The sequence below is a fragment of the Sparassis crispa genome (assembly GCF_003851025.1).
Source record: "Sparassis crispa DNA, contig_000002F, whole genome shotgun sequence".
Lineage (NCBI taxonomy): Eukaryota > Fungi > Basidiomycota > Agaricomycetes > Polyporales > Sparassidaceae > Sparassis > Sparassis crispa.
Window position 1 is genome coordinate 3,146,213 of NW_020939749.1, and position 850,703 is coordinate 3,996,915.

The 850,703-nt window shown below is 52.1% G+C and overlaps 297 protein-coding genes and 2 non-coding genes across 299 annotated transcripts; 151 read left to right on the plus strand and 148 right to left on the minus strand.

Moving 5' to 3' along the window:
- Nucleotides 1-4,633: 4,633 nt before the first annotated feature.
- On the plus strand, nucleotides 4,634-5,002 carry SCP_0310600 (hypothetical protein; the record flags this gene model as incomplete). The annotated part of the gene is made up of 1 exon (XM_027756445.1): nucleotides 4,634-5,002. One exon carries the CDS (start codon nucleotides 4,634-4,636, stop codon nucleotides 5,000-5,002), a length of 369 nt encoding a protein of 122 aa, XP_027612246.1.
- A 1,996-nt stretch (nucleotides 5,003-6,998) lies between these two features.
- Nucleotides 6,999-7,598, plus strand: SCP_0310610 (hypothetical protein; the record flags this gene model as incomplete). The annotated part of the gene is made up of 1 exon (XM_027756446.1): nucleotides 6,999-7,598. The coding sequence occupies one exon, from the start codon at nucleotides 6,999-7,001 to the stop codon at nucleotides 7,596-7,598; it is 600 nt and encodes a 199-aa protein (XP_027612247.1).
- A 710-nt stretch (nucleotides 7,599-8,308) lies between these two features.
- SCP_0310620 (hypothetical protein) lies at nucleotides 8,309-8,680 on the plus strand (the record flags this gene model as incomplete). Its single annotated transcript, XM_027756447.1, has 1 exon — nucleotides 8,309-8,680. One exon carries the CDS (start codon nucleotides 8,309-8,311, stop codon nucleotides 8,678-8,680), a length of 372 nt encoding a protein of 123 aa, XP_027612248.1.
- A 1,413-nt stretch (nucleotides 8,681-10,093) lies between these two features.
- SCP_0310630 (predicted protein) lies at nucleotides 10,094-14,710 on the minus strand (the record flags this gene model as incomplete). The annotated part of the gene is made up of 13 exons (XM_027756448.1): nucleotides 10,094-10,373; nucleotides 10,422-10,525; nucleotides 10,577-10,757; nucleotides 10,809-11,973; nucleotides 12,028-12,984; nucleotides 13,040-13,150; nucleotides 13,207-13,299; nucleotides 13,352-13,387; nucleotides 13,441-13,581; nucleotides 13,636-13,722; nucleotides 13,776-13,931; nucleotides 13,990-14,097; nucleotides 14,149-14,710. 13 exons carry the CDS (start codon nucleotides 14,708-14,710, stop codon nucleotides 10,094-10,096), a joined length of 3,981 nt encoding a protein of 1,326 aa, XP_027612249.1.
- Nucleotides 14,711-15,171: 461 nt separating this feature from the next.
- SCP_0310640 (hypothetical protein) lies at nucleotides 15,172-15,640 on the plus strand (the record flags this gene model as incomplete). Its single annotated transcript, XM_027756449.1, has 3 exons — nucleotides 15,172-15,364; nucleotides 15,415-15,471; nucleotides 15,525-15,640. The coding sequence occupies 3 exons, from the start codon at nucleotides 15,172-15,174 to the stop codon at nucleotides 15,638-15,640; spliced, it is 366 nt and encodes a 121-aa protein (XP_027612250.1).
- Nucleotides 15,641-15,713: 73 nt separating this feature from the next.
- SCP_0310650 (ARM repeat-containing protein) lies at nucleotides 15,714-19,043 on the minus strand (the record flags this gene model as incomplete). Its single annotated transcript, XM_027756450.1, has 14 exons — nucleotides 15,714-15,764; nucleotides 15,820-16,085; nucleotides 16,141-16,224; nucleotides 16,273-16,633; nucleotides 16,693-16,833; nucleotides 16,892-16,964; nucleotides 17,018-17,319; nucleotides 17,377-17,451; nucleotides 17,509-17,806; nucleotides 17,857-18,195; nucleotides 18,245-18,324; nucleotides 18,380-18,526; nucleotides 18,581-18,850; nucleotides 18,900-19,043. 14 exons carry the CDS (start codon nucleotides 19,041-19,043, stop codon nucleotides 15,714-15,716), a joined length of 2,631 nt encoding a protein of 876 aa, XP_027612251.1.
- Nucleotides 19,044-19,344: 301 nt separating this feature from the next.
- SCP_0310660 (MED14-domain-containing protein) lies at nucleotides 19,345-23,723 on the plus strand (the record flags this gene model as incomplete). Its single annotated transcript, XM_027756451.1, has 19 exons — nucleotides 19,345-19,556; nucleotides 19,607-19,739; nucleotides 19,799-19,890; nucleotides 19,948-20,026; nucleotides 20,079-20,211; nucleotides 20,263-20,403; nucleotides 20,453-20,635; nucleotides 20,685-20,728; nucleotides 20,784-20,872; nucleotides 20,926-21,208; nucleotides 21,256-21,409; nucleotides 21,468-21,670; nucleotides 21,723-21,801; nucleotides 21,858-22,179; nucleotides 22,228-22,275; nucleotides 22,327-22,570; nucleotides 22,623-22,830; nucleotides 22,885-23,308; nucleotides 23,360-23,723. 19 exons carry the CDS (start codon nucleotides 19,345-19,347, stop codon nucleotides 23,721-23,723), a joined length of 3,435 nt encoding a protein of 1,144 aa, XP_027612252.1.
- A 905-nt stretch (nucleotides 23,724-24,628) lies between these two features.
- Nucleotides 24,629-25,666, plus strand: SCP_0310670 (hypothetical protein; the record flags this gene model as incomplete). The annotated part of the gene is made up of 4 exons (XM_027756452.1): nucleotides 24,629-24,688; nucleotides 24,748-24,919; nucleotides 24,972-25,091; nucleotides 25,149-25,666. The coding sequence occupies 4 exons, from the start codon at nucleotides 24,629-24,631 to the stop codon at nucleotides 25,664-25,666; spliced, it is 870 nt and encodes a 289-aa protein (XP_027612253.1).
- A 1,297-nt stretch (nucleotides 25,667-26,963) lies between these two features.
- SCP_0310680 (predicted protein) lies at nucleotides 26,964-29,235 on the plus strand (the record flags this gene model as incomplete). The annotated part of the gene is made up of 14 exons (XM_027756453.1): nucleotides 26,964-27,027; nucleotides 27,121-27,194; nucleotides 27,247-27,307; nucleotides 27,370-27,494; nucleotides 27,555-27,662; nucleotides 27,719-27,827; nucleotides 27,876-27,940; nucleotides 28,003-28,081; nucleotides 28,148-28,298; nucleotides 28,349-28,385; nucleotides 28,435-28,618; nucleotides 28,696-28,837; nucleotides 28,893-28,924; nucleotides 28,979-29,235. The coding sequence occupies 14 exons, from the start codon at nucleotides 26,964-26,966 to the stop codon at nucleotides 29,233-29,235; spliced, it is 1,488 nt and encodes a 495-aa protein (XP_027612254.1).
- Nucleotides 29,236-30,428: 1,193 nt separating this feature from the next.
- On the plus strand, nucleotides 30,429-31,145 carry SCP_0310690 (hypothetical protein; the record flags this gene model as incomplete). The annotated part of the gene is made up of 1 exon (XM_027756454.1): nucleotides 30,429-31,145. One exon carries the CDS (start codon nucleotides 30,429-30,431, stop codon nucleotides 31,143-31,145), a length of 717 nt encoding a protein of 238 aa, XP_027612255.1.
- Nucleotides 31,146-32,876: 1,731 nt separating this feature from the next.
- Nucleotides 32,877-35,252, minus strand: SCP_0310700 (Phosphoenolpyruvate carboxykinase (ATP); the record flags this gene model as incomplete). The annotated part of the gene is made up of 9 exons (XM_027756455.1): nucleotides 32,877-33,257; nucleotides 33,313-33,397; nucleotides 33,452-33,969; nucleotides 34,027-34,239; nucleotides 34,303-34,368; nucleotides 34,426-34,508; nucleotides 34,563-34,820; nucleotides 34,874-34,973; nucleotides 35,118-35,252. The coding sequence occupies 9 exons, from the start codon at nucleotides 35,250-35,252 to the stop codon at nucleotides 32,877-32,879; spliced, it is 1,839 nt and encodes a 612-aa protein (XP_027612256.1).
- A 1,498-nt stretch (nucleotides 35,253-36,750) lies between these two features.
- Nucleotides 36,751-39,580, minus strand: SCP_0310710 (hypothetical protein; the record flags this gene model as incomplete). The annotated part of the gene is made up of 2 exons (XM_027756456.1): nucleotides 36,751-38,992; nucleotides 39,051-39,580. 2 exons carry the CDS (start codon nucleotides 39,578-39,580, stop codon nucleotides 36,751-36,753), a joined length of 2,772 nt encoding a protein of 923 aa, XP_027612257.1.
- Nucleotides 39,581-39,837: 257 nt separating this feature from the next.
- Nucleotides 39,838-43,189, plus strand: SCP_0310720 (DNA replication licensing factor mcm2; the record flags this gene model as incomplete). The annotated part of the gene is made up of 10 exons (XM_027756457.1): nucleotides 39,838-39,846; nucleotides 40,025-40,257; nucleotides 40,307-40,604; nucleotides 40,656-40,827; nucleotides 40,879-41,306; nucleotides 41,357-41,491; nucleotides 41,542-42,423; nucleotides 42,475-42,783; nucleotides 42,849-43,004; nucleotides 43,067-43,189. The coding sequence occupies 10 exons, from the start codon at nucleotides 39,838-39,840 to the stop codon at nucleotides 43,187-43,189; spliced, it is 2,745 nt and encodes a 914-aa protein (XP_027612258.1).
- A 501-nt stretch (nucleotides 43,190-43,690) lies between these two features.
- SCP_0310730 (Heavy metal tolerance protein) lies at nucleotides 43,691-47,987 on the plus strand (the record flags this gene model as incomplete). Its single annotated transcript, XM_027756458.1, has 17 exons — nucleotides 43,691-44,144; nucleotides 44,198-44,526; nucleotides 44,579-44,692; nucleotides 44,748-44,927; nucleotides 44,981-45,017; nucleotides 45,071-45,192; nucleotides 45,248-45,365; nucleotides 45,422-45,489; nucleotides 45,540-45,672; nucleotides 45,731-45,771; nucleotides 45,826-45,927; nucleotides 45,982-46,141; nucleotides 46,192-46,474; nucleotides 46,529-46,738; nucleotides 46,791-46,884; nucleotides 46,940-46,959; nucleotides 47,012-47,987. The coding sequence occupies 17 exons, from the start codon at nucleotides 43,691-43,693 to the stop codon at nucleotides 47,985-47,987; spliced, it is 3,441 nt and encodes a 1,146-aa protein (XP_027612259.1).
- A 470-nt stretch (nucleotides 47,988-48,457) lies between these two features.
- On the plus strand, nucleotides 48,458-49,385 carry SCP_0310740 (hypothetical protein; the record flags this gene model as incomplete). The annotated part of the gene is made up of 7 exons (XM_027756459.1): nucleotides 48,458-48,480; nucleotides 48,564-48,603; nucleotides 48,698-48,727; nucleotides 48,834-49,008; nucleotides 49,061-49,111; nucleotides 49,172-49,234; nucleotides 49,294-49,385. 7 exons carry the CDS (start codon nucleotides 48,458-48,460, stop codon nucleotides 49,383-49,385), a joined length of 474 nt encoding a protein of 157 aa, XP_027612260.1.
- A 4,391-nt stretch (nucleotides 49,386-53,776) lies between these two features.
- On the plus strand, nucleotides 53,777-55,185 carry SCP_0310750 (hypothetical protein; the record flags this gene model as incomplete). Its single annotated transcript, XM_027756460.1, has 2 exons — nucleotides 53,777-54,625; nucleotides 54,679-55,185. The coding sequence occupies 2 exons, from the start codon at nucleotides 53,777-53,779 to the stop codon at nucleotides 55,183-55,185; spliced, it is 1,356 nt and encodes a 451-aa protein (XP_027612261.1).
- Nucleotides 55,186-57,402: 2,217 nt separating this feature from the next.
- Nucleotides 57,403-58,705, minus strand: SCP_0310760 (Glycerol dehydrogenase 1; the record flags this gene model as incomplete). Its single annotated transcript, XM_027756461.1, has 4 exons — nucleotides 57,403-57,689; nucleotides 57,746-57,809; nucleotides 57,866-58,494; nucleotides 58,555-58,705. 4 exons carry the CDS (start codon nucleotides 58,703-58,705, stop codon nucleotides 57,403-57,405), a joined length of 1,131 nt encoding a protein of 376 aa, XP_027612262.1.
- Nucleotides 58,706-58,905: 200 nt separating this feature from the next.
- SCP_0310770 (hypothetical protein) lies at nucleotides 58,906-59,115 on the minus strand (the record flags this gene model as incomplete). The annotated part of the gene is made up of 1 exon (XM_027756462.1): nucleotides 58,906-59,115. One exon carries the CDS (start codon nucleotides 59,113-59,115, stop codon nucleotides 58,906-58,908), a length of 210 nt encoding a protein of 69 aa, XP_027612263.1.
- Nucleotides 59,116-60,514: 1,399 nt separating this feature from the next.
- On the plus strand, nucleotides 60,515-62,137 carry SCP_0310780 (hypothetical protein; the record flags this gene model as incomplete). The annotated part of the gene is made up of 4 exons (XM_027756463.1): nucleotides 60,515-60,610; nucleotides 60,847-61,428; nucleotides 61,491-61,542; nucleotides 61,599-62,137. 4 exons carry the CDS (start codon nucleotides 60,515-60,517, stop codon nucleotides 62,135-62,137), a joined length of 1,269 nt encoding a protein of 422 aa, XP_027612264.1.
- A 212-nt stretch (nucleotides 62,138-62,349) lies between these two features.
- Nucleotides 62,350-65,330, minus strand: SCP_0310790 (NAD(+) kinase; the record flags this gene model as incomplete). Its single annotated transcript, XM_027756464.1, has 7 exons — nucleotides 62,350-63,317; nucleotides 63,372-63,561; nucleotides 63,627-63,703; nucleotides 63,773-64,232; nucleotides 64,281-64,509; nucleotides 64,563-64,701; nucleotides 64,754-65,330. The coding sequence occupies 7 exons, from the start codon at nucleotides 65,328-65,330 to the stop codon at nucleotides 62,350-62,352; spliced, it is 2,640 nt and encodes an 879-aa protein (XP_027612265.1).
- Nucleotides 65,331-66,444: 1,114 nt separating this feature from the next.
- Nucleotides 66,445-68,038, minus strand: SCP_0310800 (Endo-1,4-beta-xylanase A; the record flags this gene model as incomplete). Its single annotated transcript, XM_027756465.1, has 9 exons — nucleotides 66,445-66,516; nucleotides 66,577-66,633; nucleotides 66,689-66,993; nucleotides 67,061-67,207; nucleotides 67,266-67,286; nucleotides 67,341-67,354; nucleotides 67,404-67,530; nucleotides 67,581-67,671; nucleotides 67,754-68,038. The coding sequence occupies 9 exons, from the start codon at nucleotides 68,036-68,038 to the stop codon at nucleotides 66,445-66,447; spliced, it is 1,119 nt and encodes a 372-aa protein (XP_027612266.1).
- A 1,770-nt stretch (nucleotides 68,039-69,808) lies between these two features.
- On the plus strand, nucleotides 69,809-70,540 carry SCP_0310810 (GatB/YqeY domain-containing protein; the record flags this gene model as incomplete). The annotated part of the gene is made up of 5 exons (XM_027756466.1): nucleotides 69,809-69,836; nucleotides 69,882-69,925; nucleotides 69,985-70,017; nucleotides 70,080-70,178; nucleotides 70,244-70,540. The coding sequence occupies 5 exons, from the start codon at nucleotides 69,809-69,811 to the stop codon at nucleotides 70,538-70,540; spliced, it is 501 nt and encodes a 166-aa protein (XP_027612267.1).
- Nucleotides 70,541-70,690: 150 nt separating this feature from the next.
- Nucleotides 70,691-73,742, minus strand: SCP_0310820 (hypothetical protein; the record flags this gene model as incomplete). Its single annotated transcript, XM_027756467.1, has 7 exons — nucleotides 70,691-72,284; nucleotides 72,340-72,742; nucleotides 72,796-72,946; nucleotides 72,998-73,156; nucleotides 73,208-73,360; nucleotides 73,412-73,504; nucleotides 73,554-73,742. 7 exons carry the CDS (start codon nucleotides 73,740-73,742, stop codon nucleotides 70,691-70,693), a joined length of 2,742 nt encoding a protein of 913 aa, XP_027612268.1.
- Nucleotides 73,743-74,352: 610 nt separating this feature from the next.
- SCP_0310830 (hypothetical protein) lies at nucleotides 74,353-77,124 on the plus strand (the record flags this gene model as incomplete). The annotated part of the gene is made up of 16 exons (XM_027756468.1): nucleotides 74,353-74,677; nucleotides 74,811-74,930; nucleotides 74,977-75,048; nucleotides 75,108-75,232; nucleotides 75,289-75,454; nucleotides 75,507-75,669; nucleotides 75,717-75,741; nucleotides 75,798-75,921; nucleotides 75,972-75,997; nucleotides 76,061-76,168; nucleotides 76,226-76,379; nucleotides 76,436-76,463; nucleotides 76,527-76,560; nucleotides 76,623-76,795; nucleotides 76,846-76,886; nucleotides 76,940-77,124. The coding sequence occupies 16 exons, from the start codon at nucleotides 74,353-74,355 to the stop codon at nucleotides 77,122-77,124; spliced, it is 1,869 nt and encodes a 622-aa protein (XP_027612269.1).
- Nucleotides 77,125-77,735: 611 nt separating this feature from the next.
- Nucleotides 77,736-82,647, plus strand: SCP_0310840 (DNA repair and recombination protein; the record flags this gene model as incomplete). Its single annotated transcript, XM_027756469.1, has 31 exons — nucleotides 77,736-77,905; nucleotides 77,957-78,055; nucleotides 78,110-78,475; nucleotides 78,528-78,626; nucleotides 78,687-79,025; nucleotides 79,076-79,150; nucleotides 79,205-79,351; nucleotides 79,408-79,429; nucleotides 79,489-79,516; nucleotides 79,593-79,666; nucleotides 79,721-79,746; nucleotides 79,807-79,878; nucleotides 79,932-79,982; nucleotides 80,042-80,062; nucleotides 80,116-80,147; nucleotides 80,201-80,322; nucleotides 80,376-80,403; nucleotides 80,460-80,566; nucleotides 80,623-80,695; nucleotides 80,748-81,035; nucleotides 81,090-81,133; nucleotides 81,186-81,289; nucleotides 81,340-81,407; nucleotides 81,458-81,551; nucleotides 81,603-81,635; nucleotides 81,687-81,745; nucleotides 81,797-81,841; nucleotides 81,894-81,907; nucleotides 81,962-82,003; nucleotides 82,052-82,267; nucleotides 82,327-82,647. 31 exons carry the CDS (start codon nucleotides 77,736-77,738, stop codon nucleotides 82,645-82,647), a joined length of 3,279 nt encoding a protein of 1,092 aa, XP_027612270.1.
- A 475-nt stretch (nucleotides 82,648-83,122) lies between these two features.
- Nucleotides 83,123-86,132, plus strand: SCP_0310850 (PIN domain-like protein; the record flags this gene model as incomplete). Its single annotated transcript, XM_027756470.1, has 5 exons — nucleotides 83,123-83,146; nucleotides 83,208-83,549; nucleotides 83,605-83,720; nucleotides 83,774-83,951; nucleotides 84,003-86,132. 5 exons carry the CDS (start codon nucleotides 83,123-83,125, stop codon nucleotides 86,130-86,132), a joined length of 2,790 nt encoding a protein of 929 aa, XP_027612271.1.
- Nucleotides 86,133-86,436: 304 nt separating this feature from the next.
- SCP_0310860 (hypothetical protein) lies at nucleotides 86,437-88,446 on the minus strand (the record flags this gene model as incomplete). Its single annotated transcript, XM_027756471.1, has 7 exons — nucleotides 86,437-86,490; nucleotides 86,551-86,644; nucleotides 86,710-87,045; nucleotides 87,098-87,375; nucleotides 87,430-87,652; nucleotides 87,701-87,942; nucleotides 88,006-88,446. The coding sequence occupies 7 exons, from the start codon at nucleotides 88,444-88,446 to the stop codon at nucleotides 86,437-86,439; spliced, it is 1,668 nt and encodes a 555-aa protein (XP_027612272.1).
- Nucleotides 88,447-88,731: 285 nt separating this feature from the next.
- On the plus strand, nucleotides 88,732-90,242 carry SCP_0310870 (tRNA N6-adenosine threonylcarbamoyltransferase, mitochondrial; the record flags this gene model as incomplete). The annotated part of the gene is made up of 7 exons (XM_027756472.1): nucleotides 88,732-88,913; nucleotides 88,971-89,031; nucleotides 89,091-89,172; nucleotides 89,217-89,305; nucleotides 89,353-89,903; nucleotides 89,956-90,032; nucleotides 90,088-90,242. The coding sequence occupies 7 exons, from the start codon at nucleotides 88,732-88,734 to the stop codon at nucleotides 90,240-90,242; spliced, it is 1,197 nt and encodes a 398-aa protein (XP_027612273.1).
- Nucleotides 90,243-90,781: 539 nt separating this feature from the next.
- SCP_0310880 (FAD/NAD(P)-binding domain-containing protein) lies at nucleotides 90,782-92,728 on the minus strand (the record flags this gene model as incomplete). The annotated part of the gene is made up of 11 exons (XM_027756473.1): nucleotides 90,782-90,934; nucleotides 90,984-91,271; nucleotides 91,322-91,451; nucleotides 91,505-91,620; nucleotides 91,685-91,735; nucleotides 91,794-91,857; nucleotides 91,914-92,152; nucleotides 92,205-92,287; nucleotides 92,346-92,466; nucleotides 92,518-92,652; nucleotides 92,699-92,728. The coding sequence occupies 11 exons, from the start codon at nucleotides 92,726-92,728 to the stop codon at nucleotides 90,782-90,784; spliced, it is 1,410 nt and encodes a 469-aa protein (XP_027612274.1).
- A 1,406-nt stretch (nucleotides 92,729-94,134) lies between these two features.
- SCP_0310890 (3-hydroxybenzoate 6-hydroxylase 1) lies at nucleotides 94,135-96,008 on the minus strand (the record flags this gene model as incomplete). Its single annotated transcript, XM_027756474.1, has 11 exons — nucleotides 94,135-94,269; nucleotides 94,321-94,581; nucleotides 94,631-94,760; nucleotides 94,814-94,926; nucleotides 94,981-95,034; nucleotides 95,096-95,150; nucleotides 95,205-95,443; nucleotides 95,504-95,586; nucleotides 95,646-95,766; nucleotides 95,820-95,951; nucleotides 96,006-96,008. 11 exons carry the CDS (start codon nucleotides 96,006-96,008, stop codon nucleotides 94,135-94,137), a joined length of 1,326 nt encoding a protein of 441 aa, XP_027612275.1.
- A 1,757-nt stretch (nucleotides 96,009-97,765) lies between these two features.
- SCP_0310900 (predicted protein) lies at nucleotides 97,766-98,119 on the plus strand (the record flags this gene model as incomplete). Its single annotated transcript, XM_027756475.1, has 1 exon — nucleotides 97,766-98,119. The coding sequence occupies one exon, from the start codon at nucleotides 97,766-97,768 to the stop codon at nucleotides 98,117-98,119; it is 354 nt and encodes a 117-aa protein (XP_027612276.1).
- Nucleotides 98,120-98,751: 632 nt separating this feature from the next.
- On the plus strand, nucleotides 98,752-99,335 carry SCP_0310910 (Conidiation-specific protein; the record flags this gene model as incomplete). The annotated part of the gene is made up of 4 exons (XM_027756476.1): nucleotides 98,752-98,767; nucleotides 98,824-99,012; nucleotides 99,069-99,209; nucleotides 99,265-99,335. 4 exons carry the CDS (start codon nucleotides 98,752-98,754, stop codon nucleotides 99,333-99,335), a joined length of 417 nt encoding a protein of 138 aa, XP_027612277.1.
- Nucleotides 99,336-101,033: 1,698 nt separating this feature from the next.
- On the plus strand, nucleotides 101,034-101,747 carry SCP_0310920 (hypothetical protein; the record flags this gene model as incomplete). The annotated part of the gene is made up of 3 exons (XM_027756477.1): nucleotides 101,034-101,240; nucleotides 101,302-101,487; nucleotides 101,547-101,747. The coding sequence occupies 3 exons, from the start codon at nucleotides 101,034-101,036 to the stop codon at nucleotides 101,745-101,747; spliced, it is 594 nt and encodes a 197-aa protein (XP_027612278.1).
- A 1,390-nt stretch (nucleotides 101,748-103,137) lies between these two features.
- On the plus strand, nucleotides 103,138-103,901 carry SCP_0310930 (hypothetical protein; the record flags this gene model as incomplete). The annotated part of the gene is made up of 3 exons (XM_027756478.1): nucleotides 103,138-103,398; nucleotides 103,462-103,647; nucleotides 103,704-103,901. The coding sequence occupies 3 exons, from the start codon at nucleotides 103,138-103,140 to the stop codon at nucleotides 103,899-103,901; spliced, it is 645 nt and encodes a 214-aa protein (XP_027612279.1).
- Nucleotides 103,902-104,507: 606 nt separating this feature from the next.
- On the plus strand, nucleotides 104,508-105,705 carry SCP_0310940 (hypothetical protein; the record flags this gene model as incomplete). The annotated part of the gene is made up of 2 exons (XM_027756479.1): nucleotides 104,508-104,583; nucleotides 104,630-105,705. 2 exons carry the CDS (start codon nucleotides 104,508-104,510, stop codon nucleotides 105,703-105,705), a joined length of 1,152 nt encoding a protein of 383 aa, XP_027612280.1.
- A 380-nt stretch (nucleotides 105,706-106,085) lies between these two features.
- SCP_0310950 (GPI mannosyltransferase 2) lies at nucleotides 106,086-107,513 on the plus strand (the record flags this gene model as incomplete). The annotated part of the gene is made up of 3 exons (XM_027756480.1): nucleotides 106,086-106,677; nucleotides 106,730-106,872; nucleotides 106,923-107,513. The coding sequence occupies 3 exons, from the start codon at nucleotides 106,086-106,088 to the stop codon at nucleotides 107,511-107,513; spliced, it is 1,326 nt and encodes a 441-aa protein (XP_027612281.1).
- A 730-nt stretch (nucleotides 107,514-108,243) lies between these two features.
- Nucleotides 108,244-108,707, plus strand: SCP_0310960 (hypothetical protein; the record flags this gene model as incomplete). Its single annotated transcript, XM_027756481.1, has 2 exons — nucleotides 108,244-108,388; nucleotides 108,442-108,707. 2 exons carry the CDS (start codon nucleotides 108,244-108,246, stop codon nucleotides 108,705-108,707), a joined length of 411 nt encoding a protein of 136 aa, XP_027612282.1.
- A 462-nt stretch (nucleotides 108,708-109,169) lies between these two features.
- Nucleotides 109,170-109,869, plus strand: SCP_0310970 (hypothetical protein; the record flags this gene model as incomplete). The annotated part of the gene is made up of 2 exons (XM_027756482.1): nucleotides 109,170-109,205; nucleotides 109,267-109,869. 2 exons carry the CDS (start codon nucleotides 109,170-109,172, stop codon nucleotides 109,867-109,869), a joined length of 639 nt encoding a protein of 212 aa, XP_027612283.1.
- Nucleotides 109,870-110,258: 389 nt separating this feature from the next.
- Nucleotides 110,259-111,836, plus strand: SCP_0310980 (hypothetical protein; the record flags this gene model as incomplete). Its single annotated transcript, XM_027756483.1, has 3 exons — nucleotides 110,259-110,485; nucleotides 110,536-111,511; nucleotides 111,564-111,836. 3 exons carry the CDS (start codon nucleotides 110,259-110,261, stop codon nucleotides 111,834-111,836), a joined length of 1,476 nt encoding a protein of 491 aa, XP_027612284.1.
- A 339-nt stretch (nucleotides 111,837-112,175) lies between these two features.
- Nucleotides 112,176-113,580, minus strand: SCP_0310990 (predicted protein; the record flags this gene model as incomplete). The annotated part of the gene is made up of 6 exons (XM_027756484.1): nucleotides 112,176-112,273; nucleotides 112,325-112,475; nucleotides 112,532-113,110; nucleotides 113,164-113,216; nucleotides 113,270-113,416; nucleotides 113,475-113,580. The coding sequence occupies 6 exons, from the start codon at nucleotides 113,578-113,580 to the stop codon at nucleotides 112,176-112,178; spliced, it is 1,134 nt and encodes a 377-aa protein (XP_027612285.1).
- A 716-nt stretch (nucleotides 113,581-114,296) lies between these two features.
- Nucleotides 114,297-115,667, plus strand: SCP_0311000 (hypothetical protein; the record flags this gene model as incomplete). The annotated part of the gene is made up of 5 exons (XM_027756485.1): nucleotides 114,297-114,323; nucleotides 114,387-114,471; nucleotides 114,576-114,959; nucleotides 115,023-115,558; nucleotides 115,614-115,667. The coding sequence occupies 5 exons, from the start codon at nucleotides 114,297-114,299 to the stop codon at nucleotides 115,665-115,667; spliced, it is 1,086 nt and encodes a 361-aa protein (XP_027612286.1).
- Nucleotides 115,668-116,513: 846 nt separating this feature from the next.
- SCP_t0311010 lies at nucleotides 116,514-116,606 on the plus strand. The gene is given in 2 exon segments: nucleotides 116,514-116,550; nucleotides 116,562-116,606. It is a non-coding gene; the product is annotated as a tRNA-Ser (tRNA).
- A 1,599-nt stretch (nucleotides 116,607-118,205) lies between these two features.
- On the plus strand, nucleotides 118,206-119,770 carry SCP_0311020 (predicted protein; the record flags this gene model as incomplete). Its single annotated transcript, XM_027756486.1, has 5 exons — nucleotides 118,206-118,241; nucleotides 118,309-118,365; nucleotides 118,425-118,575; nucleotides 118,653-119,134; nucleotides 119,201-119,770. 5 exons carry the CDS (start codon nucleotides 118,206-118,208, stop codon nucleotides 119,768-119,770), a joined length of 1,296 nt encoding a protein of 431 aa, XP_027612287.1.
- Nucleotides 119,771-121,633: 1,863 nt separating this feature from the next.
- SCP_0311030 (hypothetical protein) lies at nucleotides 121,634-121,993 on the plus strand (the record flags this gene model as incomplete). Its single annotated transcript, XM_027756487.1, has 3 exons — nucleotides 121,634-121,649; nucleotides 121,707-121,823; nucleotides 121,878-121,993. 3 exons carry the CDS (start codon nucleotides 121,634-121,636, stop codon nucleotides 121,991-121,993), a joined length of 249 nt encoding a protein of 82 aa, XP_027612288.1.
- A 2,094-nt stretch (nucleotides 121,994-124,087) lies between these two features.
- SCP_0311040 (Chitin synthase 1) lies at nucleotides 124,088-127,677 on the minus strand (the record flags this gene model as incomplete). Its single annotated transcript, XM_027756488.1, has 4 exons — nucleotides 124,088-124,790; nucleotides 124,853-125,715; nucleotides 125,768-126,003; nucleotides 126,060-127,677. 4 exons carry the CDS (start codon nucleotides 127,675-127,677, stop codon nucleotides 124,088-124,090), a joined length of 3,420 nt encoding a protein of 1,139 aa, XP_027612289.1.
- Nucleotides 127,678-128,053: 376 nt separating this feature from the next.
- Nucleotides 128,054-130,352, plus strand: SCP_0311050 (predicted protein; the record flags this gene model as incomplete). Its single annotated transcript, XM_027756489.1, has 8 exons — nucleotides 128,054-128,197; nucleotides 128,252-128,327; nucleotides 128,376-128,709; nucleotides 128,760-129,338; nucleotides 129,394-129,539; nucleotides 129,593-129,692; nucleotides 129,750-129,839; nucleotides 129,893-130,352. 8 exons carry the CDS (start codon nucleotides 128,054-128,056, stop codon nucleotides 130,350-130,352), a joined length of 1,929 nt encoding a protein of 642 aa, XP_027612290.1.
- A 1,914-nt stretch (nucleotides 130,353-132,266) lies between these two features.
- On the minus strand, nucleotides 132,267-133,583 carry SCP_0311060 (hypothetical protein; the record flags this gene model as incomplete). Its single annotated transcript, XM_027756490.1, has 2 exons — nucleotides 132,267-133,214; nucleotides 133,284-133,583. The coding sequence occupies 2 exons, from the start codon at nucleotides 133,581-133,583 to the stop codon at nucleotides 132,267-132,269; spliced, it is 1,248 nt and encodes a 415-aa protein (XP_027612291.1).
- Nucleotides 133,584-133,793: 210 nt separating this feature from the next.
- SCP_0311070 (Superkiller protein) lies at nucleotides 133,794-138,888 on the plus strand (the record flags this gene model as incomplete). The annotated part of the gene is made up of 16 exons (XM_027756491.1): nucleotides 133,794-133,915; nucleotides 133,968-134,025; nucleotides 134,085-134,135; nucleotides 134,186-134,271; nucleotides 134,326-134,401; nucleotides 134,452-134,736; nucleotides 134,791-135,043; nucleotides 135,092-135,279; nucleotides 135,329-135,486; nucleotides 135,539-135,939; nucleotides 135,995-136,353; nucleotides 136,408-137,316; nucleotides 137,372-137,578; nucleotides 137,634-138,247; nucleotides 138,297-138,483; nucleotides 138,547-138,888. 16 exons carry the CDS (start codon nucleotides 133,794-133,796, stop codon nucleotides 138,886-138,888), a joined length of 4,296 nt encoding a protein of 1,431 aa, XP_027612292.1.
- Nucleotides 138,889-139,349: 461 nt separating this feature from the next.
- On the minus strand, nucleotides 139,350-140,863 carry SCP_0311080 (predicted protein; the record flags this gene model as incomplete). The annotated part of the gene is made up of 6 exons (XM_027756492.1): nucleotides 139,350-139,494; nucleotides 139,551-139,712; nucleotides 139,767-140,027; nucleotides 140,082-140,224; nucleotides 140,274-140,769; nucleotides 140,826-140,863. 6 exons carry the CDS (start codon nucleotides 140,861-140,863, stop codon nucleotides 139,350-139,352), a joined length of 1,245 nt encoding a protein of 414 aa, XP_027612293.1.
- Nucleotides 140,864-141,241: 378 nt separating this feature from the next.
- SCP_0311090 (hypothetical protein) lies at nucleotides 141,242-141,992 on the plus strand (the record flags this gene model as incomplete). The annotated part of the gene is made up of 2 exons (XM_027756493.1): nucleotides 141,242-141,667; nucleotides 141,750-141,992. The coding sequence occupies 2 exons, from the start codon at nucleotides 141,242-141,244 to the stop codon at nucleotides 141,990-141,992; spliced, it is 669 nt and encodes a 222-aa protein (XP_027612294.1).
- A 484-nt stretch (nucleotides 141,993-142,476) lies between these two features.
- SCP_r0311100 lies at nucleotides 142,477-142,587 on the minus strand (the record flags this gene model as incomplete). Its single annotated transcript, XR_003546566.1, has 1 exon — nucleotides 142,477-142,587. It is a non-coding gene; the product is annotated as a 5S ribosomal RNA (ribosomal RNA).
- A 932-nt stretch (nucleotides 142,588-143,519) lies between these two features.
- Nucleotides 143,520-144,626, minus strand: SCP_0311110 (hypothetical protein; the record flags this gene model as incomplete). Its single annotated transcript, XM_027756494.1, has 4 exons — nucleotides 143,520-143,684; nucleotides 143,742-143,846; nucleotides 143,907-144,225; nucleotides 144,295-144,626. 4 exons carry the CDS (start codon nucleotides 144,624-144,626, stop codon nucleotides 143,520-143,522), a joined length of 921 nt encoding a protein of 306 aa, XP_027612295.1.
- A 1,690-nt stretch (nucleotides 144,627-146,316) lies between these two features.
- Nucleotides 146,317-148,282, plus strand: SCP_0311120 (hypothetical protein; the record flags this gene model as incomplete). Its single annotated transcript, XM_027756495.1, has 4 exons — nucleotides 146,317-146,467; nucleotides 146,525-146,890; nucleotides 146,944-147,692; nucleotides 147,746-148,282. The coding sequence occupies 4 exons, from the start codon at nucleotides 146,317-146,319 to the stop codon at nucleotides 148,280-148,282; spliced, it is 1,803 nt and encodes a 600-aa protein (XP_027612296.1).
- A 785-nt stretch (nucleotides 148,283-149,067) lies between these two features.
- SCP_0311130 (Dedicator of cytokinesis protein) lies at nucleotides 149,068-156,353 on the minus strand (the record flags this gene model as incomplete). The annotated part of the gene is made up of 14 exons (XM_027756496.1): nucleotides 149,068-149,449; nucleotides 149,507-149,712; nucleotides 149,766-150,186; nucleotides 150,240-150,466; nucleotides 150,530-150,668; nucleotides 150,728-150,806; nucleotides 150,867-151,041; nucleotides 151,093-151,167; nucleotides 151,221-151,610; nucleotides 151,668-151,799; nucleotides 151,850-152,420; nucleotides 152,471-154,273; nucleotides 154,326-155,996; nucleotides 156,079-156,353. 14 exons carry the CDS (start codon nucleotides 156,351-156,353, stop codon nucleotides 149,068-149,070), a joined length of 6,546 nt encoding a protein of 2,181 aa, XP_027612297.1.
- Nucleotides 156,354-157,518: 1,165 nt separating this feature from the next.
- On the plus strand, nucleotides 157,519-159,458 carry SCP_0311140 (hypothetical protein; the record flags this gene model as incomplete). Its single annotated transcript, XM_027756497.1, has 6 exons — nucleotides 157,519-157,916; nucleotides 157,966-158,074; nucleotides 158,123-158,233; nucleotides 158,281-158,919; nucleotides 158,974-159,074; nucleotides 159,128-159,458. 6 exons carry the CDS (start codon nucleotides 157,519-157,521, stop codon nucleotides 159,456-159,458), a joined length of 1,689 nt encoding a protein of 562 aa, XP_027612298.1.
- A 2,623-nt stretch (nucleotides 159,459-162,081) lies between these two features.
- Nucleotides 162,082-163,761, plus strand: SCP_0311150 (hypothetical protein; the record flags this gene model as incomplete). The annotated part of the gene is made up of 2 exons (XM_027756498.1): nucleotides 162,082-162,357; nucleotides 162,421-163,761. 2 exons carry the CDS (start codon nucleotides 162,082-162,084, stop codon nucleotides 163,759-163,761), a joined length of 1,617 nt encoding a protein of 538 aa, XP_027612299.1.
- A 1,083-nt stretch (nucleotides 163,762-164,844) lies between these two features.
- Nucleotides 164,845-166,603, plus strand: SCP_0311160 (hypothetical protein; the record flags this gene model as incomplete). The annotated part of the gene is made up of 11 exons (XM_027756499.1): nucleotides 164,845-164,872; nucleotides 164,933-165,128; nucleotides 165,181-165,267; nucleotides 165,329-165,431; nucleotides 165,496-165,549; nucleotides 165,618-165,691; nucleotides 165,754-165,812; nucleotides 165,876-165,999; nucleotides 166,063-166,124; nucleotides 166,188-166,225; nucleotides 166,286-166,603. 11 exons carry the CDS (start codon nucleotides 164,845-164,847, stop codon nucleotides 166,601-166,603), a joined length of 1,143 nt encoding a protein of 380 aa, XP_027612300.1.
- A 352-nt stretch (nucleotides 166,604-166,955) lies between these two features.
- On the minus strand, nucleotides 166,956-168,184 carry SCP_0311170 (Uncharacterized WD repeat-containing protein; the record flags this gene model as incomplete). The annotated part of the gene is made up of 6 exons (XM_027756500.1): nucleotides 166,956-167,105; nucleotides 167,168-167,391; nucleotides 167,444-167,601; nucleotides 167,657-167,693; nucleotides 167,752-167,906; nucleotides 167,967-168,184. 6 exons carry the CDS (start codon nucleotides 168,182-168,184, stop codon nucleotides 166,956-166,958), a joined length of 942 nt encoding a protein of 313 aa, XP_027612301.1.
- Nucleotides 168,185-168,403: 219 nt separating this feature from the next.
- Nucleotides 168,404-170,142, minus strand: SCP_0311180 (hypothetical protein; the record flags this gene model as incomplete). Its single annotated transcript, XM_027756501.1, has 3 exons — nucleotides 168,404-169,647; nucleotides 169,700-169,871; nucleotides 169,927-170,142. The coding sequence occupies 3 exons, from the start codon at nucleotides 170,140-170,142 to the stop codon at nucleotides 168,404-168,406; spliced, it is 1,632 nt and encodes a 543-aa protein (XP_027612302.1).
- Nucleotides 170,143-170,496: 354 nt separating this feature from the next.
- On the plus strand, nucleotides 170,497-171,331 carry SCP_0311190 (hypothetical protein; the record flags this gene model as incomplete). The annotated part of the gene is made up of 4 exons (XM_027756502.1): nucleotides 170,497-170,585; nucleotides 170,636-170,798; nucleotides 170,850-171,123; nucleotides 171,177-171,331. The coding sequence occupies 4 exons, from the start codon at nucleotides 170,497-170,499 to the stop codon at nucleotides 171,329-171,331; spliced, it is 681 nt and encodes a 226-aa protein (XP_027612303.1).
- A 197-nt stretch (nucleotides 171,332-171,528) lies between these two features.
- On the plus strand, nucleotides 171,529-172,894 carry SCP_0311200 (Delta-aminolevulinic acid dehydratase; the record flags this gene model as incomplete). The annotated part of the gene is made up of 6 exons (XM_027756503.1): nucleotides 171,529-171,641; nucleotides 171,700-171,946; nucleotides 172,003-172,367; nucleotides 172,419-172,506; nucleotides 172,560-172,776; nucleotides 172,836-172,894. The coding sequence occupies 6 exons, from the start codon at nucleotides 171,529-171,531 to the stop codon at nucleotides 172,892-172,894; spliced, it is 1,089 nt and encodes a 362-aa protein (XP_027612304.1).
- A 355-nt stretch (nucleotides 172,895-173,249) lies between these two features.
- Nucleotides 173,250-174,184, minus strand: SCP_0311210 (hypothetical protein; the record flags this gene model as incomplete). Its single annotated transcript, XM_027756504.1, has 2 exons — nucleotides 173,250-173,389; nucleotides 173,443-174,184. The coding sequence occupies 2 exons, from the start codon at nucleotides 174,182-174,184 to the stop codon at nucleotides 173,250-173,252; spliced, it is 882 nt and encodes a 293-aa protein (XP_027612305.1).
- Nucleotides 174,185-174,523: 339 nt separating this feature from the next.
- Nucleotides 174,524-175,369, minus strand: SCP_0311220 (Actin-related protein 2/3 complex subunit 4; the record flags this gene model as incomplete). The annotated part of the gene is made up of 7 exons (XM_027756505.1): nucleotides 174,524-174,535; nucleotides 174,593-174,683; nucleotides 174,737-174,816; nucleotides 174,869-175,076; nucleotides 175,133-175,170; nucleotides 175,223-175,303; nucleotides 175,367-175,369. 7 exons carry the CDS (start codon nucleotides 175,367-175,369, stop codon nucleotides 174,524-174,526), a joined length of 513 nt encoding a protein of 170 aa, XP_027612306.1.
- A 128-nt stretch (nucleotides 175,370-175,497) lies between these two features.
- SCP_0311230 (FK506-binding protein) lies at nucleotides 175,498-177,082 on the plus strand (the record flags this gene model as incomplete). The annotated part of the gene is made up of 9 exons (XM_027756506.1): nucleotides 175,498-175,520; nucleotides 175,589-175,814; nucleotides 175,868-175,938; nucleotides 175,993-176,021; nucleotides 176,080-176,212; nucleotides 176,270-176,732; nucleotides 176,784-176,820; nucleotides 176,884-177,006; nucleotides 177,057-177,082. 9 exons carry the CDS (start codon nucleotides 175,498-175,500, stop codon nucleotides 177,080-177,082), a joined length of 1,131 nt encoding a protein of 376 aa, XP_027612307.1.
- Nucleotides 177,083-177,401: 319 nt separating this feature from the next.
- SCP_0311240 (Chromatin structure-remodeling complex subunit sfh1) lies at nucleotides 177,402-179,227 on the plus strand (the record flags this gene model as incomplete). Its single annotated transcript, XM_027756507.1, has 5 exons — nucleotides 177,402-177,498; nucleotides 177,558-178,212; nucleotides 178,280-178,604; nucleotides 178,660-179,111; nucleotides 179,167-179,227. The coding sequence occupies 5 exons, from the start codon at nucleotides 177,402-177,404 to the stop codon at nucleotides 179,225-179,227; spliced, it is 1,590 nt and encodes a 529-aa protein (XP_027612308.1).
- A 252-nt stretch (nucleotides 179,228-179,479) lies between these two features.
- On the plus strand, nucleotides 179,480-182,338 carry SCP_0311250 (Pre-mRNA-splicing factor CLF1; the record flags this gene model as incomplete). Its single annotated transcript, XM_027756508.1, has 12 exons — nucleotides 179,480-179,502; nucleotides 179,553-179,583; nucleotides 179,641-179,667; nucleotides 179,723-179,853; nucleotides 179,914-179,944; nucleotides 180,000-180,566; nucleotides 180,631-181,011; nucleotides 181,064-181,270; nucleotides 181,327-181,374; nucleotides 181,432-181,836; nucleotides 181,897-182,032; nucleotides 182,085-182,338. The coding sequence occupies 12 exons, from the start codon at nucleotides 179,480-179,482 to the stop codon at nucleotides 182,336-182,338; spliced, it is 2,241 nt and encodes a 746-aa protein (XP_027612309.1).
- Nucleotides 182,339-182,721: 383 nt separating this feature from the next.
- On the plus strand, nucleotides 182,722-184,262 carry SCP_0311260 (Sorbose reductase SOU1; the record flags this gene model as incomplete). The annotated part of the gene is made up of 11 exons (XM_027756509.1): nucleotides 182,722-182,894; nucleotides 182,953-182,984; nucleotides 183,048-183,136; nucleotides 183,196-183,297; nucleotides 183,347-183,426; nucleotides 183,484-183,584; nucleotides 183,651-183,686; nucleotides 183,750-183,768; nucleotides 183,826-184,010; nucleotides 184,072-184,104; nucleotides 184,174-184,262. 11 exons carry the CDS (start codon nucleotides 182,722-182,724, stop codon nucleotides 184,260-184,262), a joined length of 939 nt encoding a protein of 312 aa, XP_027612310.1.
- A 3,673-nt stretch (nucleotides 184,263-187,935) lies between these two features.
- Nucleotides 187,936-189,761, plus strand: SCP_0311270 (hypothetical protein; the record flags this gene model as incomplete). Its single annotated transcript, XM_027756510.1, has 9 exons — nucleotides 187,936-188,210; nucleotides 188,263-188,409; nucleotides 188,502-188,517; nucleotides 188,569-188,661; nucleotides 188,710-188,936; nucleotides 189,003-189,497; nucleotides 189,553-189,607; nucleotides 189,685-189,704; nucleotides 189,755-189,761. The coding sequence occupies 9 exons, from the start codon at nucleotides 187,936-187,938 to the stop codon at nucleotides 189,759-189,761; spliced, it is 1,335 nt and encodes a 444-aa protein (XP_027612311.1).
- Nucleotides 189,762-190,474: 713 nt separating this feature from the next.
- Nucleotides 190,475-191,240, minus strand: SCP_0311280 (hypothetical protein; the record flags this gene model as incomplete). The annotated part of the gene is made up of 5 exons (XM_027756511.1): nucleotides 190,475-190,647; nucleotides 190,701-190,832; nucleotides 190,882-190,952; nucleotides 191,008-191,149; nucleotides 191,204-191,240. The coding sequence occupies 5 exons, from the start codon at nucleotides 191,238-191,240 to the stop codon at nucleotides 190,475-190,477; spliced, it is 555 nt and encodes a 184-aa protein (XP_027612312.1).
- A 1,966-nt stretch (nucleotides 191,241-193,206) lies between these two features.
- SCP_0311290 (hypothetical protein) lies at nucleotides 193,207-194,080 on the minus strand (the record flags this gene model as incomplete). Its single annotated transcript, XM_027756512.1, has 5 exons — nucleotides 193,207-193,439; nucleotides 193,511-193,666; nucleotides 193,720-193,790; nucleotides 193,840-193,984; nucleotides 194,044-194,080. 5 exons carry the CDS (start codon nucleotides 194,078-194,080, stop codon nucleotides 193,207-193,209), a joined length of 642 nt encoding a protein of 213 aa, XP_027612313.1.
- Nucleotides 194,081-198,240: 4,160 nt separating this feature from the next.
- Nucleotides 198,241-200,048, minus strand: SCP_0311300 (hypothetical protein; the record flags this gene model as incomplete). The annotated part of the gene is made up of 2 exons (XM_027756513.1): nucleotides 198,241-199,388; nucleotides 199,454-200,048. The coding sequence occupies 2 exons, from the start codon at nucleotides 200,046-200,048 to the stop codon at nucleotides 198,241-198,243; spliced, it is 1,743 nt and encodes a 580-aa protein (XP_027612314.1).
- A 1,646-nt stretch (nucleotides 200,049-201,694) lies between these two features.
- SCP_0311310 (hypothetical protein) lies at nucleotides 201,695-203,279 on the plus strand (the record flags this gene model as incomplete). The annotated part of the gene is made up of 2 exons (XM_027756514.1): nucleotides 201,695-202,229; nucleotides 202,297-203,279. The coding sequence occupies 2 exons, from the start codon at nucleotides 201,695-201,697 to the stop codon at nucleotides 203,277-203,279; spliced, it is 1,518 nt and encodes a 505-aa protein (XP_027612315.1).
- A 702-nt stretch (nucleotides 203,280-203,981) lies between these two features.
- Nucleotides 203,982-206,400, minus strand: SCP_0311320 (hypothetical protein; the record flags this gene model as incomplete). Its single annotated transcript, XM_027756515.1, has 16 exons — nucleotides 203,982-204,018; nucleotides 204,075-204,221; nucleotides 204,275-204,386; nucleotides 204,445-204,577; nucleotides 204,634-204,667; nucleotides 204,718-204,755; nucleotides 204,815-204,925; nucleotides 204,986-204,993; nucleotides 205,061-205,087; nucleotides 205,136-205,274; nucleotides 205,328-205,543; nucleotides 205,605-205,721; nucleotides 205,790-205,930; nucleotides 205,987-206,043; nucleotides 206,108-206,252; nucleotides 206,309-206,400. 16 exons carry the CDS (start codon nucleotides 206,398-206,400, stop codon nucleotides 203,982-203,984), a joined length of 1,554 nt encoding a protein of 517 aa, XP_027612316.1.
- A 714-nt stretch (nucleotides 206,401-207,114) lies between these two features.
- On the minus strand, nucleotides 207,115-207,582 carry SCP_0311330 (hypothetical protein; the record flags this gene model as incomplete). The annotated part of the gene is made up of 1 exon (XM_027756516.1): nucleotides 207,115-207,582. The coding sequence occupies one exon, from the start codon at nucleotides 207,580-207,582 to the stop codon at nucleotides 207,115-207,117; it is 468 nt and encodes a 155-aa protein (XP_027612317.1).
- Nucleotides 207,583-208,122: 540 nt separating this feature from the next.
- Nucleotides 208,123-208,555, minus strand: SCP_0311340 (hypothetical protein; the record flags this gene model as incomplete). Its single annotated transcript, XM_027756517.1, has 3 exons — nucleotides 208,123-208,187; nucleotides 208,246-208,350; nucleotides 208,423-208,555. 3 exons carry the CDS (start codon nucleotides 208,553-208,555, stop codon nucleotides 208,123-208,125), a joined length of 303 nt encoding a protein of 100 aa, XP_027612318.1.
- A 748-nt stretch (nucleotides 208,556-209,303) lies between these two features.
- SCP_0311350 (hypothetical protein) lies at nucleotides 209,304-209,738 on the minus strand (the record flags this gene model as incomplete). Its single annotated transcript, XM_027756518.1, has 1 exon — nucleotides 209,304-209,738. The coding sequence occupies one exon, from the start codon at nucleotides 209,736-209,738 to the stop codon at nucleotides 209,304-209,306; it is 435 nt and encodes a 144-aa protein (XP_027612319.1).
- A 3,049-nt stretch (nucleotides 209,739-212,787) lies between these two features.
- On the plus strand, nucleotides 212,788-213,190 carry SCP_0311360 (hypothetical protein; the record flags this gene model as incomplete). The annotated part of the gene is made up of 2 exons (XM_027756519.1): nucleotides 212,788-212,883; nucleotides 212,981-213,190. 2 exons carry the CDS (start codon nucleotides 212,788-212,790, stop codon nucleotides 213,188-213,190), a joined length of 306 nt encoding a protein of 101 aa, XP_027612320.1.
- A 2,897-nt stretch (nucleotides 213,191-216,087) lies between these two features.
- SCP_0311370 (predicted protein) lies at nucleotides 216,088-217,540 on the minus strand (the record flags this gene model as incomplete). Its single annotated transcript, XM_027756520.1, has 2 exons — nucleotides 216,088-217,323; nucleotides 217,379-217,540. 2 exons carry the CDS (start codon nucleotides 217,538-217,540, stop codon nucleotides 216,088-216,090), a joined length of 1,398 nt encoding a protein of 465 aa, XP_027612321.1.
- Nucleotides 217,541-218,555: 1,015 nt separating this feature from the next.
- SCP_0311380 (hypothetical protein) lies at nucleotides 218,556-219,901 on the minus strand (the record flags this gene model as incomplete). The annotated part of the gene is made up of 5 exons (XM_027756521.1): nucleotides 218,556-218,970; nucleotides 219,034-219,469; nucleotides 219,526-219,569; nucleotides 219,626-219,723; nucleotides 219,779-219,901. 5 exons carry the CDS (start codon nucleotides 219,899-219,901, stop codon nucleotides 218,556-218,558), a joined length of 1,116 nt encoding a protein of 371 aa, XP_027612322.1.
- Nucleotides 219,902-221,254: 1,353 nt separating this feature from the next.
- Nucleotides 221,255-221,924, minus strand: SCP_0311390 (60S ribosomal protein L12-B; the record flags this gene model as incomplete). The annotated part of the gene is made up of 4 exons (XM_027756522.1): nucleotides 221,255-221,493; nucleotides 221,553-221,700; nucleotides 221,760-221,855; nucleotides 221,910-221,924. The coding sequence occupies 4 exons, from the start codon at nucleotides 221,922-221,924 to the stop codon at nucleotides 221,255-221,257; spliced, it is 498 nt and encodes a 165-aa protein (XP_027612323.1).
- Nucleotides 221,925-222,188: 264 nt separating this feature from the next.
- SCP_0311400 (cyclin-domain-containing protein) lies at nucleotides 222,189-223,204 on the plus strand (the record flags this gene model as incomplete). The annotated part of the gene is made up of 5 exons (XM_027756523.1): nucleotides 222,189-222,264; nucleotides 222,321-222,372; nucleotides 222,423-222,513; nucleotides 222,563-222,802; nucleotides 222,902-223,204. The coding sequence occupies 5 exons, from the start codon at nucleotides 222,189-222,191 to the stop codon at nucleotides 223,202-223,204; spliced, it is 762 nt and encodes a 253-aa protein (XP_027612324.1).
- A 579-nt stretch (nucleotides 223,205-223,783) lies between these two features.
- SCP_0311410 (kinase-like protein) lies at nucleotides 223,784-227,105 on the minus strand (the record flags this gene model as incomplete). The annotated part of the gene is made up of 5 exons (XM_027756524.1): nucleotides 223,784-224,106; nucleotides 224,178-225,589; nucleotides 225,646-225,724; nucleotides 225,780-226,296; nucleotides 226,353-227,105. The coding sequence occupies 5 exons, from the start codon at nucleotides 227,103-227,105 to the stop codon at nucleotides 223,784-223,786; spliced, it is 3,084 nt and encodes a 1,027-aa protein (XP_027612325.1).
- Nucleotides 227,106-227,255: 150 nt separating this feature from the next.
- Nucleotides 227,256-227,599, minus strand: SCP_0311420 (hypothetical protein; the record flags this gene model as incomplete). The annotated part of the gene is made up of 2 exons (XM_027756525.1): nucleotides 227,256-227,354; nucleotides 227,453-227,599. The coding sequence occupies 2 exons, from the start codon at nucleotides 227,597-227,599 to the stop codon at nucleotides 227,256-227,258; spliced, it is 246 nt and encodes an 81-aa protein (XP_027612326.1).
- Nucleotides 227,600-228,078: 479 nt separating this feature from the next.
- On the plus strand, nucleotides 228,079-228,228 carry SCP_0311430 (hypothetical protein; the record flags this gene model as incomplete). The annotated part of the gene is made up of 1 exon (XM_027756526.1): nucleotides 228,079-228,228. One exon carries the CDS (start codon nucleotides 228,079-228,081, stop codon nucleotides 228,226-228,228), a length of 150 nt encoding a protein of 49 aa, XP_027612327.1.
- A 142-nt stretch (nucleotides 228,229-228,370) lies between these two features.
- SCP_0311440 (predicted protein) lies at nucleotides 228,371-230,924 on the minus strand (the record flags this gene model as incomplete). Its single annotated transcript, XM_027756527.1, has 8 exons — nucleotides 228,371-228,925; nucleotides 229,018-229,392; nucleotides 229,486-229,811; nucleotides 229,863-230,284; nucleotides 230,360-230,531; nucleotides 230,586-230,730; nucleotides 230,795-230,842; nucleotides 230,895-230,924. 8 exons carry the CDS (start codon nucleotides 230,922-230,924, stop codon nucleotides 228,371-228,373), a joined length of 2,073 nt encoding a protein of 690 aa, XP_027612328.1.
- A 2,232-nt stretch (nucleotides 230,925-233,156) lies between these two features.
- SCP_0311450 (Polyporopepsin) lies at nucleotides 233,157-234,854 on the minus strand (the record flags this gene model as incomplete). Its single annotated transcript, XM_027756528.1, has 10 exons — nucleotides 233,157-233,354; nucleotides 233,410-233,567; nucleotides 233,619-233,752; nucleotides 233,801-233,948; nucleotides 234,002-234,063; nucleotides 234,117-234,228; nucleotides 234,285-234,315; nucleotides 234,370-234,467; nucleotides 234,520-234,547; nucleotides 234,606-234,854. 10 exons carry the CDS (start codon nucleotides 234,852-234,854, stop codon nucleotides 233,157-233,159), a joined length of 1,218 nt encoding a protein of 405 aa, XP_027612329.1.
- Nucleotides 234,855-236,848: 1,994 nt separating this feature from the next.
- SCP_0311460 (FAD/NAD(P)-binding domain-containing protein) lies at nucleotides 236,849-237,761 on the plus strand (the record flags this gene model as incomplete). The annotated part of the gene is made up of 4 exons (XM_027756529.1): nucleotides 236,849-236,853; nucleotides 236,900-237,320; nucleotides 237,377-237,495; nucleotides 237,545-237,761. 4 exons carry the CDS (start codon nucleotides 236,849-236,851, stop codon nucleotides 237,759-237,761), a joined length of 762 nt encoding a protein of 253 aa, XP_027612330.1.
- A 1,473-nt stretch (nucleotides 237,762-239,234) lies between these two features.
- Nucleotides 239,235-239,890, plus strand: SCP_0311470 (hypothetical protein; the record flags this gene model as incomplete). The annotated part of the gene is made up of 2 exons (XM_027756530.1): nucleotides 239,235-239,363; nucleotides 239,423-239,890. The coding sequence occupies 2 exons, from the start codon at nucleotides 239,235-239,237 to the stop codon at nucleotides 239,888-239,890; spliced, it is 597 nt and encodes a 198-aa protein (XP_027612331.1).
- A 1,571-nt stretch (nucleotides 239,891-241,461) lies between these two features.
- Nucleotides 241,462-245,075, minus strand: SCP_0311480 (hypothetical protein; the record flags this gene model as incomplete). Its single annotated transcript, XM_027756531.1, has 8 exons — nucleotides 241,462-241,749; nucleotides 241,811-242,690; nucleotides 242,747-243,289; nucleotides 243,337-243,528; nucleotides 243,592-243,696; nucleotides 243,755-244,032; nucleotides 244,081-244,642; nucleotides 244,699-245,075. 8 exons carry the CDS (start codon nucleotides 245,073-245,075, stop codon nucleotides 241,462-241,464), a joined length of 3,225 nt encoding a protein of 1,074 aa, XP_027612332.1.
- Nucleotides 245,076-246,828: 1,753 nt separating this feature from the next.
- SCP_0311490 (hypothetical protein) lies at nucleotides 246,829-248,660 on the minus strand (the record flags this gene model as incomplete). The annotated part of the gene is made up of 4 exons (XM_027756532.1): nucleotides 246,829-247,156; nucleotides 247,213-247,517; nucleotides 247,572-247,695; nucleotides 247,759-248,660. The coding sequence occupies 4 exons, from the start codon at nucleotides 248,658-248,660 to the stop codon at nucleotides 246,829-246,831; spliced, it is 1,659 nt and encodes a 552-aa protein (XP_027612333.1).
- Nucleotides 248,661-249,362: 702 nt separating this feature from the next.
- SCP_0311500 (hypothetical protein) lies at nucleotides 249,363-256,927 on the minus strand (the record flags this gene model as incomplete). Its single annotated transcript, XM_027756533.1, has 3 exons — nucleotides 249,363-251,680; nucleotides 252,428-253,677; nucleotides 254,583-256,927. The coding sequence occupies 3 exons, from the start codon at nucleotides 256,925-256,927 to the stop codon at nucleotides 249,363-249,365; spliced, it is 5,913 nt and encodes a 1,970-aa protein (XP_027612334.1).
- An 893-nt stretch (nucleotides 256,928-257,820) lies between these two features.
- On the minus strand, nucleotides 257,821-259,347 carry SCP_0311510 (hypothetical protein; the record flags this gene model as incomplete). Its single annotated transcript, XM_027756534.1, has 9 exons — nucleotides 257,821-257,955; nucleotides 258,008-258,136; nucleotides 258,209-258,527; nucleotides 258,591-258,624; nucleotides 258,691-258,822; nucleotides 258,878-258,993; nucleotides 259,052-259,158; nucleotides 259,222-259,289; nucleotides 259,341-259,347. The coding sequence occupies 9 exons, from the start codon at nucleotides 259,345-259,347 to the stop codon at nucleotides 257,821-257,823; spliced, it is 1,047 nt and encodes a 348-aa protein (XP_027612335.1).
- A 2,759-nt stretch (nucleotides 259,348-262,106) lies between these two features.
- SCP_0311520 (Protein kinase wis1) lies at nucleotides 262,107-264,128 on the minus strand (the record flags this gene model as incomplete). The annotated part of the gene is made up of 8 exons (XM_027756535.1): nucleotides 262,107-262,226; nucleotides 262,368-262,640; nucleotides 262,710-262,834; nucleotides 262,893-263,044; nucleotides 263,099-263,217; nucleotides 263,271-263,460; nucleotides 263,543-263,895; nucleotides 263,952-264,128. 8 exons carry the CDS (start codon nucleotides 264,126-264,128, stop codon nucleotides 262,107-262,109), a joined length of 1,509 nt encoding a protein of 502 aa, XP_027612336.1.
- A 400-nt stretch (nucleotides 264,129-264,528) lies between these two features.
- SCP_0311530 (hypothetical protein) lies at nucleotides 264,529-266,024 on the plus strand (the record flags this gene model as incomplete). The annotated part of the gene is made up of 3 exons (XM_027756536.1): nucleotides 264,529-264,560; nucleotides 264,664-264,800; nucleotides 265,597-266,024. 3 exons carry the CDS (start codon nucleotides 264,529-264,531, stop codon nucleotides 266,022-266,024), a joined length of 597 nt encoding a protein of 198 aa, XP_027612337.1.
- An 851-nt stretch (nucleotides 266,025-266,875) lies between these two features.
- On the minus strand, nucleotides 266,876-268,459 carry SCP_0311540 (hypothetical protein; the record flags this gene model as incomplete). Its single annotated transcript, XM_027756537.1, has 4 exons — nucleotides 266,876-267,061; nucleotides 267,121-267,546; nucleotides 267,605-268,134; nucleotides 268,195-268,459. The coding sequence occupies 4 exons, from the start codon at nucleotides 268,457-268,459 to the stop codon at nucleotides 266,876-266,878; spliced, it is 1,407 nt and encodes a 468-aa protein (XP_027612338.1).
- Nucleotides 268,460-268,871: 412 nt separating this feature from the next.
- SCP_0311550 (FAD/NAD(P)-binding domain-containing protein) lies at nucleotides 268,872-270,367 on the minus strand (the record flags this gene model as incomplete). Its single annotated transcript, XM_027756538.1, has 6 exons — nucleotides 268,872-269,198; nucleotides 269,258-269,344; nucleotides 269,397-269,538; nucleotides 269,588-269,706; nucleotides 269,763-270,183; nucleotides 270,231-270,367. The coding sequence occupies 6 exons, from the start codon at nucleotides 270,365-270,367 to the stop codon at nucleotides 268,872-268,874; spliced, it is 1,233 nt and encodes a 410-aa protein (XP_027612339.1).
- A 2,262-nt stretch (nucleotides 270,368-272,629) lies between these two features.
- On the plus strand, nucleotides 272,630-274,274 carry SCP_0311560 (Polyporopepsin; the record flags this gene model as incomplete). The annotated part of the gene is made up of 14 exons (XM_027756539.1): nucleotides 272,630-272,639; nucleotides 272,686-272,689; nucleotides 272,743-272,878; nucleotides 272,937-272,964; nucleotides 273,017-273,114; nucleotides 273,169-273,199; nucleotides 273,256-273,282; nucleotides 273,330-273,357; nucleotides 273,409-273,467; nucleotides 273,521-273,650; nucleotides 273,699-273,832; nucleotides 273,883-273,936; nucleotides 274,001-274,029; nucleotides 274,077-274,274. The coding sequence occupies 14 exons, from the start codon at nucleotides 272,630-272,632 to the stop codon at nucleotides 274,272-274,274; spliced, it is 966 nt and encodes a 321-aa protein (XP_027612340.1).
- Nucleotides 274,275-275,913: 1,639 nt separating this feature from the next.
- SCP_0311570 (hypothetical protein) lies at nucleotides 275,914-276,111 on the plus strand (the record flags this gene model as incomplete). The annotated part of the gene is made up of 1 exon (XM_027756540.1): nucleotides 275,914-276,111. The coding sequence occupies one exon, from the start codon at nucleotides 275,914-275,916 to the stop codon at nucleotides 276,109-276,111; it is 198 nt and encodes a 65-aa protein (XP_027612341.1).
- Nucleotides 276,112-276,833: 722 nt separating this feature from the next.
- SCP_0311580 (hypothetical protein) lies at nucleotides 276,834-277,271 on the plus strand (the record flags this gene model as incomplete). The annotated part of the gene is made up of 1 exon (XM_027756541.1): nucleotides 276,834-277,271. One exon carries the CDS (start codon nucleotides 276,834-276,836, stop codon nucleotides 277,269-277,271), a length of 438 nt encoding a protein of 145 aa, XP_027612342.1.
- Nucleotides 277,272-280,617: 3,346 nt separating this feature from the next.
- On the plus strand, nucleotides 280,618-281,055 carry SCP_0311590 (hypothetical protein; the record flags this gene model as incomplete). The annotated part of the gene is made up of 1 exon (XM_027756542.1): nucleotides 280,618-281,055. One exon carries the CDS (start codon nucleotides 280,618-280,620, stop codon nucleotides 281,053-281,055), a length of 438 nt encoding a protein of 145 aa, XP_027612343.1.
- A 5,610-nt stretch (nucleotides 281,056-286,665) lies between these two features.
- Nucleotides 286,666-286,938, plus strand: SCP_0311600 (hypothetical protein; the record flags this gene model as incomplete). Its single annotated transcript, XM_027756543.1, has 1 exon — nucleotides 286,666-286,938. One exon carries the CDS (start codon nucleotides 286,666-286,668, stop codon nucleotides 286,936-286,938), a length of 273 nt encoding a protein of 90 aa, XP_027612344.1.
- A 962-nt stretch (nucleotides 286,939-287,900) lies between these two features.
- Nucleotides 287,901-291,833, plus strand: SCP_0311610 (Isoleucine--tRNA ligase, cytoplasmic; the record flags this gene model as incomplete). The annotated part of the gene is made up of 13 exons (XM_027756544.1): nucleotides 287,901-287,922; nucleotides 287,985-288,166; nucleotides 288,245-288,665; nucleotides 288,716-289,002; nucleotides 289,056-289,271; nucleotides 289,328-289,419; nucleotides 289,467-289,565; nucleotides 289,625-289,918; nucleotides 289,979-290,170; nucleotides 290,223-290,306; nucleotides 290,357-290,789; nucleotides 290,851-291,072; nucleotides 291,126-291,833. 13 exons carry the CDS (start codon nucleotides 287,901-287,903, stop codon nucleotides 291,831-291,833), a joined length of 3,252 nt encoding a protein of 1,083 aa, XP_027612345.1.
- Nucleotides 291,834-291,935: 102 nt separating this feature from the next.
- SCP_0311620 (U4/U6.U5 small nuclear ribonucleoprotein component snu23) lies at nucleotides 291,936-292,738 on the minus strand (the record flags this gene model as incomplete). Its single annotated transcript, XM_027756545.1, has 3 exons — nucleotides 291,936-292,246; nucleotides 292,306-292,527; nucleotides 292,585-292,738. The coding sequence occupies 3 exons, from the start codon at nucleotides 292,736-292,738 to the stop codon at nucleotides 291,936-291,938; spliced, it is 687 nt and encodes a 228-aa protein (XP_027612346.1).
- A 3,271-nt stretch (nucleotides 292,739-296,009) lies between these two features.
- On the plus strand, nucleotides 296,010-300,856 carry SCP_0311630 (Transposon Tf2-6 polyprotein; the record flags this gene model as incomplete). The annotated part of the gene is made up of 2 exons (XM_027756546.1): nucleotides 296,010-296,985; nucleotides 297,144-300,856. 2 exons carry the CDS (start codon nucleotides 296,010-296,012, stop codon nucleotides 300,854-300,856), a joined length of 4,689 nt encoding a protein of 1,562 aa, XP_027612347.1.
- Nucleotides 300,857-301,213: 357 nt separating this feature from the next.
- On the plus strand, nucleotides 301,214-301,792 carry SCP_0311640 (hypothetical protein; the record flags this gene model as incomplete). The annotated part of the gene is made up of 1 exon (XM_027756547.1): nucleotides 301,214-301,792. The coding sequence occupies one exon, from the start codon at nucleotides 301,214-301,216 to the stop codon at nucleotides 301,790-301,792; it is 579 nt and encodes a 192-aa protein (XP_027612348.1).
- Nucleotides 301,793-303,501: 1,709 nt separating this feature from the next.
- SCP_0311650 (reverse transcriptase-RNase H-integrase) lies at nucleotides 303,502-307,533 on the minus strand (the record flags this gene model as incomplete). The annotated part of the gene is made up of 4 exons (XM_027756548.1): nucleotides 303,502-304,742; nucleotides 304,794-305,138; nucleotides 305,199-305,846; nucleotides 305,955-307,533. The coding sequence occupies 4 exons, from the start codon at nucleotides 307,531-307,533 to the stop codon at nucleotides 303,502-303,504; spliced, it is 3,813 nt and encodes a 1,270-aa protein (XP_027612349.1).
- A 31-nt stretch (nucleotides 307,534-307,564) lies between these two features.
- Nucleotides 307,565-307,732, minus strand: SCP_0311660 (hypothetical protein; the record flags this gene model as incomplete). Its single annotated transcript, XM_027756549.1, has 1 exon — nucleotides 307,565-307,732. One exon carries the CDS (start codon nucleotides 307,730-307,732, stop codon nucleotides 307,565-307,567), a length of 168 nt encoding a protein of 55 aa, XP_027612350.1.
- A 621-nt stretch (nucleotides 307,733-308,353) lies between these two features.
- SCP_0311670 (hypothetical protein) lies at nucleotides 308,354-309,065 on the plus strand (the record flags this gene model as incomplete). Its single annotated transcript, XM_027756550.1, has 3 exons — nucleotides 308,354-308,479; nucleotides 308,536-308,800; nucleotides 308,863-309,065. The coding sequence occupies 3 exons, from the start codon at nucleotides 308,354-308,356 to the stop codon at nucleotides 309,063-309,065; spliced, it is 594 nt and encodes a 197-aa protein (XP_027612351.1).
- Nucleotides 309,066-309,813: 748 nt separating this feature from the next.
- SCP_0311680 (hypothetical protein) lies at nucleotides 309,814-310,317 on the plus strand (the record flags this gene model as incomplete). Its single annotated transcript, XM_027756551.1, has 4 exons — nucleotides 309,814-309,819; nucleotides 309,875-309,994; nucleotides 310,054-310,229; nucleotides 310,305-310,317. 4 exons carry the CDS (start codon nucleotides 309,814-309,816, stop codon nucleotides 310,315-310,317), a joined length of 315 nt encoding a protein of 104 aa, XP_027612352.1.
- An 816-nt stretch (nucleotides 310,318-311,133) lies between these two features.
- Nucleotides 311,134-311,313, minus strand: SCP_0311690 (hypothetical protein; the record flags this gene model as incomplete). The annotated part of the gene is made up of 1 exon (XM_027756552.1): nucleotides 311,134-311,313. The coding sequence occupies one exon, from the start codon at nucleotides 311,311-311,313 to the stop codon at nucleotides 311,134-311,136; it is 180 nt and encodes a 59-aa protein (XP_027612353.1).
- A 5,449-nt stretch (nucleotides 311,314-316,762) lies between these two features.
- SCP_0311700 (Acetolactate synthase small subunit, mitochondrial) lies at nucleotides 316,763-317,935 on the plus strand (the record flags this gene model as incomplete). Its single annotated transcript, XM_027756553.1, has 4 exons — nucleotides 316,763-317,055; nucleotides 317,118-317,313; nucleotides 317,367-317,775; nucleotides 317,835-317,935. 4 exons carry the CDS (start codon nucleotides 316,763-316,765, stop codon nucleotides 317,933-317,935), a joined length of 999 nt encoding a protein of 332 aa, XP_027612354.1.
- Nucleotides 317,936-318,286: 351 nt separating this feature from the next.
- Nucleotides 318,287-321,056, minus strand: SCP_0311710 (predicted protein; the record flags this gene model as incomplete). The annotated part of the gene is made up of 9 exons (XM_027756554.1): nucleotides 318,287-318,430; nucleotides 318,491-318,782; nucleotides 318,852-319,615; nucleotides 319,678-319,843; nucleotides 319,922-320,000; nucleotides 320,051-320,139; nucleotides 320,207-320,351; nucleotides 320,404-320,590; nucleotides 320,652-321,056. 9 exons carry the CDS (start codon nucleotides 321,054-321,056, stop codon nucleotides 318,287-318,289), a joined length of 2,271 nt encoding a protein of 756 aa, XP_027612355.1.
- A 2,961-nt stretch (nucleotides 321,057-324,017) lies between these two features.
- Nucleotides 324,018-327,637, plus strand: SCP_0311720 (hypothetical protein; the record flags this gene model as incomplete). The annotated part of the gene is made up of 9 exons (XM_027756555.1): nucleotides 324,018-324,394; nucleotides 324,451-325,012; nucleotides 325,061-325,338; nucleotides 325,397-325,501; nucleotides 325,565-325,756; nucleotides 325,804-326,002; nucleotides 326,057-326,346; nucleotides 326,400-327,273; nucleotides 327,335-327,637. The coding sequence occupies 9 exons, from the start codon at nucleotides 324,018-324,020 to the stop codon at nucleotides 327,635-327,637; spliced, it is 3,180 nt and encodes a 1,059-aa protein (XP_027612356.1).
- A 2,832-nt stretch (nucleotides 327,638-330,469) lies between these two features.
- SCP_0311730 (hypothetical protein) lies at nucleotides 330,470-334,816 on the plus strand (the record flags this gene model as incomplete). The annotated part of the gene is made up of 1 exon (XM_027756556.1): nucleotides 330,470-334,816. The coding sequence occupies one exon, from the start codon at nucleotides 330,470-330,472 to the stop codon at nucleotides 334,814-334,816; it is 4,347 nt and encodes a 1,448-aa protein (XP_027612357.1).
- Nucleotides 334,817-337,282: 2,466 nt separating this feature from the next.
- SCP_0311740 (hypothetical protein) lies at nucleotides 337,283-342,613 on the plus strand (the record flags this gene model as incomplete). Its single annotated transcript, XM_027756557.1, has 14 exons — nucleotides 337,283-337,750; nucleotides 337,809-337,895; nucleotides 338,246-338,323; nucleotides 338,383-338,923; nucleotides 338,975-339,085; nucleotides 339,147-339,386; nucleotides 339,437-339,573; nucleotides 339,629-339,819; nucleotides 339,876-340,080; nucleotides 340,137-340,916; nucleotides 340,975-341,283; nucleotides 341,352-341,862; nucleotides 341,924-342,015; nucleotides 342,077-342,613. 14 exons carry the CDS (start codon nucleotides 337,283-337,285, stop codon nucleotides 342,611-342,613), a joined length of 4,287 nt encoding a protein of 1,428 aa, XP_027612358.1.
- A 2,316-nt stretch (nucleotides 342,614-344,929) lies between these two features.
- On the plus strand, nucleotides 344,930-348,373 carry SCP_0311750 (hypothetical protein; the record flags this gene model as incomplete). The annotated part of the gene is made up of 8 exons (XM_027756558.1): nucleotides 344,930-345,306; nucleotides 345,365-345,926; nucleotides 345,975-346,252; nucleotides 346,311-346,415; nucleotides 346,479-346,670; nucleotides 346,718-346,916; nucleotides 346,971-347,260; nucleotides 347,314-348,373. 8 exons carry the CDS (start codon nucleotides 344,930-344,932, stop codon nucleotides 348,371-348,373), a joined length of 3,063 nt encoding a protein of 1,020 aa, XP_027612359.1.
- A 58-nt stretch (nucleotides 348,374-348,431) lies between these two features.
- On the plus strand, nucleotides 348,432-348,581 carry SCP_0311760 (hypothetical protein; the record flags this gene model as incomplete). Its single annotated transcript, XM_027756559.1, has 1 exon — nucleotides 348,432-348,581. The coding sequence occupies one exon, from the start codon at nucleotides 348,432-348,434 to the stop codon at nucleotides 348,579-348,581; it is 150 nt and encodes a 49-aa protein (XP_027612360.1).
- Nucleotides 348,582-349,393: 812 nt separating this feature from the next.
- On the minus strand, nucleotides 349,394-349,787 carry SCP_0311770 (hypothetical protein; the record flags this gene model as incomplete). The annotated part of the gene is made up of 2 exons (XM_027756560.1): nucleotides 349,394-349,453; nucleotides 349,509-349,787. 2 exons carry the CDS (start codon nucleotides 349,785-349,787, stop codon nucleotides 349,394-349,396), a joined length of 339 nt encoding a protein of 112 aa, XP_027612361.1.
- An 838-nt stretch (nucleotides 349,788-350,625) lies between these two features.
- SCP_0311780 (hypothetical protein) lies at nucleotides 350,626-354,229 on the plus strand (the record flags this gene model as incomplete). The annotated part of the gene is made up of 9 exons (XM_027756561.1): nucleotides 350,626-351,002; nucleotides 351,053-351,614; nucleotides 351,663-351,937; nucleotides 351,996-352,100; nucleotides 352,164-352,355; nucleotides 352,403-352,601; nucleotides 352,656-352,945; nucleotides 353,002-353,881; nucleotides 353,942-354,229. The coding sequence occupies 9 exons, from the start codon at nucleotides 350,626-350,628 to the stop codon at nucleotides 354,227-354,229; spliced, it is 3,168 nt and encodes a 1,055-aa protein (XP_027612362.1).
- A 1,730-nt stretch (nucleotides 354,230-355,959) lies between these two features.
- Nucleotides 355,960-357,460, plus strand: SCP_0311790 (predicted protein; the record flags this gene model as incomplete). Its single annotated transcript, XM_027756562.1, has 6 exons — nucleotides 355,960-356,182; nucleotides 356,273-356,458; nucleotides 356,541-356,601; nucleotides 356,655-356,817; nucleotides 356,874-356,974; nucleotides 357,034-357,460. 6 exons carry the CDS (start codon nucleotides 355,960-355,962, stop codon nucleotides 357,458-357,460), a joined length of 1,161 nt encoding a protein of 386 aa, XP_027612363.1.
- A 144-nt stretch (nucleotides 357,461-357,604) lies between these two features.
- SCP_0311800 (hypothetical protein) lies at nucleotides 357,605-360,016 on the minus strand (the record flags this gene model as incomplete). Its single annotated transcript, XM_027756563.1, has 7 exons — nucleotides 357,605-357,936; nucleotides 357,987-358,122; nucleotides 358,172-358,291; nucleotides 358,349-358,396; nucleotides 358,462-359,044; nucleotides 359,099-359,682; nucleotides 359,741-360,016. 7 exons carry the CDS (start codon nucleotides 360,014-360,016, stop codon nucleotides 357,605-357,607), a joined length of 2,079 nt encoding a protein of 692 aa, XP_027612364.1.
- Nucleotides 360,017-360,489: 473 nt separating this feature from the next.
- Nucleotides 360,490-362,818, minus strand: SCP_0311810 (hypothetical protein; the record flags this gene model as incomplete). Its single annotated transcript, XM_027756564.1, has 13 exons — nucleotides 360,490-360,736; nucleotides 360,794-360,894; nucleotides 360,949-361,108; nucleotides 361,162-361,280; nucleotides 361,329-361,564; nucleotides 361,627-361,705; nucleotides 361,789-361,919; nucleotides 361,981-362,135; nucleotides 362,192-362,250; nucleotides 362,315-362,352; nucleotides 362,417-362,454; nucleotides 362,523-362,647; nucleotides 362,702-362,818. The coding sequence occupies 13 exons, from the start codon at nucleotides 362,816-362,818 to the stop codon at nucleotides 360,490-360,492; spliced, it is 1,605 nt and encodes a 534-aa protein (XP_027612365.1).
- A 1,387-nt stretch (nucleotides 362,819-364,205) lies between these two features.
- On the minus strand, nucleotides 364,206-365,694 carry SCP_0311820 (predicted protein; the record flags this gene model as incomplete). Its single annotated transcript, XM_027756565.1, has 6 exons — nucleotides 364,206-364,452; nucleotides 364,510-364,610; nucleotides 364,665-364,824; nucleotides 364,878-364,996; nucleotides 365,045-365,280; nucleotides 365,334-365,694. The coding sequence occupies 6 exons, from the start codon at nucleotides 365,692-365,694 to the stop codon at nucleotides 364,206-364,208; spliced, it is 1,224 nt and encodes a 407-aa protein (XP_027612366.1).
- Nucleotides 365,695-366,299: 605 nt separating this feature from the next.
- On the minus strand, nucleotides 366,300-366,973 carry SCP_0311830 (hypothetical protein; the record flags this gene model as incomplete). The annotated part of the gene is made up of 3 exons (XM_027756566.1): nucleotides 366,300-366,428; nucleotides 366,483-366,775; nucleotides 366,832-366,973. The coding sequence occupies 3 exons, from the start codon at nucleotides 366,971-366,973 to the stop codon at nucleotides 366,300-366,302; spliced, it is 564 nt and encodes a 187-aa protein (XP_027612367.1).
- A 424-nt stretch (nucleotides 366,974-367,397) lies between these two features.
- On the plus strand, nucleotides 367,398-369,226 carry SCP_0311840 (hypothetical protein; the record flags this gene model as incomplete). The annotated part of the gene is made up of 6 exons (XM_027756567.1): nucleotides 367,398-367,442; nucleotides 367,493-367,509; nucleotides 367,567-367,723; nucleotides 367,776-367,991; nucleotides 368,061-368,966; nucleotides 369,020-369,226. The coding sequence occupies 6 exons, from the start codon at nucleotides 367,398-367,400 to the stop codon at nucleotides 369,224-369,226; spliced, it is 1,548 nt and encodes a 515-aa protein (XP_027612368.1).
- A 553-nt stretch (nucleotides 369,227-369,779) lies between these two features.
- Nucleotides 369,780-371,259, minus strand: SCP_0311850 (predicted protein; the record flags this gene model as incomplete). Its single annotated transcript, XM_027756568.1, has 3 exons — nucleotides 369,780-370,952; nucleotides 371,094-371,121; nucleotides 371,177-371,259. 3 exons carry the CDS (start codon nucleotides 371,257-371,259, stop codon nucleotides 369,780-369,782), a joined length of 1,284 nt encoding a protein of 427 aa, XP_027612369.1.
- Nucleotides 371,260-373,659: 2,400 nt separating this feature from the next.
- SCP_0311860 (hypothetical protein) lies at nucleotides 373,660-374,140 on the minus strand (the record flags this gene model as incomplete). Its single annotated transcript, XM_027756569.1, has 2 exons — nucleotides 373,660-374,002; nucleotides 374,058-374,140. 2 exons carry the CDS (start codon nucleotides 374,138-374,140, stop codon nucleotides 373,660-373,662), a joined length of 426 nt encoding a protein of 141 aa, XP_027612370.1.
- A 2,778-nt stretch (nucleotides 374,141-376,918) lies between these two features.
- Nucleotides 376,919-379,131, minus strand: SCP_0311870 (hypothetical protein; the record flags this gene model as incomplete). The annotated part of the gene is made up of 3 exons (XM_027756570.1): nucleotides 376,919-377,630; nucleotides 377,730-378,824; nucleotides 378,881-379,131. 3 exons carry the CDS (start codon nucleotides 379,129-379,131, stop codon nucleotides 376,919-376,921), a joined length of 2,058 nt encoding a protein of 685 aa, XP_027612371.1.
- A 5,627-nt stretch (nucleotides 379,132-384,758) lies between these two features.
- On the minus strand, nucleotides 384,759-387,215 carry SCP_0311880 (hypothetical protein; the record flags this gene model as incomplete). Its single annotated transcript, XM_027756571.1, has 3 exons — nucleotides 384,759-385,449; nucleotides 385,554-386,873; nucleotides 386,935-387,215. The coding sequence occupies 3 exons, from the start codon at nucleotides 387,213-387,215 to the stop codon at nucleotides 384,759-384,761; spliced, it is 2,292 nt and encodes a 763-aa protein (XP_027612372.1).
- A 2,170-nt stretch (nucleotides 387,216-389,385) lies between these two features.
- On the minus strand, nucleotides 389,386-389,679 carry SCP_0311890 (hypothetical protein; the record flags this gene model as incomplete). Its single annotated transcript, XM_027756572.1, has 1 exon — nucleotides 389,386-389,679. The coding sequence occupies one exon, from the start codon at nucleotides 389,677-389,679 to the stop codon at nucleotides 389,386-389,388; it is 294 nt and encodes a 97-aa protein (XP_027612373.1).
- Nucleotides 389,680-390,660: 981 nt separating this feature from the next.
- Nucleotides 390,661-394,670, minus strand: SCP_0311900 (predicted protein; the record flags this gene model as incomplete). Its single annotated transcript, XM_027756573.1, has 6 exons — nucleotides 390,661-390,958; nucleotides 391,027-391,298; nucleotides 391,357-391,588; nucleotides 391,647-392,106; nucleotides 392,169-393,573; nucleotides 393,633-394,670. The coding sequence occupies 6 exons, from the start codon at nucleotides 394,668-394,670 to the stop codon at nucleotides 390,661-390,663; spliced, it is 3,705 nt and encodes a 1,234-aa protein (XP_027612374.1).
- Nucleotides 394,671-397,280: 2,610 nt separating this feature from the next.
- Nucleotides 397,281-397,931, minus strand: SCP_0311910 (Protein transport protein; the record flags this gene model as incomplete). The annotated part of the gene is made up of 5 exons (XM_027756574.1): nucleotides 397,281-397,322; nucleotides 397,378-397,459; nucleotides 397,514-397,692; nucleotides 397,752-397,843; nucleotides 397,910-397,931. The coding sequence occupies 5 exons, from the start codon at nucleotides 397,929-397,931 to the stop codon at nucleotides 397,281-397,283; spliced, it is 417 nt and encodes a 138-aa protein (XP_027612375.1).
- Nucleotides 397,932-398,956: 1,025 nt separating this feature from the next.
- Nucleotides 398,957-399,154, plus strand: SCP_0311920 (hypothetical protein; the record flags this gene model as incomplete). The annotated part of the gene is made up of 1 exon (XM_027756575.1): nucleotides 398,957-399,154. The coding sequence occupies one exon, from the start codon at nucleotides 398,957-398,959 to the stop codon at nucleotides 399,152-399,154; it is 198 nt and encodes a 65-aa protein (XP_027612376.1).
- Nucleotides 399,155-399,204: 50 nt separating this feature from the next.
- SCP_0311930 (hypothetical protein) lies at nucleotides 399,205-399,540 on the plus strand (the record flags this gene model as incomplete). Its single annotated transcript, XM_027756576.1, has 2 exons — nucleotides 399,205-399,271; nucleotides 399,323-399,540. The coding sequence occupies 2 exons, from the start codon at nucleotides 399,205-399,207 to the stop codon at nucleotides 399,538-399,540; spliced, it is 285 nt and encodes a 94-aa protein (XP_027612377.1).
- A 1,573-nt stretch (nucleotides 399,541-401,113) lies between these two features.
- Nucleotides 401,114-402,564, minus strand: SCP_0311940 (Uncharacterized membrane protein; the record flags this gene model as incomplete). Its single annotated transcript, XM_027756577.1, has 8 exons — nucleotides 401,114-401,159; nucleotides 401,226-401,381; nucleotides 401,446-401,521; nucleotides 401,572-401,589; nucleotides 401,657-401,978; nucleotides 402,032-402,048; nucleotides 402,103-402,204; nucleotides 402,264-402,564. 8 exons carry the CDS (start codon nucleotides 402,562-402,564, stop codon nucleotides 401,114-401,116), a joined length of 1,038 nt encoding a protein of 345 aa, XP_027612378.1.
- Nucleotides 402,565-403,183: 619 nt separating this feature from the next.
- On the minus strand, nucleotides 403,184-403,649 carry SCP_0311950 (Fruiting body protein; the record flags this gene model as incomplete). The annotated part of the gene is made up of 3 exons (XM_027756578.1): nucleotides 403,184-403,236; nucleotides 403,305-403,342; nucleotides 403,396-403,649. 3 exons carry the CDS (start codon nucleotides 403,647-403,649, stop codon nucleotides 403,184-403,186), a joined length of 345 nt encoding a protein of 114 aa, XP_027612379.1.
- A 499-nt stretch (nucleotides 403,650-404,148) lies between these two features.
- Nucleotides 404,149-407,574, minus strand: SCP_0311960 (hypothetical protein; the record flags this gene model as incomplete). The annotated part of the gene is made up of 15 exons (XM_027756579.1): nucleotides 404,149-404,467; nucleotides 404,531-404,743; nucleotides 404,811-405,043; nucleotides 405,104-405,271; nucleotides 405,325-405,589; nucleotides 405,645-405,765; nucleotides 405,823-405,904; nucleotides 405,958-406,035; nucleotides 406,088-406,230; nucleotides 406,292-406,451; nucleotides 406,511-406,695; nucleotides 406,754-407,033; nucleotides 407,092-407,229; nucleotides 407,312-407,517; nucleotides 407,568-407,574. The coding sequence occupies 15 exons, from the start codon at nucleotides 407,572-407,574 to the stop codon at nucleotides 404,149-404,151; spliced, it is 2,598 nt and encodes an 865-aa protein (XP_027612380.1).
- A 596-nt stretch (nucleotides 407,575-408,170) lies between these two features.
- SCP_0311970 (hypothetical protein) lies at nucleotides 408,171-409,771 on the plus strand (the record flags this gene model as incomplete). Its single annotated transcript, XM_027756580.1, has 6 exons — nucleotides 408,171-408,218; nucleotides 408,267-408,315; nucleotides 408,371-408,416; nucleotides 408,475-408,580; nucleotides 408,639-408,789; nucleotides 408,858-409,771. The coding sequence occupies 6 exons, from the start codon at nucleotides 408,171-408,173 to the stop codon at nucleotides 409,769-409,771; spliced, it is 1,314 nt and encodes a 437-aa protein (XP_027612381.1).
- A 330-nt stretch (nucleotides 409,772-410,101) lies between these two features.
- On the minus strand, nucleotides 410,102-411,645 carry SCP_0311980 (hypothetical protein; the record flags this gene model as incomplete). The annotated part of the gene is made up of 8 exons (XM_027756581.1): nucleotides 410,102-410,248; nucleotides 410,310-410,426; nucleotides 410,482-410,554; nucleotides 410,609-410,896; nucleotides 410,953-411,345; nucleotides 411,408-411,481; nucleotides 411,536-411,551; nucleotides 411,620-411,645. The coding sequence occupies 8 exons, from the start codon at nucleotides 411,643-411,645 to the stop codon at nucleotides 410,102-410,104; spliced, it is 1,134 nt and encodes a 377-aa protein (XP_027612382.1).
- Nucleotides 411,646-413,504: 1,859 nt separating this feature from the next.
- On the minus strand, nucleotides 413,505-415,765 carry SCP_0311990 (Uncharacterized transporter; the record flags this gene model as incomplete). The annotated part of the gene is made up of 7 exons (XM_027756582.1): nucleotides 413,505-413,672; nucleotides 413,748-413,953; nucleotides 414,009-414,148; nucleotides 414,214-414,652; nucleotides 414,737-414,825; nucleotides 415,355-415,543; nucleotides 415,605-415,765. The coding sequence occupies 7 exons, from the start codon at nucleotides 415,763-415,765 to the stop codon at nucleotides 413,505-413,507; spliced, it is 1,392 nt and encodes a 463-aa protein (XP_027612383.1).
- An 841-nt stretch (nucleotides 415,766-416,606) lies between these two features.
- On the minus strand, nucleotides 416,607-417,109 carry SCP_0312000 (Mediator of RNA polymerase II transcription subunit 31; the record flags this gene model as incomplete). Its single annotated transcript, XM_027756583.1, has 3 exons — nucleotides 416,607-416,682; nucleotides 416,734-416,853; nucleotides 416,916-417,109. 3 exons carry the CDS (start codon nucleotides 417,107-417,109, stop codon nucleotides 416,607-416,609), a joined length of 390 nt encoding a protein of 129 aa, XP_027612384.1.
- A 123-nt stretch (nucleotides 417,110-417,232) lies between these two features.
- Nucleotides 417,233-418,428, plus strand: SCP_0312010 (Ubiquitin carboxyl-terminal hydrolase 2; the record flags this gene model as incomplete). Its single annotated transcript, XM_027756584.1, has 5 exons — nucleotides 417,233-417,294; nucleotides 417,346-417,888; nucleotides 417,945-417,987; nucleotides 418,040-418,189; nucleotides 418,258-418,428. The coding sequence occupies 5 exons, from the start codon at nucleotides 417,233-417,235 to the stop codon at nucleotides 418,426-418,428; spliced, it is 969 nt and encodes a 322-aa protein (XP_027612385.1).
- Nucleotides 418,429-418,574: 146 nt separating this feature from the next.
- On the minus strand, nucleotides 418,575-419,872 carry SCP_0312020 (Uncharacterized oxidoreductase; the record flags this gene model as incomplete). Its single annotated transcript, XM_027756585.1, has 9 exons — nucleotides 418,575-418,731; nucleotides 418,785-418,834; nucleotides 418,897-419,025; nucleotides 419,092-419,158; nucleotides 419,222-419,345; nucleotides 419,397-419,495; nucleotides 419,543-419,634; nucleotides 419,689-419,776; nucleotides 419,830-419,872. 9 exons carry the CDS (start codon nucleotides 419,870-419,872, stop codon nucleotides 418,575-418,577), a joined length of 849 nt encoding a protein of 282 aa, XP_027612386.1.
- Nucleotides 419,873-420,276: 404 nt separating this feature from the next.
- On the plus strand, nucleotides 420,277-420,639 carry SCP_0312030 (hypothetical protein; the record flags this gene model as incomplete). Its single annotated transcript, XM_027756586.1, has 1 exon — nucleotides 420,277-420,639. One exon carries the CDS (start codon nucleotides 420,277-420,279, stop codon nucleotides 420,637-420,639), a length of 363 nt encoding a protein of 120 aa, XP_027612387.1.
- A 38-nt stretch (nucleotides 420,640-420,677) lies between these two features.
- On the minus strand, nucleotides 420,678-421,478 carry SCP_0312040 (predicted protein; the record flags this gene model as incomplete). Its single annotated transcript, XM_027756587.1, has 2 exons — nucleotides 420,678-421,338; nucleotides 421,396-421,478. The coding sequence occupies 2 exons, from the start codon at nucleotides 421,476-421,478 to the stop codon at nucleotides 420,678-420,680; spliced, it is 744 nt and encodes a 247-aa protein (XP_027612388.1).
- Nucleotides 421,479-423,110: 1,632 nt separating this feature from the next.
- On the minus strand, nucleotides 423,111-425,217 carry SCP_0312050 (Probable amino-acid permease; the record flags this gene model as incomplete). The annotated part of the gene is made up of 10 exons (XM_027756588.1): nucleotides 423,111-423,466; nucleotides 423,524-423,551; nucleotides 423,623-423,748; nucleotides 423,800-424,077; nucleotides 424,133-424,213; nucleotides 424,272-424,318; nucleotides 424,371-424,461; nucleotides 424,520-424,705; nucleotides 424,766-424,990; nucleotides 425,049-425,217. 10 exons carry the CDS (start codon nucleotides 425,215-425,217, stop codon nucleotides 423,111-423,113), a joined length of 1,587 nt encoding a protein of 528 aa, XP_027612389.1.
- An 839-nt stretch (nucleotides 425,218-426,056) lies between these two features.
- On the minus strand, nucleotides 426,057-428,362 carry SCP_0312060 (Fumarate reductase; the record flags this gene model as incomplete). The annotated part of the gene is made up of 7 exons (XM_027756589.1): nucleotides 426,057-426,107; nucleotides 426,160-426,750; nucleotides 426,805-427,011; nucleotides 427,068-427,586; nucleotides 427,640-427,807; nucleotides 427,860-427,980; nucleotides 428,262-428,362. 7 exons carry the CDS (start codon nucleotides 428,360-428,362, stop codon nucleotides 426,057-426,059), a joined length of 1,758 nt encoding a protein of 585 aa, XP_027612390.1.
- Nucleotides 428,363-428,701: 339 nt separating this feature from the next.
- Nucleotides 428,702-429,933, minus strand: SCP_0312070 (Nicotinamide riboside kinase; the record flags this gene model as incomplete). The annotated part of the gene is made up of 7 exons (XM_027756590.1): nucleotides 428,702-428,973; nucleotides 429,108-429,204; nucleotides 429,257-429,451; nucleotides 429,536-429,637; nucleotides 429,703-429,714; nucleotides 429,770-429,851; nucleotides 429,902-429,933. The coding sequence occupies 7 exons, from the start codon at nucleotides 429,931-429,933 to the stop codon at nucleotides 428,702-428,704; spliced, it is 792 nt and encodes a 263-aa protein (XP_027612391.1).
- Nucleotides 429,934-430,238: 305 nt separating this feature from the next.
- Nucleotides 430,239-431,580, plus strand: SCP_0312080 (hypothetical protein; the record flags this gene model as incomplete). The annotated part of the gene is made up of 5 exons (XM_027756591.1): nucleotides 430,239-430,436; nucleotides 430,528-430,644; nucleotides 430,914-431,012; nucleotides 431,063-431,399; nucleotides 431,468-431,580. 5 exons carry the CDS (start codon nucleotides 430,239-430,241, stop codon nucleotides 431,578-431,580), a joined length of 864 nt encoding a protein of 287 aa, XP_027612392.1.
- A 513-nt stretch (nucleotides 431,581-432,093) lies between these two features.
- Nucleotides 432,094-433,949, plus strand: SCP_0312090 (hypothetical protein; the record flags this gene model as incomplete). Its single annotated transcript, XM_027756592.1, has 6 exons — nucleotides 432,094-432,201; nucleotides 432,274-432,363; nucleotides 432,431-432,466; nucleotides 432,553-433,558; nucleotides 433,615-433,704; nucleotides 433,759-433,949. The coding sequence occupies 6 exons, from the start codon at nucleotides 432,094-432,096 to the stop codon at nucleotides 433,947-433,949; spliced, it is 1,521 nt and encodes a 506-aa protein (XP_027612393.1).
- Nucleotides 433,950-436,945: 2,996 nt separating this feature from the next.
- On the plus strand, nucleotides 436,946-437,485 carry SCP_0312100 (hypothetical protein; the record flags this gene model as incomplete). Its single annotated transcript, XM_027756593.1, has 1 exon — nucleotides 436,946-437,485. One exon carries the CDS (start codon nucleotides 436,946-436,948, stop codon nucleotides 437,483-437,485), a length of 540 nt encoding a protein of 179 aa, XP_027612394.1.
- A 293-nt stretch (nucleotides 437,486-437,778) lies between these two features.
- SCP_0312110 (hypothetical protein) lies at nucleotides 437,779-438,420 on the plus strand (the record flags this gene model as incomplete). The annotated part of the gene is made up of 1 exon (XM_027756594.1): nucleotides 437,779-438,420. The coding sequence occupies one exon, from the start codon at nucleotides 437,779-437,781 to the stop codon at nucleotides 438,418-438,420; it is 642 nt and encodes a 213-aa protein (XP_027612395.1).
- Nucleotides 438,421-438,672: 252 nt separating this feature from the next.
- SCP_0312120 (hypothetical protein) lies at nucleotides 438,673-440,768 on the plus strand (the record flags this gene model as incomplete). The annotated part of the gene is made up of 4 exons (XM_027756595.1): nucleotides 438,673-439,742; nucleotides 439,802-440,096; nucleotides 440,139-440,355; nucleotides 440,404-440,768. The coding sequence occupies 4 exons, from the start codon at nucleotides 438,673-438,675 to the stop codon at nucleotides 440,766-440,768; spliced, it is 1,947 nt and encodes a 648-aa protein (XP_027612396.1).
- A 1,133-nt stretch (nucleotides 440,769-441,901) lies between these two features.
- SCP_0312130 (hypothetical protein) lies at nucleotides 441,902-442,615 on the plus strand (the record flags this gene model as incomplete). The annotated part of the gene is made up of 1 exon (XM_027756596.1): nucleotides 441,902-442,615. One exon carries the CDS (start codon nucleotides 441,902-441,904, stop codon nucleotides 442,613-442,615), a length of 714 nt encoding a protein of 237 aa, XP_027612397.1.
- Nucleotides 442,616-447,462: 4,847 nt separating this feature from the next.
- On the minus strand, nucleotides 447,463-448,137 carry SCP_0312140 (hypothetical protein; the record flags this gene model as incomplete). The annotated part of the gene is made up of 2 exons (XM_027756597.1): nucleotides 447,463-448,000; nucleotides 448,055-448,137. 2 exons carry the CDS (start codon nucleotides 448,135-448,137, stop codon nucleotides 447,463-447,465), a joined length of 621 nt encoding a protein of 206 aa, XP_027612398.1.
- Nucleotides 448,138-451,671: 3,534 nt separating this feature from the next.
- Nucleotides 451,672-453,066, plus strand: SCP_0312150 (hypothetical protein; the record flags this gene model as incomplete). Its single annotated transcript, XM_027756598.1, has 1 exon — nucleotides 451,672-453,066. The coding sequence occupies one exon, from the start codon at nucleotides 451,672-451,674 to the stop codon at nucleotides 453,064-453,066; it is 1,395 nt and encodes a 464-aa protein (XP_027612399.1).
- Nucleotides 453,067-453,791: 725 nt separating this feature from the next.
- Nucleotides 453,792-455,209, minus strand: SCP_0312160 (hypothetical protein; the record flags this gene model as incomplete). The annotated part of the gene is made up of 2 exons (XM_027756599.1): nucleotides 453,792-454,866; nucleotides 454,929-455,209. 2 exons carry the CDS (start codon nucleotides 455,207-455,209, stop codon nucleotides 453,792-453,794), a joined length of 1,356 nt encoding a protein of 451 aa, XP_027612400.1.
- A 368-nt stretch (nucleotides 455,210-455,577) lies between these two features.
- On the minus strand, nucleotides 455,578-458,570 carry SCP_0312170 (hypothetical protein; the record flags this gene model as incomplete). Its single annotated transcript, XM_027756600.1, has 11 exons — nucleotides 455,578-455,832; nucleotides 455,885-456,057; nucleotides 456,115-456,334; nucleotides 456,404-456,606; nucleotides 456,668-457,139; nucleotides 457,192-457,307; nucleotides 457,358-457,665; nucleotides 457,714-457,821; nucleotides 457,873-457,946; nucleotides 457,996-458,291; nucleotides 458,345-458,570. 11 exons carry the CDS (start codon nucleotides 458,568-458,570, stop codon nucleotides 455,578-455,580), a joined length of 2,451 nt encoding a protein of 816 aa, XP_027612401.1.
- A 1,061-nt stretch (nucleotides 458,571-459,631) lies between these two features.
- SCP_0312180 (hypothetical protein) lies at nucleotides 459,632-461,485 on the minus strand (the record flags this gene model as incomplete). The annotated part of the gene is made up of 2 exons (XM_027756601.1): nucleotides 459,632-460,780; nucleotides 460,841-461,485. 2 exons carry the CDS (start codon nucleotides 461,483-461,485, stop codon nucleotides 459,632-459,634), a joined length of 1,794 nt encoding a protein of 597 aa, XP_027612402.1.
- A 715-nt stretch (nucleotides 461,486-462,200) lies between these two features.
- SCP_0312190 (Putative uncharacterized hydrolase) lies at nucleotides 462,201-463,207 on the plus strand (the record flags this gene model as incomplete). Its single annotated transcript, XM_027756602.1, has 6 exons — nucleotides 462,201-462,342; nucleotides 462,397-462,504; nucleotides 462,558-462,653; nucleotides 462,704-462,766; nucleotides 462,819-462,981; nucleotides 463,039-463,207. 6 exons carry the CDS (start codon nucleotides 462,201-462,203, stop codon nucleotides 463,205-463,207), a joined length of 741 nt encoding a protein of 246 aa, XP_027612403.1.
- A 17-nt stretch (nucleotides 463,208-463,224) lies between these two features.
- On the minus strand, nucleotides 463,225-463,738 carry SCP_0312200 (predicted protein; the record flags this gene model as incomplete). The annotated part of the gene is made up of 4 exons (XM_027756603.1): nucleotides 463,225-463,240; nucleotides 463,291-463,446; nucleotides 463,497-463,636; nucleotides 463,691-463,738. 4 exons carry the CDS (start codon nucleotides 463,736-463,738, stop codon nucleotides 463,225-463,227), a joined length of 360 nt encoding a protein of 119 aa, XP_027612404.1.
- A 167-nt stretch (nucleotides 463,739-463,905) lies between these two features.
- On the plus strand, nucleotides 463,906-467,577 carry SCP_0312210 (Staphylococcal nuclease domain-containing protein; the record flags this gene model as incomplete). The annotated part of the gene is made up of 19 exons (XM_027756604.1): nucleotides 463,906-463,914; nucleotides 463,968-463,977; nucleotides 464,039-464,108; nucleotides 464,162-464,222; nucleotides 464,270-464,554; nucleotides 464,603-464,678; nucleotides 464,731-464,882; nucleotides 464,939-465,080; nucleotides 465,137-465,461; nucleotides 465,527-465,691; nucleotides 465,742-465,852; nucleotides 465,906-465,981; nucleotides 466,036-466,130; nucleotides 466,179-466,225; nucleotides 466,279-466,547; nucleotides 466,607-466,633; nucleotides 466,685-466,838; nucleotides 466,890-467,172; nucleotides 467,229-467,577. 19 exons carry the CDS (start codon nucleotides 463,906-463,908, stop codon nucleotides 467,575-467,577), a joined length of 2,706 nt encoding a protein of 901 aa, XP_027612405.1.
- A 3,117-nt stretch (nucleotides 467,578-470,694) lies between these two features.
- On the plus strand, nucleotides 470,695-474,005 carry SCP_0312220 (hypothetical protein; the record flags this gene model as incomplete). The annotated part of the gene is made up of 11 exons (XM_027756605.1): nucleotides 470,695-470,745; nucleotides 470,832-470,902; nucleotides 471,000-471,621; nucleotides 471,691-471,927; nucleotides 472,009-472,164; nucleotides 472,228-472,447; nucleotides 472,499-472,641; nucleotides 472,697-473,420; nucleotides 473,478-473,562; nucleotides 473,619-473,669; nucleotides 473,726-474,005. 11 exons carry the CDS (start codon nucleotides 470,695-470,697, stop codon nucleotides 474,003-474,005), a joined length of 2,640 nt encoding a protein of 879 aa, XP_027612406.1.
- Nucleotides 474,006-474,969: 964 nt separating this feature from the next.
- Nucleotides 474,970-475,204, plus strand: SCP_0312230 (hypothetical protein; the record flags this gene model as incomplete). The annotated part of the gene is made up of 2 exons (XM_027756606.1): nucleotides 474,970-475,035; nucleotides 475,100-475,204. The coding sequence occupies 2 exons, from the start codon at nucleotides 474,970-474,972 to the stop codon at nucleotides 475,202-475,204; spliced, it is 171 nt and encodes a 56-aa protein (XP_027612407.1).
- Nucleotides 475,205-475,694: 490 nt separating this feature from the next.
- Nucleotides 475,695-476,889, minus strand: SCP_0312240 (predicted protein; the record flags this gene model as incomplete). The annotated part of the gene is made up of 2 exons (XM_027756607.1): nucleotides 475,695-476,748; nucleotides 476,807-476,889. The coding sequence occupies 2 exons, from the start codon at nucleotides 476,887-476,889 to the stop codon at nucleotides 475,695-475,697; spliced, it is 1,137 nt and encodes a 378-aa protein (XP_027612408.1).
- Nucleotides 476,890-480,471: 3,582 nt separating this feature from the next.
- SCP_0312250 (hypothetical protein) lies at nucleotides 480,472-484,417 on the plus strand (the record flags this gene model as incomplete). The annotated part of the gene is made up of 3 exons (XM_027756608.1): nucleotides 480,472-480,552; nucleotides 480,609-480,873; nucleotides 484,341-484,417. 3 exons carry the CDS (start codon nucleotides 480,472-480,474, stop codon nucleotides 484,415-484,417), a joined length of 423 nt encoding a protein of 140 aa, XP_027612409.1.
- An 18,565-nt stretch (nucleotides 484,418-502,982) lies between these two features.
- SCP_0312260 (Putative dipeptidase) lies at nucleotides 502,983-505,214 on the minus strand (the record flags this gene model as incomplete). Its single annotated transcript, XM_027756609.1, has 12 exons — nucleotides 502,983-503,147; nucleotides 503,209-503,287; nucleotides 503,350-503,450; nucleotides 503,504-503,623; nucleotides 503,696-503,801; nucleotides 503,850-503,999; nucleotides 504,062-504,144; nucleotides 504,208-504,262; nucleotides 504,316-504,381; nucleotides 504,697-504,820; nucleotides 504,872-504,884; nucleotides 504,939-505,214. 12 exons carry the CDS (start codon nucleotides 505,212-505,214, stop codon nucleotides 502,983-502,985), a joined length of 1,338 nt encoding a protein of 445 aa, XP_027612410.1.
- A 748-nt stretch (nucleotides 505,215-505,962) lies between these two features.
- Nucleotides 505,963-507,222, minus strand: SCP_0312270 (hypothetical protein; the record flags this gene model as incomplete). The annotated part of the gene is made up of 4 exons (XM_027756610.1): nucleotides 505,963-506,153; nucleotides 506,217-506,435; nucleotides 506,501-506,841; nucleotides 506,909-507,222. The coding sequence occupies 4 exons, from the start codon at nucleotides 507,220-507,222 to the stop codon at nucleotides 505,963-505,965; spliced, it is 1,065 nt and encodes a 354-aa protein (XP_027612411.1).
- Nucleotides 507,223-508,922: 1,700 nt separating this feature from the next.
- SCP_0312280 (predicted protein) lies at nucleotides 508,923-510,595 on the minus strand (the record flags this gene model as incomplete). Its single annotated transcript, XM_027756611.1, has 4 exons — nucleotides 508,923-509,276; nucleotides 509,332-510,277; nucleotides 510,329-510,386; nucleotides 510,565-510,595. The coding sequence occupies 4 exons, from the start codon at nucleotides 510,593-510,595 to the stop codon at nucleotides 508,923-508,925; spliced, it is 1,389 nt and encodes a 462-aa protein (XP_027612412.1).
- A 993-nt stretch (nucleotides 510,596-511,588) lies between these two features.
- SCP_0312290 (ARM repeat-containing protein) lies at nucleotides 511,589-516,260 on the plus strand (the record flags this gene model as incomplete). Its single annotated transcript, XM_027756612.1, has 19 exons — nucleotides 511,589-511,688; nucleotides 511,743-511,951; nucleotides 512,212-512,472; nucleotides 512,540-512,839; nucleotides 512,897-513,024; nucleotides 513,076-513,519; nucleotides 513,577-513,772; nucleotides 513,835-513,945; nucleotides 513,999-514,070; nucleotides 514,128-514,313; nucleotides 514,373-514,453; nucleotides 514,514-514,955; nucleotides 515,012-515,169; nucleotides 515,222-515,287; nucleotides 515,338-515,431; nucleotides 515,492-515,595; nucleotides 515,648-515,962; nucleotides 516,016-516,157; nucleotides 516,208-516,260. The coding sequence occupies 19 exons, from the start codon at nucleotides 511,589-511,591 to the stop codon at nucleotides 516,258-516,260; spliced, it is 3,462 nt and encodes a 1,153-aa protein (XP_027612413.1).
- A 1,326-nt stretch (nucleotides 516,261-517,586) lies between these two features.
- Nucleotides 517,587-520,884, plus strand: SCP_0312300 (hypothetical protein; the record flags this gene model as incomplete). Its single annotated transcript, XM_027756613.1, has 12 exons — nucleotides 517,587-517,915; nucleotides 517,969-518,191; nucleotides 518,248-518,352; nucleotides 518,413-518,544; nucleotides 518,603-519,151; nucleotides 519,222-519,467; nucleotides 519,519-519,772; nucleotides 519,825-519,934; nucleotides 519,992-520,131; nucleotides 520,186-520,373; nucleotides 520,435-520,655; nucleotides 520,712-520,884. The coding sequence occupies 12 exons, from the start codon at nucleotides 517,587-517,589 to the stop codon at nucleotides 520,882-520,884; spliced, it is 2,670 nt and encodes an 889-aa protein (XP_027612414.1).
- Nucleotides 520,885-521,026: 142 nt separating this feature from the next.
- On the minus strand, nucleotides 521,027-522,525 carry SCP_0312310 (hypothetical protein; the record flags this gene model as incomplete). The annotated part of the gene is made up of 4 exons (XM_027756614.1): nucleotides 521,027-521,191; nucleotides 521,244-521,833; nucleotides 521,884-522,078; nucleotides 522,132-522,525. The coding sequence occupies 4 exons, from the start codon at nucleotides 522,523-522,525 to the stop codon at nucleotides 521,027-521,029; spliced, it is 1,344 nt and encodes a 447-aa protein (XP_027612415.1).
- A 462-nt stretch (nucleotides 522,526-522,987) lies between these two features.
- Nucleotides 522,988-524,632, plus strand: SCP_0312320 (hypothetical protein; the record flags this gene model as incomplete). Its single annotated transcript, XM_027756615.1, has 2 exons — nucleotides 522,988-523,224; nucleotides 523,283-524,632. 2 exons carry the CDS (start codon nucleotides 522,988-522,990, stop codon nucleotides 524,630-524,632), a joined length of 1,587 nt encoding a protein of 528 aa, XP_027612416.1.
- Nucleotides 524,633-525,375: 743 nt separating this feature from the next.
- Nucleotides 525,376-525,865, minus strand: SCP_0312330 (hypothetical protein; the record flags this gene model as incomplete). Its single annotated transcript, XM_027756616.1, has 5 exons — nucleotides 525,376-525,433; nucleotides 525,488-525,586; nucleotides 525,638-525,666; nucleotides 525,727-525,800; nucleotides 525,856-525,865. 5 exons carry the CDS (start codon nucleotides 525,863-525,865, stop codon nucleotides 525,376-525,378), a joined length of 270 nt encoding a protein of 89 aa, XP_027612417.1.
- Nucleotides 525,866-526,840: 975 nt separating this feature from the next.
- Nucleotides 526,841-527,223, minus strand: SCP_0312340 (hypothetical protein; the record flags this gene model as incomplete). Its single annotated transcript, XM_027756617.1, has 2 exons — nucleotides 526,841-526,879; nucleotides 526,954-527,223. 2 exons carry the CDS (start codon nucleotides 527,221-527,223, stop codon nucleotides 526,841-526,843), a joined length of 309 nt encoding a protein of 102 aa, XP_027612418.1.
- A 427-nt stretch (nucleotides 527,224-527,650) lies between these two features.
- On the minus strand, nucleotides 527,651-528,004 carry SCP_0312350 (hypothetical protein; the record flags this gene model as incomplete). The annotated part of the gene is made up of 3 exons (XM_027756618.1): nucleotides 527,651-527,773; nucleotides 527,832-527,906; nucleotides 527,969-528,004. The coding sequence occupies 3 exons, from the start codon at nucleotides 528,002-528,004 to the stop codon at nucleotides 527,651-527,653; spliced, it is 234 nt and encodes a 77-aa protein (XP_027612419.1).
- A 12-nt stretch (nucleotides 528,005-528,016) lies between these two features.
- Nucleotides 528,017-528,786, minus strand: SCP_0312360 (hypothetical protein; the record flags this gene model as incomplete). Its single annotated transcript, XM_027756619.1, has 7 exons — nucleotides 528,017-528,092; nucleotides 528,146-528,175; nucleotides 528,234-528,272; nucleotides 528,321-528,403; nucleotides 528,458-528,551; nucleotides 528,612-528,695; nucleotides 528,749-528,786. 7 exons carry the CDS (start codon nucleotides 528,784-528,786, stop codon nucleotides 528,017-528,019), a joined length of 444 nt encoding a protein of 147 aa, XP_027612420.1.
- A 1,238-nt stretch (nucleotides 528,787-530,024) lies between these two features.
- Nucleotides 530,025-531,564, minus strand: SCP_0312370 (Very-long-chain 3-oxoacyl-CoA reductase; the record flags this gene model as incomplete). Its single annotated transcript, XM_027756620.1, has 9 exons — nucleotides 530,025-530,132; nucleotides 530,185-530,352; nucleotides 530,414-530,585; nucleotides 530,635-530,773; nucleotides 530,829-530,957; nucleotides 531,033-531,155; nucleotides 531,214-531,250; nucleotides 531,332-531,450; nucleotides 531,504-531,564. 9 exons carry the CDS (start codon nucleotides 531,562-531,564, stop codon nucleotides 530,025-530,027), a joined length of 1,056 nt encoding a protein of 351 aa, XP_027612421.1.
- Nucleotides 531,565-532,273: 709 nt separating this feature from the next.
- SCP_0312380 (hypothetical protein) lies at nucleotides 532,274-534,047 on the minus strand (the record flags this gene model as incomplete). Its single annotated transcript, XM_027756621.1, has 4 exons — nucleotides 532,274-533,083; nucleotides 533,139-533,322; nucleotides 533,397-533,845; nucleotides 533,907-534,047. The coding sequence occupies 4 exons, from the start codon at nucleotides 534,045-534,047 to the stop codon at nucleotides 532,274-532,276; spliced, it is 1,584 nt and encodes a 527-aa protein (XP_027612422.1).
- A 953-nt stretch (nucleotides 534,048-535,000) lies between these two features.
- On the minus strand, nucleotides 535,001-535,572 carry SCP_0312390 (hypothetical protein; the record flags this gene model as incomplete). Its single annotated transcript, XM_027756622.1, has 4 exons — nucleotides 535,001-535,161; nucleotides 535,210-535,245; nucleotides 535,294-535,418; nucleotides 535,469-535,572. The coding sequence occupies 4 exons, from the start codon at nucleotides 535,570-535,572 to the stop codon at nucleotides 535,001-535,003; spliced, it is 426 nt and encodes a 141-aa protein (XP_027612423.1).
- A 78-nt stretch (nucleotides 535,573-535,650) lies between these two features.
- SCP_0312400 (hypothetical protein) lies at nucleotides 535,651-535,908 on the minus strand (the record flags this gene model as incomplete). Its single annotated transcript, XM_027756623.1, has 2 exons — nucleotides 535,651-535,818; nucleotides 535,867-535,908. The coding sequence occupies 2 exons, from the start codon at nucleotides 535,906-535,908 to the stop codon at nucleotides 535,651-535,653; spliced, it is 210 nt and encodes a 69-aa protein (XP_027612424.1).
- A 29-nt stretch (nucleotides 535,909-535,937) lies between these two features.
- On the minus strand, nucleotides 535,938-536,556 carry SCP_0312410 (hypothetical protein; the record flags this gene model as incomplete). The annotated part of the gene is made up of 2 exons (XM_027756624.1): nucleotides 535,938-535,976; nucleotides 536,032-536,556. The coding sequence occupies 2 exons, from the start codon at nucleotides 536,554-536,556 to the stop codon at nucleotides 535,938-535,940; spliced, it is 564 nt and encodes a 187-aa protein (XP_027612425.1).
- A 168-nt stretch (nucleotides 536,557-536,724) lies between these two features.
- On the minus strand, nucleotides 536,725-537,136 carry SCP_0312420 (hypothetical protein; the record flags this gene model as incomplete). Its single annotated transcript, XM_027756625.1, has 3 exons — nucleotides 536,725-536,924; nucleotides 536,974-537,055; nucleotides 537,110-537,136. The coding sequence occupies 3 exons, from the start codon at nucleotides 537,134-537,136 to the stop codon at nucleotides 536,725-536,727; spliced, it is 309 nt and encodes a 102-aa protein (XP_027612426.1).
- Nucleotides 537,137-537,942: 806 nt separating this feature from the next.
- On the minus strand, nucleotides 537,943-538,335 carry SCP_0312430 (hypothetical protein; the record flags this gene model as incomplete). The annotated part of the gene is made up of 1 exon (XM_027756626.1): nucleotides 537,943-538,335. The coding sequence occupies one exon, from the start codon at nucleotides 538,333-538,335 to the stop codon at nucleotides 537,943-537,945; it is 393 nt and encodes a 130-aa protein (XP_027612427.1).
- Nucleotides 538,336-538,541: 206 nt separating this feature from the next.
- SCP_0312440 (hypothetical protein) lies at nucleotides 538,542-539,101 on the plus strand (the record flags this gene model as incomplete). Its single annotated transcript, XM_027756627.1, has 3 exons — nucleotides 538,542-538,671; nucleotides 538,744-538,907; nucleotides 538,973-539,101. 3 exons carry the CDS (start codon nucleotides 538,542-538,544, stop codon nucleotides 539,099-539,101), a joined length of 423 nt encoding a protein of 140 aa, XP_027612428.1.
- Nucleotides 539,102-539,914: 813 nt separating this feature from the next.
- SCP_0312450 (hypothetical protein) lies at nucleotides 539,915-540,160 on the plus strand (the record flags this gene model as incomplete). The annotated part of the gene is made up of 2 exons (XM_027756628.1): nucleotides 539,915-539,930; nucleotides 539,997-540,160. The coding sequence occupies 2 exons, from the start codon at nucleotides 539,915-539,917 to the stop codon at nucleotides 540,158-540,160; spliced, it is 180 nt and encodes a 59-aa protein (XP_027612429.1).
- A 448-nt stretch (nucleotides 540,161-540,608) lies between these two features.
- SCP_0312460 (hypothetical protein) lies at nucleotides 540,609-542,035 on the minus strand (the record flags this gene model as incomplete). The annotated part of the gene is made up of 2 exons (XM_027756629.1): nucleotides 540,609-540,803; nucleotides 540,854-542,035. 2 exons carry the CDS (start codon nucleotides 542,033-542,035, stop codon nucleotides 540,609-540,611), a joined length of 1,377 nt encoding a protein of 458 aa, XP_027612430.1.
- A 982-nt stretch (nucleotides 542,036-543,017) lies between these two features.
- On the minus strand, nucleotides 543,018-543,441 carry SCP_0312470 (hypothetical protein; the record flags this gene model as incomplete). The annotated part of the gene is made up of 2 exons (XM_027756630.1): nucleotides 543,018-543,044; nucleotides 543,097-543,441. 2 exons carry the CDS (start codon nucleotides 543,439-543,441, stop codon nucleotides 543,018-543,020), a joined length of 372 nt encoding a protein of 123 aa, XP_027612431.1.
- A 109-nt stretch (nucleotides 543,442-543,550) lies between these two features.
- SCP_0312480 (hypothetical protein) lies at nucleotides 543,551-544,894 on the minus strand (the record flags this gene model as incomplete). Its single annotated transcript, XM_027756631.1, has 4 exons — nucleotides 543,551-543,988; nucleotides 544,036-544,637; nucleotides 544,697-544,737; nucleotides 544,788-544,894. 4 exons carry the CDS (start codon nucleotides 544,892-544,894, stop codon nucleotides 543,551-543,553), a joined length of 1,188 nt encoding a protein of 395 aa, XP_027612432.1.
- A 260-nt stretch (nucleotides 544,895-545,154) lies between these two features.
- Nucleotides 545,155-545,568, plus strand: SCP_0312490 (hypothetical protein; the record flags this gene model as incomplete). The annotated part of the gene is made up of 2 exons (XM_027756632.1): nucleotides 545,155-545,280; nucleotides 545,332-545,568. The coding sequence occupies 2 exons, from the start codon at nucleotides 545,155-545,157 to the stop codon at nucleotides 545,566-545,568; spliced, it is 363 nt and encodes a 120-aa protein (XP_027612433.1).
- A 180-nt stretch (nucleotides 545,569-545,748) lies between these two features.
- SCP_0312500 (hypothetical protein) lies at nucleotides 545,749-547,409 on the plus strand (the record flags this gene model as incomplete). The annotated part of the gene is made up of 3 exons (XM_027756633.1): nucleotides 545,749-545,842; nucleotides 545,893-546,854; nucleotides 546,912-547,409. The coding sequence occupies 3 exons, from the start codon at nucleotides 545,749-545,751 to the stop codon at nucleotides 547,407-547,409; spliced, it is 1,554 nt and encodes a 517-aa protein (XP_027612434.1).
- A 243-nt stretch (nucleotides 547,410-547,652) lies between these two features.
- On the plus strand, nucleotides 547,653-548,034 carry SCP_0312510 (hypothetical protein; the record flags this gene model as incomplete). The annotated part of the gene is made up of 2 exons (XM_027756634.1): nucleotides 547,653-547,676; nucleotides 547,720-548,034. 2 exons carry the CDS (start codon nucleotides 547,653-547,655, stop codon nucleotides 548,032-548,034), a joined length of 339 nt encoding a protein of 112 aa, XP_027612435.1.
- Nucleotides 548,035-549,850: 1,816 nt separating this feature from the next.
- Nucleotides 549,851-550,132, minus strand: SCP_0312520 (hypothetical protein; the record flags this gene model as incomplete). Its single annotated transcript, XM_027756635.1, has 3 exons — nucleotides 549,851-549,871; nucleotides 549,919-550,053; nucleotides 550,109-550,132. The coding sequence occupies 3 exons, from the start codon at nucleotides 550,130-550,132 to the stop codon at nucleotides 549,851-549,853; spliced, it is 180 nt and encodes a 59-aa protein (XP_027612436.1).
- Nucleotides 550,133-551,482: 1,350 nt separating this feature from the next.
- On the minus strand, nucleotides 551,483-551,710 carry SCP_0312530 (hypothetical protein; the record flags this gene model as incomplete). The annotated part of the gene is made up of 1 exon (XM_027756636.1): nucleotides 551,483-551,710. One exon carries the CDS (start codon nucleotides 551,708-551,710, stop codon nucleotides 551,483-551,485), a length of 228 nt encoding a protein of 75 aa, XP_027612437.1.
- A 359-nt stretch (nucleotides 551,711-552,069) lies between these two features.
- SCP_0312540 (hypothetical protein) lies at nucleotides 552,070-552,462 on the plus strand (the record flags this gene model as incomplete). The annotated part of the gene is made up of 1 exon (XM_027756637.1): nucleotides 552,070-552,462. One exon carries the CDS (start codon nucleotides 552,070-552,072, stop codon nucleotides 552,460-552,462), a length of 393 nt encoding a protein of 130 aa, XP_027612438.1.
- Nucleotides 552,463-553,268: 806 nt separating this feature from the next.
- SCP_0312550 (hypothetical protein) lies at nucleotides 553,269-553,680 on the plus strand (the record flags this gene model as incomplete). Its single annotated transcript, XM_027756638.1, has 3 exons — nucleotides 553,269-553,295; nucleotides 553,350-553,431; nucleotides 553,481-553,680. 3 exons carry the CDS (start codon nucleotides 553,269-553,271, stop codon nucleotides 553,678-553,680), a joined length of 309 nt encoding a protein of 102 aa, XP_027612439.1.
- A 168-nt stretch (nucleotides 553,681-553,848) lies between these two features.
- SCP_0312560 (hypothetical protein) lies at nucleotides 553,849-554,467 on the plus strand (the record flags this gene model as incomplete). The annotated part of the gene is made up of 2 exons (XM_027756639.1): nucleotides 553,849-554,373; nucleotides 554,429-554,467. 2 exons carry the CDS (start codon nucleotides 553,849-553,851, stop codon nucleotides 554,465-554,467), a joined length of 564 nt encoding a protein of 187 aa, XP_027612440.1.
- Nucleotides 554,468-554,832: 365 nt separating this feature from the next.
- SCP_0312570 (hypothetical protein) lies at nucleotides 554,833-555,404 on the plus strand (the record flags this gene model as incomplete). The annotated part of the gene is made up of 4 exons (XM_027756640.1): nucleotides 554,833-554,936; nucleotides 554,987-555,111; nucleotides 555,160-555,195; nucleotides 555,244-555,404. 4 exons carry the CDS (start codon nucleotides 554,833-554,835, stop codon nucleotides 555,402-555,404), a joined length of 426 nt encoding a protein of 141 aa, XP_027612441.1.
- A 1,077-nt stretch (nucleotides 555,405-556,481) lies between these two features.
- Nucleotides 556,482-557,958, minus strand: SCP_0312580 (hypothetical protein; the record flags this gene model as incomplete). The annotated part of the gene is made up of 10 exons (XM_027756641.1): nucleotides 556,482-556,706; nucleotides 556,756-556,863; nucleotides 556,926-556,970; nucleotides 557,022-557,118; nucleotides 557,175-557,297; nucleotides 557,348-557,359; nucleotides 557,423-557,460; nucleotides 557,509-557,606; nucleotides 557,658-557,724; nucleotides 557,785-557,958. 10 exons carry the CDS (start codon nucleotides 557,956-557,958, stop codon nucleotides 556,482-556,484), a joined length of 987 nt encoding a protein of 328 aa, XP_027612442.1.
- Nucleotides 557,959-558,509: 551 nt separating this feature from the next.
- SCP_0312590 (hypothetical protein) lies at nucleotides 558,510-562,313 on the minus strand (the record flags this gene model as incomplete). Its single annotated transcript, XM_027756642.1, has 6 exons — nucleotides 558,510-558,740; nucleotides 558,797-559,858; nucleotides 559,935-560,071; nucleotides 560,135-561,740; nucleotides 561,794-561,809; nucleotides 562,297-562,313. 6 exons carry the CDS (start codon nucleotides 562,311-562,313, stop codon nucleotides 558,510-558,512), a joined length of 3,069 nt encoding a protein of 1,022 aa, XP_027612443.1.
- A 606-nt stretch (nucleotides 562,314-562,919) lies between these two features.
- SCP_0312600 (hypothetical protein) lies at nucleotides 562,920-564,456 on the minus strand (the record flags this gene model as incomplete). The annotated part of the gene is made up of 11 exons (XM_027756643.1): nucleotides 562,920-562,994; nucleotides 563,049-563,179; nucleotides 563,245-563,276; nucleotides 563,331-563,610; nucleotides 563,661-563,692; nucleotides 563,758-563,844; nucleotides 563,895-564,051; nucleotides 564,110-564,134; nucleotides 564,189-564,195; nucleotides 564,262-564,298; nucleotides 564,354-564,456. 11 exons carry the CDS (start codon nucleotides 564,454-564,456, stop codon nucleotides 562,920-562,922), a joined length of 966 nt encoding a protein of 321 aa, XP_027612444.1.
- Nucleotides 564,457-565,027: 571 nt separating this feature from the next.
- Nucleotides 565,028-565,996, minus strand: SCP_0312610 (hypothetical protein; the record flags this gene model as incomplete). The annotated part of the gene is made up of 1 exon (XM_027756644.1): nucleotides 565,028-565,996. The coding sequence occupies one exon, from the start codon at nucleotides 565,994-565,996 to the stop codon at nucleotides 565,028-565,030; it is 969 nt and encodes a 322-aa protein (XP_027612445.1).
- A 741-nt stretch (nucleotides 565,997-566,737) lies between these two features.
- On the minus strand, nucleotides 566,738-569,888 carry SCP_0312620 (hypothetical protein; the record flags this gene model as incomplete). Its single annotated transcript, XM_027756645.1, has 6 exons — nucleotides 566,738-566,836; nucleotides 566,892-566,933; nucleotides 566,986-567,094; nucleotides 567,166-567,190; nucleotides 567,246-567,303; nucleotides 569,775-569,888. The coding sequence occupies 6 exons, from the start codon at nucleotides 569,886-569,888 to the stop codon at nucleotides 566,738-566,740; spliced, it is 447 nt and encodes a 148-aa protein (XP_027612446.1).
- A 532-nt stretch (nucleotides 569,889-570,420) lies between these two features.
- SCP_0312630 (Polyubiquitin) lies at nucleotides 570,421-571,854 on the minus strand (the record flags this gene model as incomplete). Its single annotated transcript, XM_027756646.1, has 6 exons — nucleotides 570,421-570,674; nucleotides 570,727-570,954; nucleotides 571,008-571,235; nucleotides 571,287-571,514; nucleotides 571,573-571,676; nucleotides 571,742-571,854. The coding sequence occupies 6 exons, from the start codon at nucleotides 571,852-571,854 to the stop codon at nucleotides 570,421-570,423; spliced, it is 1,155 nt and encodes a 384-aa protein (XP_027612447.1).
- Nucleotides 571,855-572,691: 837 nt separating this feature from the next.
- On the plus strand, nucleotides 572,692-573,639 carry SCP_0312640 (predicted protein; the record flags this gene model as incomplete). Its single annotated transcript, XM_027756647.1, has 3 exons — nucleotides 572,692-573,016; nucleotides 573,073-573,448; nucleotides 573,510-573,639. 3 exons carry the CDS (start codon nucleotides 572,692-572,694, stop codon nucleotides 573,637-573,639), a joined length of 831 nt encoding a protein of 276 aa, XP_027612448.1.
- Nucleotides 573,640-574,327: 688 nt separating this feature from the next.
- SCP_0312650 (hypothetical protein) lies at nucleotides 574,328-574,746 on the minus strand (the record flags this gene model as incomplete). The annotated part of the gene is made up of 3 exons (XM_027756648.1): nucleotides 574,328-574,432; nucleotides 574,494-574,550; nucleotides 574,600-574,746. 3 exons carry the CDS (start codon nucleotides 574,744-574,746, stop codon nucleotides 574,328-574,330), a joined length of 309 nt encoding a protein of 102 aa, XP_027612449.1.
- A 1,175-nt stretch (nucleotides 574,747-575,921) lies between these two features.
- Nucleotides 575,922-577,375, minus strand: SCP_0312660 (hypothetical protein; the record flags this gene model as incomplete). Its single annotated transcript, XM_027756649.1, has 7 exons — nucleotides 575,922-576,173; nucleotides 576,227-576,296; nucleotides 576,346-576,410; nucleotides 576,466-576,969; nucleotides 577,025-577,050; nucleotides 577,126-577,244; nucleotides 577,311-577,375. 7 exons carry the CDS (start codon nucleotides 577,373-577,375, stop codon nucleotides 575,922-575,924), a joined length of 1,101 nt encoding a protein of 366 aa, XP_027612450.1.
- A 423-nt stretch (nucleotides 577,376-577,798) lies between these two features.
- On the minus strand, nucleotides 577,799-578,817 carry SCP_0312670 (hypothetical protein; the record flags this gene model as incomplete). Its single annotated transcript, XM_027756650.1, has 5 exons — nucleotides 577,799-577,817; nucleotides 577,873-577,931; nucleotides 577,986-578,276; nucleotides 578,359-578,620; nucleotides 578,678-578,817. The coding sequence occupies 5 exons, from the start codon at nucleotides 578,815-578,817 to the stop codon at nucleotides 577,799-577,801; spliced, it is 771 nt and encodes a 256-aa protein (XP_027612451.1).
- A 627-nt stretch (nucleotides 578,818-579,444) lies between these two features.
- SCP_0312680 (Probable cation-transporting ATPase) lies at nucleotides 579,445-584,773 on the minus strand (the record flags this gene model as incomplete). Its single annotated transcript, XM_027756651.1, has 18 exons — nucleotides 579,445-579,728; nucleotides 579,781-579,944; nucleotides 579,997-580,147; nucleotides 580,198-580,243; nucleotides 580,298-580,373; nucleotides 580,427-580,707; nucleotides 580,770-580,978; nucleotides 581,032-581,246; nucleotides 581,305-581,422; nucleotides 581,477-581,636; nucleotides 581,690-582,250; nucleotides 582,303-582,460; nucleotides 582,518-582,841; nucleotides 582,894-582,960; nucleotides 583,011-583,145; nucleotides 583,193-583,337; nucleotides 583,396-583,634; nucleotides 583,688-584,773. 18 exons carry the CDS (start codon nucleotides 584,771-584,773, stop codon nucleotides 579,445-579,447), a joined length of 4,419 nt encoding a protein of 1,472 aa, XP_027612452.1.
- A 360-nt stretch (nucleotides 584,774-585,133) lies between these two features.
- Nucleotides 585,134-586,176, minus strand: SCP_0312690 (Protein transport protein; the record flags this gene model as incomplete). Its single annotated transcript, XM_027756652.1, has 5 exons — nucleotides 585,134-585,215; nucleotides 585,272-585,651; nucleotides 585,723-585,789; nucleotides 585,891-585,993; nucleotides 586,080-586,176. The coding sequence occupies 5 exons, from the start codon at nucleotides 586,174-586,176 to the stop codon at nucleotides 585,134-585,136; spliced, it is 729 nt and encodes a 242-aa protein (XP_027612453.1).
- Nucleotides 586,177-586,503: 327 nt separating this feature from the next.
- On the plus strand, nucleotides 586,504-587,717 carry SCP_0312700 (Diaminohydroxyphosphoribosylamino-pyrimidine deaminase; the record flags this gene model as incomplete). Its single annotated transcript, XM_027756653.1, has 4 exons — nucleotides 586,504-586,593; nucleotides 586,651-586,940; nucleotides 587,010-587,111; nucleotides 587,174-587,717. The coding sequence occupies 4 exons, from the start codon at nucleotides 586,504-586,506 to the stop codon at nucleotides 587,715-587,717; spliced, it is 1,026 nt and encodes a 341-aa protein (XP_027612454.1).
- A 193-nt stretch (nucleotides 587,718-587,910) lies between these two features.
- SCP_0312710 (hypothetical protein) lies at nucleotides 587,911-588,822 on the minus strand (the record flags this gene model as incomplete). The annotated part of the gene is made up of 4 exons (XM_027756654.1): nucleotides 587,911-588,371; nucleotides 588,423-588,495; nucleotides 588,552-588,657; nucleotides 588,710-588,822. The coding sequence occupies 4 exons, from the start codon at nucleotides 588,820-588,822 to the stop codon at nucleotides 587,911-587,913; spliced, it is 753 nt and encodes a 250-aa protein (XP_027612455.1).
- A 1,324-nt stretch (nucleotides 588,823-590,146) lies between these two features.
- Nucleotides 590,147-593,444, plus strand: SCP_0312720 (Sexual differentiation process protein; the record flags this gene model as incomplete). Its single annotated transcript, XM_027756655.1, has 19 exons — nucleotides 590,147-590,216; nucleotides 590,272-590,337; nucleotides 590,387-590,556; nucleotides 590,612-590,773; nucleotides 590,829-590,883; nucleotides 590,939-590,970; nucleotides 591,032-591,089; nucleotides 591,143-591,387; nucleotides 591,452-591,484; nucleotides 591,541-591,619; nucleotides 591,673-591,727; nucleotides 591,784-592,094; nucleotides 592,148-592,234; nucleotides 592,289-592,352; nucleotides 592,408-592,681; nucleotides 592,736-592,824; nucleotides 592,884-593,116; nucleotides 593,181-593,373; nucleotides 593,429-593,444. 19 exons carry the CDS (start codon nucleotides 590,147-590,149, stop codon nucleotides 593,442-593,444), a joined length of 2,292 nt encoding a protein of 763 aa, XP_027612456.1.
- Nucleotides 593,445-593,748: 304 nt separating this feature from the next.
- On the minus strand, nucleotides 593,749-594,357 carry SCP_0312730 (hypothetical protein; the record flags this gene model as incomplete). The annotated part of the gene is made up of 1 exon (XM_027756656.1): nucleotides 593,749-594,357. One exon carries the CDS (start codon nucleotides 594,355-594,357, stop codon nucleotides 593,749-593,751), a length of 609 nt encoding a protein of 202 aa, XP_027612457.1.
- Nucleotides 594,358-595,712: 1,355 nt separating this feature from the next.
- Nucleotides 595,713-597,484, plus strand: SCP_0312740 (hypothetical protein; the record flags this gene model as incomplete). Its single annotated transcript, XM_027756657.1, has 2 exons — nucleotides 595,713-596,117; nucleotides 596,594-597,484. The coding sequence occupies 2 exons, from the start codon at nucleotides 595,713-595,715 to the stop codon at nucleotides 597,482-597,484; spliced, it is 1,296 nt and encodes a 431-aa protein (XP_027612458.1).
- A 3,311-nt stretch (nucleotides 597,485-600,795) lies between these two features.
- On the plus strand, nucleotides 600,796-601,008 carry SCP_0312750 (hypothetical protein; the record flags this gene model as incomplete). Its single annotated transcript, XM_027756658.1, has 1 exon — nucleotides 600,796-601,008. One exon carries the CDS (start codon nucleotides 600,796-600,798, stop codon nucleotides 601,006-601,008), a length of 213 nt encoding a protein of 70 aa, XP_027612459.1.
- An 855-nt stretch (nucleotides 601,009-601,863) lies between these two features.
- SCP_0312760 (hypothetical protein) lies at nucleotides 601,864-603,612 on the minus strand (the record flags this gene model as incomplete). Its single annotated transcript, XM_027756659.1, has 10 exons — nucleotides 601,864-601,932; nucleotides 601,983-602,411; nucleotides 602,462-602,567; nucleotides 602,620-602,718; nucleotides 602,773-602,857; nucleotides 602,911-603,030; nucleotides 603,084-603,200; nucleotides 603,254-603,273; nucleotides 603,334-603,457; nucleotides 603,516-603,612. 10 exons carry the CDS (start codon nucleotides 603,610-603,612, stop codon nucleotides 601,864-601,866), a joined length of 1,266 nt encoding a protein of 421 aa, XP_027612460.1.
- Nucleotides 603,613-604,721: 1,109 nt separating this feature from the next.
- SCP_0312770 (predicted protein) lies at nucleotides 604,722-607,441 on the minus strand (the record flags this gene model as incomplete). Its single annotated transcript, XM_027756660.1, has 16 exons — nucleotides 604,722-604,781; nucleotides 604,856-604,993; nucleotides 605,061-605,299; nucleotides 605,359-605,391; nucleotides 605,446-605,520; nucleotides 605,576-605,669; nucleotides 605,730-605,804; nucleotides 605,863-605,986; nucleotides 606,040-606,069; nucleotides 606,128-606,166; nucleotides 606,215-606,297; nucleotides 606,352-606,445; nucleotides 606,506-606,589; nucleotides 606,643-606,667; nucleotides 606,723-607,191; nucleotides 607,247-607,441. 16 exons carry the CDS (start codon nucleotides 607,439-607,441, stop codon nucleotides 604,722-604,724), a joined length of 1,857 nt encoding a protein of 618 aa, XP_027612461.1.
- Nucleotides 607,442-608,534: 1,093 nt separating this feature from the next.
- Nucleotides 608,535-611,525, minus strand: SCP_0312780 (hypothetical protein; the record flags this gene model as incomplete). The annotated part of the gene is made up of 10 exons (XM_027756661.1): nucleotides 608,535-608,550; nucleotides 608,604-608,785; nucleotides 608,839-609,298; nucleotides 609,356-609,510; nucleotides 609,566-609,689; nucleotides 609,742-610,220; nucleotides 610,277-610,411; nucleotides 610,468-610,590; nucleotides 610,644-610,814; nucleotides 610,872-611,525. The coding sequence occupies 10 exons, from the start codon at nucleotides 611,523-611,525 to the stop codon at nucleotides 608,535-608,537; spliced, it is 2,499 nt and encodes an 832-aa protein (XP_027612462.1).
- A 3,338-nt stretch (nucleotides 611,526-614,863) lies between these two features.
- Nucleotides 614,864-617,042, plus strand: SCP_0312790 (Multifunctional cytochrome P450 monooxygenase af510; the record flags this gene model as incomplete). Its single annotated transcript, XM_027756662.1, has 13 exons — nucleotides 614,864-615,050; nucleotides 615,111-615,240; nucleotides 615,293-615,481; nucleotides 615,541-615,686; nucleotides 615,740-615,858; nucleotides 615,909-616,029; nucleotides 616,080-616,093; nucleotides 616,145-616,311; nucleotides 616,366-616,388; nucleotides 616,445-616,526; nucleotides 616,581-616,697; nucleotides 616,755-616,898; nucleotides 616,964-617,042. 13 exons carry the CDS (start codon nucleotides 614,864-614,866, stop codon nucleotides 617,040-617,042), a joined length of 1,518 nt encoding a protein of 505 aa, XP_027612463.1.
- A 594-nt stretch (nucleotides 617,043-617,636) lies between these two features.
- SCP_0312800 (hypothetical protein) lies at nucleotides 617,637-617,810 on the plus strand (the record flags this gene model as incomplete). The annotated part of the gene is made up of 1 exon (XM_027756663.1): nucleotides 617,637-617,810. The coding sequence occupies one exon, from the start codon at nucleotides 617,637-617,639 to the stop codon at nucleotides 617,808-617,810; it is 174 nt and encodes a 57-aa protein (XP_027612464.1).
- Nucleotides 617,811-618,867: 1,057 nt separating this feature from the next.
- On the minus strand, nucleotides 618,868-620,680 carry SCP_0312810 (hypothetical protein; the record flags this gene model as incomplete). Its single annotated transcript, XM_027756664.1, has 7 exons — nucleotides 618,868-619,010; nucleotides 619,059-619,094; nucleotides 619,143-619,267; nucleotides 619,318-619,543; nucleotides 619,603-619,666; nucleotides 619,715-619,774; nucleotides 619,880-620,680. The coding sequence occupies 7 exons, from the start codon at nucleotides 620,678-620,680 to the stop codon at nucleotides 618,868-618,870; spliced, it is 1,455 nt and encodes a 484-aa protein (XP_027612465.1).
- Nucleotides 620,681-622,545: 1,865 nt separating this feature from the next.
- On the minus strand, nucleotides 622,546-625,236 carry SCP_0312820 (Transposon Tf2-9 polyprotein; the record flags this gene model as incomplete). Its single annotated transcript, XM_027756665.1, has 1 exon — nucleotides 622,546-625,236. The coding sequence occupies one exon, from the start codon at nucleotides 625,234-625,236 to the stop codon at nucleotides 622,546-622,548; it is 2,691 nt and encodes an 896-aa protein (XP_027612466.1).
- A 30-nt stretch (nucleotides 625,237-625,266) lies between these two features.
- On the minus strand, nucleotides 625,267-626,046 carry SCP_0312830 (hypothetical protein; the record flags this gene model as incomplete). Its single annotated transcript, XM_027756666.1, has 1 exon — nucleotides 625,267-626,046. One exon carries the CDS (start codon nucleotides 626,044-626,046, stop codon nucleotides 625,267-625,269), a length of 780 nt encoding a protein of 259 aa, XP_027612467.1.
- Nucleotides 626,047-626,408: 362 nt separating this feature from the next.
- SCP_0312840 (hypothetical protein) lies at nucleotides 626,409-627,389 on the minus strand (the record flags this gene model as incomplete). The annotated part of the gene is made up of 1 exon (XM_027756667.1): nucleotides 626,409-627,389. The coding sequence occupies one exon, from the start codon at nucleotides 627,387-627,389 to the stop codon at nucleotides 626,409-626,411; it is 981 nt and encodes a 326-aa protein (XP_027612468.1).
- Nucleotides 627,390-628,615: 1,226 nt separating this feature from the next.
- SCP_0312850 (hypothetical protein) lies at nucleotides 628,616-629,054 on the minus strand (the record flags this gene model as incomplete). Its single annotated transcript, XM_027756668.1, has 3 exons — nucleotides 628,616-628,623; nucleotides 628,808-628,973; nucleotides 629,028-629,054. The coding sequence occupies 3 exons, from the start codon at nucleotides 629,052-629,054 to the stop codon at nucleotides 628,616-628,618; spliced, it is 201 nt and encodes a 66-aa protein (XP_027612469.1).
- Nucleotides 629,055-629,874: 820 nt separating this feature from the next.
- On the minus strand, nucleotides 629,875-630,186 carry SCP_0312860 (hypothetical protein; the record flags this gene model as incomplete). The annotated part of the gene is made up of 1 exon (XM_027756669.1): nucleotides 629,875-630,186. The coding sequence occupies one exon, from the start codon at nucleotides 630,184-630,186 to the stop codon at nucleotides 629,875-629,877; it is 312 nt and encodes a 103-aa protein (XP_027612470.1).
- Nucleotides 630,187-630,611: 425 nt separating this feature from the next.
- Nucleotides 630,612-630,839, plus strand: SCP_0312870 (hypothetical protein; the record flags this gene model as incomplete). Its single annotated transcript, XM_027756670.1, has 1 exon — nucleotides 630,612-630,839. The coding sequence occupies one exon, from the start codon at nucleotides 630,612-630,614 to the stop codon at nucleotides 630,837-630,839; it is 228 nt and encodes a 75-aa protein (XP_027612471.1).
- An 899-nt stretch (nucleotides 630,840-631,738) lies between these two features.
- On the plus strand, nucleotides 631,739-632,477 carry SCP_0312880 (hypothetical protein; the record flags this gene model as incomplete). The annotated part of the gene is made up of 4 exons (XM_027756671.1): nucleotides 631,739-632,071; nucleotides 632,127-632,219; nucleotides 632,275-632,409; nucleotides 632,457-632,477. 4 exons carry the CDS (start codon nucleotides 631,739-631,741, stop codon nucleotides 632,475-632,477), a joined length of 582 nt encoding a protein of 193 aa, XP_027612472.1.
- An 837-nt stretch (nucleotides 632,478-633,314) lies between these two features.
- SCP_0312890 (hypothetical protein) lies at nucleotides 633,315-633,588 on the minus strand (the record flags this gene model as incomplete). Its single annotated transcript, XM_027756672.1, has 2 exons — nucleotides 633,315-633,520; nucleotides 633,573-633,588. The coding sequence occupies 2 exons, from the start codon at nucleotides 633,586-633,588 to the stop codon at nucleotides 633,315-633,317; spliced, it is 222 nt and encodes a 73-aa protein (XP_027612473.1).
- A 677-nt stretch (nucleotides 633,589-634,265) lies between these two features.
- SCP_0312900 (hypothetical protein) lies at nucleotides 634,266-634,683 on the minus strand (the record flags this gene model as incomplete). The annotated part of the gene is made up of 3 exons (XM_027756673.1): nucleotides 634,266-634,273; nucleotides 634,331-634,616; nucleotides 634,660-634,683. The coding sequence occupies 3 exons, from the start codon at nucleotides 634,681-634,683 to the stop codon at nucleotides 634,266-634,268; spliced, it is 318 nt and encodes a 105-aa protein (XP_027612474.1).
- Nucleotides 634,684-635,319: 636 nt separating this feature from the next.
- SCP_0312910 (hypothetical protein) lies at nucleotides 635,320-635,631 on the plus strand (the record flags this gene model as incomplete). The annotated part of the gene is made up of 1 exon (XM_027756674.1): nucleotides 635,320-635,631. One exon carries the CDS (start codon nucleotides 635,320-635,322, stop codon nucleotides 635,629-635,631), a length of 312 nt encoding a protein of 103 aa, XP_027612475.1.
- Nucleotides 635,632-636,451: 820 nt separating this feature from the next.
- SCP_0312920 (hypothetical protein) lies at nucleotides 636,452-638,883 on the plus strand (the record flags this gene model as incomplete). Its single annotated transcript, XM_027756675.1, has 10 exons — nucleotides 636,452-636,478; nucleotides 636,533-636,698; nucleotides 636,748-637,640; nucleotides 637,746-637,805; nucleotides 637,854-637,917; nucleotides 637,977-638,202; nucleotides 638,253-638,377; nucleotides 638,426-638,461; nucleotides 638,510-638,641; nucleotides 638,702-638,883. The coding sequence occupies 10 exons, from the start codon at nucleotides 636,452-636,454 to the stop codon at nucleotides 638,881-638,883; spliced, it is 1,911 nt and encodes a 636-aa protein (XP_027612476.1).
- Nucleotides 638,884-640,875: 1,992 nt separating this feature from the next.
- On the plus strand, nucleotides 640,876-641,756 carry SCP_0312930 (hypothetical protein; the record flags this gene model as incomplete). Its single annotated transcript, XM_027756676.1, has 3 exons — nucleotides 640,876-641,059; nucleotides 641,112-641,501; nucleotides 641,593-641,756. 3 exons carry the CDS (start codon nucleotides 640,876-640,878, stop codon nucleotides 641,754-641,756), a joined length of 738 nt encoding a protein of 245 aa, XP_027612477.1.
- A 2,283-nt stretch (nucleotides 641,757-644,039) lies between these two features.
- SCP_0312940 (hypothetical protein) lies at nucleotides 644,040-649,143 on the plus strand (the record flags this gene model as incomplete). Its single annotated transcript, XM_027756677.1, has 2 exons — nucleotides 644,040-645,558; nucleotides 645,611-649,143. The coding sequence occupies 2 exons, from the start codon at nucleotides 644,040-644,042 to the stop codon at nucleotides 649,141-649,143; spliced, it is 5,052 nt and encodes a 1,683-aa protein (XP_027612478.1).
- Nucleotides 649,144-649,719: 576 nt separating this feature from the next.
- Nucleotides 649,720-650,826, minus strand: SCP_0312950 (flavo protein; the record flags this gene model as incomplete). The annotated part of the gene is made up of 6 exons (XM_027756678.1): nucleotides 649,720-649,989; nucleotides 650,050-650,103; nucleotides 650,166-650,372; nucleotides 650,423-650,435; nucleotides 650,494-650,592; nucleotides 650,648-650,826. The coding sequence occupies 6 exons, from the start codon at nucleotides 650,824-650,826 to the stop codon at nucleotides 649,720-649,722; spliced, it is 822 nt and encodes a 273-aa protein (XP_027612479.1).
- A 629-nt stretch (nucleotides 650,827-651,455) lies between these two features.
- Nucleotides 651,456-655,637, minus strand: SCP_0312960 (Nitrogen assimilation transcription factor nit-4; the record flags this gene model as incomplete). Its single annotated transcript, XM_027756679.1, has 25 exons — nucleotides 651,456-651,974; nucleotides 652,023-652,096; nucleotides 652,148-652,167; nucleotides 652,223-652,295; nucleotides 652,348-652,448; nucleotides 652,505-652,522; nucleotides 652,577-652,805; nucleotides 652,874-652,982; nucleotides 653,039-653,097; nucleotides 653,150-653,169; nucleotides 653,230-653,351; nucleotides 653,407-653,423; nucleotides 653,477-653,506; nucleotides 653,565-653,639; nucleotides 653,713-653,912; nucleotides 653,973-653,981; nucleotides 654,045-654,254; nucleotides 654,310-654,392; nucleotides 654,451-654,521; nucleotides 654,572-654,820; nucleotides 654,874-655,018; nucleotides 655,070-655,257; nucleotides 655,311-655,325; nucleotides 655,388-655,477; nucleotides 655,523-655,637. 25 exons carry the CDS (start codon nucleotides 655,635-655,637, stop codon nucleotides 651,456-651,458), a joined length of 2,841 nt encoding a protein of 946 aa, XP_027612480.1.
- Nucleotides 655,638-658,755: 3,118 nt separating this feature from the next.
- On the minus strand, nucleotides 658,756-660,253 carry SCP_0312970 (hypothetical protein; the record flags this gene model as incomplete). The annotated part of the gene is made up of 4 exons (XM_027756680.1): nucleotides 658,756-659,739; nucleotides 659,790-659,877; nucleotides 659,927-660,095; nucleotides 660,148-660,253. 4 exons carry the CDS (start codon nucleotides 660,251-660,253, stop codon nucleotides 658,756-658,758), a joined length of 1,347 nt encoding a protein of 448 aa, XP_027612481.1.
- Nucleotides 660,254-661,377: 1,124 nt separating this feature from the next.
- On the plus strand, nucleotides 661,378-662,917 carry SCP_0312980 (hypothetical protein; the record flags this gene model as incomplete). The annotated part of the gene is made up of 8 exons (XM_027756681.1): nucleotides 661,378-661,560; nucleotides 661,614-661,886; nucleotides 661,947-662,065; nucleotides 662,113-662,150; nucleotides 662,206-662,383; nucleotides 662,437-662,509; nucleotides 662,559-662,710; nucleotides 662,761-662,917. The coding sequence occupies 8 exons, from the start codon at nucleotides 661,378-661,380 to the stop codon at nucleotides 662,915-662,917; spliced, it is 1,173 nt and encodes a 390-aa protein (XP_027612482.1).
- A 790-nt stretch (nucleotides 662,918-663,707) lies between these two features.
- SCP_0312990 (Mitochondrial metal transporter 2) lies at nucleotides 663,708-665,211 on the plus strand (the record flags this gene model as incomplete). Its single annotated transcript, XM_027756682.1, has 4 exons — nucleotides 663,708-663,900; nucleotides 663,963-664,091; nucleotides 664,253-664,774; nucleotides 664,826-665,211. 4 exons carry the CDS (start codon nucleotides 663,708-663,710, stop codon nucleotides 665,209-665,211), a joined length of 1,230 nt encoding a protein of 409 aa, XP_027612483.1.
- A 385-nt stretch (nucleotides 665,212-665,596) lies between these two features.
- SCP_0313000 (hypothetical protein) lies at nucleotides 665,597-667,093 on the plus strand (the record flags this gene model as incomplete). The annotated part of the gene is made up of 6 exons (XM_027756683.1): nucleotides 665,597-665,718; nucleotides 665,835-666,150; nucleotides 666,205-666,310; nucleotides 666,362-666,621; nucleotides 666,676-666,768; nucleotides 666,821-667,093. The coding sequence occupies 6 exons, from the start codon at nucleotides 665,597-665,599 to the stop codon at nucleotides 667,091-667,093; spliced, it is 1,170 nt and encodes a 389-aa protein (XP_027612484.1).
- Nucleotides 667,094-667,267: 174 nt separating this feature from the next.
- SCP_0313010 (hypothetical protein) lies at nucleotides 667,268-669,003 on the minus strand (the record flags this gene model as incomplete). The annotated part of the gene is made up of 8 exons (XM_027756684.1): nucleotides 667,268-667,590; nucleotides 667,652-668,008; nucleotides 668,061-668,141; nucleotides 668,197-668,316; nucleotides 668,372-668,378; nucleotides 668,537-668,709; nucleotides 668,768-668,815; nucleotides 668,865-669,003. The coding sequence occupies 8 exons, from the start codon at nucleotides 669,001-669,003 to the stop codon at nucleotides 667,268-667,270; spliced, it is 1,248 nt and encodes a 415-aa protein (XP_027612485.1).
- A 213-nt stretch (nucleotides 669,004-669,216) lies between these two features.
- SCP_0313020 (hypothetical protein) lies at nucleotides 669,217-671,158 on the plus strand (the record flags this gene model as incomplete). The annotated part of the gene is made up of 8 exons (XM_027756685.1): nucleotides 669,217-669,402; nucleotides 669,458-669,540; nucleotides 669,593-669,642; nucleotides 669,695-669,789; nucleotides 669,846-670,288; nucleotides 670,344-670,535; nucleotides 670,589-670,604; nucleotides 670,664-671,158. The coding sequence occupies 8 exons, from the start codon at nucleotides 669,217-669,219 to the stop codon at nucleotides 671,156-671,158; spliced, it is 1,560 nt and encodes a 519-aa protein (XP_027612486.1).
- Nucleotides 671,159-673,331: 2,173 nt separating this feature from the next.
- SCP_0313030 (hypothetical protein) lies at nucleotides 673,332-674,858 on the plus strand (the record flags this gene model as incomplete). Its single annotated transcript, XM_027756686.1, has 7 exons — nucleotides 673,332-673,650; nucleotides 673,716-673,812; nucleotides 674,026-674,121; nucleotides 674,173-674,265; nucleotides 674,325-674,434; nucleotides 674,486-674,577; nucleotides 674,628-674,858. 7 exons carry the CDS (start codon nucleotides 673,332-673,334, stop codon nucleotides 674,856-674,858), a joined length of 1,038 nt encoding a protein of 345 aa, XP_027612487.1.
- Nucleotides 674,859-675,251: 393 nt separating this feature from the next.
- SCP_0313040 (predicted protein) lies at nucleotides 675,252-676,330 on the plus strand (the record flags this gene model as incomplete). The annotated part of the gene is made up of 3 exons (XM_027756687.1): nucleotides 675,252-675,530; nucleotides 675,590-676,240; nucleotides 676,304-676,330. The coding sequence occupies 3 exons, from the start codon at nucleotides 675,252-675,254 to the stop codon at nucleotides 676,328-676,330; spliced, it is 957 nt and encodes a 318-aa protein (XP_027612488.1).
- Nucleotides 676,331-676,667: 337 nt separating this feature from the next.
- SCP_0313050 (TFIIH basal transcription factor complex p47 subunit) lies at nucleotides 676,668-678,317 on the minus strand (the record flags this gene model as incomplete). The annotated part of the gene is made up of 7 exons (XM_027756688.1): nucleotides 676,668-676,872; nucleotides 676,929-677,277; nucleotides 677,327-677,505; nucleotides 677,550-677,655; nucleotides 677,714-677,943; nucleotides 677,992-678,107; nucleotides 678,165-678,317. The coding sequence occupies 7 exons, from the start codon at nucleotides 678,315-678,317 to the stop codon at nucleotides 676,668-676,670; spliced, it is 1,338 nt and encodes a 445-aa protein (XP_027612489.1).
- A 1,114-nt stretch (nucleotides 678,318-679,431) lies between these two features.
- Nucleotides 679,432-680,320, plus strand: SCP_0313060 (hypothetical protein; the record flags this gene model as incomplete). Its single annotated transcript, XM_027756689.1, has 4 exons — nucleotides 679,432-679,537; nucleotides 679,592-679,949; nucleotides 680,005-680,132; nucleotides 680,184-680,320. 4 exons carry the CDS (start codon nucleotides 679,432-679,434, stop codon nucleotides 680,318-680,320), a joined length of 729 nt encoding a protein of 242 aa, XP_027612490.1.
- Nucleotides 680,321-680,644: 324 nt separating this feature from the next.
- On the minus strand, nucleotides 680,645-682,660 carry SCP_0313070 (hypothetical protein; the record flags this gene model as incomplete). The annotated part of the gene is made up of 2 exons (XM_027756690.1): nucleotides 680,645-681,985; nucleotides 682,052-682,660. 2 exons carry the CDS (start codon nucleotides 682,658-682,660, stop codon nucleotides 680,645-680,647), a joined length of 1,950 nt encoding a protein of 649 aa, XP_027612491.1.
- Nucleotides 682,661-682,886: 226 nt separating this feature from the next.
- On the plus strand, nucleotides 682,887-683,379 carry SCP_0313080 (hypothetical protein; the record flags this gene model as incomplete). Its single annotated transcript, XM_027756691.1, has 3 exons — nucleotides 682,887-683,063; nucleotides 683,130-683,189; nucleotides 683,239-683,379. 3 exons carry the CDS (start codon nucleotides 682,887-682,889, stop codon nucleotides 683,377-683,379), a joined length of 378 nt encoding a protein of 125 aa, XP_027612492.1.
- A 1,069-nt stretch (nucleotides 683,380-684,448) lies between these two features.
- On the plus strand, nucleotides 684,449-685,701 carry SCP_0313090 (NADP-dependent alcohol dehydrogenase 6; the record flags this gene model as incomplete). The annotated part of the gene is made up of 4 exons (XM_027756692.1): nucleotides 684,449-684,488; nucleotides 684,550-684,869; nucleotides 684,927-685,262; nucleotides 685,330-685,701. 4 exons carry the CDS (start codon nucleotides 684,449-684,451, stop codon nucleotides 685,699-685,701), a joined length of 1,068 nt encoding a protein of 355 aa, XP_027612493.1.
- A 562-nt stretch (nucleotides 685,702-686,263) lies between these two features.
- On the plus strand, nucleotides 686,264-687,267 carry SCP_0313100 (NADP-dependent alcohol dehydrogenase 6; the record flags this gene model as incomplete). The annotated part of the gene is made up of 5 exons (XM_027756693.1): nucleotides 686,264-686,279; nucleotides 686,389-686,415; nucleotides 686,480-686,799; nucleotides 686,857-687,192; nucleotides 687,253-687,267. 5 exons carry the CDS (start codon nucleotides 686,264-686,266, stop codon nucleotides 687,265-687,267), a joined length of 714 nt encoding a protein of 237 aa, XP_027612494.1.
- An 81-nt stretch (nucleotides 687,268-687,348) lies between these two features.
- Nucleotides 687,349-687,630, plus strand: SCP_0313110 (hypothetical protein; the record flags this gene model as incomplete). Its single annotated transcript, XM_027756694.1, has 1 exon — nucleotides 687,349-687,630. One exon carries the CDS (start codon nucleotides 687,349-687,351, stop codon nucleotides 687,628-687,630), a length of 282 nt encoding a protein of 93 aa, XP_027612495.1.
- A 4,820-nt stretch (nucleotides 687,631-692,450) lies between these two features.
- SCP_0313120 (acyl-CoA dehydrogenase NM domain-like protein) lies at nucleotides 692,451-694,491 on the plus strand (the record flags this gene model as incomplete). The annotated part of the gene is made up of 7 exons (XM_027756695.1): nucleotides 692,451-692,589; nucleotides 692,648-692,846; nucleotides 692,908-693,027; nucleotides 693,080-693,226; nucleotides 693,275-693,785; nucleotides 693,841-693,895; nucleotides 693,950-694,491. 7 exons carry the CDS (start codon nucleotides 692,451-692,453, stop codon nucleotides 694,489-694,491), a joined length of 1,713 nt encoding a protein of 570 aa, XP_027612496.1.
- Nucleotides 694,492-695,389: 898 nt separating this feature from the next.
- SCP_0313130 (Probable Na(+)/H(+) antiporter) lies at nucleotides 695,390-698,024 on the minus strand (the record flags this gene model as incomplete). The annotated part of the gene is made up of 13 exons (XM_027756696.1): nucleotides 695,390-695,638; nucleotides 695,693-696,042; nucleotides 696,094-696,238; nucleotides 696,287-696,291; nucleotides 696,346-696,627; nucleotides 696,681-696,833; nucleotides 696,892-696,930; nucleotides 696,985-697,155; nucleotides 697,205-697,306; nucleotides 697,378-697,630; nucleotides 697,697-697,729; nucleotides 697,907-697,957; nucleotides 698,007-698,024. 13 exons carry the CDS (start codon nucleotides 698,022-698,024, stop codon nucleotides 695,390-695,392), a joined length of 1,851 nt encoding a protein of 616 aa, XP_027612497.1.
- Nucleotides 698,025-700,198: 2,174 nt separating this feature from the next.
- SCP_0313140 (40S ribosomal protein) lies at nucleotides 700,199-701,091 on the minus strand (the record flags this gene model as incomplete). The annotated part of the gene is made up of 3 exons (XM_027756697.1): nucleotides 700,199-700,318; nucleotides 700,375-700,921; nucleotides 700,982-701,091. 3 exons carry the CDS (start codon nucleotides 701,089-701,091, stop codon nucleotides 700,199-700,201), a joined length of 777 nt encoding a protein of 258 aa, XP_027612498.1.
- A 1,640-nt stretch (nucleotides 701,092-702,731) lies between these two features.
- Nucleotides 702,732-705,337, plus strand: SCP_0313150 (hypothetical protein; the record flags this gene model as incomplete). The annotated part of the gene is made up of 11 exons (XM_027756698.1): nucleotides 702,732-702,769; nucleotides 702,825-702,935; nucleotides 703,008-703,544; nucleotides 703,597-703,704; nucleotides 703,770-703,830; nucleotides 704,124-704,435; nucleotides 704,526-704,742; nucleotides 704,819-704,886; nucleotides 704,952-705,003; nucleotides 705,060-705,126; nucleotides 705,187-705,337. 11 exons carry the CDS (start codon nucleotides 702,732-702,734, stop codon nucleotides 705,335-705,337), a joined length of 1,722 nt encoding a protein of 573 aa, XP_027612499.1.
- Nucleotides 705,338-705,772: 435 nt separating this feature from the next.
- On the minus strand, nucleotides 705,773-706,601 carry SCP_0313160 (ADP-ribosylation factor; the record flags this gene model as incomplete). The annotated part of the gene is made up of 6 exons (XM_027756699.1): nucleotides 705,773-705,850; nucleotides 705,908-706,134; nucleotides 706,192-706,284; nucleotides 706,338-706,419; nucleotides 706,475-706,485; nucleotides 706,547-706,601. The coding sequence occupies 6 exons, from the start codon at nucleotides 706,599-706,601 to the stop codon at nucleotides 705,773-705,775; spliced, it is 546 nt and encodes a 181-aa protein (XP_027612500.1).
- A 4,730-nt stretch (nucleotides 706,602-711,331) lies between these two features.
- Nucleotides 711,332-713,094, plus strand: SCP_0313170 (hypothetical protein; the record flags this gene model as incomplete). Its single annotated transcript, XM_027756700.1, has 2 exons — nucleotides 711,332-711,518; nucleotides 712,943-713,094. 2 exons carry the CDS (start codon nucleotides 711,332-711,334, stop codon nucleotides 713,092-713,094), a joined length of 339 nt encoding a protein of 112 aa, XP_027612501.1.
- A 7,879-nt stretch (nucleotides 713,095-720,973) lies between these two features.
- SCP_0313180 (hypothetical protein) lies at nucleotides 720,974-722,634 on the minus strand (the record flags this gene model as incomplete). The annotated part of the gene is made up of 3 exons (XM_027756701.1): nucleotides 720,974-721,539; nucleotides 721,599-722,396; nucleotides 722,451-722,634. The coding sequence occupies 3 exons, from the start codon at nucleotides 722,632-722,634 to the stop codon at nucleotides 720,974-720,976; spliced, it is 1,548 nt and encodes a 515-aa protein (XP_027612502.1).
- A 3,321-nt stretch (nucleotides 722,635-725,955) lies between these two features.
- On the plus strand, nucleotides 725,956-728,283 carry SCP_0313190 (hypothetical protein; the record flags this gene model as incomplete). Its single annotated transcript, XM_027756702.1, has 9 exons — nucleotides 725,956-726,339; nucleotides 726,403-726,531; nucleotides 726,583-726,836; nucleotides 726,888-727,002; nucleotides 727,064-727,214; nucleotides 727,267-727,715; nucleotides 727,769-727,842; nucleotides 727,898-728,055; nucleotides 728,114-728,283. The coding sequence occupies 9 exons, from the start codon at nucleotides 725,956-725,958 to the stop codon at nucleotides 728,281-728,283; spliced, it is 1,884 nt and encodes a 627-aa protein (XP_027612503.1).
- Nucleotides 728,284-730,152: 1,869 nt separating this feature from the next.
- On the plus strand, nucleotides 730,153-731,619 carry SCP_0313200 (Uncharacterized WD repeat-containing protein; the record flags this gene model as incomplete). The annotated part of the gene is made up of 4 exons (XM_027756703.1): nucleotides 730,153-730,189; nucleotides 730,256-730,677; nucleotides 730,739-731,279; nucleotides 731,339-731,619. The coding sequence occupies 4 exons, from the start codon at nucleotides 730,153-730,155 to the stop codon at nucleotides 731,617-731,619; spliced, it is 1,281 nt and encodes a 426-aa protein (XP_027612504.1).
- A 552-nt stretch (nucleotides 731,620-732,171) lies between these two features.
- Nucleotides 732,172-734,546, plus strand: SCP_0313210 (hypothetical protein; the record flags this gene model as incomplete). The annotated part of the gene is made up of 12 exons (XM_027756704.1): nucleotides 732,172-732,431; nucleotides 732,485-732,520; nucleotides 732,577-732,754; nucleotides 732,811-732,908; nucleotides 732,972-733,161; nucleotides 733,224-733,303; nucleotides 733,356-733,510; nucleotides 733,566-733,824; nucleotides 733,881-734,020; nucleotides 734,073-734,153; nucleotides 734,247-734,439; nucleotides 734,507-734,546. 12 exons carry the CDS (start codon nucleotides 732,172-732,174, stop codon nucleotides 734,544-734,546), a joined length of 1,710 nt encoding a protein of 569 aa, XP_027612505.1.
- Nucleotides 734,547-735,181: 635 nt separating this feature from the next.
- SCP_0313220 (hypothetical protein) lies at nucleotides 735,182-735,956 on the minus strand (the record flags this gene model as incomplete). The annotated part of the gene is made up of 3 exons (XM_027756705.1): nucleotides 735,182-735,355; nucleotides 735,412-735,695; nucleotides 735,752-735,956. The coding sequence occupies 3 exons, from the start codon at nucleotides 735,954-735,956 to the stop codon at nucleotides 735,182-735,184; spliced, it is 663 nt and encodes a 220-aa protein (XP_027612506.1).
- Nucleotides 735,957-737,943: 1,987 nt separating this feature from the next.
- SCP_0313230 (Probable Na(+)/H(+) antiporter) lies at nucleotides 737,944-740,633 on the plus strand (the record flags this gene model as incomplete). Its single annotated transcript, XM_027756706.1, has 13 exons — nucleotides 737,944-737,964; nucleotides 738,014-738,064; nucleotides 738,239-738,271; nucleotides 738,336-738,588; nucleotides 738,656-738,757; nucleotides 738,808-738,978; nucleotides 739,032-739,058; nucleotides 739,126-739,248; nucleotides 739,332-739,613; nucleotides 739,666-739,670; nucleotides 739,719-739,863; nucleotides 739,913-740,265; nucleotides 740,325-740,633. 13 exons carry the CDS (start codon nucleotides 737,944-737,946, stop codon nucleotides 740,631-740,633), a joined length of 1,875 nt encoding a protein of 624 aa, XP_027612507.1.
- An 875-nt stretch (nucleotides 740,634-741,508) lies between these two features.
- On the minus strand, nucleotides 741,509-742,522 carry SCP_0313240 (hypothetical protein; the record flags this gene model as incomplete). The annotated part of the gene is made up of 4 exons (XM_027756707.1): nucleotides 741,509-741,647; nucleotides 741,712-741,843; nucleotides 741,903-742,242; nucleotides 742,300-742,522. The coding sequence occupies 4 exons, from the start codon at nucleotides 742,520-742,522 to the stop codon at nucleotides 741,509-741,511; spliced, it is 834 nt and encodes a 277-aa protein (XP_027612508.1).
- A 1,051-nt stretch (nucleotides 742,523-743,573) lies between these two features.
- SCP_0313250 (hypothetical protein) lies at nucleotides 743,574-745,144 on the plus strand (the record flags this gene model as incomplete). The annotated part of the gene is made up of 3 exons (XM_027756708.1): nucleotides 743,574-743,748; nucleotides 743,807-744,628; nucleotides 744,684-745,144. 3 exons carry the CDS (start codon nucleotides 743,574-743,576, stop codon nucleotides 745,142-745,144), a joined length of 1,458 nt encoding a protein of 485 aa, XP_027612509.1.
- Nucleotides 745,145-745,521: 377 nt separating this feature from the next.
- On the minus strand, nucleotides 745,522-748,432 carry SCP_0313260 (Uncharacterized FAD-linked; the record flags this gene model as incomplete). The annotated part of the gene is made up of 14 exons (XM_027756709.1): nucleotides 745,522-745,587; nucleotides 745,646-745,662; nucleotides 745,728-745,790; nucleotides 745,861-746,003; nucleotides 746,067-746,506; nucleotides 746,560-746,750; nucleotides 746,807-746,909; nucleotides 746,962-746,985; nucleotides 747,043-747,067; nucleotides 747,121-747,154; nucleotides 747,212-747,277; nucleotides 747,334-747,492; nucleotides 747,545-747,767; nucleotides 748,154-748,432. The coding sequence occupies 14 exons, from the start codon at nucleotides 748,430-748,432 to the stop codon at nucleotides 745,522-745,524; spliced, it is 1,833 nt and encodes a 610-aa protein (XP_027612510.1).
- A 1,153-nt stretch (nucleotides 748,433-749,585) lies between these two features.
- Nucleotides 749,586-752,500, minus strand: SCP_0313270 (Uncharacterized FAD-linked; the record flags this gene model as incomplete). Its single annotated transcript, XM_027756710.1, has 14 exons — nucleotides 749,586-749,651; nucleotides 749,710-749,726; nucleotides 749,792-749,854; nucleotides 749,925-750,067; nucleotides 750,131-750,570; nucleotides 750,624-750,814; nucleotides 750,871-750,973; nucleotides 751,026-751,049; nucleotides 751,107-751,131; nucleotides 751,185-751,218; nucleotides 751,276-751,341; nucleotides 751,398-751,556; nucleotides 751,609-751,831; nucleotides 752,222-752,500. The coding sequence occupies 14 exons, from the start codon at nucleotides 752,498-752,500 to the stop codon at nucleotides 749,586-749,588; spliced, it is 1,833 nt and encodes a 610-aa protein (XP_027612511.1).
- Nucleotides 752,501-753,943: 1,443 nt separating this feature from the next.
- On the minus strand, nucleotides 753,944-755,001 carry SCP_0313280 (hypothetical protein; the record flags this gene model as incomplete). The annotated part of the gene is made up of 3 exons (XM_027756711.1): nucleotides 753,944-754,454; nucleotides 754,511-754,613; nucleotides 754,671-755,001. The coding sequence occupies 3 exons, from the start codon at nucleotides 754,999-755,001 to the stop codon at nucleotides 753,944-753,946; spliced, it is 945 nt and encodes a 314-aa protein (XP_027612512.1).
- Nucleotides 755,002-755,306: 305 nt separating this feature from the next.
- SCP_0313290 (hypothetical protein) lies at nucleotides 755,307-756,490 on the minus strand (the record flags this gene model as incomplete). Its single annotated transcript, XM_027756712.1, has 4 exons — nucleotides 755,307-755,463; nucleotides 755,525-755,683; nucleotides 755,758-756,115; nucleotides 756,175-756,490. The coding sequence occupies 4 exons, from the start codon at nucleotides 756,488-756,490 to the stop codon at nucleotides 755,307-755,309; spliced, it is 990 nt and encodes a 329-aa protein (XP_027612513.1).
- A 787-nt stretch (nucleotides 756,491-757,277) lies between these two features.
- Nucleotides 757,278-758,681, plus strand: SCP_0313300 (hypothetical protein; the record flags this gene model as incomplete). Its single annotated transcript, XM_027756713.1, has 5 exons — nucleotides 757,278-757,461; nucleotides 757,514-757,716; nucleotides 757,785-758,140; nucleotides 758,191-758,241; nucleotides 758,423-758,681. The coding sequence occupies 5 exons, from the start codon at nucleotides 757,278-757,280 to the stop codon at nucleotides 758,679-758,681; spliced, it is 1,053 nt and encodes a 350-aa protein (XP_027612514.1).
- A 1,132-nt stretch (nucleotides 758,682-759,813) lies between these two features.
- On the plus strand, nucleotides 759,814-760,235 carry SCP_0313310 (hypothetical protein; the record flags this gene model as incomplete). Its single annotated transcript, XM_027756714.1, has 4 exons — nucleotides 759,814-759,819; nucleotides 759,888-760,038; nucleotides 760,103-760,161; nucleotides 760,218-760,235. 4 exons carry the CDS (start codon nucleotides 759,814-759,816, stop codon nucleotides 760,233-760,235), a joined length of 234 nt encoding a protein of 77 aa, XP_027612515.1.
- Nucleotides 760,236-762,778: 2,543 nt separating this feature from the next.
- SCP_0313320 (hypothetical protein) lies at nucleotides 762,779-763,630 on the minus strand (the record flags this gene model as incomplete). The annotated part of the gene is made up of 3 exons (XM_027756715.1): nucleotides 762,779-763,016; nucleotides 763,077-763,217; nucleotides 763,284-763,630. The coding sequence occupies 3 exons, from the start codon at nucleotides 763,628-763,630 to the stop codon at nucleotides 762,779-762,781; spliced, it is 726 nt and encodes a 241-aa protein (XP_027612516.1).
- Nucleotides 763,631-765,002: 1,372 nt separating this feature from the next.
- On the minus strand, nucleotides 765,003-765,348 carry SCP_0313330 (hypothetical protein; the record flags this gene model as incomplete). The annotated part of the gene is made up of 2 exons (XM_027756716.1): nucleotides 765,003-765,016; nucleotides 765,075-765,348. The coding sequence occupies 2 exons, from the start codon at nucleotides 765,346-765,348 to the stop codon at nucleotides 765,003-765,005; spliced, it is 288 nt and encodes a 95-aa protein (XP_027612517.1).
- A 4,218-nt stretch (nucleotides 765,349-769,566) lies between these two features.
- SCP_0313340 (hypothetical protein) lies at nucleotides 769,567-776,819 on the plus strand (the record flags this gene model as incomplete). Its single annotated transcript, XM_027756717.1, has 14 exons — nucleotides 769,567-769,842; nucleotides 769,902-770,192; nucleotides 770,253-770,298; nucleotides 770,364-770,736; nucleotides 773,764-774,074; nucleotides 774,137-774,843; nucleotides 774,921-775,165; nucleotides 775,232-775,350; nucleotides 775,411-775,466; nucleotides 775,522-775,698; nucleotides 775,774-775,885; nucleotides 776,104-776,186; nucleotides 776,556-776,589; nucleotides 776,770-776,819. 14 exons carry the CDS (start codon nucleotides 769,567-769,569, stop codon nucleotides 776,817-776,819), a joined length of 2,880 nt encoding a protein of 959 aa, XP_027612518.1.
- A 665-nt stretch (nucleotides 776,820-777,484) lies between these two features.
- On the plus strand, nucleotides 777,485-778,333 carry SCP_0313350 (hypothetical protein; the record flags this gene model as incomplete). Its single annotated transcript, XM_027756718.1, has 3 exons — nucleotides 777,485-777,758; nucleotides 777,817-777,995; nucleotides 778,124-778,333. The coding sequence occupies 3 exons, from the start codon at nucleotides 777,485-777,487 to the stop codon at nucleotides 778,331-778,333; spliced, it is 663 nt and encodes a 220-aa protein (XP_027612519.1).
- A 70-nt stretch (nucleotides 778,334-778,403) lies between these two features.
- Nucleotides 778,404-779,862, plus strand: SCP_0313360 (hypothetical protein; the record flags this gene model as incomplete). The annotated part of the gene is made up of 5 exons (XM_027756719.1): nucleotides 778,404-778,761; nucleotides 778,824-778,957; nucleotides 779,004-779,171; nucleotides 779,236-779,406; nucleotides 779,461-779,862. The coding sequence occupies 5 exons, from the start codon at nucleotides 778,404-778,406 to the stop codon at nucleotides 779,860-779,862; spliced, it is 1,233 nt and encodes a 410-aa protein (XP_027612520.1).
- Nucleotides 779,863-781,882: 2,020 nt separating this feature from the next.
- SCP_0313370 (mRNA-capping enzyme subunit beta) lies at nucleotides 781,883-783,121 on the minus strand (the record flags this gene model as incomplete). Its single annotated transcript, XM_027756720.1, has 5 exons — nucleotides 781,883-782,065; nucleotides 782,155-782,273; nucleotides 782,340-782,613; nucleotides 782,679-782,728; nucleotides 782,782-783,121. 5 exons carry the CDS (start codon nucleotides 783,119-783,121, stop codon nucleotides 781,883-781,885), a joined length of 966 nt encoding a protein of 321 aa, XP_027612521.1.
- A 336-nt stretch (nucleotides 783,122-783,457) lies between these two features.
- Nucleotides 783,458-786,361, plus strand: SCP_0313380 (hypothetical protein; the record flags this gene model as incomplete). Its single annotated transcript, XM_027756721.1, has 2 exons — nucleotides 783,458-783,504; nucleotides 786,232-786,361. 2 exons carry the CDS (start codon nucleotides 783,458-783,460, stop codon nucleotides 786,359-786,361), a joined length of 177 nt encoding a protein of 58 aa, XP_027612522.1.
- Nucleotides 786,362-786,880: 519 nt separating this feature from the next.
- On the plus strand, nucleotides 786,881-787,468 carry SCP_0313390 (hypothetical protein; the record flags this gene model as incomplete). The annotated part of the gene is made up of 2 exons (XM_027756722.1): nucleotides 786,881-787,142; nucleotides 787,206-787,468. 2 exons carry the CDS (start codon nucleotides 786,881-786,883, stop codon nucleotides 787,466-787,468), a joined length of 525 nt encoding a protein of 174 aa, XP_027612523.1.
- A 2,333-nt stretch (nucleotides 787,469-789,801) lies between these two features.
- SCP_0313400 (Formate/nitrite transporter) lies at nucleotides 789,802-791,312 on the minus strand (the record flags this gene model as incomplete). Its single annotated transcript, XM_027756723.1, has 9 exons — nucleotides 789,802-790,014; nucleotides 790,072-790,121; nucleotides 790,197-790,251; nucleotides 790,326-790,358; nucleotides 790,523-790,659; nucleotides 790,719-790,772; nucleotides 790,833-790,899; nucleotides 790,966-791,145; nucleotides 791,199-791,312. The coding sequence occupies 9 exons, from the start codon at nucleotides 791,310-791,312 to the stop codon at nucleotides 789,802-789,804; spliced, it is 903 nt and encodes a 300-aa protein (XP_027612524.1).
- A 229-nt stretch (nucleotides 791,313-791,541) lies between these two features.
- SCP_0313410 (hypothetical protein) lies at nucleotides 791,542-792,343 on the plus strand (the record flags this gene model as incomplete). The annotated part of the gene is made up of 2 exons (XM_027756724.1): nucleotides 791,542-791,824; nucleotides 791,886-792,343. 2 exons carry the CDS (start codon nucleotides 791,542-791,544, stop codon nucleotides 792,341-792,343), a joined length of 741 nt encoding a protein of 246 aa, XP_027612525.1.
- A 470-nt stretch (nucleotides 792,344-792,813) lies between these two features.
- SCP_0313420 (hypothetical protein) lies at nucleotides 792,814-793,131 on the minus strand (the record flags this gene model as incomplete). The annotated part of the gene is made up of 1 exon (XM_027756725.1): nucleotides 792,814-793,131. One exon carries the CDS (start codon nucleotides 793,129-793,131, stop codon nucleotides 792,814-792,816), a length of 318 nt encoding a protein of 105 aa, XP_027612526.1.
- A 1,120-nt stretch (nucleotides 793,132-794,251) lies between these two features.
- Nucleotides 794,252-794,755, minus strand: SCP_0313430 (hypothetical protein; the record flags this gene model as incomplete). The annotated part of the gene is made up of 2 exons (XM_027756726.1): nucleotides 794,252-794,555; nucleotides 794,613-794,755. 2 exons carry the CDS (start codon nucleotides 794,753-794,755, stop codon nucleotides 794,252-794,254), a joined length of 447 nt encoding a protein of 148 aa, XP_027612527.1.
- Nucleotides 794,756-795,781: 1,026 nt separating this feature from the next.
- SCP_0313440 (hypothetical protein) lies at nucleotides 795,782-797,057 on the plus strand (the record flags this gene model as incomplete). Its single annotated transcript, XM_027756727.1, has 2 exons — nucleotides 795,782-796,657; nucleotides 796,722-797,057. The coding sequence occupies 2 exons, from the start codon at nucleotides 795,782-795,784 to the stop codon at nucleotides 797,055-797,057; spliced, it is 1,212 nt and encodes a 403-aa protein (XP_027612528.1).
- A 2,413-nt stretch (nucleotides 797,058-799,470) lies between these two features.
- On the plus strand, nucleotides 799,471-801,043 carry SCP_0313450 (hypothetical protein; the record flags this gene model as incomplete). The annotated part of the gene is made up of 6 exons (XM_027756728.1): nucleotides 799,471-799,645; nucleotides 799,799-799,845; nucleotides 799,900-800,049; nucleotides 800,102-800,242; nucleotides 800,301-800,551; nucleotides 800,710-801,043. 6 exons carry the CDS (start codon nucleotides 799,471-799,473, stop codon nucleotides 801,041-801,043), a joined length of 1,098 nt encoding a protein of 365 aa, XP_027612529.1.
- Nucleotides 801,044-801,760: 717 nt separating this feature from the next.
- SCP_0313460 (hypothetical protein) lies at nucleotides 801,761-802,738 on the plus strand (the record flags this gene model as incomplete). Its single annotated transcript, XM_027756729.1, has 5 exons — nucleotides 801,761-801,938; nucleotides 802,001-802,134; nucleotides 802,195-802,353; nucleotides 802,412-802,585; nucleotides 802,640-802,738. The coding sequence occupies 5 exons, from the start codon at nucleotides 801,761-801,763 to the stop codon at nucleotides 802,736-802,738; spliced, it is 744 nt and encodes a 247-aa protein (XP_027612530.1).
- A 614-nt stretch (nucleotides 802,739-803,352) lies between these two features.
- Nucleotides 803,353-804,444, plus strand: SCP_0313470 (hypothetical protein; the record flags this gene model as incomplete). Its single annotated transcript, XM_027756730.1, has 5 exons — nucleotides 803,353-803,446; nucleotides 803,519-803,535; nucleotides 803,591-803,990; nucleotides 804,044-804,105; nucleotides 804,163-804,444. The coding sequence occupies 5 exons, from the start codon at nucleotides 803,353-803,355 to the stop codon at nucleotides 804,442-804,444; spliced, it is 855 nt and encodes a 284-aa protein (XP_027612531.1).
- Nucleotides 804,445-804,816: 372 nt separating this feature from the next.
- SCP_0313480 (hypothetical protein) lies at nucleotides 804,817-806,544 on the plus strand (the record flags this gene model as incomplete). Its single annotated transcript, XM_027756731.1, has 1 exon — nucleotides 804,817-806,544. The coding sequence occupies one exon, from the start codon at nucleotides 804,817-804,819 to the stop codon at nucleotides 806,542-806,544; it is 1,728 nt and encodes a 575-aa protein (XP_027612532.1).
- A 1,933-nt stretch (nucleotides 806,545-808,477) lies between these two features.
- Nucleotides 808,478-808,833, minus strand: SCP_0313490 (hypothetical protein; the record flags this gene model as incomplete). The annotated part of the gene is made up of 4 exons (XM_027756732.1): nucleotides 808,478-808,549; nucleotides 808,597-808,618; nucleotides 808,666-808,762; nucleotides 808,818-808,833. The coding sequence occupies 4 exons, from the start codon at nucleotides 808,831-808,833 to the stop codon at nucleotides 808,478-808,480; spliced, it is 207 nt and encodes a 68-aa protein (XP_027612533.1).
- A 185-nt stretch (nucleotides 808,834-809,018) lies between these two features.
- Nucleotides 809,019-814,166, plus strand: SCP_0313500 (hypothetical protein; the record flags this gene model as incomplete). Its single annotated transcript, XM_027756733.1, has 9 exons — nucleotides 809,019-809,106; nucleotides 809,163-809,276; nucleotides 809,329-809,453; nucleotides 809,501-810,455; nucleotides 810,513-810,560; nucleotides 810,610-810,690; nucleotides 810,742-810,852; nucleotides 810,903-812,083; nucleotides 812,148-814,166. The coding sequence occupies 9 exons, from the start codon at nucleotides 809,019-809,021 to the stop codon at nucleotides 814,164-814,166; spliced, it is 4,722 nt and encodes a 1,573-aa protein (XP_027612534.1).
- A 1,769-nt stretch (nucleotides 814,167-815,935) lies between these two features.
- On the plus strand, nucleotides 815,936-817,269 carry SCP_0313510 (L-threo-3-deoxy-hexylosonate aldolase; the record flags this gene model as incomplete). Its single annotated transcript, XM_027756734.1, has 5 exons — nucleotides 815,936-816,089; nucleotides 816,161-816,526; nucleotides 816,585-816,675; nucleotides 816,733-816,919; nucleotides 816,979-817,269. 5 exons carry the CDS (start codon nucleotides 815,936-815,938, stop codon nucleotides 817,267-817,269), a joined length of 1,089 nt encoding a protein of 362 aa, XP_027612535.1.
- Nucleotides 817,270-821,179: 3,910 nt separating this feature from the next.
- Nucleotides 821,180-821,869, plus strand: SCP_0313520 (hypothetical protein; the record flags this gene model as incomplete). Its single annotated transcript, XM_027756735.1, has 4 exons — nucleotides 821,180-821,202; nucleotides 821,254-821,344; nucleotides 821,398-821,778; nucleotides 821,831-821,869. 4 exons carry the CDS (start codon nucleotides 821,180-821,182, stop codon nucleotides 821,867-821,869), a joined length of 534 nt encoding a protein of 177 aa, XP_027612536.1.
- Nucleotides 821,870-822,281: 412 nt separating this feature from the next.
- On the minus strand, nucleotides 822,282-823,865 carry SCP_0313530 (hypothetical protein; the record flags this gene model as incomplete). The annotated part of the gene is made up of 6 exons (XM_027756736.1): nucleotides 822,282-822,389; nucleotides 822,446-822,699; nucleotides 822,764-822,854; nucleotides 822,907-823,235; nucleotides 823,289-823,459; nucleotides 823,511-823,865. The coding sequence occupies 6 exons, from the start codon at nucleotides 823,863-823,865 to the stop codon at nucleotides 822,282-822,284; spliced, it is 1,308 nt and encodes a 435-aa protein (XP_027612537.1).
- Nucleotides 823,866-824,448: 583 nt separating this feature from the next.
- Nucleotides 824,449-825,946, plus strand: SCP_0313540 (hypothetical protein; the record flags this gene model as incomplete). Its single annotated transcript, XM_027756737.1, has 4 exons — nucleotides 824,449-824,922; nucleotides 824,975-825,176; nucleotides 825,227-825,726; nucleotides 825,776-825,946. 4 exons carry the CDS (start codon nucleotides 824,449-824,451, stop codon nucleotides 825,944-825,946), a joined length of 1,347 nt encoding a protein of 448 aa, XP_027612538.1.
- Nucleotides 825,947-826,862: 916 nt separating this feature from the next.
- Nucleotides 826,863-827,244, plus strand: SCP_0313550 (hypothetical protein; the record flags this gene model as incomplete). Its single annotated transcript, XM_027756738.1, has 2 exons — nucleotides 826,863-826,895; nucleotides 826,993-827,244. 2 exons carry the CDS (start codon nucleotides 826,863-826,865, stop codon nucleotides 827,242-827,244), a joined length of 285 nt encoding a protein of 94 aa, XP_027612539.1.
- Nucleotides 827,245-828,886: 1,642 nt separating this feature from the next.
- On the plus strand, nucleotides 828,887-833,621 carry SCP_0313560 (Aspartate--tRNA ligase, cytoplasmic; the record flags this gene model as incomplete). Its single annotated transcript, XM_027756739.1, has 14 exons — nucleotides 828,887-829,270; nucleotides 829,327-829,384; nucleotides 830,542-830,637; nucleotides 830,689-830,909; nucleotides 830,958-831,038; nucleotides 831,101-831,163; nucleotides 831,225-831,632; nucleotides 831,684-831,903; nucleotides 831,955-832,175; nucleotides 832,230-832,457; nucleotides 832,511-833,062; nucleotides 833,117-833,428; nucleotides 833,490-833,520; nucleotides 833,572-833,621. 14 exons carry the CDS (start codon nucleotides 828,887-828,889, stop codon nucleotides 833,619-833,621), a joined length of 2,925 nt encoding a protein of 974 aa, XP_027612540.1.
- A 319-nt stretch (nucleotides 833,622-833,940) lies between these two features.
- Nucleotides 833,941-834,359, minus strand: SCP_0313570 (hypothetical protein; the record flags this gene model as incomplete). Its single annotated transcript, XM_027756740.1, has 2 exons — nucleotides 833,941-834,288; nucleotides 834,351-834,359. The coding sequence occupies 2 exons, from the start codon at nucleotides 834,357-834,359 to the stop codon at nucleotides 833,941-833,943; spliced, it is 357 nt and encodes a 118-aa protein (XP_027612541.1).
- A 64-nt stretch (nucleotides 834,360-834,423) lies between these two features.
- Nucleotides 834,424-835,452, minus strand: SCP_0313580 (hypothetical protein; the record flags this gene model as incomplete). Its single annotated transcript, XM_027756741.1, has 3 exons — nucleotides 834,424-835,091; nucleotides 835,162-835,250; nucleotides 835,322-835,452. 3 exons carry the CDS (start codon nucleotides 835,450-835,452, stop codon nucleotides 834,424-834,426), a joined length of 888 nt encoding a protein of 295 aa, XP_027612542.1.
- Between the last annotated feature and the right edge of the window lie 15,251 nt (nucleotides 835,453-850,703).

Below are 850,703 nucleotides of genomic sequence, written 5' to 3' on the forward strand. Positions count from 1 at the left end.
TTTTTGTCGCCAGCTTTACAGCGCTTTGCATAATTGCGTGAAACTCGCGGATTTTTTTCCGCTATTTGGTCCGTGCAAACAAACCCATATCGAGAAGGTGGGGAGTTTGCCAGCCACCCGCGGCATTCAGGGCTCTCCTCGGCATTTGTCGTTTGTGTTGGAAATGGCCGGAAAAGAGGCAATCCGAGGGCATCCGAGGGATGCGCCACAGCGGAGATTAATTACATAATGTGGCCATTATATAAAAGGATATCTATATTTGGAGCAAAGAGAGCTCCGCAGCCACATCTTCGTCCCGATCCTTTACCTCGCGTCCGGTCCGATTCTCTCAGATTAAATTCCTCGCTTCCCAAAAGGGCTACGAGCCCCCGCATTTTCTAACAGGTTATGAGCCCCGAGACGATTGCAATCCTCGGACATAGGCTCTTCTCTGAATATATAGCTGAGTCCTTGACCCCTATTCACCAAAAGGCTGATATACTGCATTGCACAACAAGTAATAGGAGATCTCAGCAGTCCTATGTATGATTTAGGACTACTGAGGAAAAATAATATTGTTTTGTGCCTAAAGACTTCGCCGGATAATGATTCGGCAGACGCGGTCAAAAGAGCCGCGCAGAGAAGCGTTGGGAGGCCAAGCGCGCCTAAATAGGAGCGTGCGAGAATGAGATGCGCTCTTGCTGTCCTAAGAGGCAGAACTGCGGTAAATGCGAGTGCTAAGACCTGGAGCTCAGAGCCTAGAGTGCAAGACCAGAGACTGAGAGTCCATAGAGAGACCACAGTCCCGAGTCAAAGACTCAGAGCCAGAGATGAGAGGCCAAACTCGAAAACCCGAGGCGCGAGATGTGTCATTGAGATAAGATTAGATGAGGATGCAAAGCACCTTGGGAACGCAGAGCGCCTAAAGCAGATAAGTGAGATAAGATAAGATGATGCGCATGCATACTGCGCACATCAGCATGGTGAGCCTCGAGGAATATGGCGCGTGCAAAGATGCACGGAAGCTGTGACGCGATGTGCGTTAGTGGTGAGAGATGCACTTGCAATGCGTGGACCCCCGAGCCATAGCCAGAAGACGTTTTCGAGCCCCAAGCTCAGGAAGCAGACTCTGTATCACCGGAGAAAAGCCGAGGCCATAGCCGATGATTAGATCTGGCAGGCAAGGCAGAGCGGGATGCGGAGACTGGGGCCTATAAACACAAATGTAAGGCCCAACAATATATATTTCTACGGGCCAAAAACAGTGTGAAGCTGTATGCAGTACTGTACTTAACGGAGTACAGAATAAAATCAACCGGTATAATGGGTATATCACCGGAAAGAAGCCAAAGCTGATCGTGAGCAAAGGCACTAAATTTAGATGGTCGAGAATATCGAAAGGGCAATCTACAGTAATTGCTCAGTACCCGGCCAATGAGAGTGAGATGAGTGTGACTGCGCTGCACTCGCCATTCCAGAAAGAAAGCCGTAGAATGTCTAAATTGAACACTACTCGATTGAATGTGCCTATGAGCACAATTAAAGATGCTACCCTCAAATACAATATTAGCATCCAGGGCTACAAAAATATATTGGTAAGCTACATGGATGGAGTGAAATGTAGGGCGCATAAATGCGTCAAGACCACCTAGCCGGGCTCCCTGCGAACCAATGGACAGACGTGTCACATGGTAAGGAGAAGCCCGATGTCCCCAAACTAGGCGGAACTGCAGACGTGCAGCGCCAGGGGGAGAGAAAATGAAAAATTCCAGACCCCTTGCCAATTAGCATGGCAGACGTGCATGCATGGGAAGGAGATCTGAAGTCCCATAAAACTCAAAGCGACTGCAGACGTGCAGTGCGAGGGGAAATCAGGGGGAGCATATTAGCACCGGGTCCACTACCAAGCAATGTGACAGACGTGCCGCGTGCGGAGATGAGTCCCGAAGTCTCCAAACTAGGCTGAACTGCAGACGTGCAGTGCCAGGGGGAAGAAAAGGAAATTGCCGGATCCCATACCAACCAATACTGCAGACGTGCAATATGGGGATGAGAGATCCGAAGCCCTAAAACCTCGGCAGCCATAGACGTGTGGCGCGAGGGGGAGCTAGGGAATTCCGCACCACAGTCAACTGCCACATCAAATCCGCGCAGTGCAGATGGGATGATGATCCCGAAGAACGCGAAGAAGGTGGGACTGATGCACACAAAAAAGGAAAGGCCCACAGACAGAAAAGTCGGTAAAATCTACCGAATGATCTGGATGCCAAGAAGGACGATCCGGAGAACGTGCGCCAACAGAAGCGCGCATATGAGCTAAAAATGCTCAGAATTGAAAAAATGAAAAATCGCACTCTGGCTAGTAGCGAGTGTTATTTGGTGTTGGGGGAACCCTCACCAGATTCCGACAGCGGGCTTTTCCCACTGGGTTTTTTCCCGCGAGGTTTTAACTGCTGGTCTACCCCTACCAGAAGGTAGGATGGTCGGGAGTGTGTATCTGAGGACCATCAGACGGCGATATTAATCGCATGCGATCCTCAAAATATTTATTGTCCTATCCCGGAAAGAAAAACAATCCCTAAGCCAAGGCATCAGAAGCAAATAAATATGCTCGAATGCCCGTCGGCTTGAGGGGGAGTGTTGGAAATGGCCGGAAAAGAGGCAATCCGAGGGCATCCGAGGGATGCGCCACAGCGGAGATTAATTACATAATGTGGCCATTATATAAAAGGATATCTATATTTGGAGCAAAGAGAGCTCCGCAGCCACATCTTCGTCCCGATCCTTTACCTCGCGTCCGGTCCGATTCTCTCAGATTAAATTCCTCGCTTCCCAAAAGGGCTACGAGCCCCCGCATTTTCTAACAGTTTGGACTCCGCAACACTTTTCAGCCCGTCCCAGGGCCTCTGAACAGTATCATATGTGGCCTACTCATTTTTCTTATGAGGTTTTTGCACGACAAACGGTACTTTTGTTGTGAACTCTTGAGTGGGCACGGGATCTCGTGACCGGCCTCGACCTGCCTCCTTCCGTTTATGGCTGTGTTTGCACCAGCCAAATACTGCGATTTTTTCCCGTGAGTTTCACGCAATTATGCAAAGCGCTGTAAAGAGTTTGTTGGAAAGTAGCGCCCAAATTTCTGGAGCTCCAGAAATTGGGGAGTGCCCAAGGGCAGACAAGCCGAGGGCTAGTCTTGAACCTCGTGTGAGAGGCCTCTGAGAGGTCCCCCGTGGGAATTATTGAGTTTGAATATTGACATCGGCCCAATGGCATAGCATGGTCATGTGACCGCGGCGTGATGAGTAGCGCGACGACGCGTCTGTCCTGGCAAGTAGACACCTCTTGACCTGTAACTTATCCCTCCTGGCTATGAATGATGACCCACCAGACTCGCGGGAATGGCTGGCTACTCTCGTTCAAGAAAAATGCGGCCTGTCACATGTATGGCCCTGGCAGTTAGACCACACACTCACTAGGCCTGCTCCTCTTCTGCAAGAATGCAGCTATTGCTTGATACACTTCTTGATGTGTATTGTGGCCGGGTGTAAAGAGCTCAACAAAAATGTATATATGGGAGATAAGGGGTAGAATGTGCTAATAATGCGCCGCGAGAACTAGCAGCATATGGAGCTGCGGTGCGAGGAGAGGACCGAATACATCTCGCGGCTGGTCCTCGGTGTCCTGTTCATTCGTGGTCAGTCTGCAGACACTCGAAAATTGTATAGCCGCATCATGTGTATCTTACCGGTTCGCTTTGTATATCTGTCAACAACTCGTTGTTGCGCGTGTCGTTCGTAACATTTTCGCCGTGTTCAAGTGGTTGGCTCACCGTCGGGGCTTCAGGATGCTCCTCAGTGGTTTCGGTGTCTGTTACTGTACTTCGTCGAACAGACGAGGGTTGCATAATCGCGGATATATGAATAAAAGTATGTATATGGATGTCGTGGGCACGCTCAGATACGCGACGCGTCTCGCTTGCCCTGAAAGTTCTGTGCGCGTTTTTGCCGTCGGCATGTTCAAACTCCGCAGTTCCCACGGGGGACCTCTCAGAAGCCCGTCATACGAGGATCCAGCCTCTATATAGAGGAACGACTCTTTCTTCCTATATACTAGAGGCTGGTTAACGAGCCTAGCCGAGGGCATGATTACAAAGAAAGACAAAGAAGGAAATTTGCTTATATAAAGTGGAGCGTCTAGAACTGTATATATACAGAAATCTATTTTAGGACGCATAATCACGTGCCCCGACGCATCTTGACCCGCCATCACTACCTTCCTATTTGGGAACTAAGGCGCGATTTATAACAGGTTATGAGCCCCGGCTCTAGCCAATAAATACTCGGATAACAATAGCCCCTATTGTGGCTACAAAAGTTGTTACCCCCTTGCTAGTACGAGAACAAATAATGTCGACCAGCGCTGATAATACGAGCAATAGCAATGCTTACTGGATCCCACTCCTGAAGGAAGACAATTGGCTCCCGTGAAAGCGCCGCGTCGAGGCCATCCTTAATGATAAGGGTCTCCAGGAGTATGTGACTGGAAAGACACCGAAGCCGCAGCCGAGTAATGACCCGGCCAATAGGGCAGCGAGAGAGGCGGAGATTAGCGCCTGGGGAGAGAAGGACCTCAAGGCCCAGAACGTAATTGTGCTATGGCTCAGATGGTGCACATCGCTGGAGCCGAGACGGCACTGGCCATGTGGGAGCAGCTCCGCACAGTCAAGGAACAGCGTGGACAGCATGGAATTCTCGCGCTGTGCCGGCGTTTTTACCGGATGCAAGCCAAGGAAGAAGACAATATCTCCAATCATATCACACAGTTGCGACAGATCCAGGAACAACTCCACCTAATGGGGAAGGTTGTTTCTGACGAGGATTTCCGGCTCATCCTGGCCACTTCATTACCGGAGAGCTGGGATTCTTTCCTCAGCTCTTACTTTGGCGCTGAAGGCACTGACAACGTGCGCCCTCAGCTTACATCACAAGAATTGATTGCCATCATTCTTGATGAAAATAGGTGAAGGCACGAGCGTGGCGAGCGCGGTCAATCCTTGGACCAAGCCATGGTTGCCAAAGGAAAGAAGTGCCCCTTCGGGGAATACAAAAAATGTTCGATCTGCGGAAAGCCGGGACATCTTGGTAACGAGTGTCGGCACCGCGACAAGGTCAAATGTATGAATTGCGGAAAATTCGGGCATAAGGCCACGGATTGTTGGGCTAAAGGCAGCGGCAAAGCCGGACAGGGCCCGCCGATGAAACGGCAAAAGATGGAACGTGCTTACGAAGCACGAGAGGTCGAATCGAAAGAGGATGAGGCAAAAATAGCCTACGATAATGATAGCGACACTGTATCTCTCGGATCTGATGGCGAAATCGCTTCTTTCTATGAGTGGTTTGCCGACTCCGGGACAACTTCGCACATTACAAATCGTCGTGAAGTCTTCGCGACCTATCAGGCGCTCGAAGATCACGCAATCATGGGCATTGGACCGCAACCAACACAGGCATTGGGCCGCGGTACGGTCGATGTCGAAAGTGAAGTAGGAGACCGGAAAGTGAAATTCCGTCTCCACGGTGTACTGTATGCACCGACAGCACCCAATAGCCTCCTCTGCATCACGGGTTTGGACGATGCGGGAGGAAGAGTACTTATGGGTAATAGTCGCACAATACTAATAGATAGAAATAAACACACTCTTGCTATAGGCAAGAAAAATGGACGACTATATTCGTTGAAATTGCGTCCAATAGTTCCGCAACCTGCGCGAACCTATACTGCTAAGGAATACGGCCCGCATACCTGGGAAGAGTGGCACAAGATCTATGGCCATATCGGGGAACCAGCGCTTATGTGATTATATCGCGAAGGGCTTGTAGATGGCCTAGAAATCTCGCCAAGCCCAGATGAAATTAATTGCGAGGCGTGCATCCAAGCAAAGGCGACGTGGAAGCCATTTCCCAAAGAGACGGATGAATGCAGCAAGGTACCCGGAGAATTAACACACACGGATGTGTGGGGACCTGCGCAGACAGCCGCTCTACAAGGCTGGAAATATTTTATTACATTTACCGACGATTACAGTTGTCGAAGTACAGTACTATTTATGAGGCATAAAGATGAAGTAACTGAAAAGGTAAAGAATTATATTACCTATATCGAGCACAAGTTTGGAAATAAACCCTTGCGACTCAGGCTCGACAACGGTCGAGAATATATGAACACTGAATTAATTAACTGGTGTCAAATGAAAGGGATCGAGATGGGTCCGACTGCACCGTACTCACCATCCCAGAATGGAGTCTCTGAGAGATTGAATTGCACACTGCTTGGACTAGCGCGCGCGATGATCTATGCGAGAGATCTACCTCGTTATCTTTGGGCTGAAGTGATTGCTCACGCAGTCTATATTAAAAATAGATCGCCTACCCAGGCGTTAAATGGGGCAACTCCCGAAGAAAAATGGAATGGGACGAAACCAAATATCTCGTACCTATAAGAATTCGGTTCCCCCGTATGGGTCCTCACGGAGGACGCAACACTATCAAAGCTAGCGCCCCGTGCCAACAAGTATATTTTTGTTGGATACATGGACGGACCCAAAGCCATCAAATATTATGATGTGCACACGCGCCAGATTAAAATCTCGTGTAATTTCCAATTTTCTTCGAATTCCCCGGACCATTTGCCCAGCAACACGCCTCACGTGCCACAAGAGCAAATAGGATCCGACGTACCTATCCTCACAGCACAGTGTGAGGGGGAGCAAAATATATTTCTGGGCACTTTACCTAGCAATGTGTCAGACGTGCCGCATGCGGAAAGGAGACCCGAAGTCCCAAACCTCACAACGACGGCGCGAGGGGGAGTTAGGAACTTCCGCGCCACAGTCACCTGCCAAAAATCCGCGAAAGCGCAGACAGGATGATGATCCTGATCAACGCGAGGAAAGCGGGACGGACACACCAAGCCAGCCCAGACGAACCAGAAGAAAGACAGTTCGGCATGATTACCATCTAATGCACGACCCAGAGGCAGATGAAGATCTGGATAATGCTCCAGATAAATCAAATGCCGAATTAGTCTATATTGCGATGAGCGCCCACGGAAATGCGGACGCGGACGAGCCAAAGACGCTCAGTGATGCCAAGAGATCACTCGAGTGGCCCAAATGGGAACAGGCAGTCCAAATGGAACTCAATCAACTACAGGGTATGGAGACTTGGGAGTTAGTGGAACCTCCCAAAGATCGAAAACTCGTAGGAAATAAATGGGTTCTAGTCAAGAAAACAAACAAAGAGGGTGAAATAATTAAATACAAAGCCCGCCTGGTTGCGAAGGGATATTCTCAAATCCCAGGCATGGACTATACCGAGACGTTAGCGCCCGTAGTCCGCCTCGAAACCATTCGAGCTATCCTCGGGCTAGCCGCAATCTTAGATTGGGAGATCGGACAGATGGACGTGAAAGGCGCCTATCTTAACGGAACTCTCAAAGAAGAAGTGTACATGCGGCAACCCGAAGGATACAGCGATGGAACATATCGCGTATGTAAATTAAAGAAAACCCTCTACGGGCTAAAGCAGTCTGGCCGAGAATGGAATATCGCAAGTTACTAGACGTGGGATTCAAGCGCCTATTCTCGGATCCATGTGCGTACATTCGGATCAAAGGTGATAAGATAGAAATCGTCACTGTTTGGGTAGACGACCTATTAATATTCACCAATGATTGCGCACTAATGGACTAATTGAAGAGCGAACTCCGAAATATGTTCGAAGTTACCGACCTTGGCGAACCCCAGAAAATTGTGGGGATAGAAATTGAGAGAGACCGTTCAAAGCGGACAATCAAAATCTCTCAAACAAAATATATTGAGTCTATCCTACACAAGAATGGGCTTACGAACGCCAACACGGTCGGGATGCCTCTTGATCCAAATACAGTGCTTGAAAAAGAAGAACCTGAAACTGATGATGAATGCGACCGAGACAACGGATATGCATCGCTCGTCGGATCACTGATGTACGCGGCAATTGCCACGAGACCAGACATTGCTCACGCCGTGCAACGGCTTAGCTCATTTACTGCCAATCCCGGAATGGCTCATTGGACTGCTGCTAAATGCATCCTCCGCTCTCTATCCGGAACGCGAGAACTTGGAATAATCTACGGGCCAATTGCAGATGTCAAGCCCGAAGATCAATCCATATTTGTGGGCTACTCAGATGCAGACTATGCGAACGATATCCGAGATCGCAAATCAATCTCGGGATATTTATTCAAATTAGGAAATGGCACGATCACGTGGAGCTCAAAGAAGCAAACCATGGTCGTGTCATCCACCACGGAAGCCGAATACATGGCATCCGCTGAAGCGGCAAAAGAAGCCGTGTGGCTCCGAACACTATTCAAAGAAATAGGTTTCGAGCAACAAGATCCTACGATTTTATTCGAGGATAATACGGCGGTGATCTCAATCGCACGTGATCCCCAATTCCATGCGAAATCAAAACATTTTGATGTAAAGCATCATTATGTGCGCGAGAAATTGAGGGATAAATATATTGATATCCATTACTGTCCCACGGAGGACATGATAGCGGATATCCTAACAAAGTCACTCCCTAAGCTGAGGCACGAGAAGCTCACAAAGAAGCTCGGAATGCCCATCGGCTTGAGGGGGAGTGTTGGAAAGTAGCGCCCAAATTTCTGGAGCTCCAGAAATTGGGGAGCGCCCAAGGGCAGACAAGCCGAGGGCATGATTACAAAGAAAGACAAAGAAGGAAATTTGCTTATATAAAGTGGAGCGTCTAGAACTGTATATATACAGAAATCTATTTTAGGACGCGTAATCACGCGCCCCGACGCATCTTGACCCGCCATCACTACCTTCCTATTTGGGAACTAAGGCGCGATTTCTAACAGAGTTTAATTCAACATTTGTGAAGTCCCCGTACGTAGAGCCTCGGGAACATGCACAGTGAGTATTAATTTGACTTTCCGAGTGGTGGCTGAGCACAATGCTGGTCACCTACCCGTTGCCGCGCAATATCAATCTTTGTCCATTTATCGGCACTGTGAAATAGTTCTTTTTATTTATGCTCAACTTCAACTATGTACTAAGATCCAAAGGTATCAACAAAGAATATTTTTCTTAATTTTGCCATTCCCGACTCCGCGCTCAACGCGTCCAGCGTCGCCGACGCAGCCCGCCACAACGAGCGCCGCCACATGATCGCCGATGAGCCCGGAGAGCGCCCGGTTAGGCGGTGAGCGTGAGTCACACTGTTACTGAAACTCACGCGAAAAGGCTTCACTTCCAAAAACAGACCTGATACAGCTCGTGCACCGTAAGAGTGCTTCTTGCAGAAAATGTACAAGGCTTTTGCGGCCTGTTGGTGGTCATTAAGTCGCGGGAAGTGCACTGAACCAAGTTTATTCGGAAGGCAAGATTTCAGTGAGTAAAATGAAGGCGAGAGAATCATCAACACGGTTGAGCGCATATTCAACGCCTCGGCTAACTCCGACCCTCTAAGTCTCTAATATCCTTACATAATGCTGCACCAGAGCTTCCGTCTCAATAAGTTTATCTCTGACTTCTCCACTGAAGGAGAAAATAAATGGATACACAGGCAAGATCTGTATGATATCACATACCGACGGAGGTTTGCACTAAAGCGCTGCACAAAAGTCCAAGATCTTGGGATACATATGGCATTTGTGTCGCACCGATAGTAGTACATAACAACCAACCTATAAAGCCCCAGTCCCAACAAACACCGAAGCATTCAGACGGCCGAGAGCTGCAGCGCTAACCTCTTGATTAGCATTCGTCAATATAGACGGGTAGTTGAATCTCACTGATACGCCTTTCTCACGTCCTCGGGTTTTTGAGCTCAGCACCAGGAAGAAGGTGCGAGTCCCGCCTGACGACATTGTGGCGTCAGGTAGGTAGATAGGTAGAGATGAGGACTAGCGCGGCCATATAATGATCGAATAAGGCAAAAGTACATCGAGCGCGTACAACATGACAGCCACCGAAGCGTTCAGAAAGAAATATACAACGAAGACATCGGCAAGTAACTCGATAAATGAATAAGATCATCAAACATCATGTGGGTGGCCAAGAAATAGTAGCCTGCTGTTGCTGTTGGCCTGATATCCAAGTGTCCCATGTCCGACGCTGCCAGTTGGTCACGACGCAGCCAAGATAGCTCCAGAAGTCCGCCATAACGCCCGCCCATCCTGCGTGCTCTCGAACAGCAGGCGGAAAGGCGGAGCAAGACGAGGGTATCGACGCTTGAATGGTATCGGGATAGAGATAGATATCGGGGTAGAACGGATCGTAGTATGTTGTGAAGAAGAGGCGCTTCGCTCGGATGTTCGACATTCTAAGGTAGGTCAGGCATCAATTCAAGAGAACGGCAAAAATCACATACCGGTACATCATGAGGAATAACGCGACTTGAACGAGAAGGAAGCCCCAAAATACCCAAGAATTCAGGAAATTCCAACTCATCTGGTATTCCACAACTGCGGGTGGCTGCACATTCTTTCAGCTCAATGGCTCATTTGACGGAAGGACAACACGTACCAATAGCCTGCTCTTCCTCATGCTTTCCCGCAGAGGCTTGTACTTACTCTTCATGTCTGATCCCGAACTTTTGACCTGGTCAAGAGATTGAGAGATTTTCTTTCTCGCGGTCCTCGCCGCCTTCGAGGCCTCATCCAACGCAGTAAGCCGTTTTCCATCCAGAGCGAGTTCGTCGCGAGATCTAGTAGTCTGCGGTCAGCGCGACACCACGTATATGTATAAATCGACGAACCTGTCAATCTCGCTGATGTCCTCCGCCAGGTCTGCTGTTACGCGTCGGAGGCGAGCTAACGCCTCAGTATGTGAGTGGGGAGGCTCAGGGGACCGAGGCTCCTCAGGGACATCTTCCACCTCCCGACCCATAGAATCCACGATTTTCACTAGACTTCTACTTCGCGGTGTTGTTGGCACACGCGGAGCTTCCTGAGATAGTGGAACCAGCTCCTCTTGGAATACATGATCGACCGGCTGCGGAGGTTCGTCTTCGTCTTTGGTTTCACGACCGAAGGCATCAACCACACGCACGCTTGGTGACTTTCGGAGATGGCGAGGGCGCGGAGCTACCACAGGCTGAGTAGAGGGACGACCAGCCGTCTCCTGTTCCACCTTCGCTTGACCATTTTGGTCATGCTGCACATCCTTCCCATCCAGACGATTGCCGTTAGCGACGGGGATCGGTGGGAAATCCGATGAGTCAATCAACTGGTGGTCGGGGACGCCATCCGAAGATGCGTTCTCCGGTTCGACGTCGAAACGAACCTTCAGGATGCTCCGTCTTCTTGCAGAAGGTCCAGGTGTCGGCATCCATGCACCTGGTGGTGCGGGAGTTTGCAGCGGTAGTGAACTCGCCCTCGAAAGAGACGAGAATGGAGCAGCAACGGTCTTATTATCGGGGGTTTCAGTGATCTCCGGCGGAGTGGACTGCGCCCGCACAAGTATGTCGTTGGACGTGTGGCGAGGGACAGGGGTTTGTGTCCATGCACCTGGTGGCCTAGGTGTCTTCATCGTCGTCATGTCGCCTTGAACGGGGTAATCGGGGCCGATCGGTGTGTGATCAGCGCGATCCGTATCTTCATCCTCTGATGAAGGTGGCCCAGGAAGATCGGGGATGTGTCGCGGGGGTGAGGGGGTTTGGAAATCTACTTTTGGAGTGCTGAATTGAGGTCTTCGCGGTGGTGTCTGCAAGGAGAATGATGGGGTCGTATCGCGAGGAGGTGACGGCGGAGGAGAATCTGGCTTTGCAAGCGCCTTCTCTAGCCGCTGCGCATCACCATTAATATTCGTCGTAATAGTCGGAGAAGGGGGCATCGCAGGATAGGAACTCGTAGCAGGCAGGGGTAAAGACAAACTTTTAGATGTAGGTGTACTTGTGGCTGGAGGCGAGTCCTCGTCGCTTCCTGTCATGCATGACTGTAAGGGTGAGAGAGACGAGTGGATCCGAGAAAACTCACCGAAGATGGAGCCATCTTCAGATGGAGGGGTATCTATCACTTGACCCGGAGCGGACTCAGGAACACGAACGGAAACAGCGCCTACCGCTTCGCTGAATTCTGTCATGTTTCTCCTATGGCCTCTCCTCTGGTTGGCGGTATCGCCTCGCTTAGACGGCGAGCGTACAGGTATCTGACTGGTACTTGGCGCCCCCGACATCCGGCTGGATGGTCGTGGTGGTGGCGGTCGGACGGCTCTCTGAAGAGAGTCCTGGTCCAGTTCTAATGGTGGCAATGCCTGCCTGACAGGAAAATGCCAGCCATAGCGGTAGCGGTACTCTGGAGTCTTTGCGGGCCCGTCACTGAGAAGGACTGCAGAACGCGGCTCTGGTGAGTCTGGTGGCGGGTGCTCATTTGATTCCGTGTCCTGCTGAGGGGAACGAAGCCTCCTAGCAGTCGATGCCTCCGTCGTATCAACACGGAGATATACTGGCTTCTCAGTCCTAGGACTGTCGGCTTCTCGGTTATATGGCGCATCACCAGCGCTCTTCGGGGTCGAGCTCGTCCTGCGCCGCAGAGTCGACTGGAATGACTTATTGGGCACCGGAGAGGGAGTGCGTTCCGGCTGGGGTTGCTGCACCCATTTCGGGTGGGAGGAATTCCAGTTGCGTTCCCGCTCCTGTTGCACTTCCGGCGGCAAACCGTCCGCATTCCGACTCGACACCGAGCCTGCAGGGGAGCTCGCTCTACTCGAGACCGAACTCGACAGAGGGTTGCTCGAATGATGCCGGTTGAGAGCATGCCGCCCGGGAGATATCAACGACTGCGAGGAGTCGGGTCGCATAGGTTGGCTCACCGTGCGAGCACGCTGAGCATTGCCGTTGACATTCAGCGTAGACGGTGACTGCGCGTGGTTTGGCCTGTTCCACGAGCGTTCACGGTCTTTAGCACGATCCCCCTCAACAATCCGTTCTTGGTCTGCAAAATCGGAGTAAAACACCCTGCACTAGCATGATACTTCAGAATCACTCACAATCCGATCGCGATGTCACCGAACTAGCTCTGGACGAACGACCGTCGTCCATGCTTTGAACCGACGCTGTACTGTCCTTCCTCGGTCGCTGGTGGGCAGGACTACTTCGGCCTATTACAATTATCTTGTGAATGGAAGCACAGGGAGAAACGTGCAATGAATCGCACCTAAATCACCTGGCGACTTGGGCAGCGGATGGTTCCACCTTCGTTCACGATCGCGCAGGCGATCCCGCTGGCTTTCATCTTGCCGGTCCCTGTCTGCAGCAGAATTTTTACTTCATGGTGAATCAGTGCGGGGGCAAACACTTACAGTCCGCCGCAGATTGAGAGGAACCCGTGCGAGATGCTGTTGCAAAAGCGAAAGTCAGCGGAAGTCGTCAGAGGGATCTCAATACTTACAGGAGCTGTCAAACTCCTCGCTCCCCCCTCGTCTCAGCAAGGGTAACTTGTGCAACGAATGCGATTTGGAGTGTGAACTCCAAGACAGGGGGCGCCCTGGAGTGGTAGAATGCGCACTCGACCGCATCGGCGGGAACGACACTGCTCCTGTGTCAGGCTACTGCTATCGGCTAAATTGAGAAGCGAATATCTTACACGGACGTCCATTTGGAGCAGAATCACCCTCGAAGCTGTCCAAACCTCCCAGTGCATTCTGCATCTCCGAGTCCTGCTCCAATAAATCTGCGTCGGGCGAAGACTCAGTCAAGAACGCGCTCTGGGAACGGTGTACATACTCGACTGCGCTGGCTGCAGAGTAGAGATCTGCAGCGATCGCATTGGCGTACTCGTCGCGTGCGGTGGGGTCGCCGCGGGCCCGTTCAACCCTTGCAGTATCGTGGCAGTATCCCCGCTCGACTCTGCCGGTGGCATGGACATCTCCATCACCAGCTCTGCAACATCCGCAAATCAATATTTTTGACCCGTGCAACCGTGCAACGTGTTACCTACCGCCAGTCGGAGCGCTCAGCGGCAACGTGCTCGACCGCTTCAGTCGCTCCCGCAACGCGTCGAACGTCGCCGCCGCCGGTGATGACCTCACAGAGGACTGAGACCGCCCTGGCACACACCCGTGAGGAAAACCGCGTCGATACGCGTATGACTACGCACTAGGCAAATGATCCGCCTCCTCGTCGCTCATGCTCCTCCGCTTCCCCTTGTTATTCGCTCTTTCCCTCTCCACCCATTCCATCCGGGGACTGTCGTCCACCTCGCTGATGTCGATGCTGTTCCGTCGTCCTCGCTCCTTCCGCGGCGTGTTCCCAGGGTCGCGCAGCGCTCTCGAGAAGAGCTCGCGCAGACTTTCGCGAGCTATACTCGGAGCAGTATGCGGCATGTCGAAATCGGAGTCCGGTTCCGAGGGCGATAGCAACACTGGCGCCGCAGCTTGAGGGGTGATGGAGGTGTTCGGAACCCGAGCGAGCACCGCGCGTAGACGCGCCGCGGGGGTGTCCCCTGGAGGAGCGCGTGGAGAAGTGCGTGGCGAAGTGCGTGGCGAAGTGGAGTCGGGAGAGATGGCGGCAGCGGTCAAGCGGGGGGTGGACTCGGCGTCCTCGTCGTCTTCGCGGCTCTCGTACGCGTTCGCGCTGGAAGGACCGGCCACGGGCGTGGACTGGATTGAATGACGGCTTAGCCTAAGGCGAGGAATCGAGAGAGCGACTGGAGTCTCCATGACGGGCAACTCGAACAGCGCGTTGGCCTCCTGCGCGCGATGGTGTCTAATCCAGATAACGCACGAAGATGCCTCGCGTTTGCCACGCGATTCAACTGGTGCGCGTGCAGAGATGGGAAGGTACGTGACGATCCTGACACGGCGAGAAGTTTGTCAGAGGTAATCGACAGATAAGACTTAAACGTGGACGCCCTGTGAGCAAACGTGAAGAAAAAAAGAGATCAGAGCCCGCGCAAACGCGATCTGTGGGGTGTCTGGCCACACAGACAAGCTGCCTTTATAGATTGGTGGCCCAAGAAGGTCGTAAACGGTCGTGAAGAGGTAGCAGACAAAATAGCGGACAATAAAGTTGCAATAAAGTCTTGACGATGTCGCGCAGCGGCCAACCAGCGTGCTTAGTCAGCAACGTTTGAAGCGACCTGACCCAGAAACATTGATATTTCTTCTTGTTCTTCTCCATTATGCGACAGTCCGTAGTAGCAGCCCGACAATCACAGCTGCCAAACCCTGCAAATGCTGCAGCTGCGGCGAAGTTACTCGAAAAGAAGAAGGAGTACGAAGCAGCAGCAGCTCTGGAGAGAGCGAGCTTGAACTTCGTGAGACGCATCGAGGAGCTCGGCGATGACTTCGACGTGATGGCAGATGCGGGTCGAGGTGAGCAGTATCCCCAATACAGAAATGAGCCGAAGTAACGTTGAGGTCAGTCCATGGGCAGGTACTAGAGCAGTGGCCGAACATGTTCAGGATCCTGAGTCTGTTCTGTGCGTGTCATTTATACGATATATCTCATCAATGTAGACCGGAGATTCTGCAGTGTCGGCGCGTGAACAGCGCATTGATGACACCGAGCTTGCACCAACCACGTCTGGTGAACGCCTGGTGCGCGTGCCGATCGAAGAGCTACAATCTCCGGAAGACAAATCATCATAATTTAAACGCGACCTAATCGAGGGTATACGGACGATGTAGCGAGTAGAGAAAGGACTTGTATCAGTCATGTATGTCAAGAATGTAGATGGCCAGCATTTTTCTTTTCCTTTAATGCTGCGATTCGCTATTCACAGAAACCATCTCAGACCAGGCACATCACTATTAAGAAATAAACGTACCTGCTTCCTCTCTTCCTTCCGACGTGCCATCTCGGCGGCCTTCTCTTCCTTCGTCATTCCAATCGTACTATGATGTACTTCCTTGTGAAGTTCTACTTTGCCGTTCTCTGAAGGTGTGGGCGACCTGTGTATCGGAATCTTGTGAGCAGGCGGGTGAGCTGCAGGCCTTCTCTGGGATGTCAGTGCCAAACTTGGTTCGGAATTCACACCCCAGTCTGATGTAGATGACCTTTGCATCGTATCGCTGTCTCTCCAAAGGTCATTCCCTTCGACAAAGGATTAGATCTGTTGGCTTCTCCATGACAGGAAGACATTTCCTACCAGGAGAAGATGAAGAGATATTGTGTACACCCCCTAACCCCAACCCTACCGTTGGGGCAGGGTGAGGTGCACTTTCGAATGCGCCTAAAATTTGTCAGTTAAGCCCTAGGCTAATCGTTTAGTAAGACATACTCCAATCATCCTGGTCTGCATTAACGTCCATAAGATCATCGCTTCCCCAAGGATTGTGCTGAGAAGCTTCAGATTCAGCCATAGCCTCTTCGACCCATTCATTTGCTAGCGCGACCATCGAGCTGACAGGCATCTTATGCGCTCCCAGTTGCATTCCCTTCGCCTTCGACATCGAATTTGAGGTCGATATCTGCACGGTGGGTGATGCTGGCGATGAGAGTGTGGAATCAAGGAGAGAAGAGGGTCCCAGACTACTCCTATCAGACGAGCGCGAAAAGGCTGGAGGTGGGGCGGAACCCGGGCGGTCTATCCCTGAGCCATTGACGGAACTTATCGTGCTCTGTAAATCTGCAGTCGCTAGCTGTGGAGGAAAGTGACATCAAACTCCCCTGAATTGCCTACGTGGTTTGTCCCACGAACCTTCTTGCCAATGGATGAGATCGCCCAGCCCGCCAGTGCCCCAGCAGCTCCAGCGGCGCTGTGCACTAGGTTGTTCTGTCCTTCGGGTCCGGGAGGGAACATCGCCGGCATAGCCTCGGTTTCTACCATCGCAGTTTCTGGCTGCAGTCCACGTTACCGCGATCAATTCCCTGTGAATTACTCCGTGAGGAATGCCTACCATCTTCGCGGCGAACTCTTCAACCTTCTCGACGAATAGTTCTATAGCTTTGAAAGCTTGATCACGGACCAACCTGAGTGTAAATGTGAGTGCAGACGCTGGACACTACTAAGGCGGGTTATGCACTTCTCCTTGTCGACCATAGCAAAGGCCATATTCGGTATAACCTTCGTAGCCAGCTCGTCCACATCGAAACAGTCGATGGTGGCCATGAGAGCCATTAATCCCGCAACGCGGGCGTGCACAAATGGATCCTTCAATGCCCGCGTGAATGCAGGCACTAAAACTTTACGCTTCGTGTTATATCCTAGGGAGGGGCCCAGTCGTCCAATAAGGATGCAAGTGTTCGTCCGTATCGAAGCCTCCGGATCTGCCTGCATCTTGGCGAGATATCTTAGCAGGTCATTATTCAGTATTCGCTCGTTGAACTATACGATTGACGACGATAGGTAACGAAGAGGCTAGAGAACGTGTAAAGCACGTACCTTGTCGGACAAAAGGCTGATTGACTTGACAGTAGCTTCGCGGATAATAGCTACTGTGTCTGTGAACCCGGTTTGCTATCGAGCATACACAGATGTGAGAAGAGAAAGGCGCCCGACGTTCTGTAAACGCACGAGATGTGGCCAAATCTTGTCAGCTACAATTCTCTTGTCTAGCTTGTCGGCGTATTCAGGCAGGTGGTCAAGCAGCGCCATACGTGTTCCTCGATCGGGACTTGCAAACAGCTTAATGAGTTGGACAAGAATGACGGAAGAATAATCTTCAGGAGCAACACTTTGTCCTAGTTGCAGCACTAGAGGAAGTATCGCTGGGGCAGAAGCTCCTCCGAATTGCAGCGCAGACACTAGAGAAGGGAGAACACGGTACGAAACAAGCTCAGAGGGGAACGAAGAGGCTGATTCCTTCAGTAGTCTTGGAGACCTCAATATATATAGCAAATCCTTAATGAGATAGACACTTACCGTAGCAGCGTGGCCTTTTCGGCTTCGCTTCCAACACTGAAGTTGTCCAGTCCAGCACAAACTTTGATCAACCGGTTGTTCACAAAGAAGCCCGATCCTTCCCCTGCAGATCCTGCGTTACCGAGCTCAAGGAAATTCTTGGGGGTAAGGCGTCCTTTCGCGTTCGGAATGAGGAGCTTCTTATATGAAGGGAACAAATCAGTTGGTATATTTCCTCGAGATGCCACAGTAGGAGGCGGATGAGGAACGTGAGCTGTGGCAGGGAGGGGTTGGTCGGGGTTGAAGACGAAGTGTATCAGAAGACCTAGTGCGTACGCGTCTGCCGCAGCAGGGTTCAATCTGACGTGGATGTCAGCGAGACGCGGACCAGCAGAAATGTGCGAGTCACTCTTTCAAAGCGGACCAACCATTCTTCTTCACTTCTGGGGAGGAGTACAGCAATGCATCGGGCACAAGACTGCCCATCGTCTGTCGTAAACCAATTTATTTTCGGGTATACGAAACATGATCTGGTGCTACGTACATATAGCACAGCTGCATCATCCTTTGGACTGCTCAGCACTTCGAATCCCCCAAGTTTCCATTCGCCCGAAGCGGATATGAAGATAGAGTCCTCACGAAGATTGCCGTGTGTGGATGCACAAGAGTCATTCACAAATGCAAGCGCTACCTGGGCATGAGTTACATGAAGGCCTACAGCACAGATGACATGGAAAGGACAAACCGAGACGGTATGGAGGCCCCAGACTATCCAGTCTTCTCTTTCTCGCGCTCCTTTCGAAGTCCATTCTTGAATGGCAGAACTTAGTGGTCGCACGCGTTCGGTCATGATGTAGACAGTATTATCAGTTTCCACGGCATCCATAAACTTGAGAACATCCGGATGGCGGACTGTGCGTAATTTCCTCAGCGCGTTCTTGGCCAATGGCAGTAAGTTACGCTTCGAAGATGAACTCGCGTCAAACTCGAAGACAGACACAGGTGTGCCATCATCCTGCAACGCATGATAAGTCAACAGAGATTCTGGAGATCACTGTGCGCACCCTTCTTGTGCCTTCGTACAAGGTCCAGATAGACTTGTTGTCAAAAGAAAGGACCTTCGCACCCAGCGAGAACGGTAAATTAAGGCCAGATTTCTGAACCAGAGATGACACAGCGGCAGAACCCAGCGTTCGCAGGTAGTCCATGGCTGAGAAGTGGTAAGGACCAGTAATAGCAATGACTGCGGTATTTAAACTGTCTGTCCCGCGGGTGTGGAGTCTGGAGGGCAGTGAATCCCAATTCCTACGTAGCTAATTTAAAGTTCCTTAATGATCTCAATAACCCAAATCTGGAGTTAACTGATCGCCTTTCCCGCTGTGGCGGCGTGACCAGGTGGCTGAAGCTCTTGTTCTCTGACCTCACAGACCTCAGACTTTCGTATTCGTTCCGCACATCTTCATGGTCAGACCAATCAGGCGTTCATCTTCTGTCTAAGCTGTGATAACTATGAACGGCCGCAACGGAGCGATCTCTCAAGTAAACGGAGCTCAGCTGAACGGAACGCAGCAGAACTGTCGTGAAAATGGTTTCCATGAGCCGACACAAGACGAGCTGGAGCGCGAGTTACCGATGGTGTATGACGGACAGGTCCCTCTTGGGGAAGTGGTTTCTCGAGCTGTCCAAGCGATCTATGCTGAGCTATCCGAGCTTGCGGAAACGTGAGGAGTCACCCGGGCGCGCCAGACATATTCACCTACCCTTGCTTCAGGTTACCCAATATGTCAGATAGCGCGCGGAAACGGACCCTGGCAGACTGGGTAGTCCAGACAAAGAAGCAAGTTGTGAAGTTGTACGCGGTGGTGAAATGGGCACGAGATGCGGATGTCGTGCAGAAAGCCATGGTGCATTTGTTTGAGAGCACCGAGGGATGATTGTTGGTACTGATAATTTGTGTTCCTAGAATGTAACAGCATTCTTAATGGATCAGAATCAGCAATTCGAGGATGCTATCGGAGGTTTGAAGTACGCGAAGGAAAGCCTTGACCCTGCCAGGTATGTATGGGGTGGACACCTGTTGCTGCTTCGGTCACTACGATAGTCCCTTCCCAGGATGCGCAACCATGATTTATTAACGTCCCTCGACGTTCTTACTACTGGTTCATATCGAAGACTTCCTTCGGCCATCAAGGTCTTTGCACCCAGCTTTCGTTTGTTTCGGTGCTAATTTTGCTTGCTGTCAGAAACTCGTAGTGCCCCCAACACCTCTGACAGACGAAGAGGTGGCGAAAACACTCTCTGAAGTGGAAGATGCCATCCGGTTCCGCTTGAGAATGGTGGAGATTATTCCGACTGAGTTTGCGAGTTATCGTATTGGTAACTATACTCCGGATTATGGTGGTCTTTGACTGAGAATGCTGTTTACAGCCGATGGCCGCGTTCATTTCGTTGCACCCAAGCTATTCGAGGCGTCGCTTTGCGTACGAGGTGCGCAGAAGGGCGATGGGTGGTTTTTCGTCAATGTCGAATTTCTCTTCACCGTTGGAGGAGACCGCACTGGCATGCGAGGTATTATCATTAGCTCATTGATATTATCGTCCGATTCTCATATGCGCAGATTTCCCGCGGAAGCCTACTGGGATGCTGAAGAGGCATATAACTGATGAAGCGGATGCTCGTCTTGCATTCTACCTCCCACTTCCATCCGACCAACCTTCCCCTCCGCCAGACGTTCCTCCAAGACCGGAACTGCCTCCTGGCGTTATAGACGCGCCGCTTGTGCGTGTCTTCAACTTCCTTCGTAGGATCTCTGTTTTGCTGCCATTCGTTCGATCTCTGACATGTCGCAGAGATGATGTCTTTGTCATATCAGTTGGAAATCTTATGGTACCAAGTAAGCGCACTTCCTGCGGGCCTGCTTCGTCACCCTCACAGTAATGACCCTGAAGGCCGAACATCTACGCTCACTTGGCTGGGCTGATTACCTGACTGTCGGGATGTCTAACAATCGACAGACACTCACCATTGCATACTGGATGTTAGTTTCCATTCCTCGATATAACTCATGATCTAACAGCTGACACGACGCAGTCGAAAACCTTCTCCTACAGCAAGGGTTAAATTACCTCCCTTAGGTGGCACTATCACGATATCCATCGTGCACGCACAATCTTCACCGGGACGTAAATCGTATCGTACACCGAAAGAGCGCGTATTAGCCGAACTGCAACAAAAAGCCAAGCTTGATATTGGGCGGCCTTCCGACGAAGTGGAGCCTTTCAGGTTCGAAGTGAAATGGGAGCCAGAGCAAGGTGTACTGGGTGTCCTAGTTCCTAGAGAAGATGTTCAACTGCCTACAAGCTCCTTAGCAGTCGTGAGTGTTGCGTGTGACTAACTGCATAGAGCTGACGATATTAGTAGAATCCTGATGATTTGGATGTCGGGTTATTGCTGCGAACTGTAGTCCTGAAACATACCGAGGCAATCTTGAAGGCTTTCCGGAATCAGCTGCAACATGGTCCGATTACACGCAAAGTGTTCTCTTCCCCCGGGGCAGTGACTCTGGACATGGAAGGTGAGTCTACGTTGACAGACACCTTTAGTAAGCAAGGTAATAATGTGTTCTGCGCCAGATGGCGTTCACGTTCTCCGGACACATTTTTGTGCAGATGAAGTAGTCATTGTCACTATTGATACGAGGACTGGTCGCTTGAGTCTTCACGACACCGGTGATCTTGCAGCCGCTGGTCGTGGACCCCGGTTTGCCCTCATCTCTCAGCAACTGAACGAAACTCCAACGATCTTCGTGGGTGCTATGGTTAAGCTGAGAGACAACGTATGGTTATCTGGCCATGTTGTGCGTTGTGTGGATCTCACATCTTCCATAGACGATCATCGAACTTGCTGAACAAAAAGCAGGTTACTTGGGCCTCCGATGTTACAAAGCTCGTAATCTCTCTCCGCAAGGTATGTGACTCAGGCTCCCAAACATGTGACATCGCCCGCTCACTCGCCATCTGTAGAACTCCAGAAACTTGGGGTTGTCGCCCATGGAATATTATATATACAACTTTCAAGCTTTCCAAATCACTATCTTGTGCTAGTGATCACAGATGACGACTTCCGTTATGCTCTCATTTCTGTGAAGACGCTTTCGGATACAATGTATGCCAATACTATCATGGAAGACATCGGCTGGCTTGATGTCCACCGTATACATGGCGAGGACGTAGTCATCACGTCGCATGGACGTGGTGATGAACAGGAGGTACGGGTAGGGCAGAAGCGCAAACGTTTCATAAATGATGGTGGCTTTGCAAATCCACGGGAACACCATCCACAACGGCGAGTTTTATAAAGAGCACAATGGCCTCTGTACTGATGTGTTGATAGATTTCGTCTTGAAACCCAAGTACTGCGGGAGTTATATGCGTATTGTTGGTGAGTCCTATTGACTGCGGGTCTGCAGTCCTTAGACTCATTGTCGCACAGTGCACGCGTCGCCTACACGAGGATTGAACAGCAGTTCAAACTTCGCGGTATTCATTACACGCATGCCAATCCCGCAGGGGCTGCGTCTCCCGAATTGGCCCATGTACAATCGTTATTGGCGCGTTCAATACCGGCGCTTTGCGTGCAGTCGTCCGATATCCTGTCTGGAGCTCCAGCGGCAGAAGCGGCTATGCCCAATATTCGCGTCATGCCACTGAACTGGTGGTCAGAGCAGCGTGCTCAGGTGGGTGATATCATGTTCCATTCTACGAGATATTGACATGCTAGTCCAACAGGTCATAACATGCGTGAAGCTGAAATATGTGCAGCAACCGGTGGGTAAGAGAGCTGGCAGTAGCAGTGTTATACGGCCATCAAAGAGTATCATCTACGACACAAGAGAAGCGATTGTGTCATTCCTGTCCGAAGACGTGGATAAGTGTGTAGATGAATTCCTAGAAGAATGGGCGCGGGTATCGAAGATAGTGGTCATCGCTCGCGAAGGTATGTCATTTCGTTCCCTGAATCGGAGTTTCTTTATTCAGATCCAAATTACAGTCGCCCAGATCTCACGAGAGAATAATTGGACAGATGTCCGGTTATTGTCCTTCGATCTGCAGACCGTCGAGTTCGCGTACGCAGCGGACTACACTGTGTGTATCACCTGCACTGACCAGCTCTCTCCGACTGGTGGCTCCTATGACCTGCGGTTTTCCCGTGTTGTCGACGATGACACGCTTGTTGGGCCACATGATGCACCACCTCGGAATCCCCACGACGACTTAGAGCCTTACTTGCGTAATCTCCTGCGGAGAGGACGCCTCGCGTCCTCTCTGCATACGTTGGTGTCGCTGCTGCGCGACACTCTACCGATGGTTAGGGAGCTGGAGGACATTCGACTCAATGCGATGAGAAGAGGGGAAAATGTGGATATTTTCCCCAAAGCCGCCGGGTGGTTCAGAGTGCTGTACGGGGACCTCAGGTAGGACGGCTCCGTACTATCTACTGGTGCGCGCTCATTTGGTTTGGATAGACATGCTCTAGATTTTCGATTAATGACGGGAGCAAGAGTTGTTATCCTTGATAGTTCGCATTCTCTGTACCTTGCACAGAGAGGTCACCTCGGAGCGTCTGGTGAAATGCCTCCGAACGTCTCTTTGGCAGGCAGTGCCGTGGGACGCGACAGCAACCTCCTCCTGCGTGCCATACCCAACTTTCAATCCGTGGTGAACGAAGCGGTTCAGGAAGCAGTGGCTAAAGGTGTTGTTGGCCAAGTTGCGCCCATTGATATAGGGGTCATTTGTAGTGCATCTGCGGTCGGAGTGGTTGGAAGGGCACTGTACGAGCGAGTCTTGCAGCAGCTACGTCTCGCCGGTGCGGTGGCTGCTTTTACTTAAGCTATTATCTTTATGTGAGTAGTATGAGCCTCGCTTCACGATTGTTATCGATTGATGGAGCTAAATTGTGCTTCAGAATCTACTAGGACGCAATTTTCTAGAGTATGAGTGTACGTTTGTACGGAATTCAAGCCTAGCATGGCCGTGCCGAGCGCATCCTTAGATTCGGAGCAAGCTCTTCTCCAGCCTTCTTCGTGCCACACGTCCATCTTCAAATTATCAAGCACCGCTGTCAACTTGTGTGACGAGTTTGCTCAAGCTCTGATCACAGATCATTTTGCGCAGATGTCATGATTCAGTAACTGCGCCAAGCGGCTCACCAATATTCAGCGACTTCAGGTAGTAGTAGTATTTGCAACCTCTGCTAGATTCTGGCACAGAGTAAGTACTTAGCGACGTAACCGCCCAAGCGTGATCGGTTACGAGTTTAAATAACTTGGGAACTCAACTCAACTCGGCTACGAGTTGAGTTGAGTTCTGCTCTCGCCTTGGCACGTCTCGGGGCGATCTCCGGCATTATGTAAAATGTGTGCTAAAAATATCTCAACACTTTGTATGCAAGATCGCGCATCCTTCACAGGAAAGGTTGCAGTGTTGTGCAGGGCGCATGATTGCTTTCAAACCATATAAAAGTCAAGCATAAAGAGTGAAAACCGTGACCACAGAGCAGAGCGCGAGCAACCGCAAACTCTGATCTAACCGAGACGCGGGTCTAAAATAAGGCACCTGCTGAGGCGATCAAAGTAGGGAGACTAGGGGACATCATTGAACAGGGCGTGTGCGTATCTGGTTTCAACGCCAGTCCCCTGAGTAGGTGCACCTTACGTTATTAGTCAGTCGTTCCCCATATTTTGGTACTTAGGTGATAGTCACCTTAAGTTAACAATATTCTCTGTCTCCGTTACATGGATAACAACGTCTTGCAAGTATCTGATGTTCCTGCACCGTGGTTGCTGGAAGGCGAGGTGAGTAAATTCAACAGGTCACGAAGAATAAGAGTAGGTAGGATCTGACTCGATGGCAGGCATGGTGGTTCTTCACTGCTTTGTTCCACTGGCCCAAGAAGGGGGAAATGTCTGCGCCGGGCTACTTTGACCCGCTGCACGAGCGCTCGCGCGCTCTTGCCACCGAGGAGGGTGCCTACCTAGGGAGTCATGGGATGATTCAGCTCGTTCGTTATACGGACAGCCCTGCAGGTGAGAATTGTCGATATCCCAGTGCGCGGAAAAGTAAATCTCTCCTGGGGAGGTCCATATGACGAACTCATCGTCTTGCCTGGGTCGTTCAAGTCCCCACCTGGCGTGAAGCCCGCAAAATCGTCTCGCATCACTCGAATCTATGTATCGACCATGAACTCTGTGGTTAATGGTGAGGAGCCAGGACACGAACCTGATATACAATGCTCTAATCCTAGAACTACTACAGGTCGGCGGAATTGGAATATCCCCAAGACGATAGCGAAGTTTTCCTTCACCCCCAACTCGGATGGGGTGTTGGAAGTCAAAGTCTTTGCTCCCACGTCGCTAGAAACTCCCGGGTCCCCAATCTTCAGCGATACGCCATTCTTCGCAGTCAACATCCGACCGAGCGTCATTCCCGTACCCGCAATTCCTTTGAATTTGAAGCACTTGCCCATGCCCTTCATTCTTGTACAGCCCCCGCTGGAAGCGTCGCCCTCAGCTGGTCAGGACGGGTGCATCGGCACGGACCACTGGGTCTCTGTTGACGTGTCCGACTATGGAGGCCGCGTGAAGCCGATCAGGTGGAAGGGCGGACTGGCTGTCGTTGACTCTAACACACAGAAGACCAGCACTCGAATCGCGGACGGAGTCGGTTTCCCGGATGTTGTCCCGTACAGTATGGGACTCCATCTTGCACAGATGAAGATTCAGTTTCCAGAGAGCGTCGTCCTTCAGGTGGACCCAAGTGAGCAGTCTGAATGAGCCTGCATTTTGGTCCGATACGTATTGTGACGTGTTTGTATCTCTGCTGCTCTGTAAACTTTACGAACAAGCCTCCTTGCGCGGGAAACCCGTGACCTGCACACATTGCCAGCATTCCGAATCCGAGAAGAGTAAAGCACTTGCGCCCGATTGTCACCTGTGCCTCCGCCTTGCAGTCAGATACAGCCGTATCAGTATATCACTGATAGCGGTGTGGCGCGACGTGACCTGCCCGTACCGAGTACTTATCTCCTTGCATAGCGCGCGACCCGCGATATAATTAAATTTAAATGAGAGTGAAGGAGCACAATGTTCAGCACTCACGCGGAAACCAAGAGCGTCAGCAGGGCACCGGAAAGTTTTTTTAGATGAAATTAACAGGTAGGCTACGCTGGTCGCGTCGACGCGTCTCAGTGTGAGTCACGGTACCAGATCTGTGGGAACGTGTTTCGTAGATCAACCTTTCGGTTACTAACCGAAAGGTTGATCTACATTGGTGTGCTACGGTTCGACCCCTGCAACTCATAGCAGACTAGCTGAGACACCAACGACCCACCACCATCAGCAGCGTCATCTGGTGCTAGGTGGTTCCGCATGCACACTCGGTTCGGATATCCAGCTGTTGCAGTCCAAGAAGTCCAGCCCTCGTTCAGACTTGCACTAGAAACCGCCAACGCGTTTCGGAATGCCCGCCTCTATGCTCTTTCGACCCATGACAGCGTGCTCACGGTCCTGCACCTGCCAAGCTATATAGCAAAGCTTATTTACAGCCAAATTCAGAACGTTAGACGTTTCTCGTTGAAACTCACCTCCCGATTTCTGTTCGTGTTTTAGTGCGAACAAACAGTCCTTAGGCCGAATATGGCAAGCTGTCTGTACTGACTTGACCTGAGGCTCTGAGAGAATGTAAGTAGCCGGTGTCGCTGGATTGCTGCCGGATCTCCAGCGAGCGCTCGAGCATCTATTTATTTCTCCTGCACTAAAACGTTGCGCCACAAACAAGAATCGGGAGGTGAGTTTCATCGAGAAACGTCTAACGTTCTGAATTTAGCTGTAACTGACAGAATGGCTGATTCCCATCCTGCACCGCAGCCGCGATCACCACGCTGCCGCCGTGCACCGCTCTTACGGACGAGGAGCCATTTCGAGACGGTGTAACATCTCCTTATTATACTTTGCTTTAAGCTGTATGGTGTTAATTCGTATGCAGTGACCATCTCTCGCATCTTCAGTCGTGCTCTTCCGTTCCCTTCCTTTCACTGTCTCCAGAGACCGATAGGCCCTACCGGGTAGTGAGATGGGAGTGTCGTTCGTCAGGCCCTTCAAGTTGGTTCTGTCCAAGCTTGATGCCTCAGATATAGGTGTGTGTTTAGAGACTTGTGCAGTGACATCAGTTGCCTTCCCGCTAGCAACGTATGGTTGATATCGCTGGAATGCTGATTTTCCTGACTTAGCGATGCGGATCCAGGAGGTGGAGCAGGTCGAATATCGGTTGTACAGGCGAAGATGGGTCGGGCTCGTCGCGATCGTGCGTTTCCCTCACCGCTGTGGATATTAGGCGAAGTTGAGGCAATAGACAGATGATACTGAACGTGGTTGCGGGGATGCCTCTCGTATGGTTCGGCCCCATCGCGGACGATGGTACGTTCGTGACTTGTCAATTGCGCAGGATTTAAACTCATATATCATACCCGCAAACTCAGTGGTCGAGCAATTTGGCATCACCCTCGACCAGGTAAATTGGCTGGGAAATGTCGTGAACGTCATCTACGTACCCTGCGCGTGCGTAATACCCGCACTATATTCATGTATCGGCCTCAAAAAATCGGTACGCGCGAGAATTTTGTGTATTCTGTCCTCCGTGATTTTATCTGATCCCGATGTGCAGTGCTATGTGGGCGCGATATGTTTCGTCGTTTCTGGTTGGATACGCTACGCCGCAACAGCGAAGCCGCTGTCGATGAATGGTGCCTTCGTTCTGATGCTCCTGGGACAAGTGAGATGTCTCCTTGCGCCATGGGCGTGTCTTAATCTGAAGCGTCTGTGACATAGATACTTGCCGGGTTCGCCCAACCGATATTCCAGGTGCTGATCCCGAGGTATTCGGAAAAGTGGTTTGACCTCAGAGGTCGCACCACTGCGACCATGCTTATGTCGATAGGTCCGTGGTATTTCGCTTCCATTCATGCAAATATTCTGACTTACCTAGCCAATCCATTTGGGACCGGTTTGTCTCAATTGATATCGCCCTTGTGCGGGACCCCTGGTCAGTCGGTTAGTGCTCATCGCTCTTGTTTTGGGATCTTGTTAGCTGAACAGTGATTGATTTTGCGTAGCTCCTCATTCTGGGCATTGTATTCAGCGCCGCGACGCCGCTTGTATTCTTCATCGAGGATGCACCCCCCACCCCTCCAAGTATGTGTTAGTTCATCATGTCCACGTACCTATCTTTTGACTGTGCGGTCACCTCTTCCCGTGCAGCACCTTCCGCTGCCGAACAGAACCCATCTTTCAGGTCGCTCGTCATTGCCCTGATAGGGAAGACACCATACGATGCGCCGACGTACATGACTTTCCGACAACGCATCGACTTTGTCGTGATGGCGCTTGTTTTTGGGGTGTTGGTCGGAATGTGAGCGTGCACTCCCAATTTTCCCTCTTTCGCACTGACGTCTTGTGCAGCACCACGTCCTTCTCCATCCTCACAGCGCAAGACCTTGTGAGCCCACTCCCGATACCATGTTTGCATGACGTTGACGCCCCCGCAGGAGCCGTACGGCTACGGCGACTTGATCTCCGGCCTGATGGGCGCAACTATCCTCCTCGTCGGTGTCGTCGCGGCGGTGATCACCGCCCCGCTCTTCGACCGCGTTCTGTCGCACCACCTTGCGCTCAGCTGCAAGTGTGTGTGCCCCATACTCGGGGCAAGCTGGCTGAGTCTGATCTGGGCAGGTACGTGTGTGTCCCTTCTCTTCCCCGCACATACATGGGTTTCGTTGTGTGGAGCGGTAGCTGACGCGTCATCGCAGTGCGCGCGAACAACACTGGCGCGCTCTTCGCCATCATGGCCATCATCGGCGCGTCGAGCCTGACCCTGCTCCCGGTCGCGCTCGAGCTCGCGGTAGAGCTTACGCGCAACGCAGATGGGAGTTCCGCCGTGCTCTGGGGATCGTACGCGCCCTCTTTCGCGTATCGCCGCGTGTTCACGTCTGACCCCTTCTCGAAGGGCTAACCTGTTTGCTGTGATCTTTGTCGTCGGTGCGTGCACCGCTCTCCTCACTTTGAGATCTTTCGCGCTGATATGAGTTGCAGTCGAGGGCGCACTACGCGCCGGGCCAGATGCGCACCTGCCGTACAACATGTCGCGCGCGCTCATATTCCAGGGCGTCCTCGCATGCGCCATCGTCGTCGCATTGGTGCTCGAGGGCAAACAGCAGCGGCGCGCGGAGGATGAGCGCCGGATAGCAACTGCTCGTGCGGTTACGGGTGATGCGCTGCGGCTTGCAGAGATCGTACGGCGCAGCGATGGGAAGTCGGACGCGGGGACGGGATGTGAGCTCGATGTGTAGGCTCGCGGGTTGGTGTCTGTGCTGATAAATGGGATTGTCGTATCCATAGATGTGTTGTAGTGGTGTAATACTGGTTTCTATTACTACTTACTCATTTTGGACTTTAGAAACCCAGAGGTTCCTCTACATAGATACGGATACTAAGTATTGTCTTGCCATACCGCCCGCCGGGCGCACTGACTCTCGCGTGCCGCACAGCTCGTCCGACCAGTTGATTTTTTTGGTAGAAGCCTTTAACTTTGTGAACTCCGAGCACGCACAGAGCGGCCGGTGACGACCACGACCTTCACCATGCATCACACCGCCGATCGTCCCTGGACATGTCCTCGACGCCGACGAGAAGCGTTGGAAAATCGAATGAACATACGGTAAGCAGCGGCAAAGCAAGGCAGCAAGATGTGCACATCTCCGACTCCACGAACTGGAGGAGATTTGTCGGCCCGAGGAGGCGTCTCAAGCGTATTAATGGGCGCTAACTGGGAGCTCCCTGACAGGCTGTCAGCGGCGGTATGAAGCGATTTACTCATCGCGACTCTACGCGCGAATGAGACCGAGAGAAAGATAGATCGCAAAGAGAAGGTGAGTTAACTTATAAATGGGATAGGGCGTACTGGCGGACGACTTGTCTCTTAGCATCCCCCGCCATGGTGTATGCGTGGCGACATCAACCTTTCAAAGCCATCTACCTAATCTATGGGGCCGCTAAAGTACTTGCACTAATCCCTCTCTGGTGCTTGCGCTATACTCTTCCTTCCTGGCGCCCACGGCGGTCCTGGTCGTTGAAGAAAACCCTCGTAATGCGTCTCGTTCCCTACGTATTCGGTGAAATCCAAGAGAAGTACGCCCGCACCCAAAAGTGCCTGACATCACCAAATGCTGACCTTCGTTGCAGAGTAGGACAGCTTCAATCTTGGCCATCCTGACGTGCAGTGGAAGAAGGTCCAGGAATCAAGGGCGTCTGGGTGGACGCTGTTCCCCATCTTATTACTGGAAATGTGAGAGAATGGGCGACTGCTGCTGGTGTAGAGCCAGTGCGCATCCCCGGCTACTGGACAGATAAAGTGAATTATAACACTCCAATCAGAGAGGCACCTGCGGCTGGGGAAAAGGTCATCTACTTCATCCATGGCGGTGCTTTCATGTGCCTATCCGCACACCCGGAGTGCATATTGTCAGTCATTCCCCGTCTGATCATGCAGCAATGTCCATTCGCCAAACGTGCCTTCACCATCGAATATCGTATCAGCGACCCAGGGCCAGATTCAAATGCTATCCCTAATTCCTTTCCAGCTGGCCTTATGGATGTCGTCGCTGGATATGTCTACCTAGTGGATGTTGTCGGGTTTGAACCCGAGAATATCATCGTTGTCGGGGACTCAGCGGGGGGGAACCTCGCCCTTGCTTTCGCGCGATATCTCGTCGACCACATCGCGGAGCTATCCGCGACCGTGAAGACCCTGGGACCCTTACCGCCTTCCTATCCACTAGTACTCTTGTCGCCATGGTGCGACCTGGGCACCTCGCACGAGAGCCCAGCGTCCTCCTTGGTGACGAACACGTACGACTTCCTTCCCGATGTGCGAAGAGGCCTCCTGTTTGAGGTTCGCAAGGTGTACGCAGGCCTGCTTGGGATGGAGGGTGCGAGCGTGAACCCGTACCTCTCGCCGGCATCCACTCATTCGGCCATGGACGGCCCGTCGTTCAAAGGGTTTCCCCCCACATTCATTTCGGCGGGTGGGATGGAGCGGTTCGTGGACCAATGTAGGACGCTGGCGAAGAAGATGGCGGCGGATTTGGGGGAAGATCGGGTGGTGTACGTCGAGGAGCCCGATGCCTGCCACGATGTTCTTGTGTTACCCTTCGAGCAACGCAATGATACCATGAAGGCTTTAGCGCTGTGGCTCGCCTGAAGGCGCAGCTCACAATCGCCTGTACCCTGGCTTGATAGTGAGCGCTGGTGTCCGGACTGTTAACCGATGACCTGACCAACACCTTCGCCAGTGTTCTATGTAGTGCTCGTATAAAGTACCCACCTTATATAGGAGATTTTCCCAGTAGGAGGCAGAGACGGATGTGACCGACGGAATCGCACGGAGGGCACTACTCGGCGAAATCATTTGAGATTCACCACCGTCGCTCGCGATAATTCCTGGGTACAGATTGACGTCCGCCTGAGGCTAAGCAGTTGATGTTATTGACTTATCCTTATGCGTACAATCCAGGTACACACAGCTGTAATACAAGGTGAAGAAGGGTCCATAGAGTGCAAATCCAGGGGATACATGTGAGCCAATTGAGGACTGGCGGTGCAGCCTCCGCGATTCCACAAGTCCGTTATATGGGAATATAGCGTAGAATCTGGCTGGGATTGTGGTCGGCCATCATCCTCATCAGTAAACAAATTTTCTCGTCACTTGAACATCCTATTGAATTCCCGCACCGTCGAAGCAAATGAGGCAAGCACGAGTTTGTTTGCGGTTAAACTTGGTAAATACGAAGCTAGCCAGGTCATGTCCCTTCTCGATGAGTTTCCCGTCAACAGCCCCTTCAGGTCGGCCCATGGCACTGTCACGCGATTCACATTGGGAGGGTACCGGATCTCTCCAACTTGTCCTGCCCAATCAGCTTGACATCGATGTTTCTTGCCTTGACTACAACCAGAGTGTAGTTATTGCGGATGTCACCGTGCACAAAACCGGTTCTGTGCAAGGACCGACATTTCCTACACCACATATCTGAGTCTGCTTTCCACGTCATCCCGGGAAGCACATTCAGCGGTGTTCAACATCCATGACGGCAATGAATCAAAGACCAGGAATACGTTGACAGCGGCGCAAAGGTGGCGAGAAGCCCTCACAATGTGTGTGCTTCCTGCGAGTATCTGCGCGTGAACTCGATGATAAGCGGATCTCCAGCACTTGTTTCCCCGTTGATATTTCACTCGTGCCGGGTGGCCACTGTGTACTTGAAAGATATATCAGTCGATCGTCAGGCAATGATATTGGGTAATGAATACTGTAGTCAGAACGTCCTGACGGACGACGCCGGTGTATGCTGCGCCCGCGATGCTTATCCACGCATCAAGTAGTTCATCCAATGAGTCGAAGAAAGACACCGACCGGAGTAATATACAATCAGACATGGTGGAACCGACCCTTTCAAAACCACCTCGCTTTCATGAAATTCTCGTAGTGAAATCAGGCTTGCAAATACGACGTTTGACGACCTGCCTTCATTTTTGGCTTCGGTTTCCATGATGATATGGAAGCCGAATATAAATGAAATCAGATCGGGGTGCCTTATCGAGATTCGACGGCACAACACATATGAGTCTGACCTTACGCTGGGTGGTCATGGCAGTCTGGAGGATGGTCTCAAGGATTAGAGTAGTCGAAACATTGGATATGTAAGCAATTGCCGACGGGCGTGGGCGAACCTCCCAACACTCAACGGCCGCTCTCGAGCTGACGAAATCTATGATTGTGCGATTCGATTGGATACAGTTGACACTGCAGTGACAATACACTCGGGTGTTCATACACATGTTAGGATGAACGAATTAAAAATGAGTAACCCCCCTTGAGACAAACGAACGCTATGCTGTCGATTCCTCCGCATCGCAAGCCCAACGCGCTCGCTCCTCAGACCTCCGGGCCCGCCAAGCGCACCTTCTCGTCGACGTCCGATTCGTACAGAGCGAATGCCTTCCGGAACATGCCTGCGAGCTTGCGCACCTCGCGTTCGAACGCCTCCTTGTCTGCCCACGCATGGCGGGGGTTCAGCAGCTCGCGCGGGACGCCTTCAAGGCCCGTGGGGATCTGGAGGTTGAACGTGCCAAACGTCTCGTACTCTGCCTTCGCGAGCTCGCCTGAGTGCACCGCATCGACGATCGCGCGCGTGTACTTAAGCGGGCAGCGCTTGCCCGAGCCGAACTTACCACCAGTCCAGCCGGTGTTGATGAGCCAGCAGTCGACCTTGTACTTGGCCATGCGCTCCGCGAGCATCTCGGCGTAGCGACCAGGCTGTTGGGCGCGAGCTCAGATCGGAGACAGAAGTGGAAGATAAAGATATGCGTACGTGAAGGACAATGAAGGGCGCGCTGTAGCACGTCGAGAAAGTGGGGATCGGCTCCAACACACCGTCCTCAGTTCCAGGGGTTTTTCTGCGAGATTCACGTTTAGATTGATTATACACGTAGTGAACGGGTGACACTCACGATGTGTATCCAGCGAGGAAGTGGTAGCTGGCCTGCTCCGGGGTGAGCTTGCTCACCGGGGGCAACACACCAAACGCATCGCAAGTCAACATGATGATGTTGCTTGGCTGGCGATCGACGACGCAAGGTATCTGCGCGTTCGGGATGTACTCGATGGGGTACGCGCAGCGGGTGTTCTCGGTGATGCTGATGTCATCGTAGTCCGGAACACGTGAGATGGGGTTATAGACAACGTTCTCGAGGATGCTGCCGAAGCGAATCGCGTTGAAGATCTCCGGCTCCTTTTCCGCGGACAGGTTCATGCACTTGGCATAACAGCCCCCCTCGATGTTGAAGACACCCTTGTCCGACCACACATGCTCGTCGTCGCCGATCAACAGCCGACGGGGGTCGGCAGAAAGGGTCGTCTTTCCTGTACCAGACAGACCGAAGAAAAGAGTGACGTCGCCCTTGTCCATTCCGACATTCGCGGAAGAGTGCAGCGAAAGCTGGCCGAACTTGACGGGTTGCAAATAGTGCTGCATAACAAAATCAAAGTGAGAACGACGGGAATACTGGCGAGGTAAGAAACCGACCATCACGGAGAAGACACCCTTCTTCATCTCTCCAGCATACTCGGTGCCGAGGATGACCATCTCCATTCGCTTGAAGTTGATCTCAACGGATGTCGTCGAGGACATGCCCTTCGTGAAACGGTTCGCCGGAAACTGTCCAGCATTGTAGATGATGAAGTCGGGTTCGCCGAAATCCTTCAGCTCCTCCTCTGTCGGACGGATGAGCATGTTGTTCTAGATCACGCGCAAAAATGACGTCAGTAATAAATTAGAGTGGACTTTACCTAATGAACTTACCATGAACAACGCGTGGTACGCGCGAGCGCAGATGACCCGGACCTTAATGCGGTATTCGGGATCCCACTACACCAGTGAGAAATGTGAACATTAGGCCCGGAGATATTAACAGTAGTTGCTTACCCCAGCGTAACCATCGAAGACGTAGACATTGTCTCGCGTGTTCAAGTAGTCAATTGCACGCTCGCGGTTGATCTCGAAAGTGTCTGTATTGAACAATAGGTGAGTAAACAATTTACACCGATGACAACTATACTTACGTTCGTCCATCATAATGTTGACAGAGCCCCACCAGATCTCATCCTTCGACGTCTCCTCGTAGACGATACGCTTGTCCTTGGGGCTACGGCCAGACTTCTTACCGGAGAAGTTGATCAGGGCACCTGATGAGGAGACGATAGCCCCCTCATTCCGGATGGCATCCTCATACAAGAGGGCGACGGGGGCATTGCGCTTGATCTGGATCCTGTCCATGTCGAAACCGGCCTGCGAGAAATACTCCAGGTCACGGCCGACTACTGCACAACATATCAGAAGCATTAAGGACATGAGAAATGCAAGAAATACGTACAAGAACTGGGCTCGGCATCGAATGCCTGTGCATAGTTCTTGTGGAGGATGTGAGGGGTCACATAGGGCGTCCCGTGCGTGTAGGCCATGGTGGCAGCAGACTAAGGAGGGTGAAGAATCAGTAAACTGCGTGCATAAGGTGAAAAGGTGAACGACAAGTTATAGACAGTTCAAGTACGGGTCAGCACGGAACGAGCTAACACATACCACAACTGCCATAGATGAGGGAATAATGCGACACTTACGTTCAGATGTGGTTGATTACAGAGATAAAAGGGAGCTAGGCGTCGGAGAGTGCAATGAGGAGGACGACGAAGGGAAAGAGGGGCGATCGAAAAACGGAGGAGAGGAGAGGGCTTTATAGCAGCCAGGCGCTGCATCCAAGCAGGAGCCGCCTGGGACGCGTATTTCCAAATAAGGCAATTTCTGAAGTAATCTCGTCGCGTGACGCTCGCACCAGTGCAATCCAACGGAGCCTCAACCCGGTCCTGTCCGTGCTCGGGACACCGAACGGGTTCACATACAAATACGAGGCTGCTCTTCAGGCTTCCTGGCTTGCCGGAAGATGCGCAGGACGATGGGTGAGAGAGAGGTGCTCGTCGAAGTATCGTGTCAGCATCCTCCCAGATCAGCGCTGTGACGGTCATGGCAGACTTCCTTATGTGGGTCAGCAGCTCACCACCAGGCTACACCCTCCTCTAACCACAGAAACCTTGCAAATACGAATGTGCCATGTTTGAAAATCATGTGGAACTGCTGACGGAAGCGGCTCCCAACCGAATGCCGATCTGGCACCTCTCCCTCGCCATCCAGATGCTAGGTACATTACCTACCCTTCAAGAAGCTCTAGAACCCCACTCTTTTACTTACTTCGACTCGTCTGTAGTGAAATTTTACAGTTTCTGTTGAACTGACGGGAGCCGTGTCATCTTCTTGGGACTACAAACGGTGTGTACGACTCCAATGCACAGCAAACGGGGCTCCGGGAATTTCCACTTTACTGTGGCACTCCGCAGGTTGAAAGGAATGGAAGTGTTCTCTTTTGCTACCGTGCGGGTCGCTAAGGTGCAACTCCAGGCCGTAGACCATGGCTAATGGCTTCCATCATGTCTTAGACGCGTCTAGGAGGCGCCAGTATGACCTAGAAGAAAATCCAAGCTCACTGTATGTTTCTCGGGGCCCCCATGGGGTATGTCATGTTCCGAGTGTGGTATCAGGTGGTCAAGCATGCCGGGTCACCATCCCTGACGCTCTCTGTGCCGCAATCTCCAGACTCCCACCAATCATCGCCTGGCGTACTGCCTTGTCATCCAGGACTGGAAGGTCCTGTGGATCGGTTTGATGCGATCGTGAGCAGATCGAAATTGACGTCCTGTCCTCAGAATCCTGTCGACCTCGGAACCGCTTCGTAACGTGCCTGGTACGTACAGATATTGACGCCCGCGTTTGGTGACAAGGTGTATATATTGCTTTGACGTGCTCGTCTCGGGTTGATGAAGACACGGTTGGCGAATCGTTACTTTCCAAACTCTCTGTGTGCGATCTCTGCTTACTCCAGGAGCCAGGTGATTGAGAGACGAGCGAGACGAGAGAAAGTATTTGTGTCTGTATCATCTCGCCAGAATGCTTGTTGATGTGTTTGTTGTTGACGCCTGAACGAGGGAGCTTTAGGGGAAAAGCCCGATTTAATGGTTGGAGAAAACAAATGTGACAATGATATTGTTAGTGATACGATATTTCCGACATGTACAAAAACAAAATACACCGGGATTAGATTGCGCTCCGTGGGGATAGCATGGGGACAGCAATCGTGCACAAATGCAATCGGGAACGAGGAAGCGAATAGCAAAGGTGTATGAGGCACAGAGGCAACCAAAGTTAACATGCATGGTGGACCGCTGGCGGGGAGGAGTCGGGGTATGCGAAGAGGTTGAGAGCATCGTCGGACGAGAGATAATTAGCACCAAATGTGGTGTCATATACAGAGTCACGGCGGGGCACGGGGCGCATCGGCGTCTCTGCCGCAAAGATGCTGGGACGTGATGACTTCGAGCACCCCTTGTGATGATCTTGCTTTGCGGCACCAATTTTACGGTGTGGATGCAAGACAATGCAATTCCGCTGAGCGTCCGCGAGTATTGTCGTGAAGTTGCTCAACCTCGGCATGCGGGGCTTGGGCGTAGGCAAGAGCAAGATGAGGGGATCGACATTCTCATCGTCTGTGTTGTGTTCAGCTACAGTAGCGCGGCACAGAGGCTCCCGATCAGACATGGTACGTCGGAGAGACGGGTATCTTAACAGCGACTTGGGAGTTGGGGCTGGGAGAGCCTTTCGCTTATGAATGAGGCTACTTGGAGCGGAGATGTCTTCATCGCCTGCACTGTGTCCAGGTGGAGACCAGTGCAGCGGCAACCCTCTCTCCTTAGACTGAGCTGGAGAGGGGAACGTGGACCGGGACATTGATGTGGAATTTGAAGCTGAGACAGCCTTCCGCTTCCGGGTGGAGATACTTGCTTTGGTGTCATCGATGTTTTTATCACCTGCATCATGTCCAGAGGGAGACCAGTGCGGTAGCACCCGCCGTTCAGACGGAACCGGCACAGGAGATGTGGTTCGAGACGTCGACTTGGAAGTTGAAGCAGAGGCAGATTTTCGCCTGCGAGTGGCAGTTCCCAGTCCCGCTTGCGGGCTTGAGGAACTCCTCGCCATACCCTCGGAGTGACGCAAATGCGTCCGTGGCTGCGACGGAGTGATACGGCGGTCGCTCTGGCTTTTCTGGCCGTCCGCATCATGGCGAAGCTTTCGCCTCTTTGGAGGGCCCTGCGAAGCAGCAGCAACCTTCGGAGACGAGCGTACCCAACAGCCAACCATATCTTCCCACTCCCACTCGGGCTGGCCCGCTTGCCCATCCAGAGGCTGTGGTACAATATGTGCCCGTCTCCGATGGTGGGCGCCCACTTGACCTCCCGCACCGAAGTGGAGTGCCTCAGCCTTCTCGACCTGCTCGACCAGCTCTGTCCTTAACGAATCCAAATCCGCCAAGGACAGCCGGTCGTCCACACCAGACAAAGAACGGGGTGCAGCACAGTGGCTCTCGACGTGCCGCAAGGCGTTGGACCACAGCGCCGCTTCGAGTAGATGAAGTGTGCGGGAGCGGAGAGATTCGGCGATTTCACGAAGAGACTCCATGCATCCGTACTGCGGGGCCGCAGAGCTTAGGGGTGGCGGAGGCGACTCCGTGGATCCTGTAGTGAAGGTGAGGGGGCAGACAGGTGGAGGAGAGAGGATGAGGGCGACGAGGATGTCGTAGCTTTCTGTGCGGGTGCTGGTGGTGCGCAAGATGCTCTGTAAGCGGTCCGCCTCTGCGGTAGTCAAGACGGCCAGGAGGGGTGACGCTAGGCAATAAGTCGTTACGCAAATGAGGGCATCTGCGAGGCATATGTCTGCGTCCAGCGGGAGGCCGCGAAGGAGGTACAGATCGTATTCTGCCCCTACTAATAGGAAGCGGGCCAGAGCTTGATATTCTTCCGCAAATTCTGCCGGCCAGGTCTCTAGGGTGTCGAGGCCGTGGAGCCGGAAATAGAACCGCTCGAGGATGGATTTGATCCACTTCGCGAGGCGAGCCCGCAGACTATACTCGTATACTACTTCATCATGTTTACTTTTCATTCTTGCCCTCTTCTTCGAGCGTAGAGCTTCAATATTATTGATAGTTTGGGCCAGTCCGGAACACAGGGTTATGAAAGCACCAAAATCATCGCCTCGCAGTTCCCGGGCTAGCCGGGTAACTGCCTTCGATGTCCAGGCTTCGATTCTTCCCGCTATAGGTTGGACGAGAACGTCCACAAAGATTTGGGTGAATGTTGAAGAGTCTATCACGCGTGCAACGCTTGGGAGCAGCGCCGTTAAGTAGTTGCTATGCGCCGAGTGTGAGAGAGGACAGGTGGGGCTTGAGGAGCTGGTTGGCTGAAGTGCAGCGGTGAACAGTGCCTGCAGGAGAATCCCGCATTCTTGATACAGATCGAAGAAGAGGCAGACATCCAGTAAAGCGGTTAGAAGGGTGGGACGGTGTTGGCATGTCTCAAGAATCAGAGAAAGCGCATGGGAGACGACCGCATAGCTGAACAGCACGAATGTGAAGTGCATTTTATTTAGGTACGAGTTCAAAAAGAGCGTACCTGCGATGGTGTGCGGGCACGCAGTCATAAACTTTCTCCATGACCTCACCCGCCACGTAGTCGCACACATCTACATTGGGATATTCGTCTTGTTGCGCTTCAATTTCGTCTTCGATGTGCTCCCCAATAACTGATGCGCAAATTGCTGCTAAACTCCGGATGGGTGTGACATTCGAAGGACCACGGGTGGATGTCTGGCGGAAGGCAAGTTGCACAATATTTCTGAACGCGTCTCGCACCTCGTATATCTTCTTTGAGAGTTGCAAGCTTTCAACGCTCGCTCTGTCGAAGTGAATGCGAGAGCCAAGGTTTTCCGGAGGTTGGAGAACCACGAGTGGTGGTGGCTCGTTCTCGGCATTTGTTCGTCGAGCGTAATTTCTAGACGAGCTCAAATATGTGGTTGAGACTGCTGGCCTCGGTTGTGAAAGCGGCGATGAGAATGTGGCTAGAGATATGCACTTGGCACGAAGTGGTCTGAAGATGCGCTTAACTCGAGATGGAGAGAGACGTTCTGCAGAGTGTGCAGTCATTGCTAGACGTGAAAAAATAGAGGTTAATACGTTTGTGAGATGTGGTTGACAGGAAGCATTGAGAAGGGAGATGGTCGGAACAAGGATGAAAGATGGCCGAACGAACTTGGTGGCCACCCCGTACCAGTCAGGCACGTGCCTGACGCGGTTGTGGCAACTCCAAACTCCGCCTCAATCGTGGTGATTTCGCGTGTCTTTGCACTTGCTTGTATCCCCTCCTCGTCTCCTCAGCCCCGCTGAATTAACTCATCATCAATATGGCCTCGGTGAGTATGATGTTCTGCTTGTCAGAACGTATATAAGGCTTTGTAGACGACATTAAGTGTGGTGGACGCCTTTTCCAACGTGGTCTCATCATGGCGTGGCGACGCGGCTTCTTTCGTGGTCATCTTAGGCCTTTGCGCCTTCCAATTTACTTGATTTTCACTGACGTTTCCATGCTAGACACCTCGTGGCGCGAAACGTCGTCGCTCACGGACTCCACTCGCCGGTTCTTCTCCCACCCCAGCCGGGCATCCTACTCATGGTCGTCGCGACTCGGAGTCGTCTCTCCCGCCTTCCTCTCCACCGCCACCCTTCTCCGATACTGATGATAGTTTTGATGAACGGGATGCAGTCAGGGAGATCGATGATGAAGATCAAGAGGGCGAGGATCTTTTCGGAGAGGATCTGGAAGAGTGAGTAGCTGCGTGTTCATCTGCGTCGCTTGCTGAACGTGTTTTCCAGGGACTATGCTCCAAACCAAATGCTCGATACTTACTCGGACGCCGGAATCAACGATGAGAATTTCGACGAGATGTCGGTTGGAGCTCGACGTGCAGCCGAGGCGAAAATGGACCGCAGAGATGCGCAGGGCGGTAGGCGTGGAGCTAGGGCTGCGCGGAGGAGCCGCATGCCTGACTTCCTGCAGAGTGACGACATGGATGATGATTTCGACGCTGGCCTCCTGGCAGGCACGAAGAGGCGTACGAGAAGGCAGTATGATGAGAGGAAGGAGCTTGATGACATGGAAGGCATTGAAGATGTGAGGGGAAAAGTTCATTCAACTCGCGTTGATTTATAACTCTTGGTGCAGGAACTACCGCTGGAGCAGTTGAGCGATATCAAAGCGAAGTCGATCGCCGAGTGGATTGCGAATGAGCGGGTTCGCCGGTCCATAGTCAGGCACTTCCGCCAATTCTTGATGACCTATGTGGACGAGCACGGTGCTTCCGTCTACGGACAACGTATTCGCAATCTTGGAGAAAGTGAGGGCACGAGCTTTTTCGCCTTCTACCAGCTGACGTTTTTGTCTTAAGACAACTCGGAGTCATTAGAAGTGTCCTATCTTCATCTGGCTCTCTCGAAGCCAATTCTCGCCTACTTCCTTACCAACTCACCTACGGCCATGCTTGCTATCTTTGACGAGGTAGCTCTTAATGCCATCCTGGTGTACTATCCCTCCTACGAGCGGATCCACTCAGAGGTCCACGTCCGGATCACGGACCTTCCGCTCAGCTCGTCGCTGCGTGACTTGCGCCGTTCGAATCTGAACAACCTTGTGCGAGTGTCCGGTGTCGTCACCAGACGCACGGGCGTCTTTCCTCAGTTGAAATATGTCAAGTTCGACTGCCGCAAGTGTGGCGCTGTCCTTGGACCATTCTACCAGGATGCGACCAAGGAAGTCAAGATTAGTTACTGCCCGAATTGCGAAGGCAAGGGCCCATTCAGCGTGAACTCGGAGCAGGTCTGTCTTATTTTTTTTAATGTCTTCAGCGTATTTTACTGGTGTTGTAGACTGTTTATCGCAACTACCAGAAGATGACCCTGCAGGAGTCTCCCGGTTCCGTGCCTCCCGGTCGCCTGCCTAGACACCGTGAAGTTGTTCTACTTTGGGATCTCATCGACACAGCCAAGCCCGGAGAGGAAATTGTTCGTGTCTGCTGATTGCTCCTGTCTCAGATTAACTCATGATTTTACAGGAAATCACTGGCATCTATCGCAACAACTTCGATGCCTCACTCAACTCCAAGAACGGCTTCCCCGTTTTCTCCACTGTTATTGAGGCCAATCATGTCAACAAGAAGGAAGACCAGTTTGCCGCGTTCCGACTTACTGAAGAAGACGATAAGATGATTCGCAACCTTGCGCGAGACGATCGTATTCGCAAGCGGATCGTCAAGTCCATAGCACCGTCGATTTATGGTCATGAAGACATCAAGATAGCCCTCGCATTGTCGCTTTTCGGTGGTGTGCCAAAGGACATTAACCGCAAGCACCGTATCCGCGGAGACATCAATGTCCTGCTGCTGGGTGATCCTGGAACAGCCAAGTCGCAGTTCTTGAAGTACGTGGAGAAGACCGCGCATAGGTCGGTATTTGCGACGGGCCAAGGGGCGTCTGCTGTCGGCCTGACCGCGAGTGTGCGCAAAGATCCAGTCACGCGCGAATGGACCCTCGAAGGCGGGGCCTTGGTGTTGGCAGACAAGGGGACATGTCTCATCGACGAGTTCGACAAGATGAATGATGCCGACCGGACATCGATCCATGAGGCAATGGAGCAGCAGTCGATCTCGATCTCCAAGGCGGGCATTGTCACTTCGCTGCAGGCGCGTTGCGCTATCATCGCTGCTGCGAATCCGATTCGGGGCAGGTACAACCCTACCATTCCGTTTCAGCAGAACGTAGAGTTGACGGAGCCCATCTTGTCGCGGTTCGATGTTCTCTGCGTCGTGAAAGATACTGTGGACCCAGTCAAGGACGAGTTGCTGGCGAGATTCGTCGTCGGCAGCCATCTGAGAAGCCATCCGAAGTTTGAAGCGGACAAGGAGGAAATGAACGTAGGCACCACGCTCGATGCAGATGTGCGTGTGAGAGTCTCGTATGATGTGACGGTAAACTGACGGCTTGCACAGATCATATCTCAAGACGTCCTGCGGAAATATATCATGTATGCACGAGAGAGAGTCCGACCGAAGCTCTACGACCTTGACCAAGAGAAGCTGTCGCGTCTGTTCGCTGACTTAAGACGCGAATCCTTGGCGACTGGTTCGTTCCCAATCACTGTGCGCCATCTGGAGAGCATGATCCGTATGGCAGAGGCGAGCGCGAAGATGGCTCTTAGGGAATACGTCCGGGCAGACGACATCGACCTCGCCATCTCTGTCACTGTAGGAAGCTTTGTAAGTGCCCAGAAAATGTCGATCAAGAAGACACTTGAGCGGGTGAGTCATGCAGACGCTGTTGTTGCATCAGCTCCGTCCACTCACACTCTCATGCATTGCACCAGGGATTCCGCAAATACCTCACGCAAGCTCGCGATCATGAAGAGCTGCTGGCCTTCCTATTGGGCAATATTGTAAAGGAGAAGGCTCGCTTGTACCAGCTACAGCGGTATCAGCAGCCAGAATTGATCACCATCAAGATCTCCGAGTTAGACGAACGCGTGCGTCCAACATGTCTTGCAACTGTACACGCTCCATGATGCTGACTTTCTCATATCTGCAGGCGAAGGAGCACGATATATTTGACACCACGCCGTTCCTCCGCTCGAAACTGTTCGCCTCCAACGGTTACAAGATGAACGACGGTATCATCGAGAAGAGATTCCCGCGCGGCGACGAAGCTTAAAATCCCGGGGATGTAGTATATCCGCAGTGCCGGCGTTGTTAGATATCTTTCGGTCTTTGGGCTATCGTGCTCTGTGCTGTCCTGCTTTGTAATTGCGAACGTTGTAGTTGTACTCCGGTGCCCATTTATGCAGGGTCGACAGCTGTCGTGTGCAGGGAAATGACAGCTGTGAGCAAATATAAATTTCACCGAAGACTTTCTGGTGGCGCGTCTGCGGGCGCCTGTGGCTCCTCGGGATCTGAGTCCGGCGTCGGCCAATGGGATTGGAATTACCTACATTTGTTCGCCTCGCGCGCAGAGAAAATTGATTGTTTCTGTCAAAGGCCTCTATCATTGCTTTCCGAGGATTGATGACATAGAAACTTCTGAGGAAAGGCATATCCGGCTGAGATAAGAATGAGGCGCGCCACACACGAGGCGCGCGCAACTCAACCGCAACTCTCTTTCCAACCTTCACGAGCGGCCCCGACGTCGAGCCCAGCGACGGCAACGGCAACCAACATGGGTGGTATAGAGATAATGTCAATACTACCGTTGCTTTTCATCCTCCGGGTTGTTTCCCCAGCACTCGTCTTGTTATCCACTCTATCCGTTCTATCCACCAAACCACCCGCCCCGCAGACCCCTTCTCCCATTACGTCCGTCATCGTCGCTACTCGCGCTCCTCGTCGTGCTCTTATCCTCCTTCTTCTTTCTCTGACCGCGCTTACCTTCCTCCTGGACGGTCTGACCTTTGTGGTCTATGCAGTCCTGCAGAAGACATGGCCCGAACATACCGGCATTGAGATTAACGCTGTCCTTGGCCTCACAGCGTTCGCTGGATTGGCGGCGATCGGTGCCTGGAAAGATATCCAAGGGGTGGATGTCTGGTCTTTGAAGAGACTGAAGGCTGGCGTTGCTGCAGCATTGGCGCTGGATATCGTCCAAGTTGTATTACTTGGCTTGTCTGTTGCAAGTGGGTTCATTGTATTAGTTGGGAGCGCGCCGCGTGCTGATAAAAGTTCAAAGAGCCCTTTTCAGTTCAGCAATTACTTCACTTTGCTTTACCCGCGTTCCGTGTACTTTTGCTCGCGCCTCTCCTGGTCGCGCTCTTGTGTCCCCGCGTTGCCTATCTTCCCGTCCACGACGGCGAAGAAGCCGTGCCCACTGCGTCTAGTCTACTCCTGCCACCTCAGGAAGGTGTTCCCACATCCACAAACCTCTCCGCGGTTTCCGCTGAGACGAGCAAGTATGGCACGTTCGAGAATGGACGCCCGACGCGTTCGATGCTGCAGGCGTCAAGTCCCACCACTCGCACGCATACCCCTGCACCATCTATTCCCCCGCCGAAGGGCAATGTAAGTATCTAGCCTACGTTTTGGTCGACTGAGACTCACCGCACATATCCAGGCGGCGAAGGAAGAAGTGGCCCTTGATCCATCCTGGCGCGAAATCTACGCTCGTATCAAGCACATCGTGCCCTACCTGTGGCCGTCCAAGAGTTTCACGCTCCAATTCCTTGGAGTACGTGATTCTTGTTCTCGCGGATCTGACCCTCGTAGCCTGACATTGCTGCAAGGTTCTCTGTATCTTGCTGGTCGTGCTCGGTCGTCTCGTGAACATCCTCGTACCTCTCATCTTTGCGGAGCTTGTGCACAAGTTTGAGGAGGGCTCCACAACATCGTTGTGGTTCTATCTCTTCTCATACGTGGGTTTACGCTTCTTGCAGGGAAGCGGAGGATTACCTGCTCTGCGTGATGTGCGTATCGCAATTCTGTCGTGTAGACTCAACATCTCATACACCCGTTACAGGCTCTGTGGGCGCCTGTAATGCAATATTCTGACCGAGGTAAGTAATCGCGACTTCAAACGTTCGTACAATCACTCACGTTGAATAAACAGAGATGTCCCAACTCTCTTTTGATCATTTACTCAACTTGTCTTATGCTTTCCACATGCGCCGCAAGACTGGCGAGATTTTGCGCATCCTCGATCGCGGCGCTGCTATCAACCGCACTTTTGAGGTACGAATCACCATTCTACAGGGTCTTAACACGTCAACTCCAACTTTCGACCCAGATTATTATGTTCAACATTCTTCCCACTTTCTTCGATATCACTATCGCTCTTGTCTTGTTTGTCATTTATTTCGAGTGGACCTTGGCCGTGGTCATCTTCTTCGTGATGGCTGCGTACGGTATGCAAGTTCAATGTTGTGGTCGATGGAGCTCTTGCTGACACCATTCCGTCCAGTTTCTACCAGCGTCGTTCTCACCAGATGGCGGACGAAGCTCAGAAGACAGATGAACGATCGTGATATCGTATGTGTCAAATTTTCTAGTCTGTGCTGTTTGTTGACACGGCTCTGCAGGCTACGCGTGGTATTCATACCGATTGCTTGCTCAATTATGAGACGGTGAAGTACTTCGGTGGCGAGCAACATGAAGGAGAACGCTATCGCCAAGCCATCCACGAGTACCAGGTCCTGGAGTACAAAGTCATTGGTATGTCTTTCGTCCTCCTGTGTCTCGTTCTAGTCGTTTACCGAAAGCGTGTACACAGTTTCTCTCAATCTTCTCAACCTGGTGCAAAACTTCATCATCGTTCGTCGTTGTTCTTCGCATACAATTCACCTGGATATTCATACATCATGACAGACGTTGGGTCTTCTCGTTGGATCTTTGATTGTTGCGCTCCGGGTTGTGAGAGGCCAGTCAGAGCCTTACCAGTTCGTGTTCTTCATCACATATCTGGCCCAGGTACGTTTGCCAAGGTAGTTGTACGAGGGTATGAGCTGATGGCAAAGTGACTAGCTCTATACGCCTCTCAACATGCTTGGCACCATCTATCGCTCGGTGAACCAAGCTCTGGTCGACACGGAGAAGCTGCTCAAGCTGCTCAGCGAGCCTACGGACGTGAACGACAAGCCTAATGCCCCTGATCTGATCGTTCAGGACGGGGAGATTGAGTTCGGTATGTGTTGAAACTCCAGTACCATGCGCACGGCTCATTCCTTTGCGCAGACAACGTCAGCTTTACGTACGACGGACGCACGACTGCGCTCAACGGTGTGTCCTTCAAAGTCTCGAAGGGGTCGTCTGTTGCACTGGTCGGAGAGTCGGGTGCAGGAAAGTCTACTGTCCTGCGCCTGCTGTACCGATTCTACGACCTCAAGGAAGGCGACGGACGTATCCTCATTGATGGCCAGGATATCCGCGACGTGACTCAGGCAAGCTTGCGGAAGTCCATTGGCGTCGTCCCGCAGGACTGTGTTCTATTCAACTCGACCATTGCCTATAACATTGGGTGCGTACACACCTGACCACCCTGCCCGCGCTGAACTCACACCTTCCTCCATAGATATGGCAAATTCGGTGCTTCTCAGGACGAGCTCGAAGCCGCCGCCAAGGCTGCGCAGATGCACGACCGGATCGTGAGTTTCCCGGACGGGTATGATACCAAGGTCGGAGAGCGTGGTGTCAGGTTGAGTGGGGGCGAGAAGCAGCGTGTTGCCATCGCGAGGACACTCTTGAAGAACCCCCCAATTCTGCTACTGGATGAAGCCACCAGGTACTGTGAAACCGGGTCATGGCTAAATTTCGCTCATCGATGATCTTCACAGCGCTCTGGACACAGCGACCGAGAGGGACATTCAGAATGCTCTGCAGACCCTCGTGGAGGGCCGCTCTTCCCTGACCATTGCCCATCGTCTCTCAGTACGTATTCTCTGCATCGGTGGTAGTTGCACATGATTGACACATCGCCGCGCAGACAATCGCTACGGCTGACGTGTAGGTTCTTTGAGTGTGAAATCCTCGTGGTGTTATTAACGTTGCTTTTCAGAATTCTTGTTCTGAAAGATGGGCAGATCGTTGAACAAGGAAGCCATAGCGAGCTCCTCGCGCTCGACGGCGTATTTGCAAAGATGTGGGCGGCTCAGATTTCAAGCACCGAGGATGGCATATCGATCTCCAACAAGGAAGAGGTCGCTGGATACTCTGTAGAGGATCCCGCCACCAAGGCCGAGCCGAATCATGTACAAGAAGAGTCGACTGCAACTGCCTGTGCTGCGGATGAAACTGTTATTGTTGAGACCCCACAGGTGATGGATGCAGAACTTGATACAACGGATCCCGGACCCGATGGAGACGTCCAACCTCCCACGGAGGTCGCCCTTTCGGAGCTCACCGTGGCAGAGCCCTCTGGAACCAGCGGCCCAGCTCCGGTCGCATTCCCTTCCTCTGCGGCGGTTGCATTCCCTGCCTCGGACGATCCTGCGATTGAGGGAGTCACACCTGGAGATGGTGGCGCTACCGTGGCGTTCCCGTCTTCTGATGGACCGGTTGCGGTGGCATTCCCCGGTTCTGTAGACCCGGCGCCTATTGTGTTCCCTGCCTCAGAGGAGGCGTCATTGCGCAGTGTCGCCACCCCAGAGCGCACGCAGACTCCCGGTGTTACCTTCCAGGACACCCCATCGCCATCTGGGAGGGGCACTCCTGACCCGGAGACAGAGGGGAAGCGCAAGAGGACACTGTCGACTCAAGGCATCCAGCGCTTGGCCAGGAGAGTGTCGATCACCACGCGCCGCGCTGGATCGAGCGCGTCGATCCCCACGCGCCGCGCTGGATCGAGCGCGTCGATCCCCAAAATAGCTGGTGCAATCATTCCTGGACTCAGGCGCGAGGGTACGTCGTCTTCGCAGAAGGACGAGGGGAGCAGCAAGGATGCAAAGGAGAGCCCGAACGCGAGCATCTCGAGCGACATCGGAGGGAAGCTGAAGAAGAAGGATAAGAAGGATAAGAGGAAGAGCTTTGGCTGAGCGCTATGATCGTCACGATTCGAACGACTTGACACGACCTGGATTTACTGTAGTAATATTCCACCGCCATGTTCCATGCCCCCATCGACCGTGCACATTTTCTGTTTTCATCAGCATTTCTAGTTACCTCCTGCTTGGACTGACATCGCAATTTGCATCGCTAGGTTATCTTGCTGTAGAGTAGTAGGTAACGGAGTCATGCGTGAGATTCCATATTTGTGCTGGACACGCCCAGGAGTTCCCGGGGTCTAGGCCTTGGAGAAGCTTTGAAAGTTAAGTTTGGGTTTGGGCGCGGAGTTTGAAAGAAGCTGGGAGGGATATATAGGAGGGCGGCGTCAGCGGATCTTCCTCCCACATCTCTCTTTCCCCCATCTCCGTTGGTTCTGCGTCCCCGTTTCGGTTTCGTGCAATCTTCCGTGCAAAGTTTCAGCAGGTCCTCGGTCTACTGTATTAACATAACAGAATCAGTCATGTCCGCGAAAGTTTATGTTGGGTCAGTTTTGTTGTGCCTTCCCAGGCGGCTCCGCTACCCTGTGGGGCCGCACGACTGATAGTGTTTGCTTACGTTTTGTGTAGCAATTTGAGTTGGAATACTACCGATGATTCCCTCCGCGCAGTCAGTGTGATTTTTTGGCGCGTTGACCCTTGCGTCGACGCGTCTGTCTTGTCCGTGTCTGATGCCTCGTGTCTCCGCGATCTCTACATTTTAGGCGTTTTCTGCGTACGGGCAAATTCTCGATGTACGCGATCTCTTCTTGTGGCTATACGAAGTCATTGCGTTCTGCGACGCCCTCGGTGCCGCGGTAAAATGTTGTCCCGTGAACTGATTGTATGCCTCGTGTTTAGTCGATCGTGATGCGCGACCGCGACACTGGTCGCTCGCGTGGCTTTGGATTCGTCACTTACAGCAGTGGCATTGAAGCCCAGTCTGCTATCAGCAACCTGAATGAGCAGGAGCTCGATGGGAGGAGGATCAAAGTTAACCTTGCCAATGCCCGTGGCGGAGGTGGAGGCGGCGGAGGTCGGACACCATGTTATCATGTCGTTGCGAGCTGATCCTTAATACCTATCAGGCGGTGGCTACGGCGGTGGTTACAGCGGCGGCCAAGGCGGCGGCTATTCAGGCGAGTCTTCTGGAATCTGATTTATTGCTACTGTGCTGACGTTGTGGGCTTCGTGCGCAGGCGGTGGTGGCGGATACAGTGGAGGTGGGTACAGTATGCCACCTAGTGGTTACGGCCAGCAAGGTTGCGACGTAGCGCCATGATGGTCGTTGCGTTCATTGCTGATGATGTTGCTTTCACAGGCCAGGGCTACAGTGGCCAGCAGAGTGGTTACCAGCAGGGGTACGGTGGTGGATACAACACTGGCTACAGCGGTGGTGCTCCGCAGTACTAAGTGTTTTGCGGTCTGTCGGTGCGTTGTGGTTATGTCGCGTCGTGAAGCCCCTTTGGTGATGTCATTTGCAGTCAGACTCGCGCCATGTGTCCTCTTTCTTCATGTTTCTCGTCTATCGTCTCTCCGCGCACGGGTGTCGTCACCTTGTGAAGCGTCGTTTCCACATCTCAGCCATCATTTTCTTGCTCGACCCACTCATCCACACCAGTCTTTATCCGTCCGTCGTCTTCGGTAGCAATCGTCGTGTTCGTCCTGGCTCGTTTCATCCCACTCGTTGATACGGTCTCGGTTTCAACCACAATCCGGCTTGTACTTGTGCGCATCATCACCGATTCTGTACGTATATTGCTACCACGTTCCCTGCTTCTCATCGTCGTTAGTTACCCCCCGCGATCTCGTCGCTGTGGGTGGGTGTGTCTTTGCTGCGTGTCTGTTTCCATTGTATCAAAAGAAGTCTTCGGGCATTTGTAGTAGTTGTGCGATGTGTGCTATTGTCTTGATGCACCGTGTCGACGTCCATGCAGGAAGAAGACTTCACCGTCTTTGTGTGTTATGATAAGAAGGCCTTTGTCAGTGCATCTCATTCTCCTGCGTTGTCATAAAACAAAAACATGCGAAGTATCACGGAGATCTAGGCAGTGAGCTGATACTGCAGTGAAATTCCTCAATTTCGTTGAGGGGAAGAGTCAGTGGCGCTAGTCTGAGGTTGCTAGAACTACTGTATATTCAGGACGACATGCACCATCTGCGTGAGAATCGTACATGTCGTATCTATCGTACGAGGCATCGGGTCATGCTGCCGGACTGTACATGCAGACTAACACAACGGCGGCGACGGCACTGACAGGAACAACTCTTTGAGTCCACGATGCCTGGTGCAGCATCTGAACTAATTCAGAGTCGGCCAGGAATAGGTAAAGCAGGGCCAAGTTCCAGGCTGCTGGAAGACCCTGTGTCACATATTCCTGGCCTGAGTGATCCATTGACATCATAGTCGATAAAAGAGTCCGTCGCGGTCTCACATACACCAAGAACCGCTGAAATGATCAGCCAGTGCGTCCGGTCAGCTTCGGTCGCGGTGACCCAAAATGACGTAGTCGCGACCTAAGTCACAAGTGGAAGGTCCGGAGAAGTCGTACGCCCATTAATGTTCCAGCGGTCGAATACTAAGACTCGGAGGATACAGCAGCAGGTAACCTGTAAAAGTCATCCAGTCCATCGGTGGGCTAGTGAGACGCTCGGGCCTGCATGGGTGTGGCCGTCGTACTAGGGCTCCGTCTTCGAAGGCCAAGAGGCTTCAGACAAACAAAAAAGCCTGGGTGTTGTGGTTGGTACTCGAGCAGGATGAAATAATTACGCAGGCAGTCATTTTTGTGGCGTCGAGACAATTATGTGTTATGTGACAATTGTGCGTCTCGACTTGTGGTACAAAACTTTACGCTCCGAGAGACCACGGCGACAGGCTCGCTACCCTTTTTAACAGCTGCGTGTGTCCAAGTGGCACCGTTACCACAGCAGGAGGGTGGATGAACGCCGGACGAATGAACACGAAGTGGAGCGAAGCGCGTCTTGTTTTCCTGCTTTTCGCAACATGTCTTTTATGTCTTGTTCGATGCCCTAGCAACTGTAAGAGAGAGAGGACGTCGACAAAAGACGTTTGGCCGCGACGAAGTAACAATTCTGCGATGTGTCCACTGGCAGAAAAGGCTGTGCACCGGCCAACATACGTATTCGCCACGGCGACAAGTGGCGAAGCTCACTAGTAGCAGTGATGGATCCGCATTCCAATTCAAAGGACACGAGGCGCAGCAGATCGCTTGGGAGATGTGCGAACAAGGCCGCTGTCAGCGCCTGTGCCACATCATCCGAGGTAAGATTCTGATGCCAGGACAGGGCGTCGCGAACTGTCCGCACTAGTCCTGTGCGGGAGGGATGACAGGTCAGTACCAGTCGACTCGGTGTCGGGAACGGCTCGTGTCATCGTAGACCTGAGATTGACGTGCGATCGTCTTCGGAGGCGTGTGGTAGGTCGAATGACCTTTACTGAACTCGGTGGGCCGTTGCCTGTATTGAAAATGCAGGTGCCTAGGGATGGGGTATCGAGGAGCAACGCCTTCAAACAAAAGGTCCGCATGTCCCTCAGGTGGTGAGGCCACACTGGCCCGAGCAAGAACCAGGCGGACACGCCCCCAATCGACGAAGCAGAGACATCGCCTATGGAAGTTGGCAGGACATGCCGAGCGATAACTTGCAAGTGTGGGCGGGGACCGTCGGCGAGACACACTTGCATGCGAGGTCGCCACTGCCCGCCGGAGCCATCTTCTGCGAGCGGACGTCCAGATAGGCTCGGTGTCGTCTTCGAGGCCACCGCACAGAAGTGTGTGTTATTCGCATTGTCTCTGTGCTCCATCGGCCTGCCGCTGCCATAAGACTTTCCTTCTCCAGGGGTGGGATTGCGAAGTCGGGAAACATGCGAGGGAGGCGGAAAACAGCGAGGGAGGGTTCTCCACGCAGAGCGAGAGTACTACCTCATGCGTCCAGGCCAAGTTGAACCGGTGCTGAGCGTGTGGGGGTTGCGGCCTCGACGACCGAGACAAGGAAGGGGGGGACTTCAGTGCGAGAGCCTCCCAGTAGAGGAATGACGCGGCGTGGCCACACAGAGGGTATGGGCGAGACTCCAGCCGGTGAAGAGAAAGAAGTGTCCGATGTTGACCTTCGACACTGAGCAACCCTGGGCACCCGCGGCCCTCTTGCGGGAGCCTTTGCACGACCGTCGTCCGCTACGAATAACTAATGCGATATCCAGTGGCTGCGCGGGGATGCTCTGGCGGCTGGAAGTCAGGCCGGGCGGGGGATGGGGGTGGGGCCACTGGCCTAGCCTACACTCTGCAGAAACTGTGGCTGTGCCGTTGGCCAGGGGGAAGAGTAGGGGCGCCGAGAAACTCGTCGGCCACCATGAGACACCAAGTGTGCGGTGCCCTGCTTCCATTTCCAAGCACACAAGCGGTCCACCGATTATTTTCCAAGTGACGTGTTCAAGGCAAAGGTCCGGGCTTCTGGTCGCCGCCACAAAATCTGCCTGTGTAATCAGAACAAACTAGAAAAGGTTACACCACGCAGGGCAGAGGGTGCGGTTTGCAATGAATTGAATGGAATTGAATTGAATGAATTGAACGAGGTGGCCTTGACAAAGGAAACAAAGGAGGGATCTGACTCAGTGACTGGATCGGGTGCTACCGCTCCGCGTGAAGGCCAATGTTTCCATGGCATGTGCCGCAGTGCCTTCACGAATTACATCCCTTCTGGAGCGCAACAAAGCTGCAAGTGTCCGTGTTCATGGATTTGCGACCAGTGGTCAGACGGGCCTCGTATGCAGAATCCCACGGAGAAAAAAATCCAAGGAACAGCGGCCGAGCTAGCAGTGGCGGATCAGCATGGAATGACTCGGTTGGCCCCGCGCCACAACGTCAGGGCGGTTTTTGGTACAAGGGCGCGAAGCAGGGTGACTGGTGGTTATGGCCAAATCGGGACTTGCGGATCACGAAGCCACGCCCATTTCTTTCTGGGCCAGATCTACAGATGCTGAAATTGCTCTGAGGCCTTCTTCCTCTCAGTGGACCGAGCGGGCATGGCTGGGCAGTGCTCTGCATGCCGTGCAATCATAATCCATCCATCTATCCTTTCTTGTTCAAGGCCAACGACCAACGTGGGAGGAAGCCGAGATGTCCGTGAACTTCTTTGCGGCCAAACTTCTTCGCGGCCATTGCGGTACTTGCGACCGCCAGTGGCACAGATAGTAGGGAGCCAATTGACATACCTCGCCATTCCGTAACTTTCTGGAGTGCGCATAACTGTGTTTCCCCTGGACAAAGAGGGTTTAGCTACGGGGATGTTTGATCCCAGCACTCTGACTCTCCGCTATGAGAATTTGACTCTGAGAGTCAGATACAGATATCCTGAGGCACGAAGGTTGAAACAGAATATCTACAACTGCCTGTGGGAGACTACTCTGCCAAGATGCTCTGACGGCGGCAATTCCCACGCCATCGCTGATGAAATAGGAAGGAGAGAACCGCACAATCTGAGTGGGCCTAGTAGCAATACATTCGCCCGCCGTGCGCGCAATTGAATTGAGGGAAACAAACACGAATCAAAGTCAGGTGCGGGCCAAAAGGCCATGCCCAAAAAGGCAAGGGAAGCGACCGGCAAGTGCCTGGAGACACGTGGGAGAAGTGCGGACCCACAGATAAAGACAGAGCCAAACACAACCGCGATCCCACCTATATTTTACCGCCCAACATTCCCTCTCGCTTCTCTCCAACACCCACCTCCCGTCTCCGGTGTCACCTTTCCTCTATTTCTCAAAACTCAACACTGTCTTTTGCTTTGATATGGCTGGTTTTCTCTCCCTGCTCCCTCCTCAACCTCCAGTGCCACTCGCGTCGTCCTCCTCGGCCCCGCCTGCCCTGAACGTTGGCAGATCACGACCCAAACGCGACGGCGAGAAGGTTCCACGACCGGTCAATTCGTGGATCATCTTCCGCTCGGAGACGATGCGGGAACTGCGCAAGCTGGAGGAGTACCGCAAGATGCCCCAGGCGCAGATATCCAAGATAATCTCGCAGCGTTGGAAGGATGCCACCCCCGACGTCAAGGCACACTACGAGTTCCTGGCCGACATCAAAAAGTTCGAGCACAAGCAGGAACACCCCGATTACGTCTACAAGCCACAGAAGAAGGAGGAACGAGAGCGGCAGAGGCAGGAGGATAAGGAGGCCAAGCAGCGCGCGCGCCTCGACAAGCAGCGTCGCGCAAAGGCGCAAGACGCGTCGTCCCTCTCATCTCACTTCGTCTCCTCGAACCATATGCCATACTACAACCCCCACCAGCACGTGCGATCCCTCGATACGTCCTATCCGTCCCCTCCCCTCTCCGATGAGTCAACTCCCCCACCCTGCTCTCCCACACCCCCCGGGCACGTCGTTGCCCTTCCCGACGCGTCAACCTCAACGCACCCACCCACACCTCCCGCGTCTACAAGTGCTGAAACTCCTGCCGTCGCACCAGCTGCGCTGGATCCTCCGGCTGTTCCACCAGCCACATACCCGGCCGCCGCCCCAGTGCCCGACGTCCTCTCGTTGATGACACCGGATATGCAGCTCACGGCTGCGTTGGCGTCTTCCGCGACACAGTGGAACTACGGATACACGCCTGAGCAGGAGGCGGGGCCGTCTGCAGTCGTGCGTCGTCATCTTATCTTGTTTCTTTGTTCTCAACTAACCACTTTCTACAGGATATGGACGCCTTACTCCCTCCCATCCACATTCCTTGGCTAGACGAGCCCGACGTGGACCTCGTCGACGACATGGGTCCGATTCCCGACGCTGCACCGGTCTACCACCTGGGCCCCGAGGCTAGCGATGATGCGCCGGACACGATCTCGCTGTCGCAGCAGGAAACGTTCACTATGGCGGAGAACGAGTGCATGGCGGCATTCGAGAAGTTCATCGAGTCGCTTGGGCTCCCGCCTTTGCAGGAGGAGGACGGGAGTGGCAGTGGCAGCGCGGTCGAGCCAAGCGTGGACGAGGATCCGTTCGCATTTATCAATTTCGATGTGGATCCGTTTTTCCAAAATGCTGCTGTGCCCGCCCCGTCGATGCCCCCTGCACCCACGACACCGTACGTTCCCCCAGCGGGTGCTATGAACAGCGGGATGCGTCGGGTGGCTGGGAGCTGGCACCCAGCGCAAGAATACATGGACAGTCCCATGATCGACGCCTGGGATGGCCAGACGTTTTGAAAGACCTCATGAATGACGACCCGTGACGCGACGCCTTGTGTTGAAACTGTGAGTTTCATGTTCTTTCTTACGATGACCCGTCTGACTCTTATCGTGTTCCAGAGATTATTGCACTTGCTCATCGCTGCACGTTTCGTTTTCACCTTACTCTCTTGCTTTCATCGCATATTTGTACCACCACCACCATCGCATCTCATCGCTCTCCTCTCATCATCGCTTTTCGTCTCACTTTTCTCACTCTTCGCCCCAGCGGCGTGCTCTCTGGCTCCGGCTCTCAACACTTATGCTCTCCCTTTTCCGGCCCTCTGCATCTGCATCTGCTCCCGCTCACGTTTCTCACTAGTTTGCAGTCCGACAGGACGCGTTTGTTGGCATTTGCTTTGCGTGGTTCGAACTATCTATCTCGCCTATCTCACCTCTATCGTGCTCATCCCTCCCGGGTTTTGTCTGCTTCGTCGTTGTCGTGTTATCCCCGCGTACTAATTATCATATCGCGCTGTCCCGTTATCATATTTACCAATGGAATATCTTGCTGATATCACAGCTCGCCCGATGCTGCGTTGGTAGCTCCTCAAAGGTCTGTCTGCATCCTGTCCTCAAAGTTGCATGTCGTCGCGCTGATCGAACTCGAACACGGCGGCAAAGTCACGGGTGCGCGTCGCCCTCGGCATGTGCCACCGGCTGGGGCATGCACGTGCACCGTGTCTGCCTGCGCTATTGTCCCGTAGCGCCCGTGCGGCCATTGTCCACTGCGACATGCGGCCCCACCCCTTCCGTTAGACGTCCAGCTAGCCTCGAGGCGTGTCTCCGTAGGAACTTCGCTCGAGCCGCGTTCCCGCGTGTCGATGGGCGACGTGAATTGACGATCGTGCGAGGTTACTGCTGCTGGAGTCGTTGTGGCGCCGGTGTTGTTGCTAGAGCGTGTCTTGTGTGTCATCGGCGATTTTCGTCTTTGCATGGCGGATAGCAACTCTCGGCGACTGCAACGGTGACGGACGACGACGACGACGGTTGTTGCTGCGCGACGGACACGCGCATGCGAGTGGCCGTTCGTCAGAAACGGCGCTGCGTCGTGGACCTCGCGAAGCGTGAGGACGCGTGCTGCCCCTGGCTTCCTTGGTGGCGCGGACTTGACTTCGTGTCGCCGCTGTGCGTCTGCGTGCCTCGGACCCTGTCTGGAGCACGCAAGAACAATTGGCGGTGGGCGCGACTTGGAGCTGAAGCGCGTAGGGCAACTTCTGTGTGATGTGATGTGGTCGCGAAGTACGAGCGGTGAGTTGGCGTGTTGCGTTTTGCCTCGCGGTGGTTCTCCCTCTGAGTGAGGATCTGTATTTGATACCAGATGAGAGCGAACATTCGCGGTCTACTGTGGATGAGATTTTCGTCTGTTGTCGGATGTACAGATCTTGTCGGGTCACCGTTCGTGTGTTGCTGCGAATTCTCTGACTTGTTGCTGGGTTATCCAGTGTCTTGGTCAGATGCCACAAATACTTTCCGGTACGTACTACAGTCCGACCGGCGAGATATGCTGACGAACTGACATACGTTCAGCCATGAATACCGCCTTGCCCTGCCTCCCCAGGTACTACTATCCCAGCATCAGGGAGCCTTACGACATGCACGATCGGGATCCATTCATTTCATCGTCCGTATTCGCTTCGGCACCCTTGCCTTCGCACGATACATAGTGAGATTCACGTTCGCGGGAATGGAATACAAGATAGGATAGGCTCACACCGATCACTCCATGTTCCGCAGGAGGGGCCGTGCTCCAGCGTCACACATTACACGTTGCTTGTTATTCTACTTGGATGTTCGCCGCTCGTTTTGCTGGTTGCAACCTATGCAATAGCTGTACACTTCACATCGAGTGTGGAAGAGAGGACCGGGTTTCCGCCAACCCGAACAGGGATCCGCTGCGACCATGTTCCTTTTTCCTTATGCGTCGCCGATTAGTCTGTAGACACTCAGTGATCGCTAAGAGGCCTCACTTGAAAGTTTAACAGCCAATAACTTTTGATTTCTGGATATCAAGAACAACGAAGAGTGTACTGAAACTGTATCGAACGGACCCTGCGGTCTATGCTCTATGTGTCTACAATCTGGTGAGTGCACTACGCATGTCAATCTTCTGATGTGCCGCCCGAAAGCAGATCTAAAGGCGTACAAACCAACTTCGCTTCTATCCTTCCGTAGGGTATCGCTTTCCGCAAGGCTCTAGCGCCCGGCAACCTTGCTCTCGTAGTCCCGGCCGGCGGCGTCGGCACCCTTGATTGCGTTGAACACGATGTCATCGCTGAGGACCCTGTCCAGGTTCCAAATGGTCTCCTCAGGTGCGCACGCGAGCCGAGCGACGCTGCGGAGCTGCTCGTCAGTCACATTCGGTATTCCGAGCTGCGCTAAGGTAATGGGGAGCCCGACGGAGCGCATGAGTTCCATGTAGCGCTCGAGCTCCGCGGTCGACGCGCCGTCCAGGATGAGTTGGCAAATGGTGCCGAAGGCCACTGTTTACGAATTCATGTCAGGGTTGATCGGCAGCCGGTGAGTGACATGTACTGACCTTTCTCGCCGTGCATGAATTGGTGCAGGTTGTGATCGTCAATGGCGGTGAACGCATCATAGATCTGCACACACACTTAGATGAGGCGCGGAAACATGCACAGGAGAAATGGCCACTGACCGCGTGCGCAGCGGCAAGCCCGCCGGACTCAAAGCCCAAGCCCGAGAGGAGAGTGTTCGCTTCAACGACAGCTTCAAAGGCAGGCGTGATTGCTTGCGCCTTGTTCGCCTCGACCGCCTGCCGGCCATACTTGAATAAGATCTCCTCGCACTTCTGGCCGATGGCGGCGGACACCTCTGTCGGGAGGCCCTTTCCGAAGTTGAGGCTGTTGCGCACGGCACGAGCCTCCACGTTCGTCGCGAGCGCGTCACCGATGCCCGAGGCGAGGAAGCGCGGTGGTGCTCTGACGATGACGCTCGTGTCGACGAGGACGATCGAGGGGTTCTTCATGAAGAACGAGTATTGGGCGAACTCGCCATTTGGGTGGTAGAGAACGGACAGGGCAGAGCAAGGCGCGTCGGTCGACGCTGTCGTTGGCAGCACCGCGACCTCGAGCTTGAGCTGGTCGGCAGTCGCCTTGGCGGTGTCGCTCGTCTTCCCGCCGCCGAGGGCGATGACGAAGTCCACCCCACTGCTCTGCCCAATCACGCTCAGACGCTGGATCTCCTGGTTGGAGGCCTCTCCGCCAAATACACCCCGCGTCACCTTGAAGCCGCCCTGCTCGAGTGCCGCGGTGAGGCTCTTGCCAGCTGGAACATGTTGCGTCCGTCAGTAGGCCGGACATTCGATGTGATTTGAATTGGACATACCGATTTCATAGACGATGGTATCGGCGATCAGGAGCGGCGCCTTGCCAAGGGGTGCGAGGTACTTGGCGGCATTCTTGATGGCGGCTGGACCCTGAATGTACTTGGACGGTGATTGGAAGACTTTCTCAGTGACACGCTGGACGTTCGGCATGGTGAAACTGAGGAGGAGGCGTAGATTCTAGTGAGTTAGGGGATAGGAAGGTTGTCGCTGAGTTTGCTGCGGGGTGGCAGCCATTCTTATACCCTCGCATCTGTTACAATAACTTCTCGGACCTGCTATCTACGAACAGCGATGGAACCAAGGGAGTGTATCCACTATGCGTGCACCGGCGGCCCGTAGTTATCCACTGTCTAGAGCTGCTTGGCCTGCTCTGGATCAACGGCACCCTTGCCAGGGAACTGCGCGAGATGTCTGTCCATGCCCGTTGAACTCAACGGCGAACGCATGAGAACTACCGGGCGGACCGCTCTGGATCCCAGCGAAGGTTTTAGTGCTTCGAATTCGCGGGCACATGCCAGGTCGTTCATATTGCGAAGCGCATGCGCAATCTTGTCCACCATTTCGACAGAGCAGTCATGTACAGTAAGTAGACCTTGGACGCCGTTCTACCTAGACGCGCTATATATAAGCGCGGTCTAGATCGCCAAAGGCTTTTCCGTACATCGCAGCATGGTTTGTCGCGGACCAGACCACATAAAGTTTGTACCGTTCTGCAACATTCCCTGCGGTCTTTCTCACCATCGATAACGTGTCATCCAAGCTCTCTGTTGAGATCCGTGAACGCACATTTCCAATACTGATGGCGGGCCGGTGGACCGTCGATGCACGGAATATCACCCAATCATCTGTCGCACCGCGCGTGCTCATAGATTGCACCAACGAGTCACCAAATAAATGTAAAGTGGGCAGAAAATTGTATTCTTTCAGGCAGTAGGTCGAGATGACCCAAACCAAACATACGGGAAACAATGCTAGATATCTTTAGACCCTGACGAGGAGCAGACAGAACAGAAACCGCTGAAACCGCTGCATGTCACTATCTGTCACGGTGCATATCGGTGATGAACCAGGATCCGGGCCTTCCAGCAACGCTGGCACTGCCGGGCCGCTTTGGCATATCCTGAAGAAGACTGTATTCACCTCCTGAGTTCTCACACAGGAAGCATTACCACTTTTATCCATTGGAAATAACCTGGCAAAAAGCATGGAAATCAATAATATATTTTCAGAGGAAAAACCTCGAGAAAAAAGTGAGAAAAGAACAAAACATTCTCACGGTTTTTCCCTTGGAAATAAGTTGCCTACCATATCAGGCAACTGGACATGCCAGGACATGCCAAAACCCGGACAAAACTACCATATTTGGCGACCAACTTATTTCCAGTGGAAAAACTGCGGAAATGCTTTGTTCTTTTACACATTTTTTCCTCATGTTTTTCCCGCAGTATAACTTTATTGATTTCCACACATTTTTCCAAGTTATTTCCTCGGGAAAGAAGGGGTTATGTGTCCTGTGTCACCTATGATGAAAACATTTTGGTACACCGCCTCACCACCAGAGAGGCCCAGCCAACGGAGAATGCCAGTGACTGAATGTTTGGAAGAGAAGTTGCAGTTCGTGAGAGGAGTTAATGAGCATGCACTGCGTTCTTAGACTCTCGGAAGCCATATACTTCTGAGAACTTCTTCGCCCCCTGACTCCCTTTCTAAAATTCCTACGCATGCGCCCGAGCAGCTTCAAGTTCAGTGGGAACCGGCGGCCTAAACGAAGCACCACGCACATGGAGGCGTTCAACAACACTTGCCATCTTCGGACGTGTTAGACGCGATCTCCGATCTTGAGCCACATCTCTTGCCTCTGAATCTGCACCGCACTCCTCGGGCTTCCAGATACCAGTTGTGCTACAATCCTTAAATCATTCATTTTGCGTTAATCAAGGTTGCGCCAGATAACATAAAATGACTACACCTCTTCCCCCGTTTCCTCCCAAGGGAGGGTTTATTGGTGCCGTGAATGAGTCTTCTCGTGCACTCCGACAGCGAGCAGGCATTGAGGTGAGTCTGTCCGTGAACCTTGAGCTTCAATGTGGGCTCCATTTTCTCTCTCTATCTCAATCAGTGCACGTCCAGTCGGACCCGAAAGCAACTTCCTGTGAAAAATGATAACTGTAGCCAATGATATCTTTCTACTTCGTCGATACCCTATTTTCGTCATAGCATCGTGAAATGTGTCCGTTTTTTCTTCCAGGATTTTGTGCGACTTGTAGGATGTCTGAATAATCCTTCTACAGATCAATCACAAAAAAATCAAGCTCCTGCTCACGTCAGGATATTTCACGAGCACATATGCACGATTACGCGAGTCACACGGGATGGCGATGCCACTGAAGTTCCCCTCCCTGCTTGCGGAACTCAACCTCCTCTCCATCCTCAGTCTGCTCAACTTTGGATCCGGTTACCGTGTCCCGCTGCACGTTGCGACAGGCCGCGGTGCGTTCGATAACATCAGGGCGCTGGTATTGGGATTGTATATCTCCTCGTCCACCGGCACTGGGGAAGGGAACTACCTCTCCGCTACGGGAATGCGAGATATCAAGGAGCACACGATTGCAGACTTGATGGGGGTGACAGATGCCTTGCATGTTGAGCACGCTCATGAAAGTGTTCCTGCCGTCACCGTTGGAGAGCTGGGAGGACCCATTTGGGAACTAGTGAAACTGTTGACGCAGGCGCTCAACGAGACTGGGACTGTGCTCGTCAATTCTGGTTATCCGGATCTTGGAAGCTTCGTCCTGGAAGCGTTGAATGAAGGCGACAAGCTGAAGAATAGCGCCGAAAGCGTCAACCACGAGTGTGATGTCATACTGGAGCGGGTGAGCGTCGATAATATCTTGTGTTGGGTTCACTTTTTCATACTGACTTGGGTGGTTCGCAGTTTGTACGTGCGATTCCAGCGTTCCGAGACATGGCAGTGGTGAACGGCCAGCGTAAGCTTTCACTCTTCCGACTGTGTCACTAGCACTCACATACATCGCGCAATTAGCCGTATATTGTTTCAAGAAGGCGCTCCTGGCAATCCATGCCATCGCTCTGCGATTTGGCTCGGCAGAGTCATTATCAGAAATCCCGATCCCGCGCACTTCAGAACTCCCTGTATTCGTCGACAATGTCATCCCATCTATCCTCGTTCACCTCGGCATAATCAACCTCGAGGACTCAACACCTTCTCTGGGCTTGCGCGATCTCTTCCCTCGCGGGCAGGACGACTCAACCATTAGGGCACTCTTGAGCGAGGTACCCGCTGCCCCTCCTGCAGACACCAGAACGACCAAAGATCAGGAGGTGCCGAAGGAAGGGCCGGTGCTCACATCAGTGCAAGCGTTCGCCCTGCGTGCAGCCGCGATAGATGCTAGTCAAGCCATCATTGCAACTGCGCGTGATCTCAACGCGAACGAGGAGTCGTACATTCTGAAGCAGATCACTCTGCCAGAGCTGGATGCGTGGCTCTGGTCGGCTGCCAAGGACAGACCGGATTGGAGGAACTTGGAACGGTTTGTTCTCCGAGATACAGTGTATTTCTGATCAGCATTACAGACCAAGTGTACGATGCGTAACGAGTTATATTCGTGGATGCCGCACAACCCAAATATCTCCCTCCATCATGGTAGCAGTACGTCAAGAAAGTACCAAGATTCCAAGGTAAAATGCTGCAAAGCTATTAGTTCCCTAGTAAACAAGTCTATCGATGAGATTCATCAAGTCCCCAACCCACCTCCCGTACGCTGATCGAACCTCTATGTCTCCACATCGCTATCGCTCGTCGCACTGTCGCTCTCGTCCTGGCCCCACACACAGAATGCTCTGCGATGAGGCCCGCCATCGCCATTGGCGCGTTCGCCAGACCTACTGCGCGATCCCGACCGTCTCCCCCACGGTGCTGCCGCAGGTGTAGGAGTATTCACAGTCTCGCGATCTGTCTCTCTCGTGCGCGGCGTGCGGCTGCGGGATTGTATCTTCCGTGGGGGCGCATGGTGATCCTCGGAAGGGCCCGGGGGCTCCACGTGCGACACGAGAGACGACGTAGACGACGATATCGATGGGGAGGCGAACTGGACGTGCCGAGGAGAGAGCTTCGGAGGATGTGGGTGAGGTCCAGCGAACCTGTCTGGTGTCTGCACGCCGGAGCGTGTACGCGAGCGCGAACGGCGGGTGTACTTCTGCATATAGGGGCTGCCGATGCTGAGCAGCCGCGCGGCGTGCTCGGCCTTCGCCTGATCTCTGCGTGTGGCCTCCTCCTCGAAGACCTTTTCCTTGCCCGTCTCCGCCTGCGTCGGGCTCAACTTCGCGGACTCGGTCGTTACCTCCACGTCCTTGGTACTCGAGCTTGGCGATTCGTTCGAGGAGAGGTCGTCAATGTCGTACTTCTCTTCGTCTGAAGATACTTCGTCTTCCTCATCTTCCTCCACTCGACCCTCCGCATCACCCACTGGGACAAAGCCTGTCTCCGGCCGTTGAGCTGCGGACGCGGGCTCATCCTGAGCCTGACTCGCCAGGGGGACCTCACCCTTGGGTGAGGTCAACTTGGAATGCTTGTACTGTTTCCGCGAGGGCCCTTCTTCAACCACGACAAACGACTTCTGCCGTTCGCGTTCGTTCCACTTGAGCGTACTCGATATTGAGTTAAACCAGTCGACAGATTGTGTGTCCGCACATACAGTCGGGAATGGGTACTTGGACGCGGTGACCTTGATGTGGTCTCCCTCTGCAAGTACCCTAATGTCAGTGAAGAGCTGTAGCGACTGCTTCTTCTACGCACGCTTAAGTTCGACGCGTCCCCGCCCATCAAACGATGCCCACGCAGTGCTCCTGGAGTTGAATGGAACGCATATACGCAGCTCCATGCTATCTGGCAATAGCAGTGGACGGAATGAGAGTGTGTGTGGACATATGGGAGTGATCAGAATAGCAGGGATCTCGGGGTGCACCAACGACCCGCCGGCAGAAAGCTAGATCGACAAGGTCATGAGTTACTCGATCTAAGATGCAGAAACGCCGCTCAAAGGCCGCCTACTGAGTACGCCGTGGAACCGGTGGGTGTCGAGATTGTCAGCCCGTCAGCTTGCACGGTCGTCAGGTGGTGCTCATCACCTGTGCAGAATATATAAGTTGGTCTATCACTTGGTCTATCGCCCAGTATCACCCACGAAGCATGCTCACCGAACAGCTCGAGTAGACTAACGTATGGACTTGGACCCCTATCGACGACCAGATCATTGAGCACCTCAAAGCTCTCCACAGGACGTGTCGAGAAGCACATGATTTCCTTGTCCTTGGAGCAGCCGTACTTGCCATCATGCGGAGGACACCCACCCTCCAATGCTTCCCATCCACCCTGCTCGAGGTTCTTCATGATAATTTCACCCGTATTGCCCTTCTTGACTGCGCACCGACTCCACTTGCCCGGCTCTGGTGCGACTGCACGATACACGGTGCACGTGAAGCGCATCCGCAGATTCACGCGTATCCCGTTGTCGATCGCGCTGTCCATTACCGACGGATGGTCCGCGAAGTCGAAGTTGGTGAGGAATCCCAATGAGCCGAGCGCGAATGGTAGCACAGGTGGAACAATCCGCTGGAACAGCCACGACGTGAAAAGCACCGTCCCATCTCCGCCCAGCTGCGCACGAGCGTCAGAGAGGTTTCGAACGACGGTGGGAGCACTCACAGTGACGACGAAGTCGAAGAGGTGTGGCGTGCGGCTGCACATGTCCGCAGTCCAATATCGCAACTGACCCTCTGCGACCCCGTTCATCTCTTCCTTCGACACTGTGGACGCGAGCGAGGAGCTACTGGACGATCGCCGACGGGGAAACGGCACGAAAAGCTCCGGGTGTTCGCGCTCGATCCTGACTGCATCAAATCTTCGCGAGGTCCGCAACTGCGCATCGACGTATCTGCACACGGGACGTTTACCAGTTAGTCCGCAAAGGAGAAGAGGACAACATACACGACCATTCCGCGACCACCGTTACGGGGCTTGAGCATGAGGTAGAGGGCGAGCTCGCGGGTGAGCTGGATAAGCCTGTTGTCGCGGGCCTTGGTGACGATGAGGATGGTCTGTATGTGCGAGTGGACGTGGGTACGACCTGAGGGCTATGAGCACCAACGTAGGTGGGAACCGAGGGGCACAGCACTGACCGAGCTGCTTGCTCATCTCACGGACACCGACGGCGGTCTCCGCGAGCTGGGCGGTGAGGCTGCCTCCGTACTCGGCGTCGTCGTCCGAGTACGGCTCGGAGATGGTGCCGTCCGAGTAGGCGTGTTGGTGTGCGTGCACCATGCGTGCGTCCTGGATGGCCTTGGATTGTTTTGCGCTGAGCCAGTCTTTGAAGGAAGCACCTTGGAGCTGAGAGTGTACGAAATATGGAGAGATGGACTGGGAATGCGAATGCGAGTGAGAATGGGCATGATGCAGAGGGCCAGACTGTGACTGGGCGGTCACTGTCGGGTCGTGGGCCATCGGGGGCGGCATGCCGTTCGTACTATCGCTGGTCGTCTCGGATGGCACGGTGTGAGGTTTCGAGCGATGTCGATATGGAGAATGCTGCTGGTCGAGCACGATGGGGTTGGGCGAGCACGGCTGCAGCTGCAGATTGGATGGTCTGCTCGAACGGCGAGAGATGGACGGGCGAATCTCGAGCTCTGCCACGGTCGGTGTTATCGGCGGCGTGGAAAACATTTCCACGTCTGGTGAAGGTTCCGCAGGGGGCAGCATGAGCAGTTCTTCCTGTATTCCCTCGGTCGGTAAGAATTAGGGGTGTATCTGACTGGACGGCAAACGCACCAACGAATTTTATAGATTTCAGGTGGGCGTTAAATACGAACCAAACAGCTCTGAATGATATATCATGAAGGTAATTTCTGAGGTTGCGATGCGACGGAAATGTGGACAGGAGAAGATGCCGGAGCCCTTATGTCAGTCTGCCTGGGAGAGGTGAATGACTAACTACATAAAGACTTGTTGGCTTTGTTACTATTACCACAAAGTGCCCTACAACCAATAATAACCACGAACGTGGCTGATCATTAACGATTACTAGGGTAACACTAACGGTTACTCTTCTGTTCAGAATTTATAGAAGGCGATCTGCCAATCACCGTCGCATTTCTTCAACCAATAGGGTACTTCAGAGTACGTAGAGGTTTCGAGCGGTTTTCGAGCTGGCTTTCGACTCCCCGAGAAGCCCGAAAACTGTTTTCGGCTAGGCCCGGGCGACACTGTTGGGAAGCGGACTTCAAAAAAGCCGCTCGGACATGCCTGCCGAGCTGTCGGCGACGCCAAAGTAGCTGTGCTCATCGTGCGCGACAGCACGGCGGCCGTCTCGAAACACATCTTCCGACCTAAACACTCACTGTCTGCCATATTTGAGAGGTCTTTCATAATTTTCATGAGTGTCACACTTCCCCAGACGACAGCATAAGTGAGCAGAAAAATAAAGTTCTCCGCCGGAAGGCTTCCGTCGCTGTCGTCGATGATCGGCATCTTGCACAGTTCACTTTCAAAGTCCGCAGTTGATGCCGAAGAAGCCGAAACCTGGCTTTGGGCCGTACCAAAGTCTTCGGATTTCTCCCGCCTCGAAAACCGCCTCGAAAACCGCCTCGAAAACCGCCTCGAAAACCCTCCTCTGAAGTACCCTAATCGCTGCCCAGCCTCTAACAAACTCACTGTTTCTGCAGTAAGAATGCCGTGACGTTTGGATCTCAAACCACCAACTGTTGCATCAACGTTCAAAAGACACCGGTGAGCCTTAGCTTTGAGAAATCATAAGCGGTGGCAGTCTCCTGCATTGCACAAGCAAGTGACAGTACAATTCGTAAGTTCCAAGGTATCAGAGGTAAAGTGTTGATCCGTTTTGGAACCCAAGAACGATACCATCGTAAGCGGGCTTCCTCTGCAGGTACTGTTCCCGATAACACACGGTCAGTGTTTATACCCGAATGCAGCAGCTCAGAGAGCCTACCTCGTCCCACGGGCATGCTTCGCCATAGCCAGGGAAAGAAGACGGAATCCACGAGTACTATGGGGACCACGATACAGTCAGATCCCGCCAAGTTCAGGAAATTTTCATGTACTTTGTCAGTGTAGTCCCACAGAGTAATGCCGACACATTGCGTAAACTGCATGCACGCCGACACGACGGTCTCGTAGTCAGCCTTCTGCTGCTCAAGCATCTCGGCTGTCGCGGGCAGGGGCATGCGAATATCCAGCTCGTTGATGGAGAAGATGACACCAAGGTCTGCGAACTGCTGGAAGTTCTCGACGAGTGTTGTCGGGACCTCTCCTACGATAAGGTGTCCCTCGACACCAATGCCATCGATGGGGACGTAATTCTCTTGTAGCCACTGCACAAGTTCCACCATAGCGGTCGACTTCGCACCTGATGAACGTAACATCAAAATTATGAGCTAGTATGTGCCTGTGAGAAGACCAGAGAGGCTGCATACCAGTGCCCTCAATATTATAGTCGTTTATAAACAACTTCGCGTGAGGGTCGGCAGCTCGGGCAGCTCTGAGGGCAATAGGAATATACTCCATGCCGAGAGTGTCGTAGAAGACAGTCTCACGGAAGGTACCATTGTCATTCAACGGTTCTGAGTAGAGTCAGACGTCGATTTGGGAGAAACGTAGATGTGAAAATTCTCGACCGACCATTAATGACATCCCAACTGTCTGAGTGCGAGTAAATCAGATCAGTCAACTTCAAGATCAATGTCGGCTACGTACAACTAAATGATATTCTGTGAGTGAAGATCTCACTACTACCTACATTCTGGATAGAACACTCACATTTCTCCTGCATAGTGGCCAACAATGGTGGCGCAATGGTTTTCCACAACGTATGCCAGCTCGGGAGCGGTGTAGTTGTTCGCCGTCACCCAGTCAGGTAGCTCCTCATACCAAACGCAATTATGTCCTGTACAAAAAATTCTAGTCTTTCGTCGAAAATTTCCAGGAACTACGCACCTCTGAGATACTGGCCGTTTGCGTAGGCCAAGTTCCTGATGACATCACCCGCCTCGAAGGTGAAGACTCCCGGCTCAGGCTCCGTTGCGTACTAGTCCTCCAGTAAACAATAGTCCAACAAGCATTTACATTCCCTGGAAGCCCATGAATTGTATGAGTAGCGCAAGACGCACCCATTTCATGCTGTTCCCGGGAGTCAACTGGCCAAACTGTCTGTTATCGGACAGGATGTTGACATAGGCGGTATCATTCAACTCCGGGTTGTCAGTCGCAGAGCCGAAATACACCTTGCCTGCAGCCTGCGCGAGGGCGTTCAGGCCAGGGACAATTGCCGTGGACGTGGGGAGTGGAGCAGAGCTTGCGAGTGTCGCCGAGGCGCTGGCTGCGCGCGGAAGAGCACGACCCGCAGCGCGGAAGGGCGCAACAGCAACAAGGACAGAGAGCGCGGCAAGAAACATGGTCGCAACGACAGTAGCTCAACCGCGGAGACAGTCTAAGCGATGATTAAACGTATATATACCCCCTTCACGGCGAATGGGAGGGAAATTCGTCGGCGAAAGTGCAGATGGCACATTGGCCGCGGCATGAGAGGGACCTCATTTTGCATTGCATTGGATGGGAAAGCGATCACCGTGACCTATTTCTATGATGCTCGAGGATAACCAAGAGGAGAACGAGCAGGAATCTCTCAGCAGCCACGTTCTCGTGATCACACGTGAACGCGTGAACCCTGCTCATCGACGGTCTGGCAAAGAGCGACTAAAGGGCCCTTATCCAAACCACAGACAGAAAAACAGCAGCAGCAATAGCGCATAGAGAATGCACGGGGTCCGAGCAGAGAACCTACAGTCGACATAGATCATGCAGATGTCCTGGGTCTCTCAGTAGGGCGCACACTGATGGGCCTCTGAGCACATGCCACGAGCGGAAGAAGTCTAGGAGTAAAGTAATGGAGGTCGTCTTCTTCAGCTTTTGATGCTTATAAACGTGCCGGCACGGTCCGGACCTTGTTACCGAGCCAGGTTGCGAGCACCGCCAGCCAATGACGCGGTACATCTGCATGTCGGAGGCAAGGCGGCAAGCTGGTGTGGAGCAGGGATGCAACACCGCAAACGTAGAATCTCACTAATTTGCTATGTCTGGGGTTGCTGTCCTCCGAGAGTGCTCTGACACGTGAAAACGGTGAGCAGGTATGCCGAGAGGTCCAGGACGAAGGCATATCCTAAAAGACGCGTGGCTGTAAGCATCGACATACACAGCTTCAAAATTTGCGGGGCGCAGGCACAAAAATGAAGGTGGAGCGGTGCCTACAGTTGTCAGAAGCTTGACCCTTGCGAAGATTTCCACTGGAGACTCCAGCTCGGAATCTATGATTGCCATAGTTCAATCAGAATCAAGGGCAGACATATGCCTGGCCAATCCGAAGAACAGGGCCAGGTCAGGTGTAAAGCAAAGTCGTCGAGAAACCGCAGTCGTCGGAGACGGCGTTCTTGATGCTCCGTTCATGTTACAAACTTTGCCCAGTTGATGGAAGGCCTCTGCATGCGTCAGGTAAACAGCGAGAATAACAGATACTCGCAAGCACCCGCGCTACGACTTCTAAACACAACCTAGGCGCTCTCTGGCTGCAGCAGGAATAGGAGAAGCGCGATCGCGCTCAACCAGCTTGTCGGAACAGAATCCACAAGCGCTACGCGGAGCACAAAACAAGCCGCCGAGTGCTTGATATAAACTTCAACGGTGAATGAGGGGAGATGGCGCTACGTCCGCACGTCCGGGTATACTGATTCCAGATAGGAAAGCTACATCAGTGCCCGAACAAACTAGTCCTGCAGTCGATCTGGACTGAATGTTTCACGTCCGAGAAGAACAGAATTCGCATCATAGTGTAAGACCGTTTGATGGTGGGAAAGACGTAAGAGCCCGGTGTATAACAGTTCTGCGGTCGATGTACTCTGCGTAGGGTTGAGAAAGAAATCTTAAGATACATATGTACATACTTAGTGTCGTGTCCAAGAATCTCTCTGTTGCCGTGGGAGAGTGGATTGGCCAAACAGTAGACAACAACACGTAGGCTAGGCGCCACCTCGTCACGGTCCCCAACTCTAGAATCTCCGTGACACCGTAGCATATTCAAAAACTTGCAAAGAATGCAGAGTCAATCTGCACTTCGCATACTTGCGCCGCTTCGCAATTTGACGAAGCAGCGTGCAGTTGTTGTGTACCGAATGACGACCGTGGCGACCAGCAGCCCCGGTATGTGTCCTATGCTTGGATAAATTGAGGCTAACATTCCAACAGATATCCGTGCTCAGCTTATGTCTGAACTGAAGTCTGCCATGAAGGTCAGGTGTATTTCATCGACCGTTCGAAGTGTGCTGATCGATTTTGTCCATTGAAGTAGAGCAAAGATACCTTCAAGTCGACGACGATTCGCGTAAGTAAGTCTCGTAAAGGTATTCTGCTGCCGTTGAGCGGCCGTGTGGCGCTGTTCAATAGTCCGCTCTTGCCGAGGTATACGCGGCCGATAAGGCGCGCCCAGAACTTGTCTCATCCTCCGTCATTCTCTCCATCTTGCGCAAGGCCGCGGTTAGAAGGGCAAGTCTACTCATCCGTTCTACGAGCATGTCAGCTAAGCGTATTTGATTCAACGACCTATCCAGACCGATGCCGCTAAGGAATATGAGAAAGCTTCCCGTCCTGACCTTGCCGAGAAGGAGAAACTCGAGGCCAACCTCCTGCAGAGCTTCCTGCCACCTCTACTTTCTGAAGCGGACGTCGACCGCATTCTTCGGGAGACAATCGCCGACCAAAGTCAACTCATGGAGTCTGGAACTCCCTCAAAGAAGGCGCAAGGTCTGGTGTTCAAGGCCTTCTACGCGAAGGTGGATAAGTTATCCGTCGACACTGACCTAGTAAAACGCAGAGCAGAGGCACTGTTGTCCGAGAAGAGCGCGTGATGACCATACCATAAATGTTGTGTTGCAGGATTGTATACAAGTTGCGATGCAATATAATAGGATTACAGGCTCTTCGCACTAGAACGGCAAACAAAAAACAGTGACTGAGTAACTGAACAACCGAATCAAGAGACGAAAAGATCATGCAGATCACTCCACAACGTCAAGCGGTATTGCCTCATCTTCTGCAGGAGAGCTACCCGTTAGTACAGCAGTATCGCCGTCCTGAGACCCCGGGTCTACATCATTCCGTTCCTCAGACGACTCGCTAGGCTCCAGCCGCACGGGCGCTCCGCGCGGAGGTTTGGTAGCAACAGGAGGCTCCACATCGGTAGCAGTCTCGACGTTGGTCTTGCTACCACTGCTTCCACTCGCGGGAGTAGTGGTACTGACACTGGCCGTCGCACTGCCAGTAGCTGTCCGTTCCTGATCCGGCGCGTGCCCTACCGCAGCAGAGATGGGCAAGACGCTCCGCACCCGCGTGAGCTCCTCGATACACCTATACACTGCCCCAGAGACGCCTTCGAGTACGCGTAGGCGCTCGTCGATTGCCTCACGAGTAAGACGGTCGAGCCTCGCGAGCTGTGCATCCGTGATAGTAGCTGGCAACTGCGACAGCGGTGTGCGAGGATCATGCACAACGGCGCGCGTTAACGTCCGTTGACCTCCTTGTTGCTGTAGTGCGGGTCTGTAAGTGCGGGGCTGGGGCGGCTGGGGTCCGGACGGTGTGCCCGTGCCGCGAAAATAAGGGGAGGGCGCCGAAGATAAATATCCAGGGTAGCCATTCGGAGGTGGACGCGGTGCCCGTCCCGTCAGCGGTCCAAAGTCATACAGTGGGAGCAAGGAGGGTATCCCCGAAACTCCATCGTGATTGTGGGGCGGTTGAGGTGTCGGCCAACCGGCGTTATCTGTGGACGTGGAAATGGCGGGAGAAGTTGATTCTGATGCAGCCACCGACGGTGGAGAAACAGTGGTTGTCGTAGGGGTAGGCACTGATGCCCGAACCGGAGGTGAGTTCACCGGACCACCAGACACAGCCGCTAAGGGCGGAGCCTCGGTAACTGATCCCGAAGGATTCAATCGTGGCAAAGCGGCCGTTGCTGCCGCATCTCTTGGCGTAGACGGGCGGTCTGTCGCTGCTGGCGCAGAGCCACTTGCTGCGGAGGCGGTAGGCGCCGTGGCGGTAGGTACGGGTGGTGCACCAGGCAGCGAAACCCGTGGACGAGTAGCTTCGCCTACCGAAATTGGTGTTGTATCTCTCGACTGTTGTGGACGCTGCTGTGGCGTTTGGGCGGGTGCTTGTGCTTGTGGATTCTGCTGCTGTGCTAACCACTGTGGGTCCACCCATGGTTGCCAGACACCACCCGGCCCATAAAATCCTCGGAATACTGGAGGTGGTTGCAGCTGCTGAGGTTGGGGAGGCGGTAGCGGGTATTGGACTGGATAATAGTATCCTGGTGGGGGCGGCGGAGGTACCTGCCCAGGCGCCCAGCCAAAATTACCTTGCTGCTGCTGCTGCTGCTGCTGCTGTGGAAGAGCACCTACAGGTACCCACTGCCCATGCGGCATTGGACCTGCAACAAGAGGTTGTGGTACGACAAATCCAAGTATACGGCCAAGCCAACCGGCTGCTTGTACAGGCTGTTGCCCCGGCTGTGGGACTGCGCCTGGCTGTGGAACACCCGGCTGACGAGCTTGGGCCTGCCCTGGGTTGCGCGGATCTGGTTCCAGCACTGGGCGACGACTACATAACAGAAGATTAATACAACCGCTCGCACACAGTGCAACGGAACACCAACCACGTTGGGCAACTCTGTTGCCGTTCCAACCACGATCGAAGGCATTGGAAATGGAAGATGTGGCCACAAGGAAGCTTTTTGGGTGTCATATTGGGACCGTCCTGCTGCACAGGCGCCGGTGCAGCTGGACCGGCGCCGGCCGGTTGCTGCGTATCACGCACGACCATTTCTTCACGGCAGATGATGCACGTCCTATCAGACGTCTCGGACAAATCGGCCTCGGTTGCATTGGGATAACGGCGGTCCATATCCCGGGTTGCATTGCGGTAACGGACGAGGGCGCGCACACGAGTGATGAAGGAACGTGCGGTCAGGTAAACATCACGCACTATGTTGAGAGGCAAACCATAGAAGGTGAGGATAATCATGAAGAAGGCGAGGTAGGTTGTCAGCTTCAAAAAATCTGTGCGAAATGATCGGTCAGAATGATGAGCACAGTGACACATAGCAACTCACCAGTGGCTAGCTCGACATAGAACACATACATGCTCTTGTGTTCCCATGGAGGTGCATTCTCGCCCCCTCTTGTTCGTGCTCTTCTGAAGTCGAGAACGGAAAGGGTATACCTAGCCGTCGCGTTCCAAACACTTGCCATAAGAATGGCATACTGAGTCGCTGATAAGATCATAAGATCGTGCGGAAAAGAACATCCGCTTACCTCGCTGGCAAAAAGTACCATTCCACCGATCCCGTTTGTGTACGTGCTTTCGACGGCGAGAACAAACATGAGGAGGTCGGTCCAAAATAACAGGCCAAACAAGCCGACCATTCTGATATGGAAGAGTGTAGGAGGACCAGGGTATGTGGTCTGGTCCATCTGAAGAATGGATGAATAGGCGCTAACAGTGCATCGGTCGTCACGACGCACCGACTCAACGCGGTCTTGTGCAAGCCAATGGAAGCACTTAACAAACAGGAGGAACCCAAACATGAGCACGAACGGAATGTCAAAGTCGTCCCGGAAAATGGTGAATGCCAGGAGAGATTCCGTGACAAACATCCATGTCTGATCGTACAGACGCTATCGAAGGATTAGTATAGAAAGCGCAAGGTAGTGGCAGGTGATGCACACCTCCACCTCGCGAGCCTGCAGAGGGCCAAAGAAGAGCCGCTGCAGAAGTCTACCGCATAACAGAGAGAGTATGAACCCAAAGTTGGCGAGTATCTGAAACGGGGGTCACAAAAGCACTTGCAGGCGAAGCCGCTATGCTTACCAGGACACTCCGCCCACTCCGCGAGAGATATACAGTCACCGAGTAGAAGTTGCTGTGATTCCGACAAGCATTTGCCACAGCACCCACAACTGCGAGTACGCTGAAGACGAAGTACAGGAAGATCCTGTTGGACGTCATTGCGGCGGTCAGAGGTTGGAGCCTCTGCCGCACCATGTCGTTCAGCGGCATTGCTGACAGTGACAGACAGGAGGCCGTTCTTCACTTTGAGACGCTGACAGGTGGTTAACGGGAGCCTGTGCCGGTGGAGGAATGTTTCAGCGAACCTGCAGCACGCCGACATGCGCGGTCAATCAAGCGCCCGCAACAAGGGACGTGGCGTAGCCAGATTGCTTTTGAATTTATTTTGAATTATTTATTATCAATAAGTCCAAATACCTGGATAGAAATTTGAAAATCCGGAGCGCAGCAGACCGGCCGCAGGCGCACTTCGACCTGTAAACTTTCATACTTCGGCACCGTGTAGCTCGGACCACGAAAGCCTGTGTCAGGAATACATAAAAGGCGTTTCGATGGCGAGCAGAAGTTGAGTCGAAGTTCAGGAAATATGCATGAACCTCGAGCGCCAATCATTAATTGATCACTAACGGGCGCTCCCGGAAGCGCCGATGGGCAGCTAAATTGGCGAAGAGACGCCAGCCTCCCAGGAAAATGGCAACAATACCCCTGCGCATGCCAGATCTTGTCAATTTTATGACTTGCTCCCGGTCATTTGCCGATGCGGCGAAGTACTTATAGAGCGTCATGTTGGTGTCTGTCCGTCAGAATTTGACCCCCAGCTATGCCCTCTCCAGAGGATTTTACTAACCTGCGCAGGCGTCAACCCGTTCTTGACGAGAAGCATCACAGTGACAATGTTACTACGATCGCCACAAGTGCTTCTCCCGCGCCATTGGGGTACCTCGGAGCGCGTGTCTATATCCTGCTGGCTTCCGTAGCCCTCTCGCTGTTTATTTACTTTCGCTCTCGGTCGGCTGCGCCTTTGCCAGAAGTTTACGCTCTGTGTTCTTCGGATGGCGCCAATATTTATACTATCGACGATTCTAATGCACGCGTGGAGTGCCTTGTTGTCCGCGAGTATTATTTCGTCTATGCAGGCTCGCTAGGTACGTGTTTGCTCTACGAATCACTGTCCGCCACACCGGTTGCCGCCACCGCTGTGGCCTCGCTCGGTCTTTGTGCTATTTAGATCCGCAGCTTGCGTTCCCCTGTCATGACTTCGTACTCACTTCTATCCAGACGAAGTGAAGGCGCGTTGGAACGGTGCCACTTCCTTGTGGAATGCCTCCTCAGGACATGCTACGACCCTTGAGATTCGGTACACTGAACCTGGCCAAATAATTGTTCCGGGATTGAGTGGTAGGTCAACTTGTATCGCATGGGTAAGGCAACTCAGCCATTGCAGATTCACACGCCCACATCCTCGAATACGGTGCAACAAAGCTCATGCCTATTGAGGGCGCTAAGACTATTCCAGGTTTGCCTTTGTTGTTTCACATCTGAACTTGGTCTGCAGTTGGTCTTATCGAGCAACAGATGCCGTGCAACGCGTCAAGGACTACGTCCTCACCCATCCGGACATCCGCGACGACCGATTCCAGTATGTCGAAGGTTGGGGCTGGGACCATACTCAGTGGCCACAAGAGGGGTTCCCAAGCTATGTTGGTGCCACACTTTTGAATGCATTCTCCTCTATTTCACGTTGCTTTGAAACCAGAAATATTTTGAAGCCGACCCCATTGTGGCAGACCGCCTTATCATCTTGCAAAGCAAGGATGGCCATGCTATGTGGGTTTCGCGGAAGGTGGTCGAGTCTATGGGGCCATTGCCAATGGAAGTTGATGGTGGCGTCATTCTCCGCGACTCTGAGGGCAACCCTACAGGTGTGTCCGTATGTCTTATCTGCGCAACCGTTAATCATGACCTTGGAGCTAGGTGTATTCCTGGACAACGCTCAGGACCTAATCAAGAAGCCCAAGCCCACTTATGAAACGCTCGAGAGACGATTCATGGCGACCGTTCAAGAAGCACTTAAGCGCGGCCTGACTGCGATCCATGATGCGGGATTAGACCCCATCTCCCTTGAATTCTTCCGAAAGTAGGTGTATCGATGAGCCTTTCCGAACTACATTGACATTTCTGCAGGCGTGCTAACGCTGGCAAATTGCCGGTCGGTGTAGGTGCCCACATCAGTTGGCTGCCCGTTGATCATATCTGCGGTTTCAGATCCGTATCTACGGCATGACGTACTTCAATGAGAGCGCCGACTACTGGGGGGATAGGACAACCAAAATCGTAGGTGCCGCAGATAACACGCTTACTATACGGAGCATTAAAGTATTTGCGGATGGTGAGTTGTCACCTTGAGGTCGTAGGTTGATGCTGACGAAGGGTTTTCAGGGGCTCTCAGGTCCGGCGGCGCAGCGGTATGTCTCGTCTTGATGGGTGAAGCCAGGAAATATTTACTGAACAAATGCGGGTACTTCTAGCTATATGAACCGTACGCGGATCATCCTACCACCCGGGGTGTCATGCGCATCTCCCCAGAGACGCTGAATGAGATAGTTCCGAAGTTCATGAGAGATGGATGGCAGGTGGTGCGTGATCCGTTATGAACGCACTCTATGACTGTAGTCATAGTCTCGCATTCGTAGAATGTACATGCTATCGGCGACCGTGCAAACGGTGTCGTTCTGGATGCATTCGAGGCTGCGTTGCAGGAGGCTAATGTGACGGCGCTCCGGCCGCGACTCGAGCATGCCCAGATTTTGACCGAAGCTGACATGGTACGCTTCGGAGACCTGGGAGGTAAGTAGCATACCATCGTTGTCGGTCTATCAACTGATAATGATATTATCCTTCAGTCATCGCAAGTATCCAACCGACGCATGCGTGAGTTCTATCTCCAACAGAGGCGCTTCAGGCTGATAAATAAGTGATACATTCCAATCTCAGCATCAGTGACATGTGGTACGCAGAAGAGCGGCTAGTGAGTGCCCAACTTCCAGCGTCCGTTGAGCGGTGCCGCTGAATTCAGATACACCAACGCAGGGTGCCGAGCGTATGAAGGGGCTGTATGCATTCCGCAGCATCATTGACCACGGCGCAAGGATTACACTTGGCACCGACTTCCCTGTTGAAGATCTGAACCCGCTCGCAACCTTCTACGCTGCAGTCACGCGGCTGTCGCCGGATGGCAGCTCGCCCCATGGTCCGGGCGGCTGGTGAGTGTGGAATTACCTGTATCACGCGATCCACTTCTAATACCGAACAGGTTCCCTGAGCAACGCATGACTCGAGAAGAGACCCTGAAGGGTAAGACTTCGAATGGCTCTGAGCCCAAGTCGCTCACATACAGGGTTCTGCAGGCATGACCATCGACCCCGCGTATGCATCATTCACGGAAACCACACTCGGATCCATCGCGGTTGGCAAGCGCGCGGATTATATCGTTCTCTCGCAGAATATCATGACCGTTCCTGCAAATCAGATTCTTGACACGAAGGTGATAGCCACGGTTATCGACGGTAGACCAGTGTATGGAGAGATTTGAGCAGGTGCTATTCACCATGCTATTTTAAACACTGTAGTTATTTTTTTAAACCTTTTGAGGATATTGCGGTGGTTGAGCTGGGGAAACACGCTGATATGTAATTGCGTCGGCTTTGTCCATCTTGACACTCGCTGTTATGATTAATGTACGGAGATTGCTTCCCTTATAGGTCTGCCAGTGTATGTGAAATTTGTCAGCCAAACTATCGCTTCAAAGCTAGAGATTCTGATGTTTCTGTTGTGACACAATTGCTCAGAGCGCTCGGAAACTGGCTAACCGACCTTCGCGGACGCACCGCGACCTTCGCGTGCGGCGCTCGCATGTCCTCTCGTGTCCGACGTCCGTTTTCCTTCCGTTCAGCGAGGCTGGCTGGGGACTCGCGCCGGCGCTCGGTCAGGCGACGCGCGTGGACGGATTAGGCAGGAGGGACCGTAAATGGACTGTAAATGGCCGCGTGACTCGCGTGACGGGACCGTCAATCTGGCGGAAGTCAGACGCACTAGTCGTGATCACGTCCACGTGCTCTGACAGGACGCGTCGCGTCACCGTGACCGTGTGCGAAGCTGTGACAGGTTCTCAACCACCGCCATCACCACTCGCTCTCGAAACTGATGCCTGCATTTCAAAACCCACAGCTTGTGGGAGGGCAGAAACGCAAGTCAGACGTCCATGACCCGAACTTGGCCGGCCGTAAAAGACAGGCACTCAGTGAAGGACCATCGACGGTGGCAACGGGTGAGAACAGCCGGACACCGTATGAGCAGTATTGGATGGTGCAATGGTACGTACAAGTTTTTGTATGAGTGAAAGCTTGGTCTCATACCTTATGAAGGCGGGCACCTCAATACAAAAAGCATAAAACATGGGATGGGGACGCGGTGATGGTCGTCCAGGGTTCCTTCTGCAAGCTCTTCGATATGGCCGGGAAAGAGTACGCGTTCTCGAGTATTCGCTCTTGATCCTGTCTTTAATTCATTCCCTTCAGGTTGACGTTTGGGAAGGCCCAAGGTATAGAGGGCCCTCACCAAATCATCGAGAGTGCGAACTTCACAGTGGGTACGAAAGAGCTTGAAGTAGACAGGCCCGTAGACCGCGAAGACTTTCTGTCCGGCAGAGTGTTTGGCAAAGGTGCTGGGTCGTGTTCACCGATACTCGCAAGTACTGGTGCCACAGCCAAGCAGTTTGTGCCCTTGAGGCCGAAGGCGATGAATTCATTCAAGTCTCCCTCGGTCCTCTCCAAATTTGCATCTCAGAAGCAGGCCATAGACTTGGAAGCGGTAGATCTAGTATCTTCCTCGGAGAAGTCTGCGGTAAAGGCTCAAGTTCAAAATACATTCTGGACTGCAAATTGGTTTGTGAAACATCTGGTCCACAGGGCGTTCACTGATAGACAGCAAGCTTAGGCGGAAACCGCAATCGAAGAAACACAAGACATGGGAAGGAGATGCCTTTGTCACGCATCGAGGTGACAAGATTACACTAATATCGGATAAAGGTCTCATGTGAGTGTCGACTGTATGCGGAACTATATCTTCCAGAGTTAATGATATTCATTCGTCAAGTATGGGGACGAGAAAATGGGACGGCTTGCCTCTCTATAGCACCTGGAAAGCTAATATTGGTGGCAAAGAGATAGAACTCGACATCCAAATTTCTGAATCAGAAGTTCCAAGAGTCGCCGGGCGAACTGCTCAGCCTGAGCCAGATATCGAGCTGAGTAGTAGTCCACCATCTTCACTGCGGCCTTCTATTCTGTTGCAAGCACGGCGTGAGAGCGAGTCCGCACCCGTGAAGGGGGAATCTTCGTCTACTCCGGATTCCAAAGGAGCATTGAAGACATATATCCCCCCGACGTCCTTCTATGGGCAAGCTGCTCCCAAACAGAAGCCAAAAGGCCCACTGTATGCGCCTTCCACTTATCAGGATGGATTATAGTTGACGTTTTTGTAAGACATGATCCCGACGCTGAAGGAGCAGTTGTCATGAAGGCACCTACAAAGGAGCATGTCGCGAAGTACAACAGGAAGTAAGTTAGATTCTGGGGTCTCTGAACGTGCGCGCTTAGCTGCTTGTCATGCAGGAACTTGCCTGTCGTAGCAGTGGTGATCGACCCTGTATTAGCGCGGCACTTGAGGCCGCATCAAGTGGAAGGTGTCAAATTCTTGTACGAGTGCGTCATGGGCCTGCGGAAGCATGAGGGACAAGGTTGCATTCTGGCCGATGAGATGTAAGCCATTCCCAACTTTGGTCCCAATTCACTCAGTAATATCGATTCCTATCCAGGGGAATGGGAAAGACCTTGCAGGTACCTATTACCATGTGTTCCGAACTATTTCGGTTATTGAGCAGTCATATTGCCTTCAGACGATCGCGTTGGCATGGACATTACTGAGTGCGAATATCATGCTCCCCGATCCTGGACGTACTTTGTCTCACTAAATGTTTTCATCCATTTTACCTTTACACAGAACAGAATCCATATGCTGGAGGTAGCCCTGTGGTCGGCAAAATACTCATTGTTTGTCCAGTCACTCTAATTAACGTGAGTTCCGTGTCTTTGCCACGTACTGGGCTGCAGTCAGCCACCCCTTCATAGAACTGGAAAAACGAATTCCACAAATGGTGCGATCTCTGTCAAGTCGCCATCGTTCTCTATTTCCGTCATTTCTGACTTGCCGGTAGGCTCGGAAAGGACCGCGTTGGCGTATTTGTCGGCGACAAGGATAAGTCTACAATTAAGCAGTTCATCAATTCGCAAGTATCTCTCTGTGTTGGAAACGAAAACCTTCCTGACTCTCTCTTCTCAGACGTGTACACCAGGTCCTCGTGATTGGCTATGAACGCCTTCGTACGGTGATGTGAGATTCTGTTTTTGCCGTATTCTCATGACGTTGTCTGAATAAATTATTTGAGCTAGCGGCGACTTGGCCTACTGCAAGTAAGGGATTGTTATCTGTGGAAGCCTCAGTCAGGCTTACACATTATTTCCAGTCCACCTATCGGTCTCATCATCTGTGACGAAGGTAAGATTGAAAGCTTAGATGTGCGAGGTGTATCTTGACTCCAGGGGTATTAGGTCACAGACTGAAGTCGGCTAATAACAAGACGTCGACCATGTTCGAAGCCCTACGCACACCTCGTAGGGTCATCCTCTCTGGTACGCCGATTCAGAATGATTTAGGGGAGTTCCATGCAATGGTGAGAGTTTTATCATCTTTTCACTGAAGTCGTGAGCTGATCGTGAATATCAGGCGGATTTTTGCAATCCGGGTCTGCTTGGTACGCCCCACAATTTTACGTCTAGTAATACTAGTACCTGACTACTACACTGACAGACGACTATAACACATTCCGTCGAGTATATGAGACGCCGATCCTGAAGAGTCGTGCACCGGGATGCTCAGCCAAAGAGACCGAGGTCGGCGAGGCGCGCTCAGCTCAGGCATGTGCCTTGTTATTCTCTTGCTTCAATATTTCTGAGCTTAACGGTGGACACAGCTCTCCGCTATTGCTCGCAGTTTCGTGCTTAGGAGGGATGCCACGATTCTTAAGAAGTACTTGCCGCCCAAATGTTCGCTTCTCTCCGTCTTCCCAATGCCAGGTTGTCTCACTAAACTCTATAGACGAATACGTGGTTTTTGTCACACCCACCAAGCTACAGCTCTCGATCTTCAACAAGATCCTGACGGCCGACAAGTTGGACAACCTCGTTAGGAACTCAACCGCAGAGTCGTTGGCTCTCATCAGCATGTTGACGAAGATCAGCAATAGTCCGATCTTGCTCAAGGCAACATTGGACCAGGCGAAGAATAAGGCCGACCGGGGTGGAGATGTCATCAAACGGAATGCGATCGAGGAAGCGATGCAGTTGATGCCTTCGGGGGCGCAGGTAGAGGATGTGTCGCTCAGTGGTGAGGATGCAACTTTTTCGTGATCGGCACAGTTGTGACTCTCCACGCTTCCAGGTAAACTAACCGCTCTGGCAAACCTGCTGCGGTCGCTACGCAAGGTAAACCCCGCACTTTCTGCGCAGGTTGTCATTCTGCTCATGAGTTCCTCAGAACACTGAGGAGAAGTGTATCATCGTTTCACACTACACTTCTACGCTGAATATCGTAGAAGCATATTGTAAGAAGAAAAGTTATACTTACCACCGCTTGGACGGGTGGGTCAGCTTTACACCCCGGCTAGGGCGAGATTGACGCCAGTTCATAGCCAGACGCCCGCGCCGAAGAGGCAAGAATACGTGAACGAATTCAACAAGGCCTCACAGGCAAAACGATGTCAGTACATCTAAGTAGGCAGTCACCATCATTCCTGACATGGCGCCTAGTCCTGTTCCTACTCAGTTCCAAGGCCGGAGGTGTAGGATTGAACTTGATTGGTGCATCTAGGCTGTGTCTGATTGACTCCGACTGGAATCCAAGGTATGGACGAGATGGCATCACACTTGAACGAGCGTTCATTCTTTTTGTTAGTCATGACCTACAATCCATGGCCCGGATCCACCGGTGGGTCATGATTCGTGAGTGTGCATATCCAGGACTCACCATTCATTCCAGAGACGGACAGAAGCGCCCAGTGTTCATCTATCGCTTCCTCACGGCCGGAACAATCGATGGTGCGTGAGTTTCTGCGCGGTGCGCCGGTGTTGGGTAATGACTACCTGCAGAGAAAATATACCAGCGCCAGGTGACAAAACTTGGGCTAAGTAACTGTGAGTAATTTTTTCTTCGAGAGCTTGGTCAGTAGCTGAGTCTCGGCTGCAGCATTGATGGGAAATGTGGGCATACTGTTGTGTTTTGTACGCTACTCATGGCTTAAGCAAGGTTTACAGGGAACTTCGGAATCCAAGTCAGATTCATTTACTCGTAAAGATGTGAGTAAACCACTACCTCGCGTAAATATTCTCTCCTGATGTGAGCAGCTCCGGGATATCTTCACCGTTCATCCCTTTACCACCTGCAATACCCATGATCTGTTGGAATGCCCCTGCAATGGCTTGACGGGGCCTGTCGAACTAAACGAGAAGCGTAGTGACAGTGGAAGCGAAGATGGGGACGAGAGCGACAGTGAGGCTCAGACGCGCTTTGTTGTCGCATCTCAAGTCAAGCCAGAGCAAATCTCGAAGATGGACAAAGCGGTTAGCATGAGCACAATCCCTCTCCTCGCTTGAAACAAAGCTAAGATACCCACCCTCAGTATATGAAGCAGAAGAAAGCACAGCTCGCCGCACTGGGAGAGTGGACACACATCCACTGCCTCGCGCGCGGTGCTGGAGAGCAGGTACAGGATGATATCCTTCGGGAAATGCTGTACGCGCCGGATGGTGAGAAACGACGTGCTTCCTCGTCGTTCCACTCGCTCTTGGACGCGATCGATCTACAGAATGTGTTAGCGGAGAGTGCGCCCCCCATGACGGTGGACCAGGTCCCAGGAGGCACAATCTCGTTTCTGTTTGAACGGAGCTCATCGAAGGCTCCGGGAGAAGGAAGTCAATCCGACGGGGATGACGAAGGGTAGAGGGTGCGTCTCGCCGTCGCTTGGGTCTGCCAGTGGCAAGTACTCGAAACTCCCCAACTCTATGGGATTAATAATCATGACACCGAATTGCTAAACTGCGTTCTGCTATATCGTACAGTACTTAGTGTATCTTAGCTACAGTAGCCGGATAAGTAGTAAAAAAACGAGAAAACAAATAAGATTAGCTGACCACGCTAATGACATAGCTTAGGTACGTAAGCAGCACCCAGTTTAAGGTAGCGCGCGGAGACAATCGGACGGAGAGGAGAACAGAAACAGAAACAATGATCAGAGTAAATTAAACGGGTGAAGTAAATTTTGCTGATGAGCATCGTGGCTGAGCGGAAGGGTGACACGATATGTCACATGCAAAGCATTGTCACACCGCTGTGACAAGTCGCGTCAAGTGCTCGGCGCTTATTCTAGCTTTTAGGTCTCGACGTCGCCGCATCAGCTTCTCATCTCATCTTCTAGCATGGGCGTGCAGGGTCTTTGGGACGCAAGTTATCTTCCGATTTATTCCCAGTTTTTGTTGATGAAACTGACTGTATTTTGAATAGATTCTCATAAAGGCGGGCCGCTCACGCTCACTCGCCCACCTCGCTGTTGTCGATGGTTTCGAGAAGAACGAATTTGGCTGCCGAGCATACCGTGTAGGCATAGACGCTAGCATATGGTATCAACACGCCACCTTCAGCAAAGGCGGCGAGAACCCCGAGCTCCGACTTCTGTTTTTCCGACTGCGAGCACTAGCAGAACTACCAATTTTGCCACTCTTCGTCTTCGATGGTCGCGAGAGGCCAAAGGTCAAACGGGGAAGCAGGATGGGCAAGGCGGGTTCTCATAACCTCACGGCTGGCATGAAGAAACTCCTCGATATCTTTGGCATGGAGTGGAGAATGGTGACTTCCGTCTCTTTCCCACAAATCGTGACGCTTGAATCTCACGCTTTCCAAGGCGTTCGGTGAGGCAGAGGCGGAACTAGCCCATCTCAATCGCATAGGCATCATTGACGCTGTCATGACGGACGATGTAGACGCCCTGGTCTTCGGCGCTCAAGCCGTCATCAGGAAGTGAGTGGCTACATGATTTTCTCAAGTGGCCTCATGTAACTTTTCCTGTGCAGCGCAAGTCCGACACTGTCAGGTAACAAACCTCATCCTGCACTGAACACTGAGGGCAAAGCGAGCAAACACCACGTGATGATCATTTCCGCGGACGCCATTCGTATACATCCGGCAGTTGGAATGTCGCGAGGGGGACTCATCCTGTGTGCGCTACTCTCGGGAGGCGACTACGACGATGTCAGTGGGAATTCGCGTTGATTACTTCGCCGCTGACACATTTGGCTCCAGGGCCTCAGAGGATTTGGCATCCAGATAGCCTACGGCCTCGCCCGCTGCGGTTTCGGCGACCGCCTCCTCACAGCGTCCGAGAGACGTTTCCAGCAAGATATTCGCGGGGTACTCGGAGCCTGGCGCATCGAGATCAACGCGGAGCTGCGTACGAACTCACGCGGGTTCCTTCCGCGCAAGTACCCATCTCTCTCCTTGCCGGACACCTTTCCGTCGATGAAGAGCCTCGAGAACTACGCGAACCCGATCTGCAGCAGGCGTGACAGCGAGCGCGGCGGTGGCGGGGCACTGCGCGACACAGGCGAGCTAAGCCTGCCGCGGATCGCGGGGTTTTGTGAGGACCACTTCGACGAGTGGGGACACCGGTCGGCGATCATCAAACGCTTCCGCGACCTGCTCTGGGGCGCGGCGGTCATGCGCGTGCTGCGACGCGTCGCGTTGGAGGTGGACAAACGCGAGAAAGATCGGCGGATCGCTGCTGGGCAGAACGGCTTGGCAGTACGCGGGCTCCTTACACCCGCGAGACACGAAGGTGTGGGTACCCCCGCCGCGCTGATAAAGAAGTATCTAAATCCGAGCGAGGTGGACCGCTATGCGGCGGCATTTGTGCGGCGGGACCCAGCGCCAGCGCTGGTGGCGAGGGATGAGGGTGAGCTGCATCCGCTGCTGAAGAAGATCGTGGGCTCGCGCAAGCACGTGTCGACAGACAATATCCTCGAGTACCGCGTTGAGGTGGACCCACACCAGCTTCTCGAGCTGGTGGAGTCCGGGATCAAGGGAAAACACCCGGAGCCTACCCTTTGCGTGGAAAACGCTACAAACTCCGCGTTCGAGGACGACGACATGCAGGAATTCCTCCTTGGAAGCTCCCAGCAGGGGGAGAAGAGTTCCAAGAAGCCGCCACCGGACCCGTACAGCGTTTTGCGCATTTGGCTGCCTGCGTCGATCATGCGGCAAGTACACCCGGGCCTTGTCGAAAATTTTGAAGCTGCAGAGGAGGCCAAACTGATGAAGAAGAGCACTGTGGGGAAGCGCAAGAGACAGAGAGATGATGACGCCAGTAGTGATGTCGATTCCCTGGCCGGCGGCTCTCCGCCCAAGCAGCAGCGCATGCGCACTAAGAAAGTGCCAGCGGAGGGTCAAACTACAGGGCCTTCTGCAAGGAGTCAAGCTGAGAGCATCGCCGGGCAGAGCGCCGTACACACCGAAGTCTTCAGCAACCTGGGAAACTCGCTGCCACGACGGAACTGCGGGTTCCTCTTCACATATCCCGATCCCGACGACCCGGACATGCTCGCCACAGAGGACAATGACCACGCTGGCCCCAGCATCGCCGCTGCAGACCCTCAGTTCGAAGAGCCAGTGGCAGGCCCGTCTGGCCGATATGATGATATTTTCGACCAGATTTCGGGCAACTACGCTGCGCCGGCTGCCAAAGAGAAAGGCAAGGCACCAGCGAGGCGTAAGCCAACCAGAGCGTCCGAAGCTGGTGCCGGCGCAAAATCCCGAGCAAAGGCTACTGGAGCAGCAAGTGTCATCGCCGCGCCGAGTGACGACAAGCTCCCACCCGCCACGGGTCGGTTGGCCAAGTACGACGACATGTTTGACCGAATCCTGGGTATCAAGCCAGGTCTGTCGGGCAGAAAGAACAAGGGCAAAGCCCCCATGAGACCTCGAGCGTCTGCTTCAGCGGCAGGGTGCGCTATCCAGGGCGCAGCGGAGCCCAGCGTGAGCGCATCAAAGCGCAGAAAGACAGCCGCGGGTGCCGTCGCGTTTCCCGACATGTGTCTCGGAGACGAGGCCGATGGCTCAGTAAGGCGCCGAAGCGTTGCAGCAGCGGCTTTTCCTGATCTCCCAAGTCCCCCCCGGCGCCAACTTCCCCTGCCCGCACCGGCTCCCTTACGGCGTCGTACCACCGTTGATAGCTCGAACGTCATTGAAATTCCTAGTGACGACGATGCAGAGCCCGTTCCGCGTGCGCGTCCGCGAGTGCCCGACACCACCAAGGAGCTAGCTTCGGCGAGAAGTGCGCTTCGGCGACATCCTTTGGAGCCTTCTTCTTCCCAAGACAGCGGGCTCGGCCTCGACTCATTCCTACAGGACACGGAAGTGGTGTTCGACTTCACTTGATCGTCCCCTTCTACCAAGGCACGTTCAGCGACAAGTTGTCGCTATTCCCAGCTTCCAATCGAACTGTACATGCTAGAAGCACAACTACACATACCACCTTCGTAGTGTTCTTACCCTGTATACCTCTGTCTGATGAGTTGTTACCATAAAGTCCCGTTATTTTCTTGATTTTTATTCGGTATTTAAACCACGAGTGCAAAAATTCAATCATTAGTTATCCCATAATGATACAGTCCAAACTATAGCCATAACATACGAGTGTCATACACACTACCTCAGCAGCCAAGATGAAACCCCATGCACATCAAATCGCTTCTCTTCGGCGGCTCATGCCTGCCAACCGGTTCATAATGTTGTGCTGTGCAGCCAGCGCCGATTAGCCACGCGCTAGCGACGTACTAATAGCCAGCGCACGCACCTGCTGGCCCGAATCCTTTTCCGCATCCTCCTCGATCCCGCCTTCCTCCTCGCCTCGGTGTATGCTCTCGTCCCAGGTATCCACGTCTGGACTTCTGCATGATCAATGAAGTACACTCGTCAGCTCATGGGCAGCACGATAGCACAAAGGACACCTCACCTGAGCGAGTCAAAGAACTCCTTCTCGCGTCGCGGGCTCGTGAACGCGACACCTCCAACGCCGCCAATACGCGGGGTCTCGCCACCCTCCTCGTCGACATCCGCGGGGTAGTCATATTTTTGGGCGATGCGCCCACGGCGGTCGCGTGGAAGCCCGTCAGCGACGAACGACGGCGCACCCGTGCCCGCGGAGGCGCGCTGCAGATGAGGTAATGGCGCACGCACTGCGCGAAGGAGGTGCTGTACTGCTGCCTCACCCGCGCTTGGCGGCGGCGGAGGTGCGGTGAGCGAGAACGTAGGCGCACGTTGCGGGTGCTGTGATACGAGTACGAGCAGCCTGCGGAGCACGAATTTAGCGTAAGGGTTTCGTGAATCAGGTGAGCACGTACATTTGCTGTAGGCGCGGCTGCTGGAGGACCGGGTTCTCAGCCTCTTCTTTAGGAAGCGTAAGGCGCGCATACAGTCGCGGGAAGAGTGGAAGAATGATTCGGTCACGGAAAGACTGGAGCGCCACTGTACGTACATCGATCTGGGGCGTGGACTGAAGCATCAAGGACGAGATCGAGCCCTTGCCGTTCTGCGATGTCACTGGTGAGTTTGCTTTGTGCGCCTTTGGCATACGGTACAGTGATAGCAGTAATGGGTCTGTCTGCAGCGGCAGCAGTGCCTGGTCGAATATGTGAGTATGCAGTCTACAGCACTGGGACAGACTTGGACTCACGCCTTCAACGTATGGCAGGATCTGGTCCCAGAAGAAACCCCAGAGCTCTACTATCCTTGCTACCAACTTCTCGTCCTCTATGCCCGACAACTTCGCGTTCAGCGTTACCATACCTGATGCAAGTAACTCTGATGTATCATGCTCCAGTGTAGTGAGTGCCTTGGATGGCGACGCGGACACGACAATTTGGACGTGGCGCTTCACAAGCTGATTCAGGTCCTCACTGCACTACATTCAGTTACCGGAACACCAAACAATCGAGTGCACTCACAGTGGAACTCGCAGTGGCTCGCCGTTGAAAAGCGGAAGGATATGGACATGGAGCGAAGCCCACGGATTTTCGCCGGACGAACCTGACGACATACTCGATCCGGCGGATGGAGCCATGCCAAGGGAAACCGTGGACTGTGCAGCAGAGAGAGCAGGAGCAAGGGATGGGAGGTGTGCGAGGTTGCCCAGTCGATGCATCTCACGGGAGACGAGCTTCGAATCGTATGTCCGCGACGAGGACGCCTAAGGAAGAACGCTTATGTCAACGGCTTCGCCGGGTAGGACCGAGTGATGTGTACCGCGTACCTTCGTCGGGGATATGTGGCCCTTGACCTGCGCGCCGGATGTCGCGGTCATCGGTGTCGGTGAAGGGGAAGGCTCACGGGGAATGGTGCCGAGAGTGGACTCTGCGCGAGAATGGGAGCGCACTGGAAGAAACTGGGAAGGGATGGGCGAGGAACGCTGGATTAAAGCTGAGCTCCCTGAAGCGGCAGACAATAGCAATTCTGGGAGAAAGGCAAGTCTTTTGGGGGGAGTGTCAGCGCTCGGTGGGACAGCATCACTGCTGGGGGCAGTGCCCGCGGGCGTGCTATTTCCACCGCCGCCCTGCAGCAATCCTCCCTGTCGCGGTGTCGCATCGCTCTGGCTAGATGAGCGCCGCCGTTCTGCATGCGCCTGCATGAGGACACTGCTGTCCTGCGATGAACGCCGGAATCGCGCAGTTGACATGAACGAGTTCTCCATCATCGCAGGCTGTGCAGCGAGGAGGAAATGTCACAAGACTGAGAAATCGCCAGCTCGTTAAGATACTCCCAGCGCTCTGCTCCGAACCGTTGTCGTCGTTGACAGTATCGAACAAGGGGAGATAGAAATACGCGGTCGACCATGACGAAAACGATGACCGGCCGAGATGACATTCAAGGGGGTTTCCGGCCAATTATGGCCTCTGAGCAATGTAACTCCAAAAAAGGCATATTTAGGGAATTTATTCCGAGTTATCTCGGAAATGCTGATTTTCCTCCCCAATTCCGGATGTTTGGCAGAGCTCGACGATGTCTTCGTCTCCTTGCCCCGAGTCACCGTGTCTATACTCGCCAGGAAGGCAGGGATTTTACCGTTCTCGCCGTAGAGTCATCCGCCGATGACACTTGCGCCGCAATTGTCACCTCGGACCGCCAGATTCTCTCTAATGTGGTTGTGAGGCAGGATTCTTTGTGAGCACGTCCAGTATCGCGAGTTAGGGTGTTTAGGACTGAGTCTTGAACATCTAGTCATGCACCATATGGCGGGATACACCCCTATGTTGCCATTGAGGCGCATCAATTGAACATGGTATACGGCATCAGACTTACAACAGAGAAGTGTTGGAATGCTCATACGATTCCCTTCAGCCAGGTGCGGTACAACAAGCATTGGCGGAAGCAAACATGGCAGTCACTGGCGTGGACGGCATTGCCTTCACCCGCGGACCCGGTACGCTCCCGTTCTGCAATTCTCCCTTTGACTAAGGACTGTAGGTATCGGTGGTTGTCTCAGCGTCGGCTCCAATGCCGCTAAGACCCTTGCTGCCGCACTGAACAAACCGCTAGTGGGAGTTCATCATATGGTGCGCCTGGCTTCCGTCGCGTCAAAAACTTACCTAACAGCTCCCAGCAAGCACACGCCCTGACGCCCTTCCTGACGACTCCCCTTGAGTCACTCCCAGAATACCCCTTCCTCACGCTCCTCGTGTCTGGCGGACATACGCTCCTGCTCCTCGCGACAACTCCGACCACGTTCCACACCCTCGCGACAGCGCTGGACGAGAGCATCGGCCGCGCGTTCGACAAGGTCTCGCGCATGCTTAAGCTGCAGTGGTCCGCGCTCGGGCCCGGGGCCGCTCTGGAACAGTTCTGCTTGGAAACTCCGGATCCCGACGCGGATGCTGGGGAGGCGATTCCGGACATCCCGCGACCTATGCCTGGCAGGCTGGCGTTCTCATACACCGGCCTGCACTCGACGGTGGAGCGGTACCTGCACTCTCGCGGTGGCACGGTGGGCGCGCCAACCCGGTTGGCACTGGCACGTGCGTTCCAGGAGGCAGCGGTGGGCCAGCTCGAGGACAAGCTCGCGCTAGGGCTTGAGCAGTGTCGAAGGCAGGGTGTGGATATACGCCACGTCGTCGTGAGCGGGGGTGTCGCGAGCAATGCGTTTCTGCGAGAAAGGTCAGTAGCTGCCCTATCTCTTCGCATTGCACATTCTAATTTGTATGTGGAGATTGCGCATGTGCTTGGACGCCGCTAGCTCTGATGTGCCTATCTCACTGATGTTTCCCCCACCGTCACTGTGCACTGGTGCGTTCTGCACTTTTGCATATCTACTCGCATTGCTGACCTGCTTGGTGTGCAGACAACGCAGTAATGATTGCCTGGGCATCCATGGACCGGTTTCTCGCAGGCGATACAGACGCATATTCGGTTGCGCTACGGGTGAAGTGGCCTATCGAGGAGTTGGCTATGTCCGCGTCTCCGCCTGGCACAGCGAACGACCAACAGTCAAAGTAGCAAACAAAAGTATAATATGGTATTTTCGGCGTATGTCCGCTTGGCACCTATAAGCTAGCTTAATCTGACGAATCACAGCGCAGAGTCTGCACAATTGAGTTATCGCCGTGTCCAGCAGCAGATCTGGGGTTGTCATTGCGCACGCGTGAGTCTGGGCAGGCCGCCTCGGCGTACTATGATATCATCGCGGAGGCCCGTGTCAACACTTTATGCTGCCACCTGGAGTCCTCGGAGGATTATTTCTGCAGATAGGAGATAGCGATCCTACTCAACGACGGGGAGATCAAGGCTTCTCTCGCGTACCATTATTTCGCTTGTCGTGCGAATCGCGAGTGGTGCGCGTTGAGCACGGCATGACTGGATGTAGGCCAACCTTGCTTTGATGTCTGCTATTTGCAGGGCGACAGCTCAACCTGTCGCAAGCGTCCAGCATAAAAATACATGAATTATGGATCATACAGTCAGGTAAAGCACGTGGCAACGCCACCTAGTGCACGATGATACAGGGTCCTCTGAAGCACCAAATAGACAAAACTGAACTACGCCGATTCGGGCGAGCCTTCCCGCTGCGACTCGCTCACCAGAATGCTGTACGAGAGCCTGCGTGGTCCGCGCTCTCGGATAATGCCCCACTGCACCCACCAAGTGTCCGCGTCGTCCTCGGGATCATATCCGTAAATCGACTCCATGGCCTGCGGAGAGATCAGTAAAGGAGATCGAAGCTGAGAATACACGACCGACCTCCTGCATCACAGTGTACTTGTCCTCCCGTGCTCGCGTCAACAATGAATCCGCCTTGTCCTTGGACAACTGCTTCTGGTGCAGAGCCTCTTCAACGCCTGGAGGCATTGAGAGCGCAAATGGGTTCGTGCTCGCGATCTTGAGCACGTTGTTCAGGCGGTTCTGACGTATCTCCTGCAGTGCAGAGAGGAAGACCGGTATTTGGTCCTTGCGCGATAAATTGCGGAAGAGCCGACTTAGGACGAACCCATCGCCCGTCGCGAGGGTCATTGCGTACTGGGACCCTGGCTGGTCAACGTCAGCAGCGCGTCAGGGACTGTGCCGCAATAGTGACTTACCAGGATGGGGTGTGCAGCCTCCCCGATGACCAGCAGAGGGCCATCTGGGTGAACCCAATTTTCAAGATGTGGTCGCTCGACCACCGGAACACAGATCACGACGGAGGCGGCTTTCGCAATCTTCATCAACCTGGACCAGTATATCAGACCGAAATACGAGTCGCATAGTATCGGATGACCCACCGCGGTTCACAGTCCACCAGTGCGCGTTCCAGGTTCGCTCGTCCGACTTCCGATATGGTTGCGTCCGAATCAGGTTCTCCGGGTGCCCATAGGTGGAGGGAATATTGATTTTCGCCCTGACTTCATTGCTCGGATCAACCTCATCCCGCAATTCGGCCAGAAGACATGCGGGACACATACGATTGCAAAACCCATCGCGCCGTGGTCCGCACCTACCCACACAGTATGGTACTGAACGACGAATGCAGGTTAGTAGAGTGCTGCCAGATCCGGTATCGTCGTCACTCACTGCCTGCTCGTAGAGGTCTACTAAGTCAGGATCTTCACGCATTTTTGCCTCCTCTATAACAACACTTGGAAGACCAGTTCATGAACTTTATGCGAATCTGACTGCTGCGAATATACGTACTTGAACATCATCCTGTTGAGGAATTCTTTGTGCTCTTTGTCACCGATAATCATCGCGCGAGACAGACCCGAAGTACCATCCGCGCCAATGACCACATCGCCCTCGATGACCTCTCCGGATATCAACCTGACAAACGGCCTCTCCTTCCGAACAGTGATCTCCACAACTTTCGCGTTAGAACGGATGGTGGCCCCGTTCTGGCGCGCAAAATGGACCAGCAACTTTCGCAAATTCGCATACTCGGAGGGGATCAGGCTTTTCGTACGGGGAATGAAGTGGACACACGCGCACATGCATGGAGAGAAATTCGCCGCCAGTCTCTTCCACCATCTCCTTTTCCAGATGTGCACCGAGGAGGTTCTGGCCCGTCTCGTCTAGCCAAACAAGGGCGTTTTAGTGTTGTCTGTCGAAGGGTAACAATCAACCACGCACAGCTCATGAAGGTTGAATGCCTGGAGGCAACGCTGAACTCCTTCAACTGCTTCCCCATTCCCCAACGGTAGTAAACCTTGGAATTGTTGAACGGTACCTTGCAACCCCCTGCAAGTGCCGTCTGCTCGCGAATATATCAGCCCAATACTACCGAGAAGATATATTCGTTTACCACTTCCATGTCACCGCCCTCATTCACTAGGGTTACCCGATGACCGATTCGGGCGAGTCCAAGGGCTGTCGTAAGGCCGGAAATACTTCCTCCAACAATAACGAACTCGATGGCCAAGAAGTCAGGGGGGGTATGCTGGAACAGTGTTAGAACATCGAGCAGAGAGAAGAGGAGAACACACCATGGTCAGGACATGAGATGGAGCCGACATGAAAAATCAAGAGCACGCCCGCGGGTTAGTATAAGTACAGGAGGAGTGTTCCACTACCCATAAGCCCCAAAACGCCTCGGATGATCGAAACCATAGGTATCAATAGACGCAAGGTACGCCCTAACGCCCCTCTCCCGCAATCTCAGCTGCTCACCTAATTTTTGAGCCTTTAACCACATCTTGCTCATCCGCTCCACCATGGGAAACGGCGGGATGACTCGGAATATCCTGTGCTGGGCAGTGCGGATGCGGAAAATTGTCTCCCCCTTTCCTCAGCTCTACTTTCGTCATTACAATTCCTCGTGATTATGGATCGATGGCGTCACGAGGATTCGACGTCCTAATCTGTCTCTGGCGTTCTCGTAGTCGGCAGGATCCGGAGTCGACGATACGTATATATTCTTTATCGGCTTTTCTGACACTTAAATCGGTCTGCCCAGTAATCTGTATGTTCAACCAGTGCGGTGTCGAGGAACCGTCCCTTTTGTGCTTCAAACCGTGATATGATTGTCTCAGAGGTCTGATCAGTGAACAATATTGCTTCTGACTCTTGAGCATACTACAGTAGACCGCCGTCATCATGAGTGCCTGGAGGCTGCAATATTACAGCTGTTTGCACAATTCGAATGGCCGTCATACGGTGGCGCGTCTTGCTCGGAGAGTCCAATTCCAACGCAAGGGCCTCAGTTTGCAGGACAGGTGGCGATATATTGTCACTAGTAGTTCATAGTCCCCCGAAGGCAGATGACGAATTCAATGCGACAGTAACGCACGTACGAGTTCTGCACCCCAACGTCAACCCTCGCACAAGTACTAGGACCAACACCACGACAACACCACTACTTTTTCGTGCTACTAACAGTGGTCGTAACAAACACTGCTAACACAGAGTACGCAGTACCCGTTCACACGTTTTGCGAGCCGCCATAAGGGTCAAATTGAAATACGGTGACCAAGGTACATATCTCCACAAGCAGGTGTCAATCTCTGCTGGGTGAGAATCCACATTGCAAAAGTTGAAGGTGTAGTACATTGGCAGTACTTGTATTGCCAGCCTGAGAAAACTGGCGTTCCTGATTGTCGGTCAACACACTCCCCTCGCTCTCTTACGTCTGAGGGTACGTCCCGTGGGCTTAGAGACAACATAAGAGACTGGCAGCGAGGATCCCAATTTGCTGTAGTCCCTACCTCGGCTGCAGCTGTGTGCAAGTATCTGACCGCCCTTGCAGGAAATACTTCTAGACAATAACATCGACACACGATTGACCATAGATAGTACATACATGAATGTAACTTGAATAGACAGGACAAACCACCATCCAAAGCCACTTACGTGGTAATAATATCTCTTGAAATCTTTGAGATGTTGAGCTAGGTGGGTGCACGACTACTTCAAATGAGGAGATTCAAGGCTGCCTTGACGAACTCACTGCGGTGTCGGACGAGACGACTCTGGAAGCACGCTCCAGGGGTAAACCCCACTTCACCCACCAGTTTTCCACCTCATCTTCAGGATCAAAGCCGTGGATATTCAAAAAAGCCTGTCCGATAACTCAGTCGGATACCATGGCATGTACAGAAACAGTACACACCTCCTGCAGTAGCACCCATTTGTCTGCAGGGGGCTCCTCCGTCTCAGTCTCATCCTTGGACTTGGGTTTCACCTCTGGCATTGTGAGGGCAAAGGGATTTGTACTAGCGATCTGCATGACGTCCTTTAGGCGTTGTTGACGGACCTCCTGTACCGCGGAGAGGAAAGTCGTAATCTGATCTCTGCGAGTTAGATGCTGAAACAAGCGGCCCAGCGCCATTCCGTCACACGCTGCCACGACTAGCGTGTATAACGATCCTGCCTGAACGGGATGAGTAGCTAGTCTCAAGTGCAAAGAGTCAATAACTCACGAGGAGATGATGTGCACCCTCACCGAGGACTAACAGCCGACCTTGCGGGTCTATCCACTCATCTAGGTGAGGTCGTTCTGTCATGGGTATACGAACCACCTTCATCGCCAACTTTGCTAGCCGGAGCAACCTGCACCAATCTCGTGAGATGGGCATATGTCGTGTGAACAGGTAAGGTCGAACCCTGGTACGCAACCCTCCAGTGCACTCTCTAGCCTTTCGACTCCTACTTCCACTCTCTCACTTGCATTTGGCTCCCCGGGAGCCCATACGTGAAGAGAGTAAAGATTTTGACCCTAATATTCTTTGCATTGATCTCCGATCTTTAACGAAACCTGAAGGACACTTACGATCGGGAAACCCATCGCACCACGATCTGTACCCCACCATGCAGTCATCTGGATCTACAATGTACAGGAAAGTGGTAAGATTCTGAGATCGACTGAGAATGTTCGTCCAACCAACCTTCCGTGTGAGTTCTCGTGTTTCATCGTCCATTTGCGATATTGGGATCACGGAGCTTCGGAAGACAACAGTCAGCGATTTTCCCGCAACAGGTTGAACAGCTACCCACTTGTACATCATTCTCCCCAAATATTCCTCGTGGTCTCTATCGCCGAGGATGACCGAACGGCAGAGACCCGAGGCACCATCCGCTCCAATGATCGCATCGGCCTCCAAAACTTCTCCAGACGCGAGAGTTACCGACGGCCTCTCCGGATGAGCATTGATCGAGAGCACTTTCGTATTCAGCTTGATGGTAACACCATTTTCTTCCGCAGCCTCGAATAGTATTCTCCGCAAATCGCCAAACTGGGCGCACAACAGAACGAGGTTACGTGTGGGTTGGGTGTGTAGGGGAGAAGGACGCACATGCATACAGATGAATTCGCCGCCAAGCTGTTCCACTACTTCCTCTTCCAGCACGTGCCCTCCCTGGAACCCACCCGTCTCATCTAGGGCAGTGAAAGACAAGATGTAAGCACAACTGAGAGCAGAAAAATTGACTACGCACAGGACACGAACTCTGCTCCTCTCACCACGAGGCCAGCTTCCATCAAGCGCTTTCCCATTCCCCATCGGAAGAAAATCTTAGTGAGGTTAGTAGGGACTCGACATCCCCCTGAAAGTGGTGTCTGGATACAAACGTTTGAGCGCAGTGCCAGGTAGAGGTGTTAACCTTCCTTACCTGCTCTTTGGTAGCCTGTTGTTCCAACAGCGTTACGCGATGGCCAGCACGGCTGAGCCCGATCGCAGAGCAAAGGCCAGCAATACCTCCGCCAACAACTACAAATTCAATAGCAAGAAGATCAGAAGCGCTCTGTAGCCGTGTGAGTGTGCCATTTTAACGCAAACGGAGCAAGGAAGGACGCACCATGGTATGCAGAAGTAAGATGAACAGGAGGGTATCACCAAACTCTGAGTCGTGTGTTGATTTAAGGAGCGGAACGTTCCACACATCCTTCCACGCAAGCGGGAATCACCGCCACCTCCACGATGAAATTTAGCGAGGTGCGATCTATATCTCCCTGAATTGGCTTATCTAAATGCGAGTGGCAGTACGGTACTGAATAACATTGTACGTAAACGTTGGGACACATGTGCTGAGCAGTAATGACAATATTCAAGAATGAAGAGTGACCACACTTCGGCCATATCTTCGCACGAGTTTTTAAATCCAGGCGCGCTGCAAAACAGAGGCTGGGTGGCAACTGGTGGACGGAGAGAACGAGTCAGTGCCTGCCAAAACTTGCAAGTCAGTACTCGTCGATTCGATCGTACCGCTTGGACTCAATGCAGATCTCATCTTCTCTTCCACTAAGTGTATCTGACAATGTTGTCGCCAACACCCGCCGACGCTCCGCCGCTTCCCAGTAAGTACAACGCCTAGTAAATTTCGGACTCCGTTGTAAAATGCTTCTCCTAATAAGGGATGCGAATACCCACTTCAGAACCCAATGAGCAGATCAGATCAGATACGCGAATGGGTCCCAGATCACCCAGCATTCAATTCCGAAGCGGATGTCCAAACCCTTCGTAGGGTGGTTGGGGTGACATTTTGAACGCGTCCATATCAGCACAAAACGGGCAAAGTATGGGTACTCACCATGGCTAGGGAGGCTAAACACGGTGTCTCACGCCTCCCGCGAATCATGGTGGCAGAATTAGACATAGTTCACTGCCTGCTGATGGTGTCAAAGTCCGCTGGTGCATGTTGGGTGCATGTGACTGATGTGAGCAGACAGGTGGCCTCAGTGAAGTTGCCAATTCGCTCAGCAAGTGAGCCGATGCACACCCGATGCACTAACGTTTGGTTGAACAGGTCGAAGTGATAAACGTTGTTCCTTCGCCCCAGGGCTGACCCTGCCACCTCACCTGGGAACAACCCAGAAAGAATAAAGCAGGCTTTAAGCAGCTAGCTCTCAAGGACTCGGGCACGCATGATGATGGGCCGAACTTCCTGCATCTTGTCATCATACCTTACAAATTTGTGAAGCGCTTGCGGGCTGAACGAAGCACAAGGTTTGCACAAGACAATTGTCGCTGAGAGAAGTCTGTTTGTACACACGAAATCACGGAGAACGAGGGGACCCGTGGAGTAAGTTGGGGTAGGTTCAGAAGAGAAAAAAGGGAATTAGCTTACAGCGCTTTGCATAATTGCGTGAAGCTCACCAAAACAAATTCATACGTCTTACTTATTGGGTTCGTCGAGGCCTGTCTAGTACATGTCCTAAGCCCACTGGGGCGAAGGCGGATATCATATAGTAAACATAGTAAACAAATCGCGTTGGCGGGACAAACAAAGCCTTAAACGGAAGCTCGTGATCGACTTCTACTACCATTCTAGAGAACCTAAGAACATCTTCGTTCTCGATACCAGAACCTCACAGTAGGAACCAACCGGGAGAAAGAAATATTATCGGAAGCTCTGAAAGGCGTCGGGAACGCCAGACCCGGCTCATAGAGGAGAGCCCCGAACCCCGCTCGGCCGGCAACCTCTCCACCTACCTGATATAGGTTTGTTTGCGCGGGCCAAATAGACGCGCGAGTTTCACGCAATTATGCAAAGAGATGTACGTAATATTCAGCTCCTCCGACTGCCTCGGAGTATCTGCTACTTCATTGATTACAGAGATGGCCCCCAAGCCAAACCCGCTACCTCTGAGCGACACGCTACGCGATCTTGCCTTACTCCGTGCTTCCGACCTCGATTTGTCGACAGTTCTGCCGCCATCTGCTATGACCAGTGCCTTGGCTGGAGGGGACGCAGCTATCCCCGACTCCGATGCAGCGAGCGGCAGCGTGAACGATGCGGTGAAGCGATCGTACGAGTTCGCACAGGAAGCGCGGATGGTCCTCCGGCTGCTGAACCGAGGGAAAGTGGAGAAGCAGGGAAGCAGGGTGGAGGATGTCAGGAGCAAGCTGGAGGACGTCTTGCAGGGATTGGATCCGACGGGGCGGTCCATCACACATTACGTGGCAAAGTAGACTGTGCGTATTAGACTATTTTGTGCGTAGACTATCATGCTCTGACTAACGTCGAACAGTTTTTCTCATGACAAAACCGATTTTTGTCTACGTAGTCGTGACGCTGCATCACCGCGACTGAAGGTATCCTGACACACGATATAGTCGCGTGGGTCATTTTTTCCCAGCCACGGAACTTCATGATCATGCGAGTCGTGACTGGACTGGTTCTGCAATGCATCATGGCAATTTTTTACATTGAGGTACGGACCCATGTCTTTCTTGGACGGACTGCATAACCTTTTCCATGTGTTCATCGCGGAAGGGTCTGTCGTTTCGGTGCTCACCTTGCACCTTGCGCGCTCGAACCATAATTCTACAGTGACTCACTGCAAAGTCGAAGCGCCGTCCCGCCGCCGACCTCTCCTATTGAGGAAAACTTCCGTCGAGTCGCTGCCAAGCATTGACGTCATGCGTGGCTCGACGCGTCGCGCCAGCGTATCGACTCCACGGATCCATGTCATGTGTCCGCGTCGCTGTGGTGGGCGGCGCAGCTTATAAGAAAAGGGTATTGGCCCTTCGACTCCCTACTCCCCAACTCCTAACTCCCAGTGCTCAACTCTACCAACCCACACCAACCAGTATCCATCAGAATGGCGTCCCACACAGGTATGCTTATTGTTCTGTAATTTTACTAACACGATTTATAAGCGCGGGATCTATAGAGAAGGACCCAGATCGTATCGCAGCGGGATTGAAGGCAGCGATGCATAATCCGAACGTCTCGGAAGAGGCTAAGGACCGCGCTGCAGAGCGCCTGCACGACATGAATGCCCCCCATGAAGTTGCAGGTACCACCGGCGTCGGCCAGGAGCGGAACCGCGTCCTCGGTGGCTACAAAGCGACACTGCACAGTATGTTTCGTTTCCGTACATTGCGTCGCTATTACCTCAGCTCAGTCCATTTTCAGACGAGCGCGCTTCAGACCAAGCGAAGCAGCACGCGCGCGAAGCCCTCGAGGCTGCTGGCTACACTGTCGAGAAGCAAGCTGGCGTCTCCGACGAAGAGCATCATATCCGCGTCATCGCTGGCTACAAGGCTGCCCTACAGAGTGAGTGTCTGCGTTTTGGTCTCTGTCCAAGTCGTCTGACTTGTAGTCGTTGCAGACCCTCGCGTATCCGAATCAGCCAAGGAGCATGCAAGGCAGTATTTGAAGGACCATTATGTTCAATTCTAATTTTGACCCCCGCGAAGGCGACAAGAAGAACGAACCGACTGTGTACTATATCTGGTGTATCATAGGTCTTGTATGTTATGTTTAGCTAATTTCTGCTCGGATCATTGAAGTTTTGAGTTTTGAGGTTCGATGCGCGATCGTCAGTAATTTGTCCTGATCATCACTGATTCGAAAGGGTAAAGCAGACCTGCTTTCGTCGCAAGAGAACTTTTCATGCGGCCACTTTAATAGCCTTGGTCTGCCGAATAGTCTGCGAAACCTGAAGAGCCAGTGAATATTCCGCAACACAATGCGCCAGAAGGGACGACTGACTGTCAAACCATACGATGCATATCCCAATCATTCGAAAGGTGTGCCAACGTCCTCGGGTTGTCACGCCTCATGGAGGCAGCACATACTGGAATCCCGCTCATGGTCTCTGGAGCAAAAAAGTCTATCGGAACCAAACCTTGCATCTCAGCAAATTCTAACCAGGATGTAGCGAAAACTCGCTTCAGGTCCTAGGTCCCTCCACCGCAGATCATTTGCAGGATCCGGGCCTGAGGCAAAGACCCACGCAGGCAGTACCAGACGAACGTATTTCTTTGCACCCGATCGATTTGACTGGGCGGTAATGCGAGAAGACGTAATCCCAGAATTCTGGGTGGTGAAAAAACACATACCAACGGTGCGAGACCAGGATCGGTTCTGACAGTGTTTTTTCAGGGAACCCGCCGGAAAACATGTTCTATGTTCTACACCCTACATCCTTGTCCTGGTGACTCGAACAAAGATCGAATTGTTCTGCTGAACGCATTCGGTGAGCCGCAGAAAACTCTGTGATCTGATGTAAACATGAAAAGGAAATAACCGCAGCAGCACAATTATCAAGACCTGGACCTCCCTTGTCGCAATCCGTCTGAGTCTGAGTGTTCGGCGCGCACGAAGCTGACCTCGGAGGCGGAAAGTAACTGCCTCAAAAAGGTCGCTGCTTCGAAAGCTCTGTGCGCACTCGTGAAATATCAAGATACAATAATTGTAGGACACGCACCGGCTACTGTGGTCCATAAAAGATCGCAGAGCTCCTCGACGCATTCGTGACGAACCCGTACACGGCGCTTCCGCGACCTGTCACAATAGCGTGACGAAGTTATGACTAGGACATTCTGTGTCTGCTTGAAACGTCCGCTTTTGACATTTCCGACCGTCCTCCGGATGAACTCTCTCTGGCAGCGGACGTACACATGATTTCTGTTGCCCGGTGTCTTGGTCCCGCTGTATGCTCAGGTTGTTTCCGAACTCATCAGGGTTGCACTACGCAATGTTAGAGCGCTCTCGTAACAAACAATCCACTCTATGAATGCCATGCCGCACCAGGATACTTGGATTTGCTAGGGATACTCATCAAACGACTTCATTCTGCTTGCGCTCAACGTGCCTCATCTCACGAGTCATCGATGCGGTAAATACTGCTGCAGACGATGACAGACAGCCGATCGGATGGATGTACATGCTTCTGCGTTCGCAACTGCCGGAAGCGCAAAAGCTTACCGGACCGCCATATGGCCATTATAAGAGGAGTACGGATCCATCTCCACAGCATAATTGCTTCTGCCAGCAGTCTCCCCCCCCCTTGTACAGTGCATCTGAGCTTCCACCGTTTGTTCATCTGCCACGATGTTGTTCCAATTACTCTTATCTCTTTCTCTGACCTGCACTATGCTTTCGTTGCCTGTCCTCAATGAGCATCAGACCTCCAGTGGTCCGTGCGTTGGTCTCGGGTTCGCCGCATTCGATATCGCATACAACTTCACTCTTGCGACGTACAACCTCACGGACGGTATTGCGTCACCCGGCGACACCCCGGCAAGGCTCACAATGGTGACTTTCGAGGAATCGCCCCCGGTAACCATCGGGGCACTCACAGTAAGCATTCACCGGATTTCCATAACGACAAAATCTAATGAATCTAATGTATATCGTGCAGCCGTACGCTTCGTACCCTCAGACTCTCTTCCGGAACTTCTCGATGATCAATGGCACTCTGATTCCGACTGGTGCTACCGGTTTGACTGCATCCAACTTTGATGTGTATGCCGGCTCCGCACTGCTCTTCAAGTACTCCCAGGTTCCCGAGGAAGTCGATCCTGGTGCGCAAATATACTGTGCTATGGTAAGTATTCATACTTGCTATCTCTATTTTTGTCGCTGATGTTAATTACTACGCGGCAGGCTAATACCGATCCCGCCGGTGGAGGCATCCCTTACCCCGTCCTCGCTGTGAACGGTGACCTGAACGGCTTCTCGCTGTGTCTCACTGATGACAATGGCGCGGGGCACTACAATGTAGTGTACCAGGCGCAAGAGGGCAACGAGCATTATGATTACAGCACCTGCTACCCCGTTTCTATCAATCTGCTTGGCTTGTTCTGATGTACCACATTGGTAAACTGCAAAGGCATTGGTCCGCTATTTTGCCAAAAACATTCAAGGACTTCATGTTTCGTGTTGTGATCCATCTTCCCGGCTTATAATGTATTTGCACTTTTAACTTGCCAAATATCAATCACGAAATTCCTTGACTTCTGCTTCTTCTAGGTGCGAGGCATCATATGCCAAACTGTGGTCAAACCCTTCTTCAGGTCTGCATGAACAACGTTCCACCATCGAAACAACAAGGGAGCCAAATTGAATATAATATCCGGTCTTTTGTTCCATTCCTCTTGCTGAAAACCAATAGTACTTACTGTCTCAGCATTTGTCACAGTGGCGCGCTTGACACACGCAGTGTGATGGGGCTTAACGTGCGACATGTGACATCCGTGTCTTTACTTTGCCGCTCAGCCAACGCTGAGCCAACGCCAGCTCTCAGCGCAAGCTCGAGTCGAGTCTCTTCGACTATGGAAGACGGCTGTTCTATGTTCGCTTGGGATCAACCCAAAACACGATGCATCCGCAATTTCGGCTTCAAGGGGCCTGCATGGTATCTGTCATATCACCCGAATGGCTCACGGTCTTTGATGCTTTGATTCCGCTGTGTGCTCAGCCCGAGGGTCTCTCTCCGAGATCACTGAGAGCCGGTCGGTACTGCGGCAGCTCCGACGTCTTCGTGGGTTCCATGCAGAGGTGTTTTACCCGAGGTCGGAAATTCTGCAACCGCGTATCTCCCGTTGGAGTTTTCGGTCCTAGGACGACTCAGGTTCTTCCATACTGGACTCTGCCAGTATTGGCTTGGTCCAAGTACTGTGATGCTGCGGGTGATGACTGGTACTGCATCCTTGATGTATGGGACTCTCGCATCGGCCTCTTCCCTTGTTTTCCGATGTCAGTAGGTCAAGGCCGATGGTTCGCCTTTCGCATCAGCTTCAAAATTTTAAGTCTTGGGCCTCGAACGTCGTTTTTTGTCCAAGAGCGCTCGTGTACGCCGTGAAGCTTAGACCCTCCACATATCTCACTGGCAGGGGTCAGATCTCGTCCCACGAACCTTACTCATCCAGTTCTGGCTTCAATATTGCCGTGCATCATCATCGTGTGTCTTGACCATCGCATCTTTGGATTGTTCGGTCTACTCGGGTCCCACTCACATCTATGTGAGATATCTCTATGTCAAGGTTACCTTGACCACGTAATTTTGGGTGAGTCTGTCTTGGTCATGATTGTCGAGACGACCTTGTTACTGCTTCGGCCGGGCTTGTGAGTGCTCGCCGAACCCCCAGCGGATCCTTTTAAGTATGGTGTGGTTCCGCCTCCAAACTTTCCAGTCCTGACTGCGGCTAGGACAACGTCCCAGTACATATCGCTTTAGCGATTTCACCCTTACACGATGTTGTTCCAGCATATCATTCCTCTGGCGTTCGCCACTACTGTGTTCTCCACGCCCGCGCTCCTCGGGCGTCAGACCAACTACCCATGCGATGGCCTTGGCAGCGCGGCGTTGGAGACGGCATACGACTTCACCCTCGCAATTTATAACGTCACAAACGGGGCCGTGTCGTCCAGCGGTGCCCCTGCAGCATTAACTGTGGTGACATTCTCGGAAGAGGATAACAACGGTGCGGTTGTGGAGACCAACGGAGGGCTTACGGTGTGTCTCTCAAACCCACTTTGCAATAAATCTGGCATAACTGACTGTTGTGCTGGTGCACAGACATACGCTTCGTACCCGAACACCATCTTCCCAGGTTTCTCTCTCATCAACGGCACTCTGATACCCTCAGGCTTGAACGGTGTGACGGCGTCCGACTTCTGGGTGTATGCGGGCTCCGTCGTGTTGTTCGGGTGGAGCGAGCAGCCTGACTTGGTCGAACCTGGCGCTCCCATATACTGTGCTGTGGTAAGCATCCCGTTGAATTTCTTTGTCCCACAGGATGCTTAAAGATGTCACGTCAGCCCAACGCTGTATCCGAAGTTCCGTACCCAGTGCTCGCCGTGAATGCCGACCCGAGCAGCTTCTCTATGTGCCTCACTACGGATAGCGGTGCAGAATACTATAACATTGTGTATAGTGCAGAAGGAGGCAGCAAATACTACAACTACGATACTTGCTACCCTGTCACCGTGGTATTACAAGGTCTGTCGGAATCGTAGTAGATTAGCATGACCGAATTGTCTACATTGTGAACGGCCTCTTTGATAGCTTGTATATATACAGCTTTCGACCTTCAAAGGTACGCGCTCGCAGATAACACTTCAAGCAAGAGAGCCTTCGTGGCGTCGATCAAAGCGGCGAGATCGATAAGATAACCACGTGGTGATTGTTGAGCGCTTGTGCCAGTGCGTCGAGCCTTCCTACGGCCTCCTCTCCGGCTTTCCACCGCACCAACACACTAGTCGGTCCTTCATACACAACCTCCACCGGACACAGCTCGTGGTGTGCCCTGTTTATTTCTCGCTCTTCTTGTCTTTAGGCTGACAACGAATGTCACAAGTTCGGTTCATTTGAGCGCGGTGCTCGAGCTACATCTACTAGTACGGAACCGTAGTACGCGTCAGAACACAAAGTAAACCAAACACACTCTTCGGATACTTGGCAGCTTAACGAGGTGCGCATATCTAACGTTCGGAGGTAGCTCTCAAGTCTGACGGATATCACCTTCACCGCGCCCAGGTGAACAGGCACAACAAGCGCCTGCTACAACACATACCCTCTCCTATAAACTGTAACATACCTATTCTATATACACATACACATCCATGGCAACTTCTCTCGTCCGTCGCAAACCATCTACCACCTATAGGTCACCGAGTGTACAAGATCTTCCCATCCACCGTAAGTGGCACGACTCGGTCATCCTGCCTTGCTAACGCGTTGATAGAAGCGATACACACTTCCGGGCCATCTGAACAGAAGTCTATGCCACCTCCGCCCCTGTATTCACACAGTATCATCAACCCGCAACCTGTCCAGGTCAGACCTCCCAGAACCTTAACTTCCCCAAAGAGGTTCCGTAAAGGACCTCCACTCCCATTATACCACCCTTTGGGACATCTCGCGCTCTCACTCCCTGAACTTGATCCGGCTGCATTTGGCCTCCCAAGCTCGCTCACGATCGACGACGGCGAGCTAGCGAACGACGCGGGCCGGCGCGCGTCCTCACGTACGCGGCGACCGGCTCCGAAGGTGCGCGACCGTGAAGGTGGAGGGGACGACAACGATTCCGTTACTTCGCAAGCAAACGCGCTCCAGAACGTCGCTGCAGAGCAGGCGGTACCTCGGGAGCGGAGCCCGCGCAAGAGGCGTGGGGGCGGAGGCTCGGGCGGAAAGCGCAAGAGAAAGGAGGTAGATGATGGGGATGGTGTGTACCCCCCTCCTGCCAAGCGCACGCGCAACCCACGCGGCACAGGCAACGCGACACCCTCTGTTACATCGCCCCTTGTGAACGGTGCGGTGGTCGCGGCGGATGCCGAAGGCAGTTCTGCCGGAGTTTCTCCCCCGATGGAGGGTGCAGAGACTGAAGAAGGACAAGCAGAGGCTCCTCCGGTGAGGAACACGCGTTCCAGACGTCCCAGAGCGGCAGCGAACCGGAGGAGACACTCAAGTGCAAGCGAGACCACTACTACTTCCGTCTCGGTCTCGATTGCCGCGAATGCCAGAGTTACTCGCAGTGGCAAGGCTGAGAACCGTACACCGAGTCAGGAAGCAGCCTTGGAGGCAAATAATGGCCTGCAGAAGAAAGAGGAGGAGGACGAGCAGCAAGCCGCGGCTGCCGCACCGCCGACCAAGACCACCTACGCTGCGAGCACATCGGAGGAGAAAGATCAGGATGTGAAGATGAAAGTGCCGCTAGTAGAAACTGTAGAGGCCTCGAAGGCGACCCAAATTGGAGAAGAGCGGGAGGAGGGTGAGCTGAGCGACGATCTGGATGGGAATCGGTGCGTCGCGAGGACATAGCTGGCTTTCACGCCGCTTGCACTCTTGATGGGGACTATCTCTATCCTGAATAACGGAAGTGTCTGTCTGTCATCGAATCCTCACAATCTTGTATCACTGTAATAGTACCAGTCTTCATGTTTTCGTAGCTTTCCTGTCCTCAGAATTTATTTGATGAGAATCTTGAGATCTCATCTCTGTTTCCCATAATCATGATATTTAGGCGCTTTCGCGCTCACTGACGACCACTACTAGGGCTTCAGCGGCTCCGTTAGGTGCGTTATGGGAGATGAGTTCCCAGTAAATTTGTTCAAATTTTACACAGTGGTCCGGCCAGCGATACCTTTTCATGCACACCAACTGAAGTAGGGTGACAACTCACAGAGCACGAGCGGTGCACTATGCCACTAGCAGTGCCATCTAAGTCGTGGTTTCAGTACCTCTTGCCATCGTTCAAGCTGGATGATACTAAGCATCACCTGGACGTGCTGCGTGTACTGTCAGTATTGACATGGTTTCTTTGTGCAATAGTCGTCCATATCACGTCTCTCTTCCCTCTCTTCGACTCGTCACCTCACGCAGCTCTTCCAGCCTCGAGTTCGTCATTGCTGCATTCACTAAGCCATCCGTTACTGCGTTGGGATGCCTTCCATTTTGGACACATCGCACAGCATGGCTATGTCTACGAGTATGAATGGGCGTTCTTCCCCGGAACACCCCTCCTCATGCGGGGCGCAGCAAGTGTGGTCCGTCTGTTTGAAGTCCGGAGCGCGTCGCCAGAAACTCCGGGCTGGGAGGATGTCCTGCTTGGTGGTGCACTTGCTGCTTGCTTGTGCAGTTCGACGACTACGCTGTATCGTCTTACTCTGCACCATTTTCGCTCGCCGTCGCTTGCCTTTCTTGCTGCTCTTCTCTCTCTGCTCCCAAGTAGTCCAGCCACTCTCCGCCTTGCAGGATACAGCGAGCCATTTTTTACGTATCTATCTTACAGAGGTGGGTGCCTGTACCGGTCCATTGCCTCGATGTCTGATCGAGTGGAGCCTAGGGATGCTATATTGCACTAGATCCCAGTGGTTCTTTGCAGCGTGTACTTTTGCGCTTGCAGGCATGTTCCGATCGAATGGTATTCTGTTGTCGGGTTTCATCCTCTGGGGCGTCCTTGTTGAGCCGTTTCTGACTACACGAAAGGTATGCTCTCATATGCCAATACTTCATATCACCTCTTCACACTTTTCCAGGTACCGTTCAAGAAGCTGGCTTACGCCGTAGCGCTCACCTCACTCACTGTAATGCCCTTCGTCTCTCATCAATACACCGCCTACCGCGCATTTTGCGGAGGCTCCGCCACACCTGCCCCCTGGTGCATTAGCGTCCCCCCATTGATATACTCCTATGTGCAGGCGAAGTACTGGAACGTCGCCTTCCTACGCTACTGGACTCCACAACAGCTGCCGAACTTTCTCATTTCCGCACCTATTCTCGCGCTTTTGTTTTCATACACGACCTTCTACATTCTTCACGCGCTCATTCCGCGCTTGCATTCACTCCTGCTAGGACGACCGTCCGGAAGATCCCTGCCTGCATCGCCCTTCCTCGCGTCTTCGCTTGCACCACACGCCATTCACGCCCTTCTGACTGCGCTTACCCTCCTGTTCACAGCTCACACCCAAATTGTGCTTCGGTTTGCCGCCACCATGCCGCTCACTTACTGGGCTGCAGCGTGGCTCGTCGTCGAGCATCCTCGGTGGGGCGCATGCTGGGTCAGCTGGAGCGTGGTATGGGGCGCTACAATGCTCGTCCTCTGGGGTGCATTCCTCCCACCTGCGTAAACCGCACGGCATGTGCTCTCAATGGTAGCGACGACGCAATCCTTGATTGGTTCCAGCAGTGTGTAACTAGCTGGCTGCACTGGCGAGCGGATCACACAGGCTGTACGCTTGATTTGTGGTGAGGAAGGGACGTTACCGTGCAGCGGCTGTGGGCGACTTCACCGTATGTAAATTTCCACCATGTGGAAAATTGGCATGGACGTTGCCCGCATGGATCTGGGCCGGACAAGCGATTACAGCCTTTATACTATCAAGGACAATGGCAATTGCCCAGCGTCAAAGGCACTTAAACCTCATGCCGATTAGGGATAAATTTCAGCTTTGTGTGTCTATGTCATAACCGTAATTCCTCTTGAAAAGGCGATAGGTACACGGTGCACGCAACTGGACGATGGTGCCTACTCCAACTACTCCTGAGTCCTAGCCCGATACTCACGATTCGAACCTTTACAACTCTACGGCTCAGATCTAGCTCATGTGCAGTACGCGTATCTTTAGCAGTTCTCTGACAAGACCGACCTCATGTCCCGCGAACTCCTCCTCAATTGCCACCTGGACGGTGAATATCCTTCCAGTCACTTTCAGATTCGTGTCGTAGACAGCAGCAACGTGGAAAGTCTGAAAGTGTCTATCACCAAGGAGTTATGCGACTCTGTCCACGATATTTCGACCCGGTACATCCGCGTGTGCAAGGTTACTATCCCTATCCCTCTGGGCGGCTGGTTCAGTGATGTCGTACAGGGGTTGCGTGTTGCGACTCGATTCACTCGAAACGGATCCGAACTTCCAAGTTTTGAGAGTTGCGCAAATTCTTTCCTCGTTTTCCCCTCCTCCTATGCATCTTCACATCATTGTGAAATTTATGATCAAGCCAGGTAGGTGCACTTGGGTGTAATGCACTGGGTCTTGTCTTATTATCATGCTTCAGTCCACCCCGAATTCGCGAAGATAGGCGACGCTATTCAATCGATTCGTAACATGACGGTCTTCATCGCCAGATATGGTCGGTGGGCAAGGTCCGACCTTAACATCTTTGATAATCACGTATCCTTCGCCTTCGATGCTGAACAGGAGCCTTCTTTTCCCCCTACTGCTGACCGATTTCCTAACTTCATAGTCGATTTTGCGAATGCGCTTCGGAGAAGAAGGTCGGTATCGAAACAAGCTAAGGCAGGTCGGTTCAGCCTGTTCTGATTGTAGTCATTTTTGCGCATGGTATCCTGAGTGGACGTTTGCAGGGTCTCAGCATACTGAAGCAGAATATGGGAGAAATGTTCTCTCACTATTTTGCAGAAGTTGATGGTGAAGGTGAAGCAGGCGCGACCGAGATCCGCACATACGTCTCCGCCATGCTGGATGGTGCCCCCCAACGCAGGCGTCGTCAAGAACAAGTCAACATCTTTCGCAAAGAGTCACTTTACTGTCCTCGTTGATACAGTGTTCATGGACCTGGAAGGCTACGACAAGTATGTGCACATTCTTTTAGTACTATAAACACCTGTCGCCATCGACAATCGTGCGAGGGTTCGACGACAGCAAGGCTGGAATACCGCAGATGGTCAGCTTGTTGGTGAAAAACAAATGCAAGATGTCCCTCAGTCGTGGGTATAACATAATCGAGGAGATGAACGTACTGGACCACAGTCAGTATTCAAGATGGGCGGCTACTGCAATCTGCCGCAGGATGAACGCGTAAGTATTCTTCAACTTTAGAGCTACGATTTGCTCCCGAGTTGATTATGGTATGAACTAGTATCTGCACATCGGCTATGCTGCCAAAGACTCTCGGCAGGAAGAATTTGTCTTGAAAGTTGTCTCGAAGACCAGGAAGGAGTTGACTATCATCCAATACTTGAACTCTCCGGCTCTTCTGCCAGACGCACGCAATCACACGATCCCGCTGCTCGAATCTTTGAACGTCAACGCGGACAAGTGCATCTTGATTATGCCCAGGTTTCTTCCGCTTTCGCGGCTGTCCGCCTGGACAACTCCTCACGAATGTATCCGGATCCTCATCCAAGTTGTCGAAGGTGTCAGCTTCCTCCACGAACAGAACATTGCCCACTTGGACATCAAAGACACCAACTTCGTTGTGGACATCGATACCGGCAGGGTCTATATCATTGACTATGGTCTAGCTCGTCGCATACAAGGACCAGAAGACGAGGTAGAAGGCTTCCGCGGCACAGAGGATTGGGTCGCGCCGGAAGTGAACGACAACTTGCCGTACAGCCCCCAAACTTGCAGATCTGTGGGAGGTGGGAGAGCTGCTCAGGCATACGCTTATTATTCGCCACAAAGCTCCTCCCGCTCGAAAGACGCATCTATTCGCATTGGCGCAACGTTTTCAGGATGATAATCCAGATGCCCGGCCGCTTCTGAAGGATGTACTTGAAGAACTGAAAGATGGTCTCGGTTCCGTTAGCACTCAAAACATCTCTAGTGCATAGTCGTGACGCTTACTAGACCGCCATAGTCGCTCGTATACCTCGGACACTCTGACTTAGATGTTTTCTTCCCGTTCATGTATCAAGATGTCTGTAGTAGCTCTAGCACCTTTTGATTCAGAGCAGAGGAGTTCCTCGGCACCGACGGATCTAATCTTATCAGCTCCTACCCCAAGCTCGTGATACCTGACAAGTCCGTTCGTCGTCACGGTCGCCGTCCACGTCCGCTCGGACGTCTACTACGACGTCGACCGTAGCAATGCGCCTGGCTACATCGTCATTCTGAACAGTGACGACCATGTTTAAAATCCCGCTATCTCCCTCGAGCGCGCCAGCGCCTCCGCTTACCGAATTTTTGAATACGCTTCCCTCACCGCTCACGGTCGTTCTCGTCGGCCTCGCGCCGTCTATCTCCAGAGTCCTCCGCTTCGCCCAAATTCTTAGCTGGAAGTCGTCATGGGAAGAGAGTTGGCTTGCTCTTGCTGTTCTCTGGTTTGTTTGTCTGTTGTCACAGGCAGTCTTGAGGTACGTCGTGTGCTAGGGATGGTCGCGTGCCGGTATTGACCATTGTACAGATATCTATTTCCCGTAGCTGTTGTACTCCTCCTAGTTCTCAGGCAACGGAGGCAGAAGTTATACCATGAGTCACCTCTGGTCTCAGAGGAGACGCTCCAAAATGCTGTCGCCGATCTCATAACTATCCGCACTCTCCTACCTTCCATACCGCCGCCCTCGTCCCAACCGCTCGTGGTGCTTCTACGTGTCATCGGGATTCTATATGTTCCATATCTACTGTTGACTTATTTCGTCCGCCTACGCGTCCTTTTTGCTCTCTGCGGCACCGTTCTCTTCACCTGGCGCGCCCGCTGGGCCACCCTAATCCGGCGCTCTCTGTGGCGCAGTGCCTACGTACGATGGTCCGCGTACTATGTCTGGTCCGTCCTCTCAGGCCAGCCCCTCCCTGCGAAGACCATTTCCCCCGATTCGCAGCTGAATGCGCAGTCACTCTCTTCGCAGGCGGTCCAGTCGGAGAACATCCTCCGCTTCCTCTTCACAGTGTACGAAAACCAGCGCTGGTGGATGGGACTGGACTGGACCGCCGCTCTGCTTCCCGGCGAGCGTCCCTCCTGGTGCTCAGTGTCGCAGCAGCCCCTCTCGCCCCCGAGCTCTTTCGCACTACCCGCGCCCACAACGGTGTACATGAGCGACGGGCGTGGCGGGCGCGTGAAGCGCAAAGCACGATGGGGATGGGAGGAGGCAGAATGGCGCGTGATGGTGCGATCAGAGGGCGGCGCGCTTGCCCGCGTCGAGCGGCCGCTCCCGAAGGAGAAGGAGGAGGGCACCGCGACTTCCGCAATCCTGCGCGCGGCGGGGAAGATGCGCGAGGGGAGCACGAATGGATCAAGCCCAGAGCGGCTCAGGGAGAAGGAAGGTGTGCCGCGGGATGGTCAGGACGAGGTAGCTGGGGAGGAGCCGCTGACGGATGAAGACGGGTGGATGTATGCGGACAATAAGTGGGAGAGCGGGAGTGGCAAGGGTGGCATGGGCAAGGTAAGGGTCCTTTGGTCCCGATCTAGCGCATAACTGAATGATGCTCTTGCAGTATACGCGCTACAGACGGTGGACCCGCATTGCCATACTCTACGAGACTGTGGAGCCGGCTGAGCCTGGTGAACTGGGAATCCGCATAGAAGAGAGCCCACATACGGCACGCCCAGATGTGGCATCGCCAAAGACACCGACTGTAGTCAAGCCAGAACCCGAGCACGAAGTGAAACTTGAGAGCAAGGACGAACGTCATGGCCCCGAGGAGGAAGACAAGTCGCGTCTCCGACGGCGGCTACAGGCGGCAGTCATGCATGCGTCGCACTCATAATCTGCTTCCGTGTCGCTGTGGATCGGTATATCTGAACCTGACCTGGTGACGATGTCTTGCGATGATGGAGAGTCTGATATGTGTAGGATTCACCCTTCAGGGAGATTAGTTCGACATCCAGTTTAATGCTTGTATGTATACGTAATTCGTCCAGCTCGCAGACAGCAGCATCGACTGCGAGTCGGTAATGCGGTTGTAATTCGAGCTATCAGACAGTTCATGCAGCCTGTAGTACATGTATGCTCACTGAGGATAATTTCTTCCTGAAGCAATTGGCATACACGTCTATGTGAGCATACTTCTACATTGGTATGGCGGGTATTGACATCCAGGTATTGTCTAGCTCAGTTCGTCGTCATCGAAGATAGCCGTCTTTGGGGCACCGTCTTCTCTGACGACACCTCTATACATGCCCGAGCAATTCAATGGCATCGCGACTGTAAACTCTTGTTAGTCCACAATTACCACAGCTCTAATCACACACTCACCATTGCCTTCATTGTCCAGAGAGATCACGCCACCCACACCACCATCGCGCCGAAGCTCCTCTACACAATGGCACGCCGCCGTTTCAAGAGACTCACCGAGATACCTCATACGTCGGCCAATAGTCGAAGCAGTCGCCAGGCGGATGAAATACTGCGCACCGAGCGTAAGCAGCCACTCAAAGCAAAAGGGCGTTAGCAGACACTTACATCACCGTCGCCCGTCCCGCTCACACCGAGCGCCACTGTAGCGCCCTTGCCCTGAACCTTCCTCCACGCACGCTGTGCCCAGCCCTCAATGCGCCATCCCTCAGCCCAGAACCCCGCACCCATGCTCGGCGTGTCACCAACGCGCCCTACAAGCTTGTTCGTGCGCCCACCGGTCGAAGTCACCGCAGCAATGCAGCCGCGCACGTCCAGTGCGACCGCGCCCACCGTCCCCGTGGGGAGGTGGTCCAGGTTCTGCGGCACGTCGGGGCCCTCGCTCGGGTACGGCAACGGCTCCTCGGGGAGCCCGAGGCCGCGCCGGTGCTCGCGCCAACGCTGCTCCGTAAAGAAGTAGCTGGGGTCGACCATTTGCACGCCCATCTTTTCGCCGAGCGTCTCCGTGGTGGTCCCGGAGAGCATCGTGTGCGGCGCAACGTCGGGCGCGAGGTAGAGCGCACGCGCGAGCTGGGAGGGGTAACGCGTGTGAGAGAGAAGCGTGAGCCCGACGCCGCGGCGCGTGGGAGGGATAGACGGGTGGGTTGAGGGCGGCGTGGAAAGCATAATAGAGGCCTCGAGCTCGTTCTGATAATGCAGTAGAGTGAGCCATATACATTGGTCTCAGTGTGACGACGCACTTTGCCATCGACGTTAAATACTGCCCCCTTTCCTGAATTAAAAAGCGGGCAATCTGCACCGCTTAGGGTCGGCTTCGATATAGATCTTGCGCCAGCTGAGGCATACCTTCCATGGAAGAAACCGCCGCTACAGCAGCATCCATCGCCTCGCCACCTGCGCTCAGGATCGCATACCCTGCAAGCAGTGCATTGCTCAACGCGGTTTTGTACTGTACCTGGAGCTCAGGCGTTGAGCTATGTCGTTCCATTGTGCCTAAGAGAATAACTCACAACTTAAGATCCCTTCGTTTGTCTGCTCGCGTGACACGCACCTGCACCGCCGTGGATGACAAGGGTATACTTGGCATTTCCGTGCACCATGGCTGGCTTCGACGGTAGGAGAGCCTGCTTTTCGTGCATTGATGTCCTGGGCGACATGGCGGTGGGAGCGGAACCGCACATTCATTGTTATCTCGGCATCGAGCCTTAAATAGCTCGGAGAGATAAACCACTTGTACGTGGACTGGCTCTTGATTTCTGGGGAAGAAGCACAAAAGTCAGATAAGACGGGTGCTCGAGAGGATCTGTACAGCTGCGACGACGGACCTCTCAACTGAACAGCTTTTCTTCCGCCTTGTCGCCATTTCGAAGGTGGCGTGAGTATTCGAATACTATGATTACGGCGGTCACACACAAGTTCTTCCCCGGACTCCCCCATCACGGCTCGTCACATCCTACTATCTTAACTTGCACGGTTGTATACGAAGTGAGCTGAAGGATATGATTCTGTGATTCTGTGCTAGCTGGTTTGGTATAGGCTCTCGCTTCGAGAACGCAACGTTTGATGTAAGTATCGGTACTAAGACCTAAGTCACTAGCACTAAAATTCGGAGATTGCGATCCTCTCATGGAACGCACAACTTGTCTTCGACTCCCACGTGCAAGTCCAGGGTATCCGAGTCTATGCCTTACTCCTAAAATGCAGGAATGAAGATGCACACTGTAGGGGTGGTTTCTGCCTCCAGGGTCAACGAGTCGAGGCGAACCATACAGGGCCGCCCCTGCCTCAAGCAGTATATCCTAATTTCCATCGCACGGTTGGTTTTGTTTATTCTCTCCCTTATTCAGCAATTCATGACCTGGGATCCTGAGAGATGACCGCTATTCCATTAAAAGCCGGTGTGTCTTATTCTTTGTCGTCACTCACCATGCCTCTCGCTCCAGTTGATAACCATGGTACACAGCTGTACTACGAAGACAGCGGGTCACCGACAGGCTCTGCAGACTATGCAACTCTAATTTTGATTCATGGCACGATTTTCCACGGCGGTACGTGATAACCCCCGTGTTAGACTTCCAGTGCTGGGCGTCCAAGATTTTGCAGTCCCCGGCTTGTCAGCTCGCTAACGTGTAGGCTGACTGTACACATACAGCCATATTCCGACGTATGTTTTCCTATGCTGCTGCCTACAATTTGCGCCTGGTCTTTGTCACTCTCCGCGATTATCCTGGCTCTACACCATTTTCTACCGCAGAACTTGATGTTTTGCATGGTACGGATGAAACTGCTCAAGCGACTTTTGTGCAAAATCGAGGGCTTGAAATCACCGCGTTTCTCTTGTGGTACATACAGAATCATTCTATTCCTCCGATGTGCATTGCGGATCATGTCAGCCAACGCTCTGTTGGGGGCTTATCTGTTCTTGCGTGGTCCTCGGGAAATATGCTCCCGCTCTCGATGCTCGCACATCTAGACAATTTGTCGGATGAAGACCAGAATTTGTTTAACGTGTACATACGCACTCTCGTGTTGTTCGGTGAGTGCCGAACCGTTGCCGTTGTCGTTGAGAATTGTATTTAACGTTCCCCCGTCTGTCCAGATGCCCCCTTCCAAGTGTTCGGCATAGCCTATCCCTCCCTAGAGGAGCTCTACAACCCCCTGCGTGATCATTCCATACCTGCAGAGAAAAAGGCAGAAAAATTCGCAGATTGGGTCTCTGGCTACTTCGCTCACTCGACCCAAATCCTGTCCTCGCTCTCATCGCTTTCTTTGCTCACCCGCGAAGAGCTCTTCTCCGGTCTCGCACAGACGCCCTTGTCAGATCCACCGCCGGAGCATCTGCCAACGATCGCGCGCATGTCCAGCGCCGAGATAGAGGGGACCGCCGATTACGCGGGTGCACCGCGTTCGCATGTACACCTTGTTGAAATCGCGCCTACAGTGTTTGCCACGAACCTGCGCGCCGCGCTCGGCGACGCGACAAGGTGGCCACACCTGCGCACCGTGATAGTGTGGTGTGATCAGAGCTTGAACGAAGTGGCGTTTGCTGCGTGGGAACTGGCGGGAATGCTCAAAAGGTGGTCAGATGTCAGGCGAAAGGTCGAGATCAAGCGGATGGTGGGAGCAAATCATTTTGTAAGTGCATACTTGGCTTCCTCGGATCGTCCAACGACATTTACCGTTGACTCAGCCCCACTGGGATCAACCGGAAGTCACCGTGAAGTTCCTTGCTGATATTATCTAGGTACCGAGCCTAATTTAACAGCTTAGGGATGGAGACAGCATCGTCCTAGATTATTGATGTAGACTCATTGAACAGTCTTAAAGTAGCATGGCACAGCCAGAGTGCGTGTTTTCAGTTTGACGATTGGTGGGCAGGTTTCCCGCAACATTGTGGCGTCACTTTCATTAAAGACAGCCCACGACGCTAGTGACTGCCGGGATATAAATGTCTGTGCTAACGTGCAAATCCCTCTATGCTCTCCGATGGCTTCCAGTTTTCATCACGTCAAAAAACCCTTCTGCTGTCCTGTCACGCCGCTGCTAGTATTCTGCAAATTGGGCTTTCTTGGCGATGTACTGTGCTCTCTCGCTCAGCCTTGCACCTTGCTCTTGTCGATCACATACTCGGCCTTGTCTTGATCTTGCCGTACAGCTGCCGGGACGGAAGAGTGTATGAAGGGCATGACGTGTCGGGAACAGCTCTTCTTTTGGATCATCCCCGGAATCGAACATTCCTTGCGTATTTGTCGCTTGGCAAGTTTGGTCCTGTATTTGTTCTAGATATACGACTTCCAGCACCTCAGCAAAATGCATTGTACCTCCCCACCATTCGCGATGGGAACCGCTTCACTCATGATCTCTCTTTCTTCTGCGCCCGCAAGTGACAAGGTTGCGGTCTGTCCGGACTGGCATCATTTAATGCATTCTCCTAGAGTCGGATGATCTCTCTTACTCGGCGTATGACAACGCCATCACCACAGGTATCAACGTGATAAGTGGTAGTTCTAGCGGTCTCAACTACAAGAGAAAGATGTGTCCGAATCTAAAATTAGCGCTATCTGATAAAATCTTTGTTCATAACCTGAATGTCACTTTGCCGGAGTGGTTAACGGGATCGCCTGCTACTCCTGTAGACAGCGGTTGTGCTTTGCACGCGTGTGTTCGAATCGCACAGGTGACGCTTTTTATTCTATGGGATGGCTTCGCCACCTTTCATCGCAGACGTAGTATTTGGCTAACCTAAATTATTTGTCATAACTTGGGACTGGGTCTCCCTTTGGGCAACATGTCATGCGTTCGCAGACGATTCGCCAACCGCGGCAGCTCTTGAAATGGACGACCGCCCCCTATTTCAGCAATTTCTTGTCCTCAGCCTCGTCGGCAAGCTTTCTGAGGTCCCTAAGCAGATGACGGGCACTAAAGGGAAACCGATGCCCCATGGTGCTGAGGCTTGCGTACAGTTGCATAAAGGATTCAGGGCACGGGAGTGCAGACTGGAAGTGATATTCACCTCGAGTCCAGCAACATCAGGGTATTCATCGTCGCACGATGTCCGCGATGCTCCCGACGGGCCCCATGAGCTTGACGCAGTGTAGCCTCGCGTGTTCTAGCGCGATGTACCTATCTAGGCCTTGGCGTAGGTGGAATCGGCTTTGGTGGTCGCCGGTATGGCGGTGGACTTTGCGGGTGTGGTGGCGGGCCTCATTGATACGGTAATAATGACGACTCTTGTGAGTGTCACTGTTGGTGTGGTCCTGCCTTCAGTGACTGAGTTTCTTTTGAGCAACGTCCTGGCTTTGAAAACACGATCGCTCGCCGATGGGGGACCCTACGCATGAGTGAAAACGGCTGACCTTGATTGTAGTCTAGGCGCCACTTGCAGAAGCTCTGTCAATGTTAGCACGCAACAGCTCAGTGAATATTTGTTCGCAAGCTGTTGGTTATGAGTCTGAGTGCGAGCAACGAGGGGCGAGTAATACCTGGAACCGTGCCTACAAACACTTTAGTTGCTCAGAGATGACGAACATGTTATTGTCCAAGGCGAAGCGCTGCGATTGTGTGGGGTAGAAGTAGAACGCAACGTTTACCAGATCCGTGAGAACAGTGAGGATGACTATGCCAGCTCACTTGAAAAACATAGAAAGTACCGGTGGCCGTCGTGATTGCCAGCCGTCTTTGTTGTGTAACAAATGACTAGAAGTGACTGAAGGGGGAGGGCGTCTCTCGTTCGTCCTGAGCAGACACCACCTTCGCAGCAGTTCAGACGGGGACCAGGGTCAAATACTCACAGGACCGCCGTCATAAGGGCGAAATGACTCCCTTGCTGTCAAGAGCACTGTTGCCGCCCCGGTACCGCTGTGGTCGACCTTCATTATGGTTCCCTCAAGGGTCCAAAAATCTCGACGACGCGAACAGGTCGATCTGAGCACGTTAAGTGAGCAGGGATATTATCAGCAAGTATGGATGCGGAATTGTGGAAACAGGGCGAGCTCAACAACTGGAACAGGTTCGGAGTGTTTCTCGTACTTGACACCGGGTCCCTTCTGCGGCAGGAGCCGCTCCCATGCCGAGACTCGATAGCATGGACCAGAATGTCTAGTACTTCAGCTCAGTCTTGCATAGCATATTGTATGCTCAAAACGCGTATCCGTTGAATATTGAGAGACGTGTTCCCAGGTAGGACTGGCAGTGGCGGCGCCCCGGGGGTGAGCGCTTGAGCCCGCACACGCTTGATCGACTTCAAGTTGGCCAGTATCCTCCCAGCGAGCCCTTCATCCACATGAGTGCCAATAAGTACGCCAATCTCCCAGATATTGTGAATCTATATCCTTGCATATCAATACCTTATAGTTCCCTGACGACCGACCGGATTCGTCCTCTAGGATACCGCCCCCGATGTGTACGAAACGGAGGACGTGTTCCCGTCGTCTAACGACAATGTATGTCGTGGTTTTACATATTGTTCACTCCAGTTTGGCTTAATTACTTCGTGTCGCAGAAAGGCGACTCCAGCGATGATGAGTTGAACGTGGCCGCTCGTTCGCATGGAAGAGGAAAGAATGCAGAAGCCTCGGGGAGGGAAGAGATCGATTCCAACAATCTTATGGAGATGGAGGAGGCCAGCAGAAAATTCAGGAAAGCCGAGAGAAGTACGTGTTATCTCCCTTGGAAGATTTGCACAATTAATGTAATTCTTTCTTGTCTGGTTCACTGGATGCGTGCCCAGAACAACATCGACCGCGGATACTGTATGCATATCCTCCCTCACCTACGTCGCCCACATCGGCGTCCGAGACACCAGCAATCCCGCTCTCTCAGCGGCTACGAGTCATTGAAGCGATGCTTGCCGAGGTGGAGACGGAGTTGGCCGACCCATCAAATCCATTGCTCAAGCAGGAGAAGGACGTCGAGCCTGGTGACCTGAACAGACGCATGGTGGATGCGAAGGGACGGCTGGAGAAGATAAGCAAGTTAAAGGAAGGCCGGGGAAAGTTGGTGAGCGTTGTTCTCGGAGAAGAAGAGAAGAAAGACAAGGACGAAGCCGACAAGGAGAAGGAACGAAGAAGTAAGCCCGACAGTGACGACGGCGTTATGGTAGAGGTTGAGGAGAAGGGTAAGACCCCCGACATCAAGGACATTTCTGAGATGGACCGCCGCGTCGGTGAACTGGAGAAGACCATGGGCTCTTCGACCGCTTCGTTGGATGAGGTGCAGTCTCAGCTCTTTGCTCAGTTCCGATTGAGTTTGACGGGGCATCGTGACGCGCCTATATAGCTGTCCCCACTGCCACTCCCGCTCCTGCCGCTGCTGACTCGTCTTAACTCCCTATTGACACTTCTCACGCAACCGCGTCATGTCGACGCTATCGCTCGCCGTATAAAACTCCTTCTCTCAGATTTCGACCGCCTCTCTAGCATAAGCGCCCAACAGCACGGCGGGCAGCGCCGCCAGTCTTCACACCCCCATGTTGGCGCAGCGTCCTCTCCGCATCCCAACACAGCACCTGCACCCACTGTGCCGGCGCCAAGCCCGCTCCCAGACCAACTCACTCCTATCCTCACGCGCCTCGCTCCCCTCCTCCCGCACATCCCCCATGTCCTTACGCGCCTCCGCACGCTGTCCGCCTTACACACGTCTGCGGCGTCGTTCCAGAGCACGCTCGAGGGCCTCGAGGAGGAGCAGCGCAGGAAGCACTCGGCGCTCGAGGAGCTGGAGCGTGCAGTGCAAGGAGTGGAGACCAGCATGAAGGACAACGAGAGCATGGTGAAGACGAATGTGAACGAGATAGAGGAAAGGGTGGAAAGTGTCGGACGGAGGATCGAGGAGCTGCATGTCAGCAGCTGATTGTAGTGACGATGTAGACACGTCACATACCCGCAACTGATGGTAAATCGTTTCGGCATTCAATGCATATTCGTTATAAGCCTCACCCAAATCTCTCTCTCGTTCTCAGGAGAAACGGGAAGGACAGGTAGACTACTCATAAGTCTCGCAACTCTCGTTGTGACCCTGATACGGACAATTGCACCTCCTCAATGTATTAACATAGAAATACCTTGTAAGTGATTTCCACCGCTCGTTTGGCTTTGTCTGTATGCATCGAATGCAGATTGCCATATATGGCAGGTGAGTAAGAACGATATGCAGTCTTGTCAAAAAATACGTGTCCCCCGCGTATCCGTCGTACATGGCACGCTGAAAATGCCAACACGACCAACATTACAACTTCTGCGCACTGCCCCTCGATGGTAAGCCTTGTACTTTTCTGGTGGCTTCAATGTTCCACGTGTATGTTCTGAGTACAATGTTTGACATACAGGGATATCAACGAGGCAATGACTGCTGCGACGTCCGCTACAAGTACTGCTATACCTCCGCACAACATTGTGTCATGCCCAAGAAGAGGATGACAAAGAGTATACAATGGAGCAAATACGAAGGACTGCGCTCTTCATGTCTCAGCTTATCAATATACAGGATGGTATGGCAACACTAGCTTAGGTGGTGGCGCAAGACCCGGAGGAAAAGCGACCAGTGTCTGCCCCCGACATGTCCGAAAACGCAGAAAACCCGCATAGTGCTCGTGCAGTTAGATGGAACGTGGTGCACAGGCAAAGTTGTCCGCCGAACGGTAAAGGCGTATTAGGTTCCGAGATCAGACTCAAGAAAGGCATCAAAGTCCGTAGATCCGATTCACGGAGATTACAAGGTCCGTCACAGCCGGCAGAAGTAGGATCCTTGGGGCGGCAGCTATCGCAACAGACAAGGCACTTGACAGCCGTGTGTAATGAGCTACTTGCGCGGGCCCGGCAAAATTACACAGTGTAAGAAAAGACATGTATGGTACCACGTAGCGGCTGGTGTGGCAGATCGTACTCAACCGTGCTCGCATTTCAGAAGCGGCTTGACTCACCCTACCAATCAACATTGCAAGGAAGAAATATTCGAGATGCACCGAGGGATATTTGAGTGTTATCCCCTAGTGCAAGAACGTTTATTAAACGAACAGACTTGACTTGGGTGTATTTGGGTGTCGTGGCTGTGGATGGGCGGCAGCGGAAGAATGACTTGTGGGTGACTCGTCACAGATCACGTGCCCGTGCCACGGCGCGTAGCGCGCGGGACAACTCGACCGTTTCGGAAACTGCGACGGCACACACTGGACGACCATTTCACGACACAGTCATGCGCTGACTCATACACCCTTTTGCCCTTCGGCAATGCTGCTTTACTTTGTGCTGAATATCTTGTTGAAAATGTCCTCCAATTTTTTTTGCGGCTCGATAGGCTCGAATTGGACATTACTTGCGGAACCACATACGCAGTTATCCTCAGTGCTGCGCTATCTACTACCCGAATCTCCACCAGACAGGTCTGGCAGCTTTATTCGCAGTGCATCATGTCCGATACATGATGGATTGTCTTCCTGAAACATGGAACTATCGTTGCTCGTGTTGCGTATTCCCTTTGCAAGGCGAATATCCCAACCGGTGATTTACCCGGAAAGTCCTCATCCGGAACCGCCAACTCGTGGAAATATATGTGAAAGTGCTGTGCATCCCTTGACTCATCTAGATGGCAACCAGAGGATAGCGGTGGGCGTATATCCTTCCTTTCTCTTATAAAATGTGACCGTAGGCTTCGCTCAACCCCATCCTCTTCATCTCAACTACTCTTCTCACACAGTCCACACCATACAAACATAACATGGCTGAGTCATTTCGTGAGTGTTATGATACTTGATTATTCCTTGTGCAATCTACTGACCTGTATTTCGCAGACTGGCGCATGCAATTGAACAACTATCTCCAGAGCAATGGAGGCGTGCACCTCTTGACCTGGGAAGTCTACCAGGTCGGACCACTCCATGCTCCTTCGTGGACAGCAATGGCATACAGTGAGGTTTAGTTGTCTTTCCGTATTGCTCCGTATCTGATAGCTTTCTATTTAGTCCGCGGAGTGGAGTACGGCCGTTGCACCGGTTATAGCCAGGGTGCTGTCAAGGAGGAAGCAGCCCGCCAGACATTAGTCGCACTGTTCGCGGATCGCGGAATAGTCTATGCGTGACCTGTTGAATAGGTCGAGCGGTTTCGTGGGCCCGCGAAGCTCGCGTCCTCCACAATCAAGGACGATTCATACCTTTGTATGACACTATCTCATCGCTGTCTGATACTTCTTCCTTCGCACTATATCTACCATATCTATACCCTACTATCTCTCGTCTCCATCTTAGTGTATCTCTGACGCTACCTCGGTGTCCCCCATATCCTGTCTCAGTATATCTCACACATAGGACTTATAGCACATCTCTATGGGCATGTAGCCACCCACTGCTCTTCCAACCTACCTGTAGTACAGCACGTTTAATAGGTTTATATGACTATATACTCTTTGTTCTCGAAAATCGAGTTATCTCTAAACTGCGAGCCCGAACTTCTCGTAAAGTGGGAAGACTGCAGATATACCGGGATGAATGAAATCTTGATCTGCGGCCGCAGTGCCAACGTGTTCGATTGCAATATTAATGTCATTCTTCGCGATCGTCAGATCCAGATCCAGCCTGTGAATTACCTCCATGCACTTCGCAGTCGTTCCTCCACCTGCTGTGATGAGTTAGTCTTAAGTCTTTCGACGAACTTGTGATATGCTGCCCGACACGCGTCCTTTCGGACGACCTTGCAGACTCCCTGAGCATCTGCACCACATCGTCTTCGTCTTCAATAATCCAAGTGGTTGCCTGCATGGGAGCGCGCAGATCTCTCTGAATGGAACCGTTGTGTCAGCAACTGTCACCGTCACCTAACTCCGCAGCGGCGCGGCCTGAACGCAGGCCGGTGTCTTCACAGAGGTATTGAATGCCGACATGAAACAGATCAGGTCAACGTTCAAGGGAATACCGATTATAGACGCCGGAGATGTATTGCGGATCGATATCATTAACTGCGGCGAAGGCGTTCTCACTACTTTCGAGTTCCGCGCTCCCAGGCTTGTGTGGATCGCTAGTGACTAGTGACTGCTCGCAGCCGCAGCCATCTTGGTACAATCTTTGTGTTGGGAGAGGATTGACAGCGGGGATCATGTCTCGCTGCGCAACTTTGGTATAGGCTCCGTCGGCCCATTGGGTAGAGGAAAGGCTTGGACTGAGACGCAGTACGATGTCTGGGTTGGAGTCAACATCGTCCACATGGGCCTCACGTAACCTAAACAATGAAGACTACATCAATACCTTGGGCCAAGAGGGGAAGCCAGAGGATCGACTTCTCGGTCTTCCATGTTTGGCGAGCCACCAACAAATTCTCCAAGAAGTCATCGGGAGAATGGAGACCAGTAATAGAATAAGCACATCTGACCGTAGTGGTGATATCTTTTTCAACTGATTCCCAGTCCTGAAGGCACTAAAAGATCCGTTCAGCTTTGAACGTTTACTAGTACCCCGCAAATTCTCACCGCAACCGGTATCCACTACAGTCAAAAGTAGTTCGGGTCTGCTAATGATGGGCAAAAATGGAGTTTTGTTATGTCCTAGGTCCTTGAAACCAATCATTATTCCTGCTGACAGGGCTGGATTCACATCGCGTAGTAGAGGCTAAGACCTTTGGGTAAACTTGAGCGACTCGCAGATTCCTAAGGACGACAACTAGCGACGTGTGCCGCCTATCAAATAAAATTGATACTCACAAAATCCCAAATAAAAGTACGTCGACGACATTGTCGACAGAGTTTATGGTTACGCAGGGAGTCTGGGATGCCAGCAAGATGCCAACGCAACTGGCGGTTAGTTAGACGCCCATGATGGCCGTACAACCACTTATGCATATGCATGCGGTCGTCGGCGCACAGAATCATCCCTAGGTGCTACATTGCAATGACAGTCCTCAATATGTCTACCCGTATTTACAATTTAAGATGAGGCAACTATCCAGCGATGCAGCGGAAAATGACAGGCGAGAAGGGTGAATCATGATGTGATGGTATGCGACGTGATACTGGTGCGGTATGAAGCCTTGTATCAGGCGATGTAATGTATGTAGATGGTGCCATCCAGGAAACAAGCCAGAAGGTGTGGGCACAAGCGTGAGGGGATATGGATGGTGGGTCGGTATAGGTACCGGGAAGGGAGGCAACGTCAAGTCGTCCGTTCCTTCGACATCCGCCACAGGATCACAGTCGCGACCCGGGATCCAACGGACCCAATGGGCCATACTCGTGGGGACCTGGACGGCCCCCGCTCCGTTTCTTCGCGTGTGTCTTGTAGTCGCCGACGACAGCGGTGCTCATGGCCTGCGTAGGTCTGTTGGGAGAGATCGGAGACAAGAGCGGTTCGTGTAGTGGGATGCCGGGAGATGTCGATCTCGAGAGAGGTGTATACCCGTTTCCATTGAGCGGTGGTGGTCGATCTGATAGCTGATAACGGGGCGCGTCTCGCGGTGTCCGAGGCGGTGTTGAGGTAGACGAGCTGCCATCGTCAAAGCCGGCTTCAAGCATGGCCTCCAGGTCGGCCCCAGCTACGGACTCCTTGCTCTCAAAGCCAAACGGCACGAGGCCAACCGGTGGTGGTGGTCCATTCGCCTCGTTGTAGCCACCGATTTGCGCGCCCCAGTGGTCATCATCGGACGACGTGACGGAATAGGTGTCGGAGCCGTCATATTGGCTGTGAATTTCGCTGCCTGGGGTAAGGTCACCGTTGGCGGTTATGTAATTGCTGTGCATGCGCTCCAGCTCTCTCCGACGCCTCTCTTCTCGGCGTAGCTTCCGAAGCCGCGAGCGCTCCCAGTCCTCCCATCTTCGCATCGGCACAGCAGGTCCAGTGGCGACACCGTAGCCATCACCATGCCCTTCACCCTTCGCCTCGCCTTCGACTTTTCTGTAGAAGCATGCATAATAGACTCATCAACAGCGGGATAAATATTGAATGAAGCTACTCGCCTGGTTTCTCCCCAAGAAAAGTCATCGAAGTGCCAGAAAGCATAGATAGGGAGAATAAAATTCCAGACGGGCAGCGCGGCAAGGTAAATAAACATCCAGGCCACGTACACCACTTTTCTTGTGGTGATGAGAATCAGCACGGCTGGCAGGCCTAAAACTGAACATAGCAGAGTTAGGGGTATAGCTTCTTCAAATGTATGGGGTGGCGAGAGGATCATGCTGATGATGAGCATGTACGTAAGCAAGATGGCAATCGGTAGAACGACGGTGCCGACGAGATCCATGAACACAGCGAACTGCATACTGAAGCAGAAGGTTCCGCACGTGTTCCGGACGAGTACGAGTTCCATTAGGTTGTGAACAGTGGAGTTAATCCATCGACGACGCTGTGAAAGCAAGACCTTGAACGTATCCGGGACAATCGTTCTACACCGCGCCTGAGGTAGGAATATCATTTTGCGGTTAGGGAATGTGCGGAGGAGAATCGTTGTTAGGAACCGATCTTCTCCCAGAAGCAGTAGGTTCTTCTGATGCAAAGTCGTCACAATGCTCTGGCTATACTGCTGTACGATCTCCGGCTTTGTGATGAGGGGCACCCAATCATCTCCAGTTGCCCGCCGTGCCTTAAGTCGAAACATGGAGAAACAGCCAGGCAAACATGACACACCACCGAACACGGATTCGAAGGCCTTGGCGAGGTGATGCGAAATGAAGTACTCGAAAACTTGGATAGCCGTCACCCATGACTGTCGCTTGTTCGCTATCCGTGTCTCCCCACATACACCCATGATCATTTGGTCATGATGCATGCAGTTCACCAAATACTTGAGGGAATCCGGGAGGACTTTCGTGTCGGCGTCAACCTGAGGTAGATTTGTGAGCTCCGCACACTGGCTGAAAATATAGTCTACGCACCATCAAACAAACTTCGAAGAAGTCAGGCGTCACTCCCATGAGAACGTGGACCTTGCGAAAGAGGTCGAAGTCCAACGGTGTCATGCGATCGTTATACGTGACACGGGAGAAAAAGTTCATGAGAATTAGTTGGCTGTCACGCTTTCCTCTGTTCCCGGGCTTTTTGTCCGTTGCAGCTTCCGCCTCAGTACCACACTTCACGATCACTAGAGTGGGAGTCCGACGACCAGCAACGGCTAGAACTACCAGTCAGCACCACGCAGACAGCGTGAGAGGAAAAGATAAGGCTTACTATAATGTCCTGCATACACCATGGCTCTGTTTTCACTCTTCGACCCTGCACCAATTGAAGTGTAACTCATAGGAACCGGATTTCCGAACCGTGGGTCCGCCTCCAACAAGCTGACGCAAGTGTCCGGCGTGCTGCGTTTCTCTCCCGCACCCGTAATCATTCCGTCAGCTACGATGAACAGTAGCTTGCGGGCGTCGGCATACGTAGTCTGGGATATTGAGTCGAGTGTAGTCCGGAGCGAATCCTCGCCTTCCGAGTAGCACGTCACCAAGCATACAGCAAAGAGTTCTGCACCGATCTGCGCAAGACTCACGATGGGCGTACCGGCCTCCGCGTTTATGAGAGTCGAGTTCGAGGAAGTTAATGAACGAGCGGACTTGTTGCCAGACTTTGCGAGTCTCTTTCCTCCACCAGGCCCCGCCCATGGGGCGGTACCGTTTCTGTTGTCGATAGAAATATTGGCGCCTTCTGGCATGACAGCGGGGCTGATGGCTTGGCGGTTGAGAGCCATGGTGTCTGGCGGCCCAGCCAACCTCTCGGACAGGAACCAGTTGAACACACAAGCCATTACAAAGCGTACCAATACCAGACCAAGAACGACGATGAGACCGGCGTAGAGGACCAGCTGGGACATCAAGCAACCTGGCGTGATTTTGTCGATGTTCCCAGCATAATATCGCTGCATCATGCAGGGTACCGCAGCACGGATGTTGGGGCGGTAGTAGAACAGCCGTGTTCCGTCTCTGCCACTATTACCGGGCGCCTGTAAGATGTAGCGGATGGCGGCATCGAGCGCATCGGTAGGGATGGCCGTTGGATGGAGATTCATATATGCGTTCATATTCAGCACCGCACCATCAATGACAAGATAGTTTTCCAGGGCAGCTACTTGATCCCAGTCGTAACCTACGCGGAAACTTGTCTTGAGAAAGCCGAGAGAGGAGAACGTGGAGGATGTGTTGAGAGGGCCCAAGGGGCAAGTTGTGACGGTGTTGCAAGGGTTCTCTGCGGCAGCGCGGAAAGTCAAACCGTTGCAAGCGGGGTAATTGGCAGCGTCGCGCTGGAAGAGGGTCGTGATATCCTGACCAGGTGTCTGGATGAGAGCAGTAAGATTGACACCGTCCAGGACGCCCCACTTCGTCACGTTAAACTGCCAACCCTGGACTCCTAGGGTACTGAGAACGGAGCCCACCCTTGAGTAGCTGCCCTGCTGGGCAGACTGAGGACACAGGACTTTCTGAAAACCCACTGTCATAAAACCAACGATGACGCATAACACTGCGATGATGAAACAGAGAGCCATCTTCTCCCTCCATGCTTGTACCGTGTGCTTGTCCTTAAGCCCCCCGATGGACTGCAGTAACGCAGCAGGCGCCCAAAAGGTAATGACGCGAGAGAAGATGCGCCATGCGTCGAGGTTTTGATCTTCATTACGAACGGCTGCACCCGCGGGTAAGTGGGCGGACGTGGGGTTGATGAGAGGTACTGGGGCTACACTGCGCTCTGGGCGAGTGAGGGTTTTCGCACGACGGATGGTGTTGGCCGAAGGGTTGATAACTCGAGGAGTAGGAATGGGGACGTCGCCGGTGCCGTACGTGACGTGAAGATGAGATGCCATGCTCAGCAAAAAGAAGGAAAGTCGGGCAGCGGCAGGCCGCTGAACGTATCAGCAGAGAACGAAAGAAAGAGTGGAGGTGAACGATGCCGACGAAGGGAATGACAGCGAGGATGAGCTTCACAGTATACAGCGGCGCTAATGAGACCGATGAGCGACGCCTCCTTGGCGACCACAACCCGTAACCAAAATTGAACCTCCGAAAGCGTTTTATAAGCCGCCAATTGAACTCCGCACGGGATCGTCTTGAATAGCCGAAACGCGTCCTAATTTTGTCGACCTTCACTTATGCGACGCCTGAAACACCGTCCTCCACAATTTCGACCCGGTTGAAGGCCCCCCTTGGACCACAAAAATATCTCTTCGCCGAGCTTACAAAATGTCTACCGTGCTGGAAACAATTCCTATAATCCCCTCCTTCCAAAATTCGACCTCCGTTGATGCACTGGGGCGTTCCTCGGAGTCCTACGTTCATCTCGAACTTCCCGTCGAACATCCAGAGAAATCCGAGGTAGTCTCTCAGGTATGGCACTATTTTATTCCATGCCTTGTAGTGTCTTAACGGCCACTCCTCCAGCTCGAACACCAGCTTCTGCAGCTCGCATCTCAACATCATGCTAGCGAGTATAACCGCCTGAAGTATGGACCAAGGGGTGAGTGGTACATATTTACGGATAGACAGATTTTGATGGGGCATGCAGGCTCTCCCATGACATATGTCCCTCTTTCAATCATGATGCCCGACCAAGTCAAAGAGTTGCAGGAACACCAGGCCAGATGTGCCGAGCAGCGGGCATGGTGGCCCTGCGAGAAACGCGCCACATCACAGATCTCCAACCATTCCTTTGACGACGATCACGAAGAACGACCGCGCTCGCGCAACCCCCGTCTCAGTCGCTCAACATCATCTACTGATCTGCGGCAGGAATTGTCCGCTGCAATGTCGTCGCCACTAGTACTTCCTCTGAGCCCTCCTGTATTTCCTGAAGTTCAATCGCTACCACAAATAAAAACTTCGGAAAGTCACCCTATCAAGTGAGTAATCTAGCGCTATTTTCTGTCCTACAAACCTCACCTTGGTCAAGCGTTTCCGCAATTATCCCAGTTGAACTTCTACGCATCATTTCGGCCCATCTCGTCGAGCCTGAACAGCCGTCTGCTGTCATGTTCGAAGTTCCGCCAGTCTATTACCTCAACCGTAGTATTATGCGCACGTCTTCAGCGTCGCCCCACCCCCGACCAACAGCTCCCTCCATACCGCTCGGAGGCATGCGGTCCTTCACAGCTCCTGCATGCTCACCGGCGTATGGTCTGGTAAGGCCTACGAAACTATCTCATTTCTTCTGGTCGAACCCGACTGTGCGACGTGCCTTTCACAGTGCGTTAGGAACCAGCATGAAGAGTCCGCACGTAAAGCGTCTGAGACCGAAACCGATGATGACATCAGATTCACCCTTTGGTGATTCCTTGTCTGAAGGCACATCCTCGGAAGGATGCGATGCCGATCCGCCTGATATGCCGGCTGCGACGATCGTCAGTATCCGTGAATGCGAAAAGCAAGAAACACCCCACTTTATGAGACCGACGTCGGCACCTCCGGAGATAGATGGAGGTGCAGACTCAAAAGCATGTACTTGTAACAATCCTGTTGTGGACTTCCATACGTATGTGTTAATTTTCTGTCGTCCACTTCCGCAAATCTAATGCGCCGCATCACAGTGTATCTTCGACATTCTATACACCTGTTGAATCCATCGACTCTCCATCGAGACCCGGCACTCCAGCTGTTCCAATGTGTCAACCTGGGATGTGCTATCCGACGATGTTGGGAAATCTGTACTTGTCTTCTTGTCCAGGGAAAAAGGGTGCGCAGGGTTGGCTTAGGAATTAGTGCGCCAAACCTATTCCTTGTTACCAGTCAGGCTAGACGGCCCGACCAAGGGCCGCATTGGTGTGTGCCGTGACCTACGCAAAGATCTCATGAGAATGAAGGAGTTGGGGGTGGCCTGTATTATTTGGTATGCTTTGCTGCCAAATCCTGAAGTGATAATTCGCACTGACTCGCCGCACTACAGTTGTTTGGATGACGATGAACTGGGATTCCTCGGTGTCTCATGGGCGGAATACGTTCACTTAGCCGATGAGCTTGGCATTGACATGCTCCGGTTAGTGAGCAAGGTCAGATTCGAGTATTGGTATGCTAATGGTTCTCGGGAAGTCTACCCACCCCAGAAGGTCTTGCGCCACCAGACCCGGCTGTGCTCGACGAGCATTTGACCTACCTCATCAAGAAATTCACGCTACGTGGTTCACCGATCCTCATACACTGCCGCGGCGGCGTCGGGCGCGCAGGCCTCCTAGCCTGTTGCTGGATCCTCAAACTTGGCCTCTGTGGGTGGATCGAGACGGAGCCGCGGCTAAGCGGTGCTCGCGAAGACGCATACCAGTCGCTGTTGTCTGACTCTGGTGCAAGCATGACGGAGCCCGTGCGGCGAGATACACTGCAGTTAGTGGAGCGCCTGATCACCGTCGTGCGTCGGCGGAGGAGTCCCAAGGCCATTGAGACGTACGAGCAAGTCAAGTTCCTCGCTGACTTCGTGGAGTTCCTCCGCAAGCGGACGGCCTCTGCGACGGTGCTCGACAGCTTTGTACCAGACTGGGACTTGCAGATCGATTGATACGCGACACCCTGCACATTCAGCATCGACTGCGCGGACTTTCACTTCTGGAAATTGGAGTACTTATACCCCACTCAAAAGAGATCAACCTCTCGAGCTTCGCGTTCCTTCGTGTAAGTAATTTATGACATTCAAGGATATCTGTACTCCTCTTATCGATACAGTACTACCTAATATACCTGATGCGCGGCTCTGATTCGAAGAACTTTCTCACAGTGCACTTTGTCCCACAAATGTTTGTTTCCATGTCGTATCGCCGAGGCCAGCTTTGATGCCTTCGATGTTTTGACCGAACCGATCCTCGGCACGGCCAAAAAGTGCCTAAGCGACGCTTGTCATTGAAGAGGCCTGATTAGAAATTCACATAGTAACACCTCAATGCGTTTGAGTATTTCTTGGCTGTGTGGGTCATCAGAGATATAACTTACTCAAGTAGAGCTGATACGCGTCGTGTCACAAACAATCTTATTAGGAGGCGTTACATGTTTCCACGTGACCCAAGCGCGTATTGGAACCGACGGCAGTCGGGAACACTCAGAGACGGTGACGGAACGGGAAAAGGCTTTGTTACATGTAAGTAAGATAGGAACTATCGATATCGTGCATACCTTTGTTGCGTGTGAGTAAGAGCAAGGGAACGATAAATATCGCAGGATAAACAAGAACAAACAATGTGAAGAGCGACCGCAGAGGTGGTGGCGGAACCACCACAAGATTTTTCGCCTGCAAGGAAATATATATGGGAGCTGCTCTTCATGATAATATTAATTTACCTGAATGATAGGGAATTTCATGATATGCGAGCACAGGACAGGCCCCCAGGAAAGTCTGAATCCGCCGAGTCGCTTGTATGGCAATACCTGCAGGTCTGTGGTTAAGGAAGACAAAGGAAGCGTTGGTTCCCTAGTCATAACTGATGGTTCTGCCAACATATACAACAAGTGAGAGTGGTGGGCGGGACCATAATAAAGTTACGTCCCGAGGTACGGGTCGATGTGCGTTTCGTTCGACGGTCCTAGGCCTTTTGGCAACCTCGGGACAAGTACTAGGCGGAGACTGCAGGGAAATTAACGTGCGCCGAAGGCGAGTCCTCCCTTCAGTTTTATTGAGGTCGCGTCTTATATTCGTTGCGACTATGTCCTGTTTGTGATCAGTTATACCTTGAGTGACGGGTCTTGCAAGGTCAACAGATAAATTTAAAGCGTGTTCGAATTAGTAAACGCACTACTTACCTTGAGATGGTTATCAGTATGACGGTACGCTGAGAACACAGATGCGTACAGCAGTCTGATCATGACAGACGGGAATGATATCCGTGACAGAGCAACAGACAGAGGGCGAGCGACGACAGGAAAACAAATCCAACGACTGCTATGCACGGCGGTATCCATTGAGCAGGTATCATCACAATGATGGGCCGTGCCATCGAAGGAAGTCGTGAACAGTGCCATACTGTTCACTGATCTCAAGGGTTCTTGAAGTACCGACAGCCAGAGATATTATCCAATCAAGGGAGTATTGTGTGGAGCCACCGTAGCATACTCCTCATGTAAGAGAGACCACTGTGAAATCAACAACATCGCAGACAAGCCACGCACACGAATCCGCGAACGCGAAAAATCTAAACGGCCAGAAAACTTGCATATCTGTTCAACGGTGTACACATGACCAGATTAAATGGACAAAGAAGGGATGCTAGCAGTACTCGTCAGGACAATGCATGTCTCTCAGTCAGATGGCAGTAGGATGATTATTGGTGGGCAGACCCGCGAACTCGCTACATGCGATGACAAAGGCGCCTGGCACAGGCAGCAAAACTGCTGGACACAGATTCAGTTAGTCAAAGCATCAAATCGAAGCATGATTAAAGCAAGCTCACCAAACGCTGCACCACCTCATATTGAAGTGCATTCATCATTCTGTTCTAGCTGTCTGCAGTTCCTCCATCAATTGGGCCACCGTACCCCAGCCTTCATGCCTCCGATAGATTATGGGGTGAATGCATTCAAAGTCTTCCAATAAGAGATAAGCGAGACTGGTTTGTTGGAACGATAAGGGTATGTCAAGGTTTGGGAAAATGGAATCAAGGAACTGAGCTGTCTGCGAAGGGTTTCGTATTCCCGGAGGGCAGATGTAGTCAATATCTAATTCCTGCAAGGAATGAGATGTTGTCCAATGGGATTCGTCACTATTTGAGTACCCTGAGTCCACGATGAAGGGTAACGCAAGCTTCACCAAACTCGGACAGAGTTGAGCGAAGATGGCAAGTGAGCCCATCGACGGCATGCGACCAATAGGGTAGAGTTCGGGACGTGAAGAGCTCTTGTCTGCGCTCAAGCAGAAGCTACGGAGCTCTGGCCAAGCAGATGCAATATCACGGACATCCGTGTCTGGCAAGCCCCACGGTCCAAGTCCAAATTGGAGATCAACGAATTGGAGCCGGGGAGTCTGCAAAAGCGGCCGAACAAGGTCGAGCAATGATTCATCCCCAATAAAAGAACCGGCGTTGGAATAGAATATACTGTGCAACGACGTGCCGCTGCTGCTCCATACTAGTTCCATGAGCTGAACAAGGTCATGAGGACTGCTATCAACTTGAGTATTGGTGATGTCAAGAGTGTGAATATTCGGGCAAGAGATGATCTCCAAGACCGACACAATCTGGGCTATAATTCCGGATATTTTCAGCTTGAATAGAGCGTGCAAGGACGCAAGTGTGACCGGCTTCATGTGTATGTGTTCACAACTGATCCACAGCTCCTCCAGATACGGCAACGCAGAGAGGAAAACAAAGAACTGCACACGCCGTGCGTATTTCTCGAACACTGTCCATTCTTCCGGAGTGATTGTCCCATTCAGATACTGACAAGATGCACGAATGAGTCCAGATAGGGTTTCACTACTGCCATGGAATACTTGGGCTACACTTACGTCTGAATACTGCTCAGGCTCATCCATTGGCTCCGCTTCTTCCAAATCATCCGGAGGTTCGTCCGGTCCCACATCTTTGACGAACGAAGAGAAGAGTTGAAATAGAGGTAATAAGCCATACAAGTCCCTCCATAGAATATCCAGTGCGATGTCAGAGAATGCTTTGGAAACTCGAGCACACTTCACCAGTGCAAAGGTGCTGTCCAATCTGTCCCATATACCCGCACTTCTGGCGAGCGAAAAATATTCGAAGATTTCCGTGAGGATGTCATAGCTGGATAACGCACGACGCGCCGCCATACCGCACCAAATGACAAGCAGAAAGAAATTGGGGCACTACTGCAGGAGAGGCAGGCACCAGTCGGCACAGCACGTGATATACTGAACGCCGACACGCCAGCGCTTAACTCGAGCGGCGATTCTTTTGTTGAGAGTACTTACTTGCGACCGAGCCGCCGCCGTCTGGAGCACAAGATCAACAAATCTCTCTCCGGCAGCATTTCTTCCAACATGTCTGCTTTCGTGAAAAGCAAGCTGAAAGCAGCGCGAGACGCCATCGGCAAGAAAGATTACGGAACTGCTCGGGATGCCTCTCTTGGAGTGTTAGAGTATGAACCTGACAATTACAATGCGTATGTGATCACTGGCTCTGTGTGTGACTGCCTCATCTCTGAATGAATCTAGCCACGTGTTTCTCGGTCTCTCGCTGTTCAATCTTGGACAGGTAGATGAAAGCGAGCAAGTAACTCAGCTCCTCCATTCTTTGAGCGTATCGCTGAATGACTCTTCTGTGACATGTAGGCATACAGGAAAGCCATTGCTGCTAGCCCAGATCAGGCTTTGGCTTGGCAGGTAAACCTTCCACAATGCACGATCAAACGGCTTATTGAATTATCATCCAGGGTCTCTCTCAACAGCTCGAGCAGAGCAAGAAATGGGAAAATTACGCTGAGACACTTGAACACTTGTCGCAGCTATTCGCGAAGAAGTGAGATGTCAACGTCACAAGTAACTTCACCTGTTAACATCCTTTCGCTTGAAGTAATGACGCAGTCAAATGCGCTGAAACCCTACAGAAGCTGATAGATCTTCGCCGAAACAGAAGTAGCCCAACACAAGTAGGAGCTCATATGTACTTTTCTTATTTACCTTCCTAACGCGGTTGCAGTTGGCAGAGACACTTTCTACGATGCTTCCCAGTTCCTCTTTTTACTCGACCCTATCCACGCTTCCACCTCCGGATCCTACAAGCCCAACGTCTACCTCTACGTATCCTACGCAGGTAGCCGTACACGATTCCCTACCTGTCTTAGAGGAGATAGTCTCGATACATGAGCGTGAAGAGAAGACGAAAGTGGAGAAAGATGTTTCCAGACGCAGGATGCGCCTCGGTGCAGCAGGCCCAGAACAGCTCCAACGAGAGGTTGAGAGGGAGGTCCTAGAAATCTCACCGGTACGTCTTGATTTGTTCAGTGGTTGATGCTAGCTGTAACTGAGTCGCAAAAAGCTACCAGACTTATACAATGAAATTCTAAATCATCCCAACACATCAGATGAATTGCGGCGCACGACCGAATCGAAGCTTCTGCGCCACAAACAGCGTTGCCTGCATGTTTTGCCTGCAACAGGCGAGTCTGCTGCTCAGAAGGCACAGGTCGCAACAGAAGTAGAAGAATTGGTGAACGGTATGGTCTTGCTAGGCATTCCAGATGAACTAGCATGGACTTCATTCATTGAAGCCAAAGATGCTGCTCGGATTGGTAGGTCGGTTTCATTCCCCTGAGTTTCTGATGTTTATTGCTATGCAGAGGATTACGATTTCAGCATCCTGCAACAATTTGTCACGTCGTTCCCGTCGTTGCCATTGGCAAAGTTGATTTTGGGCTACTATGGATACATGGGCAGACAGTCTTCGGATCGGGATGACTCAGACGGGATAGCAATACTCCCGCATCAGACAAAAGAAGCACAGGAAGAGTTCGTAGACGCAATGGCGGTGCGTCAACCCATCGCAGGTCCATGTATGTGTTCTAACATCACATCAGGATGCCTTCGGGAGTCTTCTAGATTCCATACTTGCCCATAGGATGATGGTTGACATATATGAACGAGAGGATGAGCTGGAAAATGTAATCAAAGTGGCAGAGAGCGGTCTTGAGTTAGTGCAGCGAGCGGAGTTGGATAATGGCAAGTCTTTGACGCAGTGAGTATTTTCCAAAAGTCTGTCGCAATCTGCTCCTGACCGTAGTGGTCAGAGTCAGGAAGGCGTTTAACATCGCGCTTGGCGTCTCTCTAGTCCATCACTTTGCGCCCAAATACCACTCTCGTGCACTCGGTATCATCGACCAGGTCCTCAGCCAAGATCCGGACAACGTGCCATGCCTTATGGGCCGAGGCTTCGTCCTCCAGCGTGCCGAGAAATGGGCGGAGGCAGGTGAACTGTTCAACAGGGTAGCGCACCTGATTCCCGATGATCGCAATCACGGTATACGTGCCAAGGAGGAACAGGCATGGTGTCAAGCAAAGCGTCACGATCCGGAGGGTGGATCAAAGGCGTTGGCAGCCGTTGTAACGGTTCTGGACGAGCTGGATGGGAAGGACGCCGACAAGGCGCGCTGCTGGTGGCGGCTTGGCAAATGTTATTGGGATATGGGAGGTGAGGACCTCGATTACGTTCGTAAATGTCGTGGACTCATAGTAAGATTATGCAGATCATTGCCGTGAAGAAGCATACCGATATTTCGTCACCTCTTTAAGGCACTTTCCATCTTTCGCTCCCGCTTTCACGTCCCTGGGAATTTACTATTCAGATTTCTTATCTCCTCCTGATCCCATCCGAGCATCGAAGTGCTTCCAAAAGGCCTTCGAACTAGATCCTCGTGAAGCAAGTGCGGCCCGTAGACTAGCGGAAGGATTCGCAGAAGAGCGAGAATGGGATCTTGTTGAAGTGGTTGCCAGGCGCACCATTGATGGTGAGGGTGGACCTCAGAGCGGAACGGATACAGTTGCAGCTGCAAGATATTTGCCGGTCAACGCGTGGGCATGGAAGGCTGTGGGCGTAGTTGAATTGGTGAGGAACACTGACTCAAAGGGGCACCGTAATACATTGTTGACGATCATTCAGAACCGCCATAGTTATCCTCCAGCTATTCAGGCATTCCAAATAGCCCTCAGAACGGATGGAGACGACCAACTCTCCTGGTTACGGCTGGGAGAGGCATATAGCAAGGCGGGTCGCTTCGCCGCGGCACTTAAAGCTTTGGAACGCGCCCGCGAGCTCAAGCCGGAAGATTGGATTTCTTCTTATTTCATTGGCGAGGTGCAAAGGCAGACGGGAGCGTACGAGGAAGCCATTGAGGCGTTTGAATCTATTCTGCTTGACCATCCATCCGAAGTTGGTATCCTCATATCTCTGGGGCAAGCTCATTTGGACCTGGGACGCGTGCAGCTTGCGACTGCGTACACAGCAAGGGCAGAAACCTCCTTTGTTTCTTCAATTCGCGTGGTGCTTCGCCTAATAGACGCCAGCCCTGGTTTCCGACGTGTAGCCTGGAAAATCGCCGCGGATGCCGTCTTCCAGCTATCACAGTTCTCGACATTCTCGGATGAAGGTGGCGTGCGCAAGGTAGCCGCTGACCTGACTACACTTGTATCAGATCATCCGGAGAGTGGTTTATCTGGAATACTGTCATCGCCGCTATTGCTGAACGATACAAGAGACCTTTCACTTTTCCTCCTTGAAATTTCGCTAGCGGCATATGATTACCGGATAATTCTGGGATCACTTGACGAGGCGGCTGGCGCGAGTGCATACTTTGACCTTGGAGTCGCTCTGCATGCATATGCACGCAGAGTAGCGCCGAGTACAAAGCAAAAGCGTTCCCAGCAGGAAGCCGTTCAAAATTTCAAGGAAGCCTTACGCCTTGATCCTGGCAATGACCGATACTGGAGCGGATTGGGCGACGCAACTTTTCTTTCACAACCAAGGGTTACGCAACATGCCTATATCAAGGCGTTGGATATTGATTCCAAGGTCTGCGATTAACGTTGCATTCTATCCCCATCCCATTTAAACCGTACTTGTACAGAATCCGATAACTTGGACTAATTTGGGCTTGTTCTACCTGTACCACGACGATGCAGAGCTCGCGAACGAGGCTTTCTACAAGGCGCAAACTCTGGACCCGGACTATGCTCCAGCTTGGGTTGGGCAGGGACTAGTAGCTACGGCCAATGGTCATGATGCAGATGCAAGAGCATTGTTTGAGCACGCTGTTGGCTTGACTGCAACCGTGGTAAGTAGTGCCCTCGCATGAGCCTTGATTGCAGATGACCGAGAAAGACATACAGCCCGAGGCAGATGTCGAGTTTGCCAAGCGCATTTTCCACAGACCGAACACTACAGCTTCGGCTTCTGCCCCCTCTTCAGATGCTCTCTTCCCCGCGTTCTTCGTTCTTGATCGCTTTTGCAAGAAACAGTCTCAGGATGCTGCCGCGCTGCATCTGTTCGGGCTTGTCTGTGAACGGATCGGACACCTGGAACTGGGTATCGACAGTATTAGCCGAGCGATATCCCTACTTGAAGCAGCATATGAAGACACAGAAGATCCCGTTATCGAGAGGCAATTTACCATCGCACATACCAGTGTGGCTCGTCTCCGACTTTCCCTTGGGGATTACGGCGGCGCTCTCGAATCTTATCAGGTTGCAATGGGACTGCTTCCCGAGGAACCAGAGGACCGTAACTCTAGGATACTGCTTGTGCAGGCGCAATTTGGCTCAGGACTAGCCCACTTTAAGCTTGGCCAACTGCAGGATGCTCTGACGTTCTTGCAGGCCGCGATGGGGATTGCATCTGAAGACTCCGTTCTCCGAGGTCACATCGTCGTCTTACTCGCGCAAACTCTTTGGGCCGTAGGCACGGAAGCCGGTCGAGAGTCTGCTAAAGCACAATTATTGCAAAGGTTTGTCTTCATACACGTAAAATGGCTTCCGCTCACCATGTTTATGCAGTATCGAATCTGATCCTGAAAATCTCATGGCTATTAATGCGCTAGCGGGTATGGGAATACTCACGGACGATGATAGCCTCGTGGACGCCGCTCTTTCCGAGATCCTTGCCCAGCCACTGGATCGGCGGCTTCAGAGAGATCCCGACAGGGATATCACATATCTGCTCATCGAGCATCATCTCGGACAGGTCCGTATATCATTCACGTCATGCAATTGCCGGTTAACAACAAACTGACAAAAATAATGAAAGGGTGATTCCACGCAAGCCCTCTCTGTGGCGCAGAAAGCAGCATATGCAGAGCCTTCGCGTCCTGAAATCCGGCGTCAGTTGGCCTCCCTGACCCTTCAGCAGGGAGAGAGCGGCGCGGCTCTCGCTGTCATTGCAGGCTCGAGTGCGGCGCGTGACGACAATCTTGCGCAACTTCGCGAGTCTCTTGCTCTCCATGCCGTTGCATTGTCTCTTAGCGGTCATCAGGATCCTGGTGTCAACAGCGAAGCCCGCAAGCTTGCCCAAAAGGCGATCATGCTGGGACCATGGGACCTCCACAATTGGCGAGCTCTTGGATACGTCGAAAGTCAGTCGGTCTCTTGAAGTGTAATTCATACATACCCCACAAAACTGTACGTGCCTATCGCGGCTAGGCACAATTCTCACTGATCCATGTCCGTTCAGTTGGACTAGAATTCCCCTGAGAGGTCTCTTCCTTATAGTACCCTTTCAAAGTCCAAGACATGAGCACAGCCAACAAAGTCATCTGGACTACATGGATCATGATGATAGGAAAGTAATTGTCAAACAGCACAAGATGCCATGTGAACGTCGAATGACCGGCTTTCTGACTCCATGGTGTATGTAGTTGGTCCTGTGTATATTATTGCAGATCCCGTGTCTCAAGGAAATATGGGCAGGCAGGACTGGTTCAGTGACAGGACTGTTCCTCTGCAAGACCCACAATGTCGATCGTAGAGCTGCGATTTGCGATTATATCAATAGATATACCCCATATTATACTGTGTAGAACTGTGTTGAGAATAATTTGTCAATATGCCCACTCAAAACTTGCCCGTGCCAATCTTAGCGACCAGCGGCACACGCCGACGCCATGCGTCGGGTTCGGCGGCCTGCGCGGTATCCGCATGCGAGAGCCACCATTCCAGTCGCGTCTGCCACAGCTTCTGCGGGACACCCTCGGTGACGCTGTAGGTTACATATCAGAAATCGACCGATGTGAGAGTGTAATGCGGAACACGTACATCCCGCGCTCCTCGAGTGCATCGCGAAGCTGTGCTTCCGTCAGCCAACGCCCCGAATCCTCACGCGTCAGGAGCGCATCATCCTCGGCGATCGCTGCGAGATGTCTCTTCAGTCGGCGGAGGAGCAGGGGTGCGGGTCCCCACGTGGGCAGAGCCAACGAGCTGTGCACAAATTATCAGCTGCCTCCGTCCAACGAAGAAGGGATCACCACGCACCCGTTGAAAGCTGCAAGGGCAGAGCTGTCTAGCAAGTTTTCTACCGGAACGCTAGAATCGGCCTCGATACGCTGGCGGACCAGCTCGAATGTCCTCCGATCCTTGACTGTATACTCCTTCTGCTTCAGGCGTCTCTTCGCATCGATACGATCCTTCTGCGACGGCAAGATGCAAGTGGAGGGTAAGATGAAAGGTGCGTAGAGCACAACGAGTGGGATGATTTCTTCTATTATGAGGATGATGAGGGCGAAGGGGATGAGTCTGGACAAACACAGGTCACATCGTACTCTTATTTGAACATGAAGGACAACGCACTTCAACAGGTCCTCCTTGTTTGTCCTGATGAACCTTGTCTCCCACCGCGTCAGCGGCCGTCCGCCCGTCTTAACCCGCTCCCGAATGGCCTTCGCCCGCCGGCGGTTGGACTCTATCAGCTTGAGTCCTCTCCAGTAGAATTTCTGGTCTGAGGTTCATTAGAGCCTTGGAGAAATGCAACGGACGACATACGAAGAACTCTTTCCCCTGATGTATGAGCCTCCTGATCATCCCCGCGCCTTCCGGGGGTGGTGCGAGAATGCCGTGCTTCGATGCTTCTTCGAAGTCATGCTCCGTGGCTTTGGCGAACTTGGAGGTAGAGTCAGGCGAGGCGGAAGGGGACAGAGGTTCAGGATTGGCTTTTGTTGAGGCGGGTTTTGGGGACGCCGCGGCAGGTTCGGTCGGGGTATGCGTCGCCTTCGAGACTTTCACGGGACCGGGCCTGAGTTCTATCTTCGGCTTTCGCGAAGGGGAGATGACGGGGGGAATATGCTGTTTGGAGTCATTCTGTGCGGACTTCGTGGCTTGCGGAGGTGTCGCGGTGGTGTAGAGACGGCCCGCAAACACATCGACGCGAGACGACGGCTGCCAGTGCGCTATGTCTGAACCAGAGACAAGCGGATAGCTCCCTGCCCGCAATCTGCGATTGAAAAGGACCACATTCCGATGTTGTCTCGCCGCGGAAAGACTACATGGGGGCGAATGATCAGCGTCCACCGGAGTAGAAGAGTGGCGGACAGATACCTTTCTACGAAGCCATTCCTCCCGAGCGAAGAAAGCATACAAGACGAGAATGAAAATGAAAAGTCAAAGACAATGTAGTGTGCTCGATGTGAGAGACGATAAGGGACGTCTGGCGGAAATGAAGGAGAGGAAGAAGGCGACGCACAACGAAAGTTGCCGCCGCACGCGTTCTTCCGGCCAAGTTCAGCCACAAAATATGAGACCGTTACTCCAGGCGCCGACAAGGGGTGTATCTCTCCGCTATCCAGCAGGCCTATATAATCTCCATCACTGCTGTAGACGTGCGTATTTTCCTGCGCCGGGGCGAAGGAAAGCTGCTTCTCTGATGATTTCAGGGAACGTCTTTTGACTCGTGGTGGTACTTGGACAGAACTCCTCAGGTTTTTTACCAATTAACGTCTTACTTCGCAAGGACGATGTCCGGCGTGCATTCAGCGGTCGTGAAAAACTCAAACGGTCAAAGCCTGCTTCAGGTACTTCCCTCTCCGTTACCCTACCTATCTGGCTCTGCTGTTGTTTCCACCTTGTCGACGTTGTATGGAGCGGAAAAATCGTCCACTGCACAACTCTCTCAGACTGGTGTCATTGCGCTCCTACCCCCTTTATTGTCGGCCAATACATTCAATGTGGAAGCTCAAGATTACCTGACGGCGCTGACGCTCAGTGCGAATGCCGCCGCCAATGCGCTCGCTTGTGGGAGCGTCCTCGCAGGGCAGACAAGCGAGACCGACGAATTCGGCGATCTGGCACTCTGGTTGGGAGAAGGACATTACGGGAAGGGACACGAGCGGGAGGTGCTCGAGGCGTTGGGATTGCATGGCGCTCTTGGGCCTCAAATCAAGGTATACCTGATCACTTATACCTCCCCCTCCCCCCTGTGACAAATTGATGATTGACTGCCGTGCGATTTTTGAATTCGTGAAGATCACTCCTGTGGATATCCCAGCCGCTATGCATCTACCGTCGAATTTGACGGAGCTCGTTGCTCGCAGCAGCGAGGGAAAACGGCTGTCCAGTCTTCTCTCCCAACTGGATCATATCTACTCTTTCACCGTTCAGCCCATGCCTGCAGGTGGAGGATCTGTCGCACAGTTTCTGCTTGGTCACCGTAGCCATGAAGGGTTCTCCGGCTGGTCAGGATTGGTTGGAATCGGAGTGTGGTCGTAGTCATGTATGTGCCTTGCACTCTTTAGTAGGACACGACTTAATGGCCCCCATGGCAGGGTTGTACCTCAGGCTGACTATGGACATTCTGTTATCTAAATAATATAATCTGCGTAACATCGCTGACGTCCATGTGTGCACCTCCCGTCTTGTCATCCAAGTCCTTCTACTACCAGCCCTTCACTGCATGACAGACTGCCTTGCAGACTGCTGGAAACTGTTCACCATTCAATCTGTAGAATGGGTCTCTAGCATAGCGTGCTGAGAACTTTGCAGCTGTTTGTAAAAATAAATAGCAGTGGAGACAGAAAAAGGCAAATGACTTTCTGTATGGTGCACACATTGAATATCAACTATGCATGATACTAGTTTCAAGTACATGCTTACTACTCACACGGAAGGAACTTGTCTTGAATACAGCTTATGTGCTGCCAGACAAGTATACCAAAGAGCTAAAAGCTGGTCAGTGGAAAACTGAGCCGAAAACCACAGCACCCAGGATTCCCGCGTGGTCCCCCACCGTGGTACTAACTGGGCGGCACTTCGGTTAACTGCGCAGATCGGACGGGATGCGGTGTTTTCGAAGTCCTATGGCCGTGGATACACACTTATGTGTGGAGAAGACTTATAAAGGGTGGACAGAAAATCCCCCTCAAGTCCATGAGCACAACACACTCAATTCACATTCAATCCTAGACGTCGTCAGCTGGAAAGGCTATCTGCTTTGCATTGGCCGCGGAGGGGAAAGCCGATGCCACAGATGACGTCGGCGATGGGGGAAGTGTCCTGCTTCGCCGCCCGAGGGGACTGGAGAGGGTGCTGGTCTCCGAGCGCGCTACTGCGCGCACGCACATTGCAGGCGAACGCCGGGGCGACGCAGACGTTGATGCCGAAGTGGGATGCGCCACTGATGGCTGGAGCTCGAAGTTCGATAGCAGCGCCTTCAATGCCAATCGCCGGTGAATCGGAAATCTCGCTGAGAGGATCTGGCAGTTTGGCGGCAGAAGGTGCTTCGGTCTTCGGTCGACCTCTGTAGTGCCTTGTGTACCGGTCCCGCTAGCCGGGAATAATCGCGGTGGGCCTTTGAGCACAGCAAGGCGATGCAGTTTGGTAATGTTCGCAGATCGTATAAATGGTCGTCAGAGAGTTGAGCTGTGTATCTATGCTTGATCAAGCCAATCAGAGAGGGTTTGTTCTCGAATGACTACGCAACGCACTTCGGGTCACACTTGGGCCTCATCGAGGAACTCAGACTGCAAAATATTTAGGATATCATCCATCAGGACCACGTCGTGTAGTGAAATACGGTATGCACTGGTACAAAAGTTCGAGGTTCAAACAGGAGTACGAGTCACCATATGCAACGCCGATGGGAAGTGCCAGGCATCTGTCCTGGACAGCGCGGTGCTGCCATTTTCGTGTGCTGTGTGCTCAGGCCAGCGCGGCACGGTAGGCTCACATCACATCAGCAGCAGCGGCACTCGGGGTATCTGGCGGTAGGCCACACGCGAAGTTCCAGGTTTGCGCCTGTCACCGCTGCAGGCAGGTAGCGTGTCGGGCCTCCCAGCCGAACGCGCCGTCGCCCATCTTCGTCCACACACGGCCGACGGGCGGTACGTACGCTTCGACGGACAGGATGCGATCACAAACCGCGCACCGTTGCACGAAGAGCTCCTCGTATGAGCATAATAGGTTCTAAAAGATAATTTTAAAGTTCGAATATGCTCTCAGCGTTGGAGTGGAGATGCCCACCAGAACTGCGCGGAGAGAAGTTTGTGGTTGTGACTGTATCATTTTCGCGATCTGCTGGGACAAATTTTGATATACGAGGTATTGGGATTGTGAATGCGACGGTTCCTACATGCAGGACGAACGGTGAGGACATCATGCGCCGACAAAACGAAGAACCCTAAACACCTGTTCACGTGGGCCAAATGCTGTAGCGCATTCAACATCTAACGGCGCGCCAGTAGCAGATTCACCCAGCGTCAGGAACACGGTGACCACGTCCCTGATCATGCAGCGCAGGACGACCGGACACGCAAGTGGTCGATTCCGCGAGGGCGAGTATACGTGCATTTTGACGGCGTGATCGGCCCCATTGTACTCCCGTATAAACCCAGGGAGTGTGCCCAGCCGAACTGGCGGAAGCCCTTGATCAATCTCCGGAAACGACGAGGAGCTCTTCGGCTCGAAAGGACGGTAAGGCTGCGGAGATTCTGGAGATGGTGGACGTCTGATTCACGGGAAGTTGAGATACGGCGGGTTCATCTCAGCAGGAGACAAGGCTGTGAATGACGCTTACTTGCGTTTCTGTGTCTCCCGCCGCACAGTTGAGTTGATATCGCTCTTGTCCTTCTGCTCGCTGTCCCGCGCAGCCGCCAAAGCTTCCTGAACAGGCTGTGACAGAAGCGTTCCCGATACTTCATTCAAGACTTGGAATTCATGTTGCAAAGGAGGTGATGGGGCCACTGTATGTATGCTACCAGCGCCCGGTGGGCGTACGAGGACCGCAGGAATCTGGCGAAGGGCCCGTAAACGGGCACTAAATTCTGTGAGAGTCTTGAGTTTGTCCTGCAGCGCATTTACGTCTGTGGGTACAGGAGGTGTGGAATGATTTTCGACTGTTGCCGACATGTTGAGTGCAAGAATTGAGCGTGACGCGCATGGATGTGACATATGGTGCTGAAGCCACGTGACATCGGGGAAATCCCAATGCCCGAGGCCGGCTGCCGGGCCTTACACTCAACGCTCTACATTGATTGGACTTCTGGTATGTTCTGCGTTGCATCATTGTACCGCACAATATTTACGAACATAATCTGCACACAAGTTCAGCGGTATAGCCCGCCGGTCGCTAGGACACAGTCGTTGAGCTGCATTCATTTTTCGAGGTGCGTGCATCCCTCGTGAAATTTGCTCTAGCTATCTGATCGGCTGCAGAGTTTCGTCGGACACGGTCTGAGCGTGTCTGGCTGAACGTCAGGCCTTCAAGATTCCAGGTCCGATGTGTTCGTGGACAAGGACGGCAACATTGCAGAACGACCCGTCCCACTGCTTAGGGTCTGACTCAGTCGTCGTGAAACGTTGACCTCCCTTCCGGTGTCGATGTGTGTTGCGAGCAGGGGTGTCAGCTCAATTCGTAACAGCTTCGACTGGTTGAGAACAATAGCCAACCGTACGTCGGCTTATACAGTGCATCTTGGAGATTTTGTTGACTCTACGTGCGCGGTTTGCACAAACCTTCCAAGGGTGCATCGACTTGTAACGACCGTAACTGCAACACATAATCGCGCCTAGAATTCCCATAGAGGTGCAAATATGCATGTACGGCAGTGTACTTGACGGTCCGAAGGCTCTGTTTTTCTGTCAAATTTCTTCCGACAAACGGAAGCTTACTCATGAGGATAAACTCGATCTACTAGCTCCCATTGGCCCTCCGGACCTCGGCGATGTTCCTGTGTTCCGTTGTTCTGATCAGCGTCACATCTCGAAACGCGGTGTCCTGTCCAGCAGATCCTATGCTTATCGGAAGCTTCCACTGTTTCCCTGAGTCGTGTTAATCCTCGATGGAGGCTGTGATACCTTACGCGTACCATTTTCTGCATGTGTCGGTGACTGTCCGTCGATATTTTGGAAACCAAGGTCTGAAAATGATTGCTTTCCTTCCAATCGGCGGCGCTGGCCGTCGTCGTGGTATTCAGAGGGCCAGGCCAGCGCACTCGGTTGAAACTTGCGGAGAACGGAGAATCAGACAGGCCGTGCGCACGTGGACCAACAACCGAAATCTCTCCATCTGCAGTGCCCATCCGCATCACCACGAGGCTATCTTCCAGTTACAAGGTGATGCGACTCATCGATTGCGCACATGGTATACACGTTCGACACGTGGTCAAGGCAATCCGCTTGTCGCATGTGGAAGAACTGCGATGATTTACACCAGGGAAGGCAAAGGTTTCAACGCACCTGTACGCCAGGCGGCTGACCAAATATGGACAAGGATAAAAGTCACTATCTCGATAAGCGATCGGGCGGGCCGCCGCGATCTACTTGCCGATGTTGGAGGTGCTCTAAACCTGTTCGGTGGAGAGACAACAAATCTTGCTCGGTCGCTCCCCGAACTTTGTCTCCTTGGATCTATATCTACCGCGTCTCCTTGTCGCTCTTTCTCTTGAATTCTCATATAGCATCTGATCGGCTTCTCTGTAGCATAAACGCCTTTTGTTAGCCGCTCCAGCCTCTCCCTCAAACCACCGTCCGTGGCCCCGGGCGTCCCAGTGCTTTGTGCTCACTCCTCAGGTCTTTTCAATTCACAGTACCTGTGACAATGACGGTTGATATAGGTACCCTGCTTGTTGACCCTTATTCCTCCGCTTGGTCGAGTCACCCTGTTGCCTTTGGATCGCAATGTACAGCGACGCAGATCGCGTCCACTTCGTTCTATAGCAGTCATCGTATGCCGTCTGCTGTCCAGTCACGTAAGTGTATCGTTACCTTACCGGATGTAGTCCTGATCGACGCTATCCTTGTAAAAGACTCATCTCCGGCCGACTTCAGTACACTTCCTGGCCAGATGTCCGTCGTCTCTGTCATGGGATTGTTCCGGATCTTTGGATGTCACCCATTAGAGGGTGTACCTGGCACCACCGTTACCGTGTCGCTTAATCTGTCGACCAAGACGTGTAACGCGATCTTCTTGCGTTTAGTCGTCGGACGGAAGGCTCTGAGCACGTCTGTCCGGCACCTGCCCGACCGCTTCGGAGCGTGGGAGTTGCAGTCGACCATCCCACAAGATGAAGTGTCAGGTCCAACCGCGGTCCCTCTCTCCGTGCAAGTCTTGGATAGCGCGAACCAGGTGTTGGACTCCGTGACGTTCGGCAATTTCACTTATCTCCCTCCTGGTGCGTTTCGTTCTCTTGTGACCGTGTTGATCGCTCGCTCACCTCGACTGCAGCGTCAGGAAGCCGGTCTGTAGCGCCCGTCAAGTACGAAACCGCTGAATATACGCTTAACTCCAATGTGCCCCTGATGATACGCCGATCTATCAGCATGGCTGATTCTGCCACCCATGCGACTGTATCGGTCCCCTCGTACTCCCCCTTGTACGTCTCTCGTACGTCCAGCAGTAGCCGATCGCGGGAGACTAAGCGTGGGCAGTCAAGTCGGCAAACAAGGAAACACCTGAACCAGGGCCGGCGTCTCCGCTTCAGCGACGACGCTTCCAGCTCTGAGCGTGCCCACCTCGAGATTTTGACTCCGTTTGATAGCATGTGCAAGGACTGGGATGAGGAGGAGCTACGTAGCAGTCGTCGTCTCGTCCGGTTCACGCGCGTGCAGGAAGGATTCACGATCAAGGTCTCCTGCGAGCGTGTCAGGATCAAAGAGTATACCGAGGGCGATGTCGTGATTTCCTGCATCTACCGCGCCGAAACCGATCACTGCTTCGTGACGTCGGTTGACATCATCTACCTGCTGGAGCACCTGGTGGGGGAGGAGTTTGATATCGAGGAGAAAAACAGGATCCGGCGCAACCTGGAGGGCTTTCGGCCTCAGACCATCTCGAAGAATAGGGTTGAGTCGAACGATTTTTTCACCCAGATCATGGGCTTCCCGCCACCGAAACCGCGCAATATCGAGAAGGATCTCAAGGTGTTCGAGTGGAAGATCTTATCGCAAGCATTGGTCAAGATCATCGCAAAATATGTGAGCAACTCTGAAGTGACACTACTTCCAGGACTGATTGCAATTATTTCCAGTCGCTCTCCGCGCCGGTTTCGGAGCACGCTGGTGGTCGCATTTCTATGGCTCCAGAGAAGAGGACACCGTCAAGCCGGTCGTCGTTGAGGTCGCCGCCTTTGCCCGATCCAACGTATTCTCGAGACTCAAATGACCTCATGTTGCCTAATGCCCTGGGGAGCAGCTCGTATATATCCGCGCCAGAAAGTGACGATGCAGCTTCCGTGACTTCACACCACGATCACGCCCTGCCCTTCACCAACTCGGGTGAGAGCCCAGGATTGTGCAGTACACCCCACGTAGGATCGCCGTCGAGCATGTTCTCAAGCTCATCCCATTCTCCTGCGGTATTGTGCGACCCTGCATGCAAACCGACCTTCGTCATCAACTCTCAGAGTGGGTTGTGCCAGGCCGTCATCGTTTCCTCTGACGCACTTTCGCTCACGGGCAACCCGTGTTCGTCGGAAGGCTTCCAGCTCCACAACAATATTTCGGCGTTCGACTCCTTGGAGTTCCAATATTTTGGCGAGCACAAACTGGCTGACCCATATTATTAGCACTTCTGCCTCTCATGCTCCTCCGTGTGTATCCTTAGCTAGCTCAGTGCGAGCCGGTTGTCGTGCCCAGATGTAGAGCTAGAATATTTAGCATCCCCCTGTCTTATATTGTGGTTGTTGTCCTGTAGGTACAATGCAGTCGTCTGACTCCCCAGTATGTTATTTGTGGAAATGTAATTCGCCATCTACGATAGTATTAATATTTGCATTTGACCAGACGCCTCAATGGGACAGGACAGTGTCTATTGGATAAACGTTCCGCCTACCGAGAAGTAGTGGACAATCACGAAGTAGTTACTGTACGTGCAGCAAGGGTTAGTGTCTTGGACAATCGATTGGACGTCATGTGGTGCTTTGAAGCATGTAAATCCCTCATCCTGATCTCGCGTTACTCTGCGTGTAGTTCACTGCGAGTTGGATGCTGTCCCCAAATGTAGTGCTTGGCACATATCCATCGTCTTTCGCAACCATCTTGTCTTGCTCTGCACCGTCGTCTCAACCCCACCACGTTATTCGGGCAAATGCATATTCACGATTTACGATAGTTTTTGCGCTCGTCCGGATGTTCTCATGAACATAGTACCATACAACCCCAGGCACCTGTTGCACGGACTCTCCGTCATCCGTGAAGTAGTGTACTAGAAATAGCTAAAATTAATACAACATTATGAAGATGCTCCAGATACAGATCGTCCAAGTCGAAAAGCCAAAGATCGAAAGCAAGGAGGGCAGTGAGATAATTCGAGATAGAGTGAGAGGGCGGGAAAGCCGACGAATATCCAACATCATGGATCTCGCCGACCGAAGTTCAAGCTTCCGAACTTCGAGAATCGACCTTTCATTGACCCGATGCTGCCCATGGTTGACGTCGTTATGGATGCTGCACCCGACATTGGCATGATCAGGGCGCCATTGACGCCGTTGATAAATGAGTCACGTGGAGATCCTTCTGAAATCGTATCGCTGCCACCAGCCTCGACAGGTGCCGAGGACACACCATTGAAACCGTGACGGGCGAGGTGGGCGAGATGTCTCTGCAGTGGAGTGAGCTTGGAGAACATTTCAGCACTAGGCTGCGCGTTCTCTCGTGGTGCGCGTGTCGAAAGCGGGGAAAGTGGTTCAGAAGGTACTGTGTTTCCCACAGGAAGGACAGCGACTGGGGGACGTCTAGGGAGCAGATAATTTATCAATCGATACTGCATCTGAAATGCAGAATATACTGACGATTGTTGAGGGTATAGAGATGGTGAAGCCACTGGAACAGACGATGACTCGTTGGAGCGGGAACCACCCACTAAGTCCATTGCGAGACGCTGGACCTCATCGTGGAAATTCTTCCTGAAGAACCTTTCAAGTGTTCCGTGGAACGCCATCATCTCTGGTGGACACAGTTGTCCATGCAGTCGTAGACAGCTGTCGATCATACGGACCTGGATGACTACTCGTCTAGCATGCATTTTAGTATCGAAATAACGTCACTCACCTGTTCATCTACGGCGTTTCGCAACTTCTCCACCTGTTCTACGCGCTCGGGGTGTCTAAGAAGATAATCACCGGATAGATAAGCCTGTCTGAATGCTCCAATACCGCTGTTGATTGGCGCATCGACCGCAGCATTTAGACTCATTGCAAGCGGGTTAGTAGGGACAGGCTGTGCTGTCTTGGCCAATGCGGAGTACTTGATGTTAAGTCCTGCTAGCTCTCTCGTCCTCTGCTCAACTTCATGCAGAGCACTCTCCACGGGAGAAATTTCGACAATCTGTACGTCGACAACCTCAGAGCGCCGGAGAACTGTGGGGAATGCTTCTTCGGTCGTAAGGAATGTTTTTTCAGTCCAGACTTCTTCTGAGCCATCGGGATTGACTTTGGTGAGTGAACGAGAGTAACTGAACAGGTTGATAGCACTGGAAGTGGCAGTCAAGAAACGCGAAAATCGTGATCATCTGAACGGGCCTACCTGTGCTCATAATATGCTCGTATCTGGGGAGGGACATCGGGGTTAGTGAAGATTGGGGAATCCCGTACAGGCTCTGGAATAACAGCTGTACACTGAATGTATTGGTCTGTTCCGAAGCGGATGTCGACAGGGGGATCGCCCATAGTCTTGAGAAGCTGGACGCCTGGGTATTTGTTGAGCATCCGCTCGCAAAATGCTCCGAACTTCTCCCATTCATATCCGCGGTACTGTATACGGCAAGGTCAGAACCTGCTGAATATCTGGTGCTTCCAGAGCCACGAATGACGCACGATGAACTGTTTGTTCCGGATTGCCCCAGGGAAATTACCATAGAAAGCGACCCTAAAGTAGTCCGAATAGTAACGTTGATCCGTGATAATATGTTCCAGGAGAGCAGCCTGGTGTCGAAGGATCTCAGCCAATCGAGTGCTGAATTGAGTTCAAGTGTGAGAAGAGTACCAGGACAGCTATATCGAGAAGGCACGCACTAATTGAAGGTTACTTCGGCATGCTGCAGAGCAAGATCCTTGCATATCTCCAATGCGCTTTCCCAAGCCTTGCCCTTGCCTGCAGAAACATGCATCCTTATCTTAAAAGCAGTGATGTCATATCCATCGTTACACATACCGAGATAGTCCAAGATGAGCAAACACAGCGTTTCCTTGCGATGAAATTGCGATTGTTGAGGTAGGCCGAGATCTTCCATAGGTGGAGCGAATGTATTGAGATCCCATTCGTGCAGATCCGCATGTAACTTCAATGTCAGTGCAGCTTCCACATAGTTTTGAGATTGCAGATGCATCTGCGAAGGATTGTTAGAGGCGTCGTTCATTACTTGGATGTACATTCCTACGTTGACAAGTTGATGGACATATTTGATGTATATCTCGTCACGCCCGATTCGACGAATGTAGTTCATTAGACGGAGCTGGACCGCTGAGATGAGAGCAAATAACAATAAGTAGGTCCAACGAAACGTACCGTTGCGATGACACGGTCATCGGCATATTCCTCACCTTCCGGCAGTGCACGAACGCTGAGGAGTAAACTGAGGAACTGGTCAACCTCTTCGAGGAAGCCTGTCACTCGCTCTCGTAGCTGCTCGTCGACATCGGAAGAATCAAATAGATGTCGAAGGTGTCCAATGAAGAATGCCCGTGATATATCGTCGCCTTTACTGTCGGACATGAACAGCGTGTCCAACTTGCTGACCAACTCGTTCTCGATATGATGGAATTGCCGAGTGAGCTGGTACTCCGAGATGATCATACAATAGAGGATATGGACTGCGTTGTCACGTAATTGATCATGATGGCTCAAGCATAGGTTGACAACATGCCCAACCAGGGGATTGAGAGCATCTTGATAGTTCTGAGAACACTTATCAGTTCATGGTCCATGTTCGTTTTACGACCGTTAGGCACGTACACCATATAATGGGTTGGCTCCGCCATTTGCAAGGTCATCTTCATGCCACCCGAGGGCGTCCCACATCCGGAGGAGAATTGATGCTCCTTCGCCTCGAATATCTCCAGCAAGACGCCAGACCGCTCGTCGCTTCTGCTCCACGATCAACAGGTAACTCATACAAGTATAGCCAAAAAACTCGCCTGGGAGCTGGATTCTTCGATCACAAGATGTTCTGAAGATAAAAGTTTGAGTAAGACATAGAAACCCTCTCGCCACAAAACCGGGTCAAATGTCCTGGATTTCTCGTTTGGAACGAACTCGCGTTCGAGTAACGATGCAATTGGATCCACGAGCTTGATCAGGACTTTGTGCGCCAGGATGTTCACATTCAACCAATTGCTCGGGAATGCGTCGCCGTTCAAAATTGACGCAGAAACCTTGAAAGTTTGTAGCAATAAGGTCGCGAGGTTATCTTTACCTTCAATCTCCAGGGTCAGGTCGAAGAAACTGAGGATGTGTTTCTTGGGTGCCGATAACACCAAGACTAGGAACACGATGGCGGTCTCGCCCAGACCTGGGATGAAGTCTGCCTTAACGTCAAACGAACCGGATGCGGTTGTGGTGTTCTTCGGAAGATGTGTGACTAAAGAGAACGGATAGGATTCAGGGAAAGTGACGGGATAATTAGTAGAGACAGGTGTTAGGGAACGTATACGTTCGATTGCTTTGCGGGAGTCTTCGTTTTGGAACTCTAGGTAAGAATCCAATAATCTGATAGTGAAAATCAGCCGAAGTCGAAAACGTATGATCAGCGTAAATACCTAGGAAAGAGTGACAAGACCGTCTCGATATTATCCTGTTCCTGTCGCAGGAGATTGCGATCTGATACAATGGAAGGTTCTACAAGACTCTGCAGTAACTTGTCCAACATCACCGCTACGACTGTCACAGACAACCGAACGCTCTCCAGCCAACTGACACGAGCAGCATCACGAGCACTCTCGGAGTCACCAGGCTGCGTCAGAGCATATTCGTCGAACCTGCCGAAATGTGGTTTGATCCATATTACAACGGATTCGAGGAGTAAGGAGCGAGATTGGTTGTTATCGAACAGGAAGCCTTTGACCATCTGTAGGTACATGATCAGCTTCCAGATGACAATCTTGCCCTTGTTGGACGCGATCGCGTTCGCAAACGTCGTGGCGATGGTCACCAGCTCTACGATCGTAAACACCTTCCCTAATTCAGGCAGGATAGAGGTGAAGTGTTGCAAAGCGATGGTCTGAGTCCCGATGATAGACGGGGGGGATGTGGTCGACATCATCCGATTCACCTCTGACAGATGAGCACGCAGTTCGCGCTTGAAGGTCGCCTCTAGGTGATCTGCAGTAGCCCCTCCACCCATGCCCAGTTCCTTGGCCTTCTGCAGCTCGCGAGACCTTACAATGAACTTGAAGATGTAATACCAGACCTTCAGTGCGGCACGCAACGGAGACGCCGTGTCATTGGCGGTGGGATTCTGCAGCAGTCGGTTCATTGAGTGTATCATATGCGACGAAGCTGATGCACAAGTGAAATGGTTCTCAATATACACATCCAAGACAGGCTGGAAGTTGCTGAAGCGGCGATCTTGCACTATTCCAAGCACCGTCACCAACGCATTGAACACGAGATGATCCATCTCTCCAGACTGGTTGTTCTGAGACACGAGGATCCCAAACAGCGAGTCGAAGATGTCGCGCAGAAACTTGACAATCTCCACCTCACCGACGAACGTGAATTTCGCCAAGACGGTCGTGAGGAATTCTCTGTCTGTCAGCTGCTCCCAATTCAGTAAACTGAGTAGGACAGAGTTCTGCGTGAACTTCGTCGAACATAGCGAAGACCGGATGGTAAGGCTGTCTCGCATGGGTGGCGCGATCTTCTGCAACTCGACGGGCACATACACATGCTCAAGTTTTTGATTGGGAGGAAGCCATGGTGACGCCGCGAGGTACATGTCGGTCGAGACTTGGCCCAGCCGGTCTGCGCGATACAATACCAGAGTATGAGACCCATCCTCAAGGAAAGCGGGACCATCAGGGAAAAGCGGCAAGAACGCAAATGCAAACGGACGTTCAGGAGCATCCGATCCTCGGCTCATCGATCGTTCCCTGGAGCTTCGATGCCGAAAAGTGAAGAAGAGATGCCAGTGCTGATCGCCTTGAAAGGGGAGCTTGATCTTGATGAGCTCTCCGAACGTTGGTTGGTTGGTTCGCTGGAAGACCATGGAGTGCCACTGTGTCGTCGGCGGCTCCCCACTGCACTGCGTGATGGCGCGATCCATAATCCGACCATCCTGATCTCTCACGTCGATAGTCACTTGCACGTTGCCATTCACACTACCAACCTGCCCTCGAGCAAAGTTGGCAACGCTGCGACGAGCGGCACCGCTTTGCGAGAAGGAAAAATCGCCGCTCCAGAGCTTGATGTAGAGCTCGTTTCGTACATCCCCAGGGAAGACAACATCGGGAAAACCTAGGCGTAGACTGAGTGGTGTGTCCTGGAGTAGTGATGTATTCTCTCGAACGATCGTCTCCGCGTCGCCGTAAAAAATCTTGATTGACACTGCTATCATTTCGGCTCTTGGATGCTACAGTCAACACAAGAAGAAGGGCACACTATTGATAGACGCACCTCGGAGATTTCTCGTACTCCTTGGTATTGTGATTGAGGATGTCCTGATGAAGCATGGAGAATGTCGCCTCATTGGTGGGTACGAATATAGGCATAGGATACTCTCTGGTAGATGACATCTCCGACTGCTCCGCCGCCATAGCATTAAGCTGCGTGAGCTCGAGCACCGCACAGCCAAAGGGCCTTCTAAATTGCGTCGGAAGTTCAATCGATGAACCCTTCCCAGGTGCATAGCTATCCGCTGTCAGCCCGCCCTCGGTATATGCTGTGGAGGGGGTCAATGTCCCCGACTCTCTTAACGAAGCCTCTGAAGCGCGCCTGCCACCCTCGTTGATTGAGCCCATGCTGCTTCCCATCTTCATAGCCCCATTCCTGACGATGCGACACACGAGGTATATGGGATCTTGCGCATCCGACTGAACGAGATCTGTGAACAGGGTACGAATACGTGCCGACGGATCGCGGGCGAGGACACCGTTGTGGTTCAATACTACGCAGAACTCCTCCGAGACAAACCGGGCGTAAGCCTTGTTAAAGAGCGAGACGAACAACTCCACCGTCTCTCCAGGACCGCAGATAGAGGCAACGAACGCGCGTATATCCATGAAGACATGGTAGAACTTCGCCTTGGCAGATTGAGCGGTGCTTGTTGATGATGCGAACGAACCTAACGCGCGGTTGGTTCTACTTCGGCTATACTCAGGAAATACAGACAGTGCCTGAGCGGGACCGGGCAACACGGGTGAGGTGTGATCGAGCGAGCCACCGAAGTGCGGGGACTTGTAAGGATGGTTAGACGGCGAGATATCCATGAACGCCAGCGATGCCTGCATTGCATACATCCTGATAGCGCTCAGCCAGCTGCGGGTATCGACCTCGCCTTCGACGTCGACGGTGACCAGACTGCCCCATGTAGGATGTCGCACGATGATATCGAGGCCCTGCACAAGGTTCCCGCTCACAAGTCGCGCAACGCACTCCCGTCGCAGGTTGACGGTCTCCTCCGAGCTCAGCGTCTGCGCGAGCAGCTGTCGTCGCCCGAGATGAAGCGCCTCAATGTGTTCCCGCACGATGTGGAACAGCTTGTAATCGCGTTGCGCGAGGTACTGAAACATGAGCGCATGCCATTCTCGTAGTGCAGACGCAATCTCGTCGACGATCGGCTGCGTAGCGCCCGACGCGGTGTCGTCGCCCGATTTGAGCGATGGTCGGGGAGGGAGCGGTTTCATCACCTGCGACTCCGTGGGCGAAGCGGATCGTAGGCTTGCTGGGTATACTGGCAGACGGGCGCGCGCGTTATTCGCCTGCTCCGGGGGAGGCGTCAGCTTGAACGACGATTTCCGCGAAATAGTATCGTCTTCCTCTGTCTTCGGTATTGGTATCGGTATGGGGAAGTCGACCGCAGACGCCTTCTCTCGTTGCCATTGCGGGTATAGGTCCGACGAGGATGTGTGTCCGTTGATGCTGGAGGTCATGCTCACTGCGAGCTCCGCCAGGCGGCCTTCTGCGTCCGCCAGCTCGTCTCGTACGTAGATGTGGGAAGCAGGGAAGATGCCAATGAACACTTGCTGCGTCTCATCTGCCTTGGCGACCGCCTTCTGGGACGAAGTTGACGGGTCCGATGAAATCGCCCAGTTCACCTGTGGGCGTCGTGTAGTGCATACAACATATCTGCACAATCGAAATGGGATAAGACAGCTGTTCCCGAGCAACTCGCCTGAAGGAGCATATTGCGACAAAACGGCGAACGCACCCTCGATACCAAACTCCCTCCACCTCCTTGTCCCTCGGTGTATACTTTTCGAAAGCGTACACATTGTCACCCACCTCGAGAGAGACTACATCCCTGTGCACAAGGTGCTCTTCCCCAGATGCGTCCGTGAAGCTCGAGAGGCGGGTGCGGTTGGAGAGTTTGGTGTCTCGTCGATTAGGCGAGAGTGGATGAACTGCGTAACCGTAGAGTATGAGAGGTAGCGGCTCCCAGACGCCTTTGCGCCCGCCTAAACCTGAGGGTCCGTTGTTGACCATCGCGTCGAGAAGAGTGGGTATATAGCCTGGTCGATGCTCGACAGAGGGAGAGCGCTGAGACTCTGGTCACGGTCTCACGGTCGATCAGCACTAGGTAGCAGGCCCGATCCTGAGTGAGTCGGCTGGTGCAAGCAGGAACACAAACGGAGGACGAGAAGACGACTTGGTGACGGGTTCAAAATCGTGATCGACGGTACTATCCTCTGCACGTGGAATCTCTCTGCTCTTTTGACCGACACAACATACACTGTTTATTTCACACACGTCAAACTCTATGTCATGAAGGTGTCGTAGTATCTCGGGTTACAGAACCTATGTAGTATGCGTGATGTGTGAGACAACTGAGCAGCAAGAGTGCACAGCTTCGTTACACCGCTAACCACAGGCCAGCGCCGAAAGTCATATCACCTCTCTCTCTTTCATAGTAATGCTCACTGACAGAGGACACATCTGATAGACGTGAGATCTGATAGACGCCCAGAATTGGGGCGTATTGGCACAATAAACGCGGCATCCTGGGTCGTAGAGAACCTAGCATTTCACTAACTTAAGAAGCAAGGTCAGTGCATTGTAAGTAGGAAGAAATGAATGGCATCACCAGCGTGTTCCTTGAATCTTTGCCACACAGAAGGATGGGGTTCGGTGTGATCATCGATCTTCGTGATCGGGTGGAGCAGGAAGTCTCAGGAGACGAAACGTAGACTCATCAGAAGCACGACGATGGTGAGAAGGCGGCTTGCCAACGGTTTGCAGGTTCACCGCTGGTCCAACGGAACGACGGGAAAGAATAGTTGTCCATTTCAATAGCCCGATTAGCTCGAGTGCTGGACACAGCAGAGTTAGATGTGCAGTAGCACCGGGCAGTCATACTCAGTTACCCAGACCCTCTAAACCAGGACTAAGAAAAAAGTAGGCAAGAGTGCCGTCAATCAGCAACCGAGGTTCCCAAGTCAGACTTTTTCGAGACACAACACCCACAATGGTCAAGATACGTTTACAATCAGATTCCAGAATTCGCAGGGAGCAGGCTGATGCTATCGGAGTCGAGTAGAATTAAGTACTGTAGGTGTACGAAACATATAGTCCACGTGACTTAGAGTTCAGGGCCGGTTCGATCGTGTTGTTGTGCTCGCCGTCTTTCGTGCCGGCCTCGTCGACCAGCGCGATGAGCAGCTTATCTGACCACGTCGACCGCATCACCCAACTCGCTAGATCAATTCGCTCAGCTGCGACGTCTACCTCCTCCGTTGAGTCTGACTCTCCATCGGGCTCAGTAGGCCCCTTCACCAATGCGGTGCTACACACCCCGCTCGGGGATCTCATCCGTGATATCGACCCCGCGGAGCTGGGGCTCTTTACCCTGGTTCCTCCAGCGAAACCGCCCACTCATGACACAGATCCTCCTGTTCCGCCACACGGTGAGATCGCGCGAGTCGAGTTCCTCGGAGCAACTCCCCTCAGGAAGCCACCTGCGCCGAAACCTGGAAGATCGGACATACAGAGAACAGGCGAGCACGAGCCAGAGGTATACGCCCGTGCCGCACTGAAGTATCTTGATCGTTAGTGAGTGCCATACATGTCTCTCGTAACTCCGTTGCTCAAGGCGATATAGCCAGTCCATCAGACCCATGCCGCGTGCTTCGGAACAGGCCATCAGGATTGTCGAACAATTGGCTGCAGTGCGAGAAAGTATCCATGGACTCAATAATCAAGCGAAGCAAGTGAGTTATGCGTCAGTTGGGTGGCCTGCTTACAACAACTAAGTCCAGACCGCCCCCGTAGCTCCCTCTCAGCCACCGCTTTCTCCAAAATCTATCTTCGCAGAAGAGGAACGTCGAATCCAGGATGCGCACCAGCGCATCGCCGAGCTGAGGAAGCATGTAAATACACTTTTTTCGCATTGTCAATGATGTTCATGATTCCACAGAAAGAGAGCCTCATGAAACGGAAATCCAATGGCCGAACTATCAGTCGCGCAGCCCCGAAGGCCAAGCCGAAGCCACAAACACCCCAGTCAATGTCACCTCCGGACGAACAAGAAGAAACGTTCTGGAATACCCCCGCAGCAGCCGCACGTACCTTGCACTTCACGGGAAACTCGCTACTTGATGAGGATGTCAATGAAGAACTTGCGAATGTGTCTGCATTGTCCTTTGCCAGCCCTGTTCCTGCTAGGACAAAGAGTGGGAGTCTACGCGGAGGCCGACCATCCCCTTGCTCAGACCTTAAGTTGGAAGAACGAGAGCAGGAAGATCAAGCGTACGACATAGGAAGCTCTGTTCAGGTTGACCTCCAACATGCATACGAAGGCGGTGAAGATTTGGATGCTGAAGTTTCGGGCGTGTTGGATGATGAAGGTGCTGCAGAAGACAAGGAGCAAACAGTCGTGTTACAGAGGCTACCATCACATCTCAAGCAGTTCCAGGACACCTCCCAACCCGATCCAGAACCCGATCCACGAATGAGTTCGCCCTCATCCTCGGGTCCTCTGCCGGCCGCTGAGACGCCTTCTGGCTCGCTGAGGCGGTCGAAGGTTAAAGTGACCACAGAACTGGAACATATAGTTGTGCGTGTCTTTGCATTGCCTTCAGTGTGCTCTCAGCTGACTTCATCGATGTAGTCGAAGATCTGGGCAACTATCGGGGAAGTCGTTATGCCTGGATGCCGCTTTGATGTATCGGGGGCTGGCAGCAACAGACCACCGCGTGCGAAAGAGACGATGTACGTTTCTCTATCCATACCTAATCACACAACGGCGCTAACATCAGAACTAGTGCTCACCTTCAGACCCTCTCCACACTCACACCCTCACCTTCGTCACCCACCACCTCGAGCCTCTCATCCTTTTCCACCGCTGCGATACCTCCGGCATCTGCTCCCTCGCAGCCAACCGCGCAGCAGATTCTCACCGCACACATGCTGCTGGCACTCTTGTCTACGCCGCCGCAGTACGCGATGCCGCTCAGCCGTCTGAAAGAGACGCTCGCAACTAAGTCTGCTGCGGGTGGCGGAGCAGTTACAAGGCCGATATACGGGTGTGTGGCGAAGCGACTGCTCAAGATTGAGCGGGGAGGTGGGGAGCAGATCGTCAAGTTCGATGTGTAGATGTATGACTATCTTTATTTTGAGTTAGCTCCGTAGGTAAAACAAACTCATGGCAGTTAGGCGGCTTGAGATCGGAGAGTTCACAAAGTCTCCCAAAGGTACTTGGAGCCAGATCTACCTCAACTATCGTTCCTCAACATATCCGCGTTTGCACACAGACTTTCGGATGCCTCATCGATCGCGACGAATCGCTAATGATCCTCGTAGTTTACCTACACCGATATCCTCTCCGCGATTGTGAGAGAACTGCAGTCGCTACAATTGGCCACTGTCATGTCACCAAAATGCAGCATGCATCACCCAATTGTATGCAGCGGAAGTGAAAAGTGAGCTTTCTTTCTTATAACACCAACCAATGTAACCAACAGAGCTCTTGTCGCCAATGATGCGCACCGTTATTAACCCAGCTTCATTGCACGAGGTCCGATTGATCCACCTGGAGTTCCAGTGAGTGGACATCACTTGGTTGATTTGTTCGAGCTGCCGTATATATGCAGGCTGAACCAGGGGCTCGAAGCGCCCATCCTCTTTGCACGTTCACGAGGATGAATTACTCTTTCAATTCTACAGCTGATTTTTCTACGAGACTTTGTTGATATGCTATGAGCTAATAAACGTTTAGTCTCTTAGCTTGCAACAGAGTAATGAAGGTGTTAAACGCGGCAAGTTTATGAGGATTCTGTGCGTCCCTGGTGTGGCATGGGTAGAAACGTCAACCTCTTGAAGATTCGACTCATAGCAGTGCAACAAAGTAATCAGTTTTTGGGACTTGACTCTGCAGGTGTTTACTGTCTGTGGTGCTGTTTCGTTGTCGGTATGGTGGATAAATCGTATATTTCAGTACTTAGTCCTCTCTTATCAGATCCACACAACGGTCAATTCAGGCAGCGGGTCTGTTGTTCGGGCGAACGATTAAAGACCACTGGCATAGCCACCTCGCCATTCTGATATCCAGAGAATACACATGGCCAGTGGTCGAGAGCGCGGGGTCGGCAATTGTCAAATCTTCCACAAGTAACTTCTAAGTGCTACGTTCGGTAGGACCACCACTCGCTGTCGGCACACAGGTGATGTATATTCCTTTGATGCCCGATCTTCGCGAGCTCTTCGCAAGCACGTAGTATTGAATATACCGTACGGAAGGGAAATTGCTATGATTGCGGTTTACTAACGACTTGTGGTGGTTTGAAATTGCAGGCAATTGCAAATGACTGCAACAACGTGATGAATATTTCTCCTAAAAAGTCTGGGTGAATGTTGTATTCGGGGTTGTCATACCTGGGCATTGGTTAGTGATATGCCGGTGGGTGTGAAACTTCAAGTCGTACTAGGCCGGAGGCACGGTGCCGTGAGTCCACCGGATGCTCTGGCTCTGGAAGGGCGGCAAGGTTGCAAAGACTGATGGCATCGAGCAAGGCATCATGGCCACCGTCTACCGTAGTATCGTCGGATGCTGTGATGGTACATAAGTCACTCGCTTCGACGAGGGAAGTCCGGTGCAGCAGGCCCTAAGATAGTGTGCTCCATGTCTACGTATACGGAGTAGCACGACCACTGGTGTTGCATCAGCGGTACGAAGCAGAGATCTGGGACTTAACGAAGTATTAGCTATCATGCACGGCGGCTTGTGGCAGAAGACACAATATTTATTATCTGGATCATAAAGTATCTCATCAGACCTATCCAGCATACCGTGCAGTAGTACCCACTCTGAAATTGAAGCCCTTGCACTATCCAAGCGACTGCGATCTCGCCCAAGGAGCGCAGAATGAGTGCAGTAATGGATGCCTTCCCGTAGGATTTAGAGTGTTTCTAAATCATAAAGCGGACTACGGAATGCCCCACTGCGTCGGAACAGCCGGATTTGCGAGACCGTAACGACGTGAGACCATGATCTCTAAATCAAGTTCTAGACGGTCGGAGGATGAACGGCAAGATGATGTAAGTGATGCGGAACACCAAAGATAGGCGACGATGGGGGGGTCGACCCCCCCCTTCCAGACATAAGGTTTAGAAATGTCTCACTTTGTTCACATGCTCGTCGGAGATCAATTGGCCGACATGCCGAAGTGATTTAGAGACGAAATCTAGCTTTAGAACGTCTCTAAACGGCTACGGGAAGGCATCCAATGATGTCCGAGTCGCATAATGTTTGTTCGTCCACATTGGGCGCCACGTGCATCAGCAAAAGTCAACTTTTGCTTACCGGTGTTATTCCCTTGATTAAGGAAAAATAAGGAGATCCCTTCTCTTATTCCTCCATTATTCACCGTTATTGGCTTTAATTGCCCAAATAAGAACAGAGACCTCCTTAATTAAGGAGATAAGGGAGCTAAATGGAGGTAACCAAAAGTTGACTTTTGCTGATGTGTTAGTCACGTGACATTACGATCTGAGGCGCGTCTAACTGATCCTCGCCTTTTGTCGAATTTGCCCTGCGTACAGCCATCTTGATCCCTGAGATTGCACGTCACAATGGATTATCTTCGTCCCCAGTATCATAACTAGTCGTTGGAGGCACTCGGCAAACTTAGCCCATTATACCCCCTGTGGCATATTCGACGCTCTTCCTCCGAGTCACGACTGTTGTCTGACAGTCTATTCCTGACAACGTTCGAACGATATGGAGGCGAATAGTGCATTGTCAAGCTACGATATTCTGCCCCAAATTTTCTGTCATCTATCACCCACGAAGGGCAGGTCCGAATTTGCTGATTCGGTAACTCTGGCGAGCTGCGCTCGAGTGAGCAAAGCATTTTCGGACAATGCGCTTGACGTCCTTTGGGAGGACTTAGATCATTTGTACCCTCTTCTCCAACTCTTCTCATCGTTCGTACCAGGCGATGATTCCCCTCCAGATTCCCTCGACGATGGCGACGAGCCAGAACGAAATTCAGACGTCAGTAAAACCTCGCCTGTTGGGAGTGCAGTGAGACTGATGTTTGCGTTTCATCAATGTCAGTCCCTAGTCGGAGACATTACTCCAGAAGAGTGGGCGCGATTCCGACAGTATGCTCGGCGTGTACGCACTCTCAACTACAGCGGAGGATCATCACAAGCTGTGCATGACATAACAAGCTACCACCGTACTCATTTTGGCGACCAGGCCCTCCTTCCATCGTTGCACGAATTCTATTGGCAAGCTTCGTATGCTCTGGACATGAACGTACAGTTCTTGTTTTCACAGTCGCTTCGTCTTGTGTCTATTGTCTTTCTCAATACTTGCAAATTGAGAGACCGAGATATCAAGTTGCAAGAGATTATCGATAGGTTGTCGCAGCGGGCCCCTCTGCTTCAGGAGTTCCGCATTCGGGACCTTGCGCGTCCAATAGCGCTGACACCATTGGTAACCCGGTGCAGTCATTTACGCAACCTAGCTGTCATTGGTCCACCCCAAATGCTCCATTGCCAGTTTCTCGAAGCAGTGTCCGCACTCGAGTCGTTGGAAGAGCTCTGGATTCGCTGTGATATGATGCAACGGGTTTCTCCCACTCCTGTAGCACTCTCCACCTTGTCGTATCTGCGACTTGAAGGGAAGCTAGGCAACATTGTGGCGTTCTTGGGAGCTCTTGTCGCTCCGAACATCCGTACCCTCAAGCTTACGAACCACGAGCACACGAGTAGCTTCAATGATCATGTTCAGCTCATGACGATGGTGCACAAGGTGTGCAGCGCGTCACTACGTCGTATATCCTACCACAGCTATTATTCACAACCCGCATTGGACGGCTCCCACACCTTGCTGCATCTCTTCCGACCTCTTCTGCAAATTCATGATCTTCAAGATGTAGCTCTCATGTTTCGCGATGGAACGTTGGGATTGTCCGATCGGGATGTTTATGATATAGCGTCTGCCTGGCAGGAACTTCAGTGCCTTACCTTAAGAACATCCGAAAGCAGATTGGGGCCTCATATTCCCGTAGGCAGTCTTCTTCCAACGTTGGGTGCACTCGCCTGCTTTGCACGTTTCTGTCCACAGTTGGTGCAACTCGAACTGCCTTTCATTGCCGATCTTACGCCCTCATCCAACGACGAAATACGCGGGGTTGTGTCCCATTCCCTACGCAAGCTGGATATCTTCTGCATATGTGATCCAGGAATAAAGGATCCTTCTCAAGTAGCCCAATTCATCGATTCCACATTCCCCAACCTCGACCTTCCCAGGTCATTTCAAATGATCGCCAGTTCCTATCGCAGGGTAGGGGAGTTCGAATCCGACGCTCGTCAATCTTTCACGAAGCACAAGGACTGGGATGCAGTAGCTCTGTTACTTCAGGAGCTTCAATCTGCCCGAGAGCAGTGATGGATGGGTACCGAGACGGGCGTGCAAGGATGGTGAGTCTTAATAGCGTTCATGCGATCCTTCATTATCGAGCTCATAAGTTACATAATGCAATTATTCTGAAGAATCCCCTTCACCCTAAGTTGTCATCACAGTCTCACGTATAACAGTCCTGTGCATACTGCATATCCCGAGTGCTGTATCAGTGATGAAATGTATGTTTTTGGTATTTGTTTGTGCGTGACTAGCTGCCACTGTTGCCACTGCAGTTGCTCGTAAGTCATTGACACCTCCTGTGAATCCTGAAGGACGCCTGATCACACGGATGACATGCACATGGTCAGGTTTCCCTACTTGAGCAAGATTGACAGCTGGCGAGGCGATACGTTGAGCTGCCAAGCTCAGGTGTCCGAGAGCGATATAAGCGAAATACGCGCCGTCGTGGCTATTGCTTGCATCTGACCGAATACCACGTTGTGGCTACAAGTCATCTAACATTCATACACTAGTCTTCTACCCGCCCGTTTCGATACGGAAGCTGTCATCGACAAGTTTCCTGCTCCGATTGCGGGTCTATGCTGAATAATTGCACGGCCAGCTGACAGGTACCTTCATCGAGCTGTTGTCCTTGAGCTTTCTGCTCACGCATCTGCCAATATCTACTGTACTCGACTCTGTCGTTAAGCCGCCCAATGTCCACCATTGAGCGCCCATCGTCTTCTGTCCATACTGACATGATTTGCGCATGCAAGGACTGAGAAACAGGCTCTGGACATGTCACCTCATGTCTCACCCCAACATGTATTAGGCCGACATACCCAATATCCACGGTATTTTCTCTTACACTCCTTTCCCTCTGACCCTCACTGGCTCAGCCCTTGAAGGCATCCTCCTGCAACGCTTTGCGCGTACCGGAATCCACTTTCATTAAATCCTCGTGTCTTCTTTCTGCACCTTCTCTTGGGTTGAACCTTCTTCGCTCACCGGGCTGCAGGCAGACTGCGCGGTGTCGTGCTCTTGCCTCCTGTCCTTGCTGCGCCTGGCTTCCTTTTTTTGTCCTTGGCCACTTGCACTCACTCCTTCCTTGTCCCACTCCAGTTCCGAATGACATACCCTTCAATTCTAAGGAAACGTGAGTGCTGGAAATAGTCGAGCTTCATGATATTGGCATCTCATGGGGTTGAACTCGAAGGCATCACGGCGGAGCAACTTGGGTCAACAGCATTGCCTAACCTTGCGATATGGCTGTTCTTCCAGATCGCTGCCGGGCACATCCTACTCCCCCTTCTTGTCGCTACGTACCTTCGCTCGCGCTCTCTTAGACGACGTGCAACTCTCATCAGTCTTTGCTGCTCGTGGATTCTGACCGGCATTTTTTCATCACTTCTGTGAGCATTTTCCTTGCACACTTTTGTGCCCTTGTAATTATATCCTATGAAGGTTTTATAAAGGCACGCAACTCGGTTCTGAGCCGTCGAAAGGAATCTGTGTCACGCAGACGGCCCTCCTGGGCAGTGTTCCTCCGATGTGAGCCCATCTGCGATAATTAAGGTGGTCAGTCATTATTGAGCCATACTATGTACCCAAGGACCTCTCTCGCATTGTTGGTCCTCGTTTACAACGTTGCGTCCCAGTCAAGTGAACGGACACTTGGAGTAGACCCTAATCGAGGTCGCATTAGAACAGCTGCCGTAGGTTTCTGGCGTTTATGACATCATTTGCCTTGTGCTTTACCTTGCTATAATTTGTTTTCAGTTATGCATCACTCCGTACCTGACTTTCGCAGTTTTCGTCGCCGTTGGTGCACATGTGCGTAACAATTTACGTTAAACGAAAGTCATGTCTGAGGATGTTTGTGATATCTCGATGTTTCTCAGCTTGGGAGTGACCATGAAGATAGGGTGGACAGAGCGCAGCGCTTCTTTTTCTGCTCGGTAGACTGGACACCCTAGTCAGTTCTGTGACGTTCTCCGCCTCATGCAGTTTCTGATCAATGCTCTCGCGTCATGGCAGCAATAATGCCGCGTTTAGTTTCGCGTTGACGGCTTCTATCCTTGCGGCAGCTCTTCAGTGTGAGTTTACATTCTGTACATGTTGTCTCAGTGTATTTACTGACAGATGCATGATATTTTCAGCGTGCAATCTCTTCGACCTCTGGCGACGAAAGGATGTATTGTCCACAGAACATGAGGCAACTACGGATTTCCAGTTCTCTGTGCGGATCACTGTCTTCACCTGGTATAATCTCCTCTCTGCGATGTTAGTGCTCGTTCCGGTGCAGTGGCTCCCCCCAAGTCATTTTTGACGTTGACTTTTCTGCAGACTGAACCTAGTATCTCTTCAACACCTGGACACCGCCTTTCCGGACATATTCTCTGCCTCAGGTAACGGTTATTTCTCCTTTCACGCACACGCGCATCTTCATCAATGAATTCATCGCACAACAGTCGGCATGGCGCTGTTTATTATTTTCGGCACCGAGCGGGTGAGTGACACCAACATCCGGATGGCTACACCGTATCCCAATTTTAAACTCTTCCGCCAGGACATCATTCGCTCATGGCGATTCTGGCGCCGCGAATCTGGCAGCACGCGGCCTGAGCAACCAATAAAACCGAACTTGACCCCGACTTCTCCCTCATTCGACTTGGATCTCCTCAAGCGCACCGATAGCGACGTAAGCGAGAAGGCGCGGCTCGAAGCGCTACACGCGTACTACGCCGCCCGCGTGCGCGGGTTGGGCGTCGATGTCCAGATCATCGCGAAGCCCGAAGATGCGTTTCTGGCACAGAGGGACTCCGGCGTAGTTATGCAGGAGGATTACGGGTTGCCAGAGATGTCGTCTCCCATCTGGCGCTTCTAGATAAGTGCGATGGTTCCGCGGAACCAGTGTAGCTGTAGAAGAAGGAGAGGCCAGACGTCCGAGGAAAGACGTACTTTCTATGCACATTGCTAATAATACAGGTCGTGTAAATCTCAGAACGCTGTAGCGCATTCCGCGTGAGTCGGTAGTGTATCTAATGTTGATCACCTATTATAGTTTTCTGTTCTCGTAGTAAATTTCGAGTAGTCGGACTGGAGTTATAGTCAAGCAGAAAATGTAACGATACATACACTCGTTGTGCAATTACACTGTCCTAATCAAAGCATCGGGGTTACAGGAAATGGCCAAAGAGAGAGCACTGAGGCTGGTTTAGTGCGCGGAAATATGTTGCTCATGAACCACTGTTCGGACTGCGCCATACTTTGACCGTGCCATCCGCGCTAGAAGTGACGAGTTCGTCGCTATCAATTGGGTGGTGCTCGACCCAAGTGATAACTTTATGATGGACTTTCGGTGGCGGATTCGGTTGCAGAGGAGCCGCCTGGAGACGGCATCGCTCGGTCATAAGGATATATGCCGTGGAAGGTGAGATTCACCACTTACATCGACCAGATCCCAAGCCCATACCATACCCTTTTCGTCCCCACAAATGACACTGGCCTCTCCATGCCCGAAACACGCGCGACACCGGTACGACGTGTTCGTATGGCCCGTGAAATCATTGAGCATCTTGCCTGTCGACATGTCCATCAGGCGCACGTGCGAGTCGAGCGTCGTGGCGAGGTACGTCTGGCCGTCCTGTGAGGGGACGACTGCCGCAACTGGGTCTAAACGAAAGGTGAGCGGTGGAAGTGTTCACATGTAATGACTTCTACGCACTGCCAATGAAGTCGGAGCGCAGCTCGCCCATGCGGAGATCGTAGGTACGGACGTAGCCGTCAACCGACCCGGTGATAATATACGTGGGGCCCACGTGTAGGGTCTGCACCGCGTCGTGGGCTTCGTCGAGTACTTGGATCGCTTGCCGGTTCTGAGAGCTAGGTTTAGCTGCCATGAGCGAGAGTGCAAGCGAAAATTTAAGATTGAACTCACCGGAGGTCCCAAAGCTTCACAGTGTTGTCATATGAGCCTGCAATGCACGAATAACTTAGATGAAAGAACACAGAACTAGAGGATAGTCTACATACCACTGGCAAGAACGCTCGCATCCTCATTGAACTCTACAGTAAAGATCTTGGCCATATGGCCTGGTATCCGCCGGATAGTCGCGCCCGTCATCACATCCCACAAGAACACAGAACGATCGCCGCCCGACGAGGCGAACTTGCTGTTATCATGCGACCTGAGGGAAACAAGCTTCAGCATTAGCGTACCGCTACGCATCGCCCCCGCAGTGACCCACACGCTGATTGACAACACCTCGTAGCCATGAGCCGCATACACCTTGATTTGCGTGCCCAACTCGGGGTTCCAGAGACGGACGGAACGGTCCTGCCCGCCTGTCAGGATATATTTTGCGCTGCCTTTCGCATATCGAACAACATGGACAGCCCCCTTGTGGTTTTGGAGTGTCGCATGGAGGTTTCGTGCAACAGTAGTTGGGCCGCGGGACGGTGCCATGGTCGAAGTAGCTCAAGTTGTGGCTGAGCAGTCTCTTCACACCACTTCACATGCACTACCTTCCATAAATGGCAGGTAAATTAGATGCTCCGAAGCGCTTCTCGAGGCCGGCGCCGCAAAAGTTGTACTTGGAGTGTACATTCTATGTAGACTACAACTTCCACTCGACAATCGTACAGCATGTCTAGCAACGGTGAAGAAAAATAGCAGAAAAAATAATCAGACGTCAAACCTCCACACATGCACGCCATCGCCATCAGCACTCAAAATCCGCCTTTCATCAAACACCACGGTACCCTTCACCGTCTTCCTAGCGTCCAGTCGTTTCAGCCTATCCTCGCTAACCTCAGCCTTGCCAGTACAGACTGCGCTCCCGAACACTTCGGCGCCCGTGCCTCCTTCTAGGTCCCACACCCAGATACTCCCATTCACGCCGAGGCTAACACAGCGGCCATCCGCGAGTGCTAGAGCAGATACCGGCCCTATCTGCCCGTGCAGCGTGCGCACGAACGTCAACTTTGGCAGAGCCGTCGCCGACAATGACGCAGGAAAAGACAGACGGTAGAGTTGCAATGAGCTCGCACTGTGCATGCCCGACGAGGCGTAGGTGGAGGGGCTCGCGGGCAACGAGGATCCAGTTGTCACAGATGCAGTCGCTGCGGGGTCCGCCGGGGCGAGGACGACCCACTTTCCGTCGGTCTGCGTGTCTGCTACGCGCGCAACCTTGCGACTCCATTGCTCGCGCATCGCCTGAAGCTTAGACTCATCCACCCAACCTTGCGGCACATCAGTCGCGCGCGCTGTTCGTGTGGACGCGACAGTGAGCGATGTACTTGAGATGATGAGCTCCGTGGCACCGACGCTCCAGTGGGCAGGGAAAACGGGAATCGCGTATGCAAGAACAAGCTTGTAGTCTCCTGATACGAGCGTGGACAACACGAGGGAACTGGGTGGATATGACGTGAACGACGTAAGCGTCTGCATGTGTGAGACACTGTTCGACGACAGATCGTATAGAGAGAGATGGAATGACTGCGAGAGTGTCACGAGTAGAGGGTGATGGTACACCGCTTGGCTGATGGGTGACGTACGAGCACTCCTCGCAGCAGGTACATACGTGAGTAGCCGGGAGGAGTGCGACGGCGTGCGATGGTCCACGGAGAACAGTGAGAACTCCCCGGTTGACAGGAAGGACAGTAGGCGAATGTGTTGTGTGGAGTGAGGAGGCGATTGATCGAGAGCGAGTGCTGTTATTTGCGTTTGAACCGAGGATCTGCAATGCATTGTGTGCGTATGGTGCGTTGGGGCTGTCAGCACGATAGGAGGTGCGGACGACGTCTGAGACGACGCAAAAATAGTAACATTCCCCGCGAGCAGGATATGTGTCTGTTCCCTCGGAGGCACAGATACTCTCGACAGAGAATGTTGCACGTCCGTGTCGAGGGCTTCGACTGAGCAACGACCTGTATTAACTCAGTACCTCGCTCAACGTCGACTATAAAACGGTGAAATTACCTGTGCGCCAGTTAGAGCTTATCCGAAACATCCACTTCCAGTCTTTCACCTCTTCGGACTTGGCTCTGCCGGGGAGAGGGCGCACCTCTCGCCCATCCCCACGGCCGATGAAACCACGCACACCGCGGAGTCTCGTCCGGCCGTACTCACCGAGATACAGAGCCTTCCATAGCTATCTCTGCACATTCAACGACGGGCTGTCCCGAGAAGATGCTGAACGAAAGTACCTGATTGTCTAGCGCGAGCCGTGACCAGTTCCTGTTCGTGGACTGAATGGCACAGAGGTCTGTCCACGAGAGGTAGGAAAAGATCACGAGCACTATCTCATCATATAGGAGAGCATCGAAGTTCGACCGGGAGGAGTGGTTGGAATGTGATGGTCCCTGAACGTGCTGTCGTTTGGAAGGAGGAAGAGGTGCTGGAGATAGGGAATGCTTCGACATCGTTAACCCGAGTTGTGTATACCTCGAGCCAGAGTTTCGCTGGAAATTTAAAAGAATAAGTTCACTGTAGGCACTGCCCGTGCCACAACGGCGAGGACGATATGGGCTCTGCGTTCAGCAGCTCAGACCTAACAGGACAGTCGCAAGCTTAACTTGAAGGCATTAATATTCCGAGTCGTTGGCAGAGATTGGTCATCTCTATCCTTTTTCGGTCATGTGGTCGCGATCATCGGGGACTTCAACGTTCTTAGTTTGTTCTTAGTCTCTTCAGTCTCTTCAGCTTCTTCGAACAGCTCTGGCAGCTCACAATTGCAACACTACAACATGCATGGAGATTAATGCTGCATTTCCAACATGTCCCAACAGCCCGAGACTGCAACTGTGGTTAGATTATCGTCCATTACACCGGAACTCGTCGCGCGCAAACTTAGGGTGGCTGGACGGTTCGTCCCATGATAACCCTCAGAAGGCCCCGCTCAACACGCATGTCCAGGCTATTCACATATATCGCGGATTCTTCAACTTTGCTCATCGCAGACGGAGAAAATGCCCTTTTCGTGGACGTATCGCTATGTCTGAGTCCTTGGCAGTCGTACCTGTGGCTGCAGGAGAATAATGGCACCCTATTTGCGCTGGGTTACCTTGAGCAGGTACAGGTGAGCACGCATAATCCTTGCAGTCGCCAACTCTTACAACGTATTTACCAGGACCCAATCCCACTTCCGACACTCCCGCACCACGCGCGGCCGACCGCGGTCGACCCATACCTCGTGCTGTCTGCCCTTGTTGTGGACCATGTACCAGACCTTGACTTGGAACTCTGGAATAGCGTGGCTGAGCGCACAGAACAGCTTCGACTGAAGGTCGAGCCCAGAGATGGCGGATCAACTGCAGTCGCCGCGGCGCCGGCTTCTACTGGTAATCCGCCGGCGATTCAAAATGTTGATCCATTGCCAGCTTCAAAGCAAATGCCCATGCCAGGTACAAACGACTGTCGTCTTCGCGGCTTAGAACAGTCTCTCATGATTTTGTAGACTGTTCTGCCACTCCCTCCGATATCAAACAATTTACTCTCAACACGTCCTTACCAGCGAAGAAGCAGCAACGGCGCGCTTCTATAGTCGTACCCCACAATTTACGGACTCGATTTGTGGACACTATACCCTCTGACGCCGCTGGATCTATGTAACTTAGCTTTCGATAATTCAGTGTGCAGCGTGTTTGCGTACCCCTTTAAATTACATGTACTCGCTACTGGTTGCGTATAACTTGTGGCCCTCAAACTATGCAACATCTATATTTATTCTGTGCACCGGGAGGCCTGGTCACCATGGGACTTCGTCGCATGGACGTGACCGAACTTCGAGCTGCTGAAGAAGGCTGCACATGACGCGCGTAGCGCGTCTCATTTTCCCCAAGAGGCTCGACCGAAAGACGCCTTCACACTTTTCCCCTTCACCCCTTCCTGCCGTCACAGAGATCAGTTCGATGGATATCTCGTCAGTCCCTTGTATTCGTCAACGCTCTCAGTGAACCTCACGTCGCGCGCTCGACTAGATCAGTGTTGCAGGGCGGGTACCAGCACCCGTTGTCGCGCTCATGGCAGGCAAGGCGGCACCTCACGAAGGGGATGTTCATGTATCCCATCTTCATCACTGACGAGCCTGATGCGAGCGTCGATATTCCCTCTCTGCCCGGCCAGCGGCGGTGGGGCGTGAACAAACTCGAGGAGTTCCTCGGCCCGCTCGTGCAGAAAGGGCTGAAGAGCGTGATCCTCTTCGGCGTGCCTCTGAAGTGCACCAAGGTGCGTTCGTCCTCTCCCACTCGCCCGTTTTCTAATTGAACGCAATCTGCGTACAGGACGACCGCGGCACGCCCGCTGATGATCCCGAGGGACCTGTCATCCAGGCGATCCGGAAGCTGCGCACGCTCTTTCCCGCGCTGTACATCGCGTGCGACGTGTGCCTGTGCGAGTACACCTCGCACGGGCACTGCGGTGTCTTCCGCGTGGACGGGAGCATCGACCCGGAACCATCCGCTGGGCGCATCGCGGAGGTCGCGCTCGCGTACGCACGGGCGGGCGCGCACTGCGTCGCGCCGAGCGATATGATGGACGGGCGCGTCAAAGCGATCAAGCGTGCGCTCATCGACGGCGGGTACGGGAACCAGTGCACGCTGATGAGCTACGCGGCCAAGTTCGCGAGTTCGCTGTATGGGCCGTTCCGGTGAGCGCATGCCTCTGCGTGCGTGGACGCTTGGGGGCTGAATGAGCGCAGAGACGCCGCGGGGAGTGCGCCGGCGTTCGGGGACCGCAAATGCTACCAACTACCCCCGCAAGCCAAGGGCCTTGCGCGTCGGGCGATCGTACGTCTACCACACGCTTACACCGTTTGCATTTTATTGACGTGTGCGTCCAGCTTCGCGACGTGGGCGAGGGTGCGGATATCATCATGGTGAAGCCCGCGATGCCCTACTTGGACATCATCCAGGACGCGGCGCAGCTCGCACCCAACCACCCGCTCGCGTGCTACCAGGTCAGCGGAGAGTACGCGATGATCGTCGCCGGCGCGCGTGCTGGGGTTTACGACCTGCGCACGATGGCGTACGAGAGCGTGGAGAGCTTCATCCGCGCAGGTGCGTGCCTCTTGCAGCATATTGTGTAGGCGTTGGGTGATTGATCCTGTGGATGATAGGTTGCGGCCTGATTTTGACTTACTTCACCCCTCAATTCCTGGACTGGCTTGACGAGTAATCGACTCAAAGACAGATATCGCAGAGGCGTGTACTAAAAGGAGTAGCAACTGGCTGTTGCATCATGTTGTACTAAAAAAATCGCTGTGTTGTCATAGATGGCGATCCTGCTCAAATCGATGTATTGCTGTGGCGCTCTAAATTATTGCAGCAGGAAAATGTCAACAACGCTTGGATTATCGAGTCTAGTACATGAAAAGATACACTAGGTGCTATAGGTATACGAGCAGGACGTGAGTATATTATAGCGACCACGAGAGGCGATTACAACGTGAAGGCATCCCAAGAATATCGTATGATCATGTCAATGTCTGCCGAGTGATGCAACTAAGCATTGAAAAGAAGGCCCGAGTATTCTACTGCTCCTTGTGGTCAAGATCTACCGATGCCTCCCCTCTCTGGTCCTCCGATGTCGACTTAGTGGCAATGATCGCAGCTTCAGGTGCGGGATGGAAAACTGGTAGCTGCGTAATGGCATAGCCAAGCACGCCTAAGACTGGAGAGTAATACATTAGTCAACTTGAGCAAGAACATCGCCGCACCACTCACCAAAACCCGACAACTTCTCGATCGGAGTGTGGAAGTACACGCTGGTGGTATATGACGCGAACAGCGCCAAGCATACAACGAGGGTGGTGGCAAAGACGGCCCACTTGTGCAATGGCGGCCACTGTACGCGGTGCGCACCAAAGGACCAACGCAGCTGGTCTACCAGGAAGAGGACGGACATGGTGAGGAGGAATATGTGCCCGGACACATCATGTCCTCTCCGGAGCCGCGGCCTGCCACTCCAATCAGTATCTGGCATGACGAGCGACGCGGCGAAGAGGCCGGGATGCGTAGCGGGGGTGATGGTCGACCTGGTGTAGCAGTAGTTCTCCGGGATGGTGAGGAGCGCGCCGGAGGGGAGAGTCAGCACGCACTCGCCGCCTGTCGAGGTGATGAAGCGGTCGAGCACCGGGGGCCCGAAGAACCAGCTGGTGAAGGCGAGCCAGACGGCGGACTCGGCGAGGAACTGGAACACGCGTTCCTTGGTGCGCGCGCTCGGGGGGCTGGTGAGGAAGAGGAGGGCAAAGACGGCAGACGTCCAGCCCCATACGCACTTGATGAAGTAGACGTTGAGGACGTTCGTCTTGGACGCGAAGTAGTGGGTGTGGTGGAGAGGATGGGGGAGGTATGTGAGCAGCGGGTTAGAGGTGTCGAGGTAGGTGTCGTAGACGACCGAGTAGATCGTGCCGAAGAGCACGATGGACGTAATCACTGCGAGCGCAGCTAGGCGGGCGTCGGGCATCGTGAAACGAGGCGTGGTCGTCGTGGTCGTCGATGAGCAAGGTCAAGCGTGTCGTATTACGTCATATCATGGGCGCCAAACAACTTAAGCTCGCCATTCAGTAACCCTCACCGACAAGTATTTGCAGTCGGAGAAACCCCTTCGATTTATTTAAATTAGTACGTACTGCAGAGCGAAATAATACCGCGCATCAGGATATGCAGAAATATTTGATATGCGTTTCCACTCTCTCCGCAAATATGATACATGATTTCCGTTCGACCGCAGTCCCGGACGTATGCCGACACCACCCAGTACCGCACTACGCTCTCGCATTCCTCGAAGAAGGTAACATCATACTCATGAATTAAACTATGCAACATGACATTGTCAGCAGGCACACATGCACGGCAAGCATTGACGGCTTACAGCGGTGAGGTAAGACTCGGCGACAACACGAGCACGCGCATTTAGGCTCAGCTTCATCTCACTGATCTCCTTGTCTACTTCTTCCATAAACCTGCGCAACGAGTTTAGCCGTGCATATATGGGAGCAGGAAATATGTTACGCACTGAGTGATGAAATCCACGATCTTGTGCTTCAGCATGGTGTCAGTGTGGTTGTTCGTGATCAGAAACGAGATATCATAGCCCTGAAATATGAATCAGAACCAAAGCTGCGAGCGGTCTTACACGCGAACATACCTTCACTGGTTTTCTCCGCAGCACGATGAAGCTCTCCGCTCTTTGCATCATAAATCGGGTGAACTTGTGACATAGAATCCTTTCAATCTCATCCGCCTGCTTGATCTTGATGCTCAGTCTAATCGAGTTAATAGACGGCTCTATCAGCACGCGTTCATTCTCGTTTCGCGAGATGATCAGCGGGTTGAGCAGCACTTCCTTCGACCATCTGCGAGCCTCCGACATCAGCGGTAGAAGAGGAGTATGCACAAAGACTAAACTCACCCGACCTCGACTTCTGGCTTGTTGTGTCGCTCTACGACCTAATCATGTGTTGTAAATACAAGTGCAACGAATATACGTACGGACAGCTACCTGCGAAGCGAAGTCTTCAAGCGTCAACGCAGCGGTCAGTGTCGACCGAACTGCTGCGAGATATGGTCGCAGGACATTTGACTGCAGCAGCGTCCGCGTTCATCAGTTCTACGCCCTGGTCCCTGTAGCGTCTGAGATGCGCACCATGATGGAATGGTCGAGGAGAGGATATGTTTGGGGCGGAGTCCGAACTCGCGCTACAAATCCGGCGAACGCGTCAAGCACAACGTTTTTTCTTTGGTTTGACCTGCTCTGCACGCACAGATATAAAAATAATGGCCCTCGCTATTGCCGTTTGGTACGCTCGCGTATCTTTTCACGCGTCTTGTAGGACCTATGTCCTGAATGTAAGAAAAATTTGCTCAGGAGTATCGCTGCGAAGCCTGGAGAACCGACGGCTTTCTCCCCCGCGGGCGACCTCAGGATCACGAACGTCGCACTGGGCGACCAGCTCGCGGACGAGACCGGTCGTACGGTCCTCAAGCTCGTTTACCAAACTGCAGGCGCTCCTGAGGAGGACGACGAGGATGAGGAATCGGTCGATATTGAACCAGTAACTTCCACGGTGATCTGCTCGCTCACCCCCGGCAAGGTTTGTCTGCTTCCTCTTCCTACCCTTACCGTGTTGTTGAGTATCTGGCGTAGATTGAGCAAGCGACCGTGGACCTGGTCCTTGAGGGCGAGCAGGATTATCTGCTGGAGATCGTTGGCAAAAAGTATGTTGAACGGCGCCACACCAATTTGCGCAATTGCTCAAACCTTTACTACAGCACCCTCTATCTGACTGGAAACTACATCGGTCAGTGCTCCCTCCTCTGTCTGTTGCGGAGGTCGAGTTGACGATGTTTTGTTTTCAGACCAGATGCCATCTGACCAGCCGCCATATGATGATGAATCTGACCTGGAAGAGGACGCGTTCCATCTCGACGAAGTGAGCTCAGATGTCGAGGTCCATCCGGATGAGATGGACATCGTCAGCGAACCCGAGGCGTACGCTTGTTTTTACCGCCAGATCTGCTTCCGTAGGCTCACGCGTCTCTGTCACAGACGTATCGAAGAGATCCACTCCGGTGCGGAAGAGGGAGCAGCGAAGGAGAAGGCTCCGAAAAAGGACGCAGGCAAGAAGCGTCCCCGCGAGGAGGACGAGGCCGACGGTGCCCCCGAAAAGATCTCAAAAGCCGAGCGCAAGAAGCGCAACAAAAAGCTGAAGGCCGAGGGCGGCCAAGCAGTCGCTCCCCCCACCGAGGAGAAGCCAGCGGAGAAGAAGGAGAAGAAGGAAAAGAAGGAAAAGGTGAAGGTGAAGGGTGTTGAGGGCGAAAAGACTGAGGGCAAGAAGGAGAAAGGTGAGAAGGAGAAGGGCGAGACGAAAGTGCTTGAGGGTGGCGTCAAGATCTATGACCACAAGGTCGGCACCGGCCCTCAGGCAAAAAAAGGCGACCGCGTCGCCATGAGATATATTGGCAAGCTGGAGAACGGGAAGGTATTTGACCAGAACTCGAAAGGAAAGCCTGTGAGCAATCATGTTCGCTGTCTGCTGTCGTACATACTCAATCTCTCCAAGTTCTCATTCCACTTGGGTGGCGGGGAGGTCATCAAAGGTATGCTATCTCTGATGCTCACTCGTTTAGTTAGATTACTGACTATCAATCTCATTGTGTCAGGGTGGGATGTTGGCATTGTTGGCATGCACGTCGGCGGCGAGCGCCTGCTCACCATTCCTGCTCCTATGGCATACGGGAAGCAGAAACAAACCGGTATCCCTGCGAACTCTACTTTGACCTTCGGTACGTATATTTTGAGCATCTTGTTTTCCGGAGCTCATGAAATTCTGCAGAGGTCAAACTGGTTGGGATCAACTGAGTTCTCTGCTCCCTATGCTGCGAATGTCTGGCACATCTCCTTGTCGATCCAAAAGTTTACGAGTTTGATTATTGTTTAATTACGGTTGCACGTTGCAATGGTTCTGTATGGTGTCCATGGTCCATCTAGTTGAGTGGGCAACGAGGTTACTTACATCTCATCATCGTCGACGGAAAAGCGACAATTGTATTCCACTGGTTCGAGAAATTGAGAAAATCGCGTTACGTAAGCGTGAACATGACGCTTCGGTAATGAAACTTGCAGACGCGACTTGGACGCGACTGTCACCTGGCAGAGACTTTCTGTGAAGACACTGACCATGGCGGAAGCACAAGTGTGGCGTGCTCCAAACCAACTGCTCAATGTTCCGAACAGGGCTTCGCAGTCATCTGTACCTCCGCAGGCAGCACATCCTGGTAAGCCAAACTTCCCAGCGTCCGGGCGACATGCACACATATCATGGAATTCCCTGCAGCGTACTTCAACAATATCCGACAGTGGTCCAATTCTGTGACCCCACCCCCGACGAATGGTCGCATCAATCCATCGCGCAAAAGCAATCGTCCACACCGAGGGAGCACGCTCGCGAGCACACCGCAGACCCAGGCGAGCACGTCGACCTACCAGCCAGCACCACCCGCTCCTACATTCAACCCTCCACCTCTGGAAATTTTTCCCAGCTCCTCCCAGTCTACCATTGCCACAACTCCCCAGGCTCTCCATTCCACCTATGCGTCACGCCTCCGCACCGGTGCGACCTTGCTCGTGCAGCCGACCTTGGCGAGCTCGTCTGCCACGGCCGTCGCGACGCGGTCCTCGCGGCGTGGCGGCGTTGTGAATTATGCCGACCCAGGCTCGGGGGACGAGTTTCCTGACGCGGGGGCTATCGACTCTGATGACTCGGATTTCGTCGCAAGTGGAGGGACGCGGTCTGCTGTGCGCGCAGCGCGGCTGTCGAGCAAGGCCCCTGCTGGCGCGTCGGTGTTCCATGCGGGTAGTGTGACGCCTGCCGCGCCTGCTCCCCCGCAACCGCCGCAGCGCGCGGAGTTGGATCAAAGCTACCTCGGTATGGTTCCGCCTTCGAGGTATATCACTGCAAAGCCTGTATATCCCACAAGACATGACTACTTGTACGTGCCATATGCTCAGTTGTCACTCATGCACGCGCTAACGAGGGTTTTGACGAATGTCACCCAGTCCACCGGAAGCGATGGAAGCTCAAGCAAAGAGGTCCACCGCTCTGGTGCCCATCCGGGTGGAGTTTGAGACCGATACGCACCGTATCCGAGATTGTTTCGTGTGGAACCTACATGAGGACCTGATCAAACCGGAAGCGTTCGCAAGAACATTCTGTGTCGACCTTGACCTTCCTCCAAATCCCTGGGCAGACACCGTCGCGAACCAGATCCGCGCACAGTTGGAGGATCATGAGGGTGTCGCGGCGATGGATCTGGGAGCAGATACCGAAGAGGAGGAGCTGGCTGGAGGCGACGAAGTTGGAGAGTGCCGCGTCATTCTGAGTGTGCGTCCGCGACTACGCTCACATTTTGCGTATCTTTAATTGACGTCCCGTTCAGATCGACGTCCAGATTGCTACGTACCATCTGCTGGACCACATCGAATGGGACCTGCTCTCTCCCCTCACCCCCGAGGCCTTCGCGGTGCAGCTGGGTGCGGAACTCGGTCTGTCGGGGGAGGCCATACCGCTCATTGCACATGCCGTTCACGAAGAACTGGTGAAACACAAACGGGATGCCATCGAATGGGGCGTCATGGGCGGCGACAACAGGGAGGTCGTCGAGGACCTGTCTGGGGACAAGCCGCGGGACAAGAGTGGGCTGAGCTTGCTGAAGGACAAGACTGGACTCGGACTGGGGTGGGGGCGCACACCCAAGGACGGCAGGGGGCCGAAGGCACTGAAGAGCGTGTGGAGGGATTGGGCGGAGGCGGAGGAATTCAAGACGCGGTTTGAGGTGCTGAGCGCGGAGGAGGTAGAGCGCAGGGAGATTGAGCGAGAGAGGGCCAGTCGGTGAGTAATCCCTGCTCAATACGCTATTGAGTTACCTATTAACACCATCTTGCAGTCGGTTGAGGCGCGAGACGTCAAAATTCCAATCACAAATTATTTCGAAGAGAAGACGGTAGTGACCAGAGCACCCGCTTGCTTTTATTCTGTATTTCATTCGCTCATACTGTACTCGTACTAGTGTATTCACTGTTACTACTCCAATAGCAAAGTGCTCGACTTCTCTGATGTATTACGTAAGCGCGAGTAAGGCGTTCAGTAGAGCGCAGGCGCCGACTTGCATACTTGTGTTTATAGCTGTCTCTTCTCTTACGACGACACAGGAAGCGAGGAACTCGCACTAAGGCAAGAGATAGACCGTATATTTGGCCATGCAGGACGGAAGAGCACCTCGGTATGTATTTTATCGCGGTTAGCGCGATAAGCCGACTGACTCCGGCCCAGCATCAAAAACCGCGCTCCTGCCGCTGTCCAGGTAAGCCGTTGGATCATATCATATTCTGTTGTGCTGCATACACTAACAGCGTCCTAGGTTACCGCAGAGCAACTGCTCCGAGATGTAAGTGGCATTCGCGTTCCCCGTCGGTCATGCACGCTCAAGTTGTTACATTCAGGCCCAAGAGAGGCAAGAGTCGCAATTCAGAGCGCCCAAGCAACGAGTCGAAGACTTTGAGGAGCTCCATGAGTACCGCGGGCGGAAACGCGAGGAGTACGAGAAGCGGATCAGGCAGACCAGGGGGAGCATGTACGTATGCCGTTCGTCGACCTGTTTCTCTCCGCTGACCCGTGTATGCGGCTTATCCAGAAAAGAGTGGTTGCAATATGCAAACTGGGAGGTACGTACCATTACTCCAGAGCATCTTGGGCGATGCTGAACCCGAGAACTATCAGGCCAGCCAGAGTGAATACGCCCGCTCGCGCTCCGTTTTCGAACGAGCTCTGGACGTCGATCCGCGCAGCGTGCAGCTATGGCTCAGCTACACTGAGATGGAGCTTAAGGGACGCAACGTCCAGCACTCGCGCAACCTGTACGACCGCGCGGTGACGCTCCTCCCGCGGATTGACCAGCTGTGGTACAAGTATGTGTACCTCGAGGAGTTGCTGCAGAACGTGCCCGGTGCGCGCCAGGTGTTCGAGCGGTGGATGCAGTGGGAGCCCGACGACAAAGCATGGCAGGCGTATATCAAGATGGAGACGCGATACCACGAGCTCGACCGTGCGTCCACCATTTACGAGCGGTGGATTGCGGTGCGGCCCGAGCCCCGGAATTGGGTGAAGTGGGCGAAGTTCGAGGAGGAGCGGGCGAACCTCTCTAAGGCGCGCGAGGTCTTCCAGACTGCACTGGAGTTCTTCGGGGACAGTGAAGAGGAAGTCGAGAAGGCCCAAGCTGTTTTTGGGGCGTTCGCGAAGATGGAGACACGATTGAAGGAGTATGAGCGAGCGCGCGTTATCTACAAGGTAAGCACCTTCTGCGCCCGATATTTCCCGTTCGCAGAGTGCTCAGCTTGAAATACGTTCACAGTATGCGTTGGCACGTATACCACGATCAAAATCCGCCGCTCTGTATGCGGCGTACACGAAATTCGAGAAGCAGCATGGCAGTCGGTCAACACTCGAAGCCACTGTCCTCGGCAAGCGACGTATCCAATACGAAGACGAGATCTCTCAAGATGGCCACAGCTATGACGCGTGGTTCGATTACATCCGTCTGGAGGAAAATGCTCTGCAGGAAGCGAGGGACGAAGGTTCGCCAGATGAAGAAATCGCCGGTGCCATTGCGCGAGTTAGAGAGGTGCATGAGCGAGCTGTCGCCCATATACCCCCCGGCGGCCAGAAGCGGCATTGGCGACGTTACATTTTCCTTTGGTTGAATTATGCATTATTCGAGGAAATCGAAACCAAGGTTTGATATTAAATTACATCTTTCCGTCCCGGATGACTGACACGAAGAATAGGATTACGATCGCGCTCGGCAGGTATTGGAGACTGCTATTCGCGTTGTTCCCCACAAGCAGTTCACTTTCGCCAAGTTGTGGATTATGTTTGCCAAGTTCGAGGTCCGCCGGCTTAACTTGGATGCCGCTCGGAAGATTATGGGGACTGCGATCGGTATGTGCCCTAAGGAGGCACTGTTCAAGGGTTACATCCAGCTCGAACTTGACGTAAGTATACATTTGAGTCTGAGGTATTGTCATAGACATCTGACTCGTCTCTACAGCTCCGGGAATTTGACCGTGTAAGAACGCTCTACGAGAAATATATCGAGGTATGCGCGTTTCTGTGCGTTTGTGGTATCGGATACTCAGACTGTCTTTTATTCTAGTTCGATCCCAGTAATTCTTCTGCGTGGGTCAAGTATGCAGAACTCGAGGCGCAGCTGGAGGATTTCGAGCGCACACGTGCGATTTTCGAGCTTGGCGTCTCGCAAATGCCACTGGCGATGCCCGAGGTACTGTGGAAGGCGTACATCGACTTCGAGACCGAAGAGGGCAACAGGGAGAAGGCGAGAGCGTTGTTCGAGCGTCTGATTGCTCAAAGCGGGCACTGGAAGGTGTGGGTGACGTATGCCGAGTTCGAGGCCGCTGCCATCCCTGTTGCGCGTGCCCTCCGAGAAGAGAAGGAGGACGAAGATGAGGAAGAAGAGCTGGTGGAAGGCGACATCGACCTGGCGAGACAGGTGTTCGAGAGAGGGTACAAGGACCTCCGGCGGCAAGGTTTGAAGAGCGAGGTATCGTATCTCATTCCACACATGTTCCACTTTACCTCACTAATCTGTTTATGCAAACAGCGTGCTGCCCTCCTAGAAGTCTGGAAGACATTCGAAGAAAAAAATGGTACTCCTGAAGACGTCGAAAAGGTGGTGAACATGCTGCCAGTGGTCAGTCGTCGTCGCATGGCGGATGCTGAATCTGGTGGCGCGGAGGGTGTGTCCCTTTTTTTAGTATTTTGCTTCTGATGTTGACCTTTACTTTGCAGTTGTGGACTGGGACATGGTGTTCCCTGACGACGAACGCGAGTCGCATCCGACATCTTTCCAGTTCCTCAAGGTCGCACATGCTTGGAAGAAGGCGCAGGCTACGAAGAGCAAGGAACATGCAAATGAACATCCTGCTCCCTCTACTGGAGGAGATGCCGGCCAAGAACAGCCGCCAGTTGCGCAGGCGGCAAATTCGCAGGACAAGGACGAGGATATGACTAGCGACGTTGCGAGTTCGCATGACGGTGAATGATTGTCTATTGTCTATTGTTAGTGGGTTGGCCGTGGATTCGTCGATGTTGTATCTGCTTTTCCTTGCATCTGCCCTTGTTCCGTAAGCTCTCGTACGGTGTGCATGTAACATACCATTGTATCGGTGTCCCGTCCGCAGAGCACTCAACTTAAAGACATGCCTCTTTGGTCGAAGAGCCGGTGCTGATTTACCTCCGGCGCATGACCATTCCCCGTGTTTCCCTTCGAGCAGGATCACCTGGCCATGCAACCGGAGCGCTCTCTTCCCTGCCGCCATCTCGCTGCCCGCCGTGAGCGTCTGAAAGGTAACCTGACATTTAGAGGTTCTCCAACGTTGAAGTTGTCTTAGACTACTCCCTCACCTGCTAGACGTGACTTAGAGTCATGTCGAAGACAAACCTGTCAGTCAAGCCTAGTCAGACGGGCGAGCAGTTTGCTCGCAGAACGGCGTCGAGGCTGGAGCAGATCCAGTTGCAGCTTGATTCTTCCCCGCGTGGAACGCGACTTAAGGGCAAAGTCTGCGTAGTCACTGGCGTCGGATCCCTGATTGGCATTGGGTACGTTGGAATATCATGATCTGCGGTGTCTTTTATATGCAAGGAACACAATTGTTAGACGGGCGTCGGCTATCCAGTTCGCGCACGAAGGTGCATTTTGATTCGCTGATGTATTATGCTACGCTTGGTTCTTACGCGGGTGTGGTGTTTCAGGCGCTCAACATCTGTATCTCATGGATCTTGACGGTACGAACCTCCCGGCGTTGAAGTCTACCATAGCGCAGAAGTACCCAGATGTCAAGGTGAGGCCTTGTGACATCGTTCCACAGAGATGATCCCATTGACATGAGAATATCGCAAGGTCACAGTGATTCAGGTCGATGCCGCCGACGAAGCAGCGATCTCTGGCGTATGCAAGCAAGCTCTGCGAGAGGAAGGACGCCTGGATGTCTTCTTCGCGAATGTATGTTTTTGTGTCAACCACGCCTAACCCCCTCTCAGCAGTTGCGTAGGCAGGGATTGCTACGCAGCTGCCATTGGAATCCTCCTCCGCCGAGGTGTTCATGAACACGCTCAGGGTAAACACGTTATCGTAGGTCTTCCGGGTGCACGTTCCGATCGTATTCCGGTTCTCATTTTGCATTCGAAGCTGTTTCCTAGCTTTGAAGTATGCCTCTGAAGCTATGATGGAGACGAATCCTTCCCGCGGCAAAGAACATAGCGGCGGAAGCATCATCATGACTGCGTCAGGTATATCTAGTATCTCGTGATGCTGTTCCTGCGTCAAAAGCCACTGACACTGCTTGACCGATGCAGTCGCAGGCATTCGTGCCGGGGCTGGTTCCGTTGACTGTACGCAACTTTTCCTCTAGCGTCATCCTCACTTTCCTAATCCCAAACTCAATCCGACTTTAGATAGCGCAAGCAAAGCCGCGTAAGCTCCTATTCCTTACACGTCGAACTTTCAAAGCTTAAGAATCCATCGCGCTAGCGTGAACAACATGGCGCAAACGGGTGCCCTCCAGCTCACGAGGACCGACGTCCGCGTCAACTCGATCTGCCCTGGACTGATCCATACGGGGATGACCGATACCCTCTTCCAGAGCGCCCGACGGAGGAACTCTGAGAGTAAAATTGGTCAATTGAACCCGCTGGGAAGATATGCCCTCGCACAGGGTTAGCAAAATCTTGTTCGCCTTTTGTTATGGCACCCAACTGTCATTTCACCCCATTACAGAGATTGCAAATGTTGCTACATTCCTTGCTTCAGGTGTGTCCGGCTACGTTCTCGCTGTGGTGTGGATCTGACGAGCTTTGAATATTGCGAATCGTGCTTCAGACCAGTCAAGCTACGTGAACGGTCAGAACTGGGCTGTAGACGGCGGCCTCTCGTGCAGTTTGCCTGTCGTACCGGGTAAATTTGCTTAAATGTGCGGCTACACCTGTCAGCACATGTGAATTTGCTTTTGTGAGCTAGGTCGCATCAGTTACCTGTAGTGCTCATTGTGTCGTTTATGGAGAGCTTCGTCTGTTACCTCCCGGACAATTGCCACGTCTTTTGTCAACCGAGGGCTATGAGAATGTGATCTGTATTTATCCTTGAAAGTCTGCGACGATGTAGTGCGTCAGCATATGAGAACGACTTGACCTCGACAGATTGACGGATGAGACTTTGGAGAAGGTTAGAGGGAGGTCCCGTCATTGGTCTGCCAGTGGGACATATTGGACAATGAAACACGTCACTGATCTGCCTGAGATCCCTATCGCGGCGCGCGTGTTGTGCATGTTAATATGGGAAATAACTGGAGACCTCAGTTCGCCGACTACCGAGGAGCCGCCGTTCTACAGGGGCACGCCCACTCGAGCAGTTCATCCTATTTCACGGTAAATAAGATGTCGCAGGGCGGGCACCGGTCAAGCTGGATGCCAAATTTCCCACCGCTGTCCCAACTTCAAACGCATAGTTTTCACGAACGAGGGCGGCGTCCTGAAAGAGTCCGCAGTGCAAAAAGACGGCCAAGCTCGACCTGACGGACTTCACGATGCAGTTGGACACCGCCCGAGCTCGGTTCGTCGATGTGATCCAACCCTAACAATGGGAGGCTTAGCGGCCACGGACTATCCGTGCAGAGTCGCACAATGAACGTATCATCAAGTTCCTAGTGACCCTAGTGCTGCAACGACGGAACACGATCAAGTGCTGACCCGACGTGCAATTGCGCGGAGGCCCGAAAGTCTGGAATGATGCACACTGGCGACACAAACACAAAGAGTCGGCAAAATAAACGGCAAAATAAATGGCGGAGCGGTAAAACTGCAAGCACGCTGGTAGCCTAGGAAGTCCTCAGAAACGGTGGGAGTCGTCAGTTCACCGAACACTCACCTGAGCCAGTTCCAACCCTCGGCTTCACGCTACGTCCGCACCTCCGTCGGACGTCCAGCACGCTTTTTAGATAAAGACAGCCCGCGATTACCTGTCCGATAACGATCCTGAAACGCCGCGATAATTGTATGGGGGGAAATCGTGGATGGGAGCTGCATTGATCAGCGACTCAAATTCGTTCTCGCTGTGATAGCTGGTCGATTTCGTAACATAAACGTGGGCCTTGTAGAACTGCAGAAGGAATATGTGGGCCATGAATACACTGCGCAGAACAAAGAGCTCGTGGTGCCGCGGCCCCACGATTACGAACGAACACGTACAAAAGCAGCACGCTGGGTAGCCGAGGTCGCCTTGGCCAGAGCTCTGCCGCCCGGTGCCCAGCGAGATACTGGCTCCGACGTAAATTGAATCTTCTAGCACGACGCTGGTGGGCTGAATTTCCCGCTATGGTGACTCTCTAAGATCATGGTATTTTATTCAGTACGAACAGCGACTGTGGATGCAACCTCTGTAAGGAGGGCTGGTACTTACAAGCCATCGCGTTTTACCACGCTGCTCTCATCCGTCGTGAAACGACAGTCATTCATGTCAAATTGACGCAGACACGGTGAACTCAGAATTATGTGGCGGTCACTGTGTGTCCTGTACAACAATACGGTGAGTGTGGGTCTACCTCATGTGCACCCCGCTCGTCATCTATTGGACTCAGCGAGTAAGTGCAGGTGCAAACGTTTCGGTAGGAGGAACGAGAAAATCGTCAATAAAGGAATAAACGCGTATGCGGTTTTGTCTCAGTTCAATACTCGCTCGTTCGTTTGTAGGCGACACTACGACGGGAATTCCACCGGTGAGCATAGGTACATTGTCTCAGTCTAACCGTCTTCCATTCTCATGGTACGTGCACACTCATCCCGTTGGACAGCAAGGGGATGTCAGGCGCGTTCCATGAAAACGAAGAGGGTCAGACCAGGCTGCTACCCATGACAGACAGGTCTATTAAGGCCGTAAGGCCCGGACGCTCCGCAAAGATGCTTTGACTGTCCACGCAGATTCGTTCACCGTGAATCTACCTTTGGGATTTCAAGCCGGGACTGGGTGTGTAATAAAACCCTATTGGACGACGTACCTCTGCCGAATATTGCTCACTATGAGCGACTGAAATATTCGACCTGGTCGAGAAATATTTGTCGTCCGAAGCCACGTAGGATGACTCTATAAAGATCCCGAGGCTTGAAACTTAAACATGCAAGCAAGGAGAGGCTGACCACGGGAAAGTTGCAGGAAATGTCCGTCCGATACCAGCGACATTTTATATAGGACAGCCAAGCCAAACACCTGGAACTTGCCAGAGGACCAAACTTGCGTCTAGCTCACTCGCCCATTCATTTGGGCAGATGCGCATCGAACACGCAGCCGTGTAGAACGTTGAACGACACGATGATATGTGCTCGCTAAGGCTCGCAGATCCGACCCAAAATCCCCTCGAGGATCAGGCCGTCTGAGTTGATTCGCGGGGCTTTTGACGATCCGCCGCCTGAAAGATTTCTGCCTCCGCCGCACCGCTGTGGTGCTGCAGTCGTGCAAACCACGTCCGACACATCTGTCTTTATATTCCATTCGTTCCTGCATGTTCGCCGTCCTTCCAGTGTTGGCTTTTTGCGCTCACACAGTGGATCAAGGCGTTCTACTATCTGGCAACCGGGTACACATCCAAATACAGCTTTTCTGTGTCGGTAGTTCCCATCTTCACTTGGAAAGGAAGAAGTCATCGGTGGGATCGGATAATTGTGGAGCGACATCACCCCGGTATGTTATAAATTTGTGTTTCCCTTTCCTGACAGCATGACATCCTGTCCGCATTGCTTGCAGCACCTCATGGTTGCAAATTTCAACATGTCGTGCGCTTTTCGCCGTATCTGCCTCAGCTTACCTACATCGCACGGTGTTCGATGATCACTTGACCCTGAATTCCATAAAGCAGCTTCGTCCGGCTACGGGCGTGCAACCGTGTGTTGCGCGGATCGTTCTCTAGGTCGGTGGTGCAGCTGTGCTCCGTGAAGTTTCCCTTCGTGTGTTGCAGGTCTCATGCGCTCAGATTCGATCCACTAGCACCTCAACGTGTGAATGACACTTCCCTCTGTGGCTGGCATTGCAGCTGGCACGCCAATGCCTCGCATTCCTGTATCAGGCTTCTAGTTAGTTGTCCCATGCTCGTGCAACGTTCGACTGCTATCTGTGCTGCAATCTATCCAAACCGGTTCGTTGTTCTTGATGACCCTGCCTCTCCGTTACAACAGCTTCCTCACGAGTCAGAGAGTTTCCGAAGACCGCTTTCCAGGCGGAGTACCCTGGCTCTCCATTACAACAGCTTCCTCACGAGTCAGAGAGTTTCCGAAGACCGCTTTCCAGGCTGAGTACCCAAACCTAGAGCTCGTTGACGGCGCCCATCCCCACTACCTCAGGACATCTGACCGAATTTCGGCTCCCCATGACTTTCGGATCGCATTTTCTTGTCGCCACGAAGCCTGTAATTTGTCTCGCATTCCTTGGCAACTTGTAATTCCTGGCGAACGATGAATGTCTGAACGTTTCCTTCACATGACTCCGACTTGAGCTGTCTTTCAGTCTGAACTGATATCCCAGCCCGCCTCCGCTGACGTTTATTTCAATTCAGTGCACGATGCGCTTCCTTTCTTCTTCTAACCACCGTCACTCATTATGACCCCGCTTCCCGAACGTGTATGCATCGTCGGCGCGGGTGCCACGGGCATGTCGGCTGCTTATACTCTCAGCTTGCAGCCTGACAAGTACCGAGTGACCGAGTTCGACAGGGAGGACGCCACTGGCGGCATGGCTACGTCGATTGATATTGATGCCGACAAAGCTGGGGCTCCATACATCAACGACGGCATACAGGGCTGCAGTCCGGTGTTCGCGAACTCGATGCGGATGTTCAGAATGTTGGGCTTTGAGACCACCAAAATCGGGATGCAGTAAGTCGTCATCTCTCTCCGTCACCTGTGAATGATGTTCATCGTATCATAGGGTCAGTTTCGGCAAAGAGAAAGACTTCTGGTCGAACGTCTTCCCTACGGCACTGACTCTTCAATTCCAAGCCGACATCGGCAAGTTCGGGCATGCATTGAATATGATCAAACCGTTCGAATCCCTTTTCGCCATGACCCCGTCCATGTGATGCTGAGGACGCTCCGTTTTTCCAACGACTTTGGAGAGATAAAATGGTGTACCCGCTGGAGGCCCTTTTCTTTGGCACTTGAATCCAGACACCGTATTATCCTGGTGGGTACGCCACGAATATCGCACGATCTACATTTATAACTAGCACTACAGGAGCGCGTTTTCAAAGACCCCAGCATGCGGCTCTTCGAGTACAATGAGAGGAGTCTGCTCGCCAGCATTCCTACAATGCTCGCATTCCCCAAGGTGCGTCCGCTTTTCTATATGTTTGTCATTGCTCAGTTGTTCTTATAGCTGCACGACGTCTACCAGGCGTGGAATGACGAGATCACCTCGCGCGGGAACGTCACGCTCAAGCTCAATCACGAGGTCCTGCGCGTGGTCTCCCGATCCGCGAAAGGAGACGCCCCGGTGCAGATCGAGTACAAAGTTTCTGACCGAGATAGAAACCGGCCGTCAGATTACTGGTTTCGACGAGCTCATCCTGGCGGTGGACGCCGATGCGTGCCTGAGGCTGCTCGGTAAGGAAGCGAGCTGGATGGGGAAGAAGGTGTTGGGCAACTTTATGATGTCACAATTACGCACAGCGACTTGGACTACATGAACAAGGTCCGCGCCTCCATAGTCAGCCTCATTCCTCCACTAACGCGTGTGACGGTCTGTTGCGGTAATACAAGACTCGGTACGACGCCTCGCACAACGCCCCTCTTGCGTCCACCGCTTCTGCGGAAGAACGCCGCGAATGCCTTTGCGGAGAACAACTTTCGCTGGCTGTACACGATGCAGTACCCCGAGAACAAGTCCAAGATCGAGATGAGCTTCGACCTAACACACTACCAGCCGCAGTTCCGAGGCACCCCTCCGGCGGGACCCATCGATCCGTCCGGCACCTCGGAACACCGCAACGAGTGCGACCGCACATCCATCACCCGCGAAGCTCAGGATGGCGACAGTGGCGCCTCCGTGCGCACGGGCAAGGACGCTGATGGGAAGCCGGAACCCTCGCTGGAGAAGCACGTGTTCCAGACGATCTTCCTGGACAGGGACGGTTCCCAGGGCCTGTGGACGTGGGGTGATATCAGGTCTGAAAAGTGGATCTGCGAGATGTGGCGGAAGTAGTAGACCCATTGTTGGCAGCCCTACGCGGGACGGTCCCGTGGATGATGTGGATCAACGGGAAGAATCTCACGCTGTGAGTCCTGAGTTTTTTAAAGATTGTACTTGCTCTGTGTGTACTCTGTTGTTGACAATCAAGTCTTCCCGGTGCAGCTACGCTGGCACTTGGTCTGGTACGTCTAAAGTCTGTATTCATTGGAGGAGTTGTTCATGATTATCGCAGTGCTTAACATGCATGAGCTCGCTGTGACGTCCGTTTCACGCTGCCTACAGCTTGGGTGCGAAGTACCCCTTCAAGGGCGACGAATATTGTTCACGGGCGTTCGGGCTATACCCGGCTCTTAGTCACGGTATTCGCATAGTACCTGTTCTCGTCGTAGCCTCTGAACTCGTCCTGACTTAGCTCCTTCTCAGCGAAAGGAGGACAGGAAGGGCTCCTTGTTTGATAATTGCGATCCCAGATTCTTCTGAGATTTCTTCATGGTGCGACTCTACTTTGTGTCATTTATCGTTATTTCATATTCGTTAGTTTGTTTGTAATTGGATTGCTCTTTGAATTTGAGGGTGACAAGTGCGATCACGTGGCCGTGACGACACGCGCCCAGCACGAGTGTACCAGGCGCGCGGGAACGGCCTCACGCATGTCTTGCTGAGCACTTCCCTGACCACAACCTGACTGCTTAGCAAATATCATTTGCACGACCAAAACCCATCAATTGCCATGCGGAAGTAACTACGACGTTTCAGCCCGAAATTATACAATCCTAAAGGAAAGAAGTATCATAGACTGCAAGGCATGCTTCTCGGAAGAGGTAAGCACAACATCGGCAGAGAAAGCGGGTATCGTTCATTAACATACAATCCATCCAGTAACTAATAGCTGCAAATTCCACCGTGTAACACGGTGTGAACTTGGATGCTTTGTCGAGATTCTGTCAGGATCTCAGACCTGCTGCACAGGTGCATCAGCCATAGGGATTTGGCCCATAGGCTCAGTTGTCTTTCCCGGGCTGGAGAAGGCAAAGTTTGTCTTCTTCACCGAGGATGTCCAGACGTTGATTCCTCTTCGAGCGCTGATGATGCTCAGTACCATCAGAGTGATGGCATAGCCCATTACTGGCACAGCAATCTCAAATCAGTCGTCACAGAAGGACGAAAGGTAGACTAACGAGGAATCCAACCGAGGAACCCGAACGCTGCGACGGCTTGCGCTTTGGGGCAAACGGAGACAAGGTCCCCGGTGCACACCGTGATTGTAGCGGCGTCCGCTCCAGTTGCCAGAAAAAGAATCCAAAGGAAGTCTATTGGTGGTCAGTATCGTAGCTGACTTGTGCATAGAACGAGACTTACTCAGCCATACGATCTCGACGATGATCCATGAGGTGAAAACTGTATCGGATATGATGAGCTCTATTATGAGCCTGACGGGAAATAGAACCTGTTAGTAATGCCAAATAGCAAAGGATGTGCACCTACATTGCGGGCAACGTGAACAGGGCGAAAACCCCAGTCGCGATGGCCAAATCAGCCCAAGAGGGAGTTCCTCCAATCCAGTGGAAGCTACTGTCGACGTTACCGCCGATCGCGAGCACAAGGAGGCCACATAAAGAAACCCAGGCTGCGAAAGAGGAATGAGTATATCAGGTGCCAAGTAAGGAAGAAGTTCACTCGCCAAAGACCCCGAGCCTTGCAAGCCAGAACCAAGACATTGTCACTACTGTAGTCTAACCTGAATGTGAAGTTGGTGAAGGAGGATCTGGCCTCAAGTGCCGGGAACTACTGCACGCGGTGAAGGTGGTCGCAAAGCGCGTTGTACGGGCGAGTTGTCAGTTATTTATGGCAGATCAGGCGTCTGGTGCAAGGCCCAAGGGGGCTTGTCCATCACGCACGTATACATGCATGCCCGCGAGATCACAAAACGAGCCTTTGTCGAAGGGCGTTCCGCTTGTGCTTGGCGGACCTTGTACATCGAGCGCTGGCGCTTATCTCATGATATACACCTCGGCCAGATTTCGGTGTACGCTGTGCATCGGCTGTTCCTGACAAAGTTGCTGCGCCTGAAGAATGTGGTGCCACGAAAAGGGAGCCTCTACTTAGTATCAGAGGATAATGCGCCAGGAAAATTAGATAGAAGTGCAATCAGAGGCGCTGAGGGTCGCGCCTAGCTCTACCTTGACAGCGGGGTCTGTTAACGGTTTAGCGTTCTGTACTTAGTGCGTCCTGATCTTGGTATTCTCACCCTGACTTGCGAATTTCGACTACCATCCCGTCCTGGACAGCCGGAAGACACAATGTGCAATCTGTTGAAGTCGGGTGGTAAAGGGTGTAATCCGAGTTAGTACCAGAGACACCATGACCAGAAGTACTTGCTGCAGCTGCAAAACGTGAATTTTAGTCTGGGCGGTGGCTGGCGACGTCGCATGATTGCAGCAGCGCATCGAAGTGACAGGGACGCTTGACAGTTAAGGATATATTCAACACCACGTACGATCGCTGAGCGCAACCAACACTCATGTGTACAGCTCACTGTCATTCGAAGCAGCACACCCTCGATTCAACAATCAGACCTGATGAGACGAATAGCTAGCTGCTCGGGGCGATGACACGTGCCTGAACTCAAATACATTTTCGCCCCAAAGCGCCTTTGATCTGTTCACATCGCTGCGTCGGCGTACCATGCTCGGGATTCCCAGCGACGGTCGAACTTGTCACCGTTTAAAACGTCCTTTGTGGTTCTTCCCATCATTTTATGTGCAGCGGAAGCAGATATCAAGACCTGGCAGAGCTAGATGTGGCGACCCGATGATCAAGGATCTCCACAAAACATCGGCGGCTATGACCTGAGTGTTGAGTTGGTGATAAAGCAGGTGACACGATGATACTGCGAACAATGCTGGAAAATTTAGATAACGACAGGGATGGGAAGTAGTGAATCAAATGCTCCTACATCGTAAACTTCACAACAACACGAATAATGGTCGGCAATCATGCCCCAAATAGAACCACCGTGACCTCAGAGGCTTCCATAACGTGATTGCCGGGTCTCGAGAACGCCAGCTGTGGTTGCAGCCTTGCAGAGTTGTACTGTGATTGTAATGCAGCTGACATAGAATCATGATGGAACTTGCTAGCGAGACTGGAGTCAATAGCCCAAGGAAACCAATTCGAGACATGCTGTCAGATCCTATCCAACAAGTTTTATGTTTGCCGACTTACTCATCGGGCACATGTAGGATGCGGGTTGCAAAATGTCTTCGGATGGGCTGAGATGCTGAATGGACAAAAGAAATCGGAAGGCGGTATGCCAGCTGGGCCAAGTTCACTGGCAAGAGAGTCAAGTTTTCCGGTCATCGTACGTTCGTCACGGTTGAGCAAAAACTCGACACAAGCTGTTCAAATGTTCCTCAGCGACTGTAGTACACGACCACGTGATTTAGACGCGTTTGTGCAGCATTGGCACGCATTGCACAATAAATCTTGGCTACAGGACGTGACCAGAATCGCAATATGGAGAACAAACTGGACTACAAAAGAATGATTATTAAGTGTGATTAGAGAAACAAAATTCCGCCGAATAAGTATGACCGCTGGCAGCCGCGTCCTCCAGATCCCAGGAAACGCGTCATGTACTTTTCGACAACAAAATCACAACTCAATCCCTCATGCTTATTACGTTCAGACAATGGATGAGGGAGGGGGCTGCTGAAACTGAGGAGCAGCATCCTGGTAAGACTGGAATGCCCCGCTCGTCGGCACGGCGCCTATCTGATACTGACTCGCAGGTACCGCAGGCCTCGAAGAGCCAGACGAAGCCCAGTCCGCCTCACTCACGGAGGAAGTCCACACGGACGAGCCGCGGTTCGCGCTGACCATGCTGACCACCAGCAGGGTGATCGTGTAAACCATCACTATGCATACGGGTGACAAGGTGAATGTTAAGCTTAACAGCGAGTGGAGAATGTGGAGCACCGCGACGCACGAGGAATCCAAGCGAGGAACGAGAAGGCCTCGAGGGCCTGCGATTCGTGGCAGCCCGCGACGAGGACGGAAATGCCGGTCTCGTCGACGTATTGGCACGGCCCGATGAAGCTCCCTGCGTATGCTCCAGTAGATAGCCAGAGGACCCAAAGGATAGCTGGCACACGACGGAGATCAGCCTTAGTCTGTTCGTCTAAGCGTGATACGTACTCAGCCAAATCAGCTCGATCAGAATCCAAGAAGTGAATACAATGTTGGACACAGCGATGTCGACAATGAACCTAGAGAGCAGTGAGTCCTTGCATTGCATTCTGAAGAATAACCACATACATCACGGGCAACGTGAGAATGGTCAGAGAGGCGGTTGCGACACCCAATGCCGTGAACACATAATAACCATGGAGATATGTTACAGTGAAATTGATGATATGGCCCCCAAGACCCAACACAATCACAGCACAGAGCACAACCCAGACTACAGCAGAAAACCCGGTCTGTAAATGACAATGAGATGTAGATGCAGGAGGAGCTCACCGAATACCACGATCCTAAAGATCTGCAGCCAAAGCATATTGAGGACGCAGACGACAAATTAATATGAGACGGCTGGTAATTGACTATGCTTGGCAATGCGAGCTGACAACTGGAGGCGTCACTGGGAGCGAAAGGCGAGGGCGAAATTTGGGCGTACCTCATTTATTACTCTCAGGACGTGCGTTGTCGTACACCCATCCGCCCTGAGGCATACCAAAAAAGGCTGATTAGGCGGTAATTGAGCGGCTAGGTGACGCGACTGAGGCACTCATATAGAAAGCTTGTCCTTTACGTCTAGCTTTGCTCTTAGTCGTGCTGAATGGGATAACCAATTTCCACGCTCGCCGTAGGACGTCTTCGACAAGTGCAGACACAACAAGCCCCAAATTCCCGCCAAAACAACTCATAAGTCCACCGAAGCAGACACGTTTCTTGAAAACTTGCATGCTAGTCTGAGGGTGACGTATCTGTTTGTCGCGATCATCCAGTTCAATCACCAGAGTCTCTGTGCATCACTGCCGCGGAGAAAATGGTTCATCCTGATAGAAGCTGTACCTAGAACCACTGTCAACACTGCCAACTGTCGTCGCATGGTTATGCCTGAGATTTCCAAGCTTGTACACCTACACCTGTGAGGAAACTTCAGAGCTGCCTCTGGCAGTGGCGGCACGTGTTGATTGGCCAGTCCCATAGCAGGTAACAAGATATGCAAGCATGGAGCAAGGGGTTACAGCGATTGGCGGATCATGATCAAGACTAGTACTGCTCATACGAGGAGTTGACCTGAGTCGACCGGCACGAACGCAACAGAGGCGCTCCTCGGGCGCTTTCTGTCATACTGAGCTGGGCGCCGCAGGAACGTCTCCGTGCATCGTGCTTCTGGCGTGATTGAACATGGACAGCGTTAGACTGGTTTGGTAGAGCGAACGAACACATTAGTGCAGCAGGTGCAGGACAGCAGAAAGTCCACAGTTAGCAGTCATGGCCGCACACGCCGCACGACGGAGATGTGGACTTGCAGTGTGCAACCACAAACAGGCCGGGAGCAGCAGATAGCCTGATTGTGGAGATTCCGCACCTCCCGGAGCTGACGAGAGGACCTTTCTCCATCGGAGAGGATCAAATCAAAGGTCCACAGGGAACGCGATAAGTTTGAAACCAGCTGTGCAGAGTTACAGAGGACCCATCAAGCAATAATCCCGAAAGTTCATCCCACTCAATTCCAGAGCATCCATACAGCAGCTGAAGATATGAAAGTGGATCATGTTCACCGTCGAATCCGGCTTCCTGCAGCGGCTAAGCCTATCAACGAGACGCTATCAACGACAGAATGAGACAATCCGCAGCCCATGCAGCGGTTGGCACGGTAGTACTCAGGACAAATGCAGTTGTGCAAGGAAGTTCCAACACGCTCGAGCTCAGGCTCATAGATACAGCCTCTAGTTACCTGCAGGAAGACAGTCGTTCCTTTGTAGGCGCACATACCTTTGTTAGCGGCAGGGGAACGGCATGGACACGGTCACGTGACAGTTCCTCAGGCGCGCCATTTCCACACGCGAAACTTTGAACTACAGGGACGGCAACTGCAAGTACATAATTATGGGGAGGAAGGTGTTCACGCGAATTCACTCATCCGTTGGGAAAATAGTTACAAAGGAGTGCTGACAGCGCACTGACGCGGTGAACAACACGAACCGCAAACTTCGAGGAGTGTATCGAGTTCTTTATATGAAGAGAAAAATCCAGTAGATCTTCTGGTGCGCCGAGTCCAGTTATACCATTGATGCGAACGGGCTGCTGATACTGAAGGGGAGTACTCTGGTAGGGCCGGTATTGTAGCCTCCGGTTCATCTGGTGCTGTCCATGAAACGTAGAAGGCGCAACAAGCTCTGCACGGCCGAACGAAGCCCAGTCCGCCTCTCCGACAGGGGACATCCATATGGACGAGCCATGTTGACCGCTGACAGCGGTCATCATGAGTAGGGCTGATGGAAAGACGTTAACGACGAAGATGGGGACAAGATGAGTGATTAATCAGGCAGCGGGCAAGGAACGCGTGAGCACGTACGGGGCGTCAGGCGAAGGACGAGAACGTCTCGTGGCGGCCCACGGTTGCAAATGTGACGCCGAAGGCGACGTATATTATGTACGGGCATGATACGAGGCTCTCTGAGTATGCCCCGGCAAACGTCCAGAGGATCCACAAGTATACTCCGCACGATAGATCGTACTTCGTGCGACATTTATGCTGTGGCAAAAGAACCAATACGCACGACTCAGGCTACAACAAACAAGCCGGTCAATGGATGGTGGCGATGATGGGTAGGAGCTCACCGAATAGCACGATCCTAGCTATCCGCCGCAGTACTTGTCGCCCTAGCATGAAGGATCTAACTTTACACTAGGCTGTGAGTCGCGTTTTCATTCATCAAAAAAGGCACCAGTTATGTATGATGAGCCCCCACATATCGCCCTTCCATAGAGAAACCCACCGCTGCATAGAACATCGCCTACCATGCAGCACTACGCATCCGCGCTTCACTTTGCGTCAAAACAATACCGGCATTTCGTCACCTGCAAACCCGTATCAACGACGAAGGCTTTAACTAGGCGGTCCTTGGCCCAGATGCGCCATGACAACTGGCGTGATCCAAGAGACGGCTACTTGTCGCCGTCCATCCTATGCTGTCGCCGCCCATACCATGCTGTCTACCGCGGCCCACCCTTGAAACTATCCTGGATCTCCGACCCGAGAAAAAGGTAGATGTCCGTGAACTCGTATTGCAAGGCTTCCTGAGCAGACCAAATTGGTACAAAAAAGTATGCACCTGCGTTAGGAACGAAAATGCGACTCAATATTGAAGTTCCGGCATCCGCGAAATCAGGCTTCACCGGCAGGGGGACATTGTAGCGTTTGCGCTAGCACTCGAGAAGAATCGGTCTCAAGTGAGTATGAGTCTTGATCCGAACCGAACAACAGCATTCCCGCTGGCACAGCGGCGCTGATGAGGCAGAATCAAGGCTACTCGTCCTGGGAGATAAAGCTCTGGTCTCCGACGCGCCCAATCAAGTCTGAGCGGCATCGGATTAGTGGATCGAGTAGATAACGCAGCATGTGCAACGCGCGGTGAGGGTGTAGGACAGTAGAGGGTGGACAGTCAGACCGCGTATTACTGGCCGTAGGCAAACAACACAAAATTCAGAGCAGGACCGCGCATGGGAGTTTGATCGTGGACAATCCACTGACAACAACACCTGTTAAATCAGAGAAGAAGGATCGCCTATGCAGAGTTGAGGACTCACCGGGCTACTGTCGTCCCAATCAGCCTTCTGCACCCATAGCACCCCTTTAGCAGGTACAAATGCAGGAGCATTACCATCGGGGAGATATGCAATGCTACTTCAAATGTCGACAAAACTTCGACAGCCTTTGCGGCAGGTTCTATCGTCCAAATGATCTCTAACCCCAGTTTGACACTCACGCGGCAACCTTCAAGGTGCATGTTGTGGGTTGGTACCAACCAGTCAGACCACGGTTGAGCACCACCATACCGGCGACATAAGCAGAGCTCAGAGAGACCTCATATAACGCAGAAGCAGAATGGTGACTGGATCGCAAAAGCAGGTTCGCCGGCGGACAGAACGCTCCCTGAGTCGAAACCAGGTTGAACCAGTGTTGACACGGTCACGTGGTCGCGTCGACAGGCGCGCGGTAGCCACGCCTCGCGTCGAATACGCGTCTCTGGGAAGATCGATCTTCCCATCGCGGCAGAAAAGCAGCGCTCGAAGCGATGCCTAAAAGCTTGATTCACAACAGGCACAGCGAAATCGAAGACGAGCAAGCAGACGATATGATAGATCAGAGCTACTCTAGACACTACAACAACAATCTCTCTTCCCTATTACAGGTACAATTACAACATCCATTAACGAGCTCAGAGGCCAGCACGCAAGTACAGATATCCAACGATCCACGTACAAGTACAACAGGAGCAATTATAATACACTCACTTCCAGCGATACAGATGGGTATTGAGACAAGATGTCATTAGATCTTGAGACGCTAGATTTCGTGTGGGATTGGAGGGCTCGCTAGGCGACCAGCGGGTATCGCGTGGCGGAGGGAGGGCAAGGTACTCCCGGGCGGGCGGTGGGTATTTCAGGTATATTCGGGTATGTTGAGGCGGGGTGTATGCCTCACTTGCGCGTACGCGCAGTCCTCGCCCTCTTCTTGGGAGCCGGAACCTCGTCGGCGGCAGGCTTTTGCGGCGCCTTGCGCGCCCGTTTCTTCGGCGCCGGGGCGTCCTCCACTGGCTCCTCCTCCGCCGGCTCGACTGGGGTATCAGTATCCCCGCGCTTCCTCTTCCCACGAGTGGGTTCCTCCTCCTGGACTTTCACCGCGCCCTTCTTCGGCGCAGCCTTCCTTTTTGTCCCCTTCGCCGCCGGGGCGGCCTCCGCAGCGTCCTTCTCGACGCTCTTGCTCTTGCTCCTCCCCTTCTTGCCCTCGACGGCGACCTCGACGATCGTCTCCTCGCTGCCGCTCGGGCTCACAGCCGTCGCGGTCGTCGACGCGTCCGATTTTACTGTGCCGGAACGCGCGCGGGCCGGCTTCGTCTCCACGACCTCGACTGCTGGGGTCGCGATGGCGCTGGACGCAGCGCGACGTGCGGCCTGTCGCGAAGATCGACGGACGGGCGCAGGAGTGGTGGCGGGGGCGGAAGCAGGCGCGTCGGTGGGAATGGGGGAAGGCGCGTTGGCGGGAGCGGGGGCAGGTGCGTCAGCGGGAATGGGAGCAGGCGCATCGGCGGGAGTGGGGACAGGGACATCAGCGGGAGTGGGGACAGCGACGTCGGCGGGAGTGGGAGAGGGGGCGGGGGCGATGGCTGGGGTAGTGAGGCGGGACGGCTCTGCTGTGGCCACAGGTCCCGTCACGTCGACGGCCACGTCCTCCATATCCTCCACATCCTCCTTCAGCGTGGGCATGGGCGCCGGGACGGAGACGGGTATCGCCGTCGCGGCGGTGGGCATCGAGGCCCCCGGGATGGGCGGGGGCGGCATACTGGTGGTCGCCCGCGCCCGGCTGCGCGTCTGCATGCGTTCCCCGGGCGGGGCCACCGCCTTCCGCACCTCGGTCCGTGGCCGCTTGGGAGCTCGGGGCGCGGCCTTCTCCTTTGGTGCTGGCGCGGGTGCGGCCTTGCGCTTGCGGAGCGTCATGCCCGTCTTCTTCTTCTCCTCCTTGCCCCATACCTCCGGGTAGTACGTATCCGCGAAGCTGTTGAGCATGAAGTTGTTCCATGCAAGGCCGAGGTATAGCCTGTCGTGGTAGATGACAGGCTTTGGGATGCCTGCACACGACGAGGAGCAGGCGTTGTCAGTCACCAGTGCGGAATGGAAGAAAGAAAGGACGTACGGAGGACGCTGAGGATGACCTCGTCCGTGTATTTGCGATTGTGCGTGCCCCAAAAACACGCATGGTCGTGCCTGGTGCCCACGGGAAGGATCTTCAGGGCCCCGAGAGCATAAATGGCCCTGCACTGAAGGTCATTGAGCTTGATTCCGAGCATGAGCTTGACACCCTCGATTGTGGCTTTGGGGACCCGCGCCATGCCCTCCGGCTGCTTCTCAAACGCACGAGCCGAGAGTTGGATGTATCGCGCAAACCTCTCAAGGTAATCGCGGACGCAGGGGTGGTTAGCGGTTATGAGGCCGCTTTCGAGCACACCTGGGTATACCTCATGCTCGGAGAGTGAGGGCGGGAGAGGTGCTTGCGACTCCGGGGTGGAGTCGATGGTGCGGCAGGGGAGGTCTGGGAGAGGATGGTGGCGATCCTGGATGGGGCTTGGCGGTGGTGTGGCCCCGGGGAGGGTCGAGCGGACGGCGGAAACTTCGTAGGGTGACGACCCGGCTTCGACATCCGGGTGGTCGTAATAGGTGTGGGTGGGGTAGCTGGGGTAGGCAGGGTAGGTAGTGTGGCCCCAGGTCGATGTCGAAGCGTAGTTGGACATTGTGCGCGACGATTGAGTATCAGTGGCACTGAAGATGGGATGAATGAGATGAGCGAGTAAAGGTGAGTAGTAGGCGGGGTTCGCTTTACGCTGTGGCGCGGAAAGATGCACTGAGCAAGTGTGTCCTGCGAGGGAAGTGGGGAGATGATGGTGGTCGGTGAAGAAGAAGCGGAAGGCTAGCAAAGCGCGGCGTTTATATGTTTTGGAGAAGGCCAAAGCGCAAAGTGGCTGACCTCGGGTGGCTACCGATCGCCACAATCGCCACGTGTGAACTGCCTCTTCCAGCCGTTCCTTTCTCCGTCCTTGTGTGCACCCCAAACACACCGTCCAAACGCGAGCTGGACCGTAACACGAGGCGGCACATTAATCACTCATTATGTCCCCCGTCCCGACCACACTCTCCCCATCTAATCTTATCTAGCCGCGATCCTGCCGATAATCTCAGATCTTCCCCGCAGACCGTCTCCACTCTATTTTGCAGCAATCATCAGATCAATCCTCCTACTCGTCGACTAGAAAGCTGCAGACTGCGTGCAGAGTGTTATCTCTCCACTACTTTATCTCTCCATTGGACTCGCCACCCGTTGCAACGACAACGACACTATTGAACGTGCACAACACAGCCACAACCCTGCCTTTATCCTCGCGTCGCTGGTCAGCGTCGCCGTCTCTCTGCCTCTCCAGAACAAGAAACGTGTCTTTGTCTGCGACCGCTGCTCTTCAAGAGGACGCCTGTGGCGCACCCTAGCACTCGTCACATCATCACTCGTTGCTACTGGACAAGCGGATTTCTGTGCCGATTGTCTCCGTATTGTTTGTTATTCTTTAGCCGGAAATCCTTAGTCTGGCTCAGGTGTCCAGAGCGGCTCGGACCTGTCGAGGAGCCACCGTGAGGGGATATACCTGTGACTGTGTCTTCCACAGCCATCCTTCTGCTGGTCTTCGCACAGGTGCATCTGTTGGGAATCTGCCGCGGCATGGAATAGGCCGGCAGATCCGACTCGGAGCGCGCATTCTCGTGAAGGAATTCCTGGTACTTGTCTCGTAGCGTCGGTCGATACAACTGTCGGTATTGAACCTCGTTACTACAACATAACTTTGCATACAAGTGTGCTCTATGGCAGACGCAAGTACTCGTCGAAGGGCTGTAGGCCGGCGAGTTGCCGGCCTCCACGGAAGCATCACGATCGAGATTCCGGAGCGCCACCCGGCTGGAGATGTCGGATCTAAGAGATTAGATAAAAACTAAATACTTTGGGCCGGGCAAGACAATGGATGAATGTGAACGCCTCGTTGCCATTCGCGCACATTTAGCACGTTGTTTGTGGGGCGGGCACGCAGAGGAAGAAAGAAATCGCTGAAAGTGGCAATTCACACGGTGCACCGACCCGCTGCCACGCGAGGTCAGCCACTCGCGCTGTGGCCACCGCAATCTACATATAAACGCGCTTAGCCCTTCCTCCGCTCCTTCTTCACTTACCACCACCATCTCCTACCTTCCGCCACAAGAGAAACCAAATCCCGTACCTATATTCTCCAGCGTGTATCTCTGCACCACATTGTAAAGCGTAGACTTGTACGTACCTCGACACGCATATCTCTTTGATCCCATCTCTCGTGCCACACCCACCCGATTGTCTCACACGATGGCTCCTTGGTATCCGAAGTCCCCGACTTCGCAATCCGTCTACCACGACTACCCAGATGTGCAATCCCGGTCCTGGCACTTCGACCTCTCCGCGGTGCGCTCGACCCTCGGTGGAGTTACTCCACCACCATCACCCATCCCCGAACGTCCCCGCCTGAACCACCCCCCAATGCAACAGAACAAGATCAGAAAGTACTCCGTCCGCAGGTATCGCGAGGTCATCCCGGGTGTGCTCGAAGACGGCACGATCACAGCGCGCCACCCCTTTGTGGCGGAGTACCTGCGCGCGCTCACCTCCCGTGCCCTCTGCTCCCGCCTGCAGGCGAAGCGGTCACAGGGCTCGAGCGTGCCGCCTGCACGCCTCGCGGACGTCGGCCCGTTGCTCGGGCTCGATCTCGATGACCGGCAGAGCCGAGTCATCTTCGCGCTCGCAGCGCTCGCGATCCTGTACCATCCGCGGCAGCGCATCCACGAATGCTTCTGGGGACGGCGCACGCGTGCGTATACCGACAGGATCATTTGCTCCGTCCGTTGTAAGTCCAGTCTCTCTTCTGCACCACACTGCGATCGCTGACCCTGCTTGTCCTTTATCGTACACAGACATCCCGCGGCCGCTGATTTACGATCCTGAGATGTACCTCGGCCTGCACTCGCATCTCTACATGCTGAATTGCATGGCCCTGACCTGCCACCAAAGCAGCCAGCACGCCACGGTCGCGGAGATGGAGCCCAGGACACTGCGGAAGCGACACGCATCAGCTCGTATCTCGGCCAACGGTGTACTGAAGGCGAACCCAGCAGAAGGCCATGAACATGAGTTGATGCACGTCGAGCCGTACGACAAACGGATCACCTCGGGTAAGGAGGAGCGCATGCAGACGCGCAGTCGCGCCCGTGCGCGCACCACTGTCTCTCCGACGCCCGCCCGCGCGCCGTCGCCCAACATCCCGTCGACCCCAGCGCCCGATACGCCTGCAGCTCCCGCTCGGGCGTCCATCCTCAAGTGGAAGCAAGATGCGGAAGACATGGTGGTCGACCACCCGGGCTCAGTCACACACGAGTCCAACCGACTCGTCCACCCCAGGCTTGCCCCATCCGCATCTCAAGCGCCTCGTCGATCTACACGGCAGGCGGCGCGTCGCGTCGTCTCCAACCCCGCCACTGCGACCGCCGTTGCAGACGCCACCGCGAAGAAGCCACCGCGAGCGCGCTCAGCCTCAGCGGACTCGGACTCAGGCTCGTCGTCGTCCTCAACAACGGTGTGCCTGAGCGGGAGCGAGGCGACCGTCGTCGACGTCGTCATTCCCAGTGGCAAGAGTAACAAGATGACTGAGGAGGATGACGCCGAGGACGTGCCTGTCACCGTACAGCCCAGGAGGCAGACTGCGAAGAGGGCGAGAGGGAAAGAGCAGGAACGCGAGCCAACGCGCACGAAGCGGAAGCGCAGGTCTCCCGCAGATGAATGCGACGCGGAAAAGACTGCGCCGACACCGAGAAAACGTGCATGCAAGGCAGGCTCGAAGCCTCCCATACTCGGGGCCGCAGCGCCAAAGACGAAGCTGGGTGTGCAACCGCGGTTATGACGAGACCACACACGCGCAAGTGAGTTGTCACGGACACCTCATTCCTGAAGTATCCGCCGCCCCGATCTGGATACCCGCCTCCCACTCCCCCCATCCACACTCGCTGCTCATTCAGTGAGTCGTCTCGGTGGGGCTCTCCACCTTCTACCCCTCGCATAGAATCTAGGATGTCAAGATCTGAGGACAATATCTTGTATTTGGGGCCATCTGTATTGCCTAGAAGCTAGAGGTGACTGTATTACATAAATTGTTTTACTTGTACCATACTGGCTGAATATCCCCACTGTAGCAGACAACAGTGTCGCTACACAAGCTGTACTATAGCTGGGTCAGAGGAGAAATGGATTGTTGTTGTAGTGTACTTAGTGTAGCTGATCTACTATATCATCTCACCAGTTATTTTGAATTTTCCTGGTATTTCATGCACCTTTAAGCTCTTAAGATTTTCAATTCGGCAGGAAGATCGCGCGTTGTGTCGGAGATAGTGACATGAAATGACCACTGCGCGCCTGAGTACGCGTCCACGTGACCGCGTCACTCGCCGCCACACGCAATCAGCACTCGAGATGCAGCTGGCACTTATATCGTACATCTACATTCAGGAACGGAAGCAGGACATGGTACAGTTACCATACAGAATAAAGACAAGAACCCGCGAATATTCACGAATAATAATGGTCAAGAAGAGACACCCGGCCACGCTCATCGGCGCTTGAACACAAGTCCAGCCTTCACAGGGCTATGAAAGAAATCACGATGAGCATCGAAACTACAAGGAACAAGAGCGACACATACTAGAGAGTAATCGCGGACCGAGACTCGAGTAAACGATCCTTGCGCTGCTCGAACGTTTCTGACGCGAACTGGGGCTCCTCCTTCACCTCAATCCGGTAGCGCGAGACAAGGTATGTGAGGATTGCGACGCCTTCGGTCTCCGAGAACCTGATAATCTTAGCGTCAAAACATGGTATCTGCGTACGTGATTGGAAACTCACCGCCGTCCAAGGCACGACCGCGCGCCGCCGCTGAACGGCATAAATGCGTCGCGCGGCCAGTCACTGAGGAACCGCGCGGGCTTGAAGGTGTGCGGATCCGGCCAGTACCGCGCTGCATGACCAAATCAGCCATGTCAAAGTAGGAACGACTCGAAACTGGATACGCTTACGGTTGTAGTGCAGGCCAGGCGTGTGGATAACGATGTTCGTGCCCTTCGGGATAGGTACCAACACAGCTTCTCCAGCCGCGTTGCGCGTCAGGAGCGTCGTATCTTCCACGCAGTGCTTTGGGATCGAGCAAACCTATGCGTCAACTCGGTTAGTCATTCTTCGCTGCTGGCCGAAAGGTGAGGACACACTGGAGGGAACATGCGCAGAGTCTCATGGAAGACGCTGATGAGGTTGTCAAAATGCAGAACCGTAGTCTGAAGTAAGAGCCTCACGCCATGGATTGGGTCAAAAGCCCCATTTCTTCGTACGTCTTCGAAAAGGTGTAAGATAAGCTCGTCATTTCCCAGCTGAGAAAGAAAGACAGTGCACAGGAATTCTGCCGTCAGGGAGGACGCTCTTGATGTGCTGATAGAGAATTTCCTGTTCGTCTTGGTACAGCGCCAACATGATGAACGCGTAGGCGAGTGTATGTGCCGTAGTCTAATAAGACAGACCGATCAGTCGCCGGATCACAAACCATCAAATTCAAGCCGCCCCGACCTCGTGTCCTGCAGAAATCCGGACTGGGGTCAGACTTCATCCTACCAATATATCAGCAGTGCAGAAAGGACGGACCAGCAATGAGAAAAATGAAGATATTCCCTTCAGAAACGTCAGTAAATTTCACGCGTATAACCATAATGGAATTACCGATGGTCTCGCTGTCACTCAGCTTGGTCTGCCCATCGAGTTCATCTTCATTTGCATCAAGCAAGCTGCTGAACAGGTCATACCGCTCCTCCTCCTTCTCTGACGTCTTGCGTGCTCTGATCATCTCCACCATGTATCGCTGCGCCAGTCAAGCATTGGGTGAAGGGCACACTGGAGGGGAAAAAGACGCACCTCAAGCTCGTCATATGCGACACGGAATGTCTTCAACCTCGTCGTGAGGTCCAGCTTCAGCACAAAATCGGGGACGACGATTTTGAGAAACAGGTCCGTCGACACGGTGTGCAGCGCGTCCTTGAAAGTCATAGCATGCCCAGCAGGCACGACGATGTCCTCGCTCCACGAGATCCGTCGGCCAAACCCGGCGACACCGATGACGAACAGCGCAATCTGGAGTTACCCGGTCAGTATTATCATTGCCGTGAGCAGGTAAAGTGCGGGGCCAACGTACCGGGACGGTGAGGTTGACAATGTTGTCGATCGTGATGTCCTCCTTAGTGCCCCACACGGTGCCACACAGGTCCTGCACGATGCGGATGCTCTCGTCCCAAACGAGCCTATTGTTGCGCTGTAACGAAATCGCACGAAATGCTAGGTACAGTCTGCACAGAGCCGCGGGCGCGGGAGCGAGCTCACCTCCGAAAAAGCAGGGGCGGTGATCTTCCTATGGCGCTTCCACTCGTCGCCTTCGGTGATAACAATGTTGCTTCCGTAGAACGACAGAACTTTGTACTGCCACAATGGCTTCGGGAAACGCGCCCGGGAGGCCGTGATTTCCTGAATAGATTTCCAATGATGAGAAAGTAGAGCAAGCTTGAGTATGAGCGCATTACCTTGAGAGCGGGAGCATCTGCAACGAAGTACGTCACTACATGAGGCCAGACGCTGACCTTGAAATGTTGCAACGAAAGGCGCTTGACGTTGTTCTTCTATCGTCAATCAAAGTGAACTCACAGTTGAAAATATATCCATCCCAGCGTCGGCAAAGTCTTTGTGCTTATACTTCCATGTAGCGAAGTTCCCGAAAGAGATGAGAGGAATACGGTGCCGCAATAGTTGATTTCCCACTCCAAATAAGACTCGGAATCCAGGAAAGTTCCTGTTGAGAAAAATAATGAAGATGACCACAAAGTCGAACACACTCGTGTGGCGTACTGGATGGAATTGACCGTCTGCCTGAACTCAATGTACTTCTGGAGAACATACAACCCGACGACGGACAGCACTAGGAGAATGACCGTCTGCATGGCGCTGGCGGGCTACGACTGGGTCGTGGGGAGGAGGAGAGTGACTCTCCGGGTGGGAGTTTTAAAGGTTGCTGAGAAAGTGCATCTCGCGAATGTGATGCCGGTAACAATACCTTGGGAATTCTGCCAGGTGACGTTAGGAGACTCGGAGATCGGGCACATACCCCACAAACATTGATAAGATTAGCACTGCAGTCCGAATAAGGCTTGTACAGTGTTCGTCTTCCTGCTCTACCACCTCGAAAACCGTCTTCGCATTCTAAGAAACTCCTACCGAACTGAGCATACAGGGAGGTAGTACATTTCGAGAAGGGCTATGAGGACGCACGTCGTAGCCAACAATGCACTGAAGTATGAAGCACATTTCTACCGAAAATTACAAACCATACAAGGGGAGATATAAGAAGGCTTCAAAGGAGAGTGTCATGTGCAAGTCAAGAAGTGTGTGTGGTGTTTGCCTGCTATGTAACCTTGTAAAAGATGTGAACACATGCCAGCACGGGTGCGCACATCAGCTTACCACATCAAAAAGAACTTCTGCTGGAGAAATTGAAAGAAGCCCCGACACCACACATCACCCAGCGCCCTACCACTGTAACGGACATTCTGAAGACGAAGAAGATCATGAGTAGCAGACACACACACCCTCAACTTTCGAGGCAGAAGTGCTGAAGTCAGTGGGCTGACCACCGTATAACAGATTGTAGCGCTTGTTCAAGTGCGCGAGCTGAGGGGATCGGTACAGTCGGAGAGTGCCGCGAAGATGGTGAGATTCCAAGTGCCACCATTGGGACTGTAGGGGATGATGGACTCGAAGTTGATGGCTTGGTAGTAGCAGGTGTTGAGATCGAGCCCGCTCAGGGCAATAATATCGCAGGTGCCCCTGCAGTTCTCTGCGATACAGACGATGATCGCGTCATAGTCGGGGTAGGAGATATTGAGGTTCGGGGCCTTGTTAACTGCGGGCTCGACGGACGACTCGCTGCAGCGCTCTGCGGACGGAGCCGCGTGAACGGTACCATAGGCAAGGGCGGAGACGATGAGAGCGGAGAGAATTACAAGACGATGTCCCAGCTTTTGTAGACAACTCGAGGAGTGTAGGCTCTCGTCTGCCGAGTGCACCGGCGCGAAAAGCAGGAAAAATGTACTCGTGATTCCAGCGTTGCTAGCCCTTAGTTTCATCTTTGCGCCCAAGGTCACAGGTTGGGTCCTAGATGGCCAGTGTACGCAACCAAAGATGCGAGGCGGAGGGACGGCACGAGGGTGAAAATGTTCTCGTCCGTTTCAACAATATTTTGAGCTGTTCATTCGCCACAGGTGTTGAGGAGCATCCTAACTGCGTCCGCATCTGAGGATGTGCGTATCTGAAAATGTGCATGCACGCATAGCGAGATAAAAAAGGGTGGGCAAAATCTACTCACTCTACAGGGCTGTGTGTAAGGGCGTTCATAGCTGCCGGTGAAAGTTCTCCACCATCAGAGCGTCGGCATATGCTCACCGTTGGACCGGCGCGGCAATCATCATCACCAGCGTTAGCAGTATATGACGATGGAAGGGCGTAACCGCTCTCTTGCATTGTGGAGTGAGTATAGTCTACAGGATTTCGTGAACTTAATCCGAAGAAGAATGGGCTCCGCAAGATTATAATGCAATGTATAATGCAAAGAATGTCGTGAGCCGTGGTCATTAGCAGGGTGCAAGTGATTCGCACAGCAAAAATCACTACTTAAGGGCTGCAATCTCCAGATCGACCCCAACAGGGGCGCCGCATCGTCTTTCATTAGAAACTTTGAATCATGCACAAGGTTAGCAGAAATGTCTTAGCAGTGGATGGCGGTCACTCACGATTGCGATGAATGGGTGCGCGGTCACGATCAGTGTGTATGAGTATTGTGCAGTTGGGCCTCAGACGGCCAGCGTGTCCTACAGGCCCGGCCGGAAATATATCAGCTGTTCAACAATCCGGGTTTTAAAGAACCATGAGCAAAATGGTGGGGGTTGCTGGTGTTTCGCGGCGCTTGCGGGTTTCCGTAACAGAATAATCCAATGAGCCCAGTGCAAAGCTCCCATGACCGACATGCCGTCCAAGGTGGTGCGCATGTAGAGGCAGATTCACTGTAGGAGGGTCGGCTGCCAGTGTAGAGGCTATGGGCATACCATGGAACGATCAGCTCCCGCTAAATGATAGATTAGTGCCACATGAGCGTCAAGTAATGCTTCATGTCGATTCGCCTTGGTGGTATCTCGACCAACGACAGCTGCAGGCTACTGCATTCTGTGATATGCTTATATACTAGCATAGCATAAGCTTAAGAAAGACGCACAAGAGCGACAAGACGGGCTCGCTATGGATATGGATTGAGTTGGGCGATCGCGATACCGGATAGCGTACGTAAGCAAATTGCAGACTGACGTCAGCCGCCTGGACGATCATCGACCAACGACACAGCAGTCCAAATTAGGCTTGTGTGTTCGTCTCCGCTTGCAAGCTTTATCACCCCGAAAATCGTGTATTCGTGATCGTATTTCTGTTTCGTACCAAAAAGCTTCACACAGGTCAAATCGAACTAGTAGTACACACCGAGAAGAGTAGAGCTACGAGGAGGACCATCGTAGGATCGCACTGAAGGAGGCAGCACGTATTTACTCCAAACACAAAACTCGTACAAATGAAGATAGAAAAGCCACATTCCAACAAGACTAACGAATGTATGTTCTTCGTCTGTTATGTCAACTTGAAAAACAGTGAGTTTATTGCAGCCACGCAAATCTGGAGTGGCTTACCGCATCAAAGAGGACTTCTGCTGCTAGAGATTGTAAGAAGTCTCGACGCCACACATTGACCCACTAACGGATTAAATGTGAGAAAGAACAAGAATCGGAGACAGCAGGTACACATACCTTCAGGATTCGAAGTAGAATGTGAAGAAGTACGCGGGATCGCCACCGTAAAGTGTGTTGTAACACACATTCAGGTTCGGCAGCTGCACCGAGTTCTGGCAGTCTCCGCCCTCGCAAGCGAAGATGGTGAGGTCCCAGGTGCTGCCGCTGGGGCTGTACGCCATGATGGATTCATACGGGAAGTTGGGGGTATAGCACTGGTTGAGACCCAGCCCCCCAATATCAACGGTGTCCTGGCTACCGCCACAGTTCTCCCCGTTGAAGAAGAGGATTGAATTGTAGTTGGGGTAGGAGATGTCAGCGTCTGGGGCCTTGCTGGTCGCTTCCTCGACGGTGGCTTCCCCACGACGCTCGAGAGCGGCGGGGGCGGGGGACGCCTGAGCGACGCCAAAGGCGAGGGCACAGATGAGGAGGGTGGAGCGGATAGAGAAACGCATGTCTGTGAATGTGCAGGAGAGCTGGGGATGCAGGCAAGAGACAATGTCGACTCTGAAGAACAAAGAGTGACAGTGGGCCAGCCTTTATAGAAGGAATGCTAGCGCGTAGGCCCTCATACGCCGTGGTTGTCGGTGTCGACATGCGGAAGGAGGCACTCGTGATATGAGCGTCATGACTGAATATGTCACCGTTCGCGCTACATATCACAGGTCGGGATGTAGACGACCAATGTGCGTAGCCAAGTCAAGGAATCGGATGGACATTGAATGGATTGACTGAGTCATGGCAATTCGCTCTACCGCCGTGTTATTGATTTTTGTAGCGCCAGTTGCAGATGCTGCACGGTTTCTGTAAATGTGCGCACGTGAATCTTTAAAGAGTACTCTTGAAGTGTGGATTTATTCCGGCGACAGCGTGTTGGACCGTTCTCTTGCAGACGGTGCACGTTCTCCTACAAGGGAACCACGGTTCAGCCACATGCCAGTACGTACCTGATCATCCCTATTCCGAAGGGATTTTCGTGTGTTGTGCCTGCAGTGCAAAATTTCAGCAAGACTGACAGTCTTCTATGTCGCCTCACAGTTCGAGTGGAGCTGAGGCATCGAACTGTTCAACGTCGAGGTTGCTCTGCTGCACCTACCGAATATTAAGGGTAGGGCGTCAATCACCATCAGTATTAACCTTCGAGAAGCACCGACTCACCTGGGTCGAAAATGACTCATCACATGTGGGTGGGAGGCGTCAAGGATGTTCAACGTATTGACAGGCAGACTGCAAGACATTGCATATTGTTTGAATGCAGGTGCGCGTGTGCTCACGGACTGATGGCAGAGAATCAAAACGAAGGTTCCGACACCCTGGATTTGCGGAGTAAACTGTATCCCCTTGGCTTTCGTGCCCTTGACAAAGAAATAGACGTATCGGTTCATAGATAACTTGAATGCTCCAGCTTAGCTAAACAGAAATTGGCTGTCAGCCGGGGCTACAACAGACACTTCAAAAATCGTTACAGCTCAGATGCTGTGTGACAGTGGTACGCAATATCTGGAGGACGCCAACGTCTGCGCCTCGTCCATGTACAAGTAGACGCTACCGCGCGATAGTGGTATTGCAATATCCGGAGGAAGCCAAAGTCTGCGCCTCGCCCATGTACACGTGGACGCTACCATGCACGTCGGGGTGCACGTGCTCAGGCTGTCAAAGCATATGTGAATTGTATTCTAAATTCTTCCAGGGATGGTTTATTCAGCACTGACGGGAGTGGGCAAAATCCGCGCATGATCGGGATATGTTGTGGACGAGGCGCACAGTAGACGCACAGAGACTTAGGTGGACTAATCACAGAGAGAATCGGTTACAGTAAGGATCATATCGTTAAGCCCCTGGTCAAAAAAGTGTGGACAGGCGCGGCGATGGGCCGTCTGCAAAAAAAACGTCCTGATGGGCGGGATTTTATGTAGCACCCGCGACTTGGTGGATGGTCGAGCTCACATTATCCGACAGACACTCCCTTGGTAGACACCGGCTCTTCCAACACTTGGGTTGGTGCGGAAAAAGCATTCGTGACCTCCTCCTCCGCTTACAACACTGGCAAGAAAGTAGTAAGTCTGCATATGTGCTATGAGGTTAGTTACGCTCAAAGCTGACCTCTTTACTGGCAGGCGGTCACCTACGGCTCTGGCTCCTTCTCCGGTCTGTGGTTTCCGTTAAAGTGAAATCTCACTGTTACTGAGAGCTACGCATGACAGGTGCCGAGTATGAGGAGGTGTGAGAACACCGTCTCCCTGGGCAACGGATCGACAATCAGCAAGCAGTTCTTCGGTGCCGTATCCAACTCTGAAGGATTTTAAGCTCGCTCAGAAAGCATTGACGTAGCTGATCATGTTCCTAGTATTGGCCCTTTAGATCTGACTCCAAGTCAGGGCACAATCAGGAAGTCGAGCGCAGTGAATCCCAAGTACTGGTGTGGCCGCTCGTCTGTCCGAATTGCTACCCTTGATGACTTCTCTGTGCTAGTCACCGACAACCTCTACTCAGGGAGTCATATCCGAGCACCTTGTCGCGGTCTCCTTTGAGCCCACCAAGGTCCTCCGAGAGCGTCACGAATGCTGAGCTCACCTTTGGTGGTACCGTCGCCGCAAAATACACCGGTCCCATCGCTTACATGTAAGCGCACTGACTTGTCGGGAAATCAGCTCACATGTATCCGACAGGTCTCTCACGTCCACTTATCACGCCTCCGATTTCTCTCGACGGGCAATGGCCTCGGACAACTATCGTTGGAAGGGGATTACAGAGATGGAATTGTCTTAATGAACATCAACTGTCCATCGCACTGCAAAGGTGGACAAAAGATTGATTGCAATGATTTCTCACTCGGAGGACTGTTGTACCATCCTCCGACCGAGTCGGATCGCCTTCCATGTATGGCAACTAGCGTGTGATGCTGGCGTCTCAGGCCGAACATACTATGGGTTACCACTCACTCGGCGGACCCTGTAAGTCGGCAGTTATCCCATGTATAGGGAGGATTCGGGTCAAATGTTCTAAGCAGCGGGAATTTGACCTGAGAAGATGCGCACCTACCCTGGATTTTTCCCTTATATGGGGACTTATGGGGGCTGCCAACTTACAGGATCCACCGAGTGAGTGGTAACCCATAGTATCCTGTGAGAAAAACTCTCTGTTGAGTGCACATCAATAAGCTCAAGATGCATTCAAGACAATTCCCTCTCTGTAATCTGCCTGTTTTGGCCGGTCGTGTTTGGGGTATATGTGTCGATCACCTACGGTTCCGAGGCCTCACTGTGATGGAAGGCTCAAGCACGTGAGAGTCATCCATTTGCCGGGTTGAAAAAGCCAATCACCTGGAATCCGAGTGATGCTCGGGTACAGGTGATTTTCACCATGCTGAAAATTATATCCATTAAATGGGTGAATTGCTTCATATTCAGAGTAAACATCACCCGGTGGTTGCCCGGAATGTAGTACTCGGAGAGCGAGTGGTTCTGCTCTGGATCACCTGCCGAATAGGGGGTTGTCAACCAAATGGCGAGCGATTTTACTGGTGATTTTCACCCGATTTGGCATCCGCATTGCCATCTTAAGCAATATCGCTGGTCACCCTCATCCTCATCGCCAGTGGTGAGTGGTTTCTATAAGCGACAATATCTTCTGCACCGACGCCTACGTCCCCTGCGCGTCGGCGCTTCTGTGCCCCACTAATAGGCGCTGCCTGTAGAGCTCGCTGAACACAAACATCGGCAGCTCCTTGAGCGACATCTATCTCGTCGTTAACGATATCGGCACCTCCTCTGGCGAGGGCCTCGACTTCATCAACGGCTACGCCTTCCTCGAGCGGCTCTACAAGTGGTTCTATTCTGCGTTCGACACTGGCAACAACCGCGTTGGCTTCGCCGCGACTTCGTACACGGACGCGACGACCAACTAGGCACGAAGCTGGCTCCTGCAGATGGCGAAATACAATGCAGAAGGTAACTGTCTAGATTTAGACCTGCTTTGCGAGCGTTTTCCGTACGATTTTTAAGCAGTTGGATTTTGAGAGTGTATACCATTGTCCGGATTGCTGAGCCTGACGCCTTCCAGGTTCGAGACCCTGGGCCAAGTGCCGCTAGGTGCCGCTCAGCTGTTGTGTCTGAGAGTCACCTGATGCATGAGGAATGGAACAGTGATTAAGTAGGACCGAGCTACTTACCTCGAGATCCATTTTTTCACGAACGTCCGCCGCCTCAGGAGCCGTTGATGTGACGCCTTGACCGAATAATGATGAAAGTTGGCTGCGATCTCTTCGGAGTCGCATTTGCAGACCTATTTCCGAGCCGGAGGACAGTGATTTACCTCATCCCGGAGCCGTTAGACGCGTCCAGAGCGACGATAGTCATCCGACGTACTGTAGATGACTATGCGCTGAGCAGGCTTGCATGTGGCGAGGAGTTGGAGCGTGGAATCAAGGGTGAACGGCAGGCTGGACAACCTTCGTAGCCGGACGCTGCACTCTCGCCTGGTAGACAGTGAACAGATCAGCCGCAACACATCAAGCAAACCGTACACGGGCATAGCCCTCTTCGCTTTGAGGGGGTTAAAGCAACAAAACGCAAAGAAAACATAGATCGAACCCGGGCCCGCAAGCGCTACAGATCCTGCTTATATGTTTCGTGGTAAATTTTTTGCACAGCGTTCTTAACGCCCGACGCAAATTTACCAATGCGAGAGATGGCATCAAGTCTCCTGCTAGGCGCAGCTGAATTCATGTGGTAGAATTTGGTTCTAGTTGGCGCGCGTTATATCGTGAGGCACGAAGATTGAAACGTTGGAGCAGAGTATCTACAACCTGAGGGAGACTCGCAGCGCACCTCGGCTTTCGTGCTTCTCGACAGCGTTGAGTTGGACGAGGACCATTAATGGTATTCGCCACTGCTTTAGCCCTCTCTTGTAAGTGTTCCAGTGACGCCGACTAACGCGGACCGATTAACGCGAACTGTACGAATTCCTGTGGAACCTCGATATGGTACGCTGGACTGAGGCCGAATCGTCGAGGATTCTGATATGGCCGCGTTACATATTCCAGGTGTCTCGCCCGGATTATGTCGCGCCAGTGACTTTTTCTGCATTCGACTTATGGTTGAGCGCAAGTAGCATCTGTCCGGATACTTGCGGTGCCTTGGTCCGGCTTCAAAGCTTCATGACCCTGGAATTGTGCAATATCCCCAAGACGGGCAACTACCCATCGATGGAGCCAATGAATGCATATCATTGCTACACCAGCGAAACCATCTCGTATGTCATCTCAGTAATCCACTCATCAACAAAATGTCTACTCACTTGACGTGCACCACCACTCTTGCGAACTATCAACAGAATCATTGTTCGACCACCTTGCACGCATGATCTGCGAATGACTGACACCGCCTATACTCACGATCTGAATTGCAACCGTTTTCAACGAGCTAATAGGTCGTACGCTGGTGATGATCAAAAAGCATTGTAACCAGCCTCTCCACGTGTGTTCAGTGCAAAATTCTTGAATGTCTCATAGGGAGTGAGAGCTACACACTGATCATCGTTGTCTCAAGCTTGGCTAGAAGATACAAGATTAATTCCAGCAGAGTGTAAGATAACGAACGACCGACATGTGAATTCATCAGCCTCCAGAGCAGTCACGAATATAGCCGAGATAGTTTGCGGCACAGCAAAGACTGGCTGTTAATCAGAGATGTAGGCGTAGGATTCGAGCATGAGATCTCGCGTCAGAGGAGCCAGGAGGCAGGTACCATACGCCGGGATGTCGACAGGCTCAACACGGTCACACCAATCAGAAGAACTAAGGCTACTTTCGCCAGGACTGTCATGTCGAAGATTGACGCAGATCGTGCGAAGTATCAGCGTATGTTGAAAATCCAGGAAATCGGAACCTCCGTCAGTCCAATCGACACCACTGTACCAAGTAAGTCATGTTCACAGAGTGCATCTCTTCTTCAGACCCACCGGGGCCCAGACTGGTTACAGGTGCTTCCGACGTTGAGATAACGGGCCTTCTCGTCACGCTGTCGTCCAGAGAGGGTGTGGCGTGGAACGATCCATCCTTGGCTTCCCAACGTGGGTCGGGCAAGACAGATATATACAGTCAACTGAGATTATCGACGGAAAGCTGATACGGCAACCACGCAACAAGAGAGAAGGGAAGCTTCAGGTATTTGGGATCGAATCAAAGCCAACTGCTCTGGTCTGATGTCTCAGCAGTATCTAATGTTTTGCCCCAGAAAATCAGACGTAACCATGCGGCTAGCAAGGTCCAAGCAAGTCCACAAGCAATCCTGGTTCGCCGGGGTCAGTCGTGAGACAAAGTCAACGCCACTCACTTTGTCAATCAAGACCACCTCCATAGATGCGATAACGCTAGAGATGATGAATATAGTAGAGGATCAACTGAACAGAGAGCACACAAAGAGAACATACCCGGAACCATTCGCATCAGCGGGAAGGCAATGGTAGACGCAAGACAGCAGAAGCGTATTCCCCACAGTTGCAGCACAATTTCTTTATCCTGTGGCCTGCGGTATGGCGACACATTGAATGATCTTGCCGGGGATAACGGCTTGCCGGAGAGTTTGAAGAATCGGACAATTTCTCGAACGAACAGCACGACAATAATTAGGGGGTGCAAATAATAACATGAAGCTAAAAAATTGAAGATCAGTGAACATGTGGGTGGTATTACACATGAGCTATATCAGGACGAGTCAGCGTAGTGCATATAGCAGAAAGCGATAGCGTACAAGACTACACGAGCGGACGAAAATCGACCAAAGCGAATAGATCCTTCAGCAATCATCTGCGCTGCTTCGCACGAATCACTCTATCGTACGACTCCGCAATAGGGTTACGATATGCAAGCACGGTCAAATGTGCACTGAGGTACGGTGGGGGCAATAGCGGGTGGACAGACTCGACAGCACTGGTCTGCTCAGCTGGAGGGAAGTGGGAGGTAAAATGTATAGGAGTGCGCGGAGGGGATGGCGTAGAACGCATCGCGAGGCTAGATAGCGCGGCAAACGAGGAAGTAGAGGACATCGCGGACATCGTGCGCTGCCGATCGTGCGTCTTGATAAGTTGCGCCTGGACAGCGGATGGAGGCACTGCGGTGGATGTCATGGAGCGCAACGATGAGGTGGATGTGCGCCGAAGCTGTCGGTGCGCCTGAGAGGAGGAGGGCGACGTACTCGGCGAGGCCGATGTGGTCTTGATGCTTATCGGCGAGTCGGCACGGAGGCTCGATGGGGAGGACACGGTCGACATCTGAGCTTGGGCAGCATCCGATGATACGGTGAGCGGGGCGAGTGTCGCGGGCTTCGCCGGTAATGCGCCACTGTGCCCGTACGAGTGTCCGCGAATGAGGGGATGGGGACGTAACGGGGCGGCATCGGACCTACTGGTGACAGAATGAGTGGAGGGCGGCCGTGTCATGGATTGGCGTTTGGGGGGATCAGGGGATGATATGCGTGGAGGAGAGTGAGTCTCGGAGAGGGCTTTGGAGACGGGAGGCGACGGCTGCTGCTGTTGCTGCGACTGGGACGGAACATCCACTTGTGGCCGGCGCTGATCATGACGTTCTGTTGCAGTCGGTTGCGGTTTGCTCTGTTGCTGCTGAGCATGCACAGGTTGCGCGAAATTGGCCTTCATCGGCGAGAGCGGCACTTGGCGGGCGGTGTCGCTACGGGGAAGAGTCGGTGTTTCCGCACGAGGAGTCGGCGGTCCATCCTTCTGTACAACATCAGCCTGGACGGTGGGCGGCTTCGGAGGGTCAACAGGAGTAGCAGTGCCCTCTTCGGAATCGTACCCAGCACTCGGGGTGGCCGCGCCACTCTCACTGGACACCCACTCGTCGTCATCGTCGCCCTCTGACGGACTAGAAATCCTGAAATCTGCCTTCGGTTTCACGCCATTCGTACGAGCACTAGTGAGGGCCTGTGACGCGGGTGGCCTCCGCAAAGGCCCTTGCTCTCTCGTCGGGAGGTGATGAGCACTGTTGGTCCGTGGGTATGGCGACGTGGTACGTGCAGGAGGCTACCACGGAAAGTCAACGACCCCATTCGCATCTTAAAAAATTCACCGACGTTACCTCGTGGTATAAGTGCGCGTTCTTCTTTGCTTTGTCGGATATTCTAGGAGGTGGTGGATCCTTCTGGGTGATTTGTAGATTAAGGCCCATCTTGGAGGAACCGTTCGACGACGAGCGGGAATGAGTGCGTGTCAATGCCGGTCGATGAGCTCGAGGAGGCATGGTTGGCATAATACAATCGAAAGAAAGCAAATACAGCGACACGCAGGGAATAGTTGGCAGAGAGTTCAGTTCAGTGGTTCGGCCGGTGTTCGGAGATCGATAGCCACCCGGCGGGTTACCAAGAAAGGGAATTCCGTCTCTCCGCCACCTGGTGAATATCATGCCCACAGCTGCAGAGTAGATATCACCTCAAGGCCGCGATTATTAAAGCGAAAAGCAAAACTCGACGAAGCTGTCCCCCCGTTCCTCGACTGGTTCAGTCGCTTCATAATTTCTCCGGGATATAATACCGTCGTGCCTACAGCGTGCCAGCGTCCGAAAGCGAGAGAAAGAAATAATACAAAAGAGAAAAGCCTGCAGACGTCTCTATCCACATCAACGTCACGCTTATGGAGGGGACAAAGGTCGAACGGTCATAAATACGTTGTGCCGACTATTCCGGGTAAAACTCCTTACGAGGCTATCGAGTTTAAAACACCTGCGGGGCTCAAGCTCAAGCCCTCGAGTTACAAGCAGTAAAATACACGTTTTAAACAGATTTTCGACACATATGTTGTGGAGCCCCAAATGACAGAAAGCGCTGGCCAGAGTAATTACAGCATCTCCGAAAGTGATTCGAGTCTCCCAGGCAATCTCGTTGGGAGTAGACTTAGGTCTGCGAGCGTTTCTACGACGATGGATGTCCCGAGAGATATCGCCTGAGGTAAATAACAATAAATCGTCACTTTCCGAGACTAATAAGTTGGCGTGCAACGCTTCCGCCATAGCGAGTGGCCTGGGTGAAGTCTCGTTCTCAGCCATTATGTTACGGTATTCCTCATACAGATACTTTTATCATACCTAGCAGTAAGATCTCCATTATACACTAGTTCAAGAAATGTTGTGATCAGCAGACAGCCAGTAATCAAAGAGATACCGTATGCCTCACACGCAGTCGAATATATAGCGCAACGCGTCGAAAGGTGTAGAAGTACACCCAAATAGATATGGATAGAACAGCACCGGAGAGTGCGGCCTAAACCTGACCCAGCCCGGATTCGACGTCCGTCAGCGATTCCCGCTTCGCGGGCAAGTCATCCACATCGTGGTGCGTCTCCATCGTCTTCGTGATCTGGATGTGGTTCCCGAGCGTGACGTGGTGGTCGAACACGCGAGTCTCGAGCGGGTATACATCGCAGCCGGACCCGCGACTGGGGTGGGCGCCGCTGCCCGAGCCGTGGTTCATGCATGCGAGCCCGCGCGACGGGCCAGAGCTATGCGGGGACGTGTCCACATCGGAGATGAGACCCAGGTGAACCGCGCGGAACACGCGCGTCGCCATGGCATTCTCCAGCGCGACGTTCGGGATAGTGAACATCGCGCGGAAGACAGGCGACATGCTCGGCGAGAGGATCATCGCCATCGTCAGGATGTTCAGAGCGACGGTGGCGCTAATATGGGGAAGTATTGTTAGCATCTGAGCGTTTACAAAGAGGAGCACGAGGAGAACATACAAGTAATACATTTGACCACCTTGGAGGAGCAATTTCGAGAATTTTGGCAGTCCGTCACCTCGGACGAACGACCTGAATCGATCTCCAATGGTGTTGCCTTGCATCGAGAAGGAGACAAGCCGGAATGAAATAGCCAGGAAAACGAACGTGTCGTTGACAGTGTTGGTAATTATGGCGGAGGAACTGAACGGTTTCACTTTGCTATTGATGCATCTGTCTGTTGTCCCGATATGTGTGCCTCCGATAGCAAATGGAATTGTGAGGCAGGTGGCGAGAATCGAAAGCCATAAGAGCCCGAAAATTATGATGATAGGCCGAGAGTTACGAAAGACTGCGCAGATGCGAAGATAGAAGAGTGCAGAGGTAGCTGGGACGCCGACGGTGAAGCAAGAGGCCAATGCAACTTGAAGGGCCTGGCAAGAGCCTACCGAAGCGACTGTGGAGATAGACTCGGTTATGTACATCTGTATTATGACGGTGAGATGGACATACTCTGGAAGATAGTATTTGTCAGGATGTAGGTGAACGCGAAGATTCTAAATGTTACCACCGGGTCAGTGATATGTTAAGCATTAGCCAGGAAGGCGCCTACCGAGAGATGCAATAAATGATGTTGGAGAGACGAATTGGAGCCTTGACAATGATCCTATACTCGTCCGGCCATGCCATCATCCAGTCCAAGGTGAATGCCTGAGGGAACGGTCAACGAGCTCGTAGTACGGCACATAATATTTGCTATGCTCACAGAGAGGGTGGCAACATACAGATAACGCGAACCCTCAAAGTCATTGGCCATGGCAGGCTGCAGAAATGCCAAAGGAGTGTAGGGGTTGGGCATATGCGTCGGCAACGGGTTGGTAGTGGCCATGGCTGAGGAAGACTGCGATGGCGGAACAGCTAGACCGAGAAGACAAGGAGCAGCTATTGATAAGGCTCGCTCTCCGCCATTGAACGAGTGCGTCTAACCCCCATGATGTCCGCGAGACAGCGGCGGACAGTGATGTGGTTGGAGCTGCACAGGAATGAGAAGTTGAGTCGACCAAAGTGGCATTGCCGGGCTCTTCAGGCGAATTCCCTGACTCCACTTGCAGATGGAGAGATGTATTACATCAGAGAGTTGTTCTGGAGGTGCCTGGGATACCATAGTCGGACATGACGACTAATATTTGGTTCTTTCGTGTCTTCTTTCCTCCGGTAATCAGTGATTTCTACACGTACACGTACGTCTATAGGCGCCATCTGTGTTGAACATTGAATGCCAGACAGGAAACATGGGATCTGTATGACTGAGATGAGAAGTTGCCATTAATACTGGCATCGCCGTGAGTGTTCGACTCGGAAGAAGGATTGAGCCGGGAGAGTACAGAATCGATCTGGGGATCGTATCTTGATCGGAGAGTAAGATTGGAAGGACCAAGCCGGGTGGAAAAACAAGGACTTCATCTTGAAGACAAGGCGAGAGTTTTTATTTACTCTTTACCACAGTGTAGGACCGGTCACTGATACACCTCAATGTCAACTATTTTTCCTCCACACTTCTGAGACCAGAAAGTATCTAGATATTACAGAACCACCTTGTCACACCTTCTGTTAGAATAATATAAGACTTAGGATGCACAGAGAGATTGACAAGTCTGAAATATGTCAATTTCAGGGAAAGAGCGAGTTTTGCTCTGTCTGACACATTACACACTATATGAGACATGTCCACGAATGGTAAGTATCATTGTAGCTATGACAGCGTCAGGCCGCACCGTGCTGCGCATTGAGCATATGAGATGTGCGCCGAGAGGGAATAAGTAGCAAGCACTGTCCTCGGAACGGTCTGATGTGCCCACCATCCAGCTGGTAGCGGGTGATCATCATATCGTGGCACGCTCGACGGGAAAAGATGCTGTTTGTCTATGGGTTGAGGTAGCTTCCCAAGTTACTCCCGAACTTAAGAGTATTCGTTCCAGGCCTGACAGGGTAAGACGAAGCGTTCCGTTTTAAAAGTCCTTCTCGAAGACCACGTAGGGCCGATTTCGTAGCATTAGACCCATAGTAGTTTGAAACGTGGTTTTCACCATCCTGCGAAGCTTCTCTGGACCCAGGGTTGAGATATCGAGTGGCGCGGAAGAAGGCAACTGAATGCGGAAGGGCATGCCGAAAATACACACGCGACGGAGACATAATAGACGTGAAAAACATATGTAGTACAACAGATTTGCAGTATGCAGGTCTACTCATCTGGTACCTCAATCTCCCCCGAGTTAATCGCGTCGATGACATCGTGCGGGGTCTGGCCGTCGATTGTACAGCCTATGCTTTGGGCAGTTCCCAGAATCTCCTTCGCGCCGTTGGCAAGTGTCCTCGCAAGCGACTTGGACCGCATCGTCCTCGCAATCTCCACAATCTCGTCGAAAGTGATGTTACCCGAGTGCTTGATGTTCTTCTCCTTCTTGCGGTCTCGTGGTGGCTCTAGATGGACGAGATCATGAAATATTAATAAACAGACGGATATTGGAAAAAATACCTACCCTTAAGGGCTTTAATGACGAGAGAGGAGGCGGAAGGGACGACGTCGACCTTTGCTTGACGATTTTGGATAGTTAGTTGGACAGTGACGCGGAGACCCTTCCACGCCGAGGTTGCCTTTGCGATATCTTCGCCGACCTTCTTTGGTGACTGAGGGTGCAAGTGTCATGAACTGCAGCATATACCGATATGGGTGGAGAGAGACGCACGAGACCGAGAGGGCCAATTTTTGGTGCAAGGGCCGACGAGGCACCGACCTCACCTCCCATCGCCCGGAGGTAGATGATCTTGATTTCGTTTGGGTCCTGCGGGAGCGTCAGACCTAGCACAACACCAGAACGTGCAGCAGAATGCCTTACGATCTTGGGGGCCATGGCGAGAGGAGGAAAGGGATGAGGGGAACGGGTGGATGTAGTTGCGAAATGATCTGGATATAAAGTTCGTACGGCGTTTGAAGAACTGTACAGATGTGGCGGGTCTACAGGCGGGCCGGTGCAAACGCGGCGATTGCCGGTATGTGCCTATCAGTCTGAGGAGCCTCACTAGTACTCGTTGACCACCGACTCCGACCACCAGCGTGCTCGCGACCACACTCACACTCGGCGGCCCCACTTGTTTACGGCGATGGGTGTGGGTGCATGGAATCATCAGCGAGGGTCGAATTGCCGGCTGCCTTTGAGGAAGTTGATGTGGATATTCTTGTCCAGCTCATTGGTGAGCCCGTCGATCCCACGACGTCGACGCTCTGAACTCTGTTCTCCCCCTGCCAGCTGACATGATGAGTCGTCTTATGGCGCATAATGATCAAATATCGTTGTCTCCGTACGTAGATGTCCTCTATTTCCGGTGACACTCATACCGATCTCGCACAGCGAGAGCCTTACGCGCTTCCACTCGCGCACTCCGCCCGGAATAACTGTGCTAGAGTATCTTAGACGCATCGTCAAATTTACCAAGGTCGAGGTGAGTCCCGTCGGGCGTTCCTTACTCCGCGCTGACGGGATCGTGGCAGAGAGCATGTCTGCTGATCACACTGCATTACATCGACCAAATCTGCGCCAGGACGCCCCTCTTCACGCTCTCTTCCCTCACCTGCCACCGCTTCGTCATCACCTCCATCGCCATATCCAGCAAGGCCCTCTGCGACACCTTCTGCACCAACAACGTCTACGCCAAAGTCGGCGGGATTCCCGTCCCGGAGCTGAACATGCTCGAGCGCGAGTTCCTCCGCATGGTAGACTGGCACCTCACGGTTAGCACACTCCGCAGCCGACGCCGCGCGCACAGCACTGAAAAATATCCGCTTTGTCGCGCGTCCTCGTCTGCGCACGACCACACTCGCTCTGCGCAGTGCACGCGCGAGATCCTCCAGGACTACTACGTCAACCTCGTCCGCACCCACAGCACCGGCCAATTCGTCATCCCAGGCGGCCAATCCGGCAGCGGTTCGTCCGACAGCGACATGGACGTCGACGCTTCCCGTCCGTCGTCCCCGACTGTAACGAGCAGCAGCACCCGCACCCTCGAGGCGTCTACCATCCTCATCGACACGGCGACGCTCTCTCCCGAATCCCCGCGTCCCCCAACGATCGAGCAAGAAATGGCGTTCGCAGACTTCCAGCAGCAGTCCCTGGAGGAAGGGAGAGGGCGATAACACCACCATCACACCTTTTAATCGCCGCAAAGACATAGGATCTCGTCCGCACGTTATGTTCCAGGATTATCGCACCAGCTCTATGCAGGATTTCTCGGGAACCTCATTGCACGTATTTATACTAGTACGCCAGTCGACATATTCCACCATCTTAAGTGTACAATTTCCGCACAACCGGACATGACATTACGCTACGCTACGTCCAGTGGGCGATGCCCTCTAGCAGAATCGAATGAAGGGTCCATGAAATCAACCATTGCTGTGTGTGTATAGCCGAATTATTGCAAGGAACGGTACAGTGAATGTGAGAGTGAGGGAAGCTTACGAATACCGCACATGCGATGCTAGGGTTTTTCCAGCGAGGAGAGGAGCACACCAACCACAGACCGACCATCTCCGGCGTTTCCATACTAATACCGTACAATGCAACTGTCACACATCACCACCGAGGCCACCGCGCCGCCCAAAAGACAACCAGCCGTACGCACGCGCCGCACCATCCTCCTTCTGTCCATCTTCCGATTCCGTACCCGAGCCAGACGGAGCAGCCGGACAGAAAGGCTGCACAGCGGACGCGTCTCAGCGGCGCAGCGCGGACAGCATCTTCGCGAGCGCGTTGATCTGGCCCTTCTGCACCTTGCGCGGGGAGCTGCCCTCGTACGAGCCGTCCTCGCTCTCGCGCTGCGGCAGACGGTCGAGCTCCGTCGTGCTCGTCGACGCGTCATGCCGCTGCGCGAGCGGCGACGCCTTGTGCGGCCGCTCGCTGATCGTGTCCAGCTTCGTGTCCTTGTGCTTCGGCGCGCGGCGCGTGCGCACGGGCGGCGCGCCGTACTTGACGTCCTCCGGATTGTGGTACATCTGTCGCGGCAGCTCGTACAGCTCCCACGGCGTGCCCGTCATCACTGCAATGCAACCAACAGCGCTCAGCACACACACCCACGGAAATGAGCGATAAGACGATATGAACACTCACACTTGACGTTCGACGGCATCTGCGGGGGCTTGCTGTCGTACGGGTACTTGCTCTGCTGGCTCCGCCAGCTGTTGGACGAGACGCTCGTGGCAGCGGTGGACACGCTCCGCGTGCTGCCGTTGCTGTACCGCGTGAAGGCCGACGCAGACGACGAGGACGTCCCGACGCTCGACATCGAGCTCCGCCAGTTGGACGACGCCATCGAGCTCGCACTCGAGGCCAACGGGCGGCCGCTGCGCGTGCTCGCAGGCGAGATCGCGCGCTGCGAGCGCGCATCCGCATTCTGCGCGCGGCGCTCTCCGAGTTGGGCGTTCGAGCCAAAGGGCGAGCTCGAGGACGGACCCCACGTGTGGCTGGAAGACGCATTGGGGCTCGCATGCGCACCATACGGCGAGTTCTTCGCGCGTCGTCCGCGCACGCCCCAAGACTCGGGTTCCTCGACCTCCGGCACGGGCACAGGCCCCGCGGGCGCGTTGAGGCTCATCAGCAGGCTCGTGACGTTGCTGGCCGTAGCAGACATCGCCTTGCCACTGTCAGGAACCGGCTCCTCCGCAAAGGTGGCTTTCGCGCTGGCGGCAGCGGTGACACTGGCGCTGCTGCCCTTGCCGAAGCTGAGCTTCCACTTGGACGGCTTCTTGGAGATCGTCGGCGTCGTCGGTGTCGGGGGCAGCGGCGACGCGAGGACCGGCGGAACGGGCGGAACTGCGGGAACGGATACCGGAGTCTCTGCTAGTGGTACCTGGGACGAGCGCGACGTGCGGCTGATCTCCCGCGCGAGCGCCTGCGACGCTTCGGCGAGCGTGTCGAGCGTTCTGTCTGGGATGGGCGAGACTGGGGAGAGCACCAATCCCTTGCCCTTGCGTGCACCGCGCTTGCGCCGCTTGTGCGTGGACGCTGACCGCGACTCCGGCTCCACCTCACCATCCTGCTCCTGCTCCTCCGTGTCCTGGTCAAGGACGGTTGCCAGCGTCGACAAGGACTCCAGCGCTTCGAACGCTGGGCCGAGCGAGGGCGCACGAGACAGCGACTTCGATGCACGCTGCGATGCAGGCACCTCGAGGCGCGGTGGCGCGTTGCGAAGGGACGGACGGCGGGAATGTGGGATGGATGCAAGACAGTATCCCTGGGTGGAGCTCACCGATGCGGTGCGCGAGTGGCCACGGGGCGCCGGCGAGCCGAGCAGGGATGGCAGGTCCTTGATCCAGGTGCCAAAGGCGCGGGCGCTGATCCGCTGCGAGTCGGATTGGTGACTGTCGAGGATGCAGAAGACGTTGGTTGCGAGGAATTCCGCGACGGGTGAAGTCATGCCCGTGAAGCGATTCATGAAGAACTCCACCGGCTGCCTGCGGAAAAGCTCAAAGGATGGGCAGACGCCTTGTGTGGTGTCTGTCCAGGGGTTATAGTGATACAACCTGGCAAGCACGCCGTCAGGTACCTGTGCACAGCACGGACTGGGCGAGCGACTTACATATTGATAAGCACGATACCAAGTGACCAGACGTCGGCAGCACGGGGCGAATAAGTAGGGTGTATGTTATTTCTGCATTCTGTTTGATGCTTGCTATTAGAGCATGCACGAGAGCCAAGGGAAATCGAACGCACCGAAAGACATGTAAGGAGCGCTGCCGCAATCCATATCGGCCGAATCGGTGTCGGTGGTGGAAAGTCCAAAGTCCGTAAGCTTGACGATGACCTTACGCTCACACCTGCCGTCGGACAGCGTCGTCCATCCGTCGGTCACAATAAAGTTCTCCGGCTTGATATCGCGATGAAAGACGTAGTTCTCATGGCAGACCGCCACTGCCTCACACATCTGGGAAAACATGGAGGCGATGAGACGGAGACGTGTACGCGAGAGCAACTGTCCTGGGTTGAGGGAGGAGAGGAGGCTGGGTGTTGGCGGGGTACGAGAGCTGCAGCTGCTAGAGTCCGAAGACGAGGTCGAAAGCTCGGGCAAGGAGGGATCCGACTGGTAGTGGTCACGAGACTGTTCCAAGAAATAGAATAGATCTTCACCGGGAACGAACTCGAGTAGAAGCAATAAAAAGGAGGGGGTCTCGAGGGTCCGATGAAGAGTGACTATGTTCGGGTGAGCGGGGAGCGATTGATGAATGGTGGCCTGGGGGCACATAGTCATGACAAGAAGCTTTTCAATTATCATCGAGAACGACGTACCTCGAACATCTGAGCGTCCAAAGCCTCCTTGTCGAGGTTTGCCTTGGACAGCAGCTTGATAGCATATTCGCGACCGTACTCCACGGATGGGCGTCTGGCAGGTCCTTCGTCGAGTTCCAAGCGACCAACAGCGTAGTGGCCGTCGTCCGAGGGCAGAGGACGGGAAAGAACCTCGCGGACGAGGTACACGACAGCGTAGCTGCCGGTGCCAAGCTTACGAACGACCTCGAATTCCTTCGCCGGTTCATCGTAGTCGACCCGCGGTTCGGATGAGCTTATCGGGACCCGACAAATCGTCTCTCCCTGAAGGGAGAGACCGTCGCCGACCAAGTCGCCCTGAGAAAGGATATCCGTGACGACGGAGGAAAAAGAAGAGTGCCTGCTCGAGTCGTCGCGGATGGAGGGCAGGTTGGAGGTGAGGGTGTGGGGAGAGCGAGAGACGGGAGTGGAGGGCTGCCGATGGGAAAGAACAAGAGGGGAACGGGGGATCTGCTTGTGGGAAAGGTAAGGGGAGGCGTCGGGGGAAGAGGAGGGAGAGGACGAGGCAGACAGAGCGGCGGAGATGGAGAGGGGAATGGCGTAAGAGTTGGACTGGCGAGGGGCGACGAGCTTGTCGTTGGTGACGCGCTTGTGGGTCAGGGCGGAATGGCCGTTGCGGATGTGGCCCGGGGTCGAGTCATCGCCAGCGCGGGTGGGCACACGCTTCGAGGAAGACAGCGAGAGCGGCGGGAGCTGAAGTGGATACTGCAACATGAGCGCAAGGGAACAAGCCAGAAGATGAGCCTAGATATGTCTTCTGCACACCGATCTCGGGAGAGAAATGGGCGAGATATATCAGAGCGGCTTGGTGACGACTGGACTGGCGATATGCATGCAGGTGAGAACGGGAGCGGTTCTCTCCAGTCAGACTGGAACTCTGCTGGGTGACGGGGCAGGCGAAGAGACGGCCTGCAGCGTCGAGGTGGATTGAAGCAAGCCTAGCGAAACAACAGACAGACAAAGCTGCGGGGATTGAAAAGGAGGCGAGGATAACGAGTGATGTGCGTGGTCGTGTCGCGATCAGAGAGGGGTCGAGCGGCAGGAATGAAGAAAAGACTTACAGATGAAAGGGGGCCCTGGGCAGCGTGCGACGGCGAGGAGGAGGAGAAAGAGGAGGAGAGGTCGTGAGCGGGAGAGGGAGAAGGGAGAAGAGAAAGGCGATGGAGGAGAGAGGGAATGCAGATATTCGGAGTCAAGTGGCAGCACATGGTGCGTGCTTCTGCGCACCACGCGTGTCGCCGGATGCATCATGTCACGCGTCACAGCCTAGACTGTCACCGCCTCCTCCAGTCAACTAGTTCCCCGCCAGCTGCCCGACAAACATACACGCCACTCCTCTGCTCGTATGTTCTCTTGCCAACATATCTCCACGCAACTCCAGCGCAACATCTCCGTCGTTCGTGGGCCCGCTCCCACCATTGCTATGCACATCACATCTATCGCCGTTCCCTGCTATAATCACCCACATGCACATGCTCACCGTCCATGTGCGTCTCGCGCCTCGTCGATATTAATTCTCCCGCCCTCTGATGTCCTCTGACTTCCCCCTTCCTTTTACTCAATCACACTCGTTGCCACCTCGCACGGCGACTCCCTGTCTATCTCGCTCCACCGCTATCCATTGTTCCCCGAGAGTAGTCGCCGAGCCTGGTGGCGCATTTACATACTCGTTCAAGTACTCTGTAACATGCCTTCCATGATGGGCGTTGTGATTCCTCCGCAGCTGCTGCTACCATTACTCCGGCTGCACGACGGCCGAGCGTCGGAACCGAACGTGCATGCAATCTTGACGCTCCTTTTGCCACGCATGAGCCCCATCTCAGCAATCATCACCTAGGGCAGCCACTGCGCAAGGCACATCTGTCGCCGACGTGGACAGCCTTGTTTGCACGCAACGCCTTCTCCCCATTAGTCATTTGGCCGCCCTTGTCACACTCTGGTAAGAGCTAAAATTGCCGCCGGTATCTCCAAAAGGAGACTTACCTAATGTTACACGCTGCCGCGGCGGCACCGGAGTCTTCCGGCGGTCCTTCCAGATCGATCGCCCACCGACGCTCGACCTCGCCGCTCTCGTCCGCCGTCAACCAACTCCGCGCGCGCATCACCGCCGCCTGCGCCTCCCTTCCCTTTCCGCGGCGCAGCAGCAACTTCGCCCACTCGGCCGTGGCGGCGACCCCGTCCTCCCTCCTCCAATACTCATACACCTCCTCTAGCACCTTTAGATCTGCATCGCCCTGCAGACCCGACTGCATGGCTGCAGCCTCCTGCGCGAACACGCGCGCCCACACCTTTGCGCTGGGCAGATACGATGTAGCAATATGTCGCACTCGCTGCACGCGTGCGCCCGCGCGCGCCGCTGCAGTCGCCGCTCCAAGCTGGGCACGGTCTGGCGTACTTCTCTCTCCCGGTCCCGGTCGTGCCACGTCGCCGTCTGCCAGGGCCAAAACCGCAGCAGCGTACCGCACCAGTAGCACCTCATGGACTGCACTCCACGCAGCCGGATCCGTAATTCGCTTGCTCTCCCGCAGGAGGGTCTGCGGCAGAAGAATCAGCCCAATAAGCACCACATCACAATCGCGCAACGGCACGAAGTTCGCAGTGCACGCGCAGCGAGCGTGTCACGCACCTCCAGAAGCTCCACGTCCGCCTCCACGTCCGCTTCGCGAGCACGTTCCAGCCCCCAGAGCCACACGGTCGTCACCCCGTCGCCTTCGACGACCGCTTCCCTTGCTTCTGCCCACGTCGCCTGATACGCTTCTTTACCTTCTGTGAACTGGCTTTCAAGCTCTAGCCGCGCGATCCACATCTCTTCTGCTCCAGAGGCCTTTCGCGTGTATTTTCTCGCCAGCCGAAGGATATGCGGGATGCTATTGCAGCTGGGTGGGAGAAACGGGTGGATTTGCGGGTATGACGCTAATAGTCTGATTTCTGCCGCCATCAGCGCTGCCGAGGCTGCATCGCGCTGTGCGAGCATATGCAAAGACGCAACGAGATACCCTTTCTGCTCCGCGAGCGACGCGCATATACCAGTAAGAGAAGAGACGCATACCAGTGATTAATTAGATATGCATGTTGAAAAAAAATCTGGACGCACCAGAGTGTCGTCAACATCTTTCTCGCACCATTCTTTCACGAATGTGACGTACGCCGCTGCGAGACTTGAGCTGGAGGTGCTATTGTCGCGCACCGCTTTCACCAGCTGCTCGTTCGCTCCCTTCAGCGCGTCGATCAGCGCCTCGCCTTTTAGGCCTGGCGTAAGATACCGCGTAGCAGACAACTTTATCGCCGCCGGATCGGTGGGAAGCGTGCTGCGCAGAAGGACAAAGAGATGCTCGAGCAAAGCATCACGCAATTCCGGCGGACAAGGGTATATGACGAGCAGGTCGTGCAATGACGTGAACAGCTCGAATTTTGGGAGTGCTGGACGGACGGTGAATTTACCGCAAGATAAGCACAGGAAGGACGACATACCTTTGGCCGCATTGTCCATCACGGACTTGACGATCGCACCCTGCATAATTTCTCTCCTTGCCGCCTCGTCCTCAGCACCTTCCTCTTGGTCTGCTGCCATCTGGACATCTTCCCCTTCTCCCATTGCTTCATCTTCGAAGGCCAGCAGCCCTTCATCAATGGCCTTTTCCTTCTCCATCTCCTTGCCCTTGCCCTTGTCACCCTGCGCGACGTCGATCCCCAGCACACCCCATCGTCGCCGAAGACTCTCCACGAACCCCAACTCCATCCGCACGTACTCCCTCCACATCTCCACGCTATCCGCGTTCAGCCGGATCCCCCGCTGCAGCAGCGCCCGAGCAGTCGACGGCGAGAGGTGCTGCAGCTCATGCGACGCGGCAAGAATGTACAGCGCAGGGACGTTCGGGTGCAGCTGCAGTGCGCTGGGAGCATGAATAATGAAAAAAGTCATTAGTTTACGAAGGTCGAGCCGAGAGGGAGGTGGGGTTCAAACGCACCGCGCCGTGATCCGCCCGACGAGCGCGCGCGCGCGCTCCTTCTTCGCCACCCGTACGTACTGTATCCACAGCCCGACGTCGCCCTTGAACTTCTTGAGCGCACGCTCGAATATGTGGAACTGCCGCCGCACGAGCGCGTAGTCCGACACGGACGGCGGCGCCGTGTCCTGCTCTGCTCGCTCAAATTTTAGAATGCGAAAATATTATTTAACGGGAGGGGACGCACTGAGCCGCTCGACGCGTTTTCGCCGGAGGGCCTCGAGCCCCATCTCGTACGCCGCGTAGCGCAGGAAGTCGCCCTTCTTCGCGACGCGCCGCACGAGCGCCGTTTCGAACGCGGTGCGCTTCTGCAGTATCTGCTTCGCTTCTTTCTGCGGGCGTCGTTGCGTAAATGAAAATGCGGCGTAGTGTGCTGGGGAGCGGGGCAAGACGCACCTGGGTGAAGAGACCTCGCTGCACGAGGTCCTTGAGCTCGGCGAGCATCTGGGTACGGCGGTTTGGTTTTGGTGAGTTCGGACGAGGGGATGTAGCGCACCTGCTCCTGTTGGAAATGTACCCTCTCCATGGTTGTTCGCAAGATCGAGGTCGGATCACAGTAGCTGGTATTTTGATTTTTGTCTGCGAGACCGTCAGTAGCAGAGGCAGGACTGGCGACAGAAGGCGCCCGCTATTTGCCGGCACGTGAACCGCGGCCCCGCCCGTTGATTTCATTGACATTTGCAATACTTGCACTCTTCAAGTTCGCATTGAACTTCGTCAACCTATCTGTCTGGCTTTGGGAGACTATCATCACGCAGGAAAAGGTAGATCTCGCAGGGAGCAAGAACCAGGAGCCGCAAAACGATGTGAAGATCGCTGTGGGGGCATACCGTTCATTATTGTCGGCACTCTTCACCAACGGACCACAACGAAGACTCTCTGCGTGGCTAATGGAGTCATCTCCAACCCCGAGCCTGGTTGTTGCCAAGACCAGATATATCTTCTGTGGATTATTACACAGAATATGTTTGTCAAAAACCGAGGTGCGATGCAAGATCCTGGGTATACTGGTAACTGCAGAAGATTAGTGAGCGCTCTCACACCGGCTACAGAACCATTTTTCTTGCTCTCGGCGGCGCGCAGGTCCCATCGCCGAGTGTGCGGGAGGCTTTCGATTCAACTCGGTCGGGCGGCTGCTAACGGTCTGTCTTGCGCGAGATGCAAACAACGCTCGGGCAAACTTTGAGCCCAGTATGATAAGATCTTTCGTTGGAGCTTGTCATACCCCCGGTTACTGCAACCGTGATGAAGTAAAGGGCTGCAGACACTGGGCCGTCCGATGATGAGCAATTACAACGGCGCTTCGTCGTCCAGAGGGTTCCCCTCGATGAGCGAGCATTACACCGTACCTAGCGCTGGCTTCGTGGATGGTGTGTGTATACTACATATGTGAGTGATTGGCTCCACGCTTATGCAACAGTGTACTCCCTGGATTCAGATACACCGCGATATACACCTTGCTCCTGTCGGAGATGGGGCGTTGCTTATGCGAACAAGGTACTGAATACTCTCATCAGATGCGTCACGGGCGGCTTTGAGCCCAGCAGACTGAAAGCGAGTCCGGCATCGACACTGCTTCTCAAACTGTATGCATGGTGAGTTGTCCTCTTCGTGGCGAGCTTCTCCGCTCCTTTGAGACTATCACCCCGGAGTTCTCTACGCCTTATATGAGGAGACTTGACGTCGCGCGCCAGGGTTATGAAGCCCGAGAGGAACGCCAATGCTGCACAAGTCGAATACCTCGCGTGCACATCGATTAAGGCCATGGGAGCACATAAGAATATGTCGGGTAGGCATCCAGGCAGACGCCACTCACACTCAACCGTAAGTCGAACATGCAGGAAATGTGGACATGGTCCGACACAATCCGGGCAAGACACATGGGAATATGTAACGCGGCCATGTCAGAACCTTCGACGACTCGGCCTCGATCGTTGATGTGACAATCCAGTGAGCGGAAGAGACAACGTCCGTCTTCGATTGATGGTGTTAAATGATCAACTTAGCTTTGTGATCCACGTCGACGTTGGTTTTGCAATACATTCGGCGGCGACTGCGGGCGCGTGTTCTGCGAGTTGCGTGTACTAATAGCATGGGGAAAGAAACATATACTCACTGAAGATCGAGGGGACGAAATTTTGGAGCGAAGGAAGGGGAGGTATCAACCTCACCTCGAGCTCATCAAATGAAGTTTCGACACTGCACACACGTCACCCACTCGCTCTGCCACTAACGGATGGACAAATGAGAGCGAGCGAGAATAAGAGGCAGTACATGCACATACAGTATCATCAATTTTCGAGTTGAATCTCTGTCCGACGAAAATAGGTCTGCAAGTGTAGAGATCGCACTGCCGCCAGCTAATTGTCATCATGATTCAGTTGAGGCGCCACGTCTGATCAATGCTTCTGACGTTCATGACAGAAGAACTGGAATTCGAGATGTAGCACACACCGGATGGAATGCAGCGATCAGCAGAAGAAGTAGAAGTCCTACTAATACTACGAATCACCGCTCCATTGCTCAAGCACTCACCGGCACCCATCACGGTGATACTTCCGACACAGCAGCTGATCGGTAAGTGGACCGGTGTCTCGAATCCAGAAGGCGTCAGGCTCAGCAATCCGAACAATGGTATACACCCTCAAATTCTCAACTGCACCAAAATTGTATGCAAACATTCGCAAAGCAGATCCAAACCCAGATACTTCCTTCTACCTTTGCATTTCGCCCTCTGCCATCGTGTCACAGCTCAGCGCTAGTTGGTCGTCGCGTTCGTGTAAGACGTCGTGGCGAAGCCAACGCGGCTGTTGCCAGTGTCGAACACAGAGTAGAACCGCTCGAGGAAGGTGTAGCCGTTGATGAAGTCTAAGCCCTCGCCGGAAGGGCTGCCGATGTCGTTAACGATGAGATAGATGTCGCTCGGGGAGCCACCAATGTTGGTGTTCAGCGAGCGCTAAAGGGAGCGCCTGTCAGCGGGGCACAGAAGCGCCGATGTGCAACAGACGTACCGGCCAGATCTGGGCGTTGGCGGTGAGTCCGTAGGTCTCGCTGCCAATGTTGAAGTTCAGGGTCTTGAGATTGCTGTACTGGGACGATGTAATGCGTAGTAGACCCGTACCCTCATCCTCGACGGCGCCCGTAGCAGACTGGTACTTGCTGTAGGCGTCTGCGCAGAAGATATTAACAGGGCTCGCAGTGGCTTGTAGAAACCACTTACCACTGGCAATGAGGATGAGGGTGGTACCAGTGTCGACGATACCAGCGGTATTGTTTAAGATGGTCTCGGAACCATAGGCGATCGACTCATCGATGCCCCAGTAGTAGGAGGCAGGAGAAGTGGTCGTGAGAGACCTGTAGGACACATGTGAGCTGAGTTTTCGGGAGGGTCAGTGCACTTACGTGTAAGCGATGGAACCGGTGTATTTCGAGGAGTCGGTTCCACCAAAGGTGAGCTCACCGTTCGTGACGCCCTCGGAGGTTGTGGGCTCAAACGAGACCGCAACAAGGTGCTCAGATATGACTCCCTGAGAGTAAAGGTTGTCGGTGACTAGCACGGGGAAGTCATCAAGGGTAGCAATTCAGACAGACAAGCAGCCACACCAGTGGGAATCTCTGCGTCCGAGTATCCGACTGTGCCCTTAGTCAGATCTACAGGGCCAATACTAGGAACATGATCAGCAAGGCTAGTGCTTTCTGAGAGAGCTTGAAATCTTACCCAATGACGCCGTCAACACCGTAAAATCCTCCAGTCTGGGATGCGACGCCGAAGGACTGGTTTCTGATTGTCAATCCGTTGCCCAGAGAGACGGTGTCCTCATATTCGGTACCTGTCATGCGTAGCTCTCAGTGACGGCGAGATTTCACTTTCACGAAAATCACAGACCGGAGAAGGAGCCAGAGCCGTAGGTGACCGTCTGAAGGGGTCGACTCTCAGCGCAACTAGCCTCATAGCATCTACGAAGACTTACTACACTCTCTCCGGTGTTAACAGTGGAGGGAGAGGACACGAACGACTTGCCCGCACCGACCCACGTATTGGAGGAGCCGGTATCGATCAAGAGACTGTCTGTCGGATAATGTGAGCTTGACGTTCTAGAGAGTCCAGACCGTATACTCACACGAGGTGCCCGGAGTGCCGATATCGACCTAGAGTGAAAGTAACGCGTATCAGAGACGAATATGGAATGATACGTTAAAACCTTACCTGGACGGTATAGGTAATGGCATCATTCGTGGCGGCGACACTGCCTGAGCGGTCCTGCAATCTTGCTCGGCCGTTGGCTTTGAGGGCGGCAGCACGAGCTTGATCCCTTTGGAGTAGGTTAACAGTGCCAGTGGCATTGAAGCGCCTGGCCAGCGGAAGCGATACGAAACTGTTCGGAGGGATCGCAACCGGGCTTGCGGCAACCGCGAGGGCCAGCACAAGAGTTGAGAGCAGAGAACCAAAGGCCATGATTAGAGTGCGATACGAGTGAAGCGCGATGTGTGGAATGGAGCTTGAGACGCGCTACCAGGGTATTTGAGCATCCGCGCTAGCTCATAAACAAGCACGCAAAGGAATTGTGTGCACGCCCAACCCGGTTTGCGAACGTTTGGTGGAGTATCTGGGATCTCGCAATGCGTGGCGATGACAGCTGGACGGAACAAAAAAAGTACGAGACTCGTGGTGTGGCAAGCTTATGTGACTGCAATATCATTGATTAGTCCAGTGACTTCGCATTTCCTGCGCAAGTTGCGATAGGATGGCAAGCTGCTCCCCCAGACACGCCTTCTTTAACCGGAGAGAGATGAACAGCTCTAGATGGGTAGAAAGGACTGCACGAAGTTCTGAAGCAACTCAGCGATGCACCTCCATTGCCCACATATGAGAATTTCTTGGGACCAGCATGAGTTGTGCGGTGGCTAAAACAACACCCTCGATCTTCAGACGAATGAAAAATACCCAAGAGAGGAAGATCAGACAAAGAGAATACATTACTTATCTGCGCCTTTGCACCCGAATCACAACTTACAAAAGCACTGGGGTCCTAGAGGTCAGCAGTTACAAGATCCATATATCCATCCGCATGGGCACGGTTGATCAGTCGCAGTGGGGGAAACACTTATACTCGGTTGATCATTGCGGAATGTCGTCTCGCGTGCTAATAATGCAGACTGACAGTTGCTGAGCATGTGTTCTGGTTTTCGGAGGAGAATTTTGAATGCATATGATCCAGTAAAGCGAGCGACCATTCGATGGCTCCTATTCCCACCACGTCGCAAACGACAGCCTTTGGCAGCTGTCAGGTCTTCTGTACTGTCCCGGGCGGGCCACACAGAGACGGGGACTAGTTCCTGCCAGTGATTTGGGTACGTGTGCGTGACGGCGGAGATGGGTTTTCATATCTGCTCATCGTTGCCGTCCACGCCCTGGCCATGGACATATCCTCGTGCTGCTTGCTCCCTTAGCTATACCCCTTCTCGTTATCCAGAAATGATATACCCATTCTGAGCAGTAGCTGCGGTAATTGAAGGCTCCTCTTAAGTCTTTGGACACACTCAACTATGATTTGATGTCACGAAATCTACAGATAGAAGAGAAAACAAGATCAGCTCCGAAATGACGTATTATTATAATCTAATGACTGTCACCAGTATATTCAACCTTTGTCAGCAAAAATGGCGAGTCGAATCGAGGGTGATAGCCCTATGATCCAATTCGTTGTTGAAGACACGATGAGCAGCGACGGCAGAAATGTCAAATTAATTGGTCTGTGCGCCTCACCCGGACTTGCAACACCACCGTCTTGAGACGTGGAGGATCTTGTGCCAAAAATGTCAATGCTGTCACAGTCGAATAGAACCAATTGATTTATGACTACAGCAAAGCCTGAGGCTTGAGAACGAGCACAGAAAAGTTGAGGTCTTTGCCATTCTACCAGACAGCATATCTGGCCAATGCGCCACCATGACGCAGGGCCTCATGGTGTGTGGTTCCCACTATGAGACGGAGTCAATCAGAGTCAATCGTTGCTTCAGTCAAACTTTTTACAAGAGCTTGTCCGAGCTTGTTCAATAGAAAAGTCCAGGTGATGAATCAAAGGAAGCTTCAATGGCCCGGGAGTCTTGGACGCTTCCGGGTGAAATTCAACATCGGAGCCGCGACTAGCCGCGATCACGTGTAACGCGTTTGCACGTTCCTTTGGCTGGTGCGGTATGCGCTCTGTAGAGGAGAATGCCTGCTGTGCGTCTCGACCTCTGTGACCATCTGGATACTATATAAGCACCTACCTGAGTAACGATGGTCACCAAGTTGCCTCGCAATCGTACCTGAAGGCGTCGAAAACCAAAGTTATCATCGCTGGATGTGGAATCGCTGGGCCTGTCCAAGCCATATTCCTGAAGGGAAAGGGCTACGAGCCGGTCGTATATGAACGACTTCAGAAATGTACCGATCAGGGGCTCTCGATGTGGTATGTTTTTGGGCTATTGTCTTATGTAGCTAAAAACAGTCTGTAGTTTGCAACCGAATGGCTTGCGCGTTTTGTCGTTAATTCCAGGCTTCTGCGCCAAGATTGTTGGCTTGCAGCTCAATAATCTCTTCTTCTGTTCTTCTGTTCCGGAAGACGAAGGCCTCCTCGCAGACACTGACGCGCCCTCGATGTTGCCAGAGCTTGTCGGGCCGGGGATGTGTCTGCTCGGCGTGCATCGTCCCACGTTCTGCCGCACTCTTGTCGCGGAAGCGCACATCCACGGCGTGCAGATTGTCCGGGGACACCAAGTTGTCGGGCTCACGCAGTCTGAGGAGAGTGTCGAAGTCGTCTTCGCCAATGGCAAGATCGACACTGCCAGCTCTGTCGTCGGCTGCGATGGCCTGCACAGCAACACTCGCATCAGCCTGTTTGGTGAGGAGAAAGCCGATTTTACGGGCCTCACACAGGTCTGTCTCAAACGCTTCTGACATCAGTACGCCGTCTGAGTGCCATGCTACATTAGACTGGCGGCTCATCTCCGACCCCGAAGGCTTACCTGAACCGTCCTGGGGTGACAAATTTATACGGCAATGGCGCACACATGGTCTTCTATCAGGTCAACGAAAAGCAGACATCTTGGGCGTGAGTACTTATCCATTTTTAACGGAGGTGAACTCACAGTTGGATGCAGCGTTACTTTGCAAGAACCTGAGGCCAAGGAGACTTGGCGCGCAATGGACGAAGAACGTCAACGGGAATTCAGAGAAAGCCGTTTCAACAAGTGGGGATTTGGTGGAGGAGAACTCGTCTCTAATGCAAAGACCATTGTCAAGGTATGTCCGACGTATTTGTTGGTTGCGAAAGTCTCACATAATATGTGGGCACTATGGATTGTACGAGAGGCCTAAATTGAAGACCTGGCACAAGGATAGGGTCGTGCTGCTGGGAGATGCTGCTCATCCGACAAGTCCAGTGCGTCTCCCGTGGTGTTGCTCGCGTGTTGATATCCGCTCATGGTTCTATTTTGACAGCACCTTGGGCAGGGCGCGAACCTAGCATTCGAAGACATCTATCATTGAGTGCGGCTTCTGGCGAAACATAACCCATCTGCCCAAGCCCCTTCTACCTCCATCCTTTCCATGATTTTCACTGAGTTCGAGTAACGTCGCATCCCCCGCACCTCCGCGCTAGTCAAGGGGGCACGGAAGCAGGGTGAGAATCGCGTACTGCATGGGGTTCCGGCGTGCAAGCAAGGCAACGACGCGATTCGTGAGCTCTACATGGACGGCAGTACCCCGGCAGATAGTTACGAGCAGGCTTACAATGAGCCGTTCGAGCAGGGAAAGAGCGAGATCTAGGTCGGTGTCATCGTTTGTGCTACTCAATGTGCGTATATATCTCCTTCGAAGGTCATTTCTCTAAATCACCTCCGCGTATTGGTTACCACGCGCTCAGCATTCAGTTAGCATATTCGTCGAAAATTCTGTCTCTAAACGACTTCCGTGCATTTGTTAACGCTCAGCATTCAAGTTTATACAGTGCGGTCTGCACGTGACCGTTCGCCTTGAAATCGTTTCAGTATGCACTGGCGTCGCACGGCCACCTTCTTCTGCAGATTAATCGTCTCCGTCCGACGTGTACGTAAACCAGACCTTCTGAACAATGCGTAAACACGACTTTTCCACCTTCTACCATCACCTCAGGCTCTTCGGTTGCTGTTAGGCTGATCATCATGCTGGCATCCTCGAGATTCCCCATCGTCCGTGTCTCTAATGCAAACTCTATGCGACTCGCAGCTCGTCGTGCGGCAGGTAGACGGACTGCGTTAAAGTATTACCCAACCGTATCTGAAGAGCTGTCGTCCTCGTCTGCTATATGGAGCCATGTAGGAGCCGGCGTTGCAGGCGGAACGGTCGTCATTGCAGGGGGCAAGTTGTCCCTTCGAATCAATTGTCCTAGAGGACCTCGGTCGAATAATCCCTTTCAGGTTACGTGTGGTACTATTTCTCTGGGTTCAAGCAGGCGGTGGACGCTTCGAAGGTTGTGCAGAACTACTATGCGAAGACGAAGCGTGCCATTGTCGAGAATGCGCCGAAGAACCCTAACCTCACGTTCCTGAGGAGCACAGCGAAGTTATACGCAGGGTTCATCCCAGGCGCGTCTTCATACGTTGACGCGACATTCGACTCCCTCGAAGAGCTGCATGACACCCATCGCGGTGAGGTGGACAGGATCCTAGGGGACGCGTATGATGAAGTCGAAGGTATTTTGAAACAGAGAAAAGAGGGCTCTGATGTCGAGATCGGTATAAAGGTGCTGGAGGTTGTCAAGCGACGCATGGTCGAACTCCAGAGGGTGGGAAGAAGATTCGCCAAGACGTGATGCAGAAACTTGCAGAGAAGTTTCCTCAGGTGTCCGAGAAGCTCGATGGAGGATATGATGAACTAAAGAACATGGCAGAGAAGAGGGGACCTGAAGCGAAGAAGATTTTTGACGATACAGCGCGTCAGGTAATATGAGCAGTACATCATAGTAAACGTGAGCGAACTTACCTGCGAGAATGCGTCAGGTGAAAGACATATTCTCGAAGGGCTTCAGCCCAGAGCGCCTCAACGAAGCAAAAGAGTTGATTGAATCCAAGACCGAGGCTCTCCGAAAACTCACCGAGGCATCCTCCCAAGATGCGTGGAATAAGGCCGTACAGCAGGCTGACCCCTACCTTGACAAGCTGCCCGGAATCACGCAGCTGCTTAATGAGAATGCGGGCAAATTCATCGCAGCAGACTCTGGGGGCAGTACCGCCGCGCAAGAAGTGCTAGCGCGTGTGCGTGAGGCGGCGGAAGCCGGTGTCAATGGCAACGAGGAGAAGATGCGCGAGCTGAGGAATTTTGTGTTGGAGAGAGCTAGCCAGGCGGAGAACGACGGAAAGGGCTCAGTCGAAGAAGGGTGGGATATACGCCAGCAGTGGATCAAGAGAGTACCGGGTGGAGAAGATGTATGTTTCCCTCTTCGAGATGCGCTTTGCAATGGGGCATGATTCGCGCCTGTGGGCATTCTGTAATCCATGCTCTTGGAAGCGGCTGGCCACGAGATGCATATGGTCGAGCGACGTACGGTATGTGACAACTCATCGTAATGAATCGGCCGAGCATAGCTATGGAGGCACCAAGTAGCCGCCCAGAGAATGAAACTTGAAGATAGAAAGCCTATCATAACACTTTCAAGCGGCACTCAAACAGCACTCAGTTTTCCTAATTTCTGGGACCAGCTGGTATGTATTTTACTTGGTTTGGACACAGCACGGACTGATTATGACCTTCGTAATGCGCACCAGCTCTGGCACGTACGGTACGCGTCACCTTTCAATTTGCATGCTACTTACCCATCTCGTACTGTGCAGATCATCGACCGCATCGTCTTCTACACAGCTAATACTGGCCTGCTGACGAGGTAATTGACCGCTACGCACACAGCGCGTGTGTCTGCTGACGCGCGCCATATTGGCAATGTTGTCGGGATCGTCGTCATCAGGTGCGCCTCACGTCCGCCTTCCCCATGGCCGAGCAGAGGTGCCATTTCGCACGACATAATATACTTCTCCATCTACCTCTGACCGAGCGTGCGTCTCCCGCCTCTCGCTTCCGCTGACCCTCGTGCAGTGTACACCAATGCGCTCCTCGCGAAGTGCGTTTTGTCGCATCTGGTGCCGCCTATCTTCCATAATTGACCATGCCGCATGCAGGCTCGACGCGCGGCGGTAGGTTTGCGGCGGTAGCATAGACGATACGACACTGTCGATGTCCCACGCGGCACGCGTGGGACGCACAGACTAGAGCGGGCAGTTTGCCAAGACTGATACGGCATTTCCCCTTCTCAGTATCACTGCACTGATACTCGCGCAGATTTCCCCGGTGTACATGTTGTGAGAACGATGGCGACGGATAGCTGGTACCCCCAGAGGACAACGGGGTACGGTCCCTATTCTTGTCCAAATTCCTCCTCTGACTGATGCACGCCGACGCTGACCGAAGTTGCACCCTGTCGACCCAGCGCGTACAACCCCGATGCGTCCTGAGCCCTGCTGCTTGCCTGTTCATTCAGATGGTACGTGAGGCCGATGCAGTAGTCCACTGTGTACACTACTCTGCCGTCCGTTCGCTCCAGTCTGTATCGCAATGATATATCACCAGCCGTAAGCTATTGTTGACGAGCATAATTTTCTGTCGGCACCTCGGAAATGGGCTTAGATACCTATCGAGGGCTGCACATACCCTGAACCTTTGACCGTGCCGCCCTGAGATCCAAAATCCTGCGTTACACGTACAAGTTCTTAGTTAACTAGACAGGATGTATAAAACCACAGATACACATAGACATATCAAAACATAAAAGTGAAGGAGCATAGCGACATCGAGAGCAACGTGAATAAGACCGTAAGAGTGCAGCGACATCAAGAACTTGGATGAGAGCATGAGAGCATAACGGCATCAATTGCCTGAGAAAAGGGTACACCCCGAATTCCACCTCTGCGCCACAGTGCCAGTGACATCGGTGGCATAATGATCAGGCGCTGGGAGAGATGTCCGCTGGGATATCACTAGCAGGAGGCTAAGCGCCGCTGGGACTGGCGGCAGCCTCAGCCGCAGCTCGCGAAGCGGCGGCAGCCTCAGCCTCCGCCCGTTGAGCCCTCAGTAGCACATCCTGTGCTGCCATCGTCCACTCCTCGAATTGCTGCGCAGATACCTTTGCTTTAAATTCCGTCTTCTTGGCCTCAAAGAGGGCCTGCAACTTCTCGTGCTGCTCGCGAAGCCGGATGAGGAATGTTGCGAAGTGGAATGCTTGGAGAGGCTTGGAGAGGTCGAACGTGCAGACATTCCGTTCTATGACATATATTTTCTGCGATAACAAAGCAACTGAGGTTAGATCCAGTTGCGATCATATTAAATAATGGACTCGCCTTTGTTTGCGGTGACTGCCACGAAAGCAGAACAGCGCCCACCACCCCATTTGTGACCAGCGCGAAGACCGGGTGTCCCTCGATGCCGAGCACCGCGAGGAATGTGACTGAAGCCACGCAGTAGAACCGTCCCTGGTTAAGGGACTTCGCCTGGTCCTCATTCCAGCGTTTGTATTCCACAACCATCACTGGTAGTAACAACTGATCTTTTGTAATCGCTTCTGGATCGACGTCCCGAGGTCTGTCACTGCTCTTGGTCGGGTCCTGCAAAACCAAGGGACTGCAGGAATTGATAAATGGATCACCCACATGTTTCTGCCAGTCAATGTTATCCGCGGCCTGTGCCCGAGAACGTGAGGCTGTTCTCTTTGGGCGAGCCGCCGGTGTTCCCGTTGACGGTTGCGAAGGAGGCTGAGATGCCAATTCATCAGATGACTTGTCCTTGTCCTTGAGTTGCGTCGTCAAGGTATGCTGTACAAGAGCCTGTTTCTTGAGAAACCTCTGAGTGGCGGGAGAGTCTTTATCATCAAAAGCATCCTTGATATGGCCGACCACAATGGCATCACATATGCCCCTGAGTGGCTCTGAGGTGGCATGATTTCTAAGAGTGTCAAGCATCTTGTCAGGTTTGACAGAAACTGACTTGAGCTGAAGAAAAAATTGCAAAGCTTGACTGGATGCTGCATCTGCCTGAGATTGCACAAGTGCTGGTGCTTCATCAAATCGAGGTGACGACAGCACAGTCAAGCAATGGTGGCGATAGCCTAAGGCCAAGTCCACCTGCTTTTGAGCCAAATCTCTCTGCAGCTCCGGTGACTTGTCATGGTCGCTGATGGAATCCACAGCCTTGTTTCGAGGGAAGGTGAGCTCTCGTTCAAACCTGCATATCCCAAGGTGAGCTCGATGATGAGAGCTGTAATTAGAGTATTCACTCACAGAACATATGGTGAAACAATGCGGTCAGAATCTGGGACGCAGAATTGGAGAAGCATTTTGTCCCAGTCATATCTCGCCTCCGCTTCATTAACAGGGAGACCAGACAAGGCTACATGGCGGCCATAAGCACCCGCCGATGCATAGAGGATGGTAGAGAATCGACTCGATAGGATGGCCAGATGCGATGGATCTAATTTGGCTGGTTTCTGATTTGGTGCAAATGTCAAATAGTTCTCGAACAAGACCCTCTGAATCTTTTGAACAGCTTTGTCTACTGGTGGCATTTTGTCCTGGTTTAAATCAGCACAAGGAGTTGATATCTGATGCAGAATCGGAATATCCACTAGGGTTGACCATGCTCGACTGGGCCATGCAAATTCAATGACAACCTTGTTATACACATCAATCTTCTGATTGATTTCGTCCGCATCTTCAGCGCCGTCAGGCACCTTGATCAGACCAATCGGGAAAGCCTTTCTCTCAAACAGCCAGGTCGCAGGCGTCACCAGCCCGTCGAATGCAACTGAAGTCGTCCTCGCTAATCTGGACACAGAATCAGTGGCATACAATATGACCGCACGTACACTCACCTGGAACTCGATCTATCGGTCCGCGTGGCAGATTCACTCCTGCTTTTCCGACCCTTCGGTTCCGACTTTTGCGAGGCCTTGTCGTCTTTAAGGCTCTGTGACTTCACGCTGTCTTGCTCTACACCGGTGCGCGACGTCTTGGAGTCACTTCCGGTCTGAGACGTCGGACCACGCGTAGCAGATCGACCGCGACTTTATGATTGCGAGAAGAGATGGATCAGTCATGAACGATCACCGAGGTAGGGCTTCTCATACCTTTCAGTAGTCGTGGGTTTCCCCGGGCTTTCGATGATGCTTGGTAGTTTACTCATCTCCGATGTGGGTGGAGTCGAAAGGTCAATCTCAACCTCGTTGTTGCCTCTGAGAGGGAAGGAAGGTGAGTTGGATGCATCTATCGATGTCTTATCAAGCTGCTCACCCTTCGCCGCGCGCATCAATTGTTCTTGCCCAATGCGCTACCCGTGTCCCCAGATCACCATTGTCACACTGATCCTCATGTTCGTTCACATAGTCAGATCTCCAGTGATACGCATCGATAGCTGGTCGATGCTTCAACTTCGACACTATCCGCTGGCAGTGCGCATCTAGACCTAGCACAATCTGTGCTAGCGTGAGTGCCGATCGTGTGTCCGTGAGATCAAAATTCCCTATTGTTGCCCCAGAATGCGTACTGGCACACGCGATGTGCACAGCTGGCTGCAGAGTTATCAGCATTAAATCGACAATGAAGCCGAGCAGACCAACCAAGCAGTCACTGTCCATTTCCGTGCCGACCCAGGCGAGTAAAATACGGGCTACAGTACCAAACTTCGAGATCTCGAAGCCGACCACGGGTTCATCGATATCCCAGATGCGGCGCTGATATGCGACACTAGTCACCAGGGACCGGATATTGTCCGCGTCAGCCACGCAGATCATAGGCAAAACGACGAAAGATCGCCGGCCGGACCCGCTCAGCACGTGCGCATCGAAAGGGACGTCGATAGAGGGTCCACTGAGTTCTTGGGAGGTTTCGTCGGTGCTCTCCTGATCCTCATCGGCGTAGTCGCCCTCAGAGTCTACCGTAGAGCGAGTGCCGTCAATAGAGAGATCCATGGAATTATGTGAGGTCGATCCATCTGTGCCGTCGGATTGCGACGGAGTGCCATCGGAGGGTGCGTCAACATCCATGGCGTTCGACGACGAGCAGGAGCGAGAAAATCCGCTTTCGTCCACGACGTGAGAGATGAGAATAGTTGCAACACCATCGAATGCGACTTGGCTCGATCGTGGGGACACCCGTGGCAGAACAAACGATGCTCCATTCCTGTTATGAGGTCAAAAATCGAAATCGAGCAATTCAGGGTATGAGAATACACGAACAAGTAGCAAGACTCTGGTGAGCATACCATTCCGATTCCCTTGAAGAGTGAAGACCACAAAGTAACCGTTGGCCGAGGTCGGCCACAGTCCTCGAGAGATTCGAGTTCACGAAGAGCCGCCACAGTCGACAAGACTAAGTCGAACACCTCATGGACACGCGATACGAATTGACCGCTGGGCATTAAAGCTCCTTGGTATGGTGTATCTTGACGTAGCTCGTCCAAGAGATGAGTAGCGATCGAGGAGACGAAAGGCCAGGGTCCAGTAGAGATATACTCGGGAAGAGGTTGGGAGAGCAGAAGAGCAACTTCTTGAGCCTGAGGAGGCCATTCGGAAGAGTCAGCTATGTCGTGCAACACGGGAGAGGGGCAAAACATTTCGAGAGAGAAAATAAAGACGAGGTTGCGCCTTCAAAGTGAAGTTGACTCTCTACCATCACGGTCGAGGTGGAAACACGGTGTGACTGTATGTGACGCGTCGCGAGTTCGTCACGGTTTAGTGTTCGTTTTGGGCATTGAGATTGATCTTCTGCTCAAGCTCCTTGTATATGCAGGCCTAGTACAAAATCTCTACAGGAAGAATAACAGGACAGCTATATCAGCCGCCACCAAGAACGCATCCAAGCCGGGGGGCTGTCAGAGTACAGCTGCCCCCTGTGTCGTTACGCTTACTCCAAAAAGAAAAGAAAAAAGAACGCATCCAAGCCACCAGGCGGGCATGGTGCACCCGCAATTAGCTGGTATGCTGTCAAACTTCGACGCGTCGTTCTGCGTTCGTTGTCATTCCACTGCGCTATCCGCAATGTCATTCCACCGTGATATCCGCAGTGTGGGTGACCGAGGTGTTTCATTCTGTCTCCCGCTGACATTACCTGGCATGTTCGTCTTCTTCGACATACATATACAATGTCGGGCCTCTGCGAGCACACTATCTTCTGGCCTCTCCCTAACACGGATGCGTTGCCCGCTGCCTGACGGTTGAATTTAGCTAATTTCGTCGTCTCTCTAGATCTCTTTACTGGCACATGATGACCTCGGTTGTTGCTTCAACTGCTGTACAAGGACAGTACGTCGTTGCACATGATGCCGCTTTCTGGGTCCGCGCCCTCCGCCCTCTATCAATTCAAACTCAGTTACGTCCGGGTACACTACACCTATCGCCTGTGTGCCAAAAGAACAACTCGGGATACCATCACTAGCATTAAGGCTCAAGGATCGTATGTTCTCTTCGTCCATCAGATTTCAAGTTTGTACAGCAGCGCATACTTCCGGCCCTCCTGCGAAGGTTTCTGAGTATCGTTTATTCAACGGCTCGACAGTACGTTTCCGTTCGCAGATCTGAAAGGAGCATTTGGCGACGATGCTTCCGTACCAGATTCGTGGCTTCACGGAGCGACTTTTTCGTTTTTCGTTCCTCATCTGCATAGAGTCATAAAATGCGGTTAATCCAGAATTGGATCACATCGATTTGGACGCCACATCCTCACATTCTCGCTACTGTGTCACATCGTCCGACTCATCGCGATGAAGGGCCCGGTTTGCATTAGAGAGTTGATTCCCAGGCTCCTAGAGTGCAGAGCTGAACTCAGAATAACCGTAGCTCCGGAGATGCCTGCTACGCTGCTCCAACAGGCCCGTGTACTGTTGGTGTGGTGTAGCATGCAGCCGCGACCGTACGGCATCACTAGCCATCGGAGGGAACGAAGGAGAGGATTGGCGGCACTAAGCGGAGGCTGTAGGCTCTTATATACCTCCTCTTCTGCGCCATTCCAAATGCCCGTGGGTATAAGAGTACAGAGAAATTGATCTCATTGCGCCTTACCTACCGTCCCAGGGAAGTCGTTTGTGAATATATTCCAGTTACGTCATCGAAGAGGACTTCTCCTGGTAGTGCTCAGCTTATCGCGAGTCTCTAACTGCACATCACCCTCTCACTCAGCCACTAACGGCCTGAAAAGTGAGAACGAGCGCAGTACATGTACGTCAGGTCCTCAACTTTCGAAATACAACAGAAATCGTTGAAGGCGGCGTCAGCGAACGCTTGCGTCGGTCTAGTCCCGTCTCCGAAAATTAAATTCAATATTCTCCTTTCTGTATGAATTATGTAGATACACGAAGGACGCAAAAGAAACTACTTAGCACGCTTAACCCAGGCACCATGGAATCCCATGGGCACATGCGTCTGCATCTCAGCCCGAGCCTCCTCCTTCAGATCTTTCGCGTTCAATATCACCAGCATGCTCTTCTGCGCGTCGGCGTCCAGAACAACGCTGAGAACAACACCTTCGTCCTCCCCACCGCGCGGATTAGAGCCTGGACGCGGAATGAAGATCGGCTCTCCGGGGACATATCCAGGTGCGCCCCAGAGCTTCGGCTTAGCAGTGAGATCGAACATGTCCAGTTTGATGATCCTGTCCGCGAAAGACTGCACCGTCGGGTCTGCTTTGTTGATTCCGTAACTGATACACGTCATAATGTGAGTTTATTCCGAGCTGTGGAGGAGACCAACACGTACGCGTAGCGATACGGCTTGTAGTACAACGCTGGATGAATCGTCGGCAACTCAATATTGAGTTCATGTGCCAACGTAAACTCGATCTCGGCCGGGCGAATATGTCCCTTGTTTTGGCCAACGTCCTTTAGCACATAACGCCGTGCACGGGTCAGCCGCGCATAAATGTTCTCATCAAGGTTCCTCAGATTGTCGAGATAGAGAAGGTCGATCACGGAGTGATTATCGTAGACAGCAAGATCAATAACTATGTCGTCAGCGCCGGAGTCGTAGGAGTTGAGCTTGTGGAAGTTGAAGAAAGGGGGAGCCTAAGCGCCACGAATTAATGCACGCTAGGGTACACCTGAGAATATGATACTTGCATTAAACTTCGCCACAACTCCGCCATCGTTCCGGTCAATGACATAGAAGAGTGTATCTCTTTTCGGATCCCATTTTTTGAACGATCCCGCCAAATTTCGGTTCAGTCCAACAGATACGCCGTAGCTGAAAGATACCAGGCTATCAGTCACCAACCTCGGCAGAAAGAAGGCGAGGCGGATAACTTACCATGAAAAGTCGGCTTGCCAGACACACAACACCACGTACTTCTGCGTCATCGCAAACGAATGCAAGTATGCAGCTGGAGCGTCACGGATCTCTGCCAGAATATCGACGGTGTGACCTTTGGTCTGAGGCGGCTTGCCGTCCTCTGGGCGAATCCTGAAGACCTTGTAAGTCGGCGAGGGACCCAACTTCAGCGTGAAGTTGAAGAATTCCCCAGTTGTCGGGTCGTGGCAAGAATGTGCGGCACTAATCTGCCCGTCGAGACGCGGGTCGAGCTGAGTGTAAGTCATGACGCGCAGCGGATCCAGCGTCTCGGGATGGAGAATCTGAAGCGCATTCTGGTCGCTCTTGGCTACCAGGTTCCTCAGGCTTGGGGTGGTGGACGCGGAATGATGCGCGGCAATCCCGGGCATGTTTGGCGTCAGAGTGACGGAAATGTTTGCCTCGTCTGGGGCGCACTTCCCTGCCCGACGCGGCGCCTCCGTGTTGGGTTTAAACAAGGTAAAGAACTTGGAGAAGAGCGTCTCGCACGGGTCCTGCACACCGAACGTTACGGTTGGAATGGTACCAGCCCTGGAAATGCGGGACTGGAGGCCCTCCGCGGTAGAGTGATTGCGATATTGCACAGAGCCGTCTGGCATGATTTCGAAGCGGTGGGTGAGGCCGAGGCCGTCGAACCAGTGGCGGATGTTGACGGAATGGCCCCGTGCGGACCCAGAGGCTACTCTGAAAGTCCCTGGGCCCGTGCGATAGAGTGACCCTGTCAGCCAGGGAGGAATGCGGCCTCGGACGTGAAGGGTAATTGGCTCCCGCTGCTCAGTGGCGTTTTCGAAGACGAGCGCGTGGCCTATGTTGGTCGATGCTGCAACCAGAGTTGGCTCGGGATGAGAAGTAAGTGTAGCCATGGTAGAAGATTGAACGATATGTTCATGACTAGTAGCTGTAAACACGGTAGATTATGAACGAATATCACCCGCAGCAAGTATAGGGGTAGAGCTCGGGATCGACTCGGAGTCTCGGAGACACACCGAGCATTGACGTCGGTGGCAACATCAAGAGGCCAATCAGCTTGTATCAAGTAGCCAAGTCAAAGTCGCGGCCAAGCGCAGCATCTCGGCGAGGAAGTATCTTGTGATCGAGTAAACAAAACTAAGTGGTGTGTTGAACTTGAACGCCTGCCTTATCTGAACATTTCCCGACACTTGGCGTGGTGTTGGACGACACATGTCCCTTCTTACCAATACTTGAGATGCGGGCATCATGATCATGAGGCTGCCTTTTGTGACGGAAAGAGTGTACCCAGCGTCTAGGTCACGCCCGGTCGCCCCATACTAGTAGCCCCATAGCTGGATGAACACGTTGGGCTGAAGATTTCGCTTACTGTTAGAAATCGCGCCTTAGTTCCCAAATAGGAAGGTAGTGATGGCGGGTCAAGATGCGTCGGGGCGCGTTATTTTGCGTCCTAAAATAGATTTCTGTATATATACAGTTCTAGACGCTCCACTTTATATAAGCAAATTTCCTTCTTTGTCTTTCTTTGTAATCATGCCCTCGGCTTGTCTGCCCTTGGGCGCTCCCCAATTTCTGGAGCTCCAGAAATTTGGGCGCTACTTTCCAACACTCCCCCTCAAGCCGATGGGCATTCCGAGCTTCTTTGTGAGCTTCTCGTGCCTCGGCTTAGGGAGTGATTTTGTTAGGATATCCGCTATCATGTCCTCCGTGGGACAGTAGTGGATATCAATATATTTATCCCTCAATTTTTCGCGCACATAATGATGCTTTACATCAAAGTGTTTTGATTTCGCGTGGAATTGGGGATCACGTGCGATTGAGATCGCCGCTGTATTATCCTCGAATAAAATTGTAGGATCTTGTTGCTCGAAACCTATTTCTTTGAATAGTGTTCGGAGCCACACGGCTTCTTTTGCCGCTTCGGCGGATGCCATGTATTCGGCTTCCGTGGTGGATGACGCGACCGTGGTTTGCTTCTTTGAGCTCCACGTGATCGTGCCATTTCCTAATTTAAATAAATATCCCGAGATTGATTTGCGATCTCGGATATCGTTCGCATAGTCTGCATCTGAGTAGCCCACAAATATGGATTGATCTTCGGGCTTGACATCTGCAATTGGCCCGTAGATTATTCCAAGTTCTCGCGTTCCGGATAGATAGCGGAGGACGCGTTTAGCAGCAGTCCAATGAGCCATTCCGGGATTGGCAGTAAATGAGCTAAGCCGTTGCACGGCGTGAGCAATGTCTGGTCTCGTGGCAATTGCCGCGTACATCAGTGATCCGACGAGCGATGCATATCCGTTGTCTCGGTTGCATTCGTCATCAGTTTCGGGTTCTTCTTTTTCAAGCACTGTATTTGGATCAAGAGGCATCCCGACCGTGTTGGCGTTCGTAAGCCCATTCTTGTGTAGGATAGACTCAATATATTTTGTCTGAGAGATTTTGATTGTCCGCTTTGAACGGTCTCTCTCAATTTCTATCCCCACAATTTTTCGGGGTTCGCCAAGGTCGGTAACTTCGAACATATTTCGGAGTTCCCTCTTCAATTGGTCCATCAGTGCGCAATCATTGGTGAATATTAATAGGTCGTCTACCCAAACGGTGACGATTTCTATCTTATCACCTTTGATCCGAATGTATGCACATGGATCCGAGAATAGGCGCTTGAATCCCGCGTCTAGTAACTTGCGGTTCAGCACGATATTCCATTCTCGGCCAGACTGCTTTAGCCCATAGAGGGTTTTCTTTAATTTACATACGCGGTATGTTCCATCGCTGTATCCTTCGGGTTGCCGCATATACACTTCTTCTTTGAGAGTTCCATTGAGATAGGCGCCTTTCACGTCCATCTGTCCGATCTCCCAATCTAAGATTGCGGCTAGCCCGAGGATAGCTCGAATGGTTTCGAGGCGGACTACGGGCGCGAACGTCTCGGTATAGTCCATGCCTGGGATTTGAGAATATCCCTTCACAACCAGGCGGGCTTTGTATTTGATTATTTCACCCTCTTTGTTTGTTTTCTTAACTAGAACCCATTTATTTCCTACGGGTTTTCGATCTTCGGGAGGTTCCACTAACTCCCAAGTCTCCATACCCTGTAGTTGATTGAGTTCCGTCTGGACTGCCTGTTCCCATTTGGGCCACTCGAGTGATCTCTTGGCATCACTGAGCGTCTTTGGCTCATCCGCATCCGCATTTCCGTGGGCGCTCATCGCAATATAGACTAATTCGGCATTTGATTTATCTGGATCATTATCCAGATCTTCGTCTGCCTCTGGGTTGTGCATTAGACGGTAATCATGCTGAACTGTCTTTCTTCTGGTTCGTCTGGGCTGGCTTGGTGCGTCCGTCCCGCTTTCCTCGCGTTGATCAGGATCATCATCCTGTCTGCGCTTTCGCGGATTTTTGGCAGGTGACTGTGGCGCGGAAGTTCCTAACTCCCCCTCGCGCTGCACGTCTGCGGTCGTTGTGAGGTTTGGGACTTCGGGTCTTCTTTCCGCATGCGGCACGTCTGACGCATTGCTAGGTAAAGTGCCCGGAAATATATTTTGCTCCCCCTCACGCTGTGCTGTGAGGATAGGTACGTCGGATCCTATTTGCTCTTGTGGCACGTGAGGCGCGTTACCGGGCAAATGGTCCGGGGAATTCGAAGAAAATTGGAAATTACGCGAGATTTTAATCTGGCGCGTATGTGCATCATAATATTTGATGGCTTTGGGTCCGTCCATGTATCCAACAAAAATATACTTGTTGGCACGGGGCGCTAGCTTTGATAGTGTTGCGTCCTCCGTGAGGACCCATACGGGGGAACCGAATTCTTGTAGGTACGAGATATTTGGTTTCGTCCCATTCCATTTTTCTTCGGGAGTTGCCCCATTTAACGCCTGGGTAGGCGATCTATTTTTAATATAGACTGCGTGAGCAATCGCTTCAGCCCAAAGATAACGAGGTAGATCTCTCGCATAGATCATCGCGCGCGCTAGTCTAAGCAGTGTGCGATTCAATCTCTCAGAGACTCCGTTCTGGGATGGTGAGTACGGCGCAGTCGGACCCATCTCGATCCCTTTCATTTGACACCAGTTAATTAATTCGGTGTTCATATATTCTCGACCGTTGTCGAGCCTGAGTCGCAAGGGTTTATTTCCAAACTTGCGCTCGATATAGGTAATATAATTCTTTACCTTTTCAGTTACTTCATCTTTATGCCTCATAAATAGTACTGTACTTCGACGACTGTAATCATCGGTAAATGTAATAAAATATTTCCACCCTTGTAGAGCGGCTGTCTGCGCAGGTCCCCACACATCCGTGTGTGTTAATTCTCCGGGTACCTTGCTGCATTCATCCGTCTCTTTGGGAAATGGCTTCCGCGTTGCCTTTGCTTGGATGCACGCCTCGCAATTAATTTCATCTGGGCTTGGCGAGATTTCTAGGCCATCAACAAGCCCTTCGCGATATAATCGCGTAAGCGCTGGTTTCCCGATATGGCCATAGATCTTGTGCCACTCTTCTCAGGTATGCGGGCCGTATTCCTTAGCAGTATAGGTTCGCGCAGGTTGTGGAACTATTGGACGCAATTTCAATGAATATAGTCGTCCATTTTTCTTGCCTATAGCAAGAGTGTGTTTATTTTTATCTATTAGTATTGCACGACTATTACCCATAAGTACTCTTCCTCCCGCATCGTCCAAACGCGTGATGGAGAGGAGGCTATTGGGTGCTGTCGGCGCATACAGTACACTGTGGAGACGGAATTTCACTTTCCGGTCTCCTACTTTACTTTCGACATCGACCATACCGCGGCCCAATGCCTGCGTTGGTTGCGGTCCGATGCCCGTGATCGCGTGATCTTCGAGCGCCTGATAGGTCGCGAAGACTTCACGACGATTTGTAATGTGCGAAGTTGTCCCGGAGTCGGCAAACCACTCATAGAAAGAAGCGATTTCGCCATCAGATCCGAGAGATACAGTGTCGCTATCATTATCGTAGGCTATTTTTGCCTCATCCTCTTTTGATTCGACCTCGCACGCTTCGTAAGCACGTTCCGTCTTTTGCCGTTTCATCGGCGGGCCCTGTCCGGCTTTGCCGCCGCCTTTAGCCCAACAATCCGTGGCCTTATGCCCGAATTTTCCGCAATTCATACATTTGACCTTGTCGCGGTGCCGACACTCGTTACCAAGATGTCCCGGCTTTCCGCAGATCGAACATTTTTTGTATTCCCCAAAGGGGCGCTTCTTTCCTTTGGCAACCATGGCTTGGTCCGAGGATTGACCGCGCTCGCCACGCTCGTGCCTTCGCCTATTTTCATCAAGAATGATGGCAATCAATTCTTGTGATGTAAGCTGAGGGCGCACGTTGTCAGCACCTTCGGCGCCAACATTGCCGCCCACGGCGCCAAAGTAAGAGCTGAGGAAAGAGTCCCAGCTCTCCGGTAATGAGGTAGCCAGAATGAGCCGGAAATCTTCGTCGGAAACAACCTTCCCCATTAGGTGGAGTTGTTCCTGGATCTGTCGTAGCTGTGTAATGTGACTGGAGATATTATCTTCTTCCTTGGCTTGCATCCGGTAAAAACGCCGGCACAGCGCGAGAATTCCATGCTGTCCACGCTGTTCCTTGACTGTGCGAAGCTGCTCCCACATGGCCCGTGCCGTCTCGGCTCCAGCGATGTGCATCATCTGGGAATCTCCCAGTGATAGCACAATTACGTTCTGGGCCTTGAGGTCCTTCTCTCCCCAGGCGCTAATCTCCGCCTCTCTCGCTGCCCTATTGGCCGGGTCATTACTCGGCTGCGGCTTCGGTGTCTTTCCGGTCACATACTCCTGGAGACCCTTATCATTAAGGATGGCCTCGACGCGGCGCTTCCACGGGAGCCAATTGTCTTCCTTCAGGAGCGGGATCCGGTAAGCATTGCTATTGCTCGTATTATCAGCGCTGGTCGACATTATTTGTTCTCGTACTAGTAAGGGGGTAACAATTTTTGTAGCCACAATAGGGGCTGTTGTTATCCAAGTATTTATTGGCTAGAGCCGGGGCTCATAACCTGTTAGAAATCGCGCCTTAGTTCCCAAATAGGAAGGTAGTGATGGCGGGTCAAGATGCGTCAGGGCGCGTTATTTTGCGTCCTAAAATAGATTTCTGTATATATACAGTTCTAGACGCTCCACTTTATATAAGCAAATTTCCTTCTTTGTCTTTCTTTGTAATCATGCCCTCGGCTTGTCTGCCCTTGGGCGCTCCCCAATTTCTGGAGCTCCAGAAATTTGGGCGCTACTTTCCAACACTTACTATCGGAGTCTCGGAAAGCGGCGAGACCTAATAATATTTCGGGGGGAAGTACACACTGCCCCCTTCAGCGCATTCCTCGCGCTCTTTTATGTACATCGGTGGAGTCTGGTGGAGCCTCGCATTAAGTGCTTGGCTATCGTCACTATGAATTCATAACTACATATGTGGACGAACCGCTGTGGAGTAATGACGTCGAGACTCGTATCGTACAAATACAGAAGATTAACATACATATCGGGTCGGAGTAAATACTGGCAAATATCCAAGTCCAACATTACCCCCTCGTTAAGATCTTTCGTCCTCGAAAGAAGGAACATCAACTAACTATCGTACACAAGAGCATCTCAGTGATAAAAGAAGACAAAATAATTACCGGTACAAGAGACATCGTTTTTCTGGAGCCTCCAGCAAAAATAAGCGTGTGAAACAAACAATGACAAACATACGTTCAGTGCTGTCCTCGACGTCTCGCAAGGTCAGCTTTTCGTCTCGCTTCAGCATCCTTTCGCTGTAAATCTGCACTCGCATACCATAATGGCGGCTCGGGATCAAGTTTTGAAGGTAAGTACCGTTTCAATCGCTCTCCATTGTAGAGTCGACGGAGGATATATCCGTTGCGGGTGCTAAGCTGATACGTGTTTTTATCAGTGACATCTCGGATAATGAACGGTCCATCCCAGCGCGGGTGGATTTTCGAATCAGGTTCTGACCTTCGAAGAACAAGATCTCCAATTCCCAAAGCACGCTCGCGATAGGAACTTTCGCGGCGTTCGGCCTGTTCTTCAAGGCGGTGCCTAGCACGTTCATTAGCCTCTTCGCGGAGGCGCTCCAAGTCCTGGATATGTTCAAGTCGTTCGTTCTGTAGCTGACCGATCTCCTCATCGGTAGGAGGCACTTGAATAGTGTCAGCAACGAGATCGTGAGGCAGACGAGGCGTGCACCCGTAAGTCAAATAAAATGCGGAGGTCCCCGAGCGGCGATTGATATGTGCGCGATGCGCCAGCAAGGCATCGTCAACGTAAGTATCCCAATTACCTTGCGAATTCGGGGCACAATAGCGCATTAACATCTCTTCCAGCTCGTAGTTGAAACGCTCAAGGCGGCCATTCGTTTGCGGGTGGTAGGGCGTCGTGCGAAGGTAATTGACTGAAAGACGGTGGAGGAAATTTTGAACCAGGTAGGATATAAATTCTTCACCGTTATCGGTCAGGATACTCAAAGGTTTCCCATGCGCAGTAATAATTTTCTTCAGCATTGAAACAACAGCTTCCTTCGAGCGTTGCGGGAGTGGATCTGTGTAGGTCCAACCAGTGCCGTGGTCCATTGTGGTCAATAAATATGCATTACCGGCGGCTGTGCGCGGGAGGGGACCGACGAAATCAAGAGCCCAACGGCTCCAAGCTCCAACGCGTGGAAGAGGATGCAAAGGTTGAGTCGGGACAGGGCCACTGTGCGAGAATTGACAATGATCACAGGTGCGAATAACGAAATCGACAACCTCCGAAAGATCGGGCAGCCAGGCACGGTCCTTAATGGCTTCAACAACCGGTCGGAAACCAAGGTGACCAAGATCCTGATGAACATTCCGTACTAACATCTCCGATTGCTCGAAATTCATAGGAACCACCAAGACCTTATTATCGAGAAGGCGATACATCACATCGCCACGCATGAAGAAGCCGCGCTGGTCAGGACTAGAGTCACCACTATCGGCTTTCGCGCGTAAGCTATCATACCATTTTTTCAGTGTCTGGTACACTGACCTAGGTTCTTCTGTCTGTTCTCGAGATGATTTGGGTGCCGGTTCGGCGTGGTTGTTGCAATACAACCATTCTTCGGAACCAAAAATCAAATCCGCACTATTCGTGCGTGGAAGCGTAGGTGCTGGCGCCACAGTCATAGGATGAGCAAAGAGCGGGCCCAATGTATCGGAATCCAGTATGTCTTCACCGTCGCGTCGTGATAATGCATCAGCGGCGAGCTGATGCTTCCCTGGACGATAGACAATCTTCACGTCAAAATGGGCGATATTGTCGGCAAAGCGCTGTAAATGACGGCCGAGACTCTTTTGAGTAAGAAAGTATTTCAATGATTCATGATCTGTCCTGACGACGATAGGTGACCCCTCGATGTAGGCGCGCCATTTTTGAAGTAAATAATCAATGGCCAGCATCTCGCGCTCCTGCGCAGAATATCTCTGTTCGGTTGGTGTCAAACGACGAGATTCATAGGCAATAGGGCGAAGATTGCGATCACGGAACTCGAAGCGAGTGTCAGAAGAATCACTATTCCTTCCCCCTTCGGTAGACGCTTCGAGTGGATAAGATGTCTGTTGCAAAACTCCTCCGATACATTCGCCGGACGCGTCGCTATCAATGACGAAAACTCGCCATGGAACTGGATAGATAAGCAGAGGCGGACTGGTGAGATGCTGTTTTAAATTTTGAAATGCCTGCGCACAACTTTCAGGCCATTCAATAGTCGATCCCTTCTGCGGACGTCCTTTCAAGAGAGAGTAGAGAGCTCCAGCTGTCTTCGCAAAACTCCGTATGAAACGTCTGTAATAGCCAGCGATATTCAAGAAACCCCGGAGCTGAGTTATGGTCTGGGGACGAGGCCAAGTCAATATCGCTGATATCTTATCAGGGTTCGGACGTATACCTTCAGCAGAAATGATGTGTCCGAGATAGAGTAGTTTGGTAGCTCCCCATATACATTTGGCTTCATTAAGGATGAGTTCGTGTGTGGCAAGGGTGCTAAGGATGGCATCGACATGTTGGATGTGCTGCTCCAATGTCGGTGAGTAGATTATGATGTCATCGAGATAAACCATGGCGAACTTATCGAGCTGGTTACGTAGAACGTCATTCATCATGGTTTGAAAGGTGGCAGGAGCATTAACTAGCCCGAAGGGCATGACACGAAACTGGTAATGACTGAATCGAGTTTGAAATGCGGTCTTCGGTTTAGTATCGTCGGTGAGACGTACCTGCCAGTAACCTGATTTGAGGTCGAGAGACGTAAAATAATGAGCTCCCGCTAAATTTTGATATGAATCATCAATGCGCGGTAAAGGGTAACTATTGCGGATCGTCTTTTCATTCAGTAGACGATAATCGGCGCAAATCCGCATAGTTCCATCTTTCTTCCTTACCGGCATCAATGGAGATGACCAAGGGGACTCACTCGGCTCGATGACGCCTTCTGCTAGGCCTTCATTAACGAAATCCCGAATAGCTTTGTGTTCAAGTGGCGAAAACGGTCGTCCACGAGCTTGGATAGGCTGCTGATTTGAGTCCTTTAATTCTACCGAATGCATCCATTGACGCTTCGGCGGAAAGCCTACCTTTTTTCGAAATAGCTTAGGGAATTTGTTCTTCACGAAGTCCTTCAACTTTGTACCAAATGACTTCTTTTTCTCCGATCTCATATTCAAACTATCCCTTTCTTCGGCCATAACATGCAGCGGTGACTCGGCCGTTACTAATGTGGGTGACGTATGAACAGCGCCAGCTGACGAAGACTTAACCGGAGTCTGCTTACTCGGGTGAATCTCCGTGGTTCTTATGTTTCGTTCATCTGAAAGCGTCCAAGAGTTCTTCGGCCAGCAGGGTTGAGCGTTATGTCGCTTCATAAAGTTCTGACCGATGACGAGACCGTAACGAAGGTGGCTATTTGGATCAAGCACATATGCATACATTCCATACTTGATACCACCTAACATAATACGGAATTGTGCAAAGGCAGACGTCGTAGTACTGCCGGCTCCTAATATAACGCGAGTGTCAATGGGAAAAACTTCTGCACGAATCTGTCGAACGAGTTCAAGCTTGATATAAGAGCACGCTGCTCCCGTGTCGAGGATAGCATCCGTTTCATGCCATTTACGGCAATCCCAATCACCTAGTTTGACGCCATAAGACGGTAATTTTGTATGACCACTGTCAGTAAGTACAAGATTGTGCAGTTCCGGACAACCGAGCTGATCCTCGATGTCTGTCGACTCCGGCAGAGCATCTTTGAACAGCAGAGCATTCTCGAAGGCATGTAAATCTTGGCATGGACGAGAGCGCGAAGGTTGCAACTGTCGAGGCTTTCTTGGTAAGCGACAATTGCGAGCGAAGTGACCAAACCCATTACAGTTGAAACAACGTACCTGGGAATCGGTCCTGGCCCCGCTACTATTCCTCGACATAGGCTGCATCACATCGAGATCCATCGGCACTGGCCCAGTACTTGCCGCGGGCGGTGTCGATATCGAGACAGGTGGTGTGAATGATTCAGGGATGGCAGGAGAACGCTGCGGGTTTTTGCGAAAGAAGTTCTTGGCCTTTTTTGTTAGTGAGGAGCCATGATTCTGCGTGCCGCGATATAGATTCGAAAGTCGGTCGAGTTCGCGGGCGGCATGATACATCTCCTCCGGCTTGGTTGGCTTCTCGCGACGGAGATCTCTAGCGATATCGGGAGGGAGATGGCTAAGGAAATGGGAAAGCCGATCACCAAAAGTCATTTCCTGAGCAGGAATCTGGGACTCATACGTTCTAAAGTTCTCGCTGTAACGTGCAAGATTTCCTTTATACGTTATCGTGCGAAGCTCATTACGGAGGCTTTCAATTCGGAGCGGCGAATTATACTTGCCTTTGAGCCATCGCTTCATTCCATCCCAGTCCAACACTTTCCCTTGCTCCTTCATCTCCTTTTTTTGTGCGATGTAGCTGCGCATCGCATCGTCACGAAGTAAGATCGATATTTGCGTGACCCAGTCAACCGCTGAAACGTGCTGGGCTGTAAGGTAATCTTCGATAATCGAGATCCAGGCGTTCACGTCGTCCGAATCGCGTCCTCGGAAAAGCGGGAGGTCGGCCTTGATACTCGCCGGTCACGTAGCAGTCGTAGAGAGCGAAGCCGAGCTCTGTGGAGGTGCCTGCACGGTTATCTGCGCTGTAGACAGAGCATTCTGTAAGACGTTCTGCATCTGAGCAGCACTCACGGTACTTGCCTGTGCCGCGGCCGCTTCTGCAGATACCTGTGAAATCCTTTGGTCAAGCACGTCCAAAATCGGCTGCAAGGCTTGAAAACTCTCAGGCGAGACTGCGGCAGCAAGCGCTGCGAGTAACGGATGAAGGTCGGCCATAGCGCTAAATAATCAATGAAGGGATGAGGACGTACGTTGATTAAAACCCAGATAGAACAAAGACTAGAGAATGACGTAGAATAGAGGCAAAACCAATAAACAGCTGTTGAAGTCGGCAACAGGGTAAGCGTGTCGGAATGAAGGAATCAATGACCCTTCATTTGCGCAAATGAAGATTTCGCTTACTATCGGAGTCTCGGAAAGCGGCGAGACCTAATAATATTTCGGGGGTAAATACACACTGCCCCCTTCAGCGCATTCCTCGCGCTCTTTTATGTACATCGGTGGAGTCTGGTGGAGCCTCGCATTAAGTGCTTGGCTATCGTCACTATGAATTCATAACTACATATGTGGACGAACCGCTGTGGAGTAATGACGTCGAGACTCGTATCGTACAAATACAGAAGATTAACATACATATCGGGTCGGAGTAAATACTGGCAAATATCCAAGTCCAACAGGGCCAAAGGAAAATTTAATTGTATGGAAACGTCTCTTACCAGATAGCTTGCGACCACGGCGAGGGCCTCTGCTGTATTCTTCATCGGGCAGGCACAACACGATTAGATCGTGATCCTATCCAATCTGCGCGTCCACGCGTGAGCGCTGATGCCGAACTAGTACGAAGGATCTCGTTGCTGCCGCTTCCAAGCATGAAACTGCAGAATTGCAAATATGTAGGTAGTAGCGACTTTGTGCTGCAAGTGGCACTGCTGGCACAGCACGAATCCCCGAGGTAGATAGACGCGTTCAAGTTCCCCATGATCCCTCTGAACTTAAGCACAGACCGGCGTGTAAATTTGTCCTGTAACCAAAATCTTAAAGTTACGAAGAATCTTCGCTGCGTAGGGGCAACCTAAACTCCGGCTTGTGGGAACGGGGTCAAGAGCCTACAAGCATGGTCCACCAGAATTCACGGCCCTATAGCGCACGAGCCTCTCGCTCACCCGAAAATTATAATTGTGAGTGTACGAGTTAGTCGCCCAACACTTCCACCACACGATGAGTAGAGCTCGAAACAGCCAGGCAGTCTTCATCCAAAGTCCGATGTGTCAACTGAGGAGTGGACGAAGACACGGAACGGCGTATCTCTTCTTTGACCACCTGGTCTTTCACTCTTCCCAGCTCATGGCAGCCTCTCCTACTCTGCGACCATGCCGCGTATCTATTGTATTTTGAAGACTCTGTCGGCGGCGGACCAACGTGAGCATCCAACGCGTGTTCTCAAAAACTCAGACCGCTCACCTCATTTGCCCACAGCAGACTAGCATGCGAGCGTCCCGGCAGCTCAGTCGTATGATACTTCCTACGCCACAACAACAGACAGACCATTGTTGTAGTCTAAGGCGCGGCGCGTAGGCCACTACACCCGTACAATCACGACACACAGTCAGCGCCGCGTGTCAGCGCTCCATGGCATAGCGTTCTCGAAGGCCCGAGCACCACCCGCAGGATGCCTCCTACACTGCAACAACAAAGAGATTGTTGTTGTAGTGTAGGGTGCAGCCCGCGTTGGCCACTCTACCTTACCGTTCCGCCACATGCCAGTGCTTCGTTCCATGGCGATAATCACCAGTCTTCATCCACGGGCTTGCAGCAGATATTGGCAGAGGTACGCTGAGAGGAGGTTGTGGAGAGCAGAGAAGAGTCGATGAATTGAAATTCTCGAGAAGCCGGTGGGCATTTATATCGTCCTGGGAGCGCCACGGAGTACAAAGGACAGGATCGTAGATCCAGAACAAAACTGAAATATTATAACGATCTAATCGAGATGGCGCTCTTCTGCGAACACATTTAACAGCTACATGACACGCTCGACAGATAGCCATATGGTCTGCGTATCCAACAAATGCGCTACCGCCATTCAAGGTGGCAACCCCCGTCGCGCTCCCAGCGCACGTCCTTTCATTCACCCGTGACCGGGTGACCGCCTGGGTAGCGCACGTTTACGCTCTCATACACCGTCCCAACACGCTGCGTCTGATGCACTTCAACTCCCTCATTCCTTGAAATTTCACCAAACACAGGCTTCCAAACTGACACCTGTTGGCACCTCTCGCAGCTCGCACCAATCGCACACATCAACAGAAACGACCGCACCGTCCGCGCGTGTATAGTCGGACGGTCAGCGGTAACGCCGGAAAAGCAGTATAGGCAACAGCCAGACAGAACATGCGAAAAACACAGTAAACGAGGGCAATATTTGGATAGTATGCAAAGCAAGGGGAGAGAGGGGCTGCGGACGCGCGTCGGTCACGGACCACATGCGCAAAAATCTAAGTTACGAAAACAAGCGAGCCATGCGGGTGCGTGTGTATGCATGTGCGGAATCAAAATCGGGTCGAAAGGGGCGGACGGGAGAGAGAGAGAGTAGCGAAGCGTGACCCGGCAGCGCACGGCACTGCGAGGCGCATCTAAGAGGGCTGAAAGCGATAATGGTCCGCACCGCGAGCACCACACGCCCGCCTCGTCCGCAAACACCAGAGCGACACCTGCGTCCCTCTCTTCCCCCTCTCAGTACCACCACCTGACCGAGCATGCGTTCCGACGCCCACAAACGCGACTTCCGGTCCGCGCCGGCGCGGAGGCGCCCGGACGCTCAGCAGCGAGAGCCGAGGACGGGCGCAAGTACATGTCGCGCATGTGTGAAGGGGATGAATTGGGGGAAGGAGGCCAACAGGGGAACAAGGGGACGGGGAACACAGCGCACACGGACGGGCTGGGGGACGGGTATGAAGACGGGTATGTGTCGGACGGACTGTGTACGAGACGTCCGCAGGCACGTCAACTACACCGCCACACGGTGCGAACCACGACCTGCACAAGCACACCTGCAGCTGCGTGGGGCAATAAACGGGCGATGCCGGGGACACTCGAACGACTGGCCGTAAACCGGGGTGGGGGGGGGGACCCGCCGAGCTCACGCGCCCCGCGCTTGTTGATGCTGCTGACGCACGGCGTTGCGATGTGCGATCGCAGACTCGACCCAGCGAGGCATGTCCACGTTGCGCTGGCGGTCCTGCACCAGGAATGGGTGGTTCTGGAACGAGCGCTTCAGCACAAGCGCTCAAACGGAATGAAGACGGAGCACAGGCTGGATGATGAATGCGGGTAGAGATGATGAAGACGTATCCGGGACGGAAAACGACGGAAGGACATAAATTGATGGGGACACACTCACCAGCAGCTCCGCGTACGTAGCGCGCATGTTCGGGACTTTGTGGAGACACCGCGCCACAAAGTCTTTGCTCATCGCGGAGAAATGCTCTGGCAGCTCGGGCGGGTCGCCATGCACGATGGCGGACAGTTGGGCAAAAACGTTCGCGTACGTCTCGGGCGGGTATGGATAACGGCCCAGCGACATCTCTATCATGGAGAGCCCGAGGGACCATACATCGGAGGAAACGCTGTATGTGCCGAGGTTATTTTGGGACTCGCCTTGTATGCGCTCCGGCTACGGAGGGAAGAGCGACAGAATGAGATTCGAGTTGTGAAATTGACGGAAGTGACAGAAAAGACACACCGCCATGTAACTCTGACACCCGATGTTGGTTTTCGCGAGTGATTTCTCGAGCTGACCTGACACGCCGAAATCGCAGAGCTTGACCTCCCCCCTGCGATTGAGCAGCACGTTTGTGGGTTTTACGTCTGCATAATCATAGCTGTCAGTATACTGATCATGAGACGGGATGCGGAGGAGACGCACCCCGATGAATGATCTGCAAATCGTCCTTGAGGAATTTGAGTCCACGGACCATCGCGCCCGCGATACGCGCAAGCACCACTTCTGGAACCCCTTGACCCTGGAGCTTATCGAGCGAGCCCGCATCCATATACTCCATGCAGTAGTAAACGCAGCTGTCAGAATAAATGAGTGACGAGCATAAAGCGTTCAAGCATAGGGGCACGCACGACTCGATGAAGAACGCGCCATAGAACTCGACGATCTCGGGAGCGACGGCGCGGTGAAGAATGTCGAGTTCCATAATGATCGCGTTTAGCTTCGCCTGGTCGAGCTCGAGGCGGATCTCCTGCGACGGGGCGATATGAGATAAGAGAAGGCCATGCGGAAAAACAGACGCACCTTCATCGCCATCGCAACGTTGGTGGGCTTGTGGAGTACCTTCTTGACGGTTCCATACGCACCCTTCCCGAGCTCTTCGTCGAGCTGCAACTGGTCGATGCTAATCGCGAACGATGCGCCGTTGGAAAAATTGACACCGGAAGCATGAAGAACGGCTTTGCCATTGAAATTGAGTGCACCGGACGGATCACTGCGAATCAGCGAGTGAAAGGAAGGAGGGGTGTAAGGTTTTGAGAGAGACAGGGAACGCCGAACAAAAGCCGATCACGTACACAATTTTGGCAAAGTTCGCAAAAGGGGTTCCGATGTTGCTCGGGGGAAGGCGGCGTGGCTCGTCGTCGATGATGGGACGGCCGGGACCAAGCCCGGCGCCGCTGGGACCGCCGCCTGGGATGGGAGGAAGGTGCAGACCACCGGGGACGTCGTGAGGACTGAGCTTAGGCATATTCATCTTCATCCGACGGGCAGCCAGACCGCCCAAAGGGGGCGCAACGGGGCGGGAAAGCCCGGAGGACAATGCCGGAGCACGCAACACAGACGGCGCAGCTTTGTCGGCGCCGAGGAGCGCGGCGGTCGCAGCGTCGCCGGATCGGACTGCGGAGGACTGGGCGCCGCGGTTGGCGAGCTGGGGACTGGGATCAGCGAGGACAGGCGGACGCCGGGATCTCAAAGGAGACTAACCGCAGCCATCTTCGCCTGGAGAGAAGGCGGGATCGGAGTCGCGCCCGGGGGGCGGCGGATGTTGAGGAGGCCGGCGACGGAGCGGGACGACTGGGCGGGGGCATTGCGTTGCACGGCGACTGGGAGCGGCGGCAGGCGGGAGACTGGGGCGGGGTCTTGCGCGGCGGGGTCGTCCATGGCAGAGAACGGCTCGCTCAGGGAGGGAGAGAAGAGCGCACCGCTCCTCGGTCGACCAGCCACAGCATTATAAACCACTATTTCCTCTTTTCTATCCCTTTCCGCGTGACGTCACCGCCTTGCCGTATCCAATCACCGCTCCAAATTCTACTAGCCCGTTACGGTCGGAGCTTCAAAGCCTCTTACACTGCTCTGCTCCACTCCTCGCCGTCCGCGTGTCCTTCTTGGTTGCCTTCTGCCCATCCTGGTCTCCCAATTAGTCTACGGTAACCCATAGCCTGTTTTCTCTCCCCGCCTCTGCTCACCGCTCGCAGCCGTCCCTGTCCTCCTCATCGTCCTCCGCGTCGTATACGTTCAGGCGAACTCCCTCAGACGCAGCACAAGCCATAAGAAACAACATATGAGCTATGCCGTCAAATGGGGGAGGGAGAGGTCCGTCCGCTCTACTCAGTACTCCTTCGACGTCTACTCACGTACTTTTCTATTCTCTCCGTCGCGCAACACGCGTTTCTCGCCACTCTGCACCGCCTCGCAGACTGCACTTCTCCCTTCCCCCGCCCGACACCAAACTCTCAGCGATCCGCGCAGAGCTCGCAGAGTACACCCAGCTACCTCCCGACTCCTTCAAGCTCATACACGCCGGAGCCGTCATGAAGGACGACAATGCACCCAGTACGTGTCCCTTGACTTCTCTCTTCTCGCTTGGTCCGCTCTTCGCGACCCGACGCGTCATTCTTCTCTCTGCACTCAGTCATCCCGTGTGCACACATGTTGCACCGCCTCCATCGATTTTCGCGATCCGCCAGCACTCGTACACGAGGCGATGGCGTCACTGCCATTCGTCCGAGTCCGCTCCGAGTGCCCTGCCAGCTTTTTTCCCGCGTCGAATATCTATGACGCGTCGCATGCCAATGGATGAGCGTGAGCGCCAATGTTACGAGCTAGTTTTCCGTCGTCATCTCTAATCTCTCGCCCGGCGTCATTTTTTCGCGTACTATCCCCACCTCGCCCGAACATAAGCTCGAAATCGACCATGTGTGCCCACGTTCTGCTCACGAACATCGGCCTCGCCCTGTCTCTCCCATTCTGCGTTTGTTATGGTTCAGATGGCGTCACATCGGTTCCGTTGATCTCGATTTCTCCGTCGCCCCACTCCGTGATCCGCCTTTGTTTCGCACTCGGTATATGGTCAGGGCACTGAGCATCATCGAGACCCGCGCGCCGGACTGTGCACCTGCCGCAGCTAACCACTCAGCCCGATAGCTCGCGAAAGGGCTGCGCCGAGGATCGACGCCCTTGCCATCTTTCCACCGGGCGAGTCGTGCGACGATAATCCTCAGCGCAGCCTTTCCGCCTCAGTCTATCGTCTCGCACTCTAAATCGGTCATACCATCCTACCCCTCGTGTCCGCGCCCACCCTAATCCCACACAACATCGCACGTCCGTGCTGACTCCGTCCATTTCCCAGTCTCCACATACGGCATCAAGCGCAACTCGACCATTGCCCTCGTCGGCGGCGACACCACCGCACCCGGTCCCTGGAGCGACGCGAAGGCCGGGCTCAGCGCGCGCACCGAGGCGAGCACGATCTCGCAGATCCGCGGGGAGCTCGAGGCCGTGCGGCGCACGCTCGTCCCAGACGTCGACGGCTTCCTCACCGCGCTCGTCCCCGCCCCCGCCGCCGACCCGCCTCCACATCCGCCGGCGCAGGGGAAGACGCCGCTCGCGCAGGAGCACACGCGGCTCGGGGAGCTGCTGCTGCAGGCGCTCCTCCGGCTGGACGCGATCACGGCCGAGGGCGAGTGGGAGGACGCGCGCCGGGAGCGCAAGGGCGCGGTCAGGGAGGTGCAGGCGCTGTTAGACCGCCTCGATGGGGGCTGGCGCGCGTCTCGTTGACGGGAGGGGCGGAGGGGCGCGTTTGGATACCCCGGGCCCGCTGGCACTTACATGTCTTCTGTCTGGAGAATGCGGCGTGTAGATATAGAGTACGGATACGCGTTTGGGATAATTCGGTTCTAGGTTCACTGCCAGGTGGGAGTGTCGACGGTCGTTGCGTGCGATCAGCTGTGCTTTGGTCTCTGGTCAATCGCCGTGAGACCAGTTTCATTGTGCTCTTATCTCCACGGGCATTCGGAGTGGCGCAGATGAGGAAGCATAAAAGAGCCTATAGCCGCTCAGTTGCACTAATCCTCTCTCTCATTCCTTGTGATGGCTAGTATTGCCGTACGGTCGCGGCTGCATGCTACATTACACCAACAGTCCACGAGCCTGTTGGAGTAGCGTAGCAGGCATCTCCAGAGCTACGACTATTCTGAGTTCAGTTCTGGACTGGGGATCAACCCTCCTGACGATGTGGCTCCAAGTCGAAAGTGATCCAATTCTGGGTTAACAGCATTTTATGACCCTATGCAGATGAAAAACAAAAAAGTCGCTCCGTGAAATCACGAATCTGGTACGGAAGCATCCTCGGCGAACGCCCTTCAATTCAGATCAGCGAACGGAAACATACTGTCGAGCCGTTGTATGAACGATACTCAGAAACCTTCGCAGGAGGCCCGGAAGTACGCGCTGCTGTACAAACTTGTGATTTGGTGGACGAAGAGAATGTACGGTACGGTCCTTAAGCCTTAATGCTACTGATGGTATCCCAAGCTGTTCCTTCGTATCCATTCTATCTACAACCATTGACGTCAGCACGTTGTCAATATCCTGTGAACGGAGGAGACCCTACAGCACGAAATAGTTTGTCAGGAGGAAGTCTCCTCGGTCACATCCTCTTCCGACTTCCCGATTAATTTCTTCGCCTTTTGACCTTTCTCCTCCAGTACCTTCAATACAGCCTCATATGTCTCGTGCGTTAGCTTCTGCGCATCGTCACTTCGCTCCCGCGACAGCTGTATGAACGTCTTGACTTCAGGAGTCTTCTCCAGGGCCTGCGGCTCGTTATCAGTCCCGCCCCGTTGCAAAGCACATCTCGAAGAGGGAAACATACGTCTTCTCCACCCGGTACGGTCTTGATCCACTGCTGCAGCGCATCCCATCCTTTCTCGATTGAGCCCCTTCCGTCGTTCTCCGCCTGGCTAGCTTTCTTCGAGACAAAATTCCTCAGCTCGCGCATCTTCTCCTCATTGCCACTGACACCGGCTTCCGCCGCCTCCCGCACACGCGCTAGCACTTCTTGCGCGACGGTACTGCTCCCAGAGCCTGCTGCAATGAACTTGCTCGCATTTTCGTTAAGCAGGTGCTTGATCTCGGGTAGCTTGTCAAGGTAAGGCTCAGCCTGCTGTACTGCCTTATTCCACGCGCCCTGGGAAGACGTCTCGGCGAGTTTCCGGACGGCCTCTGTCTTAGCTTGGATCAATTCCTTTGCCTGGTTGAGGCGCTCCGGGCTAAAGCCCTTCGAGAATATGTCTTTCACCTGACGCATTCTCACAGGTAAGCTCGCTGTCACGTTTACTATGATATATAGCGCGTACCTGACACGTTGTATCGTCAAAGATCTTCTTCGCTTCAGGTCCCATCTTCTCCGCCATGTTCTTGAGTTCATTATATCCTCCGCCGAGTGTCTCGGACACCTGCGGAAACTTATCTCCGAGATTCTGCATCACGTCTTGGCCAACCTTCTTCCCCACCCCCTGGAGTTCGCCCATGCGTCGCTTGACAACCTCCAGTACCTTCATTCCGGTCTCGACATCAGAGCCCTCTTTTCTCTGTTTCAAGATACCTTTGACCTCATCATATGCGTGTCCCAGGATCTTGTCCACTTCACCGCGATGGGTGTCATGCAGCTCGTCGAGGGAGTCGAATGTCGCGTCAACGTATGAAGACGCACCTGGGATGAACCCTGCGTATAACTTCACTGTGCTCCTCAGGAACGTGAGGACGTCGTTAGGGTTCTTCGGCGCATTCTCGACAATGGCACGCTTCGTCTTCGCATAGTACTCCTGCACAGCGTTCGAAGCGTCCAGCGCTTGCTTAGCCCCGGAGAAATGGTACCACACGTAACCTGAAGGGGGTTATTCGACCGAGGTCCTCTTAAGACAACCAATTCGAAGGGACGACTTGCCCCCTGCAACGACGACCGTTCCGCCTGCAACGCCGGCTCCTACATGGCTCCATATAGCAGACGAGGAAGACGATTGTGTGGAAACGGTTGAGTAAGTTTTTGATGCAGTTTGTCTACCTGCGATGCGACATGTTGCGAGTCGCGCAGAGTTTGCATTAGAGGCACGGACGATGGGGAGTCTCGAGGATGCCAGCATGATGATCAGGGTAACAGCAACCAAAGAGTCTGTCGACGTGATGGTAGAAGGGGGAAAAGGCGTGTTCATGCATTGTCCGGAAGGTCTGGTTTATGTACACGTCGGAGGGAGTGACATTCACAAACGTGCAGAAGAAGGTGGCCGTGTGACGTCAGTGCATACTGAACGCTTTCAAGTTGAACGATCACGTGCAGACCGCGTATAGACTTGGAGGCTAATCTCTAATCGCCGTGTAGATGAGTAGGCATTGATCGGAGCGATTTCTGTCCTGGATGTGTTGTATCCTAGATTTCTGTAGTGTACTGTGCACGGGTACATAGCAGAGATCTAGGTGCGATAACCCGGCGTTCCTGAATGGGACCAATGCCGGTAATCTACCTACCTACCTGACTACCGAGCGGCGACAAATAGGGGATTTAGAGAAATGATTTTCGAAGTACACGTATAAGTATCATATGCATTGAGAAACGATGACATCGACCTAGATCTCACTCTTTCCTTGCTCGAACGGCTCACTGTAAGCCTGCTTGTAACTATCTGCCAGGGTACTGCCGTCCATGTACATCTCGCGAATCGCGTCGTTGCGTTTCTTGCACGCCGGCACCCCATGCAGTACGCGATTCTCACCCTGCTGCCGTGCCCCCTTGACTAGAGCGGAGGTGCGGGGGATGCGACGTTGCTCGAACTCGGTGAAAATCGTGGAAAGGAGGGAGGTAGAAGGCGCTTCGCCAGATGGGTTATGTTTCGCCAGAAGTCGCACGAGATGATAGATGTCTTCGAATGCTTGGTTCGCGCCCTGTCCAAGGTGCTATCAAAATAGAACCATGAGCGGAGATCAACGCGCGAGCAACACCACAGGAGACGCACTGGACTTGTCGGATGAGCAGCATCTCCCAGCAGCACGACCCTATCCTTGTGCCAGGTCTTCAATTCAGGCCTATCGTACAGCCCATACTGCCCACATATTATGTGAGACTTTCGCAACCAACAAATACGTCGGACATACCTTGACAATGGTCTTGGCATTAGAGACGAGTTCTCCTCCACCAAATCCCCACTTGTTGAAACGGCTTTCTCTGAATTCCCGTTGACGTTCTTCGTCCATTGCGCGCCAAGTCTCCTTGGCCTCAGGTTCTTGCAAAGTGACGCTGCATCCAACTGTGAGTTCACCTCCGTTAAAAATGGATAAGTACTCACGCCCAAGATGTCTGCTTTTCGTTGACCTGATAGAAGACCATGTGTGCGCCATTGCCGTATATATTTGTCACCCCAGGACGGTTCAGGTAAGCCTTAGGGGTCGGAGATGAGCCGCCAGTCTAATGTAGCATGGCACTCAGACGGCGTACTGATGTCAGAAGCGTTTGAGACAAACCTGTGTGAGGCCCGTAAAATCGGCTTTCTCCTCGCCAAACAGGCTGATGCGAGTATTGCTGTGCAGGCCATCGCAGCCGACGACAAAGCTGGCGGTGTCAGTCTTGCCATTTGCGAAAGCTAGTTCGACACTGTCCTCAGACTGCGTGAGCCCGACAACTTGGTGTCCCCAGACAATCTGCACGCCGTGGCTTTCTGCTTCCTCAACAAGAGTGCGGCAGAACGTGGCACGATGCACACCGAGCACACACATGCCCGGACCGACAAGCTCTGGTAACATCGAGGGCGCGTCAGTCTCCGCGAGGAGGCCTTCGTCTTCCGAAAGGGAGGAACAGAAGAAGAGATTCTTGAGCTGCAAGCCAACAATCTTGGCGCAGAAGCCTGGAATTAACGATAGAACGCGCAGGCCATTCGGTTGCAAACTACGGACTGTTCTTAGATACATAAAGATCACAACCAAAAAACGTACCACATCGAGAGTCCCTGTTCGGTAGGTTTCTCGAGTCGTTCATATACGACCGGCTCGTAACCTTTTCCCTTCAGGAATATGGCTAGGACAGGCCCGGCGATTCCGCATCCAGCGATGATAACTTTGGTTTTCGACATCTTCAGATACGATAGCGAAGCAACTTGATGATCGTCTCTACTCAGGTAGGTGCTGGTTATATAGTATCCAGATGGTCACAGGGGTTCCAGATGCACGGCCGGCAGTCTTCTCTACAGAGTTCGCGTCCGACTCGACATCGGATATCAAGCTCTAGGCAGTGAGTCGTCAGGCGCGAAATTCCGGACCCTAGCCGCTGGAGTATTAGCTGTGGCTAGAGGACATTGTAACAAGCACCTGTGCACTGAGATCTGGCGTATGAGTTAACGTCACGGCGTTTCCAGTCAAAGGAGCGCGTACTAGTTTCACCGGAAAAGTCCAAAAGTCCAAGCTTCCTCGGTTAACTGGTTCATCACCTGGTCGTCTTAATTGAAGGAAAAATTTGACTGGAAGCAACGATTGCCTCTGATTGACTCCGCCTCACGATGGGAACCACATAGTCTCCCAAAAGGGCTGCTCAATTCTTCTGGTTCATTTCGAGCGGGTTCATTTGGCCTGAGCCTCGAGGCAGGCCGAGACATCCGAGACCATGCCGAGGGATGCCATGAGATCTGCCGATCTGGAGTGCTCCGGGTTGCTGGTCGCCTCTCAGTATTTAGGCATTTTCTTGTGGCTCTGTTACATCTAAAGAAATGTGATTTTGAAGACTACTTCCTCAGAATCTTCTCAGAATAAAGTAGAGACTTTCAAGCAAACTATTCTACTGTCTCTACTGCCCGGCAAGCCGGAGCACTCCACATCGGCAGATCTCGTGGCATCCCTCGGCATGGTCTCGGATCTCTCGGCCTGCCTCGAGGCTCAGGCCAAATGAACCCGCTCGAAATGAACCAGAAGAATTGAGCAGCCCTAAAGGCAGACTACAAAATCAGTCCTATGAGAGGTGGGAGGGACGGACTAATATAGGTCTGCTTTCAAACCGCCCCTTTAGCCGTTGCTCGCCATTTCACTCGTGAACGATGCCGAAGCAATGCCGAGGATTCCGGCCGTGTTGCCGGCCGCGGGTTCCTGCCGGAGGCAGTGGCTTTTGGGTACATAGCTGCATCGCGTTAACGCATTCTTGACGCAGTCGTTCGTGTACGCCACCGCGAAATATGCACCCGTATCTCAGTCGTGTCGGTAATGAGCCCTCTATGCCAGTCCCTGGCTACTCATCCACACAGGCACTCCTTGTATCCCTAGTGTGAGAGAAAAGTTGCAGTCCCGCCTAACATTCATCACCTCAGACACCCAAATCTTGGAGTGAACCACGTAGAGACCCATGAATAACGGTAGAGCGATCAATTAGAATGAAATTATACGACAGGGAGGATGCCGCCTCTCCCATGGAGGCAACGCGAGGACCCTGGGTAATCACCACAAAGGTCGTCGCCAAATCCGGACAGATTTTTGCGAAAATCGATCTCACGCCGTCGTCATGTCCGGACAAATGGACCCCCTAAGGACCATGTAGCCGTCGTACTATCCGGACATGGAACTGTTCTGGGGCAAAAATCGCCGGAAAATCGCCGGAAAAAGCCGAAAAAGGCTAAAAATAGCCACAAATTGCGTAAAATGGACGTCCCCAGAGCGAGGATGTCGCTATTTCCGGACAAAAAACTCCCTAAACCGGCGAAAAATGGGCCGGACAGATTTTTGTAAATTGGGGTTTTGGCGACGACCTTTGGGGGGATTATCGGGTCCTGCAACGCGTCGCGCTCTACAAGATCGACACGACGCGTTTCGGAGATCAACCTGCTTTTGTAACTCCGAAATGAAAACAGACTAGGAACCACACTATGCCCGCACCATAGTGGCACATCGGCCAGAAATGCTGTCTGATAGAATGGCAAAGACCTCAACTTTTCTGTACTCGTTCTGAGGACACAGGCTTTGTTGTAGTCATAGATCAATTGGTCCTATTCGACCGTGACAGCATTGACATTTTCGGCACAAGATTCTCCATGTATCAAGACCGTCACGGACGGTCGTGTCGCAAGGTCCGGGTGATGCGCCCAGACCAAAATTGGGATTTGTGCCGTGGCTGCTCATCATGTCTCCAAAATGAGCTGGATTATAGGGCTATCACCCTCGATTCGAGTCGCCATTTTTGCTGACAAAAATTGAGTATATAGATACTCCACCAAACGTTCGCAAACTGTGTTGGGCGTGCACAGCAATTCCCTTGCGTGCTTGCTTATGAGCCAGAGCGGATGCTCAAATACCCTGGTAGCGCGTCTCAAGCTTCATTTCCACACTTCGCGCTCCACTCGTATCGCACTCTAATCATGGCCTTTGGTTCTCTGCTCTAAACTCTTGTGCTGGCCCTCGCGATTACCGCAAGCCCGGTTGCGATCCCTCCGAGCAACTTCGTGTCGCTTCCGCTGACTAGACGCTTCAGTGCCACTGGCATCGTTAATCTACTCCAAAGGGATCAGGTTCGTGGTGCCACCCTCAAGGCCAACGGCCAAGCAAGATTGCAGGGCCGTGCAGGCAGTGTTGCCGCCACGAACGCTGCCGAGGACTATACCGTCGAGGTAGAATTTTCATGTGTCATTCCACATTCATCTCTGACACGCGTTACGTGCGCTTTAGGTCAACATCGGCTCTCCGGGCACCTCTTGTGAGTATACTGCATGGACTCTCTGGACCGTCAAGCTCACGTTATCCGACAGACACTCTCTCGGTCGACACCGGCTCTTTCAACACGTGGGTCGGTGCGGGCAAGTTGTTCGTGTCCTCTTCCTCCACTGTTGATACCGGCGATAGTGTGGTAAGTCTGCGTATATGCTATGAGGCTAGTTGCGCTGAGAGCCGACCCCTTCAGTTTGTTTCCTACGGCTCGGGCTACTTCGAAGGTCTGTGACTTCCGTTAAAGCGAAACCTCACTGCCACTCAAAGCTACGCATGACAGGTACCGAGTATGATCCCTGGGCAACAGGTTGACAATCACCAAGCAGTCCTTCGGCGTCGCATCCCACGCTCAAGGATTTGCCGGTGTTGACGGTATCATTGGGTAAGATTCTGAGGTCGCTCAGAAAGCACTAGCATTGATTCATGTTCCTAGTGTTGGCCCTGTAGATCTGACTGAGGGCAGATTCGGAAACTCAGACACGGTTCCCACTGGTGTGGCTGCTTGTCAGTCTGAACCGCTACCCTTGATGACTTCTCTGTGCTAGTCACCGACAACCTTTGCTCTCATGAAGTCATATCCGAGCACCTTGTCGCGGTCTCGTTTGAGCCCACGAATGGTGAGCCCACCTTTGGTGGAACCAACTCCTCGAAATACACCGGTCCCATCGCTTACACGTAAGTGCACTGACCTTCCCGAAAAATCAGCTCACACGTGTCCTACAGGTCTCTCACGATCACTTCTCCTGCTTCCTACTATTGGGGCATCGATGAATTGATCGCCTATGGCTTCGAGACCATCTTAGGCAATACCGCTGGTATCGTCGACACTGGTACCACCCTCATCCTCATTGCTAGTGGTAAGTGTTTTCTATAACCCGAGCGAGCCCTGTTAATATCTTCTGCACAGACGCCTACAGCGCGTACCAGATTGCTACAGGCGCAATCGAGGATGATAATACCGGTCTACTATGCGTTACATCGTCCCAGTACAGCAATCTCAAGACCCCGAATTTCAACATCGGCAGCAAGACCTGCCAACGCCCAGATCTGGCCGGTACGTCCCCGGGGCTTCTGTGCCTTGCTGACAGCTGCTGCCCGTAGCGCTCGCTGAACATCGCCATTGGTGGCTCCTCGAGCGATATATACCTCGTCGTCAGCAACATCGGCAGCCCTTTCGGCGAGGGCTTCCACTTCATCAACGCCTACACCTTCCTGGAGTGGTTCTACTCTGCGTTGTACCCTGGCAACAGCCGCGTTGGCTTCCCGACGACTTCATACACGGATGCTACGACCAACTAGGCACTAAGCTGTGGTGCAATGGCTCCTGCAGAGGGCGAAAACTAGGGCAAAAAGTAACTATCTAGGTTTAGACCTGCTTCGCGAGTGTTTTCCGTGCGATTTTGGTGCAGTTGGGATTTGAGGGTGTATACCATTATCCGGACTGCCGAGCCTGTCGCCTTCTGGATTCGAGACACCGGGCCAAGTACCGCTCAGCTGTTGTGTCGGGTGAGCAATGGAACAGTAATTCGTGGTATTAGGTAGGACAGTCACTTCGTCTACTGATTGCTGCATCCCATCCGATGCGTGCTACAGCTCGCATTCCAGTCATTCATGAACGTCCGCCACGCCAGGAGCAGTTGATCAGACGTGACGCCTTACATAACTGAATAATGATGACAGTTAGCTGCGATCTCTTCGGAGTCGCACCTGCAGACCTATTTTCGTCGAACAGGGATTCCCCTCGTCCCGGAGGCGTGTTAGACGCATCACGATAGTCATTCGGAGCCCTGTAGATAGTGACTGTGCGTTGAGCGCTTGCATGTGGCACTCGGGTTGGGTGAACGGCGACTATCCAAAACCGTCAAGCCCGGGTTGACGTCGTACAAGGCTTCCGCGTCCTCCCTTGCAATTGTCATCGAGGCTCTCAAGGGTGTGCTTTTCTACATAATTATGTGCTTGTCAATGTCTCATGACTACGTCCATTCAGAGCCCCATGAGACCGCAAGAAGGAGAAGAACACCAAGTACTGGGGTAACATTACTTTCGATGAGATTGCGAGGACGACGATGCAGTCCAAGTCCCTTGCGAGGACACTACTAGCCTTCAAAGCTTCACTGCTAGCAAACGGCGTGAAAGAGATTCTGGGGACTGCTCAGAGTATTGGATACACAATCGATGGCCAGCTCACGCGTCATGACGCGATTAACTCCGGGGGGATTGAGGTAGAGCTGAGTGGACCGTCAGTGACACGCTGCACCTTTGTTTTGCTCCATATGTCACGTTCAGCATCGCACGTCGCGAAGCATCCGTTGAGTCCTGTGACTCGATTGCACTATTTATCGTTCACCTGGCGGCCCGTAAGATACGCGCCCACATGGGTGGTCCGCACCCAACTACGATTCTCTCTGAGTTTAGTCCACCTCTACCTCTACGCGTCCAGTCAACGATGATATACTACTGGTCACACGTGGTTCGCCCACTCTCGTCAGTGCTGAATACTGGCAGACCATCCCTAGAGGAAAGATGTAATTTGCGTATGCCTTGGCAGCACTCCAACGACCGTTAGGTGAGGTGTAGGCGTTGGCGTCCGCAGGATATTGCTGTTCCACCATCTCACAGTGTCTGAGCTGTGGGCATTTGCGAGGCGCCTCTGAGGCAGCCGCGGTTAACTATTTCTGTTTGGCTACGCGCGCGTGGTCCACGAACTGATGCGTCAAGGCCAACGGGTTACACTTACTCAATAAACTCGGGACATTGGAACCTACCTTTTGATTATCTGCCACCAGTCCGTCGGAGCACATGCACCGTATATCCGAATTATTCCCAAAAAATAATGCCCACCACAGTCGCTTTCCCCACGACATACATTGGTTAGTCTGAACAACAAGTAGAAAAAAATACTCGGATGTCGATACTGCTTGTATATATGCTCTCGACTATGGCAAGGAACGAGCAGGCGGTGGACGATGATTCTTCCATCATTCTGACCGCTAAGCGGGACTTGCCGGCGACGGTCTGCTTCTCTCCATTGAAAGCTCATGACCAACTCCTCGCATTCATTGCTCACCAGGTACCACTTTTGGAGAATACGTATTACTTGGCAGTCCCCTTGTCAAGGCCTCCCGGCTACATGTGACGAGATACTCCCAATCTGTGTAAGTCGGTGCTTGTAAAGGATTAACACTGATGATGATTGACCCCCGCTGAGCAGCAGTAGGCGCACCAGAGCAACCTCAAACGTCGAACAGCCTGCACTACTTCACTCAAAGTGTGAGATGTTATAGAAGGCTGTCAACCTGACTGCAATTTCACGCTGCAGGCACGACACACGAGACGAAGGGAGTAGCAATGTTCAGGTACGTCCTGGCTAAACTGTCGTTCCCTTGTAGGAGAATCTGTCATGTTCTCGGGATAGGTCTAACACGCTGTCGGCGGAATAAATTCACAATTTCAGAGCATTCTTGTTTCTTGTTTTCAAAATTCACAGGTGTACATTTCCTGAAACTGTGCAGCATCTGCAAGTGCAACAACTGGCTGAACCGCACTGTGCAAATTAACAATGCGGGGGTAGAGCAAATTTCTATGACTCAGTTAGCCCCTTAATGTCCATTGGATCCGTTTGTTTGGCGATGTCATCTACGACATTATCTGTGATCTGGAGCGCGAACGGTGCCCTGTTGTATCATGATGCTCATATCACGAGTGCCTCACTCTGAATCCAGACACCGATGACCACGGTGTATGAGGACTTACGCGCTAGTGTTCCTTCTATAAAGGCGGGCCCACAGTCGCCCTTTGTTCCTCAGAGTCGACATTGTCTCTTGCCTGCATCCCCAGCTCTCCTGCACAATCATAGACATGCGTTTCTCCACCCTCTCCACCCTCCTCATCTCTGCCCTCGCCTTTGGCTTCGCTCAGGCTGCCCCGTCCCCCGTCCCCGCCTCTCTTGAGCGCCGCGGAGTAGCCACTGTCGAGGAGGCGACCAGCAAGGCCCCGAACGCCGACATCGTCTACCCCGGCTATGATGCAATTCTCGTCTTCAGCGGGGAGGGCTGCAGCGGTACCGAGGACATCATCGACATCAGCGGGCTCGACCTCAATGTGTGCTACGAGCCCGCCATCGAGTACCTATCCATCATGGCCTACAGCCCCAACGGCGGTACCTGGGACCTCACCATCTTTGCTGCCCTCGCGAACTGCGCCGACCCAACGCAGCTCGCGAACCTGAATGTGTGCTACAACGTATTGTATAATGGAGCAAATGCGTACTTCAGCACTATCTACTTTGAGTCTTGAAGGTATGCGCATCTGCTGCCTCTAATTTTTGCTCTTTCTCACATCTCCCTCTAGTACAAGTGGGTAGCGTGGGGTGTCGTGGTTTCTTACAATCTCAAGCAGTAGGAGTCCTCTTTGAGTTGGTAAGCCGCTCCAAATATGTGTGGCTGGAACGTATTCAGTAGATTTCAGGTTGACATGGCAGACGAACCAACATACACTCAGTCTTCATAAACGCGGCTTCTATCTTCATTTGTACGAATTTTCTGTTGAGTAAGCGCGCGCTGCTTTCTTTAGCTGAGCGATCCTACGATGGTCGTCCTCGTAGCTCTACTCTTGTGGGTGTGTACTACTAGTTCGGGTTGGTCTGTGCGAAGTTTTGGGTGCGAAACGGAAATACGATTACAAATATGCAAATTTCGGGGTGATAAAGCGTATTGTGGGATCCAAGCGAAGACGAACACACGAGCCTTATTTGGACTGCGGTGTCACTCGAAGCGCGTGCATGGCAGCACTGACCTCGCGTGAGTGAATGTGGCACTCGGGACATATAAATATATGGCTATACGATGAGTGTGAACTCGTCATCTAATATTTTCCTTCCTTTTGGGGGATTTACAGAGAACAGTGGCTGCTCAGAGACTGCAGAAATGCTCTCAAACAGTGACAACACTCAGGTCGCATGAGTCACCAATCATTATTCTCCAATGCAGAGGTACGGGGGTCTGTTGCATGCTGCTGCGGAATCTCAGGGGTGGAGAAACCTCCCTGCGCTCGGTAATTATTTATCGATGAAGCTCGCTCAGCGCTCAACCTCCGAGCGAAGTCTATGTTTCCTCTGTCCTTGCACCATACGCTGGTCCTCTCAGCCACGCCAGTATACACATCTTTAGGAATACACGCGCACGCAGTTAAAGATATCGGAACAACGCCGGCATGGGAGGGTCCTCGTGTCACATTACAACCAACTAACTAGCATCGTCCACCGGCGAAAGGTGACTACTTCGCCCTCCATGTCGTTATGTCTATTTTTTGCGCATTCATTGTCCGTGGGCTTCCTACTATCAGTACGTAGGCACTTTGTACATGGTAAGTAATCGTATTTACAACAGGCGGTGTCTCTATCGTACTATCACGTCCGCTCGGCCATATTGATGATTCGTTCCTCATATGCGTCAATTACATGCGCTCGCAGCGAACATCGTGAACTTGGTGGAGTGGTAGGGTGGTGAGGCGTATCGTAAGTACTTGATGCTCAATGTCGCGCTAATGCACGGATCTTATCATTTAGTGGGGCTATTTGCTTAACGCTCTGCGGTACGCCCATGGAGACGACCTGCGTCCAACTTTATTCTGTCTCTACTTCGAATCTGCATGTATGTGCGCCCCGTCTTGGACGGTATGTCAGTCATGGCGCCGAGTCCACTCCTGTCAGTGCTGAACCAATCCTCCTCGGAGGAATCAAGGCCTTTTTTCTTGTCCCGCATCGATGTACAGAACCTGGAGTCCGCCATTACCCTATCACACATTCTTGGATCATGTCAATAGTGACCTGTTCTTCCCAAATGCACGTTAAATAGTCGAATATGCTGGCTGCCAGTTTAGTGGGGTGGGTTGATGCGGCGTTCAGCGCTTCAGCATCGCACGTTCCGTTGAGTCCTGTGACTCGATTGCACTAACCGCGATGTTTATCATCCACCCCGTACGATGCGCGCCCACACGGGTGGGCCGCACTCAACCACGATTCTCCCTGTGTGTTTTGTCCACTTCTGCCTCTATGTGTCCAGTCAACGACGATATACGGGTCATACGTGGTTCGCCCATTCTCGTCAGTGTTGAACACAGGCAGACCATCCCTAGAGGAAAGATGTAATTTGCGTATGCCTTGGCAGCATTCCAACGACCGTTGGGCGAGGCGCAGGCGTTGGCGTCCGCAGGATATTGCTGTTTAACCATCACACAGCGTCTGAGCTGTGGGCATTGGTGAAGCGCCTCTGAGGCAGCCGCGCTGAATCATTTTCTTTTGGTCATGCGTGATCCACGAATTGATGCGTCGAAGCCTACCGGTTGCACTTACTCCGTAAACCCAAGACATTAGACCCTACGTTTTGATTCTCTACCACCAGTCCGTCGGAGCACATACCTGAATTATTCCCAAAAAATAATGCCAACCACAGTCGCTTTCCTCGCGACATACATTGCTTAGTCCGAACAACAAGCAGAAAAAAAATTATAGGATGTTGTGTGATACTGCTTGCATATGTGCCCTTGACCGCGGGAAGGAACGAGCAGGCGGTGGACCATGATCTTCCGTGATTCTGACCGCTAAGCGGGCTTTGCCGGCGGTCTGCTTCTCTCCAAGGCTCATGACCAACTCCTCGCATTTATTGCTCACCATGTATCATGACATGTTTGAAGAATATGTATTACTTGGCAGTCCCCTTGTCAAGGCTCCCCACCACATGTGACAGGATACTCCCAATCTGTGTGAGTCGGTGCTTGTAGAGGATTAACACTGATGATGATTGACGCTCTGCTCAGCAGCAGTAGGCGCACCAGAGCAACCTCGAACGTCTCACAGCCTGCGCTACTCCCGGCCACTCAAAGTGCGAGATGTTATAGAAGGCTGTCAACCTGACTGCAATTTCACGCTGCAGGCACGACACACGAGACGAAGGGAGTAGCGACATCACTGAAACCCGAGAATTATTATATAAGATCACATGGGTTGTCAATAAGTCCGAAACTCGCAGGATAATATGATGGTATATAATCAAGGTGGATAATTATACAACTTCTACTACTCACACTGTTTGGCGTAAGGCTTCGCGAATAATTCCGGGTTTCAGTGATGGATGTTCAGGTACGTCCTGGCTGAACTGTCGTTCCCTTGTAGGAGAAATCTGTCATGTTCTAGGGAGCAGTCTAATACGCTGTCGGCGGAATAAATTCACAGTTTCAGAGCATTCTTGTTTCTTGTTTTCAGAATTCACGAGTTGTACATTTCCTGAAACTGTGCAGCATCTGCAAGTGCTACAACCGGCTGAACCGCACTGTGCAAATTAACAATGCGGGGGTAGAGCAAATTGGTATGACTCAATCGGCCCCTTAATGTCCATTGGATCCGTTTGTTTGGCGATGTCATCTACAACATTACCTGTGGTCTGGGACGCGAACGGTGCCCTGTTGTATCATGATGCTCATATCACGAGTGCCTCACTCTGCATCCAGACACCGATGACCACGGTGTATGAGGACTTACGCGCTAGTGTTCCTTCTATAAAGGCGGGCCCACAGTCGCCCTTTGTTCCTCAGAGTCGACATTGTCTCTTGCCTCCGTCTTCAGCTCTCCCGCATACTCACAGACATGCGTTTCTCCACCCTCTCCACCCTCCTCGTCTCTACCCTCACCTTTGGCTTCACTCTGGCTGCCCCTTCCCCCGCCCCCGCCTCTCTCGAGCGCCGCGGGGTAGCCACTGTCGAGGAGGCGACCAGCAAGGCCCCGAACGCCGACATCTCCTACCCCGGCTATGATGCAATTCTCGTCTTCAGTGGGGAGGGCTGCAGCGGTACCGAGGACATCATCGACATCAGCGGGCTCGACCTCAATGTGTGCTACGAGCCCGCCATCGAGTACCTATCCATCATGGCCTACAGCCCCAACGGCGGTACCTGGGACCTCACCATCTATGCCGCCCTAGCGGACTGTGACGACGCGGTGCAGCTGCCGAACTTGAATGTGTGCTACAACACACTGTATGATGGAGACGACGCGTACTTCAGCACCATTTACTTCGAGTCTTGAAGGTATGCGCATCTGATGCCTCTAAATTTTGCTCCTTCTCACATTTCCTTCCGTTAGTGGCAGTGCAGCTGGGTGGCGTACGGTGTCGGGGCTTCTTACAACCTCAAGCAGCAGGAGTCCAATTTGATGCGGTAGGTCGCTCCAAATATGCGTGGCTGGAACGTACTCACTATATTTCAGGTTGACATAGCTGACGAACACGACACACATTCCTTAGTCTTCATAAACTCCGCTTCTTTTATCTTCATTTGTATGAATTTTATGTTTAGTAAGCGCGCGCTGCTTTCTTTAGAGCGATCCTACGATGGTCGTCGTAGCTCTACTCTTGTCGGTGTGTACTCTAGTTCGGATTGGTCTGTGCGAAGCTTTTGGGTGCGAAACCGAAATACGATTACGAATATACAATTTTCTCGGTGATAAAGCGTATTGTGTGATCCAAGCGAAGACGAACACACGAACCTTATTTGGACTGCGGTGTCGTTCTTTCTCGCTCAGCGCTCAGCGCTCAACCTCTGAGCGAACTCGGTGTCTCCTCTGTCCTTGCACTATACGCCGGTCCTCTCAGCCGCGCTAGTATATACACCTTACGGAATATATGCGCACGGAGTTAAAGATATCGGAACAACGCCGGCATGGAGGGTCCTCGTGTCACATTACAACCGACTAACCAGCATCGTCTGCCAGCGAAGGGTGACTGCCTCGCCCTTCATGTCGTTATGTCTATTTTGTTGCGCATTCATTGTCCGTGGGCTTCCTACTATCAGTTCCTAGGCACTTTGTACATGGTGAGTAATCGTATTTATCACAGGCGGTGTCTCTATCGTACTATCACGTCCGATTCGGCAAACTTGATGATTCGTTCTTCATATGTGTCAATTTAAATGCGCTCGCAGCGAACACCGTGGACTTGATGGAGTGGTAGGGTAAGGTGTATCGTAAGTACTTGATGCTCAATGTCGCGCTAATGCACGGATCTTTATCATTTAGTGGAGCTATTTGCTTAACGCCCTGTGGTACGCCCATGGATGCGAACCGCATCCAACTGCGTGACTCTGTATCTACTTTGAATCTGCCTCTATGTGCGCTTCGTTTTGGGCGGTATGTCAGTCATGGGGTCCACTCCTGTCAGTGCTGAACCAATCCTCCTCGTAGGAATTAAGGCCTTTCTTCTCATCCCGCCTTCAGAGATTCCCAGACCACCGACTTCCTACGCACCGTCTACCGTACGTAATAGGCGAGGCACATAAATTAGTGTCTGCATGGATCCCGGATATTGCAGTTCCAAAATCGCACGGCATTTGAGCTGTGAGCATTTTTTGAAGTGCTTCATTGTTGGCCACGGCTGATGGCCGATTTCTGCAGATGTTCCTTTTGGATTGAGGTCTCGAAAGCCAACGTGCCGTACTCTACAAGCCTAGGTCATCGGAGCCTACACCAAGGGCCATCAGTCCGTGAGCGCGTGCACATCCACGTTTGAACCAAATCCACTACCTGGCAGTTCTGCCGTCGGTCCGTTTGGACGGAGTTTGCTGTCATCGGGTTGGCTTCGACTGACGCCATACTAGCGCTACAGACATCTTCACCAGCGTCGACAGGCACCCTTGCAGTAAGTAAGTGGGACCGTACTAGAACTTTCTATAGCCCTGTACTGACATCGTGACGATGTCACATTGCACGATACTGTAACGCAGAAGTCTACGGCGGGCACGCCAGTGCTCAGGGCAAGCGACCTAGACCTCAGCCGTTCTCCCCGAGCAAACGCCAATGGCTAAGAGGAGTGGTCAGATGCTGAGTAGCTCTGGCAGTCTCTGGCGAGTTGCTCGTTCCAATTGCTCAATTGGTAGCGCTGCACACAGTGTCCGCCCACTGACACCTGCGCATAAGCGCTTGGAATCTTAGCTGGTGGGCTAAACAACGCCCTTCCGGCCCTTATACTACTAAGAAGACTAAGCAATTCCGTCTCCTACAACGATTCTAATCACCTCAGTTTTACTCGCGGCGGTCCGGCTGCGAGCCGAGTGGGAGAACCCCTTAGGGCGCCAATCAAATCCGAACACCTCAGAGTGCGAGATATCACAGAAGGCAACTGTAGTTCCGCACTGCAGGCATGATGACACATGGGATTCCCTTCATCGTAGGAATTTTGAGGTACGTACTGGCACGTGGCTGAACTGTGGTTCCTTCAGGAGAACGTGCGCCGGCTGCCCGATAGCAGTCTGAAATGCTGTTCGTGGAGTGAATCTACTTTTCTCAGTGTTAATCTTATGGCTATTCTCGTGCGCACGTTTTCGGACACTATGCGGCATCTGCAACGAGCACGCCGCCGAGATTGGTAATCCAATTGTAGAGAAAATTGCAATGACTCAGTCAGTCCCTTAATATCTATTGGATTCGCTTCTTTTACCACGCATATTGGTCATCTACGACACTGCCTATGATCTGGGGTGCGAACTGTTGTATCGTGATGTTCATATCACAAGTGCCTCCTTTCGCAATTCGACACCGACGACCACGGCGTATGAGGACTTACGCGCTAGCATTCTTTGTCCCACCTTCGCTCTTTGTTCCTCAGAGTGGACATCGTCTCTTGTCTGCATCTTTAGCTCTGTCGCGCACTCACAGACACGCGTTTCTCCACCCTCTTCACCCTCCCCGTCCCTGCCCTCGGCTTTGGCGTCGCTTAGGCTGCCCCGTCCCCCGCCCTCACCGCTCTCGAGCACCGCGGGGGAGCCACCGTCGAAGAAGGGCCCGAACGCCGACATCTCCTATCCCGACTATGATGTAGTTCTCTTCCTCAGCGGGGAGAACTTTTGTAATGGCACCGAGGATATCGTTGCAATCGATAGGCTCGACCTCAACATAAGCTACGAGGCCGCTATCGAGTACCTATCACAGCCCTAACGGCCGCACCTGGGACCTTACTGGCACCATCTATGCTGCCCTCGCGGACTTCGACGACGCGGTGTAGCTGCCGAACTTGAATGTGTGCTACAACGTATTATATGATGGAGGACGCGTGCTTCAGCATTTTCTACCCCCAGTTTTGATGGTATGTGGACCTGCAGTTTCTGATTTTTCCTCTTTCTCACATTTCCGTCTGTTAGTGGCAGATCGCGTGGGTGATGGGCGGTGTCGGGACTTCTTTTAATCTCTGGCAGCAGGAATCCTCTTTGATGCGGTAGGCCACTACAAGTATCTATGACCAGTATTTACTCACGAGTCTCCCAGTTTACATAGCAGATGAACACGACACACTCTCCTCACCGCTCATTAAATCAGGCTTCTTTCTTCGCGTACGAGTCTGGAGAAACGTGCATCACCTCTTCAGTGTGTCTCCATGTTGGTTGTATTCTACTCTCTGTGTGAACTACTGGTTTGATTGGGTTTGTATGAAATTCTTGGATATGAAATATACGAATCTGATATGACTCTGAGCCCGTTTGTACGATAGCGTAGTGTACACACTTGTATAGACAAGCCATATTGGGAATACGGTGTCATCTTGATCGGGGAATGATCGCCCGCGTAGCCTAATACATACGCCCAGCCGTGTTTCAAGTGACTACGCTCTACGTTCAACCATGTTCAACGTTCAACCATCATCGTGCAACGCGTTCGTGCCTTTTCTGGTTCTTTTTAGAGTGGAAATAATGTATGTGTACACATCTCTCTGTTCCCGCAAGCAATCGAATCCCAAGTCTCCGAAGCATTTTTCCTGAGTCCGACAACAAACGGAACTGTTCGAAAAGCCCTTCCTTGCAGCGAACTTCGTGTTTGAAGGTGTTTATGACGGCCAGACTCGAATATTACCTTTCCTTGGCTATATGCAGGTTGCCCTCATGGCAGGTTACCGTTGAAGCGTCTAGTTGTCCTCCGCGCCGTCGGCTGGTATCCGCAGAGTAGCTATAAGGACTAGTACTCATTCAATGTGATCCAGGTTTGATCCGCGCTGACACTCTATGCAGTGAGAAATTGAACAAAACATGAAAATACCCTAATCTTATTGACATCATCCGTTTGTACCACAGGGCGAGTACGGACCGTCGGACCATGATGCTTTATGAATCGATCACGGGAGCAGGGCTTAACTGGCCTTCTCTACCTGCAGTGCATGGTTGTCCGCACTGTGTGTACAGGTTCCTCGATACTCCGGTCATGACTTTTACTCCCACCGTCAGTACTTAAACAGGTCCTCTGGAAAGAGCTCAAATTGTGTCGTGCACGTCTGCCATTTCCAACGTCCAGGACACATGTGCAAGGCAAAGGCACTCTTGTCGCCGAGTGTCGGTTCGGAGGTTGCAACTCTAAGTTTACTTAGGGTTCTCTGCGTGATCAGAGCTATTTGCTAGCTGTGCGTCAACCCGTTCTCTTCCTTCCTTGGTTGTAGTATGCTGAGAATGATTATTTCCGTGCTAGTTTCAGCGGTGAGCATATGCCGATGTTCTCTTGGGGCGTGCGTGACAGATTAAGTTTTTTGTAGAAAGTGAGTCATAGCAGATTTCTTTTCCATGATTACATGCTGGCTATCATCGCCGCGCATGTCTTATGCCAGGTTTCATTGCAGCGTCTAGTCTTCTGTAACGGCTGCTGCTGGCAGAGTCAGTATAAGGATCAGTACTGACCTACGTTTGGTTTGGGCTGACCTCTCGATGCAGTGAGGATTGAAAAAACATGGAGCACTTTCCCAATCCTTCTCACAACATGCTTTTGCAGTGCGGTCCAACTATGATCTCGTTCTAGATTCTCTACGAACGTCCACGGGCGCCGCCCCCGCGTCCAACTCACTTACTCTGTTTACAGATAAAGCATTTTCTACACATACGTCACGGTGCCGTCTGCGACGGTGCGCAGATCGTGAATTTTCTGTCAGTTCTCGAAAAGATCTTCTGGAAAGAGTTAAACTATATTGTTCATTCCTACGCGCTGAATTCCTGAACACTGCCAGCGTCTATAACGCGTACGCGACCCTGTTGAGGTCGATCCGAAGATTGCAGACCGAACTCACTCTACAAACGCAGCAAGTCGGAGGCTACAGTCAGCTTAGTTTACCAGTCTATGAACACATGTTTGAATAACTTGAGAATGCTAACGCTGGTGACGATTGCCGCGCTGCTCCAACGGTGAGCATATGCCGACGTTCTGTTTGAGGAGAACTGACACCTGCTTCCATAAGCCCGCTTACACACAGCGCTGTGGAGTGAATAGATTCTGCGGACAATTTTTTTTGCCATGCGTGCACGAACTTTTTCAGATGCAGACACATCCTCAGATACAGGCTCAGTTAGGATGCTACTCAACAACTGTGGCCAGTGAATAGCTCAAACTATTATCGAAACGGACGAGAACATTTTCACTCTCTTGATGTCCCTTCGCCTTTGACTGCGCTCACTGGCCGTCTGGGACTCAACCTGCGATCTTGTGATCTTGGGCGCGAAGATCGTAACGCTGGAATCACGAGTGCATTTTCCCTACACTTCGTTCTGATCTACTAGGCAGACGAGAGCCTACGGTCTCCAAGTTGTCTATAAAAGCTGGGCCATCGTTCTTGAATTCCTCAGATTTGACAGCGTCTCTTCCTCGCATCTCCAGTTTTCCTACATCCTTACAGACATGCGTTTCTCTACCATCTCCGCTCTCATCGTCTTAGCCCTTGCCTATGGCGCCGTTCAGGCCGCTCCGTCCGCAGAGTGCCGTAGTGAGTCGTCGATAGAGCCCGCAGTTAGCAAGGCCCCGAAGCCCAACATCTCCTACCATGACTACGACGCGATCATCCGAGTCTGTAGCGCAGAGAACTGCGGGGGCACCTACGATCCTATCGCCCTGAGCGGGCTCCACAACACCTGCTACTATCCAGCCATCAACTTCGAGTCCATCATTGCTTAAAGTTACAATGGTGGCACTTGGGATCTCATCATCTTCGCCGCGCTGTCCGATTGCTCCGATCCCGCTCAGCTCGCGCGCTTGAACTAGTGCTACAACCTGCTGTACGGTGGCGAGCCTACCGACTTCAGTATCTTCTACCTCAAAAGTTGAGGGTGTGATGTCTGTCACATGCGATCTTTCTTGTCCTCTAAATCTCTCTTGCAGTAGTAAAGCGCTGTGTGATGGGTGGTGTCAGGGTTTCTTTCAATCTCCCCAGTAGAAGTTCTTTTTAATGTGGTAAGCTGATGCATGCACCTATGTTGGCATATGTTCACATATTTTTGCAGGGTTACATAGGAGACGAACACGGCACACACTTCCTGAACTACATATGACGTTATCTCTTGAAGGCTTCTTATATCTCTGCTAAGTTGTATGACTCTCAATTTTTCGGTAGAAACGTGCTCCATCCTTCAGTGTGTTATTGCAGCGACGTCTGTTCTCGGTGCCCTACTCTTCTCGGCATGTACTACAGTCTTGTATGATCAGATCCGTACGAATGAAATGCGGACCCTGAGGTGACAAAGCATCCCGGAACAAGCAAGACGAACACACAGACGATATTTTCCAGCTAGAGCCGTATTTCATCCTTAGTGCGTTACTGTGTCGGCCCTCTTCGTAATTTACCCGTGGGCGTTGATGAATATGCTACCAGTTTACCCGCTGAATTCTTCTTTTACGAACACAAAAGCCTGATTTGGACCCGAGTGTCGTTCCTTCCTGATAAGTTAGTACAGTATTGATCGATTGGGGACCTGGCGCGGGGTCTGGTCACCGGGATAATTCGACTCATCGCGGGCGCCTGAGGTAGTCACTACGTCCCAAGCCCTGCATGCAACACTGCATGAGTCACCTCGAACTCATCACATAGACGACTTCATCTACTTTTTTACATCTTAGACGGAGGATTTTCCAAAGCCACCATGCCTTTGCCCCCTCATGATCGTGCGTCTGAAGCATTTCATGCATGGACACTGGACAGATTTCGTCTGACGTCCGATTTGCAGTGACCGCGCCGTTCAACTTTGCAAAAGAAGAAGAGAAGGTGCTAGAATACTGGAAAGAAATAGATGCGTTCCAGACGAGTTTGAAGCTCTCGGAGGGCAGACCAGAGTTCTCCTTCTACGACGGTCCGCCGTTCGCGACCGGCTTGCCGCACTATGGTCATCTGCTTGCTGGAACGATCAAGGTGCGTATCTATGCTACATCTGTTTTGATTTTGGAAGAACACACACCTGTTTTACTGACTGCGATGGGCACTCGACAGGATATAGTGACTCGGCACGCGCACGCGAGCGGGTTCCACGTCTCACGACGATTCGGCTGGGACACGCACGGACTGCCCGTGGAGCACGAGATTGACAAGAAACTTGGGATCACAGGGCGGGACGATGTCATGAAGATGGGCATCGCAGCATACAACGCGGAGTGTCGCGCGATCGTCATGCGGTACGCGTCTGAATGGCGGCGCACGGTCGAGCGCATGGGCCGGTGGATTGACTTCGACAACGACTACAAGACGCTGAACGTCACTTTTATGGAGAGCGTGTGGTGGGCCTTCTCCGAGCTCTTCAAGAAGGGCATGGTGTACAGAGGATTGAGGGTCATGCCGTATTCCACAGGCTGTCTGACTCCGCTGTCAAATTTTGAGGCTGGTCTGAATTACAAAGATGTCAGTGACCCCGCTGGTATGTATCTTTCTTCAGCCTAGTTGTTGTACACTTCTGATGACCCGCAGTTACCGTGGCCTTCCCTCTGGTCGATGATCGAAAAACATCGCTACTGGCATGGACGACCACACCATGGACGCTACCCTCGAATCTTGCCCTTTGCGTGCACCCCGACTACACCTACATCAAGATCCACGATCAGGCACGCGACGAGAACTTCATCTTGCACGAAGGTCTCCTTAGGACTCTGTACAAAGACCCTAAGAAGGCAAAGTTCAAAAAACTGGGCACATTCAAGGGTTCCGACATGAAGGGTTGGCGATATGTGCCTTTATTTGAGTACTTCACTGAGCAGGTTGGTTGTACCGTTGTAGTTATGGCCAATTATCGAATCTAACGGAGATGTAGTTCGAGGACAAGGCGTTCCGGGTGCTTACCGATACTTACGTTACGGACGCCGATGGTACAGGTATTGTTCACCAGGCACCTGCGTTTGGTGAAGAAGATCACCGCATTGCCCTCGCGAATGGTGTCTTACGGCCAGATGAGATGCCACCATGTCCGATCGACGATGAAGGGCGATTTACGAAGGAGGTGCCAGACTTTGCCGGCCAGCACGTCAAGGTATAATTCGTTGTGCCGGAGGGGTGGATTCTACTGATCGTGCGAGCGTGCGCTAGGTCGCGGACAAGGATATTCAGAAGGTGCTCAAGGCCAAGGGCCGCTTGATCGTGCAGTCAACTATCCAGCACTCGTACCCGTACTGTTGGAGGTGTGTGTACAGTCAGATTGAACCGCGCGCATGTTCAACTATTCCAGATCGGGAACTCCCCTGTTGTACCGCGCCATCCCGGCATGGTTCGTCAAAGTCTCTCCTATCGTAGACCAATTAGTGGACAACAACAGCCAGACGCGGTGGTCAGTCCATCTATCGCATCTGCCTATCGGATCTCATGTACTCAGGACCTGTGCATTAGGGTACCGCAAAATGTTGGAGATGGTAGGTTCGCGAACTGGTTGGTCAACGCGCGTGACTGGAATATTTCTCGGAATCGATATTGGGGAACGCCTATGCCACTTTGGGCGAGCGACGACTTAGAGGAGATTGTGTGCGTTGGCTCAGTGGCGGAGCTGGAGAAGTTGTCTGGTGTAAATGGCATCACAGATCTGCACAGAGACAAGATCGACCACATCACCATCCCTTCAAAACAGGGAAAGGGCCAGCTGAAACGAATTGAAGAGGTTTTCGACTGTTGGTTCGAGTCGGGCAGGTGCGTTTCATCCTTGATGTACGGTCTCAGAGGAGTTGACCGTGCCTTATTGTAAACTAGTATGCCGTATGCTCAAAATCACTATCCTTTCGAGAATAAGGAGCTGTTCGAGAAGACTTTCCCTGCTGACTTCGTGTCTGAAGGTATCGACCAGACACGTGGATGGTTTTATACGCTTCTAGTCCTCTCTACGCACCTCTTTGGCAAGGCACCATGGAAGAATCTCATTGTCTATGGTCTTGTACTCGCAGCGTGTGTACCTGGACGATTTCCGGGCTCAACCTCCTACTGACCACCCACGCAGAGATGGTAAGAAGATGAGCAAAAGTCTGAAAAACTACCCGGATCCCAATGATATCATCAACCTGTATGGCGCCGATGCTACAAGGTAACGACCCTTTTATGATTCAATGCAAGCATCTGAACGTACACATCTAGAATGTTCCTCGTGAATTCGCCCATCGTGCGAGGTGACAACCTCCGCTTCCGCGAAGAGGGTGTTCGCGAGGTTGTCTCGCGCGTTTTGCTTCCCTGGCTAAATGCGACACGGTTTTTCCTCGGGCAGGTAGCGCTGCTTAAGAAAGCAAGGGGGCATGAGTTCAAGTACAGCCCACATGCAGCTGTGTCTGCGAACGTGATGGACCGATGGATCCTTGCCCGCTGCCAGTCGCTTATCAAGCTTGTGCGCGAGGAAATGGCAGCGTACCGTTTGTACACGATCATCCCTCGCCTGCTTGACCTCGTCGACGAGCTCACTAATTGGTACATCCGTTTCAACCGCCGGCGTCTGAAGGGGGAGGATGGCTTAGAAGACACTGTCGCTGCACTAAATACCTTATTCGAGACACTGTTCACATTGTGCAGGACGATGGTAAGTTACCATTCATCTACCAATCTACCAAGTTGCGCACGCTGATGTTCCCCGTGGACAGTCATCGTACACACCGTTCTTGACGGAAAACATTTACCAATCGCTGCGACAGTTTATCGCCGAAGATCCTTCAGCCGGCGATGCACGATCCATCCACTTCTTGTCCTTCCCAGAAGTGAAACATGAGTACTTCGATGCAGATATCGAGCGACAGGTCAAGCGCATGCAGACTGTGATCGAGCTCACGCGGAATATTCGCGAGCGACACAACATCTCTCTGAAGGTGAGTTTCGCTTCCCTCAATGAGACATTCCTAAAGCGTGACAATTGTTCCAGACGCCATTGCGCGAGCTTCTGGTCTTCCATGCGGATCAACAGTGGCTGGAAGATGCGAAGGGGCTGCAGCGGTACATCCAATCGGAACTTAACGTGCGCGACATTATTTTTACCTCGGACGAGGCCCTCGCCGGGGTGCGCTACCGCGCCGTTGCCGACTGGCCCGTACTCGGGCGCAAGCTGCGGAAAGATCTCGCTCGCGTGAAGAATGCACTCCCGTCCGTGCCGAGTGATGCTGTGCGCGCATATGTGCAGACTGGGAAGCTGACGGTAGATGGCATCGAGCTGGTTACGGGTGACCTGACGGTGCAGAGATACATCGAGCTCCCAGAGCAAGTGGCAGGCCAAAGCGGCGTCGCCCAGCACGCGACGCACACAGACAACGACGTCGTCGTGCGCCTTGACATTGAAGTGCATGCGGAGCTGCAGAGCGAATGGCTCGCCCGGGAACTCATGAACCGCATCCAGAAGCTGCGGAAACGCGCGGGGCTGCAAGCGACGGACGACGTAGATGTATTCTATGAGATTGAGGAGGGTGCAGGAGCGGATCTGCTTGAGGCGCTCCGGAGTCATGCGAAAGTCATCCAGAAGACGGTGAGGAGCGTGCCGGTGGAAGTGAAGCGGAGAAAAGGTCCGCAAAAGGTGCTCATTGAGGAGGAGCAGGAGGTGGCAGATGTGAAGTTCATGCTGTCGTTGGCGTGGCCGTAGAGGGCAGTGACGAGGATGGAGCGAATGAAAGATTGTAATACAGTAGTGTTCACATAGAAATACAGTGTGGCTTTCGGGTTGTAGTTCTTGAAGTTGCGAAGGTCACTTCTTGGAAGAGCCGAAACCGCTGAAGCCCATCATCTGCATCATGTCGTTCTCTCCTTGCGGTTCAACAGCCGCGGTCTCTTTCGCAAGCTCTACCCGTACTCGTTCCCGCAGGGCCTTCTTCGCTGCCTTTTTCTCCGCGCGCAATGCAGCCTCCCGATCGCGCACTTCTGCTAGGCGCTGTTCGAAGTCGAAGGACTTTGCGGTAGAGGCTTCACGGGTCTTATCCCTTAGGTAGGCAATGCGTGCACGAACCTGCTCTACAGTCGAGCGCTCAATGCGAGTGGTTTGACCGAGGGCACGTAGATCTGTGAAGCAAGGATTAAGCTCACGGGATAGAGAAGTATGGGGTATCCATCAGACGTACGTGCACGACCGTTGATGTGATCTAGGTACCCTACACTGTCTTTATATGTGCGATTACATGTTTCACAATAAAATCCCGGTACGCCTGGCCCGCGTGTGCCCTGATTTTGCACGACGATGGTCTTACCGAGGTTCTTCTCCAGTTCCAAGTCACCTTCGCGCCGTTTCATGAGCTCCGTGGGTTTAGGGAGGTCATCCCGACGGCCTTTCCTAGGCTTCTTCCCTGAGTTGAAGTACCCAGCGTAAGCCCCGCTGCTACTTTGTTTGAGATGAGACGTACCTTGTTTCAGCCGCTCCTCGTTCTCCTGCATGCGCTCTTTCTCCTCCTGGTCGTGCTGCCGCGCCTTCTCCGCGTATTCTTCCTTGTCCCATTTCTTGCGGAAGTCTGTGTCGGATGCTCGCGCACCATATGCGCCGCCTCCTTTGCCAGACATGATGACGAGCCACAGAGTGGTTGCGGAGTTTGAATATGGTGGCGGGCCGAGAGCATCTACGCGCTGGCCTAGGACCCCTGACTATAGGTGGAGAGGCCTGATGACTTATCCGGACGAAATTTGGGATTTTTGAGGCCTTAGGCCTGATCTCATCCGGACGTCGGAGGGCCATAAAGGCCTCCGGAGGTGATCTCATGTCCGGATAATATGCCGCCATTCTGTGGGAGGCCTGATCCCACTTCGGACGTACGGGGGGCACATATACCGGCCTTTGGGAGATCGGCCAGTCCTGTGGCTGCCAGTATATAAGTCAGCTCAATTCCGCATTCAAGTCCGCCTCCGAAATTCCTTGATTTGGTGGTTTGCACTTCGGGTGAGGCTAGGTGACGTATAGTCTCCGTTGCTGACTATATATGGCTATGGATGACAGTCGATCCATATCTAGTATATAGTCTGCATCAAGTCGCGTCGATTTACAGGCCTCCCCTCTTACGCCCAAAAAGGAAATAACAACTGCAGCTGTGCACGCGAGTTTAGAAGCTGGAAGGACAACGACAGCCCGGATGGCTGATATTCAACCTAAGAGCTCAAGATATATCCTTCAGAATCCTTGCCTGTTATTTCAGGAATGTTCTCTGGAGGCACTGATAAAGAGAAGAGGTGCAGATGACCATTTCACTACAAGACTGTGCAGTATGGCCTGTTCCCTGCCTTCCTTGGTACAAACTGTACTAGAAATATGTTTTGTAGCAACTCAGGTCCTAAAAACACAGCATCATTAGCCTAGCTACCCGTTTTTCCCTGCAGAAAGAGGAGAAATGCATTGGACATCGCGACGCGTATACACAGAATCACGGTTGCACGTGATGCGGAAACTTCCGTAAGATGGGAGACCGCCAAAAATACGCTAGTTGACCAAGACTAGGTGACGTACTTCTTCACACAGATTGCGCAGGTATCAAATGTATCTACAACGGCATCTCTCCGCTCTACAGACGTTCAGTTTTGCACATCTCTCCGCTGACTACTTTCTGCGCCAGCTCCCTGGTTGCCAGACCCTCAGCACAGACAGTCGTACACTAGAACTCGAGCAGTCAGCATTCGAGGTTTTCACACAGCTACAGGGAGCAACTGCGCAAATTGTGGCGGCCATGAAGCAACTCACAGCAGAGCATAGGAAAGGGGATGCGTGTGATGCTGAGTCCGCAGAATAGTAATAGATTTCTATGTGTCACCGTTGTAAACTGTGGGTAGCTACAATAGACTACAAACTTCCAGGAGAGGCCCTGTAGGCCTGATCCTGCCACCCGGTCAGTTGGGCGGCGCCCGGGAGGCCTGATCCTGCAGTCCGGACAAATGTGAGTATCTGGGAGGCCTGATCTCAGGTCCGGACATTGGGCGAAAAATCGGCCAAAGGTCTGGTCTTATCCGGATATTTGGGGCCAAAATTTGCAAATTTTCTTCGGATGTTGGGGCCCAATTTTCGGAAATTTGGATCAGGCCTCTCCACCTATAGTCAGGGGTCCTGCTGGCCTCTGAGCATAGATCTGGGGTAAAACACACCCTTAACCTCATCCACTAGGCAAGACCTCATTCTTACTCGACTATGGCCGATGTAGACAGTGCCCGCCATGCGCCACCTTCTGCGCGGATATCATCCGTCCGCGCCACGTCACATCCGGCGACGTAACGCGGATGTGTCCTTTTCTCTGACTTATAACCTCGGTCCTGCTCCTATCCCATCCACATTCGCGTCCCACATTCAACAAACACTATGATCTCTTCGTCAGCGCCGCCGTCTGTGTCTGAACGACCTCCTGGATACACCAGCAGTCGGGTTCATACTAACTGTCCAAGCTGCACCTGTCCTACACCACCTCCTGTGTATAGCAGTCCAGAGGATGCTGACCATGTGTTACAATGCTCCTCACTTGTGGCGCATCTTTTCCTTTTTCTTTTCTTTGTTCCATTTACGTTACCAGACCACGTGATCCAACACGTGACTCATCGGAGCGCAACCCCCGATTCTTTATCCAGATGTCCAGAACTCCTAGTCTAGGGTTACACCGGATCCAACTCCGGACCTTCTTCTTATCACACATGCAAGACGTGCATGTATGCCTCATCTTTACCCCGTTCTGATACACGACTCGTTATCCCCATTAGTACTGATTATCTCTCACGACCTTACTCAGCTTTCTCATACATATTACTTCCTCGCTGTTACCTTGCCCAGATATCGTTTCACCTTATCTAGCCAATGAACGATCTCGCATTACTGCGTAGTACTGCGGATACCTTTTGTATAAGTAGACAACCTTGTCGAGCTGGATCCCCATCTCGACCTGGTTACCATTAAACCAGCTTTTCACTTGCCTTTGACTGAGATCGACCGTCAGTAGCAGACAGCTACTACGAGTCATAAGAACGAACTCTGATCGACCTTCAGTGCGAGGACATCGCCAGAAGTGTCACTTGAACGGACTCGTGTCTTAGACTAAGACCTTGTCTCGTGACAACTCGACTAGACGCTCGTGTTTCGCTGCCGTGTAACATTAGGTCGAGATCTTATTACTCTCTGTGACTTCCTAGAGTCTAACAACGAACTACCGACCGGACCGAACCTCGAAGACTGAACGATACACCCGATTCGATTGCTAAAGCACCGTTTGAGATTACTCTGTAATCGAGGTAGCTGAAGGGATAGACTGATCACTCATCTTCGGAGAGGGGTCTGTCCGAGAGACCAATAGGCCGAGGAGGCTGAGGTAATCACTCGAGCAATCAGCAAATAGGTGTATCAGTTTGAAGACAGAAGACACTTTACGGGCTTGTTAGCCGACGACGAATGAACCCACTTAGTTAAGGACGGTGTGCAGTCTACGTGTAGACATAGGCCACACAGAAGAATTTATCCACGCTGGATTTTAACTACATCAACCCGACCGCTCTTCCGAAGCAGTACCGCGAGCACCTCCCATCCCAAGCGGAGTGGAGCACAGAACGAAACGCACATTTCATAGGAGGAAGGCCTGTATTCATCAGGCCAGACAATCACAACTTCGACTACTCCCCAGAGGAATTTGAAAGGACACTTCCCCATAATCTTGGTGGAATAGTGCTCCAGCACATCGCAGACAGCGGTATAACGACCTCCTATCCAGGAGAAAGACCAGACGCCCCTTGTAACCCCCCTGCCCAGAATCCTGTACCCCAACCGACTCCTGCACCAATCGTACCCGATTACATACCACCGATGGCTACAGTTACCATGGATGAAGGACGTCACCATGTTAGCCAGAAGGAACTTGGTTTTAGAAAACCCGAGATCTTCAACGGTTCAGACCGTTCGAAGCTTAGGGAATTTATAAACCAATGCAAGAACTACATGGCCGGAAATAGCCATGTCTACCAGGAGGACAATCAGAAGATCGCATTCGTGCTATCGCACATGCAAGGAGGAACAGCAGGATCATGGGCACAGAGCTTCATAGAAACGGAACTCACCAATGATGACTTCCTTTCTTATGGGAGTTGGAGAGACTTCATTGCAAGTGTGAACAAAGCATTTGGCGATGAAAATATTGAAGAAACTGCTCGTACCTTGCTGCGTAACATCAAGCAAGGAACTCGTACTGCGGACGACTACATTGCTGAATTCCGATCGCTTGAATCCAAGGCGAAACTAGAAGATGCCGGAAATATCGAGTATTTCAAGTGGGGACTTAACGACCCACTCCGACAAAGGATATATGGGATGGAAAGCATGCCCAAGACGCTTGACAAGTGGTACGAATACGCCTCGCGGTTTGATAACCAATGGAGATCTGCTCAGATCTTCAAGCGAGGAGCCACTACAACGACGCGAGGAAAGGGCCGATCTGTCCATCGTCCCTACTACTCGGCTTCTGCAAAGGATCCAAACGCGATGGATGTTGATCGTGTCAATATCTCGCGCTTATTCCCAGACGAGCGACAGAAGAGAATGAAAGAAGGATTATGTTTCCTATGCGGAAAGAAGGGCCATATAGCCAACGACAGACAATTTCACCCCCAGTCTGGAAGTTTCACCCGTGCTAGAACGATACAGCCCGGGTTAGACACAGACACGATCACATGGATCAAGAAGATGCGAGAAGACCTCGCACAGAAGAAGGAGACGTCGAAGGAAGAAACCAGAGAGGAACAGATCGCCTATGTGCGAAACGTCTTCAACGACATGACTGACGAAGAACGAACCCAATTGGGTTTTTGAGACGACGGCCACTAGTAATGCATGGACCGTCGCATCTTACCGTATCTCCCCTCGTTATTTGTAACACTAGCGGAAATTCAATCACTGTGAATATCTCGTTGGGAGAGAAGGAAGACGTTACAACAGAAGCCTTGATCGATTCCGGTGCAGCCGAAACGTTCATGAATATTCGTTTTGCGGAAGAAAACGATTTCATCAGATGGGAATTACCGAAACCGATTACAGTCATGAATGCAGATGGCACACCAAATCAAATGGGTACCATTACTCATTGCACCTGGAAGATGATGAAAATCGGAGGAAGGAAGACGCTTACTCGCTTCCTCTTGACCGGCATTGGCAAAGAAAACATACTTCTCGGCATGCCGTGGCTTAAACGCCTCAATCCGATGATCAACTGGGAAACCGGTGACTTTTGGTTTGGTAAAGAGGCCAAATGGCCACCGAAACCCACCGTCGAAGATGCACCAGATAAAGAAGTTTCGATTTTCAAGGAAGATGGACTCCCAGAGCTAATCACCACCGAAACTTCCCCTACCTCGTTTGGGCATTCGGAATCTATCAGAGAAATCATGACCGATAACACTGAGCGTGGCGAGTTACCCGCAGTGCGGAATGATACCGAACTAGATGAACTACCATCAGAATCCCCTATGGATCAGCTCGATGACGACGATCTAGTTATATCCTATATCGCAGGAGAGCCAGTCATTGGGATATTTGAACCCATCAGGAAGGAGTCACCTTTGACGAATGAAGAGACTGAAACCGCAGTCTTCACTATACGAAGAGGCCCCGCCATTGGAAGAATGACGCACAGTACTCGATCCCCATTATTCTGTAACGCACAGAATACGGTCTTTTACAAACCATCTGGTAAATCACAAGAATTGGCACAACAGGCACACAAAGAAGCATCAGCTGTAGACAAACCCAAAACCGTCGAGGAGTTGGTCCCCAACTACCTCCACGATTTGAAGTCCGTCTTTGAAAAGAAAGCAGCTGAACGCTTTCCAGAAACCAGGCCTTGGGACCACGCCATTGACTTGAAACCCGATTTTATTCCACGCGACTGTAAAGTCTATCCGTTATCGCTCAAAGAACAAGGAGCGATGGATGACTTCCTGGAAGAAAATCTGCGAAAAGGATACATCCGACCGTCGAAATCTCCCATGGCTTCACCATTTTTCTTCGTAGGAAAGAAAGACGGAGCACTACGTCCTTGTCAGGATTACCGATACCTGAATGAAGGGACGGTGAAGAACGCCTATCCTCTCCCGCTCATCTCTGACCTTATGGATCAATTCAAAGGCGCATCAATCTTTACGAAAATGGATTTACGCTCCGGATATAACAATGTCAGAATCAAAGATGGTGACCAATGGAAGGGCGCATTTAAGACAAATCGCGGACTTTTTGAACCTATGGTCATGTTCTTTGGACTCTGCAACTCCCCGGCGACTTTCCAAATGATGATGAACGCACTCTTCAAGGACATGATCGATGAGGGATGGATAGTCATTTACATGGATGATATCCTCATCTTCTCAAACGATTTGGAAGAACATCACGTTCGAACCCGACGCGTACTCCAACGACTCAAAGACAATGACTTATTCCTTAAACCGGAAAAGTGTTTCTTTGACGTTAAAGAAGTCGAATTCCTAGGCATGATCATTCGAGAAAACTACATTGGCATGGACCCTATCAAACTTAAAGGAATTGCAGAATGGCCTGAACCAAGCACGGTAAAAGGTGTTCGCTCTTTCCTAGGGTTTGGAAACTTCTATCGGAAGTTTATTGCCAACTTCTCGGATATTGCCAAACCATTGACAAATCTTACGCGCACTGCCACTGGATCTCCACCTTTTGAATGGACAACAGAATGTCAGACAGCTTTCGACACATTGAAGCAACGATTCAGTACTGCCCCAGTACTGTTACTGCCTGACAAGGCAAAACCCTTTATTGTTGAATCCGACGCATCCAAGTTTGCTACGGGTGCAGTTTTATGCCAAGCCGATATCAATGGAGACCTCCATCCTTGTGCCTACATTTCACAGACGCTCAATCCAGCTGAACGGAACTACGAAATCTACGACCGCGAACTCCTCGGAATCATTCGAGCCCTCACTGAATGGCGCCATTATCTTGAAGGCTCTCCCCATCCCGTCGAAGTTCGCAGTGATCACAAGAACCTCACGTACTTCCGTACAGCTCAGAAGTTAAACCGCCGACAAGCACGATGGAGTCTCAAATTATCACAATTTGATCTTCACCTCATCCATGTCCCTGGCACTCAGATGATCCAATCTGATGCGCTCTCTCGTCGTAATGGACTCGATGACAGTGAAAGTGACAACGAAGATCGCATTCTTTTACCCAACGCACTATTCATGCGATCCATTTCCCCGACACTATTCGACGAAATCAGGAATCACGCAGCAAAAGACCTCATTGTTCATGAAGCCCTCGAAGCGATTGCGCACAAAGGGCCATTCCCCATGAAATCATCACTTTCCGACTGGGAAGTTCGCGATGGTGTCATCCTCTACAAGGGAAAGATTTATGTTCCACCATCCGAAACTCTTCGTCGTGACCTCGTTCGACTACATCACGACTCCCCTGCCATGGGTCACCCTGGAAAGTTCAATACTCTTGAACTGTTACGTCGTGAATTCTGGTGGCCCGGCATGTATACATTTGTCTACAATTATGTTGAAGGCTGTGCCGCCTGTCAACAAATGAAACCAAATACTCATCCAACTCGTATTCCTTTGGAACCAATTCCCGCCGACCCACACGCATTACCATTTTCCTGTTGCACCACCGATTTTATTACCGACCTCCCCGTTTCCAACGGTTTTGATTCAATTATGGTCGTAGTAGACCATGACCTTACGAAGGGGGTGATTCTTATGCCATGCCTCAAAACGATCACAGCCGAAGGAACGGCCAAGATTTTTCATGACAAAGTATACTCGCGATTTGGATTACCCGACCGAATCATCTCGGATAGAGGACCTCAATACGCATCCAAGGTCTTCCAAGAGTTAAATCGACTACTCCAGATTAGATCATCGATGAGCACAGCTTATCACCCTCAGACGGACGGAGAAACAGAGCGAGTCAACCAGGAGCTGGAAATCTATCTTCGACTCTATTGCGGAAACAACCCTGAAACATGGGCCGACCGCCTGCCAGACCTCGAGTTTTGTCATAACACAAGGGAACACTCGGCACGGAAGATGAGCCCATTCCGCATCATGATGGGATACGAACCACGTGGACTCCCTTCTGTATTTCCGACCACGAACATTCCATCGGTTGAATCCAGGCTTGACATGTTGCAGAAGATAAGACTAGAAGCACTAGCCATGCACGAGTTGGCCCGACAACAGATGGCGGACCGAGTCAGACAAGGATCGCCGAAGTTTACACTAGGACAGAAGGTCTGGCTAGACTCGAGGAACCTGAAGGTCAATTACGCCTCGCGCAAGATAGCACCAAAGCGTGAGGGGCCATTCGAAATTGTCGAAGTCATCGGACCAGCCAACTATCGTCTCAAACTCCCGAAAACCTGGCTAGTTCATTCCGTATTCCACGCCGCCCTTCTATCTCCTTATCGCGAAAACGACATACATGGTCCGAATTACATGAACCCACCACCTGATGTCGTTGATAACGAAGAAGAGTATGAAGTCGAAGCCATCCTGAATCACAAGACGTACCGAGGTCATCTGAGGTACTTAGTCAAGTGGAAAGGATATTCTTCAGCAGAAAACTCGTGGGAACCTACCCATAATTTACAGAATGCCAAGCGAATCCTCGATGCATATAAAAGGACCAGGGGAATCCAGTAGAGGAAAAGAAACCCGGAATGACTACCACGACGGTTTTCCTCTTCATCTTCCTAATTGTCCTCCACTGCACAACCCTCGCTTTTCTTTGGATCGTCCACCGAATCCTTATCAGACGACTTGTTGGACACACACTCTTCACACGAGACAGCCCGCACGCTGACGGCTGGGGTGATCAGAACGATGCCTGGAACTGATCAAGCAGCTCTTATCTCTGTGGGAATACTTTTTATCGTCCAATGGATTTTCATCTATTTGATTATTACCCGGATCCACGACATTCTGTTTCACATCACAGATAACCGCGATCCCCTTAACGACCGAAAGGTATAAAAAGGAGGAGAAGACGACATATCATCAATGCCCACTTCCGCTATAGACGACCTCGTTCACAATATACTCGCTGAAGTCGCCTCCACAATTATGAGCATACCCGCATCACCTACGCTTGTCAATGGAGTACCCTCTCGAGCACAGACACCCTTTATCCGCGCATCATCGCCCTCACCTTCCATCGAACTCAGTCACGCATCGGACGAACAAGAATTTGCCACACGTTTGATCTCGGCTATCCGTGTTCCTGTCGACTTCACAGATATCCTTGTCGCCTTACGAAATCGCCCGCAAGATCGACAAGCGGTGGTTTCCATGCAACGAGCATTAGAAATGGTCGAGTGGATGCAAATGACCAGACAAGAGCTCATCGCAGCAGAGGAAAGGACGAGTAGAGCCCGAACCAGAGTCGACCAAGTCTGGTCGTTGATGCGCAGTACGGTCACTCGTACAGCACAGGAGATCTGGAGGGAGCATGGGGACGAAGACATCGGACACATCCTCGGATACACCACTAATGGAATACCTGCATCCACTCCTCGCTCGTCGCCAGAACCAATTCCCATTCGACCTCGCCCTCCTCGTTCGCACGTACCCAGTGGATGATCTCCATTATCCCAACCATCTTTCTCGACCGCATCCACTTCTTCGCGTCGCAGTCATCCCTACAGGGGTGGACGTATCCCCGAACAAGGATCACGAACCAACCGGTGGACATGCTACAGATGTGGAGGAGATCATTATGTCCGCGACTGCCCCCGACGACGATGAAGATCACAATATTTCTTGTGGGACAAGAAACGTTAGACGGGAGCTGATGTTACAACGCTCCTCACTTGTGGCGCATCTTTTCCTTTTTCTTTTCTTTGTTCCATTTACGTTACCAGACCACGTGATCCAACACGTGACTCATCGGAGCGCAACCCCCGATTCTTTATCCAGATGTCCAGAACTCCTAGTCTAGGGTTACACCGGATCCAACTCCGGACCTTCTTCTTATCACACATGCAAGACGTGCATGTATGCCTCATCTTTACCCCGTTCTGATACACGACTCGTTATCCCCATTAGTACTGATTATCTCTCACAACCTTACTCAGCTTTCTCATACATATTACTTCCTCGCTGTTACCTTGCCCAGATATCGTTTCACCTTATCTAGCCAATGAACGATCTCGCATTACTGCGTAGTACTGCGGATACCTTTTGTATAAGTAGACAACCTTGTCGAGCTGGATCCCCATCTCGACCTGGTTACCATTAAACCAGCTTTTCACTTGCCTTTGACTGAGATCGACCGTCAGTAGCAGACAGCTACTACGAGTCATAAGAACGAACTCTGATCGACCTTCAGTGCGAGGACATCGCCAGAAGTGTCACTTGAACGGACTCGTGTCTTAGACTAAGACCTTGTCTCGTGACAACTCGACTAGACGCTCGTGTTTCGCTGCCGCGTAACACCATGAGTGGGTTTCCACAGCATACAAGTATGACCTGCAACCTCCAGTCCTGAACGTAGCTGATCCTTTTGATGGCAGGCAAATTCGTATTCGCTTTCTTGACTACGTATTCACCTCAGATCACCAATGTACGGAACTAAACTTTCCTCTCGATGGAGATGGGTTTCTGGACTATGAGGTTCTTGCCCAGACCTTGGGGGTCAAAGAAGTCATGGTATGCTACAAACCCTCTCATAATTGGGACACTGCGCTGAGTATGGCTTAGCGGCAGGAGCCACGTCTTAAGGAAGTTATTGCAAGCCCCCTTCAAGAAGCGGCAGCTGGCATCAGAATAGCAATCCAGGAATATGGTTACCTGCAAGTAGTAGGTATGTATCATCATCTTAAATCATACCAGAGAATTACTGAGCATGACTGGTGCGGGTGGAATTGAAAGCCTGTCTGGTATTGGCCAGACAGGAAACACTGTGACGGCGTGATCTCCCGCAGACCAGACTGTAGATGTGGGTGTATTGGACGAGAGCAGAGATATTGTCGGTACGAAATGTGTATGTGTGAGTATGTAAGGTTGCGGAGGTAATGTAGGTTCAGAAGCAAAGGATCGAGGCGACGCCGCGGGAGCAAAGTTGCCCACATGACAATATGTACAAATAGATGATATAAGCAGCATGCTTACACTCTTCTGGCCTGTAAAGCAGAGGTGGGGGACGGTGGTGAAATGCGTGAGTATTGTAATGGGCTGTTAGAGGATAAAGAAAAGAAATTCCAACACAACATCAATGGGCGCTGAACAATGGGTGCATTAAAAACCCAGTGGGAAAAGCTACCGAGCAGTTGGCCCACCCCCATCCGAGTCTAACCACTTGTCCAGTGCGGCGCAGTCTTCAAGGGCAGATCGCGCGAGCCAGCGATCATGTTCCGGTCCGTAACCTGTCCACCGAACGAGGTATTGCCCTTGCCACGGCAACGAGAATCGATGATAGAGTCGATGAAGTATTCCTCGAGGCCATCGGGGGTGACAATTGGACCAGGTTGGTCGAGTTCTTGTGAAGGAAAGAGGGTGGGATCATTCGGCACGTGTCGCTTTAGTTCGGAGGCGTGGAACATGGGGAAAACATTGGGAAGATTTGGAAGGTCCAAGGTATAGGTGGACATTTCTGGATGAGTATCAATCACATTGTAAGGACCATCCCAACGAGGGAAGAACTGAGTGGCACGTTTCTCTTCCTTCCTTTTGAATTCATTTCGTCGGTGCAAAGTTTGCATCATGACGTGATCACCGACGGTGAAAACATCGTCTTTGCCGCGTGAGTGATTCGCGTATTCAGCTTGCTGTACTTTAGCCTGAAACAGATTATCTTTAGCTTTGTTAATATCGAGAGTGATGCGGTCAATAAGGTTCTTAGCATCCAGCTCCGCGCCAGGCGATGAGCGGGATGAGTTAGGTACGATGGGTGGAATGAGACGCGGGGCACGACCGAAGCAGATTTGAAAGTTGGAGAAACTCGTGGAGGAATTGACAGAATTTATAATGTCAAAATGAATGCGGGGTAGCGCGCGGACCCAGCCTTTTTGATTACGACGGATGTGGTAGCGGATTGCTTGGTTGATGGTCTTGTTCGAGTGCTCACTAATGCCATCCGTCTCTGGGTGGTAGGCAGTTGACAGCTTGAGACAGACACCAGTGAGTGTGTGGAGTGCCTTCCAAAAGCACGAGATGAACAGCTTGTCTCTGTCAGAGACGATGTCACTGGGTAGTCCATTTTCGCAGAACCAGTGGTCGAAAAACAACACTGCAAGTTGTTCCGCAGTGATGTGCGTGGTGGTCGGTATGATTCGAACATCGGAATGTAAGCAGTCAGTGATGGACAAAATGCAATCGAAACCGTCATTTAGAGGTAAAGGTCCGATGGAATCGAGAGCGATACTATTGCCTTGAGTGTCAGGCACTGGTAAAGGGTGCAGCAGACCCGCGGGTTTTGTTGTGCGTGATTTGTTCCTCTGGCATTCAGCGCAGGAGGGTATATATGATTGCTCGAGATCTCTGCGCATGTTGGGCCAGTAATAGGCATCGCGGAGGGTGGTGTAGCATTTGTCTGCGCTGAAATGGCCTGCGCAGTCATGTGCAAGTCAAAACAGTTGCTCACGGAGGTCGTCAATGTGTGGAATGAGAAGACAATCGCCTATATACCAAAGGCCGTTGGCGTTCATCACGCCGAGAGTCGATGGTGCATTGGAAATGACCTTCTTGCAAAATTCATCTGTGAGGTATTCGCGGCGGATGAACTCTAGGACGGATGAGTCGGTCATGATGGACAGCACGGCATTCACTGCGGATGTCGTTGGTGTGTTCCACAGCATGTGCGGTGGTAGTGGCTCAACTGGCATTTCGTCGGGGAAGGTGCAAGGCGGGAGACATGATAGTGCATCGGCGACAGTGTTATCCTCACCTTTGATGTACACGATGGTCAAGTCGTATTGGGCCATGAATTCTTGCCATCAAAGTTGTCAATGCGAGAGATCATGTTGTGCATCAAAATTTTCGAGAGTACGATGGTCAGTATATACTTGCATGGGCATGCCGATAAGGTCAGCCCGCCACTTCTTTAAGGCGCAGATGACAGTGAGGAGTTCCTTCTCGTGGATGGGGTAGTTCTTCTTAGCGCTGTTAAGTTGCATAAAATCGAATGCGATGGGGCGCGCGGATTCCCATGTGGTTCCCCAACTGAGAGTAGCACCAGTTCTCCAATCAGACACGTCACAGGTGATGAAAATGCGATTGTTGCCAGGATTGTCGTGGTCTATCACTGTCAAACATTCCCGGCTGACAACAAGAGCTTTGATGGCGTCAAAGGCGGCCTGATGGTCACCGGTCCACTGTAGGAATGCTTGATTGGACTCCTTCATGGTCAATGGCGTGAGTACTGAGGTGTAGTCCGCGAGATGTGGCAGGAAGGCAGATATGTAGCGGACGATCCCCAAGAACGCGTGTACATCCATTGCGGATTTCGGAACTGGCCACTGCAGGATCTTGTCCACCTTAGATGATTGTGCCTCAATGCCATTGGCCGAAATATGATGGCCTAAGAAATCAATGTGCAGTACGAAGAATTCACATTTTTTTGGGTTACAGTAGAGGCTTGATGCGTGTAATGCGCCGAGGATGAGTCGGATGTGTTGTTCATGTTGTTGCACGGTATCTGACCAAATCACAATGTCATCTAGGTAAATATGACAAAACTTCCCGAGATACGGCCGCAGTGCCGATGTCATATGCCATTAGTGTATCGGCGGTGAGTTGCGTAGACCCATGGGCATTGCAAGCCACTCATACAGCCCAAGAGGCGTGGTCACGGCGGTGAGGTGCACGTCATCCGGATGCACACGGGTCTGAAAAAATGAGTTCATCATGTCCATTTTACTCCATATCTTTCCTTTAGCACAGTTGGCGAGGATATCTTCGACCCTAGGTAAAGGATGCGAGTCCAAAACGGTGTTTGCGTTAAGCGCACGATAATCGTTGACCCAATGCGGGAGTGCGATAGGGTCGGCTTTGGGTATGAGGAAGGTGGGGGAAGCGTGAGCAGAATTGGATGGACGGATGCGTCCCGCGTCCAAATGCTGTTGGATTAGAGTAGACCATGCCTCTTTATACTTGCGAGGCGTGCTGTAATAACGAGTCCGCAATTTTTGGTGTGCATCCTTGAGTACGATGGAGCAATACACATTGGTCGGCAGTGCATCAATATGAGGTATGGGTGCAAAAACATCCAAAAACTCATTAGTTATGTCCTTGGCCAAATCGCGCAGGCGTTGCGATGCGGCAAGAGTCTCCAAATGTTCTCGTACAGTGGCGATGATGCGATGCTCATCACTGGTCGATTCATGTTCAGCGGTGCATGTTGTGTGCTGCACACAGATGGCCTTGAGTTCGTTCAGAACCTGAGAACGGGCGGAGCAAACCTGCGTAAATGACTCATGCAGAGTCGTACGAGGAGGGGTGGGAAGTTCGGAGATGCGGGCAGGATTGCACAGGTCATATAGCGAGTCTTTATTAACAGCGGTACAGGACTCTACATCGACTACAATACGATTATGTGCTAGGAACGGTAATCCGAGAATGACAGGGCAACACAAACTGGGGACAATGATGGCACGGACAGACTTGGCAGACCAGAAGTTGGAGGGATCATATAAGGACAATTTGACCCATTCGAACAATTCGACAACAACGTGCTCGCCATTACTTTGCATGGCGAGTTTGACGCGTTCAGTGACAGGCAAACGATGACGATGGAGTGCAAGCTTGGAGGCATAGTCTTCACGGATCAGGACTGTGTGCGATCCGTGGTCAATCAAGGCATCAAACATTAAAGGGAATGAACCCTCAGGGCCACTGGCAGAACAGCGCCAAGTCATATGCACGATGCGTAGAGGGGCCAGGTCACCTGTGGTGTCAGGCAAAGGGGAAATCTGCACTGGTGATACAGCGACAGAGGAAGGGATCGGAGAGGTTGTACTCACCGAGTTCTCTGCGTCGGAGTCATTGTCATCATCGAGGACATTCGACACATTCAGGGGCATGTTCGTGATGGGGAAAGAGGACATGCCCATGACTGCCGTGACAGGGTGGACCGACGGTCCTGTGCTGTGGCCGTCAATCACGGTCACAGTGGCGACAGGCTTGGCTATGCATCTGCGAGCGGCATCGGCCATAGCTTGGGTGAGCGTATGGTAGGTCAACTTAATAGGGAATCCAATGGTGCATTCAGCGGCTTTGTGCCCGGCAAAGAAGTTACGACACTTGAGACATTCTTCGTTGTCGAAGAGAAGCTTACGTTCTCCCTCTGTCAAGCGTGGTGCACGATCTCCACCTACAGCCGCCATGGCCAAAGAGGCGTAGTTACCGCTGGTGGTATTACCATGACACGAGGGTTCGCTGAGCGGGATTGATGCGACAGTTGTTCTCGTGGTTACGATTCGCAATGCGTTCGAAGTCTTTCAAATTTTCGCGGATCTCCTCGTCAATGCTCTTAACTGCGGAGAGCCATTTCCTGAACTCCGGTATCTTGTTGGCCTTGTCCATAGTGCCAGAGGCACACAGAGTAAGATGGTCACTCATACGGTGATGAGATTGTAGTTCCATTGCAAGCTGGAAAGGAGGAGTACGAGCAGAATCAAGTCTGCGTGGGGTCTGAGATGCAATGAAGGAGAAGAGTCTATTTCAGAGGTATGAGGTGGGTGGCCCGAAAGCGTAGCTAGGAAAATCTCTGTAGTCGCAATAATCGCTGGAAACGCGTTGGGGTAAAATTGCACTGCTCTAAGAAGAACGCTGAAACACAGAAACACAAGACTGCCCAGAAAACGCACAAATGCAAGACTGCCCAAAGATGCACTAACTGGATGGTATGGGAATGTGAATGAGGCTTTTTGCAAGTGTACCTTCCGGGACGGTCAGTTCTACCCCGACCTCTTCCCCTGCCATCATACTTAACTGGTCCTGACCTTTCCTGCCATTCCGATACTGCCCGCATCTGCTTAACAATCGCTTCGCTGAATCACTGCCCATCACGCCATATCTTGCAATCCCGTCCCCTCATGCTCCTACTCATTCTGAGGGATCCTCCATCACCGAACCCACCCGAGCACCTAATAAGGACCCGCCCGTCTTGGAGGCATCTCCCATCCTAAACTCAATCTCCCATCCATGGACGCCAGCATCATCCTTCGCAAATACACCCTCGTGGAAGCTCTTCTTCGCATTAAGATCTTTACCGAGCCCTTCGATCCGATCCTGTGGAAAGCATGGGCAGTCTGGATGCATGTCCTGCTGGTGAGGCCCCCATGAGCATATGATCCTTCACTGTCTGACTCTCACATGTCCCTGAGGTCTTTATGGTCCAAGCCCAGTCTGAAGCGGCCAGCGTGGGGATCATCCTACCCCTTCCGCGCGATATCCCTGTCCTGGCCCAAGTGAAAATACACCTGGCAACAGCTCGCACTATAGAAGGTGGTCGTCGGATGATACCCCGAATTGCGGATCACCTTCCTGCGGTCATTCCTCGTGGTTTGACTGCCCACGTTCTGTATGACGACCTCGCTGTCCGTGAGGACTTTGGTTTAGGCCACCCACTGGATGGTCTCCCTGACATTGGTGCGCGGTCGTCCTGTCCCTATTTTCCTGAAATCGTGTTCCTCAGCTTTTAACGCCATCAGGAACCTTGCACCTTCAGGTTGAGACATTGCGCAACGCGGCCCACAAACTGTACGATGTCATGTGTGGAATCACTGGAAGATGCGAGCTGGCGGATGGTACTTTGAGACGGTTGCGGATCATAGTCGAGGAATTGGAAGTAGTGTTCAGGCTCATAGTGTGCCCTCCTCCAATAATCAGCCCCAGTGAAAAACGCATATTCTAAGAACGAACCAAGACGCACCAGATCGCGGCTTGACTTGGACTGTCGCAGGAGGTCGAACCAAATCCCACCTAGTCAAACACGTGCGAGAGATCCTGTGATTTGACGCGTCGATCCTGTACCATGTCCCGTGTGAATTGCGCTTTGCTCGACGTAAGGCCGCCGTCTGTCGAATTTTGCCTGCACACATGTCTCGATTATATACTATTCGTTGTACTTGTGCCCAGTGTACTTGCACTTATGTATATCATCACTTTGCACCCACGCCGAGCTCATCATGTGACGGAGACTGCGACATGGAGGCATCACCGTACGTCTGCGCTCTTGTCCTCCTGCATCCAGTCGCTCTGACCTCCAGAGCACGATGCTTATTATACCGGCCGATTACTCTCACTCAAGCTCATCCAACAGCTCCATGAGAGCACCCACCCCTCGCTTACTAAAGACACCGCCGCGGGCGAAGACGATGCAGCGGCAAGCTCGAGCTCCAAGAAGCCCATCGTCAAGGCACCGCTGAAAGCACGTACACTGCACGAGATCAAGCTCGAGACACCGATTTAATATGCGGCCGGGGACACCATCCAGAAGTGGCTCAACAGCCTTATCTGCCTCGATGCGATCGTTGTGCCGCGCTCGAGCGCGCACAGCTGCCCGCATCCTGCACAGTGTCTAATCTCGCAGCATTTCCAGGAGAACAAGTTCGTGCTGCTTTCTGGCGCACGCGTGGTGCACATTGTGACACATCCGGACTATGTGCGTTCGTCTTCCTGACGGTAATCCTCTGATGTGTCCGCTGACTGTGGAGGCGACAGATGGGGTATGGCACGCGTGCACTGCAGGCTTTGAATCCCTTCTACAGTGGAGAATACTTCAACTGGGACGAGGTGTCAAGTCTGGAGCACGCTTATCCTGATCCTGCCGCTATTGACGAGGTACGTGGCCGTGCGTCATATCAGCAAGGACACGTCATGACAGTCTCGTATCGCCGCAGTCGACATCGCTGCTGACAGATAAGCCGACAATCCGTGCAGCCACGGCGATGTCACCACTGCTGCAGGGGCCCACGGAGCGCAAGCCGGAGATGCTCAATCACCTCGGTGTTTTGTATGGACTGATGCCGCAGCTTCTGAGGTATGGCATCACCGGCGTGTTTGCAGCATGTCCTAGGTACCATTATCTCATTCTTTATCTATGCTATGACACATATTCACTAACTCTACTTATATTACAGGTGTTGGGCAGCATCCAGGTGTGAAAACGGGGACAACAGCGAATGCAAGGAGGCCTGCAGCTTTGTGTGGGAGTGTGGATGTGTGCGGTTGCGTGCCAGTGCGTGGGTGTGGGTATGTGCGCGGGCAGGGGGGTGGGCGCGCGTAGGCAGGAGCGGGAGCGAGGGCGGGGGCGGAAGCGGAAGCGGGGGCATGAGCAGAGCAGGTCGAAGTAGATCGCGCGATGTCGCAGGAGCTCGCACGACGGCGAGGGTGCTCACACGACGTCGAGCGTAGTCACACTGTATTAAATCACAACAATACAATTATTATACAGTGGCTTAAAATTCGACTAGATGCGAAATCCCTCGATTCTCCCGCTTGGCACCGTGCTAGCCTGCGACCACGTTTGATTGGGCTCGCTCAAGATCGCATATAGTCCAAATTTTCGCAGCTGGTCGCAGCTGGTCACAGCCACGACCTCGTGCGACTTGCTGCGATCTCACAAGACGCGTTTTCCACTGGGAATCAGCTTCCAACTGTTGTCGGACTAGGGTCGGTCGTGTAGCACCCTGTCGTATCTCCAAAATGTGAGACCGCTTCGCGGATGTGATTCCCACCTCAGCACACTCTGCATCCCTTCAACGGGCCTCGATCTGGTGGCGTAATTTCGACTCATCAAGGTGCGAGTCCGTGTTAACGAGCAAGGAATTCTTGGCTTGAACTGCAATGGCATAATCTCAGAAAGTGGATTCTCTCTGGGACATTCCGAGGAGTTCACGTTGCGTCTTCTCCTCCCAGTTCTCATCAAGGTAGTTTGTGCGGTGTTCAGTGAGGAATGCATCGAACGATAGCGCTTGGATTCACGCGCGGTTGCTTGCGATCCAATCGCATATTCTGGAGTCCTTGATACCAGCGAGGATCTTTCGGACATGTTTATCGTCGGAGATCTCCTTGTGCTCAAAGTAGTTCCTGCAAGCATGTTCGTACTCGCACATTACGGTGGGCGAGATATTGCCAGGATGCAGGATGGGGACCTTCATCGCGGACGAATGTTCGACGGAAGCAACAGTATTTAACAGCATGCTGTGCGATGAACAATGGGGATACTGTGCGAGTGGCGGTTCATCGTCGGAATCACTGGATGAGTCTATTGCGTGACTATATGCGGTGCTAAGTGCGACACCTTGGTTTAAAACCAGCGAGACGAGGAGGGAGTATGATTCCCGTGATGATGATGTATTGTCGTTGATCTTTGGGGACTCGGGAACTTCGGATAATGGTGAAAGGGACAGCTATCTTTGGCTACGAGTCCGAAGCAAAGTAGCAACAGATGGTTTACAATGTGACAGTTTGGGCAGTGCAGTGGAGACAGGGGTATGGTCGTTGGGTTGCTGGGAACGCTGACGTTGTTCGGTGTGTTGTGCAGATGCGCACGACTGTGGGGTCATTACAGTGTGTTAGATTCCCCGTGCGGGGTAATTGGTTGACTTGTGCGTACAGTCACGTTAAACAGTCAAAAAAAGTGAAAGCCTGTCTGGTATTGGCCAGACAGGAAACACTGTGACGGCGCAATCTCCCACAGACCAGACTGTAGATGTGGGTGTATTGGACGAGAGCAGAGATATTGTCGGTACGAAATGTGTATGTGTGAGTATGTAAGGTTGCGAAGGTAATGTAGGTTCAGAACCAAAGGATCGAGGCGACGCCGCGGGAGCAAAGTCGCCCACATAACAGTATGTACAAATAGATGATGTAAGCAGCATGCTTACAGGAATGTTCACAGACTTATATCTCAGAATATAGCCGTCAGAAGAGATATTGCTTCAAATACTGGTGCTCTATCTCACCATCAAATGTCCATGTGCGATGGTACCCTTCGCCGACCACCGACATGACATTGTTTGAAGAGACACTGGAGGAAATTGATACTCACGGTTATCTCTCCCTCGGAAGCATTGCTCGAAATCACAACATTTTGAATGTCCAAGTCTTTGACCCTTACAAGATGAAGCACGTTTGCACGAAATTCAGGCGTGTTCTCTATCCTCGGGAACAATCTCATGCCATGGGTCACAGAGGATTTATTGCAGTCACTGGTGTGGACACTGCAGATTCTCCATCTTCCATTGTTGCATCATCTGATAGAATTTTCACTATGCAGATGCAACTGTACCCCTCCCTGTGATAAGTGGTGCACAAGTTGATCGAGATGTACGAAGTGTAGTGCGTGACTCCACTGGTAACATTGTAGGTGGTATGATGATAACTTGCATTGTGCCTATTGATGATTGGTGGAGAGAACTGCACGATTAATATCAGATAGTGCTTATGCAATGATGATTTCTATTGATATATCAGATACCTAATTACATTGGTCAATACTCTTGATTGTCATTTGGGAAGAATTCTATTCATGCTCCTGGCCTGATTTGATGAACTTTGACTGTGTCTGATCTTATTTGATTTAGCACAATAGCATTATTTTCTGTAGTCATGTCATAGTAGCATATATAGTACTTCTATATATTTGAAAAAACATGAAAAATTGAGTGAGAAAAAGTGAAGCCTCTTAAGGAGAGATACTGTCTCAAGAAGTGGTATGGTGTATTGAATCCATAGTAAATTTCAGGCTATGACTAAATTGTCTGACCTCTTACATCAGAAAGCAGACTAGCTCAAGGTGCATCCGGGAATATTGCTCAAGAAACATTAAGTAGGCTATCATACCATTGCAATGCAAACCAGAAAACCTACAAGACTAGTAATTAGCAATATTGTATGCTACAAAATATTATTTTAATTATAAGATTATATCTTGATTTGCCTTTGCTATGAGCTGATTTTCATCAAGCCAGTTTTGAAGTTGCAACAACACAACTTCAGTGGTCACATATGTAGTAAATTAAATTTATCTGTTTGCTATATATCAATTCCCAGATGCTGCACACCTTGTAACTGTTTATTATGACAAGAACCACTTTTTAGTGACACAATAATAGAGCAGACTTATTTTGTTATGTACTGATCTGGTTGACCTGCACTGAACTGAAATGAATGAGATGGAATTTGTCTTAGCTAGTATTTTTCTGAAGTATAGCTTTGTATTGACTGAGCAGTAAGATCTTCTTTCTACACTCTTCTCCTGGTTTTAACTATCATACTTCATTATATATTAGCACTCCTGGCTATACCAAGAGGTATGCACCAGCTGTAAGCGGGTCCGGTCGAGGGCGTGCTTCACTCAGAATCAGCCAAAGACAGAACAGGCATGAACTATAATCTTCATTACCGTGGGGAGAGAGTCACTACTATGATACAGAGCAGATAGTGTACATGTACATATCTTCGTTGCCATGGGGAGAGAGTAAGGAACAGGCAATGAAGATGAACATAATATAAACAGTACATAAAAGGAAGGAGGGACAAACAAACTGTCATAAGCATGTGAGCGGGGTTACACCAGCAAAATATAAGACATAGTAGGGGAGAGGGGGCATCTGAGGCTCTTAATCAAAAATTGTTTTCACTTAAGAAACTAATAGTACTGTAGGTTTTTGACCAATCCGGACAGGTTTTGCCTTTTTGGATGGTCCAAAAAATCTCAAAAAATCACATAAATTGAGAAAGAATTATTGGCGGGGTCGTTGAAAATCTGTGTGACCTGTGACTGTCTGGATTGGTCGTAAACCTACAGTAGGAGATGAGTGAAGGCTCATTCTCATAAGTTCCATATCTCACAGTTGAAAACTAATGCTAAAGAGAGCTTATAACAGGTATGAGAGGTTGATGTTTACTGCCTGGTGATTGAAAGGGAGAAATGGGCACTTAGTAGGTGTGATCTTGGGTCACAAAGATAATAAGTACACTTTGTTTACATTAAACCCTCTTTTAGTTATTCTTGATCCTACATACACTAGTACCATATCTATCGTAGGGCTATGTCCTCATGGACAATAAACACATGAGGCCAAAAAAAAGATGATAAGTAAGTAACATACTTATAAAGTCTTTTTTGAGCTTTCCTTTATAGCAGTTACCTTCTATATATAGGGCATGAGAAATTTCCATGGGAAAGAAGGTTCCTTGGACATCCTTAGCTGGATTTTTTGCTCTTACATGCAGAATTTGATTTTTACATGCCTCTTATATAGTACTATGTAATTCAGTAGACATATAATTCTCTGACACCCTTATAGTATAAGTGAAGTATGTAGATATAATTATTTGTTACTTCATTGCATTTAATTGGGAACTCTTTGAATATTATTTGTTTTAGTAAGAAGAAGGTTTACATTTTAGAATGCTTTACACTCAAACATGACCTACATGGAATGACAGGAAAAATGGTGAGGAATGTGAATACATTGATCACTTCTAAGACCTATTAGCAAAGCTAGCAGAAACTATATAAATGAAGTTTATTTTAAATAGTAACAAGTAAAAAGGCCTTGCAGAAATATCTAGGCTGATTGTGAGAAGATTTGAAATATATATCAGAACTCATAGTACAAAGTCATCAGCCAACTGTATACTATTAGTTGCCCACTAATGCAACTCTTTCAGATTTCAGCCTTTCTTGCAACCTTCAAAAATCTTGTACATAGAAGATCTCTCATATAAGCTTAGTTCTGTATTTTTTTGAAGCACAACAGCAAAGGTTTAATGGTGGCAGGGTGATTGAGAGCAAACAAGTGTTCAAACAGTACAGTGTGTTGCATATGAAACTGGAATTGGCTGCGGCAAATTTTTGTTTGTTCTGGCCAAATAGATACCTTATCAAGTAGGAGTGTGACAATGTGATACTTTCTCTGCTACCTCCCGCAGTGCTAAGGGCTATCGCGCATTGCAGTAATGGGTCACCATACATCTCTAAAGCTGCGAAATCTCATTGCTAAATGGTACTGTGAACAAGAGATTCCTGTGACAGAGATTGTATCACTCTCTGAATGCTTTAAGTCAACTGTCTATGACATCCTCACACTTTACCGAGACTATGGTCAAGTTGTAAACCCTCTCGCTCAGCCAAGGGGATGTCCACGGGCTTTGGACACTGGTGATCTAGAATATATCCTTTCCATCCTCCAGGCTAATCCTGCAATCTACCTCGACGATATTCAGGAGAGGTTGTACCAAGCTCATGGGACTGATGTCTCTATTACAACAATTTGTCGGTCTCTCCATTGCCTCGCACAGATGCACAAATATATCTCGAAGGAGGTGAGCAAGCAGAATGAGCTCTTGCATGCTATATGGCAGGCAGAGTATGGACATATTTCCATGAAGTATTTTGTGTGGCTTGATGAGTCAAGTGTCGACAACAGGACAAATCAGCATGTAAAGGGTTGGGCAGGGTTGAGAATGGCCTGCATGCATCAGGACACCTTCATACGAGGACAGCGCTATTCTGTCCTACCTGCTCTCACCACTGAGGGCTTTATAGCTCTCGATATCTTTGAGGGCTCTGTCAACAAGGAATGCTTCATCTGATTTGTTGAGGAAGAACTGGTATGTTCCTGAGCATTTTGATAAAGTTATGAAAAACCAGCATTTCAGGCCCCAAAGCTCAATCCATATCCAGGCTGAAACAGCATGGTGGTTATGGACAATTGTGCTATCCATCATGATGAGGATATTAGGCACATTATTGTCAATGAGTGTGGTATGTTCATTGTCACCTCAATTCACCTTCTAACATTGTTGCAGGGGCAAAATTGATTTATCTCCCTCTCTATTCTCCTGATTTCAACCCTATTGAGCAGGCCTTTCACTCCATGAAGGCATGGCTGCATCGTCATGAAGCAGAGGCCATCAACCTGGAAATGCGACTGTGGTTGATTCACCAGGCTATCAAGTCTGTTACAGCAGATGATGTGACTGCATGGGTCTCAAACTGTGGTTACTCATAGCTCATTGTCCCCACTGGACTCACTACTGCACCGTAGCTGTACTCGTATGAGAATTGCCTAATAAGGGAATGTCACATCACACTCCGTGTGCAACTTGAGATTCCACGTTGATATGCAATGCACTGTAATGCAATTGCAACTGCAGTTTGATAGCTGACTTACCATTTTTAGTGTCTCTCAAGAATTTCTTGTCTCCCAAATTCCATCCTTGCAGAGTTTTGTACCAGAAATTTTTGTAAAGCATTTAGATACTACAGAAAGTGCCATTGAATTCAGAGTGGTTTGATGAAAGGGAAAGTCTGCCAAGACTGAAGCAGTGTTGCAACCTTCTCTAATGAGCTCTAATTCACCTATCATTTCATTCCCGCTGCCTGCAGTCACTATCAAAATTCACAGCCATGTTCAGCAAGTAAACAAGTATTGAAGGTGATTATTTGTGATTTTAAGGAGGGAGTTAATGCAAACTGTATCAATTGCATTATCCGAATGAATTGTTGGCACGTGACTTACGTAGTTTGACTCGATCATTAATTTCAAGGCAGGAAACACAGTTGCTCTCCGCTCCTCAGCTGCAGCTTTCTCCATGGCAAGTCTCTTCGCCAACGCTGCCCGACGGCGTGTGCTCGCTGCGAGAGTGTTCAAACCGCGTTACCTGTCCTCTTCGCCGTGCAGGAGGGCACCAGACTCGGTAGATGCCCCGCCCAAGCCTCCTCCCCCGATCGACGACTCGACGTCTGCGCTCGACTACAAGAGCTCGCTGAGGCACCGCCCACCGCCGCTGCCCGCCATGGACCTGCCGCGCTCGCGTACTGCCGAGGAGGCGGTCACGAACATCCTGTATAACACGCCGCCGCCGAGTCTGCAGCCGTTCAAAAAGTATGCAGGGCTGCAGACAACCAATTTGAGCGTGCACATTACTTAGCGTGGTCCCCCTCTAGGCACGTTTTGAACTGTCTCGTGCAGAACGAGCCGGGGGTGTTATCGCGCGTGTCGGGGATCCTGGCTGGGCGCGGGTTCAACATCGACTCCTTGGTCGTCTGCCGCACCGAGATCCGCGACCTCAGTCGGATGTGCATCGTCCTGCGCGGCCAAGACGGCGTCGTAGAGCAAGCGCGGAGACAGCTAGAAGACCTGGCGAGTCCTCCCCCCTTTCCTGGTTTTACCGTTTCTGACTTGTGAGTGCGCAGGTCCCCGTATGGGCCGTCCTCGACTACACAGACACCCACTGCATCGAGCGCGAGCTCGTCCTCGTAAAGGTGTCCATCCTCGGGCCAGAATACCTCGAAGACCAGCTGCGCGGCGGGCCGACGCACGAGCCGCAGCGCGGCGCGAAGCTCGAGCGCGAGCGCGCGCTCGCGCAGCACTTTGAGCACGCCGCGCAGCAGGCGAGCCCCGCGCCGCTCACGCCGACGCAGGCGCTGCGCCTCAAGAGCGACAACCTCCAGGCGGTCTCCGTGCTCTCCAGCCAGTTCGGCGGGCGCATCGTCGACGTGAGCGAGCACGCGGTCATCGTCGAGATGTGCGGCAAGACGAAGCGCGTGGAGGCGTTCCTCGGGCTCCTCAAGCCGTTTGGCATCATCGAGGCGGCGCGCACGGGTGCGTGCATCTATCCGATTTGTCCGTGGTTGGTTGACGTTCCTCATTTTCCTCCGCAGGTCTGATGGTCATGCCGCGGACGCCGATCGAGAGACCCGCGGAGGACGACGACGATGCGGAGGAAGGCGCCGTCGACGCCAGCCTTCTTCCCCCCGGCTGAGTTCTGGGCCTGTATAACGGCCAGAGCATTCCGACTCTGCAACGCGTCCAAAAGTATTTATCAAGCGATGTATATTCACTGTCACCAAGCCTCCTTACGAGCGCACACCGAGCGGAAGAACGGGGAAACAATTACTGCCACACGACAGCACAAAAAAGCGTGTTCGAGTTCGAAATCATGCGTGCGCGACTCCTACGCTAAAAAACTACGGGTACATGGGGATGGGTGCGGGTCCTGACGGCCATTAAATTAAATACAATGCGTGTGCCGCGTCCAAACAGCGTCCTAGCGGGCGAATAACGAATGAAGGGGACTTACAACATGATGTGCGAATAAATAGGCTACAGAGAGTCACGTCCGTGAGCACTGGTGCGAAGGCACAGGTTGGCGCGTACTCGGCGGTCCTTGCGACCTCTCGAGGGCAGCGCGGATCTCCCGCATCCAGCTGCTGGCTAGGGTGGCACTGCCAGCGATGAAACAATGCGACTTCGTTCCCTAAAAATAGAGGGTTGAGACCGCAGGGCGCGCGCACACCATTGCGCGATATACGCTTACCGTCATTACCACAAACTCGCGCTCGCCCTTGGCCTCCACGCCCGTGACGACGTGCCGCAGGTCCTTCTCCCTGTCGCATTGGCGTAAGAAGAGCTCAAGCCGCGTCTGCAGCGGCCGGCCCGGTTTCCGCTTCACGCAGAGCAGCCGGTGCGTCGTCAACACGAGCTCCCGTATCTTGAACCTCCGCGGCGTAACCGCCATCGCAAGCAACCGGCTCGCACGCCGCCTCGGGGCACTCGGCTCGATAACTGAGTTATAGACGAGGTTCTCCCCGGGAAGCAGCAGCGTCGTCCTAGATTTGAACGTGGGTCGGTCAGCTCCCGGAACCTAAATCGCGCAGCTCGAGCAGCAACGCACGCACCATTCCGAGTCCGCAATAACGCCGTTGCCCTGTATCGGTATCTGCGCGCGGTTTCGCCCGCGGTTGACAGCGAGCCCGTCCAATCTGTCCACCGGGCTGCCCTCCGAAGAGCTCGTCGCAGATCCGGTGGAGTACGATTCGACAAGGGGAACGCGCGGCACGTCGATCGGCTGCGCCTTCGCGGCCGCAGGAATCGCCTTGGCGGAGCTTCGCAGCTCGAACGAGTCCGCATCCACATCCGCCTCCGCAGATCCCTCCTCAGGGACCGCCGCGAAGCGCACTACAGACCCCGCGCTGGCCGAAGGCGGCGGCATCGTTTCTCGCACCCCGTCTTCGCGCTGGGGGACCGGCACGGGGACCGGTGCAAAGTACGGTCGGCGCTCTCCCATCGGCCCTACCTCTCCTCCCGGGAAATACCCGTTCCCATTCGTTTTCCCGTTCGTGTTCCCGTTCGGCGCCTTCGCGCCCGCGGCCTTGGAGAGCTCGTCGTACACGGCGCCCTCGCCGTCCGACGCCCAGCTGATCTCGTCGTCGGCGGGATCCTCGCCCTCCGCGACGAGCTCCGCCCACGACCGGTTGGCATCCTCTGAGCTGCCCCCGTTCGCGTGCGGCCTCTTGACAAGGCCAGGCTCGAGCGGCGGGACGGGGTCCGTCCAGAGGGTGCCCCAGCTGATCGACGCGAAGAACGGGTGCGCGCGCAGGGCCTTCATGTCGTACGGGCTCCCGGCGGGGCCGGCGCCCAGCCGCGCGGCCGGGTCGCGGACCTACATCCATGCAAGCGCGTTCAACAACGGTGCGCCCGGGACACTGGGGGAGAAAGACACACGAGAAGCTTTCGCACGAGGTCCCCGGCCTGCGCGTCGAACCCGTCCGGAAAGGCGTAGTCGAGCTGCTTGATCTTCTGGTACGTGAGGTAGTCCGAGAGCCCGCGGAACGCAAAGCGCCCTGATATCATCTGATAGAGGATGCAGCCCAGGGCCCAGAAGTCCGAACTGTGGTGGTAAGGAGTACATAAAGATAAGCTATCAGATGCACCGGCGAAGAGCGCGATTATAATTATGGGGACCCACCTTTCGCTTGTCTGACTGTCTTCGAGCAGCTCCGGAGCGACATACTGGGCCGTGCCGACGAAGGTCTTGGTTCGTTCACCTAGAAGCCTATCAGCCACGGCAGATACCGACAGAACGCGCATCGCTGACCTCCGGGGTCGAGAATTTTCCCAGTGCCGAAATCGGTGATCTTGATCCGGAGGTCGTCGTCCAATAGCAGGTTCTCTGGCTTAAGATCACTGCAGCCACCGTTGCCGCGAAAAAAAATAAGCATATGGGCAGGAACACTGGGAATTGAGTACTTGCCGGTGGATGACACCTCTGGAATGCATGTAGTCCAGGGCGTCGACAATCTGCGCCGCATACACGCGGGCGCAGGCAGTTGACAAAGAGCCCATGCAGGATATTCGATCCTTCAGTTCCCCATTCCGCGCGAGATCCAGAACAAAGTCTGCCCGACAATGAGCTTTTGCAGAGGACTGCACGGGTTGTTGCATGCTCACATAAACTCCACTCGTCCTGAAACGCCTGATGCAACCGCACGATTCCTGGATGACCTGCACCCAGCCGAACCAAGGTATTCTTCTCTGCGAGAGCGATGGGCATTTTGCCGTAGCGACGCAGATGACCCTTATCTAGTATCTTGATAGCATACTCCTGGTGGGTGACACGGTGTTTGGCGAGTCTCACCTGTTTACGTGATGATAGGATCAGACCGTCAGAGGACGGCTGGGGAGACGCGAGAGCTCACAGTGGAGTACGAGCCTTCGCCGAGCACACGCCCGAACTCGTAGTCGTCCGCAGCGTTGCGGCCATTGACCGAGCTGCTGCGGGACTTGGACGGCGCTCGCGAAGCGGGAGGGCGCAACTCTGCGGGCCTGTCATCGTTGTGCTCCGCGAGACCGAGCTCTCTAGCGAGGTATGCTGGCGGTCTGGAGCCGCGAGGGGTGGAGGGAGACTGGGGACTCCTAGAGCGTGGCGACGAAAAGGTTCGGAGAGGGCGGGGACGCTCCGGGGACTGGAGAGTGAGGTCTGAGGTGGAGCTGGAGCTGGAGGAGGAGGAGATCACAGAGGCATTTCTGCTGAGGTCCGCGAGACTGGGCGTCGTCTGCAGCGGACCGTCCGGGGACGGCGACGAGAGCTGCACCTTCAGCATCCGGGCTGAGCAAGGGAGCGGGAGACAAAGGACGGCGGAAGGAACACAGAAAGACACTCGAGAGAAAATAGTCGGCTGGCAAGAGTGAAGATGCATCCCCTTCGCTGGGCCGGAGCCAGCCCTTTCCTGGCGCCGATTCAATCACAACACGTCAAATGCCATATCGGGCAATTCACCCGGCCCAGACCGGTCCACCCTCCTCCCCGCCACTTTCCCCAATCTTTCGTGTTTACCCCACACCGCCCAGCAGGCCACGGACTCGAGCGCGTACAGGCATCTCCTCTCCAGCTTTCTCAGCCAGATAACATTGACGACGCGTCGAGGACGTCCATCGGATCAGGACACCGACAGTATTCGTCTCATACTCATGGGGCGCCGTTGGCTGCGCAGGTCTCAGGGTGAGAGATGACAGAGCATATACTCACACCGCCCACCCAATTTGCAACGCTGTCGGTGTTTTCCAACAGTACCGCATGTTCAGCCTGCGTAATTCCGTTTGGAGCGGGTGTAGATGCATGAAGAGGTGCGGTGCAAACGCTGCTGCATTAGGATTGAGCACAGAGCTCCCAAACGAGCTTCTGTGATGCTCAACATGACCCGTCATCATGGATAGCACTGAGGCTTGTTTCGGTGACGTCTGTGGCCACTCGGCTAACACACGTTACAAGCGCTGTTACGCAACAACGCTCCACCCATTCATTTCCCCACCCGTCCCAGTGCGGAGCCCCACACTGCGAAGCCAACTCGACACGGTGGCGATCTCGGCTCACTTTCCATTCCACGCTACCATGATCGGCGATTGCAGTCGTCGCGCGGTTCTCTGCGTTCGTACGCGTCTCGCTCTACTGGGCTTCCGTAGCATTTGTCTCGCGTACGACAAAACGTGCGACGATGATCAAGAGACATGATGCATCATTGCTGCCTCGAACTCCCGGATTACTGTCATTGTGCAGCCGCTCGCGCACCGCCTTGCAGGCGCGTATGTGCGCCGGCACATACAGCTGGAGCCACCTGACTTACACATGCCCAAGGACGACACGCTGTATTTAATCCCCCCGTGCGCTCGATCGTAGGCTGTGTATCCCTGCTGCAGGCGCGCTACATCGTACCCGCCACGTGATTTCCTCCATGCTCCGACGCCATCCAAGGTATTCCACACTGCTGACAGTGACACCGTCAAACATGCATGTGCGTTCTCAGCAGCTTTGTTTACCCAGCCGTTCTCGCTGCGCACGACACTCGCATACTCTCTCGGGCGCCGCTGCGAACGAGATCACCTTTGTGTCTCTTGCCTGGTGCCCGCCATCCGCCCCGGTCATAAATATCGCCTCGATGACTAGGTGGTCCTGAGCTCTTGCGCATGCTGCTCTAAATAATCCTTCGGCGAAAATCGAACCTGGCGTAACCGCTTGTTCTTAAAACTTCGAGAGGATGGATCTGCGCCAATGGGGCCTCTATATATCCACTGGACATCCTCGGTTCGTCGTGGTTCATGTCCGCCCAATGCCAAATAACGCAAAGACGCGGTGCAACCGCATTTGCGCAACGTCGATTGAACCGTCTTCGCCGTTATCCAGGCGTCGTCGACAACTATCTCGCGCAGCGCCCCGATCATGAATAGCCTAACTACCAAGAGAAAGTTCGGCAAATTTAACGGTTGGACGAGTGCGGGCGTTCGTCGGGTGGGGTTATCCCGCGTTGACGCTGCACCACATGAGATATTGTTCGATGCTTCGCTATGCTGCCTATGGACAAGAATAATATTAGTCGCAGTCGCCGCAAAAAAATGGTCCGTGGCTCAAGTTAAGTGGTTGCGCAAGGCAGATTATCTGCGAAGACTCTGCAGTAGGAGCTTGAAGACTGCTCCACCAGTCCTAAGCAACACAAAATCGGAAAAAAGAAGGAAAATACAGAAAATACACGTTGCGAATGCGCTCTTCTCTTCTCGGAAAAATTCTAGAGTCCAGCTCTTCCGGCAGAGAGAAACCTTGTATTGTGACATTCGCACATGCAACATACTCATCTTCCTCTATTGCGTGCCGCGCCCGGGATGAGGTGGCTACATAATGGTCCATGTCGTTGTTTGGTAGGCCGAGTTCCTGCCTAGATCGCTGCCCAGCGAGGATATCGCAGTCCGTAGTGCTGAAGTCGCTGCCATCAAGAACTTGAGCAAGGCAGATTGAGCTCAAACGGAGTCAATGCCACGTGCGGAAGGCCCGTTGGGGCAGATTCGGGGTGGGCGAAGCTATGGTGTAGGTGTCTCAGCGCAGACGGTATATCGGGAATAAATGTTAACAACGTCAGGAAAGTGGCGGGGCCTGGACCTGGGCAACTCCACTGGAGCTACAGCGCAAAGCTTGCACCGATGATTGCGAAGCCCAGATACTACCCAAGTAAGGCGTGCCAGTAAAGAGAAATCTGGAGAGACGACGAAAAGACTCGGCTTAGATAAATTCAACCGTCAGGCAGCGGGCGACGTATCCGCATTAGCGGAACGTCGGAAGACAGCGCACTCACATTATCTGTACGTCGAAGAAGACGGACATGAGGAATCTTAACGGGAGATGGAATGAAATACGTCGGTCACCCACACTGCAGATAGCATAGTAGATCGACAACGAACGCAGAAAGACGCGTCGAAGGTTGGCAGGATGTTGATACCAGCTAATTGCGGGTGCACCATGCCCGCCTGGTGGCTTGGATGCTGCATTCTGGCTCGCCGCTGATGTTGCTGTCCTGTTATTCTTCGTGTAGACATTTGTACTAGGCCTGCATATACAACGAGCTTGAGCAGATACACCACTCGGTGGTAGAAGATCGATCTAAATCCCGAAATGAACACTAAACCGTGACGAACTCGCGACGTGTCACAAACAGTCACACCGTGTTTCCACCTCGACCGTGAGGGTAGAGTCAACTTCACTTCGAAGGCGCAACCTCGTCTTTATTTTCTTTCTAGAAATGTTTTGCCCGTCTCCCGTGTTCCACGACATAGCTGACTCTTCCGAATGGCCTCCTCAGGCTCAAGAAGTTGCTCTTCTGCTCTCCCAACCTGTTCCAGAGTATATCTCTACCGGACCGTGGCCTTCCGTCTCCCCGATAGCTACTCATCTCTTGGACGAGCTACGTCAAGATACACCATACCACGAAGCTTTAAAGCACGGCGATCAATTCGTATCGCGTGTCCATGAGGTGTTCGACTTAGTCTTGTCTACTGTGGCGGCTCTTCGTGAACTCGAATCTCTCGAGGACTGTGGCCGACCTCGGCCGACGGTTACTCTGTGGTCTTCACTCTTCAAGGGAATCGGAATGGCATGCTCACCAGATTCTTGCTACTTGTTCGTGTATTCTCATACCCTGAATTGCACGATTTTAATTTTTGACCTCATAACAGGAACGGAGCATCGTTCGTTCTACCACGGGTACCCCCACGATCGAACCAGGTCGTATTCGATGGTGTTGCAACTGTCCTCATCTCTCACGTCGTGGACGAAAGCGGATTTTCTCCCTCCTGCTCGCCATTGAACGCCATGGATGTCGACGCACCCTCCGATGGCACTCGGTCGCAGTCCGACGACACAGATGGATCGTCCTCACGTAACTCCATGGATCTCTCTATTGACCGCACTCGCTCTACGGTAGACTCTGAGGGCGACTACGCCGACGAGGATCAGGAGAGCACCGACGAAACCTCCCAAGAACTCAGTGGACCGTCTATCGACGTCCCTTTCGATGCGCATGTGCTGAGCGGGTCCGGCCGGCGATCTTTCGTCGTTTTGCCTATGATCTGCGTGGCTGACGCGGACAATATCCGGTCCCTGGTGACTAGTGTCGCATATCAGCGACGCGTCTGGGATATCGATGAACCCGTGGTCGGCTTCGAGATCTCGAAGTTTGGCACTGTAGCCCGTATTTTACTGGCATGGGTCGGCACCGAAGAGGATGGTGACTGCTTGGTTGGTCTGCTCAGCTTCATTGTCGATTTGCTGCTGATAACCCTGCAGCCAGCTGTGCACATCGCGTGTGCCAGTACACATTCTAGGGCAACAATAGGGAATTTTGATCTCACGGACACACGATCGGCACTCACCCTAGCGCAGATTGTACTCGGTCTAGATGCGCACTGCCAGCGGATAGTGTCGAAGTCGAAGCATCGACCAGCTATCGATGCGTATCACTGGAGATCTGACTATGTGGACGAACATGAGGATCAGTGTGACAATGGTGATCTGGGGACATGGGTAGCGCATTGGGCAAGAACGATCGATACGCGCGGCGAAGGGTGAGCAGCTTGATAATGCATGAATAGATATATCCAACTCACCTTCCTTCCCTCTCAGAGGCAACAACAAGGCTGAGATTGACCTTTCGACTTCACCCGGATTGGAGATGAGTAAACTACCAAGCATCATCGAAAGCCCGGGGAAACCCAGGACTACTGAAAGGTATGAGAAGCCCTACCTCGGTGATCGTTCATGACTGATCCATCTCTTCTCGCAATCATAAAGTCGCGGTCGATCTGCTACGCGTGGTCCGACGTCTCAGACGGGAAGTGGCTCTAAAACGTCTCGCACCGGTGTAGAGCAAGACAGCGTGAAGTCACAGAGCCTGAAGGAAGAGAAGGCCTCGCAGAAGTCGGAACCGAAGGGTCGGAAAAGCAGAAGTGAATCTGCCACGCGGACCGATAGATCGAGTTCCAGGTGAGTGTACATGCGGTCATATTGTATGCCACTGATTCTGTGTCCAGATTGGCGAGGACAACTTCAGTTGCATTTGACGGGCCAGTGACACCTGCGACCTGGCTGTTTGAGAGAAAGGCTTTCCCGATTGGTTTGATCAAGTTGCCTGATGGTGCTGAAGATGCAGACGAAATCAACGAGAAAATTGATGTATATAACAAGATTGTCGTTGAATTTGCTTGGCCCAGTCGAGCGTGGTCAACTGTGGTGGATATTCTGATTCTGCATCCGATATCAACTCCTTGTGCTGATTTAAACCAGGATAGAATGCCACCGGTAGACAAAGCTGTTCAAAAGATTCAGAGGGTCTTGTTCGAAACCTATTTGACATTTGCGCCGAATCAGAAACCAGCCAAATTAGATCCGTCGCATCTGGCCATCCTATCTAGTCGATTCTCTACCATCCTCTATGCATCGGCGGGTGCCTACGGCCGCCATGCAGCCTTGTCTGGTCTCCCCGTTAATGAAGCTGAGGCGAGATATGATTGGGACAAGATGCTTCTGCAGTTCTGTGTCCCAGATTCTGACTGCGTTGTTTCGCCGTATGTTCTGTGAGTGAATACTCTAATTATGGCTTTCATCATCAAGCTCACCCTATATGCAGGTTTGAACGAGAACTCACCTTCCCAAGAAATAAAGCGGTAGATTTTTTTCTTGATGGTGACAACTCTGCAGAGATGCAGAAGAATCTGGCTGAAACACAGACAAGTTTGGCTCGAGCCTACCATGATCATTGCCTTACAGCGCAAAGGCCAGCTCATGATTATAGCCTGGATGCTCAAAATCAGGCGGATGCAGCATCCACTCAAGCTTTGCAATTTTTTCTTCAGCTCAAGTCGGTTTCTGTCAAACCTAGCAAGATGCTTGACATTCTCAGAAATCACGCAGCATCGGAGCCACTCAGGGGCATATGTGATGCTATTGTGGTCAGCCATATTGTGGATACTTTGGACGGTAAGAACTCCCCAGCAACTCAGAAGTTTCTCAAGAAACAGGCACTCGTGCAGCATACCTTGACGACGCAACCCAAGGACAAGGACAGGTCATCTGATGAGTTAGCATCTCAGCCTCCTTCGCAACCGTCAACGGGAACACCGGTGGTTCGAGCGAAGAAAACAACCTCGCGTTCTCGGGTAGGGGCCGCGGATAACGTCGACTGGCAGAAACGCGTGGGTGATCCGTTCGTCAACTCCTGCAGTCCGTTGGTTTTGCAGGACCCGACCGACAGCGACGACAGACCTCGGGACCTGGATCCCGAAGCGATTACAAAAGATCAGTTGTTACTACCAGTGTTGGTTGTGGAATACAAACGCTGGAATGAGGACCCGGCGAAGTCCCTTAACCAGGGACGGTTCTACTGCGTGGCTTCAGTCACATTCCTCGCGGTGCTCGGCATCGAGGGACACCCGGTCTTCGCGCTGGTCACAAATGGGGTGGTGGGCGCTGTTCTGCTTTCGTGGCAGTCACCGCAAACAAAGGCGAGTCCGTTATTTAATGTAATCGCAACTGGATCTGACCTCAGTTGCTTCGTTATCGCAGAAAATATATGTCATAGAACGGAATGTCTGCACGTTCGACCTCTCCAGGCCTCTCCAAGCATTCCACTTCGCAACATTCCTCATCCGGCTTCGCGAGCAGCACGAGAAGTTGCAGGCCCTCTTTGAGGCCAAGAAGACAGAATTTAAGGCAAAGGTATCTGCGGAGCAATTCGAGGAGTGGACGATGGCAGCACAGGATGTGCTATTGAAGGCTCAACGGGCGGAGGCTGAGGCAACCGTCGGTCCCGGCGACGCTCAGTCTGCTGCTAACGACATACCAGCGGATACCTCTACCAGGGCCTGATCATTATGCCACGCAGAGGAGGAATTCGGATTGTACCCTTTCTCGGCCAATTTTTGATGTCGCTTTAGCTCTCACGCTCTCTTCCACGTTGTTAATATCGCTTCACTCTTTCGTTCTTACTCAAGTCGCTATGCTCCTCCACTTTTATGGTGTGATATGTCAAGGTGTACATCTCCGATTTTACGCATCCTGTCAACTTGCACGTGTAATGCAGAATCATGAATCTCGTGGCGACACGATCAGAGGTCCACGGTACGTGCAGCCCTTGACAGGTACATTACATGAACACCTACATACGTATGACCTCTCCGAGTCTATACTTCGACGGACACGAGTCGAAGTCTGGCTATTGAACGGTCCGGGGCGCAGCAATGAGTCCGTCATCGTCTCGTCGGTTAGAATCTACGGGAAGACTTTGAGTCACGATGCCCGAGGCATCCGAAGACGTTCAAATCATCAACAGACACCTTCATACGAAGGAGAGACTCTGTTAAAGACGGCTCGGAGGCTCATTGACTCTTGCACATTATCATCCTGTATTTCGTCTTCCGAATCGACTTCCGAGGTGACGAAAACGCTGCGGAGCAGGCGCGTGATGCTTTGATTGCTTCCTCGGTGGCTGTGCTGGATGGGGTCAGCACGGAGCAGAGAACGGAGGACAAAGATGAAAGGAGAGGCAGCATGTGCTCGGGTCTCCTCAAGGAGGTGCAGGTGCTATGTTGGGAGATATCCGAGCTGTCGGAGTGCTCCAAAATCCAGTGTACGCGTGGTGTGATTTGAGTGGATTCTTCATAGGGGCTGTACAGATTAGGGTGAACGGACTGCAGAGTACTGAGAGCAGTATACACAGCGATGGACACCTGCATCGGTCTCACGTATCATATGAATAGAAACAACAGTGCTCAGGATGCCTCGGAGTTGTACACGCTGGACTCGGCGTCGACAAAGGTCCAGCCGTCGGTCTGCGCGGGCATTCATCAGTCAGAGGGGGACTTTGGACCAACGCGGGACCGTAACGTGTTGTTTTCTGGTGGGTAGCGGCTATCCGTCGTCGTCGTCGCCTTCACAACATGCAACCCGGATGGATCTGAAGGGCATCAGTGTACTGATACTGGGAAGGGAAAATGCCGTATCAGTCTTGGCCCCTTGCAGCGTGTTCATCGAGAACTGCTCTGATCCGTGCGTCCCACGCGTGCGGGACCTTGTCAGGTCATCGATGCCGCGTCCGCGGAGCTTGAGCAAGGCAGATCGAGCCCAAACGGAGCCAACGTCAGGTGCAGAAGTACACCCGTTCAGGCAAGTTCGGGATATTTCCTAGTGGGCGAAACCACGGTGTAGGTGTTTCAGTGCAGGCAGCGTATCCGAAAATAAACGTGATCAATGTCAGGAAGGTGGCATCACCTGTCAGCTGTCGGGTGGCATTAACTCGGAGGCTCGGCGAGAGGGACAGTGTTGTCACTCGACGACATTGGTGGGTCGAGGGCGCGGGCACAGGAAGCGGCATCGTGTGCCAGTAAAGAGATCTAGAAAGACGACAAAAAGGCTCAGCTTGGCTACATTCAATCGTCAGGCAGCGGCCGACGTATCCGTACTAGCGGGAGGCCGGAAGATAGTGAGCTCGCAGAGGCCAGGCATTATAGGTCGAAGAAGATGGACATGGGGAATGTTGGCGGGATACAGAATGAAAGACCTCAGTCGACCACACTGCAGATTGCACAGTGGACAGGACGCCGCGTCGCGGTTCCACAGGACATTGATATCAGCTAATTGCGGGCGCAGCATCATCAGCAAAAGCGGGAAATTTTTATGTAAGGTTACACCAGTTACATCGGGGTAGCAAGGGTTGTGTAAGTTACACAGGACTAGTAATATTTAAACTGATTTGTAATCAAAGTAAAGGTAGTAGAGGTCTATAAAGAAGATAACATAGAACAGAAATTGATACACAAGTTAGAACAAAAATACATGTCGACAAAGAGTTGTCGAACGATGTAACCCAAGTCAAACGTTGCTCACCAGGTTACACAGTCGGAAGAACTTCTAGACGCCTAGCGCTCTCCGCAGAACTCGCTCCGAGTTGCTCTTGCATCGTTCATATTCAGGCCCCCGGATACCGCACCAAATGCAAGCATTAAGGCAAGGCTCTTGTCCAGGCCACAGTGAAAAGATCCGAAGTTGTTTCGAGGCAATTCTGAGGCAATCTGAGGCAATTCTGAGGCAAGTCTCGATGCATCGCGACTACCGTCCGCCGACAATTCTCGCCACCCTCACTCGTGTATAAATTCGCAGCATCTGCCACTGCAATGTGCCTGTCAGGTGAGTGCCGTTACACGCGGCTAACTGTATCGCACAGGTGATACCGGGCTGTTGTTGCGCGCAGCTTGGTTGGGCTCCCGTGGTTGGAGCGACACGCGGTGCGTTCTATTTCAATCTCTATTGTTTTATGCCTGTGGGCGGAAATGTAAGTGTGTTGATTCCTAGTGTTGGTTGTTACTGTTGGAAAGTAGCGCCCAAATTTCTGGAGCTCCAGAAATTGGGGAGCGCCCAAGGGCAGACAAGCCGAGGGCATGATTACAAAGAAAGACAAAGAAGGAAATTTGCTTATATAAAGTGGAGCGTCTAGAACTGTATATATACAGAAATCTATTTTAGGACGCGTAATCACGCGCCCCGACGCATCTTGACCCGCCATCACTACCTTCCTATTTGGGAACTAAGGCGCAATTTCTAACAGGTTATGAGCCCCGGCTCTAGCCAATAAATACTTGGATAACAACAGCCCCTATTGTGGCTACAAAAATTGTTACCCCCTTACTAGTACGAGAACAAATAATGTCGACCAGCGCTGATAATACGAGCAATAGCAATGCTTACCGGATCCCGCTCCTGAAGGAAGACAATTGGCTCCCGTGGAAGCGCCGCGTCGAGGCCATCCTTAATGATAAGGGTCTCCAGGAGTATGTGACCGGAAAGACACCGAAGCCGCAGCCGAGTAATGACCCGGCCAATAGGGCAGCGAGAGAGGCGGAGATTAGCGCCTGGGGAGAGAAGGACCTCAAGGCCCAGAACGTAATTGTGCTATCGCTGGGAGATTCCCAGATGGTGCACATCGCTGGAGCCGAGACGGCACGGGCCATGTGGGAGCAGCTTCGCACAGTCAAGGAACAGCGTGGACAGCATGGAATTCTCGCGCTGTGCCGGCGTTTTTACCGGATGCAAGCCAAAGAAGAAGATAATATCTCCAGTCACATTACACAGCTACGACAGATCCAGGAACAACTCCACCTAATGGGGAAGGTTGTTTCTGACGAAGATTTCCGGCTCATTCTGGCTACCTCATTACCGGAGAGCTGGGACTCTTTCCTCAGCTCTTACTTTGGCGCCGTGGGCGGCAATGTTGGCGCCGAAGGTGCTGACAACGTGCGCCCTCAGCTTACATCACAAGAATTGATTGCCATCATTCTTGATGAAAATAGGCGAAGGCACGAGCGTGGCGAGCGCGGTCAATCCTCGGACCAAGCCATGGTTGCCAAAGGAAAGAAGCGCCCCTTTGGGGAATACAAAAAATGTTCGATCTGCGGAAAGCCGGGACATCTTGGTAACGAGTGTCGGCACCGCGACAAGGTCAAATGTATGAATTGCGGAAAATTCGGGCATAAGGCCACGGATTGTTGGGCTAAAGGTGGCGGCAAAGCCGGACAGGGCCCGCCGATGAAACGGCAAAAGACGGAACGTGCTTACGAAGCGCGCGAGGTCGAATCGAAAGAGGATGAGGCAAAAATAGCCTACAATAATGATAGCGACACTGTATCTCTCGGATCTGATGGCGAAATCGCTTCTTTCTATGAGTGGTTTGCCGACTCCGGGACAACTTCGCACATTACAAATCGTCGTGAAGTCTTCGCGACCTATCAGGCGCTCGAAGATCACGCGATCACGGGCATCGGACCGCAACCAACGCAGGCATTGGGCCGCGGTACGGTCGATGTCGAAAGTAAAGTAGGAGACCGGAAAGTGAAATTCCGTCTCCACAGTGTACTGTATGCGCCGACAGCACCCAATAGCCTCCTCTCCATCACGCGTTTGGACGATGCGGGAGGAAGAGTACTTATGGGTAATAGTCGTGCAATACTAATAGATAAAAATAAACACACTCTTGCTATAGGCAAGAAAAATGGACGACTATATTCATTGAAATTGCGTCCAATAGTTCCACAACCTGTGCGAACCTATACTGCTAAGGAATACGGCCCGCATACCTGGGAAGAGTGGCACAAGATCTATGGCCATATCGGGAAACCAGCGCTTACGCGATTATATCGCGAAGGGCTTGTTGATGGCCTAGAAATCTCGCCAAGCCCAGATGAAATTAATTGCGAGGCGTGCATCCAAGCAAAGGCAACGTGGAAGCCATTTCCCAAAGAGACGGACGAATGCAGCAAGGTACCCGGAGAATTAACACACACAGATGTGTGGGGACCTGTGCAGACAGCCGCTCTACAAGGGTGGAAATATTTTATTACATTTACCGATGATTACAGTCGTCGAAGTACAGTACTATTTATGAGGCATAAAGATGAAGTAACTGAAAAGGTAAAGAATTATATTACCTATATCGAGTGCAAGTTTGGAAATAAACCCTTGCGACTCAGGCTCGACAACGGTCGAGAATATATGAACACCGAATTAATTAACTGGTGTCAAATGAAAGGGATCGAGATGGGTCCGACTGCGCCGTACTCACCATCCCAGAATGGAGTCTCTGAGAGATTGAATCGCACACTGCTTGGACTAGCGCGCGCGATGATCTATGCGAGAGATCTACCTCGTTATCTTTGGGCTGAAGCGATTGCTCACGCAGTCTATATTAAAAATAGATCGCCTACCCAGGCGTTAAATGGGGCAACTCCCGAAGAAAAATGGAATGGGACGAAACCAAACATCTCGTACCTACAAGAATTCGGTTCCCCCGTATGGGTCCTCACGGAGGACGCAACACTATCAAAGCTAGCGCCCCGTGCCAACAAGTATATTTTTGTTAGATACATGGACGGACCCAAAGCCATCAAATATTATGATGCACATACGCGCCAGATTAAAATCTCGCGTAATTTCCAATTTTCTTCGAATTCCCCGGACCATTTGCCCGGCAACGCGCCTCACGTGCCACAAGAGCAAATAGGATCTGACGTACCTATCCTCACAGCACAGCGTGAGGGGGAGCAAAATATATTTCCGGGCACTTTACCTAGCAATGCGTCAGACGTGCCGCATGCGGAAAGAAGACCCGAAGTCCCAAACCTCACAACGACCGCAGACGTGCGGCGCGAGGGGGAGTTAGAAACTTTCGCGCCACAGTCACCTGCCAAAAATCTGCGAAAGCGCAGACAGGATAATGATCCTGATCAACGCGAGGAAAGCGGGACGGACGCACCAAGCCAGCCCAGACGAACCAGAAGAAAGACAGTTCGGCATGATTACCGTCTAATGCACGACCCAGAGGCAGACGAAGATCTGGATAATGATCCAGATAAATCAAATGCCGAATTAGTCTATATTGCGATGAGCGCCCACGGAAATGCGGATGCGGATGAGCCAAAGACGCTCAGTGATGCCAAGAGATCACTCGAGTGGCCCAAATGGGAACAGGCAGTCCAGACGGAACTCAATCAACTACAGGGTATGGAGACTTGGGAGTTAGTGGAACCTCCCGAAGATCGAAAACCCGTAGGAAATAAATGGGTTCTAGTTAAGAAAACAAACAAAGAGGGTGAAATAATCAAATACAAAGCCCGCCTGGTTGCGAAGGGATATTCTCAAATCCCAGGCATGGACTATACCGAGACGTTCGCGCCCGTAGTCCGCCTCGAAACCATTCGAGCTATCCTCGGGCTAGCTGCAATCTTAGATTGGGAGATCGGACAGATGGACGTGAAAGGCGCCTATCTCAATGGAACTCTCAAAGAAGAAGTGTATATGCGGCAACCCGAAGGATACAGCAATGGAACATACCGCATATGTAAATTAAAGAAAACCCTCTACGGGCTAAAGCAGTCTGGCCGAGAATGGAATATCGTGCTGAACCGCAAGTTACTAGATGCGGGATTCAAGCGCCTATTCTCGGATCCATGTGCGTACATTCGGATCAAAGGTGATAAGATAGAAATCATCACCGTTTGGGTAGACGACCTATTAATATTCACCAATGATTGCGCACTGATGGACCAATTGAAGAGGGAACTCCGAAATATGTTCGAAGTTACCGACCTTGGCGAACCCCGAAAAATTGTGGGGATAGAAATTGAGAGAGACCGTTCAAAGCGGACAATCAAAATCTCTCAGACAAAATATATTGAGTCTATCCTACACAAGAATGGGCTTACGAACGCCAACACGGTCGGGATGCCTCTTGATCCAAATACAGTGCTTGAAAAAGAAGAACCCGAAACTGATGACGAATGCGACCGAGACAACGGATATGCATCGCTCGTCGGATCACTGATGTACGCGGCAATTGCCACGAGACCAGACATTGCTCACGCCATGCAACGGCTTAGCTCATTTACTGCCAATCCCGGAATGGCTCATTGGACTGCTGCTAAACACGTCCTCCGCTATCTATCCGGAACGCGAGAACTTGGAATAATCTACGGGCCAATTGCAGATGTCAAGCCCGAAGATCAATCCATATTTGTGGGCTACTCAGATGCAGACTATGTGAACGATATCCGAGATCGCAAATCAATCTCGGGATATTTATTTAAATTAGGAAATGGCACGATCACGTGGAGCTCAAAGAAGCAAACCACGGTCGCGTCATCCACCACGGAAGCCGAATACATGGCATCCGCCGAAGCGGCAAAAGAAGCCGTGTGGCTCCGAACACTATTCAAAGAAATAGGTTTCGAGCAACAAGATCCTACAATTTTATTCGAGGATAATACAGCGGCGATCTCAATCGCACGTGATCCCCAATTCCACGCGAAATCAAAACATTTTGATGTAAAGCATCATTATGTGCGCGAAAAATTGAGGGATAAATATATTGATATCCACTACTGTCCCACGGAGGACATGATAGCGGATATCCTAACAAAATCACTCCCTAAGCCGAGGCACGAGAAGCTCACAAAGAAGCTCGGAATGCCCATCGGCTTGAGGGGGAGTGTTGGAAAGTAGCGCCCAAATTTCTGGAGCTCCAGAAATTGGGGAGCGCCCAAGGGCAGACAAGCCGAGGGCATGATTACAAAGAAAGACAAAGAAGGAAATTTGCTTATATAAAGTGGAGCGTCTAGAACTGTATATATACAGAAATCTATTTTAGGACGCGTAATCACGCGCCCCGACGCATCTTGACCTGCCATCACTACCTTCCTATTTGGGAACTAAGGCGCGATTTCTAACAGTTACAGCGGTACATGGGTGTTGGTGCGGTAAGTAGACCTAAATACTTGTTTGTTATGGCGGCACGCGGGTGTTGTTACGCGGTAAGTGGGCGTTTCGACGGCACGCGGGTTTTGGTGCAGTGAGTAGGCCCAAGTAGTTCTAATGTAGAGCACTTTGTATGTGTTGTACCGCTGTAATATAATATGTTGACATAATTTGGAATACTTTGAGAGTTATGAAACCGATCCGAATGAATCGGTTTCGGTCTGTTTAGGACGGTCTGTGCCTACGTGCTACAAGTGCATAATAAATTTTGCAGGAAGTTATATGAGCTTCATAACCTGTAAAATGTTTCCAGAGTTTATAACTGATTATGCCAGTTGGCAACTCTGCAATCTGACTCAGGATTACAATGCAATGTATTGCTTGGTGAAAAAATTGCACAAGTTACGTGGGATTACACCTTTATAATCTCTTTGGAGAAAATTCCCGGTTTTGCTGATGACTTTGGGTCAACGAAGCATCAGCAAAAACGGGAAATTTTTATATAAGGTTACACCGATTACATCGGGGTAGTAGGAGTTGTGTAAGTTACAACGGACTAGTAACGTTTACGCCGATTTGTAGTCAAAATAAAGGTAGTAGAGGTCTATAAAGAGGATTACATAGTACAGAAATTGATACACAAGTTACGATTAAAATATACATTGTGCGGAGAGTTGTCGCGCAATGTAACCCAAGGAAATGGTTGCTCACCGAGTTGTGAAGTCGGAAGAATTTCTAGACACCTACATAGGATGTTGTAAGGGGCGCCTGTTGGGCGCCTACTCGCGCTTTGCACAGAACGCGCTCCGAGTTTGCTCTTCCGTCGTTTCAGGCCCCCGAATACCGCACCAAATGCAAGTATTAACGCAGAGCTTTCGTCCAGGCCCTCACAGCGAAAAGATCCGAAGCCGTTTCGAGACAATATTAGGGGGAGTCAAAGTTGGCGATTCTGGGGCGATTCAGAGTTTCTCCGAGCACCGATTCTGACGACGATTTTGCATCCAGAATCGACTCAGAATCAGAATCGGACGTGAATCGCGTCGAATCGTCGAATCGCCTCTGGAGGCGCTTCTACCTCAGAATCGCCGATTCTCGCACCTCGATTCTTGTTCCTTTGTATCTACTACTACAAAATTTGTAATCATTAGAAACAACTACTTATCCTCCATAGAATCCATAATAGATTCGTGCTCTGGTGATAATATATGGGCTGTGACCTTATTTTCGATAATTTTCCACATAATTCTCGGTACTTTCTGATTCAGAGGTTCTACGCCTTCCTTACTGTTCACTCATATTAACAGCATAGGGTGATAGCTTGTTGCACCCCTTAATAAAGAAGCTATGTCTGTCTATTTCCTCGACAGTACAGCACAGCAAAATCCTCGCCGGGATCAGCACAAAATCGCGAGAAACACCTGCGAGGAATTGGGGTGGTCAAAATTGATAGGATTTTCACACGATTCAGTTCACCGAAATCGACTCAGAATCGCCACCAGAATCGTTCACAGAATCGTCAACTCTGACTACCAGCCGCTCGCGCACCGCCTTGCAGGCGCGTATGTGCGCCGACACATACAGCTGGAGCCACCTGACTTACACATGCCCAAGGACGACACGCTGTATTTAATCCCCCCGTGCGCTCGATCGTAGGCTGTGTATCCCTGCTGCAGGCGCGCTAGGCAAATTAGTCATTCCAAGGGTTTTCCCCGCCGAAGGCGGGCCGGAAAACGCCAAGGATTACTTGAGGCATCGGCCCAAAAGGTAGCAAGGATTTTGTCCAGCGCGTGGCACAGGCGCTGGCTCTTCCTTCGCCACTTGAGCCTGTGGCTTCGTGCTACTGATCGTAACTACATCTCCCTCTGTTTGGCTCTGTAACGGCCGGTGTGTAGACCGACATTTGTCGCGTAGAATAAGTTGAACCTAGTGTTTGAACCACATTTCCTAATCAGGCTTCTAGGTAAGCTTTGATTGATGGCGCACCAACTCCGAGATCTCGTACGTAGAATGAAGAAGTTCAGGGCTTCGAATGGCAGGTCCTCGCGCTGCGTGGTTGCTCGAGCGTGCACAGGAATCTAAGTATCCCAACAGTATGTCTTGTCGTAGCTTACACAGGCACCCCTATTCAATGATCGGGCTGCGTGCTCTCTCTCCTCACCGCCTCTCCTCTGATTCTCCCGACCGTCATCTCACTTAACTGGTTCCCTATTCAGCATGCCATCCGACCTCGACCGTGTGTATCAAGAGGCCATCTTTTCCTTGGAGTGTCCAGAAGGTTGCTCTTTCGACAATCTGTTCTTTAAGTCAATTGGCGAGGACCACTCCTCTTGCTTCATGCACCTCGACCTTCCGCAGACCACTGTTCCCAAGGCCGGCAATGTCAAGATGTCCCCGACACTTTTTGAGGTTGTTGGTCAGATCGCAGTCGAGGACTGCTATCTCACCAAATGTGGAGATGAGTGTCTGTTCCCCGAGGATGAGAAGAGTCCCACTGTGTACTCCTGCTGGATCGAAGCACGCCCTGATCAAGTGTCGTGCATCCATTGGCGCAATGTTGTGCGTGGATTGGACACAATTATTGCAGCGATCCCTGTCCCCATCGATACCATTCATGCGATGCGCACGGACCCGGAAACCGACTCAGTGAAAATTCAGGTTGGCTGGCGCCCGCCGGCTGGACAGGTATGGCGCGCGGCTTCTGACACAACTTTGTTCCGCTGACGTTGGCCTGGTAACACAGTCCATTGAGGACACCTTCCCGCTCTACGATAATTTAGGAGAGCGGTGCATTCCATCTTGCGACGCTGAGGTGCCTTTTGGCAAGCCGGTTCGTGTCTTATTCCACCTCGAGTGTGTCGTGTCTCAGGGCACCACGTACTTGTTTCCACGTCTTCTCGGAATTAGGGAGGTTTGATTAGTGGGTATGGACTTTGTATTGAATATTGGTGCGAGTTTTTGAGCTTGCCTGAAGGTAGGAAGCCAGAAACGGAATTGGCATGCATTCGGTATTTGTCTGCGAAATATGTACAATAATTTGATGCGAGAGTCTTACACTACATCTGCAGCAATCTGAGGTGAAACAAGGGTTAAAAAAACCCAGGGGATTGTGCCCCTGTCAACGTGTTGCCTTCTGCCACATCGACACTTCATCTCAACATGGCTGCCTTTCATCCTCAGGCTGCAATCACGCAGCTAAAAAATGCTCTTCAGCCCTCTGAGAAGAAGAAGAATTTTGAGAAGAATTGGAAGACGGAGGTCTGATGGTTCACTTTCACCCAAGGACTCTGTGTGCTCACCGAGTTCCCCGCACTCAGGTTGAAACACGCTGGAAAAAGTGGAAGCGGGCTCGGCCATCGCAGTCTCAGTACACGGAGCAGCTCGAATGGGAGGCTCACGTTGTTGAATATGTCAACACTGTGTACAAGCTGACCAAAGCACATGGTAATTCGAAGACTGCGACAAATGTCAGTCTCCGGCATGAAATCCCACTTTATGGTCCGCATTTCATCCCGCCCACCTACGCCGATGAGTTCAAGCAAGATGCGACACCGGGCATTGTACCCGAGACGGCCTATCTGAAGCCGCTCACCGTCATCCATCCCTTTTATTTCCCCGAGCTCGCGCGATGCCCACAGTGCAGCTCCGATGACATCAAGTGGTGTGGTTGGACGCCTACTGGTCATCGTGAGGTCCATGGTATTTTTCGCGAGGAGACGGCTCTTGGTTTTCAGCTCCGCTGTCAATCCTGTGCAAAGCAATGTGGTGTGCATGGCGAGGGTGATGATGAGGGTCCGTACTGTTTCTCCACAACGAGCCCCCTCTTCTGGGAGAAGCGGGAGCACTGGGAGATACCTGGTAAGGTGAAGTCAATCCGAGTGAGCACGGACTGACACCACTTATGGACAGCCGGCATACCTATCTGTCTCAGGCGCTGTGCCATCACGCGCGACTTGTTCGACCTTGTCGTTGAGCTGCGGCCGTCGACTACAGCTGCAGGACTCGCCGAGAATATCAAACGTGAGCATTAGCAAAATCAAGTGACCATGATGCATAACAGCTGACACCAACGATGCACCAGAACTGCATCTGCTCGAGTATCACAAGCAGAGGCTGTCATACCTTCAAAGTTTCAAGATGCGACAGGAAATCAAGCAGAGTCTTGTGCCGGCTGAACTCCTTCGCTCGTTTTCAAAGCCGAACAGCGCTGGCGGCTACAGCGACCAATCCATCACGGATGATCTTGTCACTGATGTATACAACAAGTTTAGTGAGAAAACGCGACAAACTGAATCGGAGTATTACCTTCGAACGTTGAGTGGTGAGTTGTCTCACGGTATGTGGCGCGATGTTGAGTCAGCATGATTCTAGCGACATGCGTATCTCTCGACAATACCTTTCGCACTGCGAGTAAAGCCAAGGTCACGGATGGAAAGAAGAATAAGACAAAGTCATTTAAAGGGGGCATACTGACTGTGATGAATGAACGGAATGAAATAATTTCCTGGGTACGTACCATACACCTGCTCCCCACGCAGCACCCTCACTTTCTGCCCAATGCAGCGCTTCTGTCAGACACAACAAGGACTTGAGATCGAGGAGGTGCTTGGAGGTTTGAAGGAACGTCTTGGGCTGCTCGGCGATCCAGATCCATCGATGGCGGTCGTCGATAACTGTTGCCATGTGGTCAAGTTCATCAAACGGCCGTTCCCTGACATACATGTCGTCCTGGATGTATGGCATTTCGTAAAGAGGTATGGAACTCCACTTACTGTCAGTCAGGTTGGCTGCTAACAAAAAATCATGACAGGTACCTCATATGCATTCTCAATGGCACCAAGAACCCACTGTACAGCGCCATCGCCAGCGATATTGTGGATGCAGTTCTGAAGACCAGGGCAGATAAGCACAACCTGGCCGTATATTGGAGTCAGCTAGAACAAGAGAAAAGGTTGGTGGATGCATACGAGAAATGGTTTAAAAGGGGGGGAGTGTGGAGTGTCGCCGCACAGAAGGTGAGTCAAGTGTAGGTCGAGCTATTGCAGGATCGGTACTCACAGTCATTTTGTAGGCACATGAAGAGCAACTGGGACATGTGCAGAAGGGCTGCCTGTCTCGGACCCGACAAGATGTGCCCTCTGACGGAAGCCGGATCGAAGGATCGCACAAGGGCTGGAATGGACTCCAGCGCTCCCATGCAAGTGGAATCGAGGTCCTGTCCGCCCTGTGTCACGATTTCGTCCTGCGTCGCAACATTCGCATCGGCTCAGTGCTCGAACAGTGCTCAACATTTCTGACCTCGACGCACGGGTCGCATCACATCCGGCTAGTTGATGCTGTTGCCAAATTGTGGAATGCACTCTTGCAGGTGCCGGACAACTGCTCGAAGGGTCTTCGCATCCTCCCTGAGCTCGAGGTCATCTCTAGCAATGAAAAATTCGGTCTTGTCAGTGCAAAGTGCCTCGCAAACTACCAAAATCTCGTCGTGATAAAAGATGAGCCTCGTGATGACCTCCTTGATCTCGCGTTATCGCAAGATCATGAGGAAGTCCAGGACATGCTCCGTGACCTTGACATTGACCCTGCCCTACTGCTGAAGCCGGCATTTTCATCCAGTAGCTCTGGTCGCCCGTCTCTTGCTCTTGATTTGCCGCGAAGTGGTGCCGTGTTGCAGCCAACCACACTCACACTCACTGCGGCGTCCTTGGATGACGCCCCGGATTCAGGTTCAAGCTCGGGAGTGATGACTGCACGGGTCAGCGCTGGGACTGCGACGCCAAACACCTCAGCTGTAATTGTGGCAAACTCGACGGTAGAGGATGACATCGTGGTGATGGGCTCAAGCGAGAAGGTGAGTTTTCTGCCAGTGCTACCGCTTTTTAGTGAACCAGTCACCTTCTTGACTCCAGATCCTGCAACCTGCTACGTCGAGCCCCAGTCTGGCAGCCTCACAATCCCTCTCGCATATTGTGCGCCCTGCGCTCACCACTCCAAGCCGAACACCCAATGAGTGCCGGACTCTATCGATAGTGCCATCAAAGCGCAAGGCAGACGATGGATGCGATATCGGCAAGGACCTGGGCACTCACATTTTGTCAGGGAGCAGCGGGCTCCGAGAGAGATCCACTCTCGATGTAGGCACTAGCAGCAAGAGGGCGAAGACAGCTGGTTCTGCAACCAGATCACTCAGCCGGGTCGATGGGGTTCCAAACGTGGAGGTGAGTGCATCTGGATATTTGGCAATGCACTCGCGCTCACTCCGGCACTTTCCCATGACATCTGACAGCCCGTCAAGGACATCGCGATGGTATCCAGTGCAGGCGATACGAACAGAGTGCCGGACATGGTATCCCCTCGAGAGCCTGCAGCTCCTCGTCGCACTGAGTCCAATCTAGTTGGTTACTTCAATACTGCACGCAATGCCACATCTGCAAAGATCCAGGATGTCATGCCACTGCCGAGCGTACTTCCCCTTCCTAACATCTCGGGTCTCACACCATCTCAGCGACTCTTCTCGTTGGCGATGGGCATGCACATTCAGTCGATGTCTATCAACACCAAGGATGAGTTCTTCCTCTTCATGGACATGCGCGCGGAGAAGCGGTGGGCATCCTTCAGTATGACTCCTCGGAAATGGGTCATTGCGGCAAGTGAGTACAACACCCAGCTGGAGGCATTCAACCGGTCGAGAGGGCAGGCACATCTGACGGTAAGGAAGACACCCCGTGCTCTGATGGAAAAGCTCGGAGAGCTGGAGCCGAAAATTATCGCGCGCATCGTTACCGGCCACTACACATGTTGAGTACCCTCCCCACCTGTCGTTGAGCTCAGTAGGCTGACCCTCTTCCGTGCTTACAGCCAGGCAATTGAACACCGAAGACTTCTGGAAGAAGCACTGCAGCGCGGTCCCGGGTCTGGTCAAGAGTGGAAAGGGTGGTGATAAGACACCGGTAAGGCCTGATTGGTCACTTCTATCCTCTTCCTCAAACTGACATACACCCATCTGCTTAGCGCAAGACACATACCTGCTCGCGATGCAAGACGATCATGTGGCCTGGTCCCGAGGGCGCAGGAAACAACCACAAGAAGTCATACTGCTCGGACGGTGTGATGCAGAAGCCGAAGACATTGCAGAGGATGATCAACGGCTCACTGCAAGATGTGACAGAGCATCCCCCGGACTGGCCCCAGCCGCGCGGTATTTTCACGGGCGGCACTCACTTCAATCCGGCAGCATTCCTTGCCGCGGTTCGCGACATGTACGACTGCGTGGTTGTGAAGAGCGGCACGGGTGGCGACCATGCGATGGAGTACAGCGCGTTCGCAGGGCTCCTGTCGAAGCGCACCGTTATCACTGATGACGGTGCCGTTCTCTTCGAGCTGTATGGCTCACTCGAGGTGACGTCGGAGAGGGAGCATGCAGATATCATCGTCCAGCGCAATGGAATCAAGTACCTGCGCGTCAACTGCCTCCACAGTGCACCTGTCACTGGCAGCCACGACGACGGCGAGGGCTCCAGCGAATTGGCCGCCGCCACCGTTTTGTAAATGCACGGTTGATTTTATTTTCTTCGATTTTCCGTCTTCCTTGGTGGGGCTCTCCCCGAGTTTCCCCTCCATTCATGGTGCTTCTACCTTACAAAAATGTGTCACTAGAAGTACTTAGTTGCTTCGATAATTGACCAGTGTTTCTGGACACGCGCGTGAGCTTCCTAGTGCCCCCAATAATGAGTTCTCCGTAGGGCCGTTGGGCTGGCCGCGCGTTGCACGTGATGGGTGCGACTGATTTGGTCTGGTGATTTGGGGTTAGGGTTGGATTGGTGGATTGGTCGGTTTGGTCCTTGGACCAAAGTCAGACCAAAATTCGTCCCCCCTTGGTATGGCGGAGTAGCCGGCGCGCTACATCGTACCCGCCACGTGATTTCCTCCATGCTCCGACGCCATCGAAGGTATTCCACACTGCTGACACCGTCAAACATGCCTTCGCATATGCGTTCTCAGCAGCTTTGTTTACCCAGCCGTTCTCGCTGCGCACGACACACGCATACTCTCTCGGGCGCCGCTGCGAACGAGGTCACGTTTGTGTCTCTTGCCTGATGCCCACTATCTGCCCCGGTCATAAATATCGCCTCGATGACCAAGGCGTCCTGAGCTCTTGCGCATGCTGCTCCGGATAATCCTAGAAAATTCTCAAAAATCGAGGCTGGCGTAACCGCTTGTTCTTAAAACTCCGAGAGGATGGATCTGCGCCAATGGGGCCTCTATATATCCACTGGACATCCTCGGTTCGTCGTGGTTCATGTCCGCCCAATGCCAAATAACGCAAAGACGCGGTGCGACCGCATTTGCGCAACGTCGATTGAACCGTCTTCGCCGTTATCCAGGCGTCGTCGCCAACTATCTCGCGCCTCGGTCGTGAATAGCCTAACTACCAAGAGAACGTTCCGCAAATTTAGCCGTTGGACGAGTGCGGGCGTTCGTCAGGTGGGGTTACGCGTTGACGCTGCACCACATGAGATATTGTTCGATGCTTCGCTATGCTGCCTATGGACAAGAATAATATTAGTCGCAGTCGCCGCAAAAAATGGATCACGGCTCAAATCCTGTGTTCGACGGTTGAGCTGCTAAGGTGTAAGTGGTTGCGCAAGGCAGATTATCTGCGAAGACTCTGCAGTAGGAGCTTGAAGACTGCTCCACCAGTCCTAAGCAACACAAAATCGGAAAAAAGAAGGAAAATACAGAAAATACACGTTGCGAATGCGCTCTTCTCTTCTCGGAAAAATTCTAGAGTCCAGCTCTTCCGGCAGAGAGAAACCTTGTATTGTGACATTCGCACATGCAACATACTCATCTTCCTCTATTGCGTGCCGCGCCCGGGATGAGGTGGCTACATAATGGTCCATGTCGTTGTTTGGTAGGCCGAGTTCCTGCCTAGATCGCTGCCCAGCGAGGATATCGCAGTCCGTAGTGCTGAAGTCGCTGCCATCAAGAACTTGAGCAAGGCAGATTGAGCTCAAACGGAGTCAATGCCACGTGCGGAAGGCCCGTTGGGGCAGATTCGGGGTGGGCGAAGCTATGGTGTAGGTGTCTCAGCGCAGGCATCATATCTGAAAATAAATGTTAACAACATCAGGAAGAAAGATTGAGCACCGACAGATCGACGGTCCAACGGAAGAAGGTGGCGCGGCTTGGTAGCTCTCACTCAGCTCTCGTGTGACATTGACTCGGAGGCTCGGCGAGAGGGACAGTGCTGTCACTCGACGACATTAGAGGGCGGAGGGCGCGGACCCAGGAAGCGGGTGCCAGTAAAGAGATCTAGAGAGACGACGAAAAGACTCCGCTTAGCTAAACACAATCGTCACGGGCAACGCATCCGTGGTAGGGGGAGGCCAGAAGATAATGTGCTCACAGAGGCCCGACATTATATATCTATTTCGAAGAAGACGGACACGCCAGGGAATGTCAGCGGGAGGCAAATTGAAACACTTTGGTCACCCACACTGCAGATAGCGTAGTGGGACGACAACGAACGCAGAACGACGCGTCACTGTTTGACAGGATGTTGATAACAGCTAATTGCGGGCGCACCATGCCCACCGGGTGGCTTGGATGCTGTGTTCTTGGTGGCAGCTGATGTTGCTGTCCTGTTATTCCTCCCGTAGATATTTTGTACTAGGCCTGCATATACAAGGAGCTTCAGCAGATACACCACTCGGTGGCAGAAGATCAATGCCGAAACGAACACTAGACCGTGACGAACTCGCGACGCGTCACAGACAGTCACACCGTGTTTCCACCCCGACCGTGATGGTAGAGTCAACTTGACTTTCAAGGCGCAACCTCTTCTTTATTTTCTCTCTCGAAATGTTTTGCCCGTCTCCCGTATTCCACGACATAGCTGACTCTTCCGAATGGCCTCCTCAGGCTCAAGAAATCGCTCTTCTGCTCTCCCAACCTCTTCCCGAGTATATCTCTACCGGACCGTGGCCTTTCGTCTCCCCGATAGCTACTCATCTCTTGGGCGAGCTACGTCAAGATACACCATACCAAGAAGCTTTAAAGCCCAGCGGTCAATTCGTATCGCGTGTCCATGAGGTGTTCGACTTAGTCTTGTCTACTGTGGCGGCTCTTCGTGAGCTCGAATCTCTCGAGGACTGTGGCCGACCTCGACCGACGGTCACTCTGTGGTCTTCACTCTTCAAGGGAATCGGAATGGCATGCTCTCCAGATTCTTGCTACATGTTCGTGTATTCTCATACCCGGAATGGCTGGATTTTGATTTCTTTTACCCCACCGCAGGGTTGAAGTATCGTTTGTTCTGCCACGGGCACCCCCACGATCGAACCAGATCGCATTCGATGGTGTTGCAACTGTCCTCATCTCTCACGTCGTGGACGAAAGCGGATTTTCTCGCTCCTGCTCGCCATCAAATGCCATGGATGTTGACGCACCCTCTGATGGCACTCGGTCGCAGTCCAACAGCACTGATGAATCGACCTCACATAATTCCATGGATCTCTGTATGGACGGCTCTCGCTCTACGGTAGGCTCTGAGGGTGACTACGCCGACGAGGATCAGGAGAGCACCGACGAAACCTCCCAAGAACTCAGTGGACCCTCTATCGACGTCCCTTTTGATGCGCATGTGCTGAGTGGATCCGGGCGGCGATCTTTCGTTGTTTTGCCTATGATCTGCGTGGCTGACACGGACAATATCCGGTCACTGGTGACTAGTGTCGCATATCAGCGCCGCATCTGGGATATCGATGAACCCGTGGTCGGCTTCGAGGTCTCGAAGTTTGGTACTGTAGCCCGTATTTTACTCGCCTGGGTCGGCACGGAAATGGACGGTGACTGCTTGGTTGGTCTGCTCGGCTTCATTGTTGATTTGATGCTGATAACCCTGCAGCCAGCTGTGCACATCGCGTGTGCCAGTACACATTCTGGGGCAACAATGGGGAATTTTGATCTCACGGACACACGATCGACACTCAGCCTAGCGCAGATTGTGCTCGGTCTAGACGCGCACTGCCAGCGGATAGTGTCGAAGTCGAAGCATCGACCAGCTATCGATGCGTATCACTGGAGATCTGACTATGTGGACGAACATGAGGATCAGTGTGACAATGGTGATCTGGGGACATGGGTAGCGCATTGGGCAAGAACGATCGATGCGCGCGGCGAAGGGTGAGCAGCTTGATAAGACATCAATGGATGCATCCAACTCATCTTCCTTCCCTCTCAGAGGCAACAACAAGGCTGAGATTGACCTTTCAATTTCACCCGGATTGGAGATGAGTACACTACCAAGCATCGTCGAAAGCCCGGGGAAACCCACGACTACTGAAAGGTATGAGAAGCCCTACCTCGGTGATCGTTCATGACTGATCCATCTCTTCTCGCAATCGTAAAGTCGAGGTCGATCTGCTACGCGTGGTCCGACGTCTGAGACGGGAAGTGGCTCCAAGACGTCGCGCACCGGCATAGAGCAAGACAGCGTGAAGTCACAGAGCCTGAAGGACGAGAAGGCCTCGCAGAAGTCGGAACCGACGGGTCGTAAAAGCAGAAGTGAATCTGCCACGCGGACCGATAGATCGAGTTCCAGGTGAGTGTACGTGCGGTCATATTGTACACCACTGATTCGGTGTCCAGATTGGCGAGGACGACTTCAGTTGCATTCGACGGGCCGGTGACGCCTGCGACCTGGCTATTTGAGAGAGAGGCTTTCCCGATTGGTCTGATCAAGTTGCCTGACGGTGCTGAAGATGCGGACGAAATCAACGAGAAGATTGACAAATATAACAAGATTGTTGTTGAATTCGCTTGGCCCAGTCGAGCATGGTCAACTCTGGTGGATATTCTGATTCTGCATCTGATATCAACTCCTTGTGCTGATTTAAACCAGGACAGAATGCCACTGGTAGACAAAGCTGTTCAAAAGATTAAGAGGGTCTTGTTCGAAAACTATTTGACATTTGCGCTGAATCAGAAACCAACCAAATTAGATCTGTTGCATCTGGCCATCCTATCGAGTCGATTCTCTACCATCCTCTATGCATCTGCGGGTGCTTATGGCTGCCAAGCAGCCTTGTCTGGTCTCCCTGTTAATGAAGCAGAGGCAAGATATGATTGGGACAAGATGCTTCTGCAATTCTGTGTCCCAGATTCTGATTGCATTGTTTCACCGTATGTTCTGTGAGTGACTACTCTAATTATGGCTTTCATCATCAAGCTCACCCTATATGCAGGTTTGAACGAGAACTCACCTTCCCAAGAAATAAAGCAGTAGATTTCTTTCTCGGTGGCGACATCTCTCCAGAGATGCAGAAGGATCTGGCTGAAACACAGACAAATTTTGCTGAGGCATACCATGATCATTGTCTTGCAGTGCAAAAGCTGGCTCGTGATTATAGCCCGGCTGTTCGATATCAGGCTGGTGCTGCGTCAAGTCAGGCCTTGGAGTTCTCTCTTCAGATAAAGTCAATTTCTGTTAAACCTAGCAAGATGCTTGACATTCTCAGAGACCATGCAGCATCGGAGCCACTCAGGGGCATATGTGATGCTATTGTGGTCAGCTCTATCGTGGATGCTTTTGACCATAAGAACTCCTCAGCAACTCAGACGTTTCGAAAGAAACAAGCTCTTGTACAGCATACCTTGACGACGCAGCTCAAGGACCAGGACACGTCATCTGATGAATTAGCCTATCAGCCTCCTTCCCAACTGTCAATGAGAACACCGGCGGTTCGCGTGAAGAGAACAGCCTCACGTTCTCGGGCACAGGCCGCGGATAACATTGACTGGCAGAAACATGTGGCTGATCCATTCATCAATTCTTGCAGTCCTTTGGTTTTGCAGGACCCGACCAAGAGCGGTGATAGACCTCGAGACCTGGATCCAGAAGTGATTACAAAAGATCAGTTGTTACTACCAGTGTTGGTTGTGGCATACAAACGCTGGAATGACGGCCAGGTGAAGTCCCTTAACCAGGGACGGTTCTACTGCGTGGCTTCAGTCACATTCCTCGCGGTGCTCGGCATCGAGGGACACCCGGTCTTCGCGCTGGTCACAAATGGGGTGGTGGGTGCTGTTCTGCTTTCGTGGCAGTCACCGCAAACAAAGGCGAGTCCGTTGTTTAATGTAATCGCAACTGGATCTAACCTCAGTTGCTTCGTTATCGCAGAAAATATATGTCATAGAACGGAATGTCTGCACGTTCGACCTCTCCAAGCCTCTCCAAGCATTCCACTTTGCAACATTCCTCATCCGGCTTCGCGAGCAGCACGAGAAGTTGCAGGCCCTCTTTGAGGCCAAGAAGACAGAATTTAAGACAAAGGTATCTGCGGAGCAATTCGAGGAGTGGACGATGGCAGCACAGGATGTGCTATTGAAGGCTCAACGGGCGGAGGCTGAGGCAGCCGCCGCTTCGCGCGCTGCGGCTGAGGCTTCCGCCGGTCCCGGCGACGCTCAGTCTGCTGCTAATGATATACCAGCGGACACCTCTACCAGGGCCTGATCATTATGCCACGCAGAGGTGGAATTCGGATTGTACCCTTTCTCGGGCAATTTTTGGTGTCGCTATGCTCTCACGCTCTCGTCCACGTTGTTAATATCGCTTCACTCTTTCGTTCTCACTCAAGTCGCTATGCTCCTCCACTTTTATGGTGTGATATGTCTACACGGTATGTGCAGCCCTTGACAGGTACGTTACATGAACATCTACATACGTATGACCTCTCCGAGCCTATACTTCGACGGACACGAGTCGAAGTGTGGCTATTCAACGGTCCGGGGCGCAACAATGAGTCCGTCATCGTCTCGTCGCTTAGAATCTACGGGAAGACTTAGCGTCACGATGCCCGAGGCATCCGAAGACGTTCAAATCATCAACAGACACCACCATACGAAGGAGAGACTCTGCGGCTCGGAGGCTCGTTGACTCTCGCACATTATCATCCTGTATTTCGCCTTCCGAATCGACTTCCGAGGTGACGAGTAAACGCTGCGGAGCAGGCGTCTGATGCTTTGATTGCTTCCTCGGTAGCTGTGCTGGATGGGGTCGGCAGCACAGAGCAGAAAACGGAGAACAAAGATGAAGGGAGAGGCAGCATGTGCTCGAATCTCCTCGAGGAGGTGCAGGTGTTAAGTTGGGGGATATCCGAGCGGTCGGGGTGCTCCAAAATCCAGTGTACGCGTGGTGTGGTTCGAGTGAGTTCTTCATAGGGGCTGTACAGATTAGAGCCAATGGACCGCAGCGCACTGAGCAGTATACACAGCAGTGGACACATGCATCGGTCTCACGTACCATTTGAATAGAAACAACAGTGCTCAGGATGCCTCGGAGTTGTACACGCTGGACTCGGTGATGACAAAGGTGCAGCCGTCGGTCTGGGTGGGCATTCATCAGTCAGAGGGGGACTTTGGACCAGCATGGGGACCGTACCGTGTTGTTTTCTGGTGGGCAGCGGCTATCCGTCGTCGTCGTCTTCACAACATGCAACCCGGATGGATCTGCAATAGGCATCAGTGCACTGATACTGGGAAGGGGAAATGTCGTATCGGTCTTGGCCCCTTGCAGCGTGTTCATCGAGAACTGCTCGCTCTGATCTGAACGTCCCACGCGTGCGGGACCTTGTCGGATCGTCGATGCCGCGGCCGCGGAGCTTGAGCAATGCAGATCGAGCCCAAACGGAGCCAACGTCAGGTGCGGAAGCACGCCCATTGAGGAAAGTTCGGGATATTTCCCAGTGGGCGAAACCACGGTGTAGGTTTTTCAGCGGAGGCAGCGTATCCGAAAATAAACGTGAACAATGTCAGGAAGATGGCATCGCCTGTCAGCTTTCGTGTGACGTTAACTCGGAGGCTCGGCGAGAGGGACAGTGTTGTCACTCGACGACATTGGTGGGTCGAGGGCGCGGGCACAGGAAGCGGCACCATGTGCCAGTAAAGAGATCTAGAAAGACGACAAAAAGGCTCAGCTTGACTAAATCCAATCGTCAGGCAGCGGGCGACGTATCCGTATTAGCGGGAGGCCGGAAGATAGTGAGCTCGCAGAGGCCAGACATTATAGGTCGAAGAAGACGGACATGGGGAATGTTAGCGGGAGACAGAATGAAAGACCTCAGTCGACCACACTGCAGATTGCACAGTGGACAGGACGCCGCGTCGCGGTTCGACGGGATATTGATATCAGCTAATTTCGGGCGCACCATGCCCGCCGGGTGACCTGTATGCTGCGTTCTTGGTGGCGGCTGATGTTGCTGTCCTGTTGATCATCGACATTTTGTGCTAGGCCTGCGTATACAAGGAGCTTGAGCAGATACAGCCGTCGCGCAGAAGGTCAATATCTTGAACTAAATCGTCAACCGCTTCAGCGAGGCATATTCAACTGCATATAAGATGCGGAAGTATGCTCGTTGCAGTGCAGGTTTGGGTCGACGAACAAAGCCGTTGAACTCGCGTCGTGTCACAGGCTGTCACACCGTGTCTCAACCTTGATCATAACGTGCTGCAGCTGTTCAAGTTGAAGGGGCAAACCCACCTTTATTTTCTCTCTAGAAATGTTTTGCCCGTCTCCCGTGTTCCACGACATAGCTGACTCTTCCGAATGGCCTCCTCAGGCTCAAGAAATCGCTCTTCTGCTCTCCCAACCTCTTCCCGAGTACATCTCTACCGGACCCTGGCCTTTCGTCTCCCCGATAGCTACTCATCTCTCAGACGAACTACGTAAAGATACATCATACCAAGAAGCTTTAAAGCCCAGCGATCAATTCGTATCGCGTGTCCACGAGGTATTCGACTTAGTCTTGTCGACTGTGGCGGCTCTTCGTGAGCTCGAATCTCTCCAGGACTGTGGCCGACCTCGGCCGACGGTCACTCTGTGGTCTCCTCTCTTCAAAGGGATCGGAATGGCATGCTCACCAGATTCTTGCTACTTGTTCGTGTATTCTCATACCCTGAATTACTCGATTTTTTACCGCATAACAGGAATGAAGCATCGTTTGTTCTACCGCGGGTGTCCCCACGATCGAACCAGGTCGCATTCGATGGTGTTGCAACTGTCCTCATCTCTCACGTCGTGGACGAAAGTGGATTTTCTCGCTCCTGCTCGCCGTCGAACGCCATGGATGTTGACGCACGCTTCGGTGGCACTCGGTCGCAGTCCGACGGCACAGCTAGATCTTCCTCACATAATTCCATGGATCTCTCTATTGACGGCACCCGCTCTACTGTAGACTCTGAGGGCGACTACGCCGATGAGGACCAAGAGAGCACCGACGAAACCTCCCAAGAACTCAGTGGACCCTCTATCGACGTCCCTTTTGACGCACATGTGCTGAGCGGATCCGGCCGGCGATCATTCGCGGTTTTGCCCATGATCTGCGTGGCTGACGCGGACAATATCCGATCCCTGCTAACTAGTGTCGCATATCAGCGACGCGTCTGGGATATCGATGAACCTGTGGTCGGCTTCGAGATCTCGAAGTTTGGCACTGTAGCCCGTATTTTACTCGCCTGGGTCGGCACAGAAATGGACGGTGACTGCTTGGTTGGTCTGCTCGGCTTCATTGTTGATTTGATGCTGATAACCCTGCAGCCAGCTGTGCACATCGCGTGTGCCAGTACACATTCTAGGGCAACAATAGGGAATTTTGATCTCACGGACACACGATCGGCACTCACCCTAGCGCAGATTGTACTCGGTCTAGATGCGCACTGCCAGCGGATAGTGTCGAAGTCGAAGCATCGACCAGCTATCGATGCGTATCACTGGAGATCTGACTATGTGGACGAACATGAGGATCAGGACAATGGTGATCTGGGGACACGGGTAGCGCATTGGGCAAGAACGATCGATGCGCGCGGCGAAGGGTGAGCAGCTTGATAAGAAATCAATAGATGCATCCAACTCACCTTCCTTCCCTCTCAGAGGCAACAACAAGGTTGAGATTGACCTTTCGACTCCACCCACATCGGAGATGACTAAACTACCAAGCATCATCGAAAGCCCGGGGAAACCCACGACTACTGAAAGGTATGAGAAGCCCTACCTCGGTGATCGTTCATGACTGATCCATCTCTTCTCGCAATCGTAAAGTCGAGGTCGATCTGCTACGCGTGGTCCGACGTCTGAGACGGGAAGTGGCTCCAAGACGTCGCGCACCGGCGTAGAGCAAGACAGCGTGAAGTCACAGAGCCTGAAGGACGAGAAGGCCTCGCAGATGTCGGAACCGAAGAGTCGGAAAAGCAGAAGTGAATCTGCCACGCGGACCGATAGATCGAGTTCCAGGTGAGTGTACGTGCGGTCATATCGTACACCACTGATTCGGTGTCCAGATTGGCGAGGACGACTTCAGTTGCATTCGACGGGCCGGTGACACCTGCGACCTGGCTGTTTGAGAGAAAGGCATTCCCGATTGGTCTGATCAAGTTGCCCGACAGTGCCGAAGATGCGGACGAAATCAACGAGAAAATTGATGTATATAACAAGATTGTTGTTGAATTTGCTTGGCCCAGTCGAGTGTGGTCAACTGTGGTGGATATTCTGATTCTGCATCCGATATCAACTCCTTGTGCTGATTTAAACCAGGATAGAATGCCACCGGTAGACAAAGCTGTTCAAAAGATTCAGAGGGTCTTGTTCGAAAACTATTTGACATTTGCGCCGAATGAGAAACCCGCCAAATTAGATCCATCGCATCTGGCCATCCTATCGAGTCGATTCTCTACCATCCTCTATGCATCGGCGGGTGCCTACGGCCGCCATGCAGCCTTGTCTGGTCTCCCCGTTAATGAAGCGGAGGCGAGATATGACTGGGACAAAATGCTTCTGCAATTCTGTGTCCCAGATTCTGACCGCATTGTTTCGCCGTATGTTCTGTGAGTGACTACTCTAATTATGGCTTTCATCATTGAGCTCACCTTGGGATATGCAGGTTTGAACGAGAACTCACCTTCCCTCGAAATAAGGCTGTAGAATCTGTCAGCAGTCATGAGGAGTCACCGGAGCTGCAGAAAGATTTAGCTCAAAAGCAGGTAGACTTAGCCCTAGGCTATCGCCACCATTGCACGGCTGTGCTATCGTCTCCTCGATTTGATGAAGCACCAGCACCTGTGCAATCTCAGGCTGGTGTGGCATGGAATCAAGCTTTACAATTCTCCATCCAGATACAGTCACTTTCTGTTAAACCTAGCAAGATGCTTGACATTCTCAGCAATCACGCAGCATCGGAGCCACTCAGGGGCATATGTGATGCTATTGTGGTCAGCCATATTGTAGATGCTTTTAACGATAAGAGATCCCCAGCCACTCAGAAGTTTCTCAAGAAACAGGCTCTTGTACAGCATACCTTGACGACGCAACCCAAGGACAAGGACAAGTCATCTGGTGAATTAGCATCTCGGCCTTCTTCGCAACCGTCAAGGGGAACACCGGTGGTTCGCCCGAAGAAAACAACCTCGCGTTCTCGGGTAGTGGCCGCGGATAACGTCGACTGGCAGAAACATGTGGATGATCCATTCATCAATTCCTGCAGTCCTTTGGTTTTGCAGGACCCGACCAAGAGCGGTGACAGACCTCGGGACCTGGATCCAGAAGCGGTTACAAAGGATCAGTTGTTACTACCAGTGTTGGTTGTGGAATACAAACGCTGGAATGAGGACCAGGCAAAGTCCCTTAACCAGGGACGGTTCTACTGCGTGGCTTCAGTCACATTCCTCGCGGTGCTCGGCATCGAGGGACACCCGGTCTTCGCGCTGGTCACAAATGGGGTGGTGGGCGCTGTTCTGCTTTCGTGGCAGTCACCGCAAACAAAGGTCAGTCCAATATTTAATCAGATCGCGACTAGATCTCACCTCAGTTGTTTCATATCGTAGAAAATATATGTCATAGAACGGAATGTCTGCACGTTCGACCTCTCCAAGCCTCTCCAAGCATTCCACTTCGCAACATTCCTCATCCGGCTTCGCGAGCAGCACGAGAAGTTGCAGGCCCTCTTTGAGGCCAAGAAGACGGAATTTAAAGCAAAGGTATCTGCGGAGCAATTCGAGGAGTGGACGATGGCAGCACAGGATGTGCTACTGAGGGCTCAACGGGCGGAGGCTGAGGCAGCCGCCGCTTTGCGAGCTGCGGCTGAGGCTTCCGCCAGTCCCAGCGACGCTTAGCCTGCTGCTAGTGATATCCCAGAGGACATCTCTCCCAGCGCCTGATCATTATGCCACCGATGTCACTGGCGCCGTGGCCCAGAGGCGGAATTCGGATTGACCCCCTTTCTCGGGCAATTTTTGACGCCGTTATGTTCTCATGCTCTCATCCAAGTTCTTGATGTCGCTGTTCTCTTACGGTCTTATTCACGTTGCTTTCGATGTCGCTATGCTCCTTCACTTTTATGTTTTGATATGTCTATGGGCATCTGTGGTTTTATACATCCTGTCTAGTTACCTAGGAACTTGTACGTGTAATGCAGGATTTTGGATCTCAAGGCGGCACGGTCAAAGGTCCAAGGTATGTGCAGCCCTCGATAGGTATCTAAGCCCATGTCCGACGTGCCGTCAGAAAATTATACTCGTCAACAGTAGCTTACGGCTGGTGATATCATTGCGCGACACGATAGAGACTAGAGCGAACAGACGGCAGAGTAGTGTACACAGTGGACTACTGCATCGGCCTCACGTGCTATCTGAATGAACAAGCAAGTAACAGGGCTCAGGACGCATCGGGGTTGTACGCGCTGGACTCGGGTTTGACAAAAGTGCAACCTCGGTCAGCGTCGGCGTGCATCAGTCAGAGGAGGATTTTGGACCAGGATAGAGACCGTACCCCATTGTCCTCTGGGGGTACCAGCTATCCGTCGCCGTCGTTCTCACAACATGTACACCGGGAAAATCTGCGCGAGTATCAGTGCAGTGATACTGGGAAGGGGGGATGCCGTATCAGTCTTGACAAACTGCCCGCTCTAGTCTGTGCGTCCCACGCGTGCCGCGAGGGACATCGACAGTGTCGTATCGTCTATGCCACCGCCGCAAAAGAGCCTGCAGGCGGCATGGTCAATTATGGAAGACAGGCGGCACCAGATGCGACAAAACGCACTTCGCGATGAGCGCATTGGTGTACACTGCGCGAGGGTCAGCGGACTCGAGAGGTGGGAGACGCACGCTTGATCAGAGGTAGATGGAGAAGTATATTATGTCGTGCGAAATTGCACCTCTGCTCGGCCATGGGGGAAGGCGGACGTGGGGCGCACCTGATGACGACGATCCCGACAACATTGCCAATATGGCGCGCGTCAGCAGACACACGCGCTGTGTGCATAGCGGTCAGTTACCTCATCAGCAGGCCAGTATTAGTGGTGTAGAAGACGATGCGGTCGACGACCTGCGTAGTAGGGGATGGGCAGGCAGGCATGCAAATTGAAAGGTGACGCGTACCGTCCCAGAGCTGGTGCGCATTACGAAGGTCAGAATCAGTCCGAGCTGGGTCCAAAGTAAGCAAAATATGTACATACCAGCTGGTCCCAGAGATTAGGAAGACTGAGCACTGTTTGAGTACCGCTTGGAAGTGTTATAAAATAGGTTTTCTATCTTCGAGTTTCATTTTCTGGGCGGCTTCTTGGTGCCCCCATAGTACCCCCATAGCTATGCTCGGCCGATTCATCACGATGAGTTGTTACATACCATAAGTCGTTCGACCATATGCGTCTCGTGGCCAGCCGCTTCCAAGAGCATGGACTACAGAATGCCCACAGGCACGGACGTAGTAAGAAAGAACGTTAGTCCGGCGCTTAGCGCTCGCGATGTCCAACCGTCAACACACTGTACAATTTAGCGTCGGAGGGACGGCACTTTCACAGTCTCACTCCATCATAAATCCTCGCAGCGTCCTGGATAGACAAACAATGTCTTCAACCCTACAGCAGTGCATCTCGCCGTCGGTCGGCGCGCTGACGCGGACGGAGGAGGCGCTGAAGGCGTCGCTGTCGTCCCCGGCCTTTCTCGACGTGAAGTTCTTCGCGTTCTCGCGCAAGTACGTGACCGCAGACGGGACGGTGCGCGTGGACAAGCCGCAGCCCATCCTCGCCATTAGCTCCGTGCTCAAGAAGATCGAGGACCTGGATAAACGTGAGCACCACGCGGCCTTGTCGCGCATTCTCGTTCGATTGTGCGCGTTGTGAGGTCGTTCTGACCTCGTGGGCTGTGCCTATTGACCAGTGCTGTCGAGCGGATTCTCGGAATCTAACTCCAGGGTGGACCTGAATTCGGGATACCCGGGGAACGAGACGCCGTATTGCGACGAGTATGACTATGACTCTGATAGCGATCTGGACTACGAAGAGGACGTGATCGACATAGTCGAAGAGAGTCCTGCAGATATTCATGAAGCACAGGGTCAACCAGGTGAGGGACCCAGCCATACATATTTGTTCCCGTGCGTATAATAGACGTTGACGGACCGCACTTTGTCAAACAAACCAAGCAGCGCAGCCCTCCGCTCAGGGGAATTGTCGCCAGATCATCATCAAGGACGCAGCATTCCATACGTGAGGCACCCATTCGCGCCTCCCTTACTCGATTTGAGCTCAAATTTCCGTAGGTGGCGCGCGTTCATCTTCTACCTGTACACAGGCAAGATTAAATTCATGCAGCTAAAGTCGAGGGACGAGGAGGCCCGTAATGTGGAGCTGGCGCTCTACTTGTCAGACCCGAATTCCGTGCCGCCTTGTTCGCCCAAATCTATGTACCGCCTCGCGGACAAGGTGGGCTAGCATTTGCTTCGCTTGACGCCCTGTATATAACGCTAGGTATTCCGCAGTATGGCCTGGCAGAGCTCCAGACGCGCGCCTTCGCCGCCATTAAAGAGCGCCTCTCCACTGCCAACATAGTCAAGGAAGTGTTTTCCAAATTCACGTCCAGGTCACGACCTTCCCCCTTTCCTCTTGTTTGCCTGTGCTAATTTCCTCCGCGCACACCAGATATGACAAGATACAAGAGCTCGAGATCGATTTCCTCTGCACCCACTACACCAACCCGGAAGTCGCAAATACCCTGAAGCAGATCGCCGACGGGGTCGTGCAGGGCGAGTTCCCGCACGCGGGCGAGGTGCTCCGGACGCTTTTCGAGCTTAATCTCGACCCCTCCTCCCCCAGCGCGCGCAGGCGGTCGCACCACCTGAACGCCGTCGGCGCTGGCCGTAGCTCTGCGCGCGGGCAGGTCATCAACTTTGGAGTCAGCCGCGGGAGAGGAGCTAGACCCGCTGCGCGGGGCTTTGTGCCGCCCACTCTTCCAGTGTATGCGCAGCCAGGCGGTTCGCGCCATGACTCGTGGGGCGGTGTCACTGCCCTCTTCTCTCCTCCCGCCCGTGAGGACGACATTTTGGGAGAGAACAGTGATGACTGGTAGAGTCCGTAAATGTTCTCTCGCGGGACTGGTTTGATTTGTGTACTAAAGTTTGGATATGCTCTCGCCGTTCTGCTATCAGAAACTCCACTTGTGCTCCAGCTATTGTTGTAACTGTATTTGTACGTTTAGGCATTCCAGTAGATCTTATACAGCCCCTTGTGCCTGCACCCATACCCTCCCGGGCAAGCCCAGCAGTCCGCCCCGTCTGCACACCTCCTCGAGGACGTCGATCTGGAGGTCCGCCCCCATAGCCCCATTTATCTCGACCGAGACCCCGCGCGGCCGGCGGGGTTCGAAGGTGACGGATATCTCAACCAGCCCGGGCATGGGCGGTCGCTCGGGCGACATCATGACGATCCTCGCTCCGCGATGGTTAGACGGCAGCGAGAGGGCGTCCAGGTCATCCGGATCGAACAGGTCCCCGGGTGATGGTGGCAGGTAGACATTGACGGGCAGTTTGCGCGGATTCAGAGTACCTGTGGTGACGACGTGAGTGTTTGCATGAGAGTGAGATTGTGGCGCGCACCTCCGAGAAGAGCGTCTAGTTCGTTTTCTGTCGCCTCGATGTCGGCCATGTCTGTGTCGTCTTGAGCGGCCAGACCCTCTGGAACCCAAGGATGTCCGCCAATTATTTCGTTGAGCCAACACTGCTCTTTGACGATCTGGAAGAATATCGGGACGAAGCATCGAGGAAGGGAAGAAAAGAATCACCTCCAGGATACCCCATACCTCCTTCAGGGTCCGCACAGGGACCGCTTCCAGGAGGAATCCGGGCTCTTCCGGTGCGGCGAGTCGTAATTGCAGAGGCGGATGAGCAGACGTTGGCGAAGTCTGAACATGAAGCACTTCGTGAAACATCCAGCATGAGTGAGGAATATATTCACTGACATAAAGCGCCGTATAATGTTCAGGAGGTAGCGTGGTCTGGGGCGAAAGCTGTGAAAGGACAAATTAACTAATGGTCACCAGCGAACGGAGGCACAAAAAACCATAACACCTACGAGAAGATTGAGCCAACTCCCGCTTCCGAACGTCATCATAGGGACGCTACCGATGTGATTCATCCCACCGAGAGGATTCACGACAAACTCGACCTCTCGCATCCTAGACTGACTCATCACCACACCAGAATACTTCCCGCCCTCTGTGAAATCCAGGATCCATCCGGGTGCATCTGTGCCCGCAGGGTCGGACACCTGAGGGAATGTATGCTCGATGTCCGAACCGGACGGCACCAAGGCGAAGGTGGGCCGTGTACCCAGGTTGGGCATGGAAATCTGGTCAGCGTTGGGGAGAGACATCTTCGCGGAAGAGAGTACAAGGGTTGCCACTGTCGTACCCGCGGGACGGGGATGAGAAGATAGGTGACTTCGTAATCGGCCAAATGGAATGTCTAGGTTGGGGAGGTTGAGCTTGCTCACGGGAGCTGCAAGAATGGACGCAGGTGCGCGGAGAAGGGAAAGATATGAGAGCGGTGAGATGGAAATCAGAAACGAGATTGAGGGTGCGGCGAGATATGGGAGAGGAAGTGCATGCGAGCGCATGATAAAAACATCTAGTGGAACGGGCGCGCCACGCTGCCCGCTGCTCAAATTCGATCAATCTCGTCAGCACTTTAGCCAACGTAAGACTACGCACGCGTTCACAGCATTAGCTTCACTGGTTGCAAATTGTTCGACAGCAAGCACCAAGTTATCGATATCCTTGAACCAACGCAAGCCGCCGTCCCCTTCGGAAAGAGCCAACTGGTCAAGTTTCATTAGATAGGAGAGATGTTCCGAAAAGAGCATGCCCAGTCGCCCTGCTTCGATGCTATCTTGAACATCACTCTCTTTTTGTACTTCCGTAAGGAAAGCCTGCAAGCTGCCCGCCAAAAACCCGTCTAACGACAACGAGTATCCGGTGGTCGATCCGGCCGAACCATTTGGGATGGCATATGATGTTTTTAATGTCGCAACACGGATGCTCGGTTTTTCTGGATCGGTTCTGTCCACCAAGAAGTCAATGTCTAGAACAAGGACCTTGCCGCCGAGCACTACAGTCATGCGCCCATCCCGTTCTTCTTCCCTGAAGGCCTCCATGCCTGCAGAGGTACCCCAAGCTTCGAGACGTGACATGCACCAATCAACTATGGTAGCGCGATCCAGAGGAACGTCTTCTCCGTAAGTGATTCCGACTCGCTTGCGCAGCACGGAAACAGCATGGCGTATGTGCTGATCGGACTGAAGAAAATACACCGTGAGATTGACCGGCTGTAATCGAGAAAAAGAACGCCCTGACGGATTGAGCGGTATGCGAGATGGCGGTGAGCTGTCTGTATAGGGAAAGTAGTTTAGGGTTTAACAGTGGCAATGACAAGTGTGTGTTGAGCGAATTCGTTATCTGAGTGGTTAGTTCAATGACCTCTCTCAATGATGACACTGATCCGTAAGGTGGTGTCAAGGAAAAGGGATGTAGGGATTGGGGCGGCAGGGCATCTGGCGCAGTGAACGTTTGCACTGCAGAGAGGATACTTCCAGCAGCTGTGTCTTGCGAATCCCCAGGGTGAGTACCCATAAGTCGAATTCACTGCCATTGGAGTCGACTATCGAATATATCACTTATTTATGATACCTGAATGCAATGCACTCACCGGCCACAAATTTGGGCAAGAACGCGCTAACACCCAGTGGAATGTCGTGCTACTCTTGAACTCATATACCTTATCACCAGGAGTTACTGAACCCACCAGCGAGTGAACTAGCTATCGGAGCAACTTCAACTTGTAGCTGCCAACTCGGACTCGGGGCCCTTACAACGTTTCTTGTGACCGTGTCGATCATGTTCAGTCACGCGTATGGCACGTGTCCAGATGTATCAGAAGATCACCTCGCCGCTGGCGGGCAGTATTGAAGTACTTAAGTAATACGGAAGACCATTGCTCCACATATGGCAGCAAGTAGCTACCCATCCTCAATTCAACATGGTGCGGAAACTCAAGGAGGAAGAGTATATGAAGCATTCTGCTAGGTAGTATCGGTAGTCATCCTCTACATCGATCGACTACAGTTGCGACAAGTGCGGTTATACCCCGAACGGCAGCCATATGCACATACTGGCTCAGCCTGTGTGCCCACTTTCAACGCCACCACCTTCTGAATGAAGGATACTAGCGTGTCGGCACTGTGTGGCAAAAGGCCCATAGCGATACTTTTTATCCACTGCGGCAATTGCGACACGACAGACCCAAGGTTGTTACTCAAGAATTCGACCTGTTTTGTGGATATTTCCAGATATCTAGGTGATATAACATCAGCCCATCCGATTACTTTGGTCAGCCAAACAACAACTCACCTCGACGTGAATCCAGAAAAGACCTCGGGCAAGATGTTCTCCTTAGACAACTTCGACTCCAGATCTTTCGCAGCCAAATCCTTCAATTCTTTCATGTCGTACTGAGGGGGGTAGCGGTCAGTGAGACGAACATTTCGCAGCCGAATTTCGCAGACCTTTTCGGCAAGACGATACATCGATTTGGGAGAGCAGCGTGGAGGCCGGGATAACATTGCGCGCTCATCGACGCTCGCATCACGCCCACTTTGTCCCTGAGACTTAAGAGGAGCGAACTCAATTTTGCCGGTGTACACGTAGAAAATGAAAGCCTGCCAACTGGACGTTCATGCCGCGTGAGCTCGGTAAGGACTGGCTTAGGGCGTACGTACGTTCTAAACGCTATGTCCTTGATGTAGACCGTTCGGCCAATTCTTCCTCCACGCGGAAGGGTCTGAATGGCATCAGAGGCATCGAGAATTTTCTCATTTGATGTGCTAGGTACCTCAAGCTGCATCGCTTGTGAGCATCAGATCACTTCGAGGATTTCATGACATACATTCTCTACTTCCCGGAATGTAAGCGCCGAAATATTTTCTTCGTCACGGATGTCCGCTAGCTTGCTCTTCGGCGTTAGAGGAGCGGCTTGTGAACCTTGCCCATCAGTCTCATCTTCGTCGTCATCCAGATCACTGTCAGAGTCGTAATCATACTCGTTTGTGAATAAATTCTGTGGGAGATGGTTCTCTGCATCCAAGGCGGTAACCTGACTCTCCATGAATCCGCCGGACAACACTGAACACAGAGGTTAAGCCATCCGGGCCCGGTATCGTAAATAGAATAACTCAAATACTCACGACGCTCGAAGTGAGGTGACGCCTTCCTGACGGCGACGCTGTTCGCGAAGACGGCGAGAGGCTTGTTCACAGTGCCAGACTGAGTGCGCGCGAGAAAACGTAGAACTTCGTATCCGCGAAATCGCCCGCAGTGAGAGAGGTCTTCAACACAGCTTGAAGTACCTGTTCCCTTGACGCTTCGGTAGGCAAATTGATATCAGCAGGCTCTTCTTGAGTAGTGCGAGGTGATGCGCGTTTATGTAGACTCTTCTTCCCTTTCTTTGCGACCTTGCCGGTAGAGGAAACCTCCATAACTAAGCCGCAGAGTATGATGATGCAGAAACTGATAAGAACAGTATCCGGGGAATCACGCACGCCGCAATGTCCCTTTAAATGCCCCCAGGAATGTCCATAATCCGCACATCGAGCTGACGCCACGCCCTTGCAACGCTGAGGACACGAGGGCTATCATGGGGTGCCTTCCGAGAGGCTTCGCCACATAAATAGGAGCATAACCCAGATCATCCTCGCTGAAGTGGGAAGCATAACGTCAATTGTCGAGCGTTCAAACACGAGATGGACCCACAAACAGGTCCAAGAGATGATTGATCCACGTGGTAAGGCGACCAAGATAAGGAAACGGAACTAGAGTTCTCCGTAGAACTTGAGAAGTTCTGTGCACGCCGAATCGGCGTGTGATCCAACCTACCATCGCAGAGGACAGCACCTTCCAGTAGAGTAAAAAAGCTATCAACATGGTTCAGACATCGGGCAGCCAAGAATGAGGGTTGCGGTGAAGGAGAAGAATAACGCAGGTAGTCAAGGACCATAGCGGTCAGGAGGCACGAGCTTGAGAAACCAGTGATGCGGAATCAGTGCACACGTCCTATATCATACTGGGGTAGAGTAACGGTCACCTACTCAACAGCTCCTGCGCGTTCTCATCCACTCCCGTGCGTCTGCCATCCGGGACTTCTTTTCTCTGATGTATGCTCTCGGTGGTTTGGTCATCACTCGCAGTAGAATTCGGCTCATTTGCGTCCTTTAAGTCACGACGTTACCACGGCAAAAACATTATCCCGTTAAGACTTCTTACCATGTGTTCCTGAAGAGCTTCGCGAGACTGGGGAGATGCGCCGTTGAGACGTTCTCGAGCGTCTCCGACGCGCTCATGCGCGATATTTCGGACATCGGGTAGCCTTTCCGTCATCATTTTCTTCCTGTCTTCGTAAGACGCCCTCGCAGCAGAAGCCTTTTCAGCCAACGCGTCTTTCTTCACGGAGTAAGATTCCAAGGCAGCCGACACTTTCTCTGCGATAAGCTGAGCAAGTGGTATTTCGCCTTCTTTTAAATGCAGAATTACGTGCCTCTAAACACAACGACAACTGCTCCACCCAATAGACCAATTATAGGTGAAATTGGACAGCGGACATCTCATCCTCTATGCCCGTACGAGCGGCGAGTGTCTTTGCATGGCTGGTAAGAGAGCGGTCTTAGTGTACGTCGAGGTGGTAGACGTAGGTTTATAGGCGCCTTGTCAGCCCGAACGCGAGCCACGGCCCACCATAGTCTCTTGCAATTTGCCAGGCTGGTTGATTCTGCAGAAGGGACGCGTCAGTGACGCCGGCCGAGACTTTGCCTCGTGGGCAACGGCCAGAGGGACGTTTGATACGGCAAGATTCCAATCTGAAAATGATACTTCTTGCTTTGAGTTGCTTGGAGGATGACAGGAACACCAAGTCAATGTGGGGGACGTTCAGTGTATCTGCTGCTTTAAGGAAAGCACCTAAAGGCGGCTAAGACATGCTTCAACGTCGAGTCGACTGTACCATCACGGTTGCAGTGGAGACGCGGTGTGACAATTTGTGACATGTCGCGAGTTTCTTTGTTTCGGCTCAAGCTCTCGGGCCTTGTACAATATTGTATACGCCGGCCTACTAGTAGTACAAAATTTCTACACGTGGAACAACGGGACAGCTGCATCAGCGAGCACCAAAAACCAGATTTATATGGTATCCGGACATGGTTTGCCTTCAATCAGCTGAGCAGGCTTGCCATCCTGTCACTGCCAGCGACCCGTCGTCCTGCTTTCGTTGTCCCTCCACTGCTCTGTCTGCCGTATGGTTGACCGAGACAGGGGTGTTTCGTTCTGTCTACTCCATGCTCCCGCCAACACTCCCCATGTCCGGCCTTTGAGAGCACACTATTCTCCGTCCTGCTAACACAGATAGCTGACAATTAATTTTAACCAAGCCGACCCTTTTCGTGCTCTCTCCTTAGCGGGCCATAGTGGAACATGAAGTCGCTACGTGTTCGGCGCAGGCCTGCAGGCCCTCGACACTAATGTCTTCGTCGTAGACATTACATTGCCCCCTCCGAACCCCTGAGTAACGAGAGCTGCCAGGTGCCACCACTTCCTCGATGCTGTTCGCATTTATTCTGGGATGGGCTACCTGCGCTGCAGCAATTATTGTAGGAGACGCCTATTTCCTCGTCATGTGGCAGTAGGTAACCACGCATACTGGATTTGATGCAGTGTGAACGATTCAAACACAAGAAGCATACGAAGCAGTCTATGCAATCAAATATACAACATCTCTCTACATCGCCCGGCTGCAGCTGCTACAAGTGCGGTTATACCCCGAAGAGCGGCAATATCTACACACTGGCTCAGGTTCTGTGATCGTTTTCGATGCCACTACTTTCTGAATGAAGGATACTAGTATGTCGGCGCTGTGTGGCAAATGGCCCGCAGCGATACTATCTATCCACTGCGGCAATTGTGACACGACGGACCCTACGTTGTTGCTCAAGAATTCGACCTGTTTTGTGGATATTTCTGGATATCTAGATAACATAACATCAGCCCATCTGATTACTTTGGTCAGCTAAACAACAACTCACCTCGAAGTGAATCCAGAAAAGACTTCGTGTAAAATGTTCTCCTTGGACAACTTCGACTCCAGATCTTTCGCAGCCAAGTCCTTCAGTTCCTTCAAGTCGTACTTAAGAGGGTCGAGATCAGTGAGAGTAACATATTGCAGTGAAAGTTAATAAACCTTTTCGGCAAGACGATACATCGATTTGGGAGAGCAGCGTGGAGGCCGGGATAACATTGCGCGCTCATCGACGCTCGCACCACGCGCACTTTGTCCCTGAGACTTGAGAGGCGCGAACTCAACTTTGCCAGTGTATACGTAGAAAATGAAAGCCTGCCAGCTGAATGTTTGCGCCGCATGAGCTCCGCGCGCACTGGCTTAGGACGTACGTACGTTTTAAACGCTATGTCCTTGATATAGACCGTTTGGCCAATTCTTCCTCCTCGCGGAAAGGTCTGAATGGGATCAGAGGTATTGAGAGTTTTCTCGCTTGAAGTACTAGGCACCTGAAGCTGCATCGCTCGTGAGCAACAGATCTTTTCAAAGATTTCATGACATACATTGTCTTCCTGGAATTCTGTAAGCGCCGAAATATTTTCTTCGTCATGAAAGTCCGCTAGCTTGCCCTTCGGTGTCAGAAGAGCAGCTTGGGAACCTCGCCCATCAGTCTCATCTTCGTCGTCATCCAGATCACTGTCAGAGTCGTAATCATACTCGTCTGTGAATAAATTCTGAGGGAGATGGTTCTCTGCATCCAAGGCGGTGACCTGACTCTCCATGAATCCCCCGGACAACACTGAACACAGAGGTTAAGCCAGCGAGGCCCGGTATCATAAATAGAATACTCACGACGCTCGAAATGAGGCGACGCTTTCCTGACGGCGACGCTGTTCGCGAAGACGGCGAGAGGCTTGCTCACAGTGCCAGACTGAGTGCGCGCAGAAAAAACGTAGAACTTCGTGTCTGCGAAATCTCCCGCGGCGAGAGACATCTTCAACACGGCGTCAAGGACCTGTTCCCTTGACGCTTCGGTATGCAAATTGACATCTACAGGCTCCTCTTGGATGATTCGAGTCGGTGCGCGTTCATGCAGACCCTTCTCGTGTAAATTGACATCTACAGGCTCCTCTGGGGTGATGCGATCTGGGGTGATGCAAAACCCGGCGCCTTTCTTCCCTTTCTTCCCTTTACCAGTATAAGGAACATCCATAACTAGGCCGCCGAGGATGACGTTGCAGAAGACGATGTGGAGAGTGTCCAGGGAAGCACGCACGCCGCAGCGTCCCTTTAAATGCCCTCAGCAATGGCGGAAATCCGTATAGACCACGTCGCACACGGAGTTGCCGGCACGCCCGTGCAACGCTGAGGACACGAGGGCTGTCACGGGGTACCTTCTGATCAGCTTCGCCGTACAAAGAAGAGCTTAACCAGCTGAAGTGGGATGTATTACGCCAGTTATTGATGGTTCAAACGCGAGATGGACCCACAAACAGGTCCGGAACGTAATTGATCCATGCGGCAAAGGCGATTAAGATAAGGAAACGGAACAAGAGTTCTTGGTAGAATTTGGGAAGTGCTGTGCATGCCGTGTAGTTATGTAATCCACCAGCAGAAGATCGCGCCTTCCAGAGTAAGAAAGTGTCAACAAGGACGAGACATCGGGCAAGAAGTTGCGTTGAAGGGGAAAATAACACAGATTGCCAAGCTTCAAGTACCGCAGCCGTCGGGAGGCACGAGGTGGGGAGACAAGTGTTGCGGAACCAGTGCTTGCCGAGCACGTCCTATATCACACTGGGTAGAGTAACGGTTACCTACTCAAGAACTCCTGCGCGTTCTCATCCACTCCCGTGCGCCTGCCATCCGGGACTTCTTTTCTCCGTCAGCCAGATGTATGCTCTCGATGCTTTGATCATCACTCGCGGTAGAATTCGGCTCGTTTGCATCCTTTAAGTCACGACGTTACCACGGCAAAAATATTAACCCGTTAAGACTCCTTACCATGTGTTCCTGAAGAGCTTCGCGAGACTGGGGAGATGCGCCGTTGAGACGTTCTCGAGCGTCGCCAATGCGCTCACGCGCGATATTTCGGACATCAGATAGCCTTTCCGTCACCATTTTCTTCCTGTCTGCGTAAGACGCCCTCGTAGCAGAAGCCTTTTCCGCCAACGCATCTTTCTTCACAGAGTAAGATTCCAAGGCAGCCGACATTTTCTCTGTGACAATATCTTTCTTCTGTTCGTAGTACGCCTTCGCGTCTTTGGACCAACGGCTCACTTTCCACCACACGAATCCTGGTATAAGCTGAGCAAATGGTCTTTCGTCTTCTTTAAAATGCAGAATTACGTGCCTCCAAACACAACGACGACTGCTCCACCCAATACAACAGGTATATAAGGGGCCACGGAGCTGGACCAGATATTCAGAGGTGAATTTGGACGGCGGACATCCCATCCTCTACGCCCGTACGAGCGGCGAGAGGTTCTTTGCATGGCTGGTAAGAGTAGGGATCTTCAGTGTACGTCGAGGTGGTAGACGTAGGTTTATAGGCGTCTTGTCAGCCCGAACGCGAGCCACGGCCCACCATAGTCTCTTGCAATTTGCCCTGGTTGATTCTGCAGAAGGGACGCGTCAGTGACGCCGGCCGAGACTTTGCCTCGTGGGCAGCGGCCGAAGGGATGTTTGAGACGGCAAGATTCCAGTCTCCAAAGGATACGTCTTGTTTTGAGTTGCTTGGAGGATGATAGGAACACCACGCCAATGTAGGGGAACGTTCAGTGTATCTGCAACTTTGAGAGAGGCGGCTAAGATGGGCGCCCATTCCTCACAGTCAGGTGATCTGAGTGCTAATTAGCGCCTGTCCTGGACGCCGGATTCTCCACTACGCCGTAGTAGAGAGTTGTACACTCCTCTCCGATGTCCTCCTCTTATTTGTACGTTGACACACCGAACGCGAACCTGGTGCGTTGAGATAATGGTCTCCATGCTCTTGCTGACATTGTGATGGCTAGGTGTGTTGTATCTGCAGGTGCCACCGGTTCCACACCCGCCGAGATCTCCATACTCACGTTCGTTTATTCACCAGATCACCATTCGTGGACCCATGCACGACTCGCACATGTTGCCATACATTCTGCTACAAGTGCATTTCTATGGCAGTTGATGTTGCGCGACAGTGCCCGATCGACCGCTCCCCCCTCTCCATGCACGACCTGGCACCTGCAGACCCGGTCGTGCGAAATGTCGGTATTTTTGCGTGGTTTTCAGAGGTCTGTGCTTACTTTCATGCTACAGCTGGTGGATGAGCTGGTGGTCGAATGTCCGCAACACAGCAAAGGCTGCCCACATACCTGCCAGAGACTGCTCCTCACCGCGCACCTCAAGGATTCGTGTGGGTTCGTCGAAGTACCTTGTCCTGATGGCAAGTGCGAACAGCAGATATTGCGAAATGACGTCCCCAACCATAAGCATGCTGGTGAGTCGTCGACAGGAGCAGAGTCCCATCCCGAGGTGAGTCCTTATCAATCCAGTGCTGACCCAGCCAGTGCTGACCCAGTCACCGATGCCTATGAATCACAGTCTTCTCTCACAACCCCGGAGATAGAAACACGATCAACCTCTCCACGACCTGTGTCCGCACCTACCGCGGACGTTCTTGCTGCTGAGAACGCGCTACTTCGTATGCGTCTCTCGGCGCTCGAAGGCATTGTCAGCGCCATGCGCCTAGAGATGCATGCGGTCCAGCGCGCGCTTGGTCCCTGGTATAGGCCACACGATACTCGTACTCGTACGCCACCGTTGGAGTTGGAGTTAGACGCTCGCTCTGCATCGGAAGTCTCTCACAGACCAGTCGCCTTCGAAGCCGTACCTCCCCAACAGACACAGGTCCCACGTCCTAATCCCTCTGGGAATGCAGCACAGCCGTCGGACTCAGCGCACGGGCCAGCTGCTCATCCTGTCTCGAACGTTAGCGCGGTCCCTGCAACCGCTGCGGCGGAATCTGCGGGTATCAATATCGCGTCCTACTTCCCTCCCGCAGAAGATGACAGTACTGACGTCTACGCGACCGCAGAAGCACGCGCTCCCTGGCACACCCCATACCACACCCAGGCCCCAGCCGCCATAACCCCGGCCCGGCGGTCATCGCCACACCCACCCCAAGCGTCAAACGCGCAAGCAGGGCCCTCCAGCGCCTTTCTCTCTCCGATGCCAGGGTACCTGCTTCCCTATCCACCCTTCAGCAGCTCTGCATACCCATCCCCCTCCTACGCGCTCCCGCCGCCCACGCTCTCCCCGCCGGACATCAACGTCCCCCCACTCGACCCCGCTACGCCCCTTCCGGAAACGCTCGCTGCGCTGCACTCCACGCTGAGCACTCTCGCTGGTTCAGTCGGCGCACTGGCTTCCGCGCGCGCGTCGGAGGCGCTGCACACGGGCGAGGAGCTGCGCGGAATGCGCGCGGCGATGCACGGGCTGCGGATGCAGGTTTGTCTCTACCTATTTTCCCTTCTTTTCCCACATCGCTGATATCTTGACAGCTGCACGACGTCTTGACGGCCCTCTCCATGCGGGACGGTTCTTCGATCAATAGTGGGGGTGTAGGCAACGAAGCCAGCGGCGCGGGCGTTCCGTACGGCGTTCCTGCGGGCATGCCGCCGTGGATGGCGTACCCCCCGCGTGCGTTGGGCGCGTACATGTCGATGCACCCTAAGCCGCCCATGCCACCGTCGACCACGAAGCTGTAGCACCGTTGCACTTTTTTTTGGCCTGTCGTAAATTCGGCACTCTGATGCCGTCTATTAACAAATATTGTACTTATCCTGGGGGGATCTCGTCTTGTAAATTTGTTGTGAGACGAAGGAAATCTCTGTTTAATGCTGGCTACATGTATCCGACATGTCGCGATCTTTGGCATTTGGGTATATTATCATGTTGCGCTCGAGATAATCGAAAAAATAGTGCTATGACAGTGTTGCACTGATACGATCCCATTCACCGTGATCATTTTGTAGTCTGCCTACAGAAGGCGACTCGAATGTAGGCCGTAGCGTCGTGGATAAGTTCGCTCACATTGCCACAGTACTGATGTCTTGAGGAGCACGATTCCAAGAGACTCCCGCAACTTGAACTCGGTATACAGTTGCAGAGCAAACTCAGCACACCAAAATATTCAGCCCTCAGCCGTGCCAATCGCATTCCACGAAGTTCAACCCGACAGACTAAATAATAACAATAAACTGACCACCGTCCCAATCTCCAAACACTCATCTATCCCAGCAGAACGGCCATTCCCTAAGCTCAATCCAGCTCGTTCAAAGCAAGGCCGCGAGCCAACAGCTCGTCCTCCCTCAGGAAGTGGAGCGCAACCTTGCCAACGTCACCTGCAATGCCGCCGATCTTCTTCCAGTTGATGGCCTCGCTGCCCGCATCCGCACGTCCGAAGACGCCCTCGCCGAACTGCTCGGCGTCGTGACCCACGGTGTGCCAGTTGATAGCCTCGCTTCCGTCGGCGCGCGCCATGAGCTCGTTTTCGAACGCACGGGCGACGATGGGATCCTCCTCGCGAAGGAAGTGGAGGAGCGTCTTCCCGACGTCCCCCGCAACAGAACCGACCTTCTTCCAGTTCACAGCCTCGCTGCCTGCGGGCTCGGCACGGCTAATGACGCCCTCGCCGAACTGCTTGAAGTCGTTCCCGATGTTGTGCCAGTTGATAGCCTCGCTCCCGTCAACGCGCGCCATGAGCTCCTCCTCGAACGCACGGGCGACGATGGGGTCCTCCTCGCGAAGGAAGTGGAGGAGCGTCTTTCCAACATCTCCCGCAACGCTGCCGACCTTCTTCCAGTTGACGGCTTCGCTGCCAGCAGGGGCAGCACGCGCCAACAGCTCGTCCTCGAACGCACGGGCGACGATGGGGTCCTCCTCGCGCAGGAAGTGGAGGGCAACCTTGCCAATGTCGCCTGCAACGCCGCCGACTTTCTTCCAGTTCACGGCCTCGCTGCCCGCATCCGCACGGCCGACCACACCCTCGCCGAACTGCTCGACGTCGTGACCGATGTTGTGCCAGTTGATCGCCTGGCTACCGTCGTCGCGGAGGAAGTGGAGCGCAACCTTGCCAACGTCACCCGCAATGCCGCCAACCTTCTTCCAGTTCACAGCCTCGCTGCCTGCGGGCTCGGCACGGCTGATGACGCCCTCGCCGAACTGCTTGAAGTCGTTCCCGATATTGTGCCAGTTGATAGCCTCGCTCCCGTCAGCGCGCGTCACGACCGGGTCCGCCTCGCGGAGGAAGTGCAGCAGGGTCTTTCCTACATCTCCAGCGACAGAGCCGACCTTCTTCCAGTTGACGGCTTCGGAGCCCGCGGGCGCGGCGCGGGCCAGCAGCTCGTCCTCGAACGCACGAGCGACGATGGGGTCCTCCTCGCGAAGGAAGTGGAGGGCAACCTTGCCAACATCTCCCGCGACGCTGCCGACCTTCTTCCAGTTGACGGCTTCGCTGCCAGCGGGCGCGGCGCGCGCTAGGAGCTCGTGCTCGAACGCGCGGGCCATGACGGGGTCCTCAGCGCGGAGGAAGTGGAGGAGGGTCTTTCCAACATCTCCCGCGACGTTACCGACCTTCTTCCAGTTGACTGCCTCGCTACCGCTAAAGATAAATAAATGTTAGCGGGGAGTTGTCGTAGGCTGATGAGCAGACATACCTCGCGGGTGCGATGGGGAGCGCGAGCGAGGGAGCGGCGGACGCGGCGACGAGGGCGGCGGTGATAGCGATGGTGGAACGCATTGTGAATATGATAACGATAGATATAAAGAGGTGAAGTGAAGAGTGGAGATTAATAGACGATAGGAAGGAGTGTGGTCGTTAAGTCGTGTCAAAGCTGAACAAAGTCGTGAAAATTTAATGCGAAGGGAGAGAAAAACAAGTCAGGCTGAACAACGCACACCGTCAGCGCTGTATGACGGAAGGGAGGAGGAGAGGTGGAGACACTCACTATCCAGTACCGACTTGAAAGTCTTTGGCTCTGAAGAAGAAGAAGGCTGAGAGCTGGGGGACCACAGCGGTGCGCTCGCCCATTTTATACCGCAAGAGCCTTGCACTGCCGGGGATTCGCTGGGCGTGCGTCCCGTCCATGATGGACCTGCCCCTGTTTCAGCACGATAGGAACTACGCGCGTCCTATGGTTCGCCAACATCAATCCTCCCGCATCACGGTGTTGCAAGCCCGCGCAGCCGTGGTGTGGGCGTTCAATACACACATGCTGTCCTCGGGACGTCGACATCTATACGTGGAGCCATGGGAGGATCAGCCTAGTCTTTTCATCTCCTAATTCACCGTACAGACCTGAAGGTGGAGCAGGGTGGAGCCCAGGATCGCACGGCTGAGCAGCGCGTACAGCGCTTGAGAGAGAGACGCACAGTTGCGGCCTGTCTGCAGTGGCCTGACGGGTCAAAGGATGATGGTTGCCTGCGCGCCGAGATGCGGCATCCGTGCGCTCATCAGAGGCGTCGAGCTGACGCTATCGCCAAGAGGTGGTAAGTATGGACAGACAACCTCCGAGCTCGGACGATCTTGGCTGTGTCAAGATGGCGCATCCTGTAGTGAGCACCAGAAACTTGCGGGAAACCTCACTCACAAATTACATCGCAGGCCAGCCGGATGACAGATCGCGGCTGGCTAGTGCGTCCCGGGACCTCACCACATGGATTCGGAGCGCAATGCGTAGGTGCATGCATCTCGCTATCTGCCAGTGGTTCCTCAGATGACGACCTCCAAAATATTCCGCATTTTCACGCGGCGTGAACGGCTGCGCAAAAGACAAACCTGAGGGTTCCGAAGTTTCCTCTTCTCGAGGAATCGTCCAGATGCGGTCAAGACTTTGCCCTACTCCCTTGGTCTTGGCCAAATCTCTCCGCTCGGAGGCACTGCTGTCAGCAACAGAGACGCTGTCAGTTCTGTCAAGCACACAAGGTTCGCATTGACAGGCTATCGGGAGCCGTGCGCGAGCGGGTGGCGGAAAGATCTCTTCGACGGCAGCTGTCAATCCTGCGGCACCGCCACAGATAGACAGTCACGTGCATTTGTCACACCGCGTTCATGGGACACGCAGCCCGATATGGCAATCCTCCGCGAACATACTTATTCGCTTCCATCAGGAAAAGTCAAATCCACTTAACCGTCTTATTGCCTTATTTAAGGAGAAATAAGACCATCCATGTTCTTACTCTTTCTTATTTCTCCTTAAATAAGACAATGAGAAGGTTGAGTGGGTTTGACTTTTCCTGATGGACTCGCCGAGCGCGAGAGCGCCCAATCAGCGCTGGCGTGGCGCCTGCCGCCCCTCGGTTAGGTGGCGCGTCACCACGGCCATCAATTTCGACGCCCCGCCCCTGCCGCTTGCCGTGGGACCCGCCCGGCGCTCCGCCCGCCCGCCTTCGGTGGGCGCGCCAAGTGCGTGTCCCAGGGATACGTACGCCACCTTCCTGATATGGGTACGCCGCGCGTGCCGTAGAAACAAAGCGGCGCGGGCGTTCCGCACGGCGTTTGCGGGAAACGCCATCCCCCGCGTGCGTTTGGCGCGTACATGTCGATGCACCCATGCCACCGTCGACCACGAAGCTGTAGCACCGTTGTATGTTCTTTTGGCCTGTCGTGAATTCGGCACTTGAGGCCTCCTATTAACGAATATTGTGTCCTGCGAAAATCTCGTCTTGTACAATTTTGTTGCGAGACGAATGATATGCCCTTCTAAATGTTGGCTATACGTATCCGCGATTGGTGGCATTTGTATATATTATTTGAAGCCTGTTGCGCTCGCGGTAATCGAAGAAATAGTGGTATGACAGTGTTGCACTATACGATCCATCCCGTCTCCGCCCCGACTCAGCGATCATTTCGTAGTCTGACTACAGAAGGCAGCTTCGACGTAGCCCATAGCGTCGTGGATAAGTTCATTCACATTGCTACAATACTGATGTCTTGAGCAGCACCACTCCAAGACGCGCAGTTCGAATTAGGCTCACAATTGCAGAGCAAACTCAGCACACCAAAATATTCAGCTCTCAGCCGTGCCAATCGCATTCCACAAAGTTCAACTCGACATACTAACTAATAACAATAAACTGACCACCGTCCCCATCTCCACAAAACACCCATCTATCCCCGAAGAACGGCCGACCCCCAAGCTCAATCCAGCTCGTCCCAAGCAAGGCCGCGCGCCAACAGCTCTTCCTCCCTCAGGACATGCATCGCGACGCGGCCCACATCCCCAGCAATCTTGCCCACCGTGTTCCAGTCGATGGCCTCGCTCGATGGCTCGGCACGACTGATGACGCCCTCGCCGAAGTCCTTGAAGTCGTCCCCGATGCTCTTCCAGTTGAGAGCCTGGCTCCCGTCAGCGCGCGCCACGAGCTCTGCCTCGAACGCACGGGCGAGGATGGGGTCCTCTTCGCGGAGGATGTGGAAGAGAGCTTTTCCAAGATCTCCCGCGACGCTGCCGACCTGCTTCCAGTCGACTGCCTCGCTGCCGCTAAAAAGAGAGAAATGTCAGCGGGGAGTTGTCGTAGGCTGATGAGCACATATACCTCGCGGGTGCGATGGGAATCGCGAGCGCGGGAGCAGCGGACGCGGCGACGAGGATGGCGGTGATGGCGATGGTGGAACGCATTGTGAATATGATGACGACAGATATAAAGAGGTAGAGTGAATAGTGGAGATGAATAGACGCAAGGAAGGAGTGTGGTCGTTAGGTCGTGTCAAAGCTGAACAAAGTCGTGAAAAGAAATGCGAAGGGAGAGAAAAACAAGTCAGGCTGTGCAACGCACACCGTCAGCGCCGTATGACGGAAGGAAGGGGGAGAGGAGATACTCACTATCCAGTACCGACTTGAAAGACTTTGGCTCTGAAGAAGAAGGCTGGGAGCTGGGGGGACCACCGCGGTGCGCTCGCCCTTTTATACTGCAGGAGCCTTGCACTGCCTGAGCTCGCTGGGCGCATCCCATCCCATGATTGACCTGCCCCTGTTTCAGCACAATAGGAAGCGTCCAAGCGTTTTCGAACCAACATTAATACTCCCGCATCACGGTGTTGCAAGTCCGCGCAGCCGTATAATTAGTACCGCGTTCGACAGACACATGCCCTCCTCGGGACGATTCGACATCTATACGTGGAGCCATGGGGAGATCAGCCTAGTCTTTTCATCTCCTAATTCACCGTACAGACCTCAAGGTGGAGCAAGGTGGAGCAAGGTGGAGCCCAGGATCGCACGGCTGAGCAGCGCATACAGCATCTGAGAGGGAGATGCATGGGTTGCGGCCTCACCTGAGACCAACTCAAATTTGCTACCCCAACAAATGATGAATTTCGTGCTCACTACAAAGTAACCGTTTGTAGATGAAACACAGTTTCTATTTGCCGAAGTAACAAATTCAACTGGTCAATTGAGTCCCTATTCAGTCCTGATCACACATGTAAACTTTATCAATAGATTTGTGCTGGCGACAAATGGTGACGTTGTAAGGCAGACAAACCTTACATTCACTCAGGGATACAAATCCGGGAGGGTGTTAAGTGCCTGTCTGCAGTCGCCAAACGGGTCAAAGGATGATGGTTGCCTGCACGCCGAGACGCGGCATCCATTCGCGGATCAGGGGCGTCGAGCTGACGCTATCGCCAAGTGGAGGTAAGTATAGACAGACAGCCTCGAGCTCGGACAATCTTGGCTGTGTCACGATGGCGCATCCTGTTAGCTCCAGTGAGCCCCAGAAACTCGCGGGAAACCTCACTCACAAATTAGAACGCAGTACTCATGAGACACCGCTGCTTTCATGGCAGCAAGGACACTTCCTCTTTTCGGCAACCCCTTACCAGTGCATATTTACCTACGTTAGATACTTGTTAGAGACTGTTCCTTGGCGCACTTGATCGCCTGTTTGCAGTATAAATACACAGATTTTCATCATCATCACTCACAAATTACATCGCAGCCCGGCCGGATGACAGATCGCCAGGGGGACTCGCGTCTCGCTCACCACATTGATTCGGAGCGCAATGCGGAGGTGCATCTCGCCGTCCGCCGGTGGTTCCCAACGCCTCAAAGTTCGCGGGATGACCTCCAAAATATTCTGCATTTTCACGCCGCGTGAACGGCCCAAGTATTGTGCACAAACTCCCGCTCCCCGGGCACAATCGCCCATTATAGGCCAGGACGGCGGGATAGGCGCTACTCGGCCGGCCACTGTCAAAGTTAGTCGAGAATCCCGCTCCCGCTTCCAGTCTAAAACAAAGAGGGTTCCGGAGTTTCCTCTTCTCGAGGAATCATCCAGATGGGGCAAGACTTCGCCCTATTCATCTCCGCTGATTCGGAGGCACTGCTGTCAGCGACAGGGACTCTGTCAGTTCTGTCAAGCACATAAGGTTTGCACTGTCAGGCTATCGGGAGTCGTGCGCGAGCGGGTGGTGGAAAGATCTCTTCGACGGCACAGTCAGTACTAGTCAGTGGCGGCCCTGCGGCACCACGCCGCCACGGTTAGACGGTCACGTGCATTTGTCACACCGCGTTCCCTACCGCCCGCGCCACAGTGACTCATCGCACCCCCAACCAGCCAGAAAAGAAACTGCACTGGAGAAAAAATAGTGTCCATGGATAGTCGCACACACAGCACTCGTTGACGGAGACCAGTCCAACGCTCGACCGCTCCAAGTCGTTGCACGCCCACATTCAACTTCAAGTTGAAGTTCCCTGCAAAGCCCAAGCTCAGTCTTCCTGCAGTTTGAAACCAACGGTAGCAGAGTTGGACCACCAGGTAGCATGATGTTCACCCCCACCCCCCACATCGAATAGCTCTTTTCCCATGAAAACACAACATCGGCGACCGTTTTGGAAATTGCACAGCCTCGGGCCAAGCAAGGGGGCGCCACACTGATCGCGGAACGAAGATAACTATCTATCATTATGTCTACAAGTATGTACGTGTGTATATGTATGTACGAGTGTACTTATATGCAACAATGCGACCGACGAGAGAACACAGCGAGTGGTATGGTACGTGTAGGGTATGTGATATGCCAAGGTACGATACAACAAAGCAGCCGACGCGGAACTCCAAAGACAAGAACGAATGCGAGAGTAATACTACCAAGTGAGTACCAGGGGATCGCAATCTAGCAGACATATGTAGATGACAGAATGCGAACAGACAGACATACCAAGTGAGTATCAGGGGATCGCAATCTAGCAGACATAGACGACAGAGTAGGAACAGACAGACAGACAGCGGGAGCCGGTGCGACGATAGATAGGTAATATGGATGAGGAACCCTGTCCTAGGGGTAGATTTGTAGCCGGACAAGAGCGCGACAATGATTCAGCGATAAAACGAGAAAACGGTGAAAACAGAAGATAGATAGGAGAAACAACAACACCGGATTCCGCACCGCACAACGGTCATGGATATAATCTGATATCCTTACGTACAAACTGAAGCGCGTCAGACGTCGCATTCGCCGGTACACACATATGATCCAGCTCGACGGCGCCTGTCCTATACATTGGTGGCGCACCGCGCTGGCCCTCGTCCAGGTCCTCGTAGTCGTCCGCGCGGGGCTCATCGACGGTGCCCACATCATATTGATGTGCATACCGGCTGAAGGGGGCTACCTGAGAGTGCGATTGCGATGGGTGGCCGTGCTCTTGTAGGGCCTGGACGGCGTATCCACCTTGGTGGTCGGCGCCGTGCGCAGCATACACGACCTGGCGGGTGGCAGCATCGGCATCCGGCGGGATGTCGTACGCCAATTGAGGTTCCCCAACCACATGAGGGAACGTATATTCCGGCGGGAAAGACAAGGTGACGTCGCCAACGGAGTACCGCTCACGATGATTGGGCTCTTCGGGACAATCCAGCGCGTGTGCGAGTGAGCTGCTGTGGCGCTGCAGTAGAGCAACGCCCGTACCAGGTAGAGAAGGCTCGGGCTGGTGCAGCGGGCCGCCTTCAACGACGGTCGATGCGTGAGAGTGTGACTGTTCTCCGGACATGAGGCAGGTCACTAGTACTTGACTCGGCCGTCGCGAAGAAGGCACTGAGTTAGGGTGGACATTGTAAATGCGGGTCGGGTCAACGGTAAGCTCAGCGACGCGCCGCAGGAAGTGTGATTCACTAAAAATAGCGGAGTCATTAGACTATCATGGAAGACGAGGAAGAAAATATTATACAGCCAAAGGGTGGTGAATGCAGAAAAAAACACGAGACACTCACGTACTAGCCCTCCGCCCATTCTCGTTCATAGCGGCATTCTCCCAGCCACACCGGTTCCCCGAGCTGCTCTCCGAATAGAAAGCAGAAGATAAGCTCGACTCGCTCCCGCCTACACTTGCCATGCTGCCAAAGCGCAGACCCGGCCCACTCGGAAGAGCGCTAAACTCATACGGGTACGGAGGCGGGAGTCGTACACCGTGCTCATACACGTCGTACTCGTCTTCCTTGCGAGACCCATCCTTGCCCGACTCCAGCGCGTACGGCACAATAGGTGACTGCGCAGACTGCGGGGCCAACGCGGGTGTTGGCGGCCGCTCTCCGGCGTAGGGCGCGCCAAAACAGTAGTCGGGTGCAGGTAAGGGACCGGGAGGAGGGGCACCGACATCGCGCACCGACAGCACATATGGAGGCTCGGCCGCACGGCCGCTGTCGAACGAGTAGTGCCGTGCAAACAGCGCACCGAAGTCGCCGTATAGGTTCGTATTGCACTGTTTCACTATCTTTGCGTACGGATTGCTGGAGAGCCGCTCTATGTGTGTAAGCGTATGCGCTGAGCGCCGGTGGGACGGTAGGAATCCGCCTGCCTCGGCACATGAGAAGCTGGGCATGTCGCCGTGGTCGCGTTCCGATGTAGATGGAGAGTAGTGTGGGTGTAGGGCGTACGCGGCGTTGGTCGAGGAGGAGGGAGACGCGCTGTAACTGCTAACAAGGACACTGCTACGAAAGTTGGGGAGTGACGTCCGGCGGGGCGCATCGTTGTGTGACATGGGTACGGGCATTGAGTGCGTCGGGAGTCGCGCGAGAGGTTGCACCGAAGTGGGTATGCGAGACGGACCGGGGATCTGGTCGGACAGTGAGTCCACGGGGGAGGACGTAGAAGTAGTCATGGAGGGCTGAGGCTCAGAGGACTCGGTTAAATACGCTGGTGAAGTTGGATTCAACTGCTCGGGTGTGTCTAAGCCACAATGTGGACGGAATGATTGGCCGTCGGGAGTCTCAGGATGGAAATGTTCGTCGACCTCTTGAGGGCTGGGCAGGGACGCAGAGCCCTTTGACTGCATCATCCGTTGGTCTAGCTTTTTTGCCTTCGCTCGCCTACACGCATACAATGAGCTCACCGCAGTCCCATGGGGTTCAGCTGCCTAACCCACCTATTCTGAAACCAAATCCTCACAGTTTGCTGCTCCATGTTCAACTCCTTCGCCAGCGTTGTGATCAGCGTCTTGTCCGGCGTCGGGCTCTCGAGATACACCGCCTCTAGCCGCCGTTTTTCCCTCCGACTTGTGCGTCGACGGCTCTTCTGCTGATCAGGCTGGTAGGCGCAGAACGTGGCCATCACCTTCGCCTTAGGCCGTGAGGAGGGGCGTGTCGCCGACCGCGGGTGGGGGGTCGGGGTGTACATTGACGCAGTGCTTGCTGGTGAGCGCGCTTGGTTTTATTAGCTGAAGGCCTCAAATCGGACGAGACCTGGCGATGGACTCGTATTAATCAATAATTTCAACGAGCGCCTGAGTCCCGGAGCGGTGTACGGCAAGAGGAGGCCAGGATCGGCCTATCTACACACGCCGATAGGAATAATGAGGGCCGGCGGTGCGTATAAGTCCGGTGGAAGGTCAACAGGCCTCGCGTAACAACAGTATCTGTGAAATTGAGTGAGAATGAGCGTGGATGGTGTTCACGATCAACGCAGATTGGAAGGAGATAACCGGTTCAATGCGAAATCTTCTCCGGGGCAGATCGCTGCGCAAAGACTCCACAAGGCTGGTCAAATACGTACAGGTAGACAATCGATGGGATGCGCCAGATACCGTACGCCCTGGTATACATAACCGGGAAGCACAACAGCACAGTGCACTTCAGTGCGGGGTGCCAGTACGGCCGTCTACGGGGGGGAAATGTGGAGGACGGCAGCTCACCTTCTCCAAAACCAAAAGGAATTGATGGACACTACGACAGAGTAAGAAGAAAGGCTCATGAAATGGCTGAGCAGCCTCAATCGAGCCGAGAATTCGCCTCTACGGAGTAGGCTCGCAGCAAAAGTGTCCAGGAATGGCAACTTGAGCAGAATCTCCCTGCAGACCTGTTAATCTGGCGGAAATGCAAGACTACGGTTTCTGCACGAACGTAATGAGTCAGACTCGAGGGATCGACACAGTGTATACGAGATAAACGCAGTCGATGCCATACTGCATCGGCGCTAATCGCCGCCCAGGCGCGTGTAGCGACGTACGTACGCAATGACGGGGGAATAGGTGGTAGAGTGAAACGGATGTCACGATGAACGTGCGAATTAAGGTGAACGGGATGATGGCGCACTCCGCACAGGCAGGATCGGTGCGTGTCTTTCGGCGTAAAACTTCTGGGCAGCGCCTATTTTCGTGGCCAAGATCGGATGAACGCTCACCGTTGCGTGCACACGCTTCGCAAGGCCGCGGTGCTTGTATATTGGAGAGACGCTGGACGACGGAGTTCGTGATATTCAACTGCGCCGAGAGCGTGTCAGATACCCGTGATGTGCTCGACAACTTGACAGACAGAGTGAGTCGTTATTCCGAAGAGAACGTCCGTTTTGTTATATTCAGTGAGACGAGTCGATGACACCGCGCCGGCTGCCTTCAGCACGGTCTGCCTGTTGACGCTCTACACAACGCGGAACGCGGATCACATCCGCGCAGATCCCGCGCGTATTCATTCACAGCGTCGAAAACGCATGGACGGCATTTGGCTATGACAGGACCTACAATCTGCACTGAAAACTCACCGTGGGCTAATCCAAGTGTTGTCCAGTCGAGTTCCACAGAAGATGTTGCTGAATATGCAGATTGGATGGATTAGAATGCAGAGAACGCGTGCGACCCGCAGGAATATCAAGTGCTGCGGCAATGAGGAGTCTCGAACGAGGATTTGAAGGATGTGCGACGGCGAATACGCGTGATGGGCAGGTCGATCCGCTCCTTCCGCTGGTGAGGGTGTTGTCGGGGAGGAAGAAATTGTATGTACTAGTACTGTCTAAAGTGATGCTGGAGAAAGACGCCGGACCAACAGGATCCGAGCGGGCTGTGGTCAGGTACGGGATGATCGGGAGCAGAAGACGGTGCTAACCGCTGGTGAGGCACAGTCAGTATAATTGGAGGAAGGCAATTTTTCAGACGCGAGACGAAACTGGGAGCGAAGCAAGTAGAAGGAGAAAGCAAGGAAGAGCAATAGGATCTGAGTTTTGATGTCGAGGAAAAGGCGGGTGGAGTTGGGGGGAGAAAGCGAGGCTTTAGCGGGAGACGAATCTGCAGCGGGAGACGAATCTGCTGCGGCAGACCCGGAGTCGCTCGCGCAAGCCTGAACTTGGTGGCAGAAAGATGAATCGAGATTCGACGAAATCAACTCCCGCGGCCCATCTCAGTCTCTCAAATCCATCCCCGCTTGCCCCCACCTTCTCCACTGCTCACCGGCTCCCGGCGGCAACTCTGCGTCCCGTCCTCGACGCGCCGTCCGACGTGCGTGCACAACGCGGCCGGTGTCTGGTGGGTGCGGTGTCTCCCTCGCTGCGGTCCACTCCTGCTTTATCCACCGAGCGCTAGGGAAGAGCTCGCTGATGTCCCGAATCACAAGGCCAGCAATCACGCGCCGCCAGACCTCGAGCTCGTCGTACACCCTCTCCCTCCCAACCCCTTCGCCCGTAAGCTCTCGTCCTGCAGACAGCTTCTGCAATCCAAGAATCAGCTATCTCCTCGTCATCGATGCCCTGCGAGCACTCACATGGTCGTCCCGGCCTCGAGCTGTAAGTGCTAAGCCCAGCAGCGACGCTTGACGTCACCGTGAGGTACTTCACCCTGCGTTCTCGAGCCAAAGACGACCCACCCCTCGATACCCGGAACCGTCAATATTGTCTGTCGCCCTCGCCCGTCCTTCCATCGGACGACACGCGCCTCCCGACTCCAAGCTTGCGCAGACTTGTTCCAGTCATCCCCTCCCGACCTGCCTCTCTCGGTTAATCTCCCCCCCGGCTGCGGCGTACCCCGTCGAAATCGCAGGATGAGCTCAGCAGGGCTCAGCTTGGATGTCTATCGTGACCAGACACGAGGTACGTCGCGGTGCTCCGCCTTGACGCATTGATGTCACCGCCGCACCCTCGCCGCACCACACGCGTTATTCGTCAACCATCACTCTGTACGTACCACTGCAGCCGCTGCGGTAATAGCCTTTTGCCTTCGTGACGGTTGCCTTGACTTCGCGTCGTGGTGGCGGCAGTTTGCGATAAACCACCCAGTCATCCCATCCGCCTGCGGGGCCCTCTGGGAAGACCGGCTGCACAGCGGCCTCTCCAACACGCCCCCCCCGGCCTGGCGCGCATCATTCTGATCTTGCGGTTCGCAGCTAGTGCGCACTTTGTTCGCTGCTGGAGCTAAATCTCCACCCTGCACGATAGCGTAAAATCATGTGCGCGGGTTTCTGACGGACGCGCGACTGATTTCAGGGTTCCATCGGAACGACAAGCACGATGCTCCATGACACGCATGACAACACGTCCTGCCTTCATATTTCAAGCACTTTATACCCACTGCACGGTCAGCAGGGCGCGACTAATAGAGCGTGGCTATATGCACATACAGCACGAACACGCTCGCGTGCGATTCAGCCCTTCGCAGCTGGTGTTGCAGTTGAATGCGCATCACATGCGGACACTTGGTGCGGGAGAGATTTGTGCCCGGTGGCCAGCGTGAGTGCGATGGCCTTGACGTCGAGAGCGTCCCGTGTGGAGAAGGGATGGGGGACTAGTGGGATGATGGTCGCACAGAGAAGGAACATTAAACGCATCCAATTATGGTTATACTTAAGTTTGACTCGCTGGCCATGGGCAAACGCTTGGTTATAGTGGCTTGAAATTGCAACAAGGTTTCTCGAGTAAGTACTCAGGCAGAGAGAGAGAAGGGGAAGAAAAGACGAAGGCGGTTTAGATGGGCAGCCTTATATACATACGGACGTTAAATCAAATTCGTGAAGGTATGTGACGGAGGGATGACGTCTGCGATGGACGAGAAGGGGAATACAGTGGGCGGGTGTGATGTAAAGGGAAGGCGATCTCCTCGATATGGTAAGTGGGGAGCCCAGTTACTCGGCCCGCCCTGTCTGACATCGACGCTGAGCGCTGATGTACGGATATAGATATGCTGAATTGGCCTTGACGCGTTAAATAGAGTATAAATATTTGCCAATTTGACCCGGTTATATTCCGTCAGCCAATAATGTACACGGCACATGCCTTGGTCTCTGCTGCACTGCGCGCAGTTGCGTTCTTCAGTCTCCCGTGCCCCGACATTCTCTACCCCCTCTTATTAATATTCGTCCACATCCTGCCTTGCCTGCGTCGCATGCTTATCATGGCCGTCGCCATCTATCTCTTATACCATTCGTGCTCAGCGCCGAGCGCCCGGTCACCAGTTATGGTGACTGTATCGATCGCGATGTTTCCAATTTTTCCTTCCTCCCAATCTTCTCATGTTTAGATTATGTTTATAGTACAAATATATTTTCTGAATTGCTGCTGACAAGAGTTTGTGAAAGGACATATGCGAACAAGACATGAAAGGTATGGTGCATTAGGGTCGGATTGGTCCGAGTCATGTTGGAGTCAATCGGTCCAAACTCGAGGGAGGGAGACCTAATCTCCTATACATCTTCAAATCGCAGCCCTCCATTCAACACCAGACCGAACATGTCTGATTATTTCGTGGATTAACAAGGATACCACCGCCTTGTCCGGTGAATCAAGATGCTCACGACGGTACTCCACACACTCAAGCCTTACTATCTCGGTGCGCCAGAGAGCATTGCAGGCCGGCAGTGGGGACACGCAAAAACATATCACAACATTGCCACTCTACTCAGCGGTGGAATTCAGGCTACTGACGATGCCCAGGGTTTGAAGGTTATTGCCGTAACGGGAAAATCTTTTCGGAAGGCACATTGGTGGTGATCAGCGAACAGGACGAAGGTGACAGTAATTCGAATACTCCTGTCAGTATGCGCAGAATTATCAACCGCCACAGGAGTTGGCGGGAGCGTTGCAAATAAATTGGGTCCATCCCAGCGGAAAGCGTCCAACCAGCCTTGAAAGTTCCAAATGCGTTTCGGCAGCCAACCTTCCTTAAATTTGATCCCCTCATCGCTTTATGACGATTTGGAGCTCGGCATCACATTGAAAGGGCAAACGAGTGATATAATTGCAGCACTCCAGGGGATACCGCCTCAAAGTGATCCCTCTTTCTGGAAGTGTCTCTCTTACAACTCTTCTCGATATGAGAATTACGCACCAGCAGTGCCGGCGCGAAAGTGTCACGGGCGTGACGACACGGTGTGATTATTTCACGTGATCGTGCGTTCTCGCGGCTCCTCTAGTGGAAAAAAATAGGATGGGTGTGATAGTGAAGTTGTAATGAAATCGGTTGATTCAGAGCCTGTGCCATATCTACGTCAAAAGTACTGTTGAGATATTGACTATTGGCGTGAGCATACTGAGTGACTACGCGAATAACGACATGCATTAACCTAGATAATGTTATAACCTAAGGTCAGACAGATAGAGCATACATATGCATATCCAGATTTCTACCGAGTCCTACTCACCCACCGCGCTTAACCAAGGAGTGCTCAAACGCACTCATTCTGTCTGCAGAGATCAACTATGGAGCGGAGCGAAAACACACTTCATCTAGTTGAGTTCATACGATCGCCCAGAGCTCAACTGGAAAAAAATCCATCCTGAGGCAGGAGGCATAAGCTAGGAGGAGGATCCACCGCTATGAGAGAAAAACCACATGGTGGTCACGTCCGCTGTGTTCTGCCCAACTGAGCACCTCCATTCCAGCCACCCATGTGGAAGACGCGCGGGGGGGCATCGTTATAATAAGGAGGCATTCACGCGGTACTCTTGCGGTCCAAGCCCGCTACCTCGCTCGGGGCACCACACAACCATTCAAGCCTGACTAGATGCGTCCAACACAGGAAAGACACTCAGAGAAGAGTGTTCACATCTCACGGGTACTGCAGCGTGTGCGCATTTGCGGTCCCCACCGACTGCAGCGCCTCGAGCGTGGGATCCGCAGGCACGCACATCCGTTGCAGCTCGATGGCGCCCGTCCGCGATGACGGCGGCTGCCCGCCATACGCGACCCCCTCGCGCGACGTGGACACGGTGCCATGTCGGACACCTACTCTACCCATCTCGGAGATGAATGGATATAGGCTCACGGGCTCAAATCCTAAGTCCTGTGTATCGACCGGAAGTGCCTCGACACTCATGTAGGGGTGGTGCGACGACGAAGGAGGAATGGGACCTTCAGTACTGAGCGGGAGGTCAAACGGATCAGACGAAGGATAGAACTGTGCGCCGTTTGCTGGTTTGTACTCGTCCAACATGCGTATGACAGTGTCAAGGTCCGTGTTTGGATAATATTCCCCTCTAGAGTTACGGCGATTGCTGTTATTAGATGTAGATGGCCGCAGAGCGTACGCAAGCGAGCTGCTCTGGCGGCGGCTGATGGGCCTGGGAGCACTTCCTCCGTCACCAGGGAGGGTAGAGGATGAATATGAGCCGGTAGATGAAGGCGGGATGTGTGGCAAGTGTGCATAGCTGGGGCGTCGAGAAGACGCCTGGCTGGAGGGGTTCGAGTTAGGATTATTGACGTCGAGGTCGGAGAAGCGCTGGACGAAATGAGTAGACGCCCTGAGTAATGGTAGTCAGTCAACGGAGAAAATATCCAGAGTGAACGAACCAGGTAAGCAAAAAAAATGAACGACGGAGGACCGCAGATCAGAACGAGTACTCACACACTGCCTCTCCTCCCATCCCCTTCCCGACTCACGCCGCTTGCAGAGGCGCCGAAGCTCCCCATACTTCCCCTCCTACTGCTAGATCCTTCCTCCACGCCAGCCGCGTCCCCACTCGCACTCCCGCTCCACGGTCTGCCTCCGCCACTACCATCAGAAAATAGCAGATCCGCAGACTCGTCGCTATCTCCGACGCTCGCGAGGCTCCCAAACCGCGGACCTGGCCGCGCGGACGGTCGAAAGCTGGGAGGGCGGTACGCGAACGGGTTGGCGTTCGGGTACGTGTCCGACGTGCCGTACCCCTCGTCCCAAAACCTCTTGGAGTCGATCGGCTGGCCCGCAGCGCCCGAGGCGTACGGCACCTGCGCCTGGTGGACCTGATGCAGCTGCGGGTGGGATGTCGACCGCGCCATCGCTGGAGCCTGTGGTGCAGGCTCACAAGGCAGAGGCGCACCGAACGAGAAATCCGGTGCGGGCAGTGGCCCGGGGAGTAGCGGGCCGACGTCACGCGCGGGGGCGTACATGCGCAATGCGAGCCCGCGAGCACCAAGCGCCTCTGGGCGTGCCTCTGGGCCTGCAAGCGAGTGGTGACGCTGGAGCGGCGGGTGCATCTCCGCATTACGCTGCGCGATAACGTGCGCATAGGGGTGCGATGAGAGGCGGTGCGCGTGCTGTAGCGTGTGCGGATCTGCAGTGAGCCGGCGTGCGTTGGAGGCGTCGGGAAGGCGCTGTGGTCGGGGGTTGTGATTTGCGTAGATGGCAGTGGGCTGGACAAATGGTAATGGATTAGGATGGGTCGAAGAAGGGTAGGGTGGAATCGCGAAGAGGGATGCTTGGGCGGAGTGAGGGTGGGGTGGCTGATGGTACTTGGGCGCATTGTGTATGTGGTACGTGGGAAGCGATGGGCGGCGCAGTGACAGTAGGTGCGCGTCAGGGACTGTAAGGAAACTCCCGGTGCTGCTGCTGCTGCCAGTGCTAAATGTGCGCATTGGTGCGTTCGGGAATGGCGGAATTGGATAGATGGGGAGGGGTGCGACGGGAGCGGGTTCAATTCGGGTATTTGGGTATACGTCCGATGCCGGGAGGTTAGATGTAGAGGTTGAAGCAATGGACGCAGACTGCGGTTGAGATGCTGGAGGGGCACACCCGACTTCAGGAAGAGGCAAGGTAGACTGAGGCACCGGGCTGGGCGACATTGATGGACGTTGGCCAGCCGGAGGCTCAGGCTCAAGCTCGTGCTCCGAGCCAGACTGCGCATCCTCCTGATCTCCTTCCTTCTCCGCCTGGAGCTTCTTCGCGATGTTCTTCATCTTCGCGCGCCTGCAGGTACCAGGTCGGGTCAGCTAGCGTCAGACGCCAGAATAACAATGCTAAAGTGCACCGGTTCTGGAACCACACCTGCACACTGCGGGGCGTCATTCCAAGTTCGACGGCGAGCTTCTTGCGGAGGACAGCGTTCGGCTTTGTGTCGCGCTTGTAGACGTCCTCCAGCACACGAAGCTGCTGGCGCGACGTACGTTTGCGGTGCTTGCGCTCATTTGGCGTGTACGGGCAGAACGTGCGCATGTCTACGTGCGCCGCGTCCATGCCCGGGGGTATTAATGATGGAACACAGGTAGTAGAGGGCTCGGCCTGAGAGACGTGGTATAGCTGGGGCAACATGGGTATTTACGCTGGAAGGAAGAGATAAAAGCCTGTTTGTCCGGAAGCTGCAGCGTCGGCGAAGGCACCTAGTGGGCGCGGACGCTGACGCTACCGGGCGGACAGAATGTCTACGAGAAAACGCGTGAGTCGTAATTCAATGCTACAATTGCATACAGAAAGCATAGAAACAGCGCACTAGCACAAAATAGGGACAGTAGACAACGTCATCTCTGACGATGAGCCATGGCCATAACGTGCACGATCTACGAAACGGACGGAGAGCAGTATATCAAGTACCGATCCACACGTATACCCGTGATACTGAGATACAAAAGACACTCCCCACGATCGCGAGGGGGAAGCCTGCTGTGCAGGCCGCTTAAAGGACCACCGGATAATCCCTATGTCAGGTGCCCTCCGTAGCCAAAGCTCGTTCACAGACCAGGATGGAGCTAAAGGTCCAGGACGACGGCGCAGGTACGTACGGACCACCGTGACATGAACGTCCCGAGCATAACACGCGCGCACTTCGCGCCTGTGCCGCAGCACGCGTCGAGTATCGAGTGGCAACTCACCGCTGATTTACACACTATGTCAGGTTGCACTCGACCGCTCCAGAGTAGCGGGTCCAAGGTGAAGGGATCAGGATACCCGTAAAAGAATTGCGGGAATTAGTGAGGACCTCGTGCGACCAGCAAACTTGATGCCAGTGTATAATCCGGAGCGGCGGAGTGTGTGAGGGCGTCGAGTGTAGCAAGATGGAGACGAATGGGATAGAGATGCGTGGTGTAGAGACTTTTAAAACTATAAAGAGTGGTGATAGCACGTCGGGACAACCTGGGATGGCTCAAAGACTATGTTTGGGAGAGCGAGAGACAGACTCCGCCGTGTCTGTCAAAGCAGGCGCGTCAGTGCAGCTGCAAGTGTCCAGCGACAGAGACTCGCTGTCCGCGTGCTGAAACGGACGGGAAAGTGGGAGGAGGATGTGGAGGAGAGCGCAGAGGTCGGACGAGGATCATGAGGGACGAGGACAAAGAGCACGGCGAAGCTGGGGAAGCTGGAGGACCAAGGCATTTGCCGAGGTTGGAAGCAGGTGTGTGTTACGTACAAGTAGTGTTCGGTCTCAACTTTCCTCTCTCGTCCACCCGCCGGCGCCAGATCTCTCACCTCTCGGCCGCCCTCACCCATGACTTTTGTTCAAAACTTATAACTGTGCCCGCTGCCTGACTTTGGAAGCAGCGCATAAACACTTCTCCATTTCTGGGGTCGAGTCAGTACTATAGCATCAATGTTACAACTACTGCCAGACCAGCGAGCCTGATTACCGTCATGTCGAGATATCTGTCTCTGATGCGTGGATCAACGTCTTTTCTACTTCTTGAGTGATGCTTTGTCTATGTGGCATACACTTGCTCACCCTGGGCAAAGGTTGGTGTGGTGAGAGGGTACTATTCTCGGTTACGCAGATGCTAAAGCTGGAACGGGCAGACCATTGGAAGCTATGGCTACCCATGATACAGGGTCAGTCATAAGTATCTTCTATGTCTGTTGCAATTGTGGGCAAGCACCCGAGCTCGCAAGCCCATCCAAGGTGAGGAACGTCCAGCGAGTTTCTCCTGGCTATTTTGGCTACATCGCAGTCACTCTAAGCATATCTTATTCTGCCGGGTTCCTGTGATCATTTCTCCGCACTTCCACTCAAAATCGACCGTGGTTTCTCTCCCTCCAGGCCGGTTTAGCTGCCATTCAATGCTATGCCTCGATGCCTATGTATTGGCAAGACTCTCGCTACTGTCTCCGTGTATTGGCGGCACTGTCTTCGTGTTGCTGCCAATGCTCTAGGCCTGGATTGTCACTACTCCAGCATGTGGTATCAGTACTTTCCGCAGAAGCTTTCATGTGTCCTCGGCACCAACCCTGTTCGAGAGAATTGACACTTCGAAGGTGTTTGAGGTTTTGTTTTCTTATTTTTTTGGCGCGTTTGCATTGACTTGACTTTCTCTCTCGGATAGACTGCAGCCCCTGATATAGGAACGGATATTTCTCTCTATCTACTGGCGGCTGGATAATACCTGACGTGTTCGGGGCGTACGAACCGTGTTCTACGGAGTACCGTTTGTACATTTACTTTTTCGGTGTTCATCATGATACTAGACTTAGCGCTACAGAAGGACTGGTCTCAGGCATTTTAATTTTCCCCCATCGCACAGCAGTCGAACGAATCAACACCAAGCTTTGCCATGCTCTGCATTAAGTGACTCGCATCTGCGAAATCTCTAGAACGGCTGATCCACATGTCCTGCATCCATTCTCGCTGTGGTCTGAAGTCTCTCATGTCCTTCCGGATCCTTGGGATCTCGGCCTTGCAGACCTTGGTGTCGCCGCTCGCGGGTGCTATTCTAGAGGGATGGAGCGCCTCGAGCTCGTCCACTTGGTCTCGACGGTGGACCTCCTTCCCCACGGCGATCGCCGCCCTGCCCATGGTCTGCGTAGCGCCGGGCGACTTCCCTTTTGTATCTCCGGCCCATGATTATCATCACGGCGCTCTGGGTGCACGTTTGGGGCCAATGGCAAGCGCTCCTCGCCCTGCTTGCACCCCCACATCTGCACGAGTCTGCGGTGTGTTGACCTCAGCTGCCCTCTCCGGATGGGCAGTGACCACGCTCTGCACCGTCCCTTCAATGTTATCTGGCCGCTACTCTCCCATACCCTTTTAAAAGTATCGCCCGGTTACACTGGGCGCAGTCGTTGTCCTTGCTTCCTGACCGGTACCTTGTGCTGTGCAGGCCGAACGCTACGCGTATCATCTTGGACTGCCCGAACGCAGCGGGACCGGCCTGCGGTTTGTGTACATTCGCAAAGCATTCCCTGAACTTCCGTCAGTTGAAGATGCAGTGTCTGTCCATAGTCTTCCCCCGCGCAAAAATCTTCCTCCCGTTTGCACAGTTACCAGTGCTCAAAAGTCGGGATGCGCGCACTCTCACTCCTTATCAAATTGTCATCGGAGTAGGGTGTGCATGATATGTAGAGTATATAACCAACGTCTACGATCGTGGCGTCGGAACACATGTATGTTTACATCTATTCTACTGTAAGGTATGCAAGGCAAGACGTGAACTGGGGTCATGGTGAATGCACAGAATGCGAAGCGGAAAGATGAAGGCGGGAACTATGAACGTATGCAGATATTGGTATTGTTGAAGCGTATAGGTCGTGCGTCATTCAGTGTTTAGTGCAAGAGTATGTAAATCAAGGCCATAGAAATTGAAGAACGGGCAGAAACTCCATATGTAAGTCAAGAGGACATGGCAATAATCAAAAGAAAGGATGGCACACTCCACATGGAACATACCACCAACGCCCAAGCAAGCAAGCAACCAGGCAATGCAATATAAGGTACAGGACGAATAGAATATGATACGATAGAAGAAAAAGCCAAGGAAATATGGAAGGGACAAAGGCCTCAGACTTCCATGGTATCCCAATCGTTCCCAGTGATAATGGATGACAAGAAACCGTCTTGCACGGGACCGAGAGCACTCGCCTCAAAGACATCACCTTGTCTTGCCCTGAGTCCATCCATCGCCGATCGAGCACGACGAACAACAGGATGTCGTGCGAGCATATCACTCCCGACGCGCCGTGCGGGCTCCATCCGCAGCATGCCCTTTAAAACCGCCTGAAGTGTGACACTCAAGGCGCCCAACTCAGCCTCGACTTGAACGAAGTCTTCGTGACGTAGCCTATGCCACGCATCGCCCCTACAATGGTGCAAAAACCAATCAGCTCATGTTGTGCGGGTTGGAAGAACAATGTGGGGTATACGCACTGGTCAGGTACGATGATATTTGTCGCTGTTTCCAGCATCGTCATACCAAGGCTGAAGACATCCGCCGCACGTCCATAGCGGCCCTGCAGTACTTCCGAAGCGAGGTACCGCTTATCACCTTCACGTTCACAACCGCGCATCTCTGACGAGCCGGTGTATCGCACAGCCAGTCCGAAGTCGCCTATCTTCAAGCGACCTGAACTTGTGACGAAGATGTTCGCCGGCTTCAGGTCGAGGTGCAGCACATTTGAACTGTGGACGAAGCTCAGGCCCTACAGAACGGACTTCAATAAACGGATAACATCGACAGCAGAAAGAGATGATACTCACCGCACTCAGCTCAGCAAGTATTCGCCAAACGCGAGCCTCGTCAAGGCGTGGGAATGCGCGCCCATACGCCCACAGGAAATGGGCCAAGTTGCCCAGAGCACAGAGTTCCGTGCAGATATACAACATATCACCTTCTTCCCAGCTATCGATGTACTGGAGGACATTGGGGTGACCGCCGCCTGCTGCCTGGGTCAGGTGTTTCAAGATGTCGACCTCCTCACGCAGCCGTAGCCTGCAGAGCAACAGAAATTAGTCACTGAGACGTCATCAAGAGCAAGAACAGGACTTACCGATGCTTGATACCTTCGAAAGGTTTCGACTTTTTGACGGCGAAAATCTCCGATGCCTTGCTCTCGTCCGCGTACTTGCAACACACCCTCATAACGCGCCCAAATTGACCACTACCCAGCTCGTCGATCTCCTCGAATTCGCGCTCGAATCGCCCTGGGTGCTCCTCGCTTGACGGGAAGGACGATCGACCACGCATCACAGGCTTCACCGTTGCGGGAGCTGCTCGCATGACGCCGGCGAAGAGGCCAGTTGGCGGCCGACGCGCAGGTGTTAGTTGTGCCGCGTGTCGTTCTGAAAGATCTCTTATTGGGAGTCGCTTTGCCGTTGCCGCCACAGTTGGAGAGTTGCGAGTTGTCGAAATTGCTGAAGACGACGTAGAAGCGGAACTGCTTGCAGATGCCAGGGAGTTCTTCAAGGGAGAGTGGGGAACTGGCAATCTCAATGGAGGTAGATGCCACTCTGTGAATTCGGTAATTGACATTAGATGAATCTCGAAATAATGCATGGCAGAATGCACGAACCTCTTGGAGTGAGACGCGTCGGCGTTGCCGATCCAGACGTGGTCGTCTCACTTCCACTTGAGAAGGCGCCACTGCTACTCCTGCGCATGAGCCAGTGTTGCTTGCCCTTGGGGTCCACGATTCCACGTGCAAAGGGGGGAAGCGTCCCTGAAGCAGGCCTGCCAAGACCAAGGCCTTCATACCGACTGTCCTTCTCTTTCCTCGTAGTTGGACTTGCATCCTCGTCGTCCTCCGCACCCACTCGGTCATGCTTTGCGGGAGCAGTGCGGTTCTCTTTCTCCAGCCTCGGGAAGGCCGCCGGAAGGCTCTTCCTTCCCTTGGTCTTGCCACGTCCCTTAGCGCCAGGGCCACACTGTAGCTCATCCTCAAACTCCGGAAACCCAATCTTGGACGTGAACGCGCTCTGCCACGGGCGTTGCACCAGGTGCGCTGTCTTCACCTTCTTGACTGGTGTGCCAGGCACTCGCTTCGGCTCGCCATCAATGTCCTGTGCCGACTTGGTTGCGCCCGCGGCCAGGACGCGCATGATGAACGCGTCGACGCCTCGACCACCGTGCATGCCGGTGCGAGAGCCAACACCCATGTTATCGTCTAGATTCATGACGGTAACCCCAGGCCACCCGGACGCCGCACCAGGTGCAAACCCCGGCGTGACGAGCTCCTGTTCCTCCGCCTCCGATCCCATGGTACTCACGGACGTGGACGCCTGAGGCATGGCACCGCCGTGGCCATACAGCCCAGAGTCTGAATCACTCTCATCAAGTACGACGCCCGAGTCACGCGGCCGGAACTTCTTCTGGAGCGGCGAAGGGATATCGCGTTTCTGCTTCTTCTTCGGGCTTGGCGTGCCTTCTGTGAGACTGAAGGCGAATGAGGTATCGGCTGGGCCAGAGAAGAAGAGGTCCTCGTCCTCGTCTTCGTCCGAGTGCCGCTTGAGAGGTGGAGATGTACAGGGTGATGACGACTGACGCTTTTCCCGTGCAGAGCCATGAGGGGCGTAACTGTGCCTATTGCGTATCCTGGAATGAGGACTCGACCTTTTGTTCAAGTCGAGTGGTAGTGAAGGACTAGCGTTGCCCTTTGACGGACTCGCACTTGTGGCGAGACTCTGCTTGCGGCTTGGATCAGCATTGGTACCTGTATTGCGGGCGGGAATGCTTGGTCCGAAGAACAATGTGGCGGAACTCGCACTTGCCAGCCTGTTGAGAGGCCCCTTTGGTTTTGATGTTGGAGATTGTACATCCATGTGTGGCAGGGGCATTATGGACAGGCGCGGACGTGATAGTGGAGAGCCAATTTCGGACGACGAGCTAGAAGGTGACGACGAGCGATGTGGCCGAGAGGCGGGAGGAAAAGCAACCGAATTGGTCTGCATCTCGTTTATATACTGCGAGGCCACGTTGACCTGTGGTCGTAAATCAGATAAACGTGCAATTGCAATTGTGGCCGAGGTTCCACGCTCACCTTGTAATCAAGGATGACAGGCGCACCCCGCACCGACTCAAGCAGCTCCGACGACACAGGGCGGGATCGAGCGCGCCGCTTAGTGACATGTCCCCCGGGGGAGATCGCTTCGACGACCTCGGTGTCGTTGGTGTCGCCCTTGCGCATGAGCAATCGCAAAGCAGGTGACCTTGAGAGGCCAACCTTTGTCTTGCCTTTTGAGGCGACTGAGGAAACCATGTTTGGTGCAGCATTGTCTCCGAACAACCGTCGCCCATTGTCTTCTCCAGGGCCTGAGTCATAACCGCTTTCATCTCCCGAACGATCCATATCGGAGATTCTCAACAACGTCATCGTCTCCGCCTGCCTCTTCAAATGCATCTCTGTCTCTGCCTTGGTTTGCGGAGTATGCAGAACGAACCGCGGAGCTGAAAGAGGTGCGAGGCGATCGAAGGCGACGCCTGACGAATCGCCTTGCTCTCGACCTGCAGCCGACGTAACATTTAACGGTGTGAGGAAGCCCTGGCATTGCGGGGTAGTGCAAACCGGGGTTCGTTTGCTCGGCTTGCGCTTTGAGCCGACGGCAGGAGACACGGAAGGAGTGTTGAGGTGCTTGACCGACAGCACCGGTCGGTCAGGCGTCGCACGTATCTGCTTCACGGGTGTCCGCAATGACGAGCGCAAGGGAATGGGCGATGATGGAGGAACCATGTTGTGCGAGAACATGGTCGATGAGGAAGGAACGAAGGACCAGCCGTTGTCGAACTCTTCATCGTCGTCTGCCCTGGACTTCTTGTAAATGATACGATCGTTGCGGACGGAGAGTGGGCGTGATGATGCACTATATGGAGACTGGAAAATGTCGTCGGTATCCATAGGGTCTGCGGTTGGTGGTGGGTGTCGCCTCGGCGGTGAAGTAAACATCGGCGAAAAGGAATTGGATGTGAATTTCTGCGGCGTTCGACGATTCGGCGGTGCACGGTAAGATGGAGATGCGCTGAGATCGCGTTTTGTAGTGCTGAAGGTGGTATACTCCGGAGTTGGTGTGGAAGCAAGCATAGCAGTTGGCAGACAAGGGTGGGAGGTAGCGCAGTAAGATTCTTATTATAGCCAAGAACGCTATTGTACAAGCGATGGGGGTGATCGTCTTAGCCGTCGTCGTCGTCGTTAAGGCCGTTGTCGTCGTCGGTGTCGGCACAGAGGGAGGGGAAGGGATTATTGTTCGGGGAAAAATACGTACGAGAGTCGTGTCTTCAGCGAGGAAGCGGAAGCATTTCACACGCGCCGCAAACGATCAACAAGATCATGTGATCGCAGTTACAGCGCCTTTTCGGACTCCGATCACATCCCGACGCCGCCTGCGCGCCACAACGCTGGCACCGCCGCTGTCGAGTCATCGAATCATCGCGTCTGCCATCCCTTGACTGTTGTCTCCCACTTCTCTGACTCGCCGTTAACACAGGAATCTCTCATGTGCGTTGTTAGGATGCTTGATTCTCAACACATGAACCTTTACTGCTCTCCAAATCAAAAAATCGTGCTATAGCATGTCATCGTTCGACAGAAATAACGGTTACGGTATAACCCGACACAGTTTCAATACCTGTATAGGCCTGACTGTTCCTGCTCACGCTGATCTCAAACTCTCGATCGGTTCCCTCGCATGGTGCCAATGCTAGCTGCCTTTCAGGGCGATGAATGGCGCTGTGCAGTCCTTTCCCAGCCCGTCTTGGGACCGGGATAGAGTCATCGTCGGTACTCGGACCAATAGAATATTGACTCTTACTTGACAGCGACCCGACATGTTCCGTGCGTGACACCGTGTATTTATTTTTTGGTCTCAATTAATCATTGTGCGAGAGACCGCTGCCGCGACTATACATTTGAGCAGGTCTTCTGGGCCATTCGCGTTGGAATTTGCACCATGGGATTCGCCACTCTCCTCTATGCATGGCTTCATATCGCCTCTACGGCATGCATGCGGATCCTAGGTGCCACGCTGCGGTTGAATGCTGGAATTGCTAAATTCCATCCGATGTGATTAGACATGTGGTAGAGTGGTAGAGAATCCCACCCAAGCTTGCTTTGTTACTGCACCGTTGACGCCCCTACAGATGTACAGATATCATGCAAGTCTTAATTTTACTATAATCATCGCAATGCCATGGGATAACCCTCGATGATATCCACGGGATCGCTGCTTGAATATAAATTGTTGCGGTGATGCGTTGTGGCGAGCGAATCTGCACCACCGATTCGCTGTTCTGACTTACCTTGAATGGCCTGAAGGGATGGGAATGGAGATGTACGTGACGGTGCTTTGGAGGTGATCTACGTTGAGGATAAATCCCGCAGATTTTTCCCGACTCCATGTCGGATGGAAACGTTTGGACTGGCTGCTGTCTTCGGATTCGAACATGTACACTAATCATATAATGGGATATCGACAGGCAATATTTGAAGCTGTGAATTTTCTGGACTTTGGGCAATCGAGGGAATGGGGGACGCAGTAGCCCATGTGAGATATCGGTAAATGTAAATACCGGAGTGCCTGTGTACTTTCAATGCGGACGTAGCATATGCCATATGGTTGAAGGAGCGCAGCATAGAGACTGCGCGCGTGGGAAGACATGTGTAAGTTGTGTAGAACAACTTTGTCGCACAAGAAGAGCTCTCGGCCTGCGTAATTGGTAGCAGCCTGCCACTCAGCAGCTGAGTTCCTCCCTACTGAAATAAATCAATTGCGAAACTGATGGAAATCCACTGTATCGCTGTACGCAAGATAGTGGATGTCCATAAGTCCCTCAATTTCTTGAACCAGAGAGGTGCAGGACACTCAACAGACCCACCGCTCACAACCATAGAGCCTATGCACTGGCCCACATGACTGCTCTGCTTCGTCCGCAGATCCACTCCCGTCAGACGTCCTGCAATACTGGCAGATTTTGGGTGATCAGTGATCGTTCAACGTACTGATCCCATAAGGTACCCACTGACACATTGGGGTACATATCCGCAACTACGCAGCCATTCTTCAATCCATAGGGTTACGCGGATCGTACATGATCTAAAAGTAATCTCATATCAGTGCCAGATACAGCAACTCAAGATACAGTAACTCATCTTCGTGGAAGTACAGCATCGACAGCTGTAGCTGATCTGGAATCTTAGGGCACAGCACACGAAACAGCAGGCGCAGTTTCCTGCATGCTGCGCATCATGGAAGCGCCAAGGCGCTGCCCGTCAGCGCTTCAGCACCGCTGTGGCTACACGTATACGCATGCAGGCTGAGAGAGCTGTGCCTACCATACAGTATTCTCATAAGAGACTGCTTTATCGGCCAGTCAGATCTCGTTAAATTTTGTCCACCAGCGCGAACATATCTCCGGCCGAGATGCAGCTCGTTCGATGGAGGACAGGTCGGCAATATGCTCGCAGGGAATGGCCAGTCCATTGGTGTTGGGCAGAGCGGTTGACTCTAAATCAACTTGCGCCTCGAGGTATCGTAGACTCGAGTTGTGAGTGCTTCCTGTGTCTTCGAACTCGCCAGGAGGGAAGTACGTGTTCGCCGGGTTAACGAGTTTCCGAGGTGTGATCATAAGCCAAGCACTTATTGTAGATCACATCCCACTAGGCCAAGAAAAAAAAGTAGATAAGGAAGATAGACGATCATACAACAGACGTTCGTGACCCTGCTAGACGGTCCACTACCTGATTTACGGTAAAATTTAATGTGCGGAAGAGTTACCCTGGGAATATCACTCACATCTCGTACGTATGGTAGCATTAGAAGATGGCCGACACCAGGTACTTGTCGGAGGAACGTCAAGATCACAGGGAAGAAGTCCCTGCAATGACAACAATCAGGTCAATCGGTACTTATACAAACGAAGCCAACGTACCCGAAAAGGTTGAGGAACCCGAGCGTCTCCAAAATGACTCCAACAACCGGCCATTTGAAGAACACGAGCATGATGCCTCCGAGGAAGCACGCCGTTCCGCGGATCTTCTGCCGCCGGGCAAAGAAGTAGAAGGTCTTATGCGGGCCAATGATTAGAGTCAAACCCGAGAGGAATAGGACCTGTGAAGTAGAGTGGCTGCGGTAAGTGCGCGAAATATGAGAGAGGGGGGAAACCGCACATTCCCAAGTGCGAGCAGCGCCCCGTCGAAGAAGAGGATTACGCCGAGCATCATGAAGAGTACCCCAAACGACGTAAGCGCGACGCCAATCTCTAGAAATTCAGATGAGCCATGGTATAGAGACGGTGCGCTGAGGACGTATTCAGCGGAAAACTCACTCTGTCCATCCGTAAGCCACATCTTCGCTGGTTACTTCGCGTAAAGCCTAGTCCAACACAGCAATGCAGATGAGGTTTTATATTATGCCGCCTGCAGCTTAGTAGACTTGTTGAAAGTCGGAGGATGACTGGAATTGGCTGCGTGTGCGGACAAGCAGCGCGTTGAACCTACGTGTCACCGCGTAGATCTAGATCTGCTGGGCCAGCGGCTGGGAACGAGTCTAATCAGCAATTGCGCGTCGTGAAATTGACTCGTCCGATGTCCATGTATTCTTCGCTGGACGCTCACTTCTTGTATCCAAATAGACATAATACGGAGTAAGTAGTAGTCGTTCTGCAGTGCTTTAGGGCGTGTTTTTCTATGGATTCGGCCGACACTGCTGAGCATTCAAGCCTCAAGGACTCCAACTACTCTTCACCCAGACACTCTTCTGAATAGCATATCCCTATCAGAGATTTAATGTACCCAGACGTACGCGTCTCTCCATCCAATACATCTTCCAGGCTACTGATCCTGCGATATCAAAGTCGCCAGAGGGACGCGCTGACTCTTGCTCCCGCTTTGGATTATGCGATTGAGGTGGGTGGTTCGAGGAGATGCTTTGACTGCTAGGAAAATTGGCGGACACAAAATCTATCCTCCACACAAAGTCATCCTTCCCACATAGTGGTTCCACTGCTACTCAAGGTACTAGCCAGGCTGGGGGAGACGACGTCTATCGATCTCTCGGACTTTTCTCTATTGTCGGAGCAGGCCGTCCGAGTTGTCTCCCAATCACCGGTGCTGGAGACGCTCAGTCTCTGGTTTAACATGCAGATCACTGCTGACACTCTGGGCCAGATCCTCATTACAGCCCCGGGGCTAAATCGACTGGTCCTCATGGGCTGCACGTCCGTCACACCGAGGAACCGTACGACCTCCTGCGTGAGCAGCCGCAGCTGTTCTACAGACTGGAAGCATTGATGCACCCTGCTCTCCTGGGTGTCGCTGAGACCCCGCCATAACCTATCACGTTCTCCTGCGTCACGAGCGACGGGATCGGGTGCATGGAAATGTCGACGATCTGCGGGTACTCTATCGCGCTCTTCACCCTCGCGGGCGTAATAGGCGCTCTCGCCGACGCGCGTTTCGTCAGCTTGGAGGTGAACAGCTACATGCTGCTCCAGGCCCCCGCTAACGGCGCGCCCGCGTGTGCCGGGCGTACCGTGGGCGTGCGGAGCGTCGTCGCAATGCCCACCCTCTGAGGACCTGCTCTGCGTGGAAGCCCGGCTGGGCGATCGTCCTCGAGACGAGAATGTTCCCTGGGAATAACTGCCGGTGCTTCCTGCGCATCGTACACGGGTCCCTCACCACCGACGAACGTTAGTAGGCGCTCCTCCTGTGGTGTCGTTACTGAGCAGGCAAATTCCTAGAAACGAGGCTGGAAACGCCCTACTCCCCAAGGCTGTGGGAGATCCATGACGTCCGGAGCTTCGTGTGCATCATGGCCGCGGACGGGCGGCCTGCACCGTCCGAAAATGCTGTGCGGAAGCTGGAGGAGCTCCTCTGCCATGCGCCTACATGTGGGTCCCAGCTGCACCTCATGGATCACGATGCTTTCAACAAGCCCATGCGCAGCAACGGCATATAAGTTGTATGAGGATATACTGAGATGGTGTCGGTGAGGTGCGGTCAGAAAATTGTACTGGACCCATATGATGTGGGGTTGTACTTTTACAGAATGTGTTTCCTCAATATAGGTGCGGTTCGGGTTGTGGCGCCGCACAGATTTAATTCCAGGCGGGCGTGCAGACGGATTATGCTCACTTTATGGCTCACGCAGATGTTCCTGAGCAGTGCGTACTAGCAAGTCTGGCCCCAGGACCTGAATTTTGTCTGTCCGACGGGGTGTGACATATCATGCCATGACTGCGTCGCCGCGTCGGGACTGTTCAGCCAGCTCGGACGAGGAAGTACTAGAGGAGTCGGAGAACATAGAATCGCAGGAAGGTGACGAAACATCAGATCTCATGTTTTGCTTACTCTCCCAATAAATGTAGGCTACCATGTTACCGCGGCATGGTACCGGCTTTGCTGTCCGAAGTATCTGACTGGCCCTTCATGCGAACTGGATACTTGTAGGGAAGAAGGAAGGCCGGAGGACGCGCAACAGATGCTGGGGAAGCTTATTTGACGATGGCAGTTCGCATCTCGTTGGACTAGCATCCCGTATCAGTGGTTCATCATCAGTATCGCTCTCGTGCAGAGTAGGGAAATGCAATACAGTACGTCCTATCCTCCACATCATTCCGCCCTATTTCAATGAGATGACAAGGTCCCAGTGCTGGGTATAAGAGGATGTTCACTTCTCTGTGCTTCTACAGCTCTCACCCTTTCTCCTTCAGAGCCCAATACCTGCTGGATAGTATTTCTTGGGTCGACTTCATTCAATCTCCACACACTTGAACAAATCCATTCCATTTGACGACGTCTCCCGCATTTCCCGCAAATAACTCGTTCACGATGCGTTTTCTATCTTCATCCTCGGATTCCTCGCTCTTGCAGCAGTGCCTTCGTTCGCGGCGCCCACACCTTCAGTTTACTCCGTGTATGTCTCAATCATCAATTTAATCACACCCCCTTAACTCAGATAGCATCCTCACAGGAGTACTGAACACTACCCTCAACTCAAACTACTGATCGGAAGTTAAAAAAGTGGGAGGTGTTCGACAAGATTCCCATCGACCCCGCATTGTTCGAATAGCAGAGCCTTCGCGGACGAGCTACTCGCTCGCGGAGATGCGAAGCCGTGAACTAGGTGCAGATATACAATTCACTGCAAAAACTCTGCCACGACAAGCCCACCATGTGCAAACCGTGGGCGTCACCAGAGTGCCGATTCACCATGTGAGGGTTCCACAGTTATCAGGGTTGACGGTCAAGAGATCAGTCGGCTAGTCTCGCGTTCTCGTATGAAATGCGATGTGTTCGGCTGGGGGATTGAGAACTAGATAGTTGTCGCGTGCTGTAATACAGCGACGAGGATCTCCAGGTACGACAGGGGGTACATTATGTCTGCCGCCGCCTTCAAGCCGCGAGTGTCTCACTATCACGTAACATGAGCAATATATGCGTTAGTTCTTCAATAGACACAAGACGCCTCTTCTCATACAGTACATGAACTCACTCGACAGATACAACATAAGAGTAACCTTATCTCGACATCACAGGTTTGCAGAAGGCGTCGTGTCTTCAGTGACTTTCACCACCCTGCAGTATGGCGACAATCAGCCCAGAGCTCCGGGGGTTTCGCACAATGCAAGGGTAAGCACGCACAACTTTCCGGTATTCCCACCGGTGAAGAGTAGACCGAGCCCAGTAGGGGCATTGTCGAGCCCCTGCACGACGGTGAACTTGCGCTTCAGGCTCCCGCTAGCGAGCCATGACGCCAGATCCTTGAGCGCTTCGGGGAAGCGCTCTTCGTAGTCGCTACTGCATGATATCAAGGGGGTTTCAGACTGCGGAGAGAGTATGCGTGTGACGCTGATACACATACACGATGAAACCTTCGATCTTTGCACGTTGGGAGATGAGGTTCATGTATGCTCGTAGACCTGTTGGCGCTGAGGTGTCTGTACGGGAATGAGGATGAACGAACTGGCTCGAAGAACGGTGCCCTCACTGTAGTCCGAAATGGCACCTGCATATCCGTATCAGCCATTTGTCACACGGCGCTAAATCTTGCAAGAGACACGGGGAATGCTCACCGCACAAAACGATCCGCGCGTACGTATTCAACCGCGTCAGCACAAAATCCAGTATCTCCCCACCGACATTATCAAAGTAGACATCGATGTACCCCACGGAATTCTTGAAGTCTTGGTGGAATGTTGGGCTCTTGTAGTTGAGCGCCTTCTCGACACCAATCTCGTTCTCTAGCCAGGCGCACTTGTCCGCCGACCCCGCGATTGCGTACACCTTCGCTCCCCTCTGCTTTCCGATTTGACAGACGACAGACCCAGTAGCACCAGCAGCCCCAGATACGAGTAGCTTGTCTCCAGGCTTCACTTTGCCCACGTCTAACAGACCCTAGTGTTCAATCGTCAGGCATGGAGCTCATACGAAAGGTACTTCAGACACACAAAGTACGCAGTAAGACCTGACACAAAACGATCAGCGTAGTTCACGAAATGCAAACACAATTCATGCACACCTGTGAAACTCAGAGGACCCAAGTAATCGAGCAGCTCCGTGCCCGGGCTGACATGCACTTTCTGCACGTCCTTGTCGTTCATCACGGCGTACTCCCGCCATCCTGAGCGAGGCGTAAGTTAGGTACAGTCGCCTATATAGCATAGACTCTGGGAGGCCCACCGAAGCCGCCGCTGACGCAGTCACCGCGCGCGAACGCGCTGCCTTCGCCCGCCTCGATCACGATGCCCAAGCCCGAAGCACGCATGACCTCCCCAATCTGCACCGGGCGCATATAGCTCCTGCGGTCATTCAACCACCCGCGCATAGCAGGATCGAGAGACAGGTAGTTGACCTGCACGAGGACCTGCCCGCTGCCCGGTTTGAGGTTGAACGGCACAACTTCGCGACGAAAAGTGGTGGGTGTGATCTCCGCCTCTGGCCTCTCCGCCAGGACGATTTGTGTGTATTGCGAGGGTGCCATGCTTGAGGAAGTTATTCTGCCAACGCTGGCGAGGTTAGGGGAAGATATGCGAGGGTGATTTCAGGCGAAGCATATATGATGAATGTCGGCGGCATATGACCTCCGAGGCGCTGCTTACGCAGCTGCAGGCTCGAGCTAGGTTCTACGTGGTTTCATCATATGTAGCAGCCTTGCCATTCTAGCTGTATCCAATCGGTGGAGACAACAGTTGCCTACTTACCGGCAGTGGAAGTATCGCAGATGATATCAGCGTATCGAAAAAGCACATGCACAGGATTTTACTTGGGCGGGCCGAGACGCATGTGCATGCGAATGCACTGACTGCTACTTTACAAAGTGTATGAACATCGCACGCCTCCACAAATTCCAATGCCTGCCGTACGTGAAGCCAGAGGTAATGGACAAATTGACAATACCAATATTCATGGGTTTAGACGAAGGGCTGAACCAGCCGCGTAGACAGACATTTCGCTGACGTCTATCAATATCCAGACATCCGTGCAGGAAGGTATGTTTCTAGGGATAACTTCGTTAGAAACAGAGGTGCTGTTAAATAACATAGAAACTCGCTACAGTAAATGAAAGGTGTTGTATCATGCCTCAGGACAAGAGTATCCGTTCAGTATAGCCCGTCGGGCGTAGGGACGGGCTCGCATCCCACCCCGACCGAACCTAAACGCGAAGGGTGCAGGTTCAGAGAAAGAAACTGGTAAAGACGACGAATCAATGAAAGCGCCAACCGAAGTAATTATTCACACAGCACACAGGATCCGAGGTGCTGCGATGACGTTCAACCAGAATATCATTGGGAGAGTCTAACGCTGTGCGCACCATACACTGCCGCCTCCGACGTAGTACGGGGTGGGAGGCGAGCACCCGGTCCCCACTGGGGTGCTCAAACTTTCGACAACAATTTGCAATGCCTCCAGGACGATAGACATATTCTTCGTGTAAGCTGGAGCGATGACATCGCAGCACTGGACAGAGCCGCCTTCATTGCATGGCGTGGAGCCCGAGCCTGATTGTGGGGCAGCAAGCGCAACAGGAAGAATAGCAAGAGCGAGGACAACGAAATTTGGAAACATGATAGTAGCACTGTCAAGAATGAGAGACCGCAGCCGGGGGGTAGATTTCGCTGTCGTTTTATAACACGGAGCCACATCGTTCTCTGGAGATCCCCGGTAAGGTACCGAAGACGAAGACGGGATACGTCGTCCACTTATATACAGACTGCTTGCGAACGTAGTACCGGAATAGCACAACCTGAGCTTCCAAACAAATGACTGGAGATAGAGTGATTAGTGGATGACGGCCACATTCAGATAAAGGTCTCCGTACCGAAAACACATCTAAAAAGGGATCAGAACAAGCCATTCTCCATTGTATTGTTGACAGTAACGCAAGGGATAACTCGCTTCGAAGAATGAATACTCACCCGAATTAAAGTGACTCGGTGTTCGCATCGACTCGGTTTTTCAACTGAGCCGGAGAACTCTCTGCAGTCTGTCCATGAAAATCCAAGTAATTTCAGCAGCAATGAAACTGAGTACAATAAAATTATCACGACTCTTCCACCAGCGGACGCTATGCCCCCGGCCTACCTGCCGCATTGTCCAATACCGCCCGCGCCAACTGTATATACTCTGCCGCGGCCGCGGGGTCGCCGTCCTCAACCTCGGTCATCTTCTCCCAGTGGGTGAGATCGCTCTCGACGAGCGTCCACGCTTCCTCCTCAGAGTGCTCGTTCACCCACTTGACATACTCCGCTTCTGCCCACCCGTGTAACGTGTGCGGCAGCGGGATCGGGGAGCGCACGAGGATGTGGTGCAGCACGATGAGTGGGGGAAGGCCTATGGTGTGCTTCGGCGATGCCAGCATCGTGTTGTCGAGGAACAGCAATTGCCTGACAGAGGGACACAGGCGTACTGGTCAGCGTCCTGTAAAATAGCAGGTGTGCCAGGCTCACCGCATCGCCCGCAACGCACGATAATCGTCGCCGATGCTGTCCCAGTCCACGCCGCGCTTGGTCTGCGTCTTGTCGCTCATGAATGCGCTCAGACTGAACTCGAGCTCAGTCATGTCGCTCGTGAGCTGCAGCTTGCCGCTTTCGCTCAGCGGCTTCGCTATCGACGCGTGCAAGACGAATGTATTGATCACATATTTGACGATGGAAATGATCCTGCAGTGCGTCACCGGCAAATCTAATTAATATTAATGGAGTGGTGGAGTCATGGAAATACTCTTACCACTGACGGCTCACATCCGGTACGTTCAGCAGACTCAAGATCTCCTCCTTGATGAAAGAGAGCTTCTCTGCAACGTCTTTCATGTACGGACTGGGCCCGCCACTCATCGCCGACATCGGATCAGCCGTCTGCCCGAAGTCCATGCGGTGCAGTTTCGCGATAATCGCGCCTACCTCGCGGCGGATTGCTGCGAGCAGCGGATCGACGATATGCTCGAACGCGCTGAGGATGTTCTGCGACAGCAATGCGTTTTCAGTTTATGTCTATGAGGCGGTGCGATGGGCTATCCGTACCGTGATGCCTGGCTTCAGGATCGACATGACGCCTTCCGGGTACTCGTCTTGCAGCTTCTGCAGGCGGTACCACGAATGATACAGACACGTCGCGAGCTGGCCATTCACCACCTGCTGCGCGGTGGCCGCAGGTCCCACCAACGTAACAGCCGACCGCTCCCTGGTGGTCTTGATGCGCGATGAGAATTATACTTCTAGAACGACCCGTCTGCCACACTTACGATGCTGTCTGCCCTCGACAGGAAAAGCTCCATGCTCCTCGTGATATACTTGGCCACGGACCTCACCAGCAGCGGGTCGAACTTGGCCGAGTCCAGCTCGTTCGCCACGGTGCGTGCAATGTTTATGCCTTCAGCCATCCCCGGCGGGGACCGTGTCCCTCCAGAGAATGCTTGGCCGATTGCTTCGTTAAGGCGGTTTGACGAACGGGACAGGTAAAGCGACTCAAAGTTAGAGAGCGCGCGGAGGACTATCACTGTTTCTGGACTGTCGGCTCACAGCTTCATATTTGTGCGACGGCAGAAAGACACGAGATACGCACCTCTGTTGCGCCTGCGTATAGACGGTATCTGTCTCTACGGCTATCTTCGAGAAGAAAGATTGGAACAGGCGAAGCAATCGGGGATATCCTGAACTCAGTGCTTGCTGGAGGAAGCTAGAACCTGACGATATTGACAGCGTCAAATAATGGTTCAAACTAAGATGACAAACTCTCGCACCCTTGGCGGAGTCACGAGCCTGCTTCTCCAGAGAGCGGCCAAGAGAGGCCCAAAAAATTGCACTGGGCTTATTTTCGAGCACCTATTGATGTATTTTCGTTCGCTAGTCAGTCTTTGATAGGTAGACTGGCAAACCTTCATCGCTTCGTCCAAGAACACGATCTGCGTCACCGTATCTCGTTTCAACTTCAACACCTTCTCCAAGGTGTATACCTGTAAATTATCATTAGGACTACATATGGCAAATTGCCTGTGTCAAGTTCACCTTGACGCAACAGTCCGCCATCTCCTCGATGAGGCTCTCGAGGCTGTTCCATAGGGCGGCTGTCCATTGCGGGGCGGTTACGTTTGTGGGTTCGGTGCGCACACGGGACTTGTAGAGTACGCCTGGAGAGGCAGACGCCGGATCTAGACAAAGAGATGGATCCCAGATAAATATGAGCACAATAGAGGTCGGAAAATCACCTGCCTTTCGCAACCACCTCCTTTGAGATACGCGTGATGTCGAAAGCCGAACGAATGCGACTTTCGACCGCATCAGAGAGATCAGTCACAAGGTTCTGTACTAGTTCAGGGAGGACACGAAGGTTGTGGGCTGTTTGCAACGATGATGCAAGAAGAGACTGATTCTACACAAATATCATAGATGAACGCGTTTCAAAAATTGGCACAGCAAATAGATACGAACCAGGGTCGTCAGACCGGTGATAACCATTGTTTCCATGTCCGTTGTAATTCGTGCACGCGCAGCATCGATGTATGGTAAATGCGCAGCGACGGCCTTGATAGATGTGAGAGAGACCCGCTTCCCAGTGTTCGATTCTTCCTCGGTGTCAGCGCGCTGATCAGTCGGGCCGTTATCCAGTAGCGCCGCTATGAATCAAAATACATCAGCAACTAATGCTGGCACCGCATGCACGCGATGACTGACTCAATTCGGCGACTGTCAACGCTGCTTTGGAGATAGTGCGCTCCTTCTCATCTTCGTCAGCATTCCCGAGGGCAGAATCTGTGTGGGTCAGGGTCGACAATGGCCGGTCTGCATCATTTTTGCTTTTGGGGGTATCGGCGGTGTCGCTGGCCTCACCCTTGTTCATCTCCGCAAGCTGGATCTCCAATCTTCGTGTGAGGATCACGAACCGAGACATGCGCCGGAGTATATCCGACGCCTGCTGCAGGCGCTCCAGGTTAGAAACATGGGTCTGGAGGGTCTGGTATGGCACGCGGATCTTGAGACGCAACCTAGGATAGAGGCATTAGAGCACGCACTGAGCGAAAAGTACGTGACACGTACTTCTCCAATGATAAATCGAGTTCGTTCAGTCCGTTGCTCACGGACGACAGCGATCCCTCCAGTTCCGTCACGCCAGCGGCCTGCACGAGGAGTTCCTCGTGGTGTGTCGTAACCTTGAGTTTGCGACATGCAGGTCAATAAGCTATGAGAACAATACGCTAACATTCCGTGGCAAAGAAACTAAATGAGACTGACCACATTCTTGACCTGCTTCTCTACGTCGTCGATGCTGAACGTCAGCTTCGAGATCGCCACGGAGACGTCCTCGCTCGCAGGCTCGAAACTCGCGGATTTGGCAGGCTTCGTCTTTCCCGATTGCGGAGGATATGGTTCCCCAGCTAGAATTGCGTTCGCGTACTCATTGGGATCGAAACTTGGCTGTGCGAAGACAACAAAATCTGCTGTTTGGTTGCTCAGAGACTTACAATAATTGCATCCAAATACAACGAACCAGACATGGGAGATGTTCAGGTGTTCATGCAGCATACCGTGACGTTTGAGAACGCCTCTGACGTCGACGCCAAAAGATCCAAGTCTCGTGACGTCTGTATGACATAAAGGCGGTTACGAGCGTGTCTATACACGATCGAGTACTCAAGTTTTCTGCTGCTCCGTGTCTTGACTCGAGCTCTGGGGATACATGGAACTATTCTAGAGGACAAGCTTGGCTGAGCGCATTTCTATGATATCTAGTATCCAAATATTCTAGCGTTACAAATATAATGCGACTACAAACAACCCGGCGGGCTTATTGAGCGGTCGAGTCTACCAGCTCCTGTGACGGTGGCCATGGGCATTGACACCAGTGATCTTCGACCTCCTACGATGGATAGAATGACTCGACATGTGGGGCTTAGATATGCGTTTCATTTTCGAGAACAGAGTCTAAACCACAAACACACGCGCGCCTGCCCTTGTGTGACGTCAGGCTTGGGGACAAGATCCATCGATTCACTCTCAAACACTCGAGGCTGCTCCACCACCTGCAGTATTCCGCGCAAACCTTTGTGGACTCGTCGTTTCTTTCCTTCCTTAACCACGCTCTCTCGACAGCATGTCTTATAATTACTATCAATCAGGTCCAGGCTGGGGTACATCACAGGTTTATCTACATGTTGGCTTGTAGTCACATTCTGACCCATCACTACAGTACAGGTTTGGCCGACCTCCAACGCCCGGTTTTCAACCGACACCATCATGTCAGTAGCTTTGCCTCACGGTCAGTGAGAGCTAACTTGGACCTGAATTACGCAGGGGGTGGTCTCGATTTCTTTCGTGCCCACGCAATCAATGGTGAACCGTGAGTCCATCCTTTTACGTTGCCGTCCGTAGTTTCAATTGATTCCGTCGCGTTTCAGCGAGTTCTACCAGTCCATCGTGACCAGCATGCCCCAGTTTGAATCCACGGGTGTTTTCGGCCTCGACGAGGCGAGATATTGGCATCGACGCATCTATGGTGGGATGGTGGGTTCCCCCACGCGTCCCCAGACCTCATCTAAAGTTGACCGGCCGCGATCTCCAGGTAAACCTGTCACAGGTCCTCCCGACGGACATCGGCAGTGCAGCAGCCTACGAGGCCTATCGACTGTACAAATACCACAACATCTGCGCGCCGCTCGGCGCCGTGCCTGAGAGGCAGCGCGAAGGTTTGGTCGCCATGGCCATCGCGGAAAGTGCGTCCTGATGCGTTGAGATCATACAACATGAGTACATCGAGTCTGACGCCCTGGCCTGGGTACAGCCACGCGTCTATGGCAGTTCACAGGACGGTCGCTCGACGCGTATGGGATCAGGGCGGCAGCCGGATCGGCGGCGGTGACGGCTTCACGCATCGCGGAGAGTGTCATGATGAACAGCGCCATGGGGGGCATGCCTGGGATCAATGGTGCAGGAATGGGCATGGGATACGGCGGCGGGATGATGGGCGGAATGGGTCCCGGCATGCCCGGCGGAATGGGTGTGGGCATGGGCGGCATGGGTGGCGGCATGGGCGGCGGAATGGGCGGCGGAATGGGCGGCGGCATGGGCGGTGGAATGGGCGTGGGCATGCTCGGAGGCATGGGCGTGGGCATGCTCGGAGGCATGGGCGTGGGCATGCTCGGAGGCATGGGCGCCGGCGGGCCATACACGCGCGACTACGCATACGACATGCCCGCGCGCTCTCGCATACGGCGCTCCTCCATCTCGTCGTATGGCGCCGGCCCCGCGAGCGTGAGCGCGTCCCCCATGCGGGTCCCCGCTGTGGGCGCGTCGCCGTATGGTGGCTCGCCGGGCATGGGCATGGGCATGGGCATCGCTGCAGCCGGGAGTCCGTACATGGGTGCGTACAGCGCAGGCATGCCAGGGACGCTTGGAGCAGGCGGGATGAACGGTGCGTATTCCACAGGCGGTGCATATCCCATGCCGGGCGCGGGGTACGCCCCAGGCGGGCTGGGCGGGGGCATTCCTTACACCACGGGTGCCCCGGTGACTATCTTGCCTTCCCAAGGCGCGTACGGGTCAGGTGCCGCGATGTATGGCGGGATGCCAGGCGGGATGCCCGGGACCACTATGGCTTACGGTGGCCAGCCGATGCAACCGGGGTCGACAATCGTCATCCAAGAGCCAAGACGGCACCGCCACCGAGCACATAGCGTTGATCCTATGCGATACTAGGCCGGCGGTGATGGCTGAGGAGGCTGGAATTCATTTCGTGCTGATGCCAGTGATGGAATAATGTTCATGTAGTTTTTTTACGTTGTACTCTTGTGATCTCGTCGTGTGTTGTGGTTATGTGGTATCGCGTTGCGTTTCGGAATGGCCAGATATAATTTGGTTTGCATGCATATGCGTTGACCATGGTAGCATAGTAGACCTGGTGCGACATAGCCTGATTCGAAACGATAACCTCAGGAGATATTAATAGGCTCACGGGGAATACAGTATGTATAAGGCATTCTAGCAATACAGCGGTGGACGAGAACGAAACGTGAGAGGGGAGTTCGATCAGAGTTTGCCGGATTCGACCGTGAGGCTCAGCTGCCAGATGACTGTCCAGGTGGACTGCAGGGTCGCGCGCTCGTACTCGCTGCTTACCATCCGGATGCGACTGCCGTCGGCCAGTCCGAGACGCTGAGCCATTACCTGCGCTTTCTGTCAGACGAACAATACGTCAATCACGGGGTAGCGAGGAAGTCAATGATGAGTGACGCACCTGGATGTTGGCGCAGAAGTCGAGGTTGCGCGCTCTGATGTACTCGGCCCACGCGAGAAGGATAAGAACGTGTAGAGTTTCGACGGAGTCGAATAGCTCCGTCTGCGAAAGCAGCCTCTGGAGAGAACTCTGCATGGATATATGACTCGTGAATCTATCGGGTGGACCTTACCTTGGCATGGTCACAGTAGTCGTTGGAAGTGTTTGATGCTCCCCTTTGCAAAATCTCAGCATCGTTCGAGTTCCTGACATCGAACGCGTCAATTATCAAATATTTCTAAGCTCGAAAAGGGGCTCACCAAGCTGCCAGCGCCGCGATGCAGTTGGCGAGAAGAGGAGATAGCGACTGGTTGAGGAACCGCTGCACTATGTCATTGAACGAGAGGAACGGAAAGATATGACCGTAGTTGTCAAAGTACGTCTGAATGAAGTGTGCCATGAGCGCGGGGTTCGGACGGTCCGGCCAGCTCGGGTCGAACAACGTGGATGTCGAGCTCTGCATAGCCTGTGGAGGTTTCTGCGGCGTGCCGTACGCGGCACTGCTGATTCTGAGCCCCGGCTGCTCAGGGACGGTGTAGTAGTCCTCCCTGAGAAGCATGAAACCAATGAGAGATGAAATTGGGCGCAGCACGATAGCACACACCACGACTGCGGCAGAGAGATCGACGAATGTGAACGCGCGAGGGGCTGAGTGTCGTTCAGCGCATCAAACGGCCACGCAGAAGGTGCGTGGGGGTACGAGAAGTCGGCAGGGGGTGGCAGGTAGATGTCGGAGTTGGTAGGGGGTGAAGGTGATGTCGAGACGGTGCTCGGCGATCGCCTGTGCGTATTGAGGATGGAGATCGATACCTGGGGAGATAGCTCTGGACTGCCAGACGAAGAGCTGCGCGAGCTGGAGGAGGCACGAGAAATGACGCGGTTTCGTTCCGCAAAGTATTTTTCACGATCGCGGTAGAGACACGGGATACCTGCGGTCGAGCATGCCTCACAGGGACTCGACTGTGCGGGCTGGAGACATTTGATCTTTTTGAATCGACTGATGGAATGGTGAACAGATGAAGTCAGAAAACGCGCTTAAGAGTGATGTGGCGGACCTACCAATGGTCGCAGGAGGTAACGAGACGAGCACGCTTTCTGCGAGTCTGGTCTGCCTGAGGAGCCTCGATGACGAACTGGAAGCCAGCCATTTCAGTACGCAGGATGATTGGGAAGGGTGGGGAGCTCACCTGGGCGGCTGGTGCTCTTATGTATGGGAAATTATTGGTTGGATAATGTTCGCCATGAGACTATCTCAGCGCGCGACGCCGCACTTGGTGCCGCCGTGTTGCAACTTCATCTCAGATCGAGAAGCCACGTGCCGTCCCACTAGAATCAAGATTGTTCTGGCAGAAGGCGCTGTCACTGCCGCCAGGGGGATCTTCAATCACTGATTCCACGGCCAAATCGGTCTCTCCGCCTGTTGCCTTTTTCCCCTCGAAAACTTTCCCGACCGCACAGACTACACGGCTCTCGCGCACAAGGCATGAAACTGGGATGCTAATCCCAGGCCCCAACCGCGATACTTTGCACGCGTCGTACCCCCAATCCAGAATCTCCGGTTCTGGGCGGATCAAAGTCAAGCGCGGAAGAATCCTACAAATATTTGTGATGCTCCTCTGACAACCTCGGACGGGCTTCCCGGGAACGCATTTGGCTCGAGCTTATTCGAATGCTGTGCCGCCTTGTGCCGCGACATGTCACTCCCAATCAATAGTCCCACATTTGGCGCACGTGCAGGATGCGCGCACACAGCGTCGCGCGAGGAATCCCTGACCACAAGCTACTTGAATTCAGCTCTGAACGTCGGATTACTTGCGGGCCGCGTGGCCCGCTCGATCCTCTAGTAGCTCGTCGTTATTTGTCGGTGACCACTGTGTTCTCCGCCACTTTTGCCAGCTCCTCGTCATACCCTCGCGATCACATGCAGCGATGGCACAAAGTCCCGACAAAGGTGAAGGTTTTTTTTCCATGACATGGCGCTCATTTCACCAGCCAGACGGCGTCAGCACCAAGGTGATTGCGAACACTTGCCATACTAGCACCTTGCGCTCTCACCACTCAGCGTTTACCGGCGCTTCAACTGGGTGACTTCCCGTAACGTCCAGATTTTGCAAGTTCCAGCTGGAGCGTGAAAGCGTGACCCAACGTGACACAATGTGACGATCCGACCGTTAGACCCGCCCTGAGCGGGACCAGCGCTAAAGCTCCGTCTGTAGATTGTCCAAAGATGGGCGGAGATTCGGCTATCCAGGGAACTCCGCTCAGTCACGGTTGTGATTACTGTCTATGGCAGGTGGTACGGGCGTCCACCGAGTAGCCGTCTCTAAACCGCGTAACGGAAAGCCACCCACGAGCTCATGGCCACTCATCGTCCATCCTCTAGATGACCACCGGTATCCCGTCGGATTGCTGACGCATAAAGAGTTATCATAATCGCGGACCGAAAGTCACAGGAACTTGCCATGCACATTCAAATCGCTCTAGGGCGCGCCGCCCGCCATCTCCTCCGTTCTCCGATCCAGGTCAACCGCCAAGCCAGGATTGCTCATTGTTTTCTTGATGAGATCGGTTTTGAGCTGGAATCTCAAAGTGATGCCCATCCACTGCCAAGAGCTCATGCAATGTGCATCTCAGCGTCAATAGGCGTCAGAGAGGCACGGCTTCCACTGCTGATATCCCTGAACTCCTCTGCGAAGGTTTTGCGCTGGCTGCGGAACGTCAACGGATAACTACTGGGTGGAAGTCGAGTCCCACGCGGCCAAATCCCGATAGTCTTCTTGCGCAGCGTACCCTCATCTCGTCATATCATTGAATGAGTACAGGGCTATATTTGTTCTTGCCGAACCTATTCTAGCATCACCCACGGCAGTGGCAGTGTGCGCCATATGTACCGGCACATTGTACCACCTTCCGAGAGCTCCGAGAGCTCAGGCCAAGCAATGTTATGCATTCCATATGCATAGCACTCCGGATTCCAGCACAGCCCAGAATTTTGGACACCGCTGCAGCCGGTCTGCACGGTCGGCATGATCCAAGTCGCGACCCTAAGCTCTCGAGCATGATAGACAGGTATCAACGATGAATCATAGTCCCACAAAGGCACCCGACTCCCACAATATACAATCCTACGAGGTCAGTAATGTTCCCGAGCGCCGCCTACTTGCCCCACACGTTCTCCATATCCTGGGAAGCGTCCGGAACGTACGACGGCGGCTGCGAGGGATCACTACGGCGGCTGGTGTTTTCGGCGGGACTGTGGGATTCATCATCCTCGCTCCCGACGTCAAATAGCAGCTCCGGCGCACTTGTCCGTGCGGCGTGTTCCTGTCGATTATCGACGCGGATGGGCGAGCTGAATCAGCAAGCCTGCACGTATCACGGCGTCCCGCGAGCACTTACCGGGTGCGAATCGTCGCTCAGACTCGCCCTTGACTCCGCCGTCACCGCGAGTCGCAGCGTCTCTTCGAGATTGATGTGCCCGTTCTCCAGTTCGCCTGGGCGACGGCAATCCTCGCCGACGTCCTCGACCGGGTTCCCATGAGCATCGAGCGGGACGCTCGCGTCCATGGACTTGCGGTACTTGTGGTACGTATAAAGCGCGATACCTGCGGCAGACAGAGTCACTCAGGTGCTGCAGTCGTACCAGTATCTCAGACTCACCGCACGCCGTAACCGCAACTCCAGTGATGTTCAGCGGTGTGAGCTCGTCTCCGAAGACCCACGCCGAGATCGTGATGGTCGTCACTTCCTTTGCTATGCCCGCGATCGACATCGGCACCACGCCCGCTCGCTGCAGGATGCTATTGACCGCGCATTAACACACCCACGCACCCGCTCACTCGCTGAGAGCTAAGAGTGCACGCACTAGAATTCGCTCAGCACCATGCAGAACGCCACCACGCCGGGCGAGATCAGGAAGAAGCACGTCCGCAACGTCTCCGATCCGCCGCTGAAAAAGTGGTTGCTGAATATTTTCGACCACCCGTCGACGATGAGCGTCAGTGAGCCCAGTGTCACCGCCATGATCGGTGCGAGCCAAAACAACGTCGCTACGGGGCTGTCAAAACCCATGTTCTTGCTCCGCAAAAGCAGCTGCGTGAGGCTCCAGCGGAACCCACCCAGTGCGCTCGCACTCATGATCAGGATGAACCCCGGGAGGACAAAGTGCGTCTCGGTGGCGACCATTAGTAGCACGCCGACGCATATGAGGGCAATGACGCCGACGAGGATGAAGGAAAACCTCTCAAGGCGAAAGAGGAACGCGAAGAGTAGCACAAATATTAGAGACGATGACTTGCACATGGCTGAATCGCTCGGAAGTCAAGCGGATCATTTGTCGGGGCAAATGACCATGAGCAAGTATCAGTGGAGGACAACGGTAAACTCACTATAGAAGGAGAGCGTGATCATTTTCAGAGAGAGATTAGAGAGTCCGATATCTAGTGATGTAGTAATGCCTGTCGGTACAGCTTTGCGCCTGTGAGAATGGTTTAGCACGCTATACCGGTGGAACGAGTCAAGTAAAAAAATAATGTAAATGAAGGGTAACAACAGAACACGCCATGGATCGCCATGGATTGCGGCAACCAGCAAACGATGTGAAACTGCATCTTCGCTGACCCAAAGAAATCTGGCGGAGGGTATTGCGGTTGCAAGGAGCTGTTCAACGAATGAACAAATGACCAGCCCGCCTTGCAGAAAAGCGTCTACGGGACACTAAAGGCCGGACTGCTCTACCAATTCAGCTGGTAGGTTATGACCGATGGAAGGTCTGTGCAGCGAAGCTTGCGCCGAATTGGCAGACAAAATAAACGGAACTGTCATCATTTTAATCTCCCCAGGAATCTTCGAGAAATTTTGAATGGTCGCAGGTGAAATGTCTTTCGCACCCTGCGATTGCACTGCATGCAGTACACAAGATCAGGTGCTGAAAGTTCTCCGTGACCTGAGCGCATACAACGCACTAGTCCCCAACGCGAACGAACATAAGAAGACGGACCACTCACAGATAATCTAGTTTAGAAGGACTAAGTTCTGGACGGAAACGTCGCGGCCACACAAGCCTCAAGAGTGTCGCGAGGAGGAACTGGACCATCATATGAAGTGTGGTGACAAAGAGCGGCGAGGGAAAGCCAAAGTGTTCCGGCGCGAACATCCATTTGTTATACACCGACAGCACAGTGGCAAATACAAACCTACACATCACCCAATTGAGAGTCAAGAAGCAATTTCGACATGAAATTAGCAAGCGCGTACCAAGAAGCTATGAAGAACGTATTGATGAGTGCGTTCCGCCACCATAGCCGTCTCTTCTCCGCGAGCGAGGCGAGGTGCACGTCCAGGTCGAACTCATGTTCGTGTACATCGCGGTCCGAGTCTACAAGGGTATACCCGTTCGCGATTCGTTCGTTAGCCATCGACTTCGAGGGAACATGCAGAAGTGTGCGTGGCTGATCACGTTACCTATCGAGACGGAGATCCTTGGCACGATCCGAGTCTCACGGCGACTTATACGATCATAGCTATAGGCGCTCGAGTTGGCAGTGATGCTGGCAAAATAAATAATTGCGGGCGAATTTGAAAAAGGCCATAAAGAACGTTGCATTGCGTTGCATGCGACAATGAGATGGCCCAACATTCCCAGTCTGGTAAGTCACTTGTTGTATTTTCTGGACGGTATACGAGTTGGACCCCGGACGGTCAAAAAAATTCTCCCGGAACCAGTCGCATATCCTGAGCAACATTCACTGCCATAATTCAGCATGGGAGCGTGCATGCTTACGCCATGGAATATGCTACCGGACATGTATGCCGCTAGGAACAGAACGTTGCATTGCTAGTGGAGGTACTGTATACGACACCGCCTGAATGTTGCTCGCTAGAGGTGAGCGAGCCGATCCAGGTGGCTGCTCTGTACAGTGACATTTGTGCAAAACGTAGCTTTTCTTAGGTTGCCTATACTTGCCCTGTGGTGCAGCATTATTGCATGCGGCGATGTTGTTTTACTTCCCATTGTTACAAGGCAGTGGCTTCACGGCGCATGCACTTCTCACTCGAGATATTCACGAAACAGAGACATCGTGTCTCTACTGTACACAATATTTATGAGGTGTGAGACCTCCGAGCTAGTGGGATCTAAAGATAACCATGAGATGAACATCGAACCGCCGTTGAGGTGAGGACTGCAAAGGTGAGAGCCGCGCTCAAGTATGCAGATCTCCGTTTGCGAGTCCTCATGTTGCACTCCCGGGAACTTGTTCATGAGAGGCGGATGTTGTTACTGTTTGGCTGAGAATTCGAAGGTTGAACCGCACTCGGTCGTTTCGGTTCACGCCTATGCAGCAGGGATCAGCACATATACCTATGTAAAAGAATCAATACTTACCACGTACGCCAGTGATCAAATTGTTTCTGGTTCAAGTATTCTCTCCATTCGTCCTTGCCTATCTCCGCCCTGAACTGGGCATGCTGCAGCAAATCCAGGTGGTGCAATGCGTGCGGGTACCTGCAGATATCCCCAAGTTAGAAGGAGGTATCCGAGGCAATTCGTCTCGGTGTGTGACAGACAAAATGAACCGTGCATAATCCTTGTCCTTCCAATATTGTAAGTAATTCAGATAATTGATAAAGGCAGGTTGGTTGAGAATGTTCTGTTGGGCGAGAGAGTGCAGATAAAAAGGGTTCGCCAGAGACTGTACAAATTCGAGCTCTAACTCGAAGCGTGCGCGATTAGCTGCTCGCGGGTCCTCCGGCTGCGACATGGTGGCACGATCGAGCCTATGCGATCCACGTGGCGATGGTTGTTTAGTACGAGTAACGTGACACGACGCGTCACTCAAACAAGGTAGACTTGAACATTTCTAGAAAACATTCGCAACATAAACATGTCTGGAGATGACGACTCGAGTGGCTGGCAGCTCACAGAATCAGACCCAGGCGTGTTCACGTATATTACGTCTTTGTTTTTGTTTTTGTTGTAGGCTCATAAACATTGCAGCGAGCTTCTGAAGACGCTGGGAGTTCCGCTGGTGGTAGACGACCTATACTCGCTCGATGCTGCCTCCCTCGCCGAGTTGCAACCTCTTCATGCCCTCATATTTCTATTTAAATGGGTCCCTTCGACAGCAGAGCCCTCAGGTGGCCAGTTCGACACCGACTTCCCCGGTTTCTTCGCTCACCAGGTAGTCAACAACGCGTGCGCCACGCTTGCCGTCATGAACGCGATCGGGAACATCCCCGGGCTGCCCATGAGCACGCAGCTCACGGACCTCATTGGATTCACGACGGGCATGGACGCGCAGACGCGCGGCATGGCCATCACCAGCTCGGACTGGCTCAGAGAGGCGCATAACGCACTGTCCCCTCCCTCTGCAATCTCGCTGGACGGCCTTGGTCTGCCCAAGACATCTGAAGAAGCGTACCATTTTATTGTCTATTTGCCATCTATGGGCTGTGTGTATGAGTTGGACGGACTTAAGGCCAACCCGGTGCGACATGGAGCCTATGAAGAGAGTGGAGAAGGATGGGTAGCGAAGGCGAGGTAACAGGTTATATTCATTCTCGTAAGTGCTGTTGGACTGACCAAAGGCTTTGCAGAGAGGTCATCGAGGCACGGATAGCGACATATCCACCAGGTTCAGTGAGTTCTCTTTGTCAGGCGTCGAGTAAGCGTTCGCTGAGTATTCCCACAGCTCGAGTTTAGTCTGCTTGCGGTACATGAAGACCCGCTACCAACTCTCCAGGCGCAGCTTGCACAGCTTCATGCCGCAGGCAAGCAGTCAGAAGCCGCGGAGCTCATAGTCAAGCTCTCAGTCGAGAACTCAAAACGCGAGCGCTGGGCCGTGAGTACCCTGTCTCCCATTATCAACTGCTGCATCGCGGTGTAAACCATCTTATGTCAATGTTACAGTTCGAGAACAGCCTCCGGAGACATAACTACGTTGGACTCATCCACGCACTCCTCTTGGCTCTCGCGAAGTCAGGTAATTTAGACGCTGCGAAAGAAGGCGCAAAGACAATGATGCAAGAGCGGATCCAGAAGAGAAAAGAGCGGGGGGACAGCACGATGGACGAGGACTAACGTATGTACTGATGCCCTCGTGTTCTTTCGCTGTGTGTGTTGTATCTTATGCAAGTCCACGATCACCGCATAATCCTTGGTGTGCATACATCAATTCTGACATATGACGGTAGAACAGCGAGAACTGAGTAATACTAGTACTGTCTTCATTCGACATCAACAGGATTCCAGCTGACCGCGCCTTCCTTGCCTCGGTCCAGCGCGTCGAGACTTGAGATGTCTTCGTCATCGAGCGCGAAGTCGTATAGCTGCGCATTTGACCGAATTCGTGCAGGTGTTGCTGACTTCGGCAATGGAACGAATCTGCGAAAAACATCATGAAAATGCGGAGCGGTGTCAATGTATAGAGAATTTACCCCTTCTGCAGAGACCAGCGTAGCAGAACTTGAGCAGGATCACGTTTGTACTGAGCAGTCCAAATCAGTACCCAACATTTGTAACACGAGAGCGTGCAATTCACGATCGTACCTTCTCAGCGAGCTTCTGTATCGTTGGGTGGTCCATCTTGCCCCGGATGATGGGACAGTAAGCCTGGACCACGATGGAGTGTTCCTTGCAGTAGGCGACAATCGGTTTCTGTCGGCAGAAGGGGTGCAACTGATGATTAGGCGAGTCTATGTAGTCAGTAAGGCATGCGCGCATTTGATAGTCGCCAGCACTAACTTCTATTTGGTTAACGGACGGCATCTCCATGCCCGCTTTTCTGATTTCTTCAAGGTGCTTAACACCACTTGGCCAGCGAGATGTAGTGCAAGGATCAGTCGTGCAACAGGAAAATAAAAGTACAACTGACTAGTTAGACACCCCGACACTGCGGATCTTCCCCGACTTCCGAGCCTCTTGAAGGGCCTTATAGGTCTGCAGTCGTCTCTCCGTTCCAGACATCGGATCATGGATGAGGAAGAGGTCAACATAATCTGCTCAAACACGGTTAATCGCATCAATGACGGGACAACAAGGGTGCATACTGTATCGGGTGAACGTACCAAATCCAAATTTCTCCAGGGACAGGTCCACACCACGCAGTGTGCTCTCGTAGCCGTGCGTCTTGTTAATACATTTTGTAGCTGCACGAGCTATAAATGATTAATCGCGCAGGAAAGCAGAAGCTAACTGATGAATAAATCTCCTCTATCTAACCCGCTCTCCCGTACTGCTTCCCCGACATGGGCCTCGTTGCGGTACGCCTGTGCCGAGTCGACATGTCTGTACAGCGCTGAGTGAACCTATACGTGCACGACATGCATCGTAACAGATGACCTGTATCCCGCTGCAAATGCCTGGAGAACAGACTCCCTCGTCGTGTAGTTTTGGTAAACGCCGAAGCCCAGTAGTGGCATGTTGTACCCTGACAGCTGCGCTCAGCATGGTCACACGTCGATCACCAAGCATAATTTTCACCCGAGGAAAGACGGACGGACGACTTGATCGTCAAGCCAGCCATAGCCTGGAAATAGAGCAGAGCTGGAGGATGTGCCAGTGTTTGTGAAATGTAGCACAGACGCGGTCACATGATTCGCTACTTCCTGTGGGATCATGCATCATGGATGCAAGACAAAGATGAGTACTGAGTTCCCAAGCCCCCCGAGCCAAACGCATCGCATTTCAAGCGTACAACTCGAAATGACAGACTAAGTAAAAATCCCCCAGAAACAACTACATCACCCCTCAATCCAATTCGTTCAACGCAAGGCCGCGTGCCAATAGCACATCACCGCGGATGAAGTGGGCAACGACGCGGCCAGTGTCGCCGACAACGGTACCAACAGACTTCCAGTCAACAACCTGGCTACCCGCATCCGCACGGCCGACCACACCTTCACCGAACTGTTCGACGTCGTGACCAACATGGTGCCAGTTGATCGCCTGGCTGCCGTCGCCGCGGATGAAGTGGGCAGCGACTCGGCCAGCATCACCGGCAATGGTGCCAACGGTCTTCCAGTTGACAGCCTCGCTGCCATCCTCCCGACTAACGAAGCCTTTTCCGAATTGCTTGTTGTCGTTGCCGACATGGTGCCAGTTGATAACCCATATTTTTCTCCACGGGCCTTCCTGGAGGGAAACATGACGCTAACACTTTGGCCGCCAAACTGGTCGCTTTTCGAGGATTCCAGGATCGAGGCTCGAAGTGTATTTGCGGTGCTTCGAATGAGTTCTCAGCCTCCCGAGCCAAGCGCATTGTATTTCACGTCACGCAACTCAGTACAATGAGACCAGTCACTCCCAAGGTGAAAATGGTAAGCCGACGCTCAATCCAGCTCACTCCACACGAAACCGCGAGCTATAAGCTCATCCTCCCTCGCGTCGTGGATCAGACCCTGACCAAATTCCTTGAGATTGTGACCAACACTGTGCCAATTGATCGCCTCGCTACCCTCCGTCTCTGTACGAGCCAGAAGTTCCTCCTCCCTCACATCGTGGATCGGACCCTGACCAACGTCGTGCCAGTTGATCGCTTCGCTACCGCCCGCGCGAGCCAGCAGCTCATCTTCAAGGGCGCGAGCGAGGATGGGATCCACCTCGCGCAGAGGGTGAAAGAGGTAGGCTGCCCCCCAGTTAATGGCCTCGGAGCCAGCGTCAGCGCGGGCCAACAGCTCATCTTCGAATGCACGAGCCACAATTGGGTCCTCGCGCAGGGAAAGGAGCGTCTTTCCGACTGTACTCGCGAAACCGCCGAGTTTCTTCCAGTTGATAGCCTCGCTGCCTGCGGGCGCAGCTCGGGCAATTAACGCGTCCTCGCGGACGACAGCGGGGCCGAAAGGAGTGGGGTGGAAGGATGACCAGTTGATCGCCTCGCTCCCGGCGTCAGCACGCGCCACGAGGGCATCCTCCTCGCGCAGGTGAAGGAGCGTCTTTCCAACGGTACTCGCAGCATTGCCAAGCTTGTACCAGTTAAGAGCCTCGCTACCGCTGTAGAATCAAAATCAAATCAGACGAATCAACACGCATCCAATGGTCAAGACATACCTTGCAGGAGCGATAGGGAGTGCCAGGGAAGGAGCAGCGGAAGCAGCGACTAGGAGAGCGGAGACAGCAATGGTGGAGCGCATCGTGACGAACTAATAAAGATAATTAAGAGGTTTGGGGAGATATCAGGGAGCGTGAAGCGTGAAGGCGCTGAAGTGCGTCGAAGTTGAACGTGAATGAAGTCGTGAAATAAAATGCGCAAAAAAACAAAAAGCAAGTCAGGCTACCAAGCATTCGTCAGTTCAAAAAGCTTTAGACAAAGCAGTTGTAAGACTCACTATCCAGTACCGACTTGCAAGTCTTTGGCTCTGAGAGCGAAGGGGTGAGAACTAGAGACTCGCTGAGGATGGATGGTCCTCTTATACCATGCCGTCTACTCGTACGCCGAGGCCTTTCCATGGACCAAGACACTTGCAGCGCCATCCATGATGTATGATGTTTCAACGTGGAGGTCACCGCATACTTGGTGTTCTCGCGATCAGAATCAGTTGTTCCGGGTACCATGACCACTCTTTCGTCGCTCAGAAATGTCCTCGGCCAGGTGTCCACCGAACAGCGCAAGGGAATTCCGTCGACAAAGAAACCTTCGGTGCCTTTCAACTTACAGAGACTTTTTGGTATCGAACAACGCCGCTGTGTTGCGTTACAGCTCGCCGTCAAACATACAAGCCATGAAGGGACGACCTGACCTGCGCTTCCAGAGAGAGGAAGCGACGACAACATCGATCATCCACAAATTTCTCGCGGTACGTGCCCCCACAAAGCAATCAAGTTGAGAGTGCGCCCGATTGTAACTTGTAGTCCGGTGATGCGTCGGAGATCCGGTTCGTGATCGGGGATGATGCCCGGGGCTGGCTTGTGTTGCAACCTCTTGAGAAGAATGCAAGACGTGCCAGCCATTGCAATCACCCTCAAGCTCGGAAGTTGCTGAGACAGGAGATCGTCAGTATATGCACAAAGCGAATCAGATAGTTGCGAAAAACAGAAAATAAGAGGAAAAACAGCAGAACAGGCGGAAGGGAAAATATCCGAAAGATTGTAGAACCGCGATGTGACGCGCCCGAACGAATGACCTCGGGGAAGATAGTATCGGTACCCGAGGAACGTTCCTATCAAGTACAGCAGATGACGAGAATACATACTTACCTGACCGTCGGCGACCGCCCGAGCTTGATTTGAATACGCAAAGCCATTGGTGCGTGGAGCCCACACGATACTGAAAGTGATCCTACGAGATCTGCTTTTCACGCTCGACCATAGTACTTCTATGTGAAACATTAAAGCAGTGCAGGCAATGTACTTGACGACCAAAGTCTTCATTGCATTTCAGACGCTCTGGGTGTATTCCCTGAGTGACTCACCAAATGCCAAGTTATTTCATCGTGTCGAAATTACGCCACCGTCTTGACTGGGTTCCAAAATATCTTCTGTAGTCGACCTTGGCTACGATCAGAATCTAAAACTTCAGCTCACTTATAGTGCAAGGTCAGCGGCTGCCCAGTGGCGTGCACGGATTCGTAAGATGCATGGCATTGCCATACACGGTTATGTCGGCTAACAACGGCATCCGTTGCAGACAAACAAGCAGTAAGACTCCTCCATTATTAACGCGTTTAGCACTCAGTACAAGTAAGTGATCCTGCAGAACGATGAGATGAAACGGAGAACGAGCGCTCAAACACTCACTAATATACCATGCCGTCACTCCAGAACGGCTACACCATGTAATACAGCCTCCACAGCAGCCCAACTTGTCCCTTGAGCCTATGTTCGCGCTCTTCGTCGTCCGCCCTGTCTTCATCCTCTTCCTTATGTTCGTCCCTTCTCAGGTCGACGGTCTGGGTATCGACAAGATCATGGTATCGCCATCGTTGACGCAATTTGGAAGGATATAAAAGAGGTGTTGAAGCTGTCGGCGGTAGGGACAAGGAGACTTCTTCCTGTGGCCTGAAGAGGGACCCACTTGCGAGTAGCCATCCGACATACATGGCTACCATCACGGGCAACTCCACGTAGAAAGAGACAAAGTCGACCGCAGAAAAATGGGGTATCACGGAGGACCAGCCTTGGACTACATGAGACAAGGGCATGAGTTGCCGCCAGGAAACGAGGGAGATCGGACACTTACTGAGAATCAAAGCTGTAACAGTCACCACCTGTACACATAACCAAAAAAAATTGCATTGACGTTAATCATCATCTACGCTGAGTTGTGAAAGATCATTACCACGAACGGCGGCCCCCAAGGCCATGTCCACGAGGCCCTGAACTTCAGTTCCTCCAACGAGCGACCCTGCTGAATCCACGCTTGTCTAAATCTCCAGCTTGCCAGTCCTATCGATAACCATGCTATCTACTCACGAGCCATTCAGTAACCTGTCGTAGCACAATGAGTCCAGCCCACCTGATTCGAAACGCCAACGATATTTTGCAACCAACCCCATAGTTGCCCACTGCCGATGAAGCTAGTGCCGAAGCACAAGACGCTCACGCTGCTAGTGGCTAGGAGCGCAGGTAAAGGAACACCTGCCTCTGTCGTCCACGAGAATATCCGCGGAGCTTGCGCTGCCGGACTGATGACCGAGAGACCATAAAGAACACGGGAACCAGCGAAAAGCGCGTGGTTGCCAGCGGACAGGACTGATGTAAGGATGACAGTATTCATGAAAGACGCGGCAACATCTAGAACAGGTTTCTCGTAAGACTTGAAACATTAACAGCTGCACAGAAAGCGTACTAGAGCCGGCCTCCCTGAACACGATGGTAAAGGGTGACGTTGTAGTAGTCGTGTTGGACAGCCCCGGATAGTTCCATGGAACTGACTCGGATTGAAGTCTTGTCAGGAGGAAGAACTGTAAACATTCCACGATGCTCACTGTTCAGCCCAATCAAGGCGATACTCAGAATGTAGAACAACAAAATCCTGTATCGATATCAGCATGTCAATGCACGACGATAGTGCTATGGTTCAATACCTCCAGAAGACGAATTTAACAACACGTGGCATGTTCCGTGATGGATTCTTTGTCTCACCCGCGGTGATGCCCAGGCTCTCTGTTCCGCCATCTGGAAGACAATCAAGAGCGATCGATAAGTTGTCCATAACATGAATGCAGTTGCTTACAAGCGAAGCTCGCCGTCACGAACACGCGCGCGAATCCGGCAAATCCGCCCACAAATGGACCTCCGGCCGTGTTCCAGTACTTAGTGCCAATAAACTCGTGATCGCGATTGAAGCCGACGTTGACAAATATTCCAACGATTATGAAAACCACTACAGCAGTGATCTTGAGTGAAGAGAGCCAGTATTCTGTACATCGTAGGATGAGAATCAGTATGTGAGAAGTGTCCTGGTGGTTCTGGTACATACCCAACTCTCCGTACACCTTCACATGCGCTGCGTTCACGCCAACCAGGAAAACCCAGAACACTAGACTGATCATCCACGGATTCCAGGTCGTCCAGAACTGGAGAACAAGCTGTGCAGCAGTCAAATCCGACGCGACAGATACGGCGTCATTGAACCAGTAGTTCCACGAAAGGGCAAAACCATAGGCAGGAGAAAAGAAACGCGTAGCATACGCGTTGAAAGAACCTAGAACCAGGTATTATCAGTTCATAGTATGGTTGCATGCGAGAAATCTAATGCTTACCAGCGACAGGATACTGGGTAGCCATCTCCCCAAGTAACAGTAGCGTAACATAAACAACAGCCCCGACAATTCCATAGCATATGACCATGCTCGCCGGTCCACCTTGCGCTAGCGATCTCCCAGTCCCCAGAAATAATCCTGTACCTATGGTCCCAGCTATGGCGATCATTGAAACTTGTCGTGCAGACAAGCCACGATGGAGCCCTCCATGGATTTTATCTACTGGAGGGAGAGCACCGATCGGAAGTTCTTCTGCAACTGCAATCCGCCCGGATTCAACAGTAGAGGACGTTGCGCCATATTTTCGCCCCAGGGAAGATTCTGAGTCTGAAAGAGGAGGCGATGATGCTGATGCCATGAACTTACAACCCACCAGCACAATACCGGTGGAATGTCGTTTGACGATGTGAAATACCGGTATTGCTGCGATCCCAAACAGCACTGCAGTGCAACGAGAACGCAGGCACCAGTGTGCAGAGAATGACAAAGCTGGGAAGCATGGGAAATGAATTGTCGGGAAATGTTGTCATGAGCCGTGAGCATTGCGCGACCGTTCTAACGCCCGTTAGAAATCTCCGAGGATGACTGAGTAGTACTGTTGACGACTGTTGACGTTGAAACGTTGACCACAAATCTCGCTCAAAATGGTACGTCTCATAAAACATATGTCACACGATCCCTCAAAACATTCTCGTAGGATAAAGGAGTGGGAACACTGTAGCGAGGGGTGGTTTTAGGTGCATCCTGGGCATAGCAGAAATACCTTTTCAAGTTGCCAGGCTTCTACCTGCAATATTCTTCTGAGTACATTCACATGTCATATCGGCGTAGCGATGTATGCGCAACATGCGCCGTCAAACGAGAGGATGGAACGATGAGTCGTACTGATATATATTACATGCGAAAACAACCTAAGCGACAGATACGAGTGCGGTATAATCATACTGAAGATGCGTAGCAAAATTCCCCGTACAACACTAAAGTGCGGTACAGCAAAGGAACAACAATCTACTTCTTCAGCGTGCCTATCACCGCATCAGGCGCATACCGCGGGATGACCTGAGAGGCATCATGAGCACACGGGATTCACGAGAAGAGACGACGCGCGTACCTTCGGGTCGTGCAGCATGTTAAACTCCTCCGTCGCATCACGACCTGCGTACAGCAGAATCGCCTTCTCTCCTCCGGGGTGGTCGGACAGGAAGTTCGTAACGTCGAGCACCTGGTTGTCGATGATGACCCACACATCGTCTTTCTTGTTGTGTTTGGCAACCTCCGTTGCGCTGAAGGCCTTGCCGCCCGCGGAGTGAGTACCCTCAGCCTCAGGCGCCTTCTGAGCCGCAGGCTCGGCGGCGTTCGAGCTGGATGGCGCGCCAAGGTGGCCAGCGACGGCACCCAATCGGCCAGCAGCCTTCCCGGCGAGAGGGCCAAGAACCTGCAGAAGGTATGATGCAGCCGAGTCGCCGCTAACACGCCCAAAGACGACGCAGCCGAGTAACGAGCTGCCTCCTAGACGGTTCGCGCCATGCACGCCACCAGCGACCTCTCCCGCTGCAAAGAGACCCGGAATCGGCTTTTCGTTGGTATCCACCACGCGCGATTCGGAATCGATCTCGAGACCACCCATGGTGTAGTGCAGGACAGGGGTCATGATCGCGACGTTGAATATATCGTTCATGCTCCACTCGCCTGACGCGAAAAACTAAGGCGAGATGGGTTAATGCACGTACTGTATCAACGACGATACCTTGCGAACCTTTTTGCCGAAGGGATCCTTCTTTGACCGGACGACCTTGTTGTATTCGTCGAAGGTCTTCTTGAGGACCTCAGGCTTAAGGCCCATCTCCTTCGCCAATTCCTCACCGCTCTCGAAGCGCCTCATAAGTCCACGGCCAACATAGTGCTTGCAGTGCCACTCAATATCGGCAGATGCTTGACCGTTCAGGACGAGACGGATGGGGAACTGTAAGTGGAGGATCAGTAAACACCCTGACAGCGAAATGGAACTGCTTCACGTGCCTTGCCGTTCTCCCACATTTTTCCAGTGACATAGTCACGATGCTGCAACTCGTCGACAAACCGCTGACCTTGATTATCCAGGAGTAGACCACCAACACCACGCAACGCCTCAGCAGCCAAGAACTTAACCTTCGCTTCTGGGTCCTTGGGATCTACCAAGCCGGTTGGATGCACTTGCACCTTCTCAAGGTCGATCGCGTGTGCGCCAATTGCCATAGCCATCTTCTGACCATCGCCGGTACAGTGATCACCGTTCGTTGTGGGGAGGTCGAAGAACTCTGGACGGTACTTCCTCAGCAGCGAATTTGAAGTGAAGTCCGCTGCGTAACCACCAGTCGCAAGAATGACAGGGCCGTAAGCAGTCTCGGTCTTCTTGTTGTGCTCGTACTCGACACCGATAACGGCACCGGAGTCGTCCTTGACGAGCTTGGTCACGCGAGCCTTCTTCTTAATCTTGACACGGTCGGGAGTGCTCACAGACAGGTCCTCCAAGCGCTCCATCTGGGCGTATGTCATGACCTGTATTTGGGTGTGAACACGGAGAAGACGTGGATAGAACCAAAGATGGGTACCATGCCAGGGAACTGAGCGCTTCCTCTGTGCGTGCGAGGTTGAGAGTGACCACCCAGACGAGCAACCTTGGAGAGATCCAAACCAAACTTGTCCTGCAGCCAGTTGACCGCGTCCCCGGAACGCCCGGTGAGTACTCTGATGAGGTCATCACGAGCGAGTTCGCGAGCCTATAGTACCGATGAGCACGGTAATGGTGCACGAGCAGTGGGTGCGACGTACTGAATCCTTGGTGTCGTCGAAGAATATCTTAGCGTTATCCAGAATGCCGAGCTCCTGCTGGGATCTGGTACCTGCACCGTTGATACCGGAAGTTGCCTTGGTGGAATTGCCGCCCATGAACCTGTAGATCGACATGGTAAGTCATTGTAAAACCCTTATGCTTCTCACAATGTTCACGACGGCAGAGTATTCCGACGGGAAGTAGAACGGGCGCCGGCAGAAGTAGACGGAGACCCGTACGCGCAGAAGACGCGGAATCGAGCCTATCGTTCCACTTCACGCTCAAGCGTCCGCGTATACGCGCTCCGCATGCGCCTCTGGACGTAGCATCACCTGCTCCCACACCGACTGAACCCCTCTCCGATGTGCCGACGACATGAATGTAATCAGACCACTACTCACCCCTGCTTGTCAAGTAACAGAACGTTTGCACCGCGCTCGAGAAGAGTGTGAGCGGCCGAAAGACCTGCGAGACCACCACCGACGACGATAACTTGGGCCATTATTGTTGGAGAAATAAAGGAGGAGGAGAGATGGGAAGAGGATGCAGAGAGGACAGGCTATAAGCGGAATCGAGCGCCGTCACGAGAGCTCCCACTCGGCCAAGTCATGTGAAATCGCGAGTCCGCTCGGTCTCCGAACACTGCGGACTTTTCGGACCCCGGACCCCGCGTGTCCATAATCCACTGCCTCTTCGACATCTGATATGTTCCACCCAGTGTATTTGCAGCGAGAATCATTCTCATATGCACGGAGCAGTGAAAGCCGAAAGTCCGAGCCCAGTCCTATGAGGCCTAGGGAATTTCTACGATGGGCCCAATAATTATCTCTGCAAATACACTCTAGTTATGATCGAGTGCAACTATCCCGTCTACTCCGTCTCGCTGCCTCATCGCCTCCCCGTCCACCATCTCCGCCAGCCGAACGCACACCCGCTCCACCATGTCCCCCATCTTCATCTCCAGCCCGTCTATTAATATGAGACCTGGAACCGCGCCGTTCGGCTGTCCATGCTCGACATCACCGTTCTCTACAATGCGCGAGTGTGCATCGACGTATGCCGGCCAGACAATTTGCTCCCAGTAGTTCGGAGGGTCTTTCCAGAGCGTGCCCTCTGGATCAGATTGCACTCCAGAAGGCGAAGTCGCAGATGAGGCGCGCCAGACGAACGGTCGGGAATGCATGGGTAAACGTGTGAGGGAGGAGTGTCAGCTTGCCGTTGAATGCGGGATAAATCAAGTGTCCTACCTGCTGTGTGATATCCATGCCTCTCGTGCCGTCTCTGCCTGAGCACGTCGTGAGGAACTCTCAGCAATACCCTGATATCTAATTGATTGACTACTTCCTGCGAGTTGTTGAGCGAAGGATCCAGAAAACGCGTGAATGCCACAACTTACTGGATGCCAATATAGTAGGAAGCCATCTACGAGCACCCACACGAGCTGCTCACCCGCCTTCTTGTGCACCGCGTCTATCTTAGTGAACACGTCCCGCCAATGTTGGAACGTAGCATCGTCAATTGGTACATCTTTCTGCTCGTTCAGGTGGTCGTGTGAGTAATGTTCTGGCGGTATCTCGCCAGAGCGCTTGACCTGACAATAGCAGGATCGTGAGTCACTCGGCCAAGAAGATCGCAGCGGGGGTAGGTCGTCGCACGAGCACCTCTGCCGCCTTACCTCAGCAAGGGATTTGACCATCCTCGGCCAATCAATAGCACCCTCAGCTTTGTCCCAATCTTGAACGTTGTACTCCGGGTGAATCGGGACTAATTCTTGAGGCTACGAACACGGAAATGTAAGATGGTGACTGCACGGAGAGCTCGCGAGACTCTGCATAAACTCACGGGGGCAAAGTCCTGTAGCACGCATGTCAGTGTCGAGTAACAATACTATGTCGGCGAGGGGACGTACATCTTGGTGAAGGATCACGCTCCCGGGCAATATCCTACACAGATGCTTCGCGAGCGTCGTCTTGCCAGAACACGTCGCTCCCCTGTGTCAAGTCAATGTAATTGCAAGGAGAACAAACTGAAGTCTACTCACCCGATACCGACGAAGATTACCCGCTTCTTCATATTACACTTCACTGCAGGTCCAGGCTCACGTCAAGATCATGCGACCGCAAAGAACTCGATCGTCTGCACCAGCAGAGGCTCACCTGTACACAATTCGATGCTCTTGTGCCACACCTAGAAATACAGAAACCTGCTGACGAGCTTCGCTGTCAGCTACGTCGTAGAGAAAACCAGTCATTTATACACACATCGCGATGAGATCGGTGGAAGAGATCCTGTTGGAGAGATATTTAAGATAAGATAACCTTCAAAGTTCCCAACGGGCGCTCAATTGCCCGACGTTGAATTCAACTTCGCTGGCAACTATGGCTTCAGACTTTGACGTCCTCTCACATTTTCTGCCTCTCGATGAGCTCATCCAAGTGATATACCAGGGACCCTCGCGTTTTGTTGTCCTGTCTTCTGTGAATGAAGTGGGTTGGACGGTTTATGTTGGGTTGAGTGGCCCGGAAGGCCGCTGGTGGAGCGGACGCTGGACGGAGAAGGACGTCCACAAGACAGTGGTATGTATATCGTCACGCTTATTGAAGCGAACTTTCTGGGTGTCAAGCTTTCAAGTTTCCTTGAATGTTGAGGATTCTCGGTCTTTGTTAGGGCACCAGATCGTCATCGAAGCTACTTGAGACGTTTACAGAACATCTCACGGACAAGTTCATCCAAGGAGAGCTATACATAGGAAACTGGAGCTTCGAGAAGGGCGCTGAAATCAATGTACGTCTTCTCATCATGTTCAGTGTGTTTCTTGGTGGATTCCCTGTACATCGCGTGGACAAGCATCGAGAGAGCGGGGCACTTTCGTGAGTAGCTGGAGTACCCGTATTCTAAACCTTGAGTAAAATATTTCCTCGACAGCCCCCAATGTCAGTTTGAAGGGGGCACAGGAGTGTGGACATCTACTAGGTGATCTCAAAGACAAACGACCACGCGCCGCTTTCTGTATCCTCACTCCTAAAATTTCGAGGGTTGACTATCTGTGACAGCTCACCATCGGCCCCAATGCCAAAACTCCAATTCATATACCATTAGCAGAACTATCTCCGGGAGACGCTGCGTCATTCGCAACAAAGGTCTTCACAGATGTATGTGCCATGTCGTACGTCAGGTCTTCGTCGATCGTTTAGCCTTGCAGATCGCCCGGCAAGCCCAGTCCAGGAAATGCCGACTGCACCCATCATCCTACGATCCTCCAGCGCCTCCAGCCTCGAAGTCCACACAAGCTTCATCCTCGAAGTCGACGGTGGAATTGTCGAAGGCAGAAGCGGAGATCAAGCAACTGAAGGCTGAACTCGCTGACGCTCGCCGGAGCCGCACGCCGCCTGCAAGCACGAGCACGGGCACGAAGAAGGCGGTGAAACGGCCACACTCGCCGGCGGCAGAGAAGGAGATCAATAAATTGAAGGCGCAGCTAGCCCGGACGGAGTCAGAACAGTCTATGCCGGATACATCGAAGCTGGTCTCGATTGCGAGTGCGTGTTCCGCTGCGCTAGTGGTTACCAGCCGGTTCTGATGTCCGCGCTCTATCTCCGTTTCATAGAAGGCGCACGGGGCCGCGCCGCGGCGGTACCGCCGAAGGGTGCGTCGCTGGCAAACCCGTCGAGGAAGCGCCGCAAGTATCAGGCGTTAGAGTTTGGAAGCGACGAGGATTGACGTCGGTCCATGGACGTTGCCTACCCCGCGCACTGGCATGGCATCATGGATCTGTCCGGTATTCCTGCGTGTCGCTTCCTGGACTGAAGGATGCACATAAGGCGGTGACGAGAGGGTTCACGTGTGCAAACCTTCGCGGACATGTTGTTCTCGAAATGGTGACCTGTCGCCACAGCGAGGGGGCGACTGGATGGACCCATTGTCATGCTTAGTTCTATTGCGAGGATACCTCTGTTGTTTCGTTCTGTAGATAGCTATCCGCATAAACTATATAAAGTTGAAATACATTGGTCTCGACAGCGGTTTGAACTCTGGAACTTCATCTGCGTAAGAGGAGACTGCATGTGCCCGCGAACGTGCCGGGAATTGAGCGGGTTGCCATATTCACTGGGCGGAACTTGCCAGACTGTGACATGTTCAGGGCGCCGGTGTCCGTACATAAATTATCTCCTCCTTTCCTTCACTGTCACTCCTCTACTCCCTAGCTGACCCCTTTGTTCCGCATCCGCAGCTATGTCCTTCTTCAGCACTATCACAACGAAGTCTCCCATGCAGAGCACGGGCAACAACCCTCAGGTTGAATTCATGTTCAAGCAGATTTTGGACGCTGTGCAGAAATCTGTGGGTCTGCCAGAGTCGTGTCGGTGATGTCTTGAACTGACCTCCAGTGGCGTCGGGGACTGGTATTGACAGAATATCGAGATTGCAGAAATTCGGTGCGAGTGTCATGAGCTCAGGCAGGCGAACGCCAATCTTGAACGTCTGGTGCGAGAGGGAATGCAGGTGAGCACGAGTGCACCGGTTATGCTGCATCGAAAACACATTCGTTTCGCTGGGTTCGGGACATCAGCATGTCCAAGCCGTTGTGGTGAACGCCTCCCAACGCGTGCGCAGTTTGTGCCAGCTCTTTGACATCGTTCTTACGACACGTTCGTGTCACCTTCGTTCTCCCGGTATTCACCATTCCGATAGAACGGCCACATTGGTACCAAGGTTGGCTTCCAACCTTCTGCTCCTGCCAGCCCCCTGCTCCGCAGCTCGAGGTCACCGTTCCTCAGCCCACCCCTTCCTTCATTGTCTTGCACATCAAGCCTATATATTTCGTCACCCCTGGGCGACAACGCTCTAACCGCGTTCCCTTTCGGCGTTCGCGAAATTCCCGGGTTCTACGTCGTCATCCCCGCTGGTGGCGCAGGGACTCGCCTTTGGCCGCTCTCTCGGGAAGAACACCCTAAATTCCTGCTCGACCTTACTCTCAAGGGGCGTTCGCTCATTCAAGCAACTTGGGATCGTCTGCTACCCCTGTCTTCGGCAGCACGCACAACGATTGTTGCAGGTCCTGCCCATGTGAAGAGCATCATGGAACAGCTGCCGGACCTTCTTGCACATAATATATTGTGTGAGCCCAGCGCCAAGGACTCAATGGCCGCCATCGGGCTAGCCGCAGCAGTGCTTGCGCAGCGTGACCCGGATGCCATTATTGGCTCCTTCGCTGCGGACCACATGATTTCTGGCGACGACGCGTTCTTGGCCGCGGTCGCGGAGGCAGTTGAGGTCGCAAAGAAAGACTACCTCGTCACAATTGGCATCGCGCCGTCCCACCCGTCGACTGGGTTCGGATACATCCGTCTGGGAGACAAGCTCGGCATGGACGGCGCGCCCAACGCGCGTCTCGTATCGAGTTTCAAGGAGAAACCCGACGCGCGCACCGCCGCGGCGTACATCAAGACCGGTATCTACCGCTGGAACGCAGGCATGTTCGTCACGAAGGCGACGTTCCTCATGCAGCTGCTCAAGGAGTACAAGCCAGAGCTGCACGATGGGCTGGAAAAGATCGCGGCCAGCTGGGACGACGAGAAGCTCAGGCAAGGAGTATTGGATGAAGTCTGGCCGGGGCTTGAGAAGATTGCGATTGACAACGCTGTTGCGGAGCCTGCGGCGATGGACCGCAGGGTGGCGGTCGTTCCTGCAACATTCGGTAAGTTCGGCGATCACGGTGTGTTGTTCCTTACTGAATCATGTGTTTTCACGCAGGTTGGGATGATGTCGGTGATTTCTCGTCTCTTGCTGGTCTTATCCCGGCGGAGGCAAATCAGCCCCGTGTACTCGGGGATAGCGGTCTCGGTATGTTTTCTTCTCAGTGCCAACCACTGAGTTCTGACTTTTGTTCGTTGACAGTGCTCACCGAACAAGCTGCGGGTGGTATCGTCGTACCCGGCTCAGGGAGGCTGGTCTCCCTTCTCGGAGTAGACGACCTCGTCATTGTCGATATGCCCGATACCCTCCTCGTCACTACTCGCGCCCGTTCACAAGAAGTGAAGCGCCTCGTAAAGAAGTGTCGCGATGCTGGCTGGAAGCAGCTTCTCTAGTTTTCTGCAAATACTGGTTGGACTGTCTCGTGGAACGGGACAATCGGACCGAGAAGCGCAAATCATACCAATGAATGTTTTGTCACGATGTCTGGATTTTGTTTCGTTTTCCCTCGCTACTTGTTACCTCCATTCAGTGACTATCGTATCTCATGGACTTCTTAGGACATTAATTTCTTCTGTCGTCTATCATACAAAAGCTAGTTCAGGTCTGGCGTAGTCATCGGTATATATCTGCTTTATTCGGTCCGACCATCCCTGCGCTACGAAATGGCGCTCACAGAGATCTAGAGTCAATAAATAAAAGCACCCCACTGTCGCTAGCAAAGTTTGTACATCCGTTTCCAACTAGAGTTCGATCAGAAACATGCACGGGCCAGTTAGTCAACGTTGGCCTATATGTACCTTCTTATTTCCTTCACAGTGTTTTCCACTTGTGCTGCGGACACCATTTTTCGCTCGTGCTACGGACCAAGCGCTGAGACAGTACACGCCAGTAAGTAATCGATACCACAAGGCAGATATTGCTCCGAGTGGCAGTTGGTCAGATACTTGAAGCTGTTCCATTCAACTCCCGGACTGACAATGTAGTTACACTTGTCAACATTTGCGGTGAGCTCCACGCCACTGGCGCAATCATCTATCGAGGTCCAGAGATAGAAAGGCCAACTCGGTCCTTCAGGATTTCAAGCCATGATCACCACGTAACTCTCGGTGGAGTAGCACACGCCGACCTCGAGATCTGCCAAGAAGTAAATTTCGCAGTCCTCGCACGAGTCGAGGGTACAGATCTGCACCGACTCATTCGCGTTAATCTGGCGTAGGTCGTATGATCGTGAGAGAGCGGTGTTGCGTGCCTGCGGTCTGCTTCATGGCATAGCCTTGATAGCAGACGGAGCGGCAAGGACACCACCGACGGCGAGGACTGGGAGTCCAAGCATTATGATAGTAAGGGTAGTAGCGAACCGCATAGCTGGCAGTTGTGCAGAGGGGCTGTGAATTGTAAAGTTTTGGTGGAGACACAGCAGAAGTGCAGCGTGTCGTACAAGAGGCCCAGGAACTGAATAGGTAGTTCCGAGGAGTGATGATGTGTCTCCAAAGATCTGTCTAGACGTTCGAGCGCGTACCTCAGTATGCACCTGTACCATTTATTGTGCTCATGGCCCACTTGGAGCTTGATGAAGGCGTTGTGCTGGGGTCGATAAGTCACTACTGCCTCGAATGCAAATGTTGAAGAAGCATGGTAGCAAATAACTCTATGCAGATTCCGTACCTGTCCCTGGCGACATCTAGACTACCAATCGTTGCAAGTTCCATGAAGTCGACATGATAACGGCCATGTTGTCATGTGGCCTACAGAACGTGTTCTGCGCGTTTTCTTCGGGTGTGCCACTGCATGCGAAAACCTGTGACGGTACTTGTTTGCGACGCCAAATACTTGGCACTGTATGAAGGCGATCACAAGCCTGCTAGCTACGAAATATAGTTGGCGTTAGTGTACGCTCTAGGTATATCAGCAAACCAAGCGGCGAGGATTCCAGTGTGCCCGAGGACAAAAGCCACTAATCTAACTTACCTTCCAAATTAGGCAGATACTGTAAGTATCGATCATCTCGCCCGCCGGCCCGAGCCACTGACAAGTCTCCTTGCTTCCGACTCCAATTACTGTACCATTTCGATCTATTCGACAACCGGTGTGACGCGTGACAGCCTGGTACCAATTCGACAGTTAGACAACTCGGCCGGCCAGGTGTGACCGGCCGAAAATTTCGACATTTTCCAGCCTTTTAAAGGCTATTTTGGCCATTTTCGTGGCCCTTCTGGGCGGTGACATGCAAAGACCTTCCGACACTGTCACTGGTGATGTGTGACAGCAGCCGAATTTCGACACAACAGAAGTGCCTGTGACATGTGACATGTCGAATAGATCGAAATGGTACAGTAATCCTGCGGACATGGACAAAACATTAAAGTGGCTACCAGGATTATCCGTACCACCCAGCTTGACTTGGATGCCCTTGACACCCTGTGCGTGTAGCTCACTCGCAGAGCGTGCGTACCATTGGCGCTGTGGTGGAGAGAATTCCCACGCGTTCTAAACTAACATTTCCACTTCGAGTATAGGTCTTGATGTTCACTTTCAAACTCTCGCGCAAGAATTCGGTCACGGAGCAGGGCTGGATACGCAGTTTATCTTCTTACGTTCTTGTGGAACCCACAATCTTCACGACGACACTCACTTAACATGTAATATTCCCTTTCGACTCGACTCTACCTCATGTGGAGGCCAGACCGATGGTTCGATCCGACGCGGAAGGCAGTCATGGCGCAACGGCAGGTCGAGCTCCTCACTTCCGTTGGGGGCCCGGAACATGACTCGCAAATAGGGACGACTCCCGCATTGTTGCCTGGCTGTTCCCGCAGAAGAGAAGAATCCTGAAGTTGCGCCAAAATGTGAGTATGCCGCGGACAAGGCCCCAGACTTATTACCTTTCTTAGTAGCATACCTTCCCATTCCGGAACCCTTTTAGCCATTGCGTCATCGCCGTCATCGACTCATTTCTCCTACTACCTACCTTCTCGAACGAACGAATCATAGCCCGAGGAGGCCCCAAGCTGAGAAAGTGTTGGGGCAGGCTGAACTGTATAAAAGGAGCACGGCTCTCCTTCGAATAGCAGATTTTTCCCCGCTTTTCTCTATCTCCCTTAAGTCCCTCACGAGATAGTTCTCTCAAGTTACCAAGGGTTTCGCGACGCGAATAAGAGCGACGCGCAAGTATATTCTTCCTTCAAAAGTATTATCGTAGTATATTGGCGGCCAGCCATTTTTCACTTTCCCACACTTGTCCTCCCACGCCAGCGCCAACTCGTTTCGTTGTCGACCTCTCGAATCACTGCACGCCGACGTTCAGGCCAGATTTCCCCTCCACATGTGGTGACCACCACAGGGGGTTGTTTCGAGGTATTCCGACACACTCTCGCTGGCTCCCCTCAAGATGATCAAGTCCAAGATACCGGTTTCACGCATCATGCGTTCCATGACCGTGCCAAAGGGTACCATCTCCAGAAGTCCTTCAAAAGACACGACACGTACCAGAATCCCAACCAACGCGACAGTGCAAGCTGCAGCCGCGACAAGTCCCGTGAGTTCCCCAGCTGCTCAATTAGCTAACAATGTAGCAGCACAGGTCTTGTTGATCATGAATCAGACACCCAACACCTCCTCCACGTTCATCCCCATCTCCATGCCGCGCCCGGGAGGTAAAGGCACGCCGTCCTTCAACGGGAAACACGTACAAGATTTTATTTCCGACTTCGAGAGTGCAGCTAAAGCAGCCGGAATCGCTAACACTGAATGGCCAAAGTTGGTGTTACGGTACTGCGATTCGAAGGTACACCGCATCATTGAGAACGATGCTGCTTTCGCAGGTACAGTCTGGGCAGATGCCCGGGCTCAGTTAACTTACTATTATGAGTCCTCGGATCACAAACCCAAAGTGCCGCCCCGGCGGCTACACGCGTTTGTCAAGTGTTAGGGCTGGTGGTTTCCCAATCAGGAAACATATATTAGTCAGCACATAGGTATGTCGGAGAACATACTGGAATCTCCTAGAATTACTGTGTAGTATAAATATATGGCCCCAACCGCATGAGCCCCTCATGCGCTTGTGACCCATGGCCTAACAGCCGAGTGAGTAGTAGTGATCAACCTCACAATATCAAGAAGGCGAAAAAGGAACGCGTCCGAGATCTGCACGACTTTGACAACTACGTACATATATTCGCGAGTAAGGTCGGCGACATGGTCACGAAAGGACGACTCTCCGACATGGACCGGAATCTCGCGTTCTACAAAGGGGTCCCGAAACGCTTACGCAAGAAGCTGAAGGCTAGCATTGAGACCGCTGCAGGACACAAGTTGACAAGTCACCGACCACCGACGGTAGGACAAGTCGTTCAGGTTGCACGCGACTATTTTAAAGAGGATAACATCGACTACGATTCAGATTCGAGCTCAAGCTCTAGTTCGGACTCAGAGACAGGATCAGGTGATAGCAGTGACAGTGATAGCGATACTGACTCTTCCAGTGATGCAGAGAGCGACGGCGAGAAGCCACGGAAGAAGAAGAAGAAATCGAAGAAGAAGAAGATGAAGGGTAAGGCAGAGTCGATGGACGCTGATAACAAGAAAATCTCGCAGTTACAAGACAAAATAGACAAGCTCACCATGCATCTCGTGAACGCAACACAGGCACAGCCTCAAGTTTCCGCTAGTCATCCAGAACTGACACGGACTACCGGCGACTTACCGCGACGATGTTGGCTATGCGACGGAGTCGAAGGATGCGATCTCATGCACAAGTTAGGACTACACAACTGTGGTGAGGCCCTGAAGCTGGTTGAAGAAGGGCTCGCATGCTGGTCTCCGTGTGGTCGTCTGCAATGTGCGGACAGTTCACCCCTTCCATGAGCAGCACCAGGACAAGGCGGGATCGTGGCTATACTTCGTGAAGAGCGCAAGCATACAACGAGCAAGTCCAAGGAACACGAGCGGGATCGCCCGCTGCACTGCAACTCTATGGGGCTGTATATGAACAATGAACAACTAATCAGTGGTGACGTCTTTGCAGTCTCTTCCAAACCTACTTACTCATTTCCTGTGACTACTAGATCTAAGAAGCACAATGGTCCAGAACACAGTTCTGGTGGTGACCAGCCTCAAATGAGCGTCCGTTTAGACTTCAAACATTCGGACGATCAGTACAACAAACAGACTCCCACTACTACACCTCCGGTCACGGTTCATCAACTGGCAGAACCAACGCGATTCACCAAGAAAGACTCGCCGTCGACCCCGATGATATCACCAGAGAAACCTGATGCAACGCCTTTCCCACCTAAGGTCAACACGGAAGATGGATGGCGTGAGCGTGAACGTCGCAAACGTGAAAAGCGTTCACAGCCTCAGGATGAGCAGACTAGTCCCGCTTCTAGACCGTTCAAACCTACTAATTATCATTTCACGTCGAATATCCAGGAGAATGTTTCTATTGATCAGGTGCAGGAACAGCTGCTCGACACCAAAGTTACCCTTCCATTGCACGACATTCTCAGCGCTTTGTCAGAACTCCAGAAGCGGTTTGCATCACTCACGAAAACGTGCAAAGAATTTGGCGCGAAAGCCTCGATCTATGACTGTGACGAAGTGGATGAGGACAACACATCTGCGGACATGCCACAATCAGGTAAAGAACAGACCGCACAAGCGTTACTGATGTTTTCAACCAAGGATGATTTGATGCATATCCTCGAATGGTATGCAGGCGCTGTATCGCTTGGTGCCAAGTGGTTCTTTGCCATGGCTTGTGGAGTGGTACAGGCTAAGTTCGGCACTAAAGATGTTACTTTTCTTGTAGATTCGGGTTTGGAGCTCAACCTCATCTTGAGACACATTTTCGATCAATCAGGAGTCGACATTGATGAAGATGGAGCTCGCTGGTCTTTGCGTGGCATCTATGGTGATCCGGTCCCTCTTCTTGGTTGTTGTAGGGATGCGCACATCGAGATCCACGGCAAACGTTTTGACCATCACTTCTTCGTCAGTCGTTCGGAAACCGGAAATCATGACGGTATCCTCGGTCAACCCTGGTTACAGTGGTTTGTGGCACGTATAGACTATGAACGCGCTGGTTCCATGACACTTCAGGCCTTCCCGTCAGGTTGCAAATCCGATGAATCCGTCAAGATCATAGTTGTGGGACCCGATCATCAACAAAACGCAGACAGACTTGTGTGCGCGACCATCGCCGATGTTCCTGACTCGGAATCTGAAGCTGGACCGTGTTTTTGAGGCCGGACGTGCTGTCCGAGCCTTCCCTGACTGAAGGGAGCACGTCCGCCTATATCCCAAGGCTCGGCAAGACTCTTCACTGTTTATTGGGTGACGTAAATTATTCTGATCCTCTCGATGCGCTAAATGCTATTTCTCTCAATCCTCCTGAAACTTTTGACCATATGCTACATCACGTACATCACACGCTCCCCTCTTCTAGTGTGCCGCTACCTTCGCCTTGGACAACACGTGCCTTGAACGAGCACGCCTCGCGAGTTTACGCCGTCAATCGTTACAAGCCGGTTCATCGCAAAGTGCGTCCTGTCCCAACGTTTATGCCTGACCCGTCTGCGCAGAAATTCAATCCAGTGGATATTCCACCTTTCGTACCACTTCCGACGCACCCCCCGCCATGTTCAGAATTTACTCCCACTGAACGAATGACTCAAGAACGACTAGACACCATTATGGCCAAGATTGAGCCAGGATTCCTCTCAGAACAAGAACTCGATCTTATCGCCTTTGTCCTTGTTCGTCGTCAGAATGCCATTGCATGGACGGACGAAGAACGGGGTACGTTTAACCTGAAATACTTTCCCCCTTACCGTATGCCAGTTATAGAACACACACCTTGGATCTGCCCTCCGTTCAAAATTCCAGAAGCCATCAAGACTGACGTTCGCGACACGGTCCTGAAGTACCGCGATCTTGGCAAATATGAATATTCCTCAGCATCATATCGATCACAACTCATGGCAGTACTCAAGAAGTCAGGCGCCATTCGTCTGGTCCATAACCTCGAAGACCTCAATGCTGTCACAATTCGTGATTCTGCACTCCCTCCAAACATTGATGAGCTCGTTGACAGTTTTGTTGGACGACATATATATATGATGGCTGATCTGTTCTCAGGGTTCAATGCTCGCATCCTCGCTACAGAGTCACGCAATTTGACAACATTCCACTCCCCAGCTGGACCGATGTGATTGACTGTTCTTCCACAGGGCTACACTAACTCGATGCAAGAATTTCAATGATGCACCGAACATACGCTGCAGAGCGTCATACCACAGAAAGCCGGTGTTTACATCGATGACAGTAGTGTTAAAGGTCCTTCCGATGACTATGACAACAAGCCGATCCCTGAAAACCCGCACATACGACAATTTGTCTGGGAATTCTGTGGTACAGTTGATCACGTTTTTGCGCTCTACATTGAAACTGGTCTTACGGCTTCGGGGACAAAGCTTTATGTTGCCATCAGAAAGGTGTTACTTTTAGGATCTATCGCATCCAAGGAAGGATGACAGCTTGCACACGATGTTATCGCTAAAGTCATCAAATGGCCTTATCCAGAGTCCGTCTCCGAAGTACGCGGCTTCCTAGGTACCACGGGCGTTGGACGGAAATGGATCAAGAACTTCTCTATAATTGCTAAGCCACTCACTTCCCTCTTACATAAGACTGATGACCCGTTTGAATTCGGTCAAGCACAGCGAGACGCAGTGGATCATTTGAAGGCCCTAGTTACCAGTGCGCCGGTACTCAAGGTAATTGACTACGAAAAAGCAAGGCGTATCGTTCCCAAGTGCGCGATTCAGAAGATGGGCTAGTTGTACTCGCTGTCGACTCCTCAATTTACGGAGCCAGTTGGATCATCTTTCAGTACTTCGAAACTGACAAGCACCCCGTCGTCTTCGGTTCTTGCACTTTTAATCAGACCGAATCGGCTTATTCTCAACCCAAAGTAGAACTCTACGGCGTCTTCCGAGCAATGAAGGAGATGCGTCACCAGATTTGGGGTATTCATTTCCGTCTCGAAGTCGATGCGAAGTATTTGAAAGAGATGATTCGCAAGCCTGACCTTTCAAATGCGCCGATAATGCGCTGGATCTGTTACATTCAACTTTTTGACTTTGAACTAATTCATGTTCCTGCAGAGAAAGGTGTTGCACAAGATGGCCTGTCACGACGATGTCCCTCTGAAAACGATTCAGACGAATCAGATGGAGAAGAACACGTTGAACAGGTCCTGGGGTTAGCCGCGATGTACGACAGTGACGCATATATAGTACAGGCGGGGTGACAACTCAATCACCCCACTATACTGCACGACATCATGGCAGCATCTCAGTCTCTCGGTATCCAGTTCGTGACTTCCGAGCGGCACGACTTTTACCGCGCTCTTGCTATTCCTTTTACTGCTGAATTCGACTCTTGCAAAGCAGATGCGATCCGTGGGCACCGTGATAAGTACCCGGACCCAGAACCTCACACTCGTATTTGGGATCACAACATCCTCGACGGTATACATGCTTGGCGCAAAGATCCTGATCAGCAAGAACGTATCTTCGCTACGCCAGAGCGATTACAAATTGACCCTGGACCTTTTCATCCCGCCTTGCTTCATAATGAAGATGACATCTCGTACATTGGCCTCGAGTTCATGCACCGGAAAATTGCACAGTACAACATTGCTACTTACGAATTTGCGGGAGAACAGGTAGAATTCGAGATTGTCGAATACCGGTGTGCATTCCTCACGAACCAGCGCGACTCGGAAATCAGCATCAATTTCCGATGCAATATTTCTAAGATCACCTACAAGTTGACTCATATCAAGCCGGGAGACTCACGCGCTACAGTATGGGAACCTAATCATCTCATGTATCTTGACATTCCTCTTCCACGTGAATGCAAAGAAGTGTTGTGTATCGCGCATGTAGGGAAAGTGCACAATGATGATGGAGATACTTACTTTGAAGAGCTCAGGCTATATCTGTCTGACGGACAGCTGCCCGCTCGTTGCACACCTGGCTCGGAGGCGCGTTGATCATTTCTTTTGTGCGCGCAATGCTATATGTGGCATGATGCACGTCTGTGGCACTTGAGCATCAAGGAGCAACCACGGCTCGTGATTACTGACAAGAAACATCGCACTGAGATAGTAGAACAGGCTCACAACCTCTGCGGACATCGTGGATGCGATCCGACATACAAGAAGCTGGCCGACCGTTATTACTGGCCGAACCTCTATGACAACGTAGCCTGGTTCATCAGGTCATGCAATGCTTGTCAGTACCAGGTGAAGTCACATCCCATCGTGCCCCTACGTATTACGATTTCTCCCTCCATTTTGCGGTACTTTGTCTTCGACACAATAAACATGCCCACCGGGATACATGGTGAGAAGTTTTTCATACACGGTTCTGATGATGTGTCTAGATGGCCAGAGGCATGTGCCGTGAAGCACAATAACTCGAAGACTTGGGTGCATTTCATTTTTGAAGACATCATCTGTCGCTTCAGATGTATTCCTATCTGTGTCTGCGATGGCGGCACCGAGTTCAAAGATGCGGCGCGCACTATATTCGACAAATACGGTATAGCAGTCATTATCTCAACTCCTTATCACCCTCAAGGAAACGGTATTGTGGAACGCGATGGTCAAACACTCTCCCAAGCCATCATGTGATCGTGCGGTGACAAGCCTGGACATTGGCCGAATTACATTCACTCAGGACTTATGGCAGTGCGCACGACCACGTCACGCGCCACAGGCTATACGCCTTATTTCTTATTATATAGTGTTAACTGTTTGTACCCGTGGGACCTTACTGATCGCACCTGGTTTATGTTAGATTGACACACAGTCCATTCCACTGTAGATCTCATCGCGACACGACTTCAACAAATCACGCGTAAAGGTGAGATCATTTCGAAAGCGTGACAAAACCTTATCGACAGTCGCCAGCATTCAGTTGACAACTACATGCATAAACACATGGACCGTATCCATGATGGAGACTTCATGACCGGGACGTGGGTTCTTATACACAAGACTTGGCTCGACAACCAGCACGGAAACAAAGGAGCGCTCCATTGGGCTGGACCATACATGATACACATGCGATTCCCGAGTGGATCGTACGCGATCCGTGAACTCGACAGTACATTCCTGAAGGAACACGTACCAGCCAGTCATCTCAAACTTTTCTTCTATCGTGGCGAGAATCAAGCTTACCATTTTACCTTCAAAACTCAGGCCCTTGAAGTCACGTTGTGCCCGGACGTATTCACGCACTGTGGGATCATCCGGTACAACACCATCAAGCACATGCTAGAGGAACACGGGTGCTGGGTCAGCATGGAGTACGCACACCCAATTCAAGACACCGAATTCGATACCAACATAGTCGAGCTCCTTGGTCTCGTCGGTGCAGTCAAACCATGGTGGTAATTACATTGAGTTTCCTCTTTGTTCCATTTTCTTGGCGATCTCGAGGACGAGATTTAAAGTACCCCCCACTTGTGGTGGAGAGAATTCTCGCGCATTCTAAACTAACATTTCCACTTCGAGTATAGGTCTTGATGTTCACTTTCAAACTCTCGCGCAAGAATTCGGTCACGGAGCAGGGCTGGATATGCAGTTTATCTTCTTACGTTCTTGTGGAACCCACAATCTTCATGACGACACTCACTTAACATGTAATATTCCCTTTTGACTCGACTCTACCTCATGTGGAGGCCAGACCGATGGTTCGATCCGACGCGGAAGGCAGTCATGGCGCAACGGCAGGTCGAGCTCCTCACTTCCGTTGGGGGCCCGGAACGTGACTCGCAAATAGGGACGACTCCCGCATTGTTGCCTGGCTGTTCCCGCAGAAGAGAAGAATCCTGAAGTTGCGCCAAAATGTGAGTATGCCGCGGACAAGGCCCCAGACTTATTACCTTTCTTAGTAGCATACCTTCCCATTCCGGAACCCTTTTAGCCATTGCGTCATCGCCGTCATCGACTCATTTCTCCTACTACCTACCGTCTCGAACGAACGAATCATAGCCCGAGGAGGCTCCAAGCTAAGAAAGTGTTGGGGCAGGCTGAACTGTATAAAAGGAGCACGGCTCTCCTTCGAATAGCAGATTTTTCCCCGCTTTTCTCTATCTCCCTTAAGTCCCTCACGAGATAGTTCTCTCAAGTTACCAAGGGTTTCGCGATGCGAATAAGAGCGACGCGCAAGTATATTCTTCCTTCAAAAGTATTATCGTAGTATATTGGCGGCCAGCCATTTTTCACTTTCCCACACTTGTCCTCCCACGCCAGCGCCAACTCGTTTCGTTGTCGACCTCTCGAATCACTGCACGCCGACGTTCAGGCTGGATTTCCCCTCCACAGCGCCACCATGACCACTAAAGCTTGAAGGAAGATCTCCCGTAGTACTTACTGTAACCATGAGTGCCTTTGGCAGATTTCTCACGCACTTCAGTTGAAATGTGGCCGATGAGCATTAGTGCTGAGCGCTGAGCTTTCTACCGCCTCCGGAAAACCATCTCTGCTAAAGAGAAAAAGTGCCGTCAAAGAAATGTCAATGAGCCCCAACCATGGCGTCAACAACTGACGGCGAGCACCGCGCCTTCCTGACGCTGCTTGTCGGGCATCGTGGTTATTATTAGAGACAACGAGAAAAGGTTGGCCTAGGGAATATTGGTATCTCTATGATGGCTCTATCAAGACTTGGTACGAATGGCCTAGAGGGCTCCGGGAATAAAATTCCTTACTGCAGGTCGAAAAACCGAAATAAGAGTCCACGGGGTACCCTCCCTCCCTCCCTCCTTCCATATCCGGAAGTGCCGGCCTAATTAGGAAGGTGAGGCACCCAAAAGGTGTAGTCCGGTGGCTTACAGCGATGTTTCTCAAATCCTGTGGCCTATCCAGAGAGGAAGGGGATGCATCTGAAAGATCACAGATCTAGTAGTTGCATGTCTTTTGACTGACTACAGAACTTCTTGGGAAGGACTATAGCACCAGTAATTAATGCATGACTTGCCCGTGTCAGACTGTTCATCAAGGTCTGCTAAATTCCAGTGTCAGAAAATAACATTGCAAAATCCCAGGTCCACTCATGACCAGAAAATTTGTCTCTGAAATTAGAAAAGCTCTCAGAAAGGTCAATTTATGGTGGATACACAAACTCATTTAAGGACCGCTGGGAACCCCCTCCCTCCCTAACCTCCGGTCTCGGAATTCTCCGGCTGGGCCCTCTTGCGAACGGCGTTCGCACTAGAGAGAGCCCAGCCGACGGCCATCCCTCACTCAGTGCTTTAGCGCAGATTATGAAACCGCTGGTAAGCATTGATGAGAGAGCATCTTCAGATCGCTTAGGTCTTGTGTTTATCGTCTTGTACATATTATTATTACCTTGGCGAGCGCTTGGACCCGCCCATCCCCCCGTTTGCGTTCATTCATCTTGTGTGTCACAGGACGCACTTACGACCGACCACATAGGCGAAGTTGCTCTGCCATACCCCAGATAGCATCGTTCATCCACCTATCTGACCGAACAGCGACTCTTGTTCTCGCATGTCATTGTCTGTCCACCGCCCCCGAGTGATGGACGCACGTACCAGTCCAATGCAGTATGAGACGTTTCTTTCTGCGCGTCCAGTTCGATGACTCTAACCTTCCTTTTTGCGCAGGCGCGGGCCGCAGCTCCTCCTTTCGGTAGACCTATGCTGCCACACGAACTTATCGACCACATTGATCATCACCACTCGGACCGATCGATGCTGACGTTCCGTAAAGTCCACAGGACGTGACGGCCATCTCTTCAGATCCGTGACGATAAAGCGAAAATGTAACCTCGGCGAGCTCCTATCGGTGCTATCGAGATCCAGTGAACACAATCTCGAGCAGAAGGCTGACGCGTTTTGCGTAAAGCATCACTCAGGGCGTCTTCAGTGGGTCCTATCCGCATTTCCCGAGCTCGAGAGCAGACTCGTCACAGGGAAATGTAATTCCCTCAAGGTGCGATTCAAATTCTTCGACTTCAAGTTGCTCATCGTGGATCAGCGTTTGCAATTCTCAGTTCGGTAGTTCACGGGCGTGAAGGGCTCTGTTGCAAATTCATCAAATTTGGAGGATTCGAAACTCTGGTGCTGGGTTTCCGTTCGCTCTCTCACCTGCTCCTCGATTCAGTGGCAGTGGTCTTCCTTCATCTGCCTTGCCCGATCCGCATTGGCCCTCACTTGGAACCTCCCACATCACCGTCAATGCCTCCGACGCAGAGGATATCATTCCTGTATTTGCTTTGGAGCGTGCTACAGAGTGCCACGACAATTTAATCAACTATTCCACTGCGCTCCACTACAATTCAGTCCGTTGACTTTGGTTATATTCGAAGCTTTGGGGAGGCCCTGCCTGTCGCTTGCATCTTGAAAGACTTGGGGTCGAATCTCGAACGCCTTGCGATGGGATTTGGTATGCGCGATAAACATCTACTTGACTGTGATTCACTCCTCTCTAGATGCTTCGCGTGACACGACTCTATGTATACGCATGGACTGCCTTTAGCTTGGCCGCAGCGATCAATTGTGCTCGCTTCATGTACATGTCTAGACCTCCGGAACGACGCAGCCATGTGGTATGCATGGTCGAGTGGTATGAAATGGACGAACTGCAAGGATCCGAAACGTGCGCAATATGCGACAATCCGGACTCCGAAGAAAATGGGATCCTTCACATTCTTTTCTAGCCCGTGGTCACAGTGGACGAAAATCTAGAGCTCAAGCCCTCGGCCAAAGATTGTTGCATTTCAAGATGTTCAACTACGCATGGTATAAACGAACCACCCATCCACCTTCCCGTACGATGACAAATTATACAAGATCCTCACCCGAGTTCGCTCAGTCCAGTTCGCTCAGCACGTAGTCGCGTGCTTCAAACGCATCCTCCCTCATACCGACCACACCTTCACCGAACTGCTTTAAATCCTTGCCAATGCTGTGCCAGTTGATATGGAGAGCCTCGCTACCCTCTTCAGGCTCATTGCGAGCCAACAGCTCGTCGTCGAAGGCGCGAGCCAACAGCTGCTTGTCGAAGGCGCGAGCCAACAGCTGGTCGTCGAAGGCGCGAGCCAACAGCTCGTCGTCGAACGCTCGAGCCAACAGCTCGTCGTCAAAAGCGCGAGCCATGATCGGGTCCTCCTCACGCAGGAAGTGCGCCAAGACACCTCCGACCTTGCTGGCCACGCTTCCGATCTTCTTTCCGACCTTCTTCCAGTTGATATGAAGGGCCTCGCTGCCTGCAGGCGCTTCGCGCGCCCTGAGCTCGTCCTCGAAGGCGCGAGCCATAATCGGGTCCTCACGAATGACTTTCATAAGGAGACTTGCAACTTCGCCCGTATAGTGTCCGGCCTTCTTCCAGTTGATCGCCCCGCTACCACTATCAGATTTCAATCCATGTCAGAACACCGCACGATTGATGGGAGACACGAACCTCGCGGGAGCGATAGGGAAGGCAAGAACATGAGTAGCGGAAGCGGCGACGAGAAGAGCAGAGACAGCGGTGGTTGAACGCATCGTGTTTGATGATATTAAGAATAGACGGGCGGGATTGGATGGATGGAGTGGTGTCGTTAAAGCGTGTCAAGTCGAACAAAGTCGTAAAATAAAATGCAGGAATGAACGAATAACAAGTGAGGCTGGCGGAAGTTCGTTAGCACGCTATCTGCGACACAATGAGGAAAAGACTCACTATCCAGTACCTACTTGTAAATCTTTGGCTCAGAGGGCGCAGGGGAGAGAGCTGGAGACATACAGATAGACTGGGGTGTACTTATACGTGGACGTTGTGTAGGCCAAGAGTTGCTCGTATCGCCTCGGCGCCGTGGCACCGGCGCTCGTGATGGCCAGAGGCCTAGGACAAGCTGATGCGCTCAGTAAGTACCATCCTTAGCAGCAACTTTACTCGGATATATCATGAACGATCGGCGGTAGGCAGAGATGCGTGGATCACACTCGGCAGAGGCCTTGCGCCAGCCCGCTCTTATCAATGCATGTGTCTGATGTGCCTTGAGGAATTACTCATTTCCTGTTCCTCGCATGCAAGGGAGTAAAAAACATAAGTCAACCCTCAGCGCTCAGCCTCCAGGATGCAGGATGCCAAAACGTTCTACACACCAGTCGAAGCAGTGTCACGGGCAGCGATGAGCATATCTCAAGCATCTCAAGCATCCCGCAGTTGCCAAGCGAAGAACAACACCTTCGTCGGAGTGTTACGACCGTTTCAACTCGCATGAGGCTTCCGACGATCGGTGATGGGCTCCGCGCATATCATCGAGGTGGTTAACGAGGGACATCGTTCCAGTGCGTTTCCCCAGATCCCTGAGACTGAGATAGTCACATGATGAAACTTTCAGTGTTCGTAGTAAAACATGCAATTATGATTGCTTCTCTGACTCTCCACAGAAGCTAGCAAAAAGTCGTGCCCTACATAACGCGTACTTCCAGAGCGTAAGTTCCTTGCGGTCGATCGTTGTGCTCCTCATCAGTTCCGTGAACGCCAAATGATGGTAGTGATGCCTGGTCTCTCTGGGATGCTGTGCGTTAGGCTCATATCGCATCCGGCGTAAACACAATGACTTGACGACCACTGATAGAATCGTACGTAGGAATGGACAGCCGCTGATCTCCGCGTCTGAGACAAATTCGAAACTTCCTGAAGCACATGGGATTAGGGAACTAGTTGCAGCTAAGTTTCAGCGAGTACTGCCAGCAGGCACAAAGGCATCGGACGTGACGACGTGCGTGTACTCCAGATGCGAATTTTAGGTGCGAGTACTCTTGTCGTATTCAAGCCGTAACGCCAGCTCAGCTGATTGCTAGTACGCGAAGTCGTCAACTAATCAGCGGTCAAGGTTCAGTAGTTGTGCACACGATCAGCAGCTGTTAGAGACCAACTCAACTTGTGGCTCAAATAAATGAGCAGAATCCTCTCCGGTGAGACTGATATTCGCAGAAAACAACAATACTGAGTCCTCAATAAAACCTCTGCATTTCACTAATACTAAACGACGGGACGACTACGACAAAGAACACACTACAGGAACGATTGCCATCACCTCATGGTGTCTTCATTCAGTCCAGCTCATCCAAGCTCCTTGCGTAGTCACCATGAGTAAGATTCAGTTCACGCAGTACAGGAAGATGAGTGGGAGTGAAAACTCACTCGCGTCTGACGACACGTTCAAAAATTGACCTGCATCTTTCAGGAAGACCTCGCTTCACGTTCGAACGCAGCGCGCTCGAGGAGCTCGCGTTTGAATGCACCCTTGACAAGTTAGCCGGCGTCCTTCAGGAATGATCTTGCTTCAAGCTCGCACGTAGAATGCTCGAGCATTTCGCGCCTGAAGACTCTCGAGGAACTCACCTGCATCCCTTAGAAATGATCTCGGGGCTCAGACTCTGAGTATTTCCCGCCTGAACAGGCCCTCGAAGAATTGTCCTGCTTCTTTCAGGAATGACCTTGCTTCATGCTCGGACATGGATTGTTCTAGCATCTCCCGACGGAAGACACCCTCGAGGAATTGACCTGCATCTTCAGGAACGACCGCGCTCCTGGCTCAGATGCGGCGCTCTCGAGGAGCCCGTGCCTCAAGATACCTTCGAAGAACTGCTCCACGTCCTTGAGAAAAACCTTGCTTCTGCGGGGGCGACGGCAGTGGTCGGGTAGAGAACATGTTGAACTCCCCGTGAGATAGGCCATCGCATTCTCAAGGCGTCGCATGAACTACACCCACGGAACACGGATTGCAGGTGCCGCAATTGCAAGAAACCACCCGAAATGAATGAAACAGAGGAGCACATGAGAAATATTCAGTCGTAAAGGACATGCAAAGTTGTCAGGCTGGATAAACTCGCGTTAGTGATCGTCAATTACAAACCCTGGGGAGGTAACGAATAGCATACCAGCCAGTACCTAGACCCGGATGAGGTTCGGAGAGAAAGAGGACCTGGGTTTTATGAATCTGGGCCCCCTACCGTTTAATACCACCAGTAATGAGTTGACGTCGAGCTGTCATGAAGATATTGAATTTGCTGCAGTCTTGACGCCGAACAGTCCCACCTTACTGCAAGGCCTAGCACCCGCTGCACCGTGTTTGCCACTTTAAGCAGGGTCTGTGGGATAGACAGATCGTCAATTGTTTCAGTGTCATAGCTTCTAAAAAATGTCGTCCAAAGACAAGGACTGAAGTACTGACTTGGAAGCTAGTTATAATGATATGCATTATTCTTTCTCTCCGGCCGAAGCTCAGAAAATAGGCGGCAAGCCTCTGTCATCGGGTGTTACAAGCCTAGAACTGATTTACAAAGGCTAGTGCGATATTTTCTGGCAACGGTATTCGACTCACCTAATACTTAGAACCCATAGCCTGCAGTGGGTCAACTGTCCCGGCCCATCGGCGTGCGCCGCAACCGCGACTCGACGCTCCAAGCCGAGCTGGCATCCTCCGTCTCGTTGCCCATAGTCTGTTTCTAGTTGTTGCATTTAAAACAATATTGTTGTCAAAGTAGTCTACCAGATATGCTCACTCTAAAAGTGACTTCACTGGCAGTATTGATGATTGCGAGGTCAAGGGAAGCCTTTGCGACGGATGTTGCCGGTAAATCGGATCGTATTGGCTTCGAGAAATTATGTCCCTTATGTTTTCTTAGTTCGCTTTGATCGACCTGAGTAGAGCGAGTAATACTGGACAGTGGTAGGATAACAGCACTGCATATAAGCTGGCTGTAGGTAAATGACAAGTGAATCAACATTTCCGTGTCCCAAAAGGCCTGAGGCCACGTGGCGGTGTTGAGTAGAATATGTCGTCGGTTATATCTTCAAAGTGAACATGTTTGTTGAGATTGTACGAGCAACGTGATAGTAAGTGTTTGTCATCTGCGATATGTTGACGATGTAACCATTAACTTCACTTGTAGAAGTCGTTCACGATGCCGTCGCCCTGAAGTCTTGCACAAATCCATCTGTCGTCTCTATTGTTGAGGTGTCTGAGCCACAAACTCTGCACCCAGAACATCAACCGCTGTAGCTTGTCGCGTCTCACTGCTTACATGACGGAGTCAGATTCAGTAGAGTTGTATGATGACGAGCTAGACGTCCTTTGGGACGAACATCCTGACGACTCGGAGGGGCTTTCAAGTTCCACAGTTTCAACCTTCCCTCTCGAAATATGGGAATACATCATGGAGTACCTTTGGGATGATACCCCTAGTCTCAAAGCTTGCAGTCGCACCTGTCGTGCTTGGCTGCAGAGGGCTCAGCTATACATCTTCCTTACCATCACAATCAGCTGGCATTGCTGCGAGCTGTGGCAGACTCGCCTGACAGAGTCGCCTCACATCACACGATATGTCCGCAATCTCATACTTGTCCAAAATCCCACAGGCAGATGGATAGGTCCCTGCGACCCCGCGGTTTACATGCTCGGTCTCGGCTTACTATTGTCTATTTGGCAGAGGCCGAACCAAGTTCAATGCCTCTTTTTGTCGGGGTGGCGCTCTGCGCATGTGTCAGAGGAGCTCAGAGAGCAGATACCAACTTTGTTCTCGATGGTCAAGTTGATTCATTTCCAGCACTGCTACTTCGAGCCCTCAGACTTCTTCTTGATCGTCGGAGGTTGCCCGCAGCTGTCGACCATTGCTATCGAGGGCACCGCAGTATACAGAAACATGCCTCTCTCTCTCGACCTCACCCAAATGTATCCCAAAACAGAGACAGCGCTGCGGATCCTGCGCCTTAATCACATGTGCAGTACGAAGTTTCCCCCTCTCAGCTCCCAGTGTCTTCTTAAAGGCCCCTTCGACCTGCGCATCTCCTGGATGAAGTTCTGCATCATCTCCGATCTCACCGAGACACAAGCATTCCTTAGTACTGCCGGCTCTGCTCTGCGACACCTGATCGTGTCCCTCACATCATTCGTTGTCCCCCCGTGTACCACCCTCGAGCAGCTGAACCTTTTAGGCAACACTCGTCTCAGCTCACTACTTGTGCACCTCAGCACAGACTTATTTTTTTCCGGCCTTCCCAGCTTCCTGTCTCGAGTAGACGACACGCACAGTATCGAACGCATTTACATCCACCTCTGTGTCGGATATTCGTCCTTAACCGATATCCTCTACTGGGCGCCTGTCGACCAGCAACTTAGCCGCATCGCCCGTCTATTCAAGGACCAGTCCCCCGTGGTGGTCACCTTCTATCTCGATGCCGGAACGATCATGGAACCGAAGTCGCAGACCGTCATCCAAGGCATGGCGGACTTACTCCAACAGCGCTTGCAGGATTTGCAGACGGAGCGGTGTCGGCTTCGAATAGTTCGTGCGGACATTTACCACACTTCCACGGTCATCAAGGACACGCCGTTCAGGCGAGCCACTGCAATTACGCTGTACGACAGCGAACCCGACGGTGTAGTGATTCCCGATGTTTCAATTTTGGAAGAAGAATGAACACTTGTGAGTGTGCGCTCATAATTATTCGTTACGCGGCTTGCTTACCCACAATGTTCACTTAGGTTACTTTTCAAATGGGCTGTCCCTGACCTATTGCGGGCCGAACAGGTCTGAAGTCACTTCATCATATGCATATATTGCCACATGCAAAGCATTTGCGCTCCTCGCTGTACTATATGCTTCTATCACCGATTTCCGAGTCATTTATGGGGTCGCCAAAAATCCACGAAAGCCCTCGCCACGATGACAAGATGCCCGTCCTTCATGGCTTCCTCGTCTGCCGCATTACTTGCGACCACCAATTGGAGGGCGGGGGTTCCGAGGGAAGCATCAACCCTCCGTGAGCTCGGTTTGTAGTTCCGCATCTGGGGCTGCTCATGTGGTTGCCCAAGACACCGTCGTCCATTCGCTTGGCTCTTCTGTTGCTGAGAATCAAGCTACGCGATCCAGATGCGGCCGACAATTCTGATTCTATCGCGCGCGGGTTCAGCCTCGAGTGCCAAGCAACACCACGGCACATGGAGATGTGCATGGACTGGACTTGAACGATTCCTGTCCCACAAGTCTTTCGCGCACTACATACAATATACTGTACAATACGATATATCCCCCGCACAATCAGGCTAACATGGTCGAGAAAGATGGAAGGCAGTGCAAGAATGGATGTGCAAAAGACAGCAAGATATAGATACATCATAGCGCGTGGCTGCGTCGTGTCCGAATCAGACCGGCAGCGGTGGCGAGCCGCTCACGGCGTTCACGCCCTTGAGCAGCTCAGCAGATACCCGAAGAAGAGACGAAGGCCCAAGTACGTGTGTGAGCGACCGCTTCCTCTTGGGCGTGCGCGGCGTGTGCGGTGTGTGCGGCGACGCAAAGTACTCGAGGGAATGCGGCACCGGGAGATCGGCAGAATGGGGGAGGGAACCTCGGCTTAGCGAGGGGGAGTGTGGCGACAGCCGTTGGTGTGGGTGCGGATGCGCATGGTGCGACGTGGGTATTGGAATCGGAGCCGAGGGTATCAATGATAAATGTAGGTCGGGTGTAGTCAGTGGTGCAGAATGGGATACAGATGGGGTAGCGGATGATGTCGATGGTGTGGACGGTTCGGTATGTGGTGAGGTCGAGTCTGCAACCATAGTGTCATACAGTGCCCCGATATCCGTAGTATGGGGAGTAACAATGCATGTCTGGGAACTGACGGAGGGCGTAGAAATGGTGGGTTTAGATAGAGGTAAAGGATCCGAGTCCTCTTCAGCGACCTTTTGCAAGGGTGTCGGGATCATGTCGGACCGACCAACTATCTGCGGCGGGCTCTTCTCTCGCGACAATGAGGGAAGTAACCGCAACTGGTCGTTTCGATGCAGGTCCAACGAATCTACCTTCGTGAGAGCGGGATGCGACTCGAGGTCGTGAGACAAGCGCTTCTTGTCCACTTCGTCGACAGCAACGATGTCATCAAAGCCTGGCATAGCCTCCGCAACACGATGGTGAGAGTGCGAGGCAGGGCAGGCATCTACGCTCGAGTTGTGTAATCGCCGAGCGCCCCGAGTGAACTTTTCCTCCCATTGTTCGCCTTCCTTCAAACATTCGTCGGTAATGTGGAAACACTCATGACAGCACGGCAGTAAGGGAACCGTTTCAATATCAGCGCGCGGCGAAAGAGGGGGAGAGGATGGATTTCGGGCGTGGCGCCCGCGCAACTCGGGAGATTTGGGGGAGGCGTGATCCACTATGCAGGGCACCAGCGGCTGGAGAAGAGCTTCAGAACGCGTTGGTGAGCGTGACTTCGTGGTGAAGCTTATATGATGTTCACGAATATTGTGAGCCGACGGTTATTAGAGATCGGGCAAGCGCTTCACCTTGGAACTGAGACTGTGAAGACAACATGCTCATCCTCCATCTCAGGGCTTGACGACAAGACAGAATCCGGCGACTTTCTCTTCCACAATGGCAAGGAGTAAGATTTCCGGACAAGACGAGGCATCCTGGATGGTGAAATTGGTTCCGGAATGAGGACGCATTCTTCGTCAAACCGGACTCGAAGTTCGGGCAAGGCACCTGGGTAGGAGCCAACGGAGAGCGAGGTCAAGGGGCTCGACGGGGACAACGACGAAGACAACGAGGACGGTGGAGAGGACATGATGAAGGTGGGGAGAAAAGACGCAACATCAGGGATACATATATGACGGGGGGAAGTCGGGAAGCAAGATCCACTGAGGAGGGAGCCTTCTGGGCTCGATGCGCATTTGACAAAAGTTGCCTTTTCTGGTAAACCCGCAACGATCAGCTGTACCTGCTCCAGACGCCTCCTGACCAAGTCTCTTGACCTCCTCCCAAGCCGCCGGCAACTCTCTCCTCTCGGTGCCGTCGGGTTTTAGAACGTACATTTGCCAGTATGTCAAAAGACAGAAAAATGGCAGCTTGGAATTAATGGTACAATCACAAAACGTGATACAAATCGCGAGACAGGCCGCCGAAGAAGCACAACAGGAACGCCCCTACGCACCATCATGCGACATAAATATAGAGGTTCATGTCGTCCTCGTCTCTCCTCAAATACTCCTGTTCCACCAGCCCCTGGATCCTCTGCTTGATGCTGCTCACCTCTGGTACGAAGTGGTTCTTCACCGCGTCAATGGTGGCTGCCTTCAACTGCTCGTAGTGCAGCTCCTTGCGCGCCTTCATCACACGGACGATAGCCGCGTCCAATGCATGCTTCCTGTCTCCCTCAATGGAGTTCTGCGTGCGCTTCGACTCTTCGGCCTGTTGCGCAGAGATAAGTTTCGCACGGCTGCCCGCCCAACTTGGAACTTACCGTTTCCTTGGCTTGGATGGAGTTGATGTGCACTTGATACCTCGGATCATTGAAGTCAGCGTTGAAATGGAAGTTATCTGTGTCGTCAACGTCCTTGCCATGCGGTACCTTCCTCAGCACACGCTTTTTCCCGCACGCCAGGCTCTGTAATGTCCTGCGAAGTTCCGCGTCCTCTGTGCAAGTTAACGTTACACCATTCAGATAGGTGTGAGAGGTGGGAAGAGACGCACCCATACGCGTCTGCTCTTTGATCTCCGCAAATGACAGCTCCGCAGCCTCATTGAACAGCAAAAGAACCACAGCCTGGTACAAACTGACTGTGAGCTCCTTCTCCCCGGTGTTGAAACTCGCTCTCAAGGTAGCAGTTCCCAGCGCGTGATCCCACTCAAGCTTATGCCCCTGATGCTTACTCTTGTAAAAGGTAACATACTTGGTCAAATCGGCTTGCATCTGCTCATAGATGTGTCCGGATCATCATACATCAGCAGCTGTCACGGTGCAGCGTGTGGGAGTACGTACGGCAGGAGGAAGATCAATGTCGTGCGTACGTGCTGCGAATGGCCAAGAACTACGCTGGAGTACCATAACTGATAGCTTGTGTGTGGACGCGTCGTCGTCGTCGCCGAGTCGCTCGCGGTGTTCAATGTACTCCCTCATGCTGTCTCGCGAAAGCGCGAGGTCGTTGAACATACGGTCTCCCATTCCAAATTCGGGATCATAATCTGCATAAACGGCGCATTCAATATCAGTAGTAGGAAAACGGAAACACACGGCATTACGTACTCTCTTTAAGCTTCTTCAGCATGGCTTTCTCGAAGTCATCTGATGCCGACCGCTCGAGCAGCAGTCGCTTGGCCAGAGCCCGGTGGTAAAACGTCCTGAACACGTCCTTGTCGTTTGTGTAGCGATACAACGCCAAAGCGGCGTCGAGTTCCGCCTGGAAATCCTCGTCTTTCTTGCCCTTCTGGCCCTTGCGCATTGCTCTATCGAGATACTTGGCAATCATCTCTGCAGGCTTGTTCCGGCGCGCCTTGAAGCCCGTCTCGAAGGCGTCGGTGAGGGCGTACAAAAACACCATATTGCGCCCATTCTCCGGTACTGCAGTTGATGTGGATGCCTTGGATGCCGCAGAGGGTTCTTCCCTAGTGACGAATGCATTCTCCAGGAGCTTGTCTGCGAACACCTTGAAGTCGAGCAGTCTGTCCATCATCTCTTCGTCATGCTCGACGTCATTGACGATCTTGCGGATGGTATGCTACGTCGTGCTGTTCAGTAGCTGCGAACGATTTCTATTCGAAATACCTCACCTGGACGTGTGTCTTGAAGGCTGCACACATGACCTCGAGTCCGTCAACCCGCTCAAAGAGCATATACATCTTGGCGAGATTCCCTTCGCTCCTTGCATCCAAGAGAGGACCCAAAGCTAAGACGAATATCAATACTACGCATGAGCATTGGGCGCCGGGAGCATACCGTCTTTCGCTAGCCAATCGAGTCTATTCGTCAGCAGCGCCCGGTCGGTGGTGTCCACAGCTTGATTCCAGGTTTCTTCCGGCAGGAGATCCTGAGCACGCTTCAACTCCTCCGTACGCCGCGCCTCGCAGTGCTTCAAGAATCCTCGCGCACTGTCCTTGAGTCGTTTCGCGTACTCGGCTGACTCCTGCGTGTAGAACTCGCGCGTGAGGTTAATGTAGTAGGACTCGAACTGGCCCTCATATTGGCAGTGATTCTGTAGATGTTTGATGAGCGCAGGTATGAGACGACGCAATTCATGGTTCGCTCTGTAAGAAGTCAAGTGTTAGTTCAGCCGAAGCAGAACTCAGGCCCACCTGTTCTGTCGCTCCCATTCTACCCATAATTTTATGCATGCTTGCAGCCTTTCTACTACGTCTACGCTTTCTAAGATCCTCTCCGCAAAGAGATCATATGCGAGACGGCTAACTCTTATGAATTACACGGAACTAGAGCATTCACGTACTGCAACTCACCGCAGATCGGAGAGACTCTTGCGTTCTGTAAGGTACAACCTGTCGAGGAACGCCAAGAGAGGTTGTAGTAGGGCCTACGATCGCTCAATAGACGAGACGTGCCCGCAACTAATCCCAACTCACCACTTGTTTCTCAAACCAAGCGCAAGTCTCGATGAACGGGAGTAGCCACTCGACGCCCTTCGAGTCCTCATAAACGAGCTCCTTCGACAGTCTCCCGACACACCTCTCCAGCTCGATCTTCACATTCTCGAACAAGCCTTCGCCCCGGTCATACACGCAGATCGTTGACCGGCAAGCAGAGTAGACTTGCTCGTAGGTTGCCGGAAGGGGATCAACATTGCCCTTGTTCAAGAGGATGCGCACACATCTTGTTACGAGCGCGAAGTCTGCGTCTCCGTTTTGGGTAGATGGCTTGACTGCGGGTAGAGGGTTGGGTGGCGATCAAGTAGCTGAAGATTCCCGCACGCACCTGCTTGCCCAAGCACCCTTACCACGACAGGACCTTCACTGTGCACATGTCTGCGGGACCTGTAGGCAGAGGCGGAGTCAGAGTCGGCCGCCAGACGAGGAGTCTTGCGCGGAGATGCCGACCCGGACTCTGAGCTTGAGGAACTAACTGCAGAAGACGACGCGGCAAAGGATGTGAATGCATTGGACGTCTTCGGCAGCGTCAACAAGGTGAACACGTCGGTCATGATGACCGTTCTCAACAGAGCAGGACGGGTGAGAGCGCTGCGATAAGCGGTCCGTCACTACCTCATAGATTAGATTAGATTGATGCCTTCCGCGTGCACACGCGCTTAAATGAAAGTACTGTACATTAAGATGCTAGTAAAAGGCGTTCAAAGACCTACGTTCCTCGGGATATCCGTAGGTCAGCGAATCCATCCAACTTTGACACGTGTGCAGCATCGACATTGCGTATGGTTAAACACACCGGCGTCGAAGAAAGTAGTCTTCATTTTGCAATATTTACTGCATACCGCTGTGCCAAGGACTCAACTGCAGTTGGTCTGCATCTACCTCTACAACAATCTCTCCCGTCCAGAAAATGCTGGGTACACTCCCGGTACAAAATGAAATATAGGATATAGCACCGAGCCTCTTCGTCCTTGCAATTCACGGCACGGTGATCTCCTCGGCTCACTTCCCGCTCTGCTGCGTGAACCTCGTCCATCGATTCGGCGCTGACTTGCACCCAGCTCAACTCGACCGCCTCGATGAACACGAGGGCAAAATTGCCGAGGACTTACGGTTGTTTCCGCTTGTCCTCGTCCCTCTTCGTGTCAGCCCTCATGCACGCTGGAGGAAATGCGACAGTTGGTAGAGAACACTTCGGCATCTCGCTCCCCTTCTTCGTTGCACAAGCACGTAGGGATTACGCTGGAAAACACGGCTATCGACTGCGTGGGTATGATAAAGATGAAACGAGAGCGCTTCGCATGATCGCTAGGATACGTGGGGGTCGGTGTGTGGGCCAGTACTATCTTTGCACCGTGTGGTACATTAATTGGGCAGTCCGAGCTAGCCTAGGCGGTCCTTGCCTGTATCGATTCAAGACGATGGTCTTCGCAGTTGTGGGAAGCATCAGAGTTTGGTAGACAGGTCCTGCTGTTTTCATTTGAATATGGAACGCTATGTTATTCAAATTGAAGCAGATGATAAAAACGGGAGAGCGTACGCACAAGCTGTAAGGTATGAGTAACAAGGAGTATGGTATGATGTCACATCTAACATAGCGTCGATGGATGAGAAACTAGGGCAGAATCTCGTGGTAGGTAACGTTCTTCGTGGTCGAACGTCCGGGTAGTAGACGCACTTTCGCATGCGTGCGATGCCGGATGCGTGACAGTGCTGTATACAATTGCCCGTGCGAGAAGACAGGGCGTGTGAGATCCACGCCAACTACGTCAAGAGTGAGGCCCTGGCAGCTATTGAACGTGGTCGCGTACGCGGGAGAGAGAGGGAACTGTCGGCGGACGAGCATGTATCCAGACTCGAGCGTTGTAGTGAAGGGTATCCGTGAAATGATGATGTCCTCTGCGTCGAGCACGCTTACGCCGCCTACACCTCGCAGTACACGGACAATGACGATGCGTTTATGAATGGCCACAACTACCACCCGCGTGTTCTTGACGAGCCCGCGGTCCGGCGAAAAATTGCACATCAGGCGGTATACACCGTTTACTTTCAAAGTGAGGGCGTGCGCAGGGATACCAGGTGGAGAGCGTCTCGCTGCATCCTTCAGCACACTCTCGGGGGAAATGTCATCCAGTGAGTCAGATTCCATCGGCGAATCGTCTTTCAGTGAATCAAGAGAGAGAAAAGTGCGCTGGTAACCTTTGATGCGGCCGAGAATTTCGTTGTTGTACTTGTCCACTTGGTCGTTGGTCGGAGAGAGGATCGCGCGCTTGAGACACATCACCGGGTCGTCCAGAGTCGCCTGCGGGTACACGAAATCTATCAACTCGTTTCGGTCTCTGACCTTCTGAAGCATGTTGAGGTCGATGTTGGGGCCAGCTCCATCGCCGATTGAGTCAACGAAATCTGCAAAGGGGAGATCCTCGGCATTCCTTATAGGCTGCGTGAGTCGATACAAGGAAAACGATCGCCAGATAGGCGAAGATCGGATGGATGCGTCTACGATTTGACGTCGAGTAGCGTGTCTGATTACGGGACATGTTTGACGGAAGTCACCCAGGAGAATGACGACCTTGCCGCCGAACGGGAGATCGTTTCGCATAACTCGTCGACATGTCTCCTCAACGCACGCCAGCACGGCACTGTTCGCCATGGGCGCCTCGTCCCATATGATAACTGCCGCTTCACGTATCAGCTCCCCGCGGGGATCATGGGCTTCAACAGGAGAGACTAGCTCTTTGTCCTCGTCTTCCTCAACGGGTACCTGTATGTGATCATGTCAAGCTATATTATAGGGCTCTAAACTCTCGCAATAGCTCCTCACCCTAAACGTAGAATGTGTGGTTCTGCCTCCAGGATATAGCTGAGCTGCAAAACCAGACGTCGCCGTGGGCAAGACGATGCGACCTTGTGAACGAAGTTTGTTACATATCGTATTCACCAGAAAGGTCTTGCCCCGCCCTGCCTTGCCGTCCACAAACGCGCACAAGGGCCGATCATGCGATACGGCATCTTGGATCTCCGTGTAAACACAATATTGCTCCGCATTAAGCTTCGACACCGCTGTAGCTGCACGTGCAGCGAGCACATCCATGTCGCAACTCCACCGCGAAAGCTCATGATCCACCTCACGGCTGTGAAACGAGGGTTCGGGCAGCCCATATACCGCAAGTGACTTCCCATGCTCCTCCAGCGAGCGACCAATCTCCTCCAGTGCCTGGTTTACGCCAATGTTGATGTTGTCGCTGCCGAGGATGAAGTCCTGCGCAAACGCGTCCCGAAAAGAATTCCAAGTTGTGATAGGAGAGTACACGTAGTCATTGACAAGAAGATGTACAAAGAAGAGGCGCAGCTGGTGAGGGGTCTTCAACGTCTGGACGGCCTCACGCATGGCGTGTTCGGCCTTGTGGTCGTTTGCAGATAGACCGAGGCTACTGGAAGGGTCCGGACCAATAGTGCGCGACATCATGGGAACTCTAGCGCGCAAAGTTGACAGTACTGTGGTAGAATAGCAGCACTGCCATGTTCTGATTTTTGAGCGCGGTTTGACTGTCAAGACTGAAGGCATATATTGCGTACAACAACAGCACGCGTCAAAGGAGGAAAATATGAGCCACAACTCAAGAGCGATGTAAAATGGGTATGAATCGCTTACAGGTTCTCAGCAGGTTCGTTCGAGGCGGGTGGACGCAGGAGCTGCATGGACCAACCTTGCCCATCGCCAACTTGAGCATATAAGCACCAGTAAAATAATCCTTGTTTGAAACAAATATACTTCGGGCATAGATAGCTGAACAGTGCCCGGTAAATGTGAGCGACAGGTGGTCGCCCTTGCAAGTGTAGCAGAAGACGAAAGAAAGGAGGGATGTCACACACTCAGGCTCTTCAAAATGTTGGCAAGCGCCGACACGGATTATGTCAGCACCAGCGATCTAATCTTATCAGTATTCCCGCCATTTCATTAACCCTCATCTCGGGCATGTCTTTATTCCGCGGAGTTCTGGACGTTGGCTGTGTGTTATGTTGACGTGAAGGCTCCAGAAAGACCCAGTGCCACTGGGTCCTGCAAGGATAAGGCGAACAGGAGCTGAACGTGTTGATCAATTGAAGTTACAGCGCGAGAGAATTGTGAGCTATCGCTTGAGCTTCTGTCTTGCTCGTCGCTGAAAATCCTGCAGTGTGCTATGGCTATCCGCCTTGTCACCTTCGATGCGATGCATACCCTGCTCGTCGCGCGGCTTCCTGTCTACGTGCAATATTCCCGGACGTTTGAACCCTATCTGGGCATTCTCGAACCAGGCGCGCTCAAGAAGTCGTTCAAGACAGGTACGTTTGGACTCCCTACCGACTCGTGTTCACAAATACTGAAGCAAAATGCAGCACTGAAGCAGCTCCAGCAAGAGAAGCCTGTGTATCAAAGTGGTGCGACAGGCTGGTGGGGAGAGGTCATCCGACGGACTGCTGTGGGTGCCGGCGCAGACCCCCAAGGTGCGTGACATTTCACCGAAGTTCGTTGTTGCATCCCCTGATGGCATCTCTAGTTGTAGATCGTTCACTAGCAGAGATCGTTCCCAGATTGTTGCACTGTTTCAGTTCACGCGAAGGCTATAAGTTGTTTGATGACTCTATGCTTGCCTGTGGGTCGTAGCTTCGACCTTCTCTCTAGAGCTGACACAATTTTGCACAGTAAAGCGCCTCAAAGAAGTCAACGTCCATACTGGACTGATCAGTAATACTGATGTGCGCATGCGTAAGTTGAGGCCGCACTTCATGCAGTGTCGGTGCTGATATCGTTTACGTAGACCGAGTATTAGCGGATTTGGGCGTACACCAATACCTTGATGTCACTCTGCTTAGTGAAGAAGAGGGCATTGAGAAGCCTTCACGCGAGATTTTCCTTCGGGCATGTTCCAGAGTCGGTGTCAAACCTCAAGAGGCCGTGCATGTCGGCGACGAATTGAGAGGGTACGCCCGACGATATTTCTGCCTGGAAAATTAGATATACTGAGATATGTTCAAAAGCGACTATCGCGGTGCCAAGGACAGTGGAATGTCTGCCTTTCTGCTCAGACGTCCTGGCCCAGAGGGAGAGTGGGAGTCCAAAGAGGACGGTGAAAATCTGGCAGGCGTCGACGTAGTTCCAAGTCTGCTCGACGTTGTAGAATGGGTGAAGCAACGGAATGGCTCTTAGACATACTATGCCTGCCTCTAGAAGCCGCTTCCTCTGTTGTGTAGCATTAGATCAATATGAAGAATCGCAAGCCCGGTGCCCACCTCCGCTGGATGGTTTTCTCCTTTTCATGAACAACATCCTCCACCTTCTGCCCCAGCTTGATCATTGTACACCGAATCACGCGTGGGTCACGCCGCATCTGCGTATTGAGGCTCTTCAGTATCCGTGGCGACGCGTCGAAGTGCATTGTCCAATAACTGAACGTATGGTTAGAATGTATGGGCTTAGTGGAAAACGATGAACATACTCTCCAATGCTATTGTACGTTTTATGCCGCCGCATACGCTGAGGTAGCGAGAGGGTTCCCCACGAGTTGAGCCTGCGCACTACCCCACCTTGGTTCATGACATGCATAGCAGTGAAGTGAACGAGGTCCTTGATATGTTTCTGGACAGGGAACGGGAAGTCAGCATAACATAAACGGGGGAATTCAACACTCACATATTCCGGATAGTGCGAAGAAATACACAGCATTTGATAGAACGGCATGACGCTCTCCAGGTAAGCTCAGCCTGTCGGTGTCGATTGTGAAGAGGTAGCCACGTGATACCAAAAAAGTGTACAACGCAACGATGAAGGCGCAAGTATACCACACGACCGCAATTACCTCCATCATACTCTTGTCTCAGCTCGCATAAATAACTCGAAAGATGGCCATGAAAGCAGTATGTACTGTCTCGGTTTTTGGGAGACACCGCTAAGTCGATGCGACATCCAGATTGTGAAATGTATGGATTCGAAATTCATTTTACTTCGTACAAGCCGTCCTGAACGTTGTGGAGTATCCAGCTGTGATCTCTGGCGATTCCCTTGTGTTACGCGGTCCCCCAGGTGCACAGGGGCAACCTCGGAAAGAGCGGTATGTGTCATCTCAACTGCTCTGTAAGTTATACTGAGCCGACTCCCTCGTAGAGTCCTTCATCTCGTGGACATCTCGGCACCCCGGTTAGGCACGGCTACTAGGCCAGACGAGGTATATCTCATCTTCGGTGCTGGAATAATGATTGACCACGCATACAGCAGGACTGGGCGTTTGAATCGCGCGAGTTCCTGCGCGCTCTTGCTGTAGGAAAGCCTGTTACCTTCACCACCGTCCACTCGTTGCCTCCCAACGACGACGTCCCTCGAGATCTTGGCAGCGCTGAAATTAATGGGCAGGACCTCGCGTCCGAGCTGCTCAGGAACGGTTGGGTGAGACTGAAGGAGCTGAAGCATGATCCCACTGAGGAGGATATGCGGAAGAGGGACCTGGAGAACGAGGCGAAGGCAGCCGGAAAAGGATTGTGGAATCCTCATGGACCGAAAGTGAGTTGTCTTACCCTATGCGTTATTCGCACCTAACGCGAGCGACAGGCTCGTACAGTTCACTATGCTATGCCGGCAGACTCGCAAGAGTTCATCTCCGAGTGGAAGGGTCATTCGTTTGATGGTAATCTCTGCTCTCACTCTTCTCGGCAAGCATTCTCTGATCGTTAATGCAGCGATCGTGGAGCAAGTCAAGGATGGTTCGACCCTTCGTGTCCGATTGTTTATGCCTGAAGGTGATCACCAGCTCGTGAACATTGCTCTCGCTGGAGTCAAATGTGCGCGCGTCTCCAGTAAGCCAGGCGAGTCTGAGCCATGGGCAGAAGAGGTAGGTCATAGCTGTGCCCGTTTGCGGGCTCCGACTGACGTTCCGCCCTGCCATAGGCAAAGTTCTTCACAGAATGTCGTCTCCTTCAGCGAGCGGTACGCGTGCAAATACTATCATTGCCGAATGCGGCCGCCACGCCCTTCCAGATAGCTGCCAGTGCTACCCCGCCTCCGCCCGCATCCATCTTCATTGGGACAGGTCAGTCACCGTGTCTGGTTGGTCGGGATGTTGCGTGACTCACACGTTGCAAATAGTGCTTCACCCTGCAGGAAATATCGCGGAGCTCCTCGTTGCTTCATGCCTGGCACGGGTAGTTGACTGGCATGGCGGGATGCTTGCAAGCAGCGGGGGCATGGAGCGCCTGCGTGCGGCAGAGAAAGCCGCGAAAGAGAAGCGCATGTATCTTTTTGCTAACGCTGCTGCGCCATCGTCGAAGGCGAACGGCACGATGGCGAACGGCAGCTCGCAGACGTTCGATGGCACTGTCACCCGTATATGGAGCGGAGACCAGATTTCTGTCGCTGACAAGGAATCTGGAAAGGAGAGGAGATTGCAATTCAGCTCCACCAGGGGCCCAAAGTGCGTAGGTTCTGTTGTCGTCGCATTCCGGCTTAGACATTTGACATGCGACCTCGGCTGTCTAGACTAGCCGACCCGAAGCAAGCCTTCTATGCGCAAGAAGCTCGTGAATTCCTCCGAAAGCGATTAATCGGCAAGCATGTCAAGGTTCATGTTGACTTCGTTCGCCCAAGGGAGGGTGAATATGAGGAGCGAGAATGTGTCACTGTCCGCTATGGTGGCCAAAATGCGTGAGTGTGTCACTGTACTATGCTCCAACCTACGGCTTAGCTCGATGCAGCAACATCGCTGAACAGCTCGTAGAGCGTGGTCTAGCCAGTGTTGTGCGTCACAAGCGTGACGACGAAGACCGGTCTCCCGAGTTCGACAAGCTGATGGCGGCCGAGCAACTGTAAGTGCTTTTGTATGGCTTCGTTGGCTCAGAGTTTTCCAACGAGTACATAGTGCAGTCACGGAATTGCGTGGTATTCACTCTGGTAAAGACCACCCTCCGCCAAAGCAACCGCTCAACATCTCCGAGGTGATATCTAAGTATTCCACTTGCTTCATTCCAGCCGCTGATCGTGATCAATAGTCTCACGGCCGGGCTGCTCCCTTTGTGAACAGCTTCAGACGATTAGGTAGGATACCAGCCGTCGTTGATTACGTTGCTGCAGGCTCTCGCTTTAAGTGAGCCGATGACCGCTTGAGTTGACCCACTCTAACCTCCTGCTGCAGGATCAACCTACCAAAAGACAACCAAGTGCTGACCTTGGTGCTCAGCGGTGAGTTTCATGAACGTGACCGACCCCAATTGTTGACGTTCTTGCACACGCAGGCGTCCGAGCACCCCGCACCGCACGCAATCCCTCAGAAAAGAGCGAGCCGTATGGACCAGAAGCGTCCGACTTCGCGATGCGCAGATTGATGCAGCGAGACGTCGAGATTGAGATTCACGACGTCGACAAGTCTGGCGGCTTCATCGGCGCGCTTTACCTGAATAAGACAGAAAATGCCGCCATTACGCTCGTCCGGGAGGGCCTTGCGACGGTCCACTCGTACTCTGCAGACGGTCTTCCGTGGGCGCACCAGCTGTACGAGGCTGAGGTGAGCTTTCCGTCTTGTCATCAGCGAGACGTGCATTGACAGGTGTCTTCGGGCCCCAGGAAGAAGCGAAGAGTACCAAGCGTAATGTTAGTATTAACCAGTTTCCATCCTTGTCGATTCTCAACTTTCTTCCGTAGATCTGGAAGGACTACGACGAGGAGGCAGAGGAGGCTCCAGAAGTTTCACCTGAGGATAACGCCGCGCTGAAGCCCGATTACATCGATGTGATCATCAGCGACGTTCGCACACAGAATGACTTCGGGTTCTCCGTGCAAATCCTGAACACAGAAGGTACGCAGAGAACGGAAGGTTGTCATCCCCTCCGATTGACGTCCGGGCCAGGCATCGCCTCGTTGGAGAAGCTCATGCGAGACTTCTCCCTGCACCACAAGGTCGCGGCTACACCTCCCGGATTTGTCCCGAAGAGCGGTGACCTCGTATCCGCCAAGTTCTCCGACAACTCGTGGTATCGCGCGAAGGTGCGCCGCGCGTCGCCCATCAAGAAGGAGGCGGAGGTCACGTTCATCGACTACGGGAACCAAGATACAGTCAGTTTCGCGAACATCAGGCCGCTGGACCCGAAGTTCAGCTCGCTGCCGGGCCAAGCACGCGATGCGCGTCTCAGGTACGTTGGTCCCTCTGTGCCGCACCACCGCTGAAACTGACAGGAGGGGTCAACAGCTTCGTTAAGCTCCTGGGCCCGGAGAGCGATTATCACGCCGATGCGGTGGAGCGCTTCCGCGCGCTGTGCGAAGGGCGCAAGCTCGTCGCGAACATCGACCAGCGGGAGGGCCCGCTGCTGCACCTGCGCCTCATGGACCCGACGGACCCCGCGACGGAGCAGGCGCCGTCGGCGTGCATCAACGCGGACCTCCTGCGCGAGGGCCTCGCGACGATCGACCGCAAGGGCTGCAAGTACCTCTCGGCGTACCCGCGCCTCGTGAAGGACCTGCAGGCGGCGGTCGCCGGCGCGAAGGAGGACAGGCTCGGGATGTTCGAGTTTGGCGACGTCGTCGAGGAGGACGAGTGAGGGTGGTGCTGGTTCTGTGCTTGGAAAATGTCGGTGCCGACGATCTGTATTGTGCCGTAGTTGTTGCTAGATCTTGTGTCGCTAGTATATAATTCGAATGCGTCGCTACTTCCCTCTCGACGTGGCTGCTTGCGAGCGAGAGTTGTTTGTTCGTATACGCGTTGATGAATGCACATGACCAGCCTGAACGGTGTGCTTGGACTGGTGCATACGATCCGCCGTTCAAAATTCGGAGTTCGTGTGAGGTGAGTAGATATCGATCGATCGCCGTGGCCTGTAGTCTCGTTGAGTTCAATCGCCCAAGCATGCGTGCACCCTTGCGCCAAAGCCACCTAGCCAGACCTGTCACCTTCTGAAAAAACTGGGTACCAGCAGGCGCACGAGGCTCGAACACTTCTTTGCGGCCTGTCGACTGCAGCATCTGATCGCTTGTCACAGCAACAGTACTTGGAAGGAAGAAATGTGCGCAACAGATGCCAATTTCCGAGAGCAACTATGAAAGAGCGCAGGCAGCGAGAACGAGGGGACCGTTCCTAGCATGAACCAAGCCCAACTGCAAGGCAGTCTGTGGACAGGGAGCACGCCAGAACATGATCGCAGTCGAACGGTGGCAGCAGTGCACGAATTCGTCGGATTCGTGGCTGAGCGCTGAGCACCGAACGATTAAATAAAGGAGGGGGAGAGACAGGATTTGCCTGCGTGCAGCACGGATGAGCCTGAGCAAGCGTCGGGTGGTCCCAGTGCATCTTGAGTATTTCCCGCGTCCATGGAAAACGTTGACAAGACCACACGTTAACCTTGATGTGAGCTTCTGCATATCCCGGAGCTGCGAAATCCATGTCCGGCATCGAATCCAGTCTGACCTCTACGCGACTTTGACTTCGTGTCCAGCGAATATTCGAATACCCAGGTCGAGAGGGTAACATACATGTCATCCAGCAGACCAGCTGCTATCCCTCTGTCCCGGGGAATATGGGCGACCGCGATCCCCCAAAGGCGGAGCCGAGGATGTTTTCGTGGGAGGATGCGGCGGTCCCGCGGCCCATGACGCGGACGAGTCTACACTCGATTCTTACAGTCATAAGTTACGGCAGAGATCGACAGCACTAGTGAGCGGGAGCACGCGCATCGCGGGAAGCGCTCAGCGCTCCTGCAGACGGGTACCGGGGGAGCTCGAGCGCGTGCAGCCCATACCGTAGTGGCGGCGTATAGCCCACTCCGCGCGAAGAGACCGGGCACGGGATCGGGAATTCGAAGGCTCGCGCCTGCGGGCTTCTTCTTCGCGCGGAAGCGAAGACGCGCAGGCGAACGACGCGTGGGCTCGACTGACAAGAAGTTATGGTGATATCGGCCGGCGGTGCGCATAAGTTACTACCCTACAGCTCAAGCGCTAGCGCTCACCGGCACCGCTTGTAGGCACTCCAACGTACGCAGCGTGACGGCGGGTCTTCTGCGCACGGCGCACCGAGTGATCTTGTCGCCTCGCGAAGCTGTGAAAGGTTCGGTTCTGCTGCGCCGTGACAGTCTATCACATGTACGTGCAGATGATGTACCCGTCAGCTGCCGATCTGCACCACTACATTGACCAGACGTCGACGTTCAAGAAGGTGCTGTCGAAGTTACCGAGAAGTTACCGCGCTCGAATACATACGCAATGGCCGCTGGCGCTGACGCGCTGACGACCTATCCGCGCAGTGGGTTGCATGGATATTGTCTCAATCAGCAACTACTAGGTTCACGCTGAACGGCCTGTGTCACAAAGTATAGCTGCGACCACGATGATGGACGACAGACCTTCGACGACTGGGAAACCTTGATGGATAGGTAGTGCACGAAGAGCTCATTTAACACGCCATCGATCGGGCACTGCAGGAGCTTCGACGACGTTGCGTAGCCTGCGGCTTGGTGGCGCGTCCGCCGAACTGTGTTCCGAGATCAACAGGGAGATCTGGCTGTGGCACGCGCTTCTCCGCTGCTTCTGCGCCCTTCAACATGCTCGGACATAGCGGATCGTGGGGCACCCGCAGAAAAATTGCAGAGACTAGCTGACCGCCACATTGCACAGCTATGCTGAACAACAATAAAGTGGGGTCGGTGGTCTGCTGTGAGCGAGAGGAATGTTTGGACGGAAGATTGGAACACCGCGAGGGGGAGTCGCGGGAAGAGAAGCGCGTCGGTGGCGTGGGAACATGACTGTCTTCTGCCGTCAACGGTGTCACCTCGAGCGCGATGTGGTCCTGTCGTCGCGCTCAATTGCCACTCTGCCCGTACCTACCTGGCTGTCCTAATAGTTACATCAACGGATAGCCTCGACGTTGCTCGACGACCCATGTGCAACGAATATTGTGCTCCTCGACCATCGCCGTCGCGACTTCGGACTCTGCGGGGGCGTCTTGCATGTGGCTATACGCGTTATGCACGGTACCATGCGTGTTATGTGGCGCGGTGGTGGTCGATTCCACCCTTCCATTCGACGGGCATTAATGCGCTTGCCATACTGGGCCCGCGACCGAATATCCCGGGAAATATTCCTCGGGTGCTGGATACGAATTGCTCGCGGATGAATTATGGACGACGAGGCATTCACACCCGGATTGGGGACATTTATGGCTGAAAGAGGCAGGAAGGGCTCGGGAAAGCGCCGCTGCCAGGTTGCCGCCGATGGGCGCCTGGGAGGAGCCCGGGGGCTGACCTGCGCCGCCTCCGCAGAGAAAAAAAGGCAAGGGGCGGTCCTGATCCGGCCCACGGCAGCCCTTGTCCTGAAGCAGGGATGGTCCCCGCGGGATCCGCAAATTACTTCGAAAAAAGACTGTACAAGAATCGCAGCCAGATCTGAGCCCATCTCGCCCTCGTTCTCTGTCCTTTTCCTTTGCGTCGTTCTGCCTGCCCTTCTTCCGCCAAATCACGTTCATTTCCACCCACGCACCGTATATAAACCCTCTGCGTCTCGGCCACCCTTCGCCCTGCGCTCTTGTCCTCTTGCTCTTGACCACGCACTGCTGCTTGTCTGACCCCGCGTACTGACATACCCCGCCGCACTTCTTGTCACTATTCTTGCCCCCCGTTTATACCCAGAGCTCGGCGGCCCTTCCCAGCACTTGAAGTATATCGGCTCCGATGGATCGTTCTCCAGTCCCCTTCCCGTCCTTGCTCCATCAGGCAGAAGAGGTCAGTAGAAGTCCCTTTTTGATCGCTGGTAGCATCTTTGTGCCATGTATATCTCCGCTTACGTATCTCCGTCTTCTTGTCATAAGTCGCAAAACATGGACTCGCGCCCCGCGATTCCTTCACGCGTGCATTCCTCTCCGTCTCTTCCCAATCTTTGGTAGGTCGCTTCGTTATTTCGTATTTTTGGCTGTACTGATATCCGTATGATATTTGTCAATTTCGTAATGATCTCTTCTCCGTTCTGCCGATAACAGGCTTCCCGCTCATAATGGCCCGCTTCCTCACCATCTGGCTCCCCGGCACCAAGTTCGCTATCGCCCTCATCTCCGTCCCCTCGACCTTGCTTCTTCTCCCACTTCTTCTCCTACCAAATTGCGTGGCCCGTACGCGACTCCCGTCAAGGCTGAGCCTTCCCGCTCTCCTTCCCGCGTTCCCTCTATGCTTACCCCGCCGCTCACTCCATCCTCTTCCTTCAACTCCAACACTCACGAGGCGCCCTCGACTCCGCCTGAGGCAACCTCTCCGCTCCGCTGGATCCACCATGCGGTCGACTCCTTCTCCGACACCACTCTCATCGCTGATGCAGATTATTCTCCTACCAGCTTGAAGGGAAATCGCTCGCTCCCCAGGGCCGGATATCTCACTCCCTCTAGCGGCCGTACGCACTCCATTTCGTCAGATGGCGAACCCAGCTATTCTCCAGGTCTTTCTGGGCAATCTGACGCAGCAGATCTGGCTTCTGCATTGGCTGCAGGTATATCCGACTTGGACTTGACCCCCCGCGACGAGAGGAAGCTTGCACTGAGCCAAGAGCACCCATTGGATGCGGTTAATGACTTGAGAGTCACCGAGACGACTCCGAGTCGGTTCTTGATGGTGAGTGCACGTTGCGATTACATCATCAACCTCGTTTCTGTAGCATATACCCACCTTTTTAATCAACAGGTCAAGAATGTCCCTCCCTCTACCTCTTTCGCGACGCTGCGGATGGCGTTTTCGTCGATGGGAGACATCAAGGGCATATTCGTCCGTTTTCAGGTTTCTCATAGTGTTATCCTACTTGCCTTCTTTGATGTGCGAGAGGCGACTCGCGCCAAGAGTCAGATCTCTGGGCAGACCCTTCCGGGTTTGGAAGACGTCTGTCTCGAGGCGGGATTCGTCACCGGAGAACAGCTTGATATTGTGAGTGTTTTCCCACATCGGGGAATAAACATTCTCCCCTCCGTATTCTAACTGCGCTGATTCGTCAATTTTTTTTCGTAGCTCACAGGCAGGTCCCCGTTCGTCACAGAGATGGATGGGGCCATATACGTCACTGTCGAAGACTGCGTCGTTGACGCTGCTAGCCTGCGCAATGTGCTTGCGTCTTTCGGCGAGTTGATATCCTTTGAGGCCGTCGGAGCCGACCCGCATGACCAGGTGAGGAAGAACGTGCGCACTCAAAATGAGCACTCATTGACCGTCTTTCCCTATATGCGGTAGACATACCTTGTAGAGTACTACGATGTTCGCACTACGGCGTCTGTGTTCAAGCAACTCAACAATCGCACTATCCTGAATGCTCGATTGCGCCTCTCCAGGAAGGACACGGACCGATATCAGTCCGCGGACGACTCTTTATTGGCAGCCGGTAGTTCTCATCAGCCGGCCATGTTCTCGCTGAATGGTACAGCTCAGCAAGAGACTGAACGCTCTTTACAAGGTACGTCCCCCGTGTAAAACTGATGTCGAAGGGGTGCTGACAGGCGTGTAGGGAGAGTGAGACCTCGCAGCGTCAGTGCCAGTGAAACCATGGGCGCTCCTGATGCCGTTTATAGGTCGTGGAAGGGACGGGAGTCGCCTACAGAACACGGCAGGCGTCCTTCCAATGATCTGTTCTTTGACGCTATTGGAAAGGTATGGTTCACTGCTTTGTATTGTCAGGTATCATGAGTTGAGTGGCGTAATGTAGACTAGCGCTCTTCTTGAGACACCGTCCAGGCCAAGGAGCATCAGTATCGGTACTGACAATATGGTGCGGTCTACCCGCCCAGCGCTCGGGTATAATGCGAGTACTCCTGCGTACCACTATTCGGAACACCCCTACTCTCAAGGCCATTCTTCTGCCTCTGCCCCACTCTATGCCGCTCCATCGTACGCATACTCGCAATCGATGTATGCACCCGAGGTCCGAATGTACGGGACCATGGATGCGGATGTCGCGGCAAGCAGCCATTGGGCGTTCGCCGCACCCCCTGCGCCGACGATCGAGTACTACCTTCCTCCCTCGCCCCGCGTTGCAGCGTACCAGCCTTACCCCTCCACTCCGCGCAAGGCAGTGCACTCCGACCACCAGCGCCAGTATCAGCAACAGGGGTACCCTGGACAGACAGACTTCGGCGGGATCAGTGCATACGGGACCACATCTGACGTGCACGCCTTCCATTCCTACACCGCCTCAGCGTTGGATTTCTCTGAGCGAGACACGCAGGGTCAGCTGGGGGCAGCTATGCAACAAGGCAACGACAAGAACCAGCTGAATATTGCGGCGATTGAGGAGGGGAAAGATATGCGCACGACAGTCATGGTCAAGAACATCCCGAACAAGATGAGCGACAAGGATCTGATGGCGTTCATTAACAAGGTCTGCCCCAGGCGCATTGACTTCTTGTATTTGCGGATGGATTTCCAGAACGGTGAGTCCGTCGGGCGTGTGCGCTCGTCATTGGCTGATGGCGGTGGTGTGCGTGTAGGTTGCAATGTTGGATATGCGTTTGTGAATTTCATCTCGGTCGGCGATCTGTTGCACTTCGCGAAGACGCAGCTTGGGGTCAAGTGGTAAGATTCTTCACTACGCAGTCGCGTTAATCCTGTGTACTAATCGTAAAACACAGGAACATGTACTCGAGTGAGAAGGTCCTGCAGATGTGCTACGCTACCTATCAGTATGTCGCCATCTCGCTCTCAGACCTTGCGCCCTTCTGATTTGTATCTTGTGTAGGGGAAAAGAAGCTGCTGTCGAGAAGTTCAAGAACTCCTGTATCATGGACGAGCGCGAGTCATGGCGCCCCAAGATCTTCTACTCCGATGGGCCCAACCAAGGACTCCCTGAACCGTTCCCGCCGCCGACGCACCTCCGCCGCAAGGAACGCAGCTCGCATAACCGCGGGGCGTTGTTTGTGCCGGGTGCGCACCATGTCCAGGGACAGGGGCCGCACCGTGATGGAGGTTCGACGTTGTACCATTATCGCGCACCTCCACCCAGGATGTCGACGCGCTGAGCTTTCTCAAAAAAGCACAATCATTTCTTTGTCGCTTCCGGTCACCTCGCTTCGTTATCATCATCGGACTGTTACTTATTGAGGCTGCGTTTGCCTCCAATCCTGCGTCTCTTTCTCGCGCCTGCTCCAAGGTTTCATATTCACGCTCGCATCTCCATGGGTCGTCTCTCACAATATCGCTCCATCTCGCTCCATTTCCCGGCATTTGCAGTCTGCGTTCCCACGCCTCGCCTCGTCGCTCGGATCTCGGCCTATATCCTGCTTCGTATCCTACATATCCGCCCGAACTGAAGATGCATATACACGCACGCGCGATCTCGTCGCTGCCGTTCATTCGCTTTGCTAAACTTACTGCTTTTTTATTCGCGTCTTCTGTTGTCGCTGTTTCTCGCACTCTCATATGGCGTTACTGATGGGCTGTTGTATGCTGATCGCTCGATGGACTTTGTGTCGAGGTACTTACTGTTAGTTACTGTAGTCAAGATGTAGTATTATTATGCGTAGAGTTCGCAGAATCGCAATGAACAGTGAATTATTCTGAAATTGCTGATCAGCGTGCGCGTCTGTCACGAAACACGTGCTTGCGTGACGCGAGCTTATGATGATGCTAGCTCAATAAGGTGGGGTGACCTTTAAGTGTCTCGCCTTCGCTACTGTTGCTCGAATAAACGTCGTTGATAGTTTCAAGTAAAACGACCCTACGCGCGTGGTCAACTATTGTAGGTGCAAATGGACCCACCTTATGTTATGTATTTTTTCCCCGGCTGTCTAAATAATATTCTCATTGCATCTCGGACGTCCGTCAGTGCACCGTCACGGGCTATAAAGAGGCACAGACAACTTGTAAGTAATTGAATTCTCAGGCCTCAGGCCTCAACTCTAAGACAGCCAAGGTAAGCCGCGTTCCGCCCTTCCGTTTAGCTCTCGCCGCGTATTGACACGCACGTCTTTCCACTCCAAGAGTATGGTCGCCGCCCTCGAGCGCGACGTGTCCGAGCACCGGCTGAGGCGCCTCCAGCTTCAGCGCTCCGTACGTCCACCCTTCACCCCTCCTTCTGTCTTTCTTCTCCCATGCTGATTGAGACTCGGTACAGAACGAGGCGCTCCGTGAAATGCTTCGCGCTCACCATGGCGTCCCTGGTCCCCCGGTGGGCAATCCCTCGGCGCTCGTCGGGCTGCGCCGCGACTCTATCGGCTAGGTTCTGAGACTCGAACCATATGTCGCTATCCCCTCGCTCTGTTTCCGAAGAAATTTCTGCTGTCACATTGCCGCATCGCTGTCGTATACTATTAGTGCTCTCGTGCCTCGATGATCCGTGGAAGGGTTATTCTGTATTTACCTAGTATTAGCCACCTCTTCGGTGGTACGGTGTATTTTGGAAGTTACCTTGTTTGCCAGCGTGAATTTCGGCAACAGTGTGATTCATTCGTCCTCGACAACGAACTCGATGCGTGCGCGCTTCGGCACGTTGGTAGTAGCACAGCGCTGTCGTGCAAACCACAACAACGCACCCCAGCGCACCGTGACTCTCACTGAGGCCCATAAAGACACGCAGACGACGGCTGAGTTCTCAGGCCCCAGAGCCAAACACATCGTATTTCAGATCCTACAACTCGACTACTAGTATCAGCACAATGAGACCACCACCGGCATCCATCTTCCGGACGATGACCAGCAGCAACTACCGCTTAATCCAGCCCATTCAACACGAAACCGCGTGCACCGTGGATCATACCTTCCCCGAAGTCCTTGGCGTTGTGCCCAACGTTGTGCCAGTTGATCGCCTCGCTGCCCTCCGCCTCCGCGCGAGCGATAAGTTCGTCGGCCCGCGCGCTGTGCACACTTTGGGCCAGACCCTTGCCAAAGTCCTTGGCGTTCTGCCCGAACTTGTGCCAGTTGATCGCCTCGCTGCCCTGCGCCTCTGCGCGAGCGATGAGTTCGTCAGCCCGCGCACCGTGGATCAGACCCTGCCCGAATTCCTTGGCGTTGTGCCCAATGTTGTGCCAGTTGATCGCCTCGCTGCCCTCCGCCTCCGCGCGAGCGATAAGTTCGTCGGCCCGCGCGCTGTGCACACTTTGGGCCAGACCCTTGCCAAAGTCCTTGGCGTTCTGCCCGAACTTGTGCCAGTTAATCGCCTCGCTGCCCTGCGCCTCTGCGCGAGCGATGAGTTCGTCAGCCCGCGCACCGTGGATCAGACCCTGCCCGAATTCCTTGGCGTTGTGCCCAATGTTGTGCCAGTTGATCGCCTCGCTGCCCTCTGCGCGAGCCAACAGCTCCTCCTCAAACGCACGAGCCAGGATGGGGTCCTCCTCCCGCAGGGAGTGCAGCAGCGTCTTCCCGACGCTGCCCACGACGCTGCCCGCTTTCCGCCAGTTGATCGCCTCCGACCCGGCCTCGGCGGCGCCGCGGGCCAGCAGCTCCTCCTCGAACGCGCGGGCCATGATTGGGTCCTGTTCGCGCAGGAAGTGGAGGAGCGTCTTCCCGACGCTGCCCGCGACGCTGCCGACCTTTTTCCAGTTGACGGCCTCGCTGCCCGCGGGCGCAGCTCGGGGCGAATGGACGGGCCATGGACGGGCGGGGCCGAAGGGACGGGGGTGCGGGGGACGCCCGTTGATTTTCTCGCTGCTGCCGGCATGGCCACGCGCCATGAGAGCATCCTCCTCGCGCAGGGAGTGAAGGAGTGTCTTTCCAACGGCACCCGCAGCATTGCCGACCTTGTACCAGTTAAGGGCCTCGCTACCACTGTAAATCCAAAATCCATGTCAGAGGAATTAATGTACAAGCGTTAGTCGAGACATACCCTGCTGGTGCGACGGGGAGCGCTAGGGAAGGAGCAGCGCAAGCTGCGACGAAGAGAGCAGAGACAACGGTGGTGGAACGCATCGTGATTGATCAATGAAGATAAGAGCTTCGGGGAGACTAGGGTGGAGTCGTTGAATGGAGTCGAAGTTGAACGTGGATGAAGTAGTGAAATAAAATGTGAAAATGAACGAAAAACAAGTCAGGCTGCCAGGTATTCGTCAGTTCGAAAAGTCCCCTGAAGACAGGGCAGGTTACAAGACTCACTATCCAGTACCGACTCGTAAGTCTTTGGCTCAGAAAGCGAAGGAATGAGAGCTGGAGACTGGCTGAGAATGGACGGTCCTCTTATACCGCTCCGCCTAGTCGCACACCGAGGAAATTTTCATGGATAAAGATGCTTGCAGTGCCATCCATGATGTTTCAACGTGGCGCTCACTGGTGTTCTTGCAATGATAATCAGTTGTTCCGAGCACCATGACCAACTTCTGCGCCTCGCCCAGTCGGATGTTTACCTAACAATAGGTGAATGTTCCTCCATAAAGCAAAGAAGTCAAGCAGGCGGTTGTATTCGGGATACAGAGATGCTAGGTTGCACTAGAACTCGATGTCAGAAGCAGAATGACGAGAGACAGCCTGACCTGCGCTCTGAGAAAGCAAGCAGCGGCAGAGTCTTCCAACAGACTGCCAGGTGTTGGTATCTTGCTTCGCCAATTGTACTATCAGGCGTCAAGGAATACTGCCACAAAGCGCTCCATTGAGAAAGGCGCCAGATTGAAATCCGGAAATGCCTCGGACATCCGGTTCACGATCGTTAACAGCGCTATGTAGGACACTGCTACTGTCCTTCCCAGAGCTCGTGAGTAGAAGTAGGCACGATTGTTAATGAAACTACCATGAATGCACATGCTCACCTGTGTCCAGTGGACTAATTGCAGAACGATAGCATAGGTTATCATCGTCCTTATTTGCCCCGCTCAGTGAAACGTGAGATGTTACACATCAACACAGCGGATGTAGTCAATTCACGAGTGATTCCAACATGATAGGGTGTTGTAAGACGGCACAAAATACCTGCCCTCTCTTCTAAATTCCCATAGTTTTTGCGGTACCACAGGTTGCGACCAGATCGTTGCGACCCAGCGTTGATATCAGAGCCACGAAGAATGGCGGTGGTCTGGATGTGGGTGATGTGGTGTATTTTTGTGAAGCTGTCCCTCATATCTGCTTCTCCTCAAAATCTTCCATCATCTTGGAATCGGTTGTAAAGACACGTACTTCCTCGCGAAGGACTCGGATGTCTCAGGTACCGCCCAACAACTACTTGCGCTTGCGGGAAACCTAACAGTTGAGAGCTATTTGTCGTCCTATGTCAGGTTTCCGGGAAAATATCAGGATCAATCGGACCGAACAGTAGCATTTCAGTGTCTGCGGCCGCCTATGTGGTGAGGGATCAAGATTCATCATGGATGGCGACACCGTGATCTATCCGCGCGTCTGTCACTGATCACGCGGTTCGTGACGCGCGCTTTTTCTAAATCGCCCACTGAGTCATGGCGGCCAATGATAGCGCTCACTTTCCTGAACTCAACTTTGTTGAGAATAATAGGTAAAATCCCAGAGAATATCGCGATGATGTCTCGGATTAAGGGAAGACCCGATTACTCAGCCGGGTTCCCGAAATAGATTTCTTTATATACATTCTATATAAAGTTCCCTTACATAATTATTCCCCGCTGTGGCGGGCTCCATGGGTGCCCTCGGATCGCTTCCTCCGGGCATTCCCAACACTCCCCCTCGGGCCGATGGGCATCCCAAGCATTTCCATAAGCTTTTGGTGCCTTGGCTTTGCTAGGGGTTTGGTAAAAATATCGGCTACCATATCTTCTGTAGGGCAGTAGATTATTTCCATTTTTCCATCATTTATCTCTTCTCGCACATAATGATACTTTATATCAAAATGTTTTGAGCACGCGTGATACTGTGGATCGTAGGCGATTGAGATCACAGCCATGTTGTCTCCGTAGACAATCGTCGGCTGTTCCTGGTCGAAGCCTATTTCCTTAAATAGATTTCATAGCCAGATGGCTTCCCTTGCTCCGAGAGCGGATGCCATATATTCCGCTTCTGTGGACGAAGAAGCGACCATTGTTTGCTTCTTCGAACTCCATGTTATCGCGCCTCTTCCTATTTTGTAAACGTATCCTGAAATAGATTTACGGTCACGAATGTTATTCGCGAAGTCCGCATCTGTGTACCTGATGAGCACATCTGCATCACGCCCTTCATTATCTGCTGGACTGTATACTATTCCGGCTTCACGTGTGCCTGCTAAGTAGCGGAGCACACATTTGGCGGCTGTCCAGTGGGTCAGGTTCAGCCTAGCCGTGAACGAGCTCAATCTTTGGATAGCATATGTGATATCCGGTCGTGTGGCTACTGCCGCATACATCAGAGATCCGATCAGCAAAGCATATCCGCTGTCTCGGCTTGGTGCCTCATTTGCATCATCCTTATCTTTCTCGAGGGTGACGTTCGGGTCGAGAGGCATCCCTACCGGATTCGCGTTCTCGAGTCCGTGTCTTCGTAGGATAGAATCAATATATTTGTTTTGTGATACCTTTATTGTTTTCATTTTTCGGTTTCGCACGATCTCTATTCCTACGATCTTCTTGGGCTCGCCTAGATCGGTAACTTCAAACATACTTTGGATTTCCTTTTTCAGGTGGTCCATGAGGTCGCAATCATTTGTGAACAGTAATAAATTGTCCACCCATACAGTGACAATTTCTGTTTTTCCATCTCTTGTCCTGATGTACGCGCATGGGTCCGCGAATAGTCGTCTGAATCCCGCGTCGAGTAATTTGCGGTTCAGTATTATATTCCATTCGCATCCAGCTTGTTTGAGTCCATAGAGGGTTTTCCGCATGCGGCATACTCAGTGTGTTCCGTCGCTAAATCCCTCCAGCTGGCGCATATAAATTTTCTCTTTTAGGATACCATTCAGGTATGCGCCCTTGACGTCCATGTGTTGGATATCCCAATCGAGAATTGCGGCTAGCCCGAGAATTGCGCAGTGACGAGATTGTTGTTCCGTCACAAGCCGGAAAGGAGGAGTACGAGCGGAATCAAGTCCGTGTGGGGTCTGAGATGCAATGAGGGAGAAGAGTCTATTCCAGAGGTATGAGGTGGGTGGCCCAAAAGCGTAGCTAGGAAAATCTCTGTAGTCGCAATGATCGCTGGACAACGCGTCGGACTAAAATCGCACTGCCCTAAGGAGAATGCTAAAATGCAGAAATGCAAGACTGCCCAGAAAACGCACAAAATGCAAGACTGCCCAAAGATGCACTAACTGGATGGGATGGGAATGTGAAATGAGTCTTTTCGCAAGCATACCTTTTGGGACGGTTCGTTTTCCCCCGACCTCTTCCCCTGCCCTCATACTTAAACCGGTCCTGACCCTTTTCCTGCCCTCCCGATACTGCCCGCATCTGCTTAACAATCACTCTGCTGAATCACTGCCCATCACATCATATCTCGCAATCTCGTCCCCTCATGCTCCTACTCAATCTGAGGGGTCATCCTTCACCATGCCCGCCCGAGTGTCTAATAAACACCCACCCGCCTCGGAGACATATCTCCCATCCTGAACTCAATCTCTCATCCATGGATGCCAGCGTCATCCTTACCGAGCCCTTCGACCCAATCCTGTGGAAAGCATGGGCCGTCCGAATGCACGTCCTGCTGGTGAGGCCCCTGCAAGCACATGTTCCTTCATTGTCCAGTCCTCACACATCCCTCAGGTCTTCATGGTCCAAGCCCAGTCCGAAGCGGCCAGCGTGGGGATCATCCTACCCCTTCCGCTCGATATTCCTGTCCTCGCCCAAGTGGAAATACATCTTGCGACGACCCGCACTGTGGAAGCCGGTCGTCGAATGGTCTCTCGGATTGCTGACCACCTTCCTGCTGTCATTCCTCGTGGTTTGACTGCACGTGTTCTATACGATGACCCCGCTGACCGCGAGGACTTTGGTTTGGGTCACCCACCGGATGGCCTCCCTGACATTGGTGCGCAGTCATCCTATCCCCATTTTCCTGGGATCGCGTTCCTTAGTTTTGCTTTATTGTCATCAGGAACCTTGCACCTTTGGGTTGAGACATTGTGCAATGTGGCCCGCGAACTGTACGACATCATGCGCGAGATCACCGGTAGATGCGAGTTGGCGGATGGTACTTTGAGGTGGTTGCAGATCGTAGTTGAGGAGTTAGAAATAGCTTTCGGGCTCGTAGCGTTCCCTCCTCCGATAACCAGCTTCCAATTACTGTCAGACTAGGGTCTGTTGTGTAGCGCCCTGTGGTATCTCCAAAATGTGAGACCGCTTTGCAGATGTGATCCCTGCTTCAGCGCGCTATGCGTCCCTTCAGCGGATTGTCTCGAGACGGACCACCGGAGAATATGTTTCCATGTAGTCCATTCCCGGAATCTGTGAGTAGCCTTTAGCGACTAAATGCGCCTTAAATTTAATTACCTCTCCCTCTCTGTTCGTTTTCTTTACCAGGACCCATTTGTTGCCTACCGGAGTTCTCCCTTGGGGTAAGTCCACTAATTCCCAAGTGCCCATGTTGTGTAGTTGCTCAAGTTCCGCTTGAACAGCCATCTCCCACTTTGGCCATTCGGGTGAGTTCTTCGCATTGTTGAGCGATTTAGGCTCATTAGCCTCCATATTTTCTTCACTCATCGCCACATATATGAGATCGGCGATTGATGCACTATCATTATCCTCGGCGTCTGTGTCCGCATTATCTTTGGCGTCAGCGTCGGGATCATTTAGCAACTGGTAATCTGGTCTGACAGTTACACGCTTGCTTCATCTGGGCTTATTTTCATTGGGTGCATCTCTATCCTCGTCTTCTTTGCATCTGCGCTTTAGCGGGTTATTGACGGAGGACTGTAGCGTGTCTCCCCCTGAATCTGAAGACTCCCCCTTGCGCTGCATGTCTGCAGTCCTCGATTGTGGGGCATCGGGTCCTTCTCTCTCACGCAATTGCAATGATGTCACATTATTTGGAGATGGATCCCAGTTAGTGAAGTGGTAATTTCGCGTCGTTTTTATTTGATGCATTTTGGCATCATAATATTTAATAGTGTTCGGCCCATCTATGTAGCCAACAAATACATATTTACTGGCTCTTGGTGTGAGCTTCGAGAGCGCGATGTCCTCTGTGAGGACCCAAATGATGCTGCCAAATTCTCGTAAATGAGATATATTTGGCTTTGATTGGTTCCACTTCTCTTCAGGGGTGGCATGGTCGAGCGCACTGGTGGGTGCTTGATTTTTAATGTAGGCTGCGTGTGATACAGCCTCGGCCCATAGATAATGTGGTAGATCCTTCGCGTAGATCATTGATCTCGTGAGGGCAAGTAGCGTTCGATTGAGACGCTCTACAACTCCGTTTTGAGATGGAGAGTACGGCGCAGTCATCTCTATCTCAATCCCATGGGCGGCACACCAATTCATTAATTCGGTGTTAATATATTCTCGCCCATTGTCTACGCGGAGTTTTCGTGGTTTGTTCCCAAAACGTTGATCAAGGTAGGTCATATAATTCTTTACCTTGTCTGTAGTTTCATCCTTCATTTTGGTAAACACGACTGTGCTTTGTCTTGTGTAATCATCTGTGAAGGTTACAAAATATCTCCACCCGCCTATTGCAGTGGTCCGCACTGGGCCCCAGACATGTGTGAACTCACCGGGCTGATGGCTTCTCCTGCTTGATGCTTTAGGGAATGGCTTCTTTGATGCCTTTCCCTGAATGTATGCAGCGCATTCGATATTAGCCGGGCCGGGCAGAAATTGTAAGCCCTCGACTAGATGGTCGCACTGCAAAGTTTGTAGCGCGGATTTGCTGATGTGTCCATATGATTGGTGCCACTCTTCCCAGGTGTGCGGGTTGTTCTCGGACACTATGTATGCACTCCCTTGTTGCAGCTTAACTGCTCGGGCGTGCAATAAATATAATCTACCTCTCATTTTGGCGACAGCAAGGGTTTTTCCACGGCGATCAATTAAGATTGCGCACCGATCTCCCATGACTGTTCGGCCACCGGCTTCGTCAAGTCTTGGTATTGAAAGTAAATTGCAGGGGGACCGCAGTGCATATAGTACATCGCGCAATTGGAACTTAATTCTTCTATTTCCTACTTTACTTTTGAGCTGTACAGTTTCCTATCCATAGGCTTGGACAGTGCCAAGTCTGCTTATCGCGTGATGCTCGAGGGGTTTGTAGGTTATGAATATATTGCGATTTTTCGCGACATGCGACGTTGTCGCTGAATCGGCATACCAGTTGTAAAAGGAATCGAAATCTTCATTCCCAGAGCTAGTGCCTAAGGATACCATATCGCTATCGCGATCTTCTTTATCATTCTCGTGTGCAATGTGCGCTCTGTCCTTGCCTTTGCCACTGGCATCGCGTGTCTGCTCGAATTTTCAGCGCTTGTATGGAGGTTCTCCGGATGATGCGCCTCGATATGGGGCATTGGACGGTCCTGCTCTGGAAGGCACTTGTCCCTCCTTGCCGCTGCCCTTGGCCCAACAATCTTTCCCAATATGCCCGAACTTTCTGCAATTGGAACAGATGGGCTTGCCTCGGTTTCGGCATTTGTTAGCCGTGTGTTCCATCTTATGACAGATGGAACATTTCTTTATCGAGTCTCGCTTCCGCTTCTGGCTCTGAGCGGTAAGCACTTGCTCTGGCTCGACATGCTGATCGTGGTCGAGACGGCGCCTATATTCGCCGATGACTACAGCGATCAATTCCGGTGCCATCATTGGCGGAGAGTTTGGCTGAAAACTCATCGCACCAGTGTACGATGCCATATATGAGTTCCAGCTGCTGGGCAGGGACTTGATGAGGATCCCATTAAAATCTGCATCCGTTATTTGCTTTCCCATCATCTGTAATTGCTCACGTATCTCCCGAAGCTTGATGATGTGCTTTGGGATATTCACGCCTTTATCAGCATGGTAATCGTAGAAAACTCGACTCAACGCTATAATCCCATGTTGTCCTTTCAGCTCCTTTACCGTGCGAAGCAGATTCCACATATGATGTGCCATTGTCGCTCCTTCCGTATGGATCACCTGTGCATTGTCCAGGCACATGATGATCAAATTCCTCGCTCTCTGATCCTTCTCACCCCACTTCTAAATCTCGGCATCGCGTGCTTCTCTGGTATTCGGATTAGCGCTCAGCTCCAGTTTCTGTATCTCACTGGTGACATAGCCGAGAAGCTCTTCTCGTCCAGGAACGCGGTCATGTGCCTCTTTCACGGTATCCAGTTGTCCTCCTTCAGAGGATGGATCCGATACATACTGTTCGGAATTCCTTGTCATCGTTCGACATTATGTTGCCCAGAACAGGGGTAGTTTTTCTTGTATGGGTGAGGATAGTTTTATTCTTCGTTAGCAGCAGTAGGATACAAGTCCGAGGTTTAGATGGTCTCGAGGCTCATAACCTGTTGAGAATAATAGGTAAAATCCCAGAGAATATCGCGATGATGTCTCAGATTAAGGGAAGACCTGATTACTCAGCCGGGTTCCCGAAATAGATTTCTTTATATACATTCGATATAAAGTTCCCTTACATAATTATTCCCCGCTGTGACGGGCTCTATGGGTGCCCTCAGATTGCTTCCTCCAGGCATTCCCAACAAACTTAGTATTCTCTATTGTGAGGTTGATCACTACTACTCACTCGGCTGTTAGGCCATGGGTCACAAGCGCATGAGGAGCTCATGCGGTTGGGGCCATATATTTATACTACACAGTAATTCTAGGAGATTCCAGTATGTTCTCCGACATACCTATGTGCTGACTAATATATGTTTCCTGATTGGGAAACCACCAGCCCTAACATTCTCTCGTTACTCTGGAACTCTATGTGTACACCTTATTTCTGCTGTTACTTCATCTGGTGATCAGATAGACTGAAGTCAGCTAAAATCTTTAGTGATGTCGGTAGCTATTAATTGAATCAATTGAACTATTGGGGCTGCAGCAAACACGGGATGGACACTTATTCTGCTATGCCAATGGCTATCATCAAAAAATACATGAGGGTGTGACAAGGCATTAGCTACAATTGTAATGTAAATAATTTCTGCAATATGCGTCAGTCTTGCATTCATTCTAGTCAGGCCTTTTACAGTTGAGTTGGTGAACATCTAACTAAAGCATCAGCATGCCATGGGGTTATTGGAGTTAGCATAGCTTGCAGTTGTCAGATCATATGCATTTTGTCATAGATCAGGCATTATAATTGATCCTATATAATGCTTAAAAAGAAAACATATACATTTTTTGCTATAGTGTAAATCTATCTGCATTATCTATGAAAACTGTGCCCATATGGCTACACCCCAGGTTCCACATTGCAGACATGGTGAGCACAACTATCAAATCTGCAGAGTGTATCAACACAACACCTGCACATTATCGCTTGACCCCAGCAGCCATTCTGTGAATATTCTGGCATCTTGATGGTCCAGGTCAGCTGTCTGAATAGTCCTCATTGTCGGTCATCCACAATCCTTGCAAGTCATCACAAGTCATTGGTGAGCCAAGCTCTGCATGCTCACAAGCTACAATTTTGATCAAACATCGGCCCTCTGCAGTCTCAGTCAAACATCGGCCCTGCACAGTCCTGGTTAAATGTTGGCCCTCCACGATCCTGGCCAAATGTTGGGCCCTCCACAGTTCTGATCCAAGGTCAGCCTTCTCACCAACAGAGATGGCCTTTTAGAGTAATCTTCATGTCTGTTGTCTTTGGCCAATAGTAATGAGCCCAAGCAGTGCACCAGTCTTAAAGGCAGGGAGATGGAAGTAAAGCAGCAGTGAAAATGAGAGATGCTTCAAACTGCAGCAAGCAAAGGCAATTGTACTCTGCACTAACTCCGCTCTGTAATTCGCCCTAGTCCCACAAACTATGTTATAACTCTAGATTAGGGACAAAGACTGTGTCTGCATAGACTAGTTGGTTAGATTGTGAGGCTAACATATGTGATGTGATTTGATCTCGAGACCTTGAGTTTGAACCTTCTTCATGTACTTATTTTAGATGCTATAGTTTTGAAGCTTTGCAAGTCTTGCAGATTTTGTGGATTTTGTCATTGCTTTACAATAATTTTTGCCAGATTTTAATATCTGGTCATATCCTCATCTTAATGATGTTATCTGACACTATCACATATGAATGACAGTTCTCTACAATATATTAAATGTCTAAATAAATGCCCAGAGAGAGGTGACAGGCAGTCATATGGTTATCAACTTTGCCTGGTCATACCTGGGTCTCCTAAATTTCCTGATAATGCCTCTTGATCATATTCTGTTGTGGCCTTGGATCTATCAGTGAAGTAGTGCAGCCATGGTGTGCATGTTCAGTGCTTCTGTGGTCTAGTATGGCATAGAAAGTTTTTGGATGCTTTGAGTCTCAGTGCTTGGCAGCATTGTGGCTTACTGCTGTTAAGCCCTTTGCTCATTTAGAACAATGGCTCCAATGACATGTTTCAACTGGCAGTTTTGCATTCTTACCATTACCTTATGAAAGGCTTGCTTGGCTCCTTACAGTGATCCTTTTACCAGCACTCAGCCTATTTTTGAAACACAGTAAGTAGGCTGTAATACCAGAATTGATCACCACTATATCCAAAGTTTTGTTGGGTGCTCCTGCCAATGCACATCAATCAGCTCTTGCATTTTTAGGTCTTTTACCTTCATCAGAAAGGTGGCTTGGTTGATTCTGTTTTTTTGTAGGAATTGTTAGGACTGTAGTTCAAAAATGCAGAAGTGCAGCATTTTAGAGGCTCTTAGGCTGTTTTCTAATGTTGCAGGGCCTGCACAAGCATAATAAGACAGAATGACTGTTACATAGGCAGGGACACAGGTTTACCTTTGTAGTACAGAGGCCTGATTCTGATTATACATACAAGCACATGGATCTGCAGATAGCACAAAGTCACAGGTTGTAATGGATCAGTTCTGATGACTGTTACTCATCATGGATTGTTTACTGATTACCTAAGCAAGGTGCTTTTAATCTTCCTACACTCACCATCTAGCTGTACACTTTCAGTTTTAGCCTACTTTGGCTATATATTGTGTCCACTGCAGCTCTGGTGAGCCTGAGAATATAAACTTCTTACACTTTTTTTGCAGTCTCAGAATTACTGCTGGAATTCTGCTATAAGTGGCTACTACTGGCTGGATGGGCAGGAGCACTCACTAACCTGTACTATAACCTGTACTATTACTATGTCTGCACCTATGTGTAGTTTACTGCATATACTAGACAATTTTACAAGTAAAATAATACTTAAGAGCAAAGTTTAACATGCAAAGTTCAAGTTTGAGTAGCTATCTTGCAGAATATATGTAGCAATTATGCTCCAATTTATTCAGTTCAATTTGAGTCTTTCTCAAATATTTATAAAAATTTTGCAGGTATATATAATCAGACCTCCTATACCTGTATTATGTGTATACGTTTTACGGGTCTAACAAACACTTGAACCTCCCTATTATGATGACTGAGATATGAAAAAATTATTCTAGTAGATCCTGACTGTAATGAGAAACTGCTTCAAGAAGCCTTAAGAATGAAATTTTAACACAAAATTTGAATGGGACATTTAGGGTTAGGGTCCATTCTGATAAGAAAGTGCTTCAGGGTACCCTTTTAACCTAGCTCTTAACTTCAACATAATCTATAGTGTGTTATAGCTAAGAGTCTCTCAAATGTCAGACTAACTGTAAGCATGCTGCTTACATCACATATTTGTACATATTATTATGTAGGCAACTTTGCGTCTGCACATCATCTCAATTCTTTGGTTCTAAACCTACATTACCTCTGCAACATTACATACATATCACTTCATATCTCATCTTGACAATCTTTCTGCTCTCGTTCAATACATCCAGATCTACAGTCTGGTTTGTGAGATATTGTATTACCTCTCAGTGTTTCCTGTTTGGCCAACACCAGACAGGCTTTCACTGACCATGGTATTAACACATATCCCAGGGCATTATATGAGATTATCCAGGGCATAGGTAAAGTATAGACTGGTCTAATGGCATAATTATCATATGAGATATTTTATAGTACTGAGATATTGGTATATATATTCCAGTATTACTGGTTGTCCTATAGTGCCAGGGGTACATAGGGATGTCCCACTATTAGTAAAAGATGCATTTTTAGGCTATTATGTGTAGTTTTTTATACTTTATTTCACTGTCATATTGTCTAAGTCTTGATTATAAAAACAGTGACTATAGTGCTCTAAACAAGCAAGTTATTTGCACATTGTATAAGGTGAGATCTCTCATTTTCAGTACATCCTAAGATGTGATTTATAAATTCACAGATACTTAGTCCCTTCTTTAGCCTAAAGTTTCTATTAAACTACTATAATTATCTAGAAATCTATACTAACAGTTGAAGTAGTAAGGTTTAAGAGTGACAGGTCCTTATATGGGATATCCCATCACATAAAGTGATATCCCATACTACAAAGGTGTCATTCAGTGAATGTATTTCTGAGTGTAACTTGACTGAAAAAATGCCTTTTTTCATTCAAATACAGTATATGATAGAAGGCATGACAAGATTATACCTCCTTTGCTAGTATATTAGTAGACTGAGTTGTTCTATTTTTTAAGACACTTAGTGAAAGTTATAGTATAGCTATGATATACTGTATGCCAAAGACTATATTATGTTAATCTGAACATTATGTTAGAAAATGTAAAATTAATTTTAAAACACGAGAATAAACATTGTTATTTAACCTGTCTTACTCTATAAGCTAATAAAATTGTTATACATACTACTAACAGTAATATAGCCTTTATAACATTACAAATACATATGAAAACTTGACATCCTGCTTTCTATGAATATTTTACCTTATATAAAGTGCAATTGAGACACTTATTTACAGTATTCTAGTCACTGTTTTTATAGTTAAAGCTTATACAATATGACAGTGAAATAAAGTATAAAAAACTACACATATAATAGCCTAAAAATGCATTTTCTACTAATAGTGAGACATCTCTATGTACGCCTGGCACCATGGGACAACCAGTAATACTGGGATATAAATATTAATATTCTAGTACTATAGGATATCCCATATAATAATTGTGCCATTGGACCAGCCTACTATATCCTGGATAATCTCATATAATGCCCTGGGACATGTGTTGGTACCATGGTTAGTCTGACATCTGAGAGGCTCTTAGCTACTAAAATTTTAATGAAATTGTATAGTGGGTAAAGTCTCTGGTTCTTCTGTTATACTCATTTTGAGTACTTTGTCCAGCTTATTCCTAAGATATGCTCAGTTCATACTCAACTACTATCATGTGATGTTTTTCTGTCACACTTGATCATTTTGGAAGTACAAAACAATTAATTGTAAACTCAGACAGACATTATATCATAAACTGTTTCCTAGTTTTTGTTAAATCATTATGCTTTTAAAAACACAGGAAATACATTTTAAATACAGAACAAAGACAAAGAGAAATTAAATGATCTCTTCTCCAAAGCACCAGCTTAAGTAAGCTACAAGTTCTAGAGAGTATTGACCAGAGGCGAACATCACAGGTCAGTGGTGTCATGACCAGGATGACGTTTTACAAGCGGATCTTAATCACTAACTTGGGTCCATATGCAAAGCATCACAAGCTCAATCATCTTGATGAGGAACTCCAAACAAGCGAAGCGCAAGGCTTATCACACCTTGTAGAGCAAGACTTGAAAATGAGCTCTATCTTGCATGGTGCATGTGATGCCCTCCAAGATGCGCCCAGGACATTGAATGATACTCAGGTTGACCAATGAATGTATCAATGTGGTCTCTAGTGTGGAAGGAGTGAACCTACACAAGCCCCAACCACCACCTGCTTTAGGGTTGTCAGTGCTGAAATCATCATTCAGTGGGTCACATTCTCACCAGCAAAAGAATCTATCACACATGCATAGTCTAATAATTGAAGCTGCCAAATCTGCCTATTATAATATCTCTATGTTGCTTCAGTCTTGGCGAACATCTGAGATAGGCATAAAGGGGTTTAGCAGTGATGATCTGCTCAGACAGAGGATGGAGCAGATCAAAATGTGTCTGTGATTCTACACCAGTCTTAGATTAGGTGAAAAGGGTCTCAGATGGATTGAGGCTTGAGAACATGCAGCACAGATCTATGAAAGGGGCAAATTACAAGCCAAAAAACTGTGTCTATAGGCCTGAGCATTCAATCTATATAGCGAATGGAAGAAGTCTGGTTTGTCAAAGAGTTATGAACTGGTGCAGGAGCTTCGTGAACATCTGTGTGAGATCAGGAAATATGTTCGTGGATTAGATGTTGTGGATTTATAGTGAGGCCAGACCTACAGTCAAAATATGAAATTAAAAAGACCATATTTCTTTCAGCAGCCCATGAATGGATGCGAGAGATGGAGTACTGCTGATCCAAGACTCCTGCAGGTCAATTCATTAATAGACATGAACGTGATAATGTAGTTATGTACTAGAAGATGAGATATCTCCCTGCCCTTGCCCTTCTTTTCTTGAATGCCTGCTAATAGAAGAATGGTGTTAAAGATGTCACAGATGATTGTCTGCATTTGCAAAATTGTATTCATATGCTCTGGTTTTATGATGAGTCCACATTTGCACAGAATAATTATCGAAAAGTGCAATGAGCACTGATATGCTTCCAGACCTTCTGGCCTCTGAAAACGCATTTTTTATTAATCTCTCAGACATCACCACTCTATGCCTTAGTCTTCGAGATACATATGACTCTTTTGTGATAATCTGCAAACTTTTTTAACTTCGCTCGACTTCTCGCAACTTCTCTCTGACATTTGACATTCCTTCATCACTCATACATGACTCTTGCATCTCCCTGCTGTTAGATACCACTTACCTGTTGTCCTTTGATCTAGTCCAATATGCCCTGGCCAATTTCCTTCTAAGTCTGTACTTTTCTGATGTCACACTGACTCTCTGAATGTTATGCCAACTTACTAGTCACTCTTGATGATCATGACCTCTTATTTTGCAAATTTCATGCCCTTTTTTGTTCGACTTTTCCCTTTAGGACCCCTACCTTCGTGCTGGACTGAAGATGCTGTTTGAGTGTTCCATGTGGTTCAGGACAAGTAGCATATCTTTTCCTTCTCTTTCCTTCTACTTTACCATTTGTCTCCATCTCTAACGTATGATGTTCACCTCACCACTCACTTTTCCTATTTTTTCATTAGTCCTAGACCATTGCAACTCTTCAGATGTGCCTATGACTATGAATAGATTATCAACAAATCATAATGTCAGTCACTCCAGTTCAGCTGAAGCTCGCATTTTTATCGATGTCAGACCATCAACTATTGTAACACTTTCTCGTATGGCATCTGCACCAGGCCTAGCTTCCAGTACTTCTCTGCAGATGGATCGGAACCCAAAGTCTGAGGACGTTCAGCTTAAGAAGACTTCAGTAAATAGCATTTCTGTGGAGAGGAGTGCTGTTGAGCTCAAGAAGACTTTAGTGAAGAGCACTTCCGCAAAGAAGAGCACTGTTGAGCTTAAGAAGACTTCAATGAAGAGCGCTTCCACAAAGAAGAGCACTGCCACAAAGAAGAGTACTGTTGAGCTCAAGAAGACTTCAATGAACAGCACTGCTGCAAAGAACAGCACTGCCAAAACTCATGGTCAACGATGCAAGGCCGAGTCAGCTTATGTGATGCATGACCCTCTTGACCATGAATCAGAACATGTATCGCTGCAAGGCCAGTGCATACTACTGACAGTTTAATTCTTACAGCAGCCTCAAAGTGGTGAGAGATCAATTTTCGATTATTTTCTTCATTGGACTCATGACAATAAAAAATATAATGGCCTACTTCACTAAGGAAGCAAAGGATGCTGGTGGTAGCAGTTGAAAGTGTGAATCAGGAGGTGAAAAAAGTAAGTAATCACGTTTAGATATTTTGTCGAGACAAATTTGGTCAATCACATATGCTGATAGTACCAGAGCATCAATATTGTTATCACTGATCTGATCTCTATTTATCTGCATAGACATCCATGCAATAAACATGCTCTGAGTTGCACATTAATTTGATGAGTATATCTTCTAGTGATTAATATGATGAGGTCTAATTACTTAGTAGACATGTCACACCTCTATCCATTCGCAAAGCAATATGTCTTTATGGCTACATCTCACTTTATTACATATGTTGTCAGAGACTATAATTTGAATATGAACATAATTCATTGTCTGACATTTTGCAACTTCCACATTTTGTTTCCCTCTTTCCCCCTCTATAAACACCTGCTATATTTACATCGATTATCATCGAAGACCAGTAGGAAGGAGTTCCCCTTTCACTTCAGATCACCGCGAAACTGATACTGCGACATAGTGAGACTGCAATATAGTGAGACTGCATATTGCATTTAGAGACTGCATATTGCATTTAGAGACTACAACACTATGATAGCAATATAGCAAGATAGCAATATTTCGAGCTAGAATATACCATCTGTGTTAGTCTTACTCCGACTTTCACATTAGACTGACTGCGACTTCATCGAGATGGTGAATTCTGCATTTCCTCATAGCATTCTCCTCTTACAGATAGTTCTCCTTTCCTTTGTGATTTAGTTCATCTTCACCTACAAGTTTGGTGATTGCATCGTGACCTTAGCTCCTCACCTTTAACTTTTGTGACTTTATCGTATTTTGTCACCAGACTTCACATTTGCATCGCAAGTTCTTATTTTTTTATAGGCAGTATCCCCCTAGGCTTTGGTTGAGGTTCTGAGACCCACTTACATCATTTACAGCATTGCATTACCCTTCTCTCACACACATAGATCCCTCTTGTTTTAGTTAGATTTAGATATTTGTGTTGGGTGTGCACTCATTAGTGTATAGCTTAGACATTGATGAGTGCACACCCGACACAAACACCTAAACCCAACTAAAACAAATGAGAAGCAGGGGCGATCTGTGTGTGAGAGAAGGGTGTTGCAACTGTAAAATAAAGCAAGTGGGTCCCAGAACCTCAACCTAAGCCAAAGGGACATGTGACCTGTAAGAGAACGAGGGCTCACGACGTAAACACGAAGTCGGGGGACAATCTACAACAAAGTCGCAAAAGTCAAAGGTAGGAAGCTAAACTTGCGACGCAATCACCAAACTCGTAGGTGAAGGTGAACTAAATCGCAAATGGGAAGGGAACTATCTGTGGGGGTAGAACGCTATGGGGGAACACAATATTCGCCATCTCAATGAAGTCGCAGTCAGTCTAATGCAAAAGTCAGATTAAGACTAATGCAGGTCGCTATCGCTATATCGCTATATTGCTATTGCAGTGTCACTATGTCGCAGTGGGGTATATCGCAGTTCAAAGTCGCTATCGCAGTAAACACAGTTTCTCGGTGATCTGAAGTGAAGGGGGAAGTCTCCTACTGGTCTTCGATGATAATCGATGTAGATACAGCAGGTATTTATAGAGGGGAAAATGGGAGAGATGAAATGTGTAAGTCGCAAAATGTCGAAAGATGGATCCTGACATCGGAGAGAGTTACAATGGTCAAGGACCAATGGAAAAATAGGTATAGTGAGTGGAGAGGTGAATTTCATACGTTAGCGATGGAGAAGAACAGTAAAGTAGAACATGGAACACTCTAACGGCATCTCTACTCCAGCACAAAGGTAGGAGTCTTGAAGGGGAAGGTTGAATGATAAAGGGAATGTGATTTGCAAAACAAGAGGGCACGACCATTGTGTGATGCCGATAAGTCAGCATGACAAACCAGCGAGTCAGTGCAACATTCAAAGAGGCAGTGCAATGTTGGGAAAGTACAGACTTGGAAGGAAATCGGCCAGAGCACATCGGACGAGACCAAAAGACAACAGGTAGATGGTATCTGACAGTGAGGAGATGTAAGAGTGGTGTATAAGTGACGAAAGAATGTTGAATCTTGGTGCGAAGTCGCAAGGAATCGAGCGAAGTCGAACGAAGTCGGTGAAGTCGCAAAAGTTCGCAGAAGGTCGCGAAGGGTTCAGAGGCTAAGACATAGAGTAGTGAGGTCTGAGCGATTGCTAGAAAATGCGTTTTCAGAGGCCAGGAGGTCTGAGAGTGTATTAATGTCCTCAACCTACTATCATAAATTTTGATATCAATGAACAACTGTGATAGCCCAGCATACTTTCCATTGCCATGCCTGGTGAATCACAGTGAAGTACCACTCACTTGACCTGCAGCCAAAAGTTTCTCCGGCCAAGGCCTGTGCATATACTGAGTCAACAACATGGTGTTGGAGGGTAGAATGGGACTTTCTAGGCTAGGTCTTCACATTTTATTATTACAATATATATTTTAATTTTTCTACATTTGTATAGACTAAGAAATGTATATTTATAATACTAGCTTAAGCAATGCTGCATTTACAGCCAGCCAATAAAGAACATCTACCTTGAACATTGATAATCACTGTATTTTTAGTACACTAGTATTGAATTCTTATTATTACGCCAGACATAAACAATGAGTTTTATTAAAGAGGTTAGTTAGAATAATGCTTGTAGTAATAAGCAACTGAAGCAATGATGATAGACTGTAATTCAGATAGTAGATTTCTATAATGCATATAAATCAATATGTGGTAGAATATCATGATATTAGAATATAAATTAGTTTATTATAGTGATTCTATTCTTTCTTCAGACCTTCCTATACTTTGAATTTATGAGCTAAGACATTTAGTAGACTGTCTCATACTCATTTAAAATTGTATTATATTCTTTATTATTAGATCACTTAGTTTTAATATAATATATAGCATATTGTACCTCCAAGACTTTCAAGTGCTGATACATTTAGAGCATCAACATATAATAATAACCTACTATGAGATTATTCAATGTATGAGTTAGTTCAATAGAAGGATTGTTACATGAAATGTTCTACTAGTCTAGTAATATCTTATAATGTCAAAAATACATAGGAATATCTCACTATTAACAAAAAAATGCACTTTTGAGCTATTGTGCATCTATTCTTTCAAGTTTTCATTTACCAGTCTGCTGTAAAGCTCTTACTTTTATGAAATTCAATTATATACAATTTTACTTTACCTAAAGATTGGCATCGTTGGATTATAGATGTTTTTTCACAAACTCTAATGATGCTTCATATACGACTGAAAAAATGATAACACATGCAAAAGTGATTGATAAACTAATGAAAAATACATGACTCAGATAGCCAAAACTAAAATAAATAAATAATTGACTCTTTGGTCACAAATTAGTTTATACAACTTCCACATCCATAATGTGCAGAAGGTCATCATTAGTACAATCATGAAACAGAGCGGATATATGATGTCATATAGAATGAGCTGCATGATATAGATCTGACATAATATCTTGATGTCTAAATAGACTCAGTATTGTCAGTTTAACAACAAAGTTAGTCACATATGATATACTATAATATAAAAATCCTGTTAGTGTTCAGAATTCATTCATATACATCACTGTGACTACATGAGTCCGTGATATCTGGTAGTTCACATTTAGTATATCTTTTGTATAACAAGACTGATCAGCTTTCTCGAACTTAAGGTGAAAACTTAGTAAAATGCTAATTTTTACAACATATCACTAACCTGAAATGCATCTTGCAGGAATGCCTTGTGCTTCAACAGCTCTGCCAAGATTACTGACTCAGATGCAGTGAGCTTTATATTGAATGAAAATAATGTATCTTGTCGGTCTGCATATTCATAAAAGCAGATGAAACAACTGACAAACAGAAGTTTCATATTAGTCAATGTGACTAATTGAGTTTTGCAGACACTTATGATATCACAGACTTATTGGGTAGCAGTCTAATAGGTCTAGTAGTATCACCAGCTGCGGCAATGACTTTCTGTTTACCAAAACTTGTGGTGGTATTAATGTGTCAGTGCATATGAAAATTCTTAAAAATAATGCATATAGAATCACAATTGAAAAACATTGTTATCATGAGGTTGAGGATTACTTCTAGATGACTCAGAAATATAATGTAACACATTGTGACTGTTTCATAGCTGGCATCATAAAATCAGATGCTACAGGTGTCAGGTTCTCTATAATAGCATTAGCTCCATCTAGCTCAGGTTGTCTCTCCAATTTTATCCTGAATGGTGCTGTTATTTGCAGGAGAATATTTTACAGTTAACAGGCAACAGAGCTATAGCTACTAGTGAGAATAACACACAAATTTTGAACTTGATGCTAATGTCTGAGAGCAGGAAAGATGAGGGTAAAGAACACCATTTTCTTGCGTACTTAGATATATGATATGCTAGTGTGTCTAGATGACAGGTACTTTATTAAGAAGAGTTCTGCAGAATCCAGTTGACATACTCATCGATCAGAGAACCTTTTACCAAAAATAGGTATCAACTGCCTTTTCAGGCATGAAGCTACATCACCACTTTACCATGCATAGGTTGGGTTTTAATGTGTGCTGACATGTTCACTTAAAGTTCATTCAAAGATCTCTATCAAATTTTGTCAATTAAAAGATTCTTATCTAACTCTGATATATTGTGAGCCTCTGTAAGACTTAACACATGATATGAAAGCCTCTATCTCAGATATTGGGTGTACATATTTAATTATGCAGATAAACGCTTCACTAGCATCTATAAACCTGTGAGTACAACATCGATTAGATACTGGCTTTGTAAGTGCAATGTCTACTACAAGGTAGACAATATATATGTTTTATTTATGAGGTTCATATGCACTACCTCTAAGTAGGAAGAAAGTGTGAACATCTCCTCTCACCTCATTTCTCTCTACATGCTGCCAGCCTCCATTACGGTCTTACTTTTTTCTACCCTTTGATCTTTTAGATCTCTTACTATGATGAGCTTTATTACTTCCACAGGTGCAGTCACCAAAGACACATCTGTGATCTAGTTGAAATCAAGCTTCAGTGGCTCAGCAGGACCTAATCTTCTAGGGCTGATGCCCCTGATGATTAAGAAAAAGAAAACTGAGAACTTGATGAGAGTTGTTCACAATTGCAAGAGGCTATTATTCCTGCTGATGAATTACTTCTCTATATTGTCTCCCATCTCTCTATATCCACTCCATGTTATCTCCCACATCTATTTCTTTGACTAATAATTATAGTAGGCTTCTTTTCACTTTCTCCAATTCTCTCCTGGCTCTCAGGAAAAAGTCCAAGCCTTGATTAATACCTCACTATCTTTATCTACTAATGCAATCTCTGATTTAATCTCAAAATTACTCTTTTCTGTTAAATATGAGCTCTCATCCTCTTTCACTTTCTATACTCAAAGCTTCGAAATACACTCTTTTATAGTGATTACAGCATGCAGCTAACACAGTTTAGCTGAAGATTTTATAGCCTTTTAGAAAAATAAGTTTGTATATAACTAAAGAATAAAGGCTAAAATTCTAAGAAGCTGGCTGTTAATCATCTCTTACAATAGCTCATATAAGTCAATTAAATAGTGAATCAGTATCAACAGATAGATAGTGAGTTTTTATAATTTATAATATACCATATTGTACTAGATCAAGGATACTTACATCTTGTTATAGACTATTACAATATTATCTGACATTGCAAGACATTATATGAATGCTACAAGCTTTAAAACCATCTTTATTTATAGTCAATTTTAAAGTTTCTCACTTACTGTCTTTTGAAAGCTAGAATTTGACTAAGTTACTTTTAAAAAAGAAGGTCAGGTATTTTATATAAAACTTATAATTTGCAACATCCAAAGGTCTAGTGTAAAGGATATATCTAAATATCCTCATGTCTAATTTCTCAAAGAATTCATCATTCTATAGATTAATTTAATAGAAGAGATTGTTATGATGCATCTTTAAAATACACATCCCACAGAATGTAGCACCTTGAAAGCAGTCATAACATCATATAACCAAAGAGGCCTTACACACACGCAGACTGGAAATAGTTGGATGAGCTTTATGAATTGAAGATCAGCAAGAAGGTTATGAAAACATGACACTTACTACACTAGTACCCTGAAAACTCCATTCTGCAAAGATTAAAAACTCAGAGTGGGAGTATAAAATACACAGCTTACCTTAATTTGTCCCATTATAGCTGCAGGCTCTGTTGGAGAACCTTATCCCCACGTTGCTCATCCTCCAATTGCTCTTCCTATCGGCACTCCTGGTATGCCTATTGGTCCTGCTTTTCCTGTTGCTGCTGCTGCTAATGTCGGTCCCACTGTTGTTACTGGTGTTTATAGAGCCCTCAGCGCTGGTGAACCTTCTGGTGGACCTCTCGGTGATGCTGGTGGACCTCTCAGTGGTGCTGGTGGAGGCTCTGCTGCTGGTGGAGTTCAGGGTCAGGATCCTCTGATTAGCAGGGTGAGCACTATAGAACAGCTAAAGGTCCTTGCACTGATGGTGCATCAGATTGTCATTTGGGCCAGAGCCTACCTTCAGGCTGCTGTTTTGCATATAAATGATGAGGATCACTTTGGAAGGAGCCATACAGGTCTGCTGGCCCTCGGTCATGAACATTACAGTGACATCTTCCTTTGTCATAAGAGATACAAGCTCATGAAACAGCCTATTTTATGTTAAATATCTGCATCTGGTATATATATTGTTACTAATTGCTATCCTATCTCACTAATAAAATATTATTCTTACCCCTAGGCTGGACAGTGGATAAAGTTCAAAATCTGGTAGGCTGTTTACTAATTTCTTTACCTCTATTTGAAGCTTACTGGTCTTAGGTTTCAGAAAGCCTAGGAATCTCGAGATCACATCTGAAGGATCTTGTGCAAAAGATGCTTGAGCTAAATCCCCCAAATTTCACTGATCCTAGACAAGTCTTTAAAGGATATTACCACCTCACACCTGCTCGTAATTAACCTGCCACTGCACGGGCTCCGGCTCATGTTGTCTGTACTCGTGTGCAAAAGCTTCAGAAAAATAATGCCTTCTGGATAAGTGAGAGTGTGTTGTCCAATGTAAGTCAGCACTGTCTTACTCATTAATTTCAATGCTAAGCACTTGATGCAATTACAATGTTGGACTTAGTGATTTGTATTTCTAATGGCCCTATATCTGCTACACCCTCTTCACTATTATACGAAAGCTTTCTTTTTTTGGCAGGGGATTCAGTGGTGTATTGAACTTGAGTGTTAGCAAGAAAATGATGGCCATTATCATACATCTTCACCTTTTTTCAAGGTGCTCTATGGAACACTGAGTAGTGCTACAATGTTGATAAAATTATTCTTTAACCAGTCCTTGTCAGGAAGATGCACCACTAAGAAATTATCTAACTCATTTGGGGAGAGGTCCAAAGCCATGAGTGTGATAGATCGCAACCTGCATGTCAATAACAGCACCAAATATGCCTGCACTAGAGGAGAGACTAAAGTAAACTGCAGAGAAAGTGAGTGGGGAGATGAACATTATAAGATAAAAACAGATGAGAACAGTAAAGTATGGGAAGAGAGAAAGTGAGTGGGGAGATGAACATTATAAGATAAAGACAGAGAAGAACAGTAAAGTAAGGGAAGAGAGAAAGAAAATATATGCTACTTGTTCTAATAACAATCACATAGAACACCAAAACAGCATCTTTAGTCCAACATGAAGGTAGGGGTCTTGAAGGGAAAGGGTAAATAATAAAGGGCATCAGATCTGCAAAATGAGGGGGGCATGACCATCAAGAGAAATCAGTAAGTCAGCACAACATTGGGAGAGTATGAAATTAGAAAGGAATCAGTCAGAACTCAGAACACATCAGACAAGACTAGTGCAGATCAGGGGTATGGATAACCCTTAAGGGTAAGGGGTAAGGGTATTAGAGGGTAAGGGTAGGAGTATGAACTTTCAGACCCTTATACCTCTGGAGGGTATCACTATATACAGTATATATAATGTAAGCAGTAATTATATAGTGACTAAAGCCCAGGTACAGCCTAGATACAGCCTTAAACCATGTCTACAAAAGCTTCAAAGAGAAAAGAAGGCTATTACAAGCCTTAAACTTAATGTCTATGATGTTATTTCCTTAGGTAAGGCAGATATTGAGGGGTCGACCCTCAGAGTTTGATACTCTTACTCATACCCTTACCCCTGGAGAGTAAGGGTAGGGGTACAGCTTAAAGTACCCAGGGGTATACCCCTGTTGATCAACATCTGAGCTCTGGCTGACTCTACTATGGTGATGCTTCAGTTTTGTTCATTTTTTCAGCAACAGTGTTTGAATGCTGTCCATGCTGCATGTGAAAGTCTGCACAAAATCTTTAATTTTCTACCTGATGATATCTTGAAACTTATCGAGGACCGAAAAATATCTGATCTCAAGGTCACTGCATTGCGGCTACAGACAGGCGGCCCTGAAATAAAGTACACCAAGTATCCTCCTATTCTTTTCTCAGAGAAGAAGCACATGAAAATGCAGCTCCTGTTCACTGATGCAGCACTATCCAAAGTGAGTGTTGGTTTTCTGCACAGTTGTTTTTTCTCAATGCCTTTTGAAATGTAGATTATTAGAGTTATTCTCTTCGGCAAGAGCTCACTGGAGCCAGGAGTCATGCCCAAGTCAAACACTCAAAGCAGGCAGTGGAATGTTGTGAAGAACACTCCCAGCTCAGTTGCAGTTGCAGCAACTATTATGAGTATCATTCCTGCTCTATGCATTGTAAACATATTCACATCTCATCTAATAGGCATGTTATTTAATTTCTTCAGATACATGGTTCAGTGATATTGGCGACAAGACCAGGCTACGGTACAGCAAGCACTTTGAAGAATACAAGGTGATGCTTATCGAGAAGGTGGTGAAAGAGCCAGCAAAGGCTGCAAAATTCTTCAAATGGTTTAATCAACTAGTTTTTGACAGTGTGTGAGCAGATGGGATGGAGAAGATTGGTCTAGATGAAGATGATGATGAAGATGCTCTGAATGCTTTGCTTCATGATGATAACAACAATGACTCAGACACTGCAGACACAGACAAATCTGATCGTCCTGTCGCAGATGTCGGGCATTACCACTCTTCCTCAGTACCTGCATCCCGCTCTTCTGACAGTTGATGTGAGTGCGTCTCACATGGTTGGTGCGAGTGCATCTCACACAGCACTGGCAGAACCAGCACAAGCAGCCCTATCATCTAATGTGCCCACCACTGCTGCAATGGCATTTAGCCATGATATCTCTGGCCAAGGCATCAATTTACTCTTATCTCAGCTAGGTTCTTTATTAGCATTATCACCTAAAAGTGACCCTGCACTGCCCTTGTGAAGCTGCCCAGGTAAGGGGAAGGGTAAAATGGTTGAGGTTTCTGCAGTTATCAAGGTTAAGGAGGACCTTGAGCCAGTTCTTACACATTGTTCTGCTCGAAAGAAAGGGAGCAGGCATTAGTTTGATGTATTCTAGTTATTACAGTTGCAATGACCTATGTCACAATCTATCATCTCGGAAGGCATTCAAAGGCATCTCGAGGTATCCCAAGGGTTTATATTGACAATATATAGATTTGTAAGAGCAGAGAGGTATATGGCTTGCTGGTCAAGCGGTAATGCACTCTTGATTTACCTTTAGTTGTTATGTCTAGGTTGGACGTTTGAACCCTGGTCAGTACAGTAGCAGATGAAGTTCCTCTAATGAAGAGTGTGACCTTGTAGTGTACCTTTTGTTCCTCGTTTTGTAGTTACCATGCCTAATGTCCCTTGTAACACCTTAAAATGGCCAAAGTGATAACTCGAGGCATGATAGGGTCTAATCACATTAAATTGCATTTTGGAGATTCAATTTCCTTAAGATATAGTCATTCCCTTGTGACACATTACAATGGCTGCCCCAACAACATAAGATTTAGTCTCTCACATCAAGGCCAAAAAAGGAAGAATTTTCATTGAGGCCTTAGAAGGCATTATTAGGCCTTATAAGCTAAGTTATAAATTTCTAACATTTACGCATAAACCATCAACTTGAAGATACTCACATAAATAGCTGTCTCATTGTGCTCATAACAGAACTGTGCACACTGGCGGTCCACACAAACACATTGGTCTTGAATATAAAGTGTAGACATATTTTTCAGGAATAAAGGGGATGAACAAGTGATTGTAAGTGGAGACAAGTGAAGGATGGTCACCTTATCATAGTGATGTTTGCCTGTGCTCAATTTCAGACACCCGGGCAAGTGGCTTATCAGGATAGTGATCGGTAGCTGTGTTGCACTGAGTAAATCTGAATGAAGATATATATTTCTGAATCGTAGTTTCATACAGTATCACAGAGATATAGTGTGTAAGATCCCTGTGAGGTACAATAAATGCATTCACAATCATGAATGGTCATGCATGAGTATCTCACATGCATGATATTGTGCTTTCCCACACAGTATTTTCAGCGCATTGCTCATGAAGTGTGAAGGTTGTAGATTGTGCAAGATTGTGGCTGAGAACAACTGCACGGACACGTGCTAAGGGCAGGATCATGTGATATCATGCATTCTCACTGCATGCGGTACGGGAATATGCATAATATTCCATGTTTTTTTCATTCTGACCTGTCCATCATCCGAGCAATCGATTTTTGCCCAATAGTGCCCTTCCTACCTAAATACGTACGAGAACGACAGCAACATGGGACATGTGTTTTGGACATGTGCATGATAAAGTTCGCTCCACGTGCAGCCCGGCCGAGAACATTGATCCATTTCCGAAAGCCTCAGGAAGTAGACCGGCGAGGCTATGAACACGCCACGAATCGTCACCGGTGGTTCCCCGTGCGCAAGCAAGTTTTTATGTACTCCTTCGCCATGTGAGCCGCGGTAGCATGAAAAGCAGACACTCAGTTTCATCTCGCAGGGAAACACACTAAACAAACGTAGGAATATAGTGCAAAACAATGCGTAGCTAACGTCCATGAGAGCTATGATACAAGGCACACACCTGCGGATTGTCAGTAAGGCCTAAGTCACCAAAGAGACGAGACACTCACGACTATTCCAAGCATCGATCATGCAAAATGTTCCATCCGTTTTGCTTACAGATCATCCCTCTTATTATACCAATCTACACTCGGCTTAAACCCTGCCAGATGGAGCTCCGCAGCGACCCTCTCTGCACCCTCCATGATGCGTAAGAAGTTGCGTCCTGTCAGACCAGCAAGTTCGAATCGGTTCCATCCCCGTCGGTACATCTCCGCAATCTAGGCATAACAATTAGTGTTAGCCTTACAGAATAGTGAATGAAAAGACAAAGGATTTTACCAGGTCAGGGTACTTCGAGACGTCCTCAAGACCAACCGGAACAGTCCCAATACCGTCGAAGTCACTACCAATGCCGACGCTGCGAAAGGGGGACGGCACGTCAGCGGAGCATTATACGTTAATTATATGTGATTAACATACTGTGCTCTCCCGGTGATGCTCGCAATGTGATCGATGTGATCAGCGAGAGCCTCAAGCGTTGCCTCGCCATTGCCCGCAACAAAATCCGGTGCAAAATTTACCTGGATAACCGTTAGTATGGTATGAGAATATGGTGAAGCGCGAGTAGACCCACCATGATGACAGCATCGCTCAACCCGTCGGTGGTGCCAACCAGCTTTAGCACATCGTCGGGTACATTACGCGGGACGTCGCGAACTGCACGGGCAGAAGAGTGTGACCAGATAACTGGGGCCTAAAAGCACCACGAAAAATAAGCGACCGAACCACCCAAACGCCAAGGCTCGCTGGAAGAGGGATGACTCGCCTTGGAATATTTCAAAACCTGCTTAGCGGTATCGTCGGATGTGTGACTGATGTCGACCAGCATGCCGAGGCGGTTCATCTCCGTGACGAGCGAGTAGCCAAGCGGACTGGTGGGCAATTAACATACAGGGGAACGCCTGCGCAGAGCCTCGTACCTCAAACCGCCCCAGTAGGGTTCAATATTCTTGGAAATCCCGCAAGAGTCCGCAAATGCGTTGTGGCAGCTATGCGTCAAGGTCATATAGCGTACGCCGAGAGCATACATCTGCCTCAGCACTGCAATCGAGTTGCCGATCTGATGCCCTCTGTAAGCACATTTAGTGTGCATCCCCTGGTGCTGGCGAAAAGATAGATTACGAAAACTCACCCTTCAATTCCAATTAAGCCTGCGATCTTTCCCCGGCTGATGGCTGACTTGACGTCATTCGATGTGAGTGCCAGCTCAAAAGTCTACCAACCGAAAGAAAATTATTCCACACATATTAGAAATGACGAGCAATGTGCGAAACTTACATCGGGATATTTGTCGATGAGCAGGTGCACGACATCGATCTGCTCCAGGGTATCTCTGTCCCGCATACTGAGCTGCAAGAGAGTTGGGTATGGCGAAGAACGACTTACCGAACGAGCCAAGTAGGGTTCATAAAGTCCTTACCTGGTCTCGCAGAACAAGGCATGTAGGTGGACCTGCAGCAGAACCATCAATACGCGTAGTCCGTTAAATTCGCGTCCAAAGGTGGAAGAATGAACGATAGCGCGGTAGAATTGGCTTATAGATGCACTTCAGCAACGAGTGCGCAATAGCAGTAGATTGGAGCTATGCATCATGTTGCTGGCATGACTAATAGCTTTTATTCCCAACTATATCGCACTACGAATACCGTGGGGCGACAGTAAACGGATTCATTCCAAGATTTGAGGAAGACCTCTTCGTCGCGCAATGTTCACACAAGGTAGCCATAATTACGGCTGGAAGACGAGAAGAAAGGGTGCGAAACGCACCAGAAGAATCCACCGACTCGTCCCTCTCTGAGTCGAGGAATGTCGACATGCCCGGGCATCCTCAAGTTCAGGTCAAATGCGGAGATATTGTTGGAGTAGCGTTCGCGGGTCAATATGGGAAGATCTATCTCGCATACTATCAGTAAACAAACGATCTGGAAAGCGTTCAACGTACCTATATGCCCATCCTACATCACACTGTTGAGCTAAACGGAGGCGCGCACACGGATGACCCAACTCACGATTATAGGAGCACCATCCAATACGCGCTGCGCTGCCTGATTGGGGTCTTTCGGCAGCTGCCCAGCAAAGCGTCCGACTTTCTCCCAGAACACAACCATAGATACAAGGACGACGACGAAAGCTGCGGTAAGTATTGCATAGATGATGACGCGGATTGAGAGGACATGTTGCCTAATGGATTCGTCGCTGGGGCCTGGCTCGCCGCCGCCGTTTCCGTGGGTAACGTTGGCACTCGGAGAACCCAAGAGGGGTGCTTGTTCGTCCTCTGCGGACATGGTTGCAGAGACAGAGAGACAGTACTTGGCTCGACACTGGCTCGACTGCCTCGGACACAGTATTATAGGCAGCACGTGATCTGTGCGTCATAGCGCTCAGATCTAGATGTGCATCTTCGAATCTAACTACACTTGTGAAAGTGGTCTGCGGCACCGGCAAAGACGGTAAGCATAGTCGTGTGCATCGACCGTACTCAAAAAATATGGGCCTACTGTGACATGTAAAATCCGTCAAGGTGTAGTGTTAATACGCTGCGGCACTGTACTATAATCGGGCTCGAAAACACGACGGGGACGACTCTACAGTCGGAGCTCTGCTCGCGGGGTGCAGTGGTAAGTCGACCTAAACGTTGCTTGAAGTCGGGAGAGCTCGTTCGTTCGGCTACCGAATTGCCGACCGACGTGTGGGCGATTGGTAGCCTCGTGGCTGCGATATAGCAGGGGACGACATTATCGAATACACCGCTGTGAAGCCCTCATGCTTAGGCGGTAGTCTATGCAATAAAATAATAGACAGTTCTACAGACGAGTGAACCAGTACACTTGGATTCGAGTTTTCCATTTACTACCGACCTTCGCGTTTCCCCGTGGGGTCTTACAGTATAGCGATTAAGTTATCCATGCCGGGAACCAGACAGAGAAAGAGGACCAATCCGCCATCGTGCGTACAACGCAGCCCTCGAGGCTGTAAAATCGCCGTACCAAATCATTCAGAGCCACAGCCGCAGGCTGGGCTGACGGGGAGACCCTACGAGTAGACGAGGAGCGCGTTCCCGGAGAATACGGCGTCGATACCCTCCTGCTCGACGCCGAGCTCGGCGAAGCACTCGCGCGCGAGCTCGTACCAGTCGCCGGCGTTGGACTTCGCTTGTGATGTCGTGGAGGGCGACGAGCCGAAGATGATGCGCTGGTAGCCGAACGCCTCTACGACTGGGCCAACTGCGCAGGTAAGAATTCAGGTGACTTTTTGTGACAAAGCGGAGGATAGAAGAAAGTACGTACTGTACATTTTCAGCCTGCGTTTCCACTCGTTCCATTCCTTGCGGCTCTCTTCGGTGCGGGAGGGTGTGGATGCGCCCCACGATGGCGGCAGGAAATTGATGAAGACGTTGGAGCGCAACGAGATCGACGCGATGTGCGATTGATACTCGCGATACGACGGGTGCGTCAGCAGCTTAACGATGGGCAGCGAGAGGTCGTCTGTCGGAGGGAGAATGTTCGCTGTCACATCAGGGCACACGTCAATACGGTCGCCACGAACATCCGGAGACGTGAAGGGCACGCACATATGATGATCTTGCCCTTCGTCTCCTTGGGTTGTCCCTCGACGTATGGCGCATCGATGCTCGTGAGCAATTCCTCCAGTGACTCTAACCCGCGCTCGCTCTCCCGAATGTTGCACTCTACATCGATATTCACTGTCAGGCCTTGAGAAAGGGTCCAGCCCAATGCACGCTTTATCCCCGCATCACACTTGGTGAACACCATGGTAAACGCTATGCGCGGCTTCGACGAGGTCGTATTTGCGAGGTATAATGGGGGTTCGAATTCCTCATTAGCATTAGCATACGGGTCGAGGGGGGCGAGTGCTGAGAGCACCGGCACACCAGACGATTCCGATGAGATTCTGGCACGGAACGACAACGAAAGATCTCAGCATAGCGAATTCGTAGCACGTATAGGCAGGGACGCACTGCTTCAACGCCGTCTCGACCTCCGAGGGAGCGTTACCATTCAGAGAAACAACTACGCCTTTGAGTTTGCTTCCGAGCGCCTGGCCCGTCTCCGCCTTCCACCGACTGAGATCGCCGTCGGGGGCGACAACGTGGGCGTCGACGACTTGTTCGGGGTGCACTGCGCTCGGGCTGGGAGGGAGAGGAAACCTATCGGACGAGCCACTGTTTGGGGGGGTGAAAGCGGAGAGCGGAAGGCGGGGCAGGGCTTGTGCGCCCTTGCGACGGATGCCGACGCTGGGCGACGGGAGGGGTGGTGGGACAGCGGTGCTCATTTCGTGCGGTGGAGTACAGAGAGGACAGATAAGTTTTGGGAAATGAAAGATGGAAGATGGAAAGCAGTAGCGTAGATTCGTAGAGTCGCGGTATATAGTCCTAGTCCAGGGCTTTCGGCGACTCGCATCTCTTCAACGGCCATCATCTCACTGCCTCATATCTCCGGTAAGCACCCTTGAGGCCGACTCTTTCTGTCCTGATATGTTCTCCGAGCTGTTGATCACAGTCATGCGCAACGATGTGTTGTTGCTATGCGATTTGTTTTTCGAATGGGTACGTTTTTATCTGAAGACTTCACTCTCCATCTCCCCAGGGCTGATGCCATTTTCTGCCAACAGATCCGCTGCTGCTGCATTCCAGCATCTTGATACGAGTGGAGGGGCAAGCAGTCCCGTAGGAAACGTCAAGATGTTTATGCCTCCATCACATCCATTACTTTTCGGATGACCTGGGCCAAGAGCTTCACGGGTTGTTGGCTGAATCAACCTCTTTCCATACCTCTGTGCGCACTTCTGGAGCCATGGTGGGCTTGAACAATCCCACAGGGTAAGAAAAACCTGTGTGCTGATGCTTGCAGTCTGCCAGTAGGCACACCAGGCGCTGAAGTAGAGTTTGATGTCTTCAGCTGGATTAGTGGTCCTCAGAGGATCAGGAACTCAACGAATCATGCTCTTCGGCCTCACCTGCTCTTGATACGCGCAGCACAGGGAAATTCCAACCGCTTGAAAGTTTTCACAGGCCGGCGCTCGCGCAGCTGATCCCGTCTTCGTTGTATTTTCTGTGCAGTCTCCTCACCCTCGAGTGCTTAGCGATGATGTCTATTGTCGCTTGGACACGATCAGCCATGGATCTCTGGATGACAATGCCAGGCTCGCTCGCATCATAGGTGAACTTGGGTGACCACAACGCCGGCGGCGCGTCACGGTCTATCTTTTCCCTCATCATGGAAGGCTTTCAATAAATGCTTGCGTGGATACGAAGACATCCGATGAAGAGGACATGATTATGAAAGTCGTCATTCGCATCTTTCCTACTGGGCCTGGAATCTCCCTAGCACTGTCTGCGTGTTTGGAAATTTTTTCAGTTCTTGTTGTCCTATTGCATCATATGTGCTGCCTGACATCATCTGGTCCGCCTCCGTCACTACCTCACCCGGTATCGGAGTTTTTTGACTGCAAAACCAGTATAGAGAGCAAGGACGAGTGCGCCTCGGCATACATATTTTCCCCAGGCACCACTCTTATCCTGGCTTTACCGGCATCCACTACCCCTCTCGCGAAACGCACCATATTGAATAATTATGCAACTCAACTCAACTGGTGTCTCTAAAGTCAGCTCTACCGTGCGGGCCCCGAGTCTCACGTACCTTCTCTAACAGGATGTTGCGGCCACTATCTCATCGGTCTGCGCTCTAGCCATGCCTACATATACAATTGTTGGTGCATGTTCCGCTGTGGTCCCGCTCCATCTCCGCCCACAGGCGTCAATCTCTTACACTTAAAGACGCTACTGAATCCCCATCTCTCTCACCACAACGCCAACGTCATCATCTGCCCAGAAAGATCCATAACGTCCCGTTCTAAAGTAATATACGACAATACTCCAAATTACAGACATGCGGAAGTCGCAATATTTTTACCAAAGTCTATACGTCTGCTTCCAGACACGAAGACCAGCAATTAACCGCTTGTTTAATTGCTCAGTGCTCCGCGATCGAAGATGTAGTCAGTGTTGATACCGGTGGAACGCCGATACCGTCCTGTGGATGGTGCAGTTTACGGTGAAGCCAGAGCGGGGGAGGCACGGCAGCTTGTGGCTGCTCTTTCACTGACGGCGGCGGCAGTTCTCTGAGTGACTCCCGAGAACGCTGCTTGATCACCTCAGGGGAGACAGCAGGCTGCTCCGGGGTCGGTTCCGATGCTACTGGTGGATGTATCACGATAGGCCGCGGTGGTGTCTGTTCCACAGGCTCAAGAACAACGCCCGGGACTCTTGGGTAATGTTCTTGGAATTGTCTTGTGGCTTCGACCCATCTCTGTGTGCGCTCGTTGCTCTGCAAACCGCCGTCAGGCTCGAACGCGTCAGCAGAAATGGGGGGCCGCACGCACCGGTGCGGTCATAAAGCTTTGACGGCCCACCTCCGAATCCATGAACCTATCGAACGCCTCGATTGCATACTTTCGCTCTAACGTGCGACCCTCCTCGAACCCTTCGTCGTAGCCTTCTTCTTGTCCAGCCTTCTTGCCCTCATCAAAACCTGTAAGGCGGCCTGCGTTGTACCCCTCCGCCCGGCCAGTGGCGAATCCTTCTGCTCGACCGGCTTCAAAGCCCTCCGCATGGCCAGCCTCGAAGCCCTCCGTCCGCCCGTCCTCAAACCCGTCTTCGTGACCGTCAGAGTACCTCCTCCGTAAACCCAAGCGTCTCCCTTCTTCTCTGCCCTCTTCCCGCGCCTGGTGCTCCCTTAGTGCCTGTTGCGCCTTCCTGGCAACATCCCTCGCTTCTGCAGCGAGCTTCTCCGCCTCGAGCCGCAGCCGTTCCACACGCTGCGCCTCGCTTTCAGCCCTGCGTAACTCGCGTTCCGCCGTCTCTGCAAGCATCTGGTAGCGCTTGATCTCTTCTCTCGTCCGCGCGGCATCGAGTTCTGCCTGGTGTCGCGCGGCATCGGAGGTGCTGATGCGCGCGGACGCCTCGCGTGCGAGCGCCTCAGCAGTTCGCGCTCGGCCCTCGGCCTGATCTGCGCGCCGGTTCTCATAGTCAAGTCGGTCGCCCGTGCTGCGCAGGAGCGCCTTGAGATGATGCGCCTGCCGCTCCTCTTCGGCGAGCACGAGGGTGAGGATGCTCGAGGTGTCTGAGTCCTTCTCGCGCTTGTTGTGGTCTCGTTCGCGGTCCCGGTCACGCTCCCGGTCGCGGTCGCGGTCGCGGGGCTGGGTGGATCCACGCCGCGCCTTCTTGCGATGGCCCATGAGCGAGGAGAGGAGGATCGGGTCGTGCAGGAACTCGCTGAGCGGCGTCGGCGAAGCGGTCGCTTCACGGAGCTCGTGCATTATGTCGTGTCTGTGCACACATCGGTGAGTCGGCGGCGGCGCACAGGCGGGTGGTGCTTACGGAATATCGGAGCCATCGAGGCGCGGAGATGACGAGTACGAGGTGGGAGTCCTGCGCCCTGCAGGCGTGCCCGCGGGCGTAGGCGTCGACGCGGGCGAGCCAGACGGCGGCGCATACGGGAGCGACAATGAATCGGAAGTGGAGGGGGAGGCGGTGGCGACACCGGGCATTAGTGGTGGGGTGGGTGGAGGAAGCATTAACGGGCACTCCGTAGGTGGTGCGTGGAGGGTACGTACAAATAGTGTGGAGTACGATTAACCGAGCCATGTGTCCTCGTCTGGTGCGGTCGTAGGCTTGCATTAACGTTGAGATTGCGCAGGCTGCTTGCAACGTGTTTTGCGCATGGTGCAATTGTATGCGAGCTAATATTGCTAGCGGGACGGTTCTGGCAAGCGAAACCCCGGGAATTGGAAGCTATGCACCTAGCTAGACAACATGCTCGCGATGAGTGTCCTATGGGGTAGCCTCCAAAGTCGTGTCAACTGAGCAGCACTTTGTGAGTCGTCAGTAAATTTTCAAAGCTTCATCAGTGGACATAAAACTAAACAGCAGAGATCATCGCTCCAAAAAAGAATACGCGCACTCACATCTACACAAACTTACCCCATCACGATCGGACTCATGGACGCTGGGAGGTGGAAGAGTCACACATGCAGTCTCATGCATTAGAACGGGAAAATATCGCACATGCCTGCATCTCAGTTGGTCAAGTTATAACTTTTGCTGGTGTTTTCCGATAGTCATATTGACAACACCAGCCTATGTGGGCGACGGGAAGACAAGCCTGCCAGAGTTGACAACGACAAAGTTGTGGCCCAGTCATTCTGCCGCGAAGCTGTAATTTAATTCAAAGCCACGAAGTTCGAAGAACAGAACGCCATTTCTCACGCCGATCGGAAGACTCGAGTGTGTATGGAGCACATCGTGAGAGGGATGTTTCAAAAAAATTGAGACAGAGTGGTAAAGTATTCGAAATGCACCCAGACTAGTTTCGCAGAGTATGCTACGTTATTCCAGAGAAAAACTGGCTTGAGAAAGCTTAGCAGCTGAACGTTGTGCCGGGTGCCACGTCAAAGCTCGGTCACCACGGTGGCGCAAGTGTGTAACGGGCGCTTATGATGACACTCTAGTGACCGCGGTTCGCAGTTGAGCACGCTTCCGACCTCCATCTACATCCCGAGACTCAATCTTTCTTCTATCGTATTTGTTTGACTGCACATATCATTATCAATCTTCTTTAGGACCGGGAAGGACATTAACATGGAGCTCTCGCCTTATGGGCACAAAGCCGACGAGGAACAAGCCCGTCGACTCAAGCGAAGTAATCTCAAGGAACTTAACGTCAAGCAGGCAGGCGAACGTGCGTTCCCCATTGCCGTTATTGTACAATCGTTAGGCCTCATCCTCTTTTCAGAGCCGTCGAAGGCGCTCGATTCGTCGCTGAAACGACACACCGCTCTAATCAAGCGGATTCGCCAGTCTTTGGGGACGGACAACCGTGACCAGGTCATCAAGGATATCGACACGCTCTCTCTCGAGAAGTACGTCGATGAAATTGCTGGCGCGATTGTGGAAGGCATCGTGCGGTGCAAGACAGAGAAGGACGTGTGGAGTGCCGTAGAGGTGCGTCTCGAGTCTGCATTCGCAGCCGGTGGGAAAGCGATAGACAACTATCATTATTCTTCGTCCAACCTTCGAATAATGTACGCCGCCTCGGCGAGCTCTGGCTGCAGCATGAAAGTCACCTCGATCGTGGGCTACTGCAGGTGTCGCTCCCGCGGTGGCTTTCGGCAGTTCATGCAAAGGATCTTTGAGGCGGTCTATCGTTTGCTCCACGCTGTATTTACCAGGACGCGCATTCTAACGCCCCGTTCGATCATCAGATCATATCGCTTCTGCATCGACGGTTCCCAAAGGCCTTCACGCCGGTGCTACTGCCGCTGCTCTCCGCCGCGCTCGCGGTGCCACCGCGCGCAGCGTTGTCTGCAATGACCCCGGAGCAGCGGGAGAAGGAAGATGGCGCGCGTGTGGCTCGCCAGCGTCCCGTCCTACGCGTCTGTGCAGAGCTGGCGCTCGTTGGGATCATCAAGGACTCCCCAGAGCGCAGCGGCGGCGAATGGATCATGAAGGCTATCCGAGATTTGGTGTGTCTCGTCTCGTCCTTGCGGTTTGTGTGTGCTGATGTCGTTTGATTTCGGTGCTGCGAGGCAGCTGTCGAATGACCCGTCGCTGTCTTCGCTTCCCTTGCTGTCGACGTTCCTTAAGTCGTTCTCTCGCCCGTACCTCGGGATCCTAGCTCCGGCGACCGCGAAGCAGATCTCATCTTCGGCGGAGCCGGGTACGTTGTCCTCGGCGACCACTAATGAGGCGAACGAGGCTGCGAACGACGCGTTCCCTCCGCTGGTGAAGGAGGAGGACGAGCTGGTGGAGAAGGATATCAGGGATCGGTTTAGGAAGATGTGTGAAGGCTACTTTGAGAACGTCGCGAAGAAGCTGGTGATCGAGCACAATGTGAGTAAATGTAACCGCCCGTTATGCCGTGGAGTCGCGCCTTACTGGTTTCTGCAGCGGTTACAAGAGCAGGATAGGCGCAATCATGAGGCTTACATCCGCTCTGGGGAGATATTCGAAGACAGGCAGCAGGCGTATGAGAAGATGACGAAGGGATATGAGAAGCTGCTTGCAAGTTGCCAAAGGTAACGCGAGACGATTACTCTGATTGGTTCCGGAGCTGATGCGTCATGTAGTCTATCGGAGCTGCTGTACATGCCAATGCCCACGCTGAAGACGTCCTCTCAGAAGTCCGAGTCGATCCTGATCGGGACGAGCGCGGGCAGCAGCGTACTCGGCGGGGATGCAGATGAGATGACGGGCGGGAAATGGGAGGACGAGGAGGAGCGCCGGTTCTTCGAAGATACCCCGGACCTCAAGGACTACGTCCCACGCAGCGTGCTCGGAATGGGTGAGGACGAGGACCGGGCGGAGGAGGGTAAAGAAGAGCGGGAGACGCGGGAGAAGGAGCGCGTGCTGGAGGAGATGCGCAGGCTTGATGAGGAGCTCGCGGGGTTAGACGGTAACGCGGGCTCTCCTGTCAACGGCTACGCGAAGCCTGCGGGCGAGGGTGCGGATGAAGGGGGTGGCTTAAAGGACGGGCAAGAGGTGTCAGGTAAGGACGAAGATGACGATGACAAGTGAGTGAAATTTGGAGACTCTAGAGTGTTAAATTGCTTATGCTATTGTGTACACAGTGCACCTACGCCTACTCCCGGATCGCCGAAAACGTCTCCCTCTACCACGCCCCAGCTCGCACCCCAAGGCCCATCGCAGCTCCTCACAGCTCTCCTCACGCGACTCCCAGACGCGACCAATCGCACGCTCATCGACCAGGCTGCTGTCGACTTCGCCTTTCTAAATTCCAAGGCCTCTCGCAAACGGCTGGTAAAGGTGGGTCGCTTGTGATCGCGCTTCGCTGCGCTACTGAATGAAAACCATGTACCCGCCGCCAGTTCATGAGCCAGACTCCGAAGAGCCGAACAGACCTTCTGCCTCACTATTCGAGATTGATCGCCATTCTGAACAGATATATGCCGGATATTGGTACCGAGCTCGTTGCCATTGTGAGTAAGCCTTTCTCTGTGGAATGGGTGCGCCCGTTGAAGCCTTGTCGTAGCTTGATGAGGAATTCCGGTACTTGCAGCGCAAGAAGAAGGTCGTCAACGAGTTGGCGGAAGTGAGGCTGAAGGTCGGTATCGCTCACTGTGTCATGTTTTGTTTCATGTAATGCTCATTAGCTGTGTAGAACATCACGTTTTTGTCCAACTTGACTAAATTTCGAGTCATACCACCACATCTAATCTTGCACATGTTCAAAGTATGCCTGGACGACTTTTCTGGCACGAACGTAGACAATGTTGCGTTATTACTGGAGGGCTGTGGCCGATTCTTGTTGAGGAGTGACGAGACTAAGGAGCCGTTCAGTAGAATGGTGTGTGTGTCCGAATCGTCTTATCATTTTCCGAGGAGTTCACGTTTACCTTTGAATAGGTGGAGTTGATGAGACGCAAGCAGAGCTTGCAGCATTTCGATCAGAGGCAACTCTTGTTGCTGGAGAATGCATATTATCAGGTAAAGATACACTATGATGATGTGATACGACTGATCCCCGAACTCATCATTCGATGACAGTGCAATCCTCCTGAGCGTACGGCCAGGCAAGCGAAAGAGCGCACGCCCATGGAACATTTCATCCGCCACCTCATTTACGACGTCCTCGCCAAGAAGACAATCGACAAAGTGCTGAAACTCCTCCGCAAGCTCGACTGGAACGACGATACGGTGCTGCACACGTTGCACAAGTTGTTCACGAAGCCGTGGAAGGTTAAGTACGGGAACATCCCACTGCTCGCGATGCTCACATATGATTTGCAACGGTACCACCCGTCCTTCACGATCGCCGTCGTAGATCAGGTCCTCGAGGACATTCGCAGAGGTTTGGAACAGAACGTGTACAGTATCAACCAGCAACGGATTGCGTCAGTCAAGTATCTGGGAGAGCTGTATATCTTCCGGCTGATCAGCTCCGGTATCATTTTTGATACCCTGTGGACGTTGGTGACGTTCGGCCATCGTGAGTTGGAGCAATTGGTTATGGTGTTGTGATTAGCTGACCACGGTGGTATGAAGCCGAGGGACGTCCACTACCGAATCAACCGTGTCCCATAGACATGCCGGATGATTTCTTCCGTATACGTCTCGTATGCGTTATCCTTGACACCTGCGGGATGTGTTTCGACCGCGGCACGCAACTGAAGAAACTCGATCAATTCTTGGCTTTCTTCCAGGTGCGCATGTTTCCGTCTGGTTTTCACACGGCCTTGACCTTTCGTCTCCCAGTTCTATGCCTTATGCAAGATTCGACCTCCTATGGAGATTGAATTCATGCTGACTGATTCGATTGAGGTTTGTCGCGTGTACGATCTTGTGGCCTGCATCTCTGACGGCTGAAACAGGCTGTAAGGCCTAAGTTGACCATGTTCAAGACGTTTGAAGAGGCTGCTGTGGCCGTGGACGAGATGTTCAACTCAGCTTTCCAGGATGCCGGAGGTACGTGCTCCTTTCATATGAAATGTTCTACTTGTGTTCATGTTTTATTTATGATTTAAGTCACGACTACCGAAGATAGTGGTGAAGAGAGCGGTGATGAGGAGGAGGCCAGGCGCGATGAAGATGAAGATGAGGAAGAGGAGCAAACAGCGCCGCAATCCCCAGTAAGTATCTACTGGGTCATTCAGCACGAATATTCACATACCTCTGTTTCAGGTGGATGATCGCGCACCTTCTCCTGAGGCTGTTCTTCTCAAGTCGTCGCAGGAGAACCTAGGTCCATCTGAGCAGGATGACGCGGAATTTGCGAAGGAACTGGCTAAGCTGGTCACGGACACTTCAGCAGAATCCCGGAAAGTAGACAAGAAGACGGCTCTGGCGCTTTGGGAGTCAACGGTGCCACCGCCGGTTTTGCGCAAGAAACGCCACGACGACATTGCAGAGGATGGCATTACGTCGGCTGCGAACGGAGCTGAACAGCAGAGTGTTATGAACTTCACCTTGTTCACTAAGCGTGGGAACAAGCAGCAAGTGGGTGATCATCTAGATGTAACGCAAATTCGAAGCGCTGATATCCTGCACAGACTCGGCAGATCGCCATCCCTGCGGAATCCGCCTTGGCTGTACAGACTCGAACTGCTCAGCTGCAAGATAAGGTAGAACAGCAGCACTTAAAGAGACTTGTTCTGGATTATGAACAGCGAGAGGAGGCTGAAGAGCTGAAAGGTGAATGTGAATCAATCCGACTGAAAGCATTGCTAACACACCGAAATCAGCCCTTGAAGCACGCAACCGCGCAGGAGCGATCAAGATACGCTATGTCGGCTGACGGCGCGTGGTGATTGCTGCTACCTTCTGACTTGCCGAAGCTTGCTTCCGGCTGTGGTACCTATCCTTTGCCTTGGGTGTTCCGTGCATCCCCCGAGACGGGTGCACGGGGCACGCCGACCCGCGAAGGACCTATCCTATCTTCCTTGATGACTGAGTTGGCTCCTTCTTGTGTTGGTGCAGTGTCCGACAGATCCTGATATCTGTATACGCGGGTTGTTGATGCTCATGTTTCGCAGGCTCGGTGACGCCGTTCGATGCCGCAATCGGGGGCGGGCTTGACTTATCGCTGTACGAGCTCTGCTAGTAGTCTTGTGCGGGTCGTGGTATTACCAGGTGCTCGCGCTGCAGAGTGTTTGGGAAATATATTCTCGAGAGTTCTCCATTACTCTAGTCTGCTTTCTGACGCGGGGGGGTTAGTCGAGAGGTTGTTACAATGCCTTCCGTTGCCGACGGGCGCTTGCGACCTCTGCGGGCTCAGCGTTCAGCGCCCTTCGCATCATCCCACATTTATTGTCCAACTCCTCTAGAACTCGGGTTAGAAATACTGACATTGTGCTGCTGTGGTTCCACAAATCTTGCTGTTCCAATGCAGCAGTTCTTTTCAAGCTCTGACCTATGATTTGGATTGTCTCCAAATCCTGCGGGAAGGCATCCACTTTATATATTAGAGATTATGTAGGAAAATTTCCGGGGACAAATGGGCTCGGTCTGAATGCATGGTGGCAGAAGTGCAAGACTCCTTGCACTACTGGGTCAATGATAGTATCCTGAAGGTTGAAGCAGAGTACTGTACTATTTCGACCACTCCGGCGCTTCATGAATAGTAAGGTTGGGCTCATTCATATCCATCCACTGTCACCTGTGTGAGGACTTGTCTTGAAAATCAAACTACAATACAACAACTTCAGTAATTAAGATTCTGCGAACTATAAAAATTCAAATGCAAGAAGGCCGAAATTTCATTCGCGACCCTCAAATATGAGGCAGGTTAAGTTGTAGTACAATTTGAAGACAAGAAGTTGATAATCACGTGACATTAAATGGTTATCATGAGCCCAACCTTATTTGGCTACGTGGCATTTGCAAATTACCTTATAGGTATTCATAGGCGTCTATCATGCTACCCTAGCGCTGGCTCAGTGGGTGATACTGGAACTTGACCCGCATTCTTTCCTTCAACGACCAGCAGCTGCATTGCATTTGTGTGCCAGTTGTAAGACGTTTTCTTATATTTCAGTCGCGAAACACTGACTAGCAAGTCTGTCTGCCTCGAGGCCTCAAACTTTTGCGTTCCTTTCTTTCCATTGTAATGCAGTGACAACCTATGCAGGACTCTGATGATTACTTTGCAAACGACGATCTCGTGCTCGATGATACTGTCATTGCTGCGCTTGATGAGCAAGAGAGCAAGTTCGTAGAAAGTCAACGTCTCACACAGCAAGCTCAGGCGCATCCTAATTCACCCCCTCCTGCCAAGCGCCAGAAACTCTACCATGAACTCCCTCTCCGGACAGCATCCTTAGATGAATTGCAGCTACCAGAAGTATCTCTTCATGGCAGTCAAGCTTATGATATTGCTTCCCGCAGACGTGCATCCGGGAGTAATTGGAACGCTGCAGGTCGCAACGTGTCAGCACGCGTAGAATCGCCGAAGTTCGTGTTTATTCTACTCTCCAGTCTCCCGCTACTATAGTACTTGTGAACAGTCAACATCATGCACAGTATGTCACGCGTCATGATGCTTCTGCAGCGAACGTGCAACGTTCCTTCCCTCCAAGAGCAGCACCAAACCAGCCACTCCTCGCACCTTCCAGACGTGCCTCATCAAGCTCGGTTGCTTCAAATGCGCATATTGCGATGCTTGCCCCAAAGACTGAAGACGCAACGCTTCGTGCAGAGTTGGAGGTACTACGTGCTCAGTTGAAAGAAGTAAGTAATGTTTTTTTCTGTTACGAACCCTCTGGTTGATTGATGTATTTGCATAGCTAACCGAGGAAAGAGGGAAGACGAAGCAGGAGTATGAAGGTGAACGCGATGCACGACTAGCTAAAGAGGGTGAAGTCACCATTTTGAGAAAAGGTCTCGAAAAGGTCTATTCGTCCACTGGATTGTGAATCATGCTTCGTGTACTCATCACTGCTACTACCTAGAAAAATCAAGAGTATTCCGCAGAGATTGCTAGGCTGAGAGCGGCGAAAGAGCAAGCGGAAGCCACTCAGGCTCAAGCACAAAAGAACATGAGAGAAGAGGTGGAACGGCTGAAGGGCCAATTACAACTGAAGGTCGGTGCTTGGCAGACATCGAATCAAGGTTCCTCTGAACATCCCTTTCCTCGCGTAGCGTAATGAGGAAGCCACCTTACGGCGACCACCATCGTCAGGGCGGTCTCAGAGAATCCGCGACCAGCCACCTCCCACCCCAGTGCGGATGCCCTCGCAGATGCGGGAATGGAACAGCGATGCCGGTCGTGCACCTCGAACACCCTCTCGTACACGTCAAATCACCTCGAATGGCAGCCCTGAGTCCTCAAGAAGCAGGAAATATACCTCTGATCATCCTAAGAAGAGTGCACTGTTCCCAGGTTTCGTGAACGCGTTCGACTATTCGCCTCCGAGAGCATCACAGAATGTTCAAGCGAAGGGAAAGCAGCGAGAGGAGAGCAAAGTTCGCAGGGATTTATCCGACTCGGATCCGTATCCTAGCCAACGTCAACAGTACTCATCTCCTCCGAGCAGTCCTATTCAATTCTTACGACCCATGGAGGATTTCAATCCATTGGGACCCGATGATCAAGGGACTGGTGCGGATGTTGAAATGACTGACGAAGTCAAGGATCAGATACCGGTGGAGGAGTACGATGTGGTTGAACCGCCAGATCGAAGAGCGGAGGCAAGTGCTTTCGTTAGGTGCCGGCTTCTCTTCATTGAACTCACGACGGTTTGCGATCCCAATTGTATAGCTCCAACGGATTATCTTTTCTCACAAATTATCATCATCGGAACCGCTGACGTTCCATTTTCTTTTGGGTTCTCCACTTCCGGATTCAGCCTCAGCAGAGCAATCGCGATCGTATGCTGCTTTGTGTGATCGACTGCTCGAGAATCTCGGGATTACTGTACCCAAAATGGATGGTGGGGACTATCTCAACGAGGTCCTCTCGGATATTCTAGTGCAAATGGCCAGAACTTTGACCGATGTTCGAGCAGTGGGTTTCCTACTTTATACGAACATGTGATATTTCTGATATCTTGAACAGATTCCGGCATTGACTGCGCTTTTCTCCCTACTGCGTGAGGTGGTTCTGTGGCAACGTATGTTTGCTAGGTTATTTCTGTCCACCACGGATGACGACGCACCTCCTACAATCATTGCTTTGTTATGTGATGTCATTCGCACATGTCTGAACCCCCCGAATAAGCCTATGAGTGAAGAACTTAGCCCGCTCGCACTTCGTACTCTTCGACTACTTGAAATGCTAGCTTGGAGTGCCCCGGATGATCTTGCGATCAGGTTCGTTAAAATTTCTGTTCTTGACGCCCTCGACTCTGATGTTGGAACTCAGACTGTCATTCATCCTGAAGAGTCCGAATGTACTTTCGATCCTACTGGCACCGTCCCAGCCTACTTGGTTGTTGCATCGATCTGCTCGTCTTCTTGCATTCCTTGCGTCGCGTGCGCCCGCCGTGATTTTCTCGTTATGTTAATACTGACGAAGGACTTCGTTCACAGATCCTAGCCTATTTAGGTATTTGCTTTTATACCCAGAGACAAATGCTGGAGAGGCGTTGGGTGAGAAAGGCTTCAGACACATTCCATACATCGAGCAGCTCTCGTTTTACCTGACCGATATTACACGACAAGGGCCTGAGGTGAGTGTTCCCCGCAGGTCAAGCTAGGCACCCTCCTACTCACTGTGTGGTCAGGCGGACTTGTTGAGAGAGTCGATCCTCACGTTTGTCGCAGGACTCGTAGTCGCCCATCCGGAAGCTCAGGGGATTTTGGCAGAAACTGAGACACTCATTCCTTCAATCATTCTGTTCCTATACAATCTGACAACGCCTATCTACGAGGAAGATGAGGGCCTGATGAATGCACCTGAGTTGGTTACGGCGTAGGGTTCCTCCCGACGAGTCGTTCACTCGCATTGGCGTCTGACGCATTTTATCCGGCAGACTATGTGAAAAGACCAATAGGACGGTGTCCCTACTACATACACTCGTCCTCGGCGGGAACAGCACAAGAGTTGGCCTGCGACATAAGCTGACGAGCATCAAGTATCGTCAGTTTCACGGCATCATGCACATGTTCAACGTTGCCCTGGGGCGGCTCAGCTATGCGGACGTCCCTCAGTGGTTTGAACCTTCGCAACGCCATGCACTGGAAGAGGTGATGGGTGCGCGATTTGTTCGTCGCATTCATAGCAGATGACATTTATTATTACCTTTCTAGACCTGGCTAGGCAGCTGTTAGAGCTCAACTCGGACGGCCCTGAGCTTGAGTTGATTTGGGCAGCATTTCAATCCGACGAGGAGATGCAGGACATGGCCGTGGACAAGCAGGAAGAAGACAACGACGAGGAGAGTGAGGCACGCATGCTGCATCCTCCTGACGCCGAAGAGTGACCTAACTATCTCTAGAACATTTATGGTGGCTTATCATACTGCATGTACAAGTCGAGTAATAAGGCATTATTATACTGTATCTTTACACCCAATCTATATATGCTGTCTGTATTTCCATCCGGAACCCGTGCGAGAGACTCGTTCACGATTGCGCCGCCGACGTCCATGCACGGCAGACCCGTTTGAGCCATCGCCTCTTCTTCGCATCCAGAGCCTTGTCGGGACCCTTCAGTGCTGCGAGCTGTCTCGTGGCGAGAACGCACGTCTCGCTCCGGTACTTTGCGACCAACCGGCGACGAAGCTTGGCCTATTAGCCAGTCTGTCAGGCATGACATTCAGCGCACACACAGGAGACCCACCACAACAGTCAAATCGGCTGACACGGATGCGGACGTAGGCTGCGCCTCGTGCAGCCACCCACGTGTTTGGCGCACGTCGATATCGCCGAAATTCTCGAGCCAGACCTGCCAAAGGCACTCCTCCCAATCTGCCGCGCGCGAGAGGGCAGGGAAGAAGCGCTCGGTGCACCACAACGGGTCGTCACGGTTGAGTACAAGCGGCGCGAGCGGCGAGAACGGGAATCCGGTCTGACCGCGCGTGGTAAGCACCACGGGACGCTGCGCATGTGGGCGCGCTTGCGGCGGTGGGATCATGGCCGCGGAGGATACGGTCGGCTGTGTCAGTACGGATGCGTACAGCGTTTTTGGTGGCGCGGTGGTGAAGTTCCCCGGGAAAAGCGCGACGCGGGCCGTTTGTGCGAAGAGACGCGCCAGATTGAGGAAGGCGTTGGGGTTATCCGGCGTGTTTGGTGCGAGGTGGAGGACGTGTGCGGAGAGGGTTGAGTTGAGCAGCGAGCTCTTAGTCTGCAGAGCTGAGAGCCTTCGCAGAAGCATTTCATGTTCAGGGGAAGAAGGAACTGCGGTCGTTGTCAGAAGGAGTGAGATTGGTCCTGCGCACGATCGTTACGAAGTCAGGTAGTACTTGAGATGACAAATATACCTTTCCAACGGGTCGCCCAGTTATTGAGAGAGGTCAATTCGTCATCGCTAGACCATACACAGCCAGTCACAGCGCTAGGTTCGACGACAGCCTTCAGCACATAAGGATCCAGTGCTTCTGGGGGTGGAAAAATAGATGATGCCTTAGACAGGAGAAGGTCGGCTGGGAGACTTTCTAGAGGAGATGGTGACCGAGCTTCCATGGACATGGTTCAAATCAGCAGTCATGTGCGCAGAAGAGTAACATACTAGTATTAATGGAAGACGGTACGACAGAATAGTGACCACGGCACTTGGCACAGAGAGTGACAGACAGAAAGACAACGCAGAGACCAGCATACACCAAGAGCATCCACTTGAGACACGGAATGAAGCCCGAAGGCTGGCGTAAGGCGTTATTCTCCAGCGGAAAAGTCAGCGAGAAGAGGCGAGAGAAAGGAGAACTCCAGATATCACTAGACGGTATCTCATCATGCAGATAGTCGAATGGCTGAGTGGTGTCGGATGCGTACGAAGAGGTGCGAAGACGATGCTGAGAGCTGGCCGCAGACACATGACTTTGTATGCTGGCGGAGCCTGCGACAGAACTTCTACCGCTAGTTTTAGTTCCGCTTGGGGTAGAACACAGCGATAATGTGTCCATTATTCAGTCAAAAAAATCCCAGCCAGAAGAATGTAGAAAGAGCTCCGGACTCGGTGGTGTTCGACTTGAATGCGACCATGAGGCTACCAACCTGGTCCGCAATTCGGTCGCCGAATCAAATACGCACGTGCGCCTTTCGAGAGCGAGTTTCGCACAACGACCGCAACTTTTGCAGGGAAATAGTTATAGACTGCGGTATTCCTTTCCTTGGCATAGCATTGTTGCTTCTACTAATCCACTGATGTTTAGATTTGGAAGACTCATTTCAAAGTCACTGACGGATATTACGTTCACCACAAGGTGATTAGCCACGGTCCATCGTATACTGCCTTGAAATGGCAGCATCCTTTAACCCACACATACATCGGATCGTGCTCCGAGGCTTACCTTTCTTACCAACAGGTGCCAGGGCTGCGAGCTGCCTCCTATCTGAACTCCCAGCTGAGCTGCGAGGAAGACAAGATGCACCCGTGCCTATATATCCAAGAAATTGTGCGCAAAGTCGTAGAATTCGTCCAGGAGCAGTCAGAGTACCACAGCTCCATGGCAGCCATCGCGCGCTGCTGTCACACGTTCAACGAGCCCGCGACCGACGCGCTGTGGGTCACGCAGTGGGACCTCGTCAATCTAGTAAAATGCATGCCGCCTGATGCGTGGAAGGAAGTAGAGACGGCAGAAAACTCAGACAACTTTTGTGTGGTATGGTTTTCGTTTATTATATGACCACGGTGCTGATCGAAGTGCATTGGACGGGTAGCATTTCACGCGCCCGCTCCTGCCCAATGACTTCACCCGTTTTGATAGTCTTGCAAGGCGCGTGAAAAATCTCGGTATGGAATTACACTCCTCGCCACCGAAATCCTTGACGAAAGTTTATGATCTGAGTCCGGATGTCTTCGTCATCCTGGACTTCCATCGGGGCTCACAACCCCTTCTTCCCAACCTCAAGGCGCTCGGCTGCTCGCCCGAAAGATCAGACATATCGTTCGACCGCATGCTTCTGGGACCAAAATTGCAGAGCCTGTTCGTGAAGCACGAGCAGTGGCCACCGCCGAGCGAGAGGGATGATCGTGCAACAAATGTGCTGACCTACGCACCCTATCTCTCTCCGGACATCAGAGTTTTGACTTTCTATCAGAACCTCACCACCCCACAGGCATTGGCAGTGATTGAAGCCATTGGGAAATTCCGCGCTCTGCAGGTCCTGGCGTTTCATTTTCCCCCAGTGCGCAAGGTGGTCGTGGAGTTCATGAACCAGCTGCCATCTCTGCGCACTCTCCAGGATATCAGCATCGTAGATGCCGTCGGTTTCGACTTCCATGAACCGATCGAGACCGTCCTTCCGGCTATGCCCGCCCTCCGCGGGATCACAATGACTGTCAGAGACGTCACACTCGGCGTAGCGATGCTGAAGGCGCTGCAGGAGACTCCGTTAACCTACATCAATATGCAGGTTTACTTGAGAGAGGGTGACCTATCGTTCACAACGTTCTTCAAGGCATTCGAGCACCTCCGCGTGCCCGAGCGCCTCACGACCATCGAGCTCCATGGGCAGCTCAGCGAAAACCTCGAGCTGCTCGAAATCGACCCTTGCTTCGACGTCGCAAAGCTCAAGCCGCTGTACCCCTTCCGCAACCTCGAGCACCTCCACATCGACACTGCCTACCCGGTCAACGTGGACAACAGCTCTCTGGCAGTGATGGCGACGGCCTGGCCGAACCTCAATGAGCTCGTGCTTGGATCTCTGGATGCAGGTACAATGCCTTTGGTTACCCTGGAAGGCCTCGTTCCCCTAGCGAAAACCTGCCAGAAGTTGCAAGTACTAGGATTGGTCGTTGATGCATCCACCGTGCCGCAATATCCTAACTCGGCGTGGGGAGATGACTGTCAGAATCAGGCCCTCCGTGAAATGCGTGTCGGCGAATCCGATCAGCCAGAGGCACCGGAGGAAGTGGCTGGTTTCTTGTCGTACCTGTTTCCGAACATCACGATGGTACATACGGTGGATCTTGACGACGACGAAGAAGAGACCACAGAATCCAATGCATGGCAGAAGGTTAACGACCTCATTGGAAAGAAACTTCTTACTGTACTTGATCATTTGTAAATGGTGGCGGTTTTTATTGAAGGGTCTATCGGCCTGGAAGGAAGTAGCCCGGCTGCAGAGGTGAGGCGCGCATTTGCGCTCGGCCTCACATCAGGAAACCCGAATGGAAATCTTATCTCCGCTGGCCTCCCATTCAAGTTCTTCCACTGTTTGTAGATGGAAAGTTTCGCATATAAGCTTATTTCCACAACTTTTTGAAGCCAACCAGCCAAGGTTTGAGGGTGGCTGAGAGCAAACAATAATTGTCGAGACAGTAATGCAATTGCAGCTGTAGTTTCTCCGAGCGGGTAGCCGTTTTTGGCGACTCTTCAGCATTTCTTGTCTCCCGAAGTCCATACTTGGCAGAATTTTGTAATGGAGCAATTTGAAGAGCATTTATTTACTGCAGAAATCACTACTGAAAATTTACTGAAGATATTTGGTGAAAGAGGGTCTGCTGAAGTTGAACCAGCTTTGCAATCAGTGAGCATTGATTCACATCTTGTCTCATTCTTGGGGCCCATGGTTATTATCAAAATTCACGGTCATGTTCAGCATGTGAATAAACATTGACAATGATTTATTCATGATTTTACAGAAGGAGTGAGTGACACAGTTAATGCAATTGCATTACTGTGCTGATTGCATTGCATAAGGGGTGTACATGTGCTAATATTTACAATGAGCGGCCTTAGCCGACTCAAGCCGGAGCCGAGCCTGAGCCGTCGTCAACGGCCTGGCCTGACCTCTCGTAGCTCCGGCTTTCAGGCCGAGCCGGTAGCATCGGCGTGCATTGGGTTAAAGCCGACAACCGCAGCAGTCCTATTTGGCCGTCTTTGAGTAACACGCCTAGGGACCACCAACTCAAGAACATACTCAGCAGCGGGCAAGGCCATGCCGGAAACGGTTAGGGCCAGAGTTGCTGTAGCTATGATAGCTTGCAAGCTGAATTTCATGGCAGTTGTGTTGATATATCTGTTTGGCATTGCTTAATTGGTACCAGCTGGAGGATAAAAGGCGACGCACCGTTGTGAAGGGAGACGGAAGGTAAGAGGCTGAGGAGCTGAACAATACCAGACGCATTTTTATACGCAGCCATTTGCATCAGAAATCACAGCATTTGACCCTCGCTGAGCATATTGTATCTCGTCAGCTTTCCCGACTGGTCCGCACGGTGAACCGGTAGGGTCTTGAGAAAAAATCAGACTTAGACATCTTGATCAAACAAAAATCATTCAAGTCACCGCTTTGCATCTGATCAAGGAGTAGTATCCTTCGGTCTTCCAAGACGTCAGCCACGTTCGAATGGAGGCGTACCGCTTTCACTTGATCGGTCTGACACGGATATCTCCGCCTCAACCCAGAAAGGTAATATCGTCTAGATGTGGAAACTAAGTAAGAACACTTCACTCCCATACCGTTATCTTGAACCAACTAGTGCTCGCTCATTCTGTCTCTAGTGTGCGAGCAATGAGGTACACAGAAATTGATGCTGCTCGAGTCTCTGGGGAAAAGGGCACCCGAAGGCCTGCGAAAGCTTCCCAGGGCCCGTTCTCAGACTTCGACTTCTTGTCTGATATGGCTTTTGTGAAGTTCGTTATATCTGATAAACATCAGCATGTCTCAGCTTGTGCTCCTGGCAATGACTGCTGTCAACAACACCACCCGTGAACATTCCTGATTATCACGGGCGCCGACCTGCTCATTCGATGGGTAAGTGATGTTTTGTTATTCCGAGTTTCAATCATAATTCCAGCGACTTCACCTAGAAAGGATGCAGACAGTGTTGCTACTACGGGGTCATCGTCCGGTGACCAGGTTTCTCACACGGCCCGCATTGGGTGCTTATCTGTTCCTCGTCAGAGTTTCACGGGGTGTTTCCGATCCTTGGACGATGAGATACGTTGGTCAGATGTAGACAAACTTGAGGTCTAACCTAACCATTAATATGTGTCGATTCTCGCCAGGAGTACAATGTAACAGATACCATATGCAAATCCATAGACAACTAAAATTTTAGTCCTGACGCGGGGTAGTTTCCGAGATGGAATCACAGTGTAAAGTACATCCGTACATACACAACCGCTAGTCCGTGGCAATCTAGCAGCCTGTCATTACGAAACTGTTATCGAGGTGATATGAAGGTACGCATGAAGGAGCGTCCGTGTACTGTTCAGAGCTAACCGCCACAGGTATAATGACTCAGAAGTCAAAGATGGCCTGGTTCGGTTAGCCATCCACATCCACGTCCAAAGACAATGAGTCGTCCTACAGCGAAAACATGTGTGCGAGTGGAGCCTGTGAGACACTCGACGGGAGAAGCAGCATGAAGAGGTACGCACCATCCCCGACGAAGCCTTCGCTCTCATCTTCCGCAAGATGTGGCCAATGTCATTGCCTTGGTACGAGTCATAGTGCTCTGCCTCCTCGAAATGGTCCCCGGGATCAGGGATCCGGAACACAGGGCCAGATTGGAACCCATAGGGTGAAACACGATCAACGATGCCATCCACCACGAGGCAGAAGTCCCCCGCTCGATGATACTCACGCAGATATCCGCTCTGAGCGTGCGCATCTCGCACAGTGTGCCGTTCTTGCACTGCCTGCGGCATGGCTTGTGTGCACGCTCCGCTCCGCGGCTCTTCGCTGCGATATAGTGCTGGAAGGCGGTATCGTTGGCAAAGAAGACTTCCGTGAGGTTGTGCCAGAATGCGGGACTGAGTGATTGGTCGCCGAGCGAGGGGACAAGGGGACCATATGTCTCACGTGCGCTGTAATACAACTCCCACGTCGCTGCAGCCCCGATACATATGCCAGCTATGCTCCAACACGCCGGAGTACACTGACGCATGCTGGAGCTGATAGAATGGGTCAGATATATTGCCTGAGGAGTACCAAGTGAGAACTCGCGACGTATAAATGAATCCTAGACACTTACTCATGTAAGTTCTGGCATCTATGATCTCAAATGTGTCTGCATCGATGTCGTACACCTTGAATGCAGGATTACCACCAGCATTGCCGTATGCTCAGCATTATTCATCCAGGAACTGTGGGCTCAAGCATACTCATTGGGGTGAGCGCGGGCCCTATCATCGCGACACTAACTGCATTGCCTACGGTCAGATCGTTGTAATTCGAATACCCAACGGCAAATTCGTCCTTCCGGCACGAACACATATCAATGTCACGCTCCTTGCCAGGAGAGTGAGAAACGAACCTTGTACTTGTGACCGTAATACTGACCAGTAATCGTGTTCTTGTACCGCTGCATCACCTGATCGAAGTAGTACGACTGAATACATACGAAGTGAGATGAACTGTGAGTTGACCTGTGCAAACACAAAGTTTGTTCACCTGGTCGTGCATGACATCTCCCCGGCCAGGGGGCATGTGCGCGATAATCTACGCGCGCTGTCCTGCATCTTCGGCCTCCTGCAGCTCTTGCACGAGGTATGCGATGATACCATTTGGGTCCGGTCTGTAAACGACCTTCCAGTCTCAAGCACGTAGCACCAAAAGGAGTGGGCTCACTGATGCTCGTTGCTGTCGTACAGCCAGAAGCTAGTAACGATGAATATGGGTCAGTCCCGGAACACCTGAGGTCACGCAAGCAGCCTACTTCTGCTTATACCAGTACACGGTATTAAGAGAAATGATCCTAGACCAGCCATCAGCACGCAGTTCCGTCAATGCAGGTCAGATGCACTTCAGGTTAAGACCAGGCGCCATTGTCGAATAGCTTCCGGAATTGTGACGGATCTGAGCAGTTGCCTTGCGGCCAATCCATTGCTGACAGGAGAAGAGTCAGGGACCGGGACTTCAAGGAGCGAGTGGAATGCGTACGCTCCAGCTGCCTTCCTGTATGGCAAACACCCATTGCGAGTTGATTGGGTGATCTGTCGTGTTGCGCGGGAAGCTGTTCGTAGGTGCGGATTCGCTGCAAACACCGACAGCATGAGTCCGACTAACAAGTCCGCAGAAGAGGGCTTGCACGCACAGATTTCCGAGAGCGGGAAATAGTGGTCCCTCCAGCTTCTCCTCCCACTGCTCACTGAACGCTTGCATGTCCTTGGAGACGCCGCTGCGGCAAGGATCAGCAGGGGACACAAGCTACGTGTTCATCATGTAACTTACTCCTCGTTCACTTCCCAGATCGCATCTGTCCTAGGCATCTCAGAGTCGAGACGACTCACACACGATGCGCGTGGGCTTATGATCTATCACGTCTCCAGTAAAGATTGAGAAGCGTGCCTCTGGGGCGGACTCCTTGACCGCTGTGAGCATCGAGTCGGTGAGTAGGACGGGGGAGTCGCAGTGCTGTTTCTGTGTGGCGCTGCGTGCACTTTGGGGTGCGGGCCTGCATCTAGACTCATAGACAGCCTCTAGTTACCTGCAGGAAGACAGTGGTTCCTTCGGCCTGCATCGTCCAAATTCCAGCAGCAAATCGGCTTCGTGTAGTTCGACCCACCGTGTATTGCCTGCCTATATGCACATCGTTGACATGAACGACCTGAACGAGTGGTCTCCCAGAGGACTTGAACACCTTCGGATTTCTCGGCGAGGATTTCGGACATGGAACGAGTGGCCAGGAGGAGCCTGGGGAACTGATTCTTCAGAATGTTGTATAGAATGGCCAAAACCGGCCACGTGGTAGTGTATGAATGGCATGTCTTATCAAGATCGATCAGGACCGACATGTTTACGAGTCGATCTGCGCAAGACGGTGTCGACAATTCTATCAATGCCCCCGTCTTGCATCTGCGCATGCCGTAGCATCGTCTGCCGAGTTAAATTCGCAAGCCCAGGCATGTCCTTGATTTCGTTTCATACTCGCGAGGCCCCGGATCCTTTTTCCTTCTCTGTAAACCGATGGAATTTCCGGGGTATCTCCTCAGACTGTGCCATCTACAGCAAATTCACAATGACTGGAACTGCTGGTGGTCATTAACCCGGACAAGTCATTCTGACGGTGGTTGGCCGGTCAATAAGTAAGAGATTGAGAAGTTAATAGCGAGGACAGCAACAGCCGTCACCTTAGACCCACAGCTCCCCCATGTAAGCATGCCAGCAAAATGCAGTGCACCACGAGGCTCTTGTTTATTGATATGGTAAGTATTCACTGTCGCCGTCTGAGAGTGAATACCCCAAACCACTGGGGGTGGAAGGTCGCGTACAGAGGCACCACAGGCGGCCTCCATCTAGAGTTACATAGTAGATTCACAGGATGAGATTCCGCTATCACGCACTGATATCAACACGGTCGGTATAGTCGGACGGCTCCTATGAATTTTGCTTAACAAGAGTCAGGGAATGCAAATAAAGATCTTCATCTCATCCTATTACGATTAGCATTAATCCGGACAGAACAGTAAACACATGCAGATAACCAACGAGCATGATGTCAAGAAATTCATTGCTTCTTCCCCTCCCGCTCCAGCTTCCTCATCACACGCTTATGAATTCCACGGTGAAGGTCGTGCGTATAGCGTACGAAGAACATCTTCCACCCTATCAGGTTCTATTTCATACTAATGTCAGTCGGGCAGTACAACGGAGCCACGGGCACTCACCATTAAATAGTCCAACACGGAATGACTCCAATACGGCGTGACAACGAACGGGCGGCCGGTCCAGAGGGCGCCGCAAGGTAGATTGACCTTCGCGAGCGCGGCGCGGACGTACGCCTTGGGCATGGGCACCATCATCGTTGCCCTACGGATCTTTGCCATATTCGAGACCTGCTCGACGAGAGCGGGTAAGTGGAAACGGCGCAAACGGCACGAAGGCAACAGGACGTACCACAAAGTAAGTGTTCAGGCACTCAACGTCGATGCCCTTGGCCTTGACCTCCTGCGCGAGCGACGCGGAGAACGACGCGATGAAGGACTTGGTGCCCGCGTACGTGGCGAGCATTGGCGACGCGACGCTCACGCCAGAGAATGAACCCATGTTCATGATCAGGCCTCGCTTCCTATACGCGAGATCAGACCGCGTCACCATAAGAATGAACGAAAAAGTACCGTTTGATCATCCCGGGTAGCACCATCTTTGTAACGCGCACGGTCGCGCCGACGTTGATCGCGATGATGTCCTCGACCTCCTGTTTCGGTGCGTCAACGAAGTCAACCACGTAATGGTGCGATTTGCCAACGTTGTTGACTGGGGGGATGCATCAACAACTTAAGACGAGATAGTCACAGGGGTGATGACATACCGAGGACGCCGATATCAAGACCCTGTAACTCTGCCTCGAAGTGCTTCCACGACCCTTCGTCATGCAACCTGGAAAAGTCCATAGTTATGGCCTTTGCCTGCACTTTCTCGCCAGGAGGAGTGCTGGACTCTGCATCGGTATTGAATCCAGATGAATCTGCTATAAGGGCAAACTAGTCATACGCGAACAGAATTCAGCACTGACCGATCTCGGCAATCAGTGTCGCAAGTGTGCTGGCATTCCTTGCGGAGACTACGACGTTGAAGCCCTTGCGCGCGAACTGCAACGCGAACTCACGACCGATACCTTCGGAAGCCCCTGTAACGACTGCACCAGGTTTAAGTTCCTCCTAAAGACACCTGATGGAATACTGTAAGAATCGTACCAGCCCATGCGCCCTTGCCAGCTCCATATTTCTTCAGCTGTATCGCATTCGAAGCACTATCAGCGCTTGATGCGCGGCAACACCTCTAGGGTGAGAGACGCGAATTTGTCGGACTCACATTGGTGCCTGGGAGCACAAACGTCTGGAGGAGGAAACCAACTGTCTTGATAGCAAATTTCGCAAAGGAGATAGAGCCCAGCGCAAGCAGGAAGAGTGACACGTAGGGACAATCCGTGACTGTCGATAGAGCGCTGGTCAGAGTACCACGCACGCGCACCTGACTCACTTACTGAGCGTTTTTAACGTCGGGAAAAAAGTGATGCCCAGCGGAGATAGCCAAGAGGTCGACATGGTCGTTGAGAGAGAGTTGGAGGATGCTGGGCGGTGGTGTTAGACGGGGGCGATCTTATATGCCACAGTGCCACAGGCGCGCGTCACTCAAGGTCGGTCCCGCCCTATCGGGCACAACACCTCCTGGTTGCACGTGCGGTGTGCACGCCCACTGGGGTTGCCACATTCATATTATTACTACCGTAGCGTCTCATATTCGTCTCACATCTTCCACAGCTGTGCGTTTACTCTATACGCAGATCCGTTACCTCGCGAGGAACTTGCAGCTCAAGGTTCCTGAGCACTGCACACAGCTCGGAACATCTTCCTGAACACCAACGCCCGCATCCGAAAGGGAACTCTCATCTTTACGGATGGCCTATATACTGGGAATTAGAGATGACTGGACCGCAGCTATGAACAAGGACCATTTTCGACCGCTTCTGGAACTTCAAAGTAATACACAGCATATACATGGGCCAACCAATCGAGATGACAAGCTAACAACTCATTTGAGCAGAGATCCACGGTGAAAACGCCAACACTCACAATCCAGTGGTCAGAAGCAGCAATGACCACCGCTACGATACAGTGAGTCTGATCCATAGCTAGAGTACACATAGAAATCGGAGGGATACTCGTCGTCGCTGTCCGTCTATGGATCGTGCATAAATCGCATGAATACATTAATAGGCGGATGCAATCAAAATCTTACCTCAATCCCGATCATCTATTCGTCCAGCATATAAAAGTAGTAGCTCTCTGACAACGACGTCTCCGAGAGCTCCGTTCGACGGTAGGGAGCATACGTCCGGACCTTCTTTACGAAATAGGTATCCGAATCTGGTGCAACCGTCCCCTTCTTTATAGTGGTGTGCCAGTCCGTTTCGTACATAAATTCGGCATCCGAATCCTCGTCCTCCGCCGATAACTCGGCCAGTGAGCGCATAATATCGACGACGTTGAAATCCAAGATGCTGTCGGGAAGCATCACACGGAAGCCATGCATGGCGTCCTTCCATCTGGCTTCCTTCCACTCCGTATCCGACCCTACAGTGTTCCCATCGAACCACCACGTCGAATCTGGACCCCATTCTTCCCAAGAAAATGTAGTAGGCTTCCTCTTGCGGTGCGACAGGACATCCCCCACGACAGACAGGAATAATATTGTCTCCGCGAAAACAGCGTAATTCCCCGGAAGCCAGTGACCATACTCATGGTCGACTCGAAGCTTTAGTAACACCATCGACGGTATAGGGGAGGTGGAGAACGGACGGGCTGGATCAGGCTCGCCATCTGACGCAGGAATTCCACTCGAAGCGCTGGAACCAAATGAGGCGAACGAGATATCGCAGACCATTTGTTCTCGGAGGGCGGGCAGCTCAAAATGAGCGGCCAAGGTAAGAGTCAGCGCATGCTTCTTTGTGCGTTTGATGGCGTAAACATCGAGACAAAGGTCCTTTTTCTCGGCAACCATTTTCGCGACGACTAGACAACTGTCGGACAGCAGACAGCCACCAGTAAAACAGCCAGATAGAGTCTGACAAAGTCGTTCAGTATGATTCACATATATCCTTCTATTAAGACAGCCGTACCCGTTTCGCTCCGGTGGTCCAGTCCATTAGAATGATCTTTGAAGACATAAATCCAATTGCTACGACGAGGTCACCAAATATCTGAACTGATTCTCCGCCTCCAGGGTCGTGAAAGGGCAAATCCACATAACCGTCCTTCGCACGGTCGTGAGGATCAAGAGTAGAGAGTGTGCGGAAAGAGATGCTGCAAACGTTACAGGAGCGGTTAACCAGGACACAAAATGCCTGGGACAAAATAAAAGTACAAGAGACACGCACGATAAGCCATCCTCATCAGAGACGGAACTACGATCCCAGAGCACGATCAAATCTTGGGAAGGGTCCATGGCGAAATCCGTGAACGTCTCGTCGAAGCAACAAGTCTCAAATTCGGGTTCGGGTCCCCCACTGCGGACATAGCATACCATAATGTTGTCGAAATACTGGTAATTTCTGTTCGTGGTTTGCGTGTTGTCATCCAAATAGGTGAGGACGAGCACCCCGCCGCAGAAAGCCCACTGATTGACAGCTTTCCCCGGCTCTATTAGCTTCTTCAGTTTAAAGTCAAAATCTTTCCACGTCTCCTGACTCTGCTTCAGCAGCTTGAGTCGGTCACCCACGGCCAGCTTGGCCTCTGCCGGACCATCCACATAATTCGCTACGCCTAATTCAATGGTGTATTGCAGCTGAACGCTTTCTCGGATGACCTGGTTAAAGTCTTTTGACACCTGAAGGTCAAAAGTGACGTATGAACGCGCGTATTGAGCTGTTTTGTCACAGCCTCCTCACCCGCTGGCACATCAAAATATCTCGGAAGTCGAGAAGAGCCAGTATTGCTGCTGTAATCTCAAAGGGTAGACCGAACGCCTTCGCCTTCGCCTTACCATTTTTCTGCTTGCCTTTTGACTGCCGCTTCTTCGCAGGAGCCATTATAGCAGGAGAGTGGGAACCCTATGCTGCGGACACCGGAGACGGGGACTAATATCTAAGTTCCTTACATTGTGGGAACATCCGGCCTAACATTGTACATGTATGATGGCCCGTATGTAGCTCCGACGGTCGAAAATATGTTTACAATGTAAGGCCTGATGTCTGGGCATGCGATACCCAAATCACACATTGATAATGTGTGATATTGCGACATATACAATGTTCACAAATGGCTATGTTACCATATAACATTCGTCCGAAAATTTTAGGTCTCGTTCGGCATGTCCGGCGGGAAGAAATTCTGATCGACATTATGCCTTTCAGGGCAGACAACAGATTAAATATCGAACTAGTATAAGGGCGACACAAAGTTACAATGTATGATCATTTGACATTTGACATTAGAGTCTATTTATGAGGTGAGATGTCAGGGCCTCACACCCTCGACCTAATATTCAAACTGTAAGGAGGTCGGACACCCATAGCACCGCTAAGCGGCTTGACGAGTGGCACACTCGATGGCCACTTAGTGGTCATTGGATCGCCAAGTGTACCGCTCAGCGGCTTTTCAACTGGTCGTGGGAGATTGCACAAGCACAAGCACAAGTTCGATCAAAGGAAGTACATTAACTGTATATAATGAGAAAGTGGCAAATGACAGGACATCGACAAACAGCGCAGGATGCAACGACGAGGGGCAAGGGACAGGAACAGCATGTAAAATTATGAGGAAACCACTTATTTGCACACAAGCTGGGCCAAGTCATCCCTATCCACCCTAAGCGTCCTGCCACCTTCTTCCAGTACTAGAACAAGCGGGTCTGCCACGCCTCGCATCGTTTTGCCGTACGCTCCGAAGTTGGGGCCACGCTTACACACGATCGCATAATCGCCAGGGCCTGGTCGCAATATGGTGAGGTCTTGGAGAGAGAGACATCGGCATATTCCAGCTTTCACGTCCGGTATTCACATCGCACCTTGCCGTCCACTGGGGAGGCTCCCTTCACCGTGGTCATCAGCTTGTCTCGGAGTTGACTGGCTGTGCACATGAACTTGAAGCGATAAGTATGGAACGCAGGTGCCACAGCCGCATCCAGCATCCATCCATTGGGTCCTGATGTGAATTCAGCAGACATTTTGTGTTGATGATGAGGCTACGCACCATTAGGTTCGACTGAAGATGTCGATCCATCGGGTCCTAATGTGGATTCAGCGGACACTCGGTAGTGGCGGCGCGGTTACGCACCATCAAATTCCACCGAATACCCCCACACTGAATCTGTGTCATGTGACGTGGGTTCTAATTCGTGGCCCAATGGGGTCCGAGGCCGCTCAGGGAGCGGACCACGCTCCACCGTGTCGATGTTGCCCCTGCAATGAGGCAGTTAGATATGACCAGAACTACAAGTAATGAATCTTACCTTTCTTCTGACCGGAATGCGATCTCGGGCTTTCGGAACAAGAGGACGCCCCTCGAGGTTAAAAGCTTGGCTTCAAGCTCAACCTCGTAATCGCCGTGGTACATGACATTTCGCAATGTGCCCACAAATCCCTTCAAAGGGCCTTTGATGACACGCACCACTCGCCCGATGTCGGGATTCCGTCAGTCAGGATGCTTGAGGGCAAGCTCCTTCTTCACCTCTTCCTCCATTTGCGTCTCAGAGCATGAGGGGCGCTGCTCTCCCGGCCTTGATACTGTCACCGACGGCTGTATCGAGGTCCATTCCGCCTCGGACTCTGTGAGTAAGAGATCCCAGGGTAACACATGATGCTATATCGAGTTTTGAGCATCGATAACGTCGCAGGTGGTGGGACATACCTCAGAGGTTTCCAACACAGAAGAAGTATAAAAGACTCCCATTATTGGGTTTCTAGTTCGCTGAGAAAAGTTCAGTACTTGGAAGCATTGTCGTACGTAGAACATACATGCTGAGGAAAGTTCCGCTATTAAGGATTGCAATTGCATGAGAAGTGCACAACGTACCTCGACTTTGTTCGCGTGAACAATCGTGACATCGAAATCATCCATGGCAATCACTTGCCCTTCCAAGCCCGCATGGAGGCCCGTCTTAACTTTGACCGCATCGCCAACTGCCCAAAGGGGGTGTAACTGAGTTACAGGTAGCATGAGAGATGAAAGTTCGTCATCCAACTTCTCGTGGTAGAGATTGGTTAGCATAGCCTGTCCATTAATGACTGAATGCACGACACCGATGAGGCCGCATTGCTTGCCCTGTATAACGATCACACATGTGCCTGCAGCTGGTTCGAAGTCAACACAGAATAGAATGAGCTTCACTATCGCTGTCTTTGGCACGAATTTCACCGCATTAAAGACGAATACATCGTTTCGAGTCGCGTGGACGTCGAAAGTCACCCGGTCCAAAGTGAGTTCGAGCTGCAGGAGGCCGCCTTTGAACTTCTTGCCCTTGAGAATATGTATCAGCCGATCACCTTCGCTTTCTGTCACAGCCTCTCTGAACAACTCCTTCAGTAATGCTGGCAGCATCGGTTGCTGAGAAGTTCTTCCATGCTGCCGCTTTTTTGTAGTAGGCAAGCGTGGAACCACCCAGACGCGGAGGAGAGAGTCCTCTCGCGACTCCACGAAGGCCACATCGTGCTTATATGTACCACGCGAGATGCACACCCAAGGAGAGAGGAAACCATTTTCCGTGGCTTAAAGGTGGATTCCATCGGGGGCAAGAGAGATGACTGCACCACCCGACTGTGAGGCCCGCTGTGCACATCTAGCTGCCATGTCTCTCTCTGTAATAGACCGGGCCATGGCTTCTGCATCAGCAGCATCGTCGCCGACACATGCATTATCAAGATGCGCCCGAGCTTGTTGAGTGCGTTGGACGTCGGCGAGCAACTCGGCTGGAAACAAGCTGTAAGATATATCCAATAACGCAGCTGAGACACTTACTCAGTTCCTCCTCCTCTTCTTCTTCTTCCTCCTTCTCCTCCTCCTCGTTGTCGACGATAGCCTCGATATCCAAGTATGGGTTCTTGGCATTCCATGCATGAGGATTGAAAACGTAAGAACTGACTGCAGTACTTACCGCTTTCCGCGCACACTTTGAAGACATGGCAGCGTCAGTGGTACCAAGAGGTCGGGATAGTGTCCGTTAGATTTGAGCAATCGTATCTTATGAGATGTCGCTTGGAGTACACGAGGCTTCGACCACGAGGCGTTAATCACCAATTAGCCCACATGTACAATTACTTCCGAGTAACACGTGCAATGTCCTTCAATGTCACACTGCTGGTGATGAGGTGTCACCGAGAAGATTTCCGATGTAGCGGCTGCTCCTGCAGTTGTGCGTGAGCATGCACAAGCGCCGCATTCTCCTATACATTGAGAAACATGTTAGTATAGCTACATCGCCCTTCGTCCATATCGTGCACATACATTATTGTCAGCCTGTCAGCCTATCAACCTCAGCATGTACAATCGACCTGGTGCGATCTGGCTGTAACCGCACGGGTGCGTTAATGTCAAGGGTCTTCAGAAATTTTTACGCGTAAGGTAATCAATAACCAAATCGGCTGCAATTCGATTGTATCCCACTCTGGTATGCAACCGGCACAAAAGGGCGATGAAACAAACCGTCCAGCAGCTTGGCTACCTATACTATAGCTAAAGATAATGAGGACCCCACAAGAATAAATAACAATGAAACTACAAAAGAGAGCGAACTACACTACAACGTTACTAAAGGCTCCAGGCCACATAGCAAATGACAAGCGCTACAGCTGAGAGATGGTGGTGGAACGAGAACAAGAGGAAAGAAACGCCCATTCCACCTCCAGCGGAGTTTTGATGCATCCCGTCACTTTGTCCCGTGCAAATAAGGCAGCCACACATCACGGGCCACTTGTCACGAGCCGCTTGTCACGAGCCGCTTCTCAGCCTCTGTTTGTCTTGCACAAATAGACCGCGTGCGCCATCTGGCCGCTGTCCAGAATTTGGGCGCCTTCTTCCTTGCCTTCGAATTTCCATCATCCCTGCGATATCGGCCAGTTCTTCCGTCGCCATGTCTGCCTCCTCCTCCTCGCCCATGCCCTCCTCGCTGTTGTCGTTGTTGATGCCATCGCCCTCTTCTGCTCCAGTGCTGTCATCGCTGCCCTTTTCCTCGCACACTTCGATGCCCTGAGGGCTTTCTTGTAATGCCCTCTTCCACGCAGGTGCCCTCTTCCTCGCTGAGCCATTCTCGTGCACGCCGCCGCACCTGTTTGAATTAGGGGCCGATAGTATACATTGTATTAGAACCTGTATCATAGCCATCTGAGCCACATCTCTGATGATTGAGTGCCATATCGGGTTTGTACCAAACATAAACATAAGAACTGCGAAAACGCACCATTAATTGGCACCTGAGCCGCTAGAACAACCCACAGGCCAATATTGGCTCTGCTTGAAAGCCCGGAACTGTACATTGTTGCCCATGGACGCATCGTCCACGGCTCACTCTGGCTATACAGATATTACAGATGCTACATAACGATCACTCGCAAATACCGGTCCTTCGTCAAGGTCTCGACGTCTCCGCTTTCTACAATACCTGGCGCGTATTCATGGAATGGTTGGAAATTATGAGGATCGACCACCTGAGCGTACCATGTGAGTGCTCTACGCACATCGCTTACATGAATTCCATGCTAACGCTGTGCTTCTCGTTGACTTCTGCGACAGGTATTCGTGGAACCATCCGGCATGACGCTTCTAATCCCAGGTATGTTGCCTTTATATATCCTGCCTGCTGCTGCCAGGCTGATAATGCGAACCCATCACCATCCGTCCCAGATTTCGCTGTCCACGCTACTCCCTCAGAATTTCGAAAAGTCGGCCGCAAATATGTCAGACAAGGTGGATGTGGAAGTTCGCTGTCCACATTTCAGTTGCTGACATTACTCACCTACAGGTCTCCGTGTCCCCGGTCCAATGTCCAAAATCTAGTACCAAGACGGACGTGGCGAGCACATCCCGTCCACCTTCGTCGGACACGCGCATGTCCTTACTGGAGGAGATCGAGGACCTGAAGCATGAATAACAAAAATTAATGCAGCTGATCCTTATCTTAGAGAAGGAGGTGAAGACCATGAAGCTCCGAGTCGAACAGTCGGAATGACGTGCAGTTCATGTTCGAGAGTTTGCAGAGGCTACAGCCGACCTGGCTGCGCTGGTCCACGCCGAGCGAGAATCATTGAGCACCCCTCCCCCTCCCCCTTACGGTGCGTACGTGGATCAAAATCCTATTGATGACACCTGTATTCACTATTCCCAGGTGCCTGAGCTGCTTGCGGGGGGCATTGGTTTCGCTGTTCATGTCGTGTACCTCGCTCAATATTAATGTATCTTGCGCTCTGTTTGCGGACGGAGAATTATCTCTAGTCCTTCCATTAGGCGGGCACCCGCGAAGGCTGCGAAGGTTGCGTGTGAGACTCGACAGGATAAGTATAAACCACGAAGGACCTCGTCAATTCATTCTGCCAGGCCATCTGCGTGACTCGCAATGAGAAGATGGGCGAGGCGAGGTACATGCGTGCGCAAAGTGCCGCTCGGCGATGTGGACATTTAAAGATAGATTAAATAAGTTTTCTATAATCCTTGCTGAAAATAAATTCGTTTGAAGTGGACATAACTATACCATAAGTCTGAAGCCACCATAAGTCTGGAGCTACCTTTCGAGGAAATGCGTCTATTGTTTTGGATCTGTCAGATTATAAATTTCGTGGCACGTGGGACCCATGAGGGGTATGCCTATATATATTACGGTGTCTCCGAGTCTTTCCCCATCTCACGTTCGGAGCATACCACCACCACCACCACCACCATCCCCTCACTACTGTCCAAACTGATCCTCATGGCTAATCGTGGTTGTAAGTGATGATTATACATTTTGACGTGAATCGATATTAACATTGTTTGCACTGCTGTGGCCTCAGCACCCTCCATCAGTGACTTACAGAACCAGATTCGGGCCCTTAGCGCCGACGTAAGTCAGACTGAGGCTATCGCGCTGAAGGTGCAGCGGGCCATGGAGATCATTCGTGCGGCCCTTGGTATCAACACCGGAGGGGCATCGCCCTCCACGCCGCCCTTCGCCTAACCTCCGCCATGCCGCCCTCCGCCGCGCCGCCCTCCTCCACGCCACCCTTCTCCAATGTTACTGAGGCGGTCTAACGTAAGTCCTTAAGATAAGTGATTTATATCGGTAGATAACCTGACTGATCAGATGTGCACAAGGTTACTGGGAGGCAGTCGGGTGTGGGGCATTCCGCGGGGGTTCTGTATGATTGTCGGCCGCGTTTGTTGTACTTTTGTTTACTGTGCCTGAAATGACCTTTGGAAGTTGTGAAAAGTCTTAAGGTTGGAGGCTGATCTCGCAAGACAATCATCGTGATTGTTGGCCGCATTTGTTGTACTTTTATTTACTATGCCTGAAATGACCTTCGGAAGTCGTGGAAAGTCTTCAGGTTGGAGGCTGATCTCGCAAGACAATCGTCAGCAAGCTCAATGGCATTGACTTCTTTACACATACATGACATGGAAATACATCAGATCTCGCGCTTCCAACAATCCGCCAGGTGCCTATCCCCTGCATACATCGATATATCTTCTAGGTAAGGACAAGCACGATACAATTGAGTGACTTGTGCACGTCGATCAGCGTCTAACTTGACGCTGCGCCCCTCGACTATACGCAAGTGTTGTACTGAAGGAAAGAGATCTAGCCACCCCGGTAAGCTGTTCTGTGCTGATGTGAATGGCGGCGAAGCAATGAATGAAATGGGCAACTTACAAGAACACTCAGATCAGTTGAAGATAAGGTAAATTCGTCTGCGTCCCATGTAGCGCGGATGGTGATCGTGCGCACGTTCGAAAGACCGCGTTCCGTGCGAAGGTGTTGTGGGTCGTCTACAATGAAGAACGAGTCGGATTCTGGCTGTGCGATGTAACCACAGAAAAGGGCAATGTTGAGCTCTTGGAGACGCGTACAGCGTCGAGCACTGTTTATCACCCCTCGGAGCTCGGAATCGAGAAATAGGCCAATCGTGGAAGGATGATCCGGTATGACTGCAAGACGCTGCAGTGCAGGAAGACCCTGCGCAAGTAAGGGGATTATGTAGTCGTGAGAACCCGTGAGGACTTCGAGGTGGTCCATATTAGGTGGACGGGTGGCGTAGGGGAGGAAACCAGGGCGAGTAAAGCGACCAATCTGGAGCTCACGTATGCTGGGATGATGAAGGAGGAAATGGAAAATTGTGTTGATGGGTAGCGCACCATCGATGTAGAGGGTTTCCAGATGCTCCATGTGGAGGTGAGGTAAAATAAGACGCCACGATGGTGAACCTCTGTTGTCGAGCTGGAGATCAAGCGCAGTGAGCGCTGCGCTGTTGAGGGTGTGAACCGTCCAACTAATGTACTCCGCGGAGAAGAATATGGCAGATTTGACCTGCATCTTCTGCAGACGAGGATAAAATAGACTGGAGTTGACGACAGGGATGTCTTCAGGAGACTCGATAGCTCGAAGATCACTAGACAAGCGTGACTTCAGACATAGGTGTGACACCCCTGACGCGGCCACGGTCTGTAGGAACTTGCATGTGGCTAGAGTGAGCCGCGCATTGTGGAGCTCGATGACAATGTTGGATATAGTGAGCTGGGTACGACTCGAGATGAAGAATCCCGCCAACCTGTAAAGCTGGCGTTTGGCCATTGCTGCATTCATGATGGTACGGATCCACATAGATGGGGGAGTAGGAAGGCCTTGCATGCCACACCACACGATGACGGGCTGTGTGTGCTCATAAGTTATGACTGGACTGACATTGTTCGAGGAATCAATGAAGCCTGCGGCCTTTAGATAGAGCAGCAGTACGTAGACTCGGAGAAGCCCAGACACAAGTGAAAGTGTGTATAACGTGTCATGATCGTTCACCAAAATATGGAGAATGATATTGCCTAGCTCGACCGGGAGCATCAAAAAGGGAAATACATGCTTTGAATTGACTGGACGATGTGTCTGAGAAAGTGCATCAGTCTGAATACTGACTGCACGATGCAGACCGTATCACATGCACAACAACCCTCTTATCAGTCTGTGAATTGGAATCGTCTTCTTTAAGTTTCTTGTGACACTGCGAATCGTCCTCCTCATGGCGACGCTTGGACAAAACCTAAAGGTTAAACAATGAGTACACTACCGGCATGAAAAGCATAGAACTCGTACCTGGGCATCTTCGACAAATCCACAGCGCTGTTGCTTTGTGCAACGGTTCAAGGTGCGCAAGAACTGTGATCATTGGTATATGTGCTTGCAGGTCAGAGGATGCAGAAAGCTTACTTCTGACATGAGCCTTTTCGCTGGTGGTGCGTCAAGAGCATCATTGAGAGTAGACCGTTTCCCAAGTATGCTTGGGGAACCGGAGCAAAGCGTGCTATAATTCAAGCCCATGGGACAGTGTGGGATGGAGATTCTTTTGAAGTTAAATATGCTCGAGAGCGACCAGCGCATAGCGCATCTGAGACTTCAGTGGGGTGAGTGACGAAGCAGTGAGAACAATGGAGATCTGAAGCAGACAATGGAAGACTTACCATTGATTCACTGCGGACAATGCACAACCGGTCCAGCAGTGCCCATGGTGGCACTGAATGATTAGTTCACGAACAGAGCATGTGAACAGGCACATCAGCTCACCTGGGGATCCACCATCATGTTTCAGCCAATGACGAGAACAATAATGCTGCATATCTGGACGGGACCGATAAGGGATAATGAGATGGCGATGTGCGCAGAATCATTGACCGTCGGATCAGCTTGGCAGCTCGGGAAGCTTCAGAACTCAGAATTCTCTGCACGGAGCTACACATGACAATAGTATTTCGATCAATTACTACAACCGATGTGATCTCTCAGCGCATCCACGATCACCGTGGAAGGTAATTTGCCTAAGTCCGTATCATTAGTTTCTCCTCGCCGTGAATTCTGGCTATGGTTCACACGTGAGCCAGCAAACGATGACACACAAAGACGCTTCTTACGAGGTCAGGTATTTCGAATGCCAGTTTGAACCGTAGGGTACTGCGCTGAGCATGAGTGATAGTCTTCATCCAGTTGGGGTTGTAGAAGTTCTTCAGCAACTGCGTGATCGGCTTTCTCTTGGACGATGACGACGCATTTGCTTCAAAGATGCGAGATAGCGAGTAATTGCCTTGTTCCGTGAGATGAAGTGGGTGCACATCCTCATAAGAATCAACGTTCCTGTAAAATGCAGCAAGAGAGGGATGGCGCCATGGCAAGCAAACATGTCGAACTTTCTTGTCATTGTGACGAGTATACTCGCCATCGGTCTCATCCAAACTCATGCCTCCTTGACCTAAGGCCATGTGGATAATCTTGACTTTTCCCCAGATTGCCGGATTGTCTTGAAGGTTGACCTCGATGATGTCACCGCGCTGTTTATACACCTTCAAATATATATAAGTCAAATCGAAATCAAAGACTGAGATGACGTATCGTCTCCCTGCGACTGTTCTTCCTATGTTGCTTCTTCGCAGTGTTCCTCGCTGACTCCACTTCTTCGTCCTCCATTAATTCCACTTCTGTGAATCGCTTGTGAGGCCCATTCTGCAGCTTGCACAGGCAACACTGTGATGCCGTTGTGATTGTCCACGCTGGATCGGACACAAGCGGTGGGTGCTCGCCTCCTGCTACCTGCTTAAGAAACTCCTCAGTGACGATGTGGATCACCTCCTTGTTCCACGCAGAACTCAGCGGCAATGACCACTCAATCAGAGGAGCAGCGACATCGGGACCATCCCCCTCGCCATCGTGCCATGCTTGCATGATTTCCGGCTTCGGGACCGGAGAGAGGGGGCTGTCTCGAGCCTTCGGTAGAAGACCTTTCACCTTCAGGTATTCTCGAAAGCAATCCTGTAGGTTAATTCAGAATGAGAATAAGCTATAAGCGTGCTACTCACATGAAAGACGTTATCACATTCTCCTCTGGAGTGCTTGACACGCGAGATCAGTGCATCATCGCAATCGTCGTTATCCTCCTCTCTGCCATCATATTCACCATTCGGCATGGAGTGGGAGACAGTGGACCGCCCTTCATTCTTGGCAGATGTCGATGCCCGCACCGACGGTAAAAGCGTAGCCAGAGGGGCCAACTGCCTAATGATCTCGTTCTGGCATTCGAGTACCGGAGTGAAGTTGGAAAGTGCCTTCTGCACCGATTGATCGACAGTGAGGCCAATAAATTCGACCAGCTGTTGCATGGCTGTGACCTCAACTGTCAGCGCAGGCGCCAGGGATTCCTTTGCCATTCCTCCAATGTTCACAGGGGGCGGAGTAGGTTGCCGTGGCTCAATGTGATGCGTAGGGGCAAGCAAAGGCAGGGATTTAGGACTGACAGACCCTAGCTGAGGGACTGAACCATCCAAGCCAGGAGGAGTGCCTTGTGCCTTATCCACCTGAAGGGGAGCAGGCTGCACTTCATCCATATGAGTGCTGGCGGCGAGTCCCTCGCGAGAATCTATGAACGACCTGGGAATTGTAGGGTGGGGACAGAGCATTCTCTCTACACCAGGGGCGAACAGCATTAAGTTTGACAAGGTCGTAGAAGAAAAATATTCTTACCTACGGTGAATTCCTCTGCCAAGTCATTCCGCAGAGCCATACTATCGTAAATGTAAGCCAACGTACTCACGCGATATGCGACTACACTCACAAAGTTGACTGGACTCCTGCGTCTGTATTGACGGCTGGCCTATACCAGCCGTCCTTGTCAGCAGTGAGCACACTGGAAGGCTGCGACATCGCAGGTGACTTGCCCATCCTCTCACGTTTGCCTGCTCATATCTCGCACCACAACACTGTGCCTTGTGACCAGCGACTGTCAAACTACAACGCAACAATGGGGAACTTATCGGAAGTTCGCATGTCTATTCGACCTTCTCAGCCGCTCCATGAACAATGGATGTAACGAGATTAGCGATTTTCATATCACAATGCAATCATGTAAAACTTACGCTATATTTGCTGCCTGTCTATAAACATCACGAGCATCTGCCCCTTAGTGATTCAGCCCTGATCCCATGCCCGTGATGAAGGGTGCAGGCCGAGCACAGCCGTGCTACTGCAAAACGTTCAACTGTCAGGGTCAGTTTAGAGATTGGAATATGCTCCACGCACATCAGAGAGCAGACAGAAGACGCAAGAAGGTAAGCAATTAACAAAAACACATAAGAAATATTTACTTCCAAAAGTACCAGACATCTTCTGTGCTCGAAGGCGACGAACTAGCAGACCAGATCTTTGAATTAACTTTGAAGGACGCACTCACGGATGAACCTACCACAGAGTCTGCACTGCTGCCACCGCCCCCACCACCGGCCCGGCACCCATCTTCAACAGTGCCCTCCTCCCAGCCTACAGTGTCCCCCCTTCCACCCATTCCACCCCCGCTCACTTCCCTACCTGGGCTCTGGATTGTCGATTACGAGATCTGAGACTGTTTCTTGAGCACTTCGCGTGTAAAAGATGAGGGTATTGTGGCCCCCCAAGACAGCAAAGCTGCTGCGGCTGCCTGCACTACACTGTGCGAGGAGCTGGCTTGGTTTCAGGAAACCTGCGCCAAGCTAGAGAAGTTGACGTTGCGCGACCAATCAACAATTATTTTGCGCGATGCAATGTTAGAATGGCTCACCTCAAACATTTCAGACGTGCAAGAATGGATTGAAAAGGTGAAGGACCCTGCAGCACTGCCAGATGCGATCACCACAAGTTAGTGGTCTCTCTTGCTCACTCAAGCCAGTATCACTCACCGACGTTAGGTCACTATTTCGACCACCCGCTGCAGCGCGGAGATCCCCTTCTGCTCTTGGCGGTGTTCATAGTACTGATCCTGAAGCTGCTCGGTCAGGTGCCACGAACGACTTGTAACTTCGCATTGCAGATGTTGAAGGTTTTGCTGGACACTGCGCTGCGCCAAGGCACACGGTCATTATCCTACCGTGAGGAGCAGATTTTAGATCATTTCCCCCGCGACATTCGTGGTGTGCAGAAAGCCTTCGATTTGGAGGCTGTTGTCATAGTTTACGCAACTTGTCCGTCATGCTGCTGCACATATGTGCCTTCATATCAAGACGATATACCTGTTTATCCGAGTCGTTGTCAGCATCGCAGTGGCCCACGGAGCAAACCTTGCAACTCACAATTGATGACTACTCGCGTTCTGGACGGCGAAAGTGTTCGCTCTCCTATACGCCCTTTCATTGTTCAAGACTTCCATGCATTTGTGGGTGGGCTTATCAGCCGACCGGGGATGGAGGAGATCCTCCGACAGGGGAAGGCAATACGAGATCGCTACAATCTACGTGACATTACCAATGGATCCGCCGTCGCCAACATGCAGGGACCGGACAGAAAACCCTTCGCCGATGCAGCTGAGGGCGAGTTACGCTTACTTTGGGCCCTTTCGGTGGACTGGTTCAACCCATATCTCAACAAAATCGCAGGGTTGTCGATTTCGACGGGGTCGATGGCTATGTTGTGTTTATACCTTCCGCCGAGCATGCGATACAAAACCGATAATCTATATCTCGCGGGCATTATTCCCGGACCCAAGGAGCCCAAGCTCGAGTGCACTAATCACTTCCTCTGCCCACTGGTCGACCAACTGTTAGTCTCCTGGGAGCGCGGCATTTGGTACAACAGAACTTACGACTATCCTCGCGGTCGCCGTGTACGCTCAGTGCTCGCCCTCATCATCACTGACTTGCCAGGATCTCGTAAGGTTGGCGGATTAGTTAGCCATAGTGCAGGGTGCTTTTGCTCACAGTGCCATTTGAAGAAGCAGAGTATCAATAACATTGACATGACGACTTGGAAGATGAAAACGGCTGAAGAGATCTTGGAAGCCGCTGTCCGCTGGCGCGACGCTGACACGCAGGAAGAGCGAAAACACATTTTTAAGGAGTTTGGCGTTCGATGGTCCGAACTTAATCGCCTACCGTATTGGGATCCCGTTCAGCGCATAGTCATCGATGGGATGCATAACATCTTTCTCGGAGTAACCCAGTTCCACAGCAGAAAAGTGATTGGAATGGACGTACCTATAGGGGACCGTGAGGATGCTGGAAACTCGCGCAAAATCAAGGAGAACAACTTGATCAGCCTTCGATGCCTCCTGCTGAAGGACCCTGAGCCTCGCTTGTTGTTGCACTTCAGATGCTACATAACGATCACTCACAAATACCGGTCCTTCGTCAAGGTCTCGACGTCTCCACTTTCTACAATACCTGGCGCGTATTCATGGAATGGTTGGAAATTACGAGGATCGACCACCTGAGCGTACCATGTGAGTGCTCTACGCACATCGCTTACATGAATTCCGTGCTGACGCCGTGCTTCTTGTTGACTTCTGCGACAGGTATTCGTGGAACCATCCGGCATGACGCTTCTAATCCCAGGTATGTTGCCTTTATATATCCTGCCTGCTGCTGCCAGGCTGATAATGCAAACCCATCACCATCCGTCCCGGATTTCGCTGTCCACGCTACTCCCTCAGAATTTCGAAAAATCGGCTGCAAATATGTCAGACAAGGTGGATGCGGAAGTTCGCTGTCCACATTTCAGTTGCTGATGTTACTCACCTACAGGTCTCCGTGTCCCCGGTCCAATGTCCAAAATCTAGTACCAAGACGGACGTGGCGAGCACATCCCGTCCACCTTCGTCGGACACGCGCATGTCCTTACTGGAGGAGATCGAGGACCTGAAGCGTGAGCACGCGCGTACGCAAGTGAATGCAATGCAGTTAGTTGCGGATATTCGTGCATTGCGGAAATGTTTAGACGAGTCAGAACAACACACGGAGGAGCTCAGCCAAATAGTAGATGCCACAGCCGATGCCGTGGACTCTCTCTGTGCAGAGGTCATTGCTGACAGTGCATACATGCATTCAACATTGTACTGATGTAGTCTTTATTCACTTCCTCCACTAGTTCGCTGAGCAACCTTTAGGGGTTAGCTGTTCGTGTGTTGGGTCATGTATAGTTTGTCATCCGAGAACGTATTCATTGTTATCTTGCGCTGCATTGTTGTCAGAGAATGTATGTATTCATTATCAAGTTCTTTCATCATGTGGGTGCTGGTGAAGCCTGCGAAGCTCGCGCGTGAGACTCGAAAGCATATGGACCCTCTTCCACTATCCCATACCCAGCACACAATTCATCGTGAATTTAAGGTAAAGATTTATAAAACAAGTTCTTTCCCGGCCATTGAAAAAAAGGGTTAGATTTTCACACTGCTTCTGTCATCGCTAGAACCCTTCAAAGCTTCACAGCTAAGTAGGAATCGGGATAGTGGGATTTTGTATAAAATTTTGTATTAAAAGGGTCGCGACATGCCGATGATCGGAGGAAATATATTGTGCCATGTTGCCTGACTGTCTTCAGCTTCAGATATTTTTTCTGTAGCATATGGAATGCTCAAACTGCATAGAAAGAAGTATCACCCTTCTGGGGCATGTCGGTCACTAATAGTATTCCACCTATAATTATATAATAGGGTCTCATGACTATGCCTATATATATTGCGGTGTCTCCGAGTCTTTCCCCATCTCACGTTCGGAGCATACCACCACCACCACCACCATTCCCCCACTGCTGTCCAAACTGATCCTCATGGCTAGTCGTGGTTGTAAGTGATGATTATACATTTTGACTTGAATCGATATTAACATTGTTTACAGAGAGCACTTGCATGGCCTCGGTGTCCTCCATTAGTGACTTACAGGAGGAGGTTCGGACCCTTAGGGCCAGCGTATATCGGACCAAGCAGCTCGTCGAGGATGTAGACCGGTCCATGATGCTCGTTCGCGAGGTCTTCCCTGTCAGCGGCAAGGGAGGTACATCGCTCTCCTCCGCGCCGCACTCCTGCAATGTTACTGGCATCTAACGTAAGTCTTTGATGAGTCGGTACATTACTTGACTGATCAGATGTGCATGTAGGTGCCATAAGGCTGTTGGGAGGCAGTCGGCTGTGCGTGGGACGTTTCGCTGAGGGACCGTATGGAGATTGTCAGTCGCGTTTGTTGTACTTCTACTTATAAATTCAATGTATTGTCTGCTCCCGTCGTGGAAAGACTGAAGCTCGGTGAAGGTGGAGGTGAATGTGTGCTGCAATCAATACTATGGCTCACAAGATCGTCGGCATGCCCCCCAAGTCGGCACCTCGCTCAATTAGCCCTTTCCCCTGCCTCTACCACTTAGTTATCTCTTATATGTATGATTTTATAGTACCACAACATTCTTGAGGTTGAACGAGCTCAAATGGATCGGTATTGGAGGAGTCCCTTCTTGACCTCCAATGTAACGCAGACTCACGCTGGCTAGTCACTGGCCGAAGTCTGCTGCGAGCGTCAGCAGCGGGGTTTCAAGTGGTGGCATTCACAATGACACGGTCATGACCTTCGCGCATTAGGCTGCTGAGCAGAGTAGCAAAACGGCCCGCGTTACTGTCTGTGACATATGCGTTACTTTTGCGTTACTGCCGACTGGGCATGCTGACGATCTTGTGAGCCTTAGTATCCCCCATTCAGGCAGCAACCCGGGACAGCCGACTTATAACTTTACTGACCATTGGTGCAAATGGGGTTGACTCGTACAGCGCAGATCTGGAAACAACATGGGATAATGCTACATGAGCGCATGTAGGGCGCCGCTCGAATCCAAACAATCGAGTCTACATTCATGACTAAAATCAAGAGCAGTACAACAATGCAGGATATTTTACAACACGGCCGGTGCAACCTGCAGACAAATAAGCATCAGTCATTTGAGGTTCAAACTATACTTACAGATGCGCGGGCCTCCTGCTCCTTCCCCCTATCCTTCTTGGTCATGTAGGTTGTGTTTCCTAACTTGGTCTTCAGAACGTCTCTGACCGGCCAACTCTTCTCGTAGTGCGCGAGCTGGGGATAGAGCTTCGTAGCCTGATGAAGTTCTGTAACCGTCAGTGCCGATCGCGTATGCAACTACCCGACGTACCTGGGCATACACTGCGTCCAACATCGTCTGATTCTGTTTTGAGATTGTCTTGTCCAATTCCAAATACCTGACTGCCAAGCCACCGATGTCCTTCTGTACTTGCTAGTCAGCTACAGTCTTTGAAAACATTGCAAGATATGCTTCATATCAGAAACTTGTCATACTTCGCGGTATCCCACCCGTGTCTCCCTAACTCATCGCTAAGCGTGTAACCTCCTCGGCGTGGGCGACCTACTTGGCCGTCAGGCTTAGGGATGATGGGTTCTGACGCTGCTGCATCAGCTCCTGGGGAATGCGCGTCGCTAGCAATGCTTTGGCATGTGCCAGCCTGAACATCTGATTGAGGCTTGATAAGGTGGAATTTTGACCTTGCCGATGAGGGAGGAAGAGTGAGAAGGTGTTCGGCATCGAAACGCATGCATCCCGATGAGGGTTGGTACTGGCGCTGGATGCGATGTTTCATTATCGGCAGTTGGGGCATGCTGGTCGTGGATGGGGAAGCTCAAAGCCGGGAGAGGTCGCGCCTTCACGCTAAGTCGCAGTGGACAATAGAACAATAGTCTTACCAATTCAAGTCGCACACTCCATAAGGATTGCAGGCGACTGACATATACAAAAGAATCAGGCAACCGTAGACCACTGACCATGTTCGACCTCGAACGAGCTGAACAGACACTGCTACGGAAAAAGTACAGTAAATCAACTTTCAGCAGGTACACAGTGGACATACTTACGAAACTCTGCAACAAGCACAATTTAACGGTCACACCAACTGGCCGGTCGAACGCAGTAAAGCAGGACTACATTGATGCACTCTGGAAATATGTGAGTAAATCTCACAGTGAACATAGCAGACTTACAGTAGTCAGCGACATGCTCCTGTGGCTCCAACGCTCGGTCCTTATGCACACGAGGATACCGCGGCCTCAGCACCTCTTGAGAAGTCGACGTTGGAGATCGCACGCAAGCGTAAATCGCCCGAAGAGCGCAACGCGGAGCGACGAGCAAAATGAGTGCATCTGACATACAAGCATGTAAGCCTATGATTGCAACGTTCAACCATGTGATGACCAATGTTATAGTCAAATGCACCCGCAGATGGCGGGATGGTGGCATGGCCAGCCAGCAAACATGCTCTCTCGGGAGAGCAGGAGCAATCGCAAAGCCCTAAACGAGCTCACCTGCAACCCTCTGGCATGCCTCCTCCAGCCCCTTCAGGCCTTCGTGACCGAGACGCTTCGTGTATTTATTCCACGATTGGTAAACGATTGGCTCCCACAGAGTTTATGGAAAAAGATGCGAGAACTAACAAGAAGGCTCGCAAAGATCAGGTATGACCTCTTGAATTGCGGTGAGATGAGAAAACGTACTGACTCACCTATTGCGGAGAAGCCCAACATAGTCCTGCGCATCAAGATCCCAGCACAGAAGCCGAATGATGAGCAGGCCAAAGTCATTCATATCAAGCTCTTTGCGAAAGCTAAAGACTGGAAAGCTATACGGGAAATTGAATGCCACTGCTCCCAAGACGGAAGCCTGAATCTTCTTCAGGTCACAGCACAGCTCGGTGTACATGGCAAATGTCGTGTAAGTGGGGTGCATTGCGGTGGGACTAGAGCACTCACATGGTATGCTCAGGTGGTCGATCCTCATAATTTCCAACCATTCCATGAATACGCGCCAGGTATTGTAGAAAGCGGAGACGTCGAGACCTTGACGAAGGACCGGTATTTGCGAGTGATCGTTATGTAGCATCTGTAATATCTGTATAGCCAGAGTGAGCCGTGGACGATGCGTCCATGGGCAACAATGTACAGTTCCGGGCTTTCAAGCAGAGCCAATATTGGCCTGTGGGTTGTTCTAGCGGCTCAGGTGCCAATTAATGGTGCGTTTTCGCAGTTCTTATGTTTATGTTTGGTACAAACCCGATATGGCACTCAATCATCAGAGATGTGGCTCAGATGGCTATGATACAGGTTCTAATACAATGTATACTATCGGCCCCTAATTCAAACAGGTGCGGCGGCGTGCACGAGAATGGCTCAGCGAGGAAGAGGGCACCTGCGTGGAAGAGGGCATTACAAGAAAGCCCTCAGGGCATCGAAGTGTGCGAGGAAAAGGGCAGCGATGACAGCACTGGAGCAGAAGAGGGCGATGGCATCAACAACGACAACAGCGAGGAGGGCATGGGCGAGGAGGAGGAGGCAGACATGGCGACGGAAGAACTGGCCGATATCGCAGGGATGATGGAAATTCGAAGGCAAGGAAGAAGGCGCCCAAATTCTGGACAGCGGCCAGATGGCGCACGCGGTCTATTTGTGCAAGACAAACAGAGGCTGAGAAGCGGCTCGTGACAAGCGGCTCGTGACAAGTGGCCCGTGATGTGTGGCTGCCTTATTTGCACGGGACAAAGTGACGGGATGCATCAAAACTCCGCTGGAGGTGGAATGGGCGTTTCTTTCCTCTTGTTCTCGTTCCACCACCATCTCTCAGCTGTAGCGCTTGTCATTTGCTATGTGGCCTGGAGCCTTTAGTAACGTTGTAGTGTAGTTCGCTCTCTTTTGTAGTTTCATTGTTATTTATTCTTGTGGGGTCCTCATTATCTTTAGCTATAGTATAGGTAGCCAAGCTGCTGGACGGTTTGTTTCATCGCCCTTTTGTGCCGGTTGCATACCAGAGTGGGATACAATCGAATTGCAGCCGATTTGGTTATTGATTACCTTACGCGTAAAAATTTCTGAAGACCCTTGACATTAACGCACCCGTGCGGTTACAGCCAGATCGCACCAGGTCGATTGTACATGCTGAGGTTGATAGGCTGACAGGCTGACAATAATGTATGTGCACGATATGGACGAAGGGCGATGTAGCTATACTAACATGTTTCTCAATGTATAGGAGAATGCGGCGCTTGTGCATGCTCACGCACAACTGCAGGAGCAGCCGCTACATCGGAAATCTTCTCGGTGACACCTCATCACCAGCAGTGTGACATTGAAGGACATTGCACGTGTTACTCGGAAGTAATTGTACATGTGGGCTAATTGGTGATGAACGCCTCGTGGTCGAAGCCTCGTGTACTCCAAGCGACATCTCATAAGATACGATTGCTCAAATCTAACGGACACTATCCCGACCTCTTGGTACCACTGACGCTGCCATGTCTTCAAAGTGTGCGCGGAAAGCGGTAAGTACTGCAGTCAGTTCTTACGTTTTCAATCCTCATGCATGGAATGCCAAGAACCCATACTTGGATATCGAGGCTATCGTCGACAACGAGGAGGAGGAGAAGGAGGAAGAAGAAGAAGAGGAGGAGGAACTGAGTAAGTGTCTCAGCTGCGTTATTGGATATATCTTACAGCTTGTTTCCAGCCGAGTTGCTCGCCGACGTCCAACGCACTCAACAAGCTCGGGCGCATCTTGATAATGCATGTGTCGGCGACGATGCTGCTGATGCAGAAGCCATGGCCCGGTCTATTACAGAGAGAGACATGGCAGCTAGATGTGCACAGCGGGCCTCACAGTCGGGTGGTGCAGTCATCTCTCTTGCCCCCGATGGAATCCACCTTTAAGCCACGGAAAATGGTTTCCTCTCTCCTTGGGTGTGCATCTCGCGTGGTACATATAAGCACGATGTGGCCTTCGTGGAGTCGCGAGAGGACTCTCTCCTCCGCGTCTGGGTGGTTCCACGCTTGCCTACTACAAAAAAGCGGCAGCATGGAAGAACTTCTCAGCAACCGATGCTGCCAGCATTACTGAAGGAGTTGTTCAGAGAGGCTGTGACAGAAAGCGAAGGTGATCGGCTGATACATATTCTCAAGGGCAAGAAGTTCAAAGGCGGCCTCCTGCAGCTCGAACTCACTTTGGACCGGGTGACTTTCGACGTCCACGCGACTCGAAACGATGTATTCGTCTTTAATGCGGTGAAATTCGTGCCAAAGACAGCGATAGTGAAGCTCATTCTATTCTGTGTTGACTTCGAACCAGCTGCAGGCACATGTGTGATCGTTATACAGGGCAAGCAATGCGGCCTCATCGGTGTCGTGCATTCAGTCATTAATGGACAGGCTATGCTAACCAATCTCTACCACGAGAAGTTGGATGACGAACTTTCATCTCTCATGCTACCTGTAACTCAGTTACACCCCCTTTGGGCAGTTGGCGATGCGGTCAAAGTTAAGACGGGCCTCCATGCGGGCTTGGAAGGGCAAGTGATTGCCATGGATGATTTCGATGTCACGATTGTTCACGCGAACAAAGTCGAGGTACGTTGTGCACTTCTCATGCAATTGCAATCCTTAATAGCGGAACTTTCCTCAGCATGTATGTTCTACGTACGACAATGCTTCCAAGTACTGAACTTTTCTCAGCGAACTAGAAACCCAATAATGGGAGTCTTTTATACTTCTTCTGTGTTGGAAACCTCTGAGGTATGTCCCACCACCTGCGACGTTATCGATGCTCAAAACTCGATATAGCATCATGTGTTACCCTGGGATCTCTTACTCACAGAGTCCGAGGCGGAATGGACCTCGATACAGCCGTCGGTGACAGTATCAAGGCCGGGAGAGCAGCGCCCCTCATGCTCTGAGACGCAAATGGAGGAAGAGGTGAAGAAGGAGCTTGCCCTCAAGCATCCTGACTGACGGAATCCCGACATCGGGCGAGTGGTGCGTGTCATCAAAGGCCCTTTGAAGGGATTTGTGGGCACATTGCGAAATGTCATGTACCACGGCGATTACGAGGTTGAGCTTGAAGCCAAGCTTTTAACCTCGAGGGGCGTCCTCTTGTTCCGAAAGCCCGAGATCGCATTCCGGTCAGAAGAAAGGTAAGATTCATTACTTGTAGTTCTGGTCATATCTAACTGCCTCATTGCAGGGGCAACATCGACACGGTGGAGCGTGGTCCGCTCCCTGAGCGGCCTCGGACCCCATTGGGCCACGAATTAGAACCCACGTCACATGACACAGATTCAGTGTGGGGGTATTCGGTGGAATTTGATGGTGCGTAACCGCGCCGCCACTACCGAGTGTCCGCTGAATCCACATTAGGACCCGATGGATCGACATCTTCAGTCGAACCTAATGGTGCGTAGCCTCATCATCAACACAAAATGTCTGCTGAATTCACATCAGGACCCAATGGATGGATGCTGGATGCGGCTGTGGCACCTGCGTTCCATACTTATCGCTTCAAGTTCATGTGCACAGCCAGTCAACTCCGAGACAAGCTGATGACCACGGTGAAGGGAGCCTCCCCAGTGGACGGCAAGGTGCGATGTGAATACCGGACGTGAAAGCTGGAATATGCCGATGTCTCTCTCTCCAAGACCTCACCATATTGCGACCAGGCCCTGGCGATTATGCGATCGTGTGTAAGCGTGGCCCCAACTTCGGAGCGTACGGCAAAACGATGCGAGGCGTGGCAGACCCGCTTGTTCTAGTACTGGAAGAAGGTGGCAGGACGCTTAGGGTGGATAGGGATGACTTGGCCCAGCTTGTGTGCAAATAAGTGGTTTCCTCATAATTTTACATGCTGTTCCTGTCCCTTGCCCCTCGTCGTTGCATCCTGCGCTGTTTGTCGATGTCCTGTCATTTGCCACTTTCTCATTATATACAGTTAATGTACTTCCTTTGATCGAACTTGTGCTTGTGCTTGTGCAATCTCCCACGACCAGTTGAAAAGCCACTGAGCGGTACACTTGGCGATCCAATGACCACTAAGTGGCCATCGAGTGTGCCACTCGTCAAGCCGCTTAGCGGTGCTATGGGTGTCCGACCTCCTTACAGTTTGAATATTAGGTCGAGGGTGTGAGGCCCTGACATCTCACCTCATAAATAGACTCTAATGTCAAATGTCAAATGATCATACATTGTAACTTTGTGTCGCCCTTATACTAGTTCGATATTTAATCTGTTGTCTGCCCTGAAAGGCATAATGTCGATCAGAATTTCTTCCCGCCGGACATGCCGAACGAGACCTAAAATTTTCGGACGAATGTTATATGGTAACATAGCCATTTGTGAACATTGTATATGTCGCAATATCACACATTATCAATGTGTGATTTGGGTATCGCATGCCCAGACATCAGGCCTTACATTGTAAACATATTTTCGACCGTCGGAGCTACATACGGGCCATCATACATGTTAGGCCGGATGTTCCCACAATGTAAGGAACTTAGATATTAGTCCCCGTCTCCGGTGGGAGCGGAGCTGTCCAATTCCAGCACGACGTCACTTGCATTTCTGTCCCGATTTGGCATGTGTCATAGACTCTGCTACCTCAAGACCTTCAACCGGAACCTTGCTGTCAACTATGCGAGATAGACACGATAATATTGCAGAGGAATCTCCTGGAGTATTCATATTCATTTGACCACTACCTGGTACGGGACAGGACCGTTGATATGCATGCTGTCGACAATACCACCCGTCCTCAATGCATGCGCCTTCATCCTTTCTACTTCTTCAATGATCATCGTGTCCTTGCCAGCGCGAGTTCGCGGTGTGAAGCGTTTGCGATCTCTCGTGATCTTCCAATCCGGTAGAGAGTCGACACCGAGAGTTTGCAATATCTTCAACTCGACAAGTGACTACAGACGGGTGAGAATTGTGGTAAATAGGACAGCAAATAAATCCTACATAGTCTGTAGGGTCTGCGCGATTGAGATTCAGAGGTTGCTTAAGAGTCACTGGGGGATTGGTGATGAACCGAGGGATCCGCAGATGGTTCTTGGACGCCGAATGAGGCTTTGCAGATAAATACAAAAATTAGAGAGGTGCACAAATCACAAATCACAACGGAAACTTACCATGAAAGGGTGGAGTAGGATGACATCTCCCGCATCGCCCGTTAACTGAAGACAAATATATCATACGTCGATAATTCCTGAGAATCAATGACTTACTTCCACGAAATCCTTGCACTGCTGGATTGAGCAGACTGATCGACTGCCATCGGGGTCCTGTGCAAGGGACTCTGCACCCTCGGCATGTTCGTGGAGCCTGTCGCATGCTGTGAGTCCCCACAATCTGTACATTACACGGCAGGTTCCGTGTACCATTCTACCACATTCTTGATGCCATCGGGTGCAATGTATGTACCGCCGCCGCGGGGCTTTATGTCATTGTACAACACGATCACCGTAAGCCCCTGCTCGCCCGAATCGAGGAAATGGGTGAACCTGGGTAATAATCAGATCACAGGCAGATGGAGCGGTCGTGGAGACGTCACCAATCGCCGTCTCTGAAATTGGAACGTTATAAGATTGTCACCGTTTGAAGTTATCGGGAACAATTCTGAGCTCACATGTGCCAATTTCCGAGGTCTTTCGGATTAATATTGCGCTAGGGGGATTGAGCGAATATACAACATCGAACGAGTAGAAAGCTCACTTTAGTCCATTCCTCAGATCCCAGGTTGACGATCAGACTGTCCCCGCAACTTTCAAAGAGGGTAGGATCGATGCGGTCCTCTCCCCCGAGGAGCTCGCCTGCGAGCGGTCATTACACCTTGCACATTCTTGAAAAAACTACAACCATACACATCGCGCCCCACGCCCTCGGCATGAAGTCTCTGGTGGGTATCTCACGGTGCCTGGGCATATGGATCTGCAAAAATGGATGCCAAAATCTACTGAGAATAGTTGAAGCACAGATCGGACTGCAGACCTTCTCTTTCTGCCAAGTGGTCGTGTCATTGGGATCGTACCCGAGTCTGACCCAGACATTCTCAGTGAATCGACGGATGATATTCTCTGGTACGGCCTTGGTGATCCTGACCCATCCGTTTTCCAGGAAATGAGCACGTTGCTCCGGAGTCAGAAATTTGTAGTCGATTGCCATCGCAGAATTTCAATGTAAAAGACGAATGCTAGAAGGCGACTGCATCCAGGAGGCTCGGAGCTCCACAAGAACCGCCTTTATGAAGGATGCCGGACGACGGTCCGTACAGCAGCAGGTGACCGTAACCCACGAGAAGGACTGACCGATATCTCTCGAACTTCACGAACGACCGAAAGCTCCTTAATTACGCTCTCGGCGAAACCTCATGAACGATAACCATGTTCATGAATTTATGCCAGGCCTCGATTGAGAGCGTTCGGATTGTGATGACGTTCAGAACGGTAGGAAGTAATGAGGTCCAGACCCAAAACCCAGCCCAGATACGTCAACTTCATATACTACAGGCAAGCAACATAAGATAAATAACCTCACGTTGACGAGTATCAAAGGGCACACCTGGTCGCGGGCCATTCTCGGAGTCTTCAGCCTATCCGTAACGCCCAAGAAGACCATCCACTGTTCACATGCCGAAATCCTACTTCCAGCAGCGCAGCAGCGGGAGTCCTCAGCACCGAAGCTGAGCAAGTATGAGTATCCCTGAGTGTGTTATATTAGAATTCAGGATGATCTATAGTCCATCGACTGTGACATTCCCTTAGGAGCGCCAAGAATTTCTCTAGCTGCAGTTTAGTGGTTACCGGTGGAACTTCGTCAAACATATCCACGACTCGGCGATCTTCGTACCGCTTGCCGTTGGGCCCGTACAAAGCGACCAAAGAGAGCACCTCCATGCAATTATCACCCCAACTCGTGGGAAGGTTGTACGCCTTCAAGACTTGAGCCTGAAAGGGGGAAGGGATTCAGTCTCGACTGCACAGGCATTGTGGGAATAACGCACCCGCGTGATTTGCACACTTGGAGCATCCTTCAAGTCGGACGGAGTATACTGAGAGACGAAGCGGTCGAACATGCGCTTCATGTATCGATATTGCTCCAGCAACTCTGACATGCGACATATTCTATTTCTCATATCAACAAATGTTTGCCATTGCGGTTCTTGGCTGACTATCGAGCGAAGGTACGCGCCGACGGAGTCAACCATTGCCGTTGTTGATTCTGCGACGAGTTCGGATGGGATCGGTGCGTTGCTTCTCTCGTGAGATGAATAAGACCTGTCATAATATGTGCGAGTCCATTCGTGAGTTGAAGGAGTCCGCTCGTGAGATGTAGGGATTCTTCCATGAGACGAAGGAGTCCGATTTCCCTCAGACTGCGGGGTGAGCATGCTGGTGGAATCTGATCGAGGATTTACTGGTATCATAGAGGTAGGCGGTGCCAGTGAGCTGCTCAATGTTGATCGCGTGCGCGAGTCGTCCCATGCATACCGTGCATCGTTGGAAACTCCGAGGTGAGCGTGGTCGATCCTAGGCCTCTTCGGAGATGATGGGCGGCGCTGATAAGACTCGTCGTACTGATGGCCTAAGTGATCTTGTTGAGTGGGCGTAGTGCCGAACGCGGTCGGAGACTTGTGTCGCATCCCAGCTTGCGCCGAATGCGGAGACGTAGGTGCAAGATATGCTGCTTGTGGAAGAGACGACGTCTGCGAGGTAGGTGAAGGCTGAGGAGAAGACATGTAAGAGTAGGAGGAAGATATAGGAGGAGAGGATGCATGAGAAAAGGGGGTAGATTCAAGGGATCGAGGTGGAGGTTCGTGAGATGGATAGTGCAGCGCGGGATAATCAATTGAACGCGAACTTGATGACCTATGCCTCTTGCGATGCTTGCGATGCCGCTGATCGGAGTATTCGCGCTCAGCGACCATATCCACCCGGAGGGGTGCCATTAGTTGAGAGTTAGCTGCTGGCGAAGGAGTCTTCATGGGGTCGGTGATTGGAGTCAACATATCGCGCTCTACTAGCGAAGGCAAACGCAGATGGCTGCTCGCCCCCGGCATAGGGTTCTACACAGAGAAAAGGCACGGTCCCAATAAAGTTAGTATCATCAGTCCGTAACACAAGGTAAACGGCCATTCTCACATCTTCAATGAATATCTCGATTGTCCTGTCCATAGTCACTGTCAAATTCACAGGGCTACATTCCATTTCTCCCTCCGACGTGAGCCTAAGGAAATAATGGCGATACTTCCCGCGCATCGTAAACACCTTCGCGCTACCTGCACGAACGACGTTGACAAGACCGATTAGCGACCAGTCATCCGTTAGAAAACAAATCTCACCATCGATCCTGGAAGGACTACTTTGAAGTGCGTCACATATGTCTTTGGCGTCAGCCAAGTAACAACCGTCGGGTGATTCTCTGAGTTCCACTCGCAGCTCCGCAAGTTGATTTTCGGTTTGACCATTACGATTATCTTCTATGAGAAGTGTCAACACACGGAGGTAGCGGATCGGTTGCTGTGAAGTTATGCTAGCTAAGGGAGGCAGCGATGGGGGTACGGGAGTATGGGGGACGTATGACTTTGACGGGGAAGTTGAAGGATAGTGTGAATGAGAGCTGTGAGCATGTGAGTCAGTGCCATGATATCGTTCGGGTGTACTGTACGCTCTATTAGAGGGAGGCGAAGATGGCCTGTAACTGTCTTCTAACGGTTTTGAATGGTCGAATGATCTGCGATCAGCCATGGGTGTTGGTGGCTGTGAGTATGCTGGCGTTGGTGAGGACATGGATGATGGCGTTGCGTAGGCTTGCATTGGTTCTGAAGTGAGACCTGGCGTTCGTGCGTATGTTCGTGAAGGAGTCTGTACATGTGCGGGTGCTGGTGTCGATACACGGGCGTATCCTGTTGGTGACGCATGTCTGTGTCTATGACTTGACGTTGAGACCTGTGCATGCGAATGTGTTACTGGCGTTGCTGGCGAGTATGCAGATGCTGGCGTCGGCGGGTATGCGTATCCATGAGCTGCAGCCGGGACAGACGTTGGTGATGGTGGAACTATAGGTGTCGGAGAGGTGACCTCTATGAGTGCTGGTGTGGGTACCGGTACCGGTGCATCATTTTCGGCAGCAGCGACCTTGGCGCGACGACGAGCAGGCGCATTGTCCCGTTGTCTCTCATAATCATGGCGATAGTACGAACGACGAGGCTCCTGCTCAAGGTCGGGATTCGCAGTGGTCGGATGCGCAGCTTCTCGTCCGTGTGGTGCTGGTACAGCGCGATAATCAGATTTATACGGCCCGTCAGTAGGTACGGGACTTGGCCTCGCAGCGCTGGGATCGTTGGTGTAGTTATGCACGCGAAAGGTAGTCTTGTTCGCTGATGGTACGACTCCCTTCCGCACCGGCGGGGCACCAGAAGGTAGACCATCCGACGGGTGACGAGCAGTTTCCTTCTCCTTTTCCCTGCCTCTGTGCGAAGAGCTAGGCTTTGCCTTCTCCTTGCCCTTTCCCGAAGAGGCGGACTTTACTTTCTCCTTGTCTTTGCTCTTGGACGTCTTCTCCGACTTCGACTTCGAGGAAGACGTAGCCGCTGTGCCCTGATCGGGTGTGTGTTCGGTCGCTGGTGCGGCTGTAGCAGATGCACTGTAGGTTGAACTAGCCTTCGGTACGGTCCCGCCAAAACCAACAGGTTGGCGGAGAATGGGTGTTGTCGTAGTAGATTTCGCACTATAGGTATACGGGGATGATTTAAAGGCAGACAGTGACGTGCCTGCCGGCGGTTGATATGCAGACGTGCCCGCCGATGACTGGAAGGCGGAAGCCGATGTGCCTGCATATTGTTGAAATCCAGAAGAAGCCGATGGTTCGTGGCGAGGTTGCGACGAACCTCCAGATGATGCACTTTGATTAGAGTCGGATCCTGGGGAAGGAGGGCGACGACGAGCCTTTATCAGGTCTCCTCAGTGCAACTGCAAACTAATATGATTAAGAGACTTACTGGAGATGACTCGCGACTGTTAGAAACGGCCAGAAATGTAGATTGTCAGATATTGGTCAATTATATATGAAGCAAAACGAAAACTCGTGACTGTACTGTGCGGCGTAAAGCATTATCTCATATCCACAGCCTTAAGTTCAGTGACCTAGAGCGGATGGGGCTCAACATGGGTCCACAAATGTCGGACGAAATTATATGGATGAAGCAAAGGTTTTCCGCGACAACTAATTCCCAAGGACGTGCAACGTCAAGTGAAGTTACGCGCCTCCAGCGAATGAAACATGCTTGTGTGTCTCACTAAAGCAAGCAGCAGCAAAGTAGACAGATCCTGACTATTTCTACGGAGAAAGATAACGTACAGCAGAAAACAAAGAGGAAAAATGGCTTGAAAGAGATGTAAATGTTGACTGCGCCGCGATCCGAGAGCCAGTGTGGCCATACAAGCTCCATATCTCATCGTACGTGGAAGTGTTCGAAGAAGATAACAGATTGAACATACTCACGAGGAATCACTGCTCATAGTATACACTTAGCTCAGCTATCTCCCGGTAGCTGAAATACGACTCGGAGAGATGAGGACAGCTAGATGAAGATGAAGCAGGAAGCAATAAGTTAGCCCTGAGATGCAGAATAGAGACGGTTCCTCGGATGTTGTGAACGGAGCAGAAGGACAGTAGAAAGTGCGTATTTACACGCCGGGCGTTGACTCCGAAAACGTGGCATGTGCACTGTGCAACCCTTGGCATGTATGCGGTTGCTTTCGAGTAGCTGTTGTACTCAACGCAAGGACACTGGACAGAACAACAATGAACAAATCACGATCACGTGCTCCCGACAAGGACATGGTAATGTTGCCGCTACCGAGGTATTTGTTTCCGGTCACCACGATGCACCGTGCACTTGCAATGCTATAGTGTAATACAAGGCAAAAATCGAGGGGCAAAAGAGTGGCGAACAACAATACGGCGCCATGCAGTTATGCCGCACCTACTACCATGCCGTCTGGATTCGAGACTACTGCCACCGTACCTCCTCGTGCAGACCTCGTACTTACAGGCCTCGTGCCTACTGCAATGCATAGACGGACAATATACGTTACAGGTGACATCATTTCCCCTCAAGGTCGCTACAGCGCATCTATTCCGAATAGCAACCTCAATCGCTCGAACATGACGAATGTGAGGATGGTATGAGACCCCAGCTAATCAAACAGAGTCTGTCAAATAATCAGATAGTGCATAAGATGAGCACCTACCCTCGCCCAGCACATGCTAAATCCCTTGTAGAATGCCATCGGGCCTTCTCGTACCATGATAGTCTTCACACAGTCAAACGTGCCGTTTATCTCGCGAGCCTTGTCGTTCATTAATCGTACTTTGACCACATCTATGCAGTACAGTGAAGGTAAATGATCACGGTACCGATGAAAAATGGTAGATGTAGAGACGAACCAATAGGATTTGATGTGATAGAGCAGAACAACCTGTGCAAGGGAGGCCATGACATGGTGAGCGCTGGGTGAGCGCGGAAGACTTACCCAGCAAACATGCTCGCCGTAAAATGGAGTCCGATACCCTCTTCCATGATCCCTTGCCGTTTAAACACCTGTTTGATCTGATCATACGAACAAATCTGGGTTGCGGACAGCACTACCCCACGAAGAGTCGTGGCTTCCGTTCCCCGATAGAGTGCACGAAGACCACCCGACATGGAGCTCGTGTTGCTGGATGAGTGCGCACCCTCATTCCAGATGGCGGTGAACGCATGGCGCATATGCCGGTATGGACTGCCGTCTGGATAATATGCCTGCATGCGCACTGGAACGTGTCAACGGCGATCGGAAGAGTACTGTCGGAAGGAAGCAGACCTTTCACCAAATCAGCGGGGTTCGCGAGCGCGCTATATATGTTCTCGTAGTCAGCATTTGATGCTCTGTACAGAAGTGTCGCTTCATGGGAACTTACGAGCCTAACGTCGCCGCAATTGTAGCAGCGGCGACTTTGAGACCCAAACCGTCGCGGCTTAGTGCACCCTTCGAGGCATCAAATAATCTACAAGAGTTCTCTCTCACTATAACCCGATATCTTTGAACCAAACTCACGTGTCCTTGAAGTACTCATAAGAGCCCATCCGCAGACCCGAATACACCACTTCACGTAACATGCTTGCAGAGAAGCCGTTCATGAGGCTCAGGACGCCCTCTGAGCGCGCCATCTGGAGTCCTACAGACCAGAAAGAGTTGTGTCTGGCACCAGGAGCTGTACACGCAAATAAATTGTTTTGCGGCAGCATCACAGGGACAACATGACAACTCACTTTGGGTCCGCAGTTGCTGGCGAACCTGCACTGGCAGCTCAATTCCAAGTGCATGCACTCATGTCGATGAATCACACACCTTGATGCTGGTTGCAGAAATTTGTTACGTTTGTCCTCAGCTACGGGCAGGCAAAGGAATGTCTCAAACGTACATATCCAGCGGGTTGCTGACCGCCGATGCGAACATATCTGAGCAAAGAAATGTAAGCCTTGCGGTTGAGCTCTTGGATAGTAAGGTACCTACTGCTTACCGCCGCGCTCACAAACTTGAGAGCATACTGTGAGTTCGTGGCCTTGTCCCTTGCGTCCAGCATCGCGACCTTCGTCTCAATCGTTACGGTAGGCATCTAGCGCAAAGTTCTTCAAGTCAGGCTTTGTCACCGTACGTGCGAGAGGCATGGTTTCAATTTGACGGAAACTGAGACGGTGGAGGATAGTCAAGTGACTTCGGAGGTACGACTTCAGGTATCGCGTGTCCTGTCATGCTGTACTTGTTCAAGTTAGCCCCGGCCCCCGGTTCTCCCTCCATCATCTCGTCGGTCTGTGTGGACGCTTAGAATTTCACGATGATTGCAGACATCTTGAACATGTAAGCCTTGGCCGACATGCAGTTGTACAGATGTACAGACTCTCACGCCAATCACTACTGCTGCCAGCGTTCTGCATCTGAACGAAGGAATCGCCTGGTGAAAAAAGAAAGATTCATGCAATGGTGCGATTGTCATATTTACAACATAGAGTCCTATTACTCATGACCATAGTCGCAGACTGATGTGCAAAGCTTCGTCGTTCCTGACACGTAGCTTGTCATAAAGCGAGTAGAGTGACCTGATGGCCTGCATCGGCGTCGCTATACTTCTGACAGTCAGTCAATATGCAGACCTTAGTCCAAATAGGTACTCACCAGGATAACCAATCTCAACTCTCTCGTTCCAGCAGATTGTTGAGGCAGCGCACTACTACACCAACGCCTTCCTCCACCTTCGCCTTATCATCCTCCGCCACCCGTGCGAGTACTCTCACTAGTCGATCTGGATGCCATCTCCGCAACGCTTTTCGTATGCGGTCTTTCCGTGACAAAGTATCTGAATGAAGTGGGGACAATAGGAACATCACAATCCGTCCGGGCGTGATTTCTGCTACCGCCTGCGGTTGGTAGACCATTGGCCAAGGAATGTCGCGGAACGAGAGCGGTTCTGATGAATCGCCCCCAAGAGTCGTCCATCGATCTTCGTACGTATTCCAGGCCTCTCGCTCTGCATCGTCGCGACGGGCCTTCGCTCGTTCGTTCTCCATCCGTACTCGCGCCTCCTCCTCCAACTTCCGTCTCTCGCATACCCTCCTGCATCTCTCTGTCTCGAGTCTCGATGCCTGAATTCGTCGCACTTCTTCCTGGACCATCCTCTCCCTGTTCCTATGCCTCCGCAATGTCGTCCTCCAACTGTCCTGAAAAGACCCTCCGATGTCCGCCTCGAACTCGCTGCTGTGAACCTGCTCCAGGAATATCCTCGAGTTCCCGACATCCCCGAAGACCCTGAAAGCCCCTCGGTCTCGGTGGCGGTCGCGATCCTGCTGCTTGTGTACCCACTGCACGGTCTCCTCGTTCTTCTTCGCCATCTCCACGATTTCCTGCTCCAGCACCCACGCGTATGTCTGCGCCATATGGTCCCACGGCTGTTCCTCCCGACGGCGGTGTTCCTGTACGCTTGACGTGTGCGATCGTCTCGAAGGCGGGGGGCGCGAAATAAATTCAGCACCAGTGGCTCTTCTTGGCGAGAAGGGGGGGCGATTGCACTCGTGATAATAGTCATGCTGGCTATACTGCGGGTAGTAATAAATAGGCTCGATGTACTCCATCATTCCTCTGAGCGCTGCAGAACAATCCATGTTGTGAAACCTTGGTGTGGTGTGATTGGAGCGGGGGGCAAGACCAGACGGAAGATCTCACGAACAAAAGAACACCATACATAAGTACTAGGGTTCGGACGCTATTTGAATCCATGATAGGGGAGCATGGATTGCAGTCGTGTCCAGCAGGCCGCCTCCATGCCTACTCGTGCCGGAAATGGAGGTGTTCCAGCGCAGTGCTTCAGCCGCGCAATCGTTTCGATTAACTACTCCAATCTGGTGACGCTTCCTTGTCAAAATTACACTCAGAAAGAACGGGTGTGATGACCGAGTTGTTTACTTGCTCGAGCTAGAGTGGCTGGAACTTTTACTACACCTTTATCGTTGGGCGGCGGCAAAATGCGGCCATGCTAGTGCTAGCGCTGTAGCTTCCATGCTGTGTTGACGGATGAACTCATTGAACCACTGACCATAGATGTTGATGCTGTTATCGGAAGATATGCTACATGAAGTGCACGAGGATCACACACGAGCCCACCGGCAGCTCAGCTTCCTAAGGCTCACATTCCACGTTGTGGTCATATCCAGGAAATCAAAGTTAAGAATGGGCGATCAGCGATATTAAAGAAGGTATCGAGGAGCGCGGTCGCGCGCGTGTATGATTGCGTCTGAAAATGCTTCGACTCTAGGTACAAATGACACAACAGTTCCCAAGGGTTAGGGATAGTAATCGTATAAGCCGAATTGGCCAAGATCGCACCGTACAGATCATACTCATGTTCATACAGGCGTTTTGGTGTTGCCGCTGCTGTGCTGCGACGACAGGTCCCGGAGGTCGTCCTCCACTACGTCGACTGTCTTATCAATTGTAATATGCAGCTACAAAATGGTCAATCATATATCGCGGTATTCTGAGACAACTACCTCTACTCACTCTTGTACCGGTCAGGTCAACCGGCTCTACGGCCATGGCCTTCTTAACAGCGCAGTGAGCTTCAACAAGCCTTCATGAAACCACGAACACTCACGGAGTTGTGCCTGCCACCAGTGAGGTGGTGAGCAAAGATAACAGGAAGGCGATGCCCCGAGGTAGACTGAGACTGAGACTGCCCTCTAAGCAACTTCCGGGAGTTCATGCTGGGAAAATGCAATGAGATTAGACACGATGATCCGGAGCAGCGCTCAATAACGGGCAATGGAGCACCCACGAGGCAAGGAAGGAGTTGGAGTAGACTGCGGGGCGAGGTCCTTTGAGAACTCCGTGCAACGTGGAGCAAAGGAAACGTACGTTTGCTGATGGCGAAGTGGAACCCAAGGTAGATCAATGCATGTGGCTTAGCTAACCACTGAGCAAGAGACCTCAGTTCAACACAGTCCAAACAAAAGTAGTAGTCCACCCACGAAAGCGAGCGACACGATAGTGATTACGCTTACGGAGATCTGTAAGGATTAATGGCGCACACAACACGCGGGAACTCACGAGGTAATCAAACCGTTCTCAACGGTGTAGAGTGTAACGGAATCGAGAATGTAGTCCAATCTGTCCAAGCATGCCGGGTGGTCAGGCTGTTGAATAGCGATCAGGTGCACAAGCACGAACCTTCTAGAACCTCCACCATGGTGTTTGCGCAGATAGAGACACAAACTCGCCGTAATCACAATATCCAGCGCAGTAGACAAACACAAGCCTAAGGTGAATACCCACTAGTAGATTGACATGCATCAAAATTGCATACGAGAACGATGAGATATTCTTCTCACCCGATATTTTGCATAGAAATCAGCAAAACTTCCAACGCGGATCCTGATCAACGTTAGATCTCAAGCGTCAACGGTACTTGAATCAAGGATGCTCACAGCTCAACTGCCGTCACTGCCAACCATGGGGATGTGAGTTCAATGCGGGGAAGTGATGCCTTCTAGCTCACCGAGGGCCGAAGCTACAGTGCGTGAAATCATGATTGTAGAGCCTTATCGCAAACAGTCCAGTGAAATCTTACCCAAACGACAGACGGCGAGTATGACCTAGAGGTCGCGGTTTAGATGAAGACACGACAAAGAGGCAGAGACTTTTACCAGAGGGATCGTGATGAAGTAATTACCCCTGCTCACTGATATCGCACGTGAATGAAAACCAGCCCTATCCAACAGATTTGAATGACTCACGCTTGTACAGACGGTAAGCGAAGAAACTGAATGAGTGCGATCAGAACAATCAGACAGAGAACCTATCACTAAAAGGAAGCACAAACCAATGAACAACGACAGTGGTTATTGCCTGTCGCGAACGAACTACTCTTAACCACTTCAAAGTGTTCTGAAAATGACAGGAAAAAGCACCGTTAAAGCAATCGAAAGCTGGGCCATACGTAGGTCGGTCAAACCGTCAACACAACATGACGCCATTACGCACCCCCACAGACCTATAATGAGCAACTGTAAATAACAAATCATGAAGCCATTGCGAAACATGGCTCACCAGAAGGCACGATCAGTAACCTGCATGTCGCCGAAGCCTTCTACAAAGTACTTCCAGGTTGCGGTCCATACCATGGCCGTATGGAAGAGGTCGAGGAAACTAGAAGGCATCAGAACAGCCACTAGTCTTGACCCAAAGCGCTATACAAGACCCACAATATTGTTATAACCTAACATGGCAATCAGAACATGTTGTGACGGCAATGAGAAACAAACATTACCACTATCTTCAGGGGGCGTTTATCCTTTGAGAACAATCGATAATACAGGATGGACTGCATGATTACCACACCCGAAAGGCTGAAGGAAGGGGTAAGCACGCAGGTGAGTGGGGTCTCCAGACGCGATGGAGGGCAGCGCTTACATCGTAGAGAACAAGGCGCCCAACGTCAAGGCACCGAGACTCGCATGTAGGTTTCCGGGCGTCACAACTAGGGCCATCGTCTCAATCGACGCTAGCAACTGGAACATGCAAGGACGCAGGGAGGGAAAGCACGACGTATCTACGGCAGGCAACCCCACATATACAGTATAGCACAGGGTACCCACACCCACGGCACTGGTAGATTATGGTGGTGTCCGCGGATGGCACAAAATAGCTTCACTGGATCGCCGGTAGAATCTATATCTCGATCGCTGCGAAACGAAACTTGTCCGTGATGCGAATTTCGGCTGGGATTTGGGACACGAGGTCACTGAGACTGACACCGAGCTTGATTGTGCAGTGACCCTGCACCCTCCAATTATCAGAACCGTCTGTGACCTTGATTGTGGCGTTGGGGTTCATCGTATCCTGACAACGCCTTGACTATGCTGCACATTATGCAGGGCCTCGTTGGCACATCTACGCCACGCAGCTCTTCTTTCCTGCACAGATGCTGATTGAGCTCAACCACCTGAAGAACAGCCACGCACACCATACATCCAGTACCTTGACTTGATAAGGTCTGCGGTCATGTCGGAACGCGCGTTGCACGCCAATTCACGGTCGTGTCCGACTGACGTGTCGCAGGAAACGTAGCACTGCAAGTCGCCAGGAAATGCTGCTGAGCGGGCCGCTGAAGGGCTGAGGGCTTGCAAGCCGACTGTCTCTCGGGTAGAGGCTTCCGACGAATTGGGCACCGCGCCACCATCGCGTCTCCTTACCGAGCCAACCGAGTCAAAATCACCTGGAACAACGCGAGCTAAGAGACGCCACCGTGATCGCAGACCGGAAAACAGGGGTAGAGACGCAGTCAGAGCCTCGGACACATGTTGGGACGCGGCGTGAGTACTCACTTGACAAGCAGTTAACAGCCACCGAATCTCTCCGGTTTGAGACAGGGAAGGGACACCTTACGTCTGCATTACGGGGCAGAACCAGCCGCGTAGTGCCCCGCCCCCACACGCGGGGTGGCCCCGTCCCATCAGTGTCCAACCCCTCGAATAACACCAGGATATTGGTGCGCGCCATGGCGGCGGGACACCGTAGATATGGATAATAACATCCGGAGTGTAAGTTCCTAAGCACATGGCTGAGCAAAATTACAATTGCAAGCGAGCCGACTCTGCTGAATATTTTATGCGTGTCGAATGCGGATTGGTTGGTAAATATGCAAGTCTTTTGGCAGGTCACCGTGATGAGCTCTACTGGGGGAGGTGGTAATGCCCGCACTGGGTTAGACCTCCTTCTCCCGATCCAGTTGCAAGGGGAAGAAAGTGCGAAGTCAAGAGATGAGTCAGAATCGTGAAACTCGGCGTACTGATCGACCCTCACAGCATACCGTTGGATTCTATATTCCGTCCTGCATGTCAGCAGAGCGAAGCAACCCACGAGTTGGTCAACATACCAGGGCCTATGTAACAAGACCTCGCCAATTGTAAGGCTCATCGACATGCATAACAAACACATCGTCATCGTCATTAGAATGTAGAAAAATCACGGAACATCACAAACGAATGGTGCTACAATGATACACGAGGACGAAACCAGACACCACCCGCGCTCAGAATCCACCACGGAGACGAAGAACAAGATGAAGGGTGCTCTCCTTCTGAATGTTGTAGTCGGAAAGAGTGCGACCATCCTCCAACTGCTTGCCGGCGAAAATCAAACGCTGCTGGTCAGGGGGAATACCCTCCTTGTCCTGAATCTTCGCCTTGACATTGTCGATCGTGTCCGACGATTCGACCTCGAGGGTAATCGTCTTACCCGTCAGGGTCTTGACGAAGATCTGCATACCTCCACGAAGACGAAGGACTGGAGCATCATCAGCTTCGTGGAAATTCCACTCAAATGAATGTTTACATACCGAGGTGGAGAGTAGACTCCTTCTGAATGTTGTAATCAGACAAAGTGCGACCGTCCTCAAGCTGCTTGCCCGCAAAAATCAAGCGCTGCTGGTCGGGAGGAATGCCCTCCTTGTCCTGAATCTTCGCCTTGACATTGTCAATCGTGTCCGACGACTCGACCTCAAGAGTGATCGTCTTGCCGGTCAAGGTCTTAACGAAGATCTGCATACCACCACGCAGACGCAGAACTAGCAATTGATATTAGCTCCATGTTATATTGCCTAACCATCGCATCATATACCAAGGTGAAGAGTGGATTCCTTCTGAATGTTGTAGTCAGAGAGCGTGCGCCCATCCTCAAGCTGCTTGCCAGCGAAAATGAGACGCTGCTGGTCGGGCGGGATACCCTCCTTATCTTGAATCTTCGCTTTGACGTTGTCGATGGTATCAGAAGACTCCACCTCGAGCGTAATGGTCTTGCCCGTCAACGTCTTGACGAAAATCTGCATACCACCACGGAGACGGAGCACTATCCAATGATCAGAGACAAAGTGTTGTGCTAACATGTGGCTGTACTCACCAAGGTGGAGGGTACTCTCCTTCTGAATGTTGTAGTCAGAAAGAGTGCGACCATCCTCGAGCTGCTTGCCAGCGAAGATCAAGCGCTGCTGGTCAGGAGGAATACCCTCCTTGTCTTGGATCTTGGCCTTGACGTTGTCGATGGTGTCGGACGACTCCACCTCAAGGGTGATCGTCTTGCCAGTCAACGTCTTGACAAAAATCTGCATACCGCCACGGAGACGCAAGACTACAACGCGCAATAAGAAAAATACGTGCACCGATGGCGCGCGTAATGCAATGCTTACCAAGGTGGAGGGTGCTCTCCTTCTGGATGTTGTAATCCGAAAGGGTGCGTCCGTCCTCAAGTTGCTTTCCAGCGAAGATAAGACGCTGCTGGTCGGGGGGGATACTGCATGGTGAAGAGACATCCACGTCAGCCTATGTAATAGGTCAACTAGGTCGGAAATTGTTTACCCCTCCTTGTCCTGAATCTTCGCCTTTACATTATCGATGGTATCAGAGGACTCGACCTCGAGTGTGATGGTCTTGCCAGTCAGGGTCTTCACGAAGATCTGCATCCTACACATTGTAAAGAATGCGTCAGAACAACCCCAAATCGGTCTACGTTCGCCGTACACGACGCACTCACGTTGATGGGAGTGAGCTGTAGATGTGGTTTGTGAATGATGGTAGTTGAGAGTAAGAAGTTGAGGGCGCCTTGCTGCCTTATCAAGCCTTATCAAGCCAAGCGGCACGTGATGAGCGTTATGTTTTGAATCTCCAGAATTTTATCTACTATGTATGTAGCAGGTAGCGTCACGGTAGCGTACAGTGCTGTTTCTTCCTTGGATGTGCTTGACCATCGGTCTGTCGGAAGAATCGCTATGTTGTCTCAGTGCCCATGATACTTTTCGCGGAGGTTTTCTCTCTCTGGCAGCCTAGGATTGTCTCCGGGCGAATTCTGGTCACTACTATGTTCTACGATCGCTGTTGGCAAATGTCTGAGCTCGGATGACAGCGATGATTACGAGTCTGCCTTGCCTAATCTTCCTGCTTTACAATGCTCCGATGAAGTGATTCCCCTCGTCTCGGAGGTGGTGGCGGTGGTATGTGTCGGGTCAAAAATCTGTCAGCGTACGCGAATTCTTTCCGGGCCGTGTGCGTACACCCCAGTTTAGATGAGTCTGGCCAAGGATGTCTGCACAGTAAGTCAAATAGACTTCTCACTTCTTCCGCCTGCAGTGGGTCGTATCAGTCAGCGATAGCCCTCACAGTGACACTGCCTTGAAAGTGCATTTGTCAGCCTTCACTCGAGTCCGCCCAAGCACGCAATCCCGTCTGCTGATGGTACAAAAGGCCCCACTTGAATCAGAGCAAGTACATCGTAGCCCCAAGTCTATCGCACAGAGATCAATTTCACACGCATGGCCAGCACAGTCACCGCAGACCTTCTCTACTACTCACCCCCCAAGGACGGCTCGAAGGGGTACAACTACATTAACGCCGATCCTATCACTGGCCAGCGCAGGGGCAACTGGGAGCCAGAGGCTCACGCAGTCGAGGTCGAGAATATTCGCGGGAAGGAGGACTCGTTCACACTCGATACGTCTGGCTTCCGGTTCTTCCGCCGCCCCGCCCAGCACACCACCTTCGTGAATGACGAAGAGGTTGAGCGCGAGTACTATCCTGAGAGTATCGCGCTCGTGAAGGAGCTGACGGGCGCAAGCCATGCCGTCATCTTCGACCACAGTGAGTATCTGATGCCTCACACTCACTTCTGCAGCATACTGAGATTGCTGCATCAGCAATCCGCCGCCGTCGCCCTGGCGAGATCGAAGACACGCCGCAGAAGCGCCAGCCTGTCGCGCAGGTTCACGTCGACCAGACGACCGCGTCCGCCATCGCACGTGTGCATCGTCACCTGCCGGAGAGTGATGCTCCCACACGCCTCCGCCGCCGCTTCCAGATTATCAACCTCTGGAGGCCGATCGCATACCCAGCGCTCGACTGGCCGCTCGCCCTGTGCGATTACCGCCATGTCGACCGGAAGGTGGACCTCGAACCTACCACGCTGAAATACCCCGATCGCGACGGCGAGACGTTTGGCGTGAAGTACAACCCGAATCATCGGTGGAAGTACATGCGTGGGATGACACCCGAGGAGCTTGTGCTAATCAAATGGTAAGTTGATTGAGGCTGAAAATTGGACTTGCACACAGATCCTGATTTCTTTTTGGTGTAGTTTCGACTCGCAGGATGATGGGAACACTGCTATCCTTACGCCTCACACCGCCTTCGTGGATCCGAGTACTCCGAAAGACGCCCCGCTTAGGGAGTCTATCGAGTTGCGTTTGCTTGTGTTCTACGATTGAAGAGCTCCTTGAGTTTCGATTATCTGGAAGGTGCGAAGACTATTGCATAGATGTATGTTGCTGGAAGGATGTTGAAGGCAGTTGTGTACTGATGTGAATATGATAATGTATGCAACTTTCCGGTGTCCGCAGCGAGTAATCATCACACACGATCTGAAGCCAGGCACACAGCTTCCCCTCCCTCCCCGGTGGTTTGCATCATCCTGGATGGGGCGAGCACTCTGTAGGATCAGCTTGCACTTGCCGTTAGACGCGTTCCACTACTAGGTGCCAATGTTAACGGTGGTTACCAAGTTCGCTACACCGCCTTGTGGCCGGTCATAAGTCTGCTGGGAAGGACGCTTCGTTCCTGGGCTCATTACTAAATTTTGCGGTGGCCCTATAGCCGATATCTTCTAATTGGCAAGAGAATTTGGAGCCTGGAACATCGCCGAATAGAACGTCGCGCTGGCAGCACCAGTACTTCGCCAGGACTAGTGCTCGTTGGTCACCATCAGATCAACATGACTCGACCGCACGTAAAAAGTAGGTGTTGACGTTGAAGATCACTTCGAGCCATCGATACATCATCAGCGTCATCACGGGAGGCACGCAGTGCTAGCAGCCACTGCTCGGCTGCGACGTACTAATTCTGTTGCACATGTATTTTTTCACCGTTCGTGTTCGTGCGCTAGAGCTAGACAGGTGGTCAAGGAGTCTTAGCCATCAGCGAAAAGTAGCATGTACCAAGCCTCGCTGTGAGTGGAATAGATTCTCCTCTGACCTCGAAGCCCCATCCCTTGTACAACTCGACCTGAGAAGGAGGTTCAGTAAGCACACCAGAATCGCATACAGAGACACCTCGACATGCTCACCGTAACGGGAGCTTCCTCCATGACACCCAGTGTCACGAGCTTGCCAGCCTCAGATGCCTACGGAGAACATGAGACGAACTTTCTCCAAGAGAGTGTGTAATCACACCTTTTGGATGACCACATCTATCAGCGCTTTGCCAACCCCGCGTTTCCGGTGATCTGGGTGAGTACCCAACGAATACACGTTCCACGCAGCTTTCCATGTCTCGTCGCCCAGCGACCGTACAAGGTGTTCGTCAATCTTCGGCACCATCTACAGCACAGTTTAGACGCCACCGCAAAACATTATAATGAGCGGACACATAATTGGCCCACCAATTCTGGGTCTCCGGGGAAAGCTTGCGGAGTATCGCAGCGAATTCAGATTTCAGCCCTTGACTGCCAATGAATATGAGTAGGTTGTTGCCGCGCGTCAGATAGAGCTGCGTACGAGCCATCCATACGTTCCCATCCGGGTTTTATGAAAAGGACAGCGCCTGCCAATTCCCCTTCGTGATCCGCAACCCATAGCTCGCCCGCCTTGCCACTATGTGTAATTAAGGCGCGCCGAAGGTTGAACAGTGACGACATGTCCCCTCCGAGCATAATATTTGCGAACATGTCTGCAACAAGTCAACCATTGTGTAGCAGTCCATACAAAAAGCATACCATTTCTGTACGCCTCTGTTAGCATGGCGGCGACGCGGTCCAATTCTTTAGCTGAAGGGGACTCTGCCTTGTGAGCTGAGGATGACCGATGGCTTCAGCGGAACACTTACAACTGGGATCCACTAATTGACGGACGGTGATGGAGGACATCCTTGCCAATTGATGGGGAGTTTGAAAGGTGGGATATTATGTGCGCACCATGTCGATGCAACCCTAGTCATTTTGTACGCCGGCGTCCAAAATTGAAAAAAATGAGTGTCCCATTCGGAATAATTATGCACAACTTCCGGCGCCGGTTTCAGGCCATATGCATTTGATGTACCAGGAAAACTGCATCACTAAGCATTACTTGAAGTTGAGCGGGACAAGACTGTAGCTGCCGCCCGCCAGTGGACCTGTGAACTGTTTCCAGAGACTAAGTGACCGTCGCTAATGGCGAGCGTACAGCAACTCGAGCCTCAGGGTGAGTGTTCAACGTGCGTCGACTACATAGTGCCCTGCCGTCATAGAAAAATAGTCATACGCAGCGAGAGAGTCAGCGATACACGAAGAGCACTTGAGCTCTGTCACGATCGAGCCCCGAGATCAGCCAGGGGAAAATTTCACAGCATGTTGCAGCAAACGTGATCAAGCTACGAATACACGAAGAATACGTCAAAGGATACGGACCTTACCCGGAGGCCCAGCGAGCACGGTAGACCCGAGTCGGCCATGTGATCCAAACATTCCATGGCCAGAATCGCAAGAAAGCGCTTAAGCATCGAGACCAATATTCTGGCTTCACGAAATTGTCGGGAGCATCATCATCTTCTCCGCATCCCGATCGCCTTGCACTTCAACCTTCATCCCGACACCGGCAGGAACGCATCCCTCGCCCAGCGCAGCTTCCAACGCCACCTTGGCAGCGAAACCGGAACAATGCATTGGCAAGACGTATGCTGGTGCGGGCCGCATCTTCTCCGTCAAGAACTTCACGGTCGGTGGAATGCGCTCTGTCAATTCGGGACCTGCAAGGTGTAGGCCGCCAATGATCTATGGGGGGATGGATTCGGATGGTCAAAATCGACGAAAAAGTACTAACGCACCATGTACACTTGCCTGGAGAATTTGGATATTGCATCTCGAACGACGTTCACGATACCTGCATGCGAACAACTACAAAGCCATGGAATCATAAGTCTGCTGCAACAGATATTCCACTCACGCAGAGAATATGACGAGACCTTTCCCGGCTACATCGATAGCAGCGTAACGTTCGTCCATGATTTCCTGTAGAATGAGCTTCAGTATTTTGGTTGTGTTATCCAAACTAGAAAAACTGCACCTCGTCCTTGATCCATTCGCCCCCTTTTCCTTGCACGCCTTCACTCCCCACCCACCTAAGCCCTCCTGAAATGCCACATTCCCAAGGTGTCACCCTAGGGATCTCTCCACTAACCCAGACAGTATCCCCAGAAACCGCATGTCCCTCACCGTGTTTCTCGACAACCCCACCTTCAGCTTCGATCTGCTGAAAACTCGGGTCGTCGGGGAGACGTCCCAGGATCTTGTCGAGGTAGGATATCCCCCGAGCAATGGGTCGGTCGGGATGCAGATCGACCGCGCAAGGCGTACGTTCTGACTCGGGCTGCTTTACCTGCGCCGCGGCGCGGAGTCGCAGGAACGTCAGCATCCCACCGCTGTGGTCGGCATGCCAGTGCGAGAGGATGACGCGCTCCACGCGCTCTATCGGAATTTGCAGCGAGTCAAGGTTGCGCGCGATCGCGCGTGAGTCAGGGCCCGTGTCGAAGAGCGTGAGGTGTGGGGGTGAGCCTTCGAGTTGGGTCTCCTGCGCGAATCTGTCGGCCCTCTAGTCCGAAGTCTGCGACAAAAGTGGGACGTACGATAAGTGCGGAGAATCCGTGGGCCCCTGAGGATCAGAGTAACCGTTCAACGTTCAATACGCAGTCTTCGACTATACACGAGGTCTTTCATTGGCACTTACCGCAGCAGTAATGCTCGAGATCTAAGAACGGCACGCCAGTGAGGGGGTCCACCGGGGGTTCCTGCTCAGCCAAATGCTGCCTCATCTCATGCGTGAACCCCGGTGGCAATTTCGTCATCCTGATCTCACAGGAGTAGCAATGAGTGGACAATAATCATACATGTAGATGAACGAGTGCTGCGCACCATTCTATGCAGTTATCCACCACGAACCTCACTACTAGCCTATCCACAGATTTCGTGGAAGTCATGTTGTCTCGCGGGGTGTAAAATGTTTTACAGTAGTAAAAACTCTGATTATATATCGGGCTTCACCTGGGTCAATTGTTTTCGTTGACACCGCCGAACAGGAGCCCCTCGGCTTATGAATGCCATCGGAGGAGACAGGAGACGCTGAGGCTGTCTAATAATGTTGGGACTTGACGCCGGCATGCCTAATTGAAACACATGTGCCAATACAGGAAACAAGGGCGTTGCAACGAGTTGCATATCAGAATTACCGTCAAGAAGCAGAGTAAAGTCATTCCAGCGGGAGCAAATGTGCAGACGGTACGTATCGCATAGATGACCAACAGATATGGCTTCCAGAGCGACGAAGTGAATAAACTATGTGGAAATGAGAGGTCCGCGTTCCTTCTCCTGGCAACACTCAGAATCCGCTCGGACATCCCGATCTAATTCTTGATGCCAGGTCTGTGAGAACGAAGGAGTTCAGCGAGCTTCGCAATGCGGCAGGAGATGAGCTTACGCCATGCCACCCCAACCCATGGCGGCGCCTTGTTCCGCAAGGCGGCGCTTCCTGAACGTCTGTGAACCGTATGTCAGGTATCTAACGACACTCATAAAAGACACGAGCCTCACCTTGCGGTATCTGGACCGTTCAAACGTGACCACCGAGAACACGACTAAACCGATGCCCGTCACTGTACAGAAGATGATCAACCCAACAGGCAGGACAAGGATCTTCGTGCCAGGAAGGGCGAAGGGCGTCACGACCGCGTTCTCGGCGTTGGCGGCCGCCGGCGTAGACAGACTGGTATTGTTGTTGGTAGCAGAAGCAGTGTGTGACGCAGCAACAGGGCTAGAGGTAGCTGCGGATGTTGCCGCAGAAGCCCCGGTGGGGACAGCCGAGGCTGGCACGGTGGTCAGGCCCTGCAGGAAGCAGTGAGAAAGTGTTCATACAGCTAATACGAATAGGTGTCTGCCCTCGTTACGCGGCAGTAACCATACGCACCACAACTGACATGGCTGGAGTGGTTGGAACTACGCTCGGCGTTGTGACGACCATGGTAGACTCTGCGGCCGACGGGGTGGAAGGGTTAACCGGTGACGACGCAGACGGGTCTGAGACGCCAGCACTGCCTGAATCTGAGCCACTGGAAGATGCTGGAGCCACTGAGCACGATTTGACTTCTTGCACGACGGATTCTCCATTTGGGCCGGGAGCCATAGGAGTGAGAGTGATGGAACATGTCTCAGTCATCGGGCCAGATGGACTAGAAGATATCCGTTCGATGTCAACCGTATTTTGCGGGAAAGGTATGTGGACGAACCTCTCATATGTGTTGGTTGTCTGGATAGTAGTGGAATTGCCCTGCCGAGGCAGGAGCACTGGGAGCGCGTTAGCGCATGCCAGGAAGCAGACCGCGAGGTGGAGGAGGACAGCAAATGAGAACCGAGATGAGCCGAGCATCTTGAACCAGCGGGTAAGTAGGAACGAAATCGGGTGCGCGCCCAGAGAGAGACTGGCTCCCCGTGTTGCAGGAGAAAAGGGAGAGGAGGAAAGAAAGAACGGAATAGCCCCCGGGGCAGAAAGGTCGACAGACCGTGAAGGATGTGGGAGGAGGATAGTGAGGTCGCAGCTGGATGCTCTCCCTACAAAAGACCGTCCTTTAGATGCGGGCCTGGAGGCACGGCCTGTCCCGTCGATCAATCAGCTTTCAGCTGTTAGAAAGCTCATCAAGAAGGGTTGAAGGCCATCAAACAGCAGTTCAGACTCAGCTTCTACGAAGAGTAGGAAAGACTTACAAGCCCTAGGTAAACTTTGTTACAGTCTCTATATTTGGCACGCAGTCCAGCAATACACTTGGCAACCATCACCATCCAGTGGGAGTTCCATCCACTCCAAAAATGCTATCGAAGCCTCGCACAAGCTGTGTGGCCTTGTGGAGCATTCCGATTCTCGGAATAATATCGAGTACATACACATATAGGCTCATTTGTATGAGTTTAGGCCGTGAGACTATACGCACGACCGACTCGTAATGAGTTAACACAAATTATAAGTAGAGCACCCAGATGACCAACAATCAGATCGGTGTCATCGCATACCGCCTTCAACAGCCTTGTAAGTCTTGCCCTCTTTGACGCGCCGCCGGCGACGCAGCTGGAAGAAGTACCCGATCACGGATGTCACGACTGCGGTGCCCCAGCGTTCGTATGCCATCGACAACACGATGTTGACGAGAACGGCGACAAGCAGTGTCAAGCGTGCCGCGAAAGGGAGCTCCATCAACTCCAAGACAGCTGCGATGGGTGCAGGTGGGAATAATAGGACAAGGACACTGAACAGTGACAGCGCGGTGATCGAAAACATAAGCAGAGCTGTCCGACATAAGTAAGTCAAGTTTACACAGAACGTACGAAGACAAATTACCATTTGTCCAGATTGGTTTCCGATAGGGAGGGCCGATGCTGAAGACAGCTGCGACGAGGATATACTGGAAGCAGGACACGAGGAACAGTGCTGAGTTTTCGTAGTTGCTCGCCTCAAGTTGATCGCTATCCCCATTGGGATCTGAGCGAGCAGGGGGAGTGTACCTGCTGCCACTTTAGGATCACAATCGAGGCTGCAGTGGAGAACAGAGCTCACCAATCTTGTCTACGGACCCAGACAAACGCCCAGAGTTGAACAGCTGCTGTAATCAATATCTGACCAATGATACTCGACAATACCCTCTTCGAAACCAGACTAGCAGTGGGACGCTTGGGGTGGATGCGAGGGAACGGGAGTGTGCGACCCACTAAAATAGACGTAAATCAAATACAGGCTGCGGTAATGGCGAAAGCTCACTGGTGACGGCGATAGGAATAATGATGAAGAGGTCGATATACAAAAACTGCGCAGGTGTATCAGTTGCTGTAAGCGACACAAAATCTAAGTAGTTGCCTACTTGGAAGTCTCCCAAAGACGACGCGAACGAGTACAACAGCGTAATAGTCGTGAACTGAATCAGCGAATATAGGGCCCTGTCGACCTCATCAAAACGTATTCATCATAAGACACAGGACATGATTCTTACATGTACTTGAAGCAGCTGAAGCTCGTCACCAGAGCAGCACGCCCTTCCTTGATGACCTCCAGAACGCAGCTGATGTCCGGCGTGCGACTGGTGAATGGAGCCGCAACAGACGCCTCTGCTTCTGAAAGTGAAAGCCCTACGTCGGCAGCTTTCAGCGCTGAACAATCGTTCGCGCCGTCTCCACACATGAGCACCGTATAGCCTAAGCCTTGCAGTCGTTCCACGACCTCGTTCTTCTCGTCTGGGGACATGCGCGCAAAAACCTGCGCCTTAACAAGCATCTAGAAGGGCGAACATAATCTGAGCTCCGCAACAGACCTTGCGTCACTTGCCATGGACTCACCCGTTGAAGGGTCTCCAATGGCGCGTGATTGATCATCCATCGGAAAACATCTCCACTGACGGCCAAGGCATAGTCCTGATACTCGAGCTCGTGGGCTTCAGTAAGATGATGGGGCGAAGGGAGCGGCTTTAGGCTGTAGTCGTCGAGCTTCCAATCTGGCTCGTCCATGTCCGACCATTCGAGCTTAGACAAATGTGTATATGAATTCCCTAAAGGAAGATACTTGTCAGTGCAAAGTAAGTGTGCAGAGTGATATGCCCACCCAGAAGGAAGGACGGTGCAAACACGTGAGCAGCAGGATTTATCAATCCGCACTCTCTCGCGACACTGACAGCGGTAAGAGGGTTGTCTCCAGTGATCATGCGGCACGCAAAGTGCGCGCTGCGAAGGGCCTGGATTGCAGGAGTCGTTCCGGGTTTGAGTTTGTTCTCAAAAATGATCAGGCCAAGGAAGCGTAAACCCGACTCTGCTTGTTCACTAGAAGATGAAGTTCAGTTATACCTGTGACAAGCAGCATCGCCTTCGGTGTATTCACCGCTTCAGTCTCTGAGCCTTTAACCAAGAGAGACCTTCGATACTTTTCCCCGCGATCGCAATTACTCTGTATCCGCGCTTAGTGTAGTACGAAAGAAGATCGTCATAATCCTGAGGGACTAATGGCTTTTATAAGCCAGTAATTAATGATGCAGGATACGAACGTTACTGACAGGAATCTTTGTCGCAGATGTCGGTCATAACCTCGGGTGCACCCTTGACGTAAACCTCCATACTGTTGCTCTTGAGGCGTTTAACGATGACACTCATGCGCCGCAACGCCGAGACGAACTCGAATGTCCGGATGACTCCTAACTCGAGGAAGTGTGCACGCTAACAGAGACGCATCAGTGATCAGAACAGCAGTTCGAATCAAGAGCACTTACTCTCCCGGCCCCTTTGAGGGCATCTTCAAGGCTGAACTGAGCCGTACCTGGAGGACGCACCACAACTTGTACCAGCGCAGCCGGCCGGTCAGCATTTGCCCTGTTCTTTACTACTCCTTTGACCGAGATGTCCCCTTCCTCCAGAGTCCACTTAGTGAACTCAAACATCTTGACATCAAGAGGATCACCAATGAACTCTCCATCAACCAACCTCAGCTGATGACATGTCGCGAGGGCATAAAGGAAGTTTGCCTTCTCTGTGCTCGCTGGGAGGTCGTGGATATTCTCGAGAAGCTCACCGAACCTGTCGACGTTCCGTTCCAGAGCACGCACCCCGAGGATGTCCAATCCATCCTCCGTCAATGTGCCCGTCTTGTCAAAGCAGCATACATTGATCTGGCCAGCGACGTTTACGCGACTTGGTGCAATGCAGAAGATGCCTAACTTCCGCAGACGGCCAATTGCGAAGCTGGTACCAATGGAGAGCGTTGCAGGTAGCGCAGGGGGTACGACCACAGTAATTAGGTCGAGCGCCCTGATGAGAATAGTGTGCCATTTCACCTGTGGATGATAGTTCGTAAACGTCCTCAGAGCAGTATTGCCGGTCACGTACTCCCAGTCTGACAAACTGGACAGCACTCGCACAAAACCCAAGTCCCGCAATGCCAGTGAGAAAGAGGATGAACCTGATCGAGTCACGATAAAACTTGAACCCAACCGGTTTAGGGAATAACATCGACCGAACTAAGGCGCCCTTCGTCGTGTTGAAGCCTGCAAGAGGAACAGATCTCAGATTATTCCCGGCCATAAACCATAGTCACTACGTACCGGTACGCGCTACAAGACCTAATGCAGGGATCCTCGGACTTCCATCCGGTGCCATGTTGCTTCGGACCCTCACGACACGAGTACCAGCGTACAGGAAACCCTTGGAGCTATCGCCAGTGATATCCTTAGCGTCTCTATATCGTGCGAGATCCTCGTCCTTAATGGGGGTCTTGCCCACTGGCACACTTTCTCCCGTCAGCATACTTTCGTTAACGATAGCGTCACCGGAAAGGAGGTACATATCCGCGGGTAAAGTTGTCAGAGGAGGATCTACGAGGTTGACTACATCGCCGGGCACAAGTGCGGAGGAGTCACATTCTGTCCCTATGTGATATCATTGAGCAGCGAACTGGAGCTTCAGGGAGGAAAGTCGTACATGCGCCGGAGGTAAAAACTTTGACTTGGCACATGAATCTGGACATTTCGCGCATACGCGCAATCGTCTGATATGTCCTTAGCAAATAATTCAACGGAATGGACTTCCGCTGCTTACTTTCTTCGTCTCCACCAACGTTGTAATGATGCTGATTGCAGAAATGAGGGCGATACAGAAAGCATAATAATAATAGTCGTCCATGGACCACAAAATAATACTGGCAATTTGAAAAACGTAAAACGGATGTATGACCTGTATTGCATTAGCCACTGTCTGTGCAAATACACCGCGGAACGTACTTCATCTACCAAAAGCGAGCCTGTCGACTTCGCCTCTATGTCAATAACGTTCAGGCCGAACAGAGTCGTTCTCTGCGTCTGTACAGCTTTTTCTAAGCCGTTTTGAACAGACGAAATCGTTGTCCACGAAGAGTCTCGCCAATCACTGGGGAAAATAATATTAACACTTGCTACGCAGGAATAAAAAGAAAAGAGATAGATACCTGACCGTGCTGAACAGACCAGTTCTGGGGTCGAGTGCAAAGCGAGCATATCGGTAGTCAACGACAAGCAAACTTTGTAACTTTTCATTCGCATCGCCATTTTGCAAATGCGAACGTGCTGATGTCCTCGACACTGGGAGGCGAGCTGAGGCATCTAAGGGCAAAGAGAATACCGTCGACAAATCATACGGGTAGTCTATTCTGTGAAGTGGAAACAAGGCGATATCTCTGTAGGGAGACTTCGATTCATTGCATACCTGATGATCCACACATATAGTACAATGTTACCCACCTCAACAACAACGAAGCCGTCCTTGATCTCGACAAATGCCTTTTCTCGAGTGACAAAGCGGAGCCACATACGCGGAAGCCAGTGACCGAGCAATGCAAGTATGCCCAGTGTAGCGACACACGACAGTCGCCAGATCCACTTTCGCAGAGGTATTACCTCATAGCCAATCATGCGGATATCAATATCTTCGTCCGCGACGTAGATGGTCTGTCGACTTGGAGGGCCGGGGGGAGGAGGTGCAAGGTTTTCAAAATCCACCATGTCAATGCGAGTTTCCGCTCCGAAGATTGCATCGCTTGAAAGCAAAGGAAGTGATGGCCCTGGCGACGGAGGATAGGACCCATAATCGTGTTCACTGCCGCTGGGAAGCAAACTACCGACATCGGACTCGACGGATAATGCTTCTTCGTCCTCTTCTCCAGAAGAGTAGCCCCAGCGCTCCTCGTTGTCCTCGTCCCTTTCCATAGAGTAGTCAGAGCTGGCTTCTGAACGCCTGCTGCTAGTGCGCCGAAGCAGCCTAGTCCTCGACGTGCGACTGGCAACGGACAGGCGACGGCTGCGCGGTGGAGACTCTGTCACAGGCCCGGGAGCACTCCTGCCAAAGATATGGGCAATATTCTCGAAGACAGTAGACCGATTGTGTGGATTGGAAGGGGACGGTGACTTTCTTCGCTTCAGCCGGCTAGGCAATCCGATATCCTCACCTTCGTCTCCCGAGTACTCGTTTTCATGACCATGATCTTCGACACGGTCTACAGATCCGTATGAGAAATCGTTGCTGATCCTGCTATGAGGACTCTGCGCGACTCCTGCGCTCGTGCTCGCCTCGCTCGCCTCGCTGCGCCTGCGGGATCTGCTACCCCTCGACCAGGCATCGCTGCTGCGCCGGCCGTCCAGAGACATTCGCGACACGCTGCTGGGGATCACCGAGTGACTAGGACCGTCAAACATAGCGCCCTCCCCCTCTGCACCGTAACGAGAATCTCGCCGACCTCGCCGAGCATTATTCGCTAGAGCCTGTTGGATGTCGATTGCAGAAGCACCTTCGGTGTAGTCGTACCCGTCCTGCTTAGACGACGAGGCCATGTCGTAAAGCAGCAGGTTGTCAGAGTCAGCTCAAGAACGTTTGCATCTGAGGGGAGTTGCAGTCAAAGTTCGTCAAGCTCGTAGACTCTGTCCGCGGACTGTTCTCTCTAAGCGCCCCAATAAGCGCCCCACCACTCGGTACCTCTCAGATCTCAGTTCGAAGAACACGACGAGTTGGCTGGAAAGTCCACCACATTGACAAGCTGGCGCGTTAAAAAGTAGTGCAATGCAGTAATTGGACGGGAAAGCATGTCACACTGTGATAGATAGCAAAAAAATTACAGGATCCCCACTACTAGAATACAGACGTGTCAATTGTCCTTGCGAGCCAAACCCATCGACGGTGACGGATCCAAACAGTCATCCGAAATATCTCCAGATGAAATAGAAGCAAACGAAAGTAATTATCACGCCCGCAAAAAAGATATACATGTCCTGGGTACTGGGTTGCAGGGTAACCTCTTAGCGATGCACGATGGACTGGGTATAACAACATACCTTCTCCTCTCAATCCAGCCAATGACGTCTTTGCTAAGACCCAGTGTATTTGCAGCATCCAGCAGACGCCTCTGGGTGCCCTTCAACACGTTCCGCTGGTCCACGAGGTCGTCCAATACCGCACGACCTTGTGCGAGGAAGTCGTCGAGCTTGGCCTCAGTGTTCTGCAGGAACGTATGTTCGTGCAAGGCATGTTGTTCCCGCAGGTTAGACAGTGGCATCGGTGTTGGTCCGCGGAAAGGAGACTCTGAGACGTCAGATTCCACAGATTGGGGTTGGCCGGGCATAAAGCGTCTTCGCGTGTCCCCCGGTGCTGGTGATAGTGGGCCAGTAGAGGAGGAGGATGCTGACAATAGTTCTGCCCGAGCGACAGCATCGTACTGATATATTCCAGGGTTGACAGGTATGAAAACTTCGGGGCAGACAAGGAAAGTAGGCTAAATAAACTGACCTCCGACTTCAGCCGTTCAAATTGGCCCCGCAGTTCGGTGTAATCTGTTCGAAACTTCTGCACCCGCCTGTTTCAGATGTATCAGTCTTCGCTATTCGTATAAAGCGACAATAGCAGCCTTCCGGACGGTAGACGCATTGCAGTCACGGAGGAAGTATTCTCACATACATCAAAGCCTTCTCCTGCTTCGCCTTCATAATTTCACGCTTAGCCATCGAGTCGTAGTCCTCCACTGTACGGTGCATCGCTGCCAAAGAGGCAGATATCTGCCCTGTCAAACATTAGGAACGTTCACACCGCTTCAACATTCTCCTGTGCCAAACCCTCCTGGAGGGTCCACGACACGGGTGTACAGACCTATTAGGGAAGCAGATTTGTCGCCATTTCGCAGTTTCTCGAGGTCTGCTTGTATAGAATTGGTTTGCCGCACTCCAAGGGTATACAAAGAGTTCATTTCTCAGTAGAAAAGGCAGGGAAAGCAAAAGTTAGTGAGTCGAAATTGGGGTTACTTCAACGTGGTGCAAGCACAGAAACTGACAAATCATAGCCATATTAGCCATATTTGGGTACCGCTACACGTCGAGTGGCGCTTCCTGGTTGCGGAACACAAAATCATACTCTCGCAGTATGAATGGCTAGAGCTCAGAAATGATGGCAGGTCGATGCAGACTATTGCAGGGAGTGTAAAATAGAGTCTCCTGAGCGGTTCGATTCAGGGACTCCAGCCACCAGGCGCAGCGGTCACGGTGATCGCTCGGACTCTTTCGTCACTCAAGCGAACATGGCTGCAGATTCGAGGGAGGTATGTATCTTTCGAGGACCTGTCCAGCTTCCCCCAGGATCTACTCTCGTGTCTGATGCGGACGAAGAGGTTCGCACACTGTCAAGACTCTAGGCGACTGCTCAGGCCGCCTGACTTGGCTATTAGGTGTTTCTCCAATACACGAATCTAGCTACACATGGACCTCTGGATATAACAGATGGTTTTCGTGGCCTTGGCCATGTCGACTCGTGCAAGGATGTTCTAACGATTACGTTCAAAGTGGACATTTCAAAGGAAGGCGACGCAAATGCAACTATTGGCCGTAGATCGAAGAGACGGTCGCATCGGTCGGGAACAGAAGTCATCGAAAAGGTCTTCGAGGTAGAACTAGCTCAGGATAAGACCGCGTTCCGCACTCGCAAAGGGGACACCGGAAGCGTGGTATGGCGGGCAAGGTACGCAATCACAGATAATTGTATGGTCGTACCCTTCCATATGGTCGCAACGACTTGGCAATCATCTAGTGTGGATTTCGCGCAACTGATACTGCGACAGTATCATACCCGTGATCCTCAGGCTCTCCTTAATCCCGCTTTTGTTTCCGAAACCCACATCCTCGAGCTAGGGTGAGCTGCTTTTGCCTTGTCCACAACACATTGAGAACCACCAATGCTGATATTATCTGAAGAGCTGGCACCGGGCTACTGGGAATTGTCTTTTCCTCGCTTGTGGCTCGCTATACTGTCACAGATATCGAGGCCTTAGTGCCCTTGATGCAGAAGAACCTTGAAAACAATCTGCCGAACTTCTCCCCTCCCCCAGCCAAACATCCTTCTCAGTCTCGGAAGCAGATCCCGTACCGCCCCGGTGCGATAGTGACAGCAGAAGCGTTGGACTGGCAAACTCTGCTTACGGCGTCTCCGTACCTGCGCCATTTCATTTGCCCGTTCGCACCTGTTGATCTTCTCCTCGTGGTTGATTGCATTTACCACCCATCCCTCCTCCCTGCATTGCTCGCTACTATCGACTACTTGACTATCCCCAGCAAGACAGCCGTTCTGGTCGTGATAGAGTTGAGGGCGGAGGATGTTGTCCGAGAGTTTCTGGAGGGATGGTTGAATCTCTCTCCAAACGGACTTTGGGAGATATGGAGTGTACCTGATGTGATGGAGGGTCCGTATGCAGTCTGGATTGGTTGGAAGTGTTTGCCATTAGCCGAGGGTCCCCCTTAGACGAGCGCGCGAGAATGGATCCCTTGTAATGCTGCAGCAGAAAGATCATCAAAGGACGCCAAGCGGGCTAGCCCTGCAATATATCAGCAAGATACGAGGTTCAATTGGTACCGAAGAGTGTCAGTAAACTTGACATGCGACAGAGAGTACAGACTCGTCGTCGATAGCGAACGAACAAGACGCATAACGATCGTCACCGTTTTCTCCGCAGAGTCTCACTTCTCCTCGACGCTTTCCCTCCAGCTCGCTCCGCCTTTTCTGTCTTTCTTCTCCCTTGCTTCATTCGCTCTGCCTTTCGAGCCGCACTGGTCTGATACTTAACATCCTTCGATTTAACGGTATTCTTGATCCTAGCTTTCGTTCGCTCGATGGGCCTCGTGTGTTTTGTCCTTGAATTGCCTCCCAATGAACTTCTCGTGTGACGCGTGCGAAGAATAGTACCGTCGGAATTCGATGGGTCATCTGTTGGATCGCCTGTGCGCTCAGCTTTGTCCGGGCCATGAATGAGGTCATCGGGGTCAAAGTCTTCTACGACGGTCACGGTCGCGACATGTTCATCATATTCATACTGTTCTTCTTGCCCAGTTTCATTTCTTGCACCGTTCCTGCTTCTGTTTGCAAGTCCAGTCCAATCTGTCTCACTGTCTTGGTCGTCTGGAGAGCATGAGTCACGCAGGCTAGATGATTATGGAAAATTGAATTTACCTATATGGCCACCGTATGCCTTCTCCGTCTCCGCAGCATTCAGTGCTGCACGCTGGGCTAGCATGTGGCGTTGCTGGTGGGCGGATACGATTACACAGGGCAGTCGCGGGGTAAGCACACAATTCTCACCTCACGTCTAGCTTCCAACCGCACTTTCTTCTCTCTTTCCTGTGCCTTCTTCTTAGCGTCTTCCTTCTTCTGCAATTTTCTCTTGTGAAATCCGGTCAGAAATTCCCTAAGTAAACGTCAAGTGTCTGTATCTTCCAAACGATCAGTCCTTCGCGTACCTGCGAGCCTCGTCATCAAACACAACTTCCTTGACTTGCTCTCGTTTAGCACGCTTCTTCGCCGCCACAATAATGTGAGACTTTGTGAGGATTTTGAGATTCGAGGAAGCCATGAGACGTATGTACGCCTCGGAAGCGCTTCCAACTGGGCGGTCCGGAATCTCTCTGTACCACCGCCACCACCACCACCACGTGATCGATCAGTAGTTTACTAACACCGCCGTCCTAAAATAGTGATTGTGGTTGAGATGCGCCGCCGGCAAAACTCAACACTCGGCGCTTCCACGCTATCGTCTCTGCTCTCCGAAGTGGGCCAAGTCTTTCCCGAGCTGTTGCAGAGAGCACATGCTGCGCATCTTCTGGCGTTCCTCGTCTTATCCCGCGCTCTGCTGACCTTCACTCTCCGTTCCTGAACACGGACATCATGAATGGCCCGTTCGCCGGTACAAGATTTGAACTTAATGTCAAACTCATAGGCCCATTCGTTTCACCGTCATCTATTACGTCGAGACCACAGAATTTTACGAGGTTCTGACATCGGAGTTCAAGTTGTATAGAGCCTGGCTCCCGTCCCGAAATATCTCCTCTTCGACAATTCACTATCTTGTGTGGTTCTGTTCGCCAATAGAATGACATGAGCTGGATGTTGGCATTCGCACTTAGGTGATCATCAGTGGTATACATACAGCATCTCTTGTGTGTATCTCTTGTAAGTGGTGGTTTACACTTCGCGTCTCGTTTAGATTCATGTCTATCATCAGTGTCGCCACGGGCCGCATGCTCTTCTCGCTGGCTATCAAAACCAGGTTTTTTTTTAGTTTTGGTCACGCCTTACGCTTATCATGCTTACCTGAACTGAAGGCAATGTCATTGTCTCCCCTGACTGTTCGCTCGAGATAATCCGTCTATTCACGACGTTTCCCGGACGTCGATTGATGCAGGCCGGGAAGTCATCCTAACGGCGTGGCAAGGACTGCAGAGGCTCCAGATCTCACCCGTCGAACGGGAAGAAGTTCTAAACGTACAGGAGACCTTCCTCTCCCGCGTGGCGAGTAGCACCGCGGATAACTTCCGTTCGGTATATCCCATGCTGGGTGTGGTGTGTAATTCTCCTTCCGTGACGCAAGTTAATTATTACTTGCTCTCTAGTTGTCCGGATCATGTATAGCGCTCCAACGCAATCAGCATTGCATGTTACGAGTGGACCTCGTGTGACTTAATGAATCGAGACATGCGGAGAAGTTCATCAATGGGGATGGTGGACGTGTGCTATCGTACACCTGGTCCGTTAGACTTCAACGATAAGCCTAAGGCACGCCGTTCCGGAGATAATGCGATTGCTTACATGGTCCAGCACTGACTCAGAAGCAATAAAGGCCTTACTTCCCAGCTACTTGACCCCGAGACGTGCCGCAACGCCTCTATCTCCAATCCCCAATGGCGTCCGTCGAGCAGCAAAGCATCAGCTCCGGCTCCTTACAGGAGAAGGCGGACGTCGAGAAAGGTGGTATGTTATGAACGATACTGAGATTCCAATTCCGAACACTAACGAGCGTCTGCAGCCGTCGATGTACAGCAAGTTAACGAATTCGATGATCCCAATGTCGGCAAAGATGCGGCTTATTTCGGTCAGTTTGACCAAGTTGAAAAAGACTATTGACTGATGAATGCGTTCAGAGGAGGACTCTCCCTATCCCGAGGTCCGTTCTGCCGTTGCGAACACTGATGATCCATCGATTCCCGCGAACACGCTGCGGACGTGGGTCATTGGTATTATTTGGGCAATCATCATCCCCGGAGTGAATCAATTCTTCTTCTTCCGTTATCCGTCCGTGAGCGTCGGATCGGTAAGATTTTTTTACCTGTCCTATTCCCACAGTAGCTCAGTCATTTCTGTTCCAGTTTGTAGCGCAACTGATATCATTTCCGATGGGCCGTGCGTGGGCTAAGTTCATGCCGAGAGTGAAAATATTCGGTGTTTCCGTCAATCCAGGTCCATTTACTGTCAAGGAACACGTCTTGATCACGATTATGGCGGGCGTAGGAGCAGGCTCAGCGTATGCTGTGAGATTCCAGTTGACTACGTTTTGAATCGTGCGCTAAAAGGAAAATTGCCTAGACTGACATTGTAGCTGTCCAACGTGTCTATTACAGTCAGACATATAATTTCGGATGTAAGTAGAGCTGTGCACTGAAGTCTCCGTTTTTTTTAAAATTATGTATTGGCAGATCAATGGATGGTGGTGATGAGTACACAGCTTGTCGGTGACGATCTCGTGTGCCTTGGCATGCTGTAAACATTTGACATCGTATCATCCACAGATCGGCTTCTCGATCGGGGGAATACTGCGCCGTTTCCTTGTTCAACCCTCTTCTATGAGTGAGCGAATTAATTGCCTCTCTCTTAAGATGCTAACTCAGATGCACTCTTAGTCTGGCCTGCGAATCTTGTCACTTGCGCGCTGTTCAACACACTTCACTCTCAGCAGTATGCTGGCATTGGTAATCGTGGTGGCATCAGCCGTGAACGGTTCTTCTTCTTCGTCTTCCTCGGATCGTTCTGTTGGTATTTTTTCCCGTACTACATCTTCGCGGCTCTTTCGTATTTCAACTGGGTGTGCTGGATCGTTCCGAACAATGTTGTGGTCAACCAACTGTTCGGTTATAGCACTGGCCTGGTGAGGTACACGTTACTATTAGTTTTAAACTGATGGGCTGACTTCTCTTTCTCCTGTCTGCTAGGGGATGTCTCTGATCACGTTTGACTGGGCACAAGTGAATCAATAATTGAGTTGGTTAAGGTTTACAGTAACTAACCAAATGAATCATAGATATCATACATCGGCTCTCCCCTTGCTACTCCTTGGTGGGCCGAAGCGAACATTGCTATCGGCTTCGTCTTCTTCTTCTGTAAGTCTTCATGATTCATTCCTTAGCCGAGTCTGACTTATTTCGCGGATCAGGGGTTCTCACACCCATTCTCCATTTCACCAACGTCTGGTATAGCGCGTATCTCCCGTAAGCCTACCGTGTTTTTGGGGTATGTTCTATGCGTACCAATGACATACTTTCAGGATGTCTTCGCGTACCTCATACGACCGTTTCGGCCAGAGCTATAACGTCACGCGTATCACCAATGCCGATGCGACTCTCAACTTAGAGCAGTACAAGCAGTACAGCCCCTTGTTCCTGTCGACGACTTTCGCAATGTCCTATGGTCTCTCCTTTGCTTCGATCACGGCTACCATTACACACACCATTCTCTACTTCAGAAAGCAGATCTGGGTGCAGTCCCGCCGATCTATGCATGAGCAGCCCGATATCCACGCCCGTCTGATGTCCAAGTATCGTCAGGTACCTGAGTGGTGGTATGCTGTCATTCTAGGTGAGATCCTTCCAAATATCGCGCTGCGCACCTCTAAGTAGTACTTTCTTCAGTCGCTATGTTTGTCTTTGGTGTCATATCGATTGAGGTCTGGCACACTGACTTCCCGGTTTGGGCATTCGTTCTGAGCCTCGTTATCTGTATGTACCCACTCTCCATCTTCAAACTACAGGGATTGATACACTTATCTCTAGCATTCGCGTATGTCGTTCCGATCGGTATGATCCAAGCCATCACCAACCAGCAGATCGGTTTGAAGTACGTCCCAGCCGATTTATTTCTTCTGGCGTCGTTTGCTCAATGTGCCACACAGTGTCATTACGGAGCTGATCATTGGATATGCCCTCCCTGGAAGGCCTATTGCCATGATGATGTTCAAGACCTGGGGTTACATAACCATGGCACAAGCGCTCCAGTTTGCATCTGACTTCAAGCTTGGCCATTACATGAAGATTGCGCCCCGTCCGATGTTCTGGTCGCAGGTTGTCGCTACTGTGATTGCGGGAACGGTCCAGCTTGGCGTACAGGCTTGGATGTTCACTAACATCCACGACATGTGTTCGCCCACGCAGTCAGACAGCTTCATTGTAAGTTAACTTGTGAAGCTTGATATCGTGAATCTGACTTTCATCCACTTGAAGTGCCCTTCGACTGAGGTATTCGGCACCGCATCCATCATCTGGGGTGTCATCGGACCCGTCAGGCAGTTCTCAAGTGGTCAGATATACTAGTACGTTGTCCTTGAGCATCTGGAAGCGGACGTTAGTCTTGACTCTCGACGTGGAATAGCGGTCTCGTGTTCTTCTTCCTGGTGGGCGCTTTGTGTCCCTTGGGGGGATACCTGATCAGCCTCAAGTGGCCGAATTCGTTCATGAAGTACATTAACTTCCCCGTTATCTTCAGCGGAACGGGTGCGATTCCGCCAGCCAGCGCCGTCAACTACGTTCCTTGGGCCATCGTCGGTTTCATCTTCAACTACGTTATTCGCAGGCGCCACTTTTCCTGGTGGACGAAGTACAACTGTGCGTGCAACGCGTTCCAGACGTCTTTGTCGGTTTCGTACTGACATTCGTCATTTCGTGGCAGACGTCCTGTCTGCAGGTTTGGACTCTGGGGTCGCCGTCTCCGTCATCGTCATCTTCTTCGCGCTGCAGTATCCGAAGAACGGTACAATCGGACTAAACACCATCCAGAAGTGGTGGGGCAATACCGTATCGTTCACGAACGCGGACGGTCTCGGGACCCCTTACTTACCCCTCCCTTCTAGTGGGGCTTTCGGGTAAGTTCCTCTTCGAGATGTGGTGAGCAAGCTAACCGCTACTTTGCATGTCCAGACCGGGCACTTGGTAAATGTAACAACAGAGATCTTTCTACATATGGTGTACAATAAGCGGTCGGGTTGTAAGGTTGTCACGATAACATTGCCGAGTATATGACTGTAGTTGTACAACACAAATTCCACAACACCTTCGCCTTCTTCCGAAATCATTGGCATACAGTTATGTCCAACACGTCCGACACAAAGAGAGTCGATCTTTCCCGGCCAAAACGCGGCACGGGGCCGCCGCCACTGTCCTTGTTTTGCTCATACCACGGCGTGTCGTGGGCGAGCAACACGGTACGCGCGACAGCTCTGATAGCTTTCCAATGCGCGCTATCGTCTCCGCAGCCGCTGCCTTGTCGCCATGTGCGCACCCCAGCTTCCCGTCCGCAATCTGTGAGAGCCCGTGAGCGAGCCGCCAGTCGTGTGCGCTGTCCCCCGCCAGGTACACCCAGGCTCTGTCCGAAGTGCACGCGAGGAGGTTAATATACCCCGAGCAGTGTCCCTCCGCGTCCACCAGGTACAGACTGCCATCGCCGAAGAAGTCCAGGGCGCGAGGGAATGGGCCCAGCGGCGGCGGGCGCCCACTCTGCTGTATTGAGGTACTTCGTGCGGTCCGCAGGGAGGAGGTCGCACCAGTGAAGGGGCGGTGTCACCGACTTGGATGTGGTCAACATGCACGTGGGCCCGAGAGGCATACACAGGTGACCTGGGCAGGGTCACACCCGCCTTCTTCAGGGCCTCGGCCGCATCTTGGGGTACGTCGAGCACGAATCCCACCTGTTTCAGGCCGTACACGATTACAAGCGGGAGACCCTTCTCCCAATCGCGGCGGATCCCCAGGTCGAATACAAGCTCTCCCGAGTGACAGAGTGGTACAGAATGAAGGCCATGTCCGGCAAGTAGCTGGTCTGTCCTTTCGTCGCATCTTCCAAGATCCATATGAGTGGATTTGCAGATGCCCTGCATCGAGTGCGGAGACGTCCCAGTACGGTTGCTGAGGAGCTGGTGTGGGAAGACTCATTGTGTCTGCAAGATAATCCAGCAGAATTTCAGAGCATGTCATTCATTTGGACAACATACTACTGAGACTTAAGGACTGAGATTGCGTCACAGCTGAGGTAGCGTGGAATTAGAAATGGTGATTTTGGAGAACTGAATTTATTCCAACCATCAACTCATTGCCAATACGACCGCGAAGAGAAATGGCCAACAGTACCTTGAACTTCTGGCCACTTGGATTCAGAGGGAAGGTCGAAGGGAGTATCGCTGCGACGATTGCGCAGGATACTTGGTCGCCGAATGACGAACGAAGATATTTGCCCCATTTGGAACTCGCCGCCGCGACATACGTCTGACGGATGCAGATCATGCGTACCCAGTTGCAGTTGGTCGCTGAACTTGAAACGGCCGAAGGAAGTTTCACAACCTGAGCATCTGAGATGGAACGGGCTGGGGGCTTTGTTACCACAGTTGTTGCTCCATAGTTTTCAACAGCGATGGCATCGCTTCCCACATCTGTGACACTAACCTGATATTGACGGTGATAAGTTGATGAGCCACAATATCATCAAATATTCACAGGCAAGTAGTACTGTACGAACCCATTAGATCAATTGCGGGATGTTGCGACACAGTAAGGTCATAACATAGCTGAAGCTTTGAACGGTGTAGTGTACACGCTATATGCACGACATCCCTGGCTTATTTCCATCGCCGCTACTCAACTGCTACTGGCCGCCACTAGCCGCCACTATGCAAATTTCTTTGCAGGCACATCTGTGATAGGATACATTTGAGGTGAGTTTGTCGCCTTCCGAGTCGCATCCATACTACCAGGTCGATTTGCCCGAGAATGGAAGAATACATATGGCGCCCTTGTCGTGATGCGAGGTCGTATGGGAAATTCGGCAAGAGGTAATCGATGACGGTCAAGACCGCGAGCAGACATACCTCAAGAGAACAAAAAGTGGAGGTTAGTAAGTAAATACTGTCGTCCATGGAATTTGCAGGCAGTGACTCCCGCGATGCGCACCATTGACATGAACGTTTTTGAATCGATGACAGCGAGAGATTAGATAACTGAGAAAGGGTAAAATGACACTCTCACGTCAATCATCATTATAATGGCTTGAGATTCATCACGATTGACCGTCTCCGAGTCCGACTGGGCGAGGTATGCAGGCACGTCCGCTCCCCGTCCCCGCGCTCGCCTCTTCATTCTTGACGGCCACCATCTTCCCCCGTCCTTGACGTGCTCACCCTCGTCGTACCCGCTATCGCACACGTCGTCCTCGATGCCCGGCAGGACGTATCCTGACCGAGTTCTCAACATAACTCACTTTCATCCCCCTCACGCTCCCCCTCACGTCGACATGTTACCCGACGATCACTCCGCGACCTCTCCTCGAGTATCGCAAGATTTTCCAGCCGTATACCCCGCCCCATCGATACCCCCGCCATTGCACATCCATCACTATAATCTGCCGTCCTACAGAGCCAACTACATTCTTATCCCTCCCGGCCATCTTCACCTGTATCCCGGTTTACATCCAACTCTATCAAGTCCGCCATGGCCCCATCGTGCTCGTGTACAATCAGTTGTTCCAGTTCCGCCGCCGCCGCCGCCTCCGATCTTGCACAAAGTCCGGATCCTGGATTGTATGTCATGCGGAACCTTTTTCACAAATAGAGGCATGAAGGTGAGTTTGCCGCTGTGTTATGTTACTCTACGTCACGCCGTCCGATTTATTTTTCACTGGCACGGAACTACGGTAAATCGTTTGTCTGTTCGAGTTACGATGAGGTCAAGCACCATCGCTCCCGGATGTTTACTTCGTCGGCCTACTTTAACGACTCCGTTCCTTCAGGAACTCTGTTTGGCTCACAGGGCCATCTGTTGCCAGTAACAATACTTCCGAGGTTATCAGAGAGCATGTACCGAGGATCACAAGCACACTGGGTTGAGCCTTACTTTGTGCTAGATTACTGGATCCGGCAGATCTTACTGCAAACACTAGGTTGATGTGTCGTCTGTATTTTGTGAGTTTGAGTGCTTGTGTATTCTTGGTCGAGAGACTGTTATTCAGACCTGTATAATCAGGTGAACTCGATTATACGAATTTCTCCTCTCACCCGCCGTTTTCCCTTGCCAGTCGCTGACTTCTGCTATCGCTAGGCAGTCCTGCTTCTGCGGCCGAATGTTCCGCTGTACTCAACTGACGCGCTCCCTATCAATTGCTCTGCCGATTCTGCTGCGCAGGATACCCCGTCGGCTGGATCTTCAACGTCTACCCTTCTGCCTTCCTCACAATCGATCGCCGCAGAGCACGTGCCCTCTCGGAGCTGCGAGTGTCTCACGCAGACGCTGTGCTGCCACGGCTGCGGGAGCTCTGTTGGGTACATGATCGTGATCCCGTGCCAGCGCTGCACGTCCTCGATCACCGCGAGCAACCGCGCGACGAACGGGCACCGTTTCGTGTTCTACTCGAGCGAAGTTACCGCTGGCGAGCGGCGCTACATCACCGGTGAGCGTGGCGTGCTGGTGCATGGAGTTCCCAGATCATATTATCGGCCACCGCAAGTGTTTCTCCCGCCCCGCCACTCGCTCGTCATGGTCCCCCCGTTGTACACGCCTCGCAGCTCGCACACGGATTACCTCCCTACGCCCCCGCCAGAGGTGGAGCACTCGTTCCGGAGCGATGCCTCCCCAGATACATCAGACGTCCCAGCACCCATCTCGCCTAGTCCACCATCCGATCCGTTCCCCGCTGACGCGGATACTCGTCCGCCGCACTCCACCCCGCACAGCCCGCTCGTTTCCCCTCCTGCGAGTGCCCCTCCTCCGCCAGCTCCGCAGCCGCAAGCTTTGCGTGCAGGTGATGTGCTCTTCTGGCATCACCTCGCGAGGAGTGGGGAGATCCCGGCGGTCGTCGATGATGCGCGCGCTAGAGGGGTCCCTGGCTCTGACGCGCACACTAAGTGGGAAGATGATGCACGGGTAGGGGGTGAGCTATATGTCGAGACGGGACCTCGCAGAACGACCAAAGGCCTTGTCGCGGGCCGCTGACACAATCGACTCTGAAAATCCAAACGACCTGCAGTAGGCATGTAGCGAATTGAGCCTCTCGCGCAGCGTCCTCATGACAGCACAAAATATGACGACGGAAGATGACCAGAGGACCGTTTCTGAATAACCGACTTGCTATCCCTTTTGGACTTGGGACGAATTCCGACGAATTCTCCATGTTCTCGTTCCAATCACTCGTTCGGTCTTGCGTCAGGTATACCCGATGTCCCCCCCTGTTTATTACTATTTTCTTACGTACGACTGCGTGTACGTGTACAACGCATGGCGTCCGTGGCGCGGACCCGGACAGACTCTACTAGTCTCAGCTCTTGTTTGTAGCTTGCTCTTGCACGCACCCACATTGTATCTACTTATCGCTTTCCATGGTGTATGTATTTTGCTCGTCAATCCTTCGCAATGCCTTGCATCCGGAGGAGCCGCTGTTCCCCGGCGGTAGCAAGGAAGGAGGACGATTGATGTACAGGTTGATGGATGACCGGAGATTTCGGATACCCAAGCTAAATGCAGCGAAGGTCATTCACACTGGGGGCAAAAGTGGATGTTCTGCCTTGGAACAGTGTCTGAACATCCAAGGAACAGATTACGTTTTTGGACATGTCACATGTTCTGAACATGGTAAGGAACATCTAATATGTCTCGCACAATGTTCCATTGGAGAGCATGCTGGAGACATGTTGCATGTACCATTCTGGAACATATAATATGTCTCACACAATGTCTCATTGGAGAATGTCCTGCAGACTTGCTGCATGTTTCATTCTGGAACATTTATCATTTTGCTACTATATTCTGGGCTTGTCTCTTGGTGCAATATGCTTTGTATAATAAGGATTTCCCATGGCCAAACACATTACATTTCTGGCCGCCGTTAATCTTCAGAACATTGTGAGAAGATGTTAAGTGCTCCTACTCCAAACATACAAGATGTCCTGGGCACCAAAAACATCTGCAGTACATGTATGATACATACTAAAATCATACTAAAATTTTACATGTACTGCAAATGTTCTTGGTGCCCAGGACATCTTGTATGTTTGGAGTAGGAGCACTTAACATCTTCTCACAATGTTCTGAAGATTAACGGCGGCCAGAAATGTAATGTGTTTGGCCATGGGAAATCCTTATTATACAAAGCATATTGCACCAAGAGACAAGCCCAGAATATAGTAGCAAAATGATAAATGTTCCAGAATGAAACATGCAGCAAGTCTGCAGGACATTCTCCAATGAGACATTGTGTGAGACATATTATATGTTCCAGAATGGTACATGCAACATGTCTCCAGCATGCTCTCCAATGGAACATTGTGCGAGACATATTAGATGTTCCTTACCATGTTCAGAACATGTGACATGTCCAAAAACGTAATCTGTTCCTTGGATGTTCAGACACTGTTCCAAGGCAGAACATCCACTTTTGCCTCCAGTGTCAGTGCTTTGGACCACACGAATATGTTATGGGATGTACTCGGACAAAAGGTGATTTTCGGGAGAACACTCATGGAGGGTTGTGATTTGTCTACTTCCCTCCCCCAGCGACACACCAAGTGACTCCCGAGCTCGGATCGAGGTCGACAAGGCACTGGCAAATATCGCGCACCCTCTGCGGTTCCCTGGCGAGTGAACCTCAATCCTTATTCAAGTAGTGGTTTAGAAATCCCCCGCCGCCCGCCTGTTGTTGTTATTACTTGCAGTGGGCATGCGGGGACGTGAGGTCGATTTCTCCTTGCAATTCATATCAGCATGCTATAGAGGAAAGCAAAGGACATATGGCTTGTGTTTAATCTACAACGGGACAGCAACATAGTCCATGCGGTGCGGCGTTCCGGGTCCAGGATTGAGGGTATACATGAGTGATCAGCGATAACGATACCGGTGCAAGTCGCTGTCTGGATCATCAGCTACTCAATTGGAGTAACTGTCGAATAACCGCAGATATCCTGCGGTACCAAAGTCGAAGGCCGAAGCTGAGTAGCTGCACTACGGCCTTTAAATGGGAGACTATTGAATACGGGCGGTGATCTACGTGCTGTGTGTCATGCAGCACGAATGTGACTTGATTCTTGAAGTACAGATCTTGGACGAATATACAAGCACCAGCGAATCTACACTGGCACTCTTACGAAGCGCAAGTTAGATGAATGCCCCACGGACAGTACGTAGATAAGCACGGATCGCACGGTAGAAACTCAAACGATATGTACTCATTGCTAGCGACAGGGCCATCCCATGTGAGATTCGGATCGCGACGAGGCGACGTTCGGCGGCCTTCAGCTCTGACTGTTAATGTGGACTCTGTGCATCCTTTGGCTCTCCTCATTCAGCACATCATTGAAGGTATGAAACATGTGTGAGCACATGATGATGCTGTGGCAGGAGTAGCGCCAGGAGACTCGAGTCGAGGGGCATGACATCATACACTTTAACGCACCTGGTACAATTGCAACGGGGGCGTAAGAACACTGGTAGCCTGTTCTTATAACTCGTGAACTCTATGGAGGAGTATTTGCTTGGGTCAGACCAGATAGTGTCTCCTCATCTCAGCAGAGCATGGAATAACATCTTCGGCAAGCGTTCCGAGAACCAGATGCCATGCCAGAGAAGAAAAGGTGCACAACAAGGTTTCATGGAAGTCGTGTAATGTCCGTGGTATCTGCGTGAATTTGACATCAGATTTGTGGTATGGTTTGACCAGCCTGAAACAAAACCCGAGCAGCGGAACCCTTCTTCACCTGTTCAGGACCGAAAGTCTCAATCATGGAATCCTGCCATATGCTTGTGCAACCCCGAACCTTCTTCCTGTTAATGGTGCTGCCGCGGCCGAGATGCAAAAAAGAGGGGAGGAGGTACGCAGATAGTCCCATTTTTTTCTGTCTCGCCTGTAGCTGATTCTGTGCTGCATGGGAAGGACAAAAAATTCTCATTCTCCTTACGCATCCATCGTCCTTCTGGGGTGCATACGCGAGCACGTAGCCATCGGTTGTGGGTTCGAGGAATCAACAGAGTATGGAATAACAGCTTCGGCAAGCATTCCGGATGTCATGCCAGAGAAGAAAAGGTGCACGTCAAGAGTTTATGGAAGCCCCGTAATGTCCGTATCTGCTTAAATTTGACATCAGATTTGGGATATGGTTTGACCAGCCTGAAACAAATCCCGGGCAGCGGAGCTCCTCTGCACCTGTTTAGGACCGATGATCATTTTGAGGTTCCCTGAGGGGAAGGGGAATTAGTATATAATGAGGGAGAATCACATAAACGACCCCAGTTTTCCTTGCCCAAGGACCTTCACCATGCGCGCCAACTTCTTTTCGCTCGTGTGTATCATTACCCTTGCCACCACCGTGTGCACCCTACCGCTTGCCGGTCCCAGTGATGGTGAGCCCATTCCCAGGAATCGCGGTGACGGTACTCTCACCCTCAATGTCATCGGAGACGGCGGTCTCATTCTCAGCACTCGAGAGGACGATGGCTGCGGCGGTAGAGACGGTACCGATTGCTTTTGAGCGAGGGGATGAGGGTCTCATCCCCGGTACGCGCGAAGAGGCATTATCCTAGAAGTGAGACTAAAATAGAAACTCGATGTGCGACCTCTACTTACTTGGATTTAGATCGTGGCCACTCAGGAGTTTCCTGCGAACGGCGAATAGATGAGCGCAAGCGGCAATGTATCTCTTACCTGAGCGAGGAACACAGATAAGGATCAGTGTTGTAAGGAGTATTATTTGCGGTCTGTGTTAGCAACGAAAATATGGATCGAGACGGAAATTTCTGTGATCGGCGATTGAGGTGCAGTAGGAACGTGGATTTATTTAATGATCATCCATGGTGTCGCTCGCAATATGCTTTGTTCGAGGAAAGAAAGTACTATCTGTTGACCGAACATGCGCTAAACAAGGGCTGCACCTGACCTTGCAGGAAAAGATCACCAAAGCAAGAAACTAGTGCGTTGTGTGTCTACCCACCTGAGCTTCGTGATGTCGCCGATTCATTGGCGATCAGTATCACAGACAACGTGGTCATGAAAGTTGGTGTGTATGGTCAATATCTACCATCTTATCTGCATGCCAGGCTGGCATTGTGTATCTGATGGTCAATTTACCGACGTACAATTGACTGTAGGCTCCAAGCAGTGTACACCGTTTTATCTGTGGATATGCCAAGTGAATCAGACCAATGAACATAGCACTGCTTATTGAAGGGGTATCGTCCTGATGGAGATATTTGACGATGTATAAGGACATGAGTGCAACTGGCGCTAGACCGACGGCGCCTAAATAACCAACTTGCCCATGCATTTATAATAAGTACAACATGTCCCGCACTGCGGCGCGATACAGTCCATCTAGTTGAAGAAACCGTCAAGCGTCGGTACAGGAAATGTTGAACCTTTCGTTATTAGACACACTCAACTCTGTAGTGACAGAAATCTGAAATCTTGCTTGAGAGCCGGTCAAATAATCGGAGATCATAACGTTACCTGCACATCCTGCACCTGTCCTTGGGAGATCCCACTTCTGAAGAAGGCAGCAAACGCCTCGAGCGCACATCGCCCCGCAGAGTGATTAGGAGAATGTAGTGACAGTCCAACCGAACTCCTTGCATTCCCGCGATCAGTAGTCTCTGGAGATCCCTGCCCGGCCGCTCCCTGAATACTCTCTGCCAGTGAGAACTTCCTCGGCGGACCGGCACTAAGGCTAACAGCAGTAGATTTATCGTCAGGAACGTCAGGAGTGGAGTTAGTCTCCACCACAGGTTCATGGTCATGCAGTGAGTCAAAGATCATTAGGCTGGCGGTATTTTCACGTTCGCCGTCCTTCTCGGTTCCGGGTTGGTTGGCTATAATCTCCACAGGCTTTGAGATTCTCCCAGATGTCACCCAGTACATCACCATAGCGTTGATAACAATCTGTGTCGATACTGAGTAAGGGCACCTCATAAGGAGAACTAAATGCGCACATCTGTGCCGCAGCTGCCGAGACAGACCCAGCCAAGTTGCTTCCCATGCATGATAACAAGTACCATGATATTGATGCAAGATGTGGATAGAGCGACGACTGCAGCCCTGATCCATTAAGTTAGCTCGAATGTCATAGTGTGGGTACAGCGCGACTCACCATAGATTTCTTTTCGCGATATACTTCACACGGACAGAGCGGAAACGAGCTCGGAATAAAGGCCACAAAAAGAGGGATGTAAAGAGGATGTTCACCAGACTGTAAAGTTTGCCACATGAGAAAGGTGGGTACAGAAAAATGAGAGATACGTGCAAGTCGTAAACAAGAAGCGCGATGGAGCCCGGCTTCATGATACCTGTCACACAGGATCCATCCGATCTGAAGAAAGCGATGCGCTCTGAGACATTGCAAGTTAGTCTCGTAAGCATCGTATGATACACTGCGTCATACCAATAAAAATGAGAATGACAACGGCTGCATATATGGATATGGCAAGAAAGCAGCCTATATACATCGGCGACTGGAACCGTTTGCGATTGGAAGGACTCCATACCACATGGATCTTTTCAGCTGAAGCCCGAGCGTCAGGTGACACACGAAGTGGAACATCGAGTGAGCCGTACCGAGGAACAGGTAAATCAATATCTTCGATGCACAGTAGAATCCCATGCATATGTATATACCTAGGGCGCACACACCGACGCTGAGTTCCAGACCCACACCATGGAGAAGAAGGCCAGCTAGAAACGAAGTCATGTAAGCATTAAAACGCTTAAATATGTGGAGCTCGGACATGATAGCAGAAATGCCCATCTGGAGAAACAAATGGTATTGTATGAGCCCAATTCTCTGAACGAATATGTTGTCACTTACGAATCCACAAAGAGTAAAAGGATCAAAGTCCTGGGCACATTCAACTGACTGAGTCCGTATATCGACGTCAGGTCCTGTATACGGCTGAATTTCAAGGCAAGGAGGAACGACAGTATCGAGACTCCTGTGAGGGTTTCCGTTCAATACAAGACACAGTTACGGCTGCATTACAAATAACGAACCAAGGAAATGAATAATAAGACTGAGAACCTGTTTTCCCGTACTAGGGAAAAGCATGTTGTGGCTACCCACATCGAGAGCGATTTGGATGGACTTCATGGCGGTTCACGAAGAATGTGCGGAGGGCTGTATATGTGTAGACAGTCATAGTGAGATCTACCTCAATAAGGGTGTGAGACATCTGTTATTCTTAGGTGAATTCTCTCCCGCGAGCACAATGTTCGCGGCGAACTTCGCGCTGCGGCTAGCGCTCGAAGTGGGTGGTCCAAGCTCGCGGAATATTGATTGACACAGGCATCTTCAATCCAGAAAGGCAACCTAGTCGAAATATGGAAACTAAGTCCCCGTACTCCCATACCATCGCCTGGAACCAACCAGTGCTCGCTCATTCTGTCTCACTGAATGCGTGAGCAATGGGGAACACCGAAATTGATGCTGCTCGAGTCTCTGGGAAAAAGGTCACCTGAAGGCCTGCGAAAGCTCCCCGAGGCGCATTCCCAGGCTTCGACTTCTTGTCTGATACGGCTTTTGTGAAGTTCGTTGTTTCTGATAAACATCAGCATGTCTCAGCCTGCCAGTAAGGTGATTCAATAAGCCTCTTTGCTCCTCGTGCTCCTGGAAATGATCGCTGTCAACAACACCGCCCATGAACTATCCTGATTATCACGGGCGCCGACCTGTTCATTCGATGGCTAAGTGATGTTTTGTCCTTGCGAGTTTGAATCATAATTCCAGCGATTTCACCTAGAGAGGGCGCAGACAGAATTGCTACTATGCGGTCATGGTCCGGTGGCCAGGTTTCTTCTCCGCACCGCCAGCATTGCCAGAGTGCTTATCCGTTCCCTCCTCAGAGTTTCACGGGGTACCCCGGTGCTTCTGATCCTTGGACTGTGAGATACGGTGGTCAGGTGTAGACAAACTTGAGGTCTAATCTAACTGTTAAAATGCGTCGATTCTTGCCAAGAGTACAATGTAACAGATACCATATGCAAATACATAGACAACCAAGATTTTAGTCCTGACGTATGGTCACGGTAGTCTCCGAGATGGTGTCACAGTGTATTGAAAGTACATCCATACATACACAACCGCTAGTCCATGGCAATCCAGCAGCCTGTCATTACAAAACTGTTATCGAGGGGATATGAAGGTACGTATGAAAGAGCGGCCATGTACTGTTCAGAGCCAACCGCCACAGGTATAATGACTCAGAAGTCAAAGATGGCCTGGTTGGGATGGCCATCCACGTCCAAAGACAATGAGTCGTCCTACAGCGAAAATACGCATGTGAGTGGAGCCTGTGAGACACTCGACGGGAGAAGCAGTATGAAGTGGTACGTACCATCCTCGACGAAGCCTTCGTTCTCATCTTCCTCAGGATGTGGCCAATGCCAATGCCTTCGCACGAGTCATAGTGCTCTGCCTCCTCGAGATGGTCCCCAGGATCAGGGATCCGGAACACAGGGCCCGATTGGAACCCCTAGGATGAAACACGATCAACGATGCTATCTCCACAAGGCAGAAGTCACCCGCTCGATGATACTCACACAGATATCCGCTCTGAGTGTGCGCATCTCGCACAGTGTGCCGTTCTTGCACTGCCCTCGGCATGGCTTGTGCTCCGCTCCGCGGCTCTTCGCTGCGATATAGTGCTGGAAGGCGGTGTCGTTGGCATAGAAGACTTCCGTAAGGTTGTGCCAGAATGCGGGACTGAGTGATTGGTCGCCGAGCGAGGGGACAAGGGGACCATATGTCTCACGTGCGCTGTAATACAACTCCCACGTCGCTGCAGGCCCGATACATATGTCAGCTACGTTCCAACACGCCGGAGTACACTGAACGCACGGTGGAGCTGATAGAATGGGTCAGATATATTGCCTAAAGGGTACCAAGTAAGAACTCGCGACGTATAAATGGATCCTAGACACTTACTCATGTAAGTTCTGGCATCTATGATCTCAAACGTGTCTGCATCGATGTCGTACACCTTGAATGCAGGATTACCACCTGCATTGCCATACGCTCAGCATTGTTTATCCAGGAACTGTGGGCTCAAGCATACTCATCGGGGTGAGCGCGGGCCCTATCATCGCGACACTAACTGCATTGCCCGCGGTCAGATCGCTGTAATTCGAATACCCAACGGCGAATTCGTCCTTCCGGCACGAACACATATTAATATCACGCCCCACTTGCCAAGGGAGTGAGAAACGAACCTTGTGCGTGTGACCGTAATACTGACCAGCAATCGTGTTCTTGTACCGCTGCATCACCTGATCGAAGTAGTACGACTGAATACGAAGTGAGATGAACTGTGAGTTGACCGGTGCAAACACAAAGTTTGTTCACCTGGTCGCGCATGACATCTCCCCGGCCAGGGGGCATGTGCGCGATAATCCACGCACGCTGTCCTGCATCTTCGGCCTCTTGCAGCTCTTGCACGAGGTATGCGATGATACCATTTGGGTCCGGTCTGTAAACGACCTTCCAGTCTCAAGCACGTAGCACCAAAAGGAATGGGCTCACTGATGCTCGTTGCTGTCGTACAGCCAGAAGCTAGTAACGATGAATATGGGTCAGTCCCGGAACACCCGAGGTCACGCAAGCAGCCTACTTCTGCTTATACCAGTACACGGTATTAAGAGAAATGATCCTAGACCAGCCATCAGCACGCAGTTCCGTCAATGCAGGTCAGATGCACTTCAGGTTAAGACCAGGCGCCATTGTCGAATAGCTTCCGGAATTGTGACGGATCTGAGCAGTTGCCTTGCGGCCAATCCATTGCTGACAGGAGAAGAGTCAGGGGCCGGGACTTCAAGGAGCGAGTGGAATGCGTACGCTCCAGCTGCCTTCCTGTATGGCAAACACCCATTGCGAGTTGATTGGGTGATCTGTCGTGTTGCGCGGGAAGCTGTTCGTAGGTGCGGATTCGCTGCAAATACCGACAGCATGAGTCCGACTGACAAGTCTGCAGAAGAGGGCTTGCACGCACTGATTTCCGAGGGCGGGGAATAGTGGTCCCTCCAGCTTCTCCGCCCACTGCTCACTGAAAGCTTGCATGTCCTTGGAGACACCGCTGCGGCAAGGATCAGCAGGGGACACAAGCGACGTGTCCATCCTGCAACTCACTCCTCGTTCACTTCCCAGACCGCATCTGTCATAGGCATCTCAGAGTCGAGACGATTCACACACAATGCGCGTGGGCTTACGATCTACCACGTCTCCAGTAAAGATTGAGAAGCGTGCCTCTGGGGCAAACGCTTTGACCGCTGCGAGCATCGAGTCGGTGAGAAGGACGGGGGAGTCGCAGTGTCTGTTTCCGTGTGGCGCTGCGTGTACTTTGATGTGAGGGCCTGCGTCGTCAAAATTCCGGCAGCAGATCGGCTTTGTACAGTTCGCCTCGGCGCCCACCGTGTATTGCCTGTCTATATGCACATCGCTGACATGAACGACTTGAACGGGTGGTCTTCCGGAGGACTTGAACACCTTCGGAGTGCTCGGCGCAGGCTTCGGAAACGGAACAATGTACTCGTTGATCGGTGGCGACTGACAGAGCCCGAATACAGCCTCGCAGAACTTGGTGGCAGTCTGGCTTCTCAATGAGAAGTGCCGAAGGTCATGAGCGAGGATGGGGCCTTGAGTTGCGATAGCACCCTCGCAGACGTCGCGATCCTCAATCTAAGAACATTGCTCAGATACGCCGTCTGTGCGACCAACAGCAGAATGTGCTTACTCGGAGGTCGTTGCAGGCGGTGGTAATGGTGTTGACGAAAGCCCTATCGCCAAGAAGAGCGACAGCTTGGAATGTGGGCAGCATGGAATAGCAGGAGGCGCAGTCTACCATCTTCTTGATTCCTCGCTCGATCTCTTCTAAAAGCCCACACGCCGCCAGCGACGGTAGCAACAGCAGAGTCACAGCGAGCCGCATGTTCGCCGCCGTTGCACAAGTCCTCAGAACTTCGAAAGGAGTGGCTGGATCTGAGGGCTAGCGACTGGTATAGCGAGGCGGTGGCAGAGCGTCTCTGAGTTGTCAGAACGTCTGTTCCTGACAACGATGACAAGTCGACGACATGATTCGGATAAAACGTTCATGGAGTTCTTCCAAAATCCGCAGCCGTGTCAATGTTCCAATATTGCGCGTGGGTAAGACGGTAGGTGGTTATAGGAAAAGTACAACCAGGGCTACCCGTCGCCCAGGGCTGCCGGCGGTCAGTATGTAGCGTGATCATGACCCTCATCTTCCACTCAGTCTGGGCCTCGTTCAAAACTAGACCTTGTTCCGTGGACGAATGGTTGGCGATTGGTTGTTTATACTGATCATACTAAGTCATATATGCTAGCTCAGGAAATCAAGTTGCAGTTCTTTCAGAGCTTTGCCACTACCACCTTATGACAATTGACACCCCCACGAACGTTCGTGAACATCGCCGCTCCTGGCAGTGTCAGACGTGTCCTACGAGTCTTCTCTTCTCAGGTAAGCCCCGTCGTATGTTGGGGGTTGCCAATTGACCGGACCGAGGCAGTATAATCCCGTCGCAGGTCCTCGACATCATCAACTCGCACCCGAGGCGTCAGCGAACAATTGCGTGTCAATCATGGTCTCCCAAAGGCAGTTTGACCCTCCGTCAAGTCCAATCTCCCTAGGCCTACAATATTAGCAGGTAACATATGGTCATTGTCATTGTCAGGTCAACGTATTTCTGGCAGAACCTCCTGCAGCGTGCCACCCACCAACTTCGTCGAATTCATCGCGGAAACGGTGAAACTTAAGGCATCAACATGTGCTTCACGTGCGCGTTTCATAAAGGCTTACCAGGATGGATATAGTTCAAGGTATGGTCGGCTGCATGGATATGATTTCATGCGCAAGATCGCAGTACTGATTTGTGTCTGTAACATACATACCACAGCACACGATCTGATTTATAGAGCAGTGTCGTGTTTTCATGCAGAGTTGTTGCAATTTCGTTCGTACAAATACATAGCATTCGTGGTGACTTCAGCGCTAGGTACGCATAGCATTACAACATATTAAAGCTGTTGGACGGTATTATGAGCGATCGTCAACAATAAACACCGCACAGACTTACGCTTCGCTTCTCCACTCTTCGCCCTTCGAGGCAGACTGGGTTTGTTCCAGCGCACGGTTGACCCAACCCTCGGGACGGCCCACTTGCGGGAGGAGCTCGTCGCCGCGCTGAGTAACGACTTTAAACTGGCTGCCCTTAGTGTCTGCCTTCTCCTCTGTCTTGTCCTTCTTTGCGAATAGTTGCTTAAGGACGTGTCAATAATGCGAGGCGATGATTGAGAGGGAATGCCACTCACCTCCTGCAACACTTGAGTCCGGCTACGCTCCTCGCTCGCCGTTGTCTCAGCCATTGTCTCAGCCATCTGGTCGCGCACAGTGACAAGCTCTCCGTCGAGATATTCCAGCGCAGTCTGCACCGCACCGCCAATGACTTTTTGCAGCTGCTTCTTGACAAGACCCTGCACGAGCGGGTGGAGGGCCTTGTACAGCGTGTCGTGCTTCGAGTCGCGGATGGAGAACTTTAGTGTGTCCATGTGCACCTGCACGTTCTTGATCTTAAACACGGACGAGCGGTCGAGGTCAGAAGATATGATGTGCGCGGTTACCGTAAGGCCACTGCCGCCGAGGAGGACGTCGGCGAGGCCGGAGTCGGTCACCTTCGGCATGCCGGTCTTCTTGCGATAGTAGAAGGCGATATCACGCATATCTGCTTGGATCTGCGCGAGGGTGAGCGTAAGCTCATGGTGACTTTCGTCCCTGTGTGTGTCCGCCAAGACTCAGCACGCAGCCTGGGGAGCGGTCCGAGGCACTTGCCTGAGGGTGTTGTACGGGCTGAACTTCAGGAAGTTACGTGTTTCCAAGCTGACCACATTGGGGAGCAGGTTGCGTCCGGAAAGAGCGAGGTTCTCCAGAACGAGGTCGAGCGTATCGTCCGTGTATTCGATGCGCGGAATGGGGAGATACCCAATCTGCATGTCGGCAGCTATCAAGTCAAGTGCACGTGAAAGGGAGAATGAGACCTACGTTTGCGATGAGGCTTGGGAAAATGACCTGCTTGATGTCGCTCCAGAGCTCGGGCTTGTACTTGATACTGCCCTCAATGTCGAACAGAAGATCCTTGCTCAAGCGGGCGCAATCATTGCCAAAACTAAGAGCCATCGTCAATGAAGAAAGGGTTTCTAGAAGATATGGATAGTTACCGCTTGTTAAGCGGGTCCTGAGCGATTGCACCAAACCAATCCGTCAAGGCATTAAAAAGGTTGTCGAAGTGCCCCTTATACCTCTCGTCGTAGAAGCGGCGGCCATTTTCCTGGAGCTCGCTCGCCTGCTCGTTGCACTGCTCGTCGAGCACATACCCGGGCTGCAACAGGACCTCACGGATGTACGCATCGAGGTCATGGAACCAGTGGCGGAGCTGTTCATCTCGCTGCGCCTCCTCGTACAGGACATGCATCGCGTCGCCAATCACGTCGAGGCTCATGCCGTTGGCAAAACGCTCGAGCAGAGTACGCAATTCGCGAGTAGACTGCTGCAGGGACGGGTCGGAAGTCAGCTGCTGGTACGAGTCCTTGCCGTGCCCCGCGATAGTGCGTCCATGCGTCGAGTACTCCTCAAGGGTGTCGAGCAGCCAACGGATGGACCCCTGGTAGTCTTCATGGCTCTGGCACTCGACGATGACCTGCGCAGACACGAACGTGAGCTGAAGACGCCTTGCAGTGTACAGCGTGAAATTACCTTCTTACCGCGGAAAATGAGCTGCTCACGACGTTCTTTAGGGAAGTATTCATCTGAGAGGAAATTCTTCACACGAGTTACATGCTCGTTCGCGCGGTCTTTGTGCTCCTGAGGTACACGGCCAGTAATGGAGTCCTGATGATCGTGCTCGTTCAGCTTCATCGGGATGAATGGGAGGAGAGTTATGGCACCTTCATGCCCGTCATCTTGCCCTGCAAACTCTCCTTCTTGCTTTGAGATGCAGTCTCCTCTGAGTTTTCAGGAACATCAACTACATCCCGCTGAATATATTCTTCGTGACTCTGGGCTTCGCTCTGATGCGGCTAGTGAGAACGAGATGCTACGAATAGAAAAAAATGAGACCAACCATTGTCCGCTCCGTTATTTCTTCCTTTCTCTGAGAAGCCTGACCCATGGCTTCAGCGCCACTCATGGCCTTGCCCGTCTCATCACGCTGGATCTTCGCACCTTGGCCAACTTCTTCACCAGGATGTTGCGAGATGCGAATATCGGTTCCCGGGATGCGAGCTCCGGGGATCTATATGGGAGGATAATTATCAAACACCTACATACGAAGACAGGAGAGACAGCGTACCGGTGTCTCATTAAGGCCGACCTCGTGCTCGCCCTCAGAGAAGAAACGGTTGTCGAGACCAGGCTCGTCAACCTGGCGCAGACGCTCCTGGTCGGGACGAGTTTGCTCTGCAATCTTGACGGCGCCACGGGCGAGCAAGTTGCGGCCAATGACAGCGAAGTCAGAGATCAACTTGCGGACCTCGGAATTAGTGAGGACGAGAGAAAGGAGAGTGCGCAGGTGTTGGGTTGCCTGCTGAGCGTCGGAGCGCGCCTTGTCCTGCCCGACGGGAAGCACCTCGTTGGGGTCTTTCTTCGCGCGATCGGCGTCCACGTCGCGAGTGTGCCAGACGAAGTTCTGGAGCACCTCGTCCGCGTTCTTCTCCTCAATAATCTGGCGGAGGGTGTTGATGACCTCGCGGGCGTCGCGAATGAGTGTCTGGCCGGCGGGTGAGAGCTGGTCGATGGGGACGGGCGAGTGCTCGAGCGAATAGGACAGGAGGTTCTCGATCTGCGGGTTAGTAGGCATGCGAGACTGGCGCAAAGCAGTGACGAAGTCATAGAAACGGAATTTGCGGTCGACGTCAGCAGCCTGTGCCTGCTTGTCGACAGGCTCGACTACGGAGCAGGCAGCGGGACGATCGCTGATATCTTTCTTAGTCTGCGGAAAAGACATGATAGAATTGTGGGGATTGAAAGCAACGGGTTGGAAATGTTATATAGGGTGGGCGTGGGCGCAGCGTCATCGTGAGTGGGCTAGGGCGCCTGGGCTCTGTGTATAGGAGCAGCGCACGTCATAGGCCACTTAGAATGTGGGTCCGTATCCATCTGGTACATACCCTGTCCGCCCAGGATATGCCCAGCTCCACCTTGATGTCATTCGATCCCGTTCAGAGCATCAATGTGTCACTACATCAAGAGTGTACACATCTTCGGAATCTTCGTTTCCTCTTGAAACCAAGTTGCGTACCCGGAACTGTCTGGAAGACTCGGATTGATCGTCACCTCGCGTCACGGTCATGAGACTCGTGGATGCAAATTTCGATTGCGAACCACGGCACCGAACTACTGTGACGACATGGATTATCGTTGGAACTTCACCGTTCTACTGGAGCCAACCTGGTCAAACATAGGTGAGAGCTCCGAAAATTAGCTGGACGAGCCGACGCAATCACTTCACAAATGTACAGACCAACCGCCTGCCAGCAAGTTTTCATCGACTACACGTCGACTTTTTTAGTCGCTACGTCTCAGGGTACGCAGCCTCACAGATAGAAGAAACCAAATATTAATGCGAATCGCTATAGACGATACTTAGCGAGAGTGGAAGTCGAGCGGAAGTGCGGATTTGTACCATAACATTGACTTTAAATTAGGAATTTAAAAATAACTCGCGAACACCTCTGCCTCTTGAATTCCTGCTTGTACACAACACTGGATGCAATTTCCAATGAGTTGGGGAGACTATGCAAAAGTTATTTGAAAAGTAGAGTGAATAAATTCAGTGTAAGTTGCACTGCTTAGGAGAGACTTATCTGAAAGTTATCCTAGAAATGAAAAACTTATTATGAAGTTATTTCTACTTTAAAATAGGTTTCAAATAACTTTCAGATAAGTCTCTTGTAAGCTGTGCCACTTACACTAAATTTATTCACTCTATCTTTCAAATAATATTCATGTACTCCCGCCAATTTATTGGAAATTGCATCCAGTGCAATCTGATTTATCCTCGCACTGTCGCAGTGCTAGTCTCGTAACCAGACGTTCACGTGAGCAACCTTACCAAATTGGGCGCTAAAGATGTTGGGTCGCTCCCGATTGAAACGTCGCTTTCAGCGAAGACTGCCGATCTGGTGCGGCTGTACTTATGCGCCAGTTACAGCGAAACCTGTAAATTGACAGTTTAGTCAAACTTCTCGTCGATCCTCCTCCATGGCAGCTGTCGAGTTCCTATTTTTTCTCCTTACTCTTCGCCGAACAACACTTCAGCCGTCCACTGGAAGCCTTTCGGCGTATGCGGCTCAACTTTTGAGCGCGAAGTAATTCGTCAAGCATGCAACTCCATGATCTGCAGTTGATACTCGAGGGACACCTGCTCACGCCAAGATCAGTATCACGTAAGTTGGTGCTGGAAGTGGCTAGATGTACGACAGGAGGAAACGACGTTCAACAGCACTGTAACTAGTCCTGATTACACGTCTTCAATGAGACTCCAATTTTCACCTCCTGGCTACCTACTGACTTCCCGCACTGCCATCCAAGTCATGTCATATTCAGTGCAGAAACCTGGTGCCAAGCAGTGATCTGACATGCCTCCACGTGTCCCCATGATTCCGGTGCTTGACGTATGGCCGATACATGTGCATGAACTGTAACAACAATGCGCTGGAACTAATACTCATTGCTTCAGTATCGGTTTGTTAAGTCCGTCGACTCGCGTGCACCTGGTATGTGCTAGCATGTCGCATCACTGCCCCTGTTCGCATTGAGCCAGCTGATGAGACGCTCTGGTTCTGCTATCCAGATGGAAGCGTTTGAAGAAGATGCCACATCCTCTGGCGCATTCGAAGAGCAATGCTCCGGTTGAGGCCTAAGGGGTAGCAAAGGCTGCCTGCAACTTGTATTGCCCTAGTGTCCATCCGAGTTTCTGAATGAACCTTCATCAAGAGCTTCGCCTGACTAGTCGCAGCGGAAATGGTATACACATCTCTTTCACGACATATATGGCTACAGTGATCCAGGCGCTTTGGTCATCACCCACAACTTTTCCGAACCCGCTGAACCTGTTATGATAGTCAGCACCCCAAGCCTTGTACATTTCCACCTGGGAGAACGCATCAGCTCTCCTCGCCAATACAAGGACGATGTCAAATACTACTGCTTACATAACTTGGACTCAACGAGAGTAGCTTGCCTTCAGCTGTCGCCCAGTACATTCTCTCACGGGGCTTGCGACTCTTGCAGACAACGGCCTCGGAACCTTGCCAGTGTCCGCAGGCGCGTCAAATAAGCGCTCAAGCATCTGACCGCGTTAGTCATGTGACTTCATCGTGCAGTGCACGCGATTGCCGCGCTGTTGCCTTGAGGCTGCCTCGCCTCCACTTTGAATAGAGCTACGCCGGTACCTATATCATGCGTGAGTCTATCGCATACCTGCATCACCAAACTAGACGCCATAAGGTGTGTCTGCAGAATATCCAAATTTACCCGAGACATTGACTTCAGTCCAACTGATCGATTTTCTCCTCATGGTATAGATTGTGTACATGCCTCGCGTTTGCCTTGCATGTCGGTTCCCAATGATTTTCAAGAAGATTCGCTGTTCGACATCGTCGACGCCGTTGAGTCATATCGAATATGTGAACGGCGACAGTTTCTGTGCCAGACATCGCAGACATCGCGACTCTTCTGCGATTTCACGAGGCTGGGGTCTCCAAGGCACCTGAAAAGTCCTCAAAGTTAGTTATCCGATGGTCGAGAGACACCCTTAGCCGTACTCACAGCGTCGCTGCTGATTACCGTAGTAAGTACTGCTTGCCTTTGTACGTGGAAGTGTAGATCATGTTATGCTAATCTCCCCCGTTCAGGCTAAGACAAGAAGGCGATCCGATACTATTCACGTTCGTTGAGATGCTTATGATCTTGCCATCTGCGCCTTCAAATGGGGGGCACTGACTAGCCATAGACCTGTGCATTGCGTATATCGAGGTTGCGTGAAACGTACCCGGGATGCGGTTCCGCCGTAATCAAATTGCATACTAGCCTGGTGTGTTTCCTTATCGAAAGGTCTATCCTGTGTACGTACTATTCATCAGTTGATGACCATAGGCTAATCTCCGTTCGTGTTTGAGATCGAACCACTTGATGTCTCCAGTTCCCCAGTACTCGGTGGATTATCGCCTCGTTGCGCGCTGCGAGCCTACAAATGCTCGATGGATTTCAAGGGTGAAAATGTGACCCACCGACGGTGTTCGTCTTCTAAGACTCGGTGTTAACGTCGGTCGATTCTACGCGATGGAGCTTTTGAATTTTTGTGTGACGGCTGTTCTGCTCGTTGCTGCTGTTGTACTCGTTTTGCGCCGACCAAAGCGCACCGTGCCTCTACCACCCGGCCCCCCTGCTGATCCACTGATCGGACATCTGCGAAAGCTGCCACCAATCCACCACTGCGAAATATTCCAGAAGTGGGCAGCGGAGTACGGTGATTCACACCCAAGTCATAGCTGATCTCGCACATGTTGATTAACCTTGCGTTTCGCAGGCGATATGTTCTACTTGAACGTTCTCGGGCAATCGCTGTTGGTGGTCAGTTCCTTCAAAATTGCAACGGATCTATTGGAGGGGAGGAGTGCAAACTACAGTGACCGCCCGAGGAGTCCGTCGCTCGAGCTGTAAGTTACAGTTTGTTGTGAATTCGTGCATCATTGATTTTATGGTGTGTAGTATGGGGTGGGACTGGGCTTTGACGCTGTTGGAATATGGCCACAAATGGCGGAGGCATCGCAAGTTGATGCAGGAGTATCTTAACATCAAGAAGCTACCTGATTATTATCCCCTCCATATCCGTGAGACCCACCTCATGTTGAAGAATATTTTGGCTCGCCCAGCGGAATTTGATTGGGCGATTCGACGGTATGTATATCCGTCACATCTCAATTTTGCTTGGCGAGATATGAGATCCTTCATCGCAGATTCGCCACTGCATCTATCATGGATATTGCGTATGGACATCGAGTTCGTTCAGATGACGATGAGTTTGTCCAAATTGCCAAGGAGGCCTTGGATAGTCTGGAGGCGGTGAACATTGGTGCAGCACCAGTTGATATCTTGCCCATTTGTACGTGTTCTGCTTGAACATCTGGCTACCCCTACTGACTGCGTTGTTTGTAGTGCGTTATGTGCCCTATTGGCTGCCCGGAGCGTCGTCGTTGACTGGACCTGCCCACAAGTACCGACCGTTGATCTCGAAGCTCGTCAACAACCCCTTCCAGATGGTGCAGAAGCAGATGGCACGTTGAGTTCTACAGACTGTCGGACGATCTCTGACGCGATATATCAGGCTGCTGGAACTGCCGTGCCGTCATTCACATCAGCACACCTGGAACGCGTGCACCGCGAAGGGGTCGACTCTGAAGAAGAGCTTAATGACATCAAATCTCTTGGAGCCAGTCTCTACATAGGTCAATCGACTCATCTGCGTTTATCTGATGTTCTGACGACCTTGTCGTAGGTGGCGTTGACACGGTTAGAGAAATGAGATGCGCCGGTCTGCACGCTTTGCTGACATTTTTGCAGGTGACTTCGGGTATTCGCACCTTCCTCTATGCGATATTATTATTCCCGGAGACGCAGCGAAAGGCACAGGAAGAAATCGACCGTGTCGTCGGTACCAACCGCCTTCCGGATTTCAGCGACCGTGACAGCCTGCCCTACGTAGACTGTATGATCCAGGAGACGCTTAGGCAAGTGCACATCTCTCCGAAAAGTTGTGGCAGGCGCTGACATCAAGTTCACAGGTGGCATCCCGTCATTCCTCTAGGTTCGCATATTTGACGTCTATCTAAATATGGCTGATAATGATGTGTCTTTTTCCAGGGGTCCCTCACCGATCCATGGAGGACGATGTTTACAACGGGATGTTCATTCCGAAAGGAACTTATGTGATTCCCAATACCCGGTAAGTGTCTCTTAATTCGCTGAACTCAGTGATGTGGACTCATCCCTGTTGCAGAGCGATGAATCGCGAAGGTTACAGAGATCCTGATAGATTCTATCCAGAACGATTCCTGCCCGAGCCTCAAGGATATGGGGAGACGCATCGGGTCGCTTCCTTTGGCTTTGGACGAAGGTATGCTTCTCCCTCAGTGTATGATCTCCTGCTTCTGAAGTGGCGATGGTATTTTAGGCGTTGCGCAGGGTCCGACTTCGCAGCAAACAGCATGTGGATCTTCATCGCGAATTTCCTGGCCACCTTCACTGTCGGCTATACTCTTGACAAGGACGGTAAGGAAATCATCCCGGAGCCGGCGTTTACGCCGAACGTCACTAGGTTCGTGATACACTAGTGCATCATGGTCGCGGCATCCCCACTGACTGTGCATGTACACCTGCCAGCACGCCAGAGCCATTTGACTGTATCATCAAGCCCAGGTCAGCAAAGGCTGAGGCTTTGGCCCTGCAGGCCGACGAATGAACGCTTCACGAGAATGACGACATGACGACCATCATGTACAAGCGCCGCTGTAGCTGGGCTATCGTTGTCGCGGAATTGGTATTGTTGTATGCTATCCATCTTGTTGTATGCACCAGCTGTTGTACGTGATCTCCTCATTGTTGTACGCGATGTCTACTGTTGTACTACTGTTGTACCCGATGTCCTGTTGTACAACACGGTCCATGTGCCGTACTAGATGTCTTCTTGTACTAAAAGCTGGTACACCTACAAATCCTTTGAATTACTGATTGGATGGCCTATGCGGCCTGACTGGGCGTAGAGAAGTTACGTGTTCGGCCTCAGGCTTCAGCGTTCAGCTGGAGCCTTCACTGTGACTCCCTGCAGCAGGCGCCGAAGCTGCCTTCTGGATTCCGCAATTTCATCGCCCATTTCAACAAACATCCTCTCGTCGGACCGATTCACGATGCACTAATCTCGCTGTTGGACGACATCCCGCTCGAGATAGGTACCCGTATGCAAGACTGCGGTGTCTACTGCGGCCTTGGGATATGCGGGAGGTTCGTGATGCTGTGGCTTTTAACTTACAAACCCTTCCCGACGGTGATTGAGGATATGGATGGTGCTACTGGCCGCGACGGGAACTGTGGGCCCGCTGGAGGAATGTCTACTGTGTCGCAAAAGCGCAAGGCAGTTGAAGTCGCTTGGTTCATCATGCACGTTGGACAACGCGGCGCGGTCGGTGATCCAATCACTGTCTCCAACACTTCTCTCATGGTGGGCTCTTGACCGTAGTATTGGACCAAGTGGATGAATATACGTCATAGTATTTCGAGTCGTAGGCTTCAATATAAAAGCCCCTATGTAAAACAGAGTCAGATTTTTTCTCCCCGGTTGCAACGTTCACCCCACATCGGAGACGGGGACTAATATCTAAGTTCCTTACATTGTGGGAACATCCGGCCTAACATTGTACATGTATGACGGCCCATATGTAGCTCCGATGGTCGAAAATATGTTTACAATGTAAGGCCTGATGTCTGGGCATGCGATACCCAAATCACACATTGATAATGTGTGATATTGCGACATATACAATGTTCGCAAATGGCTATGTTACCATATAACATTCGTCCGAAAATTTTAGGTCTCGTTCGGCATGTCCGGCGGGAAGAAATTCTGATTGACATTATGCCTTTCAGGGCAGACAACAGATTAAATATTGAACTAGTATAAGGGCGACACAAAGTTACAATGTATGATCATTTGACATTTGACATTAGAGTCTATATATGAGGTGAGATGTCAGGGCCTCAAACCCTCGACCTAATATTCAAACTGTAAGGAGGTCGGACACCCATAGCGCCGCTAAGCGGCTTGACGAGTGGCACACTCGATGGCCGCTTAGTGGTTATTGGATCGCCAAGTGTACCGCTCAGCGGCTTTTCAACTGGTTGTGGGAGATCGCACAAGCACAAGCACAAGTTCGATCAAAGGAAGTACATTAACTGTATATAATAAGAAAGCGGCAAATGACAGGACATCGACAAACAGCGCAGGATGCAACGACGAGGGCAAGAGACAGGAACAGCACGTAAAATTACGAGGAAACCACTTATTTGCACACAAGCTGGGCCAAGTCATCCCTATCCACCCTAAGTGTCCTGCCGCCTTCTTCCAGTACTAGAACAAGCGGGTCTGCCACACCCCGCATTGTTTTGCCGTACGCTCCGAAGTTGGGGCCACACTTACACACGATCGCATAATCGCCAGGGCCTGGTCGCAATATGGCGAGGTCTTGGAGAGAGACATCGGCATATTCCAGCTTTCGCGTCCGGTATTCGCATCACACCTTACCGTCCACTGGGGAGGCTCCCTTCACCGTGGTCATCAGCTTGTCTTGGAGTTGACCGGCTGTGCACATGAACTTGAAGCGATAAGTATGGAACACAGGTGCCACAGCCGCATCCAGCATCCATCCATTGGGTCCTGATGTGAATTCAGCGGACATTTTGTGTTGATGATGAGGCTACGCACCATTAGGTTCGACTGAAGATGTCAATCCATCGGGTCCTAATGTGGATTCAGCGGACGCTCGGTAGCGGCAGCGCGGTTACGCACCATCAAGTTTCACCGAATACCCCCACGCCGAATCTGTGTCGTGTGATGTGGGTTCTAATTCGTGGCCCAATGGGGTCCGAGGCCGCTCAGGGAGCGGACCACGCTCCGCTGTGTCGATGTTGCCCCTGCAATGAGGCAGTTAGATATGACCAGAACTACAAGTAATGAATCTTACCTTTCTTCTGACCGGAATGCGATCTTGGGCTTTCGGAACAAGAGGACGCCCCTCGAGGTTAAAAGCTTGGCTTCAAGCTCAACCTCATAATCGCCGTGGTACATGATGTTTCGCAATGTGCCCACAAATCCCTTCAAAGGGCCTTTGATGACACGCACCACTCGCCCGATGTTGGGATTCTGTCGGTCAGGATGCTTGAGGGCAAGCTCCATCTCCACCTCTTCCTCTGTTTGCGTCTCAGAGCATGAGGGGCGCTGCTCTCCCGGCCTTGATACTGTCACCGACGGCTGTATTGAGGTCCATTCCGCCTCAGACTCTGGAGTAAGAGATCCCAGGGTAACACATGATGCTATATCGAGTTTTGAGCATCGATAACATCGCAGGTGGTGGGACATACCTCAGAGGTTTCCAACACAGAAGAAGTATGAAAGACTCCCATTATTGGGTTTCTAGTTCGCTGAGAAAAGTTCAGTACTTGGAAGCATCGTCGTACGTAGAACATACATGCTGAGGAAAGTTCCGCTATTAAGAATTGCAATTGCATGAGAAGTGCACAACGTACCTCGACTTTGTTCGTGTGAACAATTGTGACATCGAAATCATCCACGGCAATCACTTGCCCTTCCAAGCCCGCATGGAGGCCCGTCTTAACTTTGACCGCATCGCCAACTGCCCAAAGGGGGTGTAACTGAGTTACAGGTAGCACGAGAGATGAAAGTTCGTCATCCAACTTCTCGTGGTAGAGATTGGTTAGCGTAGCCTGTCCATTAATGACTGAATGCACGACACCGATGAGGCCGCATTGCTCGCCCTGTATAATGATCACACGCGTGCCTGCAGCCGGTTTGAAGTCAACACAGAATAGAATGAGCTTCGCTATCGCTGTCTTTGGCACGAATTTTGCCGCATTAAAGACGAATACGTCATTTCGAGTCGCGTGGACATCGAAAGTCACCCGGTCCAAAGTGAGTTCGAGCTGCAGGAGGCCGCCTTTGAACTTCTTGCCCTTGAGAATATGTATCAGCCGATCACCTTCGCTTTCTGTCACAGCCTCTCTGAACAACTCCTTCAGTAATGCTGGCGGCATCAGTTGCTGAGAAGTTCTTCCGTGCTGCCGCTTTTTTGTAGTAGGCAAGCGCAGAACCACCCAGATGCGGAGGAGAGAGTCCTCTCGCGACTCCATGAAGGCCACATCGTGCTTATATGTACCATGCGAGATGCACACCCAAGGAGAGAGGAAACCATTTTCCGTGGCTTGAAGGTGGATTCCATCGGGGGCAAGAGAGACGACTGCGCCACCCGACTGCGAGGCCAGCTGTGCACGTCTAGCCACCATGTCTCTCTCCATAATAGACTGGGCCATGGCTTCTGCATCAGCAGCATCGTCACTGACACATGCATTATCAAGACGCGCCCGAGCTTGTTGAGTGCGTTGGACGTCGGCTGTTACGCGGCAGCAAAACACGAGCATCAAGTCGAGTTGTCACGAGACAAGGTCTTAGTCTAAGACACAAGTCCGTTCAAGTGACACTTCTGGCGATGTCCTCGCACTGAAGGTCGATCAGAGTTCGTTCTTATGACTCGTAGTAGCTGTCTGCTACTAACGGTCGATTTCAGCCAAAGGCAAGTGAAAAGCTGGTTTAATGGTAACCAGGTCGAGATGGGGATCCAGCTCGACAAGGTCGTCTATTTATACAAAAGGTATCCGCAGTACTACGCAGTAATGTGGGATCGTTCATTGGCTAGATAAGGTGAGACGATATCTGGGCAGGGTAACGGCGAGGAAGTAATATGTATGAGAAAGCTGAGTAAGGTCGTGAGAGATAATCAGTACTAATGGGGATAACGAGTCGTGTATCAGAACGAGGTAAAGATGAGGCATACATGCACGTCTTGCATGTGCGATAAGAAGAAGGTCCGGAGTTGGATCCGGTGTAACCCCAGACTAGGGGTTCTAGACATCTGGGTAAAGAATCGGAGGTTGCGCTCCGATGAGTCACGTGTTGGATCACGTGGTAACGTAAAGGGAACAAGGAAAAGAAAAAGGAAAAGACGCGCCACAAGTGAGGAGCGTTGTAACATCAGCTCCCATCTAACGTTTCTTGTCCCACAAGAAATATTGTGATCTTCATCGTCGTCGGGGGCAATCGCGGACATAATGATCTCCTCCACATCTGTAGCATGTCCGCCGGCTGGTTCGTGATCCTTGTTCGGGGATACGTCCATCCCTGTAGGGATGACTGCGACGCGAAGAAGTGGATGCGGTCGAGAAAGATGGTTGGGATAACGGAGATCGTCCACTGGGTACGTGCGAACGAGGAGGGCGAGGTCGAACGGGAATTGGTTCTGGCGACGAGCGAGGAGTGGATGCGGGTATTTTATTAGTGGTGTATCCGAGGATGTGTCCGATGTCTTCATCCCCATGCTCCCTCCAAATCTCCTGTGCTGTATGAGTGACCGTACTGCGCATTAACGACCAGACTTGGTCGACTCTGGTTCGGGCTCTACTCGTCCTTTCCTCTGCTGCGATGAGCTCTTGTCTGGCCGTCTGCATCCACTCGACCATTTCTAATGCTCGTTGCATGGAAACCACTGCTTGTCGATCTTGCGGGCGATTTCGTAAGGCGACGAGGATATCTGTGAAGTCGACAGGAACACGGATAGCCGAGACCAGACATGTGGCAAATTCTTGTTCGTCCGATGCGTGACTGAGTTCGATAGAAGGTGAGGGCGATGAGGCGCGGATAAAGGGTGTCTGTGCTCGAGAGGGTACTCCATTGACAAGTGTAGGCGATGCGGGTATGCTCATAATTGTGGAGGCGACTTCAGCGAGTATATTGTGAACAAGGTCATCTATAGCGGAAGTGGGCATTGATGATATATCGTCTTCTCCTCCTTTTATACCTTTCGGTCGTTAAGGGGATCACGGTTATCTGTGATGTGAAATAGAATGTCGTGGATCCGGGTAATAATCAAATAGATGAAAATCCATTGGACGATAAAGAGTATTCCCACAGAGATAAGAGCTGCCTGATCAGTTCCAGGCATCATTCTGATCACCCCAGCCATTAGCGTGCGGGCTGTCTCGCGTGAAGAGTGTGTGTTCGACAAGTCGTCTGATAAGGATTCGATGGATGATCCAAAGAAAAGTGAGGGTTGTGCAGTGGAGGACGATTAGAAAGATGATGAGGAAAACCGTCGTGGTAGTCATTCTGGGTTTCTTCTCCTCTACTGGATTCTCCTGGTCCTTTTATATGCATCGAGGATTCGCTTGGCATTCTGTAAATTGTGGGTAGGTTCCCACGAGTTTTCTGCTGAAGAATATCCCTTCCACTTGACTAAGTACCTCAGATGACCTCGGTATGTCTTGTGATTCAGGATGGCTTCGACTTCGTACTCTTCCTCGTTATCAACGACATCAGGTGGTGGGTTCACGTAATTCGGACCATGTATGTCATTTTTGCGATAAGGAGATAGAAGGGCGGCGTGGAATACGGAATGAACTCGCCAGGTCTTCGGGAGTTTGAGACGATAGTTGGCTGGTCCGATGACTTCAACAATTTCGAATGGCCCCTCACGCTTTGGTGCTATCTTGCGCGAGGCGTAATTGACCTTCAGGTTCCTCGAGTCTAGCCAGACCTTCTGTCCTAGTGTAAACTTCGGCGATCCTTGTCTGACTCGGTCCGCCATCTGTTGTCGGGCTAACTCGTGCATGGCTAGTGCTTCTAGTCTTATCTTCTGCAACATGTCAAGCCTGGATTCAACCGATGGAATGTTCGTGGTCGGAAATACAGAAGGGAGTCCACGTGGTTCGTATCCCATCATGATGCGGAATGGGCTCATCTTCCGTGCCGAGTGTTCCCTTGTGTTATGACAAAACTCGAGGTCTGGCAGGCGGTCTGCCCATGTTTCAGGGTCGTTTCCGCAATAGAGTCGAAGATAGATTTCCAGCTCCTGGTTGACTCGCTCTGTTTCTCCGTCTGTCTGAGGGTGATAAGCTGTGCCAATTGATGATCTGATCTGAAGTAGTCGATTTAACTCTTGGAAGACCTTGGATGCATATTGAGGTCCTCTATCCGAGATGATTCGGTCGGGTAATCCAAATTGCGAATATACTTTGTCATGAAAAATCTTGGCCGTTCCTTCGGCTGTGATCGTTTTGAGGCAGGGCGTAAGAATCACCCCCTTCGTAAGGTCATGGTCTACTACGACCATAATTGAATCAAAACCGTTGGAAATGGGGAGGTCGGTAATAAAATCGGTGGTGCAACAGGAAAATGGTAATGCGTGTGGGTCGGCGGGAATTGGTTCCAAAGGAATACGAGTTGGATGAGTATTCGGTTTCATTTGTTGGCAGGCGGCACAGCCTTCAACATAATTGTAGACAAATGTATACATGCCGGGCCACCAGAATTCATGACATAACAGTTCGAGAGTATTGAACTTTCCAGGGTGACCCATGGCAGGGGAGTCGTGATGTAGTCGAACGAGGTCACGACGAAGAGTTTCGGATGGTGGAACGTAAATCTTTCCCTTGTAGAGGATGACACCATCACGAACTTCCCAGTCGGAAAGCGATGATTTCATGGGGAATGGCCCTTTGTGCGCAATCGCTTCGAGGGCTTCGTGAAAAATGAGGTCTTTTGCTGCATGATTCCTGATTTCGTCGAATAGTGTCGGGGAAATGGATCGCACGAATAGTGCATTGGGTAAAAGAATGTGATCTTCGTTGTCACTCTCACTGTCATCGAGTCCATTACGACGAGAGAGCGCATTAGATTGGATCATCTGAGTGCCAGGGACATGGATGAGGTGAAGATCAAATTGTGATAATTTGAGACTCCATCGTGCTTGTCGGCGGTTTAACTTCTGAGCTGTACGGAAATACGTGAGGTTCTTGTGATCACTGCGAACTTCGACGGGATGGGGAGAGCCTTCAAGATAATGGCGCCATTCAGTGAGGGCTCGAATGATTCCGAGGAGTTCGCGGTCGTAGATTTCGTAGTTCCGTTCAGCTGGATTGAGCGTCTGTGAAATGTAGGCACAAGGATGGAGGTCTCCATTGATATCGGCTTGGCGTAAAACTGCACCCGTAGCAAACTTGGAAGCGTCGGATTCAACAATAAAGGGTTTTGCCTTGTCAGGCAGTAACAGTACTGGGGCGGTACTGAATCGTTGCTTCAATGTGTCGAAAGCTGTCTGACATTCTGTTGTCCATTCAAAAGGTGGAGATCCAGCGGCAGTGCACGTAAGATTCGTCAATGGTTTGGCAATATCCGAGAAGTTGGCAATAAACTTCCGATAGAAGTTTCCAAACCCTAGGAAAGAGCGAACACCTTTTACTGTGCTTGGTTCAGGCCATTCTGCAATTCCTTTAAGTTTGATAGGGTCCATGCCAATGTAGTTTTCTCGAATGATCATGCCTAGGAATTCGACTTCTTTAACATCAAAGAAACACTTTTCCAGTTTAAGGAATAAGTCGTTGTCTTTGAGTCGTTGGAGTACGCATCGGGTTCGAACGTGATGTTCTTCCAAATTGTTTGAGAAGATGAGGATATCATCCATGTAAATGACTATCCATCCCTCATCGATCATGTCCTTGAAGAGTGCGTTCATCATCATTTGGAAAGTTGCCGGGGAGTTGCAGAGTCCAAAGAACATGACCATAGGTTCGAAAAGTCCGCGATTTGTCTTAAATGCACCCTTCCATTGGTCACCATCTTTGATTCTGACATTGTTATATCCGGAGCGTAAATCCATTTTCGTAAAGATCGATGCGCCTTTGAATTGATCCATAAGGTCAGAAATGAGCGGAAGAAGATAGGCATTCTTCACCGTCCCTTCATTCAGGTATCGGTAATCCTGACAGGGACGTAGTGCTCCGTCTTTCTTTCCTACGAAGAAAAATGGTGAAGCCATGGGAGATTTTGACGGTCGGATGTATCCTTTTCACAGATTTTCTTCCAGGAAGTCATCCATCGCTCCTTGTTCTTTGAGCGATAACGGATAGACTTTACAGTCGCGTGGAATAAAATCGGGTTTCAAGTCAATGGCGTGGTCCCAAGGCCTGGTTTCTGGAAAGCGTTCAGCTGCTTTCTTTTCAAAGACGGACTTCAGATCGTGGAGGTAGTTGGGGACCAACTCCTTGACAGTTTTGGGTTTGTCTACAGCTGATGCTTCCTTGTGTGCCTGTTGTGCCAATTCTTGTGATTTACCAGATGGTTTGTAAAAGACCGTATTCTGTGCGTTACAGAATAATGGGGATCGGGTACTGTGTGTCATTCTTCCAATGGCAGGGCCTCTTCGTATGGTGAAGACTGCGGTTTCAGTTTCTTCATTCGTCAAAGGTGACTCCTTCCTGATGGGTTCAAATATCCCAATAATTGGCTCTCCTGCGATATAGGATATAACTAGATCGTTGTCATCGAGCTGATCCATAGGGGGTTCTGATAGTGGGTCATCTGGTTCGGTATTATTCCGCACTGCGGGTAACTCGCCACGCTCAGTGTTATCGGCCATGATTTCTCTGATAGATTCTGAATGCCCAAACGAGGTAGAGGAAGTTTTGGTGGTGATTAACTCTGGGAGTCCATCTTCCTTGAAAATTGAAACTTCTTCATCTGGTGCATCTTCGACGGTGGGTTTCAGTGGCCATTTGGCGTCTTTACCAAACCAAAAGTCACCGGTTTCCCAGTTGATCATCGGATTGAGGCGTTTAAGCCACGGCATGCCGAGAAGTATGTTTTCTTTGCCAATGCCGGTCAAGAGGAAGCGAGTAAGTGTCTTCCTTCCTCCGATTTTCATCATCTTCCAGGTACAATGAGTAATGGTACCCATTTGATTTGGTGTGCCATCTGCATTCATGACTTTAATCGGTTTCGGTAATTCCCATCTGATGAAATTGTTTTCTTCTGCAAAACGAATGTTCATGAACGTTTCGGCTGCACCGGAATTGATCAAGGCTTCTGTTGTAATGTCTTCCTTCTCTCCCAACGAAATATTCACAGTGATTGAATTTCCGCTAGTGTTACAAATAACGAGGGGAGATACGGTAAGATGCGACGGTCCATGCATTACTAGTGGCCATCGTCTCAAAAACCCAATTGGGTTCGTTCTTCATCAGTCATGTCGTTGAAGACGTTTCGCACATAGGCGATCTGTTCCTCTCTGGTTTCTTCCTTCGATGTCTCCTTCTGTGCGAGGTCTTCTCGCATCTTCTTGATCCATGTGATCGTGTCTGTGTCCAACCCGGGCTGTATCGTTCTAGCACGGGTGAAACTTCCAGACTGGGGGTGAAATTGTCTGTCGTTGGCTATATGGCCCTTCTTTCCGCATAGGAAACATAATCCTTCTTTCATTCTCTTCTGTCGCTCGTCCGGGGATAAGCGCGAGATATTGACATGATCAACATCCATCGCGTTTGGATCCTTTGCAGAAGCCGAGTAGTAGGGACGATGGACAGATCGGCCCTTTCCTCGCATCGTCATAGTGGCTCCTCGCTTGAAGATCTGAGCAGATCTCCATTGGTTATCAAACTGTGAGGCGTATTCGTACCACTTGTCAAGTGTCTTGGGCATGCTTTCCATCCCATATATCCTTTGTCGGAGTGGGTCGTTAAGTCCCCACTTGAAATACTCGATATTTCCAGCATCTTCTAATTTCGCCTTGGATTCAATCGATCGGAATTCGGCAATGTAGTCGTCCGCAGTACGAGTTCCTTGCTTGATGTTACGCAGCAAGGTATGAGCGGTTTCTTCAATATTTTCATCGCCAAATGCTTTGTTCACACTTGCAATGAAGTCTCTCCAACTCCCATAAGAAAGGAAGTCGTCATTGGTGAGTTCCGTTTCTATGAAGCTCTGTGCCCATGATCCTGCTGTTCCTCCTTGCATGTGCGATAGCACGAATGTGATCTTCTGATTGTCTTCCTGGTAGACATGGCTATTTCCGGCCATGTAATTCTTGCATTGGTTTATAAATTCCCTAAGCTTCGAACGGTCTGAACCGTTGAAGATCTCGGTTTTTCTAAAACCAAGTTCCTTCTGGCTGACATGGTGACGTCCTTCATCCATGGTAACTGTAGCCATCGGTGGTATGTAATCAGGTACGATTGGTGCAAGAGTCGGTTGGGGTACAGGATTCTGGACAGGGGGGTTCCAAGGGGCGTCTGGTCTCTCTCCTGGATAGGAGGTCGTTATACCGCTGTCTGCGATGTGCTGGAGTACTATTCCACCAAGATTATGGGGAAGTGTCCTTTCAAATTCCTCTGGGGAGTAGTCGAAGTTGTGATTGTCTGGCCTGATGAATACAGGCCTTCCTCCTATAAAATGCACGTTTCGTTCTGTGCTCCACTCCGCTTGGGATGGGAGGTGCTCGCGGTACTGCTCCGGAAGAGCGGTCGGGTTGATGTAGTTAAAATCCAGCGTGGATAAATTCTTCTGTGTGGCCTATGTCTACACGTAGACTGCACACCGTCCTTAACTAAGTGGGTTCGTTCGTCGTCGGCTAACAAGCCCATAGAGTGTCTTCTGTCTTCAAACTGATACACCTATTTGCTGATTGCTCGAGTGATTACCTCAGCCTCCTCGGCCTATTGGTCTCTCGGACAGACCCCTCTCCGAAGATGAGTGATCAGTCTATCCCTTCAGCTACCTCGATTACAGAGTAATCTCAAACGGTGCTTTAGCAATCGAATCGGGTGTATCGTTCAGTCTTCAAGGTTCGGTCCGGTCGGTAGTTCGTTGTTAGACTCTAGGAAGTCACAGAGAGTAATAAGATCTCAACCTAATGTTACGCGGCAGCGAAACATGAGCGTCAAGTCGAGTTGTCACGAGACAAGGTCTTAGTCTAAGACACAAGTCCGTTCAAGTGACACTTCTGGCGATGTCCTCGCACTGAAGGTCGATCAGAGTTCGTTCTTATGACTCGTAGTAGCTGTCTGCTACTAACGGTCGATTTCAGCCAAAGGCAAGTGAAAAGCTGGTTTAATGGTAACCAGGTCGAGATGGGGATCCAGCTCGACAAGGTCGTCTATTTATACAAAAGGTATCCGCAGTACTACGCAGTAATGTGGGATCGTTCATTGGCTAGATAAGGTGAGACGATATCTGGGCAGGGTAACGGCGAGGAAGTAATATGTATGAGAAAGCTGAGTAAGGTCGTGAGAGATAATCAGTACTAATGGGGATAACGAGTCGTGTATCAGAACGAGGTAAAGATGAGGCATACATGCACGTCTTGCATGTGCGATAAGAAGAAGGTCCGGAGTTGGATCCGGTGTAACCCCAGACTAGGGGTTCTAGACATCTGGGTAAAGAATCGGAGGTTGCGCTCCGATGAGTCACGTGTTGGATCACGTGGTAACGTAAAGGGAACAAGGAAAAGAAAAAGGAAAAGACGCGCCACAAGTGAGGAGCGTTGTAACATCGGCGAGCAACTCGGCTGGAAACAAGCTGCAAGATATATCCAATAACGCAGCTGAGACACTTACCCAGTTCCTCCTCCTCTTCTTCTTCTTCCTCCTCCTCCTCCTCTTCTTCTTCCTCCTCCTCCTCCTCCTCCTCCTCTTCTTCTTCCTCCTCCTCCTCCTCTTCTTCTTCTTCCTCCTCCTCCTCCTCCTCATTGTCGATGATAGCCTCGATATCCAAGTATGGGTTCTTGGCATTCCATGCATGAGGATTGAAAATGTAAGAACCGACTGCAGTACTTACCGCTTTCCGCGCACACTTTGAAGACATGGCAGCATCAGTGGTACCGAGAGGTCAGGATAGTGTCCGTTAGATTTGAGCAATCGTATCTTATGAGACGTTGCTTGGAGTACACGAGGCTTCGACCATGAGGCGTTCATCACCAATCAGCCCACATGTACAATTACTTCCGAGTAACACACGCAATGTCCTTCAACATCGCACTGCTGGTGATGAGGTGTCACCGAGAAGATTTCCGATGTAGCGGCTGCTCCTGCAGTTGTGCGTGAGCATGCACAAGCACCGCATTCTCCTATACATTGAGAAACATGTCAGTATAGCTACACCGCCCTTCGTCCATATTGTGCACATACATTATTGTCAGCCTGTCAGCCTATCAACCTCAGCGTGTACAATCGACCTGGCGCGATCTGGCTGTAACCGCACGGGTGCGTTAATGTCAAGGGTCTTCAGAAATTTTTACGCGTAAGGTAATCAATAACCAAATCAGCTGTAATTCGATTGTATCCCACTCTGGTATGCAACCGGCGCAAAAGGGCGATGAAACAAACTGTCTGGCAGCTTGGCTACCTATACTATAGCTAAAGATAACAAGGACCCCACAAGAATAAATAACAACGAAACTACAAAAGAGAGCGAACTACACTACAATGTTACTAAAGGCTCCAGGCCACATAGCGAATGACAAGCACTACGGCCGAGAGATGGTGGTGGAACGAGAACAAGAGGAAAGAAACGCCCATTCCACCTCCAGCGGAGTTTTGACGCATCCCGTCACTTTGTCCCGTGCAAATAAGGCAGCCACACATCACGGGCCACTTGTCATGAGCCGCTTGTCACGAGCCGCTTGTCACGAGCCGCTTCTCAGCCTCTGTTTGTCTCGCACAAATAGACCGCATGCGCCATCTGGCCGCTGTCCAGAATTTGGGCGCCTTCTTCCTTGCCTTCGAATTTCCATCATCCCTGCGATATCGGCCAGTTCTTCCGTCGCCATGTCTGCCTCCTCCTCCTCGCCATTGTCGTTGTCAACGCCATCGCCCTCTTCTGCTCCAGTGCCGTTGTCGCCGCCCTTTTCCTCGCCCACTTTGATGCCCTGAGGGCTTCCTCGTAACGCCCTCTTCTGCGCAGGTGCCCTCTTCCTCGCTGAGCCATTCTCGTGCATGCCGCCGCGCCTGTTTGAATTAGGGGCCGATAGTATACATTGTATTAGAACCTGTATCATAGCCATCCAAGCCACATCTCTGATGATTGAGCGCCATATCGGGTTTGTACCAAACATAAACATAAGAACCGCGAAAACGCACCATTAATTGGCGCCTGAGCCGCTAGAACAACCCACAGGCCAATATTGGTTCTGCTTGAAAGCCCGGAACCGTACGTTGGTGCCCATGGACGCATCGTCCACAGCTCACTCTGGCTATACAGATATTACAGATGCTACATAACGATCACTCGCAAATACCGGTCCTTTGTCAAGGTCTCGATGTCTCCGCTTTCTACAATACCTGGCGCGTATTCATGGAATGGTCGGAAATTACGAGGATCGACCACCTGAGCATACCATGTGAGTGCTCTAGTCCCACCGCGATGCACCCCACTTACACGACATTTGCCATGTACACTGAGCTGTGCTGCGACCTGAAGAAGATTCAGGCTTCCATCTTGGGAGCAGTGGCATTCAATTTCCCGTATAGCTTTCCAGTCTTTAGCTTTCGCAAAGAGCTTGATATGAACAACTTTGGCCTGCTCATCATTCAGCTTCCGTGCTGGGATCTTGATGCGCAGGACTACGTTGGGCTTCTCCGCGATAGGTGAGTCAGTACGTTTTCTCGTCTCACCGCAATTCAAGAGGTCATACCTGATCTTCGCGAGCCTTCTTGTTAGTTCTCGCATCTTTTTCCGTAAACTCTGCAGGAGCCAATCATTTACCAATCGTGGAATAAATACACGAAGCGTCTCGGTCACGAAGGCCTGAAGGGGCTGGAGGAGGCATGCCGGAGGGTTGCAGGTGAGCTCGTTTAGGGCTTTGCGATCGCTCCCGCTCTCCCGAGAGAGCACGTTTGCTGGCTGGCCATGCCACCGTCCCGCCGTCTGCAGGTGCATTTGACTATTACATTGGTCACCACATGGTTGAACATTGCAATCATAGGCTTACATGCTTGTATGTCAGACGCACTCATTTTTCTCGTCACTCCGCGTTGCACTCTTCGGGCGATTTACGCTTGCATGCAATCTCCAACGTCGACTTCTCAAGAGGTGCTGAGGCCGCAGTATCCTCGTGTGCATAAGGACCGAGCGTTGGAGCTGCAGGGGCATGTCGCTGACTACTGTAAGTGCCTTCTGCTATGTTCGCTGTGAGATTTACTCACATATTTCCAGAGTGCATCAATGTAGTCCTGCTTTACTGCTTTCGACCGGCCAGTTGGTGTGACCGTTAAATTGTGCTTGTTGCAGAGTTTCGTAAGTATGTCCATCGTGTACCTGCTGAAAGTTGATTTACTGTACTTTTTCCGTAGCAGTGTCTGTTCAGCTCATTCGAGGTTGAACATGGTCAGTGGTCTACGGTTGCCTGATTCTTTTGTATATGTCAGTTGCCTGCGATCCTTATGGAGTGTGCGACTTGAATTGGTAAGACTATTGTTCTATTGTCCACCGCGACTTAGCGCGAAGGCGCGACCTCTCCCGGGCTTTGAGCTTCCCCATCCATGACCAGCATGCCCCAACTGCCGATAACAAAACATCGCATCCAGCGCCAGTACCAACCCTCATCGGGACGCATGCGTTTCGATGCCGAATGCCTTCTCACTCCTCCTCCCTCATCGGCAAGGTCGAAATTCCACCTGATCAAGCCTCAATCAGATGTTCAGGCTGGCACACGCCAAAGCATTGCTAGTGACATGCATTCCCCAGGAGCTGATGCAGCAGCATCAGAACCCGTCATCCCTAAGCCTGATGGCCAAGTGGGTCGCCCAGGCCGAGGAGGTTACACACTTAGCAATGAGTTAGGGAGACACGGGTGGGATACCACGAAGTATGACAAGTTTCTGGTATGAAGCATATCTTGCAATGTTTTCAAAGACTGTAGCTGACTAGCAAGTACAGAAGGACATCGGTGACTTGGCAGTCAGGTATTTGGAATTGGACAAGACAATCTCGAAACAGAATCAGACGATGTTGGACGCAGTGTATGCCCAGGTACATCGGGTAGTTGCATAGGCGATCGGCACTGATGGTTACAGAACTTCATCAGGCTACGAAGCTCTATCCCCAGCTCGCACACTACGAGAAGAGTTGGCCGGTCAGAGACGTTCTGAAGACCAAGTTAGGAAACACGACCTACATGACCAAGAAGGATAGGGGGAAGGAGCAGGAGGCCTGCGCATCTGTAAGTATAGTTTGAACCTCAAATGACCGATGCTTATTTGTCTGCAGGTTGCACTGGCCGTGTTGTAAAATATCCTGCATTGTTGTACTGCTCTCGATTTTAGTCATGAATGTAGACTCGATTGTTTGGATTCGAGCGGCGCCCTACATGCGCTCATGTAGCGTTATCCCATGTTGTTTCCAGATCTGTGCCGTATGAGTCGGCCCCATTTGCACCAATGGTCAGTAAAGTTATAAGTCGGCTGTCCCGGGCTGCTGCCTGAACGGGGGATACTAAGGCTCACAAGATCGTCGGCATGCCCCCCAAGTCGGCAGTAACGCAAAAGTAATGCATATGTCACAGACAGTAACGCGTGCCATTTTGTTACTCCGCTCGGCAGCCTAATGTGCGAAGGTCGTGACCGTGTCATTGTGAACACCACCACTTGAAACCCCACTGCCGACGCTCACGGCAGACTTCGGCCAGTGACTAGCCAGCGTGAGTCTGCGTTACATTGGAGGTCAAGAAGGGACTCCTCCAATACCGATCCGTTTGAGCTCGTTCAACCTCAAGAATGTTGTAGTACTATAAAATCATACATATAAGAGATAACTAAGTGGTAGAGGCAGGGGAAAGGGCTAATTGAGTGAGGTGCCGACTTGGGGGGCATGCTGACGATCTTGTGAGCCATAGTATTGATTGCAGCACACATTCACCTCCACCTTCACCGAGCTTCAGTCTTTCCACGACGGGAGCAGACAATACATTGAATTTATAAGTAGAAGTACAACAAACGCGACTGAGAATCTCCATACGGTCCCTCAGCGAAACGCCCCATGCACAGCCGACTGCCTCCCAACAGCCTTATGGCACCTACATGCACATCTGATCAGTCAAGTAATGTACCGACTCGTCAAAGACTTACGTTAGATGCCAGTAACATTGCAGGAGCGCGGCGCGAAGGAGAGCGATGTACCTCCCTTGCCGCTGACAGGGAAGACCTCGCGAACGAGCATCATGGACCAGTCTACATCCTCGACGAGCTGCTTGGTCCGATATACGCTGGCCCTAAGGGTCCGAACCTCCTCCTGTAAGTCACTGATGGAGGACACCGAGGCCATGTAAGTGCTCTCTGTAAACAATGTTAATATCGATTCAAGTCAAAATGTATAATCATCACTTACGACCACGACTAGCCATGAGGATCAGTTTGGACAGCAGTGGGGGAATGGTGGTGGTGGTGGTGGTGGTATGCTCCGAACGTGAGATGGGGAAAGACTCGGAGACACCGCAATATATATAGGCATAGTCATGAGACCCTATTATATAATTATAGGTGGAATACTATTAGTGACCGACATGCCCCAGAAGGGTGATACTTCTTTCTATGCAGTTTGAGCATTCCATATGCTACAGAAAAAATATCTGAAGCCGAAGACAGTCGGGCAACATGGCACAATATATTTCCTCCGATCATCGGCATGTCGCGACACTTTTAATACAAAATTTTATACAAAATCCCACTATCCTGATTCCTACTTAGCTGTGAAGCTTTGAAGGGTTCTAGCGATGACAGAAGCAGTGTGAAAACCTAACCCTTTTTTTCAATGGCCAGGAAAGAACTTGTTTCATAAATCTTTACCTTAAATTCACAATGAATTGTGTGCTGGGTATGGGATAGTGGAAGAGGGTCCATATGCTTTCGAGTCTCACGCGCGAGCTTCGCAGGCTTCACCGGCACCCACATGATGAAAGAACTTGATAACGAATACATACATTCTCCGACGACAAATGCAGCGCAAGATAACAATAAATACGTTCTCGGATGACAAACTATACATGACCCAACACACGAACAGCTAAGCCCTAAAGGTTGCTCAGCGAACTAGTAGAGGAAGTGAATAAAGACTACATCAGTACAATGTTGAACACGTGTACGCACTGTCGGCAATGACCTCTGCACAGAGAGAGTCCGCGGCATCGGCTGTGGCATCTACTATTTGGCTGAGCTTCTCCGTGTGTTGTTCTGACTCATCTAAACATTTCCACATCGCACGAATATCCGCAACTAACTTCATTGCATTCACCTGCGTACGCGCCTGCTCATGCCTCAGGTCCTTGATCTCCTCCAGTAAGGACGTGTACGTGTCCGATGAAGGCGGACAGGATGTGCTCGCCATGTTCATCTCGGTACTAGATTTTGGACATTGGATCGGGGACACGGAGACCTGTAGGCGAGTAACATCAGCAACTGAAATGTGGACAGCAAACTTCCGCATCCACCTTGTCTGACATGTTTGCGGGCAACTTTTCGAAATTCTGAGGGAGTATCGTGGACAGCAAAATCCGGGATGGATGGCGATGGGTTCGCGTTATCAGCCTGGCAGCAGCAGGCAGGATATATAAAGGCAACATACCTGGGATTAGAAGCATCGTGCCGGATGGTTCCACGAATACCTGTCACGGAAGTCAACGAGAAGCATGGCGTCAGCACGGAATTCATGTAAGCGATGTGCGTAGAGCACTCACATGGTATGCTCAGGTGGTCGATCCTCGTAATTTCCGACCATTCCATGAATACGCGCCAGGTATTGTAGAAAGCGGAGACATCGAGACCTTGACAAAGGACCGGTATTTGCGAGTGATCGTTATGTAGCATCTGTAATATCTGAATAGCCAGAGTGAGCTGTGGACGATGCGTCCATGGGCACCAACGTACGGTTCCGGGCTTTCAAGCAGAACCAATATTGGCCTGTGGGTTGTTCTAGCGGCTCAGGCGCCAATTAATGGTGCGTTTTCGCGGTTCTTATGTTTATGTTTGGTACAAACCCGATATGGCGCTCAATCATCAGAGATGTGGCTTGGATGGCTATGATACAGGTTCTAATACAATGTATACTATCGGCCCCTAATTCAAACAGGCGCGGCGGCATGCACGAGAATGGCTCAGCGAGGAAGAGGGCACCTGCGCAGAAGAGGGCGTTACGAGGAAGCCCTCAGGGCATCAAAGTGGGCGAGGAAAAGGGCGGCGACAACGGTCCTGGAGCAGAAGAGGGCGATGGCGTTGACAACGACAATGGCGAGGAGGAGGAGGCAGACATGGCGACGGAAGAACTGGCCGATATCGCAGGGATGATGGAAATTCGAAGGCAAGGAAGAAGGCGCCCAAATTCTGGACAGCGGCCAGATGGCGCATGCGGTCTATTTGTGCGAGACAAACAGAGGCTGAGAAGCGGCTCGTGACAAGCGGCTCGTGACAAGCGGCTCATGACAAGTGGCCCGTGATGTGTGGCTGCCTTATTTGCACGGGACAAAGTGACGGGATGCGTCAAAACTCCGCTGGAGGTGGAATGGGCGTTTCTTTCCTCTTGTTCTCGTTCCACCACCATCTCTCGGCCGTAGTGCTTGTCATTCGCTATGTGGCCTGGAGCCTTTAGTAACATTGTAGTGTAGTTCGCTCTCTTTTGTAGTTTCGTTGTTATTTATTCTTGTGGGGTCCTTGTTATCTTTAGCTATAGTATAGGTAGCCAAGCTGCCAGACAGTTTGTTTCATCGCCCTTTTGCACCGGTTGCATACCAGAGTGGGATACAATCGAATTACAGCTGATTTGGTTATTGATTACCTTACGCGTAAAAATTTCTGAAGACCCTTGACATTAACGCACCCGTGCGGTTACAGCCAGATCGCGCCAGGTCGATTGTACACGCTGAGGTTGATAGGCTGACAGGCTGACAATAATGTATGTGCACAATATGGACGAAGGGCGGTGTAGCTATACTGACATGTTTCTCAATGTATAGGAGAATGCGGTGCTTGTGCATGCTCACGCACAACTGCAGGAGCAGCCGCTACATCGGAAATCTTCTCGGTGACACCTCATCACCAGCAGTGCGATGTTGAAGGACATTGCGTGTGTTACTCGGAAGTAATTGTACATGTGGGCTGATTGGTGATGAACGCCTCATGGTCGAAGCCTCGTGTACTCCAAGCAACGTCTCATAAGATACGATTGCTCAAATCTAACGGACACTATCCTGACCTCTCGGTACCACTGATGCTGCCATGTCTTCAAAGTGTGCGCGGAAAGCGGTAAGTACTGCAGTCGGTTCTTACATTTTCAATCCTCATGCATGGAATGCCAAGAACCCATACTTGGATATCGAGGCTATCATCGACAATGAGGAGGAGGAGGAGGAGGAAGAAGAAGAAGAGGAGGAGGAGGAGGAAGAAGAAGAGGAGGAGGAGGAGGAGGAGGAGGAAGAAGAAGAGGAGGAGGAGGAGGAAGAAGAAGAAGAGGAGGAGGAACTGGGTAAGTGTCTCAGCTGCGTTATTGGATATATCTTGCAGCTTGTTTCCAGCCGAGTTGCTCACCGACGTCCAACGCACTCAACAAGCTCGGGCGCGTCTTGATAATGCATGTGTCAGCGATGATGCTGCTGATGCAGAAGCCATGGCCCAGTCTATTATGGAGAGAGACATGGTGGCTAGACGTGCACAGCGGGCCTCGCAGTCGGGTGGCGCAGTCGTCTCTCTTGCCCCCGATGGAATCCACCTTCAAGCCACGGAAAATGGTTTCCTCTCTCCTTGGGTGTGCATCTCGCATGGTACATATAAGCACGATGTGGCCTTCATGGAGTCGCGAGAGGACTCTCTCCTCCGCATCTGGGTGGTTCTGCGCTTGCCTACTACAAAAAAGCGGCAGCACGGAAGAACTTCTCAGCAACTGATGCCGCCAGCATTACTGAAGGAGTTGTTCAGAGAGGCTGTGACAGAAAGCGAAGGTGATCGGCTGATACATATTCTCAAGGGCAAGAAGTTCAAAGGCGGCCTCCTGCAGCTCGAACTCACTTTGGACCGGGTGACTTTCGATGTCCACGCGACTCGAAATGACGTATTCGTCTTTAATGCGGCAAAATTCGTGCCAAAGACAGCGATAGCGAAGCTCATTCTATTCTGTGTTGACTTCAAACCGGCTGCAGGCACGCGTGTGATCATTATACAGGGCGAGCAATGCGGCCTCATCGGTGTCGTGCATTCAGTCATTAATGGACAGGCTACGCTAACCAATCTCTACCACGAGAAGTTGGATGACGAACTTTCATCTCTCGTGCTACCTGTAACTCAGTTACACCCCCTTTGGGCAGTTGGCGATGCGGTCAAAGTTAAGACGGGCCTCCATGCGGGCTTGGAAGGGCAAGTGATTGCCGTGGATGATTTCGATGTCACAATTGTTCACACGAACAAAGTCGAGGTACGTTGTGCACTTCTCATGCAATTGCAATTCTTAATAGCGGAACTTTCCTCAGCATGTATGTTCTACGTACGACGATGCTTCCAAGTACTGAACTTTTCTCAGCGAACTAGAAACCCAATAATGGGAGTCTTTCATACTTCTTCTGTGTTGGAAACCTCTGAGGTATGTCCCACCACCTGCGATGTTATCGATGCTCAAAACTCGATATAGCATCATGTGTTACCCTGGGATCTCTTACTCCAGAGTCTGAGGCGGAATGGACCTCAATACAGCCGTCGGTGACAGTATCAAGGCCGGGAGAGCAGCGCCCCTCATGCTCTGAGACGCAAACAGAGGAAGAGGTGGAGATGGAGCTTGCCCTCAAGCATCCTGACCGACAGAATCCCAACATCGGGCGAGTGGTGCGTGTCATCAAAGGCCCTTTGAAGGGATTTGTGGGCACATTGCGAAACATCATGTACCACGGCGATTATGAGGTTGAGCTTGAAGCCAAGCTTTTAACCTCGAGGGGCGTCCTCTTGTTCCGAAAGCCCAAGATCGCATTCCGGTCAGAAGAAAGGTAAGATTCATTACTTGTAGTTCTGGTCATATCTAACTGCCTCATTGCAGGGGCAACATCGACACAGCGGAGCGTGGTCCGCTCCCTGAGCGGCCTCGGACCCCATTGGGCCACGAATTAGAACCCACATCACACGACACAGATTCGGCGTGGGGGTATTCGGTGAAACTTGATGGTGCGTAACCGCGCTGCCGCTACCGAGCGTCCGCTGAATCCACATTAGGACCCGATGGATTGACATCTTCAGTCGAACCTAATGGTGCGTAGCCTCATCATCAACACAAAATGTCCGCTGAATTCACATCAGGACCCAATGGATGGATGCTGGATGCGGCTGTGGCACCTGTGTTCCATACTTATCGCTTCAAGTTCATGTGCACAGCCGGTCAACTCCAAGACAAGCTGATGACCACGGTGAAGGGAGCCTCCCCAGTGGACGGTAAGGTGTGATGCGAATACCGGACGCGAAAGCTGGAATATGCCGATGTCTCTCTCCAAGACCTCGCCATATTGCGACCAGGCCCTGGCGATTATGCGATCGTGTGTAAGTGTGGCCCCAACTTCGGAGCGTACGGCAAAACAATGCGGGGTGTGGCAGACCCGCTTGTTCTAGTACTGGAAGAAGGCGGCAGGACACTTAGGGTGGATAGGGATGACTTGGCCCAGCTTGTGTGCAAATAAGTGGTTTCCTCGTAATTTTACGTGCTGTTCCTGTCTCTTGCCCTCGTCGTTGCATCCTGCGCTGTTTGTCGATGTCCTGTCATTTGCCGCTTTCTTATTATATACAGTTAATGTACTTCCTTTGATCGAACTTGTGCTTGTGCTTGTGCGATCTCCCACAACCAGTTGAAAAGCCGCTGAGCGGTACACTTGGCGATCCAATAACCACTAAGCGGCCATCGAGTGTGCCACTCGTCAAGCCGCTTAGCGGCGCTATGGGTGTCCGACCTCCTTACAGTTTGAATATTAGGTCGAGGGTTTGAGGCCCTGACATCTCACCTCATATATAGACTCTAATGTCAAATGTCAAATGATCATACATTGTAACTTTGTGTCGCCCTTATACTAGTTCAATATTTAATCTGTTGTCTGCCCTGAAAGGCATAATGTCAATCAGAATTTCTTCCCACCGGACATGCCGAACGAGACCTAAAATTTTCGGATGAATGTTATATGGTAACATAGCCATTTGCGAACATTGTATATGTCGCAATATCACACATTATCAATGTGTGATTTGGGTATCGCATGCCCAGACATCAGGCCTTACATTGTAAACATATTTTCGACCATCGGAGCTACATACGGGCCGTCATACATGTACAATGTTAGGCCGGATGTTCCCACAATGTAAGGAACTTAGATATTAGTCCCCGTCTCCAGTGCCATTCCTTAACACAAGTGAGCACTGGCAACTTTCACCACTGCACGACTTTTCATGACTGAAACCCAACTCAGCGCACACATCTTGATTATACAATTCAACTTCAAAGCCATCGTCCTTTCCGTCACTCTCCTTATGAGTACTTCCATGCAAGCTTTACCCGCGGTCGAGTATGTCCTAGATTGTTGTCCTCCAGACATATAATTGACGATTCTAACCAGAACCTTGCCGCCTGACGGTGGATGCCGTCTCTGCACCATTTAGCTTCCACACATGCAGCTAGTCTATTCATCCTGGAGCATCTGCAATGACGCGTATTGTTGATCTGAATTATATTTTGAACCATAACCGTGCGATCAAGTGCAAGCGGCACACCTTCTTTTCATGGCTGACGTCTTGGAAGATCGAAGGGTACTCCTTGATCAGATGCAAAGCGGTGAATGGAATGATTTTTGTTTGATCAAGACGCCTAAGTGTGATTTTTTCTCAAGACCCAACCGGTTCGCCGTGTGGGCCTGTGATTTCTGATGCAAATGGCTGCATATAAAAGTGTTTCTTGTGAGGTTAGAATCCTCATTTCCTTTCCCTCTCCCCTCCACAACTATGACTTTTTATCCTCGCGCTGGTACTAATTTAGCAACCCAAACAGATACATCAACACGACTGCCATGAAGTTTAGCTTGTAAGCTATCATAGTCGCTATAACTCTGGCCCTGACTGTTTCTGCCATGGCCTTTCCCGCTGTTGAGTTCGTTCTTGAGTCGGTGTTCCCTACTAGGCGTGTTACTCAAAGTCGGCCTGATAGGACTGCCGGTAGAACCCAACTACTCACCCGTACACGGCTGTCCCCTTTGTACTATCTGACCAAACACACAGAGAGTTGTCTGCAATTGCGTTGTCGAAGTAGAGCCTTTGTGATTAATTATATGCTGTTATTGAATTCCGCCACACCGCCATGTCAACTAAGATGGTGTTTGCCGAACTTAAAACTCTAAATTGGTGTTGCAATTACTTCTATGAATATATCATATAAGACGAAGTAAACTAGAAACCCGTGTGATCATGGCTCGTCACACCCAAGAGAATGCTATATTTACTTACCTGTTATGGCACTCTGCTTGCCCGAAACGGATGGACGAGTCCGCGATGATTAATCGGGAGCACGTGCCGAGGTGCCGATACACACGTATGAGCGCTAAATTTTCTGCTTGTTCACTTGGATTACGCGGATTATTCACCCTTGAAGCCCAGTTTTAACCAAGTTTCCGCCGGCCTCACTCTCGTCCACCATGCTCAGGACGGTCTCAAAAATCTCATTTCACCGCTCTTTGCATAACTCTGCATCTCGTCCTGCAAATGTAATCCGTCCGGGTCGTGTGGGAGCTGTACTGGGAGCTTCTGCGGTCGTGTCTACTTACATTGCCTGGAGGACACTTCATAAGGATAGTATTGCATTGGATTCTGCTGCTTCTCGTAAGTGATCATCAACTCGTACTTGGCAAATTGTCTGAGATATGTCGTTCAGCTCCAAAGCAAGTACCGCTTACGCCTAAAGCATCTGTTTCTCCCGATGCTCTGACGCATTTCCCTTCCACCGCGACGCAACACGAACCGTCTTTACATCCACCACATATCCACGACGTTCCGACGGAAGATACGTCCGCGGACACGCCCGACGCGTCTGAAGGCGCGGAAGAGGCGAGCAGCGGTGGTGCCTTTAATCCCGAGACCGGCGAGATTAATTGGGACTGTCCCTGCCTGGGCGGAATGGCCCATGGGCCCTGTGGTTTGCAGTTCAGAGAAGCGTTCTCCTGTTTCGTCTTCTCGGAGAAGGAGCCGAAGGGCATTGAGTGCATTGAAAGGTTCAAGGCAATGCAGGATTGCTTCAGGGAACACCCGGATGTCTACGGCGAAGGTGAGTACCACGCTTCCATTCCTTGCGGGGCTGTTTTACTCTATGCGTTACGTTCTGCTCACTGTATCAATATCAATACGTGATCCCGCAGATATCATGGACGATGATGACGACGACGAAGATTTGGCGACGCCATCCGCTGACTCACCAGAAGGCCCGCAGACTGTGCAGACGACTTCGGAGCCATCGTCGTTGCCAGAGATGCAGTCTCCTCCACGCAAGAGTAGCCGTTCACAACCCGCGACTCCGTCGTAACCGGAGCCGTATTATTATTGCTACAATATTACGGTGTATTGCACGTCGCGGTCACCCTCTAATCAGAACACTCATGTCACCACTCGTTCAGTTTGATAGTGTGCACCTTCCCACAAACGTGGTTCCGTGAATATTCCCCCATAGGGTTTCTCGACCACCTGGTCAGCATTTGGATACTTGTAATGCTTTTGGGCTGGGTGCGAAGCTGAGCAGATGCTTGACTCACTGCTTCTTATGTCAGCTCAATTTGCCTTTTCCCAGTCGCATTTCCAGCTGGGTGCGCTTTGGCTTACACCATTCGAATGCTGCAGGCGGTGTTTGCAATGTGCATTTCATTGCAGGCGCGACGCATGGTAATCTACTTCATCGGGCATTTCATGCCTCGACTTCATTGCGTGTCTGCCTGTTGAAAAGCATTGAATGTGAACATCCGAACTTCTGGCGAGGTGTCGTTAATTGGGCCAAGCCCTCGAAGTCTTGACTCCGTATTACTACTACCCAGGTTGTGAATTTTTATCGTCGTTGAGATGTTGGTTAGTTTGGACACTCACTCGGTCTGACCGTTCTCCTGTCCACGCAAATATAGATTGGATAATAGCCCTGTCCTCTGCATGCTTTCTTCGGCGTAAATCCGGGTATGCGACCAAGGAAATTTCGCCGGGCCACGTTGAGCAATGCCCGGTCCAAAATTGCCGGCAGGACAGGGAGATGTGAATGATCAGACAGATCAGTGCAGCGACGATGAGTGCAAGCGGTACATGAAGCCGAATGAGAATACTACAACTGACATTTTTGACCGTGAAGTATAACAGCAGCAAAAAGGTCGCACTTGTTCAGAGGATGCCCAGGAAAATGACTCTTCAGAGCAATGTTCTTCCATCATTATGGTAGCAACGCGCTGCGCAACGGAGTTCGCGGCTCGGGCACCGAAGATCTGCTGTATGATTCTGGAAGACAAGAAGTGCTGGCGATCGAACTGTTCGGCACTACAAACTATATAGTGAGTCATAGAGCAGAGATTGGACAGCATTGGGACCTGCCCAAGACGAGGGGACAATGAGCGTTAACAGAGAGACACACGAGGTAGTCGAACTAGCTTTGGACAACGTGGGACAAGCTCACGAGTGAGACGTATTCTTTGCCTCGCTGGAGCTATGAAACTTCGCTCGTATTATTGGATGTTCTTTATAAGAGCTGTAGATACTTCTATCTGTTCGTCGAAAAAAACGTGCGACTGCGCAAGAGAGATTTTTGTGTTCCGCGCTGTATTCTGCGGCATGTTGCCAGCACCTGACGTCTGCGTATGACCTCAATGACAGACAAGCGCTTCCAGCGACAATGAGGTGTATATGTACTTTCAGAGAACGGGACTCACCGGTGAATTATTTATGGTCCCTATTTATGAGGGTGACCATATATTTTCTAGCAGTGCCTAGGACAGAATTGCGCTAGGTAGGTCTCACTATATCCGTGCGAACGCAAGAGTAGCAAGACGATCCTGGGAGCAGGGGAGCGGAGAACTTCATCTTACGAATGTGTTCTAAGTCTAGACGTGTCGTACTGGATACCTCAGCTGATCAGCGGCCCACAAGATAGAAGCAGGACGTCAGCGCAAGGTACTCCGTCCATAGAAAACCAAGCAACAACTTGAGCACGCGTTAAGTATTCCACGGCTCCGCAGGAACATCAGATAGTCTCGCAATTGAAGGCCAGGAATTGAATTTTTGACGCAGGAATTATACAGTGAAATTTACAGATTCCGCTCAGAGTTGCTCCCTAATAGTAGCTTGCCGCATAGAACGCCATGTCCGACGGTGATTTGGGAGAGGAACTGCGCTGGATATGGAGAAACACACGTTCAATGAGACAGGTGGATATGTTGTTTCCCCCCAGAAGATGGAAAAATGGAGATGAAAACCTGCCGAGGGGCATGAGGTTCAAAGCTCAAGCGCTCAAGTCTGAAGCCTAAACGCGAGAATTCCCATTTCTGGCTTCAGCCACCTGCTTTCCCGTTCCGTTTATTCTTCTTCTGAGACCTTTGTCCCTTACGTCCCCCCCTTCATGTCTTCCACTCCAGTATGTTTTTTCTCCGTTCCTGCTCTCCGTATATTTTTTGCGACCATGTACTGATCACCCAATGCCAAAATTTCAGATTCGGGCGCAGCATATTCTCTCGGAGTAATCAGTTTGACATACTTTCGTTGCGCCACGCCAGACCATCCTCCAAGTTCTCTTTGGAGCCTTCCAATCATTACAGCTGTACTAATTCTCACCAATTGACCTATGGACCTGTCGTCCGTAGCCGAGCAGCGCGCGACCGCTGTCGCAAAGCTCAAGCGCGCAGCATCTCTACCACGTATGAAGGATGGTCGCCGTCCCCCGATGCACGTCGAGGCGGTCAGCGAGGGGGAGCGGGTCCAGAACGACGACAGGAAGGATGACGAGAGTGCCCAGGAGTCCGACGGGAGACCAGAGCCATTGATTGCCACCGTAGTGTTGCAGACACAAGCAGAAGCAGAAGCGGTGAACGGAGTCAAGATAGAAGCGGCAGCGAAAACGGAAGAGGCGGAATTTCCTTCTCCGGAGACACCAGTCGTAGCGGAAAGCATGCCTGTACGCGCAAAACGGCGATCGCGCTCACGAACAAGGTCGAGAGGCTCCAAAGACTTGAAGGGCAAGGCGAAGCAGTCGCCGCACGTCAGCTCTGCAAGCCATACCAACGAATCTTCCGCAGATGAGTACTACACGACCCAAGGAGAGGATGCTCCACCATCCCCCCCGCTCGTCTCGCCGATACCATCGCATTTCGGCTTTTCTGCTGCCCGTCTCCTTTCGTCACCTCTATTCTATCCTGGAACTTCGCCATCGACACCGCTACCCTCCTTGGATGAACTCCAAAAGGGCATAGGGATGGGACTGTACCGCTCAAATAGTGCAGGCGCGGCGAGGGCGATGGCGATGCAGAAGCTAACCGGAGGAAAAGAGCCCATGGATATCTCGTTCATTCCATCATCTCCTACACCTTCCGGAGGGCGGCTCACGAGGAACAATACCTTTGCAGGAGGGGAGCGAATGGCCGCAAGGAGATTGATGCTGCACCGGTTGGGAAACAGGATCAAAGAGGCGGATGGGGACCAGACAAGTGGGGGCGAGGAGGCTGCACCACCGACGTTGCCGCCGAAGCGTCGGAGGCGGCGGTCAAAGAGAAACTCTTCGCGCGCATCAACAGTCGTGGATGACCGGGAAGAGAGGGAACCGCCCTCAACGACGTCTCCTACACCCGTCTTACCGCCGTCGCCATTACCACCACCAATGGATGATATACCAGATCCTCCCCACCTCCCATCGCCAATGAATCGAGTCGGGAATGGTGATGCAGTTCTTGCGTCACCGTTTATGAAAGCAAATGGTAACATTTCTTTCGACTATGCGACGCCTATGGGCCATCGAGGTGTGGTCGTTGAAGACGAGGATGATCTTCCTGAGCATGTTTCCCCTGTGCGACACTCTAACCTTCCCACCACCCCCGCTCGTTCGTACGGAGGTACCCGTTTGCCGCATACTTCGGATGCACCATCAAACACCTCAACTGACTCTGCATCAGCATCTGCTATCGGAGTTCCTGTATTTTTGTCGCGGAGTGCGGCATTAAGACAGGACATGATGTTTCCCGCGAGTCCTTTTGCTACACCTCTGCGGGAGAAGCCCTACTTAGACGAGGACGAGGAGCAAGTGCTGTATGAGGAAGTTGGGAGCCTAAGCAGAGAGCGTGAAAGCGAGATCAGCTGGATAGCTGAGCCTGGTGGGTTGCTTTCGAGATCGTCCGTGTGTCATTGCACTAACAAATGCTCCAGTCCCAGAGCGCATGCCGTTGCGCGATGACGAGGAAGACGACGACGATATTCCGGAGCCCGAGCCTGAAGAAGAGGTACTTCAGGAGCCTCCTCCAGAGCCCTCAGAAGGTCGCTTATCTCGCGAGTATGAACGTGTTCCTCCCCGCCCATCCGTTTCTCAAGACTTGGTAGTGGAGCTGGAGACATCGCCCGAGACAACTCCATCTCATATACCTCCTTCGCCTGCTTCGCCAATAGCTCTGCTGGGCCCAACCATTTCTGAGTCACCCACAGGTGCCGAGGCGTCTCCGGCTATGTATCCCATGCGTCTGTCTGTCGCGACTACAAATCCGGTGGAACGGTCCCCATCTACTGCTGAGTTCCCTGAGCCCGACTGGGACGAGAATTCTCGCGCGACGGTGACTGATGCTACGATTAAACGGGCTGCCGATACGTCAACGAGCACATGGGAGAAAGTTAAGAACACTTTCAGCAGGAGCGGCTCTGCCAGCAATCGTCGTTCGCGCACTAACAGCATCGGAATTCGTGACCGGCGGAATAACACTGACTCCAGTGTCAGTCGGGAGAGCGGTGCGAGCCTCAAGGGAGATAAAACTGACGGTTCCGGGCCATTGTCTCCACAGGGCCAGTCGTTAGTGGTGCACTCGCCTTCTGCTTCTATGTTATCCCTGCCATCGCCTCCCCCGCCAGTTAGCATATCACCGCTACCCCCTGCGTCACCCTTTGACATGATGAAGTACGCTGACTCAAAGCTTTTCCCATTCCCTGGGATGAAGCAGCTGGAGGAACAGCGAAATCGTGCAAAAGGACTGTCGCAGTCGTCGTCTTCACCTGATGTCGTCCTTCCGAATGGTACAGGTATCGAGGCGGTGCCTAGCTCAAGCTCGTCGAGTACGGCCACGCGTTTCCCTGACACGAACAGAGAGCGCAAACTCTCCCACCAGGCTTCTGATACTCGTCTACTCGCCCAGTTCCGAACTGTCGCTTCTCCACCTCCAGTGTCATCTGTACCCTCGTCTGCTTCTCAAGCTGACTACTTCACCACGCAGTCTCAGACCTCGACTACTAGTGTCGCTGGATCACTAAAACTCCCCATGAATCGCGAAGGCGTCAAGAAGTGGCTGACTGCCAAGAAATTGTTCTCGCCATCAGTCCCATCTACTCCGAACGTTCATGCGCCGCCACCGGTCGCTGAGACCCGACCGGGGTTGGCAGGCAAAAAGCCTTCACTGTCTGACTTACTACTGGGGAGGAAAGAGAACGAACTTGCCACAGAATGGGAAGACCTCGGTGCCGGTCGGCTGGGGAGATCCCCGAAAGAGTCGTCGATAGAGGTCCGTATGGAGACAGACGTCCGTACTTCGCATGACCACGCCACGGAACAAGCGCCATCTTCCCGCATGGACTCGGACATTCATGTCGGGAACCATCATGCGCCCTCACCATCTCAGACATTTGAAGTCCTCCCTCCCGACCCACCGTCTTCTACAACGCCCGATCCGCAGTCCTCCCTGGACGACTTTCCCACACAGTCTACCTCAGAGTCTTTCTGCGACACGCTGTCATCCTCCCATCATTCCCCTGATCCACCTGCCAAAGAACCGGGAGAGGCTGCGATCATCATGGATCGTCTTGATGAGATGCTTGAGCGAGGATCGAAGAATTCCTTCTGGCCTACGGTTATTGACGATCCGCCGCGGAAGTTGATCCAATGTTCGCCTGTCCTGCAGGTTGCCAATGCCAACACCGTGAAAGACCGCTTCCTCTTCCTGTTCAACGACATCTTGGTAATTGCGAAGCCCGTACTGCAGGACCAGGATGCTATGCTGGACACGCTGAAGCCCAGTCCGTCTGACAAGAAGTACATCGTAAAGAGCGTTGTGAGGCTTAGCGAGCTCCGGTTCAGTGGCGATCGTGATGAATCCGGTTCGAAGGCGCCCAGCCATGCGACTCCAATGAAACATTCCGTGATACGAAGCTTCGTGCACCAGTTTGCCAAAGACCCTGACCATGCAATCGCCACCCTGTTCAGCAAGGCGGAAACAAGAGACGACCCAGTTGCACTTGGTCAGCTGCTGTTCCACACCCTCGAACTCGACAGAGCTCGACTTGGCGAATATTTGTCCCGGCGGACCTCAAAGGTGGTGCTGAAGGCCTACGTCGATAGCTTCGGCCTTACTGGTCTTAGAATCGACAAGGCTTTGCGTGTGTTCTTACTGGCGATCAGCATTCCTCCCAAGTTGAGCGCACTAGAGCATCTGTTGGATGCGTTTGCGAGCCGGTGGTACGAGGCAAATGTGGGCGTTGTCGCTTATGACAAAGAGCTTGCCATTCGTCTTGTGCGAGCCATCGTGCAGCTCAATGAAGTGATGCATAGTGGCATCGCTCAGGAACCTGGTATCACTGGATATCCTCGACGGAACATCATCACTCGCGATTTCGTGGAGGCCTTTAGACGCTTTGACCCGCGGTACCTTGTCTCAGATGACCTCTTGGACAAGATTTATGCTTCCATTCGCCGGGAGAAGCTGTCACAAGCGCGCCACCCATCGAGTCAGAGCATCCATCCTGATATTCTCATCACGATCAAGCGTCCTCTCCCTCCACGCCTCACATACCGCGTGCAGTCAGATCCAGTCATTCTGCGGATACCACAGGTCGACCCCCAGCTAACCATCCAGCTGTTCGGACAAGACTTAGCCTTTGACCCTCCAGTGCTCACTTTCGCCAAGTCGGCGGAGGCGTCATTCCGTGTCACTGGTACCTCACTTGGATCGAAGACGGTCATCATGTGGCGATCAGGACCGACCGCGCTCGCATATTCTGGATTTCCACTCAGCAGTCCTTTGGTGGTCGAACGTGCTTTCATGCGGAATACCTTCCAATTGGCGTTCGTGAACCACAATGGGGCCAAACGGAAGTACATGTTCAGCGTCGATGATCACCTGGTGCGACACCACTGGACGGTCTCTCTGAAGCAACAGATTGAATCCGCGTCGTCTCCTGCTCCCAGCACAGACATTCCAGGTACCTCTTCCAAAGCACAGAAAATAAACGAGAACCTGGCATTCAAGGTCCTTCAGGAGACGCTGATCGGCACGGATGGACACGAACATCCCTCTGAGCCTATTTCCCCGGTTGATGAGGCACTCGCTCGCTTGACCGGCACATCTCCACAGCATCACCCTAACGAAAGCGCATCCAGTGACCGCGCCGCCGGTGACCTTCCTGTCGCCTCCAGTTCTCGCAAGCGCGCGAACGGTTCCAGTGTCCACGTCAGATCGAAATCTCGCAGCCAGGTGTATCATCGCCATGGGCCGGGGAAGTTGGAATCGGAGCTGAACGACAGCGCGGGTGACGACGATTATAAAGGATTCGCCGGTTCATCACAGCAACTACGTCCCGAAGGCCGACTGTGGAGGGGCCGGGACTTGGAGTTGGTGTGTCGGCAGAACAGCTTAATACCCTCTATACTCGCGTATCTGCAAGTCGGCCGAATAGACCATGATGGCGCGAACGGCGTGCTATCATAGCATTTGTCGTTACTTGTTTCATTCGTGCGTCTCCCCTTCCCTTCACCCACCATAGTATACTGATTTGTTGATGTTCTACAGGTCACATCGCACTTGCTATCCAGGACCCCCTTGCTCTGTCCCTGTGTACAATTTCGCTGGTCCTACGCTCGCTTACTTATATCTTTCTGGTTTCTCCGTCGGCTTACTAGAGTATCTTGTCACTGATTAATCGACGTTATCTATGAGATGTTTGTGTTACGCCTACTAATTCCTCCCCGTCGCATCTGTAACCCCCTCATGTTACCCCGGTTTACCTTTTCCAACTTGTACCCATGCATTAGATAACCACAACCGTTTTCCATCTCACAGTTATCAGACTCTCTCGCGGGCATGCCGCGACGCCACTGCAGAGCGAACAGAAAATAAATTACTAAGGCACATTGACTATCTTCCGTGCAAACTCTCTAAGTGTATCTATGCACACTCTACCAGCAATGACAGACGATGCGATCAATAGAGAGGTGAATGAGCGAACGATGCTTGGGGATAGAAGAACAAATGCGTAGTATGCGAAGTATAATGACAGGACATGTTTTACTTCTTGCTCTTCCGCTCGACGACCTCCGTGACCGCGGTCTGGTCCTGGGCCCACATGGGGATGCCTAGATCGATGCCTTCGCCGACGCGCGCGTACGTGAAGCCGCCGAGACGCGAGACGGCGCGCAGCTTCGCCGGGTCGACGTTCACGCCGTCGGCACCGAGCACTGCATTGCGGACGTGCACGCGCTTGATAGAGCCCATCACGAATGTGGTCGTGATCTCCATCGAATTGTGCAGGGACGCGAGATGGTGCACCTGGAAGAGCTGTGGATGGGCGCAGGGAGTCAGTAAGAAGTCCTTCCCAGAGAGATCTGGCAGATCTACCTCGCATTCGAGGCTGATCGCGCTTTCCTTGACCCAGGCGGGCTTGACCAAGTTCTGATATAATGAGATTAGTCCTTTTTCCGACAAACGGACGCGTGACCATTGCTCAAACTTACGCTGGGTACGGGAGTGAGGCCGCTGACGAGCCATTCGTTCACCTCGGGCGGGGCATCGATCGAGCAGGCGTTCGCAGCTTCGAGGAAAGGCTCACTGATGAGGCTAACAGTGAATTCCTTGGTGGCAAGGATGTTGTCACGGGTGTTCTTCGGGATCCCCATAAACAGGGCGAAAGAAAGACCGATCATTGGGGGATCGTGCGCGATCTACAACTTCATAAATAATCGCGAATTACGAGCATGGTCATAAGGAGTACCAAAGAGAAGTAGCTATGGATTTTAATACATCAGTGATTCGAAGCTAACAACATTTGAAATAATTCCGTACCTCATAGGTGCGAGATTAGGAGTTCCATCCGCACCCAGAGTGGAAACAAATGCGATCGGGCGCGGAATGACCGAGCTCGTCAAGAGCGTGTAAACATCCCTGTCAGGCGGTGTCAAAGATGATCTGCACGCGAACGATATAGGTAGCCGCCCACTTTCCGTGCGTCTCCTCCAGTGTCCAAGACTTCCAGCCCTTCTTTTCGTCCTCTTTCCACCCCTTTGCGAGCTCGCTCACATTGGGGTCAAGGCCCTCACCGAACTTGTATGAAGGGTTCGGGCTCTGAGAGAACTTGAACGCAGGCGCAGGGTTGAACTTGGGGAGCTCGGCAGCCATCGGTGTTGAGAAGAAAGTGCGGCGGGCGAGAGCGCAGCGTTTAGGAGCTCGTGAAAGACAAGAGCGGAGATACCAGAGCATGCTGAAGAGACTTCCTGTTAAACAGGCCGCTCGCTGGGTGCCGGCACGGTTTTGACGTGACCTCGGGAGCTAGAAAACAAGATATGGGCAATTCCATTTTCCGTGAGATCAGTCAGACGCTTATAATTCTCCACGAAAAATGGTTACGGGCCCCGAGGTTGTGCGGTCGACCTGCGGTGGCGAATGGCTGAGAACAACGGTGGGTACATTCTTACTCAGGTTCAGTATGTTTTTTCCCACGGGATGACCAACTTACTTGCCTTATTTGGACCTGCCTTACAGCACTCCACACGCCTTTCCTTTTGTGGCGTGCGCCAATACAGTCGGCCTCAATCGCCATGCCATCCTCTCTCACCGCCCCCAGGGCATGCGATATCAATGCATGTCACTCACATATGGGAGCAGCGATTTTATTAGACCGCGCGTGTATATGCGGAATGTTTCCAAGATTATGTAGCGACGGCGTCTGATGTACAGCCATGATATTCCGTCCGTCGGTATAACTCTGGCAGCGGCATGATCCCATCGACGGCAGCAGACAGAAACAGTCAGCTGCCATACGAGTAACCTTGCGCCGGATAAGCAGTCGGAAAATGCAGGATGGGATCCCGGATGGCTTGCATGAACTCGGGCGCAAACTGCTGTTGCCCGAACGTGAAAGGCTGCGAAGGCATGCCGCGAAACCCATCGTGGTGTCCCCGTTGTGATTCTGCCCCACCACCATCAGACGCAGGGTGAGGTGGCCAATATTCAGGTACCGTGGGCGTGTGAGGAAGTCCTGGGTGGAAGTCTAATCCGAGGAGATCAGCGAAATTGTCGAAAGCATGTGCCGGGCTTTTCTGCTCAAGGCGTACGATGGCGCCGGCGCCTTGTGCTTCGCGATGTGCGTAAGCGTGAGATCCAACAGGGCTAGGGTGGGAAGGAGGCGTATCCTCTCGCGGAAATGCATCAGCTGCACCTCGTTTCGGTGGTCTTTGGGAATCCTCGTGTGTGGCACCGCGGTTATCTAGCTGTATCTTGGCACCTTGGAGCAGATCACGCATGCGAGCAGCAGAAGGCCATGTAAGCTACACACCTTTGTCAGCTCACACACATTCCCAAGCTGGCTCACGTACCTGCATCTTATTCAGAGCTGCCATACAATCCTGCAGGCCAAGCATCGCCTGTGTATCGGATGGCCGGCTTCTTACTGCGTTGCATATGAACTACACCACCGGCTCGCAAGGGAACGCTGACTTACAAATGATAATTTGAATGATTCTGACGGAGAGGTGAATCCACCAGTGCAATCATGCTACCGAGATTTGAGACTTACCCAGCACTCTGAAAAGAGGGACCAATAATGGGGGGAGCCCACCTCAAATCGAAGTTGTTGTGAAACGCCTTGGCTGTGAAGTGTCTACATAATGCACGATGTTCAGCAGCACTTGCACAACTTACCGAAAGACGTTATTTGCGCTGCGGCACTCCGACACAGATCAAGTGCCTTCCATGGAAGGCGATCTGAGGCAACTGACTCCCCAGTGGGCGTAGTCTGGAGTCTAACATCATCGTATGTTGATCAGTTGTATAGCCATACTTGGACTTCGACACTCACTCGGCCTCCTTGGGTATACTGAACGCATCATCTCAATCAGCGGTACAGAGCGAGATGCAAAAAGGCACTTACAAAGGTCTGTGGAGAAGCAGAATAGCAGCCCAGTATTGGACATGCAGCACGAGGACATGGGGCGGAGGACAAGGCTGCTTGCTCGCTGGCGAATACCGCAGGGCTTCCGGTAGATTGATCGACCACTGCAGAAGGCGCGAATACAGCTGCTCCATAAGGATGCGCCGCGGCACAGGAAGAACATGGGTGACAGGGTATATCTTCCCGACGATCTCGCCCACGATGACGGCTATCATGCTAATCTCAGCACTTCTGCGCGCTAGTCACAGTACGGCCACCGGGCGAACAGAGACATACACAGAGAAGCTGCTTCTCGGAAGCAGCTCATGAACCGGGCAGGAATGGGCGAGACCTCTAGGCCCAGAGAATTGGTATGGCAGGGCCGCCACGTTTCCTCTCCCTCATTCTGTACGTCGGTATACCATGTAAGCTCGGCTCCGACAGCTAGATTTCACTCCTCACCTCCGGGACGTCTGGCAACAGCGCGGAAGAATCGCTTTCATGAATGGCCATCGGTCTACCTGAGGCAAGTAATCAGCGGCAGGCACCCGGCTTCGTCCATACATCACTCACCTAGGAAGAGAGAAGAATATCTTGATTTCAACCTCAAAGCATCAGCGAATGTCTCAAGATTTGTCCCGAATCCAACTCACCTGTCTGCGAAACAGCACGCCCACCATATTCGCCGCCGAATTTGCTTTTCGGCGGGGGTGAAGAGTTCGCGGCCATCATGCTGCCACTTTTCGGCAGACCGATTCAATCCGAGATCTAGTGCCTGTGGACGTCGGTCAGCCAACATACATTGGCTTTATATGAAGAGATAGATTTACCATGCGAATCGCCATTCCTAGAGGACAGTGTACATAAGGGCCGAGTTGAAGCTGTGAATGAGTTACATACCGACATGCAGCCAACCCTCCTCCAAACTTCCTGCACAGTAGTTGTACGTGATCAGAAACTTACGATCAGTAAGAACCACAAATCTTGCCTGTGCCGAATTCGCGGATACCCAGAAGGACCAACGCCTGACATGTGGAAGTCCGGCTCTCCTGGTACATCGTATCTGTGGAACCCGGTCTCGATCAGTTTGTATCATTCAAAATACACAAGTGATCTGCGCAATGAATACCACTAACCAAGAACCCTTCGTGCACACAGCGCATGCCTGGATCCCATATCCACGCCATGGCTAGTTGCAGCTTCAATCTCTGTATCCGAGTACCGGGCCGCAAAGGCAAATATCGCGAATAACAGGAGTTTAGACAGTTTTTGCATCTGTTCGGGGCGTACCAGGCGCGAAGCATAGATATTTTCGCTGTGACTTGATTCTCGAAAGCTAAACCAGGCCCTCCGTGATCCAGCGATGGGGAGAGCAGGTCTCGATCAAGGCACTCACCACGTTTTCCTTGAAGTTCAAATAAGGCGTGGGTCGCAACAAGACACCGACGAAGAAGTATAGTGGACGTACTGCGCATTATAATCGGCCATGAATAAGTCCCTGTCGAGGACAGGTATCGATGGGTGTACATATGTGAAGTAAAGCTCAATCAGATGGTCTTGCACATCCAATGGTGGCAACGTGACGTCGCCGTCAGAGTTTCCTGCCCCAACGTCAAATCCAGGTACAACAGACCCTGGTGTCCATTGAGTAAGCCAGCCCTTTGGCATCGGGAATTTCCTGAGATGCAGCTGGATCAATAATCGTCCCATAAAAAAAGACAACTTAAACATACCACATGCCACCAACATTCCGCCCGTCCGTTCTCTCACTCTGAGCCAGCATATGCAATCCTGTAGAATTCCCATGGTATCGCACCTACGAGGATAGAACATCATCACCAGTGCGCGAGTACGCAGGCCCTTGGACAACTTACCTCCTTGTTTTCGTCTATGGACAGGTTACCGAAGGCATCCGCGCAATCGTCTAGCTCACTTTCTTCGGGATCTGTAGCGGGTGAACTTCACAAGTACATGAACGACAATAAGATTGCGGACCATGTATGCTATGAAGCTCGTCCCACGACGTAGCTGCAAGAACGCCGCTGTACGGAGAAGGCGCTATATCCAGACGCCTTTTCTGCCTAGCGCGTCCTTCCAAAGAACCAGCACCGGTAGAACTAAGTGCGTAACTCAAAGACGGCTGACAGGAAGCGTCGGTCCCTGGTTGTTTCTCCCGACCACACGCAAGAGCCTCCGACAGGCGATCTTGCCACTCGAGCGTCGGCCGCACTGATACCGAGGGATCTAGACAAAAGCGCTCTCAACATAGAACTCCTCGGATGTGATGCCAAACCCACCATGCTGCGTCACACTTTCGCGCGTAGATCTCGATTGCCTTCGCGAGCGGACGCTCATCAGTTTCGGCGGTGCCGCACCGATGATGGAGGCGAAAAAGTTGTCCTCCGTGGGATCGATAGATCGTTGCTGCCGACCGCTTGGTCCCTGCCCAGATCTCTTAAAAGCTGAGCATTCACGATCTACTCATATACTTACAAAAGGGCCTGAATCGACTCGACCCAGGATACTCTTAGCCAGGGCATCATTTCGAAGGTCGGCAATGACGCCCCGAGCACGTTCATCCTTAGACGACATGATCGCCGCAAGCATACTTTCCATCTGGTGGAGACGAGATTCTAAGGCCTGAATATACCCCTTGGGTGGGCCCCGCCGGAAGCTTGGGCCTGAGCCGCTATTGAACTCTGCCTGCAGCACAACGTGCTGGAGAAGGACATACCTGAGAAGGTACAAACTGGGAATGCGTCATCTTATTATCCCGCAGAAAAGCCGTCTAACAGCGTGAATACTCCATACCTGTGCCTGCCGCAAGACAGCTCCTGCATCTGTCTGCACCGGCATCCGAAGGTTGACACTTACTTTTCGACTTCCGACACTTGTCACAAGCTGGAGAAATGAGCGGGCTTCATACAGGTGCAGACGCAGACGTACCGCGGGGGACCCTCTTGCCAGATATACGTGGCGTCGCTGATCCGGTCGCTCCAAGGTCGCCTATTTCATCATCAGACTTCTCCGAGTCTCGGTCGACGTCTGGAGATTGCGACATGGTGTATCTGCCAGATGCAGTGCTTCAAGATCGGGAACTCGAGGCGAATCGTGGGCACGAAGTTCGGTGTCGTGTGAGAATACGCGTTCAAGTTGGACCGAAAGAAGGTCGGCGATGCACAGTTTGAACCGCCAGCGGCACAGAACTGTAAAACCAAGAGAAATAGGCAAGGTGAGCAACTGAGGAAAAAGTCGAGCGGCTTACTTGGATTTCTCGTGTGCAGGTTTAAGTACTGCGGGTGAACATGGTGGGATTCGATGTGCGAAAAGGCGGTTTCCCCACCATGTCACGTCTAACTTTTATGGAAAGTTCGGATTAGCGAGTAGGGATCCTCTCTTATAATTAGTAGGAGACTAATGTGTAAGATGATACGTCTATCTTCCCGGCGTCCCGTGGTATTGATGCGGCAACAACCAGCAGACCTTCAAAACTGGGGACAGCTATTGTAGAAACTTAGGCCCACCTTAGGCCCGCGTACAAATGGAGTTTGTCTGGCAGGAATCGTCATGGCAGCTATCTCAGCGGTGCAGCTTACGACCACAAACTATCCCGGCCAAAGGGAAAGTTTCAGCTCTTGCTACTCAGGTAAGGCAGGTGAACAGAGAGCACCAAGGCACGGTACTACCTAAGCAGTACAGTATAGCAGAATATCACGTTTACACAAGATCAGAGAAGGGAGTTACGGTGTACGTGCATCTGACATGTGAACGTTTGACGCGGGACATGCCTGTTTGACTTAGTTCACAGTTCAAACGTTCACATGTCACACCCTGTGAACCTAAGGTCGTTTCACTACAGTATTCTGTGCATCCATTGCGCTTTCTTGAGCACTCATAAATACACCTGTTTTATTCAGAATTTTTTAATGAGCAAAATGTGACGGTGGGTGCGAATTCAGAGGAGGTCAAGTTTCCTGCATTGAATTGCCGTCGGCACCCACGGGACGGGCAATCGATAACGATCTCAGTCTCTATCAGAAAGGAACCGTTAACACGAGGCTGTATCTATGAGCCTAATGTACGTAGCCTCATCGCAAGTGATGCTGACGCTACTGTCAACAATAGGTGTTCATGTTGTTGCTAGTCTATGTAAGTCAAACAACCACTCTATCATGAACTTCGCTGATCCTGGTCGAGTCTGTTGCAGCAAAAAAATCCCTGCGTGCAACATAGAAAATATTCGTCGACCCGCCAACTTGAGGTCGCGAAGGGTAGAATCATTTCTTGACTGACGATGCTTACGAATATCTGACAAACGACACGAGACTCTCGTGAGCGCAGAGACTGTCACACCACTTCATGAATTCAACACCGGGAGGTTCTGCAATGAATATCAGCAGCAAATTGGCGATCTTCAGAGTGTAAAATGGGTCCGCATCCAACCTGCCGGAGCAAAACATCAGCAGAAATACACATAGTCGCGATTGATCTATATGTACAAACGAAAAAGTCCGAGGATCAAGTGTGATCTGTTTTGAGGGGGGAAGAAGGCCTCCGCCATGGCCAGAAACAGCTGGAATGTGACATCTACTTCAATCAGGCTGCCTTCCGCTGAAAATTAGAGTTCACATATGGACATTCGATAGCCACGACCAGAATCAGGACTACGTACAATTCCTGTGCCATCTCGAAGGCCTCACTGAGGGTGAATTCTCCCATTCAATCGAATGACGCCAAAGCAAGTATTTCCTCACGGTGCATGATGTACATTCGTGCCAGTTGTGCGAGGTTTAACGGCTTCGTGGCTTCATTGGCTATTCTGAAACACAGAGCAGTACGCCCATAACTCGTGTAAGTCAAACAGAACGCACTCAGCTTGTACACGTATAATGACATCCCACACAGTCACACCCCCCGGGTTTTCAATTTCTACCGTTAGGACTCCAAGTATATCGACGTAGAGGCAAGACAGTGGAGGGATTGTGGCTAATGTGCGGGCGGCTGCAATGTGTTTGTCGAAAGAGTTCTGGTACAATCCATCACCCTCACAGCTGAAGAGTATATGTTGCTTCACGTCTGCGCGCGTTCCAGCCCAAGTTCTAACCATGTATAGAACCCCTGGCACGTCAAACTACTGCCCAGGACGTCGGCGGGTGAGAGTACGGGGTGAGCCTGCCCAGTTATGGCTAACGCTCGTCATTAGGTGGAAACGCCTTGTGACGAGGCGCTCAAAATAAAAACGCACGCAAACTGTAATTATTGTTACACGAAGGAAAAGGACAGTTGCTCCGATGATTCCCAGCTGCGATGACGAGTTCTCTCCATGGAACGTCTTGGAGCGGATGCTGTGGCCAATGATGCCCTGGGCAGCCAAGCGCGGCGCATACCGATGCAACCTTCGCCCAGAATTGTTCATCGTCAAGGTAGATTGCCCTGACTGCATGGCAAGTAGACTGGAAAGCTAAATGGGTCATAAGTTGATGCAAAGGAATGAAGGTGCGAATGTGATAGAGGAGTTCGGCGGGAAGCAAGAGGAACATTGCTGTTGCAATGGACCTCTAGAGAGAAGGGTAGGCGGGACAGAGGCAGCTCTGTTGCACTGGCTGGGCAGAGTATGGAAGAAGCATTGGATATGACCCTGAGTTTATATCCTGGCCGGACCAGCTCGGCAGAAGGACAGCCATGAGACCCTCCAGTTGATCTTGGACATCTCACCCGCTACTACTTCATACATGTTCACGGTAAATTGACGGCAGCCATACAACGAGGAAATGGAAATTCCGCCCTTGGATGGGTTGTTGACGTCGAAGTTAGAAATACATACTGGTCTGTGACGGTTGTGATATTGGTAGATGTGGAAGTCAGCATGGCTTCCACAAAAGACCCATCACTTGGCAACTGTCAACTCACAGCATTTGCAACTGCTAGCCGCCGATTCTCTGATCAAACCAGTTCAGTCAATGTTCTTGCGCGGATGCGATGTGCCAAAAGCATCATAGACATTGATCACGACCTATACCATACAACCGGGAACGAGCACAGAAACGACAGCAGCAGCTCGCAATTGAAGATTGAATGATGGAATACACGGTAAATTTCCCTTGACCCATTAGATGAAATACCGCGGTGACCCAAGAACGAAGACAACCCTGTAACTTAGCAGATATAGAGAAGCCAAATCAGAAGTACAACCCAATCCAGCCATTGGGAGACTGCGCAACGATCTTATCGCCGCCGTTCTTGTCCCCAACCCAAGGGAGCTCGCCGCCCATGCCACCGTGGCGCATCATTGAGCCCTGGAGGCCACTAGCAGAATACGACTTCGCAGAGAGGTCGACCTCGCCCTTGAACTCCGCCTCCTTGTACGTCAGGTACATTTCGCCACCGCGCAACGAGCTGTGAGTGCTAGAAATGGGGCGGTGAACGTGACCAGCGCTGCTAACGAAGAAGACGTCGGTGCGTCCCGTGCCCGTTGTCGTCTGCAGTTCAGCGGTCGCGGGACGGTCTGCGGTTGACGGGACGGGGTGCACGTGCACGTTCATCACTGCGTCGCCCTTTGATGTCGACAGCGTGGTCTTGTCCACGATCGCGACGTCGCCAACGAGCCATCCACGGGAAATATCGAATAAGAGCATGCCCGCGTGAACGCCCGTATGCGGGAGGAGAAGATGGCCGGTTTCCATCATTGCGCGCATGCTCACTGAGAGCTTGTCGAAGTCAAACATGGAGTCGGTGTCGAACTTGATGTGGGTGACCGTGCGCGTGCTTACAGCCAAGTTCTTGAGGGTCGGCGGCACAGAGACTTTGATATCATAGCGCATGCATGCCGACGATTCGTAAGTTGTCGCAAGACGCGTGTGACTGTTCGAGATGCCGTGCTCGATTTCGTATGCCGTGGAGTGCTGCAGCAGAATGGAGTCGAAGAGCCCGTCCTGGTCAGCACGGAGGGTGATGTCGTACTTGACGTCCGTCGCATCAGAGTCGCCCTGCACGAATGTGAGTGTGCCGACCGCCTTGCCAAGGATTTCGATCTCGTGGTCGGCATTGTTCAAGCCAACTGGCACGAGGAATGTGGTATCGGTCACATTGTAGATGTAAGGGGCATTTGAGCAGCCCAAAGAAGTGCTAAATTCGGGCATGCCTTCGAGACCAGTAGGTTTCGGCTAGATCTAAGGGTCAGAACGCGTCGATAAATGACGACTACTTTGCTTACGGTCACGGCCCAGATAGCCAATTTGATAGCTTGCCAGCCTAAGAACAGTAAGCAAACGATACCGAAAGCCTTCCAGAACAGTCCACAGCTGAGACAAGGTCAATACAGTGGTCTTATCTGGGGGCATTCAAACGAACCGCATGCCACAGCAGACGCAGCAATTCCTCTTGCTTCGCTTCGGCCGTGCGCCAGGGATTTCCGTGTCCAGAAAACCGTCGCCGCTAGCTCCGATATTGTTGGCATCTAGGACGGGACTGTGGAGAGCTAGAGGCCCCAAGCCCTCTTCCTCAGACGGTACTCGTCTGTCTACACATGATGCTCAATCTTCCTGCAGTCCGGTCACGACTGTGAAGCTCACAATCATCCATGTGTTCCTTCAATTTTAGAGCGGCCATGACGACGCCGACCATTCCCCAGAAGGTGAAGGTTTGAGAGGGTCCTTGTACAGCCTGTCTGCGAGGCATACTTAAAGATCAACGAGAGTGAGTGTCTACGAGGTGAAAAGAACGTATAGAGGTTGTGGACGGGAGAGCGAAAACTGCCAAGATTTCGTCCCTGGAGATTATAAGGGCCGGCAAATTCACCGTGACCTTCTCGGTGGCGCCCAATGCTGTCCCTGGATGGATCGCGATGGGCCAACACGATGGACCGCGGAACAGCGTGGCCTGCGTGAGAGGAAGTCCGGAGTGCACAGCATTCCCAAAAGACTTTCTGAAGGTGAGTCAACCAAACCTGAAGGTGATGCGTTCTGGTCCATCATCTCATGCGTTCATCAGTATACTTATGCACCGGTAACCGTGTTGAGCTCGATGCCGCCCCAGACCTGCGCTGAGGTCAACACCAACTTGAATTGCGCAAGGCAGGTCGTTTCGGCTTATTATTGATAAATTGTGCCAGTTTGTGCTCGTGACTCTGCATAGGATGCGGTCATTTTGTCCGCTGTGCAATGCTCTGAGTGCACCAGATTTATGTGTGCATGTCCGAGACGACAATATAACGTTCAGAAAGGTGAGGCAAGCGGCGGCTAGTCTCCCGTAGGCAGACTACAATATAATCCTCATTGAGTGGGTGGAGGACGGATTATAAGCGGCGGCTGCGAGTCCGCCCCTGCATCGATTGTCGGGAAATGCCGACGCCCTTCCTACCGTTGTGATACTGCTCTGGCGCACCACAGTTCCACGGTCAATCGCGTTTACCATTGGATGGTGATGTTTTTGACTCAAGTACATACACTAGTACTCTCCGAACTCTTTACTTATTCTCCGGACTAGAACTGACTGCGTCGGATATGCCGAGATGCCGGCGGAGGTGAGTAGCATGGTTGTCATCCCACTGACATGCGACACCATTCAGCTTCCAGAGCTATGTCCTTGAGCTCACCAGTTTCTCATCTTCTCTTATACTTACGCATCCTAAGAATTTGGTAGAATCATGGCTTCCATCCGGGCGCAACGGACGATCGTAAACGTCATGTGGCTGCAATCCTCACCGATTTGGTATGTTTTTCCTTCGTGTTCTCATCCAGTGCGTGTAAAAAGCGACTCGACGTCGAGCTTGCCATATATTTCTTTCCAACCCTCTGAGCATCATGTCTGGTCTCGATCGCACAAAGTACGAGTCTACGAACTTGCACGGCTACTACGGGTACACGGACACCCTGAAAGGCGTCTACTACGGACCAGGATCTCTGGTGACTGCACTCCCGAAGCTTCTGAATCTCCTGGGAGCCAAGAAGGCACTCGTCGTCACAGGCAGGAGTCTGCATGAAAAGGTCTGTTTATCTCACCTTGTCTGGACCGTCTGACCGAGGGGCATGCCTTACAGACGGACGTAGTGCGGAAGGTAGAGAACATCCTGAAGCAGCACAACGCGTACGGCGCGACGTTCTTCGAGATCGGGCAGCACGCCCCCGTCGCAGGCATCCAGAACGGCCTGAAGCTATTCAAGGAGGCGGGCGCGGACGTGATCGTTTCGGTCGGCGGCGGATCGCCCATCGATGCGTCCAAGGCGATCCTCTACTTCCACCAGCAGGAGTCGGGCGGGCAGTACCTATACCAGATCGCCGTCCCTACCACGCTGAGCGCAGCGGAGTACACGGTGAGCACGTCGACTCGCGGCTGAACGAGCACCCCTGAGCGCCGACGTCCCTCTCTCTAGATAGGTGCGGGATATTTGAACGAGCAGGGCGCGAAGGTCGCCGTGAGCTCGCAGGAACTCTCGCCCGCTGGGATCATCCTTGATGCCGAGCTCACCCTCGCGACGCCGGAGAGGCTCTGGTGTGTACCACGCAATCTTCTGCGGATCTCACTCAGCTCGGCCCCAGGCTCTCCACCGGAATGCGCGCGGTCGACCACGCGGTCGGTGCGTATCGATGCAGGCAATAGATGCTGTAGCTTAACTGAGAATCTCTCTGCAGAGAACTTGTACAGGCCCCTCGTTCCTCCACCCATCAAGCACCTGTGCTATGCGGCCCTAGCGGATCTTTTCAAGTATCTTCCGGAGTCGAAAGCGAAGCCTGATGCGGTCGACATTCGGCAGAAACTGCAGCTCGCGGCATGGATGAGTCTCTGGCCATTGAAATTGGAGAGATACAGGTGCGGCTCGACGCCCAGTCGCGAGTTTCTGCTGACAAGATCGTTTGCGGCAGTGCCTTGGGTCTGTCTCACTCACTGGGACACAAGCTCGGAGGCGCGTACGGTATCCCGCACGGGATCACCTCGGTGGGTACCTCACGGGCATCGCAAGGATGGCGCTGACGTTCTCCAACAGTGCCTGACGCTCGCGCCTACGGTGGCGCTCAAAGCCGAGATAGCGTCCGCGGAGGACAAAGAGTGGCTCTCCGGCGCGCTCTTCTACCTGCGCGAGCCGTCCACGGGCACCGTCGACGGAGACATACTTAAGTTGTCCGGGTTGATCGACAAGTGAGGTTCTGCTGTACTTCAACTGTTAACTCACTGACACGGGCTTGCAGGCTGGTGGTGGACCTCGGTCTGAAGTCCAACCTGGAGGAATACAAGGTGCCACCGGCAGACGTCCCCAAAATCGCTGAGCTGGCTGTGGGCAGCAGGGACGATCCGACGTACCCCAAAGCGGTGAAGTTGCTGGAAGGCCTGTATCCCAAGAACTGAATTCAAGTACTGTAACAATACAACCTGTGTATTATTGTATGTTTTGCTGGATTGCTTCTGAATCTTCGACTCTTGCGCGCTTCGCATTGGCTTACCGGCGCTTATTTAGTCGCCGACTGGTAGACGACCCACAAATCACTGTAGGCTGGCTTAGTCAATTTGTACAGGTAGTACTAGTACTGTCAGCAGACTGTGGCTTGTAGTCCAACAGCCTCAGGCAGATATACCGAGGTCGAGACTCGAATAAGGCTCGATGAGGTGATTCAGACTGGGATATGAGCTTGGCTGTCATCGCGATGACAGAGTCGATATGCCACATCGTAGAGTCATGCGTTCCTATTGCCATACGCAAGCTTTTTTTCACGCCAGTGGCAGCAGGTGTCGGAGGAGGTTGGTACAGTAGTCTTGGGACGCATGATTTTGGGCCTAGTTCCGAGGGGGGGCCGGTGCCGTACCCCATGCAAAAAAAAAGGAAAAACATAAATGTATTAGTTACCCCACACACTCATGCAGTCAGGGCCTCGAGCTCGCTACCCATACCGACGTGGAACGTTGAACAGAACCGCCAGGTCCTACGTGTCCGACGTCCGACATCAGCCAATAATCCTCGGCCACGATGCTAGGACGCTCGGTAACCGCTCGCAGTGCGGGACCTTGGACCTCTGTAGCAAACCAGGCAGTTCGCAGTAGATATCGCAATCGGGACCGGACGTTCGCAAGCCTCAGCTGGAACCACCGCCATACTTCGCTCGCACCGAATTTCCCGCGAATGCCAACGGCAACATTGACCATGCGACGCCAACACTCGAATCAGGCCAAGGGTAAGGAGCCCGAGTCGCACGAGCACAAACACGAGCACGAGCACGGGGATGACCATTCGCATTCGCACTCGATATTGGGTGCGCTATCGCACACTCACGCGCCAGGGGAAGAGGGACATGGTCACGGTGCAGAGCAGATAGTCGAGGCTCTCCAGAGCTCAGGTAAGTCGGCCTTGGAGTCTGACGGCATTGCGCGGCGTAATGCCCACTGAAGGCTCGTGCAGGGGACAAGGGCAGCCGTATCACCCTAATTGGCCTCGGTGCGAATGTGTGTCTGACCGCGACCAAGGGTGCCGCAGGCTGGTACATGAACTCCGCGTCACTTCTCGCAGATGCAGGGCATGGATTAAGTGGTGAGTAGCTTCATTCTCCAATAAGCAGGCGTTGTACGACTTGCTTGATTTTATCAATGCACGAACGCATACTTTCATAAGTACGGGTCCGAACAGTTGTGCTCTCCTCCGCCCCAATATCCCCGTGCGGGCTGGCTTTCTCACCTATCATTTCTTCACAGACTTAGTCGGTGACTTCGTGACCCTCTTCTGCTGGAAGCTCTCCCGGAAACCGCCATCAGAGCGTTATCCGTACGGCTTCGGCAAGTTCGAGGTCCTTGGAACAGTAACTGTCTCACTACTCTTGACCGGTGGCGCTCTTGGGATCGGCTTCCACTCGTGGTCCTTGCTCACTGACGCTCTGGCGCAGACGGCGACGACGCTCCCCGCAGGCACGCTGCACGACGTCGTCGCGGGTGTCGTAGAGGCGGCGCACAGCGTCCCCGTCGTCGCGTCAGAGCACGGGCACGTACATTCGCACGCCCATTCGCTTGACCCGAATGCGGCGTGGTTTGCGGCGCTGGGCGTGGTCGCGAAGGAGATGCTGTACCGTGCCACGAAGCGTGTCGCGGAAGAGGAGCACAGCCCGGTGCTGAACGCGAACGCGCTACACCACCGCAGCGATGCGTACTCGAGCCTCGTCGCGCTCATCGCCATCCTAGGCAGCTGGTGGTTCCCTCACCTACCGTTGGATCCGATTGGAGGTGCGCCGTCCGTATCTCAGTTTGGCTATTGTTCACGGTTCTGCGCGTTAGGTCTTGTCGTCTCTGTGCTCATCGTCCGTCAAAGCTGGAGCATCTTGTTGGGTGCGTTCCACCAACTCACGGATGGGAGCGTTTCCCCGAAAACACGGAAAGCCCTTGCAGAGGCTCTCAGTCCTCTCCTCTCTGCGCCTGCCCTCCCAGCGTCGTCATCACCACTGACACCGCCCAGCGCCGAGCAGCTGCTGGCGATCCGAGATCTGCGCGCCAAGCGCGCAGGTGCACTAATGTTCGTCGACCTGACAGTGGAAGTTCCGCGCACGCTGAGCGTGGCGCAGACGAGCACGCTGGAAGGGAAGATTGCACGGACATTAAAAGATGCGAGGAAGGAGGTTGCGGAGGTGCAGGTACGGTTCCGGCCAGCTGCGGAGAATCGGTGAATGCTGGTGGTTATCGGACTTCGCAGTTCTGTTTCAATTATTCCCTTGAATGCATGTATGTAGATTTATGTCCTGAGTATGGTCTCGTTGCGGTGGTGCAAGAAACAAACTCGGTTTATGGAGCGCAGTTGTAAATTGGCTCATCCTAGTGGAATGCTTTCGAACGCAAGCGTCGTTTCCTTTCGTATCACCGACGACCGGTATGGCCCCCATTGGAAAAATCTAGTTGAGATTTTCCGTTCGCACTGCCCTAATAGCATTTGCAAAAGTGAAAGAAAAATAATTTTCTTCTTAATTCCTTCGGAAGGCGGACACGGGCACGTGCACCGTGCCAGAGCGTGACCTTGCCGAGGCGCGACGCGACGCGTTGATTCAAACCACCGTCATGACCGAATATACTCTCAAGTTTTCCGCGTCACCCCTGCAGGATACAGGATCTTTCAGATTACTGGAATTACCACCAGATCTGTGTAGACTCATCGAATCAGCGCCGGATAGTAACCCAAGGCGAGTGCGTCCAGTTGACTGTACATACTAGTAATTTCCAAGTCGAAACTCGGAAGACATTGTCTATATTGCCTTTGGAAGGGTTGAATTCTTTCTGATGAAAATGTGCTGTGCAGGATGGCAATCAAAGGGCAACCGAATGAGGATGCAGTACTATGTACCCCGGATAAAACGTACACGATCCGCTCCGTCGTCCTTTCCAATTCTATCCTGGTCGTTACACCGCCGCAAGACGAAGAAGAAGTTTTCTCTCAACAATCAGGGCGCCCAAGTGCTGCCGGCGATGTTGTGATTAGGGACCAGCTGAGCGAGATTCTCGAGTTGGTTCCTTCCGTGCCTAAACTGCATAAACTGGACGGGCTATTGCGGGGACAAGAGTACGATGAAGGGCACGAGGATGAGATATTGAGTGATGTGGATGAAGAAAGACCAGTAAGTGATCAAATGGGTAATTGTCCTTGTGTCTCGCTAACGTTGTCCGTACAGCGAAAGCGGCAGAAATTGACTTACGACACCGCACGAGCAACGCTACAGGCGAGCGACCTTGAGCTGGATCGAGGGCTCAGAAACAAACGCGTTCTAGTGCTTAATGGTAAGCCAGCGAGATTCCCTCTGCTTCACACCACGACGCAATGTTTTGCAGGTGCTCTGCGACCCATAGCCCCGTCGCACCTCACAACGATCCTAGAGTTGCTTCTGAACTACCTGGTCTCACTGTCGCTTCCCCATGATGCAGCATCCGCGGAGGAGCTGTCTGCTGCGCTCGAAGATAGGCATGAGATCAAGAGGGAGGTCACTATGCAGGTGATGGCGTGGTTTGGCGACGTGACTGACAAGAAGTGGAAGATGGACGTGGCGGCTGTGGTCAAGGAGGTTGGGCTGGGTGTTCTCAGGGCATTCAAGGTACATCAGCAGTGCTGAACATGCGTCTTATTCTGATCCATTCCGCTCCCGTAGGACGATCCAATCCCCCAAGAAGAGTTCCTATCGAAGTGGCGAAATGCAGTCGGAGATACATTTGAAATGCAAGTTGCCCTGGATTTGCTCTCGGTACGATTTAAGCATGGCAGTCGTACTTAGAACTGAGATCCTCTATGAACAGGGAAACTATTTGTCTCAACTCTCTCCCATCACTGACCCACCAATAACGCTGCTTGTTTACTTTCCCTCATCGTCCCTCCCTGTGGACTCCGCGGCACGCTTCACGGACTTGTTTCTTACTCGGCCGCGATGGAAGGCGGCGGAGATATCGCCGTTCCTCGCGGATATCGTTGTCGACTCGAAAGAGCGGGACAGGCTCCTGCTCAAATTTGCGAGAGCGGTCACCGACGCGGAGGGGGTATGGTACACCGCACGGGCGAAATACAACGGGTAAAACTAACAACATTAGCCATGGCCATATAATGTAATTTATCTCCAGGTAAAACCTATAAAGCCGTTACAATGGATATGCATGGAAGATTTGACCGAGAATCGACACACGTGAAGACGTATTTATATGCATACCTCTTCCACCTTTTCCATCCGCACCAAAGGACTATCTCACCGCCTACCTTCCTCGCCCCTTCGAGCGCTTGGTCGACGCTCCGTTGCTCACTGGCCGATACTCGTCGACCTCACTGTCGCTGTCGTTTTTCCTCTTGCGTCTCTTCCTGCCGGAGGCGTCTCCGCTGCTCCGTGTGGAGCGTTGGATGGTACCTCGTCCGCCATCCATCCTATTCGTGAGGTCGTCGACGAAAGCCCACAAGTATTTAAGGATGTCATTGCGCATCCGGACGTCCGCGAATTTCTTCCGGACATACGTCCGCATATCAAATATTTCAGTCGCCCGCATTTCGTGCGAACAGTCCCGCATCACGTAGAGCAGAAGACCTAGTAGAGAAGGCGCTGCCTCAATATAACGATGCCGTCATTCAGGAAATGTGGTGCGTACCGATGAAAACGAACTCGGCGGGTGCGACCCTCTTAGGAATATTGGTGAACGCGGCATTCAGTTGTGGGGTGTTCGCAATGTGCCAGAACTCTGTGAGGACGTCCTTGATGGCGGTCTTGAATACCGCATTCGGTACGTCCATGCGCGAAACAAATGACTCCATCTTCTGAGATGTTGGGAGGAGATGCTCTGGGTAGCCGTCGCAGCAATACACGAGCTGCGAGAGACATTGGAAGTCGCGGCCGCGCTTCGTGTCCACGTCAATGACGCTTGTGAGGCCGTCATCACTGCTGATGAAACGTGCTTCAAGATCAGAAATCCACTCGGCCCAGGGAGAGGCGATGGCTTGTAGCTTCTCTAGATGTAAATGAGCCAAGCTTCAATTTCAATGACATTGATGAACGGCTACCTGCTGCTGTCAGAGGCATACCCAGCTGCACTCTCTGGAAGATATCACGCTCAAAGGACTTTGAGAGGTTGCGATACTGGACTGGGAGCCAAGGTGAACTCCAGACATATAGCCGAAGAGCTGTAAAGGCACACACCACATGTAATCTGTTTAGACGCGAAATCTTGCTTCCATGTGGGAGGTACTTCTAGTCGTGTCGTCTTGTAGGACTCTGGACGAGTATACCAATATGTCTTTTTTGTCTTTGGGTCTCTGTCTAGGTAGTGAAGTCACTACACTGCGCCGTAGAACATAAACAGCGAATTACTAACATGGAATCTGGCAGAAACAAAATGGGTCAGTGAATGATTCGAGCACCCTCAACGAACCAAGCCGAAGAGCATGCACAAAGTCGAACAAAGCTCATCAATCAGTATATGTAGCCTGCTGTGTTGCCAGATCTACCAACATGCCACTCAAACCTGAGATGTACACACCTGACCGTCAAAGAACTTCTGGATCGACGTCAGCCTCTGCTTCCCATCTACACACTTCATTACTTCTTCCCCATCTTCGTCCTTGTAGACCGCGAACACGACAGGCGGCACATAAAAGTTGCGGTAAATGGAGTCAAGCAATTTCATCTGCTTCGGCTCCGTCCAAACGAGACCTGCACGCGTAGATCGAGTAGATCCCCGTTTGCAAGACGTGCAAACATTTCTACTTACCTCGCTGATAAGGGGGATTAAGGTCGATAACGCCTTCATGGATTAGGGCTAGGACAGGTGAGCGCGAATTGGACTGAGGACAGACAAATTGGCGTACTGTGTAAACCTTGAGTAGTGTATAAACGCGCTTGCGGAGGGTCCAGACGTTCGCCAACGTGGAAGCCATCACCGCAGTCCTCCTCTTCGAGGTCTGACTGTAGTTCATCATAGTCTTTCTCCACATCGGACTGAGACATGGTGCACAGTACTTGTCAAAGGGAAGCTCAGAGTGGGGCAACAAGTAGCAGCTAGGCTCAACTGGGGCTTATCGGGAAAATGATGGTTAAAATTTACATAAATTACACATTAACGGAAATAATGCAGTACTTAGTTTTCCAAGTCAAGACTACAACTGCCTCCCGCAGTCACGCTCAAGGCCTTCGCCTCCTGGAGTTCTTACTAGGGCGTTCATGGATTCTTCTACCCTAGTCTCATCTACTGTGGCATCTCTCCCAAGCTCTGTCGCATCCCCCGATGACACAGTTCCCGCTCCGCGCCACGGCAACCCGGTAGCAGCCTTCATCATCGGACTCGCTATCATCATCTTAGCTTCCATTCTGAATGCTGCTGGTCTTAATCTCACGAAATTGGACCATGTGAGCTTGAGCACGTTTGTTGGTGATATTACGGCGTATATGATTGTGTTTTCAGGTCCGTACGAGTGCGATTCCGAAGTCAGCCCGACGGAGAGATTGGTTACGTCCATTATGGCTGCTTGGTATGATCTTGTATATGTGAGTGACTGAGAGTATGCGAAGCTACGCGCCTTATATATTTTCTGTGCAGCCTGTCACAACTCATTGGGAGTACACTGGCTCTTGAATACATGCGAGCCGGTTCGCTAACATCCCAGTCAGCCAGAGCTTGTCTGACCACCTTCTTTCGCAGAATACGTTGCACCGCTTGGGTCAACGTCTCTCATCTTCAATTTCCTATTCGCGAAGTTCCTCGTTAGCACTCCTGTTACGAAGCACGACATTTATGTTCGTACAGTCCGTCACACGACATTGCTGGAGGTAACTAAATTCGCACGTAACAGGGTACAATCGTCGTCATCATTGGTGTGATCGGAATCGTAGCCTTTGGTTCCATCAATAGCGGCCTCGGGACAGAGACCAACGCTGCGCATCTGACGTACCTCTGGACGCGCAGCAACTGGCTTGGTTTCTTCTTCGTCATGTCATTCACCCTCGTTTCCGTGTACATCTTCGTCGCGCAGCTCGACCAGGTCCTTCAGGCGCGCTCTGACCTCAGTGCTGAGCCGTTCGTTGGCATGAGCGCGAGAATGAATCGCGTTCCCGCGGTAGGCTTCCTAGGGAAAATTGGAGCAGTGTGGCGGATAGCGATCATGTGGTTGAGAGAGAAGCTAGAGTTGTGGATGGAGCCGCATGACGACAAGAGGATTGCATGGACATTAGGCATCGGGTGGGCATGTTGTGGTGGAGGGCTTGCTGGAGGTTGCTTGGTTTTCGCGAAGGCTTCGTGAGTCATTTTGCGTTCTCAAGTATCAACGATCAGTGTTGACTTGTGCGTCTAGCGTCAAACTGATTTCTGGCAGCCTGTCCCACGAGAACACCGGCAATCAGTTTGGACATGCATCGACTATTTTCACGTTCCTACTGCTCGCTGTCACTGCAGTGCTACAGATTATTTGCCTGAATCACGCCCTCAAAGTGTACGATTCCACGCTGGTTGTACCAGTCTTCTATGGTGTCTATACTGCTACAGGGTGAGCATCTTGTCACGTCATCATCAAGATGTCACTGACCTTATTAATCTCAGTTTCCTTGACTCCCTGGTCCGTGGAACCTTGTCCTCCCTTGCCAATTTATCACTAACTCTCCTTCTACAAACCAGATATTCAATGACGAGGTCGATGCATACCAATCTTGGACGCTGTTCTTCATCTTTGTCTCAATGATCATCCTAATATCCGGTGTGGTGCTTTTAACATTCACGAAGCCAGATCAAACGGGCCCCGGAGCACATAATAGTCACCATGTACCGCTGTCATCGCGGCCAAGAAGGAACAAGGGCGACCAAGCAGAAGGCGGCGAGGAGGAGGGACTGCGAGAAGAAGACGGAGAGCAGAACGAGGTGATATGGCAGCTCGGGGACGCTAGTGATGAGGAAGACGAAGGTGGTCGCCGCAGTCCGCTCGCCCGACGTGAGCGACCAGCAAGCGTAAGAGGGCGTGAGGAGCACCAGCCGATGATTAGAGACGAGCATAGCGGAGAGGGCGATGAGCGTCGCGAGTCAACATCCTCGGATGCGACGCTTGCGCGGCCAGAGAACTCCCCTGCATTTGTGGACGATGGGTTTGAGGATTGGGAACGTAGCAAGACACGGTAATAGTAATACCGGCTGGGGGCCACAGTCCGAATATTTATGGAAGTAGATGATCTTAGGTATTAGTGCTACAGCTACAGGTAGTATTTAGGGCCTGGTAATTTCATTAATGACTGTTACTGCTCGTGCGTAGACGTGCTGATTTACAAGGACTTGTTGGCCAGACCGTAGTGAATCGCGTTACACGACGCGTCGTGTCACAAGAACAGGTTATCTATCCACGTGCACCGCGACCTGTAATCAAGTTAGCCTACTACTGGCAATTGCCTACCGTAAGGTCCGTAACGTTGCTTGAGCAACTGTTTGTCGGAAGGCCCATTTTTACTACACAGTACGGCAGCACCCGAGTTGACACGCAGGTAATCAATTATAAATTTTGGAGTCCAACCCGGTACAAGTACTGATAGCTTGTCACTAGGCATGAGTCCGAAAAGGCTCCCTCCAGAGATGTGCGATCGAATCATCGACCACCTCCACCACGATGTTGCTACTCTCAGAGCGTGTGCTCTCGCATGTCGTTCATGGCTTCCCACCGCACGCTACCACCTGTTCTGCGAGACGCGAGTAGACGCGAGCAGGGCACGTTCCTTCGACGAGCTCATATCTGTCTCGCCCCACCTCGGGCATGCCATCGCATCGTTGGAACTGTGCAGCTCGGACCACAGATCAACTCGATGGTTACGCGAGCCGTCGTCGTTTCTGACGCATCTGCCTGCAGTATCTCAATTGATTTTGAGCAAGGTTATCGTTGTTCGGAGTTTCTACGTATCGCCGCAAACTCTCGGCTCCACGGTAACGCGACTGGACATGACCCAGTGTATCTTTGAAGACCATGCCCTATTCGTCGAGTTCTTGCACGCGTTCCCGCATCTAGGGGATCTCTGCCTGGAGGACCCCTACTTTAGAATGGTAGACGTACCTTTGGGCAAACATGAGCCCCTTGGCCTCCGTTCTCTAGAAATGCGTTCGCTAGGACTTAACATGATTCCGCCTTTCCTCACATGGCTTCTCACTAATTCATCGCTCGAATCACTTGCATTTTATATCGAAGAAGTAGAAGACGCGGTACTGTTGGAGACGATGCTACAAGTCCTTGGCCCTACGCTCAAACATCTCAGGATCTCCGTGGATTCGAACACGCATCTCGACCGTATGATTTTTAGCTTACATGCTTGTCCTCCGCACCTTTTTTGACGCGCTTTCCGCAGGCATCCTCGGTAGAACGGAGTTCACTTTGGAACCCTGCACCGCATTGAAGACCTGCGCTTTGTCTTTCCACCTCCGCGAGATGTGTGTTCCGGAGAACCAGTCGCTCCGTTGGATCCCTCCTCTTGTCGCCCAGCTCTCTTCTCCCGATCTCCAGACGATCAGTCTCTCCGTGTTCAATGACGATATGAGGGATCTCCGCGCGCTGGACTCAGAGTGCACAGTGCGGACGCTGACCTGTGCCCGCTTTGATGATTTGTGTATTTTAGACTGGGAAATGATAGAGAGGGCGGTATGTCAGAGACCTCTCGGCCTGCGGAAGTTAGAAATTTGTGGCACGGGAGATGACAGCAAGCTGCTGTCATACATTGACGATCGGTGTCCTGAGTTATCTGAGAGGAAGGTTGTTACGGTGAAGATCCACGAATTCCCCATGCAGGCATTCTCGTGGTGTGTATGCTTGTTGCCCTTCAGAGTTTTTGATATGAGCTGATGATAACTGTACTCAGACACCGCATTCATGCTCGTTGACCGGTTGTAAATTCAGGGGATACAATGTTGATGATATTTGCCCATTCTCGTCCCTAGTCTTTGCATCTGGCTACTGCGCACATTATTGAATGTCTGGTTGTTTGCGATCTGCGTTGTACAGGACTCGCGAGAGGCGAGCATGATGGAAGAGGCAATTCAGGAATCTCAGTCAACAAACAGCTATAGCGACTAAGGTTGGGTTCAGCCATAAACCTCCACTTAGAAGGATTCGTCTGTGATCATTTGCATACCATATTTCAGTGCAGAAGTTGTCGGAAACGAAATATTGCTTGGCAGTCGAGATCACTTCCAGATCCAGATCGAAAGGCGCGTAGCACGTGGCGGGCGCGAGCCTCATCGTGTATATTTGTTGTGACTTGTCACGGTGTGTACTCTCCTCCGGGTTGCCTCTGCATCCAGTCTACTCAGCTTTCCGACGATGTTGTTCCTCCCGACTTTTCTCCTTCTCTGGGGGGCGCGTGCGGGCAAGACGCAGCACAACCAGCCATGTTCTCTCGCGAACCAAACGCTGGAGGCGGGCACGTACCAATTCAGGTCCGACTGCGACTCGGTCACCTACTGCAACTCGTCCCAGATATGTGACCTGAAGGGCTGCAGGAAAGACATCTTTCCGTTCGGGTACACCACGAGCAGCGACATACCGCCGATGTGTAGTAAGGGGACGTTCTGCCCGGACGAACAGGATCAATGCTTGCCCGTTTTGGCCGTCGGCAGCCCGTGCCAGTTCAACAGAGACGGTAGCTATTCTCACCCTTGCGCAGCAACTCCTGCGCGCGGCTGTGCATCTCACGGTGTGTCACAGATGAGTGCGAGGGGCCGCCTGACTGGGAAGATCTCGCGGACACGACTGGTTTCGGTCTGAACGTCAACGGTTCGGTGTGTCTAAACAATGTGTGCCTGTGCGTATCTTTTCTCCCTTCACCCAGATTTGGTAGAAGTGGTCGCGACATAAGTGGTGCGATGAGTGTTTGCGAACCTGTATGCATCTTGTGAGATAGATGTACACATCCCTTCGTGCAATGCTATCAGGTTGTGAACCTATCATCCTGTTTTTTTCCACACTGATGCTGAAGTCTCCGAAACACATATTGATTTCGTTGTTTGGTTATTAGGTGGGCGAACGTAACCGAGGGGCAGTCCTGTGTAGTACAAAACACAGTCTTCGTCGCGTTCGCAAAGGACAGGCAGGTCGCGAACATCGTTTCTCGGTATGCGGTTGCTGATCCCACAACCCTTCCGAGCTGACAAGGTCTGAACAGAGGCAACTGCCGACCAGGGCTGTATTGCGACTCTCAGAGCCTGACATGCATGCAATCAAGAGCCCAAGGTGAAGCGTGTGATGCCGACAAGGAGTGAGCAGCCTCATGTATCGCACCAAGGTACAGGTGGGGCTTATGGGGTTTGTGTTTAGATGCTCCACATATATTTGCCTCGCGTCCGGTATCTGCGGTAACCGTGCAGACGCCGCGAAGGACGTGGGCAAGTGGGTGTACGCCGTCGTGGCCGTCTTCATCTTCATAGGTAAGTGGCTCATCGGAACGCTTGGACAGCACTATGGTTAATGAGCTATAGGTGTCATCGGGACACTGGTCGGTTTGTACTTTGTGCACAGGAAAGAGCGCGAAGCTGAGCGCAGCAAGCGTTTACAGTACTATCAGGAACAGGTATGCCATATATTCGTTTATAATTCCGCTTCACTGACTTCGGGCCGCAGAATGCGTACCGCCAAAACATCGTACAATTGCAGGAGAGCGCACGGAACTCGACAATGTATCTGGATAATGCAGCCATCCCCAAGGGAGACGAGGAATATCAATCCTCCGCACAGCAGGGGGCGAGCAAGAGCAGCGGGCTTCGTTACCACATCTCGGACGATGCGTCTGGCAGCAGCGAGAGCGTGATCATCCAACGCGTTCCGGACAGGAGTCTGCCCGGTATGCATTGAATATAGCTTGAAGTCATGCTCCTCCGGCCTCCCTCCAGCCCACCAGCTGCCGTTCGTTCCCTCTCGCCTAGGAATCATGATGGGACTTGTTATCTAGCTTCGAATAATTGGACTAACCCATATACACCTGCACCATACGCATCTACTCAGCAGTAGTATTCCCAGTTATTGTAATAATATTGATTCTTCACGCACCCACTACTGTACCAACGACGCAATTAGCCGCCGGATCCGATGTGTAGGACTCGTTGACAGCACACATTCCACATATGGTAATCACCTGCTCCTCGTTTGAGCACCGTGGGTTTGGGCTCCGTAGTAACTAACTTTCACTTTTCGGCTCGTCAATACATCGTCCTCCTTCGCCGCACACCATCACCGTGCGCTCGGGCCATGAGTAACCCTGAACCACTCCCGTCTCTACCACCCTCACCGGTCGAAGAGGATCTCAGCAGAGCCCGCCCGTGGGAGGACGAAGAAACATCCATGGTACACTCCAGCAGCAGTGACGCTGTGAGAAGGGGAAAGGAGAGGGAGGTCGAGGTCGAACCAGCACCAGAGACACTATACGCGAACGAGGGAGAGGATGCGTTTTCCGAAGGGGCATCTACCTCCGTGGACGAGTATCCACCAGTGAACGACGAAGAAGCAGAATCACGAAGAGTTGAAGAGGTGCGCCGTATTTGCTTGCGTCTGTCGGTATGCCGATGTTTTGCCTACGTTTAAAACAGAATCTACGACTGTGGGAAATGGCCGAACGTCAACGGCGGAAAGCTGCGCGCGAGAACACCAATGCGGCGTCATCAAGCGGTACCACGCTAGTAGGCGACATCACCCGGAAAGCAAGTCTGCTCTGGCCAAGCAGGAGAATGACACAAGCTTCCATGGCCCTCGGAGCGCACCGTGAGCTGCGAACGACGGACGACGGCGTCCCATTAGACGACATTGAAGCCAGCCCAAGCCCGGGAACGTCTACCCGCACGTCTTTTGAGCTTGTGGAAAATCCCTTCATAACCCCCGCCGCCTCTACCACCTCGCTCAACGAGCCCACACAATCCGCAATCATGACCGAATCTACGTCCGTTTCGCCCCTCCACGGCGAGCAAGGCGGTGTCTCGGCAACACCCGCCCCCGAACACCCAACGTTGCAAGCGTTGTCTTCCACGAGAAAGCCTCCGCCGCCGCAATCATTGAATCTACCCCGTCCGCGTACGCCACCACCGCCAAATTCACCACCTCACGCAAACCGGCCGCCCGAACCTACTCTTACGCCAACATTGACCCCACCCCCGACAGTGCAAGAAGATGAACCGCCAGTGCGGTGGTGGACGGAATGGCTTTGCGGGTGTAGCGAGGGCTCAGACCGAGGTGGTGAGCACCAGGTACGTCTTTGTCGACCTTTCTATGTAGCGAGTGATATGAGCTTTTCCCCCCAACTCCCCTAGGCTGGTCGCACAAATCCCTTCGAGTGATTCCGCATTCATGCATGCTATTGTCCGACCTTCTCTTACTTATGCTGTCGTCGCACGTACCATCGGACCTCTCATACTGTATCATTTGTTATTTGGAATCGTCCTGCATCTCGAGGACGCAACCCACTCATGTTGCTTCATCGCGCAATGAAGTATCGGACACAGCCGTTTGTGAAGGACACGCCCTGGGGAAAAGTTGTATGTCGTCACTGGTGATACCATTTCGTTTTTCAGACCATACCCATACTATCATTTAGACAATATCACCCGTGTTGGAGGATCCGATGCACCAAGGAAGAAAGACAAGCAAGACTAAGGAAGTGACGAAAATCAATTGTCACTTCCCGCAACCGGGACAGCAGTGGACAACATCATGGACGAACACATCACAATCTGCGCAGAAGTCGTTGTGACACTCTGGACAACGATATCGACCGAGAGGGCTCATGCCCTCCGTCACGCCACCACTGCCCGCCGTCTGGAACGTCAAACCGCAACCATGACACGTTGAAGTTATGTCCATCGAGTCTTCAAGTGACATGCTGTGCGGAAAAATCAACAGTGGTTCCAAGTATGTAAAAGCGGAGAGTACACATACATGGCTTGATAGGGCTTCACCGGAAAAAGATGATGGTAACTCCGTGCAAGATGCGGCGAGCTCACGATCATCAAACCACAGATGTCGCAGTCCGTCGGCACGTCGCACACTTTCGCCAGGCAGCGGGGACACAAGAAGCCCTCGCTCTTCAGCTGAGAGTGGCACACGCAGAGAGTCGGCGGTGAGGTATCGGGCAGACGCGTCGGAAAGCCCATCATCATGAGGTCCGCGGCAGGGTTAGAGGGTGTGCCGCTTGCAGTGCGCGTCATGGCACGTTGAGCCGGTGGAGGGATCAGTTCAAACAGCAGATCTTTGAAGTGACCTTCGTTGAGGGCAACACCAAACTGGCCTACCTTGACGATGAGGATGTGTCAGTTGGGAGAGAAGCTGCTACCCACCCCCAGTTTTCTCGCAGAGATCTCTGCAAATTTTCATTTCAGCGGCTAGCGCGACGATCGAGATGCGGATGCGATCCTTGACGCATTCGTCAAGTGTGTCGTGGATGTTTCCGGGGTCGCAGGTTGTCAGAGAACCAAAGATGACCAGTATCTCGCGGGAGGAGTGTGTTGGGAGATGGCTAGGCATGTTAGAGATAGGTCAGGAGGAGTAGGCGATACATACCTCATACTACTTCGTGCCATCTCGATTGCATTTTGCAGACTTGGCTCACCTGCGGGCTCCAATTTGTGTCTCTCGGAGATGGCCTTCAAGATTTCCTGCGGGTTGCCTTGCCAAGCAGAACGACGGTTTATCGCCTGTGTACTTGGGAGACGTGGAGGACGTACCAGACATCTCTTCAATTCGCTCACCAATCCCTCCTCTCATCCCCACAATACCGATCTGTCCCAAAGGATTCTGGTCGAACCACTCGTTGATGAAGTCACGCGTGTACTGCAGCATCAAGTCAAAGCGCGTCGGCCGCATGTCGCGATCCATCATAGCTGAGGAGAGGTCAAGCAGAAGAACAAGGTGACGGATAATAGAGCGTCGAATAGCGGCAGCCGGGGCCAGTAGTCTACTCGCTGTAAGGACGAAAGACCGTGAAATTAAGAAATATGCTTACCGTCTGCGTCTACCTCGCGCAATTAGATCTTCAACAGCGCCTTGAAGACTTCCCGCTTCGTCCTCCTGCACAGTATCCCAAGATCGAGTGTATGATGCCTCCCATGCATACGGTTGCTAGTTCAGGAATCATGTCTAGCGTTATGACAAACAGACAGACACCGTGGTGCTCACCTCCTTAGCCTTGCCCTTTCCTTTGTTCTTCTTCCGTCGATCGATAGCCTTTCCCTTCCCTTTCCCTTTCCCACGTGTCACCCCTTCAGCGTCGTCAAAAATGGATACATCGGAATCTGAGTCGCCGTCAATGTCTCCAATTCGCCGGGGCATCTCATCCACGGAATGGTCGAACCGCAATGTACGCTCTTGCCCGGTGAGCTAGCTCAAATGACCTGCAATGTATGCAACACGGACGTGTTCTGACAAGCTGAAACAGTGAGGGACGAGAGAAGGTCTGAATTCCTCGACGCCACCGTGAATACATCGCTTTCCATGTTTGTACATCACGTGCACTTCCCTGGCGAGCTGTTTACAATGTTTACAATACGATATCCGCCTTCGCCCCACGCAAGTGGGCTCAGGACATGTCACCTAGCGCGTTTATAATTCCGTTGCTTTTTGTCTCTCAATGCGCGGCATATATTTGGAGATGATGGGTCCAATATACGGCGGAGACATCTCCAGAATTTCATCGTAGGGTGTAATCGCATCTATGGCGCATCGCATCAATCTCAGCCTGGAGTTATTCGTCTCGACTCCCAACTCGACTGTCTAGGATATCTGCAAGCATTGAATTTGAAAGGAGATTGGCATTCTCGTCTTCCAACTTTTGTGTCCCCGACCGCGGAAGGTACGTTCTGCAGACAAGGAGGACTAGATGATAACGATCTTGTGAGTTACCAGTCGTGTTGGTGACTCCATTGAACCCACAGACTTTGCACCTCCATCATGATTCAAGCGCTTTGACCGCTACAGCGTTGCTGAGAGGGTATTTCATACACACAATTTGTACGGAACTCATGCCCAGTATGTGCTGTCTTTGCGGTCATTTGACTTCACACAAGTAACAGGTGCGTCCTTATATACATCACCGCATCGCGTCACGAAATGTAGAGTATTCTTATGGAGGTTCAATTGACGGGTTCGTTATATCAATATTGGAAATCGCGCGCACCGATTGAATGGTTGGTTTGCGGTTGCCGGGTCTGGAGCTAATACTTGTCTTTTGCTCTGCCATATCCACGGCAGCGCTCATTCCTCAGAATAAAGGTGCATAAATGTTGTCGAGGTATAAACTAACTCGTGTCTTGCGCCCGCTCGCCGTTCTTATGTGACACCGTCTGACAGCTGGTGACGCGCAATGACAGCCAGTCATATATAAAGTCCTCCTACTCGCCAGCACTGGTTCAACTTGAACCCCCACGTACTGCAGCTTATATCGAACATGCAACAGCAGAATACCGCGGTGCAGACTGCGATCCCCGCCCAGCCAGTCACCGTGGAGAGACCGCTCTACAACCCTGTCAACTCAGGCAAGCTCGTCAATCCCGGTAAGTTAGGATTCAACATCCTGAAAGTTGCATCTGAGAGATGTCGTCTCGCAGGAACCGGACGTGCAAATCTCGCCGCTACCGCTGACCAGCCGCGTGGAACCCAGTCGAACAAGTGGGCGTCAGATCACTCCAAGCAGACGGTCCTGCAGCAACATTGCGATTTCTTTGACCCTGACAATGACAGCATAGTCTGGCCGTTGGATACCTACCGCGGTTTCCACGATCTCGGCTTCAACATTCTACTGAGCGTCACCGCCATGTTCATCATTCATGCCAGCTTCTCGTACGCAACGGTCCCTGGATATCTGCCCGACCCGTTCTTCCGCTTGCATCTCAAGAATATCCACAAGGCGAAGCACGGCAGCGATTCCGGCATCTTTGACAATGAGGGTCGGTTTATCCCGCAGAAGTAAGCTATCACTATGCCATAGTTTGTCGGAATCGAAACTTATCTATCAGCGCAGGTTTGAAGACTTCTTTTCCAAGTACGCGGACGGCAAGGACGGTCTGACGATGGAAGACGTGTTGAAAGCTCTAAAGGGACAGCGTTTGCTCATGGACTTTACCGGTTGGATCGGCGCGTTCTTCGAATGTGAGTGGACTGTGTAAACCTGCGGGAGCTGTCGATTCAATCTCCACTCAGGGCTTTCCATCTACATCTTTCTATGGCCCGAAGATGGCATGATGAAGAAGGAAGACATCCGACGTGTGTTGGATGGCAGCATCTTCTCCGAAGCAGCTTCGAAGCGGGCCGGAAGGAAAAAGACGAAAGCGACTTGACTCCCGCATGTCAGCCTCGGACGACATGATTCTCGCATTTCGACTTTGACTTTGACTGTGCCACCTAGAATCGGCTTAATCCTGTACCTACGGCTCAGACTCCGTTGTGGGCTGGATTTGGACTTGACGACGTACTTTGACTTGGACGCGGACTTGGTTTCGGACTCAGAACTCGATCACGGAGGACTTGTCGTAGTAATTGCTCGAGTTGTACTTTAATTCAGTGTCCCGGTAGACTATCAGAAATGTATCGTACAATAAACATTTTAGAGCGTTTCCTCTGCGTGGATACAGTGAAGTCTTGTTTGATACACAGTAATATCATTACGCTGCAGTGGCCGATACTTCATTCTCTATCAAATCTTTCCACGTCTGTTCAGTCCATTCAACACACGATCTAAGTTTCGTCAGCGCATCTCCAACCACTCGGACGAGAACCTGGTCCTCGAAGCCCTTGGCTATTAAAGGAGACTCCTGGAAACTATTCTCGTCCTGAGTAGCCCCGGCATGATCGACACGAAAATCAATCCGTGGTCGGGTCCCTGCCTGCCCCCGTCCAGCTTGTAGGCGCTCTGGCAACGCCGCCGTCTTCTCACGTGAAGGCGGCGGGGCACATAGTCGGGCAGCAATCGCATGCAGCAGCCGCTTCTGCAAGAGGATGAAAACAGGATCGTGCGGCTGAAGCGTACGGTCGACTGCAGCACGCAAGCGCGCCTCCTCGTCCGCATCGACAGACTCCCCCTCGCTGAGGAGACGGCGGACGCGGACGGCCTCGTCGGCGAGGTTGACCAATTTGGTCGCGCCTGCGCCGGGCTCTTCGTCGACTTCGGCCTTCAGGAGCGCCCAGATGCGCGTGGTGAATTCAGTAGCGAGTGTGGTTTGTGAAGAGGGGAGACGGACGAGAGAGCGGAGCGAAGCGGCGATAATGAGGGCTTGGAGGACGTTCTGTATGTACAAGAGGGTCGGGCAGACAAAGAATAATGGTGGCGGAAGCACGTTTTCCCTCGGTGGTTCTTGCTCGGGAGGGGAAGACGACGGGAGAGGCACGGTCGGCATCGGACAGGAGACGGGCACAGTCGACCCCAGCGCGTGCACAAGCTGGGCAATCCAGGCAGCATGGGGAGCATGTTCTGCAACGGCCTCGAAGTCAGGTGGTAGGGGACGCACACACCACTGCTGCCAGAGCTCGTGCACGCGTGGCGGAGGCCACAGCTCGAGAACGAGCGCGCGCTCGCGTTCGTGGGCCTCGGCGGTGACGATGGCGCGTAGCTGTGCCTCGCCCATCGTGCCAAGCACAAATTGCGAGAGGTCCCCCTTCATGTCTTCCGCGAGCTTGAGCATCGCACGTACGGTATCTACAACGAGCTTTGCCATGCCTGCAGAGGCCATTATCGACGACACATCGTCGAGCCTCAGTATGAGGGAGTCGATGTGGGCGTCGCGGGCAGGGGCGCAGCGTTCGCGCAGGCAAGCGAGAGTCTCGCGAAGATGGGCGATGGCGGAGCGGAGAGGCGAAGACGTCGGTGACAAGGGAGATGACAGCATTATTAAAATCGGGTGTTCCGAAGGAAGCAGCGGCTTGAGCGCGTCGTACAGGTCCTCGTACAGTCTCTCCAGCCGAGGCACCTCAACGGACGGAACAGGACTCGCAAGAGCCTCAAGCGCCTGTCATGACGGCATGGAAATCCCTTAGTATTAAGGCATAAGACGGCAGGTGGCAGCGCAGCGCACCTCGTCCCAGAACGCCTTGTGCACCAGAGTTTCGACGCGTTCCTGCAAGCTGGGCAGTTGCCCTTGGGTTGCACTTTGCAACGGACGAGACATGACGGAAAGGAGTGATTTCCCTGGCGGGAGGACACTATCCGGATCGGTTGCGAGGAGATGGAGGAAGTAGACCTGATTTAGCGTGTCCACGAGCTCCATCGGGAGCACGGTTGTATTAATGGCGGATATGGGGAGAAGCGGTGTCGATATTGGCGGCGGCATGACTATGGAGATCCTCTCCGCAGCCCCAAGTTCTGACCTTGCTGCCTCCGTGAATGACGGAGGGGTGTGAAGGTCAGTAGCATCTGCGTCGGACGGTCTGTACTGTCGGCTATGCAGGTTCGTCCGCAGATCATCCAACAGCGATTCGCCCTCCCGAGGGTCCCATATCCCCTCCGAGGTCAATCTGTCAAAATAGTCCTTCAAAACATTCCAGTCATCAGGATTGAAGTCTGATTGTCCGGTGTGAGACTGCAATTGAGATAAACGAGACAAGAGCTCCTGCAGCTGCTTATTGTGCGGATGCTCCCGAGCCCTTCGCCGGAGCTTTGATAGAACGGCATCCATCGCCGTCATGAAATAGGTGGAATCAGTGATGAGGATTCAAACAGAATCAGACGTCGACGCCATCCTGATTGTGAGGGGTCGAAAGGTCTTTGAACGGTCGGGCGTCTACATTCTTAAATAATAGGCGCGCATTGGGCGAGCGCGCCTGGATGGGCTTCTTTTTGCTATCTTGCGCCACGTTTCCATAATATTATTATTTGTGTCTCCCAACTTCTACCCACTATCTGTCTCAAGCATGAAGGAGGAGGCTGCTGAAGACGACCTCAGAATCATCTCAGAGTATTTGCGTTCTAGAGAACGTCGTGGTTCACTAGTAATACCTCCTGAGATTGCCGCCATACTCGACAAAATCGATAGTATTGGGCTGCCCGCGATTTTCCTTAAACCTGAAGGCGAGCGCACGGGGTCTACCGTGAGTAGTACCATGGCTTCTCCACCGGTGCTAGAGAGCGCGTAACTGAATGCGGCACCATCGCAGGAGTGTGTGCCTCAAGTTCCAGCTACCGTCTCGCCAAAAGGTGTACACAATTCCACTACTGTGAGTATACCTCCCTCATTGGTAGCAGCTTGCTAAAGAGGCTGTCCAGCAGGAGGTCCAAGACACTGCCTATCTCGCACCGTCCCTTCCTCTCGAGTCTGACCAGGTTCAGGAGCGTGCTGGGGGACAATCGGTCCGTCATGGAACTGGGGACGCTCTAGCATCACACACAAATGAATATGCCGGTTAATTCGCGATGGATGCCAATGACTACCTCTATTGCAGACAGTCACCGCCAGTACTTACCCACATATCTGGCAGTGTGATTCTGCCGTGCAGCGATACTTTGGGATCTGCCGCTTTATTCAAGTTGTCGCGAGAGACGGTCGGGAATCGAGTGGGTACTCTAAACTACTCACATCTAGCCCATCCGTTATTTCCAGAGTGAATATTGCAAGCGCCTCCTGAGCCACGTCCTTCCACTTGCCCGAACTCTTCCTCCGCCGCATCCAGTTCGGATCGTGGTCTCAATCCTGTCGCCAACACCAGACGCTCCTGGTCAGCCTGAGCTGATAGGGCATTGATATCTCGAACGAGCAAGGCCGATGAGCAACGATGCGAGCATATGTCTGAACCCCTCCCTCACGCGAAGAGCGACTCTGAGGTCTATTCACCTTCTTGTTTAATGCAGCTTGACCAAATCGCGCAGAGTTCGTCACTCGTGCCTCGGCATGAACGTCTGCATAGAGTACCCGTGGATCTGCTCATGGTACATATCACACTGCCGGCCGCGGATTTCCCTCTTGCTGAAATTTGGGGGCAAATAGCGACGCATTAATTTACCGGCGCTCCAGATGAAAACACACCAAAATTTCTCCCAGATTTTAGCAAAGGGAAAATTCGGTGCTCTCAGCGGTGTATGTACTTCTGGGGGTTTTGCCCGAAGCGGTGCCAAAATTGCATGTAGAAGCTGACACCGGCCTCTTGCGCGTTCGCACATCTTCCGTTATTCGTCCGTTTTGTCGTGCTGAACTCCTCTTCCGCGGCAATGAATACGCCCGTGGGTAGGTCACTGCTAGCCATAATTAGAGTTGGAGAACTGGCCTGACCGCAAAATATTGGCTACGGCAATGAATACTAATTATCGCCCAAAGTAGGAAGGAGGTTTGCCCGTTTCTGTATTCTCTCTTCAAGCTTCATGTGTCAATCTGTGCTACGTCATCGACATAACCACACGACGTCATTCACAAGGGCGATGGATATATACCCCGGACGTACTATCGCAGACCCGGCTCCCAACTCTCTTTCTTCCCCTCATCATGTCGCCTTCACTCGAATTCAAAGGCTATGCTCTGACAGGTCAACAGTAGTCTCGTTCGTCTTCCCCGTATACTGACATATCTATACTACAATTGACTAGATCCCTCCTTGTGGAGCGATCTTAAAGTGACCGCGTTCAAGCCCAAGACTTTCCAGCCGGAGGACGTCGAGATTGCCATTACACATTGCGGTGTCTGCGGCTCTGATGTCCATACGCTCACACAAGGTTGGGGAGAGAGCAATCTGCCTCTCGTCGTTGGCCACGAGATCATCGGAAAGGTCACTCGCGTCGGCGACAAGGTCACGGAGTTCAAACCGGGCGACCGAGTGGGTGTCGGCGCACAAATCGGCAGCTGCCTCCAGTGCAAGCAGTGCAAGTCTGACTACGAGAACTATTGTCCGGACAGCATCGACACCTACGTGCGTGTTGAGTGACTATATGCGCTCTGTTTTTACATATTTCCTTCCTGCACACAGAATGGCGAATATCCTGACGGCGTCATCACCCATGGTGGATATTCCACTGCTATCCGGGCTCATGAGCGTTTCGTCTTTCCTATTCCAGATGGTATCGAGTCCCGTCACGCCGCAACCATGCTCTGCGCAGGTCTCACCGTCTACTCTCCCTTGAAAACGTATGGCGCAGGACCGGGGAAGAAGATCGGCGTTGTCGGCATTGGAGGACTCGGACATTACGCCGTTTTGTGGGCGAAGGCGATGGGCGCGGAAGTTTACGCCTTCACCCATGACAAGACCAAGATAGAAGATATCAAGAAGATGGGAGCTGACCACATCATTAACACCGAAGAGACGGTTAGTGTTCGATTCTTTTTCTGCCTCACCACTGTCTGACCGGTCTTTGCTATCGTATCGCTGACAGGACTTCCACAAACCCTTGGCGTTGACTCTCGACCTCATTATCTCCACGCGTGATGTGTATTCACCTGACACTCCGCTGAGCGCATACCTCTCTATGCTTTTCGTCCATGGCAAATTTATCACGGTCGGAATTCCGGACGCCAGCGACCCTTTGCCTCAGCTTCATCCCTTTGATTTCGGGAATGGTTGTCTCCTGGGTGGTAGTCATGTTGGGAGCAAAAAGGAGTGCTTGGAGATGCTGGAGCTCGCGCGGTCGAAGAATGTGCGCCCCTGGATCGAGGAGATGCCGATGCGGGACGTTAAGAAAGCGCTTGAAGGAGTGAAGCATAACAAGGTGCGCTATCGGTACGTATTGACTCAGGATATCAACTAGACAAGGTTTTCTCGCGCCGCAACTGCCTGTTCCTTTCCAAGTTTGTTTTGAAAGTGTGTATCCATTATCAATACCCGTCAGCATTAAACTGTCTGTATGCTTGTTGTAACAATATTAATAACGCGCGCTGTTGCTCTCTGAGCACGGTATTTCAAAACACGAGCTTGAACGCGTGACAGAAGGTCATGTGAATGTGACAGTACCATCTCAGCCGTCGGAGTCTCAGTCCTCGTCCTCATTCTCGGGGCTATGTTCCTGGACAACTGCAAGGCCTCTATGTGTTGCTATTGCACATGCTGTAGGTGAATGACTCGGTTACTACGCTCGCAATGAAATCTTCAAATTTTCAGTCGGTGACAACTTCATGTGAACGGGTCAGTAATAACGTACGCATACCGACACCATTTCTACGAACGGCTAGCTTGGAAGCTTTGAATGTAACCTTCCAGTTTTCGCCAACGTTTTGGTCGCGACGACGGCAGCCCAAAGTGGATGGAGCGCTCATTGATTGCCTATTTCTGTCGCTCGTCTCGCTTCCTTCACATTTCCTTCACCTGTCAATATGTACGACGTCATCGGTAGGACCGGACGACGTCATTCCACAATGGCGAAGGATATATAAACCCTGCGCGCTGACATAGACCAGACTTCCAACTCTCTTTCTTCCCACCATCGTGTCATCTCAAGTCGAATCCAAAGGTTATGCTCTGACAGGCCAGTGGCCCTTTCGTTCATCTTCAATCGCATATACTGACATATCTATTCTATATTCAACTAGATCCCTTCTTCTGGAGTGATCTCAAGGTGACTATCCTCAAGCCCAAGACTTTCCAGCCGGAGGACGTCGAGATTGCCATCACCCATTGCGGTGTCTGCGGCTCTGATATCCATACGCTCACCCAAGGTTGGGGAGAGAGCAATCTGCCTCTCGTCGTTGGCCACGAGATCGTCGGAAAGGTCACTCGCGTCGGCGATAAGGTCACGGAGTTCAAACCGGGCGACCGAGTTGGCGTCGGCGCACAGGTCGGCAGCTGCCTCCAGTGCAAGCGGTGCAAGTCCGACTACGAAAATTATTGTCCGGATAGTATCAGTACCTACGTGCGTATTCGGTGACTATATGCGCCGTATTTATCACATTTCCTGCCGCATATATAGAATAGCGAATATCCGGATCGCGTAATCACCCACGGGGGATATTCCACTGCCATTCGAGCACACGAGCGTTTCGTCTTTCCCATTCCAGATGGAATCGAGTCGCGTCACGCTGCGTCAATGCTCTGTGCCGGTCTGACGGTCTATTCTCCTCTGAGAACCTACGGTGCAGGGCCGGGAAAGAAGATCGGCGTTGTTGGTATTGGAGGGCTTGGACATTACGCAATTTTGTGGGCCAAAGCAATGGGTGCCGAGGTCTATGCCTTCACGCACGACAAGAGCAAGATGGAGGATATCAAGAAGATGGGCGCTGATCACATAGTCAATACCGAGGAAAAGGTGCGAACTTGGGTATCTAGTCTCTTCCTAGACATTCTGACAGGCACAAACGTTCATCAGGACTACCATATATAGCCCTTGGCGGATACTCTTGACCTCATCGTCTCTACTCGCGACGTCTTCCAACCAGACAGTCCGTTGGACGCGTACCTCTCTATGCTGTTTGTCCACGGAAAGTTCATCACCGTGGGCATCCCAGACGCCAACAATCCGTTGCCTCCAATACATCCCTTCCAACTCGCCTCCAACGGCTGCCTCCTCGGCGGCAGCAAGGTAGGAAGTAAGAAGGAGTGCTTGGAAATGTTGGAGTTGGCGAGGGCAAAGAAAGTGAAACCGTGGATTGAGGAGCTGCCCATGAAGGACGTCAAAAAGGCCCTTGAAGGAGTGAAGCACAACAAGGTGCGCTATCGTTACGTGTTGACTCAGGATATCAATTAGGTCGAGATTGATTCGTAGTATTTGCCATTCCCTTCGAGTCGTTGTCAAAGCTATGTATTCGTACCGATTTTCCCGCCATCAATCATCTGTATTCTTCTTGCTCCGAGAACCACTATAGCTATCATTGTATCGTACAAACGATCCCATCGTTAAATAAAAGCATGTCTGTCTCCATCACGTTTCGCCGACCCATACATCAGCAAGGTGCAGATCCCTGATCATAGCGTCTGAGAAGCCCTAACAAACTCAAAAATAATTTTATTACGCTCCGACCGCACAACATTTCTCACTGCAGATTACCTCAGATTGAATTCTGTAGAAAACCTAGGAAGTCGATATCTATACAAACGTTTTGGCAATTGGTCGATTGCAGAAAAGCTGATTTGAAATAGGGACCAAGAATGCTATCGACGTTGCTAGAGGAATACGCTGCAGAGCCAGTAATGAGCGCTATTGTTGCTTCACTTGTAGCTGTTAGATCATCTGAGACTCTGCTGGAAGGGGGGCAACTCGGCAGCTGCCTGCAGTTCCGAAGTGCATTTCTAAGATGAGAATTATTATGCGAGCACGCTGCTACACCTCCACTGCGTTACACTACACGTCTCTGCCATGCAGCATGCGCTTGCAAGCGAGTAGACTGCACGACGATGGCAAACATGACAGGGAGAAGGCTACTCGCCGCGATTCGCAGGCATCAACGCTTCATATGCTTTATTCCGAAGAGGGTCCTGTTCATCTGGCATGGCAAATTGACCCACGGCTTTGGTCTCGGTCCCGCCGGAGACGTAGGGTATTGGATAAGGAGCGAAATACCGTGAACAGGACTCACGGGACCGTGGAGAGTAGACATGACTTACTCAGTCCTTGCAACAGTGCTATCGGCACCACCGTCTCAACTCGCGATGCGTTCCGGACTAACATGCCGCCCGCTCTTGGTCGCAGCCGGAAGCCGTTGGTCCCCGGTGAACGAGTCCTTGATTTTCTGTCAGCGATGTCAGGAGACAGACGAGGTACCTGGTGTGCTTGAAGTTGCGAGAGAGACGAATGCATGTCTCATAGTATAAGATCTCCCGATGAGGAACGTGAAGGCGGTATCGGGCAGCTTGAAAGAGATTAGGGCTAAGCGCTAAGCCTTAGCATGCATCAATGCAGATGTCAGATGCGGATGTTCTCGTACAGACGTGATGCATGCTCAATTGACTGGAAGTCTTACTGTATGCATTAACCGAATCCGTATCGCCCCTTCCTTCGTATATTTGCACCTATCCGGAAAGCTACCCGACAACATGGATAGTCGAGGCTGTTCAAGGTGATATCAGGAGCCTCCGAAGTATGTCTCACGAGCTCCTCGACGAGGAGAGAATACGCGATGGATGCACGACCCGATGCCGCACTTGGTGTGCAAAAAGCCCCGGAGAATATCTAATCCAAGATGTGAATAGCTGACCGGAGACAAGCCAGAGAGCGGTCCGAGCATGCAGATTCCCCTATGGACAATACAACTCACCGAGGTGAGCGAGGTTGGGACAAGCTGAAGAGGAATCGAGAGCGATCACGACGTCTGCATTCTAACATTGACAGGCCGAGGATCACCGTCCTAAGTCTCAGGACCCAGATTTTTCCCATAGCAGACAGAAAACACTAGTGGCCAATCCGACTTCGGAGTTTCTCCATTTGCGTGAGCCAGGTGCAATGGATGAAGGAGATTGCGCCTTCCCTGCAGAACGTCTCCGAGAGTGACATAGCTTATAGGACGCGTAGATGATCAGACTGAACTGCACGAGGTGCACAGATCTGTATTGGAAACGCGTTTCAATATGCTGGTGAATTTACCGCCATTGTACAGAAGGATCTGCTCAAGAATTTTCGAACTTGAATGGTACAGTTGTGAGCCACGTACGGGGCTGATCGGCCCGGTGAGATTAGTGCCAGCAGGCCGACGCTTCGCTGGCAACCGTTCTCTCGCTCAAAAACAGCTCATATGCCTTCTTTGAACCATTTAAGCCTATGCCGCCACAAGCATGGACTTATATGCCAGCACACCTTTGTAAAGTTATTTTCACTTCAAGGTTTGTTTTGCATCCTTCTGACCAAGAATAATTAGAATGATTGCACTTTTCTGGTAACTCAGGATGTTATCAGCTACTGTACTTTGAGCGCCAGAGATGTCTACAATAAGCCTGGAAGATTGCTCAGTATATCTTAGCTTCAGCTCGTGAAGTGACACAGCTAAGCGGCGAAACACTCTCGGTCTTCATTCCAAAGTTCGGGGAAATATTCTCACCGTGCTGAAAATTTGAAATTTCAAAGACGGCGGTCAGTCGTATCCTCTACTGAAGCCTTCTTGTCTACCATTTGGTCATAACGATGGTTAGGAGCCGCGGATACCTCGGGCACCGCCAATATCCAGAGGTGCCTTCGACAAAACGGAAAACCACAGTGCGTCGCCACATCCACTGATTGCTTGGCTCTCGTTAGCCCTCGGAAGCCCGACTTTTACACTGCATTCCAAGTACACGTTGAGATCGCTCTTTTTGCCCGTGAAAGGTGATCGGCCCTTGGAAGGTTTCGCAGGGACGCGCTGGTGCGCATCTCCAGGACATTGACACACCGAGTTGCAAGGCACAAGCTCAGCGATTATGTCAGCGTCTGCAGTATGGGATATGCCCATCTCGGATTTTACTCCTCGAGTACTACTTCCGGAGACCCCGGAATTCCGCTGTGTGGACTGATGAGAGATATTGACGTTCTTTCTTTAGAATGAAGCAGATCATGGCTTACATCATGCAGGTATCGGGCAAGAAAGAAGCTTCTTACCTCCGAAACGCCCTATCCGGCAAGTTGCGGAGGTTCCGCAGGACGCTTGGAATAGTCACTTCTCTGAAAAGCGTGCTGGTCTCGTAAACGGCGTTTCTAGCACTTCTTCTACGGCGGCCGCAGTTCGAGTCTCCAAAACATTTGTCGGAAGCTCCTGAACCGCCGCTGCGATGATATCATTTCGAAAAGACGGTGGCAGATTTCACGGAAGCAGCTTAAGCGGTGCCGAAGACCGTATTCAGGAAAGCTCGAAGAGGGTACGCTAGTGTACGCTGCCGTGCCGACTATTGGGCGAAGCAGCAGTGAGAGATTCCCAGTTAGTTATTACTGACACAATCACGTCAAAATTCGTTTTACTTGCTTGACTTTCTAGTTTCCAGGTAGGATTTGTTTCCAGATGAGCTCTCAGAGCTCAGGAGGTTCGCGGGAGCATGTCGATCGATCTTCATAATGATGCATGCAATGGTTGATGGTGCAATCTCATAATGATCTCGCGCCCTACTTGGATCGTCTCAGCTATGAATCTCGTTGTCTAACTCACTTCATTCTGTTCTTTGAACTTTACAGATTCCATGCTGGGCGAGGGCTCTCGCCTCCACAGGGCTCTCGCCTCCACAGGGCTCTCGTTGGTGCTGATGCAATTTCTCGGCCATGTGTGTTATCCGGACAGCTACGGAACGGAAGCGACTACTCGGCAAAACGGGATGTCGACGACGGCGCGCTCCCGGGATCCAGCATTAGCGATCATGCCGCGATTAGGTGGAACAGTGGTATTCTAGGCCGCTCTAATCGACATATTTCTCGTACACGTTGAGTGCTACGCTACACTTATTCTTGCCTAGCCTGAACTCATGCCATCATCTAGTTAGCTATCAATGTACGCGTTTTCCACTTATCCACTCCTGGATTGTTGTGGGGCTATGATAGTCCACGTTTTCGCCACCCCCCTACCAGCTGATTGTGCATTCACGGCACGATGCATTCAAAATCGAGTGCTCCCATTGCCTAGGTGCACTGTGATTGCCGCGTGCTGCGACCGTGCTCAGAGAATTGACCTGGGCAAGGCCACCATCGCGCTCATCCATCAGAATTCAGAGTAATGCGACCACGTTTCGAGCTTAAACGGCCGGCTTCAGTCCGGACGTAGAACGCTGTCTCAGAGATCCCTCCCAAGAACCGTGGCTTCGATAGTTGTTGTGCATTGCAAAGTACTCATTCTACGTTTGATAGCGATTGTTGACTGGTGCGTATGTTTATGCCGTGCCGCTGACATTCACTATGTGCCTCGGCGGCCTCTCTAAGCGTCATCCATTGACGTACATATAGATCAAATGTGCATGCAGATTTTCTCGAAGCTTCAACCTGGGCTGGATTTTGACGGTCTTCGGGTATAAGGAAACTAGAATTATCGTCTTCTGACGAGTAATATTTTGGTGCATGGCACCCGCGTGCGTGGCGAACGTGTTGCCTTCATTCAGATTCATGGTAACAATGCCGTATCTGAGACCGATCGGAACTTTCCACGTCGCGGCAAAATTAACACGCGCCTACTAACCACAACATCAATTTTCTCGCGAGACAAGGGAACGGACGGAAATGTCTAATCTCCCTGTACCCTCCAGTTCTGGACCGGCACGCAGTGCGAACACGATGGCCGGCAGAAGTTTTGCTCTAGCAGCCTTTCTCAATTAGAATGATATGGCGTCTTTAGTGCCTGATGGGTCACCCTTCCATCAATTCTGGATTCGACTCAGACACAGTTGCATCACCTGTGTATGCATGGTCATATCTTCAGTCTCGCTTCGTATTTGCCGCCTTGTCCCAACTGCAATTCTGGGACCCATTTAACATTCCGGGCATGGTGACAAATTACGTGACTGCCGCCGACCTTTCGCCCCAACGCTCACGAGGGAAGTATAAGAATGCATCATGAAGGTAAGCCATCCACCCACTCACAAACCCTCTGTACATAACTGATTTTGTCAGTGCCGGTGTAACGCTTCATGTCTGCGACGACCTCTCCACGACGAACCGTCCCCTTGGTGGGCACCCCTCCGTTCACTACTGCTGTATACTCTCTGGACACTCGAGATCGTTCACGTCTGTCCTACGAGAAGGCGAGAAGCGTTGGTCTCGCGTACGGTATGTCCCCTTCCTCCGTTGAATTATGATCTGTAATCACAATCTGTTTCTTTCCCAGACTTGTCTTTCCATGACATCAGCTCGCTTTCACAGAAATTCTGGGACCTTCACTTTGATCCCGTTGTCTTGTTAGACGGTTCTGCATTCACTTTATTGACCATCCACTACAATCTATGCGCTGGTACGATAGCTTCCTACGCGTCGCGTAGACCTGAGCTGCACCTGCTTGTGGAAGATTTGCTGCGTTTCAGAAAACTGTACGTCTCGTGTTACAACTATGATCTCGTGCTCCATTTAAGGCATTATTTCACGTCATAGCGGGCAATATATGCTCACAGAAGTAGGTCATGGCCTCGACGCTCATAACCTGGAAACCACTGCGACTCTCCTTCCTTCCGGGGAATTCCTCCTGAACTCGCCGACACCGCAATCAGCGAAGTAAGATCATACATACCTTGTTATCCAGCTTCATGCTCACAGTCTGGTACAGGTTCATGCCTCCCACCGTTCCTGCTGGAACGCCCTGCATCGCAGTTGTATTCGCTCGTCTCCTTGTCAACAAGGAAGACTTTGGAATTCATCCTTTCGTCGTGCCACTGAATGACGGCTTCCAAATGTGCACTGGTGTCCAAGCAAGGTATGTGAAAATTGGCTCAGTAGTGGATTACAGCTCAGTGAGGTCCAGGCAGCTACCCGCGCGAGAAGGCCCCAACCCGGTTAACCATGCGATAACAACCTTCCGCAATGTCCGGCTACCTCGAACGTCGCTTCTGGGAGCACTGGAGAAGCCACGTTCCTTTCATAATCATGTGCTGCAGATTACTTCGCGGGTCAACGTCGGTACTATGGCACTAAGTTGTCTGGGCATCCCCTTCATGCAATGCTACGCTACCATCGGGACAATGTACAGTTTGCGGCGAACAACTGGCCCTCCAGATCACCCACAGCCTATCCTGCAGTTCAGGACGCAACAACTGCCGCTCTTGACCGTTGCCGCTCAGGTTTCCGTGCTGTCGGCATTTCAACGTTGGGCGACGAACGCCTTCTGTACGATGAAGGACATCCGTATTCGCCGCGGTATCGCCGCTATCGCCAAAGCTATTGCTGTTCAGCATTCGCAGGAGGCATGCTTGGCCGTCTCAGAACGTTGCGGTGCACAAGGATTGTTCGCACACAATCAGATGACTAGACTGCATGTGAGGTTTTTTTGGCGTCGGTCGTTGATGCTGTCCTGACTATTCATCTCCTTAGGCGGAAATGCGTGGACTTGCGATAGCTGAAGGAGATATCCTTGGTCTGTCCATTCGTGAGTGTTCCCACCGTAGTTCGCGACTTAGTGTTCACGTTCTACTGACCATAGGGTTGGCGACCGAGCTACTTTTGGGCCGATATGTAATGCCGGCTCCCGAGGACCCGACGAGTTTGCTCGCTCTCCATGAGGCAGGCATCTTCGAAGAAGCTCGTGATATCATTACGTCTGTTCCTCACCACCGCAGCGTGGAAGTGAACAGGCTGATCCTCCCACGCTGCCAAGCCCTGGTGGAGGCAATTGGACACAGGATGGCATACGACGCGGCGGTCGCTGCCGGTGTCAAGCCCTGCCTGATCGACCTCTATGTTGCCAACGTCGTGAAGCTGGACCCTGCGTGGTATTCCGAAAATACACGTCTGGGCCGGCGCGCGCAGGCGGAGATGGAGACGAAGGCCTTAGACGAGACGCTCCCCCTCCTTGGCTCTCTCGTACGTGAGATGGATGTTGGTCCCTATATTAGCGCCCCGATCGTATCCGACGAGCGCTGGTCGGATTTCGTGGCGTCGCTGGAGGTCTTCGAGGGTACGGCCAAAGTGGGTCTTCCCACCGACGACACACCAGCATTCGAGATGGTGAGAGCTCAGTTGTGATAAGTATAGCAGGATGTCTTCTCTTAACGACCCTTATGCAAGTACACTGAACTTGTACCGCTGTTATTGTCCTACGTGTTGTGATACTATGCTTCCTCGCGGTCGGCTATATTGTACTTCTAGTAATTGTACATACTGTACTCATTAGTGTTGTACTCCTGTTCTTATAGCAGAGAGTCCAAAATGATTACGGACGACTTACGAGACACGGCTGGTCGTCGACGTGGGAAGGGCGGATTCGATACGCTCCGACAACGTCTTTTCGAATCCATCGTCCGTATTGCGAAAGAGTCAAACTTCGCCGAAAGGCTCGTATCGATAGTCTCACAGCAGCCCCGCCGCACACGTAAGTTGACGCTCTAGATCTCGACGACATGACATCGCCCACCGAGCGCCCACCGAGTACTCAAGTTGTCGAACAGACCAGTGTCCGCCGACCGCACAAACTGTCGAATAGACTGTGTGCCGTGATGCAACCACTCTGACATACGCCAGCTATCTCCGGCGACGAGGGTCACGCAGTCTTCCACGTCGCAAGAACGTCAACAGCCGTCCCAAAAGTTCTGATCAATCTCAGGTCATGGCATGCAAGGGGCACCCACACTGAAGATAATCTTTTGCCGTCAACCCTTAAGAGAGTAAGTCTAGATCTTGCGGCGATAGATAAATCACAGGGACCCGCACCCATGGTCCAAGACTTGGGTCGAAGTGCTCACCAGAAGACCTAGATCCCCAGTGCGACTACCCCCACCCTATACTGACTCATCGATTTGCTCCCTGGTGACACACAATCTCTAACCACAGCCCCGCGGCCCACTCCATTCCAGTCTTAGAACAACCTACTGCATAGTGAAGTGAGCGCTCCTCGGATTTGAGCCGTTTGGACCACAAGCTTGTGTTACTGAGCGGATGGGAGGTGGACCGTCTTGATGCTCGCTGAAGACTGCATACTAGAAGGAAGCGGTTGGTCGTCATCGCTGTACGCGCCTTCGTTCGAGTATGTGCTTCCTCCGTCATCGGAAATTAAATGGCCCATTTTCTGCAGTGGACTGGTCTTTACGGGCTCATTGGACTCAACAATTCGTATGATCTCTGGGCTTGCAGCAACACTGGCAATATCAACGTCAGAACGCATAAGGTTTGGCGCCTGTAGAACAAATGCCTGAGTCACGATGCCATCGTTCATGCAAGGTGAACGTACACTGGTCGCGCTTACCAAGGGCGCGACATTGTCCTGCAAGGGCTTGCGGAGACCTTCTACCACAGACTCCATTGAAGACGGATGGTCTAACGATATGCTGGCGGCGTCCTCATAGGTTTTGATGGACGGATGTGCCTTCCCGTCTTCCGACGTAACCGTTGTCTCCACCCCCTGCTCGGGGTCGGCACGGGAAAATGTATCTGAGTTGGACAGTTCAGGGCCCGGTACGCGTCGTGCCCAGAGCAACCAGTCTGGCGCAGCAGGTCCACGGGATGTCCATGTGCGGGTCAACGTGATCGTGCGAGAGCCTACGCTTCTCCCGAACGAAAAGAAGGGGATGGATAGACCATCTGTAGAGATACGTCAGGAAGATGGGATGAAAGCGAGAACGCTACTCGTACGAATGATGATAGAGCCCAGCACTATGAACGAAACGATTGGCTGGAGGGTTGCAGCGAGCAGTTGTGCCTGGCCCTGGGGAGGAGATTCCGGCTCGGGAAGTCTTAACACAGCATTAGTGGAGATGAACACTGCCCCGACTCCCATCTAATCCAAATTCAGCTGCGTGGAGCATTCAATAAGGATAAAAGTTACCGGTCCTGAAACACATCATGAGAATTGGAGCATCACATGCAGTTAACGCTAGAGCATACCAAAATGGCCGGAAAATAGTGCTTCGCGCCAGCTCCTGATCTCTGGTATCCATTTGAATAAGACCAGGAGAGGAGGGATCCGGCGGATGAGTAGCACGACGACAAACAACACAACGAGACGCCACGCAGTGATACCCAGCTCCGGAGAGTTGAATGACGAAAAAGGTAACCACGCTCCGATGTACACAAAGCAGGCACAGTTGAGCAGTAGATCAATAACGGTAGAGAACGATTCGTTCTGTGTTCGATCGTTGAAGTGGCCGTCCCAACTAATAGCAGTGCCTACATCCGTAACCTTCAGCATACACGAGAACGGGAATAATAGAGAGATATACCTGCGGCGAATGCTGCCAGAAGGTCATCGCTTCCGATGGTCCTGACGATCCCGATAGTGAAGACTGCTGCAGCGAGATATTGGGCAAGATACGACTGGCGATCAGTGAAACCCTTGCGGTACGACAGCTTCATCAGGTAGCAGCAAAGAAAACCTGCATAAGAACAAACATCAGCATGTAGTGTAATGACCGCCCGTATCGGTCGGCTTGCCTAGCAAAGTGCCGAGGACCACACCTAGTATGACTTGATCTACGAAATTTAGTATAAGACAAGGCAAGAGACTGTGGAGAAGGTACGGCGTACACAACCAGCCTACCAGGAACCATTTGCCGATGGCGACGCGGACGGAGGACTCAACCGTGAGGTAGATTGAGATGCTCAGGAATGGATAGGCCAGCCCATCGTTTGCAGCAGATTCGGCGGAGAGAATGAGGCGCAGATTAGCGGGTACGTGCTCTAACGCAAATTTGCCGCCTAACAAGCGTCAGACCGATGCTTCTGACAATTCTTCGCGGGCACTTACCAACGATGGCAGCACAAATGATGGGATCCGTGGGTGTCAGGCAGGCAGCGATGACAAGTGCGGATATGTAGTTAAACTGAGGAAATAATCCATAAATGACAGCTGCAGGATATGCCGGCGTCTCAGTAAAATTTCATTTCGCAGCCGTTCAAGTCAAACCAGATGAGACAAACCAGCGACAGCAACCCAACCGAATGCCATGGTAGGTACGACCATGACGAGCAGACTCTTCATGTGATCTTTCATGTACGTCTGCGGCAGCTCGACACCAATGGCGAATAGTCCTGTCGCGAGGACTACACGCATCACTTCAAGAGTTATGGCATTCGTATGAGATCCCCAAGACCGCGGATCGAAAATGCCAAAGACATAGGGACCGATGATAACTCCGAAGGCGGTCCCGAGGACGACTTCATTGATGTACAACTAAACGGTTCGTAAACGATAGCTTGGATCAGGACCATGATCTATCTAGCAGCATGGCTTGCGCACCTTCTCTTTCACGAGCAACGACACCAAACTGAACTAAAGAAACCATCAGTGCAAGGTCTTAAGTAGCAGACGAATATGTGCGAGTGGATGATAACGCCAAATCGGAGATCTGTGCCTCATGTGGGATAAGTTCTCACATGCAGTTTCAGACAAGATCTCAGCGACGCGTGTGCGCTCGCATCGTAATCTCGATATAATGACGACACATACCGCGACGGCAAAGCCTCCGAGCACGATGTAAGCCACACTCGTATCGGTGACCTGCAGAGCTAGTTTGTAAAACCAGCAAGTTACAAAACGGCAGACGGACTTGCAACAATTGTAACATTATTCTTGGGCAAACTTTCTGCGCTTTTCGATGCACAGTCAGAGAAGGGTTGAGAGTTAAGAGCAGGGGAAGGTTCTGCCTGTTGTCTAACTTACTTATAAACGTCAGCTAGTGACAAAAGCAGAACGCCGAGAGAGGAGCCGTTGACCTACCACGCAAGCTCCTCATGTATGAAACCTAAGACCCGGTAGGGAATTAAACCGCGAAGATAGCATACAAAATCTGCCACGAGGTCAGTTCATACGTACAGGACCTGCACTATTCAAGAGAGAGGTCTCATCATAATGCCTCACAATTTGCATGCGGTCAATTGCGACGCCACGGAGCCTGTAAGGCACGGAACCGACGCGAGTAAGCCCTAGAGACAGCGCACGAATGTAGGCACTCACTGTGCATACAGCGACCCTTGGCGTGTCATGAACCACAGGAATGACGCCCGAGGTGGTCCCCCGTCGTCCTCGAATATCTGATGTTGCACTGATGTTGCACCATGAGGAAGCACCCTCAAGCATCAACAGGATACTCCTCACCCTTTCTCCGTATATCCCTGCCCAGGCTTCAACAGTCCTTTGGGCTTATTGGTGATACGCCACGCTGCCGTCAGGTCCTTTGTGCGCGTGTTGAAGTGGGGTGCTTTTGGGAATACTGCGAGCGGACATGAGACACAGCTCCTCGGATCATACGTTTTATGCTCTAACGCTCACCTACAGCCCACATAGCACCCTCCCTGTCAACACTAAGATTGTTCAGGGCTAGACTTAAGAGCATATTTCATCAGCATAGGGAACAAAATGTGGAACATCCACCAATAGTCGCCACATTCTTCACATGAAGCGTGTTGTCGGCCTGTTAAGCACATTCCTTGCCTTGGACTTGCCATGTTGAACGTGTCCTTGGTGCTGGTGCCGTTTGCAGTGATTAAAATGTATGCAGCCCTCCTCGACGTGGTAATATTCGACCGTCGAACTTGGCAGGGCGAGGAAAGCTTCTATTGTGAGATACTAGACTTGTGTCAGTTCTACACTCGTGTACCCGTAACCTGATCAAATGACCTCCAAGCCCGTTCGTCTTCGATTCCCGACCATTCGAGAATCATCAACTCTTCCCGTCACTCGAGCCGGAGGCATCGTTCGGTGTGGACACCAGTGAATCCTCGACGGTAGAACGTGCGTCAAGGTCAATCTCCCAACCTTCCCTCTAAGGGACTCGACTGACGAATCCGAGCCCACCTCGTCCGGCCTTCCCTCCAACGTTACTCGATGGTCCACCACGTAGACGGACACCTCAGAAGTTCGCGCATGCCAGACACAGCAATCCGGACTGCTCGTCCAGGACCATCTCTGAATTCAGATGTGGCGTCGATGCTCTGTAAGGTAGCGAGAGAAATTTAAGACTCACTTCCACATCCCTCCTAGGCTCGTTAACCAGCCTCTAGTATATAGGAAGAAAGAGTCGTTCCTCTATATAGACATCCCTCCAGCTCTGGCACCACTCCGCAATTATCGTTGCAAAGAGGATTAACGCTCCTTAACACGCTGGTAATCCTCAGAAATCGTCGGACGTACACCTGGAAAACGCCCGCGAACGCAGCCACCCACAGACCGCGAGTAGCACAGTTGTCGCGCAGTTTTGTCGCATCATTTTGTTCAAGTTGAACCCCGAGAAGGACGTTGTAGCAACCAGAGTTTGAACCAAGTTTATGTAAATGCACGAGCAAGACTCTCTACGGCTAGCTGGCTACCGGGTGGGTATCTAGAACGTTGTATTTAACTCGAGGATGCTGACAGGTGTTAAAGCCAACGATCTCCGTCGAAGAATGCTTGACTCCAACCATGTACAACAGCCAAGTTGCGAATCGGCCATTACTTGCGTCGAACTTGACGTTGAGTAGGCACAATTCCCAGGGGTACTAAAGTGCCAATCGCAAGAGGCTGACAGTTGAACGCAAAATTTCTCCTGTTACACCACCACGGTGCTGCACCAGGCTGGAGACGTGCCCAACGACCTACTGCGATAAGCCTTCGGCATAACGCCGGCTTTCCGGCACAGATGATGCCAACAGAACAAAGGATACTCATACACGAGAAAACATGGATCATGCCGAGCATGGAAGGCATATGATCCTAGAGTTTTGACAACGTTCAATACAAATGCAACATGCCGCCATAAACAATCTAATACGCCTTCTTGCCCGCCGCAAGCTGTAAGTGCGCACTGTGCTCGTCGTAAGGGAACTTCGACAGAGGGATCTCGCGCCAGAGATCGGGTGTGAGGAAGGAATATGTTTGTGTGATCTGAACCGAAAAAAGAGATGAATGACGTAAACAAAGATACAATGAAATATACTTACAGCAACGAAGGTGGCCTTCAAGAAGTTACCCATTGTCGCAGTCGAACCCTTCGACTGCGTGTAGCAATCCTCGACACCAGCAAGCTGCAGCAATCGCTTTGATGCGGGCGCCGCGACGAGACCAGTACCTCTTGGCGCAGGGATGAGACGGCACATGACGGAACCGACCTTCCCGCTGACTTTCGAGGGCACAGTGTGTGGCTCACCGAGGGCCGCACCCCAGTACCCCCGCCGCACGGGGATGACAGACAACTTCGCGAGAACGATGGCGCCACGGATGGCAGTGGCGACTTCCTTCGCGCATTTAACGCCGAGGCCGACGTGCCCCTCGAAATCGCCGATCGCGACGAACGCCTTGAAGCGGGTGCGTTGGCCAGCGCGCGTCTGCTTCTGCACGGGCATGATTTTCATCACCTCGTCCTTAAGCTTCGGCAAGAAGAAGTCGACGATCTGGTATTCCTTCACGGGCAGCGAGAACAGATAGATCTCCTCCATCGACTTGATCTTGCCGTCCTTTACGAGACGGCCCAGCTTCGTGACGGGAACCCTTTGGGAACCAGATTTGTTCGCAATCGCGTTAACTGCAGCAGGAATAATTGGGACGCACCACTCCTTCTCCTCGTCCTTGCGTCCGCCGCGGCGGGGTCCCCGACGGCCCCGTCCTCTGTCTCCGCGCCCACGCCCAAATCCACCACGTCCGCGATGTGCGTCAGCCATTTTGTTTTCACCTAGATATTACTGCAAACAAGGAAAATCGTAAGCAGGAATTCCCTGGTTCAAACCCGAGAAGAAGGTAGGATCATCCGCTCGCGAAACCACCGATCCATCGCGTCAGCATAGGTCAATAAATTCAGAAATTTGAGCAGACATCCATAATGACATCTGCAACAGATCCCCGGTGTCAAAATAGCAGAAGGACACTCACGTCTTGAGGTAGGTCGAAGTTGAGCTCGCCTGCAGATTTCTGAACACCTCACCGCAAGAGATGCTCAATCGGGACGAGACCGGCCCTAAGGTCGGACCCCGGAGTTTCCCACTGACCCCTTCCGTTTCGTCGTTCCTCACTGACAACAATCTGAACTTGTTCTCACTGTCAGTGAACGTTTGAACCTTCATATACATATCGAAGTACCCTGCAGCATCCCTTGTGAACGCTCAATATCTCCTCTCATTCATGTCCTTCATTGCATGGTTGACTGATTATGTCTCGTGTCGTTGCGTACATCGATATTTCTCACAAGCACGTTAGAAGATCGCTCGTCTTGCCCGTGTTTCTGATGGTTCTTGTCAACTTCATGGTAAGTTATCGTCGCTCCAATACATTCTGACACGATGCAAAGAGACTCACGCGATAGCGATTGTGGTCGTATCAATATCGCACCTTCGGTGAGGACGTCGCGCGGTTACCCCTTGGCCAGCTGACCATCAAGACGTTCGTGAACTGGGAATAACCATTCAGTTCTGAAAGTGGTTATCCCCAGTTCACGAAGATCACGGGTTGTATTTCATCGAAACCGCGGCGCCCGTTCGAGATGAGAAAACACCGGTACGTACCTCGTCTTGCAACTGACGCTTCTTGTGAGTTCTGCGACTACTGCTTGTGCGTCATGTCTACTGAAGAAACCTGTCACTAGTCCAACACCAACATGCGCCAGTAAATGTCTGCTGTATGAAATTGCATTCTGGGGTTACTGTCGATGAAGAGCGCTGATAATCTTGCTTCGAGGACCAAGGTCTGGGCACTTAGCGACTGTATGTTATCGTAGTCGCTGGACGCGGGTCCGTGTCCTGGGTCCGTGTCCTGGGTCCGTGTCCTCAATCGGTGCTAGTGTGAGCTCATCGTCATACTTTCACACTATCCGGCCGTCGTCGACATATTTTCGTCTGGCCAACGGACCGTGAAGGATCGTCTGCGCTGGTCAGCCGGCACGGCTTTCGAGTCTCAGAGTACGCCTCACTTACCTGGTTGATCGCTGGCAGCAGCATCTGCTAGAACTAGTGCACATCGCTAAATATTAATGTACATAGAACAGCTGCAGAAGCGTCAACTGGACGAATTTATGGGCGTGACTTTCCGGACGTGAGTAGGCGACCAAGTGAAGCAGCCACGTGCTCTGGTGTCCGGGGTCCGGTATCAGGCTGACAATAAGACAGGAGGTGCAGCCCTTCGCGGCTTGCTACCGAACTCCTCGCTGACAGACCACAACGCTAGCATTCTGCTCGCACAAAGTGAGTCTTTCCCGCTCAAATATTTGGAGGAAGAATTATTGATACCTTGACGTTTTTGTTCTACAGCCCAGCGCTTACTTGAAATCCAGCTACTAACGCATTGGCACCCCATGTCGATCTCCAATATTATGAATTATTCAAAACACCAATCTAGTATTTGCCCCACGTATGTTTCCATGTCTTCACCTCCTAGTTCGATGATGAGTTGACACTCGGTGCAGCAACGGTCGTCAAACCGTTGGAGATGGGGCGTTCTCTTTCGACATGACTCCTAGCGTGCTTGCGGTGTGCCAGATGCAGGGCACCGACGAGATGTACTATTACTCTACCACGTTCTCTGGCGGGCCGGGGGTGAGTGTTGAATACAACATCTGGCCTGACGTTTGTCGCTGACGGTTCCATAGTGGCGGTTTTAACGCCCCCAATGCAAAATGCCCTCCAGATCGAGGGTCGTCGGACTGGGTGACAGACAGTCTGGCGTCTACGATTTCCTCCTCTCCTTCAGACACCTCATCCACGCTATCATCATTCGGAGCAGAAAACTTCCCCAACGCCATAGAGTGCCCTCCCACACCGCCTCCCGACCACGACATCCTTGGCGGCGCGCTCGCGCACGGCAGCGCGCCGCGCGCCATCATCCACAAGCATATCGGCTCACCCTTCCCCGACCTTGTCACGCCCCCGCTGACGCCTGACGATGCCGGGGAGGGTGACGGCAGTGTTGCTGCCATCAGTGCAAAACAGGCCAACGCCGCGCTTGACTTCCTGTCTGCACTCTTCCCACGGAACGCCCTCGGTGCGCTCCCTCATGCTAAGAGCGTCTCCATTTCCGCGCCGAACATGGATGCCACGTTCGAGGGCGTCGTCCTCGAATTGCCTGGCAAGCCGAAGACGCTCTATGTGGACCCTAAAAGCGCGGCCAATGTCAATGTGCGAGAGAGGTGAGTGTGGCGCTAGTTATGTTGGTCTTGTAAATGCTAATATGTCATGCAGCATCGTTGCACTCTTGGACTTGGCGGACGAACGCTTGCAGTGCTCTGCATTGGTCATCGCTCTCGAGCGGTCCTCCCCCGCGCTGGGCGAGCTTCTTCACTCGCTCATGTACGTGGGAGGCACGGTCGTTACGACGCCGCCTTTCCCGGTGGATGCGGCTTATATTCTTGTAGGGATGGAAATCTAAGGTGGGCTAGGTTGGTGAACGGGGGGTATGCTTGGGGTAAGATTCTGGTTCGTTTCATGATATGTATCTAGTGCCCTGTCGAAGTTCTGCAATGGAGAGATTTTCACTTGTTATGTTTTCTCTCAATTTTCCCGAGCACGCTCCCTCGGATAAATTAGACAAAACATGGATGGATGTTATACAAAACCCTCGTGTCTAGGTCTCTCCTCTCTTCCCTGCCTCACCTGAATGGCGTGTTGCATAACATATGTCTACGTCGCCCGTCGCCCGCACTGTTATCAGATGACATGTCGACGTCGTGCTCACACACCGCATTGAGGTGATAGAACGTCCTTTGTAGTTTGAACAGGCGCTTCTTCACCTATTCCCTCTCCTTGTCTCTCTACATCGTCCCCGCACTTCCCAGCTGCCGTATAGGTTTCCAACAATCGAAATGGGAAATATCCTAGGCTCAATCGTCAGCGGGGTCGTCGACATCCTCTGCGGGTCGCCCATAAAGGAGGAATCGGCTCCCCCGCAAGGCCAGCAATACATCCCGCCCGTCGAGGTCCCACACAAGCCGGTAACGCAGCAATACCAGCCCGCCTATCCCGTCACACAGCGGCCGCCGCATCCGAGTCCGCCCCCGCACCCCGTCTCGCCGCCGCCCCGGGTGAGTGCCCTCTAGCGGGTCTGCACCCGACGCACGTCTGACGAATCGACGGTCCGTGCTGATGCCGACGTTGGTGTGAATGCGGTGCAGAACCAGGCGCAGGCGAACCAGCAGAACGAGCACTACACAGCGCTTCGGGCGCGCGCGAGCGAGGCGGGGGCGCAGATGGCGCGCAGCTTCGAGGAGAGCCACGCCGCGTATGCGGGCGGCGAACGCGCGCGCGCTAAGGAGCTCTCCAACGAAGGCAAGGCACACCAACGCGAGATGGAGCGGCTGAACGCACAGGCGAGCGAGTGGATCTTTACTGGTGAGGGCGTGTTGCGAGACCGCCCGTCTGTTCCGTGTTTGCTGACCGTTACGTTGTGCCGATTATTGTCATGCAGAGAATAACAAGGCGTGTGACTGCCTCGCTTCGATGTTGGATGAATCAATTAACGCGTCGAATAGGGTCGTGAGCCTGGCGAAGTGGATCTACACGGGCTGTTCGTCAAGGAAGCAATCACATACAGCGACCAGGCGATCCAAGGCGCGCGGCGACGAGGAGATGCTAAGCTGCATCTTATAGTCGGTGCGTTTTTCTCTCCCCAAACTTACCGTAGCTGCTGTTGAGACTGCCACTCGCAGGCAAGGGGCTGCACTCGCCGAACGGCGTTGCGAAGCTGAAGCCCGCGATCGAGGAGCTGATGCAGCAGTGCGCCCCCGTCTTTTCTTATATGCTCTCTTAATACAGCTTACTTATAACGCTGTATAGGAACGGCCTCATTGCGGAGCTGGACCAGGGCAATGAGGGCGTGCTGATAGTCAACCTGGACGGGCAGCCTAGTGGGCAGGGGCGCGTTATCCGTCCGGATGACATCGCGCGCGGCTTGGAGAGGAGGGATGAGGGGTGCACGATCATGTGAAGGCTCTGTGTGCTCTATGTGCGTGGCGTGGGTCGTCCCCCTCAGCCACGCCCAGTTAGATGCTGGATTGTTCTCTGTATAGGTACTTGACGCGGTCCCTGTTTTGTTATTTGCTATCGAGAAATCTGAAGTTATGTCTCTGCAAACACATGTCCTCGTTTATGCCATCTCTCGTTAGAAGCCCACTGGGCACAGCCCATACCTCGAGATGAGAACAGGGAATAAGAGCTCCGTTATGTATATGACACAAGAAGGTAAGGTGGTAAGACCAGAAGGACCACCGACAGACTAAAGAGGCGACGCTAACAAGACTACGACATGTAAACTGAGTATCGAGCAGAGACGAGGCGGCACATGAACCCTTCTCAATATCGTGAGGATCGTAATACGACAATGTTTGTAGGTACCCAGAAACGACGGCGAGAAGAGACGAAATTACACCCGTCGCTTGATGTTTGCGCTCAGCCACTCTAGACCTTCGTAGAGACCATCTCCGCTGGTCGCGCACGCCGCCTGGTGGGATAGTGATCAGCGGCAAATACGTCGGAATCAAGATAGAATGGCACCCACCTGGATGAACCACGTCCTCTGCCTGAGGCCATGTAGACCGAGCTTGTCGGTAATCTCAGCAGCATTCATAGCATTGGGGAGATCCTGCTTGTTCGCAAAGACAAGGAGGAGCGCATCGCGGAGCTCATCCTCGTTGAGCATCCGCTGTAGCTCCTCGCGTGCCTCAGAAACACGTTCCCGGTCATTGGAATCGACAACAAAGATGATACCCTGAGTGTTTTGGAAGTCTGCATGCAGTGAGCCAGTCAGGAAGCACCAACCCGGGAGAGATAGCCTGCACGTACAATGCCTCCAAAGAGGACGAATCTTGTCCTGGCCTCCGACATCCCACACGGTGAACGAGATGTTCTTGTATTCCACGGTCTCGACATTGAAACCTGGGTGAGCATTACATCAGATCAAGCGAATGTCGAAAACTGGGCCGACTGACCGATTGTGGGAATAGTGGTAACGATCTCGCCGAGCTTCAGCTTATACAGAATGGTCGTTTTACCTGCTGCGTCTAAACCGACCTAGTGGGTATATGAGTCAATATCGGATGCTAGAACTAGTTTTGGTGGTCTCTACCATCAGTATACCTGAAGAACAAGAAATATCAGACTCGAGGTATGCCAGGTATCATTTATAAAGGACACTTACGCATCTCCCTCTTGCCGAAGAGGCCAGAAAGGAGGCGGGAGACTGAGAGACCCATGGCTGGCTATGTTCACGGAGGAGTAAAGACAGCAAAGAGGTATGGAGGATGGAGAGTTGTAGAGAGATTTTGGACTTGCTGGTTGGAAGAGTTGCGTGTGAGCACGTGGGGGTGGGCATTGCCCGCCACGGATACGGGCTATATTTGTACATATTTGTTCCCTTCCTACTTGAGCTACTCGGTGATCATGTCCGGAACTCCTTCCGCACTCCAAGAAGAAATACTCTTTGTCTGATAATTCACCAAGGATGTCCCTTTAAATTTTTTTGCTCTACTTTGTTATATTTATTCCTCATTACAGGGATGGTTGAGATTTTGTATGAAATTTCCCCCATTTTTTCTTGTAAGAAAACAAAATAAGATTCAAAACCCAGGATCAGTAGAGATGCATCATGTGAAAAGCTTTTGTAAGGGAGGATTGGTGATTGAAACACAAGGTGCATTACATCTTTTTTACTGGAGAAAAAACTGAGGAAAATGACTGATTATATTTCTCAGAAAAACTGTGGCACAGAAAAGGGAATTGAAACCTTACAGAAAAACCTCAAACGTATTTCCCCTCAAAATATGGAAGAAAAACTATAATTATCAGAGAAAGATTGTACAATTTCTTCACCTATTATAATTCTCAGGGAGTTTTGCTATTTTCAGAATGTCTTAAGAATTTTCTTGAAGAGTTATTGAGAAAATTTACCTATACTTTCTGAGGGGAATACCATCCAAGAAACACAGGGTTTTATCTAACACTTCTATTCCCTTTTTTAAACCACAGTTTTTCTCAGAGATTTACTCTATGCATTTTTTACATTTTTTCTGAGAAATAGACTTTGTTATTTTCCTCAGATTTTTTCACAGAAAAAAAATAATGCATTTTATAGAAGGAAGTCTCTTATGTGCTGCAGAATGAGTTCAAGCTGCCACATTACAATGTGTGACCTGTCATCATTCTGTCTGACATATTTACATTCTATGTTATCCAGCAGTATGCAATGCACTCAATGCTTTAATTCTTGCACTTTGCTTCTTAGCTTAGATTGTAAAGTGTTTAGCTGCTTAGAAATTGCATCTTTGGGCCATCACAGTTCTTTGTACCTTCACATAATCTAATATTAAAAACTCTTTTCTACTGTCAAAAAGTAATGCTTGACCGTCTGCTACAAAGAAAAGAAAAGACTGCACTCAAACAAAAAACTAGACTTACTTATAAACTAAGACTTATGAACTGGCAACAAAAGTTGTGAAAATAAGCAGCCTACAAATGCTGTTTACTGCATCTTCTAATGAATCTTATTAACTTGATTTAAAACTTGGTGATTAAGATAAAATGGTGAAAGCACTAGAAAGTTCTAAGACTTAGGTATAAACTATATAAACAAATATTCATATAGCAAAATCTGCAAATTGCAAAGATGAGCATTATTCTGATTCCCTAAAGAATCAGTTATCAGTCTGTGCACGTATGGTGGTCACTGACATAAGAAGAATGTTAGGAGGTTGTACTCACACCACATATAGTAATTCTTGCTCAGAATAGATTTCTGCAGTCCAAATTGGCCTTTCCGCAAGCAGATATGGGTATCTGCCTCTTTTTCTCTGCATTTGAACATTCTGCTCTTGCTGTCAGTGCTGAAACGATGACCAGGTCCCTCTTTCTCCTCTCTCCTCCTCCCTTTTGTTGGAACATCGTTGCTCCTGCATATCGAGCTATATGTGTATAACTACGAAGCCTGTGAGTAATTGTGAGTCTGCTCAAATATCATTCGGAGATGCCCTGCTAATGCTGATGTTCACAGCTTCCATTTCTTTCACCCATTACCTGTGCAGTATCCTGTCTTGGTGGCAATGGTCACAGTTTCACTTGTTGGTCATCGCCGAGTTGGTCGTTGTGCTGTGTTATTGCATATGTGTATGCTTGCTTATTCGCTCACATACAGTTATTTCCTTACATAGAGGTGGCAGTCTGAGGAGCAACAGCTTCCAGGCAGAGGACCTTGTGCAATTTACCATAGCAGAGGGCAACTTTTTCTTGAGTAACAATGAGTCTGTAAAGTTTGCAGACTAGGTTCCTGCAGGGTGAGTCCAATTGGAGTGTTTGTTTAATAATCATATTGCGCTCCAGATTCCCTTTGGATTTCTTGTAGAGTGCCTTCCTTATCAATCATTACACACTCTTGCTTGTTGTTGACATTGCATTAGACTCAGGTGTGACTCACACAATTTGGACGACATGTTGAGCCTTCTGCATGTTTACACCCAGTATGTGAACAAATGGTGACTTTATTCTCCAAGGCAGATGTGATTCCGATAATGCCGATAATGTTGATATTTGAGACTGCGGCAAACACAATGCCTCATAATGCTTCTACAGCTGCCACTTCAGGGCACATCACAGGATCTGCTGCTCATAGGGTTTTAGCCCCATAGTCTTCCCACTATGTACACTTTTTATCAGATTCAGAAAAGGCAAAGAAGGACGAAGGGGAGACAAGTATACCTGTACTGCACGAGGACAGCAGATATCCCATTTCCTCCATCACCATCTTAGATCAGAGATCTGATGGACATCATTCAAAATTGGTATGACTTTATAAGTCCACTTTCTCTGAGTGAAAGTTCTTGTATAGTTTGCGGTAAGTTCACTTTACTCGCCGATTTGCATACAGTTCATTCTAATTCTATCAACATGTTAGTTCTCTGTTGAACTGGTAATGGTGTAACTCAGCGGGAGAGACGAGATGGTCAGGAGGCTGTTTGCGAGCATAATGGGCCTGTCCTATATGGGACAGACTTGAATCTGTCTACAACTGCTGATGTTCATATGTGTACATCTTGTATGAAGATGATAGCTTGAGGACAACTTCCTCGGCAAGCACTAGCAAATGGCCTGTGGTTGGGGGATGTCTCACTGAAGCTGCAACTGTTGAACTTGCACATCTTCTCAGGTTAAATTATATCTGTGGAATGAACATATTGTATCTGCAACTTAAAGTCATGACCAATGTGTACTGCAACTTCACAATTCTGAAGCAGACTTATATCGGAGAATTTACAGCTAACTTGCCTGCCTTATTAGAGTTCAATATGTGTACTGTATCAGTATTTCATGCCTGTAGGATGCGGGCTGGTTTTTCAATATAATACAACTATCAAAGATATATTTATGAAATGAATATATTGTATCTGTAACTTAAAGTCATGACCAATGTGTACTGCAACTTCACAATTCTGAAACAGACTAAAAAATTACTACAATACCTGGTAACATCATAATAATAAGTGAAATTGGAGTCTGACATGCGAATGCAGTGCCAACTCCCCACAAGTTTATTCCTTCTCAAGGTAGCGGACCATGCTGGGCTTGCACGGCCTTACCAACTTATAAATCGGACATGGTGTGCGAACACAGCACTGCTTACCCCCAAGTATGCTTATTATGTCACACTATCATTTACAGCACAGTGTGTATTAGCATGACATCTATTGAGGAAGATGGCAGATGCAAATGATAGACTTCATATAACTGGTGGATCATATAAATGGTGCACATTGTGCAGGTATCATTTGATCATCCTAACTTCCTCCCCAGAATGTATGAGAACCTGATGTAACAAAAAATAGATGGATGCACCTTGCATACCCCACTGTAATAATATATAATATATATGTCTGCCTTTTCTGGTACTCTCTTCAACAGGCAAGGTGAATGTGGGGCCTAGGAATACAAATTAACCATATGAAGGATAATAGAGAGGATTTGCATAGACATGCAATGAGTATGAGTGCATCCTGACCTTATTGTTATTGTTACCAATAGATATTAATAGCTACATGATTTACTTACCTTTGATGCTTTTCTCAGGCTGTTATCTGTGGCATCAGTTTAATTTCTGGTTCTTGCATTATGCAAAGGTAATCATCCTGTACTTGAGAGCATGGCATTTGGGCCTTCTCACCACTTTATAATATGTAGATTCATCTCAAATGCTCTTTTAATAAGAAAGTAAATGTGTGTGCCTTGAGATAGTGAGAATGATGATGGAAAATAAATACACCTTAAACACTATACTCAAGTGAGTATAATACCTCAATTGCCATGCTTTTTTTGCATACACTAAATTCTTAATTTCAGAAGCAAGAGCTATGTGGTGCCCACCATGCAGGCAGCTAGCACAGTTCTGCAGACAGATAGTACAGCAACAAAAGAGGTTATACAATTTTTTTTCTTATTTGTGTCCTTCTGCCTAAGCACTCAGATGAAGACACTATTGAATGAATGTATTTGATAGTGAAAATGGAGTTGAGCTTGAATGTAGCTGATCACAATGTTGATATAAAGTGTCAAGGATCAAAAACAGAGTAAAAGAATAGATAAAGCATTAAAATGAACAAGAAGCAAAGACAGCAAGAGGCTGTGCATCACCATTGTCAATAAGGAACCAGTAATAAATTTCTGAAGGCTCTAGAAAATGTGACATTTATCAGAATGTCAGGTGTCTGTAAACTTTGCGAAGTCTGCAAGTCCACAATATCTTGAACATTGAAGTTCTTGCTCTTTTCTACTTTATAATTATTCTCAGCATCAGCAGATAATGTCACCCCTGCATACAAATGTCCACTTGTATGCCACTTACACTGCACGCGCCAGACTTTACACCTGGAACGCGACTCACACAGGAACGAATGGAGGAGATGAACATAAACCCAAATGGAGGAGATGAACATAAACCCAGATGGATTCCTATGCCCGAAAGAAGAAAAGCTATTCAAGCATATCCTACGGCTCAACGAAGGAGCTTTGGCTTTTGAAGATACAGATTGAGGAATGTTTATGGAGGATTATTCCTATCCCCTCTGGAATTAAGAAGAAAGTTATCCAGCTTCTTAAGGAAAAGATGGCTGCTGGAGTATATGAAGCCAGTCAGTCCTCGTATCGCTCATGATGGTTTTGTGTGGTGAAGAAAAATGGAAAACTACGGATCGTTGATACGCTCCCAGACCTCCTGGCCTCTGAAAACGCATTTTCCAGTGATCACTCATACCTCACTACTCTATCCCTTAGCCTCCAAGATGCATCTGACCCTTTCGCGACCTTATGCGAACTTTGGCGACTTCATTCGACTTCGCTTGATTCCTCGCGACTTCGCACCAAGATTCGACATTCTTTCGTCACTTATATGCCACTCTTGCATCTCCTCACAGTCGGATACCACTTACCCGTTGTCCTTTGGTCTAGTTTGATGCGCCCTGGTCAATTTCCATCTAAGTCCGTACTTCCCCGATGTCGCACCACCTTTCTGGACATTGTGCCGACTCGCTGGTTCACCACGCCGACTTATCAGTGTCGCACGATGGTCGCAACCTCTTCCTTTGCAAATCCCATTCCCTTTATTATTCAACCTTCCCCTTCAAGACTCCTACCTTCGTGCTGGACCGGAGATGCCGTTAGAGTGTTCCATGTGGTTCAGGACAAGTAACATATGTTTTCTTTCGATTTTCCTCTACTTTATCGTTCTTCTCCATTGCTAATGTACGACATTCACCTCTCCACACCCTTTACCTATTTTCCATTGGTCTTAGACCATTGCGACTCTCTCCGATGTCAGGATCCATCTTCCGACATTTTGCGACTTTCGCATTTCACCTCCCCCATTTTTCCCTCTATAAATACCTGCTGTATCTACGTCGATTATCATCGAAGACCAGTAGGGAGGAGTTCCCCTTAGCTTCAGATCACTGAGACACTGCGTTTACTGCGATAGCGACTTCGAACTGCGATATACCCCACTGTGACATAGCAACACCGCGACACTGCAACATAGTAAGACTGCATACTGCGACTGCGATAGCGAACTGCGACACTGCGATATAGCAACATAGCAAAATAGCAATAGCGAACTGCATTAGTCTTAATCCGACTTTTGCGTTAGACTAACTGCAACTTCATCGAGATGGTGAATACTGCATTTTCCCATAGCGTTCTACCCCCACAGATAGTTTCCTTCCCCTTTTGCAATTTAGTTCACCTTCACCTACAAGTTTGGTGATCGTGTCGTGACTTTAGCTTCCTACCTTCGACTTTTGTGACTTTGTCGTAGATTGTCGCCCGACTTCGTGTTTACATCGCGAGCCCTCGTTCCTTTACAGGTTGCATCCCCCTTTGACTTAGGTTGAGGTTCTGGGACCCACTTGCTTTATTTTACAGTTGCGACGCCCTTCCCTCACACACAGAGCGACCCTGCTTCTCATTTCGTTTTAGTTGGGTTTAGGTGTTTGTGTTGGGTGTGCCCTCATCATCGTTCATGACCTACAGCCATTAAATAAAGTCACCATCCGAGATGCAGGACTTCCGCCCTCACTGGATGACTTTGTGGAACCATTCGCAGGAAGAAAAGTTTACACCATCGGAGACCTTCATTGGGGATTTGACGCACACAAAGTGGACACGAGCAGCCGAGACCTGACATCATTCCATACTCCTTTGGGACTGCTATGAATCACATCACTTCCCACCGGCTTCACAAACTCGCCTGCTGAATTTCAAAATTGCATGACCTTCATATTGTAAGATGAAATCCCGACCAAAGCAGATATCTTTATTGATGACCTGCCTATCAAAGAAACTGACACCAAGTACCCTGACACAGATGGGGAGCCAGAAGTATTATTGGAGAATCCCGGAATCAGATGTTTCATATGGGAACATGCATTGGATGTGCACCAAATTTTGCATTGAATTGAACATGCTGGAACCACGTTCTCAGGAAAGAAGTTCCAATTAGCCCGCCAGTGAGTTCTTATTGTTGGACAAACATGCACCCTGGAAGGACACCTGCTCGATGACCAGAAAATAGAGAAAATCCTCAAATGGCCAGTTTTGAAGACAGTACGCGACATGCATGCATGTGGAACCGTATACATTTGGATTCATCAGTACTCGTTAATCGCCCGACCACTCACCAAGTTGACTCATCAAACTGTTGACTTTGAATGGACCAACTGGTGACAAGATGCATTTGACGAGCTGAAAACCGCTATCACTTCCGCACCGGCACTTCGCCCAGTTAACTATCAGGTGGACAATCCTGTGATACTATCTGTGGACTCAAGCAAGTACGTGGTTGGATTTATATTGGGACAATATGATGATGAAGGCTGAAAGTGTCCAGCGCACTATGGATTGATCCCCATAAATGAACGAGAGTCAAGATATTCACAACTGAAACTGGAGCTCTATGGACTGTACCGAGTGCTGCATGCCTATCGGTTATACTTGATTGGAGTATGGAACTTGCAAGTGGAAGTGGATGCAAAATACATTAAGAGAATGCTGAATGAACTGGACTTGCAACCCAATGCAACTATCAATCGATGGATACAAGAAGTCCTGTTGTTTCACTTTACGCTCATCCATGTGCCCGCCGACAAACACAAAGGACCCGATGCTCTATCATGATGAGAATTGGCATCCAATAAAGAAGCAAGTGAACATGATGATTTCTGGTTCGATGATATCGCATTATACATGGAAATCAGAGCCCGAAGTCGAAGCTATGGATCAGCGCTGGTTAGATACATGAAAGGAACCCACGAAGACGCAGTCAAGGGATACACTATTACTCAAAGTGACCAAGATGAGGCCCTCAGTGATTACAAGCATTTTCTGCAGACCCTTGAAACACCATCCTTCCCGAACACTCAAGAAAAGTGACAATTTATCCAGAAGGCTTCACAGTTCCTTATGCACAATGGAAAACTATATCAAAGGAATGGATGAAAGCCCCCATTGTGAGTCATCCTCTTTGCAAAATCCCAACAATCTATTTTGTTTCAAGCACACAAAGGACTTGGACACCGGGGAGAATATGCTGTCATGCAAACTCTGAGAGAGCATTTCTACTGGCCAGGAATGTGGAACGATGCACAGCAGCATGTCCGATTATGTCACCAGTGTCAAATCTGAAGTGTACGCAAAGTGGAAGTGCCCATCCTGATATCAGCCCCATCCATCATATTCACCAAGGTTTATGTGAACATTATGTTTATGCCGACTGCCAAAGATCTTTCTCGAGCAGCCGAAGGATGAGCGCTATGCAAAGCCAATGCTAAAGCTGTGGTATGATTCATTTGAAAAGAAGTATTTTGCCGATACGGAGCAGTGGGACAAGTAACAACCGACAATGGAAATGAAGTCAAAGGAGCGTTCTCAGAGTTAATATGCTGCTATGAAATTCCTCAAGTGCAAATATCAGCCTACAATTCAAAAGCAAATGGAGTAGTCGAACGTGGACACTTCACGATATGCAAATCAATTATCAAGGCATGTAATGGACAAGTCAACTGCTGGCCCGATCTCATACATCATGCAGTCTTCAGGGACAGCATCACCTTCAGCCGCTCAACTGGTTTCTTCCCATATTATTTGCTGTATGGAGTCCACCCCGTGCTTCCTTTCGACCTTACTGAAGCAATGTTCATGATGGAAGGATATTATTCAGGAATGACAACCAGTGACCTGCTTGCAATGTGCATTCACCAACTACAGAAGAGACCCAAAGACTTAGCATGTGCTGTGGACACACTACGTCATCATCACCTCCAATCCAAAGAAGCATTCGAGACACATTTCAAGTGCCACCTTACCAAGGACACATATACGAAGGGAGAGTTGGTTCTTGTACACAACAACACAGTCGAAAAGGAGATGGATCACAAACACAAAGACCGATATTTGGGCCCCTACGAGGTGGTACGCCAGACAATAAATGGAGCATATGTTCTAAAGGATCTTGATGGAACACCTTGGAAACAAAGCATTGCTGCATTTCGCCTGCTGCCATATGTGCATCATGATGACCCACGCCTTATCGAATTAGCCGATGATGAGTGCACACCTGACACAAACACCTAAACCCAACTAAAACAAATGAGAAGCAGGGGCGATCTGTGTGTGAGGGAAGGGCATCACAACTGTAAAATAAAGCAAGTGGGTCCCAGAACCTCGACCTAAGCCAAAGGGGGATGCAACCTGTAAAGGAACGAGGGCTCGCAATGTAAATGCGAAGTCGGGTGACAATCTACGACAAAGTCGCAAAAGTCGGAGGTAAGAAGCTAAAGTCGCGATGCAATTGCCAAACTCGTAGGTGAAGGTAAACTAAATTGCAAAGGGCAAGGGAACTATCTGTGGGGGTAGAATGCTATGGGAGAACACAGTATTCGCTGTCTCGACGAAGTTGCAGTCAGCTTAACGCAAAAGTCAGATTAAGACTAACACAGGTGGTATATCGCTATATCGCAGTGTCGCAGTTCGGTATCGCAGTCGCAGTATGCAGTCTCAAAGTATAGCAGTCTCGCTATGTCGCAGTCGCAGTCGCTATGTCGCAGTGGGGTATATCGCAGTTCGAAGTTACTATCACAGTAAACGCAGTTTCTCAGTGATCTGAAGTGAAGGGGGAAGTCTCCTACTGGTTCTTCAATGATAATCGATGTAGATACAGCAGGTATTTATAGAGGAGGGAATGAAGAAGTGAAATGTGAAAGTCGCGAAATATCGGAAGATGGATCCTGACATCGGAAAAAGTCGCAATGGTCTAGGACCAATGGAAAAATAGGTAAAGGGAGTGGAGAGGTGAATGTCATATGTTAGCGATGGAAAAGAATGGTAAAGTAGAGGGAAATTGACAGAAAACATATGCTACTTGTCCTGAACCACATGGAACACTCTAACGGCATCTCCAGTGCAGCACAAAGGTAGGAGTCTTGAAGGGGAAGGTCAAATGATAAAGGGAATGAGATTTGCAAAACAGGAGGGTGTGATCATCATGCGACACCGATAAGTCGACACGATGAACCAGTAAGTCAGTGCGACATCCAGAGAGGCGGCGTGACATCAGGAAAGTACGGACCTAGAAGGCAATCGGCCAGGGCGCATCGGACTAGACCACAGGACAACGAGTAAGTGATATTCGACAGCGGGGAGATGCAAGAGTGGCGCATGAGTGACGAAAGAATGTCGAATCTCAGAGAGGAGTCGCGAGGAATCGAGCAAAGTCGAACGAAGTCACACGAAGTCGAACGAAGTCACACGAAGTCGAACGAAGTCACACGAAGTCGCCAAAGTTCGCATAAGGTCGCGAAAGGGTCGGATGCATCTCGGAGGCTAGGACATAGAGTAGTGAGGTCTGAGTGATCGCTGGAAAATGCATTTTTAGAGGCCAGGAGGTCTGGGAGTGTATCATCAAAGAAATGGAAAATTATGAAAATGATGGAAGCAGCAGTTCAGATGACCACTCTGACCATTCAAGCATTAGTGTAGAAGATTCTGATGTTTCATCAAGAACCTGAATGGTCCGAGGAGGGCAACTGGGGTCAGTTGCGTTTTTTCGTGCCACCCAGATGTCACATACCAAAAGTGTTTGGCTTGTGAACATGTAACCACTGGTGAAGCACTCGACGAAGAAGTCACGTGACTAAGACAGAATCCGAGAATGTTTGGCTGAGCGTGTCACCTGATGCTTACATTATGCTATTAGATGGGAAAAACTCAGAAAGTGCTTTTTCCCTACTTCTCCCTGCTCACTTTATGCTATTGGACATGGAGGTCCCAAGAGTTTTGTCTTCCCTATTTCTCCCTGCGCACTTTATGCTATTGAACACAAAGGTCCTAAGACATTTTTTCTTCCTACTTTCCCCTTTGATCACATGATGCTCTTATTTTGCTATTAGCCAATCTGCCATGTAACACTACTATGTAACGGTCATAATGGGTGACATTCGAGGGGTATAAAAGGACCCCTGAGGCACCCCGACCCTCAGTCTTCTCTCCCCACTTATAGACTCCTGTAAGTGAAGAGTTCTCCCTCCGCTTATAGCTTACCCTACAAGTGATAAACTAAAAGAATAGGAGTTCGTTCCACTCCTCCCAGTAACTTGTTACTCGTAATCAAAAGGATTCTGATGAATTCAGTTCAGCGCAGGCAGTGAGTTGTTACGAACACAACTACTGCACTCTCGTCCAGTTTCTTTTGGGTAGTCTAGCACATGGTTGCTAGATACTCAAACTGTTCTCGAAAAGTTCTCGGACAACACGTAGGAAAGTTATCAGTCAGGCACATCGTATTAGAACATACGCACTCAGTAAAGCCCTGCACACAGTTGTAGGCACCCAGATAGGGACACAGAAGACTTGGTAAGCCCTGCACATGGTTGTAGGCACACAAATAAGAAGACGAAGAAGACTCAGAAAGCCCTGCACTGGTTGTAGGCATTGTATAAGAAGACAGAATGCAAGCTCTTGCACACAGTTGCTAGGCATCCCCCTCTACACTTTCTCATTTGTATTGTGCAGACTACCATCCCGACTTCAGACAACGAAACACACGTATAGCTCAGACATCCCTAACCCACTATCATAAATTTGATATCAACGAACAACTGTGATAGCCTAGCGTACTTTCCCTTTTGTCTCACCCAGTGAACCACAGCGAAGTACCACTCACTTGACCTGGAGCCAAAAGCTCCTTCGGCCAAGGCCCATGCATACCCCGAGTCAACATTGACTGGTCTTAAGTCAGATTATATTTCAGTTGTTACTGAAGTAAATTAGATGTTAGAAATAAGAACAAAGTAGTAGAGTGCCCTTTTTACATAAAATACTAACTTCAGTAGAGTTGACTGATATGAGTACACGGACTCTAATATCAGTCCTTAAGACTTATAAACTTAGAGACTTGCATGATAGACTTTGTAATCCAGTAAGTACAATGGTATGTACTTATAAATTACTAGTGGCTTAGACAGTGACTTTACTACTTGGCTTCGTAGCACTTAATTGCTTGACTGCTTAGTTCGATCACTTCTTGATAAAATTATGTTCTTATTTCTGACTCAAGCAAGGGCCTCTATATACTAAAACTTGTGGAGAAAATATGACAATAAGGTCTCAAGCATAATAGACAGGAACAATGGAAAAGAATAATAAAAGGATGAACAATTGCTAAGTAAATCAATAAGAATAATAACCATTTAAATCAATAGAAACAATAGTTCTATGTGTTATGAATAGTAGGCTATTGTTTTGGAATAAATAAATAGAAATAATAGCTAGGCTATTGTTGTACTTATTTATATAGCAAATAACAAATAGAATCAACAGAACATTTCAACAAGTTACAAATATAACAAACAACATACTGAGCACTGTAACTAAAAGTACAACCAGTGATAATAGTAAAAAGATACAAACATAATTCTCTATGCCTCAATCAAACTAAGTGTCTTCATCTCATATTCTCCTTCACCATCTAACCCTTGACAAGCAAAGTCTATTGAACATCTGCTTGGCAGATAAATGATGATTATAGGAATAGAGGGAAGGAGACTAAGCAGAATCTTACACTGATATGAATGAGGGAATTGCCTATGTTGAGCGGCTGTAAAGAGTGAAGATGAGGTATGTGCCAATAGATGGAATCATGGTGTCTCGTGTGATGTACTTGTCCTTAAGGGTGATTGGCATATAGGTGCAATATATTTTGAGGAAAAGTTGATATTGTCCTTTCTCATTCACTGCTCTTGCAAGTTGAGCATGAAGATCTCCCTATGTAGGATATACTCTTTACGTGAGACACAAATTGTGTGTGTTAGTCTCAAAGTAATGCCACTTGTGATATAGTGTGATATGACCTTTGACACCACTCATTATGTTAGTGATGTGTTCTTGCTTGCTGTTGTAAATGATGAGCTCAACAAGTTCAATAACATATATATAATGATTAGATGGTTATATTTGAGATGTGCCAAAAAAAATCTTAGTATCATAAATAAATAAAGTCATAGAAAAGTTGAGAAAGTCCCAGAAAGTGGTCATCCTCATCATCGTTGATGACGAGGATAACTGGTCGGACAATGTTCAGATAGGCACCTGGTCAGTCCTTAACTTGAGGCACTTATCTAATGTTACACCTCTCATTTTGATTAAATTACTAAGTTTTTTTAACTGAAACTGCAGTATAGCAGAAACTTGCAGCATACGCTGCATTAACTTTGAGCTCTGCTAGTGTTCCAACCACATTACCCATCCCTTTATCCATCTTACACATGCAAAAGAGCATCAAGCAAGATGGCATACATACCATGTTATCTTAACAGAGCATGCAGATACTGTGTTCACTTGAGCATGGCACCTTATCTGTCAACTCTCCACTGTGCTATACACTTTATATGATAATTCAGTTACATACCAAGGCCACACTGTTTATCTTACTCATACAAGGTAAATTCTGCATCATCAAAAATGATACAGGGGTTTGGGCATTGTGCTCACTTAAGCATGGTGTCTAAGGTGTATTTTATTTTTATTAATTTGCCATTGTCCTCACTCTCACAACACCTCACAGTACCCTCCCCTATTCAAAAACTCTTTGCATCACCACATTAGTGCTCACTGATAGCCAGCAAGATAACAATGAAAATGATAATAAGGAGGAGCCTATGTCTATAATAAAGGGGTAATATGAGCATAAAATCTCCTTCTGACTTTGAACATGTTCAGCATTGCCACTTCAATGCTTATTGGTGGCCGGAAAGCATGACAATGAAGACAAGAATAATAAAGAAAATGAGGAGAAAGAGTATCCTCAGAATAATAATAATAATAATAATAATAATAATAATAATAAAGTCGCATAAAGCACTTCGAGACCTGCATGTTATTTTATTGAGATGTAAGGTAGAGCTAATCTCACAAAACCAGCTGAGGTCTAATCCAAATGATGTGATTAATTTTGCAAAAAACCAAGGAGCTTATGTAAGTGCTGCTGGATTTTTTTTGCATTGAACTTGAGAAAGGGTGTCAGTTTAAATGAAGAGGTGTATTTATAACATAAGTAAGCATACACTGGAAGCAGCAGTCCCCTAATGGATGACACATATGCTGAGGCTGCAATTCATTAACAATCGGAGTGATTGGCTCTTCCCCATTGTTGATTATGTTCATACTAAGTGGTGCCTAAAGTCTACGGAATGACTCCTGCAAGCCACCAGTAATATAAATTATAAGACTTGGAATGATTTGACCACACACCACTGTAATTTTCATAGAGATTCTGTTATCCTGGTTATCAGCAACCACAAAAGGAAACCCCAAACAGATTTCTCTCAGCAGAGTGCATGCACCACATAATACAGTCATGTCCCGACATGCCACAGGCGCTGGGAAAATCACTACGTGAGATTACTAAAAATACTCACATCCAACGGGGACATCTACATACTGTAAGCTGTCATAACCAAACGCCCAAACCCACGCACCAAGTGATGTTCCATCGCCCTACCCAAGAGAACTCATATCCGAATGAGTGGAAGCTGGCCCTGCATCAATCCGGCGTATACATCGGCGGCGCGCCAAGGAGGTTCATGTCCACCTCTGAGGGTACAAAGTGTGGGGGGAAGCGCATACCCGAATCCATATGGAGCTCGGGCGATCGTGGCCGGAGCGCGGGCGATGAGGATGAGGATGGAGACCCAAAGGGCATTTGCGATGAAGATGAAGCGCCTACGCCATCTTGAGGTATACCCAACGAACGGCCGTGAACTAACGAAGACCGCTGTCCCGAGATCTCCGTTATTGGAGGTGAGGTGATGGCGGTTAGCGGTGAAACTAAAGGAGAAGAGGAGGCCGCGGGCAGAGAGGAGGTGGTGGTATGCTGCAGGGGCTGAACTGCGTTCGCTGCTCCTTCGACAGCATCAGGAGTAGGTGGATATTCAGATGATGATGAGGTGCCAGGCAAGAGCGACGCGCTGCTCCGTGTCTCACCAAGGCTTTGCGGTGCGACCGACGATGAGCCCTCGTTCGGCATCGATTCCACCATCCGCATTCCCGACTCAGGGTCATGCCGGATATGAAGTTCACTTTTGTAAACTGAAACTGCTGGAACAGACCCTGTACACCCCACGAGGGCGTTAGGTTTCCACGCCGACAGATCGACCTCGGTAACGTACCTTTATCATTGTCTCCCTGATCAACATAAGGATCCGGCAAAGTGTCCGATGCATTTCGGCGTCGGTACCACAATATGAGCAGTATGAGCAGGACCGTTAACCCGGCGATCCCGCCCACAACGCCGCCCACAATGGCCCCAATCGGGGTTGACGATTTATGGGTGATGCCGCCCGCCATGCCAGCGGACGATGGAGAACTTGCTGCAGTCTCGAGAGGCGACGCACCCGTAGGTCCACCAGCCGCCGTTGTATTCCTCCCAGACGAATATGATAAATGAGAGACGGTGGATGATAATGATGGTGACGATGACGCAGATTGCGATCCTGAATATAACGACTGTGAAGAAGAAAACGAAGAAGACTGATGTGCCGCGGACGATAGCTGCGGCGAGGAAGGGGACGACTGTGTGGGAGATGGGGACTGAGGAGACGGAGACTGCGGAGACGGAGATGTTGGTTGTGCAGGAGCAGCTAACGACGGCGTGGCAGAGCTTGAGCTCGAGGGCGCAGGGGCGGTGGACGATGCTGTAGGAAGCACGTCTCCCGGTGGTGCGATATACGTGATATAATCCAGCGCGTATAAGCACCCGGCAGATGCCTGTGTGATGTTCGTAACGAGCACATGCTCTCCGAGCGCAAGGTGCCCGCTGTCGAAAAACTCCAGGTCGTCAATATTAGTAGTCACGTTTGGCGCTGTGAAAGTGACCGGCGCAGAACCGTCTACGCTGTAAACTGACACTGGGGGAGAGCAACCGCCTATGGGCGCATTCACAGGGCCGTTGACCAACACTTCTACGCCTTCAAGGAAAGGATGAGTGTCGTCTCCATGGAAAGAAGCCACTCGACACTTACCTGTAAATTTGAACGAGAACCCCGCCCCGGGCGAGCCACCAACCATGGCTAGTCCGCCTTGCGGGGACGTCGCTCCCGGATTGGTGGCATACGACCAGGTGGCCTGAGGACTCTTGCTCGTATCTGAATGGTACGCGATGAGTGCATTCTGCCACGAATCGACGGATTCAGTGGCATACGCCATGAGGGGAAGGGAGGAGAAAAGCCCGCATAGAGCTGTGATTCAGGAACTTGAGGATTAGAGCTCGCCTGGTAGTTTATCTCACGGGTCTCGGCCGCATCCTTCGTTGATCGGTGAAGAGATGATGGCCCGACCAGCATCGCCGTACTGACGGCTAGCGTTGATCGTGAGGGTTGCTGTCCTTGAGATTCTTCGTGATCTTTTTGTCTTCGTCGTGAAGTACATCGTTCACCTATTGAATATTGAGGTGTACCACGCTGCACCGCTCCGAACGTATGTTGTCATGCAACTAAGACGACTTGGAAACAGCAATGACAGGTACGATGCTGCTCTGTATGGGAAAACCAGCTCCATATACGAAGGGGCATGAAACGGACATGGTGCACGAAAACCGAAGACGCCATCATGATGAGGGTTCGCCCTGAACCTCGGCCAGTCACCACCATGCGTGCATCGGCTATAGCACGGTGACTTCCGTCTCACCGACTCACCGACGGTGAGACGGGAAATATCACCGGCAGAAAAAATACATAATTCACGCACCTCTACAGCGATCTTGCGAACCCGCGACGCTATGCGTTGCGGCATAACGCGCCCTGCGCAATGTCGCCGTCGACGATTGGAGAGTACCAGACCGAGCTCAGCTTTGCAAGACTTTTGGAGTGACATGGTACGCATAACACATACGTCTGAACCAGAGATAGACATGTCAAAGATCCGTTCCGTCCGGTAACTACCTCAAGAACGCGAAGTCGCAGAGGTCCAAAGATCCCCGATGATGTAAGTACTAGCTATGGAATTTGAGGCCTTCAAAGTCTTCGAGAACCACAGCAATCTTCCTCCGATCCAGTTGCTCCACAGCTGGCTCATTCTGGAAACGGGACAAAGTCGCTCACATTTAAGACAGCGTTGAAGCTTTGAAGGAGTGAATAAACAGTGGAAATCTCTGAGTCGATCAATCTTTGGCAGAAAGCCTCGTGGGGATGTTGGCCTTTGTTTGCGTTGTGGCGCATCCTCTGCCTGACCAGCGCTCAGCCACGATTCAGCATGGTCGACCCGCTGGTGTCTAACTGCCACATCCATACATTCGCACTAGTATCTCAGGACTGCGGCCCTTCCTTGGCGCACCGCGATACTTTCACTCAGATTGTGCGATCTGCGTCGCAAGCCTATGCCCAGATCTGTCTTGAGCGTCCGAACTCGTATCGGACGCGTTCCTCGAAGGTCCCCCCGTTCCGTCGTCATCTGCGCATGCAACTACCTTCGCAGGTTACGCTGCTCTAGCTGCAGACTGTGCGCTACCAGCTGACCCCTGTTTGTCTTCCGTGCGCCTTGATCAGGAGCTGTGAGTTCGTTTGTCCGTGACCGCTCCGGTTTACTTCCATTCGTCCTCCGTGCATCCCCTTTGCGCACTCGTGCGACACCGGCTGTAGCGGAACGTTGTCCGTTTGCTGTGGCGCCTGCAAGAAGTTCTTCACTGAATTAAACGGTCACTCATATGCATTCAGGCGCTGACACTTGAGCCGCCGGACTCCGTCGAGCTCGGAGAAGATGAGAAACCCGAGGCGAGGGAATCTCTGTCGCACAATTGGGGGGGAAGCTCAACGCTCATGATCAGCTTCTGCTCTTCTGCTTCAGTTCCGTGTTCCCCGCGTTGACTCCGCGCTGCTCCACCATGACCCTGACCCTGACGTGGGGAAGCAACGTGGCACCCCCGCACGATCGTCTCGTTCGAATATGGCACTCGCATGTTACGAAATCCTCGTCATCCGACGATGTGTGTCGTCAGGCCTCCTCGATGTGTCTGCCCGGCTCTGCACTCATGTCGCAGATCCGTGGTGTAGCTCCGTGACACGCGAACGTAAGTATACATGCGCCTCTTATTGCAATGCTCCTCACACGTGAAACAATCGTATTCGTATCTGCTCGGAACAAGGACCATGAGGCGCCGATAGTGCTGCGACGCATACCCGTACGACGGAATGAACGCGTGAGTGTTCTGCTCATGAGTTTCCTCGGATCGCATGGGTTGAACAGAGCGTTTGAGAGGTGCACTGCTGTGGACGGTCGAGGAGCGAGCAGGTCTACCATGTTCAGGTCCCCGGTGATGCGGAGACGCGGCGCTGAGCGTTGTTCAGCATGACACCTCGCGATGATCCATGGTTTGGGCAACTGCAGCGCATGCTGTCCGCTTGCCGCTCTTCCGTGCTTATTGCGAGCAATATTTTTGCCGTGACGTCGACGGCGTAGAGCATTAACGGCGAACGTTGTCCCGACCTCCGAAACGTCCCATGTCGCACGGCCGCCGTTTTGTTCCTCCTTCGGAGCTTGGAACCTTGGTCTACATTTCGGCGCGGCGGACCGAGGTACCGCTACTCCGATCAACGACGTTGTCAACCCCGGGAGTACCATGACCTCTTGGCGGTGCGCGTTCGGCGCGTCGACGCGTCCATCTAACCCTTGACCGGCCTTGCGCTCCGCACTCCCCACCGCTCCGCGATGGTCGATGGGGTTACATGCGACCCAGGGGCCAGCGCACTGCATCGCGTCATCTCACCTCCTTGCGAGCTTCAAGTTAGGTACACGAAGCTCCATTGCGCACGAATCTCGATCTTGATGCTCTGAGGTTCTTTGCTTTGCCCCGCTGACCAGGCTAGCAACCGATCCGTCCCGCACTTGAGCTGACTGGATTCTGCTGGAATTTGTAATTTCTGTCTCGCAGAGACGGAGTTGGGTTTACGAGGGCACACGAGGCTCTTACGGAGGAAGCGCACATGTACGCATTTGGGGTTGGTGTGTAGTTTTCAGGACCGCTGATTGCGAGGGCGATAACAGTGAATTAGCGCGGACGGGCGGTACCCGACATGGAGTTATCGTCGACAGAGGAGGAGCACCCTGATTGTTCGAGAGGGCCGGAGACGGCAGGTGCATGTCGAGGACACGGCAATGATAGAGGCGCAGTCTTGTTCGCCCACGGGTGGAGGTGTGCTGACCCGCTACGGTCTGTTGTGTACCCCGGTTTACCGTCGGGCCTGCGTCTTCCTGGCTGTGGCACCTGGGGTGCTGTGGAGCTCCACGATATGGGTGGGAACGTACCCCGAAACCCACAAGCGCCAACCTCCCCGATCGGGACGATATGTGTACGCGAAGTATGGAGCTGCTTCGGCTGTGGCTGATTTCTGATGCAGCAAATACCATGTCCTCCGACATATATAAACCGCGGTACCGCTCGCTATCCCCCGTGCCAGTCGTCCAGTCCATTGGACGCACTTCCCCATTGGCTCTGACTGCTGCCTCTCCAGTGTTGTCCACGAGTCTCCTGCCATGTCCGCGAACGAGAAGAGCGAGATCGAGAAGCGGGAGCGTGATTCGGTCTCAGAAGAGTACTCCAAGGAGATTAGGCACATCGACAACGCCGGCCCCATCAATGAGAACGTGAAGCTCGCGAACCCCCTCGCCGGCATCCCCCACGAGCAGCTCGCCGAAGACGCCGCCGAGTTCGCGAAAACCCACGGCTTGGGTCATCTCACCGAAGAATTCAAGAAGGGCGCTATCATCGCCCAGGATCCCACCGCCTTCGAGTCCTTGACCATCCTCACCGATGAGGACAAGGACGTCCTTCGTAGGGAGTTGACACACCGTTGGCATCAGCCCTGGCAACTGTATTATCTTGTAATTCTATGTTCCATGGCCGCTGCAGTCCAAGGCGTGAGTTTTATATTCGTTTCGCCGTTTCAACTTATACCAACGCTCCCTCTTCTTTACTTTCAGATGGACGAGTCAGTCATTAATGGCGCGAACCTGTTCTTCGTAGCCCCAGATCAATTGAACCTACCCCAGACGGGGCCCCGCGCCAGTAGGAACCAATGGCTCCTCGGCCTGATCAATTCCGCACCTTATGTACGTGCAAAATAAATTTTCAACGGATTCAGGCTCACCTCCAATTCACAGTTGTGCTGCGGGATTATTGGCTGCTGGGTATCCGCACCCATGAACAAGTACTTCGGCAGACGAGGAACGATATTCATTAGCGCGACAGTTTCCTTTGTCACCTGCATCTGGCAGGGCTTGACTAACACTTGGTGGCATCTCTTCATCGCCCGTTTCTTCCTTGGGTTTGGTGTTGGGCCGAAGAGTGCTACCGTGCCCGTATACGCTGCTGAATGTGCGCCGGCCTCCATCCGTGGCGGGCTAGTGATGATGTGGTACGTAAAACTTATCAACGATACAAGCGCTGTCTGATGGGCACGACCAAGGCAATTGTGGACTGCGTTTGGTATCATGTTCGGATACGTGTGTGACCTTGCGTTCTACCACGTTCCGGATCACCGTCATGTCCATGGTCTCAACTGGCGACTGATGCTGGGCAGTGTGCGTAGAACGTTCAGTGGTGCCTGCCTCACTGTATATTGACAAATTGGAACTATCATAGGCGGGCGTCCCTGCCCTCTTCATCATGTTCCAGGTGTTCTTCTGCCCGGAGTCGCCGCGTTGGTTAATGTCAAAGGGTCGCTATCCTGAGGCATATGACTCCCTCGTGAGATTGCGCAACAATCCTATCCAGGCTGCCCGCGACCTCTACTGTGAGTCCCTCTTATTCATCTTCGTCTACTACTCTGAACTCGCGGCTTCAAGACATCCACGTACTTCTCGAGGCGGAGGAGCAGATCATGGGCGGGCGCAACCGGTTCCTGGAGCTCTTCACGGAGCCGCGCAACCGGCGCGCGACGCTTGCGTCCTTCATCGTGATGTTCATGCAGCAATTCTGCGGCGTCAACGTCATCGCGTACTACTCGTCCTCGATCTTCACCCAAGGAGGTTTCAGCGAGACCAGCGCGCTGATCGCCTCGTGGGGCTTCGGCATGCTCAACTGGGTGTTCGCGTTTCCCGCGGTGAAGACGATCGACACGTTTGGACGCAGAAACCTGTTGCTCACTACGTTCCCGCTCATGGCGATCTTCTTGCTCATGACGGGCTTCGCGTTTTGGATCCCCCCGGGTAAAGGTCGCTTGGCGGTCGTCGCACTAGGTATCTATCTGTACATCATTTGCTACTCTCCGGGAGAAGGCCCTGTACCGTTCACGGTGAGTGCATGCATAAGTATGCCACTCGTGCGAGGTACTGACATTCAGTGCAGTACTCGGCGGAAGCGTTCCCGTTGGTCACGCGCGACGTCGGCATGTCCTTCGCGACCGCCGTCCTCTGGTTCTTGTGAGTTACCTTCTTCCCGCTGTGAAGCGCATATGTTCACGTTCGATCGACGCAGCAACTTCGTCGTCGCGATCACCTTCCCGCGGCTGCTCGGCGCGTTCAAGCCACAGGGCGCGTTCGGGTGGTACGCCGGGTGGAACATCATAGGGTTCTTCCTCATCCTGCTCTTCGTCCCCGAGACGAAGGCACTCTCACTCGAGGAGCTCGACCAAGGTATGTCTTCCCAGCCGTTTGTCCGTGTCCGACGAGTAGGCTCTGATGGCAAGCGCAGTGTTCTCGGTGCCGACGCACACGCACGCCGCGTACCAGGTCAAGGCGCTCCCATACAACATCAAGAAGCACTTCTTGCGCATGAAGGTCGACCCCCTCCCGCCGCTGTACGAGTTTGAGGCCGCCGTCGGCGAAAAGCACTACGCACCCGGTGGCGCGGGCCATGCATGAGCAAGGGCCTTCGCGTTCTCCCGAGCACCATCGCGCCGGTGTGGAGCGCTGTGCGTTGCTCTGTTGTGCGTGGGGAGTGTTGACGGGCGCAGCCCCTCTCGACGTGATGACCCGCAAGAGTGTAATGATCTTTTACGATCCGAGTGGTTCTGCCGCTATGTATTTTAGACTTGTATTCCTAATGACATGCTTCTGGCTACCATCGGATTCAGAATAACGCACATGAGAAAGATCCGAGTGGCTCTTTCGGATGGTTGGGGCTGTGCTCGTATGATGCATTATGGGAGAAGAGATTGGCATCGCATTGCGAGTGCTACGTGTATCTTGTGAGTACTAGCGTATTTCTGTAGAGGAACCTTGTGCTCGCCCCTCCGGTGAGGCGTCTGCCATTTTTCGCGCACGGGCCAGACCAGGAATCTGGAGAACATGCCCGTAGTGTCTCCGCGACCGGCTCGAGTCGTCCTCTCGATGACTCGCTGTGCACACGTACAAATTCAGATCGAGTTTGGATCGAGCGCTCGATGTTCCGCCAACCGGCCACTACCTGTCGCCACCATTTACCGCAGTGAACGGATAGCGTTTTTTCGGTAAATCGTCGGACACACAAAGGGCACCGGGCAGTAACTCCCTCGGACATGCAGCGGTGTGGTTTGGTAGCGCCCAAATCTCTCTGCAAATATTCACGATTTATCCAATTTCTTGCGAGTATGGTTCTCGGACTCGTTCTCGAGGTGCTCGGTCAGCATTGCAGTGGAAGTTGCCCAGTAGAACCTTACCAAGCATGCCGGCCACCATGAATGCAGGGTGGGTCAGATATCTCGACATGGAACGGAGGAGCAGAAACGAGGTTGTGATACGTAGGTGTAAGCACTCGCACGCTATTCGACAAGACCTGCGTCTGTATCATTCTTCTATGCCAGCGCGAGAGGGCACTGTGGAGCATGCACGGCAGCGGCATATGCGAACGCTCGTTGCGGAAATCAGCGGAGAGTCTGCGAAAGTGTCAGACGTGCGCGCGTGGGAGGAATATGCGACGGAAATCAATAGCACTGCGGTATACGGTGGTTCGTTCAGCGAGTGCCGACGGTGTTCGCGCTCGTGGTGATTCGAGTAATCGCGTGTACAGCAGAACTTCCCTGTTCCACGGAACACGCAATGCTCCCAGAAGTGCTTTCTCACTCTCCGATGCGCCAGGAGACAAAGATAAAGTTATGATGACACGTACCAAAAACTGCAGAGCGTGGGCGCAGGAACGGGCAAGTTGTTCCTTCCCATCGGCCCATCGGCAGTCATCATCGCAGTCACCATCGCAGGCCCGCACCGGTCATCCATGGGTGTGATCGCGTTCAAGCGAGTCGCTCTGGTTGTCCAACTATGTCGAAAGGATGACCGTCAGGATCCTGGAGATTATGGAGCGAGGTCACATTGCTATGATTGATAGCCAGCAAATGAACACGAAATTTAGAGAAAATCCGCACGAGATATTGCGGAACTTCGCGCGCGCCCGTGGTTTCGTATTGAAGGAAGAGACAGGGCGGTCGTTTGCCAGTGGTTTTGTTGGCCCATGGCCCAGTGCAACTTGAAGTCGTCGTGTCAAGTCAAGATATTATTAGGCGCCCATAACGGAACCGAGCGTCTTGCTCCCCCTCCGCATGCAGCATCTTGGCCGACAATAACCAGGCCCAAATACTCGTTATAAAGGCCGTGTCTGCGCTTTGGATAGCTGATAGAGCCGATTGCGGCGAGTATCAGTCAGCGTTGCAGCATCTGGCGCTGGCGACTTCTCTGCGTTCTGACCTTGAGTAACGAAACATCTGAACTCAACACCTCTACGAGGAGTTCCAATTGTCCAGGTTGTCTTCGGCCACGATGACCCAGACGACCTTGCTTCAGTATGAGGCGCCATGTGAGTACGACATCGCACTACCTATACGCTCAGTACTTATCCCGCAAACACTGCGACGGTCACAAGGGCCTGTGTATGCTCTCGACTGGTGCAAGACCCCAGCCCCAGGGCAGCAGCTGCGCCCGCGATCAGCATTTCGTCTAGGGCTCGCGTCGCACACGGAGGACTACCGGAACAGAATCGCCATCGCAGGGCTGCAGGACGAGCGCGTACTTGTGGAAGATGACTACACGGAGTACCCGGACTTTGTGACGCTCGTGGAAGCCAACCATGGGTATCCTGTGACGAGCCTTCAGTGGCAGCCCGCGACCGCGCCGAGCTTTGCGTGGAGCCAGAAGGCGGCGACGACGGAGCTGCTCGCGACGACTGGGGACGCGTTGCGGATTTGGGAATATACGAGTGATGGGCAGCCTGCTATGTCGTCGTATGTGGGCCGGCAGCCCACTTCGAGTGGGCATCGATTAGTGACGAAGATCGCGCTTGCAGGTGTGCGTATGCGCTCCCTCTCTCAGAAGTCCTTTAGCTCACGATTGCACTGTACTACTACAGCAAAGTAAAGTACAGAACCATGGGATGGGTGCGCCACTGACGAACTTCTCGTGGAACGAGAAGGCACCGAGCTTGGTGGTAACCTCGTCGATCGACACGACTTGCACGGTGTGGAACATCGACACCTCGACGGCGATCACCCAGCTCATCGCGCACGATCGCGAGGTGTACGACGTCGCGTGGCTGCCGGGATCAACGGACATTTTCGTGTCCGTCGGCGCGGACGGGAGCCTTCGTGCGTTTGACTTGCGCAGCCTGGAGCACTCGACAATCCTGTATGAGACTCCGGTACCGAAGAACGTGCAACCGCCGCCCGCGTCGCCGTCTGCGTCTGCGCGCCCGCTGACGTCGCCGCTGCTGCGGATCGCATTCAACCCGAACGACTCGAATTACATGTCGACGTTCCACATGGACGGGGCGGACGTGCAAATCCTGGACATGAGGAGCCCGGGATCGCCTGTGATGGAGCTGCGAGGACACCGCGCGCAGGTGAATGCCCTTGGCTGGGGATCGGCCGCTAGCCCGCTCTTGGCTACCGCAGGTGCGTGCACTAGTCTTACACAGTCGCCTTGACGCTGCTCACCGATTGCTCCGGTGCAGGCGATGACTGCCAGCTGCTGCTGTGGGACCTGTCGTCTTACACGCAACTACCGTCGACCTCTCCGCGGACTACGAGCACGGGGCTGAGTTCGCCAAGGCCGGACGTGAAAAAACGCGTGGTGACGGACCCGGTGATGGCGTACACCGGACAGAGCGAGATTGTCAACTTGGCGTGGTCTCCGCAGATAGCGGGGATGGCAATGCATAATGGCTACTCGACTGCGCCAGGCGAATGGCTGGCCATTGCGATGGGGAGATCAATAAGAGCATTGAAGGTGTAGACTGTGTTGTATTGTACCGTACGTGGTGCTTGCTGTATCGTATCAGTGCTATCGGTTTCTGCTTATTCGATTTCTCGTTGAGTGCGGAGTGTCTGTGTCATTCTTAGCGGTATCTGCGACTGTCAGTTGGAATACCGCAGTACAAGGGCGTATCACGTATCAAACCTCTGTTCTCTCTTATCTCAGGGTGATTCTCTCCTCAAAACGAAGTAATCCTATAACTTAGGAATCTCATTTATGCACATTCCTTGACTGATATTTTGGCAGAAGGTGGTCAGCTGCAGACCTAGTACCGGCGTTCTCGACGAAGGCGGCTCAAGGACGGAAGCTTTTGGATGGTGGTGATAAGATGAAGATAACGCATCTTATCGGGCATAACGTGTACATCTTATCGGGCCTACCACCCTAATCTCCACTTTTTTTCATGCACCACATGGCTCCGCCCGTCGACCCGCCGGAAAGTTATACATCCATGGCTGGCCCTCGCAGCGCTCTTGTGCCCGACCCTTCTCAATCTCCTGCTGCTTTTCTCTGCCAATAGAGCGTGGCGACATGGATCCATCGACAGGCCCCGAGGAGAGAAAAGCCTCGCGTACCAGTGTCGACTCTGTGAAGGAAAAACAGCCTGTAGTCGACGCCGAGGCCCAACTCGAGAAAGAACTCGTGCATGACGAGGTAGAGGTTGAGAAAGCGCGCTCAAAGAACCATTTATTGTATCTGCGGCTACGCGTCGCTATTCTCTTGGGTCTTGCTGGTGCGATTCTGGGGTGGTGGATAACGTCCACCATCCTGCCTGCCACCCGCCATAGATGGTCTGTTTGCTGCTTTCTGCCGACAAGGTTTGTTTGACAAGTTGATTCTGTAGGGTCGTCCAGACGTTCTGGGCGTGGTTCTTCCTCGTGTAAGTTCTCCGTATCGACGAACGGAGACGCTGCATATAGATTGCGCTCTTTGCAGTGTTATCGCATTTCGATTCATACCGAACAGCGTCGTCACACGACCTGTCGGCGCAATATGGATCCCCTTCGTCCAGGATCCGTGGTTCAAGTTGCCCAGATGGCTGAGACTGACCATGGGCTGGCTGGCTCTCCTGGGCATTGTCTTTGGCTCTGCGTTTGGCTTCCCGCTCATCGGTGTACGTGTTGTGCTTCGCGCTCTGTCTTCATGTTTTAATGTTGACACTGCGTGCAGAACACCAAGTACGGCGACCGCGCAATCTCGGTGCTCGGTCTCGTAGTCTTCCAGTTCTGTTTCTGGGCGACCTCGACGAACCGCTCGGCCATCCCGTGGTCTGTATTCCTCCTCTGTCCACCTGTTTAAGATGCTTGATTGCACTATGTCCACTCGTGTAGGCCAACCGTCATTGTCGGCCTGTTCATGCAGCAGGTCATTGCAATGTTCGTGCTCAAGACGGATGCGGGCTTCTCTATCTTCAAATGGATTGCGACATTGGCTTCAGATTTCCTCTCTCAGGCCAGGCAGGGTGCGACGTTCTTCTTTGACGCAGAGACCGTCGCGAAGGGTTGGTTCTTCGTCAACACGGTGCGCGTCGCATCGCCCATCGAGTACGGCTGGGATACTGAAAGTCTTTCTGTGCTGCATAGCTGTCCTCTGTCATCTTCTTCATCGCATTCATCCAGATGATGTACTATCTCGGTGTCATGGAGTGGCTCATCAAGGGCTTGTGAGTCGGCAATCTCGCTGCCAGCGATGATCCGTCTGAGCAGCCTCTGTAGCGCGTGGATTTTCTTCAAGTTGATGAATGTCTCTGGTGCAGAAGCTGTCGTCGCCGCTGCATCGCCGTTCATCGGCCAGGGAGAATCCGCGTGTCTTGTCAAGCCCTACGTCGACCTCATGACCGAATCCGAGCTGCACCTCACCATGACCGCCGGTACGCCTGCTACCTTCACCGTGGCCTCCCTCGCTTTCTCACTTCGATTGCCCAGGCTTCTCTACAATCTCTGGCTCCGTAGTTGCCGCGTATATCAACCTCGGCGTGCCCGCGCAGAACCTCATCACCGCTTCCGTGATGAGCATCCCCGCTTCGATCGCGATCAGCAAAATGCGCATTCCGGAGACGGACGAGCCCGTCACGCGTGGCCGTATAACGGTCGACCGCGGTGACGACAAGAATCGGCCGACGAACGCGTTGCACGCCTTCAGTCAGGGCGCGCTCTTCGGGCTCATCGTCGCAGGGCAGATTCTGTGAGCACCGTGCCTCCGCATCTTTGTGCACCACTGACCGCTGGGTCCCGGCATAGCACGAACGTGCTGACAGTCGTGTCGCTCGTGGCGATGATCAATGGGCTGTTGACGTGGATCGGCAAGGGCTTCGGACTGCACCAGCTCACGCTGCAGCTCATCCTCCGCTATGTGCTCTACCCTGTTACGTTCTTCATGGGTCCTGGTCCTCTCCTGCCGTGTCGGAGGCCTGCTGACTTCTCTAATCATAGGCGTGCCCCGCAACGAGATTCTCCGCGTCTCGGAGCTCCTCGCGACGAAGCTCATAGAGAACGAGTTCGTCGGGTATAGCGGTGCGTGGCCCGTCCTCTATAGTCCTCCTTCGTTTTTGCCGCTCCCTTCGTCCTCCCATGCACACACGCTGACCGCACAGGTCGACCCGACAGACCTCACGACGATCATGAAGAGCCATAACCCGCTCTCGCAGCGCGCCTTCACGATCGCGTCCTACGCACTCTGCGGGTTCGCGAACCTCGGCTCGCTGGGCATCCAGATCGGCGTGCTCAGCGCGCTCGCGCCGTCGCGCGCCAAGATCATCTCGCGCATTGCGTTGTCTGCCATGTTCTGCGGGTTCATCTCGTGCGTGCCGTTCATCCTGGGTCGTTATGTGCTAAGTCTGATGTGCAATGCGATGTGCGCGAGGCAGCACGATGCAGGCCGCGGGCATTGCGGGCATGCTGGTGTAGTGCCCCTCCATACGGGTGTGCCTTACAATTCGTATATGGGCAGTGATGACTGTAATGTTACTGGTATTGTGTGTATCTTGCTGTGGTCGCGCGCCGCGCTGTGTTGTAAGTACCTCTTCTGTGTGCGCCACCGTGTATTGTACAAGGCTCTCTATTTCTCTTTACACGACCATCTTGACTCTCACCGAGCGCATCGTCTAAAGTGATCGGCGGGCAAAAAGTACGGATGTACATTTGCAGAGACATGGAACCGTAAATTCGGCAGAAAATCATCGAATATGGGATAATAAATGTGTCGCACCTACGCTTAGGGTCTGGTGAGCACAGGTACGTAGATGCTGTAGGTGTCTAGTAAATCGCGAAGGAAGATAGTTGGCTCACGGCAGGAGGGGAATACCTTCTGCCTTCTCGACCACTCCCTAGGTTTGGGGCAGAACTCCAGTTGGGCCGTGAATATACGAAGGAATATGCATCGCGCGCATACGCTCTGTCCGGAACGACCTTGAGCATAGAGCTCTTCCCATCCTGTGTATCCTCGTCGCAGGCACACAGCAGCTTACATGGCCAGTGAGCGATGTTGCCAAGAAGAGAATTCAGCGGTGCTCACCACGTCACTCGCCGCACAAGAGGGGAAATCACTCTTCCTGTGCATGACCTGCTGGGACTGGTGCTGCAATAAGACTGTCGTCTGGCCGGCTACGCGAACCAACTGCTGCGGTAGCACGGGCTTGCTGTCGGGCGCGCTCGAGGGCCTCTGTCATCGCCTGCTGGCGCATCGAATATGTCTGGGCAACGAACAAGCCGAGCGCCTGCGGTTCTCTGTTACCTCAATCCCCCCTGGAAAGTAAGACGGCTAACCACGCACCAGAAATATTGCAGCGAGGATCATGCGGTCCTTCCACACCTCGTCGAACCCGACCTCCAAGTCCGCGCGGCGGCGTTGACGTTCCCGCCACATCGCTGCGCTGAGGTTATGGTACGTCGTCGCATGCTCTGGACCGTCGTTTCCAGGACCGCCATGCGTCTTGGCTTTGCCGGAGAGGACTGCGTACGCGGAGCTGATAGACTGGAAGCGGGAGTGCGCGGTCTCGGGCGGGACAACACGGCTGATGGGGGAATCGGGGTGGTAGATACGGACAAGGTCGTAGTCTGCCGAGCGATTAGTTGTTCAGTTGTGTAAGTAACGGACAGTGGAAAGGACGGACAGCGGGCTTTGACTTGGTCGCGTGATGCACTATGGGATAAGTGAAAGATCTGGTGCGGCGTTGGGTTTGCATTCGTCGGGTAGGGGAACGGATTTGAGCTGGAGGAGACGTTCCGTCGCGGTGGGCAGCAGTACGTAGGTCGTAGGCATTGACAACGCCGCCCAAGCCGCAGCGGTGCGGGCGTTGGCCGGAGTATTCGAATCATCAGTTAGAATCCTAAATCAGCTCTCTGAAAGATAGGTTAATTAAGATACCAGCGAGAGAGTGGTCGAAGGATTCAAGAGACATAAGCACAGCACTATATTGGCGACTACAGTAGACGTGGGGAACGACCCGGAGTACCGCGGGCGCTTGCATTCGGATGCCCCGGCGACGGCTCTCATTCTTAGTTTTTGCCCTACAAAAGTACTTTATGTAAGTAACTTGAATCTAGCTCATCTCATGGAAGGCGACTGCAGCAGCTGGCTAGCATCGAGGATTGCTACAGTCAATGTAAATGACCGACTCGCGGCTTCGCTGCTGTACATGCTGGAGCACTGAAGTGCTTGCTCTTCAGGCACGACAGATATCTTCTGCTTTAACTCCTGCTGGCATTCCGTAGCAAGTAACTCGTAAAGTCTTGTTCGTGCATTCAAATTTGGTTTAACCTCTGGTTACTAGTTCAGTGTTTCTCTGGGTCCAACTTGAACAGAATTATCAGACAAAACTACATCTTGAGTGTGCTGCTCGTGGCTGCGTTAGCGGACGTTTCGAGGCGTATGTACGACAATGTCTGCGATCCTGGCGCTTTGAAGAGCGTTGATCCTCTTCACAAATTATTGCCCGACGGTGCCAGAGCTGGAGGGATGTGGAAGTGAGTCTCGAGTAGTCTCCCAAAGGCAGTGTAGCTACTCTGCTTCAACCTTCGTACCTCAGGATATCCGTATCTGACATCTTGAGCTTCTTTCGCTATCTCACAGAGCATTGACGCATCTAAATTCAGATATAGTCCCGGACGAGTAGTCCGGACCATGCACGAAGCTTTCCAAAGTCGCGTAATGGATGCCTGCAATTATCCATCTGAACGCGAGCGGGAAGACGTTCGAGAATTATATCGCGACTTCCGACGGACACCGGGAAGGTCACAGGTTGTAGGGGACAAATTCGCGAGAGGGCTGTCTAAGCACGGCGTGGACATGGTGCGTTCCGCGGCAAACCACTCTAGAGGTGTTCGTCTACGCGGTGAACATTCGAGTACCGCTAGAGGGAAAGCCGAAGGAGGAGGGGACGGATTCGTCAGTCGAGGTCTTTAGAGGGAAAGTTGCGGGATCGACCTGGACGCACGTTACTACCGTCGAGGACCCACTGGTGTTCACACTGAAGATGTCGCCGGCTCGAATGACTGGATGAATCTCTGTTTCTCCAATGGCCGCACCTCGAAGACGAATGAGCTTGTAGGTCATTCGACCAGGTTACGGGTGAACACGAATGTGGAACTGACACAAGTCTAGTATCTCACAATGGAAGCTTTCCTCGCGCTGCTAACGTTGACGGTCGTTTATTGCCATATGGATGAGGACTGTAAGATCGCTGCACACGCCTTAGCCACTGGAAGCGGCATCACGATGAGCTGCACTAGCGACACATTCTACCTGGAGTCCAAGGCAAGGAATAATATATCTGCTTGAGAACTTTGAGAAGTGGGCCGACGACACGCCTCGTGTGAAGAACGTAGTGACTATTGGTCGGATTCGCAGGACGTTACGCATTATGTTCCTGCTGATGAAACGATGTTCTAGGTCTGGTCATGGATAGCCTCATTGTGGACAGTGAGGGCGCTCTATGGGCTGCACTGAGTATCTGTACCACTCAAGGACCTGCGGCGCTGACCCACGTTGGTTCACTACTTCCAGCTGCAGGCTTGGTGTCTTCGCAATTGGCGCTATGTCGAATTAATATGAAAGGCGGCGAAAACTTTATCGAAAGACGCTCCTGGTTCGTGTACATACAAACCGTTATGATCAGGATGGCGGATTCGAATGTGGTTGCTTCTGAACCGCACTGTCTGGACTTCGAGGATTTATCATGTGATCATCTGCTCTCGTTCAAAGCTATAACAAGTGCCGGCCGTTGAGAACCAACAGAAACATTTCCACACTGAACGTCTCAGTCCCCCCCTCTGCGTTTAATTTTTGAAGGAACCCTGTTGCAAAATGGTGTTACACTTGTTGCAAGTCCGTGCGCCCTTTGGTTACTTGTTGATTTCACCCACTCCCCTCTCAGGTCTCCGATCCGGGCTGGGCATACATCGTGCTCGGTGGTTTCACCGTCGTGGTATGTGTCGTTATTGCATCGACTTTACGATACGAGTAGATGCGTGGCCCTGAGATCTTGTCTGAGCTTCGTCAGTGCGTCCATGCAAAAGCAGATTCACGGTTGGCATTATGCCATTCACTCGCTTATATATGCCGCTGCTATGACCTCGCACTAACATCATGGGCTATTCAGTTCAGTCTGGTATCATTGCTTGTCAAAGAGAAGGCGAGTAATCTATGTTAAGTTACAGATTAGGCTGCGGTCCGATCTAACCTGTCATTTGCATTAGCTGTACATCAATGAAGTCGTCCTCGGTACGGCCTTTGGCGTGATCATCGGTCCATACGCCTTAGGCATCTTCGACCCGCGATCATGGGGAGCGCATACAAATACCATAACTCTAGAAGTGATGCGTGTTGTCCTCGCCATGGGACTATTCGCAATTGGGGTCGAGCTGCCGAAGTCGTACATGGCGGACCATGCGAAGGGTTTGCTCATAATGGTTGTGCCTACTATGGCATTTGGCTGGGTCACTGTCGCTGGTTTGCTTTGTTTCCTATGAACAATTGTAAAACGGAATTCTGATAAGGCTCTGATGTCCTTTAATAGCCATCATTATTGCCTTATTCCCTCGATTCAACTACATATCCGCGCTCGTCATTTCTGCCTGTCTGACTCCTACCGATCCCATCATTTGCGCTGCCATCGTTGGTATGTGTTTCCGAATCGTTGCTAAACCCAGAGGTCTGAAACTTTATTAGGTGGCAAATTCGCTTTGAAACACGTCCCCTCTAATTTGCGCCGCATTCTCTCGGCCGAGTCTGCTGCTAATGACGGTCTTGCTTATCCATTCCTGAGCATCTCAATCTATCTCACGGTCGAATCCTCCGTTCGTGTCGCCGTAGGAAAGTGGTTCCTAGTGGGCTGGTTGTGTATGCCATTCGTTCTATCACGTATCTACTTATCTGATGTTGGATCTTCGCAGACCAAGTCATACTAGGTGTGGTCCTTGGTGCCTTCCTAGGAAAGCAAAATGATCGACTACACATAAACTCATGCTGATATTTATCACTCTTCAGGTGCCCTGTTCTGTTACCTGATGAAGCTGTCATCCCGCAAGGGTTTCATTGATCGCGAATCATATGTTGCCCAGTATCTAGCCTTAACGCTCCTTACCATCGGGATTGCCAGCACCATCGGCAGTGACGACCTCCTAGCGGCATTTGCAGCAGGCTTGTCTACATAGTTACTCATCTGTCACGCATACTGACATATGAGAACGTAGGCACTGCCATTAGTTGGGATGGTCACTTCAACGAAGCAACAGAAAACGAGTCATTCGCATCCGTGATCGACCTGATCCTCAACTGCGCCTGCTTTGTGTATATCGGAGCGTGGTTGCCCTTCAAATCATTCAACTCCCCCGAGCTCGGCATCACTCCGTGGCGCCTCGTGGTCTTGTTGATCGTGGTTTTGCTCATTCGTCGTATCCCTCCCCTTCTTCTCCTGTTCAAGTGGATCCCCGAGATTAATACTTGGCGTGAAGCTCTGTTTTCCGGCCATTTCGGTGCGTCCTGCATTAATGTGTGCATGACTCCCATTCTCATGGTATCATTCAGGACCTGTAAGTCTGTTCTCTTCTGTCGGCCCCATGAAGCTCAATCTTGTGTAGATGGGTGTCGGAGCGGTGTTCATTTCTACTTTGGCTGTATTAAGATTACCTGAACCAGAGTCACCACCCCAAGGGCAGGCGCAACTGCTCGCTGCAACTCTACAGACGATTGTCTCGTTCATAGTGCTGGGTTCTATCATCATTCGTACGAGTTCTTTTTACATCAGCTATCCCATGTTCTTGACGCTGCGTAGATGGTCTATCTATTCCGTTCTTCTCGTTCGGGAAGAGCGTACACTCCCGTACGGTCTCCATTTCCCGCACATGGACGTCTCGCGGAACCACTGCCCCTGACTGGCTACTCTGGGCACGTCGCACCCCAGTACCTGATCAGTCTAGCACAGACGCGCCTTCTCACGGCGATCTTGAGCAGGGGACAGAGAGCGCTACTAGGTCGATCGACGGGAAGGCTCATTCTACCGTTATCCACCACGAGACCGCCAGCTTGAATACGACAGTGGTGGAAGATCCCTCAGCGACTGAGGCGGGCGAAGGTATGTCCAAACAATTCCAGGAGGACGCTGCCGCTTCGGCCAGCACTAGCAAGGTGCGTGTTTGATGCAACTGTGGTTATGGTGCCATAATTTATGCACACTTACCAATTAGGTGGAACGGAAGGACTCCCTCGATGTCGGCGATGCTGCAGGGACAGGGCTCGTCGAAGCTGTCGAGCCTGATCTACGGCAGAAGGCGGTCCGCTTCCCCTCTGATGACGAGGAAGGACAGAATCCCAGCGCTATGGACGAAGCTGCTTACGACGACGACGATGAGCCTCAGCCCTCCGAGATGAGCTCGCCTGCCAGTATCAGGACCGTCCGCCCTCAGGCTGAAAGTGACAGCTCCACACCTCAAGAACGGGAAGTGGCCTCTGGCATGAGGTCTCCGAAATCGGTTCACTTCCCATCCGCTCAATAACACTGGCCCGTGGCCCCGCTGGGGCCACAGGGCTCATATTCAAGAAGCGCTCACTTCACTGCGCTGCTGCGCGGTGGGTTATGCGAGGACTTGAGTGGGCCGGGGGGACTGTATGACCAGATGCGGAGTATTACGACCTGAATTTGTTTATTATCGAAACTTTTGGAACGACTTTCTTGCGATGTGGATGACTGCGTAACATGTAGCACCGGTACTGGAGATATATAGCGGGTAACATCACGGCATAAAGTGCCTGTCGTTGAAACCCACTTTATAGGTGTATCCCAGCCAGAAGCGCATCTGCTTCTCCGAGTAGTATAGAGCAGCGATAAATGGATGTACGTTGTAGAAGCACACATGCGAGCGGAAGTCGTGCTTGGGGATTTCTGCTTTCATGAAGATATCAGTCGGCCGGCGACATTCGAATAGCCTTCGTAGACAAGCCGTGGGGACACGAATTTGGTCCAATACTCGCAATGTACACGATAAGGCGTAGTACCTCAGGGCCTCACGCCTGCCCCAGCTGACCTGGGTGTAACAACGCTCCGTGGAGGTGCTGGGCTCCCTTTGGGCGTGCTTGGTACATACAAGGCAGTTGAAGTGGTCAGAGACTTTCAGTGCGAATATTCAATATTCAGCGCTGCAGCTGTCGACATGCCAGAGGGCACCGCGGATAAAACGACCACGGATTCTGATCAAGTGTGCAGGCCCTTCTAAACATACGAGAAATCGCGACGTTGAAGCCATAAAGTAGTAATCCAAACCTATTGAGCCATCATGGATGAGAAGTAGTAAGCATGGTCTTAAGCCAACGTTTCCAACTGAACGAAAGTGTCTACCATACCATCCCGCACTAACTTCCGCGTATGTCGATTCTACGGCCACCAATGGCCACCGGAAAATGTCTCAACACCGTCCTCGCAGAAATCCTTGAGGTTGTCGCGTAGATCGAGCGTGACAGAGAAAATAGGCCCATCATCACTATCCTCTTCGAATTCCACCGTGTCTATGGGGCTGCGAGGGATAAGTCGCCATTCAAATGAACCGCCGGTCATTCGAACACAAGATGGACAATAACCCTCGCAGTGTTTTGAATCTAGAGAAGGCCCTTGTAATACTCCAGTTCGGCATCACAGTGGATTCGGAAAAGTATTTAAGCTCTTCACCCGGGAAACTCGCGACATCGGGCACCTTCAGATCGTCGTCCACGCTAGAATGCGAGTCATGTCACCGAACACTCATATGAACTGTATCCTATGTAGTACTCACCTTTTGATAAGTGCATTCACAATATCCGATATTGTGATCCCGGTGGATCGAAGGATGTCAGGTAATTCAACACCAACGCATCCACCGGATCGGAGGGAAGACGAAAAAGCTGCTCTCTGCGATAAGATGGTTGCGAAGATCATCGTACGCCAGCCTGCCGTTCGTCTGGTGGATGTCCGGTTGGATACAGACACGCGGTAAGTCCCCCGAAGGTGGGCAGGACAGGATGTTGCTGAAGAGAAATTTTGAACCATGGAATCAGGCACTCTCAGGTCTGGATATGCCGTCATTTCTTCGGTGCATTCCGGGTTATATTCCAAACCGTCTTGCATGCACTTCGCTGCAGACAAGTCCCATGATCATGTGCAAGTGATGAGAGTTAGAAAGCTTTGCTCACCGTTCTGCTCTAGCAAAGCTCGTCTACAGCTTTTTACTTGATAATTACCATCAAGAGATATTGCGTTGAATGCGATCTCCCTTCCACAATATGGTTTCCGGTGTTTCAGGACCACAGAGGCCCAGTCCCGCGAACCAGCACGAGCGCTGCCAGAACTACTCCTACTCTTCGGATGACCCGTACAGTACCGCGATGCGTGGATGTGCTCGACAGAAGCACACATCAAGTGAAATCGGGACACACTCCTTGACCATGAACAGCAGCTCGTCGGGGAAGTCGAGGACACATGCTTCGGAGCCCATTTGCAGAGATAGTGAATAGGGTTGAAGATGCTTGGCGAGCATCGCGTCGTGATCAGAGCCCATTAAGTACATGTAGTGTGGTGAAGGCTGACATAATTTGACCCCAGATAACCCTCTTACAGGCTCTGTCGCGGACTGCTGGTATTGTGTATCCTCGAGTAGAGTTTCGGAACTGCAAGAGATCGTAATCCTTGATGTAATACGATGGGCAGATATCAATTATTTGATTCGGTGCCCGAATCGGGGCACCTACATGTATTCAGACGTTGTCAGATATGCGGAGTGAAAGACATAAGAAAGTGTGATATCCACCGTCCGAATTTCAGGATCTGCGGTGATCTGAATATTGGGCGAGAATGTCCAGTAGGAACAGTTCAATATGGAGCTGGATGACTTATATTAGAAGTACGTCGTCGGATGATTCCCACCGGGTCATTCGTTACGCCAAACAGCGCTGTTCCTATGAGAAACTTGAACGTCTAGATGAGCGTACACATGTAGTCGGAAGGGACGTTTGGGTCCTGGAAGACAGAGAGTGCGCGCTCAATGACATCCGAGGGCGCCGCAATGCCAATCCGGTAATCCTAGAAATCAGCAAGACGCCTTTGAGTAGGCAGAGCACCGAGGTGCACGAGTGGTTCGGCAACTTGAGCGGCAGCACGCCGCAGTGGCCACTAGCGGCTTGCACGTGACGGGACGCGATCGGTCACCAGTCACCCTCTGTCACATCTTTCTCACCGCGTCCAATCCTCCAGGCAGGCGTCTCTTGCGCTGGACCCAGTCCCGGATGCTCCGAAACGTTCGACGATCGATCGCACACGTATTCGGATGGTAAAAGCATACCGCATGCATATGTACTTGGTGGTCTGATTGTCTGGTATATATCACAGTCCTGATGCGCCGGCGGCTAATATATTCCTGATGATGCCAACGCCATTGCTGGCCAATTTCCTCCCTCTTTGATGTTGCGACATGTCAACTCTAGTCAAAGTCGACTCTGGGAGTGGTGGCTTAGGCGATACCACCCCAGGAATGATTGACTACTCGGGTTCTTGGTATTTCGACAACACCGCCGGTGTAGAGGCGTACGATGAGTCGCTAGCTATCGCAAGATCAGCCGGAGCGGGTGCATCGCTGCAATTCGTCGGCGAGTTTATCTCCAGAAGTCATCCTGATGAAGTTTGTTCTCACTCTGTCGCACACAGGAACAACTGTGGCTGTATATGGTTCTGTATATCCGCCGAATGGTTGCACACCACCCGTTTCGACATACAGTGTCGATGGCTCAACACCGGAGACTATCAATGCACCCAGTGTCAACGAGGCCATCAACACTGTGACCTTCTGGGCGAACACGTACCTCTCGAACGGCACCCATGAGCTGGTCATCAGTGTTACCCAGGCCAGTGCCAATTGCCAGTACATGCTGGATTACATTTCATACACGATGCTGGACTCTCCTTCCGGCCAGCCATCGTCATCATCATCGTCAGCGTCAGCGTCATCGTCATCGTCACCCTCATCGTCACCCTCATCACCCTCTCCGTCACCCTCTCCGACCTCATCCACGCCATCCACGCCATCCTCGCCTGCCTCAGTGCAGCCCTCGTCGCAGTCACAAGGGAGCTCTGCGTCATTTCAATTTTCTTCATTGCAATCTTCATCGTCGCAACCCTCGTCTGGGTTATCGCAACCTTCGAGCTCTCATTTGTACACGTCATCTGGGAGTGGACAGAACACGACAATAGGCGGTGGACGAACAGCTGGCTCGCTATCTGTGACAGCTACTGACTCCCAAGGATCGTCCAGCAGCGCGGCAGCCAGCGGCACTGCCGCTGCTGCCGTCTCCCGTGGATCGTCGACCCCAATAGGTGCGATTATTGGGGGTGTTGTGGGTGGGGTAGTAGGGCTTGCGCTTGTGCTCGCAGCTCTCTTTTTCATGTATAAGCGGAGCAGAGCAGAGTGCCCGGACGAGTACTTCTACAAGACGCCGGCGTTGGGTTATAATGCGCCGGATGGTGATGACGGTACGCGCGATGATTGCAGTTCGACCCGCGAGATGCGCTAATCCATCTGTCGCAGCACATGCATTGAGTGGGAGAACTGTTGCTGGATCAGGCAGCCAGATGGCTCAGGCTGAAGGCGGGTCTGCAACCCGCAGAAACTCCCTGCTTGCATGGCAAACCCCAGACGCGTCGCAGAGTCGCATATCATTACGCTTGCCCGCCCTCGATTCGGCGCCGATAATGCCATTCACGAGCGCGGAGCTCGCGTCCGCATCCCTGTCTTCCACCCCCAGAGACGTGCCACCACCCTCCGCAGAGTTCCTGGAGGGTATACCTCCAGATGATCCTGGCGTTGGCCCTGCGAAACAGGGCAATGAGGTTGCCTCATCTTCGCGAATACCTGACCCGCCCCAGCCACCGGTTGCCATGCGGCGGTCGCCTAACATCGACTCGGGCCTCCGATTCTCCCCCGGGGTGGCGCCATCAGACGTGGATGATTCCTTACTGGACTTGCCGCCGATGTACACTGCGGACTGAGGGACGCACACCGTCGGAGTCGATTCTTCACTCCGTCTTTTCTGGTTGTGGTGGGCTGAACACTGGGCATGGACCACTACCACGTGAATTAGCTCTCTCGCGGCTAGATGAGCTGCTAGATGATACGCTGGGTGTTCCTAGGATATCTGAATGCTGATATTGCCCGATGCCCGAGGGTTGTGCGTACTACGGCTTCGGAGCCCGGTGCCGCTACTTTGCATTTAGTGCTGCTGTTCCTGACTAGATTCACAGGTTCGACTCTTCCTAATAAGATAGTATTCCAAGTAACTACGGTATGTCCGCGGTGTGGTGTAGTGGCTTTTGTATGCAACGAGCGAATTCAATAATATGATTACTCCTCTACGCCTATCCTCAATCTAAGACTCTGGTGCGGCCGCGTGGAAACACTGCCACGCGTCCAGACTATCGACGGAGCCAACACCCTGCGAAAAACTTAGTATACTGATAACTCACGGTAAATTTTCAGATAGGAATGCCTACCTGCCAAGTGTTGAAAACTACGGAGAAAGCGGACATCAGTATCAGGCAACACAACGGGCAATGTGGGGAAGAACAAACGCACAGTTCGAAGGATCGTACCTTTGCTTGATGGAGAGCAACTTCTCATATTTCGAGCCGAAGAACGCTGCAACGGGTAGCACGCGATCCGCACGCATGTTTAGACGGCTATCCTGTAATTCGGAGACTGCACGCACCGTTTTGCCAATCGGTTTCATACGCGTCGCCTTCGTTCTGGTACGACGTCGTGATCCCGAGCTTCGTCAGGGGGCCCGTCGCCGCATGGGTAGCGTCGACGACGGCCTCCATTGTAGCCTCAGTCGCCGCAGAGAACCACACGCTACACGCACGCACGCCACATCACTCAGCCCATCACGCAAACACCTCGAGCATTAAAGCGCACCTTGCGTAAACCGTATGCCACGTCGCCTCATACAGCCCTGGGTTCGCACCTGTCGCATCCGATTGGCCCCGCGTCGCTGCGGGCATGTCGCCCAGAATCACAACAGGCACTTCGCCTGGCGTTCCGGCTGCGCCGCCTGTAAGCGGCCCGTTCAGCACTTGATGCCCTTCCCAGATCGCCTGCGCCACCTGCCCCGAGCTGCTCGAACTGCTCAAGTACGTGTACGGAACCAGGCGCGACGCCATGTGCGAGTTTGTACCATAGATGTTGAAAGCATCGAAGAGGGGGTCAATCGATTGGATCACTGCGGCTGTGAAGGAGGAGAAGGCGGCATCGGCGGTCGTGTTGGAGTCGATGGTGTAGGTTGAGTTAGAAAGAACGGCTTCGAAGAAGGGGTAGAGCATGGAGAGCGGGGCGGAATCGGAGGGCCAGTACAGGTTCTGTGAGCACGCGTCAGACATAGAACGATGAAAGGTACAGAGTTGGGGCTAACGAGGTAATAACGGGTGGATGAGACGACGCTCGTCATCGCGAGACCGTTTTCATTCCACTCGTTGGCGTACTGCGCGGTGAGGTTGATCCAGCCGATGGCGAGCTCAGATGCGTTCAGCGAAGGGTCCGGGGTGACTGTCAGGAGCGACGTCGAGACAGTCGTGGGCGGGTGCGCTGCAAGGGTAACGGAGGCTTTTGCGCAGAGGTGCTTTAGCAGACGGACGCACTATTAGCCTGGAGTTACATACTGACAATCCCGTAGGTCCCTGCGCCGCCACCGCGGAGCGCCCAGAACAGATCGGAGTTTTGGACTACGTTGATCGTACGGATAGTGCCATCCGCCGTGACAATCTACTCAAGAGTAGTGAATATCACCCAAACTGGAGACATTGTTTCAACTCACCTCAACTTGTAACACGTTGTCGGCCTTAGTCGCATGTAATCAGTGCAAGAGTGACGCGCTCGTCCGCATGCTTGAACTCACCGCAAGTCCATAAGCCGGGGACATTCTATATCAACAATCAGTTGGGACACGCCGCACAGAGAGGATACCACTGCTTACGGGCCGTGGCCTCCACCCTGCACAAATCCGCCAGCTGCGATATCCAGAAAGTTCAGATCGGATTAAAACTTTCACGCCAGGACGTACGTACCGGCACCGACCGTCAAACAGCCTCCCAGGACGGCTGAGATGTTGTTCGCTTCAAGGAAGGCATATACTAAAGGGACAATCGACGCGTCAGCGGGAATACTCAGAAGATATCGACGGACATACTATTCTCGACTTGCGCACCCGCAGCGATGGTGACCGCAGGAACAGGTGAAGAAGAAGACCCCTGCGGTACGAACGCAGCATCGTACGTGATGGAATCCATCGAGTGCGTCCAGACTTGCAACGTGGACGGCGCGGTGCTACGCCCCAAAAAATCGTGTCCTGCAGAGCGAACGTCGTACCAATCCAGAAAACACTTGCAGAAGGCACGCACCCGTATTCTTCACGGTTGTCTTAACCTTATTTTGCACGGCCCAGTTGACGACCGCGCTAATCTCCTGCGCGTTTGATACCTGAACGCTGTAAGGCGGGATGGAACCCTGTTCGCACGTCCTGTTGTACACGATCTTGGGATCCAATACGTCCAGACCGCAGCCGTCACCGTAGCCACAAGTCTCCCAATTATCCCATAGAAGCGCCGCGGCGTGGGCTTCGCGCTGCACGGAATTTAGCCACCGACAAAAGCATTACCGAGAAAACTCAGAGCTGTACAAAAGCAACCACCTCAGCGCACCACTTCCGGGGTGCAAGCTAGTGCCTAGTGCCGTGAGGGAAACTCCATGGAGAACGCCCAGAGGGAAGAAGGCCCGTGCCCAATCAATGAGCAGGCTCGGAACCTCATAGGCCCGAACCAAAACCCTCTGAAGACTGACGCAGGGAAGCAAAAAGCTAACAAATGCACAATACGGAACAGATACCGCCGAAGACAGCGCGGCGAAGACAAGTAGATTGTGTGACCGCAGAAATGGTCATTTTAAAGGAATGAAAGGGTGTGTGACCACATAACTGGTCATTTTAAACAATAGAACAGGAGTGTACGTACAGTGGTGTCAGAGCTGTAGTTGGACAATACAGTCTGGCAGGAACTCTCGTCGAATAGAGGGTCGGAGGCATAGCACACAGCGGTCCAAGGTCTCAGGGCAGACAACTTGCCGCCAACAGAAGAGTTCAGTGCGTTCCACGAAGCGGCGGACGGCCAGGAAGGCGAGGAAAGAGTGACATAATTCGGAGTGTAAGACGAATCCTCATTCGTCTGTGCGTGGACTCCGAACGCCGCGAAAGCTAGCAGGAGGGTCGATACGAGGCTACGACTGCGAAGCATGGTGCTGCGAGGGGCAGGCGTGTACGTGGACCAGTGCTGTGATCAGCAAACACCTGGAGTTCAGTATAAGTAACATCTGCGGTAGCAACATCAGAGTCAATTCAAAGTTATTTCGAGAGGCTCTCGGACGTCCAGAGGGTCCGTGTCTCCGAGTCCCATCAAATTTATTGGTGATATTGGCTGACCGAGCCGGAGCTATTATGCTGCCCTTCGCCATTAGATGATTCAAGTACACAATACACCACTGACATGCCAATACTTACTAGTACAAGGACATATGGCGAAGGCTACTCCTAGATTGTACTCCAAGTAGAAAGAAGTAACAAGCAACTCGAAGCTAAACGCCTCCGACTTACGTAAGGTCTACAAACCACAGATCTGAGATCGGCTACCTTTGCTTCCGCACAAATGTCAGTGTGATTGGCCTAGTCAAACATGTCGGGTTTATCGCTCAGACGATTTCATTGTTTCAGCGTTGCCATCCAGCGTGGATTACGGCGTGTTGCATAATTGCGTGAAACTCCTGGATTTCTCTGGCTTATTTGGCCGGGGCAAACAAGGCTAGACTACTACTGTAGCTTTTCGACCAATCCGGACGGGGGTGTGACCACGGACAGGTTTGCAACGATCCGGACAGGCGGACAGGTCAGACGTGACAGCGGACACATGAGATATTGCGGACACCTGCCGGCCGTCAGGCCGGCCAACCTGCAGCTATTTGCCGCCATGGAGGGGGTGTTGAAGGCTAACTGTGTGTTAGCCTTCGTGTCATTAGCATTGCAGCATTCCCTGCATGTTGTGAGTGTCCTCGTGCCGCAGGCCCAGGAAAATCCGTCCGGAACAGCTAATAGTCACATCCGGACACCACCTGTGTGACCGCGGACAGAGTGTCGGATTCCGGACAGGCCAAGGTCCTTGTGACCTGTGACCGTCCGGATTGGTCGAAAACCTACAGTACTACTACGAGAATCATCTCTCTCGTGGCTTGATTGTGTACACTACGGCTTCGGACCAGGGTGAACTCACAGGTTCGACTCTGCGCAATAAGACGCTGTTCCACATAACTACGGTATGTCATTGCTGTGGTGGGGAGACTTTCGAATATAACGAGATAATCGAACAATCTGATTACTCCTCCACGCCCATTCTCAATCTAAGACTCTGGTGCCGCTGCGCGGAAACACGCCCATGCGTCTAGAGTATCGATAGAGCCAACGCCCTGCAAAAGATTTAGTATACTGATAATTCACTGTAACATTTCAAATATGAATGCGTACCCGCCAAGTGTTGAAAACTAGGGGAATGGCGAACGTCAGTGTCAAGCAACACAACGGGGGATGTGCGGAAGAACATACGCACAGTTCGAAGGATCGTAATTTTGCTTGATGGAGAGCAACTTCTGATATTTCGAGCCGAAGAATGCTGCCAGGGGTAGCACGCGATCCGCCCGCATGTTTAGACGGCTATCCTGTAATTCGGAGACTGCACGCACTGTTCTGCCAATCGGTTTCATACGCGTCGCCTTCGTTCTGGTACGACGTCGTGACCCCGAGCTTCGTCAGCGGGCCCGTCGCCGCATGGGCAGCATCAACAACCGCCTCCATCGTAGCCTCAGTCGCCGCAGAGAACCACACGCTACACGCACGCACGCCACATCACTCAGCCCACCGCTCACACACCCCCAAAATGAAAGCGCACCTCGCATAAACCGTATGCCACGTTGCCTCGTACAGCCCCGGGTTCGCGCCCGTCGCGTCCGATTGGCCCCGCGTCGCCGCGGGCATGTCGCCCAGAATCAGGACAGGCACTTCGCCCGGCGTTCCGGCTGCGCCGCCTGTGAGCGGCCCGTTCAGCACTTGATGCCCCTCCCAGATCGCCTGCGCCACCTGCCCCGCGCTGCTCGGACTGCTGAAGTACGTGTACGGAATCAGGCGCGACGCCATGCGCGAGTTTGCGCCGTACATGTTGAGAGCCTCGAAGAAGGGGCCGATCGATTGCATCTCTGCGGCCGTGAAGGAGGAGAAGGCGGCATCGGCGGTCGTGTTGGAGTCAATGGTGTAGACTGCGTTAGAAAGGACGGCTTCGAAGAAGGGGTCGAGGATCGAGAGCGGGGCGGAATCGGAGGGCCAGTACAGGTTCTGTGAGCACGCGTCAGACATAGAACGATGAAAGGTACAGAGTTGGGGCTAACGAGGTAATAACGGGTGGATGAGACGACGCTCGCCATCGCGAGACCGTTTTCATTCCACTCGTTGGCGTACTGCGCGGTGAGGTTGATCCAGCCGATGGCGAGCTCAGATGCGTTCAGCGAAGGATCCGGAGTGACTGTCAGAAGCGACGTCGAGACAGTCGTGGGCGGATGCGCTGCAAGGGTAACGGAGGCTTTTGCGCGGAGGTGCTTTAGCAGACGGACGCACTATTAGCCTGGAGTTACATACTGACGATCCCGTAGGTCCCTGCGCCGCCACCGCGGAGCGCCCAGAACAGATCGAGGTCTTGGACTACGTTGATCGTACGGATGGTGCCGTCCGCAGTGACAATCTACTCAAGAGTAGTGAATATCACCCAAACTGGAGACATTGTTTCAACTCACCTCAACTTGTAGCACGTTGTCGGCCTTAGTCGCATGTAATCAGTTCAAGAGTGACGCGCTCGTCCGCATGCTTGAACTCACCGCAAGTCCATAAGTCGGGGACATTCTATATCAACAATCAGTCAGGACGCGCCATACAGAGAGGATACCACTGCTTACGGGCCGTGGCCTCCACCCTGCACAAATCCGCCAGCTGCAATATCCAGAGAGTTCAAATCGGATTAAAACTTTCACGCCAGGACGTAAATACCTGCGCCGACCGTCAGACAACCTCCCAGGACGGCTGAGATGTTGTTATCTTCAAGGAAGGCATATACTAAAGGGACAATCGACGCGTCAGCGGGAATACTCAGAAGATATCGACGGACACACTATTCTCGACTTGCGCACCCGCGCCGATGGTGACCGCAGGAACAGGGGAAGAAGACGACCCCTGCGGTACGAACGCAGCATCGTACGTGATGGAATTCATCGAGTGTGTCCAGACTTGCAACGTGGATGGCGCTGCGCTGCGACCCAAGTAATCATGACCTGCAGAGCGAACGTCGTACCGATCCAGAAAACACTTGCAGAAGGCACGCACCCGTATTCTTCACGATTGTCTTAACGTTATTTTGCACGGCCCAATTGACGACCGCGCTAACCTCCTGCGCGTCTGATACCTCAACGCTGTAGGGCGGGATCGCACCCTGTTCGCACGTCTTGTTGTACACGATCTTGGGATCCGACACGTCCAGACCGCAGCCGTCACCGTAGCCACAAGTCTCCCAATTATCCCAGAGAAGCGCCGCGGCGTGGGCCTCGCGCTGCACGGAGATGTTTAGCCACCGACAGAAGCATTGCTGAGAAAATTCAGAGCTGTGGGAAAGCAGCCACCTCGGCGCGCCACTCCCGGATGCAAGCTAGTGCCTAATGCCGTGAGCGAGACTCCATGGAGAGCGCCCAAAGGGCAGAAGACCCGTGCCCCATCAATGAGCAGGCTTGGAACCTCGTAGGCCCGAACCAAAACCCTCTGAAGACTGACGCAGGCAAGAAAAAAGCTAACAAATACACAATACGGAACAGATACCGCTGAAGACGGCGAAGCGAAGACAGGTAGATTTTGTGACCGCAGAACTGGTCATTTTAAAGGAATGAAGGAGAGTGTGTGACCACAAAACTGGTCGTTTTAAGCAATAGAACAGGAGTGTACGTACAGTGGTGTCAGAGCTGTAGTTGGACAATACAGTCTGGCAGGCACTCTCGTCGAATAGAGGGTCGGAGGCATAGCACACGGCGGTCCAAGGTCTCAGGGCAGACAGCTTGCCGCCAACAGAAGAGTTCAGTGCGTTCCACGAAGCGGCGGACGGCCAGGAAGGCGAGGAAAGAGTGACATAATTCGGAGTGTAAGACGAATCATCATCCGTCTGTGCGCGAACACCGAAAGCCGCGAAAGCTATCAGGAGGGTCGATACGAGGCTACGACTGCGAAGCATGGTGCTGCGAGGTGCAGGCACGGACCAGTGCTGTGATCAGCAAACATCTGGAGTTCAGTATAAGTAACATCTGCGGTAGCAACATCAACATCAGAGTCAATTCAAAGTTATTTCCAGAGGCGCTCGGACCTCAAGAGTGTCCGTGATTCCCATCAAATTTATTGGTGATACGGTAAGCTTGGCTGTCCGAGCCGAAGCTACTATGCTGCCTTTCGCCATTAGATTCAAGTCCTCGGTGCACCACTGACATACCGGAAGTATATACCAGTACAAGGAAATATGAGAAGTTTGCCCCCAGCCTGAGTGTTGATGCTGTACTAGAAAGAACGAGTGCAACCCGCCGACTTACGTAAGGTCCACACCTAGATCTGAGATCGATGACAATTTCGTCTCTTTGGCAAATCTTTGCGGCTTCTGCACAAATGTCAAGTGTGATTGCCCCATGAACGTATTCAAATACCTCGGGTCTATTCTTCAAACCTGGCTTTCTTCGTTTCAGCGGGGATCAATGCTACTTATGAACTGTTCCGAGTGAGCGCTAGGTCGTACGAAACGTCGGTCTGCCGCGCCGTCAAGGTCACTGCCATATTGTTCCAGAGAGGTTGACGAGGGAGCGAGAGGGGGCCAGCCATCAAGGCACAGAGGTACTGTATGTATTCTCCATGTGAGCTTAGACGATCGACCGCAGTACTTTGGGACCGTGTCTCGCATTTTTTCCCCTCAGGCGTGTGTTTCACCTTCACAGATGTTCGTGCTGATATTTCCCGAAGTATTTAGCGTCCTGTTGACGTTAACTTAATTATATATAGGATGATGCAGCTGGGAGATGCACAGTGAGCTCCAGCAGTTAGCATGTGGTTGACGTTCTGATGCCAGACAGTAGCAGGTCTGGGGACGGTACCAAAACAACCCACCTGCACCATTTGGAGCTTGAGGGGTGGCCATTATCCCCATCTGACCTTCAATGATGATCCACACGAATGCACCCAGGAGATGCGCTCCAGCTGTGAGCACATGGTTGTGATGCCCAACTTGGAGACACCACCGAAACTGCCCGCCCGCATCAGGTCAAGTTCTCCCCAGCCAGCTTCTTGACCGCCGCAAGAAAGCCTTTCCTGAGCAACATTCTACCACTCCAAACAGCGGCAGGCTCAGAACTCGGTCTCCTTTGTTCACTCGTCAAGGTCCCAAGTCGCGAGACTTGCTATTACTTTATTTCCATTCTCTTTCCCCTACTTACCCACATCCTTACACAGCGAGGTTCCGTGTTCAAGGCGCGCGGGATTAACGTGCGGTCGAGGTGATAGATTGTACAGATCCACGCGGGCCAGCGAGGGAACGCAAATACAAAGCACGATCAGTCAGCAATTATATTCCTACATTCTCGTTATATTCCTACATTCTCGTCAGTCGACTCATTTTCTCACTTTGACAATGTCCCCTTCATCCAACCTCCTGCATCGACTGGTCAAACGTGACGATGCGCCCGAACGTGCTTCCCGCGCCCCAGATACCGCGCCGGAGGCACGCAAGCTGGACGATCTGCGAATGGTCCACGAACAAATTCGCGTGGGCGCCCTGCGTCTGAATATGGTACGCAAACGCCGCCGGGTCCGCCGCCTCGAACATAATCTTCTCCGGCGGGAGCGCGGACGTCACGGCGGAGATGACGTCCGTGCGCCACGCGCGCACGTTCTCCGTGATGCCCTCGCTCTCGATCATGATCATGTACGCGCCGGCGTCGAGGAACGCGCGGGCGCGGTCGATGAGCCACTTGGGGTCGCGCGTCCCTGCAGACTCGAGCTCCGCGATGGACGCGTCTCCGCCTGCGCCCCACTGGATCCCGACCTCGGGCTTGGGCTTCAGCCCGTGCCGCGCGGTAAAGTCGATCAGCGCTGCCCAATCGTCGGTGGGTATCGAGAGAAAGCCGGAGGAGAGCTCGAGCACGTCGAAGCTGGCGGCGGGTGTCAGCGGCAGGGCCTGGGATAGGAGAAGCGAGAGAAGACGCACCCCATGTTCTTGCACGCTGTGAGGTACTTGGAGATCACCTGCGGGTTCCCGGCCGAGGACGCGAGGACGCGCTCGACGAACCCGCCCGTGCTGACATAGCAGTCTGCCCGGGGTAGTCAAGGACTGCATCGCTGCGCCAGCAGTCATACGCAGAACGCACCATGCTTGTGCGCAGTGTCGATGAGTGCCCGGAGACGATCCTCGGGCATAAGCGAGAACGAGCCGCCGGCAAACTTGATGCCGTCGACGTACCCGCCCCAGTCGCTGAGGAGCTCGTCGAGGTAGGTCTTGGTCACTGGTGCGTAGTACGGGCCGCGGATTTCGGTGAGCCCCTTTGTGCGGCCTGGCTTCGGGTGGAGCGAGTTTGCGGGGAGGAAGGCGAAGGGGTACTTCGGCGCGGAAGAGCTCGCGCGCGCCGCTTTGGTTGACAGCGCGCGGGTCGCGCACGTGCTGTGCAGGGCTCTGCGTGCAGATGTAGAGAGCAGCGACATGGTTTGTCGGTGAGCATATGTTGGGCGGGGATGGAACTCTTGTGGCTGCGCCGAAGAGGAGCCCTGACATGACGTCATCGAGGTCTGAATATACCTGGTAGTACTGTGTTCATCCACATGTATGTGCTCCGTGAGTAATTAAATCTCAGTTGACTGTGCATCACGACCGCACGATGACCGTCGGCGGCAAGCTATAGGAGAGCAAGAACGACACCCACAGATTGTACGCCCCATCTCCGCAATCTCTATTAGACCCAAGCAGGAACAGACATAATTATGAGGAGTGCAGCGGGTGTTGCAGACATTCAAATTTCAACGCTCGGTATCCATTCGGCCCACCACGCATTGGACAGATCCGTGAGCTCCCCCGCCTTCATCCAACTAAAGTCCCGCTTGCACAGGACAACGACGAACACCGGATCGTGATCGGCCCTGCTCAACAACTCGATTCTGTCGAAGCGGCTGCGGAAAGACGTATAGGTGAGGTACGCAGACGGGTGCACAGTACGCAAGTAACGCGCACCTGAAGTACCGCAAAACCTTGCGCAGAGTCGCCAGGCGCGCCATCGCCTCGAATATGTTCCATCGCGGCACCGGCGTCTCAGGGTCCCAATCCGCCAGAGACCGCATCACGTCGCCGATGCAGAACGCTACCGCAGGCACCTGCAGCGGTTCGTCCAAGCTGGAGCAGCGGTGCGGGGGTTCAAACGGTTAGGGCGCAGCCGCATCGCGGATTCGAGCGCGGGAAAAACGCACCCCTCGTTGATCGTCTCCAAAACGTCCCGGACGGTCACACCGTAGCGCCTGGAAGCGGGCCCGAGCTTCTGCCCGACATACGGGTTGAACCACATCTGCTGGATGGGGGGGAACGTCGCAAAGCTGCGCGAGGCGATGGGGTGCGCGCGCAGCGGCGTGTATATCGGCTTGCCCGCGGGGGTAGACTGGCCAGTCGGGATGCGCACGAGCTCGCTGGGTTTGGTGCCGACGAACTCCGCGTCGATCGCGAGGAAGGCGTTTGTGAGCAGCGGGAGGGCTACGGGCGCGTCTGCGGGGTAGGCCGCGAATGGCGCGAAGGGGCGTTCCGCATGTTCCATGCACTTGCGCATGTCCTCCGCTGTGCGGGGACGCGTTACGTTAGTATACGCGCTCCGGCCGTGATCAGGAATTGCGCACCGTTTTGCTCGAGCAGCGCGCCCCCGCAGCGGGGGTTGGTGCAGAAGCCGTCGCGCTCGACGATGCCGAGCGCGAGCTTCTTCCACTGCATCTTCTCTGGGTCCTCTCCGTCGAGCAGGCCGATGCCCGAGAGCCAGAGAGCGTGTCGCCAGAAGAGGTCCTGGTCCTTCGCGTTCGCGTCGTAAATTGCAGCGATCCGGGGGTGGGTGCCGTAGAAGCACGCGTGTGTCCGTACGTCGGAATGCGGGATGTACTCTTTCACCATCAGAAAGAGCTCTGTCGGGAAAAGGTCAACGACGCTCGGCCTGGGTACCATCGTCTAGGGAGGGATTCTGGCTCTACGGGAGGGGGTACGGTTAAGGCGAACTTTTGCAAGGTATTCAAGCCTTCCACGTGGTGGGCGCTACCCAGCACGAGGCTACGCGACACCCACTTTGTAAGAAGTGCGTGCTGTACAGAAGTCAGCTCAGCCGTTCGCACTCCGGGCGGGAGAACAACGTCTAAATGTATTTACCTGTACAGAAGTCAGCTGTACAGGGTTGTAAGTAACACGGCAAGAAATACATGTATGTAAACTACTCACCTCAGCCGTTCGCACTCCGGGCGGGAGAACAACGTCTGAGGTGTGCTACGTCTACGAGACTTCCTTAAATGAGAAATGTATGTACCGTACGCACGGCGGGAACTAAACCAAGTATAGTAGTAGTACGGGAACCGGGAACAAAGTTAGCGACAAACGTTTGAACATTCGGGTATATCGGAGACACATGCGCTCGGATTGTCAGCTCCAACACTCCCCCTCAATCCTAGCAAAGTCCCAATGCAGTGGCAAAATGCTTGACTTTTGGACTGGGGAGAGCTTTGGTGAGGCAGTCAGCTACCATGTCTTCGGTAGGGCAATAAATGAGTTTGAGTTTTTCTTCTTCAACAATCCAACGAATAAAGTGGAAACGTATATCAATGTGCTTCGTGCGTGCATGATACTGATTGTCGCGGGAGAGAGCGATGGCGGACTGATTATCGGAATACAGGGTAACGGCCTCAGAGAATGGTTGAAAAACTTGCCCGATTAGGGAGCGCAGCCAGAGCGCCTCCTTCGCTGCATGTGTCGCTGCCACGTACTCCGCCTCGGTCGTCGACAACGCAATAATCTCCTGGCGTTTCGAACTCCAAGAGACCGCGCCGCCGTCGATGAGGAAAGCATAGCCCGAAATCGCCTTCCGATCTTCGTGCATCGACCCATCTGCGTCCGTATAGCCTACCAGATCCAGCCCCTGCGCACCATAGGTAAGCTTCAAGTCCTTGGTGCCGGACAGATACCTGAAGACACGTTTGACAGCTTCCCAATGCGCTCTCCCGGGATTGTCTGAAAAACGCGAAAGAAACGAGACGGCATACGTGATGTCCGGCCGCGTACCAAGTGACGCGTACATCAACGAGCCCACAGCCTCGCGATACGGGATGTCGCGCATGGCGGCAGCCTCAGCGGTCGTCTGCGGTGACTGCGCACTCGACAGCGTCGTGTTCGGGTCCATAGGCGTGGTGAGTGGCTTCAAATCTTCGAAACCAAACCTCTGGATGATGGAATTGATGTATGATGTTTGCGATAGGGCGAGCGTGCGCGCGGTGCGATCGCGTTCTACGGCGAATCCGAGGATCCAATGGATCTCACCCAAATCCGAGATTCCGAACGCCTTTCGGAGTTGCGCCTTCACCTCGTCGATCAAGGCGCGCGACGACGTGACGATAGTCAGGTCATCGACGTGTACAACGATCACGATGAGGTCAGTCCCCTCTATGCGAAAGAAGACGGCCTGGTCAACATCGCACTGTACCATGCGGAGGAATTCCTGCAGCGCACGCAGGAGTTTCTTGTGCCAGTGACGAGCACTCTGGCGGAGGCCATACAGAGGTCGGAGAAGTCGCAGCACCATCCCAGGCTCTTTTGTGAGGTTTGTCCCAGGAGGTAGGCTCATGTAAATAACCTCGTTCTCCTCAAACTCACCATGAAGATAGGCACTCTTCACATCAATCTGGTGGACCTCAAAATCGTGACGAGCAGCGAACGTGAGTGCGACACGGATGGATGCCGTCTTGGCAACAGGCGCATAGGTATCGAAAAAATCGACACCGGGAATCTGCGAGAATCCGCGAGCAACAAGCCTGGCACGATACCTGTAAACATTCCCGGCGGCATCCTTCTTCGCGGCAAAGACCCAACGACAGCTGACAACATTTGCACCTGTAGGTGCCTTCTCAAGACGCCACGTACCGTGTGCCTCAAGAGCACGCAGTTCCTCCACGATCGCCTCTTCCCAGCGTGGCCACTCCGGCCTTTTCTTCGCCTCGCCTATCGTCCTTGGCTCCAGTCCCTCAACATCCGCCATCTTCGCCGCCATCGCAACGCCTCCTATTGGCTCTTCAAGCTCCCCCTGAAGCGAAGCTTCAGCGCTGCGGGATTTTTCAGCCTCATCAGGCACTTGCATACCGGTGGGCAGTTTCTTTGACTCTGCCTTCCCCGCGCGTATGTCGCGGACATAGCGTGTCGGCTGGCGGTTACGAACAGGGCGCTGCGGTATATGTGGTAATTCGGCAGGTGTCTGGTGCGACGCAGGCTTAGCGGGCACATTGGACGGCACGAGCACGTTTGATGCAGGCTCGGGCGCACTAACGGGCAGGTCGGGCGCACTGACGGACAGTTCAGCTTCGGGCTTGTCACCAGCAGGTTCCTCCCCCTCAAGCTCGAGGCCGTCATCCGAGTTTGGCGACACAGCATGTGGTTCCCCAAACCGCACATTGCGCTCAACTGTGACGGAGCGCTTGTCGGGCCAATACACCCGATGGCCTTTGCTCTGCGTATCGAAACCGACCCAATGGCCAGGTTTTGCACGCTCGCCCATCTTCCCTGTAGCTGTATCGTGGACCCAGATGCGTGCACCCCACTCGGGGATACCAGACAGATCCGGTAAGTCACCTGTCACAGCTTCGTATGGTGTGCGACCGTTCAGTGCTTTCGTTGACGTCCGATTTTTCAGATAAATCGCGTGCAGCACAGCCTCCCCCCACAGGAATCGCGGTAAGCCCGCAGCAATCAGCATTGCGCGGCCTTTCTCGGCAACGGTGCGATTTAAATGCTCCGAGACGCCCGACTCGCCGTGAGTATCATGTACGGACAGTTTCTGTTCCGTGCCCTGCTCTTCGAGGTGCCTGACAAATGCATCGCTCAGGTACTCGTCACCACGATCTGTGTTCAAGACAGTAATGTCAACACCCATGTGAGTCTTCACCCATGCTTCGAAGGCCTTGTATGACATGAAGGCTTCACTTTTCTGGCGCAGCAGGTAAGCAGTTGAGAAGCGAGTGCAGTCGTCCGTAAAACTGATGTAGTACTTCCGACCACCAAGAGTTTGGATGCGAGATGGCCCCCACAAGTCGGAATGGACTTCACCACCGAACTCGGTTGCCCGCTTTCCCTCGCGCTCCTTCGGCACTGGTCGCCTCGTGCTCTTTGCGCGGATGCACACTTCGCAAAGTTCGGGCTCATCTGATTCAACGAGCTCGACACCACGCACTAGGCCCTTCGTCACAAGCTCGCGCGCCGCGCGGGGCGTGATATGACCCATAAGGCGATGTAATTGCATGACGGTAAGTTTCTTCACATGTCGTGCAGCATACGCGGAGGGTTTCTCATGCTGACGCACCACTGTATACAGCCCCTTCATCTTCGGGATCATTCCGAGAAGATGGCCATCACGATCGCGGATCTCGCAGCGCTGCCCACCGAACGTCACGGTGCAGCCTGCATCATCAATGCGTCCAATCGAAATCAAGTTGAACGCGATCGCGGGGGTGTACAAGACTCGCGTAAGTTTCATTTTCGTTGGTCCGGGACTATTTGGCACCGCGATAATCATATCTCCAACGCCAGTAGCAACAAAGTCCTGCCGGTTTGCTGCGTTCAGCGGCTGCAGCATTGTCTCGTGGAAGGTGAGAAAGTCCTCTCGGAATGGTGACATGTGATGACTCGCGCCTGAATCATACAGGTCTGTAGGGTAACTTGACTTGGGTTTTGTAGCCGCCAGTGCCAAGACAATATCGGGAACGCGAGGAGCATCTTCCTCGTTCGATTCATCTTTGGCCACTGCAACCTCAATTACCCAATCGTCGACCCACAGCATCTTCGATAACACATCCACGGGGTGGCGGGCAGCTTCATGTGCCCTGGCAACCTCAAGACTGTCCTCGTGCGAGATGGCATCGCCGGCATCACAGCTTTGCGCATCACTTGCGCTCTCATCATCGAACTCGCTGGCAGACGAGTTTGACACGGACACCAAGTCTGGCATCTCGTCGTTGTCAGTGGAGGCCTCCGTGAGTGCACTATAATCTGAGTCATCATTGCTGACAGACCAGAGGTCCAGCACAGATGACACGCTGTCATCCGAGAAGTCGGCAGGTATGAATGCTGACCAGGCACCCGCAACGTCGTCAAGGGTGACTGCTGACGCTGCGGTAGGCTTCGACGTGGACTTGGATGGCTCGGCACTTTTGCTGCCCTTGTCCTTGTCTCTACTGCCCTGCTTTGGAGTCGGGCAGTCGGCCTCTTTGTGTCCCTTGCCACCGCAGTTCCAACACACACCAACAGGCTTGCGTGGACCCTTTCCCTTGCCACCTTTCGGCTTCTCAGTCGACACCGCGCTGGCTGCGACACCGGGATCCTTCGCCTTTGGCATAGCACCCTTCAACATCTTCCGGCGATCCCATTCCTCAAGAACGAGTGCCATCAAGGTCTCGGCATCAAGGAGTGGCTTCTCCTTGTCGAGGTCAATCTGACTCGACACAGCGGTGGTACTGGGGGTAGTACTGGACATCGCCGCGGCACGCTGCTGCATCAGCATCGTGGCTTTGGCTGTCGCAGAGATTTGCGAGACGAATGCGGAGAGGTCGGGAGGTAGGAAAGCAATGATCAGTGAAGCATACTCGGCTTCGCTGATGTTGATCTCTAGGTTGAGTAGCTCCTCGTGCTTCACACGGATACGGTCAAATTCGGCATGTAGGTCTGCACCGGGGGTATAACGCAAGTTCGAGAACTGCGTCCGGAGGTTCGACCTGATCAATATTGACTTCTGCGTGAACTCCGAGACAATGGCAGACCAGATCTCGGTAACGCTACTCCTCCGACGGTACTTCATCACTGTCGTGTCAGATAGCTTCTGTGTGAGAAGATAGAGAGCAAGATTCTCCTTCTTCTGCCATTCCTGAATGAGGTCTGTCTCGTCCGTCGTCGGCTTGTTTGGATCCGCAGCAACGGGCTTCTTCGACGAGCCATCGAAGTGTGGCCATATGCCTTTCTGGCGAACTGCAATCTCGAGACGATGCTGGAACATGAGCCAGTTCCGGCCGGTCGTATCGAGCTTCTCGAAAGCATTGGCATACTCGGATAGCGAGACAAGTGTAGTCATAACGAGAATAGAGTTTGAAGCAATAGACACAGGGGATTTTTCGTGAGACGTGCGAGGCTATGAAGAGCCGGGGCTCATAACCTGTAAGAAGTGCGTGCTGTACAGAAGTCAGCTCAGCCGTTCGCACTCCGGGCGGGAGAACAACGTCTAAATGTATTTACCTGTACAGAAGTCAGCTGTACAGGGTTGTAAGTAACACGGCAAGAAATACATGTATGTAAACTACTCACCTCAGCCGTTCGCACTCCGGGCGGGAGAACAACGTCTGAGGTGTGCTACGTCTACGAGACTTCCTTAAATGAGAAATGTATGTACCGTACGCACGGCGGGAACTAAACCAAGTATAGTAGTAGTACGGGAACCGGGAACAAAGTTAGCGACAAACGTTTGAACATTCGGGTATATCGGAGACACATGCGCTCGGATTGTCAGCTCCAACACACTTAAAAGAGCGTCGATCTTAGAATACGATGGAATGACATTTAAGCCGGCTGAGAATGGATAGAAAGACCACAACGGCCGAAGGGCCCATAATCTTGTTGAAACACAGGTGTCTCCTTGCAACACTTGCACAACATGCGTGGATGCCGACAAGATGCCATCGTTAAGCAGAATCAGCATCAGGGAGGAGCGATGAGAATCTGCATAAAACCTAAAACCTAACTAGGATACAGACAAAGGAGTACCGACAGTGTGAGCGTCAAGTCAAGGAAAGAAGAATATGGTGCGGATGCCGCGGTCACGTACTGATAGTAGTGCCTGCAGTGCAGTGTTTCCCGAAACAACATCCTGACTCACTAGTGCCTCTAGTCCATCCGCTGACCCAGTGTGAGGGCACTGCTGGAGAGAGGCGGGGAATCTAGTGCACAGACATGCACTCCACGCCAAGACCTACATGGTTTCTCCGGCAGGAGTAGCGAGCGGGTGTCGGTACGCGTACGGTTGATCGTTGCGGCATGTAGGAGGACAGGAAAATAATCGATATAGGATAGAACAAAGGACAATGGACTCCCGATGGCGCGGATCTATCTATCTCCACAAATCAAGCGTCAAGAATAGTGTGGCGCAGTAAGTTGAAATTGCACAGGCGTACCGGGTACGTATCCGGATATGAAGCAAATCGATGCCACATATAAACAACTCTAGTGGGCTATGTAGTAGCATGCTAGAACCACAGCCGGTGTCATAATGTTCATGTCAAGGTCAAGACAAACAGAACACAATCCTGGCGGCGACTCACGTCGGCGCCAATGGAACATGCTTGTTATCGGGTCACCATCGATGTCTGTGTCCGCAAAGTTGTCCTTCCGCACTTCAATCCAAATGTAAAAAAGGCGATGACCTTCCATATCTTCCCGGACGATAACCTTTTGGACGGCACTGATTGGTCGCCGCCCATGAGCTCACCATAACAACGGGGGGGAAGAAAAATAGGCGCACAAGACAGAAAATATGCCTCCCAGAGTTGTGAACCTCAGGAAGGCCTCCGTTATGCACCAGTTCGGCATCTCGCAGGTTTCAGAATACAATTCAGACGCGAGAAGAGCCGCGACAGCTGCCACAGTCAATCCTTCTTCCAATCTGGAGCCGAAATAGCAAGCTCTAGCAATGCAGAGTTGACAAGTAGTCACAAGAAGAGGAACATACTTTGCGTGCAAGGTGTCTGCTACATCCTGCACCGTAATTCCAGAAGGATTGAACAGATCCGGTAATTCGACACCTATAAACTCTTCGAAGGACATGCACTGGACTGGTGGGAACGTCGCAAAACTACGCGCGACCACGGGATGAGTCCGTAAAACACTGCACAACTTGGTGCCGTCCCGATCAACATGATTTGAGACAATACAGGGGACATCGTAGGAGAGATACCAGCTCCCCACAAGCTCAACCTTGCTGCGGCGAAAATCATACGTGTGTATTTGTTCGGGAATGTAATCCAGCGCAGGATGAGCCGAGAGCTCCTCGATGGGATACTCCATCACATCCATCATCTCGGCTTACCCCTATTCCCGATATTCAAGAATATTGCTCTCTACTGCTAAAACGACACTGATGACTATCGTAACGTATACAACATGTTTGCGGAAGATGGCTCCATGTCCAGCGTCGACGCACAGCGTCCACTGCTACCCACCTTTTCGCGCGGATGCCCACTAATGGCGGTGGATGCCCTTATGCTGCGGGAAAGTGTTTACAGATGGCAGCTATATGTCCAGCATTGATGCACAATGCTCGCTACTCCCGCCTGCTTCTAAGGCATGCATTTATTGTGTACCTTCCATGTCCAGCATCGACGCACAGCGTCCGCTGCTACCCGCCTTTTAGTGCAGATGCCCATCGATGGCGGTGGATGCCCACCGATGGTGGATGCCCTCAGACTGCGAGGAAGTGTTTACCGATGGCTCTATGACCAGCGTCGATGCACAGTGCCCGCTGCTCCTGCCTGTGACTGCGAATGCCGACCAATGGTAGTGGTCTACCTGTCACTCACCTTACCCCTATTTGTGTTGTTCATGAATATCGTCCTCTGCTACTCTAATGACACCATGGACCATCGTGACATGAGAAGTGTGTTTACAGAACATGATGTTATGGTCAGCATTGAGACACAGTGCCCGCACTGCCCGTCCTGTAACGCGAGTTCTTTCGCATGCGAGCATTCTCTTCCATCGCATTGCTGTTGTCGACCCCTTGTCCGCGAGCCGTCGCACTACCTGTATACCCCAGCTCGAGATCCAGCAGTGTGCAGCACTTCCATATTATGCTCCATGTGCACATCGTGCATCGGGCATCGTGGTGAGTGGGGTCAAGTATGCACAGTGACTGTGCTGGCATTCTTCACGCAACCTGTAATTACTCTTTCAAATCATGACGTGCAGCTCTCACTCTTTGCTACCTGTGGAAGTGTCACACTTGATGTGTGAACATGCAGCTATGTCCTGCTTGCTTTTTTGTGTATGGTGCAGAATATCTGGCACATCCGCGTACAACATCCTAAGTGTTTCACACAAGGAAGCATACACTTCTTCCACATATAACAACAGCTGGAGAGCCTACTTAGTCTCATGCATCCTTGATGGATTTCGTGGGACAGTGCGCTTGTTGAAGCAGCTCCCTGAGTTCGGGGTTTTTCCCACTGGGTTTTCCCTTGCCCTCAAATCAACTTCGATGCACTGGGAGCTGTGTAGATGAGTACGCATTGATCGGAGCGATTTCTGTCCTGGATGTGTTGTATCCTAGATTTCTGTAGTGTACTGTGCACGGGTACATAGCAGAGATCTAGGTGCGACAACCTGGCGTTCCTGAATGGGACCAATGCCGGTAATCTACCTACCTACCTACCTCCGCCAGATCACTAGCAGATCACATGTTCTGTGCTTTTACAAAGGTTTCAAGGTGTGTACATAGGGGCGCAACCCAGCGTGAGGGACTCACCATTCACCATAAGCAGATCTCCTCCACACACAGGCAGCTCAGGCTGATCCGACCAGAACCCATCGCGCTCCACGCACTCGAACGCGATCTTTCTCCACGACACCTCCTCTGGGTTCTCACCGGGCAGGAGGCCGAGGCCAGACAGCCAGCATGCCCGGTGCCAGAACTGCTCCTGCTCATCGTCCGAGCCGTACAGAGCACCGGCGTGCTGGTGGGAGCGACAGAAGCATACATGCGTCCGCAGGTCGTAGCATGGAATCTCCTCTTTTACCATCAAGAGGAGCTCCGCCGGGATCCAGTCAAATAAAAACAGTTGACGTTGGTTTGCCATCCTCTTTCTATCGAGCGCCTAGTTGGACAAAAATCGCCCAGTCACGTCGGTTGCACCAGGTTATTCTAGTATTTGACCGTATTCTCCAGTATCCTCGCTAGCCTAGAGTATCTTTCGGAATACCTCAATATTAGCAAGTATCTGTCTCATGTATGTCCGTAGCAATATCAATCATTCAGTATACTTCTGGTCTTGTAATCTAGTTTTTGTGAGTATCCTGCCCGACTTGGGTGAATGTCCTCCTCCCTTCTGCTGATCTAAGTATTCAATGCCACCTTTGTTCCTGGTGACTTCTCCCGCTGATGCATCATAGACTGCATGCACTGAACCTCAGGAATACTATGCCTTCATGCTTCCGGACAGGTAATCAACTCTCTTTCTCGTATCTCACCACCATCCACTTTACACAGGTTCAAGTTCTCGCGCGCGTGCAGCGCTATGTCTCAACAGCTATTGAACCTGCGGGGGGCCTACCACGTCCTGGAGTCTCGTGTGCAAATGCACTGCGCACCCAGCTTGGGGATCAAGCCCGACTTGGCGAACACGGGTCTTTTGAAGTGCACCATTTAATGTCATGATTAGCAGAGAGTTGACACCAACTAACACAATGACAGTCGGCTCTAAGGCATCTGTATTGACGACAGAGTGCATCACCCATTGAGCAAAAAGGTGCAGGACCCACAACAAGAGGGGAAGACCGCTGAGAAAAGTAGGGAATGTTGGGAGACTGAGCTCCATATACCGATACTTGTGTGGACCAGAAATCTCGAGACTATTGCATATAGTGTTGCATGAACTTCATTCAGTACTCCCGGCAGAATCACCGGAAATTTAGGCATATATTTATATAATGAAACACGGGAGGATACAGAGATATTCTGGAAGAAATTGGAGTACTGAAAAACAATGAGAAGGACAGGGGGATATTGGAATATACCACCAAGGTTTCTGGCCACAGATACATCAGCAAAAGTGCACAATTGTTACAACGGATTCCGACGATTGTAGTATTCGCCCGCATGTGATAACAGGTTAGAATGTCATTGTAAGCCATTAGAATAATGGGGCTGTGTTGCGACCTTCGTAATCCCTTCAAATTCGTTGCAATGCTCGGTAACATAGATGACTGATTGCAATGCCATTACAATGCACTATAAACCTATGTAAGGCAGTTGTAAGAGCTTGTAATGTTGAGCGAACATGGTGATTAATAGTGATTATACTGAAGGCAGAGACTCAAGAAATATTCGACAAGGGAGCACAGAACAACGTCCACGGAATGATCCACTATGACTAGGACAGTCATTTACCTGCCTGCAGACTCCAGCTCGTCCATACCGTTTCTTCGACTCCGAGATCCTTTGCATATCCTCATTCCGATATTCACTGCCCATTCTATGTTCTGTGGCCGGCAGGAATATGAATAGGACCTTGAGCAAACCAGCCCCTTCATGCGGTCTTGGGTCCGACAAACTTGTGTACGTAGCAAAGTAGTCAAAGTCAAAGGCACACGGTGACGGCCCAGTCGGCTTGCGAAGTGACTCTTCCCAATTTGGAAGCTACTCAACAGTGATGATGTAGTACACTTCTCTCCTCCTGGCCATATAAGAGGCGGTCGGTCTCTTCTGGTGTCTTTCACTGCTTTGATTCCTCCTTGTATGTCGACGCATTCTTGGCGGCACAGCCGCTTTTCTGACGACAACATTAATGACAATGACGCCGCAGAAGCGCGCCTCGCCAATGTTAACACCGTTTCCACCAAGTGCTTTGCTCTTCTCATTCTACATATGTGCCCTTCCTGCAGGACGTGCATCAGCAAAACCCAACTTTTACTTAAAAGGGTGCTTAAATGACTTAAATGGACTTATGATCCTTATTTAAGGATATAAGGTCAAAAAGGGCCTAATGCATATTACATGAGTGTCTGAAATCAGACTTATTGATACTTATTTGAAGACTTATCGCCTTAAATAAGGGTTGTAAGACCAAAAAGTCAAAATAGCTCTGCAAGAAAAAGTTGGGTTTTGCTGATGTGCCTTAGGAGCTTCTCGTCCATTTAAAGTGACACACTTGTGCCCTTCCACTGCTCACACACCTATCTGTATGACTGCAGTATGTGTTTGTCTTGTCTTTGCTGTCATGAATTGGGAACAGGATCATGGTACATGTCGTATCGTGATGCATGGAGCTAGTGCTCTCGATGCATACACCACACCAGATCGAGCCTGAGCAGGTGCATGTACTATTGAGTATCCTTTGAACTGCCTAGAATTCACACTTCGCAACCGTCCACAGTGCATATACCGAGTCAAGATTTGGACACCGGCCATACTAGCAGCAGCGGGCTCGCGATGCCCAGCCAGTGAGTAATCGTGCACTCTAGATGGTAACATAGTTGATGCGCTCTCTCCGCAGGCCTGCCCACACTGGACCGGTTCGTCTTCGCAAAGCTCGCGATGTTTCAACTGACATATTGAGCACGTATCATTGCCTGCATGACAACTTACCCAATAAATTCCTTTATTATAGACAGGTCTTTCGTGCAGATGCCAGCAGGAATGTGCGCTCAGACTGCCGCAACGACAGCAATGGTCTGTCAACTTTGAAAGAACGACACTACAGTCGGTAGGCCCCAGGTTCACCGACCTCAATGTATGCACCAAGTGTAGCACTATCTCACAGCATTCTGCACAGACTGCCTTTGGATTTCTGTACTCTTGCTACCCTCTCCTGGATGGTCTTGTTGGCCCTTGTCATTGAGATTTCACCGCCTCTGTTCCTCGCTGCCGCTTCTCCTTGCGGTGGCACTTTCTCAACCTTTGTGCTTTCTCGGACATCCAGCTCACCTCTCGATGGTCATCCAGCTCACCTCTCGATGGTCATCCTGCTCTCGCACCAGCTCGTGGTGTTCCGGTTTTGTGCTCTCTTTAGGTTTTGCACTGCTCTCCTGTTCTATTTGGCACTCATGCGGACTGTGGTGAACTCTCTGTATTCATATGTAGTCACACCTGTTGTATGTTATGTTGTATTTGCCGCAATGATTACTATATTTCCTGTCCTGTGCTCTGTCCACTGGGAGTAAGTCTATTTGTACAGCCATTATAAGTTGTCCCCTGACATTGCCACTGCTTACAATCCCATCACGATGCTTTATAGACCTGGGAATCCTTGGTAATGAGTCCCAAACATTCCAGGTATTCGGAATAGATTGTGTACATTGCGAATGGATTACCAAATATTTTGAAACATTGGGAAATATTCGGAACCCCCGTAGAGAAGTTACAATCCATTACAACTTTGCTCAATAATTTCGAGTGTTGTAACGGATTTCCTAGATTACGATGCTATGTAACCGATGGTAACAGAAGTGCACTTTTGCTGATGTAGATGATGTAGACCGCAATACTTGGCAATACTTAGTAGGCACGAAGTTTCCCGGGAAATCCCGAAGTAGTTCGGGGGAAACTAGCTAATCAGTGGAGATACTCACAGATCCCCAAGATAACAGACATGCCGATTATTTTTGTCCAATGAAACCCTTCATATCTTTCCCTTCAGGCCTGAAACGTCCACTGACGAGCGCAGGACAAGTACTGCAGAGGAAGTACTTGCACGAAGTCACTGCGAGCGGAAGTCGATCAATGTCCGCGTCTCTTTTTTGGGATGTCCTGGACGAAAATGGCAGTCGTAGTAGTGGTCGCTTCACTGTGATCACAACCACCCCTTCAAATCCTGAGGCCTGGGTATTCAACGCAATCTTTGCGAGTCATAGCATTCAGCGGCCTTTCTCGATATGAGTCACGGACAAAACGGTGCTTGGGAGCCTCCGTCTCACCGTCGCGCTCTTATAGTACACCAGGCACGCCGACGCAACTCCGGCCAGTGAAGAGCACGTCCCACCTAATTTAAACCAGCTGAGAATGAATAGAAAGACACTCGCACAATAGTCATACAACAGTGTCGTAGGGCGTTCAGAAGGTTCAGCGCCAGCAGTGTACACCACGTCCACAGGCAAGCGTACCAAAGGACAATATTGATGTCCACCGCCCATGACCAACGTACAACACAAGGGCACGAACTCTCGCAACGTCATCGGTGCCAAAAATAGATCGACGCTCGTCCACCTATCGCCCCCCTCCTCGCACCTTGCACTCTCCCACCATGTCCCTCGCCACCCCACCGACGCTCGCCATCGTCTCCATCGGCGCCATGGGCTCCGGCGTCGCCGCCCGCCTCGCCGCCCACGGCTGCACCCTCCTCACCACCCTCGCCGGCCGCTCCCCCGCGACGCGCGCACGCGCAGCCCGCCTCGGCATCCGCGACGCCCGCATCGAGGACATCGCGCAGCACGCCGAGCTCGTGCTCAGCATCCTCCCGCCGAGCGCCGCGGAGGCCTTCGCGGAGGGGTACCGCGCCGCCCGCGCGCGCGTCATCAGCGTGCGTATACCCAACGTCCCCGCCTCGCCTCGCTGCTGACGGGACGCGCGCTCCCGCAGGCCGAGCCCCAGCTCCCCACGGCGACCTTCGCAGACTGCAACGCCGTGAGCCCGGACACCGCCACGAGCATCGGCGCGCTCTTCGCGGGGCCGACGCTCCGCGTGCGCTTCGTCGACGCGGGCATCATCGGCGGGCCGCCGCGCGCGGGGTACGACCCCGTCTTCTACGCGAGCGCGGACGCCCCAGAGGCGCTCGCGCACTTCGCTTCTCTCCGCACGTGGGGCTTGAACGTGAGCGCGATGGAGGGCGCGGGCGCGGGCGGGGCGAGCGCGCTCAAGATGAGCTACGCGGTGCGCTCAGTGTTCGGTCCTGTCTTGGTGTTGTGTGCGGGGGGCTGATGCGGCGGGCAGGGCATATCGAAGGGGATCACGGGGCTCTGTACTGCGATGGTCCTCGGTGCGTCCCCGCTCCCTCTCCGTCTCCTGACCACTCGACACTGATGACGGGACACGGCAACACAGCCGCGCACGCCAACTCTCCGCGCACCGCGCAGGCGCTCCTGCACGAGCTGGCGGCGTCCCAGCCGGCGGTGCTGCAGCGCATGGCGCGCGGGATCCCGGATATGCTCCCCAAGGCGTACCGCTGGGTCGGCGAGATGGAGGAGATCTCCGCGTTCGTCGCCGAGGGCGCCGCGGCGTCCTCCGGAGAGCGGCCGGGGGCGGGGCTGGGTGTGGACAAGGGCGGAGAGGAGCTGATACACCTCGGGCTGGCGCGGCTGTATGAGCGCGTGGAGCGCTCGTTGCGGGCGGGCGAGGGTGGGGCAGACGTGCAGGTGTTGAAGGGGTTCGTGGAGGATGCGAAGCGGGTGCTGGAGGCGAAGGAGGAGGGCGAGCAGTGAGTGATGCGTCGATGACGCGGGCAGGATCTAGAGGGCTTTGGACCAGTTTGGGATGTAAGATAGAAGGTGCGGTGTGGATACGTTTTTCACTTGGACGCGTCGTATGATGTCCGCTCGCTCTGTGTTGCACTTGGGGAGTAGGACCGTGTGACGAGCTGCGATCACGCCTCGGCTCCGACTGCAGGTACCGGTGCAGGCTCAGACGCGCTTCAGGGTGTGGCTGCGCACGTGGAATGGAGGAGCACGCGCACCCTGGAGCGGAGCTGCAGAACGCAACGCAGCACAGAACAGAACAGAACAGAACAGAACAGAACAGAACCTGTTAGCAGACATGATAGATCAGCGTCCCACAGAGCACAGCAGCGCCGCACAAAATGCACAGATCGTCTCGATCGGCGCGACCCACGACAGATCAGAGCAACACGCCGCGCGAGATTCCGACCCCAGTTGACGGGCGCAGTCTGGTGATCACGGAGTGGAAGGGCGGCAGATGGGGGTGGGGGGCGTCGCGCTGGAGGGAGTTATGGAGAGCGCTCCCGGGGAAGCGCGCTTGTGACTGGAGCACCCAGCACCCAGCACCCGGACCCAGAGAGCGCGCGTGCGCGCATGGCGCTGGCCAGAACGGAGTGCGGAACGCCGTCACAGAACCGCGCGCGCAGAACAGAACGGTGACATCACACCACGCCGCAGACCACAACACCGTACCGCAAAACCGCAGAACAGAACTAGAACAGAGATCGCCCGCCAAGATCGCCGGAGCTCACGCACGAGGAGAGCGGGGAGAGGAGAGAGAGAGCGCGCGCGCAGAGTACCCAGACGTCGGAAGCGCTCGCGCGTGCGCGTCCGGAGGCCGGCCAGTGAGCGCGCAGCGAGAGGAGCAGAATTTGGATTGCAAGCTGGAGTCGGCTGGAGCCTGGAGACTGGAGGGGCGCCGCAGCCGCGCGAGTCGTGCGTACTCGATATGCGTGGCGGGTTGGGACCGAGCCGCCGGCGCAGCGTTGGCTGTACGTACGCCGTCGAGGGCAAGAAGAGAACGGAGAGGCAGACAGAAGAGAGAACGCGCGCGGTGACACCGCGTGGCCATCCATTATCGGCGCATGCAGTTGCGCTGGGCGTTGGGCCCGGTCACCGCATCATTATCGTTCAAATCGGCGCGGGCTGAGGGGAGCCACAAGATCGGCTGGCAGATTTCGCTCGGGAGGAAGATCTGAATGGGTCCCCACGCGAGGATCTCTCGCGACAGCGTTCACAGCGGAGGGGGAAGAGCGGGCGGGGACCACCCCATCCAACGACCGGTCCCCGCGGTTGCCGTCCGCGTTCGAACTTGAGCGGCAGAACGAGAAGAGAGGGCGAAGATACGGTAGAGGAGGCGTCATGTCGACTGAACAGCCTGAGGGGGGACGTGTCCAATTCGGGCTCGCAGGCACGTCTAGGATAGGAACGCGTGGGAAGGACAAGGGCCTGCGGTCACTGTACATGGTACATGGGGATCCGGGTTGGAAAAGTTTTTCAGAGCGTTGATGTTCTGTGGGTATTTGGATAACGGAGAATCGAGACCGCGGCTAGTCAGATGCAGAGATGGCGAATGCGATGCTAGATGATGTTGCACGCATGGCCGGGAGGTTGTCCCGCGCACAGTATAGGCTCCGGACGAAGTACGCTCGAGTTGATTGGAAGAGTAATGGAAGATGCGGCCTGGGGAGCAATCTTCGTGGCGGCCGAGGAGCGCGTCGCACTTGCCGCTGCGGGAGATATAGGAAGCGCGCGGAGATGAGACGCAGCAGAGTAGAGAAGCAAGTACTAGGATTGCGCAACGCCAAGATTCCCCAGCTCGAGATTCCCCAGCCTAGGAAGATTCTACAAGGCCAAGATTCCGCAAGGCCAAGATTCCCCAGTCCAATCTTGGGCAAGCCCAAGATTCCACAAGCCCAAGATTCCACAAGCCCAAGATTCCACAAGCCCAAGATTCCCCAGCTCAAGATTCTGTTGTGTAACAAGATGCGGATCCCGGCTCGTCGGCGACTGTCATACAGCGTGAGGGAAGAACGCCGGGAGAGACGCGTATCGGAGAGGGGGTGCGTCGCGCCGAGTGTGCAATGATGGAGGAGCGGGCGCAACGCTGCGTGCTGTGCTTGCCATGCCGCTGCGAAGGAGAGAGATCTGAAGCGTCCGCAGGATCTGGAGGCGTCAGAATGGAGAGGAAGAGGGGGATGCGGCAGTGCTGGGACATGGAGACGGACCTACGGTAGCACAAGGTTCGCGCGGCTCCGCGTCGGAAGAGGGTGTGGGCGAAGACCGCTTGGACCACGCGAAGGGCATCGCCTCTGGGTCGAACAAAGCGCTGCGGCCGACAAAGGAAAATACTCGTCGGCGGACGTCGCTCGCTCGTCCGAGTGATTGGAGGTGGCCAGTGCGCCGGGACGGAGATGCCTTGGGGGGGGGATTGCTGAGAGGGGTGGCTTCGCAGCGATGATGATCAAACTTTGCGCCGCGACAGTTCTGGCAGAAGGAGAAGCTGCGTTGCTACTGCTGGCGGATGGGCGTGGGGAAGGCGGCCGAGAGACTCCATGTGGACGACGTCGACAGTGCACTGCTCGTGCTCGCTCGAGTGCGCCAAGGCTGTTGCGCGCATGCGCCAGATCATGCTGGGGCGAGAAAGAGAGGCTTGTGCTACTGGGGACAGCGGACGTGCGACGCGAGCTCTGGGGAGCACTGGCCAAGAAGTTGATATGCAGCAGCCAGTGCAGCCGCGGCGCAAGGAAGGTTCTGATGGAGGTGCACGTGACCAGCACGCTCGCCTGCGGGCGGCGCGCAACGACGACGACGGACGCGTCCAGCGCAGGGTGAGGATGCAGCCAGCCGACGCCTGCTGACGTGAGCATCGCGGCGTCGTCGTCTCCGCGATGTCCAGCGATGATCAGCGATGGCCCGCGGTGGTGCGCCGGAGAAGCACAGGCTTCCCACCCTCGACTGGGACCGCGTAGCCGCCCCAGCCATCACCTGCATATATCCTCCATCATAAGCTTCCTCGCTTCGCCCCCCTCAAATCCTTTCTCCCCTCAGTCTCAGCTTCTCCCACCCGCGAGTGCGACGATGCCCGCCCGAACCCGCGCCAGCGACGCCGACCCCCTCGCGCTCATCCTCGCCCCGCCAAAAGACGAGTCCCCGGCCGACCGCTGGGCACGCGAGCAGCGCGAGGCCCACGCCCGCGCCATCAGCGACCGCATCGACGCCGAGATCAAGGCCGAGAAGCTCGACCGCAAGAAGCGCCCCGAGCCTATCAAGGTCCTCCTCCTCGGCCAGAGCGAGAGCGGAAAGAGCACCACCGTCAAGAGTGCGTACACCCCCCGCACCGCACCGCATACACCCACCGCACGCTGACGCGCTCGCCCGCAGACTTCCAGCTCGCGTACGCGTACTCGTCCTTCCTCGAGGAGCGCACCGCCTGGCGCGCCGTCATCCACCTCAACCTCGTCCGCTCCGTCAACACCATCCTCGACGTCCTCGCCGCCGAGCTCGCCCGCCCCGCCCCCGCCCCCGCCCGCCCGCTCTCCCCCCCGCCCTCCTCGCCCTCCCACCTGCACCCGTTCCCGCACCCCATGCTCCCCGACGCGCTCATGCACCCCCCAGACGACCCCACCACCACCGACGCGCCCGCAGGACCGTCCAACCCCACCACAGAGCACGACCCAGAGACCGACCCAGAAGGCGAAGCCGACCCCGATCCCGATCCCGACGACGCAGACGCAGACGCGGACCCCGCCGCACCTGCGCCCATCCCGCCCGCCCTGCGCCTCCTCCACCTCCGCCTCGCCCCGCTGCGCCAGGTCCAAGCCGACCTCGAGCGCACGCTCGGCGCGCCCGAGCTCCCCACCGCCGAGACGGCGGGGAAGACCGCGGCGCCGTGGGTGCGCCCGCGCGAGTTCGGCGTCGTCAGCCGGAGCGGGTGGAAGAGCGCGCTGCGCCGCGTCGGCGGCTTCGGGCCCGGGGCGGAGAAGGCGAAGGCGGAGAAGAAGGTGGGGGTGGAGGGGCGCGCGTCGATTGGCTCGCGGGACGAGGCGCGCGACGAGACGGCGAGCGTGCGGGGGGAGCGCCGGGGGGTGGTGCGTGTCGTCGTTCGCTTGTGTGTCTGTCTACGCCTGATGTCGTCGTTCTGAACGTTTGGTGGCTGGCGTGATAGCTGAGGTTGGCCCGCGCGTCCCTCTCGCTCACGCGCCCCACGGCACGTTCGCCCTCCCCGCGCTCGCCGTCGGACGACGACGCAGACGGAGAGGCGGAGGTGGAGGCGGAGGCGAGCCCGCGCGTGCGGAGCGCGGCGGAGGTCATCGCGTCCTGCGCAGAAGACATGGCGGCGCTCTGGGCCGACGCGGGCGTGCGCGCGCTGCTTGCGCGCCGGAAGGTGCGCGTCGAGGAGGGGAGCGGGTTGTGCGTCTCTCTCTCTCTCTGCTCGTTGCCGTACGTCTGCGTGGTGCTGATGCGGCGCACACGCAGTTTCTTGGACGACGTGGCGCGGGTGGCTGCGCGGGGGTACGCGCCGTCGGACGAGGATGTGGTGCGCGCGCGCCTGCGCACGATGGGCGTGCAGGAGTACCGGTTCATCTTCGAGAAAGGTGCGTCTCCGCCTCCGTGGTTGATGCCCGCAGCGGCGCTGATGTGGTGCGGTGCGGCAGGCAGCGAGGCCGGGCGGGAGTGGCGGATCTACGACGTCGGCGGGGCGCGCTCGTCTGTGCGTCCCTCCTCCTCCTGCGCATTGCCGTTCGTCTGACGCGCGCTCTCTGCAGCGCCACGCGTGGTACCCGTATTTTGAGGACATGAACGCGATCATCTTCCTCGCGCCGATCAGCTGCTTCGACGAGCGGCTCGCGGAGGACCGGCGGGTGAACCGCCTGCAGGACTCGCTGCTGCTGTGGAAGGCGGTCGTGGGCTCTGAGCTGTTGAAGAATGTGCAGATGATCTTGGTGCGCCGTTTCGTGCTTTTTAGGTGTTGGCTGGGGTGCTGACGTGTGTCGGGATGATGGGGGTGCGGGGCCCAGTTTTTGAACAAGTGCGATTTGCTGCAGGTGAAGCTCTCCCGCGGGGTGCGGGTTGTGGATTATGTGCCGAGCTATGGGGATAGGCCGAATGAGTCGCGGCACGTTGCGCGCTGTGAGTTGTTTGGTTCGTTCTGGTTTTTCTTCGCAGTGCGGGTACTGCTGTACGGTGCACTCCCTCGTCGGTTCCTCTCGATGAGCTCTCAGATGTTTCTCCTGGCATTTGTTTGGTTCTCCAGGCCCTTGCCGTGCCTTCGTCACTCCCTCGTCGGTTCCTCTCGATGTCCCCCAGATGGTTATTACCTGTCCGCTGACACGTCCACCCGCACGCAGATTTCCGCCAGCAGTTCAAGGACCTCTCTATCAGGCACTCGCCCGAGCCGCGCGGGTTCTTCTCGTTCCTCACGTCTGTCGTGGTACGTCCTCCCTTCTTTGGCTCTTTCTTACCCGGCCTCGCCCTCGTTATCGCGATGCTTTTTGTGCCCCGTTACCGCGTGATCTTCCTTTGGAGATCTGCGCGTCTTCGTTTCTTTTCTTGCTGGACGTGATAAGCCCCCTCCCCTCCGCGGCTGATGGCGACGGGAGGGGGATCGCGCGTGCGTGCCTTGCTTCGACGTCGACTTCGCTGTCGCGTGCTCCCCGGATGGGTCTTGTCTTGTCCCGACTGGTCTCGGAGCGCCTGCGGGCTGTGCGTTGGCGGTTGACTGTTCGGAGGAGGGGGCTCGATCTTGATGCGGTGCTCGGTTGAGTCGGTGGCTGATTGGGTTCGGATTGGATTTTGGCAGGACACGAAGGCGACGGCTGTCACGGTCGCGACTGGTGAGTCCCGCTCTCGTTATCGGTCACCCTTCTCGTGTGTGTTGCTCCTGCCCCCTGCCCACTTCCCTCTTCCCTTTCTCGTTCTCGTGCACCCCGGTCCCCCCCCCCTCCCGCCCCTGGGTGTGGAGTAATGCGCACTGTGCTCGGTTGCTGCTGATGCTGATGCGGTTTGTGTGATAGTGCGCGAGGGGATCCAGAGGAGCCACTTGAAGGGGGCGGACGTCATCTAGCCTCCGCCTCCGTCTTCGCCGCCTTTCCGCCTGCGCCTGCGTGCACTCGCCTTCGGGTTGGGATATCGGCGCGCATACTTGTATATCCTGGTGCGGATCGTCGCCGCTGTGAAATTTTTGGATTTCGATCTCCGTCTCGCTGGTGGTGGTGGGTTAGTTGGTATGTCGGGCTCGGGCTTGTGCAGTTTTTATGTGGATCGCTGTGGCGTGTTTTGTATATGTAATATGTCGGTGTCGGTGGTTAGTTATAGTTGCGTTATTGGCGAATCGTTGTGAGCGAGGCTGGGGCGTTGCTCTTCACTGGCCAGAGTTGCGTCGGCGTGCCTGGTGTACTATGAGAGAGCGACGTACGGTGAGAGGCCCGCAAATATGGCGTTGAATACCCAGGCCTCAGGCCTCAGGATTTGAAGGGGGGTTTGTGATCACAGTCAGGCCAGGCAAATTGACGGGCATATGAGGCGAGCACTACTGCGACTGCCATTTTCGTCCAGGACATCCTAAGAAAGAGACGCGGACATTGATCAACTTGCGCCTGCAGTGACTTCGTGCAAGTCCTCTGCGGTGTCCTGCACCCGTCAGTCGACGTTTCAGCCCTGAAGAGAAAGAGGATGGCGAACCAACGTCAGCTGTTTTTATTTGACCGGATCCCGGCGGAGCTCCTCTTGATGGTAAAAGAGGAGATTCCTCGCTACGACCTGCGGACGCATGTATGCTTCTGTCGCTCCCACCAGCGCGTCGGCGCTCTGTACGGCTCGGACGACGAGCAGGAGCAGTTCGCGCACCGGGCATGCTGGCTAGCTGGCCTCGGCCTCCTGCCCGGCGAGAACCCAGAGGAGGTGTCGTGGAGAAAGATCGCGTTCGAGTGCGTGGAGCGCGATGGGTTCTGGTCGGATCAGCCTGAGCTGCCTGTGTGTGGAGGAGATCTGCTTATGGTGAACGGTGAGTCCCTCACGCTGGGTTGCGCCCCTATGTACACACCTTGAAACCTTTATAACAGCGCAGAACATGCGATCTGCCATCGATCAGGCGGGGTACCCCGTCGAGGAGCTCTCAGCTCATCCTGCGCTGGACTACATTCCCGAAGAAATACACACGTATAGGTTTCATGCAGATTCTCATCGCCCCTCCCTGATGCTGATTCCGCCTAACGCTGGCATCTTGTCGGCATCCGCGCATGTACTACCATATATTTCGCGACACTGCACGGTGTAGTTTATATTGCGCACGAAGCCGTACTAATTTATTGCGTGTGCTATGCTACTGTAGTGTCTGACCTTGAAATGTTTCTGTCGGAATGTTTTTAGTCCATCCAGGACCAGGACGACCAGACAATCAAAAAGCAGAGCAATTGCACCAAGAGACGCCGGAGACGCGACGGCGTGACAGGAGGTGACCGATCGCGTCTGATCGCGACTCATACGGTGCTTGCTCGCCCGCCTCGCTCTCGGGCCACAACGCTCGTGGGTGTACCCCGAGATGTCATCGTCAAGCCCTCACCAACGTTGTCTATCTGATATATCTACCCTCTCATCCATCTCAAGCTCTGCTTGGTCCGTGAACGCTAACCCCTCATCGGAAGCTAGCATGAGCTCTGTTCGTTCCCAGGGGTTCATCCGGCAAATTAAAAACCTCGTTAATTCTACCTTCCCCTCTGAGGAACTGGAGACCCGCGCTCGAGATCTGATCAACGTTTTGAAGGACAATGTCGAGTACGACGGACCACCTTGGACGAGGAGCGGGAATTGCAGCATTAAGCTCAGCGACATCCTTGAAGCGATGATTTATCATGCTTTTGGTTGTGGTGGAGAGGCCGGCAGGCGCTACACAGTTTGTGCTATCTGTGCATGTCACCATGGGGGCACTCCAAATAATGTCGAAGATCATATTCTGTCACAACTTCGAGATCTTGCCACTGTATGGCTGTCGCATTTGCTCTTCATGTGTGAGTGAGATGATTAGATTCTCTGACAATGTGTGGAGTACGTACGACTGACATGCTGGTAGTCAAAGTCAAAGGTTCACATACCAAGCAGCAGAACGACACACCGTCTGTCATTGCGACTCCTATTCTGGACGATACTACTACCGAGTTGACACAAGGAGCTCCAAAGTCACGGTCGGAGAAATTCAAGTTGCAGGTATGATCGAAAATCATGCTACGTTCTCAATCTCATGCGGAAACAGCTCTTGAAGCGTGACGACTACCGATGCGTTGTTTCCGGCGCGCCTGACATTTCTTTTCCCGACTACCCAGAGGACCGCGTACACGAAGTCGTCTTCACTCAGGCATGCCACATTATCCAGCCCGCCATCGCCGACTTTGATCCTCCTGAATCAGCAAATAAGAAATCGGTAGATTTTTCGGCCCTTCAATAACGTACTACGTAAAGCACTGCTGACTCCGACAACTTGGCAGTACCTCTCTGCACTCACGACGTTCGACATTTTGCGGAACTACGCCTCTGTCCCAATTGCCAACATCGCGGACTTTCAAGAGACCATCCACGATCCGTCGAACGGAATTACGATGAACTTTGACGCTCATCGAGGGTTTGATAATTTTGCGTGGTGCCTGAAGGCAACAGAGGTGCGTGACGGTCTAGTTTAATTGTTTACGCAATGTAACTCATTCACAATGAAGGTTCCGAACAAATATAACGTAGTCTACTATCGCGGCCCTCATGGCTTGCACACGAGGCCCAGCGAAATCACGTTCAGCGACCATAGTGCTGAGATCGACTCTACCGAGGAAAAGGCCTCGTCACTTCTCAAGCGCCAATGTACACGAGCATCTGCGTCCGGTCCGCGACAGGGTATCAGCCTGCCTAATCCCCTGTATCTTAGAATTCATGCAGCTATTGCGGGCATCCTTCACATGAGCGGAGTGGGAAGATTCATAGATGAGGTCCTACGCAAACACCATAACACGAGTGGATCTGAGGCTACATTCACCGGAGATGACTTTCTAGACCTGGTGACCACAGTAAACTTAAGGGAATCGGTTGCTAATATGGCCATACGTGAAGTTGCCCCGGTGGCTTAAGTAGTGAGCCGTCTAATCTCTTCCGCTCTGTATTTCTTACAAGATAGTTTTGTTTAGTTCGCAGCCGGATTGATGTCAAACAGAACTTAACTAATGAGTACTTCCGAACAGACGGCCTTTCTCGAACAATCGCACGTATATCTCAGTCAGTGTTGTGCTTATGGTTGGCAGTTCAGAAATTTTACATTAGGGGCTGGATGGGGCATGCGAGTCAGGCCTACGCATCCAACTGGCGAGACGAACTTCGTGAGCGTAGTACGCTGTATGTCGTGGATTGCAGTGTTTGTTTTTTATCTAATGCATCGCCCCTTTGCGACGAGCGAAGTCCTCGTACTGATCACTAGTGTATCGTCTGCCGCGAACTATGTGCAATCCAGGCGACAGAGGAACACGCCTTCGACAAAACCAGGCGTGCAATCCAGGCAAGCTCCTCCTCGGCCGATTGTTCTCTGTCAATGGATTGTTCTTCCTCCTTTTCCATGAGTTTTTCCTCCTTCTCTGTGAGTTTTTTTCCCTCAATGTCAGTCACCATGCGCTGCGCTGTGAATAGAAGAGTGAGTATGGCATACCGTTCCAACACATTGAGTGTCGAAAATAAAATGCTCGGTTGGCCGGGCGACGGTGAACAGGGAAAACAACGGAGCATATTTCGTACCGCGCCCTGGCTGCAACATTCTGTGCCGCTTGGCCGACCCAAAGCGCGCAGTAGGGCTGAGAACGGAGACATCGAGCTGGTAGGCCGGTCTCCTCAAAAATAAACATGTTCCCCGGACCCTATGGCCTGAATGTCAGAATAACCAAGCGAGGAGCAGCCGATTTGCCGATTATCCAGCACGCGGTGCAGAAGGACATGATTAATTTACACTGCAGCAAATAAATCCGGGGGTCAACAGTCAGCGAGAACGAGAACCGGTGGGTAAGTATGTCGTGGTGTATTCCTGGAGCGTGCAGGAAGGGCTTGACGGCGTCTGCGCAGCCACGCAGCGCGAGATGGTAGGAACCCGAGATACTAACGAGGGTCGCCCAGTCGGCTTCGGGCCTCCAGACATAGCGATAACCCGGTCAGAGAAGTTCGGCCGTATCGTTCATGCAGACCGTCACCACGCAACTCAAAGTCGGGGCGCCGGCACGGAGGCACGCTCAATCACCCTACGTGCATGAGAAGGTTGAAGATGGGAATTTGTTTCTCCACAATGGAGACGGAGACAGTCAAATTTGTTACAGCGCCAGTCGTCCCAACGAAATTTCCTTGCCCCATTCAAGATCTATACGCCAACAGCATTCAAGATCTTGATTAAAAAAGACGTCCATAAGTAACCCAGGGTGCCAACGCGAGGTTGAGTGCCGCAACTCCGAAGTCTCTGCAATACCTTCGGAAGGAGCTAGGAATTCGCAATCAAAGTAAGCAGAGACCGAATATGCCCCAGACGAAGACCAAAGAACCTTCGATGTATAAAATAATTCAACCAGATCCCCGACAGCGGCACTTCAAGGCAGAAAAAATAATAGCATCGCACGCGCTGCAGACCTAGAGCAATGATTTACCAATAGTTTGCCAACGGTATCTTCTTCATTCACACCAGCGTGCGCAAGAACAAGAACAGATAATACGACCACGGAAAAGATCAATAGATGTAACATCAATTGGCCTTGCTGGAAAAGACGGGAACGATCATTCGAGCCTCGTCGTAGCATGCAATCAGTCACGTAACTCACATATCTCTGGCTACAAACCGTTGTGGTTGTACCATAAGTATAAGAACAGATCGAGAATATCCGTCACTGTACATAATCCATTGCACATACTTTGCATCGTTCTTCAGTGATCGTCTAGTATAATTTGTCTGCCGACTTGGCACCCACATCCAAGTTGAACGGAAAAGCAAAACTTTGCATCCTGGTCCTGGAAAACACTGCCAACAAAAGCTGGCGAGATAGTGCACACATACAAAGCACCTCGCTATTGCGCACCACCGTTACAGACCGGCCTTTCACGGCATATTCCATCGTCTCGTTATCCTCACCCTCCTGAGATGCCGGCGTTCCGCACCAACACTCTAGCATTATTGACAAACACCCGAACGAGCTCGTCAAAAGCACTGCGCTCGGCTTCCGATGCAGAAGGATCGCCGCGCTTCGCAGACGTTGCTAGGAGGTACGTTGGGCGTGCAATCTCGACTTCGAGCTCGTGCAGGACCTCGGGCTAATTAATTAGTGAGTGGTCAGTATTCTTCCGCAAACAGAGAAAAATACGAGCAGAGAAGCGTCAAGTACAACTTCAGCGGCACGTACCTTGGACGAGGGCCCGGCGGACGACGTTACTTGGGTAAGGTCGATGACGCACTCTTCGTGAGCGTAGCTCATGCGGTCCTTCCGCCGCGAATGTGTCGCCAACCCCAACGGCGGAGGGACTAGCGCAAAACGATCGAGAACATCTCAGGGCAAGAGACGGACGTATCGAAACGGACAAAACTCACCTGGTATCTCCACGTTCACGCTGATCCGCCAGTCCGCAGCACGCTTTGGGCTAAATATGTCGAGATCGCCCAACCGTACCTTGCGCACGCATGCATGTACTTCACCGGTCTTCTCGTCGCGCGTCACACGGATGCGGTCGTGGCCATCGGCCTGGTAGAATGAATCGACGAGGCGGAGGTGGGTGTAGGTCAGCGGGGAGGGCGTTGGCGCGTAGGATGTCTTTGAAGTTAGCATAAGGTTGTTGAGAAGGGTATTAAGATGTTTATGCTGCATCTGCGGTAATCAGAAAACAATTGAGCTTCCTGTACAGTACAGAAGGACACGTCGGGAGTACTCACCGGAGACATATTGGATTCGAAACGATATTCGAAGGAGTTCGGGAGTAGGACTTCACCATGAGGTCATCCACAACGAGACTCAAGATAAAACAGGGAAGCTTACTCGTCTCGACGAGAACAGGTAGCTGCAGGCGTTGGCCGCTCACCTTATCCCTCAACACGCCGACTTTCGCTTCAACTTCGACAGTGCCTGCTCCGGCCGGGCGGGAATTGATCATGGCATGGACGAAGTCAGCGACCTCGCGGGTAAATTCGTCGAGAGGCTCAGCGCCTAGGATAGACTGAGAGAGTGGAAAGAGCGTTTCTGTGTGCCCGTTGCCATTCTGCGGTTGGTAAGAAGTGGAGGGAACAGAGGGATCTGGCGGGGGAGTGTGGCGGGCGCGTTTGGCAGGGCGCACCGCGTCGCGTTCGCCGTCGACATCCATGTAGTCTTTCTTGTCCATCTCCGAAGTTTGTAGGTGCGCTGTCGTACTCGCCGTCGTGCGTGTATGACCAGAAGGTTGAGTACGCTGCGGGAATGGATGGCAGCAATAAAGAGACTCGGAGGCGCGTGCAAGCGCTTCTTTCTCCTACCTACCGAGTTGCTCGTCTGCCACTAGGTTTTTACCTCGCCTGGTGTTTTCAGAGCGCCTTACAAGTTTTTATCCTCGTCATTACGAGTGCTCATGATGCGATATTGGTAGCCATCGCCCAGGGCCCGCAGTCGGTCGTTACTTCCAAGGTATAGTACGCTCCTTCAATAGCGGGACCGAGGATGGCGCATAATTCCAATGTACAAGATGTTGGATGGCGAAGGCAAGGTATCCAAATATGCAAAGTTCTTGAGGTACCGTACTCCGTACTTCAGTCCATAGAGCAATGTCTCATGCAAAACAGGTCGACGAGGTGCCCGCGAGGAAAAAATCTGAACCCGTCTACGAGACGTTTGGCCATCTGTCCGAACCAGTGATTTGTCTGGTAATGTTCTGTATCGAGAAGGCCCGCTCTTGCGCTCACTATCACGCGTTATTGACCGGCATCTGCAAGTACGAGATTATTCTACAAGTACCTATCGTCGGCGGAGGAAGATCTCCTCCTAGGTGAGGTCTGCTTTAGTTCTTCCGCTGCTCTGGAGCAAGAGCTAGACGGTGAGTAAGTATCTCGTTTCTACCTAACACAGACGAACAAGTGCTCGGTCAGTCCTTACCTTCTTCGCCACGGTGAGGTGCTGCACGCGACACTCGCGTTCTTTACGGTTGGGTCATTACATCTCCTTGCTAGCTTGGCAACGCTTCCCAGGCGCATGCAGGTGTACTCTCTTATTAGGTTGGCAGTCTCCAACATGCGCAACCCAACTGGCATCACTGGGGAAGATGTTGTGTCCTTTCCAATCAAAAGTGCGCCTTGTCGGATCTGGAGCTTTATTCTCATCCTAGTTCTCCAGTTTCTCTCTGCGGCTGGAAGTCTCTGATGGGATGCGTTTCCTCCGGGAGCAATTTTCACTAACTCCTCGTAGGATCGAGATGCATGCCCGGTCCATACGGGAAACATTTGAAAATCTGGACACGCTGCAAGGAGTGTTATATCTCCTGTAAGTCTCATGTGTCTTGTCATCAATAGTCGCAGATTATGGCCTACGGCGCACTTTCGATGGAAAGCTTGACTCGCGGTTGTCACGTTGGTGGCCGATAGAATGCCGTACGAACTGACATCTGCGACGGCTCCTTCGTTCAACTGGAATTAGTGACCACCATAATGCCTTTTTTTGTTGGCTCTCATGGTTGTGGTCCATTCTTTGGTCTGATCGCTCCTGCACATATGTCATGCCTTATTCCACGGTGCGTGTAATGCTATTTTGTGCTCTGCCGCGAAGCATTTCCATCAGGAATCTGGTCAATTTTTTTCCATGCATCCAAGGTTCTGTAGTCTTCCGATCCTCCGTGACGTATTCCGGCCTCTGCTCACTTTGATCGCGGAATGTCTCAGGGTAGAACATTGCACCCTGCTTCGTGTTGCAGTGCTCAGGTTCGTATCGGCTGTTGTGTCAGATTTGCTCGTTACTCATCGACGTGCCCCTCCATCAGAATTATGGAAGCCTGCATTGGGTTATAGACCTTGTACTGACCGTTACGTCTAGGACGTTTTGCCAGCACAACCGACGCAGATTACGCCGTCCATGGCGTTGACGTCTTCCCTGTGGAGTAATAAATTCCCGTCTACAAACTTCGCACGCATACGGTTCTGAGTCTCCGTCTCTGCGTCTGTTTCCGCTGGCTTTCGCACCCGGTCGTTTGCATGACGATGATGCGAACGTCGGCAATGAAGAAAGAGGCCCTTGAGCTTCTCTGCCGGCTTCGCGCTGTGCCTGACGGCGCAATGGGCGATCCTGGTTGGCATCCTCGGTGCCTCTCAGCGATGTCTTTTCTGTCGCTGCGCAGACTTTCCGAGGAAACACCGGGACTGAGCCGATATTCGATCCAATTTATCGCCTATTTCGACGGGGAGTGTGTGTGAGCTTGCGGGCATGACATTGGTCCCCGGTGGAACCCCGTATGAACTGACATGTACGACTGTTCAACTGGGATTATTGACCGCCGTTGATTATTTTAGCTGTGCCTCGTTCTGGGAAGGGACTTAGCATGCGTCTAAGTAGTGCTGTGTCCTTCTTGGCATTCAGCGCTCAGCCGATGATCTTCTCTTTTCCGTGCTGGTCACGCTATGAGTAGTGGCATCCGTTGTTTCTTGCGCACGCTGGTGTGAATGAGGAAGCTACTGTTGTAAATCGTGGCTCTAGGTCTACAGCGCGCCTGGTTCTACTCTGTTCTCTGCCTTGAGGCGTTGTCATCGGGAATCTGGTTGAATTGTTTTGCGCATCCAAGGTTATTTAGTTTTCCTCCGGGCCATAGCCCAGTTTGATTGTGGATCGCCTAACGGGGTAGAATATTGCTTGGCCACGGTGTTTGGGTTCTCAAGCTCGCATTGACACCCATGTTCAACTTGTCCGCTACTTATTGGCATGGTCCTTGGTAATAATCGTGAACGCATGCGTTGGATTGTAGACTCTGGACGGGACAAGGACACTTCATTGGTACGGCTGGCGCTGTAGCAAAATTGACTGTCTCCGTCTCCCCTTTGGAGGAACAAATTCCCGTCTCGACCTTCTCACGCAAGTACGGTTCTCGAGGTTTCGTCTGTGCATCTGTGTCTGTGCATCTGTGTCGGCGCCCGGACGCTTGCGTAACGACGGTGCGCACGTCGGCCTTGAAGCTTGAAGAACGATACCCCCAAGTTTCTCCTGGTTGGTATCCCTGGTGCCTACTACCATCTCCCGCTGTTGGTCCGCAGCTGCGCAGACGTGTCCATGCTCTTCTTGCACGCCCCAGGAATACTAACCCACACCCCAGGTTCTCGTTCTCGCTGACTGTTGATGTCCGGATTTACTTGCTGCTGTGATATAAGTAAACTAAAAATATGCTTGGGCACCGCGAGCTACAGATACAGCTGCTTCTCCCTGTCTATTCTTACTTACAGGCCATGGGGACCGATGCTGCCTGTACATATTTATTTTTGAGAGGATCGGGCTTACCAACTTGATGTCTCCATTCTTAGCCCTACTGCGCGCGCTGGGGGAGCGCGACGAGGAGCGCGCCGACGACGTTGCCGAGGTAGGACGGGACGAGGGACCTGCTGATGTATTATGCTAGCCTGCGCTTATCTGCACTTCGTCACTATGCGCAAAATTACGGGAGCATAAGTACTCGTGCATCCCACCCACGATGCTACGCCTACCGTACATGTACTCTCCAATGTCTCCATGCGTAGCACATTAACCGCATTCAAGTAGCACTCATGCCACCGCCACAGCGGGCATACAAAGCTACTTGAACCGCCTCAATGTATGTAAGAGCGTTGGACTTCTGAGGCCTGAGGTAGTTTTGAATGGGTTGAACAAAGTGAGGTTCGGACGTGTTACCGCTAATTACTACGACTACCATATTCGTACTGTCCATATCCAAAATAGTTCAACAAGCCGTGGTTGGACTTGAGGCCAGGCCGACTCTTAGATCTCATCCGTCAACTTCCAACTCGCCGACTTCAGGAACTCCGAAGGCATGAGCTCCTTTGATGAGCTTGAACGACTTTATCAACATGCCGAACTTGTATGCGTCAAACCCACGGATCTGCGAACACTTTTTGGCCGGTTACCGGCCGAACTCCTGCTCATGGTGAAAGAATTAATTCCCGACGACGACCTCCAGACACACGTATCGTTCTATCACTCTCATGTACTCGTCGCAAATCTGTATTGCTCCGACAAGGATGAAAATGAACTTTGGCATCGTGCATGTTGGCTCTCGGGACTTGGCCTCACACGCCACCAGAAGCCGGATGAGGTCTCGTGGAAGGCAATCGCGTTTAACCTCATACAGAAAGATGGCTCGTGCACTAATCGTGAATGTGGCACGGAGTTGCTGAGGGCGAACGGTGAGTACTACTCTAAGATACCCGCTTAATCGGCGCAATAAGTGCTCACCCATCTATTCACAGCGCGGCGCATGGTGGCTGCCATTGAGGAGAAACAACTCATAGAGGAGGAGCAAGACCAATTCTTCGATGGAGAACAATCCGTTGACGGAGAACAATCCATTGAAGAGGAACCTGCCTGCTATCACACGCTGTATTGCACGCCTGGTCCTATTCACAACAGGACGTGTTCCTCTCTGATGCCAACGACGAGTTTTTGGAACACCGGTGCCATACAATCGTTAGACTCGTACGCTTTGAAGTCGAAGAACACCCCATTGCATTGAGCACGTTCGCGACGTTTCCCCCCATGCAGCGTATGGAGTTCTGTAGTGTCGCCGGGCTCGAATTCCCGGCCATATACAACTTGTCTGGTGTCACACTGCATGATATCATAGATGTTTTCAAGAGCCGGTGCGTCTGTAGCCACTTCATCGAAGCTCGAGGTTAATTGTCTTTGCTTCCCAGACTCCACGTGCCACTAAAGGTGATTGAGGTCGGTATGTTCCTTAGTGAGCAGCGTAGCAATTCGTCCGGCCTGGTCTATATATAAGACATTCTGGCGCCTGAACACACTGAAGGGACTTATGAGTATCTTGTGAGTATCTGCAGTCTGCCATCAGCTGCTGCAGAACATTGAGTGCTAGTGGCGGTGTCAAATTTAGTGACTTGCGTGGCATCGAACTCGATGAGCTGACTGAGGATGGTCCGCTCTTCCGCTTCGCTTTTGCCTTGAGGGATGATTTCGGGGGGCGCCCTGGGCTCACAGATTATTTGCATTGGTATGATTCGAGGGTCTTTTAGAACCGTACAAAGTGTAGCGCAACCGAACTCGGACTCGAACCGCCTGGTGTCAAAATGCTGACATATAATCCAACTCAACAGCGGCTATAGAACTCAATGCGTCGATCGTTGGAGGACTTTACTTTACCGTCATGCTGGCCCACGTTGGTGACGGGATTTTTATGCAAGTACGATTTTGAATTATTTGTGGCCGATCCTTTGATATTCTACTAGTATGTGTGCTCGTACATCACGTTCTGGAACATGGCCAAGAGTTATCGGCACCTGATGCTTAATGGGTTGAATACCTTTCTTACCCCCAGTGTAATCTGGTGGCCGTCGCCGTCTGCGCAAAGCCATGCAGAGGGACTCGGGAATTTGGTTCAACGTTTCCGTGCGTCCAAGATTCTTCGGGTCTTCTGATCCTCCGCTTCATATCGCGCAGTGCCCAACGTTGCGAATTCGCTGGGCGATCTTCGTGGGTGCTCCCGGTGCCTCACTGCCACTATCTTGCAATCGTCTGTGCCTGCGAAGACGTCCCGAGGAAATACCGGGACAGTGCTGGTCTTCGGCCTAATCTATAGCCTATTTTGATGGAAACTGAGCTCGCGGGGATGTCATTATCGGTCGCTGGTAGAACCCCGTACGGACTTACATGTGCGACGGCTCCTTCGTTCCACTGGAATTATTAACTGCCGTACCCTTTTAGCTGTGGCTCTGTCTAGGAACGAACTCAGCATGCAGCAATGTTGTGCCCCCTGTGGCATCTGCTGATCTTTTCCGCGCCCATATTACTGTATCCCTTGTTCTCGCGCACGCTGGTGCGAATGGGGGAAACACTGTTGGTAAATCACGGTTCGGGGTCTACCGCGCTCGCGATGCTATTCTGTGCTCGGCCTCGAAAGCGTCGAACCCTGTCCCAGAGCTTCTCCGCCCCCTTCGCGCTGTATCCTCGGTGTACCTCGTCCGGTGTTGGTCCCCAGCCGCGTAGAGGTCGAAGCGCTGACTGTCGACGCGCGGGTACACTTGCTCCCGAGTGATAAATTAGTAATATCCTCGAGCCAGGGCACCGCGGGCTGGAGATACGGCCTGCGCTATTCTTGCAGGCCATGGGGCCGCTGTGTGTCTATTTTGGGGGGTCCGGGCTGGCGGGCGCTGCGTTCGTGACCTTGCGCGCGGATCGTCACCTGAGGTCGGGCTGACATACCCTAGCCTGGTGCGCCCCCGTGATTCGTGGCTTTGCTGCGTGCAGCGGAAGCCCGCCTCCCTTGTTCTGGTGCGATGCGATGAGTTGATACCGTCCGTGCTCGAGCCCTTGGCTATTCTTGCTGAGGTGCTGCTGCTCTTGGCTATCTGGATTGGTCATGGTGCTGGGGCGCTCCGCGTCTGATTTGTTAGGAGGTCCGTCAGCTGGGCTTGGGGGGGATGACATACCCACTTGCAATTGATGCGGCTGCGTTCTTGACCATGCTGCGCGCTGGCGCACCGCGCATCGTTCACCCACAGTGTATATCTTACCCTGCGGCGAGTGAGACCGGTGAACTGCTATGGCCCGAGTCGGCCTGTGATGTGCGCAGCCGCAGAGGCAGTAGTGTGCGTCCGTGTTCGTAAAACGTCAATATTTCAATAGCGACATCCGGTCTCCGTTTTGGTCTACTACAGTACAAAGCAAGCAAGCGCGAACACGTCCCGTCCAACAAGCACAAAAATAAAATCCAATATGTTACATGTAACCTCCCCCTCCCCTCCCCGCCCCCCGCAGCGCAAAATAAACAATACATTACACCGCCCCCTCCCCTCCCCTCCCCTCCCCTTCTACACAGCGGGGGGGCAGGGCTCACGCCCCCTGCGCGCTCACCGCATACGTCTTGCCCTCCTCGCCATTCTCGCTGTCCCGCCCGCCCTCGCCCTCCTCGGCGCCGCGCAGGCCGCCCGCGCGCCAGTCCCAGAGGTAGAAGTACGTCGCGGGGAGCGCGACGAGCAGCGCGCCGACGACGTTGCCCAGGTAGCTCGGCACGAGCGACTTGCCGATGTAGTACCCCGCGGTCATCTGCGGTCAGCCTCGTTTAGTCAGCGTGTGGATGCGCACACAGGGGGGGGGACGCACGGGCGCGCCGAACATGATCCCGAGCGGGACGGAGAACATGTTCGCGATGACTGTGCGGGTGGGGGGGGGGGGGTGGGGTCAGGGTTAGCGGTGGGTGTGGGGAGGCGGGGAGGGAGGGGACGCACCGTGGTCGAACCCGGCGGAGACGAAGATCATGATCGGGATCCATATCGCGACGATCTGCGGGGCGGCGGCGCGCCGGGGACGCGGTCAGTGTGTGCGCGGGCGTGCGCGCGCGGGGCGCTCGGACGTACCTTGGAGAGCGTGTCGCGCGCGCCCGCCGCTTGCTGATTCCCACACAGACGGCGCCGCGTATTCAGGAATACACAGAACACGCGCGCATGGACCGCGCGACACGAGGCAGAGAGACAAAAAACGCGAGAAAAGGAGCACGAACGACACCGTCAGCGGAGCGCCACACGACAGACGGAGGGGGGGGGGGGGGACGCACCCAGATGGCGATGCAGACGAGCCAGTTGCAGCCGATCCCGCGGAGGAAGATCTGGTACCACTGGGGCTCCTGGGCCTTGTGGAGCGCGAACGAGATCACGTACGCGTCGTACGGCGCGGTCGAGATGATGCCCGTGTCTGTGCGCGGGCGTCAGCTCTAGGGATCGACTACGGAGGGAGAGGACGCGCAGACGCACACTTGACGAGGATGGCGGCGAAGAAGAGGCTGCCGACGAGGTTGCCAAAGGTGACTGCGGGTAGAGTGTGAGACTCGCCTTCCGCCGGAGAGAATACGGGGGAGGGGCGCGTACCGATGAGCCAGTTGAGCGGGAGACTCCACCAGGGCACGGCGCCCTTTAGGATAGCCATGGGGAATATCTGCGTGCGCGTTAGCCAACGTGGCACCGGGCGGTCCCACGCTCAGGTGGGAGTGGGAGGGCGCACCATCATGTTGCTGGTGAGGAGCTCCTGGCCCTGGAGGACGATCATGATGAGGCCGACGGGGAAGACGGCGCCGCCGAGGACCTTGACGAGGCCGGGGTTGGAGGCGGTGAGGGCGGGGGAGCCGCCGGAGATGATCTCGGAGAGGAGGCCGCCGTAGGAGAGCATGTTGCCTGCGAGGAACTGCGGGCGTGGTCAGCGTGCGCACGGGGTCAGCAGCGGGGGGGGGAACGGACGGCCTTGAAGAAGAGGATGTCGGCGCGGGTGCGGTGCTTCGCGAGGCCGTGCTGGACCATCGTGGCTGCGACCTCTGCGGGTTTGAGAGTACTTGGGGGATCGAAGGAGGCCATGGCAGGGGCGTCGAAGGTCGTGTCTTCTGTGCGTCGGAGGTCGTGGCTGCGGGGCGTCGGAGAACGGGATAGGCGACGGGGGAGAGTTCTTATGGGAGGTCAGGCGCCTGTTGGTCAGGTCGAGTGCACTGGTCAGCGGGTGGGAAGAATGGGAGGTGTTTTTGGCGTGCGGCAGAACGGCCGAAGGAGCGAAGGTGATTGCTCACTAACCGGTGAGACACGCCAGGTCATGAGTGTCCAATGGCGTTTCTTCGAATCGCTGTACGACGTCTTGGCCGTCGGGCGTCGGACGCTCGGCTGGTTGGACACTGTGGACGCAGCGGCGGGATCGCCAAGGACGACGAGCAGCCTCGGTCGACTGTGGGGAACGCGGGGAAACCTGGGGAATTTGTATTTATCCGCCCGCCCAAGATCTTCCCAGATCTCCCTCCGTCCCCGACGCGCACCTCCTCCTCCTCCTCCCTCGTTGCCCGACGGGTGCTGCAAGACTGGACCCGTTCACGTCGGAGGCTGTAGGATGACAGACCTGACAAGTGATCTGCTCATCCACATGCCTTGTCCACCACGCTCCAGGCACACTCGCCTTCTCTGCCCTTCCGCTCCACCTCATCGACCACCCGTGGCTCGATCGTACGCGTCCCACAGCACATAATTACTTGACGATCCTTGCAATCTTCCCTTCTCCCGTCCCACTGTTCCTTGAGCGAGAACGTTCGACGACGAACGTTGAACGCAAAGTTTTTGCGACGACAGGTACAGCCCCGAAGCTTCCTCTTCTCTTCTTTTCCCAGCCACACTCGCTCCGCACCAGTCGCCAACTCGCCCGCCTGGAGACCATCCAACTCGAAGCCGCAGCAGACGCGACAGCGACGCCATGGGAGCGCCCATCACAAAAAATGGAAATAACCCGCCTTCCCGTCTTCGAACGCCGTGCAGAGAGGATCAGCCCGGCGCGGCGCGCCACGACGCCTTCCTCCCAGATCCTGTGCGCACCCGTCCTCTCGCACCGCCCCCTCGTCCCACACTGGTAACCCCACGCACCACGGTGTGGGCTACCTCACGCCTATTCTCGCCTCACGCGTGCGGCGAATACGCGGCCCAAGCGCAAGTGCACTCGGTGTAAATCGCCTCTTGGCCATGAGCGCCGCGAGGTCTCAGGCCTCAGCAGTGAGCGGAACGCTGCGCCGTCCAGTGCTCGAGGCACCACCGCCATAACCGCTCGCCGACTCGCGGGCGCAAGCTCTCTCGGACCACGCACCGCCAGCTCCAGCCGACGGTCGAGCGCTCCGCCGAGCACGCGGTGCGACGGCCGTCCCCACGCAAAGCGGCGGCATACCATGCCCCGCGCACGGCCCGCCGACTCCCGTGAACGGGGCAAGCGCCCGTAAAGCGGTCGTCCACGCCTGTGTCCCTCGGGGGGGGGGAACATGCAGCGATGCGGTCTTTGTCTCAAGTGAGCCTGCCCGGTGATTGCGCCAGCACATGCATTGTCACCAGCTCGTCAGCGTACCGTAATGTGCGTTTTCACGATTACGCTCTGCAGCAGGCGTCCCGCTTCCCGCTTTGCGAGACGAGCCTGCATATGCGTCTGCGCGAGGGCGCATACGACGACGCGGGCGTGGATGCGCGCCGACGACATGGGACAGCTGCGCGCGCGCGATGCCGGTGGACGGGTAGGCGGGGCATGGACACGTATTCTGCACGAAAAACGCGCACGAAGAACGGACAGGACCCCGCGTTCCAAGAGAGGAGAGAGGAGATCGGCCCACCTCGATGTCGCATGGCGCGAACCAGGGGATTCCGCAATCTCAGATACCATGAGTACCTGAGATTACGGTATCCCCTTGGTTCGCGGAGGCGCGCCCGCGAGCACGAACCCGCGTTTTGGATGTCCGGGCAGACGGCGGTGGTCCGAGCGGCAAGCGTAGCATGCGGTTTTCTGCCTTCGTGCGCTCCTGCTCTTCCGTCGGCGGGGGCCAAAGCCAGACTTGCAGAAAAATCGGAATGTACCGAAACGAAAGCGAGGGCCTCTCTTTAGCGTTATGCAGCCGCGACGGCGGAGACTGACCAGACGGAACGGGAGGCGCCCCCGCCCCCGCCCCCTGCGCGAGGGGGTAGCGTGTAATGGGTTGGGGGCAGTACGGGCTGTTCCTCTGCACCGCGGAGTCTGGGTTGTGAGAAAGAGATCAGAACTTGGGGTTCGTGCGCGAGGGGACAGGACGAGACGGACGTGCATACTGTGCCCCGTAACGGCGTGCGCAGCGACTTGCGGCGTGAGGGCAGATTAACCAAGTCCGTGCGTCGGGCCCAACGGTCGCGCGGCGCGCTAGCTCTGTACCGTAGGCTCGCCTCACGAATCAAAGCACCGAGCGATATCGACCGTCACACGCGCAAAACCGGACACCGCAGGAATCACAGCCAGTAAGTATCGTCCGTCGGAGGGTCTCCACAGCAGCCGGCGAAAACTGACCGCAGAGACATCGAGGGACGCCTGCGTGGAACTTGTCCAGTACGCCGTCTCCCGCCCCCGCGCGCGCGCACCTCGGTCGCCCTCCTCCCCAGCTAACCCGCAAGGTGCTCCACCGGGCGCGCGACACGGTCGGACGGACATCCCCGCAGGCCGCGCTCAGGCTCCGGTTCGCGCGAAGCGTGAGCGGTAGTGTGTGTATTGGAGAGGGGGAAGGTTGTTCTGCCGTGTCCTGCTGGGCGTCGTCCACCGATGCATCTGACGAGAGGACGGGAGGGCGATACCGAACGTCCACAGCAGGTGGAGGGCGAGTAAATGCTCGAGGAGCGTCCTGCGTGGGCCGTGGGCGCACGCCGCAAAATGGATGGTTTGACGCCGGAAGTGAGATGAGCGTGCGCTGTCGCCGGTATCGCCTGACAGGTCGTCCGCACACACTGCGGGGTTTCGCACCAACTGCGGCGCGGAATGCGCTTTACAAACGCGAGACGCGCGCTGTCGGCGGGGAGCTCGATGGGTCGACATGACGCGATTCCGAAACCAGCCGGTCCGTTCCTCTGAAGATCGCGCTGGCTCGCCACTGTACCGCGCAGTGGGATACGGAACCCCTCGAATGTGTTGCGGATCCGACCACGTCGGCGTCATCCCTCCTGAATTTCACGATGATGACGGTGACATGGTGTTCATTATTCGTGCCCAAAAATGTGTGAGGGAGGAGAACAAGCGGGACGGTGACGGAATACGGTGGACCAGCTTGCGAAGATGTCCCACAGCAGCCACTGGTGAAGAAATGCAAAAACTCAGAGGAGCGATTTCAGGATACGATGTATACTCGCCCGGGACAGGGATTGCGGCGAAGAAGGGATATAACGTTGCTGGGCGGTAGCTTGGTGTCGTCCGATTTTGTCCGTTTGCGATGATAGGTGGGGTACGGAGGGGCGAAAAAGCGGAGGCGGCTCGGAGCGGACGGAGATGGCATGGCCAGATGACTCTGCGGAAATGGAGGCGAATCATATTCTGTCAAAATTTGTATTTCCCGTGGTACGTGTAAGTACCACCGCATCGACAAGCTGCGACTAGCTATAGATCGCGACAGAGGTTTCACAACTTTCAACGTTCAATATTAAATAAAATTTCAAAGCTCGGCGACGACAAGACTCACCGCGCACTCGCCTTGCCAAAATGCAGCCTTCCATATACAGGCGGAAAACGACCAAATCGGGAGCGCGAGCGCGCATCAGCTGAAGTTCTCCGGGCACGAGAAAAGTCCCATGACGCAGATGGGAGGCAGGCCGAGTACGTACGAGCCCAGCGGTATACTCTGGCCCGTTTGCGCTCAGTCTTCCACGTCGACTGCTCCCGCCGCGCTGAGCCTCAGCTGGAGCCTCCAGAACTCGTTACTTTTGGGTCTTGGATTATTCCTGCGACGATCGTGCTGCAGGTCTGTGGTGCTCGGAGTGCCGTGCCCTGAAGTATTCTTTATTACTCTTTGGGGAAAGCCAGGCAGAACAAATCGCAGAAACACTCGGAGACGCACTGGGCACTAGCCAATATTTCCGACTGCTTGCGCACGGATGACGCAGCGTTGCACCATCCCAGGCCATCGGCGACGCTGATGTTGTTTCAGCGCGGGGGAGTGCGGGGTAGCTCGTTGGCGTGCGGGGTCGTGATGTGCGTTTGTCATAACGGTCTTCCTGGATTGCCCGTCGTGCATTCATGACTGACGCTTGCAATGGTGCTCCAGGTGCGGCAGTATCCGCTGCTTAGGGAGGATGAGCATCGCTGCTCGCTGTTCGCCTTGGAGTTGCTCAGCGACGAGTTGATCACGTGAGAGTCGGGGCCCGGGAGAAACAGGGCAGGAGGTGGAGACGGACTCCTCGCGGTGACCGACCCGCAATCGCGCCATAGACTTTCTTTCCGACCACCACCTCTAGACGGCGGTTTGTATATTCTCTCTCTTCCTCCTCTCTTTCTCACCGACAGCTGTCCAACCATTGCGACCACAATGAGTCTGCTCAGTCTCAACTACGACGTCCTCGCTCTCGTGCTCCGCCAGCTGTCCCCGGCGGATGCCCGCCAACTCGCGCTCACCAGCCAGCAGCTCTACGAGCTCGCCTCTCGCCGCGCCCTCGCCCGCGTCACGCTAGGCGGTGCCTTCTACTCGTCCCGGCCCGCCATCCACCAGCTCATCCGCTTCTGCACCGCCATCCTCGCCCGCCCCGCTCACCTCCCGTTCCTCCTCCACCTCGAGGTCATGCGCGATGCCGTCCGCCGCCGCATCCGAGGCGCCTGGGCCGTCGACCCCGCCTGCGTCCGCGTCCTCGCCGAGGTCATCGCCCGCGCGTCTCGTCTCAACGAGATCACCCTCTGGGGCGCCGACGCCCTCTTCGTCGCGCACCCGCCCATCATCGACGCCCTCAAGGGCCTCCCCGCCCTCCGCACCGTCACCCTCGGCGGTGCCCTCCCGCCCCTCCCCGCTCTCGCACGCGCGTTCCCGCACCTGCGCACCCTCCACCTCGTCGACGGCGGCTCCTGCGCGCCCCGGGACAGCGCACTCGCGACCGACGACGCACACACGCCCGCCAGCGCCGGCTGGACCGCACTGGACAGCGTCGACGCGGCGCACGCCGTCCTCCCGCTCGCGTGCCCCGTGCGCCGCCTCGCGCTCCGCGACCCGCTCCACCCCCGCGCACCCGAGCGCGCGCGCGCGGCCCTCACGCTCCTCGCGCGCACCCGCCCCGTCGTCCTCTCCTGCGCGCTCGACGTGTCCCTCGACTCCGCCGCCTTCGCAGCGCGCTTACCCGCCGCGGCGCCCGCGCTGCGCTTCCTCGAGATCGAGCTCTACGGGTGCGAGTCGGAGAAGGACGCCAGAGCCTGGATGGTAACGTCCCCCTCCTCCCCCCTCCCGCGAAAATTCACGAATACTGATCACCGATTGACGCTAGACTGCGCTCGCGCCCGCGCTCGCCCCGCTCGCCCTGCGCGGCCTCGCCCTCCGGCGGCACGCCACCCAGCCGCGCTCGGCGCCGCCGACCCCGCTCTGCACGCCCCTCCCCTCGCGCGCGCCCTCCCCCGCGGCCGACCCCGATGCGCTCGCGCGCGCGCTCGTGCGGGCGCTGCCCGTGCAGTTCCTCGCGCTGCAGCCTGCGGACGGCGGTGCGGGGGAGGCGCTCGAGGGCGCGTGGTTTGAGGCGGTGGGCCGGGCGAGGGCGGAGAGGATGCACGAGGAGGAGGGCCGGCGCGTCGCGCGGTGGCTGCGGGCGCTGGATCGGTACGATTGAGCGTGGGCGCCCCCGGTTATCTCACTTTTGGATTCTGCGAAGATCACTCCGCGCGACGTACACTAGACGTACGGCGCACGTAGGTGTATCGCATCGTGTTCCCCCCACACTAAAACTTTCGCTCCCAGCTACCGATTGCATAGACTAGAACCGGACGGTGCGTCCCGTAGATATTCTAATTCGATATATAGTCACGATTGCCCCCCCCCTGCTTCCTGCCGTGTCGTATTTACCCCCCTCCTTTCGCACGCGAGCCGGTACCTACGCTGGGATTTTTGTGTTGCATACTGTCCGTTCGCGGGCGGTTGGTATGTGCTAGAATGAGACATTTTTTATTGGGATTGGGAGAACGCGTTTGCGGGGTCTGACATGGGTGGAGTGTACGGTTGTATATATGAAGTGTGCGATGGATTTTGGCGCTGCCCCCCCCCCCCACCCCTCCTCAGAATCGAAGACGAGCGGGGGAACGCGAAGGGGAAACTGAACTCGAAGTCGTAGGGGGGGGGGGACAGAGACGGGCTGCGCGTTCGAGACGAGATCGAGCGGGACAGGCGTGAAGTGCGGCGACAAAGGTAACCCGGTCGGACGCCGGTCGTCCATCTCCGCCAGCTCCAGGGCGGACGCACCACACCCGTCACGACCCACGCGAGCGGGAACGTCGCAGTTCGCGGTTCGCGATGGTATTCGCCGCCTCGAGGTCCATCGCCCGCTCCACCATCGGTAATGCACGACGCGAGTGGCCAGCCTACCTCCAAGGCCAGAGAGTTTTGCACACGACGACCGCACCGGGGGAAGCGGCGGAGATGGTACGAAATCCGATCCAGGAGGGCAAGCTTAATAAGACGTCCAGTCAAAACAATATCCACAGCTGAAGAGGTGCTCTTGCCCCGCGAACGGCGGCGGCGGGCACGTATTTGGGTACACGAACGCGAAGGTGTGGAGAACACGACGCGTCGCGGTCGGGTTGCCGTCTACGATGCTCCGCGCCATCACGCCGTTCGGGCTCGCGAGACGATTCGAGCGGAGTGCGATGACCAGCTGTGCATTCCGGGGGTGCCATCACAGGGAGCAGAACGTACTAATGGACTCCAAAGACTATTCGTTCATCGATCCTTTGTGCCCGACTCTGTGTCATAGAGTGCCTACACTGCGAACAGGACGCACGCACAACTGCGCGCGGAGCAGACGACTGTGACAGAGCTGCACAAATGACAAAAACCAATTATCCACACCTCGCAAGACTAAATCGCGACAAGCAAATCAAGACAAAACACTGCATACATGCACCCCGCACCACAGCACTTGGCCTGGGATCACCTACATCACGGTATCACAAGGCAAAAAATTAAAAGAAAAAGTATCTTCGGTTGATTTTTTACCATCATGCACCACATGCAGGGGATCAGGTATTGTCTGCAGCACAGCCATCGACCACACACGATCAGCGAGACAGGTGCTCCAGATAAAACACAGAAAATCTTGTGTATTTCTTGTCGGTCCGACGTATCATCGCCGCCATGCACGACACCCGCAGCCGTGAGCGGTGTGAATCTCAGAGGAGAACCTCGCAGATGCGGGATCGGCACTAGCATACATGGGCAGCACATACCAGGAGGGGGGGATGCGCGGGAAATCAGGAAACGGTGGGGATCGTTCGAGCTTTTAAACTTGGTGCAAAATCAGATAGCGGATAGAAATAAGAGATAACAACAAGAAAAGTCAAGGGGTGTCGAAAAATCGAAATCGACCGAGGACACCGGGAAGTCGCGTGGATTCTGGCAAAACCGGTGCGGAGTGATCATCCGCACCGCATCGATGGCGACCCTCGAATTGAGAGTATCATAAGACGGTGCGCGCACAGGGTGCACGGTCGGCAGAACGAGGATTAGCGTTCGTGGAGCCAATAGGGGTAAGGAGGACGAATAGACGAATTCGAAGAAGATGGTATGTATTGGGTAGCGTTCGCGAGCGGTTGCGTGATCGGGTGCTGCACGCGGTAATAAAAACGAGCGACGCGTCCATCCGGACTAGCGAAATGCGAATGCAGCCGGATGCAAATAGAGGCTCACTTGACGGTGTGAAAGGGCGGCGCCAGCGAACGTGCAACTTCACGTGGGAGAGCGTATGATCCGGCAGAGAAAGGAGGGAGAGCGAGTGGGGGGAGCCTAGGCGGGCAAGCCGTGGGGATGACGCCTGGGGTCGTCTCATGACGCAGGCACGGCGCAATTGTGCGCAAGCCAGCGTGCCGGCAGAGCGTATATGTACGCCGGTGTGCGTGAGGAGAACGAACCCCTCCCTCCTCGACTCTGCTGCCGCTCCTTTGTTGGTGCAGAAAATCCGCTGTGCGCAGACGACATTCGCGCGACTTGAAGATAACAGGAGATAGGACAAACTGCCAGACGTGCGCACGGCGATGAACGAAGTGTTGGCTCGGAGACGGTCGTGGACACAGCAGGTGTCGACGCTGGGGGAGAAGCTCGGGCGGCGACTGTCGGTGAGCGCAAAGAGCAGGGGCGAGGATGGTGGTGGAACGAAGGAGAAGATAAGGAGGGAGGACGGTAGTTATCTGCGCCTGGTCGACGACGGCGGTGGGTGCCTTATCGCGTTGCTTATCTCGATTATCTGCGCCCAGTTCGGTTAGATCCGCGCGCCAGGCACGGCTTCTGTGCAGAGTCAAAAGCTGTCTAACCTCTCCTCTTCCGTCACATCTCCCCGCTCATCTCTCGCTTCTTCCATGCCAGACTCTGCAACCCCGGCCCGTTCCGTCTCTCGCGGACGCGAAGTCTACGTGCGTATCCTTTTATTCCCATTTTCTGCTCGTTAAACACGCCCGCGACTGCAGCACTCGTCCGGACGCGGCGGACTGGGAAACATCCGGCCTGCTTCCCAAGATCCTGCTTCCCCTTCTCCTTCCCGCGAGCCTCAGGACCCCGACAACTTCTCCCCGGTGCGCGGCCGGGAACCCTCCGTGAAAGACACTCCGCTGGACCGCGTATGTCTCGGTACCCGTTCCTACGTTGTCCTGCTCACTCTCCTCTTTCTAGATCGTCTCCACCGGCCGCGGCGGTGCCGGTAATATCCGGGCTACCTCTCGCTCCATGTCCCGCGACCCCAACGCCATCGAGGAGGAAAAATATGAGGCTAGCGTCATCCACGCTAGCGAGGAGGCAGCCCGCGCCGGCGTAGTGCGTGCCCTCTTGCTCTTTGGCCCCTTCTATTTCGCACTCACACTCACACTCCCAGTACCACTCCGGCCGCGGCGGAGTCGGGAATATCCACCCCCACTCCCCGAGTCCAGCGGCGTACCCGCCCTCGGCCTATCCCACGTCGCTCCCCAAGTCGGAGTCGCGCTCGCGCTCGCGTCCCCCGCTCCATTCCACCGGCCGCGGCGGCGCGGGAAACCTCCGTACCGGTGCAGTGGCCGACTCCGAAGTTGCAGAAGTCGCGGACATTGAGGAAGCGGAGAGGGCACGCAAGGCACACGGCGAGGGAGTGTGAGTGGTTTTCGTTCTTTTCCCCCCTTCGTTTCCTTCCGTATCTCGTTTTCATCCCTCGATTCTGTCGCTGTCCGTTGCGACATTCGTCCTACCCCTAGGCGGCCTCCCACCCCCTTTCTCCCTACCCTCGCATCTCACCGCTAACACTTCTCCAGGCACTCCACCGGCCGCGGCGGCGCCGCAAACGTAACCGCCGTCCCCGCCCCGCGCTCCCCCTCCCCCGCGCCGACGCACCCGTCCGACGCGCCCACCTCCACCGGCCGCGGCGGCACCGGCAACATCCACTCGCGCGAACCCTCCGCCGTGCGCAGCGGGGACGCGCGCAGCCCCTCCAAGGAGCCGGGCCACCACCACGGCCTCGCCGGCGTGTGGAACCGCGTCGCGCACCCGCACCCGCACCCGCACCCGGAGGGCGAGCGGGGGCGGGCGCGCGAGGCGGAGAACGGGCTGGCGAAGCCTGAGATGGAGCTGCAGGAGCTGCGGGCGTGAATCGATGGACGGTGGTTTGTGTTGAGGTACGTGTACGGTATACGGTATGTGGTGGAGGGGAGATGCAGTGCGGGGTTGTCGTGAGGTTGTTTATACAGTAGTGTATGTGTATATTGTAGACTCGGTCCGGGTGTGATTGCGATTGTGTATCTTACTTGTGTGGTGACGTCGCTCACGAATCTGCTCTACTCTGCTCGATTTTCCGCGACCTAACAAAACTAACTTAGTTGTTCGCGAGCTCGCTGCTAAGCCAAACTGCACTCTCTTTTTCGCTCTCCACTGTCAGGTTCACGTGGTGCGCTGCTGCCACCGAGCGAGCACCTCGTAACTATAGGGCGTCGGTACGTTCACGGTGCTTTCTTTCCTTGCGGCGGCGAAGCCTATCAGAAGTCGTATAAAAGCCATCGCGCTCGAACTTTACGCCCCCTTGGTCTACGCCGAGATGTCAAGCTCTCACCAACGCAGTCTATCTGATACCTCCGCCCTCTCTTCCATATCTGCGTCCGGGCACGAAAGTTCCTCTTCGGAAGGCAGCGTCAGCTCCGTCCGTTCCGAGGAGTGCATCCAGGAAACAAAAAACCTCATCGACTCTGGCCTCTCCACCGACGAATTGGAGCGCCGCGCTCGCAGTCTACTCGACGCGCGTTGAAGGAAAACGACGAATACGATCGACCATCTTGGACGAAGAGCGGGAGTTCCAGCATCGAGCTCAGCGATATGCTTGAGGCGATGGCTTATCATGCTGTTGGTTACGGTGGAGACACCGGCAGGCGCTACACAGTCTCTGCTATCTGTGCATGTCGCCACGGGGGCACTCCAGATAATGTCGAAAATCATATTCTGTCTCAACTTCGAGATCTTGCCACTACCTGGCTATCGCATTTGCTCTTCATGGGTGAGTGAGATGGTTAGATTCTCTGACAACATGTGGAGTACGTACGACTGACATTCCGGTAGTCAAAGTCAACGGTTCGCATACCAAGCGGCACGACGACACGCCGTCTGTCATTGCGACACCTACTCTGGACGATACTACTACCGAGTTGACACAAGGAGCTTCAAATTCACGATCGGAGAAATTCAAGTTGCAAGTATGACCGAGAATTATGTTACGTTCCCAATCTCACGCGGAAACAGCTCTCTTCATGAAGCGTGACGGCTACCGGTGCGTTGTTTCCGGCGCGCCTGACATCACTTTTCCCGACTACCCAGAGGACCGCATACACGAAGTCGTCTTCACTCAAGCGTGCCACATCATCCGCCGCGCAGTCGCCGAATTTGATCCTCCTGAGTCAGCAAATAAGGAATCGGTAAATTTTTCTTTCTGTAACGAAACTGCATGAAGCACTGCTGATTCGGACAACTCAGCAGTACCTCTCCGCGCTCACGACGTTCGACATTTTGCGGAACTACGCCTCTGTCCCAATTGCCAACATCGCGGACTTTCACGAGGCCCTCGACGATCCGTCGAACGGAATCACGATGAACTTTGCCGCTCATCGAGGGTTTGATACTTTTGCGTGGTGCCTGAAGGCAACAGAGGTGTGTGACGGTGCAGTTTAATCGTCTACGCGATGTAACTCATCCACAATGAAGGTTCCGAACAAATATAACGTAGTCTACTATCGTGGCCCTCATGGCCTGCACGGGAAGCCAAGCGAAATCGCGTTCAGCGACCATAGTGCTGAGTTTTGAGTCTGCTGAGGAAGAAGCCTCGCCACCTCTCAGGCGCCCACGTACACGGGCGTCTGCGTCTGGTCCGCGACATGGTATCAGCCTGCCTAATCCGTATCTTAGAATTCATGCAGCTATTGCGGGCATCCTTCACATGAGCGGAGCGGGAAGATTCATACATGAGGTCCTACACAAACACGATGACGCAGATGGATCTGGGGCTGCACTCACCGGAGATGACTTTATAGACCTGGTGACCGCAGTCAACTTGAGGGAATCGGTTGCTAGTATGGCCATACGTGAAGTTACCCCGGTGGCTTAAGTAGTGAGCTGTCTAATCTCTTCCACTCTGTCTTTCTTACAAGGTCGTTTTATGTAGTTTGCGCCCTAGTTGATGTCAAAACAGAACTAATGCGCGCTTCAGAACGGATGACCTTTCTCAAACAATCGCATGTATATCTCAGTCAGTGTTGTGCTCACTATCACAGTAGATGTGTCGGCACTCCGGAAGTTTTACTTTAGACATTGAATGCAGAGGCATACGAGTCACCCGTAAGCATAGCTTCGTGAGCGTACCAACGCTGTACTGTACTGAGGTGTTTGCTTGCGACGAGCGAGGTCCTTGTACCGAGGTCATGGACGGGGCCAAGGGCGCGGTGGAAGAGGTCGAGCGAGAGGAGCTGTTTCGGGTGAAAACAAGGGAGAAAAGCAACAAAGGAGAAAGACGGGGTTGACCCATTGTCAGTTATCTGTCCAGCTCTCGCGAAGGTGTATACTTGAACTCGCCGCTTCTGCGTGCAGTCTTGGCCCTCCCTATCGTGAGTCACCCATCTCTTGTCCTTCTAAGGTTCTAATCGTCTGGTGTATCTGCAGGGGCATCATCGAGATCTCCGGGATAGGATGTCGGCATTCACAGATGCATTGCTTGCCGCATCGCCCGCAATACCTGGTCTTGATGAATCCATCGTTATTCCCGCACGCCGGCTGCACTTCACGCTCGGTGTAATGGCGCTTACTGGCGGAGCGTCTGAGCCGATAGACAGTTCGCCGTCTCCCTCGCCTTCAACCCCACGGACGCTACGGACCGCCGCTGTACTGCTGGAGGAGATTCGTCCGGTGCTCCTGAAGATGCTCGACGGTGCACGGCTACGTGTCGCGCTCAAGAGCATGGACATCGTGAAGCCGGAGCGGCAGGACCTCGAGCGAGCGCATGTCATGTGGGTCAGGCCTTCCCCAATGAATGAAGATTTCGAGCGTCTGAGAAAACTCTCCAGTGCGTTATCACCTATAGTTCTTCGAATTCGCATGAAGCTGATGAGGGTGTAGATTTTGTGCATGAGAAGTTTAAGACGGCTGGGCTGGTCGTCGATGACGGGTGTCCGCTGAAGGTACGCATAACATGTGGCTTGTTCGCTTGCACTTTGCGCTGAGCATGTTCTGTGAAGCTCCACTGTACGGTCCTCAACACAGTCTACTGCAAGCCCCGTACCAGAGTGCGCACGCCGTTCTCGTACTCCTTCATTCTTACCTCGGAAGCACTACAAGCTGTCTCAGTGACGCCGGAAACGGCTATGGTGATGGCACAAGCTGTATCACAGTCTCCGAGTCCGGGACTGCGATCTGTAGATTTTGGGGAATGGGTTATGGAGGAGGTGCAAATCTGTGAGATGGGGAGCTGGGGGGCCGAAGATGAGTATGTGTGCGTCGGGCGGTGCCCTCTAGTGTGAGTCGGCAAGGAGCTTTGGTCTTCTTCATATATTTAGTAAAACTTAGGCAACTTGCTAATTTCGCTGCTTTGTATTTTTACATGTTGTCGATCGAATACTTATTGTACTTTCGGCGTAACGTACGTCTCTGCGTGAGAACGTGACCTGTGACCTGTGACGCGACGCGTTGAGTCACATGTTGTGCGATGTTGGACTCAGACGACCAGCCTCTGCGACAGGATCGATTCCACATCCTGTATTTGCGGCTGAAGTCCATCTTTGATTTACACGAAGTACAAGTACTGGTGAGATTTATCATTGCACTCATGTGGAAATTATCGTGGCCGGTTTTCATGGATCTCGAATACAGAATACTCTGTTACAACTACCGGAATGGCGTTCTACAACGTTAGCGTAGCTGCTCGCCTCGCCGCGCAAGCATCTCCCTCCGTCTCTGTCGAAAAGGGCACATACCGCATGTGCATGCCCTCCCGGCGTACTCCGTCAAAGCTCAGGCGACGCCCGCGCGATACCCCAGCGACGACGATAGAGAAGCAGATGGCTCTGCTTGTTGTCTTCCTTGTATGTGCGACTATTACTTGCTTCGGCACTGCGTACTATCTCTTCACGACGAGGTGGGATACTTGGGCACTTCGTTCTTCTCTAGTCGACGGTTCTGATGCTGTTCTTCTCCCTCAAGTCGACGTCATCAGTTCTGACACGTCTTCATTACTGGTTTCTCTGCCTGGCATTGTCAAATCTGTGCTCGGATCTGTATCTGAGGAGGACGAAAGGCCTGTGGATGGGGAGAGGTATTTGGGCTATCTGCCGCACAGCGGCTTCCATAATCAACGTATTGCTTTCGAAAATGCTCTTGTGCTGTCGCGTCTGCTCAATCGTACTCTACTTGTCCCTCCCGTGCGTCTCTCGAGTAAACCACTCACCTACCAGCCATTCAATGTGCTGCACGAAGTACTTGTAAACGACACGAAAATTGGCCACGAGCGCTGTGGTCAGCCGCAATTGGACGACGAATGGGCACAACGCTGCGCAGCCTACGCGGAGTATACGCATGTGCCCTGGGACTGGCTCATCGACCTCACGCCAATCAAGCAGGAACAGCGGCTACTTCAGCATTGGAATTTCACGGATGCGTGGCTCTCGGATAATCTGAAGATCGCCGCGAACGACACCTTTGCACTGCGCGACACGAACAGGACGGATTACAGCTTCCAAGATTTCACAACGTTCAAGAGCACGCTCGGGCGCAAGTACCAGCACGCGTTGCACCTCTCCACCCTCGCGCACCGTCCGGAGCGCCTCCTCCAGCTCGGCACACTCTTTGGCTCGTCTCGCCTGCACCTACGCGATCGCGGGAATGTGCGCGTGCGGAGCGACGTCCGCAAGACCATGGCGTTCGCGAATCCACACCTGATGGCGGTTGCGGATGCGATCCGGGATAAGCTTGGTGGGACGTACCTCGGAGCCCACGTCCGGCTAGGGGACGGGTTCTTCCTCGACAGGGGAGAGGCCAGCGTCCGGCTCGTCTGGTGGAAGCTGCTCTATGCATTGGCATTCACAACTGAAGAGATCTCCTCGCTCGAACGATGGCTGGTGCTCAACCATACGAAGTCGGAGCATGAGGACCTCAACAACCTGGCTCCGCCGTATATCCCACCCGACACGCCTTCTCTGCGTGTCCCACACCCCTCACTGCCTGCGCTACCCATTCCTCCTCAGTCCTCTAAACTCGTCTGCTCAACTACTATGCACACATCAGCGGTCAGCAACCCCAGCCGTCTAGACCTGCTAAACACGCCTCTCTTCCTGGCGACAGACGCGGCCACCCCACGGAACTCGACGCTCCTCGAGCGCTTCACGCGTACGTTCCCGTGTACATTCTTCCTTGAGGACTTTCCCGTGCAAACAAGTGTGCTGGACTCACTCCACGGTACACGCGACGGCGTGGCACTGCGGCAGTTTGTGCTCCCGTTCCTCGAGGCCATGGTTGCGAGCCGCGCGTGGGACGTTGTCGGCACGGAGGGTAGCACTTTTAGTTCGTTTGTGAAGGACGTGTTGTGGCGGACGTATCATGGTTGGGAGATCGTGCAGAGAGGGTGACCTGTATCCGAAGTTACCAGGGAGTGGACTGAGCGGTGTCCTTGAAATCTTCGCGACGAGGATATACATCATGACTTCTCAGTCTGTCAATGAGGGACACGTCATCGTTCCGCCTCGATACGTCAGTACCTACTTTATGAACTTTTGTATAAGACATGTACATAGCCAAGTCAGAACAGTACTATCGGGATACGCACATGGCTGTCGACTGACCGACTAGTGTCGCAATTCGCGCTTGCGAAGAGGAAGCACCTCACTCAGTTTACATTGACCCCTCACCTACACTACACCCAAGTCTACCCACACTAGTACCATGTCTACCACAGGGCTTCACCCTCGTGGACAATGAACACATAAGGCCAAAGAAAAAAGAGGAAGCAGTTGGAGTGGGAGCTGCGACTACCGCGGTCGATCCAAATATCAGAATATTTGTCAGACCTTGTGGTAAATCTGTTTCGCTCTGCAGAATTGGTCCTGTCCTTTGAACTATTCCCCCTTCTGCAGGATTTCCACGAAACCGGGGGTTTGTATGGAATCTGTTGGCAAATCGATGGACCTCCATCAGCAAAGCACTGCGGCAAGGTCTGCGAAATAAAACATGGTTGCCTTCATTTTGGTACCTGCAGATGAGTACGTAGAGATATACCGTGACCAGCATGTTCTGCAACAGGTAAACGTGTTATCAGAGTAATTGCCCGTTTAGGAAAGTGAGTATCTTGTTTGGGACGGAATATTGAACGTCACAAACACAAGAGACGTCATCCGACTGGTCCTCCTCACCTTTAAGTTTCAGAATTCCTTGAACATCAGACCGTGCATTTTTACTTGATTCAATAGACCGTACTGTGGCCTGCACCGGAGAGTACTTATCTTGATCATGATCAACCAAGACGAGCTCAAGTCCACAATAATATCTCCATATTGCGGCCGCATTGATACATCACGTCACAACTCACGTATTTGACGCATGGCAAAATTTGGAATCTGATGTTCAAATAACATGAAATCGAGCTCAATCGGGAGGGTACTCAGTGCGGCACCATCGGTAAACTCTCAACACCACCCACAACAGCACCAGCTATCCAGTTATCAGCACGTTAGGCGATGGCAAACTTTAAGCAGCAAAACACGCTTGCTTCTGCGTGCAGAAAAGACATAGGCTCACGTCAGCGGCCATAATATGTATTGGCATCTCTGCTCACCAAAGGAAGTATGTATGTAACAGATGCCGGACATTTAATCAAAGAGGCAGAATGTGACAAGGGACAGTAATACACAGGGCAAAATTAAAGCAACAACACATACGGTGCACCCCGCAGGACGGGACTACGCCTCGATGTCGTGCTACAGTAAGCTCGACGTCGACGTCAAGAAGAACATGCCAGAGATAGCGCAAACCGAGAACCAGTCATAGTTACAACCGCCAATGCAGACGTACCGGTACCGCCACCAATAATATGCTCGCGCTCAACACGCAGCCGAGTATCGTCAAAAAGACTTCTCAAACGATTCAGACATGGTGCCACGGATCGTCCAGCAAATCCTTAGCCAGGTGTCCGACAGTAACTGCATCCGCATGTTCATCTGTCGTCTTATAATTGCAGGTCGTCATCCGCATGTCGACCGGAAAGTTGTGTAAGGGACCTGACTCAACCTGATGTCGAGTCAGCCTGGGCACAACGACGCAGAGACCGGAAAATAGGGCAGTAGGCACCGTTGAAGACGGAGACGTGTCGGAATTGGTGCATCAGTTAACGAGGAGAGGAGTAACACGATCACTGTAGTCACACGAGGGAAGAAGGTCGTAAGGATCAAACTGCGCTCAAAGTGACCGTGGAGAAAGTGCGCTCGACGTTGAAACTGAATCAGCCAGACAGACCACCTGCATCAAGGTACAGCAGGACTGTTGTATATTATGACACGCTGGAGGCTATCAATGATGCTCATTGTGCGCTGCTTCGTGCCCGTGTTCATGCCCATGAGCTTCCCATGGGTGACTCCAGCCCTGGAATCCTATCAGAACGCGTAAGATGAGATAAATTAAAGACGCACTAGAAGCTTAGGTCCATCCTTCCTGTATGACCATGAGTAGACGCTCCCTGTGATGTGGTAACCACGTACCTTGCGCGATAGAATAGGAAGAACCACATCGATGCGCCTAGCGTGGTCGCGAGAAACTTGTAACGGAAGCCCGGCGGATGGGGATTAAACCCTGATGCTAAGAGGTAGTAGTGAGCGGTGGATATCAGGAAGAGTAAGGACAGACGGGGTACCATGCTGGCCGGCCATGATGGAGAGAACGAGGAGGGTATTTGCACGTGTTGTGGTCTGTGGCTGCCGGGAATCGGGATCCAATCAGGACTCAGGGTGACTTTGCCGCGGCTCCGGCGCGAAGGTCCTGATAAATTCTTGCATGCATCCTTGACCGCGTCCACTGCGCGTTTCCTCTCTCTGTCGTCGCCCCGTTCTCTGTCATGGAGGGTCAGAAGAGGAAGAGAGAATCCGACACCGCCATCGTCACATACCATGTGCGAGATCGCTCTTTTCAGCGGGTGTTTAAAGGTGTGCTAGCTTGTCTTGCATGGAAATTACGACGAGAAATTTCACGCGTCTGACAGAGACCACTCTCGCCGAAACTAAGGACACTATCAGGCAGAAGCTTGGCATTCCCCCAGACACGCCTGTGCAGCTTGTTCAGATCCAGGGAGGGAGGAGGGTCGACCTCGAGGACGGTGTGCATTTATCCCTTTCCATCTAGGCTAATAATACTTATGATCCTTGCAGACGATGATTTTGAAGCCTTTCGCGCTTTGTCGCTCACAGAATCTCGTCTGGAAGTGTCAGTGTCAGTTGATGTACCAGGACACCCTGTTACCGACTCCACACATCTCGGCTCTGTCTCCGGTACTGTATGTGCTATCTTTCCTCCGTACTATTCGACGCTAACTTTCCTCAGAGTGCCATGCAGAGGAAGAAGAAGAAAGGGAAGAGTGCTGCAGCGCTGCAGTTGTCCGTCGGTCCCACCGGTTCATCTGTGTCGACCGGGAATGTCCCCCGTAGTATATCGGTCGACCTCGCAGGTGATGAAAGACCACCTTCAAAAAGACGCAAGGCCGATACCGCCCAGATTAGCCGCTTACAAACAGAACCGTCGCGTCTCCTTTCCGCTAATTCTGTAGTCCGCGAGCAACACGAGCGTACGAATGCTGCAGCAGACTCAGCTCTTAACGCCCCTAACCTTTCAATGTATGTTTCACCCTTGAAACGCAGAAAATCTGCAAAATCTCTGAAGGGAACCCCCGACGCTAAGCGCACCGTACGGCAGGACGTTCAAGAAGTGTCAGGCCCAGCGGAACCGCCCATGAAGAAGCGGAAACACCAAAGCATGTTTTCATTCGAGATCACCAACGGGGACGTTCCAGTCTCGACAGGATCAACACTATCAGACATCACTGAGCCTTCGATAGCTGCCGAACGCACGTCATCTCCTAAGAAGAAGTCCAAGAAGATGAAGCCGGCTCCGGAGCCTGTCGCTGGCCCCAGCACAGAGCGCTCGGCGCCCGCTGCCCCTGTCGAGAACTCAGACGACACGGTGAAGAAGCAGAGGAAAAGCAAGAAGGAGACGCCTGTTGACAATGCGTTGAAGAAGCAGCAGAAAAGCACGAAGGAGACACCTGTTGTTGACGAGCTGACTTTGCCTCCATCGGACGTCTCCGAATTGCTGCCGGAGAAAAAGGGGAGGAAGAGGAAGGATTCTGAGGTTATCGCTGAGGCGTCGGTGCCCGACGACACTGCTCGAGCACTTCAGTCGGCACCGCCTACCGCTGAAGACGAGTCTTCAACTACCGGGAAGGTGAAGAAGTCCAAGAAGGCGATCGGAAAAGCCGTGGCTGAGGCGCCTGCACTGCCAGGTTTGTTGTTATCGCTGACTGATTGTCTGAGCAGTGTCTCAACTGAAGCATCACCAGATGTGACACAGGAGCTTCCGAACGGAGTCAAGAAAACTAAGGGGAAAGGTAACGTCTATATGACTCTGTAGCTGTCGATGCTAATGTCCACGTGCAGGAAAGCAGAAGGCTGCTGAATCTGCCGTTCCAGAGGCACCTGAGCACTTAGTGCACCCAGCGGAAGAAGTGCCCACCCCAGGTATGCTCAGCATTGAATCAACATCTCGTCAGCAACTGATATCTTTTGTAGTTTCCACCGCGTCGCCTCCAGCCGGTACGTCCGAAGGACAGGCAGAAGCTCCAGCAGATACTGCCAAGACAAAACCCGTTCGAAAGACGCGTCAGCCTAGAAAATCTGCAGGTAACTGTTCTCCGTGCACTCTACAACGTATCTCACCAAGTGACCCGCAGTCAAGCGGTCCGAGGAGTCGCCCGAAGAGGGCTTCGTCCGCGTCCACGCGGCCGTCGCCGCTATACTGCACAGGAAGGCGAATATTGCGCCCGCGCCAGCGGCTGTATCTGAGCCGACACACGCGGAAGAGAGGCCGAAACAACCTGAGGTGCTGCAGATCCCTAAGAAGCAGAAGGCCGGCAAGTCCAAGTTGAGCATGTCGTGGAGGCCTGAGGAATCGACGCAGGAGCCCGCTGCTGTTGGACTCCAGAAAGATACTTCTTCCGTACGGAAAATGTCTACGCCGAAGGCGTCCTCTCCCACGATCGAACCTGGCGCTACCAAGCGAAGAGTGAGTACTAGCAGCAAGAAGGGCAGCCAGACGAAGGATATCCTTTGTCCAGTATGCGACCAAACGCCATTCCACCTCCGATATCAATGTCCGGTCGTTCTCGCCGGCGCAGAATCCATCCGGAAGCGGATAGCGGAGCTCAGAGACACGGATACCGACGAAGTGGTGATCGACGAGCTGCAGGTGCTGCTCGGTAGGGCAGAGAAAAAGAGCGCGACCCATGACAGGTCCAGCCCGACTGCTGAGCCCGTGCCGGAGTCTCCTGATGCCGCGAAGCAAAGTAAGGCACGCGAACCCTCACCTCCTTCTCGTCGATCTTCTGCACTCCTATCAAAATCCCCTTCCACCCGCACGCCAGTGATTCCTACTGGCTCTGAGATCGCCGAAGTCGCGGTGGAGCGTCAGGACGAGGGGAGCAGCAACGAAAGCTCGGACACCGAGAGCGAAGAGGAGAGCGACGATGATGCCCGGACGATACCCAAGCCGACCCTCCTGCCTCTTCCCCGGAAGGTGGACACGCTGAACACCAACCTGGGGAACTCTGACATCGCTGCTCTCCTGCGCGGCCCCGCCCGGTCCACATCCAGTGTCCTCGCGCAGATTCCGTCGGAGAGCAGTAGCGAAGACGATGATGCGGATGAGGAAGATAATCGGATGGAAGACGAAGATGACGATGAAGACGAAGACGAGAAGCAGGACAAGGCCTACCGCCGCCTCTCGCGACGCTTTGAGCCTGCCGAATCTTCCTCGGACGAGGACGCACAGCCTGATACCGCCTTAGCGGACGACGATGATGTCGTTCCACCAACGTTCATGGACACGGACCCTCAAGATGCTGTCATCAAACAGGCAGGTTGATATCGATGCGGTTGTCTTTCCTCGATGATGCTGATTCCTCCGTTGTGGATGACAGAACACCGACAAGGTCGAAGTTGTTGCACTTGCTAAAGTCTTGGATCGGGACAATACGTGCGAGTCCTCGGATACTCCTGAAGTACCCAAGGAATCTGACAAAGCTGTCGGGGCCGAGGCTGAACAGGAAGTAGAGGACAAGCCCATGGATAACACCCAGCGGGTGCCATCACCAGCGGAAGAGGATGACGAAGAAGTCGCTACGAGTCTCGATCTACCGGCTCCTTCTCCGGGAACAGATAATGCGGAAGAAGTCGACGAGAAGGTCGACGCTCAGGATACTTCTGAGGATGCCGTACACGGTACCACAACTGTCCATTCTCCTGTCATCGAAGAGGCTCCCTTGCCAGAACTATTTGTTAAGGCTGCGTCCGTCGTGGAGAGGCGAAGCGCCAGCATGCCCATTCCTGAGCCTGAACAGGTTGAAGTGAATGATGCTAGGTCCACGGCGACGGAATCCGCGGAACAGCCGGCTCAGAGGGGGGGCGACGATAAAGAAGATGAAGAGATAGAACTGGAGGACGAGTGGGAACTGACAGACGGAGCGTCGCAGAGTAAACCAAAAGCACTCGAGCAGCAGGAGCTTGCGGAGAAAGAACATGAAGAGGTTTCGGACCCTATCGAAACCACGGACGAGATCTTGGTCCCTGAGACGCAAGAAGAAGACCCCATCGAAGCTGGGTCGTCATCGCCGCACACTCCTCGACGACAGAGCACACAGCCGCCCCCGCTCAGCAATCCAAGGTCGGGAACTATCAAGCGTATGAAGGATCGTTATGGGAGGCTCCCGCACCTCAGCGAGAATTTACCCATCCTTGCTTCAGCATTTGTGACGTCGACACCGATGCCAGCTGGCAAGGAGACTACACCCGACACTCCCGCTGTTTTTCAGACACAAACTACTGAAGAGAGCGTTCCGAGAGGCGTGCGACAGTCCAACCAGCGGTCGAAGTCGGCTGTACTGATGCCACCACCGCCCGAGCCCTCACCTGCTCCAGCTCTCAAGCGTCGCGGTCGGCCGCCCATGCCAGTAGAAGAGAAGGAGCGCAGAGCCGCTGAGAAGGCTGAGAAAAAGAAGATAGCCGCGGAGAAGGCAGAGAAGACGAGGCTGGAAAGAGCGGAGAAGGTCCGCAAGCGTGAAGAGGAGAAGGCAGAGAAAACCCGCAAGCGCGAAGAAGAGAAGGCAGAGAAGGTGCGCCAGCGTGAGGAGAAGGCACAGGCGAAGAAAGGTGAAAAGCCTGCGCGGGTGACGAGCCATCCTGTAGTTCCCGTTATCACCACACCCGCCAAGGCTTTCCCCAAATCCGTAGCTCCCCCCTCCCAGAGGCCTGAGGCACAGTCAGCGGTCAAGTGGACGACGTTGACCGAGTCTCCGTCAATCATAGAACCTGAATCTTCTATGATCGACGAGTTGCGATCGAGCAGTCCCGGAGGCGATCTTCTCCCCGCGAGTTCATCAGTCGCTGATGAACTGCTCGGTGTCGACAATATCGTTGAAGCTAGGGAACGTACATCCGGCGATTCTCAACCCCATGAGACCTCAGAGAATGCGATAGACCCAGACCCTCTCTTCTTACCTGGCACTCAATATCCAGAAAGTCCACTCTTTCCCCCAGCGACTGTGTTGGGAAATCGCCTTGAGTCTTCTGCGTCTTCCAGCTCATCTGAGTCTGAAGACGAGGACGCCCAAGTCGTACCGCAGCCGAAGCTTAGACACGCTTGGATGCAGTCTGCACCGTTTCACCGTTTGTCCGACCTGCAGAGCCAGCAATTGTTCTCACAGTTGCCAGTCACTCATATGGCTCTCAAGCCTTCCCGCACGGTGGCCAAGTTGTCCGGCGCTCTTCCTCGCGGTAGCGACGATGATGACGACGACGACGACGATGACGACGACACGGAGGATTCGGACTCAGACCAGGGCTCAGAAGTGCAGACGAAGTCTCACATTCCACAAGAGCGGAGGGCTGGCGCGGGAGTACAGAAAAAAAAGCGGTCTGGGCTTGAGTTGTTTGAACACTAAGCTTGCTATTTCAGCACGATCTACTCATATTCTAGTCGTCTAGTATATGGTGCTCATGCATTTGGATTACCTCTATGTCCGTAGTACTAATACATGGTTCCGCTCTTCGCTGCACGCGATATATTCACGGTGGTCGTTACCTAAGAAAGGCAAGCGCAGTGAAATGTATGGACGCCCTCCCGCAAGACAAGCCTAGTAGCCTGCCCACCCTGTGGCTAGTCGCCATTAATACCCAATTTTATAGCAACGTCTGTGGCGATGGAGTAGCCATGGCGGCTTCCCCAGACAAAGAAATGACTCCATCTATGAATTGGGGAAAAGTTCTTCCTAACCCTTGCACGAAACCGACGTCGTGCAGAACGGGCTCGCACTCGAGCTCTCCGTTTCGACCTTTATACGCGCGCGTAATGGCCAAGTACGAACTAAGCAACACCCTTATCGGAGTCATCGTACCGCTCGATGACGTTGCGGTTCATGAAGACGCGCCTGCAAGCGGGCGTTCTGCCCGGTGTCGTCCACGTCGTCCATCTATCTCGCACCGCATCACTCGATAGAGCGGATGCTACATAAGCTCTCAACTGTGATTACAATGAGTATATGTCAAACCTCGAATTGATGCGTTTCCTGACCAAGCCAGACGTAAGGCTTGAGCTGTCAGTGAAAATAGACGACATTTACTGGAACTGTATCTTCTCATTGTCTTGCCCTCGATGCGTTACCGAGAGATGTCCACCGCAAGCCTTCTGCGTTACATGGTATTTTTCCTCCGAATCTTTGTGTATAATCCGTCACGGGCACACTAGACATAAACTAACGAACTCACCGGGGATGTCGATGTATGACCGCGGGCCATACGCAATCTGGTATGACTTTGCTTCACTAATTTCTACATAGATGGGGACGTGGCGCCGATAACGGCGGCTGGCCAGGCCCACGTAGGAAGCGGCGCGCACAACGGTGAGTCGGCGAGACCAAGAAAATGTAAATTGTTGTGTCCATATCGTCAGCCCACAGCACTAGTGCTTCGAGCGAATCAAGAAGACGGGCGTACAAAAAAACACAGTTTCTACCTCAAGGGAAAACAAGCGAGACACGTTTAATTCAGAGGGCTTAGCAAGGGGCTCAGGAAGACGAAGCTGTATGAGTAAGTATGAGGAAACCTTGAAAGGTAATGATGTGTTACGTTTATCGGCCTCTTGTACATCCGAGCCCGGCGAGACGCCATGTGAACGCCTATGGCTTCAGTTGTTTTCCTGCTCAACGTTAGAGAGAATATGCGGCGCCATTGGGGTGCATAGAGCCACGGTCTCAAGAGTATCAGACGTACCTGCTGCGCATGATGGTATCAGCACCCTTCGAGTTCCCTGCCCGGCGAGATACAGCTAGTCAGGGAGACATTCGCAAATTTCGTTGAAAATCAACAGGTGATCCAATGGACGTCGGCTTGCGGACTTGGCTGCGTTACAATACATTCGCGGAAACGGGGATATCAAGGCTGAACTCGAAGGGGTGAACGGTTCGAGGTGAAGCCCCGCATGATTATTGGCACGTTCGCAGAAATAAATTCAAGTTAGGGTAACGAGGTGTTCACTTTCGTGTTCACTGTTGAGGAAGAAGACCGTCGGGCCGCCAAGCTCCCTAGTGCCTTCCACGTGATCGAGAAGAAGGCACCTCAAACGGGCCGGCGGGCCGCAAGTGGCCGATCGCACTTGCTATAATACTGTCCTCTCAGCGCGATCAGGTAACACGCTATCCTCCACTCTCTCCCCATGGCCTCCTCTGCCAACGGAACACACTCAGTCAATGGCACTCACGCCATACATGCCGGGCTTAACGGTACCAGCCATACTGTCCGTCGACCCCTCACCGCGGGCATTTACGCCCCCATCCCCACCTTCTTCCAGTCTGAGACTGAGGATCTAGGTGAGTTTGCGCGTTCAGGAAATTTCTGAGGAAATGGGGAGGGGTCTGAATATTATTCATTCAATTATAAGATCTTGAATCCCTGAAGCTACACGTCGTACGTGCCGCGAAGGCCGGTGTACGACCGTTAATTGCAGGATCCATGGGGGAGGCTATACACCTCACACACAATGAACGTATCCAGGTCATCCAGGCTGCCAGAAAGGCACTAGACGATGCAGGACTAGATGAGATACCGATAATTGCTGGCACGGGAGCGGGAAGCACTCGTGAGACAGTGGAGCTCTGCAAAGAGGCTGCAGGTGCCGGCGCGGATTACACTATCGTGATCGCAAGCGGATATTTCGCCGGCGTACTCGCGACACATAAGCCAGCATTGAAGGCTTTTTGGACCGAGGTCGCGGAGAAGAGCCCAATCCCCGTTGTGATTTATAACTGTGAGTTCCATGGGTGATGTCGTGTATTCTGGAATACAGCATTGACAATTTCTCCCAGACCCTGGTGCGAGCGGTGGTATCGACCTTGACTCGGAGGTCGTCACAGAGCTTGCGATGGAATGTCCGAACCTCGCAGGTATCAAGCTCACGTGCGTCCTGTGCCTTTGCCCCATGCTCGGAGCCCCCTTTGACAGCACCGTTTGTAGCTGTGGAAGCGTCGGAAAGCTGACCCGTATTTGCGGAACTGTATCCGACTCGTCCTTTTCCTCGCTATATCCCCGGAAGAACCCAGACGCGCCGTTCCTCGTTCTTGGTGGCTTTGCCGACTTCCTCGTTCCCTCGACATACGCCAACGCGCATGGTGCTATCACCGGCCTCGCCAACGTCGCCCCTGTAAGTGCTGCACTCCTTTAGACCGTGTCTCTTAACCCTTTCTGACGTCTCCCACGCAGTTCACCATCGCGAAGCTCTTCGAGCTCTCACAGGCATCGCTCAATGATCCGTCGCTTCTCCCCGAGGCGCAGCGTCTCCAGGTGATCGTCTCGCGCGCGGACTACACCGTCGCGAAGGCGTCCATCTCCGGCACGAAGAAGCTCTTGGAAAAGCTCTACGGCTACGGCGGCCTCCCGCGCAAACCGCTGCCGCCGATCGAGCCCGCCGCGTTTGACGCACTATGGGCACACCCGGACGTGCAAGACATCGTCCGCGTCGAGCGCGAGCTTGGCGGGAAGGCCAGCTCATAAGCGCGAAGTAGATGCGAGAATATGGTAGGCTGTATACACGGGCGTGATAGATGTCTTCATTATGGTATCTTGCCCATGTATTCGTTAAAGTGTTCTCTGTAGTTTGATATACCATCAACATGTCGCAATGCGCCGCAACTTGGGTTCCTGAATCGTGTGTCTGAGCTTAAGATCGTTGGTATGGTTTATGCTTGGGAGACCGGAACAAATAACTCACTCATCTACGCGGATATATATTCTAAGCATGTTACTTTGAAGCAATAAGCCTGACAACGACTACGACCTGCGTTGACGGAAGGCGCTTCCCGACGGACGTCACCGACGAGGTCAACGTCGCGGAGTTTCATCGTCGGAAGCAAATCGTCGCTGGGCGCGGATGCGCCTGCCGTTCATTTTGCTTCCGAGACAAATGGGCTCGGCTCGGAAGACGAAACACGGGAATTCGCTGTAACCGTCGTGCTGTCTATCCAGCAGCCAATGCACCATTACATAGAGCAGTGGGTTTTCTGCCGCTTGCACAGGATGCTTGGCAGACGCCTTGTGAAATACGCTGTAGCTCCGACTCCGACGGCGATCCTGTTGTATATGCTCTCGATAAATCAGGTATCCTGGACGTGCACATTATGAAGAGGTCGTGCGTCGCTCCTGCAGAACGCCTGAGATTTGGCTCCGGTGTGTACCACCTGCGGTGAGTACTGGAATTTCACGTACACGGAACCGATATTTTCGGCGCATGCTAGGTTGTCACACCGAGCGCAAATAGAGAAGTACCCAAAGGTAGCGAGAATCAGTCGTGAACACAATTGTTGCGGGACTTGTACCTCCCCTCGATCCTTGCAATACACTGGCGCACGATGACATCCATGGTTCCTCGGGCCGTCTTGCTGAGATGGTGCGTCCGCGTCAGGACGAGAATTCAATGGCTGTTCAAAGGGAAAGAAAGAGACCTCCGTCTGCGATCAATTATAACAAAACGTTGCTTTGAAATGTCGGCGGGAACCATTACAGAGAGACAGGCTCAACGGTAATATTTTCATGTCCATGGCTGTCAAGAGACAACGCACAGCCAGAATTCATGCGAAAGTATAAGACGGCGGAGTCTATGAATATTTCAATTCTAGCAGAAATCAACTGAAACTTCCGTGGCAATAACTATGGCGTACCCAAGTTTTCCTGCAACTCATTCCCGGCTCCGTCGATACTTTATTTCTCCACCGTTGAGGTCTTCCCAAAGAATGCAAGGTCGACGTCCGCAGGCCTTGCTGCTGTACAGCCACGATCTCGACCACGCCGAAAGTAGCAAAGTCGCAATCGTCAGGTCGCAGTAGCGCAGAAGGAATTAATTTGAACAGACAAAAAGACGTTATGAACATCAGCCGCGTTGTCTGAGACAATTAATATTGAGAGGAAGGAAGAAGGGTAGACCAGGAACGGCAGAACCGCTATCAGGTAGAGTACCGAGATTTACGTACAACTCTCCGGAGAAATTAGTGTGCTTGTCTACACAATATGCAGTCGCAGTGCACCACGACCTCTCGCTTTCATCTAGCATCTTGCAGGCTTCCAGCTACACGCTCTTGCCACGAGTACGATCGGCGTATTCGAATTCAGTCTGGCGATCTCAGGCAAATCTTGGACGAACCCTACCCTCTGCGATCTACAATCCTTGCACACGCACACAGCTACGGAAGGAGGGTCTACCTGAGGTCGAGTCTCCAAATTCTAAGTCAGAAAAAACCAGTGTGACCTGCTCACCGCCGGAGTGCCAGAACATGAAGGATTTGGATGCAGACCGTGTGATTGGGGAAATGAGAAGTTCGAGAAGCGGTAAGTCATCCGTCGAGATGATGAACGTTATTGCAGCTAATGTCGGGACCGACTAGTATGGCGTGGATGCGTCTGAACCCTCCACGGATACGGCGATGTCACTCCGCTGAGCATGCAACGCAACATGTCAGACTGCTTTGTCGAAGGGGGCGAGGGCAACTGACCAGATATTCAACAGGACATCTAGCATCGCTGCGTTGAGATATTGGTCCTGACACGCCGGCCGTTCACAGATGCATCGCATCATCCAGGAGCTGGAAACCTCGCAAGGCAAGGGGAGATGAAAGGTGAGTGCGGTCTTTAAGAGAAGACGAGGAGGAGGTGCACCACCCCTCCGTACTTTACCCTTGGGTCAATTAGACACACAGAAGGAATACACAAGCTGCTGAACTAGATATGCATTACCTGCTCGCTGAGAATCCTGCACGAAGGCAACTAGGCATCTCTGATGCATCATACCATGAGAGTGGGAGAGGACTTGGTCACTGTACCATGGTCTACGATCTTCCATTCTCATGGTATGTACCATGGCAGATGTCCGTACACGGATGCTTGCCATAATACATATGAGAAGAAGATAGCAGACCAAAGTATGGAGGCCCAAGCTCGAACGAATGCTCGGTGGTTTGGAGGAACTGACGGAGACTCACCCTTTTATACTAAGAGATGGCGACGCTCATCGAATATTCGCTGGCATTGATGGAAGGCTCCCGGTCCAAGCTCTAGGGCGTGTGCAAAGTGTGTATCGAAGAGCGACACGATGAACACAAGGTCCGGGTGGGTCCATAGCGCGGATCTCTGTAGGCTGCATGTACTGACGAACACACCGAAACGCGTGTCGGCCAGACGAAGGAGCACAAACGGGGATGCAGGCCCCTTCGGTGTGGCACTTTATCCTCCCTGTGGCGCACAAAGAGCGGCTAGCTGTACCACTACGGAGCGTCGAGGAAATCGATATCCCCAATCGATAAATCCTTTCATCTGCATCGAGGAGCCAGTATAAACCCGGTTATTCACCATGTTTGACACGAGGAGCGGAAAGAGGATCTTCCAGTGCACGCAGTTCGTGCATGTAGCCTGCAACTGGGCCATAGATTTTGCAGAGCAACGTCAGTCTTTGCCCGTGTCTATTCCGATCAGGTTACGCGCACCATTTGTTCAGCAGGTCCATGGGGAGGATCGGACACGCAGTATATCGATACCGGGTCGAAACATGTCCCCCATGTGTTGACATCAACACGAGGGGATAAATTCCGACCTCGCTCGCATCACCCCCACCTGTCGACGCGGGCCGTCCGTACGTTGTGTGGCCAGGCCAGCAATTCCGTGACTGCTACGCCTGATGGCTTGGGCATGGACATGACCGCTGATCCTCGGAAGACCTTCAAGAGGCATGTATACGGCAGTGTTTGAATTCAGACCGATAACCCACTGGGTCAGCTCGTTCGTCACTTCGTGGATGCTGGGAGGAAGACGGAGCATGTGATCGAGGCCAAATTTCGCGGGCGTTGCGATCTAGCTATCCGCGACCTCCCCGTCCCGTCAGCACCCCCCTGCCCTGTTCCTGACATGCTACCCGTTAGCGTCGTTGACAAATACTGCTGTCTCAGATGCTGTACTTTATCGATGAATCTTGCCTGAACTCCACCGCTAGTCAGCCCCTCCAATGGCGAGATAATTTTCGCCAAACATGACCGACGTTTGATACGACGAGGAGCTCACCCATGCATCCGTAGAGCCAGCAAAATCGGGGAACTTGAACGTCCGAACAATTGGATGGCTCGTGGCAACTTTGCTAACAAATGCGGGTAGGATAAGACCTGGCGGTAGGGCGGCTGGTGTGTGCGTTGGCCATATACGATACTTCCCATAAGCGTACTCGACAATTCCTCCCCACAGATCATAAAATACAGTGGTGTCAAAGAAGGTTTGCCTTCAGACTATCTTCTGAGACAGGAGTTTGCCATCAGGTGTCCGCGCGGATACGGATGTGAACGGACGCTTCGGCTGCGGATGGTGTGCTGCTCTCCCGCTCCTTTATCCGCATCCGCCCTCCCGTTTTCCATCTGTTGCGCTGGGCTATATGAAGGCCACAATACCGACAGAGTATATTCATCATTACACTCAAATTCTTTCACACTTTTATCAATCACCTAGTCGTCGCACTCAATTAATGTACTCAAAATTCGCTGCCAGAACTCCCTCGCCACTGAGGAGTGAGATTATGCCGGGCGAAGAACCACAAAAGGTTAGGCCACTCACTCGTTAACTTAGCGGCCGTATTGACACCTTTTGTGGTAGCCCTCTACGCGGAGAACTCACTCGAAATCAAGTGCACGTTCAGAGCAGCGCAAATCCCGTGCAACATCTACAAGGACATCGTCGCTAGATGACTATCAACCACACGCCTGCGAGATCGTACCCGGGTTCCTCGTAAGCGACACACACACTGCTACATCGCCCGAAATACTCGACGAGCTCGGCGTCACGCACATGATTTCCCTCATGCGCGACGGCGAGCCGTCGTACACGCCCGATATTAACCACGTCTGCATCCCCATCGATGTCACGGCACAGTCGAAACTCATCCAATCCTTCGACTGCGCAGTAGTGTGGATTGCAACTGCGATGCGTGCTCGCGGGACCGTGCTCGTGCATTGCATGTGGGGGACGAGTCGCACAGTGAGCGTTGCAGTGGCGTACCTCATGGCGACGGAATTCATGACCTTGGAAGACGCGGTCGCCGTCGTCAGATCGAGGCGTGCTGTCCTGAGGCCCGACAGCGAGCTGATGGAACATCTGGCGGTGTACGAGAAAGAAGTCTGCGAGAGGCAGCAGCGTGTCCGGCACATTCTGCGCAAAGTTGATAGAGGTACTTTGTACCAGGACGACGATGAGGATTAGTACTGTCTGCGACTGAATAAATCCGGAGTTCGTGAGTGAGCGTCTTGCGCTTCGATGAGACATCAGTTTGAAGGTATCAGCGACAATAAACTCCGGTACATTGCTCTCCATTGCTTCAAATGAATTTTAAGTCATACAAATGCCCGAACACCAAGAACAAAGCACCTGATTCAACAATATTGGCACGATCATCTCACGTATCGCATTGCGCCCCCTCTGTAGAATCCACATCCCTTCCCTCTTCACCCTCTTCATTCTCCATGTCTACGTCTTCGTCTCCCTCAATCTCTTTCTCGGAATTGGAGGACCCCGAAGACGACTCGGCATCCGGATCCTTGATGATCTTTGAATTGATCATCCATTGCATTCCAGAGTATAGCAGCTTTTGCCTGCGTATAGCCTTCCGATCCTCTTCAAAGCGCTTGTACAGAACAAAGTCACTTACGAAGCCCGCACAAATGCACCAAATCGGGAGCCCGTGCAGGGCACGAAAGGCGCGGCGAAGGCAAGAGAAGCGTGTCCACTCTTCGCCATTGTTAGGGTGGTGCTCGGCATTGATATGCAGGCGGGTAACAAGGGTATGTGCATTCTCGACAACGAGGAATAGTCTCTCGGAGGGTGATTTAGAGGCGGTTGAGCGCGGAGGAACAACAAGAGAAACTGCATGCTGTGCGGAGGACTGGAGGAAAGCAGCAAGTTCTGTACAAATGTACGAACATGTAACTTTGTAACTTTGATCAGTATAATTATTTGATTGACTCACTGTCTGCCGGAGAGTGGCTAGGCTGATTGGTCATTATCTCCGGAACACAAGCCTTTTCGGCTGTTCCACCGGATGTTACATAACGGTAGAGCTTAAGGTAATCGGTTCGAAAGATTTTTTCCACAGGAGAGAAAACCAAGTACCTCAATCGCTCTCTGGAGTACCTGGTCATAGAACTCCCTTCGTAGTTTTCCTTGGCGACGGTCCTTCCGTCGTCCGATAGTCATAAACAGATGGAGCTTGCCTGCCAGAGTCCTTGGAAGGTGTTGAAATGCCTCCTGTCGCACACTTTGCTGCAGGCTTTTTTCCTTGGCGATTCGATCGATGATGTCCTCTTCTGGATGCTCCAGGATGTGAGCGACCTTCTCGAACAACGCCGCTAAGAATGCGGTGAAGCGTACGGTCATATCGTCGGGATCGTCCTGATCTTCATTAAACCACTTATATACAGCGCGATCTGAAGGAGATATATCTGAGAAGTGGTAAGAATCGCTAGATTGGCCTTTCAGACTTAAGCCAACTCACCACGTCCACTATCTCTTAGACTGAGAGGCACAACTACGTGTTCTCTGGCGAGAGAATTAAGCAGTGAGTCACTGGATCCACGGGTGCTCCCATGCCAGATGACGACACGTGAGTACACAGGATATTCCGCGCTCAAAAAGGAGGGAAAACGCGCGTCGTTCCGCACAATTTCTGAAACATATCGTTGAGTTGAAAGGACGTCAGAATGGTAATAAAGCGTACCCAAACAGCGGATGTGGGCGAAGGTGGTCTTTTCCAGTGCCTCTGCCAATACAACGCGCAATTCTGGGCATGAATCGCATACGGCCTCCAGGTTATAGTGGTGATCAATGAGACTGTACTTCATGACGTCCTTGCAAGGTTCAATAATTTGAAGCAGTAGCTGAGCTGCATCTTTGTAATCATCCAAGATCTTACACGGCGGAGCGATGTCTCTGACTTTCTCGAGCACGGCTCGATCCATCTTCTCATGCTCTTCCGTAGTCCATAAGTCTTGCACTGTGGGCAAAATGGTATGCTGGGTATCTTCGGGGCGATTTAAATCTGATTGCGAATTCTTTGTTTCGTACTCAGACATGGCTGTCGACGCGATGGAGTACTGATAGCAGGCTCAAGGTTGGGGACGACGAGATGCAGGCCCAAAAAGAGGTGTTCTGGAATCGACTGAATGTACTTGTCAAAATCTCAGAGTTTCAAATGTAGAAGTATTGGTTTCAAAACTCACCTGAGCAGTGTCTTGCAGCGGGTCTTAGCGCCCATAAAGTCCCAACGCGCACGTGACTAGAACACACCTGTGACTTGAAATTTGAAAAAATGTTCAACACTATGTACATGTCGCGGTAATCATCTCCCACTCCGAAGATCCTAATGGCAGCGTATCATATCCTTGCACAGTCTCTGAAAGAAGATATCAAGATAGGAATGGGGCTCCATAATTCTTTATATTTGGTCAAGGGCGTTGATACCGTGATCTATGGCTTATCGCCCAGCTCAACTTGAACACCGTGCCGATAGTGCGCCATATATCTTGCGCTCGGGAAGGCATCCAACTCGCAAACCGTATTCTGTCCTTCTTGACATTGTCTTTCATCTTAGGTGAATCTTTCTGGCATTGGCTCACTTGCAGCTGACGACAACGAGGCCATCAGGTCGCACATTTAATGGCCGAAGACGCTGCCTGTAACCCGCTTAGTGTTTCTGAGAGCCTCTCTCCATCGCAGATTTCTGCTATCCGCCAGGCGGCCTCCGACCTACTCCCACAGTGCACGGAGTTCCTCGCCGCTCTCATCCGCGTCGACACCACGAACCCTCCTGGACGCAACTACCCGGAGTGTGCGCACCTCATTGGCGATAAGCTTTCAGAGCTCGGATACGACGTCGAGTATGTTGAAGTGCCGAAGGACAAACTCCCTGTGCTCGCGCCGCACGGCGAAGACCTCCCGCGCGTGAATGTGATTGGTAGGCTGACGGGGACCGACGCGGCGAACAGCAAGACGCTGCATGTAAACGGCCATTTCGACGTTGTCCCGATTGGTGTGACTCACTGGACACATTCGCCGTTTGGCGGGGAGGTGCAGGACGGGCGATTGTATGGGCGCGGCGCGTCGGACATGAAGGGCGGTATCGCCGCACAAGTGAGCCCCATACCCGAGTTAGTAATTTCGCATCTTCACGATAATTTGCCAGGTATTCGCCGTCGAAGCGATAAGGAAGGCGGGCCTGAAGCTAAAGGGAAGTGTCGAGCAGTCTGGCGTGGTTGATGAAGAGACTACCGGTAATCAGAACGCGGGAATGGGCTATCTCGTCGACCAAGGGTATATCCGTGCAGATAAGATCGATGCGGTGGTTATCACGGAGCCGCTCAACACCACGAATGTCTGTTGCGGGCGTGCGTACTCTTTCGTTTCTGACATGGTGTATCAGCTAATTGTTCTTCAGATCGCGGGACAATTTGGGGAACGATCAAGTTTCGCGGGAAGCTGTCACATGGGTCGATGCCGGAGCTGGGCATTAATGCGTTGCAGCACGCCTGCACCTTCGTGCATCTCGCAAGCACCACACTAGGCCCGCTGCTAGCGACACGCTCTGATTCGAGCGTCATTCCAGTGGAAGCACGCGTCGCCTCAATCGCGTTCACCGTCTTGCATGCGGGCGACAACATTAACTCGGTGCCCGACGAGGCGGACGTATCGTTCGATCGCCGGCTCGTCCCCGGGGAGACCCTTGCAGCCGCTCGCGCGGAAATTATGGATATACTGGTGCAGATGCAAGCAATGGATGCCTGCGAGGGTATGTCGTATGAGTACAAGGAAGAATACGCGACCGAAGCTACGTGGGTGGACCCCGAGCAGCCCATCGCGCTTGTGTTCCGCGATGCTATCAAGCTGGTCACCGGCAAGACGGCGGGGGTCGTCACCTCGCCTGGGAGCGATGACCAGGTTGGTGTATTCGTTTGTATACATATCTTGGTACTGATGGCTCTCCTAGCGCTTCCCGGTGCACTCGCTCACGCCTCCGCTGCAATCAACAATTATTTATGGACCCGGCTTCATATCGGAGGCGCACATCACAGACGAGAGTATAGACTTAGAGAGCGAGCTCAAAGTGGGTATGGAGGTTATGGCACTCGCGTTTGCAAGCTTCCTCGGAGTAGAGTAAGACGAATACAATATTATTATTTACTGGTGTGTCTCTGTCAGCCCAGAGTTTATGTCTGGCTCTATGGATGAAGGTGAAGATTTCCAACACCCTTGTCCGAGAAATGGCCGTGCATACGTTCCGTTATGCTGTTGCCTCCGACGATCGCCGCTTATCCATATTCAGGGAAGCTTCTATCTACAACGATTATTGCTGCCTTAGTCTCGGCGACACGGCCTCACACAACAAAGGGATTATGTGATCCTTCTTCTCATTCTTTTGTCACAGAAGAGCATGCGGAAATGAAGGAGCCCGTACACCCGGCCGACTCGCCTTCTGTCAACAAGCCGGAGTACAGTCAGATCACGTCTCAGGCTGTCACGACAAACCATTGAAGCACCACCCCAATCCGGCAGGCACTCTCCCCCACGGAGAACGACGAGGTCGTGCTTGCGTTTCTGAGCGCGGGCGGAAGGTATCATCGCATCCGTGGGCGCCGCAGCTGCAGCTGACAGGTGGCAATGCGCAGAGTGCGGCAGGAATGCAGTCAATGATAAGGTACGTCAGACAAGTCTTCCGCGGGGTGCGCACTGACTAAGACTCCTGGCCATTTAGGTTATCGGGACGATGGAAGGCCGTGAGTTTGTGCTGGTACACCCACCCTGAATTTCAAGTGAAGGATATCATCATCTTTTGCAATAAATACCATAGGTTTTACTCGTAGCTTCAACAGCAATGAACGGCGATATGTTGTAAAATATTGTCCACACTTCCTGTACAGACCTGGCAGCAGATCTTATTGGTCCAAAATGCTGGCGAGATGCTGAACGACAACAGCTTCCTTTTGTGGATGGAGTTGTGGCTGCTGCACGATCTCCAAGTCTTCGATTTTATGCTACAGCATATATCCATGTTTCCCTGTCGATAGTCCACCGCCATGGGACGCAGTGCAAAGGTGCATAAACGCACGGTACGTACAATACCTAGGCCACGATAAGCGCCGATTTCATCTATCGAGCCAGCGCTCTGTGAGCCCTTGATCTGACCTCAATCTGACCCTCCAGCAGAAGAAGACCGTCTCCAGTACCTCAGCTGCGGCTTCAGCCCCGATTCCTCCTCACAAGGTCAAACAAACAGCGTTAGGTGCAGCGCCGCAGGAGCAGAAGAAGCGTGCGGGCCTGAAAGCGAAGGCGAAGGGCGCGAGCAAGCGTAGGGGCGATGAAGGGCCTATCCTCGGGGGTGCGGACTATGTTGAGCTCATGCTAGGCGGTCGGAGGAGGGCGATGGACGAGGCGGGGAAGTTGTCGGGGAAGGAGTAGAAGGGATAGGAGGCTTGCGAGCTGTGGGTGTCGGTGCGTTATCCTGTATCTTTTTCTAGAATGACTTAGACATCGGTGTTCATAAAGACTTGTAGGTATTTCCATATTAGAGCTCCATATTAGAGCTCGAGTGACCAGCGGTATTTCGAGGCATTTATAAGTGCCAATCGCCTATGGCGTTCCTGCACTCGATGGCACCCCTTCGAAAGGAACGCTGGCTCTGCCCGGCCAACAGCGCAAGGGTCATTTTCTTGTAAGGTTCCAATGAACAAGCAGTGAGAACCGCCTATCTTGTCCTTGAAGCTTGTGGTAGTCTCATCGCTGGTTCGTGCCATCGCCGAGCATGTTGTAGCTGTGAGCCTTCATCTGATAAAACAAGACGCTGGCAGCACGGACTACTGTATGCATCTCCCAATCGCTCCCTCGCAGTGTCTCTGAATGCATGTAGCGACAGCTTGGAAGATCTCGCAACCAGGCCAATATCCGTACCGAATTACTCATGGTCCTCCATGTACTTGTGGTCTATATTGGACCACGGGAGAACTCGGATTTGTCGCGGTGACTGCGGGTACCCGGTGCGGCCGTACCGTGTCTGCCTTGTCAGAATACGCACGGTTTGGATGCGATCGATGAGCTGGAGTGGGGCGTCGGCTCCCTGCGGTCCTGTCCTCTTACATACATCGCGCATTTTATACCACGTTGGAGCGGAACGGGACACTTGCATGGTGGGGTGCCTCTGGTAGCGCTTCTAAGGTGCGTGCCAACTGGATGGTGCACGCGCTCTCAAGGTGAACGCCGCAATATTCCAGTAGTCGCGAATGGACCGTCGCCCATCTGTCTCCTCGAGCTCATTGCGGAGGGATGGCCGATGGATCGGTGGTGTTTGTGTGTGCCAAGTTACCCAGTGTGGATTACCAAGCGAGACACTGGGAGCATCTGCGGCCTGGAAGTGCTTACTGTGTGGTTAGGGCGGTTTGTCTCTGTCATGCTCGAAGACAGAGGATATCGTGTTGGGACTCCATTAACCCTCTCAGACGGATTTCTCCTTTAGCAAAATTGTCTCGGGTCAACAAGGACGTCGACGGTGAGTCAAACCTCCGAAGTTAACATTTAGCGGGCAAACTTACCTGCGACCGGCCTAGACGAATTGTTTCCTCCAGCCCGTTCGTATGCCAAGCCGCATCCTCCGTTAACTGAGGCGTAATAATACAGACGGTACGAATATAATCCTTGGCGTTGGCTCGTTATGGATTCATCAGACTTGCATAACAAGCCGCAAGACGTTGTCTGGCGTTGTATCTCAAGAACTGGCACATACGACGAAATGGCAGTAATCCAGTTTACTTTCTGTACCATATATACGGGCCCCGAGGGTTAGATTACCGTTGTCAGGAAAAGTCGAGATGAGCCCCAGAACGCTCGAGTGAGACGCCACAGTGCACAGCGTCAGCAACGCGCTGCGGGAATGTCACGTGTGGGTAGCATTCGCGTTCTGTGGAGAGCGGTGACCGATGACGATTGACCGATGACGATCGAGCTTGAGCTCTCAAAATGTGTTTACCTACCGCTGCCAAGCCCCCCGCATCTACTTACCACCCTCCCCGCTTCCGCCACAGACAATTCGAATCACATTATTTGTACCATGTCCTCTCTCAGGAAAGCACTCTCAGCCAAAGTCAAATCTCACTCCCTCCACTCGTCCTCCAATTCTTCCTCTCCGTCCCCGGAGCGGTCTGTGCAGAAGACGAACGGTGACCCCCATCCGCTTCTCAACGGATGCACAGACAAACACGCCAACCGCGATGCCTCTCGTGCACAGGTCGATAACACCGACACCGAGGGCGAGATGACTGCACAGCAGCAGGAGGATACACGCGTCACTCAACCACTCCAAAGGCCATCTACTGAACTCAATCCCCATATGTCGTTCACTCAACAGAAGGAGGGCCGCCGCCACGACCGGGAGCAGAAGGACGAGGAGGAGACAAAGAATCGCAGGGAACAACTGGAGAAAATCCACCAAGAGGTGCATTTTCATTTCCTTGTTTTGTCTATTGTTCACGCTCAACCTAACTATTATAGGACCCTCTTCGTGATAACTGGGGAAATTGGCCGCTCCCCATGTCCCAGGAACGAACGTGTGAGTACTGCTTTCTCCATCCATTCGCTTGTTTTGTATCCGCGTGCTCTCTTTTCTGCTGAGAATCGTGTCGCAGCGTTCTTGGATTTTTCAAAAAAACATTTATGCACCACAAAGCATTGATTCCGACCACAATGTAGGCACTGTGCTTCGTGGTGACACCGGTGAGCCGTTTAATCTGCACATATGTGCAGAGTTTCGCCAGTGTTGGTGTCCTCCAGACGGTTCGGGTTCTTGATGCGGCTCGCGGTGGGGAGATTGCACATTTCTGCAAGAACGTCATTGCCTCGTGATTTGGCAATTGACCGCGCATATCCCGGTACCGTTGAGAAGTAGTTTCGAGGGCGAGTCACGGTCTTAGCGTTCGTGCATACGCACACGTTTCAACGGAGCCTCGTCCATTTCGTTTCCTCTCTTGCAAATGGAACTATAAGAATCTCTGGGCAACTCACAGCTTAATAAACGAGTTCGGGCTATGCGCAAGCTCTCTCGTAATGTCTGCCGTTTGCATACCCTGAGTTCGCAGTGCGACCGGCGGCCGGACAAGTGCGCCGTCTCTTGCCCCGCTCCATCACTTCAACTCGCAGTTTCCTCTCTGGCAGGTCTCTGCCCAGCGATCGGAGTAGACGTCCTATGATGCCCTCTTGTCTGGCGAGCACTTTACCTCTCTTTTCCGCAGATGTAGACCAGCACCACAGTCACAGTGCTCAGCGGAGGGTGACGATAATCCCCTGCTCTGGTAAATTACGCGCTTGTCCACCTTTTTCGCTCTGCGGTTTCATTCTTAGGGCCCAGTGCGAGATTTAGAAGCATATGGTCTTCTCTGAATGACGCGCGTACTTATGCGCAGGAGATCCACCATGCTCCCACAGCTAATGCGTGGTATGGCAACGCCTGCCTGAGCACCAGCCTCCGGGAGCGTGAATCAGGATTCTTTTAGAGGGTCCTGATGGTTGTCGTGGGGCTTTGTTCCCGAGTTCGGGATATCTTGCAGCTCCAGAACGATCAGATCGTGCGCTGCATTTACCTGTCCATCTCGAGCGCTGGGTGCATCGTGGCTTCTCTCGGTATTCCAACAGTCTTTCCTCTTTCGTTTCGCGCATTCTCTGGTTGTAGTATTTTGCCTTCGATCGAAACTGACAATGTCTCTGCCGCAGCTCCCCGCCTTCGGTCAACGCTCAAGTCTGTTTCACAAATGCCCCCAGGCGATTACGTTGCCTTTCGCGCCAGAATTCATCACTTACGCCCCCTAGGTGTGTTTCTCATCATCATTGATCATTTCCCTCTGCTCACATTCACTTCAGGCGTGAAGATTTTATTTGTCGTCTTCCGCAGCCAGCTGACGACGCTGCAGGGCGTGCTCGCAGAAGACTCGGAGCACGTCTCGGAGCATATGATTCGATGGGCTGAAGGACTCAACCGCGAGACAGTTGTGTACGTCGAGGGTGTCGTGCAGACACCTCCGGCGGACCAGGAGGAGGTACACAGCACTAGTGTGCATAACAGGGAGATCAGAGTCCAGAAGGTATATTTTGTCGTCCGCTATTGACTTGCTGCTGAGACATCTCCACAGCTGTTCGTCGTCGCGGCGCCCTCTGCGATACTCCCATTTCAGGTGCAGGACGTGTCGAGGTCTCTGCATGTGAATGATAAGGTATGAGTCATGTCATTCCGTCCTTGACCGTGTACTAAAAAAGCTAACACGCGGCGACGCAGGAGTTTCCTGCTGGACGGGTTGGCGACAATACACGCCTGTCCAACCGCGTCCTTGATCTCCGCGTGCGTCTCTCAGTCCCCTGTCTACTCTACGTTCCCGCTCACCAAACCTAACCGATTCCAGTCCTCGCCATCGCAAGCGATCTTCCGTATTCACGCCGGTGTTTGTGCTCTCTTCCGCGAATTCCTGGTCTCGCGCGGTTTCCTCGAAATACAGTCATCAAAGTTCCAGGAGAGCAGCACGGAGTCGGGCGCTGCCGTCTTCAAGGTGGATTACTTCCGCCGCCCTGCGTTCCTCGCGCAAAGTCCACAGCTCGCGAAGCAGATGTGCATAGCCGCGGACATGGAGCGCGTCTTCGAGATCGGTCCCGTCTTTCGTGCGGAGAACTCGAATACCCATCGTCACCTTACAGAGTTTACCGGACTCGATCTCGAGATGTCGTTCGACTCGCATTACTGGGAGGTGTTGGATATGATTGATGAGATGCTGAAATATATTTTCAAGGGCTTGCAGTGCCAGTATCGGGATGAGGTACGTGTTGTTCATTCAAGGCACCCCAACTTGGTGCTAATGTTATCTTAGATTGAAGCCGTCAAGCACATGTATCCGTCGGACGACGTCGTCATACTTGACAAGACACCGCGGCTGAAGTTTGCGGATGGGATCAGGATGCTGAAGCAGACCGGGTGGAAGGAAGAGGATGGGTCTGAGCCGAGCGAGTGGGAGGATCTCAGTACGCGAGCGGAGCAGCGTCTCGGGCAGGTCATCAAGGAGAAATATGGCACCGATTACTACATCCTAGGTAAGTCGCTAAGGTTTTCTTTTAAGTGTGCAAGTACTGATCCTTGCACAGATAAGTTCCCTGCCGATGTGCGCCCATTTTATACCATGCCCGATCCACACGACAACCGCCTGTCGAACTCGTTTGACATCTTCCTCCGTGGCGAGGAGATACTATCAGGCGGACAGCGTATACATCATGCGCCTTTACTCGAGCAGCGTATGATGGCGGCAGGAATCGACCTAGATTCTATGAAGGACTACGTCGACGGGTTCAGATGGGGATGCCCACCGGTGCGTAAATTGTTCGATAACCTCTTCATTCTCGAATACTAATGTTATCGACAGCATGGTGGCGGCGGCATAGGTCTCGAGCGTGTTGTGATGTTATTTCTCAAGTTAGGCGACGTCCGTTGGGGGAGCTTGTTCCCTCGAGATCCGAGAAGCTTTCCAAAGAACGGCGCGGACCTCGCTGAAGCACACATGACCGCCGCGATGGCGACGATTTTGCACGGCCCCGAGTCGACGACATTCAAGCCGGGTTGTGTGTATCATGACCTTCCCCCCCTTGAGAATGTGCGCGACCATGTATTTCATGCTGATCTGGAAATACTCAGACTTTGCTGCAGCTTATTGCAAAGTATGGTGACGCTTCGAATACTTCTTGGATCGACCCAGCGTGGACCATCTGGCGAGACAAGACGACTGGCGCCGCGGTCGGCTACATCCCGCACGGTGCGTTTGCGGTGGCGTTCGGCAACCCGCTCTGCGAGCACACGCAAATTCCTGCTGTCTGCAAGGCTTTCCTGGCATACGTTGAGTCGCAGGACCTCAAGCCGCTGTGGTGCTGCGTGGACAAGGAGGCCGAACGCTACCTCGCCGAAGACCTTGGCTGGAGTGCCATCATCGCGGTCGCTGAGGAGCGGCTGAATCCGATCGAGGTCGACCCAGCATCGGACGACAAGACAGCACGGAGGAAGATCCATCGAGCGGAGCGAGAGGGCGTGAAGGTCGTCGAGGTCAGCGGGGACATGGATCCACAGGTGAGGGAGGAGCTCGAGCGGCGATGCAAGGAATGGGAGGAGAGTAGGAAGGGCACGCAAATCCACTTGACGGGCGTGCGGCCATTCGACGACATGGTACACCGCAAATATTTCTACGCACGCGATAAGAACCAGGAGGTCTGAGCCGTATCCGTGCACCACTAGCATAAGGTTGACCACATTTTCTTTCAGATCTGTGCGCTGGTCGTGTTGGCGCAACTTTCGCCCACTCACGGCTTCCAGATCAAGTGGGCACTAGAGTTTGATGGTGCACCCAACGGCGCGATTGAGTACATTCTCGCATCGGTCATAAAGAAGCTTGGTGATGCGGGGGTTCGCTCTGCGACTTTCGGCGCTGGTGCCGCACCGCGCCTGCAACGCGCCGACAACGTTGGCGGATTCAGGGTGCGAACTCTGGAAAGGATATACAATGGCCTGTCACATACGTTTCATCTCATGAACAAGGGTGACTTCAGGTCGAAGTTCGGTATTCACCAAGATCCAGTAAGCAGTCGCTGATGTGCGACGATGTCGTGGTGTGCTTATGACTTGTGTACTTCGACAGTTGTATATCTGCTATCCATCAAGTGGTCTAGGTGGGCAATTACGCACTCTCCTACGTTCAGCGTTCTGATGCCCTCTCGCAGGTATGAGGGGAATCGAAGCTATCATGTCGGTGCTGCAGACACCGAAATGAAGGTCCAGCTTGTCATCGCGATCAATCAGTAATGTAACAAGTAATGTAATTCCGTACTATATTACTCCCCGTAGTTCCTCAGATCCCTTTGTCTAATACCTCCCTGGATTACATACCCTTCACACTTTGATATACACTTACCCGGTTGTATAGGAACTGGAACTGACGTGAACGTGTCCCTTCGAAGGTGTCGTTGCTACTGTATGCCTACTCTTCTATGGAAAAAATTTCGTGGATATAGAGATTCCGATACTGTGCACTCGGAAGCCCAATCAATCTATAGGCCGAAGGCCTAACGCTAGGAAGAACACGGCGATTTCTACACGCGCACGTCGAGTACTTCGCGGCACGCCAGACACACGAGCCACTTTTGTTGCGGCCGAAGGGGGAGGGTCGGAAGGTTCATGCGAACCTGGCCAGGGCAGGAACGAAAAATGACATGGGGGGTAGAAGAGCGTACCGCGGACAGTACGCGCGTTGTGCGTGCGGTCGACAGCGAGTCCGCGCACAATTCGAAATGTACGGTGAGGGGGCTAGCACACTTCTCCCGGACGAGCTTCGTGGGCCCATTCTGCTCGTTGGTGAGCGGGAACGGCGTCGGCGCGGAAGAGGTCTTCGACGACAGCATTAGGTCGTTGAGAAAGGTATTGAAGTGTTTATGCTGCATCTGGGTTACGAAACGTACTTCAGCCTCCTTATGGCACAGAAAAACACCTCGAGAGTACTCACCGCAGACATGTTGGACTCGAAACGATATTCGAAGGAGTTTGACAGTAAGACTTCACCATGATGAGGTTAAATACTAACTAACTAAGGTCGCGTGGACGAGGACCGAGGTGCGTTGTGCGGAGATCGCGGCGTTGGAGGGGAGTCGGACGGCGGCGTTGGAGAGGAGTGGGACTGGGGGAGTCGAGAGGAGCGGGGCGGCGGACGTGCGTGCGCGTCGACCTAGCATGCGCTGTTGCTCCGCGTTCTGCGGTTCTCGCTGGGTCGCGCGGACTAGGACCGTGGTGCGTTGTGCAGAGATCGCGGTGTTCGAGGGGACTGGGATGGCGGCATTCGAGGGGAATGGGACGGCGGGGTTCGAGGGGAGTCGGACCAGGGGGTTCGAGAGAGTGGGATGTGCGGACGAGGACTGCGGTGAGTTGTGCGTTAAAGGCGGCGTTCCAGGGGAAAGGGACGGCGCTGTTCGAGGGGAGTCGCACGGCGCTGTTCGAGAGGAGTGGGATTCCAGGGGGTTCGAGAGGAGTGGGACGACGAGATTCGAGGGGACAGGGATGGCGGACGTGCGTGCCCGTCGACGCACGATCCCAAGCCGTTGTTGCTGCGCGTTCCGTGTCTGTGGCTGGCCCGTGCGGACGAGGACCGAGGTGCCTTGTGCTGAGATCGCGGCGTTCGAGGGGAGTGGCACCGCGGCGTTCGAGAGGAATGGGGCAGCGGATGTGCGTGCCCGTCGATGTAGCGTGTCGACTGGGGTGGAGATCGTTAGCACCGTTAGAAAAAACTGAAAAAACCGAAAAAAAAACATTTTTTTACTCACCTCTAGTGCGCGAGCACTGCTGGATATACGGGTGCTGAAGCGCATTGCGTTTCAGTGCGCGAGAGAGGTGGACATGACCGGCGCTCGATCTTCGAAGGCAGGTCCGAGGCACAGTCGTTCACCGCAGATGGCGAACAAGAGTCAAGGAGGGTTGGCTGACGGTGCTGGGAGGTGACGCGGGCCAGCGTCGGGCGCTGGAGAACGCCAGGAGGGAGGTCGGCTCAGTCGTTCCTCCGCGGTGGCCGACGCGACCACTGCGGTGCCGTCGTTCGCCGTGGTCTGCCCAAACATGTCGATGAGAGCCGAGGGAGGGTGGGGTGAGCCTTAGGGTTATGAGGCTGTAGAGATTACGAGTTGCGGGCTATGTAGAATAATCGTAGGCCTCAGTTTTCCTCTTGTCCGTAAGGAACTGAGAATATATTGAAGCATACCTATGTAGAATAATCGTAGGCTAGGTATGCAGTCAGTAAGTAATCATAAGGTAATCGGCAGTTATGAGGCCCCCTAGGCCGGCCGTAGGGTCGCAGAGGGCGGGGGACCCCAACCCTAGGATGGGGGTTCACTGAGCCGAGGGCTAGGGGTACATGTCCGCTTTAGGAAAGAGGCCATTGCCGAACCCTATGGACAGTGCCGTAGGGCACGTGCGACATCATTAGCGCTGGTGAGGGGCCTCTGACCTGCGTGGCCGTCGTGGACGGCCATGCACGGAGAGGCTCCACTGGCTGCATAGGCCAGGTGGCACAGGAGGTAAACCACGCTGGCCACGAGTGGCCGTCCTGGACGGCCGTTCGAGGTGCATGAACTGCCAGTACTGAGTGGAACCTGAGCCAAGGCTAGGGGTATGTGTCTGCTTTGGGAAGGAGGCTGTTGCCGAACACTACGAAAGGTGCTGTTGGCACGTGTACCATCACTAGCGCTGGTGAGTCGCCACTGTCCTGCACGGCCGTCGTGGACGGCCATGCATGGTGGTGGTGGTGTATTACCGACATGGGTCCCAGTTAGGAATGCTAGGCTGCCACTGTAGTAAGCATATGATAAACTAGACCTGTAGTAATGTACTACGCAATCATGATATGTATTATTACAGCGACACATCCATAACCAATGCCACTTCAAAAGCCTCATACTCCTCAACCATAGCTCGCGGCCAAAAGAGGCTCAGATGGCTGCATAGGCCAGGTGGCACAGTCAGCAAAGCACAGCGGCTGTGAGTGGCCGTCCTGGACGGCCATCTGCTATAGTGGCCACCAGGGGGACAGACCACAAGTGGCAGTCCAGGAAGGCCATATACAGCTTGCACAAGAAATGGCCTTCCCGGACGGCCACCTGTGGCACTGACCATGAGTGGCCTTCCTGGACGGCCACCTACTGTTGTGGCCACCAGAGGGATAAACCAAGTGGCAGTCCAGGAAGGCCATGCATGGCTTGCACAAAAAATGGCCTTCCTGGACGGCCACCTGTGGTACTGACCATGAGTGGCCATCCTGGATGGCCATCTGCTGTACTGGCCATGAGAGTGACAAACTACAAGTGGCAGTCCAGGAAGGCTATGAACAGCTTGCACAAGAAATGGCCTTCCCAGACGGCCACCTGCTGCAGTGGCCACCAGAGAGACAGACCACAAGTGGCAGTCCAGGAAGGCCATGCATGGCTTGCACAAAAAATGGCCTTCCTCGACGGCCACCTGTGGTACTGACCATGAGTGGCCGTCGCGGACGGCCATCTGCTGTAGTGGCCACGAGAGTGACAAACCACAAGTGGCAGTCCAGGCAGGCCATGTACAGCTTGTACAAGAAATGGCCTTCCCGGACGGCCACCTGCTGTAGTGGCCACCAGAGGGACAAACCACAAGTGGCAGTCCACGAAGGCCATGCATAGCTTGCACAAAAAATGGCCTTCCTCGACGGCCACCTGTGGTACTGACCATGAGTGGCCGTCGCGGACGGCCATCTGCTGTAGTGGCCATGAGAGTGACAAACCACAAGTGGCAGTCCAGGCAGGCCATGTACAGCTTGTACAAGAAATGGCCTTCCTGGACGGCCACCTGCTGTAGTGGCCACCAGAGGGATAAACCAAGTGGCAGTCCAGGAAGGCCATGCATGGCTTGCACAAGAAATGGCCGTCCCGGACGGCCACCTGTGGTACTGACTATAGGTGGTCATCTTGGATGGCCATCTGCTTCAATGGCCTTCACAGGGATGAACAATAAGTGGTAGTACTGGAAGGCCATACATGACATACCTAATAAACGCTCATCTCAGACTGCCACTAAGGGTACCAACAAACTTACACGGCCGTCCTGGACGGCCACCTGCAGTGAGAAGCCCTGTGTGGCTGTGTCGTAGCCCACCTACGAAGTGTTGTAGGCGACATACCAACAATTGTAGATGGCATACGAATATGTCTATAGACCGCATACAGAGTGTCGTAGCCCACATACGAACGTTCGTAGACCACATACGGACATTTGTAGTCCACATACGAATATTTCTAAGCGACATACAAATATTTCTAAGCGGCATACAAAAAATAAGCGACAGACCGCTATAGACCGCATACCAACGTTTACAGAGTACTATACACCGCATACAGAGTACTATACACCGCATACGGAGCGTCGTAGCCCGCATACGAACGCTTATAGACCACATACCGACATTCGTAGACCACGTACAAACGTTCGTAGATGGCATACAAATATTTCTAAGCGGCATACAAATATTTCTAAGTGGCATACAAAAAATACCTCCAAGCGACATACCGACGCTTACTACAGGCAGCATACAGAGTACGATAAACGACGTACGGAGCATAGTAGACCACATACAGAGTGTCGTAAGCGACATACGGACGTTTCTAAGCGGCATACCAATACTTTTAAGCGGCAAACGAACGTTTCTAAGCGACATACCCATATTTACGAGCGACGTACAAATACTTCTAAGCGACATACTAGACGACGTTATTTCAAGTATCCGTTAGAGGTTTAGATTAGAGTCACACCACGTTAGAGGTATTAGTGTTTCGGTTATAGCTTCGGTTACAGTCAGAATTAGGTGAGGATTAGAATCAGGTTTAGTGTTTCGTTTAGTGGTTCGGTGAGGAACGTTATCTTTTCGTGTAGATCTATTATGTCACACATTTATCACGCATTTATAAAAAATCGACCGTCATGTTTAGTAGACCGCATACAGAGTACCATAGACCACTATAGACCGCATACAGAATGCTACGGACCGCGTACAGAATGCTATGGACCGCATACGGAGTGCTACACACCACTATAGACCGCATACAGAGTGTCGTAGTCCACATACGAACGTTCGTAGACCACATACGGACATTTGTAGTCCACATACGAATATTTCTAAGCGACATACAAATATTTCTAAGCGGCATACAAAAAATAAGCGACAGACCGCTATAGACCGCATACCAACGTTTACAGAGTACTATACACCGCATACAGAGTACTATACACCGCATACGGAGCGTCGTAGCCCGCATACGAACGCTTATAGACCACATACCGACATTCGTAGACCACGTACAAACGTTCGTAGATGGCATACAAATATTTCTAAGCGGCATACAAATATTTCTAAGTGGCATACAAAAAATACCTCCAAGCGACATACCGACGCTTACTACAGGCAGCATACAGAGTACGATAAACGACGTACGGAGCATAGTAGACCACATACAGAGTGTCGTAAGCGACATACGGACGTTTCTAAGCGGCATACAAATACTTTTAAGCGGCAAACGAACGTTTCTAAGCGACATACCCATATTTACGAGCGACGTACAAATACTTCTAAGCGACATACTAGACGACGTTATTTCAAGTATCCGTTAGAGGTTTAGATTAGAGTCACACCACGTTAGAGGTATTAGTGTTTCGGTTATAGCTTCGGTTACAGTCAGAATTAGGTGAGGATTAGAATCAGGTTTAGTGTTTCGTTTAGTGGTTCGGTGAGGAACGTTATCTTTTCGTGTAGATCTATTATGTCACACATTTATCACGCATTTATAAAAAATCGACCGTCATGTTTAGTAGACCGCATACAGAGTACCATAGACCACTATAGACCGCATACAGAATGCTACGGACCGCGTACAGAATGCTATGGACCGCATACGGAGTGCTACACACCACTATAGACCGCATACAGAGTGTCGTAGTCCACATACGAACGTTCGTAGACCACATACGGACATTTGTAGTCCACATACGAATATTTCTAAGCGACATACAAATATTTCTAAGCGGCATACAAAAAATAAGCGACAGACCGCTATAGACCGCATACCAACGTTTACAGAGTACTATACACCGCATACAGAGTACTATACACCGCATACGGAGCGTCGTAGCCCGCATACGAACGCTTATAGACCACATACCGACATTCGTAGACCACGTACAAACGTTCGTAGATGGCATACAAATATTTCTAAGCGGCATACAAATATTTCTAAGTGGCATACAAAAAATACCTCCAAGCGACATACCGACGCTTACTACAGGCAGCATACAGAGTACGATAAACGACGTACGGAGCATAGTAGACCACATACAGAGTGTCGTAAGCGACATACGGACGTTTCTAAGCGGCATACAAATACTTTTAAGCGGCAAACGAACGTTTCTAAGCGACATACCCATATTTACGAGCGACGTACAAATACTTCTAAGCGACATACTAGACGACGTTATTTCAAGTATCCGTTAGAGGTTTAGATTAGAGTCACACCACGTTAGAGGTATTAGTGTTTCGGTTATAGCTTCGGTTACAGTCAGAATTAGGTGAGGATTAGAATCAGGTTTAGTGTTTCGTTTAGTGGTTCGGTGAGGAACGTTATCTTTTCGTGTAGATCTATTATGTCACACATTTATCACGCATTTATAAAAAATCGACCGTCATGTTTAGTAGACCGCATACAGAGTACCATAGACCACTATAGACCGCATACAGAATGCTACGGACCGCGTACAGAATGCTATGGACCGCATACGGAGTGCTACACACCACTATAGACCGCATACAGAGTGTCGTAGTCCACATACGAACGTTCGTAGACCACATACGGACATTTGTAGTCCACATACGAATATTTCTAAGCGACATACAAATATTTCTAAGCGGCATACAAAAAATAAGCGACAGACCGCTATAGACCGCATACCAACGTTTACAGAGTACTATACACCGCATACAGAGTACTATACACCGCATACGGAGCGTCGTAGCCCGCATACGAACGCTTATAGACCACATACCGACATTCGTAGACCACGTACAAACGTTCGTAGATGGCATACAAATATTTCTAAGCGGCATACAAATATTTCTAAGTGGCATACAAAAAATACCTCCAAGCGACATACCGACGCTTACTACAGGCAGCATACAGAGTACGATAAACGACGTACGGAGCATAGTAGACCACATACAGAGTGTCGTAAGCGACATACGGACGTTTCTAAGCGGCATACCAATACTTTTAAGCGGCAAACGAACGTTTCTAAGCGACATACCCATATTTACGAGCGACGTACAAATACTTCTAAGCGACATACTAGACGACGTTATTTCAAGTATCCGTTAGAGGTTTAGATTAGAGTCACACCACGTTAGAGGTATTAGTGTTTCGGTTATAGCTTCGGTTACAGTCAGAATTAGGTGAGGATTAGAATCAGGTTTAGTGTTTCGTTTAGTGGTTCGGTGAGGAACGTTATCTTTTCGTGTAGATCTATTATGTCACACATTTATCACGCATTTATAAAAAATCGACCGTCATGTTTAGTAGACCGCATACAGAGTACCATAGACCACTATAGACCGCATACAGAATGCTACGGACCGCGTACAGAATGCTATGGACCGCATACGGAGTGCTACACACCACTATAGACCGCATACAGAGTGTCGTAGTCCACATACGAACGTTCGTAGACCACATACGGACATTTGTAGTCCACATACGAATATTTCTAAGCGACATACAAATATTTCTAAGCGGCATACAAAAAATAAGCGACAGACCGCTATAGACCGCATACCAACGTTTACAGAGTACTATACACCGCATACAGAGTACTATACACCGCATACGGAGCGTCGTAGCCCGCATACGAACGCTTATAGACCACATACCGACATTCGTAGACCACGTACAAACGTTCGTAGATGGCATACAAATATTTCTAAGCGGCATACAAATATTTCTAAGTGGCATACAAAAAATACCTCCAAGCGACATACCGACGCTTACTACAGGCAGCATACAGAGTACGATAAACGACGTACGGAGCATAGTAGACCACATACAGAGTGTCGTAAGCGACATACGGACGTTTCTAAGCGGCATACAAATACTTTTAAGCGGCAAACGAACGTTTCTAAGCGACATACCCATATTTACGAGCGACGTACAAATACTTCTAAGCGACATACTAGACGACGTTATTTCAAGTATCCGTTAGAGGTTTAGATTAGAGTCACACCACGTTAGAGGTATTAGTGTTTCGGTTATAGCTTCGGTTACAGTCAGAATTAGGTGAGGATTAGAATCAGGTTTAGTGTTTCGTTTAGTGGTTCGGTGAGGAACGTTATCTTTTCGTGTAGATCTATTATGTCACACATTTATCACGCATTTATAAAAAATCGACCGTCATGTTTAGTAGACCGCATACAGAGTACCATAGACCACTATAGACCGCATACAGAATGCTACGGACCGCGTACAGAATGCTATGGACCGCATACGGAGTGCTACACACCACTATAGACCGCATACAGAGTGTCGTAGTCCACATACGAACGTTCGTAGACCACATACGGACATTTGTAGTCCACATACGAATATTTCTAAGCGACATACAAATATTTCTAAGCGGCATACAAAAAATAAGCGACAGACCGCTATAGACCGCATACCAACGTTTACAGAGTACTATACACCGCATACAGAGTACTATACACCGCATACGGAGCGTCGTAGCCCGCATACGAACGCTTATAGACCACATACCGACATTCGTAGACCACGTACAAACGTTCGTAGATGGCATACAAATATTTCTAAGCGGCATACAAATATTTCTAAGTGGCATACAAAAAATACCTCCAAGCGACATACCGACGCTTACTACAGGCAGCATACAGAGTACGATAAACGACGTACGGAGCATAGTAGACCACATACAGAGTGTCGTAAGCGACATACGGACGTTTCTAAGCGGCATACAAATACTTTTAAGCGGCAAACGAACGTTTCTAAGCGACATACCCATATTTACGAGCGACGTACAAATACTTCTAAGCGACATACTAGACGACGTTATTTCAAGTATCCGTTAGAGGTTTAGATTAGAGTCACACCACGTTAGAGGTATTAGTGTTTCGGTTATAGCTTCGGTTACAGTCAGAATTAGGTGAGGATTAGAATCAGGTTTAGTGTTTCGTTTAGTGGTTCGGTGAGGAACGTTATCTTTTCGTGTAGATCTATTATGTCACACATTTATCACGCATTTATAAAAAATCGACCGTCATGTTTAGTAGACCGCATACAGAGTACCATAGACCACTATAGACCGCATACAGAATGCTACGGACCGCGTACAGAATGCTATGGACCGCATACGGAGTGCTACACACCACTATAGACCGCATACAGAGTGTCGTAGTCCACATACGAACGTTCGTAGACCACATACGGACATTTGTAGTCCACATACGAATATTTCTAAGCGACATACAAATATTTCTAAGCGGCATACAAAAAATAAGCGACAGACCGCTATAGACCGCATACCAACGTTTACAGAGTACTATACACCGCATACAGAGTACTATACACCGCATACGGAGCGTCGTAGCCCGCATACGAACGCTTATAGACCACATACCGACATTCGTAGACCACGTACAAACGTTCGTAGATGGCATACAAATATTTCTAAGCGGCATACAAATATTTCTAAGTGGCATACAAAAAATACCTCCAAGCGACATACCGACGCTTACTACAGGCAGCATACAGAGTACGATAAACGACGTACGGAGCATAGTAGACCACATACAGAGTGTCGTAAGCGACATACGGACGTTTCTAAGCGGCATACAAATACTTTTAAGCGGCAAACGAACGTTTCTAAGCGACATACCCATATTTACGAGCGACGTACAAATACTTCTAAGCGACATACTAGACGACGTTATTTCAAGTATCCGTTAGAGGTTTAGATTAGAGTCACACCACGTTAGAGGTATTAGTGTTTCGGTTATAGCTTCGGTTACAGTCAGAATTAGGTGAGGATTAGAATCAGGTTTAGTGTTTCGTTTAGTGGTTCGGTGAGGAACGTTATCTTTTCGTGTAGATCTATTATGTCACACATTTATCACGCATTTATAAAAAATCGACCGTCATGTTTAGTAGACCGCATACAGAGTACCATAGACCACTATAGACCGCATACAGAATGCTACGGACCGCGTACAGAATGCTATGGACCGCATACGGAGTGCTACACACCACTATAGACCGCATACAGAGTGTCGTAGTCCACATACGAACGTTCGTAGACCACATACGGACATTTGTAGTCCACATACGAATATTTCTAAGCGACATACAAATATTTCTAAGCGGCATACAAAAAATAAGCGACAGACCGCTATAGACCGCATACCAACGTTTACAGAGTACTATACACCGCATACAGAGTACTATACACCGCATACGGAGCGTCGTAGCCCGCATACGAACGCTTATAGACCACATACCGACATTCGTAGACCACGTACAAACGTTCGTAGATGGCATACAAATATTTCTAAGCGGCATACAAATATTTCTAAGTGGCATACAAAAAATACCTCCAAGCGACATACCGACGCTTACTACAGGCAGCATACAGAGTACGATAAACGACGTACGGAGCATAGTAGACCACATACAGAGTGTCGTAAGCGACATACGGACGTTTCTAAGCGGCATACAAATACTTTTAAGCGGCAAACGAACGTTTCTAAGCGACATACCCATATTTACGAGCGACGTACAAATACTTCTAAGCGACATACTAGACGACGTTATTTCAAGTATCCGTTAGAGGTTTAGATTAGAGTCACACCACGTTAGAGGTATTAGTGTTTCGGTTATAGCTTCGGTTACAGTCAGAATTAGGTGAGGATTAGAATCAGGTTTAGTGTTTCGTTTAGTGGTTCGGTGAGGAACGTTATCTTTTCGTGTAGATCTATTATGTCACACATTTATCACGCATTTATAAAAAATCGACCGTCATGTTTAGTAGACCGCATACAGAGTACCATAGACCACTATAGACCGCATACAGAATGCTACGGACCGCGTACAGAATGCTATGGACCGCATACGGAGTGCTACACACCACTATAGACCGCATACAGAGTGTCGTAGTCCACATACGAACGTTCGTAGACCACATACGGACATTTGTAGTCCACATACGAATATTTCTAAGCGACATACAAATATTTCTAAGCGGCATACAAAAAATAAGCGACAGACCGCTATAGACCGCATACCAACGTTTACAGAGTACTATACACCGCATACAGAGTACTATACACCGCATACGGAGCGTCGTAGCCCGCATACGAACGCTTATAGACCACATACCGACATTCGTAGACCACGTACAAACGTTCGTAGATGGCATACAAATATTTCTAAGCGGCATACAAATATTTCTAAGTGGCATACAAAAAATACCTCCAAGCGACATACCGACGCTTACTACAGGCAGCATACAGAGTACGATAAACGACGTACGGAGCATAGTAGACCACATACAGAGTGTCGTAAGCGACATACGGACATTTCTAAGCGGCATACAAATACTTTTAAGCGGCAAACGAACGTTTCTAAGCGACATACCCATATTTACGAGCGACGTACAAATACTTCTAAGCGACATACTAGACGACGTTATTTCAAGTATCCGTTAGAGGTTTAGATTAGAGTCACACCACGTTAGAGGTATTAGTGTTTCGGTTATAGCTTCGGTTACAGTCAGAATTAGGTGAGGATTAGAATCAGGTTTAGTGTTTCGTTTAGTGGTTCGGTGAGGAACGTTATCTTTTCGTGTAGATCTATTATGTCACACATTTATCACGCATTTATAAAAAATCGACCGTCATGTTTAGTAGACCGCATACAGAGTACCATAGACCACTATAGACCGCATACAGAATGCTACGGACCGCGTACAGAATGCTATGGACCGCATACGGAGTGCTACACACCACTATAGACCGCATACAGAGTGTCGTAGTCCACATACGAACGTTCGTAGACCACATACGGACATTTGTAGTCCACATACGAATATTTCTAAGCGACATACAAATATTTCTAAGCGGCATACAAAAAATAAGCGACAGACCGCTATAGACCGCATACCAACGTTTACAGAGTACTATACACCGCATACAGAGTACTATACACCGCATACGGAGCGTCGTAGCCCGCATACGAACGCTTATAGACCACATACCGACATTCGTAGACCACGTACAAACGTTCGTAGATGGCATACAAATATTTCTAAGCGGCATACAAATATTTCTAAGTGGCATACAAAAAATACCTCCAAGCGACATACCGACGCTTACTACAGGCAGCATACAGAGTACGATAAACGACGTACGGAGCATAGTAGACCACATACAGAGTGTCGTAAGCGACATACGGACATTTCTAAGCGGCATACAAATACTTTTAAGCGGCAAACGAACGTTTCTAAGCGACATACCCATATTTACGAGCGACGTACAAATACTTCTAAGCGACATACTAGACGACGTTATTTCAAGTATCCGTTAGAGGTTTAGATTAGAGTCACACCACGTTAGAGGTATTAGTGTTTCGGTTATAGCTTCGGTTACAGTCAGAATTAGGTGAGGATTAGAATCAGGTTTAGTGTTTCGTTTAGTGGTTCGGTGAGGAACGTTATCTTTTCGTGTAGATCTATTATGTCACACATTTATCACGCATTTATAAAAAATCGACCGTCATGTTTAGTAGACCGCATACAGAGTACCATAGACCACTATAGACCGCATACAGAATGCTACGGACCGCGTACAGAATGCTATGGACCGCATACGGAGTGCTACACACCACTATAGACCGCATACAGAGTGTCGTAGTCCACATACGAACGTTCGTAGACCACATACGGACATTTGTAGTCCACATACGAATATTTCTAAGCGACATACAAATATTTCTAAGCGGCATACAAAAAATAAGCGACAGACCGCTATAGACCGCATACCAACGTTTACAGAGTACTATACACCGCATACAGAGTACTATACACCGCATACGGAGCGTCGTAGCCCGCATACGAACGCTTATAGACCACATACCGACATTCGTAGACCACGTACAAACGTTCGTAGATGGCATACAAATATTTCTAAGCGGCATACAAATATTTCTAAGTGGCATACAAAAAATACCTCCAAGCGACATACCGACGCTTACTACAGGCAGCATACAGAGTACGATAAACGACGTACGGAGCATAGTAGACCACATACAGAGTGTCGTAAGCGACATACGGACATTTCTAAGCGGCATACAAATACTTTTAAGCGGCAAACGAACGTTTCTAAGCGACATACCCATATTTACGAGCGACGTACAAATACTTCTAAGCGACATACTAGACGACGTTATTTCAAGTATCCGTTAGAGGTTTAGATTAGAGTCACACCACGTTAGAGGTATTAGTGTTTCGGTTATAGCTTCGGTTACAGTCAGAATTAGGTGAGGATTAGAATCAGGTTTAGTGTTTCGTTTAGTGGTTCGGTGAGGAACGTTATCTTTTCGTGTAGATCTATTATGTCACACATTTATCACGCATTTATAAAAAATCGACCGTCATGTTTAGTAGACCGCATACAGAGTACCATAGACCACTATAGACCGCATACAGAATGCTACGGACCGCGTACAGAATGCTATGGACCGCATACGGAGTGCTACACACCACTATAGACCGCATACAGAGTGTCGTAGTCCACATACGAACGTTCGTAGACCACATACGGACATTTGTAGTCCACATACGAATATTTCTAAGCGACATACAAATATTTCTAAGCGGCATACAAAAAATAAGCGACAGACCGCTATAGACCGCATACCAACGTTTACAGAGTACTATACACCGCATACAGAGTACTATACACCGCATACGGAGCGTCGTAGCCCGCATACGAACGCTTATAGACCACATACCGACATTCGTAGACCACGTACAAACGTTCGTAGATGGCATACAAATATTTCTAAGCGGCATACAAATATTTCTAAGTGGCATACAAAAAATACCTCCAAGCGACATACCGACGCTTACTACAGGCAGCATACAGAGTACGATAAACGACGTACGGAGCATAGTAGACCACATACAGAGTGTCGTAAGCGACATACGGACATTTCTAAGCGGCATACAAATACTTTTAAGCGGCAAACGAACGTTTCTAAGCGACATACCCATATTTACGAGCGACGTACAAATACTTCTAAGCGACATACTAGACGACGTTATTTCAAGTATCCGTTAGAGGTTTAGATTAGAGTCACACCACGTTAGAGGTATTAGTGTTTCGGTTATAGCTTCGGTTACAGTCAGAATTAGGTGAGGATTAGAATCAGGTTTAGTGTTTCGTTTAGTGGTTCGGTGAGGAACGTTATCTTTTCGTGTAGATCTATTATGTCACACATTTATCACGCATTTATAAAAAATCGACCGTCATGTTTAGTAGACCGCATACAGAGTACCATAGACCACTATAGACCGCATACAGAATGCTACGGACCGCGTACAGAATGCTATGGACCGCATACGGAGTGCTACACACCACTATAGACCGCATACAGAGTGTCGTAGTCCACATACGAACGTTCGTAGACCACATACGGACATTTGTAGTCCACATACGAATATTTCTAAGCGACATACAAATATTTCTAAGCGGCATACAAAAAATAAGCGACAGACCGCTATAGACCGCATACCAACGTTTACAGAGTACTATACACCGCATACAGAGTACTATACACCGCATACGGAGCGTCGTAGCCCGCATACGAACGCTTATAGACCACATACCGACATTCGTAGACCACGTACAAACGTTCGTAGATGGCATACAAATATTTCTAAGCGGCATACAAATATTTCTAAGTGGCATACAAAAAATACCTCCAAGCGACATACCGACGCTTACTACAGGCAGCATACAGAGTACGATAAACGACGTACGGAGCATAGTAGACCACATACAGAGTGTCGTAAGCGACATACGGACATTTCTAAGCGGCATACAAATACTTTTAAGCGGCAAACGAACGTTTCTAAGCGACATACCCATATTTACGAGCGACGTACAAATACTTCTAAGCGACATACTAGACGACGTTATTTCAAGTATCCGTTAGAGGTTTAGATTAGAGTCACACCACGTTAGAGGTATTAGTGTTTCGGTTATAGCTTCGGTTACAGTCAGAATTAGGTGAGGATTAGAATCAGGTTTAGTGTTTCGTTTAGTGGTTCGGTGAGGAACGTTATCTTTTCGTGTAGATCTATTATGTCACACATTTATCACGCATTTATAAAAAATCGACCGTCATGTTTAGTAGACCGCATACAGAGTACCATAGACCACTATAGACCGCATACAGAATGCTACGGACCGCGTACAGAATGCTATGGACCGCATACGGAGTGCTACACACCACTATAGACCGCATACAGAGTGTCGTAGTCCACATACGAACGTTCGTAGACCACATACGGACATTTGTAGTCCACATACGAATATTTCTAAGCGACATACAAATATTTCTAAGCGGCATACAAAAAATAAGCGACAGACCGCTATAGACCGCATACCAACGTTTACAGAGTACTATACACCGCATACAGAGTACTATACACCGCATACGGAGCGTCGTAGCCCGCATACGAACGCTTATAGACCACATACCGACATTCGTAGACCACGTACAAACGTTCGTAGATGGCATACAAATATTTCTAAGCGGCATACAAATATTTCTAAGTGGCATACAAAAAATACCTCCAAGCGACATACCGACGCTTACTACAGGCAGCATACAGAGTACGATAAACGACGTACGGAGCATAGTAGACCACATACAGAGTGTCGTAAGCGACATACGGACATTTCTAAGCGGCATACAAATACTTTTAAGCGGCAAACGAACGTTTCTAAGCGACATACCCATATTTACGAGCGACGTACAAATACTTCTAAGCGACATACTAGACGACGTTATTTCAAGTATCCGTTAGAGGTTTAGATTAGAGTCACACCACGTTAGAGGTATTAGTGTTTCGGTTATAGCTTCGGTTACAGTCAGAATTAGGTGAGGATTAGAATCAGGTTTAGTGTTTCGTTTAGTGGTTCGGTGAGGAACGTTATCTTTTCGTGTAGATCTATTATGTCACACATTTATCACGCATTTATAAAAAATCGACCGTCATGTTTAGTAGACCGCATACAGAGTACCATAGACCACTATAGACCGCATACAGAATGCTACGGACCGCGTACAGAATGCTATGGACCGCATACGGAGTGCTACACACCACTATAGACCGCATACAGAGTGTCGTAGTCCACATACGAACGTTCGTAGACCACATACGGACATTTGTAGTCCACATACGAATATTTCTAAGCGACATACAAATATTTCTAAGCGGCATACAAAAAATAAGCGACAGACCGCTATAGACCGCATACCAACGTTTACAGAGTACTATACACCGCATACAGAGTACTATACACCGCATACGGAGCGTCGTAGCCCGCATACGAACGCTTATAGACCACATACCGACATTCGTAGACCACGTACAAACGTTCGTAGATGGCATACAAATATTTCTAAGCGGCATACAAATATTTCTAAGTGGCATACAAAAAATACCTCCAAGCGACATACCGACGCTTACTACAGGCAGCATACAGAGTACGATAAACGACGTACGGAGCATAGTAGACCACATACAGAGTGTCGTAAGCGACATACGGACATTTCTAAGCGGCATACAAATACTTTTAAGCGGCAAACGAACGTTTCTAAGCGACATACCCATATTTACGAGCGACGTACAAATACTTCTAAGCGACATACTAGACGACGTTATTTCAAGTATCCGTTAGAGGTTTAGATTAGAGTCACACCACGTTAGAGGTATTAGTGTTTCGGTTATAGCTTCGGTTACAGTCAGAATTAGGTGAGGATTAGAATCAGGTTTAGTGTTTCGTTTAGTGGTTCGGTGAGGAACGTTATCTTTTCGTGTAGATCTATTATGTCACACATTTATCACGCATTTATAAAAAATCGACCGTCATGTTTAGTAGACCGCATACAGAGTACCATAGACCACTATAGACCGCATACAGAATGCTACGGACCGCGTACAGAATGCTATGGACCGCATA